The 1153433-nt window shown below is 46.4% G+C and overlaps 5 protein-coding genes across 9 annotated transcripts; 4 read left to right on the top strand and 1 right to left on the bottom strand.

Annotated features, from left to right (window-relative positions):
- Positions 1-11493: 11493 nt before the first annotated feature.
- Positions 11494-114963, top strand: MRGBP (MRG domain binding protein). The gene is made up of 5 exons (XM_078651631.1): positions 11494-11743; positions 78320-78441; positions 80660-80741; positions 110488-110562; positions 111120-114963. Exons 1-5 carry the CDS (start codon positions 11596-11598, stop codon positions 111305-111307), a joined length of 615 nt encoding a protein of 204 aa, XP_078507757.1. The 5' UTR covers positions 11494-11595; the 3' UTR covers positions 111308-114963.
- Positions 114964-266681: 151718 nt separating this feature from the next.
- Positions 266682-350256, top strand: OGFR (opioid growth factor receptor). Of its 2 annotated transcripts, XM_078651630.1 has the most exons (9): positions 266682-267017; positions 276303-276407; positions 281802-281846; positions 283485-283550; positions 300103-300184; positions 301419-301497; positions 324602-324668; positions 334873-335021; positions 346466-349897. In XM_078651630.1, exons 1-9 carry the CDS (start codon positions 266910-266912, stop codon positions 348558-348560), a joined length of 2796 nt encoding a protein of 931 aa, XP_078507756.1. In that variant the 5' UTR covers positions 266682-266909; the 3' UTR covers positions 348561-349897. The 2 variants fall into 2 exon arrangements, with proteins under 2 accessions (XP_078507756.1, XP_078507755.1); XM_078651629.1 differs by lacking the exon at positions 276303-276407 and having other exon boundaries at positions 266729-267017; positions 346466-350256.
- A 27897-nt stretch (positions 350257-378153) lies between these two features.
- Positions 378154-469287, top strand: LOC144768955 (uncharacterized). Its single transcript, XM_078652955.1, has 20 exons — positions 378154-378368; positions 382346-382411; positions 414088-414123; positions 429361-429432; positions 432460-432513; positions 443931-443966; positions 444861-444884; positions 445764-445817; positions 447551-447604; positions 450612-450653; positions 451271-451327; positions 453029-453082; positions 453929-453982; positions 455460-455513; positions 455643-455696; positions 457271-457324; positions 462744-462797; positions 463229-463282; positions 467337-467390; positions 469225-469287. Exons 1-20 carry the CDS (start codon positions 378303-378305, stop codon positions 469285-469287), a joined length of 1056 nt encoding a protein of 351 aa, XP_078509081.1. The 5' UTR covers positions 378154-378302.
- Positions 469288-469621: 334 nt separating this feature from the next.
- On the top strand, positions 469622-548199 carry LOC144768954 (uncharacterized). Its single transcript, XM_078652954.1, has 14 exons — positions 469622-469660; positions 470260-470304; positions 472995-473048; positions 473878-473931; positions 474155-474208; positions 478471-478542; positions 485362-485397; positions 487296-487340; positions 493106-493138; positions 495073-495219; positions 503427-503481; positions 504495-504677; positions 505857-505934; positions 547193-548199. The coding sequence occupies exons 1-14, from the start codon at positions 469622-469624 to the stop codon at positions 547375-547377; spliced, it is 1080 nt and encodes a 359-aa protein (XP_078509080.1). The 3' UTR covers positions 547378-548199.
- Positions 548200-548687: 488 nt separating this feature from the next.
- Positions 548688-1139975, bottom strand: TCFL5 (transcription factor like 5). Of its 4 annotated transcripts, none has more exons than XM_078651625.1 (6): positions 1137979-1139975; positions 1134339-1134525; positions 987036-987225; positions 787636-787882; positions 702067-702208; positions 548688-549209 (listed from the first exon to the last, which is right to left on the bottom strand). In XM_078651625.1, exons 1-6 carry the CDS (start codon positions 1138698-1138700, stop codon positions 549087-549089), a joined length of 1611 nt encoding a protein of 536 aa, XP_078507751.1. In that variant the 5' UTR covers positions 1138701-1139975; the 3' UTR covers positions 548688-549086. The 4 variants fall into 4 exon arrangements, with proteins under 4 accessions (XP_078507751.1, XP_078507753.1, XP_078507754.1 ...); XM_078651627.1 differs by having other exon boundaries at positions 987081-987225; XM_078651628.1 differs by having other exon boundaries at positions 787636-787879; positions 987081-987225.
- Between the last annotated feature and the right edge of the window lie 13458 nt (positions 1139976-1153433).

Below are 1153433 nucleotides of genomic sequence, written 5' to 3'. Positions count from 1 at the left end.
CCATCCCGACCTGTGCGGTGTGGGGTCCCACAAGGGTCGGCCCTTAGTCCGACCCTATTCAACATCTATGTGACCCCACTAGCCAGACTAATAAGATCTTTCGGGATGGAGGTAGTCTCTTACGCGGATGACACCCAAATCCTCGTCTCTCTCCCCCATTCAGATGTAGATACTGCCTCCAAATTTAGATCTTGTATGGAGGCGGTTGGTCAGTGGATGATCAAGAATTCACTTAAGCTGAATGGGGAGAAGACTGAGGTGATGGTGTTTGGAGGGAAAGAGAACATCTGGTCAGCCAGCTGGTGGCCTGACTCGCTAGGAGTGTGTCCTTCCCCTACACCATCTCCACCTCGGGGTGATGATAGACCCTGCCCTGGATATGGGCAGACAGGTGAGTAGAACCATCTCCACCTGTTGGGGCCTAATTCACACCCTACGAAGGATTAGGAAATACCTCTCCTTGCAGTCCAGAAAGCAAATAGCTGTCGCACTCATTGGCTCACGTCTGGACTACTGTAATGCGCTGTATGCGGGGCTAAACAGGAGACTCCTGCAGCGCTTACAGGTAGTTCAGAATGCCACAGCCAGATTTGCTCTGGATGCTCCTAGACGCTCCTCGGCCACGTTGGCCAGGAAAGCGTTGCATTGGCTACCGGTAGAACACCGAGTACGGTTTAAGGTTTTATGCATGACCTATAGAGCCATTGCAAAAAATAGTGACACAGGAGTTGGGTCCATCATTTCCCACTATATTCCTGGAAGGAACTTGCGTTCCTCCGGGAAATTGCTCCTGACAGTCCCCCGCATTCGAAGAGCCAAGTGGGGTGGCAGGGCCTTCTCCACCCTGGCCCCCAAATGGTGGAATGATCTTCCTTTGGATCTCAGGTCTCTACCTTCCCTTCAGAAATTCCGAAGGGCCCTTAAAACTCGCCTCTTCCTGCAGGCCTATGTGTAAGGATGTATGTTTCAATTTTGATGTTATTGTTAGGCGCCTTGATACCTGCGGGTTATTGTTTTGCGCGTTATAAATTTTTTATCAAATCTCCAACAGTTCTCTGGTCGAAATATGCATGTGATGCACTTTATTTCCCAGTCTGCCTCCTTAGTCCCAGCACCTCCAATGTGAAATGTTTTCCCAACATTAATAACACAGACCGTCTACAATTAGAGCAATTAACCTCACCCAAAGAACATTGCCATCAACATAACATCTTCACACTTAGAATATTTCTGCAAAGAATAGCAATTTTGAAGTGGTGGCAAAATTCCCATTATGAGGCCCAGTTACCCAACCCTGAATCCCAACTCCTTTGGCTTTACCTTTGAAACTTGTCTTTTTCAGGATAGGCAGCTAGTGCTGCAGAGTTGTGAAGTTTGAGTTCCATGCATGAGTAGCTCATCTAATCCAGTTTTGTCTTTGCGTTCTAGGATTTGTAGTCCTTTACGATCTCATTGTAAACACAGAACTACAATTCCCGGCATGCAAATAGAAAACCTGAACTGTATAGTCAACTCATGCATGGGAATGGAAAACTTGACTAACTGGCAAACTTGATGGATCTGGTACTGGTTAGAGTAGAAAGAACAACGTCCGACAATTTCATCAGGTCTGGCTGTACTTAATGAAAGGGGTTGTGTTGAGCATGAACAAAGAAGTTTAGACTCTTGTATCATTCTGTGTTGGAAGAGCAGCTCTTCACTTGTTATTAGCATGAAATGTGTCTCATAAAATCTACCAGGGCTTTTTTTAAAGGTCTTAACTTTTAGTGAAGGAGGATTGTTGTGCACGTTTGTTCAGTCTGTGATGTTAATTTAATGAACACAGATAATGCACTTGATATTAGTACTTTAGTTTGTGTTTCCGTGCTACTCGGTGTAACTAGGAATACCCTCTTTAAGCTCTGTGCTTTCGTTTAAGTTTGGTGTGCTCTCTGGGAGTTGTAGTGCTTGTTTCCATCGAAGCAAGTGGACTCAACTAGCTAAAAACGATTTTAACACAAAAGCCCAGCATCTTAAAAGAGGTGTCCTACAAAATTTGTGCTTAAAGAGGAATGGCGTTCCTGCAATTAGTGTGTTTTCTTTTTGTGGAAGAAATATAGGGTCTGCAGATGCTCTATGTGATGCTTGATTGGTGAAACTTGGCTCTGCACTTGCTTTGCTTGCAATATTAGTTTGGTGCACTTGCTGTGAGGAAGATACATTTGTTTTTATAAAGAAGGGCAGTACAACGTTTGTACTGTAATGATGTCCTCCCAGTCTTCATATAAATAAATGGACAATCACAGATACACAGATTGCAGAGCCACACAAGGGTCTATTGCCCACACTGTTCATGGCTTTTCCATCATAAGATAAAGAATGGGTTTAAAACCCCATAATGTAAGAGACGTTGGGTAAAAATACAGGACTTGCCGAGCGTATCACGTCACATGGGTCCACCTGGTAGCTTTGCAGTACACTTAATGGCCAAGTAGTTCTAAGAAACTTCTTACTATGTTCTGATAAGATGTGATGTCACTCTGCTGCCTTTGGGTGAGCAAGTTTTTCCTATTAACTTTGATTGGAAGACAGGGGTGCTCTCTGGTTGGTTCGCAGCTGCTGACTTGTGCTGTTAGACTTCAGTGGGTCAGATGCCAGGTCCCCAGGGGGCGTCTGGAGTTTTCTTCTGTTTCTGGGGTGATTGTGAACTTCTCAGTACTGTCTTTGATAGATATATGTGCTTCTTTGCCGTTGTCTCAGTTGGTTGTTGGACTTTCTTAATGTCTCTAGCAGTACCTTAGCATGGGTGCCATGTACTCCAGTGCAAGGAAGGAAAATGAGCCTAATGTCCGCTGCCTTGGTAGTAAAATACTATTAAAAGGAACAATGGTCCTTAGCAGACTGAAGAATCAAAAACGAAAATACAATATAGGCCACAATGAGTTACTATATGAATCCACTGTCCAGCCGGACATGGAGTTTTATTCAACAATAGTTAAGAATATAGTCAACAATTTCTGAAACAGCAGTTTCTATGATAGGGCACAAGCCTGTACCCTATATTGGGAAAGAAGTGTGGAGAACAATAAAGAGTAATCAAACAAAACAAATAAACATAAATACAGGTAAAAACTTTGAGCTGTGGCCACTCGCATGTATTACACTATGCAGCGAGTTTAACCAGAAATAGAAACCACAAAAGTTAGGCACAATGGAAAACTGTGGTGCTATTTACAAGTGTCGACGTTTCGATCCCATTGCTCATTAATTCTCGGGATCATCATCCGGACCAAATCAATACATTTGCCTGGGAAAAGTAATAATGGCCAGAATTAAATGTAGGCACTTGTTGCAGCCAAAGGGAACGGCGCTGTAGCCACCGGATAAGTGCCGCTTTTTAAACCCAGACCCTAATTCGGCAGGGTGGGAAATTAACTTCGGGTGGAGGGGGTTACATGACCCGTATTGTCCAGGTAGTCGGGAGCGTCTGGGGATCAGGACTTCTGGTCTCTAAGTAGAGCCTGCTCAGTTTTGAAAAGGAGGGCTGGAAACAGCAACAATGTGCTGTACGTGTCAATGGCACGATGGCTTGTAAGACTTTAGGCGAAATCTTATGTTAGAACAGTACGGGGGCTTTGTCCCGTCTGCTCTTCCATTGGCTAGCTCCATAAATGGAGGCTAGCCATTGGAAGAGAGATCTGTCCGTCATTGCCGGAGCAGATTCGTGGGCGTTCCGGCGATTTTTACTCATCCCACCCCTTTTCGTACGTCATGCGGCGGTGGGCGTTTATTTATTTATTTATTTTTTTCACGGATGTTTTTCGTCATTTCCAACTTCGTCCCCGTCCGGCGTTGTTGTATTCTGCTGTCCGTCCTCCCTCCCGCTGTTCGTGTCTTTCTTCCGCTGTCTATGTCTTGCGGGCGCCGGCGTACGCTTCATGCGTACGTTCGCAGCGTACAGGGCACAGTTCAATTGTTCACGCTTCCAGCGTGAGAGGCGTACAGGGGCATGGTGCGATGATTCACGCTTCAAGCGTGAGAGGCGTACCTCCGTGTTTCCCAAGCGGCGAACGGCACGTCCGTTTCAAGTACGAGCCGTACTTGTTCTTTTCGTGTGCGGTGAAAAGTCCACAGTGAGCACTGTATCGAGAGTTCGGTGAGATGTGATGCCGCGGTCTCTCCGGTGGAGGGGTCCCCTGAGGGCCTGCACCGCATACATGCATGGGCCTCTCATCCCAGTGTCCTGTGGGCTTCCTACAGCCAAAGGCGGAGTCCACGTTACCACTTCGGGAGACTGTCCCTCAAACGAGCCTACATGTTTATTTACTGTAAACTCGTAGTAGAGCAGTCAGGTGATGTGCGGCAACACTTCTGCGAACCAGGCAGTGCATTGCTTTATTTATTATGGATTGCTTGAAATAGACATAAAAACTCAGTGGAGATCGTAAGGTAACATGGCGCTGTAGAAAAACTGCCTAAATATCAGGAGGTGGTTCTTGAAGATGCTCTCTTTATGTTGCTGTGACTTATTAATTCATTCTTCCTGGGATTGGGGTGTCCGGTCACTGCACAGAGCTATCAATCAATCAATCATAGCATTTGTATAGCGCACTACTCACCCGGAGGGTCTCAAGGCGCTTGGGGAGGGGGGGGTCCGCTACTGCTCGAACAGCCAGGTCTTGAGCTGCTTCCTGAAGGCGAGGTGGTCTTGGGTCAGGCGGAGGTGGGTCGGGAGGGAGTTCCAAGTCTTGGCGGCCAGGTGGGAGAAGGATCTTCCTCCTGTTGTGGCTCTTCGGATGTGGGGGACGGCGGCGAGGGCGTGGCTGGTCGATCGAAGGTGGCGTGTGGGAGCGTAGAAGTTGAGGCGGCTGTTGAGGTAACTCGGGCCTTGGTTGTGCAGGGCTTTGTGTGCGTGGGTGAGGAGGCGGAAGGTGATTCTCTTGTTGACCGGGAGCCAGTGCAGGTCTCTCAGGTGTCTGGAGATGTGGCTTCGTCTGGGGATGTCGAGGATGAGTCTTGCTGAGGCGTTCTGAATTCGCTGGAGTCTCTTCTGGAGCTTGGCGGTGGTTCTGGCGTAGAGGGCGTTGCCGTAGTCCAGACGGCTGGTGACGAGGGCCTGGGTGACCGTCTTCCTGGTCTGGGTGGGGATCCACCGGAAGATCTTACGTAGCATGCGCAGGATGTTGCAACAAGACGAGGAGACGGCGTTGACTTGTCTGGTCATGGAGAGGGAGGAGTCCAGGATGAAGCCCAGGTTGCGTGCGTGGTCTGTTGGTTTGGGTGTGGAGCCCAGGGCGGGTGGCCACCAGGAGTCGTCCCAGGCGGAGGGCGAGGAGCCCAGGATGAGAACTTCCGTCTTGTCTGAGTTCAGTTTCAGGCGGCTAGCCATCATCCATTCGGCTACGTGTTTCATCCCTTCATGTAGGTCGGCTCTGGCGGTGGCGGGGTCGTTGGTCAGGGAGAGGATCAGCTGTGTGTCGTCGGTGTAGGAGATGATGTTGAGGTTGTGTTGGCGTCGGATGGCCGCAAGGGGGCTTGTGTAGACATTGAAGAGGGTGGGGCTGAGCGAGGAGCCTAGAGGAACGCCGCAGATTACTTCGGTGGCCTCTGACCTGAACGGGGGTAGGCGGACTGTCTGTGTTCTTCTAGCGAGGAAGGAGATGATCCATTCCAGTGCCTTCTCCTGGATTCCGACGTTCCTGAGGCGTTGCACTAGGGTGCGGTGGCAGACAGTGTCGAATGCCGCGGAGAGGTCTAGGAGGATGAGGGCCGCTGTTTCTCCGTTGTCAAGCAGGGCACGGATGTCATCGGTGGCAGCGATGAGGGCGGTCTCGGTGCTGTGGTTGGCCCTGAAGCCTGACTGTGAGGGGTCGAGGGATCCATTCGTCTCGAGGAAGGTGGCCAGCTGCTTGTTGACTGTCTTCTCGATGACTTTGGCTGGAAACGGGAGGAGCGAGATGGGGCGGTAGTTCTTGAGTTCGGTGGGGTCTGCTGTTGGTTTCTTTAGTAGAGCGCTGAGTTCGGCGTGCTTCCAGCTCTCAGGGAAGGTTGCGGTGTCGAAGGAGGAGGAGGCGTTGATGATGTCCTGTAGCTGGGGTGCGATGGCGGCGTCGGATTTGTTGAAGACGTGGTGAGGGCAGGGGTCGGTTGGAGATCCGGAGTGGATGGAGTTCATTGTGCGGATGGTGTCTTCGGTGTTGATAGGGGTCCAGGCGCTGAGGGTGGTGGTGGGGGGCGTTGGTGCGGTCGTGGGGAGCGTTGGTTGTGTGCTGAAGCTGTTGTGTATGTCAGCGATCTTGTTGTGGAAGTAGGAGGCGAGGGAGTTGCAGAGGTCTTGTGATGGGGTGATGTCGTTGATTCCGGCGTTGGGGTTGGAGAGCTCTTTCACGATGTTGAAGAGTTCCTTGCTGTTGTGTGCGTTGTTGTCCAGTCTTTCCTTGAATGCTGTTTTCTTGGTGGCGCGAATCAGTTGATGGTGTTTTCGAGTGGCGAGCTTGAGGGTGGTCATGTTGTCCGGTGTTGGGTCTCTTCTCCATGCTTTCTCGAGAGCTCGGCAGTTCTTCTTGGAGCTCTTGAGTTCGTCGGTGAACCAGGATGCTTTCTTGCTGCCGGGTCTGCTGGGCGGGGTTCTCAGTGGGGCGAGGTCGTCTGCGCAGTTGCTGATCCACTTCGTGAGGTTGTCGGCGGCCTGGCTGGGGTTCGCGGAGCTGGCGGGAGGGTGCTGGTTCAGGGCTGCGGTGAGCTGGTCGGCCGTGATCTTGTTCCACCTTCTTCGTGCAACCTGTTGTTGGTGGTGGTGGATCGTGGACCTTCTGAAGCTGAAGTGGACGCAGCTGTGGTCCGTCCAGTGGAGTCCGGTGGCATGGCTGAAGGCGATGTCTTTGCTGGATGAGAAGACGGCATCGAGTGTGTGTCCGGCAAGGTGGGTGGGGGTGGTCACCAGCTGCTTGAGTCCGAGGTTGGCGAGGTTGTCAAGCAGGGTGGTGGTATTGCGGTCATTGTTGTTCTCCAGGTGGAAGTTGAGGTCCCCGAGGAGGATGTAGTCAGCGGAGGGGAGGGCGTGCGGGCTGATGAAGTCGGCGATGTCTTCGCTGAATTGTGTGCGGGTTCCCGGGGGACGGTAGATCAGGGTGCCTCTGAGGGTGGTCTTGGGGTCGGTGTGGATCTGGAAGTGCAGGTGTTCGGCAGTTGTCAGGGTGTCGTCGGTGTTGGTCGTGATGCGGATGGTGTTCTTGTGGATGATGGCGATGCCTCCTCCCGTCTGGTTGACGCGGTCCCTCCGGGTGATCTTGTATCCGTCCGAGATGGCGATGGCGGGCGCTGAGGAGGCGTTCATCCAGGTTGCCGTGAGGAAGGCGACGTCTGGAGCTGTGGTGTCGAGGAGGTTCCAGAGTTGAACGGCGTGTCTGTGGACGGAGCGGGTGTTGAGCAGGATGCACTTCAGGTGGTTGCTGCTGGTGTTCGGCTTGGTGGGTGCTGGTGTAGTGCAGGTCCGGATGCATGTGAACTTGCAGGCGTGGCCGCTGAAGGGTCCGTGGGTGCGTCTCGGAGTGGCTCGGTAGCATCCCGGGGCTCGGCCGGTGTTGAGTGCGTTGAGGGTGGCGGCGTCGTACGTCTGGCGGGAGGGGTGGCCTCTGCGGGGGCCAGGGGTCCTGGCACTGGGCGCGGTCCAGGCGCGGACGGGCGTAGACGGGCTTACCTTTGGCGCACCTTCGGCGCTCAATCGGTGCTCCCGCTGCGCGCGGTCGCTCTGGGGACGTCATAAGAAGGGAGCCGGTCGGGAGGGTCTGCGGGGAGGCGGGAGCGAGAGCCAATCGGCTGGCGGGGGGCGGGGCCGCGGGCTAGGGCGGCGGGAAAAGCTGGAGCGGGCTTGGCGGCCCTCGGGTGGCTGGGGCTGCGGGAGGCTGGTGTGGGCTCGGCGGCCCTCGGGTGGCTGGGGCTGCGGGAGCAGGCACGGGCACAGGAGCTTGGGGGTGACCAGGCCGGAAGGCGCAGTGGTCACTCCCTGGTTCTGGTCAGGCTCCCCTTAAGAAGGGAGCCGGTCGGGAGGGTCTGCGGGGAGGCGGGAGCGAGAGCCAGTCGGCTGGCGGGGGGGCGGGGCCGCGGGCTAGGGCGGCGGGAAAAGCTGGAGCGGGCTTGGCGGCCCTCGGGTGGCTGGGGCTGCGGGAGGCTGGTGTGGGCTCGGAGGCCCTCGGGTGGCTGGGGCTGCGGGAGCAGGCACGGGCACAGGAGCTTGGGGGTGACCAGGCCGGAAGGCGCAGTGGTCACAGCTATGGAAGGCCAATGTCTGCTTAGCTACACAATATATTGTTTTGCTAAACCAATGTAAGGCTGCGGAAATGCAGAGCTTGTTTGGTCTACCGGCAGCTAGATCCGAGGTCCCGTCCAAGTGCTTCCGCATAAGTATTCATGCGTTTCTCACTAGAGAGGACCCCTCCCCCTGCCAGTAAGGCTCAATCACGCACTGGAGACTCAGAGCACCTCTTTCAGAGAGCAGCACTGCCCTTAATGCCTTAGCGCAGCCATGCTAATTAGAAACAGATGCCGCCCCCCCCCCCCACCCCTAACAATAAGAAATTCTGCAGGCACTACCCTACACACTGAGGTCTCCTTGCTTTAACGTGTCCCCCCCCCCCACCTCCTCGGAGCACACGTCGTTCAGGGAGCCTCTCTTCGCTTTAGCCCCCTCCCCCCTCGGAGCACAAGTAACTTGTTTTGGGAAGCCCCCTTGATGTGCACTTTCTCTGATCCCCAGTGTTAGGATGTTTATATATGTCAGCCCTCGAGTGTCAGAGATTAGCAAAACCAGCTTTTAGCCCATGCCGCGAACATCAAGGTTTTATTTGGTTTCTTATGTATCCTGCGCCTGTATCGGGTTAAGCATTCTCACTATCTGCCTTTTTTCCACCTGAATCTTTGTCATGTAGAAAGTTTTCAATCTCCACTGCCTGTTGTGGCTGAGACTTTCACTATACAATTCTATAAGCAAAAACCAAATATCTCGAAATAATCTTAAAAAACACACACACAACGCAAGTTATAAGCATCCATGGCACTCGGGCTCTCATTGGGCTCCCCTTCAGTAATTGCACAAAAGGGCCTGGAATCCATCATCTCCAGGACACTAAGCCCCTCAGCGCCCCCTGCAGTCCTCTGCACCCCCTCTCTCACACGTAGGCCATGCACCTGCCTGTCAGCACCCCATCAGCATGCTCTGGCACAGAGAGGAGACAGGGTTGAATGTGTGTGGGGTTCTGTCTGTGTGTGTGGGGTTCTGTCTGTGTGTGGGGGGTTCGGTCTGTGTGTGTGGGGTTCTGTGTGTGTGTGGTTCTGTCTGTGTGTATGGTTCTGTCTGTGTGTGTGGTTCTGCCTGTGTCTGTGTGTGTGGTTCTGTCTGTGTCTGTGTGTGTGGTTCTGTCTGTGTGTGGGGGCATGTGGCTCTGTGTGTTGCTCTGTGTGGGTGCAAATGCAATAGGTCTCGCATTTGCGAGAGATTAAGCTATTGGCATTGTAAATGACAATGCCATTTATTTATCTATTTTCAAAATCAACACATAAATAAAAATGTTGTCAGTTACAATGCCAATAGCTCTAATGTTTGCAAAGGCGAGACCGTTGCATTGTAAATGCTTGTTACATTTGTTGCTAAGGACCAGATGTAGGACCATTTCATTTTGCGAGACCCTAACTGCTATTTGTTTGCGACTGCCGATTAGAGACCCGCAAAATCAAATGTACTATTGTGTCTCAGACACATTTAGCGATTCCCAATGGGGTCGTAAATGACCTACCTCATCAATATTTACGAGGTAAGTCTCAATTTGTGACTCATTGGGAATGGCCTGCACTCACAGGGATGGTGGCCTGCTGGGGTCAGCAGACCACCATGTCTGTGATTGCTTTTCAAATAAAGCAATTTTTTGTTTCGAAATGCAGCCTGTTTGCCTTAAAGGAAAACAGGATGTATTTCAAAAAGAAAAATGAAAAGTTTTCTTTTCACTTTTTAAGAGTAGGCCGTGGTCTGTGGGACACTGCCTGCTCTTAAAAAAGTTGACGCCCACATTCACATAGGGGAAAGGGTCCCTTCTGGATCCCCTTACCACCTTCTTCATGGAGTCTGTAATATATGAATGTTTTGCAACTGCATTCTGGTCGCAAAATATTAATCCATGCCATTACGACTCGCTATTAGGAAGGGACGTACTTGAAACTTCCCTTCCTAACAGCAACTCACAAACCCTATTTTGCTAGTCGGCAATAGGTTACTGACTTTCAAAATAGGGTTGGCACATTCCACAAGCCGTTTTAGTGGGCACAAATGGCCCCATTCTCCATTTGCAACTGCTAACAACTCTTGTACATCTGGCCTGAAAGTCTCCAAAATAATAATGCTTTTCTATAATTAAGTGGTGCAGGTTACCTTATTTGCTGGTTCTCTTTTACTTCAGTTAGTGTAAATAAATGCTTGCCATTTATTAAACATCTTTCTGAATGTTACTTCTCAGTCAAATAAACAGCAGCCCATGTAGTTCTGCCAAGGGCCGCATGTGAAGGTCAGTAGGGCTGCTTGCTGCCCCCAGATTATACCTTGAGTATCACTGATGTACACGTTATCGCTTTGTTCTCCTTGTGATACAGTGTCACATACGGCTTTTGAAATGTCACACATATACATAGAAAATATTTTAAAGTTATATCCAGGCACAGAAACATACATGGCTACAGACCCTGATTCAGACTTTATTTTAGGTGTCTCCTGCCTGAAATTGTCTCTTCTTCAACAGAAGTCAATGGCGTGTTGGGAGTTACATGTGTGTCCAATGCATTTTAATGCAGTGCTGCGGAAACCAGCATTAAAATGCGCTAGTCTAACCCCTGACGGGTAATACATGGCAAGATTGATGGGGAAAATAAATTCCCCCGATTTTCTTTTTTTTTTTTTTTAATTCCCACACTTCCCTGTTCTGAAAAGTTAACATTTATGTAATAAAATCTTGGCAGAAATAAATAAGGGTTTAACGTAATTTAAAAATAGCAGAGTCCCTTCCTATTATAATTTTGTTACTCTTAATAGTTGCATAAAATGTATAATTTATCACCAACAGAAGATGTATTGTAGTCATGTTGTAAAATTTGTCAACACGTATTTCTTTCACCAGTAAATTAGCTCAAGACTTTGACAGAACGAATATGCTAAACTATTATAATGATCATAGGTACTGCGCGAGTTCTTTTAGGGTTGCAGCGTAGAATGACGCTCCATTCAAAGATGGCTTCAAATTTGACCTGCTAAAGGATGGCCATCTTAGGACGGGGTTCGTTCGTTATTACACTTGAGCACTTACAGCTAGCTCAGCAGCGGGTAGACCAAATTCGCAAAGCAAGATACTCAATCTATATAAAATCGCATTAAATACTGGGCAACCAGGGCACAGTGTAACACGGCGGTAATGTGACCCACGTTGGCACAGAATGAGTCCCATTCTGAGATGGCTACGGGTGTACCAGTCCTTCTTCGCTGTCTGTAGTGCATTGCTGCGGAACCCCAAGGCATTTACGGGGCTTTGGTCGTCCTCGCGCCTCTATCAGGTTTGAATAGCACCGCAACGGCCAACCATGGGCGAAGCGGAAACTGGAGGTGCGGAGAAACCGCCGGCTCCCCTACCACTGGATCCGCCAGCTCCACCGGTCGAGGAACCGGTAGTCTGGAGCCCTGAAGTAGAGGTCTGTCTCTTCCACGCCATGCTGGGACACAAGCCCGTGGGTGAGGCTCAACCTCCTATTTCGTTCAGTACTCCTCCCTTTTATGCGCTACCCCTCCCCCATGTCCGACATAGAAGTCCTAATTCAGAGAAGTTCCCTTTTACAGCCTTTGTTCAACACCTCTCACTCCCGCATTGTCCCTGCCTCAATAACCCTTGTCAAAACCAATGAATGGCTCTGTTGTCTCTCCCGGTGCTGAATTTCAGGTACTTCATAACAGACGTTATTGTTATATTTCAAGCCCTGTGGGCTTGTCTCAGTGAGGTGTTTGTTTATTTATTTTCCCTTCCTCCTTCACCTGTCTAGTCTTTGGTTCAGTAAATTACTTTTAGACTCTTGAACTTGAAATTCCACTTGTTTCTTCACGATAAAGTGCTTAAAAATCCATGTGTGCTGTGCTATTGGTTTAAAAAATCCCCCAATCACGAAATATTGTTTATCATTCAAAAAAATATTTTAAACCTCCCTTTCAACATTAAAGGGTGTATCGTCACCCTTCATTTCTGTGCTCAGTAACTTCACTTTCTGTGGTCCTGTCTCAGTATCTACTCAATACTACAATTTCACTGACCTATCCTGACACGCTGCTTTTTCAGAGTTCTCATGCACGTCAGTAGGTTCTGCAGGTCTTTCTTTGCATTCTGGGTCTTGTCCTGAGGTATACGAACTACAAGAATATGAAGAAAACTGAACTGGATGAGCTTCTTGCCTAAGGAATCTGTGGAACATGAGAATGCTCATATTTACAACTGGGCAAAACTCTCTTCATTATTACTGACACAATAACCATATGCACTTGCAGTATGAGAATTGAAACTACAGGTAATAGAATTCAATATTGTGTTGGATAAAGCATTAGAGAGGGCTAAAGTTATCTCGCGTGACATAGGCCATCTGCAGACAACCATATGTGTAGTTTAATAGGCCTGCAACACAGTATTTGGAGCTCAGTAAGGACCCCGCCCTCCATGTTTGCAGGTTAATAACCCCCACTATTTAATTCTTTATTGTTTTTCACTCGTCCTTTCTTCTGTATCATTAACAGTTCAGCTGTGGCTTAGTTGGCTCAGAAACACATTTATTAATGCCCCATTTTATTGAGGTCCCTTGGAAAATATTGGGGAAAAGGAAGCAAAGGTGCCATCCGGCAAATTATTCCACGTTATGCCTCCAAACTCAAGAGGACATCTTCAAACAAAGGGACGTTCTGGAATTCTTATTGTTGTTGAGTGTTTACTAATATTCAGCAAGAGCGGCCTTCGTGAATCTACAAGGAGCCATGGGGACTGTATATAACAAACAACAAAGGTTTAGAGGTGTATCATTTCATGTGAAATTAGCAGATGAACGAGTCTCATCGCCTAACTAAAAAAAAGTTTTACATAAATAGTACAGTCATAAGAAAGTACAAACATGTAATGTAGTTGACAATACTGTTAGGAACTAAATAAAGTTGCTATTTACTCAAGTGCTCACCTAGTAAAAAGTACAGTAAGAAAAAAAAGTGTAAATTAAAAATAGAGGCATTGTATAGAATAAAATGATATTGAAGAAACAGAAGGAGTTTGGGCCAATCAAACTAGTCCTATGATTTAAAACATTTTTTTTTTTTACAGAAAACCTTTTACAGAAACCTTTTGCCCCTAGTCTCTTAAGTGGTAAGAATACAGTAACAAACTTTCTGGAGTTTTGGGGACATCACATAATCTTGTGAATTTAATAACAATCACCGCTGTCCTAAGGTCTCTCGATTTTCAAACAAATAGCAAATATGTCTGAGATGCATTCAAAATAATGATTATCAAAAGTTTCCCACATGCCTTTTATTACAGAATATTTGGAAGTTTATTGATCATATTGCATCATATAACTCAAGTGGCAACTTAGGTGTTCCCCAAGGGCTCCATCCTGTCAGTCATCATTTTAATCCATTTTATTTCCAATTGGAAGGCATCCTTGTAGACAGCAATGTTAAGATTCAAAAGTATACTGACAATACCCAGCTCTATCTCTCAACCAATGACATACAGAAACTCAAAGCCTGATTCGAAAGCATCTAAACCTGAATGTCAATAAACTACCTGATGCTAAACCCCACAAAGACCAAATTCATTCTGTTTTCCAACATTCTTTGATTCAGTCATGACTCTTCAACTTAAACCTAACAGGCTTCACACTCCATTCTGACAGAACCGGTAAAATCCCTTCTATGCACCCTCAACTTGAACTCCAAGAACATGTTGCCAGGGAGCCCAACACTTGTTCCAATTCTCTCTCCAAATTCATTCTGTTTTCCAACATTCTTTGATTCAGTCATGACTCTTCAACTTAAACCTAACAGGCTTCACACTCCATTCTGACAGAACCGGTAAAATCCCTTCTATGCACCCTCAACTTGAACTCCAAGAACATGTTGCCAGGGAGCCCAAGACTTGTTCCAATTCTCTCTCCTAAAAAAATAAACTATGTCATCCTGGAGAAGACCACAGAACAACAGGTGAAACTATAGTCCTCTTCCACCTAGATGGAGGCACCACCCTTCTTCATGGCATCCTTCATGCAGCAGCATAGTTCATCAAGGGGCTGAAGAAATCACATCACCCTTGCGCTATAGGATCTACACCAGATCCCCCTGCGAGCCTGACTCAACTTCAAGGTCAGCTGCACACTTATGAGGTCCACTATTCCAATACCCCTGTCTACCTAGCTAGCAGGCTATCTGGAAGTCTGTACCAGATGAAGAGCACCAATATTGATAGATTAAACACTAATTACTCCAGGAAGGATAAAACAAACGTTCTTGGCCTACATACACCCTCAGAGTCTGATGTCTTGCACTACGGTCCCAAATTCTAGTCTACTGCAACTGTTCCACAGGAGTAGTAACAGAAAGAATACCCCATAGGATGTCACAATAAATTGGAAATTGATGGAATACTACCTTAGTGTAGGTAGCGGTGACAATGCCAAAATCCAAGTCTTACGGGGGAGTTAATTGCTAGCTGTGCAAGAACTGTTTCTGGTGTGCACCTGTAAGGAAGATCAAAGGTACACAGACAAGTACAGGCTGGGTATCATGACTCTAAAATGAAAATAGAAACAAAGACTGGAATTGATGGAAACAATGTCATCATTTTAGATTCTGGATCTGAAAAATCTACTTTAGGGTGCCTTTTATTTTAATATACATATTTATATATAGCGCATTTGGATACCGGAGAATTGGAGTACATTACTGTAGAACAGCAAATTATATGAGACTGAGATCAGCAAGAGCAACTGTAGTAAGTAAATAATGTAGGTAACATCACATATATATTTGTGCGGATCACATGACACCCCCTTAAAAAAATAATGTCTGCTGGCTACCTTTGAACTAGACTTTGGACTACCCTTAGCTAAAATACTTGAAAGTTATGTTATTCATTTGAAACAAATCCATGATATTTGCAAGTTCTTGGCAAAGAAGACTTCTCCTTGCTGATATTACTTGACCTTTCAGAGGCTTTTGGCATTAAATTGTGATTTCTTTATTCATATCTTAAAAGGGTGCACGGTTTTTAACATAATTTCTAGACTGGTGGAAATAATATATAAAAATAATGCTGGAAATCTTTGCTCACCTGCCGTGAGGGGAACGGCTCCTGTTGTTGTTTCTTCTGCCCTCGCCTTCATCTTGCTGTGCAGCGCGAGCGAGACGCCGTGAGGGGAACGGCCGTCGCGCTTGCACCGCCATTGTGCCTACAGCCACCGGGGGTCAAGACTACACCTCCCAGGTGCCCCGGCGGCTGAGTCGCGTCCCTGACGCCACCTCTGCGCCCGGAGGCGCCTGAAAAGAGAGGAGCGCCGAGCGCTCTGTGGGATGCTGGAAATCTTTGCTCACCTGCCGTGAGGGGAACGGCTCCTGTTGTTGTTTCTTCTGCCCTCGCCTTCATCTTGCTGTGCAGCGCGAGCGAGACGCCGTGAGGGGAACGGCCGTCGCGCTTGCACCGCCATTGTGCCTACAGCCACCGGGGGTCAAGACTACACCTCCCAGGTGCCCCGGCGGCTGAGTCGCGTCCCTGACGCCACCTCTGCGCCCGGAGGCGCCTGAAAAGAGAGGAGCGCCGAGCGCTCTGTGGGATGCTGGAAATCTTTGCTCACCTGCCGTGAGGGGAACGGCTCCTGTTGTTGTTTCTTCTGCCCTCGCCTTCATCTTGCTGTGCAGCGCGAGCGAGACGCCGTGAGGGGAACGGCCGTCGCGCTTGCACCGCCATTGTGCCTACAGCCACCGGGGGTCAAGACTACACCTCCCAGGTGCCCCGGCGGCTGAGTCGCGTCCCTGACGCCACCTCTGCGCCCGGAGGCGCCTGAAAAGAGAGGAACGCCTCTCGCACCGCGAGTCGCGCGCGGGAGCGCCCAGGCGAAGCCCGGGCAAAGGGCGGGCCCTCTACGGCCCTCATCGGCTAGAAGAGGCTGGGCTGGGCCATAGACCCTGGCACAAGGTTCATGTAAGTAACTGTCTCTGTTGTGTGCCCACCTCGTGAACACTTCCAATCATTGAATGGCCGCTGCGGCTATAAGTCCCGTATTAGTGGGGTTGGACAAAAATACTAACATCCGAACACTGGATGATTACTTCATTAAACCAGCTACTGATAAGGAGCTTTTGTTAGCGGAGAGGAGGGCAGATCGCCGTCGTTCCATCGATCGAATAAAAAACAGAACATTTTCTGAGCCTATAATGTCTGTCTCCTTAGACGACGACCTGATTAGCTTCCCAGTAGATAACACCCTACTGGCTTGTAGCGTACCCTTGCTCCTTCAAGAATGTTTAGCTCCGGAATTGTCTCCTTCCCATTCTCAAGAAATTACCCCTACAGTGTCCACTGATCATATTAACATTTCTAAGATCTTAATATCCCCCACAATAAGGCCTGGCAAAGTTGTACGTGGTAAAAGCCCGAGGCCAGTGACTGTTAAAATGCATGGGCCACCTCCACCTAAAAGAAGAAGAAAAACTTTATCAACCAACAAGCCCAAAATAAGTCACACTGAGTTTGGTAAAAAGAAGAACATTGTTATACTACCTTCAATGGGACCTCTTGATGCAAACCAAACTTTAACAGTCAGCCCCACTTCACCGCTACCTCTACCTCAAGCTCCTACAGATCCTGATACCATCTCTATCCAGACGGAGGAGGACTTGCAACCTGCTACTCCTAAGTCGCTTCTGGATAATATTGAGTTGATCATACGTAGTTACATGCTTGCTCTGTCAGACAGATTTAGGGGGATGGAGGCACGTTTAGGTAAAATTGAGGGGGATCTGACTGTGTTAGGTAATTTTGTTCGTTCACAAGGTCAGTCCAAAGTACAGCTCCAACAAGTCACTATATCAACCAAACCCCTCTTAAACAACGCTGTGGGCCCCACACAGTCTAAACCCAGTTCAAGTATTAGTCAGGTTGCTGCAGCAACTTCAGCCACTCCTAATTCTATAAACGTGGCACCGAAAGCACCTGGCGGTAATAGTTGTAAAACCCGTTTAACAACAGCTTCAACTGACATACAGGGTAAACCTACTATCTCTTTACCAACTAGTTCTGCAATTATTCCATCTAGGGAACCCAATACTTCCTTGGGAAGATCCCCCAGACTAGAAGGGAAGGAGAATAACTGGGGAAGAGGGGGCCTGTCTAGGGCACCACCGACAGAACTCCCCCCAGAAGCATTACCGTTTGTGGTTATACTCACCGGGGTTCCAGAACTGCCCACTGGGAAAAGAGAGGGATACTCACAGTTAAACAACAAAATAATGCATTGGCTCTCTCTTTATAGACCCAAACCCATTGCGATTAACGGTGAGATAGTTCATGTCCGGCGCCTGTCCTGGCTGGGGGGCAGAGCGAAGGACATTGGTGGTGATGTTGTGGTAATAAACTTTAGAGACAGGAGAGCCGTACAACACATCCTGAATTGGCCTTACGGAAATGAAAAGAACTGTATAGTACCACGCCCCCTGACATATTTTTATCCTAGATCCGTTGTTTTCCCTTCACAACACCATAAAAACAATACCTTTTTCTCTTCTCAGTTCCCTAACATCGAGGCTCTAAATCCCGTATACATGTACCAACCGGCTTTACCATCAGCCACACACGGGTGGAACACCATACCTTTTAATCATAAAACTGGTCTCAATGGGAACACGTCAAACCTGTTACCATTTACGCCCCTAGAGCTTTCCAATAGGTTTATGGCTTTTAGCAGCCTAGAGGACTGCGACTGATGGTTAAAGAATGCAGAAGCAACGGGGGGTGGGGCAAGTGCTTCATGTAACTTAAGGTCACCTGAGAAGCAAGGGGGTTGCTGTCATGGAAAAAATTTATACAGTATGACTGTTAAAAACAGTAGTCCCAATAAAGTACTACCCACAGTGCTCTCAGGGGAAAATGAGGTGCCTCTCACACCCCCATTAGCTATAAGGCAATCTATTAGTGATACATCTGAGCACTGGGAGACACAAGCAGAGCGTACTGTGGGTCTGGTGGCGGCAGGTGTAATGTCGCCTACTTTAATTACCTCACAATCAACCAGAGAGGTTGTTATTAGTCCTGCCCTTAATAACAGTACAAAATTAATTTCCTGGAACATTGCGGGATTGGCAAATAAGCTACGAGACCCAGTATGGTTATCATTTATAAGAAAATTCAGTATTGTGTGTCTCCAAGAGACCTGGATAGAGGAAACTAAAGTGCATATGGAGGGCTTCTTAAGCTTTATTACCCCAGCAGTTGCCTCGACTAGGGGTAGAGCCAAAGGTGGCTTGGCCATCTTCATTAGCCAAGATCTGAATTGTAACACAAGCAACTACCATAGTGTAAATCTGAATTTACAGAAGATTGATCTAAAAATTGGGAAGATTGTGGTAACACTGGTTAATTTTTATAATGCCAATAGTAATAATGAAACCTGCAATATTGCCTGTTTAAATGATATTTTGAGCAAAAATGTTTACAATGTTTCACGGCACTTGCTGATAGCAGGTGATTTTAATGTTCAACCATGTGGTAACCCAGCCAGCACGCCAATGGGGTCTTTAGGGTGTCATAATGAGGGAGGCTTTCACTTCTCCCATGGCAGGGGGGGTGAGTATTTAAATGATCTAATGAATGAGCACAACTTGATTGTAGCAATGTCGTTGGCTCCTGATACTAAAATCTTTGACACCCCAACCTTTAAAGGGCATGGTCAGGGTTCCTTTATTGATCATATATTAATTTCTTCGGATGTTGTTCAATGGGTCTTGTATTTTTCTATTCTCGTTAGCATATATAGTGATCATAATCCCCTTGTTATAGACTTGGGCGGCCCTTTTTTTGCTAAATGTCAGTCACGTGTCGATCCTGGCACGTTAAGGTGTGTAAATGGCAGGCGTCGCATTAAATGGTCAATGGTAAATCAAGACACCCTGTACACTAATATAACCAGCGCATGTGAAGCGGAGCTGTCTGTTTGTCTTTCATCTGACTCAAGCCCCTCGAACATTGTGTGTAGATTCGAGGGGTCGGTCGCTAAAATTAGCTCCATGCTCACAGCGCCAACAAAGGGACATAGTGTGAATAACTCTAAATGGTTTGATCATAATTGCTCAAAGGCAAGCAGGGATCTGAAACTCGCATTAAAAACCAAACCAAGAGATCTTGAATTGATAAAAAATCTTCGTATGGCTTATAGGAAAGCAATAGCCACTAGAAAAAAGGAAATCAAGGCAAATGTTATTGAATCCCTCCTAGATCCATCTGTGTTGGGGAATAGCAGTAAGTTTTGTCAAATGATTAACAAACCTTTGTTTGAAAACCCTAATGACACAGCTACTGGAACAAACATCCCAGAGGGGGAATGGGTGTCCCATTACAGTACAATTTTCAAGAGCAATGAGCAATGGGAAGTCTTTGACTTTTTAACTCCAGCTGTGATTCCTTTGTGTTTCACAGTACAAGAGACTGTTAGGGGAATACAGGGTCTTACTTCCAACAAGGCCCCGGGTCCGGATGGATTGCCGCCGGACCTGTTTAAGTCTAGTATCCCGCTTTGGGCCCCGGTTCTCACGGCTGTAATCAATGCAGCGGTGAAAACTGGTTGCCCAAGAACTTGGGGTCTCTCTACTATAGTTCCCATTTTTAAGAAGGGCGATCACAGTAGCCCGTTATGTTACAGGCCAATTTCTTTATTGAATTCAGTAGTTAAAGTGGTAGGGGGTGTAATCCTCAACAGGTTATCTTTTTGGGCTAAAGAAAACAAAATCCTCTCACCCATACAATATGGGTTTAGACCAGATCACTCGACTATTACGCAGTGTCTGAACCTATACCTTATTCTAAGCAAGTATACATTGGCGAGACAAGGTACCGTCTACATGGCCTTTATGGACCTGTCGTCCGCCTTTGATTGCGTAGACAGAAGCCTATTATGGGCTACTCTGTTGAGAATGGGCGTAGAGAGGAACCTCGTTAATTTTCTCGCCGATCTGCATACAGATACAAGGGCGAATGTCCGTTACTCTCAAGACCTTAATGTAACGGATGAATTTAAAATAAAACGGGGTGTCCGACAAGGTTGTATCTTGGCCCCTTTTTTATTTAACCTGTACATTAATGAATTGGAGGAATTTCTTTTACTTGTAGAAGCAGACTACCCCTTAGTCGAGCGCAGAGGGGTACCTGTACTACTCTACGCCGACGATGCTGTTCTTATTTCCAGAACAGCAATTGGTCTTCAGAAATTATTAAATTCCTTCCACAAATTTATGGAGTCACGTGGTTTAAGTATAAACAACTCTAAGTCCTTCGTTATGAAGACAGGCAAGGGCATTCTGAAACCTGGCAATTTCAGTATAAATGGGGCAAAAATTCCATCAACCAACTCCTTTTCTTACCTCGGGGTTCTGATAGACCATAAGTTATCATGGGGCCCAGCAGTCTCCAAAAAGAAGGGAGAAACTACAAGGGTCAATGCGGCCATCCTTGGCTTTGCAAAAAAAATCGGCAATTGCCCGTTGGCCGCATCGCTTAAGCTGTACCAGGCAAAAAGCGTTGCTGTTGCCTGTTATGGGAGCGAGCTTTGGGGCTATCGCAAGGCAAAAGATCTAGAGGTCACAGAAAATAATTTCCTAAAAAAACTCCTAAGACTACCTAGGGGTATTGGGAATTACTCTGTACATGAGGAGCTGGGGGTCCCTTATCTAGGTGACAGATTAGCAGTAAGCCCAATTCTATGTTGGCTGAAATGTTGGTTAAACAATGAAATCCCATTAACACATGCCATACTAAAAGAAGCTTTACAGCTAGATGGGAGATTTAAGGTACCATGGATCAAGTATATAAAGGACAGCTTAACGGCAATTGGCCGACATGATCTGTTTTATGCCCCAAACACAATTAGAAAATCTGATGTGAACCTGGTCAAGAATGCCTTAGTTTTGTTAAGATGTACTGACAGAGAAGAGGTTGAGATACAGAAGGTCAGTATTAGGAAACATCTACTGATAAAAACATGCTTGCAAATAGAACCTTACCTGACATGGCCTATGCCTAGCTATGATCGGTTCCTGCTAATAAGGTTCCGTTTTGATCTCTATCACCTCCTTTTGGCATTCCCAAGTGGCGCCCAGCGGGGCGAAGTGTTGCCAGCTTGTGGCTGCGACGGAAAGTCTCCTCAAGATCTGGCACACTTCCTTTTTATTTGCCCTTATTACTCCACTCCACGGAAATTATACCTTAAACCGTGCCTTAAAAAAATGAGTTTTACACAAATTAAACCCGCACTTTATTACTTACAACTACTGAATATTGACTGTACCCTGTTTATTTGTAATTTTTTAAAAAAAGCCATCTGCTTTAGGAAAAGCATGGATGGCTAACCATGCTGAAAAATTTGTGCTGGTGCTTTTTAAGCCTACAGATATTTATATTTTTAATTATATATTGCCCATGCTTTTATTGTCTGATATTGTACTGTTTACTGTGTCTTTTTTTTTGCCTATGAAAATGAACTGTGTGTAATCGTTTTTAACTGTGGATTCTTGATGTTTTAAAATGAACTTTTATGATTGTAAAATTTACAATCGAATAAAGATTTTGATAATCTCGCCCGGGTGATTAAAATGGAGAACTCTTTATCCAGTCTTGCTCCATTACCTCAAAGTGTCCCACAGGGCTTAGTGTTGCTCCTGCGTGTTTCATCCTCTACCTTGAACACTCTGGATTGAGTCATCCGAGATTCTGAAAATACTCAAATAGCTGCTTTAGCTAGTGTTAGCATCCAAGCTTGGCTGACTGAATTTAAGATGATGCAACAATATAAACAGTATTATTGACCCTAACCAATATAGACCGAAACATGCCACCAATGCATTAGACACTTTTATTTTCTATAAAATGAAGCAGGCAGTGTGTGCTGCATGTCATTTCCAGTGTAGCTACCTTTATTTGCATGGCTGACTCAAGTAACTGTAGCTCCAGACTCCAAGAAATGTGGATCCAGATTATATAACTTTTTCCAATTTGCCTGTATAAACTGTTCCCTGCAGAAAAATAGTGTGACATAGATTTAGAAAGAAAGATAGGTGATGCAACATGAGTGTTTTTGTGCTCATATAGGCTGAGTCACTGAATATGTGTTTAACATCACAAAAACAGTCCAATGACTGACAGCTCTTCTTTTGTTGTTGCCAAATTCTGTTTGCAATAGCATGCAGACCTCAAACAATCTACTCGCCATGGCGATTCCGATTTTATCGGGTCGAGCTATTTATTGGACCTGCTCGTCTGTACTGGCGAGGGTACTTAACACCTTGGCTGCTAGAGATATTTTCCTCCTGTGCTGCATTCCCTGATTTCCCATTGTTCATGACAAGGTCAGCTCGTCATGAGCACACGAGAGGTGTGCCTCATGAAGAGCTGAGCTCGTCATGAGCATGGAAGGGGTTAAACTGGAAAGAAACAGGTGTTCTGTTCATCCGGATAATGAATGAGCAGTATAGACGCCTTTAAATCTTGCAGGGCTCGAAAAACCCACTAGCCCATTCACAATAGCAAGCCAAATGTAATCAGAACCAGCTATTTTTTTACCTTACTCGTTGCCAACGGATGTTCTGGTTGCTCACAAAGTTAATGAGCAATAAAGATGCCTTTAGATCTTGTTATCTTGTCACATTTTTCCGCACCCAGAAACAGGTCAAAAGCCAGTTTGTCTTTCTACATTTACTTTTATTTCTGTGACTGAAGTTAGAGGATTTTGTAAAGTGAACTGTGCGACAATCTGGATGAGACTAGTTCACGGGTCAAGTACATTACAGTTAGGTAAAGTAGTGTATTCAAGTTACTAGACCTGCAGGTCTGAGCTGTCTGACTATCATTGTGAAACTAAAGGCCGTAAAATGTTAGTTTTTTTTCTAACACACAACATTTAAACAGCTTGTAAATGAATGGTACAAATATTTCAAAATATATAAGAAATTACGAAATAACAGTCTTTTTGTAATGCCGAAGTGCGATGCAAACAAGGATTTACAAGGGAGCAAAAGAAATCAGAACACTTTACTTGATGATGTGCAAATGATAAATATTTGCAGAAACTTAAATTCTAAACATTGTTTGCACACTATAAAGCTTTATCAGTAAGTAGCATGTCTGTGGGAAATGTTGTGGCTATTTCAATGGGAAATGTGCTGATTGCAAATAAGTGTGCTACCACTTCATGCTTTAGGTATATATTTATTAAAAGTGATAGTTTTTAAACATGATTTCAGAAACATTACTACCCCTTCCCTGATGACAATGCTGTTAATGAACTAAGAGGCAAGACAGCGGTCATGTGTATCCTATATGTATATACTTGTTTTGTATTCTATATGGAGCAAAAGTTTAGTCTAAACTAAAGTGTTTTATGTACAGCAGACATGCTGAACTTGCAAATTTGAATGTGCTCTTGTGTGTTGAAGAAAATGGCGTCTCAGGGGATTAAAATATATGGCAAGATCACGTAATTTGAAAACAGTGTATGGGTCAAGAGCATTATAATTAGGTCGAGGAGATTATTTAAGTCACTAGACCTGCAGGTCTATTAACATTTTTATGATTTTTCGAGACCTGAGCTGGATAAAGGTCCTTTTCCTGAGGAGACAGGGCTCGATCAAATACGCTCTGTTCTGGAATGATAGTGCAGAATTTAATCCTCTCATGCAAACAATAACTGCTGGACCTAAAGATATGTCACCTATTGACTAGTAGTGCAGAATAATTTGTGAACACAAACCCGTATTAGGAATGTTTGTACCCGACTCAGAGTGATTGTGAAAGCTATCCAATTGTGCTGATGCTATGATGTATGGGAATTAACATTGATGAAAACTCTAGTTGGCAATGTTCCTTGATGACGGATCAGTACTCTATATTAGATATTTATATGTATGTGATAAGGACTAGTATTTTATTATGGATAACTAATCTTTTATTGATGGACACAGCTGCCAGGTGTGTTTTGACCTATGTCTCATATTTTTTTATGAGTAACAAAATGAAGAAAAAAATCAACGTGACCAATACTAAAATACTCCTCTCTTCCGTACTGGGTTCCACCCAGATCCAGGAATGGCTGACTTATCTAGTGTCTTAGACAGTAGCTTGCAGTCATTGGTAATGCTAACTCGCTGTGTTTCCCCCTAGACTGTTTTCTTAAACGTAACAATTAATTTAAATTTTATTCATAGAGTTTTATAGAGTGCAACAGGACCCTTTCGAGTATCAGAGCACTGTACATCGTTTGATACACAAGGAGAACATACAAGAGTAATACATAAGTGGAGGAACAGAAAGGAACTAAAAAAGAGTAGCAACATAGTCAAAGAGTCACTAAAGTTTGCTTCTTGTTTAAAGATGTCAGTTAAGGGATTGGATCTGGTCTCGGGAGGAAGCAAATTGCAAAGTTTAGAAGCAATTCCACAGAAGGAACCCTTGTAGGATTTCTTTTTGTTGAAATTGTATGGCTTCTGTAGAAGGGAACCTGTGCGTCTTAAAGATCTGTTCTTGCCTGATAGGACGAGTTTCTTGGCCTGGTATGTTGGAGTTTTGTGATGAAGGGCTTTGAGTCATGCAAGCAATTTTTAGATTAATCTTTGCTTCATAAGGTAGCCAGTTCAATACTTTAAGGTCTGGGGTGATGTGATCGCTTTTTTTGAGCCTGTGATAAGTTTAGACGCCATGATGAAGGTAGCCTTCAGAGGTGCCAGTTTTTTTCTTTGGATAGTTCTACGAGGGTAGCACTACCATACTCAAGTTGGAGATCACTATTGTTTGACCGTTGTCTTGAGATCTGCAGTCAGACGCACAAGAGAAGGTAGACCGCACTGATACTTGCTGCATGCGCCGATACGAACACTCATTTTTTTTTTTTTGCCGAATATCCTTTTTAACTACATTGCTGATAGAATCAAGCTGTTTAAAAATACTGTAAGCACTAACCTTAGAACAGACTGCCTTTCCCTGGTCCACCGCAGGATCATCTCGTTTGCTGTGAAGGGAATTTGAGCAACTTCCAGTTTCGAGGGAGGTTGGTGTTCGAGCGGCCCCTGCCTCCTCGATAAAACCAGATGCTCCACAGGACGCGCCAGACCGGGCTCAGGGACCAGGCCCCATGGAGGTCCAGAATACCAGACGAGAATAGCATATTCAAGGAAAGACTTAATGAGACTAGATAAGCCTATCTTATCCAATTGCAAAAACAATGTGAGTGCCAATGGGAAGTTTTTAAAATGTTTACATTGCAATTTTAACCTCACTTATAGGAATCACTCCAACAAATAGGCTAGGAAGTGGTCATTAATGCTATTAAATTGTCGGTCTATGACTAAACATAAATACGAAATCTATGCTATCTTAAGAGAAAGAAATCCAGACACGTTATTTCTTACAGAAACCTGGCTAAATGATAGTTCGGATCCTGATATCATAGACACGCTCCCGGAGGGTTATGAGATTCAAAGGCAAGATAGAGAACAAAGAGGAGGGGGAATCGCCATAATTCATAAATCTTCCTTGAAGTATAACGGAAGCAAATATAAAACACTGTGAAGCACTCTTATTTAAACTCACAGCGGCTGATGACGTGACAATAGCAGGCTTCCTAATATACCGTCCACCAGGCCCAGCTACCCAATTTATAGAAAGCCTAGGAGAAAAGACGGTTCAACCAGCCTTACGCTATGGAAAGTTTTTTATACTTGGCGATTTAAACTTAAATTTTTATAATAAAGAGAATAAGGAAACCCAATCCTTATGTATGGATCTTATGGCAATGAATCTCATTAAACAGGTGAAAACAGCAACTCGCCAAGGGTGCCATATTCTTGATCCTATATTTACTAACCAAGAGGAAATAGAAGTGGAAACACCATGACTGATCCCTTGGACAGACCATTACTTGATCCCATTTTCAATATCTATACCCAGAACAAGGATAGATGGATCTAGCTTGAAAGTTACACACAGGAAATGGGCGGGTTTTAATCCTAGTTCCTTCTCACAGGCACTGGGGAAAAAACAACCAATTTTAGGAACTGATATAAACACTGCCAATGCTCAGTTTGAGGAATGGATAACAGATGCCATTTATGAGATAACGCCATGGAGTACTAAGAAACCCAAGAGACAGAAAGCATCCGCACCATGGTACAATGAAACTCTTGCTAGAACAAAGAGAGTGTAAGAAGTTAAAGCGAAAGTGGCGTAAAAATTTCTGCAACATGGCCAAAGACTGCTATAAAAAATTAATTGACCTGTTCCATGCTTATGACAAGGTCAACTCGTCATGCAGTACACTGGATGTGTGCTAATGACGAGCTGACCTTGTCATGAACAATGGGAATCCAATCTGGTCAGCACCCAGCGGGAAAAGCCTTAGCATTGAAGGTGTTAAGGAAACAAGGTGCGAGTTTTACACAGTAAAGATAGAAAGAGCGAGGAGCTCCTCATAAGAAATGTTTACCATATTGAAATCACTTAAATTCTATGAAAACCACAAGGATGAGGAAACACCCTCAGCAGAAAATTCCAATAAAATTGCTGAATACTTTGAAGGGAATGTGGCGAAAATATAGAGCGGCTTTCCAATAGAAGCATGACAGGGGAGCAGCTTAGAACCAAGGAAGGACAAGGAATTTTTAGGAGAAAGCTTCAATGAATTCAAAATGTCAGAACTTAACAAACTTAAAACAATCGCCAAAAGAATTAAATCAGGATACCCACATGATCCTGCACGACCAGAACAACTATAGATGGGAGCAGATCTTATCATACCCTACAGCTCTGCGCTAATCACTACGTCCTTCCAGAAGGGGGAAGTCCCTAATAGATGGAAACAAGCAAGCCCGTTGAAAAAAAAAACATCCATAGACCAAGCAGTCCTAGAAAACGTATGCCCAATCTTGTTGTTGCCTTTTGTCGCAAAAATTGCAGAGAAACTAGTAAACAAACAACTAACAAACCATATACAGAAGAATGATTTACTGCATCCCTCCCAATCTGGCTTTAGAGCTGCCCACTCCACGGAGTCAGCTCTGTTACTGGCCACTGACACAATGAGACAATGGGTGGACGCGGGACAGACGGCTGCAATAATCCTATTGGATTAAAGTGCGGCTTTCGATACCGTTTCCCATGGGCTGCTCTTGCACAGACTAGAGGAATGTGGTGTAGAAAGTACTGCATTACGCTGGATGACATCATTCTCATCGTCACAGAGTTTTGCAGCAATCACAAATATCTAAGAGTATCTTAGTGCCCCAGGGAGTCCCACAGGGATCAATTTTGAGTTCCACTCTAATCAACCTATATGTGGGACCATTGGCAGAGCTAGTGGAAAAACATCAGGTTACCATTGTATTGTACCCTGATGATACTCGGCTGATTGTAACACTCTCTGGAAATAACAAACAGACAGCGCTCAGTTTCTCGAGGTGTTTAGAGGACGTGGCTAAATGAATGTCCAATCATTGCCTGAAATTGAACGGGAATAGAACAGAGGTAATGATAGTGGGTAAAATACCGCATATATGGTCCTCCACATTGGGCCTGGTACCTACACCCAAAACAGAAGTTACAAATTTGGGAGTTTGGCTGGACACTAAATTGTCTTTCGATGCCCAAATTTGGAAGGTAGTGGGTAAGTGCTTTGGCACCCTAAAAATCTTGGGGAAAATGTTGGACCTACTACCACCTAATTCAAGGAAAACCATAGTGCGTGCACTTGTGACTTCCCAACTAGATTATGGGAACGTATTATATCTGGGAGCGCCAAAGAAGGGGCTAGCCAAGCTACAGGTGGGGCAAAATGCGGCAGCTCGGTTGGTATTGAGCCTTCCTAAAAGAGCCTCTGCAAAAAAAAAGCGTTGGAAGACTTACACTGGCTGCCGGTACAAAAAAAAGGTACAATTCAAGGCAATGTGTTACTGCCATAAAATTCTTGCAAAAAAAGGCCCACGATACCTGCACCCTCTAATAACACATTACATTCCTGGCCACAATCTACGATCAGAAGGAAGGGCGCTAGTAAAGGTCCCAAGAATACGGACCACAAGAATGGGGGCAAGGTCTTTTAGATACTTTGCGGCAGAATCTTTGAACAAGCTCCAGGAAACCCTAAGAATGGAACAGTGCGAAACTACATTTAGGAAAAAACTAAAAACATGACTCTTTTCCTCTGCATCATAATGTTAACAAAGGCAGCAGCAACATGCCCGTATATAATCCAGGGATGTGCATATCACCGCTCCCTTACTAGCTAGTCTACTTAGCGCGGGGACACGCCGGTGGCGTAACCAGGCGCTTTAGAAATGTATAAATAAGAAAAATGTTTTTTTTTCTTTATTGCGTGGAGTTGGTAGTTGGCACTCCTGTTGGCTGTGCTTATGTGATCATGCATAGAAAGATTGTTCAAGATTATTCCTAGATATTTAGATTAGGTTATATGTGGGGGAAAGTTCAAGGCTGTTTGATGTGAGAGCCATTCTTTGACATTAGGAGTGTTGTTGGGTGGTGAGAGTAAGAGGAATTCAGTTTTGAGAGTTTTCATTTTTTGATGGTTACTAGTTAGACAGTGTTGAGTTTTTGTCAGGGTGTTATTTAGGATGCTGTCGTCTCCTGGAGAGGTGATTTTCATAATAATTGAGTATCATCTGCATACATGTGGTATGAGATATTTGAGAATTTCAGTCTGGGGTTCCAGGTTGAACAAGGTGGGTGAGAGTAAAGAGCCTTGAGGAACGCCAGTTGTGACTGGCGTTTGGATGGCTAGAGCGTGGTTGATCATACCTCTTTGAGTTCTGTAGTGTAGGAATTAAGAGACACATTTTAATACAGTGCTGGAGAGACCCATCCTGTACTCTAGGAGATTCAGGAGATTGTCATGTTCAATCGTGTTAAACGCAGCTGAGAGGTCAAGAAGGATTAATAGGTAAGATTCATTGAAGTCAAGAAATCTCAGGGCATCATCAAAAATGTGGACCATTGCAGTTTCGGTACTGTGACCCAGTCTGAAACCTTGTTTGGTATTGATCGAGGAGTTGGAATTGCTTAATACGATTGCATAGATGTTTTGTATGCATTTTTCCAGAAGCTTGGCCAGAGTTGGAATATTGGAGACTGGGCGGTAGTTGTAGCATCTGATTATATATCTATCTTGTTGAAATTGGTCCATAAGGGGAGCAGGGCATGTTTGATCTTGTTAAGGAGTTTAGAGGGTAAGGGGTCAATGAAGTGGTTAGAGTACTTCAGAGAAGACAGTATTTTTAAAATGTCTGACTTATCAAAAGTCTTAAAGAAGGACCAAGAGGCATTATGTTTGGGATTGAGGGATGGGCTTTCAGGAAAATGTGGGAGGGTGAGATGGAGTGGTTTTGATGGACAAGAGCTTCATGGTGTTATGGAGGTCATCATTGATTAGGATTTTTTTCTTGATAAAGGAGGTGGCAAATACGTCGTTGCTGGGAGGAGTTGACTTTTTGGTTGCACGGTGGTTACATTTCCTTTTTGTTTAATTTTTGATAATTTTAAAAACAAAATTGCGACAGTTTGTGGCCTTGTTGAGTTGTTTTCGGAAGAAAGATGCTTTGGAACTTTTGATAAGCCAGTTATAGATTTTCCAACTTTGCCTCAGTAGAGTGAGGTTGATCATAGAGGGTGAAAGTCTCCATGAACTTTCTGCTGATCTCAGTGAGCGACGTTCTTCATTGAGGCTGGAATTGAAACAAGGGATGGATTTCTTTTAATCTGGACTTTTCAGTTCTTTGTCAGCAAGGGCATCCATGATGTCGTACGTGGAGTTGATATAGTGATCAATGAGGTTGTGTGTCTGAGATGTAACTGGATGGAGTAGGATGTTGCTGAGAGCAGACAACTTGAGAGGGTTGGTACTACTGGTGTCTCTTACCCAGCGTTTGGCTTTCACTGGTTGTTCTTTTGAGAGAACGGTCCTTTCTGTTATGAAGAACATGATGCAAAGGTGTCTCTCCAGTTGCATGGTAATATAGATTTAATTTGGCTGGTGCTCTCCGTTACTATTATTAGGTGTAATGTGGCCCTTTGTTATGCGTTGGGTTATTGCATTCTTGAACCAAGTTGAAGTTGTGAAGGAAGGGTTTGAAGCTATTGACCAAAGGGTCATTTGCGTCCTTTCAAAGATATTGAAATTGCCAAGACAAATCTGGCTGTTGTGCGATCTGTTGTTGATAGAGATTATCTCCATCATTTGTTTGATGACTGTCTGATTGTCTCCAGGTGGGTGGTAGATCATAAGCAGCTTACGTAATGTGCTGTACGCAGTTCAGATATTGATCCCAGGAGGACAGTGATCGAGTATGAGTTTCTTTTATTGACTGTTTCATCTGATGGATACAAACCGTGCCACCACTGTGATGGCCAGAGCGGTCCAAGCGAATGAGGTCATGGCTGGGTGGGGGCTAGAAGATCCAGTATGGGGGATGAGCATTTATTAAGCCATGTTTCAGTGAGTAGTTAGAGGTCCAGGTTTAGAGTGAAGATGAGGTCCGCAATATCAGCAGCATGTTTCACTGCCGTTCGGCAGTTGAGTAAAGCGCATTTTAGGTTAGTTTAGTTATAAATGCAGGTAAAGGAGATATGAGGACTAGTTTGAGCTTAGATTTATTAATAGGCCTAAAATTGAGATGAAAAACTTTGTGTGGGTGCTTGATAATGTCTGGATTTTTTCCATAGGCACCGTTTGCTTGATAAGTGCTTGGTTGTAACTGGCGAGAACGGAGAGGATATCGTTGTTCGACAAGTGACGAGTGGTTCTGTTGGGTCGAGAGGTGCAGTGTAGATTTGGTTTACAGCTCCATTTAGGTGGAGGGGTCCTGATGTTTGCAGGGGTGTCGACTGTTCGGGTTGTAGGCTGTCAGCTGTTCTGAGTCCAGTGCTGCTTTTTGTGGTTCAAAACCTTGTGCTCTAACGTAGAAGTAAAATGAAGTAGGTTCTGTATGTCAACCCTATTTTTAACTCGTCGAGCTTTGATCTGAGAGTAGAGGTATTTTTGTGTTGATTAGGATGATGTGTGAGGGGATACTAGAGGTTTGGGGCAGCCCCGGGATAGGGGGGATTGCTGCCTGGTCATTGATGTGTAGTGCTGTATGATGTGTGGCTTGGTGTGAAGAGGGTTTGGGGATTGGAAGAAGTGTAGTGAATCCTATCTGGGTAGGGCACTGTTATGGAGGGGACTTCTCATATCTGAGGAATAGGGGGAATCGTGAATAGTAGAGGTTGTGAGTGGCATCATAATGTTAGATACTAGATCAGGAGTGGTGCTGTTACGGTCATTCGCAAGATCAGAGGAGAGAGTTGGTTTGCTTATATATTGGGGAGGGTAGTTGCCAGAGAGGTGGTGGTTTGTGAGAGGGGTTGGCATAATTAGGTGAGGAGATAATATTCTGTACTGTGGCGATGTGACGACCTGGGTTAGGGTCCACACTCTCGAGAGGGGCAGGAGCATTCTGGGACGAAATTATGCCATGATTTTTGCTTCATATTATATACTCTTACATTTTATCATTCTGTTGCTCTAGAGTTGTGTATGCAAAAACGGTTGATAAAAAATGCATTGATTATGTTCAGCCTAAAGGCTGTAGCCAGAAATTCGACAGCACTTGTAACACTGCAAAACTAGCTTGGCCACTGTAGCAGAGAAGTCCAGCACAATAAGCAAAGGAGCTCCCTCTGAGCAACTAGTCTCATGAAATCATTCTGTGTGTTTTGCCCTGGAGCCCTGACTCAGCCAGACTCTTGATCGCAAAGTATCCAAAATTAAATAGGCCCCCAAATTCTGGAAGATGTCTGCTGTGTATGTCTATAATGTCACTCTGTAATGCAGAACTGACATGCTCTTCCGTACCCATCCCCTCCTTTAATGTACTATCATTTCCTATAGCAAGCATGCTTAATGTCAGGATTTTTCGCTCCTATTTTCCTTTTAGTCAGCCTTTATAATCCACAAATAAAAGTTGAAAAGAATAACCTTAAATTTTGTGTCCCAATTGGCCATCTTTTCATGAATTTTGAAGCTTTGCCTTCAAATATGTTAATTCCAAAAGTTTAACTCTTCACCCAGGTTAACATTTGTGGATAGTATCTTGTTTTTGGCCTTTACATCATTTGTAAAGCACTTGCAAACCCTTGGAATGGTTAAAGGAGTTAATAGTAGCACATTGGCCTTCAAGCAATAGAATAAGAAGTAGAAACAAATTGTCTTCAGTGTTGTTGTTGGGCATCTTTTTAGGTCTAATCCACACAGCGCTTGTGCTGTTTCTTGCAAATAGTTTGAGGGCATACAGCTTGCCCATTGCTTTTCATTTGTTTCTTCAAGTGTCCTTTGAAAAGCCTTGCTTCCAAGTGGTTAATCGTTCCTATGTGTCCCTCTATTTTGTGGGTTGTGCTATGTCACAGAGCACCGCCCCATAACTTGTAGCCTTAAACTCGTCTAATTTTAGCATCTGCTTTAGGAACTTCTTGTTTCTTTGTCTAAGAGCACTTCAGACAAGTGCTCTGTTTTCACTCGCTGAGCTTTTACATAAACAGGGCTGTTATTCCTGTTCTTATGGTCTCATTTGCTGTTTATTTAACGACTGAGATCAAATGTCAGACGTTATTTCCCTGGGGGCGCCTGTTTTTCCTCTAACTGCAAAGTGAGGAACACGTCCTTCCACTCTCTTACTTGTCGCTGCTTGCCCCCTCCTTTTTAGGTTTCGCCCTGGCGTTGCAACTGCATAGCAGTTGCTCCGCCCAGGGCAAAATCTAATGTTATCTCTATAGTGGGGACTTGAAACCGCCCCTTCTTCCATTGGCTAGCTCCATAAATGGAGGCTAGCCATTGGAAGAGATTGGCTGTCAATCACGTTTTCACGTCAAAAAGCGATTCTGGGTCTTTTTTTAAGCCCCGCCCCTTGTTGCCGTGTGTCCCGGGCCGCGCTGTGATTGGCTGCCGGCCCGGGACACCCCCGTGACGTCATTCCCCGGGCCGCGCTGTGATTGGCTGCCGGCCCGGGACCTGACTTGTTTGCGTGTGCGTCCAATGGTGCGCTTGTGGGGTTTTTTCCCCTCTGGGTGTTTCTCACTCTGGGCCTGTTTGGGTGACATCTGATATCGCCCAGGCGCCCGGAAATGTCAGCTCTTCAACCGTCTCCCAACAGCGTGGAGGTTGGTAGGGAATGTTTTGGCAGGGTCTAATCACACCGCATCGCAATGATTCGAGTAACGGGTGTTATTGTTCCCCATCTCTGACCCCAAGCACCCCAACCTTTCCTCCGAGTACAGCTTCGGTGTTCTCCCCTGGCCCAGAAACGGCTCCCTCTCATCCTGAATCCGATAAATGCGCCATTCATCATGAAGCTGCGTGCTTCCCTGGTTAGAATTCACACGTTAGTGTGTCTGTAAATGTTGTGAACGAAAAATAGCAGATCTGGCTGAGATGTCACACACCTTAGTGATTTCCTATAGTTCACAGGCTCCGTATCGCTATCCTTTAATGTTTTGGAATTCAATGCACATAGGCAGTAGTTACGTGAAAGGCGCAGTGGCTTCTGTCTTCCAATCCTTTCACGTGTCTGGGCTGAGTCTTGGTTGCGCGTGAGATGCACGGTCGGCGACATGCACCTATTTGTATCGGCCATGCACGTAATACACTTGCCTTCCGGCTCTACCGCCAGTGCGCCCACCTCCTTTTTGTCGTGACGCAGAGTGGGGTACAAGGGGAGAAGTGCCGTATATGCGAGTACCTAAGCGAAGTTCCCGTGCCCCGGATTGCACACCTGCCTCTAGTCTACGCGCATCAGGGTTGGCCTGGGTCGGAGTGCCTTCTGTAGGTGTCGGGGAAAGGTGTCAGGCCGACATCCCTATGTAATGCAGAGGTAGCCTGCTCCCGCAGTGAGCCCCAGGGACTGGCATGCGTCAGCACACAGTGGCAGGCTGCCAGACACCGTGAATGGATGGGTTGGGCCTGTGGGCCTCATCAGGGAGACATTCCGCTCCCAGTGGGCCTCGCGTGTCATTGGCAGTTGCTGGTTTTCGCGGCCCTGATAATGACTAGTTTCCGAGCCCTGGCACGACCGAGAGAACAGGTGTGAGGTCGGACTGGGAGTGCCCGATGTCCCGGAGATTGATGTTACACCAGTAGGCTTGAAGATGCAGCCCGCTTCCCCAGTCTAGCACCAGTTCCATGCTGGAGAACACTCTTTGAGGCATTCTACCTTCCTTTCCCAGCACCGATCCGGTCTGTTCGGTGTTCTCCCCTGGCTCAGAAACGGCTCCCTCTCGTCCTGAATCCGATAAATGCGCATTTCATCATGAAGCTGCGTGCTTCCCTGGTTAGAATTCACACGTTAGTGTGTCTGTGAATGTTGTGAACGAAAAATAGCAGATCTGGCTGAGACGTCACACACCTTAGTGATTTCCTATAGTTCACAGGCTCCGTATCGCTATCCTTTGATGTTTTGGAATTCAATGCACATAGGCAGTAGTTACGTGAAAGGCGCAGTGGCTTCTGTCTTCCAATCCTTTCACGTGTCTGGGCTGAGGCTTGGTTGCGCGTGAGATGCACGGTCGGCGACATGCACCTATTTGTATCGGCCATGCACGTAATACACTTGCCTTCCGGCTCTACCGCCAGTGCGCCCACCTCCTTTTTGTCGTGACGCAGAGTGGGGTACAAGGGTATAAGTGCTGTATATGCGAGTACCTAAGCGAAGTTCCCGTGCCCCGGATTGCACAACTGCCTCTAGTCTACGCGCATCAGGGTTGGCCTGGGTCGGAGTGCCTTCTGTAGGTGTCGGGGAAAGGTGTCAGGCCGACATCCCTATGTAATGCAGAGGTAGCCTGCTCCCGCAGTGAGCCCCAGGGACTGGCATGCGTCAGCACACAGTGGCAGGCTGCCGGGCACCGTGAATGGATGAGTTGGGCCTGTGGGCCGCATCAGGGAGACATTCCGCTCCCAGTGGGCCTCGCGTGTCATTGGCAGTTGCTGGTTTTCGCGGCCCTGATAATGACTAGTTTCCGAGCACTGGCACGACCGAGAGAACAGGTGTGAGGTCGGACTGGGAGTGCCCGATGTCCCGGATATTGATGTTACACCAGTAGGCTTGAAGATGCAGCCCGCTTCCCCAGTCTAGCACCAGTTCCATGCTGGAGAACACTCTTTGAGGCATTCTACCTTCATTTCCCAGCACCGATCCGGTCTGGGCAAGCCCTTCTGTTGCCTACCTCGTTGTGAGATGAGCACCACTGCCACGCTCCCTACAGTGCTGCAAAACCCGCCCAGCAGTCAGTCGCCAATGCTGCATTAACTGAAGCGCCGCTCCTTGGGGTCAGAAGAGGCCTTGTACAGGAAAGTAGCCCCTGTAGAGGGGCTGTAGCGGGCTGGGCGAAAAGCGGGCCTTGCAGGTGTGGAGGCGGGGGGGCTGCCGTCCCTAGGTGTGGTGTAGGGGGTGCAGCAGTCCCTAGGTGTAGTGCAAGGTACGCAGCAGTCCCTAGGTGTAGTTCAGGGGGTGCAGCTGTCCCCAGGTGTGGTGCACGACAGGCCATTCCATCACTTTCGCACCCAGCTATATATACACAACAACCAACATACTCCTAAAACCAGCCATGACTATTGGCTTTATCAATAATCGTTAGGTATTTATGATAAAGCAATGTACAAGAGTAGCATACCACACTGAAGAAAAAAGAAAGAAACCAACAACCTAAAAAAAAGCAAACATTTTTAGGGAAGGAAAAATAACACAAGTGAAATATATACTAAATAACCGACGTGGATTACCTTAACAGTTTTTGCATTAATTGTTCAGAAATCGATCAGTGTTTTTACTGGTTATTGGCATTGTAAATGACAATGCCATTTATTTATCTGTTTTCAAAACCAACACATAATACAAATTTGGTCATTTACAATGCCAATAGCTCAAACTTTTCAAAAGGTGAAACCATTGCATTGTAAATGCTTGTTTATCTTCCATTGTGGTTTGCTTGTTTCGTTCCCTGTGTTGACTAAACTTAGTTTCTGTTTTACTTCGCATAAAAACTCCTTGTCGATCGACTCACGAGCTTTAAAATACCGTTCAGCGTTGTTTCATGCCAATATGTTTTTGATTCAAACTCCTGTGTCGTCGCATGGGACTGTTGGTTTTGTTTTCTCTTCTTCCTGGTAAAGGACTTGTGCTCTGTGTGTGCGGGTTATTACAAAGCTGAACCACTGCTCAGTGTAAGTGTGGCATTTAGATTTCTTCTGGGCTATGCAGATTGCATAGGAAGAGCCTGGACGACAAATGAAATTTTGCCGTTGGTGTGCCTTTGTGGAGTGGAAAATATTTATTTCACGGGTACTAGCGAGGGACCGGGGCCTTGTGTGATGGCCAGATGAGTCTGCTGTGGTAATTAAGTAGCGTGAGCAGAAGGTACTTCAATTGTAAAAGACAACAATTGAAGAGTAATTGTTTCTAAATGAAAAACATAAACTCTGCTTTAACTTGTGGTCTTAATTATCAGAAAAGGCTTCTTTCTTCCGGCGTGCGCGCACAAAGGAAATTTGAAACACACCTTGGTTGATGGTTAGTTTCCTGTGACTATGATTAATCACTTTGAAAGTTAAGCAGTTAACATGAAACTGCAGCTGAAATAATTTGAAGGAAGTTTGGTGTTAGTAACTCTCATGTTCTGCTGCATATTGTTTTTAGATGTCTACTTCAGAGTTATAATCTTTTCTGAAAAAAGCAAAAGAACTATTCGGCTGAATGCTTTCTGGGTCATTCAGAAGTAAACTTCAGGCTTGTTTGGTCACGCACACAGCGCAGTGTTTCATTAAATTGTCAGCATGGGTAGGAATTGTAGAATTTGCTAACCATGACGCTGGTCCTTTCCCAACTAATATCATTTTTTAGGTCGAGTGTAGCGCATGCGCTGCTCTGCAAGGCTTCTTGTATCTACTCTATGTGGGTCTGACTCCTCCCACGCATTGGATTGGCTTTTGCGTGTGATTTTTTTAGATTTAAACCCTGTAAATGGCTAAAGGCGGGTGCATGTCCCACCTCTTCTGAAAAGTTCACTTCAATGACGTTTTGCCGCAGGATTGAGCAGCGGCGCACAGGTCGGCAGCTGCAGTTTCTCCGTGTGCCCCGCCCCCACCTCTCCATGTTAAATGGCCCAATTAAGTGTAAAGTGCGCGCAAACAGTTGTCCGTGTTGCCTTTGCTCCCGCCCCCTCCCTCGTCCCTCTTCCCCTTTCCTGGGTTCGTGTTAAGAACTCTTCAGAAAACTCAAGTCTTCTGGAAGCTTGCCCCATCTACCGTTGCACCCGTCCGTCCCCCACCCCCTTGTCGAATTAGCGTTGCCTTACATGGCTCCAGCTGAAAGCCGCTATATGCAGGTTTAATTATTCACTTTTTGCGTTAAATTGTGGCTAGGTAATCAGTAATAAAGTGCTCGTAGGCAGCGAATGCACTTGGTGAGCTTGATTTTAATATATGCGCTTCCTCAATTTTGTTTTTATTGCCTGGGCAGCAGACATGGGAGGTGTGAGAGGCTACTGCTCCCCAGCTCTTCCAATCCCAACTCTTCCCCCCCCTCCCCCACCACACAATTTGGCAGCTCACCTCTCCTCTACAGAAGACTAGCCCCTCGTCGACACCCCGATCAGTGCATGCCCAAAGCCCTGAGCAAGATATTTTTAAAATTGACACAAAATGCTGTTTGCCCCAGTACTCTCCATTTAGGAGGAGGATATACACCCGAGACGCGCCTGCAAACAGTAGCAGGAAGTTTACGAAATGCAGCCCTTCCCCATACTTCCCCCACCCTCATGAGCGCTCTACCAACTAGCGTAGCTGAAGAGCCAACTCCCCCACTGTATCAGGGCCGTACCTACATCCATGTGCGGTCAGTGTGCGTTATAGGTGATGAGTCACCATAAATCATTATTATGACAGTGCCTAGTTTTGGCCTGCAATGTATTTGAAGCCCATTGGCGGCAGAAGTAAGGGTGCTTCATTTGGTTCAGTCATTGAGGATCTTTTGTTTGGGCATTCACTACTTGTCTGCTGGGCCTGGGGTAGCTGGTCTACAATGCTGTGGAGTTCCCCATGTCGAGACTTGGCCGCCTGAAAAGGCAGGTTCTTTGGTTTGCCCCGAATAAGCAGGGGAATTATGAAGGCGCTGGGAGAGGTTGGGCCCATCACTGAGAAGTCAGTCTCCTCTTTCTTTAGTGAGTTCTGAAAATGTATGTGTGTGTGGTATGTACATTGTGCATGATGAGCCAATGCTGAAATCCGAAAAGGAAAATACAGCCATTAATAAGTCACTGGCTACTAGCTCCCATGAGAAGGACTTCCTCCTTCACTGAGAAGTGCAACCCTGTAATCAGGCCCACGCTCCCACTCCAGAGTTGTTAAATATTTCCACACTAACGCACATGCACTAGTGCCATGTGTTTTCATCAGAGTGACCCATTTTATCTTTTGAGGCTGTGCATGATATCTTTTCCAAGGTAGCACAATACTCGGCTGCATATATGTATGGACTTGACTGCAAACCAGTCGGGCTTAGAATTCTACCTTTTATAGGGAGACGACAGCCTTAAATAGCCTGAGAACCTTCATCTGCTGACACTATTATTGCTATTTAACCACCCTTCTAGCATATTTGCCCCTCTCTGCACCACACTAGGGGACACCACCAACACCTACCGACCACGCACACAACCTTGGATTCGTCCTCAACTCCTCCCTCTCCATGTCGAAGCAGGTCAACGCCGTCTCCTCCTCCTGCTACAACACCCTCCGCATGCTCCGCAGGATCTACAAGTGGATCCCGACTGAAACAAGAAGAACAGTAACACAGGCCCTCGTCAGCAGCAGGCTAGACTACGGCAACCCACTCTACGCAGGTATCATGGCCAAACACCTGCGACGACTCCAACGCATCCAAAACGCCTCCGCCCGACTGATCCTCAACGTGCCCCGCCGCAGCCACACCACCCCCCACCTGAGACCTACACTGGCTCCCCGTCGACAAGAGGATCACCTTCAAGCTCCTCACACACAAAGCACTCCACAATGCCGGACCAGCCTACCTGAACAGCAGACTTAGCTTCTACACCCCCACCCGCCAGCTCCATTCCACAAGCCTCGCCCTAGCCACCGTCCCCCGCATCCAACGGAAGAACTCCGGCGGCAGATCCTTCTCCCACCTCTCCGCCAAAACCTGGAACACCCTCCCGACCTACCTACGGCAGACCCAAGACCTGCTTACCTTCAGAAGTCTCCTTAAGACCTCGCTCTTCGAACAATGGCGGCACCCCCTCCCCACAGCGCCATGAAACCCTCGCGTGTAAGTAGGGCGCTTTATAAGTTCCTTGATTGATTGATTGATTGTAGTTGTTGACAGTTGTAGTCTGTTTTTTTTCTATAAAGACTGCTTGGATTTTAAGTTGACCCATGTCTGATGATGTGCTTCTTCCAGTTCTGTTATTTGTAACCAACAAGAGTAGGCCTTGTCTGTTCACTTTTCTTCTTAACCCCTTCCATGCTGATGACTGCCCCTGGCCGTCATGCATCACAGTGGGCGTGTGCTGATGACAGCTGGGTGCCGTCACGATCCCGCCCACTCTTTAAAACCGCCGCGCATGCAAGGGGTTAAAATATTGGCCCTACTGGTCTTAGTGTGCTATGTTGGAGTGTGTGGGCATGTGAGTGGGATAATGTGCTGCATGGCTAAACACTTATAAGGTCCCATAAGGAATGCCCTATTGGCTATGCCAATGCTTGTTTGTATTTTGCGTAATAATATTGAATAATTTATTTTTCTGTCCTATTAACATGTATTCAAATTTTGTGTAGTTTGTTGATTTTATTGTTAAGAGACCTGGCACTTTTAGTTTGTTGTATAGCAAACGAGCACCCATTACAGGGGTGGAGTAGTACTGTGTAAAAGCTTAAATATATAAATACAGTCTCCTCAAACCATTCCCAATCTCCGTGTATCTAGGAACTTCCGTACCTGTACATGCTGACTGCAGTGAGCAACCTCTCACTCTTTTTAGGTCTCGGGCTGCTTAGGCTGCGCTTGCGCAGTCTCTCTGGCGAGATTTTATGTTTCTAGAGTATGGGGCTTAAACCCGCCCCTCTTCTCCATTGGCTGGCTTCCTAAATGGAGGCCAGCCATTGGAGAAGAAGGCTCTTTGACGTTGTGTTTTCGCTCTAAGCCCCGTCCTTTTTGGATTGAGGGCCATGTTTTTTTCGTTTCTTTCTCTCCTCTCCTCCAACCATTGGAGAAGAGGGGAGAAAAAGAAACACGCCCCGCAGTCCGAAAAGGACGGGGCTTAGCTTAAATCTTAGTTTTGAATATTTACTTCGATATTCTTTGCCTCTTTTAGGTCGAGTGCACGAGAAGCTATGCATTGTTTATTTTTATTTTATTTTTTTAATTTTTTATTGATTTTATAGCAGAGGAAATTGCACAGTAATAAATACATAAAGAGAAAAAAAAAACAGAAGATTACAGATTTTGCAAAGCAACAGTGCATCAATAAATCACATAGAGACAAGAAAAATAAATTATAATTAATGCCAGAAAAGCATAATTATATCCAATTCGTTATAGGTAACCATGGCTTTTGACCAAAAATCTTTCTCTTCCGACCCTTGAATTTATAAACTGCATTTTCTAATCGGTAAATGCTTAACAGTTTAGATAACCAATCATGATACATTGGTGGGTCGGCATCTAGCCAACGTGAAGTTATACAAAAGCGAAATGCGGACATAGCATTGTTTATTCAGAGGTTTTTAAATTTGGAAAGTCTTCTGCATGCGTTTGTGTGGCTCTGTGTGTGTGGCTCTGTGTGTGTGGCTCTGTCTGTGGCTCTGTGTCTGTGGCATTGCTCTGTGTGTGTGTGTCTCTGTGTGTGTCTCTGTGTGTGGCTCTGTGTGTGTGTGGCTCTGTGTGTGTGTGGCTCTGTGTGTGTGTGTGGCTCTGTGTGTGTGTGTGGCTCTGTGTGTGTGTGTGGCTCTGTGTGTGTGTGTGGCTCTGTGTGTGTGTGTGTGGCTCTGTGTGTGTGTGTGTGTGTGTGTGTGTGGCTCTGTGTGTGTGTGGCTCTGTGTGTGTGTGGCTCTGTGTGTGTGTGGCTCTGTGTGTGTGTGTGTGTGTGTGGCTCTGTGTGTGTGTGGCTCTGTGTGTGTGTGTGGCTCTGTGTGTGTGTGGCTCTCTGTGTGTGGGTGTGGTGCAAATGCAATAGGTCTCGTATTTGCGAGAGATTAAGCTATTGGATTGTAAATGACAATGCCATTTATTTATCTGTTTTCAAAACCAAAACATAAATAAAAAGTTTGTCATTTACAATGCCAATAGCTCTAACTTTTCCGAAGGCGAGACCGTTGCATTGTAAATGCTTGTTACTGAGGGGTGGCGGAGGATGTAGCTGTTCTTATCACTGTATGGCATGGCCCTAGTTTGTCAACTCAGGAGAAGAACTTTGACTGAGAACCGAAAGCATATATTGAATTCTCTCCGTATTGGGCATACACTGCCTCAATCGAAGTTTGCATTTTATCAAAAGGAAAGCGTTCCACTTGCAGCTTATTAATGTATTAATCCGAAATATTTCTGCTTTTACCATGCCAAGTGGGATGGACGCTATTTTAGAGCCACGTTGGTATTTTAACAAGAGTTTAAAAGATTCAGGAGATATGGCGTTGTGCTCGTGCAGGCAAACGGCGTATTCTAGCTCACTCGGACAGTCCACAGACACCGTTAAGAATCTCAGTGATTTCACTGAGAGTGAGGGGGCAGAGCTACTAACGGACCCAGGCACCTGTGTGCAGAGTTCTGGTACTTGGAGATGTATGTAGTTGGCAAATGTGGTGCTGCCAGGGCCATACACTGGGCTCTGTGAATTGCTATTCAGGGCCCAGCCCTCTTTTCCTTCGTCGCCAATGCTGGCAAGCACGTCCCTGGGCACTGAAGTTGAGACAACAGATGGGCCACAGCAGGCCAGTCAAAGCGCTGTTAAGAGAGACTGCGAAGCGCTAGCTGTGCAACTGCGCAGTTATTGATTCAGATGCGAAGGTAGGTGGAGAGTGATGTCCAAAGCTTTAAGTAGAAAGAAAAAACTGGAGGGTCTCCCAAAGGGGCGTAGCCAATGCAATTAAGGATATATGCAAAGGTCCTGTGCACACGTGAAGGTGATGGGTTCTTATGTAAGAACAAGAAATTATAGTTCGCTTGACAAGAATAATAAATAGTTAAGAACCAGCAGAGTGTGGATAGTGATTTATAGTTCAGACTTGATCAGTACATTTAAGAACAAAGTAAGCCGACGCGTGTTTCGTCACATCGTGTGAAGATATGACTCTTCAGGGCTTGGTTCTCTATGTAGAGGGTTGGATACGCAGGAACGGCAGGAAATAAAGCCGGCTGCGTCTGGTGATAGGTACGGGGGCAGTGAGCCCTGTCAGACGGATGCGCCGTGAGGGATGCCTATGGATGGGTGCGTCCAAGGGCCATAAGCTTGAAAACGTGTAGAAGAGGAGTCCGGCGGTGGCAGGTCTCTCGTATCCAGGTGTAGGGTGTGGCTGTGGCTTAAAACACCTAAGCTAAAAGTCTGTGCTTAGCATTGTTTCGCCTGACTTGTATTTTACTGTTTCTGTCATTGCATCCAGATATATGATACAAGAAGCATCATACCTATAAGAAGTCAGAAGTATTGGCTTTGTCAATGTTGGACCCGGCCTCGTGGCGTGGTCCTACCCCTCCCGCATGGCGGGCCTGGGACGACATCGGCCCTCCGTCGACCTGCTGTCGACCCCCCTGAACACGAACCCTCGACGAGAGCAGCCCCCCCTGGCAACCCACGGCTCTCCCCCCTGGGACCCCGGCAGACCCTGCTCGCCAACACAGCCGGTCTGGCGACCATGCCAGGCCACCCTTTCCGGCCCGACTCCATCTTGGGCCCATCACGTCCTGAGCACAGGGCCGCAGCCATCCCTGGCCCCGGCCTCAGCGAAGCCCCGACATCGAGGCACCAAGATCCTCCCAGGTGGTAGAGTGGCCACTTGGCGGAGCCCGGAAGAGGGGAGTTTCGAGGGGCCTCCAGCCGTCCCCGGACGCCTGGCATCGATCGCCCTTCAGCCTCCCTGGGCGCTGGCTCCACCCCGTGCTGGGTGTCTGGACACCTTCATCCCGGCCCCTCTGAACCCCAGGCGCGAGGGTCCGGACATCAAAGGACTCCAGTCCTATATCTGGGCCAGGCCTGGATTAGGACTCCAGTTGTATCTTGGAGTCGAAGCCCTGCTGACCTTGTCGCGGCTGATCCTGATCCGAACTCTTGCACCTGGAACCTTCGAGGCCCTGCTGACGCTGACGCGGCCTGACCAAGTTGAACCACCTTCGAGGCCCTGCTGACGCTGTCGCGGCCTGCCCAAGCGGAACCACCTTCGAGGCCCTGCTGACGCTGTTGCGGCCTGACCGCACCGAACCATCTTCGAGGCCCTGCTGACGCTGTCGCGGCCCGACCGAGCTGAACCACCTTCGAGGCCCTGCTGACGCTGTCGCGGCCTGACCGAACCGAACCATCTTCGAGGCCCTGCTGACGCTGTCGCGGCCTGACCGAGCTGAACCACCTTCGAGGCCCTGCTGACGCTGTCGCGGCCTGACCAAGCTGAACCACCTTCGAGGCCCTGCTGACGCTGTCGCGGCCTGACCGATCGGAACCATCTTCGAGGCCCTGCTGCCGCTGTCGCGGCCTGACCCCTTGATCTATCCACGCACCAGTTGGTGCCAAGACTGTCCCGCTACCCCCTATCCCCGAAACCAAGACTTTACGGATCCCTCGATCCTTGCCTGCTAACCTGCAAAGGACTTGCCTTAATTGCTTATATAAAGATTCTTGTGAATATTCCTCCTGTGTGGTGTCCATCTGTCAAGTCAAGTCAAGTCATAAAATTTATATAGCGCACTACATACCCAGAGGGTTTCAAGGCGCTTAGGAAGGGGAGGAGGATTATTTGTCAAATATCCACGTTTTAAGCTGCTTTCTGAACGCTAGGTGATTCTGGGTGAGGCGAAGGTAAGCGGGGAGTGAGTTCCATGTTTTGGCAGCCAGGTATGAGAAGGATCTGCCTCCCATGGTGGTCTTGTTGATGCGAGGTACAGTGGCGAAGGCTAGGCTGGAAGAGCGAAGTTGGCGGGAGGGGGTGTAGAAGGACAGTCGAGAGTTGAGGCAATCTGGTCCGATGTCGTAGAGTGATTTGTGTGCGTGGGTAAGCAGACGGAAAGTAATCCTCTTATTGACGGGTAGCCAGTGGAGGTCTTTAAGGTGACCAGAGATGTGTTCGTTGCGTGGGATGTCTAATATGAGCCTGGCTGAGGCGTTTTGGATTCGTTGTAGTTTCTTCTGGAGTTTAGCGGTGGTACCTGCGTAGAGGGTGTTTCCGTAGTCCAGTCGGCTCGTGACTAGAGCGTGGGTGACTGTTTTCCTTGTTTCGGAGGGGATCCAGCGAAATGTTTTTCTGAGCATGCGAAGAATGTTAAAGCAGGAAGAGGATACGGCGCTGACTTGTCTGTTCATTGAGAGTGAAGAATCCAGGATGACGCCAAGGTTCCGTGCGTGGTCTGTCGGGATGGGTGCATTTCCGAGGGCTTCCGGCCACCAGGAGTCGTCCCATGCAGAGGGGGATTTACCTAAGATGAGGACTTCTGTTTTGTCTGAGTTCAGTTTCAGACGGCTTTGTTTCATCCATTCGGCGACTTCTTTCATTCCTTCGTGTAGGTTAGTTTTGGCGGTGCTGGGGTCCTTGGTGAGAGATAGGATCAGTTGAGTGTCATCCGCGTAAGAGATGATGTTGAGGTTGTGTTGGCGGGCGATGGCCGCGAGGGGGCTCATGTATACGTTGAAGAGGGTGGGACTGAGTGAGGATCCTTGTGGTACGCCGCAGATGATTTCAGAGGCCTCGGACTTGAATGGTGGGAGGCGGACTCTCTGGGTTCTTCCGGTGAGGAACGAGGTGATCCATTCCAGTGCCTTTCCTTGGATTCCGATGTTTCTGAGGCGTTGTAAAAGGGTGCTGTGGCAGACTGTGTCGAAGGCTGCAGAGAGGTCGAGGAGGATGAGGGCGACTGTGTCTCCATTGTCCAGTAGAGTTCGAATGTCGTCTGTTGCTGCGATGAGGGCGGTCTCAGTGCTGTGTTTGGCTCGGAAGCCAGATTGTGAGGGGTCGAGTGATTTGTTGGCTTCGAGGAAGGCGGCGAGCTGGTTGTTGACAGCTTTCTCGATGACTTTGGCCGGGAATGGAAGAAGCGAGATGGGGCGGTAGTTTTTGAGTTCGGTGGGGTCTGCTGTTGGTTTTTTCAGAAGGGCGGTGAGTTCAGCGTGTTTCCAGTCTTCTGGGAAGGTAGCGGAGTTGAAGGAGCAGTTGATGACGTCTCGGAGGTGCGGAGCTATGATGGAGTCTGTAAGTAGTGTGATTGCTCAGCTGTTACGATTGTAGGAGAGGAGCCTCGCCAAGGAGGCCTCCCTACGGCGCTCGGCCTATTCCATGCAGAGAGGTGGGTCTCGGGCGGACAGTCAGACACCTTCTGTCTCCCCTGGGGTCGCCTTTCCAACAGTCAATGGTTGTATAAGATAAATAAGCTGCCGTGAAGCGCATCCACCCGTGTATGTGAGTATGCTTCATAGGGTTTTAACTTAGCCTAGCTAAATCTACTACCCACACTCATACGTTCTGTTTCGTTTGTGCTCCTTTTGTTTACCACACTCCTCTTGCACACATTCCCTGCTGCTGTACCGTGAAGTGCGTCCGTGTATGTGTAAATATGCGCCATAGCACTTTAACTGAGCTTTGTTAAATATATAACCCGCACTCAATACGTTCCGTTTGTGCTCCCTTTGTTTACCACACCCCTCCAGCTTTTCTTTTTTCTTCTTCTCCTATTTGACATAGCGCAAATTCCACCCTAAAATATTGCAGCTCTTTGCACAAGTTGCATTACAGAGGAGCATGGATATAAGGTAGCTGGCACTTCTTTGGAAGGTATAATTATAATGCATTTTAAAGTATGCATTCCAAATCAATGCCGGCCATCTCGAAAAAACTTTATTTGTGTCTTGTTTTCTAAAGAAAATGCCAGGTGCTGAAACTATGGGCTTTAGAAATAGATTATTAACCAGTTGTTTCTATCTCTTGGGGTAAATGGCTAACTCACAGGGATGTTTTAGGAGTGCTTTGAACAGCTTGCCATTTTAAAATACGCTTCTTTCCTATATAAGCAAGCCTCTATCTGGGTTCACCAATTGGTCAACTCAGAAGACTGCAATACCTGCAGAATCAAGCCGCCAGACTGATCTGCAAGGTACCCAAATGGGAATCAATTAGATCAGGATTAGAGAACTTGCACTGGTTGCCCGTGGCACAGAGAGCCACATTCAAGGTAGGCTGCATTGTTTTCAAGGCCTTGGAGGGTAAGGGCCCAATGTTTATTAGACAACTGATAGGGAGATATAGTCCCTCACGAAATCTGAGATCAGCTCATAAAGACCTACTTGAGGTCCCCCGTTTCAAGAGGAAACGACAGGGAGGTAGCTGTTTTCATTTCTTAGCTGCTTCCTTGTGGAATTCCCTTCCTTTGACTTTGCGACAGAGCAGGGACCTTCTTGCTTTTAGAAAGGCATTTAAGACTTTTCTTTTCACACAGGCCTATTTGTAATAGCGATTCTTTCTTTTAGTATTCCTTGTTATGTTTTTATTCTCTCCTCAGCGCCAAGAAGCTTTTGGGCGTACGCGCGCTTTACAAATTTTAAATAACATAACATAACATATCTAAGATGTCTGGCTTCCATAAAAACAGACAAGGCAGTGCGTGTGCGAATGTTTGCAACCACTTTACTGACGTATTATATTAATGAATGTCTCATCACAGTAAGTTACGTCCGAAATGTACTTATTTATAAACTAGGGGCGATGCTTCTGACAGGTGATGTAATAGGCAGCTGGTTGTAGCGTAACTCTGGCACATCATGAAAGGGTACTGTTAAACTAACCATAGACCCATTGGGGAATTTGATATTAACTACTGGTCATAGAGCCTGTAAAGTCGTCCACTGTGTGAAAGCTGCAGAATGTGTGCTTCCTCCCCACTTCCCTCTGTGATGTTGCATTGTGAGTCAGGTGTCCGTGAGGCTCAGGGATTCCATTGAGACTTAGCCCTCTTCCCTCATGTATCGAGGAAACCAGCCCCCCCCTCCACTTACAGAGGACGCAGCCAATCCCCGTGCTTGTGACCTGCTGAGACGCAGAGTTTGCTTCACTGCTGTCAAAATGTCCACTTGGACGCATGCTGGTTAAATATTGAAGTCGACGAAAGTATTGGGGTGCTTTACATGAGTACCAGTTACATTAGGCGCGTTCATTTTTGGTAGGCACGGGAGAAGGAGATTAAGATGTGCTTCCCCTTGTGTGCTTCCTCCCCACTTCCCTCCATGATGTGCTCACCACGTGTGCTTCTTCCCACTTCCCTCTGTCATGTGCTCACCCTGTGTGCGTCCTCTCGACTTCCCCCATTCATGTGCTCACCCTGTGTGCTTCCTGCCCACTTCCCTCCGTGATCTGCTCTCCCTGTGTGCTTTCTCCCCACTTCCGTCAGTCATGTGCTCTCCCTGTGTGCTTCCTCCCCACTTCCATCAGCCATGTGCTCACCCTGTGTGCTTCCTCCCCACTTCCCTCCGTAATGTGCTCACCCTTGTTTGCTTCCTCCCCACTGTCCCTCCTCGCCCATCATCCTGCACCTCCAAGTTCAACCCCCCCTCTCTAGCATCTCCTCTCCTGTACCAGGGCACAGTTTTACACCTCACATCCTCTCCTCTCTTCCTATTAGCTTCAAGCCCCACACAAATGGATTTGCTTTAAGTAAATAAAAGGCATTGTCATTTACAATGCCAATACCTCATACTCTAGTAAATGCGAGACCTATTGCATTGCAAATGCGTGTTTTTCTTACTGTGGCACAGACCCCAATAGTTTATTTATAACCTAAAATTACACATTTTAACTTGACAGCGAAATCCCTCAAAGATTTAGAAGTCAAATTATTCTCATTAACTTTTCTTTTTTAACTTTGAGAACAGAGCACCTTCTATTATTTTGCATCATATCAGTACCAATGTCTACATTGACCCCTTTTTAGGTCTCTCCTAGCGTTGCAGCACATGTGCTGCTCGCTCGATGAGAGGTATTGTGGATGAGGGGGTTTCAAAAGGAGACTCTAAGCCCCATCCCTCATTTTCATTGGCTTGTGTCACCGTTTATGCTAAACAGGAGCCTGTCATTGGAAATGGGGTATTTTTGTGTTGGAATGGTGAATAAGTCCATGTAGCCGAGGTGTAGATCGATGAAGCAGGTTCATTGTAGCTCTTAAGGTGAGCCCCACTAGGAACAGCTTCCTTGCTGCTCAGCCCATACTCCCAACTGACACTCATCCACCAGGCATCCCCAACATTCCATTACCTCACATGCACCAGCATTCCACAACACATCTACTCTGCCTGAGCAGCAAGGCAGGGAAGCAGGAAAGATGCATGGCACTTAATACTAGATTCCACATTTTGTTGCCACCCTTTTGCCTTTTCGTCCGGCACATCTGCACAGGATCGTCTGCTTTGCGGCTGTCGCGAAGCAATTTCTTAACTTTAGGGGGCATCTGTTTTCACTCAGCCGCGTGTTTATTTTTCTATCGAGCTTTCACTTAAGCTCGATGCAAAAATAAACACGCGGCTGAGTGAAAACAGATGGCGAGCGCTTGTTGTAGATGTCATGCTTTATTCTACTCATTATACAGTGTTTAAGTCTCACACCAAAGGCATCAAGTGTCGCACACAGTCACGCCCCGAAAACATGTACATGTAATGCATATGAAAAGTGAAAACTTGTCAGCTATGAGACGGGGCTCTTCCCACGCAGGCGGCTCTTGTGTATGACAGGCTCCCATGGTTTCTGTAACACTTTCCTTGGCAGAGTTTGATTTGCCCCAGCTGGACACACACACATCTTGCCCCCATCCCCCCCCCCCAACCCCCTCCTCCCGCAGGAAGTTAACAAACGAACCAGTGAGGCGCTGCAGCAGAACGAGGCCAGAGAACACATGCATTGTTCCAGTCCGGGAACAGAACGATTTGTTCCCTCAGACTTCTGGGTGTGGCGGTATTGGCGCCAATTCCGGCCTCACCGCATGCACAGCGATTGCTGCGACAGGGAAATGTGTTCTTAACCAGTCATGGTTCTTCAGACCCCAATGCCGCAACGGTGAGTGCTGCTTGTCCGCTGTCAGCCACTAGTGGGCGCTGCTGCACAGTGTGCACCCTATCCCTTTCCTCTCCTTGCCCTTGTTGTCTTCAGATAGCCCTTCCCCTCCCCTCATAATGGTTTGTCAGATAACTTCATAACATAAATACCTGGAAAGGAATCTCTGATCCTTCAACATTCGTCTTTTAATGACATAGCGGACGTGGAAGTCTAAGGCTTGCATCACTTCACTTGCATTAAAGTACTGGATGACACTACAATCTACAAAACTGAATTTTTAACAGATTACGCCTTCTGCATCTCTGGTCATCATTCGCCTTCTGCATCTCTGGTCATCATTAGCAATGTATCTGCTGCACATCGAATCCACCACACCACCTGCTTCTCCAGTCACCGACGCCACTGCACCTGCTGCACATAAGAGCCACTGCACCCTCTGCTTCTCTAGTCATGGATGCCACTGCATCTGCTGCTCAGCTACTTCACCTCCTGCTTTTCCAGTCACCAGTGCCACTGCACCTTCAGCTTATAAGAGCCACCACAACTCCTGTTTCTCTAGTTATCGGAGCCAACACACTTCCTGCACCTCCAGTCACCAGTGCCACTGCACCTGATGCACTTAAGAGCCATCACAACTCTTGCCTCTTTAGTCATCAGTGCCACTGCACCTGCTGCACATCAAAGGCACCACACCACATTCATCTCCAGTCACCTGTGCCACTGCACCTGCTGCACATCAGAGCCACCACACCTCCTGCATCACCAGCGTCACTGCACCGGCTGCAGATAAGGGCCACCACACCTTCTGCATCTCCAGTCACCGGTGCCACTGCACCTGCTGCACATAAGAGCCACCACACCTCCTGCTCCTCCAGTCACTGGTGCCACTGCACCTGCTGCACATCAGAGCCACCACACCTCCTGCATCTCTAGTCACTGGTGTCATTGCACCTGCTGAGCATCAAAGCCACTATACATCCTGCTCTTCTCATCACAGGTGCCACTGCACCTGCTGTACATCAGAGCCACCACACCTCCTGCATCTCCAGTCACCGGTGCCAGTTTTGGTGACGTCACTGGACCAGGTGTTTCCTCTTGGGTTCCCGAGTCCCCCCTCATTCACATCTACAAACTCAGGAAGCGTGTTAGCGACATGAAAAAAATGGCAGGGCACGGACAGTGTCAGCCACATAGAGGCTGACCTGTCTGGGACGGAGTCAGTCACATCTAAGAGTCGCCTTTGATGGGTCAGTGTGACTGAGAAAGAGTCAGTCACATGTCTGCCACTTTCCTAGTAGCGGTACTAGGGGGTGGTGATGGATGGAGCATCTGAATCAATCAAACACACACACCCAGTCAAAAGATCTGGGTTTAATCCATCACCGTTCTTTAGCCCACTCTGCCACCCCAGTTCAGACATGGCTATATGCAAATCAGTCTGACCCTGTGCCTCATGGGAACAGTCCAGCCCGAACTGCCAAGCCATGTCTTCCCTGGACCGTAAACAAGCTTCCGAGGACCGGTTTCTGGCATTCCAGCCGTCTTCAGCCCGGCCACTGGATTCAAGATAGCCTGGCTGATGAGGATTATGAATCCGAAACCGGTCCCAGGATGCTTGTTTCCGGTCCATGGAAGACATGGCTTGGCAGGTCGGGCTGGACTGTTCCCATGAGGCACAGGGTCAGACTGATTTGCATATAGCCATGTCTGAAATGGGGTGGCTGAGTGGGCTAAAGAATGGTGATGGATTAAACCCAGATCAGTTGACTGGGGGTGAGTGTTTGATTTGCTCAAGCGCTCCGTCCATCATCCCCTTTTGTATCACTTTCCTAGTAGGCCACTGGAAGCGAGGTAAACTGCTGGCACGTGATTCAACACTGAATGAGCCAGGGATTGGAGAAGGTTCTTTTTTGTCCAGCTTGCAACCGAACGGCTGGCGGGGCTGGGGCGCAGTCAACCACTATGAGGCTGGTAAAGTCAGTCACAAGACGGGACAGTAGACTGACTGGGGCAGGGTTGCTCGCTAAATCCCTAAAAGTGAGGGAAAGTCAGCTACGTGCCTGACTCAACTGTAACAGCGTGACCGAGTTGGGGTTGTGTAATCCTTCCTGCTATCAACCTTCAGCATGATGGTCGGACGGGGGAGGGAATCAGTCAGGATTCAGCCAGGTTTGAACGGGGCCATTCAGACCCAAAGCTTCAGTGTGCCTGTGACTCATTGTGCCTGCGTGTGTGATCACGTGCTTCGGTGCACCCGTGCGCCTCTATGTATTAGTGTGTCTGTCTCACGGGGTGCGTGTGTTTCTCAGCGTGTGCATGCATGTGTGCCCTTTTGTAGTGTGGTTTCTATATATGTCTGCATGCAGGGGTCAACAGGGGGTAAAAGACATTGTCATTTACAACGCCATTACTTGATTAATGCTTCACAAAGGGAAAAAAGCAATAACCTTTTCAATGCCAATAGCTCAAAACAGTGTCCTTGCGAGAACTACTGCATTGTAAATGCTTATTATTTCCCCTAGACCAATCTCTCAGATGCATAATTATTCATTCGTCCTGGTGATTACCCTATGGTTTTTGCCAGGATCAAACCGCTGGCCACATTCATGTGGTTGATTAAAGAGCATGCGCTGCTCTAGCCATGCAAGAGCTTCTGCGAATCGATACGATTCCAGAAGCTTACTTTCTGCTCCGCCTGTGTTTTGCATTGGTGCGTGTCATTTTGCGTCACCAATTATGCAAAACCAGGTGTTAGGATTGTCCCGGAGGCTTTTTAGTCCCTCCTGGTTACCACCCTGTCCGCTTTTGGCCCCGCCCACCAGGAATTGCATCTTTTACTAGCGGCGGGAGACAGTGTCTCCTAATTAGCCACTAAGCACTTTTTTCTTTTCTTACTGAGCTACTCACACTGCTGGCACAACGTGCTCCTGCAGCTGTTTAAAAAAAATTATTTAACCAGCTGAACCATTGTTACAGATAAATGTGTTTTTTTTTTTTTTTTTTTTTTTTTTTAAAGCACTGCACACCCTGCAGATTTAACATGGTGAGCACACCTTTCATTTGTGCTGGGGCTCGCCAAAATCAACTTTTAAAAATCCTTTTCTTCCTCCCCATCAACACCAAATTACCACACTTTAACAATGGTGCCCGTGCGTTCATTGTCAGCAGTTGGGCGGCTTCAAACACTTCACCCGTTCTCCATGCGTGACTGCGTTGCATGGGCGTCCGCAGGTGGGGGCAAGGAGGGGCGCTTACCCCGCCCCCCCCCCCCCCCCGGAGCGACCCTCCTTACCCCCCCCTGCGGATGCCCATGAAAACTGTGACATCAAGATGGGGTTCTCACTCTCTTTCCTCTCCTTTCTTTTATTTGCTTCCCTGTGAAATGGATCCAAAAAAGAAAGACGCTTTTGCTGGAAATGCCATATTTTGCTGAAATTTTAATTCCAAAGTGCAGCATTGGGAATAAAAGGCTAAAAATATGAAAAATAGATAAATAACTAAATAAAGTAAGACAGAGTGGTAGCAAACTGGCCAAACTGATTTTATTCACACTGAAACACATTAGCGCCACTTTTACAGAGTTTGCCAGTGAAGCGCTATTTTGGTTTTTTTGTCTGTTTTCCCTGGACTTGGAACTAGTGCACAAATCCTGGAGGTACTGCATTGTGTGGATTGGAAAACAAAATGTGTGCTGCAGCTCTGCGTCCTGGTATGTGGTCTTTTTACCATACTGCTTACGTTTTGTAAGGATATAAGCAATGGCCATTGAAATGGGTCCATTCAGGGCCCTGTAGTCGTGTCCTTGACTTTTCAGGCAAAAGCACTCACTGATTTCTGAATAGTGAGTGCAAAAGCATTAAGGTAACCATGTTGTTCCTGCTTACATTTTCCATGGTTTGCTAAATTTTGCATTCCCTATAAGTGTTTGCTTTTTCCAGGATGTTGTTACTTTTTTTTTGTAGGCCGCATATTGCTCTTGTCTATTGCGTAATTTAAATTGAGCCGCATCCAGGTGTTTATAGCGGGAAACAATTGGATTGTAGTTGAAGACAGTGGAAGTATTTCTCAGTGGGGCAGTACGGTGTTTAGTAGGGGAGAGGATGTGGCACTATGGTCAGAGCTGCTGAATTTGGAACTGGGAACCAGGTTCAGCCTTAATCACAGTCCACCAGACCACTCTCCTGCGAGAGCACAATCACATGCTAGACCTTAGAAGGCTTCGCAACACCATAGTAGTTCTGGGGTCTTCGCACTAGCAGGTGGACCCTAGCACGACAAGTGTAGGTTAACCTTCAAGGCTTGTCCACCACTATCCCTACTGAAGCTCACCTCCAGTCTTGCGGGAAGGCCTATGAAGCAGCACACCCTAGAACGACAGTCACTGAGGTCACAGGACCCTTGAGAAGGGCCAGCTCTAGGGCGGTGCAACCAGTGTGACCGCACCGGGTGCTGACTTTAGGTGGAGGCATAATGTTTGCAAGTATATTATAGTTTTAAAAACGCTTGCTGCCTCCTTCCTGGCCTCCAGCAATTTTCGGCAACAATAAAAATGTCATGATGACTCTGGTGATTAATGTTCTTCCTAGGGAGAGATCAGAATTTTGTCTAGTGGAAGTTTTGACTCATGGAAAGGTAGCTCAGAGAGAACATGCACCATGCAGATCACAAAGTGCACATAATGTAAATAGGTCAGTGGGCTACTGCTTTTGTCAGAGAGATCCTTTTGTTACTTGCAGTTTATAAGTTAAAATCCTAACTTAGAATAGTGAGCAATTAACTGTCATCTAAGAGCTGCATATAAACTGCAAGGTATAAATTAGAGCGTTATGTCCCCCTCTCCCCCCCCCAGTCTTTGATTATCCTAATGTCCCAAAAAGTGTTTTTTTGGACAGAAATCAATTCTGATTATTAAGGAGAACCCCCAACCATGGTATTACGTTTTAAATTCCGGGTATTGTGTTTCTCCAGACCAATCACTATAAAACTATACGGGCTACTAGTATGGTTGTCATGTGACTCCTACACCTTGTAGTCCTTAGTCTTATGTTACAATTTCTATACAGTGATTTACGCACATATTGATTGTCTCTGTGTAATGTGTGTGATGTAAAGTGCTCTGACACCCTACAATGGTATGAGTGGCGCTGTAAATCAAATTAAATGCATCTGAGAGAGCGTGGTTATGGAAACTTGGGGGGGGGGGCACAGTTAAAGGGTGGTAGTGAGTGAATCCATGGCAGAGGTGGTCATTGGGGGGCACTAACAAACATTAATGCACAGGACACCACCAGTGCTATGGCTGGCCCTGCCCTTGAGGCCAGTCTGCCTCACCCATAGGTACCTCCATTTGCCTTGTTTCAGCAGTAGTAGCTGCAACTCACCAGGGATTGGCAATGCACGATTTGCACGCACACCAAGCTAAGTACGCAAACTTACAGTCACCCGGCTTCATTCATAAACACTTTTAACATGTGCTGCCTGCTGTGGGGCCACTGGAATTAATTATGCAGCAAAGGATGACAACATTATGCCGTAGTGTTGACTAAATTATGCATAAAAAAAAGGCAGCAGCGTAATGCAGTATGTTTTCAGATATTTTATTATTTTGACGTGTGTACACATGCTAACAGTCTCTGTAAAAATGTTGCCTTATTAGTACCAGTGTAACATACAAACGCAGCAGTGAGAAAGGTGACCAGTCAACCTTTACAATAGGCCATTCACTCCGCAGCAACACAAGTCACATTTTATATTAACTTTTGATATGTTTGAGCTACAAACAATTTATTAGTTTAAATGGTCAGATCATGCAGCAGATCTTGCATTATGAGGCAAATATGGCAGAGCCATAATTTTAGAGAAAGCATTTGCAAAGTAGGATATTTTGCCATTCATGTTTGAACTGCTGTTTTGGAAAAAGGGAGTAGTGCTGATGACATAAACTCCATGGCTCAGAGACAAATGGCTTGTGTTTCCACATTTTATCGTATTTGGGACATTCTGTGATTAGAAGCATATCCCTCTTTGTGAATATATTTTAATGTCAATAACTCATTATAACCTTAAATAATCATGTGTATCCATTGGTTGATTAAACTGGGCAGTGAAATGCCACACAAATACTAAAAATTGGGATGTCTGCGCATTCTGGCCACACCTCTGGCTCCACCCACAGATCCAATCCTTCGGTTATTCCCGCCCTTTGATTCTCTGCCCACTGTTCCCCCTATTTTCTTTCCCCCACTTCGACCACTGTGTAAGACTCAGCATCCCTGGACCTGTGATGTGCCGCCTCTGCGGGCGCCACATGTGCCACACATTTACGGTGCCGGGCTTCCACATAAGGGAGCTGGCCATTATTGTATCCCTAAACGTGGGCACGTTGTCAGTTTGACATTGACTACACGTAGAGGGACTCTAAGTTTCTTTTTAAAAATATAGCTAACATTTGGACCTATACATTTTATTTTGTATAAATTAATTGAATGTGTGTAAAATTTAGCAATGCCCGGCGAATTCTAGTAAAGGGAGCACCCATTGGCGAATCACTAGCGTGTGTGATTGATGCATAATTTATTACTGACTTTGTGCTTTAACTTTGAATAAAAGTTATCATGAATTCTAGCACCAAGAAGCCAATATTGGTAAATGTGTGCTGCAAATAATCCCTAACATACACTGTGCATACAGTATATTTAATCTGGTGCTTTAATCATAGGCTGTTTTGAAGGATTCTGATAAAAATCGAATCGTGCTGAAGACAGCCTTGATTGGTGTTGGATCGAGGACCCGGAAGTCTGCACACCTAGCAGACAGAGATAAAGCATCTTGTCAGAAAGTTTAGCGTTTTCCCTACAGGTGGTGTTTGTTGGCCTGGGGCAGGGTCAGTCACATGTCCTGGATTCCTGGCATTTAATTGAGTCTATCCCAGTTCTGCGCCCCAGTGTTTCTTGTGCCCCACCTGGCACATGTCATGTCGGAGGATGGTGATGACGTTAACATTTTTCCCCTCCCTGGAAAAATGTCTGCGGAACGCCGCCTGTTGTGTTGCTAAAGGCGAGATCCCTATTACATCCCCCTGCAGAGCAGGTACAACGGACTGCTGCAGGTTTCTTTACATCGGATAGATGGCCCGTCTCCTTTCATCTGAAGATAAACTGGGTAACTTGAAGGGCAGTGTGAATTAATAGGCTGGGGTGGCTCAGCTTGTTTAAACATACGTTAATTTGAAATATACTGTGTTCACGAAAAAATGCGAGTTTGTTTCAGTCAAAGATTGCTGTCACTAGAGAGGTGAGTCTTTCATGTGAGGCTTGTGTTATTGCAATGGAGCGAAAAGTACAATTATGGGCGGAGTACGCTCAACTCCGGCTTTGGATGGCTCTTTCTTTATTTGAAATCCACAAGGAAATGTCTGTCCAGCAGAGATCTGGTCCCTTAGCATGCAGCAACAGTGCTCTTTCACTTTGTCTGTGGATTACCGTTTTCCACAGATGAAAATGATTTCATATTTCTTGACTTATAGTTAAATCCACATGTGTTTTGTACGGTGTGGTGACTATATTTACTCTAAATGTTATCTTGGAACGAGCTCGCCGGATTGCTTGGTAATGCAAACTACATTATAATTATGTGTTGGACAACCGCGCCAGGAATAGTGCTTGCCCTCTGGTGGTTAAAAAGGATATTGAAAGATTGATGAAGTTTTTAGTTTGAACACAACTGCCTTTCAGAATTGGAAAGCATTAGCTCCTTTTTTTAAAAATAATGTCACCAAGTTACATATTACACGAAAGTTTCCTTTTCTTATTTTTGTCTCGTTGTTTGATATGGGCATCGTAAACATTGTGGGAACGTTGAATGTAAACCGGAAAAATAATTGGTAGTGTTTTTCAGTGTAATTTTTTGATCTAGAAAAGATGTATCGGTTTGAAGTGATCAAAATGAATGACACAAATATATATTATACACACACTGGAGGGTCTGGAGTAAGTGTAAAAATCAAAATGAGAATTGATTAACCGAAAACTTCACAAAGGGATGTGCAGAGTCTGGGAGATAATCAACCGTAGAGATAGTTTTGATAACTCACATTTGAAAAAATATATACTTTTTAGGACAAAGACCCTCACCCACCATAAGGGGCCATGCTTTATGCTTAATCATTGTGTCCCTCCTCGCATCATAAGTGTAACTTCAGTGGTGTGGGCTACAACTACCTACTCCAAACAAAAAGCAGAAGAAGGGGGGATCTCTTAGCAGTGCTGCGGCGCTGACTCTTTGTAAGCTAGGTATTGATTACGAAATCCTGGTTCTCTTCCAGGGGATCCTCATCAATAGTCCTAAGCATTAGAATATTCCCGCCCATGCGCGGGACCCCGCAAACACTATATTATATGTGCCCCACATATATATACATTATATATATATATATATATATATATATATATATATATATATATATATATATATATATATATATATATATATATATATATATATACATATATATATATATATATATATATATATATATATACATATATATACATATATACATGCAATAGCAGCCCAATCACACCAGAGCTGAAATATGCTGTGAAGAATTTCCACCATACATGAATAATATGCATTAGAAACATGAGAAACAACACCAAAGATTGTTTAGAAACTGTTTTAATGCTTAGGCAGCAGTAGAAATTATTATAACTCACTGAAAGCATAGAAAGCTCCCAGGCTGCATTGCAAACACACAGTCTAAAAAGACTGAAAAGCTAACCTGTAGCTGTATACAAAAAACTGACACCGTGCCTTTAAGGCACCCATGACCCCCGGTATCCCATCATGTCTCAGGGGTGACAGTTAGGTCAGTTGTTCTTTCCGGCTCCTTCAGGAAGGATCCTGGTAACACAGCTCCACTAATTTCTGTTTTCTGACAGAAAATTACTTCATTCTTAACAACTTTTTCTAACTACTTTGACATTTTACATCAAGTCAAGTAATAAACTGTCTTTTTAAGTCAGTTTAGTGAGCTTTTTCACCTGAGAATGCCTTCACTTTTTGACAAATGTCCTTCTTGTGGCAACAAGAAGGCAAAATCAGACAACCACGACGTTTGTATCCTTTGTCTGCCTGAAGAACATGATCCAGGCACCTGTCCTCACTGCGAGCACCTGTCAGGAAGAACTCTCAAAGACAGGGAGAGAATTCGCATCTATGGCCTGGCTCACAGGTCATCCAGTGGAAGGTCACCGGTGAAGAAGGGCTCCAAGAAGACTAGAACATCTTCAAAAGAGAAGTCTTCACACCCTTCAGCTTCAGCGTCCGGCTTGGCCAGACCCTCCAGCTTTTCGCGATTTGCAAAATAATCGCGAAATCAGCAGAGGAGCGCGATTACCGCGATATTTACCGTTTTGGCTGCGAAAAAAGGTTTCCGGCAGGCAGCAAAAGAAATGATAACATTTTATTGGCTGTACGCGCATACGTCACTACGTGGCGCGTACAGCTGTAATACCTACCTTCTTCCTACTGCGGCCGGCATTAGGGAATATGCGAAAATACTGTTTTGTTAGTGGTCCCTTCTGAAGCAATTTTTAGTCAAACCGCATTGCGACCTTTAACTAATCCTATCATCTGACCTGCAGCAAATTAATTCGACAGTTGAAGTCGATGCTTACAAACACAATCCTGTTCTATACATCATAGCTCACCAGCTCTTTCTAGATTACAGACTTCTAAAGAGCATCGGGGAGTCGTTTATTAGAGCGAAATTAACGCTGACACTAGTCCTCAACTGGTTAATAATTTGGCAGCTGCACTTTTTCATAGCTCACCAGCTCTTTCTAGATTACAGACTTCTAAAGAGCATCGGGGAGTTGTTTATTAGAGCGAAATTAACGCTGACACTAGTCCTCAACTGGTTAATAATTTGGCAGCTGCACTTTTTCACACGCATAAACACTTATGTTTCAAGTCGAACCAAATAAATTACTAGAGCCAAAAAAGATGAATGCCTAACAGTTAATCGTCAAACACAAACCGCTATGTGGTGCTATTCGCCATCTTTTGCCATTACCAAATTTTGCTTCCATAGCTTATTAGGATGACCATTTGTCAGAAAACCATTAGAAAATCTACGTAATAGGCCTAATTGCGGTAGTTTCAAGAACACAAACCAAGCTTTATGATTTGTAGTTTTATATTCATATACGTATATAGAAGTCTTTAGCGTTTTTCCGGATTGGCATGACTTAGTTGTGTTCAAGCTTCCTGCAGTTTGCAGCATTAGCTGCGGCCGTTCGCATTACCTCAACAGCATACTTACTGTATGCACATACATTTTACTTTCTACACCACAGGAAACCACTTAAATAATTTTATTGCAAAATTAAAAAGGCACAAGGACCAAAGCAACGTTCCCATTTACAAGGCTCGGGCCAGTCTGCCATACTTGTCTGCTAATAAATGCCCTTGTATATTCATGCACCTATCAAAGGCTATGTAACAGAAGTTGGATATTATCCGTGCGTTTAACAATTAATTGGCTTCTTGCAGGCTAGATTACTAGGGTATCAATAACAACAAAACATATTTTTTCCTGTTTCGTTTGAATTTGATTGAAGGTTTTTTTGTTGGTGCAGTTTTAATTAGCGCAAACTCAACACGAAGGTATCCGAGCCCTTTACATGAGCACTTGTTGCATTACAGAAAGACACATCCATTTTTAGGCACTGGGAGAAATACCTCTCCCCACCCCCTCGGCTTGGGGGGTATTAGTCTGACCTGCTGCTGTCAGAAGGTGAACTGCTCTGTTCAGTGACTATGGGAGATTGATAAAGTTCAGCACATCTGAAAGGCCCAAAGGACTGGGCAAGGGCGTAACATGAGGGGCAACTCTTCAGGGGTCCCAAACCCTTCAGATGGGGCCCCATTCCTCCCAAGGCCATTGAATGCAGTATAGTCTTGCACTGTATGCTTGATCACATACATTCACAATGTAACATTGACACGGCGTGAAGACGTAAACCCTTGCTTTGGGGAAGACAGACGTTGGCACTGTAAGTGGAACAGGTGAGGGGTTCTCTCTTTCCCATCATAGTGAGGATGAGCGACTTGAATACTTTTCAGCTGCATGGGTAGTGCTGGGTGTCAGGGTTGCATACCACAGCTCACATGGTCGGGGTGCCTCTTTCTCTCATATATTTATCTGACCCTCCAATATTACACGATTCAGGCAAACCTTGAGAAATCATCTGACTAGCACAATGGCCGCAATATATACAATTTTGGCTGCGATATTTACAAAATAGTGTCTACCAGGAGACAGCAAATCAAACAATGGCCTTTAATTGGCTGTGCGCGCACACGTCACTACTTGCCGCCGTCCAATATCTGCTTCCTTCTGGCCAAGCTGTGAGAGGCGACGTTTGTATTACAAATTCCCATTTCGATTAATGAGAGAGCAAAGTCAGTTTCCAGCCATGGGAGCCTTCTGCAGCAGAATAACTATCAGAAGGGAGCGCTGGAGTGCAGACATATGCAGGTCATCAATTGCAAGGCCATATTGTGTTATATATCTGGATGAATGGACAGAAGCAGCAAAATGCCCTTCGGGGCAGCACACTATACTAAGTTCAGATTTTTAGCTTAAGTGTTTTAAGCCAGGCCCTTAATTACATCTGCCACGCCCCTATGACAGACCCCCCAGTTTTTTCATCCTACTTAAAACCCTACACACACACCTCTGCTGTTATTTAATTGCAGACTTCATTCCAAACCTAAGTCGTGTGCAGATGGAGACGTGCAGATTGGTATAGAAGAAACTCACTCTGGCCCTGGTGCAAACACTTCCCTTGGCCCACAGGTGTAGCACATTCTGGACGGGTCCAGGAGGCAGCGGTGCCTCAGCAGGGGTGAATACATGGGTGCTAGAACACCCCAGGGAGAAATAGGGAACTCTCTCACGAGGTGCAGATTGGAGCTTTGCTTCTGTAGAGCAACAAAGACTTTAAACATGCCTATTTCACAGTGGAAAACTCTGCTACATCAGTTTACATTGATTTAAGGCTGAACAGGAATGATTTCATGTAAAATGAAGTGCTGCAACAATGCCGCTAAATTTACATTTTTGTGCCGCTAAATTTACATTTTTGTGCCGCTAAATTTGCAAATCTATGCCGCAAAATCCTGGGGGGTCTGCTTGGCGCTGAGGAAAGAGCCACCGGTGGGTCATTCATCTTCAAAACTACCGTCAACGGCGGGCTCGCCCTCAAAGACCAGGTACGTCGACGACGACGAAGGATCCCCTCCGCCATCGTCAACCGGGCGACGATCGGCGTCGAGAAATGTGACTCCGCCGCCGTCAACCGGGCGACGGTCGGCGTCGAGATCCAAGGCCCCTCCGCCGTCGTCAACGAGGCGACGACCGGCGTCGAGGGAGGTCACTCCTCCGCCGTCGTCAACCAGGCGGCGACCGGCGTCGAAGTGTGACCCCCTCCGCCGTCATCTAAGAAACGACGTTCAGCGTCGAGGACCAAGACCCCTCCGCCGTCGACAGCAAAACGTCGATCGGCGTCGAGGACGCAGTCTCCGTCGTCGTTTCGTCAACGTTCGGCGTCGAGGGTGACCAATACCCCTCCGCCGTCGTCGCACAAACATTCGACGTCGAGACAGAAGGCTCTGTCGACGGCTGGTCATCGCCGTTCGACGTAGAGAGAGAGGGCTCCGTCGACGGCTGGTCATCACCACTCGACGTTGAGAGACCATAGATCCTCGCATCGATCGCCGTCGAAGCATTCGAGGTCGAGATTGCTGGATCCGCCGACTCCTCAGAAGCATTCGGCGTCGAGAGAAAAACGTACGACGCCAGAACGCTCGACGTCGAGACCTTCAGAAAGGGCTCGATCGTCGTCAAGAAACTCTGTGATCATGGTTACTGAGTCAGCTTCTCGCCATTCTACTTCACAGTCTTCTGGCTCCTCCACAACATCCTCAAGGTCCAGAAGTCCTGTCCTCGGATCTCCTGTGCGTCAGCCAGATCCTTCGGCGGCGGGGGTCAGACTGTCTCCCAGATGGTACAAGTCATTGGACCATTGGCGAGATTCAGGGGCTACCAAACGTATGCACGAGTATGTCAGTCCTCAACACAGATCTCCTCTCCAGAGACTGGTGGATGAAGTGGACAGGCGTAGTCCTCCCAGGCGCCAAGCAGACAAATCACCTGTGAGAAGACCAACCAGACCTCACTCTCCCAGAAGGGAAGATCCGGTCAGATCTCGCTCTCCTAGAAGAGAAGACCATGCCAGAAGGTCACGTGAGAGGAGGCATGGTGCTCACCGTAGACATCGAAGAACTCCGTCTACTTCATCTACCTCTTCCACCAGGTCTTCCAAAAGGGGTTATTCTCCCACGCTGACTGATAGTCCTACTTCTAGATCCTCTCCAGTGGATGACATCGGCACTTACCTAAATGTCCTGCAAAGAGGAGCTCAGAAGCTGAGCATTGAAATGTCTGTCCCCCAGGTTACTACGACAGTAATTTTTGAGACTTTGCACAAAAAATCTGTCTCTCGTCCACTGCTACCTTTAGTCCCTGGGATTATGGACCCTGTCAAGGATGTTTTCCTAACTCCAGCAGCCATCAGAGCGGTGCCAGCCCGCATACAGAAAAAATACAAATCGGCTTCTTCTGACCCAGTTTTTGTAAAATCTGATCCTCCAGCAGACTCTGTGATAGTGGCAGCGGCGAGGAAGATGCATGCAGTTTCTGCTTCCTCTTCAGTCCCACCAGATAAGGACAGCAAATCTCAGCATTCGTGGGGTCGCAAAGTTTGCAATTGTGCTGCCTCCACACTGAAGGTCTCCAGTGCGACCGCACTGCTGGGTAGATACGACAGAGCCTTATGGGACTCCATGGAAAGGTTCAAGTCCAAACTGCCAAAGGAAGACCAGGACGACTTCGAAGAAACTATGACAGAAGGATGTCTGGTGGCGAACCAGTTGATAAGCACAGCAGCGGACGGTGCAGTGCTTGCGGCACATTCCTACTCACATGGGGTTTGTGCCAGGAGGTCGGCTTGGTTGCGCCTCACAGGGCTGAAGCCGGATGCTCCGCATCGCATCCTTAATCTTCCCTTTTCGGGTTCCTCTCTCTTCGGAGAACATGCGGACGAAGAGATGAACCGTATGAAGACTGAACTGGATACGGTAAAAACAGTGGGTTTGGAGAAGAAAAAAGAATTCAAACGCCGCTTTAAGACCAACAGGGGGGAGGGGCTCAACAGAGGGTTCAAACCCCTCAGTGGTCCCAGAATAAGAACCAGGGAAAATCCCAGTTCCGATGCAAATCCAACAGAGGTAGAGGAGGTCACCAGCAGTCCTCTACCACCACGAGAGGAGGAAAGGCTTGATCAGTGGCTTCCTCTGGCGCCGTTGCCCACTCCAGTGGGAGGAAGTGCTTCACAACACCTGGCAGAGTGGGTCAGCATCACAAAAGATCAGTGGGTGCTGAATATACTGCGCAATGGATACAGGCTGCGTTTCCGTGCGCTCCGAAAAGCATTCCTCCAAAGAACTCTTGCCCTCACCAGCTGAGCTTGCTCCGAAGAGAGGTGACAGTCCTCCTACAAAAAAGAGCTATAGAGGAAGTTCCTCCCTATCAAAGAGGAAAGGGAGTCTACTCCAGATACTTTCTTGTCCCCAAAAAAAGATCAGGAGGACAAGTTCAGACCTATACTCGATCTGCGTCTCCTAAACAAAGTCATTGTCAGAGAAAAGTTCCGCATGTTAGCTCTTCACCAAATATGCCCACATCTTCAAGCCGGAGATTGGATGTGTTTGGTGGATCTGCAAGATGCATACTTTCACATTCCGATTGCTCTACAGCATCTACCCATACCTGGACGACTGGCTCCTAAAGGGCCCGTCTCTGGTACAGGTAACGCACGATCTGCAACTTTGCCTACACCAGTTGCACAGGCTTGGTCTCCATGTGAACCTGGAGGTCAGTCCAGCGGCCGACACAGTCCATCCACTATCTAGGCTCCGTTCTGAACACTAAATTGGGAAAAGCGTTTCCTTCGGAGGAGAGACTTTTTTCCATGAGGCAGAAGTGTGGGATTCTATTAGAGTCTCGGCTTCCAACAGTCCGACAAGTAGCCTCCCTGCTGGGTTCCATGGCGTCCTGCATTTTTCTCATCCCGAACGCCAGGCTGAGGATGCGGCCTCTACAACAGGCTCTCGAAGACCAGTGGGACCAGGCGACAGGGCGTTGGGAAGATCATATCACTCTTTCCCAAGCAGCGAAGGATGCCATCAAATCGTGGACTCGGACAAGGAATGTGCTAGTGGGAGTGCCTTTTCACCAGCCACTACCAACCCAGTCTATAGTGACAGATGCCTCTCTACAAGGCTGGGGAGCGCACATGGGTCCCCTTCAGATTCAGGGTCAGTGGTCTGCACAGGAGCGGACGTACCACATAAACATGCTGGAGCTCAGAGCGGTGTTTCTAGCTCTCAAAGCTTTTCTTCCAGCGATCGAGTCCAACTCAGTCTTAGTTCAGACAGACAATACAACCACCATGTTCTATCTGAACAAACAAGGAGGCACACGGTCACGCCCTCTCTCCCGGGAGGCTCAAACCATCTGGCACTGGCTTCTCTCTCGAAACCTTTCAGTGGTGGCGGTGCACCTTCCAGGCGAGTTAAACATCAAAGCAGACGGTCTCAGCAGGCACTTCGAAGATCAACCAGACTGGGTGCTAAACGACGAAGTGGTAGAAGAGCTTTTTCGTTGTTGGGGCCGTCCAGCCATAGACTTGTTTGCGGACAAAGAAAACGCAAAATGCCACGCCTTCGCGTCCAGATTCCACCGGCCAAGGACGCAGGGGAACGCCCTCCTGATGGATTGGTCGGGAACTTTTGCTTACGCGTTTCCTCCCCTGCCTCTGATTCCAAAGGTAGTTTCCAAGCTCCTCAGGTCGGACATGGAGATGATCTTGATAGCTCCGGATTGGCCACGACAGTGGTGGTACCCGGACCTGCTGCATCTGTCTGTGTGTCCACACAGACGACTTCCTTGCAAACCGGACCTGTTGAGCAAGATGAACGGGAGGATACTACATCCCAACCTCTCATCTCTGAACCTGACAGCATGGCACCTGAGGTCCTGCAATATGGGCATTTGAATCTGCCTCCCGAATGTATGCACATTTTAAAGGAGGCTAAGAGACCTTCCATGAGAGCGTCTTATGCGTTCAAGTGGAAAAGGATCTACATATGGTGTAGGGATCATCACTTAGATCCGACTAAAGGGCAGGAGGAAATCCTGCCATACCTCCTTTCCTTGGCAACTTGTGGTTTGAAATATGCTTCCATTCATTAGAGTGCATTTGTCAGCCATAGTAGCGTAGAGGAAATCACCTAACCAGATTTCTTTCTTTCAGGTTCCGGTGGTTAAGGACTTGCTCCAGGGGTTGAAAAAAGTGTATCCCCCTGTGCGAAATCCTTCTCCTCCTTGGGAATTGAACCTGGTTCTATCCAGGTTAATGTCACCTCCTTTCGAGCCCATCCATAAGGCCTCCTTGCAACATCTCTCTTGGAAAGCGGCCTTTTTGGTGGCGATTACCTCAGCGCGCAGAGTAAGCGAGATACAAGCGCTCTGTGCGAAGGAACCATATACTGTTTTCCACCACAATAGAGTAGTCCTGAGGGCTCATCCATCTTTCTTGCCTAAAGTGGTTTCTGATTTTCATATAAATCAGTCCATTTCCCTCCCTTTGTTTTTTTCCAAATCCTACGACCCCAGCCGAGCGGTCACTGCACTCCTTGGAATCTTAAGAGAGTGCTCAAGTTCTATTTGGAAAAGACTAAAGGGATCAAGAAAACGGATCAACTGTTTGTGAACTATGGTTCAATGAGGACGGGCTTTCCAGCGGCCAAGAGGTCCATCTCCAGATGGATTGTCTCTTGCATTAAATTGGCCTATCAGCTTGCAGGCAAGCCTTTATTGGTGTCACCCAAAGCGCATTCCACTAGAGGGACAGCCGCTACAGTAGCTTTCTTACATGACATTCCAATGTCAGAAATATGCAAGGCTGCAACCTGGAAATCGGTTCATACCTTTACGAGGCATTACTGTCTCGAATCTGATACCAGGGCCGATACTCAAGTAGGGCAAGCCTCCTTGAGAAATCTGTTTGGGTAGCCTATAGCCTGCTCAGGCTTGTTGATGAGATTACTGTCTTGTCATTCCTTTGCCCGCAGGGAAGAGGAGAGGCTCGCTATTCTATTCTAATGCTTATGACTATTGATGAGGATCCCCTGGAAGAGAAGGATTAGTTACTTACCTGTAATCCTAGTTCTCTTCCAGGGGTATCCTCATCAAAGTCATAAGCAACCCTCCCGCCTCCCCGGGCAAAGGATATTCTTTAATAAGGAGATATTGTTAACCTATTTTGTTACTTGGTTGGTTTCAGTCTCCGAAAAGAACAACTGACCTAACTGTCACCCCCTGAGGCATGATGGGATACCGGGGGTCATGGGTGCCTTAAAGGCACGGTGTCAGTTTTTTTGTATACAGCTACAGGTTAGCTTTTCAGTCTTTTTAGACTGTGTGTTTGCAATGCAGCCTGGGAGCTTTCTATGCTTTCAGTGAGTTATGCCTATGCATTAAAACAGTTTCTAAACAATCTTTGGTGTTTCTCATGTTTCTAATGCATATTATTCATGTATGGTGGAAATTCTTCACAGCATATTTCAGATCTGGTGTGATTGGGCTGCTATTGCATGTTTATATATATATATATATATATATATATATATATATATATATATATATATATATATATATATATATATATATATATATATATATATATATATATATATATATATATATATATATGTGTGTGTGTGGGGCACATATAATATAGTGTTTCCGGGGTCCCGCGCATGGGCGGGAATATTCTAATGCTTATGACTTTGATGAGGATACCCCTGGAAGAGAACTAGGATTACAGGTAAGTAACTAATCCTTCAACGCTGATCTCAGCAACAAAAGGCGCTCTCTTAAACAATCTGAAAGAACATGGAGGCAAAACCTTTCCCCTCTCTCATCTAGCCCTCCTCCGTTCTGCTACGTCCAATTACAAGAAACTCATCCTCAATGAAAAATCTGCCTTCTTCTGAACACAGCTTGATAGGGTCAAAAATAGACCTAGAGAACTTTTCAGCATCGTCAAAAACCAAACCTCATCTGCCCCCAAAAGCTAACTGCCATTAAGGAGAAATGTGAAAATATTGCTAAGTTCTTCTCTGATAAAATCACCAAAATTGACCAATCCTTCATCTTAAACCCTCTTCCCTCCTCACCCTCCACCTTCTCCCAACTTTACTCCAGTTTCTCCCCCCCATTCAAATAATCCCCCTGTTCCTGCCCAGCTCCCATCCGCTCCCCTCCCTCCGGAACCCAACCCTTCTCTACCCCAGCAACTTAAAAATAACGCCTCCTGGCAGAACTTTATCCCTGCGACTGAACATGAAGTTTATAACATCATCACTAAGCTGAAACGATCATCCCACACCAAAGACCCTATGCCCCCTAACCTTGTCCAAGACCTTAAACATATCATTGCCCCTTTTTTGGCCACCATTATTAACTCCTCCCTGGCCTCAGGGTGTGTTCCTGCCTCCCTCCAACTGGGGCAAATCACACCCATCCCCAAAAATCCCAAGGAAGATCCCAACGACCCAAACAACATCCGCCCCATCTTCAACCTCCCTCTTCTCTCCAAAGCCCTTGAAAAATGCGTCGTTACAATTAGATAATCACATCAACACTTTTGACCTCCTTGACTCAATGCAATCTGGATTCAGAAAAGGATGCAGCACAGAATCTGCCATGCTCAACATAGTTGACAACATACACCACACACTTGACAAAGGTGAGTCATGCCTTCTTATTCTCCTGGACCTGTCCGCTGCCTTTGATACTGTCAACCACACTGCCTTACGGAACACCCTCAAAATCATCCGCTTTGGACTTAATGGCCTTGTCCTCGACTTGTTCCCCTCTTTTCTCCAACACAGAACCCAACAAATCAAAATTGAGAACTGCCTCTCCAACCCTACTCCGATCTCTCTCGGTGTCCCCCATGGTTCCATACTCTCTCCTGCTCTCTTTAACCTCTTCATGGAACCCCTAACCCTAATCCTCAAACGTGCAAGAATCAATTACCACCTCTATGCCGACGACACGCAACTTAACTATGAGATCAAATCCCACTCTGATATCCTCCACCTTAATGACACTCACCTTGATCCAATCTTAGTTGTGGTGGAACCATCTCAAACTTAACCCTAAAAAAACCTAAATCATTTTCTTCTCGCCTAAAAACAACCCACTCCCCACACAAGACTGGATCTCCGATCTTAATGCTCTCTCACCACTTCTAACTCAGTTAAATCTTTTGGCATCACCATTGATAATAGCCTTGCCCTCAGCCCACACATAAAATCATCAGCAAAAGGAGCTCTCTTCACTCTCCATCATCTCAAGAAAATTAAACCCTTCATCCCGGCTGAAGACTTTAAAACCATTGTCCAATCATTGGTCTTGTCGAGAATTGACTATGGTAACGCTATCCTCGCCGGGACTCCAAAAATTCACCTTACTCCACTCAAATCGGTGTTCAACTTAGCTGCTATAGTAAGTGTAAAGGGGTCCCCGCAAGGAGAACGTTTTGTAAAGACAAAACACAATCACAATTCACAAATTAGGGAAAGAAAATTTTTTGTTCAGAATTAATCAAGTATTGATATTTATTAAACAATACTACGCTTGAGTCAATCAAACATCACATATGACTTGATTATTAAGTGAATAGCCCCAAGGCAAGGGGGGAAGGAAGGGAGGGAAGGAAGGAAATAGGTGCTCAAAAAGCGGTGCAAAATCAGAAAAGGTACACAGAGTCAAAAATAGTGACAATAAATTTACAATTTCAAAAACACACTTAAAATTAGTCCTAGATAACAATAAACCTAAACAATTGCGGCATATATTGTATCAGTAGTAACCTAGGGACATTTCAACCGGACACAATCATAATTTGATATAATCAGGGAACAGTGCCGGGAGTCCCAAATTTAGAGAGAAGGTCGTCGACGTTTCGACCCCTAATCGTAGGCTACATTAGGTCCTTTATCGGGGTCTTCATCAGGACAGGTACAAGGGAAGAGGAAGAGGTGGGGCAGTCTTATCTGTGAAATTAAGAACCGAGTCAATTAAATGTAATCGTGTAGGCTTAACAGTCATCAATAACTAAAGCAAAGAACATTATTTTCAAGAGCTAAACTATGGAGTCCGGGCCAGATCAGGCCTCATGGACGTGGAAAAATGAGAAAAAGCCAGCAGTTAGTCAGGCTCAAACTCACCGATATTAATCATGCCAAACAGGGGTGAATTAAAACAACTCAAACTCAAGACAAACTTACTTCAGCCTAGAACACTCAGACCACTGAAGTAAAAAGGAGCATCCAGTCAGGTACGATTCAATTATTACTAGCGTCTCCAACAGCACACCAGCTGTGAATTAAAATGTAATAATGTAGTTAAATTTATTTTAATTCTCAGTAAAGGGTACAACACATACGCATTGTGGTCCATTATTGCAAGAATGACTTACATTCACTACTTAGGGACTAGTCAACTAGTAGTCTGTGCAATCAGGGTGTCGAATCAGCTTCCAAAATTACCACTGTTAAAAGAATTTAGGATATATTTAATATTTTATAAATATTGCCAGTGTATTGCTCAATTTCCAACGCAAACAAATCATACCTCAAAAAGAAGCCGTTATCACTTGTTGTCTTGAGTTGACAAACAGCGAAGTATATTCCGTTATCAAATTATCAGGGTTGGTGGCTCAAATGAAACACACAACGGCCACGATGTAAAACTTGGTCGTTTCAGTTTCCGATTAAAATCAAACAAATGCCCCGCTAAATTATGGGCTAAGTCTGTAACATACCATCTCAGAAGGAAGCCAGGGGCAAAATTATTCGGGCAGCTCTGCCAGGTCACCGCGGGAGAAACACACGGTGTCATCAAACTCCGCGGGAAAACGGGGAAACCTCCGTGAACAGCGGGTCCTAAGAAAACAAATCCCGAGTCAACTAGGGAATGGAACATGACATCCGCAATTGTTCCTGACGGGGCCGGGAGAGTTTTTTTACTTACTAGGCCCAGAGAAGAGATCGCCGTAGTCGATTCGGCAAAACTCCGCCGGCAACTACGCAAGCGGAGTAGGAGGCGGAGCCGTTCTAAGGCTAGAATTATAGACATAGAGGAGTTACTCGGAGGGCGCCGCGAGTTGAAATATGTTACAACAGTTATCCTGGAATTCTAAAACTTCACGTGTATGTTCAAAAATACTACACCTTCATGTATTTAAGTAAATGGTATAATAACACATGAGGCTGCCATTTATAATTAAGACGACCAAGATTTTTAGAATACATATTACAGATCGGTATGTGGGGGAAACCATAATAGCAAGCGGTCATATGATGGACATAATTTGGTTGGCATGCAATGTACATTGAACAATACAATTCAACCCGTGCACCTCTCTGACATGAGGCTAGAATTATAGACATAGAGGAGTTACTCGGAGGGCGCCGCGAGTTGAACTATGTTGCAACAGTTATCCTGAAATGCTAAAGCTTCACGTGTATGTTCAAAAATACTAAACCTTCATGTATTTAAGTAAATGGTATAATAACACATGAGGCTGCCATTTATATTTGAGACGACCAAAATTGTTTAGAATGCAAATTACAGATAGGTATGTGGGGGAAACCATAATAGCAAGCGGTCATATGATAGACATAATTTTGTTGGCATGCAGTGTACATTGAACAATACAATTCAACCCGTGCACCTCTCTGACATGAGGGTGTAAACGAGCAACTAGAATTTTCAGTGACCAATGATGATTCGTGCACCTCCCATGCATGGGGGTGTAGACGAATAAACATAGCTTAATTGGCCAAACGCAGAACCATAGGTACCTTACTTCGTGCATTTACCATACATGGTGGTGTCAACAAGTGCAATTAATATGGCCAGACTGAAAAACCTCATCATAATGCAGCCAATTGTGCTAAACTACTGTCATTTTCGTTCAACCCATTCTTTATGGAATCCAAGAGGGACATCCATTTTGATTCACGTGTGTTAAGGACAGCTTGTAAGTTGCCCCCTCTTCTTCCCAAGGACACCTTTTCAAGTCATATGTGATGTTTGATTGACTCAAGCGTAGTATTGTTTAATAAATATCAATACTTGATTAATTCTGAACAAAAAATTTTCTTTCCCTAATTTGTGAATTGTGATTGTGTTTTGTCTTTACAAAACGTTCTCCTTGCGGGGACCCCTTTACACTTACTATAGTATACCCAGGTCTCCGTGATTAAATGGGTTCAACCCCCTTTTTGTAATGTCAACTTAGCTGCTAGACTCATCTCTGGCTACAACCGCTTCGACCACATCTCCCCGCCTTGAGAACCCTCAAATGGCTCCCCATCGAAGGCAGATCCTCTAATAAGATTGCTTGTTTCACACACAAAGCCCTTCACCAAAATACTCCACATTACCTTCTTGACAAACTGCACAAAGCAGGCTGCGCCCGAACGACGAGGAACCCCAACACCCTCATTCTTATTCCCCCCCCCTGTTAAAGAAGAAACGCACACAAGTTCACCCCTTCTCTGGAAATGCTCCCACCATCTGGAATTCTCTGCCTAAAGACCTACGCTGCAACCGCTCCTACTCCAATTTAAAACTAGCATTTGCAATGCAATAGGTCTTGCATTAGGAAAGTTTGAGCTATTGGTATTGTAAATGACAACTATTTTATTTATGTGTTGTTTTTGAAAATAGCTAAATGAATAGCTTTGTCGTTTACAATGCCAATAGTTTTAACTTTCGCAAATGTGACACCTATAGCATTTGTAATGCAATATGTGTTGTCTTTACGTGACTTAGATGTATTGATATTATAAATAACAATGGCTTTTTAAAAAAAATAATTAATACTTAAATAAAGTGTTTGTAATTTATAATGGCAATAGCTTAAACTTTTGTAAATAACTGTCGTGAAGATTATGTTCAGTGTATTTTATTGTGACGAAAATCCAAGAACAGAAGTGAAATATTAACATCTTTTTGTGACATTTGTAATAAAGCTTGAAACATTGAGAGAACATATTTGAACCAGTTGTTGTTGAATGGTTGCACAGATTGAGGCTGTGGTGGCGACGAGTGATGTTGTGGTGGCGACGAGTGATGCTGTGGCGTTCAGTGATGTTGTGGTAACACATAGTGATGTGGTGGTGCCCCTGAGTGATGTTGTGGTGCCCCTGAGTGATGTTGTGGTGCCCTTGAGTGATGTTGTGGTGCCCCTGAGTGATTGGTGCCGAGTGATGCTGTGAGGGTGCGATAGATAGAGTGAGTGTGATAGATAGACTGAGGGCGATAGAGTGAGGGCAATAGATAGATAGATAGATAGATAGATAGATGTGTGTATGGGGGGTTTCTGTGTGTGGGGGATTGTGTGTGTGGGTTTGTGTGTGTGGGGGGTTTGTGTGTGTGTTTGGGGGGTTGTGTGTGTGTGTGGTTGTGTGTGTGGGGGGAGGGTGTGTGTGGAGGGGTGGGGGGGGGGGTGTGGGGTGGGTGTGGGTGTGTGTGGGGGGTGGGGGTGTCTGTGTGTGGGGGGGTTGTGTGTGTGTGGGGTGTGTGTGGGTTGTGTGTGTGGCTGTGTGTGTGGTTGTGTGTGTGGGGGGTGTGTGTGGGGGGTTGTGTGGGGGGGTTGTGTGTGTGTGGGATTGTGTGTGTGGGGGGTCTGTGTGAGGTTGTGTGTGTGGGATTGTGTGTGTGTGTGGGGATGTGTTTGGGGGGTTGTGTGTGGGGGAGGACGATCAACAGATGAGAGAGAAAGGAGAGAGTGAGAGAGAGGGAGGAGAGATAGAGAGAGAAAAAGCCATTTACTTTGCTATACAATACCATTAGCAAAGCAAAAAGCTTTAACTTAATCAGAAGTGAGACCTATTGCATTTTCAATGCTTGTTTTCGTACAGCTATCAGAAATCTTTCATCTGCATATCTAACATGTCATGTCCTTCATCATCACCACTGTCTTCACCTCATCTTTCTGCATTACTTCCTTGTGTCACAACCTTCTGCATGCTCACTGAATAAATACAGCAGTATTCAGACAGCTGTGTATCTCCTTCCCATAAAATAATAATTACAATTGGCACGTGTGACAGTCGGTCTATGCACTCTGCAGAGAAGCTACAGATTGGATGAGGATGTGGACGAAATAACTTTTATGACCTACCGAGGGGTACTGTAAGAAAAGTTCTCTAACGTCAGCCTCAACTCCAGAGTTACCAATTGTGCACTAAATTGCAACCCATCTATAATCTGAACGCTTCCAGATACCTAGAAGCAACTTCGTTCACAGTATGTACTATAAAATTATCAGATGTTGCACGAGAAATAAACTACAGAAACACATCTGGAAAAAGGATTAACTCTTAGGAAATGCAGGATCAGGTAAAAAGTTAAATATAAACAGGAACTGCATCACTTATGTGGATTACCATAAGGGAAGGCTTTACCATAATATGTGCTCTCTGTAAGTAGGCCAATAATTGGATGAGCATGTGGTATGATCACCTTAATGAGCCAGCAAAAGGCACTGTAAGAATCTCTCACTGCCTTAATACTCACTCCACAGCTTTTCAGTCATGCTTCATAATTAATGCAACCACCCATAAAGTGAATGCATGCAGACATATAGAGGACCCGCTGTTCTCTTTTCATGCACTATGCAAGGGTCTTATGTGAATGGAAATACACTGTAAAAGCAGCCAGTATATATTAATATGCACAATGCTAGATTAAGTAAAGCAGGGGTGGACAGGGTCAGGAAATGGGCCCAGCACCAAATTAAAAGTGGCACCCATAGGCGAATCAGATAGCTTAAAAAGTGTGCACGATTTTAAATCGTGGCAGTCTTGAACTTACAAAGGCACGCCGTATACTTGGTTTGAAAAGTATGGGAGACTGCGTGTTCCAATGCTTGTTGCAGTCAATGTTATTGGTAAACATGAGGGTAATCAACCCTAACAAAACATCCTTCCAGTTAATAGAAGAGACCCACAAGCAGCTAAAAAAACAGAAGCACTTGTTTTATGTATGAACAAAATTAGTATGATGTCACTTCCTGCCATCTGCCAAACTTAAGCAATCAAATAATGCGCGAAAACATCCTAGCCTGCCAGGGAGGTGTTCATTTGCAAATAGTTGCTTTTCCCAAAAACGAAAGACATGCTTTATAAATACTACAACATTTCCCCAACTTCTAAGCATATTTTTATACTGAAGGAGGAAAGTGGTATTTTTTTTTGGTGACATATTAAGTTACACCTATCTAGCATATAGTGGATATTATAAGTCACAGTTCGGTTTTACGGCTGCGGACTGTATGAAGCACCCGGGCCTTTAGTCGTGTTATTTATATCTCCCAAAATTCCTTGGTGATGTGTAATATAATATTAAACTGCTCGTAGTATGTTATTCTAGTTGTATTACAAAGGGTTGCATTATTATATACGAGTCTGTGAGGTGGGCCCCGAGTTTTCTAAGTGAGCCCTCTAACTTGTTAATAAATGTATTTAGACATTGCAAAGGTACAAGCAAGCTTCGCCATTGAACCATGTTAGGGAAACAAACTTATGATCGACACCATTCTGCCTTCGCCAGACATGTAATAGAAAGCAATCACCCTGAAAGTGCTTAGTGAGGGGGCGGAAGTGTTGGTTAGAGCTGGTGATTCATTGCATGGCTTGTGAGGGGGCGTGTGCATTGTGTCCGGGGCTGGAGCCGAGCTGCACCTTTTAATATGCAAATGTGCGCAGCTGTCAGAAGCAGCGGGATTCCTCTCACACTCTTCTGTGACTTCCCCCCCTCGGCGGCGAATGCCCCATGATAAACATTAACTGGGTTGGAATTTTGTAAATAGCTCTTAACCACAACTGAGTAAAGCAGTTCTACATTACAGACTTTCAAGGTTGTATTTTATCGCGTTTAAAAAACACAAGAAGCACGGGAGAAGAAAATAAAAAAGATGCGCAGAGAGAGGCAAAGCAGTATTACATTACTGACTTTCAAGGTTGTATTTCATCGCGTTTAAAAAAATAGAATAATGAAACGCCGCACCCCGGCTTCTACAGGAAGCCAGGCAACCTTTGTTGGGACGGGGGCGGGGCCAGACAAATACAGGAAGCAGACGGGAGTCTACCCCGCGCTCCTGTGCCCGCCGGCAGATTTGCGTGACTGCGTCTCAGCGCGGCACCCGCCTGTTGCTCAGAATGACCGGATGGCTGCCGAGGGACACAAACGAAGAACATGGTGAGTGGGGCGGGTCTGGTGGGGCGGCGGGGGTCTTGGTGTGCTTGTGTGTGTGCTTGTGTGTGTGCTGTGTGTGTGTGTGTGTGTGCGCGCGCGCGCATGTGTGTGTATGCGACGGCGGGTTCTATGTATGTATGTATGTATGGGTGCATGCTTGCATGGGCGCTTGTGTGTGTGTCGCTGTGTATGCAGTGTGTGTGTGTATGCGACGGCGGGGATAGGTTCTCTGTATGTATGGGTGCGTGCATGGGCGCTTGTGTGTCTCTGTGTATGCGCATGCGTGTGTGGTGGTGGAGCTTCGAGGCAGGAGATAGGCACGGCGCCGTGCGCGCCCACGAGGTGCAAACTGCGCTCGTGCATATTTCTTGTCCACATTCCTAAAAACGGGCAACATTAGTTGTCGAAGCAAACTGCAATCAATGCTTACGCACTGAATGCAGGTCGTGCTTCGACCTAAAAAGAACTCAAAACATTCCTCCTCCACAAATACTGGGATCCATAATTTTCCTACCTCTGATTCTGTTCTCATGCTCCGCACTCCCGTCAGGGTCCCCTCTATTTCTCCTCCAAGTCTATCCACCCCACCCTCTACTTCCAAGCTCCCCACCCACTTGCTAGTCTTTCCCCACCCAGCCACCCTCCCTGTTCTCTGTATTCACATACGACCTCTTACCACACGCACAACCTCCCACTGATTCTCTAATCCCCTATTTCCCTCTCACCCTCTCCCACCTACCCTAAACTTAGTTTGAACTTCCCAAGTTAACTAACTTGATTTCTCTTGTAAATAATATTCTTATTCTTTTTTTTATGCTTTCTTGGCTATATGACTTTTTGTGCAATGTTTATTATTATGTGTTCTTGTGTACTGTATCTCCTCACATTCCTGTAAAGCGCTCTGATACCTCTGGGTTTAGCCAGCGCTATAGAAAACCTTTACAAATAAAATAAATACATTTATAGGTAGGTGTGAAAAAACAAATGGATTCCAGGTCCTGGTTGCTTTAATTAGGTTTGGGGGTATTCACTCCCTCCTGAGTTATTCACCTACTGGGAACAGTTCCCTATTAGTGCACCATACGGCTGTTTTATTCCCCCCCCTTTTTTGACGATTGCTTTGCACTATGCACACCCCACCCATACTTGGCTCTTGGAGGGACAACCCCGCCGTTTTATAAAATGCTATTAAAAACAAGCATTGAAAATGCAATAGGTCTCGCTTTTGATTAATTAAAATCCATTTGCTTTGCTAATGGTATTGTATAGCAAAGCAAATGGCTTTAACTTCATGAAAGGCGAGACCTATTGCATTTTATTTCTTGTTAGAGGATATTTTTTATTTGTTAAATTGTGGTTGATTGTTTTTGCTCATATATGTAGTACTTACCTAGGTTCTTCATTTTGGGTAGCTCTATCTGTTTAGAAAGTACAGTCTTCATAGGCTGATAGAGAAGGCCATTCTCACAAAAGAGAGATGCACTTTAGAAGTCACTAGAAATCAGAGTCCAGCTCTAACGTTCCTTTACTAGGTGCACAGGACTTGCATTTACTGTGTGAAAAGAAAGACCGGATCGTGAAAGGTGTATGATTGGTTAGTATACCCATACATATCCATACAGGGCTTTTGTTCCAGCACTTTGCTAGAAGATATCTGTAAATAGTATGCACAATTCATGTTTGTGTCTGAGGTATGGCTGCAATCGTGCAAGAACCTTTAAGATTGAATGTTACCAGATCCATTAAAGTTGGGACATGTTTTGCTCTTGCAGTTACCTTGCCCAGCACTTTGTACCATGCTGTGCCTCTTATGCTGTGTCAGATTAATAATGCTTTTGTCATTCACATTTTAACTAGAGATAAGCAACGTACACATGAAGTGAGCATATCTTGGCTTAAGCCCATAACTTTGCATGCTTAATTTTAGGGACTTGCAAGTTCTGCCAAACAGTTTGTGTGTGTTACGGCTGCAGTTATGTGCTTGTCCCGTTTGCAGTTTATCACATAATTGTCAATTCTTGGCCTTAATTTGCAAAGTTGAGAGCTTGAAATCACCTCGATCTCGCAATGCCAATAGTGTGTCCTGTACTTTATAAAACTAGCATGTGGCAAATGCATGAGCTGCAACAGTACAATTTCTGCAAGTAAGTTTGAGCCGGCGTTTTGTGTTGCTGAGTGACAGTCGTGTTTCGACCTCCTAACCTAAGATCAAACCTTTTCCCGTAGGTGTGAACAGGCACTTCCACATGATCTGCATTCGAGATAAATTTAGCCAGAACATTGGGCGTCAGATCCCCTCCAAAGTAATCTGGGATCATCTGGGGACCATGTATGACATGCAAGCTCTGGTGAGTACTCTGTGTAATCAATGTGTTTGGGTGCGAGGTTTGGGGCAGTCATATGGCAAGCAAACTTTACTCAGATGATGTTGAGTAGCTTCATTGTAGAAATTGGATCTTAAGACTTCTGTATGAACCAGTTCCCCCAACCAGCAGCAACTGCCCTTCCTCACCCCAAATTTTTCCAGGCCATCGGCGATGCTGCAGCAAATTGGCACCTTTTAGTAAGCCATGGGGTAAATATTTGGCATTCTTCCAGTTCCCTTTTGAGCCTTTAGGCCCCAAGGATCTGCTTGGGCCTTCTATCTGATTACCATCAGCAATCCATTCTCTGCAAATCTGGCCTTGAGAGGTGTGGCGCCGCGGCCAGGGCGACTGACGCTGGAATCTGGGGATCACGGTTCGATCCCCGGCTCCGGCGGCAGGTTAGCCCAGCACCATGCGACTCTGGGCAATAGCTTGCTTAATCTTCCCGACGGCCCCCAGCGCCTAGAGACCCTAACGGGTGATTGTGCGCTATACAAATGTGGATTATTATTTACTTACTGAGTACAATTGTCCACCCTGTCTCCCCGACCTATGCCATTCCCTCCCCAGTCAACACCGGAACCAATGCCACAGCGCTGAAGGAGGATCCAGTGCTGATTCTGATTTCTGACCCCAAACCAACATCCACTCAATCCCGACTGTTGTGGCGCTACGAAATTACTAAAGTGCAGCAAGTCACCGTACAGTCTGACTGGTCCTTTGCCTCTCCAGGGCAGCCATGTTATGAACCACTCTTTTGAGCTCTGTTTCAACGCAAAACCTACCACCACCCAGAGATGATGATGGGGATGATCTACCCCCTCATTAGGATTGACAGTTTTTACATTAACTTACAAGAGGCCAGTGCGTTTGATAGTTTCCCCTAATAAAGGGTTGAATTTACCATTTGACCACTAATGAAAGAGAGTCATCATTTGCAGTGAATGTCCAACCAGCAGCTGAAGTCTTGGGCCTACATCGGCCCCCTGTTGAGACTAAGGGCTTGAGGTAGATGTTGGCAGACGGCATAAGTACAGATACCATGGTGAGGGTACTCAACCCACCTCATTTAGAGTTGTCCGCCGGCCCAGCGGACATCTCTTGCATTTACAGGAACCACAGTCATAGCTTTTCCTTTAAATGCAATGAAAGTGTACCATACTATTCCGTCAGCATGACAGTGCAGATGGCCCGCTTACATTTTCTTTTTTTTTTTATTAAAAACCCCCGAAATAAAGCAGGATTTTTTTGGGGGGGCGAGGGGGTACAATGACCCCTCTCACCATGTGAGAGTGGGGGGCATCAAAAGGTTTTTACTTTGACATACCGCTATATTTTAGGTGGTGGTATCTAACAGAAAAAACTGGCTATGTATCCACTCACTCTAAATGGGGTTGGTGGATACATGGCCAAACATTAACAGTTAGTTCCCGGAAGAATGAAAAGATCCTACAGTTTATACAGTAATATGACCCCAAGGGATGTAATCGTTTAACCCATATAGATCTGTCCGCAATCTGTAAATCTGTCTCTGCTCAAAGATTGAGAGAGATTCACACAACAGTGGTAGACAAGAGAGACGTATTCCCATAAAGTCATCTCAACCATAACTCCTTTACACCAACATTCCACACCCCAGTCACACTGGATGAGCAGCAGGTATAACAAGGTCCCACTCTGGCATGGCCTACTCTAGACCACAATCCAAGGTGTCGGGACAGTCGCCGACAGATAACAGGCCTGTTGACACAGGCTTTTGGTGAATAAAACAATGTGCAGATAGTAAGGATTAGACAAGATAGTAAGGGTTAGACAAGATAGTAAGGGTTAGACACTCAGGGCTGTGGTTTGGCCTATGTGTGCAAGGTTTGTTCAACCAGTTTTGGGTTGCAGTTGATGTTGGTGTTGTTTCACTACATCATTGTTATTTTCTAGTGCCTTCATGTGACACAGAGGTTTTTCTAACACAACAATTGATTGTATCGGTTTACTGCAACTTGTGTTGGAATTTCACAGACCCCCTCCCTCCCATTTGAAAGCATTTATTACAGGATTTATGTGTATTATTTGTTTTATTTTGCTTTTTTCATGCTCATGTTTGTTTTACATGCCCCCATTATCTTCAGCCCAAGTTGAGAGATTGTCTAATCGCACCTTTCTTTCGGACACAAATGCCTGAATTCATTGTTTGTCATTTCAGCATGAGTCTGAAATCCTTCCATTTCCCAACTCCGAAAAGAACTTTATCCTCCCCGAGGAGATTATCCATGAACTGAAGGAAGGTGAGTGTTGCATTTTCTTTAATGATACTGAGCACAACCTGTGATGCTTGGGGCCCAAGGAGGCTCTGAGGTTTATGGAAACACTCCCTGGATGGCACATTGCGTGTGGAGAGATGATGAGCATCTTTTGGTGCGCTAATAATTGGTATCCTCCTTACCCAAGTCAAGGATACTCATTTAATCACCCTCCGAAGATGAAAGGCGGAGGCTTCGCATCTTTTAATTATTTCAGATTTTAGTCTGTGAGTCTCTGTAGTGAATGCTTAAATCACTAAGCTTTCTTAACCTTCTTCATGCTATACACGTGTCTTTTACATTAGGGGCCATTCTTTATTATATTATACTTTGTCGTAACAGGCCTTGCAGTATGTCCGACACAACTTGGCTTCCTTACGTTAGGTCTACATGTGTGATCAGCTATCGAAATATGCAGTAAGTCTGAGAGTCTGGTGCTGAAACCAGTCTAAATTAAAGCTTTTATCCATCATGGTTTTTTTTCTCCTTCAAGTTCGTTGTTGAGGATCCTTTCTCCTCAAGCTCCAGGCTTTTCCAAAAGTTAAATGGCATAAAGGCAAAATTGTTCTTTTTTTACTATCTAAGGTACTGTTCTCCTTCAAACCATTTCCCGTTGTGCTAGTGATTCTAAAATAGGTGATTCTTTCTTTTTAGTAAATATTTCAAAAGACGTATTTACGTGTGCCTGTCTTGTCTTCTCCTTTGACTCAATTTTTAGCCTTAACATATTCATTTTCTGTGGTCCCTTGTAAATAAACCGTCTCGTACTTTAATTAGTTTTGTTGCTGTTCCTTTAATCCTCCCAACTTAATTCTATAGTAGTGAAGTCCACGCAGGTAGGAAGTAGATTTATTGAAGTAAGTTACAAGTAGAAGAGTTCTAGTGTAGCAGCCCCACCGGGAGCAGCCTATACTCCAATTGTCACACTTTATCTCACAGGCACCCAACATTCCAATATGCATAATCACTCCAACATTCCATGCAGCACACAGCACATTCACATTGGCTGAGCAGGGGGAGAAATAATGGCAGGACATTGACATGAACAGGATACTACATATCCCCCTTTCTTATATAACAGAAGCATAAAAATATGGTGTTGTATAGCTCCTATATATCCTTATATCGTGTTAAGTTAGCATAAGTACATTTGAGATTTAAACGCCATTTTTCCATTCTTGCAACTTCTGCACACGACCCTTAATTGTTGACTTAGCTTTCAACCTAGTGGTTTGCCGTGGTGTATGTGAGAATAATATGTTATTGCTCTGATATCAGTCTTGTTTAATAAACCATGTCTGCACGGAGAGTGCTGAAGTTTCAGGAGCAACACGATATGGAATTGTTATGAGGTCTGATCTCCACGCTTTCATAGTCATAACACAAGTGCAGCCTTTGCCAACTTGGGCTTGAGGCGGGATTGATATTGCTTTGCACGGGATTAGTTAACACACTTGATGCGGTGCACATGCAGAGAGAGCTGGTGTATGCTGATGTGATTCCTTCATGCTAGGACACTAAGGTATGGGCCCGCCCTAAAACAACCCAAAGAGACCTTCTTAGCTAATAATATAATATATGTGTTAGGGAGGGTGAGATATAAGTGTTGTTAACTCTTATTCATTACAGCATGTTAACATGCTGTCACCATTCGCTTTTTATGTCTTAGTAACTATGCTGATAATTTTGCTACTGATAATAAGTATACTTGTATTATCAAAGATACTGCGCCTGAGAAGACGGCATTAGTAAATAAACATTTCAAATGCACATGTGTCTTCTTTACTCCATGTTCTGGTTTGTAATGATAATATAACGAAAGAGTGTTCATGAGTCCCACGTACCCTGAGGTACTGTAAGTTCATGTTCTGGTTTGTCTAAACATTGGGTGTTTGATATGTCCAATGAGACACTGTAGCTAGCTCGGTAAGGGGTGAGTTGGTTGCTAAGGTAAGTTTTGGGACATCCTAATTTGCCGAGGTTCCACTCCTCTGTGCACAGTTCTGTGTGAGTACAGAAACCCTGCAACATGGCGCCCAACGTTTTCGGTGGTCTTATATCATGACACTCGAGTAGTTTATCATTCATGCCTTAACCCCTTCACATCCGTTTCCGGAAAACGGGGTGTTGGTGAAACCTACCTATTTTTTGAAATAGGTCTTTATTCAAGCTTGATTCTTACTTAAACGGTTTCTTTGAATTACTACCCAGTTGTGCTACAAAGTATTCTTTGTGTTTTCTTGTTTCCAATTCTGTGATGGCGGCAGCGGTGGCTATTGCGCAGCATAGTCGCGTAGCGGTACGCAACCATCTTCAGACGTACCAGGTCCCAGTAGATGGGATGGCTGTGATTTTCGTGGTAAGTGCAGATCCGGCGTTTCCTTACGAGTTGTTTTACTCTTGGGTTACGTTTCCGGCTGTGGACGCTAATTCTGGTTTGTACCACTCCTACACCGCCTCGGATGTCCCGGCTGAATATACGCCATACAGGGCATTGGAAATACCTATTGATCATTGGCAGCATCGAGTTTGGTTTGATGGCGCCCTCCCCCACTCTTTGTCCCGTGCGAGGTTAGGTCCACTCTCAATTCCAGGTACTAATTGGCCTGCGTTGGGTGGCTTTACCCCGCACCCGAATCACGGGGCTTGTACCCTGGCAGAAATTCGCAGGCTACATGTAGTTTCCATTTCCGTGATTCGTGCTTTAGTGCAATACATCGGTCGACATCTTCCTGGTGGTCCCCAGGGGGGTGCGGCCGCTCCCATGGAACGAGGCGGAATGCGTCTCAATCCAGTGATGGTAAATTCGGTTTTTGGTGCGCGTCCTGTTGACAACGATGACTTCCCATTCTGGCTAGCAGAGAAGTTTGATCAACTGGAGGCGGTTTTTCCGAATTCTACTCCTGCTGATAAACATAGAATGTTGACGATTACTCTACCGAAGGATATTACTCCTGAACTTGCTGACTGTGACAGCTGGGGAAAAACATTTGCGGCAGTTTATACAAGGTGCTTCGGCACCCCGTCTATGACTGCCCTGCCTGAAATCGTTAGACGTGTTCAGAATGATCACGGTCCAGAGGCAGCGGTTGAATTGGGTATGCGCCTGTGTGGTTCTTTTGAGATTGTAAGTGATCTCATTCTCTCCAATGTTAAAGGAGATGCAGTTAACTTTCAGGTGTCGAATGCTTTGGCTGCTCTGCCCGATGCCGACAAACCCCGCCAGTTAGCAAAGATTGTGGTGGCCGCTTATAAAACGATTGGCCGCACAAGTAGAGGTCTGAAATATTTTCCAGTGAAGGAGAAAAAACAACCACAGGGACAATCTGCAGTGACAGATGCCCAGCCCAAGTCCAAGAAACAGAATTGGCCTAAAAAACAGACACAGGGGAAGCAGACTACGCAGACTCAGGGTCCTTTTCCTGCAATACAAGCTCCTGCGCCACCCGAAAAAGTTTATGATTTGCGCGACCGCGCGATGATTAAATCGCCTGATCGTTTTCAGGGTTCTGATCAACGCTCTCCTCGTTCCTTTCAGGACACATCGGCCCAGAAGACCGGTGGAGGAGGAGGGGGTGGACGTGGACGTGGTGGCCAACAAGGACGTGGCCAATCCCGCCAGACGGACGGCGCAGTGAAGCAGGAGGATTCTACGCCTAGGCGTCCGCAGTTTGCGAAAAAGAAAGTCGCAGCCTTAACAGCGCATCGATATGCCACAGATAGTGAGAACGCGGCTTCGGAATCTGACGTGGGCTCTGACCTTGCTGGACAGCGCGGCGGAGATAACCATAGTCAGAGAGGCGCTGCGTCCACTACTGAGGGTGACAGCGACTGATGTCTACGTTGTGATAGAAACAGCGGATACGAGACTTGCTCCCCCTGAAAGACTATATGAAATTGTCCTGTTAATTGAAGGTGACATACAGCGAACCGTTAAAGGTGTATTTTGGGAGAATCTGTCTTCTACATATGATATTTTACTTTCGGAGGCTGACTGGCCCCCACCTTTTGTGCTCGCGGCGCCGCGAGGGGAGGAGGTAATCCTACCCAGTTTCGCGAACACTGTCTCGAAAGAGCATGCGCAGCATTTTGCAGAAGAGTGGGCTCGGGCTCTCGCGCCGGCTCTGTACCGTAACCAATGTGGTTGGGATAAATTGTCGCCTTGCCACGAAATTCCGTTGCGGTCTCAGCCGCAGCCTCAACCTCAATATCCCATTCGGCGTGAAGTAAAATCTTCCGTCGCGGAAATCCTTGAACAATTGGAATATCAGGGAGTTATTGAAACGTGTGTGTCACCGATGAATAATCCCCTTTTTACTGTGAATAAACCTGACGGATCATATCGTTTGGTTTTGGATTACCGGCATTTAAACTCGCATTGCCGTAACTGTGCTGTACAGAATACCCACGGCTCTGCCCTAGTGGATAGTCTCGTGCGTAAGCGTTTCAAGACAACGCTTGACATATCCAATGGTTTTTATGCCCACAGATTGGACAGCTTTAGCTCCCAATGGACCAGTTTTACAAGCGCTGGAGTCCAAAAGCAATTCCGGCGTCTTCCAATGGGCTACAAGAATAGTCCTGGTGTATTTACCGCTCGAATTGTCTCTATTCTGGAGGCACTAGACCCTGATGCTTTTTCGTATGTGGATGACATATATCTCACAGACGACGATATTTGGGAGCATCTGTGTCGTGTAAATTCTCTTGTTTGCAACTTCGCAGACATGGGTTACAAATTCAACTTTGCAAAATCGCACATTGCTGAACACACAGTGTTGTTTTTGGGCTATGAGCTCAACAATGAAGGTAGAGGTTTGGCTCCTCACTTCTTAGAGAAGTGCGCACAATTGCGCGCACCAACGACACTGAAAAAATTACAGTCTTTACTGGGCTTTTTGACTTTAGGCAGAACTTACATTCCGGAATATGCCCAGCGTATCAAGCCTTTGTATGCTTTGATACAACCAACTTTCTCAAAATCATGCTGGCTGCCTGAGCATTCAGCCATTTTGCAATCCTTGCAGGCTGATCTGCTCGCTTCTAAATATTTACTGACTCGTGATAACCACACCAACCTGGTAATAAGAATAATTCCTGGGACGGTGGGTTTCACCTACCTCACTTTTAATGAAGGTGACACGGTACCTATTGCTTACAAGTCACACTTGTACACCTCGGCTGAGATGCGGTTTCCCACCATAGAAAAGGTTTTAACTGCTGTACAGATGGCAATTCTAAAAGAACGTGCTCTGTCACAGGGGAAACGCATGCTAGTGGTAACACCCTGTCCTCATTTAGAGGCAGTCACGAAAGCCAGTGTACCAAATTCAAAGGCTTTGCACCCTCGGTGGATTCAGTGGGCTGCGTCATTGTCATCCGCAGATGTCATGTTTATTTTTGACGCTTCCTTACGGTCGCAGGAGTACTTGCAGTATGAATTCGTTCATCCTGCTCCTCTGGCGATGCGACCTTTGGAAGAATTCCATTGCATCATTTACACTGATGGGTCGGCGCAGGTTGCGCATGGCTCTAAACATGCCTACGTTTCCGCATGCGCCATTGTGGTCGGTGCTATGTTGAATGATGAGTTCATTTCCAGGGAGGTACACACGTTGCCCCTGGGCGATTGCACCGCGCAATTGGCAGAGCTTCGTGCTCTCTTACTAGCTTTGGAGTACGCAGATCCAAGTGTTACTACTCTAATTGTAAGTGATTCTTACTACTGTGTCCAGTCTTACAATGAAAACTTGTTCTTTTGGATTCAAAATGATTTTCATGATTCCAAGGGTAGCACAATAAAACATAAAATGATCTGGGTTCGAGTGGCAGAGCTTAAGGCTATGTTGCCACTCGTTTATGTGATTCATACTCTCGGTCATCAGCGCGTGGGAGTACACGCTGTTGGCAACTCGCTTGCTGATGAAGCGGCGAAATCAGCAGTATCTACATACTTAGTTGCAGCAGTTACTAGGTCTAAAACCAAGATTGATAGCGACATCTTGGCAGCGGTTGCTGCCTCTGAGAAGGGAAGTAAACATCCTTCGGGATTCCCTTCGAAGTATAAATACCACTTAAGTCCCGAAAAGGTTCCTTTTGTGACAATTCCTGATGTTGGGGAACGGCTGATTCCCAACTCGGATCGCAGAACAGACTTGATTACAGCGGCTCATGAAGGTGTGGCGTCTGCGCATGCGGGCGTCTCAGCCACTGTAACGCAACTACAACAACGTTTCTGGTGGCGGGGACTGTACAAACAGACGCGTGATTATGTCCTTCTTTGTGACATATGCCAGCAGATTAAACCTTCCACTGCTACGCGTCCGCCTCAGACTCAGTTGTACATTTCTAATAAACCACTAGGCTGTGTTTATTTAGATCACTGCGGTCCATTTTCATCTGATACTGCGTATAAATACATCTTAGTAGCAGTTGACTCATGCACACGCTTTGTGTGGGTATGGCCACATCGCAGCGCTGATTCACGGACTGTCATTAGAGATTTGCGTATCTTTATAGGGATTTTTGCCTGTGGTACCTTCCTTTCGGATCAGGGTCCGGCTTTCGCCTCTAAGGCGTATAAGGATGCCATGACTTCGATGGGGGTCCAAGTCAAGTTTTCGTCACCCTACAGACCCGAGGGCAATAGTGTAGTTGAACGAATGAACCGTGATTTAAAGCAATCTTTGACAGCCCGAGTTATAGGCACTGGCAGAAACTGGCTGGCTCACCTCTATGGCGTGCAGCGTGCTCTTAATATTCTCCCTAGAAGGTCTCTGGGTGGGCGGACCCCATACGAAATGCTCTTTGGCATCAAGATGTTCGTCCCTGACCTTGACGGTCTAGACTCGGTGGTTCGCGCCACTTCCTTTGACGCAGATGAACATTGCAATGTTTTACAGAATCTACAAAAGACGAGAGACAGTCTTGCAAAGGAACATTTGCCCTCCACTTCGGATGATGCGTTGCAGATCCCGGTAGTTGGCTGGCTACCCCAAGTTGGAGAACTGGTTCGAGAGAAGATCGACAACAAGAAAGGGTTTGGTCCCTCCTATCGAGCTCCGGTCCCAGTGCTTGGAGTGAAGGGCACAAGAACAGTCATTTTACCACCACTTCCAGGTCGTAAGGAAAACAGGTTTATTTCTATTGACGATGTCAAGATACACAGAGTGGCCGATTCTTCTTAGCATGACACCGGCTGTTTCCTGTCCTTCCATTGTGAGAAATTCAATTATGCCCACTGCTTCTAATAATGAACCTGAGGTGGCCATCGAATTACCTGCTGTTTCCAGTCCATTATTGAATAATTTACCAGGAACTAACCTTGATGAGACAGACTATACATACCCCACTGATTTGTCCATGCCTGACCTGCAAGCTCGTTTAGCCACGGAATCCAGATTTTCATTTGACTCTGCTTCCCTTGCCTCGAAAAAACCATCTGAAATTGCAGTATATGCTAGCCTGTTTAAAAAACATTTTTTGATACCTCCTTGGATATACATTTGGCTGGTCCTTTTTTCACTGTACCTTTTTATGACAATTGGTTTTGTGTTTTATTTTTTCCGGATTATGAATGGACACTATGTCGAGGAGAGAACTTGCATTACTCATTTAAATGGAACTTTGGCCCCACTTTCCTCTTCACATTCTACACATAGATTAAAAAGAGACTTGACTTTGGTTAACTTCACAGCGTGGCCTGTTCTGGATGGAATCGCGTGGGATGCAGTTCGTTTTCAGATTCATGGCCCAACGGAAGTCGTTAATGTCCCTAATGTACTAAGAGTTAATATGGGGGATGTGGTGAAACAAAACATTCGTTCTGATGATTGGGATGTTAATGCTGTGGAGAGTTTGTTTTCTGATTTGAAATATTATGCTGCTTTTGATGCTGAGGATTTATATTTAGAATCTGCTAATTATGGTGAATTGTTCTGTTACCAACATTATGGCAATCACTTCTTACACAAGACATCTTCCCGAAGGGATGCGGTTAATTTTACTCAGTGGGAACATTGCCCAGCACCTACACAAGGGAGTTCAGAAACGTTTCTTAAAAAGTATACTTATTTCACTGACTTTAATCAGTCCAATCCTGAGTCCTTTTATTTTAAATTTAACAAACAGCCACTGTCCAAGGTTCGACTTACAAATACAAAATTGTTGTATTCGAAGGCCTTCCTGGATCAATTAGTTACTGGGGGGTATGAGTTATGGAAGGATACCATAGACCTTAAATCAGTTTGGGGCTCAAGGGCCTGGCAGGTACAAGGCACAGAGGCTTTGCACCGTGCATGTCTCATCCCAAATCATATGTTGTTTTTAAATGAAACCATTTCCCAGACCACATGCTTTGGATTGGCTACATCTAAAAGGTTAAACACCCCGTCTTTCCCGGAGTTGGAGGAATATGAGAATTGGAGTAATTTTACTAAATTGTCCATTAGAGATATACAGGCTCTGCTTCTGAATTCCTCCTTTAACATTTCCAGTATGAATCCCAAGGGTTGGCTGCTTTGGCACCGTAGTGCTGATTCTTGCCAAAAGAGATTTTTAAATATAACTGACGGTTTTAAGGCTGTTAGATCTGATCCCCGTTTTGATTTGAGTCATACTGTCACCTCTTACTCTGTTGGCAAGTTGTGTCAAGCTTGGCTGAAACATTCAACTTTACCTGCGGTTAAGTATCACCTTTCCAAACTGAATGCAGACGTGGATTTGAATGATTTCATTAAGGGCCCAGCTAGTGGCAGGTCGAAAAGGTGGTTATATGGTGTTTACAATGAAATTTGGAAACTCTCACAGATTGAGGCTGCTTCACGCCTTAGGGCTATTGATCAGGCGAATCTTGAGAAAGTACTTGCAGTTGTTGACAATAGCATTAACGTGCTTTCCTCTAGAATTTACACATTAGATAATATTGTGTCGTCTGTTGTTGATATTGTACATGATGAAGTATCTGTATTATACCATGGTCAAAATCAATTACGTTCGATCATGCAGTTTGCATGGACACTTCAGACTCTGAAAATGGGTAAAGTTCCCTGGGGATACATGAATGTTTCTTCTTTATTTGCACCGTTTAATTTGACAGACAAACAACGCTTGCTTTCAATGCGTGATGCTTCCTTTTCTATGCTCCATATTGAAAGGTTGGAATCTTTACCTTTTTCTGTGGCAGAGGCCACTGCTGCTACGTGGCTTATCCACGGTTTAATAACACTGCCTTTTGCTTTATATAAGTTTTCAAATTGTATGAAATATGTGCCAATAGGTCGTTTTGAACCCTTAGGTAGCGGTTTTCTTCATGAGGTCTGGTCACTCCCATACACATACAGATGTTTCAAGGATGACCAAGAAGTTTATCTGACAGGGGATGAGTGTACTGAGACGCCAGATCATTCTTTAATGTGTAGACACATACAGTTACACGGTTCATGTAACAGGGACAGACCGAATATGGCTTGCGTTTTACAGGGCACGCCGGTTCCTGCTATAATCCCCACGTTTAAATTGTTAGAGAATGGTAGTTATTTAATGCTCAATAATGAAAACTGTTGTGGTTTGATTAAAGGTATAGCTTTCATAGTAACAGTTAGTGAGCGAGTTATTTGCTGCAGAAATGTGCTTTATCCTCCCACACGTGAACATAGGGAGTCTTCCATTTGGCCACAGATACCGACCTTGGGAGCAGAATTCAGCGGCATGGCTAGAATAAGAGCTCTATTGTCCCAGAAAGAGGTGGCCTTGAGCTCGGCCCGTGAATCTTTCGTGCTTCACATTGCTAACACCCGTACGGAGGTTCAGGCTCTTTTAAACACTGATTTGCCCTTGCATTTCGGAGCCATGGTACGTTCTATCTTTAACGCATCCTCCACAACGGGCCTAGCACATTTTTTTAAAGTTGTTAGCGGTGGTCTCGTGACTTCCTTTGAGAAGATTTTTGGAGTCATCCCTGCTTTCTTCCATTCTATTTTTTCATCCTTATTTGGAGGGTTCCCGTTTTTACTTGCTTTAGCGGCTGGCGCATTGGTGGTTTTCTGCCTTTTTAAATATGGATGCCCTTCCTGTGCAAGACCACGCACAGCTACTACTGACGCGGTTTCGCAACCGCATGCTTGATTACTATGGCACACTGCCGTTAGCGACTCTAAGCACGGCGTTTGGATTATCTTTTCGGTTCTCCTATTTCACCTGTGTCCAGCCTGTATTTCGCTGTCTGACCTGTGATTTCCTTTGGGCCATTGATTTGTGTCTCTGCGGACCAGTATCTTCTGACGTCGATTTTGATCAACTGATGAGTCCTATCATTGCTCACGAGTTGGTTTGTTCTGACGAAAGGATTATGGCCTTGGCGGTGGCACATGGACTAATGGGTCCCTGGGATGTGTTGTCGGCAGCGCAAAATTTCTTGGAACTAAGTTTTCTTGAAAACCCACCGAGCTGTCCTCTGATGGTTATAGAGGATCCGGTGCTGGAGGATCACGTATGTTCCTTTCATCTTTTAAATTGGATGGCTGAACTGTTTTCGGATGAGGACAGTGACTTCCTCCTGGAGGCTGTTGCAGCTTACTTTTCATATACAGTCTTATCATAGACACTGCCTCAAATTGACGTGCTGATTGATAGCATTTCCTTGAATTTATTGACTTATGGTCAAGACATTTTATTTTTTGCTTGCCTATTGGCTTGAGCCACATTATATTTGTGGGCTATTTTTTAGCATTATTTTTTATAATTGAATTTTTATTCATGCTCGTTTATAAATGGATTCTGCTCTCATGTGATGGCACTTCTGTTATCTTATTTAGTCCGTTCTCGGATCATGGGGGGGTGTTGTATAGCTCCTATATATCCTTATATCGTGTTAAGTTAGCATAAGTACATTTGAGATTTAAACGCCATTTTTCCATTCTTGCAACTTCTGCACACGACCCTTAATTGTTGACTTAGCTTTCAACCTAGTGGTTTGCCGTGGTGTATGTGAGAATAATATGTTATTGCTCTGATATCAGTCTTGTTTAATAAACCATGTCTGCACGGAGAGTGCTGAAGTTTCAGGAGCAACACGATATGGAATTGTTATGAGGTCTGATCTCCACGCTTTCATAGTCATAACACAAGTGCAGCCTTTGCCAACTTGGGCTTGAGGCGGGATTGATATTGCTTTGCACGGGATTAGTTAACACACTTGATGCGGTGCACATGCAGAGAGAGCTGGTGTATGCTGATGTGATTCCTTCATGCTAGGACACTAAGGTATGGGCCCGCCCTAAAACAACCCAAAGAGACCTTCTTAGCTAATAATATAATATATGTGTTAGGGAGGGTGAGATATAAGTGTTGTTAACTCTTATTCATTACAGCATGTTAACATGCTGTCACCATTCGCTTTTTATGTCTTAGTAACTATGCTGATAATTTTGCTACTGATAATAAGTATACTTGTATTATCAAAGATACTGCGCCTGAGAAGACGGCATTAGTAAATAAACATTTCAAATGCACATGTGTCTTCTTTACTCCATGTTCTGGTTTGTAATGATAATATAACGAAAGAGTGTTCATGAGTCCCACGTACCCTGAGGTACTGTAAGTTCATGTTCTGGTTTGTCTAAACATTGGGTGTTTGATATGTCCAATGAGACACTGTAGCTAGCTCGGTAAGGGGTGAGTTGGTTGCTAAGGTAAGTTTTGGGACATCCTAATTTGCCGAGGTTCCACTCCTCTGTGCACAGTTCTGTGTGAGTACAGAAACCCTGCAACAATGGTTACCTGAAAGAAAAGAAAACAATGTGAAAAGGAAAAAATGAGAGGAACACAAATGCAGCAGAAAGGATGCAGTGAAGTGAACAAAGAGGAGAGAGCAGAAAGATAGGTGGAAGTAGTAGAAAAGGAAGCAAAACATAAAATTAAACAAAAATATATAACCCATCCTCTCCTATACATTTCAACAGAATAGAATACAAAATATGGCAAAAGAAACAACAATTTAGCAGATTGATGTAAAAGCACCAATGACTACCCCCAAACACACCCACTGGCCAGACAGGCATGCAAGGAGGCAAGACATGACACAAAACCAACTAAACACTTGACTTACAACCGGATACATGAAGTAGTGAAGGAAGAATCTCCTCCTATACAAAGAAGAAAGAGAAACACACTACAATGAGGGAAAGACCATGGACAAAGGAAGACAAATATATTCCAGATTCCAAGGATGAAAAGAAGATAAAACATCAGGAGGAGAACTGAACAAGCGAGAAACACATTTCCATGTATAAAAATGTAATACAATATTTGCATAACGTTACAAGTAAATAAACAGCAAAGTCTAAGTATAGACACAAAAAAAACGGTCAAGAAAACGGGAGTAACACCCATAGACACAACCCTCGTGTGTAGATTAACACTAGCAGAATTGTGAGTGACTCCCAATGAGACACACCCTGTGAAAGGATAATAATGTAAAGCTAGTACGTGTAGATGGGACTAACACCCATAACCTACCCCCAAACATAAGGGTGGGTAGCTAATGTAAATGGGACTTTCACCCATAACTTACCCCCAGACATAAGGGTAGGTAGCTAATGTAAATGGGACTAGAACCCATAAGCTACCCCCAGGCATAGGGGCGAGTAGCTAGAGTTGATGGGACTTGGAGCCATAATTAGGTACCCTAAGTAAGGGTAATCACAACTTGAAGCAGCGTAAATGGGAGGAACACCCATTTAAGCAAATGTAATGTGAGCAGATGGGGCTAGTACCCATTCCCGTCCCTAATGTAGGGAGAGTAAAGAGAAATGTAAAACCAGCAAAATGAACAATGCCGCCATTCCCTTATGGAGAAGGTGTGTACCCAGGGACCGGAAATGTAAGATAATGTGCCACCAGAATTTACGGAACAATCCCAAGAAGGATAACAGGCCAGCTATGGAGCTTTAAATAACAATTCAAGATAAGCAGAGCAGAGTGTGGCAGATAAACGGAGAATGTCACTGAGGTTGCATGTGAATGGAGCTTGAAGAAAAACGATTGTGGCTGTATAACAAAATCTACTAATCGTTTATACTGCCTCCTGAATCGTTTATGCTGTTGTGGCAAAAAACTGTTATTTTTCCATTACTAGGCTAATGCGTTGACGTTTGCATGGTGGACGTGAGGACAGATTCATGGAGAAATGTTCACAGCTCGGGCAAACTGAGAATGATGCCACAGTAAAAGCTTCGTCATGGCGTGAGCTATTACTTGAAGCGCGTATGGTGATTGGGAGAAATTCTACGTTACGCACGTTTACTTGGCATCATCGACATCTAGTCAAAAAGGAGTCCTAGGTTTCTGGGCACCAGCTGGATTCTTCTGGCTTGTTTGATAATGTTCTGCGCTAACTTGGCTTTACATCAGATGAATCTTTAACAAAAACATGGCGGCACGTACAAGGCGCTGTGCCGGGTGACTCCCGGGGAGTACATGTTGAGAAGCATCCTGGAGCAGTTCGGGAAGCTGCCTAGCAACAAAGACAATGACGTGAGGGCTTCACGCGACGACGAATGGAGGTAGGAATGCGCGCGTAGGAACAGTAAAATCGTTTGCATTCCAAATAGCAAAGCAACAGTTTAACGGCCGAGGAAGCCGGGTCTCTGATGAGAGAAACTGTTAGGAACAAATTACTGACTCACCAGAAATGTCTCGCTACCTTTGAAACAGACACAGTGTTAGCAAAGTGGTAAACGCCACAACTTCCTTGCGGAGAGTAAGAAAGTCAGTCGCAACGTTGCCCACAATGACAGACACGATAAAGGACAGCCCGTTGACATGCACATGCAAAACCCCATCATGCGGAAACGCCTCCGCGTTAGAAAAACGTATAACACACCGCCATACTAAACACAAAAATCCAGTTCCGGAATGGCCCCACAAAAATCCTCGGGGCGAGACAATGTTCAGCAGATGAACACCGGTATCCTCCACTTGCGATGTAACTCAAAAGCACATTTTGGCTCTGTGCAGCTATGCGTCCCCCAAACACCGAAGCTCCTTAGAGGCAGGTTGAAGGCAATAACAAACATTTTATTGTAGAAAGAATTCATCAGCACTGTGACACTTGCCATGGAAGATTGTGGGCAAAGACCATTTTTCCCATCCTTGTAGACTGCATTGATTTCCCAAGCTCCGTGATGTTTTTGTATGTCCTCAGGGGCATGTATGTGACTAGGAAAACATATGCGTGACACAAAAGAATGTACAAGCTGTATGTTGCTAGACTTGATGACGAAATCAGTGCTTGTAACATGGAAGTCCAAAGTAAGTAGTTTAGATGAGCACAGCACGCCTAGGCTAGGGCTGTCAGATGGTGATGACACTAGTGGGGCTGAGTGGCGTAGTGCTCCATCTTCACAGGTTTCTTGTGGACATCTAGTGTTGTATGTCAAGTACTCCTTGCTTTTTCGTGGACGTCTTTATTGTTCTGTGTAGAACCCCTTTGTTTCTTGTGAGCCTTTTTTCTTTTCAGTGGATACCTCCTCTTGGTAATGTATGTTTTGCCAGCATCTGTAGGCTCTGTAGACAGCTTCAGGTCCTCTTTTGGCTGCCAGGTCTCACCAACTCGTCACCAAAATAATGTAGTAATGAAGTCCATGCAAGTAGGGGGTAGATTAAGTAGATTTATTGAAGTAAGTTATAAGTAGAAGAGTTCTAATGTAGTAGCCCCACCAGGAGCAGTCTGCCTGCTGCTCAGCCTATACTCCAACTGTCACTTCACCTCACAGGCACCCAACATTCCAATACGCATCATCACTCCAACATTCCATGCAGCACACAGCACATTCTCACTGGCTGAGCAGAGGGAGAGATAATGGCAGGACATTCACATGAACAGGATACTACAAATTCCTTTTTAGGTCTGCTTTTTTTTTTTTTTTGAAAGTCTGAACCGTGCCGTGTAGATTAGAAAGACTTTTACTAATACATGTAAATGTGGATTTTCTTTCTCACTTTTTAAATAAAGGCATTTATTGCTCATCTTTATACTCCATTACTCCTTTCATACTATATTGAGCTTCCTTTTGACTGTCTATTCTTCCCATCACTAGGAAAAGAATTGCAGCCTTCCAAGACCAGGGTGCTGTGGCCAAGATCTGATCCCCAATTGTTAATTCCCGGTGGAGATTGCTCAGCACTTGATGAACGCAGACGTCTATAAATGGTGCTGTAGGGTTTGCTGCTTTTAGGTGCCATATGGCTGTGTGAACGTTTGCCTTTGTGTAGTGGTACCACTTTAGACCTAATGCAGGGCTGTCCACAATGACCTCTTTTCTTGCTATATGTTCACTGCCTTGACTTTGTGTCTTTTATTTTTTGTCGTAGCACCATTGATCCTTTTTACCTGAAAGTGAGCTGCCATTATGATGCATGTTTGTAGCCTGAGCTTGCCCCGCCAGTCTGAATCTAGAATTTCAAAGTCAAGAATGCCTTCTCACTGTTACATTAGTTGCCGTTTGTCTACCTGCTCTATTGCCAACCTCATAAGCACCTTCGATTCAGTTGTCAGAAAGCACCTGGCCTTCATACAGCTACTTTGCCTGTTTGCGGTTGTCTTATGGGAGAAACTTATGTAAATCTTCCATCTCCTCCAAATATGCCATCCTATCAGAGCCAATGGACTGCTGAGTTGGTCGGTCAAAGCATTAAAGCAGATGTTTCAAGTGTTTCACTGTTTGTGTCCTTTGTTTTCCTCTTCTGTAGACCGAGTTCTCCTTCGGTACTGTTTTTTTTTTCTATCTTCATAAATGTTTTCACTATTGAATCTGGTGGCGGGCTGCAAAAGTAGTTATGATGGCAATGTATGTTTTATCTCAACATTTACAGAAATCCAGTAGCAGGAAAGTATTTCCTGCTTCTTTAGATTTCAAAACGAACTTTGTAGCTTTCTTACCTTCGTATTGTACGATTTTAATGGCCTTTGGCCGACCATATTATAGTCGGCCATCCTTATTGATTTGGATGTTTTCCTTAGCACCACCTTCCATCGTGCCCTCACTGCTAAGATCGTCTATCGGTTATATCGTCAGAAGTCTAAGGACAGTAATCATCACTGGCAATTCCTCTTAAAAATTGAGGTTTTGCTCCTTTTTGGCAGTGAGGGCTAGGGCCTCCGTGTACTATCTCTTCAAAGATCATTTAGAAGCAGGCTATTTACTGGTGTTGGGTATTTTAAAGAAATTGTGTCGTTAAAGGTTTTTAACCGGCACAAGAAAGTAACTTTCAGCCTTTTCTAAGCTGATTCCACTCCAGTAACCATTTGTTCGGCTCTAATTAGCCTTTCACTCTAAGCAGCTCTATTTAACTAAGCATGTCTAAATCTTTGGAAACCCAATCCCGTGAAACGGGCCCTAAAAGAAATGCCACGTGTTTCTTTTAAAGTTGGGAATTAAAATTTCAACAAAATGTACAACGCACAAGAGGCCTTCTTGAGCAAAGACCCTGAATGCTAGGAAGATCGGTCTTTGCAACATGGCAGCAAACAAACTCGTTGTTACGAGCTGCCATTCGCTGAGACTCACAAAATATTCAACCTTTCACAGACTATGGAAATCTTCACTTTAGAACACTACAGAAAACTTTGAGATTCCGGCCAGAATTCAATTGAGGACATGTAAGATTATAAAAGCTATGGTAAAAACTGAGGAATGTCGAACATGGTATTACTTCTGGCATTTAACTATTTTTAGCACTATTTCATCCTACACTTTGTTGGGCAACCTTGTGCCCTAAAGTAACAGTTCGGCTGGACTGTTCCCATATGGCACAGGGTCAAGACTGATTTGCATATTGCCAGGTCTTAACTGGGGTGGCATGGTGAGCAAAAGAATGATGAATTTAACCCAGATCTCTTGACTGGGGTTGAATGTTTTGATTTGTCTGCATTCCACACCCGGTATGCCCAGACTTGGGTCCCAGGCTCACTGTGCCACTGTATTCAAGCTATCCTGGCTGATGAAGGGTTAAACCCCAAAACCGTTCGTTGGATGCTTGTTTCCGGTCCAGGGAGGACCTGGCTTGGCAGTTCGGGCTGGACTGTTCCTATGGGGCACAGGGTCCAGACTGATTTGCATATGGCTGAGTTAAAACTGGAATGGCATGGTGAGCAAAAAAACGATGGATTTAGGCCCAGATCTCTGTACGGGGGCGAATGTATGACATTGTTCTGCATTCTGTCCATCAATGTCGTTTTTGCTAAAGTAACAATATGGTAAATGTGGAACGGATGTCCCGACTAAATCCAATAAATGCCTTCCAGGGTGCCTTGCATAGGTGCAATCGATCTGTACTGGCACAGTGGCAATGCTCAGTAGAACCTTTTAAATCCCGCCCCCTACACTCATCATCACTTTATGCATCCTTATTACCTACAAATACCCTGTATATTCTTCAGGTTAGCTTGGTGGCCCTATGAACAGCTGATTCGATGACAGCCTTAGGCAGAGGGTGCCCTGAACCTGGCCATCTGGCCTTATGTTTCCTGATGAATAACCCCACAAGGTAACTCATTTCTCAATTGAATCCATTTTGGTTTGACTCGTGCCAAGCATAGTACAGCTTCCTGAAGCCCATGCTTCAATGTTCCTGCACTTCGGGTCTACTTTGGTATTCCCCTTTTGCTAGTTTGTGGGGTATTTTCATCCATGTGGAGAAGTGTGGCTCACTGGTTAGAAGCGGCAGACCCTGAAACAGATGTCGGCCCGGGACCAGGGTTCAATTCCCGTCACGGCAGGGTCTTGGGTCAATGTCCGCGGACTCGATAATTCTCGCCTAGGTGCCTAAGCTAATCATGGGTCCCACTCTGCAACTCTGGGCAATAGCTTGCTTAATCTCCACAACGGCCCTATCAGCGCCGGGGATGCCTGGCTGCACCTTGGGGGTGCCCAGGAGGGACCATCTCACAGGGAAAGCCAGGACGGGTTCCCCAGCGGTATACAGCGCCAGGACACTCCGAGATGGAGTAACAGTGCGCTTTACAAGTATACATTTACATTTACATTTACATTTACATGCCGTTGGATCTCTGGGCCAAGTAAGATCCAGAGTGTCAAATGTGACAGCCAAAAAAGGAAGTTGAAGAAAGCCATGTTATGTGAGGTGCCATTCATTGAGATATTTGTGTCTATTTACTGACACTTTCAGAGTCGACATCCATAAGTCATCTCCATTGTAAAAATTACTAAAAACTATTCTGTATACAGCCGATAGGTTCCAGGATAACCAAGTAGTGACTGACCTTAGAATTCCCTAACTTGTCCTCTTCATTTTTCTCTTGTTTGGTTAGATTTCTCATTCAGTGTGTAACATTTCATTCTTGTTTTGTTCCATGGAGGTGTGGATCACCTGCAGCACTTCCACCTGATCAACATCTACCTTTTCTTTTCCCGGCAGGCTCCAGTCATTCTTCTGTAGTCTCACCTCCTTGCAGATTTCCTTAGACGAGATCCATACGGGTGACATATTCCAAGATAACTGCTTTGTGAAAGCATTGCTTGCATCCGTGGTAGCAGAAGAGCAAAGTTAGGGCCTTATGCCTAGTCCAGATGAATACAAGGAAAATGTTCTGATATTTTTCTCGGAAGAGCATTAAAAAAAATATTGACATGTGTTTCAGAGTTTGTTTGTGCTGGGCCATTTGACCTTCAACCTGTCTTGGGGATGGTGCCCGGCGACATGCACTTTTTTCGGCATTTTAGTTGTGCCTCCTGTCCACCTCCAGTTGCTTATGGTATTCTCTCTTTGCCCTCTTGCAAACATGGTAAGGGTATATTTTTCAAGCCCTCTGTTTCTCTTTTTCACGATGATCTCATTTATTTGAAGCCTTGATCAAATGTGTTACTGTCCTGGGATAGCTCTGTAAAGTGGACCCAAACAGCGTCCATTCTGGGGCTTCGCTAAAGAGGGGGTTTGTTTTCCTTTTTGTGCTGCTCTTTTCAATCCCAATGTTTTTTCCTTTCCTTCAGTAATGTAGCATCCGCCCCTGTCATCCTGAAAAGCTACTGTTGTTTTCAGTTCCATTACATTCAGTGTATGACGGTTCTGCCGCCCATTCACAACACATTACTGTCAGTAAGCAAGAGTTCGATACAGAAAAGGTTATAATTCACTGTTGTGTCGTGTAAAATTATTATTCATGCATTGCCATGTGGCAAAGTCTCGGGTTCACTTCTATAATATTATGGGGGGTTGTGTAGCATAATATTTTATGTAATAAATCTCTGGTTTCGTTCACCTCCATGGTAATTCTAGGTCCACCCAGTACTTATCGAATCAACATATATGCATGTAGGAATACATGGTGTGCCTGTATTTTGCAAGCAGCCTCATGTAGATGTAGTATGTTATTGAAGAGATGGGCAGTGTTGTATTTTATACTGCTGAATCTTGTTTATTTGTGCTTAAAATTCTTTGCTGGTCCTTGAACAGAGAAATCAAAAAACCTTGTGACCTGAATAACAAAGTTGTCTAAGCAGAACCAGGCTTAAAGAATAATCAATTCTTCTTACTTGCTGTCATATCTTTGTGAGGATGGCGTTACAGTGCTGATTCTGTAGCCCTGAATCAGGAAGTAGATGTTAAAAGAAAAATAACGTGGCTGCTCGTTTCTCATTTTTAGGTATGGCATCATCCAAGACCTTTTGATGTTACTAAAAATATATTTAAATATCTATACAATTGGGAAGCTAGGGTGTGGTTGGTTATGCTAAAAGAGGTGGTAAAAAACAAACCGAAGTTCCCATTTGAACTCCCATAGGAATCCCCATGGGAATCTTTGCTCTCCGCTACCTTAAGAAACACTCGCAAATCTGTCAAACCTATTTAACTCTGAACCTATTTGATGGATTTGCATGAAACTCTATACATCAAGAGTAAGAACATAAGGGCCTGCCAAATTTTGTACAGATGTGGGAAAAGACACAAAAGTTAGTACCATATACCATAGCTAAGATTTTGTAAACCCCATCTTTTAAATGTTCTCCCCTTTCATTGACATGCATAAAATATGACATACCAAGAGAAAAATAAACAAATTTCATGCTGATCCTTGAAATGGTATCAGCTATTATAATTGACACTTTTTAGAATCCCTTTAAAAATGTCCCTCCCTTCCCCATTTAAGTATTAGCACAAAATTGAATGCACTAACAGTGAGTTGAAAAGGCTAAACATCTGCCAATTTTCGTTTTTTCAAATAGTACTAAAGTTCTCTCGTAGGGGATCTCCATTGATAGTCATAAGCATTTGAATAGTCCTGCACACATGCAGGGATCCCGGAGGACTTTCCATATAAGTGAGTGCTTTTCTTTCTTGTTGCTTCTGCAGTCGCCTTTTTTGATTTTACCATCGAACAAGGCGTCTGCCGAAACGCGTTTGGTTGCTGCGAGTCCTTTGTTCCAGCTCCTGGTGACAGACTCTTGGAGCACTGGACTCAGAATTTTTAGTTGTTTTCTCTTGAAAAATCACCATTGGTTTTTTTGTTTGAAAATCTTCAACGTTTTCATTTCTCCCTTGCAGGTTCTGCCTTTTTTGACAGAAAATGGTGGCATTTTGTCAAATAAAATGCCTTCTTTATTTGGCCAAGTGACCTGCAAGAGGCAAAAATCAGAAGTCTACATTCTCTGCCTTCTAGGCAGCATGTCCCTGAAGATTTTAGCATACAAGAAGTTTTTAAGTGCCCCCTGAGGAAAAGGGACAAGCACATTTCGTCTGAAGGTAGAACTTCAGAGCGAGAAGAGGGTAAATCGTCAACCAGGGCTTTACCAGTTACCTTTGAAGAATGATCAGAGGATCAGTATTCTACCAGGGCTCTGCCGTTTACCTAGGAAGAGCGAGGAGAGGTTCAGTTCTCTGCCTAGCCTCTGCCATTTACTTCTGAAGGTTGTGGAAGGTCCAAAATGAGATTTTCAGTCCAAAAACGACATATTTTCCGGTCGACATCAAGGGCATCGACATCATGAGCCATCGAGGTCGCAACATATAGATGTTGTGGCGTTGTTAAAGAAGGTCAAGGATCATATCATCTTTCAGCTGAAGATGATAGTCAGCGTAGAGGCATATCAATGTTGAAGCACCCACAAAGGTCGTTGTTGAGCACCTTATCAACATCAAAGACTTAAACAAACCGATTCCTCTGCCTCTATAGTCTGCTTTCAGCGCCGCTCCTGCGCAAATACCTCTGCCTGGGAAGACTCTTCTCCCAAGAAAATGCACAATTGTTTGCATGATCTCATCTTACAGTTGTTTTCGCCATTGAAATGTGTATGTATCTCAATCAAAGCCAGATCGGGCGCAAGATCTAGGGGTCGATCATGATACACTACTCCACTTCTACACAGAGATATACACCGACTTTGGCAGATTCTCCACCATCTCACATTTCTTTGGTGAACAGCTTTACAGATTCTTTAGTTTCAGTAGTGTTTTGACGCGATTCTCCTCCCAGACCGTTCTGGTGAGCGGTGCTACGACACTCCACATACCATGATCAACGTTGAGACCACTGTGCCCTTTAGTGCCGGTCCTCTTAAACACTGGAATTGTGTTGCATTCCGGCCTCTGCAATGTATGTTCCTCCCGAGCAGGATTCTCTTCTACTCTGCTCCAAATGTTTGATCTCCCGGATCATGTTCGCCATCATGCAACTACTTCTGCCCCCTCTGTAACTTCTGATAAGGAGAACAAGTAGCTGAACTCTGTCAGCAGTAAAGTCGATAGCGCGGCTGCAACTTCCATTAAAAATTCCGGTGCAGTTCACCTCCTAGTCCGTTATGAGACAGTGCTCTCGAAATCTATTCAGAAATTGGCAGGTGATCTTCCGCGGGGCCAACTGGAAGTTGTCCTAAAAATATTCTATATGGACTTAATGGTGCTTAATAAGGTTATCAGTGCTGCAACTGATTCTTTCTTGTTGGCGGCACAGGAATAGCCTTACAAAGACCGTCTTATGCCTCCTTATCCTGAGTCGCTGCAGGTGATGCTCAATCTTTCAAATTCAGGTTCTTCCGTCTTCTGCAGCCACACTGTCAACAAGATAGCGTGCATAGAATTAAAAACGGAGATTAGAATGGCACTCTGCCTGGAAAGGCCCAAAGAACAATAACGTCCCTTCAAGCCCTACCAGCACCAGTTTTAGCCTCAGAGGGTTCATTTCCTTCATCCTTTTCAAGGCTCCTAGCACGCGAGGGTAAACAGACAATAAGCTCTAAGCCATGTACATTTTGTTTCCTCTATTCCGTTGCTGCCCCCCTACCGGAGATAGTATCTCTCAATGTTTCAAGAAGACATGTACTTCAACAGTTGGGTCTTCACATATGCTTCCCTCGTAAGTCAACTTATGGCTGCAGAAGCATATGGTGGCGGTCTCTCCTAGAACTCATTCTAGGCTAGTCCCGAGCCAACAAATGGATTAGACTAGAACATTTTCGGAGGTGAGCATTGCATGGATCTATCTCCTTTTACACGCTCGAGATTGGCTCTCTTCAATAGACCTCCAAGACGCTTACTTCATGTACCAATCACCAAGAAACATTGCAAAATCTGGAGGTTTGTCGTGGGGCAAGACAACTATCAGAATCAACTGCTTCTATTTTGCCTCAAGTCCGCACTCAGTACTTTTCTCAAAGTGCGTGGCAGTAGGGGCAGTCCTCTATAAGATGCATTGAATCTTCGTCTAACCTTATTAGATGATTAGTTAACTTAGGTGTCTACTCCGCAGGAAGCCTCGCTGCACTAGCAAAAAAAAAAACACAAAAATAGACGCCTGGGTGTTGAATATTGTTCAATCGGTTTTGTCTTAGACTTACGAGTCTTCCATCCACCATGCCACCTAAACATGCTCTCATGAAATCACTAATCCTACGGTGAGATCACTGTCAACTCTCCTCTGCTCCATAGCCTCGTGCATGTACCTCAATCTGAATTCACCACTCCACAGGGTCCTCTTCCACAGTGTCTAGAGGAGTAGTGCAACCAAATGACCGTCACCTGGAAGAACAAATTCATCTTTCTTCATGCACAGTTACTAATATTATGGGCCTCTCTGGCCTACCTTCTTCAAGGAATGCTTTTATTTATTTATTTATTTATGAGATTTGTTAAGCGCAACAAATACCCTAGGGTGTCTCGGTGCTGTTCAGATCAGGTGCGTGGACTCAGGACTTACTGGTTAAAGAGCCAAGTTTTTAATTGTCTTCGGAAGATCATGAGAGAAGGACATGATTTTATGTTGGTGGTGGAGAGTGTTCCACAGCCTAGATGCAGCGACCGTGAATCGCCTATCACCCCAGTTCACTTTTTTAGTGCGGGGAATTGGTAGCAGGTTAGCAGAGGAGGAGCGCAACGCTCTTTTGGGCGTATCGACAGAGAAGGCTTGCTTTAAAAACTCTGGGCCTGTGCCGTTCCTGTCCTTATAGGTGATACATAAGGCCTTAAATTTAGTACGGCTCCTGATTGGAAGCCAGTGCAGGTGCCGAATGATTGGAGAGATGGATGAGAATTTTGGGGTATGGGTTAAAATTCTGGCAGCAGAGTTCTGGACAAGTTGTAGCTTGTTCAGAACTTGTGCTTGAGCGTTTAATAGTAGACCGTTACAGTAGTCAACCTTGGATAAAACCAAGGTCGACATCAGGGTTTTGCCTGCGCTGGCTGGGAGAAACGGCAATAATTTCTTAATCATCCTCAGAGTGTAAAAAGATGCCGAGACTACCGCGTTAGCATGGCTTACAAATGAAAGTTTATTATCAAATAGAACACCTAGGTTCATGACTTTATTCACCGGTGTAGGGGGAAGGCCTAAGTCAGAAGGCCACCAAGATGGGGACCAAGACTGGGTCAGGCTACCGAATATCATGACCTCCGTCTTGTCTGAGTTTAATTTTAAACAATTGTGGTCCATCCAAGAGCTGATGGCCATCATTCCATCTTGGAAGTTAGCTGCAACCGCTCTTCCATTGTTATGTACGGCCAGTACTAACTGGGTATCATCAGCGTAAGATGTTAAACCTATACCGTAGGATTTAATGACCCTCGCCAAGTCCGACACATAGATGTTGAATAGCGTCGGACTTAGCGAGGATCCCTGAGGAACACCACACGGCAAGGTAAAGATAGGGGAGATGAAATCACCCCGTTTGACGGACTGCTCACGGCCCGAAAGAAAGGAGGTTAGCAGTGATTTGGCATTGTCCTGAATGCCGATCCTTCCAACACGGTCGATCAAGATGTTGTGATCGACCGTGTCGAAAGCAGCAGACAAGTCCAATAGTATCAGGACTGCTGCACCTCCTTGATCCATGATTACTCTGACCTCGTCTGCTGCCTTTATAAGGGCAGTTTCGGTCCCATGGCCTTTCCTGAACCCGAATTGGGTGTCATCAAGAAGATTGTTCTGGTCAATATAATTGGCTTACTGATGATTCATGATTTTCTCGAATATTTTTGAGGGGAAAGGAATGCATGCAATAGGTCGATAGTTTTTAGAATCAGAGGGGTTCAAGCTTGGTTTTTTTAATAATGGTTTATAATTGCTTTCTTCCAAACCGAAGGATAGAATCCTGAGCGAAACATGGCATTGCAGATATTAGTCAGCATGGGGACTATCAAGTTGGTCACTGGTTTAATAATCATAGGTGAACATGGATCAAGTGGTGATCCTGATTTGATAGTAGTTATAATTTCCCTTATCTGAGTAGGGGTGATTTGAGCAAATTCTGACAAAGATGTGGAAGTGGGGGAGAGATTTGTATTATGACTGGTGGATTCTAAAGTGGCCTTTGTGGAAAAGGTGGAAAATATGTTGTTGACCTTAAGTTTGAAAAAATCTGCCAGTTCATTGCAAAGATTTTGAGTTGGTTCTATTGTAGTACAGGTAGGTGGAGTGGACAGGTTTGAAACCACTTGATAAAGTAATTTAGTGGAATTTTTAGCTGCTTCTATTTGCTCCGTGTAGTATCTTTGTTTTTCTGTGTTTAGCATTGATCTGTAGATGGATAGCCCTTTTTTATAGGCCTCTCTATCGTTGTTATTATAGAGTTTACGCCAGCGTCTTTCTAAATTTCGACAGCGTTGCCTCTCCAATCTGAGGGTTTCAGAAAACCAAGGAGCAGAGGGTGTATTACGGTTTGATCGTAAAGATTTTAAAGGAGCCAGTGTATTGAAGGCATCGTTTAGCCAAGCCGTATACTTCTCAGAGGCAGTGTGGGGGTCTGAAGTATCCCCTGGTTGAGTGGCAGGTAGAGTGTAAGGTTTGTTCATCCAGCTTCTTCCAGTCTCGTAATTGTATAGCAGGGTTTTTGGGGGGTGTGTTTTTGCCATCCCTTATGATAATAGTGAAGATTAATACGGAGTGGTCAGTCCATAATAATGGTTTTACTAAAGGAGGGGTGATATGCGGATTATTGGAAAAAATGCCGTCAAGTGTATGCCCAGCCTGATGGGTGGGAGCGGTGTTCAATAGTCTGAGGCCTGCTGCGGAAAGGTCAGATACTAGAGTTGGGGCGTCTGTCAGTGGGGTTTTCTAGGTGGAAGTTAAAATCACCTAATATAGTGTAATCAGGATAAGCTGCTATGGGTTCTAACAGGGTATTAAGGGATGCTAATAAGGGGGTTCGCGGGGCGGGAGGGCGGTAAATAAGAATGCCATTAAAAGATTGCATGGGGGAGAGTCTGATGCAAAAAGTGAGAGCTTCCGCTGAATCAAGGTTAGTTGGTTCTATCCTTGTGACCAGATTATTTCTATGTACAATGGCAATACCGCCACCTCTTTTCCCTAGCGGTCTGTCCTACCTGATCACGTAGTATCCGTCCGGGACAGCTGTTCGGAGATCAGGGCCGGATGCTAGGTCTGTCCATGTTTCGGTTATAAAAAGGAGATATAGGTCTTGGCTTAGGATGAGTTCGTGGATATCCTCTTTATGTTTTATAAGTGACCACGCGTTAATTAACGCACATTGTGTAGGTTTGGTCGTAGTGTGTACTTGAGGCAAGTATTGTGGTTGTTGAGGATAGGGGAGTGTCAGTTTATAATTACAGTTTGGGCATTGAACGGATTGTAAGTTTATTAAATAGTGTGATTTAAAATGGAGACAGCATGAGCTTAAAAAAGCCCCAGATGCTTTACAATAAGTGTTCCTTATGTCCCTCAAATGATTGCTAGAGTAAGTAATGGCCTTACCTCCTTGGTAGGGTCTAACAAGACCAGGGGGCATGGCACTAGGCGTGGTCTTAGCGCGGACGGGCGCAGACGGGCTTGCCGCCGGCGCGCCCGCTGCGCTCGCCCTCTGCGCCGTCGGAAAGTGTTATTCATTTATAGAGGGAATCGAGGAGGGCGGGGATCAGCCAGCAACTGGAGCGCTGTCCCTGCCTTCCCCCAAGATGGCGTCCGCCTTCTCTCGCCCCAGCAAGTAGTCTGCTGTGCGAGGGAGAAGTATCGGTACAGGCAGAGGTAGGGGGCTTTAGGTAAAGTGAAATGTTATATTTAAATCATAAAACAAAACACACAGGATAAAAAGACGATTTTAAAATTTCAATCGGCAATTTGAGATATTTAAAAATAATATAGCAGCAATGGTCCAGCAATGGTACGCCTGCCTAACAACCCCCGGCTACCGCCTCATGGTGTGGGAACTGAACTGAACTGATCTGATTTTACAATTGGTTCCCTTTGAGACTAGTGTTGCAAGTATGCAATACTAAGTTGGAGAACTCTCAATTATCACCAGATTCAGGGCATGATGTCTCCTAGAGAATTAACCTATCATATCAATCTCCTCGGAGTCCGAGCAGTCCACCTAGCGCTACAAGCCTTAAGCCCGTTCATTAACATACCAATCCCTGCTTGTTCACTCAGTCAGTTGAACCACCATATTCCACCTCTACAGGAAGAGGGCAATGAGCTTCACACCTCTATCTCATGAAGCCCAAACAGTGTAGGAATGGCTCATACCCAGGACCATGCTGCTCTCAGGAACTCGCCTCAAAGGTGTACAAAAGGGTCGGGCAGACGCCCTCAGCAGAGTCAATACAGAAGGGTATGCAGTTCCTGACTGAACAATACAAGTTGCATAAGTGAGACAGAGCTCACTTAATATCCAGATCAAGGAGGGGGATTCCTCCTTTCGGAATTAGGGCCCTCGCAGACCCAGCCAACTAGGTGTCATGCTTCATCATCGGGTCTGCTCCTCGTCTGGTTGGCGCTGCAATAGCCAGTGGGCATCCTCGAAGGGGCTCTTTAGCGGAGATGTTTTATTCCTTGCAGTGCGTGTGAGGGGCCTAGTGAGTGTAGATGTGTAAAGAAGTGAGACTAAAACAGGAAGTAGAGGTCCAATCAGAACTAATTTAATGAATGTGGCCCATATCCTGGTTAAAACTAAGTGTGGTGCACCCCTGCTGTAATGTTACAGGGTACCACGCTCCAAGGTCAACATTTTTCTTGCCTAAATGTCATATAGACAGCAATTCATCAGGACCGGTAGCAAGTTCTATCTACACTGTCAATGGTGGTCCAATGTAGCATAAGTGATAGACCACACACAGCACCCTAAGTGTGGTACCTGTCAATCTAGGAGGTCAACCCCATTGGTTCAGTGGCGAGTATCAACGTGTTCCGGCAGGTGTTCACACTGAAAGGTGAGGTGTCGGGTCTTCTCTGTAAGATGTCGGAGAACCTACCCCTCACTCTGTGACACCATAAAGTATGGTTTAAAAAAACTCATAAGTTTACGGAAAAACACAGTTGTAAAACCTCCTAAAACACCGAAATTCACCAGTGATTGTATAGTAAACCATAAATTCTGCCCCTGTTAAGCATTGGTTATGATCTCACACATTACATCATTGATGACATGTTAAATTATATCATTGATAATATCAATGACATGTCAAAAGCCATCATTAATTACACCTGATTTATTCTTCCTTGATACTGCTATTTACATTACTCCAGGAACCCCAATAAAGTTTAAAAAAAGAAAATAGCTGAAAGAGAGGTTGTGGTCATACAGTTTAGGGCTACGATTGGCTACCCTGAAAGGTTTGGGCGCAGTCCGTAATCTCTTCTGCACTGGGAAAGTGCTGCGGGCAACTTGTGTTGGTTGCTGGGAGACATTTCAATGCACGTTCTAGCTTAAAGCCCAAACCTGTTGACAGCCACCTCTGAGTAATGCCAAAGGTTGTGTGTACCAGGGTTTAACCGCTAGTAGAGAGCTTGGAGCATGTTAATGTTATAAAGCCATAAACTACTGCTAGTTGCAAAGGCTCTATAAATTGGGGGTTTGTTGGCTGTGGGCGGTCGGGTGCAGGACTTTGCTAAAGACTATGCTTTATTACACAAGACTCAAGGATGTGAAGTGTACGGGTGAGCAACTCGGAGAAGGTTGAGCTCCGAGCGTAGATAGAAATGTGGCTCTAAGGCTAGACTATTATTTATTTTATTTATTTATTTATTCAAAGTTTTATATAGCGCGAACAAGATCCTTACAGATATCAGAGCGCTTTACAAGGACAGGGTAGGGGCAATAGGAAATAACAGAGAGAATGGGAGCAGTATAATAGTCGCTAACATGGTAGGATAATAATAACATACATAGAACATATCAATATACAATCAGGTCAACAGTAATAATAATAACATACATAGGACATATCAATATACAATCAGGTAAACAAGTAGTATCAGGAGAGCGAATCAGTAAAACAGAGTGTATCATATATTGGTCTGTAGTAAGAGAGTAGGGTGGGAGTGTACCCATCAGGTAGAAATATAGTGCTATGTTGTGCGTTTTAACCAACTGTGGTGTGGTATCCATATGGCCTTGCAAATCTGTGGCCAATATTTGCTGCTCATTATCAAAAGGTTATGTGCATTGTGGGTTGGTTGCTCAGAGAGGAGTGTTCGCAGGTCTGGCTTTTTTGCTAACTCAGTGCACATGTCCACTGGCAGAATATTGGCATAATTGGATGATGTAATCAATTATGTCATTCAACATGTCATGAACTATGGAAGGTAGTAAGAAGTGTGTGAAGGGTGAACGTTCTGGTTAGCCTACTGAACCATAACAGGTGAATTTCATTGTTTTTTGGTAATCATAAGTGGACTTTAATTGTGTGAGTATGTGTGCCTGAGCGCACACTCTTAATGGCCTTTCAGCCAGACCTCTTCATCCATTGGTGTGCTGTTGTGTCAGTTACATTTTTCTTCCACCCTCTATAGCATAAATCAATGGATCAGACCAGTAACTTCACTGTGAGTGATGGAAATCTGCTCATTCTCAAGGAGCACGTCTTTTCACAATCTAGTTCCCTACAGCGCCCCAGTATCATGGCAACAAAATATGCTTTTTGAGACCCTTAATTTTTTTTCTTTAAGCCAATTTCTTTTATATGATGAGATACTGGCAGCTCCGCAACACAGAGCGTTTTACAAATGCCATAATAAAACCAGCATTAAAATGCCAAAAGGCTCTCCCCCAATATCAGACATTGTCTTTTACAGTGCTTGTGATATTTATGCTGTTAATGCCATACTTATAAATTGCTAGCATAGAGCCAGAAAGTCGGGCACAGACTACGTTCAACACATGGCGGAAATGGGAAATGGCATTCCTCCCGTGCTACTGTGCAGAGATGGAAAGTTCTTTTTAATTGATCCCACTTTTGTTTAGTACTTTAACTCATGCTTGTTTTTTAGGAAAAGTGGCATCTGAAGAAGAGGTGAAGGAGGAGATAAAAGAAGAGGCGGACATAAATGCAAGCATAGAAGAAGGTATGTTTACACTGTGTTAGAGTTCTGCAGGAATAGAGCGTATCCTATGCCAAGTGCTAACATCCTTGCACTTTAAAAAAACAATGCCATGCATGCATCTTCCAAACTTCCCATTGCTTGCTGCATAACTTTTTCTTTTTTACACTTCTTGTAACACAAGGCTTGCAGTAGTTCTGTCATTCTCGCCTACTTCCAGTGGTGCCAGCATTTTATAACATATCATTCCAAGGCCCTTTTGGAAACCAGTGAAGCGTTGAAGGGTCTCTGTGCTGTAAACATAGATGCACAAATCCCACAGCTCTCACATCCCACACAGGAGGACTGCAACACACACCGATCTGTACCACGTGCAAGACCCACAGTGAGAGCAAAGGCACTCTTCCTGCCAATGTGCCATGGCACCCAGGCCCACTCCTTCTTCCTGGACAGTTATTTACCAGTCCTGCCTTGAGTTTGAACACCCCTCTTGCCATGCTGCGCTTGTGCCTGTGTGCTTGAATACCATTATGTAGGAACCTCGCCATTTTGAATTTTTTTGTTTTTGTTTACCTTTTCAGCTCTCTTACCCACTGTAAATTTGGTGAAAACATCCGAAAAGCCAGTAAAAGAAAAAGAAAGAACCTCATCTGACTCTAGTTCCAAGGATGGTGGGGACAAGAGGAAACGGAACAGAGTGACGGACAAAGTGCTCAGTGCTAACAGCAACCCTTCCAGCCCAAGTGCAGCCAAACGTCGCAGGACATAATGTGGGGTGATGCCGGAGCACATTTATTGTGCTAAATACTGCTCGGTAGGGCTGGGCTGCCATGCGTTGACATAAGGAATGTTTTCTTAATTATAATCAGAACCTTGCATCGGAATGCTAAGCCAGGAAAAGAGGATCAAACAGCTGCACGATGTCACAGGTGCTGAAACTATATACCTGAGAAAGTAACTTGGCTGATCCCAGCCACATGTGAAATTTGCTAACTGAATGTGTACTACAGAAATATAGAAGGAAGCATATGGTTTCCTATATAGTCAGAGAGACCAAGCTGCATCATCTTAGCTAGATCAGACGCCGTTATGCTATATCGCTCCATAAACCAGGCAGTAGTGCAGTTCTTTGGGCTTGATTGACTTTGTTCCCTATTTGCACACATGATGGTTTAGCTCCACACTTGCACGCAACCATCCTTTGTGGAAAACTGCAAAAGCAAGTGCCTCACTCATACATCAGGCTTTGAATGGATGATAAAACACTAATTCGAGCATGAATGCTGTATTACATTTGAGGTATGATTTTGAGGCAAAGCTGGTGCAGGCACTACAAAATATTCTGGTAGTCTTTGGATGTACCCACTTCACCCTAGGGTCTGAACAGATACCCTATCTCTTGCAAGTGTTACTGCCTCTCTGTCCACCTGCATGTAACAGTAAATCCCCAATGTTGGAGGCGTTGGTACTGTACACTATGTATTGAGTCTTCTGCTATGGCACTACAATATATTTTCTGTACTTAGTTTTGAAATTCTCTATGAAAAGTAATTTCATTCCAGAACCATGCTCTTAAACAGCTTTTATGAATGTCTCCCCAACCTGCCGAGGACTGTAAACTGTTTTTTTCAACTTCAAAAAAGCCAAACCGAATGGCCTGTATATCCAACGTTTGGTCATATCCCCTTCAGCTTCCGTGACATATGCTCTTGGACTTCCATTCCATTTTTGCCACTGACATGGGAAACATGAAATCTCTTTTACAGCTGAAGTTCCGAACTACCCTTGTATAAAAGAGCAAGTTACAAACCAAAACAAGGACTGAGTCCAGTCAATAAAATACTGCTAGCATTCACTATGGGCCAGAAAGAAAGGATGGTAGGACGTTCAGGATACAAATTTGCAAAATATGGTATGATGTTCCACGCTGCCTTAATGACGTGAATTCCTATGTAGTTTTGCTGAAATATGGTGAATTTTCTGTTTATGCTCCACTTTGAAGAATGCAACATTCTTATCTCAGTCTTGTACACATAGCAACTATATATCAATTTTATTTTGTCTGATTCCTAAAGAATTTCTTGGTTTCACGCATCAACTCAAAAACACTTTTTAAAAAAAAGGGGTGGTGATGAGTGCCTTACTGGGGCCAGCTGATTATTGCTATACTGAGAAGACACCTTTATTTGAATCTTTAACCCAGCACTGCTTGTGGATGATCACTGTGAGCATGGAATGATTCCCAAGTCGATGAAACCCATCAGTGAATGGTCTGGTAGCTTCTGCAGCTAACTTACCCAGATAATGGCTACACACACACATGATGGTGAATATCTCAAAAGAAACGACCCTCAAAGGTGGGTATGAGGTGGATGTGGATGCGGGAGATTCACAGTCAGAAGTATTTCAGCAGCAATTCCATGAGGAGATTCCTTTCCACGAGAAGAGCTGTCAGATTTTGCACTGCCCAAATAAGAGAATTGAGTCTTACGCCTGACTCTACAGTTGTGATGCTTCAGAAAGACAAACATCCATCATGTCTGGCAGTCTGTAGTTTATTTGTTGCATACAAGATTTGCCTGTCCCATGAGTTCCTTGCTCTAAAGTTAACTGTGTGAATAGCATTGTATCTCTTGTTTTTGTGGGCTTGACTTGGTTAACAAAAAAAGGTACAGGAGAAGTTTGGTGTTGGTTGCAGAATGGGGTTAGTGGTGCCCTAATTCTGACTTTCTCACATTGCGTGATTTTACCTAGATCGCTTGGATCTCCTAGGGCCTCTCTGCCCTCATCTTCAGGAAAAAGCCGCTCTGTGTTCTTCCCTCAATGTCGTATGCCTGACACACTGATGTGCTGGCATTCATTTCACTAATGATGAGAAGAGGAAAGTAAAATATAAATTAACGATCAAGGGTGACTTACAACTGAAGATGCTGCTTCTGGGACAAGGATTCTGAGAGTCTGGTAGTGGCTTGTTGTATTATAGAAAACTAACGATGACATGGTCGAGCAGGTTTACAAGTTGAAAGGGTCAAGATCACACAGGAGGAAGTTATTTAAGACCATTGAAAATACTGGTCGTAGTATATTTTAAGACCGCTGAAAATCAGTGTTTCTAAGTACCTGTAACTTAGTATCCATTTTTCTGTTTTACAGTGCAGATGCTGGTTATACCCTAAAGGCAAAAGCAAACTGTTCTGTCTCCATAGTTACTCCAAATACCTGTTGGCTGAAGCTCAGAACTAAAGGTGTGCATGTAGTACTTAATGCAGTTGAAGCAGATCTCTTCAAGTCCTTGGTTGTTTAGTGGCAAGATCACACAAGGCAGACTGCTTGCCTTGTCTTGCTTCACTTTAAGTGTGTACATAATATATGCCTTGTTTGGTTACTGTTTCATTTTTAATTCCTATTTTATATTTTTTTTAATGAAATGACAAGAACTTTGTTGGTTTTTCTATGTTACAGCATTAATTCGAATTGAAAATGTTATCTAGATGGCAGCTATTCCTTGTGCCGCCTGAGTGACAGTATTGCTTTCAAAACTATTAACGTTTTCTCCTAGGTTACATTTTTTCGACTGTTTGGTTTAAACACACTCTTAAAAAACACATCTTTCTCCCAATGGAGAGACTGGAAGGGAGGAGGCAACTGGTCAAATGTACGTGCATTGTGAGTTTTTTAATCTGCTACAGGGGATCCTCTCCACATAGGATCACAGGTGGTTTGAATTTTGCAGTATTCAGGTTCACTTTTCTGGTTCCAGATCTTGATAAGTTGTAGGTCACTCCACTGGCTTAGACAGTGGCGTAACACATTTTTTTTGGGGGGATGGGGGGGGGGGGTTCCTGCAAGGTACCTGGAGCCCCTCTCACCCCCACCCTCAAAGACTCAATTAGGAGCTCTCAGGCCAGGGTACTGTGCTGAGGGGACCCCTGCATCTCGGGGAGGGGGGGGGGGTGCACAGCAGGGGCCTACATCACACCACTGAACATAGACAGAAAAACCTCAGTTTATTTCTCCAATGTGTGTCCCTAGGAACCCACAAAATGAGGAAAGCCTTTTCAGAATTTGGTGTTGAGCACTTAGCAAAACTGGTAAATGCCGAGGTTGGCTTATATGGCTTGTAATTCACCATTTGTGCACTTTTACTTGAGTGAGGTTCTTTGTATATGCCCCTGGTTATCTGGGAAGAGCAGTCTTCATCAATGATGTAAATCACCGGAGAGGATGCACAGTACATTTAATGGGATTAAACATCTTGGAATAATCAAGGAGCACAAGACCGTTACAAAGGTGGGAAAGTAGCACCTTTACGTCAAGAACATTTGCCACTGAGGACATTTACCTTCACTGTACAGCAATAATGAATTTGGTTTAATTATGTAGGCTTTAATTGTTCTGCAAATAAAGACCTTTAGGTGCCACAAACATTGTTTTGGCCTTCTTACCGTGTGGAGTGTCAGTCTGTAGAGGTTGTTTTTGGATAATCCCCAAGAAGGGAGCTGCTAGAGCAAGAGAGCAGTGGAAAGGAGACATTCTCCCTTTTCCAGCACTGCCTCTCCCACGCTGATAGTTGCAGGGAAGGCAGATTTTTGTTCCTGCACCGATCAAAATGTGAAACCAGTAGGCATTAATGACTCCATTAATTTGACTTTCTATCTTTGACCTCTACACACCGTACAGCATGCGCCCATCGCAGAGTGTGAGAGAATAAGGCTAAGCAGAAGGTATTCCACTTCGGCCCTCACCTTTGGAAAAATTAAAAGGAAACCTCTGGTGCTCCCACCAGAGTTTCCTTTCAAGTCCCTCCCCAGTGTGAGCCTCTTGCCAGTGGACACCCTGAGGTTGGTAGTGCGGATCTCAACTGCTGGTTGACAGCCACACCAAAGAGGTTAAGGTGAGAGAACCAATAAAAGTACAACACCGAGCACTCAATTCAATCTTCTCACAATCTCCTGACTAAAATTATATCCAACATGTATGGATGTGCTTTTTGTAAGGTAGAGGAAAGGTTTGAAATTGCCACATTGTGTAGTCAGTGTTGACTTTATGTAGGGTATGACTGCTGTGTTTTGGTCCCTTGTCAACCCATGCCGAATAATGCCTTCTATCCACAGACATTACTGAAAACTAGATACCAGGGGAAGTCCAGGGTGGTGTGGGTTGATTGGATCCCACTAACTTTTTTTTTTTTTTTTTTTTTTACCTAGAATGCCCTGCTAGCATCAGAAGTATGTCTTGAAAACCCCAGTTTCGATTTCCATGGGGCAATGATGCTGTATGTGGGTCCCTGTTTGACTGGCACCTACCAAAGCCAAACATTTCAGAAAACTAAATGCTCGGGGTAGACCAAGGTAGTGTGGCTACAAGGTTCCCCATAATGACTCAAATTCAAAGGAAAAATCTTGATGTTTCCAATGTGCATTATTTTGCCTTTTCAGTTGTAGATAGGCCTAGCCACATATGTGGGGCTCCACTTTTATCAGGAGTTGGAACACTGGGTGGTATGACTTTGTCAAACCGTACATATTCCTGAACTTTCCCTCAAAGAAATGTGAGAACATTTTGTGATCTTAGACAAAGTTTTCTTTATAGAGCATTCTGAGTGACGAAAAGTAGTGGTATCCACCTCAAACTGAACTTCCCTGCATGTCTGATTTCCCAAAAAGTATGGGATTGATATGTTTTTCTGGGTCCTGACCAACCCTGGGCCCAAATGCCATAGCTAGCCCCATCCGAAATATCAATGTAATTCAATTCAAACATCTTGTCGTTGCCATGGTGTGGTTTTGGGTATTTCTTAAGCAGTGGGATCAGCTCACTCACACATGTGGGGTACCATTTTGTATCGTGAGAAGTGTGAGAATGTAGAATTGAATATCTATAAAATTTTATACATTATTTCCATTCAAGTATAAGCCAATGTGCACCAAAACACTTCTTGTAAAACATCCTATAATGACTGTATATTACAGATAACCCAAATTTAGAATGGTACGAAAACCCCCTATTGCTAAACTCAGATTTTTTGGTCACATTTCAGAAATGAATAGCTTTCTTTCAAACCCATTGTTCATTCACTACATTTTTACCTTCTGAATAGAAGTGTGGTCGAAACACAGGGAAAAATCATTGTAAACTGCAGGTCAGTTGAGGGTATAAAAAAAAAGTCAACCCAATATATGGGAAACATGGGCAGTAACTGAAAATACACGAAACACTGGTTCCATCGGAATTAATTTGAGAACAATTAATTACATTATATATATATATATCTGTTAAAATAAAATCTTCAGTACTTAAAATACAAATTGACAATCATCGAATATCTATTCGAATAACCAGTTTTGTATTTAAGGACATCAGCTTGGCCAATAGTTAAAACAGTGTAAATCAGAATTAACATATAATACTTCAGTAAATGATAAAGTTGTTGACAGTGCTCTGTGAATAGTGCTAGTGGACAGAAGGGGGATATAAACTGTGAACAAAATAAACTGAGACAGTTGCTGAAATTAGTTCAGTTTTAACTAAACAGACAAAATGGGTTATGAAATAATTTGTACATGATAGTGTTGCTTTAACCGCTTCCATGCTCATGACGTAGCCACTCCGTCATGAGCCTCGGTTGAGCTGTGCTCATGATGGAGCGGTTCCGTCATGGCCCGCTCGGCGCGCCTGCGCTGGACGGAATTGCTGCCGCAGCGAAGGGGTTAAAACAGAGCAATCCAAATGCTGAGTAGTTCACATGTTTCAAACCTTAAATAATTATTTTGATGCAGGCTTCATAAGAAGAAAGTGAAGGGGAGATCAGGCCATTGGTCCGTTGCATCGTGTGGAAAAAGAAAACAATTTTGGAAGAGCCAGGCAAACCCGAAAAAAAATAATTTCCATGGGCATAAGTGAGGGTAATAGACTTGCAAATGTTTACATTTGTTTGGATCAGGAATGTTGGATCTTGGAAAAGAGCCAGGAAAAACACATTAATAAAAAGGTTGGACACGAGCTTAAGGAATTACAGGACTATTGTTGAAGACTTACCCAAAATTAGGCAGATAGTAAAGCAGTGAGGAGGCCTTAGCATGTAATGTATGCTAAAGGTTAATATTGAAAAGTATAAGTTGATTGTTGGTCTTAGGGCCAGATGTATGACCATTGTGATTTGCGAGTCGCAAATCACAATGTACAACCGTGTCTTAGACACTATTTGCGATTCCCTATGGGGTCGCAAATTGCATGCATATTAATGAGGCATTCGCAGTTTGCGACCCCATTGGGAATGGCTGTCCCTCCCAGTGATGGTGGCCTGCTGGGCTCAGCAGACAACAAGGTAAATGTAAATGTCATCAGCAGTTGAGTCACTAAATTGTTATAATCCGCTGTTTTCATATATTGTACAAGTTATTTTGTAGAAAGTCAGGAGTCTTAAGATCCTTGTAGGAGTAGTAGGCAGTGCTCTGTCAATTGACATTGAGTGAAAGGTACGAATAATGCTCAGACATTTAAAACTGTTCTCTCCCTTCACTGACTCCCCAATTTCATGTTGCCTTTCACTCCAATCTATATGACTTTATCTCTTTGCTCCCCATTTTAATCTTCCTTTCTCCTCTAGCCAATAATTCACATCGTCTCCCATTCTCATATCTCCATTTCCCTGTCCTTGTTCTAATCTGTGTAACTGAAGTATAAGTTACATTTTCTTTCTATATTTTTAAAGGGATCATTCTGTGGCTGTCCAGCTCCTAATGCCTGTGGTCTTTTGCCGGGGTGAAGTACTGGGTTTTTCAGAACCCAGCGGTGCCAGGGAACACACCCTATGACTTCGAGTCCTTCCTGTTTCAGACTACAGAAACACAGAGTCTTCTTGGTGAAGTCAAAGATCGAATTTATTGGCTGCAGCCAGTAACAGGTATCCTAGAAGTACAACACGGTGTATATTCTCAGGAGACTGCTCCGTCTTACAAAGCTAGCCATCCCTTTTATACAAAATATTATGCTTTAGGCAAACATTCCTTATTTTACAGTTGACCATTCACATATTTTCACTACAAAGAAAAAGCAGAATCATGATGACAAGCTTATTTTCAGTTTGTCCGGCCCACAATCAATTACCCGGCAAGGCCCAACATTTTTCATCGGATATCGCCGGATCCCTAATAAAAACGGGCACCTCCTCCTCGTAAAGCAGGTCATAAAGTAAGAAACAGAGACAGGTGTGTGTAAGATTAGGCGTGGTTTGTGTGCGATGAAAGGTTTATGGTATGCTGTGCCTTGATACTATCTCGATCGGCCACTGGGAAAGGAACTGGCCGAACAGGTTTGGCTTCAGGTAGTGGAGTCAGCTTGCCCAGGTTACACAAGTCAGCAAAGGTGTGCGAGTCCTTCAGACTCATTTTTGGCCTTAGTCATCGGCCTATGTGAGGGCAATCACAAAATGGCTGCCGTTCACAAAATGGAACCCGAGGGTTCAGGACGGAAACTCTGATTTCAGGGTGATTTCGTCACTCGAATATGACGAAAATGCTTGTGTATAGTATACTAGTCATTCTCGGTCTGCTGATACCAAAATCGTCATGATACGACGATGTTTATGACACGGGTCCAGAATTTTCAGTACCACAGACCCTCCTTTTGCCCTTACATAGGCAATAACCTATACTCACGCTAATCTGAGTCCAGGTCTATATTCATAAAGTCATTGAGATGTTGCTGTAGCATCATCCTATTACTTAGCTCGTCCCTCGATACAGGTTTCCTCACACACGATGTAGCACAGAGGCCACATATAGCAGGAGCACACTGTACGCACAGACAGAACAGGAAAAGAATGGCTAAGATCATCCCAATGACCATCAGAATTTTCCATCCCCAGGCGGATATCAGTTCCCAAAACCACCCCATAAATGACCAATCTCCTTTATTCACGTGAATAGATTCAGAGATCTTAGGCAGTTTGGAAATGGCCTGGTACACTGTCGGAGCGTTATCTGGAATGAAAACACAGCAACTTGATTGGATCACTTTACATACCCCACCCCGTTCTGCAAGTATGACGTCCAACGCAACCCTGTTCTGAAGAGTCATAAGGCGATCCGACTGGAGCTCAGCAGTCAAGTTACTAAGGGCACTGGCAGTTTCAACTACGGTGGATTCAACCACCCTCGTCAATTGCCTTATGTTCCTGCTGTTAACCATGGGTCCCCAAAACGGCGGAAAACCCTTCACGAAGTCTCCAAATTCTTGTCCTGCAGTGTCTTCTTTACTGAAGACACCTCTAACTATCCTTGTTTTATGGTAATCTGCCGCAGCTGTGTAGGTGGGAGGCAACAGGAACGAAAATAAACATGTGCCCGAAAAATCAGGGGGCAACCATGTGTACGCTCTATCATGGCAGATGAAATAGGTACCCTTAGCTGCTAGGAACGAAGGGGAAGTCTGAGACGCAAAAACATACGTTTCAGTGCAGATACTTTTCCCTAACTGAGCTCTGGGATTCTTGCCATTACCTTGCAGACATAGGTGACCCTGATGGGGTACAATCCAAATCGGGGAGGATCTCTTTGCTCGCTGGTTCTCACTCAGAGTAACTCCATATCCGGTCACGTTCTATCCAATATACGCTAGTGTCTAATCTCTCGGGATAGTCTCATAGGAAATAGCTTCCCTAATCATATCTACTATACCCTTAACTAGAGCACTATTCTTAGGATTATCGTTCACAGAACGTAGGGGGTTGACTTCATGTGCGTAGATGAACATCGTTCTGTATGCCCACACAGAACCATTATGGCTGAAAGGCAGGACCAGATAAGGGAAACCTTTATCAGTAGTATGAGGCATAAGACCACACACCTAACAGTTAGTTGTGTTCACTACTAATTGGTGTTGGTGCAAAAGCTGAACGAAGGAGTTATTGATAAACTCTAATCTCCTAGCGGACTCATGTTCAGGAAAAGGGCGAAAAGAATGTGAGGAAACAGTAGAAGGAGGAGGTATGGGCGGTGTAGTGGGTGCAAATGTCACTCGAAAAGAGAATAAAACATATCCTATTAAAAACATCATTACACTAAACAACAAAAATGCATGGGGGCGTGGCCAAGACGGCAAGCATGGCGGACGTGGCTTAAGCGAGCTCTGTCCCGCCGATAGTTATCCTGTAACCTATCCTGCGCTGTCCCGACCCGAATCCACCCTAGAGTGTGTGGCTGCCCGTGGGTTCACGGGGGGACGCCCCGACGGCGATTTGGGAGCCCTGGTGCCTCGCTTTCTGCCTCAGTGAGCTAGGTGATCCGGGACAGCGGTGGGGCCTGAGCAGGGCGCCGGGGCCTGCGTTTGAAGGCGGCCCGCCCGGAAGTGCGGAGAAGCCGGGGGCGCTGTGACGGAGGAGCCGCCCCCGCCGTGGGACCTGTGTAGCCGCCGCCGGCGAGGGAGCTGATCCGACGGACTGCTGGAGGCGAGATCGGAGCCCGGACGGCGGTCGTGGAGGTAGGGGGTGGCCGTGGAGTGTGCGGCCTAGTGGGGGAGGGGACTCTCTAGTAGTGCCCAGCCCCGAGCGGCGGCATTTTTGGGCCGCGGGGCGCGGGTGCCGTGAAGTAGGGGACGGTAGTCCCTTCGCCTCTCCCCCCCCCCCCGTTCGCCGCTACATCCAGCTGCACTGAATCCAGGCACTCTGGGGCCTGATTACCGGAGAGCCAGTGGGGTGAGACCTAACGCTCGGCGGTTGAGCTGGACTGTGACTGGGAGAGATACTTCTCACGAGTGCCTGCGCGATGCCCAGCTGGTGTCTCGGCCTCTGAGCAGAGGATATTGACGGCTACTGAAACCCCGTTACGTTGGCAGGACCCTGGGGTGTGTGGCGGCGAGGAGCGACTTTATTGGCACAGTGCGCTGGATTCATACATAGCGGCGCCGCTACCTCACTGGGCAGGCTGGGGGTGCTGACCCTTGAAAGTGCGTGGAAAGTGGGGGCGGTCTTTGGATCCAGGCTTCCCTGGCGGACTGTTGCAGGTCCCAGAAGGCGCAATGACGAGAGGAGGCAATAGCGGGAACTCTTCGAAGCAGGGCCCGATGGATAAGTACGCGGGGCCGAGTGGGGGCGCCGGGGCCCCTGGGGGACACCAGGGCTCGGGCCCGGACGATGCGGCTCTAATGGCGGCCATAACGCAATCAAGAGACATGCTGGAGGCAAAGATAGGGGCGGTCGGAGCGCATGTCACCCTGCTGCGACAAGATCTGCGCAACGCGGTCGCCCGGATCACGGAGACTGAAACCAGGATCACGGAGGTGGAGGACGACGTTGTGATCCTCAAGAAGAAGGTGGCCGTCATGGAGGGGATCCAGAAGGGTCTGGCGCTGAGGGTGGAGGACGCGGAAGGACGGGCCAGAAGAAACAACTTGCGCTTTGTGGGCTTTCCGGAGGATTGTGAGAAGGGAAACATGGAGGCCTTTTTGACGCAGTGGCTGGAGGGTTGGCTTCCGCCGGACTCCCTTTTGCGCTGCTTCGTAATAGAGCGGGCGCATCGTGCACTTATCCCGAAGCCACCTACCGGGGCTCGTCCCCGGGCTGTGATCGCCAAACTGCTCAACTATCATGGCAGGGACACCATACTACGACAGGCTCGCGCCAAGGACCCTCTCATGTATGACAATCATAAAATCCTTATCTTTCCGGATTATACTAAACTAGTCCAACAGCAACGTCAATCCTTCACCGCAGCGAAAGCACGCCTGCGGAAATTGAAAATTCCGTATGCCCTGCTCTATCCGGCCCGCCTGAGAGTGGTGTTTCAATCTCGCACTCAATTTTTTACTTCCCCGGAGGATGTGTTTGAGTGGACTGATGAAACGGTGCGAGTTAAGGTTCATACCCCTCCGAGGAGGGGCTCGGATTCATCGTCCACGACGGAGACCAGGAAGGCACCTCGCAGATCACGCAGCAGAAGCAACTGGAGGTCGCGCTCGCAGAAGCGCCAGCCTCCCCAGAAGGAGACAGTGGAGGACGTGGAGGCGTCGGACTCTCCCCCCCTAAAATCTTGAGACTCTGTGATGCTTTGTCCCTAGCTACAGCTAAAGGCCTGAGGGGCTGATGAGGCACCGTGAGGGTGCAGGACATGCCACTTCCACTGCTCTTACTTAAATGACTGTTTGTGGGTGGATCATGGGTCGGGAGCGCTCGAGATAGAGCGGGCCTTCTCCCGGAACTTGCTCCCACGTGTTGGGTGGGGGGTTGTTAGACACTTGGTGGGTTGTTGGGAGGGATCCATTGGTGTAGTGGGTCTCTGGTCTCCCGTTGGAGATTAGGGATCGCCTGCGCCGCGACAGGTACTTCAATGTTGCTGAGGTATGGGGTGGGGGGTTGGCGGGGGGATGTTGGCACAGTTTGAGGCGGGGGGGAGTTGGCGGGGGGGTAGGTTGGATTGGGGGCGGTGGGGGAGGGGTGAGAGGGTTGGGTAGGTCTAGTTTCGGCACGGTGTATACGGGAACCTGGAGGATGTGCTATGTATGTGTGTGGCCTCTGATGCCCAATAGATTGAAACTATGGTCTACTGATGGCGGCTAATGGTCAAGGGGCGGAGCCCCCGCGAGCTTCACTGCGCATCTTGAGTTGGAATGTGAGAGGGGTGCTCGACAGGATCAAGAGGGGTGCGGTTCTACGACTGGGCAAGAGAGAAAAGGCAGATGTATTACTTCTTCAAGAAACGCACCTGATGGGCACCAAAACCCTTAGTTTACGTAGGTATGGCTATGACCAGGTGTTCCATGCTGAATTTGTGAGAGGGTCCAGGGGTGTTGCAATTCTGGTACATCGTAGAGTACACTATACTCATGAGACGCAATGGTTGGATGCGCATGGCAGGTTTGCTTTGATTAAGGGGATGGTGGGGGATGAGCCCATGGTGTTCGGCAGCGTTTATGCCCCGCCCCCACTGCAAGACTCCCTGATGGAACGACTGTTTGATGTGTGGGCTGAAATTCCACATGCTATGACGATTGTGGGCGGTGACTGGAATGACGTGATGAATGGGAGACTGGACCGCTGTAGGCCTGGGGGGATCTGTTACCGGAGGCTACTACAAAATTGAGCAGATTGGTGCAGGGAATGGGTTGGGTAGACACCTGGCGATATCAGCATGCATGTAGTCGGGAATACACATTTGTTTCTGCAGTCCACAAGTCATTTTCTCGCCTTGATTACCTTTTTGTCCCCCAGCCCTGGATTGGGAGGGTGGGTTCCACCTCAATACTTCCGAGGGGTCTGTCGGATCACTCCCCGGTCGCATTGACGCTGCTTTTAGGTACAAAGCGACAACCGTTTCGTTGGCGCCTCTCCACGTGGCACCTGCAGCGCGATGACTACCAATCCCACATGAGGGAGGCTATGGCGCATTACTGGAAGGAAAATGATGGCCCAGACACTGACGCCATGACCCTGTGGGAGGCCCTAAAGCCAGTGCTTCGCGGCGTATATATTGCGTGGTGCGCAGCGAACCGGAAGGCCCGCGGGTTGGCCATCGAGGAGGCGGCGAGTCAGGTTCGTAGCCTGGAGACAGACTGTACGTCGGAGGGGAGCGACGAAGCAGTGGGGCAGCTACTCTATAACCAGCAGACGTATGCCTCCCTACTGGTGGATGAGGCCCGCCAAGTTTGGTTGGCTACGCAGAGTAGAATCTATCAATGGGGGGACAAATCCAGCACGATGCTTTATAGGTTGTGCCAGGGTACTTTCCAGGCCCAATCCCTACCGGGACTTTGTGACGAAGCGGGAGGCCCTATAACGGCCCCGGAGGCCCTGGCCGAGATCTTTGCACAGTATTACGCAACACAATACGCCCCCCGGGAGGCCCTATCGGCGGAGGAGATCGACAAATTCCTGGCGGATCTCCCGCCCCGGGCGCTCTCGGATGAGAGTCGGGCCCAACTGGACCTCCCTTTGTCGGCCGAGGAGCTGGGAGAGGCTCTGGGTGAGCTGAATTCTGGCAAGGCCCCTGGGCCTAACGGCTTCCCATGTGAATTCATGAAAACGTTTAATCTCCAGCTGGGGATGCGCTATAGGAAGGCTCTGGAGGCGGCCAGGGAATGTGGGTGTTTGCCGGTGGACTGGCGACACGCGGAGGTGGTGGTCTTTTGCAAGCCTGGGAGGCCGCCAGATCGCCCTGAATCGTACCGTCCGATCTCATTGCTTAATTTTGAAGCGAAGATCTTAGCGAAGGCCTTGGCAAAATGCCTTCTCCCTTACATAGCGGACTTGGTCCATCCGGACCAGGCCGGCTTTATGCCCCACAGGGCAACGAGACATAACATCCGACGTGCACAGTTGGTGGTGGAGGCGGCGCGGGCGGCGGGTATCCCGGCGGTCCTTTTACTAGCAGATATTGATAGGGCATTCGATTCCCTGAGCTGGCCGTATCTTCGGGCATTACTTCTCCGTCTCAATCTGGGCCCGCGTTTCCTGTCCTACATTCACTTGCTTTATACGGACTTGACGGCGGCGGTGAGGGTAGCGGGGGCTGTATCCAGCTCGTTCCTTATAGGCCGAGGCACCCGACAGGGCTGCCCTCTTTCGCCTTACCTGTTTGCCCTGGCGATGGAGCCGCTGGCGGCTTGGGTGAGGATGGATGCACAGTTGCGTGGAGTGGAATGGGTGGGGGGCCCGTCAGACAGAATCGCGCTGTATGCCAATGATGTTCTTTTCTTTCTAACGGATCTGAACAGAACCGGTCCAAGGGTCCTGGATATCATGCGTATCTTTGGTGATGTGTCCAGTCTCACGCTTAATGTACAGAAATCGAAATTATGGGTCTTGGGAGACGGGGGTACCCTGGGTATTTGGGCTTCGGCCCTCCAGGAGGCGGCCGGAGGCCTTAAATATCTTGGAGTCTTTTTGACGGATGTGCCGGGAGTCTCCTGGCCCGCAATGTGCTGCCCGTGTGGGATAGAATACGGTCCGATATGCAAATATGGTCCAGGATGCCCCTGAACGTTTACGGACGCTCAGCCATCTTTAAGATGGTCGCACTGCCTCGTATCCTATACCAGCTTCAAAATAAAAATGCATAATATCAAAAAGCATTTCTTGGTCATCATTCCTCAAATTTTAGCTTTAAAGTTCATCTCTTTGGCAGGTCTCTCCATCTCGAAAAACTCCATCCTCTCTAATTGCTGCTCGCGATGGTAGGGTGTTCTATGCTAAGGAATGCTTCTGTCAGTCCAGGGCAACTCCCTTAGACCAACCAGAACCATCGACCTAACGTCTTCGGCTGCACTCCAAAGACTTCGGCAACCGCGACCCTACAGCTGAACCCGGATGGTGGTTCGAAAAATAAAAAAGTTTCTCAGATGAGAGAGCTGCATTTTCAAAAATAGCAAAGAAAAACAAATTTTTTATTTGTCCATAGTTCTCGGTCTCATATTATAACGGCTTTTTCCAGGTACTGTCTGGTCCCAGAACAAAAGTTCAGGCTCTGTAGTGTCCAATGGAATTGCCGGTGGCACAGCTTCTTGCAAAAGATTGTCACTTTCTCGTTCAGAAATTGTTCCTTTTACACATGCATCGCTGAAGGGCAGAAAACGAGGCACAGTCTCAGTCGCGGAGTCAGCGATACCCTCCTGGACCCACCGGTCGTACGGCAGAGGCAAAGGGACCCTCTTGCAATGTACGCCGTGGATCCAGTTCTTCTTTCCTTCCACTCGAACGGCTGATCTCGTTGAGAGAAGGACTAGGTGGGGGCCGGTCCAACGGGGGTTGTCATTCTTTGTCCGCTGGAAGTTCTTGACCAGCACCCATGATCCAGGATCGATAGTATGTCCTGGAGCTTCAGAGACCTGAGGCAGAGTATCGCGAACCTGTTGGTGTAAAACACGCAATTTAGCCGTCAAATCGTACAAATAATCAAGTAATACAGGGTGTTCAATCTCACTAAATTTTGTCGGCCTTGGCACTCCCCATATGTTGGCCAGGCGGCCGAACACAATTTCATAAGGACTAAGTCCCACTCGCGAATGCACAGTCATTCTTGTTGATAGGAGTGCTAAGGGCAGAGCGTCAGGCCATTTAAGACCAGAGCTCGCTTGAATCTTGGCCAATTTCAGTTTTAGCGTGCCATTATAGCACTCTACTAGTCCAGCTGATTGGGGGTGATTTGCAGCGTGGAATTTTTGCTGGATACCTAGCCCTTCACATACTTTCTTCATCACTCGACCCACAAATTCCATCCCATTATCACTCCAGACCATTCTCGGCATTCCAAACCTAGGGAAACATTCTTTGACGAGGGCTTTAGCTGTGGTTAAGGCAGTGTTGTCTTTCAGGGGATATGCTTCTACCCATCTCGAAAAGGCACAAACAACAATGAGTACGTATTTCAAATTGTTGCACCTTTCCATGTGGATGAAATTTAGCTACAAAGCCTCGAACGGATGCGTTGGAGGCGCAAAATGACCAGCTGGAGTTGGGGTTCCCCTACCAGGATTGTATTTCAGACACACCATGCAATTCTTGACCACATTCTCTGCACACTTAGGAATTCCAGCATTTTGCCATACTGGAGCCAATAACTTACAAATCCCTTTCACACTGATATGAGCCATTCCATGGGCAATCGTAACCACTGCAAGCACATACGCATCGGGTAACAACCATCGCTGATGCTCTGATAATTCAACCCAACAACCATTTTCATCCATTTTACCCGTACTCTCTCTCCACACACTCAACTCTTTCTCTGTAGCTTCAGCTTGAATAGCCTTCACACTCTCTATCGTATCTTCACACATTCCAACATCACCAATCCATCTTGCAGGGCCTGCAACATACATTCGACTCATCACATCCCTTGCTGTTTCTTTTGCGACTTCGTCAGCAAATGCATTGCCACGACCAACATCATCAGTAACCTTCTTGTGTGCACTGCATTTCACAATCGCAACTTGCAATGTCAAAGTAAGTGACTCAATAAGCTCATTCACCAACTGACCATGCTGTATCTTAGCTCCATGCAAAGTCAGAAACTCACGTTCTTTCCACAATCGTCCAAAACTGTGAGCCACACCAAACGCATACTGGCTGGCGGTATATATGGTCACTTTCATTCCTTTTGATAACACACATGCTCTCGTAAGTGCAATCAACTCTGCTGCTTGAGCTGAATTATGTGGGATACGTGCAGCTTCAACAATCGTATGCAAAGCCGTAACAGCATATGCTGCAGTCGTATCACCATTCGGAAGCTTGAAGCATGAACCATCCACCCATAAGGTGCCATCACACTTCACAAGAGGAGTGTCTTTAAGATCTACTCTCCCTTTCGTTTCTTTCTCTGTCCTGAGAAAACAATCCTGTTGTTCAGAAGCATCTGTCTCTGCTATAATCTGCAACAACGTGGCTGGATTCAACATGTTGCATCTCTTTTTGTGCACATGACTCGCTAACAGTGTCAACTCGTAACCTGACAATCGAGCACTAGTTAAGTGCTGTGTCTTGGACCTGTTTAACAAAGTGTCCACTGCATGTGGAACCATCACAATCAATGTATTATTCATCACTAAACCAGCAGACTGCCGAATAGAAACAGCTGCTGCCGCTGTGGCCCTCAAGCAACTCGGCAACGCTTTAGCTACCGGGTCCAACGTCGACGAAAAATACGCACATGGACGCTGCTTGTCTCCAAACGACTGTGTCAGCACTGACAATGCACAACCTTCTTTCTCATGGACATACAGTGTAAAGGGCTTACTGTAGTCGGGGGTACCCAACACAGGAGCCGAACACAATGCATTGCGCAATTCGGAAAAACTTTTCTGACACTCTTCAGACCACGGAAGGGGATTCGGTGTATCTTTACAATTTAATGCCACTAAAGGTGTGGCCAACAGAGAAAAATTTGGTATCCATTGTCTGCAATATGATGTAATACCCAAGAAAGCACGCACTTCTCTCTGTGTCATTGGCACACTCAATTTCGCTATTGCCTGAATTCTTTCTGGGGTCAGTTGTCTTCCCTCCTTCGATAAGAGATGACCTAAGTAGGTCACTTCTTGTCGACAATATTGCAATTTCGAAAGACACTTTGTGATGCAAATCAGACAAATGACGCAACAAAGACAACGTGGCTTCTTTACAAATCTCCTCAGTATCTGCAGCGACTAGCAAATCGTCGACGTACTGAATAAGGGTAGCGCTATTAGGTAAAACAATTGTATCAAGTTGTGTTTTTAAAGCCTGACTATAAATCGATGGACTTTCACAATAGCCTTGAGGAGCGCGTTTGAAGCGGAAGCTTCGGCCTCCTAAACTGAAGCCGAAAATATCCCTACTCTCTTCGGCAATCGGGATGCTGAAGAAAGCATTCTTCAAATCAATCACCGAGAACCAGGTCGCGGAAGCTGGAATCATAGTCAATAGGGCAGTGATATCAGGAACAACTGGAAATTGTGGCACAACGATTTTATTCACCTCTCTAAGATCAATCACAAACCTGTAAACAGGTGGCTGAGAAGGGTCAGTACGCTTCAAAACAGGCAAAACAGATAGAATTGCATTATATGCAGATGACGTCCTATTCTTTCTCACTGATCTGCACAGATCGGGCCCCGGGTCTTGGAAATTATGCGCGTTTTTGGGGAAGTGTCGGGCCTTTATCTAAACTCACGCAAGTCCACATTGTGGGTGTTGGGTGGCGGGGCCGCAGCGGGTCCCTGGGCATCAGCGTTGCAGGTGGCGGCCGGTGGCTTGAAGTATCTGGGGGTGTTCCTCTCAGTGTCGGTGGATATTGCTTGGGAACGTAACATAGTGCCAGTATGGGGTATGCCAGACGGATGTGAAAACATGGTCTCGGATGCCCCTAACTATTTTCGGTAGGTCCGCGATCTTTAAAATGGTTGCGCTCCCACGACTCTTGTACCAGCTGCAAAGCTACCCACATTCAATTAACCCCCAGTGGTTTCGGCAGGTCAACTCCGTCTTGGGCCGTTTCTTGTGGGCTGGAGGTGCTGCCAGGGTGGCGCTGCGGACGTGCTTCCTGTCCACGTACTGTGGTGGTTTGGCCACGTCGGACCTATTATCATATTATCAGGCCTCCCAGTTACTGGTACTCAATGAATGGTGGTATGGAGACAGGGGAGAACCGGCATATGCCTTGGAGCGATTACTGATGGGGGATAATACCCTCCATACGGTCCTATACTCGGCTAGGCTACGGCGGACATTGCCGTGCGCCACGCGAGTTGTCTTTGCTGTGTGGAGACAGGCGCTGCGTCGCATGGGCTGGTGGGGTAGGTTAACGGCGGAGACTCCGTTGTGGAAAAACGGGCGACTACCCGCGCTGGCCACGTTGGCGGGATTTGATGGCTGGGATGCGATTGGGATCTCGTCGTTGGGTCATGTTTTGACCGGGGTCACCCTCAAATCGTTCCAGGACCTCAGCACCGAGTTCCACATGCCCAAGACCCAATTTTTTCGATATCTTCAGTTTTGGCCATGCCTTAGCGCCTGCCCTCACTAATTTGGAGTCACTCCCGGAATTCAGCCCAGTTGAAGCGAAGGTATTCATGGGAGACCTTGGAGATAAGAAGGTGTCCCGAATTTATCAAACACTGGTTACTCATTGCTCAACCACGCTACTTCCACTTAAAGAGGCATGGGAGGTAGATGTGGGTCCTTTAGATGAGGATGATTGGAGGGAGGCCCTGGAGTCCCCGCGAGGAGCTGCCATTGCCATACGACTTAGGCTAATTCAATTCAAGTACTTAACACAGGGCATACTATACCCGAGAGCGGCTGTGGAAAGCGGGACTAATTGGGTCTCCGGAGTGTCTGCGCTGTGGGGCTGCAACAGGTACGCTGCTGCATACTGTGTGGTCATGTGCGGGGTTGGTCAGATTCTGGAGAGGTGTTTGGAGTTGCCTGTCAGAGGTTTTGGGATGGGATCTTCCCCGCACCCCTCGATTGGGGCTGCTCCATGTCTTGGAGGGTGTAGGTGGAAATATATATAAACGTCGCCTATTGTTGTTGGGACTTGTGGTTGCCAAAAGAGACCTGGCCCGAGCGTGGAAGGGAGAGCGAGCCCCCCCCCCCCTGAGTGCATGGAAGGCTGGACTAGACTACTTTATGGGATTGGAGCGCCCGGTATATGAAGCGAGAGGATGCCCCCGCAAGCATTTTAAGATCTGGAAGAGGTGGGCGGAATATAGGGGGTTGCTACTGGACCCCCCAGTGGATCAAGAGGAGGACATACAGGTAGAAGATGCGGTACAGGCCTAGGAAGTGCGTCATACTTAACACACCACGACCAAATACTGATTGTCTTGTATACTCACGTGCATGGGGTTAGGGAGGGATAAGGGGTGGGTAGCGGGGTAGTTGGGTGGTTGGGGTTGGTGGGTGGAGGAGGGGGGGGTTCATGTTATTTTTTTTTTTTATTGAATAGACTTTGCACTAATGATAAACTATGTCATGATGCTTGGTGGTGATCTCCTGACTGTGGGGAGCCACGTATCTCGCTTTGCTTAACCACTCAATAAAATTTGTTGTGAAAAAAGCAAAACAGGACTATTACAAACGTTGCCTCTTGTCTCTTCAATTACATCTTTTTCAATCAAATCATAAATGATCGCTAGCAACGCCTTTTCACCTTCGCTAGAGATTTTATATTGGGGAATGCGTGGCATTCTAACGTTGGCTTTCAATGTTACAACATATGGCGGTATTTCCAAAAGACCCACATCATTAGGACCAGTAGCCCAAAGAATATCAGGAAGTAACGACAATTCTGTCGGAAGTTTGTCCTTCGACAAATACATTGGGGAGACCACTTTTTTACCTAATGTAAGTTGTACTCCCGAAGGAGAACAATACAAGGTTGCATACAATCTTTTCAACAGATCCAATCCCAACAAGTTCTCACCACAACCTGTCGTCAGAATAAGGGGTGCTTCGAATTCACAAGGTCCAACAGAAAGGGACATAGGACTAGAAATCGGGTTCCTAACCGGGGCACCAGAAAAACCTACTGAAACATTCATTTCGCCTGACAAAGGTGCGCCAGGGAGTTTAGAGTGCATAATCGAACTCTTTGTAGCACCAGTATCCAACAGAAAAGGCTCTGACACACCTGATGTAATCACCTCAACATAAGGTCCACTCTGATCTACTGGAACTGAAACAACTCCCTCTCTTTGTCTATGGCTGTCCTAGCAATCATTACCTTCCATATTCTCGTCTTCTGCATAGTAGTCATCAGCATAGTACTGAGCCGTCCTACCAGACGCGTTATTCTGCTGGTCAAAGCTATTCATCGAAATCTGAGGCGGAAAGGAACGCGCGTTCTGGGGGAAATTTCCACGTCCTCTACCTCTAGGAGCTTGTTGAACACCTCGACCTCTTGCACCAGAAGTATCATTCATACGCTGTAACAGAATAGGACAACTATACTTGAAATGACCTTCTTCTTTACAATATGAACACTGATTGGGGCCTACAGGAACACGTGGTTGAGAAAACTCGAACCTTTGCGAGTTTCTCTGAAACTGTTGAGGTTCCTGATAGTTACTCTGACCACCACGCGGCGGATACGCCTGTTGTAAAAGAACCTTCGTCTTTAACTCTTTAGTTTTCTTGTCTGCTCTGTCCTTCTCATCTTTATCCCTATTTTCGTAGTACTGTGCCGTAGCCAATATCTGTGCTGAAGAGGAAACGGCCCAAGAACTCTCTGAATCTTTTAATTTCTTACACAACTCGGGAAGCAAATTGTGCACAAACTTGTCAACGAACAACCGTTGACCACCTTTTGTACTCATATCTTGACCACTGTGGTCTAAAAACGTTTCTTCAAACCTGGTGAAGAAATCGGACACTGTTTCATCTTTCTTCTGCTTACATGCAGACAATTTGTCCCAATTCACTCGCATAGCCGGCATTAAAGTCTTCATGTAAGTAACGATCTTATCAGGGAGATCCGCTACTAACGGCTCAGGTTTAGCACCACCAACTTGTCTGTCATTCGCAGCGCTAATATTAACCCATGTGTCGCCTAATTCTTGCGCGTGATCTGTATGATGAATCAAACCCCATAAAGGCTGTGGAACCACATTTCCAAACAACATGTCTATATCCGCTAAATTCATAATGCATGAGCCTGCAGTCTGTGATAATTCCTTGTAATACCCTGCAGGGTTTTTACGGGGATCAGGTAATGTCTGTTTGAGAGCCAAGACTTCAGCTCTCTTCCATGGAACATATACCCAGACACGCTGAAAGTGTCCCGGAATAGGTGGATTAGCTGCTTGGTCCCCTTCTCTCCAAACTGGGGGACCTTCTCTCATTGGATATTGTCTCGCCTTCTTCTTAACGGAAGAATCAGGCTCAAACAATGACTGAGAAATACCCTCACTCCTAAACGACAACAATGTCGCAACAGCTTTTCCAACATCGGAACCCACAATCGTGCCTTTAGCAAATTCGAACCGTACACGACACAACTCAGGCGGATTGGATTCCAAATCATTTTCCTCCAATTTCTCACAAAGAAAAGCACACATTTTCTCAAAAACGTATCTCTGTTTCGGTGCTTCCCACTGATGGAAGACATCCATAACAGACTCTAGCTCATATCTCGTAGGATTATTGACCCATTTATGAGCCAAATAATCCAATGTTTCCTGCTCTCTAGAGTCGGGCAGTTGACTACGCAACTGTTTACGCGTTGAAACAGGGGTCATACTTGTTGCTCCAAAGAGAGGATATAGAAGACTAGCGACAGTGTCAGTCATTCTCTGTCGAACAGAAGGAGAAGTCGACGAAAGAACAGGGGGAAAAACAGAGGGAGGCAAGACAGATGCAGATGCAGACGCAGAGGAAGTATCAGGAGGAATATCAGAAGAGGCAGTCGATGCAGTAGGCAAAGTGGCAGGAAGCACAGACGGAGCAGGTAGCAAAGTCGGCGGGTCTTGAGGAGGCTGCGCCAGAGGAATAGGAGCCAACTCAGCCCTCCACAGGGCTTGGTCGCCCCACTCACTGCTGCCGCTCCTGCCTGCCTTTGCCGCCTCCTGCCTGCAGATTCCTTCGCTCGCTGCCCGCTGCTCCTGGGAATTTCCCGCTGCTCCTGGGAAATTCCCGCTGCCCCTGGGAATTTCCCGCTGCCCGCTGCTTCTTGGAATTTCCCACCGCTGCCTCCCTGCGGCCCCGCCCCCCTGTGATTCCATTCGCCGCCCCGCTCCCGCCACCCAACTGCTCCTCCCTCCCGGCTCCTTACTTAAGGGGACCGTAGGGGACCACAGAGTGTGACCGCTCAGCCCTCCACAGGGCTTGGTCGCCCCACTCACTGCTGCCGCTCCTGCCTGCCTTTGCCGCCTCCTGCCTGCAGATTCCTTCGCTCGCTGCCCGCTGCTCCTGGGAATTTCCCGCTGCTCCTGGGAAATTCCCGCTGCCCCTGGGAATTTCCCGCTGCCCGCTGCTTCTTGGAATTTCCCGCCCCGCCCCCCTGTGATTCCATTCGCCTCCCCGCTCCCGCCGCCCAGCTGCTCCTCCCTCCCGGCTCCTTACTTAAGGGGACCGTAGGGGACCACAGAGTGTGACCGCTCAGCCCTCCACAGGGCTTGGTCGCCCCACTCACTGCTGCCGCTCCTGCCTGCCTTTGCCGCCTCCTGCCTGCAGATTTCTTCACTCGCTGCCCGCTGCTCCTGGGAATTTCCTGCTGCTCCTGGTAAATTCCCACTGCCCCTGGGAATTTCCCGCTGCTTCTTGGAATTTCCCGCCGCTGCCTCCCTGCGGCCCCGCCCCCCGTGATTCCATTCGCCGCCCCGCTCCCGCCACCCAGCTGCTCCTCCCTCCCGGCTCCTTACTTAAGGGGACCACAGAGTGTGACCGCTCAGCCCTCCACAGGGCTTGGTCGCCCCACTCACTGCTGCCGCTCCTGCCTGCCTTTGCCGCCTCCTGCCTGCAGATTCCTTCGCTCGCTGCCTGCTGCTCCTGGGAATTTCTCGCTGCTCCTGGGAAATTCCCGCTGCCCCTGGGAATTTCCCGCTGCCCGCTGCTTCTTGGAATTTCCCGCCGCTGCCGCCCTGCGGCCCCGGCCCCCTGTGATTCCATTCGCCGCCCCGCTCCCGCCACCCAGCTGCTCCTCCCTCCCGGCTCCTTACTTATGACGCCCCCAGAGCGACCGCGCAGCGGACGCGCCCAGCGGGAGCGCCGATTGAGCGCCGAAGGTAAGCCCGTCTGCGCCCGTCCGCGCCTGGCCCGCGCCCAGTGCCAGGACCCCCGGCCCTCCCCGCCGAGGCAAGACGACCCGACTGACCTACGACGCCGCCACTCTCAACGCACTCAATGCCGGCCGGACCCACGCCTGCTGCCGAGCCACCCCTAGACGCACCCACGGACCCTTCACCTGCTGCACCTGCAAGTTCACCTGCCTCCGAACCTGCCCCGCACCCGCCAAGACAAACACCAGCAGCAACCACCTCAAGTGCATCCTGATCAACACCCGCTCCGTCCACAGACACGCCGTGGAACTCTGGAACCTCCTCGACGCTACATCACCTGACGTCGTCTTCCTCACGGAAACCTGGATGAACGCCTCCTCTGCACCCGACATCGCCATCGCCATCCCGGACGGGTACAAGATCATCAGGAGGGACCGCATCAACCAGACCGGAGGTGGCATCGCCATCGTCCACAGGAACACCATCCGCATCACGACCGACGCCAACGACTCCTTCGTCGCAGCCGAACATCTCCACTTCCAGATTCACACCGACCCTAAGACGACCCTCAGAGGCACCCTCGTCTACAGACCCCCGGGACCACGCACACAATTCAGCGAAGACATCACAGACTTCATCAGCCCGCACGCCCTCCCCTCAACTGATTACATCCTCCTCGGGGACCTCAACTTCCACCTGGAGAACAACAAGGACCGCAACACCACCGCCCTGCTGGAAAACCTCGCCAACCTCGGACTCAAGCAACTGGTCAACACCCCCACCCACTACGCCGGCCACACGCTTGATCCAGTCTTCTCTTCCAGCAAGTACATCACCTTCAGCCACGCCACCGGACTCCACTGGACCGACCACAGCTGCGTCCACTTCAGCTTCAAAAGATCCACGACCCACCACCACCCGCAACAGGTACCTCGCAGGAATTGGAGCAAGATCACCGCAGACCAGCTCACCACCTCCCTCAGCCAGAGCCCACCCGCCAACACAACGGACCCCAACGAAGCAGCCCGCAACTTCACACAGTGGCTGACCGCCTGCGCCGACGACCTCGTGGCACTAAAGAACCCTCCCAGCAGACCCAGAAGCAAGAAGGCATCCTGGTTCACCGACGACCTCAAGGACTCCAAGAAGACCTGCCGCACCCTCGAGAAAGCCTGGCTCCTCGACCGGACCACCGACAACATGACCGCCCTCAAACACGCTACCCGCAAGCACCACCAGCTCATCCGCACCACCAAGAAGAAATCCCTGAAGGAACGACTGGACAACAACGCCCACGACAGCAAAGAGCTCTTCACTATCGTCAAGGAGTTCTCCAACCCCAGAACCGGCACCAACGACATCACTCCGTCACAAGACCTCTGCGACTCCCTCGCCTCGTTCTTCCACCGCAAGATCGCCGACATCCACAACAGCTTCGGCGCCCCACCCACGCACCCAACCGTCGAACCAACGCCCCCCACCGCCACCCTTCGCACCTGGACCACAGTGACCACCGAAGACACAGCCCGCACGATGAACACCATCCACTCCGGATCACCGACTGACCCCTGCCCACACCACGTCTTCAACAAGGCCGACTCCACCATCGCACCCCAACTCCGGAACATCATCAACGCCTCCTTCAACACCGCCACCTTCCCGGAGAGCTGGAAGCACGCCGAGATCAGCGCCCTCCTGAAGAAACCTACAGCGGACCCCACCGATCTCAAAAACTTCCGCCCCATCTCGCTCCTCCCTTTTCCTGCTAAAGTCATCGAGCAGATCGTCAACAGACAGCTGACCGCCTTCCTCGAGACGAACGGATCCCTCGACCCCTCGCAGTCCGGCTTCAGAGCCAACCACAGCACCGAGACCGCCCTCATCGCAGCCACCGACGACATCCGGACCCTGCTCGACAAGGGGGAAACAGAGGCCCTCATCCTCCTGGACCTCTCCGCTGCGTTCGACACGGTCTGCCACCGCACCCTAGTCCAGCGCCTCAGCAACATCGGTATCCAAGAGAAGGCACTGGAGTGGATCATCTCGTTCCTCGCCGGAAGAACACAAAGAGTCCGCCTCCCCCCCATTTCGCTCCGAGGCCACCGAAGTCATCTGCGGCATCCCGCAAGGATCTTCACTCAGCCCTACCCTCTTCAACATCTACCTGAAACCTCTCGCAGCCATCGCACGCACAACCTCAACATCATCTCTTACGCCGACGACACCCAGCTGATCCTCTCCCTCACCAGAGACCCCGACACGCCAGAACCTGCCTACACGAAGGGATGAAAGACGTCGCCGAGTGGATGAAGGACAGCTGCCTGAAACTGAACTCGGACAAGACGGAAGTCCTCATCCTGGGATCTTCGCCCTCCGCCTGGGACGACTCCTGGTGGCCCCCAGCCCTGGGCACCGCACCCAAGCCAACCGACCACGCACGCAACCTGGGCTTCATCCTGGACCCCTCCCTCTCGATGACCAGACAAGTCAACGCCGTCTCCTCATCGTGCTTCAACACCCTGCGTATGCTTCGCAAGATCTTCCGCTGGATCCCGACCGAGACCAGGAAGACTGTCACCCAGGCACTCGTCACCAGCCGACTGGACTACGGAAACGCCCTCTACGCCGGAACCACAGCCAAGCTACAGAAAAGACTCCAGCGCATCCAGAACGCCTCCGCCCGACTCATCCTGGATGTCCCCCGACGCAGCCACATCTCCAGCCACCTGAGGAACCTGCACTGGCTCCCCGTCGACAAGAGGATCACGTTCCGGCTCCTCACCCACGCACACAAGTCTCTCCACGACCTGGGCCCCAAGTACCTCAACGACCGCCTAACCTTCTACACGCCCACCCGCCAGCTACGGTCCACCAGCCTCGCCCTCGCAGCCGTACCACGCATCCGAAGAGCCACCGCCGGAGGAAGATCCTTCTCTTACCTGGCTGCCAAGACTTGGAACTCCCTCCCCATCCACCTTCGGCTGACCCAGGACCATCTCGCCTTCAGGAAACAACTCAAGACCTGGCTGTTCGAGCAGTAGCATACCCCTCCCCCCAAGCGCCTTGAGACCCTCCCGGGTGAGTAGTGCGCTATACAAATGGCATGATTGATTGATTGATTGAACTGAAGAGGAGCTGGCGGCTGTGGAAAAACCTGAGGCACAACAACCGGAGGTTGCACAACTATAGGTTGCGGAGGTGCTGTAGCACTTTGCGCATAAGGGGGTGGCGAACTCAATAAATGTGACATTAAAGGATCTTTTTCAAGTTCTTTCGCTGCATCTTGCTGAAGAGGCGGCAAAACTGGATAACATTTATCAATCGCCATTTTACGTTGCCTGTTCAACTGCTCACTTGCCTGTTCTTCTTCGTTATCTTTAAACTGCGTAGCAGCTTGCATTATCGAGATACCCCTTTCTCTCTTATTTCTCTTTGCTAATTTCATTTCCTTCTGTTTGGCTTCCTTACGCCATAGGCAGAAAGAGTCAAACATCGCCGGCCGGGCTTTCTTCTTAAAAAGTTTAACCTCCAGATTATCTAAAATCTCCATGTCAAAACTACCATATTGGGGCCATTTTAGAACACCATCTTTTCTGGTGTATCGGATCCATACTTCATTATATGTGATGGGGCCTACGCCATGTTTCACATAAAGTTCATAGGTTGGAGTTCCAATCGGAGGAACCGGACACGAGTCCTCCAATCGGGAATCCCTATTACAACCAAGACAAAACAAATTTCCAAGTCTGCTAAGACCAGGCATCTTCGCTCTCTAGTCTAGCTTCAAACTTCGAAGGATTATCGAATACGATAGTCTCGTAAATGCACGAGTCCCTCGGCTTTGGTACTTGCAAGTTCCAAATCAAAGATCCCAAGGGGATACCCAAACTAAGGACTGGGAGATGCTCCACTTATACTTAACTGAGGTATCGATGACGTCACCAGAAGACTCGTCTATCGTTTCGCTCTACCAATCATCAAAGGTCCAAAACAGGGCGATAGTCAGGGCAGCAGTCCTTCGTAACTGTCGGGAAGCGGGGAACCTCGCAGCAAAGACTTTCAGGGCACGTCGACATACAGGGGTCGATGAAGTGGCGGCCTTCCTCCAGAATTTTCACACAAAGCTCCTCACAAACCTCTGGCTTGGACCGATACCGCTGAAATCGCCCCACGTTGGGCGCCAACTGAAGTACTGGGTTTTTCAGAACCCAGCGGTGCCAGGGAACACACCCTATGACTTCGAGTTCTTCCTGTTTCAGACTACAGAAACACAGAGTCTTCTTGGTGAAGTCAAAGATCGAATTTATTGGCTGCAGCCAGTAACAGGTATCCTAGAAGTACAACACGGTGTATATTCTCAGGAGACTGCTCCATCTTACAAAGCTAGCCATCCCTTTTATACAAAATATTATGCTTTAGGCAAACATTCCTTATTTTACAGTTGACCATTCACATATTTTCACTACAAAGAAAAAGCAGAATCATAATGACAAGCTTATTTTCAGTTTGTCCGGCCAACAATCAATTACCCGGCAAGGCCCAACATTTTTCATCAGATATCGACGTAACCCTAATAAAAACGGGCACCTCCTCCTCGTAAAGCAGGTCATAAAGTAAGAAACAGAGACAGGTGTGTGTAAGATTAGGCGTGGTTTGTGTGCGATGAAAGGTTTATGGTATGCTGTGCCTTGATACTATCTCGATCGGCCACTGGGAAAGGAACTGGCCGAACAGGTTTGGCTTCAGGCAGTGGAGTCAGCTTGCCCAGGTCACACAGAAGTCAGCAAAGGTGTACGTGTCCTTCAGATCGCCAATTGAAATTTCCAAATCACTCCGGCGACCCCGCTTGTCAAAATTTTCTTTCATGTTTAACTATTTTCGCTTGACTACATCTGCAACCCCACACAAAAATCATCAATCTCAGCTACAGATTTTGTACCCTCAAGCCAGGAAAGAAATACATTAGTATTTGCCTTTCTTCCCCTTAGCAACTCAAAAGGAGTAGCTGCTGTGATACAGTGTGGTGAGGTATTGTAATTCCACACCTTCACCTCCAAAAGCCTTCCTACGTCTAGACCAAATGCCAAAGCTGTCTGAATGCCTTCCTTTAGAACTTTATTACCTCGCTCCATATGCCCATTCAAAGCAGGTGAATACAAAGTTACCTTAAAATGTTTGATATCGTGGGTTTCCAAAAACGTACACCTCTTTTCAGACACAAAGTGCGACCCATTATCGGTCGCCAAAGCTCTAGGAGCCCCTCTAACAAAAACACCTTTTCAGAAATCCAATGGTATTATCTGTATCTGGCGATTGTAATACATCTACTTTGAAAAGTAGTACATAGCCAAGATTAAATACTTCATTTCATATGGCAAAAAATTATAAGGCCCTGAAAAGTCCAAACCAACTTTATCCCAAGGTTTCCCAGGAAATTTATTTGGATGTAAAGGTAATCGTGCCAGCTTCCAGTGTTTGTGAGATAGCAAACATTCCTCACAACCATCCACCAAGCTCCTAACATGAGCATCCAAGGCAGGCCACCAATATTGTTGTTTTATCTTCATAGTCGTTTATGTCACTCCCAAGTGACCTCCGTGAGCAACCTTAATAATGGAATTCCTTAAGCTAATAGGAGGAACACATTTTTCCCCTCTCATCACAAAACCATATTTCACAGAAAGATTGTCTGCCACTCAGGCAAAATTCTTCAAATCCCCTGCCAAACTTCTTACCTCTGGCCATTTATTCCAAGAGTATTCCAACATCTTGGACAAAATAACATCCTTCGCGCAAGCATCCTTCCATTCCCCTTCAGAAATGACTGAGCTACAATTCTCAAATGCATCCACAACAGCAACACACTCTACCTCATCCTCCTCCTAATCTTCCTCCTCTTCTTTCTCCATCAACATTCTTGATAAACAATCCGCTCGAAACATTTTACCACCCTGGATGTGCTTCATCTCAAAATTGTACTCTTGCAACTTTGATACTAGTCTAGTCAACCTGGAAAACATGTTATTACCCGTAATGTTGCTGAAAATGAAAGTCAGAGGCTTGTGGTCCATGAAATTTTCAAATCTGCGACCCCAAATATACATTTTGGATTTTTGAGCTGCCCAAACACAAGCCAATGCCTTCCGCTCAATGGTGCTGTAATTTTGTTCAAATTGCTTGAGAGATCTTGAGGCGAAAGCCACAGTCTGTTCCTTGCCATTCACCTTCTAACTGAGAACGGCCCCCAAACTTCCCGTACTCGCATCTACGTAATGATCAAAGCACAATCGTTTCGAAAAGCCTGTAGAGCCTGAACGAAAACTATTAATTCCTTCACTCCTGCAAACACTCCATCTAGTTCTTCTGTCCACACAAATTTCTGTCACTTCTTAAGTAGCACCTGCAGGGGTTCAACAATCTGAGCATAGTTAACTACAAATCTAGCTGAAAACTCAGCCAGCTCCAAGAAAGAACACAGCTTGTCCTTATCCCTGAGAGGCCTGATGATTGAAAAATTAGGTTTATTGCCCTCACTAGACACAGTGTGTCTCAGGTATTCTAGCTCTCTCACAACGAACTTGCATTTAGCCGCTCTTACAGTCATGCCATGCTCACCCAGGGCGGACAAGACTTTCTTCAACAAGTCATGATATTCCTCAAAACTTTTTTAAATGATCAAGATATTGTCCATATAAGCTTCTACCCCCTCCATGCCCTTTAACAGAGTGTCCCTCAATCTCTGAAAAATGCTAGCAGCAGATGCCAGACCAAAGGGAAGTCTCAGGAACTTGTATGTGCCGAAAAGTGTTACAAACGTAGTCAATTCCTGAGACTCCCTAGCCAATGAGATCTGATGGTAGACTGACTTCAGGTCAATTAAAGAGAACCGCTTAGCTCCTCCCAAATTTGCCAATAGCTCATCGATCTTGGGGAGAGGATAGCAGTCCACCATAATGTTCTTGTTTAGATCCCTCAGATCCGCACACAGCCTAATCTCGCCAGTCTTTGCGAGCCACCACGATGGGAGCGACCCATTGCGAGAACTCAGTGGTTTGAATGATACCTTGCGAACATAACCCATCAAGCATAGACCTTAACTCCTCTCTCATACTCAAAGGCACAGGTCGAACCTTATGAACCACTGGCTGTGCACCAGGTAACAGTCTGATTCTGTGCTCCATCCCTTTTATGCAACCCACCTGATCACTAAACATAGGTTTAAATTCAGCCAACAGGACCTTAGGATCAATCCCTGAATCATCACCTTACACACAGAGATTTCCCTCACCCTAACAGGGGTGTCCGCCCCACGGCACTAAGTACAAACCCATCCTTGCGAGATCCTTCCAACCCACAATGTTCTTTCCTTTGATGGCCACATACAATGTCGTAAAAATTTCCTGACCTAAAACCTCTACATTGGTCATGAAAAACCCCAACATGTCCATATTCTTCTCTCCAAAGGCCTTTGGGTTTTCATCAGTTTTTGATAAAGAAGCGTTTTTGCCCCAATTTTCATAAACATAAGAATCTCGAAGAATTGTTATTGGTGATCCAAAATCCACCATAACCTTGGTCTCAATTCTACCAATTGTAGCACCACACAAGGGACCTTTAATCTCCATACCCTCCACTTTATAATCCAAAGGCAAAAGAATATTGTTAAGAGACTCCGCACACCGATCTATTACAACATCCACACTGCCCACCTGTACAGGTTTCCTCTGACTCCTGCAAACTTTCTGAAAAGGCCCCATCTTCTTACAAATGGAACAGCACTTACCAACAGCCGGGCAGCCATGAAAGTTACTGACATGGAATTTCGATCCACACCTGTAACAAACATTTTCACCTTTCTTTTGCACAGGTTTTAGAGCCTTATCTTTCACCCCAATGGCAAGCAAACTTTCTTCAAGAAACTCCTCCTGATCTGAAACCAGGATAACTGTAAAAGAAGAGCTTGCTTGCATAGCTTTAGTTGAAATCATGGACCTCTCAATACTCAAGGCTAAGTCTATTACCTCGGACAAAGAAGGATTTTTACAGCTTAAAATCCTTTCTTTAATTTTGTGAGAAGCACAGTTAAAAGCGAATTGGTCCCTGATAAAATCATCTAATAATGGCCCGAACCCACAAGTGGTAGCCAGAATACTCAAAGCTGAAATGTATTCTTCTACCTTTTCTTCTTCACCTTGCTTGCGCCTGTAAAAAATGATGTCTTTCTAGCATTATATTAGGCGCGTCCGAAAATTGCTTCTTAAGTCTGGCAATTGCCTCTAAATAAGCATTCCATTTTCTGTCACCAGATTGACCCTGAGGCAGAAGAATTGGAGGCAAACTGTCAAAAATACGCTGCGCCGCTTTGCCTAAACTCCCAAAAAGTAATGCAAATTTGCAAGCAGGAGAGTACTCTGTGGCATCAATGGCAGCCAGGTGATTTTCGAATAACCGGAACCACTCCGACCACAACATGGATGGCTTACCCGGTTTTCCTAGAAATGGAGGGGTTGTGTAATTTGCTGAGGAGTAGCCATAGTTTAAGCCTAACGTTGATAAAATCTCTTAAAATACCGCCCTTCCAAATTCCTGATCACCCCCCCACAAATGGTAAGTTGATATACCACATGGTTTGAAGAAGTTCGAAAGCAGTGCCTCTTTGTAGATGTGTGTGTCACAGAGGAAAAGAAAAGGAGGTGTGCATGTCACCGTAACACGCTGCTTGGTTGCATCAGTAGGAGTATAACTGCCACTGTGAAAGGTGTGCGCATCACCGAGACGCGTGATCAGCTGATGCTGTTTGCTTGTTTCAATGAGTTGTCAGAAAGGTGTGCGCTTCACCGAGACGCGCGATTACCTGGCCCACAGAAACAGGAAGGAAACCGCCTTGAAGATGCTTTGACACGGCCCGATTTCTGAACCAAGACGGCCGCCGAACGTCCTCACGCTGCGTTGGCACGTTGAACTGCGTGCCTGACCGTTACCTGAACGCTACGCAGCAAGTTCCAGGCGTGCGTGGAACCTACGAGGCTGCGCGAGGACAGCGCGAGCCTCTAACAGCTGAGAAGTGCAAAATCGCCTCAAATTGGCCAAAATTAGGAAAAAAGGCCATACCAGGCACCCAAACTAGCGACTGTTGAAAAAGCAGAGCTCCGACCAGCAACCTGAAAGTCCTGACTGCCAGTCCTTGTCCTCACCGAACTGTACCGACGAGCCGACCTCGCAGCGTGGAGTTCTTCGGTGGCAGAAGCAGATCCCAATTGTCACCAAATGTGGTAAGTAGAAGAGTACCACAATGGAGTCGTGCTTCTTGATTAAAGATATATTTATTTTGTAAAAAGCTTCAGCCACGACAAGGAGCATCACACCCACCAGAAGTTCAATCTGCAACTGGCAGCTGTCGATCGAACCCCCGACAGCGTGCTCTCCAAGCACGGGGCAACAGAGAACAATAGCATATTAAACATTCCATAACATTATATTCTGTTATATGTTTCCCAGCCGGCTGCTACGGTCCCCGCACTGTTCGGGCTCCTGGGCAGGTATGGCTCCTTCTTGGGCTATGCGATAAACTGGCATAAATCAGTCCTGTATCCCCCACAACCTGAGCAGACGTGGCCCCCTCTCCCTGGGGCTCTCCAGGTGACGCAGACAGGATTCACGTATTTGGGGATCTACCTAACCACAGACCGATATCTCTCCTACCAAAAAAACATTCAGCGAGTCTTAACGAACTTTGCAGCTGATGCCCTACGATGGAAAGCCCTCCCCCTCACAATACTTGGCCGAGCCGCAATGTTTAAAATGATTACATTGCACCGCTTTTTGTATGCCCTCCACAATGAATATTTCCCTCTTCCCAGACAGACGTTTAGGCTGATAGATGCAGCAATGTGCCCCCTGTTGTGACTGGGGAAGAAACCAAGAATAGCCCGGAGTACCTTGCAGCGAAACCAGTATAATGGAGGGATATCCCTGCCGGACATTGAGGCATACTACTGGGCAGAGCATTTGGCACCGGTAAATGAATGGCTCCATGCCCCGGCTGATCACCCCACCTACATATTGGAACGGGACACCATGGCACACCACTCTTGCCTATTCTACTTATATGGAGGTGCAGGTAGGAGACGCCTACTTCCAGCCCGGCAAATAGCCGTAGAGGTATGGGATTGGGCGACTAAGACAATGGGATGGACACGTAAACCGACAAAGCAGACACCGATATGGAGATGTACCTGGTTGAGGGAACTTTGCAAACTCAAGGGCTTTGGAGGCTGGGATGACATCGGAATTTCTATGTTCGGGGATGTGGTGGCAAAAGGGGACCTTAAATCCTTTAGGACTCTGGCAACAGAGTTTGGGTTGCACCCCACCCAAATTTTCTAATACGCGCAATTGCGCCATGCCTGGAGAGCCGAGAGCTTGCTCTCCTCTCTCCTGACAGAATATACCCCGCTTGAGGGTCGCCTATTGCAAGAGCAGATATCCAACAAGACTGTTTCTCTAACGTATAAGACATTGAACAATAACATGCCAGACAGACTGGGGAAACTGAGACCGGTGTTTCTACACATCCCACCTGTACCATCCCACTGGAATTTTCGCTAACTCAGTTTAAAGAACTCACAGAGTCACAAACAATGGATATTATTACATCCATAAAAACAGGATCAGCCTTGGACCCATGTCCATTCAAAATTCTTCCCCCGGTCATGGACTCCCTAATAACTGTAATTACACAAGTATGTAACACCATGTTCAGAACAGGGATTTATCCAGACCCACTAAAAAACACCCTTTTAAAACCACTGTTAAAAAAATCGCATCTGGATAAAAATGACCTAAAAAACTTTAGACCTATAGCCAGCCTTCCATTCCTGGCAAAGGTGGCAGAGAAAGCGATGAATCAGCAGCTGTCCGAATTCATCGAGGATCATCATCAGTTGGACAATACCCAATTCGGGTTCCGTAAATTTCACGGCACAGAAACAGCCCTGATTAAAGCTGCAGAGGATATCAGAATCATCCGAGATCAGGGAGGAACAGCAGTGCTCGTGTTACTAGACCTATCTGCTGCTTTCGACACGGTCGATCACTCTATTCTGATCGACCGTGTCGAAAAGATGGGCATCCAACAGGTAGCAAAGAACCTACTTGCCTCCTTTCTATCTGGAAGAAGACAGGCTGTTACGTTAGGACCATTCCAGTCGGCTAACCTCTCTCTGCCTTGTGGGGTTCCTCAAGGTTCATCCCTGAGTCCGACACTTTTTAACATCTATGTGTCGGACCTTGCCAAAGTCATCAAATCGCACGGGATGAGCCTTACCTCCTACGCAGATGACACTCTGTTAGTGCTGTCCATCAACAATGATGGAGAAAAGGTGGCCGAATGCTTCCAAAAAGGCATGCTAGCAATTGGAGACTGGATGGCCTCCAATTGCCTTAAGCTAAACTCCGAGAAGACGGAGGTTGTCGTTTTTGGAAAACTTTCACCAGGCTGGTCCCCCACTTGGTGGCCTCCATCCTTTGGAGCTCCTCCTAAACCGGTTCCAAGGGTTAGGAATCTTGGAGTGGTCTTTGATGAAAGCCTCAACTTTGTTGCTCATGCCAATCAAATAGCAGCAACGGCATTTCACAAGCTGAGACTTATAAGAAAAATAATCCCTTTCCTACCAGAGGGTGCCGGAAAAACCTTGGTAAGCTCCCTGGTGCTATCCTCACTGGATTATTGTAATGGCCTATTTGCCAATGCCCAAACACGTGTGGTTAACAAAATGCAGATAATACAAAATGCTGCAGCAAGACTGCTCTCCAGGACCCCCAATTTCAAACCCATTGGTGAAACAATTCGGAATTTTCATTGGCTCACGATTAAAAACAGGATAAAATTCAAGACACTTTGCATAGCATTCAAAGCTGTACATAAGCAAGGACCACAGTTTCTCACAAATCAGCTGACACTTTATTGCCCCCAAGACAAGTTCGATCCTTAACACTGAATCAACTAGCGATTCTTCGTACCAAGACAGTCTCCTGGAGAGATCAACGGTTCATGGTCACTGCAGCCAGACTCTGGAATACCTTTCCATTGTCGATCAGGGCAAGTCACTCTCTTTTGCTGTTTCGCAAAAGGCTAAAAACATGGCTGTTTAACCAGTAATCCCCCTTTGGAACTAGCACTGGAGGATAATCAATGAGTTATAGCGCCGAGACGCCTACGGGCATTTGTTTGCACTCAATAAATCTTAAAAATAAATATATAAACCTGGGTATGATGGACACAGTAGATTGGGACCCTGCCCTGATGCACCATAGGAAAGTGGTGATTAAATCCCGCCTTCGACTCATCCAATACAAGGTACTACACAGGGTATATTTCGACAGGTTTCGACTCACTTGCATGGGCCGGGCCAGTGATGCAAATTTTCTGCGAGAGGCCGCACTTCCTCTGGACCCTAAGTTCGTACTACTGGGGATATCTGTAATATCTTAGTATGATATTGACTTGAGCCACCCACAACTGATTTTCGCACTGTTGGCCTTAGTGGTGGCGAAGAGAAACGTATTTAAACAAAACAAATGCCAGTGCTGAGAACTACAGTCGGAAGCTGAAAAACTGTAAAGAAAAAAGTTGTTACGAATGTAACATGAACAACTAGCTTCAAGATTTGCAAGAAACGTATTTTTAATTGCTTTTTTAGGTTTCTTCACTTTTTAAATGCAAATTTTTGTGCATGGAAATACAAACATCATAAATATACAATATATACAAACACAAATAGTACTGTGATTTTAACACTTGCACTCTTCATACATTCATTGGCCAGACATTCACAAACATGCACTCACTCAAACAGAAGCAGTAATAATAATAAGTCTCGGTGTCAAAGAAAAAATGAACTAGGTTATACACTCTGCGAAGTGTTTTTCTTTGTTCGTCAAAGTTGTTACATTTATAAATCAGATAGGGTTTCAAAGTCTCTTGTTGTTCGCTATCTGTTGTTTGACAGGAAATATTTTAAGTGACCCGAGACCACTGTGGTCTACGCGTTTCAAACCCCGGTGCTTGGAGGGGTTCTCCTCAGGACCAAAAGTGGCACTGCAAAAATAAATGAAAAAGACACTACTTAGAAAATGGACACCTGTACTAAGAAACTAGAACCCTGTGTAAGGCACTGGCAACACTGTCCTACCTTGGTTCCTTTACTCGGGAATCCAACTTGTATTCAAAAGGGGATGTATTTCCAGTAGAAATGCGCGCGGGGCTGGAGAGAAGGTGAAACAACAGTCAGACGCTGCATTTGCACATGTCAAACATCCACTAGCCACTACCTGTGTCTCAGAGACCTATGGGGGGCTTACCTACTCAGAAGGCATCTCTGGCTCTATTGCAATGCACATGCGTTCTTCTTCTTAATGTGAGAGGGCGCGAGTCCCTAGATGGATATATGGATATACCGCTGTGTGGAAAGGTGAAAGAAACGCATGTTAGGCTTTCGTAGCAGACGCGCGTGTGATTCGGTTCAGCGTCTCACTTCATGCTCACGATGCGGAACATACCGTTTGGTGACTGTATCGATTTCCAAATGCGGGAGGGCTGGGTGCTTCACCTTCGCTTGCTCGGCTACGCGCAGGCATTCGTCAGTGTCTTCCTGGGTCGGGTGGCTCCTCCCCCGTGGTGATTCTGGGAGTTGGAGTCCCACTGGCGGATAGGATGCAGTGCTGTGGTTGGAACACAACGAGGAGCATGGAGTTGCTCTGTGGAACATGGAATTACTTTGTGGCTTGGGGACTGGGACAGGGTGGCCGCTCTAAATATATCGGGGGGCACTGTTTGCCACAACTGGGGGATGGAATGCCTAGCTGCTGGGTTTGTATATTTCAGAAATTTCGTTGAGTCCCCTCAGAGCCGTGTTGAATTTCATAATTAACATGGCTTCTCGCTGGCATAATATTGCGTCCAAATCTCCTCCACGGGGGTCATTCTCTATCTTTGAAAGTACTGTCCACTGTCCAAGATCAGTATGTTCGTGATTTTTACTAGCCCAATGGTTCACTAATGGGGCATTCTCAGCTCCCCTCCGAATTCTGGACTTGTGCTGGGTGATGCGGTGTCGTACTTCCTGTGTGGTTTTCCCTATGTATACCAACGGGCATGGACATACAATCGCATAGACCACGTTTTTGGTCTTGCAGTTCGTGAACGTGTCGTGTTTCCAATGAATGTTGTTGAAAGTGAACAGTGAGTCTTCTAATGTTTCCTCACAACATGAACAAGTTCCACACTTGTGATGCCCTTTGGTTGGAGGAAATCCGAACAAACTCCTCAAAGTTGGGGCTTTTTGGATTGGGAGGGCGGCCCTAACAATATGGTTTGCCACGCTTTTTTCTTTCTTATAGGCAAACAATGGTAGTGTCTTGAAGTCTTCATGGAGATCTTTCAGCAAATGCCAATTCGACATAATTAGTTTCTTATGTTGGCTGGCTGCTGGGCAAAATGTGGTGACACACACCAGTCTTTTGACATCTGGTTTGATCTTCTTTTCGAGCAGCGTCTCTCTTGGTGTCCACCAAGCTCTTTTTAGGGAGTTCTTTAGCAGTTTATTGGGGTATCCTCTTTTGATTAGCCGGTCCTTTAAATGGCTGGCATGTTCGAAGTATTCCTCTTTTCCTGAACAGTTTCGACGAATCCTAAGAAATTGACCGAACGGTAGGTTCTGTCTTAGGCTGCGTGGGTGGTTGCTAGTGAAGTGTAAAGCTTTATTCCTGTCTGTCGGTTTACGGAATAAGGTGGTGCTCAGTCCTCCTTCATGGGCCTCCAGTTTAACATCCAAAAATGTGATGGACTTATTAGAGGCCGTGCATGTGAATTTGATGTCATGGATCCTTGAGTCAAGCCAGCCTGTGAATGAGTTTAGTTCGTCTTGTCCTCCTGTCCAAATGAGGAAGATGTCGTCAATATAACGCATGTAATTAGATATGTATTTGTTGAAGGGATTATTGTTGTAAATGAATTTGTCTTCAAATAACCCCATGAACATCACTGCCAGCTCCGGGGCGAAGGGACAACCCATCGCTACGCCTTTTATTTGGAAAAAGAACTCAGAGTCAAAAGTAAAAAAGTTTTTTTTGTAATGCAAAACTAGCCAGGCCAAGAAGAAAGTCCGTCGGTACCCTCGCTGGTCTCTCCCTTTTATCCAAAAAGACCGTCAATGTCTCAAGCGCTTGTTCTTGCGGGATTTGGGTGTAAAGTGAAACTACGTCTAGAGTCACTAAGAGTTGTCGGTTGCTATCAAACTGGATTGTGGATATTTTATTGAGAAAAGCCGTGGTGTCTTTGAGGTGGGCTGGAATGGTTTCAATGAATGGTTTCAGGAAGAAATCTATGTATTTTGCCACTGGTTCCATGAGGGATTCACAGCCAGAGACGATGGGACGGCCCGGCGGGTTGAATTCGTCTTTGTGCATTTTAGGCAGCACATAGAACACAGGGGTTCTGGGATGTTTATTTTGTAGAAATCCTAGTTCTTTTGGTCCGACTATGCCCTGTTCGTAGCCTTTTTGAATCAAATCAAAAAGTTGACTCTTTATTTCCATGGTGGGATCCTTTCCTATGCGTCTATAGCACGTACTGTCATTAAGCTGTCGGTGGACTTCTGTTTTATATTTATTAATGTCCCAGATCACAATTGCTCCTCCCTTATCGGCCGGTTTCACGACCACTGTTTGATCATTTTTAATAGACAATAGGGCGTCTTTCTCAGCTTTTGGTAAATTGTACTTCACGTAATTTCTCTTTTTTTCAATTGAAGATATCCCAGATAGGACTGTGCGTTCGAACGTCAAAACTTCTTTGGGGATTTTGGATCCCATTGGGCAGAAAGTGGATTTTCTTTTGAGGCCGGTTACCTCATCATGTTGTTCTTCTTGGGTTTCTTGGAAGAATGTTTTTAGCTGAATTTTGCGGCAAAATTCCAACGTCTCTAGCTTCATCTTGACAAAGTCTGTCGGTCTAGATGGAACAAAGTTCAATCCTTTAGTCAAAATGGCCATTTCCGCTGTTGTTAGAGTTTTATCAGATAAGTTATAGATAGGTGATTTATCTAATTCTTGTAGAATTGCCGACGGGTCCTCATTTCCCATGGTTGGGAAAAGCGGGTCCGGCCCCTGCCTCTCTGTTGTCCTCTCCCTAAAAAAGGCGTTTGGTTTTGTTGTTGTGGTTGTTGTTCTGGCTGGTTGCCTTTTCTATTCCGGGAAGGCCTGGTGGTATTATCAGACTCGCTTCCTGATGACGAAGTTGTGTCCGAAAAGGTTAGAAATTTACGGCTAGAGCGTCCTTGATTGTCTTGGAGGAATCTACGTGAATCCGACCGGGTGTAAAAATCCTTATTCAGATAGGGATAGACGGACTCCAAGGAGAAGTTTTTTCTATCTAACTCAAACTTGTTTTTTTTTTGGGTGACCGTGAAATCCTTAAATTCTAAGATTTCCTTATCGATTTTTTCCAATAACGCTTTGGCGTCAGTGATTAGTTGGTTGTCCTCAATTTCTCTCTGCAGAATAGATATCTCCTCCAGTTCCTTTAGTGATGTTCCATGTGCTGTTTCGATGGTGAGAACCATCAGGTCTCTGCTACATTTAGTTTCAATCCCGCTGAAACCTTTCTTGTACTCCGTGTCGTCGACAAATACTACTGGGACATTGCGAATTTGGAGTCCCGATGGAATGGTTCCTGCTTTTAAGTGCTGTAATAGAAAATGTCCGTGTAGATCGGTCCTTATTTGCTTTTTGCGTAATCGCGTTAATTTGTCCGACTCGTTTTGGGTATTAGCTGTAAGACTGAGTGCTGCTGATGCAAACACAGGGGGGTCTCTTATCAGGTTCTGGATATGTTCTTCAGTATACGCAAGTGTGTCTTTTTCAGCCATTACTCAGTTATACATACAATGAACACTCAAATGGACAACACAAAGGAAAGAAAAGTGAAAAAGGCAAAAGACGCCTGTAACTAGCTCCATTCACACCTGTCCAACCATGGACCACCAACGCCTTAACACAAAATAAATACCCTGTGGCAGCCACTCATCTGCCCAACAGGACCTCGCGGGTGATCTACCCGCTCTAAAGTCAAAAAACACAAGGGGTCTTGACTCAAAACTCAGCAAGGCTGAGCCAACCTTCAGTATTTAAACAAAACAAATGCCAGTGCTGAGAACTACAGTCGGAAGCTGAAAAACTGTAAAGAAAAAAGTTGTTACAAATGTAACATGAACAACTAGCTTCAAGATTTGCAAGAAACGTATTTTTAATTGCTTTTTTAGGTTTCTTCACTTTTTAAATGCACATTTTTGTGCATGGAAATACAAACATCATAAATATACAATATATACAAACACAAATAGTACTGTGATTTTAACACTCGCACTCTTCATACATTCATTGGCCAGACATTCACAAACATGCACTCACTCAAACAGAAGCAGTAATAATAATAAGTCTCGGTGTCAAAGAAAAAATGAACTAGGTTATACACTCTGCAAAGTGTTTTTCTTTGTTCGTCAAAGTTGTTACATTTATAAATCAGATAGGGTTTCAAAGTCTCTTGTTGTTCGCTATCTGTTGTTTGACAGGAAATATTTTAAGTGACCCGAGACCACTGTGGTCTACGCGTTTCAAACCCCGGTGCTTGGAGGGGTTCTCCTCAGGACCAAAAGTGGCACTGCAAAAATAAATGAATAAGACACTACTTAGAAAATGGACACCTGTACTAAGAAACTAGAACCCTGTGTAAGGCACTGGCAACACTGTCCTACCTTGGTTCCTTTACTCGGGAATCCAACTTGTATTCAAAACAAGTTGAAATGCGCGCGGGGGCTGGAGAGAAGGTGAAACAACAGTCAGACGCTGCATTTGCACATGTCAAACATCCACTAGCCACTACCTGTGTCTCAGAGACCTATGGGGGGCTTACCTACTCAGAAGGCATCTCTGGCTCTATTGCAATGCACATGCGTTCTTCTTCTTAATGTGAGAGGGCGCGAGTCCCTAGATGGATATATGGATATACCGCTGTGTGGAAAGGTGAAAGAAACGCATGTTAGGCTTTCGTAGCAGACGCGCGTGTGATTCGGTTCAGCGTCTCACTTCATGCTCACGATGCGGAACATACCGTTTGGTGACTGTATCGATTTCCAAATGCGGGAGGGCTGGGTGCTTCACCTTCGCTTGCTCGGCTACGCGCAGGCATTCGTCAGTGTCTTCCTGGGTCGGGTGGCTCCTCCCCCGTGGTGATTCTGGGAGTTGGAGTCCCACTGGCGGATAGGATGCAGTGCTGTGGTTGGAACACAACGAGGAGCATGAGAGAAACGTGGCACATGCATGGGGGTGTCAATTCCCCCTCAAATAGGAGAGTGGAGGAAAGGAATGGACATGTATACGGCGGCAGAAAGGGTTGAGGTTCTGTGAATTCTGAACCCGTGGGTTCCATTTTGTGTATGGCAGCCATTTTGTGGTTGCCCTCACATAGGCCATGATTGTGGCTGAAACTAGTCTTTTGAGGACATGTACACCTTAGCTCGAGTTCATGCTGACTCCTGTTTGACCTGAGTGAACTGACCCTGTTGCCTGAAGCTGACCTTGTAAACCAGTTCCTGCCCTTTAGCTGATCAAGATTGAGGATCAGAGCACAGGACATCATAAAGTTTTACTGCACACAAACATGCCTTATCCTACTTCTATCTGTTTCTGTTCCTTCTTTTATGGTCTGTTTATGATATGGGTTGTGGTCCTTTTATTATGGGTTTGTCCGGCTTGTGTAAGAAGGAATGTTAGGCATTTTGCATGCTTGCAAAAGCAAGGACTGCCCCTTAGTTTTGTAACCCTGAGCATATAAATATAAGGCCTCTGTTCTCTGTATTTCTCAGACTACCTCATTCAGTTGCTACGGCTTCTGTGTGACGTGGCCTCACTTATTAAATTTAATAAAGATGTCTTTTTATATTTTCAGCTTCTGTGCCAAGTTCTTTTTTATTAGTAAGTATTCCCTGAGAATGAAGATTTCAGTTCTTCAAATGGCGCGGCCAACGTGGGCTTCATCAGAGAAGTGACTTTCTGTGGGAGTGATCTGGTCAGAGGACTGAAATCTACTGAGGAGGACAGAACAGGATTCTACTAAGGAGGTTCTCTGTGCACAGGGATTCTGGAGATTCTTTGATTTTGCAGCCCAGTATATTTCTGATCTTCCTGATTTTGATCCTCCACATGATGTCACTCCTGACTGGGAACCTTTTTGGCGTGAGTATTCTAAAAAAGACCGTTCGGTCATGTAGAACTTGACAGTTAGAATTTGGATAACCTTTTGATTAGTAAAAATAAGAAGTACAAGTGGGTCGCTCCCACAACTTTGTTTGGTTTCTTGATTTTGATTTGGTTATTGCAATTACCAAAGCCGAGGGTCTCGTATATTTGTGAGTATATCGTTTTTGATAACCCCTTGAAGTTTGAAGCTAGATTAGTGAGCTATAAGATGCCTGGTCTCAGCAAATTTAGGACTGTAACTTTGGAACTTTGGAATTTGTGTTGGCCAACTTTGGATTTGTATAGGTTTGTATATGCGAATTGCAATTTGTGTAGAACAGGTAATGAGGAGAATTTTCTCTATTTGGTTTAGTTGAACGGTGCACGTATGAAAAGTACATTAAGCACTACATTGATTATAATATTGTATATTTTGCAATATTTTTGGCATGCCTGTTTAAAAGCTCACATACGAAGAATGTGTGGCTTTATTTGGAAGGTACCATAGTGTGATGTGAAGTAAATTAGCCGGCTTCCCTAGAGGAAATATCTAAATAGGTTTAGATTTACAAACATATTTCTTCCTTGGTGATTTTGTATCCCCAGGGAATTAAAATATGACATAATACATATAAGGATCCTTTGTTCTGCGCAATGTTATGAAGGAAGATATGCAGAGCGATTTTTTTTTTGGTGTTCTGCTAGCCAAAGTTAGTGAATTGAGTGTATTTTCGATTCTTGGACATACATCAGTCTGTTGGGCTGTTTTTGCAGTCTTTTGAAACACAATTGAGAAGCGTTTCTTGTAAACATGACTTACAACTAGTATTTGCAAATGGTTTGGTTTAAGTACAGTCTGTGGGCTGTCCTTGGTTTCTGTCCTGAGTATTGATTTGTGGGTTAAATTTGTGTTTAAATGTCTATGTGGTTTTCCCATTAGTGCAATTTCTGTAAGTGAATAGCGTTGGCGCTATTTATGAAATACATGGCTAAAGCGCGCCGTATTGTGTGTCCTGAGTGTTTCACCCCTTTCTGTTTATGTCTGAAATAAGGGATGCAGCTTGCTTTTATATGTGAAATTAGCAAAAATGATTGGATTTATTAAAAATAATTATTAAATTATGAAAAATAATTATTAAAAATAAGTGCTACAAAATTCGTATTTTACTATTCATGAAGCTTAATGCTCATACTGTGACCTCCTAGCATTATAATTTAGTTTGAGTTGTGTTGCACTGCATAATGAGGACATTAGCGTATGACATCTCACTTAGCGCAGGCGTAAAAAACTCATTTTTCTAAGGATTTACATGAGATATGTCTAATGTCTAATATCTGTAACATGTAAAGAACATTCTGAGGATGATTAATATGTAACATACTTATAGGATATTTATTTTTAAGTGCCCCAAATATCAAAGTCGATTTTGGGTATTTTTGCCATTTATAATAGCTTTAAAGTGCTTTTAGGCTTCAGTGAATGCATACTTTCATTTCAAAAAGCTTTATTCGATTTTCGAAAAATCATAAAAGCATACAAATAAAATTATACAAACAATTTAAAAGAATGTTCATATTGACAAAATTTCAGAAATGAGTTTTTTCCAGGAATCATAAAAACGTGGGAATACAATTTTTACATAAAAAATGTAAGATGTTGACAAAATTTCAGAAATGAGTTTTTTCCAGGAATCATAAAAACATGGAAATACAATTTTTACATAAGGAAATGTAAGATGTTGAAAAATTACAAAATTTCAAAGATAAATGAAATAGTGCTCCAAGAATTAGAGTCCATTTCAGTACTGGAACACATGACATCATTTTACCCTATTCACAAAAGCGGCCCATGGCAGTTAGCTCATGGTATTTCTAAGTTTCATCACTGCCATTAAAAAACGAGAGACAACAAAGATAACATTCACATCTTCTAGGTGCAGTAATTTTGAAAAAGCAGCTTTACATGTTCTTATTTCCAAGCGTTTAAGTAAGGGTAAGAGGAATAATTTCCTCGGGGTAATATACAATTTACAGAAGAACATGATGTGTATGTTACTCTGTATAGAGTGGTCATCACATGGGCATATTAACTTCGATGAGGCCCAGTCATTCTGTTTTGGCAAGGTGACCAAACGAAAGAAAATCCCTAGACGCAGCCTGGTTAAAAGCATGCGAGCATAGGTGGCATTTTCAATCCCTAGATACAATTGCAGGCCTTCAGTTGGGGTAATTTGCTGATAGGTCAGAATATTATCATTTTGTTTCTTGGTGTCCCATCTTACACTCTCTAAGTGGATCACTAGTAGTTTTTTAAGGGCAGATCTAGTCAGGGTTTGTGTAGACTCTGGGTCGTCATAAAATTCCGGATGTCCAATGTTGCAAAACATCGTTTGGACATATCGCAACCATTTGACTTTCGAAACCCCATCCAAGGCTACACAGTCTTTAATGAGGTTTCTATTCAGATTGCAATATTCTGTGGTCCAGATCTTATGCCAGAGGAGACAGGGTGCTATTTTTATGATATCACTTAGGTATTTAACCCCGAGTTCGATGTGGGTCATAAATGTCGACATAGTTTTTGGAACACCTAATAGGTAACAAATAAAGGTGTTCTCACATGTTTGCATTGAGAGGACATTCTCGACACCCCAAATACCTGCGCCATATGTGGCCGTAGATATGCATTTTGCCTGGTAAATCTGTAACATTTCTCTAGTTGGTTTACCCCCAATTTTAACAGCAAAAGTTCTTAAAGCGCCTATAGCACGGACAAAGGCAAGTTTCCTGGCTGACACAGCATTTTTCCACCTTCCCCACCTGTCAAACACGATACCCAGGTAGCAAAAGGAATCTGTAATTGCAATCTTCTGCTGATCTAGGTATATAGAACATGCTGGTCTATTTTTCTTTTGAGAGCATGGCATGGAGAAGGTTTTGGATATATTCACCTTTAAATTTCTTTTACCCATGAATGATGAGAATTCATTTACAGCCTTCTGCAGACCTACTTTGGTTCTAGACATGATGGCCGCATCATCGGCGTATAAAAGGATGGGTATGGGCCTTCCATTGACAGTCGGGAAATCGCTTGACAGAGTTGTTAAAGTGTCTGCGATAGAGTTTATGTACAATGTAAAAAGCAAGGGAGCAAGTATGCAACCCTGCCTGACCCCTCTGTTTATGGCGAATTTCTGTGAGCATTGCCCCTGGGTCCCAAACCTTACTCTGGCCCCTGCCTCTCTATATAATTCTTTAATAAATGTGAGGATGGTATGGTCCACCCCAATGTCTTCCAGTGTCGACCACAGCAACGCATGATCCACGCAGTCAAATGCGGAGCTGAGGTCGACAAAGGTGACAAAAAGGTGCCCATCTTTGGCCTGCGTGTATTTGGAGACCAGTAGGGACAAGTTTAAACATTGCTCCAATGTCCCCAGACCCCTTCGGAACCCATATTGGCAGTCCGAAATAACCCTCTTCTCCTCTTCCCAGTGTTGGATTCTCTTAAGGACTATCCTTCCAGCTATTTTCATGAGGCCGTCCAATAAAGATATTGGACGGTAGCAAGCCGGGTCGTCCCTATTCCCCTTTTTAAAAATGGGTACTACGATCGCATCCGACCAGGTGGGAATAAAGCCACACTTATTTCCCATGTTTAATACATTGGTTAACAAGGGGACCCAAAAATCTGGTTCTGATTTATAAACATCCACTGGTGTTAAATCCGGGCCTGGGGCTTTACCTAATGGGCTTTCTCTAAGAGCATCTTCCACTTCTGATATAGTAAATACTAATTCAATGGGATAAGGTGATACTGGGGAGGAGGTGGGTTTGCAGTCCTGGGTTGTACTGTCTGTGAGGGAAATCCCCTTCGGCGGTTTCAGGGGATTCACCTGTGTCTTATTTGAATAGAGGTTACCATAATGTTCTTCCCAGAGCTCAGCCGTTATTGCCACCTCTACGGAGTTATCCCTATCTTTTAAATTGTACACAGATCTAATGACTTTCCAGAAGGCATTACTGTCCTTAGACCTAGCTGCCTCCCCTAAAGATTCCCATGCCTCTTGCTTCAGAGTCGCCTTCCGCTGATTAATTGCCAGCTTGTAGTCGCGTCTCGCTTGGCGAATTTGTACCCTATCTTTCGGTTCAGCAGACAAGGCTTTCTTTAGATTTTTCAGCATAGAGGTACATCCAGAATCAAACCACCCTCGAGTCTGAGTCCCATTGGATTTACAATTTCTAGTCAAAGCATTTTTTATGTGGCGTTGAATATTAGAGAAAGCAGCCATGATGCTCTCTGCATCAGTATCTTCCCGCAAGCAGGCAAATATGTCCATAGGGCAAGAGCATATAAGATTTTGGAGGAAGGATGCTGGATCCATTTTCTCCCACTTGATTACATACCCATTGGTTTTGGTTAGGGCAATCTCAATTTGGTATGGGGACCCACTGGATTCCTTTTCCTTGGCGTACATCAAATTTACCCCAAAGCTAATTGGATAGTGGTCAGACAAAGGGTCTTCCCCTGTTTCCCAAAAAGTTACAAAATCAGGATTGGTAGGTGATATGAGGGCAAAGTCAATTGTGGATCCACAACCTCTGCCATTAAACGTTGGGACAAAGGGGACCGGGGGGGAACATACCTGGTTAATAAAACTGAGATCAAAGGTAAAAATAACATTATTAAAAAGGGACCCCACAGTGAATGCATACATTTAGGTATAATACAAATTTGCAGGCTGTCCTCATTTGGGGTTTGCTTTTAAATGGCCCAGTGAGATTCATTTAAGGTAGATGAAATAAGTACCATTGCAACAAGCACTTGTTCTAAAACTGGTATGTGTGTTATTAGGTTCTGTGAATTATTCACAGTAAATGTTGTTTAATAATCTGGAAACAGAGAATTTTTTTAGCGCATAAAAAGGAGACATTATGTTTCAAAATAGAGTGAATTATTGCAGGTTAGGAGGAATTAGGAAGGCTTTTTGCCTTTGTCAGCCTCAGAATGAGCAGAGGGTGGGGGCTAGAAGAAGCTGCAGCTGACTCAAGTCGCGCTGAGATGCTATCTTTGGTTTCCCTGTAAACAATGGAAGGAGGCTGTCATGTTGACATTTGTAACCTTTTAAATTAGGGACTTGTCTCTGTGAAATGCAGAATGACCTTGCTAAACAGGCCTCTAAAAGGAAGGGTTTCTGGTTTCTCCACAAAATTAAAGAACTTAATTCCAAAGGGAAAATAGGTAAAAAGGTTTCTTTGAAAGTCCAAACACATGCTAAATGCTCTGCAGAAATGATATATTTGTATCTCTGCCTCTAAAAATATAATGTCTGCTAGTTGCTTTTATTTGACCGAAAATGAAGCATTGCATTAAGTCTTAGACAGAAAATAAGACAAAGCTTTTTATTGAAATTTTGAAGGCTACATGCCCAAGTGAGAACGAATTGTGGTGCAAGGCTAACATGGAGTGTCAGTGAAAGAATTTTACTTTTGGAAAGTTAAAAGGGCTTCATGTTGCAAGGTGACTGACAAGATGGTAACAGTTAAGTAATGGAAATTTATTTTTGTGTTTGTTAATGTGTATTATGTTTTGTCTTCTGATTAAAAGTTATAATTGATGTCTGTTTGTTATGAGAAATGTCTCTCTTTTGTGTGTTGTGTATTTTTTTTTTGCTTCTGCCAACATATCATTCATGGGTTGTTCTGGGTGATTTTAAGGCTGACAAGACACGTGAGTTTGGTTGGTTGAAAAGAGATGTGTTTTTGCGTAATTTCTTTGAAAAGAAATGTTTGTGCATTGTACATATTCTTGCATTTTATCCTTTTATGAATTGTTCCTGCTGGTCCTGTGTGTCAGAAGTGACTCACAGTAAGTTGCATTTGACAGCCAAATCTCCACTACCTGGTGATCTGCTGTCAAAAAGGAGGGTAAGGAAAGTAAAAGGAAGTGTGAGGAAAGTAAGTGTGAGGAAAGTAAGAGAAAGTGTGTAAAAGAAAGTGTAATTTTGATTTTAAACCTGACAAATTAAGAAGGCCTCAATAGTGGGTTTTGGGCTGCAGGTTCACAGTGCCTAAAGTACAGGACTTGAAGTGGGTGCGTCACAGCTCATTTACATATGTTATTGTCTTGTCTATGTTTTTTGTGCTTGATATACAGCAAGTATATCTGATGGCTTGACATGTGCGTTTTGTGCGTTTTTTTTGCATGTTTTTTGTTTTATGTTGCTGCTTTTAATACTATTACAAGTTTACCTGTGTTGTGAAGGGATATACATGACGATGTGTATCCTGCAAACAGTTGGGTAGATTTGCTTTGACACTAAATTTCACAGAAAAACAGACAACACTTCATCAGTGTATGTCAAATTTGGCTTTCATGGTGTTGTGTGGCGGCTTTCCGCGGTCCCGGGCACCGCAGGATACATGCAGACATCGGGATACTCACTTCCGGCCGGAAGTGTTGTCCCGGTCTAGTCCTCCACCACTGACATTGGGATACTCACTTCCGGCCGGAAGTGGTGTCCCGTTCCAGTCCTCCACCGCAATGAGCACTTCCGGGCCAACACGTTTAAAGTGCGTGAAGCCGCCGATCGGTGCTTCTAATCCTACCCGACAGACGCGCTGGAGCCCAGCAGACGCCGAGGGTTTCTTCAGGTCACGGTAACGCTGCTAGTCCTCACGCGTTACGTGACTGCTTGCCGTCTGTACCTTTGGATGTCAGCCGCACAGGAGCGCTGCTGATTACTCATTCACGAAGCAGCTGCAAATGGCAGTGGCGCGGGAGCGTTACTGCCTGTTTGTAGTACGAAGTGCAGGTGCACTTTAACCCCTGGTTCCTCTGTTGTTTTGCCCGAGGCGCAGGACTGCTTAACATTCTTTACTTTGGACATACCTTTGCTTTGGCGGTGGCGCAGGAGCGCTACTGTCTGGCTCCTACACGCAGAAGGCGTAGGAGCTTTGTACATTCGGGCCGCGCTATAGCGCTTACCCTGGAGTTCTTGTTCTTGCCTACTTTTCAGCGCAGAAGCGCTTTTCTTTGAGTTCTTTTGGTTCCTTGGTGGTCCTGGCGCAGAAGTGCCTCATTCTTCGTTTCCCTTGCCACGGACGTGAGGCTCCTGGACGACACTGCCCTGTGCTCTTCATTAAGACAACCCGAACAATTTCAAGTGGTGAGTGTCAGAAACAGGGGCTCCTGTCTGCATGTGTCTTGTGGGGTGTTTTCCAGCACGCGCGTAGTACCTAGCCCTAATCTGGTGCTTCTTGTTCCCTCAGCTGTGCCAAGACCCTTTCCAACGTCCCTACCACCAAAGCCTCTTCCTTGGTTCCTTTTGGCCCCCATCCCTGGATCCATCTCATCCTTGTCGGGCGTTATTCCCCGCGGGGGTTTGTTGGGATCAGTGACGGTGGTTTCTGTCGTCTCTGCGGGATTGCCTCACAAGCCCAGGTGAGTCTTATGGGGTACTTGACAAATGGTATTTGAAGGAAAATAAAAAAGAGATATACAGAATCAAAGTGTGTCACATGCTGTTAGTCACGTACTGCCCCTCCCCTTACGGAACAGGCAGCCCTAAAATTATGTATCCTGAATTGGACGTAAGGATAAAATTATAGATTTGTGACTTTTGCGCATGGTGTTTTAATTTTTATATTACATTAGTCAGTTTTGTTCTGCTTCCTGAATAGTGTATGGCCTTGTACCATAAAGGAAACAAGGTTTCATTTTTCCCTGAAGAAAGGAACTGGAACATTATCTGAGATTACCGTATATGGTTTAGCGGCCAGCGGTAGAGCTAACATTCACTCAAGTAATTTCTTGTTCTTCCTATAGATTTTTCTTTCATCACTTCTCCCCTGATTGATGTTGCATCGTCCCTAGTAATTGGGGATGTTAGCTGTGTCCTAGTCCCATTTTCCCTTTTCCATATTCCTTTCACCAGTTAGCCTTCTTTTATTGTTATTATTGTATTAGGTTCACACTTCCAGATTGCAGTAATGTACTAGGAACCCCTATATTATGTATAATTCCCTCTTGTACGACTAGACTGTTTTTTAAGAATTTTCTTTAGGCCTAACTCGATGTGTTCCAGTCTAACCGTCATGGTAGTGATGGACTGGTTAACTGACTCAATGCTATTATAAGACAAGTTTCCATATTTTGATCATTAGCCTGTGTATTGCATAGTGCACTTGATGCACAGTTATTAAAAGGGAGGTATCTACATGTCCCTGATAATCTGTATCATGTGATTTCTCTTTTGAGATGTTCTAGATAAGGAATTTAGGAACACCTAGACTAAATCATTGAGAGAAAAAAATGTGTTTACCCCATTAGACGATGTCACTATGTGTGAGGACATCCATTTAGATAAAATTCTCATATAGTTATCTACCCTTAGATGGTAGAGGATATGCTCTCACATGGAAACCCAATTGAAGAAATTAGAGGCACTGTTTTGCTTATTGCCTTTGTCTTTGTATTCTATGAGAATGACAGTGTGTTCTAGACCAGAATTGTCTCATGGCGTATGGCCACTCCCTCGCAGATTGCAGGCCACCTGCTTGCAATCCTCTTGTTAAAAACAAACTGTTTTTGTACTAAATTGAAAGAAAATAACAAATGTGTCCCATTTCCTACGTCACTAGGTTCTGCGGGATTAAGTCATAATAACCTGCGGACCTTTGATGAAAAGCTAATTCCCATCAGTGTCAGCTACAGTCCCAGCACCCAGAAAGCAGTAAGGCTGGACAAGCAATCGCCAGCGCGCAATCAATGGTACCTCCAAAGCATCGAACTTGCTCCATCAGACGGCATTGGACATCACAGAACCAGACTTTCAGTGCAAAAGAGCAAAAGAGAAGGATATCTGTTGCTTTGAAGTTTCAGTTTTCTCACCTGTCATGTGCTGGTAACCTCTGACAGTAGGCAGTCCATTGAGCCCCTTGGCCTGAGTTTTGGTCACCCCCCCCCCCCCTTTTCTTTGCTCCAACGGAAAGGCAGTGCACCAGAGGATCCAGGATTGGAAAAAGGCACTACATTGTGGTACCTATGATTAAATGAAAGAGCAGCCCGAGCATCCTCTGACACTGAAAAGCGAGTGTTGGAGTCTGAAAGTGTTGCTGAGTATGAAAGCTTGTTGCTCTTTCCTGATTAATAGTACTTGGGTCTGCATGAGATGATCTGTGCCCATGATCAACGGAGAGCACACTATCTGTAGTGCCTGCCGCAGAGAAGAGATATTGGTGCACTGCCTTGAGACATTGAGACTTTCAAATAAGCTGCGAGTGTTAGCCAGGAGGGCACTCCAACGGATACTGAGAAGGACCATTTTCACGAAAGGCCTGAACGAAGAGGCCCATGCGGAAGAAAACAACACAAGAGGACTTGATGAACAATAGAAGCCTGCCGGAGAGGCTTGGACGGACTCTGGGTATTTCCCGTGCGATTGCATAAAATGGGTGTTAGGAGACTAATTTTTGCTGTTTTGCTGGCATTGTTTTAAAGTAGTATTCTGTTTAGTAAAAGCAGAATAAAGTCCATTCTCTGTGGAAGAGTATCCCTTTTCATCTGAGAGCATTAATAAGGATCGCCACTGTTTCACCTGAATATATAATACGTTTCTGAAATGCATAGGAGCCCTAAAATGTTATTAGATAATTTTAGGATTTGCTTTTGCTTAGTGTTGTGAAAATGATAATTTTGTTTGTAATAGTGGTCATTACTTTCTCCTGTTGTCCATATGTTCTTAATAACATGTTTTCTAGTATTTTTAAGCATGACGTTGTCTTGTATGGGTTGGATTGTTTTCACTACCCAATTGACTTCTGCACCCACCTCCCAACCTATGTCTTTTCCTACTACTACTTCTTTGCATTCTTTTCATATCTTACCTGAACCCGAGCAGATTAGAAGGTCGGAATTTGTGACTAATTCTTTTGTACAGCTTCTGCATCAACATCAGTTGGTAGTGAACACCACTAATTGTTGGGTGTGTGGTCTTATGCCACATACTACAGATAGAGGTATTCCCTATTTGGTTCTGTCATTTAGTTACAATGGGTCTGTATGGGCATATCAGACGATGTTTATTTATGCCAACGAAGTCTATCCCTTGCGTTCCATGAAGGATTCGAGTAATAATGCCTTAGTGAAGGGAATAACGGATAATATTGATATCTATTCAGATACAGACTGAGTGATTGCCTATGCAAGGGCAAAAGGAGGGTCTGAGGTTCTGTAAATTCTGAACCCGTGGGTTCTATTTTGTGTATGGCAGCCATTTTGTGGTTGCCCTCACATAGGCCATGATTGTGGCTGAAACTAGTCTTTTGAGGACATGTACACCTTAGCTCGAGTTCATGCTGACTCCTGTTTGACCTGAGTGAACTGACCCTGTTGCCTGAAGCTGACCTTGTTAAACCAGTTCCTGCCCTTTAGCTGATCAAGATTGAGGATCAGAGCACAGGACATCATAAAGTTTTACTGCACACAAACATGCCTTATCCTACTGCTATCTGTTTCTGTTCCTTCTTTTATGGTCTGTTTATGATATGGGTTGTGGTCCTTTTATTATGGGTTTGTCCGGGTTGTGTAAGAAGGAATGTTAGGCATTTTGCATGCTTGCAAAAGCAAGGACTGCCCCTCACTTTTATGCTGAGTTTTGTAACCCTGAGCATATATATAAGGCCTCTGTTCTCTGTATTCCTCAGACTACCTCATTCAGTTGCTACGGCTTCTGTGTGACGTGGCCTCACTTATTAAATTTAATAAAGATGTCTTTTCATATTTTCAGCTTCTGTGCCCAGTTCTTTTTTATTAGTAAGTATTCCCTGAGAATGAAGATTTCAGTTCTTCAGGGGCACATTTAAAGCGAGAGGATGTCCCCGGAAGTTCTGTAGAATATGGGGGAATGGAGAAGGTATCATGGTCTGGATGGATGTCTGGGACCTTATTAACATAATATGGATCCTCTTGAATTATTTAAAAAAAAATCTTTTTATTAATTTTAAAAAGGCAATGACAATGAGAATGTATCAGGTGCAATGCAATTATATACATACAAGTATCGTATCGTGGAAAAGTCAGGAAAGTAGCGACATAAGACACAGAATACCGGGATTTAACATTCCTAAACAATCAGGATTATGAAATTAACAGGATTCGCACTGTCAAAGGGTGCTGGCCCTCGGTCTCGCCGGTCACAAAATCACTTTATACTTAGATCAGGAACAGGATACATTGCAGCCCTTGTATGCAGAAGATACACCAGATCAAACAATAACGCTCGCATTAGCACCATAATACTGAAAAAGGAGGTCAGGATAATTAAAAATATAAGAAAAGGAAAATAGAATAAACAAAAAACGCAAAGCGCGTAACACCCCATCCCCCACCCTGCACCCCTGCCTGCAGCTTACGCCAAACCCCAACTAGCAGTGTGCCTGTCGCCCCATCTAAACTATACCCCATAAAAGGAATGGAGGAGGGCCTTGTACAGGCTCCCGACCTCTCCCCTCCCACTAACTCTAAGCCTCCCCCTAAGTAAGGATATTCAACGGTTACACAATCGAGCTAAGATTGGGGGATTCATTACTCGCCTACATCGCCTCCCGGTATCAACATTATATCATGAGTCCCACACAGCCACAACTCGAACAAAAGTCCCGAAGGATAAGCCGGTCTCAACCCTGGCCAGTTCGATCAGGTACACAAGTGTACTCCACACAAACAGTCGCCATCATGGAAGAGTGCTGAACACAGGAGCGAGCCGGAAACATCACGGAACATTCAATCACATAGTCATTGAGTCCCATCCGCTCCGTCAGGAACTCTCGACATCGTTGCCAGTCACGAGTAACTGAGTTCGAAAAAAGTAAGAGGGGTACCTTGTCAAACCACTACTGAGTCCTTACATGAGCCCTCAGATATGTTACACGGCGCGATCTTTTCTCCGTCGGTGTCAATACTGAACATGCCAACACAGCAGGGACGTACGACACATAGCTGATTTGCGGATCAGAATTTCACTCCCTTCTCGCTGCACAGGGTTGTTGACGTCGATTAAACCAGTTGCTGTAGACACCGCCACTTTAACACTATCATGAAATTGAACACAAGTCTCTTTCATATGCCCCATCTCGAAAATAACGGCATCCAATTTAAGTTCCAGCGCTTGGGCACTCCGGTTCAGGGAGAGGTGAAGACCACCGACAGCTGCCATTAGAGCTGCGAGCGTGGGTTCAGTCCCGGCCGACACTGATTGTTCCCATTCATTGGTGACATACTGGTCCGATATCGGTAATCCCATGGTTAGAATATATCGTCCCAAGATATCCGAACGACTTTCCCTGGACTCCTTGGAGGGTTGGGTTCGAATCCTACGCAGGTCGATATTGGGTGTTATGTCATACAGTTCCACCATGATCAGTCCCTCGGGCCCGTAGGGATAGACCAACTAGAGTCAAAGATGAGGACACCCGCTCCAATCTAGTACAGGATAGTTCGGGGTCGCCGTAAGGATGTGGCCGCAGCCGCCGGGTCACCTCTCCGATTATTACCAAGCCGTTCGCGGCGCTGGCTTTGTTAATTAATACCCAACTTGCATCCGCAATGTCTGTGGGGTGTTCCTTCAGAACGCCAATCTGTTCGAATGTTCAATGCGAAGATCGGACAAAAACTTCACTTCCGTTCCGGTGGACCGGCCCCTCCTAAACTCCTGTGTCCGATGTTGTTCAACTAGGTGTCGGCAAGATTTCTACTCGAGGCCCCGGCTTCAGGGCTGATGTAGGCCGCAAACTTCAAGACGATGTTTCTCCGGTCTCGAAGCTGACAGAATGTTCGGGATCTCACTGTGCGGCGTAAGTTTGATTCCTCTACACGGGAGCGTTGCATAGGCACAGGATATCTAGCAGGATCTTGTAGCAGGATGAGGAGGTCTACGGAGCCGGGAGCCTAAGCGGCCATCTTGGTATCCAGCTTGGCTCCTCCCCCGACCCTCTTGAATTTTGATGCGCGCCGGTATGGCGTGTGGGTAAACATGTGTCTCAGACCCTGGGGGAGTTTCAGTGGGGTGGGGATAGAATTACCAAAAGTGTCACTTATGAAAGAGCCGGACTTCGCTTGTGTGCATGGCACAGAAATGATAATGCGGGTTGTTGGGTATTCGGGCGCGAGGATGAGTACTTATGACATGCTAGTTGTTTTTATGTTGGTTGAAAATGCAAATAAAAATATTTTCACAAAAAAAACATACCATAACATTTCAATACAAACCCAATTCAATACCAACCCACTACCAAGCCTCTTTATATATCTGTTATGTGTGATTTTATTTTGAAGAACAATAGTATGGCTAGACAATGATCTCTAAAGGCCAGACCTGAAAATGATGCTCAGACTTGGCTGTGGCCTGAGCACTCCCTATGAGTGACTGCTGTCTAGAGCAGTGTTTCTGAGCTGTCATTTAGCGAGCTCCCATGAGACGGATATTATTAGCAGCATCGGTCTAAACTTTCCATTCACGATTTACTCATGTGACAGAAAATCCATTTTCAGTCCTTGTGAGGGACAAGATAAGCACTTGCATGTGGTTTATTCTCTGGTCCCATGAATTACAGCAGATAACGCCTCGATAAAACTATTACTCTTTCACTTATCATGTTCCTAATAGCAACAGCTCCGAGTATATAAGTGTATTAAAGTCAGATTATGGATACTGATCTTTAAAAAATATGATGCTTGTTACTCTGGTATGACAAAGAATGCTGCTGGTTTTCATTTTGGTCGTCAAAGCTGTGTTTTTATTTACAAGACAAGATTCAAGTCAAGATAGGTAGAAGGAAAATAAGATTTCATTTAGTTTTATTTTACAGCAAGAGGACCAAAGTTTTTGTGCTTCATTTTTATTCTGCAATGTATAGGAGTCACTTACCCAGAATGGTAGATGTGCTGTGCCCTCCCAGGCAGCCTCACAGGCAGCCCAAAAGCGCCTCCGAAGCTAATGCCTTGGCAGATGTGCACTATACAAAAACTACAAACAAACAAGCATTTACAATGCAATGGTTTTGCCTTTGTTAAAGTTTGAGCTACTGGCATTGCTCTTGACAATATTTTTATTTATGTTTTTTTCAACATAAATAAATGGCATTGTCATTTACAATGCCACAAGCTTTATCTCTCGCAAATGACACACACAAACACCCACAGAGAGCCACCCCAACACACACTCAGAGGCCTCCCCACACACACACCCACACAGACCCCCCCACACACACACCCACACAGAGCCCCCCACACACACAGCCACACAAAGCCCCCCACACACCCACACAGCCTCCCTACAAACTGCGAGCCCCCCCACACACTGCGAGCCCTCCCACACACTGTGAGCCCCCCCCACACACTGCGAGCCCCCCACCACACTGCGAGCCCCCCCACACACTGCAAGCCCCCCACACACACTGCAAGCCCCCCACACACTGCGAGCCCCCCACACACTGCGAACCCCCCAACACACTGCGAGCCCCCAACACACTGCAAGCCCCCCCACACACTGCGAGCCCCCCCACACACTGCGAGCCCCCCAACACACTGCAAGCCCCCCAACACACTGCAAGCCCCCACACACACTGCAAGCCCCCACACAGCTGCAGGTAGAAGACACGGGCAATGCTGGACCTGTAAAAGAGAGGAAGAAACATTACATTAGCAAAATAAAGCAGATGGCTTACCTCAAAGATAAAAACACAGCAGCATACATACCGTCGGAACCACTTCCTGCACAGCGGAGCACACAGCTGCAGGTAGAAGACACGGGCCATGCTGGACCTGGAAAAGAGAGGGGAAAAAATTACATTAGCAAAATAAAGCAGATGGCTTACCTCAAAGATAAAAACACAGCAGCATACATACCGTCGGAACCACTTCCTGCACAGCGGTGCACACAGCTGCAGGTAGAAGACACGGGCCATGCTGGACCTGTAAAAGAGAGGAAGAAACATTACATTAGCAAAATAAAGCAGATGGCTTACCTCAAAGATAAAAACATAGCAGCATACATACCGTCGGAACCACTTCCTGCACAGCGGAGCACACAGCTGCAGGTAGAAGACACGGGCCATGCTGGACCTGGAAAAGAGAGGGAGAAACATTACATTAGCAAAATAAAGCAGATGGCTTACCTCAAAGATAAAAACACAGCAGCATACATACTGTCGGAACCACTTCCTGCACAGCGGAGCACACAGCTGCAGGTAGAAGACACGGGCCATGCTGGACCTGGAAAAGAGAGGGAGAAACATTACATTAGCAAAATAAAGCAGATGGTTTACCTCAAAGATAAAAACACAGCAGCATACATACCGTCGGAACCACTTCCTGCACAGCGGTGCACACAGCTGCAGGTAGAAGACACGGGCTATGCTGGACCTGGAAAAGAGAGGGAAAAAAATTACATTAGCAAAATAAAGCAGATGGCTTACCTCAAAGATAAAAACACAGCAGCATACATACCGTCGGAACCACTTCCTGCACAGCGGTGCACACAGCTGCAGGTAGAAGACACGGGCCATGCTGGACCTGGAAAAGAGAGGGAGAAACATTACATTAGCAAAATAAAGCAGATGGCTTACCTCAAAGATAAAAGACAGCAGCATGCATACCGTCGGAACCACTTCCTGCACAGCGGTGCACACAGCTGCAGGTAGAAGACACGGGCCATGCTGGACCTGTAAAAGAGAGGAAGAAACATTACATTAGCAAAATAAAGCAGATGGCTTACCTCAAAGATAAAAACAAAGCAGCATACATACCGTCGGAACCACTTCCTGCACAGCGGTGCACACAGCTGCAGGTAGAAGACACGGGCCATGCTGGACCTGGAAAAGAGAGGGAGAAACATTACATTAGCAAAATAAAGCAGATGGCTTACCTCAAAGATAAAAACACAGCAGCATACATACCGTCGGAACCACTTCCTGCACAGCGGTGCACACAGCTGCAGGTAGAAGACACGGGCCATGCTGGACCTGGAAAAGAGAGGAAGAAACATTACATTAGCAAAATAAAGCAGATGGCTTACCTCAAAGATAATAACAAAGCAGCATACATACCGTCGGAACCACTTCATGCACAGCGGTGCACACAGCTGCAGGTAGAAGACACGGGCCATGCTGGACCTGGAAAAGAGAGGGAGAAACATTACATTAGCAAAATAAAGCAGATGGCTTACCTCAAAGATAAAAACACAGCAGCATACATACCGTCGGAACCACTTCCTGCACAGCGGTGCACACAGCTGCAGGTAGAAGACACGGGCCATGCTGGACCTGTAAAAGAGAGGAAGAAACATTACATTAGCAAAATAAAGCAGATGGCTTACCTCAAAGATAAAAGACAGCAGCATGCATACCGTCGGAACCACTTCCTGCACAGCGGTGCACACAGCTGCAGGTAGAAGACACGGGCCATGCTGGACCTGTAAAAGAGAGGAAGAAACATTACATTAGCAAAATAAAGCAGATGGCTTACCTCAAAGATAAAAACAAAGCAGCATACATACCGTCGGAACCACTTCCTGCACAGCGGTGCACACAGCTGCAGGTAGAAGACACGGGCCATGCTGGACCTGGAAAAGAGAGGGAGAAACATTACATTAGCAAAATAAAGCAGATGGCTTACCTCAAAGATAAAAACACAGCAGCATACATACCGTCGGAACCACTTCCTGCACAGCGGTGCACACAGCTGCAGGTAGAAGACACGGGCCATGCTGGACCTGGAAAAGAGAGGAAGAAACATTACATTAGCAAAATAAAGCAGATGGCTTACCTCAAAGATAATAACAAAGCAGCATACATACCGTCGGAACCACTTCCTGCACAGCGGTGCACACAGCTGCAGGTAGAAGACACGGGCCATGCTGGACCTGGAAAAGAGAGGGAGAAACATTACATTAGCAAAATAAAGCAGATGGCTTACCTCAAAGATAAAAACACAGCAGCATACATACCGTCGGAACCACTTCCTGCACAGCGGAGCACACAGCTGCAGGTAGAAGACACGGGCCATGCTGGACCTGGAAAAGAGAGGGAGAAACATTACATTAGCAAAATAAAGCAGATGGCTTACCTCAAAGATAAAAACACAGCAGCATACATACTGTCGGAACCACTTCCTGCACAGCGGAGCACACAGCTGCAGGTAGAAGACACGGGCCATGCTGGACCTGGAAAAGAGAGGGAGAAACATTACATTAGCAAAATAAAGCAGATGGCTTACCTCAAAGATAAAAACAAAGCAGCATACATACCGTCGGAACCACTTCCTGCACAGCGGTGCACACAGCTGCAGGTAGAAGACACGGGCCATGCTGGACCTGGAAAAGAGAGGGAGAAACATTACATTAGCAAAATAAAGCAGATGGCTTACCTCAAAGATAAAAACACAGCAGCATACATACCGTCGGAACCACTTCCTGCACAGCGGTGCACACAGCTGCAGGTAGAAGACACGGGCCATGCTGGACCTGGAAAAGAGAGGAAGAAACATTACATTAGCAAAATAAAGCAGATGGCTTACCTCAAAGATAATAACAAAGCAGCATACATACCGTCGGAACCACTTCCTGCACAGCGGTGCACACAGCTGCAGGTAGAAGACACGGGCCATGCTGGACCTGGAAAAGAGAGGGAGAAACATTACATTAGCAAAATAAAGCAGATGGCTTACCTCAAAGATAAAAACACAGCAGCATACATACCGTCGGAACCACTTCCTGCACAGCGGTGCACACAGCTGCAGGTAGAAGACACGGGCCATGCTGGACCTGTAAAAGAGAGGAAGAAACATTACATTAGCAAAATAAAGCAGATGGCTTACCTCAAAGATAAAAACACAGCAGCATACATACCGTCGGAACCACTTCCTGCACAGCGGAGCACACAGCTGCAGGTAGAAGACACGGGCCATGCTGGACCTGGAAAAGAGAGGGAGAAACATTACATTAGCAAAATAAAGCAGATGGCTTACCTCAAAGATAAAAACACAGCAGCGTACATACTGTCGGAACCACTTCCTGCACAGTGGAGCACACAGCTGCAGGTAGAAGACACGGGCCATGCTGGACCTGGAAAAGAGAGGGAGAAACATTACATTAGCAAAATAAAGCAGATGGCTTACCTCAAAGATAAAAACACAGCAGCATACATACCGTCGGAACCACTTCCTGCACAGCGGAGCACACAGCTGCAGGTAGAAGACACGGGCCATGCTGGACCTGGAAAAGAGAGGGAAAAAAATTACATTAGCAAAATAAAGCAGATGGCTTACCTCAAAGATAAAAACACAGCAGCATACATACCGTCGGAACCACTTCCTGCACAGCGGTGCACACAGCTGCAGGTAGAAGACACGGGCCATGCTGGACCTGGAAAAGAGAGGGAGAAACATTACATTAGCAAAATAAAGCAGATGGCTTACCTCAAAGATAAAAGACAGCAGCATGCATACCGTCGGAACCACTTCCTGCACAGCGGTGCACACAGCTGCAGGTAGAAGACACGGGCCATGCTGGACCTGTAAAAGAGAGGAAGAAACATTACATTAGCAAAATAAAGCAGATGGCTTACCTCAAAGATAAAAACAAAGCAGCATACATACCGTCGGAACCACTTCCTGCACAGCGGTGCACACAGCTGCAGGTAGAAGACACGGGCCATGCTGGACCTGGAAAAGAGAGGAAGAAACATTACATTAGCAAAATAAAGCAGATGGCTTACCTCAAAGATAAAAACAAAGCAGCATACATACCGTCGGAACCACTTCCTGCACAGCGGTGCACACAGCTGCAGGTAGAAGACACGGGCCATGCTGGACCTGGAAAAGAGAGGGAGAAACATTACATTAGCAAAATAAAGCAGATGGCTTACCTCAAAGATAAAAACACAGCAGCATACATACCGTCGGAACCACTTCCTGCACAGCGGTGCACACAGCTGCAGGTAGAAGACACGGGCCATGCTGGACCTGTAAAAGAGAGGAAGAAACATTACATTAGCAAAATAAAGCAGATGGCTTACCTCAAAGATAAAAACACAGCAGCATACATACCGTCGGAACCACTTCCTGCACAGCGGAGCACACAGCTGCAGGTAGAAGACACGGGCCATGCTGGACCTGGAAAAGAGAGGGAGAAACATTACATTAGCAAAATAAAGCAGATGGCTTACCTCAAAGATAAAAACACAGCAGCATACATACTGTCGGAACCACTTCCTGCACAGCGGAGCACACAGCTGCAGGTAGAAGACACGGGCCATGCTGGACCTGGAAAAGAGAGGGAGAAACATTACATTAGCAAAATAAAGCAGATGGCTTACCTCAAAGATAAAAACACAGCAGCATACATACCGTCGGAACCACTTCCTGCACAGCGGAGCACACAGCTGCAGGTAGAAGACACGGGCCATGCTGGACCTGGAAAAGAGAGGGAAAAAAATTACATTAGCAAAATAAAGCAGATGGCTTACCTCAAAGATAAAAACACAGCAGCATACATACCGTCGGAACCACTTCCTGCACAGCGGTGCACACAGCTGCAGGTAGAAGACACGGGCCATGCTGGACCTGGAAAAGAGAGGGAGAAACATTACATTAGCAAAATAAAGCAGATGGCTTACCTCAAAGATAAAAACACAGCAGCATACATACCGTCGGAACCACTTCCTGCACAGCGGAGCACACAGCTGCAGGTAGAAGACACGGGCCATGCTGGACCTGTAAAAGAGAGGAAGAAACATTACATTAGCAAAATAAAGCAGATGGCTTACCTCAAAGATAAAAACACAGCAGCATACATACCGTCGGAACCACTTCCTGCACAGCGGAGCACACAGCTGCAGGTAGAAGACACGGGCCATGCTGGACCTGGAAAAGAGAGGGAGAAACATTACATTAGCAAAATAAAGCAGATGGCTTACCTCAAAGATAAAAACACAGCAGCATACATACTGTCGGAACCACTTCCTGCACAGCGGTGCACACAGCTGCAGGTAGAAGACACGGGCCATGCTGGACCTGGAAAAGAGAGGGAGAAACATTACATTAGCAAAATAAAGCAGATGGCTTACCTCAAAGATAAAAACACAGCAGCATACATACCGTCGGAACCACTTCAAAATAAAGCCACTCCTCCTCCCGATGACACGGCGGAGGCTCGGCCGGCTGGGCCAATCCCAGCGCGGCCCTTGCTGTAGACGGACGGCTGCTTCCTTCGGCAGGAAGGTGGGTGTAGGCTCAATGCAGACCCAGATTCGGGGGCGTTCCCGAGAATCGGCTTTCGGCTGACGTAGCGTGACGTCGGCAAAAGCCAAAGAATCTCGGGAACGCCCCCGAATCTGGTCCGGCATTGACGGACAGGCCCCTCGTCCAATGGCTAGGCTCCATTTATGGAGCCAGCCAATGAATGACGAGGGCCGACCCAAACCCCACTACAGTTCTCATCAGGTTTTCGCCTGCGCGAAAAAGATGCGCAGAGCGCATCTTTTCGCCAGGCAAAACCTAAAAAGGGCTGGGCTTCATAGAACTTTGTTTTAAATTGCCGATAGACCGAGTTTCAGTTGCATTCCTCTTTGAGCAGTCGGTGCTTGTGTGCTGAACAAAAATCAAACCTGTAATCACAGTTTAATCTTTGAAGGAGGCCATCAGCTCAAAGTGTGCATCATCGTTTGCTGTGTGAGTTTCTTAATATGTGATGCTTAGGCCTTTGGAATAACCTCCCTCTGCAACTGCTTGCTTGATACAACCCCTTGCTTGCTTGATGCAACCCCTTGCCTGCTTGATTCAGCCCCTTGCCTGCTTGATTCAGCCCCTTGCTTGCTTGCTACAACCCCTTGCCTGCTTGATTCCATCCTTGCCTGCTTGATTCAGCCCCATTCTTGCTTGCACAACCCCTTTCTTGCTTGATTCAACCCCTTGCTTGCTTGCTACAATCCCTTGCTTGCTTGCTACAACCCCTTGCTTGCTTGCTACAACCCCTTGCTTGCTTAATACAACCCCTTGCTTGCTACAACCCCTTGTTTGTGTCCCCTTCCAACGTGCAAAGAAAACGTTAAATAAGTCTGGTACCGAAGTATGGGCGTCTGTGAGAACTAGTGGGCACTTATATAAGGCACGGTAAAGTTGCTGACTTGGGATGGCTCCACTAGCTGGCACTAAATCACAAAGACATAAATGACTTTTTCTTGGGCTTGTGGAGCACTTCAGAGTCAAAAAGCTTCACAGCCTGTAGCGCCTAAAGTCCTTGCATCTTTCCTGTTCTCTCCAGCAGTGTGCTGCCCACTCCTGCATAGAGGATGGTTAGTCCTTGGATCTCTCAGATGAAGACCATGTTCCCAGTAAAATCATTGCAAGCCTAAAGGCTGTTTGATTCATTATTTTAATGTGGTGCACATCCCCCATCAAAGGTAGCTTCAAGGAGCACACTTGACGTATCCGTAAACAAGTCAAGGATTATTTATACAAAGCACTCATTTGCAGTCAACCTTTATTTAGCTTTTCTCTTAGTGGGATGCACATTATTATTAATTCTTGTATAGCAGTATTTGTCTTCAAACAAGTAATATATAGGTCGAGAATGTTTGCAGGCCGTGCTAAGGTAAGATGCTTAAGTTTATATAGGTTTTCCTAATGGATGAGTGAGTATGCACCTTCTGCCTCCCAACACTGTTTCTTATTGCACTCGTAAGGTTGTGTTTTCCAGTGATGAAGCAGTGTATATAGTACATATTGTCACAAAGTGCACCATATTTTCATTCATGCCCAGTGTTAGCGAGTTTTTTGTAGTAGCTTGCTTCTGGTTCCATAGCATCTCGCCTACTGTGGTACATAAATGTGCCTATTTTAGTTCGGCTTAAAAGTATTGATCCTGTGAAAAGAAGTTGAGGGGGCTGAGCATCCACTTCAAATAATAACCACAACCCTTGTCAGGGTGAACCCTTAAGGCTTAAGCCAATACATTAACCTGAGCTGAACCCCTGGTAGCTATGGCACAGAGCAGACAGACTTAACCTCTTTGATGCTTCGGACAGCCCCCGGCCATCCGATCTGCGCACGGGTCAAATTCCGCCGCACCCTGGTGGAATTTGCACCGTAGCGAAGCGGTTAACTTAGAGGCAGTGTGTAAAGTATGTATGTAGTACACAAACAGCAGTAAAGTCAAAACGCAACACAAGAAACATCTCAAAGCAATTTAGAAAAAAAGAGTACATTTTAATAAAATGACAAATTCCGATAAGTAAAACCAGAATTATGAATTTTCAATGTTTACGGATCAAAATAGAATCAAAAAGCATTCAGTGCTCATTGAGGTCATCTGGTTGCTCTTGACCGGGACAAGGGTAAGATTTAGGGCTGAATGTGATGGAGATTGGGTCAGATACAGGGACTAGGTTCATCCCAGGGAAAAGTTTTGCCTTCGACTTAGTCTGTCAAATGGTATTCCTTTGCAAATATATTGATTGTTTGGTTACTTGAAACCATTACAATCCATAGTAACATGAACAACATTTAAAATTCATATCCAACACCTTCAAAACATTTTAGATTTTTCAGTAATGCCAATGCAGGCAAACTGCTCCAGTAGATGATAAAAAAAGAGCGATGTGTGAAATTACAGCAGGCTTTTGTCAACCGGAGTTAGGTGCAGGAGCCTATTGTTCCCTTTAGAAACTAACACATAGTTTGGCTCAAGCTACTTAAAACTATAACAGCGTAGTCAACATTAGAAATTCATAACCAAAGGCTACAATGCACTTTAGATTAATCGATAGCACAGATGCAGATAAGCTGCTCCAGTAGATGTTAATAAAAGAAACAAAGTGCCATGTATAGAATAGCAGCAAACTTTTATCAAACGGAGATGGGTGGAGGGGCCTATACTTCCCTTTAGAAACAAACACATAGTTAGGCACAAATGACCTAAAACCATGACAACATAGACAACATTAAAAATTCATAACAAAAAAAGCTTCAATACATTTAAAATTAATCAATAGGGCAAATGCAGGGAAACTACTTCCAACATTGTTAAAAACAAAGTGCAGAATGCAATAAATAGGATAGCAGCAGACTTTTATTGACGGGATTTAGGTGCAGGCGCCTATTGTTCCCTTTAAGAAACTAACACATACATTGGCTCAGAATGTTTTCAATAAATAGATAAAACTCAAAGTGCACTCGCAGTGTTTTATACACATCCCATTAAAACAGAAATTTCATAAACAAACTCAGCAGTAAGATGAACTCAAGTGATTAACTCTAATGCAGGAAGCAGACAGCACTGAAACCTTAAACTTGAGACATTTGACTGAAGAGGTCTGCCTCAATATGGTGTTGCACTAGAAGGCAGTCCTATAAAGTTCTTGAGCCTATGGCTTGTGCCACACCACGAGTTGTTACCTCCTGCTTAGTTGCTTAACTGCCAAGGCCACAAACTCGACCAGCAAATTGTTCAAAGTGGTGTTGTCAGGATGGAAGGTGTTGATAATTGCCTGCCGGCACATATGAGTGCCTATTTTTTTCTATTCTGGCCTTAGGGTTGCGTTCCACTCCTTGGACAAAGCTGGGCAGCTGCAAACAATGTGTGCAAGCGATTCTTCATATGTACTGTAGCCTCTACGCGTTGTGACTTCCGAAGTCCTACGCCTCCTGGCTAAGTGTTTAAAAATGGCCAGTCCCCACGCCTAAAGACCATGAACTTTAATTTTATATACTTTGAATATGTGCTGGCCAAAAGGGGTTGTTGATGCCTCATTTGGTAAGAACTGATAACAGCCCAAGAGTACCTACTCTTCGCCAGAATATCCGTGTCAGCCAGGCGTGAGAGAAGGCGCGCTAGCCTTTAAATGCTTTGCTTGAAGGTATTTTGACTCATGTGAAGCCCAGAGCTCTCTGGCATTTAAGAAAGTACAGCAGTCTTTGAGGTACAGGGAATAAGGTCTGGCGCCACCTGACTGAATTTTATCCCATAGTAGGCCTCCAAACTTCCTCTCCTAGCCAGACACAGTTTGTGGCACAGAGTTACAAATGCTCCTGCCCTTGTCACCTGTTGGTCAAGGAGGCCAAGTTCCAATAGGATCTGAGCGGCTGATGAAGATCTCGGCATTTGAAGGGCAGCCTTCTAAATCTAGGTGACCAAGATGTATAGTAACTTGCCATCCCTCTCCAGCAGGACTTCACTGCCATAAACCAAGAATGTGATGATTCTAGTCCTCATTACCTTCAAACGTGGATCAGGACTCATCCCCCACAATGAACTGACAGTTGTGAACAGGAGGGCCAGAGCCTTGGTTTCTAAAGCCTCCTCCAAGTGGAGTGGTGTGGCTCACTGGTTAGAGGCGGCAGACCCGGGAGCAGAGGACGGCCCAGGACCAGGGTTCAATTCCCGACGCGGCAGGGTCTTGAACCAGGGTCAGCGGACTCGATAATTCTCGCCTCGGTGCCTACTCTAACTAGGGATCACACTCGGCAACTCTGGGCATTAGCTTGCCTCATCTCCACAACGGCCCCACACATACGCCGGGGATGCCTGGTTTCACCTTGGAGATACCCAGTAGGGACCATCTCACAAGGAAAACCAGGACGGGTTCCCCAGTGGTCTATAGCGCAGAGATACTCCTTCGGGAGTCGATTCTAGCGCGTTAGAAACCCACAAAAAAAAAAGTGCCGGATTAAAGATCAACTTGCATAGTTTATAACACCAAGAAATGTATGTCTGTTCTTTCGAGATCTTGTTGCATTTGAGATACCAGCTGCTCGCCTTATTGATTTTCCTACCCTTCATTAGAATCTTGGTATTCCTTAGGTTAACTTCCAGGCAGTTAGCATTGGAGTAAAAGTGCAAAACATTTACTGAGCGCTGCAATCCAACTCCCGTAACGCTGAGCAAGTTGCTATGTTTGCCCCCAATCTTAGGGGGGCTGGCTGTTCGTATTATTGAGAGCTCTAGACAAATCTGAAATGTACAAATAAAAAGCAAAGGGGCCAACACCCCCCCCTTCTTTGCCCCCATGAGGTGTCAATTTTCCAGATACGCAGGACCCGTCGCCTCATTTGACAAGGATCCGTATATCGGTGTGTAGCTGTAAAAATTGCCTCAATGAGGCTATGTAGGATGCCCCAGCTCTTTAACTTTTTCCTAGGGACACAGTCGATCGCTGCCCTGAAATCAACAAAGCATCAGTTCAGCAAGGTCCATGTTGTTACTGCCCTCTCTAATAATGATATAGCTAGCAGGTTTGTTGATGTGCCAGAATTCTCAGTAAACCCTGTTTGGTTCTTCGGTATGAACCCATGGCTGCAGTTCCTCCAGAAATAGGCTGGCAAAAAAATTAGCTTTGTTGTCCAAAAGCAATATCATTCTGTAATTTCTGTGGTCGGATTTGCAGCTGCCTTTAAAGATAGGCTGTATGATGGCACCACTCCATGAATCCGAAATTGATGAGCTCCTTTGACAATAATCAAAAAGTGGCGTGAGTTTGCTAGCCCAAAAGGATATTTTGCTTAATAAGGGACTGTGGAAGTCCATTTGGCCCAGGGGCCCCTTTAGATGGGGCCTTTGCCAGGACCAGGTTCAGCGGGTGCATCGAGAAGGACACTTTAGTAGAGGGAGAGGAACCCTCAGAACCTCGATTATTGACAGAGCTGAGAGATACAGCAGTGCTTGCAGGGCATGGCTGACTTCCTGGCTTAATGGCAAAGCAGTCCGAGCTTTCTGCAGAGTTTCTGGATGTAAAGTGTTTTGTCAGAGAAGATGACCAATTAGATTCAGATATGTTAGCACTGCCAGCTCTGACTGGTCCGTTCACCTGCCAGTTGATCAAAGTCCTTAAGATTGCTCTTTTTACTCTTGTACAAAAGCGTGGTCAATGCGTCTGGTCTTCTCAACCCCTACTGCTTGCCTAAGGCATTTTTGTGCCAACTCAGACTCAATCACTAGCTCTTTATGTCCTAATTTCTGCAAGCTGCTCTCAGGGCAGTGTTCAGGGCCTTTTTCAAACTTACGATCGCAGAGGTAGGAGGCAACAGTTTCAAGTGGAACTGTGGCTGCCCCTGTGTATGAAAATTTTGCAAGCAACAGGGCGGTAAGGTTGATCCACCCTGCAATTGGAGATGTATTTTCAGTAACAACCCCACTTGTAATTTTAACACATTCGCCCATGATTTTTCTACAGGAATCCTCCCTCCATTTAAGCCACCTGAGGTTGTCGATGAAGGTTTCTTTGCTGGTGACACGGTCCAGAGCGTGTTGTACCAGATCAGTATTTAATCTTATAATTTGGGGTCTATGATCACTCTCAGAGCGGGGTGCTATGCCATAACTTTCCGCTGGGTTGAACATTTTCACATTACATATGGTATAGTCAAGGTAAGAGATTGTTTTTTACTTGATCTTGTCCAGCCGGGCGGGACATCCTGCGTGAACCTCCCATTAGTACTAGATTTCTTGTTGAGCGATTTTGAATTACCCCCAAAAGTCAAGACGATCTGTAAAACCACTATTTCTGAGCTAGGCCACAAGTTCCAAGAACATAAAGAGAGGAGCAAATGCCCCTGGGTGTGTCACTGGGCACTTTCCTTTATTTAATCAGGGCTTCTGCAGGCTAATATTGAGAGCAACCAACTCCACTCAGCCCTAGAAGGCTCACCTGCCTCCATCTGCTGGTCGCTAAGAACTGAATGGGTGCAGTCTAATGCGTTTTTCAAAATGGAATATGTCCCCGGCTTAGGCACAGCATGTGCTGTCTGCTGTTCTTTGAGAACCACAGAGTAGCCTTTCTCTTTGAAGACACTACGTTTAATGCCCCAGGATTTGAACACCTCCTCTTTTGACAGGATCTTTTGTGTGTGGTCAGGGAAAGCTAATGTCACCAATGTGGGATCTGAGATTTTCGCACACTTTTGGGTAGGAAAGTCAATTGAGATAATATCCTCTGATTCCAAATGACTGAGCTCGGGACTGGCCTTCATAGGATATTTCCCCTTTCCATGAAGTCATGGGGAGCCTGAGTGTGGCATTCCAGGATGAATAACAATTTGGCATTGGGTTGATGCAAGGCAGCTTGGCTGCGGGACCTTGGCTTGAGTAAAGAGTTGAGAGAGCCTAAGTGGTATGTGGAATGCTTTAGTCTCCTAAGGTTTCTTCCGCCAATGGGCCACTCAGCAGGTGATCCAGTTGTGGGCCCTTTTTAGGCCAGGAGTCCATGAGGGGCAGACCTCCTTGTTCTGTGGAGGCCGCCATGGACTAATCGGAAGTTGCTTCCAGAATTGTAACTTAAATGTTTCCCAAGTTTTGAACAGATAGGAGGCCCCAACGGGCTCTCTGAAAAGCCCAAATTCTGTACTACCCTTGACGCCGGGAAAACCTACACCTCCTTCCTTTCCGAGTGGCTCTCCCTCACGCTGTCTTAAACATTCAGATCTGTTTGGCACAAGATGCTTTCCACTTGATTTGTTTCCTTGCCCAAAGAATTTAAATGAGCATTTGAGCTGTCAGTTGCAGCATTGTTCCAGTTGTGGTTCCTCTGTAGACAAATGGGTGCATCTTCCTTTATATGGAGGCATAGAGCTCGTGGCGCTCCTTTTTCAAAGCAATGAGTACATCAGTGGTAGATGCACTATGGAGGAATTCTTGCTGTTTTTATTTTGTTGCTTCCTATGATGCTTCCTCTCCTTTTTACTCAAGTGAGATGTAGACAGGATTCAGGCCGAAGCAGCTGTAGTAAGTATGACCTGAGGAGACCTTGCAGTTGGCAACTCAACAGTGCCCAGATCATGCAGAGGAGGAATTTCCGAGTGGAGGCCGGTTGTAGGACCCAAGTTCTCCTCCACGAAGTCCACTTCCTGAGACTGTGCAATGGTTTCCCCTGGAGGGGTCTCAACTATGACGTGGCCCGGCTGGTCTACCCTGCAGGGTAGGGCATACTCTGTTCCCTGACCATTTGCTGAGGGTTGATCTTCCCGCTGTTGGACATGGGGAGCTTGAGGACTAGACACGGCAACCGAGATTGGACTTTGCCTGGTTCCTTCTCTGATGACTTATCTGATATGACAGTGATGAGGAAGGCTGGAAGAGTAAACAATTTCACTTTGTGTTTGTCAAATTTGATAAGTTTTTCTAATTAATGTGACAACTAAAATCAATTGTAAATGTTTGTCTAAATGAAACTTCCAAGACAAGTAACAAAGAATATCTCCTAAAACAAAAAAGTGTTTTTTGCACACAAAAAATTGTTTTAATAAAAAGTTATGAAATGTGTATTACTTGTGCTGGAAAGACTCTATGTTTTGGAATTGCCCAGGAAAAGAGCCTTTTTAGGCCCAAAAAATTGTTTTAATAAAAAGGTATGAAATGTGTATTACTTGAGCTGGAAAGACTCTATGTTTTGGAATTGCCCAGGAAAAGAGCCTTTTTAGGCCACTAGAAAAATAACATAGGTCTGGCATGAGTATTTCTATAGTGGTTCTTTTTCCCCCCTTACTCTTGAACCTAAAAATATTCTTAGGGGGTACCTTCTCTGATATGATATGGAAGGCTGGAAGAGATGACAGAATGTCAATAATTGGAGAGCAGCAACATACTGCCTGTGCCAGGTTGGAACTGGATTGAGCACTGATTACGAGTTTAAGTTGTCAAGCTTATTATCGATCCTGGCAATAAAAAAGAAAGGACATTCAAAAGGTCGACTTGAAGATCCAACTTGTCTGAATGGTATTTAAGGGCAACTACTGTGGATTGTAGGGTCTGCAGGAGTTGTGAACAGAAGGGGGCCCAACACTGTCGGGGAGGGACATGGACTAGCGATACTAGTTGGGCCACAGTTACAGGGCCTCTCAGTGAAAATGATTGATGAGTCAACTTCCTACAAACAGCCTTTAGGCTGAGTATTGCCAGTAGTACCCAGTTGGGAGGGTTTTGTCATAGATAACAGAACTATGCTCCCCACTCTTGCCCTCCCCCGTCGAGCAGATGGTGGACTAAATGGACATTTTGTAGCTAGTTTCAAGATTGGCTCTGACCAGTTCTGTTCCACTTCATGTGTAGAATCACCCTCATGAAAGACTACCAGTATTGGACTTGTTGCTGAGGTGATTATATCGCACTTGCATGCCGCCTTATGATGGGCCAGGCTGACCCAAAGTTGAAACGAACTGGAGTAATTGATGCAAGACGAGGGCTGACGGTCTCTGCGAGGACTTAGAGCTGGTAGCTGGTGCCTGACTGGCTAGGGAGACAAAAGGAAGGAGGCATTGCAGGTGTTAACTACATCTGCCTTTGACACAGATTGCTCCTTTGAAGTTAATCAAGTTCCAGGAAAGAGCCAAGATGGTAGCATGCCCGGGAAACAGAATTCCATCTCACACCCAAGGCCTTTATCTCAGTTCTGGAAGCAAGTTAATACCGCATTAAGTGGACTATTCAACTGCCTATGTAACAGTTGTAAACTCATGAAAGTGGGCTTCTAGAGGCTTTAGATAGATAGCAGGCAGGTTTTTAAAAGTCCCTGTTCTAAAATACTTATTACAAATACGACTTTACCAATCCATTGGGATTGTAATAAAGGTTTTACAATGTCCAAGAATGTATCCAGTAGCTGTGTCCTAAGTGGAAATAGCAATATTAAAATGTATATTGTATCCCAATGCTTTCCTATGGAACAGTTAACCCTACTACATGGCCTTTTGGCTTATTAATATTTAAAAAGAGGGTTAAGGCATGGCAAAAAAGGGTTTATTTTTTACAGTTTAATTGGTAGTTAAATAATGCACCACCATGTTACATATGACAGGCCTGCAGTCATGTTTGCCCTGTCTCTAGTTGGTGGCACAATGTGTGGTGTAGCCCACTGGTGACTTTTGACTTACAGGCCTTGGGTACACCGTCCTTAAATTTTTGTAAAATGCCCAACACCACACAGAAGAAGGCGTAGCGCACCTTCGTTTGCCTTAAGAATCAGACACTCATTCAGGGTAGTTTCTTGTTGTGTCTATCTATATTACTTGAAGGCCAGCTCACCCTGATTACCCCTTAGCCTCTTGTTCCCTCCCCTAGTGAATATTAGGGATATTGTGTGTATATATACTCTTTAGGTACCACATATTAGGGACATATAGGTAATAAGTTAAATATGTCAATTAGCTGTGTATCAATTCCACAATGTTGAAAAGAGAAGCAGAACCACTTTACCACTGGTTTGCAGGAGTAAGGTGCATGGACTCTATAGCCAGCTTAAAATGGGTTCAGCAGAAAGGCAAACAAATCCATCAAACTCAACGAGTCCACCTCATTCTCAGGAGGACTTATATATCGTCCACCAGGTACCGCCACCAAATTTTTAGACTCCCTTAGTGACACCCTCGGACAACTTCTAATCAGATACCCGCATGTCACCATGCTGGGTGATTTTAACTTGCACCTCGACTCCACAGAGGACGCGCAAACACTTAACTTCCATCAAACACTGGAGATCTTCAACCTCCAACAAAAGGTCAAGGAACCCACCCACCGAGCGGGACACACCTTAGATGGGATTTGTACCAATCTCCCCTCTTTAGAAACTCATACTCCAGTACCACACATCTGGACTGACCACAATTTTATCCCATTTCTCATCAGAACCCCGCAGCATATAAACGCAACTAAACCTTGCCCTCTTCCAGAGAACCAGGTCAACTGGAAAAAGGTAGAAGAAGCCTTCAAACTTAAACCCATCTCTGAGTCCCAAACCCCCATTATGTTGGGAGATGTAGAACAAGACTCACAATCCTTCCACAACTGGATATCCCACGAAATTAAAATCCGTGCCCCGCCCAAGCGCACCAAGAGAAATGATACAAAATCTAAAACTAAAACTAATGCCCCTTGGTTCACACCAGAAGTAGCCAAGGCGCACTTGCTCTGCAAAAAAGGAGAACGCAAATGGCGGAAAACATATGACAACATTGACAGGAAATCCTATATCCTATTAAGGAAAAGTTATCACTCGACTATAAAAAACGCCAAAAAAGATTTTTTCACCACAACCATCAATAACGCAAAACAAAAGCAAAAAACTCTGTTTGCAATAGTGAGATCCTTTACCCATCCTGCAGCTCTACAGTTTGAAATACCCCCCTCTCAAGATCTCTGCGACAAAATAGCAGATTTCTTTGAAGAGAAAATCCATCTGATTCAGAAGGATTTCCCCACATACCAACGATCCCAGCCCCCAGTTAGACAGGAACCAGAAGACTATACTCCGGTTCATCTAAGGTCCTTCTCACAGGTCACTCTTGCTCAATCTAAGGAAGTCATCCTAGCATGCAAATCAGGCTCTCCCTCCGATTCTTGTCCTCCTAGCATCCTACATCAACTGATCGACACTGTCAATCCCATCATCAATGAAATAGTCAATACTTCCCTCAGGACTGGTATCGTCCCTAGTGCATGGAAACATGGCACTGTTAAACCTCTGACGAAGAAACCTAACAAACCCCCTTCTGATCTGACCAACCTACGCCCTATCTCTCTCCTCCCAGTTTTGGGTAAAATCACAGAACAAATAGTCTACAGGGAACTTAAAGCCCACCTGGAAGCTAACAATATCCTCCACCCCCAACAATCAGGATTCCGTCCTCAGCACTCAACAGAAACAGCCCTGATCGAGTTGACTGACTCCATAAAAACCCTCCAAGACCAAAGGAAAAACGCTGTACTGATTTTGTTGGACCTCACGGCAGCGTTCGACACTATCTCCCACCTAATACTCCTAGACCGACTTAAGGACATTGGCATCGCCGACCGGGCATTGGACTGGATAATATCCTTCCTTTCTGAAAGATCACAATCCGTGAAACTAGGACCCTTCAACTCCACAGAGAAAAAGATTCGATCAGGAGTCCCACAGGGCTCCGTTTTAAGCCCCCTGCTTTTTAATGTCTATCTTATACCCCTCATCTCCCTGATCGAATCATACGGTATCACTGTTACATCCTACGCCGACGATACCCAACTTATAGTCCCGTTAGAGGAGAACTCTACAAGTGCCGAACAAAATTTAACTAACTGCCTGAAAGAGGTCTTCCTGTGGTTGGAAACCAACCACCTCAAATGTAATACAGGGAAGACAGAAATCCTCCCCATAGGGAAAAACGTCAACTTCTGTCCCCACCTCTGGTGGCCAAAGGACTCCACAGCCCCCCCACAGACCGTCACCACTGCAAGAAACCTTGGCGTCACCTTCGACACTAACCTGTCCTTTGACCAGCATGTCAGGACTGTCGCAGGAAGCTGTTTCGGAATCATCAAATCCCTCAAAAATTTTTTTGATTTCCTTCCAATTGAAGCCAGAAAGACGGTTACCGTGGCACTAATCCTATCTCGCATAGATTACTGCAACGGCCTCCTGGCAGGCGTGAAGAAATCCACACTCAAAAAACTCCAGAGTGTCCAACACTCGGCGGCGAGGCTCGTGCTCAAACTCCCCAGAAGATCTTCAGCCGCGTCCGCCCTGAGAACCCTCCACTGGTTACCCCTGCACAAAAGGATCCTGTTCAAGATCCTAACCGTGGCTTTCCGGTCATTCAACCATATTGGTCCCAAGTACCTAGTCAAACGCTACCCCCACTATAATCCTCACAGGTCCCTGAGATCCTCCAACAACAACCTTCTAACACTAGTCAGGTTCAACCTAAAAACCAAAGGGGGTAAAACTCTTACCCACTTATCCTCCAAAGCATGGAACGCAATGCCCCAGCATCTGAGATCACTGACAAAGGAAAGCCAATTCAGGAAACAACTGAAAACATGGATCTTCAGCTTATCAGACGAGTATGTGCGGGACGCCATCTAATCCTGCCTTAAATTCACCCCCCTCCGCTCACCTTCCAGTCAGCGCCAGGATGCTTCTTCCGAAGCGACAGTCGCGCTTTATAAATACCGATTCCAATTCCAATTCCAATTCCATGACCCTGCAGAAAGGGCACATTTCCAACTGACCCAGGAGCTCTCTCCAGGGTGGTCTAAAGTGTCTATTTCACAAAAATGAGGTTCTTGAGCATGATTTGAAAGTACTGGATTGTTAGTTCCCACTTCCTTCGTATTCATGCAATGCCTGGATGCAGGGTCGTGGACTGGCGCATCTTTGCAGTGCAAAGTTCAAATCTTCTATTCCTTACAGAGTGTGGCTCTTTCCATTGGACAGTCCTCAGTCCTTCTCTTACCCGTAGCTGGGTTCATTCACCATTACATGGCTCTAGTGCTCCACCCACCTTTTATTTGGTTGGAAAAAAAAGAGTTTTACTCGTAGAGTAAGAGGAAGGAAGTGAGCTGTGGCACAGTGAGAGAGGGGCAGTGCACCATGTCAATGTCTGCAATATGGCCCACAGTGGTACATTCATGGAAGGATTTGCTGATGCTCAGTGCCAGCACTGTATTCAGGAGTTGTCTTTGTGAGACATCCATGTGACAAGTTTACAGGCAATTGTGTGTTCATCCACAGTCGCCATACCAGTAATAAGGATTTAGCTTGCCACATAATGGGGAGGAGATGCTTTTTCTTGTGAGTGGCTGCTGCATACTGCCTGCACATTGGCAGTGAATGCATTTGTAAATTAAGTAAATACGTGTGATGACTTAAAAGATTTTGTCAAGAGGTCGTCACTGGCAATGTCCACTTCTGGCACTGCCACTGCACCCACAAGTGCTACCCCTTTCATTCTGTCTCTTGCTGTGAAATAGTTCCTACGCCAGCTTTTTCACAAAGCTGGATGGTTTTGCAGCAGGCATACATGAAGTACTGCTCAGGCTTGGTCCACACTCACTCAGTCACACAAGCTTTATTCGATTATTTTAAATCATAAAAACACACAATACAAATATTCATCATAAAAACACATTTAAAAAAACAACAGCAGTCAGCCAATGGAAGCTGACCCAGTCACTCTCCTTGTTCTGAGTTTGGTGGGGCTTGAAAGAGGCTCCAGGTGTCACTATTGTCACAGCTCTTTTGTCATTGTAGCATTGCTGATTCTAGAAATTAAAACATCTGTTTGTCTCTCACAATTAGTGATGCTGATGCTGTAGTAGTAGCTCCTTCATGCACGAAGTATAACCGTGTGACCAGTGCTCAGTCAGTGCAATCATGAATACAAGCATCTAATGTTTGCCCCTGTGCTCCAATAAGATTGTCTGTTCTAAGGCACTGGCAAGCACATGATTAAATTAAGTGTTTTCGCTTCACAAGTCCGGTTTATCCACCCCAGTCCAATGTTCCTACATGCTTGGAGTGAGAGTTCAACAGGCATTCGTGCTTCTCTGTTCACTGTCATTGTGATTGTTATGCTTGTGATCTTTGTGATATTACTTCAGGCTAAATGGAATGTGATTTCACTTTCGCTGCCTCTGCATTGTTTTGAATCAACAGTGGCGGTTTCTTTTTTGGGTAGAGGAGCATCGCCTCCTTGCCCGCTGCGTTCCGCGCGGTGTTAAAAATAAAATGGTAATTAAATGATTTCATTGCTATGTTATTTATAACCAAGTCGCGCCGTAGCCACCAGCCTGCCCCCGAGCCAGGAGGGCGTGGCCTGACTGTTCTCTGCTGCGGATTGGCAGCAGGAGGACTGGAGGCCACACACTTCAAAATGCGCATGTCACTTTGGCCGGCAGTCTTGCACTGGCCAAAAAGACATGCGCAGTTTGAAACTCTCCGCCCAGCAGTCGTGGGTGGAGACCAAGCACAGGCCTCTAAGGCTTAAAGGAGCATTAGGTCAACCCGCTCCATCCAATCTTGGTGCTGCTCTCATGCAGCATGAGCGCAGCGTCTGGATTGGTTACGGGGTTCTTCATTCCACAGGCTTCAGAAGGACAGCGAGGAGGGCGCAGATCCCGCAGTAAATACAATTTATTTTTATTTATTTAATATAATGTGTAATGCTTAACTATTTGTTTTGTTTTGAAGGGAGGGGTTGTTTTTATTTGGGCTTTTGAGGGAGGGTTTTTCTTTTACTATGGGCATTTGTAGGGAAGGAAAATGTGATTTTGTGTTTTTTTGGAGAAGGTGGGGCACTTCGCTCGCCCCACCACTTTAAAAATTCACCACCCGCTCCTGTGAATCCGCATACATGAATATAAGATTGGTTCTTATATAGGCTTTCTTGCCCTTCTCACAGTCTTATTTGTTACACAAGACATTCCACAGTGGTGAAGTGCATGATTCATGATGGTGAAGCAGCTTGTGTGCCAGACAGCAAAACGACTGGGTGAAGTACATTTCCAGTTTACTTGCTGCCTTCAGTCATCAAACGATCTTAATTAAAATCATTGCAGGTGTTCCTGGTCCTTCATATCTTCTTGCACCATTGCACCTTTGGAACACTCTTATGCCTGGGTGTTACACATATTTTGTTTTCACTGATTTGTCTTATGATTTTGATAGCGCCCTATGTTTTAGTTAATATGTTCGCTGGTTGGTATAGCATCATCTCTTTTAATTCCTGGTGCTTGATTCCTTACAGGCTTTTCAAAAGTCATCTGCCAGTCCAATCATTTCACCTCTAGCATCTCAGTATGAATGTCCCAAGCCGTTCCACTTAATCAGAGCCAACTTAAGCGCTGGTAGGGCACAGTGCAGCAGTCTTTGTTGGCGCCCCCACCCACAAAAACCTCTTCCACTTATTCCTTCACTTTCAAGCTCCACCAATGCCCATCTCTCACATGCATTTCATTCATTTTATAGCGAAACTCTTACAAGTGTAGGAAGTCAGACCACTTTACATCACCCATACAGTATGCTTAGCCAATGAATTGTACGTGTGTAAATCAGTCTATAGGAAATGCTACATGAGACAATGCGGATTACAAGGTGTAGGAGTCACATGTCACTGTTAGTAGTTGGCAGTATATTTTGAGAGGTTTTTGGTCTGGAGAAGCACAAACTGGGGATTTAAAATGTACAACATTGGTTGGCTTTACTAATAAGAATGTATTTATACCCTATAAATGACTTTTTAGCAACATTAGGATAATGAAAGAGTTGGGAAAAACATAACGTTCTAACCTATACCTTGCAGTTTGCATGCAGCTCTTTGTTGACAGTTCACGGCTCACCGGCCTATATTAAGATTGCAATTTACGAACTGCAGGTCCAAAAATTCTCTGTGTCAGAAACGAATCACATAAAATACAGTTGGGTGATTTGCACGGTACACGTTCTTTGCAGCAGGCATCTTAAACCTCTGCGCTATTTTATCAGAAGTGGAAACTGCCACTAGACAAACTCTGATTATTCATCAACAAACTTGACATTTTTATTGTCTGAAAACTGCTGGACTCACTAGGAACTCTGTAGCTGGTGCTTTTCCTGTGTTATTTTAAACAGTGCCCCTCCCAAGGTCAGCACCAGGTGTAGCTGCACCGGTCACAACACCCTAGAGCCGGCCCTGCCCTTAATCATGGCCCCAGTCCCGAAAACCAGCAAAATTGAACCCAAGCCTTTTTCTATTATTCCTAACTGAATTATTCAGGCCACCAGCCTGCTTTAAACACACATTTTTTCAAAGTAAATGCTTCAGACCCTCAGGACACTCAGCCAAGAGCAGCTAGCGGGTTCCAAGAGGCATGGGCTGGGACAGACGGTAACTCGCCTCGCTGCGGACTGCCAACGCGACCTTTCCTCAAAACAGCCCTGCATTGCGATTATTCACCACTACATCTGGTCGGGAATGGTAAATTGCATGCCTGCTGCCTTCCTTGGATGTGGTAGCTGTTTCCCAGGCTTCCTTTAAGAAATCGAACCCTGATTTCTTGTTACCAGAGGTCACCACGGTAGACACAGAAAGCACAGTTGAAAGTTGATAGGGCAGACCATGGAATTTATCACCACCGTCCCAGGAACATACAATCAGCCCAAATTTATCTAGAGTCACCAAAGGGGATGGGAAAGTCTATATTGGTAGTTGTCTGATAAATATATGAATCTTGGGAGTTCTGCACTTATTGGTAAGGTGGTGTGTGCCTGCTGAGACGCAGAGCGGGCTGAACCCAGGCGGCAGAGGAGGAGATTAGGGGCCGGAGCTGAGGCGCCGCTGCCGACTGGCGGAGGTGCGAAAATCACCGGCAGCCACAGCGCCCCCCGGGAGCCGCCTGCGACGCAGTGAAGAGCGCGCAGGGAGGAGGCCGTGTCTGCCCGGGGCTCTAGTCCACTGGGGGCCGGGTGTGAGCAGCCGCCGTGCGGGGGTGAGTGCCCTGGCAGCGGGCGCAGAGTGGAGAGAGATCGGCAGCACGCAGGGAGGCCGGGCGAGCCACTGGAGACGAAGGGGAGGCCCGGGTTAAGAGGACCGGAGGAACTGAGGTGGCGGACGGCGGGCAGCCGAAAATCCCTGCACAAGCACCTGTGACCCCCTGGGGCTGAAGCGGAGCCGCGTCTCCGTGTACGGGGGGCCCCCCGGACTGTTGGCAAGTGAGAGACGCTGTGGGGTGAGTCGGCAGACGGCGGCTGGAACTGTCGCAACACGCGATAAGGAGCGCAGCTTGGGGGCAGACCTGAGGTGCCTGGCACGAGGCGAGAGGCCCGGCCGGGCTCCTGTTTGAAAGGCCGCGGACTGCAGGGGGCTGCCCACGCCACGGAGGCGGCCGATTGGGGGGAGTGCCCTGCCCCCGGAGCGGGCTCTTCAGGTGGCGACCTGGGCTCTAGCCATTGGGTGCTCAAAAAACAGCTGCAGTGGTTTGCCGGGAGCAACAGTCAAGGCGCTAATCAGGCCACCCCAAGGGGCCGTAGATGTAATTGGGGACCACTGCCCGCTGGAGCGGAGAGCTGCCGCGTGGCGCGCCCGCGGAGGGCACAGGACTATAACGGAGGCTCCCAGAAAGGCCCGGACAGCAGGGGCACGGAGGCACGGCGGTGGGAAGTGAGGCTGCACATGACCAGACTGCGGAGGGATTTACTGGGCCTGGGCGCCATCTTGCAACGGACCTCATTTTAGGCGAGGCGGTGCCGAGCGGGCTTCAACTTTGGAAAGGCGCGAGTGCCGTGCGTGGTCGTTGGGCTTTGGGACCGCGCTAGTTGGAACTGGAACTGCTCTTGATGATACTGAAGTCACTGTATCCTTGGCGTAGGCCACAGCAGAGGGTTGCCCTCACTGTGGGGGGGCGCACACCACATTGTCCTCGACCTGAGCTCAGCGGCGGACCGCACATACAATTCTTGACGTCGGCCACTGGCGGCGGCGACCCGCACTGAGCGGCCTTCCTCCCCCTGGAACTTAAATCAACTGGGCCTGTACTGGTGGGGTGCCCCTTCACTCCGAGCTGACACGCCGAAGCTGCACATTGATGCCAACAGCACAACAGTTAGTGATGGGGAAGCTACGGGACAAATCGGGGGGCGGGCAACACGGGCCCTGCACAGGAGCGGAGCTGGGAGGACTCGGAGCTCACAGCGACGCTGGCGGCTAAAATTGACTCTGTTTTGGCGGCGGTGGAGCGCATCGGAACCACCCTGGTGCAAACCAAAACCTCCCTTGAAGCGCGGATATATAAGGTTACATCGGACTTCACGCTGCTCCATGCCGATCATCGCAAGTTAACGGAGACAGTTGTTGCCCAACGCCAGTCCATCTAAAAATTGCAACCCGTGGTACATAGTCATGCCGCAGCGCTGCAAGATCTGGTCGACAGGGTTCACGCGCTGGAAGACCGCGCGGAGGACGCAGAAGGGCACCCTCGGCGCAATAACGTCCGGGTGGTCGGTCTGCCAGAGGGAGAAGAGGGAAAGAACCCTGAGAAATACACGGAGACTTGGCTGCAGACGCTGCTGCCGCCCGGGTCACTGTCCGCGCACTTTGTGGTGGAGAGCGCACACAGAGTGCCAGGCAGCTCCCAGCCCGGAAAAGATGCGACAGGTGCGGCAAGAAGCGCTGGAGGCGGTTGTGACACTAGGAGCGGCGAACAACACCGGCAGCTTCGACACCCGACTGCAGAGCGAGTTAGATGCGAGCGGTTCCTCCTCACCATCCACTGTACTGTCAGATGACATAAACCTACCTGTGGTGACACCACAGACAGCGGACTTCCTTATGTGATTGGACTTTGGACTCAGACAACTATATTGAAGGTTTTACCTGCCATGCACTGCTCGTTATATCCTTTGCCTAGTTGTTGCGCAGCGCGCTGTCAGGGTATGTCACTGATCCCCTGCGCTAGAGCTGATGAGGGCGCATGCACCGCCTGAGCCCTGCGGGGGGCACTCTCAGGTCTGTGATTAGGCGACACTGGCCCCTGGGGGTGTGCAAAAGGCCCGCACAGGCAGCCAGCGCTGGCACTGCGCATTCAACACCTCAGTTATCCTTGAGCATCTACTAGGCACTCACAGGCCCTAGGCAAGAGAGCGCCTCACCTCGATTGCTAGCTACGCGCCCCATCGCATACACGCTACGTTGAGACTGCACATCGCTGAGTGGTAGACCCACTTTTAGGTTTGGACGCCTTCCCCGTTGCGTACCCGCCCATTCTGTAGTACTGTTGATTGTTGTTTATATGGTTCAGAAGCGGCAAGCAGATACCTTTCTCCGAGAAACTGCCCGTTGGTCCTCCTTGAGGAGCTCCCCCCTGGCTCCCGCGCAGCGATACCATGACCCCACACATGACATGAACTAACATGGTGACATGGAACATCCGCGGCATGCACACCCCGGCGCGCCGTTATTCTGTCTTTTCTTATCTCCAAAGGCACAAGGTGGCGTTTGCCCTCCTTCAGGAGACACACATGTCCCGGACAGAACTTGATAAGCTTTGCAGGTGCTGGAGGGGGCAGATATATGGCACAACATTCTCAGCACACGCGTGCGGCACGCTGATTTGGGTGAGAGCCGGTGTCCCGTTTACTTGCAAGGACGCTCAGGTAGATCCGGAGGGGAGATACTCTCTGGCAAAGGGAAAGCTTAACGGGCAGGAGGTCCTATTGGGGTACTTATATGCCCCTAACACAGGTCAGCACTTATTCCTGGAGAACCTAAACCAAACCCTTCACCCATACACGGGCCTCCCATGGTTACTGGGCAGGGACTTTAACATGGTTCTCGATACACACCTGGACCGCTCTTTCCCACCACTTCGTGCCGCTGCGGTAACATCGAATGTGCAGGCACTACAGGACTGGCTTACACACTGGGGAATACATGATCTCTGGTGGGTACAACATCCAGCTGATAAAATATACTCAATCTATTCATCCATCCACGACCTACATGTCCGCTTAGACCGCATAGTAGGCTCCCACTCATTGCTCCCACTTTTGACTAAGACGGAATATCTGGGTAGGATGCATTCAGACCATAATCCCCTATTGTTTCAGATTAGCTGGGAAGCGGACAGGCCTCCCGTGCCCACATGGCGACTGCAGCAGGCCGGCGTTGAAGACGCTGAGTTCCGCTCTTCACTGGGCACTGCCATTCTGACCTATTTCGAGGAGAATGCGGAGACGGCGAGTGATCCCATGGTGGAATGGGACGCACATAAAGCAACCATTCGTGGATACTGTATGGGTGCCACCTGGAACATCCGGAAAACAGTGTCCGATCCCTGACTCGACTGGAATCTGAGCTTCTGCGATATGAGAGGGAAGGCGAGGGAACGGGTAGACACTCGGCCACGCTCAGTGAGCTGAGGGGTGAGCATGCGGTCCTTATGGAAAGGCTGAGGTGCCACAACTATGCGGCGCACACGGCCTAGACCCATGCCAAGGCGGATAGGGCTGGCCGCCTACTGGCCTGGCTGGTACAAAAGACAGGTCGCGGGACTCCGTTGGGCGCCATTCGCACAGAGGGAGGGGAAATGGTCTACACGCAGAGCAAAATCCACCAGGCACTGACAGAACACTACAGACGGCTATATATGGCCCGGGGTACCGGCCCCAGAAGTGCACTGGTTGAGTTTTTCGACTCAATTACCCTACCTACTGCCACTGACGACCACAACGACACACTCAATGCCCCTCTCACGCGAGGAGATTGGCGAAGCGATTCAGTCTTTGGGGACTGGGAAATCCCCGGGACCCGATGGCCTGCCAGCCGAATACTACAAAGCCAACAGGGAGATCCTAGCGCCCGGCTCCTCCGACACTGCACAATGCAGCGATAGATGCAGGTCTGTCTCCACCGTCCCTGCGGGAGGCATTCCTAGTATCACTGCCCAAACTCGACAGAGACCATACAGCATTGGGCTCCTATCGCCCATTGACAATGCTCAACGTAGATTACAAAATCTATGCCAAAATCCTTGCAGAACGGCTGGCGCCGGTGGTCCCACACCTAGTACATCCGGATCAAAACGGCTTTGTGCCGGCGCGATCCACTTCACTGAATTTCAAGAAATATTTTAGGGTAGCGGCGGAAGCAACAAGAGACTGGCCCAGAGCGGGTGCCTGGTGTTAGATCTGGAAAAGGCCTTCGACAGCCTATAGTGGGGATATCTGAAGTCAGTGTTGGGAAAATACGAGTTAGATGTAGACTTCCTGCAGATGGTGGACCTCTTGTACCGTAATCCAGTGATCCGAGTGAGGCTGGGACCCTATGTCTCGGAGGCAGTGGCGGTGGGTAGGGGCACCCGACAGGGGTGCCCTCTGTCCCCATTGCTCTTCGCACTGGCCATGGAGCCCCTGGCTGTGGCCATGAGACAAACTCTGGGTGATGGCATTCCATTAGGGGACGGCATCCATCAGGTGTCGCTATACGCTGAAGACTTGCTGGTGTTTGTCAGAGACGTGAGTAGCATCCCGGAGCGACTGGACCGTCTGCTGGGCCGATTTGCAGAGCTCTCCGGGCTCCGGGTGATCGCGGGCAAGTCTTGTCTCTTTGCATTCAGCGACGAGGTGGACGACCCGGTGTTCCAGCTCCATGGCGCGAGAGTCCAGTGGAAGGCGGACACATTTAAGTACTTGGGGATCCAGATTTACCGCCAGCCATCCGACCTCCTCGACGGGAATTTGGGACGAGCGGTGACGGCGCTTAGATCCCAGATTGGCTTCTGGTCCACACTCCCGCTGACACACACAGGCAGAGTAGCCCTGGCCAAAATGGTCATGCTTCCACGCCTGCTATACCATTTCACTAAACTGCCTTTATTCCTACCCGCTCCCTTTTTCTCCATGCTCAACAAGGTCCTGCGCGACTTCATTTGGGGCTCGTCCCGTCATCGGCTGGCGTTTGGGAAACTGTTCCTTCCCACTGACAGGGGCGGATTAGCTGCCCCCTGCTTCGAGCATTATTATCTGGCTGCGCAGCTCCGGTGGATTGCCCGCTGGCTAGCGGTCAGGGGGAGAGAAGACATGGCGACGGGTGCTCCGCCATATACGCTGGAGCGAATCCTTGCGCTATTTCACCCGCTGGCGGCCCCGGGGTGGCCCACTCCGCTGCTGCTGGCGCTAGCATACAAGTGTTTTCGTAGGGCCCTGCAGCTTACACGGGCGGTGTTTCCCTATGCACCGGCGGTACCCTTGGAGGGCTCGCCGGGATGCGAGGGGGTCCTTACGCGCCACATATTAGACAGATTGCACGACGCTGATGTCCAGTCACTAGGTGATCTATACAGAGACGGGACACTGATACAGTACGAGACACTGGTTGCTGACGATGGGCTGCCTCCAGGGGGGTTCCTACTACATCGCTCCCTTCTGGCACACATGACGACTGGGTGGGAAGATGTCACAACAGAGCCTAAACAGCATCTCACTGTTCAATACCTTCATGTCATGGGTAGGGGTAGGCACCTGGTCCGATGGTTTGCTGCATCCTTGAGAGTGCACACCGAATTAAACTTGGACCCACTGCGGGGCAAATGGGAGCGGGATTTGGGGCGAGCACTCGCTGATACTGAGTGGGAGAAAATCCTTAAAAGCCCAATGCGCATCCCCAGGAATATGCGCTTCCGCCAAATCCAGGTATATATAGTTCACAGGGCCTACCTCACCCCTGCCTTAATTAACAGATACTTCCACAGAACAGATACGTCCTGCCCAAGATGCGATGAGGTGAATGCCGATCTTCTCCATCTTCTATGGAGATGTCCGGGGCTAGGCACCTACTGGGGGGACATTAGTGGGCTCCTTATGCACTGCAAGGAACGCACCATCCCATGTAACTGGCCTGAATATCTCTTGCACCTCTTTAAGAGGCCCCCAAAAGATACGGTATCGTCCCGTTTTCTGGACCTGGGCATGGTAGTGGCAGTGCGCCTCCTCACCAAGAGGTGGAAGGCGCGGGATCCCCCGAGGGTGCGGGCCTGGACCCTGTCCCTCCAAGCTTGGGCCCGGGCGGAATGGACTACTATACGGCGGGAGGAAATAGTGGGGCTTCGCAGGGAACCTATTGTGGAGCGCTGGGACCATATGATTACTGCCCTACAATCAGCAGGAAATACTGTGAGCAGGGGAGCGGCAGAAGATTAGCCGGGAACACTAGCTGCTGGGGTGACACACTGCGGGCAATACACCTGACATCTAGACTGGTGCAACGCAAGGTGCTGCAGCGCAGGGGAGCAGTGGGAGCTGGAGGCGCGTGCGGGCGGGGGACCGACGGGGGGCGGGGGTGGGGAAGGGGGGGACAGCACATACTGTATATCTATGACCAGGCCGCAGTTTGTTAGTAATGTTCTTTTTAAAATGGAATTTTACCGTTCTTATATCCAAATCATTTCTGTGCAAGGGGCTGGGCCACATAGGCCTTCCAAGCTAAAGACATACCCTGGTACATATACTACTTCCGGGCATAGCTACGTCCCACACTGAAGCACTAAAGGGGACTAAATATGCTCTGTATATCTAGGGGCTGGTCACAACCCCAGCGATGTAATGTCTGGAAATTCACAAGTATTGTAATGTCTATAAATTACAAATGCCAATAAACAGATTTGACAAAAAAAAAACTAAATTACAAAATACCTAAGTTATCCAAGTAACACATGAAGCGAGCAAAGGACCATAACTAATTCATTGAGTCATTCACAGTTTCACTGTTACAGCTGTGTGTATTTACAAGTGCATGGCTTAATATGTTGAGACAGACATATTCTGCTGGCAGGATCGACCAGGTTGCAGCAACTGCTGATCTGGAGGAGAAGCTGCATGCCCATCTTGACCAACCTTCACACCCCTCTGGACCCTGCTTCGGGAGCCCCTGCTTGCATGCAGGGGGCTGGGTGGATAGAGCAATCACAGCAGCGCCAGCAGGTCCAACGTGCTCTATTAGAATGGAAGAGAGAGGCAGGCTAAGGAGCAGCCTGAGCGAGATGATGAGGTGCCTGCCTGGGCACCTGTGACTCCCAATGGTACGGTCATTCTGAGCTGTTGCGTAAATGCGCTAGGTGGAAAAAGGCAGTTGTGCGCAGGGCTCGGGCCACCAGGTGACATCCAGGACTAGCATCTATCCATTCTGGCCAGATCGCTGCAGGGCCACAAGCTGCCCAACTGCTTGGAATTCACTTTTTAGGGCGGCCTCCACAAAAGACAGACCCTCGAATCCGACAGTCCAGCCAAGTCTGGTTAAGCAGTCCATCTCCAAACAGACCGAGTATTTCCTTAATCAATCAGAGTACAGAGCTAGCTAAACTGTCTCTGACCAGGTCACCCTGCACAGGGATGTGAGCTTCACCTCTCTGCCTGCTCTCCAGGAAGGCAGGCTTGGAGGAAAAACCCATCTCACAGCCTAAAAGGCAGCCACACACACGGCCCCCCGGGTGGGGGTCCTGTGCAGGATAGCCACAACCCCCCAGCACCCAGGGCAGACAACCTGATGACAAACGGATCACAAATATCTTGTCCCTACTAATCCAGGGAATTGTAATCCACAAACATCGAGGGCCAGTGAAGTCTTCCGCAAAGTGATAATAAACCTGGTTGTTCCAATCAGTGTGTAGCGGTGACTTGACTTTTCATACCTTGAGGAGTATTGCAGTGGGAAACCATGGTTGGGTACCAATGCGCTTTATAAAACTGGTATAATAATGAAAGACAGAGGGGGACATTTGAGGAAATGTATCCAACTTCTTGGAGCCCTGGCTGGGCTTGAAGCCTCAAATGTGCACTCACCTGGACTTCTAGGACAACCCAGCCATCCCCTAGGGGGCCCAGGGTAGAACTGCCCTCGCTACGCAGCACTCAGGGTGTACAACCGCACAACAAACTGGTGCAAGTACTTTGTCCCTACTTATGAAGAAGGAGGTCACCTGCCTTCCATGTAATACATGCACACATTGACAGAGCAAATGTATCCAACCACCTAGAGACATAGCTGGGCTTGAAGAATCAAATAAGCGCTCATCGGACTCCATGTGCTACAAGGCCACCTGGGTGCACCACGCATTCCTATGGCTTGAGTGTCTTGATGGCCAGGCTTGAAAGACTGCCATCTAGTTGCACTATGTCTTATGACTCAGATTCACATAGTCCAAGCTGGTCTTCAGGATCAGGGCTGTGGGGGGACTCACAGAGCTCTGACCCGGGATCTGGATGCACCATTTCACCATGGCAAAGCAGAGGAGTCCTGCGGGACCTTTAATGCCCGTCCCTCGGCAGTTTGTCACACAGGTGGGCCAGAGAAGTGACTCATGGTGCTTCCACCCCAGGGGCCAGATGGCTCTCTGTCCCACAGCCCGGTCAGAGTCTCTTCATCTGGCCAAGTAGGCAAACCCCACCTGGGCTTGTCGGTTCCCATCCTGGGCTCTAAGTGACTCAGCAGGACAAGAAAAGGGACCTCGGGGCTTGGATCTTCTACCCCGGTGCCCAGTCAGCTTTTTATCACCTCGCTAAACAGGGGAGCCCTCCTAGGGCATGTTGGCCCCATTCTGGTCTCTAGTTGACACAGTGGGCCAGAGAAGGAAGGCCAAGGCCGAAGGTTTCCACCCCAGGCTGGCTAGAGCTCTAACCTGGGACCCAGTCTGAGCTTCTTAACCCAGCCAAGCAGGGGAGCCCTCCCGGTGCCTGCAGGAACACGTCCTGAGCACTGACTGACACGGCAGTCCAGAGAATGGAGCCCAGAGATGGAGGTTTGCACTCCCAGACCAGCTGGAGTTCTGACCTGGGGGCATGGTCAGTAAATCTCAAACTGACCAAGAAGGGGAGCCCTCCTGGTGCCTCAGAACCCTAGCATGGGCACTTTGCAACATGGTTGACTGGAGAAGGGAGCCCTCGGCTGAGGGCTTGCACCCCAGGACAAGCCAGAGCTCAGACCCAATCCCCCGTCAGAGTTTCCTAACCCAGCCAAGCAGAGGAGTGAACCTGGGTCCTGCAGGACCCCATCCTTGGCTCTTTTTTCCATCTTTCTTTTATTGATTTTAGAGTTGAGTAACATCACAGTTCAATTACAAATCCCAGCCCTCTCCCACCCCGCTAAACAAAAGGAGAGAAGCAAGCCTTACAGGGGAGGATCCCCGACTGCCTTAAAATGGGGCAAGTCACACCCATCCCCAAGAAGCCCAGTGCAGACCTAACAGACCCCAATAACTAATGGCTGATCACCAACATCATGTCTCTAGCGAAGTTGCTTGAGAAATGCATTCACATACAGCTCTACGACCATGTTGAGAAATGTCAGCTCCTAGACCGACATCAGTCAGGCTTTAGATCAGGTCATAGTACAGAAACAGCGCTAACTCACATTTTTGATGACACCTTGAGAGCTCTTGACCAAGATTTGCCTTGTCTTCTAATTCTTCTGGACATGTCCTCTGCTTTTGACACTATCAAACATGATAACTTGATTAACCTTCTGCAATACAGGATGGGGTTATCTGGCCCTGTCTTAAATTGGTTCTTCTCCTTCCTACGTAACCAAACAAAAAGAATCAATATCAACCAATCTTTGGCTGCCAGCACCACGGTCACTATTGGGGTACCGCAAGGATCTGCTCTCTCACCCATGCTCTTCAATCGCTTCATGGAACCACTAACTGCTATTCTGAACGGGCCAAACATTCAGTACCATATGTACACAGACGATACTCAACTGTATTTGAAGATCTCCTCTCCAGATGACATTAAAACTATTAATGGAGCCCTCCAAAAAACTCAACAATGGCTAACTTATAACCACCTGTTACTAAATTCCCTCAAAACAGAATTTCTTCTGATTACCCCACGCAACCAAGAGTCCCCAACGCAAAACTGGATCAAAAATATCTCGGCACTCAACTGCACCTCGCATGTGGCGGACTTGGCTTGTTCTCTTAGTGTCACTCTTGATACATTTCTAAACATGCAAGGTCACATCAGTGCCACCGTTAAGAATGCCAATCATCAGCTCAACACTCTTAGGAAAATAAAACCTTTTGTACCACCCGAGGACATCCAGTCAGCAGGCCAATCCCTTCTTATCTCGCGAGTAGAATATGGCTTGGTGACACTAGCTGGGCTTCCTAAATCTAGGTTAGCTCCGCTAAGAGCTACTATGAATGCCTCTGCAAGTCTAATCACAGGCTCCAGAAAGCATGATTATAATACACATGACTTAATTCACCCTAACTGACTTCCCATTGAAGCAAGGGTCCGCTTCAAGATAGCCTGTCTGACATATAAAGCTATACACTTCAATAGCCCGCTTACCTGGCAAGGAAACTTGAGCTCTCTGGTACCAGTCGAAACTTAAGGAGCTCCAATACCTTACTCCTGAAACCACCTAAATTCAACAACAAAATTACTTACAATCGCACCTTCTCAGGACTGGCCCCAAGAATCTGGAATGCCCTACCGAAGGAGATCAGAGCCAATCCCTCAACTGCTTCATTCAAGAAACAGGTTAAACGGCTACTTTTGGAAGAACTTCAGCAGCAATAGCTTCTATGTCTTGGAACTGTCACTTCCCCCTAGTGCTGGACAATCACTTTTACTTTGTGTATTGAACTGTATATGCTTGACAATCTTTATGTTTTGAAATATGTACTTGACAATCATTTTCATTTTTTACATTGTGTTTGAAATGTATTTTCTCCATCATTGGATGTAGTGCGCTGCTAAATCTGCTTGGCCTTGTCTAGTAGGGCTTTCCTATTTGATCACCTGCTACCTCTTCTTCCCAGAGCACCCACATTTCCCTTTATGACTCAGGGTCCTCTTATGTTTCCTTTTTGTATTGTACTTTTATGTATCTTCACGTCAACGTTAATTTTCCTCTTTGTACAGGACTCTGATACTTGTCTGGGTCTTGTTCGCGCTTTATAAAACTTTACAAATAAATAAATAAATAAGCCACAGAGAGTGCATTTCAGCAGCAGAACATGCATGGTATTCAAGCAGTGTAGGCATCCTAGCTTGTGTTATCATATCACAAGCCATCAGATCATCACCATAGACATATCTGTAAGTTAATCATCTGCCACTTCTACATCCTACCCCATTGCAGGGTCCCCCATTTCCTGCTGTAATCTGACTTCTACTAAATCCCATTCCATCCCCCCCTCTTATGACCCCTGTAGACCAACCTGTGATGCACCCCACATTCAGCCTGTATCCCTCTCGCAAAATCCCATAGCCATTGCTTCCGGGTGGGTAACCATGTAGTCATCCACCTCAAGGCTACACATTTCTTGGCCACAGTCAATCCTGAGCTGGCAGGCCAGAGAATGGAGCCCTGGACTTAGGGCTTTCAACCAGAGAACAGCCACAGTTCTGACTTGGGGCCTGGTCAGAGCTTCTTAACCTGCCTAAGCAAGGGAGTCCTCTGAGTGCCTGTGGGACCTCGTTCCGGACACTTTGCAACACAGTGGGCTGGAGCCCTAGGCCAGGAGATTCCACCCCAAGTGAGCTGGAGATCTGGCCAGGAGGTCCAGTCAGAGTTTCCTCATCCAGCCAAGCAGAGGAGCCTTCCCAATCCCTATGGGATCTCTCTCTGTGCACTTTGAAACGCAACAGATTGGAGAATAGATTTCAGAGAAGGATGCTAACACCCTCTGCCCAGTTGGAGTTCTGGCCTGGGCCCCGTCAGATCTTCCAAACCCTTTCGCTGCGGCGGCAATTCCGCCGCAGCGCTAAGGGGCGGGGGGGGCCGTGCGGTGCTCCGATGCTAGTGACGGAACCGCTCCATCACGCCCCTCGGGTGGGCTGTGCTTGTGACGGAGCGGTTACGGCACAGCCCCGCCCGCTCAATAGAACGTGCCGCGCAGGCGCGGCGAGCGTGCCATGACGGAACCGCTCCGTCACCACACAGTCCACCCGAGGGGTGTGACGGAGCGGTTCCGTCACCAGCGTGGGAGGGGTTAACCCAGCCAAGCAGGGTAGCCCTCCCAGTGCCTGCAGACCCCCTCCTGAGAACTTTGCAACACAGTGGCCCAGAAAATGGAGTCCTGGGTCGGAGGCTTTCACCCCCAGTCCAGCTGGAGCTGTACCCAGGATGTGGTCAGAGATTGTTAACCTGGCAATGCAGGGAAACCTCAGTGCCTGTAGGACCCTATCCCGGGCACTTGCAACACAGTTGGCTGGAGAATAGAGTGCTGGGTCAGGGTCTTCCACCCCCGGGCCAGCTGGAGCAGTGAGACGGGCCTGGGCAGGGCTTCCTTAACCTGGCCAATCAAGATAGCCCTCCTGGTGCCTTTGGGACCCCCATCCTGGACACTTTGTAACACAGCAGGCCGGAGAATGTATCTCTGGGCTGAGGGCTTCCACCCCCTTCACACCTCTAACCTCTGGGGTCCAGCCAGAGTTTCTTAAGACCGCCAAGCAAGGGAGTCTTCCCAGTGCCTGAGAGACCCTATACCGGGCATTTTGCGTCACAGCAGGCTTGAGAAGGGAGCCCAGGATGGCAGCTTCTGCCCCTGTTATAACTGGAGCTCAGATCTATGCTCCGGTCAGAGTTTCTCCACCCGACCAATCAGGCCTGGGGCCTAGAGGAACCCATCCAGGGCACTTTGCAATAAGGCAGATTGAAGCACGGATCCCATGTCCCGGAGGTCCTCACCTGGAGCCCACCAAAGCTCTCTGACCTGGGGCCAGGTCTCTTTAACCCGATGAAGCAGGGGTGTCCTCACAGGCACACTGCGACATGGTGGTTCAACACATGGACCCCAGGTGGGCCACATAGGGAAATTCTGAATTCTGCACACTGAGTCATGGCCTGAAATTACGTCTTTTGTTTATTTATTTTAAGTACCAAATGTCACCAGGGACGTTGGCATGGCACATTTTGCTGCACCTCTCCCATGTATGTGTGGTAAATGTTGCAGGTGGAATTTCACATTCTCCTATTTACCATTTTGCACGGTAAACATCCTTTACGACGCGGTGTTTACACCACGCGTCCTTTACCACGCTGCCATTACAACGCAAGTCGTTACTACGACTTGCGCTGGAGGGCGCTCTTGGAATAGAAAACCAAACTATTCCTTTACCAACACCTTCCCTACTGTTACGTGGGCTGGAGTTGGAATAGAAAATTAAACTAATCCACAATCCAGCGCCCTCCAACGCAAGTTGTAGTAACGACTTGCGTTGTAATGGCTGCGTCGTAAAGTACCGCGATCATTTTGATCGCGTTGTACTGACGTACATTCTTTTGCACAGTCCTAATGAAAATTAGACACACAAGAATATGTAGACCGTGTTAATGAGTCTTGTTCGAGGCTCACTAGTGGCTGTTTGTGCACTATATCCTAGATAAAGCTATTACTAACAGTCTAAGTGACTTGTATCTGGCGATCTATTGCAACTGTGCAATGTATGTTTTAATAATGTAGGTAGTTGTATATGTGTAGATCAGCCCTGCCGGAGGGCTCCTAGCGTTGTCAAATATCATTTAGGCACACCTTTCAGAAATGTCAGTTAAACATAGCCACGTTTTTATTACTTAACTAGCAGCCCATCCCGACCTTGTCCGGGAGCAATCAGGCTTCCCCGACCCCCGCCCGCCCCGACAATGTGCAGCAGCCCGGCCCCCCGCCCGCCCCGACATTGTCAAGCAGCCTGGGCCCCCGCCCGCCCCGTCCCCCGCCGACCCCGACCCCCGCCTGCCCGAAGCCTTACCTCAGCCGCCGCTCCTCCCCTGTGCTCCTCATTTCACCGCACATTGTGCAGCAGCCCGGCCCCCCGCCCGCCCCGACATTGTCAAGCAGCCCGTGCCCCCGCCCGCCCCGTCCCCCGCCTGCCCCGACCCCCGCCTGCCCCGACCCCCGCCTGCCCGGAGCCTTACCTCAGCCGCCGCTCCTCCCCCGCGCTCCTCATTTCACCGCTCCGCCGCTCCTTGCCGCTTACCGCTCCTCCCACCTGTCCGCCGGTCCTCACCGCCATTCCGCCGTTCGTCACCGCTCCTCCCCCGCCCCATGTCCGCCGCTCCTCCTCGCGTTCCTGGACCCCGCTCCTCCCCGCGCTCCTGACCTCAGCACGCAGGTCACGGCCGGCGCTGCTTCGAAGGGACTACTTTTTTTTTTAATGTTAATTTTTTAATAACGCATATTTTTATACTTTATATAGCCTATGTCCATCTGCACACCCTGACGATTACAATGATGTATCGGGTGTGTGGATTGGCTCAAAGGTGCAAAGTTCTTCTTTTATAATAGTAGTATAGATTTTGACATTTTTAAACTTGATAGCAGTGTCTGTGCATTAGTTGTACCTCATTACTACCAGTTTAACACCCAAATATAGCAATAAGTTATAGAAAGGTGACCAGTTAATCTTTGCGAAGGTCTTTCCACCGCGCGGCAACATGTCGCTGTGTTTTTTCTAACTTTTCAACTGGGCTAGAAACTTTTTTTGTTAAACTCTGCAGAAAATGAGGCAGATGATGGATGGATTATGTGGCAAATGCGGCAAATGTACAATTATGCGAAAAGCCCTGCAGCCCCACAGTCACATAACTCCAGTGGGCCTTCCTATAATTCATGAAAGGCAAAGGGGTGTAAGAAGGGGACTGCTCAGTGACCAAGATTCCCAGAGAGCGAGGCCACCTTGAATCTCCACACTGCTTTGCAGATTGCAACTACCTGCACTGTAGCATGCTTCTGATAAATGTGCGCACACTACTCTGGGTGCCTGGAGATGAATGCTGTCTGTTTGTGAGAGAAAACAATTGCATGCTTCCAGTGACGCATCCCTTTTACGGGTAAAAAGCAATTCACAGCGGTATCCAGCTGGCATGTCCTTGACCCTCCCTGTACATCCCAGCAGAGCCACAGAGGGGTTATCTTTCTGCCACCCAGTGCTTAATTTGTAACATATTAAGTGCAGGTGCTCCCATTTTGTAGGAGGCCACACCCACTGCCCCAGCTCCACCCACTTCCTCACTGGCACCACTCACTTACTCTATTGGCTCCACCCTGCACTCATACAGGAACACCGCTCACCCTGCACTCATACAGGAACACCGCTCACCCTGCACTCATACAGGCACACCGCTCACCCTGCACTCATACAGAAACACTGCTCACCCTACACTCATACAGAAACACCTCTCACTCTGCACTGACACAGGAACACCACTCACCCTACACTCATACAGGAACACCACTCACCCTGCACTCATACAGGAACACCACTCACTCTGCACTCACACAGGAACACCACTCACCCTGCACTCATACAGGCACATTGCTCACCCTGCACTCATACAGGAACACCACTCACCCTGCATCACACAGGAACACCACTCACCCTGCACTCACACAGGAACACCACTCACCCTGCACTCATACAGGCACACCGCTCCCACTGCACTCATACAGGAACACTGCGCAACCTACACTCATACAGGAACACTACTCACACTGGAACACCACTCACCCTGCACTCATACAGGAACACCACTCACTCTGCACTCACACAGGAACACCACTCACCCTACACTCATACAGGAACACTGCTCACCCTGCACTCATATAGGAACACCACTCACCCTACACTCATACAGGAACACTGCGCAACCTACACTCATACAGGAACACTACTCACACTGGAACACCACTCACCCTGCACTCATACAGGAACACCACTCACTCTGCACTCACACAGGAACACCACTCACCCTACACTCATACAGGAACACTGCTCACCATGCACTCATATAGGAACACCACTCACCCTACACTCATACAGGAACACTGTGCAACCTACACTCATACAGGAACACTACTCACACTGGAACACCACTCACCCTGCACTCATACAGGAACACCACTCTGCACTCACACAGGAACACCACTCACTCTGCACCCACACAGGAACACCACTCACTCTGCACTCACACAGGAACACCACTCACCCTACACTCATACAGGACACTGCTCACCCTGCACTCATACAGGAACACTGCTCACCCTGCACTCATACAGGAACACTGCTCACCCTGCACTCATACAGGAACACTGCTCACCCTGCACTCATACAGGCACACTTGCTCACCCTGCACTCATACAGGAACACTGCGCAACCTACACTCATACAGGGACACCACTCACCCTGCACTCACACTGGAACACCGCTCACCCTGCACTCATACAGGCACACCGCTCACCCTGCACTCATACAGGCACACCGCTCACCCTGCACTCATACAGGCACACAGCTCACCCTGCAGTCATACAGGCACACAGCTCACCCTGCACTCATACAGGAACACCGCTCATCCTGAAGTCATACAGGAACACTGCTCACCCTGCACTCATACAGGAACACTGCTCACCCTGCACTCATACAGGAACACCGCTCATCCTGAAGTCATACAGGAACACTGCTCACCCTGCACTCATACAGGAACACTGCTCATCCTGAAGTCATACAGGAACACTGCTCACCCTGCACTCATACAGGAACACTGCTCACCCTGCACTCATACAGGCACATTTGCTTACCCTGCACTCATACAGGAACACAGCACAACCTACACTCCTACAGGAACACCACTCACCCTGCACTCACACTGGAACACCACTCACCCTGCACTCGTACAGGCACAATAAAACCAAGCACTTATGTCCATGGAAAAAGCTAAATATCAGAAATAATGCCCTTTAAAACAAAAATAAGCATTGGAAAGACTTTTAAGCCACTTTCTAAGATTGGACTACTTCTGCCTTTTCCGTTTTCATATTGCTTTTCAAAAAAATGTTTTGTCTAAACAGAAGCGTTCAGGTCTTACAAACAATATGCTGCTAAGGCCGCTTGTGGAGAGCAGGACACCACGTTAGGATGACAACACTCTGAAAGATGAAAACTGACTCCAGAATTCCCAGCGCTTTTAGGTGACCTCTAGACGCCATAACGCACTAAAGAAAACAACCTGTTGAAAATAAAATGTAAACGTTTGTACAAAAACGCGGTCATGGAGATCAGATGCAGTCAGTGCATGTGCATAACAAAGGGGGTTCAAATCAATTTAAATTTGCTAGTGTCCTAAACAATTTCAAAGCAGGCCGCCCTCTACAACAAGTCTAAGTTGCATTGGCGTAATGAAATGCGAATACAGAGCAGGACACTGCCCAGATTAACAGAGGGGCTCCTTCATATATTTGTTTCCAGTTATGGGCTGTCACAGAACAACTACACCGACACACACTGGCAGGCACTGACCACGTTAAGTAGGGGGCAGCACTGTTGGCGCGCTAGTGCTATTAATAAAATGTAGAGTGCACTGAAAAGAGATACCTCACTGAAGCACAACATATTTAATGAGTAGATTTGAGTAATGTCAATTGTGCAGGCACTGGCAGCACCTCGCCGCAACGACTTCCACCGCAGTAAGAACTGGCCCGGGCATGATTAAATTGAGTAGCTCAGCAGTAGCTGCATAGGAGGGGGCCCCCGCTGGTATATGCTTGTGGGAAACAGTCCGTGGGGAGTTCAGCTGATCCGACGGGCGGGATAGTTTTAAAAATGTTTCAGAGAGATGTATTATTTTGTACCGTGTACACAGCCTAGCACTCAGGGTTACTAACTTTCCACATTTAGTTGCCACTCTCGCTACCAATTTTGCATGTATGCACGTGCTAACCTTAGTGCCCCATCACCGACTAAATCACTTACTTGTCACTGTCGGAGACTATGCCAGTCCGTGACTGCTGCTACATCGATGGTGCACTCTGCAGCCTGTTCTTCATCCAGGCTCTGTTGGCACTCTCGTCCCGGCGGTCCGGCCCTGCTCCCACTGGCCAGCCTGACTGAGCCGACTGCACTTAGTGTTTTGCGCCATGAGAGAGAGACTCGAGTCTGGTGGGCAGCCTCAGTGAAAGCATGAGGTGGCTTTTAGGCAGCAGCTGGCGGAAATTTAGACATGCTGGCAGGGCACGTACCTGCCGCTTTTGGAACCCCAACTGCAGGTCACTCACCTTCCTGGACGCCGCTCCTCCCCACGCTCCTGACGTCAACACGCAGGTCACGGCCGGCTCTACTTCCAAGGGACTACTTTTTTTTATGTTAACTTTTTAAATAACGAATATTTTTATACTTTATATAGCCTATGTCCATCTGCACACCCTGACGATTACAATGATGTATCGGGTGTGTGGATTGGCGCTGTGGTTCCCGAGTTTACCCGCCTCAAAGGTGCAAAGTTCTTCCTTTATAATAGTAGTATAGATTGTTTCCTGTGCAATACATATATCTGTTTTTATTTTTATTTACCTCTTTTTTCCTGACACTCATATATCTTAAAAATATGCTTTAACAAGCTCTAACAAAGCCAGTAGTTATGATCGAGGAAAGCTGATGAAATGTTTTTATTGCAAGCATATGCCACAAAAATAAAAAAAATAAAAACCGGTGATCAAACACTGTGGCCATATGCTTGCAATAAAAAATGTAAATTAAAAAAATTAACTATTGCGTATAATTTGAACCGAACAGCACAGTGCTTCAGAGGCGTTAGATATACTTAGAACAAGTTTACTTTTCATGCACATCACAGCAAAATATGATTCTGATTGGCACAGAGAAAAGGTTGCCTTTCATTACTTCAAAGACAAAGTTTAAGCACATAAAATATGGGGTAAAGAATGGCAAGAAAGCAATGCTAAAGTGAAGATTTGGCTCACTAGCCCTGCCACTGGGGTGCACTGTGTTTTTTTATAACGATCTGCAAGGGCAATCTGGAAAATGCTGTCATTGATTCAAAAGACAGCCATAGCTATGTTTCTTAACTGAATAACATATCTACTACTCAAATTACTTCATATTTATACTATACTAATTTTCAACACTAATCCTTTATGGGTTCTGGAGTGGCGTGCTACTCTCCAGAAAAGCGCTTCAACACCCATCAGGGGTAACAAGTGCTATATGAATGCAAATCTATCTTCCCCTGTTATTCCTCCGCTATCCTTCTCACCCCAAGTGACAGACTAATATCCACAACTGAAATTACCTCACATTTCACCATATTAATTCACCACTAATGCTTTATAGGCTTCCTGAATAGCATGCGTCTACAAGCGAGCGATAAATAAATACAAACCTTTGTCCTCCTCTATCCTTCTGCTATCATTCCAAATCCAAATAACTGACTAACCTATACACCACTTAAAATGTACTTGCATGTTTCACTATACTAATTCAACACTAATCCTCTATGGGTCCCGGAGTAGCGTGCTACCCGCCGAAAAAGCGCTTCGATGCCTCGTTAGGGGTAGTAAGCGCTATATAAATGCAATTACAAAACAATACAATAGCTTGCAAAGGTTGACTAATTTTCCATGCTCTGGAGGCCGGAAGCAATATGTGAATGACAGTTCAACAGACCAATGGATGAAGAGGTCCTTCTGTGAACGTGTGCAATGTTCATGTTTTTGAATGGAATGGCGTATTTAAAGGGTTTTGCCAAGGCGCTACGGCAAGATGGTGCAGCATAGTTTCAAAAATAAGTCTTTGGGTTTCCGATGGTGTCCTAGGTTAGCAAGTATTCTGCTGCTTTTCTAAATCAGTTAAGTATTTTATAAACCTGGAAGGTAACTGCGCTGTCGCAGGATGCCATTGATGTCATTGTGCCACTAGAGGGCAGTACTGCTTAGTAATTGAACACGTTCTACCACTTCTACACCTTACGAATTGAAACTAATTATAGCAGTGTTTCCCTTGCACTAGCAAGCGTTATGAGTCAGGCCGGGAAATCAGCGATGCGCAAGGACTGCCTTAGATCAATGGAGTGTCGATTCGAAAAAGATGTTCTTCAGAAGTCGGGCTGGGACAGAAGAAAAAAGTCCGCAATCAGATTACAAAAGAAGTAGTGACCCACATTTGCAAATCAGGACAGTTTTGCTCTTGTATAGGCAAGCTCCGTTACGTGTTTTGCAAGATATGTGAGACTGCATCCATTTTGTGTTTGCTGCAGGCAATGTTTGTGGTAATATCAGATGACTCAACAGTCGAAGCCGCCCACAACCACCCCAACAACCAGCACAAACACTGCCTGATCCATGAGACCAGCCCTTTGGGCACTGGCATATTGCCCTATAGGCCAGTCGGACCCCTTTCTTCAGGGGAAAAGCCGACTCAACAACTTGTGATTCTGGAAAAATCACTTAATGTCTCTGTGCCCAATAAACCAACCGGCCTTGTGTAATGTAACTGGTATTCACGTAAAGCACTGTAATGCTCTGGAGCCGAGTTCATGCTATACAAAACTTAAAAAAATATATTCCACTGTTTCCCTAATCTGCATAGTTTGGGCATCCTTGCAAACTGTCTAAATGCTATCTGTAAGTGTATGATAGGAAAACAAAACTGAAAACCAAGAGAAATAAAATACTACCCCTGAGAAGACAATGCACTGTGTCAGGGTCTACATTCTGAAATGTGGTACGGTGGAAAGGTTATGGACCTTATAGTCTTGGCTCTCCAACTTGACCAGTGTCTTTGATCTTGTGCAAATAATATTCTCGTTATACAGGAGTGTATTTTAAGTCTACCCCATTATCAAAGCTCTGCACTGATAATGAACCGGAAAATAAACGAAGGCTTGCCTCCAGTGAACTCTGATGACCGTCAAGTACAAATGAGAAAAAAATGGGATTCTCCAAAAAATTATAGTTCAGGGATACAGCTTTTCCATGCTCTGCTGAGGACCTTTGTCCCTTCAATCAGTCATATGTTACACTGTGGAACAACCTCATCAAGGAAAGGTTCAAACTGGGGAGAGGATTTTCTAGACAAGAACCTTCCCATAAGGCTATTGCTGTCAGCATTACATAGGCATTCGCTTTCACTGTACCCCCAGTATGCATTCTTCACAAGAGCCTTTTTAGAAGGTTTAATATCAGAAGGCTTGATCCATAGCACTGCCAAACATGCTTGAAGAATCATTTTTTACTGTGAAGTAGCCAAGGAACCATCATGTCCCTGTCCAAAAGCATGAGTTCACAGAGGCCTTGCCTATAAGATTCAAACTCAGGGCATGGCCATAGCCCAATAGACCAATGGTCTTAGAACGGCAATGTCCTCAATTCGCTTTAAGGCTAGGTCGAAATACAAAGGAACACGTGGTGTAGATTGGGGAGATAAAATGAATATTATAAAATTATTTTCTCTATCTGTGCGAATGTCCATGGTGCCTGTGCCCCAAAACTCGGCTCCATAGAGCGCAGGCGACTTGACCGCTGCCTTATAACCCTGCTGGTGAAACTGCTGTCTGAGTGGAATCCCTATACATCCTGCTAATGGCAGCTGATTGGTGTAACAGGACAGCCCTGGACTTTTCGATATGGGGTATCCATGACATGGAGCCGCTGTACCTTATACAGAGGTAATCAAAGTGTTTAACTCCTTCAAGAACTTCGCTCCCCAGTGTTATATTACTACGTAAGGATCTGTGCGGCCTGAATTTAGTTTTCCATACATTGATTTCAAGCCCCCTGTGACTGCAAAACTCATGGAATTTATTTTAAAAATTCTGAATGCCAACAGGAGTTCTAGAGATAAGGAGTGTGTCGTCGGCGAACAACAAGCCAGGGACAGAGACATCACTGAGTTTCGGGGCGTCATTGATACAGTAGCGGAAATATTTAAATGCATCGTTGATGTACAATGAAAACAGCGTTGGGGCAAGAACGCAACCCTGGTGCCCCTGTGTGATGTTAATCCTCTCTGTTAGATCCCCGTCCCTACCCCAATGTACCTGAGCAAAGTTGTTCGCGTGCAATTTTGCCAAGATCCCTACCATGGTTGGTGGAGCCTCCATTGATCTGAGAGTGGCCCAGAGACCAGCTCGGGGAACAAGACGCCCAGAGACCAGCTCGGGGAACAAGATCAAAAGATGCTCTCAGATCAATGAAAGGAACATAAAGGTGGTCCTTCAGAATCTTTATGTACTTCCGGGGTATCAGCAAGAATCTGAATATTTGGTCCACAGTTTCCACCCTAGATCAGAAGTCAACCTGGAACGGTGGGATGACATCAAAATTGGTAACCCATGCCTGGAGTTTGGCCAAAACCTAACGGCTAATCACCTTCTGCAGGATGTCGATAAGGCTGATAGGCCTATAATTGTTTGGGTCGTATTTGGCACTCTTTTTAAAAACTAGAATGATCCAGGCATAATATCCGGCGGGCGCAGGCAGCGATCGACGCCATGGGGGCTAGAGATGAACGGGCCGCCCTGCTCCTCGCGGACATGGACCGGGCCTTTGACTCGGTGAGTTGGGCATATTTGTTCACCTTGTTGGCCCGCCTCAATCTAGGGCCTGTCTTCTTGTCCTATATCCGTCTCCTGTATACTAATGTTACGGCGTCGGTCCGGGTAGCCGGTGCGGTCTCGGGACGTTTCCGGATAGGCCGTGGTACTCGGCAGGGCTGCCCACTGTCCCCCTATCTATTCGCCCTGGCCATGGAGCCCCTGGCGTCGCGGATACGATTGGATGCCCATCTGCGTGGCTTTGTCTGGAACGATACCCTAACGGATAGGATTGCGCTTTACGCAGACGACGTCCTCCTTTTCCTTACCGACCTGCGGCGCTCGGGCCCTCGGGTATTGGAGATCATGCGGGGGTTTGGCGAAGTCTCAGGGCTCCGCCTTAACTTGTCTAAGTCGACCCTGTGGGTTCTACGTGGCGGAACGGTTACCGACCCTTGGGCCGCCGACCTGCGCGTGGCGACGGACGGCCTGAGATATTTGGGTGTTTTCCTCTCGACTTCGCGAGCCGTGGTCTGGACGCGCAGTGTCTTGCCGGTGTGGGAACGGGTTCAGGCTGATGTCAAGACGTGGTCCAGAATGCCCCTTACGATCTTTGGGAGGTCGGCCATTTTTAAGATGGTGGCGCTGCCGAGACTGCTGTACCAACTCCAGCATTTCCCGCACCCCATTGGCATGGAGTGGTTCCGTCAGGTGAACTCTGTGCTGAGCCGCTTCCTGTGGGATGGCGGTGCAGCCAGGGTGGCCCTGAGGACATGCTTTCTGTCCACTTACTGTGGTGGTCTGGCCACATCCGACCTCCTCTCCTACTACCAGGCGTCACATCTTCTTGTCCTCAATGAATGGTGGTACGGGGACAGGAGTGACCCGGCCTATGCCCTGGAGAGGCATCTGATGGGTGACCATACGCTCCACACCGTTCTCTACTCGGCCCGTATACGCCGCGGGCTGCCGTCAGTAACAAAAGTGGTCTTTGCAGTGTGGCGGCAGTCTTTGCGCCGCATGGGTTGGTGGGGCAAATTAACGGCCGAAACGCCGCTGTGGCACAACGGTCTGCTCCCAGAACTGGCGACCCTAGCCGGGTTCGAGGGTTGGGAGGCTATTGGAATTACACAACTGGGCCAGGTCATGTCAGGCGCCACCCTCAAATCCTTTGAGGAACTCCGAGTAGAGTTCCAGATGCCCCAGTCCCAGTTCTTCCGTTACCTCCAGCTGAGGCATGCCCTCGCCCCCAGCATTGCCGGCCTCGACTCCCTGCCGGAGTTCAACCCAATTGAGGCGAAAGTGTTTATGGGAGACATGGGAGACAAGAAGGTCTCTGGGATTTATCGGTCCCTTGTTATTCACTGCTCGTCCACTCTTCGCTCCCTTCGGGACGCATGGGAGGTAGACGTGGGCGCCTTGGATGAGGACGACTGGAGGGAGGCGCTGGAGTCCCCGCGCGGCACCGCAATTGCGGTCCGGCTTCGCCTGATACAATTCAAATACCTGCATCGTACCTACTACACACGTGAACGACTGTGGAAGGCTGGGTTGATTGCGTCATCGGAGTGCCTGCGTTGTGGGGAAGTGCCTGGCTCCCTAATACATACGGTGTGGTCGTGTGGTCGCCTGGCTGGATTCTGGAGGGGCGTATGGAGTTGCCTGGCTGAGGTCCTGGGCTGGGATCTTCCTCGAACTCACAGGCTCGGCCTGCTGCACATTATGGAGGGGGTTGGGGGCAACATATACAAGCGCCACTTGCTGCTACTGGGCCTGGTGGTTGCTAAGCGCGACCTAGCTCGGGCCTGGAAATCTGTGAGGGCCCCCCCCCTGTCTGCGTGGAAGGCTGGACTGGACTACTTTATGGGTCTTGAGAAACCAATCTTTGAGGCGCGGGGCTGCCCACGCAAACACTACAAGATCTGGAGGCGGTGGGCCGACTACCGTGACCTGACCTTGGAACCCCCGGCAGAGCAGGAGGAGGACATTTGATCGCAGTGACTTTTCTGGCCCAAATGGCACGACCCTGGTTGCATTACACCTGCATCCTCTATGTAAATCGTTTTTGTGTTGCCTCTGTACATGTGTGGTGGGGGGGGGGTTGGTGGGTACGGGTTGGGGTGTAGTTGGGGTTGGGGAGGGTTGTTAGGGCATTTTTAAAGCTGAGCTTCATTGACACTAGCTTTGTGAATCTTATGTATGTCACCTCTACATTGATACTGTTGTGGTGATCTTGGTGTGTGAAGATGCCACATCCTTGATACTTTTACGCTCAATAAACTTGGTTGTGAAAAAAAAAAAAACTAGAATGATCATCGCTCCTCTCCATGAATCAGGGAGGGGAGCACCTGACGTGATGGAGTTAGACAGGATATTAATATAAGTGGTCCAGATCTCAATCTCAGAGTGATACAGATCACCGAGGATAGAATCTAACCCTGGTTCTTTCCCCAGTTTCAGAGACAGAATTGCCCCCTTAGTATCCTCAAGTGATAAAATAATAGGATCAGACATTGAAAAATTTACGATGGCCTACAAATGTGTCCCAGCTCTTGAATACACCTGAACTGCAGAGGGTGTTAAATAGAGGTTACTGAAGGCTTTAAACCAAATCTGTGGTTGTATATAGTGGGCAGTCAGGGTTTGGGCTTCCAGACTACCAAGAGGAAATATGTGCCAAAAGAAGGAAGGGAAGCTTCTAACAAGTCCTGCCACTTTTGCTCATCACAGCTCTTTTTACTGGCCTCTATCACTTTTTGTACAAGGTCCTTGCCTCACAAATCTGCCGTGGACAAGAATATCTAATGGCAACCAGCAGACGGGATTTAGCCTGCCTCCAGCTTTTAGAGAAACAAGGGGTGGATTCAGAGGTGTCTTGTTTAAAATTACCAGCTCCCACTACCACCTCAAAAAGACTGCTCAAAGCGACAAAAAGTGGGCATGTATGTTACAAATAGGAATATCATCGCTATCAACCTCCTCATAAGGAGTGAGAACTTGGTTACAAAGTTTATAACTAGAAGGAAGACGTATTGGACAAGGATTAATTTCTGGCCACTTAAGAGTCCTCCTTGAATTTGCAACAATTACATCCCCAGGTAGCCTACTCTGCTCCATAATCTCATACAACCCTTTTTTGAGTGTTAAATGAAGAGGGTTGTGATCACTCTCTAGCCTAGAGATAACACAAAAGGCCACCAGCCAACTACATAGGTCAGTGGATACCAATATGTAATCAATTCTATTTTGGCAGGGCCCAGGCTTAAAATAAAGATTCTAGCTTGGTCAGAATCTGTCCTGACATTACATGCCCGTACCCGATGGGCAATAGTAAGCAGGGCCATTTGCATGGCAACTGAAGAACGGGTTTTTAAAGGGGGGGAGGGGCAATCAGTGTGGGAACACCCAAGGCTGAATCCTCAGCCTTGATTATCAACGTAATATAGTCCAGAACTCAAAGGTGGTATTAAAATTACCCCGAGTATGACCTTTTGCTTAAAAGGCAGGGACTTTAGGAGATTATCTAGAAAGGTCAATGTGGGAGAACGTCTATTGGAGCCCACACTACGGTTGTAGATGTTATAGATGTTGATAGAGGGCCCCTTAGGGACAGCTGCAGCGCATTTGGGGACTCTATTTTTTAGATGTTCAATATTCCAATTAAGGGAAATTTTGCCCCAAATCAAAAGCCCCCAGAGGGGTGGCCTGACCTGGAGGGAAGCGCATCTACTGGAAAAGTTGCTAACCCTGATCTATATAATGGCTCTATGGCCCAGGTCTCCTGAAAGAGACAAAGAATCAATAAAAGTGCCCCATAGTGGGTCACCAAGCTTACTTCATAGGCCTGTCAGATTCCAGGAAAGAATCTGTAATTGTCCCATGGATCTAGATAGTTCTGGTGCAGTGCCCAGAGAACAGTCCCCACCCTTTGGGACATCATCTGCCTCAACTTCCATCAAAGTGACTCAACTCTGACGGGAACCACAGTGGCAGCTGGCCCGCAGTCAATCCACACCACTCAGCAAACGTTTCATTCCAGAAATACCCTCCCTTTGTCGACGGTCACCCACCCACCTACTATTGCTACAAAGAGCAAGCCGTAATCCAGTGTCTGTATTATGGATGTCACATGCCTCAATAGCCTACAATCCATCTAGAATCTCCCTAGAGACCGCTGAAACGAAAATTGTATTACACAGGTCAAGCTCCGAGGAGTGTCTACTGGCGCTCCATATATCTTGCATGATAATTGACCTGCATTGATAGTTACCCCTTAGCCAGTGTGAAACTTTATTTTGTAGAGACGCCCTATCCTCAAAGCATCCCCTCCCCAGTTTGGTACATTAATCAGCTAAACATAAAAGCAGCCCTAGCTCTGTCTCGGCTGAATTTGCCTCTCTCGACACATAAAACCACAAGTGCTCTGTAGTCAGGTCCAAATAAAAAACAATTCCTGGAAGCTGTCATAGTGTTTCAAATTCAGGTTTTATTTCAGAAAAGGACCCACAGCTGTTTTCCACCACAGCAACACAGCCAATGAGCCTAAACAGTTCTAGAATCTAGAATTCACTGTAAACATGACGCAAATCAATTCTAATACATCCATTACTAAGTATTAAAGAAACATGCTGTATAATTTTCATAATACCCAAACTACACAATCCTCCTTTTATGAGCAGAAATTATTTAAAATATCAACAAGATACATAATCTCTTAACCTAATAGGAGTGGTTCTAATTCTATTACTACCCCTATGCCCACCACCACCACCATTTCCACTCGGAGCATCACAAACTTTCATACCCTGCACCAGAGACCTGGAAATGACACAATCATTATCCCTTTTGTCACTACAAAAAAGTAGGAGATACTGCGCCAGGCATAGGGTGCACACTATTACCAGCAGATAGGTCTCATCACCTAGATCAAACCAATCATTACCCACAGCATCATTCCTCTCCTATACACTACTTTGTTCATTAAACCAGTGATTAATGATGGCTGCCTGTTCTTTGCTGAATTTGACCAGGGCGCTCCTATTCTACCACCCTTTGTCTCGCATCAACACACACATATTGGGCACTTTAAGTACCTTAACAGGTTCAGAAACCTTAGAATGCCGTTTCACTACCTTTACTGTTTTTTTGATTAACACCTAATCACCAGACACCGGCTTCCTCTCTTTCACATGTTTAAGCTGATCATAATTTTTTTTGCAGGCAGCTTGCTTTTCTTCCACATGTTTATGAACTTTCTGTAAATCCAAACTATGGGCCTGTCTCACTCTATCTGGCAACCGCATAGTCTTCAAAGTAGAAATAGGTTTTCTCCCCCTTAAAAGCACATACGGAGAAACACCAGTTGTACTATGCAGAGTAGTATTGTAACTCCACACTTTGCTAATAATTTACAACATTAAGTTTATTTGTAATTGCCTTCTGCACCCCTTCTTTCAACAAGCGATTTTCCCTCTCAACAAGTCCATTGGAAGAAGAACTATATAATGGCAAAAGAACATGCTTTATATCCCTCTTCTTAAGAAACCTGCCCATCTCACCCGAAGCAAAGTGCATCCCATTGTTTGTAACACAACCTCTTTAGTAATACCTTCCATGAGAAATAAACATTCCGTAAATTAGATGAGACTATTGGTATCACTGCCCAAAACAGTGAATTGACCAGCAAAATCCAAACCTATTTTCTCCCACGCACCCTTATGCCATTCAACCGGACACAAAGGTGTAATGATAGTCTTCCAATGTTTATCGGAACACACGCATTCAGCACACCTCTCAACAAACTGTTTAATCTGACCATCAATGCCAGGCCACCAATAGCTCTGTTTAATCTTTTTGACAGTAGCTGTAATTTCAAGATGCCCTTCATGAGCCAGTGTAATAATCATTCCCCGTAAACCTACCGGTAGTACAAACATGTCCTGTCTCACCAGAATGTCATTAACTAGAGACTTCATCTCTAAAGACACATTTCTCTCACATGGCCATCCTTCAATCAAATGTTTCTTAACATTATTCAAATACTCGTCCTTGTCACAACACTTAAACCATTTCTTTTCAGTAATTCTAAACTCTTCGGTTACATCACATACAGTTAATACAAACTCATCCTCATTCATACACATCTCATGCATGTCTGCACAATACACAGGCAGATGCGAAAGGCAGTCCGCTCTAAAAAAAATTCTCCCATGCAAATACTTAATTTCAAAATTGAATTCTTGTAATCTTCAGAGCAAAGTCTTGAAGAAGCTTTGTTAGAACAATTATCCCCCAACATGTAAATCAAAGGTTTGTGATCAGTAAACAATTGAAATTTTGTTCCCCAAATATAATTTTTTTAATTTTCTGCTGCCCACGAACTTGCCAAAGCCTCCTTTTGTTAGTACTTTAGTTCTTCTCTGCAGCACTAAACTTTCTAGACTCAAACACTACTGTCTACACTTGCCTCTTAACAAATTGAATCAACACAGCCCCCAAACCATTCGAATGAGCATCCACAGTTATAATACTCCTTCCACCATGGGTAAAAGACCTGATAGTAGAAGCATTCACAATTAAACTTTTAACACAATCAAAAGCATGCTGAGCTTCCTTGGACCACACATTCTTCATGTTCTTCTTTAACAAATCTCTTAATGGCTGCTCAGTCACGGCAGACCTGTGAAGAAATCTAGCATAGTACTCACTAAGACCAAGGAATGCTTTAAGAGAATCCCCGTCTGCAGGAATATGAGCATCATTAATAGCCATAAACAGTGACAACGTAGGTTTTATTCCTTCACGTGAAATGTTATGTCCAAGATAATTCACTTCCTCAGTAACAAATTTGCACTTACTCAAGTTGATAGTCATAACATGTCACCCCAATTAATCCAAAACTTTTATCAACAAAAAATAATGCTGGTCCAAACTCCCAGTGTGAATAAGAATATCATCCTGAAAAGCTTGGATTCCAACTTCCCCACCAAACATCTGATTCATCACCCTCTGAGACACACTGGCCGCTGATGCCAAGCTGAACGGCAAATGTTTGTACATATAGGGTCCAAATGGTGTCACAAACGTTGTTCATGGTCGAGATTCCTCAGAGAGTGGGATCTGGTGGTACGCTGAAAGTAAATCAGTTTTAGTGAAGCACTTACTACATCCTAGCCTCCCCAGCATATCCAGAATCCTAGGAAGAGGATGACAATCAACTAGAATATTGCTATTGAGAACTCTCAAATCCGCGCACAAACGTATACCACCTGAACTGTTGCATGCTATAACAGCAGCAGATACCCATCCAGATTACTCTACCAGTGTAATAATATCTTGGGAACACATGCCCTTCAATATTTTTTTTAGATCCTTCCTAGCTGAAATAGGAACTGGTCTGACTTTCTGTGCAACTGGAGGGACCTTATTCTGACTGAGATCGAAGGTAGGGGGCCCAGCCTTCTCTGGACTCTGATGGGCGTGGAGGCTCTCCCTTGGCCCGGGCTTTGGCCAAGCGCGGCCCCAGCGCGTCTTGCGCTACTGGACTGCAGCGCTTGCTTTAGCTCCGGCGAAGCTGGCCACGTCCTCTCCAGAGGATGTGGTGCAGCCGTGCAGGTGCACTTCCTGGCTCAAGATGCCGTGGGAGAAGGAGTCACCGAGTGTGTGGTGAGTCTGTTGGGGCCAGAGAAGCCCTTTGATGCCACCGAGGAGGCAGAGGTAACAATCTAAGATACGATAAAGTCATATGGTGTGAGGAGGTAAAGAAATAAATTGAGGCCTAGCAGTGAAAGAACAGAAATGGGAGCTTTCCGCAGAAATAAGCAGCATTTTTCTCTTTTTGTACGTTTAATAAAAGCTCATTTTATCTAACCTCTATATTGACAAGCATTTCCTGCGCTAATGTTAAGACACTTTTCTACATTGTCATGTGGTTAATTTAATCCTCACACTTAATGCGAGTGCATGTGTTTGTCAGCTTTTTCCCAGTCCCTCCTTATGCAATCCCCTCTCTCTGTGTTGCTTTCTTCTCCCTCTCTCTTTGTTTTGTCTACTGCCCTCTGCCTCTATCTTTGCTGCTACAGCCCCACTACGTCTCTTTGTATTGCCGCCTAACCTACAAAACAAATAAGCTTCTGTTTTTTACTTTTCTTCCATGTTGCCCACAAACCCTTCCTTGTTTTACCTCATGCCTCACTCTCATTCACCACCAGCAATTTAAAAAATGCTATGACTCGACATAGCGCCTTTTTAGTCTGCGCTGCTCGCCATGCAAGGGCATCTTGAAATCAATCCGAATCCAAAAGTCATGTCTGAGCTCCACCCGTACTTTTCATTGGTGTGCGTCTTTTGGCGTCATTGAATATGCTGAACAGAGTGTAATGATTGTACCGGAGGCTTTGTAGTCCCTCCTGGTTGCCACCCTTCCCCTTTCAGCGACGGGACTGGATCTTTTACTGGTGGCAGAACACGGTGGGTTTTATAATGACTGTTGGCACTTTTTTTCTACCTTTGTTTGCGTGTGGGCTGTGTGTTTACTCGTGAGTGACATTTAATAATGTGCTTTACATGAGTACCGGTTATCTTGCATTGAAGCACTTTACATGAGACCCAGTTACGTTACACAAGGACACATTCGATTTTGGTAGGCAAGGGGTACAAAAATAGTTGTGTCGGGCTATTGGTGTAGTTTGGCACATTGCCCGTACCTTGGTTCTTGACCAATTTGAGCAATCCACCTGAAAGAGGCACAAAAGCACCAGTAAACACAGTTCGTATATACATTTTAACAAATCTATAACCCTGTTCTTTTGCCCCAACCACCACCATCACGTCCACCACCACCTCATCCACCACCAACACGTCCACCACCACCATCACGTCCACCACCACCACGTCCACTACCACCATGTCCACCACCACCACCTCCACCACCACCGCGTCCACCTCCACGTCTAACCACCACCACCACATCCACCACCACCACAAACACCACCACCACCAGCACGTCCACCACCACCACATCCACCACCATGTCCACCACCAACACATCCACCACCATGTCCACCACCACCACATCCACCACCACCACATCCACCACCAACACCACCATGTCCACCACCACGTCCACCACCACCATTTCCATCACCACTACGTCCACCACCATCATGTCCACCACCACCACGTCCACCACCACCACATCTACCACCACCAGCACATCCACCACCATCACGTCAATCACCACCACATCCACCATCACCACGTCCACCACCATCACCATGTCCACCACCACATCCACCAACATCACCATGTCCACAACCACCACCACATCCACCACTACACCCACCACCACCATGTCCACCACTACCACCATGTCCACCACCACCACCATGTCCACCACCACCACATCCACCACCACCTCCACCACCACCATGTCCACCGCATCCACCACCAAGTCCTCCACCACCACCATGTCCACCACCACCATGTCCACCACCAAGTCCACCACCACCATGTCCACCACCATGTCCATCATCTCCACCACCACCACGTCCACCACCATGTCCACCACCAACACGTCCACAACCACCACGTCCACCACCACCATGTCCACCACCACATCCACTATCGCCACCACGTCCACCACCACCACGACCACCACCACCACATCCACCACCACCACCACCACGTCCACCACCACCATGTCCACCACCATGTCCACATTAACCATCACCACCACATCCTCCACAACCACCACCACCATGTCCACATCCACCACCACATCCACCACCACCACGTCCACCACCACCACCACTGTAATGAATGCTCCAAGCACGCTAATTATTATTAAATATATGTATTAATTAGAGCTCGGTAATCCACAGGAGGTCACCAGCTGACGATCACAGCTGACAAGACTTTCCACAGCAGGTCAACAGTTAACGTTCATAGCTACCATGTCTTCACACGTGTTCTTTCTTCTCCTCGTCGCCATCGTAATGAATGCTCCAAGCACGATAATTATTATTAAATATATGTATTTATTAGAGCTCGGTAATTCTGTTACATCAGCCTCTAATTCCTACTCTTAAAACTGCCCTAGTATTCCTTTCTCAACCTTCCTTTCTAGAACTCCTATCTTAAGCTTCTAAATGACATCACTAAATTGTTACAACCATCACATCCACCACCACCATGTCCACCACAACCACCATCACGTCCACCACCACCACATCCACCACCACGTCCACCACCACATCCACCACCACGTCCACCACCACGTCCACCACCACGTCCACCACCACCACATCCACCACCACATCCACCACCAACACATCCACCACCAGCACAACGTCCACCAGCACCACATCCTCCACCATGTCCACCACCACCACGTCCACCACCACGTCCACCACCACCACCACGTCCACCACCACCACTACCACGTCCAACACGTCCACCTCCACCACGTCCACCACCACCACGTCCGCCACCACCACCACGTCCACCACCATGTCCACCTCCACTACCATGTCCACCATCACAATGTCCACCACCACGTCCACCACCACCACCACCAACACCTGTGACAGGTAAAGTGTCACTGGAGGGCAGGGGTAATAGGAGTGTCAACCCCGGCTCTACATGGGATATTTAAGGGTGCATTGGGTGCGAGAAGACGGAAATAGGGGCTAGAAGTATTACACCAGACCCAAGATACATTTTGAAGTGGTGCAATGGCACAGGGGCTCCTTTAAAAGCACTCCCAGCATCTCTACCTCACAGTGGCATACCTGCATGAGCCACTCACTCAAAACAAGCATTGGCATAGCCAATAGGTCTCGCCTTTGGGACCTTATAAGTGTTTAGTCATGCAACACTTGATGTTGTTGCACCAAGGATATTGTGCTGGATAACTAAACACTTATAAGGTCCCAAAGGCGAGACCTATTGCCTATACCAATGCTTGCTTTTTTTAAACTTTCTATTATGCTGAGCATTAGCTGAACAACATGGCTAAAAACACATTGACAAAGCTAATTATAGCTCCGGCAGGCGAGCCCTGTCGTTTTTGTCAATGCTTGTTTAACTAGTTCTGTGCCTATTGTACGGTACACGTGATTCAGGGTATAGGTCGCGGGTTGTATCGAGAATGTCATTCAGGTCCCAGCGGCAACTTGCTTTCCTGCTTTATCACGTAGCAGCAGCCAAACTCGCCTACCCCTCCAAGTACAAGCTGGGTAGTTTCGCTTTCGTTTCCCGATTCTCTGGGCTGTAACACCCCACCCCTTCTCCTCCTCCTATTGGCCGTCTCAATCATGATTGTTAAGGCAAAAAGAAATCAAGGCCGAATTAGCGGCTAAAAAAAAGTCAGCATTTTATTTAATTTTCAGCTCCAAGCTCTTCTATAATTTCCAAACAGGAAGTAATTAGTATTTTAATGTAAGAAAGTAACAGCGTAATGACACAGCACGGGCCCAGCTCTTCACACAAGCAATGAAATAGAAAAGTGAAAGGGCTATTTTTGCCAGCACTATCCAAAGTACAGAGATATCAAAGGAGCATACTTCAGAATCAGCCCTGTGAAAGAAGGAAATAGGCTTTGAAAAAAAGGGAGAAAGAAAAATCGATCACCAGCGGAGAACACAGAGAGAGGACAGAAAGAGCTCAAATTTGCTCAAGGCTGAGGTTAAAGTAGAATATTCCGGGCACAATGAGCTTTTGGATGTAAAACCTGAGCAGAGAGTAATAAATGAAAGCTGACACTACACAAATGTCAATATAGACTGTACATAATTACCTCTTTTGGTCACATGGCTAGAGGCGCAGGGTCATGACAAGAATGGTTCCCCATATTTAGTCATTTTTGTCTCAAAGGAGAAAAGTAACATTGCACTTGTAAACTGAAGCTGAGAGATGGGTCTGTGACCATATCGCCATCGACATATATGCCAATCTCGATTCACGCAGCCTTCATTTGGGGAGGTGGCGCTTTCTCCACTTCTGCTCCTAAACTGTGGAACTCCCTCCCGGAAGAGCTCTCAAGTCGGGCGTCACATTCGCTTTTGCGTAAAGCCTTAAAGACCTGGCTTTTCTTACAGCCTCAGTATAAGCATGTCTCTCTATCTGCACCTTTAGGCTCCGCTTACAGCGCCTTGACGCCCTTGGGCTAAGTTCGCGCTCTACAAGTCCAATATTCATTCATTCATTCCATTCTTTAGAGTTTGGTAAGTTGAGATACATAAAATTGATAACAACTCCTCTTAGTAACAGTGCTTAGAAATGGGAAACGTGGTATGAAGTGACATCTAGAAACATGTATTAATAAAAATACTATTTTGTACATTAGCTAACACTCAGGTATTACTTTTGGCACCACAAGAGTAACTTCTCATGTGAATACAGTTCATTTGCATGGATCAGAATTAGTCTCATGGAGGGAATGAGAGGGACATCTGTTTTTCTTGTTAAAATTCAACAATCTTGGTCTCTTCCAAGCAGGTGATCTGTTGCTCTTGTTTGCTTTTCTTTATCTGACATGATTATATTGGCAACAGTCCAGATGACTGAAGTCTGATTCGTGCTTAGTTACTAGGCATAACTTTTCAAGTTGTTTGTCTACGTGGAAGTCTGATGTATTTTGGCAACAGTCTTCTTGTACAAATACAGATTTTGCCATTTCACAGCTCTGTAAATAACCATTCTTATTATTACTCAACTTTCTGTTACTACGTTTAGTAACTCTGAAGGATGAAAGTTGGCTCTGCCATTGTGCACATATGTCAGTGCTGGGAAAACCCTCTACAGGGGATGCTCAGTCCATTGAGTTTTGTTATCCATCACATAATGGTCTCTGACCTTAAGCCATCACAACTGCACACTTGGACATCTCAGCTCCTGTTGAGCGAGGGCTTTATCTTCACTCATTGACCTTCTAGGAGTTTTCGTTGCGGCTTCCTCAAAGCAGCACCAATCATTCTACACTGCTCCTACACGCGCTGTACTTACTATGCTGCTGCTGCACTTTCTAGGTGGTTACTCCTCCTTGCCAGAACCATGAATGGAACCCAGTCACAATGTTTGTTTAGTTCTGTGTCCATGGCCCCTATTCTCTGTCCCAGCAGCCATTCTTAAAGCAGAACCTCAAAAGGACCTGTGTCCAATATTAGGACACCCTGGTCAATATCCAAAGAGTAATAAGGGGAACGGTGGATCACTTTAAATACCCTTTAGTTTTTACTAAAAAATGTCAGTGCAGAAGGACCAAGGGGTAGGATTGAGATGCTCACATATCTCCAAGATGTTGCGGCAAACATACAGTATTAACTAGTCATCAAGCACAAACTTTCAGGTTTTTAAATGCTCAAGATAATTGAATGGCAGCATTAGATCCATGTGAATGAACAAAGAGCACCATTTTGCTGATAGGTGAACTACTTTAATAGCAAATGCTATGGAGCTGTTTTCCCGGAAACAACTCCTTCATGGCGGAATAGTTGATCCAGGTTGTTGCCTGGGAAAACATAGTACAGCTGGCACTGCAAAAATTATTGCAAGCCAGTATATAATGCCTGAATTACAGTGGGGAATTTGCATGTATTGTGTATTGTACTAGTTTTGAGAGTAAGAGGGGCTGGCTGGCAAGAGTAAGATTACCTTGGTTACTGCTAACAATGTGTTGTGATATGACTCCCTTGTCTGCCAACATTTTGTTTCCCTCCTTGTTTTATTTTGGGAACTACACTTGCTAATATGGAGTTCTGATCCGGTGCAATTATCTGCTTGAAGTGTGTTTCTTTTTCTGTATTATTTCTGTGACTGCGCTGAGCTTGATGTCCCATATAATAGTGTGTTTACCTACCTCCTCTCCTAATAAGCTGCAGCTTCTACCACTTGGGACAGCATTAACCCTACTTCACCCTCCCTGCACTAAACTACAGAGAATTATTTCTATCCTGTAGTTCTTGGTCCAGTTGATTCCTGTTAGAAAGGCGAACCCGGGGGAGGCAGAAGGTGTCTGACTGACCACCCCTAGGTCTACCCCTCCTTCAGTTAAGGGACCGAGCGATGTCGAGAGGCCTCCGACGGGAGGGCCCTCTCCTAGAATCGTACAGCAGAGTAACCACACCACTACAAATATACACCACACGTAGATAGAGTTTTCAATCTTTATCGGGCAATAAGTATCGTTTCAATATATACAGCAGATCCCGAGATCTGGAAAGTCTCGTGGCAAGGGGCAAGGTAGCGGGACAGTCTTATAGATGGTCGGTTGCAAGGAGACTCTACGCACAGCTCTCAATCCTCGAGCTGGGGGGTTCCGGAAGGTTGGGCCGCGGCAGCGCCAGCCGGCTCCTAGATGGTTCAGCGAGTGTGGACCACGGAAGCGCCGGCAGGTCCCAAGATGGTTCAGCGAGTGTGGACCGCGGCAGCGCCAGCAGGTTCCAAGATGATTCAGCGAGTGTGGACCGCGGCAGCGCCAGCAGGTTCCAAGATGGTTCAGCGAGTGTGGACCGCGGCAGCGCCAGCAGGCTCCAAGATGGTTCAGCGAGTGTGGACCGCGGCAGCGCCAGCAGGCTCCAAGGTGGTTACAGCAAAGATGGACCGCGGCAGCGCCAGCAGGTTCCAGGTAGAGCAGCAAGGGGAGTTCGTCTCAGGGTCAGCCGCGACCGCGTCAGCAGGGCTTCTCGACTCCGGGATACAACTGCCGTCCTACTCCGGGGCTGGCCCAGATATAGGTCTGGAGTCCTTTGATGTCCGGACCCTCTCGCCTGGGGGTCAGAGGGGCCGGGATGATGGTGTCCAGACACCCAGCAGGGGGTGGGGCCAGCGCTCAGGGAGGCCGGAGGTCGATCGAAACCAGGCATCCGGGGACGGTTGGAGAGCCATCGAAACTTCCCTCTCCTTGTCTCTGGTTGAGTGGCCACTCTACCACCCGGAGGGTTCTTGGTGCCTCGATGGCGGGCTCGCTGGGGCCGTGGCCGCGGCTGGTCCGGGACCACGTGTCTGTGACGTGATGGGCCCAAGATGGCGTCGGGCCTGGAATGAGGGTCCGGGGTGGGCACCGGACCGGTAATGCTGGGGCGGCCCGAGTGTGCCGTGTCAGTGGTTGTGGGCCGCCGGGTGGCGGATCTGGTGGTTTGGAGGGCGTGCAGAGGTGTGCCCGAGGCCGACCCGGGCTGGATGGAGGGCCGATGTTGTCCGGGGCCCGCCATGCGGGAGGGGTAGGACCACGCCACGAGGCCGGGTCCAACACACGTCCCCTCCAGCTGAAGGCAGGGGAGAGTCACCCATCTTCTTGGGGATTCTCCTCGCCAAGGCGGAAGAATCTGGAGAGGCCATCAGCGTTGGCGTGGTCGTTGCCAGGGCGATGCTCCACGGTGAAGTTCATCCCTTGGAGGGAGATGGACCAACGTAGCAACTTCGGGTTCTCGCCCCGCATCTGCATCAACCACTGCAGGGGCCGGTGGTCGGTCTGTACTCGGAAGTGGGTGCCGAAGAGGTAGGGCCGGAGCTTCTTTAGGGCCCATACGACGGCGAATGCTTCCCTCTCGATGGTGCTCCATCGTTGTTCTCGGGCCAGCAGGCGCCGGCTGATGAAGGCCATAGGAAGGTCAACTCCGTCAGAGTTCATTTGGGACAGTACGGCCCCAATGCCGTGTTCCGAGGCGTCAGTTTGGACAATGAACTCTTGGCTGTAGTCGGGGGCCTGGAGCACCGGGGCGGTGCACATGGCAGTCTTTAGTGTCTCAAAGGCTACTTGGCACTCGGGGGTCCAGTGTACCTTCGGGGGTAGTCTCTTGGAAGTTAGTTCTGTGAGGGGCCCCATAATGCTCCCATAGTCCTTTATGAACCGCCGATAGTATCCAGTGAGCCCCAGGAAGGCTCGGACGGCGGTCTGGGTGACGGGGGGCTCCCAGGCCTGGATGGCGTCGATCTTGATTTGAAGGGGAGCCACTTGGCCGCTCCCCACTTGGTGTCCCAGATACGTCACGGACCCTTGACCGATCTGGCACTTACTGGCTTTTATTGTTAGTCCGGCCCGTTGGAGGGCCATCAGGACCTTCCAGAGGTGGGTCAGGTGCTCGTCCCAACAGAGGCTGTACACCGCAATATCGTCCAGATAGGCGGCACTGAACTCTTCCAGCCCTGCCAGCACCCGATTCACTAGTCTCTGGAAGGTGGCCGGAGCATTCTTCATGCCGAAGGGCATCACGTTGAAGTGGAAGTGGCCATCGGGGGTCGAGAAAGCGGATCGTTCTTGTGCCCCTGGCGTGAGGCCGATTTGCCAGTATCCGGCCGTGAGGTCGAAGGTGCTGAGGTACCTGGAGGCTCCCAGGCGATCGATCAGTTCATCCGCTCGGGGAATGGGATGGGCGTCGGTCCTGGTGACGGCATTCAGTCCCCGGTAGTCGACACAGAACCGCAGCTCCGGGGGCACCCCAGGGGCGGCGGCCTTAGGGACCAGGACGACGGGACTGGCCCATGGACTGTCTGAGGGTTCGACTACCCCTAGGGCTAGCATCTTGGAAACTTCGGCTTGGATGCAGGCCCGGACTCGGTCGGGGACTCGGTAGGCTCGGTGCCGCACGGGCGGACTGTCCCCGGTGTCGACGTCGTGAACACACCACTGGGTGACTCCGGGGGTGAGGGAAAATAAGTTCGCAAATTGACCCAGCAGTTTCTGGCAGTGCTGGCGCTGTTTGGGTGTCAGCACAGGAGAGAGGGAGACTCCCTCGACGGAGCCATCTTTCTCGGAGGTGCTCAGGAGGTCTGGTAGAGGCTCGGAGTCGTCCTCGGCTCCGTCATCGGTAGCCAACAACAGGCTCAGTTCGGTGCGGACAAAGTGGGGCTTGAGCCGATTGCCGTGTAGGACCCGGAGGGGGTTCCGGGGGGACTCCATGTCCACTAGGTAGGTGACGGGGCTCTTGTGCTCCACCACGTTGAAGGGCCCCGTCCATTTGTCCTGGAGGGCGCCGGGGTCGACCGGGGACATGACCCAGACCTGCTGGCCCGGCTCGAATTCAATGGACGAGGCATTTTCATCATACCAGCGCTTCATCTCCTCTTGACTGGCCTTCAGGTTGGTTTCGGCCAGTTCCCGGAACTTCCGAGTCTGGTTGCGGAGAGTCAAGAGGTATCGGAAAACATCGGGCGGAGTATCGGAGGCGGCCAGCTCCCAGCCTTCCTTGACCAGGCTGAGGGGGCCTCGCACCGGGTGTCCATATAATAGTTCAAAGGGGCTGAACCCCAGGGACTTCTGGGGTACCTCCCGGTAGGCGAACAGGAGGCATGGCAGCAGAACGTCCCATTTGCGCCGGAGGGGCTCTTCTAGGCCCTTGATCATTCCTTTCAGGGTCCTATTAAATCGCTCCACTAGTCCATTCCCTTGAGGGTGATACGGGGTGGTGAACTTATACGCGACCCCGCACTGTTGCCACAGGGACCGCATATATTTCGATATAAAGTTTGTGCCCCGATCACTGACGACCTCTCGGGGGAAGCCGACTCTGGAGAAGATCCCCATTAGCGCCCGACCCACTACGGGGGCTGTGATAGTCCGGAGGGGGATAGCTTCTGGGTAGCGGGTGGCATGGTCCACCCGGACGAGGATGAAGCGGTGCCCCTGAGAGGTTGGAGGATCCAGGGGCCCCACGATGTCGATCCCTACTCGCTCGAAGGGAGTGGTCACCACGGGAAACGGTTGGAGTGGGGCCTTGATTTTCCCCCCACTCGTTCCGCTGGCTTGGCAGGTCGGACAGGTTCGGCAGTGGTTGTACACATCGCGGCGCATCTTCGGCCAATAAAAGTGGGTCACCAGGCGGCTGTAGGTTTTGTCCTGCCCCAGGTGCCCGGCGAGGGGCACATCATGTGCCAGGTTTAAGAGAAAGTCTCTGAAGTGGAGGGGGACGACTAGCACTCGGCCGGCCCCCAGCTCGGCGATCTTTTGTTCACTGTACAGGAGGTCCTGGTCCCAATAGATCCAGTGGGACCCCGAGTAGTCTCCTGTGGCTTGCGTGGCGGCTTGTTGTCGGAGTCCCTCAAGGGAAGGACATGTCTTTTGTTCCCGACGGAACTGCTCGCGGGTGGGGCCCCCTTCTTGGCGCCACTGGGCTAGTTCGGGAAGGGGCCCGAGCTCGGGAAGTTCTTCATGGCTGGGGCCCTGTGGCCCCAGTTCGGGTTCGGCCGTGGCAGTGGCGGGTGGCGGAGGTGCCGGCCATTCAGGTTCTTCGGGCAGATTGTCTTCGGTTGGGACGGCGTCCCGGGTGGACATGGATCGGGTCGTTACGCAAACCCATTCAGGAAGGCCTAGCATCCCCAGATGCTCTCTTCGCTCGATCTGTGCCCAGGGGGAACTTTCCAGGTCGTTCCCTAGGAGGCAGTCCACCGGGGCATCGTCTCGGACGGTGACTTTCAGCATGCCGGACACTCCTCCCCACTCGAAGGGGATGCGAGCCATCTGGCACAGGCTCTCGGAATTGTCCGCTGACCGGACAGGGCACAGAACGTGGGGCAAGATTTGTTCTGGGGTCACCAGATGGCAGCGGACGGTGGTTATGCTGGCCCCCGTGTCACAGAGAGCCTCGGCCCGGCGTCCGTTGATGGTGACCCACTGGCGGTACTTCTGGGTGTTGATCGGAATCTGGTCTCGGGGGATCATGTCTTTGTCGCCCAGGGAGGCGAGGCACATGGCCGCGGACTCCCATTCTTCTGGTTCCATAGGGACCTCTTCTTCTTCATCTTTTTCTTCGCTCAGAGCAGCTGCAGTGATTTGTCAACCGGGGGGCCCGGTGGTGCCGGGCCGCTGGTTCATGGGGCAGAGAGGATCATTGGCATAGTGACCCAGCCGCTGGCATCTGTGGCATGTAACGTTGGAGCGTGGCCCCGGTCGGGCTGGATGGGCCCCCCTCGGGCTGGAGGCTGGTGTAGAGGAGGCGGGCGAAGACCCCGGCGGGAGGTCTCGGCCTCGGCTGATGCCAGACCCGCCGCCTCGTGGCCGGTGGTTCCCCGGGGACCCTTGTCCGCATTCTCCTGTGGTGTTCCGGTGGACGCGGTTGCTCGCCCACCGATCTGCTTCGACCGCTAGCTTTCGCGGCTCGGTCAACTTGCTGTCGAGGAGGTGCTGTCATAGTTCAATGAAGCAGTTGTTGGAGAGGTGCTCCCATAACATAAGGTCGACCAACTGCTGGTAGGTAGTGACCTGACTGCCTTTGACCCACCCCTCAAAGGCTCTGCTAAAAAAGTTCACATATTCTACCCAAGTGGTACCGGGGATTTTTTTACAGTCTCGGAACCTCTGCCGGTACATTTCAGGGGTGAGTCCGTAGCGCGTGAGTAGGGCCGTTTTCATGTGTTCATAGGAGGTCATTTCGGTGTCAGTGAGTTCCAGCAGGGCGTCCCTCCCTTCGTTGACGAACTTTCCCCACAGGCCGGCGCCCCAATCCTTCAGGGGCACCCGATGGGCGGTCATGGCCACCTCGTAGGCTTTGAACCATTGTTGGATATCATTGTTCTTGTAGTATTCTTTGACTACATCTTTCGGTAGGTGAACCTTGGTGTCCACGGGAGGGGCCGAGGTCTTGGCCCCGGCCGCGCTATCTTCGTTGATCTTGGCCTTGATTTCTAGTTCTCTCAGGCCTCGTTCGTGTTCATATGCTAGTCGTTTTTCTTCGAGGTCACGTTGTCTCCGTTTCTCTTGTAGATCCCCCTCCAGCCGTAGTTGCTCGAGGGCTATCTTTTTCTCCGCTAGCTGGAGTTCTCCGTCTAGCCGGAGTCGTGCAAGCTCCACTTCGTGTAGCCGGTTGCGCTCTCGTTCTCGAGCGTCTTCATAGATGAGGTCCGCGTTTAGTGTTGCGGTTCTTTCCCCCGTTGGGGGTGCGCTGGTTTCCTGTTGCCCGTTCGGGCCATTTTCCTCTTGGGGTGGTCTGTCTCGGGTTTCCACCCAGGCTTGTAGGGCCGATTTGAAGTCCTCTTTTGTGCTCAGGCCAGTGGTAGCGATACCCATGTCTTTACAGAATTGTTTTAGTTCATTGTGGCTGTATTCTTCTATCTTCTCTTTCTGGAATTCGGCAGGTAGGTTGGTTCCTTGGGTCGTCATGGTCTCTGTGTGTTTTTCCGTCGTAGCGGGTAGATCACTCTCTGTACGATTTTGCGTTGGCTCGGATCCCACCGCTGCCACCAATGTTAGAAAGGCGAACCCGGGGGAGGCAGAAGGTGTCTGACTGACCACCCCTAGGTCTACCCCTCCTTCAGAGAAGGGACCGAGCGATGTCGAGAGGCCTCCGACGGGAGGGCCCTCTCCTAGAATCGTACAGCAGAGTAACCACACCACTACAAATATACACCACACGTAGATAGAGTTTTCAATCTTTATCGGGCAATAAGTATCGTTTCAATATATACAGCAGATCCAGAGATCTGGAAAGTCTCGTGGCAAGGGGCAAGGTAGCGGGACAGTCTTATAGATGGTCGGTTGCAAGCAGACTCTACGCACAGCTAGATGGTTCAGCGAGTGTGGACCGCGGCAGCGCCGGCAGGTCCCAAGATGGTTCAGCGAGTGTGGACCGCGGCAGCGCCAGCAGGTTCCAAGATGATTCAGCGAGTGTGGACCGCGGCAACGCCAGCAGGTTCCAAGATGGTTCAGCGAGTGTGGACCGCGGCAGCGCCAGCAGGCTCCAAGATGGTTCAGCGAGTGTGGACCGCGGCAGCGCCAGCAGGTTCCAAGATGATTCAGCGAGTGTGGACCGCGGCAGCGCCAGCAGGTTCCAAGATGGTTTAGCGAGTGTGGACCGCGGCAGCGCCAGCAGGTTCCAAGATGATTCAGCGAGTGTGGACCGCGGCAGCGCCAGCAGGCTCCAAGATGGTTCAGCGAGTGTGGACCGCGGCAGCGCCAGCAGGTTCCAAGATGATTCAGCGAGTGTGGACCGCGGCAGCGCCAGCAGGTTCCAAGATGGTTCAGCGAGTGTGGACCGCGGCAGCGCCAGCGCCAGCAGGCTCCAAGGTGGTTACAGCGAAGATGGACCGCGGCAGCGCCAGCAGGTTCCAGGTAGAGCAGCAAGGGGAGTTCGTCTCAGGGTCAGCCGCGACAGCGTCAGCAGGGCTTCTCGACTCCGGGATACAACTGCCGTCCTACTCCGGGGCTGGCCCAGATATAGGTCTGGAGTCCTTTGATGTCCGGACCCTCTCGCCTGGGGGTCAGAGGGGCCGGGATGATGGTGTACAGACACCCAGCAGGGGGTGGGGCCAGCACTCAGGGAGGCCGGAGGTCGATCGAAACCAGGCATCCGGGGACGGTTGGAGAGCCATCGAAACTCCCCTCTCCTTGTCTCTGGTTGAGTGGCCACTCTACCACCCGGAGGGTTCTTGGTGCCTCGATGGCGGGCTCGCTGGGGCCGTGGCCGCGGCTGGTCCGGGACCACGTGTCTGTGACGTGATGGGCCCAAGATGGCGTCGGGCCTGGAATGAGGGTCCGGGGTGGGCACCGGACCGGTAATGCTGGGGCGGCCCGAGTGAGCCGTGTCAGTGGTTGTGGGCCGCCGGGTGGTGCCGGGTGGCGGATCTGGTGGTTTGGAGGGCGTGCAGAGGTGTGCCCGAGGCCGACCCAGGCTGGATGGAGGGCCGATGTCGTCTGGGGCCCGCCATGCGGGAGGGGTAGGACCACGCCATGAGGCCGGGTCCAACAATTCCTATCCCCCACCCCCAGCGCCCTTGGTGACATAGCATTCTTTCCTTCCTTCCCTTCTGATCTACTTAACTTCTCCTCCTAGGCATTCTGGCAAATGGTTGGGAGGTTGGGCCTAAATCCTTGCTTGTTCTTCTCTCAGCAGTCCCTTTCACTGACTACCTTACCCCTGCAGGGGGGGTAGTCTAGACCTTCCACAGGTATAATAATCTAGCAAGCTTGCTTTACCTTCTGTACCTGAAATTACCTCCTCACATCCCTTTTTCCTCTCGCAGACCCAAGATTACCTTATTAAATGGTGGACTTACAAACCAACATCCTACAAATAATCTTACTTTACCTTGTGGCTTTTGAATGCTGCATCTGCCGGTGGCTTAAGCCGTCGCGGCTTCATAGATTTGCGGACCATAGATTCTTAAGTATCTCGTGGATTGCGAATGTGTCACAGTGAAGATTGTTTTTCCACAAGAATGTTATATATGTAATTTATTTATATATTTAAATTAGTAGATGATGGGTGAGCAAACTGCTCAATTTCATAGTGGAGCTATAAATTGTTTGAACAGTGCCATGGGCTCCATAGCTAACAAGCAGGCCCAGGTCATGGGTAATGCCATCGAACAATAACATTGAAACCCTCGACAATTACAGACCTACAGGAAACAGACCATTCCAGGGCAAATGCCCAGAAAGAGCCACTTTCGTCCAGATAGCAAAACTAATTGATGATAATTCAATACTTTATGACTTCAAAACAGTTTTTTTTATCAGAAAGAGGCATTTAATCGGCCATAATTTCTATCTGGCATGATCTTAAATACACAGTGGATCAGAATGGAGTAGCTGTGCACTTTATAAGTCATATTTCATTCATTCAGTTGCTGCCCTCTTCTCTTGGACCTTTCAGCGGCATTTGACACAGCGCATCTCACACTCGTCCAAAAACTTGAGGAAGCCAAATAGAGGGCACAGCTCTCATTTGGATCACATCCTACCTATGCAACAGAACACATTTTATACACACTCCCCCATTCTCTTCTAAACCATACAAGATTAAAACATGAGTCCCTCGAAGCTCAATTATCTCATCCATACTTTTCAACATCTACATGAAATCACTACCAGATCTGATTAATGGTTTTGACATCAGCTGCTATAACTAAGGAGATATCAGGAAAATACTTCTGAAATTGGAAAGTTCAAAGGACATTAAAACATCAAAACTCTTTGATTGCCTTCAGGCCGTCGACCATTGAATGACATGCAGTCACCTCAAATTTAATGCCTCCAAAATTGTGCTACTCTTATGTGGTGACAGGAAAACCTACGACCCGCTCTGCGACTGGCTTGACAATCTATGACTGCCTACAAAAATATCAAAGGACGTGAAAAATCTTCGAATTTCCATTGACGCCAAACTGGCAACGACTCCTCAAGTGGATAAGGTAGCCAAATCAATCTTTCTCATAATGAAAACATTGTTACTCATCTTCCCACACCTAGGTTCAAGCTATCGTCTCTCTTGTTCTATCAAAATTGGACTACACTAATGGTCTGTATCACGGCTCAACTTTATCAATTACAAGAAGACCACCAAGAATTCAGAACGCTGACACTAGACTCATCCTACATGTAAAGCCACACGCACACATCTCTCCTGCTCGAGGGCCCTACACTGGTTGCTAATTGCCAGAAAATCCTCCTTCAAGCTGCTTTGTGTCACACACAAAGCAATACATGGGAAAGGACCATTCTTTATCAGGAAAAAAATCAATAAATAGACTCAAGAAAGGAATCTACGCTCTAGAATGTCTCCCCGCCTCATGATTCCTACAAGCGAAAAACCATGGGTAGGAAAGCTCATCTGTTCAAGCAGCCAACCTATGGAATTCACTGTCCGCAAATGTAAGATCCACAGGCAACCATCTCCACTTCAGAAGTTTGGTCAAAAGCTGGATCTTCCCCACAATGACTATACTCAAAACTCGTGAATGCACCACAAGAGTATTCTCAGACATGCCAAACTATGCTTCTTACTTCAACCATCTTCACTGCAGAAGATTAGTCAAAAGCTGACTCTTTACCACATGATGACTATACTCACAACTCGCGAATGTACCACAACAGTATACGTAGACATGACAAACTATATTTGTTACAATATGGAAAAGAGGTATCATCTTACACATACACGTTATTGTAATCTGAACTATGCCTCCTGTTATGAGCAGATATATCAGGGAAAATTATATATTACACCACAGGATACATGTGTATATCACACTATGTCAGAATTGCTGCTTTTATGTATATATAGGTGCACATATTTATGGTTACTCCTGTTACAAATAAATACAATAAGTGTCGTGTATATTTATGTATACATAAGTTAATTACAGTTATTACCATAAAACCATATAACATAATACATGTGGACAGTAGAGCATGTAAATATTGCCACTTCAATGTACATGTGGGTGGTTATATTGAGGGGTTTAATCAAGCAAACAGAACTCTACCAAGCATCGTGTGTGTGTGTATAATATATATATATATATATATATATATATATATATATATATATATATATATACATGTGATTTACATTTTGCTATTATAAAAAAACTTCTGTCCTTCTTATCACTTCTCCCTCTGACTATCCCAAACCTTCTGACTTATATAAACTCCCAAATATCCACCCCAATCGTTCCCGTCCTTTTGGTCCTGCTGCCTGAAAGACATGTAAAAGTGTGTACAATTGGTTAATCTGCAAATGTAAAGGCTACTTGAATGCTGGTATAGACATTAACTGATAGAGTCACTTAAATATTCTTGATGACAAATATATATTCTTTTTTGAGAGATGCTGTAAGGTTGTTCCAAGCTCAGCAGAGGAGTGAGTGCTATTAATGGACTGTTATAAAAAATGTCTGCACTATGTATAATGTACGTATTACTAAAATCTAAACTATGAAACACTTTTTTTTATCTTCAACTTAAATGTATATAAAAAAATTATTTGCGTATTTTGTTGCAGCTTATACTGTACTATGTTATGCAAGTTTAAAATAATGATTTAACATATTCATTGTGTGCTCTGTTGCGTACAGAGACCTCATAGCACTAAAAACGCACTAGTCACTTTTCCCTGCTGCATCAAACAAGATTCAATGCTATGGGCCTCTGGTTGCAAACACAGACATCTGCAGTGATCTCGTTAACTAATGGAGGTTTCACAACTTAAAAGAGAGCATTTACCACTCATTAGTATAACTTTAATTTATTGTTCATTTAAAGTGCGTGTTATTTTATATGTAGTTACCTGATGGCGAAAGATCAACAAATTAGTTAACGTATATTTTGTTCTTTTTTACCGTGACTTTGCTTTCGCCTCTGTGCTCATCGATCCCATTCCCATTGCACTAGGATCACAGTATCCATACTTTTATTAATGCACTTTGACCGCTGGCTACATTGAATAGCTCTGTAAAGTCTGGAAAATCCTGTGATATTAGCATACAGTGCCTAGCCTTCCCTTACATCCAAAATGTGTATTTGTTTATATTGTGTCAGATTAACCTGTAATCTATATTTATTTAGCACATTGTACTATTCATCTGACAGAATTGTACAACAACATTGTTCTCTGATTTAAAAGGGGATTGGGAAAAATAAATTAATCTAGTCAGTGACTTAATTGCACTATGTGTGACCGAGTAGCCAGGGTACATATCCCGGATTCCTTGGATGACTGTTTTGTGTGATCCAAGTCAAATCAATTTAGCTCATGTGTCTAATTTACTTGATAGTGACATCTGATAGCATTTTCAAGTAATTCAGTTCAAGCTGTATCCTGTACAAAAAAACTCACTTGTATATGTTTAAAAGCCTGTAATGTTCCACCATCCATAACAATAAAATCATGACGTAAGGGACACCAGATAATTGTTTCACTTTGTTCACACATGATGTTGTCAGGAAGAAGGGTTAAAAATGTTTTAACCCCTTCCATGCTCGTGACAGAACCATTCCATCATGAGTCACGATTGGGCTGTGCTGATGACGGAATGGTTCCGTCACGACTACGCCCACGATTGGAATGTCCAGCACAGGGCTGGAATTCCTGCCGCACGGAAGCAGTTAAAGTTCATGTTTAGAAACTTTTACTTCACGTAAATTTCGATGCAAGGTTGTGATCTAATGTACTAAAGTTAAACACTGCCATCTGTTACAAAAAACACTTCCCCCTTTTTAAAATCATTACCATGTTCTTAAATTTGATTTGCTATGTAATTTACATGTGTAATTTACATTTACATGTGTAATTTGCATTTGCATGCGTAATTTGCATTTACATGCGTAATTTGCATTTACATCCTTTGCATGCAGTGTAATCTACATGTAATTCTGCATGTGTGTTGGCACTTAGGGATGAGCCAGATCACTGATTCGCCTTGGCTTGACTGCAGAGCCATTTTACGACATGGACATAGCGGGCAATTGCCAACAGCACAAATTTCCAAGGGATCCGCCTCTTGCTCCCCTCAGCAAGTACACCCAATGGACCATTGCACCAGAAGAGTTTGCCAGGGTGGTTGGGTGCTGCTTGTTCAACCACTTGACAAAGCCTCTTCTGTTTGGCTACTCTCCAGGTACGAAATACTTTCCGAAACTAATGGGGGGCCCATCTTGTCTGATTTTAGGAATTGTCTCACCTTGTTATTCTCTCCCTTATTTGTCCGGTTCTTAGCAACAACCCTTTGAATCAGATGTGGTTGGCTTCTCTCATCAAATCCCGACCTCACCCTGATCTATAATTCTCTTTTCTGGTAATTCGGGCTTCCAGTTCGGAGATAAATGTAGCATCCCGGACTCACACTCTAATGCAGAAGGCAGGCCTTCTTGGTGCTGTGAGACTACAGACAAGCCGTCAGTACATCACATCCAGACATAAGGTGTGAAACTGTTTCCCACACCATACTCTCTGCATCATAATTTTTTTTAAGATTAGCGTCCAGTGGTGGGTGAGGTGAGCTAGAATTGTTTGTTAAACTTGTTTAAACTAGCAGAAGGTGAAAAATTCAGTTGCCTTAATATTTCCCAAACTATTTGCCATACATTTTAAAATGTTTAGAAATAATCAAAATGCTACTGTTGCTTTTTCTCCAGGAAAGATTGGGTAGATATGTATAGGGGTATGGCCTTTGCACCATGCCCAAGAAAATCTATTAACTACTGAAAAGGGACATAATGTAACCACCTGAATGTATCATACCTAGACACAGTCACCTAGCTTAGTATATAAATAGTGCAATGTAAAAATAGGAAATAAATGTAGAGCCTCTCCTTGTATGTGTCCCTAAATTTGCCCTTTGCCCTGAGCTGTTCTGAATTTTGACCCTTTCTCCAGAATATTTACAGTCCTGTGTCACGAATTTGCCTCCATGCCCGGTGGTCCCCCTATATGCAGTGCTTTAAATGGGCAGGTACTACTCGGTACCAAGTACCTGCCCTTCTTAAATTTGAATGGCACAGTACCTGCATCTTTCAGCACTGCTGCAACACATTATAATGGGAGAGTATGGCACTTCTCAGTTTTCAATTTAAAGCACTGCTTATATGTACCTGTTTAAAATGTTGAGGGCCACCACTTATTCCACCCAAACAGGCTACACCATGTAGAGTTCTACCTATGTAGGCAAGCACTTCAGTGCCGTACAAAGGCCTGTAGTGACCGGCTGGTCATGGTCTAATGTTTTTAAAGTACTGTGTGTACACCAGCCACTCCTTGAGGGTTGGCTTCCACAATCACCCCACAACCTTACAACACAGGTGTCAGGGGGCCCTGCAAATAAAAGGGGCCAGGCACACGTGCCCTGGGCCAGTTCTAGAGTATAACACAATGGTGTCTGGTTGTTTATTCTAACTACATGGTGGCGGTGCTCATAAGTGCATGCCTGGCAGCACATGCATGCTGTGGCCCGGCACCGGCATACCACCTAGTGGAGTCCCTTGAAGTATGAAGGAAGAGCCAGGCAACTTTTCCCCCAGCTGGGACCCCAGTGAGGCAGTTCCAGACCAGGCGAACCGGCCGCTGACTTATCGGGCATGGGGTGAGCCCCAGTTATGGCAGCGTGAGGCCATGAGCAAGGCGAAGTAAAAGGGGGTGAAGGGACACACCAGCATGGTGTGAGGCCCCCACGTGACTTGTGATGAAAGAGGGACTGCCGCTGCGAAAGGAAAGGACTTCAATGGCAGCCCAGCTAGGCGGTGGCCTGTCAGCTGAGAGTGAGAAGCAGTGGCAGTGCTGGAGGCACTGCGGCGGTCTGCAGTGAAGACAAAAGAATGTAACAAACGCGACAGTGCGCAGTGAAACGGACCACAGCACAGAAACGGCTGATGAGGCCCAAGGTTAACGCCTCCGCTGCGGCGGCAATTCCGCCGCAGCGCTAGGGGGGTGGGGGGCCGCGCGGCGCTCCCATCTGCACAGCGCACCCGAGGCTCGTGACGGAGCGGTTCCGTCACGAGCCTCGGGTGCGCTGTGCTGATGACGGAGCAGTTCCGTCACGGCCCCGCCCGCTCAACAGAACCTCCAGCGCCGGCGTGGAATCCGCGCCGCGCAGGCGCGCCGAGCGGGCCGTGGCGGAACCGCTCCATCATCAGCACAGCGCGTCCGTGGCTGGTGACAGAGCGGTTCCGTCACCAGCATGGGAGGAGTTAATGGGGGAAGTGCACCTGCATAAAGTGAAGTGGCAGTCCCACCAAGACCCTGTCATCATGCTATATTTTTAATTGACAATAAAAAGGAAGGAACCTGGTATCCTAATTGATTCTAGCAATGTATTTGTTGCAACAACCACACTATATTCTTTTGGTGATTGGGTTATTTATTTACCCTATTTTTTGACAACTCTTTTTTTGGAATTATATAAGGACTTCACATCCTTCTAGGTGAACACACATCCAATGACATTTACATAATTACATACATTTACAATTTACACCACCTTTGTCACATTTGACAATACCATCAGTTTTCACAAACATGAATATAGCACCATTTTTCACAAACATGAATACACCACAAAACCAATGTATCATATACAATCAAAACAACACCACTAAGTTTCCTTTAGGGTTCCAAAAATCCAGGCAATTATTTCCTGAATTATACATATATCATATATTCACTGAAAAAACCATAGGTTTCAGGCCTTATATAGTTAGGAATTAGCATTAAAAAAAAACTTTGAAATTCACTGAAAAAAACATAGGTTTCAGGAGTTATATAGTTAGGAATTAGTTTTTAAAAAATATTTGAAATTCACTCAAAAAACTATAAGTTTTAGTGGTGTTATAGTTAGCTGGACATTTTACTCATACAAAACCAATGAAATTGGTCCTATATAGTTAGTTGTACTAACTATATTTCGCGCACCCGCAATCCACTGCTGATGATGTCACATATTAGATCATTCATGACATGGTCAGTGACATCACTGATGACATCTCAAATGACATCACTGATGACATCACTGATGACATCACTGATGACATCATCCAGTGAATGTGGTTTGCTTCGTTATTTAAATATGCATTATATATATAGCAATTTACATTGAAGAATGAGTGGATATATATAAATAAATATTTGGATGGAGGATTTAGTAGCAGTGTAATTGACTGTTTACTTGACCAATTTATAATGTCTCACTAAATATAGTGGATAGTGACTAAACTGTGTGAATATCTGTATCGCTTTGTCAGTTGTTGTGTAGACTGATTCTACAGTTGGTTACTAGCTATGTGAAAGTCTATATTAGTTATTGATTAGTTAACTGAGTATTTGTATGGGAGTGTGAAAGTGTGTGTGGTTCGGTGGGGGGTGTGTGACTGTCCAAAGATGTGTGAATAGTTGATTCAGTAGATATATGAAGTTAAAACTACATGTTCTAACAGTTTGGGTGAGGGAATCTCTTTATGGGTGTGGTGATGAGCAAATATATTTCTCAAAGGTACAGGTCCAACAAACTAGAAAAATAAAAGGCAGTGTATGTGTCAGTTGTTGTATATAAATAAGTATACATAAGACACAATGATTGTGTGAGTGACTGTATGGATAACTGTATACTGGTAATAATGATTTTATAATTCACTAAGTATGACTTACTATCTAAATGAATAGAAGAAGTGGTGTTTGTATAAGTGTTTTGCTAAGTAAATATGTAAGTATGATCCATTGTTTGCATAAGTGAGTAGGATGACTTCATATGTGAATAGGATGCGTGCTGTTGTTTAATGTCGATATAGATGTATAAGTATTTTTGATAGTGTTCTATTGTTCATTGACAGCATGTATGAGTGAATCCATAGGTAAGTGATTAGATGTGTGTATACATCTATGAATCACTGAGTGGATTTTTAGATACTTGTATTGCTGTGACAATGGGTTTAAATATGATACTCTGTATTTTACAAACAGTGATGAAAAATTGTAATAGTGTATGAAAAGGTGTATGTGATTGTCACGTGGATGATGTCATCAGTGATGTCATCAGTGATGTCATTTGAGATGTCATCAGCGATGTCACTGACCATGTCATGAATGATCTAATATGTGACATCATCAGCAGTGGATTGCGGGTGCGCGAAATATAGTTAGTACAACTAACTATATAGGACCAATTTCATTGGTTTTGTATGAGTAAAATGGCCAGCTAACTATAACACCACTAAAACTTATAGTTTTTTGAGTGAATTTCAAAGGTTTTTTTAAAACTAATTCCTAACTATATAACTCCTGAAACCTATGGTTTTTTCAGTGAATTTCAAAGTTTTTTTTTAATGCTAATTCCTAACTATATAAGGCCTGAAACCTATGTTTTTTTCAGTGAATTTCCAAGGTTTTTTAAATGCTGATTCCTAACTATATAAGGCCTGAAACCTATGGTTTTTTCAGTGAATTTCAAAGGTTTTTTAAATGCTAATTCCTAACTATATAAGGCCTGAAACCTATGGGTTTTTCAGTGTTTTTAAAAAAAAAAATTGATTGGTTAACTGGCTTATTAAGTGTATCTTAGTGAATACATATATTAGCGAGTAATGTTTAAATATTTAAATATATGCATGAGTGATGTAATATGTGACGTCATCAGCAGTGCATTGCAGACGTGCAAGTTATAGTGAGTCCAACTAACTATAATGTGGGAATTTCAATGGTTTTATGCAAGTAAAATTTCCAGCTAACTATAACTGGTGTGAAACCTATGGTTTTTTCAGTGAATTTCAAAGGTTTTTTAAATGCTAATTCCTAACTATAACTGGTGTGTAACCTATGGTTTTTTCAGTGAATATATATATATATATATAAATTTTCTATGTCAAAATGAAACCCCTCATTTTGTTCCTTTTCAAATTTAATGTATTAAGTGTTACCACTTTATTCCAATCAAGATGACTTCAGGTGTGCCATACTTTTGTCATAAGTAAGACTGTTAGCGTTCTAGTTGTTCTTTAGAACACTCTGGGACATTCTGTCATTGGGCTATAGTTGGGCTACATCTGGCTGATATTTGGGCTACATTTGGGCTCTTTTGTCTCTGGTGGCCATCTTGGGAGACTGCATATCAGAATTGTTTTAATGAAATATAAGAGGATTTGAGAAGTCACTCAAAATGTGCCCTAATTTTTCTTTCTTCAGCACTAATCATAATTTCTATGGCAAAATGAACCCCCTCATTTTGTTCCTTTGCAAATTAAATGTTTTAAGTGTTAACACTTTATTCCAATCAAGATGACTTCAGGTGTGCCATACTTTTGTCATAAGTAAGACTGTTAGCGCTCTAGTTGTTCTTTAGAACACTCTGGGACATTCTGTCATTAGGCTATAGTTGGGCTACATCTGGCTGATATTTGGGCTACATTTGTTTTTTTGTCTCTGGTGGCCATCATTGGGCTACATTGGGCTACATTTGGGCTCTAACATATATATAGCCCAATGTAGCCCAATATATATTTTTCAAAGTTAATTTTCGTAAAAACCACTGGAGCACATATCTTGAGACATAGCAAAGGCACATGCGCTACCAGTCCCTACAATTTTGCCAAGTTTGGTGGAAAACCATTCAGCCGTTCGGGCTAAAAGTGAGTCCAACCGCCCTATGGAAATTAACATGGTGAAAACATGTTTTGGGACCCCCCTTTTATCTCGGCCCCCGCTTGACGAATCCCCCCCCCAAACTTTCAGGGAAGTAGCGGAGCGCCGCGAGGCAAAGTTAAGGAAAATTTCAGGAAGATTCCTCAACCGACGCCAAAGTTATTCCCAATAGAATGTTGCGATTTCCCTATGGAAAACAATCCTAACTATATATACCTACTGGCTATCGCCAGTAGGTAATATAAAATTTCTATGGCAAAATGAAACCCCTCATTTTGTTCCTTTTCAAATTAAATGTATTAAGTGTTACCACTTTATTCCAATCAAGATGACTTCAGGTGTGCCGTACTTTTGTCATAAGTAAGACTGTTAGCGTTCTAGTTGTTCTTTAGAACACTCTGGGACATTCTGTCATTGGGCTATAGTTGGGCTACATCTGGCTGATATTTGGGCTACATTTGGGCTCTTTTGTCTCTGGTGGCCATTTTGGGAGACTGCATATCAGAATTTTTTTAATGAAATATAAGAGGATTTGAGAAGTCACTCAAAATGTGCCCTAATTTTTCTTTCTTCAGCACTAATCATAATTTCTATGGCAAAATGAACCCCCTCATTTTGTTCCTTTGCAAATTAAATGTTTTAAGTGTTAACACTTTATTTCAATCAAGATGACTTCAGGTGTGCCATACTTTTGTCATAAGTAAGACTGTTAGTGCTCTAGTTGTTCTTTACAACACTCTGGGACATTCTGTCATTGGGCTATAGTTGGGCTACATCTGGCTGATATTTGGGCTACAGTTGTTTTTTTTGTCTCTGGTGGCCATCTTTGGGCTACATTGGGCTACATTTGGGCTCTAACATATATATAGCCCAATGTAGCCCAATATATATTTTTCAAAGTTAATTTTCGTACAAACCACTGGAGCACATATCTTGAGACATAGCAAAGGCACATCGGGCTACCAGTCCCTACAATTTTGCCAAGTTTGGTGGAAAACCATTCAGCCGTTCGGGCTAAAAGTGAGTCCAACCGCCCTATGGAAATTAACATGGGGAAAACATGTTTTGGGACCCCCCTTTTATCTCGGCCCCCGCTTGACGAATCCCCCTCAAACTTTCAGGGAAGGAGCGGAGCGCCCCGAGGCAAAGTTAAGGAAAATTTCAGGAAGATTCCTCAACCGACGCCAAAGTTATTCCCAATAGAATGTTGCGATTTCCCTATGGAAAACAATCCTAACTATATATATACCTACTGGCTATCGCCAGTAGGTAATAATTGCAAAATGAATATGATTGCCATATAATTGCCATCTTAAGATGGCAATTATATGGCAATCATAATCATATTTTTATGCATTTACAGATGGCCCTACACGGATCCTGTGGCCTGACCCCCCATGTTACTTAACTATAGAGCATGTTTATAGGAAGGGCAGCATCCCCTCTCAGTGAGTGATATGAATGGACCTCATGGGGAAAAGATGCAGGGTCATATGAAGATGCAACAGTGAAAGAAGAAATAGCCCGCAGCTTAAAGAGGGGTGCTGTAGCCCAAAACTGCAGAGGTGACAGCACCCAGGAGCATGAACTGGGAAAGAGATTGGTCATAGGATGCAACATGGCCCTCGTGGGCTGCCAAGTGTTGGAATGGGTGGAGACTGTGTACACTGTATAAGAGAAGAACCCCCACTGATCATAGATGATCCTGCCAACGAAAGAGACAGCTAAGAGGGCAGCATGACCCCTGTGGGCTGCAGAGAGAGAGGCGAGACAGTGTACACCCTAGCAGAGAATGCCAAGAAGCCCCCGCCATGAAAGCTGCCAAGAGTATAGTGAAAGTAAGCTTAGTGGAACCAAGGCAGCAACAGCCCAGAAAAATACTGCTGTGGTAGTGATGCCAAGTGCCCATGAAAGAGCCTGTGAAAGAAGAGGACACTGCAAGAGAGGAAATAGCGCAGCAGCCCAAGGTGCATGGTGCCAGCATATGGTGCTCCTCAAGAAGGCTGAGAGCATGAAGGATCAGAGATGCGTCGAGGGCTGTGTTTGAAGATCGGACTATACAGGAAGGAGCCCGGTAGTGAGAGAGCCCTGTGAGATCAAGGACTAATGTCGTCACAGTGTGTGACTGACCAGTGAAGCCTGCCTGAGTGGAGGCAGAAGCAAGCGCCACGATGGCGCAGTCTTGAGGCGCATGCACGATGACGTTGAGTGAAAAAAGGAAGAGGAAGGAAAAGAAGTGCCGCCACAGCGTAGCTGTGAGGTGCACGAGTGCTTCCTCAAGAGAAGATGAAGCGAAGAAAGGAAATGTGTCCCTCCAGCCAGAAAGTGGAACAGCAAGAAGATTGCTCAGGGAAGGGACAGGACCGTTGAGAGGTTCCTGATGAGAAGACCTGTGAGAGGTCCACGAAGCAGGAAGACCTGTGAGAGGTCCACGAGAAGAGTTGAGTCCTACAGAGAGGACAGGACGTGACCAGGAAGGTCCCTGTGAGAAGAAGATCACAGTGAGAGGCCTGGTCTGGAGAAAGCAGAAGATAGTCAGTCCTAGGGGTAGGGTGTGACCAGGAAGGGCCAAGTGAAGTGCACGTCACTAGGAGTGGCCTGGTCTGAAAAAAGAAGATGGGAAAGTAGAAAAAGAGTGTGGCACAGTACTAAAGGGCAAAGATGTAGTGTAGTAAACACTTGCCACACCGCAAATTATAGACTGATAACTGTGAGTGTTATCATAATCAAGTGCATCACTAAGAACATCCAAGAAACACTGGACAGCTAGAGTGGAGCCCTGTTCCTATGAAACACCCAGCGATCATGAGGCATCTTTGGCGCCGTGGGAGGCCGGCCACCCACCAACCATCTGTGTGCCCTGGTGAACCGGACGCCTGCTGGTGAGAGCACTCTCGATCACTGGAACATCCACACTTGGTTTTGCACATGAGGCTTGGATGTGACCCTGTTGGGAGTTTGTCAGTGACCCCGTGGCATGGCCTAGGAGAGACCTGAACAGCCCACGCAGTCCCATGGCAATCCAGGGGCAAGGGCCTCAAGAGATTCCTGTGAAAGGGGAGTTCCGCCAAGAGAGATGTGTCTGCAGCCGCTTCACGACAGGAATCAGGAATCAACGAAAGCACGCATGGAGACCTGTTCACCCCAAAGACTATCCTGTAGATGCCTTTGCACCAGAGTCCGGATGGCAAGAGTACACCGACCCTGAAACAACTACCCTTAAGGCAGAGTGAGTGACTTGAAGGTGGGACTAGTGGCAATTCCTCCATGGCCCTATGGGGTAGCATGGGTGGGATACTGTGCAGTCCATACAGTACCGTGGAAGCCTGGTGAAAAGGGCCTCAGGGGATTCCCGTGTGAAGGGAATCCTGAGAGAAGGAAGCCTGAACTTGCTCCACCATTGTGCAGCTGTAAGCACTTCGGCATCCGAGGAAGACTCTTCAACAGTCGCATTGACGTCATCTGTCTTTGGAGGTTTGCTATCCATGCAGGCAGGGCGCCTTTGAAGACCTATCAGCAGCAGACTCCACTATTGCTACAAATGCACCCTCACAATGAACCTTGTAAGTAGACTTCCATCCAGTCAGACCAGGTATGACAAGACCCATAGTGCCCAAGTGGACTTTGACAACTTGGACTGGTGAGCAAGAAATCCGGACTTCTTCCGCACTGCCATTCGTGTACAGATTAGTCTGGTTAAATTACGGAGGTGTGCCATGTTGCCTGGTGCTCCCAGGTTCACCTGTCCACTCATCATGTCCTGCAAGCTACCTGAATAGACTCAGTGGAGTTTTTGTTTTGTCCTTTTGTGCTCTCCCACCGGTTGGACTCGTCCCACTTTTAAGTCAAGCCTGGGCAGCGCATGCGTAGCATAATGTATTGAAGCATGGAATAGGTGCTCCGCCCATTTCCCGCCCATCTTTACAATGGGCTCCTGTTACTGTCCTTTTGAAATCGTTGCTTTTGATTGATAAATATGCTTAGTAGTCCCTCCTTTGTACCGCCTTGTCTGAGTTTGTAACTTCCCATAAGGTCTGGACTTTTTACTGGTGTTGTTACACGGTCTGCTTTATCTAGTGTGTGATAATGATCTTCCACTATTCCACCCACAACGTGCTTTCCTACAAGGCAGCACGCTGTCCGCTTTTATATTTTTTACAGTAAATGCTGCGGGTCCGCTTTAACTATAGCAGCTGCACTCATTTATTTAATTTACAGCCCGATCCGTTTTAACTATACTGGGTGCGCTTCTTTATTTATTTAATTTTCCAGCGCAGTCCGCTTCAACTGGGGGCCAGTAACCAAGCCGTGAGGGGAACGGCCTTCACCTTTACCTTCCTGCACCGGCCGAAAACGCTGCTCCGCCGTGAGGGGAACGGCTGCAGGCAGCGAGTGCACCAGCGAGTGCACCACAATACCCAGCTGCCCCGGGGGTCCGGCGCCGCGCAGCGGCAGTGACGCGATTGACGCGCCTGGAGGCGCCATAACTGCGGGGAGCGCTGAACGCTCCTGGGGGCCAGTAACCAAGCCGTGAGGGGAACGGCCTTCACCTTTACCTTCCTGCACCGGCCGAAAACGCTGCTCCGCCGTGAGGGGAACGGCTGCAGGCAGCGAGTGCACCAGCGAGTGCACCACAATACCCAGCTGCCCCGGGGGTCCGGCGCCGCGCAGCGGCAGTGACGCGATTGACGCGCCTGGAGGCGCCATAACTGCGGGGAGCGCTGAACGCTCCTGGGGGCCAGTAACCAAGCCGTGAGGGGAACGGCCTTCACCTTTACCTTCCTGCACCGGCCGAAAACGCTGCTCCGCCGTGAGGGGAACGGCTGCATGCAGCGAGTGCACCACAATACCCAGCTGCCCCGGGGGTCCGGCGCCGCGCAGCGGCAGTGACGCGATTAACGCGCCTGGAGGCGCCATAACTGCGGGGAGCGCTGAACGCTCCTAAGGGCCAGTAACCAAGCCGTGAGGGGAACGGCCTTCACCTTTACCTTCCTGCACCGGCCGAAAACGCTGCTCCGCCGTGAGGGGAACGGCTGCAGGCAGCGAGTGCACCAGCGAGTGCACCACAATACCCAGCTGCCCCGGGGGTCCGGCGCCGCGCAGCGGCAGTGACGCGATTGACGCGCCTGGAGGCGCCATAACTGCGGGGAACGCCTCCCGCATCGCGGGACGCGCGCGGGCTAAGCCCGGGACAAGGGCGGGGCCATCTGCGGCCATCAGAGGCCAGAGGAGGCCGGGACGGGGCCAGTCCCCTTGGCTCGGAACGTGGAGAAGAAGATAAAGTATTAACGGTACTGTTACCCTTTACCTATCCCCCTCTTACTAATAGGTCTTTCCCACTCGCCATCATTGTGATACTATTGAACTGTTTACACTGATGACATGACCTGCAAGGGGGGTACCAGGAATATCTCCGCCCACAGTGACTTGTTCAGAGGAACGATGGACCACTATCTAAAGAGGGTAACGCTCCCCATTGTCAGAGAACTAGAGCGAATAGAGCGATCCTCCGCCCTGGATAGTTCGCCCACTATGTGCTCTCCTTTACAGACTGCTGACGTTGCTCCAGAGATATCCTTACTGGAGGAGCTTAACACCATGTGTAAATCCACGTATGCTCCTGTGGAATCAGACAATGTGCAAATTAATTCCCCTATCCGCGCCATAGCAAATATTAGCCCTCGGTCTTGCAATCAACCTCAACCAACTCACAGTATTCAGGATGCACCCCCTTTAATACTATTAAAAGAAAACTTGCATTCGGCTTTGACCCCTCAGCTCACTATCACTAAAAGGAAGAGAGATGGGGTCAAACAATTGGGGAGACAGGCCAAGCTATAGTATGAACAAAGGAGAGAGTGTAGGGATTTAATCCACCTTAGTGGACGGAAGAATACTCCTGGTCCCCTGGGTTAGGTATCTAAATTAACAAAAAGAAGGAGTACCACCAGAAAAAATGCTCAGCAGAGCGATTTCGGCGGGATGATTCGGTTTCAAAAAGAAGAGAGTCCTTCTTTGTTTTTTAGTAACCCCTCACTCACCGACCTGGTCGGTGACATGCTTCATCATCGGGGCCACCTCGATGGCCGAGTGCCATCAAGGTGTGCTACAACACCTGAAATACAGTGGAGCTGGTATGTGAGTGATGAATGTAGAGAAAAGAGTGGGTGTGTTAAAAATTGTCCTGGTATGACTTATTTTGGAAAAAACTTTATTCTTTAAGACTACTGGACAATATTAAAATCTATGTGTAGATACAGTAATAGGTTTAATTATGACCAAGTGTATCTGGATTATATGTGGTGGGTCTACATGTTTCAAACCGTATTGGGAGTTACCGGTTATTCTTCAGGACCAAAGCAAAGAAATGGGTGGTCAGGGTACACTAACACCCTGCCGTGCCGTCATTCCTTTGTGCCTAGGTAACCAAATCGTGACACTAGGCAGAAAAAACAACAAAGGTATAACCCGGTGGTGGTTATCCTAACAATAAAAAGACCTGTGGAGAAAAGGAATATTGATCACAAGAAAACTCGTTACAAGCCTGCAACGTAGTGAAGTGAAGAAATCTCCTGTCTTTGTGCTTCATCAATCATCCCACACCGATTAAATGCGGACTATTGTTGTGCAGTAAATCTAGGGTGCATGGTGCAGCTCAAAATTATCGGAATCGATTATTGGCGCAGATGTTGTCGACTGGACTACCTGGCACACCTATCAATTGTAGAGTGCATGGTGAAAGATCTGAGATTAATTACTCATTTATACGCTTCCAAAGTCTATAGGTGCGTGACTATGCTGCAATCACGTCATTCTAGGTGATAGGCATATCGTGGTGTGTCTAATGTCTCTTGATTCCATACAGGACAATACAAACAAACACAACATAAAACATATAGTAGAAGTGCTTACTCCTAGTGAAGAGTCATAGGGCAGCACGGGATTAGGAGGGAGGAGAGGCCTGTGGTTGAAAACATATTCTGTAATAAAAAAACGAGTGGTGCTAAGTAGCTAACCGATAGGGTTAATCTACTCAGAGAAAGTTGAGCCGAAAACGCGTGGGACTTCGCGTTTCCGTGCGGTGCTGGGGGTCTCTACTTACAGTTCTCGCAGGTCTAGCATGGCATTATACCTATGGAGTCCCTCGTGTGCCCGTAATCTGGTCGGCCGTGTTGCCGGCATTAAGGCGGCCGCCATCGGTAATGAGGTGCGTGGCTGGCAAAGCGTCCTGACGTCACGCAACGGCCCGGGCTTGCGCTACGGAAGCCTCGGGTGTACACACAAAGTCAGTTACCATAGTAACCGCGTCGTCCGTAGGTAGTAAACACTGCGGGAATGGTTTGCATGTTCCGTATGTTAATCGGAACACCGAGGTCTCATCTTTCTCGATGACTGGGGAGAGTAGAGCCCCATGTAATTAGTAAGGAAAGGAAAAGGGAGTTTCTGCCGAGAGATACAAAAACTATAGTATGTCCTGAGGCTTGCATGTACCTTCGGAAACAATGCGTTGGGATATCTTTTTAGCTTGCATGGACAGTGGAGAGCAATACGTTCAGTATTAGTGTAGACTGTCATAATTCACATGGATGGGTTGTTAACAAACTACTAGAAGAGGGAATTAATACAACCCTGAGTATATAGGCACTATGTATACAGACGGATGGGGGAGGTTATTTTACAGAACGTTCGCCCATTGGATGTTATCGTTGAGACCATTGATATGTGTGGATAGTCTATAAACCCATCTTTGTTCTTTTTCGTACAAACGTTTCTGTAGGTTTGGCCCAGCTGGTAGTTGCTCAATGATAGTCCATATCATATCGTTGGGTGTGTGGTTCTTCTCTAAAAAGTGGTCCGTCAGTCTGGTCGCACTTTTTCTGCAGCGGATAGTGCTGCGGTGTTCGCTGATTCGCTGCTTGATCTTACGGGTGGTCATCCCTACATACTGTTTTTTACAAATGCATTCAATCAAATAGACAACATTGTTGCTATTGCAGTTCGTATGCGCAATTTGTCTCCATACTTTTCCTTCTTCAAGATCCAGTGTCTTAGTGTTTCTTGTCAAATGGCAAACACAGCAGTTGCCACAGCGATAGTGTCCAGTCACATTAGGGAGCCCCCAGATTGCAGTGATGGATTGGTTAGTCGGAACAGCTTTTACTGTGGGCCTGGTTTTAACCAGGGTGTCCTTTAGACTATGCTGTTTTTTGAAGGAAAAAAGAGGTTTCTCCCAGTGTAGGTTTCCAGAATTTACAATCGCCCAGTGTTTATTTATGCTCCTCGTCACCTGATTAGATACTGCGTTGTATGTAGTTACGCAGGTTAGAGGTATGGAGTTGTTGGCATTCGTTCTTTTTTCAAGTAGTACTTCCCTCGGTTGATTTCTGGCCCTTTTCTGGCATTTATTTACAATCTTGTTAGGATAGCCGCGCATTTGCAACTTTTTGGATAGATCATTTGCTTGTTCCTTGTAGTCGGATAATTTACTGCAGTTCCTTCTAAGTCTGAGGAATTGTCCGTACGGAAAGTTTTCCCTGAGTGGGCGAGGGTGGAAACTCTCAAACCTCAAGAGGTTGTTTTTTGCCGTTGGTTTGTAGTGGGTTCTGGTCTCCAATCGGTTGTTCTCTTTGCTGATCACTACATCCAGAAATACTATTTTTTCTTTGTCATAACAGTTTGTAAATCGCAAGTTGTCATCACAAGTGTTGATCCAGGAAATGAATTGGTCTAACTGTTCAGTGGGTCCCTGCCAGATTGCTAGAACATCATCGATGTAGCGTTTCCAGAACTTCAGATTTTCTCGAAAGGGATTGCTGTCAATAAGGATGAATTTCTGTTCAAAGTCGTGGACGTAAAGTCAGGCCACGCTAGGGGCAAAAACACTTCCCATTGATGTACCCCCCGTCTGCAAATACAGAGTACCCTCAAATTCGAAATAGTTGCATTTCAAAGCCATTTTGGCACATTCCAGAATGAAAGCTCTTGGGGTTTTGTGTGGCCAATCGGTGTTCTCCAAGGTATTCTCAAGAACTTGGATGGTGTCATCTTGAGGTATACTTGTGTAAAGGCTTTCAATGTCGAAACACAGTAGCACAGTATCCTCGTCTACAATCAGGTTCTGTAACAGATTTAGTAGACTCTTAGTGTCTTGTAAGTAAGTGACAGTGTTTTGGACAATGGTCTTTAGGAAGAAATCGCAAAACCTAGATAAGGGTTCTAGTAAGGATCCAATCCCTGCTACGATTGGGCGTCCTGGCGGTGGTATTCTGCCCTTGTGCATTTTAGGAAGTATGTAAAAATAAGGGATTTTTCCTTCTGTGGTGCATAGGTAGTCAGCCTCCTGTTTGGATATCTTGCCCGTCACTTCTGCAGTCTCCACTAGTTGTACAATTTCAGTTCTCAATGCATTCGTTGGGTCTGCCTCCAGGATCTGGTAGTTCCTGTCATCACTGAGAAGTCTGAGGCATTCCTCGCGATATGTCGTTACATCCATAACTACCAACCCTCCACCTTTATCCGCAGGTTTTATTATGATGGTCTCACAGGTACGCAGGTCCTTTAATGCTGTATTTTCAGCACTGCTCATGTTATGAAATTGGGATGAGGTCTGCATTCTTTCTACATCATTGTATACAGCCTGTTCAAAGGCAATTAGTTCCACGGGGGTTGATTGTGGTGGTGGCGTGAAGGTAGATTTTACTCTCAATCCGGTTTCGTTTTCGGACTCATTCCCACTGGGAGGGCCTTGTTTCTCGAAAAAGGATTTTAGTCTTAGCTTCCTGAAGAAACCTGCTAACTCGCAGTGTAGTTGGAATTTGTCCACTCGAGCAGTGGGGACAAAGCCTAGACCTTTATTCAGGACAATCTCCTCTGTAGTTGATAATGGTCTGGAGGAAAGGTTTGTAACTAGGGTCTCATGTTGCTGGGCCCTGCTTTGCTCTTCGTTCGGTTGCTCACTGGATCGTCCTCTTCCCAGTGTACCTGGTTGGGCTGGTTGGGTTGTCTGTTTTTTCCCCTTCCTCGTCGGCCCCTGTGAAAAAAAGGCGGTCGAAATTGGTTCTGGTGAAACGGGGGAGGTTGGAAATGTGGTTGAAATGGCGGTTGCCATCCATACATTGGAAAATGTGGCGGTTGGTTGTAGGGGTCTTGAAACATTGGTGGGTTGAATTTAGGCCAAAGATTTTGTCCTCTTCTCCCCCCTCTGCCTCGTTGTTTGTTGCCACTCGTATTTGAACCATTGCTGCTATTAGATGAGTTGCTAGAAACATCTGGATCAGATGCAGTACGATCAGGAGGCTGACTACCTATGCACCACAGAAGGAAAAATCCCTTATTTTTACATACTTCCTAAAATGCACAAGGGCAGAATACCACCGCCAGGACGCCCAATCGTATCAGGGATTGGATCCTTACTAGAACCCTTATCTAGGTTTTGCGATTTCTTCCTAAAGACCATTGTCCAAAACACTGTCACTTACTTACAAGACACTAAGAGTCTACTAAATCTGTTACAGAACCTGATTGTAGACGAGGATACTGTGCTACTGCGTTTCGACATTGAAAGCCTTTACACAAGTATACCTCAAGATGACACCATCCAAGTTCTTGAGAATACCTTGGAGAACACCGATTGGCCACACAAAACCCCAAGAGCTTTCATTCTGGAATGTGCCAAAATGGCTTTGAAATGCAACTATTTCGAATTTGAGGGTACTCTGTATTTGCAGACGGGGGGTACATCAATGGGAAGTGTTTTTGCCCCTAGCGTGGCCGGACTTTACGTCCACGACTTTGAACAGAAATTCATCCTTAATGACAGCAATCCCTTTCGAGAAAATCTGAAGTTCTGGAAACGCTACATCGATGATGTTCTAGCAATCTGACAGGGACCCACTGAACAGTTAGACCAATTCATTTCCTGGATCAACACTTGTGATGGCAACTTGCGATTTACAAACTGTTATGACAAAGAAAAAATTGTATTTCTGGATGTAGTGATCAGCAAAGAGAACAACCGATTGGAGACCAGAACCCACTACAAACCAACGGCAAAAAACAACCTCTTGAGGTTTGAGAGTTTCCACCCTCGCCCACTCAGGGAAAACTTACCGTACGGACAATTCCTCAGACTTAGAAGGAACTGCAGTAAATTATCCGACTACAAGGAACAAGCAAATGATCTATCCAAAAAGTTGCATATGCGCGGCTATCCTAACAAGATTGTAAATAAATGCCAGAAAAGGGCCAGAAATCAACCGAGGGAAGTACTACTTGAAAAAAGAACGAATGCCAACCACTCCATACCTCTAACCTGCGTAACTACATACAACGCAGTATCTAATCAGGTGACGAGGAGCATAAATAAACACTGGGCGATTGTAAATTCTGGAAACCTACACTGGGAGAAACCTCTTTTTTCCTTCAAAAAACAGCATAGTCTAAAGGACACCCTGGTTAAAACCAGGCCCACAGTAAAAGCTGTTCCGACTAACCAATCCATCACTGCAATCTGGGGGCTCCCTAATGTGACTGGACACTATCGCTGTGGCAACTGCTGTGTTTGCCATTTGACAAGAAACACTAAGACACTGGATCTTGAAGAAGGAAAAGTATGGAGACAAATTGCGCATACGGACTGCAATAGCAACAATGTTGTCTATTTGATTGAATGCATTTGTAAAAAACAGTATGTAGGGATGACCACCCGTAAGATCAAGCAGCGAATCAGCGAACACCGCAGCACTATCCGCTGCAGAAAAAGTGCGACCAGACTGACGGACCACTTTTTAGAGAAGAACCACACACCCAACCATATGATATGGACTATCATTGAGCAACTACCAGCTGGGCCAAACCTACAGAAACGTTTGTACGAAAAAGAACAAAGATGGGTTTATAGACTATCCACACATATCAATGGTCTCAACGATAACATCCAATGGGCGAACGTTCTGTAAAATAACCTCCCCCATCCGTCTGTATACATAGTGCCTATATACTCAGGGTTGTAATAATTCCCTCTTCTAGTAGTTTGTTAACAACCCATCCCTGTGAATTATGACAGTCTACACTAATACTGAACGCATTGCTCTCCACTGTCCATGCAAGCTAAAAAGATATCCCAACGCATTGTTTCCGAAGGTCCATGCAAGCCTCAGGACATACTATAGTTTTTGTATCTCTCGGCAGAAACTCCCTTTTCCTTTCCTTACTAATTACACGGGGCTCTACTCTCCCCAGTCATCGAGAAAGATGAGACCTCGGTGTTCCGATTAACATACGGAACATGCAAACCATTCCCGCAGTGTTTACTACCTACGGACGACGTGGTTACTATGGTAACTGACTTTGTGTGTACACCCGAGGCTTCCGTAGCGCAAGCCCGGGCCGTTGCGTGACGTCAGGACGCTTTGCCAGCCACGCCCCTCATTACCGATGGCGGCCGCCTTAATGCCGGCAACACGGCCGACCAGATTACGGGCACACGAGGGACTCCATAGGTATAATGCCATGCTAGACCTGCGAGAACTGTAAGTAGAGACCCCCAGCACCGCACGGAAACGCGAATTCCCACGCGTTTTCGGCTCAACTTTCTCTGAGTAGATTAACCCTATTGGTTAGCTACTTAGCACCACTCGTTTTTTTATTACAGAATATGTTTTCAACCACAGGCCTCTCCTCCCTCCTAATCCCGTGCTGCCCTATGACTCTTCACTAGGAGTAAGCACTTCTACTATATGTTTTATGTTGTGTTTGTTTGTATTGTCCTGTATGGAATCAAGAGACATTAGACACACCACGATATGCCTATCACCTAGAATGACGTGATTGCAGCATAGTCACGCACCTATAGACTTTGGAAGCGTATGAATGAGTAATTAATCTCAGATCTTTCACCATGCACTCTACAATTGATAGGTGTGCCAGGTAGTCCAGTCGACAACATCTGCGCCAATAATCGATTCCGATAATTTTGAGCTGCACCATGCACCCTAGATTTACTGCACAACAATAGTCCGCATTTAATCGGTGTGGGATGATTGATGAAGCACAAAGACAGGAGATTTCTTCACTTCACTACGTTGCAGGCTTGTAACGAGTTTTCTTGTAATCAATATTCCTTTTCTCCACAGGTCTTTTTAATGTTAGGATAACCACCACCGGGTTATACCTTTGTTGTTTTTTCTGCCTAGTGTCACGATTTGGTTACCTAGGCACAAAGGAATGACGGCACGGCAGGGTGTTAGTGTACCCTGACCACCCATTTCTTTGCTTTGGTCCTGAAGAATAACCGGTAACTCCCAATACGGTTTGAAACATGTAGACCCACCACATATAATCCAGATACACTTGGTCATAATTAAACCTATTACTGTATCTACACATAGATTTTAATATTGTCCAGTAGTCTTAAAGAATAAAGTTTTTTCCAAAATAAGTCATACCAGGACAATTTTTAACACACCCACTCTTTTCTCTACATTCATCACTCACATACCAGCTCCACTGTATTTCAGGTGTTGTAGCACACCTTGATGGCACTCGGCCATCGAGGTGGCCCCGATGATGAAGCATGTCACCGACCAGGTCGGTGAGTGAGGGGTTACTAAAAAACAAAGAAGGACTCTCTTCTTTTTGAAACCGAATCATCCCGCCGAAATCGCTCTGCTGAGCATTTTTTCTGGTGGTACTCCTTCTTTTTGTTAATTTAGATACCTAACCCAGGGGACCAGGAGTATTCTTCCGTCCACTAAGGTGGATTAAATCCCTACACTCTCTCCTTTGTTCATACTATATCTTGGCAGCGCACAGCTGCGAGAGTACCAGTGTCCTTCTTTGTACCTGTGACTTTCTAACATCTACACTCAACATACAGTAGACACTATGGGAGAAAATCAAGGCCTTTCTTACTCCACTGAAGAGATTGACGCCATTATGGGCGAAATCTCGGGCTACTCAGATGCCAATATCTCACAAACAATATCACAGACAGGTGATTGGGAAAAGCTGTCAGATATGAAGAGAGATCGCATAAGAACAATTCTACACGGCACCATTCTTAAGGAATATTTAACTAATGATATGGCCCCTAAAGGCTTACTGGTAACGAATGCCCCACGAATTTTCCTGAATGATCCCATCTTCAGAAAAGACTGGTCTCTAATAGCGTGGCACTGCACGCATGATTGGATTGTGCTCATCCTGAAAACAGCCTTGAGATTATCGGAGGCTATCCAGATTGAAATTCAAAAGACTGAATCACACATCAAGACAAGTATTACTGGGTATAAAAAGAAGCTTGATGAAATAAATAAAGAAATCAATGAATACAGAGAGAATCTGACCCAACAAAAAGTGACTAAATTTCAAAAAGATTTGAAAAGATTTACCTTTAAGAACACCTATCCTTATTCAGACCCAGCCTTTAAACCACCTGATCGTACTGCATCTGATCCAGATGTTTCTAGCAACTCATCTAATAGCAGCAATGGTTCAAATACGAGTGGCAACAAACAACGAGGCAGAGGGGGGAGAAGAGGACAAAATCTTTGGCCTAAATTCAACCCACCAATGTTTCAAGACCCCTACAACCAACCGCCACATTTTCCAATGTATGGATGGCAACCGCCATTTCAACCACATTTCCAACCTCCCCCGTTTCACCAGAACCAATTTCGACCGCCTTTTTTTCACAGGGGCCGACGAGGAAGGGGAAAAAACAGACAACCCAACCAGCCCAACCAGGTACACTGGGAAGAGGACGATCCAGTGAGCAACCGAACGAAGAGCAAAGCAGGGCCCAGCAACATGAGACCCTAGTTACAAACCTTTCCTCCAGACCATTATCAACTACAGAGGAGATTGTCCTGAATAAAGGTCTAGGCTTTGTCCCCACTGCTCGAGTGGACAAATTCCAACTACACTGCGAGTTAGCAGGTTTCTTCAGGAAGCTAAGACTAAAATCCTTTTTCGAGAAACAAGGCCCTCCCAGTGGGAATGAGTCCGAAAACGAAACCGGATTGAGAGTAAAATCTACCTTCACGCCACCACCACATACAACCACAGTGGAACTAATTGCCTTTGAACAGGCTGTATACAATGATGTAGAAAGAATGCAGACCTCATCCCAATTTCATAACATGAGCAGTGCTGAAAATACAGCATTAAAGGACCTGCATACCTGTGAGACCATCATAATAAAACCTGCGGATAAAGGTGGAGGGTTGGTAGTTATGGATGTAACGACATATCGCGAGGAATGCCTCAGACTTCTCAGTGATGACAGGAACTACCAGATCCTGGAGGCAGACCCAACGAATGCATTGAGAACTGAAATTGTACAACTAGTGGAGACTGCAGAAGTGACGGGCAAGATATCCAAACAGGAGGCTGACTACCTATGCACCACAAAAGGAAAAATCCCTTATTTTTACATACTTCCTAAAATGCACAAGGGCAGAATACCACCGCCAGGACGCCCAATCGTATCAGGGATTGGATCCTTACTAGAACCCTTATCTAGGTTTTGCGATTTCTTCCTAAAGACCATTGTCCAAAACACTGTCACTTACTTACAAGACACTAAGAGTCTACTAAATCTGTTACAGAACCTGATTGTAGACGAGGATACTGTGCTACTGTGTTTCGACATTGAAAGCCTTTACACAAGTATACCTCAAGATGACACCATCCAAGTTCTTGAGAATACCTTGGAGAACACCGATTGGCCACACAAAACCCCAAGAGCTTTCATTCTGGAATGTGCCAAAATGGCTTTGAAATGCAACTATTTCGAATTTGAGGGTACTCTGTATTTGCAGACGGGGGGTACATCAATGGGAAGTGTTTTTGCCCCTAGCGTGGCCGGACTTTACGTCCACGACTTTGAACAGAAATTCATCCTTAATGACAGCAATCCCTTTCGAGAAAATCTGAAGTTCTGGAAACGCTACATCGATGATGTTCTAGCAATCTGGCAGGGACCCACTGAACAGTTAGACCAATTCATTTCCTGGATCAACACTTGTGATGGCAACTTGCGATTTACAAACTGTTATGACAAAGAAAAAATAGTATTTCTGGATGTAGTGATCAGCAAAGAGAACAACCGATTGGAGACCAGAACCCACTACAAACCAACGGCAAAAAACAACCTCTTGAGGTTTGAGAGTTTCCACCCTCGCCCACTCAGGGAAAACTTACCGTACGGACAATTCCTCAGACTTAGAAGGAACTGCAGTAAATTATCCGACTACAAGGAACAAGCAAATGATCTATCCAAAAAGTTGCAAATGCGCGGCTATCCTAACAAGATTGTAAATAAATGCCAGAAAAGGGCCAGAAATCAACCGAGGGAAGTACTACTTGAAAAAAGAACGAATGCCAACAACTCCATACCTCTAACCTGCGTAACTACATACAACGCAGTATCTAATCAGGTGACGAGGAGCATAAATAAACACTGGGCGATTGTAAATTCTGGAAACCTACACTGGGAGAAACCTCTTTTTTCCTTCAAAAAACAGCATAGTCTAAAGGACACCCTGGTTAAAACCAGGCCCACAGTAAAAGCTGTTCCGACTAACCAATCCATCACTGCAATCTGGGGGCTCCCTAATGTGACTGGACACTATCGCTGTGGCAACTGCTGTGTTTGCCATTTGACAAGAAACACTAAGACACTGGATCTTGAAGAAGGAAAAGTATGGAGACAAATTGCGCATACGAACTGCAATAGCAACAATGTTGTCTATTTGATTGAATGCATTTGTAAAAAACAGTATGTAGGGATGACCACCCGTAAGATCAAGCAGCGAATCAGCGAACACCGCAGCACTATCCGCTGCAGAAAAAGTGCGACCAGACTGACGGACCACTTTTTAGAGAAGAACCACACACCCAACGATATGATATGGACTATCATTGAGCAACTACCAGCTGGGCCAAACCTACAGAAACGTTTGTACGAAAAAGAACAAAGATGGGTTTATAGACTATCCACACATATCAATGGTCTCAACGATAACATCCAATGGGCGAACGTTCTGTAAAATAACCTCCCCCATCCGTCTGTATACATAGTGCCTATATACTCAGGGTTGTATTAATTCCCTCTTCTAGTAGTTTGTTAACAACCCATCCCTGTGAATTATGACAGTCTACACTAATACTGAACGCATTGCTCTCCACTGTCCATGCAAGCTAAAAAGATATCCCAACGCATTGTTTCCGAAGGTCCATGCAAGCCTCAGGACATACTATAGTTTTTGTATCTCTCGGCAGAAACTCCCTTTTCCTTTCCTTACTAATTACACGGGGCTCTACTCTCCCCAGTCATCGAGAAAGATGAGACCTCGGTGTTCCGATTAACATACGGAACATGCAAACCATTCCCGCAGTGTTTACTACCTACGGACGACGCGGTTACTATGGTAACTGACTTTGTGTGTACACCCGAGGCTTCCGTAGCGCAAGCCCGGGCCGTTGCGTGACGTCAGGACGCTTTGCCAGCCACGCCCCTCATTACCGATGGCGGCCGCCTTAATGCCGGCAACACGGCCGGCCCGATTACGGGCACACGAGGGACTCCATAGGTATAATGCCATGCTAGACCTGCGAGAACTGTAAGTAGAGACCCCCAGCACCGCACGGAAACGCGAAGTCCCACGCGTTTTCGGCTCAACTTTCTCTGAGTAGATTAACCCTATCGGTTAGCTACTTAGCACCACTCGTTTTTTTATTACAGAATATGTTTTCAACCACAGGCCTCTCCTCCCTCCTAATCCCGTGCTGCCCTATGACTCTTCACTAGGAGTAAGCACTTCTACTATATGTTTTATGTTGTGTTTGTTTGTATTGTCCTGTATGGAATCAAGAGACATTAGACACACCACGATATGCCTATCACCTAGAATGACGTGATTACAGCATAGTCACGCACCTATAGACTTTGGAAGCGTATGAATGAGTAATTAATCTCAGATCTTTCACCATGCACTCTATAATTGATAGGTGTGCCAGGTAGTCCAGTCGACAACATCTGCGCCAATAATCGATTCCGATAATTTTGAGCTGCACCATGCACCCTAGATTTACTGCACAACAATAGTGCGCATTTAATCGGTATGGGATGATTGATGAAGCACAAAGACAGGAGATTTCTTCACTTCACTACGTTGCAGGCTTGTAACAAGTTTTCTTGTGATCAATATTCCTTTTCTCCACAGGTCTTTTTATTGTTAGGATAACCACCACCGGGTTATACCTTTGTTGTTTTTTCTGCCTAGTGTCACGATTTGGTTACCTAGGCACAAAGGAATGACGGCGCGGCAGGGTGTTAGTGTACCCTGACCACCCATTTCTTTGCTTTGGTCCTGAAGAATAACCGGTAACTCCCAATACGGTTTGAAACATGTGGACCCACCACATATAATCCAGATACACTTGGTCATAATTAAACCTATTACTGTATCTACACATAGATTTTAATAGTGTCCAGTAGTCTTAAAGAATAAAGTTTTTTCCAAAATAAGTCATACCAGGACAATTTTTAACACACCCACTCTTTTCTCTACATTCATCACTCACATACCAGCTCCACTGTATTTCAGGTGTTGTAGCACACCTTGATGGCACTCGGCCATCGAGGTGGCCCCGATGATGAAGCATGTCACCGACCAGGTCGGTGAGTGAGGGGTTACTAAAAAACAAAGAAGGACTCTCTTCTTTTTGAAACCGAATCATCCCGCCGAAATCGCTCTGCTGAGCATTTTTTCTGGTGGTACTCCTTCTTTTTGTTAATTTAGAGACAGGCCAAGCATCAGAAACTAAATCCTTACCCCGTATCTCCCAACACTCCCAACATTGTTATATCGAATCCACCTATCCATACTTCTTTAATGGCTTCGATTGAGAACATGATTAGGACTACAATATCCCCGTTGATGGATAAAATGGTTAGTTTAGGGGACAGGCTCACGGGCGTTGAGGATGCTATCAAGGCCAATTCATTATCTGTAAAAACTATGGCAATATCCACTCAACCACAGTGTTTAGCGGCCACAGAAATGCCCGAAACCTCTATACAAAGCAGGACCACGCATAACCAACTATTAACTCCACATGTGAAAAGTTTTGATCCCCCTGTCACAACTGCACGGAGCTCTCGCCCTAGAGTAGGGCTAAACAAACAATCGACATCAAACAAGGGAACAGTGGTCAATCATAACAATATGTTGCCCAAAACCAACCATCTACACTTGCCTCCAGAGGCCGCCCCTATTGTGTGTGTCCTTTCGGGAGTACCTGAACTTATGAGGGGGAAACATGAAAGCCATATGGACCTAAGAAACAAGGTTACGTTTTGGTTATCCAAAAATAGACCTCTACCACCCAACATCGATGGAACCATACTTAGTGTCAGAAGGGTGGGTTGGCTAGGACCTCTGCGCAAGGACTTGGTGGGCGATCTGGTACATGTCAAATTCTGGACTAAATATGTTGTTCCCTTTCTTCAATCTTGGCAGCCTCAAATAGGAGATGGTCCCATATCTATCTGGAGTATAAGTGACTTCTACCCAAGATCATTATATGTTTAGTTGAAATGTAAAAAAAAAAAAAAATTTCACAGAGCAACCACCTGATGGGCAGGTGGGGTCCTGTATCAAGTGGCTATATTCATCTCCACGCCTGATCAACTTGACTCTTTATCTCGCCCTAGAATGTTTAGCCGTTTATTTTATCGACTTGATTTTATTTTTACACATGTAATTTTGATGAAATGTTTTGGTGTATATTTATGTACTGTTGTTGCTTTTATGATTCTTATACAGAAATCGAATAAAGCTAAAAATGATGATGATGAATGAAGTCAAGCCTGGGCAGCGCATGCGTAGCATACTGTATTGAAGCATGGAATAGGTGCTCCGCCCATTTCCCGCCCATCTTTACAATGGGCTCCTGTTACTGTCCTTTTGAAATCGTTGCTTTTGATTGATAAATATGCTTAGTAGTCCCTCCTTTGTACCGCCTTGTCTGAGTTTGTAACTTCCCATAAGGTCTGGACTTTTTACTGGTGTTGTTACACGGTCTGCTTTATCTAGTGTGTGATAATGATCTTCCACTATTCCACCCACAACGTGCTTTCCTATAAGGCAGCACGATGTCCGCTTTTATATTTTTTACAGTAAATGCTGCGGGTCCGCTTTAACTATAGCAGCTGCACTCATTTATTTAATTTACAGCCCGATCTGTTTTAACTATACTGGGTGCGCTTCTTTATTTATTTAATTTTCCAGAGCAGTCCGCTTCAACTTTAGCGTCCGCGCTACAGAACCTTTTTTATTTCATTTTTATTTTTGGGTGATAACGCCCCATACCGCGCTTTCACTTTAATGTTGGTCGTGGCCCTTTATTTAGACGCTGCTCATTGAAACCTGAAAACAGCGAGCAGCGTCTAAAAAAAGGGGCATGGACGCCTTTAAAGTTGTCTTGCATTTGCGAGAGTTTGAGCTATTTACATTATAAATAACAATGTCTTTTATATGTGTGTTGGCTTTAAAAACACATAGATAAAAGGCATTGTCATTATACATCCTGTGCTTGCTGTGTTTGAAATTGTGTTCCTTTTGCCTGCGTTGTTTTGATTCTATGGGCCTGCTATTGTGCGCCAGGAAGTTCTTTAGTCATTGTAAAATTTGTCATATTTATTCTTACTTTTGCTTATACAGCCTGTTCTTGCTATTTTTGTTTGTTCTATTCCTGCAACAGTTCTCTCATGTAACGTAACTGGTTCCATTGTACAGTGCTCTGACACCTTCGGGTAAAGTCCGCGCTTTATAAAAATGCACTAAATAAATAAATAAAGGGATGCAGTGACCGGCTGGTCACGGTCTAGTGTTTCTAAAATACTTTGTTTACATCAGCCACTCCTTGAGGGTTGGCTTCCACACTCACCCCACACCCATCCATCACAGGTCAGGGGACCCTGCAAATAAACTATAACACCATGGTATGCGGGTGTTTACTCTAACTACATGGGGGCCTAGTGCCTAGTGCCCCGACGCTTTCAGGACCTAGTAACTAAGCGCTATACAACCGAACAATGCGATAGATTGCATCTACGTCTCCCCTGGCTTCCCGCTGAGCGATGAGACAACCGCTGCAGCAACTATAGCAACGCCGGCCTGGGAGGCAGGCCCGGCCGCCCACCCTCGGCCCCTCCCGCCTCCAGCTGCTTCCTCGTCCCCGGTACTCCTCCCTCCCCACTCCGCATCCTCGCGAGGGCCCGCCCCTCGCTGTTTCGGTTTCGTTTCCGGAGTCCGCATCTCTGCCTCCCTTCCCTCTCCAGTCGGGGCTCCGGTGCAGTTCGGGCCCTTCATCCCGCAATCCCCCATCCAAGCCCCCGTCTGCCCTTCCCTCCCCGGCTCGGGTCTGCCCTCCCTCCCGAGAGCATGCAGGGCGAGAAGCACTGGCACTGCAGATATGACTCCACCTGGGAGGGCGAGGGAGAGGAGGAGGAGGAGGAAGAGGAGCGGCCCGAGGAGAGGCCGAAGGGCCAGGTGAGCGGGGCTGCAGGGTGCGGGTTGGCGTGTCTTGAAGTGGGACCGGGTGGCGGTGCTTCTGGCCCTTGGGGTCTCTCATAAGGGGGTGGGGAGAGGGGCTGGTGGCAGCAGACGATATTAGTAGGTGGTGGGGCGTGAGGATGGCATGAGATTTATTTATTTATGTATTTAATGCATTTTTATAAAGCGCGGACTTTACCCGAAGGTTTCAGAGCGCTGAAAAACCAGTTACGTTACCTGAGAGAAAATGTTACAAAAAAGGAACATACAAAAATAGCAGGCCACAGAATCAAAACACCGCAGGCAAAAGGAACACAGTATCAGACACGACAAGCAAAGAATGTACAGACAAAAATGTGAATTCATAAAACAAATTTACAATGACTAAAGAACTTCCTGGCGGGGCCGTGAGGATGGCCGGGGTCTCAGAAGAGAGGTGGTGAGAGGGGACAATGACAGGTGGCGTTGGGACTTGGGAGAGGAGAGGGAACCTGTGGTGTGACATTCCTAGGAGGGGAGAAGATCGGATGAGGTTTGACAGGCAGGGGTTGGTGTAAGGGCCGTGCTGGGAAGGGGGTGCAAAGTAACAGAAGGCAGAGGAAGGGAGATCGAGTAGAGAGTTCCTAGTATGACAGGTACTCGGTGGAATTGGAGAGGAGAGACCGAGGTAATTTGACAGACTGGATACTGATTTGAGTGTGGTCTGACCCAGGGGAGAAGGCAAGGGTCGAAGGGATGTCGTGCAAACTGTAAGATGAGGGGGAATCAAGGGTGTTTTTGTCAGTCACCATTTCCCCCATAATGAAAAATGCCCACGATCCAGCAATCCGTGGGAAGGGTTTATGCACTCAACGCCGATGCCCAGCATAGCATAGCTCAATCAATCAATCAAAGCATTTATATAGCGCACTACTCACCCGGAGGGTCTCAAGGCGCTGGGGGGAGGGGGTCCGCTAGTGCTCGAACAGCCAGGTCTTGAGCTGCTTCCTGAAGGCAAGGTGGTCTTGGGTCAGGCGGAGGTGGGTCGGGAGTTCCAAGTCTTGGCTGCCAGGTAGGAGAAGGACCTTCCTCCCGTGGTGGCTCTTCGGATGCGGGGGACGGCGGCGAGGGCGTGGCTGGTCGATCGAAGCTGGCGATTGGGAGCGTAGAAATTGAGGCGGCTGTTGAGGTATCCTGGGCCTTGGTTGTGTAGGGCTTTGTGTGCGTGGGTGCGGAGCTGGAAGGTGATTCTCTTGTTGACCGGTGTTGTATCTCACTTATGACATCCCCTGTGCACCAGCGCGTGGCATCTTCCCCTTCCCTGCGCGCGAGCTCCCTCTGTGCTCTCCCCTTCGTTCCCCCAACATTCCATTCCTCCCCAGTTCATCTTCTGTGACATCAACTGTCATTACTGATGTTCCGCTGACCCACGTACCACCACGGTTGTGGGGCTGTTCTAATAAACCTACACTTGAGTACTACGACTTGCTTTCCGACTGCTTTGTAACAACCGGGAGCCAGTGCAGGTCTTTCAGGTGTCCGGAGATGTGGCTGCGGCGGGGGATGTCCAGGATGAGTCGTGCTGAGGTGTTCTGGATCCGCTGGAGTCTCTTCTGGAGTTTGGCGGTGGTTCCGGCGTAGAGGGAGTTGCCGTAGTCCAGACGGCTGGTGACGAGGGCCTGGGTGACCGTCTTCCTGGTCTCGGTGGGGATCCATCGGAAGATCTTACGTAGCATGCGCAGGATGTTGAAGCACGACGAGGAGACGGCGTTGACTTGTCTGGTCATGGAGAGGGAGGAGTCCAGGATGAAGCCCAGGTTGCGTGCGTGGTCCGTGGTTTGGGTGCGCTGCCCAGGGCGGGGGGCCACCAGGAGTTGTCCCAGGCGGAGGGTGATGATCCCAGGATGAGGACTTCCGTCTTGTCCGAGTTCAGTTTCAGGCGGCTGTTCGACATCCATTTGGCTACGTCTGTCATCCCTTCGTGCAGGTTGGCTCTGGCGGTGGCGGGGTCGTTGGTGAGGGAGAGGATCAGCTGGGTGTCGTCGGCGTAGGAGATGATGTTGAGGTTGTGCTGGAGTGCGATGGCTGCGAGGGGGCTCATGTAGACGTTGAAGAGTGTTGGGCTGAGCGAGGAGCCTTGAGGAACGCCGCAGATGACTTCGGTGGCTTCTCCTGGATTCCGACGTTGCTCAGGCGCTGTACTAGGGTACGGTGGCAGACAGTGTCGAAGGCCACGGAGAGGTCCAGGAGGATGAGGGCCGCTGTTTCTCCGTTGTCGAGCAGGGCTCGGATGTCGTCGGTGGCTGCGATCAGGGCGGTCTCGGTGCTGTGGTTGGCCCGGAAGCCAGACTGCGAGAGGTCGAGGGAACCGTTCGTCTCGAGGAAGGCGGCCAGTTGCTTGTTGACGGTCTTCTCGATGACTTTTGCCGGAAACGGGAGCAGCGAGATGGGGCGGTAGTTCTTGAGGTCGGTGGGGTCGGCTGAAGGTTTCTTAAGTAGAGCGCTGAGTTCGGCGTGCTTCCAGCTCTCCGGGAAGGTGGCGGTGTCGAAGGAGGTGTTGATGATGTCCCGCAGGTGGGGTGCGATGACAGCGTCGGCCTTGTTGAAGACGTGGTGAGGGCAGGGGTCTGTCGGAGATCCAGAGTGGATGGAGTTCATCGTGTGGACGGTGTCTTTGGTGCTGATTGGGGTCCAGGCGCGGAGGGTGGTTGTGGGGGGCGGTGGTTCGGTCGTGGCGTGCGTCGGTTGAGTGCTGAAGCTGTTGTGTATGTCCGCGATCTTGTTGTGGAAGTAGGAGGCGAGGGAGTTGCAGAGGTCTTGCGAAGGGGTGATGTTGTTGTTTCCGGCGTTGGGGTTGGAGAGCTCTTTCACAATGTTGAAGAGTTCCTTGCTGTTGTGTGCGTTGTTGTCCAGTCGTTCCTTGAATGCGGTTTTCTTGGTGGCGTGGATCAGTTGGTGGTGTTTTCGGGTGGCGAGCTTGAGGCCAGTCATGTTGTCCGGTGTTGGGTCTCTGCGCCAGGTTTTCTCGAGTGCTCTGCAGTTCTTCTTGGAGCTCTTGAGTTCGTCGTTAAACCATGGAGCTTTCTTGCTGCCGGGTCTGCTCGGCGGGGTCTTCAGAGGGGCGAGGTCGTCTGCGCAGGTGCTGATCCATTTCGTGAGGTTGGTGGCCGCTTGGCTGGGGTTCGTTGTGCTGGTGGGAGGGTTCTTGCTCAGGGAAGAGGCGAGCTGGTCTGCAGTGATCTTGTTTCAGCTTCTGCGCGGAACCTGTAGCTGGTGGTGGTGGATCGTTTTCTTTCTGTAGCTGAAGTGGACGCAGCTGTGGTCCGTCCAGTGGAGTCCCGTGGCGTGGCTGAAGGCGTGTCTTTGCTGGAAGAGAAGACCGGGTCGAGTGTGTGTCCGAGCAGTGGGTGGGGGTGGTCACCAGTTGCTTGAGTCCGAGGTTGTCGAGGTTGTCCAGCAGGGTGGTGGTGTTGCGGTCGTTGTTGTTCTCCAGGTGGAAGTTGAGGTCCCCGAGGAGGATGTAGTCGGCGGAGGGGAGGGCGTGTGGGCTGATGAAGTCGGCGATGTCTTCGCTGAATTGTGTGCGTGGTCCCGGGGGTCTGTAGATAAGGGTGCCTCTGAGGGTGGTCTTGGGGTTGACGTGGATCTGGAAGTGCAGGTGTTCGGTGGGTGCGAGGGTATCGTCGGTGTTGGTCGTGATGCGGATGGTGTCCCTGTGGATGATGGCGATGCCTCCTCCGGTCTGGTTGACGCGGTCCCTCCGGATGATCTTGTAGCCGTCCGGGATGGCGATGGCGGGCGCTGAGGAGTCGTTCATCCAGGTTTCCGTGAGGAAGGCGACGTCTGGGGCTGTGGTGTCGAGCAGGTTCCAGAGCTCGACGGCGTGTCTGTGGACGCAGCGGGTGTTGAGCAGGATGCACTTCAGGTGGGTGCTGCTGGGGTTCGGCTTGGTGGGTGCTGGTGTGGCGTGGGTCCGGTTGCAGGTGAACTTGCAGGAGTGGCAGCTGAAGGGTCCGTGGGTGCGTCTCGGTGTGGATCGGTAGCAACCCGGGGTTCGGCCGGTGTTGAGTTCGGTGGCGTCGTAGGTCCGTCGGGTCGGCTTCCGTCGGTGGGGGCCAGGGGTCCTGGCAGTGGGCGCGGTCCAGGCGCGGACGGGCGCAGACGGGATTACCTTTGGCGCGCCTTCGGCGCACAATCGGCGCACCCGCTGCGCGTCAACGCTGCGCGTTTGCCACTCTGCCATATGAGGAGAGTGGGGGGGTGGAGCGAGGGAGGGGCAGCTGGGAGGCGGGAGCGGGGCGGCGAATGGGAAGGGTTCAGGAGGAAGGGGGCGGGGCCGCCGGGGATCAGCGGCGGGGAGCGGGGAGGTGGCGAGAAACGCGGCGGGGGCACAGCGGGTCAAAAAACGGCGGACAAATAAACTAAAACTAAAAGAGAGAGGCTGGGCACAGAAGGGCAGCAGGGGAGACAGCACCAACACAGGGGATACAAACGTGCAACAGGGGAGAAGTCGAGCAGTCGGCAAGAAGCGGCGCTGCGCTACAGAGGCAGAGACCACGCCTATTGGTCAGGAGCACAGCTGCGGCCAGCGGCGGGAATGGGGCAGCCTGGGCACACCCACGGGGAGTGTGCGCGGTGCGTGGTGGTGTGACAGGGACAGAGCATAGCGAGTGATCGATGCATCCCTAGCTGTGACCTTGTTTTAATCTTTTCCAAGTGGTACACGTGAGATTTCTTCACTTGTACAGGCACTGCAGTTTTTACCAGAAGGTCACATGGCACACACACACACACACACCTCGATATCTACAAGAGGGAGATATTGTTATTCTTTTTTTTAATCCTTGCCTTGGAAACTGCTTTACACACGTAGGGTCGTCGCGAAGTGCTGAGGGAGAGAGGGATCAGATGTACACCAATGTAGCATGCTTAGGTTGAAAGGAGTGACCTATTTTGTAAACATCGCCATAAAATGCTGAGTATGAAATGCATCATGTGGTTTCAATCTCTAGAAGAGTTGCTTGTCACCTGCAAAGTTAAATGTATGCAAATGCGGAAGATCTTCCCTGCTTGATTAAAATTGTGTCCATTTTCCATAAAAAGCGTGCTGTCCTGGCGTAAAGTTAATGCCAGACCCCTCATGGGTAGGTTGGTAAGTTTCCATTTTGAATCCATAGGAAGGCAAGTACCTTATCAGATTAAATTCACCTCCCTCAGCATGCCTTAACAGGTGAGAAGAGTGTGTGAAGTATATCTTTTTAAATATAAAATTGGATTTCTTATTTGCATTTTCTCTGTACATGTGGATTTAGTCTTAGGAAATAAATATTAAAAGTATTTGAAAGTCAGGTAAGTCATGTAATTAGTTTATTTTTGTAGAGATCAACATTTTTCAGATAGGAAAAATAATGCCAATGTTGGCATGTGAGCACATTTTTCTAGATTTGGGGCAGTGAAGGTACAGACTGTTGAGGCTACATATGGGTGAGTGTAGGTGTCTTGCTTTGTGGGGGTCCCTTGAGTGCTGTGTTAAGCCCGTTGAGTTGTGCGTGGGACCATTGGTGCCCATGCGTGGGTCTCTTGTGTTCTATGTGTAGCCTAAGACAGATGTGTCATTTTGGTTGCTTGCATTGACCTTATGCTGCTCGAAGATTGTGTCAGGCCATTTTTCATGACATAGGAGACTGATGAATTGGACAATCTTTGTTGTAACTACTGACTGCTATGTCTGTATCTGCTGTTAGTAGGTGCTGCTGCTGCAGAGAGCAGTGAAGTACATATATCCTCCCTTTTTTGTCTGACATTCGCGAAGACCTTTTTTTGTCATGCAAAAAATCCTTACAAGATTAGAGGTATATACATACAAGAGCTTTTACTCAACCCATTTCATTAATTGATCTGTTGTAGTGCCATCTACATGTTGCTTCTGTCCACCACAACATACTGCATGTGACAGTGGGTCGGCCCACTTCATCCTCTGCTTCCCTCACGGAGTGACATAATTTTATCCACGCACAATATGCACATCAGCTTAAAAAGTAATCTGCTTCCGTACAAGGGATGGCTGGACCAATGTGTCCTATTTTGTCTCTTTAATAATCAGTAAAAAAAAAAAAACTATTCCAAGATGGTTGCCGTTACACACACGTAAAGATACACTGGAGGTCATTTTTTGAATTATTTTTGTAAAAATGTTATACAAAAAATTAAAGATGTCTGCCTGTGGGGCTGCGTGCCTTTTCATGCAGTGGCAGCAAACTTGGAGTGGTAAAAAATGCCAAAGAAAATATGAATTGGGCCCATAATTAGTGGCTTTGCCAGTGCTGGTTGGCATCTGACTCTTAGGGGTTAGCTAGGACGAACAATCAAGTTGGATTCTTGGATGTCCGTGCAGATTTTGAACTCTTATACAATTAACTCCAGAATAACTCACAGTATTTTGGATGCCAAATTTGCTTTTGGAAAGGATAAGACTTTTATTTCATATGGTTTCAGAAGTTAAGAAAACATTAGTAATTTACAAGTAAAATGGGTTTCACCCAAGGGGAGACCATCAGAATTTCTTTTTTAGCAGACAGCAACTGAGTTCAGAATTTTTGTTTTCAAGCAGCCTAAAGCCCTGTGTGTTCGTACTACTGGTGAAGTTAGGCGCTGTGTCTGGTGGGGCATTAGAAATTCAGAATACCTTGCAGGTGTATCCAAGTGAAGTCTCTCTTGATGGTTCCTTTGCATCAGTGCAATAACCCAGTTGCTGCTGGGCAATGACCTCAGCGATTGCAATGGCACGTGGGTGCAGTCCGAGCGACAACCAGGATCAGTGTGGCCAAACCACTTGTGTCCACAGGTTTTGTGGGGGCTATTATGAGGGCTCTGAGCCTCATAGGATATCCCGTACAAAACAAGGGAACACACAACACACCAAATGAGCTAGACCAGCTTACAGGAGGTCTCCACGCAGTGTTGTAGGTAGTACAGTGGTCATGGTCAGGTGATTCCTAATATTTTGAGGGGTCGGCGGGCCTTTAGGCTTATGCGCAGTTGACAACCATGGTATAGGCAATGAAGAGCCCTTAGTGCAACCAGTAGAGGGGCATCAGTTCACTCCAGAGTTTCTGGAGATCTATCTTCCTTAGCTGTAGCCTTGTTACAGAAACACTCTCTCGCAGGGATGATGTTGAAAGATGTGGCAGAGAAGCAATTTATGCTGTGGGCAAGTATGGTTCAGAGCCCATCCCTGACTCCATAAAGAGGCAGCATCAAGTGTAGAATCCCTGGCCCGTTCCTCTGTTCCATTTATTTTTTATTTTTTTAACTGCTCTTTATTGCATTTTTTTTAACATGTCCAAAAAACACAAGCTTAGCCACAGCTTACGCTAATGCATAGTCTCGGCAAACACTACCATCACGACAAAGACAGTCAAGACCACAAACAGGTTAGGTATGGGCAATTAGCGCATTCTAGACTTCAAATTATTTTGGGCAACCCTTCAACATAGTGGGTGCGGGCTCACATCAAAGTCAAGGGCGGAAGTGGACTTTCGGGAGAGCATCCTTTCTCCATAATGATGTGCAAAGCTTCACTGGAGTTAAAGGTGCACTGGTCTCAAGGGCCATTTGAATAGTCTAAAGCTGTACCACTTGGTTACTGGACAATCGTATATATTTAAGTACAGCTGAAAATTTGGACAGAACCAACAAAATCCAGTGCATCTTTTTTCTCTCTACATTTTAGCCCCCTGGTGAGGAGTCATCCAATACTATTTGTATTGTCTCAGAGTCCGTCGAGGTAGGCGACTTCCATCACTGTACACAGTACGTGTGTTTTTTTCTCCAATGTCAGCAAGTGGCCATGGCCCTTTAGACTCAATCAGTACTATATTTGAAGCTGTCCAGCCAGACAGATACTTTAATATTCAATTAGTTTCCAAAAAATGAACAAAGGGTTTGAGTTGAGATATTTAAACTCTGGCTTTTACTCCCAACATAGTACTGGCCAAGGATGCCTATGGACAATCTGCATATCACTGTGACAGGTTTCAGCCAGCAGTACATTTATTTTCTACCGTCATTACAGCCTTTCTTTCATCTTGCGAAAATGTGAACTATGCGTAAATAATAATATGCTGGCAAATTTACCAGCCACAAGTTTCACACAAGGAATGACCCCCACTCTAAATAGAGCTTTCTCAGTGGCATGGAGTTTTCTGAAATGTGTGAGCTCCAAAACGAATTTCTGTTTTTAGACGTTGTATAACCACTGCCTTGTCAAGTGGTTTCACTGCCACCTCAAATAGAGTAGTTGAAGCACATACCTAGTTTAAGAAGACCTTCACCATGGCAGTGTTGTAAGGTGTAACTATTGGGAGTACTTTTTTTTTTTAGGTTTTCAGATGAAAACAAGAGTGTGTTAGGTTCTTGGTCTCATGGTTTGTAGAGTGTTGAAAATTACTTTTTCAAAGAAGAAAAGAGCTATCTCCGTTAATGTAGGTTGGTAGGAGCGTAGATGCAAGAACTCTAGTATTTCAAAGCATAAGGCAGTTTAAACACTATTAGGCGTCCATTGGACCTTTTGATTACCCTAACAGGTGAAGGGTTGGGAGGGGTTAGTAGCACTAGCCCAGTATTTTTTCTCTTACTGCTTAGTGGGCCTCGTTATCTACCCGGAGAGGAGTAGGCTTTTGGCTGTATGTCCTTCGAAACAAATCCTGATTATAGGCATTTAAGGCAAAAAGACATGATGTAAGGATCAGTGTAGGGGTTTGAAGAGAAACAGTAGGTAAGCTAAAGGATTCTGTTATATTTTTAATATTTTTCCCAAATAGCTCCTCAGCTTCTCTATAGTATTATTGTTGTCTACTATACTCTCACTTCAACACCTTAAGGCTTTTACAGAGCCCTAGTGTGTTTGTCTGCTCACACAAGCGTTCACTGTCTAGGTTTTTTACTGAAGGACTTCAATTATAACACCCTTCAGTGGAAGAGCGAACAGTAGCTTAGAGCATTTCATTTTGAAAATCTCAGCAGATGGGGACTTAAGTGTACCTCAGTCTAAATGCGCAGGAACAATCTTCCTCATTTCCACATCACCAATTCAAATTTGTAAAGATGATTGATTGGTTAAAACTAATTTATAAAGTTTGTGAAGACCAGTCATGGTAAAATTTGGTTAAAATTGGTTCATCGTTTACCTTCCGTTTTCTGTGGTTTGCGGACCACTGTTGTGGAACCCGCTGCTGTGCGAATGAGGAGGCTGTCCAGATCACCCTGAAATTCATGTTACCATTTCATTTTATTTGTTTATAGTGCATTGTCAGATGGATTGGGGCTTACTTCCCTTTCGCTTACCTACTGAAGTTATTCAGCTGGATTCAGTGGCGCTGGTTAAAATTCAAAGGAAAGAAGAATGAGGTAAACTGGGAAGGGGGGCAGATCACCTCCAAAGTAAAGACCTGCCACTAATGTCCATTGAGCCTCTGCTCCATGGGCGTCATTCCAGGTGCGCCCTGAATTTGGACTTCACCATGGAGCCCGGGGCAATATCATCTGTAAATTCCTATAGGTTGAAGACTGAGCTTCTCTTGTGAACTCTTTTTGGCCATGTGAATTGATGATGTAAAGCGTGATGTTTGGGCATTTCGAGAACTCTCCACTCGACATAAAAGGGTTCCGACTAATTGAACTCAACCTGCAGACCATCTCAAATAGGGCCCAAGTAGGTGATTTATCTTGTGGGCTTCTTCAACAGTCAATATGAAGGAAAAATATTTGACTAGTTACACAACCAACTTGGTTCCGAGAACTTAACCAGCTGCCAACTGGCAGTGTATAAAATGATACAGTATGACAACAGTGACTACCATATGTGGCTTCATAGCTATGACACCCTGATGAACATTCAATATGACACTATCTGACAGAAGAGAAAGACAAACAGTACTGCCACAGACACATCATCCATTGCTTTTAAACACATAAAAACAAAATACTTTATCACAACTCATACACCATGACAAATCACACACAGGAGACACACACATTCCCAAACCACTAGCAATCCAAGTCTGTACACCTTATACTCATGGGACCTAACTTGCACTCTTAGTACCATACCTCCATCACCACCACCGTGCTCATCTGCAATACCATTCACTGCAATACTCCAGACCCCCTCAAACCAATCTCTAATAACGTTGCTTCCTTATGACCAGTATCTTCATTCACACTGTGTTCCTGCTCCTCATGCATGCAATCTTTCTTGCACAAACGTCCTCAGTTACTTTTAGTCTATTCCCCTTCTGGCCATTTTCTATCGTTGTGTAATGAACTCCTTATTTTACACAGTGTAAAAAAAAAATAGAAATTCCATATGAAGTTTTCCCACTTCTGACCTTCAGATGTCACCTGCATTTTTTTATATAATATTTTATTATTTTTAGAACCAAAACGCCATCAATTCTAAATTTTGTAGCAACAAATAGTGACAAGAATATATAGTCGTAAATGAAAAACACATTATAGTGCAGAATCCAAAATAACGCCCTGGAAAAGACAATAATGGTTATTCTCCTAACCTGATTTGCCTTTTCATGCCACAGTTAATTAGATTTTGTCCTACCCATGCACGTCATATCTTGTTGTGTTTCTGCTGGTGATTCATCGCATTGTAGATTGTGAATTCTGTTGAAGCACATCTGTCAATTCTCTTCCTCCGCTCCCGTAAAAGAGGCGCCGTCGTGGGCCTTCAGTATCTGGTGAGCTCTTGTTTGACCAGCAGGAACCCTTGCCTCACCACTGTACGTTGCCCACCTGTACATCCATCTTTCTCCATAATGTTTAAGGTGGTTAACTTTAAAATTAGGATGACCCTATTTGGTTATAAGCCAAATTCAAAATGCAATTTCTGAAATAGCCTGCACCATTAAGTAAGAAGACCATTTTATGTGTATCTGGCAGTGATAAAATGTCGATATTACTTTCTGACAAACATTTCTAAGGTCAACATAGAGCCTTAACAAGCGATACATACGTTACCCTTTGCTCTTGAGGCTAATTTCGATCCACTCAAACACAAAAGCATGGGAGCACCATACCACAGTACACAATTCAAATTGAGCAATTATAAGTCCAAATCCAGTAAATAACAAAAGGAAGGTTCCTCAGTTTGATCTCTTTATTACAATACGTGGTAGGGTAAACAGTACAGCCGACGCGTTTCGTCCCAGTATGGGACTTCTTCAGGGCGATATATAAGAAATTCGATGTGTCTCCATAAGTAAAGGAACCTATGAGAAGTGCACAGCGCAAAGGGAGGTGGAATCGCCAAAGGGAGGTGGAATCGCCAATCAAGATATGTCAACTTCGATTTGAATGACCTCTAGAATGGAGTCACGGCTAGTCACAGTGGGTTTGACACTCAACCTTCAGATATATGGTCAGGGTGTGATTTCATCTATATGCTGCACAAGGACAGGTTCCATTAATTAAAAAGCGTAAATGAAGTCGTCCAGGAGGAGTATGAAACTCGACCCACAGATATGGGGTTCAAAGATGATATTGACTACGTTTTGCGGGAAGTTCAATTCCAATCTATAAAGTGTTACAAATGGTACATGCAATCCATTCATACGTAGCTTCTTAAAACAAGGCCGGATAAGGCGAGGGAACCAGGATCGCAATGTAATAGTCACGATCGGCAAGACGATGTCCAGACCTGTCACAACCACGGGACTCCTTCCAGCAGGGTCATACCCACTGTGACTAGCCGTGACTCCATTCTAGAGGTCATTCAAATCGCCGTTGACATATCTTAATGGACGATTCCACCTCCCTTTGCACTGTGCACTTCTCATAGCCTCCTTTACTTATGGAGACATGTCAAATTTCTTATATATCGCCCTGAAGAAGTACCATACTGGGACGAAACGCGTCGGCTGTACTGTTTTTTCTACCACGTATTGGAATAAAGAGATCAAACTGAGGAACCTTCCTTTCGTTATTTACTGGATTTGGATTTATAATTGCTCCATCTGAATTGTGTACTGTGGTGTGGTGCACCCGTGCTTTTGTGTTTGAATTGTCGAGTTCCTGAGGGAACAAGCAATGTGATGGTGGGTGCTGTTCGGTGTGCACACGTACCCCTATAAATACGGAAGGGGAATTATTATTGAAGTAATAGTAGGTTAGGTGCTGGCAGTGAGAAGGTCCCACTGTCAATCCAAGTCTTTTTTTAATTTCGATGCACATTTATGCTAGGACTTGACAAAATATCACTGGTTTAAAGCACTGTTTCCGGCCATTTTCTCTTAATCAGAACTTTGGGAATCACATAGTTCGTACAGTTTGAATCCACATTCGACAAAACCCTTTCACCTTTCCCCTTAAACTAATGTTTGAACCTCTCTCTCTGTCTCCACCACCAACGAACACTGCCAATAAATAGCATTTTATATTTACCTTCATCACCGCTGTTGTCGTCTACAGTGCCACTTAATTCCTGTGGATCTCTGCATTTTCTGGTATACGTCCACTGCCATGCTTTTGAAGCTCCTTACCCACCTCAAATCAATTAATTAAGTCTGCAATATGAAAGTTTCCCTCAAACCATATTTTAGGTGCACCATCATTACTCACTTGAACATGCATTGTTTTCATTCCTATATACATCGATGTCTGTTCAGCTATGTTCTCCTCCCCAACTCGTGTTTTTCTCCATCTCTTGTCTGATTCTTCTGCTGTCTAAGATATGACCACTGCTTCCTGCTTCCTGCAAAGATGTATGCTTGCTACTCCATGACGTATCCTGTTGGTATTGCTTTCTAATCAAATTGTCTCCTGTTTATAAAATCACACAGTGAATCTATTTCTCTTAGTCCAACTACAAACTGTGGTTTCAGAACTTTTCAACTGCTTTGCATAGAATACATGATTTTTGTGACTAGGGTTTACTGTGTTTGCAAAGTGATTTTTGCAACCTTGTAGAAACTGCACAGTAGACATATTATAAGTACTATTCTTTAGGCGTTCGCTACTGGAGTTTAAGATTTTAAAAATAATTTGCCCTTCTGAACTCAAATCATTGACCAATGAAAACCCAATAGTTTTAAATTGGAATCTGATTCCTCCAACAATGTAGGTGTTTCACCAGGAATGGTATAAAATAAGCAGAGTAGAGCTGAGATTGCATGTGTGACTCAAGGTCTGCAAATCATGCCTTAAAACACACCTCATGCACACCCCAGTCCTAAGTTGAGAAATGATACCTCCTCCACAGTTGCCATTAATGTGCCCCATTTCACAAAAACCCATATTCCTCAAGGTGTTGAAAGACGCCTCCTGCCATGGAAGTGTCTGTGTTATTAAGAGTTATTAGTGCCTTCATACTTAAAAGATCAGGAATATATAACTAGTCTGAAATCAAAACATTGTTATTAAAATGATGCTCACTTCTCATGCGCTCTATACAACTCATACTGCCACATGCTCCACCTTTTGAGGCAGATCACTGCTCCGTAATGTATTTTTCTCCGCTAAGTTGAAAGCTACTCACCCTCTATGGATAATATTGTCTACTTCATGTGTAGCGCTCTTTCACCATCTGCTTTTGCAGGAAGGTACTTTGGCAGGCAAATACCAAGTAGGGCAAGCTTGCACTGTTTCTGTAACCAACATTACCTTCTCAGACCGATACGCCCTCAACACCGACCTTCTGCACAGCAGCAAGTCCATCTGATGAAGTTTTCCTGCCAGTATGTTCTACAGGAACACTATTCAGAATGTCTGCTCTCAACATGGGAGTCGATGTACCATGACCTATGAAGCCACTCTTGGTTAAGCCATTTACCGCAAAAATGCAGTGGCTTCTTCAATGTTACATCCACCATAAAGAAGTAAAATTACTTTACCAGAAGCTAAAAAAGTTGCCTGCGAACAATCTACGCGATACCAAAGGGGATGATGGACGGAGCGCTTGAGCAAATCAAACACTCACCCCCAGTCAACTGATCTGGGTTTAATCCATCACCATTCTTTAGCTCACTCAGCCACCCCAGTTCAGACATGGCCATATGCAAATCAGTCTGACCCTGTGCCTCATGGGAACAGTCCAGCCCGAACTGCCAAGCCACGTCTTCCCTGGACCGGAAACAAGCATCCTGGGACCGGTTTCGGGTTCATAACCCTCTTCAGCCAGGCTATCTTGAATCCAGTGGCCAAGTGAGCAAGGGACTCACGTCTGAGCATACCCTGCCAATTTATGGCGAACAAAGCGATACCAAAGGGGATCTGCAGCATGCAAACTCTGAGAACCAGAAGTATATATCTTAGCTATGGCAGTGTGATGAACATTCCAAAACAAGAGGCAGACAGAAAGAATCCGCAGAGCAAGACACAAACCCATTGAAACAAGAGCAACAATATCTATCTAATGATGCTGAGTCCCAAATCTTTGGGAAAGCCTTACTCGGTCATCAACATTTAAGGTGGCATAACTGCCAGATAATGTGTGTAGATCTTTGAAATTGCTTCCTAGTTTCTTTTAGGATGCTGAAGAAAGAGAACAAGTCAGCACTATAAATCAAGGTGACGCTTTCTCAAAACCACTTCATAGTATCTTCTTTGTGAATGACCGGTACCACAGCATTTCGCTCACTTGAAAATAGCCTTTTGTGGCATATTGGTTGTTTGTAGGACACCAATTAAGCCATTATTTATTTTGCAGTAATCTTGGTTAGCAAAGAGGCCTGATGACTTCCAGGGACCAGGGTCTGGCTTTGAGTTAAATCTTTTTATGTGCTTTGTTTGCAGGGAAAAAATACACACGTCAAGAAAAATACCCAGCGAATGAATGAGGTAAGAGTTGGTCTAGAGCTCCTTCTCTTAAGTTGTTTGTTAATTTCAAGTTTCATCTTGCCCAGTAACCATGGACAGTACTGTGTGGTACAGCTGTGGCTGTGTCTTATAATTTGTGTGGACGAAAAGTGCTCAGATGGACAGTGTGAGCATTTGTCTTGCATACGTTCCTACTCTATAGAAGATGAACTGGCATATAAAGGGTGTCTCACTGTTTACCGGAATTATTCATGATGCAGCAAAACCTCACATTGGCATTCGGTCCTTCTCTCCTTGTTTGCTTGGGGTGCTTGCTCATGGTGTTTAGATGTTCTATGATGATGGTTCTGTTTAGCAGCGTTTTCGAGAGGTGTTTATGATGTGGATAGAAAATATCATGTCAACCAAGCTTGTTTCTCTCTTCTCTCTTCTCTCTTCTCTCTTCTCTCTTCTCTCTTCTCTCTTCTCTCTTCTCTCTTCTCTCTTCTCTCTTCTCTCTTCTCTCTTCTCTCTTCTCTCTTCTCTCTTCTCTCTTCTCTCTTCTCTCTTCTCTCTTCTCTCTTCTCTCTTCTCTCTTCTCCCCCCACCTCAAAATGTTCTTGATTGGGCTGCCCAAGGAAAGATTGTGTATGTTTGTTTGCTAAGTGTTGCATGCAGCCAACACAAGAAATAGCCTCGTCATATACTTCATTGTTAGGACCCGTAAGGGTGCTCCAGACGTAGCACTCCTAACACAGAATATATTCTTGCATTTTCTTGTATGTGACAGGCTATCAGGCGTGTTAATGATCTGATTTAGGTAAATAGGCTGCTTTCGAAGTGGGAGAATTGCAAACAAATGTTGGGAGAATTCCACATCAGCACCCAGACAGTGCCAAGGGCCAAAGAGAGAAGAAGAATCATGCATCCGAAAACAAGTTAGCTGTTGAGGAGTGTTTCGTACAATTGGAACCGCCTAGGCTAAATGTTGGTGTATATACCAGGTTCAAAAGTGACCTATTTGCTAGAACTACGGCTTTTGTCTGGGGAAATGAACCTCTTTCAGGACTTTTTATTTTTATAATTGTTCGTAAAGGTTTCAATTTCTAATACATTTTCTTGTAAAGTATTTCTAAAGTTAACTTTTGAAATTATGAACTAAGACATTACCTCTGTTTTCCCCAACATGTCAGTTTTCAAAGAATTTAACTTGTACAATACCAGTTCGGCAAAATAGCATAAATATTTATTTGTTGTCACGGAGGCGAATATAGAAAAAGTGCATAGAGGCTGTGGTAATGTTAGAAGATTTTGATTTGTGGGTCTAAGATTGCTACTTTCAGTGCAAGAGATTATGGATTTGCAAAGGTTGTCTGGTGATAGATGACAGTAATAACCTTTGATACAAGATCCAGCAGATTTTAAAAAGCCCTGTATTTTAGAGAGAACCAGAGAACCTGAGGGTGATCAGCAGAGTTAGGTTGGAGAATGTTATGAGAGTTAATATTTGGTGGTGCGGGTGGGGAAGTTGGGAAATTTATCCAATGGGAGGAAAGAGTTCTTGGTGTGACACTTTCAAACTATTACAGTACTCTAGCGTACTACTTACTGGTGAGTTGATCAATGTTCTGGTTTATGTGGAATGACCTAAACTGAATATCAGTTCTCTTTTTCTTGCAGGGCACCTTTCGACAACGCAATATGCGAGCAGCACAGGACATGCAGAATTACAGACATGGATATCCGGTATGGGTTTGTGGATTTACCTGCACTTTCACTGGTGATGTCTGGGGAGGGAATATTCAGCTTGGTATAATTGGGTCTGTATTTCCATTGCTTCCATAAACGTTTGAAGGATTGGGCCTGTAAAAATTGAAACTGTCCTTCTCAGAAAGCTCCTTCTTTTCCTACCGTGGGGTACAAAATTTTGCTAAGATCAATATCGGCAAGTTACAAAGTGGCAAATAATGTATGCTACAACCCAGGAGGTGGTTTCTCTATGAAGTTCGGTATTCCGCATTTTTTGTTATTGTTTGTTTATTGTGGTAACATCATCAATATATATTTGTCTTTGATCAGTATAAAATAAAGTACCAAAAAACTCATACTGTATAATTTAATTGGAAATAAAATCCACAATAGTTCATCAGACCAGTGACTCAGAATACACCCAAATCTTTTCAAATGTCTGTAAAGCATTCATTCTTAAAAGCATTTTACAAAAACACATAAGAGTTGCTCTTTCTTAACAGCATACATTTAACTGTGGAGGATCTTTTTTATTTATTTATTGAAAAAAATTGCAGTTGTAGTTCTTGCAATGGACATACCAATAAACTACCACATATGCATTGCAACAGGTGATATTCCAATGCGTTTACTAGTGATATTGAAATTGCATCATGGGTCACACTGCTCCTTCAAACTTACTTTCAAAAAGGTAATCCTTTGGAGCGAATATGCTCAAATCATGTCAACCCATGTTGAAAACCCTAACCATCTGGAACATAATTCTGGTATATACTGGTTACGTATATGTACGTATGCTCTCTAATTTCAGACCGACTCCAAGTGGCGTCACTCAGGGCTCCTCTCTTAGCACATTCTATTTAATATCTATATTAAACCTTTAATCTCCCTTCATTACTTCCCACAGGATTAAGCTTGTTAACTATGCAGATGACACCCAATTGATTTTATCATTAAATGAAAATCAGGCTGACTCTCATTGCCTCTATTTTGGATATATTTAACTGGATGAATGCAAACTCACTCAAGATGAACGGAAGTAAAACAGAGCTCCTTTGCTGTCCTTCAAGCAAAACTTCTATATCCTTATATCCCAATTTCTGGCCTCTACTGACGGAACCCCTGTTGAGGAACTCCACTGTGGTACGGAACCTGGGGACAATCCTAGACGAGGGTCTTTCTGTGGAAAAGCAAGTGAATGGATTTGCTGGGACCTGCTTCCCACTGATCCGTGGTCTCAGGAAACTGTACCCATTGCTTGCCGTCCCAGCTAGATCATTGATTTCTAGAGGTGTCATATAAGTAGGTGGGACTATTGTAATGACCTTCTATTAGGAGCTCCCAGCTTTCTACTAAAGAAACTGGAACGCATCCAGATAGTCGCAGCAAAACTAACACTGAACAGACCCCAATACTTTTCTGCCTCAGATGTTCTTAGAGATCTCCGCTGGCTGCCTATTTAACAGAGGATTATATTTAAATAACTCTGCATTATTTTTAAGGCACTACAAAACAAAGGACCAAAACCTTTCCAAGCCACAATAAGAAAATATACCCCTTGTAGAGCCCTGCGATCAGCTACATGTAACTATGTCCAAGAACACAGATTCAACAAAGTCCGACAAGGAGGACGTGCCTTTACGGTAAAAGCGGCTCAGTTATGCAACAAACTGCCAGCCTCACTAAGATCTCAAACTGACCTGCTGAAGTTTAGAAAATGTTTGAAAACCTGGTTCTTCCCTCACTAACAATCGGCCTAAACTTCTAATTCTCATCCTGTTTCATGCCTTCACTGAGAGATCTAGCAAGCGCGAGCTTTACATTTTGGTCACAGTACGCTCTACAAATATACAATACAATGTGAGTGTGGTGTAATAAACCACCCAGTGAGCAAATGGTTGCATTTTTTAAAATTAGCCAAGCTTAACTTTACTTAAGAGTCACGGGGAGGTTTGTCTGGATGATTACTCCGTGGGCGGGAAAAACCCTTGCCTCCGAGTCCTTAATAGAATTGAAACTTTCTTACGATAGCTAGGAAATGTTTCATTCTGTGTCAGGACAGGAGGCGAGGATTATGCTAGTTTAACGCTTACTTACCACTAACTGAGCCATATCCAACACTGGCCTAAAATAGAACTTTATAAAAAGGCAGAATCAGAGGACCAATCTACCACGTTCATGATATCTTCCAGCCGGGCCCCCAAAGGGCAAGCCTTAGAAGCCATAGCACCATTAGTAGAGTGCGTACCAAAGATGCTAAGATGTATCGTCCCTTCCTGCATCACCCGGGGGCTAGAAATCCTCAGACATCTCCTCATAGGCCTTGAGGCACTGAACAACGCACAACTTAGGAGAGTCCGGGAACGCTGGGTATTCAATAACCCTGGTATTAGTCTTCGTACGCCAGCTCAGCGTGAAAGACTCCCTCTGGAGGGAGAGAAGGATCTTCCCGTAATGTCGAGGCCTCGCACGTCCGAAACTCTCCTGCACGATACCATGCAGAGCAACATCGCCAGCTTCGCCGTTAATTCCTTCTTTGAAAGGAATCTGTTAGGTTGCCAGAAGAGTAAAAGATTTAACAACCTGTTAACATCCCAAAGAGCCGCGTAACCTGGCTCCAGAGGCAAGGAGACCCTGATCCCACAGAGAAGCCTACACATAAACTGGTGTTACCCCAGAGTGGACCCCTCTACTGGTACATGTCCTGCTGATATGGCTGAGCAAAAAGTGTTAATTGACCTGTACACCATGCTTTTTTGCGCAATAAAAGCCCAAACATTCTAAATTTGCGCTATTACCCACCCACAGGATATCAACCCTGTTGCACACACCAGCGACACCATCCATTACAATATCGCTTGATGGTGCCACCTGTCCATGCCTGTGCCGAAAGGCCTCGGAGCAACTATCGTCCTCTGGAGCCCTCCCGCCATGAGGCGGAGTGATCCTGCAAACACCATCTGATGAGGATTCCAATCTGGGTTGAGGAGGAGAGTTGGAAATGGGGCGAGGGATAAGAAAATCCTAAGGAATTTCCTGAAGAACCAGAAACCAAACTTGAGCTTCCCAAATCAGGGTGATCAACACCACCTCCACCCGTTGGCGCCTGATCTGGGCTGAAGTTGTGGTGAAAATGCATAGCCCTTCTCTAGTTCCCATTCTGACCTGTGAAGTAACAGCAGCTAGGTGGTCCTCGGCAACTCTTGACTGATGCAAGGGTTGCCCTTGTGCAACATTAGTCATTTTTTAACTTGAATAAGAAAGGCGTTTATAGCCTTGCAGTGTTTGCTTGCAAAACGAAGGGCGCCACTACAGAAGATGCGATTTTTAGAGTGCCATTAAGTCTCCATTTCACAATTGTATCTCTCTATCCACTTGAACATATGGTTATTATCTAAGTCTTCTGGAGCCTCCAGTCCACATAAGAAAGATTCTTCCTAAAGATGGTCTTCTAGATTTTATCACAGCAAAGACAGAAACATCAACAATTTAACCCATTTTCATTGTAACCATTATCTTAGGAATTGCTCATTGTATAGTCAGTAATGATTTACCTGTTCCTCAGTGATTGAAATGGGTTATGACAAAAGTGCTCCTGAGAATTTTTTTTAGTGAAGAACGTCCATGTCTCTTTTGTTTATATGTGAATTGCATTTTTTACACATTTTATACATGTTTTTATTTACATAAATTTGTATTATGAAAAGTATACACCCGTTCTGCATTGTTTATTTCTGTTGTGCACCTGTTTTGCGATAGATTCGCTTTAAGTCAAATACATTTTGAAATTTATTTACAATAAGCCACTGAATAGGCATAAAAAAATATATATTTGAAGACCATCAAATAATTTCTACACCTAAAAGAATCCCTTGTAGGCACTGTTACCTGATATTGAGCTTGTGTTACTCAAGCTTCCGAAGTTCTATTGGGTTGCCCATTGTCCCGTTTAGTCCTGTATACAGGTATCTGTGGTGTAGGCCATGGAATCCATCCTCCAACTGAAGAACCTGGGCAATTGGTGAGCCAATCTGAAGGCAAAAAGATCCAGTAAAAACGGACCCCAACGATCCTGGGGATTGGCAAAAAACTCCAGATGGAGTTCCAGGAAGAGAGTTCCTGAAGTGACAGGATTGCAAGTCCGCCATCTTGTTATCCTGTCCTGGAAGGTTCTCAGCCATGACCGAAATCTGATGGTCCAGGCAAAACTGCCAAAAGTTGATTGTGAGCTCCGAGAGGACCTTCGACCTGTGCCCTCAGGTGCTTTATATACCTGACGGCAGAGATGTTGTCCATCTTTAATTGGACACAGGACTGGCTTCTGTCTCGTGTCCAACACCGGACCTCAAATGGTCCTACCAGAAGTTCTAGACAATTGATATGTAACTTTTGTTCTTGAAGAGACCACGACCCTCCTGTGGAAGTATCTCCACGCATCCGCCCCAGCCTGTTCTGCTTGTTTTGGACTCTATAATCTGATTCGGGGCAGAACCGAAAATCGCTCTGCCGTTCTATGCCTCTATATGTGAAAGCCACTAGCAGATCTCTCCAGATACGTTTTCTGAAAGGACCACCGATTGGGAATAAGAGTCCTTTCTGCCGGTGTGCCGCCTTTGTCGTTGAAGAGCATGGTAATGCAGGGGCCCTGGAAAGATTGCCTGGATGGAAGAAGAGAGGAGGCCCACCAAGAGGGCAATTTGCCTCAAGGACTATGTGCTTGGCCATCATTTGTCGCAACTCATGTCTGATTTTGGCCACTTGTCTCAAGGGAAGACGCAATATATCCTCTGTGGTATCTATAACGAAACCAAAGAAAAACACTCCTTACCCCGGAATCACGAGAGACTTCCTCTTGTTTATAATGATACCAAGGCTTTCGAGCAGAGTGACTTGCCACCTGCAGATGGGACTACAAATGGTGGGGATCTTGCCCCAGGTGAAGCATGTCATCTAGGTAGACAATGAGGCGAGTTCCCTCCACCCAACCGTTTTGAGGACCTTTGTGAAATACCAAGAGCCAGAGGAGAAGCAGAAAGGTAGAGTTGTAAACAAACACCTGCTGCCACCAGAGGAACTGGAGGAACCGCTGGGGTGGTGGAAAAATTGAGATAGATAGACAGGGGTCTGGAATTTAATAAAATATCTACTTGTCCATGGGGCAGGTTGATTCATAAATCTACTTGTCCAGTAACAAATTTCACTTGTCCCTTTTGTGCCATGTAATGCGACAACAAATTATAGCGGCAATCTCATTATATAAGAGGTCTCTGATAATGCCAGGGCTCCTTCTAAAGTAGGGTTTGAATACTAGCAATTCCCTTATGTTGCCACGTTTCCACAGATCTACACACTGGGGATGAAGGTAATGGTTAGAAATAGTTCCTGGGAAGGAATGCCCTTTTGAATGTGTGAAAACCTACTAACATGCATGTTTTTAGGGTTTTCACCAACTCTTCTCTAATTTTTTCCCCATACTGAGAAAGGTTGGAAATTTACCCCTGGCTATGGCAGACATAAAACTTCTTCCAGGGTTGGAAAAAAAGGGGTTGGAGGAGAAGTGAACATGCAAACACTCAGATTTTCACATGAGCAATTCTACACCTGCATATTTGCTCATGCTAAAAAACAGTTCACAAATATTTTCTAGGAGTAGTGAATTCACAAAAGCCGTATATCTGCACTTTTGAGACTTCATTTAATATTTGGGCCCCTAATTAGGTCTGGCTTTATCCATGAACTTTTGTGTTTATTCAAATTCTGTCTCTTTCTGTCTATCAGCTCGCTTCACTGTGAGTGACCACATTCTCTTCTTTCAAAAGGAGCATATCGACACACAGTTGATATGCTCGTGGAGAAGTGTGGCTCAATGGTTAGAGCGGCAGACCCTGATGCAGAAGTCTGGCCCGGGACCAGGGTTCAATTCCCGCCTCGGCGGGTCTCGGGCTCCATTTCCTCGGACCTGATAATTCTCGCCCCGGTGCCTATTCTAATCATGAGTCCCACTCTGCAACTCTGGGCAATAGCTTGCTTAATCTCCACAACGGCCCCAACAATGCTAGGATGCCTGGCTTCACCTTGGGGGTGCCCAGGTATGGGCACCTCACAGGGAAAGGCCAGGAAGGGTTCCTCAGCGGTATTCGTACAAGCGCCGAGATGCCTCCGGGTAGTCGTGCGCTATACAAGTGCGTAATTATCAGTCGTTTTGTTCAGTGCCAGGAACTACTGTGGCAATGTATGCTTTTTGAGACCCCCAAAAAATGTTTGCTTTTGCCAATGTTTTTTATAATGGTGAGGGCCCGGCAGCTCACGCACCAATAAGGTATTACAAAACCCATGCCAAAACAAGCCACGCATTGACAAAACCAAAAGGCTGACCAACAATTTCAGACCTGGCTTTACCAATGCTTGTTTTATTTTTATGTTTCCCATTATCTTATTAAAACTGGTTACACTGATTTTCCATTATGAATGTTTTTGGGGAAATACTATTATACATCAACACATTTTACTAAATGATGCTGCAAAAAAATGGTACCTAAAAGTTTACAGTAGTTTAGCTAAATGTTTTTGCATTTTTGTGAACATTTTATTTTGAAAGTAAAGCATCATCAATCTTGCATTCAAGCTTCTGCAAATATTTGCAACTAATCAGGGGAGCATTATACATAGCCTCATATTGCTAAACATTGAAAACGTGTGTACACTTTTTTATACTGGAACTACTGTCAGCAGTGCAGTCTGAGCTTACAAAATGTACTTAAAGCGCTCACCCTAATAATAAAGGTTTTGCAATAATAAACCATATATGCAAGTTTGAACAGCATTAACACATGAACACAAATATTACCTTAACCCCTTCGCTGCACGCTTTGGCCAACGGCTGTCGGGAGCACTACCTCGGTAGTGCTGCTCACGTCCACTGGCCGACGCGGCCCCGCCCACTCATTTAAACCGCCAAAGCGGCTAACTGCAGGCAATGCCTTTCCCTGATCCATAATGCGGTACTGTAAACTGGCAGCCAAAGGGTTTGTGCTGCAGGGGGTTGGGCCTACTTGTCCCAAGGACACAATACACATGAAACTTGTTTTCCTTGACCCCAAACAATATGTCGGAAAACCCGTGAAGGCAAGATCTTCTTGATGGAGGATTGGGCCTTATCAAGGGAAGTACAGGTACTGACACATTGCCTTGGCTTCTTAATAAATGTCTCACCAAAAGGGCCTCCCTGAGCCTCTGCCCCTGCTTTTGAGTCCGCAAGGTCCCCCAACTTGGGGTCAACTTTAATAAGGAAAGAGCACCTCCTCTCATAGAGCGCAATTGGCATTGCCCATGAAAAGCCAACACCAACCCGGAGAGGGCTTGCGGGGATTTGAGAGATCCGGAAACCTTGGCATCTTCTGCCATGTCCAGGATCTTGGTTAGGGGGCCTAGGGCATCCTGGAATTTATCCTGGCAGCCTGCCAAGACCTGTCTATGCCTTTCTTGGGGTCCTTAGTAAACGTGGCCAAAAATGTGGCCATTCTGGGATCTAGTTCGGGTGTCACGGCATTCTGCTTTAATACAATTGTGAGCGTCTTTCCCCAGCAGGTTCTTATCCACCCTTCCACATAATCTACCACCTTAGTATAGGGTGCCCATTCGACGGAACGGGGATAGATGAGATCATTGGCGTCTGACATGTCCGGAGCGGGGTGGGTTCCATGGCTGGGAGTGTTGGAGCAGGATGACATAGACACGAAGACCCGGGCTCTTTGTTCGTGTCCCTGTGGGCATCCTCATCTGAGGCGGAAGAGATGCTGGGTCTGCTAGCCTCTGTGCAGAATCCCCTGGCACGGAGGAAGGTAGGGCCCTGGTTCAAGGCCTCCTGATCTACCCCTTCCTCATGGGGATGTTTGGCCGGTAGGAGGTCCTCAGCCCTCTGTTGGCCTGGGGGGGGGGTGTTAAGAGGCTAGAACACCTAACCCTGGTCTAGTTTCATGCACAATCTGCTGTGACAAATGCTGTTTCACGGGAGCCATGGCTGCTTCTACAGTGCGATAGATGGAGGTGTCTACAGCAACATAAAATTCATCATCCCATGGGAGGATAGCCAAAGGGTCCTTGTGATATAGAGCTTCACCCTCTTGCTCCATTGACAGTGTAAAGTGGGTAACAACAATGACATACAGCGGTAGCGGAGTTACCGCTAAGTGCAAGGCAAGTGTAGCTCTCTTTGGAGTGCCTAGATTCTGGGCTCAGTGCAGAGCACTAGCAGTTATGGCAGTCAGTGGTAGTGGAATACCCACAAAATGCAGATCACACGTGGTGATACATAAAGCACTTACCAAGTTGGGCTGAGCACGCTAGCAATGAGATGCTGGGGTCCAGAGAATCAATAGTGAGCAGAGGCTCGCATTCGTAGTGGTACAAGCCATGGGGGACCCCCTCCCCCCAGCGACTATTTCAAATATGAGTTGAAAGGAAACCACCTGGGAGCATGTCTCCTTCAAGGCTTCACAGCCTGTCACCAATATACAGACCCCGGTGTTGCATAAAAGGAACAACTCTTTACCGGCCCTTCCAGGTGTCAACCCACCAAAATTGGGCTTGCAGGGCATCGGTTTAGACGAGGACCCACCTGCTCACAGGCATAGTACTTGCGGGAGCTGGTCTCTATGTAGGCTTTTCTGAAGAAACCACTTGTTTCCTATCTCCTGGGGGATGGGAACCTTTAGCCTGGGTATTACTTTGGGGCTTTTTAGAAAACTCCTGTGCGTTACCCTTGTCCCCCACTCTTCTGCTGTGGAACCTGCAGTCCGCCTCCATAGCAAGCTTCTTGGGGTCAGTCTGCTTACTATCAACCAAGTGTTGGTGCAGCTCTGCAAAACATAGACAAGACAAGTACTTCCACGCAATCCAGTTGTAGAACCAATGAAAATGTGTCACATTACTGCCCTTCACCCAGCCATCCAGTGACCTGCAAAACTAATCCACACATTCCATCCAAGTGTTTGCATCAGTTTTCTTACTGGACCTAAACTGATCCCTGTACTTTTCCGGAGTGAGACCATACCTGGTGAGAAGGGCCTCCTTCATGTCAGCATAGGTGAGGTTACACCCCTTACCCAAAGCCACTAAAGTGTCCCTCGCCTCTTCTGGGAAAAGAGGCCACAATCCTGCTCCCCAATTCTTCTCAGGGACCCCATTCATGTGTATAGATGCTTGTAACCCTGAAGCCACCTTTGTATGTCACCCCCCTTCTTGAATCCCTTGTCTAGTTTCTTGGTGATGTGCACAATTCTATCTGCCTGCACTGATTAATTTCTGTGCTTGACCTACTTATTCGCTCCAGCTCCTTAAGACCACGCTCATGATCTAAGATTATCTTTCTTTCCTCCTTGGCTATTCTTTTGTTTTCCCTTTCATTCGCCATCATTTTTCCTATTCAAACTTCCTTGCTTCACTCCTGTCCTCCAGCTCCTTTGGGGACAAACCACTGCTGCCTGGCATGGAGGACTCCCCTTCCTCCCCAAAGCACATCCACCTTAAGCTTAGGCTCCTCCACCTCCCCACGGAGATCTTCAGATTGCTCACTGGCATGTCTAGCTGCTAATCCAGGCCCTCCGCGCCTTTTTTTAGCTCCTCCTTCCTAGTGAGGCCTCTGACTTGGACCTTTAGGTTTTTGCAAATAGCCTTCAACTCTTTCACGGTGTAGGATTCCCACCTGTCCTCCTCAAGGGCCACTTCCAAGGATGTAGCAGATGATGCTCTTGATTCAGGCATGATGAAGTAGCAAGTTCAAGTTCTCTACAATACTGGCAAGATCAAAAATAGGCCAAAAGAGAAAGAACCAGTAGGTGGTATGTAATAGTCTGCGATATGGTAGTAGTGTATACCAATCACTGTAGGTTAAGTGGAAAAAAAAGTCCTATTCTCCCCGCTGACAACCAGGGTTAGGAATGAGGGTCTCTAGTTGGCAGAGGTAGGTAACTTTGCCCAAGTAGCTACCCTTTTCGCAGACTAGTCCTTTCAGGTCTCTTTGGGTACCTGCAGGGTAGCAGAACTGCTACTTCGCTGGAGTTCTTGGTTCCTGGGTGAAGGGCTGGCAGGTTTCCCAGGCTTTGGAGACACGGCAGCTGCAGGACAAGTCAGCTTTTGGCGCAATTGTCAAAGTCAGCAGGCAGGGTTGGTGCCAAGTCAGTTGCTGTGTCTTCTGTTGTTGCTCTTTGTGACTCTTCATGTCTGTCTTCTTTCAGGTTGGCAGGATCTGATTTTCTGGTGCCAAGGGCTCCCCTAAATACTGAATTAATGGGTCAGTGGAGTGTAGGGTAGTAGCCAGTGGGCTACCTACCCTTGGTAACACTACAACCCCTATATGACCACTTCTTGTGGGAATTGGGCATAAATCTGTCCCAGAGTTCCTAAGGTTGCCGTCACAAAGATGGCTAACTCTGAAAAGTCGTGTCCACTTCAGGTAGCCCACCTTAGGGGTAGTACTAGCCTGGGGGTGGGCACCCCTACCTGACTATCTGATTGTCTCTCCTGTCCAGGTGGCACGGGGCTCTGGACAAAAGGGGTTGGCTTACTCTCCTGTGAGGGTAGTTAGATTTGCATTTCAAAGGCGGTGGCTTCTTTGAAGCTCCCCTGCCTTGTAAAGCTAACCAGCAGGTCATCCCATCGGAGGGGGAGTACACGCCCTCTTCCCGGGCAGGCCTTGTTACTGATCTCCTGAGAGCAAAGGCCACATCCTTGGGGGTCAGAAGCTCATCTCTGACTGCAGGCTGGTAAGACACGGTTAGTCGACACACCAGAGGCTGGTAGGTTTTCAGGGAGAAACTCTAAGGTGCCCTCTGTGTGCATGTATTAATAAATCCAACACTGTGGGTTCATTAATTTGAGATGTTTGATACCAGACATCCCTATTTTCAGTGAAGCCATCTTATAGCTGGTAAGCTTGTTTTCACCAATGTCCAGAACTTGTCCTCAAAATGGCTTCCCTGTTCACTTGTACTGGCAGTATTAGAGCTGACCAGCCCTGGGGCATATCTGCTCATTCAGGCCCTCACAAGTAGTATCATGCACCCTGCCTTAGGACTGTAAGGCCTGCAGTAGGGGTGACACCTATACTCCATGCAGTGTCCGTGGGTGTAGCATACACAACTGTGTGCTATGTCACGTTTTCACTTTTTTGTCTGCACTAAGACCTGCGCCTGCAGTGGCAGTCTGTATGTTTGGTGAGGGCTCTTAAGCGGGGCACAATTAGCGCTGCAGCCCTTAAGGGCCCTCCTTGGCCTCCTTACCCTAGGTACCAGTGGTACCACTTACCAGGGGCTTACAGGGAAGGCCAAAGGTATTGCCAATTGGGGTACAATTGCACAATTTTGTAAAGAAATCTGGCAATGGTGGCCTGGTTAGCAGGGACACCGTGTACTTCCAGTCAAAACCCCATCAAATTCAAGGCAAAACGTGAGGGTGACCATGTCAAAAAGGGGCTCTTTCCTACAGTGTTAGACGGTAGCAGCACAAAAAGCACGAGTGCTGACCTCTGATGGTGGCCCTATTGTGTGTAGCATACTGTATAAGCCAGAGTGGGTAATTAGTGCTAATGGTACAGAGATGCCCATCATACTCGGGGACACATGATATAAATGTCATCAAAGGTTGGTTATCAAAGGTCGGTCACCATACTGCGTGTACTAAATTACATATGCCTGCGTAGAAATTGCAAAACGAAAAAGGGCGCCACAAGAAATGTGCCTCAATTTGTGCGTGATATGTATAATCATTGTTATAGGTTTCTATAATTTTTAGTCTGGCACATATGTACCCTTATCCAGAATTCTATAATATTTGATCAAGCATAAAAATACGTCATTTTTTTTTAAGGAGCAATGGCCATATTAAGTACACTAAACTACATAGGACAATATACGTTTTACACTTGCTAATGACCAAATGCAGTATGTCAGAACGTTTTGAAATATCAACTTTTGATTGAGCAAACTCCCTCAGTTGCTGGAAAGAACATGTCATTACATTTTCAACAACACCTGTATCTGCGGCTATCTTTTGTGTAACCAAACTCCCTCATTAGACCTAAAAAGCCCACATTATTATATTAACGAGCAATAAAACAGCCGCCTAATAGGAATTAGATCCATATGCATGTTCACAGTGTGTCCCCCTACAAAAATAAATTGCAAATGCCAATTAAGGATTATAAACCTCATTGGCACCTAACCAAACACCAGCATGAGTGCAACAAACATGTCATTACATTGCTGAGAAGCACAAATGCTGGCGGCCATCTTGGGTGTCTTATGATCAGTGTGCTTGATTGCAATGTATGCAACCCAGCAGCATGAAAAATAAGTAGCGTTGCCAAAGGGCAGGCAGTTCCGATTTAAAGCTATCATAATTCTCTAAGTTCATAAACAGCTTGTAGATGTAATTGCAGGTGATTATGTATCAAACAGGCATTGGGGTGGAAGAATAATCATTACATACCTTGCTCGCACAAGTCTTCGTGATAGTAGACGACAGGTAAACAAAGTGATGGTTGTTTCCCATGGCGGGCAACAGGGACAATGGGAGGCTGAAATCCTTTCCAGAGAGAATTTGAGTGACGTGTCATTAGGTGAAATTTGGGGTTCGGCTCCATCCAGGACAGTGTCACTGACCTAGATTTGGATTTAGTTGTTCTTGGCGAATAGCAAGAATTCTGTTTTGGTGTCTAAATTTCAGGTGGGTGCTGGACATCCAGGTCTGGATGATGTGCAGGTGTTATGGCTAAATGAAATTTTTTCACAACTTCTTGGGGGACGCAAAAATAGCACCGTTGCATAATGAACCAAATATTATTTCTCCTGTTCATTCTGACAGTTATTTTTCAAAACAGACTTGGGAAGAGATTTTCCACTTCGATACACAATGTGTTGCATTTTACAATGCTTATATGGTTGAAAACTAGTTTTCTGTTGTAGCAAAACACAAGGACAACATATTTAAACCACCCCTCCGTGGCCTCCTGGAATTGCTTACAGCCTCTGCTTCTCCAGACAGGAAAGCTATCTACATTGATCCTGGACGTTAAAAATAAAAATAGCAGAAGGCTTACTTTCTTTCCACCAGGCTTTGTTTTAGGTATCTGGTACATGTGTCTGCAGCTTGGGAGTTCGTTGAACAAATCTTAGTCAAGCAAGGCCTGAGATACTGTGTGGTGCATGTGATCAGCTCAATATCATTGGCTGAGCATTTTTGCAGTTGAGAAACATTGAGGCAAACCTGGAATTAAATACAGTCTTTTTACTGAAAAAGCTCAAGATAGAGTGCAAGAGCTTTATTTCATGGCATTTACTTTTTTGTACAAGGGTTGTGTGGGCCCTATCTCTTTGAGTAGGTTGGACAGTCCGGTGTATTGTAAGTATTGTCCCTTCCCCAGTCCAAAATCCCCACAAGCCTGTTCATATGTGATAAAGTTCTTGCCCGGAAATAAGTCCGCAAGCACGCTGCATCCCTCCCGCCACGCCCGATAGGACATATTGGACATCACTCTTCTGACTGGCGTGAGGTCCCACACCGATAGTTCCCTGTGGAACGGAGCACACTTCAGGATTCGCTCCACAAAGGTTTGCCAGGTGCTTGTGAGCTGCCTAACCATGTGTGGCACTGTGCCAGAAATTCCCGCTCCCTCTAGCAGCAGCGACTGTTGAGTAGCGGCCGGTACCCTATCATGGAGCAACCTCTTCTCCCAGTTGGCATCCTCGTCGACCCACCAAGCTGCATGCTGCAGCTCTGCTGCATAATAATAAAGGTCCAGCCGTGGTGCCTCAGGTCCACCGCCCTCATACGTACCATTCAGTGTGGCAAGCGCCATTCTGCTTCGACGGCTGGCCCAGTATAGATCTATTAGTATGGAGTCCAGTGTCTAAATATCCACCTAGGTAGGTGACACAGTGCGTTCTGTAACATGTACAGGCAGCAGGGCAGCACCACTATTTTGGAATACTGTACAAAATATACCCCAGGTCTTGAAGTTAATTGCCACTAGTGGACTGCAATGGGCCATCAAGTGTAGTGAAAGTACAAACATGGCTTCAGGCCTACCATTTTCCCCTGACTGAACCAGTGCAACAACATGAAAACACAGTCCTGGGCACACGTAATAGGGTTATAACAAGGGTTGACATGTCTCTTATTGTACGAATATCTTTGGTCAACCCCAGTATGTTATTCAAATGTCTTTAATATTGCAACAAAGAAAAAACAACCAGCCACCACGTGTTCGTCACATAAGGGAAGTAGCCCGTGACTTCTTCAGGGCTGTGTGGCGGTGCAGGAGAATATTGCGGTGTTGCGAGGCCGGTGATAATTCCAACCCAGCAATGGGGGTTCAATGAGGACCAAACAAAAGGGTTCCATGTCACAGTTCCTGGTAGGAGAGGGAGGAGGCCCAATATGGCGATCACCTCCGATTTTGTGTGTAAAAGGACAGTTTGGCCACTAACTACGTGCAGTCCTCAATGGAATTGTAACACGGCCTGAAGCGACATGTAGATGCGACGGTTGAGGAAATGAGGATATTAAACCGTAGGGAATGTGCTCAGGTCAGCTTGAGCCTAGCAGTTAGGTCAAAGAAGTGGTCTCCACAAGTCATAATGCTGACCTCCATTTTAAGCTAGGTTACAGCAAGCTACAAGGCCTTTCCTGCAACTGACCAGTGGCAATTGTACCTGGACAAACCCTGCTGTTGGCTTCTGCGTGACACCTTGTGAGTCTCTAAACACCTCCCACGAGTTCCTGGGGGCTTTTGAAGTGTTCTACTGTGGTGGAGGGGACTTCTAGGATTAACTCAGAAGGTAAAATCTTTGACATAGACGACCCTAATTGGTGTATCCGACACATACTCAATTGCGTCCAGTCTCAAATTGAGCCTAGGTCTAGCACTACTGCAACCGTTGACTATTATTGGCTCTTTGTGCTTCTTTGCTATTCGTACCCAAAGCTTTAAAACATCATATCTCCGGTCCCCTTATTGCATTTTTGTTATTTTTATTTCATTTTGTTTAGCAAATTAACTCAATTTTCTCATTCGGTTTGGGATTTTTTTATATTTTTGCATCTTGCCTTTATTACAGTTTTGGTACTGCATAAATATTATACGCATTGCCTGAAGGTAAGCCTGCTCTCTGCCATAGCTTCCATGGGGTGAGCAAGCTCAGGCTAGTTTAGTGACTTGACAAGAGCTGATTCTTCCTTCAGGTGGGTAGTCACCGACCGGAAATAATAATTAAATTTCTTACACTAAAGTAATGCTAAACTAAACTGTTTGTTCTTAGTCTGTTAATTTGACTATAAGGGTCTCTCTCTGTTCCTGACTACAATTTGTGGCTAATGGAGAGGCTAAAAGTATCTGCCATGAAGGTAAGATCCATCCAGGAGAATATAGGTAAACAGCGGTGAATAACCGTGCTAAGACACTTGTATCACCTAGGAAGGCTGGTAAGCTCCAAACAACACAAGAGGATGCAACCACTGCATAGTGTGTGGTTGTCTCTTCGGTGAATGAACAGCCATACCCCTGTTGTGATAGATGGAGGATTTCACCTTGAATTGATAGCAGTATGGAATGGGGAATCGTGCAAGACTTTAACCTCCCACCTTCACTCTCGTACACCACTGATTTCACTTTAGAGCAGTTTCTTCCTTGCTCTGAGCAGTCTGTTTCTGCTTTCTGGCTTTCAGAATCGTATCAGAGATGCAGGGGATCATGGTGAGCTGGTCATCCACGTAGTAATGTAATGTCATGGTGGATGGACCATGGTCAGCATACACGCGTGTGAAGTGGCCTAAGAACTAAGTTGTTTCATTTTTACTTGAACTCCGAATCCTGAGGTTTATGGTCACAGGAAACACATTCAAGCGTATAAATGCAAATCATTTGGTTGGTTGCAAATCAAACTTCCTCTTTCTGGAGTATTGGGGTCCTGGATGTGCTGGGAAGACCAAGAGCAGAAATACTCTCCCCTGAATTGAATCAGTATGGCAAGCCACATAATTTTATAATGTAGAATGGGGAGCGGGGGCTGAAATAGCGTCAAAGGGTTGCAAATAGGCATAACGTGGAGTACAATGTTGTAGAGTGGCGTGGCGTGTAGTAGAATGGAGTGGCGTGTCTCAGTGTTGAGTTTCCTGGAGTAGCGTATCGTACAGTGGATTAGTGTGTCATGGAGTGTAGTGGCGTCCTTCATAAAAAATTAAATAAAATTAAATAATGTTTTACGAAACAGTTGTTGACACTAATCCGCAGTGCAGCACACACCAAATGGTGTAAATGTGATTTCTACAGTAAGTCAGAACTGGAGCAGATCTAACTTTTTTTTATTTCTTAGCTCGTTGTGTGAGTACCGTGAAAGAGCTTTTTAACAGGGCTTGTCATTTAGTTTTTATATGCTTGGCTGTAATGGTGACATTTTTCTTCCAGAGTGCCTTTGTCATACTTTGAGCCTATGTTAGTGATCACTCTTCACTGCAAGTTCATTGCAAGTTGCCTCCTTTATTGTCTCTGCAGGACCTGGAGGACGAGGATGAGGACTCAGCAGACATGCCCAATCTCCGGTTTTACTTGAACCAGGACAGATTCCAGCCCAATGGTGAGACTAGCTTTAGTGTGCTGTGTACATGCAGGCAAAAGTCAGTGTCAATACCATCATTCGGTTTTGGGAGATAATGTGACAATGAGAAGTATGAAAGGTCTTTTTTTGGTACATGGTAGGTCTTTATGTCGAGCCTTCTGCTAGCACTGTAGTCTATTTTTGGTCCAAGCTCTAGTAGCAGATAATGTCCTGAGGGGAGGGTTGGTTCGTCCTACAGTGCTTTGGGCTTTATCTTGCAGAAGTGAGTCTGGAATGTGTTGGCTTTGTCACTCCACTCTGACCAAGCTATACAAATAAGCACAGACCATTCAAACTAAAACTTATAGACCGGAGCATTTCGTGGAGTATACCCTCCACCTTCATGCATATCTTCCATTCTCCCCATGAATTCTTTTCATAGTAGTTTAAACTTCAGTTATATAAAGGGTCTGTTCTTGACACCATTGCCAACCTACGATCTTTCATGGCCAGTTCTTTTAAGAGTCCTGGAACAAATGTTTGTATTTCTAAAAGTCCTTGTGTCGGTCTTGAACCTTGTACATTACCTTTCCAATATTGCTAATTGCAGGTTTTTTATTTGCCTAGCCTAATTTTTACCAGTCTATGATTTTTATTCTCCCTATTTTTTAAGAATTTTGGCTACATTGCAAGATTGTATAAAGTGATCAAAACAAATTAATTTGTCATTTGCGATTGAGTGCCCCTGCCCATGTAAATGTGGTGGAATATAACCTCCCATCTTCTACAAATTACAGCACAAGTGACAAGAAGGAGATAGTCTGCACAATTGGAGTTATATTTCCCAGAAGTATCTGTCCTCTTATATTTTGAGTCTACATTACCGTTTGTAAATATCTCCTATCCTTAGTTGGGGGTTGTAATGTTGGGAAATATTTTTGGACCCAGATCTGTTTTCCAGTCCATATCACTTATCTCAACCATCACTTGTGGCACATCCATGCAGGCTGTGTTCTTTTAAATGGAGGCAGTCTTTACAGGGGAGGTTTTTAGGGAACTCGTTGCTGGTGGCATAAAGCTGTGCCACGGGTGCAACTCAGGCTAGTGCAGGCAAAGTGAATGGAATATTTTTCATGTGGGTAAAATAGTGGGTAGATGAGCTTTGTTCAACTGACATGTGGAAAGGTCATGGGCTCTTCGGGATGTGGGAGGTCATGGACACTTTGGGGCACAGTGAAGAATTTTCAGTGTTTAATGTTTGTTTCTATTACAGGTGTTCTGATAGAAGAACTACTTACTAAATGGCACAAGAACTATAAAATATTGGAACAGTCACACTCCTATATACAGTGGTAAGTGTTGGCCTACCTTTATAGCATGTGGTTACATATCCTTCTCTTATTTATCTGTTTCTCTTTGGGGAGCCCCAAACTCTATATGTGTATATATATAGATCTATATATATATCGGTTGTCCTGGCTAGGTTTGACTGCTCCCAGGGAGCCATAGCGCACAGTTTGTGAATATATATATATATATATATATATCTATATCTATATCTATATCTATATCTATATCTGTAGATATAGATATAGATATAGATAGATAGATATATATATTTCCAAACTGTGCGCTGTGGTTCCCTGGGTTGCCGTCAAACCTAGCCAGGGCAACCGCGCATCAAGCACTTTAATGCATTTAGGGGCAGGTATACGACAGTTTATTACGGTCGCAAAGGGGAATTTGGCCACTTTGCGACCACAAAAAATGTCTGCCCAATGTACTAACCCTAATTTGCGAGTCGCTCACCTATTAGCGACTAGCAAAATATGGTTAGCTACTCGCTACTAGGATGGGGCGTGCCAAGGGCGTCCCTTCCTAATAGAGAGTGCAGTTGCCATGTACCATGTCGCAGTTTCCCACCCTTGTCAAAAGGGTGGTTAGCCACTCGCAAATGGGTTTGCAAATAATTTTTAAGAGCAAGCAGTGGTACCAAGGACCACTGCCTGCCCTTGAAAAATTAAACGTAATTATTATTTTTTTTTTTAAATGCGTCCCGTTTTCCTTTAACCCCTTCCATGCTGGTGACGGAACCACTCTGTCACCAGCCACGGGTGGGCTGCGCTAATGACGGAGTGATTCCGTCACGGCCCGGCCGCCGCGCCTGCGCGGCACTAATTTCGCGCCTGGGCGGGCGGGGCCGTGACGGAACCACTCCGTCATTAGCACAGCCCACCCGTGGCTGGTGACGGAGTGGTTCCGTCACCAGCATGGTGATGCCGCGCGGCCCCTTCTCACCCCCACCCTGCCCAGCGCCGCGGCGGAGTTACCGCCGCGGCCAAGGGGTTAAGGAAAACGGGCTGCATTTTTTTTTTGTAAACTGCTTTATTAAAAAAGCAGTCACAGACATGGTCTGGTCCTGGTCATTACCCCAGCAGGCCACCATCCCTGGGAGTGCTAGCCGTTCCCAAAGGGGTCGCAAATTGCAACAGCCGCATTAATATTCATGAGGCATGCAATTTGCGACCCCAAACAGTGTCTGAGACACTGTTGTACATTATGTTTAGCGAGTCGCAAATGTGTTTTAAGTCTTATGGGCTAGATGTATGGCCATTAAGTTTAGCGAGTCACAAATTGCGCAAAATTGCAACTCGTAATTTGTGACTCGCTAAACATAATGTACAATAGTGTCTATGTTGCAACACCTTTGCACTGTTCTATCACACGACATCATTGGTGACATTAGGAAAATCAGTTTCAAAACAAAAAGGGCAAATCACAAGATGGCTTTTCAATGGAAACACCATCTGAACCATAACTTCAGAGTGCTGACTACCATAGAGTATGGTTGAGTGTGAATGAAAAAAAACAAAGGTTAAAGCTTGGGTATAGTTGGGAAAACTTTGTTTACTCCTTCTATACCAATCCAACTTACACTACACAAACATTAGAAATTCTATAGTTATAACTTTATTTTATAATTTACACGTTTTATACAAAGCTAACTTAAACTACACCAAATTAGAAATTCTAAAGTTATAGTTAGTGTTATACAGAGGAGGTCAGTGTCATAGAGTGGAGTAAAGTACAATGGCATACAGTACAGCAGAGTGGCTTGTCGTGGAGTGGAGTGGCGTGTAGTACAATGTTTTAGAATGGAGGGGCGTACAGTGGAGTGGCATGTTGTGGAGCAGTGCGTCGTGGAGTGGCGTGGCATGTGGTACAGTATCAGAGTGGAGTAGAGGGGACCGCATGTTGTGGAGTGGGATGTGGAGTAACGTGGCATAGAGTGCAGTGTCATAGTGGAGAGGCGTGTCGTAGAGTGGAGCAGCTTGGAGTGCAGTGTTACGGAGTTACTTGTTGTAGAGTGGAGTAAATCGGCGTTGAGTGGAGGGGCATATTGTGGAGTAGAGTGTTGTGTCGTGGAGTAGAGTGGAGAGTGTCATAGAGTTGCAAATTGACATAACGTGGAGTACGGTGTTGTAGAGTGGTGTGGCGTGTAATAGAATGGAGTGGCGTGTCTTAGTGTTGAGTGACGTAGAGTAGCTTATCGTACAGTGGATTAGTGTGTTATGGAGTGGCATAGAGTGTAGTGGCATGCGTGGAGTGGAATAGTGTGTCATAGAGTGGCGTCTCGTACAGTGTCTTACAGTGGATGGCGTAGAGTGAAGAGAGATGTGGTAGAGTGGAGTGGGGTGTGGTGGACTGGAGTTGCTTGTTGTGGACCGGAATCAAGCATCCAAAGACCGGTTTCTGGCTATCAGCCGTCTTCAGCCTGGATAGCTTGACAGTGGTGTGGAGAGCATGGGACTCACGTCTGAGCATACCCATCCCATTCGGGGAGACAAATGCAAAAACAACAGTTGATGGACAGAATGCAGAACAATGTCATACATTCACCCCAGTACAGAGATCTGGGCCTAAATCCATCGTTATTTTGCACTCCACACCACCCCAGTTCAGACATGGCCATATGCAAATCAGCCTTGACCCTGTGCCTCATGGGAACAGTCCAGCCCGAACTGCCTAGCCATGTCTTCCCTGGACCGGAAACGAGCATCCTGGGACCGGTTTCTGGCTAATCAGACGTCATCAGCCAGGCTAGCTTATATCCAGTGGGAAAGTGCGCAAGGGACCCACCTCTATATCTCACTTCTGGCCATTTATTTTACTTTCGCCGCACTGTTTTTAGGTTTTGCCTGGCCGTAGCACTGCGCAGCAGTGCTCGCGCAGGCGAAATCTTTTGATGTACAGTGTGGGGCTTTGTCCCGCCTCTCTCTTCCATTGGCTAGCTCCATAAATGGGGGCTAGCCATTGGAAGAGATTGGTTGTCAATCACTCTTTCCCCGTCATGACGCGATTCGGGGGCGTTTCTGTTTTTTTTAAGTCCCGCCCCTTTTCTCTCCGTCATTGGAGGTAGGCGTTTACTCATTTCCCCCGACCGCCGCCCGCCGGAAGAATTGTTTAGAGGTTGATCTCACTCGGTTGCAATCGTTTCTATTGTCTCTTTGGCAGATCTGCCTCTGCCGCGTTTTTCCTGGGACGTGTTTTTTCAATTATTCCTTGTTTATTTTCTGCACTGTTTCTCTGTTAGCGGTAAGCTCCGGCACATAACTTAATAGATTTGAATATATTTTCAGGTCCACGCCTTGAACTCCAAATATGCTCGAAACAGAAGATTTTAATACCACTGTTGCATTTGTCTTTCTCATCGTAAACGTAGCAGCCATCTTGATTAGGGAAACCTGTTGTGTATCGGGAAAGATTTATACCATGAAGGTGGCCCGCCCCATTTAAAATGACGTCAGTAAGCTCTTTTTATGTCTAATACAAAGTTTATATTGGGACTCTGGCTTCGCCCCATCTATGATCACAATTAGGACCGGTAGAAACATTAAATGGTTATCAATATGTGCGTGTGTTCTGCTGTCCAAGTCAGCTTAACGCGAAGGATGAGGACAGGAGGCAGTAGCTGTTAATCTATATTAACCGGAAGCGGAAGATATGCTGTTTTGCTAGCCGAAGCAACTTCCGGTGTCTGAGTGACGGGTTAGCTGAAGGAAGATGGCTCCACCGGAGGAGCTGGATCTGACCCAGGAACAGACCGAGCGGCTGTTGCAGTCCCAGGTAAGGGGACCGGTGTTTACAGGCGGGAGAGTTTTAGAGAAGAAGTGAAGATTGTAAAATTGTTTCGTGTTGAAGAAGAGTCTTACAGTGATGGGTTAAAGATGGACTGTCAATGACAGGATAAAGATTGGGCTCCCGCAGTCCCAGGCTTCTTCCTTTTGAACCAAGGGTTGTCCTCAAAGTCTGCTTTCAAGAGTGTGGTGGCTATTGTGTCCTATTCTATGGTCTCTTTCGCTTAGGAGGTGTCGTTTTCTGATGGTGCTGCTCTTTCTCTTCGACTGGCACATATGCCAATGGAAATGGGTTGGCGAAACTGCCTAAGGAAATACGACGGACACTGTACCCCTGCTTTGAGGCACGGACCTCTTCCGTTTGGATGACGGAGAAGAGGGCCCTGTTTTGAAATGGAGCGACTTTGACAATGTGTCAGGATCTGTCTCCATAAATAGCTGGTCTCTCTCTATCTCTGAGGATAAGGCGAGCAAGGGGGTACTCTGAGAATACGGCGAGTCTGACCTTTCCCTGAGGGGAAAGGGTTCCACTCCGATGATAAATAGCAAGTTCCCACATACCTCTGAGAATAGGGGATCGGGAATCTTCCTTGAGGAAGGATACTGGAGCCTGCCTGGGGATGCTGTAGCTTAAATATTTAAGGAGGGAAGGATGGCAGTTTTGCTCTTATGCTTGTTCTCTATGCTAGCCTCCTTTATGTAAACTGTCTAGCATGGCCCAGGATAGAGACATGGTGCAGGCACTTTTCGGTTTTCTTTGTCACAATGAGTCTTAAGTACATGTAACTCATTAACAACTTGTTCTTTATATATAACTTTACCTTTATTTTGTCATTTTAAAGGCTATACATAACGGGGGATACAATTGCTTGGCTTATGTAGTACTTGCTTTACCCACACCAGAAGGTGTAAGGATTAGTCGGAATTCGAACTTGTGACCTACATATAATGTTATGCTTCAGCGACGAACATTCTACTCTGTGAGCCAACAAGAGAACTTTGGGTACCTTTACACTCTATTCCAATTTCTAACTCATCTACTTTGCAGTGTATTTAACAGTTGCACAAGCAGTTGAGAATAGGTTGCACAGGAATCCCAGCACCCCAAAATCTGCAATTTGAATTGAATATTGGTGGAACAGGACTCTGTGCTTTGTTGCACTCAACAATATGGTCCAGAATCTACCTCCTCTGTATCTTTGATTTCCTCTTACTCTCTCCCGTTTTCCCTCACACTCCTCCTGCCTCTTACCCTCAAACACATCCCCGTTTTTTCTGCCTTCTCCCAGACTCTTTGTTCTCTTTTCTGCCGTACTGCAATCTTATCCGTGTTATTTACTGCGGCGTTAATTCTCCTTTCTATCCTGTAAACACTCTCCATTTAGTCGTGTTTTTATTTTCTGCACGGTTTCTCTGTTAGCAGTAAGCTCCGGCACATAACTTAAAAGATTTGAATATATTTTCAGGTCCACACCTTGAAGTCCAAATATGCTCGAAACTAAAGATTTTAATACCACTGTTGCATTTGTCTTTCTCATCGTAAACGTAGCAGCCATCTTGATTAGGGAAACCTGTTGTGTATAGGGAAAGATTTATACCATGAAGGTGGCCCGCCCCATTTAAATGACGTCAGTAAGCTCTTTTTATGTTTAATGCAAAGTTTATGATCACAATTAGGACCGGTAGAAACATTAAATGGTTATCGATATGTGTGTGTGTGTGTTCTGCTGTCCAAGTCAGTTTACTGCGAAGGATGAGTACAGGAGGCAGTAGCTGTTAATCTATATTGTGTGGCTCTGTGTGTGTGTGTGTGTGTGTGTGTGTGTGTGTGTGTGTGTGTGGCTCTCTGTGTGTGGGTGTGGTGCAAATGCAATAGGTCTTGTATTTGCGATAGATTAAGCTATTGGGATTGTAAATGACAATGCCATTTATCTGTTTTCAAAACCTACACATAAATAAAAAGTTTGTCATTTACAATGACAATAGCTCTAACTTTTCCGAAGGCGAGACCGTTGCATTGTAAATGCTTGTTTCGTTGGTTTCTGGCTGTAACATGAGTGCTTGCGTTTTCAGTCGCTACTGAGTTAACCCTTCTCATCTAATCTGTGGTTCCCAATTAGAAGCCACTTCGCACTCCTGTTCAAGGAGATGGCATTGCTGCTTCTGCCAGTAGCTGGTCATATGTCTTCCTTCCGCTGCAAACCTCCATCCCCCCCACCCCACACACACACACACACACACACACACACAAGTTAGCTGGTAGCTGCCAGAGTTGGTTTTGTAGGCACGAGACTGAAATCAAGTCGGATGGATAAGCACATGAAGAGAGAAACACTTCAATGGGGTTTTTAGAAATTCAGATCTCTCAGGCGCACTACCTCGGTTATACGTTACAGAGTATAAATTGACAGGTTGCAATGTAGTGCGTGAAGAACAGGCGGAAAAACACCCTTAACCGTCTAAGGAGTCAAGGGACTAAACAAATATATACAGTTGTGCTCTCGCTACTACAATAAAGTGTCACAAAAACAGTACATTGACTGATAAGTATTTAAGAAGACAGAAGCAGATTCTTTGGTGTGTTCTTGGTGCAGCAAGAAGATGGTTTATTCTCTCCAGACTCAAAGAATGTCATACAAAGCCGACACGTGTTTCGTCGTGTACAGTTGAGTCAACACGACTCTTCAGGGCTTGGAGCTTAATACGTTCGTGGTAGATCGCATTAGGTCTGGGCTAGTATCCATGTGTTGGACGTTTATATCGGAAAGAGACACTGCTTTGATTCAAATGTGACTAGATAGAAACGGTCTGTTCCTTTAGGATAGTCACGTAGAAAGTACTTAAGGATTGGCAATCTGCCGTGTTGATTGTCAAAATTCTTCGTATTTATTCACTCTGACTCCTGTGGACCGTACAGAGAGACGGCGACCGGGAACCATAGGAGGAGGGATACCAAAATACAGCGCACCGCCACTCTAGAGACGCACCCGTCTCTAGCGAGCCTCATATCAGACGGATCCCCTCCCGGCTACCTCCTGACACACCAGGAGTCAGAGTGAATAAATACGAAGAATTTTGACAATCAACACGGCAGATTGCCAATCCTTAAGTACTTTCTACGTGACTATCCTAAAGGAACAGACCGTTTCTATCTAGTCACATTTGAATCAAAGCAGTGTCTCTTTCCGATATAAACGTCCAACACATGGATACTAGCCCAGACCTAATGCGATCTACCACGAACGTATTAAGCTCCAAGCCCTGAAGAGTCGTGTTGACTCAACTGTACACGACGAAACACGTGTCGGCTTTGTATGACATTCTTTGAGTCTGGAGAGAATAAACCATCTTCTTGCTGCACCAAGAACACACCAAAGAATCTGCTTCTGTCTTCTTAAATACTTATCAGTCAATGTACTGTTTTTGTGACACTTTATTGTAGTAGCGAGAGCACAACTGTATATAAGCACATGAAGAGACACAAGCCAAGCGGGCATTCACGAGGTTATCTGTTTTTTTTCTTGTAGTTTTGTAATGTGAGCGTGTGTCTTCCCTTCCCTTCTCTTCTCTGTTAAAGGTGCTCTGCGAGTTGCCTTTCCACCCATTCTTGCTTACAGTAGGGTCCTTTTAACAGCGGATGCGCGTCTGTCCTGGCGCTGTTAAAGGCACACGCGCGGAGGAATTAGTGACTACTCATCTGCACTCCACTAACCCAGTGGAGGCAAGCAGCCAGGGAGACGGCTTTCAGCCATCTGATCGTGGGAGCTCCTGCAACTGGGTATGATGTTTTAAGAGTGGAGGATGCTGTGCTGATTCTTTGCAAAATGTTTGGATGTTTATAGCCATCTTGCATTGCTTTGCTTTTCTGCAAGCAGGAGGATAAAGGTGATTTTAAAAAAAAATTTGCTTTCTTTTCTTAATTACTCCAAACGGGGCAGCATATTTTATTTATTTATTTATTTTTCACATTTGTAGAGCGCTCTGTTACCCAGAGGTGTTCTGGCACTAACGTGATTGAATCAGTGTATGTGGGTGGTTGAGAGCTTAATGAGTGAAGAGCCAGGTCTTGAGCGCTCTTCTGAAAGACAGCAGGTCCGAAGATTGTCTGAGATTGAGTGGCAATCTGTTCCAAGCCTCTGCCGCGCCAAGGGAAAAGCTCCTGCCTCCCCATCGCGCTTTCTTGACTCGAGGGATTGTTACCAGCGCCTGCTCCCCAGATCTTAGGTTTCTTGCTGGTTTATGCCAGTGGAAGAGCAGCTTCATACACCGAGGGCCCAGATCGTGAAGGGCCTTGAAGACCACGCAAAGTGCTTTGAAGACTATTCTTTTTCGGACTGGCAGCCAGTGGAGTTTCACCAAGTCCTGAGCTACCGAGGCAAACTTAGGGGTGTCAGTGATCAGGCGGGCGGCTGCGTTCTGCATGACCTGGAGCTTGTTTAGTAGGCCCTGTTGGGCATTCAACATAAGGCTGTTACAATAGTCCAGACGTGAGAGGACCAGTCCAGTAACGACAGTTTTCCTATGCTCCCTCTCCAGATATGGAAGCACTTTCCTAATTGTTTTGAGGATGTAGTGCGTGGAAGAGGATAGTGCATTGATCTGTGGCTTAAAGGATAAAGAGTCGTCCACCAGTATACCCAAATTTTTAGCCTTTGCAACTGGGGAGGGGAGGGATCCCATTTCATCAGGCCACCATCTAGGGGACCAGAAATTATCCTTGGAACCAAAGAGCAACATTTCTGTCTTTGTGGAGTTGAGTTTGAGACAGTTTTGAGCCATCCAATTGCCCACCTCTCGCATACAGCCTCTAAACCTGTCTGCTGTGCTAACTGTTTCGCCCGGCAGCAGTGACACCACTATCTGTGTGTCATCTGTGTATGCTGTGAGATTAAAACCAAAGGATCGAATAACCGGGGCTAGGGTAGAGACGTACACATTAAAAAGGGTCAGACTGAGTGAGGACCCCTGGGGGACTCCACAGGGAAGCACAAAAGGCCGCGATTCGAAGTTTCCCAGGACCACCGTCTGAGTTCTATTGGAGAGGAAGGCCTGTAAGATCTTCAATGCCTTTCCTTGAATTCCGCAGGCCCTCAACCGGTCCACCATCAGCTTGTGATGGACCGTGTCGAAGGCCGCGGAGAGATCCAACAGGATCAGGGCGGCTCTGCCTCCTGCGTCCATCACTCTTCTAATGTCTTCCACAGACTTGATCAGGGCGGATTCCGTGCTGTGTTCTGCGCGAAAACCATGTTGCCATGAATCTAGATGTTCCCCTGTCCTCAAAAAGGCACTTAGCTGCGCATTTAAGTTGCCTTCCATAATTTTGGCTGGAAGGGGTAATCTTGCGATCGTCCGGTAGTTGTTCATCTCGGCAATGTCCAGGTTGGATTTTTTAAGGAGGGGCAGAATGAAAGCTCATTTCCATTTTGCGGGATATTCCCCATTATCCAGCATAAGATTGAGGAGGGGAGCAAGTCCGGCTGCAATGGTGGTAGAAGCTAATTTGGCAATTGCAGTTGGACATGGGTCGTACAGGGAGCCCGATTTTATCTTCAATAGTCGGCTCGCTACTTCCTTCTCACTGATTGGTGTGAATTGCAGGAGTTTTTCCGGATTACTGTCTGATTCCAGACCAGAAATAGCAGGGGGGGTCCTTACTAGACTGTCTAGGGGAAAAAAGATATTTTCCACTTTTTCCCGGAAAAAGATGGCAAGATTCTCACAGAGTAGAAGACTGGGGGGTATTTCTATAGTTTATGGGGCTGCCAGGGATGACACCGTTCGGAACAATTCCTTCGGGGTGTTGCTGGCTTCTTTAATCCGTTTCGTGAGAAAGGCCCGTTTTGCCTGATGTATCCTTTCTTTATAGGCTCTTTGCTCCGTATTGAGAATGTTTTTGTTTGTCTCACTATAGTTTGTGCGCCAAATTCTCTCCAGTTTTTTACACCGAGTTTTGTGGTCCCTGATCTGTTCGGAAAACCAAGGGGTGGCAGGATTTGCACGTGTGGAGTAAGTAATTTTGGGGGGAGCCAGTTGTAAGCAGGCTAGCTCCAGCCAGTTCGTGTAGGCTGAGGCTGCTTCCTCCACATTATCAGAGAGGGACATCAAGGAATTTTTTAATACGTCCTCCAGCATTTCACCATTTATGATGTTCCATTTCCTAACCTGTCTGGGGGCGTTTCTAGTACTGGATACTTTCATGGGGGTGGCTAGAAAAACATTAAAGTGGACTGCTGAGTGATCAAACCAAGGGACCGGCTGCACAGATGAAACATTAAGGCTGGGATGGTTTGAAAAAATCCCGTCCAAGGTGTGTCCTGCCTTGTGAGTCGGACCACAGACCCATTGTTTCAGATCCACCCCCGGCAATAGGTCGATCAGATCACAAGTGTCTGGGTCCGAGCCGCATTCTAGGTGAAAATTAAAGTCGCCCAGCAGAGTAAAGGCTTGGGCAGAGGCTACTACTTTGAGTAACTTACTCAGAGCTAGCACAAATGGGGCTTTAGTACCTGGGGGGCCTGTAAACAAGACAGCCTCTAGAGGATTGATGATCGGATAGGGTAAGGTTAAAGAGAAGAGTCTCCTCCAGGCCTGTGGGTCCAGATTGAAAGGACCCTCTAATTGAGTTGTGGTAGATGATAGCTAGGCCACCACCTTTCCTCTTTTCTCGATTTTGAGTATAGCAAACATATTCCGGCGGAGTGGCGTTAACGATGTCAGGACCTGAAGCGGCATCGGTCCTGGACTCCGTAATGAATGCTATCTTCACTCCCGAGTCCTGAATCAGCTCCGCTATTTCTGTGCTGTGTTTGACCAATGATCTCGCATTAAGAAGTAGGCACTTTGCCGCAGGATGATTTTTCCTCAGAGGCTCATACTTGTGGTTCCTGTGGGGAGCGATGGGTTGCCAGAATAGTTTGGGCAACACTTGTAAACAGTTAGTGCATTGAAGAGGGTTATTCCGGGCGTTGACCCCCGGTTCCAAGACTGTGCATCCCACTACATTGGTACTGCCCCTTAAGGCTCTTAGAGCCTCACTGTTATAAGTATGTCTTGATGTTAGATCGGCATGTAATGGAACAGGGGTTCTGGCCCTAGGCGCGGATCGGGCGCAGACGGGCTCGCCTTTGATGCACCGCCGGCGCGCCCGCTGCGCTTCCTGGGGAAGGGTGCCATTTTATGGGAGAAAGGGCGGGAGGGGCGGAGCACTAGACTGCTCGGCCGGCTCCTCACCCAATATGGCGGGACCCACGGGGGAGATGTCTCCGGTTCGGCGATGTGTAAATGAGCAGTAAGTAAGTGCAAAAGAGCAGCAAGTTTTTAAAATAGCATACAAGTACTAACGTCTTTAAAAACAAATTATGGTCTACAAAGCAGCAATCGCGATGTCACCATCCACGGTCCCGGCTTCCGCCTCAGGACACGCAGGCAAACCACTCACACTAGCAATCAGTGGGATGTGTTCAGTGTCCAAGGTTTTTATGGGAGAAAGGGTGGGAGGGGCGGAGCACTAGACTGCTCGGCCGGCTCCTCACCCAATATGGCGGGACCCACGGGGGGAGATGTCTCCGGTTCGGTGATATGCAAATGAGCAGTAAGTAAGTGCAAAAGAGCAGCAAGTTTTTAAAATAGCATACAAGTACTAACGTCTTTAAAAACCAATTATGGTCTACAAAGCAGCAAAATGTCAGTAACTGTGAACAGCGAGCGTGAACTTGGAATCTGAGTCACCGACTCGTACATGACTCTAGTGGTGAACTCAGAGCAGTGCCTTGAGGTGGGTGAACAAGATTGATTTTACGCAACTGCAATATTGTTTGAATTTTTAAAAATAAAAGTAATATTCTAGCAAGGCTCAGGTTACCACATAATGGTGGGGAAGACATTCATTAATCAAATTGACTGTGGGGCTCCTCCAATGGAGACTGGAGGTTTCTTAGAGAATTGCAGGCGACAGAGAGCGAATGAGAAATGAGTGACGTTTTCTGTTATATGTCACAGAGAGAAATCGAAGAGAGGATATATGCCTTTGTCAAATTATTTATAGCATTGTGTTTCTTTACATAGCGCTAACTACTGCCCTTCTGCCGTTTCTAAGCAGTCTAAATATCAGATATGACTATTACACAATCAATTGTACTCCATTTATCCATCCATGTGCCTTGCCAGAATTCAAACTCATGACCTCCAGAACTCCACATTTGTCAGTGGTGAGCTTTCAGATCACTGAGCAATCCGTTAGTATTTATTTCAGTCCAGAATAGCACAGTGCCTAGCTAGTTAAAAATTTCCCAGATGCCTCTGAGTAACTCCTGCTACCCCAGTTTACAATGTTTTGCAGCATGGGGAGAACAGAAGGTTAACCATACAACAAGAGCAGACAAGGTCTGGAAAATGGTGTGTAGCTATACTAGCCAGGGTGCAGTACCAGGATACGTGGAATAACACATGATGGTGAAGATCACTGACTATATGAATCCCATCAGACCACCTTAGTGATGGAGTTTGCGTCATGTGGGATGTTTACTGATCATTCCAAGACGCAACCGACCTTATAGTGCCGATGCAGAAATGGATGTCAGGAGGATAGTCGTGATAATCATCATAGAGTGATATTTGACTAAAGTGCAGTGCCTAGAAAAAAGTAGTGAAAGATAAAATCGACTACATGGGCGTTGTAAAATATTCAAGACGCACTCAATGTGTCAGAGATTAAAAACACGCCGGGTAAAAAGATTACCCTATGGCGCTGTGAAGAACGGTCGACATGTTTCAGCTCTAGGGGCTTTCCCCCAGCTTTCTTCAGGACCATAAAAAAAGGCTACTACAACCCAGAGTGAGATGTTAAATCAAAACCCAACTATGTACTACAAAATAGGTACATATCTACCAGGAACCATCACAGTCGAATGTCCACTGGAAGAAAAGGAGATCGTCTTCTTCCTAGAAAATGGAGTTTGATTTACATCAACATCATGTATCAAGTACGCATCCAAATACATACACACAAGCCGCACAGGCAAAACACACTTGCAAGAATAATTGACATTCTGCATATTTAGAAAAAAGCTTAATAGCTCAAACAACATGAGGCATTTCCGCATGATGCTACTCACCCAGCTTTATGTGGGTGAAGACCTCACCTCACCCGGCAACCGCTCGGGAGTGTGAGACCCCGCTCTATAGTGTAGATAAAAGGAAACAATGAGTAACAACCCTATAGTTTCCAAGCCAATCGCTCTACACAGAAACCCAACATACGTGTGAAAGTGACCCTACTGTTAAAAACCCCACAGACCTTACTTAGATGTGCGATTTCATATGCAATGGACCCAACTAATGCAATAACCCTAATACCGTCGGGCACAAGGACATACTCGTGTTCAACTAAGTGGGTGTTTACAGTGGGTTATGACGCATATATACCTATACGGCACAATATGTGATTATGTGTGACTTAGAACTAGTAATTGAAGATTCCCATGATCCAGAATACAACATTTGCCCAACGACCTTAAACTTCAAAGCCCTTGGTAATGACCTGAAGATTCTTAGGCTTAACAGGCCGTCATAACTAGACAACACAGAGTACCTCAACTAACAAGACTCCATAGTGCGAGATAACTGTTCCTACTCTAAAAAACACATTGACTGCAGTGAGACAAGCAAAGGACTAACCTGTCCGTCGGTGACTCGGATGGTAACCCGAGCGGAAATGGAGGTGTCGGGGAGGCCGTTACTCGCACTTATATAGCTGCCATTCACTAGAAGAAGTGGCCGCTATCGCCATTGGGAATCCGCAAACTGCAGCGTAAACGGAGAGACACTACTCTCATGCGCATGCGCCTTAGCGCAATCCAGGTAGAAAGCGTCAGTGTGTGCAGAGGGACACTGCTCTTGCGAACATGCGCCGTGACGTTAGGCTGTCAGACAATAGCGTGTGATTCGTTATTGTCCATGTGCTAGTTAAAGAAAAGCCTGACACTCAATTGGGACATTAATCTCTAGGGTGTAAGTAGATTGCACGAGACCCACGCGCAAAAGTAACGCTTTTCATACTCGAAGAGCTCGTAGTAAATGGTTACTCGGGTCAAGAGAGCACCCTAAAACTTCGTGTATGTCTGCAGGTAGAACCATATGTGAGTGTCCTACCCCCAATGTTTGTTTGAATAGGAGAGGGTGACGCTGGGGTCTCTCGGATGAAAACCTTATGGGATGGAGGGATACTAACCCCAAGAAGTGAGCAGACAAACGTTTAGTCTCTGTGGAGTCACATGAATTAGTAGGTGCCAGAAAATAGGGTTTATCAGAAGGGAGGTATGCACAAGAATGTTAGGTGAGCCTAAAGGATGCAACCAGAGGTGCGTTGCGTCCATTCACAAAAGGACCCGCAACTAAAAAGTTGCTCTTTATACAAAAACAAAACAGGTGTGTGGAGGGTCAAGGGGATATTTAATGACCTTTCTGCTCATACCCCTTACTACAATATATAACCATACAACAAGAGCAGACAAGGTCTGGAAAATGGTGTGTAGCTATACTAGCCACATTCTTGTGCATACCTCCCTTCTGATAAACCCTATTTTCTGGCACCTACTAATTAAGGGCCAAGATGTGCCTTATCTAATTGTGACCCTTCATGACTTTACTACGAGTTAGCATCACTCCATAGGATAAGCAGTTTTGTGTGGATGTTTCACTTCATGTGACTCCACAGAGACTAAACGTTTGTCTGCTCACTTCTTGGGGTTAGTATCCCTCCATCCCATAAGGTTTTCATCCGAGAGACCCCAGCGTCAACCTCTCCTATTCAAACAAACATTGGGGGTAGGACACTCACATATGGTTCTACCTGCAGACATACACGAAGTTTTAGGGTGCTCTCTTGACCCGAGTAACCATTTACTACGAGCTCTTCGAGTATGAAAAGCGTTACTTTTGCGCGTGGGTCTCGTGCAATCTACTTACACCCTAGAGATTAATGTCCCAATTGAGTGTCAGGCTTTTCTTTAACTAGCACATGGACAATAACGAATCACACGCTATTGTCTGACAGCCTAACGTCACGGCGCATGTTCGCAAGAGCAGTGTCCCTCTGCACACACTGACGCTTTCTACCTGGATTGCGCTAAGGCGCATGCGCATGAGAGTAGTGTCTCTCCGTTTACGCTGCAGTTTGCGGATTCCCAATGGCGATAGCGGCCACTTCTTCTAGTGAATGGCAGCTATATAAGTGCGAGTAACGGCCTCCCCGACACCTCCATTTCCGCTCGGGTTACCATCCGAGTCACCGACGGACAGGTTAGTCCTCTGCTTGTCTCACTGCAGTCAATGTGTTTTTTAGAGTAGGAACAGTTATCTCGCACTATGGAGTCTTGTTAGTTGAGGTACTCTGTGTTGTCTAGTTATGACGGCCTGTTAAGCCTAAGAATCTTCAGGTCATTACCAAGGGCTTTGAAGTTTAAGGTCGTCGGGCAAATGTTGTATTCTGGATCATGGGAATCTTCAATTACTAGTTCTAAGTCACACATAATCACATATTGTGCCGTATAGGTATATATGCGTCATAACCCACTGTAAACACCCACTTAGTTGAACACGAGTATGTCCTTGTGCCCGACGGTATTAGGGGTATTGCATTAGTTGGGTCCATTGCATATGAAATCGCACATCTAAGTAAGGTCTGTGGGGTTTTTAACAGTAGGGTCACTTTCACACGTATGTTGGGTTTCTGTGTAGAGCGATTGGCTTGGAAACTATAGGGTTGTTACTCATTGTTTCCTTTTATCTACACTATAGAGCGGGGTCTCACACTCCCGAGCGGTTGCCGGGTGAGGTGAGGTCTTCACCCACATAAAGCTGGGTGAGTAGCATCATGCGGAAATGCCTCATGTTGTTTGAGCTATTAAGCTTTTTTCTAAATATGCAGAATGTCAATTATTCTTGCAAGTGTGTTTTGCCTGTGCGGCTTGTGTGTATGTATTTGGATGCGTACTTGATACATGATGTTGATGTAAATCAAACTCCATTTTCTAGGAAGAAGACGATCTCCTTTTCTTCCAGTGGACATTCGACTGTGATGGTTCCTGGTAGATATGTACCTATTTTGTAGTACATAGTTGGGTTTTGATTTAACATCTCACTCTGGGTTGTAGTAGCCTTTTTTTATGGTCCTGAAGAAAGCTGGGGGAAAGCCCCTAGAGCTGAAACATGTCGACCGTTCTTCACAGCGCCATAGGGTAATCTTTTTACCCGGCGTGTTTTTAATCTCTGACACATTGAGTGCGTCTTGAATATTTTACAACGCCCATGTAGTCGATTTTATCTTTCACTACTTTTTTCTAGGCACTGCACTTTAGTCAAATATCACTCTATGATGATTATCACGACTATCCTCCTGACATCCATTTCTGCATCGGCACTATAAGGTCGGTTGCGTCTTGGAATGATCAGTAAACATCCCACATGACGCAAACTCCATCACTAAGGTGGTCTGATGGGATTCATATAGTCAGTGATCTTCACCATCATGTGTTATTCCACGTATCCTGGTACTGCACCCTGGCTAGTATAGCTACACACCATTTTCCAGACCTTGTCTGCTCTTGTTGTATGGTTATATATTGTAGTAAGGGGTATGAGCAGAAAGGTCATTAAATATCCCCTTGACCCTCCACACACCTGTTTTGTTTTTGAGAACAGAAGGTTCTCAATCAATATATCAGTCTCAGACTTGGAACGATGAATGGGCAAGAAGTCGGTCAATCAGATCAAAATGTATGTCCTGAAAGCTGCACACACCTATCTCTGTTGTCTGCTCTTAACTTACAGAGTATACAATTACTGCCATACAATCAACCTGAATATAGACCGTCACTGAAATTATACTAGTCCAGGCAGTTGCAGCATTTTCCGCATACTTATGGATTTGCCGCATTACCCATAATGTGCTGCTTGCTAGCAGGGTTCATGAAACAATAATGTTTATAGCTCAATTAGTTCAAATGTCACTAAAAAGAGCACCAAAATGTGAGCCAGCACAATGGAAGGCCCTTTCCAAAGGTTAACAAGTGAGCTTATGAAATACCAAAATAATATTAGTATATATTGTACCACATTATGCAAAATAATTTGTACTTTATGTATAATTTTGTCCGTCTCGTCATAATTTGGCCCTTCAGTGCTGCATAATTCCCGAGGGCCCGAACAAAAGAACTTCATGCCCGGCCCACAAAGTTATGTGTGCATTTAGTTCAACTGACACCCATATTTGAAATGACTTTATCTAGAAGTGTAATGTATTCATTTCAGACAAATGGACTTACACGGAGTCAAAATGAATATATGCAATAAAAATGTATGGATTTATTGGATCACATTATTTACAAACTCATAACATCCAACATGCATCAATTATTCTGCACAAAACATGAAAAACAATTTAATTAACAAGAACCCATACAATCTACAAATACTACACACACACACACACACTACTGTACAAATAAGCAAGATTACGATTTTTTTCTATTCACAAATGTATTTTATGAGTAGTGTCTTTATGACTGCGGAGTCTTTGCACTTAAAAAGATAGGACTGTCCTCTCTTTTTATGTGCGGAGAGTCCGCAGTCGTAAACATACTACTAGTAAAATGCCTTTGTGAATAATAACTAATTGTATACATACATAAACGAGTAGGTTTACCATTGTGAACCAGTCCCATAATGCACAAAAAAAGGAGTGATATATTTGGCCACAGTATACCACAGTACATTCGGATGACAAAACTGTTTATTATTGGCTAACGACAGCCCTTACAAAAGCAAGGCAACCATATTGTGTAGACAACACTTTGGCTGTTTTCCGGCTTTTAAGTGTAAATATAGAGTCCTGCTCTTTTATAAGTGTATAGGAAGGAAATAGTACTCTGTTACCTTTTGTTTAAAAATATGTATAAAAATATATAGATCATTTTCCCTGTCAATAACCACTTTTATAAAGTGGTAATAGGTAGGGAAAAAATATAAAACTCACTACTTAACCTATACTAAATACCACAACCCAGAACACAGCCAAAGTGTGTTAAAATCAACATTGCTGCTTTTTACTTTTGTAAAGGCAGCCATTAGTCGTCCTATACTGCCTTTTCATCGGCAAGTACCACAGTATACTGCAGAATTACTGCGATATACCTGTGGCCAATATATCACTAAGTTTTCATGCCTTATAACTTAACTACTAAACCAATTCACTTAAACTACCTAAAAGGATCATCTACACACAATAATTTATATCCCTGCAAACTTTCATTAAAATCCGACTTGAGCGCTGGGCCGCTACGACCGAGTTCTGCATCTCCTTGAGGGATCCTGTAAAACTCTAGTAAATGACTTGACAAGTGAAAGTATCAGTGCTGTGGCATGACTGTTAGCATTATATAGCACAGCATCATTGAATTCACTGTTGGTTCATTGTATACTACATTAGATGTAGCTGCACTGCTGTAGTACTTGTGACCAACAGCAGATGTCACTAAGTCCCAATGTAAAAACAATGTAGTTTCCATGCAGCAGACTGATGTTCAGACAAATGCTGCATAGGTAAGAAAGGTTCATGTTGCAGTCAAAGTCTACAGATGTCCTTAAAGGGACTACCTAGAAAGCAATGACTCCATTAGTGTTGTCTGTTAACAAAGTAGCTCACATAAAGAGCATGGAGACTAAAGCTTGCAGTGCAACTGTCTGTAACTATGTAACTCTGTAACTCATAGAGAGAATATAGAAATGGAAGCCTGCAGTTTCACTGATCAGATGTCTTTGTAGCAGTTACATTGAGATTAAACACTGCAGTAACACTGTCCACAACTAGAATGTTGCCACAGAAGTTAAATTGAGAGCAAAAGGTGCAATTGCATGGAACAAATAACTTCCAGAGATGCTTGGATATTAAAAGTGGGTTGTTCTGACCTAAGCCTTGCTATCAGCTGCCACTTATGGAATTCCTCCTATGGATTGCATTGTCTTACCCTTGCAGGTACATTTAAATCCCAAGCAGACAGTAGTCTTTCTGTCTCTTTACAGTTAACTTCAGCTGCGCTACTCCACTGTTCTCCCAGACAGAGGGAGAACGTCAACCACTCGAAGGCCCGGTGTCTTCTGCTCCTGAACTGGTGTGAAGGCTTCTTTGGTGTCCTAACTGCAAAGAACAGACCTAGTACTGGCAGGGTGGACCACTACTTATGCCACAGTAGTGACCAAAATGGGATCTCAGGACCAACCAGAGGTCTGTTCTTAGTCCCAAGTCTTAACCGGTCTGACTGGTCCTAGGTCTGTATTTTTATGGGCAGACTTTGGCTGAATCTGCATCTTTTCACACAAAAAATTGATTGAGGGATGGCGCCCTAGGGAAGATATGTGACCTACCTACAGTAGACTAAGGGGATACGCTGATTACTTCTCCACACACACCAGTTGCACAGGTTTCGGGGTTTGAGAATGTTACGGGGTAAAAGGGAGTTATGTGAAGGCTGGTATGTCTGAGGCATAGCCAACTTACACAAGGAAATCACTAAAAGAATGCAAATGGACTCCACCATTCACTAGCCCACCTACGAACCCTACCCTCTCACTCACAAGCACAGACGAAACATACATCCTTCATACATGTTCTAGATATGGGGAATAGAGCATACCCATGTTATCGGGACTGCATGGTCCTTTAACATGGGGAAGCAGTCTTCACACATACGTACAAATAAACAGACCTGTGTCCCTGCGCTCCAATTTCGCCAGACCACTGCCCTTGGATTGGGGGTGAGGCGGTTGCCATCATCTCTTAGCTAGGGGTGGACTTTAGCTGCCCCTTTGGCATTGAAGCGTAGCTCTGACGTCAGCAAAAGCTAAAAGAACATTGAGTGATCACCTGCAGCTTGTCTGTTCAATTGTTGGGTTCATTGGAGGTAAAACATAGGGTATAAAAGGGCATGGTGTTGCAAATTTTCTACAGGCATGCCGACAACTTTAGACTCCACTCTCGCTGGCAAAGGGTGTAGCCAACCGCCAAGCCCAGTTAGCTCTGTTTGGTAACTTCTACCCCACAACTTGTAGGGTATAACAGTAAGCCAAGTTCAATGGGCACTGGGGCACATAATAGAGCCTCCAGTCACACCATATTTTGTGTACAGTTGCTCTCACTACCCACTTGGCAGTAGGTGCAGAACTTGGCTGCACAATGTTTCCACAAATCATCATTCAGTTCTGTAGGCCAGACTGTGTTTTCTGTGTCCCTCTCCTATTACCCTCTCAGCATGAACGTATGGGAGAGCATTTTGAGTTCATCCCCTTCTTAGAATGTTCGGTGAACTTCAGCAACTGACCCTTATCGGGCCAATCAACATCCAGCTTTGGACAGTAGACAGTTCATGAGATATCTTTAGTTTTTTGGAAAGATTTCATACCCCTCACGCATGCCTAAATTATAAGCAATCCAGAAGTTATTTTTCTTTGGCTGTTACTTCTGACATTCAAGGGCCTTGTCCTATGCACTCTTCATTGCTTCCAGGGCTAAAGTAGGCTTATGCTTGGGGTTAATGGTAGTGCAGAGGCATGCTAACACAATTCATCTCAAATCTAGCATGAGAGGGAAATATTTGTATACACTTTTTAAATCCTACATTAGATATTGCAGATGCTGAAGGCAAATGTAGATTTTTTTGTGTTTGCTGACACTATTTTTTCTACTCGGTGTCCTCTTCAGCACTCTTTAAGGATGGGGTTGGTTCACCCTGTTCACAAGGATATTTTATTCCACAGCAAGGTCGGTTCACAACTAGAGCTAGTAGAGGAACCACAGATTATACCCAGACAGAAAAAGAACAATTATGATGATCTATTTGTCTTTGCTGCTACAGTGTTAGTTAATGATTTAGTACTTGTATTCAATATTCTTGTAGGCTTTCCGTCAGATTAAAGAATATTTAATAACTTTACACAAGAAACACTCGCCAAAAAGAATTGTCATTATAAGAACCTTTCATCGCATTTGCATAGGCCATCATAGTCCTGAAGAGGCCAAGAAGATCAGCAGTGGGAACCGTTCTGAGTTCTGATACCTAATGTGCATGTTTAAAGTGTGGTCCCCAAGTGATAACCTGTGGCTGATACCAATTCAAGCATTCCATCCATCATGTTTTTTGTATACTTTAGTGGGACGGGTATGCCCAGACGTGAGTCCCGTGCTCATTGTCACAGGGACCAACCTATACCTGGCTGATGAACATAACTAGGGTGAAACCGGTCTTGGGTTGCTTGTGTTCGGGTCAGGGAGGACCTTATCGGACTGTTCAGGCTGGACTTCTCCCATTGGAGCAGGGTCAAGACTGATTTACATGCAGCTGTGTCCTAATTGAGGTGTCACGGTGCTCAAAAATAATGATGGATTGGGATGTGGCCCAAGTGATTATCAATCTTCAAGTATTCCATCTATCACTTTTTGTATACTTTAGTGTTTAAGGCGCCATAAACTGTAGCTGCTTACCTATGCAGTTGGCACAAAGTGGCCTGCTTTTGAGATGGATACTGTATCTTTGCTTATGATTTCACTGGCCTATTCCAGAGGTTATGACGAGAAAGACAGATAGGATGTTGGTATAAATGGCTGATTTAAATATATTTTTGAAGACCAGCCTAGCTCATGGTTACAGCATTCATTGATCAGATTGATTAATTGTTTTCATTCACTTTGTATTTTTGTATGGGGCCTAAGTGATATAAGTAATTATCCTTTAGCAAACTTTAATTTAATATTATTTAAGCAGAGGTAGAGCCAGCAAGACTCCACCATGTGCCATCAAGATGGGAGATTTGACATACACGGATGTAGGGTTATGTTATACCTGTGCTACTGCCTAGGGTAGTGCTTCCCAAACCTTTTTAGAACCAAGGCTCAACTTTTCAGAACAACTGATATTTGCGACCACCTATCATTAATGGACATGAGATGACTTTTTTTTTTCTTTTTTTTAATGTAACTAAAGCACCGTGTAGGATAGCACTGTCCTTTACAGATAGCACATTTTCCATTGAAATGGATACTAACTTTGCACAGGCATACAGCTTTACTGGTAACACGATATTACACACAAATGGTGCGGAAATCGGGTTTCATTGAATATTTGTCATTTTTGCATCACTGATTTAAAGTGTCTTGACTTGTTTATATCCTATTAAAATCTTTGTTTCCATCTCACATTAGAATTACAAAAAAAGTGCTTAGGTTTTGCATTTCTAATTGCTGAATGTGTTCAGTTCATTTATAAGTATTTACATTGTGTTGTGTTACAAACAAATGACATCCTAAAGCCTTTCCTTTCCCATTCCTTGTACCCCAGCAATAATGTCACATAATTCACTTTACTTTTTTTTCACTAAGAGGAGTTTGTAAACACATAGCCTGACCTTTGACCTCTCTCTTTGAAGTGCAGCAAATGTGACCAGATACATACAGAATTTAACGGTCTTTTCATTCATTACTTGGACTATTGCGACACACCAAAAATCAGCGTAGTCGCGACCCACAGTCTGGAAACACTGGCCTTAGATAATTCTCAGTGCAGTGGAATACCACAATTTTAGCAGTGTTCTGGGTGACTGAGAACTGGTGCAGTGACATGTCAGAATTGTACCACTATATGTATAATACAACCAAAGTAAACGTGTCACACAAAATGTCTGGGGAACAAATGAGCTGCTTTTGTGGCCAGACATGATGTCCAGGGCATACCCGGGCTAATGCAATTGCATGCCATCAAGCTGAAACCGAGGGCACATATTAGTACTGAGATAGATCTTGGCAGTAATACTGTCAGGCCATGGTTACTTGTTCAGGAACCTTTAATGATGTCTGGGATATGTGGACAGTTCCAGGAACAGATTGTGATGCATATGGGGTATATGTTCGCTAGTTCATGCATGTTTCAGTTAAAATCCCCTGCACTGCACAGTGTTGCAATGCCTTAAGCAGTTAGTAGGAGGGTTCCCTTCAGCTCCACTACTTGCCCAATTCACCTCATTGATTGAGACTCAAGAAGTGGCTTTCTTGTCAGACACAAATGAAAAGACAAATTACGCCAGACCTGAACGTGCACATTAATATTTTTCTAAATATCAAATGTACAGTTCATTTTCTTCGTGATGAATTTGTTGCAGATGTGTCATGTTGTGAAGGTGTGTTATGTCATGTTGGTTTGAGTTGTTGGTATGTGGTGGTGTAGTACGCTGTCATCTGAATTTCATCTCTTGAATTTGATACTTCCTGCAGGCTTTTCCCTCTGCGGGAGGCTGGAATGAACTGGAGTGCAACGCCGCTCACGAAAAAAGAACTGGAGGTACGCCATATATTTTCATCACTTATCCAGTTGAGATAAGCAACAGTGTAATCCATGCTAGACTCTAGGGATCTGAAGAAAGCAGTGTCCTGCAAAGCAGTGTCTTGCTGCATGGCTTTACTTATGGTCCAGCAACAGTACATGGCCTAACTTTTTAAATCTTGTCCAAGTGCGTAGCTTAACTTGTAGTCATCTCCTAAGGGAGGCATCATGCTTTTGCATCTCTCCCAGTGTATGGCTTAACTTGTAGTCCTGCCGAAGGGATGTTCTTCACTAGTTCATTCTGTTACTTTTGGGCGTGGCCTAGTGCATGACTTAGTTTGTAGTTTGTTGTTTTGCCCAGTGCATAGGATTAATGTGTAGTCCTGTCCCACTGTGTGGCTCCACATCTAGTCCTGCCCAGTGTATGTTAACTTGCAGTCTTGTATGGTCTTGCCTAATACCTTAGAGTGGGCTCAGAGGCAACCCACTCCTTACAATTGGTTGGCTTCATTGTCACTCATTTGCTTGCTTTCTATTCCTCTGCTTCTCTTCACTTCCTTCTGCTTCATGTGTTTGTCCACTCCCTGGAGTATGAACACATTACTATGTCGTCCACTGCTTCTTTTTCAGCTTCTTCTTTTTCTTTTTGTTTAAGCGCTCAACAATTGTCTGTGTGTTTTCCATCTGTCTCCCTCCTGTACATCTCCTCCCTCCTTTGCGCTCCACTACCTGCTCCTCCCGTTAACCCTCTCTCCGGTGTTGATGTGCCTGCCCTAGCAACCCCAACCCTCCATTGTCTGTGTGCTTCCCAAGCCCTTCATCCCACCCTCCTTTATCCATGTGCTTATACCGGCCCCTCCCTCCTACCCACACTCCGCTGACCATCTGCTTGCCTCATCCCCTCCCACTCAGTCACCATTGTCGTTGAGGTTGTCCCCAGCCCACCCTCAGTTGCCCACGTGGTTGCCCACAGTCCCTCTTGTCCAACTACCGTTGCCTGTGTGATTGGCCTCCGCCCCTCCGCCCACTCTCCTTTGTTTTCCTGGCTACACCTGCCCCTCCCGCCCACACTCGCAATGTCTTTGTGTTTGCCCCCAGGCCCTCCTGCCCACACTCTGCTATCTGTGTGCTTTGCCCCGGCCAAAAAACTGAAATTGACCATGTGCTTGGCCCGAGCCCTACCAGCTCACCCTCCGTTGTCCATGTGCTTGACCCCAGCACTTCTTGCACACCATACGTTGTCCATGTGCTCACCCATCCCCTCTCGCCTATTCTCCTTGCTCTCGCCATCCTTCTCTCCCGTCCTCCATCCCCCATGTTGCTTCAGGAGCACACACCTAAAAATAAAAATATTAATCTATGAATTGCTGCGCTCCGGTTCTGCACCGTTTCTCGGGTTTCCTTCGGTACGCAATCCACTACCCTCGACAGTAATGTTTCTCAATTGCGTTTTCACATTTTCCGTGTACCGTTGGGCCTACCCGCGCCGAGTTCGCTAGCAGTCAATGGAACGGACTCCATTCAAGCTATGTCCTGGATAATGCCCTAAGTTTCCACACAACGACTTGCACAAACTGTGCAACCTCTGCCTATCCCCGGAACACGACGATAAAGACTGCGACACGTGCCGATCATTTCAATCAAAGATGATGCTCCGTGACCGTCTGGCTCGCCGTCACGAAATGCAACATCAGAGCGGCTCCGCACTGGACATCTTCGGTGAAGATTCCGACAGAGAAGAGTTCCACGCTCAAGGAGCCGAAGAAGAAGCAGAGCATTTCTCCCTGTCCGATGCCGACTCAGACATGGAAGAAGAGGAGCAAGTTACACCGGGTCAACGTACCGCGAGTACAGAAATACTCTTGCCCCAGCAACACAAGAAGAAAAAGGCTCCGGTCCCTCCTCTGCTTTCGGGCTAAGGATGGCACCGAGAAAAAGTTTCGGACACCCCTCCCTCGGGCCTTGCGCCGAAACGCAAGGAAAAGCCTTTGGGCTCGAGTCGCTCACATGCTGTGGCCAAGCTGAAACCTTCGGCGTCTAAACCGAAGCATGTCGTGGTAACCATTCCACCGTCACAGAAGAGTAAATCTAGGGAGCCGAAGGGTTCGGAGCCGAAACTGTTGACGCTGAAAACGGCAACTGACACTGGACATATCTGTTCCAAATTACCTGGGAAAAGGAAAATGGGCCTGCAGGAGGATTGCCATATTCCTCTGAAGAGGAAAAATGTGGGTACTAACCCTTCTCCACCTTGCATCCCACCTCCTTCGCATACTGATCCAAATTTTCTCATCACACCCATATATTCACCACCACCTGACCCACAGGATGATGGGGATGGGGGCACAGGATACTGACCCATGGGAAGATTATGACACTGATCCAAACATTGACCCTAATTTATATCCGTCCAGACCCTCACTACTCAACGACAACATAGGATACATTGAGCTACTTAACAGGGCTGCTCATTATCATGGGGTGGAGCTGCATAAGGAGGCTTTAGAGGAGGATTCCTTATTCGAAACCCTGAGTTCCTCTCAGAAAGCTACTCATACACTTCCAATGCTTAAAGGGATGCTTAAGCATACAGATGAGATCTTTAAAGATCCTATGAGGGCAAGAAACATCACACCCAGGGTGGAGAAAAAATATAAACCTGCACCTACTCGCCCCACCTCCATCAAGGATCAGCTGCCTTTAGACTCTTGTGGTTTCCAATGCTCGCAAGAGAGCTAACTCACAGACCACAGGTGAGTCCTCTCCTCCTGATAAGGAGTCAAAATTAATGGATGCCTCTGGCAAAAGGGTAACGTCGCAAGCAGCTAATCATTGGCGCATTGCTACTGCTCAAGCTTTGTTGGCTCGCTATGATAGGGCTCATTATGATGAGTTAGAGAATCTAAACCAATATCTGCCTGATGAGCATAAATCAAAGGCTAATGACCTTATTCAGGAGGGTAAATTAAGCACAAATACCTCCATCAGGTGTGCCTTAGAAGCAGCCGACACGCAGTAAACACCAGCATACTGCTACGCAGGCATGCTTGGTTGAGAATTTCAGGATTCAAACCTGAGGTGCAAGCCTCTATTCTCAACCAACCATTTGACAAACACCTCTTTGGCCCAGCAGTTGACACTTCCCTGTAAAAAATAAAAAAAGACACTGAGGTCGCCAAGTCTATGGGGGCTTTGCAGTTACCTTCAAATAGGTGAGTCTTTTGTCGCTCCTTTTACAGTTGTGGCTCCAAGAATATATCCACAGAGAACCCTCCTCCTCTTACAAGGGCAACAACCCATCGCCCTCATCAAGAGGCTATTTTAGAGGTGGGTTTAGAGGGAAAAACAGTAACGGAAGAGGCAGGGGCAACTCAACATGCACTTCCCCCGCAAACAATCAGTGACTTACTTCCGCTACCCCCGATCATTCCACTCCTGTAGGGGGACATCGCTCCCAGTATCTCCCTGTCTGGAATACAATCACTGTCTGACAAATAGGTTCTACAAATTATCCAATATGGTTACTGCCTGGTACCTATAGACCCTCCCCCAAACATTCTTCCAAGATCACATGCAATGTTGCAAGAACATCTCACCCTTCTCAATGAAGAAGTTCTCTCTTTGCTGGAGAAAGGAGCTATAGAACCAGTCCCACTACAATATCAAGGGCCTAGTGTATACTCCTTGTACTTCTTAATTTCCACGAAGGATGGCTCTCTCAGGCCTATACTAGACCTCCGAGAACTAAATCTGTACATTCAGTCGGACCACTTTCGTATGGTAACACTCCAAGTGCTCCCGCTCCTTCAGCAAGGTGACTTTCTGTCCCCTCTGGACTTAGAGGATGCCTATTTCGATATCCTAATACACCCTGCTCACCTCAAATACCTCAGGTTCATGGTAGCAGACCAGCGTTATCAATTCTAGGTGCTCCTATTCGGAGTAACTACCGCACCCAGGGTTTTCACCAAATGCCTGGCGGTAGTCGCAGCTTATCTACGAAGACAATACATTCTCGTCTTCACATACTTAGACGACTGGCTCATAAAAGCCAGATCGCTAGAAAGTTGTCTACGTCCCACTCACAAAACTGTGCAGTTTCTCCGCAATCTTGGATTCACAGTAAATCTGTCCAAGCCCCATCTCCAACCATCCAACAGACAAGCGTATTTGGGAGCCGGAAAAGGCTCTGCCTATCCCAATCTGGCTAGAATCTGCAACATGCAAACTTTACTCTCAGTTTCAGCCTCAACATCATTGCCAGCTCAAGTGTTCATGTAGTTACTAGGGATTATGGCGTCTTGTATCCCAATAGTCCCTTATGGAAGACTTCAAATACACCCCCTGCAGGAATGCTAAGCATATCGTTGAAACCAAGCTCAGGGTCTGTTATCAGATCTACTGTTGGTGGACGACTGCACCCATCGATCTCTGCAGTAGTGGAATCCACAAAATCTTTCAAAAGGGCGGCCCTTCATCGACCCATTTCCACACATAGTACGAACAGCAGACTCATCACTCACTAGTTGGGGAGCTCCTCTCCTGACGCACACAATTCAGGGTATGTGGAGCTTACAGCAAAAGCAGCTTCACATAAATCCTCTAGAGCTGCTAGCTCTTTTTCTGGCGCTCACAGCATTTCAAGTTCATCTAATATGCAAAGCTATCCTGATTCGTACAGACACCATGACAGCAATGTACTACATACAAAAACAGGGGGGGAGGACATTCTCTCCAGCTGTCACAACTAGCACAGACCATCTAAAGATGGGCCATATGTCACAAAATGTATCTTCTTGCAGATATGCTCAGTCGTGAAAGACAACAGATCCATGAATGGGAACTCCACCCTTAAGTTCTCCTCTAATTCTTTCAGATGTGGGGCTTTCCAGACATAGATCTATTCGCCACAAACCTAAACGCAAAATGCCTAAGCTTCGTATCCAGGTATCTACATCCATTGACCAGAGACAATGCACTATGGATGAATTGTTCAGGTATATTTGCCTACGCTTTCCGCCTCTCCCACTCATTCCATCAGTGGTTCGGAAACTTAGACAAGCGTCCCTGACACTAATCCTAGATGCACCCACATGGGCCCATCAACCCTGGTTCACAACCCTGATGGAGCTCTCTGTAGTTCCTCACCGAAAACTACATCTCACACCTAATGTCCTCATGCAGAGCCTTGGAGAGATAAGACATCCAGATCCCAGACATCTCAACCTTGCGATCTGGCACCTTAAGTCTTAGTTTGGCTATCTGAATCTCCCGCCAGACTGCCTGAACATCATCAAAGAGGCTAGACGTCCTACCACAAGAGCTGCTATGCAGCAAAGAGGAAGCGGTTTGTGATAAGCTGTCATAACAGTCCAATCAACCCACTTGATGCTTCAGTTCAAAACATTATATGCTATTTATTACATCTGCAGCGTGCAAAGAGGAAGCGGTTTGTGATAAGCTGTCATAACAGTCCAATCAACCCGCTTGATGCTTCAGTTCAAAACATTATATGCTATTTATTACATCTGCAGCGTTCAAATTTAGCATACACATCCATCTGCTTACATCTTGCTGCAATAGCTGCTTACCTCCAGTATAGACGACATTTGTCTCTCTTCAGAGTGCCTGTCATTAAAGTATTTATGGAGGGACTTAAAAGAGTCATTCCCCCAAGACTTCCACCTGTTCCAGCGTGGAATCTCAATATTGCCCTCACCAGACTAATGGGTCCACCTTTTGAGCCATTGCACAGATGTGAGCTGCAATTTCTTACTTGGAAGGTAGCTTTCCTCATAGCTATCACATCACTGAGGAGATTAGGCGAGCTTCAAGCACTACACCATAGAAGAACCATTTTTACAAGTACACCAAAACAACGTGGTTCTTCGGACCAACCCTAAATTTTTACCCAAGGTCATTTCTGCCTTTCATATCAACCAATTTGTTGAGTTGCCTGTGTTCTTCCCTCAACCAGATTCTGTGGCAGGAAATGCTTTATACACCTTAGATGTGAAAAGAGCATTACTCTTCTTCATAGAAAGGACAAAACCTTTCTGTAAGACAAAACCACTATTTGTGGCTTTTGCTCCACCACATAAAGGCAATCTCATACCAAAATCAGGTATTGCACGGTGGATAGTCGAGTGCATTCAAACATGCTATTCAAAAGCACAACTAATATTGACAATTCCCCCTAGAGCGCATTCCACACGCAAACTAGGGGCTTCTGTGGCATTCTTAGGAAATATACCCATAGATGACATCTGCAAAGCTGCAACATGGTCTACACCTCACACATTCACAAAACACTATTGTGTAGAAGTGTTAGCAAGACAACAAGCTAATGTGGACCAAGCATTTTTACGTACACTATTTCAAACGCCTGCAACAGCTACAGGTTAGCCACCCTTTGGGAGATCACTGCTATATAGTCTATGCAAAGCATGTGATCTACAGCTCACATGCCTCGAGCGGAAAATGCTACTTACCCAGTATGCATCTGTTCTTGTCATGTAGAGCTGTAGATTTACATGCGCCCACCCGCCTCCCCGGGTACCCATACCTGTCACAGTGACATCTTACTTAGTTACATATATACATGGACATCTCTTTCTACGACTCTCACTAACTCCATTATCACCCTCTGTGGGGAAACAATCGAACAATGGAGTCCATGCCCATCCGCACTATCGCCAAAAGGAGGTGTCACCTACCTCGTGAATAGAAAAGACTTCTTCGAAGAAAAACAAAGTTCAAATATCCAGACCCAACACTAGATGGCAGGCTATGCAAAGCATGTGTATCTACAGCTCTACATGCCTAGTGCACATGCACACTGGGTAAGTAGCATTTTCCTTCTCATGATTATTACATCGACCAGGAGGGTCAGTGAGCTCCAAGCTCTGTCAGTTCACCCTCCATTCACTAGATTCTACCCAGGCAAACTGGTCGTTCAGACATGTGCCTCTTTTCTACCAATGGTAGTCACTCCTTTTCATGTTGGCCAGAACATCACACTGCCTACATTCTTCACTCCACCTCATCCTTCCAAAAGTGAATGAGATACTCAATCACTCAAAAAGAGCCCTCTTTTCATTGATTGCACCATAGAGTGGACGATCAACTCTTCATTGGGTTCGCCAAGACAAAGAAAGGCAAAGATGATTGGATTGGGCTCTGCATTAAAATTTGATGTGCATTAGCTAAGAAGCAGCTCCCTGAGGGCTTGCTGGCCCTTTCCGCCAAGGCCATTACTACTGCGTTGGCACACTGGGTACATGTCCTGGACATCTGCCAAGCCAGTACGTGGGTGTCACTCCTCATGTTCACAAAGCAATACTATTTGGACAGTCCGCTCCGTTGAATCTGCCATTTCCCCTGTTCAGTTGTCCAGGACTTTTTGGTTTAAGCCAGTTCACAGACCCACCTCTAGTGAGCTTGAGTATCTATTCTAAGGTTAGAAATGTGCTTTGAGAAGTCTCGATCAGAAGAACCTTACTTTTACCTTTGGTATTGCTTTTTCTGGTAGAGACTCTATTTAGCCATAGATTAATCACTGATCATGCCCTCTCTGCGACCTGGGCTCATCACCCAAAAGATCTCATTAGGTACTGCAGACTGGTAAAAAATTAGGTTTTTACGTGGCTCTGTGTTTTCTCACGATTATAGTCACAAAAGAAAGTGATGTCCGGGTGCCGGGGAGGTGTTGATAGGGGCACCTCAATGTCACTTCCAACGCGGCTGATGTGGAGCATATCCATAGCAAATACAAGCGTGCAGAGGTACTGCTAAAGATTTTCCAGATCCAGTCTGATGCTTGGGGAATAATCCAAGATGAGGAATCTGTGGTAGAGTCTCTACTAAAAAAAGAATTAGCAAAGGCAAGCAACGTGTTAGACTCTACTATCAAAAAAGAAATCCATATGTGGCTCCATTTTCTCTATACAAGCAGCCAATCTCTAGAACATATTGCCAGCCAAGATTCAAAGCATCCAGGAGCAGAGGCAGAAACACAGTCGTTCTAAGATAATTATATCAACCTCTGATCCTAGGATAGAACCCAGCACAGTAATCACTCCTGTTACCATAAGTATGGTCCAGAGGTATGAAAAGTCCCAACCAGCACATCACACCTAAAAGATGGGCACTCTCCCCAAACTAAACCCCCTCAACGCCAAAATAGCCTTGCCATTACCTAGTCATACTGATGCAATCTAACAATTACGCTGTCCCAACCATAACATGACTCCCCACTCAATATTAAGAAATTCCGCCTACCACTCAGCACCTGAAGACCATCCTGCATGATGAGATGGAGGCCTAGAACCATAGCCCACCCCCACAAAAACATACCGGGGACATGGTAAGCAATGTCGATACCACCTCTAACTATATGGTTAAAGGCAGTAACTCTAGTCTTTTTGACAGTTCTCCCAGTCTCAATCTGATATAATCCATGTCGCCTTACAATGCTAATTCACTGCTTGATCCCTCATCATCATGATTCAGAAAAGGGGGTGGTGATGAACAGAGTGCCTGAATTAAGCAGACCACTCTTACCCAGTCCAAAGATCAGGGCTTGATCCATCACCGTTTTTTAGCTCACTGCACCATCCCAGCTCAGAACTTGGCTATATGCAAATTAGTCTGTTCCTGTCCCAGTGCATGATGGGAACAGGGCAAACCAAACTACCAAGCCAATTCTTGTACTGGGAAGGAAACAAGCTTCCGGGGACCGTTTTCTGCCATTTCAGGCGTCGTCGGCCCGGCTTGCTTGAATCCTGATGGTGCAATGAGCAAGGGACTCACATCTGAGTATACCCTTCCACGCTTATGGTGGACAAAATGATTCAGAAAAGGGGGTGGTGATGAACAGAGTGCCTGAATTAAGCAGACCACTCTTACCCAGTCCAAAGATCAGGGCTTGATCCATCACCGTTTTTTAGCGCACTGGGCCAGGGACAGACTAATTTGCATATAGTCAGGTTCTGAACTGGGATGGTGTAGTGAGCTAAAAAACGGTGATGGATCAAGCCCTGATCTGTTGACTGGGTAGGAGTGTTCTGATTAACTCAGATACTCTGTCCATCACCACCCCCTTTTTGTAATTATTTTGACCACCATGAGTGTGGAAGGGTATGCTCAGACATGAGTCCCTTGCTCATTGCACCATCAGGATTCAAGCAAGCCGGGCCGAAGGCGGCTGTAATGCCAGAAACCGGTCCCCGGAAGCTTGTATCCTTTCCAGTGAAGAATTGGCTTGGTAGTTTGGTCTGCCCTGTTCCCATGATGCACTGGGCCAGGGACAGACTAATTTGCATATAGCCAGGTTCTGAACTGGGATGGTGTAGTGAGCTAAAAAACGGTGATGGATCAAGCCCTGATCTGTTGACTGGGTAGGAGTGTTCTGATTAACTCAGATACTCTGTCCATCACCACCCCCTTTTTGTGATCCCTCATCATCAGCGGGACAGGCGTGCATCTGTACAGATACATTCTCTACCAACCTGTTTAACAAACCACTCAAGACCAACCACAGGTCTTACAAATTCAGGTCAGGAGAGATCTGCTGCAAATTGATGACGGCTGGAAGACTCTTAACATGCTCCACCCTTCAGGTCCCTAATAGTCACACAACTGAGCACCAAGATGATATAGTTACAAAATTATGATTATAAAGCAGTGCATCTTTGCAAACTTCCATACTTGACATCTTATAATGGCACTTCTGCACCTGTTATCCCCCCGAACCATAGGACCTCCGAGTGGATGACCCCTTGTCACAGCGAACATAGGAAATTGGATTGGGAACAGAAAAGAAAAATTAGCAACACAGTAAAGGGAACCAAAGTTCTAATCGGAGCTGCCTCCATGCCAAAAAACAGTTACATAAATGCACATCTATCTCTCACACTTCCTCATCTACTGTCCTACCAACCTCTCCATCCCATAACACAGTAACCAAACTTCAAGGGTCATCACGCACAGCATGGGAATATACTAAAATTCAAATGGATCCTACTCCAAGTAGTTTTGAAAAACTCAAACAGCTTTAAAGCAAAGACAACACTTCCAATCAAACGCTCTTACAATTAAGCATGCAATCTGTGTGATTAAACTCCTTAGCCACCCATATAGGGGTTGTAATCAATCTACAACTGGAATGCAATAATAAAGGATTTTGCAAAAGTGCTCAGTATGTGCTTTCTGTGCTTTACAGGTCTTTAAAGAAAATGCTGAGGTGAAAGAAAGGTTTGTCCGTGCATACAAGCTCATGTTGGACTTCTATGGGATAGAACTTGTGGATGAACAAACTGGGAAGCTTGTAAGAGCACAGCACTATGATGTCTGTTTTCAGAATCTAAACTGGTGAGTATGCAAACGAAGTTCTTGGTCATGTTTGTAGACTCCCTGGAGAAATATTGGGTAGAGAAACAAGAGTCAGACATTTGTGCAGCATTGACACCTGGTGGTAAGCAGCAGTGGCACTAATTGACCAGATAGAGTGTAGTATTTGCTAGCAAACAGATTGTGAAAGATTGTGAGACCTAGCGACAAGAGTATGTCATTGATTATTGGCTGAATAGTATGAAAAACATGAGTTTGTTTCAAAGAACTGAGGTAGAATCTTGATGTTAGTGCTAAAGTAAAGCTGATCTTTGTTATTAAATACATATAATGTATCCACATATGTAGATATCAGTTGTCATCAAACTTTGTAGTGGTCTTCAAATTATGCAAGGCCAAGATCCGATACACAAATGTTTTTGGGAGCGAGCCCACCTCATACTTTGGAGGATGTTTAGGGCGAATGATGATGCAGTGAAGTGGGCCCAGTGGGAATGCTACTGGGGCACAGTGGCGGCTTCTCCATAGGAACGTTTGGGCACCGCCTCTCTGCTTTCTCGCAGTGCGCGAAGGCAGAAACATAAATGGTAATAACTACCATTTTATGTTTCTGCCTTCTCGCACGGCAAGAAAGCAGATGTGCCTGGTTGGGGGTGGGCGATCCTGCTCGAGGGCAGGAGGAGAGTGGTTTGGCCACTGTTATGCATACTGACTGTTTGGTCAGCCGGGGGGCCAACCAAACAGTCCGTATGCACAACAGTGGCCAAGCCACTCCCCCCCCCCGCCCTCGAAGAGGACCACCCACTCTCCCTTTTTTTCTATGTAGGCTACCTACATAGAGGAAATAGCGCTGCTGGGGCGCTCTCCCATGCGCCTCACCAATCACAACACTGCCATTGCAGTGTTGTGATAGGCGAGGGGAGGGAGAGAGGCTGCCGTTCCTGATGATGATGAGAGCTGCAGCTGGCCACATTTGGAAAGCGCAGGAGTCTGGACCGGACGGCGGGAGTCGTCACCCACCCAGAAGCTGGCGCGGGACGGTAAGTTTTATTTTATATATTTTTTTCATTTAACCCCTCCCACTTACCCCCGCGACGAGTCGACGAACCCATTTCCAACCCACCCGTCATGCCGGCCGTGACTGAGAGAGAACATGACCAGGATTCTGCAAGGGGAAAAAATAGCACGAGGTTAGATAGCGAGGGACCTGTGACGTGGCTCAGCCCAAGTATAGCTAACAGTAGTAAGAAGTTCTTAGAAACTGCTGAACCCCTGAATGAAGCAGTGGCCAGGGTCTTAAGGGCACGTAAGGACCAAAAACCACTGTGGCGAGCTCTGCGTGCCTTGGTGCAGCTTTGTACCCGCCGTGACACCGCGAGCAACTCCGCAATATTCATCATCTTCATAACGATAAGGACGGGACCCCCCAACCCTCGAATTCTCTTTGACGTACTCTCCACCAACTCGGAATGAAACCGTTGTGTTATCCTTCATTTCGGTGACATGATGCCAAGAACTGGGGATCCCACAGGCAAGTGATCTCATGGTGAACAGTGAGCGTTTCACTGTGCTCTCAGGGAACCCTCGCCATACATTTTGGTAAAGTCTTTTCTGTTATGTTTTTCCAAAAGGCAAAACTTAATAGATTAGTATAAAGGCCACGTGTGGGGGGGTGTTATTTTAGTTGATCGTCTATTACAGCTTAAGGGCCCTGGAGCTGGTCTAAAGGAAAAAGTGTAGAATTAACTTGGTCAGCAGATACCTAATACGGTGAATGTAAAGCAAATGAATGGGAAGAACATGGTCCTGGGAAATAAGGTTTAAGGCATGAAGGAATGAAAACAAATCAGCAGGCAGCCAGAAATCAGCTGGGAGAGAATTCCACAGGCGTGGGACAGTAGCAGAAAGGGTGTGTTCACGAAAAGCATCCCAGCACACAGTAGGAAAGCCTGCGAACAGGAAGTCCTTCCTGTGAAGAGTGACCCGTAACCCACTGAATCTATGCATCTATCACTTCACGTGGCAGCTGCATTTTGGCTCTCTCGGCAGACCTCAAAACAATACAGGACAGATTTGTGTATAAATTCAATAATGCCCTTATATTAAGCTATTGAAAAATACATTATTGGTGCAAATAATGTGCTTTTCCTAGTCGTAAATGAATTTCTGGAAAATTCCACCTGTACGGCAGAATTGCATAGAGTAAACCTGGTCCCAGGGACCTGCTAATAGAGGTGAATTAACATATTCTTGGCTGGAGATACCACATTCTTATTTTATAACGTAGCTCTACCTCGTACTTTAGATCACACTGATGCGCACAGTCAGGCGTGTAGTGGGACTACAGTGATCAGGGACATCAAAGGTCTGAGCTGAGGAGAAACTTGCAGAAGGTTAGGCAGCAGAGGAAACGTGGGATGACCCGAGTGATGAGTGTATGCAATTCGTACTTGCAGAAACACAAATGAACAGGAACGTGTCTAAAATTGACATAACTCAAAGTAAAACAAACGTGCCAGAAACATGTGACAAATGAACTGAGAACATAAAGAGGCCAGTGTGTATATATAGTAAGACGTTTCCCCCCAATACTTTAACACAGAATGAGCGGTCGCTGTTGAATTTATCTTTTTCCGAAGGCTCATATGATTGAAAAATGTGAATATTATGGCTACTGTCAGAAAGCCGGGTTGAGACTCTTTGTAATTCAGAAGTTAAAGGGCCTCAATTCTAACAACTGGAAATGTGTTGTCTTGTTGTTATGTGGCCGTGATCCGGTTATTATTATGGTGAGTGAGACTCTGGAGATGTTCTTTATTTGAGGTAAAGACACAAAGGGGTGGCGGGGAGCCCGATTCCATGATAGTCCGGGCATTGTGTGCCTGTCACATTCTTGTTACTGGGGCAGTGTTTGAGAGATGTGGGTCCCGTGTTTCTGCCGTGCCTGCTCTATCCTTATTATTGGGACAGGGGATGTGAGGTGCGATGTACAAATCATTCTTGCCGTGTGCCTGCTCTATCCTTAATACAAGCACCGCCTCCTTAAGGTTGTGATGTCCTGGATTTTTGCTCCTTCAGTGCCCACGTTATTGGCGCAGTGTGCAGTTGTGAAACTGCGATGATCAGGCCCTTCTTCCTCCAGTGCCCGCTGTGCCCTTGTTATTGGGGCAGTGTTTGTAAGGTTGTGATGCCCAGATCTTGTCTTCCTCCAGTGCCTGCTGTGCCTTTGTTATTTGGACAGTGTTTGACCCACAGTCTACGTGCCTGATACACTCTCTATTCCAACAAACATTGTACCTCCATCACCCATCTATCTCTTCCTGTCTAATGAATGACACGAGATCTGTACATCACTTACCTACCTGCCTGGGCACACTGTTGGTCCATCACCCCTGTGCCTTCCTGTGTTCATCACACTGTTTCTTCAGTCCCTATTTGTAGATCTCTGACCTGACACATTACCTATCCTTTGCTTGCAGGACTCACCCGGATCCCTTCTCTTTATCTCATTTTTGCTTCCGTTATTTTTATCACCAATTCCGTCTGTTCTTCTCATTATTGCTTAAAATGCACCCTTTGCCCATTCTTTTTTCAAAATGTTCCAAGGAGGGAACCCCACCGAACCCCCCATAGGAAGTTCAGGCTCGCCAGCTACGCTCGCTCGCCACAGTGAACTACGACTATTGTTTTACGTCCTACCATTTTCAAATGTCACCAGCTGCCACTGCTGGGGCACTAGGAATAAAAGACAGCTTCACAGATCACTCTTCCCTGGGGTTCTATGTCTTCTCTTTTCATTACCCCTTGCTCACGGCACTCATGGCCCCATCACTCATCAAAGCCATGTCGTGAGTCAAAGAACACCTCTCCTCTCACTGTCTACACCACAGCCCAGATAGCCTACACTTCCCCTCTCTCTTGTCACTGTCTATTTGGCTCATCATCAATAGGAGAGAGTGGCTGTGATGGGACAGAGGTGGACGCTAACAGAAAAAATGGCTACTCTCAGGAGAGGCGACAGGAATGAAAGAGGTGGAGAGCAATGGGTATATATGGACAGTGATGGCGAAGGTGTCCAGTGATGGAAATGATTGAGATAATGACATGGGCCATGTCATGAGAGGTGTAATATGGGAGGGGCGTAAGTTATAGTTAGCTCAGGTAACTATAACTACTGAATTTCTGTGGTTTTGTACGAGTGAAATCTGAATCTAACTATAGCGTCCTTGTAACCTTTGATTTTATTCATTGAAATTCTTAGGTTTCTTTTTATTTTATTTCCTAACTATAACGTCCCTGTAACCTATGTTTTTTTTAAAGTAAATTGCTATGGTTTTTTAACTACTAGGCGCGTTTGCAGAGTGGTGGAGAAAGGGGGCGAGCCTCTGAACAGCTCTCACCAATGCCGCTGTGTGGGACTTACTGCTGGTAATAGGAGGGCTTCTTGGCCCCCTTGGACCCTCCGCAGTAGAGCGGCAGGAGGCGCATATTCAGAGTGGTGGAGAAACGGGGCAGGCCTCACTCGAGCACTCCGCAATTCTGCTGTGTGGGACTTACTGGAGGTTACAGGAGGGGTTGTTGGCCCCCAAAAACCCTCACCAGCCAAGGGAACTTCATCCCTGAACAGGTTGTGCAACAGGAGGCCCCTTTGCAGAGTGATTGAGAAAAGGAGAAAAGGGTGGGCCCTCTGGCTAGGTCCCCCAGGTCCCGTGTTTTTTAAATGTATTTATGTTTGAGGCATATGAGCTGTAGATCACATGTTTGCATAAGTCTGCCATCTAGTGTTGGGTCCGGATGTTTGCACTTTGTTTTTGTTCGAAGAAGTCTTTTCCAGTCACGAGGTAGGTGGTGACTCCTTGTTTTTTTCTGCCATTGGGTTTGGACGTGAATTGCTGCACTCCGGTTCAACACCGTTCTCTGGTTCCCCTCGGTGCGCAATCCACTACCCTCGACGGTTTTGTATCTCAATCACGTATTTCCGCCTTCGCGTTTCGGATCCATTTCTAAAACTTCGATCGGAAAGTCTCGTGCAAGGCCCTTCGGCCTAGCCACGTTGACCGAGTTCGCAGTAGATTGAACGGACTCATTCCAATTCTTCCCTCGGTGCCACTCTAAGTACCCCCACACCTACCTACATGATGTGTGCAATTTGTGTTTATCACCCGAACACAACGAAGAAAATCACGAAGCCTGACGATCATTCTGTTCGAAGAAGACGTTCCGTGACCGTCTGGCTCGACGTCACGAAATGTATCAGCAACACAGAGATCTCCGCTCCAGATCTCTACGGAGAAAATGTCGACCAAGAGATCTTCGAAGCACATGGAGCCTAGGAGGAAGAACACATCTACTTGTCCGAGGAAGACTCCGACATCGAGGAAGACATCACGCTGGTCAGGGTACCGTGAGTAAAGATATTCCTCTGTCCCAAAAGTTACATTCTAAAAAGGCTCCGGTCCCTCCTCTGCCTTCGGGCCAAGGTCGGCACCAAGATAAAGTTTTGACTGCTCCGCCTTTCGGGCCCAGCACCAAAACACGTATCAAAGCCTTGCGGCTCGGGACCGAGTCGACCTCCTTTGAGGACTGAACCCAAAACATCGGTAACGAAAAACAAACCAGGTGATTCCTCAAACTCCAAAATCATCAGCACCAAACTCTTCTACACCGAAAATTCCGTCCCCAAGAGAAAAAACTGCAAACTGCTCCTCCACCATCTAAGGAGCCTTGTTTGGATGTTCCGCTTGCCAACACGGACCCCAAACAAAAGGAGCTTGTTATTAACCCTAGAACAGGACACCTTTATGCAAAGTTAACAGCAAAAACAAAGCCAGAATCTGAGGACTCTTATCATATCCCTCTAAAGAAAAAGAGTATGGGTACTAACACTTCACCACCACTTCTTTCACCTTCTTCACATTCTCCACCGATTGATCCTAATTTTCTCATAACACCCACAAATTCCCCTCAGCCACAATCTCGAGATTATCAAGATGATGGGGGATCCAGATGGGGACCCTCATGGGGATGTGTCACAAGACAATGCTCCAGACCCATGGGTCGACTATAACACTGATCCCAATAATAACGATCCAGACCTATACCCATCTAAGCCTTTTCCTCCAGATGGTAATGTGGGGTTCATTGAACTGCTTAATCGAGCCGCACTGTACCATGGAGTACAGCTCCATAAGGAGCCTCTTGAGGAAGATTTATTATTTGAGACACTAAGTGCATTGCAAAAGACTACACATACACTGCATATGCTTAACGGTATGTTAAAACATGTAGATGAGGTATTCAAAGAGCCAGTGCGAGCTAGGTTCCTCACACCTAGAGTTTACAATTTACATCAGGGGTCGGGTTCCATTAGATTCTTTAGTGGTATCAAATGCTTGTAAACAAACTAATTCTCAAACAACAGGAGACGCCCCGCCTCCTGATAAAGAATCTAAATTAATAGATGCCTCAGGCAAAAGAGTACCAGTGCAAGCAGCCAATCATTGGCACATAGCTAATACACAAGCACTCTTCGCAAGGTATGACAGAGCTCATTATGATGAGCTAGAGCAGCTGATCTAATATCTGATAAGCATAAAAGCTAAAACTCATGACCTCGTCCAGGAAGGGAAGCTTATTTGCAACACTTCAATCAGGTGTGCTCTAGACGCAGCAGACAGCTTGTTATACGGCAAAATGGAAGCGGTTTGTTATTTATTGTGATAACAACCCTATCAACCCGCTTGATGCTTCCGTTCAAAATATCATTTGCTATTTACTACATTTACAACGCTCAAATTTAGCTTACACATCTATACGCTTACATCTCGCAACAGTAGCTGCATACCTTCAGAATAGACCTCTGTCTCTTTTCAGAGTGCCTGTTATTAAGGCATTCATGGAAGGAATCAAAAGAGTTATTTCACCAAGTCTACCACCTGCCCCAGAGTGGATTCTTAATTTTGTTCTTACCAGACTAATGGGTCCACCCTTTAAGCCATTGCATAAATGTGAACTGCAAATTCTCACTTGGAAAGTTGTTTTCCTCATTGCTATCGCATCACTGAGGAGAGTGGGTGAGCTTCAGGCATTAACCATAGAAGAACCATTTTTACAAGTACACCAAAACAAAGTGGTTCTTCGCACTAGCCCTCAATTTCTACCTAAAGTTGTTTCTGCCTTTAACATCAACCAATCTGTTGAGTTGCCTGTGTTATTTCCTCAACCAGGTTATGTGGCAGAACGTGCTCTACACACCTTGGATGTTAAAAGAGCATTACTCTATTACATAGAAAGGACAAAACCTTTTCGTAAAACTAACCAACTCTTGTCGCTTTTGCTCCACCACACAAAGGTAATCCCATTTCTAAATCGGGTAGTTCACGATGGATAGTTAAATGCATTCAAACTTGCTATGCAAAAGCAAAGTGAATTTTACCAATTCCCCCAAGGGCGCATTCCACCCGCAAACTAGGGGCTTCTATGGCTTTCTTAGGAAACATTGCCATAGCTGACGTCTGTAAAGCTGCAACATGGTCTACACCACACACATTTACAAAACACAGCTGTTTAGATGTGTTAGCTAGACAACAAGCTAATGTAGGCCACGCAGTTCTAAGTACACAGTTTCAAACCACTGCAACAGCTACAGGCTACCCAACACTTTGGGAGATTACTGCTGTATAGTCTATGCAAAGCATGTGATGTACAGCTCACATGCTTCTAACAGAAAATGCTACTTAGCCAGTATGCATAAGTTCTTGGCATGTAGAGCTGTGAATTCACATGCGCCCTCCCACCTGCCCGGGTACCTGTACCTGTTCCAATAATATCTTACTTCAATACATACACATGGACATCTCTATTCTACTATTAATAACTCCATTCTCACCGTCTGCGGGAAAACAATCTAACAATGGAGTCGATGCACATGTGCACTATCACCGAAAGGAGGAGTCTTGTGACTGGAAAAGAATTCTACGAACAAAAACAAAGTGCAAACATCCGGACCCAACACTAGATGGTAGACTTACGCAAAACACTTGAATCTACAGCTCTACATGTCAAGAACAGATGCATACTGGGTAAGTAGCATTTTTCTTATTAGGGGAGGGGGGCACGCAGTCCCCCCTCCCCCGGCTGATGTCAGACCCAGGAACCCCATCCCCCGGGGTCCGGCCTTTTGGAAACAGAATGTTTTAATAGGGTTGGGGAATTGCGCGGCCCCCCTTCTTGGGATAATATTCAGCCCCAGAATTCCCAGGGTCCAGCCATTTTGCAGTGGAGAAAGGAGGCCATGCAGCCCCCCTCCCAGGGGCCGATTTCGGAGGGAACCCAACCTTTATAAAACGTGTATTACCAATTGGAGAGGGTGGGCTCACAGCCCACCCTCTCAGAGTTCAACCCCTTCCCCTTGGGCCCAGCGTTTAGAAATAAGGATGGGGGAGGGGGCTGCGCTGCCCCCTTCCCCAGGCTGATTTCATCCCCGGGGACCCCATCCTCAGGGGACTGGTGTTTACAAATGGGGGAGGGGGACTGCGCGACCCCATCATCCGGGGCCTGGCCATTTGTTCTGTGCGCCCCCAGGGCACCCTGTCTGTGTTAGAACCACAAGGGAAGCCTGAATTCCCCCATCATCCCTGCTGGCTCCCTGCCTCTTGCGGGAGCCGAAATTACTTTCAGACACAGGGAGCTGCTAAACATGCAGCTCACTGTGTCTGAAAGCAATTTGTCTGTTTCCCTGCTCGCTTGACAGCGAGAGCATTTTCACTACCTTAAACTCTCATGGGTAGTGAGGACCCACCTATATCTAACCGGCGCCATCAAGCCCCATTAAGAGCCATGTGACTGCTACGTCACCACTATTTCATCCTTCAATGTAACTGTCCAGAACTTTGGTACCATCTGTGAGCCCAACAATGGTGCCGTTCTCAAAGTGTGTGATGCCATCTACAAACCTGCCCCTGTTGGACGTTGTCCAGCTCTCCACCCAAACTGAGGAAAACAAACCTCTTGCTGGAAACCTCCCTCTGGCACAAATTTGCCTCTGTGGAGAAACCTTTGGTTCATATGCCCTGGACTTGTTGATGAGACAGTACGAGTGCCCGATTTAGGGGTAGATTACGATAGCGGTTTTTCTGCATCCTCCCGCAGCGGACCCACCGCCACATTAGGATGGCTGGTGGGTCCTGGTTTCCGTCCGCAGCTTTTCCGCCGCGGTTGGCTTACAACCGTGGCGGAAAAGCACTAATATGGTGACGGTGTCTCTCAGACACCGTCAGCCATATTAGGATGCCCAAAAAGAAATGCTTTTCCACTGCGGGTTTTCCGCCATGGAAAAACATACGGAGCTTCACTGCGGGGGCCCGTTGCGGGCCCCCTGGGTGAAGGGGAGTGTGGGGGGTGCACATGGGGGGGTACCTATGGTACCCCCCTGCATTTGTATGCAGTAATCGGCAGGCACCGCGCGGTGCCTGCCGCTTCCTGCATACAAATGCAATGTATGCATTTTTAACACTGTGGCGGGTGCAGCTTGAAGCTGCGCTCGCCGCAATGTTAAAGATTGAGGATGTGACCGCCACCCTGGCGGTCACATCCTAATCTGCACGGAGGGACCGCCGCAGCCCCTGCGGACGGTCCCTCCTACTCTATGGTGGCAGACGGACTCGGGTCCGTCCGCCATCATAATCGGCCCCATAGTTTGGTGGACAGGGCCCTCCACTTTAGTACCCTGTCCAAAACTGATGGTCCGCCCACTCTGTTTAGAGTCAACTGGACCATCATGATTCCACAGGCAGTGCCTTGTCTAGCTTCACTGGCAGAACCCTTAAACCAATTTACCTAGGGCTGGCTGTTGGTGTAAGTACATGAGACCATCTGCCCTATTTAGAGCTGACCATCTGACGTTCTTTTGCCGTAGCATGAAACATGGCGGCTGCTCAGAAAATATTCAATCCCGTCATTGGAGCCCCTGTGGCAGTGCTCCTCTGAAGACATAAACATCTCCTTCAAACCAGTGGAGATCTCTAAATACAACAGGTAGCAGTCTTCCTGGGCAGAGGAGGTTATGGCTTGCACTGTCCTGACGGATGGCGGGCTGCCTGCCAATCTCTAATGGGCCCAGAGCACACTCTTATCCCTTAGTAGTGGAATCACTGTTATTAAGTTTCTTGCGTATTCGAAGTTAAATAGGGATTTCATAAGGTGCTTGTGTTCTTTCTGTTGATTCATGTTCTTCCATCTAGACTTGGGGCCAGATGTAGGTCGCCCAATACCAGTCGGTAACGGCCGAAATTACCGAATTTCGTCCGTTACCGACCGGTATTGGGCTTTTTAGATGTAGGTGGCATTTTTGTAGGATTCGGTATTTTACCGAATCGGTAATTTAAGGATTCGGTAAAATACCGAATTCTTAACATACCGATTCTGTAAATTACCGAATCCAGGATGTAGGGAGCACGCAGGTTAGTGCATTCCTCAGTTAAGGATTTGTTATTTACCACCAACTACAAGTTGGTGGTAAATAATGAAAACCTTAGAAAAAGCATTTTTTTGCTTTTCCAACAGTGCCATGTTGCAGACATACATGCCCTTAGGGCATGTATGTCTGCAACATATGCACCCATACACAATTGAGGGGTGCAACAGGGTGTCAAAGTGACCCTCTGCCACCCTTCAATGTTTTCCCCTTTTTACCGAATCGGTATTTACCGATTCGGTAATTGACATTCATTCCTATGGGCCTCCAGGCCCATAGGAATGAATGGCAATTACCCGATTCGGTAATTACCGAATCTTAACGATTCGGTAATTTTTACCGAAAAATTACCTACATACTATTTACCTATTCTTAAATACCGATTCGGTATTTAAGAATAGGTAAATAGTATTTACCTACATCTGGCCCTTGGTGAGGTATGTAGAAAGTTTGGGGAACTGACAACATTGCTCAATGTGGTTCTATATACAGGCTTCTGTCATCATGGGAAGAAGCAGCTCCCTGCACATCTGGAACCATCTGGCAGCACTGGGGAACTACTGCTATGTTATTAGTTTCCAGACTCAGGCCCTGATTTGGATCTCGGTGGAAGGGTTACTCCTTCACAACGGTGACAGATATCCCGTCTGCCGAAATATAAATCTTATTGGATATAATGGGATTTAGATTACGGTAGACAGGTTATCTGTCGTGATGGAGTAACTCGTCCACCAAGATCTAAACCGGGCCTTCAGTCTGGCGCATGAATATATTCAAAAGTGAGGAATCTGCTGAAAGATAGATTATCCACCAGAAAAGCATTTACCAGTGGTAAGTTACTTGTTATTCTTGTGTGTTGTTCCTGTATTCTCGCAGGGCACCAGAAGCACCTGAAACCGTACTCTTAAATACAGTCATAGATTACCAGTTTTAATATTAACGCTGTTTTTCTTTTCTTCTTCTCTTGTCTTTCTCCACCTGCCAACCCCAGGCATTCCCACAATAATCTACGGATAACCCGCATCCTGAAATGCCTCGGAGAGATGGGTTATGAACACTTCCAGGTGAAGCTTGTGAAGTTCTTTCTCAAGGAGACGTTGAAAGAGCGGACATTGCCCAGCGTCAAGCAGAGCGTCCTGGATTACTTCCTCTTCACGGTACGCGACAGGCAGGAGCGGCGGAAGCTTGTTCACTACGCCTGGAAGCACTATCAACCTCAAGATAGATTTGTCTGGGGACCGCATGAGAAACTCAAACGTTTCAAAGTACATCGTAAGCTGCCCAAACAGGGTAGCAACCCCTCTGTTGTAAGCCAAGCAAATTTAACTGAATCAGGGGCAGGAAGCACTGACATAGAGGGTGGATTAGCACAGACTCGTGTGGAGGTTGTTGATGAGAATGCCAGTTCAAATAACTCACATCTGGAATTTGAGTCCGAAACAGTGAGTGAAAAGAAATCTATATTGGAGAGCTCTGAGGGTGCTGCAAGCGAGGAGGGACAAGCAAAACCAGACCCAAGGCCAACAGAAAGCCCAGAATCCAGTGCAGTGCCAATAGTGAGGGCAGCATCAGAAGTAGAGGATGCGAGAAACTCAGGTGTAGGTGATGCTGAGCACCAAGATTCAGGTGAAGAACAACCTCATGATCACTCGGGCACTGAGGCACTAAAGGAAGGTAAGAAAAGAAAACTTCCTGGAATGGAACCAGAAGGTGTTGCTGAAACCTTGCAGCGACCTTTAGTCCATGAAACAAATCCACCGAAACACCTTGAAGAATCTGAAAAATTGAAGAGCGACTCCTTAAATACAGAGAGTAGCCAAGCTACAAACAGAGATGATGCACCGCTCCCAGCAACCAAAAAGAAGAAAGTGGATGAGCTGGAGACAGAGCATCTTCGATCGGAAGAAGACTCTAGTCCGAGTAAAAGCCCTACGGATGATGATGGGAGCGGCCAAGTTCAGCATCCAGCATGCAAAACAAAAGAAACTTTCCATACAGCACAACTTGTTGAGGGGGAATCCTTAAGCATGCCTTCTAATAACCCTGCCAGTCTTCCCAGTGAGTCACATCATATAAAAGATGATTTTTCAGAAAACAAACAAAAAATAGCACAGTCAACAGATGAGTCAAAATGTGTACAGTCCTGTGACTCCCAACACACTGCCAGCATTCCACCGCAAGGCAAAACCCAAGAAAGCAACCCAAAGACACAAGACCTTGAAAATTTGGAAGAGGGCCACAACATGGAGGAGCTAACAGAGCAAACCAAAAATATTATTGTATTTCCGGTGGTTGATGAGAAACCACCAGAGAAGGATCTACTTGGAGAAGCCCAAGCTGACAACCAGGGGAAGGTATTTAGAGTTTGCAGTGAAAAAACTGGGGAAGATCTGGCACCAGAGACAGATAATCCAGAAAGTGATCCAAAAGCAGCACACACGGTCTGTCCCACACCTCAGTTAGGATCATTGATCAGTCAGATGGGCTCTGCAGCACTGAATGGAGAACAGGATCCCGAATTGGGAAGCAATGAAAGCTCCAGCGATGGAAGGAAACTGAAAGAATACTGTGACATCCCAGCACCTGACAATGTTACTGATGAAAATAGAAAAGATGGAAATGATGGGCGAGTCGAGCACGGCAAGAGCTTGTTGCATCAGGACTCTAACACCATTCACTCTCCATTAAATGTGATGGAGACAAAAAGCATGCCACAGCTTGGAAACAGCAAGCCTGCTGCGGCTTCCGATTCGGTGGAGGAGATCATGGATGGAAATAAGCATGATGGATCCCAGACAACAGAGGCGTCTGTAGAGGTGAAGCAGGTCTTCAGAACAACAAAGGTTAAAGATGCAGTGAATGAGGTCAAAACTCAAGTTGAGACAGTGGACTGTAGTATTGTACAGACTGATGTCGCGGTGAAGGATTACAAGGGCCTAAGTGAGAAAGAGGGCCTTAAATCCACACAAACCGCTGAGAAGGCCAACGGCCTAACAGGACATCTGGACTCCCAACCCCAGCAGGTTGCTGATGTGTTGGGAGAGGCAAGTGAGGCAGCAGGGCTGCCATTGGAGAAAAAGTTGTGATCTGATGGATAAGCTTAAGAACTTAACAGAAAATCAAGCCTACAGTTTAGCTAGACAGACCGTGAGAATATCAAAGACAACAGGTAATGCGATAAGGGGCGGCTGAGGCCAGGGAGCAGCTTTTCTGGCATAACAAACCACCAGCTTTAGAAGAAAAAATAATAGGTGGTCAGTCGGTGGCTCCAGAGCCATTGTATGAAGACAAAAAGTTTAAGACTGCACATTCAGGGATATCCTTCCATCAGTTGCATGTCCTGAGCGGTGCCTGCATTCACATGCTGTCTGACTTCATGCCTGTTGTAAGAGTCGAGCTAAATCTCAGTAGGGAAAAGGCACTGAATTGAGTGATGGCTGACAAATGCACTTATGATCATAAAGCACTCATCGGAGGAGAGGCAACCTTCCTGCACTTTCTGTGTTACGGATGCCCTCGGTAAGAGACCATATAGTCAGGCTAGCCATTGAAGCTGGACGTCTAGACCTCTTCCCCACCAGATCTTCTGCCCTCTCTGTAGAATTGTTATTGGAGGCAAGTGAATCTTCTGGGCCTTTTCCACACCAGCAGCCCTACCATACACAAAGTCTATGCAAAATGTAATGGGCCCTACTGTTGTCCCTTAAGGTAAACCTGTCGCCCCTGTTGCCAGGATTTCCATTCGTACCTCGTAATAGCGAAACACCGGCAGACACTACTTCGGGAGGCGCAAAAAAAGAAGCCCGAGAACCAGCTCTTAAAAATACAACTTTTTTTTATCTTTTCAATCCTATCTTTTAATTAATTGACAATTTAGCTCAAATGGACCATCAATGCCTACAGTGGCGTTTTTAGGCACATGATTTTAAGAACTCAGCATGTTACAGAAACAGGGAAGATTATTCCTTTTCCTGATTTGAAATTTGTATTTTCTGATTGTATCTGTGTGAGACCAACTGGGTTGATTCTCAGCGCCTCACGATTCTGAAGTCATTTGTGCTATAAAGTATGTTGTATTTTAAAAAAAAGTGTCCTTAATGTCTTTTTTATAATAATTTGCGTATGTTAATTAAAATGCTTAGTGAATATGGTTTTAAGGGGGGTGGTTTTAATATGGTTTTAAGCCCCCCTTAAAACAATGTTCACTAAGCATTATGGTGCATAAGGTGAGTCTAGAGACTGGGGTCAGATACAAATGTAACACCATTTAATCTCTGGTGCCTGTATAGTCAATTCTTTTCTTGATTGACTCATGTAGAATTATTGTTAAAAGAACCAAGAAGGGACGGCAGAAGTAATACCTAACTATCTAAGATCTGAGCCAAGAATAAAAGTCACAGTTCTTTAATTCAGAATGTAAAAATAGAGTAAACGTGTGAATTTCTGGAAAGGAATCACCAAATAGCAGGTTGGTTGAGCAACAGAGGCCAGTTATTCTTCAAGAAATATTTGCACCATGAATCTGTTCTAAATTGTATAGTCATCTCTTCTTGTGGTTCGCTGTGATATCGTTTTAAAAATTAATAAGGAACATGTTTTCACCAACAGGGTCAATTGTTGTAACCAGGCCCTGATGATGCAACAAAAAAAGCTTTCGGCTGCACTTAATCAATTTTTTTGAGAACTTTTCACACGAAAGATGTAAATTTCCACTATACAACAGTGATTTTTTTTTTCATATCACATTTGATTATCTTATAATATGAGCAATATGTGTACCTATTTTTGCTTGCATTTCTTGTGTTGCCTGCAGCAGTTTGTCAGAATGTTCTACTACTAAACAATGAGTGTTGGGTGAAAGACAGTTATGTTTTATCACCTGAGTAGGCACTAATTATGATCTACAAGGGTCTTCCTTGTGTGTCTAGGTAGCACCTTTTGTGTTTCAAATATTATCTGGTAGGATGGAGTTCACCTGTTTCAGTCTCCAGGAGGCCATTAAATGTATTCTGCAGCAGAAGAACTAGGAAATGATAGTGTGAGTCACTCACTGGCTATGATCTCAAGTGATGCAAGGGGTTGTATGGTATTTAACACCGTAAACAAGGCTGTTCTTACTCAGTGGTGATGGTCTGAAGCTTGCAACTCAACAGTTAACTCTTTCCAGCAAGTTGTAGTTTGGTCTATCAAGAAAATCGGAATCAGTCAGGTATTGAAGGGTCTTCCATCCTGAAATTAAATTATTCTCCTTTAAGGAGCTGAGCAACTCTTCTTGTAGGGCAGGTCTCATGAATAGTTTTATCAAGGAATCAAGTTGATCTCACTCTGTCTATGAGCTCCAGATCTTTAAATCGGAGGCCCGGTTCATTCAAATCAGTTGCGCCATATTGTGGAGCCCAGCTCCATGTCTGGACATCAGATTTTTAAGTTCCTCTTTGACAGTAACTACAATTCCACCTCAGTCACCTTTTAACCTGCCACCGCAGAGCCCTGTGCCACTTTGATTCAGGCTAGAGTTGATGCTTGTGGGATGGGCCACTGTTCCTTTTCCTCTAAGGACTTAAGCTCCTAGAAGACTAAGTCAAGGCAATACAAGCGCTTCAGTGTCTAGCTCACTCCAGACCTGGCAAGGGCATGTTTATTTGAGGGATCAAACATATACTGATCTTTCCAGTCTGCATTAGGCTTTCCTTAATGGGAACATACCCCTTTTATGGAAATCTCTTCTGGCCTGGTTCCTAAAGCTCAAGAAAGTGTAGGAATTTGAATGATTAGCATCTTAAGTTCAGTTTGATATATTCATTTTACTTTTATGTGGCACTTGGGTCTTCAGTTTTCCTGTCACTATACGTATAAAAGCTAGCATTGTTTTACAGAATGCCCTGCACAGTGATTTATGCCTGAACTACACTTGCTTACTTCCTTTACTCAAGTACAGTTTAAAACAAGCATTTACAATGCAATAGGGCTCGCAGCATTAAAGTTTGAGTTATTGGCATTGTGCATGACAATGCGTTGCATATATTTTTCCGAAAACTCTGAATTGGTGTATAAAGATTATTTGCAAACTGTCAGATGTTGCTCAATAATAAGGACTGATTTTAGGAGAGGTGCAACACCTCAATGGCGCAATTAAAAAAAGGTTTGATAGAGACCCCAGATTTTGCGCCTCAGGTAACGATACGAGGGGATCTCGGAGCTGTGCGGCATGCATTCAGTGGCGGACAGGTACTGCCTGCCTCTCTTTAGCCTTCAGTTACCTGATCTGCAGTTATTGTATGATCGACTTCAGGAGGATGAAATACAGGGATGTGAACCAGTGATTGCAGATTGCGGCATGCACGGTTGTATGACTCATTGTGCAAAAGGACATTGTTCGGCTTTGCTCAGTGCGTAGTATTATAAACCTATGTTGCAATGTTTAATACCCAGAACCTCCACTTACAGGCGCTCATACCACTCAGGCCTGCTGTATACCCTACATAACACAGCCATCCCCCCTTGATATCAAGCACCCGCATTTATTGTCCCAAGAGACCACTTGATCTGCAGAGGGACCTTTCCCATTAACTCTCGCATTTGCCCAGCGCGCCATCCGCACTCGTTTTAAGTCTCGTCTTGCGCTTGACTCTTCCAACATGGCGCCGGCACATGCGCGGTACGCCGCTCTTGCAAGTTCTAGCTCTTCCGCACAATGTGCTGTGACACGCTTTCAATTTTCCCCGGTCCCAGCTACATAGTCACCGGTTTGGACCAACGGGCACCAGCAGCCGGGACCCAGGGAGCCTTATTCAGGGTTCCAAAGGAAATTTCGCCTTCACCAAGTAAGACAGGACCACGCGCGCTGCCCGTTAACTACTTCGCATCGCTTACTGGCTCTAGACGCAGCCTTTTATTTAGAGAGTAGCCACGCTGTTTCCCTGCATTCCCTCGTCCTTTTCTCTGTACCGCAGAGTGGGAACACTTGCTAGTCGGAATGTTCGCCAGCATGCACGCTTCCCAGACAATAGTATTAACTGATTCCTATGCTTACAGCCTCCAGACGTTACAATTGATCACGAGGACAGCTTAGTTGTTTCCATTTATCTCTCCCTCATTTTCCTCCTGCTTTTTTCTGCCGCAGAGTGGGACTACAGGCGGTTCCCTTCCCGGGCCCCCGATACGCTGCATCACACTTCAATTTATTGTAATTATGTTCTTCAATCTATTTATATATCACGTAACATTGAATGTATTTTAGTTTAACATCTTTCCTCCAGCACGGCCATTCAGCATGGACACCGCGTGCAGCGTCGCACTGACAACTCTACTGATTTAGTTGGGTGCCATCCTCACCCAGTGTATTACAGTGGGCCCTATATGCTCCACATAGTGAACCACCAATGTTTGCGCTTCCCAGGAGACAGCCAGGCCGAGCACGGCGCGTGCCAGTCGGCGCGTGCCACTTTCAAATCGCCTCCAAGGCGATGCGCGCGGCCAGGATTGTCTCCTGGGAAGCACACACGCCAACAAAAGAGCCTCGGCGGAGACGCGCTTCCGCGCGTTCAGCCGAGCCCTAAAAATGTCAGGCAGTTACAATTGATCCCTGCACAACTGATTTTTTTTTTGTATTCTAATGAGTGATCAGGATGATCTTTATAACTGGTAATTATCATGAGCATACTTATAAAGTTGCCACCACGGTTGTACATAAGTCACGTGTAATATACTACGGTAATAGTGCTGCTGGGTTCAGGGCTGATCTACCTTGGTCTTTAGGCAAAGAGCATTGGTAATTCTGTAGACCTCCGCAACCAGTACTAGAGTCGCTTAATTACTTTTAGTGCACTTGGATCGGGAGGGGGAACGCACTCCTCTCCTGTTTAGTGTGCGCTGGTTGCTAGGATGAAGAGCATAGATGCTGATGACTGTTTTGGCACCATCCTTTGCAATACTGATGCTCCCAGGTGTTTCACTTACTGGTTCTTGTGCAGACTATTAATGACAACATTGGGAACCCAAATGAGCATCCAAAGAGAAAGTGCCCTGCTGCCCTTTCAAAAGTCTTTCAAGCTTTTGTCACTGAAATATTAATGCTGTTACTTAACGGACAAGACTGCAGGTACCCGGATCAAGCTCAGTGCCTGCTTGACTGAAATAGTCCACTGAAAGAAGACTTATTGTCTAAAGCTGATCAAAGATAAGTCCAATATTGTGATCTTTGGGAAGAGCACTTCACCGTGGGACTCCACCTGGTGGCCAGCAGAGCTGGGACTAACCCCTATCCCCAAGCCAAGAATTTAGGAATAGTCATCGCCTGCAAACACAACATAACCACCCAAGTCATTGCTGTGACTGCCTCAGGCTTCCATGGCCTCAAGATGCTAAAGAAGATTTTTTAGGCTCCAAATCAGCACCCTTAAAACCATCCTGCATGCCTTGGTCACAAGCAAGCCGGACTTCGGGAACACCCACTATGCCAGAATCAACAAAGAAACTCCCCAGAAGGCTGAAGATCATTCAGAACTAGGCGTCCATAATCACTCCCAACTTTCCATGCCTCACTCATATCACACTACACCTAATGAAGCTCCACTGGCTCCTCCTACACAAACGAGCACAATTCCTACTGCTTTCCCACACTTTCAAGCCACTCTATAACACTGACCCAGCATACCGCAACAATCAAATCACATTTGACAAACCTTCCAGACACATTCGCTCGTCCAGACTCCTACTTGAACACATCCCACGTATACGAAAACCATACCCAATGGTGGAGTTTGCTCCTACATCGCTCTGAAGCAGGGAACGACCTGCCACCACACAAGAGCTTCCGCCTCACTTCTTGAATTCCACAGGAGTCTGAAGTCCAGGTTTTTCCAGTAGTCCAGCGAGGCCCTAGGTTTGGCTAGTCTCACATCTTCTCAGTACCAGGATACCCTCCCAAGTGACAGTGCGCTCTACAAATATCCATAACATAACAATGACAATATTCTTGCATTGGTCAATTCTTTGGAGCCAACCATTGAAGTGTCAGTTAATATCAAGACTTTGGTGATGAAGTAACCTCCAGGAATAGTAAACAAACCACAGAGTGAGCCTACTGTTAAAAAATGAATGGATTAAGAAAAACAGAGCACCTTAAAAAGAAGCTGTGTTTTATCTCTAGGAATCCACCAACACAGAAAAGGCAGTCTGGCATCTACACACATCAATAAGGAGCCCAAATTATTGTAGACGGATGCAAAAGCGATGTTACAACCATGAAATGTATTCTTTTGAAACAACATAGGTAACACGCTTGTGTTCTGCGGACAGCATTATTGTGGCATGAATTCAGATGATCTGCTAGGATCAATGCAAAGTAACGCTAAACCCTGGGAGAGAAGTGGTGAAGCAAAAGGTCTTTTCGTCCAGAGACCCAACTGGCAGAAACCCTGCATGTACGCAGGCTTGTTTTAGTTTTCTTACATAAAAACAGTTAAATACATGTGTACAGAGCATGAACGTTTTCGGTAGAAGACAAAGCATCTCTGGTTACTCAACGGATGAGATCTTACTGCAGTGAAAATCCAGCATGGATGCTCTGCTGTTTAAAGTAGTGGTCAACAGGCCACAGAGCTCATTTCACTTGGAAACAGCCTTACAAGGTCATGACACTATATCGACCAAGGTCATTAATCAGCCCAGTCTACTCAATCTAACTAGGGGCATGTCTTGGGAAATTAGATGCAGGTCTGTCGCCTAATCTTCAGCCGATGACCGGACAATCCAGTGATCCGCCCTCATCTGACGCATGCTCTCCCATCTACCTTATTTGGGAGCACACACAACAACAGATAGACTACTCTTCCTCTGTTAGCAATATTGGTACTTAATAACAAGAAAAAGTGTATTTCAGTTCATTGCTTGCCACATTGCCTCACCACTGTCATCGCGGGCTTCTGGCAGACTCATACTTATATGGACGTTTAAACCAGTCCTACTACTAAGAATAACGATTCACAGTGTTTCTGGAAGACGAGGGGATGGGAGGTAACCCTTTTGTGCAGTATTAATCATTATGGATATAGCTGTGTCATCCTCTCAAGATAGTTGGTACTTCTTGTCAAGTAAGCTTTATTCGAGTTCATATATGAATCATAAAAGCACTGAAAGTAAATTCTCAAATTCATCATAAGAGCATAGATCATACACTTGAAAACATTGACAACATTATTAAAATACATATAAAATTACAATGTCAAGTTAATTAAAAACAAATGTCCTTGTCATTTAGTTCCCACAAAATCTAAAATATTACAGGATTTGTGTAACTAAGAGATATTGTCTAAAAACTGTGATATCCTGTGTGGACTCAAAGTACAAAACTCTCCTGCTATCCTTTATCCATACTGCTTTCTTATTGCAGTTGCTCCTTTAGTAAAATGTAAAACAGAAAAACAAATGTCAACAGATTCCAGAGAGAGAAGAAACCTAAAACCCTTTATTTTTTAGGAGCCAAGACGATAAAACCTCAGTAGGGGGAACAAAAATGTTGCTCTCGCTGCTTAATACATGGCAAAAAACAGGACAGAGTGCTTTGTTTTGTTGGGACTTAATTGTTAGATGTTGGTCCCAAAAGTTAAAAGTTCTCAATATCTGTCCTGTTTGTGTATGTTTAAGATTCCATTATGAGGCTGATTGAAAACTCACACTGACCCATGTATAGACTGGAATTGAGGTTCCTTGCCCAGCAGAAGAATCCCGCGAACGGGCTACATCTTTTTTTAAATGGTACAACAACATTTACAACATCTGTAGAATGCCATAGCTCTGCCTCTTCCTTCAAAAAGGATTCTTCAGACATAAACTGTGACTCGTTTGTAATCACCTTGAATTCATTGTGCTGCACAGATTTTAGACAATATACATATTCTATTTTGGAGTGAAACCGTGAAGGGTTGCACAGCACATTCATGCCCTGGCCCTTTGATAACTTTTTATTTTTTTACTAAAAAAACACATTGTTCTATTAGGACACATCAGTAAATTCTATTTACTATTTATAGTTTATTTAGCTATTTGCTTCTTCTGTTGGAAGTCTCTGGTTAAGTAAGATCACACAAGTTCCTATGGTCCCTGAGGAAATTTGTGCAGAATCTCAAAACTCAAGTAAGTTATGAAAGGCCATTTCAGTATTTAATACTTTGCTTTCATCTATGGGAGAGAACTGTTTGGTATTTGAATACGAGTACTTTAATAAGGCAGCAGAGATGAGATGAGAGGGGGAAAGCTTCCATGCTCAATGATGAGGACTAATAGATACTGAAAAATAGGGTTCGGAAATTCACAAAATAGTCATAAAAACCCAGTATGATGCCTGAAAACAGACTATGCTGGAAAATCTAAACCATTCCGTCATGTGAGGTTGTGACTGCACTTTACTGCGTTGAGAAACAGAATCCGATTCAATGCCTCGTAAAGCACTTCAAAGCCTCCTCGGCTAGTGAGTGCCATTTTAATGCAATTTCAATAGTAGGCCCACAAAGCATTACATGAGAAATACCCACAATGGGCATGTTTGTTAAGAGCCACCACCTCCAATTTCGAGGGGGAAATTGCAGCCTCTACACATGGTCATGGAAGGAGCCACGTGTTGTATGAGAGAATTTTCCCTTCATCTTTGAAAATAACAGTGCCAACATATCTTGCCCTTGGCAGTACAGCATGCATTGTTAACTGTAGAAGAATATGCATCTCTCACAAAGAGAGCAGAGACCTTGAAATGTGCACTCTTGAGAACCAAGGTGGTGGAGGGTGGTTTGCCTACTAAAGTGCAAGCAGGGCCGCAGTAAACTGTAAGATACATTTTGGAGAAGTTATCAACAGAGTTAAGCTTTCTGATGGAAAATTTAAATTCAGCTCGCCCTACCACTGGTTCCTCTAGACCAAGATTCCATAAGAGTTCTATTGTGAAAAGCCTCACAGAGAAAATGTGTTCCTTGTAACCTCTTACAAGTCAAATATGACCGCTGGTGCGGGTGTTGTTGTGGTAAATGGAATGAGACAGACAAACTAAGCAAGTTCTTAACTGGAAAACAATAAATCAGAGCTAGGTTTGTATAAATAGCTAAACCCATCTCTAATAGATGTGCCAAAGCTTCTTTAATAATAATTAGCATCACAGAATTGGTGTTAAGGTGACCATTTTTCAAGTTTTCATCCTAAAATACGATTTTTGATGAGCAAACATTATTTACAAGAATTACATGCTCCATTTGAAAAGGAGAGTGCAAAGTGATAGGTCTATGAAAGCTTTGAAGGTATGCTCACTGTTCTGGATTAACCCAATGGATCATCCTCGTGGACAACACAACGCTCTCCGCGTCGCACTGAACAGTCACTCTACCCTGCCATGATCACAGCTCTCTGGTCCAAAGAAGACGCAGTGCTTTCCATCTCACTGGGAGAACACATCGGATAGGTGTGTGTGCGGTACAATATTTGACAAAATTGCACTCAATTTATATATCTAGAAACATTTGTGCAATACAGTATTTCTGAGCAGCATCTTCCGGAACTATTGGGAGAGCAGTCCTCAAAACAAGCTGGATGAAGGGTGTTTATTCCACATAGTTCCTCAAACCAAAAGGTGTTAGAAATAAATAAAAAAAACAGTATAGACTTGTGACCAATCAAAAGATGATATTCAACAGAGAAGATGACAACTTTCCAATATGGCAAAGCTTTATTACAAGAAGGTAACATTATGATTTCCAATGAATTTGAATGTTTTTATTTTTATGGTTATTTTGGGTGTCTATGAGATTGTGGCTTTTCCAGAGCTCTCGGATAAGAGGATTTCGGTACAAGTAAACATGCAAGAGTGCAAACTTTCTTTGAAAATATATGGTGCTTTTTTGGGATGTTCGAATCTGTAAATTAGCCGTCTAAACTAGAGAGTTTGAACAATTGTAAAGCCTCTGCAGTGGAGGACCACTGATGTGTCTCAGGGTATCCAGCATTGGGGTATCTTTCATAGATTCACATGCTTGAATCATTCCCCATCGTCGAAGTGGTAGTCCCACGGTGATCAAATTTCCATAGGCTATAATGGTATTAGCCCATGAATTTATTAGCTTATCTACCTCCTTTTTAAAAAAGGACAAAACTTAAGATACATCAATCCATTGTTAGTACCCTCCAGAACCTTCCGAAGAGAGGCTGAGTCTCTCAGATTTTCACTGCTTGTCGTGTGTTAAGGGAGTCTCCCTGGGATCTGCTCAGTTTTTCCACTTATAAAATGCTTTTTTCAACTTGAAATCTACTGTTTCTGACAAGAAAGTCCAATTTCGCCACTGCAAGACCTGTGGGAAAAAGAGAGTTCACATAGATGACCTACACAAAGACTGCATTTACTGCCTCTATTCACAGCATGAGGTAAAACAGTGCAAAATCTGTTGCACTTTATCCTCCAAGACCTAGAGGGACAGGGAAGGCAGGATACTTTTGTGGCTTAAGAGAATGCATAGGACATCTTCTGACGTATAGAGTGGCAACTCTTCCAAGCTGCACAAGAGACCCGAGTCTGAAAAGCTCAACAAATATCCCAAAAGCTCCCATCAGACTAAAAGTGCTCTTAAAAAAATGAAACATTACAAAAGCTCCTCAGAGCCAGCCGTGTCATTGCATTCCAGATTTTCGAAGGAAGCCTGCCTCCTATTCAGGCTTGTTGAGGCATAAATCCTCTCAAAAAATCCCTCTGTGCATCGGTATCACCGTCGACGCCACGACAACTATGACAACGCTTTTATCGTCGAGATTGTCAACAGTGCAAATGTCATTCACAGCAGCCATTGGTGCTCCCATTTCGTCTACGGCATTGATACTCTCGTCAACGACGACCCCACTGTTGGCGAAGAAAACACCGCCGACGAGACCCCTATCGACGGCAGATCCGTCGGCCCCAGACTCCGCGAAGAAGGCTTCTAAAGAGATGCTACAGAAGACAGTACTGTCGACGCCACTACAACATGGTTCCAAGATGAGCAAGGCATCTCAAAGGCCTGAGCTCACGTCTCCAAGCAAAGTTTCACCTTTGGTCCCTAGTCACTTGGTGGACACAGGAAAAGAAAGACGACAGTCATGGTCCCTTAGAGATAAATGTAAAATACCAGGAGGAGGATGAAGACAATTATGAGGAACAATATTACCAGCATTACTACCCGGTTCCTCATAAACAATACCACCAGTACAGATATTATGTGGAGCCTCCTAGACAAGGATCTCCCCAACTGCCACCCTCCTTGATTCAGGGCTTATAAACTATGTTGACGGATTACAGAAAACTCTTCCCGCAACCCCAAGAGTAACATACTGCTGCACCGCCACCTATGGTACCTTCTATGCCGAAATTGCCTCCCCCTCCAACTTCTAGGATGACGCCTCATTCCATCATTCCAGCACCTCCTAGGGAAGAGGGTGAAATTCAGGACCCTCCACCAGCTATGGATGAATGGGACAATTATGTTATACCTACACCATCACCACCTCCATATCATCTTTCCGACTCTCCTCATGACAATAGGCTTCCAAAACTTAATGGATAAAGCTGCTTACAGATTTCACCTGCCTATCATAGTGAAGCAATCAGACTACTACCTTCAACCCCCAGCACATCACTGCCTCATAAAGAAGGGTGCCACTTGGATATATTGGAAAGCGCGTATTATCCATGTCTCCGATAACCATGCAAACTGCTAATGCCTTGACCATTCTAGGCCGTTATGAGCACCAGATGTGGTCCGATAGTGAGGCCATGTTGGATTTCATCCCCAAGGATAAAAGGCAGGAAGCTAAGCATATATTCGCAGAAGGCGTACGGACAGCCGCTGAAGTTATTGACTGCGCCATGGACATAGCCACCACAGGCTTCATACAGCTAGCTGCTGCAGTGGTTTTAAGGCACCAGGGATGGCTTGGAGCAACCTCATTTCGACCTGAGGTTCAGTCTAAAATCCTGGACATATGGCAAATTATGGCAACACTTTGTTCAGGGAACATATTGATGACTCCTTGTTGGCCATTAAAACAGATACGGCCAAGTTGCTGGGGACCCTGCAGTATTGAAAGGTGCCATTTTGAGTAGCGCGTGGAGGGGGGGTTTCCAGTTATAGAGGTACTTACCAACGCACCCAGCAGTACCAGACCTATCAGTCGCAGTATCAACAAGGTTACCAGCAGCCAACATATGGACATCCATCTACAGTTGGTTTCTCCAGACAGGGCTCTTGCAGGAAACCCCCGTCCCAGGTCCGCAATGCAGGTCGAAAACTGAGACCACAGTTAGGTACCAGCTACTGACCCCTCTTTTCCAGTTGGTGCAAAAATCTCCAATCACATGCATCAGTGGCGGAGCATAACAACGGCCAGATGGATACTGGGTTTAATAAACTATGGCCATTCTCCAGAGTTTTTACAACGACCATCAAACACTCCACGCAGGGGATCGCAGCCCCCCCTCGTCTTCACTTATTTAAGCACGATTATGCTCATCAAGAGAGCAATAAAAGATGTTCCTGTGGCGCAAAGAGGAAAATGATTGTACTCCTGTTTTTTCCTGATAATGCAAGAAATCAGTGGAGTAGAGACCCATTTTAGATCTCCGACACCTCAACAAATTCCTCCTGAACCAAACCTTCAGGATGATTATGCTCTGACATATCCTTCATCACTTCAACAGTAGAGATTACAAGACATCCCTGGTTCTGGAAGATGCCTATTTCCATAACCCTATTCACCCTAAAACCGAAGTACCTTGGCTTCACAGTAGCTGGTACCCATTATTAATTCAGGGTCCTTCCCTTCGGCTTGAAATCCACTCCACGGATATTCACCAAGTGTCTGGCCCCAGTCGTAGCCACATTACGAAACCAAGGTCATCACGTATTCTCATACTTAGATGAATGGCTCCTAAAAGCTCCAACATCCCTACAAGCTGCCAAAGCTACGGAAGCCTGTATAGCACTTTTCCACATGCTAGGCCTTCTCATAAACCAAAGGAAGTCTTCATCTACTCCCATTCAAACAATGACGTTCTTTGGAATTGAGCTGGACACAATTCAGAGTGAGGCCTTTCCACTTTCCAGAAAGGCAGGAATGGTTGGCGAGTTTGGCACGAAACTTAGCAAGAAAGCAGTGAACTTCAGTGAAGGTGTACAAGACGCTCCTAGGCATGCTTTCTTACATGATCAACTTCATTCCTAGCTTGTCTCCACAAGACTGCAAGAATAGCTTCAGCTTCAGTGGATTCATGCCACGGGATCCTTCGAAGATGTGATCTCTATCACTCCACACATGAGGGATGCGTTCAAATGGTGGTGTTTAAGGTCACATCTTTCACAAGGCTTCTAATTTCTATTGTTGGTTCTAGACGTTATCATCCCCGCAGATGCCTCTGTGGAGGGTTAGGGAGGTCATTTACAAGATCTCCAAACTCAAGGGTAATGGTCCTGATCCCAACGATTAAAGCACGTCAACAGGCTAGAACTCAAAGCCATATTCCTCTCCCTGCATGCTTTCCTCCCTTGGGTAGTTGGATCCTCAGTGCTGTTCTTATAGACAACACCACAAGCATGTTCTACATAAACAAGCAGGGAGGAACCAAATCTCTAACTCGATCTCAGGAAGGACAAGAGCGTTGGAAGTGACTAGTAGATCATGGAATATCCCTGAAAGCCAAGCATGTCCCAGGGGCATAAAAACACACTAGCAGATTCCCTCAGCAGGACAAGAGACAGTTGCCACGAGTGGGAGCTACACCAGTGTCAACTGGACAAGTCATTCCCACGATGGGGGAAGCCAGAGTTGGACCTGTTTGCAGCAAACAATACCAAATCCTGGTTCTATGCCAGCAGATTCCCTGTGCCAGGATTACGGTGAAATGCTCTTTCAATGCGATGGTCGGGGATATATGCCTACGCCTTTCCCCCATCCCATTGATTCTCAGAGTACTCACCAAAATGAAAGCCTGCTATTGATAACCCCCAGATGACCCAGGCAACACTGGTTTTCGAAGCTTCTCCTCCTCTTAGAGGTCAAGTCTATTGGCCTCCTACAGACGCCAACTCTTCTAACCATGAATGGGTGCCTGATATGTCAATAGGTTGAGTGCGCTACAGGGGGTGTAGGCGCATCCCTGCGGTTGGGCACTCTTATGTGGTTCGTTGTAACCATACAACTGACTCCAAAAACGTTCATGGGTATAGTTTCTGTATTTTATTTTCAATGTTAGTTTTTCCAAAAGTTCATTGTTTTTCGTAAATCAAAGTACATGATACATCGTTGATTCTTTTTCTCAACTCCAGAAAATCAGGACATACTCCAATGCATTTCGGACCTGAACGGTCCTTTATCAAGGAGAACTGTGAACAGAAACATAATGAGGCTCTAATCAATGGTTGTCTGATATCATCTGATATTAAAATCATATAATAACATAACAAAAACATGTCATGCAACGGTATGTGTACATGCTCACTCGAGAGACCAATCTAAAGAGAATACATGAACTAGTGGACTGAACATGCATCGTGTTCTGAAACCGGAAAGTGAAATAAAGTGAAAGAAAAACAAAAGGGGGGGGGTGTTCGTGATGGTTGATGCAAGTGGGATATGAGAGAACCCGGTTAATGAAAGGACAATACACCCGAGGGCGGGGAGATGCTGTGAGGGGTGGAGGTAGGTAATTAAGCCGCTCGTCGAAGACGAGACTTACGTGATGTCTTTAATCGAAATCCTGATGTGGTCTACAGGAGACATAAAACGTGCCAGTCAAGTAAATGTAAGAAGGGTTGGCGGGTGAGCCTACTACGTGTAGAGGAAAGCGGGGTTAAACTTACTTGGAAAGGTAAAACGCAGGGCGTGTCAACGGTGTCTGGAACTTCGCGTAGTGAATGCGGAGTTCTGGGTAGAGTTTAGTAGAAAATAGAAACCAAAAATGGACTAAGGACCGCTAGCGTGAGAAAAGCAGAATAACTGAGGATAAACAATGAAATTAAGAGAGGAATGAGCTTTGTACGACAAGCAAAAAGCAGTGAACAATGCGTCAAAGGTGTACCCGAAGGTACTACAGATAGCAACTCCGTTCAATCCGGTCATTGAGACCGTGGGGCTTCAGTGACTGGAGTCTGTAAATCCATGCTGTTTCTCTTTGGAAGAGTACTTTATTCATGTCTCTTCCCTCGGTCTTGGAAATAATCTCAAGAACGAGGAATTTCAGTTGAGCTACGTTGTGATTGGCTTCATTGAAATGGGTCGCCACACTGGACTTGGTGTTTTTTGTGCGAATATTCGATTTGTGCTCGTTCAGGCGGGTTTTTATCTTCCGGGTTGTTTTGCCCACATATATCATGCCACATGGGCACTTAAGAAGATAGATGAGGTTGGATGAGTCACATGTTGCGTCTACATCTAGTTTTATCTTGAATCCTCTCATTGGGTGATTGAGAACATTCCCTTTGATTACATTATTGCAGTTGTTGCAGTGATGACATGGACGTGTGCCCGTGTGGTTCACTGGTTCATTGCTAGTGTTTGATAGAATTTCTTTCAAGTTTTTTGAACGAGTGTAGGCAAAGATGGGTGGTTCTTGAAATAGTTCACCAAAATCTGGTTCAGAGGACAAAATTCGCCAGTGTTTCAATATGATGCTTTTGAAAATTTTGCTAGATGTAGAGTATCTCGAGACTAAGGCCATTCTTTTACTTTCTTTCCTGGTTGAGCTTTTTAGGGCTTCTGAACGGGGGATTAAAGAGACTCTTTTGATGGCTTTGTTTATTGTTGCCTCGGGGTAACCTCTGTCCAGGAATCTTGATGCCATGGTTTGTATTTGGGATGTTCTGGTTGTTGGGTCGGATACAATCCGTTTGATCCTTAGCATTTGGCTGAACGGTAAGTGTCTTTTCAAAGAATTTTGGTGAAAACTGCTGTGGAGAAGGGTGTTATTCCGATCAGTCGGTTTCCGAAAGAGATCCGTCTGTATTCCATTGGTGGTGAGTTTTATGAGGACATCCAGAAAAGTTATTTCCTGACTGCTGATGTTCCACGAAAATTCAATTCTATTGTCTTTGGTGTTCAGATCCATGAGTGCTAGTTCCAGATTTTCTCGGGAATCTTTCCAGACAAAAAACAAATCGTCTATGTACCGCACATAGAGTTTTAGGTTGTCAGTCCAAGTGTTATTCATGTAGATGTTCATCAACTCAAAGTCACCCATGTAGATATTTGCGTAGGTCGGTGCTGCGCAATTGCCCATGGCCATGCCAGACATTTGTAGGTACCATTTCTGATCGTGGGAAAAGTAACTATGATATAGGGTGAATATCATAAGTTCCAGGATGAAGGTTTGGAGGGGGTTCGTGATGTCGCTGAATAACAATGCTTTTTCTACTGCCTCGATTCCTCCCTCGTGGGGGATGGAAGTGTACAAGCTTTTCACGTCCTCTGTACATAATATCAATTGTTCTCCTTCCTTGAGTTCTATCTGGGATAGTTTGTTGAGAAATTCAGTGGTGTCTTTTATGTGGCTTTTTAATTTTGTGACCAAAGGTTGAAGGTAACGGTCAATAAATTTTCCGATCGGTTCATGTAGGGACCCTCTGGTTGAGACAATTGGCCGAAAGGGGGGGTTCATAAGATCTTTGTGTATTTTCGGTAGCATGGTGATAGTGGGACTTTTGGGGTACTCCACTATTAGGTATCTTTTTGTTCTTTCATCGATAATTCCATCGTCACAAGCTTTATTGATGAGTTGGATCAAATCCATCCTGTATTCATTAGTGGGGTTCCCACTTAATGCCATGTACGTGCTTGAGTCCGAGACGTGTTCCATGATTCTTTGATCGTAAAGGCTGGAGTTCAAGATCACTAGGGCGCCTCCCTTGTCTGCTTTGAGACATTTAATCGAGGTGTTATTAGCAATCTTTCTTAAGGCATCTTTGTCCTTGTTGGTTATGTTGTTGTGAGTCTTCTTTCTGTAATTGATTTTTGAAATGTCTTGTCTCACCAAAGTTTCGAAAGTATCGATGCTCTTGTGGGTACTGGGGGGCATGAAAGTGCTAGCTGGTCTTAGGCCCAATAGCAAATCTGGTTTGGGTTCTGTGGAAGTTCTGACGCATTAGGACAGTTGCGTTACCTGCTGGAGCACCTTTACCTTTTTGAAACTCTTTCAACTATCAACGAAACCACCCACACTAACACAAGCTGTGCGCCGCGCCAACACTCTTGCTCTGCCTGATATGTCACCCAGAGCCAGCATTTCTTCAATTGCATACATGGTTCCAGAATTCAGTAAGTTTAGGGATTTGTGCATAATGCAAGAATGTGATGATATTCTCGCCAGGTTTCGAGCATAAAGCAACAACAAGACTTAGAATGAAATGAAGGTTTTGTCATTGGTGCCATCAAAACAATTTCCATCTGTACCTTGCTACTACAGAGCAAATCCTACCATATCTACTTTCCCTGGTTAAATCAGGCCTAGTCTACGCATCGGTAAAGGTCCATATCTCCACCATATCTCGATACAGATGCTCGCCTAAGACTTCCTCTCTTTGTTCCACCAGAATTGTAAAGCATTTCATGAAAGGGCTCTTTCCGAACCTTCCCTCCGGTGAGAGCTCCTCCTCCGGAGTGGCATCTCAATGCAGTCTTATCAGAACTGATGAAGCAACCTTTTGAGACATCTGATTTCTCACGTGGAAGGTTGCTCTTCTCCTCACTCTAACATCCACCAGAAGAGTCAGTAAAATACAGTCTTTTAGTACCAAACAACCTTTTCTACCCTTCACAAATGACTTTGTGGTTCTCAGAACTAATCCTAAGTTTATCCCTAATGTTCTCTCTCAATTCCACCTAAATGAGGCTGTTATTCTCAGAACTTTCTTTACCAATACGGCTACGCCAGCGGAACAGACTCTGCATACTCTAAGGATTAAACGGTGTCTTAAATTCTACCTTCAAAGGACTAAGAGAATCCCCAAAAGTGACCAGCTTTTCGTAGCTTATGGGTAAAGGGGTCAAGGAACCGCAGTTACTTAGGCGACCATTGCCAGATGGAACACAGCTACAGTACAATATTGCCATGACAAAGCAGGCAAACCTTTGGCAAGGAAGGTTAGAGCACATTCCACAAGAGCAGTCTCTACCTCGGCTGCTATGTTCGCAGGCATTCCAGTGGAGAAAATCTGCCTGGCTGCAACGTGGAAAAGCACCCACATGTTCACGGAGCATTACTGCCTAGAATCAACGCAGCATAGTGATGCAGCCATAGTCCGGGTGGTGTTACACTATTTATTCCAATAAGGCGAACCTCTTACAATAGAGGTGTTTATTTATGTTTAAAATTAACTGTGTTTTAAAATATAGAAATGTTACTGATTGATTATTTCATAAATTAACTTATTCAGTATTGTACATAGGAATGTTTATACTGTGTCTCTATACATTTTACATACATATGTATATACATGAGTGTATTCATGGAGATATGCATTGATATTGATATGTACATGTGATGTTAATGTTACCCACCATCCGATAAGGGTACTTACAGTGGTTATGATACTGCTTGCTATTTTGATTCAAGCATGTGAATCAATGAAAGATACCCCTATACTGGATAGAAATAAGCTACTTACCTGTAACTGCAGTTATCCTGTATTGGTATCTTACAAAGAGTCAAAGAACGGAAGATGACTGCGATTTAGACATATGAATTGGAGAGAAGGAAAGCGCAATGTGTTTAAGGTTGAGAACTTATTAAAGTCCAGAGAGGCACAAGTGGTTCATCAGTCCTGTGTTAGACCTTCAGGTGGTCACCTTTAATTATCAGGTGAGAGGGAAAACCATGCGGAGTGTCAGACTGTAGATATAAAGGCCTCTTCTACCATATGGTTTATATCTATCTCGTTGGAGCACAAGTTGGGTTTGTGTAGTTGTCCTAGGCAGAGAGCCTTGACTTGAGAGTTTTTATTTATTAGGATCCACTGTAGGTTTTTCAAAGCAAGGAGGTGATATGATCATGCCATAATCGACCCAAAATCAGTCTGGCCCTGGTATAAAATCAAGATTTTTTTAATCATAGTTCCATTCATTTTTCTCTACTAGATAAATTTGTTTTTAGGATCCTGCACTTTGAGAAACCACAATCTCATTCCTCAGTGCACGTGTTGTCTGTAAGTTCATTGTATTTTGTTTCTCAGGCTATCTGTTCTTTGCGTGAGAGTGCAGATTCCCTTTGCAGGACCTCACAGGGGTCTGCAGTCTTAACCTGGGGGTTAAGGGGGGTGACAACACCTTCCTAGGAAGCCAACTGTACCAGAGCATTTTTTACCCCACACTACCCTTCAAGAGTGAGCCTTGCCTGCTTGTTGTTGCTACTCCATAAGAGGGAAAGTCTTTTAAAGAGGTGTTAGGCATTTGGGAAGTTTGCAGTAGTATCCTGTTCCTGAGGCTCAACGGACAACAGGCAATATTTGTGTTAAGGATTGACAAGTTGCCCAGTCCCTGGGCCCTGTAAAATTGGCCCGACGGGTAATCTTGAGCCCTCTGAAGTATACTAGAGAAAGGGAGCTGCGTCTAATATAAGAATATATTGAAGAATGGGGGATCCGCCCTCCAGATAGTGGTTCCCTGCATAGGTCTTCATCTTCTGATTAAGAAGAGTTTGTGCAGATCTTTACTTGGTAACTGCTATTTATGATTTTTTGGGCTAATTTATAGTCTGCGGAGAGTGGCAAGGACCAGTACTTAGTGGCCGGTCACAATCGGCAAAGAGTGTTTTGGGTAGCTAAAATATTAAAAGAAAACACATTGTCATTGGCTCTCTCTTAAGCAGCAGGTGTCATGTGTGTCCAAGGCTAAGTAGGCCTGCATGCCTTATTCATATAATCCTTCCTAATTCATATAAATATAATGAACTGTTTGGCATAGGACTGCATATAACAAAGAGGAAAACACATGGGGTAATTTGTAGTCCTGATTAAAGCCGTGGACCTGTAGGGGCCACTAGAGAACGGTTGAATCATGTTGACGACTAAGAATGCACAAAGATTTGTTTCCATGACCTCCCACATAACAATTTTTTAAATCATACATGTAGTACCCAAAATAAAGGCATACTGGGGTAGCCCTTAGGTATTTTTACTTCTTATATCTGCCCGGAGAAGAAATATTTAAGTGTTCCCTCTCCTAAAGTTTAGACCTTCCTGGTTCAAAGGGATCAGGTTGAGACTCGATGAGGAAGCTTGACACTAATAGAGTGGGTGAGGAGATGCAAAATAATAAATATATGTTAAATTTCCATCTAGCATACATTTATTATCAGATTTCAATTTTGAGATTTGAGTGTCTTAGATGGGAGGGAGTATCCTTGCTCCTTGAACTGGTCCTCTCACCCCCTGTCATTCAACAGCACACAGCTGTAAGGATAAATATTATACCAAACAGAGTTATAAAAATTATTCTCTCCTACCCCAAAAAAGAATTTTGAGGTTGAAGTGGCAGAACAAGTGGGTATGTCTTTTTCACATGACATAGCATCAACAATGTTCTATTTTTTGGAGATAACAGTATAGCACAAGTACTAACTCCAGTCTAGAGCTGCCCCACTTACTCAGAATTAAAAAAGATGCTGTGAAGGCATTAATGCATGGGGCAATGATGATGAAATACATAAGAGCCAATGCATCCCCAGTTGGCCTGGTTGTAAACATTGAATCAAGGATTAGCCACTGATAGCATAGCAGTGTTCAAGAGATTGGCTAATCTTATTGATCAACACCGCTGTAGGATTATCAGGTGCTATTTTAGTTAAAATAAAAACAAGTGAGGACAATTTGAGTACCCAAGTGCAAATTAACCACTTTAAGCAAAAAGCTAAAAAGTAAAACCAGGAAATCAAGATCTAAAGAGTTTCTGACAGGTCAAAATCAACAAACTTTGGAGAGATATCAAGATGTTTCAGTATGAAAATGCATGGCCTTGTGCACACGATGATTATCTTCAGAATTTAGTGACCAATTTCACAAGTACATCTCCCAAAAAACAAAGCAAGTCAGATGGGTGGACCAGTGACGACCCAACTGGTAATACAAGAGGAAGAGAGAGAGGCAAACCGGGAACAAGGAGATACGTTCCATTCTTCCAATAACTCCCCCCTCTTTACCCCTGTGAGAGACTGACTTAGTATATGATGTACACTTAGGTAAGTGTCCACCTTGCACTAATCCATACAACCCTTATGGTGATTTTAGTAGTCTTAGACAACCGTAGAAAGCTTTTCAAGTAGTATCTGTGGAGAGTGGCCTTCAGGCTTAGTCTAGAAGGAGTGTAAAGCAGCTTGTTTTACAAGTACGTAATCTTGTGGTATAGGTTAAGTGAAAAAGAATCACAGTGTAGTTATAAAAATAGATCTTTTATTACAAACACTCGCTAAGCACAATTGTGTATATCTTACCCGGAGATAGAAACACAATACACACAATACTTAGGAAATAGAAACCGTAAGTAGCACAAATACACAGTAGTCCCAGGGGAAGACCAAACCATATACTTAGATATTGGTATGCAAACCATGACTCAAGTCGAGACTGGACCCAGAAGACGTAGAAGTGTTGGGGGCCCAAAGAACCACCCATGCTGTGTGCAGTGTGAACACAACCGCGTGATCAACACAAGTCAATGGGTAAGTCTGTTGAAATTTTAAAGGAAAAGGACCCTTCCCATAGGACCCTGAGGAAACCCTGTGGAAGATGGAAGGTTGGAGAGTCACCCAACCCGTGGATACCCCAGGAGCCGGGATACCTACACCAGGGAAGCCAGGTGCATAGGTGTCAAGTTTATTTATTTATTTATACTTTTTATAGAGCGTGAACCAGACCCATGAGGGTATCAGAGTGCTTATTCAAGAGGAGAAGAACCTGCAGGCAGAGGGGACAGAGTCTGTGCCACTCAGGAATGACCAGGAGGCACGGAAGACGAATGCCCACCGATTTCGATAGATGCAGGATGTTTGACGTGCCCTTGAAGTTGAAGCTGTGCGGACCAGGTGATGCTGTGGAAGACCGAGCTGGGGCTTAGATCAAAGAAGCGCCAGAGGACCTGAGTACAGGAGCAAAGAAAGCGGTTGCTAAGAAAGGGCTATAACAACGGGACCTGCTGTCTGCAGCCATCCCGGCGATGGGATCCAACAAGAAGGCCATAAGCAAAGTGTCAAATGGTGATCATATAAGGGCACTCGTACAAGATGTTTGAAATCATTAGCACCATTGTTGTTCAATGGGTCAGGTGTGGGGAAAGGGCAGAGCAGCTTCGGCATGCATGCGCAGGAGGGGGCCTGTCAGGGCTCCCAGGGCATTTAATGGAGCCACGGCACTCATTCCAGGGGCCATCAAAAGGGATACAGGTGTTCCCCGTAGGGGAGCACACCAATATAAAGTATTTTGGCAGGGTGGAGACGGTGATCAAGAGCATAGCAACCTGAGGCAGCCCCTGATAATGGCGGGGGCTCCTGTCGCCCATGGCGGCTTGGGGTTGCACAGCAGGGAGCAGCAAACAGACTACAAGGAACCCAGCTTTGATAGGGCAGACACCAGAGGTTTACGCGAAGCCCACACAAGGGCAACCTTCAATGGTCACACGGACAACAGGTTTGGCGAGTCTCATCCCATTAGCAGTAAAGGAAAGGATTTGGAGGAAGGATGTTATTGATCTTGTTACTTTATTGGAAATCCAGCTAAAGGGCTTAGATCTGACAGTGTGTGATAAGAAAGAGGGAGATAAAGAGTTGTAGGGAGTAAAACCATTTTGATAATTAGATTGATGCATTCAGGATTATAGCATCCGTTGTAGAAAAAATTCCACACTGTGCACAAGACCTGTGGCTGTATGAGGCAAAGATACACAAGGCACACAGACAATTCCCTGGTGTGGCATGGCTTGAGTAACGAAAGGGCTTTAGATTAAATATGCCAACATACCCTGACATGGAGTGGGATGAGGTGGACGTTTCTGGTTTCATCCATAAGACGATGTGGCAGAGGAGACAAAGGGATATTCAGGAAAACGGGAGCTGCTGTTTCGGAGCACCTCCTTTAAGGGAGGCACGGTAAGCAGATGTAATATTACAGGATAAAGTCAAACCCCAGCTGGAAAGCAACAGCAGACAAGGAGAATGCAGCAATATGCTGGAAGTATGATTCAGACTAGCGCACATGGGGCTAGTCATGCAAATTCAGGCATGCATGCACAACCTGTAGGAGTAGCCACTCGGCCCTTAGGATGCAGGCGCAACAAGGGCCACAGTCGTGTGTTATTGTGTAATTCATTGTGATTTATTATCCATTCCAGCACTTTATGATATATGAATATTAATATACCATGAAATTCTTAAATTTGCATGGTCGGTGTCATAATTTATGGTCTATGTCAAAGCATGATTGAGTCATCAGACCTACATATAATATTTGTGTAATAATTCATGTTTTTTGGGAAAGAAATACAACTCCCCACAGAACCAATTGTTGTTGGATACCACTAGATTTCCGAGGTTCTGAGGGATACTGGGTCACCCCATTACTATTAATGGTCTCACGATATAAGGGCAGCAGTGAAAGGCTGGAAGCGCCTGGAATGGAAGAGACAGGACAGAAGATGACCTATTGATTTCACAACCCTTTGACACAGCAACCACCAAATTCTGATCCATCGACTCAGAAGCTTGGGGGTTACCGGAGTAGCTCTAACATGGCTTCAATCATTCTTTGAGGGTGATTTTACTCAAAATCTCTGCACCTCCATTGCGGAGTCTCCCAGAGGTCGGCCCTTAGTCCATCCCTTTTTAATGTTTATATGACTCCGCTTGCAGAGATTGTGCTCCCATTTGGGCTTCATATAGTGACTTACGCTGACGACACCCAACTGGTCGTAGCTCTGAACCACTCTGATAATGCTGCCTCTATCGGCCTTTGTCCCTGTCTAGAAGAGGTAGTCAAATGGATGAATCAATTATACTTAAAACTAAATGGTGACAAGACCGAGTTGATGCTCCTTGGCAACCCATCCCTCTTCAAGGCAGATGTTCTATGGCCAGCCTGCATGGGGCCCATCCCTGTCCCTAAGACCCAGATGAAGAGTCTGGGTGTTTAGCTGAATCAAGATCTCAGCTTTGTGGTCCAGGCACAGAAGGTTGTGGCTTCCTGCTACGGCATCCTCTGGATGCTCCGTAAAGTGCTTCCACTTCTCCCCTTCCGGACGAGAAAGCTTATGGTACAGGCACTTATTCTTTCCTGTTTGGATAACTGAAACGCCCTTTACCTCGGAGCTCCGGTCTCGACCTTCACAAAACTCCAAACGGTGTAAAACTGCGCTACGAGGATGCTCGTGGGAATCTCGAACCGGCAATCTGCAAAGCCCGCCTTGGAGTCCCTCCACTGGCTCCTTGGCTAGGAGAGAGTTAACTTTAAGGCCATGTGCATTGCCCACAAGATGCTAACAGGGAATGGTCCTGCGATCAACTACTCCATGGTCCAGCCTTATGCGGCGAATAGACGGCTGCCTCAGACGATCTATACCCGGCCCCTGTTCCCAGGATTAAGAGGGCCAGAAGTGGCGGTCGCCTATTCGCTTACAATGCCACTAAACTTTGGAACACCCTCCCCCTCTGCCTACTGAGGAACCCAGCCATTTAGCTTTCCGGAAATTACTGAAGACGGCTTTTCCTTTAGTGTGCTGCGATATCCCTTTCTGTTACTGCCATAGCGCTGGGATGCCACTGGGTAGCTACACGCGTAACAAATGCTGTTTTCATTTTGATGGGTGCACTCGATTGGGTGGCGCTAGATGCATTTGAGGTCTCACTGTTCGAAGCGGCATTCATCACAGGGTTTTTTAGGGCCTTCGGCGGGAGCAAGCTTGTGGCCCCAGCAAAAAGGAAGGCAGACACAGCATCTCTGCAAGCGATGGATGTCAAGCCAGGCTTGACACAGGTGGAGATTCTACTCAGGAAATCAAAAATGGACCAGCAAGGCAAAGGGTCCCGGGTACAGCTGCATTGCATAAATGACTCCAGATACTGCGCAGTGTACTGCCTGTATTCCTACATGGCCGTGCAGCCCGCGGGGGGACCACTCTTCAGGCACAAGAGGGGGGACCTTCTGAGCAAGTTACAATTGAAGGCAGTTATGCGCAAAGCCCCTGGGCGGGCGGGCCTACCACCCTACTTATTTGACTCCCACTCATTCAGAATAGGGGTGGTAACGACTGCTGCACAAGACCGGTTGCCAGAGGCAGAGATCAAAGCGATGGGCAGGTGGTGCTCTAATGCTTACAAAACGTACGTGTGGCCCCAACTTTCGTGACCACACATGGCTCACGCGATGTGCGAATTGACAGTTGTTGCCTTGGCAGGGGTCCAGCCCAGGAAAACTTGGGTAGTTGGGCATTCATTTATCCACCGATGCAGGCATGGTGAAACTGCAGAGGCAGCAGACAGGCAAGCGGGCCAGAGGCCACCAACATAAGATGGTGGGCACCCCGAAGATGAGATGGGGGCAGCTGGCGACAACCCTGGCCAAGCTACAGGCAACGGGCACACAATACCCGGATGTTCTAATTCGCCTGGGCAGCAACGACCTCACACAGATTGGTAGATAGGACCTATATGACATATGGACAGGGCTGACATAAGCTACAAGGTCCTTTGGCAGAACCACCATTATTTGTTCAGAAATCATCCCCAGGCAGAAATTGCAAGGGGTTACATTGAATAGGGCAATGGATAACGCCAAGAGGAAATTTAACATCCAATTCAGCAAGTTCTGCAAGGCGATTGGCTTTGAGAGTAACAGGCTTGGTCTGATCAACCTGTGGCCAACTGAGTTGTACACAGGAGATGGAGTGCACCTCTCAGATGAAGGCATTCAGGTGTTCCGAGCGAATCTGTGGGTAGTCATGATGATGGCAGACTACGTCTAAAAAAAAGAAATTTGACAAAGAACAAACCCCCTCACATGGGGGAAGCTGCCTGGGGACGTGAGCCCCTGTTACGGACCCGGCACATTCATGGGGCTAAGAACGTGGCAGCTGACGCACTCTCGTTTTCAGTTATTCATTTTCCGGGAGGCCTGGCCTCGAGCGAGAGCAGAGATCACTCCTTTCCCTGCACACCTCTGGCACCTACTACAGTGGGCAAGCGTTTAATGGAACTGGGTGAACTGTCTCTCGCCCTGGGGACCAGGAGGCGGTACAAGTCCTGCGACTCCACTTTCTGTAGGGTGTCAGGGGCATGGCTGGGATACAGTAACACTAGAGCACAGGGTGCAACATGTTGTTCTGTGGGCCAAGGATCAGGGCAAGAGCCACACCTGGATCATGGTACACTTAGCTGCAGTGAGACACCAAGCCAAACTCAGGTGGTAACCGGACCCTGCCAGGGCGTTCCCCATAATGTCGGCACTTAAGGGACGGGCTAGAGGAGAGATACGGGTACCAAATTTCAGGTTGCCCATTGAATTCCACACACTACAGAGTATGATAGATGAAGTGCACAGGGACAAATATTCTACATATGAGGCCAGCCTTTCCGCTGCCGCATTCAGCCTGGCATTTTTTGGGGCCTTCAAAGTCAGCGAGTTGGTAGTCCGGTCTAAGAGGGATGGGTCAGGTGATGATATATGCAGACAGAAGAATCAGTTGCTAGGAGACTCCCTAAGAATATCTGTGAGAAAATTCAAAACGGACCAGGCGGGTCAGGGGAAAGACCTACTGCTACATCCTCTGGGTGACAGGAGGTACTTCCCTGTGAGACTGGTCATGCCCCGCACCAAATTCCAAAAATTGAGTAGGTTACGAGGTCGGGAGGCTTTTTTCCAGCCATTATTTCTGGATTGGAGCGGTCACCTCAGCCTTTATGGTGGACCTTCCCCCTGACCACATCAAGAAGGTGGGGCGGTAAAACTCCCAGTGCTATAAGCGCTATATTCGCCCAGGAGGGCGTACAATGTAAATTAGTGTGGTTTGTAGAAGTGTGTCATTAACTTACGGCGTGCAGTGTTTATAGTTTACCCATATTGTGGTTTTCTAGTTGTAATTGCGTATGCTCAGAATTTATGATTGTATATTGAATTTGTCAAATTAAATGGTGTGTACAAATTTGCATTTCTTTATTTTGGCACAGTTCAAGGTGTGGGTGATTGGCCACTCATGCATTGCTAGGTTGGCGCAGTGCGCAGAGACCAGGACCTGGAGGCACGGGTTTTACCGCACACAGATAGCTTGGTTGGGGTCTCTGGACATGCGATGGCACAGCTTGCTCAATGAGCTGCAGCGGACACTAGCTGGAGGGGACCCCTTCTTAACATTTTAGTCATCCACCTTGGTGGCAACGACCTTACGACTATGGGGCGAGGTGCACTAATACAAGCAATGAAAGCCGCGCTGGGCGAGATTAGCTAATGCAAGGGGTAATGCGAGTTATGGTGGTCAGAGATCACCCCGCGGAGGGTATGGCACAGGGCCAGGTCGGGGGAGGCCATTGAACATTCTCAGAGAAGGGTAAACACTGCCATGAGCAAATTTGAGGAGCAGAGGGGTTTTGGCTTCATAAGACATCAACTGATAGAGGCCAAAACCAAGGGGTATTTTGAGCCCGACAGGGTATACCTGTCAAAGGTGGGCATGGACTTGTTCTTGTTAGACCAGGGCGAAGCCCTGGCAACAGCGGGTTGGTGGGGAGCCCTGGATGTAATGGCTGCCACATCCAGAGCGATGGCGGAGTACAGGGTGATCCGGAGGCTGATTGGTACTAGGGGTACCCTCTTCAGGAGCACAACCGGGGTGCCCTATGCCAAACCCCAGGAGTCTTTAGGGCAGGACCTTGGATGAAAACGCCGGCTCCCTGCTAGTCCGTTCGGGTGGTTGTAAGCCTGAACAACCGGGGGGCTTGCCTTGTAACTCTCTGCCCTCAAAAAGGCGCGAGTAAGGTCATCGACTGGGGGTCCATGGTAATTTATGGGGCAAAATCCCTCAGGTAGATGGTAGCACCTGTTGGGTTGGCCAAGGTGCAGTTTGGCTCATCAGGCCGGCAGGGCAGCTTAGGTCAGTCACTGCTGCCTGCCCTTGGATCGTCCGTAGGTTAACCCACCATGTTGCCATACTTCTTGTATGTAATAAGCCTACAGCATATTGAAGTAGAATGAACTTGGAGAGCCTACAAGATTTGAATAGGTGCCGATCAGATTTTATGCTATTATTATTGTTGAATACCAAAAGTTTCTATCAATTGCTATTACATGTGACACCTTTAATGGCCGTATTTGGGATTTTATAGATTACAAGGAAACTGTATAGCATGAATTTAGAAACCAGTAAACCTACTTTTTATTCTTTTTATCGTGTGTAAAGATCTCAACCATCAATTGATATGTTTTATTATCTGTACGTCAATATTGTAATGATTTTTATTAATCAAACAATAAAGTTAACACTCTACAGCATATTGTTATGCAACAAACCTGCTTTTGTGTTATGATGTATGCAGGGCATGCTATGTTCATCATGCGTGGGAAGGGTTGCCTATATCGACACAATGAAGCACAGTACACAAATTATCTGTGTAACGCTGCCAACCTTTCAAAATCAATGGTGTTATAAGTGACTGTTAAGTAAAAAAGTTTTTTTCCGTTGGGAATGCAGTTATATCACCAATTATAATATACTCACATACACTCAACTATTTCATACAATCAACAAACTTATACCCAAGATATTGAGTTTTTTGGCAAACACTTAACAAGGAAAAAAACACATAGGATAAAATAATGTACATTTATTAATAATTAAAAACGTGTTTACAAATAACATAAAAATCAATAAAAACACAAGAAGACACCTAATGTGAAAGGTGGAGAAAAGAAAACGAGACAGCACACTTTGTCTTGTTATGTGGTTAATTCAAATAGTTCGTTGGCAACAATGGGGAGGCTTTCCCTTCCTATACCCAATAATCTGTTGGCAACTCAGAGCTATAAGTTTGTTGATTGTATGAAATAGTTGAGTGTATGTGAGTATATTATAATTTGTGATATAACTGCATTCCCAACGGAAAAAAACTTTTTTACTTAACAGTATATTGGAGCTCCATTTTCCCTTGGGTCATATAGAGCCCCTCTCTTTTTGTTAAAGAAAGTTATAAGTGACTGACATTTCCCCAGACCTATTGGCTTTTTATTTTACATTGCGCTGGCCTGAATTGTGCCTGGCTGCCTTTGTCTCAGTCCAACTGCACCTAAAGAAACAGGTAGAAAATCTTCACTGTCAATAAAGCTTGACATGTGACTGGCTGAGCTCAGCTGGGTTGCCACGGCCAGGCCTGTCAATCAATCTCTTCGTTTCCGGGTAGGCCAGGCCCCGTCTGATCCGAGGCCCCGTGTGTTGCGCAGGCTCGGCCTCCTTCTCCACTGGCTCCTGGTGTGAAATGTGTACCTCCATTCATCGTCCCTCAGCCGGTTCCCTCCCCCCTCTCGGACCTGGTTGGTCCCAGCCCCCTCTCCTCCTCCTCCTCTCCAGACTCGGGCCCCGTGGCTCGGCTCTGCCCCCTCCTCAGCGGTGGGTTCTCTGGGCACAGCCCCTGCTGTAGCTGGACACACAGGTTTATCTGAGGGCTCTCAGTCAGGAGCTGGCATCTGGCGTGGCAAGGAGGGGACGCTGACACCAGGCCGGGGAGAGTGTGGGAACGCGGAGGCAGCGGCAGAAGGACCCGCTGAGCGCCTGGAAGAAGCGCCGAAAGCAGAAGGACACTAGGCGCTATGGCAGGGGCCGCCACCCTCGGAATACTCCTACTTTTAGAGTTTTTCGCCACTGCCCCAGCTCAGGTAAGGGGAGGGGGTGTCAGCAATTTGGGGGTGCACTGCTGGGAGCCAACAGACAGATTAGAGGCCAATGGGTGTTTCAGGGTTGACCCCCAGACCAGAGTACACCCAGACGGGCTCGAGCCAGGGGGGATGCGGCCGCAGCAGGGCCCGGCGTCCTGGAGCTGGAAGCGCGACCATTAACACCCACCCCCCTCCAATAATGTATCACTGAAGGTGCAATCCAAGACAGCAGAGCTCTTTCTCCATCAGACACCCATAGAAGGGTGTAACACACCAGACGCATCACTACTGTGACCCACCAAGCACAAATGGGGCTGTCACCAGCAACACCAGAGGTACAATGCACAAGACGCACGTACCAGTTCTAAGATGCAGCAAGCACACCAGGACTGTGGCACTCTAGACACACCAAGGCTGACACACAAGGGCTTTTCCACCTGCCAATGCAGAGGTGGCATACACTGAACACACCAGGGCACACACGCACCTGGGCTGTGGCACCAGTCACAGCAGGGCAGTGACGCACGAGCCACAGCAGAAATGCAGCACGCCACAAGCAGTAACACACCAAACGTACCAGGGCTGTGGCACCACAAACAGCAGGTCAGTGACACACAATCAAGGTGGCACCCCTCAAAGCTTAGATGGGCTGTGACACCCGCAGCCTCCGCAGCGCATTGACGCGCGAAGACGTAATACGGAATAGAGCAACCGAGTCATTTAAGGGATGTGACACGCCAAGATCTAGCGTACCCCAAAACTGCTGAGGACTTAGAAGGTGCCTGTGGCCGCGTTTTGGGTGCGAGCGATGCTCCTGCCCATGACCTCTGACCTGTCCCCTCCTCGGCTTTCCTGGTACCCCTCAACTCCATAGACACCCTCAGTTGCAGCGGGGCTTTGGCACCCCAGAATGCACTCGGCGACTAGGTACTTCTAGCTTTGTCGTGGCTACTGTGACATCCCAGATTCAGGAAGGATTCTCATAGATTTCACACAGATGTGACAATTCAAAAATGAGGGATGGGTGTCACCCCCCCCACCCCCGCCCCCCTCCGCACTGGGCCCCCTCAGTATTTACGGGGCAGTGACAACACCGACTGCCAGGCTGTGATTGTGGTAACATGATCATGGCGGAGGGACCCCAATACTTAAGCATGTTTGGGTTGTGACATTCCACATACTGGCGATGTAGTGAACCCCCACCTCACCACTCATTAACTAAGGAGTTATGCGGGTACGGGACCCCGGTTTCAACTCTTATTTGGACCTGTAAACCACGTGAGGCATTTTTTTTCCCGCTGGCCCTGCTTGGAGGAATAATTTCACATATGCCCTGGCTTCACCACCGCAGATCGCTAAGAAAACACTAGTGAACAGTAGAACAAACCTGAACAGGTATTATGTTTCACAATTTAATAAGAGGGGTATTACATAAACGTTTTAAGGTTGCGGGTCACCAGTGAGACACCGAGAGCGGTGGCTCGAGTCTCCCCAGAAGCTGGTGTGTTTCACCCGAGTGTGAATTGTCACAAGATAGTGAGGCATTGCTGCTGGGCGTCTCATTTCTGTGCAGGCCATTCTGCACACAACGAGATGTTCAAAGCATAGCCGTAAGGGCGGGGGTATCTATGGAAGTTTACGGATCAGTTCCCTATCTTAAGAAGTTATGCTGCACTGTTTTGTTGTGGTGCTTTTTGGGGGTCCTTGGCCACTATGCCCCATGGCTAACGCTGGAGGCGTGGGGCTCCCGTGGCCTGCAGCTTAGGCGTTACTTGTGTATTTGTGTATTTTTTTTAACAGTCTTCGGCCATCCTGCATCCTTACTCGCTTGGCATCGGTTGTGGTGGCGGGGTTGGCGCTGCGCTTCCGGCTTTTGCCCGCCGCCAGGTGCCCCTCACATTAATGTATGTCTCGGAGAGGCGACGTCTTGCTCTGTTTGAGGGGCTGCTGTCGGCTGTTTTCATTCTGTCCCTCGGCAGGGGGTTAGGGGTCCAGCCTCCGAGGCCTGCAGTTTACGAGGCCGGTCCCCTGCTCTTCCCGGCTGCCCCTCATTATTGGATTACCCTGTGCAGGAATGTGCAGCCGGCCCAGGAATGCCCGTCCGGCTCCTGCACAAGGGGGCTTTGTTCCTGGGCTGGGGCGAGAGCAGGCCCCTCCGTGTGCACACGCAGACTTAAGAAAACACCTCAGGCGCACACAGGGCTCCTGTGTCTGCTCCTCTCTGCCACCTGGCAACCTCCGAGATGTGGGGAGTGAACGTGGGGGCGGGGACCACGTATGTGCGTCCGAATGGGTATATTCTGCATGACTAAGATACATACAACCGGTTTCACTTTGGCACTAGAAAAATTCACGTTTGTCAGGGGCACTGTACAAATATCACCCGCCTCACCCCTGGTGACAGCGGTAACTTGGGCATGGCGGGTGGGTGGTACAATGAGTGGATGAATTGATGGGTGGAGCAGTTGGAGGGAGGGGGGATGCACGATTGGATGGATGGATGAATGAATGCATGGACTGTCAAAGAGATGAATGGATGGCTCATGGATGACCGGGGAGTGCGAATGTATGGGATGGTGGGCAGACGGATGGGTGAATGAAAGAACGAATGAGTGGCAGACCGATGCAATTAATTGTGGATACGTGAATGAATGCTCCGCGAGGCAGACTGATGGATGGATGGATGGATGGATGGATGGGTGGGTGAGTGGAAGGTCAAGAAGACTTGAAAAGATGGGGAGAACCGGTGTCAGGATTGATAATGGATGGATGAGTGGATGGATGGATGGATGCATGGGTGGTTAGATGGTCAGATACATGAAAGCGGCGCATGAAAGGTCAGAAATGTGGAGTGCGGTGATTCTTTTTCAAGTCACCCTCACTTGTGCTGCTTGGATCACACTCAATCGTGTTAATGTGTACTGTGGTACCTGTGTCAGCCCACGCTACCCTCACTTCTGCTGTCACCCTCACCTGTGTCCCCCTCACTCATAACCCACCCCCCTCACTTGTGCTGTTTCTGTCCTCTTCCTCGTACTACACTGTCCTGCCATTGTCACCCCGTTTGTGAATCCCTCGTTCACGTCACCCCTATTGTGCTGGAAATGTCGCCATCACTCGTATAATACCCCCCTGCGTCACCCTACTGTCCTGTGTCTTGTCGCACTCACTCGTGCAACCGCAACGGGTGTCGCACGTTGTTGCATTCTTTGGGAACCCTTCTAAGTGCCTGGTGCCCCCTCAATTGTGTTACACCCCCTTGCGCTGCTTGTGTCATTGTCTCTCGTGAAACCGTCACATGTCACACTTCCTCGTGTTACACTCGCTTGTGCTTCTTCCTGTGTCACTCCCGACTCGTGCAAACCTCAGCCCTGCCACCCTTAGCCCTGCCACCTTCACTCCTGTATCCCCCTCACTGGTGCTTCTGTACCACCCTGACTGGCGCTCTAGTATGCTCCTGGTGCCCCTTCATCTGTGCTAGCGCGCGTGCTCCAGAGCTCCCTATCACCTGCGCGCTTCAGAGCTCCCTGTCACCTGTGCTAGCGCGCGTGCCCCAGAGCTCCTCGTCGCTTGTGCCAGCGTGCGTGCCCCAGAGCTCCTCGTCGCTTGTGCCAGCGTGCGTGCCCCAGAGCTCCTCGTCGCTTGTGCTAGCGCGCGTGCCCCAGAGCTCCCCGTCTGCTCCAGAGCTTCCAGTCACCTGTCCTAGCGCGCGTGCTCCTGAGCCCCCCTTCGCCTGTACTAGCGCGCGCGCCCCAGATCTCCTAGTCGCTGGTGATAGCGCGCGTGCTCCAGAGCTCCCCTTCGCCTGTGCTAGCGCGCCCCCCAGAGCTCCCAGTCACCTGTGCTAGCGCTCGTGCCCCAGAGCTCCCAATCACCTGTGCTAGCGCGCGCGCCCCCCAGATCTCGTCGCCTGTGCTAGCGCGCGCGCTCCAGAGCTCCCATCGGCTTTACAAGACTTTCTCTGTTCTCTCTTGCAGCAAGGACCCCGCGGCCCTCCGGGAGATGAAGGACCACCAGGAACCCCCGGCAAGGACGGCATCGACGTGAGTGAGGGTCCGGCCTGTCAGGGCGCTGGGTGGAGGGGCAAGGGGGCGGGTGGGTGTGACTAACGGGGGCGGGGTGACCCCCCCCCTGCTGCAGCGATAAAAGAACCGGTGGTGCCAGCGGCTGCTGTGGCGTAGGGGGGCGCCAGTGCTGGGCTCACAGCGAGCTTGGAGGGGACCCGCACTGCACTGCGAGCCTCTCGCCTGAGAGGACAGGATTGTATTGAAATAATTGCATTTATATAGCGCTTCCTACTCCTGAGCGTGGAGGCACTCTTTTGGCGAGTAGCACGCTACTCCGGAACCCAAACGGTATTAGTGGTGAATTAGTATAAGGGGATATTAAATTAATTTGAGCCCTAGACATGTGAGTTTGTTATTTGGATTGAAAAAAGATAGTGGAGAAGTAGAAGAGGGAAGGGTTTGCATCTATATATCACTTGCTACCCCTGATGAGGTGTTGAAGTGTTTTTCCGCTCTACCACGCTACTCCGGAACCCCAAAAGGACTAATGGGGAATTATTATAGGGAAATATGAAATTAATTTAAGCGGTGAACATGTTATTCTGTTAGTTGGATGGAAAATGATAGTGGAGGAAAAGAAGAGGGAAGGGTCTAGAAAGTGTTTTTATAAAAAAAAAATGTTGGGGCTCATAGCAGCAGGAGGATATTTGGGATAAGTAAAGGGGAGGTGGAGGGGGGAAGAGTCAGAGGGAAGGATTTGGGAAGGCTTGTCTGGGAGATCTGAACAGCAAAAGAGGTTTGAGATGATGGCGGGAGGGATAGAGGATGAAAGAGTCTAGAAAGGGTTATTTTGTGGATCAGAGGGATGTATGTCAGTACAATGCGGTCTTTTAGATCACGGTACTTAACGCTGTTATTACAACGCAAGTCGTTACAATGACTTGCGTTGGAGGGCGCGGATTTAGGAATATTATAATTTTATATTCCAACACCAGTCCACGTAACAGTAGGGAAGGTGTTGGAATATAAAATTACAATATTTCTTAACCAACAGCACCATCCAGCGCAAGTCGTAGTAACGACTTGCGTTGTAATGGCAGCGTGGTAAAGGTTGTGCGGTGTAAACACCACGTTGTAAACGACGTTTACCGGATCAGAGTAGTAGAAAGGAGTTTGGGACGAGTGAGAGAGTGCTGCAACTCTCACTCCTCCAAGGTGGCATAGGGTATTACCTGCACACACTGGGCACTGTAGCCCTCACCCTCTGATGTGGCACGCAGCACTATACTGCATATACTGGGCAGTGGGCCCTGCAAGCCTTACCTCACCGGAAGGGTTCACGTACACTGCATATATACCGCACTGAGCACTGCAAGCCTCACTCCTCTGAGGAGGAACTCAGCAGTAACCTTCTTACACACTGCATGACACGCTGCTGTCTCACTCATTGAGAGTCCGTCTCAAACTTAAGAAAGCAGTCTCGCCCGTTGGAAGTTTGACAGGCCCCAAGGGTGTGAATGGATTCCCCAATCTCAACAACAGAATATTATTAAAAACTCTCCCATTCAGGTTTCTAGGTGCTTGAACTGACTGGAGGAAGGACGCTCATGGCCTCAATTTTGTACAACACAAACTTTATTCTCAATACACTTCCGACAGCTGAATGTACAATGTACATAAAATGATGCAGTGATCGCAGTCTACTACATATTGTCTTTCCTGATTATTTCTAGTACATTTATGCATTTTATTGGTGGCTTGCCCCATCTGGACGACCATAGTCTAAGGTCCAGATCTGGTACTGTTTAGTGCAGGTGCGCGTAGAACCCTAAGTGGCAAACCGCATTTTCTAGCACACAATGTAGCAGGCTTACTAACACTTTGCACCGGTTTGACTCACAAAAGTGAAGCAGACCAGCCAAAATGGAATGGGCCTTATTTAGAAACCCATTGCGCAGCTGGTGCGTCACTTTTATTGAAGCACTGCCAGCGCAATGGGCTTCCCTATATTTACAAGGCCATGGTAGAAGAGGTGTGGCGCAGCGGCCAGGGCGTCTGACTCCGGAGCACAGGGGCTCACGGTTCGATCCCCGGCACCGGCGGCAGCTCAGCTCAGCTCAGCACCATGTGACTATGGGCAATAGCACGCTTAATCTTCCCAACGGCCCCCAGCGCCTTGACACCCTTGGGTAATTATTCGCGCTCTACAAATACTGGATATATTATTAATTATTATTATTATTATTATGTAAAGTCACCCTGCGTGACTTTTCATAACCTTGTAAAGATGTTTCCTTTTCACGCATATCCCTGCATGAAAGGGGCGCGTTCAATGAGTGTTGCTGTGGGTGTTCCGACGCAACATACAAGGAATATGACGGATTCCCAGATTTACAACCTTTTTGTAAACCTGGGAAAGCGTCAGAATCCTACACCTCCCTAGGTGTAAGGAGGTACAACAAGGAGAAATACTTTTATTTCTCCTCATTTTTTCCTCCCTCATTCTGCAGCAAGCATAGGAAGAGAAAAATGCCTTTAATTATTGTTTTTGTGCAGGAAGGTGTCCCTTCCTGCTGAAAAACAACCATCCCCTGAGCACAGGCACCCTTGCAAAATGACGCGAGGGTGTTTGCGCTGGCGCACAGCTGCTGTTTGTACTCCAGCTCAGGGGAGAAGGACAGGAATGTGCTGCATCTTGTAGATACAGCGCTTTCCTGCCCTTTTATTTTGACGCACGGCAGCACAGCAGGAAGGCTGGCTGCTCTGCCATGCATCAAAATATTGTAAATAAGGCCCGTAATTTGAATTTACTTTCCAGCGCAAAACGTATTTTGCCCTTGTATGTTGCCTGAAAGTCATGCAAAGCAGTGCTTTGTGCTGGTTTGCATTACTTTGCGTCAAGGGGTGTTCCATGGGTGTTACGTGGGCGTTCCAGAGAAACCACCCATGGTTTATGTCGCAAAACCATATCTACTAACAATAGCGGATGGGGTTTTGCATGAGATATAATGCCTGTTTGAGGCAGGCGTAAAAAGGAGGAACGTTTTTATTTCTCCAAACTTTTCCATCTTTGTATGCAGGATGAGTTACTGTACAGCACACATCTGAAGTTGGAAGAGTTTTCAAGTTTGTCCAGGCATAGTGCTTTGTACTGGAACGGTAGCCTTCCAATACAAATCTTATGCTAGACATGATGCAGACACCATTGCATTATAGTGCAGAGGTGTGTGCATCGTGCTAGGCAGCCTGATTGTACCCCATTGTGAGGAAGAGAGCAGGACGGTGCCATATCTTAGTAGATACCTCGCTTTCCTTTTCTCTCCCTTTCACGCAACACAGCGCAGCAACTGTGGGTGCTGCACTGTATAATGTGACAACTTTGTAATCTGGGCCAATGTATTTTGTGCGGGAAAGTTGACGCAATTGCACCGCAAAATGGGTTTGCGGCGCAGAGCCCCATACCCCATATTATCCATTTAAAGAGGATGTAAAGGTGCAAAAAAGTGCAGTTATAGGTTCCCCCACTAAGCCAGAGTAACTAAAATAGCCCGGTCTGCCTTTTCATCAAATGGTAGCGCCAAATAAAATCAGACTCAAATAATGGACAAGTGGAATATCACATTATTTTTGTATGCTTATAATTTCCAATACATCTCTTCATTTTACACAGTTTACCCTTGGGCAGTTGTCTTTGCGTTGACATTTGTACTGTGGAGGTTATATATTGAGTACAGAATTCACTCAAGGAAGCGCCTACTTGTGTCTGCAGCACAATGCTTAAGTTCACATATACACTTCGGCCCAGATTTACTATGATTTTGCATCGAGGTTGCATTACTTTTGTGACGCAGCTCAATGCAAATAATTTTTGGCATTTACTAATTTATTTATTTATTTATTTATTTATGAGTCTTGTAGAGCGCATGGCTACCCCCAACGGGGGTGTCCCGGCGCTGTGGACGGCAACGGCAAAAACCAGGAGTTTAGTAGCTGGAAAACAGCCATGTCTTGAGTTTACCTCTGAACTGAGATTCCAGCTCAATCAATCGAATACTCAATGGGAGTGAGTTCCATAGATTAGATGACACCACCGCAAAGGCTCTACCTCCTTTTCTGGAACGGAGGAAGCGGGGGGGGGGGTCGCAGAAGGCGGAGGTGGTTGGACCTAAGTGAACTTGATGAGTGTACTAACTTCAGCCTATTTCTTAAGCATGCAGGGCCTTTCCCGTTCAAGGCCCTGAAAGTAAGGACCCGGGCCTTAAACTGAATGCGGGCGGATATCGGAAGCCAGTGAAGATTTTTTAAGTGGGGGGAGATGGAGTGGCAGTAAGGCACTTTAAAAATCAGCCTGGCTACAGCATTCTGCACAATCTGCAGCCAGTGTAGGAGGTAGGCTGGGGCGCCGACATAAAGGGCGTTAGAGTAGTCCAGGTGGGAGGTAATGAGGGCATGAATGATCGTTTTGTAGAGAGTCCATTGGCAGGTATGGCGCGATTTTTCTTATCATACGCAGCTTGGCCAAACAGGCAGAGGTCACTTTGTGGATTTGGATTGTATAAGCCAACTCATTATCAATTTGGACGCCAAAGTTACGTGCCACTTGCACCGGAGAAGGAGGGGGATTCAGCTCGTGAGGCCACCACATCGTCGATGGTAAAGGGGATTTTTGGTTAAAAAATAAAACCTCGGTTTTGTCAGTGTTTAATTTCAAGGTATTCAGTGTCATCCAAGAAACGATTTCGGAGAGGCAGGTTTTAAAGTTCACGAGTGTATTGTCAGAGTGGTCTCTGAAGGTGAAAATAAGCTGAGTATCATCAGCATATGAGACCACTCTGACTCCGTGAGCCTCTATTACATCTGCTAAGGGAGACAAATAGACATTGAAAAAGAGGGGGCTGAGTGCCGACCCCTGGCATGCAAATCCACTTTGCATGGCTTTGTGTGGGTTAATAAATGCAAAGTAATGCAGGGCATATTGCTGTCTTGCATTACTTTGCATGGCATTACATAGGAGGAGCATGGGCTTTCCCGTGCATCCACCAATGTATTTTGACGCAAACCTAAATATACAGACTTGTACATTTTGGTTTGAGCCAAAATGTTGTGCCTACCCAATAGAGGCGTAACAGGAAGAAATTTCATTATTTTTGCATGGAACTCATCTTGGTTTCGTTTTATGAGCCCATAAAAATAGCAGTACACATACACTCAATTTTGGCAAAAACTAAAATACTGTTAATTTCACCTGCCATTCATTAGGTATGCACCATATTGGAGTTGTAAATGTATATATTCCAACCCAAATTAATCTTATTTTCATCCTGGGGACACAGAGATGGCACTCAACATACACTTCATATTAGCAAACTTGTGTATACAATTTATTGCATGTTACTTCAAAGTACATTTCTGTGACTTAACATATTCACATGAGAATCTCTAAATGGTATTAGACACACATTATCTTGCAGCTCAACTATCTATTTTAAGATATCAACGTAGGAATCGCTGGATAATATTGGACATATACCATATTGTAGTTGTGAGGTGATGGCAGGGAAATGTTTGACAATGCAATTTCTCTCACACACGAGCACCTACATTTATCAATTTATCATTGTTATATATCATGATTACATTAGACATGTACACCATCTATGTAAAGCTCTTCTGTAGCCCCTATTAAAGCAAACACGTATTTGAAAGATATACAATAATTGTACACATCAATCTAATTCTGGAACTCATTTTTTGAAGTTATGCTAATACCAACTGGTGCCATTTTACAATGGGCAATCACTCAATCACAAAACCACTCACAATGAAAATCATGTTAAATTTTCCATCACTATACTTTATATATAGCTTGACATCAATCTAAATCAATGATTTGATGTAAGTCATTTTATGGTCCAAGAAAGTTCTACTCCAGTAAATAATAATATTCATAAGCCACACTGTCTTTCTTGTCCAGTGCTCTCAAGTGACAATTCCTTTTCATGTCTGTGTGTTTTAGATGTAATTCTTTATCAACTCTTTTCGTGTTACTTTTGATTTGTTCAATCCCCTGCAATCTAAATTCAATCCTACTGGTATGATGTTACCCATAGTGTAAAACCAAGGAGTATCTAGTGTTGTTATTCCTAACAGCTCTAAAATGGTACTGTACACACATATTTTGTTGTCTAGTAGTGCTTCTCACATAGATCAAATATAATTTTCAAATAAATATGTAATCCACAAATTTAGTAATCTAGTTAATGAATTTGATTGCTCTTCCATTTCACTTTCACAGACATTACAACCATTACATCGGAAAGATGTATTTAGGGGTAATCAATTTTTCACTACTTCCCACTGACCGAGATAAATAAAGGGTACTAGTCATATTTCTAATCGTGGTCCCTCTACAATTAGCAATTATTGTTCACAGTATTATTTCATTTTTAAGGCCTGGAACTTCTGAAAGAAATGACCAGTGTTTATTACGCACGTTATAAATGTGATTGGTGAACACATTATATTTACTTATAAATATCAAATTATCTTTGTTTTTGTGTGTTTAGATCCTGATAAGCTGCCACTTCTGTTCAGCCGTTTAACACCATGTCCAGCTCTGTTTAGTATCTCTTCATTATATACTCTAATTTGAAACTGCATCTTAAGAGATGCTATGTTTGCCTCAAAGATATGTTCTTCTCTGCAATTTCTCTGTGCTCCCACTATGTGGTATATTCTTTATTTCTCATAGTGGGTTGGCAACACTAATACAGAGAATACTATTGCTGGCTGAAGTTTTTTGGTATATCTAGATTTGTATTCTGTCTTCAAAAATGTATTGTTCTAGATCTGTTGATTCTATTTTTCTTTTACCACAGCTCATCATTAGGGATATATTATGTGGGTGAACGTTCATATAGTTGTGGAAATAAAGCATTTGATCAGATGTATCTACATCCTTATTAGATGGCCATGTTAGAATGATGAAACACACAAAAAGTGATGAGAGGAATGCTTGCAATGTGTCTACCCACTGGCAATCGTTCTGGGTAGCATTCAAACCCATCATTCTTTTGCCTAGCATGCCACCTCAATTTAGACCCAGTCATATGCAAATCCGTCTTGACCCTGCTCCAATAGGAACAGTCGAGCCCAAACTGCCGGGTCAAGTCCTCCTTGAAACAGAACACAAGCAACCCACGACCAGGATTGCCCATAAACGTTGTGTGGAATGCGACCCTGGGCGATTGCCAGTGACTAAGATTAATTCTCCTAATCCTTCTGTCACCTTGTTGTTTTTGCATTAGACACCCTAAGTGTGATGGGCATGCCACCCGTGGATCTGGTGCTCACTGTGCCACTGGACTTATACCTTACTGATAAAAACTATGTATGTTGATACCGATCTGGGGATGCTTATGTTCCCAGGTGGAGGGGACCTGGCGTGGCAGTTCGAGCTGGACTGTTCTTATTGGAGCAGGATCAAGACTGATTTGCATACAGCGGGTCTTTGTCTAGAATGCAACAGTGGGTTAAAACGATGATCTGGAATATGGCCAGAGTTATTGGCAGTGGCTGAGATTAATTCAAGCATTCCTTCCATCACCTTGTTGTTTTTGAATATTAGAATGATCTCATCAATGAATCAATCCCAAAAGAAAATGTAGTCAATCATTGATAAGACTCAAGATTGCCACCTCCTAAACCACCACATAAAAAGGTTAGCTTAGGAAGAGTCAAACCTTGAACCCATGCTAGTTCCCTGTATCTGGTGGTGCCAATAACTATGGTGCAAGAAAAAACCTTACTAGAGAAGAGTATCATGTGACATTAGTTTGTGATACACATATAAAGACTAGAAACAGATAATAGGCCCACATGGTGAAACGTGTACTTGTTTATGTTCTTTAAGTAAGTTATATGTGCTCAGGTATCTCATGTGGAAGTAGTTGTATTCCAAATCAGTAATTAGTCCATTCTCTTTCCAATCTAATTAGTAATACGAGTTTTGTGTCCCATTGCAACATATGACAGTTTTTTTTAACAATCTGTATCATCTAGTTGTCTCTCGATACCATGTCATAATCCATTCTATCCATTATTATCATATTATCAAACTTTCAGGCTTCCCATATATAGCTGTAGTCTTTTCTCCACTCAAATTTAGCAATGCTGTTCCTTCCTTGCATGTTAAAATCCTTCTTTTATAGTGGTTCATAGCTTTCCGCCAGCTTGTAAAATTCTTCTTTAACTGTTTTTTGAAAAACAATCAATATTATTCTCATGTGAACCTGGTGACATAAAGTTTGAGGGAGGCTTCCCCCCACTGTCACAACTCAATTTCTTAACTATTTCCAAGTCAGACAAAACTGAATCAACATTTATGACTGACTCATATGTGTCTTAAGATAATATTGATTGTGTATCACGGTATCTGCTATGATGTAATAAGAGTAGCTTTGGAATGGAAAGGAATGGTTCATTTTTTTATTTGTGCCAATCTATTTTTCATCTCTAGCTCTCTAATAAACCTATGTAGAGCAACATGTATATGAGATGACCAGAAGACTACTTACTCCTAGCTTACTACTTTTATTTAATTTTCATTCAGAGTTGTATTAGACTAAATTACATCAAGCTTCTCTGTTTCTTGATTTAACCCCTGTTTTTTCTTTGACATCATCAACATTGTCATCAATACCGCTAATGTTTGGAGCAAGGCTCATGCATTCTGCTTCTTTTTCACCTGATTTCATGTCTGAACCTGAGGTTTCCCAGATTTCTTTTGTTTTTGAAGAACATTTGATAAGATTGTATGACTTTCTTAACAATTAAAACATTTATTTCTGTTGCCCCTTTAACGTCCATGTCCTTTATTTTCCTTTCTAAATTTTCAATGCTTGCGTAAAATTTACCAACTTTTTGTTAGCGTGTTTTAATAAGATCTTTATCATTGTGTAGAAAGTAGTATGCACGTTTTCCTCCCGTTTTGTTAGATCTATATCAAAATCATCCAAGGTTGGAAAAGTCAATATTCTAAGACCTTATGGCACCCTTTTGATTTCTAAGTATGTTTTTTGTACCGCAGTCCTCGCCCTGCAGGAGGACCCGCCCTCCTCATGGCGCCCTAACTGTGCTCCCTCCACCTGAGGCTTCAGACACTGAAAACACCCAAACCCGACAGACCTTGCAATTGAGTGCCCCTGACTGAAAGAACCCTAATATAATTTATACTGATGCCCCAAATAGCTGAAGCATTGCAGAGCCCTACGTTCAATCAAACCTAGGACTCCTATCAATGACAGCAGTCAAACCCACCTTTTCAATGAAAGTAGGGGAGTCCCAAACGTGGACCTGCAGCTCACTATAGTTGATACAAAAGGGGGCGGTGATGGACGGAGCATCTGAACCAATCAAACACTCACACCCAGTCAAAAGATCTGGGTTTAATCCATCACAGTTCTTTAGCCCACTCTGCCACCCCAGTTCAGACATGGCCATATGCAAATCAGTCTGACCCCGTGCCTCATGAGAACAGTCCCCTTTTGTACCACTATAGTTGATAGGCCTGGTTTTAGATAGAGGAGTGATACCTATAGTTGTTCAGAAACGAAGTAGGTTTGTGTCTTTTTTCAGTTGCCTGCCATTTTGTCCTTCTGCACTCTTTAGAGGTAGGTTTGTGTGTAAACGTGAGGCTGGACAGGAGTTCATGAATTAAGTCAACTTTGAGTATAATTGTCAGCGAGAACTCCGTTCAACCAACCCCTGTACTCTTCAATAGTCTATTTGGATGCAGAAAGGTTCTCATATCCTAAGATCCTCCTCGCACATCTGGGACCGGTGAGTCCATTCAGATGGATAAAGATGCCCCCACTTCAGGAAAAGGCAGGAAATCTACACTGGTTCCAAATAGAGTGCATTTTATTATATAATCCACACATCAAACTCCCTTATTTATGAGAGCCATGTCAGCCATATTGACGTACAGTGAACTACCCAGGATTGCACAGTGCGATAAAGTGAAGTGAGGGGGGTTTAAATCTAGGTATTCTGGTACCAAATTACTTAACTTTGCCTCTAGATGAAATCCCATGCCCATCTACCTTATGAACATCAAAGACAATACATGGACTTGGAGTGATGGAAATCCACAGAGTAATAGGTACAAATGGTGATTCGTTTTTTTGCCATTTGTAAGTGATTCCCAGTTGATAGTCCTGTTCCTGTACATTGGAATTCAAGAATGGCAAATTCTCTGTATTTCTCCGAAGACGTTTCCACATTTTAGCCATAAAAGTTTATCTAGCATGAGTACTTTTCATTTTTTGCCTTATCAGCGGTCTTTTCCTGCTATTTGAAAAACAAAGAAATGTGATGGAGTGCAGTTATTTATTTTTAATCAGCAAAACTGAATTCTGGAAAGAAAAGCTGAAAACACATTTCACTTGTTTGAATCTTAAACTCGAATATTGAGAGTTCTTTGTATTTGGCAAAAAAGTGAACAAAACAGCATCACCATAGACCAACTCACAATCTAGCACTTGGGTTCTCATGTCTCCTGTCTGTGATGCATAACATCATGTTTGGCAGCATTTTAATTGGTGTTCAAACCTCCAACAGTCACCCACCCCAGGGACGCTAAGACAAGTGATTGTTGCTGTCCCGGAGGCTGTACCCTTTGCCAGGGATGGAGAAGTATTCTGGTACAACAATACTGAGATTCAAATCCCACTTACTTCACTTTATTGCACTGCAAAGCCTCAGCATGTGCATTCCAAAGACACCTCCTCACTAGTGCCCCAAGATCTAGTCAAACGTATGGCATCAAAAAAGGAATGTAAGTACAGAAACAGGAAAAGTAAAGCACTGGACTTAATGGTATGATCCCACCTCAATAGATGCATCATGACCACCCTCCTTCGGCTTGCTCGTGTAGTAGGAAGACAGACCTGTCGCAGTTGGAGACAGGTAGCACATCACAGTCCTCTGGTGCAGCTCTCGAAGTGCATTAAAGTGGGCTTTAAGGTACATTTAATTATGAACTCTATTAGAAACATAGGGTGCGATTTCCACACTGCTACTACTTACTTACTATAAAATACAATTCACCACCTAATCTGTCTTTTCTATGGGGAGATCTCTACTCATGTAAGTTTACTGCTTAGTAGTAAATGTGGGTGGAACGAGGGAGAGTGTCTAGAAATATGGGACTATTTGCTACAAAGTAAGAGTGGTTTAGAGAGGGGTAAGGACAGATATAAGGAAAGATATGCTAATACAAGCACACACACACAAAAGAATAAGACCATGTGTCACCACAGACTACACTTCTAAAGTTATTACAGCCCAAAAGGCCATAAAACTGTTGTTAATCTTCTCCAGCCCATCCATGGAGTGAGTCTAGCACCACACATAGACACCCGCAGGTACTACCAGATACCCCCATACAAAATAAGCATTGGCAAACCAATATGTCTGGGACTGGTCACCATCCTTTTGGCGACTCTTGTTTTGTTTTGTCATGGCCTTTGCAAAACCCTTATGTTTGGGAAGCTGTTGGGCATTTGTCAATTCAAAAAAACATTGTCCAAAGGCAAAAATGTTTTTTTAGTCTAAAAAAAGCACACATTACTATAGTATTCCCTAGCACTGAAATAAACTGCTTTGTGTGTGGGGGTGCTCCTTGTGAAAGAGTACCAATCCTTAGCACACAGTGAAGCAGTGGCCTAAGTGGGGTGACGAATTGCCATTTGATACATGCTCAAGCCGGGTGGAGAAAAATATATGAATGACACAACCACAGACAAATGGATGAAGCGAGGCTGAAAATCCCTATAAGTAACTATGCCATACACATAATTTGACTAAAATCAAAAGTTCTTGGCTAACAGAGTCCTAAAAAAGCTATTTGTTATGCCATTGGCTGCCATCCTCTTGCATTTGAGACAGACAGACAGAAAGAAACAACGAGGAAGGAAAGAAGAAAGGAAAAATAGACAAAAGGAAGGAAATACAAAAGATAGAAGGAAGACGAGGGAATGAAAGAAGGAAGGCTAGAAACTAAGAATTAAAGAAACAAGGCAAGAAAGAAACAAGGAAGGAAAGAAAGAAAGCAAGAAAAAAGGAAGGTGAGAAAGAAGGAAGACAATAAATAAATAAATAAAGGAAGGCAAGAAAGAAGGAATAAAAAGGGAAGGCAAGAAAGAATGAAAAAAGCAATGAAAGCAAGAAAGAAGAAAAAAGGAATTAAATAAGGAAATATAGAAAGACCGAAAATAGAAAAAGAAAAAAGAAAGAGAGAAAAAGAAAGAAAAAAAGAAGGAGAGAAAGACAGAAGGCAAAACAGAAGCAATGAAAGAAGGAAAGCAAGAAAGACGTAAAGAAGAAATTAAATTAAGAAAGGAGGAATGAACGAAAAAAAGAAAATGAAAGAAAGAAAGAAGAAATTAAAGAAAAAAGTAATGAAAGAAAACAGAAACCAAGAAAGAAGCAAAAAAGGAATGAAAGTAAATTAGAAAAAAGGAAGCAAAAAAGAACGAAGGAATGAAAGAAAAAAGAAACCAAGAAAGAAGGGAAGAAGGAATGAATTAAAAGAAAAAGGCAAGCAAGAAAAAAGGAATGATAGAATAAAAGAAAGACGAACAGAAAAAGAGCGAAGAACAAAGAAAGAAGGAAAGAAAGAAGAATGAAGGAAAAAGGAAAGAAGGAATAAAAGGAAAGAAAGCTCGAATTGAAAGAAAAAAGGAACAAAAGAAGGAAACAGGAAAGAATAAAGGAAACAAAGAAAGAAGGCAAGAAAGACATAATAAAAAAAGTGTTACAAACACAACGATAAAGGCTTTCTTCCTCAACAAACTTTATTAAAGAACCATTGGTGAAATTGAGTCCAGAATAAACGTGTTCTGAAGAATTGTTCACTTATGAATTCAAATGTATAATCTTGAAGCTTTTAATAATGTAATAAAGGACAGTTTCAAATGGAGGCAATCTGCTATGCTGTGAAATTTCTTTTGGAGTGTCCTTTGTTTATCTGAGAAAGTTAGATAAAAAAGGGCTTTCTGATAAGGAATTTATAACAGCATTGGCATGAAACAGGAACTGATAAACCAGGGAAAAGTTCACATCTGGTATAAAGCACAGTGCTTTCATATCAGACTCAAAATGCAAAGGCAACATCAAAGTAATAAATTAAAAACAAAAACATTAGCTCAAAAAGGAACTAACTAGCTTGTGTTGAGATGTGCTTCTTGTAACAGAGCAAAATGCAGTCACTCAAAGTGAAGATATCAAGTGGCTTCAGTTGGCTGAACCCGTGCCCTATGCTGTATGCTGTAGTGGGCATAAGCAAAATGTACATGACACACCAACAGACCAATTGATAAAGAAAGCTGCCCGAAAGCCCCTTTAAATAAGTATATTGTACAAATGTAAAACAAAATCAAAACATCATGGCTAACACCAGACCTAATAGTGGAGGCAGGGACTTAAAGTTTCAAAGTATATTTTTTTCAGTTAATACAAACCATAATATCTTACAACAATGGATCATTAAAAATATGTGAAAATACTGAATAAAAAATGCTTTTTTTAAACATTTTTGCACAATTTCAAATACATATAAAATACTGATACTGGCATATTGGGAGGATTATATTCATCTAGACTTTTATAATCGTTTTATCAATTCGTAAAAATCCATTCTAGTACATAATACGATGCAGTCATATTCATGCAGGTTGCCTTTAGTCTTGATGGAAATAAAATGATACGCTACCCGCCCCTTTCCTCCCGTTCTAAAATGCGATCACATAGTGTCTATTTAGGATACATGTGGATATTAGATTGTCACTCCATAGTAAAACAAACTTTCCAAGTTATCTATGTCTACAGCCAGTTGCAAGCTATAATGTTCAAACTTACTGACACACAGTATTTCTGAAGATGCTGACATTACACAATGTTCATCAATCCCTTTGCAATCAATAGCCGTTCCGCGTTAAGGTAACATTTCTGAAGATGCAGTTATTACATAATGGTCATCAATCAGGCAGGGACAAAAATAACACTCCATAGAAAATCATGTTAAATAAATGAAAATATTTTGCCTTTTAATAGGTGTGTGTGTGTGTGCATGTATGTATGTATATGTGTATATATATATATGTGGCGATGGGCTCGTGTTTCTCCCCCAGTTACTCATGTTTACATGTGGGCTGGTGGGAGGAACACGAGCTCAGGACCACACACCGTCGCTGGCTACCCTATATTGCGCATTATTGGCGCTTTATAGATGATGTCTGTATAATCTGGAAGGGATCATCAGTGGAGGCGGAAGCATTTGTTACTGAACTCAATGCTAATGTTTTCAATCTTAAGTTCACCTCCACTGTCACCACTGATGCAGCAGAATTCTTAGATGTTAACATTTTCATCAAGGATAATAAAATTGAAACCTGACTGCACAGAAAGGCCACCGCGGGCAATTCTATTTTACACACCCGTAGTTTCCATTTGCCCACACAATCCGCAGTATCCCCTATGGGGAGTTCATACGTATTTGCAGAATATGTAGTGACAAGGACTCTCTCGACAAGTGTCTAAATGAATCTAAACAGCGATTCATAAATAGAGGCTATTCTGAATATATTCTGGAGAAAGCCCTTCATGAAGCATGTACATTTGAGCGTAAAACACTGCTTACACCCAAGGCTCAAAACATTTCTACCGCAGAGTGCAATGTACGTCTGATTACCAACTACAGCACTCAAGAGCGCAAAATCAGGCGCATTATTGCTTCCGAATGGCCTATCATCCTAACTGATGTTATTCTTGGGCCACTACTTCCCAGCATCCCTAACATCACATTCAGAAGGGCTCCTACTATGCGTGATGCCCTTGACAGGCCCATGCCTGAAGGTCCGCCCAAAAAAAGCCTGACAACTAAAACTGGCTTTTTTTGATGTACATCTTGTCGAGCCTGTACTTTTGCCAAGAATAGCACACATTATGTCACTGCATTCAGTTCCACACCCATTCCTATTCGAGAACACCTAACATGCAGATCTGAATATGTCGTGTACAAACTTAAATGTACGTGTAATCTGGAGTACATCGGAAGTACTAAACTTCCGGTGCACCAACGAATTTTGCAGCACATTCGTGCCATTGTCAACAGCGACAACAGTTATCCTGTCGCTAGACATTTTCGTGCAATACACGACAAAAAACTCAAGGATCTCGAATACACAGTTCTGTGCTCGGTACCCCAACCCGGCCGGGGGGGGTGATCGAATGAAGCTTCTTCGACAAAGGGAATCACATTTGATTCTAGCCTTAGATACTAAGGCTCCCAATGGACTGAATCTCACTGAAGACTTGAGCAATTTCTTATGAACTGTTGATATCTTACCATTATTTTGTTCTCCATGAATTTCTGTCATGTGATTTAGATTTTCACTCCGCGGTTGGCCGCCTGATGGCTCTCATGTGTATATATATTTATATACTTTTGTCTGGTGTATACTTTACTGAATTCCAAATTATTTCTTGGCTTATTAACTATGTTACACCAGCTCAATGGTGTACAAGATTTGAATGATTTCTTTTGCTGTCATCTCTATTTTTGTCGGCTGTGACTCTTTTACATTTTCTTTTTGTTTATTTTTATTTTTTTCCATATAATTTTGCTATTCTTTTTGCTTTCTCTTATTATTTTCTATTATTGGTTGTCAACCGACAGGCAGCGTGAAGGCGCAGAGAGGTTGGTGTGTGCAAGCTGCAAAATAGCAGCGCTGTGTAAAGAAAACAATTTCCTACCCACTGGGGTCTTTAAACTTTATATAATGTGCACTACATTCGTGCAGCTCACTGGAGCTTAATTCACGGCACTACGACTACCATCAGGCTGTGCGAGAGCCAACGCCCACTGAGGCAGGTAGTATTGATTTAAAAGAAGCCAATTGCAGCATGCAGTGTTTAACTGAGCCTCTGATGAAATGCCAGGAAGGCATGAAACGCGTCAGGCTGGATTGTGTTTGGACTTTGTTCCTTTCCTGCGCTGTCTAAACTTGCACATTAAATGAAGAAAAACCTCTCTGCTTGTGGCTCTTCTGAATGGGAGAACTCTTGTGTGTATAATATATATATATATATATATATATATATATATATATATATATATATATATATATATATTTGTGCACAGTCACTCTTCCTTCGTAGGGGCAATTTAGATTCAAGGTGTTTTATTTGGTACCACGAAAATAGCGCGTTTACCTGAACAGGTCTTGATCTATCTATCTATCTATCTATCTATCTATCTATCTATCTATCTATCTATCTATCTATCTATCTATCTATCTATCTATCTATATATATATATATATATATATATATATATATATATATATATATATGTGGGTAGCACCACTGTGGAACTAAAAAACAGGATTTTACAACATATGAGGACAACAATCCATAAAGATCGATCTAATGCCATATCGAAACATATGGAGCAATTTCATCAAGGAGATTGGCAGAAAATGAAATTTTACGGTATTCAAACAATCCCGAAAGGAGATCGGGGTGTTGACCGGGAGAGGAAATTGAGACAAACAGAATCAAGATTCATCCTAAACTTGAGAACGCTGCATCCCTATGGTCTGAATCAATCAGAAGAATTATACGTTCATTTGTAATGTATGATGGGAAGAATCTGAAGGAGAGTCGAAACGAAGCAAAGGGGATACTTAATAACAACATATAAAAAAAGACAAAATGTATAAGAAAATGTGCACGGAACAATAAAGTTATGCAAAAGGAGCTAAATCATCTCTAATTGGAGATGGGACAAAATGAAAGACGCACAATGGCAAAAGACAGAGTAAAAAGGAGCAGAAAAAATTACCAGCCATGGGGAATAAGCCTATTGGAAGGCGGAAAAAGCAAGTAACACAAAAGTACAAACTAGCCATAATACACTCGTAAGTAAGAAAGATATTATAAGTGTAACAATCAAAGGATTGATAATTATGCGTAAGGAGTAAACAATTCACGAGAAAACATGGCGAAAGAATTTCAAATCAACAATTTGAAAATCATGGCAGAACAATGTTCATGGAATAATAAAGTTTTTTGAAACAAGTGATGACAGCCCATTTAAAGATGTTCAAGAAAGCGGGCACATTGAACAATTTGGGAAAATAAATAAATCCCTGGTTAACGTGAATTAGGCCTATTGGAAGGCGGAGGAACGTAACTTTGCACAAATACTGCTTGTGACAATGAACTACGAGTACCATAATCCTTGTTAGCGGTATCATGTGACAGGAAATGGTCACGAACTGTGAGAAAAACATTTAAAAATATGTTGGGCGGTACAGCCCGTTGATCTTGAGCAAGGTGAAGAGATACCGAAATGCGTAGATCAAACGCGCTGTCAGCCCCTGTATGAAGCAATACAAATAAAGCAGATTTTGGAAGAAAACTGTCTTGGGTGTGCGACCCAGTTTTTCCCTTTCCGGGGGAAGAGTTGTTGAATATATATATATATATTTGGTTTAATATTAAAAGGTATAGTAAATTGTCACCTGCAAGTGATGGCAGCTCCCCCATGACCCCCGAGAGCCCTTCTTTCCGTACCGATATAGGACAATTGTTTTGTTTTTTTTTGTCCTCATTTGCTTCTTTAGAGAGAAATAAAACTCTCTTCCTCTTGCACCTTTGGATGGAGTGTCCTAACCCCATGTGCTGGAAACAGGAAGGAAGATTTAGAGATCACACTCTGTTCCGCCCTGGGATTTATCCTCTGTCTTCCATATTTTGCCTTTTGTCTCTATCCACCCACTCCCAACCAGGAGGGAAGACAAAATACCAGTTGAGGCAGAGAAGGCTTAATCATTGGACCCCTATATTATTTGCTAGCACTTATTTATCACACCATTCAAGCATCGGGAGCCAAAAATAATGATTTCTAAAACCCAACGTATCTCGGAAGTCTGTGTGCTTAAAAGAGCGCATCCAGTTATCAAAGCTAGGGGGAGCTACGGCCACCCATTGTTTGCAAATCTCCCCACGCGCCAGTAGTACACAATAAAAGATCAGCCTGGCCTGATTTTTTTTAAATCTTAGCCAATGATTCGAGATGGCCAAAAATAACAAGCATAGTGCTTATCTCAATGGTAATCTCCAAAAATTCAGACAAAACCCTACTCACGTCTCTCCAGAAAGTCTGGCTTTCTGGACAAGCCACACACCTATGGACATCGTCCTCTTTCATACTACCGCACTTCGGGCAGGCAACTTCACCTCCTCTCCCAAATTTTGATAATCTCTGGGGGATCCAGTATGCTCTGTGGATGGAAAAAAGGTGATGGTAATTAGACAGCTTATGAAGGGGAAGGCTCCTGGGCCCGACGGCCTGCCTCAAGAAGTCTACAAGGCCTTGGGTGACACACTAACTCCCATTTTAGTGAGGATCTTCAACGACCTGTTTATCAGAGGGTCCGGTATGCCTCTTGGAAGGATGCTACTATTTCATTAATTCTGAAGCCAGGAAGCCCTAAAAACTGCGACTCCTATCGGCCAATTTCATTATCAAACAGCGATTATAAGATCCACGCTAAGATCTTGGCCAATAGGCTGAACGGGTCACTGGCTGAGATGGTGCATGATGATCAGAAGGGGTTTATACGGGGAAGATCTCTGAAAGACTTAACTTATGCACTGGTTGGCTCAATATATCTGGCAACTTCTTAAAAGCTCCCTCTGGCTGTAGTGGCTTTGGATGCCACAAAGGCGTTCGATCGGGTAAATTGGGCCTACCTAAAAGCAGTGGCGAAACTGAGATCATGGCCTGGAATGTAGATGCAGGAGGAGTTGTCAATAAAGGAGAAATTAGATATTTAAGAGTTATAATATCACATGACATCAACAAAATAAGCAAAGTTAACTTTGAGAAAGTAAAGAAGGAGATCTGTAGACTCCTGAAGATGTGGTGCCACCTTCAGTTATATCTTTTGGGATGGGTTAATTTAGTTAAAATGATAGTCCTCCCAAAGCTTACATTTCTATTTGACACAATAACTTTTCATTTCGAGAAGGAATGGCTAAAGAAGATGCAAAGCCAGATTAGTACTATAATTTGGCCTAGCAAAGGTCCTAGAATAGCATGGAAAAAATTGAGAAGGAGTGTGTGGCAAGGAGGCCTGGCATTGCCAGACCTGCTTTTCTGTTCTTGGGCCTTTCTACTAAAGAATGGGAGAAGTTTGTTTAGTATGCCAAGTTCAACCAAGATGGGGGGCATGTGGGCCATGATATCAAGTCTTGAGGTAGGAGGCAAACAAGGGTTTCTGTTTAAATATGCGGACCCGAAGTACTTAAAAAAAAAAGTTAGGTTACACATTTTAAAGGGACTGGCTGAGACATGGTACAAGATCAGGAATGTTTTGAAAATACCATACCATAGCCTATTGGCTCCTATCTGGGACTCACCGGGTTCTCCTGAATGGACGAAAGATGCTCTTGCAAGACCACTTTTAAAGACAGGATTTACACGATGGGAGCATATAATCTTAGATGGTAAACTGATCACATGTAAATGTGTAATCAACAAACAGATCACCAATTATCCAGATTTAAATTCCTTCAAATTCGAAGCTGGTATCCAGCCTCGGAAACAAGAATTGGGGAACAAAATGATTTGGAAGCTCGATTGACGCAAGAAACAGTACTTAAGCAGGAACTGGCTGCTATCAATTGGATGATGATCGATCTACAGGACAGAGATTTCACCTTGCCAACGGAATTGTGAGGAAGATACTTGCCGGAGACATCGCTAGAACATCTATGGCAATTATCTATGACCATGCTATTTTAAATAATTAAGCCTGCATACCTGCATACCTGTGATGTAGGACAACTGTGGGTTTTGCACTGAGCTCTATTGGATGTTAGGGCTCTCCGCTGGTTTTACCAATCCCATTCCCACTCTCAGTCAAATCGGTGCTCCTCTCAGATCGAAGGACTGCTGCCTGGCCTTCACCATCCCTACAAGCGCTGCACCTTGGAAGATGGTGGCGCTGCACTAGTTTTCAATCAACAACTGTGGGTTTCCAACATCTGGCCCATTTGCAACGCTGCTTAAGCACGGGGCCAGGGGAATTGGCGGCTCCGCGCTGCAATTTTGGCATTATTGGTGGGGAATGAATTAGCGGCCCTACACCATTTCTTGCAAGCGTGGTACCTGGGAAGATGGTGGCTCCATACTTGATCGCAGCACTTACAGCGGGCCTCTAGCACCTGTCCTCGCCCGTTTGAAGCCTCTCTTACACTGGGCACCAGGGAAATCGGTGGCGTTGCACTACGATATATATTATTATCCCCAGTGGTTGTGTATGTAACATTGGGCCTGGACCATTTCTTGCTAGCGCAGTGCTCGGAAAGACAAGAGTGATATGCCCTTGTCAATACGGATCAGCCGCCCGGCCTTACTGCACCCTCGCTGTACCCGCCGCTACAGGAAAGTTATGACGGCATGCATTGCATAGAAATGTTACTAAAACTGGGGATTCACCTTAAGGCCTGCAATTCACCTATATGCCTTGGAAGATAGTGGTACTGCGCTGATACCTTCTGAACCACACCTAACATCAAAATGAGCTGCCAGAGAGTGAGGCGCTTGCTCCCTCATTACTTCTTTACTCACCAACACATTGTGGATGGCTGATCGCTCTGTCGCTCTTAGCGCAATGCGCATCAACCGGAACCTGTCCCACCTGGCCCTCCTGTTGGGGCCTCACCAGTTGCTCCCACTCTGACACCAATGTCCTCCCTGTTCATCACACAGAACCTGGTATATGGACAGTTGTACAACAGTCCTGCACCTTGAGAGACCAATTCACAGTACACCATGCAACATTCTGGTCTGGTGATTTTCCGGTAGCAGCAACGCTAGTCCTGGCGGACTGGAGTGCTTAGCCCTGATGCCTTCTGGACCCTGAATAAGTCAATTCTTGTCATATCTTGATTCCAAAGTGGTTCCACCCTATACCATCCCGTCCTATGATGATCAGTCTTCGAACACATGTCTTGGCTCCTCTACACTCAGTCGGAGAGACGCCTGTGTCACTTCTTGGTGATTCTAGTCCACGTGAAGCTGAGTGAGTATCCTGTTCATGGTCGTCTTGGTGTCTTACAATGGCGGACTTGCAAGACCACAAGGAGAAGGAGGGAAAGGGCAATCTTAAAACATCAAAACAAGAAAACCCACTCCCTAACTCTACTATAAAAGAAAAGATCCTAAAGAAACTCAAGTGATGTGCATAATATAGCACAGAGTACGAAACAAATACTGATCTCTTACAAGTGGAGGTATCAGGAATTCGCATGGATCTTAAAGACCTTAATCTCAGGATGTCCAGCGCAGAGGCCAGAATTAGGATGGCAGAAGACCATATACCTGCACATCACAAGAGTCTTGCTAAGTCCGATACAATGATAACCTTGCCCAAACGGGAAATTATCGATTTGGAGGATCACAACAGGTGTAGCTGAGGATGTAGAGTCTGAAGCCCCCTCTGTGATTGATCTTCTGGATAAATGGCTTCTATCAGTCCTTGATCTTTCATGTGGCTGAGACTTTGCACTCGAGCATGCTCATCAGATAGCCACCCGCAAACCCAAGTCTATTACATCTCCTTGAGTGCTGATCTTCAAGCCTCTTTGACACCAGCATACTGAGCAGATTCTAGCGTACATAAGAAAAATAAAGACAATCCAATCAAAGGGCACCATGATCTCCATCTCTCAGGTCTTTGCGAGGGAGTCGGTCACAAGGAGGAAGAAATTCTTGGCTCTAAGGAAAAGCCTTGCGGACAGAGCGATCCATCATTCATTTGTGGGGCCATCCAGGTTCAAGATTGTCTTCAAAAGGCGGATGCACATCTTTTTTTAGAACCAGTGGATTTGGTAACTTTTCTTGATAATACCTTTGAATCAAAGATGGAGGAGAGCAGTGACCAATTTGGCTGACTTGACTGGGGAGGGTGTTGTTGACGGGGCCTACTTTGACCTTGAGTTCGGACTGCGTGATGCCTGTCTTGTACACTCATCGACTTATGTGGTTGCATGGAGTCCTTGTTCTCCTGTCATATGTATCACTCCACTGCTCTGGCTTGAATACCCCTGTGATGTTGGACACTTGAATTTCCTGGAGTTTAGCAACTTGGAACAGTTCTGCTATCTTAAAATCTAACACGCTTTTTAGGGGATGCAGATTTAAAGTGCTGAGATATACCTGCAATCAGACACAGTTCGCTGTTTTTGGATCGTTTCTTAGTACCCCATTTATAATGTTATGTATGTTCAATTCCATTTCTGTTCTCTGGCCTATTGCCCTATTTTATATTACATATGGGATGCTGTTTTGTACTGATTCAGGGGTTTCTGGCTTCATTCTGTGGTTGTGGACCTCCACTTGTGAGCATGTATCATGCTTCTCTGGGGCAAACATAAAACTCAAGTACCAGGAAATAATGCCTACTTCCAGACAATCCTAGCTGTCTCTCTTTTTTTCTCCTTATTGCCGCTTTGATCATTTTGTATCTGTGTCCTTGTGCTTACAGTTCTCGGTTTTGTCAACCCTTAATTCGTGACTATATAGTTCATCGTTCAACAAGGCTTCCTTTGAAGCTGGATTCTCTTGCGGAGTGAGCCTGCAATGACTGTTGACCTAGGAGACCTGTTCATGGTACCCGGGGTTGGTTGGGCATTGAGATGTCAATGTGCTGGTTAGCAATGTCAATGTGTTGGTTAGCAATGTCAATGTGTTGGTTAGCAATGTCAATGTGTTGGTTAGCTTGTCTATTTTATAGACTGTTTGCTGCATGAGTATCTGGCCACCGTTCTATTTCACTACCGTTTTCTGTGTTTGATGGTGTATGTAGATTGATAATTACAGTTATTGATGTTACTTTGTCCCCCTTTCTAGTGGGTCAAGTTGTTCTTTATAATATGTGTTGATCAGCTACTCTGTTGTATGCACACATTCCAGTCATCTATCTAGTTAATTAGTTGTTTTGCTTTGAGTGTGACAGTATGGGGGCCTCCTGCTCCCCCACTTGTGCTTGCACCCCACTGCCTTCTCCACCTCTTTGAGGCACTGCTCCCATAAATTTGGGAGTCTTCATGTTCTATGGTTTAGCCCTTCTTTTTCCCCTTTTCTATTTTTGATCCTTTTTTTCCAGAGCCATGTTTCTCCCTGCAATGCATTCCCACTGCTGGTCGTTAAGTGGACCACGATTTCTACTTACACCAAATAGTTCATCATAGGATTGAATGCCTGACTTATGTCTATACTGAAAGTAATGTCTCTTAACACGAACGGGTTCAATCACCCAGTGAAGTGCAGGAAGGTCTCTGTCTACTGTCACACTCAGAATGGGGACATAAACCTTCTACAGGAAACAAAGGTTGGTCACAAAGATGCACTCTCTATGCACAGTGGCTGGGTGCATGGCTTATCCTGCTCCCTGGCAAAGTCGAAGAAAAATGGGGTGGTTGTCCTAATATCCAGGAAATCTGGTCATCTATCATTGCTTCAGAGCAGGATGACAGTGGCATCTGGCTGATTACCCGACTCCAAGCTGGTGACTTGTAGTTACTTGAAATAAACATATACATTCCGAATTTTGACAACCATGTCTTTTGGTCCATGTTGGCAGCCAAACTGGGGCTGCTCCCCATGAAGAACCATATTTAATTAATTTACCAATGGATATTATCTTGGATAGGAATTCAGCCTTTAAATATAGAATCCCTAAAGTACATAAAGCAATGCACTCTCTTTGCACTTCGCATGGCTTAGTTGATGAATGGAGGCAACATAATCTCACCTTAAGTGACTTTGGCTTCTTTTCCCCCGCACACAATTTGTTTTCCAGAATTGATTATATATTAGTTGACAATGCACTGTTATAGGACTCCTTAAATTCTTCTATTGAGCCTATCATCATTTCTGACCACACAGCCACCTCTGTGTCTTTTAGGCTCCTGGCCCCTCAAACCAAACGCCGTTCATGGCGCATCAACAACAAAATTCTGGAGAACGCGTCTGATGTGCGGGAATTAAGTAAAGAGTTAACATTTTTCTAAAAGATAGCACATTCTCTTTCTCATCTCCAGTTACTCTTTGGTATACCTTGAAATGTTTTTTTGTGGACAGGTTATAAGTCAAATGACTAAGAAAAACAAAAAATGTGAATGTCCTTGTGCAAATTATCAGCTGATATCAAGTCTCAAGATATTTTATTCAGAGGTTTCAAAGACCCTTCTGCTCTGACAACTCTAAAAAATCTGAAATATGAATATAATAAAATTGTGAGTAAATATATGCCTTTGTGGGTCCAGACACAGAAAGACTGTAATTAAAGCCGGTAAAACAGTAGCCACTTAATTAAAATTAAGAAGCACTCCACATTGATTTCTAAAAATAAATACCCCTTATGCTCCAACAAAACAAAAATGAGTGACATTCTCCAAATCTTTCAGAAATTCTATACCAACCTGTCCTCCCCCTCAGTCTCTACTCCCAAAGACACCTGTCTAAAATTCCTTCAGTCTTTAATGATACAAGCACTTTCTACTGAGGATAGTATGCAACTGAATAAGCCAACAGACCATACGAGATCAAGAAGGCAATTAAGCTAATTCTGTCGGGAAAGGCCCAGGGTCCGTATCTCCTTCCCATACGTTTCTACAAAACCTTTGAGTCCACAATTCTGGTCCCTTCAGAGAACATACTAAACAATTTCCCTTCCTCCGGGGAAGCCTCGGGTATCACCTAGGAGTCCACTATTGTAGTGATCCCAAAAGAGGAGAAGGATCCCTCCGATCCCAAAATGTTGAGACTGATTTCTTTAATTAATACAGAAACCAAAATGTATGATAAAATCTTAGCGTTCCGATTCGCCCCTCTAATAACAAAGTTACTTCAGCCATATCAGACGGGCTTTGTCAAAGGCAGACTAGCAAGCAATAATATTCGACGGTTTTGTCATGTAATGAAAAAAGCATCTATTTTGCAAGTCCACGCCGCATCAGTCATACCTGTGGATGCGGAGAAGGCCTTTGATAAGGTATCCTGTCCCTTCCTTTAGGCAGTTCTATCTAGGTGCAGCCTAGAGGATGACTATAACAAAATCGTCATGGCCGTGTATGCCAAACCTACTGCAAGAATCCGAGTCAATGGTGAACTTACCTCCCTGGTCTCTCTCCAACAGGGCACCCGTCAAGACTGGCCACTCTCACCACTGCTCTTTTTCCTGGCGATTAACCCCTTGAAACCAAAATTCAGGGGATAAAGTTTGGTGATCTGGGTTATAAAACGCGGATGACATATTAATTTTCTTGGAAAAACCAACACGGCTATACTTACCATACTGGATATAATTAAGAAGTTACAGCCAAATGCATCATTGTAGGAATTTGCGATTCCTAAATTGCGAAAATTAAGGAAGCGCAATTTAGGAATCGCAAATTCCTATGCATTAAGAATTCGCAAAAGTTTTTGCGATTTCTTAATTTTCCTTATTTGCGATTCCTTAATTTGCGAATCGCAAATAAGGAATCGCTTTACATTGATTCCTATGGGCCTAGAGGCCCATAGGAATCAATGAGAAGGCATTCTCATTTTGTGAATTCGCAATTAAGGAATCGCAAAATGAGAATGCAATTTCAAGGGTGCAGGGGGGGGTCCAAAGGACCACCCCCCTGCACCCCTGAAATGTCACGTACGTACATTTTACTTACACACATGTCCCAAGGGCATGTGTGTGTGTAAAATATAAGTTTCAAAAATGCATTTTTTTGCATTTTTGCAACTTTTCGCAAATTACCATGAAGGTTTACTTCATGGTAATTTTCCCCTTCCTAATTGCGAATTCGCAAATTAAAAAAAATCATGCATAGCATTTAAGAAATCGCAAAATTTGTGATTTCTTAAATGCTATCGCAATTTGAGAAATCGCAAAAAATTGCGATTTCTTAAATTGCGAAAAATAAAAAAAAATGATGCATCCCAAAAAAGGTTTTTGCATTCGCAAACGGCCGAATTTTTGCGATTCGCGCCGTTTGCGAATGCAAAAAAGCTTGATGCATGTGGCCCTTTTTCTTTTTACTCAGGATACTCTTTGAATAAGGATAAAACAGAGGACATGCCTCTCAATGTTCATTGTAACCCCTGCTGTCTAGGAAACTCTAAATTCCAGTGGCAATCTAAATTCATTAAATATTTGGGTATATGGTTTCATAACAACTTGGCCTAATCTATATCCCAGAATGAGAGTAAGACAATAAGATTAAAGTCCTTCTGTAAACTTGGTCCCCCAAATTTATATCATGGTGGGGTAGGTTGAAAACTCTGAAGATGATGGTGACGCCCTTAGTTCACGTCCTAAGTAGTTTGTCCCCAATCTGCCTATCTACCTTGTTCTTCTCAATGATAGACAACCTTTGCTCAGGGTTTCTTTGGAGTAACAAAAGGGCCAGAATGAGTTTTAAGAAAGATACCACTCCTTTTTTCTCTGTCATTAAACGTGTCCAGTCAGGTGGACATGTAGCCTCTAAGATTTACAAATTAATATGTGAATGTTCTTCCCATTCCAAATTCACCCTGTGCCATAAATGGTCGAGTTACTTCAGTGATAAGGGTATAAGATCCCTCTCAGAAGACGCTTGAGGTAAGATTAGGTCCCTCCTGCTCCATGGTAAATGTATCCCCTATTGCTACAAACTAAGGACATCATTTTTGAGGTTTTAGCTTAAGGCAGCGCCCCAAGGAATCTTGCGGCGTTGCCCTGCGTCAAAGGAAAAAGGCAAGAAAGAGCAGTATCTATGAGATACGGCACACTCCTGTTCTTTTCCCCTGTGCTGGCACACAATGGCCAGCCTTGTGCCATGGTGCAAGGATGCCTGCATTGTGGAGGAAGGGACACCTTTTTGCACAAAATCAATCAATTGAGGCAACTACCTCTTTCTCCTTTCTTTCTATGTGTGCTGCACAATGCAGCACACATACAAAGAGGAAAAAATAGGAGAAATTAATACATTTCTCCTCGCTGCGTCTCCCTAACGCCGCCCTTTGGGTGGCTTTAGAATCTGGCGCATTCCCAGGTTTATGATTCCTCGTAAATCTGTGAATGCCTCAGATTCCATGCTTGAAAGGAGCACATATTTACAAGGCCATGAAAAGCCACGTAAAGTGGCCTTGTTAATACTCTGCAGCACATTGCGTCACCCGAGTGTAAAAAAAGTGACGCTCGAGCGGCGCAAAAATGCAGCGAGGAGCCTCGTAAATGAGGCCCAAAATTCTTTGTTGTACACACGCTCTACTGGGCCCTTAGTAAACTCTTTAAACTGATACTAAAGGATACTGATACCTGTTGGTCCTGTGAAATAATGAGTGGCGACCTGGACCACATGTTCTTTTCATGTCCTTACCTCATTCCGTACTGGAACGAAATTGCTGTCCAATTAAGTTAAGTATTCAACACAATTATCTCGGTGGATTTTCCACCTATCGCACTTGGACCACATGCAGCTGGGAAGTCACTCCAGCTTAAAGACAATGATCTCATTCTCCTTGATTTGCTCACCACCGTTGCTCTTAAGGTTATTCTTCTTGATTGGAAAGACTTCAAACATGTCACTTTTCACACTTGATGGGTGTGGGTCACACAATTTAGATACCGTAGAAGTGCACATTGCTCAATCTCACCACAGTAGCAACCTAGTTCCATCTAGACACATGTGGGTACCTTAGATTCCTACATAAATAAGATATAATAGCAGCCCTTTGGCCTCACCCACAATGCCGCCTCCCCCTATGCCCAGTACCAGTTATCTTGATCAGACGATGTTCTGGTTGTAGCACTAGCGACCGACTATTTGGCTCTCATTCTCCTTTCCTGTGCCTCCTCTTGGATTCCCCTTTTCAACTCTCTTTCTCATGCTACCCTACCCCCTCTTTATATCTCACACCCCTCGAATCTCCTTGTACATTTTTATTTTTCTTTATCTCCAAGCAAAGTTTGGTGGTTTATGAATGCTCACCTGAGTCTCGACTAGTAGAAGACTGGCAACAGGTGCATATACATTTGCCATTTAACATATCTGGATCATATGGATTGATTTTACAATTACTGAGAAAGATGCTCACTAAGATTTCATCATATCATTGCTGATCTAATAACAATGTGGTTGCGGTTGTATCTATATGCATGACAAGTGGATAACATTCTGTCTTACTGTAATGTGCTTCGAGAGCTCTTTCTTTTGTGTATTGGGAAACAAATAGCAATACAACGTGTGGAAAAAAGTGTATTAAGTTAACTTTTTTATATTTGATCATTTTAAAAATTGATCATCTATTTATACCTTGAAACTTTGAATAAAAATTAAAATTAATGTACATTTATTAAACACATAACTTTAAAAATAGAACTAAATATTAATTAAATATTACAATGCTTAGTGTGCCAAGTCATTACTGTAGAGGCTGCTTATTTCAACTTTAGTTAATGATATTTGATTTTGTGGTTACTGCTCAATCGTAATGTCCTTTATGATTGCACCAGTATGCTTATATTCTAATTCAGACAGCTGTTTATACAATCTGTCTTGCATCTCCCCTTTATGTTTTTGCTTCCTAATCATGTAGCTGTGTGTTGCACCACAAATGGCCATCTTTAAAACATCCCAAACTAAACGTAGATCCATTGAACCCAAGTTGATAGGCAAAAAGTCAGCTATCTGATGGATGCCTCATTAGTTTAATGTAATCAGGATCCGCTAACAAAGTTCTTTCAAATGTCCATCTATGTTTTATTCTCTTTATATTCTTACTAGCAGCCCGTCCCGACGATGTCCGGGTATGAATTGCTGCCGGCCAGTAGTATATTGTTTTGTAGGATTTCGTTTAGATAGCATTTCTTATCTGTGACAGGCCTGTGAAACGCTCCGATTCACAGTGCACTGCTGATGCACTTAAGAGTGCGCGTTCAGTAGTGTGTGAACTCGAGTTTCCCTACTTTATTTTTCCTTGCAATATTATACAGCGCGAACTCGACAACATGGCATGAGCACAATTTACATTACAGAAGAACACATTCATTTGTGGTAGGCACGGGGAGACAAAGCCATTTGCCTGGAATCACAGGATGTTGAGCTGATGCCGAGATTCGAACGTAGCTCCCCAGCTCTAAAATTCGCAATTCTAGAACTTGTGGCGGGAGGTGTGTCTAAAAGTGTATGTCGGTGCTGGCCATCAATGAGAGAGACCTGTGCATTTTTCAAATGGGTGGTGAAAAAATATGAGTATGTTGCTGGAGATGTGGGCCGCCGTGCCACCAATGTACTTACCGGGGGAGGGTAAACAACCATTATTCCGCAACTTTCTTTCCGCATACCATCACTCCGCATACTTTCATTACGAAAGTACCATGACTCCGCAATGCCATTATAACGCATGGCATTACATTTTATATGCTTTTACCACGCATACGTGTACAACGAAATTCGTTGTAAATGCATAAATTGTAAAAGCATGTTTTTTAAAAATGTTTGGATAAGGTAAGTATGGGTATAGGGGTATATGTTTTGGGGTACTGAGGTATATGTTTTGGGGTGTTTGGGTATTTTAAGGGTTCAGATATAGTTTTTGGTTATGGGGTAGAGGGGTAGTTTTAGGGTTTAGGGATAGGTATGGGTTTTGGGGTACAGGGGTATTTTTAGGGTTCAGGGCTAGGTTTGGGTTTTGGGGTACAGGGGTATTTCTAGGGTTCAGGGCTAGGTTTGGGGTACAGGGGTATTTTAGGGTTCAGGGGTAGGTTTGGGTTTTGGGGTACAGGGTTATTTTTAGGGTTCAGGGCTAGGTTTGGGTTTTGGGGTACAGGGGTATTTTTAGGGTTCTGGGGTAGGTTTGGGTTTTGAGGTATGGGGTATTTATAGGGTTCAGGGCTAGGTTTGGGTTTAGGGGTACAGGGGTATTTTTAGGGTTTAGGGATAGGTTTGGGTTTTGGGGTACAGGGTATATTTATAGGGTTAAGATGGGTTAGTGTTTAAGGGTGTTGGGGTATTTTAAGGAGTAAGGGTGGGTTATGATTATGGGGTGCAGGGGTATTTAAAGGGAGCAGGGTGGGATTAGCACACGATATGAGACATGGCATGAAGGGCGGAACGTACCACACGCCCCCAGCATTTGTCACGCCCCCAGCACACGCAGACACGCCCACAAGGGACTACTTTGCTGGCACGGTTCTTTTACCTTTTAAATGTATATGGTGGGCGTCTGCATAGTCTATGTCCTTCTGCTGCAACTGCCCTTTCCAACGCTGTATTGGGTGTTGTGATTGGTGCTGTGGTTCCTGAGATTACCCGCCTCAAAGGCTTGGGCTCTCTCTTTATTATATTAGTATGGATTAATATTTATTAGGACAATTGGGTTATGATCAGATAATGTTTTTGGAAATATGTGAATCTGTGCACCATGCAGTATAATGTTCGTAGTTAAAAAAAGTCGATCCATGTATATTTTTTATGTGGATAAAATTTGTTTTTATCCTGGATTGCTTGTGTTTAGATTGACCAGTCATCATGAGTCTGCATAAAGGTCTTAATAGCTTGTCTAACTCTGTTTTTTTTTAACCTTTGTAACTACTGAGGGTGCTGAGATTGTCTAAATTGCAGTTTAGGTCACCACAGATTATTACCAGAGTGCACCATTGAGCTAAGCTTCTAGAAAACCTTGAGATCATCCCTATCGGGCCCATAAATAGTACACAGAGTAAACTGACTGGAAAGAGTAGGTAATTCGGCCAAGGCTCAACTCCCCGTTCCATCTGAGAGTTTTCTAGTTCAAGTGAAAACCTCAGGCTTCATCAAGGCCACTACCCTTCTAGCTGTGATTACCAGTAGACATTTCTCAAATCAGAATCAGTCAGAGAGACTTAAGAAGTAAGACTGCGAACAGAAGAGATATACCATTGTTTAATGGTGGAACTTTTAAATGTCTGATCATCTTTAGTCCAGAGAGCAATGGTCTGATTCAAGACATCAGATAGTGGGTTAGACAGTTCGTGCATTGAAGTAGTTCAAAGCATGGTAACATGATTGTCTTTGACCAGTAACCAATTTATAACGTTTCTTGCTATCGACTAGGTGCAGACTAATTTGATAGCCCTCACTTGCGTTCACAAAGTAGGCTGGAAAAAAAGTAACTTCCTGTTTTTTTTTAAAACAATCAAAACTTTCCACACTCATGCATTTTCTCCTCCCGTGGAGTGTGTTATTAGTGATTTCCATCTTTGCCTACAGTATTTTATTATTTATATATATGTATATATATATATATATATATATATATATATATATATATATACATTTTATTTTTAATTTTGTTTGTTTTGTTTTTTAGATTTTTTCTGGACATGAGATTCAAAGCCCTAATGTTGCTGTAGAATCTAAATAAACAGGGAGAACCACATTTGATATGAACTAAAATTAACAATGGATACTATTTATCTATATAGCATGAAATGAAGACAAAGGCGGACTGTTTTGTACACTAATTCTATAGGGATCTAACATTTTCAGAGCTGCCAAGGTAGCTCCACTTAGTAGCTGTTTATTGATTGATATTTTGCTTTCTCTTCCTTTAGGGAGAACCTGGTCCTCCTGGTCTGCCTGGAGCTCCGGTGAGTAATTTCAGTGGTACTTTGCATTGATTGCCTAATATTACATTAAAGTCTTGTGAGAAACAAACAGTATCTTGAGCTTTTACAACAACCAGGGTAACTGTTTCCTGTCAAAATGAAGCATGCGTTCACCTCCATCTACTGTAAATGAAGTTGTGCTCTGCTAGTAAAATAGATACACAAATATTTCCATGTATCTTAAACTTTCTGCTTTATTGCTATGAATATTGTAACTATTCACTTTGTAGGAAACACTTAAGTGAGCCTGCTGAGTTCTTAACAAAGGCTTCAAAGATTAAACCAATCAGTGTAGTGACATCTATTTTAGAGGTTACATATATATAATAGAACGAATACATTCTCCTCAGCCATGGGGTTAATTATCAAGTTACCAGAACCTCTCAGTGGTTCTGGTGACTCAGCAAGCATCTCTGCAGAAAGTCATCACTGCATTTCCAAGCATCCTCCTGCAAAGGAAGTGATATTCCTGATTTCTTACCAAAACCCTCCTTAAAAAAAGAATCCAGATAAGCGGACTTCATTTCCCAGCATTCACTTGCACAGGAAGTGACATCACTCTTTTGTTCAGTGTCCACAGGAAGCTACATCACTGCATTTCCCAGTATTGATATTCACAAGAAGTAACATCACTTGTATAGTGCCTAAATTATCTTCAAAAGAAGAAGCAAGGGAAGCAGTGCTCATTCTCCAGCATCCATCTTACAGGAAGTGACATTTTTGCATTTCCTAGCATCCCTCTCCAAAGGAAGCGACATCACTGCATTTCCTAGCATTTATGTCAATGGATGACTGGGTGTGATGTCACTGAATATTCTAGCATCCATCTTTACTGGAATTAACATCCCTGGTTCCCACCGAAACATCTTAACACCTCCCCTGTTCAACTGCAAACACAGCAAGAACCTATAAGGTAATAACATCTCATCATATGCTTCACCCAGCACTCCACACTTACCCATCCCCACATTAACCCATTTTAAGATTGCCACTGTGTCTGTTCTGAGATGTCACAGAGCATGACTGTACCTGTTTTGAAATGCCAGAGTGTAGATATCTGCTTTATGATATTGGGGAGCACACCTGTTTCTTCTTGCAATGTCCAGGAGCACTGTTGTGTTTGAGAGGAGTGGTAGAGCATGTTATCTGCTTTGAGGTTTCACAGAGAGCAATGATAGCTTTTTAAAGATGTTTTGACCCCTAGCCCTATCATAATTTTGATGCCAGGGACAAAGTTGTATCTGTTTTGTGATATCACATTTCACAACTGCATCTGATTTGAGATGGCAGATAATGGCTGTATGTGATATGTTCTCTGTGACGTCATGGGGCACAGTTGTATCTACTTGGTAATGTTTTGCCGTAAGCTGTTCATGCTCTGATATGTCACGTGGCACAGTTGCACAAGCGATAGGGTGAAATGGAGCATAGTGTGCCTTCTTCATGACGTCACGAGGCACAGCTTCTCTCCCTTTAAATGTAAAAGGACACGGCTCTTTCAACATTATGAAGGCACTATCTGTTTTTTGAACTGGTATTGCACAGATGCCGCCACTTCATAGCGTCAAGGAGCATAACTGTGGCTTCTCAGAGCTGTCATGGGGCATGTCTGGAACAGCTTTATAGCGGTGAGGAGAAAAGGCAGAGCTGTTTGGCGATTCCATGCAACATGGGTCGAGATGACTAGTGGTGCCATTAAACTGTTGGGTATGATTTATGATCCTGGGGCAGCCAGCAGGGCTGATTTGTGAATTCATAGAATAGTTAAAACAGCTTTGATGTGTCATCAAACATATCTAGAGCTGCTTTGTGTTATGATACAGCAAATAATTGCACCAGTTTTTATTTATTTTATTTTTATTTTCAAGAGTTTTATATGGCGCTGGCTAGACCCGGAGGTATCAGAGCGCTTTACATGTGCATCAGATCATAGTTACAGGTTACATCATAACAAAGGTTACATAGTTCTTAGAGCATGGCCACATAGTTACTGGTAAGGTTGAGATAAACAATAAGCACAAATACGTTAAGGGGAAAAGCATGCAAGGTGGGAGATTCCGGGGAGGGGGGGTTGGAGCAGGGGAAGTAGACAGATAATGAAGGCAGGAAAGAGGAGGGTAGGGTGAGAGACACAGCATGGGATGAGGAGGGGAAGGGTGACGGGTACACAAACCGGTAGACGAGTCAAGGCAAACGTCCAAAGTCCAGTAAGCTGTGATCCCAGGGAAGTGGTATCCCTTCCCTATCACTGTTGCGAGAGGCTCCCTTTGCGCAGTGGACTCTCTCAGAGAGGTCTCTGAGACTCCAAGGCCTACATACTGGATCCTTCCCCAGAAAGGGGAGAGGGGGTGCTTTGGCAAGGGGTGCCATACCATACCTCAAGTGTGAGTGGCTCCCTTGGCGCAGTGGACTCACTCAGCGGGTTCGCTGAGACTCCAGAGTATAAATATTTGATCTTTCCCCAACAAGGGGAGGAGGAGTGCTTAGTCAAAGGGCACAAAGGACAGGGGGTAGGCAGAGTAGCGGGCAAGGGGAGAGAATTTGGGGGAGAGGGGAAAGGAGCTAGGGACGAGACAATGAGGAGAGACGAAAAGAAGTCTGTCTAAAGACCGACTGGGTAGGTGACGACCAAGGAGGGAATCCACGGCCCATCTCCCCTATAGCTAAACTAAGTAGCTCCATCTGGCGTCAGACAAAATAGTCCAGTGAAATGATTTAAAATGTTTGCCTCTGCTTATGTCAGAGAGAATAGATGTAGTTGCTACTATAGCCTTCTAGCTCGCTGCCGAGGGCTATACCGGTTGTTAAAGGCCCTGAACCCGAGTTATAGGCCCGAGCCACAGACCTTTTAGACTAAAACAACATTCCATCCACTGAGGGTAGAGTGTTCTATATTGAAAAGTGACAAGCATGAAGATACACATCGCAATGTTGGAGCTCCGGCCTTATACCAGCCATTGTAAGCCCAGAGCTACTCCATTGTCTTCAATGGACCTCTTAACATTCCAATGTTCTAATATAACATGTTTGCTATGATATAGGAATAAAGGGCAGCTGCTTTAGGAGATTGTGACGAATAGTTGTAGCTGCTTTGTGATGTTTTATTGATTAGTAGCTGTTCCTTCTAAGGTTACATAAAGAATAGTCGCGGCTCTCTTGTGATTTCTTATTGATTACCTGTAGGTGCGCTGCAAAGTTGTGGAAAATAGCTGCAGTGCTTTGTTGTTTAATGGGGGAGTTTCTGCAGCTTGTTTGTTGTCGTATGGAGAATAATTGCAGCTGCCTGATGATGTTAAAGACATTGGCTGCAGTTGCCTTCTATCTAATACATAATAGATTCAGCTACTTCATGATGCCCGAGGACATGGCTATAAATCTATACAATGCCATTGAGCATATTGGCATCTGCCTTGTGATGTTACAGAGAACTTTTGCCTCAGTTTTGTGAAATCAAAAAGAATATCTGCGCCTGTCCTTTTTAAAATTGTATGTAGAGTAGAAATGCTTTGAAATATCATAAAATCATATTTAGCTCAACGCTGATGTTATATAGAATATTTGTAGCTACTTTGTGATGTTGTATAGACAATAGAGGCATCTACTTTGTGATGTCATGTGGAATTGTTGTAGATGATTTGTGATGCCTTCGAGAAGCTGCAGCTGCCTTTTGATGGTATATAGACTAGATGGAACAGCTTTAAAATGAAGAGAACTGTCACGGATGCTGTGATATATATATATATATATATATATATATATATATATATATATATATATGTGTGAACAAGAGCACTTGTTGCTCGAAACGCGTCGCCCGTTGAGAGGTCAACAATAAAATCTACCTTGCCGACAGCCTGGGGTCCGTGTCTTCATTTCGCCGTTTCACGGAGGTGGTGAAGATCGTTGGTGTATATATATATATATGTGTGTGTGTGTGTGTGTGTATATATATATTTATATATATATATATTTTTTAGTAGATAAGACTGCTAAGCGAGATCTTACACTTGCTCCCCCAGACTTTGAGACAAGCGGTGATTCAAGCCTTACTACTGCCTCGTTTGGACTGTGGTAGCTCCTTATGCTTGGGGGCCCCAAAAGGAGTTATCTGGAATTTCCAGGTGGTCCAAAAAGCGGCTGCACGCACACTGCTTGGAATCCCTAGATCGCAGTCACTTAGGCAGGGCCTGAGGGACCTCATTGTCTTTCCATTACCCAAAGAGTGGAATAGAAATCATTGTGCACTGGGCTTTTCAAGGCCATGATCCACCTACCCTTCAACAACTGATCACTCCCTATACTCTGAATAGACCACTCCGGTCAGTGAATTTACATCTGGCTTCTGTTCCAACTATCAAAAAATGGGAAGCGGTGGTGGCTCCTTCGGCTTTAATGTAGCAAAGCTTTGAAACCTTACCACCAGCTATTCGTATGATAGAAAACGAGCTACGCTTCCGGAAAGCGATCAAAACCTGGCTCTTTAAATAGCTTATTCCTTGAAAGGCTCAGTCTACCCGGGTGGGATGCTGCCTCTTACTCAGCTCTGGGATGCCTTCGGGTCGCCATGCGCTCTATAAATGATAGAAATAGGTGCATTTGGTTTGTGATGCCACAGAGATCAGTCGCAGCCCCCGTTTAGTGCTACACCTCGAAAAGTTGCATTGGCTGTGCACTGCTGTATTTTATTCACATTTGTGTTGTGATGTCATAGAATTGAATTGTTAATCTTTTGTGATGTAAACTAATGTGCATATATCTCATTTGTGTGCCACAAACCATAGTTTGATCAGTTTTGTGACATCAGACTTTTAGGAGCTGCTTGTTAATGTTGATCAGAATAAGCACAGCAGCATGTCTGGGGCTACATTAAACTGAAAACACAGTGTTACTTTGTGATTTTATAGACTCATCAGTACTGATTTGTTGTATCATGGAACATTTCTGGAGGTCCTGTGGATGGTATAAAAAGGTTAGTTTCAGTTTCCTGGTGAGTCACTGTTGGATACGTTCCAGTAGGTATTTCCATGAAGACAAGGAGTCTGTCCTGGTGGATATTAAGAGGTTCTCCAGTGGACAAATGATCAGGACAGCAGGCAATGCTGGTGTGGTCATATTAAATTTGTCAGTTGCCTTTGATTCTGCCCAGCATCAGATTCAGTCAGAGTCCCTTCACCTTGGTCTGGTTGAGAGGGAAGCAGGTAAAGCTACAACGGCGCTTTTCTTTGAAGATTTTGCATAACAAATCAAGCAAAGAACTTTCTCTTCCCATCCAGAACATTTTCTGTGGGGCTCTGTAAGGCACAACATTGTCTCTGCTTCTCTTTAATGGGTACATCTTCCCACTGGCTGAGGCCAGCAAAGCATCCATGCATGATTGTTAGCCAAGCTAGCCCTGGCTGTGATGCAGTTCACGGGTCAGTAGTGGTAGGGAGTGAATCCAGCAGTCCCATGGTGACATTTCTTGATGGATGAGTGAGTCCACAACGACCCTGATCTTTTTATCCCCCAAGAGTTTACACCAGTTCACGCTATGGCATTCTCTTAGTTGGTCTGCGGTAAGCATTGCCTTGTCCTCATTTGAGATCCAAAGACTGCAGAAGATACAGAACCAAGAAGGAAGAGTGACCTCTTACTTTTTAAAAGGGGTGATATTCAGCTCTAAGAATGCTGCCCATGCTGCCAGTAAAGGTGTGGTAGGAGTGTGTAGGGTATTGTGCGTAGTCCATCATGCAGGCTGGAACAAAGGATAACAATACATCAAAGCAGCTTTTAGGAGGTGCAGGCTCAAAAAGACCTTCGAGATCTTAGGCCAGTGGTTCTTAAACTTTTTACTTCTGTGGAACCCTACTTAATCATTACTGGATCCCGGGGACCCCCACTGAGTCATTACTAGAAACCAGGGACCCCAGCCTAAGCATTTTTGATTATTCGAACTACGAAGCAATGGACATCAATAAAAAAAAAAACATTAATCAAAGAAATGCATGCATTATTAAATGGTTTATATACATTCACAAACAAATATAAAATACTCCAAATTTTTATATTAAGAGGAAGGTTGGAGCTTTTCTAAATTCAATTGAACCCGCTCATCGTCCATACTACAGTCTTTTTGTTGCACTTGCACTGGTCCCACGAATCACTCCGAGGATACCAAATGAATTTGTAGCCTTCAAATTCACAATTTCAAATACATCCACGTTTGCAGAGCGCTTTACTGTTTTAGCTTACATATCTGCTCCACAAGACTTACTGATGATTCTCAAATCCTTGAAATCAGGTTCCCCGTCTGACCAGGTTGTTGGCCTCAGTTGCTGAGGTGTAAACCCGTAGGTTAATAGTCTTGCCAACATGTCCTTACAGGCCACTACAGTTCCTCTAGTTTGGAAAGAGTCCAAACGTTTTTCTCTGCTGAAAAAACCCTCTCTGGATCCATCTATCCCGGCTAGCTACCACCCTATTTCTCTCCTTCCTGCTGTGGCGAATGTCTGTGAGAAAGCTGTTAATAAACTGCTCACCAACTATGTTGAAGGTTCTGGCCTGCTCCATTCAACCCAATTGGGCTTGAGAGCCCAATATAGTACTGAGACAGATCCAAGGTTGTCAGGACAAATTGAAAATTCAGTAGTCCAATCGTGGAAAAAAAATCCCAGACGCAGTTTTTCATTTGCAGTGTTTTTATATACAGTTGCCAGGACTCCTATTTGTGAGACTAGCCAGAAGTGACAGCCAACACGTGTTTCGCCCCCTTACATGGCCATCCAGCCTGGGGCTTCCTCAGGGCGTTAATTTTATGAAGGACTACCTATAGTCCAAGCAGTCCGTATTTCTTTAGAAGAATCTCTATGTATTCGGCATGAATGCCATGGGGCGGAAAGTCTCTGTAGTCGGCGTGAGACAGCCCTCGTCGAAATTTCTGAAGCAATTCGGGCTTTGTTTGGATGCTGATGGCAGAGCGGCTCTGATTTTGTTGGACCTCTCTGCGGCATTCAATACTGTGCCTCACTCTCTGTTACTGGCCCGCCTCTTGGATATCAGTATCTCTGGGTCTGCGTGGAACTGGCTAAAATCATTCCTTGAGGACAGATCGCAGCAAGTTTGGCTTCCCCGTCTTCGTCTGCCCCTCAAAGTGTGACTACAGGAGTGCCTTAGGGCTCTACCTCTTCAATATATATGTCACCCCGCTGATTCAGCAGGCGGAGGAGTTGGGTGCCAAGATCATGGCATATGCAGATGATCTCTTCACATGGAACAAAAACGATTCATCCACCTCTCGAGGTAGAACATGCCTCATGGTTGTTTTTCAATGGCTCCTCTCTGCGCAGCTCAAGTGCAATGAGGACAATTCAGAGATCCTCTTGTTTGGGACTTTTCCTCCCCAGTTTAGGGAATCGCTCTGGTCGGTTGATTATCCATTGCCCAATTCTGTGGGTCAGCCCACCAAAAACCTTGGAATTTGGTTCGGCGAAATTCTCCAGTTTTCCACTCAGATTAAGAAGCTAGCTCGGCAGTGCTTTGGCCCCCTTAAATCACTTAGGAAATTCCTCCCCCTACTCCCCAGGGGAGCCGAGGAAATGGTTACTCGTGCTTTAATCCTTTCATGCATTGATTACGCGAATGCCCTGTATATTGGCCTGCCAGGGTACCTGCTGAAGAGGCTGCAGGTTGTCCAGAAGGCTGCAGCAAGGTCTCTTCTTAACATTCCGGGGAAATCTAGTATAAAGCAACACCTGCACGATCTCCACTGGCTTCCGGTGGCTGAAAGAGCTACATTTACAGCCCTCACCCTGACTCATTCAGCCCTGTACGAACTTGGCCCTGTATACCACAGGAAACGCTTTAAGTGCTATGTTCCCACAAGACAGCTGCGCTCAGCGGCGCAGCTTCTGGTGGTCATTCCGCGGTTTCGCCTTATGAGAATTGGTGGCAGTTCTCTGGCTTACAAGGCAGCGGTGGCCTGGAATTCTCTTCCTCTGGACTTTCGCGGTATCCAGGACCCAAAGCTCTTCAGGAAACGGTTGAAAACTCTGCTTTTTATGTAACGATCCACTGATATCCACCCCAGTTTGTTTCCGCGCCGGGACACTGAGTAGCTGTGTGTGTTATAAATGCCAATAACATAACATAACATATGCACTTTAATAATTTGTTAATACTGTTTAATTTTCTAAACAGCCATGGACCTCTGATGAGTAGCTTTCGAAGACTCACAGGGATCCTCAGACCACAGGTTAAAAACCACTGTCTTTCACTATCAATTTGCGAAAGGAAAGCAAGAGAAAATGCACGATGGAGTATTGACAGTAGACGGTGAGGTGGCAAAACTCTTCAAAGAGTTCCTGAGGAGGTTCCAGAATATCGACAATGGTTACAGTGTCAGGAGGCTGTTGTAGTTGGAGACTGGATTGCCTTTTGGTTCTTTCTAGAAAGTAATTAAAGTACTGTGCCCTCTTCCTTGCTGCAGACTGAGGTAGCCATGAGCCTAAGAAATAGGTATACATAACATATGGCAGCATTGCAGTTTATAGACACTAGCTTCACGTGCTTAGTGATGTCATTAAGAAGAGTTGCCCCCATGTTGTGATTTCATTGAGAATAGTTGTCATTATTTTGTTATATTACATAGACATCATGTACAACTCCTTCGTGAGGGGCTAAAGAGGATAGTTACAGCTCCTTTGTGATGCCTTAGAGAGAGGCTGCATAGTTACAGCTCCTCTGTGATGCAGAATGGCATAGTTACAGCTGTCTTGTGATGCAGGATGGCATAGTTACAGCTCCTCTGTAATGCAGAATGGCATAGTTACAGCTGCTCTTTGGTGCAGAATGGCATAGTTACAGCTGCTCTTTGGTGCAGGATGGCATAGTTACAGCTCCTATGCAGAATGGCATAGTTACAGCTCCTCTGTAATGCAGAATGGCATAGTTACAGCTGTTCTTTGGTGAAGAATGACATAGTTGCAGCTGCTCTTTGACGCAGTATGTCATAGTTTCTATATATGTTATGTCTATTTATCTCCCAACTAGCATTGTATGTTAGTTTTTAGATATAATTCCTCAGCACATATTGTCTCTTTTTATAAATACGTCATGCATTGGCATGGTTCTTGTAAATCTTTCTCTATATCTAAGATTTTAGATTACTGGTATTGGTATTATCAAATGATGGTCCTGGTGGATTGACAGTTCGTGTTTTCGAAAGTCTTGATTGTTACCTGTTAACATAGCGGACCCGCCTGAGGTTTTTGTTGTCAGTCATATGTCGAGAGGATGTCTTTGTCTGCTCACTGTTACCATTGCCTGATCCATATTTGAAATTTCCTCTTTTTGCACTTTATATTTTAACGTATATTTATATGTATGAATTCCTTTTTTTGTTGTTAGTTGTCATTTTTAGGTCAAGCCTGGGCAACACATGCGCTGCTCTGCGAGGCATGCTGCATTCGAGTATAGGCTTGAAGTTCTGCCCATATTTTTCATTGGCTTGTGACATTGGCCTTTTTAAATGCTGGCTTCTGGTTCGTTGATAGACTTATTAGTCCCTCCTTAGTAGCTCCTTGTCTTCATTTGTAACCTCCCATGAGGACTAGCTCTTTTACTTCTGCTGTTATACAGTATATCTTATTTAGTCTGGAAGCACTATTTTCTTTAATGAGTTTTTCCTACTTCAGGCACGACATGCTTTTCCTGCAACATTCAGCGCGGCATGAGTGGTTTCACTTTCTAAGCAGCCCGGGACAATGACCGCTATTTTTTTTAAGCAAAATAGGTCTCGCAATTACAAGAGTTTGATCTATGGCATTGTAAATGACAATACCTTTTATTTAAGTGTTAATTATCAAAACAGATAAATAAAAGGCATTGTCATTTACAATGCCAATAGCTTAAACTCTTGCACATGCTGATTTGTGGTATTAGATAGAGAGTAGTTGTGGCTGCATTTTGATGGGATAGAATGAAGGTTGCAAGTACCATATGGAATACGTACGCTATAGAAAACAAAAAAGTGACGGGTGGATTCCTTAAACTAATCTCACCCACTGGTAATATAGTCATTATATCCTATTACTGTTCTGCCCATCATGCCACCTCAGATAGGAATCAGCCATTTCCAATTTGGTCTTGATCCTGCTCCAGTGGGAACAGTGCAGCCCAGACTGTCCGATCAGGTCTCCTATGAACAAGAACAGAAGCAACCCCAGACCGGTTTTGACTTTGTGGACCTTGCCCTGTAAGGTGTAGCTTGCGTCCCATGTCCAGTGAGCACAGGACCCACATCCGGGCTTACATTTCAAACTTACAGTGGTGTAATGTGAAAAACAAAATAGTAATGGGTGAATTGCTTGGATTAGTCTCAGTCACTGGTAACTTTATTGTGCTTCAACCCAGTCAACCTTTTTTTGCACATCATGGCACCTCAGACAGGAACCAGCCATATGCAATCAGCCTTGATCTTGCTTCAGTAGGTTTGACAGGCTTATTAGGTGCCCTCTGAATGGAAACACAAGGAATCCCAGACCAGTTTCAGCCTTTATGGGGTTGCAGCTACTTCGTGATGCTTTGGGAAATTGATGCAGTCGCTTTGTGATACTTTCGTCAATATTAGCAGCGGCATTATAGTGTCATGGAAAATAGTTATAGCTGTTTTGTAATGTCACAGACAATAGGTGTGCTAGAATATTTGCAGTTGTATTGTGATGTCACTGTGGTTGTATATAGTCTGTGATGTGAAAGAGAATGGATCCACTGCATTGTGTTGTTATAGCGATCAGTTGCGGCTTTATTTTGCTGTCATAGGGAATAGTCGCGGCTGCTTTGTGGTGTTGGAGAACAGCTGCTGATGCTTTGTAACAAAAAAAGTATAGTTGTGGTTCCATTGTAATATCACATATGTTCAAGTCAAAGAAAGCTTTATTCGACTGATTTTCTAACAGTCATAAAAGCACATAAAAAAGACTAAAAACATGTTATCACAATATTAAACAATTCTAAAAACAATACTCTTGTAGAAACATTAGAATGTCAGATGTTATTAAAGCAACAGCCATAGAATCATAAAAACATCAAAAAGGCTCTTTATGTTCGTCTTCATGTGTTAAATACGACTTCCTTTGGAGGAGTACCTTCTTAAGAAACATAGCTATGCCCTAAGCAGTTTGTTCATTCTCCAACATCTGAAGTCTAATTAATGCAGGGCGGCATTGCCGCAATCCCTATGGTTTTAAAAATGGTAAAATCCATGCTTTCCTCAACATGACATAAAATTTACAAAATAAAACCAAATGAATTGTGGGCAGGGTAGAAAGATTGTCACACGGACAGAGTGTAAGCTCCCGTGAACCAGTCATTAGTTTGTGCAAGGGTCATGAGTCTGTGGACAATATTAAATCTCAACCAGGTCAATAACCGTCTGTCAAAACTACCCGGTACAAATGTGAGGTAAGGTTCCATATGTGTAGCAGTTACAGTTAGCTGATGTTGCCTTACAGTAGGTTTTAGGATTTCTCCTGACATTCTTACTATACCCAGTGATTCAAGACATTCCCTTTTTAAGGCCTTTCTGGAAATCGCCTGTAAGGCAGTAGGGTCAGTAAAGTATTCTGGATGCCCAATATCCTTAATAAACTCACAGATATATTTAATCCAGGGGATCTTCAATACCCTGTCCAACTTTAGGCAGTCCTGTATAATTTCCCTATTTAGCTTTGGCTGATCCTTTGACCAGATCCTATGCCATAAGAGGACTGGTTCTACTTTAATTAGGCCTGAGATGTAAGGAAGACCTAATTTTTCCTGGCAGGCAAAAGAGGGTGTACTAGGTGGCACTGATAGTAAATATCTTAAAAAAGAGTTTTCAACAATTTGTATGGGAAGGGTGTTAGCGAAGCCCCATACTCCCGCCCCATACATTGCGTTGGCTCTGCACTTAGCCTTATAGATTTGAATTAGCCCGGCTAGGGGCTTTCTGCCTAACTTTCTTGAGAATGACACCACTGCAGCTATAGTCTTAATGAATGACAGTTTTTTTGGGAGGATAGCTTGTACGTCATCAGGATCCCCTCTAGACCCTCTTCCCCATAGAATAGCTAAGAAATTCGAGGATGATATCATCCCAGCTCTGCATCAGCTTTGTAACCAGTCTCTCTGCACAGGCTCCGTACCAAAAAATTGGAAACTGGCGGTTGTCACTCCGCTATTAAAGAAACCAAATCTGGACCCAAACTGCCAAAAGAACCTCCGACCTATATCCCTCTTACTATACCCGATAAAGATCATAGAGCGATGGGTCAGCAGATCCCTAGCCCTCTTCCTAGAAACCAACAACATCCTGGAAGAGGAGCAGTTTGGTTTCAGACCAGTTCATGGAACTGAGTCAGCTTTGCTGACAGTCATGGATGACCTGCGAATGAGGGCGGACATGGGAGAACTAGCAATTCTGATTCTGCTGGACCTGTCCGCCGCATTCGATACGGTGAACCACGACATCCTGATAAAAAGACTAAAGAACATCGGAGTCGGAGGTGTCGCGCTCGACTGGTTCCGCTCCTACCTGACGGATAGATGGCAGGCAGTAGCTATTCCTCCATATCAATCAGAGTTCATTAAAGTCCTGCATGGGGTCCCACAGGGGTCTGCTATCAGCCCCATACTTTTTAACATTTATATGCAACCCCTGATGAGGATCATCAAAAGCCATGGCATCAGCGTGACAAATTACGCAGATGACACCCAGCTAATGATCTCTCTTGATGGAGCCCATGCAAACTCACTGGAGACTTTCCACACTTGCATGCTGGAAATGTCACTCTGGCTCAACCAGAACTCACTACAATTTAACAGTGACAAAACTGAAATACTGCACTGCACAGTAGGAAAAATCCCCAAAAGTCTACCTTTAGACCTCTGGCCTCAGCTGTTAGGGGACTCGCCTACCCCAGTGAACTCAGTAAGGAATCTCGGAGTCACTATTAACAACAACCTGAGCCTAGAGACTAACGTCAACAAGCAGGTAGGCAGCTGCCTTGCCTTACTGCGAGGACTGCGAAAGCTGCTACCTCTCCTGCCCCCACAGACTAGAGCTAACATAGTCAGGAGCACCATCCTCAGCCGCCTGGATTACTGTAACGCCCTTTTGCTGGAATTCCCTGCCTATCTCATTTCCAGACTTCAAAGTATCCAGGCGGCAGCAGCTAAACTGGCACTCTCTCGGGAACGAAGATCTTCTACCACTCTTGCCTTGGCCGACCTACACTGGCTGCCTATACACCAGAGGATCTGCTTCAAATCCCTATGTATTGTCTTCAGGGCAGTTCACGGGCTAGGCCCCGACCACTCCAAAACAAATTCAACTGGTATGAGCCTACCCGGTCTCTTCGATCCTCATCTCTAAACTTTATCAGCATTCCTAGGATTAAGAAAGCCACCTGTGGGGGAAGAGCTTTCAGTATAGCCGCAGCCCACTTATGGAACAACCTCCCTACTGACATCAGAAAAACAAACAAATTGATGGCCTTTCGTAAAAAGGTGAAAACATGGCATTTCCCAAAAAAATCTCCCAAAAAATCTACCAAAAAATCTAACTGATCAGCACCTTGTCCACTGTCCTCTTCTGTTCTACAGGGTTCTCAGCTATATGTACCTAGCGCCAGGATGCCCGTAGGGCTACAGAGCGCTCTACAAATGCTATAAATAAATAAATAAATACCCAAAAGTCCCTTTGGTTAAATAAAATACCTAGGTAGGAGAAGCTTTTTGTCTGAGCTAGTTTTTGACCATCCATAAACATAATTTTCATTCTTTGTGCCCCATGGCCACAACTCTTGGAGATATTAGTGCTTAGCCCCAGGTTAGTGATTAGTGTTTAGCCCCAGGTATTTCATAAAAACATTAAAACTATCTAGAACCTTCTGGAGACCTATTTGGGTTGTAGACATTAAAACTGCATCATCCGCGTAAAGGAGCGCAGGAACAGGACGTCCATTCACGGTAGGGAAATCTTGGTTATTCCTAAGGAGGGTTTGGCACATACCATTAGTGTACAGATTAAAAAGGAAGGGGGCCAGGACACAGCCTTGCTGCATCCGCTTCTTAACAGGGAAAGGGGGAGTAAGCTCGCCTGCCGATCCAAAGCGCACCCTCGCCGATGCATCTTTGTACAGGCACCTCAAAAAGAAAATAACATGAGGATCAACCCGCCTGCTCCAAGGACCTCCCAATGTCTGTCATGTCCTACTGAGTTATAGGCCGCAGTAAGGTCAACGAATGCCAAATAAAATCGGCCTTTCTTGACTCGCATATATTTACCAACCAGTAAGGACAGGTTTAGGCTCTGCACGATGGTCCCCAGGCCTTCTCTAAAACCGTATTGAATTGAGTTTTCTTCTGCCCAGGCTTGCAGACGTTCCAGAATAGCCCGTCCTACAACCTTAACCATCGAGTCTATTAAAGAGATCGGCCTGTAGCACCTGGGGTCATCTCAGTGCCCTTTTTAAAAAAAAATTGGAACTATGATGGATTCCACCCAAGTTTTAGGTAATGGGGCAGCTGGCGTTAATCACCTGATTTATGATGGGACCCCAGAGTAAGGTATTCGACTTAAAGAGATCCATAGGTACTCCGTCAGGGCAAGGTACCTTACCGCTCTGACACGCAGACACAGCTCTTTCAACTTCCTCCAGGGTGAACTGTAATCTGCATAGTCGGTTGGCTCCCCTGGCGTGTCAATAACTTGGAGGTGGGGATCCATCTGCCCATGCACATATGTTAATTGCAACTACATTATGTGCAGCTGCAAAAATGTGCAGCTATATTTTCTTTATGCAGCATATTTCTGTTTTGTGGTGCCAGGTAGAGACTGACTTCTGCGGCTTTGTGGTGTTCTGGAGAATGCCCATGACTGCCAAACTCAATGAGAGCAAATAAACAAGAATCTCACCAGATCACGTTTATTGTCAGTGGTACCACACCCAATTTTAGTGGAATCATTCCATTCTCCTATGTGTGGCCTTTGGCACGGGCATTGCTGTCCTAATGTTTTGCAAACAAAACTCCAAGTGGTATAATTGTGTCCTGCTTGCTTGATTGATAAAAAAGATAAACATATACTCCTGCCCCCCTCTAGGGGTTGCGATCTATTGAGTACAAGACGTTTTGAAGTGATGTTGCACACGAGTCCATAACCCACTGTATTTACATGTTCTGCCTGTTCTTTCCTTCCAGGGGCCTAAAGGAACAGCAGGAAAACCAGGTTTGCCAGGAAAAGCAGGATTATCTGGACTTCCAGGAATAGATGTAAGTATCTTGGTGCAAGCCTCAATCAGGGGCGTAGCTTCAAGGAGGGGAGTGTTTGGGATGTAACATCTTCCTAATAAATGTATTTTTCGATAAACATTTGGGTACAGGTGCTTCCAGTGGGGAATTGTGAGATGTCAGTCGGATTTCACCAGAAATACTTACATAAACACAGACAAAAACGTACACACACACTCTTCCTCTCTGTTTTGAAAGTCCTCAAAATATTGATTATTTTACAAAATATTGTGTTTTCTCTCTTAGTACTCCTAACAATCCGCATTTCTCTCCCTTTGCACTAACCCTTACACCCCTCTCTTGTGCCCTGCTTGTCGTATAATGTATTGAAACATTATATGCCAGTCTGATTGTCTCAATGGAAACAACAATATGCACGACAGCAGAGTGGGCTGCACCATCGAACTCTACATGCCCCATTGCAATGAACTTCCAGAACTTCCCTTTAAAGAAGGACTCTATGGTTCCATAAACGGCAGCCCGTCTACTGCCCAGTGGAAACCACCGTGCCTAGACCCACAATGCACTTGATGTTAGAAACATGGGGCCAGCTGTAGGAACCCTAATACCGGTTGGTAACGGCTGAAATTACAGAATTTCGGCCGTTACCGACCGGTATTAGGCATTTGGGATATAGGGGCCCGATGTAGGTAATCCACATTTACCGACTCTAAAATACTGAATTTTACCGATTCGGTATTCTAGATTCGGTAAATGAGATGTAGCTAAAAATTCGGTATTTTTTACCGAGGCCCATAGGAATCAATGTCAATTACCGAATCGGTAAATAACGATTCGGTAAAAATACCGATTTGTCAAGGGGAACATGGTGTCACTTTGACACCCTGTTGCACCCCTGATTTTGGCTTGTGTGCCATGTGACACACATACATGCCCTTAGTGTGCCACATGACACAGGTGTACATGCACAGATGTGCATATACACAGGAATTCGTTATTTACCATGCAATAGTATTACATGGTAAATAACGAATCGGTAATGGCCTGTGGCACTGTTTGAAGTGCCACCTACATCTGGATTTACCGATTCGGTAAATTTACCGATTCGGTATTTTACAGAATCGGTAAATTTACCGAATCTGTAAATATACTGATTCTGTAAATATAAGGCCCCCTACATGTCAAACACCAAATACCGGTCGGTAACGGCCGAAATCGGCCATTACCGACCGGTATTTGGTGTCCTACATCTGGCCCTAGGTGGCTACATTTCAGATTCAGTAATTTACCGAATCGTTATTTAAGAATTCGGTAAATTACCGAATGCTTAAATACCGATTCGGTTAATTACCGAATCTGAAATGTAGGAAGCACTCAAGTGAGTGCTTTTCACCTGTAAGTATTCGTTATTTACCACCAACTACAAGTTGGTGGTAAATAACGAAAACCGTTAAAAAAAGCAATGTTGTGCTTTTTTAACAGTGCCATGTGGCAGACATACATGCCCTTAGGGCATGTATGTGTGCCACATGTGCACCCATGCACTATTCAGGGGTGCAACAGGGTGTCAATGTGACACCCTCCCACCTTTGTAGGTCTTGTAGGCCCATAGGAATGAATGGGGAATACCGATTCGGTAAATACCGAATCGATATCGGTATTTACCGAATTTTACAGATTCGGTAAAAATTACTGAATTAATACCTACATACCATTTACCCGTTCTAAAATTCCGAATCGGTAGAATTCGGTATTTTAGAATCGGTAAATTGTATTTACCTACATCTGGCCCATGGTACCCAAGAGGAAGGTTGAATTCTCTGGTCCAGTTATCTTTAATTTATGATAAAGCGTCAAAAATGTCAGGTTAAAGCGAATGAGTCTTGTCACTGACGAAGCAGCCTGCTCTCTGCACATGTTCCGTAGAAAACCATTTACTCCTATAAACTAGGCCCGTCCAGTCATTCTTGGTCTGCAGATCCTTGCGAGGAAATGTCTGTTTTTAGATTTAGTGATTCTAAGTAAAATAGTCTGGCAAGGTAAGCATCACCTTAGGAGGGACTTCTCTTCCAAAGGCTGACTCCTCTCAAATATGTTCACCCATCTCAGAAAGGATACACCCAGTTTTGGGAGTCGTCAGTGTGATGCACTTAAAGCGCTTTGCAAGAAAATAATTCAAAAAGATTTTTGTAAATTAACGTCTATATTCCTTTTATTCGATGTGCATTACTGAATTTATTCCCAGCTGGGATAGCGAAAAAAGGGGTACTACCTTCCGAATCAGCTCTAGCACCCCACAGCCTCATACCTGATTCTATGACCCTGGGTACTGAATAATATCTGAAAAAGGCATGTAGTACAAATGCAAAATTGATAAATACATTTTATTTAGATCTGGCGTAGTGACAGATTTTAAATTTTTTTGCCAGTCTCATGTTTTCCTATAAATTCATAATAAAAATACTTTAAGGGTCTTTACTATTTTGCTTCCACCCACCACAGCATACCGTATTGCACAATGAGTCAGCCCACTAATTTCTGCTAAAAATTAGACAACTTAGCTGTCGTGTCTGGTGGGCCAACCTATGTTTTCATTTCGTGTATTTTTTAATTTGTTCTTGTGATGGGTAATTGTTTAGGTTTTGTTTGGTAAACATTTGCTTATGATCTTTAGACTGTGACATTTTAACTTTTTATTAATTTTAATACCTATTTTCTTTTTGCAAAAGAAACAAATACAACATCTTAGGCTCGGCAGAGCCAGACCTATTTGCTTTTCCATTTTCTGTTTTAAGTGTAATTATATAATCATTAATGTGTCAGTCCAGGCCTCCCTAAGGCCCTGTTGAGAAATCTGCTACCATCCCTCCAGGGGAGAGGGTCTCTTTTTGCTGTAACAAGTACCAGTCGTGGGTGCTGGAATGCCCCTGTTGCTAGGGTCCCATGGTGCATGTGATGAATACTTTCATTGCATTTTCTTTTAGATGGAAAGGACAGCATTAATACATAGAGCCTGCTGTGTTCATTTTGTTTGTTTATTGTTTTCAGGGTTTAACTGGCCCAGATGGCAAGCCTGGCCCTGATGGACCACCAGGAGAACGGGTGAGCGATTCCTTAATAATAACAATATTGACCTTTCTTATCGAACAGCACACACTTGGAGCTCCTCTTGGCGCTATAGCAATAGTTGTTGTTATTACTCTGGTCTAAAATGCTTATTCAGAGGTGGTCTTGCACAACCTTTTATACCTGCCTAGCAGCTGTGTCCACAGAGATCACATTTGGGAAGTGGCCGGCAGTGCTTAATTTGAACCAGTGGTTTCCGGTGCTTAACTTTCAACACTGGCACTCATAACAGTCTGCCACATGGTGGCGATGTTTGTCTAATTTAGAGGTGCGCACAACAGCAGCTTTTTATAAATTCAGCCTTCATTTAAAATGAATAATATCTGCGGCCAAAGCTATTCTTACAGCTCTGGTGGCCTGGAATAGCCCAAATTGTCATGCTTGTAGGAGTGTGATGGTTAGTAGTTGTGTTGATACTGTCATTGGCAGCTCTGACGGGGGCAATGGGAGCTGCATACTGCAGTGGCCTCCTAATGTGTGTCCTGGCACTTATTGTTTTACAAATTCAGCACTGGTGGCAGGTAAGGAGGATTCTAAGCACGAGGGGCATAGACTGCCACCAGTCGAAGCACTATAAAGCTGGTGCCCAGTTCTGAAAGTCAGGCGCTATTCCTCACCTTACAGACCACACTGTAAGGCAGCTGGTTGGGTACATTGTTGGGAGGTGGTGCTGCAGCTCAGTATAGTATAGTATAGTGAGATGCAGAACTCAGATCTAGCAATACATTTAACTTTAGTTCTGCTAGCCTAGTGTATTTGTCAGTATGGGAGGGTGCAAAGGTTGGTATTCCCTTGCAGTCATGCAGTCACCCACCAGCAGGAGACCCACTCTGGGTGGGAGGGGGTACTGATGCAGATAACCAATTGGTTGTTTTACCTATTATTTGCAAGTTACTGAAAAAACCATAAACTGCAACTGCCAGAATATAAAGAGGAGGTTTTGCTGAGTGGTAAGCATTAAATACACCCATGCATTTTGGATTGATACTTGATCCAATGAAATACAAGTACCATTTCAAGCACTCCTATGGTCAACCGCTACTTCCTGCTGCAGAACATTAAAAACCAATAAACACATGTCCAGGAATGCACAGAAACACCAGCCCTGGCAGTGCCAACTGATGAACACTTCCTAACTTGTGAGTTACAGAAAATATCATGAATCGCTGTTAACAGAATGCGGCGGAGGATTTTTGCTGGAGTGCCAGCAGCATGCTGCACCATATTGTTTTCTTTTTTTTTGTGTTGAAATTTTTTATTGGAAATATTCAGATAAAAGTACAGATGCAAAAGTTAAAGCAGGATAATATCTTTGACAAGTAAAATAATACAAATGAGGAAAGGTATTACACGAAGTATGATAAATATAAGGACATAAAAATATTGTATATTTCATAATCTTAAATACAATAATAATGAGAAAATAATAAAATAAGTACATTATAGAAGAAGAATAAAGAAAAGGAAACAGGAGGAAAAGGAAGAAAAGGAATAAAAGGAAAAGGAAGAGAAAAAGAAAAGGAAAAGAATAAGCAAGAATCCCAGAGCAACATGAGTAAGCACAAAAGAGGTAAAGGAGAAAAAATGTAAAGTTGAGCAGTACGAAAAAGAGAACCTAAAAGAAGAGAATTAAGAAGGTGGAACAGTCAAAGGAGAAGGAGGAGTGGAAACAGAGTCACTATGCATAGTGGCTTCCAAAAAAGGAGACCACACCTGGAGAAAAATGGAAGTTTGATCCTGCAAATTATAAATTGTACGTTCATGTAGAGCTGTTTGCATCATTGCCACCAACCACTCTTCCTGCGAAGGAGGCAGAGGCGATTTCCAGTGCCGCAGTATACAAATTTTTGCCGTGGCCAGAGCTGTGTGGAGAAGACGAGTTTGCGGCCTAGAAAACTTCGGAAGGCTACGAAAATCATGCAAAATAATATTCAGAGGAGTAAGGGGCAGAGGGAGTGACATGGCATTGTCCAATGTCTCCCGTACAAAACGCCAAAAAGGTGTCGTACGAGGGCATTCACAAACAATATGCGTAATATCACCATATTGTTTTCCATGTTGTGCTAATGACCATTCTGCCTCTGCTTCAAACCACTGCCCTCAGCAGCCAGAGGATGATCTTATGTGGTTGGTCCAGGCACTTAAATGTCCAGGTCTTGCTAACAGAGCAGTGAAGGGACAAGCAGGTGCCTCAGAGAGCAAACAAATAAAACCAATCAAGCCAACCCGGTGGTGCCATTTGTTTGTTATTGATTACCAATGCAGAACTGTGCCACAAATTCAGCTACAACCCTCCACGTTGGATTCCAAAAGTGATTAGGTGGTCGTGGGGAACACACTTCTTTCCACTCCCCCCTTATTAAGTTTTCAAAAGTCTCTAAACAATTGAATAAGTCTCCTAAAACAACCTTTGTTATTTTTATCTTTCGTTTAATTCAACTAATGCAATGCTAGCTTAAATGTGGTACTGGGACTGTATTTTTGTTCTTTGCTGACTTCATCTGTTTCAGTCACTTCTTGTCGGATATTTAATTTATTTTTTATAAATAACATAACCAATTTCTGAGGAAGAATTTTTGCCCAGTCTGGATGCTGTTTGCGTGTTGTCCCATGTCCTCTTGATAATGTGCACTTACTATTAGAGAAGGATTGAAACTATAATACACAAGGTTCCTTACCTGTCTACCCATAGCTGCCACAACTGTGAGTTCCATCAATTAAAATATATCATAATACACCACAACATTGTGTTCCAATTTGGATATAACAAAATGATATCCCCCTTTCGGCAATAAATCTGTGAAAAACCCGAATATGTGGACCTGGAGTATATCTAGCCCCTTTTATTTAAAAGTTTAATTGGAAATAGTATTCACATATTTTGTACTTTCCCTTATAAGTACATATGTTGGCATATTGCTATTACACGACCCAAAACAGATTTTTCTCCACATCTTGTGTTAAGCCAAACTTATTAGACTGTAGCTCAACACTCCATTTCTTTTCTGGCTGCAGTAGAAGCTCTCTGTGGTGTCTATATTGATAAACAAATTAGCCAGTTCACACCACTTGTCTTTTTTTCATTCAAATCCACCGCCATGGGATGCTTTTTATCTCCAGTCTTGACTATACATATTTGTTTATTTATCACAGTGTTTAACTGTTTCATGATGCTAAGCATGAATAGAGCACCACCCTATAATGCTACAAAAGAAACCAGGAAGTCTGTATGCCAGTTCATGAATGACTCAATTCTGTGTTATCACCTCCTCTTCATCAACTTGATCTTCACTTCCTGTAACTTATATCCTCTGCTATTTCCAAGCATTCCTTTGGGTATTTCTATTCTTTAAATGGGGTTATGACCTTTTCTTTTTGCCCTCAGTCTTCTAATTCAGAACCAGTTTTTCTTACCTCTCTGGATGTCTCTTGATCAAAGTCCCTCTTCCACTTCTTCGGGCAAGTTTGTTTTGATTTTGGGCTGACTATCCACAGGACCAGAAACACAATTGAACAAAAGATAGATGTTGTCGCTCAGGACCTCAGCCCCCTGTACACAGTTCAGGGAAGCTTCCTGACAGAGTCACATAAACCTAATGCCATTGACCAGCTCCAACATTATGTGAAAGTAATACAAGGCTGCATCGAAGAATTGCATGAGCGCATCAGACGGCAGGAGTATTAAGCACAGGATTCTAGAACAGTGTTCCTTTAGTGGGCCTTCCTTAATAAGTTGAAGGACATAGCATGTAGCTTTTACAAAAAAACTGGTTCAGTAAAGGGGTGCCCGAATGATCTGTTCTCCTTATTTGGGATGGAGCAGTCACATAGGTTTGCGATGGGTATCCCTTGAAAAGCCATCTAGAACAATAGTAGAGAGGTTGCTAAATTGCAAAGACATTGTCCTGCAATTTGCGAGTAAGAAAGACCCCTTTGAGAAAGACAATTTAAGAGCATAGATGTTCCTAAATTCCACGACAACAGTTCATCAATAGCACAACTCTTTCCTTTTGCGTCTTACCTCATGCTGCCAATCATATGGACACCACAGCGCAGGAGTTGGACTCAAGACCAATTGCTTCTTACACCGATGAAAATAATATGTTTACGCTCACACCCAATGCATGTGGGGACTACTTGTATAGAACTCTTTTTTTATTGAAGAAGTGTGATAGCACAACCACTCCTCACATTTTTCTGGTGAGGGATTATTATCCACCGGATTTGATTGGGTAAGTAAAGCATTTGATGGGGGCTCGTGTTGGAAGTTCAAGGATTGGATACCCTCCTTTCAATTCTTCCTCCTTTCAATCTTCCTCCTTTGCTCCTTCTCGAACTGATAATTGGTGAACAAGATTAGAACCCATGTATGTTTATTTGCTTGAGAGGTCTACCTCTGGGAATGGGTTACTACAATGTAGAGTTGTTGTTGATTAAGAAGATAGATTGGAGATATGTTCTGTTTCGACTAGATTGGCAGTGACTAATTTGGATCATTGGTAACTAACCCAGTGGGACCATGAGTGGGAGATACTTGGCAGGGTTCTTTGCTTCATGCTGGGATGATCAAGGTGCATGAATTTCCACTCCCAAACTGGAATGCTAAATATAAGCAATGCACATAAGAAAAGATAAATACTCACCTAGGGAGGGAGGCATATATTTAATTTTGTTGTGCTGAAAGAGACACATCTCACCAAAATTGAGTATAAATGCTTAAAGAGCAGGTGGACAGAGCAGTGGATTGTAAGTGATACTCTGCTTATGCAAGGGGTTTCCTTTTATTCATCAGATCCTGGGCCCCCTTCGCGGCCATGAGAGAATGATGAGGAATGTAGATTTGTAATTATTGAAGGGTCTCTGAATGGGTTGTCAATGCTACTAAGAGGGAAAAAAGTGCCACTGGTCGTAGACTCCTTGATCATCCTTATTAAGTTATGTCACTTGCTTTTTCGAGAGTTTGCAGGGAGAGGTGTGGCGCCGCGGCCAGGGCGACTGACGCTGGAATCTGGGGACCACGGTTCGATCCCCGGCGGCAGGTTAGCCCAGCACCATGTGACTCTGGGCAATAGCTCGCTTAATCTTCCCGACGGCCCCCAGCGCCTAGAGACCCTAACGGGTGATTGTGCGCTTTACAAATGTGGACTTTACATATATCAATTTCAATTCACACAAGTCCTATTAGCTAAAATGAGGATTACCTCTTAAAGGCTGATCAAATTGTAGCAGAGTAAGTCGTCTGACAGGCGTTCTTTGGTATGGTTAAGGAAATATCAATTGCCTTTTTGCGGTGCCTTGACATGTATGCCATCATGTTTTTTTTAAAGTACTTTGTTCTGGTTGGACCTTCCTTTATTTGCCTGTGGACATTATTGAGCCTTTGAAGTTATCATCAAACACGGTCTGGGAATCAGAGTCACTGCATGCCCGGCTGCAAGTTGCACTGCTTGACACACTCCCCTTGGTACTTGACACACATTTCATGTGTTCTGCTGTTCACAGCAGGACTCTTCCCTAACGAGATTCCCTGTAGGTGTAATGGCCTCATTACTGTTAAGTCCAACTCACTTTTCATAGAAGCGGTCACCGTGAAATAGGACAGGAAATGGCTACGTTGAGGTGTTGTGAAGATGGGTGCATTCAGCTCTCTTTGGGAATGAAAATAAGTAGTAACAGAGTTGCAGACAGACTTGGTATCTACCAATACCTTTTCATCTATAGCTTTATCTTTTCTTTACTTCTTCCCTTTCTCCTCTTTTCCAAACCTTTAGCTTGTAATAATTACAATAAATATAATAATAAAAATAAAATGTATTTATTTCCAAGACGTCTTAGTAAAACTTGAAATTAACTTTCATTTTAATCATAAATATAACAAAGGTAAGATAAGATCATGGAATAAATTAAATTTTCTGTATGGTCTTTAAAAAAAAATTGCATCTTATACAATAGATTCAAGCGACTTCCATGCCCATGTTTTGTAACAACAGGTCACAATATACGTTTATGCTGAAATAGAATTAGCAAACAGTCGACCGGTAAATGTATTGAATCAAATTTTACCCTAAAATGGCAAATAGAAATGTTATTGCTTCGCTCAACCGTGTTAATCCCTATTCTGAGACCTACTATTTAATTGCATTTTCTCCTTTGAGGAAGTTCAGGCTAATAAGGAAATACTTTGCTAGCCACGGTAAAGATTTGAAAATCTATTTTGTATTACTTAACCGCATGCACGCTAGCGGTTTTCCCGCTGCGCGCTGCGATTTTAAAAAACCCGCGTTACATGACGAGCTCAGCTCGTCATCCGCGTAGCGCAGGTTACGCTCATGACGAGCTGAGCTCGTCATGAGCGTAGAAGGGGTTAAAAAATCCCACTCTATTTTTTTTGTTAGTTTCACTTGCTTGTTTTTTCTTAGCATGCGTTAGCACAGCAGCTAGGGTGGAGACTTCAGTAGTGAAAGTACTTGCCCAACTTCAATTTACAAAGTATATAATCTGGGATGCAAATAAGCTCCACCCTTCCATCAAGTAACTTGAATGTAATAGAGAAATCTTGATCTTTAGAGAACTTTGAAGAATGGATACATCTTAAGCTCCATGATTGAACTGTCAACACCTAAACAATGATACCCAATTCTAATTTTAAAGTTTGGAACGTAAAACTAGGAGAAACAGTTTCTTTAAACAAAACATTCATCTTCTAGCCAATGCACCTGGGATCCATTGCCAGGAGCTCAGCCCCATAAAGAGCTTGAGTGATTAACTATCCATTAAAAACTTTTAAACAAGGCTAAGCAGACAGACTTTCATATTGATAGTAAACTTGCAAGAGTGTATTTATTACAACAAACAGCTTCGAGTTCAAAGAGGAAAAATGGGCGTACCATTACAAAGCTTCTGAAACTAGGAGCCCTAAGTACATAAAATGTCTTGTACCCATGAATGTTATACACTTGCAACCTAGGTCTTTACATTAGTGAATCACAAAGGCGATCATGGCCATGTATGTAAAAGGGTTGTGGGTTATCAGAAACAAAAGCTATTATACACAACCACATGCAGCCATTTGTAGTCTGTATTACCTCTGGAGGGGTTTTACTTCTTTCAGTGTTGACTCTTAGTGATTTGATCTCCATTCTATACCCAAAATCTAACTGTAGGGGTATATAGCTGGAATGGTGGTTATCATAGTAAATCTCGAGTGGACACAGCAATACTCCCTGAGTTTGGTGTGTATCCCAATAGCAACCTCAAGGAGATCATCTTTTACAGAACAGACTGCTGTAGTCATCAGAAAAGATTACAAATAACTTTTGTAAATTCACTGCCACCAGTATTACGAAATCCTACTTGCTTCAGATGTTTTGAATCCATTCCTCTCCAACTTTATCTAGGTTAAAGGTCTCTAATAGTCTATTCCGAATTAAAGGAAACATTTGCAACCTTCTCTTCCACATCTTTATGACCTTAAAACAAATAGCTGACTTCCTCATAGTCTGCTTATATTTTCACGGAGACTAGGCATACTGGGGTTTACAATATTGTAGGATAAAACAGGGACATTTTAAGGATTTTGGGGGCCCTGTTCGAACAGCTTTGAATTTATAATCCAATTTCAGCTTTTCAATGCCCTCTCTGGCCAGGTCACTGACAGTGCACAGCCACACTCATCCACATTCTAAATGTTTTTACATCTAATAATAAGGGATAGTGGCTTGTGTTTTCTAATATTACCTCAAATAATCTCTGTGACACCCTCCCAGTTCTCATATGTGAGGTCTGGTTTTGATTCAAAATAACCTTTTTTATGGATGTTGTATGAAACACAAAATGGCTCTAAAAATGTCTGTAATAGACTCTCACACTTCACCCACATTAAAAACAAGTTAAAACGGTATTTAAAACAACCTGTTTAAGAATTATTAAAGGTCATTAGGGCAAGACTCTCTGCAGAACAGAGTTGGCCTTATCAGGGCCCCCCCTGAAAGGCTGTCGCCCTGGGCTAGATCCCACTTTTCCCATGCCTTAAAACGTCTCTGGGATAAAATGGCTATACCCTTGGAATATTTTTATGCTCTTTCAGAGCCTCTGGGCAGTCGTGAGCTAGTAATCTGGCATATTTTCTCTATAGGTATTTAATTTACAAAAGCAACCTCTCAACCATTCAACACCGGTATTGGTCAGCAGGGAAACAAACACATTTGATATCAAACACACTATCTCTTTCTCTGAGCTGAATGTTAGCACTTTGTCGGCTACAACACAAGTCTGAATACCGCATGTCTAACCTGTTTGATCTATTAGTGTATTCTTGATTGCCTCTAACAATTCAGTTTGTTTTGACTGGCTACAATTAACCGAAATTGAACGATCCAATCAGGAGTTTGATAATGTTAGTTAAGGAGTGATCGTCTATAACATAGCCCAAACTGATATAAGGTGGTGTTCGTTTTGCAATATTATTCGTGCTTGAGATCGATCATTTTATGCCTACAGATATATATATATATATGTATATATATATATATATATATATATTTATATACATATATATATATATATATATATATATATATATATATAAAACATTTGTTGAGAAAAAGTTGAAAATGACAATAAACCGTTTAAAAAAAATTAAAAGCTTGATAATCTGATGAGGGGTGATATGCTGAAACCGGTCCCATAATGCTTGTTTCCGGTCCAGAGAGGACCCAGCTTGGCTGTTCGGGCTGGACTGTTCCCATGAGGAGCAGAGTCCAGACAGATTTGTTTATGTCTGGGTCCAAACTGTGGTGGTGTAGTGAGCAAAAGAACGATGGATTTAACCCCAGATCTCTTGACTGGGGTGAATGTTTGCTTTATTCAGAATACCATCCACCATTTGTTGCTGCAGCATTTTCATCCCAAGTGCGATGGGTATGCCCAAACATGGGTCCCTTGCTTGCTGTGCCACTGGATTCAAGATAGCCTGGATGACTGGGGGTGAATGTTTGATTTATTCAGCATTCCGTCCATTTGTTGCCGCAGAAGCTGTGTTTCTGTGCATCATGAGCCCCCATTACACACACAATGCATGTGGCATTTAATACTCCAGCACATCACATTTAGATGTTGACAAGGAACCGGGCTCACAGAGTTGCTGTTCTGCCTATATGTTGGAGATAATCCATGGATTTGGAAGAAAGCCATTTTGTGGTGAGCTGTAAGAAAAATGACCCATAATGTCTAGTGTGGAAATGCTAAATCTTTAAATAGTAAGACCCAGAATTAAGACCCTGGCAACTGTACTTTAGGGAGCTAGCCTAACATCTGCACCAGTATTTCCTCCTTGACTGAAGTACTTTACTTTAGGACCAGTTGGACCCCTGAATTCTGTCCAGTGTTACCAGGCTTTAACTACAAAATACTTGCACACCAATGTGCATGCTTTTTAGAACCAAGACTGTCCACCCTTCGACTGTTCATTTTGTGTGGTGAGCTTTTTGTTGATTTTAGTTTTTACTTGATTTGTGAATTCTGAGCCTCCTGGGACTGCGTTAGAGAAAGTGCCCTGGGCGGGACGGGCATTTGCAGTAGTCACATGGGAGGCTCCTGCTAAAATAAAGCTAGATTATTCCGGCATACTTTTTGCAATTCGTGATCCCAAATGTAGTGTGGCCCAATTGCAAACGAGGGCATCCCTTTGCTCCTAAGCCTGAGCACTCTTATAGACATGGGCAAAGGGGCAAGGAGGCCTTTGGAAGGCACATTATTTGTGCACAATTTCTGAAGTGGTGCATAGTAAGTGTGGTACTGAATGTGGTGCTTGGGATGGGTACTGGAAAATCCAGGCCCTCCCAGGTCCTTCCCTTCAGGTGGGAGCAGTTTCACACTGGGTGGCTAAGCAGGGGTTTCCCAGCTCCCTTGCTGATCTTGCTGTACTGAAAATTTAACTTTGCTGGCCTACTTTCAGTGCTGCACACTTCCCAGCTCTAGGGCAAGTTGTGCCTGCCCTGGGGCAGCACTTTTTATGTACTATGTCACACAATACCTGCTGTGCTCAACGTATTATGCCTGTGAGAGACAGTGGGACATTGTCAAAGATGGATGAGGAAACTCAAACCTTTTCCCAAACAACAACATTGGCTTTAGAGACCCAAGTAATTTCAATTATCGTTCCTTGCCAGTTTAGCATTTCAATGTGTTTGGCGCTGCTACAGCAGACCCAAATAAAGCTGTAATCTTCTGGTATTTATATAATCCCTAACTTTAGCTGCTCTACTTTCATACGTGCAAATAAACACCTATTCTTTTTTCAATTATATAGTCGTAACATAATATTGAGTTTTGTTTGTGTAACCACTTTTGTCACATCCTATCTGAAGGAGAGTCAAGAATAAAGGGGGAACATTTAGTTGTCCATATGAAGATGGGTACTGCTTGAGGGCCTGTGACACCAGTGGTAAACATACAGTGTCCGCCACATGTACTGCCTGTGCCACTGTCTTTCCCAGTATGCACAAGAAAGACTTCACATTATAATAGAGTTTTCTTGCCGTACCTCTACCTACCTATCTGTCTGTCTGTCTATCTGTCTGTCTGTCTATCTGTCTATCTATCTATCTATCTATCTATCTATCTATCTATCTATCTATCTATCTATCTATCTATCTATCTATCTATCTATCTTTCTATGTATATTAATTGTTCTGCAAAACTCAATAATCGGGTTTATCAGCATGTCAATGCAAAACTTACTCTAGTAGAAAAAAGTTTCAAAATTCTCTTTGATATAAAATAAAAATGACCTCCATTTGGAGCTGAAGGAACAAAGAATTCAGGTAAAAGGCATGGCATGTATGGCATGGTGTCAGTTGGGACAAACTTACTCTTCCTTCCATCCGGAGTTTAGTCTATTCAACTCAACTTAACTAATGATAAGTTCTCCCAGAGTGCATATTTGTTGAAGTTTGAAAGCCCATGAGTGTAGAATGTTATCCTGGCACTGTTGAGGTCAATGCTTACCGTAGCTCTGAAGATTATTCTGACCCTTGCATGTCCTGGTCACCACAATATCTCTTAGGGCTGGGACTCCATTGCGTAGACTTTTGGCAAGAAGCTGCCTTTTCTCCTTCTGTGAAGGCTGGCAGTGGCACTGAACACACACTGGTCACTAGTGGCTGGGCCAAGTCATGGCACAAGTTGAGGGCTCAAAGTTTGGCTGCCTAGACCCACTATGGTCAAGGTCCTTTGGCTGAGATTCTACGGAGTGCCGAATGGCCTCCGGTTTAGATATATTTTGGGGTTGAGTGGAAGGAGGAATATTAGGTAACATTTGATTTGAAAACTCATTATATGTCATTTTCTGTTTCCTATGAGTTATTTATATCCTGCTTACTTGTCTTCCTCAGGGAGATGCTGGACCACTGGGCCCAGAAGGACCAGCGGTGAGTAGTAGATAAACTGTGACACCGACTGGCTCTTGCATATTGTGGCTGACCGAGCTGTACGGGTTCTGTGTGTGATGGAAGATTTGACTGCTGTTGCCTGTGCTGTACTGGTGTTGTGTGAGGGAAGCTTGCACTGCTCTTGCGACTTCCTACACTGTACCTTTCCTTGATATCAACAAGCTAGCACTGTTGCTGCATTTGCTGTGTCCTAAATTTGGTGAGCTTGCATTACTATTATTGCTGATATATTTGTATGTCTGTTTAAAGCTTGCATTGCTCATATCTACAATTTAGTTGAGGACATGAGTAGAACTTACATGAATTTTTTCTGGGCAGTACTTTGTGAGTTTCAGAATGCCCTGAACTGCGGCTCCCTGTGTTGCACCTGTTTTTATCTGTGTGTGTGTGTTAGAAGCTCACGATGAGGCTGCCTTTGCTACGCCTGTTCTGTCCAGGAGTGAATCTTGCTAGGCTGCGACTGTGGAGTGCCTGTACTGCTACTGAAACTGCTTTATTTGTTGTATCTTGTAAAGCTTGCACTTTTATTCCATTGCTTGTGATGTATAAGAAGCTTGCAAGGCTGCCTATAGTGCTGACAAATCCAGTACAGCCAGCCCTGGTGCTGCCTGTGCTGTACCTGGCCATTGCAGTAAAGAAGCTGTACTGCTGTTCCTTGCTGTGCAAGTGTTATGTGCAAGGGAATCTTCAACTGTTACTTCCCATGCTGTACCTGTTAATTGCATTGCTGCAGCAGTGTTTGGGAGAAGCGTGCACCGTGCTGCTTCAGGTGCTATAGTAATTCTGCATGACTGAGAAAAGCAGCTTGTTAAAAGAGGATTCATCTCTGCTTGGTGTTAGCGCTAAGTCTTTCCTTTCTCATTGTATTTGCAGGGAAGGGGCCCACAAGGACCAGCGGTAAGTAGGTTTGACTTATCAAAATAGTGAGAATGAGTTTTCGCAGGTAAAATATTATCTGTGAGCTTATTTTGTATTACAGAGTAGATGATACCATGACATGAGGAGCAAATATGACTCTTCAAATATCCATTTAAAAAACCCTGCCCTTGTGGTCCATCCTCAATGTGGACATAATGGGTGCCATATCCCTTCATACTCAGTTCAGCCAAATAATGATCCAGAGCACCACTGGTTGCTTATACCATCGACTTCCAGGAGACTGAGATTTGTGCATTTTTAATAAAAAAGTTCACCCTATAACTGCTGCCAATCATCAATGCGTCAAATAAATTACATCCAATCACTCTTGCCAATGATAGGCGGAAGAACATCATGGCAGGGATTAATTTATGAAAAAATAAATATCAGATACTCTTGACCATCCCTAATTTAAAGTGCTGGGTAGCTGTTAGTTATCAAAAGTTGAGCTTTAGGATATAAATTCATGCAGTGTGGCTCCTTTTTACTTTACAGGTAGATCTCAATGTTGTAAAGTACGCTCGGCTTTGTAGCAGCTGCAGTCCTTATTAGCGCATTCAACAACACTGGGAATTCCAGTGAGTGTAGCAATTAACCAAGGCGTATCTTTGATCCAGAGCAGGAAGATAGGGAAAAGAAGTGGTTGGGATCCAGGTTAATAGAGTACAATTCTTCCTATTTATTGAAGTCTCTTATGTTGCTTCATCTAAAAAGGTCTCAAATTTCCATGACATGGCTTTGCACAAGTCACCGATTTGTCCCTCAAAGGGTAGGACTGTTGCTGGTAGCACTCTGTTAGCCCCATTTTGAATCTGTTTCAGGTTGACTTCTCTGTGATTTTGCACTTTATTCTTGCAGGGCAAAGCAGGAGCCAGTGGTCTTCCAGGCGGGAATGGATTGCAAGGTCCTATGGTACGTTACTTGTGCATTTTGAGTTTATGTGGCTTAAATGCTCTCTCCCTTTTGGTGGTACCCAAAATTTATCAGAGCCCAACTAGGTGCATCTAAGAAGAAACCTAGAGTCTCATTTAGAGGAAGGTAGACCGTCTGCCCGACCCCAGTCCTCCATTGACATGTCCGATGCTCACAGTAGGTCTTCTGAAGGCACCAACATATGGCAGAGCAGGCGCCATGTTTAAAGGGCCTGCTGAGCACAGATTTTTATTTTCAAGGACAAGCTCCAAAAATGTGTGTTTGTTATTGAAAAACAAAAAGACATGCAATGAGTTTTCTCCCAGCCTGTGAGGGTTATTTCTTTGGTTTCCTGAAAATGTACAAAGGAAAAACAGCCGACAGTAGAGTTCACATCCTGACGAAGATTGATCATTGGCCCAGTAGTGGATTGGCCATCATTCAAAGGTTTCCACTGGTGGAGCCATCAGAGGATCCACTGTCAGATGCTGTTACCCCAGACTTCAAATAGAACCGGGGAATCGTGAGTCTGTCACACGGGACATCTACCCCTTATTGGTGGTTGTCACGTATCCGCCAAACTCAAAATGTGCCCATTGTCAGATGGTAGTCATTAACAAATTAGTTTGGGCTAAATTAAAAGAAACCGAGACATCTTGTAAAACTTCAAATATCCTACACTGGTTTCTCCATACCCTCTACCACAAGCAATTGCTGATAATCATTTCCACCCTTATGGGAAGCCTTGAAAACAAACCTTTGGGCTCCTTATTATCAATGCCACGGCCAGAATACCAAGAACCTTTTAAAGGAGTTGGGCATTGAAGTAACCCCAAGTGCAAATTTTCCCGGGTGCAATGCAACATCTGCTAAAAACCAAAACCTTTTCTATGGACATTTTCCACCTGCTGAAAAGCCAAAAGCAGATGGAAAATGTGAGGAGAAGAAAATAAACCGTATTCGATAAAAGATGACGTTTGGACATGTTGTTCTCTATTCCAGGTCATAGACTTGTATTGGCCAGTAACAGGGATGCTAGAGAGTCTTACAGAGCGATGACGGGTAGCATCAAATACTGTCTGAAGTCATTTCTTCTGGTCCTGGTGTCTCCCCCTTTAATACTGAGTATCCTGTAATGAGGGCCTACATTCATTTTCATTATCTTGATCATCGATGGAGATAGAAGATCCTTCCATCAAATCTATTGAATTTTGGGACCTTTTTGATCACACCACCCCCAGTGCTACAGTGTCCCCCAACTCTTTTTTTTATTTTATTGTAAGTTGTTATGCAAATCATAGATCCTTTAAAATGGGGTTGAAGTATACAGTCCGGGTGCCTTGGTGACGTAGAACTAGTAATTATGTAGTTTTTGCAAGATATATCACATTACTCATATGTGTACACAGTATTTATATGTTTGTAAACTATAATTGTTTGCCTTGTTTTTCCTGAAAAAGGGTCGATGTCACATACTTTTTACAGGGCAGTGTTTATATTTCATCATCATGAAAATTCCATTTAATCAAAGTACATATATTGACCCTGTTTCTGAAGTTAGTTCCATAGTTGTGCCCATTGTTTGGGATGGATCATAACCAGGAAGTTGCTTAGCCAACGCAACTGAATGCCACTGAAGACTCTGACATACCAAATCAGTGAATTCAGTTTCCCTAAGAGATGGGGCAGCTAAAACTTGTCACAAGGTCAATAATATGTTCTGTTTCTTGCAGGGACCGTCTGGCCCCCCTGGGCTTGCAGGACCTCCAGGCCCCCCTGGACCCCCGGTAAGTCTTGTTATGAGCTTGTAGAATTAAATGAGCATATATCTTGTGGGCTAGGGGTGCAATGGCAGGATTGTGAAGTCGGAGATATATTTTCACACTGCCTACAAAATAAAGAGATTGGAAACAGCTGCGTGCTCAAAGATGACGTCCTCAGAATTGACATTGATAGCCAAAATGGCTGTCCTTGATCTATGTGACTTTTCTGTTGCATTTGATATCCCTTTAAACCGATTAACGGATATTATTGGAACATCAAAAGAAAGACTTCGGTGTTTGTAATGATTCCTGCATAGCCTAAAGTCAAAATTCTAGATACCCTCAGTAATAAAGCAGAGCTGCATTTTGAAATCACAGGCAAGATATAAACGCCTTATATTTGATGCGTCACTAATTTAACTGAAACTTTAATAGTAGAATCTACGTATCAAGACTAAGTTAATATTTATTGAAGCAAAAACATGGCTTACATAGCAGGCGGTGAATGCACAAATGCCAACAAGCTACTCCATACAAAAGTAAAAATTTGGATTTGTAAGTGTGCTGGTAACCCAATAGTGAGGCATGGAATGTTGCCTCCACTACCTTTATCTTGAAATTCAAAACTCACTTGGAGTCATTACGTGTGGGTTGACCTCGTGAATTTATAATCATTTAGGGGCATATGTAGGTAATTTCCATTTTGCGATTCTCAAATAGCGATTTTTAAAGAATCACTATTTGAGAATAGCAAAATGGAATGTAGGTAATAATTCGCAATTTTTTTGCGAATCTCTAACATTCCTTATTTGCGATTAGCAAATTGCGAATCGCAATTAAGTAATGAGTGTCCCATTCATTCCTATGGGCCAAAAGGCCCAAGGAATGAATGGGGATACATTCTCAAATTGCGATTTTCTGTGAGAAAATCGCAATTTGAGAATCGCAATTCCAAGGGTGCCAGGGTGTCCAAAGGACACCTGTTGCACCCCTGGAATGTGCCTGTAAGTACATGTGGCGCACAGACATGATGTCTGTGCGCTACATGGCATTTTGAATTTTTTAAAAAAATGCATTTTTAAAGGAAATCGCAAAATAACATCTACTTGAAGTAGGTTTTTTTTGCGATTCCTTATGCCAACATCGCAATTTTTAAGGCACCCCTAGATAGCATTTAAGGAATCGTAAAATTGCGATTCCTTAAATGCTATAAGCAAAATAAGGAATCGCAATTTTTGTGATTCCTTATTTTGCTAAGTGCCACCTATATACCAAAGGGGCGTTTGCGATTCGCAAACCCCGAAATTCGGCGAATTTCGGCATTTGCGAATCGCAAACGCCTACCTACATATGCCCCTTTGTCAGTCCCTTTGATAATCAACAACCATCACCTTAGGTCCAGGCTCTACACAAATTTCTTCGTCTTTAACCAAAAAGATTTTTCTAGAATTCAATGAAAGCATTCAAGAACTGATAGAAAAAATCACCGATAGGCAGCTCGAATAGATAGAAATTTTCAAAGATTTGCACTTATTTATTTACCCATATGCTGTGTGCAGCATTTCTCTGAATGTGTACAGATCTAGGGCTCCGTGACTTCAAGAAGGTAAAAATAATAATAATTACATTACAAGGGAATTCAATAAAAGAATCGGAACCCAAGCTTGTAACTTGCTGCAAAATTGGTCTGTGAGCAGTGAACCAGAGGCTAGTCCACAGCATATGGGGGACACATGGCCCACTCTCTCTCTGGAATGTTTCTATTTCGCAAGCTTGTAAAAAGTGTTAGTTTTACATGAGAAATACAGCATGTAAGCAATGCGTTTATCATTTGTTACTACAGTTTACAAATTAATATTGTTTTAATTTGAGCAAAGTACGGGGCTCTGTTTGCTAGGTGGTGGTGTAGACCACAATTTCTGAACGTTTTGACTTAAACTCAGCAAAAGGCATCGGATGAAGATGTTTTTTGTACATCCTGAGCGTCTGCAATGATTGTGGATGATCGAACATTTGAGATGGTTCGAAATTCAGCTCTTTAACCAAAACAGACTTACTTCAACTGAAGACGATGCACTAGTTTTCCAATTAAATAGATCATCCCGTCTGAGTGTATTTGTGAATCTACCCTTTTAATTTACTACTGCATATGTCTACCGAATACCTGCATCCACTGTAAACAAGTGAATGCCAAGATTTAATTAATAATTGAATTGCAAATTGACAGCAGTGTCCTGTCGTGATCCAGAAATTGCACTGAGAAGAGCAATGATATAACGTACCTTGGAACTCTAGTGCAGCTATAACATAGGTTTAAAAAGCTCTAAATGCAGCATAAAGAATGCTAGCAGATGTTCCTAACCTGAACCCTATTCATCTGGTCCTGAGAACCCTAACAGCTGCCGCTTGATGCAAGAGTCACATAAAAGTAGCAGTAGGGAGCACTTAAATATTTAAATAGAAGAGCCACACCTATATTCACTGCCATGTCTTGCGAGCAGCCTCAGAATATTTGGTCCCAATTCACAAAGTAAAATTTGGCTTACAGGGAAATGTACCTTTTCCTGTGCCTGCCAGGAATCTACAAAGACTGCAGACTTGTCCGCCACTCGTAATTCCCGCTCAAGGGAAGGGGGCAATCCAAGGCGTGGTTTCAAAGATTGGGAATGCCCACACATACGTTTGAGGGCATTCTCACACTCCTCCTGCTCCTGGTAGTTTGCTGCACGAATGATATATGTAGGTTTGCAGCAATGTATATATAGGCATTTATAGTGCACTCGCATAGCAACAGCAAGCTGTATAAGGATATAATGAACGATTCAGGATTATGTATATTTAGGATTGATAACATTCTATATCTGATATTTTAGATGGAGTTCTTAAAAACAAGTGATTAATAAAGGCAGATAAGTGTACCCAGCAGAACAAATGGAACTCGGTTGAAATAATGTAGTGCCTCAGACTTGGGAGGGATCTTGGTCTGCACAGTTAATCTATATAAGCTTTTTTTCTTTTTCTCTTCTGGCAGGGTCTTCCGGGCGTACTTCCTGATGGCACTGGAGATCTGCAGGTACATCATTTTTGGGTTCATTAATAGGCATCTACGTCTGCTTGTCCTCTCAGTACTGCAGGCAGAGTGTGGGGGTTGAGTCTGTAAGGCCTTTGGTGAGACTCTGAACTATCTGCTTGTAGAATCACTCTTGACTGTACAGGCACCTTCAGCCTGGTGCACCTTCTCACAGCTCAAGGTAGCCTAGACGTATCAATGGTACAAGCACTTCGTGGGGTGAACGCCTTGTGTAATTCAAGCTATTAACCAAAACTGGGTACTCTGAGATTAATTTCTACACCTTGGGCTATCTTTGGTTCATGCCAGCCCACATAGCCTAAGAGCAAAAGTTCTTTCCTTGGGTCTTTCTTTTTATATAATGCTGTTTTTTATTGACATATCTTATGTGCTGCATATCATTACAATCCGCTGCTTGTGGCCATTGTACTGCACTTTAAATAATGAAAGACTGAATAAAGTAATAGTCTTATAGCACAAAGGTATATGCAGCATACATTAACACACTTAGCCGTCAACCAGTAGTCCTTCTCAGCGAAGCGCATACAACAAATAATACATTCCTCTTGAGTAGAAAAAGTTGTGACTAAACCTTTAACATATCTGCATTTTTTTTCTAGTGTCCGGCAATATGTCCTCCCGGTCCACCCGGCCCTCCTGGCATGCCTGGCTTTAAGGTAAGTAAGCCTGTCACATTTCATGTAAATGACCCTCAGCTAAAGGCATTGTTTTCATATGATGTTATTTATATACCAGTTTTCCTCACCAAAGTGAAACTCGTTCAGACTCAGTGCTCATTGGCATGTGTTCTAATGCCAGTTATTATTAAATGTCAAATGCAGTTCAGTAACACGATCCAACTGAGGTTGATCCAACATCAAACCCATGTGCTTGCATCGATCATTAAAAACATTATGTATAGTCACTGTGCCACTCGGCAAACCCACCCCTTCCGCGTCTCTACTTCCTAAACATCTATGGACCGAACCCTGTGCGTTCTACGGAGCACTAGATCCCATCGCCTTTATTTGCATATACACTGAACAAGAGAGACTTGGGTAAAAGGGCAAGCAAGAATATTCATGAGAAATTTCCAAGGCCAAGTAAGGAGATCCCAGTCTTAAGGAGGTTCACTTAGAAGAATGCATGTTGTGTCCAAGAAGCATTGAATTGATGCTCTGTGTTATACCAGTGAAACATTGGACTTGTCAGTGTCATTGTACTCCAGAGAGTATCCATTGTTTGGCACCATCCTTTCCATGACGCTTTTTGTTGGATGACATAATTATACGCATCGGAATATTTGGATTGTTGACCGCATTGTTTCGGTAAAGACCTTGGGGAGGACGGCAATAGTTCATCCATGAAAGCATTGTGTTCTATGGTAACACTGTATCCATGACTCTATTGGTTTAATTGACACTAGTGTACTATGCCTTGGTTAGTTGGCATCATTGTTGTATGAAAGCATTTGGTTGGCTGACACCATTTTAATGTGAAAGCATTGGATTGGATAGATCGGACGGCACTGTTGTACTATGAACACATTTGGTTGGCTGATATCATCGTAGTGTGATAGCATTGTATTGACCAAAACTATTGAATTGTAAATAAATAAAAATATAGGTTTGGTTGACATTACTTTTGCATGAAATCAATGTGTTGACTGAAATCATTTTTGTATGGAAGCATTGGGTTGGCAGACAATGTGGAAGTTTGAAAGCATTGGACTGGCTGGCACTATTGCATTGCAAAACATTTGGGTTGGTTTGTTCCATTACTTTAAGAAAGCATTGAGCTCGTTGGCACAACTCTATTATGAGAACGTTGGGTGGGTCTGCGCTATTATATTACGAATCATTGGGATAGTTGACATGATTTTTGTATAAAACATTAATGTGGCAGGCACCATCAAAGCATGAACACATTGGCTGGGCTGACCCTGGGATGCTGGAATGTACTGAGCTGGATGACACCATTAAATGATGAATGCACAGGGTTGGTTGACACCAATGATCTGTGAAATCAGCTGATTGGTTGACCCAATTGTACTGTGAAAGCAACAAGTTGGTTGAGGCCCCTTTATTATGAACTCATTGGGTGGGCTGGTACTTGTCTGTCTTTGAAAGATATAAGTTTGTTTGATCCATTTGGCTATGAACGACTTGGTTAAGGCCATTGATTTCCTATCATGGAGGAACATGAGCTATTCAAAAGCTAAGCTCTGCGGCCACCTGTGGGATGCTTGGTTCAGACTAAGTGGGCTGCCGTGGGCATTGTCCTATATTCCCATTGCACGGTTGAAGTCTGCTATTCAGCATGGACAAATATCAGAAACAGTAGGCATTTTCAATGTGGGTATTTCTTTTTTATCTTAGGGACACACTGGTCACAAGGGAGAACAGGGCGAAGTCGGAAAAGATGGTCAAAAGGTAAGCTTTTCTTTTTTCGTAGCACCTTCAAATAAACACTTGAATGATAAGAGCTCTTGCACAACCTCTCTCAGTGCTTAATTTGTAACAAAATAGGTGCCAGCTCCCAAAGTTTTGTTCAGAAGCCTTCAGCCGGCCTATTGAAGTTCAGGGTGCTGACTACTATGGCTCTGTTGTCTTGGTTCTACCTTATGCCTCTTTAATCCACCACTAGTTACTCGCTGCCTCTTTAGGTATCTCTTGCAGGTTCATTTTCACCCCTGCATTCTCCCTATGCAACCGTTTTTCCTTCTCTCCCTCCATATTTTTCCCCCTTTTATTTTTTCAATGGATACAAATTTGTGGAGGGAAAATAAGTGCGGGTGCCCAAATGCAAGTACCAGTGCAACACTGGCTATGGGTCGATTCCCTGTTTCTCTATTTGTCGATTTTCCGGCCACATCATCGTCTGATTTCTTTCCATGTCATAGGTTGACTCTTTTACCCTATCAAGAATTGATTCCATGCTTACAATGTGTTAAGTAACCTTCCACCCGATAAGGTGGCTTCCATCTTGCTTATAAATTATCTCTGCCCTATGAGTGTGTCTTTCAACCTGACCAGATTTCGCTTGTTCACATCTGTATGTTGGAAAGGGTCTGCACACACATTCAGTACATAATCCTGCTTTGGAGAAAATATCAATCAACTTCATAGGTCGACAGTTCCCCACTGTGATCAAATGGTTTACTTCCCTCCGGCACTCTTCCTACCTCCAACAAGCATCTACAGGCCAGTTAATTGAACACCACCAGTTGTTTGTGAATAAATGTAGTGATTTATTTTATACGTGTTTCTGTTTTTTAGGGTGATCCTGGTCCTCCAGGACCTGCTGGGATTCCAGGAAGTGTCGGATTACAGGTAAAATAAAATATTGATTAATGGGAAAGCTTATCGCTGGATCTCAGTGTTTGCATTTTCTGATCTCAGTCTGCAGTATTCAAATCATGCTTAACTCAGCTTGTATCTGTTCATCAGCACATCATTGGAGGCATCTCAAGGGTTCACGGTCAAATTTTACTGGAGATCGTGGCCTTAACCACGAAACACTTGCTGCTTTTTCTTGAACTGTTCTGAGCAGAGAAGGCAGGTCAAGCCTGGTAAAACCCCAAAACCCTTGTTATTCCAAATGAATGGTCACACAAGTACCCCCCTTCTCAGTTCCTTTAGTGTATGGTGGACTGTTTATCTCTGGTTGCTAAAAGATTAGAATGATAATAACCTCCAAGTACATTCCCACCAATTATTAAATGCATGCATGTTTGCCCTATATGATGAGGACTATATTTACCTTTTTACACCCATTTAACCCCTTGGACGCTCATGACGAGCTCAGCTCGTCATGAGCCACGGTGCTCGTGTGCTCATGTCGAGCTGAGCTCGTCATGACTGTTGGAACGCTCACACGCTGGGCTAATTCCCCTGCTGTGCGAGTGTTCTACACAAACGGGTGTGGTGAGCACGCGACCACCGTGGCTCATGACGAGCTGAGCTCGTCATGAGCACCGGGGCGTTGTGCGCGCCCCCCTCCCCCCAGCGCAGCGGGGGAATCCGCCCTGCATGCAAGGGGTTAAGGAACATGCTGACATAGTGGTGCCCATCCTGCCCCTAGATGATGCACGGGACAGGTCTCAAGGAGACAATGCTTGGAGGTGATGAAATACTTAGGCCTTTGGAGTAGTGTTGTAGTGGTCCAGGCAGGTGGAGTTCGGGAAGATGTTCTCTGTGAAGTGGGCTAGGCATTCCCGAAGCTTGTTCCAAACAGCTGCAGTTTATGGTGCCACTCTGGGTTCTTCCTCATGTATAGTGTGCAGAGGAGAGATTTCACATTGCATTGCATCTTCACTTTAGCCACCAAAGTTCATGCGTTATCAGGTGGTGGATGCTGCAATTCAGATAAGTGGTCTGCTGGCAAATGGGAGATGTGGACAGCCACATGCCTCTGAAAGACTGATAAGTCAGTGAAGAAACGTTTTCGGCATTAGATGTTGCCTGTCTGACGCGACTCAATTTGCTGTTAAAGTACCATTCCTTTAGATCTAGAGGCCTTTCAGTCAGTCTTCTGTATGGCAAAAGGACATCACCTCCAGAGTGGGCTCTGGAAACTCTTTACTAGACAGAATCAGTGTCTTCTCCCAGAATTTCATGTATATAACTCTCTTAACTAAATGGAGTTCTAGTGAGATGGATCTTTGCGCCTGGGTCTGGCAGCACTCAGAGAATACAGCACTGTTTCTACACTCAATGGTCACCTCTGCATTTCACAATCATTGCGTAATCTTCATTTTATTTTGCTTTTTGTTTTCTGAAATATGTATTGTTTTTCATTTCTTTTTAGGGACCAAGAGGTTTAAGAGGCCTAATTGGCCCACAGGGTGCTGCCGGAGACAGAGTAAGTTGCCTGAATTCTGCCTACTAATTGTCTTTTTTGATAATTTTGACTGGATTCATATGTTTTACATAGATTTAATTTCACCTGGGAATTCGAATCAGATGTTGACCACTCTCCCCTTGATTGTAGGGTCCGACTGGCTTCCGAGGTCCCCCGGGACGTCCTGGACCACCAGGAAAAGCTGTAGGTATCCTGCGTTAATTTTGCGTTTGTCATCATAATATTAGTTGAGTTGTCTGGCAGCTTTGATTTATCACAATATTTTAAGCAATTGGTATGAATGCATCATTTCTTGACATGGTGAAAATGCTTGGTTAAACAACTAGCTGCAGGCTCCCTCATGGCCCTGGGGCAGAAGGGGATGGACTTCAAATAGCCGAGTTTCAAAAGGGTACTCTTGCAGATGATCCTACCCTGTGGCACTGGTGGCTTTTGTTTAAATTATCTTTCCATTGCCTTACTTTTTCTTAAACTGGAAAAGCTTGTGAAACAATCTAGCATTTATGTCTTATTCATTTAACTTTGTGAATTTACACCTTAAAGCTTGTAGGATCTTCACCAATGAAGAGGCTGGACACTTTAGTCACAGTAGTCTTTCCAAAGTCTTTTCTTATTGGTCTTGATAGACATAGCCATTATTGTGGCTGTTTCAAGGACACCTCTGATTTGTTGGGCTAGCCCTGATTTTGCAGTGTACTCTCTCATTTCGGAAGCTGTACACAACAGTGCATGGCTTTCATCCAGTTACCATACTGGACTCCCCCACAAACAACACCTCTGCAAGTCTGCTCATTCCAGTTTTACCAGACTGTCTAAAATCAAACCACGTGAGACTGCTTTAATGTTAACTCCTATAGACATCTTCTGTCTGCGTTTCAGTAGCTAGCGCACAATTGTATTGTTGTCACTTGTATTTTATAATTATTTATCATTTGTTTTGTACCTGGAAAACAATAACTCACCAATCCTGGTGCAAATCAGTGACATATCAGACATGTTGGTAACAATCTCTAAGCCCTTACAGGAATTCATCATGTTCACTGTGACTTCGCAAACACACATTGTAGCATCTCCTGAAAACTGTGACATATACGCACTGCAGTGTCACATAAACTTTGTGGCCACATGGCCATCCAGTGAAAACAGAGATATATTTTGGCATGAGTGCATTGTGACATATATGCACAGAAACATCCCAAATAATCATCGAAACAAACAGTACAATGTGACATCACATCTCAAATACTCCATGTCATCATACACTGGGACATCACAATTTGGATTTCTGGAGGTTGAATTGCCTTTAGTGATGAGCGTCTGGCATAGGATCTCTCATTTTAGTACTGTGACGTTGTGAAATGTACGCTGCTTGACAGTGTGCCACTGTGACCTTAAGCTGTGTCATGTCACTCTGCGTTCCCCCATGTCACCACCTTATGCTGTTTTGTGCCACATTATGGCCTCTGTGCCATAACACCTCTTGTCACCTTATCCCATGGCACTTTTGTACTGCACTTTGTCCTATGTAATACCACTCACTCTCTGTCACTCCTTGTGAATTTGCACCCTATGTCCCTCTGCCATGCGGTGCAGCCTCTGTCATCCCACATTACTGTGGCTGCATAATGTGCAATTCTAGTCACCCATCGCTACCCAATTTCCTTTTCATGTTGGTACCGCTACATCCGGTCTTCCACACCTCATGCATTGAACCAGTGTGATGCCAGGCTCACTGAGTGCTCTTTGTTTGATCCTAGGGAGACCAAGGAGAGAAAGGACCAACAGGCTACTTTGGACCCAAAGGCGACCTTGTAAGTGAAATAAAAAAATTAAAATGATTGCATGTGAATGTGTGGAGATGAGTAGAAGGAGAGTGATGGATGGGTGACCTTTGATGAAGACATTAGTTCAACAGTGAGAGCTAAGAGCAAAGTTAGTTTTTTACTTCAAGACCGTATGACATCCTTTTTCTATCTGCCCTGTCATCTTGGCTGCTCCCTGGGTGCTTCTTGTCCCATCAGAGGACACTTTACTGAGCTGTACACATGCTGGACTCATCAAAGGGCAGCATGTTTAGCTGTACGGCCAATATCTCCTTACCCTTCTTCCAAGTATCCGACGTAATCTGTCCACTGGTTGCTGCTGGTCCCTTCAGAGTGCAGCTCTCGAACGTGTACAGCGAAATCATCCCTTCTCTGGCTCTTCGAATGGTGATTCTATGTTAGATTTGCTTGTGTGCCTCATCCTGCCCTATGGTTATTGTTCTAGACAACCTTAAACCACTCCTTAAAAGTCCACCCTGTGAACATGAACTTCAACCACATAGCTGAGAAAGACCCTTCAGATTGAATTAAGGGTAGCCTTGCAGTGACTTCAGATTACTTCCCCCCCCCCCAACACAGGTACAAATAACTTTAGTTTTCCAGCAGGTGTTGTATGGAACATATAACCTCAATGGTAACACAAAAGAAAAAATGTTTGTCAGTAAATCTGAAGCAGTGTGATCAAGTCATATCAAGGTTTATAGGTCTGGCTTCAAAGTGCAGCTGTCTTCTTCACCTATTATTACCAATTATTTAAAATATACATAAAGTGTCCTCCGGCTCTGCCCAAAGAAGCATTTTGTATCTCACCTAATGCTATTGGTTGATTGGTGCACCATGCCAAAGAAGAGCTTCTGTTGCAATGCATGAGAGCCATTTCCATCTAAAAAGTACACTGAATCATCATAGATTGAATCTGTTATCTCACAGAGGCATTTTATACAGAAAGCAATCATGTTTGACTTTGTTATTCCACTGCACCAGGATGTTGATAGTATTTTAGTCCAGACTCAAAACGCAAGCCAGACCTATGAAATTTACTAAGGATTGCTTGTACTTCTACCTGTAAGGGTGGGATGTGATATGGAGAATACCCCATTCTTCAAGCACTTTCAATGTCATAACACGTTTTATAAGAACAGCAGGTATAACATTGATTCAGTGTCTGGACAGCAAGGCAAATTAGGAAGTGAACCCTTCAATGACAGAAAAAACACAGAATGGGACCACCAATGCTGGAATGTTTGAGGGCCCGAAGAATTACTAAGGTGAATTATGACTATCCATAAAGAGAAATGCTTCAGCCAATTCTAAATTTGTGATAGGCCACTCTGAGCTTCCACCTCAAAAATGTAGTACCCCTCAAAGTTGCCTTGTCAAAAGCCTTCACTATTCCTCAATGGAGCTTTTTCTATACATAAACACAAAACATCCCAAACACATCTCCTACACATCCAGTTAAAGCCTAAATATACAGATTTCCACCTCATAGCTAACCAGAGAATTGACACTGATGCTGCATTTGTATTTAACCTATATCTTGATGGCAAAACCTTTGGTCCCATCCATAACCCTTCAAACAAAAGTGCTGCTAACATCAATATTGAAAATGCATCTCCATCAGTATCAAAAGTCCTAAAACCCCTGTCTGAAAGACCACACATAGAATAGATGAGTTCTGTTTTTGAGAAATCAAAGGGTGGTCTGACAGGAATGCTCCCCCTAGGGAATCACCCATATACCCTTATGTAAATACATGAGCTTCTAGTCTTCATGTTAATGGCACACAGAGAGGGATGTCATAGAGGGACATGACATTATACATCCCATTAACTCCTACTGCACATATACACTGAACAGTACTTTTATTCGGGGGAGTCTTTTCACCCATGTTGGTCCTTACGTAATGACGTAGGGGCTTACAGTACCCTTATGTGCAGGATGGCAGGCACATACAACATACTTAGTGACAATTTTAGCACACTTTAGCTTTCTGATAATTACCAAATACAGATTATGGTATCAAATATATCTATGCCAGTGCTTAAATGCTTCACTGAAGGAACTATGAACATGCTTCCAACCCAATCTGGTTTCTCTTTACTGGAATAGCCTAGTCATGTAAGCTTTTTAATGAGTCTTCCAAGAAACATACTTATTAAATTAAATGGAGTTCCTGGTCAGGCCTTAGCTTTGGTTTCCCTTCTAGTTGCAATACAATAACTTCTGCCCACACATTCTATCAGTGCATCCCAACACTAAGTTGAATTGTACATTCATCATGGGATATCTATTAAATGCTAGTCATTAATGCTACATTCTCCTCTATGATAGCCTTAGTGCACCCTGAATATTCTATTGCTGTGTGAGTTGTCGCAGAGTGATCTATAAATGTACATATTAATATCTCTGATGTCAGTTACTAAAGCTCTGCATTCCTCTTTGGCAGCAATAGTGTGTCTCAGAGTGCCCTGTGACTATTAAAGCATAAAGTGTATGTGTCTATGTGTATGTTTATTTGCATGTCTGTGAGTGCGCACTCTGTTTGTTTCTGTGTCCATAAATGCCTTTCCTTGTGTTCTCTAAGTGTCTGTGGGATGTTATTGTTGCTTTGTATTCCTCCAAAGCAGCAGCCTGCTGAAATACTACAGGTCTGTAGTTGTGTGTGAGATACTTGTTCTACGCCTATATTTCACCTTGAATGAAGTGTGTCAATAACACAATTTTTTCCCCTTAGTGTAGGTTGTGGGATGCAGTGCCTGCCCACTCTGTTTATATGAGATGTCAAAAGTGTCATCAGATAACAATGGGATGACTGACACACCAATGATTTGGGAGACCTTGGTAACCATTCAAGGAAGAATTATCTCTTACACTGCTAAAGTCAATATAAAGACGAGAGGCTGCTTAACCAAAACAAGATTATCTGCAGAGGAGATAGAAAGCATTTATAGTAAGATAGAAAGAGATGGGCAAAGTCCAAAAGTGATCTAAAACATTATTACATTCACCAAGCAATTTTCAATGCAGCCACTGTGGGACAAACAAGTTGTGAGGAAGGAGAGCTTGATAAAGGAAAGAGAGTTAAAAATCAGATCTAGAAAATTATAAATCTGGGATATGGTATTTTCAATAAGATTACAGTGGAAGTAGACAAATAATTTTAAAACATAATAAAAGAGTTCACCCATGGAATTTACAGTTCACTGGACAGGAAATCCTAGACTGTTTGGATAATTAATTATTTCCTGACTTACAGAAGAGCAACCCGACATGTTGACAGCACCGTCTTCTGAAGAAAAAATATTAAAACAATTTCCAACTTAAAGAATGATGAAGCCAGCGGGAGTGATGGTCTCCACATAGAGTTCTACAACATGTTTGCATCACTCTTAATAACCTGTCTTAAAACATGTTTAAATCATATTCTTACAAAGGGGAAGCCACCATCTCTTTTAAATCAGGAGTGTTAGTTAAGTCACTAAAGCTAGGAAAATCATCGAGAGAAACATCTACTCACCAACCTACTATATTTTTAATTAAGGATTATAAAATCTTAGCTGAACTCCTTGCTAATATAATTTTGAATGTTTTAGATATATTAATGCCTTCCTTCCAGAATGATTTTATTCCCAAATGCATTATAGTCACAATCACGCTCTACCTCATGCAAGCTAATGTCCTGCTTCAAGGATAAAAAAATTGACTGCTGTAATACTACTTGACACTGAATCGGCCTTTGACCTGGTGGGGTAGGAATATTCATTTACCACATTAACACACATGGGCTTCCCATCTCTCCCCATGACATTGATAGTAAAACAAAATATTAGTACAAATAGTTTTATTTTTATAAATTCCATAAAGATTGAATCAGTGTACATCACTAGGGGAACTCACTAGGAGTGTAACCTGTTCCTATTCTTTTTTGTTTGCTATTTGCAATAGCCCTTCGCTCAGCTTCACATATACTAGTGTCATTGGTAGGAAAGGCTATGCTGAAACTATATGTGGACAGTATGGTTCTAATTTTAGAAGCAGGTCAGGTAAATATTACTCAGGCACTTTTGTTGATAGCTACATTTTCTAGTTTGTGAGGCTACTGCATCGATGACAAGACTGACAGTACAGATTTATACTACAGTAGAGGTTTTTATGGAGATACTGCAGTATGATTCGCCTAGAAATTAGGGGCCAGATGTAGGAAGCCTAATTCCGGTCGATAACGGCCGAAATTACCGAATTTCGGCCGTTACCGACCGGAATTAGGCTTTTCAGATGTAGGTGGCCAAATTGTAGGATTCGGTAAAATTTACTGAATCAGTAGCTACATATCATTTACCGATTCTAAAATACCGAATCGGTAAAATTCGGTATTTTAGAATCGGTAAATTATATTTACCTACATATGGCCCCTAAAGAGGTATCTAAAAGCTTGAATCACAGAAATATTGGAGGGGTTATAGAACAATAATTTCAACCCATTATTAAGCACAGCTTTCAGAATAAGGGAGAGATGCCAGTACCTCTCTGGCAGAATTGCTTGGTGAAGATGTTTAGCCTCTCACCTTTTATACTCACCTTTCCACTAAACCTTATGATTTAAAACCTTGATATTTTTCTAAGATCGACGGAGTCAGTACCAAATTTATCTTCATAGTAAAAAAACAGGGATTATTATGGTTAGTATAGAACAAAGGAGGGTGGACTATCTCTGTTCAATATAGGAGGATACAGTGAGGCTACAACTTCACAATATATTACAAGAATTTCTGTTGCACTGAAATCCTCAGTTTGTGGATAATTAACTAATTACAAGAATGCTGTGAAATTTAAATATTGATCCTCTTTTTTTAAATTTTTATAAACCTCTGCAGGGCCTAAAGCTGATTTGATAAATGATACTGGGAGAGATATAGAAAAGATGTTGAGCACTATCTCGGTGCAGGAAAATACCTATAATACATGCAAAAACTACACTCTAAGAATTCAAAGAATTTGGTCTCCCGTTGGAGGCTGGCATTCTTCAACTATGGAAAGAAACAAACATGAGGTCCATGAAATACATATGCAGATAGTCTTTGTTGGAAACTTTTAAACAGGAAACATTAATCGTTTCAATTTTGTAACGTTGTAGTCAATAATTCTGAATGCATTTGCACTTTGGATGGAAGAACAAGATGCATTTTAGTAGAGACTTTTAGGTATGAGTTTTAATCTAGTAGTTGTTGATGAATACATTCATTTATTTATGTACGGTAAATTGGCAAATTGAATATATTTGGTTGATTTTCTTAATACTCTGAAATCAAAAATACGAATTGTCATCTGTATCTGAACAGTCTCTTTGAATTTGTGTCTCCTGTGCATCTTTTATGTCACACCCTAATCCTCTGCATTTCCCCAGGGCAAGCCAGGTCCAAAGGGGATTACTGGTCCTGGAGGACCCATCGGAGAACCAGTAAGTAATTTTCTATTAATAGTTGGTCATAAATATTTATCAACAATTTTGTAACAACCCTTTGCCACATCCTCTTACCATTATAGAATAACAAAGATTGAACATTATCCCAGAAGTTTTTTTAGTAACAGTATAATCTGTTCATGTTAAGATTACACAGCATTGAGTTGAACATACTGGGGACGTCTTCGCTGGTAGGTGAGATGCTATGCTGGGGACTTGCTAACTTGATGCTGAAGTATTATATCTCAAAGAAACAAGGGAGACCCTAGGTATCCAAAGGACCTAGGGTAAGTTATTATTATGTAAGAACAGTAGTCCCTAGATGCTTTGCTTTACCTTTTCTACCAAGAAACTGCTGTTGATTGAATAGGCACAAGATGGGAAAGTGAACTCTGTTTTCTAACACCAAATGTTTTGTCATATTCCAGGGCATACCTGGGCATGATGGCCGCGATGGCACACCTGGAATCGATGGTGAGAAGGTTTGTAATTTCTCATTTATGCCCTGTAGAAAGTTTTCTATGTCTATTGAAGTCAGTAGACAAGAAAAATAGAGATGCATTGGGGGACGTAGAGGCGAGTGTGGTATGGCAATTAACCGTGATTTTGCTGTCCATAGGCGATTTATTTTTTGCACACATATCAACGGCTGTTCTTGGAATTGCAGAGGTTGAGTAGCCATTAGACAAAATAGGAAATTTTCCATTAAGCTGCTGAAAGAGCAGTACGTCTGGGGCGAAGTCAGTCACACTGGCTTTTCTCAAGATTTTGTCATTCATACTTTTGCCTATGAAGAAATGTAGTGCCGGTGGAGTGAGGTATTCTTTTGGTAGCTGAAGAAAGTGCCTTTCTGTCCTTGCATATGTCAGTGTTGCAGTTACAGTAAGTCAGGAGAAATATAAATCAATTCATCTATAGCCATTATGCTGTCAACCTTAGATTATCAACAACATTTTATCATCACTGTTAGAACTGGGGGTCTCTAGTTGGATGAGATAGGTACCTTAGTCCAAATAGAGACCCTAGCTTCTAGTCAGGGAAAGGAGGGACAAACTCTTAGATATCCCCCTCCCCCCCGTAGCTTGGCACGAGCAGCCCGGCTTATCTCCAAGGCAATGTGTAAAGTATTTGCAACCACACTCCCAGTAACACAGTGATAACACCACAAATGGACACCACACTGATTTAGGAAAATAGTGGTATCTTTACCAAGAAGAAATACGATGGAACTGAACGATAAAACTGTCCAGCATATGCGTATTCGTAATATTTCATTGGGATGGTTATTAGGCCAACAATCACTTAAAGGTTCTTGCGGTATTAATGAGTTGTTCACGATGATCTAATGCAGTCCTAATGCAATGCTATGCAGTTCGGAATGCAGTTCGTAATGTACGAATAAGACAGTCCTTAATGCAAGTACTAATGCGGTTTGTAAAGCAAGTAATAATGCGGTCCATAATGCAAGTACTAATGTGGATGATAAAAGCAAGTAATAATGCAGGCAGTTTGTAGTGCACGTACTAATGCGGATTGTAAAAGCAATTCGGCACCAATCGTGGTGCTAGTGAAGGTCTCTATGCCACTATTGGCTGACTCGCGGGCAGCGACTGCCAAAAAATGCCCCCAATCCTGTTATGTAGAAAACAAAGTGCAGCTCCACAATCCGACCCAATTACTGCCACTCCTCGGCGAGTATGGGCCGCGATACTGACTTGAGAAGAGGTTCGCGCTGCAAAGATGGGAAAGGCTGAGAGCGGTCTCTCGTAGCCCGCACTCCACCGCAGGCGGTGACACACGCACGCTCGCTGAGCATTACCTGGGGAGGGTGCAGTCTCTCGCTCCTTTCCTCGCGGCTTGGGCGTCATGCTGTGCGGCTTCGGGTTGGCGGCGGCTGCTCCTCGCTGTGAGAGTCGGGCTACCAGCCGACGACCTCGAAGCTAATCAGCTCCCGGCGTGACTCCATTGATCTTGGGCAAAGGACCTCGAACCCACAATGGTGAAGGATCATAGTTCTCTCCTTGGCAAAGGCAGGCTTGGGCCAGTTGTGGTGATTTCTCATGGCTCCCCCTTGGGACGACGGTCCGGGCCGATGGCGATAACAATCACAGCACTTTTGGTCACGCTGTCGATCGAAACAGAGTGCAAGACTGCTCCGGGGCACACAGTCACGGGGCAATTCTCAATAAGGTCTCAAGCTGCAAAAAGCAAATGAAGTCCCTTGTCCTCTCCTTAGTCAAGTCAGAAAACTGCAGGCCAGCCCTAGAACACACAGCAAGGGCGGCAGTGCTTCCCTTCAGTCTCTTCAGCTGTTCCTCTTAGGCAGAGATGCCTCTTGATCACAAAGTAGTTTCAATCCTTTTTCAGGTTGGAGTTCAGGGGTTTCAGCTCTCACATTTATACCCCTAAATGCCTTTGAAGGCTTTGTGTTCAGAGGGCTCTGAGCCCGGTCCAAACCAGACCTGGGTGTCTTCCTGCCAGTGCACACCCTCTTCCTATGATACTGAGGGTCTGGGCCCCAGACGCTCCGCAGGAGGTGGAGTCATCTTTTGGTGGCAGCAACACAGCCCTCTTCACATCCAGGGGCTACTCCTCTCCCCACACCAAATGCAGGTTAGCCTGTTGCTGTCTCACCTATTCCTCTCTGGTGTCAGGACACTACCCAGACCCTGTCACATCCAAACCCAAACAGTCAATACACAATCAGGCAGAGGCACACAGGATGGTTTAAGACAAGAAATAAGCCACTTCTAAAAGCGTGGTTTCTAAACACACAATTTTAAAACCATCTTCACAAAAAGATGTGTTAATAAATTCTGATTTCAGACACACTAAACTCCATCTCTCCATCTTATGCCTATGGGAAGATATGATGGAAACGTGACACAACATGTTCCATTCTGTCCTATGGGCAAGATGACCTTGCAACAGTGAAAAACAAATTTGGCTGTATTTCACTGTCAGGACATGGTGCACACCTCAGTACATATCCTATCTTTCACATACACTGCACCCTGCCCAGGGGGGTACCTTGGCCTACAATAGGGGTGTCTGATGTGCATAAAAAGGGAAGGGTAAGGCCTGGCAAGTGGGTGCACATGTCAGGATAACAAGGCAGTTAACAAACTGTGCGTAGGCACTACAGTGGCAGGCCTGAGATCTCTTTTTAGGGCTACTTGGGTGGGTGGCATAATTAGTGCTGCAGGCCCACAAGTAGCATTTGCATTACCAGCCCTAGCACACATAGTGCACTTTACTAGGGACTTTACTAGTAAGACAAACATACCAATTATGGACAACCAATTACCATAACACTTTATACAGGGAGCACTTGCACATTGACACTGATCAGCAGTGGCAAAGTGCACAAAGCATCTAAGACGGCAACATCATGTCAGAAAAAGTTCTTGGAGGAAGGAAAAAAGTTTAAGGAACTTTAGCCAAAAAGCATCAAGTCCAACAATCATTACTTAATTTGCATGTATGTTACCACAAGATCGACACCATTGCTAACTCCTTAAGATAATCAATTCCTCTAAAATAAATTTAATTGCAACCTCAGTCACTAACTGAACCTCAACTTTAACCCCAATACCCACATCTAACCTAACCATGGCCTCTGACCTTACCCTAAATCACCAACCCCTAATGCCAGTTATTAAGAGACACCGACCCCTATTACTAAACATAACCACTATCCGTAACCAGCGTCCCTAATTCTTACCCTATCCAAACCCTTCATGGCTTTTACCTAATCTCAAACCCTTAATTCAAACCCTAACATGAACCCCTATCCCTAGCTTCAACAACCTTCCCCTAACCTAAGCAGAACCTCAACCCTAACCCCAATCCTTAACCATAATCCTAACCTCAACCTCTAACTGCAATTTAAACACTGAAAACCCTAACTCCTATTTCTAATTCTAATATTGCCCCAGCACGTAACCCTAATACCTGTCCAAACCCTAAGCCTCAATTATAATACTAAATCTATCTCTAATTCCTGCCTCTAATCCTAGTCCCAACCCCAACCATAACCGTGAATGAACCCCAACCACTAACCCTCACCCGTAACCCCAGCTCCAACTGCCAACCATAACCAGGGCTTAAATAAGCAGAGGTACAAAGGAAACATGGAGCACATTGAGTTTCAAAGCATATATGGCAGGAAGCATACATAACACAGGAAGCATAGGGGCAGAGAGGTGAGAACAGCGGAGGACACAGACCACCGAGGGCACAGCACAATGCACAGAGGACACACAAGTTATGCAGGAAATTGAGCACACAGAAAGCCGATGGCGTAGAAGCAGGATAAGCACAGGGTGCAGAGGGGGCACAATGTACACATTGGACCAAACAGGGCACAATGCACAAGATGGGGTGAGAGCATAGTGAGTGCCTTGGGCACATTGGGAACTTCAAACAGGATAGGTGGAGAGCAAAGGGGGCATAGAGGGTATAATGGTTAGAGGGAGGTGCTGATGCCCTGATAACAGGATCTGTTTGTGACTTGCCAAATTGTGTTTTTCACAGGGAGATGCCGGCCGAATGGGTGTCTCAGGCGAAAAGGGACCGAACGGACTGCCAGTAAGTAACAGATCCATTTTTAAAGACTCGTTTTTGGCCAAGTCAAGAACTTTCATGTTTGTTCAGGAGAATCAAAAAGAAGAAGAGGAAAGAGGACCTTATTTAAAGTGTACTGTGAAATCGCAAATCTGAGTTGCACTCTGATGTAAAAATTGACAGGGGATGTGGCAAGAATGGAATCACATCTCGATTCAGAATCTTTCCTTTGTTTTATCTGTCCCGCAGAATGGGCCTAGCTCTTGAGGTTGATGTTGACACTTTATGGATGTTTTTTCTTATATTAGGTAGTCGTTTTGTTTTCCCAGCCCTAAAACTATTGGAATAAGACTAAAAGTTTTTTTGTATTTTTATCACTTTTATGTTTAATAATGTCATGAAGCATCAGTATCAGCTCCCGGGAGAGGCCACAGCAGCTCACTGGGCAATCATACTTCAATCACCCAACGCCACAATGTGTGCCTTCTTTGCTGTGCAGTGAAAACACATCACCCTGGGAACTATGGTTACCAAAAAAGTAGATTTTTTGTAAGATTGTAAAACTTAACAAAATGGAAAGAAGGCAGCATGGAGAAGGAGAGAGTAAAAGAGATTTGAACGAAATATTAAATGATATGTCACATTAAAGCTAATTAATGAACAGGCTAGGCATGCATTTTTTTTTTATCAAAAAGGGCAGAGAACCAGACTTGAATTCACCATAAAATCAAACATCATTTCTATTCTAGCTAAACATTCACCAAAAATTCTCAACAACCGCAGTTTAAGCTGGTCAAAATAATTCCACACACCCTGCTAGAAACATAGACAACATGACTAATACCCTGCAATATTATACACCAGCCCCCCCATGAGCCATCTCCTTTCTATGTGGCTGTTCCCTTTACTCACTATAGGCCCTTTTCTCTAGTAAATGTGCCTAGCAGGTTAAGGGCCTTATTACAATTTTGGCGGAAGGGTTACTCTTTCACAACGGTGATGGATAGCTCGTCCCCCGAAGTCTTAATCCCATTATATCCTATGGGATTTATATTTCGGGGGACGGGATATTTGTCACCATTGCGACTGAGTACACCATCTGCCAAGATCGTAATGAGGCCCTAAGTCACCCAGATCACCTCACAGCCCATCACAAGGTCTTAGCCCCTTCCCCCAGGTGTGGCCTGTGCAGGTGGTGTGGGGGTGGGGCGTGGTGGTGGCGAGCCCACAGATGATGACGAGGGATACTTAAATACCAAAAAAAGAAAAACTTTTACCTTACGCTCGCCGTATCGCCGACGTGGCGAGTGCAAGGTAAGTGTTTTTCTTTTTTTAAATTTAAGATTCGCTCGTCGTCGTCTGTCGACTCCCTCCCCCCCGGCCCCACGGCTCTTACCTTCACGGGCCGCGCCTGCCTTCCTCACAAGAACTGTTTATCAGACCTTCTCCAGGGCTCATTGAGATTAATGTTCTTCATTCACCCACACTATAATAATGATAACTTGCTGTTAAAAAGCAGTAAATGCTGCCCTTGTAAATAACAGATTTTATGATGACCCAGTTTGTGGTACTACTGCCATAAGTGAATTGCACTGTTCAGGCAATAAATCATTTCATGGGCTCCTTTGACTGACTCTTTCAGGTGACATGCAATACTAACATAATTAATTCCCCTACACATATACCACATGGCCATCCTTCTGTAACAAATGCAGATATGCAAAATGTCCTACAGTTGGTTCTTATTAAAATAATTTGCTTTGTTTTTCATTTACTGGTTAACAGGGTGAAGAAACAAGTAGACAATGTTAGACTTCAGATTTATAATACCAAGACCTCTGTAATATTTTACTTTTAGAGGTTTCCAGACACAACACTGATAGCTTGGGCTTCATCCTCAGGATCTCTGTTCTTTGAGTGAAAGCCCCCTGGTCGGATACACCAACTTCCTTACATCTTACCTTTAAACATTCAGTGTGATACTCACTACATGACCCATTTTAACACTTGAAGAGAGGATGCGTTGACATAACAGTGAGTGTAAATAGAGACAAAGATGTGCCTTCCATATTGCTTCAAAAATGATTCATAATTCATTGGTATATCATCAAAGACGAGATATGAAACAACGATTTATCATTGAAAATTTGTCATCATAGACGACCTATTTATCAATATATTATCAAAACACCTAGAGGTATAAATATATCTCAGTTATGAGCCCTATATACTCAATGAGTCACTAAAGTCAAGCTATGTATCAGTTTCATGTGGAAGGCAAAGATATTTTACCAGTAGGTAATCTAAGACAGATCTTAACATAAAAATATCATAGAATAAAAGTTATTTGTTATAAATGTATCATCGGAAGTGTCCTACTAGCCTTGAACTCTCATTCAAAATGAGCCATATATTTTCAGTGATAACCAATCATGTTCTCAATCTGTCATACAGAACACGCCATGTATGACTGTCCCATCACAAATGGCTAGATACATGTGTAAATACATCCCTGATAAGGAATCAGTGTGCAGAAGTAAATACCATCTCAGCGGATGGGTTTTGTGATATAGGAGAATTTATTTTTAATGCTGTTCATACCTGCTAAGCGTGGAATTTCCTGGGTACAGAATAGATAGCTCTGATTGGTATAAAGTCCAAAATGATAATATTCGATGTCATTTGATCACTATTTTTCATCGTTATCACAGACTGTGTAAACAAAATATCATTGCAACTTGGCTGTCTGACTGTATACGTTCTCTCAAATCATATGGCTTCCCAAACAATTGTATTATCAGCTACTTCGCTGCAGGTTTTGTTGTACTGTTTGTTGTAAATGTGCTTTATTTCATATCCTCTGATGTTTTTCTGCACACATTTTCCTTTATAGGGGTTGCCTGGTAAAGCTGGAGCGAAGGGAGCTAAAGGGCAGCTGGTAAGTGATTGCTGTATACAATGCTTAGAACCTTTATAATTTGTAGATTGTGTGTATTATGGTTCTTCCATTAACAGTCTTAATAATCTGCAAAACCTTTGTGAAGCTTATACACATGGAAGTGGAGACCATCTTAATTGCACGACCCCACCTCATCTTAGCTCAATCAGTCCTGGTCCCCACAAATCATTATTATTTTCAGTGCTTTCATTATTTGAATAAGCCTACATCATGTTGGGTTTTGATGGTGCAGGATGATGCCAATCCAGGGTGGGGCTACCTAGAGTTCTCTACAAAACTTTGTATGGCTACAGACCATCAAACATCTTTAGACTCCACGCTAAACAGTGTCTCACATAGGCGCATTTGCTTCCTCTCCCACATTCTGCCTGGTATGTTAACCTTGATTCAGTGACCTTGATATTGGGTCAGTGTCAGACATGGGTCACGTTACCCTCTAAGACAAATTAAATGTCCCATTCATTGCTGTAGTATAATTTACTATTCCAACTCCAGTGTGTTGAACAGTAGGGAAGGTGTCGAAATAGTAAATTGTACTATTCCTTAGCATAGAGCCCCCCCTACAGCAAGTCGTTGTAACAACTTGCGTTGTAATGGTACTGCGATGTAACAATGCGGTCTTTATAATGATCGCTTTCTAATCGCCTGCATTGTTACGCATGCAATGTAATGTCTGTTTTCCCTACCTGAAGTGAATACGAAATTTCACAGTCTGCAATCTTTGTGATGGCAAACTTAGCAAATCTGGTACAGGGTCATGCCCACTTCCCACAGGAAGAGGTGATATAGCGGGCGTAGTGATCCAAGGGGGCAGTAGCCAATGGGCCTACACCAGAGCTTAGTTTGTGTAAAAAAAAAAAAAAACTAGGTGCCAGGGCCCACATCAGGAGGCCACTGCATCTTGCACCACCCACTGCCCCCGCCAGTGCAGCCAGTGCCAGTGACAACACAACTCTTAATCATCACACTCCTACAGGTGTGACAATTCAGCGTATTCCAGGCCTCTAAAGCTAGAAGAAAGGCTTGTGTGGCATGTATTAGTGGTTTTTAATATATATTGAACCAATAATCAACTGTTGTTGTTTTCAAATCCAAATTAGACAAACAGAGCCTTCATAAGTGCCAGTGTTGGCATTTAAGTGCCAGTGGTGAGCACCAGAATCCACCAGCTCAAATTAAGCACTGGCCTGCACTCCTCTAACGCCCTAAATCTAGTATTTAGGGGAGCCCTGGCACCAGGAAATCTGATCCTGCCAACCAGGATGTGAAGAGTCGCAAGAACAGAAGATCAGCAACTGACATGGTGCCGAAGATCAGCAACTGACTTGGTGCCAATCCTGCTGGCCTGTCTGCTGACTTTGATAATTGTGCCAAAGATAATTTGTCCTGTAGCTGCTGTGTCTCCAAAGCCTGGGAGAACTGCCAGCACGTCACCCAAGAACCAGGAAAACCAGTGGAGCAGCAGAGCTGCTTGCCTGTACTCTGCAGGCACCCCGAGAGACCTGTGAGGACTCTGGACCCCCAAACCCGACAACCAAAACCACCACCACAACTTAGCCACCTAACCCAAGCTGAAGTGGGCCAACAGTGCCAGCTTGGTCCCCCGACCCTTCAGAGCCGAAGGCCACCTTAGACTTGCCCACTGCGGGCTTCCTGAAGCCGTCTTCATTATCAGTGTGCAGGCCTCCTCAACCGCTAGTGTCTCCGGCGATGAAAACCCAATGCCTAGAAGTACTTCTGCACCCATCGTCCGTGGAGAAGAGAACCAAAGGTGTCCCCACGTCCCAGAGCATCGTGAGACCCGAGCCCTCCTGTGGTTTGGATCGACTGGCCTTCCAGTCCAAACTTGCAGCCTCTTTGTGACGGGACCGATACCTATTGACTAACATTGAGCACCCAATGCTGTATTGTACCACTGTACCCGGCCGCCCTAGTTCCGCTGGAGGTGACCTGCTGGTGCTTCCTTGGGCCTTGCCCTGTACTCACCTTAAGTCGTGAGGATTGATCTCGTAAGTCGCTGCAAAGAATTTGTATGCCATATGAAAATTGCACTGTGTCAATTTTTTGAAACTATAAGTATTTCTATTTTGAAACATACTTACCTGATAGTATTGATTCTGGTGCCTAAAAATATATAAAGATACTTGTTATTTTTTATAAATTGATGTGGATCTCATTATTGAGTTGTGTGCATCATTTATTGACTATGTCTAACACTCCTCTCTGATAAGCCTAAGACTGCTCGACCACACTACCCCCTAAATGAGCACCTGGGGATTGCTAGAGCAAGCCCCTGTCCACTCCTTTTGGTATACTGTAAAAAGAGCCAGCTTTCTACATTGACCAGGGAGCATCTTAGGGGAGTGTAATTCGAGTGGTTATTGGCAGCCAATGAAAGCTTATACATCTATATTTCACTTTTTTAGTGGTAATTTTCGATGTAAGGTGCAATACCTCCTCAAGAAAGAAATCCTACAATTGTTGATTTTGTTTGTGAATTTCAGAGTTTTCTGAAGCCCTTAGTGTTGTTAATTTCCATTTTTCACTATTCTTTGTATTCTCAACAAATATCAGATTTAACAACAATTGATGACAAGTCTGTTTTCTACAGAGATCCAATGATACACGTCTTTTAAAAGGCCAATAATTATTAATTGTTCTTTCCACAGGGCAAACATGGAGAGCAGGGAGAGGCCGGTCCTTCTGGAGAGCCTGGTATCCCTGTAAGTATGTCTAGCTGTTACCCATGCACACTACTCTGTGAGAGATTCTGTTTGCTGTTTCGTCGTTACCCCTTTACAATGGATGTATCGAAGTATGCCGCATGTGTTTAGGACGCATTCGTTCTGAACTCCGTCTTTTGTACGAATATGTTTTTAGGACGCATTTGTTCAGCACGCAGATTGTTTTAACGACTTGCCTTAAGGGGGTGCTGGATGTTGGAATAGTTTAATTCACTATTCCAACTCCCATATGCGCAACAGTAGGGAAGGTGTTGGACTTTAAATCCAACACCATTCCACCAATGTGCCCCTCTTGAAGCAAGTCATTGTTATGAATTGCGTCAGTGGCGTAACGAACCTTGAGGGCCCACCCCGCAGGGTACGTGAAGGGGCCCCCTCCGGACCCAATCTTGAGCTCCCCAGCAGAGGTGCGGTGCTGATGGGGCCCCCTGGAGGGTGAGGCCCTCCCGCACCACGGGGGCTGCAGAGACTTGTGTTACGCCCCTGAATTGCGTGCTGAACGAATGCGGGCTACTGGCCCGTTCTTTCTATTGCTGGCACTGTATTGGTACAGCGTGATTCCGGCTTCGTCCAAAAGGACATTTCCCATTTACAAGACTTGCTATTGAAGGTGCTGCTGAAAGAATGCTGGAACCTTCGGCCCTTGCAGAGGTACTGGACTGCTGGCTAGTATTCTGATTACCTTGAATGCCTTTTACCTCTACTTTAGTCTCCTGTCTATGAAGGTAAAAGGAGGAAATGAATACCATATGGTGTGGTCTGAGGCCATGGTGGTGTAACTTACCCTACGCTCTGTCTTTTTTTTCAGGGAGAGTCTGGTGTACCTGGAGAAAGGGGCGAGGCTGGGCCACGTGGATCATCAGTAAGTAGTCTACTATTTGCCTTTATATAAATTTCATCCAAGCACTAAATAGGCACTGGGCAGGCATTTGCCATTTTGCTCAATGGTTTTGCGGCTTGTGTACTTCTGTTTAGAGTGTTCATATTGCACAGCGAGACCTACATTTTTTACTTGTTTTTCTCCAGATTTTATGTGAACACTATTCCTCCTACACTTAGCTTATATTATATTCTATCTTTTCTAGGGTGGTGTTGGGCTTCAAGGCCCGATTGGTGTTCCAGGAATCCGTGGATTTCAGGTAAGTAGCATAAAATGATTTGCGGAAGAACAAAAATTGTGGGAAGTTGATTTCAATGCTAGATAAGAAGTTAAAGTTCTATCTTTTAGACTCACATGCACAAGAAATGGTCTGGGTGTGGGGGCACATAAAAAGGTCTGCCTATGAATAGGATATCAACAAACTTTGTAGTATGAGGTATCTTGGCTACTAGCAAACAAAAATACAGGAACTGAAGAAAGTGAGACTTGAAAGCAGTACAAAGCGATGAAGATTTGTACTACAATCCATCACATGGCTCATGCTTCTCAAGTAAATAAAACAGAAATCTGTAGTGGTTGCTTTTTACTGCAGGAAATGGTACTACTGTCCTGCTATTCAAAGTCAAGATCGAACTTAAGTAGTTTTGGTTTTAACCTTAAACAAAAGCGAACAAAACGAAAGCTCAATAAAATACAAATCAAATATTTAACCCCATGTGTGCAAAAATGGTTTAAAAATATATAAATCTAAAACAATTTGCAATTGATGCAGATGAAAAATTGAATTCGAGTGTATTTCAAATTTTCCTTTTGCCACTAAAAACTTGTTTTGCGAATAACCGTGACACACATGTAAAAGACTGGTACAGTTAAAAACAAAGTATGAGAACTATATTCTTACCAGATAGGTTACATAAAGTACATATTAAATTATTGTGTCTTATTCAATGACGGTTACCCAGATTTATCTAGAGAGGTAAATCACTCACCCTTACATTAATTTAAAAAACCTCATCAATTGTTGGTCCATGATTATTTCCAGGGATGCTGCAATCAAACCTGTAGACATAAAAAAGAAGGTCACAAGATTTGCATGCAGGTCAACATCATTGATCTGTCCCATGTGTTTTTTGTGGTAACATATATTTATATATATATGTATGTATATATATATATATATATATATATATCAATGCTCCAATTTCCAGAAAAATGCCCAGCCGGGCTTCAAGAAAAACACAGCACTCACACGGGCAACAGCAGTTTAGTAGGACGGTTTATTCAGAAAAACAGACGCGTTTCGGGATTAGAATCCCTTCGTCAGTGTTGTCAACACAGCGCCCATAATTACGCCCTTATCTATGTTTGTGCCAAGTAATGGCACAAACAAAGGACTAATGCATTTTCCAGAAAACGGCGCGCCATCTTTGAACGCCTAAAATATTTACATTTTTGCATTTATGTCAGCATGGGAAATAAAATGCACAATTTTCGCATTATATTCAAAACGCCAATCAAGACATTGACGCATTAACATCTCCAAATCTCGCCGTGTATCGGCAACAGATATAATAAACAGTACATCTTCAGCGGTCACGTATCTGAGGTAAAATACAATATAAAGAATGTATTTTTAAAGCGACAAAACGCTATTCTTATTAATAGGTGGTATATTCAACCAAATCTTGCCGTGGATCGGCAATTGCAACCTCTTATTGGGTTGCTAATAAATTGATTGGCGTTTTGAATATAATGCGAAAATTGTGCATTTTATTTCCCATGCTGACATAAATGCAAAAATGTAAATATTTTAGGCGTTCAAAGATGGCGCGCCGTTTTCTGGAAAATGCATTAGTCCTTTGTTTGTGCCGTTACTTGGCACAAACATAGATAAGGGCGTAATTATGGGCGCTGTGTTGACAACACTGACGAAGGGATTCTAATCCCGAAACGCGTCTGTTTTTCTGAATAAACCGTCCTACTAAACTGCTGTTGCCCGTGTGAGTGCTGTGTTTTTCTTGAAGCCCGGCTGGGCATTTTTCTGGAAATTGGAGCATTGGTATTTCATGCGGACACCACCGCATTACGGCACCCGCCCTGAAGAGTGACTCACGTTTGGTGTTTTGGAGCTTTGATATATATATATATATTCTCCACTCCTGAGTTTCCCCGTATAAAGCAGGCACTGACACCGTGGGCTCTCGTTTCAGGAACAAGTTTTATTAGGCCAAATGAAAAAGTTTTATGTATATGTATATATATATATATATATATATGTGTGTGTATATATATATTTCATTTAATTATAAACTCCTCTCACAATCCCATGGACCTTGAAGACCTATTACTACTCCGATTCCTTACTTTTCCAGGAACCTAAATTCCTTTACTATTCCATACTCTTATCCCTCCTTGATTCCTAAAATCCCTTACAATACCCTACACGTACCCATTTCTGAACACTAAAAACCCTTACTACCTCCTACCCTTACCTATCCCTGAACACTAAAATCCCATACCATCCTCTACCCTTACCCATCCCTGAACTCTAAAAACCTCTTGATACTCCATACCCATCCCTGCACCCCTAAATCCCCTTACTACTACCCCCCTTACTTATCTCTAGACCCTAATAACCCCTTACTACCTCATACCCGTACCTATCTCTGAAAACCGAAAAAACGTTACAACTATGCAGTGCATAATTTGTACTAAATATAAGTGCCCGGGCCTGCATCAAGCTACTGCACCTTACAATACCCATTACCCCTGCCACCGCTGACAATAGCAGTACCAACACAACTACAAACCTTCACAGTCCAACAAGTGTGACAATTCAGACTATTCCTGGCCCCCAAGGCTATAAGAATGGCTTGGACGGGTGGTATTAGTAGTTTTGAATGTATATGCAATTAATAAATAACTGTCATTGTGCTCCTCTCTAAATTAGACAAGCAACGCCACCATGTGGCAGACTGTCATAAGTGCCGATATTGACAATTAAGTGCCGGTGACACAGAGGGATGTACAAAAGTTCCCCGGGAAGAGTGATAGAGGGGTGTGTGTGTGCAAGTGAGTGGGGGGAATCCCCTTGTTGGAACTAGAACCCTCACACACCCAGCAAGCTAGGTGTCATGCTTCATCATATGGGCTCTGCTCCTCGTCAGACTGGCGCTGCAATGTCTGACGGGCTCCCGAAACCGGGGCTCTTTATCGGAGATCTTTTGTTCCCGCCATATGGTGCATGTGTGTGAGAGGGCCTGGGGAGTGTGGTCGTGACGTGAGTGTTAGGTTAAAAAAGGTGAGTCAGTCTACATAAAGAATTTATTCTCGTAGTAGACTCCCTTGGTTAAAAACAAATGAAAGTGGTGTGGGAGGGGAGAAACAAAGACCCCAGTACTATTAGGGTATATTGGACTGCTACCCTCAATTATTGGTCGACATGTTTCTTGCCTGATGGCAATTCTTCAGGACCTAAATATGATCGTACCACACTGTGAAAATGCTAGTGACAAATATATATACATAAAAGTGAAGGGTTGAAACTTGCAGGTATGTCTATGACCGTATTATAGTCAGAAATACCAAGATGCAGGCTAGTCAGTCCTGCTGCAGTTTGCAAAGCCCTTACCCGGATCCCTGGTGGACCCCTCAGTCTGCTCCCGTGGGACTGGCTAGGGAGGTGTAGTACCTCCGGCGTCAGCAGTCCAAACGGTGTCACCTACCCCACGTACAGCGTCTAGGTAATGGCGCAGAGCAGCTGGTGCCGAGCACCGGAAGCCGCAGGCTCAAATTAAGCACTTCATCCATAAACTCTTGCCCATCAGTAAACCCTTAAAACCTGTTACTTCCTTGTAATTCCTTTATTTACTGCAATTAAAGTAAAAACGTACGTGTGTGGTCAAGTCCCTTGTTGTAATGTGCCAGAAAATGGCATTAGTGGTACTTACCTGTGTGACATTGGTCGCGTTGTAAATGTAACACATTGTAAGCATTACATACCTTGAACTTAAAAATGTAGCCACTGTCCTTTCATAATTTACGGTATGGTTTGCCCTTCATAGTAACTGGCGGTCCACCATGCAGCACCTTCCGTCCTCTAATGAAGTATTCCAGAGCCTTACTAAAGGCCCAAGGTAGACCCATCACCAACTTTAATGCAGCAGTCAAGAACCTTTGTTGTAGACCCAGAAATATTTTCCATGTGTGGTTCTCCAATTTGCTATATATTTTACCTGCAAAAATATCCAGGCAATCCAGATTTAATGTTAGAATTTGAGGTATTTAGCTTCCTAGGCAAACGATATGAGCAGTCTATGTCCTACTTTCAAGTTATATGTATGTCCACTAATGGTTAGCATGTGGATGCACATTCTGCAGTAACATAAGCCCAAAGTGTCTTTACTATTGCAAACAACATTGATGATTTGTCTCACTTTATTTTTACTTGCTATTACATAAAAATGAACAATGGTGGTAAACGCATTCTTTGTCGTTAATACTGCCTCTTCTCCTTCTCAGGGTCTAAAAGGCAGCATTGGGGATCCTGGTTTGCCTGGACCAACTGGACTCCGTGGCGGATTTGGAGAACGGGTAAGACCTGATGCCTGCCTTTTAAAAAAAATGTAGTTTACCTAATTAGGGAACCTTAATCATCAAGATTGTTGATGGTATCGGCCCAGACATCTCAGTCATTAGGGACTGCCATCTTCACCTGATCTTGGTGCACTTAAGCCATTCCTGGGGTACATATAATACAGATCTTGCTTGGTGCATTGGAGGTAAATTGTGAGGTGTGTAAGCTGAGACTTAGTGTATAAATACATATTTTTCCTGGTGCATTGGAGAGGGAAATGGGTGCATTTCAGACAGACCTTAATGTTTTAAATAAGGGTGTTCCTTGATGCCTTCTAGGTAGGTGGTGGTACATTTAACCAGGTCACAGTGGATTTGTTTGAGGTGAGGAGTTTGCATTTGAGTATCAAGTATTGAGGGTAGGATCACCTATCCTCTAGACTGTGCGCAAAGTAAACTATGAAACACTAGGGTTTCTTATCCAAATTCCATTTATTTTATTTTAATTTCACCATATAGATGCTTCAATTCTTGTATAAAGCACAAGTGGTAAACAAAAACTTCTTTGCGTGCATAATGTCGGCCTTATGTCGCAATGTTAGAGGTTCAACATCAATTTCCATCCACCCAATGCATTTCGGGTCAGAAAACGGTGACCCTTCGTCAGGGGTCTGAAACAAGGGGTAAAACAGGACCATATTAGTCACTCCATATGTATATACCAATGATATCAAAAGCAACGTGATTATCAACGAAACGTGCTACCAGAGGAACTGCCAGGTTCAGTGAAATGAAAACATGCCGTGTGGGTGATTCATCGACAGAATAAAGGTGCAATGGGTGGGGTTCATGAACAACAAACGACTGAAGGGGAAACCAAGTGATAAAGACTGATGCAGCATATATAACCAAAAGGGACCCAAATGGGCTCAACCGGAAAGTAATCGTGCATTACCGGTGACTAAAAAGTCGCTATCCCAAAGTAAAATACCAGTTAAAAGTAAATTAAAAAGCCTGAGCATGCACTTACGAGAAAATCGGACGCCGCCGCGTCTCTGTGAAGTCTAGCAAGTTTACGCGGTGAAACAAGGATGAATATAATAGGCGTACCGCCGGTCACATGATCGGCACAATCTCACCAATGAATGAATGTGCAAAGCCTAAAGCATCCACCACGTGATGTGAATGTCAACGTTTCAACGTCAGGAAGTGTTAAAAGTGAAAGGATAATGAGATTATATTACGAAGAATAGTGTGATATAATACACAGACACATAATGAACCTATGAGAATTTGAAACATAACCAGTCACGATAATTAAACAAGTTAATGTATGATACAGGAAATAATAGAAAAAATTATGAACCCTGGTCAGGGGGACCAGTATTAGTCAAAAGTCAATGCTGAAGAATAATGGGTCATAAAAAGCAAGAATGTTCGACACGATCATTCAACCCAACTGGATGTGCAGAGTTGAGTTTTTTGATCCAGTGAAATTCAGCTCTAAGTCTCTGTTTCAAGGGATCCATGTCTTGGCGTTGTGGAATAGTCTTGAGAGCTGTGAATCTTAATTGGGCTATCTGATGCCCAGCTTCTTTCCAATGGCATGCTAAAGTAGATGCTAAAGTAGATTTCACATTCGCAAGTCGAATGTTGCTTTTATGCTCCGTGATACGGACTTTTATTTTCCGTTCAGTTTGTCCAACGTATATTTTGCCACAAGGGCATTTAATTGCGTAAACGCAATTAGTGGTGTCACAAGTGCTGGTATGGTACCGTTCAATGGGATTGCCTTTAGTGGGATGGGTAAAGATTTTTCCTATGATCACATTATTGCAATTTGCATTTGAACCAATGCAGGTGCATTCAATAAAATATTACTTGTTGCATTTGAGCCCCATCTCAGTGCATCTGTGCCAGTCCTTTTTTTATGCTAACATTTTATTAATTGTATTTGTTTTTGATACACCAGACTGGTATACAATTGGTCATATGGAACAGCAGATGTCTGATTGGCTGAGCCTGTGACATAACATTGCAAAGTTAATATGAACAAATATAATAAAAAAACTTTCCCCCCCCCCACTTCCAACCCTCAGTTGTCACAGCATTCATCCCCAGCCAGTTCCCCCTCCCTTGTGTGCCCCAGTTCTTGTCCTGTTCGTGTAGGACCAAATTTTGTCATCCAGAAAATTCGGAGGATTTTCTGTCCTCTAGAGGACGATAACCCAGTTTTGCCCACATGCGACCCAAATTTTGTAGTGTTTGAGTGGGCAGCCTCTAGTCTTATGTATGGGAATTTCCAGGCTCATACAATGGTCCAGCTCGGATTTCCACCTCTCCAAAGATGGGCGATAACTATCCTTCCTGGGGCCCTGGTAATGTCCCTCTTCACCATCCCCAGTCCCAGCCACACCACTGCAGTATCTGTCAGCATCAATCTCCTTCCTGATATGGAGGAGCACAAGTTTGGGATCTCCGGGTAATGTCCAAAGTAGCATCTGTTCCAGGCATGACAACACCGCCTCCCAGAATGGGGTCAGCCCTATGAATGACCAGTTTGTATAGAAAAAATCGTCCAGTTTTACTGTGCCACGCAGGCAGGTTGGTAAGGTCGCATGCCCCATTTTCCATAGCCGATCCCGCGTGTAATAAACCTTGTGGAGGTATTTCCATTGTGTTAAATGTAACTGCGAAGCAATCGCTGTTTCGCGGGTTGAGGTACCTGCTACCCTCCAGTCTTCATCAGTAAGTTGCCCCAGGTCGCCCGTCCATGCTTCTCTTAGTTGGCCGAAAGAGTCTGGTGTGTTGACCACGAGCGATCATTGTACCTGTGAAATTTTGTGACTAGTAAGCTCACGCTCTGATGTAGTGAGTGAGGGCATGGTATTTGGGGTCAGAACTAAGGACTTCTGGTTTTTGCAATATATCTTGGTTTTATGTGTAGTATATTTATCTTTTGTGTATAAAAGTGCTTTCCTTTTATAAAGTAAAGCACTGAATGGACCTTGATCTTATCAGTTGGTGTTACTGTGTAAAGAGTATTCATAGGGCCCGATTCACAAATAGCCTCTGCAGTCATAGCAGAGTATCCGCAGTCGAGGCGGAGTCACCGCACTTGTGGTGGAATCTCCGCAATGAGAAACCGATGTGCCGAGATTCCGCCACGAGTGCGGAGACTCTGCCACCACTGCGGCACCTCCTCCACGACTGCGCAGGCTGTTTGTGAATCGGGCCCTGAATGTCTAACCTACCTCACTTCCTTGAGCAAGTCTTCGGCTGCTCTATCCTAAGAGAGTCAGTGCTGTAAGGGAGTACTTGATTGCCCAGTTTGGAGTAAAATAGTTCTGTTGCCCCGGTGCTTCAGTGATGAATGACCAGTAGACGCATCAACCGTACAGTAACCCCTGACTGGCCTGATGTCTTAGGAACCATGTTGTCACAGTGAGTGATGTATTCTTTGTCCCTATTCTGTGTGTTACTTTTGTTACTAAATTGCAGTCTCACCTATTTCAGTGACTTGTCCTGATTTTGGTTTTCAACACTTGTCACTTTATTTCCCAAGCAAGTGGATTTTGGATCTCTCTCGCTTCCTATACTTTTATCTCTTGCAGACGAGGAACATGGCAACACCCAATAGCCCTATAGGTCTGTCCTAGAGACAGGTTTAGCTGACTTGCAAGCCTCATGTAATCAAGCAAATTCATAAATAAAAAATGCATATGTATATTGCTGGCACTCGCCACAGAATACAGCATCCTGCAATGGGTATGCCCATTTTAGCCACTGGCTCTCTTGTACTGGGAGTTTTTCACTTGATCACTTGTGCACATAGGCCTAAAAAGAAGTGATATTAAGTGCTATGGATAGTGGGCCAAATCTATATTTTAGCCACTGCTTCCTCCTTTCCATTCATCATCCTTTTTATTTATTTATTTTTTGTGTGTTAAACTAAATCTCCAGATTACAGTAATTCTAACTCAAGCACATTTTCTTTGCAGGAATAGGAATCATATTTTTGTCGTGTGTGCATTAAAACATAAAATGGTTTCTATACCTCTTCTAAGTACTCCTACATGCTAGGAAGTATCCAGACTATTCTATTAAAATGTATATGTAATAATTATTATATTTCAATTTAAAATTTGTGTTGCAAGGGCATGGCTGCCATATTTAAGTAGAATACTGTTGTGGGATATGCTTGCATTAAAAAATATATAAACATTAAACCAGCTTGCAAAGCTTAGATCTTGTTTGGTGTGCCAGGTGTGATGTGGGCTATAACCAGCCTAGACACAATAATGGCACTTATCCCTAATGTAGTCCAGATGTAAAAAGTGGTACAAGGGAGGATGTGGGACATAGCTTTAAATATCAGATAAGAAAGCAGGGTCCGAGTAACCAAATCGTCGTCATAGGGACTCAAAAAATCAGAAAAGGTGTAGGTACCAAAATTAGAGAGTGATAAAAGGTAGAGATGCACTGCATGGAACAGTGGCAGGACCCAGACACCTTAGACTCAATCTTCACAAGTTGTCCTTCCGTTTGTAGCTCATCTTTACTCATTTGTACTCTTCTCTACACACATTCTCCACACATATTTTTTTTCTTCCATAATTTGTACCTCAAAATTCATACCTTAAAGGTTCAGTTAATTCTACCACAATTTTTACCTTTTTATATCTCCAGAACCATTCATTCGTACATGTGTTCATTCTTCCCCAATTTGCATTTGATCAACCCCTTATTGTTCATTCTGCTGCATGTCCTTCGAGATTAAAACAATTTAATTGACATGAAGTTGTACAGGTTTTGAGATTATTATTCATACTCTAGTGCATTGCAGCCTTCACTCGATTGTTAATGTTAACTCATTTATACCGAAGTCTTCACTCACTCGCACTCCCTTATTCCCCTTTATTCCCCATTGATTCACAAACTTCATTATCAATTCTATGTCAGTAATAATGTTGACTGCGCTTCTGCATTCACTTGACCATCACACTTCAATCTCTAGTCAGTATGCGTTGCCTCTCACCTCACTCACCAGCAGCTGACATTTGTCTCATGTCCCCTTTATTACTTGCCTTCTCATCCATGCCTCCAACTCACATTGGTTTTGTCTTTTCTATTCTTCACATCAGCAGCTAGAGACATGTCAAACCATTTATACTAAGTTAAGATAATAAGATTGTGCAACATATCTTCCCTAATTTTAGACACAAGATTGAATGTCTCCAGTAGATGTCTTTGTGAAGCATGTTCAGATTTGATGGAATAATCTGTATTAACTGTTCAGCAATTCATAGTAAACGTAATTATTGCATCCATGAATATTATAGTGAATTTCATGCTACACTGTGTAAATATCCATAGACTGATCCATTTTATGATGGCTCTGTCATGTTAAGCAAAGGCGCTGCAACTTATATTTTCAAGAAGGTCTATAATTGTGAGGCACTCTGACGCCTGCAATGATATTATTTGCGCTTTATAAATGAATACATAAGTAATGCAAGTGAGCTACATAGGTCCTTTCAATGAACTCCTTCTTCTCACTACTCGGCTGTTGCTGATTCCATCTGGTTGCTGTTAAGTCTGTCTGTGCGTCTTCTCTGTACACAAAAGACTTCTTGTTCAGTTTCTAATTTCAGCACATAGACTCTGTGTACACAGCAGGGCCTGTGCAGCGCAGACCATCACAATGCGCTGCCTGTTCTAAGGATGCTCACGTAGGTTACGGGATACACGTCTTGCAAGTCCCAGGAGGCGTCTGAGCCCCATGAATGCAAGATCTGAAGAATGCCATCAAACCCAGGAACAGATTCTGCACTGAAACATTGCATCTTTTCATAAAACCTATGCAATGATCACCCACCGCCCACTAGGAATGATATAAAAAATATATCAGGAGAACGCAGGCTCACTGTTGTCACTGTAGTTTGGAAACCTCCTCAGTTCTCATTTTCCAACCCTATGGCTGTACCTCTGATTGAGGATAGAATTCGTTTGCATTCTCAACCAATCAGCTGAGGGATGGATTTGACCTTTGAACAACTGTGGGTGTACTGGGAAGCTGAGTATTCAACTTTAGGCTTTTTGTGAAGCCGAACTTTAGTGAATAAAGCAAAGTGAGTTTTAATCACACGCCAGGCAATTCACAAGAAGCCAAAGCAAATATTCAGAACTTCACTTAGTTCGCTTTGCTTGCAGCGCTACAGTTTTGCTAGGTGGGGTGCATGGCACACATGCACACCTATTTTTTGGCAAATAATGCATCTTTCTATAGCTCTTGGGATCAGAAAGAATGACGAATTAACATTCAAAGAGTGGTACCCAGCAAATTAGGTTAAAATAGACAATATATGCCTGCATTTTCTGTCTAATATACACCATTTCAATATGGATATTTGTGCCAAAATGTGAATCTTGGTCCTGGAATTTTTTAAATGGCAATCTCTGATGTTACCAGCTAGAAATGTAGACTTTCCCTCTGAAACCCCGCAATGTCATAAAAAAAGAAATTGGAGAAAGTACATTTTATGCTCTGTTAAAATTCGGTAATATTAGTAGTAATGTCGGATGTTCCCGTGAACAGTGGTTGACAAACCTGGTGGAAAATCCAGCTATACCTGCAAAACAAGCAAGAGAGACACCCCTGTGTGTTCAGTTAGTGTAAATGAAGGCACTGGACTTAGTAAAATCACTGTTACATAATAGAGCAAGTACCTCTTTTTAGCATGTTTCCACAGCCATGTCTAAGCAGTTTAACCTACTATTTTTTCCATTTCTTTCTTTTCTCCCACATTTTTTCTCTGATCCCTTTACATCTCCCAGGGTCCCACTGGAGTTTCAGGTCCCAAGGGTAGCCAGGTAAGGCGCAATTTGATTGTCTATATACTGTAATTGTTTTCAAACAAATGCTTGATTGTCCTGTTAGTTACCTTTTACAAACATGTAAGAGATCTCTCAATGTGTTACCAGGTAGAATAACCCACTTATATTGAGCATCTTTTTGAATATTGAAAAAGATTGTGAAATAGGTGAGTGAGCTCTGTTTGAGTGACAGTGACCGGACCCGAAGCACTTGAGTGGTGGAAAAGGAAACCCATGACAGGGGACAGTGCTTGTTTTTCATAACAAATACCGATTTTCAGAGACTTGCGTTGAAGGATCACCACAAGGTTTCACTTGGGCACCGTAAGTGCACAAAAGAAAATGTGCATGTCTCCTGATGAACAAAGGGCCTAGCAAAGTTTGGGGGAGAGGGAGCTTCCTATGATACAAATTGAAGAACCTACTCTTTTTTGACTTAGCAAGGGATGGGCATGACCTTGTCTCCTCATGTTACGTCAATATTCGACTGATACTCGTAGGCTGTCAAGCATTTTGTGAAAATTATCATTTATCATTGAAGACACCTGTGCTACAGATTGATTGCAGGGTTGTGAATTATTCTAGAACACCACGTGTTCGACCATTGGCGCTTTTACGTCTTCAAGCTTATAGTATGTTTTGTCGCATATTTGTCTGAAACCATTAACTGGGTAGTAGTGGTCATTTAATGTTTGTTAAACACCGATAGACGTGCAACTTGTTCTTTTCCATGTTTGTGTAATAACCTTTGACTTGTAGCTTGTTTGGCACACGCTTGTGTGATGACGGTTGTAAGCAGGACACCTTCCAAGTTTGTCTACCACTAGTCAGCTCTTACTTTGTCCTGCCTTATATCTACACAACACTCTTCAGCTTGAAGTATGTTGTTTTTTACGTTTTTCCTATCCCCATTGGCTTGTAGCATGTCTTGGGCGTGATTTAGAGGTACGTGAACGAGTTACTCCTTCAGACATGTCCGCCTTAATAGAAGTGCATTACATCCTAAGGCACTTGTAATATGGCAGATGGCATATCCATCACATTTTAATGGATTGACTGGACCGCCAAACCCTAAATCAAGCCCTTTGTTCTTTATTTGTCTTATACTCGTACGTTTCTGGTATGTTCTATCTAATATTTCTCTAAAACAAACCGGCTTGCATTATGTTCCTCAACTTGTCTATCTGACAGACATTAGGCTTGTTTTCTATTGCCTGACACCTGTCGAATTGTAGCATGTAAACTTGCATGTTCTGCTCCATACTTATCTAGCACCTTTCTGAATATTGTGTTATATTCAAGAAGTAGCCCTACATCTGCTTATGGTTACAATTGTAAACCTGTTAAAATCTAGTTTAAGTTGCTTGCTCCCTGGTAACTAGTGTGTGCAACGATAGACAATTAGCACGTTCAAGGTGCATTGCAATGGAGTAGTCAATGTTCCTGCCATGCAGTAGTTCTAGAGTATTATGATGGAAGAATAGGGAACAGCGTTTTTGTTTTTCCATCACACTATGACTTTTCAGGTGGTGGCCACTGATGTTCACAGAAAAGTAATTATTTCCTAAGGGAGTAAGAAGAAAATGTGGTCACAGCAAATTATGTTTGTCAGAATGGCCTTTTTTTGGAAAATGTGGTCACAGCAAATGATATTTGTCAGAATGGCCTTTTTTTTGGGTACCAATTTCTGCGAAGCTCACAGCAAAGTTGTGTTAAAAGTATTGCAGAAGGAGGACCAGGAAGATGGTTCCAACTTGAACAACCACAGGACGGGTGTAGTCCAGAGAAAACAAAGCATGATAGCAAATGATGATACATCCCTACAGAAGGGACCGATAGATTATACCTATTTGTATTATCTGTAAAAGTAACACACGTATTTGCATTTTTTTAAGGGTATGGCCGGCGCTGATGGACTTCCTGGAGACAAGGGAGAGTTGGTAAGTGATGTAGCAGTGCCAACATTTGTAAAACATGTCTTTATATGAGTGCATATGATTTTGAGGGACAAGAGATGTTCACCTTTGATTTCTGTCACTGAAACAGTTCTCTTATTACCACAATAATATTGTGTGGCTTTAGAGAATGCATCATGCATTTGAAACTAGGTATTACAGAAGTCAGATCCACTTGTTTACTAGTAGAATTCTGGTTTCAAAGAACTGATCACAACGGTGGAACTGCCCTCAACCTGTTATGTCTATTTTGAGTTTGGGAATTCACTGAACCCCAATACTGTTATCACTCTAATTAAAAAAGGGCCATGCACTTCAATATTGGGTTCAGTCTCATCCTCGGATCTGATTCTTGAAGCTTACCACTACAATACTATTGAATATTGAATTCTGAGGTTAGGCAAGTGCTGGCAAAAAGTGTGGTTTGATGGTGAGGGTGACTTGGGGAAAGAGGACCTCACTGCTCATCTCTGGCCAAAATCCTAGAAATATTTTTGTGAGTTGGAAAAGTGTATATTCCAGTTGTGGTCCAGAGAAGAGTTAGTTACTATGACATTGAGCTAAAATTTGTTATGAAATATAACATTTGAACTACAATGAAGGTCATTACCATAGGCAATGCTGATTTCTCACATTACCTGAATTCTGATATCTTAAAAGTGGTCGGAAGGGGCAATTTCCCCATTTGTACAATTGTAAAGCATAGGGGTGGAGTAGAGTGGACTGTTAGTCTGGGCACTAGCAAAATCTAGTTGCCTAATTCTTGCTGCACTAGCTCCATACAGGTTACTCCCAGCAGTGCCTTTTGTCTTCCTAGCCCCCCTTTATTTGTGAAATCTTTCTCTGGAGAGTGGAAAGGAGAGTGGGACCTCTCCCTAGCAGTAAATAAACATTTTGGAAGCTTGTCACATGGGTGGAGAGAGTTGGTTCTATAGAAACAACAGTTCACAAGAATACCTTGTGTGTAGATCCACAACAGATGGCGAGGAGGTACTTCGGACGTGAGACTGGAGTAGAGGATTTTGAAAGATAGCAAGATCACTTTAATTATATGCTGGCCTAGACTGGCAATTTTGCCAACACAATGACAATAGACCCAGCCCATATCACTGATAACGGCTCCTGTGAGAAGCACATATCTTTTTAAAAAAAAGAGAAATTCGTGTTGGTCTGCAAATATCTCTACTTGCAGTCTGCTGGGATGGGGCATGGCACTGGGATGTTGGTGCCTGTGCGGACTGAATCACCAGGCTTACGCTGCCCATGTGCTGGAGGAATTAATATCCTATTGTATTTCTTGCCGGGTATTCTCTCACCTTGCACACACACACACACGTAACACACAAGAAGTCCAGTTGAGGGCACTTACAAAAGCAGACATTTCTCTGATACAGCAATGACATTGTTGGAGTTGCATATCTTATGAATGATCTCGTTGTTAAATCCTGACTCAAATTCTAAGAGACTTCCAAGTTTAAACACTGCTTCTAAACTTCTGAACTAAAAAGGACATGCTCTTTAAAAAACAAATCCTGTAGTATAGTTTGCCCTGCTAAAAGATGTTCCTTCTTAGTTGATGTAGAACTTCACTCAAGAGGGACTGTGACCAGCCTGGGATTTTTACAGTAAAAATTTACAAATTATATATGATGAAATGTTTTCTTGCTTTGTAGCCTGTGTGACTCAGCTTTGGGCCCAGCTAACAGTAACTGCAGCCATTTTTTTCTATTTTTACTATCAGGATAAAATTGGGTTCTTGTCGGGGGTTGGCGGATCATCTATCCCGAGCGCATGTGCTAACTCTATCTCAATAGTCTCCGTCTTCTCCAGCCTCAGACACTTTTTTTCTCGTACTCACCACACTGCAGATGTGTAAACACATGTGTGACTACTGAAAGAAGGAGGCCTGTAGGATGAGGAGTACAAGAATCCTATGGCTTGTAACTTGTATTTACTCCTACTTGTTATCTCCTTACTTACAGGCTTGCTGCAAGATTACAAAGCTTTCGTTAATTAAAATACTGAGGCAACTAACTCCAAAAAACCCTGCCAAAAGACATAATCTTTTGGAAAAATTCAAAGAAACCCATATCAAAGCAGAGAACATACAGAAGGTGAAGTGATGGCATGAGCACAGTGGCTATTTGGTTCCCCATTTGTCCCGCTGATCTTATTGTGTCAATACCATTCAACCCCACCCTCCATTTAATCATTTTGTGCAGTCTATCTATCAGTTGATAGGCAAAAATATCTTTAAGCATGGATTAGCCAGACTGATATGAAGCCGACATCCAATGCAGAGTGCTTTCAGAAGGCACGTGGAGTCCCTGAAGTGGTTGACCTTCAGGTGCAGCTATAGGAATATAAGCATAGGGCATTTTCTGACACTGCCTGACCCATACCAGAGTCCTCTCAGCTTCACAACACGTTTAGGTTCCTCAGGACCCCATCCTCTATCATGGCCTCTTCTCCTTGTCCAGCCTCTCCTTTGGTGGTATTATATACCAAATTGACCTTGCATCACCTCATTGCAGACAATAATCAAATGTTTTTCTCATTACCATCCATCAGCATGCTAGTTATCAGCATATCAACGTTTATTATCTTTGCTGGGCCCACTCTCTTAAACCTGCCCTGATCAATCCCTCACTTACTCTTCTTGACACCAGGTTGTATAATTACCTTTCAAAAACAGAGCCGTATACAAAATTCGGACCCTGGCTTTACAGGGGATTCACAGTACTGCCCCAAAATATCTCACACGAAACATCACCCCCAACACTCCTGCACCATACAAGTAGTTACTGTCCCAACCCCAAACGTTAGTGAAATGCTGACCTTTCTGCATAATTTGACCCTTTTCCTGGAACTTGTTTTCTGATGACTTGTGCTCCATCACTTTTTCCCATTTTTCAAAACTGCTCTAAAAACGTCCTCCCTCGAATTGGTATACCATAACAACTGACAACCCTATTTTTCCCATCCACATGTTCCCCGTACCCCAGTAGTCACCCTCACCATGCCTCTCCCCCTTGTAGAGATTGGAACATTATGAGCAATATGTATTTATTCTAGGGACCTGATTACAAGTTGTGTGGAGACAAATCTGAGGGAGGAATTCCTTTCTGCACAATTATGATTAAGCCAGTGTTCCCATTCTAGAAATTACTGATGTGGGAACACCGGGGCCCATTTTACTGGCCGGGAAAACCAGCAGGTAGAATCATCTTGGGAAAAGGCTGCATTGCACATACACTTTTTCCTGGTCCCAGTCTGATCATCAGTTAAGGTACAGGAGGAGCCCCCAGCCAGGAAACCACTTCCTCTCTCCCCCCCTTTTAATACCCCCCATTGTTTCTTGTGAATGTGGTTATCCAAATACATATTTGCTAGGTACATATGCATAATTCCACGCTACAAGTAGAACAGCATCTCTAAGGATGACAATCTTGATGAACTACTTCCTTGTGACTTTGTTGGCAGGCCTCAGATTCATGATTCTTCTTAACCAGAGTGGATGCCTGGTTTCGCTTTGTTGGCAGAGGTGACTTTATGACTCAGTTGTTGTACAGTGCGGAGACATTTTTCTCAAATTGGTGAAGATGCACTGGTAGATGCTTTCAAATGGAATGGCTTGAGGTTGTGATGGGGTTACTACAAGAAGTCCAGTATGTGCTTCGAAGACTGTATGTTCAGCATTTACATTTCTTGAATGTTTAGGAGCTTACTCTGCCCTGCAACGGCCTCGGTTCAGGCAAGGAGAAATTTCTTTCTGTTATGTGACTGTGGGCTTGGCCCCTCATTGAATTTAGAATGGGGTGACCTGGGAATCTGCACTTCCTTTTATGCTTGGATAGATTCTTAATAGTATTCCGAAAAGGATGCAGAAGTAGCTTTGTGGACAACAATCTGATGTGTGCCCAGATGTGAGCCTGTCCCTGGACCCTCAAAACAGTCTCACAAATTAGTTTTTATTAATTGTTTCTCCATGAACTTACATATCAATGTCATCAAGTTTTTTGCGTGCATTATATTGTCTGAATTGCATGGCATATTAAGCACTCTGTCCTAGACAGGGTGACATCCAGAGAATTTTAGCAAAGCCTTCCTCGGTGGCATCTGACCATGGACACAGCTAGCAGAACTTTGCATCTGGCAGGCCTGAAAAACCCATTCATCCTTGCTTGAAGGTCAATGTACTACAGTATCTTTTTGCCTTTGCCTTTTTGTCCTCCGTGAGAAAGTAAAAATCCTTCTCCCATTGTCTGTATTTGAACTCTGTGAGCTATATGGCTGTGTTGGCCTATCAGATGTTTGGCAACCCTCTAACTGTTCGCACTTCTTATTTGGTGGAAACAAAGTAACTGGGATTACGTTTACTGGACTCTTCTTTGTGGTCGCATCCATGACAGAGTCTGGCTATGCCTAAGAACATACTTACATTTATTTACTATGGGGATTTATATTTATGTAGCACGGACCTAGCCTTAAAGAAAGGGAAGCACTTTGCTAGTAATAAGGACAAAAAATATCATCACAGCGTAGGCAGAGAAAAGGAGACTCTCTTACTGAAAAAAAGGAGCAGACAAGACTTTATGCTGAATTCTGAAGAAGTGAGTCTTTAGGTCTTTCCAGCAGAATAGGAAGTTAGGACTGAGGCTGATGTTTGTGGGTAGAGGATTCTATAGGGTTGAAACTCAATTTTCTGCGTGTTTGAATGGCGAGCGAGCAACATTAGGGATGGCTATCAGAAAGCCCCTATCCTCCGCATCTGACTGCAAAGAAAGGTGGACCTCCTTGGAGAGCCTGTTCATAAGGATCAGTCAGGTCACTATGTATTCTGGAAAGGAACAAATAGGGGAATGGATAAGGTACCTCTTTCTGGGGCACATTTGTATCCTACTGTAGGAAGCTGGCTTTTTATATAGTGGATCAAAATGAGGTACACTGTGTAAAGAGTCCAGGCAACCCCAGTTGGTTTTACAGAGGCACACATAATAACCCAAATGCTCTCTTTTTTGTGATAGTGTGTGTGATCAGTTGGGCTTATCAAAGAGTAGTGCAGAGCATTTGTATCCTCACAGAAGCAATAAATGAGACACACACTCGAGAATCGATCCCAGACCAATTTAGAAAAAGTTGTTGTATTTTTATGTAAATCTTGATACCAAGAACTTTGTTACCAAGTTAGTACTTTTTTAAACATGAATTTCTACAGGTAAGAAAATAGTTCCTTTAAATTCGTTTTTACGCAGCAATGTTTTCCCATGTGAGAAAATGCATATGTTGCATACAGTTATTTTCGAACGGTTTCAGGTAGTCTTCTTTGGGACTTAGGATCGTAGGGGGCCATGGTCCAGAGTACCAACAGCAGTTACTCGTTACCTGCCCTGGGGTGTCCATTTGCAGGGTTGCTGTTAGGGTTGGTAGCTGTGCACGCTACGCCGGGAGGAAGAAGCAAGGGCACCTAGAAACAGGCTGCAGAGGGGGACTTTGGGACAAGTCCGGAAGCCCCCCAACAGGGGGTACTGATCACCAGGGTCCTGTGAACAAGAAAGAGCAGTCGATTCATCGGTACCTGGGCTGCAGCGCTCGGCTACAGAATGAACCACATACTGTGGTACTACTGAATTAATGTATGCATAATAGACAAAGTATAAGTAAATTAATAAAGTCATTTAACATATGTTTGTCAAAGCGTTTTCCGTTTCTAAATAATAGTCAACCATTATTTTTCTTGGCTATTTTAGGGTCCCAGTGGTCCTGTTGGACAAAAAGGAGAGGTAAGAAGGGTCTGAACTGCTGCTTTAAAAATATGAAATTGTATTTAAATTGTTTAAAGTTGACTATGAGTTGCGTCTTTCAGTAGTAGGTATACATATGATGCATGAGTAACTAAATACTGCCTGATCGAGCCAGTGTTTCCATTGCTCTGATACTGCCTCCTGCACATCCTGAGTATTATTTACGTTTCACCTTAACAACACCTTCTTCAAGGATCATTATTGCCTGCCCTGAACCAGGTTTAATTCCCATTTCATGTTATCTCCACTGATCCACTGAGACAGTACTCTATTTACCAGATCCTTATTTTGTGAATGTTTTTGTGTACTCACAGTGTAGTTTAGTGGAACAGATAATTTCTTAAAATGAAGAATTCTTAAAAGTCACCATTTAAAACAAATATATATTAAACAAAGAGTAATGTTGGTAATTTAATCGTTCATGCATAATCCTGGGTGATCAATTTTTCCTTACAGCGGAGCTGCACCTACTCTGCCAACGGGAATGTTATGTCTCATGTGTAGATAACAACATGGTGACAAATTGGCAGAACAATTTAAGCTTGCCAGTCCATCACCATTTTTAATGGGGCCTTCTCTGGGCGTTAGAACATTATAGCAGTGTCCCTAAAACAGGGACTCCTGTACGAAAATAAGGGTGAAAAATTGCACAATACACACTACACATAATTGACAGAAAATTAAAAAATAATGAAATGGTTTATTGCATTGCAAATCATCATATCTAACTTTAAAATACAAAAAATACCAGTTTGTCCCACTTATGATTCAATCGTCATTAATCATATTAGACTTGTATATAAATACAGTTACAATTACAGTTTCCAATACATAGCCAATAATTCAGAATAATGAACATCATATTCATCCATAAATGCTTTGTACTGAGTTAACTGCAATCTTAAAAAAATGTTTGTGGAAGCAGAATGTTGGTGGGGTTGTTCAATGCTCCTCACCTTCCTCAGGAAAGACAGTTTTGGGAATATACAAAGGCGAAACCCCAGTGATCTTTGGTAGAGAATTATCCAACAACTCAACAATGCTTTATACACCACAATCAGACTTGTGGCTGTAATACCCAACCGTCAAGGAGTAAAGGGACCCTAACCCTAACTGTTATTGTTATCTATTTATAAACATATTTTGTGTCACTGTTTACTAAAATAATTTAAAATATACCTTTGATATATGCAATTTATAATGTGGAATGAAAGATAAAAACATAAACACAGTGAAAATACTTTAATCAAAACAAAGACTAAGTGTATATTATGAATTTTGAAAATATATTTCACGTCCATCCATCAGTGCTAAAATCAAGTAAAACCTATCCATCACACCTTTGAATCTGAAGTCATATATCAACATTAAAACCGATAGAATATATATGTCCATTACATTTAAAACTGAATTCAGATTGTAAATATTTTCATGAACACAAAAGTGTATTGTTTTGTAACCCTAAAAGTTTAGACTGATTTTAATCTGTATATTAAAATAATATACATTCAGCCTCACACAAATGTGTAAACTAGCCAGAAAATAATTTAAATAAATTCATCAAAACTAAAACAAAACGTAAAACCATTTCCAGAATCAAAAAGTACTGTATCCATAACTATATTATCAAAACTAAAACTGAATATAGGTACATGTTTGAAAAGTAAAACTAAATCTTTGCTGGACTTGCATCATCTAACTGTTAGCAAAACAAGGGCAGTTAAAGCAAAATAGCAGCGTACAGACAAATGAACTTAATAATCCAAATGCATAACACCGTTTTAATTTAGAAGAATCTATATTTTGTTATTATCTGTTGTTTTCTTTTTTGTCATGTATAAAATGTGACTGGCACTAAAGACATCACTAAATCTCATGGTTTGTGACATACGTTTTTTGTTTCAATTTTTCAGTCTGGAAACAGAGGAGAGTCAGGCCCTAAAGGCATTCAGGGACCTAATGGCACAGCGGGTGTACCTGGAATTCCAGGCCGTCCAGGTCCAATGGGTTTCCAAGGAGAACAAGGAGTTCCTGGCATCACTGGAAAATCTGGCATCCCTGTATGTATGAAGTACACCACACTTTGTATGAAGTACACCACACTTTATTAATTTATCAAGCGCTAACAATAAATTAAAGCGGTTACAAAATATTGATAATGCATGCCAAAGTACAATATGAAAGATGTTAGAAAGAAAAGCTACTTGCAAGAATGTACACATTCGGGAGAGAAGGAATAAATGAAGAGTAGGGAAGAGCATACAGGAAGAGGTAGTGTTTCTGTTGTATAACAAATGTTAAAAAATTGAATAGAGGGGAAGAAATCCTGGTATGGTGAGGAGGAATTGTGAAGCCAAATGAAGGGAGACAAAACAGCACCATTCTTCTTTGCTATTGTTTCTTAGAACTAATCCCAAAGTGTTATTCCCATAAGTAAGAAATTAAAAATGGCACATTTTTCCTCTCATTTCACTTTCTTTGGCTGGCATGTTAGTTTCAAACACATTTCTAATTATATATGTCTACACCATGTTTGAAGCATTAATGCACAACAGCATGGAAGTGCAGGAAAATATGCCTTTTCAGTATTTATCTGCTTCCATTAAAGAGCCATTTCCCTTCTGGTGGGGTTTTACCGGTTTTTATGGGCTTGAACTGAAAACTTTGAAGGTTTACAATTGACATTCAAATTGAAAAACTCAAACACTGTGGCCCTCATTCCTCCATAAGATCAACCATGGTATTGGGTACATTAGTTTTGCAGCGTGAATCTTTCTGGATTCACATGCAATGCGTTATTCAGCAATCTCCTTCTTGGGTCCAGAATTGTGCCTTCTTTAGTTTTTTTCTTTTTTGACTGTGGGCATTGTATTTCTGCTTGGACTAGTGGCATACTATCTATGCTGGCGTGCCTGCATTTCACATATATAGACTTTAAAAGGCGTGTAATGCAGCTGTGCAACAAATCAGAAGGCTATGAAAGTATCAGCACTCATCTCCCAATGTGTTAAATAAGGATTTTAGGGCTCCTATAAAAGCTAGAATTTCTTTCAAGATTCTGTACCTGATAAATGCCTAGAATACTCTGCACTGCCCACCTTTAGGAAAAGATTCAACATTGCCATTCTTAACATCTACTCCTCTCTGTGACAGCTAACCTCCTAGTGGTTCACAGAATCAAATAAATGTAATAGCAGAGGAATCACATTATACTCTGCCACTTTCCCTTGCCTCTTTAGACTGCCTAAATATCTGCAATGCCTCCATGTAATGCTCTTGAAGGTAAACAAAGAAACACACATATTTTGACTCATACCAAGGCTTAGCTTGATATGATTTGAAATGTCTTTGAAATCTTCATGGCATACCTCACCATAAATGTCAGGGCTATGTCTTAACCATTTGCCCTACAGGGTCAATGTAATTGGGGCTGTATATTTCGAAAAAGTGTTAATTTGTAAAGATTTATGTCCCCGATCTTCTGTCCTATAGCATGTAATTGTTTTGCTTCTCACAAGAGGACATCCAATCAATTAAGCTTCACAACATGAGTTGCTGTAGATCTCATGCTGTGTCCATTCCTGCCATCCAGTATTGGGCTTGAAAAGTTACAAGTTGTTTTTCTTCAAAGAAAGGGTTTAGGTTTTGAGATAGCTCCTGGTACCTCCACTGAAACTCACAATGCACCAGAACACAGACTAAACCTCTAGTTGTTTTTTTCTAACATCATGTTCGGACATGCTTTGATGGCTCCATTACTCTTCCACATCAGGAAAGAACTTTGGCACCAGAGGACAGAGACAACAAGAACTAACTCAGCATTGGAAATTACTGAGTAACCATAACCACCTTCTGATCCAGTCATTGTAAGAGCCAGGGGATAGGTCAGATGACAATAACTTGTTGGGAGGAGAGGCAAGGAGAACACTCTGTTTTAGTTTTGCCAGAGCAAGTTTCTGTGGCAAGATCAGCATCAGGTCGGTAACTTGAGTCTTCTAGGGACAACAGTGAAAGTGCTTGTTTTGCGTGTTAGTCATTTCCCTCAAATAAGACTGTTGTTCGGTAACGTGCCCAAAGGTGGGCTCTATAGATTTGCCTTTCAGTGGGTTGAATGAGGACTTCAACTCCTTCAAAGGTTTGGGGGTGTGCTCCAGAACTTCCAATGCCCTTGAGGAGCAAATCCCATTCCACCGGCGCAGGAGTGAGCACAAGCATGCGCCGTATTCTTGTTAAAATGGTGCATCCCTGTGTTTTGAAAATAACACAGCTCAGCACAGCAAAATTGCTTCTGGCACTGCGCTGCACCATTTTCATGTAAATATGCCTCAGAGTCTAGAATTATGAATCAACTCTTTATAGCTACTCCATAGCAGTCATTTTAAAGAAAACACATTAATCTCAATAAACATTCCAGAATTAGAACATCTCAGACTATGTAAGCCCAGCACAGCAGCCATCTTCCGCGTTACTTTTACTCAGAGGCTTACATCTACACTAACTGAAAAAACTTCAAAAAACACCGCAAATAATCCAGCTTGAATTTCTTCTTTCGGCTTCATATTTTATCTGACAAATAAAAAACAAAATCACATTCAATTTTATAGCATTATCACACAGCCAATTTCCTTTACATTATTGATACTATTTTCAGCCAAAAAACACCCCAACCACCAAGTAAGTAGGGGGGATAATGCTAGTGTCTGTGTCTTTAATGAAATCCAGATTCTCTTATCACTCAATTTGGAGAATCTACATTTCATGTTAAGAACTGAGAATAGAACTATGCATGTTAAAAGCTATGAATAGCTACAGAAGATACATGATCTACAGGTTTGAAGTAAAATCTTACAAAAACTCCAGCATTCACCCAATCAACCACTCTCAAATCTATTCCAATCGACCTCCTGAACAATAAACCTTTTTTGCCATTGCATTTCTTACAGAATGTGCCCCAAACCTTTCCTAATCAACACCTGATTCGACCATGCAAAATCTGACCCAATGTGAAATGGTAGCACAACTAGCCGGATTATAAGGCCTCATTCAGGATATCAACAATTGATTCTCTTCATCCCTTCAATATTCTTCCATTCTACTCTCATATTCTTTCATGGCCCTAACCACATATAATCTTTTGAGTGCTCATCCAATCGTGGATCAAAACTAGTTGAAGACATGGGTTTTAACCTTGACGAGATCTGAAACAGCGCCCTATCTGTGTTATACTACCTACTACGTACCTCCAAAGCTTTCACATCTGATACTCTCCTAAAAGATATCAGGCATGACAGTGTTGCTCACTTACTTGACAACTGTTGTAATGACATTAACCTAATTGAAGGCCACTTGTACAACTTCCTAAAATTAAATTCACATCCCATAAATAAAGTTATACAGTCTATGCAGTGTTATACCCTTCATAACTCTGTAAACCAAAGCATCTCATCCTACTGAAAAACATTAACATGAACATGACCAGCAGCCACCGCCAATCTATAAAAATCTATTGTTCTATAACTCAACCCCTTTTCAGACAAGTTTCTTTAAATAAAATTGACAAATCTATTGAAGAAGCTTCTACTGGATCAAAATCCCTTTCCAAGCACCAACATACCCAGCACCTCAATGCTTCAGCATACCTTTTTCTCGTACTTGGGGCCAAAGATTCTCTGAGCAACTCTTGAGCCTTCTCTGAGATGCCTGCAAACCACTCTCCTCCCCTGAAACCTTCCAAACAAGAAAGTTCTACATTTCTGCATTCACCAAAGGATGATCCTCCCATTCTAGAACTACCAGTAAGCCTTCTGTACTTGGGATCAAAAAAGGTTTTTTCCTCCGCCAGTTCCTCTACGCCTGGAAACAAATATTGTGCTAACCAAAAAGGAGTTATCAGAACTGTCCTGCCACTCTGTCTCCTCACCATATGCAACATTCTCTGAATCATCGCAAATAGCGAAAGTGCATAGCCTTAAAGATACCACCAATCCTGCTCAAATACATCTAATGCCTCTGCTTGTGGATCCAGTCGCCAACTGAAAAATTGATCCAACTGCATTGTTAGGGTTGATGCAAACAGATCTACCTCGAAAAGTCCCCAAGTCTCCTGTAACCTCTGAAAGATTTTAACAATCAGCTTCTAATCACTGTAATCCTTCAAACACTGAGAATTCCAATCTGCTGTCACATTGTTCAAACCAGGAAAATACTCCACTAGCAGCCTACATTGTGTTTCCAACAGAAATTCTACATTTTCTTGACCACCTCTGCCAAATTCGTGGCCTTCATCCACTGAATTGGTTTATATAACGTACTGCTGAGACATTATCCATCTTCCACAATAAATTCCAATTCTTTAAAGAACTTGCAAAACTCTGCAACACACACAAGCCTGCCCTCCTCTCCAAACCATTTCTATGACTCAGTTTCACTTCCACTGACCATCTGCCACGTGTCTCTTGTATTCCTAAACATATGCCCCAACCAAAAACAAAACCTGGACAATTTCCAAATCAATTCTTCCCTTGCTTCGGCAATCAAAACAATCGATCTCTGATCCCCATACCATAAACCTCTCCTTCCACTTTCCACCTTCAACTTTTGCATAGCCCTATAGTAAAAAGGGACCTGGAACAACCGCTTGGATCAAAGCATAAAATAACCCCATTATCCTCACTAATGTCCTCCGAGTTAGAAAACGTCTCTTCAAAACACCCTTCAGTGTTTTTATTCTGCAACCTTTTTCTCTATCAAACTCAAAACTGCATGAACCATATGTGGAATCCTAAAAAATCCAAAATCTAAGAAGGTTCATATACTGACTTCTCCATGTTGAAAATCGTCCAAATACATTCTCAATCTTATTCTCCTCTCTCTGAGCTATGGAGCCACTGGACGCAAAACCTTCCTAAAACACTGAGGTGCAGATTGCCCAAATGAAAGACAAATAAATTGGTAAAGAACACCTAACCACCTGAACTGTAGATACTTGCAACTAACCTCTTTGGAATTTTAAAATAAGCATCTTTTAGATCCAACTTTACTAACCAGTCATTCTTCTGCAAAATATTTCTCTATAGATGGATTCCTTCCATCTGGAAATGTTTGTATACCACAAACCAGTCTAAATTTTAAAATCTATCACTGGTCGCCAGCCTTTGTCCTTCTTTCTCACCTCAAAAACTTTACTCACAAAAGTTAAAGAGTTTTCCGACACCTGTTCTATGACACTTTGTTTCCACATTTCTTGAACCTCAGTCTCTACAATTTTTTTGCAGTTCCTCTGAAAAAATCATCTTTCTTGGCTCTAAAAAGGAAGAGGAATCTCTCTGAATTGTATCATATATCCCTGTACTACATTCAAGGCACAATGATGTTTGTTAACCAACACCAACTGTTCAGAAAATCTTTTAACTGCCCCCCTACCTTTCCTTGGAAAGAACCAATGAAAGTCTTGATACTTAACTGAGTTACTGAGTTCTTCCTTCATTTTTTAATTAATTAATTCTTCCTTAATTAACACATGTTTAATGAATTAATTCTTCCATAATTTGGCATCCTCTGCCAAATCTACCTCTCTGTGGAAAGAATCCAGTGGCCGACTGGAAACCCCTGAAACTTCCACGTCCTTGAGATTGATACTGGGATCTGGAGAATTCCTCTGCCAGAGAAGCATCCCCTTCCTCCAGCCCTGTCAAAATCTCCCCTTCCAAATGCTACCCTGAGAGAGAACTGAGCCTTATCCAAGCTTGTGAAGGTCAAAATGTATTTACCAATTTGTACTAAACTTTCTCCAAAAAAGAAGACCCCTAGGATCCTCACTTGATTCTTTCCTGGCAATGCTCCCCCATTTAGGACTTACCCTCATAAGAATAAGAACTGCTTTCCTGCTTTCCTTTATTAGAGCAGCATTTGTGTTTCCCAAAAAACAGACTGCTCTGACTCCATTCTCCTAACATATCAGTGTCAGCTGTCACTCCTTTGACTTCGCCACCTCGGCCAAGTCTATAATCCTAGCCAGTGGTCCAATAACATCCAGAAGCCAATCCTGGCATTGCTTAAGAGCCCTCTCTAGACCCTTCTTTGGATCTTTGCCCATCTTGAAAAGAAAACGTATCAAATCTGAATCCAGATCCATTGTGGCACAAGCTTTATTATCAGTTACAGGCCGCAAACAATCAGCGTACATAACTGCCCTAGCCTCCTTCTCTAAAGGCATCCCGACCCATAGCCTATTAAATTCAAAAACATGATCCAAGGGCCACCAATCAGCACTTCTTAGGTGCCTTATCATGGCTGGACTAAAATATCCTCTCCCTGAGGCTCCTTAACCACTCACTTTTGAAAACCTCCTCCTTATCAGAATCCAGGTCCCAAAAGTTATCTCCATAGGCATCAAACACATAGTTATCTAAATTATGTTATCAACACTTGACCCATATTGTGTAAAATATTAAACTCCATCTTAAGGTATAGCCTGAATCGCCATTGTACTGCTTAGGACACCTTCTGTTGTGTCGCAAGGGACACCTTACGATTCTGTTGTGCTAAGACCAGCTTTTTCCATAGTCCTCATACTCTCATCATATACATTCTCCACATGCATCTTTTTCATCTTTCGTTTACCACCCTCCTTATTACGTTCCTCCTCATCTAATGACCAACATTCTTCATCCACTCCACCTTTCACTTTTCTCTTCCTATTTAGAACTAGCTCCAAACCTCTTTTATGGATGATATCACTGTTTTTTCAGTAATCCTTTTAATAATCTCCTCCCAGACTGGTTTCCCAGAAATTCCTTTCCTGGCTAATCCATCTCATTTTTTGTCCAGAGTGCAGATGCCTATAAGCCAAACATTGGCCTCTGTCTGCCACACAAGATAATATTAGCCTGCCTCCGCTTCCATTATAATTATCTGTCAAAAGACACCGTTACAAAATGGCTGCCAGAGGCTTCAACTCTATCTAGAAACATTCTCTGACTCAAAATGGCATATCATAGTGTATTGACGCTATGCCACAGTGAAGATGAAACAGGAAAATAAACTCTGGCCGCCTGGAGTATGATGTCAGAATGCACAGGCTCCGTCCAAGCTGTAGAGACCTTCGACTTGGACAAAATGAGCCTACACGTGTTCACAAATGCATCTATCAACCCCTAGCTCTCCATGCAGAACGTACTTTATATAGGAACTATTTTACATCTACTCATGTTGAAAAATTTCAAAATATACTCCGCATACATCACACATATCTAAGCAAATTGCTGCCTGGAAACGTTAAGTAAGCACCCTAACCACTCATAAATTGGAAAATAACAACTCGACTCAAAACGCTTTACTATACAAACTGAATTATAACAAGAACTGTCTGCTACAATATTTCCTCATAACATTTTTTAAAACATACAACAGTCTAAGTGCTTATTAGCCATGGGGCAGCAAAGAAAAGAGGAAGATGGCTGCTGCACTGGGGTTTATAAAGTTTCAGATGCTCTAATTCTGGTATGTATATTGAGATTATTGTGTTTGCTTTAAAACAGCTGCCGTAGAGTAGCAATCAAATGTTTATGCATAATGCTAGCCTATGGTCTTGCCATGAAATTAGATAGCTCAGTGAGTGACCAGATCAGTTTGGGTGTCACCCATGCTTCACAAGAGACCTTTACATAGTGAAGTTGCTTTGTTCTTGGGAATTTTTTGTAGTTGTAGAATAAATTCTGTACTAGCCATACAAGGCACTTTAATTACCTGAAAGGGATGCCTTCGAAGCTTGGAACGGCTGAGGGAGTCTCAGTACATCCAGCCCTGAATGTAGCTTTGAAGGATTGGTACATTTCTTAATGCAACATGCATTACTTGCTAATACAGGGACATAATTCTCCTTGAAACTGTGCCAGACCCTGAGGCCTTTCACACATTTCATTTCAGGACACTTTTTAGCCAATATATCCAGAATGTGTTGCATACTAACTTCTTTGGCCCAATGTATTAAAGAAGAACATACTCTCCATTCTCTCTCATCTGTCCCCAAAATCACCAGTTAAGAGAGGGCCACACTTGGTCACTCTGTGAAATGCAAGGTTGGTAATAAAACCATTTCTGTGGATGCCCTTAACTCCAAATATGTCGCTGAACCTATCAGCTACTAACTGAATTACCAAGGAATCCGACGAAGCACATGTTTTGATTTCTACTTGAGGTGAAACTGGGTGATTGTTATTAGTTTATAACTTTTACTTTAAATATACGTTTTGTATTTTCATTTCAGGGGAAATTGGCAAGTGAACAACACATACGTGAGCTGTGTGGAGGAATGATAAACGGTGCGTATAGTTATTGTAACGCCTGAATTTTATGCCTGCTTATGAGTAGGAATATTTGTTTTGTCTTAGCTCAAATGCACAGAGTAAAGTACTCATATCGCTAGCAACCCCTACAATAGACATTACCTCACACCCTAATCAGCATTCTCAGCGCAAAATACTGAAAAAGAACATACGTTGAGAGACTGTCCTAACCAGTCTTGCCACAAAACAGGCTCCAAATGTAATTTTTAGTGAGATCCAGGATTTTTTAAATAATTAATGAACACTCTACAAAGGCAATCACACTTTCTATATTTTACTTAAAAATATTGAATACACCAACGTGTGCACAGGTGAAGGTACAATGTTGGACCCTATGAAGATAGTAAGCTTATTACAAATTATAGCATTATACAACTAAACATGAGGTCTACTGCTCAATGGCAGTCAAAGTAGATTATGTCCTGGCAGTCTGCTGTCACACATAGGCTACAGCACAATGGGTAAATGATCTTAGGATGTACTCAGTACTGAGGATGTGTGTTGCCCAATCTGATTTGCAACACTTCAGAAGTTCACTAGAAAACTTGAGGTGGATGCCTTTTTCCATTAGAGGGCAACTGGCACTGAAACACATTCATGTCCAGCAATTGGCATTTGAGGTGGAGCAGAGGATAAGTCAAGAGAGACGGTGGGCATAACAGCGCCAGCGAACAGATGTCTTGGCAGTGATCGTATCTCCAAAGGGCAGATATGCTATGAAAGGCTGCACTCTATAAGTCATGTATCAGATAGGGAACCCCTGGTTGTGTCCTTGTGTGCTGACAAACCATCAAGAAAGAGGACCACTGTCAGTATTGCTCTGCTCAAAGTTGTTATTTCAAACTCTCTGATCACTGTAGCTCCAGTGACAAATACGCTTTACTCATCGATGGGATGCAAGCCATGTTTGAAGAGCATTAAGCAATGTGTTCCAGTTAATGCACTTAATGTCCGAATAAAATAATTCACTTTTTATTGATGTTTTGTAGATCAAATGGCACAGTTGGCTGCTAATTTGAGACGACCATTGGCTCCTGGATCAGTTGGTCGTCCTGGCCCTCCAGGCCCACCCGGCCCACAAGGGGCACTTGGAAGTATTGGTCACCCAGGGGCCCGTGGTCCACCCGGATATAGAGGACCAACAGGAGAGCTTGGTGACCCAGGACCAAGAGGTGAGCAAGGCTTGTTCAGGAATGTGATAGCATTTGTCATACTAGAGGGATTTTAATGGATAATAGTCAGTAGAGTAGATTTATATTTCTTTGTGTAGTGGTTCAAACACCGCAATATCACCACTTCACTTCCGTATTTACCTTAACCAAAAGCACTTAACTCAGAACTCTATTTGGTTGGCAATATGAATTTAGATTCTGATCATGATCAGGTATCCAGTGTCATTTATTTTATTTTATTCGACAAACAAAGCCTGAGAATTCAATGATTATGCCCATCTGTGTTGAAATTGTATATATTTTCATTAACAAAGAACGCTACACTAACATTTGTTTTTTTAGTCTCACTTGAAAAATACTTCCAAAAGCACACTTCAGCTCATTAGACATTTTGAATGACTTTAATCTTCATTCAAAAATAGACAATTCAGCCAGCACGACGATTTTTAATGAACAATCACTTTATCAAGGATTTAACTATGATAAATGATAGTGCCCTAAAATACATTCTGTTAGTATTTGCAATCTGGTTCAAAGGGTTCTACATACATATGTTTATATTTTACTAATTACTGCATAACTTTTCAAGTTTCAGTGACAAACAGACTCAAATATGCATTTTTTCTATTACTGTCTCAATAATATAATTCAGATAAACATCCTCTAACTAGTACTCTCAATTTGTAATATATTCACGGTGCAGTTCCTTTATCATTCTCTAATTATGAAATGATTTACATTTATCATTAAGTATTCTCTTAGGAACCTTTTATAACGTTTGAGAACATTTAATTCTAATATTTTACTACTTCACTATAAATATATGGCTAAAACTTACTGTTGTATTCTTCTTTTCCGAGGCTGTATCAATCTTGTGGTATTAATTCATTTCCTCAATTGTATTTGATATTTATCTACTCATCAAACTTAGCCACAAAGTAAAGTACATCAAAATAGTGCAGATGTAAATGTACTAATTCCTTTAGTGTCTCTCCTTAACTAATATCTGAAAAGATACATTACCTCTAAATGTTTTCATACTGCTAGAGTTATTTCATGCAAGGTCACGGCACAACCAAAAGAACATTGTTGATAAACGGTGCATTTTTATAGCTCAGGGCAATCCGGGGTGTCATTTCTGTTATGGCCTACATAATAATACAGTCTAAATTTTTACAGGTGACCTGGGTGAAAAGGGAGATAAAGGATCTGTGGGCAAAGGCATTGATGGACCAGATGGGGACCAAGGCTATGCTGGTATGTTAATGGCATCAATTTTATGTTGCTCTGTTTATCTTTTAATCTGTAACAAGAATACTGTAAGTCAGACAGAAATGCAAAGATTTTACAAGGCAAAACATTTCCTCATATCACATAGTTCTAGCAAAGCGTTGTCCAAAATACAATAGTTATATATATTTATCATCAACCTCTGCAATTATTAAGAAATATTGTCCACGGATTAGGGCAGTTGACAGAAGTTGACAGTTGTTTTTGACCAAAAGCACGGCCAGTGGGCTCAAGGTGAAGCTGAGTGGGCTACCCAGCTTCACACAGTAACTTTATTGTGAACACAACGTTTATGACCTGAAACTACAGTGGTCCAACACTGTATCTTTCATACATTCACATGCTTTTACTTATTTCCATTTGTCAGGCTGGGAATAGTCATTAGTCAATGTTTACATAGAAATTTGAAATATACTAAATTAACACTTAAAATAGCTATAGGCTATTTATCATTGTCTGCCTCATTACATGATATAAACACCAACCACAGTGCTCAATTCCCTTCAAATGCTAAGTGCCATATTTTCAAAACTTGTCACGATTATTTCGTCTATAGAGCCTCTCGAAAGGGGAGGAGGTGGGTTGCAAGTAAATCTATAACACATATCCGTACTGGAGAACAGTAGTTAGAAGGTAAGTAAATCTTTCTTTTCTAACCTACGATTCCACATAATTTTACATGCTTCAATTAAGATTAACATAGCAGTACAATGGAAAATAACCACAGTAGGCAGGGATGAGTCTCACTTCAAGAGACTAGATTTCGAAGCATTGCTTGTCTCAGTGAAGACTTTGATTTGGATTGCATGGCAAGACAACAGTGCTTTGCAGAAGAATGTGTTGTCCTACTAGTAGCCGTTCTGTAGATGTCTTTTGGAGATATCCTGCTGAAGACAGCTGCTGTAGCTCTAGAGTGAGCACTGACCCTGCCAGGAACTGTCTGGTGTTTCATCGTGAGCTGTGGTAATTCAAGGTGAGACTGAATAAAGATTTTCAAAAAATATTTCAGCTCTCTCTTGACATCGAGAGAACCTTAAGGTTATTTCAGCTGTAGAACTTGGATGATGAAAGAAAGGAGGTCTATAGGCTAGCGTAATCAGTTCCTTTCCGGATAAATCTTGAGTTCGTTTTGAGAGCCACTTTATCTTTGCAAAATTATAATTAGAACTTCTAGGAATCTGCCTCTCTGTATAGTGCACAAAAACGAGGTACGCTGTGTAGAGAATCCAGGCAACCCTTATTGATTTACAAAGGTTAAATAATAATCCTAAATGCTCTCTTTTGTGGTAGTGTGGGTGAGCAGTTTAGGCTTGTCAGAGGATAATGATAAACATTTATTGTACACACAGAGTCAGTAAGCGAGACACACACTCAATAACGAAATCTGACACCAATTTTTATATAAATTTAGACACCAAGGTCATCATAATCGGGTAAGTACTTTTAAGTTATGAGTTTTTAAGTTTAAAGAAATACACTTGTAGTTTGAAGCTGTAATGTAATTATATGGTAAATAAACATATACTGCATACGGTCATTTGTCAACGACTTACAGGACTGTTCTCCTGGACTTAAGGTGAGTATGGGGCAAGGTCCAAGGCAGAACCAACTGGTCAACTCAGGCAACACAGGACCAACCTGGTGCAGAAGTACTTTTTGGCGTTGGGTGCCCAATTTAAGTCAATGGGAAACAGTCCTGTTGAAAAGAGGCTGCAAGCAGGGACTGGGGGTCCACTCTGGTTGAGCTTAAAGGGTGGCTCAGGTCTTGAGGGTTTTGGGTATGCAGGGACACCATTGGGACACTCGAACTCAGGCTGAGGGGCTCGTGTTTAGAGATGCTTTGTCCGACTCGGTCACCCTGCTGAAGACTCTTGTGGTTCTCAGTCCCTGCAGAAAGAGGCTGCAGGTGGTGACGGGGGGACCAGTCTTGCCAAACCCAAGTGTGGACTCAGCTCTTGAGGGTCTCAGGACCTTGTTGGCACTGTCGCCTCCCTTAAACTCGGTCTGTGGGCCTTGGGTGCAGGGGTGCTTTGAGGTGTTGGGTCACGGTTGTCAGAAACTCCCTGTGTCTTTGTCACCTGGTGAAGAGTGGAAACAGGGCACGAGGGCCACTCCTGGTGCTGGCCTGGTGCATCCTGATCTCCCTCAATGATAGGTCTGCCTTTGTGCTGTTGGAGTCCGGACTGGACCACTAACAAGCCTTGGTTGCGGAAACTGCTCCGGTACCAAGGATATTGGTGCTGGGTGGCTCCTGGCCTCTCCAAACTTGGCAAGGATACGGATATCAGCTTCTGAAGCACGAAGACCTCCTGTCACGCTGCTCCTTCTGTGGGCCCGATGGCCGGCAACACGGTGGACCTGGCAGATGCTTTTCTGTGCCTGCAATTGCAGGGGAGCAGCTCCTCCGCTCCATGGGAGATCTTTCCTAGTTGTTGAGGTGCTGGGCAGTCCTCCAAGGGTTTTGGGAAGTCAGTCCCAATGATAGTTAAAGCAAGCAGCCTGGCAGAATTTTGCTCCAATGTTCGGTATAGGTCTTCAGTTTACACTTATTTGAGTCCTTCTTTTTTCCTCGGTTTCTAGTAGTCAAATCTGATTTCCTGGTGTCAGGGGGGGCAACTAAATACTCAAATTAGGGGTGTTAAGGGAGTGATGGGTAGTTGTCAATGGGCCACTTACCCCTGAGGTCGCTAGACCCCTTTGATGACCACTTCCGGTGGGGAGTGGGCATCACCCTGTCCCAGCGCTCCTAATTCCACCACCCTCAAGATGGTGGAATCCTTACTTTCGTGTTCACTTCAGGCTGCCTACCCTAGAGGTGTAACCAGCATGGCAGTGTAACATGCCTGATATACAAGTCAGATTTGTCCTAGTCAAAGCTTTTATCTTTTTTCCATTATGTCCCAATCTATCACAGTAGTATGCTTCTAAAGCCTTCCAGGACCTCACGGAAGGTACTTAGAGACTCAGAGTGTCAGGCAGAGGACGAACAGTAAAGTCCAGTCAAGGTACAGTTGCCATTGGTCAGCTGGGTAGTTTCAAGAAAAGGCCTCTTGTAGCTTGTGTTGTCCCTGTACATTTAACAGGTCACCCTTATGACCCTTGAAGTCCACCTCCTTGTCCTGGGTACATAAGAGAGCAGGTCCAAGCCTCTAGGACTCTTCTTAGCTTGCAGACAGCAAGTTACGTTCTCTTCTGTTCTCCCTCGGGTCCAGGAGTATTCTGAAGTGGGTGCTGGAGGTGTTACACTTATGCCTGGCATGAGCTTGTTGGTGGGAATAACTCCTGGGCATGCCCTCGCCAATGGGGTAAAAGTTCCCGGGGCCAGCCCTACCAACTTTGGGCATTTTCAAGATGTGAAAGTCTTTGGGCGCATTCAACTTGGGCTAGGAGGACAATTGTTGTAGGTGGGGAGTGTACTATGGTAATCCTAGTTCCCTCCCATATCTAACACTAGAATCCAGTTTGGGACTGTCACTGTACCCCCACACACCCAGACATACAAGTTTGATAGAACAAAGCGGGGTTATCCAGGAAATAGACTGTGGATAAACACAAATAGTTTTGGCATCCTATTCTCGCTCAAGTGTGTGGTTCACCTCCTGTTCTCCTGCTCTAAGTGGTAGTATATTTGATGACCCATCATGATACTACTAGTCATTTTCATCTCCAGTGCAAACCAGAAAATAAGAGCTCCTGCTAGTGATGTTGCCTTTACTATAGGAAATTTGATAATGCTGGTTGATAATGCCTCTTCCTTACGGTTTGAGTTCCAATGCTGTGAACACTCCTACTCCTTTCCAAACAAATTCCAATTTAAGAGTCTCCTCTGCCATCTTCATTTTCATCTTCTCCTATGCCTGAGACCTGAATTAAGAGCGTTATTCAGTATTCTGTTGTGCATTCAAGGTAACTGGGTAAGGATATAAGAGTTAACATGGAAAGTATCACAAAACAAGACCTTTTTAAATAGCCATATGCAATTAGTTCCACTGACTGTTTAGGAAACCTGATAACTTTATTTGAGGAAGCCATCCCCTCTTTTAGAATCCCTCCCCACTTTGCTTACTCTAAGAAGGAGGAGTAAGTAAGGAGTAAGACATTGGACACTGGACCTTAAAATCTAAAGTGGCATTGCTATTGTTTGGCATACCTTTTTCCCCAGGGCCCACCTGTATACTTCATATGTTAAGAGGTGGCAATAATGTTGAAAAAGATGAATAGATCTGCTTGCAAACAACTGAGGCAATATGATTCTGCAAGGGGCAGTAAAGGGGTTTTAATTTCAACAAGTCAACCTAGTCTGTAATTTCTAGTCACATTTTGCACCATAAAAGCTCTTCTAGATTCATTGAGATGCATTGGGGCCAAAGCCCCTGTTCCAGTAAAATCCTACATGGTAAGATTATAATCATGTAGCTCACCCAGTACCTCATATTGCCAATCCCAACAATCCCACCCAGATTTAGACAACCCAGACACTCCCATAACATCTACACAACAGATACACCCAACTTCACACGCATCCCACTTACTACTAAACGCTTGCAAATACAGAACACACATTCCAGCTCATGTTCATTAATGCTCGCTCTGTAGTACTGCACGCACCAAACATTGCAGACTTCATCACCTATCATAAGCTTGATGCCCTTTTCATCACAGAAACATGGCGTAACCTCACATCTTCGCACACCCTAGATTTCCTTTTTCCACAGGCTACAACATCCATTGTGTGAACTGCGCACATAAGCAGGGAGAAGGCCTCACTTATTATCCATAAGTTCTTGTCCTGCAGTTTAGGCTAGCAAGTAACATTAAACTCCATGGAGCTGCTAACAATCCATTTCCTTCTCTCTGCAACTCAAATGGCCACCTTCAATCTCATCTACAGGCCTTCTAGGCAGAACAAGGACTTCACTGGTGAATTCTCAGATGTCTTACCAGCTCGCTCCTATGACATGCCCACATCACCTTCTTGGGTGACTTCAACCTCTCAAAGAACCAAGGCTAAAAAAAAAAATGAAATAATCCCTTCTTCAATCTCATCGATACATTTAATGTGCTACAGCATGTCACATAACCAACATACACCAAAGGCCACATCCTCAATTTTATCATCTCAATATCACCAACAATCCAGTGCAAACCACACATTATCCAGTATTATGGGTGTCTTTCATAGATTCACATGCCTGAATCATTCCCCGTCGTCGAGATGGGAGCCCCGGTAATAGAAAAGTAATGTCCTATAGACATACATAGAGAAAAATAGGCCTAAGGGCCTTGCCTTAGTAGCCTATCTATGTCCTTTTGTAAAAAGGACCAAATTTCCAAAGGTACCCAATCAGCTACCACCTCCCTCTAGAACCTTCCTGCCAGGAGCCTCAGTCTCTCAGATTTTCTACCGCACGTTGTGCTAGGGAGTCCCCACCTGAGCTCTCCTCAGGTTTCTTCAAATTCTTTACTTTTCTTCAAAAAACTTGGATTCTACTTCAACTATGGCTGAACAACAGAAAAGAGGACTATTCAGAGCTTGTTCTTCTTGTGGCAAGAAGAGACTGCACGTCGACGACAAGCATGAGACTTGCCTCTACTGCCTCTACCCTGACCACACAGTAAAGGACTGCAGGGTATGTAGAACATTCTCTACCAAAACACTTAAGGATAGAGAAGGCAGACTGCTCCTCTGGTTAAACAGACTAAAAACCAGAGATGTTGAGGTGCTCTCCTCGGAGGGCAGTGAAATGGCTTCAGTTTCCTCAAAACTGTCCTTAAAAAGGCCAAGGGAGGCTTCCCCTGGCCATCCAGACGTCCCTCACAAAAAGACTACTTCAAAGTCTTCTGAGGCAAGATCTGACACGTCTGTGAAGGATGCTGCAACCTTCAGAAAGCCATCGCAGTCCTCGTCGTCTACTTCCATGACATTCTCTTCAAGGAAAACGAACTATGTTTCCACATCGACGACGACAATCTCGACGACGGTGGCATCGTCAGCCTTGACTTCAACGACGACGACCACCCACTCGTCGACGACGGGTAAGCCAATATCGTCGATTGTACTTATTAAAAAACAGCAATCGTTTGTCAAAACTCCGTCGTCATCTCCGTCGACGTCGACAAAACAGAAAACACCGACATCGTCGACGAGAATTCAGTCGACGTCCACCGCATCGTCGACGAAGACACCGACGACGGTAGGAGCACCGCCGACGACAAATGCACCGTCGACGGCTACTACGCCGCCGACGACAAAACTGCCGTCGACGTCCACGACGACGGCGAAGGTACCGTCGACGACCGCATCGACGACGGCGAAGGCACCGTCGACAGCCGCATCGACGACGGCGAAGGCACCGTCGACAGCCGCTCCGTCGACGACCGCCTCGTCGACGACAGCTTCATCGGCGAAGGGACACTCGACGCTTGAAAAGCGATCGACGGCGATACCGTCGACGACCTCGTCGACGACCTCGTCGACGACGACATCATCGACGCCATGGAAAAAAGCGGAGTTAATTCCATCAAAAAAGGTCACCAAACTCCCTATTACGCCCGAATTAACATCACCCAGTAGGGTTCCATCACTGCTTCCTTCTCACATACTACAAGCTGACGAATCAGATGATGACCACTTCGAACAAGCTACTAGCCCGTCAGATCTCAATGTCAAATGCCAGAGTACTGACGATGACGGAGATGATGTTATATTTACGGAAGAAACTGTTCGGGCTCAGGTAAATACTCAAGTCACTCCAATGATCGTATTGCCGGCTGAGATAGTTCATGATCTTCAATTCCTGATCACAGACTATAAAAAACGGTTCCCAGAATCGTCAGCGACACCATCACATGGCAATTCTCAAGAATCTTCCACACAGCAAAGATCACCAAGGGCAAGACCAACGCCTTTGGTTATTCCTCAAGATACTGAACAGGTTCACAACATACAATCCTCTGATGATGACGACGAACCTCCTGAGGAAGGTGAGGTTAGAGATGACCTCTCTCAAAACAGAGATGATGAGGATTACGTTGCTCATTCTCCGGCCACACCGGAACCCAGCACATCAGACTCTCCACCAGTGGATATCGGTGGATTCCACAATTTAATAGAGAGAGCGGCCACTAGATTTCACATGGCAATGGAAACAAAGGTAACGGATTGTTTCTTGTATGACTTTAAAGACCCCATAAGGAAGGAGGCACGATCCATTCCCATAATAGAACATATCTGGGAACAGGGGCTACAACTCATGCAAACACCTGCATCTGTTTCCATAGTGGTCCCTAGACTGGACAAAAAATATAGGGCTCCGTCAACGGCACCCACTTGTTTTAATTCACATCCAAAACCTGATTCGGTCGTCACTCAAGCCGCCCAGAAGAACTCCAGAAACCCATCCTCGCCACTCTCAGCACCACCAGACAAGGAGGGCAGGAAATTGGATGGCATAGGCAAACGCTTCTCCACAACGTCAGCCATGACGGTCAAAGTGGCCAACGCCATTGCTCTGCTGGGCAGATACAATAGGCAACTATGGGAAGATATTGCTCCATATCTCACGCACGTGCCTGATGACTTGAAAAATGAGGTCCAGGCACTCCTTCATGAAGGTCAAATGTCGGCATCAGAAATCATAGATTCAGCTGTCGATGTCGCCATGACAGGCTTCAGACAGCTTGCAGGCGCCGCAGTTTTGCGCAGGCAAGGTTGGCTCAAAGCGACGTCCTTCAGACAGGAAGTACAAACCAAAGTTGTAGATATGCCCTATGACGGACAACTACTATTTGGAGCTAAAATAGATGAAGCCTTGCAGACGATAAAGAAAGACACCGATACTGCAAGGGCTCTCGGGACTTTACAATTCAGGAACCAGTCCTTTCGAGGGCACAGAGGACGAGGACAATCCACGTACAGAGGATCTTATCAAGGCAAATCCACATATAATCAAAATCGCTCCCAATATCCACAGCGGCAGCAACAACAAAGTCGTCAGACCCCCTACGGGAGACCGAACTTCAGGGGCAAATCGCAAAAGAAAACGGCTGGCGGAAGACAATGACCAATTCCCGCAGCCAGTCCCCCCACCGTCCGGTCCGCTCAAAATTGGTGGCAAGCTGACACATTTCCTCCAAAATTGGAAAATGATTACGACGGATCGGTGGGTACTACAATTGATTCAACACGGTCACACCTTGGAATTCAACTCCATCCCACCGTTCACCCCTCCTCACAAACATCATCACAAACACCTTCGTCTGTTACTGCAGGAAATCTCTTCCATGATAAAAAAGGGAGCAATAGAGCGAGTCCCATCAGCTCAAAAGGGAAAGGGATTTTATTCCCGCTTCTTTTTAATCCAACAGAAAAAGAAGAAATGGAGGCCCATTCTAGATCTCAGGGCGCTCAATGCCTTCCTGAAAAGCCAATCGTTTCGTATGGTGACTATCCAGGAAATCTTAGGCTCCCTGGAGGAAGGAGACTTTATGACATCTTTGGACCTGCAAGATGCATATTACCATGTCCCAATACACAAACGACACAAAAAATTCCTACGATTCGAAGTAGCAGGTCTCCATTACCAATTTTGTGTCCTCCCATTTGGCCTCAAATCAGCACCTCGCATTTTTACAAAGTGCCTGGCTCCTGTGGCAGCTTACCTGAGACAACAAAATCACCAGGTCTTCCCCTACCTAGACGACTGGCTGGTGAAAGCACCGTCTCTCACGGATGCACAGCTGTCTTCCAACGCCTGTCTCGACATTTTCCGGAACCTGGGTTTGACTCTCAACTTCGAAAAATCTACTTTACAACCCACCAGGATAATAACATTTCTGGGGGCCACTATAAACACCATTTCCTCCAAAGCTTTCCCGTCTCTGGAAAGAAAAACCAAACTGATGACTCTAGCTACCGCGATATCTTCAAAACCAACCATCAAAGTAAGGATTTTCAAATCTCTTCTAGGGATGATGTCTTCCTGCATTCTACTCATCCCTCACTGTCGGCTCAGAATGCGCCCCCTTCAGGAGGCCCTGACCAAACAGTGGACCCAATGTACAGATTCCTTCGAGGATCACATAGTCGTCACTCGACAAATATCCGAGACGCTGGGCTGGTGGATGAAGCACAAGAACCTATCCAAAGGTCTCACGTTCTTGTTACCAGAAACTCCACACGTCATAACGACGGACGCATCTCTCGAAGGCTGGGGTGCAGTCCTTCAAGACTTACAAATCAGCGGCAGATGGTCGGAGCAAGAGAAGGCTCTGCATATCAACCTCCTAGAACTACGTGCAGTCCTTCACTCCCTACAGGCATTCCTCCCTCGCATCAAAAATTCTGCAGTGCTAGTGAGGACAGACAACACGACCACAATGCACTACTTGAACAAGCAGGGAGGGACACGCTCGCTGACGCTGTCTCGCGAATCACAAAAAATTTGGAACTGGCTACTGCTCAACAACATCACATTAACATCGGAGTATGTCCCAGGAAAAGACAACGTCATAGCAGACGCTCTCAGCAGACAGAGGTCAATGTCCCACGAATGGGAACTGAACCAGCAAGTTCTAGACAACATCTTCTCGGCATGGGGAACACCTCAAATAGACCTCTTCGCCACCAAGGAGAACAAAAAATGCCACAGCTTCGCAAGTTGGCATCCCCAACAGGGGTCATTAGGAAATGCATTTTCCATCGCATGGCGCAACGTGTTTGCGTACGCATTTCCGCCATTTCCCCTGATCAGCAGAGTCATCCGGAAGATGAAAATGGAGCATTGCACATTGATTCTCATGGCCCCATACTGGCCGAGACAACATTGGTTCGCGGACCTCCGACGCCTCTCAGTCCGTCCATCAATCCAACTGCCTCAACATCCTTCTCTACTCTCGATGTCCAAAGGCCAGATACTCCACCCGAATCTGACATCTCTCAGATTATCGGCTTGGCTCCTGAGTACCGAGAATTCTGTCACCTAAGCATCCCGCAGGAGTGCAAGGAAGTCCTAGCTAAAGCAAGAGCAGTTAGCACGAACAAAACTTATTCCTTGAAATGGAAGCGATTTTGTATTTGGTGTAAAGACAACAATATACACCCTTTCAGGATCACTCCAGAGCAGATACTGCCTTATCTCCTGCATCTGGCACAAACAGGTCTTGCGCATGCTTCCATCAGGGTACACCTGGCAGCAATCTCTCGCTTCACCAGGTCTTCAAAAGGCCCTTCACTATGGTCCAACAGACTGATAAAACAGTTTCTTAAAGGGCTTTACAGATCTTTCCCTAGACCAAGACGAATACCACCAACGTGGCATCTGAATATTGTACTCAATCAATTAATGAAACATCCATTTGAACCTATCCATAGGGCTGAACTCAAATACATTTCCTGGAAAACTGCACTTCTCTTAGCTCTAACATCAGCCAGAAGAGTCAGTGAGTTGCAAGCTCTTTCGATACAGGATCCTTTCTTGCAATTTAGAGAAGACAGAGTCATCTTAAGAACCAACCCCCGTTTCATTCCTAAAGTCCCCTCGGACTTCCATCTCAATGAACCACTTGTGCTTCGCTCATTCTTCCCGAACCCAGGCACAGTGGCGGAAAGATCTCTTCACTCTTTGGACATTAAGAGATGTCTAAAATTTTACCTGGACAAAACGAAAGCTTTCAGAAAGACCAAACAACTTTTCGTTGCCTTCAGCAGGCCGAGAAAAGGCATGCCACTCTCCAAACAATCCATTTCCAGATGGATATCGGCAGCAATTGCATTTTGTCATGACAAAGCCGGACGTCCATTACATTCCTCAGTCCGAGCACATTCCACGAGAGCTGTGTCCACATCGGCAGCACTATTCGCTGGTGTACCGATTCTGGATATCTGCAGAGCGGCCACCTGGAAATCGCCGCACACCTTTACCAGACACTACTGCCTGGACACGGAACTGATGCAGGATGCAGCTGTGGGCCAAGCTGTACTTCGCCATCTCTTCCAGTAAGATGAGCCTTCCTACTTCCCACCGTCCTGCAATGGTATGCACATTTATTTACTTTACTCTTTATATTACTGATGGTATCTAGTCACATGATCTGTATTATCTCAGACTGTTATATTCCATCGCATATGTGCATAATGTATTGCTTGCTATTCTGATTCAGGCATGTGAATCTATGAAAGACACCCATAATACTGGATAAGAAATGCGTTACTTACCTGTAACAGCAGTTATCCAGTATTGGTGTCTTTCATAGATTCACATGCAACCCTCCCACCTCCCCAGGAAGGACTCATCTCTCACTACAGAGCATATGTTACGTCTACCTAGCTTGGTGCGTACGAAAATCTGAGAGACTGAGTGTAGGAGAGTAGGGTCTGCAATCCTATGATCACCCAGATTTTTGCTTTTTGCTGCACTGGTTTACGACTTTCCCTGGCTGTGGGCCTGCTAATCAGACCCACAGCCTAGCTGTTCTCTCTATCCAAATTGTACTCAGGTACTGAATTGGCCCTGGGCCCTCTCCAAGTCCCTGTACCCAGGGCTGAGGTGCACCCAGAAGTCTCCCAGGGGCTGAAGCATGTATTATGCCACCCCTGGATTGACTAACTAAAACTGACACAACTGGCTGCACGACAGCTGGGGCAAGGTGGTGTACTCACCCTTTGCTTTAGATATAGTATACCTATATCTAACCCTAAAATGGACACACAGATCTCCTATCAGTCACTCCTATGGCAGGCCTTAACAATCCTGAAGGCAGAGTGCTTGGAATCGTGTGAGATGGTGCTCTGGCATGAGCTGAGCCTGTCTGCGGCTTTCGGGATCTATCCCTTAGCCGTTTCCATGATATCGCATACCATATACTCTTAAGTGCATTATAATCCTCGCGGTTAAGTGCCAACTCTGGTATCGCTTTATCAAAACATGTCGAGTAAGGTGTCATACGAATTGGAATACTAACCCCTCGCCAATTCTGGCGACGGGGTTAGCATTCCACCCTTCTAGAGGGACACGACATGCATGTAACCTATAACCCGGTTAAAAGTCAGACAGAGCCTTAGCATCCACAAAATGGATGCTGCCACCGAGACACAAGTCTGCCCTCCTGCTGCTGGGAGTCCTCCCAGAGCAGGAGATAAGGACAAAGGGTTTCCTGCCAGGGGCGGTGCCAGCACCGTCCCAGACAGGGTTTTGTGTATTGTAGGTAGGCAGGGCTTTAGAGGAAGGTGACTGCACGTGGCACCCCGGTGCTCACTGTGCATAGGCTGGCTGGAACCAGTTCCAGGGGCACTCCAGCCCCTGGCCTGGGGAAAAGCCCGCCAAGGAAGTGGGTGTAACCACCCCCCTCCTGGTCCCACCCATAGGGCAGGACCTAGTCGCGTGCCAGCCCCCTTTTCCCAGATAAAGGTAGAGACTGGCCCCCTTCCAAATCAGATCATCTTTGGAATCAAGACACGACTTTCTGCGAAAGGACTTCAAGATTTCCTTCTTCAAGATTCTCCCTTGTGACTAAGGAGTAGTCACCCTGCATCCGCAGGCACCATCTAAAGAACACTGCGGTCTGCTGTAAGTCCTTCCTCCGGAATCCGACTGCCCAGCTCGACGAGAACCGGCTTCCCTGGCACCTCTGACCTCTACCCACCTCTACAGCCCAGCTGAGAACCGTGGGTGCGACGAGACCTCAAGGGACCGGCCATCTTCAAGACTGCCCGACTTCTTTCCAGCAAGCCCGCCGAGTAGTCTACTGGTGAGTGCTTTGGGGTCCGAGAAGCCCCGACTCTGAGCAGCTCCAGCTCCGAAGTGCAGCCCCCCAGCATCTCCACGATCTGCGTGGGGCCCTTCTGCTTTCCGCTGCTCACCGCGTTGTTTGGCTACTAGCCCGTTGGCTGGTGGCCTTCCTGACGACGCCCGACGACATTTCTGCTGCTGGTCTGGTTGCTCCAGACTGGCCCTTGCTCCCTTCCAGAAGAGGAGCACCCCGGACCCTCCTGGTCCACTCAAGACGCCATTTTGGGTCCACCGCGTGGGCTTGAATTAGCCAAGGCTTGTTGCCCAATCCTGGGTAACTTCGACGCCGACGACTTCATCCTTCGTGGGACAGCTCGCACCTCCATCCTGGTCGCCGACAACGCCTCCTGGTCCGAGAGACTGCAGAGCCCAGCAGCGCCCACTCACCTGACTGCGGTGACTTCGCCCGGTGCCATCCTGGTGCCCACTTAATCACTGGCTAGTGATTCAAGAACTTGGTCCCCTCTGCTTTCAGGTTTTCTTCTTCCTTGATCCAGGCTTGGATCCATCGAACTTTTCTTCACTGGTCGCCTGCCAGCAACTTCTTCCTTCCAGGCTCCTGGTCCGGCAACGAGATCCCCGACGTCTTTTCAGACCTATGCAGCTGCAGCCCCTGGGCTAGGTAACTTCGGCACTCCGGTGTCCCAGCATAGCCTCACTATCCAAGGGTCAGGATCCACTGTCGTTTTCTTCCCACCAGGTCGGGTTCGCCCGTGAACACTAACTTTGCCTTTACTAGCCTCCATAGACTTTGTCCCGCATCCCGCGTGAGAGTGCACACTCTGCACCCGAGTCCCCTGGGTCTCCTAGTAGTAATCTAACGATTCCCTAGTCCAGTCCTAGCGATTCCAAAGCCTATTAGAACTGTTACTTACCTGCTAGTAATTCGCATTCCACTTTTAAAGTATATGGTTTTTCGTGCCCCTCGGGCATTTGTGTATAACGTGCTAACTTAAAGTATTTTCGTAAGAGTTTTGTTGTGTGCTTAGCTCCCTGTCTCATAAAGAGCCAGGGTAGTCTTGTTATAAATAAATACACTGTTTATTTTCATAACAACTTGTGTGGTGTCCTTTCACTGGGTGTTCAAGGGGTAATGTGATGGTAAAACAGCTGGCTTAACACGCCCTCTAGAGTCTTAGCCTTAGACTGCTCGTATCCATGCTACTAGGATAGCTGGTCTATAAGGTTGACTTACAACCAATCATCAATAAGGGTTGTTTGGACTGATATATAGTGATCACTAGAATAGTGAGCACTGCACATCAGGCCAACTTCTCACATTGGTGAGCAGCGGTTGGGATTTGAGCTTGCTGTTGTTTTACCACACATGCCCTAAGAATATTTTGTGAAAGATCACATAAGTACTAAAGGTACATATAACTTAGCTTAGAATACTCTGAGTTCTACTGAACCAGCTGTTGTAGCTCCTAGGGCCTAGCACACCCTAAACTACAACTCTAGCAAGGGATCAGTAGGCAAACATATAGTGTAGGTAAGTGCACCACTTACACCTCACTAGAAAAGCATGTCGACTCAGGGGGACTCTACTGAGACTCCCCTGGTCAGTGTTGACCCTCCACAGGTCACTTCAAGATATGCAGCTCTCAGCTTTCATGAGATGAGACAGATCTGTGTCTCCAGAAAACTGAAGCAGGGGTCTAACCCCACCACTTCCTTTCTGATAGGTCTCTTAGAGACATATGATGCCAGAAAGCTTTCTCAGTTACATGAGAACATGCCAGCCTTAGAGGGAACCCCTGGGGATCCAGATCTCCACAACACTGATTCAGCAGTTGAGGAGGAGGATCAGGAGGTACTCTCTGGGGATGAGGTAGACAAGGGTCTTGAGGTAGTCAGAAGGCTAACTAGGACCAACTTAGACTTACTTGGGCTAGGATCTGGGGGCCCCCAGTACTAACCCGAAGTGGGCCTAACCTTGGAGTTAGGAGAGATAGATCTCTTTCTAGGGACTCCAATAGATCTCTGCACTCTAATGCCTCTTCTCAGGGGAGAAGGAATCCTCCACAGAGGAGATTTACTTCCCCTCAGAGAAGGGAGCATGAAGCTAGGATGAGACAAGCTGAACTGAGGATTGAAAGGGAAGAAATTGCCCTGGCCAAAGAGAAGCTTGCCCTGGCAAGAGAGCAGCAGATGAGTGGGCTAGCTCCCACTGGTGGCAGCAATCTCCCAAGAGATAAAGAGAAGGGTTTAGATACTAAACACCTGACTAAAATAGTGCCCCCCTTTAAGCAAGGGGATGACATCCAGAAATGGATGGCTGCTCTGGAGAGGGCCTGCACTGTGCAGGGCATTCCCCAGAGTCAGTGGGCAGCTATACTGTGGCTCTCCTTTGATGGTAAAGGTAGAGATAAGCTCCTCACTACAAGAGTGGAGGATGCTAACAATTACCAGGTCCTGAAGAATACACTGGTTGATGGGTTTGGTTTAACCACTGAGCAGTACAGGTTGCTGTTCAGAGACACCCAGAAAACTCAGTCTCAGGACTGGTCTGATTTTGTGGATTGTGCCACTAAGGCTTTGGAGGGCTGGTTGCTGGGTAGCAAGGTTACAGATTACACAGGATTGTATAATCTAATGATGAGAGAACAAATTTTGAACAATTGTCAGAACCAGTTGCTGCACCAGCACCTTGTTGATTCAGATCTGACCTCTCCCCAAGAATTGGGAAAGAAGGCAGACAAATGGGTCAGGACAAGGATCAAGCAGAACCAGAACCAGAACCAGGGTGGTCAGAAGAAAGCAGACCAGAAGGGTAATGTTAAGAATGAGCAAAATGACCAGAAGTCTTCACCAGGTCCCCAACAAACCAAAGAGGGTGGGGGTCAGGCTTCCCAGAAGAAGAAGACTCAAGAAGGCCAGTCAAAAAGGTGGTGCCAGTACTGCAAAAGTAAATCTCACTGGTTTAGTGAGTGCACCAAAAGAGGAGGACAAACTCCTGCCACTACAGCTCCTAAAGCAACTGCACCCCCTAGTACAGTCAGTAGTGGTAGTGTCACTCCCAAGGCATTAGTTGGGTTAACCTTGGGTACTGAGGGGTCTGACAACTTAGTTGGCACACTCACTCAGGCTGTCCTTGTCTGTACAGGGGATATGGATATGTCCCCTGAGATAAGTCCCAATACTTTGGGCAAATACAGGCAGACACCTTTGATTAATGGCAAAATGGCTCAGGCCTATAGGGACACTTGTGCCAGTGTCACCATGGTGACACCTAACTTTGTGGACCCTGGACAGATCATGCCAGGTACTGATTTCCTGGTGACCAATGCCAGCAATGTCACTACTAGTCATAGTGTGGCAATTGTGGCTTTCTCCTGGGGTGGAGTGAAGGGACAAAAGAAAGTTGTAGTCAGTTCAGACCTCCCAGTTGATTGTTTGTTGGGCAATGATTTGGAGTCATCACAATGGTCAGAAGTGGAGCAGAGGACTCACATGGAGATGTTAGGCTTGCCAGCACATGTGCTTGCTGTGACTAGGTCACAGGCCAGAAGATGCCCCACTGAACAGGTGCTGGATCCTGAAATTATGGACCAGACACCTTCCAAGAAGAAGAGCAGTAAGGGTAAGGCTGTGCCTTCCCCCTTGCCCCAGGTTGAGGATCAAGTCTCTGAGGAGGCTGATCTAGAAGAGCTGAGGGAAACTGAGCCTAAAGAGCTTGAACTTGATCAAGTTGAGTTTCTGGGCTCAGGGGGACCCTCCAGAGCAGACCTGGGGAAGGAACAGTTGAGCTGCCCTTCCCTTGAACCCCTCAGACAGCAGGCTGCTGCTGAGGCTGCAGGGAATGCCACAGGTGCCCACAGGGTATACTGGGAAGATGGACTCCTGTACTCTGAGTCAAGAGACCCCAAGCCTGGTGCAACCAGGAGGCTGGTCATCCCCTTGTCTCTGAGAGGTTTCCTTCTCACCTTGGCCCATGAGATTCCCCTTGCAGGTCATTTAGGTCAGACAAAGACTTGGGACAGGCTTGTCTCACACTTTCACTGGCCCCATATGAATGAGAATACCAAGGAGTTTTGTCGCTCATGTGTCACTTGCCAAGCCAGTGGTAAGTCAGGTGGCACAACAAAGGCCCCCCTCATACCACTACCTGTGGTGGGGGTTCCCTTTGAAAGAGTGGGGATTGACATTGTTGGTCCAATGGAACCCCAGACAGCATCAGGACACAAGTTTATACTGGTGGTGGTGGACCATGCCACCAGGTATCCTGAGGCTATTCCCCTTAGGACCACTACAGCCCCTGTAGTGGCAAGAGCCCTAGTTGGAGTGTTCTCCAGAGTGGGTTTCCCTAAGGAGGTCGTTTCTGACAGAGGTACAAACTTCATGTCAGGATATCTGACTGCCATGTGGAAAGAGTGTGGTGTGAACTACAAGTTCACCACACCCTATCATCCACAATGCAATGGGCTTGTTGAGAGATTCAACAGGACCCTGAAAGGGATGATTCATGGACTACCTGAACCTCTTAGGAGAAGATGGGATGTCCTGATCCCCTGCCTCTTGTTTGCTTACAGAGAGGTCCCACAGAAGGGGGTTGGCTACAGCCCTTTTGAGCTTCTGTATGGGCATCCTGTAAGGGGACCCCTGTGTTTGGTGAAGGAAGGATGGGAGAGACCTCTCAAAAAGCCTGCAACCAACATAGTGGACTATGTACTTGGTCTCCGCTCCAGGATGGCTGAGTATATGGAAAAGGCATCTAAAAACCTTGAGGCCAGCCAGGAACTTCAAAAAGCTTGGCATGACCAAAAGGCTGTACTGACTGTGTACCAGCCAGGACAGAAGGTGTGGGTGCTGGAGCCAGTGGCCCCAGCAGCTCTGAAAGACAAATGGTCTGGGCCCCACACCATCATTGAGCAAAAGGGAGAGGTTACCTACTTGGTGGACCTTGGAACTCCCAGGAGCCCTCTCAGAGTGCTTCATGTTAACAGGCTCAAGGCATATGTTGACAGGAAGGACATGAGCTTGCTCATGGCCACAGATGAGGGACAGGAGGAAGAGAGTGACCCTCTCCCAGACCTGCTCACTCAGAATCCTGATGATGGGTCAGTTGATGGTGTTGTCTTTTGTGGCAGCCTCACTGAACATCAGCAACAGGATTGCAGGCAAGTTCTGCAATCCTTTCGACATATGTTCTCTCTGACACCCAGCCAAACTGATTGGTGTACCCATGATGTTGACACTGGAGACAGTCTGCCTGTCAAGAGTAAAATCTACAGACAGCCTGATCATGTTAGAGACTGCATCAAAACTGAAGTGCAGAAAATGTTGGAACTGGGAGTCATTGAGCCCTCAGATAGCCCTTGGGCTAGCCCAGTAGTTCTAGTGCCAAAGCCTCACACCCAGGGTGGTAAGAGAGAGATGAGGTTTTGCGTAGACTACAGAGGCCTCAATGCAGTCACTAAGACTGATGCCCACCCAATACCAAGAGCAGATGAGCTTATAGATAGATTGGCTTCTGCCAACTTCTTAAGCACATTTGATTTGACAGCTGGGTATTGGCAAATCAGGTTAGCTGAGGAAGCCAAACCCAAGACAGCATTTTCTACCCCTGGAGGGCATTATCAATTTGTGGTAATGCCCTTTGGACTGAAAAATGCACCTGCCACCTTCCAAAGGTTGGTGAATCAAGTCCTCACTGGGCTGGATGACTTCTGTGCAGCTTATCTTGACGATATTGCTGTCTTTAGCTCCACCTGGGAGGATCACCTGGTCCACCTGAGGAAAGTGTTAGAGGCCCTGCAAAAGGCAGGCCTCACTATCAAGGCCACAAAGTGCCAGATAGGGCAGTCACAGGTTGTATACCTGGGCCACCTTGTAGGTGGAGGCCAGGTTCAGCCACTGGAGAGTAAGATACAGGCCATCAAGGACTGGACTCCTCCAATCACCCAGACTCAGGTTCGAGCTTTCTTGGGCCTGACTGGGTACTATAGGAAGTTTGTCAGAAATTATGGGTCCATAGTGACCCCCCTTAATGACCTGACAAGCAAAAAGATGCCAAAGAAAGTTCAGTGGACAGCAAGCTGTCAGAAAGCATTCAATGACCTAAAGCAGGCCATGTGCACAGCACCTATCCTCAAGAGTCCAGATTACTCCAAGCCATTCATTGTCCAAACAGATGCTTCTGAGTTGGGTGTGGGAGCTGTTCTGTCTCAACTGAATTTTGATGGTAATGATCAGCCTATTGCTTTCATTAGTAGAAGGTTGACACCCATAGAGAAAAATTGGTCAGCTATTGAGAGGGAGGCCTTTGCTGTGGTCTGGGCCCTGAAGAAGCTGAGGGCCTACTTGTTTGGCACTCACTTCACCATTCAGACAGACCATAAGCCCCTCTTGTGGCTAAATCAGATGAAGGGTGAAAACCCCAAACTGCTTAGGTGGTCCATTTCCCTACAGGGGATGGATTTTACAGTGGAGCATAGACCTGGGACTGATCACAGCAATGCTGATGGGCTCTCCAGGTATTTCCACTTAGAGCAAGAAGACTCACCTGGTCAAGGTTAGTTTATTGTCCCAAAGTTTGGGGGGGGGTCATGTAGGAGAGTAGGGTCTGCAATCCTATGATCACCCAGATTTTTGCTTTTTGCTGCACTGGTTTACGACTTTCCCTGGCTGTGGGCCTGCTAATCAGACCCACAGCCTAGCTGTTCTCTCTATCCAAATTGTACTCAGGTACTGAATTGGCCCTGGGCCCTCTCCAAGTCCCTGTACCCAGGGCTGAGGTGCACCCAGAAGTCTCCCAGGGGCTGAAGCATGTATTATGCCACCCCTGGATTGACTAACTAAAACTGACACAACTGGCTGCACGACAGCTGGGGCAAGGTGGTGTACTCACCCTTTGCTTTAGATATAGTATACCTATATCTAACCCTAAAATGGACACACAGATCTCCTATCAGTCACTCCTATGGCAGGCCTTAACAATCCTGAAGGCAGAGTGCTTGGAATCGTGTGAGATGGTGCTCTGGCATGAGCTGAGCCTGTCTGCGGCTTTCGGGATCTATCCCTTAGCCGTTTCCATGATATCGCATACCATATACTCTTAAGTGCATTATAATCCTCGCGGTTAAGTGCCAACTCTGGTATCGCTTTATCAAAACATGTCGAGTAAGGTGTCATACGAATTGGAATACTAACCCCTCGCCAATTCTGGCGACGGGGTTAGCATTCCACCCTTCTAGAGGGACACGACATGCATGTAACCTATAACCCGGTTAAAAGTCAGACAGAGCCTTAGCATCCACAAAATGGATGCTGCCACCGAGACACAAGTCTGCCCTCCTGCTGCTGGGAGTCCTCCCAGAGCAGGAGATAAGGACAAAGGGTTTCCTGCCAGGGGCGGTGCCAGCACCGTCCCAGACAGGGTTTTGTGTATTGTAGGTAGGCAGGGCTTTAGAGGAAGGTGACTGCACGTGGCACCCCGGTGCTCACTGTGCATAGGCTGGCTGGAACCAGTTCCAGGGGCACTCCAGCCCCTGGCCTGGGGAAAAGCCCGCCAAGGAAGTGGGTGTAACCACCCCCCTCCTGGTCCCACCCATAGGGCAGGACCTAGTCGCGTGCCAGCCCCCTTTTCCCAGATAAAGGTAGAGACTGGCCCCCTTCCAAATCAGATCATCTTTGGAATCAAGACACGACTTTCTGCGAAAGGACTTCAAGATTTCCTTCTTCAAGATTCTCCCTTGTGACTAAGGAGTAGTCACCCTGCATCCGCAGGCACCATCTAAAGAACACTGCGGTCTGCTGTAAGTCCTTCCTCCGGAATCCGACTGCCCAGCTCGACGAGAACCGGCTTCCCTGGCACCTCTGACCTCTACCCACCTCTACAGCCCAGCTGAGAACCGTGGGTGCGACGAGACCTCAAGGGACCGGCCATCTTCAAGACTGCCCGACTTCTTTCCAGCAAGCCCGCCGAGTAGTCTACTGGTGAGTGCTTTGGGGTCCGAGAAGCCCCGACTCTGAGCAGCTCCAGCTCCGAAGTGCAGCCCCCCAGCATCTCCACGATCTGCGTGGGGCCCTTCTGCTTTCCGCTGCTCACCGCGTTGTTTGGCTACTAGCCCGTTGGCTGGTGGCCTTCCTGACGACGCCCGACGACATTTCTGCTGCTGGTCTGGTTGCTCCAGACTGGCCCTTGCTCCCTTCCAGAAGAGGAGCACCCCGGACCCTCCTGGTCCACTCAAGACGCCATTTTGGGTCCACCGCGTGGGCTTGAATTAGCCAAGGCTTGTTGCCCAATCCTGGGTAACTTCGACGCCGACGACTTCATCCTTCGTGGGACAGCTCGCACCTCCATCCTGGTCGCCGACAACGCCTCCTGGTCCGAGAGACTGCAGAGCCCAGCAGCGCCCACTCACCTGACTGCGGTGACTTCGCCCGGTGCCATCCTGGTGCCCACTTAATCACTGGCTAGTGATTCAAGAACTTGGTCCCCTCTGCTTTCAGGTTTTCTTCTTCCTTGATCCAGGCTTGGATCCATCGAACTTTTCTTCACTGGTCGCCTGCCAGCAACTTCTTCCTTCCAGGCTCCTGGTCCGGCAACGAGATCCCCGACGTCTTTTCAGACCTATGCAGCTGCAGCCCCTGGGCTAGGTAACTTCGGCACTCCGGTGTCCCAGCATAGCCTCACTATCCAAGGGTCAGGATCCACTGTCGTTTTCTTCCCACCAGGTCGGGTTCGCCCGTGAACACTAACTTTGCCTTTACTAGCCTCCATAGACTTTGTCCCGCATCCCGCGTGAGAGTGCACACTCTGCACCCGAGTCCCCTGGGTCTCCTAGTAGTAATCTAACGATTCCCTAGTCCAGTCCTAGCGATTCCAAAGCCTATTAGAACTGTTACTTACCTGCTAGTAATTCGCATTCCACTTTTAAAGTATATGGTTTTTCGTGCCCCTCGGGCATTTGTGTATAACGTGCTAACTTAAAGTATTTTCGTAAGAGTTTTGTTGTGTGCTTAGCTCCCTGTCTCATAAAGAGCCAGGGTAGTCTTGTTATAAATAAATACACTGTTTATTTTCATAACAACTTGTGTGGTGTCCTTTCACTGGGTGTTCAAGGGGTAATGTGATGGTAAAACAGCTGGCTTAACACGCCCTCTAGAGTCTTAGCCTTAGACTGCTCGTATCCATGCTACTAGGGTAGCTGGTCTATAAGGTTGACTTACAACCAATCATCAATAAGGGTTGTTTGGACTTATATATAGTGATCACTAGAATAGTGAGCACTGCACATCAGGCCAACTTCTCACACTGAGGCTCCTGGCAGGAAGGTTCTAGAGGGAGGTGGTAGCTGATTGGCTACCTTTGGAAATTTGGTCCTTTTTACAAAAGGACATAGATAGGCTACTAAGGCAAGGCCCTTAGGCCTATTTTTCTCTATGTATGTCTATAGGACATTACTTTTCTATTACCGGGGCTCCCATCTCGACGACGGGGAATGATTCAGGCATGTGAATCTATGAAAGACACCAATACTGGATAACTGCTGTTACAGGTAAGTAACGCATTTCTACCCTTGGACTGGACCGACCACTTTGCTATCCCTAACTCCTTGCTCAGCGTACTTCCAACAAAACAAACTCAACACAAAAGAGAAGACTAAACCTTCAGATTATTCAAAGACTTCTCCTTAGACAAAATAATGTTTGAACTCATCTCTCATCCCATCAACTCTACATCCAACGGCACACCCTTCTAAACAACTTCTACTATTGTATGGAAATCTGTGGGAACGTCCATGCCCCAATTATAACACACAAGAGCAATCTAAAGCCTCTGGCACTATGGTATTCTAAACACCTTGATGAAATAAATAATCCATCCACAGACAGGAAAGAACATGGGGAAAAAGCCTCCTGATGTCCTCTCGATACTGACGGTCCTCCATACCATCACTGTCAAGGAAGTCAGCAACAGAAGCAGAAAACTGTACAAAACAATCAAGCATTGCTTCAACCCCTTGCCAGACTCACCTATGCCACACTCCACAGAAAAGTGCAATGCCATCAACCTCTTCTTTTTTAAAATATCTTTAAATCTGTTTTTTATGCATCAAATAGTAAACAACATTGCAGAGCAGTAGGCAGAATATTAAGAAAGACCATACCATATCCCATAACCAACACAAACACAAGACATCCTCACTTCCCTGCCTACCTCCTCAGAGTTCCCCAATGACGTCCTCTACTCAATAGTGATGAATTCTCAGAGCAGAGGGGCCCTGCCTGTTCTCCTACTTACTATCTGTGCTTTCCCTGGAGATTCCCTCAACTATAGGGGCCATCAGTTCCTGTAGAATACCTGCCCATTCGAAACAGTCCTCTTCTACCTTTTCATCCTTCCAGACTTCACACATCAATTGCACCTCAGCCAGGGCCCACTCACTCATATCCCTACTCCATTGTGTGAATGTAGGCACGCTCGGGACATCCATCTCATGGCTATTCTATGATTCACCAGTACAAGGCCTAGCACTGCAAATTTATAATACACTCTACTGCCACCTAAAATTCCATGGTGAACTTATCTGGCCCCGGGGCTCATTAACCTCTTCTTGAGTGAAATATTATGGAAGATCCAACAGCACATCAATGATACCAAGCCTGTTTCATCCCTCACATCCACCCCTTCCCATAGGGTCCTGCCATGCTCAGCCTTCAAAGCCCTGTCTCTCCCAGATGTGGCTGACATACAACTCCTTCAAATCCACTTCTTATGAACAAGTTCTGTTACCATCGTCCTTCATCAAAGCTCTTTGGGGATGCTCTCTTAACCCTGCTTACCACTGTCAATGCCTCCCTATTTCAAGCCATCTTCCCAGAAGCTCCTAAGAGTTGCCAAATGTTTTCACGCTTAAAGAACCCACACTAAACCCTGATGAACTCACCAGCTTTTGGCCCATCACTCACCTACCATTCATCAGGAACACATTGAAAAAATATGCCTTTGTTCAACTCCAACAGCAAATCAATACTAACCATCCCCTGCATGACTACCTGTCTCATGCTGCGGCATGAGACTGCCACCTTACACATCGTAGACGATGCCCTTTTGACTACAGATGACGATGACTCCTGCCTCCTGATATTCCTGGACCTCTCATCTGCCTTCGACACAGTCGACCATTCCACCCTTACACACACTGAGTCACAAATGGGATTAACTGGCAATGTCCTTCACTGATTTTCCTTCTACTTTCCAACCAATACCAGTTTATTCACATGGGCACCTCCAGGTCACAAATGATTCCTATCAAATGTTGAGTCCCCCAGGGTTTTATACTGTCTCTTATCTTCTTCAACCTGTACATGGACTCGCTTGGTGCTCAACTCACAGATAACATAGATCAATCAGTATTTTCACCAGCGGAAATCCCCGAACGTCATCTACGTATGTGTTCATTTAATTAACCTAAATTAGTTATGTGATTCTTGTACCATCTTGCATTACGTGTTTCCCTTTTTCTTAAATTTAGACTATACAACTTGAATGACTTGTACCAAAACTTTACTCATATGCCATATAAATTGGCTATTTCAAGCATTGTGTCATTAAAAGGAACAGTAACATAACAAATTGACATATTTACCATGAAAGACAAAAACATTTAGTTCATTATTAGAAGCAAACCTAGAATGTAAATCTAGAAATTAATCTGATACAATCAAGAAACCGCACACGAAGCAGTGGATTAATACATTCTAAACAGGAGACTCACTAGACATTACATGCATGTCATAGACCCAACGGATATTGCATGTTCTGATTGTCCTATTGACTAAGCCAATTATTCCATATAATAGATCTTCTATTCCCTACTATACTCGTCTGTGTATCGGGACCTGTCCACTTTATCTCCTCGATACTACTTTAGTGTATGGTCCTTGAAAGGTCAGAGTGAAGGTATGGTAATTCTAGTCTAGGCCTCTTAATTACACTTAGACTTTCGGTCCTTTAACCCCTTCCATGCTGATGACGGCCCCCGGCCGTCATGCATCACGGTGGGCGTGTGCTGATGACGGCTGGGGGCCGTCATGATCCCGCCCACTCTTCAAAACGGCCGCACAGGTGCAGAGTCGCGGCCGCGCCCAAGGGGTTAACATAATTTTTAAAGGTGGTCACTCTTGGCCTCAGGAAATTATGTGCTGATGTGTTTCGACCTTCATAGTGGGACCAGGAACTGTTTGATGGAAGGTCTTCCAGCAAACAAAGCTGCCACTACGAGCATCGGAACTGCCATAATTGCTGAGGAGCCTTCAAGAGAGAAGAAACATACCTTGAAGCCTAGAAAGAAAAGCTGCAAATAAAGGGGAAATAAAGAAAAGAGCGTGAAGACATTGCAACTCCTTCACGGATAGACCTCCCTTCCTAACACTTGTCCACGAACTATTGTGGCACATTTCCGTGTCCTACAAAAAGTTTACCCAGCCCTGAGGAAGAGGTGCTTATAATTCTATCTTCAACGTACTAAGGACTTCAGGAAGTCACCTCAGTCTTTGTGTCTTTCAGTGCCCGTCTTAAGGGTTTTCCCCTTTCCAAGCAGGGGATTGCTCGTTGGATTATCAACGCTATCAAGTATTGTCACTGAGCAGCGGGCAAACCCCTTGAAGGTCGAGTCTGTGCTCATTCCACAAGGGCGATTTCTTCTTTGACAGCCCTCTTTGCGGGAGTTCCTATACGGGAGATCTGCATAGCAGCAACCTGGAGCAGTACTCATACATTTACAAGACATTACTGCCTGGATTCGTCAACGCAGTGACACAGCAGTGAGCCAGGCAGTCCTGAGGAACCTCTTTCATTAAGTGGTGACCTTTCCCTTTCAACCCTACTACCGTCTTTCTGTTTACGCTCTTTGCACATATTTTGAAGTTCATTTGCTGGTTTCTTCCTTATGCTTATAAATATGTTTAGTGACCATTGACTTTTGGTTCTAATTGTTAATAATGGATAAATAAGGAATCAAGGTTCCAAAAATGTGATCATAACTAGTAGCTACTCTGATTCAAGCATGGGAATCTATGAAAGTTCCAATACTTGAGTAAGAAAACAAGTTACTTGCCTGTAACTTTGGTTCTCCAGTATTGTAAACGTTCATATATTTCCATGCAACCCACCTTCCTCCCCAGCTCAGCCTTCAGCATCTTCAGTTATCGGATTACACAACGGCTACGAAAATCTGAGGGTCTGAGGTTCTCTCAGGAAGGTTCTAGAGGGTGAGACTAATCTGATTGGTTGTTCATTTTATTTGGTCTCTTTTACAAAAAGAGATGGATATGTTACAAAACTAGAATGGGCCTAGGCCTAGTTTCTTTTTTTGTAATGGTTGTTATTGCTATTTTATGTATACCGTGGTTTCCCATCTCGACGATGGGGAATGATTCAAGCATGGGACTCTATGAAAGTTCCAATACTGGAGTAAGCGGGAGTGCTAAAAGTAAAATCCAAGAGCACAGCATAAAGGAACAAAGTAAGATTTCAAGGACCAGCTAGAAGTACTGCTGCGACTGCCGGACACGGGTCTAGATCGGACATATACACTGATTGGAATAAGTACATTCACAGAATACACTGGAGGTGTCTTATTGCAGTTTGAGTTACTTCTACGCTTTGGAGGCCACGTATACTACATATGAAATGGGGTAACATAGATACTCTTTACTGGCCTAAGACCTCTTCTCTGGAGATCACGTCCATAAGAAGGACGTTTTGCATTGATTACATACTACCGGATTCAATCCATTGGCACACATACTTCATTACTCTTTTTTTGCCCTAAAGAAGCCCTTGTTAGGGTGAAATACGTTGGCTGTTTCTACAGCTGTACAAAGAGCTTGTGAAAAATGAAGACATGCAACAAAACCAACAACTGTTTAGTGAACATTACTGTGCATACTCTGTAATTTGCGGATCATGTGTATCTACCTTCTCTATATATCTGTTTGTGGTCATGTGGCAGCTGACCATTTGAGGTGGGCAATAAGAGTACAAAGCACATTACGTGACTAGCCTAGGTAGTGCAGCAGCGTCAACCCTGCTGCCTCTTTTCTTTGTTGAGCACAGCTAGAAGTACAAAGAGAACAGATTATGATTTAATAAAGAGGAATTGTTTCTTACCACTAACTTTTGTTCTCTCATAGTGGAATTTCTATTATAGTCATAAGAGCTGAATAGTCCTCTCAAGTGCTGTAACCTGGAGGAGATTTTTAAATATATCTTCTTAAGTGTAGTGTTTTGCCTTTCTTCAGGAAGACCTGCAAAGACACCTAAGAAAGAGACAGATGAGCCAGCCTTTTTACCTAGGCTACAATGGCCAGATTCTTCATAACAAAGACAAAAAAAGGGCCAGAATAAAGTAGGGGAGGATAATTTGAAATGATCTGCAAACAGCATAAATATCCCTCACAAACCCTTTTTATGATAGAGATGAAGCGGAGAAGGACAGAGTAGCCTCATAGGCTGTCAAAAAAAGACACTGTGCCTTTATGAACTCAGATACCACCAGTATCCCATCATGCACAGCAGATGGCAGTAACTTCAGTTCTTTTTGAAGGCTATGTGAACCGATATCGATTATAGGAATACCTCTGTTCATTCCACAGGGGAGGGAGGAGGGTCGCATATGACTATAATGGAAATTCCGTTACGAGAACAGGAGTTGCAGGTAAGAAACTATTCCTTCTCTCGTAGTGGATTTCCATTTAAAGTCATAAGCCCGGAATAGAGTAGCAAGCCCATCCCCATATAGCACAGTGGGGTAGACAGAAGATAATCTGGAAAGGTCAAGCAAAGAGATTTCTGAGGGAAGCCTGCCCTACTTGAGCATCTGCGCAAGCGTCAGAATCTAGGCAGTAGGGCTTTGTGAACATATGTATTGATTTCCAGGTAGCTGCGCTACAGATTTCGGGAATATGGATATTGCATAGTAAAGCAGCAGGAGCTGCCTTCCCCCTAGTGAAGTGCACAACAAAATGCAAGACACTATCCGTCGTGAAATGAATTGCTTGGAGGTAGCTAGCCCAGTACAGACTGGACCGTAGTTGATAAACAATTGGTATGATTTGCAGATGGCTGTTGTTTTGCCTAAACAGACTTTTAGAACTCTCCTCATAACCAGTGAATGAAGAGTTATTTCCGCTGGAGTAGAGGGAGTCTGAAAGAACGTAGGTAATGAGATTGTCTGGTTGACATGGAAGTCTGATACCACATTAGGGAGGAACTTTGGGTGAGTTCTCATAACTACTTTGCTAGAAGGAAATACAGTGTTTGGTTCATGAGAGCAGAGAGCTTGGATCTCGCTAACCCTGCGGGCAGATGTCGTTGTCACAAGGAAAGTGGTTTTACATGACCGGTGTTGGAGAGAACCTTGTGTATTGGTTCGAAGGCGTCCTGCATAAGGCATGAAAGTACTATATTAAGCTCCCATGGAGGGGAAGGATGTATGATGGGAGGTAAAACCTTCTTCAAACCCTCTATGAAATCCTTGACTGGGATTCTGGAAAAAGAGGTTTGTGAAGGACATTTTCGGTAGGCAGTAAGAAATGCCAGATGAACCTTTTATAGAAGAGAATTGCAATCCAGATTTCCCCAAATGGAGCAAGTATTTAAGGATGACATCTTCCTGGCAAGTGGGAGGGTCCTTGTTCTTAGATGAACACCATATGCAAATTCTCTTCCATTTGAAGGCATATGCAGAACGTGTGGAGGCCCGCTTAGCTGCTTTGAGGATCCTCATGCAGTCCTGCGGCAGATTTAAATGTCTACACCACACTAGATCAGGAGCCATGCTCCCAAATTCAAAGAAAGATTAGGGTGGCCCATCTGACCACCGAATTTCGTCAGTAGGTCTGGTCTGCATGGCAGCTTTAGATATGGACGGACAGACTGGTAAAGGAGGTCCGTGACCCACCATTGATGTGGCCACTCCGGTGCTTTGAGGATCATCTTGATTATGGATTGGGACAACTTGATGAGGACTACTAGACCAGGGGAATCGGCGGAATCGGCGGAAAAGCGTAGAGAAATTTGTCAGACCTCTTGCTCCATAGTACATTCCCCAGAGTCCCTGGCTGGAAGACCCGTGTTGTGAAGCTTTGGCATTTGCTGTTTTCTGCGGTAGCGACCAAGTTAATGACCGCAGTTCCCCACCGTTGAAAGATGTGTTGGAAGATGTTGCTGTTTAAGACCCACTTGTGGTTTTCTTGCAGGAATCTGCTGAGGAGTCTGGTTGAGCATTTTGGACACCTGGAAGCTGAATTGCTCTGATCGTGAGGCCCCTGGCTAGAAGCCGCTTCCAGATCTTCTGGAACTCGTGTGACAAGGGCCTGGACTTTATCCCTCCTTGCTTGTTGAGGTAGTACATGGTTGTGGTGTTGTCTTGCCTGAAAAAGCAGGGAATGGGATGTGAATTACGGATGAAACGCTTTCAACGCCAGATGGACTGCACGTAGCTCGAGGAGATTGATATGGCATGCCGATTCTCTCTCTGACCAGTTGCCCTTGATTTGGAGGTGATCCATGTGGGCTCCACATCCCAGTAGCGGTGCATCCGTAGCTATGGTTTAAGGAGGTATCTCCTAATGAAATAGGTTACCTCGCAGGAGATTGGTTGGAGAACACCGCCAACTTCAGGGACCGCTTCGCATGGAGGGATAGTTGTATTTTGTCTTCCCAATTGTCAGTTTGTCAGACTGGTACTCGAGACATTCCTGTAGAGGTTTCATGTTGAGACAGGCATTCGGTGTGAGAGAGATGCAGGAAGCCATTGAGCCAAGAAGGGAGGATACTGTTCTCACTGTTGGATGGGAAGCTTTTCATGAGAGCCTGACACTTCTGAAGGCTCAATAAGCATCTGTCTTTCAAAGGACACACTTTTCCCCTTTAGTGTTGATGGAGGCTCTAAGATAGCGTACGGTTTGAACTGGGACAAAGGCCAACTTGCTGTGGTTGATCTGAAGGTCTAACCTCTGTAGGAGATTATAAGTCAAATTGTAATGAAGCTGCGCTTCCTGAGACGTGGACACCTTAATTAGCCAATCATCTAGATATGGGAAGACTAATATCTTGTTTCTCCTGAGATGGGCAGCCACTACTGCCATACACTTGGAGAATGTCCTGGGTGCTGACTTCAGGCCAAATTGAAGAACTTGGTATTGAAAATGGTCCTGCCCCGCAATGAACCTCAGGAACTTTCTAAGCTTTCTGGTGATTGGTATATGAAAGTATGCGTCTTGAAGGTCGATGGAGCAGGGGTAAATTTAGTGTTATGCCAGCATTCTGAACTTTTCTCGCCAGATCCACTTGTTGGCTGTTTCGAGGTCAAGAATGGGTCTTAATTTGTCCTTGTTATCTTCTTGACGAGAAAGTACTTCGTCCTTGTTGTTGGTGAGAAACCGGTTCCATCACCAGCTTTTGTAAGAGGATATTGATCACCGCTCGTAACAGTGGAAGTTGAGAGCTGTGTGGTTTCAGAGGTTTGGACGGTGGAGGTCTGTTGAACCACAGGCATTATGCCTTGCGAACAATATTCAGTACCTAGGCGTCTTGTTTTATGTTTTGCCACATAATGTTGGATGCTTCCCCCCACTGGAGGGGGTAATAGAAGATGGGGAAGTAATAATTCAAGGTTTTGAACCCGAAGGTTGCTTGCCCCCTTGGAGCAGGCTGTTGGGTAGACCTCCATCTAGGCTGCCTTTGTTTATATTATTGGTAGGGACGTCTGTGCTGTTGTTGTGCACCGCTTTGTTGGCAGCCCTGAGACCAATGAGGGGTTTGAACCCTCTGGGAATAGAAGCGGCATATATAGTTGGAAAGATTTCTTCTTTTCCCTGGGTCTCTCCAAGCTCACAGCCTTCAGACTGGCCATTTATGTCTTCATCCGTGCAAGTAGTAGAACATCTGGGCTTCAAAATTATTTCCTACGCTTATGACACCCAGCTTATGTTCACCATCGGCCCTAATCCAGAAGGTGACAAAGTCTGTTTCTCCATGGGTATATTGGCAATTTCCAAATGGATGACTGATAACTGCCTCCAGTTGAATCCTGGAAAAACTGAAGTTATGCTACTGGGGAAAGCTTTGGCGGTCTGGTCAAACGAATGGTGGCCTTCACAGTTGGGTGTAGCCCCTGTTCCCAAACAAGGTGTCAAAAATCTTGGCCTAAAACGGGACCAATCGCTAACAATGAAGGATCATATAGCAGCTACGACGAGCTCTTGCTATTATAGCCTACGACTACTTCGTAAAATTCTCCCATACATGCCTACTAATCACTGCAGAACCTTGGTACAAGCAATGGTGATTAGTCGCTTAGACTATGGCAACGCCCTGCTGGCTGAAGTGGATGAGACCATGCTAAATAAATTACAGGTGATTCAGAATACAGCAGACAGAATGATTTTAAATATGCCAGCTGGCTCCCCCTCTGAAACCTTACTAAGAGAACCGCATTGGCTGCCAGTAAGGAAGAGATCCTTTTTTTAAATATGCTGCCTTACTTATAATGCTCTAAATGATAGAGGTCCTTACTATCTACGAAAGAAACTGGTAAAACACGTTCCAGGTAGAAATCTGAGATCTGGTACATTAGAACTTCTACAGATCACTCGTATACGCTTGAGCCGCACTGGGGGTAAAGCCTTTTTGTATATTGCTCCAAATTACTGGAATAGACTGCCCAAGGCCTTGCGGGACGCTCTGATTTACAGCACCTTTAGGAAACAACTAAAAGCCTTCTTGTTTTAAAATAGCCGCCGTCCTGACTTTCTGCTATTGGGTTTTCTCTAGGCAGCGCCGAGATGCCCCAGGGTGAGTCGTGCGCTAGAAAAGAATATATAACATAACATAACACACATTCATCATAGGCATGGGTGTCAAATAGAGTGGTACCAGAGAATAGCAGATTCAATACTCTTTGCTGCGATTCTGGCTTGAGGAATGTTAGGCGAAGTCAAGAGTATCTTCAAAGAGAGACGCTGTGGCAGTACTCGTGAGCAGCTAATAAGGAAGAGCCTGTTGCAGCACTAATATCCTGATCTGAGACCATCAATCCCTCATTCAGGATTTCCATGAAGTCTTCCCTCTTATCTTAGGTTCAGCTAACTGGTTCATGGATTCACACAGTGCCCTGTTGTATCTGTCTAGTAGGGCAGCTTTAAGTTTTGTTGCTACTCTCACGAGGACGTCTTGAAATGTGGTGACATCATCCTCTGGTGAAATACGTGGAGGTGGAGAGTCAGAAAGTGTTGGGCAATAACACCCAGTAGAAGTGGAGGATCTTGACTGAGAACGTGAATGATGATGATGGTGAGTTCACCCAGAAGATGTAGAAGTACGCCTTGAGCTGTGATGATGGCATCTAGAATGAGGGCACGGCCTGGAGAGAGATCTGGGTCTTGGAATGACCGGCACCGGTAGAGCTGGAGGTTGGTGGCGGAGGAGGTGGAGTTGGAGGTCATGGTAAAGGAGGTGGCGGAGGAGGTGGAGAAGATGGTTTAACCCCTGAAGATGGAGAATATGCTCTAGAGTACTCTGAATCCGGGGAGGTGTAGATAAGTCTTCCCTTTTTTTCCTAGCCTCCTGTAGTCTGGACAAAGCTGAGAGTTCTCAAAGTCGACGGACTTCAATGCCTCGACATAGACCTGCTTGTTGACGGTGAGCGCAGACGGCGCCTCGATGTAGGAGTATGCTTTGATGACGATCTTCCCGGGTTCCTCGACATTGACCTGGATCTGGACAACGACCTCGATGGACTCCTTGTTGTCGAGTGAGGTCCATGGGTCGACGGAGCAGTTGTCAACATCGATAGTCCTGGCCTCAACACTGATCTGTGGCATTTGCTCGACATCGAACCATGGATACACGGCGAACAGGTCGATGTCGTACCTCCCCTCGAAGTCGATGTCCTCAACCAAGACCAATGCCGTTTTCCTGGCACGCCTTCTAGAGACAGATGACAGAGCCCTGGTAGAGGTCTGACCCTCTCCTGGCCCTGAGGTCCCACCTTCAGACTGTGTCTGTAGTCGGCTCTGTTCCTCTGTACCATGAAGGCGAATATTCTCTTGGTCTCTCAGGGTGCGTCTTAAAATGACTCAGGAATATGCTCTTCTGGGAGGCAGATTATACACACCTCATGAGGATTGGTCTTGGACTTTCTCCCACAGTCTGGGCACTTGAGAAAAAGAGATGCAATTTTTCTGTCAAAATGCCCCTAATTTCTGTCAGAAAAAAGACAAAATAAACTACCCTAATTTCTGTCAGAAAAAAGACAAAATAAACTAGGGAGAGATCAAAGACGTAGAGCAAAAAGGGTGTGACCAAAATTCAGTCAATAATTTTGAAGAAAAAAAGGCAAATTTTGGACGAGCTCCATGCACCGGGGTCCTGTCAGCAGGAGCCAAAAAAAAGAACTGAAGTAACTGCACCTGATGTGCATAATGGGATACTGGTGGTATCTGGAATCTTATGGACACAGTGCCATAATGACAGCATATGAGGCTACTCTGTCCTGCCCCCCTTAGTCTCTATCATAGAAAAGGGTTTGTGAGGCATATTTACGCTGTTTGCAGATCATCTCAAATTATCCTCCACTGCTTTATCCTTGCCATTTTTGTCTTCATGATGAATAATCTGCCCATTGTAGCCTAGGTAAATAGACATGTCTCTTTCTTAAGGTGCCTTTGCAGTCCTTCCTGAAGAAAGGAGAAGAACTATTGTTACTTACCTGTAAACAGGTGGTTCTCCAGTATTGGTGTCTTTCATAGATTCACATGCTTGAATATTCCCCGTCGTCGAAGTGGGAGTCCCACGGTACATAAAAATAGCAATATTGCTAATATAACATAAATGATAATATCATAGAATAATAATAATAATAGAGATAATACACTGTAAAACCTCTAAATGGTAACTTCCATAGGAAGACATTACAAGAGAAAAAACTCATTTGTAACATATCAGAGTCCTTATGTTGGTCCAAACTGCAGCCAATCAGGCTCAAGCACCCTCTAGAACCTTCTCCTCAGAAGCTCAAGCCCTCAGATTTTCGTAGCACTAGTAATAATAGCGTATGAGGAGAAGAGAGCCTCTGAGGGGAGGAAGGGTGGGTCGCATGTGAATCTATGAAAGACACCAATACTGGAGAACCACCTGTTTACAGGTAAGTAACAATAGTTCTTCTCCAGTATTAGGGGTGTCTTTCATAGATTCACATGCTTGAATAGAATAGATAGCAGTAACTCCTTAGCACTGGGATTGCAAGCATCTTCACAAGAAGTAAACACATAGCTTAAAAGCATATAGCAATCACAGAAGAAAAAGGAGGAGGGAACAGAGGCTCACCTTATTTAAAGAGATGGCGAAGCACTGCTTGCCCCACTGCGGTATCCGCCTCGCTGATAGAATCCAAACAGTAATGTCTGGTAAAGGTGTGCCTATTCGACCACGTTGCCGCCCGGCAAATCTGGTGTAGAGGCACTCCGGCAAACAAGGCGGTGGAAGACGCCATCGCTCTCGTCGAATGCGCCTTCACAGGACACTGTAAAGGCTTGCCAGCTTGTTGATGACAGTAGGATATGGCTGCTGAGAGCCATCTTGCAAGTGTTTGTTTTGTCACTGAATGTCCCCTTCGCATTCTTCCATATGCTACAAAAAGTTGATCTGATTTGCGGAAAGGGGCAGTTCTTGAAATGTAAAACTTTAGACAACGGCTGATGTCTAAGGAATGAAGGCGTTGTTCTGCCGGTGACTGTGGATTCGGGAAGAAAGTCTTCAAGAAGACAGGTTCGTTCAGATGGAAATCTGTAGGCACTTTTGGCAAAAAAGAGGGATTGGTACGAAGAGATACTCCATCTGCTTTGAATTGCAAATAAGGAGGCTTGATTGTGAAAGCATGAAGATCGCTCACACGGCGAGAAGATGTTAGGGCCAAAAGCAAAACGACCTTCCAGGTAAGAAACTTGTTGTCTGCTCTGTGGATTGGCTCAAAAGGAGGCTTCATGAGCTGTGACAATACCACGTTGAGCTGCCATGCCGGAGGTGGGCGTCTGATAGGAGGAAACTTCCTGAAGAGACCTTTAAAGAATTGTCGGATAATTCTGGATGAGCAGAGAGAGGTTGAGCCATCATGTCTGAAACGTGAAATAGCTGCCAGAAAGACCCTCAAGGTGGCATGAGAGAGGCCAGACTGAGCAAGGCTTAGAAAGAAAGGCAACAGCTGTTCCGGGGCAGAAGTGAGTGGATGGACATTTGCTTCTGCGCACCAATGGCAAAACCGTTTCCACTTTAGTTTGTACGTTTGAACAGTTGAGGAAGCTCTAGCAGAAGCCAGAATCTCTCTGCATTCCTGGGGCATCTCTAAATTCGCGAATTCGAGGTATTCAGGTTCCATGCCCATAACTGAAGAGTGGTCGGGTCTGGATGGCAGACTTGGCCCTCGTCCATGGACAGAAGATCTGGACGTGGATGTAGACGAATGGGCGTGCATTGGGACAACAGAAGAAGTTCTGAGAACCAAGCCTGTCTGGGCCAACGCGGTGCGATCAGTATCAAGTGGCAGGGTTGCCTGCGCATCTTCCACAATGTCCTCGGCACCAATGGTATGGGAGGAAATGCATAGGCGAACAGGCCGCTCCAGTCCATGAGAAGGGCGTTGCCGCTGGACCCCGGATGAGGATGCCAGCTCGCAAAGGCGGGGCACTTCCGATTCAGTGGAGTGGCAAAAAGGTCCATCAGGGGACGACCCCAACGGCGGAACACCATGTCCAGAGTTTGTTGATGAAGCTCCCACTCGTGGGTCGATGATGTGGACCTGCTCAACGAATCCGCTAGGATGTTTGAAACCCCCGGCAGATGGACCGCCGTCAGGGAGATTCGATGACGAAGAGCCCAGTTCCAGATCTTCTGAGCTAGCCGAGACAAGGGCTGAGATCTTGTGCCGCCCTGTTTGTTCATGTAGTGCATGCTGGTTGTGTTGTCCGTTTGAACCAGCACGGACTCTCCTTGCACTACAGGCAGAAAAGATCTGAGAGCAAGGAAGATCGCCAGCAGCTCTAATCTGTTGATATGCCATGTTCGTTGTGACGGTGTCCACTTTCCTTTGATTGAAAGGTCTAGGAGATGAGCTCCCCAACCCTCCATGGATGCATCTGTGGTTAGTGTTAGATCCGGAGGAAGGGCCAGAAAGGAAACTCCTTCGTTTAGGTTGGATGGTTCTCTCCACCAAAGGAGACTGTCTTTCATGCGAGACGAGACTCTCACTAGATCGTTGAAGGATCCTGACACTTGGCGCCATTGCAGGTCTAGTTCCTCCTGAATGGGGCGAGTGCGGAGCCTGCAGTTCGGGAGTAGAGCGATGCAGGACGACGCCATCCCCAGAAAGGACTTCAACATGCGGACAGAAACTGACTGTTTTGAACGGATGAGGGTGACCAGACGTACTATCTTCACCTGTCGTTCTTGGGAAACGAAGGCTTTTGATAATTCCGTGTCGAGAATGGCACCCAGGAAGTTTCTCCTTTGTGATGGTGTTAAATGTGACTTGTCCACGTTGATGGTCAACCCCAGTGACTCGAAAGTCTGTAGGCAGAGACTTGTGTCGTGAGCCAGCTGTAGAGGAGACGGAGATTTCAGGAGGCAATCGTCCAGATAAGGAAAAATCTGCACTCCTTGAAGACGTAGATAAGCCATGACTGGGGCCAGGACCTTCGTGAAAACCCGAGGCGCCGAGCGCAGGCCAAAAGGCAGCACCTTGAATTGGTAATGGACAGTGCCTACCTTGAACCTTAGAAATTGGCGATGCTGTTGAAGAATCGGCACATGAAAATAGGCGTCTTGCAGATCTATCGTGGACAGGAAATCTCCGCTGCAGAGAAGCCGCAAGACTTCTGACAATGTGAGCATGCGGAAAGACTGCTGTTTCAGAAAGAAATTGAGCGCCCTCAAATCCAGTATAGGCCGCCACTCTCCCGTCTTCTTGGCAATGAGGAAAAAACGTGAGTAGAAACCTGTCCCTTGTTGTGATATAGGAACCACTTCGACTGCACCTTTTAGTATGAGAAGACGAACTTGATGTTGCAATTCTAGAAAATGGGGAGGTGGCGGGCCTGATGGCGGAGAATGAGGAGGAATCTCTGTGAACTCCAAGGCATGACCCTTGCGAACAATGTCCAATACCCATTGGTCCGATGTTATCAGAGACCATTGGGAATAAAACTGCGAGATTCTCCCTCCAACTCCTTGTGTGACATGAGAGTCACTGGCGTTTGTTGTTGGCACCCCTATAAGTAGGTTTTCCTTTATAGGGTCTTGACTGATTTTGGCGAGTAGACTGTTGGGAGGAGTAACGTTGATTGCCTTGGTTGAATTGGCGGTACTGAGTGTGTCCTCCTCGAAAAGTTGTGGAAGACGAACCTCTTCCACGGGCGCCACGAAAGGGCTGCTTCTTAAATTGTAAGGAGACTAGCGATTTTGCTGTATCGGTGTCCTTTTTAATTGACTCAAGCGCCTCGTCAATGTGAGCGCCAAAAAGAGATTCACCGTCATAGGGCATGTCGAGTATCTTCGACTGGACCTCTTGCCGGAAAGAAGTGGATTTAAGCCAGCCCTGGCGGCGGAGGGCCGCAGCACTGGCGAGGATGCGAAATCCCGTACTCGCCACATCAATCGCACAGTCAATCATTTCCTCTGACGCCCTCATGCCATCCTGGAGAACTTGTTGGGCTTCCGCTCTGGACGCTTCCGGTATTAGTGAAACGAATGCGGAAATATCAGACCACATTTGCCTGTCGAAACGACCTAGAATGGCCAATGCATTTGCAGCGCGTACAGACGTAGAGGACATGGTGGAAAATTTCTTCCCAATGGCGTCCAAACGTCGACCCTCTCTATCAGGTGGAGTAGTGAGAGGAGTTGCCGGATTACGGGATCGTCGCTGTGCCGCCTGTGTGACCACCGAGTCTGGTTTGGGATGTGACAGCAAACAAGCAGGTGAACCAGCCGGAGCCTTGTACTTCTTTTCCAGGCGAGGGACTTGTGCCGGCAAGGAGTTAGGAGAGTGCATAATCCTCATCCCTTCTTTCCATACAAATTCTATGATTGGTATGGTGTGAATTTGTTTGTACGGTTTGTTCTTGAAATCGTAGAGAAAGCAATCTTCTTGCCGCTGTTCTCTCGGCAATTTAAAGCGGTCCGCCGCTTTATTCATCAGCACATGGAAGCTTGCTGTATCAATGGAAGGCGAATCACCTGCCTCTGGCTGTTGCGGAGAAGGTGTCTGTATCCTATAGTCGTCGTATTCCGCCATATCTGGATCCTGCTCATCGTCAGTATCCTGGTGTAATTCCCCCTCTTCACTGTCCGACTCATCCACCCCGTGCGCACCAGGTTGCGGAATAAGAGGGGGGTTAGGGCGGGGAAGCTCTGGCAAAACAGGCTGCTCCAAAGACTGCGGATGCGTGGCAGGGCCGGAGTCCTCCGCAGGAGCGTGGCTTGGAGTACCTTGAGGGGTAGGCGGAAACCTTCGATTGTAGTCATCCAGCATATGCTGGAGGTTTGAAAACAAAGAAACTGGGAAAGATGCCATAGGAAACTGGACAAATTGGTCATCCGGTTGGACCACTTCCTCCACCTCCTCTTGGTCAGAACTGGAGTCTTGACATTTTATGATTAACTCCGATGGACTGTGAGCTTCATCGTTAACATCGTCCCCCATAGACCCAGTCTCGTGATCAGTAGCCATCAAAGGTGAGGGTAATTGGAGATCAGGAGGTGGCAACTGCAGAGAAGAATCCCTGCCAGAGGTCAAGGAAGGCAGTGGTACCAGAGGCATGGTGGCAAAAGAACCCAATCCTGAGAAGGAATCTGAACATGCCGCTGAGGAAATCGCCATCGTCGACGAGGTAGGGCCCACTGAGGGATTCGCCGTCGACGGTATCGTCGTCAACGAAACGTGCGTCGACGGAGACTTCTTTGCTGGGATCTGCGGAGACGTCAGCCTCGTCGACGGTGTCTTCGTCGACGGTATCTTCGTCGACGATACTTTAGTCGACGGCATCGTCGTCGACGGTACCTTCGTCGACGGTACCTTCGTCGATGGAACCGGCGTCGCCTTCTTCGACGACGACGCCGTCGTCGAGGAGCTGGTCGACGGAGCACTCGACGTCGACGGGGATCTCGTCGTCGGAACCGTTGCTTTCTTCGTCGACGAGGTGGTCGACGGAGAGGCTGACGTCGACGGGACCTTCGTCGACGATGAATCCTTCGACGTCGAAGAGGATTTCTTCGTCGACGGCAACTTCGTCGCCGACGAGACAATAGGGATCGTCGACGGAATCGTAGGAGCTCTCGTCGACGTTGAGGACGTCGACATCACCATCGTCGACGACGAGGAGGCAGACGTCGTCGTCACAGAGGTCGTCGACGAAGACAGCAAAGCCAATCTTGTGGACGGAACGGTCGTCGACGAGCCCGTCGATGACCTGGGAGTCAAGACTGTCAGAATACTGATAGAGCCTGGACAAGACGCCTGAGAGCCAGGTCTCGTGGGCGTTGACACAGAAGTCATAGGACCTGAAGATTGTGCCACAGGTAAAGCCAGCTTTTTCTTCTTCTGTAGAAAAGGAGAAGGTAAGTCCTGAGCACTCCCACGCTTGGAAGGGACAGTGGAACAGCCTGACTGAAGACTTACTGCGTCTGACAGAACATCTTCTTTATCTTGGAGGCGCTTCAACCATATAAGAAGACGACCTTCCCTGTCTCTGAGAGTCTTAGAAGGAAGAGCTCTACAGAATTTACATTCATCCACCTTGTGGTCAGGGTACAGGCAGTAAATACACTTTTGGTGGGGGTCCTTCTCAAACAACCGTAGTTTCCCACATGAAGAGCAAGCTCTAAACAAAGACTTCTTACTTGACATTCTGGAAGAAATAAGTTGAAAAGACAAAGTTTGAAGAAAAAACTGAGCAGAGCTCAGGGAGACTCCCTTCACACGACGTGCGGTAGAAAATCTGAGGGCTTGAGCTTCTGAGGAGAAGGTTCTAGAGGGTGCTTGAGCCTGATTGGCTGCAGTTTGGACCAACATAAGGACTCTGATATGTTACAAATGAGTTTTTTCTCTTGTAATGTCTTCCTATGGAAGTTACCATTTAGAGGTTTTACAGTGTATTATCTCTATTATTATTATTATTCTATGATATTATCATTTATGTTATATTAGCAATATTGCTATTTTTATGTACCGTGGGACTCCCACTTCGACGACGGGGAATATTCAAGCATGTGAATCTATGAAAGACACCCCTAATACTGGAGAAACTCTGCACTTAAGATATAAATATATATAACAACTACTACGGGGACTTCGCACATGAGCTGGACTATTCATCGTTTATGACTATAAATGGGAATCCCCTACGAGAGAAGTGTTGTGCTAAAAACCATTGAAAGCAAATGAGAAACTCAGAGACAGTATGGGAGGAAGAGCAGTGTGCACAACAGATAATACAGGAGAGGGTGGCAGCTTCCCCTGCTCTCTACCTGATACATTTTGAGGTAGATCCCCGAGCTGAAGAAAAAGATGCAGTTTAATAGTTAGGTGCCTGTAAACTGAACACTTGCTTCATCTCATTAAGGTGTCAGGCTTATGGGATGAAAGACTGGGTTTTGCAGAGAAAAATCCCTCTGGAGTGTTAAGGGACATGATCTGAAACATCTTTACTGTGGTGGGTTGGTCTAGGCTGCTAGAGCTCTAGGTCTGACACTGGTCTGGTCCTATCTAACGAGAGTTGTCACATTGAACAAGCATAGTGTAGAACTCTGCCAGCTTCACTCTAAAACACTAACACACACACACTCACTCACTCTGTGGCACTCTCTCTCCTTCTTGCTCTCGCTTTGGTTTTTTCAGATATCTGATCTCGTGGTACTGCTTAAAGAAATTAGATTTCTCTTTGACATGAATGAAGGGGCTAGTATTTAAAGTACTGCGTTACAAATGTTAGGAAACTCATTTATTAACACACAGCTGAAAAAAAAAATTCACTTTTATTTAGTTGGCAAATATTACAGTTATAATTTATATTTTAAAATTTTGAACATCTTACCCAGCATTGTAAACAGGAAATAACACATGGCTTTCTGTTGAAAAGAAATCACAAACTATCATTAAATTATTGTTAGCAAAATGGGGATGGGTGGCGTTTTTTTCTCATAGATAGGCACTTTGTCCTAGATGAAGATCATTTATTGTGAATCTTGAGCTTTAACCGCTAGACATCCCTTAACTATGAACAACTGTGCAATCATAAGACTGTTTGAACATTATGGCTATTACCAGTAATTTAGGGGTTATCATTGTGTGATGCTTGGTAAATATTATAAGAGTACATTATAAGAGTCTCTTGTACAAAGAATCACAATATAATATTATTTCTTTTAAGGACTGCAAGGCGTTCCTGGAACTAGCAGGGATGGTCGTGATGGAGCACATGGTGAGCCTGGCTTCCCAGGTGATTCTGGTACACCCGGTGCTGTTGGTGCTCAAGGGACTCCAGGAATTTGTGACACATCAGCATGCCAGGGGGCTGTTGCAGCAGTAAAATCTGGGAGTTCTAAAAATTCTTAATACGGAACCAACAGAGAAAAAGAGTGACTGAATATTGAACAAAACGTCGAGCTGTTTGACATTAAATCCTTTTTGAGATAAACGGACACATCTTCCTTCAATTGTACTTTAAAACATAAAATGGGACCTCTAAGAGTTATTCAGCTCGATGAAACAAGAACATATCAGATGAATGCAATTTGCCACAACATAAGATGCTTAAAACACGTTTGGCTTCTCTAAAACAAAATGTAACATTTGAATTAATTTTTGCCCCCACTGCTGAAGAAACCCAGGAAGGTGGCTCCATTTGATCCCAAATCACCAACCCTCTACATTTTTACTAAAGCTTGAATTCATTTTGTATAGGTGCCCGTTACTTGTGGTTTCAGACATTAATTTGCAGACTGAACATGAAGTGTTTACCATATCTTGCAAATATTAAATATCTCGCAAACAAACTTCTCAAGACCTGCAATACGTGTATATAAATAAAATTCAAAAGGGAGTTTTTGTATATGATCATGTTACAATAAATGATGTTCTACAACATTGTGCAGAAATTTGAATTAGACTGTCACAAACATTTACTGTAAGCCACATAAGTTATTTCAATATCTAAGCAGCAAAGTCGAGATCCTCCTTGGCATCAGTTTAAAGATTGTCATGTAATGTATAAAATACAGGTTTTTCCAAGGGCTTTAAAAAAATAAAAAATAAAAACCTTTGGTGAAATCTTAATATCAGGCATGCAAATCGAGGCATTCTATGGTGATCTACCAAACTCTAGGAAATTCTTTACTTTTGTATTGTGGAAAATAAATTGATGAAAACTTGTGAATATCCGTGATTTAAAAATAGTATTTATTTTTGGGTGATATTGTATGTACAATAAACCTGTTAGCATCATCTGTTGTAAGAAATGAATAAAGCCACTTTCAGTACACAAAAAACCCTTTATGTTCCAGACATCGTAGTTTGTTAACAAGTAACAGCATAACTTTCATATATGAAAATGCGCAGTGTGCATAAAAAATGATTGTTACTTATGTTGTGTCTGCACTAATTCAGCATACACAATTTGCAGGGAAATAGTTTATTTGAAATAGCAAGGCATTTTAAAACTGATGCAAACAACATTGCACATTTCAGTTTCAGTAAGATTTTACATTTCTATACATCTCATGCATTTGAACCTTAAAGTATAGTGACAGATAACTGTCTAATCTACATCCAGAAACAAATGTTTTGATGCTATTGCGCACAATTAGAAACTCAGATCTTAAGAGCATGTATGCACATGTAATATAAATTATATAGATTTTTTAGGATTCTTAAATATTCATCTACGTGCTGTGTGTTGGGCAGTCTATAAATATTAACAAATTATATAATATTAGAAACCTGATGGAAATGCAAAAGCAAATGGGACACTTGCTGATCTAACTGGGTGCATTGGCTCCTCAAGATCCAGAGGATACAAATAAATATTTATGTAGCAGTTTCAATTATTTCTGAGTTCAGTAGAAAGACTGATTTTCTGATTATTCACTGGTCTTTTTCTTGTACAAAATGTTTGTGCAAGTGACAGCGATATCATCAGTGACTTAATTACTATCATTTGTGTTAACTTGGTGTGCATGCAAAGTCCAACGTCCTCTGGGAACAAAAGCAAAGTATTCGAATGTGATGTACAGTTGTTTCCAAGAAGACTGAAACATGATCTCAAATTACTTGATCTCTATCGCTGAGCTGCTCTGCATATTTTCCTGCACTGGACAGGTAGTTGTTGATTCCGATCGAGAAAGTTTTAATCGTCTGCCTGTTTTCCCACAAAATACGCTTTCAAATTCCTAAAAAAAAATCAAAATACCAATAGGTACCTTATTTTTCAGTTTACTGTTAAGATTGCATCTAGAAGAAGTAGAAGCTCTATGTTATAATTTATTTATCTAGGATTGTCAAAGTACCAACCTAACAAGATACGCACAACTGTTTTAATTTGCAGTTTAGCACCAACTGTCTCATTCATTACAACTTCGTTTGAATACATAATCCCCACTGCAATAAACTATGTTAAATAACTGTAAAACTACAATGAGCAGACACTAGGATATTCTTGGTCAATTAAGGAAGTGATCAAACACAGAGCTAGAGGAGTTGGGAAACAGTAACTCTCTCATTTCTTCTCAACCTTTGCTGGTGTGCCACAAACTAGAGAGACAAGTTAATGGAAAATATACTTATCTGTAATCTTGGTTTTCCTACAGGGGAATAATTAAAATCAAAGATACTGAGTAGTCTAGCCCACATTCAGGGTATTAGAGAAGTTCTTTTAAAATGTACAAGTTTTCTTTAGACAAGCCAATTTATCTAAATGGCAATATATTTCGTTTTTTGATTTAAAGATCTCTAGAGTGAGACAAGTAACCAGATATACTCTTTCACATACGTTTTTCAATAATAAAATGGAAGAAAAAGAGGTATCAGCCTTGAGGGGGAAAACTGACACTGATAAAATTAAGGAGGCTTACATCAACTAGAATACCATCATGCCTTCTAAGTGGCAGTTTATTATAATTAAGACATTTTCAAAGCTACTGTGCAAAAACGTCCTCATTGTTTTCAATGGTGAGGAGCAAGGCATGCTTAGGACTTCAATAAAGATTGGCCTGAGGAAGAAGGACGTTTAATTACCAGAGACTATAGTTCTGCAGCATAGGCACCCTTCATAGATTCACATGCTTGAATATTCTGTTATCAGGGTGGGAACTCTTGGTAGAATAACGTACAACAGGAGTCCCTCAACTACATCAATTAACACTGAACAATTTATTGGATATATATATATATATATATATTACCTACTGGCGGTCGCCAGTAGGTAGTTATAGTTAGGACCTAGTTTCCATAGGAAATCCACAACATTCTATTTGGAATAACGTTGGCGCCGGTGGACGAATCTTTGTGAATTTCTCCAAGAAAATGGCCTGCTCGGTTCCGCTCCTCCCCTGAAAGTTTGGGGGTGATTCGTCAAGTGGGGGCCGAGAAAAAAGGGGGGTCCCAAAACATGTTTCCCCCATGCAATTTTCCATAGGGACCTTTAGCCAGGGCTACAGCCCGAACGGCTGAACGGAATTACACGAAATTTGGCAGAGAGTTCTGTTCGCAGATTGTGCTTTTTGTTAAATGGTGTAAATCCGTTCATTAGTTTCTGAGAAAATTGCAAATAAAATAATAGCGATATCTAGAGACGGAGTTCAGCATGCGTACGGAAATCTGTTCAATTACGAGCGCGAGCTGCATGCTGATTGGCTGTGAACTGTCTGTCAACACTCAAAACCAGGAAGTGTTGGCGGCCATCTTGTGCCTCCCTAGAACCGAGTCACAAGAAAACAGTAAAGCAAAGTTGAGAAATAAGGGAAGGGGGTAGGCTAGAAACATTCTGACCCTCTAGGCTAGCTCAGGGGGTCGTACATGGATGTTTAGGCTCTATTTTTAATTTTTTTAAAGGAAAATTGCGGCGTACGCGTATGGAAATACCTACAATTACGAGCAAGAGCTCCATGCTGATTGGTTGTCAATACTCCAAAACAGGAAATGTTGGCAGCCATCTTGTTTGTCGCAAGAGCCGAGTCACAAGAAAACAGTAAAAGAAAGTTGAGAAATAAGGAAAGGGGGCAGGGTAGAAACATTCTGACCCTATAGTCTTAGTCAGGGGGATGGTACATGGATGTTTAGGCTCAATTTTTATTTTAAATAAAATAAAAAATGGGGTACTCGTGCAGTACTTGTACGCGGTGGAAAAGGTGAAAAAAAACTAGAAGTCCGTTTTGTTTATTAGGTCCCGTGGGGGAAATTACGGGGGCAATTTTTTGAGCTATATTTCTATGAAAGTATGTAAAACTTTTCGTTTTTTTCCCCTGCATCAGTTGTACTCTCTACGCATGCGCAGCCTTGTTTGCAAGTGCACTTTTTTTTCTTTTTCTTCAAGTTCGCCAAGCAAACCTCTCCTGATTTTAGGTATTAAATTTGCCGCTTTCTTTTCCCGGGTCATGTGTGTCATCCGGTGCTATACTTTTGTAATATATTAATAAACATATTGTATGTATATTTATTTGAAATGTAGTGTCGAGGTGCCAAACGTTGATTACATACTCCGTCCAACCGCCATTTTAGTGGTTTATCTCCGTTATTTTTATTTATACCTGTTACTTTCATTTTACCCTGTGCATATTTTCTCTGTGATCGATGAGATTTCGTGCCACAGATGAACAAGTTACTTACCTTCGGTAACGCTTTTTCTGGTAGATACAGTATCTGCCTGTGGATTCCTCACCTTGTGAATATCCCCCTTGCGTCAGCAATGTTCGGAAAATTCTTCGTAGCACGCCGGCGTGGACGACGTCATAGGAACGCGGCATCGCGCGCGACTCCGTCTGACGTCACCGACTCCTTATTAGGCCTACGTCGGCGTGATGACATCAGTTCCGTCCTTTTTTCCGTACCTTCGAGGCACCCGCATCGACCAATGACAACAAATATACATATACACAGTGTACATAGTACATACAAATCAGAACTGCACACATAGTGCGAAGCAAAGGTATGAAAAACCCAATATTTATACAAATATAAATATACATAAGAATGCATAAACAGAGGTATAGCAGAGTGGACAACGGGGAGGCGGGTGGGTCAGTGAGGAATCCACAGGCAGATACTGTATCGACCAGAAAAAGCGTTACCGACGGTAAGTAACTTGTTCTTCTGATAGATACATCTGCCGTGTGGATTCCTCACCTTGTGAATAGAGTCCCACAGCAGTCCCTACTCCCGGAGGAGGGTGTCCACCCTGCTACACCAAGAAATCTTGGAGGACAGAGCGCGCGAAGTGGCCGTCCCTCCTCACTTCGGTATCCAAGCAGTAATGCTTCGCGAAAGTGTGGAGGGAGGCCCAAGTCGCGGCTCTGCAAATGTCCTCAACAGGTACACCTCTAGACAATGCAGAAGTAGCAGACCTTGCCCTGGTAGAATGAGCGCTTATACCCTCAGGAGGGTCCTTACCCGCCAGGGAGTAGCAAATCTTGATGCACAGGATTATCCACCTGGAAAGTGTGCGCTTGTGCACCGCTCTGCCCTTCCGGGAGCCAGCAAAACCAACAAACAGCTGGTCGTCCATCCGAAAGTCTTTTGTTCTGTCCAGATAAAAAGACACCGCCCTCTTAGCGTCCAGACTGTGCAGCCTCTCTTCCTCCTTGGAAGGGTGAGGGGGAGGATAGAAGGTAGGAAGGGTAATAGACTGTCCTAGATGGAAGGGAGTTACCACCTTAGGCAGAAAAGCAGCCCTGGTCCTAAGAACCATTAGATCAGCATGAATGGTCAGGAATGGGGGCTTAGAACTAAGAGCTTGAAGCTCACTTACCCTCCTTGCCGAGGTGATCGCAACTAAGAAGACCGGCTTGAAAGACAAAAACCTCACAGGACACTTGTTTAAGGGTTCGAATGGAGAACCCATTAAGAATGTTAAGACAAGATTTAAGTCCCATTGAGGCACGATAAATGGAGAAGGAGGGAACTTATTAGTGAGGCCCTTCAGAAACCTCAAAATCACTGGAGATTTAAAAAGAGACGGCTGATCCGGCAAACAGAGAAATGCCGATAACGCCGAAAGGTAACCTTTGACTGTGGCAACAGCAAATCCTTGCTGCGCTAAATGTAAATGTAGTTAAGCTTATATAGCGCACAGCTACCCGCACTGGGTTTCCCGGCGCTTGCTTAGGGAACCCGTCCTGGTATTCCCCTGTGAGATAGCAGGGTATCCACAAGGTGAAAGTCAGGCATCCCGCCGCGAGGGGCCGTTGTGGAGATTAAGCAATCTATTGCCCAGAGTCGCAGAGTGTGAACCCGTGAGTCGAGGAGGCACCGGGGCGAGAATTATCGAGTCCGTGGAATTTTTAGCCCAAGACCCGCCGAGGCGGGGAATTGAACCCTGGTCCAGGACCGATCTCAGCTGCCTCTAACCCCTGAGCCACACTTCTCCACAAAGAAAGAGCAAACTGCAAAATATCGGACAGATGAGCCCTCAAAGGGTCAATAGCCTTCTCCCTACACCAAACAACAAATTTAGCCCATCTATACGAATAGATGGATTTGGTGGAGTCACGCCTGGCCGAAAGAATGACATCCACCACATCGTGAGGGAGAGAAAAAGAAATCAGGTTGCCCCATTCAATCTCCAGGCATGTAGGTGTAATATCTGGAGGTGGGGGTGTAGAACCTGCCCCTCCATCTGAGAGAGGAGATCTACCCTGAGAGGGAGACGGAGCGGCAGGTGAGAGGATGAGGTGGAGTAGGTCCGTGTACCACACCATTCTTGGCCAATCCGGGGCGACCAATATGCCTTGGGCCCGGTCCTGGCGAATCTTCCTCAGAACCCGGGGAATCAAGGGTATGGGAGGAAACGTGTAAAGGAATTGACTTCCCCAACTCAACTGAAACGCGTCCCCCAAAGCGCCTTGCATCGGATACTGGAGGCTGCAGAATGACAGGCAGTGAGCATTCTCGCGAGTGGCGAACAGGTCCACCCGAGGAGTCCCCCACATCTGAAAGATGTCGTGAACAACCTCCGGATGGAGCCTCCACTACTGGTCGGCAGAGAACTGCTGACTGAGAACGTCTGAACGTACGTTCAGAACTCTGGCCAGATGATTTGCCATCAGACAAATCTGATGGTCCTGAACCCAGGACCAGAGAGGCAGAGCCTCTCTGCAGAGACACTGCGACCCCACTCCTCCCTGCTTGTTGATATACCACATCGCGATCGTGTTGTCCGTCAGGACTTGAACCGACTAACCGCGAAGGGAAGGGAGGAAGGCCTTGAGCGCCAGACGTACCGCCCACAACTCTAGAAGGTTGATGTGAAGCAACCTTTCCTCTGGAGACCAAAGACCCTTGACCTCCAGATCCCCCAGATGAGCCCCCCACCCGAGAGTGGATGCATTCGTTATCACTGTGGCAACCGATGGAGGCAGTTGGAAAGGCTTTCCTTGAGACAGATTGCCTTCCACGCTCCACCAAGACAGATCCGCCGCAGTTTCTCTGGTGATCCTCAATGACTCCCTGAGATCTCCGTTGTGTTGATGCCACTGCCTGCGGAGGCACCACTGGAGCGCCCTCATGAGCCAGCGTGCATGGTTGACCAACAGAATGCAGGAAGCCATCAGACCGAGCAGACGAAGGACCTTCAGGACCGGAACAACCGCTCCATTGTAGAATTAAGGAATCATTTCCTGTATGTCGCGAATCCTTTGAGGTGGAGGGAATGCACGACATACAGTAGTGTCCAGTACCGCACCTATGAACAGGTTGCGCTGGGAGGGCACCAGATGAGACTTGGGCACATTTATCGAAAAACCCAACCTGTGCCACAACTGAGTTGTCTCTTGCAGATGAAGGAGCACCTTCTCCGGCGACTCTGCTTTGATCAGCCAGTCGTCCAGATACGGGAATACAGGTATTCCCGACCTCCTGAGATGTGCTGCCACCACTTCCATCACCTTGGTGAAAACTCGAGGCGCAGTAGTAAGTCCAAACGGAAGGACCGCAAACTGGTAGTGTTGCGACCCTACCGTAAAACGGAGATACTTCCTGTGCGACTTCAGGATGGGGATGTGGAAATAAGCATCCTGCGAGTCGATCGACACCACCCAGTCTTCTTCCAACAGCGCTTGAAGAACCTGCGCAAGAGTGAGCATCTTGAACTTTTCCTGTTTCAGATACAAGTTCAAGATCCTGAGATCCAGGATTGGTCGAAGTCTGCCATCCTTTTTGGGGATTAGGAAATACCGGGATTAGGACCCCAGACCCCTCTCCTGTTCCAGAACCACCTCTATCGCGCCCTTTCTGAACAGTGCCAGGACTTCTTCCTGCAGAAGAAGCAGGTGGTCCTTCGAACAATAACCTTGGCAAGGAGGGTAATTGGGAGGGAACTCCTGAAAAGGAAGTGCATACCCATTTTCTACGAGATTGAGAACCCAAAGATCTGATGTAACAGATTCCCAATCCCGTAGAAAATGAGTAAGCCGACCCCCTACCGGACCCGCATGATCCGGAATGGCGGATCTAGGGCTGCTTTGCTGTTGTAGGTGGGGGGTGGGTATTAGAGGAGGAAGTAGAGGAGGAAGAGGCCTGACGTCCACGACCCCTTTGTCTACGTCTGTATGACTTGTACAGAGGGTTCTGTTGTTGCTGCTGTTGTTGGCTTTGTTTGAAGGGACGAAAGGAGGACCTGCCAAAACCCCTGAACTTCCTGGTGGTAGAGCCTTTCGCTTGCAGGCCCAAAGATCTAGCCGTCGCCCGGCTATCTTTAAACCTCTCCAAAGCCGTATCCGCTTTCTTTCCAAAGAGGCCATCTCCGTCAAAAGGCAAATCCATAAGAGTAGCCTGAACGTCAGCGGAAAACTCTGAAGACTTAAGCCAAGGGGCTCTTCTGGTGGCCACTGAAGAACCCATCACTCTAGCCACAGAGTCCGCCGTGTCCATGCCACTCTGAATAACCTGGCGGGCTGCCGCCTGAGTGTCCAAGACAACCTCGTTGAAGTTTTTCCTGTCTTCCTCCGGAAGCTTAGCTGACAACTGCTTAACCGAATCCATTAAGGCATGCACATACCTTCCTAGTAGGCATGTAGCATTTGTGGATTTCAAAGCCATGCTACCAGAGGAGAAAACCTTTTTAGCAGCCTGATCCAATTTCGTGGAGTCTTTGTCTCCAGGAACCTGGGGAAAAGAGCCTGCTGACCTATTAGAACAAGCGGCCTGCACCACCAGACTTTCCGGGGAAGGTTGAGAAGACAAGAACTCAGGGTCTCCAGGAGCCACCCTATAACGTCTCGCCACTGATCTGGACACCGCAGGTGCAGACAAAGGCTTTTTCCAGACCTCTAAAATCGGTTCAGTCAGAGCCTCAGTGAATGGCAGAGTCGGCTCAATAACTGAAGAAGGCGAATGTAAGACCTCCGTGAGGATATTAGATTTGAACTCCACTGTAGGTAAAGTCAAATTCAGCAATTCAGCCGCCTTTTTGATTACAACATGGTATGGCACCACATCCCTAGAGGGTGCATCCGAAACCACAGGCAACCCCCATTCTGGAGAAAGTTCAAGGCTACTTGCGCTATGCAGATACTCAAAGCAATCCTCGTGCTCCTGAAGCTTGCCTTCCTCCACTTCAGGTTCCCCATATTCCTTCTCCTCCAAGAGGCGCTGGGCTCTACGCCTCGACCACTCCAGACGAATCGAAGTCGACGGAGGTTGAGAAGCCGGAACCGGCGTTGAGCCCCGATCCAAATCCCGAGGTCGCTCCGGTGCCGGCGAAGCCGTGAAAGGAGTCGATGACCTCGGCGGCGCCGTACCGAGCCAAGGAGGATATGGCGCCGGCATAAATGGTAGAAAAGGCGCCGGAGCATAAGCTTGGGGGACACCCAAGTTAAAAGACAAAGGACCCATTGTACCCGCAGGTGCTCCAGTGGGGTACATTGCCCTCGCATAAACACCAAACATGGCATTCAGGAAATGTGAAGGGTCCTGACCAGGACCAGGAAAGGGAGGGTACGAACCCATTGGCTGCTCCGTAGGAGGCTGCTACGGATTCGGCTCCTCTTGACCCTTTTGACCTTCCAGGTCATCCTCCGGAGTCGGTGACTGAGGAACTTCCACGACCTCTTCATGCTCTGAAGACTGACCCGAAGACGGATTCGGTTCTAACTCCGGATCCGGAGAATGCTCTCAAGACCGTACCGGCGAAGCTCCACCTTCAGGCTCACCAGCAGGAGAGGGAGACACAAAGTCCTTATGATGTCTTCGAGAAGACTTCCTCTTCGAGTCTGACGACCCCGAATGATGACAAGAACTATGCTTCTTCCTGTTGTGTTTTCTCTTCGAGGATCCCGAAGCATGCCCAGAAGCCGACTTCGACGCCGACCTGGTCCTCGACCTCGATCGCGACCTCGATCTTGGCTTCGGCCTCGATCTGGAGCAACTAGATCTTGATCTCGAAGATCTTTTGGCTTCTTTACCTTTAATCTTGGCTAATAGACGTTTAGCCTCCCGTTCTCGCAGAGCCTTAGGATTCATCTTAGAGCAGGATCGACAGCCCTTGACGTCATGATCAGAACCCAGACACCACAAGCAATCTCCGTGTGGATCGGTAATCGACATCATCCGGGCACACGAGCCGCACTGCTTGAATCCAGTCTTCTTCGACAACATCCTCGACGAAGAACAGAAACAGTAATACACAAATAGCTACAAAGTCTCTATCTGTAACCACAGAAGATCCCAGAAACCGTTAGCGTCGACGACACGGAAAAAAGGGAACTGATGTTATCACGCCGACGTAGGCCTAATAAGGAGTCGGTGACGTCAGACGGAGTCGCGCGCGATGCCGCGTTCCTATGACGTCGTCCAGGCCTGCGTGCTACAAAGAATTTTCCGAACTTTGCTGACGCAAGGGGCATATTCACAAGGTGAGGAATCCACTGGCAGATGTATCTATCAGAAACCACGGTGTTTGTCCTTGGTCTCCGATCTTATCAGATTTGGTCACACGATAGCTAGAAACTAATTTGAAGGGCGTAAGGCACAGGCATTACAACACGTGCTGGTCAACAAAAAAACATTATTAAGATTATGCATTTATCATGTGTGGTAAATGCATACTAGTTGTAAAAGCATGTGTGGAAAAGCGATATGCGTGCGAATGGTTTTGTGGTGACGATCACGCGTGCTCATGAACCGGGTTTGGGCGTGGTGGAGTCTAGGGTACCAGGCGGAGGGGCACTCAGCTGCACTCATACAGTATAGAAGTAATATAGGGTTTTTAAAACTTAAAAAAGAAATGATTCCATAATTATCCTATATTAAGTCTTCTGTTAGTATGTTCATTAAATACATGAATATATGTTTTTAAACAATTAAAAACATTCGCGTCTTCTTTGTACGGGGCGCCGTACATGGCGTCACACGGAAGCTTTGATGCGACGTGTAATGTCAAAGGGTATTCGTAGTGTATGCTGAGAATGATTAGCAGTACAAACTATGCTGCGATCACTCTCTCACTGTCAAATAAGAGCACAGGGCGCGCTATGAGAATGGTTAGAAGTGATCACTCATTGGAGATCCAATTCAGGTGTGTGGCTTATCCAGAGTATCATAACGTTATTTTTTAACCTGGTTAAGTTTGAGGTTTGCATGAAATACTATGCTATAGGCAGATATGGATGTGTAGGGAGCGCTTATCTGCATGAAGCTTGGTTTTTACCATTTACATATAGGTGTCTAAGGGAGGGAAAAGAAGTCTATGTGAATGGCGAGGATTGCACAATAGTAGCAGATCACTAGTTAATTTGTAGACACATACAATTGCATGGCTCTTGTATACAAGATGCGCCTCATTTGGACTGAGTTTTGAAAGGTAGTCCGACACCTGCTATCATAACAACGTTCACTTTACTGGAAACTGGAGTTATTTACTTTGAAATAATGGAGATTGTTGTGTAATGTTAGCAGGCATCGCTTACAAGATTACGGTAACTGAGCTTGTGGTTTGATAAAAAAAAAGTTGTGTTAACTCCTCTGTATGGGAAGCTGGATGTTTCAATCTGGCTGTCGAATTCGACCTTGAAAGCAGAGTTAACCAAATGAGTCATATAAGAGCGCTATTGTCTCAAAAAGAGGTCGCTATTATATCTGGTACAGAAACATTTGTCCTTCATGTAGCAAACACCCGCGCAGAAGTGCATGCTTTATTAAATACAGACGTGCTCTTGAATTTTGGGGAGTTAATTTAGAGTATCTTTAGTGTGTCCTTGACTACGGGGTTACCGTACTTTTTTAAAGTTAGAAGCAGTGGCCTTGTGACTTCTGTAGAAAGTATATTTGGTGTCTTTTCGGGATTTTTTCATTCGATTTTTTGCAGCATCTTTGCCGGTGTGCTTTTATTAATTTGTTTACATAAATATGGATGCACATCCTGCAGCAGACGATAATATGTCCCGGCTGTTGCTGCTTTGCAACCGAATGATTAGTTACTATGGAGCGCTGCCTCTTGCAACGTTGAGTGCAGTTTATGGATTATCGTTTCGATTCTCCTTTTTCACATGCGTTCAGCCTGTGTTCCATTGCCTGAGCTGTGATTTTGACTGGGCCCTGGATTTGTGTCTCTGCAGTACGGTGTCTTCCCAACGCGGATTATGACCAGCTGATGAGCCCCGTACTGGTTCATGACGTGCTCTGTTCTGGCGGCGGGTTTATGGCCTTAGCAGCGACACATGGAATAATGGGACGTTGGAATGTTTTTGTAGCGGCGCTTGAGTTCTTGGCACGCAGTTACATTGAAGAAGAACCGAGTTTTCCTCCGATGGTGATAGAGGCTCCGGTCGTTGAGGAAGGATTAGTTACTTACCTGTAATCCTAGTTCTCTTCCAGGGGTATCCTCATCAAAGTCATAAGCATTAGAATATTACCGCCCATGCGCGGGACCCCGGAAACACTATATTATATGTGCCCCACATATATATACTCATATATATATATATATATACATATATATAAAAACATGTGCTGTGAAGAATTTCCACCATACATGAATAAAAAGCATTAGAAACATGAGAAACAACACCAAAGATTGTTTAGAAACTTTTTTAATGCTTAGGCAGCAGTAGAAATTCTTATAACTCACTGAAAGCATAGAAAGCTCCCAGGCTGCATTGCAAACACACAGTCTAAAAAGACTGAAAAGCTAACCTGTAGCTGTATACAAAAAACTGACACCGTGCCTTTAAGGCACCCATGACCCCCGGTATCCCATCATGCCTCAGGGGTGACAGTTAGGTCAGTTGTTCTTTTTGGAGACTGAAACAAACCCAGTAACAAAAATAGGTTAACAATATCTCCTTATTAAAGAATATCCTTTGCCCGGGGAGGCGGGAGGGTTGCTTATGACTTTGATGAGGATACCCCTGGAAGAGAACTAGGATTCCAGGTAAGTAACTAATCCTTCTCTTCCAGGGGATCCTCATCAATAGTCATAAGCATTAGAATAGAATAGCGAGCCTCTGCTCTTCCCTGCGGGCAAAGGAATGATAAGACAGTAATCTCATCAACAAGCCTGAGCAGGCTATAGGCTACCCAAACAGATTTCTCAAGGAGGCTTGCCCTACTTGAGTATCGGCCCTGTAATCAGATTCGAGACAGTAATGTCTCGTAAAGGTATGAACTGATTTCCAGGTTGCAGCCTTGCATATTTCTGACATTGGAATGTCATGTAAAAAAGCAACTGTAGCTGCTTCCCCTCTAGTGGAATGTGCTTTGGGTGACACCAATAAAGGCTTGCCTGCAAGCTGATAGGCCAATTTAATGCAAGAGACAATCCATCTGGAGATGGACCTCTTGGCCGCTGGAAAGCCCGTTCTCATTGAACCATTCACAAACAGCTGATCCGTTTTCCTGATCCCTTTAGTCTTTTCCAAATAGAACTTGAGCACTCTCTTAAGATCCAAGGAGTGCAGTGACCGCTCGGCTGGGGTCGTAGGATTTGGAAAAAACGAAGGGAGGGAAATGGACTGATTTATATGAAAATCAGAAACCACCTTAGGCAAGAAAGATGGATGAGCCCTAGGACTACTCTATTGTGGTGGAAAACAGTATATGGTTCCTTCGCACAGAGCGCTTGTATCTCACTTACTCTGCGCGCTGAGGTAATTGCCACCAAAAAAGCCGCTATCCAAGAGAGATGTTGCAAAGAGGCCCGAAAGGAGGTGACATTAACCTGGATAGAACCAGGTTCAACTCCCATGGAGGAGAAGGATTTCGCACAGGGGGATACACTTTTTTCAACCCCTGGAGGAAGTCCTTAACCACCGGGACCTGAAAGAAAGAAATCTGATTAGGTGATTTCCTGTATGCTACTATGGCTGACAAATGCACTCTAATGAAGGCATATTTCAAACTAGAAGTTGCCAAGGAAAGGAGGTATGGCAGGATTACCTCCTCCTGCCCCTTAGTCGGATCTAAGTGATGATCCCTACACCATATGTAGAACCTTTTCCACTTGAACGCATAAGACGCTCTCGTGGAAGGTCTCTTAGCCTCCTTTAAAATGTGCATACATTCGGGAGGCAGCTTCAGATGCCCATATTGCAGGACCTCAGGAGCCATGCTGTCAGGTTCAGTGATGAGAGGTTGGGATGTAGTATCCGCCCGTTCATCTTGCTCAACAGATCCGGTTTGCAAGGAAGTCGTCTGTGTGGACACACAGACAGATGTAGCAGGTCCGGGTACCACCACTGTCGTGGCCAATCCGGAGCTATCAAGATCATCTCCATGTCCGACCTGAGGAGCTTGGAAACTACCGTCGGAATCAGAGGTAGGGGAGGAAACGCGTAAGCAAATGTTCCCGACCAATCCATCAGGAGAGCATTCCCCTGCGTCCCTGGCCGGTGGACTCTGGACGCGAAGGCGTGGCATTTTGCGTTTTCTTCGTCCGCAAACAAGTCTATGGCTGGATGACCCCAACAACGAAAAAGCTATTCTACCACTTCGTCGTTTAGCACCCAGTCTGGCTGATCTTCGAAGTGCCTGCTGAGTGAGTCTGCTTTGATGTTTAACTCGCCTGGAAGGTGCACCGCCACCACTGAAAGGTTTCGAGAGAGAAGCCAGTGCCAGATGGTTTGAGCCTCCCGGGAGAGAGGGCGTGACCGCGTGCCTCCTTGTTTGTTCAGATAGAACATGGTGGTTGTATTGTCTGTCTGAACTAAGACTGAGTTGGACTCGATCGCTGGAAGAAAAGCTTTGAGAGCTAGAAAACCCGCTCTGAGTTCCAGCATGTTTATAAGGTACGACCGCTCCTGTGCAGACCACTGACCCTGAATCTGAAGGGGAACCATGTGCGCTCCCCAGCCTTGTAGAGAGGCATCTGTCACTATAGACTGGGTTGGTAGTGGTTGGTCAAAAGGCACTCCCACCAGCACATTCCTTGTCCGAGTCCACCATTTGATGGCATCCTTCGCTGCTTGGGAAAGAGTGATATGATCTTCCCAACGCCCGGTCGCCTGGTCCCACTGGTCTTCGAGGGCCTGTTTTAGAGGCCGCATTCTCAGCCTGGCGTTCGGGATGAGAAAAATGCAGGACGCCATGGAACCCAGCAGGGAGGCTACCTGCCGGACTGTTGGAAGCCGAGACTCTAATAGAATCCCACACTTCTGCCTCATGGAAAAAAGTCTCTCCTCCGAAGGAAACGCTTTTCCCAATTTTGTGTCCAGAACGGAGCCTAGGTAGTGGATTGACTGTGTCGGCCGCTGGACTGACTTCTCCAGGTTTACATGGAGACCGAGCCTGTGCAACTGGTGTAGGCAATGTTGCAGATCGTGCGTTACCTGTACCGGAGACGGGCCTTTTAGGAGCCAGTCGTCCAGGTATGGGTAGATGAAGAGCCCCTTCTTGTGAAGAAAAGCCGCCACCACTGCCATGCATTTGGTGAAGACTCGTGGTGCGGACTTGAGACCGAATGGTAGCACCTTGTACTGGTAGTGTTTGCTTCCTACGACAAACCTCAAGTACTTGTGATGCCTCAGTGCAATCGGAATGTGAAAGTATGCATCTTGCAGATCCGCCGAACACATCCAATCTCCGGCTTGAAGATGTGGGCATATTTGGTGAAGAGCTAACATGCTGAACTTTTCTCTGAGGATGACTTTGTTTAGGAGACGCAGATCGAGTATGGGTCTGAACTTGTCCTCCTGATCTTTTTTGGGGACAAGAAAGTATCTGGAGTAGACTCCCTTTCCCCTTTGAGAGGGAGGAACTTCCTCTATAGCTCTTTTTTGTAGCAGAACTTTCACCTCTCTTCGGAGCAAGCTTAGCTGGTGAGGGCAAGAGTTCTTTGGAGGAATGTTCTTCGGAAGCGCACGGAAACGTAGCATGTATCCATTGCGCAGTATATTCAGCACCCACCGATCCTTTGTGATGCTGACCCACTCTGCCAGGTGTTGTGAAGCACTTCCTCCCACTGGAGTGGGCAACGGCGCCAGAGGAAGCCACTGCTCATGACTTTCCTCCTCTCGTGGTGGTAGAGGACTGCTGGTGACCTCCTCTACCCCTGCTGGATTTGCCTCGAAACTGGGATTTTCCCTGGTTCTTATTTTGAACCCTCTGTTGAGCCCCTCTCCCCCTGTTGGACTTAAAAGCGGCGTTTGAATTCCTTTTTCTTCTCCAAACCCACTGCTTTTACTGTATCCAGCTCTGTCTTCATACGGGTCATCTCTTCGTCAGCATGTTCTCCGAAGAGAGAGGAACCCGAAAAAGGAAGATTAAGGATGCGATGCTGAGCATCCGGCTTCAGTCCTGTGAGACGCAACCAAGTTGATCTCCTGGCACAAACCCCATGTGAGTAGGAATGTGCCGCAAGCACTGCACCATCCGCTGCTGTGCTTATCAACTGGTTCGCCACCAGACATCCTTCCGTCATTGTTTCTTCGAATTCCTTCTGGTCCTCCTTTGGCAGCTTGGACTTGAACCTTTCCATGGAGTCCCATAAGGCTCTATCGTATCTACCCAGCAGTGCGGCCGCACTGGAGACCTTCAGCGTGGAGGCAGCTGAATTGCAAACTTTGCGACCCCACAAGTCCTGTGATTTGCTGTCCTTATCTGGTGGGACTGAAGAGGAAGCAGCAACTGCATGCGTCTTCCTTGCCGCTGCCACTATCACAGAGTCTGCTGGGGGGGTCAGATTTTACAAAAATTGGGTCAGAAGAAGCTGGTTTGTATTTCTTCTGTATGCGGGCTGGCACCGCCCTGATGGCTGCTGGAGTTAGGAAAACGTCCTTGACAGGATCCATAATCCCCGGGACTAAAGGCAGCAGTGGACGAGAGACAGATTTTTTGTGCAAAGTCTCAAAAATTACAGTTGTAGTAACCTGGGGGACAGACATTTCAATGCTCAGCTTCTGAGCTCCTCTTTGCAGGACATCTAGGTAAGTGCCGATGTCATCCACTGGAGAGGATCTAGAAGTAGGACTATCCGTTAGCGTGGGAGAGTAATCCCTTTTGGAAGACCTGGTAAAAGAGGTAGATGAAGTAGACAGAGTTCTTCGACGTCTACGGTGAGCACCGTGCCTCCTCTCATGTGACCTTCTGGAATGGTCTTCCCTTCTAGGAGAGCGAGATCTGACCGGATCTTCTCTTCTGGGAGAACGAGATCTGACCGGGTCTTCTCTTCTGGGAGATCGAGATCTAACCGGATCTTCCCTTCTGGGAGAGCGAGGTCTGGTTGGTCTTCTCACAGGTGATTTGTCTGCTTGGCGCCTGGGAGGACTACGCCTGTCCACTTCATCCAACAGTCTCTGGAGAGGAGATCTGTGTTGCGGACTGACATACTCGTGCATACGTTTGGTAGCCCCTGAGTCTCGCCAATGGTCCAAAGACTTGTACCATCTGGGTGACAGTCTGACCTCCGCAGCCGAAGGATCTGGCTGACGCACAGGAGATCTGAGGACAGGACTTCTGGACCTTGAAGATGTTGTTGAGGAGCCAGAAGACTGTGAAGTGGAATGACGAGAAGCTGACTCCGTAACCATGATCACAGAGTTTGACGACGATCGAGCCCTTTCTGAATGTCTCGACGTCGAGCGTTCTGGCGTCGTATGTTTGTATCCCGACGCCGAATGCCCCCGTCGGCGGGTCCATCAATCTCGCCTTCGAATGCCTCAACGGCGATCGATGCGAGGATCTACGGTCTCTCGACGTCGAGTGGCGATGACCAGCCGTCGACGGAGCCCTCTCTCTCGACGTCCCAACCGAGACCCGAAAGACGGTCACCCAGGCCCTCGTCACCAGCCGACTGGACTACGGCAACTCCCTCTACGCCGGAACCACCGCCAAGCTACAGAAAAGACTCCAGCGGATCCAGAACACCTCGGCCAGACTCATCCTCGACATCCCACGACACAGCCACATCTCCGGACATCTAAGAAACCTGCATTGGCTCCCCGTCAACAAAAGAATCACCTTCCGTCTCCTCACCCACGCACACAAAGCCCTACACGATCAAGGCCCGAGCTACCTCAACAACCGCATCAACTTCTACGCTCCCAAACGCCATCTCCGATCAGCCAATCACGCCCTCGCCGCCGTCCCCCGCATCCGAAGAACGACAACAGGAGGAAGGTCCTTCTCCTACCTGGCCGCCAAGACCTGGAACTCCCTCCCTCCCGACCTGCGACTGACCCAAGACCACCTCTCCTTCAGGAAGAAGCTCAAGACCTGGCTGTTCGAGCAGTAGCAGCACCCCCCCCCCCCAGCGCCTTGAGACCCTCCGGGTGAGTAGTGCGCTATACAAATGTCTTGATTGATTGATTGATTGGCTGAGTATTTTGCTTTATATGAGAATAATTTGGTATGCTAGATTTGTAAACTGCCTAGCTACTTTTGTGTGTATAGTGAGAGCATGGAACATCAAGGTTATCTTGAATACTGTGTCTGTTATTCAGAATGATCCTCGCACGTTCGAGCCATAATACATATGGAGCTGTGGCCACCTCTGATACCTGCGCGTTTCATAATCCATTGTGGAGGCAAAGTTACACACAGTTGGAGAACATTCGTATCTTGACAGTTTGTGGAGCACTGAATGTGATCCACTACTGCCGAGTACCAGAGGTATGGGTCTGCCCATGTAATCCTATGAGACTTTCTGTAGTTATAAACTAATCTGCTAGGTAGGGAGAGTGAAATGTAGGTACATTTTAAATTTGTTTACCTTTAGCATTATAGGATTCTTTTTCCGTTTGTATTTCATAGAGTAGTAACAATGCTGACAACCTTGTTTCTGATAATATGTTTGGTTGTATTTTCTAAGGTACTGTGCATGAGATTATGGCGTTAGAAATAAAAATTTGAACGTTGCATGTGTCTTTATTTACATCTTCTTTTGGACTGGTGTAAGACTATATTGAAAGAGTGTTTTTGTTATCCACTTTACTTCATGTAATCGAAGTCACATGTTCTGGGTTGACTAGTCATTGGTGTTTTTGCTCTAGGGCGAAGAACCAATGAGACACTGATTACTGGTTTGGTAGGGGGTTTGTGTAGTAAGGTGGGGTTTGGAACACCGTAATTCACTGAGGTCCTAAGTCTTTATGTACAGTTCTGTGTATGAGCAGAATTCCTGGAACAGTAGTTACAACTAAAAGGCTCGATAAAGGGCTTGCACTTTGAATATGAATATAAAATATCAGAATAGTTGATAATCACAGCTAAGGAATGCAGCAATTAGATGTGTGTATGTGTGGATGATGTGTAGATTGATTGGAAGATGAAAAATGTGAAAAATAAGAAAGGTTGGAGAGACGCAAACTACTTTCTTTGGATATTTGGATTTCCAGGTCATTACACAGATAGGGTGTTGGATTCCACAGTGGGCGCAAGAGAAACTAGTACAACAACTAAGGAAGAAAGCTAGTGCATAAATTACACACAGTTGGGCAGATTTACACGGTCGTGGGAATAATGATGCAAAAGTGGCGCAAGGGGCTTGTAAACCTGTCGCACTGTGTGGTAGAAAAGACGCAAGAAAGGACAGAAGTGTGCAAATTACCCACTGCTATTCACGGGTAGTAGTTACCAAGAAGGCTGAATAAAGGGCCTGCACTTTGAATTTGAATTAAAGAAGAATAATTGATAAGCTTAGGCAAGAATGGTAGCAAGTAGGTGTGTGTATTTGTGGTTGTTGGGTTCATTGAGTGGAAGATGACTAAGGTGAAAAATTAGAGAGGTTGCAGAGATGCAAACTTTCTATTTTTTTGTAAAGGAAGTGGGTGTTTAGTTTTCCAGTGCATATATATATTCACTGAAAAAACATAGGTTTCAGGCACGTTATAGTTAAGGATTAGCATTTAAAAAACCTTAGAAATTCACTGAAAAAACCATAGGTTTCAGCCACGTTATAGTTAGCTGGACATTTCTCTCATACAAAACCATTGAAATTGCCCCGTTATAGTTAGTTCAGCTAACTATAACTCGTGCGCCCGCAATGCAATTCTGATGACGTCACATATTACATCACTCATCACATGGTCAGTGACATCACTGATGACCTCTCAAATGACATCACTGATGAAATCATCCATGTGAAAGAGTGGCAGACCTCCTCTCACCCTAATATAACCTATAATACACACATTCAAAAATAGATACTAACATTTTCAAAATAATGGAGATACCAATACCAGTTACAACAACCTATTCAGTAATTCCAACATCTACATACACATCCTCTGATCCACTAACAGTTCTATATTGTCACTTACACATGTACTCACTCATATGTACTCATACACCTATACATCCTGTTACACACCGATACTCATCCATACAGTTACTCTCATTTACTCACACATGCAAATAAACTATCAAACATCCATTTGTTTGCATATACAGGTATACACACACCAGTACACTTACTTTTACAGAAACGTACACATACTTACTCTCTTAAACAATCAGTTATAGAAAGACATACTTATTTATACATGAACTTTTTCAATCTGTCACTGTCATATATCCTTACTTATATACATCGATACTCACATACACTAGTTTAAAACATATGTACTTACTCATAAAGACACTATTGAGGCAGTCAATCACTCACTAGCACAACCATACACACATTCATCCACCCGTACAGTCCTGCAAACATGCTGTCTTCAAAACATATACAAACAGTGAGTCAGTCAGTCATTCATGCATCTGTGCCCTGTCATACCCGCCACCAAACCATACAGACTCATTCTGATACTCAAAAAAACAAATAATAACCCATATAGACAGTCGTGTAGCTACTCGCCAACCCATGCAGTCACTTATACACGAAGTGAGACACTGATACAGATATTTACATATTTAAACATTACTCGCTAATACATGTATTCACTAAGATACACTTAATAAGTCGGTTACACAATCAATTTTACAAAAAAACATCCATTTAGACACTTATTTGCCCATTTATTCTTCCATCGGCCTTTAGATATACATATATAAAAAATATTTATTTTTCAGAAAGACACACATTCACTGGATGATGTCATCAGTGATGTCATTTGAGATGTCATCAGTGATGTCACTGACCATGTGATGAGTGATGTAATATGTGACGCCATCAGCAGTGCATTGCGGGAGCGCGAGTTATAGTTAGCTGAACTAACTATAACGGGGGAATTTCAATGGTTTTGTAAGAGAGAAATGTCCAGCTAACTATAACATGGGTGAAACCTATGGTTTTTTCAGTGAATTTCAAAGTTTTTTTTAAATGCTAATTCCTAACTATAACGTGGCTGAAACCTATGTTTTTTCAGTGAATATATATATATATATATATATATACATATCTATGTAACTTATAACATGACCTGAACTCTAGCCAGAATGGCAGAGAGAGCCCACTTCCTCACCAGTGTGGCTACAATTGCCAGTTTTTCAAAGATTCTATTGTGTTAAGCCTCACACTTAAGAGAGATGGATGGATTGCATGTGAAACTATAATGGATACTAAGGGCCATATGTATTAATGGGGTGTGTCGCTCTGGCACCATGCAACTGGTTGCATGTAACTTTACGTTTGCTTTTGTAATTTGTTCACTTGTAATGTTCTCCTCATGTATCAGTTCTGTTCCTATTGTGAAGCGCTCTGACACCTTCGGGTAAAGTCTGCGCTATACAAAAACGCATAAAATAAATAAATAAAAGTGCTATTTATCAAGCCACGCCAGGCCACCTTGCGTGGCCCTGAGTGGCATGACAAATCTGAACCCACGCAGATCGCTGCAGCCTGTTCCTCTGCCCCAGGGAGGCGTTCCATGGTTGTTGCGTGGGTGTTCCTACGCAACACATGTGGATTTTGCTGCATTCCCAGATTTACCCTAAGTGATAGACCTGGGAATGCTTCAAAACGGCTATGCTTCCTCAGGGGAGGCACAAGGAGAAATATCTTTATTCCTCCTCATTTATTTGTCTTTCTATGTGTGCTGGATTCTGCATCACACATAGAAAGAGGAAAATGCCTCAGGGAATTGTTTTGTGCAGGAAGGTGTCCTTTCCTGCACAACAACAATCTTGCTTACAATGCAGGAACCCTTGCACGATGATACAAGGGTGCTTGCATTGGCACTAGCAGCACATTGTGTGCCAGCGCTGGGAAAAGGGGGGGTTTGGCTCAATGGGATAGAGGGTAGGTTGAGCCATGTAATGTTATCAAACAAGGGGGTTTACCTAAACCTCTAACATGAATTCAAGCAACTGTTTTTGGGACAAGGATAAACATAATTTATTAGTAAATCCCAACAATTATTTTTGTATTATTTTTCTTTTCAGTCATATCTCAAAAACATTTTAAGGCAGAGCAAAAAACGTAGTCAACTTCACGTATTGCCATACATTTTAAAAAAAAGGACATACTATACAACAAATTAATATTCTGTACAGTGAAAAAACATAAATTGGTGAACATATAATTATACAAAAACTTGTGTTTCAAAATCACAAATGTACATGTAGAAACAAATTACCAAAACAGTGAAAAAAGAATTTTTAATCATGCGTGTAGTTTCTATGGGGCGAACAGAGGGAGTTTTTAGGCTGCTGCCCTGAGTCCTGTTGGAATCTCTTGAATTAAGGACAAAAAACTGGCGTGTGACCGTCAGTTATAACTGACATTAAATGTCTTTAGATGAATAAAGACATTTAATGTCAGTTATAACTGACGGTCACACACCAGTTTTTTTGTCCTTAATTCAAGAGATTCCAACAGGACTCAGGGGAGCAGCCTAAAAACTCCCTCTGTTCGCCCCATAGAAACTACACGCATGATTAAAAATTCTTTTTTCACTGTTTTGGTAATTTGTTTCTACATGTACATTTGTGATTTTGAAACACAAGTTTTTGTATAATTATATGTTCACCAATTTATGTTTTTTCACTGTACAGAATATTAATTTGTTGTATAGTATGTCCTTTTTTTTTTTAAATGTATGGCAATACGTGAAGTTGACTACGTTTATTGCTCTGCCTTAAAATGTTTTTGAGATATGACTGAAAAGAAAAATAATACAAAAATAATTGTTGGGATTTACTAATAAATTATGTTTATCCTTGTCCCAAAAACAGTTGCTTGAATTCATGTTAGAGGTTTAGGTAAACCCCCTTGTTTGATAACAGCGCTGGGAAAAGGCAGGAATGTGCCCTATTGTGTTAAATACGGCACATCTCTTCCCTTTCTGTGTCACGCAGTGCAGCAAGGTGGCTGCATGACATATTGATAAATATGCCCATATTACTGGAGAACTATAGTTGCAGGTTAAGTAACTTTTTTTCTTCGTCTGGATTTTTTTATTGATTCATATGCTTCAATACAGATTCGCATACCAGTCTAAAAGATTGGTGGATGATGGGAATGAGACACAGCTCAAGCAAAAAGGTTTCTTAGCACTGCTGAACCCACTTATGGCTCCATCCTTGAGTGCATATACAGGCAGTAGAACCTGAAAAAATAGTGTGGGTGGAACTCTAGCTAATCTACAAAAATCTCTCACAGATATCCCTGAGAAGTTTACCCTCTGGTCGAATGAGCTCTTATACATTGCCTGATATTTGCCTCCCATTTCTTGCATTTTGAATAAACGAATGTGATGATTTGTAGAGTGAACAGCGACTCCTCAGTTTCCCAGCAAATCCATCTGAAGTTTCCTTGTTTTGTCAAGGGTTTACTTTTATTAGACTATCCAGAAGCTTCAAATGCTCATCAGAATTACAAATGGTTTTAGTTGTAATCAACAGAACGTATGACATTATTTGACATCTAAAGATTGTAGTACTCTTTCTGCTGCTGTTGATGGTTTGTGAGACATAGGTAGGTAAACATTCCTGCTCATTTAAATAAAAAGATTACAGTACTCTGTTTATGAACCTAGGATTCGTTCTGAGGATAACTTTATCCTTAAGGAAAGCAGGTATGGTTCTTGTATAGCATACTCCTAAAATTCCCATACTCATCTTCTTGAAGTAATTGCTAGTAGAAATGCAGTCTTCCGGGATAAATGTTGAATTTTAGAATAGGTTCAAATGGTTATTTAACTAAATCAGCCAATTTGAAACATGGAAATACCCCAATGTGAGAACGGGATTTACAAGTAAGAAACAATCCCTTCTCTCAGAGAGTACCAAGCCCATCCCCACATTGCTCAGTGGAGAAGACAGAGGATGCACTACATAATTTTAGCAAATAGATTTCCGAAGTAAGCCTGTCCTATTTGAGTATCTGTTCTAGCATCAGAATCTAGGCAGTAGTGCTTGGTGAATGTATGAACTGATTTCCAGGTAGCTGCTTAGCAACTTTCTGGAAGAGCAATATTGTGCATTTGGTCTAGCTGAAAGTGTTTTGTTAGCTTTCTGATAGCAGAGCAAAATAGAAGAGACTGTCCATCAGGAAATGGACTGTTTAGAGGTGGCTAAGCCTGTACAGAGTGGACTGTAGTTAACAAATAATTGGCCTGATCTCTGGATGTCCTTTGTCTTGTTTAGAAATAATTTAAGAACGCTCCTCCCATCCAGGGAGTGGAGAGTTCTTTCTGCTGGAATAGGTGGATTCTCAAAAACAGTGGTTAACGATATTCTCTGGTTGACATGGAAATTTGAAACTACCTTAGGGAGGAATTTTGGGTGAGTCCTCACAACCACTATGCTAGAATAAAATACAGTGTATGGTTCATGTGAACAGATTGCTTGGATCTCACTATCCCTGCAGGCAGATGTGATTGCCACAAGGAAAGTGGTTTTCCAAGACAGGTGTGGAGAGATGCCTTGTGTATTGGCTCAAAGAGGTCCTGCATAAGGCATGAAAGGACTACATATAGCTATAGGAGGGGTAGGGTGCCCAATGGGAGGAAAGACCTTCTTCATATCTAAGAAATCCTTAATGATGGGGAGTCTAAAGAAAGAGGTTTGTGAAGGACATTTTCTGTAGGCAGTAAGAGCTGCCAAGTGAACCTTTACAGAAGGGAATTGCAAGCCAGATTGAGCCAAATGGAGTAAGTATGGAAGCATGACATCTTCCTGTCAAGTGGTAGGGTCCTTAGACAAACACCAGATACAGAATATCTTCCATTTGAAGTCATATATGAAACGGATCTATGATGTTACAACGCGTTATTTTACAACGCAGACCGTTACATCGCAATTTTTACAACGCAGGATCCATTACAACGCATGGCATTACAACGCATGGCATTACATCGCAGATGCTATTACAACGCATGGCATTACATCGTAAGTATAGGTAAGTATACCTTTTTAAAAAAAAATTAATTATTTTAATTTAATTAAATTATTTTAATCAAAATAATAGTAATTATTTATTTAAATTAATTTTAATAAAAAATGTAATTAATTTTATTTAATTAATATAATTAAATTAGTTTAATTTAAATATTTTTTTGATTGTAATTAAAATAAATTGTTTAAAATAATGTATTTAATTTAATTATTTTAATTAAGAAATGTAATTAATATAATATAATTAATTTTATTTAACTTAAAAACACCCCTGTACCCCAAAACCCAAACCCTGCCCTGAAACCTAAAAACACCCCTGTACCCCAAAACCCAAACCCTGCCCTGAAACCTAAAAACACCCCTGTACCCCAAAACCCAAACCTTGCCCTGAAACCTAAAAACACCCCTGTACCCCAAAACCCAAACCCTGAAACCTAAAAACACCCCTGTACCCCAAAACCCAAACCCTACCCTGAAACCTAAAAACACCCCTGTACCCCAAAACCCAAACCCTACCCTGAAACCTAAAAACATCCCTGTACCCCAAAACCCAAACCCTGCCCTGAAACCTAAAAACACCCCTGTACCCCAAAAACCAAACCCTGCCCTGAAACCTAAAAACACCCCTGTACCCCAAAAACCAAACCCTACCCTGAAACCTAAAAACACCCCTGTACCCCAAAACCCAAACCCTACCCTGAAACCTAAAAACACCCCTGTACCCCAAAACCCAAACCCTACCCTGAAACCTAAAAACACCCCTGTATCCCAAAACCCAAACCCTACCCTAAAACCTAAAAACACCCCTGTACCCCAAAACCCAAACCCTGCCCTGAAACCTAAAAACACCCCTGTACCCCAAAACCTAAACCCTATCCTGAAACCTAAAAACACCCCTGTACAAAATTACTTAAATTAATAAATTTAATTTATAATATTTAAAAACATAAATAAATATTTTTATTTATTTTTATTTATAATTAATATTAATTAAATCATTTATATAATATTAAATAACATTAAAATAAATTATATACTTACCAATACTTACGATGTAATGGTATGCGTTGTAATAGCATCTGCGATGTAATGCCATGCGTTGTAATGCCATGCGTTGTAATGGATCCTGCGTTGTAATAGCTGCGTTGTAACAGCATTACGACGTAAAAGTTGCGTTGTAAGTGATACACACCATATGAAACATGTGGAAGGGCGCTTAGCCTCTTTGAGGATATTCATACAGTCCTGTGGTAAGTTCGAATAACCATACTGCACTAGCTCAGGAGCCACACAGCCAAAATCAACGAGGAGAGGTTGGGGTGTTCAATCTGGCCTCCAAATTCTGTCAGTAGGTCTGGTCTACGTGGTAGTATGAGATGTGGACAGACGGACCGGTGAAGGAGGTCTGTGAACCACCAATGACGAGGCCACTCAGGAGCTATGAGGATCATCTTGGCTCTCTTGTAGGACAGCTTGTGAGGGACTGCTGGGACCAGGGTCTGCAGCAAAGCGTAGATAAATCTGCCAGACCAGCTGATCCATAGGGCATTCCCCCGTGTCCCTGGCTGGAAGTACCTCGGTGCAAATGTTTAGCATTTTGTGTTTTCTGCTGTGGCAAACACGTCTATGGCTGAGGTACCCCAGAGGTTGAAGATGTTTTTAACAACATCATCACTTAGGATCCACTCTTGGAGGAGCCTGCTGAGAGAATCTGCTTGAGCATTCCGTAGCCCTGGAAAGTGAGTTGCTGTGATTGTAAGAACTCTGGCCAGAAGCCATTTCCAGATTGTCTGGGCTTAGTGAGACAAAGCTCTGGACCTCATCCCTCCCTGCTTGTTGAGCTAGTACTTGGTTGTTGTATTTTCCGTCTGAACAAGTAGGGAGTTGGACTTGAAGGAAGGATGGATTAAAAGCCTTCAGCGCCAGATGGACTGCTCGCAGCTCCAAGAGATTGATATGGTATGTTGATTCTCCCTGTGACCATGTGCCCTGAATTTGGAGGTGGTCCCCATCCTAGTAGTGAGGCATCCGTGAAGATGGTTTGAGGAGGAGTTTCCTGATGCAATGTTGTACCTCAGAGAATGTTGGTTGGAAAGCACCACTATTTTAAGGTCAGCCTTGCGTGAGGGGATAGTTGAATCATGTGGTCCCCATTGCCTGTCAGTTGGTCCCATTGGTCCTCAGGCATTTCTGTAGGGGCCTCATGTGGAGATGGGCATTTGGTCTGAGAAAAAATGCGAGAGGCCATCGAGACGAGGAGAGAGGACACAGTTTTCACAGTGATAAGACTCTTTCATGAAAGATGGGGCCTTCCGAAGGACTGATGAGCGTCTCTCCTCCAAAGGAAACACTTTTGTTTGCAAGGTGTGCTGGAAGCCCTTAGGTAGTGTAAACTGTACTGGGACGGAGGCTGATTTTGTGTGGGTGATAAGGAGGCTGCAAGTCCAATTGTAGTGAAGCAGAGTCTCCTGAAAGTTAGATGCCTTTATCAACCAATTGTCTAGATATGGGTATACGAATATATTGCATTTCCGTAGATGGGCAGCCACGACTGCCATACACTTAGAGAATGTCCTGGGTGCTGACTTGAGGCCAAACGGGAGGACTTGGTACGGATAGTGGTCGTGCACCACTACGAACCTCAAGAACTTCCGTTGCTTTTGGGCAGTTGGAATATGAAAGTATGCGTCACCAGCTGTAGGAAAGTAGGATCTGCTTTCATGGTCACCCCCCAATTTTTGCTGGTGTCATTATGTTTTCCTGACTGGGATCCTGCCCCAGGGCATAAGTACACCAGGGGTCTCTCATGGGCTGAAGCATGTATTATGCCACCCATGAAAGACCACTCAAATTGTGTCTACAAGCTTGCCTCTGTAGCCTGTGTAAGCTGGTGCTAGCACCACTTACAACACATATAAGATTCCTTATATCTGGGGTCACTGCACTTAAAGCCTATAAGTCACCCCCTAAGGCAGGCCTTTCAATTCTGAAGGCAGGGTGCTCGGTTCTAAGTGTGAGGGTGTCCTTGCATGAGCAGGACACACCTACAACCTTCGGAGCCCATTCTCCTGGGTTGTAAGTGCATCAGCCATTAAGATACCATTTTAAAACTTTCGGTATTCACAGAAGGCATTTAGTAATCCAAAAGTTAGGAGTCCTAACTTTACTACTACTAAATTGAGAAAAATCCTAATTTTAAGCCTTTCGGTATTCACAGAAGGCATTTAGGAGTCCTAATGTTAGGAGTCCTAACTTTAATACTACTAAATTGAGAAAAATCCTAACTTTAAGACTTGCGGTATTCACAGAAGGCATTGAAGAGTCCTAAAGTTAGGACTCCTAACTTCTGTGAATACCGAAATGAGTAAGTGCATTCTGTGTATACCAAAATGAGTAAGTGCCTTCTGTGAATACCAAAATGGTAGTAAGTTTAGGATTTTGTCTTAAGTTAGTTCTGTGAATCGGGCCCCTAGACTGGCCATGCGTCATTACGTGATGACCATCTCTAAACTGGTTATAAGGAACCATGTTGTGTTTGGTATCAAACATGTTGGACTCATACCCCCACACCTTAGGCGGTGTGGGGGTATGCTTCCATGCACTGTAAAGCTCCTCCGGGAGGCCCTCAGTGCTCCTGGTACTCTAGACCCGGACAGCAAACTATGGCTGCGGTCGAACCGAGACAAAATTCTGCTCTCCTGCTGCTGAGCCAAGCTTGAGCAGAGGAAAGGCAGGACATCCTGTCACAGGGAGGTGTGACCACCTCCCAGACAGGACGTAGTGTATTGAGGCAGGGTGGGGGCACTTGTCAGTGCCAATCAGACTGCTTGAAGGGCACATTTGGTGCCCTCCTTGCATACTCCAGTTCAAACCAGTTCAGGGAGCAGCTGGCTCCCGCTCTGGCGTGAAACTGGACAAAGGACATGGGATTATCCTCCCCATTGTCCAGCCCCTCCTCTGTTAGGGACCACTGAATCGTTCCTTTCCTTAGGGTACTTAAGAGCTTACCTGTGGGTGGGTCCCTAGATCCATTGTGGAACAAGATTCAGATCACATAATACTTGAACCCCCGGGGCACTCTGGACCATGCTGGACTTTGAGTTGGGAACCGAGACTGCAACTGGGAAGACTCCTGATGCTCCTGGTCTCATCGTCCTGCAAGTCTGCTGCAACGTCTGTGCTCCATTCAGGTTCTTCACAGGACTTGTGGACATCCAAGACATCCGAAGGAATGTCCATTGGAGTGAACGAGTCACTCCCCTGCATTTGCAGGCACCGCAACACAGCTTACCGGTCTGCTTGATCCTTCCCTCCCACACACTCTGAAAGGCTCAGCAACACAGGTGGTGGTTCTGCAACTCCCTCAAGGCCTGCACTGTCTTTTTGTTTGAGGCCAGTATCCCTCATCTGAAATGCTGAAACAGAACCCCTGTGCACCACGTCGACTTGCCTTTGCCAAGGATTGTTGACTCTCTCCGCCAGAGATCCTCAGGCTCCAAGAAGCTCCAGCCTCAAGCATTTCCTGCAACCACAATCTTTGCCTACAATGTGGTCCTTCATCATTCGGTGAGCTGCTTGAGGTCCTAATGCGACTCCTGTGCCTTTGGCTCCAGTGGGCTCCCCTGCTTGTGGGGGGGCCTTCTCTGACTTACCTGCTTGTGGTGAGTCACTTGGACTTTGCTGGTCCCGACACTGCACCTTTTTCTTCAACTACGTTTTTGCTGTTGCCAAGGCTTGTTAGTGCCCCTGCCGGACACTGACCCTTTGGCTCTTGACATTCGACGTGGGACAGCTCGTACACGGCGCATGGTCCTCCTCTGCGTCGCCTGGTCCATACAGCTGCAACTTCAATGGCACCATCAACCCTCCTGCATCTCCGACATCGGTGGGCATTCGTCTTCCGTGCCTCCTGGTCACTCCTGAGTGGAATAGACTCTGTCCCCTCTGCTTGCAGGTACCTCCCATCTTGAATCCACCTTTGGGTTCCACCGGACACTTTCACCTTCTTCGCCAGTGGCATCTTTATTGAAGTCCTCCATTGTGGTCTACGGCGGTTTCTGACATCACTTCGCACCTATGCTCCTAGCTTCCCTGGTGTTGGTATCCTGGTTCCTGGGGAATCCACGGGTGGGTTGACTCTCCAACCATCCATGGTTTTTTTTCACGGTCCGCTGGGATGGGTCCTTCGTCTTTAAAATTGCAACTGTGACTTACCCATAAACTTCCATTGAGAATGCAGTTGTGTTCCCACTCTGCACACGGCCTCCGTGGGGTTTCCAGATACTCACCTTGGGTCCCAGACTCTTCTACGTCTTCTGGGTCCATTATTGACTTAAGTCGTGGTTCCCATTCCACTATTTTAGTATACGGTTTGGTCTCCCCTGGAGAACACTGTATATTCTGTGCTATTTACGTATTCTAGTGACAATGTATTGTGTTGTATCGCCGGATAGGAGATACTACATTGTGTTAGTGAGTGTTAATAAGGATAAGTTACTTACCTGTAATCCTAGTTCTCTTCCAGGGATATACTCATCAAAGTCATAAGCACTGAATAGTCCCACCCACGTGCGGGATCCCGGAGGAATAGCCAATAATATGCATATATCTACATATATACACATATAAATACCCATATATACAGATAATATACATATACATATGCAGCCTAAACAACAGAAAAACACCATAATAGGCTCCAAAACTGCCATTATTGCATGTAAAACATATACATTTGACCAAATAAAGACATAAATATCACCATATATGATATATGTAAAGAAGAAAACTGCCCTGAGTTTCTTTGAAACACACAACCTTTATTTTCAAAGGTAAAAACAGGCAGGATCATAGAGGCAGGTTTAGCCTAGACAGGCTACATAGGAAACCATTGGAAAATTGGCGCCGTGCCTTTAAGACCTACAGGAACCCCCAGGCTCCCATCATGCACCACAGGTGACAGTTAGGTCAGTTCTTTTGGACGGCGTATAACAGTGTAATCACAGCATGGGTATAAGGTACATATATAGGTCTGGCATTCATCCGGGGAGGAGGGAGGGTTGCTTTTGACTTTGATGAGTATACCCTTGGAAGAGAACTAGGATTACAGGTAAGTAACTTATCCTTCTCTTCCAGGGGATACTAATCAATAGTCCTAAGCACTGAATAGATTAGCAAGCCCATCCCAAAGCCTGCGGGCGAATTCCAGCCAACCAAAACATTTCACCAACAGACATTACCCAAACAAATTCCTCAGGGAAGGTTGACCAAACTGAGCATCCGCCTGAGTGTCGGAATCAAGGCAGTAATGGCGTGCGAAGGTATGAACCGAACTCCATGTGGCTGCCTTACAAATTTCATGAATTGGTACATTCCTAAGCATTGCTATTGTAGCAGCCTTGCCTTTTGTAGAATGAGCTCTTTGCTTGCCCGGGAGCTGCTTTTGTGCCAACTGATAGGATAACAAAATGCATAACACTATCCATCTGGAAATGAGGCAGGGAAACCTGTATTCAACGGACCATAACTTACAAACAATTGGTCAGACTTTCGTATACTCTTTGTTTTATCAAGGTAGAATTTCAACTCTCGCTTTAAATCCAAAGAGTGCAAAGCTCTCTCAGCCGGAGTGTCTGGATTGGCAAAAAACGTGGGAAGAGTGACTGACTGGTTATTGTGAAAATCCGAGACCACCTTAGGAAGGAACCTCGGGTGAGTACATAGCACCACTCTATTCACATGAAAAACGAGATAAGGCTCTGTAGAGCATAAGGCCTGTATCTCGCTTACCCTGAGCGCAGAAGTGATTGCCACGACAAAAGCAGTCTTCCATTATAGGTGTTGTAAGGAAGCCTTATGAATGGGCTCGAACGGGGGGCCCATTAGTTTAGATAGGACCACATTTAGCTCCCAGGGAGGAGAAGGGGCCCTAACAGGAGGATAGACTTTCTTGAGGTCCTCCAGGAAATCCATAACAACTGGCATTTGAAAGAAAGACGCCTGAGTGGGAGACTTTCTATATGCTGTTATTGCTGCCAGGTGAACTTTTATGGAAGAATACTGTAAACCTGTTTGGCCAAAGACAGTAAGTATGGCAACAGTACCTGTTCTTAACCTCGAATAGGGTCATGACCTTCAGCAGTATACCACATGAAAAATCGCTTCCACTTAAAAGCATAAGACTTCCTTGTAGAAGCTCTCCTGGCCTCTTTTAAAATCTGCATGCAGTCCTGTGACAGGCCTAAAGAACAAGTTACTTACCTTCGGTAACGCTTTTTCTGGTAGATACAATATCTGCCTGTGGATTCCTCAACTTGTGAAAATCCCTTGCGTCAGCAACATTCGGAAATTCTTTTTGTAGCTTTGCGCCGACATGGACCCGGACGTCACAGAGGCACGGCATCGCTCGCGACTCCGCTGACGTCACCGACGCCTATAATAGGCCCACGCCGGCGTGATGACATCAGTTCCGCCCTTTTTTCCGTGCCTTCGAGGCACACGGACGGACCAATGACAGTAGACATATACACAGTATACGCAGTACCAATATCAAGGTAACACACACAGTGTGAAGCAAATGCAATAAAACATTTGACAATAAGATAAATACATAATAGAAACACTGGCATAGAAGAGTGGACAACGGGGAGGCGGGTGGGTCAGTGAGGAATCCACAGGCAGATATTGTATCTACCAGAAAAAGCGGTACCGAAGGTAAGTAACTTGTTCTTCTGATAGATACATCTGCCGTGTGGATTCCTCACCTTGTGAATAGAGTCCCACAGCAGTCCCCACTCCCGGAGGAGGGTGTCCACTCTTCTATACCAGAAAATCCTGGAGGACAGAGCGCGCAAAATGGCCGTCCCTCCTCACCTCGGTATCCAAGCAGTAATGCTTCACGGAAGTGTGGAGGGAAGACCAAGTTGCCGCTCTACAAATATCCTATACAGGAACACCTCTAGCCAATGCTGAGGATGAAGACTTAGCTCTTGTAGACTGAGCCCTTATACCCTCTGGTGGTTCCTTACCGGCCAAAGAGTAGCAGATCTTTATACAGAGGACGATCCATCTTGATAAAGTTCTTTTATGGACCGCTCTTCCTCTCTTGCAGCCAGCAAAGCCAATGAAGAGCTGGTCATCCAACCGACAGTCTTTAGATCTGTTCAGATAAAAAGACACCGCCCTCTTGGGTTCCAGATGGTGCAACCTCTCCTCCTCCTTGGAAGGGTGTGGGGGAGGATAAAAGGTAGGAAGGGTAATGGATTGACCAAGGTGGAAAGGAGTCACCACCTTAGGCAGAAAAGCAGCCCTGGTCCTAAGAACCATTCGATCAGCATGAATGGACAAGAAAGGGGGCTTGGAACTAAGAGCTTGAAGCTCACTTACCCTCCTTGCCGAGGTTATTGCAACGAGGAAAACTGTCTTAAGAGTCAAAAGCCTCATAGGACATTTGTGAAGAGGCTCAAAAGGAGCACCCATCAGAAAAGTCAAAACAAGATTTAAGTCCCACTGAGGCACAATAAAAGGAGTAGGAGGGAACTTATTTGTGAGGCTCTTCAAAAACCTTAAAACCACAGGAGATTTAAAAAGAGATGGCTGGTCAGGCAAACAGAGAAATGCCGACAGCGCTGAAAGATAGCCCTTCACTGTGGCAACGGCAAGCCCCTGTTGCGCCAGAGAAAGGGCAAACTGGAGAACATCAGACAAATGGGCTCTCAGAGGGTCTATGGATTTCTCCCCACACCAAGTGCCAAATTTTGACCACCTATAAGAATAGATGGACTTAGTGGAGTCACGCCTGGCTGACAAGAAGACATCCACCACGTCAGGCGGGAGAGAAAAAGAACTCAGGTTGCCCCGTTCAATCTCCAGGCATGAAGGTGTAAGGTCTGGAGGTGGGGGTGTAGAACCTGCCCCTCCATCTGGGAGAGGAGATCTGCCCTGTGAGGGAGACGGAGCGGCGGGTGAGAGGAGAGGTGGAGAAGGTCTGAGTACCACACCCTTCTTGGCCAATCCGGGGCGATCAATATAACTTATGCCCGGTCTTGGCGAATTTTCCTCAGAACCCGAGGAATCAAAGGTATGGGAGGAAACGCGTAAAGGAGTTGCGAGTTCCAACTCAACTGAAACGCGTCCCCCAAGGCTCCTTGCATCGGATACTGGAGACTGCAGAATGACAGGCAGTGAGCATTCTCGCGAGTGGCGAACAGGTCCACCCGAGGAGTCCCCCCCATCTGAAAGATGTCGCGAACAACCTCCGGGTGAAGCCTCCCCTCGTGGTCGGCAGAGAACTGCCGACTGAGACTGTCTGCACGAACGTTCTGAACTCCGGTCAGATGATTTGCCATCAGACAAATCTGATGGTCCTGAACCCAGGACCAGAGACGCAGAGCCTCTCTGCAGAGACACTGCGACCCCACTCCTCCCTGCTTGTTGATGTACCACATCGCGGTCGTGTTGTCCGTCAGGACCTGAACCGGCTGACCGCGAAGGGAAGGGAGGAAGGCCTTGAGTGCCAGACGTATTGCCCGCAATTCCAGAAGGTTGATGTGAAGCAACCTTTCCTCTGGAGACCAAAGACCCCTGATCTCCAGGTCCCCCCAGATGAGCCCCCCACCCGAGAGTGGATGCATCCGTTATTACCGTGCCCACTGATGGAAGTTGAAAAGGCTTTCCTTGTGACAGATTGCCTTCCACGCTCCACCAAGACAGATCCGCTGCAGCTTCTCTGGAGATCTTCACTGACTCCCTGAGATCTCCGTTGTGCTGATACCACTGCCTGCGGAGGCACCACTGGAGTGCCCTCATGTGCCAGCGTGCATGGTTGACCAATAGAATGCAAGAAGCCATCAGACCGAGCAGGCGAAGAACCTTCAGGACTGGAACGACCACTCCATTGTAGAACAAAGGAATCATTTCCTGAATGTCGCGAATCCTTTGAGGTGGAGGGAATGCACGACAAACAGTAGTGTCCAGTACCGCACCTATGAACAGGTTGCGCTGGGAGGGCACCAGGTGAGATTTGGGTACATTTATCGAAAAACCCAACTGAGTTGTCTCTTGCAGATGATGGAGCACCTTCTCCGGCGACTCCGCTTTGATCAACCAGTCGTCCAGATACGGGAATACATGCATCACTGACCTCCTGAGATGTGCTGCCACCACTGCCATCACCTTGGTGAAGACTCGAGGCGCAGTAGTAAGACCAAACGGAAGGACCGCAAACTGGTAGTGTTGCGACCCAACCGTAAAACGGAGATACTTTCTGTGCGACTTCAAGATGGGAATATGAAAATACGCATCCTGCAAGTCGATCGACACCATCCAGTCTTCTTCCAGCAGCGCTTGAAGAATCTGTGCAAGAGTGAGCATCTTGAACTTTTCCTGTTTCAGGTAAAGGTTCAAGATCCTGAGATCCAGAATTGGCCGAAGCCTGCCATCCTTTTTGGGGATCAGGAAATACCGGGAGTAGCATCCCTGACCCCTCTCCTGCTCTGGAACCACCTCTATCGCACCTTTTCGAAACAGTGCCAGGACTTCTTCCTGCAGGAGAAGCAGGTGGTCCTCCGAACAATAACCCTGGCAAGGAGGATAATTTGTGGGAAACTCCCGAAAGGAAAGAGCATACCCATTCTCTACAAGATTGAGAACCCAAAGATCCGATGTTATCAATTCCCAATCTTGTAGAAAATGGGTAAGCCGGCCCCCCACTGGGCCCACATGATCAGGAATGGTGGATCTAGGGCTGCTTTGCTGCGGTGGCTGGGGGCTGGGATGGGGAAGAGGAGGAAGCGTTACGGCCCCGAGCTCGGGCCCTTTGTTTGCCTCTATAAGCTCTATATAATGTGTTTTGCTGCTGTTGTGGCTGCTGCTGGGTTGACTTATAGGTTCGAAAAGAAGATCCGCCAAATCCTCTTGAACGTCTTCCAAAAGTGCCCCTGGTCTGAAGGCCCAACGACTTTGCTGTTGCTCTGCTATCTTTAAAGCGTTCCAAAGCAGTGTCTGCTTTTTTTCCAAACAATCCAGACCCGTCAAATGGAAGATCCATCAATGCAGCCTGTACATCTGTGGAAAACTCACTAGACTTCAGCCATGCAGGTCTTCTTGTCGCTACTGAAGAACCCATGACCCTCGCCACAGAGTCAGCCGTGTCCAACCCACTTTGAATCACCTGCCTTGCTGCAGCTTGAGTATCAGAGATTACCTCCTGGAAATCTTTTCTATCCTCCTCAGGTATTTTGGGCATCAACTGTAGTGTCCATAAGAGCGTGGATATAATGCCCCATCAAGCAGGTTGCGTTTGTGGACTTCAAAGCCATACTGGCAGAGGAAAAGACCTTTTTAGCAGCATGATCCTGCTTTCTCGACTCCTTTTCTGCTGGGACCTGCGGAAATGCGCCCGTAGATCTTTTGGAACAGGCAGCCTGCACCACCAAACTCTCCGGCAGAGGATGAGAGGTTAAAAATTCCGGGTCTTCAGGAGCTGCTCTATACCTCCTAGCTACAGCCCTAGATACAGCAGGAGCTGATACAGGATTTTTCCAAATCTCTAAAATCGGATCCTTTAAGGCATCATTAAAAGGTAGCAAAGGTTCAGTCACTGAAGAAGGAGAGTGGAGGACCTCTGTGAGCAGATTAGATTTAAATTCTGCAGTTGGTAGAGCAATGTTCAATAAACTTGCAGCCTTCTTTATCACCACATGATAAGGTGTCACATCCTTTGAGGGTTCATTAGAAACTGAAACAAGGTCCCATTCAGGTGACAGTTCTAGGCCACTAGCCACAGACAGGTCCTCAAAAGGGTCCTCAGAATCCTGTAGCTCGCCCTCCTCCAGATTCTCCCCTCTATATCTTTCTTCCTCCATCAATCTTTGGGCTTCACGCCTAGATCTTAGCTTCACATTCAAAGCCGTCGGATCCGCAATCGACTCCGACGGAGCCGGCGTCGAACTCGACGTCGGACGAGGGAGAGATTCACGACGTCGCTCAGGGTTCGGCATCAAAGTTGATGGAACTGGTGTCGAAGGAATCGGAGTCATCGATCTCGGCGTCGATGGCTTCGGAGTCGAAGGCCTCGCCGGAGTCGGATAATGCCAATGCGGCGTCGGAGCCGGCATAAAGGGCGCAGGTGCATAGGAACGAGGAAAACCCAGACCATATGCCATCGGACCCATGGGACCAGTAGGAGCCCCAGAGGGATACATAGCCCTTGAATAGATTCCGAAAATTGCATTCAGGAAATGCGTAGGGTCCTGACCTGGAGCCGGGAAGGCTGTGAACGAACCCCCAGGTTGCTCTTGAGGGCGTGGAGTCGAAACAACGTCGATCTCTTCTTCGGGCTGGTGCACCGGAGTCGTACGACCCTCGGGCAGCTGAGCCCCTCCCTCACCAACCCCCTCCTCCTCATCTTCATCCTCCCGACCTGAAGGATGAGATGGGTCCGGAGATGGAACAGCCTTCTGCTTCGGCGAACTCGGCGAGTTCGCATGCGACACCTCAACCTCGGCATCCTGTTCCTCCGAAGCCGAAGAAACTACCTTCTCGACCAGTTTCACCTGCGACTTCGGCTTGGAACCCGACTCCTTCCTCGATCGATGTCGGGATTCATGGGTTCTCTTTTTATGCTTCTTTCTAGAAGATCTTGAAGCATGGGCTGAGGACGAATCCGATCGCGACCTCGATCGAGACCTTGACTTCGAGCATCGAGTTCGCGATCTTGATTTCTTCTTCTCTTTTCCTTCTTTAAACTTGGCAACAAGAAGTTTTGCTTCTCTTTCCCGGAGGGCCTTTGGTGTCATCTTCCTGCAGGATTGGCAGTCCTCGACGTCGTCGTCGGAGTTCAGACACCACAAACAGCATTCATGTGGATCCGTAATGGACATTATTTTGTTACATTATCCGCAGGCTTTAAACCCGGTCTTCTTCGAGGTCATGTTGAAAGGGAGAAGACAAAGAGACTAGAAAATATAGCATGTAACAAAGTTACAGTAAAGGCTACAGACGATCCCAGAAAACCGTTAGCGTCGATGACGCGGAAAAAAGGGAACGGATGTCATCACGCCGGCGTGGGCCTATTATAGGCGTCGGTGACGTCAGCGGAGTCGCGAGCGATGCCGTGCCTCTGTGACTTCCGGGTCCACGTCGGCGCGAAGCTACAAAAAGAATTTCCAAATGTTGCTGACGCAGGGGATATTCACAAGGTGAGGAATTCACACGGCAGATGTATCTATCAGAATGTCCGTATTGGATGAACTCAGGAGCCATGCTGCTAACCTCAGGGACGGCAGGTTGGGGTGGAACACCTTGCCTTTTACCCTGGTCAGCAGATCGGGATGACATGGCAGCCTCCTGTGTGGTACTTTGGATAGATGAAGAAGGTCCGGATACCACCACTGGCGCAACCAGGATCATGTCTGTCTTGGCCTCGTACAGCTTCCTGATCACCAAGGGAATGAGTGGAATCGGTAGAAAACCGTAGAGTAATGTCTCTGACAGAGCATTCCCCTTGGACCCTGGTTGGGGGTACCTGGAGGCGAAGACGCGGCATTTTGCGTTTTCTGCGTCAGCAAAACGATCGATGTCTGGTGTTCCCCAGTTGTGTTAGATGTCTTGTACCGCTTCTTGCTTTAACACCCAGTCGTGTGCTTCTGCAAAATGCCTGCTTAGGTCGTCCACTGGAACATTGAGGACGCCCGGCAAGTGGACTGCAGATCTTCTCATATCTCGTGCCAGAAGCCATTTCCATATTGTCTGTGCTTCCAGAGACACGGGTCTGGATCTTGTTTCGCCCTGCTTGTTCAGGTAGTACATTGTTGTTGTGTTGTCCGTCTGAACAAGCAGAGAGGTCAATGTTATTGACGGGAAGAATGCTTTGAGAGCTAGATGTACAGCTCTGAGCTCCAGCATGTTTATGTGGTATAGTTGCTCTTTCTCTGACCACATTCCTTGGATCTGCAATGATCCCATATGAGCGCCCCATCCCTGAAGGGACGCATCCGTCACCAGAGTCTGTTGAGGCCTGTCCTCTTGAAAAGGAACTCCCACCAGGAGATGAATCTGTCGCATCCTCCATCTGAGGGAGAGTCAGACTGACAGAGGTATAGACAACCTGTCCTCCCAGCGGTTGGAGATCTGGGACCACTGATCCTCCAGAGTCTGCTGCAGAGGTCTCATGTGAAGCCTGGCGTTTGGAACGAGAAATATGCACGAGGCAATGGACCCCAGTAGGGAGGAAATCTGTCTGGCCGTAGGCTGAGGTGTCTTCAAGAGAGTTTGACACTTGAGGAGAATGGATGATAATCTTTCCTCCGAAGGATACGTTCTTGCGTTGACTGAGTCCAGAGTTGCGCCTAGATAGTGCATCCTCTGTGCTGGATTGAGGATGGACTTCTTGAAGTTTACATGTAGACCGAGCCGATGCAACTGATAAATACATTTCTCGAGATGTTTTTGCAGAAGAGTGGGAGACGCACTCTTGAGAAGCCAGTCGTCTAGGTAAGGATAGACGAATATGTGCTGTTTCCTCAAGAAAGCCACTTCTACTGCCATGCACTTTGAGAAAGTGCGGGGAGCCGACTTCAGTCCGAAAGGCAGGACCGTGAATAGGAAGTGGTTTGATTGAATGCGAAACCGTAGGAACTTCCGATGCTTTGGAGAGATTGGTATGTGGAAATAGGCATCTTGAAGATCTCTGGAACACATTCAGTCCCCTTGATGCAGAAGCTGTATTATTTGATGTAATGCCAGCATTCTGATCTTTTCTCGGAGTATGAATCTGTTGAGACGTCTGAGATCTAGTATAGGCCTGAACTCCTTGTTTGGACCTTTCTTTGGGACCAAAAAATATCGGGAGTAGATCCCTTTCCGACGTTGTTGCCATGGGACCTCCTCGATGGCGTTCTTTAGGAGTAGAGTAGACACTTCTTCCCTCAAAAGATTTATACGATGGGTGACAGTCTTTTGAGGAGGAATGGAAGGTGGCGGGGACTTGAATTTGATGGTCCTCCTCGATGGCGTTCTTTAGGAGTAGAGTAGACACTTCTTCCCTCAAAAGATTTATACGATGGGTGACAGTCTTTTGAGGAGGAATGGAAGGTGGCGGGGACTTGAATTTGATGGTGTACCCATTCTTGACAATATTCAGCATCCACCTGTCTAGCGTGATTTTTGTCCACTCTTCCAGATGAAACCGTACACTTCCCCCCCACCGGAGTGGGTAACTGAGATAGGGGAAACAAGTGCTCACTTCTGTTGCTTGGCAACAGGTGTGGGCTGTCTTGATTTACCACCTCTTCTTCTACCAGGACGACGCTGGGAGAATTGTGACCTTCCTTGGTTTTGTTGCGAGGACCATTGAGGGGTTTCAACCCTCTGTTGGTTTGGTCATCGGTCGTAAGGATGGTACAGTCGCCTCAAGTCCTTCCTCTTTTCGAGACCCACAGCTTTAACCGTATCAAGCTCGGTTTTCATCCGAGACATCTCATCATCGGCATGAGACCCGAAGAGTGATGACCCATTGAATGGAAGGTTAAGAATCCGATGCAGTGCTTCGGGTTTCAGTCCTGTGAGCCTCAGCCACACTGAGCGTTGAGCACAGATCCCATGCGAGTAGCCATGTGCAGCTAGATCTGACGCATCCGCTGCTGCGCTGATCACTTGATTGGCTACTAGGCCACCTTCATGCAGGATTTCAAGAAAATCTTGTTTATCCTCTTTAGGGAGTTTTTCTGTAAAGCGTGACAGTGAGTCCCATAATGAGCGATCATATCAACCCACATGGCCGAGGCACTGGCTACTTTCATGTAGGAAGGAAGCCGAGGTAGTACACATTCTCTTCCCTACAGAGTCCATAGCCTTACTGTCTTTATCAGGGGGCACAGATGATGATGCTGCCCCTGTCTGATTCTTTCGTGCCGCCGACACAATAACAGAGTCCGGTGGAGGGTCAGCCCTCAGGAAGAAGGGGTCATTATCCGGAGCCTTATATTTCTTTGAGATCCTAGATGGTACAGCCCCCACTGCTGCTGGAGTAAGAAACTTGTGCCACGCAGGCTCCAGCAATCCAGGCACTAGAGGAAGCAGAGGTCTCGAGGAGGACCTCTCCTTCCTTTCAAATATCACAGATGTCTTGGTGGTAGAGACCGGCATTTTAATGTGGAGTTGAGCAGCCCCACGGCAGAGAACCTCATTAAAGGTTAGAACATCATCGATGGGTGATATTCTGCTTGGAGGAGATGAGGAAAGAGTCGGAGAATAGTCTGCCTTGGAGTCCAAAGACCCTGTGGAAGAACTATGGCTTCGCCTTCTACAAGATCGGTGGCGTGATGATCTACTCCTAGAAGAGCGTGATGATCTCCTCCTCACCGATGGGGACCTTCTCGGCGTGGCCTGCTCGCGTCTGCCTGAAGAATGCACCGACTGTATCAAAGGTGACCCTGATCTTGACCGAGATAGGTTAATCCTGCGGATCTTCCACTCTCTGATATCTCCTAGCCATCTTGGCGAGATATTGGTCGGTCGGGCTGGAGACAGTGCTGGTGAGGGCTCTGGAGATACTTGTACAATCTGAAGCCCTGGAGAGGAAGAAGAACTCCCTGAAGCCACCACCGGGGCATCACAAGTCGAACGGTCCTTCGACAGCGTCCTAAGTCTCTTCGCCGGAGGAGAAGCCGATTTAGATCTCCTCAATGGTGACCTCCTCGACATCGACCTGGATCTCGATCTCCTAGACCCAGAATGCCGTTTTCTTGATCTCGACGTCGAACTCCTCGACGGCGATCTCTTCGACGTCGATCTCTTCGGCGTCGACGGCATGCGTCTCGACATCGAGTGACTGGTTCTCTTCGGCGTCGAAGCCCTTGGTGTTCGGTTCGACGACGATGCCAGTGGACCTCCTGCCGTCGACGGCGATCTCGACGTCGGTCCGGCGAACTTCGACGTCGATGGGTCGACATCGAGTCCCGACCTCTTGCCGTGGGAGGCGAGCTAGACTTGAACCGCCTACGCGTGGATGGAGACCTCATCCTCTGTTTCTTCTCACCTTGTCTCGACGGCGAGGGACGTCCCGACGGCGAGGGACGTCCCGACGACGAGGGATGCTTCGACGGCGAGGAATGTTTCGACGTCGACGGACATCTCGACGGCGATTTCGATGCCGACTCTGAGCACAGAGGTACCTTGGATGAAGATCTGTCCCTCAACGGAGAAGGAGACCGATGCTTTCTTTTTTCACCTCTTTCCTTGCGCTCTTTAGGATGAGAAGAGGGCTTTCTGGAATGATGCTCTTCTCGCCCACCCACTGCTTCTCCTCTCTCATGAAGGGAATACAGCTTGATCTTCTCCCTCTCTCTAAAGGTCCTCTTGGAAAACTTGCTGCAGTGGTAACATTAGTCTGGCTTGTGGGATGAAGGCAAACAAGCAATACAGACCAAATGAGGGCCTGACTTAGCCATTTTTTTTTACCACAGGCCGTGCACTTATTAAATAAGGCCGGCATTTTGACTGGAAAAAATAGGCAAAAGTCAGAAAAAATTGCTGAATTAGTCAGATAGAGACGAAAGACGTCGAGTGAAGTAAAAAAACATTAAGGGGCATACAGGCGATAAAATTATCGCCGTTTTAGCGGCATAAAACTGCCGCTAAAATGGCGATAATGGGCTTGATAATATGCTCTATTGAATTCCAATTGAAGCCCATGTTAGATGTCCTTCACATCTAACATGGGCTTCAATTGTAATTCCATAGAGCATATTATCAAGCCCATTATCGCCGTTTTAGCGGCAGAAAGCTGCCGCTAAAACAACGATAATTTTATCGCCTGTCTTGACAATATGCCCCTAAGTTTCTACCAGAAAAAGTCATAAAATATCACCAACTGGCGAGCTCAATGCTCCAGGATCCTCATAGAAGGAGCGGGAAAAAAGAACTGACCTAACTGTCACCTGTGGTGCATGATGGGAGCCTGGGGGTTCCTGGTGGTCTCAAAGGCACCTTCCCAATTTTCCAATGGTTTCCTATGCAGCTTGTCTAGGCTAAACCTGCCTCTATGATCCTGCCTGTTTTTACCTTTGAAAATAAAGGTTGTGTGTTTCAAAGAAACTCAGGGCAGTTTTTTGTACATATATCATATATGGTGATTTATATGTCTTTATTTGGTCAAATTAAAAGTTTTACATGCAATAATGGCAGTTTTAGAGCCTAATATGGTGTTTTTCAGGCTGCATATGTATATGTATATGCATATTATCTATATATATGGGCATTTATATGTGTGTATATGTAGATATATGCATATTATTGGCTATTGCTGCGGGATCCCGCACGTGGGCGGGACTATTCAGGGCTTTTGACTATTGATGAGTATCCCCTGGAAGAGAATAAATAATATTTTTTATAACTACACTGTGTAGTTCTTTTTCACTTAACCTTTACCATAAGATTAAGTACTGGTAAAACAAGCTGCTTTATACTCCTTCTGTACTAAGCCTGAAGGCTGCTCTCCACAGCTACCACTTAGAGAGCTTTCTAAGGTTAAGACTACTAAAATCACCATAAGGATTGTCTGGATTAGTGCAGGGTGCTACACTTACATAAGTGAGCACAATATACTAAGCCAGCTCCTCACACCAGCATTTGAAAATTTTCTTTCAGAATCCGTTTGTTGGCCGTTTTGAGGTTGAAAATGGGTCTGAATTAGTTTTGGTCTTTCATCTTGACAAGAAAGTACCTGGTGTATATGCCAGTGCCTCATTGTTGGGGAGGAACAGGTTCCACCACCTGGTTTTATAAGATGTTGACCTCCACTCATAATTGTGGTAGTTGGTTTCTGGATGGTTTCGGAGATATGGACGGTGGTGGACTGGTGAACCTGAGACAATAGCCAATTCGAACAACATTCAGAACCCATGCGTCTTGTTGGTAGTCAGACAAAATATCGAAATTAAAATATCGATATACAATAATATCGATGTTTTAATATCGATGGTATAGTATATCGATGTGCCATAATATCGACAGACAGAATATCGAGATTATGGTATGTATGTTAGTAATATCGAAATTTTGTTGTTTAGTGTTATGTATTTTATTTTGTTGTTTATATGTTTGCTAAGTATGTTTAGAAATGTATGTTTGAAAATTAGTAATTTTGTTAACATTTTGCGTTTTAGTATTAGAGCGGGTTGTGGGTTTATAGGGGAATAGGGTGGGAAGTAATTTTATAATATTTAATTAATTAATATATGTTTGTAAATATTTTTAATTAATAATTAATTGGTAATTAATTAATATTAATTAGTTAATTAATTAATATATGTTTTGTAAATAGTTTTAATTAATAATTATTTGGTAATTAATTAATATTAATTAGTTAATTAATATAATTTTGTACATATTTTTAATTAATAATTAATTGGTAATTAATTAATATTAATTAGTTAATTAATTAATATAATTTTGTACATATTTTTAATTAATTGGTAATTAATTAGTTACATTAATTAGAGTAATTTTTTAATATATATAATTTTTTGTTATTGTTAATTAATTATTTGGGGGAAATTAATATTAATTAGTAAATTAAATTAATTATAGCTAATGTGCTAATATATTTACTTTATTGTTATTGTTATTTAATAATTATTTGGTAATTAAATAATGTTAATTAATTTTGGGTAAAGGAGTATTTTTAGGGTTCAGGGTCAGTTTTCAGTTCTTGGGTAAAGGGGTATTTTTTGGGTTCAGGGTCAGTTTTCGGGTAAAGGGGTATTTTTGGGGTTCAGGGTCAGTTTTCAGTTTTTGGGTAAAGGGGTATTTTTAGGGTTCAGGGTCAGTTTTCGGGTAAAGGGGTATTTTTAGGGTTCAGGGTCAGTTTTCAGGTAAAGGGGTATTTTTAGGGTTCAGGGTCAGTTTTCAGGTAAAGGCGTATTTTTAGGGTTCAGGGTCAGTTTTCAGTTCTTGGGTAAAGGGGTATTTTTAGGGTTCAGGGTCAGTTTTCAGGTAAAGGGGTATTTTTAGGGTTCAGGGTCAGTTTTGGGTTTTTGGGGTACAGGGTTATTTTTAGGGTTCAGGGTCAGTTTTGGGTTTTTGGGGTACAGGCGTACAGGGTAAAAATAAAATAAATTTAAATTTAATTTAAATCAATTAAATGCAATTAAAAAAAATAAAATTACATTAAATTATTAAGTTTTTAATTTATTTTAAATGTATATGTATTAGTTTTAATTTTTTAATTATGTTTTAATGTTTTTATTTAATATTTGTTAAATTATATGTATTTTAAAATTATTTTTACATTATTATTAATACATTTAAAAAAATGATATTTTTAATTTCGATATTTTTGTACTACGATATTAATTTTTCGATATTTTTGTACTTACCTTTATGAAGATATGACTCCGATATTTTTGATTTCGATATTTTTGTGTCGATATTTTTGTATGTAGATATTCTGTCTGTCGATATTATGTCATACATTCGTCTTGTTGATGTTTTTCCATTCTTCCAGAAAATGACGGATGCTTCCCCCCTACCGTAGTGGGTAACAGAAGAGGGGGAAGGAAAGATTCAAGGTTTTAAACCTGTGTTTTCCTCCCTGAGAAGGCAGATTGCTTGACCTTGGGCTGGCCTGCTTTTGCTGGTAGGACTGGAAGGATCATGGTACTGTTTTGACTGTGTACCAGTTTGTTTACAGCCCTAATATCTAAAAGGGGTTTGAACCCTCTGTGAAAAAAAACGGCGTTGGAATGGCCTGAAAGTTTTCTTTGTTTATTTAGGTTTCTCTAAGCCGACGGCTTTTAAAGTCTCCATCTATGCCTTCATCCTCGCCATTTAATCATCGGTGAGGGAACCAAAGAGTGGTACCTGAAAAATGCAGATGAACAAAAGTTACTTACCTGTAATCTGTGGTTCTCCAGTATTGGTATCTTTCATAAATTCACATGCCTGAATCATTCCCCGTCGTCGGAGTGGGAGTCCCACGGTACATAAAAATAGCAATAAATATGCACATAATAACCATACCATAGGTAACATAGAACCAGGAAGTAAAGTAGCTAGAAATTAAAAGGAAAAAACCTCCACATTTATGACTCGTCCAAGTCACAAGTGTGATCCATAATACAAAGAGCATAGAAGTGCCTCTGAGGGGAGGGGGGTGGGTTGCATGTGAATCTATGAAAGATACCAATACTGGAAAACCACAGATTACAGGTAAGTAACTTTTGTTCTTCTCCAGTATTGGGGTATCTTTCATAGATTCACATGCCTGAATCAGAATAGAAAGCAGTAAATCCATAATAATGCTTGTGAGATCATATTCATAAGATAAGCATATGTACATCAGAGACATTATGCAATAACATATATATATATATGAATATACTTATATATATATGAATATACTTATATATAAAAATAAACAATCATAGATGATATGTGTCTGTAATACTAAAGAGGAGGAGGGAAGAACAAAGGCTCACCTTATTTAAAAGGATTACGGAGAACCGCTTTTCCCACGGATGTACCTGCATTACTGGCAGCTTCCAAACAGTAGTGCTTGGTAAAGGTGTGCCTGCTGGACCACGTTGCAGCTCTGCAGATTTGATGAAGAGGCACACCAGCAAAAAGAGCATTAGAGGAGGAAATTGCTCTAGTAGAATGCGCTCTCGGAGTTGTTTGTAATGGTCTTCCTGCTTGCTGACGACAGAAACAAATTGCAGCAGAAATCCAACGAGCTACGGTCTGTTTAGATATTGGGGGGCAGATTTACAAGCCCCTTGCGCCTGTTTTACGCTGCCGTTGCGTCACTTTTGTGACGCAGCGGCGGCGCAAATCCAGGGCCATGGTGTGGGGAATTAAAGCCCTGCCCCACAAGAAGGCGTTACTGCGCAGAAACGCCTCCTAAAAGTGGCTGAGTGAAATCTACAAGATTTCACTCAGTCACTTTTAGGGCCATATGCGTCAAAACCCTACTCCTGCTTGAAGCAGGCATAAAGATTGACGCAGCATGTTGGAAATAGGGCACCCCCGAGCCTTGCTGGAGCTGCGTGGCGCTTGCGACGCAACTCCAACAATGCGGCACATTTCCGCCAGGGATGCTTCACGCATCTGCCCATCCGAGCGCCGCATTGTAAATGCGGCGCATCAGTGGTGGCACACGGGTGGGCAGATGCGTCGCAACTCTTCTGGCGCATTTCTGCTGATTAGCAAAGATGCGCCAGAAGTCGTAAATCTGCCCCTGGGTGTCCCTGGTGCATCTTTCCATAGTAAAATAATGGCATCTTTCCATAGGCCGCAAACAGCTGATCAGATTTTCGGATCGAGGAAGTCTGTTGTAAATAGATTTTCAGACATCTCTTGACGTCAAGGGTATGCAAAGTTCTTTCCGCAGGTGATTGAGGATTAGGAAAGAAAGTCTTTAAAATGATAGGTTCATTTAGATCACTGGTACTCATAGTACGCCCGCGGGCTGCCAGCGGCCCGGCAAACCTTCCTTGGCGGCCCGCGGACCTTGCAGACATCTACCAGTGTGGCTCGGAGACTCTGCTGCTCTGTGGGGGCCAGCCATAGTCAGAGTGGAGTTGCGGGGCTAAAAGGTGAAATACAACACAGCCTCATTAACATGTGAATGGTCTTTTAAAGACCTGTGAAGTGCTCGGGTGCGGCTGTGTGTGTGTGTGCCCGGAAGCTGTCTCAGCCCAGGCACACACAGGCAGGGTGAGATGACAGAGGGAGAGGGAGGGAGGGAAAGGGAGGGAGACAGAGGGAGAGGGAGGGAGAGAAAGGGAGGGAGACAGAGGGAGAGGGAGGGAAAGGGAGAGAGAGGGAGGGAAAGGGAGGCAGAGTGAGGGAGGGACAGGGAGACTGAGGGAGAGGGAGACAGAGGCAGAATGAGGGACGGAGAGGGACGGAGAGGGAGGGAGGGAAAGGGAGGGAGAGTGAGGGAGGGAAAGGGAGGGAGAGTGAGGGAGGGAAAGGGAGAGTGAGGGAGGGAGGGAAAGAGAGGGAGAGGGAAAGGGAGGGAGAGTGAGGGAGGGAAAGGGAGACAGAGGGAGAGAATGAGGGAGGGAAAGGGAGACAGAGGGAGAGTGAGGGAGGGAAAGGGATACAAAGGGAGAGTGAGGGAGGGAAGGGGAGACAGAGGGGGAGGGAGGGAAAGGGAGAGTGAGGGAGGGAGAGGAACACAGAGAGAGTGAGGGAGGGAGAGGGATGGAATGAAAGGGAGGGAGAGGGAGTGAGAGGGAGAATGAGGGAGGGAAAGGGAGACAAAGGGAGAGTGAGGGAGAGAAAGGGAGACAGAGGGAGAGTAAGGGAGGGAAAGGGAGACAGATGGAGAGGGGGAGGGAAAGGGAGAGGGAGGGAGAGTGAAAGTGAGGGAGGGAAAGGGAGACAGAGGGAGAGTGAGGGAGGGAAAGGGAGACAGAGTGAGGGAGACAGAGGGAGAGAGAGAAAGAGGGAGAGAGGAGAGAGAGGGAGGGAGAGAGAGAGAGAGAGAGAGCTAGAGAGAAAGAGAGCGATGTGTGTATGCTGGTCTGGTGGCTCAGTGGACGAAGGCGTCCGCTGCAGGGACCAGTGATCAAACTCATGGTCAGTTCTTTTTTTGTTGCTCAAGCCCCGCTCCCATCGGTGTGGCCCTCGGACACCAACCACACTGTAAATTTGGCCCCCGAGAAAAAGTTTGTGAGTACACATGGTTTAGATGGAAATCCAAAGGTACTTTAGGGAGAAAAGAGGGGTTAGTGCGTAGCACTACCGAGTTCGAGGTGAATTGATGAAAAGGCGGTTTAATAGTGAAGGCTTGAATGTCACTGACCCGCCTAGCTGATGTTAAAGCCAACAGCAGAGCCACCTTCCAAGATAGAAACTTCAAATCCATCCTATGAATAGGTTTAAAGGGGTGTCGCATGAGCTGTGCAAGCACCACGTTAAGATACCAGGATGGAGGTGGACGGCGGATGGGAGCAAACATTCGAAACAATCCTTTGAAGAACTGCTGAATGATCCTAGCGGAATAAAGAGAGTTGGAACCATCCTGTCGAAATCTTGAGATAGCCGCTAAAAATGCTTTAAGAATAGAATGGGAAAGGCCTGATCTTGCTAGATGCAAAAAAAAAAAAAAGGATAGAATCTGCTCCAGGTTTGCATGGATTGGATGAATGTTGGCGGTTTGACACCACAGGCAAAATCGATTCCATTTAATCCTGTACGTCTTAATAGTAGAAGGCGCTCTAGCATTGGCCTAGACTTCCTTACAGTCCGCAGGAAAGTCTAAGCGAGCAAATTCAAGGTGTTCAGGCGCTGGGTGGCTGATCTGTCCGTTCTGAATGGATAGAAGGTTCGGTATTGGTTGAAACTGAATGGGATCGCATTCGTCGAGAAGGAGGAGTGTGGTGAACCAGAATTGGCGAGGCCACCTGGGAGCTATGAATATTAGGCGACAAGGCTCCTTCTTCATTTTCCGGAGAACCCTGGGAATCGGTGGAAAGGCGTAAGCATAGATCTGCGACCAAATCATCAAAAACGCATTCCCGCACAATCGTTTGTGGGTAAGCCCACTTGCGAAGATTGGGCATTTAAGGTTCTCACTGGTCGCAAACTGGTCCAGATCGGGTCAACCCCACTCATGAAAAATTCGATCCAACGTTGGTTGATGGAGCTCCCACTCGTGATTGGAAACTGTTGACCTGCTGAGGGAATCCGCGAGGACATTGGAAACTCAACATCATCTCCTATGCCGACGACACACAGCTGATCCTCTCCCTCACCAACGACCCCGCCACCGCCAGAGCCAACCTACACCAAGGGATGAAAGACGTAGCCGAGTGGATGACGGCCAGCCGCTTGAAACTGAACTCAGACAAGACGGAAGTCCTCATCCTGGGCTCCTCGCCCTCCGCCTGGGACGACTCCTGGTGGCCCCCCGCCCTGGGCACCGCACCCAAACCGACAGACCACTCACGCAACCTGGGCTTCATCCTGGACTCCTCCCTCTCCATGACCAGACAAGTCAACGCCGTCTCCTCGTCTTGTTTCAACATCCTGCGCATGCTACGTAAGATCTTCCGGTGGATCCCCACCGAGACCAGGAAGACGGTCACCCAGGCCCTCGTCACCAGCCGTCTGGACTACGGCAACGCCCTCTACGCCGGAACCACCGCCAAGCTCCAGAAGAGACTCCAGCGGATCCAGAACGCCTCAGCGAGACTCATCCTCGACATCCCCAGACACAGCCACATCTCCAGACACCTGAAAGACCTGCACTGGCTCCCGGTCAACAAGAGAATTACCTTCCGGCTCCTCACCCACGCACACAAAGCCCTACACAACCAAGGCCCGAGTTACCTCAACAGCCGCCTCAACTTCTACGCTCCCAAACGCCATCTCCGATCGACCAGTCACGCCCTCGCCGCCGTCCCCCACATCCGAAGAGCGACAACAGGAGGAAGGTCCTTCTCCCACCTGGCCGCCAAGACCTGGAACTCCCACCCTCCCGACCTACGCCTGACCCAAGACCACCTCTCCTTCAGTTAAGAAGCTCAAGACCTGGCTGTTCGAGCAGTAGCGGACTCCCCCCCCCCCCCCAAGCGCCTTGAGACCCTCCGGGTGAGTAGTGCGCGTTACAAATGTCTTGATTGATTGATTGAAACTCCCGGAACATCGACTGCTGACAGGCTGATCCAGTGTCGGATTGCCCAATCCCAAATTTGCTGGGCTTGTTGAGACAGCAGGGCGGATCTTGTTCCTCCTTGTTTGTTCAAGTAGTGCATACTTGTGTTGTCCGTCCGGATCAACACTGATGCTCCGAGAATGATGGTGCGAAAAGATTTTAGGGCAGGAAGATATCTAGCAATTCCAGAAGGTTGATATGCCACGTCCGCTGCTGAACGTCCCATTTGTCGCTGACCGTCAGCCCTTGAATTTGTGCTCCCCACCCTTCGACGGAGGCATCTGTGGTGATGACGAAACTTGGAGCTTCCGCTAGGAATGCACAGCCTGCTGCCACGTTCTTCTTGCAAGCCCACCAGTGTAAGGTTTCTCGAATCCGGGGAGGGATCTGGATGAGATCGTCAAAGGATCCCGAAACCTGCAACCATTGGATGTTGCGCTCCTCTTGCAGAGGTCTCATTCTGAGACGGCAGTTGGGGATTAAAGGAATGCAGGATGAAAGCATCCCCAGAAGTGATTTGAACTGCCAGACTGAAACGCAATTTTTTGATCGCAGTAGTTGGGCGAGTTTGCAAATATTTAGTTGCCGTTCGTTTGAGACAAAGGCTTGTGTCAGCCGAGTGTTTATGGTGGCTGCCAAGAACATTCTTCTTTGCGATGGGACGAGATGAGACTTGTTGAAATTGATGGAGAGGGCCAGAAATTGGAAAAGAGACAAACATCTCTGAGTGTAGGCGTTCGCGACTGTAAAAGAATTCGCATTGATAAGGCAGTCGCCGAGATATGGAAATATTTGAATTCCTTCCAGACGAAGGTGAGCAGCCACCAGTGCTAGAACCTCGGTAAAAACACAGGTGCGGAACGTAGTCCGAAAGGAAGGACTTTGAACTGGAAGTCCCTGCCAGCCACGCAAGAACTTTCTTTGTCTGGGTAGAATTGGTACATGGAAATACACGTCTTGGAGGTCGAGGGTGGCCATGTGATCCCTCGCCGTGAGGAGTTGAAGGATTTCTTGAAGTGTCAACATCCGGAAGGATAACTTTTTTAGATATTTGCTGAGGGAGCGAAGATCTAGAATGGGGCGACATTCTCTGGATTTCTTCTTTATCAGAAAAAATCTTGAATAAAACCGGTTTCTCTTTGTAATTGAGAGACCACTTAGATCACTCCTTTTCGTAACATCAAATGTATTTGAGAAAAAAGCTCTGTGACATGAGCTGGAGGTGGGCCTTTGAGGAGGAGAATTTGAAGGAATTTTTAAGAACTCTAGAACATGGCCTCTGGCCACAATGTCCAAGACCCACTTGTCTGATGTTATAGCTGACCAATTTGAGTAAAATTGGGAGATTCTTCCTCTACCTTTTAAAGGGTAGGCGGTAGAACAGGTGGCAGTTGTCACTGTTTCTTTGACGTATCACATCCCCGGTAGAGTTTCTCCTGTTTTGTGAATAAGAGGTTGTTTTGGTTGTTGTCTGTAAGATTGATGGTGCTGAGAAGAGTAACGTTGGTTACTTTGATAGGATTGGTACTGTCTTTGTTGATTATAACCTCCTCGACTAAAGAAGGATCCACGGCCCTTAGCGCCACGAAAAGGCGGCTTCCGAAACTGGAGAGTACCAGGAGATCTTGCTGTCTCTGTATCCTTTTTAATGGCCTGGAGGGCCTCGTCCACATGTTGACCAAAAAGACATTCGCCATCAAACGCATATCAATTATTTTTGCCTGAACCTCCTGGCAAAATGATGTGGATTTCAACCAGCTTTGGCGCCGTAGGACTGCAGCACCTGCCAGGTGCCAAAAACCTGTAGACGCAACATCCACAGCCCAATCTATAGTCTCGGCAGAGATACCCCTCCTGTAGGATCTTTAGTGCTTCTGATTTAGAGTGCTCAGGCAACATGTTGATGTAGGGAGAAATGTCCGACCACATCTGTCTGTCGTATCGGCCTAAGATGGCCAGTGAGTTAGCAGCACGGACGGTTGTCGCTGCCATGGTCGAAACCTTTTTACTAATAGCGTCCAAGCGCCTGCCATCCCAATCCGGAGGAACTACAATTGGAGATGAGTGATTTCTCGCTCGTTGTTGTGCTGCCTGGGTGATAACAGAATCAGCTTTTGGCTTACCTATGAGGCATGCTGGCAAATTGTCTGGTGCCTTGTATTTCTTGTTGAGGCGGGGCAGGACTGCAGGAACAGAAGCAGGAGCTTTCATGACTTTTAGTGCTTCCTACCAAATAAAATCAATGATTGGGATAGTCCGTACTTGTTTCCTCGGTTGATCTTTAAAATCATATAGGAAACAATCATCCTTCTTTGTTTCCATAGGAAGGAGGAACCTTTGTGTTGCCCTTTCCATGAGAAGATGAAAACCTCCGATGTCAACTGGAGGAGAAATAATGGGAGCAGGAGTAGAAGGAGACGGAGTTTGTATCTGGGAATTATCCTCTCTATCGTCATCTGTGGTGTGAGCATCATGACAATGATGAGAAGGTACCGGAGAAGTTGGTCTGGGTGACCTCAATGCAGAAGAAGAAGATTGAGAAACAGGTGTAGGCAGTACAGAAAAAGCCGATTCAGATGGAGGGAAACTGCGATAATAAACATCCAACATGTACTGTAGATTATTTAGCAGAGCCAAAGGCATTTGGGCCGTAGGGATAGTATCTGGAGCTGGACAAACGGTCTCTGGGGAAGGATTATCCTCGTGATCCTCCTCCTGATATTTAATGAATAACTCAGAAGGGCTCCTAGCAGTGCGAAACCTATTGTCCTCATCGAATTCCTCATCATCCTTTCCATATTCCAGCCACTGTTCAGGCAACTCCAGAGAAACGTTAGTAGGGGAAATATGAATTGGAGAGAGGGCCTCCAATTAAGATGCACGTCTTTGCAGCAAGGAAGGTGCTGTTGTCAAAGGAGGTAACTGCACAGATGTCGTAGACGATGTAGAAGATGCCGTGGCTGTAGACGCTGACCAAACCTGCAACGGTGTACATGAAGATAACTGCAGCGTCGACAAAGTCGTCATCAACGAAACTGCCGTCAATGAAGTAATCGTCGACGAGACAACCGTCGACGATACCCTTCTAACCTTCGCCGACAAAGGGACGTCGACAGTAGATTTCACCTCCTTCATCGACGAGATTGGTTTCACGGAGACGGATACCAGCGCTGACGGCGAGGATGCCGACGACATGATCATATGAGGTCTCGGCGACGAGAAATTAACAGTCAACGTCGTCGTAGCGTCGACAGTAGGCTTCATCGACGAAGATGTCGTCGTCGAGCTCGGCGATGAGGGTATCCGTTTCTGAGGTAAATCCTTGTCAGAAACTCGTTTTGAAGCCAGAGACTTCGCAGTTTTTCTCGGGGGCGTCGTAGGCAGAGGTGGAGGAGCCTTTTTTGAAGTGTAAGGCAGTTCAGCACTATTAGAGGTGTGCTGTTTTTTCGACACCTTAGCCCCAGGAGAAGATAAATCCTCCTCAGCAACCCTCTTCCTAGAGGACTTAGTCTTACCAGAGGCAACACTCCCAGCTTCAGATAAGGGGTTGTCTTGATCTTTAATCTTCTGTAGCCACAGAAGTATATGTTATTCTCTGTCCCTGAGAGTCTTCTGAGGTAAGGTTCTGTCGATCTTGCAGTCTCTCACCTGGTGGTCAGGATACAAGCAATAATAAATGCACTTCTTGTGGGGGTCCTCAGAAAACAGCCGGAGCTTCCCACAAGATTCACAAGGTCGAAAGAGAGATTTCTTTGAAGAAGACATTATCAAATGAAGAATTCCTGAAGAAAACTGAAAAGTTCTTAGCAGAGCTCAGGGAGACTCCCTTCACATGATGTGCGGTAGAAAATCTGAGAGCCTGAGCGACTGAGGAGACCATTCTGGAGGGTGCTGTCGCCTGATCGGCTGTCATTTGGACTATATATAATGACTTGGACGAGTCATAAATGTGGAGGTTCTTTCCTTTTAATTCCTAGCTACTTTACTTCCTAGTTCTATGTTACCTATGGTATGGTTATTATGTGCATATTTATTGCTATTTTTATGTACCGTGGGACTCCCACTCCGACGACGGGGAATGATTCAGGCATGTGAATCTATGAAAGATACCCCAATACAGGATAATGAGAGTTCTCTCCTGGCATTCTGACTTGAGAACAGGGGCATAACAGACACCCCCGCAGCCCCTGCGGTGCGGGGGCCCTCAGTCTTCAGTATGTGAAGGGGGCCCCCTCAGATCATCTGTAGAGAGTTGTGTGTGTCTTGCTCTAAAGCAGCTGTAGTGTGCAGTCTGCTCTGAGCTCCTGCAGTGACCCAGGACTGAAGAGAAACAAAGTAACAATTTACATCGTTTCTCTTCAGTCAGAGCCAGGCCAGGAACAAGGATGGGTGTGGGGGCCCTCAGAGAGAACATTTTCCAAGGGCACTGCTCCTCTCAGAAGGGACGAGCAGCACAATGCTGACTGGGGCAGGAGAATGTTTGCAGCTTCAGGAACAGGATCTGCTGGAACGCATTGGAAGGTAAACAAGCATTTGCAATGCAATTGGTCTCATATTTGTGAGAGTTCGAGCGATTGACGTTGTAAAGGACAATGTATTTTACTTATGCGTTTTCTGTTTGGAGTGGAGTGAATGTGTGTGGTGTCAAGGGGACATATGTGGTTTGGATTGGAATTGTTAGTTGTGGAATTTTTGTTGTGTGGATTGGATCTGTGTAGTGAAATAATGTGGCATGGTGTGCAGTGTAATTATGTGGTATTCAGTGTACTCCAAAATGCACTCCAGATTTTAGAGTAACTCGCCGATTACGGCAAGATGGTGTTTTAGCCCCTTTTTTATTTTCCTTATATATTAATGGTGTAGATTCCTTCTTACAAAATATGGTTTCAGATGCACCAAAAGTTAGGGCATGCCCAACTCCTGTTCTTCTCTATGCAGAAGACGCCGTTTTATTATCAAGAACAGCTAATGGTCTGCAATGTTTAATAGATAAATTTAACTCCTTTATGTCTGGAAAAGATCTCCAGATCAACTTAAAAAGGACTTATGTTCTGACCTGTGGGAGTTCAAAATTGAAGAACAGACAACACCATGTGGGAGGGGTTGCCATTAATAGAGTCTCAACCTTCTCATATTTGGGTTTGATGTTTAACAGGAATGGCACATGGAACTCACATATGGAATTGTGTCAATTGCATTTTTTTAAGAACTACTGAGGGTATATTAAGATTCTCTGCCAAAATAGGAAATAAACCAATACGAGAAATTCTCACCTTGTACCGTAGTAAATGTGTAACGGGTGTTTGCTCCAGGGCTGCATTATGGGGAGAGTGAATGCCCCCCCCATTACAGACCCTTGAAAACAAATTCCTAAAAAGACTGTTGGCAGGCCCTTGTTCTACAGCAAATTATATAACACACAAAGAACTTTATGTACCATTTATAACAGACTCTATTGAGATTGCTGGCCTTATCCACTGGCGAGGATTATGGTCCAAAGATGAGACTAAACTCTTAACGGATCTAATTCTAGACTGTTTATCCCTCGACTACAGCAGTAAAATCCCTTGGTTTTGGCACATATATACCCTCCTGGCACGCTGTAAGGTGTATATTGATAAACAGACCCCGGCAGCTATATTAGATTTTAGTAAGGAAGATCTTAAGACAAGGTACATGGATGGCATGGAAGAAGCTAGAGTGGCAGAAGCAAGCCAAAACATAGTGTTAATCTCTACAGTGAAATTCCATCAATAAGGGGTACACAAGTTTATTTAACACAGGTGCAAAATATACAGCACTGATTTTTTCTGACAAGACTCAGGCTTGGCACCCTTCATTATTTAGTAGCATTTTCAAAACAAAGTGTTGCCGTTAATTCCCGAATTACCCATGTGATGGAAAGTCCCCCCAATCTATGTTGCACTTTTTACTTTTTTGGTGGTTTTTATACTGATTTTAGGAAAGCCACACACTCGGCGTCAGCAGTGCCTGACGTGTTTCGGGTCTTCCACCCTTCATCATTGACTCTCTGCTCCCCAATGTCTGCCAGCATACAGATCTTCCAGTCTTCATCCCAAATGTATTAACATCAATCAATCACAGGTGAGTACCTTCAATACAGATGCATTGTGGGGCTGGAAGTCCGAAAATAACAACCCAGTTGGCTGGTAGCAGTTCAAGAGGAAAAATAAAAATATATCGCGGGTGTGCCCCTCGAGTCTTTCCGCAATACACCATATGCCAGAGTTGTCCCGCTGCATATACTTGTTTGACTGTCTTGGCTGTCCATTATGCACAAACGTACTTGTGTATAAATAACGGCATTAGGTATTTTATTGATCACTACGAAAGGTTATTTTGTTTGTGTACGACTGTGCAGGTATCCGTGGAGATAATATTGTCTTTATACATCTGAACACTTTGCACTTTATGTACTTGACTGTTTATGAATTGTTGGTTTCTCTCTGACTGCAAATCTTGTAGCCATAGGCTAGATTGCGTTTTTTATCCAAAAATGAATTGTAACTAGACATATTTTATGATTATGAAATGTTGATTTTATCTTTTGATTGTATTTTTTTGCAAACTGTAATTTTTTTTATCTGAATAGAATGCTTTTATGGTGGAATTTTTACACCGAATAAAGCTAATTTGATTTGGTCTCATATTTGTGAGAGTTCGAGCTATTGACGTTGTAAAGGAAAATGTATTTACCCATTCGTTTTCTGTTTGGACTGGAGTGAATGTGTGTGGTGTCAAGTGGACATATGTGGTTTGGATTGGAATTGTTAGTTGTGGAATTTTTGTTGTGTGGATTGGATCTGTGTAGTGAAATAATGTCGCATGGTGTGCAGTGTAATTATGTGGTATTGAGTGTACTGGAATTATGTGGAGTGGGATTGTGTGTCTTGGATTGGGTTTATCTGGAATGGTATTTTTTGTTGTGGAGTGGTATGTAGTGGAGTTTACTTATGTGGTTTGCTGTTAAATATTGTAGGATGATGTGGAATTTTGGATGTAGATTGGATGTATTTGGTGTGTTGTGTAATTGTGTTGTTGGTTTGAATTATGTAGTTTGTTGCTGAATTATGTGGTGTGGAATGGAAATGTGTAGAGTTGAATAGTGTGGTGTATAATTGTGCGGAGTGGAATTATGCAGCATGTTGCAGAGTTGTATTTTGTGGAGTGTTAATTATGTGTTTTGGTAGTTGAGTGTAAATATGTTGTGTGAAGTGTAATTAAATAGGTTCGAAGTGGAATTATGTGTAGTTGAATTGTGTTGTGTGGAGTGGAATTATGTGGTTTGGAGTGGTATTAAGTTGTGTGGAATGGTATTATGTGATGTGGAATGATGTGGTCTGGAGTGAAGTGGAAATATGTGTTATTTTAATTTTAAGATTGTAATTATGTGGTTTGGAATGTTGTAGAGTTAAATTATTTATAGTTGAATTGTGTGGCATGGAATTATAAGATGTTCAAATGTGCTGTATGTGGTAGAATAGGTGGCGTGGATTTGGACAAGCTGTGCAAGCTAAGGCTTTTATGTCATGGGGTATAAAGTTGACGACTGTCTATTTTTCTTTGTAAAAATAATATGGACTGTTTCTTTACCTTCCGGTACACTTCTGAACAATTTGTTAAGCTAAATTGTGTGGTTGCATTGTGTGTGCATGTAGGGAAGAACGAGTGTCTGGCAGACTTGCAAAAAATCATCCTACGTCTCAGTATTAACTTCCACACTTCTAAGTAGTAATTCCAATCCGAGAATGAGTTAACTGTTTTCTTTACAATGACAGTTAGTAAAACAAGTGAGTGCTTTGCCATCCTGTATAATAGCAAAGGTTTTAAACAGACTTATTTTCAAGCAAGGTATTGCTTTGCCCAGTTCACGGAAGAGATAAAAAACATCTACAGATAATAATAGGGTTGACAGGGTGGTGCTAAAGCAGAATATTGAAACATGTAGATCTGGTGAGGACTGTGGGCAGCAAGTGCATTGTACCCTATTTGCATTAGAAAATACTATATTATTTCTCGTTATCCTCCATTAGTTATTAGTAAGGAAGGGGAAAGAGAAGCGTTCATCAACAGCATTCGGTTAGTCTTAGGGAGACAAAGAATGCTGTGGTCTGTGGTAGATGCCGCCCAGAAGTCATAGGTATATGTATCAGGAACTGCCAATGAAAGGAAGTGAAATGCGTTTTCGACGTTGCCAGTATTGATGGCTACTGTGCGGTTGCAGACTTCGCTGGGCTGACAGTGGGTGAGGAAATGCTACGTTGTCACTGTAGGTTTAATAAAATGAATCGCGCATTCTCTCTGGTGTTTGTCCTTGGGGTACTTGCTGACTGGTGCTACATATGGGATCAGGTTTGCCTTTGACAGGAGGTATGGTTTAGTGGGGTACATAGTGTAAATCAATGTTGGTGTGAGAAAACAAAAATCGAACACTTTGTACATTTAATATTATTGTGTGCATCATGCAGAGGATGAAAAGTAGCAGGGACGGGTTTGGTGCCGTAGAGGCTAGCAGGAAGAACTGTTTTGGGGTGGTCAGTTGATGAGATTGTTTAACATGTTTTAAAATACCACAGTGGCATTGGGGAGGACAGCAGCTGAAAGGCTCTGTCTGTACTGGTAGGTAGTGGTTAGATGGGGACCGGCCAACAGTCTTTCTGACAGTGGTGGATGGGGGAGCAGTGGACGGCGGTCACAGGATCACAGTGACATCTGAGGGGTGGTTTTAAACGTGGGCGCAAAGCATAACTGTAGGTTTCATAGGGGTGAGAGTAGAGTGTAATGGATGCGTTAGTAGCAGGCACGACGGTAGTGGTCTGTATTTGGAGGTGGTTAACTGAGCTGGCTTTGCTTGGAGGTGGGTGATCAAGTAGGAGGATGTGTTTGGTGGGACGGCTGGAGGCAGTGTTGTTGCCTTCAAACTGTTGACCTGGTGAATTGGCGAAAACCGGTGGATACTATGGGGCTTATTTACAAACCCCTTGGGCTGCCGGTACGTCACTTTTTCCCATATTAAAAGTGACGCAACAGCGGCGCAAGGGGCCTATAAATAAGCCCCTATGTCTATTGCAGACTCTATGATCTAGACTGATGTGCGCTCACCCTCCTGCAATATTTTTCTTGCTTCTGATTTTTTTGTCCTCTGGTATTAGGTTCATGAGATCACCAATGCCAGACCACATCTGTCTATCACAGCGGCACAGGCTAGCTAGAGAGTTGGCTGCACGAAACGTGATGGCAGGCATACTGGACAACGTTTTACCTATATCATCTAAATGCCTGCCTTCCTTATCTGGTGGTGTAGATATCGGGGTCGCAGGGTTCTTGGAGCTACGTTGTGCTGCCTGTGATATGACTGAGTCTGGTTTGGGATTACCTGTGAGTGTAAGGGAGAATCTTCTGGGGCCTTATATTTGTCGATACAGGGTGGTACTGCTGCAACAGTTGCTAGGTTCTTTATTATTTTTACATCTTCTTCCCGTATGTAATCTATTATGTGGATGGCTCTGGCTGAATTTATTGTCTGTTCCTTGAAATCATATAAAAAGCAGTCAGGATGCTTGACTGAGACTGGGAGGTGAAACCTTGTCACAGTGCGAACCATCAATATGTGAAACCCTGCAATGTCCTCCGGAGGAGAGTCTGATGGATGTGGTGGTGGAGGTGATGGAGTGGGGACTAGGTAATCGTCCCAGTTGTCAAGGGAAGGCTGAGGGTCAGCAAATTTGCCTTCCTCCTGATCATCATCTGTTGATGATGGGTCGTCTCTTGGAGGGTCACTATGTTTGAAGCGGCTGTCATCCTGGCTGTGTTCAGTGGATGCAGGAATCTTAGAGTTGCAGGGGAGGTAGGCTTAGGAGGAGCCACTGGTTGCTCCTGAAGAGGTTCCGGAAATCTGTGTGAAGACATGCTGTACTGGCAGCATGGAATGTCATGATGTCAGACTTGCTAGGGAATGTTGGCATTGTAACTGAAGAAGAGAAGCTGGTGAGCCTGGAGCTCATCTGGAGATGTCATGTTGAAATAAAGCTTCTAAATAAACTTATGCTGTTACTGATCTTTACATTGGCGACTACATGCAGAATGAGGGAGGTCAAGCGTAGTGTGGTGGTCTTGGACAATGGCACTACGAGAAGTATGGGTGATCTGTGTAAAGCCATGGGGTAGACTCTTGCTATGTCATCCGGGGTAGTGTGACCACTGGTGCGTGTGTGGTTACGGTCGCTAATGTTCTTCAATGACTGTTACAGTGTATTTTTCTAGAGTTCTGTTATTGTTGCTGTGTAATTGTTCTAAAAATCTTATCTATAAATGTGAATTCTTGTTTTAGGTATTGTAATGGGGGAGATGTGTGGAGACATGCTGTGCTGGCAGCATGGGATGTTCGACTTGCTAGGGAATGTTGGCATTGTAATTGAAGAAGATGGTGAGCCTGGAGCTCAGCTGGAGATGTTGTTTTGAAATAAAGCTTATCTTGGAACATGGCCTGCAAATCTTGAAAGAAAGAACTTCCTCTTGTCTTGGCTGTGGTTCAGTGTAATATTGGTAAGCTTGGTGGCAATTCTACGGCTGATAAGCATAACAATGCTGATAGTATAGTTGTTCTTCCATGATGTCATCTTCATCTTGATATTTAACCTGGAGCTCTGGTGCGCTACAATCTGGCCCAAAGGGGCGCCATCATCTGAATACTCCAGGTTCAATAGATGACTTGGTGGGAGAGGAGAAACCCTGCTGCAGGAGGTAACTCAGGTTGTAAGGATGTTTAACTATTTTAGTAATTTTTATCATTGTGGATGTAGGTGTCGAGGAGGTTGTTGTTAAGGAAATGTCCATAGATGTAAAGGTTGCCGACTGACTTGCTCTTGGTGCCATCAATACACTCTCTGGCAACGGGACCGTCGTCGACTTGGTCATTGATGGTTTCGTCAACTAAGTCGTCGACGCGGATGTCGATTGAGTCTTCGTCGACAGTGAGATCAGATTCTCTTAAACAGGATAGATTAGTTACTTACCTGTAATCCTAGTTCTCTTCCAGGGGTATCCTCATCAAAGTCATAAGCATTAGAATATTCCCGCCCATGCGCGGGACCCCGGAAACACTATATTATATGTGCCCCACATATATATAACCATATATATATACATATAAATATGTATAAGCAATTGTAGCCTAATAAACACTAGAGCTGAATCATTCTGAAAAGAATTTCCACCATACATGAATTACATGCATTACAAACATGAGAAACAACAATAAAGTTTGTTTTGGAACTGTTTTAATGCTCAGAAAACAGTAGAAATTCTTATAAAACACTGAAAGCATAGGAAGCTCCCAGGCGGCATTGCAAACACACAGTCTAAATAGACTGAAAAGCTAACCTGTAGCTGCATGCAATAAACTGACACCATGCCTTTAAGGCACTCCTGACCCCAGCTTCCCATCATGCCTCAGGGGTGACAGTTAGGTAAGTTGTTCTTTGCGGAGACTGAAAAACCATGAAAACTAAGAGGTTAACAATATTTTCAACTTAACATAGTCCTTTGCTTGGGGAGGTGGGAGGGATGCTTATGACTTTGATGAGGATACCCCTGGAAGAGAACTAGGATTACAGGTAAGTAACTAATCCTTCTCTTCCAGGGGATCCTCATCAATAGTCATAAGCATTAGAATAGAATAGCGAGCCTCACCTCATCTCCCTGCGGGCAAAGGAAAACACAGTAGATATAATCAGTAAGCTTAGTTAAAAACACCAAGCCAGGATAGAGTATTAAACCACTATCCGAACAGATTCCTCAAGGAGGCTTGGCCTACTTAAGCATCAGCCCTGGAATCAGACTCTAGGCAGTAGTGCCTCGTAAAAGTATGAACTGATTTCCAGGTTGCGGCCTTGGAAATTTCTGACATAGGGACGTCATGCAAGAATGCAACAGTGGCTGCTTTCCCCCTGGTGGAATGAGCCTTGGGAGGTAAAGGTAAGGGCCTTTTCGCCAGCTGATAAGCTAAGGTAATGCATGAAACAATCCATCTTGAAATGGATCTCTTAGCAGCTGGGAAGCCAGTTCTCATGGCACCATAATTAACAAATAATTGATCTGTCTTCCTTATCTCGATTCGATTAGTCTTTATTTCGAATGATAAAAATTCATAAAAGACAATACACAATCATATACACTATAAAATTCACTAGCAATCCCTTGTACTAAAAAAGCACAAGCATGACAGTATACATAAAATACATCAAAATGGAACGATCAATGCAAGGGTGCGTTCAGTTTCTTAATTCGAATCAGCCAAGACCATCCCAGGAATCTTGCAACACAAATCACCACTATTTCAGATCTTATTACTTGCATTTTCCTAAGTGCATCACGAGAACCACTACAATTCAGGGATGCACAGATGGGTTTTAGCCACTTATTCCTAGGATCACGATAAACAGGGCAACCAAAGAAGAGATGACCAATGCTTTCTTCCTGGTCCAAACACCAAGGACATTTGCTTCCTGACTTCGAATCCCATTTAGCAGTAAAGGAGTTGACTGGCAAGGTGCCAGTACGAAACTGATGATAAAGCTTACGATCTAACACCTTGGGTATCAAATCCCAATACTGCTCTAGTGCAGGGGTGACCTTGTGCGACAGAAATATTCCTGTTAAATTAGTGTCCAGGGATTGGGATACCAAAATAGATTTTTTCCATGCCCAAAAAAGCGCTTTAAACTCAGATTTGGATGGAAATGTGGACCCCCCTGGATTTGACCAGAGCTCTGGAAGGCCCATCATATGTAGGGTGATTCTAACTTCCCTAAACCAGTGTAGTTTTTGCGCGCCCCATAGTGATTTAACCTCGTCCAGTTCCCGGGCAAAGAGACTAAGCTCGGGAGTGGACCAAAGGCGACGCCAGAGTGACACTATACGATACTGGGCCAGATCATTAATTGGTCTACAACCTAGGTCTAGTAGCAAAGGTTTTATAGGTGCAGACTGTGGAAGACCAACCAGGTTCCGTAGGAACCTATTTTGTGCCACAGCCAAACCTGATAGATCTTTATGACCCCAGACTTCGGCTCCATATAGGGTTGCGGAAAGGACTTTTGCCTCATAGATCTTAAGGGCGGGGGTGATACGTTTTGTAAACGAGTTCTTTTGCTCAAGAACCAAACAACCGGCCAGCCTATTAAATTTTAATTTAGATGTCTCCAGTTGGGAGTTCCAATCAAGATGCTGATCAAGAGTCACACCAAGATAAGTCATAACTTTGACCTGCTCAAGTTGGACCCCGTTTAGAGACACCGTACAGGTTGGGGGGGTTTTCTTACAAAAGACCATAAATTTGGTCTTTTCAACATTTATTTGTAGGTCGTTTGCATTACAAAACTCCGAAAATCTATTCAGGGCAACCTGGAGCCCTCCTCTTGTTTTAGAAAGAAGGAGGGTGTCGTCAGCAAATATAAGCATAGGATATTTGCGACCACCCAACATTGGTGCATCGGACTGGATATTGTTAAAATAATCGATGACCTGATTAATAAACAAGAGAAACAGGGTGGGTGCCAAGACACAACCTTGTCGCACCCCACGTTGTACAGGGAAACACTCTGTTACCTGGCCCTGGCTGCCCCATCTTACCTGGGCGAAATTATCCTCGTGTAAGCGCTGAACGAAACTCAAAAGCTCTAAGGGAAGACCCATTGATCTAAGAGCTTCCCATAGCTTCTTCCTTGGAACTAAGTCAAAAGCCGACTTAAGGTCGACAAACGCGGCGTAAATTACGCCGCCACCCAGCAAGACCACTTTCCAGAAAAGAAGTGAGAACCGCAGAACCTGGTCAATAGTACTGATGCCAAACCTGAATCCTGCCTGCATAGGAGAAAGTATGTTATTGGTGTCGATCCATTCCTGGATTCTTACTAAAATCATCCTAGACACAATCTTCTGAAGTGCATCGATCAGACTGATTGGCCGATAATTATTTGGGATGGAGCGATCACCCTTCTTATATACTGGCAGGATTTCCGCACCTTTCCAGGATTTTGGGATCTCTGCGCCTGCGGCTATGTAATTAGCCAATTGCGTGATATAAGGGACCCATAAACCAGGATTTAGCTTAAAAAGATCAGCGGGAATGACATCGAGGCCGGGGGCTTTTCCCGACTGAACTGACTCCAAGGCTTGTGAGGCATCAGTTTCCAGAAAGATAAGTCTATCTCCTGGTAAATATAGAGGACTCTGTGGGATGGTTGCTATTGTGTGATCTAGGGCTATATTTGGGTCATTAAATTGTGCTGCAAAGAATTTAACCCAAGATTGCGCTGACACGTGATTATTGGGTGTTTGGGCGACTGAAGCCCTTCCCCTCACAATCAGCCAAAATTCAGTTGGATTGGAGGACTCACAGGCCCTAAGAAGAGCGAGCCAGTAAGAGTCATCCCAATCCCTCTTGGCCACCCAAAGAGTTTGTTTATAACGCTGCCTAGCAACCCTAATATCTGCGGTGTTCCTAGCCTTGACAGCCTCTATTAGGCTGCTATGAGCTACTCTGCAGCTCTTGTCATACCATTTTTTGTGCGCCTTAATGGGGGCGGCTTTAGAGGACTTAGTAAGGAGGTTTTTTAAACTCATAAAACACTCCTCATGGAGATTGATAAAGGCTGGGTCAACTGCACCAAAAGAGGATAGTGATGGCATCTTACTCCTCGTGCTCCTGACCTTCTCCTCTAACTCGGCAATAAGCGCTGGATCATCCAACACTCTGGTCCACTTTACGCGTCGTCTATTGTCACACAAGACCACGTCAGATGTCAGGCAATTAGTTCCACAGGCTTGCTCACCCAGGCCGGTGACCAAAATCTCGAGTGAGAGAGGATTGTGGTCACTCTCTGGACGGGGCTCTACCACCATATCGCGCACAATCGACCAATATTCAATATTGATCAAAATGTAGTCGATACGGCTGGAGCTTAAGCCATTGTCAAAAGTATGTGTCCCTAATCTATCAGAGCGCGTGCGCCCATTAACAGCCCGAAGGCCCCGTTCCAAACAGAGGCCCAGCCAATGAAGTGCTGCCTCAGTACCCCTAACTCCCTTAGAGATAGTTAACGGAGGAATATTCCAAGCTGTGTCCTCCTCAGCGCCCACGTCCTCAGCCAAAGTAAGTATAGGCTCAAAGGAGGAATTCAAATCGCCCGCTACCATAACGATCTTATCGGCAGTGAGGTTCTTCAGTGCCAGGTCAAGGTGGGATGTCACAGTTTGTTTCCTCCCACCCTGGCAGCCACGAGCATAAACATTAACCAAAAAGAGATCGATGGCATTAGCCTTACTCAAGGTGATACACAGAAGGTCCAGGCTCTCTACCAAAGTTTCCTTGCCATAAAAGCCCAGATTATTTTTAATCCAGATGGTTAATCCACCTGAGGCCCTACCCTTAATACTCGGAGTGGCGGGTTTTGAGAAATTAAGGTAACCCACCCTATATAAGGGGACTGTTGACCAAGTTTCCTGGAAGATAATGATATCATACAGGTCGATAAAGTTGGTCCAATCGTCATTATCCAGGCGTCCCCTTAGCCCTGCAATGTTCCAAGATACCACTCTCAATGGGTTATCCATACCGTTTACTTGGTGGATGGAAGCCAGTCCCTGCGCGTCAACCCCAGACATAGCCGGAACAACGCTAGGGTCTGGCGGTGAATACAGGTTTCCAGACATAATGGGTCCACAACTTAACGAGGTTAGAATGGTGGGTTGAGCTACCTCCCTAGTATAGGGAGAATTCGTCAAATTTCTGGAAGAAGTTGGACTTACACCAGATTTTACGGGGGTGGTAAATGAGCCTGTCACCTGAGTAAGCGGGAGGTTATTTAATGGCGATATGTCGACAGACCCCCCATGTCAGTCGACATCCTCCAGACAACCAAACCTATTTGATATCGGTACCCCCTGCCACCAATTGTGCTGGGTGTACCCATCAGCCATATGAGCTGGCTGTCTAGGGTGCTGAACATTTGACTATAGAGTGTTCTTCATAGGTTGATGTCTAGGAGGGTAGAAAAAAGTAAGGGGCCTCACGACAATGGTGGAATTAGCTCCATGGGAAGGCCATGTACAGAGATGCTGGGCTGAGTGAGGGTCGGCAAAGGATACCACAACACAGTCACCCGCTATAGACTTATGCGTGGGGCCTATCCAAGGCACTCTCCGTACCATTAGGACACTACTTCTATGCTGACCAGGGAGCTGGGTATTAGTATTAAGCCAGTGAATGACCTTGTTTTTTAGAGAAAGATCATTCTCCTGAGAATGAGGGTCCAATTCAGGAACACCAGCTAAAATGATGACATAGGACCCTGCTTCAGGGGGAAGGTCAATAAACCCTCCACGAAAGTTAGAGCGGGTAGCCTGTCGAGGTAGATATTTCGTACGTTCTGGCCTTGAATGTTGGTGGGCTACTACTCTTGGGACAAGATTCTGTCTAATGGCTGATTTTTGCAAAGGAGGAGATAAAGGGACAACTAAACTAGGGGTAGGTACTGCAGGATTGGGAATAATGGTGCGGGGCTTAGGTGTTGGTTTTGATACTAACTCGGTCACAGGATTACTTACAGGTACATGTGGGAGAGATGGTATGGTTACAGGTGCCTTAGGTTGGAGAACAGGGTCAGTTACACATGGAAGCTTAGCTTCCATGCTTTTTAGGCTTAAACTAGCCAGGGTGACTATTGTCCTGTCCATTTCCAACAGATTGTTCTCTATGCGGGAGAGTCTTAATTCCAAAGGGGATAGTAATTGCTTAAGCGTACCCCAAACTAACTTGAGGAATTCTTCATCCCCCTCCCTTCCTTTCACGGGACAGCTCTCCCGACACTCTGGATTAACCACACTTTTCAACTCTGGTGAGATGACAAGGATGGTATCTTACACCAGGCTAGGAGAACTGGGAACGTGTTCCCCCCCCATACCGCTAGGAGCTATATTCTGGCTATCAACATTCGCCCCAAGAGAGCCCATAGTACGTCTGTGATTAAAAAACTGTGATCTTGCCATTTTGGCTTTCTTTCGTGCATAAATGGACCTCGCTAAACATTTCTTTTTAAGGGTTGCTGCTTTCTTGGCACTACCCGATTTGGTAACTAGGTTAGTTTTAGAAAAGAAAGAAGAAATAGTGCCTATGCCTTTAGTTAGTGGGGCAAGGGCTTTGCTTTGCTGCACTGAATGTGGAGTGGGGATGGGGGGGGAATTTATTAGGGTTGATGGCGGTGCGGGATGAATAGCTGCCGTTGTTACTATTAAGGGCCGAGGAGCTATAGTACGATCAGGAGTACGGGCAGATGCGATATTTCCCAAGGATGATTTTTTTGTGTTGGCAATATGTTCTGACAGCCTTCTTGCAGCATCAAGTTCTAGGGAGACCTTGTGCTGCATTTTGCTAATTTCTTCGTCAATGGCCAAGTTGGTTTTGACCAAGAAATCATCCAAGGTTCGATTACAATTGCTAGCAGCCATAAGGGTTTTGCTCCGACTACCCCGTGAGCACATATTACAGAATACAAGTGGATAAATAACAATACAAACAACAATAAAACTGTAAAGTGTACCAACAAGGGGGGGTGGCCCAGCCCAGTCCTCTTAGTCCTCGAACGGCCTCAAACGGCCCGCTCTTTGCCCGGTCTTCGCCCCGGGCTGCGTCCCGCGCTGCGGGAGTGAAGGGACAATAAGTAAGTGGACAGGTAAGACAAGGGGGCGTGGCAGCAGGGAGAGCGGACCGGATGTCAATCAAAGGTCTCGCAGGGGCTCCTGGGCAATGGAGTCCCCTGCACGCTCGCAGCCCCGCTGACCGCACTCACCCGGTGGCCGGTGTCCAAGACAGCGAAGCGGCACCCGCGGAGCGGGTGCGGCGAGTCGTCCTGCTGGGTCCTGAAGGGTACAAGGAATACCACAGGGTCAGCGTCCAAGAAATCCTCCAAAGTGCCTCTGTGCAGATAAATGCGTCCCGCAGGTGAAGAGAGAAAGAGGGTTTTTAAAACAGCCAGGGGCGGGGGGCGGCAGCAGGGAGAGCGGACCGGATGTCAATCAAAGGTCTCGCAGGGGCTCCTGGGCAATGGAGTCCCCTGCACGCTCGCAGCCCCGCTGACCGCACTCACCCGGTGGCCGGTGTCCAAGACAGCGAAGCGGCACCCGCGGAGCGGGTGCGGCGAGTCGTCCTGCTGGGTCCTGAAGGGTACAAGGAATACCACAGGGTCAGCGTCCAAGAAATCCTCCAAAGTGCCTCTGTGCAGATAAATGCGTCCCGCAGGTGAAGAGAGAAAGAGGGTTTTTAAAACAGCCAGGGGCGGGGGGCGGCAGCAGGGAGAGCGGACCGGATGTCAATCAAAGGTCTCGCAGGGGCTCCTGGGCAATGGAGTCCCCTGCACGCTCGCAGCCCCGCTGACCGCACTCACCCGGTGGCCGGTGTCCAAGACAGCGAAGCGGCACCCGCGGAGCGGGTGCGGCGAGTCGTCCTGCTGGGTCCTGAAGGGTACAAGGAATACCACAGGGTCAGCGTCCAAGAAATCCTCCAAAGTGCCTCTGTGCAGATAAATGCGTTCCTTATCTCTTTTGTACTTTGTAAGTAGAACTTAAGTACTCTTTTAAGATCTAAGGAATGAAGCGACCGCTCAGCTGGGGTCGCCGGATCAGGGAAGAAAGATGGCAGGGAAATGGACTGATTGATGTGAAAATCAGACACCACCTTAGGGAGAAAAGAAGGATGTGCCCTCAAGACTACTCTGTTATGGTGGAAACAGTGTAAGGCTCATTGGCACATAATGCTTGTATGTCGCTTACTCTACGTGCTGATGTAATCGCTACTAGAAAAGCGGCCTTCCAAGATAAGTGCTGCAAGGAAGTTCTGTGGATGGGCTCAAAGGGTAGGCCTATCAACTTAGACAACACCAGGTTCAACTCCCACGGAGGAGAAGGGTTTCTAACAGGGGGATACACTTTCTTTAACCCCCGTAAGAAGTCCTTGACCACCTGCATTTGGAAAAAGGAGGGCTGACTAGGTGACTTCATATAAGCTGTAATGGCAGATAAATCCACTCTGATCGTAGCATATTTAAAACCAGATCTTGCTAGGTACAGAAGGTAAGGGAGAATAACATCCTCCTGTCCCTTCGTGGGATCAAAGTGATGCTCTCTACACCAACGAAAAAACCTCTTCCATTTAAACGCATATGACGTTCTCGTGGATGGTCTTTTCGCTTCCTTTAAAATATGCATACAATCAGGAGGCAGATTTAAATGTCCGTATTGTAGGACTTCAGGAGCCATGCTGTCAAGTTCAGTGAGGGAAGGTTGGGATGAAGAATCCTTCCTCCCATCTTGGACAGCAGGTCCGGCCTGCAAGGTAGTCTCCTGTGTGGAAGCACCGACAGATGTAGAAGGTCTGGGTACCACCACTGCCGTGACCAGTCTGGAGCTGTCAGAATCATGGTCATGTTGGATCTGAGTAGCTTGGACACCACCTTCGGGATCTTGGGCAGAGGAGGAAAGGCGTAGGCAAATGTCCCTGACCAGTCCATCAAAAGACTATTCCCTCTTGTCCCTGGACGATGAAACCTGGACGCGAAGGTGTGGCATTTTGTGTTTTCGTCGTCCGCAAAAAGATCTATTTCCGGACGACCCCAATGATGTAAAAGGTCTGCCACCACCTCGTCGTGCAGTACCCAGTCTGGCTAATCTTCGAAGTGCCTGCTGAGGGCGTCTGCCTTGACGTTTAACTCTCCTGGAAGATGCACTGCCACCACCGAGAGGTTCCGGGCGAGCAGCCAGTGCCAGATGGCCTGAGACTCCAGGGAGAGCGGACGTGACCGAGTTCCACCTTGCTTGTTCAGGTAGAACATGGTCGTCGTGTTGTCTGTCTGGACCAGGACTGAATCGGACTCGATTGCCGGCAGGAAAGCTTTCAGAGCTAGATGGACTGCCCGGAGTTCCAGCATGTTGATGTGGTAGGTCTGTTCTTTTGCCGACCACAGTCCTTGAATCTGAAGGCATCCCATGTGCGCGCCCCAGCCTTGCAGAGATGCGGCTGTCACCACCGATTGCACTGGTAGTGGTTGGTGAAAAGGGACTCCCACCATCAGATTCCGCTGTTGTGTCCACCATGAGAGGGAGGATCTGGCCGCCTGAGAGAGAGAGATCTGATCCTCCCAGTGACCGGTCGACTGATCCCACTGGTCCTCCAGAGACTGCTGCAGAGGACGCATCCTCAGCCTGGCGTTGCGAATTAGGAAGATGCAGGACGCCATGGATCCTAGCAGGGATGCCACATGCCTGACTGTCCGATTCTGCGCCTGGAGCAGAAGCCTGTATCTGTGATTCATGGAAGACAGTCTCTCCTCCAAAGGATACGCTCTTCCCACGCTTGTGTCCAGAACGGAGCCGAGATAGTGGATGGTCTGGGTGGACTGCTGCACCGACTTGTCCACGTTGACATGCAGCCCGAGGTCGTGCAACTGCTGCAGGCAGAACTGAAAGTTGTGACTCATTTGCGGTGGGGACGGACCTTTTAGCAGCCAGTCGTCCAAGTATGGATAGACGAAAAGTCCTTTTCTGTGAAGAAAGGCTGCCACCACTGCCATGCATTTGGTGATGACTCGCGGAGCCGACTTCAGTCCAAAGGGCAGAACCTTGTATTGATAATGTTTGTGACCGACCATAAACCGCAGGTACTTTCGATGTCGTTTTGTGATGGAGATGTGGAAGTACGCATCTTGGAGGTCCACCTAACACATCCAATCCCCTACTTGCAGATGTGGACATATTTGGTGAAGGGCCAACATGCAAAACTTTTCCTTTACTATGACTTTGTTCAGTAGTCGAAGGTCCAGAATCGGTCGAAACTTGCCCTCCTGATCTTTTTTGGGGACAAGAAAGTATCTGGAGTAAACTCCTTTTCCTCTTTGAGAGGGTGGAACCTCCTCTATCGCCTGCTTTTGGAGAAGAGTTCTCACCTCTTTTCGAAGCAGCTGTAACTGATGGGGACATGACTTTTTTGGTGGAATGTCCTTCGGAAGCGCTCGGAAACGTAGCGCATATCCATTGCTCAGTATATTCAGCACCCAGTGATCTTTTATGATGCTGGCCCACTCTGCTTGATGTTGAGAAGCACTTCCTCCCACTGGAGTGGGCAATGGAGGCCACTGGTCAGGACTTCCCTCCTCTCGTCGTGGTAGAGGACTGCTGTTGGTGACCACCTCTACCTCTGTTGGACTTTCCTCCTCGAAACTGGGTCTTCCCCTGGTTCTTATTTTGGGACCACTGAGGGGTTTGAACAACATGTTGAGGCCCTTTGCCACGGTTGGATTTGTAGCGGCACTTAAATTCTTTTTTCTTTTCCAGCTCAACTGCCTTGACCGTGTCCAACTCTGTCTTCATCCTAGTCATCTCCTCGTCAGAGAAGAGCCGGAGAACGGGAGGTTCATGATTCTTTGTTGAGCGTCTGGCTTAAGTCCTGGTAACCGCAACCAGGAGGATCTTCTGGCTCATATTCCATGCGCGTAAGAGTGCGCTGATAACACCGCGCCAACTGCCGCTGTGCTTATTGCTTGGTTAGCCACCAGAGATCCCTCTGTGACTATCTCTGCAAAATCTTTCTGGTCTTCCTTTGGGAGCTTGGCTTGGAAACGCTCCAAAGAGTCCCAGAGAGCCCTGTCATACCTGCCAAGCAACGCAGCCGCTCTGGAGACCTTAAGAGAAGCCGCAGCAGAAGTGCAGACCTTGCGACCCCACTAGTCCTGGGACCTGCTGTCCTTGTCTGGTGGAACAGAAGAAGTGGCCGAAACAGCATGTGTCTTTTTCGCTGCTGCCACAATGACAGAGTCTGTAAGAGGGCCTGTCCTGACGAAGATTGGATCTGAGGTTGCCGGCTTGTATTTTTTCCAGAGGCGAGCCGGAACCTCCTTAATGGTAGCTGGAGTTAAAAACGTGTCCATGACTGGGTCAAGGATCCCAGGAACCAGTGGCAGTAGAGGTCGAGATGCTGTCTTCTTATGGAGAGTCTCAAAAATCACTGTTGTTGTGACTTGCGGGACAGACATCTCGATATTAAGCTTTTGGGCACCTCTTTGCAAAACCTCATGGTAGGTGGTAATATCGTCTATGGGAGAGACCCTGGTGGTCGGGCTGTCCGATAGTGTGGGAGAGTAATCTCTCATGGAGGATCGGGTGGAGGAAGACGAGGACGTAGATGGTGTTCTCCTACGCCGTCGATGTTCAGAAAACCTCCCTTCTTACGATCTCCCAGTGCGGTCCTCGCGTCTCGGAGAGCGAGACCTGTGGCGCCTTGTCTCTGGAGACCTCTCCTGTCTGTGTCTAGGAGGGCTCGCTCTGTCTGCTTCGTCCACTAGTCTCTGCAAAGGAGACCTATGTACAGAGCTGGCATATTCCTGCATCCGCCTTGCTGCTCCAGAGTCCTTCCAGTGACTTGCAGGTAGGTACCATCTTGTCGCAGCAGGTGCCTCCTTTGATCGTGAAGGTGACTTGCGGACGCGGGATGCAGGTTCCGGAGTGGGTGACTTTGTATATGCCCTCCTGGAAGAGTGAGGAGATGAATGTCGTGATGCCGGAAAGTCTTACAGTTAGGATTTTTCTCAATTTAGTAGTAGTAAAGTTAGGACTCCTAACTTTCGGACTCCTACACGCCTTCTTTAAATACCGAAAGTGTTAAATTAGGATTTTTCTCAACTTTACTACTACTAAACTGAGAAAAATCCTAATTTTAAGACTTTCTGTATTCACAGAAGGCATTTAGGAGTCCTAAAGTTAGGAGTCCTAACTTTACTACTACTAAATTGAGAAAAATCCTAACTTTAGGAATTCCGGTATTCACAGAAGGCATTTAGGAGTCCTAAAGTTAGGACTCCTAACTTCTGTGAATACCGAAATGAGTAAGTGTCTTCTGTGAATACCAAAATGAGTAAGTGCCTTCTGTGAATACGAAAATGGTAGTAAGTTTAGGATTTTGTCTTAAGTTAGTTCTGTGAATCGGGCCGTATATTATTACTTCCCTATAGTGGAGGGCTAGCGGAGTGAACTTCGACTAGAAAGTCTTGCAGGACTTAGCAGCCAAATTGGCCCTCTGTCGGACTTGGCTGTCAAGCTAGTAGTATTTCATGAAGGCCTGTACCAATGTCCACTTTGCAGTCTGGCAGATGTCCAGATCCAGCACCCACCATACCAATACTGTCAATGCAGGCTTGACGCTAGTTAAATGAGCCTCCATGCCTTCAGAGGGGTGCTTCTTGGCAAGCTCATAGCAGATCTTAATGGAGAGGACTATCCATTTTGGCAAGGTCCTCTTCTCAGTGGCGGCCGATAACGTAACGGGGTGGTGGGAGGGAATTACATTTTTTTTTAAAACACTTACCTGCATGCAGGCTGTTGCCTCTTGGTCCTCTTCTGTGGACTCCAGGAGCAGCAAGCACACAGGTTTCAAGACTCCCATAGCCAATCATGAAGCTGCCTTACAGCAGTTGCAATAGTTCTGAGCGCTGTGATTCGGAGCTCAGAGAGGGACTGGAAGGCTGTGTATGTTTTCCCCCAGGCTGTGCATTACAGCCGGTGGAGAACATGCAAAATGTGCATGACTGTTTGGCCGGTCCAAAACAGCCTGCCAAACTGTCATGCACACTTAGGGCCCGTATACGAGTCTGGCGGTACGAGGACTGCCAGACTCATGTGGCGCGGCAGTGGCGAGCTTGCGACTGCCGCATTACGACCCTAGTGGTCGTGCTGTCCTGGGACCGCCGAATGGTGGAGGTCCAAAGGTATCTATATGCTGGCGAGACCACAGAGTCCCGCCAAGCATATAACGACATATATCACTGCCACTGATTTCATGGAGGCCTTTTCTTCATGAAAACAGTGAGGGTGAGGATAGAAAGAGGACCTTACAGGATCCCTTGTGCACATGCCTTGTGGATGCACACAGGGGAGCACAACATGTGCCCTCCTGTGTGCATGCAGAGAAGTTCCAGCACAGCACTGACTATTCAGTCAAGCCGTGCTGGAACTTCATTTGCTGTTCCCATTGTGGTGCCTATTTTGTAGGCACCTCTATGGGAACGACAAAGGAAATTCCCGCCAATGACTTAAAAAATATTTAGTGAGTGGTCCTCACACGGCTTTGGAGAAGACAAACCAGCAGAGAGCTGACACAACTGTGCCAAAGTCATAATCTGGCCCTCAGTGTGTGCTTACCGCTCCCCCCTCTGACCCCTGCTCTGTCCAGCCTGGACAACACCTATGCAGGAACAGAAAAATTAAATGAAAATAACGTGTTATTATCATTTTATTTTTCCTTTTTAAACTGCTTGTAGAGCAGTGGGGGTGCCGCAGCTACCTCTTCTGCACTGCCTTCTTTTTCTTTGCTTGAGAAAATCCCACAAAGAACTTGTCATTCACACAATGGTCATTTGTGTGGTCAAAGTAAAAGTCCCATGCCTTTCAGAGCTGAGCCGATGGAGCCTCTCTTCCTTTGAAGGAAGTGGTAGAGCAAACAACTTTGCCAGAGTGATGGATTGAATAAAGTGGAAAGGCGTCAAACTCTGGGCATGAACGCTGCACGTGTTCTCACCACTAACTTGTCCGGAAATAAGGTCATGTAAGAAGGTTGCACGAAAAGCACCTGCAGTAGACTCATGCAGCACCAAGAAGTTTTGGAATGTTACAAATGGGGGTGGGGTCGCACACTACTCACACACCGGCGGTGTCGCCCCTTAGGACTCTGGTCAATGTAGTAAAGTGTTCGCGATGCATCATCTTTCGATCTTCTGCTATCTTCGCCATCCCTGGACACGTGTTTCGGGGTATCACCCCTCGTCAGCAGGGATAGGCCGTGTACTGGGGTTGCCGATGGCTGCCAATATGTGCCAGGTATAGTACCACTCAGGCGCGTAGGTGCAGGATCCCAGGCTTGTCAGCCCACTGCTCACAGGAGCTTTAAAGTTACAAATGGGGGTGGGGTCGCACACTACTCACACACCGGCGGTGTCGCCCCTAAGGACTCTGGTCAATGTAGTAAAGTGTTCGCGATGCATCATCTTTCGATCTTCTGCTATCTTCGTTGTCTTCGCCATCCCTGGACACGTGTTTCGGGGTATCACCCCTCGTCAGCAGGGATAGGCCGTGTACTGGGGTTGCCGATGGCTGCCAATATCTGCCAGGTATAGTACCACTCAGGCGCGTAGGTGCGGGATCCCAGGCTCGTCAGCCCACTGCTCACAGGAGCTTTAAAGTTACAAACGGGGGTGGGGTCGCACACTACTCACACACCGGCGGTGTCGCCCCTAAGGACTCTGGTCAATGTAGTAAAGTGTTCGCGATGCATCATCTTTCGATCTTCTGCTATCTTCGCCATCCCTGGACACGTGTTTCGGGGTATCACCCCTCGTCAGCAGGGATAGGCCGTGTACTGGGGTTGCCGATGGCTGCCAATATCTGCCAGGTATAGTACCACTCAGGCGCGTAGTTTTGGAATGTCATTAGCTGGAGTTAGCAGCTGTACACCGGCTAAAAAGGCGTGCAAATAAGAAAAGTTGAAATCTGACTGTAGCAATATGTACCGCTTGAGGTCAAACATGTCAGTTAGACCTTTGATAAGACGCATCACAACAGGTGATTTAAATAGAGAGGATTGATCATGTAAACACAGAAATGCTGAAGGTAATGAACGATAACCCAACAGGGCACACTGAGAGGCCTTTCAAACAAGCAGAAACATGGCCAAAGTCATGCTTGCAGTGGTTCGGTATGATAAGCACTACACTAGGGAATTAACTTCCTCCAGTCCCATCATAGATGGACTAAGTTGAAGGGTGTCAGGCTACAAGGAGAACATCAACTACTGCGGCCAGCAGTTGGAGCACATTTACCTTGCTCCTCAGTTGTCGCACAAGATAGTGTAGGTTTAAGAGCCGTGGGTTCAGGACCCTTCCTGTTATTGAGACAGGAGGTCCTCCCGAAGTGCTAGCCAGATCGGAGGCAAATGCTCATGCTGAGGACCTCTAGGCACCAGGCTGTCCTGTCCCTGTATGGGGCAATTAAAGTAAATTGGGCCCAGTCTGTGCTGACTTTCCTATACACTTGAGGCCGACAAGTTATTGGTAAGAACTGGTACAGGAGACCTGGATTTTACCACAGTCAGAATGAGTCTTGTAGAAACTCTCTTGGAAGAAGCTCCAGTGCGCAGTAATGTTGACACTGCAAACTCCACTGGTTGAAAATGCACCTTACCACCTCGAGGTGGCATTCAACAACCCTGCTAGATGATTGGCTAAACGTCAGGAAAGGTTTCAGGGCCAGCCTGCTCACCCAAAGCTTCAAAAGGTCTGGGTTTGGCCCTCGGCCGCAGACCAGAGGATTCTAATCTCCTCCTCTCCCAGGTGATCCCCCATCCTAGATGGGGTGAATCTGTTAGAACCATTAACTTTGGGTGTGGAAGGGAGAGTGTCCTGGTTGGCATTGTCAGCCTTCCTCCACTCCCCCAAGAAGATACAGACAAGTCTCCTGCAAGATCTGAATTGAGTCAGAGAGGCATCCCTAAAGCGAGTTCCACTCAAACCTGAGGTTCCAGTGCGGGATCTGCATATGACACCTAGATTTCAAGATGACATGGATGCACAAGGCTAGTAGTCCAAGAAGCCCCAACCCATTTTCACAAAGACTCGGGATTGAGCCCGAAAATATCAGGATCCTATACTGAGGATCCTGGATTCGCTTCATCTGTGGGTGAAAATGCCTTGAATGCCGAGTCCACCCCAATGAAGGGAATCCTCTGCCTGGGGCACAGGTGGAACTTCAGTTAGTTGATGAAAAACCTCAATGATGTCAAAAGTTTGGCCATCGTTCAGAGGTGGTCTGTGGCTGATTTGAGCAACAACCACTGCCATCACTTTTGTAAACAACTGAAGGGACGAGGTAAAGCGGTAGGGGAGCACAGCACATTGGAAAGGTTTTGACCCCATGTGAACTACAGAGTCCTGTGGGACTGGAGGACGAGCATATGAAAATATGCTTCCTGCAAGTCCATTGACACATCCATGTCTTCTTGATCCAGGGAAGAAAGAATATGGGACTGGGTGAGCATTTTGAATTTGTCTTTCTTGCAGAAAAACTTTCAGTGGACTAAGGTCCAGCATAAGCTCTAGACATCTGTCTTTTGGTTCGAGGAAGTAGCGATGATAGCACCCATTTCCTCTCTCTGAAGCTGGCTCCCGCTCTATGGCACCCTTGGCCACAGAAGTCTGGCACTGTCTGTAGGCTATCCCTTGGAATAACCCATAACCTTTCTTTACTGTTGGTGGAACTGCTTAGTGGGAATCAAGACCTGAACTAGCAGGCCCACAACTGATCTGAACAGCAGAAGGAACTGGCTGGATGCAATGTCTGGAATCACCCAATTGGGAAAAACCAAGAGGACGACGGAGACCTCTGGCCTCAGGAAGCTGTGCTGGCCCCGATAGAAGCCTACAGTGAATGGGTTTCACCATAATGTGCAGGGTGCAATGAAAACATCTCAGAAACCCAAGATGAATAACATGTGGCCTGCAAATTAAAATAGTTCTGAGGAACTCTGGCAGAGTTCCATATAATAGGACTTTCATGTGGCTGAAAGGGACATTGTCGACATCACTATGTTAGCATGAGCCCTGCTGCCATGATGCAGATTTTGCTCACGGCACACAGCTTTATTTTTGCAATACTCTGGTTATGCCTTTCACATGAGAACCGTCTGCTGTGTTTGTTCTCTGCCGGTTCCTGGAGTTCAGTCTGTACATAGTGAGCAAGATCGATAAACAATGCCCCTTGTTATTCTGTTCTGGTCGGTCCCTAGCACCTAGACAAAATATGCTAATGCAGCTTCTGTTGCGGGTGACTCTCACTTTGATATTATGGTGAGGCATGTTTAGAACACACACACTTGGAGAGGGACCTTTCCAGGGAGAAGAGCAACACGCACCTTTGATGTAGAAATACCATCTAAAGTCTAAGGTATGGGGTCTGTAGACAAAGCCTAGAGATCTTCCATTATATAATAATACTTCTTACCAAGGGGAGGGAAGTTAGACACTAAAGTCCGTTTTCCATTGTCTTAATATAATGATATATTTGATATTTATTAGTTTATAAAGCGCCCGAATCACCCCCCAAGGGGTATCTCTGTGCTATGGAAGTGCTGCAGCCGAGACGGCCAGAAAGGGGTTATCAGGACTAGAGAGGACTGTTCCTGTCTCACTTTCTGCAGAACCCTTTGGATCATGGCGAATGGCGGAAAGGCGTAGGGGCGGAGAGGAGCCCAAGGTTGGAGGAAAGCGTTCACAGCTAGAGCGCCGGGGTCTGGCATCCAACTAAGATCAGCCTCTTTTAAATGCGGCTCACAACAGATAAGTAATCTCTCCTTCTCTTCTGCTCATTGATCTATCATTTACTGCATATTTGATATATTTAATGAATGTTTAACTGTATATTTTAATGAAAATATATTAACTTTACATTTTAATGAGGATACATACTTAATTTTCATTTACGTCAGGTTTAAGCTAAACTCGCTCTCCACTGGCTTGTTTCAACGCTTAACGTCCCCTCGACCTCTAATTTATGGTCGTCGATCCCTTCTCCCACCGCACCCCCCCCTTTTTCATCAGCGTTAGGAGCTGTCAGGGTTATTATGCCTTTGAGGGATTTAGGGATATAGAGGTTTAATTTAACTCGGATCATACCTCCCACAAGGTATTCTACCCTCTTACGCCGTCTTTTATTAAAGAATTTTACCTTTAATCGGCATTTCTTAACTTCAGCTCAGCTCCGTGAAACCAGCGCGAGCTACTGAGTGCAAGCGGAGGAATGGTCCTTGGCAACGGCGACGCGCCGTCGTACGCCTCCTAAGGTCCATTCCTCGCACACCATGCCCGGCTACTCGAGCGCGTCGGTTTACCTTCAAGGTTTTTCCCGATTGCGCTCGATCAGCTGTTTCTACCGCCAGGAGTCTTTTAGGTCGCGTTTGAAGCTTATTATCTTGAATTGAGCCCCCGTTTTCATTCTTTTATAATCCAATCGTTATTTAACCCCCTTTAACCTTGTCCTCATAAAAAAATTTACAAAATTCGACCTTAATTTAGACTTAGAATCGATTTTTCTGGCATAATTTGTAAAAATATATATAAAAAAAAAGGGGCAAGATTCGAAACTGTTTAATTTTTTTAGGGAACACCTGAATACACTTGATTACTATAATTTAGAGTACATTATTTATCCCCTTGTATTATATATATATCATGTCTGATTTGGAGTCTGACGACGCTGTCGCAAGCTCCCCTGCCCACACTAGCGATTCTTTTAAGAATTTTCTTAAAAAAGAAATGAGATCATGCATGATTAATACCCTAAAAGAGGTCATGTCTCATAAAAGAGCGCTAAGTATTGAAGGTGATACAACAAATAATCCTTCCCTATCCAAAGCCACTAAGAAAGTCAGGCACAATCTAGGCACTACTGGTAACATTCCTAACCCAGTTGAAATGGGAGGTCCTAGCACCTCACACAGTATGGGAGGCCCTAGCGCCTCAAAAGGTGTTGGTGTCCCTTGCGGCACAATAAGGATGGGTGCCCCTGGCGGCACAGTTTCGGGAGGTGCCCTCAGCGGCACAATTGGTGACAGTGCCTGTGCTGACTCAGATTCCTACTCCGATGTAGAAGAAATGTATGATGAGCCCTATGACAAGTTTGTTCTTGATCTTTACGAAAACGACTTGGATGACATGGATCTAAATGCGCTTTCTGAAGCGGACTCTTCCCCTTCCTCTAAAGACGCAATTCTTGATCCTCTTGGTGGAGAAATGTTCTCCCCTAACAACATCTCCCGCCCAAATAGCTCTAAATGGTTCCCTCATGACCATGTTGCTAAGTTTATTACAAAGTGGCTGAGGAATACTCTTGAAAGGGATACACGCAATACCATGCGTTCTGAATGCCCCAGACCATGGATTGACGATAAGGTCTGCCAGACCCCTAATTTAGACCCAGACCTAATAACATTTTTATTTAAACTGGGAAAGGACCACAGGAAAGGTCTGGAAAGAGCCCTTAAGGCTTGCCAAGACCGCCTCCTGGATGTCCTCGGCCCACTTACCAGAATCCTTGATTTAGCAGAGGAATCTTATATTTCTAATACCCCCCTTGATACTGGGCTAATAAGAGGCTGGAGCCAAAGGGCGATTGTGCTCCTAGGGAACGCTAATTCCGGTCTTAATATGGAAAGAAGGAAAACTATCCTCAACAGGATTAACCCCAAACTTGGGGACCTCGCTGAGAAAGAACCCTCCAATAAGCCTAGAGGTCTCCTATTTGGAGAGGATATGATCAAGACAATCGGAAAGTATGTCGCCACCTTCACCGCTTTAGATAGGGCCCAGAACAACATGAGAAAAGTCTTTCCAACAAATGTTTTTGGGCAGGCCGGAAGAAGGGGCCGCTCTTCCGGCCGTGGAACCTTCCGGTCCTTCTCATCTGGCAGAGGAAGAGGTACCACCGGTAGAGGTTTCTACCCTTCCAACAAACAATTCTACCCTCAACGAGGACGTGGTTCCCGTGGCAGAGGCTTCTCCTCTCGTGGAGCATCAAACAACAACTCTCAAAGTAAGTGGCCTTTCTTCTCTCTCACCTCCCAGGGTCGGGGGAAGACTCAAACTCTTTTTTCACGTTTGGAAAAGATTTACTCAAGACCCGTGGGTTCTAGAGACAGTTCTGGGATACAGGATAGACTTTGTAGACACTCCTTACCAGACCACTACTCCCAGACCTCTAGACCTTCCTTTAGAACATCTAGCAATCGTCAGAGAGGAGGTTTCCTCTATGCTCAAGAAAGGTGCCATTATCGAGGTGCCTTGGTCCCAAAAGAATTTTGTAAGTACCCTCTTCTTAGTCGAGAAGAAGGACAAAGGTTGGAGACCGGTGATAAACCTACGGGAAGTAAACAAATATCTTGTTTATCGACACTTCAAGATGGTAGGGATCCATCTTCTCAGGGACCTTCTCCTTCACGGAGATTGGCTGGTCAAATTGGACTTAAAAGACGCCTATTTTACCATCCCTATGGCCGAGGAACATCAACCCTTTCTCCAATTTATTTGGGACGGTCACCTCTATCAATTTCAAGCTCTCCCTTTCGGTCTCTCGTCCGCCCCCTGGTGTTTCACCAAGGTCATGAGAACGATTGTTTCCATTCTAAGAGCAAGAGGTATTCGACTAATTATCTACCTAGACGACATCCTCATCATGTCTCAAACCCATGCACAAGTCTTGGAGGATCTCAAGGTCTCCATGGACCTCATAGAGGACCTTGGCTTCATCATAAACAGGGAAAAATCCATTCTGACGCCCTCAAAATCCCTAGAGTTCCTAGGTTTCACTGTGGACACCTCCAGTTGTCTCCTCTTACTTCCCAAAAAGAAAATTGCCAAAATTCGAAAAGAGATCAGGTTTGTTCTGAGACAACAATCTCTCTCTCTCCGAGAATTGGCCAGACTCCTGGGTCTACTTTCTTCTTCGATCCAAGCTATCTTCCCAGGTCCACTGAATTACCGTGCTCTCCAGAGGGGGAAAGCCAATGCACTTCGCTCCGGTCTTTGGTACGGGGACCATGTTTCTCTAGATCAACAAGCGAAACTGGAACTCTCTTGGTGGCTGGACAATTTGGACACCTGGAATGGAAGGGATATCTTTGGCTCAACCCTAGACTTTGTTTTGGAGTCAGACGCCAGCCTTCACGGCTGGGGAGCACGTCTCCTCGACCAAGACACCGGTGGAGTATGGACCCATTCAGAGTCTTCTCACCATGTGGTACGAGGTCTGCGGACCTATCAGATCTGGCCAAGAAACTCTGGACGTTCTGTCTGGAACACAAGATTGCTTTGAAGGCGGAATATCTCCCAGGGAAATCCAATATCTCAGCAGATTGGAACTCGAGATTCCTTCAAGATTTCAGCGATTGGAAACTCGATACGTCAATTTTCAATTCCCTGAATCATTTTAGGGGTCCTTTCGACGTCGACCTTTTCGCCAGCCGGTTGACCTTCCAACTCCCTCAGTATTTCAGCTGGATGCCAGACCCAGGTGCTCTGGCTGTCAATGCTTTTCTCCAGCCCTGGGCTCCTCTTCACCCTTACGCTTTTCCCCCGTTCGCAATGATTCAAAGGGTTCTACAGAAAGTGAGACAGGAACAGTGCTCTCTTGTACTGATAACTCCTTTCTGGCCGTCTCAAGCCTGGTTCCCCACAGCTCTGGAACTTTCTTGCGACGTTCCCTTTCTGATTCCCGCAACTCAGGGCCTCCTCTTAAACGCAAACGGAGAAGATCATCACCTGGTTCTTTCAGGGAGTTTGAACCTTCTTGCTTGGAAAGTGTCAGGCAATCTAACCAATTGTCTGGACTTTCGTCATCTGCTCTCACTCTCCTTGGTGAATCATGGGCACCAGGAATCCACTACAGATATAATAACATCTGGAAGAAATGGTCTGGTTGGTGCATGGAGAGGAACTTGGATCCCGTGGAAGCTCCTATCGTTAACATAGTTAACTTTTTGGTAGAACTCTTCGACAATGGTCTCTCCTATAAATCAATAAATTGCTTTAGATCTGCAATCTCAGCTGGACATTCTCTCGTCAATGGTAAGACGGTAGGTAAGAATGTTATCATTTGTAGAGTACTCAAAAGTATTAGACTTAAAAGACCTCCTCGCCCTAAATATCAGTCTGTTTGGGATGTTAAACTTCTGCTTGACCTTTTTTGTTCATGGCCTGACAATTCTCTCCTTAACAGGAAATGTCTTTCTATTAAACTTGCCTCTCTTCTTTGTTTAGTCTCTTGTCGCAGAGTTTCGGATGTTAAAGCTCTAGACATCTCTAATAGATGTTATGACATGTTTGGTGTTAAATTTGAAATTTTTAGAAGAACTAAAACCATGTCTGACTTTATCTTCTATCCACGTTTTGATTTCTGCAAAAAACTCTGTGTGGTTGATTGTATGAAGGAATACGACTCCAGGATGTCTAATCTTCGACCCCCTGATGCAAATCAACTTCTTGTTTCCTATGTCAAACCCTTTAAACCCATCTCATCCTGCTCAATCGCAAGATGGGTTAAATTGGCAATGAACTTCGCTGGTATTGACCTTTCAAAGTTCCAAGCTCATGGCGAGGGTCTAGAGAATACAAATTCCTCCACTAAGGACGTGATTTGCAACCCCTTGGGTGAAGAGATGCTCTCACCTCCAAATTTGAGACACCCACGAAGCTCAGAGTGGTGTCCTCAGGAACATGTTTCCAAATTTGTTAAAAAATGGATTAGATATCCCTTGGAGAAAGAAACTCTTAACATTTTGAGAGCAGAATGTACAAGACCCTCTGTCGGTGATAAGACTTGTTACACCCCCAACCTTGATCCTGATTTGATCAAATTTCCTTTTAAATTGGGGCGTGACCCCAGGAAGGGTATGGAGAAATCCTTTAAAACCTGTCAGGATTGTCTTCTCGACGTCCTTGGCCCTCTCACGAGAATCCTCGACTCTGCAGATGAGTCCCACCTGGAGGGGACTCACCTCGATACTGAACTAATAAGAGGATGGAGCCAAAGGGCTATTATTCTTTTGGGGAATGCCAATGCTAGCATTAATGCAGAAAGGCGTAGAGTGGTCCTTACTCGTATTAACCCTAAACTCGCCGATCTTGCTGATAAGGAACCTACTAATAATGAAAAAGGGCTTCTCTTTGGCGAAGATTTAATTAAATCTCTTGGCAAGTATGTTTCGACATTTACTGCCTTAGACAGAGCGCAACAAAACATGCGCAAAGTTTTTAATACTGGAAATAATCTTTTTGGAAAGGCCGGAAGACGAGGCCAACCTTCCAGCCGTTTCTCCCAGAGGCCCAATTTTAGATCAGGATAGTTCAGGGGGCCCGGAAAGATAGCCTGAATGGAAGAAGAGAGAAGGCCCAAGAGTCTGGCTAGTTCTCTCAAAGAGAGATTTTGTTGTTTCAGGACGTGTTTTATCTCTTTCCTTATTTTTGAGATTTTCTTTGGAGGAAGAAGAAGAAGAAGACAGTTCTTTGTGTCTACAGTGAAACCGAGGAATTCCATCGTTTTGGAGGGGAAAAGAATGGATTTTTCCTAGTTTATGATGAAACCCAAGTTTTCTAGGAGGTCTACAACGGTTTTGAGATCTTGAATGATCTGATCGTAATCCTGAGACAGTATAAGGATGTCGTCTAGAGAAATGATGAGACGAATACCCTTTTCTCTTAGAGATGAGGTGACTGCCCTCATCACCTTGGTGAAACACCAAGGGGCTGAGGAGAGGCCGAAAGGAAGGGCCTGGAATTGATAAAGACGGTTCTTCCAAATGAATTGAAGAAAAGGTTGATGAACCTTGGCCATGGGGATGGTAAAGTAGGCATCTTTCAGATCCAATTTGACTAACCAGTCCCCTTCTAATAAAAGGTCCCTGAGAAGATGGATTCCTTCCATCTTGAAATGTCTGTAAACAAGGTATTTGTTGAGTTCCCTGAGATTTATAACAGGTCTCCAACCTTTGTCCTTCTTTTCTACGAGAAGAAGAGTACTTACAAACCTCAGGAATTCCATAGGGATTTCTATAATAGCACCTTTTTGGAGCATTGAGGAAATTTCTTCCTCTATTATTTTTTCTTGATCCAAAGTAAGTGGAATTGCCTTCGGAATTGAGTTCTGAACTGGGGTTTGAAAGAAATCCACATGGAAACCAACTACGGTATTTAGAACCCAAGGATCTTGTGTGATAAGTCTCACAACCTGCTCCAGACCCAGCCTCTAAAAATACTATCCTCAACCCTATCGGAGAAGAGATGTTCTCTCCCCTAAATATCTCACGCCTAATAGTTCGAAGTGATTACCGCAGGAACATGTTTCCCAATTCGTATCACGTTGGTTAAGGAACCTTCTTGATAGAGATACTAGAAACACCATGAGATCTGAATCTCCCAGACCTACTATCTAGGAGAAGGTCTGTCAGACTCCAAACCTTGATCCAGACCGTATCAAATTTCTATTCAAGTTAGGACGAGACCCTAGAAAAGGTCTGGAGAGAGCTCTTAAGGGCTGTCAAGACCGCCTTTTAGATGTCCTAGGACCACTTGTTAGAATCTTGGACATGGCTGAACAGTCCCACCTCTCCTCTACCCCCTAAAATGTTGATCTCATTCGAGGATGGAGCCAAAGGGCCGTCGTTCTCCTTGGCAACGCTAATTTGAGTTTGAATGTTGAAAGGAGGAGATCCATTTTAAACAAAATTAACCCGAAATTAGGAGACATAGCAGAGAGGGAACCCTCTGTAAATCCTAAAGGTCTTCTTTTCGGGGATGATATAATCAAGGAGATTGGAAAATATGTGTCAACCTTCACTGCTCTCGACAGGGCACAAAACAACCTAAGACGGGTGTTTAACACCAAACTTTTTGGTCAGGCCGGGAGAAAGGGTCGCTCTTCCGGCCGAGGCAACCAACAACCCTACTCGTCATTCAGAGGAACTGGAAGAGGCTTCTACCCCCCTTTTTCCCCCAAAGAGGAAGAGGTCCAAGAAACCGAGGTTCAAGAGGTCGTGGTACTCCCAACACCTCCAATACTACAAGTAAGTACTACTCTTTCCTCTTCTTTCCCTCCCATAGAAGGGGGCAGACTAAAGCAGTTTTATCATGTTTGGGATTCAATCACCCAGGATCCATGGGTTCTAGAAACCGTTATGGGCTTCAAGATAGACTTTTTACAGGTCCCCTTCCAAACGTGTTTACCCCAACCCTTTATCCTTTCAGAGGAACAAGAAAAGATCGTGGAGGAAGAAATTATTTCTATGCTCAAAAAGGACGCAATAGTGGAGGTTCCCTGGTCCGATGCAAGATTCATAAGCACACTGTTTCAGAAAAAGGACAAAGGGTGGAGACCCGTAATAAACCTTCGAGAAGTCAACACATTTCTGGTTTATCATCACTTCAAAATGGAGGGTATCCACCTTCTAAGGGATCTCCTTCTCAAAGGAGATTGGCTAGTCAAGTTGGACTTGAAGGATGCCTACTTCACCATCCCTATGTACAAAGACCACCAAGCTTTCCTTCAATTTGCTTGGAAGGAACGTCTATTCCAGTTTCAAGCTCCACCCTTCGGCCTCTCTTCTGCCCCTTGGTGTTTCACCAAGATTATGAAGTGTATCGTTACAATTCTAAGAGAAAGGGGTATCCGTCTCATCATCTACCTGGACGATATTCTTATCATGTCCCAATCCCATTCAGACCTCCTAAGAGATCTAAAAACGTCCACAAATGTAATAGAGAGTCTAGGATTCATCATCAACAGAGAAAAATCCATTCTCTCTCCCTGCAAGACCATAGAATTCCTTGGTTTCACTCTAGACACCTTGAAATGTCTTCTCCTTCTTCCTGCCAAGAAGATTGCCAAGATCCGGAAGGAGATCAGGTCCGTCTTGAAACAAGAATCTTTAACCCTCCGCGAACTAGCCAGACTTCTTGGTCTTCTTTCTTCTTCTATCCAAGCCATCTTCCCTGGTCCTCTGAATTACCGCGCACTTCAGAGAATAAAGAGGAAAGCGAAGGTAAGGTAAGGTCAGTAAGAAGGTAAGAAGGCTATGGATTATGAATAGGAAATTAATATTTCTGCTACTGTTAATATTAAATTGAATATATGGGAAAATAAGGCTGCTAATGCCCGTTCCTCTAATCTGAAGCGTACTTCCCTAAATGCGAAGCGGACAAAATGGGAGCGGACATAAGGGCAGAAGACTCGATTACAAAACGCGGAGAATCTGGGTGAAATAAGTGCGCGAACACGCGCTCGACAGAGGTAAAGAAGCGCTCATGCTCAAAAGGAAGGGGGGGGGGACAACCATAAATTGGAAGTCCATAGGGAGGTGGGGTGGGATGGGGAAGCCAGCGCCGCCCACGGGAAGAGGGTAAGGTTTTATACCATGGCGAAAGACAAGGCAATAATGTTGTATGCTAGTGCTAAAATTCGATGAAAGGGCTATAAATAGCGTTAAAAACAACAAGATAATAGTAGAAAACCACAAGAAAATGATTTAAATTAGCATAAATACACAAAATATAAGCTTTAAGCCTAAAATAAAGGAGAAAGTATTGAGAAGTAAGAAGTAGTGACTTATCTGCTGGCGAGCCGCTTTTAAAAGAGGCAGATCATCTCCTGGTTACATCCTTTGTTTTCTTAACCAACGTGTTACAAACTGGGAAACATGTTCCTGTGGGAACCACTTCGAACTATTAGGGCGTGAGATATTTAGGGGAGAGAAAATCTCTTCTCCGATAGGGTTAAGAATAGTATTTTTAGAGACTGGCTCTGGATCAGGTTGAGAATTAAAGTCATGTTGGACCTCATCTAGGTCAAAGACAAATTCGTCAGAGGGATCTCTTGAGGAGTCGCTATCATAAGAGGGGGAAGCGGAGTCAAAATCAATAATCTTTTTTTGGGTAGCACTACTGCAAAGCGTGCCGCGAGGGACACCGTTCATATTTGTGCCGCCATGGGCACCGATCAAGGGAGTGTCCCGAGGGACATCATGTTCAAGTGAGGCGCAGCGGCCTCCCATCCAAACTGAGGTGCTAGGACCTCCCGTACTGTGAGAGGCGCTAGGGCCTGTAGTGCTTTCACAATGTTTCGTCTTTTTGGACCTCTTACCGTGTATAAAGGGGAGATCTTGGGAATCACACGGTCTCTTAGAGGACATGACTTCCTTCAGGGACGAAATCATACAGGATTTAATCTCCTGTTGAAGAAATTTCTTAAGGGAATGGTCAATAGGCGCAGGTGATCTTGCAGTAGGGTCATCTGAATCCATGTCAGACATGGTGTATTAAAGATCCCAGAGGGTATTATGTAATTTGAATCAAGAAAATGAAACAATGTTATTAATAAAGATTAAGTATTATAAACTTCTCCTCTTTCTCCTTTTTTTTTTATATTTTAAATTTAAACTAGAATCTAAGAAACTTCTTTTTTTTTTATATATTACATGGGGGAAGGTAAGTTCAGTAAGGAGGTAAGAGGACAAAGGATTGCGAATAGGGAATTAATATTCCTACTATTGTTAAAAAAAATTCGGATTTGTGTAAAAAAGGGCTAGAATTGTTCAAAGTGGTAAATGCGCAAGGCAGACAGAGTATCTCCGGCGGCTGAAGCAGAGCAACTGACAAGTTATGAAGGATCGCTCGAGCTCAGCCGCCGGAGAAAGAGGAAAGTCGCTTGGGAAAGGAGGCACGCAACGCGGGTGTTGCTAATGCCCCTTCCTTTAATATGAAGCGTACTTCAGAGCCAAAGGCGAGGCGGACGAAAATGGGAGCGGAGATAGGGCGAAAAAGCGGAGAATGTCGGTAAAATAACTGCACGATCGCGTGCTTGAAGGGGATAAAGAAAGAAAGGCTCATGTTCGGGGGGGGGGGGACCATAAATTGGAAGTCCATTGGGGGTGGGGGGGGGGAGGGGGAGGGTGGAATGGGGAAAGCCAGCGCCACCCACGGGCAGAGGGTAAGGGTTTAAACCACGGCAATAACGTTAGATAAAACAGCTATGAAGTGGTCCCGGAAAAATGGCCTGAATGGAAGAAGATAGAAGGCCTAAAAGTCTGGCTAATTCTCTCAGGGAGAGATTTTCTTGTTTCAATACATGTCTTATCTCCTTTCTGATTTTGGCAATCTTCTTGGGAGGGAGAAGGAGAAGACATTTTGTTGTGTCTACTGTGAAACCCAGGAACTCCAACTTCTTTGAGGGAACTAGAATGGATTTTTCTCTGTTTATGATAAAACCCAGATTTTCTAAAAGGTCTATAATCGTCTTGAGATCTTTGATGATCTGAGTATAATCCTGAGAAAGAATCAGGATGTCGTCTAAGTAAATGATGAGACGAATCCCTTTTTCTCTTAGACATGAGACAACTGCTCTCAATACCTTGGTGAAACACCATGGGGCAGAGGAGAGGCCGAAAGGCAGAACCAGAAATTGAAAGAGATGGTTTTTCCAAAGGAACTGAAGAAAGGGTTGATGTTCCTTTGCCATGGGAATTGTAAAGTAGGCGTCTTTCAGGTCCAATTTGACCAACCAGTCGCCTTCTAGTAAGAGGTCTCTTAGAAGATGGACGCCCTCCATCTTGAAATGCCGATAGACAATAATCCTTTTAATGCAGCTCACAAACAGCCGCTTACATCACAAAGACTAGAATAAGAATAAGTGACATCACAGTATCCATAAAAGGCATGTGCCAGGGAAGATCAGCCTCTTTTAAATGAATCGAACGACAGGACAAGCTGGAAACGAAGAATACATCTTAAAACTTGAAGGAAGAAGTGCCGAAACTTGGAAAATCCTTGGGGATTCATCAATTTGAATTATCTGGAAGAAAAGAAAGCAAATCAAGAAAGGCACAAAGTAACCTTCGGAAGAAGCAATAAGAAAAACATAACATAAGGTTAAAAGGGTATGAAACATTGAAAACATTGTAAACCACATCAATTCTCAATTTCCCTCCAGGGAGGGACGGAAGGGATAATGTTAGCCTCCGTGTCTTTAATGAAATCCAGATTCTCTGGACATGTTAATAGGAGAATCGCAATTTCATTACAAGACAGGAGGCTACATTATGCATGTTGGTAGCCTTGAATCACAGCATCAGAAACATGTTCAATTGGTTTACAATAATGATGGGCAAAGGTAGAGGCATTAGACCAATCAGCAGCCTTGAGGATAGCATCCAACTTACCACCCGACCAGTATGACTTGCTGGCCATTGCGCTTCTTAGTGAATGAGCTTGGAATTTTGAAAGGTCAATACCAGCGAAGTTCATAGCCAATTTAACCCATCTTGCGATTGAGCAGGATGAGATGGGTTTAAAGGGTTTGACATAGGAAACAAGAAGTTGATTTGCATCAGGGGGTCAAAGATTAGACATCCTGGAGTCATATTCCTTCATACAATCAACCACACAGAGTTTTTTGCCGAAATCAAAACGTGGATAGAGTCAGACATGGTTTTAGTTCTTCTAAAAATTTCAAATTTAACACCAAACATGTCATAACATCTATTAGAGATGTCTAGAGCTTTAACATCCGAAACTCTGCGACAAGAGACTAAACAAAGAAGAGAGGCAAGTTTAATAGAAAGACATTTCCTGTTAAGGAGAGAATTGTCAGGCCATGAACAAAAAAGGTCAAGCAGAAGTTTAACATCCCAAACAGACTGATACTTAGGGCGAGGAGGTCTTTTAAGTCTAATACTTTTGAGTACTCTACAAATGATAACATTCTTACCTACCGTCTTACCATTGACGAGAGAATGTCCAGCTGAATTTAACGTCTGTTAAATTCGTGACTAAAGCATACCTAACATGGGGGGTGGATTGTGTGGCTAAGACCACAGGCCCTAACACCAAGGATATCGCCGTTTTACATGGAACATCGCTGGAAAATCAGCGATGTTCTACGGAAAACATCTCTATCACTGGAAGAATTATCGCCATTGCGCTATGCGTTGTTAATACAGCGCTAGCATAGGGATAATTATTTACGATAGCCACGATGAAGATCCTCACGCTGAGCGGCCAGCGATAATTATCGCTACCACTTGTTGATATGCCCCTTAGTCAGTACCATAGTCTTTGACTGGAAAGGGCATAGATTGATAGTCTGAGCTCTATGAGAGAGAAAACTCAACATCCATTGTAAGGCTATCCCTTGGATCCAATTTCCCTGAGTCTCCTGAGCAGAGTCTGATTGAGAGACTGTGTCAAAGGCAGCCTACAAATCAAGCAGTACGAGAGGTACTGTTTGTCCGTTGTCCAGGGACTGTCTAATGTTGTCGGTGACCGCAATCAAAGCTGACTCAGTGCTGTTCCTGGTTAAAACCAGACTGGGATGGATCAAGGCAGCTAGAGACTTCGACGTAGTCAGACAGGTGTTTGTTGATATGTTTTTCTAATATCTTGCTCAGGAGAGCTAACAGAGAAATGGGGCAATAGTTGGATAAGTCTTCCATGGGGGCCTTTAGGGTTCTTACGGATGGGGATTATTTGTGCTGCCTTCCATTCAGCGGGGAGCTGACCCTCTCTCATCGAAATATTGAGGATTGAGTAGATGGGGGTGGCTAGCTATTTGGAGAGCAGTGAGGTGGTCTTAGCCTGCATAATATCCAATGGGGAGCCTGATTTTACTGTGTTTAGTAATGACTCTACATCACCGGGCGTGAGCGTGGGGAAATTTTCTAGCGTCTGCACGTTAGGCGGAGCAGGAGAGTAGTCTGCTGTAGGATCCTGCCGAGAGCTTCCGACTGAGGTGATTTTGTCATATATCAGCTCAATTTTCGGAGCAAAGTGAGTTGCTATTTTATCACAGAGAGCTTGGGAGGGAACCGCTTTGTTGTTGCATGCCGTCGGGTTAGTGAAGGATTTTAAGATTTGGCAGAGTTTTGGGGGCATTCCGTGCCTGATCATGTAGCAGCGCAATTTTGGCTCAGTGAGCGTTTTTTAATTTTTTTTTATGATATGGAGCCAGAGCGGTCTTATATCTTTCTTTATACTGTGCATCATAGGAAAGGCGCCAGTGCCGTTCAAGCTTTTTAGAGAGACGCTTTTCCGTCAAACTAGGGCATTGTTTCAGAGGAGCCAGGTGATCAATGGCAGTTTTAACTATAGAATTATATCCTGGAAGTGGACAGGAGAAATTTTATGCCACTCTGTGGTAAGCTAGAGGGGTTTATGGGGGAAACGTCATGTACCCCGGGACCCCTGATTTGAAAATCTATTAATGAATGGTCAGTCCATGTAAGTGGACAGGGAGCTCAGCAGAAAATGTTAGAAGACTTAGTAAAAATAAGATCTAATGTGTGTCCCACTTAGTGGGTGGGGCCGTTGTTGATCTTACTTAGGGGCATATCAGCAACAGCCAGCGATAATTATCGCTATGTGCGCTTAGCGCGAGGATAACTACTGTCGGCTATTGCTGGATTATATCGCCGAGATAGCGCGCTATCAGCAACGCTCATCTCCAATGAAATATATATTCCAGCAATAGTTGCAAAATGTGTGATTATCGCTGGAAATCCAGTGAGAATCACACTGCGCTAGGTGAAGCGTTGATGATAGGGCAGGGTGGATTCATCCACACAATCCACCTCCCATAGGACAATATGGCTAAGTAAGAATAAAAGCAGGTGTAATGAAACCTGCGATAAGCGCAGTTAGCGTTATTTTTCTCATCGCTATGCAGGCTAGCGACCGGATTAATAGGAGATATGTTTGTTTGCGTCATTATCCATATTATTTTTGTAGGGAACGGCCACTTTGCATATCATTGACGATGCAAAGCTGGGCGTTAAGGAGACGGGCGCTGAGGCATAGAAACACGTGCTAGCGTGTTCTTGCTGATAGTACGATAAAATTATCGCCGCTTTTCGCCCGAAAACGAACGCTAAAGCAGCGATAATTTAATCTCTTACCCTTGATGATATGCCCCTTAGTTCTAGTGTGGCTAAATCTGCCAGGAACATAGAGGCATCCTGATTTACAGCGTTTTCACTGTGAACGTTAAAATCTCCCAGGAGCAAAACATGTTTTGTTGAAATTACATGAGAGGAAATTAATTCTATTAGTTGAAGCGAGAAGTCTAAGAGGAGATATGGGGGCCGGTATACAAGGGCGCCTTTCAAACTGTGTTGAGGAAGTAGGTCAATTCTGAAGACTAGGGGGCATATTCACAAGGAGCTATCGCCAAATTAACGGCACTTTATCACAGCCAAAGCCGTGATAAATTTACTTCCACATTCAAAAGCTGGTGTTAACAGCCCAAAGCACCAGTTAACCCGTGAAATAGCCGCAAAAAACATCGCCACAGAGGACCACCCGCAACTATCGCTAACGAGATGAGGAGTAGGCGTTCCCGTGCAAAAAGCCGCAACAACACGACACCTCAACACCTCAACATTCTCAACGACCAGCCAGATCGGCGTTAAGAACCCAAAACACGCGATCAGGCGCGTTAGCAGTAGGAAATTAAAACCAGCTTTGACCTGGTGTAAAGTCGGATGGCAGCCTGCACCACAAAAGGGAGCCTAGTCCAGGGCGCCATCGGAGGGCAACAGATGCCATGGAGCCACTCATCATGCCGCCCAGACACCCAAGAGGGCCACAACACCCACCGCCACCATCCCAGGACCCTAACTCCCACCCGGAACCCCCGCCCAGACCACCACAGAGGCAGTGCAGACAAAGACAGCGGCCCCCCAGGAATCGCACCTGCCTCACAGACCCAACATCTGACAATGTCACTGTCCACTTCAGGCTGAAAGGGATAACCATCCTATGCATTCTGACCATCATCACCTAACAGGTCTACGACACCAGCACAGAGGACAACCAGCATCCCACCCCACAATAAGCTGCTGGCTGTGCTGCACCTGTTGGCCCCTGCACACCCCAACTAACAACCGCCAGAGTCGGAGGAGTCTCACTGCCAGCCACATCCAAGTCTCCCACACCTGCCAGGACATCACCATCACCCTGCACCCCAGTCCCCATACGTTCAACACAATGCGCAAGATCTGCTGGAGACCAAGCAAGGACCATACGCCGCAGCTGGATGCACGCACATGTTGGGGGCAATCCACAGCACACATGTCCTACCTATGCCCCCTGGGGACACAGCACACAATCACCGCAACAGGAAGCACACGTTTGTTCCAAACAGATGCAGTGACACCACCACTGCCCGAGTTTTCCCGCTGAGGTTTCCCCACTCACCGTTCTTCCCGCCAACAGAAACCCTGCCTTCCCCAGGACCTACTTAGTGGAAGCCACAGAGCAACCGCATCAGTAGGCACATAGACACCTAGCCTGACACTTGACTGTGACACTGCCGCTGCCCAGGTTTTCCTGCCCAGGTTTTCAGCCCGGGTTCTCCCATTCACTGTTCTTCCCGCCAACAGAAGCCCCGCCCAAGACTCGCCATAGGCAAACCCGTCTGCACCCATCCGTGCGCGGACTGTGCCCAGCGCCATGGCCCCTGGCCCCCCTCCCCCCCAAAGATACACCATCGCCGAGGTCTACACTCTCGACCCTGGACACGGCAACAAACACTGCCACCATGCTAACCCACGCTCTAGGGTACGACCTTTCAGCTGCACCCATTGCCACTTCACCTGACACAGCACACACACCAGCCTACTGACCAGCCCAACCCCAAACACACCAAAGACACCATCTGTACAAAAACACCAACTTGCTTGCATCTTCCTCAACACACGCTCACTATACATGCATTCCACAGAATTATGGGACTTCATTGCCATCCCTGCACCCAACATCACCTTCCTCACAGAGATCTGGTTCAACCCCACATCCACCCCTGACATTGCCACAGCAATCCCCGACGGATATAAAATTACTCACCAGAACCGCACGTACAAGCCTTGAGGATGAACAGCCATCATACACAAAGAGACCATACAGTGCATCACCACCACCCCCATGGAACATCTCAACTTCAAGCTCCACACAGACGACTAGACAACCATTAGAGAGAGAACACCATCACAGATTTCACTACACCCCTAGTCTCAGACTTTGAGGACTACATCTTCCTCTGTGACCTAAACTTTCACATCGACGACCCCAATGACAACAACACCACACACCACCTCTATAGTATGAGCAGCCTCGGATTGACCCTGATCGTCCACGACTCTACATACCGTAGAACACATGCTGGACCCCATTTTAACTTCCAGCAACCGTGTCAAATACAGCCACGCCACAGAACTCGCATGGACTGAACGTTCCATCGTCCACTTCAGCATCTACAGCCCCCACACCGCCACTCCCAAGACGACCAGCGCCCCTGATCGGAGGTGGAACAAAATCTCACAGACCAGCTGTACGGACGACCTCACCACCTTCAAATCGCTAAAGCCACCAAGCTCAAACAGGAAGTGAAGAACTTCAACGCCTGGATCACCATTTGCTCCGACAGCATTGTCCCCATCAAGAGCAACACCCAGAAAATATTCTCCAAAAAGGCCAGCTGGTACACCCGAGAACTCAGAACAGCGCAACGAGATAGCAAACGGCTGGAGAGGAGATGGCACGCCAGCAAGGACACCTCCGACAGGGCAGCCATCAAGACTTCCCTTAAACTCTACCACTGATTGCTGATGAGGACAAAGAAGACAGCCCTTGCCACATGCATCAAAACCAGCGGCAACAACACCAAGAAACTTTTCAACATCGTTAAGGAATCTTTCAACTTGCCCGCCAGCAAAAACAACATCATACACTCACAGGGGCTGTGCGAAAAATTCGCCCACTTCTTGCATTACAATATCACAACCATATACAGAAATTTTGAACCCCAACCCACACCTATGGGCTTTCTCGAAAGATACGCCACCAACGCAATTGACAAGAAACACAGACTGACGACCTGGAACCTCTTCTCCACCACCTCCACCATGAAATCCATCCACTCTTGAGCTCCCACAGACCCATGCCTGAGCCACATCTTCAACCTCGCAAACCAAAGGATCGGCCAGGAACTCACAACCCAGGAATTCACGACCCAGCTCAACACCTCTATGACCACCGTAACATTTAGCGGATGCCCGGAAACATGCGGATGTGAGACCACTACTCAAAAAACCCTCTGCCGACCTCAGCAAACTAAAAAACTACCGGCCGATCTCCCTGCACCCACTCCCAGCAAAGGTACTGGAAAAAAATCATCAACAAGCAACTCATGACACACCTGGAGCTGAATCAGCTACCCGACATCTCCCAATCCAGCTTCCTCAGCAATCACAGCAATGAAACTGCACTGATCGCAGCCACCGATGATATCGACCGAAGAGAAACATCAACTCTGATACTCCTGGACCTCTCAGCAGCCTCCAGCAGTGTATGTCACCACATGCTGACTCAAAGACTCAACCAAATCAGCATCCAAGGGGACACGCTCAGATTTATCACCCCCCCCCCCCCCCCCCGGAAGAACCCAGAGGATCCACCTTCCACTCCAAACCTAAGGGTCCCTGTCAGGACTGGACAGAGGGGTGGATACTCCCCTGTCCTTTATACAGTTTTGCGCCTGAGCGGGAGCCAAGGGTTCCTGAACTGGCTCAAACAAGTGTAAGCAAGGAGGGCACCAAATGTGCCCTTCAATGCAGTCTAGTGGTACAGCAAAGCACCCCCACCCTAGCTCAATACACTAATTCCTATCAGGAAAGAAAATAAGTTACTTACTTGCAAATACAGTTATCCAGTATTGGAATCTTTCATAAAGTCACATGCCTGAATCAATGGGAGTTCCACGGTACCATAATCAAGCAGTATTTAAATAATGCCATAGGCTATAATGGCCCTGAGCCATGTTCTATGTAGCCTATCTATGTCCTTTTTAAAAAAGGACTTAATGTTGAATGCAGCCAATCAGCTGCTAGCACACTCTAGAACCTTCCAAGCACAGGCAGTTTCCCTCAGATTTTTCCAGCACAAGTGAGAAGTGAGTGTCTTAATGAATAAATGGTAACAGCCTCTAAGGAGAGGAGGGTGGGTGCACGTGAATCTATGAAAGATACCAATACTAGATAACTGTAGTTACAGGTAAGTAGCTTATTTTCTTATCCAGTATTAGGGTATCTTTCATAGATTCACATGCCTGAATCAGAGTAGCAAGCAGTCACATCCAATTTTTTAGTTTGTTTGTTGCGGATGGTGGGTGACTTCTATCACGTAGTGAACCCAAAGAACTTGAGGTAACACGGGAAACCTCCAAGGGCTATACCTGTGCGTACTGTTATGTGCATCCATGTCCGGAATATACTCTTAAAAGAAGGGTAAAATATCACTTATATACTAGCATTTCCATATACACAGCATTAGCGAGAGGAAAGGGAAAAAATAAAAGTGTAACTAATAGAACACTTTACTTAGATATGCTTTATATCTTTCAATACATTCTAGTATTTGAAACCACTGTAAGAACAAAGGACTCTTTCTGACGGCTAGATAGAAGCTTACCTTAATGGAAGAGATGGTGAGCACCGCCTGGCCTACCGCTGCATCTGCATCCTGTGCGGTTTCAGGCTGTAGTGATGCATGAAGGTATGAGTGGTCCTCCAGGTTGCAGCACAACAGATCTTTTCCAAAGTCACTCCTGCGAAGAGGACCGCTGACGAAGCAACCGCTCTGGGAAATGGAGCCAATGCTGTCCTTTCCAAAGGTTTGTTGGCTTTGACATGACAGAACTGTTTTGCAGCCGATATCTATCTTGCGATAGTTGCTTTTGTTATCACAGTCCCTTCTCTACCTTGGCCATAGGCAACAAATAATCAATCTGTCTTTTGAATGTCCTTCGTTCTCTGAAGATAGAACTTAAGGCAACGTTTGACATCCAGCCTGCTCTACAGGTGTGGACGGTTGCGAAAAAAGGACTGAAGTACAACTGGGTCATTGAGGTGGAATTGTGATGGCACTTTAGGAATAAATGTCGGATTAGTCCTTAAAATCACAGCATCCTCCTTAAATATTAAAAAAGGGTTTCTAAATGGTGAATGCCTGGATTTCACTTACCTTTCTGGCTGAGGTGAGGACCAGCAGAAGCGCGACTTTCTATGTTAGAAATTTGAATTCATCTTCATAAATGGGATTCAATGGTCTTTTCATGAGTTGTGCAAGGACCATGTTGAGGTTCCATTCCGGTGGAGGTGCTCGCACTGGAGGGAAAGTACTGAACAACCCCTTCATGAATTGTTTGACCAGGCACAAAGAGAAATAACCCTGGCAGTTCTTCTATAGAGAGAGATGGAAGCCAGATGCACCTTAACCGAAGAGAAAGCTAAATCCGAGTTTGCCAATGAGGGCACAGATGGTAAAATACGTTGCGGGGATACTTGAAATGGATGCAGACCATTTCCTTGGCACCAAAAACAGAAACGTTTCCATTTTAGTTGGTATGTCTTGTTGGTGCTTCCCACTCTAGATTTCAAGAGGATATCTCTACACTCTTGGGAAATGTTCATGTCTCTAAACTCCAAGAATTCAGGAGCCAAGTGTGTAAGTGCAGTGACTCCGGATTCGGATCGTTTACTTGACCGCGGTCCCTGGACAGAAGAGGAGGAAACAGCTGCAGACGTATGTGAGAGGTGTAGAAATTCTGTGAACCAATGTTGCCAGGGCCACCTGGGCGCAAGGAGAATCAGGCGACATCCTTCCAGCTTCATTTTGGTCAGTATCCAGGGAATCAATGGGATGGGGGGAAAGGCGTAGGCATATACACCTGACCATCGCATCAAAACAGCATTGCACAGAGCCCCCGGGAGGGGGAACCTGCTTGCATAGGCCCGGTATTTGGCACCGATGTTCATGGCAAACAGGTCCAGAGCTGGCTTTTCCCATAGAGCAAATACTCCATCCAGCTGGAATTGGTTGATTTCCCATTTGTGGCAATTGTCTGTAGCTCTGCTGAGAGCATCTGCTAGCGTGTTGTGTAAACCTGGAACATGCTTGGCCCTGAGAGAAATCCCGTGCTCTGCTGCACAGCGTCACAGTTCTTGCCCTTCTAGAGAAAGCGTGAGAGATTTAGTTCCTCCCTTTTTGTGTATGTAGAACATAGTGGTCATGTTGTCTGTACGACCCAGTACAGAAGCACTTAAGGCCTGCAAAGAGAGGAATATGGCTTTCAATTCCAGACTCCTTGAATTTGAAGGTCCTGCAAATGACCTTCAATTGAGGCATCCATTGTCAGGATGTAGTATGGTATGTTTTGCAAGAAAGTAAGTCCTTTTGAAAGATTTGGGGTGTGGTACCACCATTGCATTGCTATCTTCATGACCGGAGTAATCTGAATGATGTCTTCGAAAGATCCTGTCGTTTGAGGCCATTGCTTTTGCAATTCTTCTTGGAGAAGTCACATTTTGAGTCTGGCCAAGGGAGCAAGGTCTATTGCAGATGAGCACATCCCTAATAGAGACTTGTATTTCCTTACTTAACCTGACTTTTTTCTTGAGATGGCTGTAGCCAATTGTCATAGACAGGTTTGACGTTCTTCCGACAAGAATGCTCTGCATTGGATTGTGTCCAATCTGGCTCCCAGGAAGGGTACTATTTGATTTGGAATAAATGAAGACTTTGTGATGTTGACTGTCAACCACAGCTTGCTAAACTACCGCACATAAGCGTTTGTGGTCCTGGTTGCTTGCTGTGTCCCGTAGATGCCTTTAGTAGCCAGTCGTCCAAGTAGAGGAATACTTGGTGACCTTGAGAACTTAGGACTGCGGCCACTGGCACTTTGTAAATATCCTGGGTGCTGACTTGAGGCCGAAAGAGAGAACTTTGAATTGGTAGTCGGTACCAGCCACAGTGAATCTGAGGAATTTTCAATGCTTTCCATTAATGAGGATGTGAAGTATTAGCCTTCCAAATCGAGGGAGGTCATGAAGTCTCCTTTGTTGAATGTCGTAATATCTCAGCCAGAGTTACCATCCTGAAAGTTTGCTTTCTCAGGAACTTGTTTAACTTTGTGAGTTAAAAAATCGGTCTCCATCCCCTGATTTCTTCATAATCAAGAAAAAACAGGAACCGAAACGTTGGCCTCTTTGCAGATTTGGCACTTCCTCGATAGCTCCTTTTGAGATCATAACTTTTGCTTCTTTGTGCATTAAGTGACTGAAGGCAATCAGATCCAGCACTCAACAGTCCGTTATTATCCTCTCCCAATGCTGGAAGAAACTGGCGATCTTTACACCCATGGGAGTGAAAAGGGAGGGAGGAGCTGGTGTCCTGTTCTGATCATTGCTTTCTCCTGTTAGCTCTGCCTTAGGTTGATCCTCTATTTTGGCCCCCTTGACGAGATAAACCAGCCGTGGAAGGTTGACAGTAGGTAGCAGGTTGGTAGGCTTGCCTGTATTGTGGCTTGTAGGGCTGATACTGTTATGCCCTCTGGAAGTTTCTTCTGTAGGTGGCAAAACAACGTCCTTTTGCTCCCCTGAACTGTATTTTCCTGTACTGTAAGGAGCCTAAAGATTTTCCTGTAGTCTTGTCTTTTTTGATGAATAAAAGTGCCTCATCTATATGTTTCCCAAACAAAAGCGTCCCCATCAAACACCATATCCAGGACCTTTGTCTGGACCTCCGGTCTAAAGGTGGTGGCTTTCAACCACCCTTAACGCCTCAAGACTACCGCTCTTGCCAATTGGTGAAACCCTCTTTTGGCTATGTCCATAGCGCAGTCGATTGCTTCAGAGGTTGCCCGCTCTTCTTCTAAGAGGATTTTTTTGGCTTCCTGCCTTGAATCCTCAGGAATGAGGTCTAGTAAGGAGGCCATGTCTGACCACATCTGTCAATCATAACGGCTGATGATAGGCAACACGTTGACTGCCTTGAGGGAAGTTGCAGCCATAGTGGAGAAAACGCTTCCCCATGATGTCCAGCTTACGCCCTTCTTTGTCCGGAGGGGTGGTTCGATTCTTTGATCTCCTTTGTGCTGCTTGAGAAATAACAGAATCCGGGTTAGGGGGGCCTGTCAGGTAGGAAGGCGAATATTCTGGGGCCCTGTACTCCTTCTCCATGCAACAGAGCACTGGTGGTATCGTGGCCAGGGTCTTCATTATCTTCACTCCCTCTTGCCAGATGTAGTCTATTATAGGTATTGTTAGCATGGATTCCCTAGCTTCCTCTTTAAAATCAAACAAGAAGTCCGCATGCTTAACAGGCATAGGGAGATGGAATCTATTAGAAGCCCTCTCCATTAAGTCTTGGAAATCCCCTATGCCTTCTGGAGGAAAATCTGGTGGATGGTGTGACGGAGGAAAGGGAATGGGACTGATGTAGTCCTGAAACAAAGTAACAGAGAAGGCGGTTCTAAGGGAACATATAGAGACCTAGCGTGGACCAAATCCCCATATATAGCATAATAAACACCAGTAGAAGTCCACAGGTCTTACAGGTCCAGGTAACCTTACAAAAACGCAATGATCTCACAGAAAAAGCAGTTAAAGAATTGAATTGAATTTGAATTTTAAAATATTTATAGAGCGCTCTTATACCAGAATCGGTTTCATGGCGCTAGATAGCAGTAGATCATTGGAAGCGGGGAAGGGGGCTAAGCTGCTGCAGATCTGGAAAACAAAAAGGTCTTAAGATGCTTGCGAAATTCCAGATAGGAAGATGATGTCCTAAGGGTAAATGGGAGTGAATTCCAGAAGGATGGAGCCAGCACTGCAAATCTGGCCCCACCGGACTTCTGTTTTCTGAAGCGAGGGACTGACAAAAGGGCCAAATGAGTGGAGCGGAGTTCTCTGGAAGGGAGGTAGGGGGAGATGGCTTCGCACAAGAAAACGGGGGCGGTCCCTGATCTGGCCTGGTAGGTGATGCATCCGAGCTTAAAAAGGGCCCTCTCCCTCACTGGGAGCCAATGGAGGGACTGCAGCAAGGGGGTCGTGTGATTGAACCTGGGGAGTCCGTAAATCAGGCGAGCCGCCTGATTTTGGATCTGTTGAAGCCGACGGAGCAGGTAAGCCGGCGCACCGTTGTAAATAACGTTCCCGTAGTCGAGGCGCGAAAGCACCATGGCCATGAGGATAAGTTTAAGTGCAGCGGGTGAAAAAAAGCGGGAGACCCTTCGGATGATCCGAAGGGAGAAAAAACAGGCAGACACAACTGCATTGGTCTGCGTGTGGAGGGTAAGCAGGGGATTGATGAAAATGCCTAGGGTTTTGACTTTGGAAACAGGAAGAGGGGGAGAGCCAAGGGCAGAAGGCCAGAAGGAAGGGGACCAGGGACTGCAACCACCCCCCGTCAGGACCAGTTCGGTCTTGTCCGGGTTTAATTTGAGGTGGTTGCAGTTCATCCACCCTTGGATAAAAAGCATAACCTTCTGGAAGTTAGAAGCCGAGGAAGGGGAAGAGGAAAGGTTGAAAACAAGTTGGAGGTCGTCGGCGTAATTGAACACCGAGACCTCCATCTGCTGTAAAGAAAAAATGAGGGGTGAAATGTATAAATTAAATAGCAAAGGGGACAGGGAAGAGCCTTGGGGAACTCCGCATGTCACCCTCCTAAGAGGAGCAGTGAAGTTGGCAAGATGGACCGCCTGTTCCCTATCCGTCAAGAAAGAACGGAGCCAGGCAAAGGCCGTGCCCCCAATGCCCGCCGCTTCGACACGGGTCAGCAAGATGTCATGGTCCACCGTGTCGAACGCGGCGGACAGATCTAACAGGACCAGAGCCTGTGGCCGGCCGGTATCAATACCCTCCCTTAGTTGATCCATCACCGACACAACTACCTTCTCGGTAGAGTGCAGCGGGCGGAAGCCCGCCTGGCGGGCGGCAAGGCAGCCCGTGGATTCCACAAAGGAGCTCAGGGACCTGGTGATATGAGCCTCTGAGACCTTTGCGAGGTATGGAAGGAGGGAGATAGGGCGGTAATTGGCGGGCACAGAAGGATCGATGCCTGGCTTTTTTAAGATAGGGATGATGACTGACGACTTGTGGGCAAGGGGAACAATGCCAGAGTTAAGGGAGTGATTAATGAAGGTAAGTGGAGGAGAATAGCAGTTGGAAAAGAGCTCTTTTAGAACAAAAGCAGGGCCGATGTCCCGAGGGGAGCCCGATTTGATCCGGGCCAGAAGAGGAAGCAAAGAGTCTCGAGTGAGGGGAGGAAACTGAGTGAAGGAGGGGACAGGGGGGGTGAGGGAACAGCAGAAGGTACCGTGGATGGAGGGGGAATATTAGCCCTAATGAGGGCAATCTTCTCAAAGAAAAAGGAGTTGAGGGAGTTACAAAGTGTTTGGGACGGGGGGATTTTAGAGGTCGCCCTGTCGGAAGCAGCCAGCTCGTGGACAGTGGTGAATATCTCCTTGGGTTGGTTTTCTGCTGCCAAGATTCTACCAGAGAAATACTCCGTTTTGGCTTTTAATATGTCACGTTTGTAATCTTTCAAAGACAAGCAGTAACTAGCCTTGAGGAGAGGGCAGTAGGTACGACGCCAAGCGCGTTCGGCTCTGCGGGTCGCAAGCTTTTTGTCCCTAAGGGCGGATGTAAACCATTGGTTGGCCGCATGGGCGCGTTTAATGGTCACTCTTTTAAGGGGAACGATGGGATCACACGCCTTTAACAGCCAGTTGTTAATGGCTGAAAGCTGGGTGGAGGGGGATAAATCATTAAGCTCAGGGCTGGTTGCCACAAGGGAGGAGCAGACCGCCGGGAGGACCGCCTTATCCTACTTTCTGGCCCAGATGTTTTTGGGCAGAGGGGGTTTAGGGGGCCGTCCGAGGTTGGCTGTGAAGGAAATGAAGGAGTGGTCTGACCAGGAACAGGGGGAGATGATTGAGGGGTCCATAGGGATGTTAAAGGACCAGATTTGGTTAAGCTGATGGCCTTTGATGTGAGTGGCCATACTCAGCTGAGGAAGGAAGTTTAGGCTGGTGAGCAGGGCCGTAAACTCCTTAGATCTCGTATCTTCAGCTGGGTCATTCGGCCAGTAGTTCAAGTCTCCCAATAAAAGAATGGCGGAGTTGTTCACCACAAGGGTGGCCAGAAGGTCCTCTAAAGCGGGTAGAAAACCGGGGGTAGGCTGGGGCGGGCGATAGATGAGAACGCAAGTTAAAGGGATCCCAAAGGAGGTGGAGCGGACTACTAAGCAGTCCACAGCAGGGATCGCGGGAGACGGTAGGGTTTGAAAGAGGAAGTCCGCACGGGTGATCAGGGCCACACCCCCCCCCTGTCTTCCCTCCGGAGCGATCCTTCCTAATGGCCGTGTAAGTGGGGGGCAGTATGGACAGCAGGCTGGGAAGCGAGTCGTCCCTGAACCATGTTTCCGTGAGGAATAACAGGTCAGGCTGGCGTGAGTCGAGCAGGTGGAATAGCTCGAGTTGATGCCCAACCGCAGACCTGGTGTTAAGGAGGATCGCCGAAGTACGAAGCTTAGGGCTGTCAGGGGCGCAGGAGGAGGTGTCGTCGGGCCTGGATGGCGGCCTGGTGAGGGGGGGGGGGAGTCGTGGTGCGACAGTAGGGATAAGACGCTGGGACGCGGGGGTGCAGGGCAGGAGTAGCAAAGACCTAATGAGGCAATGCGTTCCAGTACTAAGGTTGAAGGGGGGCGGAGATGCCAAAGGGAGTGAATTAGCGCCGAAGGGTACATGGTAGGAAGGAGGGCATAGCGACATATTCCTTCTATTCAACGGAAACAAAAACAAATACAAACCACCTAAAGGAAAATCCTTAACATCAACGGTGTGCTTGTAGTCTGGAGAGGGAATTCTGATTCCATTCTTGAATTCCTCTCTTGGCTTAACAACAGGAATGATTTCCTAAGGTACACTGTCGAATACGATAAGAACTTATGGTCAATTCCTTCGACTTCGAAGGAATTGCTCCACCAAGGAGAAATATGATGACCACACAACAGCTTTGTCTAAACAGCTACAAGAAAGGAAATATTCCAAGAAATTAGTAAAACATGCATTGAAGCGAGCAACCAACAACAATAAGGATGCACTTCAAGAGCCACCGTAGGAATAACCACCCGCAAGATTAAATTACGCATTCTTGAACATAAAAGCAATACAAGGTGCAAAAAACAAGGTACAAGATTGATGAAACACTTCTTAGAATTCCAACATAAAGCTGATGATTTGGTCTGGACAGTGTTGGAACAACCCTTTATTCCAAAACACATCACTGATGTATCAAGGTTCCTTTTCATCAAAGAACAAAAATGGATTTACAAATTACAGTGACAAACGAGACCTTAATGATGAGGAATTTGAGATCATCTTTATGGATCGGTTCAAATGGACGCTTCATTAATTGAGCTAGCACTGTGGTGAGTTCCCACTCTGGTGGGGGTGCTCGCACTGGAGGGAAGGTTCGGAAAGCACAAGTTACTTACCTTCGGTAACGATATATCTGTAAGAAACAGTAGTTAGTATTAGAATCCTTACCTTAGAATATCCCCAGGCGTCAGACTGGATCCGGAAATTTTTGCGTAGCAGTAAATGTAAATGTACAGGAATTTATATAGCGCAAATCACCAAGAGGTTTCTAAGCGCTTGCTTAGGGAACCCGTCCTGGTATTCCCCTGTGAGATAACCCCGGCAGGGTATCCGCAAGGTGAAAGCCAGGCATCCCGCCGCGAGGGGCCGTTGTGGAGATTAAGCAAGCTATTGCCCAGAGTCGCAGAGTGTGAACCCGTGAATCAAGTAGGCACCGGAGCGAGAATTGTCGAGTCCATGGACATTTTAGGACTCAAGACCCCGCCGAGCCGGGAATTGAACCCTGGTCCCGGGCTGACCTCTGCTTCCAGGTCTGCCTCCTCTAACCAGTGAGCCACACTTCTCCACAGTATCCCTGCACGTCGGTAGGCGTCGTCTGCGGCTCCGCGTCCGTCGTCGTTGGCGTCGGGATGACGTCGTCGGAGTACTTAGACGCTGCCCTAGCGCGCTGACGTCAGTTCTTATACACAGCTTTTCCGCGCCAGAAAACGCAGAGCCATGATAAAAACCAACACTGGTGCCATAAAACTAGGGCCCTGAAAGGGGATGACCTTAACCCTAGATATCGGTTCGCAGAAAGGGGAGGATGGGTGGGGCAGTAAGGAATCTAATACTAAGGTTAGTATTAGATTCCTTACCTTAGAATAGATACCCCAGCAATACCAACCCCGGTGGTGGGTCTGCGAAACAATGATCACACCAGAAAGTCCTGGAGAACGGAACGGCTGAAAAAGCCATCTCTCCTGACTTGGCTGTCCAGACAGTAGTGTCTTGCGAACGTGTGCAGCGAGGGCTACGTAGCTGCCGGACAGATGTCCTGCAAGGGGACTCCACGACCCAGGGCAGTGGTAACCGCCGTGGCCCGAGTGGAATGGGCCCTCAGCCCAACAGTAGGCTCCTTCCTCGCCAAAGAGTAGCAAATCTTGATGCACAAGACGACCCATCGAGAGATGGTTCGTTTGTGCACCGCCTGACCCTTCTTAGCCCCCACATAACCAACAAAGAGTTGGTCATCCACCCGGAACTGGCGCGTGCGATCCATATAGAATGAGAGCGCACGTTTTGGGTCCAGACGGTGGAGCCTCTCTTCCTCTTTCGAGGGATGCGGAGGCAGAAAGAAGGTGGGCAAGGTGATGGACTGTCCGATGTGGAAGGCTGTGACTACCTTGGGCAGGAAAGAGGGTCGCGTCCGTAACACAACTTTGTCCGGATGGACAGAAAGGACAGGACATTTAGAAGAAAGCGCCTGGTACTCACTCACTCTCCTGGCAGACGTGATGGCAACCAGAAATGCAGTCTTAAGGGTAAGAAGACGAAGAGGACAGTTATGAAGTGGCTCGAAGGGAGCGCACATCAGATAAGTCAGAACAAGGTTCAAGTCCCACTGAGGCATCACGAAAGGAACAGGAGGGAACATATGAGTGATGCCCTTTAAGAACCTATTTACAACTGGGGACTTGAACAAAGAGGGCTGATCAGGTAGCCTCAAGAAGGCGGAAATGGCAGAGAGGTAGCCCTTGGTAGTGCCCAGAGCAGAGCCCTGCTGGGCAAGAGAAAGAAGAAAGAGGAGAACCTCAGAAAGAGGGGCAGAGAGTGGAACCACAGCCTTTGCTGTGCACTATGCCACAAATTTGTTACACCTGCAGGCGTATACCGATTTTGTGGAGGGACTCCTGGCTGCCAGAATAACATCACAGACTTCAGGAGGCAAGTCAAATGGCCTCAACTGTCGCCGCTCAATCTCCACGCATGGAGGTAAAGGCTAGACAGGTTCGGGTGGAGGACCGTCATCTGATGCTGCCACAGAAGGTCCTCCTAAAGAGACAGACGAATCGGGGGATCGACTGACATGCTGAGCAGCTCTGGATACCAGTATCTTTGTGCCCAGTCCGGAGCCACAATGATGACTTGGGCCCGGTCGCGCCTGATCTTTCTTCAGCACTCTGGGCAGAAGTGGTATAGGCGGAAAGGCGTACAACAGACCGCAACTCCACTCGCGACGAAAAGCGTTGCCGAGCGAGTGCCTCCTTGGAAATTCCAATGCACAGAACTGATGACATTGCGCGTTCTCTTCTGTGGCGAATAGATCTAACCAAGGCTCTCCCCACTGCCGAAAGAGACCTTGTGCCACGTCCGAGTTCAGACGCCATTCGTGATCCATCATGCACCGACGGCTGAGTTCGTCCGCCCTGGCGTTCAGGGAACCTGCCAGGTGTTGAACCACCAGGGTCACACCCTGATGTTCCAGCCGCTGCCAGAGGCGCAGAGCCTCCTGGCATAGGGTCAACGACCCCACCCGCCTTGTTTGTTGGAGTACCACATGGCGGTGTTGTCCGTGAACACCTGCACTACACTTCCCGGACAGAGGGGAGGAATGCCTTCAGTGCAAGTCGGATCGCCCGCAGCTCCAGAAGGTTGATATGGAGCCTGGACTCCGCAGGAGACCCGAGTCCTCTGATCTCCGCCTCTCCCATGTGGCCCCGCCAGCCCTGGGGGGACGCGTCCGTCACAACTACGTGCGCCGGTTGGGGTAGGGAGAGGGATCTGCCGCTGACCAAATCGCGGTCCGTGAGCCACCACTGCAACTGTCTTGCAGCGCCCTCCGAGATCAAGACGTGGTCGGACAAGTTGCCCTGATGCTGGGTCCACTGACACTTCAGGTCCCACTGCAGAGCCCGCATCCGCCACCGGGCGTGATGCACCAGAAGGATGCAGGAGGCCATCAGCCCCAGAAGCCGCAGCGTCAACCTGACCGAGACTCGGGATAATGGCTGAAAGATCAGAATCAGAGCCTGAATATCCCGAACCCGCTGTTCGGGAGGATAAACCCGAAACTGCGCCAAGTCTAGAACCGCTCAGATGAAGAGGAGCTTCTGGGAGGGACACAGGTGCGACTTCGGCACATTGATGGAGAACCCCAGCAGGTGCAGGAGGTCGTCCGTAGTCTGGAGGTGGCTGACGACTGTCTGGGGCGAGCCCGCCTTCAACAACCAGTCGTCGAGGTAGGGGAAGACTGAAACCCCTAACCTGCGCAGATGAGCTGCGACCACTGCCATCACTTTCGTGAACACCCGTGGGGCGCTGGTAAGGCTGAAGGGGAGCACGGTAAACTCCAAGTGCTCGTGGCCTACCATGAACCCGAGGTAACGCAGGTGGGCCGGCAGGACGGAGATGTGAAAATAAGCGTCCTGCAAGTCCAACGCTACCATCCAGTCTCCCGGGTCCAAGGCAGCTAAGACCTGAGCGAGAGTCAGCATCTTGAATTTCTCCTTCCGGAGGAAGCCGTTGCCGTTCTGGAGGTCCAAGATAGGGCGCAGGCACCCGTTGCCCTTCTTGGGAACCAGAAAGTAGTGGGAGTAACAACCACACCCTACTTCTGGCCCAGGAACGTGCTCGATGGCCCCCTTGGCCAAGAGGGCCGCAACTTCCTCTTGCAGAAGTTTCAAGTGATCCCCCGACAAGCGGTGGTTCTGCGGTGGCATGGCTGGAGGGGTCGCCTCGAAGGGGAGGGAGTAGCCCCTTCGGGCGATTTGCAGCACCCACCTGTCCGACATGATGGAGCGCCAGTGGAGGAGGTGATGGCGAACCCTGCCCCCCACTGGCGTCAAATGGGCCTGAAAGCTCGGACTAGCTTTGAGGCGGATGCTGCGGGGGTGGATGTAAACTGGCCGCGCCGTTATCCCCTGTTACCGCAGTGACGGTAACCACGTCCGCCGCCGCGCTGACTGGTAGTCTGCAGCCTGTGGCTGGCAGGACGTGTGGGGGCGCTCCTTCTGTGGCCACGAAAGGAGCGCTAGGCAGACGATTGCTGGCACGGGGCCGACAGGCCCAAGACTTGGCCGTAGCCCTGGAGTCCTTAAAGCGTTCCAGCGCACTATCTGCCTTGCCACAGAAGAGGTGGCTGCCATCGAACGGCAAGTCCATAAGGGTGTTCTGGACATCGGCTGAAAAGTTGGCGGACCTCAGCCAGCTGTGGCGGCGAACCGCCAGAGACGTGTAAATCGCTCTTCCTAGCAAGTTCGTGGTATCCATTCCACATCGTATTGAATACCGCGCTGCGTCTCTTCCCTCCGCGAGGGCTTGAGCGAGTTTCACCTGGGCCCCCTCCGGGCACTCAGGCACGCGGTGTTAACCGACCGCAATCCCAAACTAATGCCGAATTGTTCATACCTCTTGGATTCCCGATCTGGTGGCGCAGTTGGGAATGCGGATTGGGAAGTAGTGGCCTGGATAACCAGGCTCTCGGGGTGGGTTGGGTGGACAAGAAACTAGGGTCGCCCGGAGCAGGACGGTGGCGCCTAGCGACGTTCCTATCTACAGGGGGACCTGTAGTGGGCCTGGATCAGGTGCCCAACAGGACGTCCGTGAGAGCCTCATTAAACGGCAGTAGAGGCTCTGGGGAGCTTACCTGCGGTTTAAGGACCTCCGTGAGGATGTTAGACCTCACCGTTGCAACGGGGAGCTCAAGAGCCAAGGCCTTGGCTGCCCTCATCAGCACCACACTATAAGCAGCCTCCTCCTTCGTAGCCACGGTAGGAGGGGAGACAAAACCAGTGTCTGGGGAGATATCCAGGCAACTGGCTTCCCCTAGTTCCTGTGTCCAGTCCTGAAATGACTGGCACTCACGTGCCAGGGGGTCCTCAGACCCCCCCAGTCACCCTCGTCGTCCATGTCCTGAAATTCAGGGATAAAGGATGGACCCAGATCCTTGAAGAATTACTCTTCGGCCGGCGCCAAATGCGGCGTCGAGTGACGCCGCTCCGGCGCCGGACCGAGGGTTGGACTAGGGGCGGCATCGTGTGGGGACGGCGCTGGGGGTGACACCCTAGGGGGCGACGCCGGTGGGGTCGTAAGGTCGACCAGCGGCGACCCGGATCCAGTGGGGCCTTGCGACGTCGGGACCGACTGAATCTGGAAGGTGCAGCCAGATGTACTTTGACTGATGAAAAACTAAGCCTAGACTTTGCAAGAGAAAGCAGAAACAGGAGTATTTGTTCTGCAGGTTGCTTGAATTGGGTGAATATTATTCGCCTTGCACCAGCAGCAAAATCGCTTCCATTTGAGGCGATAAGTCTTGATTGTGCTTTGGGCACGAGATTTGGCCAACATCTCACGATAGTACTGTGAAATGTTGAGGTCCTTGAACTCTTAAGAAATCAGTAGCCATGCGTGCAAGTGTAGGGACTGTGGGTCTGGATGAACTACTTGCCCTCTGTCCCTCGATAAAATTGTAGGCTTTGGAAGAAGGCGAATGGGCTTGTCTTGAGATAATAGCAGTTCCTGGAACCAATATTGCCTTGGCCAATGGGGTGCAATCAGTAATAAACGGCAACCCTCCAGCTTCATCTTGCGGAGTACCTTCAAAATCAATGGTATTGGGGAAAAGTGTATGCACAAATCCCCGACCATTGCATGGACAGGTCATTCCCTCGTGATCCCTGTTGAGGGAACCTGCTGGCATAGTATCGGCATTTCTTGTTTTCCCTCGTTGAGAATAGGTCCACTGCAGGTTTGCCCCAAGCCTGGAAATCTGTGTTTGCCTGCTCTAGCTCCCCCTTGTGACAGTCGACTGAGACCTGCTCAGCGTGTCCGCCAGGGTATTGTGGAGACCCCTGACATGTTCGGCTCTCAGTTTTATCTTGAGGATTGTGATTCACTTCCACAATTCCTGAGCCTCCTGAGAGAGCGTAGCTGATTTTGTTCCTCCTTGTTTGTTGATGTAATACATGCTGGTGGTATTGTCAGTGCGCACTTGCACTGAGGAACCCGCAATCCTTGGAAGGAATGCCTGGAGAGAGAGAAATATGGTGCAGAGCTCCAGTCTGTTGATATGCTGTTGTCTTTGTACTTGAGACCATCTTCCTTGAATCTGCAAATCCTGCAGATGACCTCCCCAGACTGAAACTGGCCTTCTGTTTTAAATTAACGTTGCCAATTTATGAAGACGTAGCTGGCGGTCGTGTGACAAGAATGCTTAGCACTGACCTGTGTCTAACCTTGCTCCTAGAAAAGGCATAACTTGGAGATTACGTAACTGTGACTTGCTCTCGTTGAGGGTGAGCCCAAGAGAAGAGAAGAGATGTATACATTCTGCTGTGGCAACCCTGGTTTCGTTGTTCTGATGGACCTTTGAGCAACCGAATAAGGGAATACCTGTATTCCTCGAGATCTCAATGCTGCTGCCACTGGTGCCAAGCACTTTGTGAAGATTCTTGGTGCCGATTTGAGCCCAAACTGGAGCACTTTGAACTCATAGTGGATGCCAGCCATGGTAAAGCGAAGATATTTGCGATGTTTGGGGTGGTATGTGGAAGTATGCATCTTCCATATCCAGAGAAGCTATAAAACCTCTTTTGTTTAAACAACTTAAAATCTCGGCAAGTGTGACCATTCGGAAACTCTGTTTCTTGAGGAATTTGTTGAGCTTGCGGAGGTCTAGAATCGGTCGCCATTTTCCTGATTTCTTTTTGATCAGGAAGAAACGAGAATAGAAACCTGTTCCTTTTTAGGATGATGGAACCTTCTCTATGGCATTCTTGAGGAGCATCGTTAAGGCTTCTTTGAATAATGAGTGAGAACAAGGGGGAGGGGGACCCATGGGCGGAGTAGCAGGAGGCTGTTTGATGAATTAGAGGGTGTGGCCGTTGGTTACTAGGTCTAGAACCCATTGATCTGAAGTAATTTCCTGCAACTTGTGAACAAAAGCTGAAATCTTCACGCCCACGGGTAAGGAGGGTAATATGGCTGGCGCCCTGTGGAGATCACTGCTTCCTGCTAGTGTCTCGGCCTTGATTTTGTGATCTCTTTCTACCACCTTGACGAGAGAAACTAGCCTTGGCCGATTGACGGTATGAGGACTGACTGTAAGGCTGTCTGTACTGGGATTGATACTGCTTGTTCTGCTGGTTTTGGTATCCTCCTCTTGATGAAAAACCACACCCTCTTGCTCCTCTGAAATTTCCTCACCTGTACTGAAGGGTGCCCAATGATCGTGCGGTATCCGTGTCCGTTTTTATAGCTAAAAGGGCATCATCAATGTGCTTACTAAGCAAAGACTCTCCGTCATAGGCCATGTCTAGAATCTTTGTCTCTACCTCAGTTCTGAAAGTGGTGGCTTTAAGCCAGTCCTGGCGTCTAAGCATTGCAGCCCCTGCAAGCTGACAGAAGTTGGTGTTTACGATGTCCAAAGCACAATCTATAGTTTCCGATGCGGCATGTTCTCCTTCCAGCAGAATCTTTCTTGCCTCCTGCCTACGGTCCTCTGGAATGAGATCAATAAGACCCGCCATATTTGACTACATTTGACGGTCATGACGCCAATAATGGCTAGGGAATTGGCAGCTCTGATAGAGGCTGCTGCTATGGTAGAGAACGTTTTGCCTATAAGGTCCAGAAGACGTCCTTCCTTATCAGGTGGTGTGGTGATGGGTGTTGCAGGATTCTTAGAACGCTGTTGGGAGGCCTGCGAAATTACCGAATCTGGCCGAGGGTGACCAATCAGGCATGATGGGCTGTTGGCAGGGGCACGGTATTTCTTCTCTATGCGTGGAAGCACCGCCGGAATAGATGCAGGCGTCTTCATCATTTTAACCCCTTCATTCCAGATATAGTCTATTATAGGTACCGCTCTCGTGATTTTTCTGGATTCTTCCTTGAAATCATGAAGGAAACATTCTGTCTGTTCGACTGTAACTGGCAGTTGAAATCTAGCTGCAGCACCTTGCATTAAATTATGAGAACCCCGATGTCCACAGGGGGTGAATCGGAAGGCAGAGGAAGAGGTGGAGAAGGTATTAGGATTACATAGTCATCCCAGGGATCAGGAACGTTAGTATTCTCAGGTAACTCGCCCTCTTCAACCTCCTCTTCAGAAGAGGTAGTGTCATCATGCACCTGTTCAGCTTGACCTGAAGGGGGAGCTGGTGTAACAGGAACTTCAGGTTGAATAAATGGAACTGGAACCAATGTTGGCATAGGTGGGTTGTCTGGGACCGCCTGTTGTGGGGGAAACCTCTGAAGGCCAGTATGGGCTGTAGATCTTGGATGAGCGTTGGAGGGAGGTGACTCATTTCCCTCTGGCGTACTTCCCTGCGATGGAATCTATGATGTGGAACCATAATCTCTTCCTGGTATTATTGATCTTGGTAGTCGTCCTCATCGTTGTCATCCTGACACTTGATGTTTAATTCAGAAAGATGGTGAATAGTCCTTCATCATCTTCGTCGTCATAGTCTTCATCCTCAAAGTAAGTGTCTAGGAGATGCAAAGACATAAGTGGTGAGATCTTGCTGTAATCCTGCTGTCTTTCAAAAGTTTTAAGCTGGTAAAGACCAGCTGATATAGGCGTTGACTGTGCAGGTAGAGCTAACCCAGCAGAAACTGTAGATTGAATAGGTAAATCCGTCGTCGATGGGCTCTTTGTCGACTGGCTCGTCCTCGACGGGATCATCAATGCTGTCGTCGACGGAACAGTCTTCGTCGATGGGGCAGACGTCGACGACGTGGATTTCGTTGACGATGAAATCTTCGTCAACGGTGGACACTTTGTCGGCGGTACCGTCGATGGGCTCAACGTCGACGTAGTCGCCTACGGTAATTTAGTTTTTCTCGTCGACGTCTCCTCAAGAACTGGTTTCTTGGTAGAGATAGTGATTTTTGTAGGTAGAATAGGCGATTTAATGGCCGTGGTAGAGATAGTAGCCGTAGATGATGAGGCAGAAGAAGAAGTCACAGAGATAGTTGAAGATGTAGTCACCGTGACAGATTTAACATGACTTTTACTTACACTTTTGGAAGTAGATGCCCTTTTTAGGGCTCGCCTGCTGATGCGCTTCAGCGCATAGCTGGCGAAGCTCTATAGGGGCTTATCCAGTGTTTATCCACTGGCGATTCCACTGGCGATTCCTTCAAGTGCATGTGCTTTTTAGGTCATTGCGCTTGCGCAAGCCCTAAAAAGCGCGTGCACAATGCCACCAGCCGCCTGCCTGCCTGCCTCGCATTACCACATCAAAGGCAGCCCTCCGAGCGCATTTCTCACCCCCTAATTATTCACGGCCGGCCAGCAGGCACATCAAAGGCTGCTGCTGCCGTGACTCGCATTTCTCCTCCCTCCTCCCCTATCACTGCCCAGGCCGGCCGTACTTTCTCTTTACAAGGGCCCCCATTCCTGAATCACTTGAAATCTCTCCACATTATTTGCATTTTGTTAATTAAAAAAATTAACTTCAACACAGCGTTGCACATTTTTCTCGACTTCGGAAGGATGAGTCCCAATCTCATTTGTACAAAGTGTTGTAATGGGATTATTGGAGAGTTAGAGAAACGTGCTCACAAGTTACATTTTTATGCATATCATCTGAGTAAATAAACAATAGCATGGTGCCGTTTGCGTCCTTGACTTGATCTGGTTTTTATTTTTATTTTGCTATTATTCTCACAAAGGCTAAGAAGGTCTGCCTACTTTAGTATTAAGTGCTATACGTCGCATAAGCAACAGCTAACCATTCACTCACCCACGCAACGCCACTCACCCATGCAACGCCACTCACCCACGCAACGCCACTCACCCACGCAACACCACTCACCCACGCAACACCACTCACACACGCAACGCCACTCACACACGCAACGCCACTCACACACGCAACGCCACTCACACACGCAACGCCACACACGCAACGCCACACACACACGCAACGCCACACACACACGCAACGCCACACACACATGCAACGCCACTCACACATGCAACGCCACTCACACATGCAACGCCACTCACACATGCAACGCCACTCAACCACGCAACGCCACTCACACACGCAACGCCACTCAACCACGCAACGCCACTCACCCACGCAACGCCACTCACACACGCAACGCCACTCACACACGCAACGCCACTCACACACGCAACGCCACTCACACACGCAACGCCACTCACCCACGCAACGCCACTCAGCCACGCAACGCCACTCAGCCACGCAACGCCACTCACACACGCAACGCCACACACACACGCAACGCCACACACACACGCAACGCCACACACACACGCAACGCCACACACACACGCAAAGCCACTCACACATGCAACGCCACTCACACATGCAACGCCACTCACACATGCAACGCCACTCACACATGCAACGCCACTCACACACGCAACGCCACTCACACACGCAACGCCACTCACACACGCAACGCCACTCACACACGCAACGCCACTCACACACGCAACGCCACTCACACACGCAACGCCACTCACACACGCAACGCCACTCACACACGCAACGCCACTCACACACGCAACGCCACTCACACACGCAACGCCACTCAACAACGCAACGCCACTCAGCCACGCAACGCCACTCAGCCACGCAACGCCACTCACACACGCAACGCCACTCACACACGCAACGCCACTCACACACGCAACGCCACACACACACGCAACGCCACACACACACGCAACGCCACACACACACGCAACGCCACACACACATGCAACGCCACTCACACATGCAACGCCACTCACACATGCAACGCCACTCACACATGCAACGCCACTCACACATGCAACGCCACTCAACCACGCAACGCCACTCACACACGCAACGCCACTCAACCACGCAACGCCACTCAACCACGCAACGCCACTCACCCACGCAACGCCACTCAGCCACGCAACGCCACTCACACACGCAACGCCACTCACACACGCAACGCCACTCACCCACGCAACGCCACTCACCCACGCAACGCCACTCACCCACGCAACGCCACTCACCCACGCAACGCCACTCACCCACGCAACGCCACACACACACGCAACGCCACACACACACGCAACGCCACACACACACGCAACGCCACACACACACGCAACGCCACACACACACGCAACGCCACACACACACGCAACGCCACACACACACGCAACGCCACTCACCCACGCAACACCACTCACCCACGCAACGCCACTCACCCACGCAACGCCACTCAGCCACGCAACGCCGCTCAGCCACGCAACGCCGCTCAGCCACGCAACGCCGCTCAGCCACGCAACGCCGCTCATCCACGCAACGCCGCTCATCCACGCAACGCCGCTCACCCACGCAACGCCACTCACCCACGCAACGCCACTCACCCACGCAACGCCACTCACCCACGCAACGCCACTCATCCACGCAACGCCACTCAGCCACGCAACGCCACTCAGCCACGCAACGCCACTCAGCCACGCAACGCCACTCACACACGCAACGCCACTCAGCCACGCAACGCCACTCAGCCAGGCAACGCCACTCACACACGCAACGCCACACACACACGCAACGCCACTCAACCACGCAACGCCACACACACACGCAACGCCACACACACACGCAACGCCACACACACACGCAACGCCACTCACACACGCAACGCCACTCACACACGCAACGCCACTCACACACGCAACGCCACTCACACATGCAACGCCACTCACACATGCAACGCCACTCACACATGCAACGCCACTCACACACGCAACGCCACTCACACACGCAACGCCACTCACACACGCAACGCCACTCACACACGCAACGCCACTCACACACGCAACGCCACTCACACACGCAACGCCACTCACACACGCAACGCCACTCACACACGCAACGCCACTCACACACGCAACGCCACTCAACAACGCAACGCCACTCAGCCACGCAACGCCACTCAGCCACGCAACGCCACTCACACACGCAACGCCACTCACACACGCAACGCCACTCACACACGCAACGCCACACACACACGCAACGCCACACACACACGCAACGCCACTCACACATGCAACGCCACTCACACATGCAACGCCACTCACACATGCAACGCCACTCACACATGCAACGCCACTCACACACGCAACGCCACTCACACACGCAACGCCACTCACACACGCAACGCCACTCACACACGCAACGCCACTCACACACGCAACACCACTCACACACGCAACGCCACTCACACACGCAACGCCACTCACACACGCAACGCCACTCACACACGCAACGCCACTCAACAACGCAACGCCACTCAGCCACGCAACGCCACTCAGCCACGCAACGCCACTCACACACGCAACGCCACTCACACACGCAACGCCACACACACACGCAACGCCACACACACACGCAACGCCACACACACACGCAACGCCACACACACATGCAACGCCACTCACACATGCAACGCCACTCACACATGCAACGCCACTCACACATGCAACGCCACTCACACATGCAACGCCACTCAACCACGCAACGCCACTCACACACGCAACGCCACTCAACCACGCAACGCCACTCAACCACGCAACGCCACTCACCCACGCAACGCCACTCAGCCACGCAACGCCACTCACACACGCAACGCCACTCACACACGCAACGCCACTCACACACGCAACGCCACTCACACACGCAACGCCACACACACACGCAACGCCACACACACACGCAACGCCACTCACACATGCAACGCCACTCACACATGCAACGCCACTCACACATGCAACGCCACTCACACATGCAACGCCACTCACACATGCAACGCCACTCAACCACGCAACGCCACTCACCCACGCAACGCCACTCACCCACGCAACGCCACTCACCCACGCAACGCCACTCACCCACGCAACGCCACACACACACGCAACGCCACACACACACGCAACGCCACACACACACGCAACGCCACACACACACGCAACGCCACTCACACATGCAACGCCACTCACACACGCAACGCCACTCACACACGCAACGCCACTCACACACGCAACGCCACTCACACACGCAACGCCACTCACACACGCAACGCCACTCACCCACGCAACGCCACTCACCCACGCAACGCCACTCACCCACGCAACGCCACTCACCCACGCAACGCCACTCACCCACGCAACGCCACTCACCCACGCAACGCCACTCACCCACGCAACGCCACACACCCACGCAACGCCACACACACACGCAACGCCACACACACACGCAACGCCACACACACACGCAACGCCACACACACACGCAACGCCACACACACACGCAACGCCACACACACACGCAACGCCACTCACCCACGCAACGCCACTCACCCACGCAACGCCACTCACCCACGCAACGCCACTCAGCCACGCAACGCCACTCAGCCACGCAACGCCACTCAGCCACGCAACGCCACTCAGCCACGCAACGCCGCTCAGCCACGCAACGCCGCTCATCCACGCAACGCCGCTCATCCACGCAACGCCGCTCACCCACGCAACGCCACTCACCCACGCAACGCCACTCACCCACGCAACGCCACTCATCCACGCAACGCCACTCAGCCACGCAACGCCACTCAGCCACGCAACGCCACTCAGCCACGCAACGCCACTCACACACGCAACGCCACTCAGCCACGCAACGCCACTCAGCCACGCAACGCCACTCACACACGCAACGCCACACACACACGCAACGCCACTCAACCACGCAACGCCACACACACACGCAACGCCACACACACACGCAACGCCACACACACACGCAACGCCACTCACACACGCAACGCCACTCACACACGCAACGCCACTCACACACGCAACGCCACTCACACATGCAACGCCACTCACACATGCAACGCCACTCACACACGCAACGCCACTCACACACGCAACGCCACTCACACACGCAATGCCACTCACACACGCAACGCCACTCACACACGCAACGCCACTCACACACGCAACGCCACTCACACATGCAACGCCACTCACACATGCAACGCCACTCACACATGCAACGCCACTCACACATGCAACGCCACTCACACATGCAACGCCACTCAACCACGCAACGCCACTCACACACGCAACGCCACTCAACCACGCAACGCCACTCAACCACGCAACGCCACTCACCCACGCAACGCCACTCAGCCACGCAACGCCACTCACACACGCAACGCCACTCACACACGCAACGCCACTCACACACGCAACGCCACTCACACACGCAACGCCACACACACACGCAACGCCACACACACACGCAACGCCACTCACACATGCAACGCCACTCACACATGCAACGCCACTCACACATGCAACGCCACTCACACATGCAACGCCACTCACACATGCAACGCCACTCAACCACGCAACGCCACTCACCCACGCAACGCCACTCACCCACGCAACGCCACTCACCCACGCAACGCCACTCACCCACGCAACGCCACACACACACGCAACGCCACACACACACGCAACGCCACACACACACGCAACGCCACACACACACGCAACGCCACTCACACATGCAACGCCACTCACACACGCAACGCCACTCACACACGCAACGCCACTCACACACGCAACGCCACTCACACACGCAACGCCACTCACACACGCAACGCCACTCACCCACGCAACGCCACTCACCCACGCAACGCCACTCACCCACGCAACGCCACTCACCCACGCAACGCCACTCACCCACGCAACGCCACTCACCCACGCAACGCCACTCACCCACGCAACGCCACACACACACGCAACGCCACACACACACGCAACGCCACACACACACGCAACGCCACACACACACGCAACGCCACACACACACGCAACGCCACACACACACGCAACGCCACACACACACGCAACGCCACTCACCCACGCAACGCCACTCACCCACGCAACGCCACTCACCCACGCAACGCCACTCAGCCACGCAACGCCACTCAGCCACGCAACGCCACTCAGCCACGCAACGCCGCTCAGCCACGCAACGCCGCTCATCCACGCAACGCCGCTCATCCACGCAACGCCGCTCACCCACGCAACGCCACTCACCCACGCAACGCCACTCACCCACGCAACGCCACTCATCCACGCAACGCCACTCAGCCACGCAACGCCACTCAGCCACGCAACGCCACTCAGCCACGCAACGCCACTCACACACGCAACGCCACTCAGCCACGCAACGCCACTCAGCCACGCAACGCCACTCACACACGCAACGCCACACACACACGCAACGCCACTCAACCACGCAACGCCACACACACACGCAACGCCACACACACACGCAACGCCACACACACACGCAACGCCACTCACACACGCAACGCCACTCACACACGCAACGCCACTCACACACGCAACGCCACTCACACATGCAACGCCACTCACACATGCAACGCCACTCACACACGCAACGCCACTCACACACGCAACGCCACTCACACACGCAATGCCACTCACACACGCAACGCCACTCACACACGCAACGCCACTCACACACGCAACGCCACTCACACACGCAACGCCACTCACACACGCAACGCCACTCACACACGCAACGCCACTCACACACGCAACGCCACTCACACACGCAACGCCACTCAGCCACGCAACGCCACTCAGCCACGCAACGCCACTCACACACGCAACGCCACTCACACACGCAACGCCACTCACACACGCAACGCCACTCACACACGCAACGCCACACACACACGCAACGCCACACACACACGCAACGCCACACACACACGCAACGCCACACACACATGCAACGCCACTCACACATGCAACGCCACTCACACATGCAACGCCACTCACACATGCAACGCCACTCACACATGCAACGCCACTCACACATGCAACGCCACTCAACCACGCAACGCCACTCACACACGCAACTCAACCACGCAACGCCACTCAACCACGCAACGCCACTCACCCACGCAACGCCACTCAGCCACGCAACGCCACTCAGCCACGCAACGCCACTCAGCCACGCAACGCCACTCACACACGCAACGCCACTCACACACGCAACGCCACTCACACACGCAACGCCACACACACACGCAACGCCACACACACACGCAACGCCACACACACACGCAACGCCACTCACACATGCAACGCCACTCACACATGCAACGCCACTCACACACGCAACGCCACTCACACATGCAACGCCACTCACCCACGCAACGCCACTCACACATGCAACGCCACTCAACCACGCAACGCCACTCACACACGCAACTCAACCACGCAACGCCACTCAACCACGCAACGCCACTCACCCACGCAACGCCACTCAGCCACGCAACGCCACTCAGCCACGCAACGCCACTCAGCCACGCAACGCCACTCACACACGCAACGCCACACACACACGCAACGCCACTCACCCACGCAACACCACTCACCCACGCAACGCCACTCACCCACGCAACGCCACACACACACGCAACGCCACTCACACATGCAACGCCACTCACACATGCAACGCCACTCACACATGCAACGCCACTCACACATGCAACGCCACTCACACATGCAACGCCACTCAACCACGCAACGCCACTCACCCACGCAACGCCACTCACCCACGCAACGCCACTCACCCACGCAACGCCACTCACCCACGCAACGCCACTCACCCACGCAACGCCACTCAGCCACGCAACGCCACACACACACGCAACGCCACACACACACGCAACGCCACACACACACGCAACGCCACTCACACACGCAAAGCCACTCACACACGCAACGCCACTCACACACGCAACGCCACTCACACACGCAACGCCACTCACACACGCAACGCCACTCACCCACGCAACGCCACTCACCCACGCAACGCCACTCACCCACGCAACGCCACTCACCCACGCAACGCCACACACACACGCAACGCCACACACACACGCAACGCCACACACACACGCAACGCCACACACACACGCAACGCCACACACACACGCAACGCCACACACACACGCAACGCCACACACACACGCAACGCCACTCACCCACGCAACACCACTCACCCACGCAACGCCACTCACCCACGCAACGCCACTCAGCCACGCAACGCCACTCAGCCACGCAACGCCGCTCAGCCACGCAACGCCGCTCAGCCACGCAACGCCGCTCATCCACGCAACGCCGCTCATCCACGCAACGCCGCTCACCCACGCAACGCCACTCACCCACGCAACGCCACTCACCCACGCAACGCCACTCACCCACGCAACGCCACTCATCCACGCAACGCCACTCATCCACGCAACGCCACTCATCCATATGCAAAACGAAAAATGTCAAACTCTTCTATTGCGAGACCTATTGCATTTTCAATGCTTGTTGATTCCTTGTCAGCTGTGGATGACGGAGACAGCGTTGACCCAGAGGAGAGTTTTGGTGACCTCTGTGAAGAATCAGAAACATCATGGGAAGATTGAAGGTGTTTTCTTCCCTCACTTTAAGAGATGTCATGGGATCTGGCTCTTTTGCTGGAAGTAGAAGCTCTGTCATCCTCTTCAGCCAAAGAAGATTTGAGCCACAGGAGCAGTCTTGCCTCTCTAACCCTAAGGGTTTTAGTAGGGAATGTACGGCAGATCTTGCAATTTTTTCCCTCATGCTTGGGATAAAGGCAATAAATGCAGTCCCTGGGTTGGTCATCCACATGGACCCTCTTCTTTTCACAGGTCCTGCAGGGCTTGAAAAGAGCTTTCCTGTCAGACATTCTGAAGAAAAAGAAGAAGAACTGAGTGGCACTCAGGGAGACTCCCTTCCACACGACGTGCCGTGAAAATCTGAGGAGAACTGGCTCTGCTGAGAGTGTCCTAGAAGGTGCTGGTAGCTGATTGGTTGGAGTTGACTTTTGGTTCTTTTTACTATAACGATGTAGATAGGCTACTAAGATTTAGGCCCCAGTCTTTTTTCTTTTAGCCTACTATTATTATTTACTTATGGCACTACTTTTGTAACTTACCGTGGGACTCCTGCCTCGGCGAAGGGGAATGATTCAGGCATGTGAATTTATGAAAGATACCCCAATACTGGATAAACTACATTTCCTTAGCGCCTGTGCACACATGTGATGTCATCGCTTAACGCAGTAAACACACCTGATAACGCCATGGCGCATACACACGTTAGCCATGTGGCAGAAGATGCCTATAAACTACATTTCCCTAGCTCCCATGTGATGTCATTGCTAAACGCAGTAAACATACCCAATCGCCTTAAAGAGCAATGAAATTCTGCAGTCGGCACCTCCTCGAAGAGCTCAGTTCCGGTTCAAGATACCGACGGACAGGTAAGAGTGGAACTTTCATTCTGTCCCCTTCACAAGCGAGCGCATGTACTTATTCACAAACGATATCCGCAGTACCGGTAGTGTTGCATCATATAGTGTGTGCTGTAACCAGGGCACAGTAGGTTCAAATAAATATATATCAGGATGCTTTGAGGAGTATGTTTCACAACGCCGGAACATAGATATTTTGATATGGGCCATGTGCTGTAACCAGTTAACACGAGAGTCCGGCGCTAGTAAGAGATGCATGCGTGGAGCAGATACTTTGAATTTCAGCATATCAGAATACAAACAAGGCAAGCATGCACAGGGCCTAATATATGAGACCTGTGTACAATATCCCTGTATCACTATCCCGAGGTTCACATCAGTCTACACACAGCCTTAAACAACTAGACAGCATGCACACTATGATTCGAAGGTATGAGGTAACATTCAGCAGTTAAAATTACACCTGCGGTGATATGCTAGTAGCACATTAAGTATGAGAGCAGCCGAGTCTCTGCTGCTCAGAATTTCTAGATGGCTGCAAGAGCCATATAGCCATGCTGAATTTGTCGTTGCACAATTTGACCTACAACAAAGTAGTCAGGTTTGCCTTTTGATGTAAGCAGCTCTTTCGCCAGCACTGGCTTGATGCTGCTGCAGCACTTGGCTTACCTGTACATAGACAAATGACTTTTTGAACTGTACAGTCCTGTTGACATCTCCTGCTTTGTAATGTGACTATACCAACCACATAAGATATGATATACGCAGATAGATGCTAAATATTCTTCGACACACAATATTTCCTTTGGCACTATTGACCATTTTGAATTGTTTAGTAGTCTTGGCCTTTTATAAGTTTTAACAGACAATGCACAGACGCAGGTTGAAAGATAATAGAGGAGAGAAATCACATAAGAGGAAAGACTTGCGGTCTGCCCTGGATTGTATATTTTTCTCCCTCTTTATCTACAGAGCGGGCCTCTTTTCCTGAGCCATTGCCAGGTGAGGTTAGGTCCGATCCTCGTGAATTACGGGTGAGCAATATATGTTATAGATATTTATCCAGGCAATAATTGTACGCATTTCGAACATTGAAAACATGTGTATCACACCATATGCATTTGTTCATGCTTTGTACTGCAGTGTTTCTCACAGACATATCTCTTTACAGGTGCCATCAGCATCCAGTGATTTTGGGAGGATTTATACGCCTGGAGTTCAGGTTTATTGGTTGTATTTATTCCAAACTCTTTTAAATTTTGATTTGTCAATACTATTATTTCTTTCACATACGCAGTAAAAAAAGTTTATGCAGTGGTCCTGAAGAAAGCCTTGGACGATTGTATGTCCAGTTGGCTGAAACATGTAGACTCATTTTCGGTAGTTATTTTGTCAAAACTGCTCTTGCACTGTTTTTAGTTTGGATAACAAGAGATACTTATTAAATAACTTTTTCTCTTGCTATTCAATTTTAAACATCACTTTTCACACATTTTGACCTAGCACTGTGCCCGTCACTCTGATCATTTTTGTTCATCATACTGGTTAGATACTATAGAACTTGAAATATCTCACATCTGCGAGCTCCCTTCTGGTAGACGGAAGGTTGTAGCCCTTGGTTACCTTAGAGTGTAACCAGGAGGAGATCCCAGATGAAGCATGTCACCTAGCTGAGTGATGGGAATCCGTCCTCCTTTAAGGATTTTCGTTTAGGTTTGTTTTTGTTTCCGTTGAATAGAAAAAATATATTTCCTCCTTTAACTGCTTCGTCTGTGAGATCATTGAGTTTTTGTATGGTTACCTGGACCTGTAAGACCCGTGGACTTCTACTGGTGTTTACTGATGTAGTCCTCCCAAAAATCTTAAGGCGTACATTCTGGAATTTTGCCTTCTTCTCTCTCCTCATCCGAGGAAGAAGGGTCAACAGGATCAGGTTCCTGTATAGGAGGGAGTGGTACTGTAGGTGTCACTGATGAAACTGGTGATTCAAGGGACTGTGGTTGAACCTGAGACAGCTCCTGGTGAACGTTTTGTGAAGGAAATCTTTGTTTTTAGTCGGCCGGCATAGCCTGAAGGTCCTGAATCAAGGACGGCGGAAGATGAGCCATCTCCCTAGGGCAAGATTTGTGAGTATATTCAGTGTTGATAACGACGTGGCGGTGCTAGATAAGGTTCATAGTAATGTTCATCTTCATACTCCTTGTCATCTTCCTGGCACTTAACATGTAACTCTGATGGACTTTGCACCACTCCATATACTCGATCATCATCCTCATCTTCTTCTGACTCCTGTAGGTCCAAAAGGTGCAAAGGAAGATCTTACTGTATTCTGACATTTCACTCTAATCATCGTCGACACTGGTGTTGACGGAATCCTGGCCACCGACGATGGAATGCCGGTCGCCGACGGTGTTGTTGCAATCCATGTTGCCGTCGACAGTGTCGTCGTCGGTGATGGAGCTGTTGTCAACTGTGTCAGCGTAGATGACAGTAAGGATGTTGACGGTATAGTCATCAACGCAATCTTTGTCGACTGCGCCAATGAAGCCTTCGTTAACTGCACAGATGGGGTGGTCGTAGACGATGATGGTGTCAACAATGCTCTCATCGACAGTAAGGGCCCGGAGATGGCCACTGTCGTCGTTGTACCGACAACATAACAGTGTAACTTGTTGTCGATGATCTAGTGACTGTCGTTGATGGAGGAGTTGTCAATGGGGATTTTTTCAGATCCGAATTTCCCTGGATCTGATGAGAAGGTTCTATGGTGCGTCTTTTCTAACTGGAGTAGAGGATAATGAAGACCAAGGCTCAGAGGAGACTTTAGAATATTTCTCCTGTTTTTAGCTCTTTTTCTCTGTGGAGGATTTAAACGTGTTTCCTGCCCTCTCCAGAGTCTTTCTCCTGAGATCTTGGTCTCTTTTGAGGCTTGGATGAACCGTCATTGTCCAGTTCAGACGACTTCCGGTGCTTAGTGGACTGTAGACAAAAAAGAAGCCTCCCCTCTCTATCTCTTAGAGTTTTAGAAGAGAAAGTTCAACACATTTTGCACTACTTTATCTTCTTATGGGATGGGTGGAGGCAATAAATGCAGTCCTTGTGAAGATCATCGACATAGAACCTTTTCTTGCCACAGGTCTTGCAGGCACGGAAGAGTCCTTTCTTATCAGACATGATGAAAAAAACGTTTTAGGAAAAATGCTAGAAGGTAGAAGAAACTGAGTAGAACTCAGGGAGACTCCTTTCACACACAATGTGTGGTGAAAATCTGAGGGAAACTGCCTCGGCTGGGAAGGTTCTACAGGGTGCTAGCAGTTGATTGGCTGCATTCAACATTTAGTCCCTTTTTAAAAAGGACATAGATAGACTATATAGAACATGGCTCAGGGCCATTCATTTAACTACTGCTTGATTATGGTACATTGGGACTCCCATCTCGACGACGGGGAATGACTTAGGCATGTGAATCTATGAAAGATACCCCAATACTGGATAACCTATTGTTCTACCTTCCTCTGCTCGAGCTGAGCTCAGCAGCAGGAGGGCAGACCCTGAAAGGCTGTTACCGGGAGTACAGGGAGGTCCCTAAGGAGCACCCCCCAGTACATGGGATCATACTTCCAGCATCAAAATCGGTGTTAGAGAAGGATTCCAACATGTTTGATACCAAACATGACCATGTTTGGTGCCGCCACTATATAGTTAGACATCTTGTAATGATTTATGTCAACTATATCCCTTAGAATTTCTGACCGTACTTACAAAGCCTGGCGAACAAACTCCAGGGTTTGTAGGGGTATCCTGCTCATGCAGGAGCACCCTCACACTTGTAACCAAGCACCCTTCCCTCACAACTGAATAGACTGCCATAGGGGAGACGTATACATTTTAAGTACAGTGGCCTCATATATAAGGAAACTTATATCTGTTGTGAGTGGTGCAAGCGCCAGCTCACTAAGGCTGAAATGGCAGGCCTGTAGTCACAGTTTAAGTGGACTGCCGTGGGTGGCACCATACATGCTGCAGCCCATGGGAGACCCCTGGTGTACCTATGCCCTGAGTACCTCAGTACCATATACTAGGGTCTTATAAGGGTACACCAGTAGCCAATAGTGGAGTTACCAAAGAACTTACCAGCACCAATTTAGTGGAGAGAGCACAGATGCTGGGGTTCTGATTAGCAGGAACCCAGCAGACTAAGTCAAAAACACACTAACACCAGCAAAAAAAGTTGGGGTAACCATGAAGGCAGAAGGATTAGTTACTTACCTGTAATCCTAGTTCTCTTCCAGGGGTATCCTCATCAAAGTCATAAGCATTAGAATATTCCCGCCCATGCGCGGGACCCCGGAAACACTATATTATATGTGCCCCACATATATATACTCATATATATATATATATATACATATATATATAAAAACAAGCAATTGCAGCCAAAATAACCATAGAGCTGGAGTATGCTGTAAAGAATTTCCACCATACATGAAACATATGTATTAGAAACATGAAAAACAACATCAAAGTTTGTTTTGAAACTGTTTTAATGCTGAAAAAACAGTAAAAATTCTCATTATATCCTGAAAGCATAGAAAGCTCCCAGGCTGCATTGCAAACACACAGTCTAAAAGACTGAAAAGCTAACCTGTAGCTGCATGCTACAAAAAACTGACACTGTGCCTTTAAGGCACTCATGACCCCCAGTATCCCATCATGCCTCAGGGGTGACAGTTGGGTCAGTTGTTCTTTTCGGAGACTGAAAAACCATGGAAACAAATAGGTTAACAATATCTCCAAATTAATAAAGATCCTTTGCCCGGGGAGGCGGGAGGGTTGCTTATGACTTTGATGAGGATACCCCTGGAAGAGAACTAGGATTACAGGTAAGTAACTAATCCTTCTCTTCCAGGGGATCCTCATCAATAGTCATAAGCATTAGAATAGAATAGCGAGCCTCACCTCATCTCCCTGCGGGCAAAGGAGTAACAATACAGTAATAACATTACTAAGCCTAGAAAAACTAAGCTTGTACCTAAGCAGGCTACCCAAATAGATTCCTCAAAGAGGCTTGTCCTACTTGAGTATCAGTCCTGGAATCAGACTCTAGGCAGTAATGCCTTGTAAAGGTAAGAACTGATCTCCAGGTTGCAGCCTTGCAAATCTCTGACATAGGGACATCATGCAGGAAAGCTACTGTTGCCGCTTTCCTCCTAGTAGAGTGTCCTTTAGGTGACAAAAGTAAGGGCTTGCCTGCAACCTGATAAGCCAATTTAATACAGGAGACGATCCATCTGGAGATGGATCTTTTGGCAGCTGGAAAGCCCGTCCTCAGTGGACCGTAGTTGAGAAACAATTGGTCCGTCTTCCTACTCTCTTTGGTCTATTCCAAATAAAATTTAAGGACTCTTTTGAGATCTAAAGAGTCCAGCGACCGCTCAGCCGGGGTCGCAGGGTTTGGAAAAAAAGAAGGAAGAGAAATAGACTGATTTATATGAAAATCAGAGACAACCTTAGGTAAAAAGGATGGATGCGCCCTCAAGACTACACTGTTATGATGGAAAACAGTGTAGGGTTCTTTTGTACATAGCACCTGTATCTCACTTACTCTGCGCTCTGATGTAATTGCAACAAGAAAAGCGGCCTTCCACGATAGGTGTTGCAAGGAAGATCAGTGGAGGGGTTCAAAGGGAGGGCCCATCAACTTAAGACAACCCTAGGTTTAATTCCCACGGAGGAGAAGGGTTTCTAAAAGGGGGGTACACTTTCTTCAACCCCTGTAAGAAGTCCTTGACCACCTCCATCTGGAAGGAGGGCTGAGTAGGAGACTTCCTATAAGCCGTAATGGCCGAGAGGTGCACCCTGATCGAAGCATATTTAAGACCAGATTTTGCTAAGTACAACAAGTAAGGCAGAATCACCTCCTCCTGTGCTGTAGAGGGATCAAAGTGACGTTCTCTGCACCAAAGAAAAAACCTCTTCCACTTAAACGCATACGACGTTTTCGTGGAGGGTCGTTTTGCTTCCTTTAAAATGTGCATACAATCAGATGGAAAATTTAAATGTCCGTATTGTATGATCTCAGGAGCCATGCTGTTAAGTGCAGTGAGGGAAGGTTGGGATGAAGAATCCTCCCCCCCATCTTGGTCAACAGGTCCAGCCTGCATGGCAGTCTCCTGGGTGGAAGGACCGACAGCTGTAGAAGGTCCGGGTACCACCACTGCCGAGGCCAGTCCGGGGCTACCAGGATCATGGTCATGCTGGATCTGATGAGTTTGGACACCACCTTCGGAATCAGGGGCAGAGGAGGAAATGCGTAAGCAAATGTCCCTGACCAGTCCATCAATAGGGCATTCGCCCTTGTCCCTGGACGGTGGAATCTGGACGCGAAGGCGTGGCATTTTAAGTTTTCGTCGTCCGCGAACAGGTCTATTTCTGGAAGACCCCAGCGATGGAAGAGGTCTGCCACCACCTCGTCGTGCAGCACCCAGTCTGGCTGATCTTCGAAGTGCCTGCTGAGTGCGTCGGCCTTGATATTTAGCTCTCCTGGGAGGTGCACCACCACTACTGTGGGGTTCCGGGCAAGCAGCCAGTGCCATATGGCTTGTGCCTCCAGAGAGAGAGAGGACGCGACCGTGTTCCGCCCTGCTTGTTCAGGTAGAACATGATCGTTGTGTTGTCCGTTTGAATCAGAACGGAGTGTGATTCGAGAGCAGGAAAGAAGGACTTCAGAGCCAGATGGACCGCTCGAAGCTCCAGCATGTTGATATGGTAGGTATGTCCTTTTGCTGACCACCTTCCTTAAATCTGTAGACACCCTATGTGTGCTCCCCAGCCCTGAAGAGACGCGTCTGTGACTATAGACTGTGTCGGGAGAGGTTGGTGAAAAGGCACTCCCACCAGAAGGTTGCGAGGGTGAGTCCACCATTTGATGGAGGTCTTCGTCACCTGGGAAAGATGGATCCGGTCTTCCCAGAGCCCTGTCGACTGATCCCATTGATCCTCCAGAGCCTGCTGCAAAGGTCGCATCCTCAGCCTGGCGTGAGGAATCAGGAAAATGCAGGACGCCATGGAACCCAGCAGAGACGCCACTTGACGCGCTGTTGGATTCTGGGACTGTAGTAGAAGTCTGCACTTCTGCTGCATAGAAAATAGTCTCTCCTCCGAAGGATACGCTTTTCCCAGTTTTGTATCCAGAACGGAGCCCAGGTAGTGTATGGATTGGGTCGGTAGTTCCACTGACTTCTCCATGTTGACGTGGAGGCCGAGTCTGTGCAATTGTAGCAGGAAAAGGCGGAAGTCGTTATCTACCTGCTGCGGAGATGGGCCTTTTAGGAGCCAGTCGTCTAGGTAGGGATAGACAAAAAATCCTTTTTTGTGCAGGAAGCCTGCCACCACTGCCATACATTTGGTGAAGACTCTGGGCGCTGACTTGAGCCCGAAAGGCAGGACCCTGTACTGGTAGTGCTTGGTGCCTATCAGAAACCTTAAGAACTTCCGATGTCGCATGGCAATTGGAATGTGGAAGTAGGCATCTTGCAAGTCCATCGAACACATCCAATCTCCTACTTGCAGATGTGGACATATTTGGTGAAGAGCAAGCATGCGGAACTTCTCCTTGACTATGTTCTTGTTCAGAACACGAAGATCCAGGATGGGCCGGAACTTGTTTTCCTGATCCTTTTGGGGACAAGAACGTATCTGGAGTAGACTCCTTTTCCCCTTTGAGAGGGAGGCACTTCTTCTATAGCTCGTTTTTGGAGAAGAGCCTTCACCTCTTTTCGGAGCAGATCGAGTTGGTGCGGACGAGATCTCTTTGGGGGAATGACCTGTTGAGGCGCACGGAAACGAAGAGCATATCCATTGCGCAGTGTATTCAGCACCCACCGATCTTTCGTTATGCTGTCCCACTCTGCCAGATGTTTTGAAACACTTCCTCCCACTGGAGTGGACAACGGCGCCAGAGGAAGCCAGTGCTCATTGTTTTCCTCCTCTAGTTGAAGTAGAGGACTGCTGGTGACCTCCTCTACCTCGGTTGGCTTTACCACCCCGAAACTGGGTCTTGCCCTGGGGTTTGTTCTGGGACCACTGAGGGGTTTGAACCCTCTGTTGAGCCCCTCTGATTCTGTTGGTCTTGAAACGGCGTTTGAACTCTTTCTTTTTCTCTAGGCCGACTGCCTTGACGGTGTCGAGCTCAGCTTTCATCCGACTCATTTCATCATCCGTGTGCTGGCCAAAGAGAGATGTGCCAGTAAACGGGAGGTTCAGAATGCGTTGTTGCGCATCGGGCTTGAGACCCGTCAGCCGCAGCCACGAAGAACGTCTGGCACATACTCCATGAGCATAGCAATGTCCCGCCAGTATCGCTCCATCTGCAGCAGTGCTAATCATTTGATTAGCTACAAGACTTCCTTCCGTCAGGGTCTCCTCGAAGTCTTGCTGGTCCTCCTTAGGAAATTTGGATTTAAAACGTTCCATTGAGTCCCATAAGGCTCTGTCGTACCTGCCGAAAAGCGCAGCCGTGCTAGAAACCTTCAGCGTCGAAGCGGCAGAACTGCAAACCTTGCGTCCCCACGTGTCTTGCAACTTGCTGTCCTTATCAGGAGGAGTTGAGGAGGATGGAGCGACTGAGTGGGTCTTTCGTGCTGCCGCCACAACTACTGAGTCGGCGGGAGGGTCCGTTTTCACAAAGGTCGGATCAGATGGTGCGGCCTTATACTTTTTCTGGATGCGAGCCAGCACCGATCTTACTGATGCTGGAGCTACGAACACTGCAAAAAACACAGTTGATGGACAGAATGTAGAACAATGTGATACATTCACCCCAGTACAAGGATCTGGGCCTAAATCCATCGTTTTTTTGCACTCCACACCACCCTGGGTTAGACACTGGCTATATGCAAATCAGCTCTGACCCTGTGCCTCATGGGAACAGTCCAGTCCGAACTACCAAGCCATGTCTTTCCCAGACGGGAATCAAGCATCCAAGGACCGGTTTCTGGCTATCAGCCTTCATTCAGCCTGGATAGCTTGACTCCAGTGGTGTGGAGAGCCTGGGACTCACGTCTGAGCATACCCAGCCCACTCGGGGTGAAAATTGCAAAAAACACAGTTGATGGACAGAATGTAGAACAATGTCATACATTCACCCCAGTACAAGGATCTGGGCCTAAATCCATCGTTTTTTTGCACTCCACACCACCCTGGGTTAGACACTGCTATATGCAAATCAGCTCTGACCCTGTGCCTCATGGGAACAGTCCAGTCCGAACTACCAAGCCATGTCTTTCCCAGACCGGAATCAAGCATCCAAGGACCGGTTTCTGGCTATCAGCCTTCATTCAGCCTGGATAGCTTGACTCCAGTGGTGTGGAGAGCCTGGGACTCACGTCTGAGCATACCCAGCCCACTCGGGGTGAAAATTGCAAAAAACACAGTTGATGGACAGAATGTAGAACAATGTCATACATTCACCCCAGTACAAGGATCTGGGCCTAAATCCATCGTTTTTTTGCACTCCACACCACCCTGGGTTAGACACTGGCTATATGCAAATCAGCTATGACCCTGTGCCTCATGGAAACTGTCCAGTCCGAACTACCAAGCCATGTCTTTCCCAGACCGGAATCAAGCATCCAAGGACCGGTTTCTAGCTATCAGCCTTCATTCAGCCTGGATAGCTTGACTCCAGTGGTGTGGAGAGCCTGGGACTCACGTCTGAGCATACCCAGCCCACTCGGGGTGAAAATTGCAAAAAACACAGTTGATGGACAGAATGTAGAACAATGTCATACATTCACCCTAGTACAAGGATCCGGGCCTAAATCCATTGTTTTTTTGCACTCCACACCACCCTGGGTTAGACACTGGCTATATGCAAATCAGCTCTGACCCTGTGCCTCATGGGAACAGTCCAGTCCGAACTACCAAGCCATGTCTTTCCTAGACCGGAATCAAGCATCCAAGGACCGGTTTCTGGCTATCAGCCTTCATTCAGCCTGGATAGCTTGACTCCAGTGGTGTGGAGAGCCTGGGACTCACGTCTGAGCATACCCAGCCCACTCGGGGTGAAAATTGCAAAAAACACAGTTGATGGACAGAATGTAGAACAATGTCATACATTCACCCCAGTACAAGGATCTGGGCCTAAATCCATCGTTTTTTTGCACTCCACACCACCCTGGGTTAGACACTGGCTATATGCAAATCAGCTCTGACCCTGTGCCTCATGGGAACTGTCCAGTCCGAACTACCAAGCCATGTCTTTCCCAGACCGGAATCAAGCATCCAAGGACTGGTTTCTGGCTATCAGCCTTCATTCAGCCTGGATAGCTTGACTCCAGTGGTGTGGAGAGCCTGGGACTCACGTCTGAGCATACCCAGCCCACTCGGGGTGAAAATTGCAAAAAACACAGTTGATGGACAGAATGTAGAACAATGTTTTTTGCAATTTTCACCCCGAGTGTGCTGGGTATGCTCAGACGTGAGTCCCAGGCTCTCCACACCACTGGAGTCAAGCTATTCAGGCTGATGAAGGCTGATAGCCAGAAACCGGTCCTTGAATGCTTGATTCCGGTCTGGGAAAGACATGGCTTGGTAGTTCGGACTGGACTGTTCCCATGAGGCACAGGGTCAGAGCTGATTTGCATATAGCCAGTGTCTAACCCAGGGTGGTGTGGAGTGCAAAAAAAAAAAAAAAATGATGGATTTAGGCCCAGATCTTTGTACTGGGGTGAATGTATGACATTGTTTTACATTCTGTCCATCAACTGTGTTTTTTGCAATTTTCACCCCGAGTGTGCTGGGTATGCTCAGACGTGAGTCCCAGGCTCTCCACACCACTGGAGTCAAGCTATCCAGGCTGATGAAGGCTGATAGCCAGAAACCGGTCCTTGGATGCTTGATTCCGGTCTGGAAAAGACATGGCTTGGTAGTTCGGACTGGACTGTTCCCATGAGGCACAGGGTCAGAGCTGATTTGCATATAGCCAGTGTCTAACCCAGGGTGGTGTGGAGTGCAAAAAAAAAAAAAAAATGATGGATTTAGGCCCAGATCTTTGTACTGGGGTGAATGTATGACATTGTTCTACATTCTGTCCATCAACTGTGTTTTTTGCAATGTTCACCCCGAGTGTGCTGGGTATGCTCAGATGTGAGTCCCAGGCTCTCCACACCACTGGAGTCAAGCTATCCAGGCTGATGAAGGCTGATAGCCAGAAACCGGTCCTTGGATGCTTGATTCCGGTCTGGGAAAGACATGGCTTGGTAGTTCGGACTGGACTGTTCCCATGAGGCACAGGGTCAGAGCTGATTTGCATACAGCCAGTGTCTAACCCAGGGTGGTGTGAAGTGCAAAAATAAAAAATAAAAAAATAAAAATTATGGATTTAGGCCCAGATCTTTGTACTGGGGTGAATGTATGACATTGTTCTACATTCTGTCCATCAACTGTGTTTTTTGCAATTTTCACCCCGAGTGTGCTGGGTATGCTCAGACGTGAGTCCCAGGCTCTCCACACCACTGGAGTCAAGCTATCCAGGCTGATGAAGGCTGATAGCCAGAAACCGGTCCTTGGATGCTTGATTCCGGTCTGGGAAAGACATGGCTTGGTAGTTCGGACTGGACTGTTCCCATGAGGCACAGGGTCAGAGCTGATTTTCATATAGCCAGTGTCTAACCCAGGGTGGTGTGGAGTGCAAAAAAAAAAAAAAAATGATGGATTTAGGCCCAGATCTTTGTACTGGGGTGAATGTATGACATTGTTCTACATTCTGTCCATCAACTGTGCTTTTTGCAATTTTCACCCCGAGTGTGCTGGGTATGCTCAGACGTGAGTCCCAGGCTCTCCACACCACTGGAGTCAAGCTATCCAGGCTGATGAAGGCTGATAGCCAGAAACCGGTCCTTGGATGCTTGATTCCGGTCTGGGAAAGACATGGCTTGGTAGTTCGGACTGGACTGTTCCCATGAGGCACAGGGTCAGAGCTGATTTGCATATAGCCAGTGTCTAACCCAGGGTGGTGTGGAGTGCAAAAAAAAATGGATTTAGGCCCAGATCTTTGTACTGGGGTGAATGTATGACATTGTTCTACATTCTGTCCATCAACATATATCATCTAGATATGCTGCGTAAGAGTCTTCCAGACCAGTTAGGACTATTCACCAGTCTCTGAAATGTGACAGGTGCATTCTTAAAACCAAAAGGCATCACAATAAATTGATAATGCCCACTGGGGCAGAAAATGCTGTTTTTTGGTTTGGCATCCTCAAAGAGTCTGATTTGCCAATAACCAGCAGTCAGGTCAAATGTACTGAGATACTTGGCAGAGGCCAAAGTTTCAATCAGCTTATCTGCCCTTGGAATTTGGATGAGTATCAGTCCTAGGGCCCGATTCACAGAATGAACTTAAGACTAAATCCTAACTTACTACTATTTGGTATTCACAGAATGCACTTAATACTTTCGGGATTCACAGAGTGAACTTACTACTTTCGGGATTCACAGAATGAACTTACTACTTTCGGTATTCACAGAATAGATTTAAGACTACTAACTTTAAATCCGCATTCCGGCTTGGGGGCGTAGCTTGCGGCCCGGAGGCGGAGCTTGCGGCTGGAGACGGAGCTTCCGGCTCGGAGTTGGGGATTTAGCCATGGCTGAAATGTCCACCTCTGGGCTGGAAGCTCCGCCTCCAGCCGCAAGCTCCGCCCCAAGCTCCGCGCCGGAATTTCGGGCCCGAGTGCGGACGTAAAGTTAGTAGTCTTAAATCTATTCTGTAAATACCGAAAGTAGTAAGTTCATTCTGTGAATCCCGAAAGTAGTAAGTTCACTCTGTGAATCCCGAAAGTAGTAAGTGCATTTTGTGAATACCAAATAGTAGTAAGTTTAGGATTTAGTCTTAAGTTCATTCTGTGAATCGGGCCCCTAGTGTCTGCATTGCGGCCTCTATAGTCAACACAAAACCTCATCTCTCTCTTACCATCCTGGGTGTGAGGTTTTAGTACAAGAACCACAGGACTTGCCCAAGGACTATCTGAAGGCTTAATGACCACCAACTCCAGCATCTTTTGGACCTCTGCCCTGATGCAATCTCCGATATAGTCAGGCTGTCCGTAAATGTTTCCCTTCGCAGGCAGACTGTAACCTGTGTCCTTTTCATGGGTACACCAGGTATTTTGACTGGGTGTCAGAGAAATGAGACAGTGAAACTGACTGAGAACCTGTCTACAGTCAGCCTGCTGTTGATCAGCGAGGATGCCTGCCAAGGCTACTCCTTCAACTGATCCATCAAAAGGGTCTTGTGAGAGGGGATCAGGGAGAGGGTCACTCTCTTCCGCCTATCCCTCATCAGTGGCCATGAACAAGCTAATGTCAGCCATGCACACAAAAGGTTTTAAGCGGTTCACATGAAGTACCCTGTACGAAGTAGGTGACCTCACCTTTCTTTTCCAATACAGTGTGGGGGCAACTCCACTTGTCTTGGGGCCAGATGTATCCCCCAAAAATGTTGGGATTTTCAAATAGCAATTTTTACCGAATCGCTTTTTGGGAATTACAAAATGCTATGCATGTAGGAATCGCCTAAAATTGAGTGAATCCTTAATATTACCTAATAGCGATTCGGTAAATAGCAAATCGCTATTAGGTAAATCTACTCCAGTTGTTACTATGGCCCAAAAGGCCTATAGGTGCGAATGGTTTTGCACAGCTAATTTGCGATAACCGAATTGGTAATTACAAATTAGCTAAGACAAACCCAAGGGTGCCCGGGAGCCTATGCCCCTCCCTCCCCCAAGCACCCCAAAAAAAGAAAGTGTGCACATGTAAACACACACGTTTGCACTACATGGAACTTTGAAAAATGCAGTTTTGTGCATTTTTCACAGTTTTCACATGGCTAACATCAACTTGAAGTTGATGGTAATTAGTGTTTCCAAAATGCTCAGTTCGCATTCAGGAAAGGCTTCTTACATGTGCATTAAGGATTCGCCAATTGCGATTCCCTTTTTGCATTTGCAATGAAGTAAATGGCAAAATATTGCGATTACCTAAATTGCGAATACAAAGTCTTTCATACAGAAGGAAATGCAATTTTTCATTCTCAAATGCTGAATTTTGCGATCCGCACTGTTTGCGAACGCAAAATAGTTTCATACATCTGGCCTTTGGAGAGCTGCTGGCGCCACAGGCGCCAACAACCACACTTTCTGTCCTGACTGGTAAACAGTCAGTGCAGCCTTTTGGTCATGCCAAACTTTCTGAAGCCTTTGACTTGCCTCAAGGTTTTTGCTGGCCTTCGTCATGTACGAGAACACAGTCCTGAGCCCTAGCGACTGCAAAGTAGGCAAAGAGACGGCAAGGTGGTAAAACATTTGCAAAAAGAACAGGGAAGACCTGGCTTGGCAGTTCGGGCTCGACTGTTCCCATGAGGCACAGGGTCGAGACTGATTTGCATATAGCTGGGTCTTAACTGAGGTGATAAAGTGAGCTAAAGAATGATGATGGATTCAACCCAGATCTGTGACTGGGGGTGAGTGTCTGAAAGGTTTCAGCACTCCGTCCATCATCTCCTTCTGTTTGCTTTATTCGCCCTAAGTTGGCAGGGTATGCCCAGACATGGGTCCCTTGCTCACTTTGCCACTGGATTCAAGCTACCCTGGCTGATGAAGGGTGTTACCCAGAATCCGGTCCCAGGATGCTTGTTTCCGGTTCAGGAAAGACCTGGCTTGGCAGTTCGGGCTTGACTGTTCCCATGAGGCACAGGGTCGAGACTGATTTGCATATAGCTGGGTCTGAACTGAGGTGGCAAAGTGAGCTAAAGAATGATGATGGATTCAACCCAGATCTGTGACTGGGGGTGAGTGTCTGAAAAGTTTCAGCACTCCGTCCATCATCTCCTTGTGTTGGTAAGGTAGTAAAACATCCAATTTTCGCCGTAGCTTTTCTGGGAGTACCATGATTGTAAAGCCTTTCAACAAGCCCATGAAGTTAGTACTTCTATCTGACAAGACCTCCTTCGGGAACGCAACTCTGGAAAAGGTTCCCACGAGGGCCTTGGCAACCACAGGATCTATAGTGGTCCTAAGGGAATATCCTCTGGATACCTAGTGGTATGGTCCACCACCACTAGGATTTAACTAGGTCCAGATGCTGTTGGAGGGTTTAAGGGACCTACAATATCTATCCCTACTCTCTCAAAGGGAACCCCAACCACTGGTAGTGGGATTAAGGTAGCCTTTGTAGTGCTACCCTACTTACCACAGGCTTGGCAGGTGACACAGGAGCGACAAAACTCCTTGGTTTCTTCAGACATGTGGGGCCAGTGAAAGTGAGTGACAAGCCTGGCCCAAGCCTTGCTTTGCTCAAGATATACTTCAAGGGAAATGTCATGTGCCAGGGTCAAAAGGTAAACCCTGAATTTCTGGTCTCTACTTTCAGAAAACAGAAGCCATCTTCCCAATAAATCCTATGGGACCCACTGACATTCCCTGCCTCCTCAGCAGCAGCTTGCTGTCTGAGTTGTTCATGAGAGGAGCAGGCCTTCTGCTCTAGACTCAAGTCTTCCCTGGAATGTCCTCCTGCCCCAGTAGCTCTGCCTTGTCAGGCCGAAGCTCCTCTGGGACACTGCCTTCAGAAGTACCTAGATCATCTCCTTTAGGAGGCTGTTTCTCACTGGAAGCCTGAGAGGAGGATACATCCATGCGATTACCGCTCCTTCTCTTGGGAGATGGCTGGTCCATTCTTTCAGGATCCAGTGCTCCCCCAGTGACTAATCTCCTTAGGACGCTCCTTAGCTGGAGTAGCTGTGCGCATAATAAAAACCTATAACATAACATAACAAACATAACATAATCTCTTGGCCTGAGCCCTAGTGACTGCAAAGGCACTGGCTGAAATTCCCATCATTTCTGCATGTGTCCTGAACGCCACTTTAGACTAGGCTGAAGTTTCCAAATCATTACCCAGTAGACAGTCCACAGGTAGGTCTGGGGATACCACAACTCTCTTTGTGCCAGGTACCCCTCCCCAGCTGAGATTAACAACTGTCATGGAATGATCTGGCCTGACATTGCTAGCATTGGTCACTTGGTAAATTTGACCAATTAGGATTTGCTCAGGAGACCCAAGTTTCTCTGTCACCATAGTGACACTGGCCCCTGTGTCCTGGTAAGCTACATCTTCCTGGCCATTGATGAGAGGCTGTTGTCTGTATTTGCCCAAGTTAGTAGGACTTACAAAGAGGGTGGCCAGCTCCGTGCCACAATCACACACCAAAAAAGCCTGAGCGGGTGTCTTGACTAGGCCAGGAACCACTTCAGTTCCCAAGGTTAATCCAACTAAACTCTTGGCGGCACTACTACTATCAGTGCTATTGCTAGGGGCTCTAGGAGTCTTAGGGGTAGTAGTAATAGCAGCAGCAGTATTGGTGCTAGACTTAAAGCAATTGGTATCCTTTGCCCTTTGGCCAATTTCCTTACACAGATAGAACCAAGGTTTATTGTTAGAGGAAGAGGATCGGGACCCACCCCAGAGAAAGATTTTTGGGGACCTTCAGAAGACTCTTTCTTGTCTTTAGCTTTCTCCCCACTTTTCTCTTGCACCTTAGAAGATTCTTGCTTATTCGGGTCACCACCACCATGAGACTTCTGTTTCAACTTGGTGAGGACCCACTTGTCTGCCTTCTATCACAATTCTTGGGGAAGAGGTCAGATACAAGACCACCAGGTACTGGTGGAGTTGCTGAATCTGACAGTTATTAAGGATGTACTCCCTCACTAATAAATTGTACAGTCCTTCATAATCATGCACATTACTTTCATGAAGCCAGCCTTTTCAGAGCCTTAATAGAACTATCTACAAAATCTACCCAGTCTTGATTGTGTGCACCTAAACTTAACCCTGTATTGTTCAGGGGTTAACCCAAACCCATCTATGAGGGCACCCATCAAGACTTCATAATTGTCTGGATCTTCTTCCTTTACAGTCAAGAGTTTGTCTTACCTTTGCTAGCATAGGAGTGCCACGTGATAGCTGCCCACTGCCCCTAAGGAACCTTCTGACATTACAGACTCTCTAAAACAGCGATCCACTTATAGGTGTCATCACCCTGCTGGGAAGGAGGGACTATCCTGCTCAAGTTCCTAGTGTCACAAGAGAGATCCCTAAATCTAGGTTCACAAGTGCTGCCACCATGGGATCCTAATCCCATATTCTCGCTAACTTCTAGAGTCTCCTTATCTAGGGTCAACTGTTCCGTCTTGATTCAGGGCTTGCCTCTCTCAAGTTTGAGCAGATGGCATTCCCTTTCTAAGGAGTCATCCTTCTTGCTACAGATGGAGGTCCCCACAGAAGTGACAGAGGAGGTTGAATTGACTGAGGAGGACCAGGTCCTCCCCTGCACTCTTTGAACCGTCCCAGGAGGAATAAAGGGGGGCCTACCTCTAGTGTCTTCCTCTGTACCTTCAGTACTGTACTGTTCCCTGTGAGATTACAGTTATCCAGTAAATGGTCTTCAGACTCCTCCTGGGCATGCTCAGAAGCAGAGTCATAGGTGTTGGACACCAGTGGCTCTTGTTCTGGGGCACCATCACCCATACCCAAGACATCCTTCCCATCTGACCCATCAGGGTTATGAAGGTCATCCTGTAGGAGCATCTCTCGAGATGATCTTTGTTAGGGTTGCTACCAGTCTTAAGTTTCCTAGATGCACATAGGGTCCTACGTTTCTGGAACCTAAGACAACTGGGTTCACCAACTTGAAACATAGTATTAGTTGTAGTGCGGTGTAATGCACCTGCCTACCCTAGTGAACTAAACTTCCAAAGATTGGAGAAAGGGTTGTGCTAAGACCCTTGACAGTCAATACAAAAAGTTCAGTAGAACTTACTTGATAAACATATTTTATATGTGCCTAGCTAGTGATGTTTTTTCAAGTAACCTTTCCTTAGATTAAGTGGTAAAATAGTGCAGGCTTTAATCCCAACCACTGCACACCAATGTAGGATGGCTTAGTATATGGTGCACATTTATTCAGTGATGCACCCTTCAGTAATCCAGGCAACCCTTATGGTGATCTTAGTGGTCTTTGATAACCATAGAGAGCTCTCAAAGTAATAGGCTTGGAGAGCACCCTTCACGATTATCTCGAAAGAGTGTAAGCAGCTTCTTTTACCACATTTATTCGACAGTGTAGATTAGATGAAAAAGTACCACACAGTGTTTATAAAAATAAGACTATTTATTACACAACACAATCACTAACACCTTGGTCTGCCTGTAGATAACAACACAATACATAAGAATACGTCAAAATAATCAGGTAACTAGCACAAATACACACTGGTCTCCAGGGGGAGACCAAATCATATATTAAGAAATAGGAATGAGAACTGCAAAAAAGAACGAGACTTGGACCAGAAGACTCAGAGGAGCTGGGAAACCAGTTCCACCCAAGGCAAGTACCCAGGAACCCCACGGAGGCTGTGTGCAGAGTGGAAACACAGCCACGTGCCCAATGGAAGTCAATGGAGAAATCACAGTTTTAGTTCTAAAGAAGGGGGACCCTTCCCAGAGGACCCGAAGAAACCCTGTGGAAGAGAGAAGGTTGGAGAGCCACCCCGACCGTGGATGCCCCAGGAACCAGGTTACCCGCACCAAGGTAGCTGGGTGCATAGGTGTGATGTGATGTCGGAACCTGCCATAGACAACAAAAGAAGACTTTGAAGAAGATGCCTTTGGATAAGACTGTGAAGGAGCCCGGTGGACTCCAAGGGTGGATTCTTGAAGTGAAGAACCTGCAAGTGAGGCCAGAGTCTATGCCACTCGGAGGTGACCAGGAGGCACGGAAGCACAACTCCCAACAATGTCAAGAGGTTCAGACCTTGTCGCTGCAGCTGTGAGGACCAGGTGGTGCTGAAGAAGACCAGGAGCCATGCAGGAGGTCTCCCATGTCGGATGTCGGTGTCTAGGTGGCTGATGTCCGGCAGGAGCACCAACAACTCTTGGTAGCCGCAACTGGGGTGGAGAGCGAAAATATGCTGACATTGGGACCAGCAAGATCCAAGGGACTCACCAAGTGCAGGATAGTCAGAGCTGGACCCAAGCAAGCAGGGGAGCCCACTAAAGCAAAGAGCAGACCCTTAGGGGGACACACAAGCCGAATGCACAGGAGTTGAGAGAGGACCTCAGGTATCTACCCAAAGATGGAGGCCCATGATGCAGAGGATGCAGTGAGTATGCTGATCTTCGAAAGATGAGGTGCAGGAGGCTAGAGCTTCTTGTAGCCCGAAGATCTCTGGAGTGCAGAGCCAACAAGTCTTTGCAAAGGCAAGTCGGCACGGTGCACAGGGGATTAGTCCAAGCATCCCTGACGAGGGATACTGTCCTCAAAATAGCTGAGAAGACAGGACAGGCCTCTAGGGAGCTACAGAACCACCATCTGTGTTGCTGGGCCTCAGGAAGTCTGTGAGAGGCCAGGACCAGCAGACTCGTCAGCTTCATTTTGTTGCCAGCAGATAAAGAGGAGTGACTTGTTCACTCCATGGGAGATTACTTCAGATGTCCTTGATGCCCACAGGCCTTCTGGAGGTACCTGGATGAAGCACAGATGGAGCAGAAGATTTGAAGAACAGCGAGACCAGGAGTAGTAGGTGTCGTCTTTGATGCAATCTCGGCTCCATTCGAAGTCCAAGTGCCCAGACGATGGACGAGTGTTTTGGTTTCAGAGGTGCATATTGTTCCACAACAAATCTAAGGACCCATCGACAGAGAAAGGGTTTGAACGACTCAGCGGGGACTCCCAGAGGAGGGGCTGGACAGATAGGAGGATACTCAACTGGCTCAAATCAGAGCATGCAAGGAGGGCACCAAATGTGCCCTTCAATGCCATCTGGTGGGACTGCAAAGCCCAATACACTAAGGGCCTAATTACGATGCCGGTCGGACGAGTGGCCAACCGGCATTGTGCCGGAATGGAAACCAACTGACTTGTAGTCGACGGTCGGAAAAATTAATTTTTCCTTTACGGCTTATGCAGCGCCCGGAAAAGGGCCACAGCACAAGCAGCATTGGGGAAATGGATGTTTACAAACAATTGGTGCCTGGCACGAGGGCATGGATGTTTGGGTGGTGCCCCCAGGCCTCATTGGCTGAGACAGCGGTGGGACGGGCCACTGCTAGGGGCCCCCAAAGTCAGTTTCCCACAGCCTTTTAATGGCGGACAGACCGCCATTGAAAGTATGGCTGAAAGAGAAATCGTAATCTCTACGGCGCTGCCTGAAAGGGACTGCCCCATTGTAGGAGATTACTTTCCAACCAATGGTTGGACGGGCTCCTTGAGCCCATGAGAATCCTCGGTCGGTCCCTGCGCATGCTGACTCTGACCGCCGCTCTTCGTAATGCACCGATCGGACCGCAACCGTCAGGCCGTTGGGTTACTGTCCAACCAACATCATAATAAGGGCCTAAGTCGTATCTGGGAGGTGGTCACACCTCCCTGTGACAGGCCACCTATTGTTCTACCTTATTCTTCTCAAGCTCAGCTCAGCTACAAGAGCGCAGAATTGTGTCTGGTCTGCAGCAGCACTACCTTGCTGGCAGACCCTAAAAGGTTGTTACCGGGAAGAGCCCCTCAGTACATAGGATCGTACTTCCAGCACTGTAATCGGTTTTGGGGCATGATTCCAACATGTTCCATACCAAACATGATCAGGTTCAGTAAAACCACCATATAGTTAGACATCTCGCAATGACTGATGCACACTATATACCTTAAAATGGCCTACCGAACTTACAAAGCCTGGAGAATCGACTCTAGTGCTTGTAGGGGTGTCCTGCTCATGCAGGGGCCCCCTTACACTTGTAACCAAGCATCCTGCCCTCAAGACTGAAGAGCCGGCCATAGGGGTGACTTATAGGTTTTAAGTGCAGTGACCTCAGATGAACAATTGTTACTTACCTGTAAACAGGTGGTTCTCCAGTATTGGTGTCTTTCATAGATTCACATGCTTGAATATTCCTCGTCGTCGAAGTGGGAGTCCCACGGTAAATAAAATAGCAATAAATGCTAAATATATATATATATATATATATATATATATATATATATATATATATATATATACACATACATAATACCAGAAAAGAAAGGAAATACACTGAAATCCTCTAAAAACCATTCCTACATAGGAATGCAAGGCAAAGAGAAAAAAACATTTGTAACACATTAGTGTCATTATGTTAGTCCAAACTGCAGCCAATCAGGCGCCAGCACCCTCTAGAACCTTCTCCTCAGAAGCTCAAGCCCTCAGATTTTTGTAGCACAAAGTAACTAAGAGCGCATGAGGAGAAAAGCGCCTCTGAGGGGAGGAGGGTGGGTCGCATGTGAATCTATGAAAGACACCAATACTGGAGAACCACCTGTTTACAGGTAAGTAACAATTGTTCTTCTCCAGTATTAGGGGTGTCTTTCATAGATTCACATGCTTGAATAGAATAGAAAGCAGTAACCTCCTAGAACTGAGATTGCTAAGCATAAGAAGCATATATCAAGGCAGTACTATAATAAAAACAATACAGTCATATAACATCAGAGCAATCACAGGAAATAGTAAGGAGGAGGGAACAGAGGCTCACCTTACTGAAAAAGATGGCGAAGCACTGCCTGCCCCACCGCGGTATCCGCCTCATTGATGGCATCCAAACAGTAACGTTTGGTGAAGGTGTGCCTGCTGGACCATGTCGCTGCACGGCAAATCTGATGAAGTGGCACACCAGCAAACAAGGCGGTGGATGAAGACATCGCCCTCGTAGAATGAGCCCTCCCTGAAGACTGCAATGGTCTGCCCGCTTGTTGGTGGCAGAAGGCAATGGCTGAGGAAAACCACCTGGCAATTGTCGGCTTGGAAACTGGATGTCCTCTGCGCAGTCGTCCGTATGCAATGAATAATTGGTCGGACTTGCGGAAAAAAGCAGGTCTTGCAATATAAAATTTAAGACATCGCTTGATGTCTAACGAATGTAGGCGCTGCTCCGCCGGAGATTTAGGGTCCGGAAAGAAAGTCTTTAGGAACACAGGCTCATTCAAATGAAAATCCGTAGGCACTTTAGGTAAGAAAGAAGGGTTGGTACGCAGTGCCACTCCGTTTTGAATTTTATATCGGCCTTATGGATAGGCTCAAATGGTGACTTCATAAGTTGAGCTAATACCACATTGAGCTGCCAAGCTGGCAGAGGGTGACGCACAGGTGGAAACTTGCGAAAAAGCCCTTTGAAAAATTGACGTATAACTCGTGAGGAACAGAGGGATGAAGAGCCATCATGTCGGAACCGAGATATTGCTGCTAGGAAAACTCTCAGTGTAGCATGAGAGAGTCCTGACTGAGCGAGGCTCAAAAAGAATGGAAGGAGCTGTTCAGGAGTGGAATGGATAGGATGTATATTGGCTGAAACGCACCAATGACAGAACCGCTTCCATTTAAGTTTGTAAGTCTTAATGGTAGACGGAGCTCTGGCTTGAGCTAGAATGTCTCTGCACTCCTGGGATATGTTCAAGTCCGCGAACTCAAGGTACTCAGGTTCCATGCCCACAATTGAAGCGTTGAGGGATCTGGATGACACACTAGGCCCTTGTCCATAGTTAGGAGGTCTGGACGAGGACGTAGAGGAATGGGCTTGCACTGGGATATCAGAAGCAGTTCCGTAAACCATGCCTGTCTGGGCCAACGAGGTGCGATCAACAGAATGTGGCACGGCTGCCTCCGCATCTTCCACAGTACTCGCTGTATTAATGGGAGCGGTGGAAAAGCGTAAGCGAATAGATCGCACCAGTTGATCAAAAGGGCATTCCCGCAGGACCCTGGGTGGGGATGCCAACTTGCATAAGACGGGCATTTCCGATTCTCCGGTGTTGCAAAGAGATCCAGATCTGGGTGACCCCATTGGCGGAACACATGATCCAGAGTCGGTTGGTGCAGTTCCCATTCGTGTGTTGAGGACGTGGATCTGCTTAAAGAGTCTGCAAGAAGGTTTGACACCCCCGGAAGGTGGACAGCCGTCAAGGTGATGCGATGGCGAAGAGCCCAATCCCAGATTGACTGGGCCAAGCGGGACAGAAGAGGAGACCTGGTTCCGCCCTGTTTGTTCACGTAGTGCATACTGGTGGTGCTGTCCGTTTGGATTAGCACTGATTACCCGTGAACAACTGGGAGGAAGGACTTGAGAGCTAGAAAGATCGCCATCAATTCTAGCATGTTGATATGCCTCGTGCGCTGCGTCGGCGACCACTTGCCCTTGAGGGAGAGGCCCTGGAGATGAGCGCCCCACCCCTCCAGGGAGGCGTCCGTCGTCAGCGTCAGGTCTGGAACGTGATTGAGGAAGGACACACCTATTTTCAGATTAGCGGGCTGCGCCCACCAACACAGACTCATCTTCATGCGGGCTGTGACGGCAACTAGGTCGTTGAAGGACCCGGAGACCTGACGCCACTGTAAGTCCAGTTCTTCCTGAATAGGACGGGTGCGCAACCTGCAATTTGGGATCAGTGCAATACATGACCAAGCCATTCCCAAGAATGACTTTAACGTCTGAACAGAAATGAACTGTTTTCTCCGAATGAGTGCGACCAGACGAAGTATCTTTAGTCGCTGCTCGTGAGAGACAAATGCTTTTGAGAGCTGCGTGTCTAGGATCGCTCCCAGGAAGGACCTGGTCTGCAGGGGTGCAAACTGTGACCTCGACATTGATGGTCAACCCCAGAGACTGAAACACCTGCTGGCAAAGGTGAATCGTCTAAATAAGGAAAGATCTGAACTCCTTGTAGACGCAGGTGAGCCACCACCGGGGCCAGTACCTTCGTGAACACACGAGGAGCTGAACGCAGTCCGAAGGGTAGAACTTTGAACTGAAAATGCATGGTTCCCACTGTGAAACGTAGGTACTGGCGATGTTGTGCGAGGATGGGGACGTGAAAGTAAGCGTCTTGAAGATCTATGGTGGTCAGAAAATCCTCGCTGGACAGAAGACGCAGGACCCCCAGTAGCGTCAGCATACGGAATGATTGAGACTTTAGGAACTGGTTGAGAGCCCTCAGATCCAGAATGGGTCGCCAATCTCCGTTCTTCTTGAGTATGAGGAAAAAACGAGAGTAAAAACCCTTCCCTCTTAGATGTTTTGGGACCGCTTCGACTGCCCCTTTTAACACAAGAAGACGGACCTGATGGTAAAGCTCCTCGAGATGTGGAGGAGGTGGGCCACGAGGTGGGGTGCAAGGAGGAATCTCTGTGAACTCCAGGGTATGTCCCCGTTTGACAATGTCCAAAACCCAGCGGTCCGAGGTGATCGAGGACCACTGGGAATAAAACAGAGAGATTCGTCCTCCAACACGTTGAGAGCGGCAAAAGTCATTGGCGTTTCTGATTTGCGCCACGATAGGACGACTTTCCTCTGAATGTTCTGGCGTGTTGTTGGCGAGACTGCTGATTGGGCGTGTAACGTTGGCCGCTCTGATTGTATGAACGGTATTGCTGTCACCTCGAAAGTTGGAAGTGCCGCGTCCGCGCGCACCTCGAAAGGACTGCTTACGAAATTGTAGCGTGCCTAAGGACTTCGCCGTATCGGTGTCCTTCTTGATGGATTCAAGGGCATCATCAATATAGGATCCGAATAACGATTCTCCATCGTATGGCATATCCAGTATTCTAGCTTGGACTTCCTGCCGGAAGGAGGTGGATTTTAGCCAACCTTGACGTCGGAGTGCAGCCGCACTTGCCAGGAGGCGGAAACCTGTGTTTGCAATATCCACTGCACAATCGATGATTTCTTCCGCTGCTCTTTGTCCATCGCGGAGAATCTGCTGTGCGTCAGCCTTGGAAGCATCAGGGATGAGTGCCATGTAATCTGCAATGTCTAACCACATCTGCCGGTCATAACGACCCAAAATGGCCAAAGCATTAGCTGCTCGGACAGATGTGGAGGCCATGGTCGAGAACTTGCGGCCAATTGCATCCAAGCGTCGACCCTCTCTATCCGGAGGGGCTGTGATTTGGGACGCCGGATTACGTGCTCTACGTTGTGCTGCCTGAGTCACGACAGAATCCGGTTTGGGATGAGAAATCAGGCAAGCTGGAGAACCTGTAGGGGCCTTGTACTTCTTCTCAAGGCGCGGAATTTGAGCAGGTAAGGAGTTCGGAGCATTCATCAGTTTAATACCCTCTTTCCATACAAATTCAATTATAGGGATTGTGTGCACCTGCTTGAAAGGTTTGTCCTTAAAATCATATAGAAAACAATCCTCCTCGCGTTGGGAACGGGGGAGTTTGAAACGTTGAGCCGCTTTATCCATTAAAAGATGGAAGCTGGCGATATCTACTGGTGGAGACTCACTCGAGGTACCAGGTTGAGGAGAGGGCATCTGCGCCAGATAATCATCCCATTCGGCCATATCCTGGTCGCCTGCCTCATCATTCGTGTTGTCAGGGACTTCACCTTCCTCACGTTCCGCATCCGCCTCCTCCTCATCCGCATCCCGCGGATATATAATGGTATGGATGCCTATAGACCGATGAACCTGAGAAGGTGCAGGTGGTACGACAGACGGCAATGCAGGTAGAGGTAGTGCCACAGGAGCGGGAGATAGCGCAGGTGTAGTCTGCGGTGTTGCAGGAAAACTGCGATTATAATCGTCCAGCATATGTTGGAGATTAGATATCAAGGCCAAAGGAATGGTAGCCACAGGAGCTTGAGTGAACTGTACTTATTGAAATTCTGGGCCATTGCCATCATCAGAATCTGTGTCTTGACATTTAATTATCAATTCAGAGGGACTACGTGCTGCTCCAAACGTGTCCTCTTCCTGCTCCGAATCAGTGTCATGCTCCGTACTAGTTGCAAACATTGGAGATGGTGGTTGAGGCTCCGGATGAGAGATCTGTTGACAGGGTACCGTAGTGCGAGGGTGTGAAGATTTGGCAGTCTTCAATGGCACTAACGGTAATGACGCAAACGAATTTGGTTCCGCCGTCGTCGGTAGCGTCGACGAGGCCGATTTTGGCAATAGTAATTTTGATTACATCTTCGTCGACGGAGTGGTCGACTGGAGCTGTAGTCGTCGACGGGGACGTCGTTGACGGGGCGATCGTCGATGCTGGTATCGACTCCGTAGACGGAGTCTTCGTCGACGGGCCTGTCTTCGTCGACGAGATCTTCTTCGTCGACGGAACCTTGGTCGACGGTGGCTTCGTCGACGAGGCTTTAGTCGACGGCGTTGTCGATGACGACGACGATGTCTTCGGGTCTTTCGTCGACGAGAACTCTCTTTTCTTCGTCGACGAGATGGGAATCGTCGCCGGGACAGGTGTAGACGACGATGAAACTCTCGTCGACGTCGAGGCTGTCGACGAAACCGTCGTCGACGATGAAAATGCTGATGTTGTAGTCAGCGTAGTCGAAAATGCAGGCAATGCCGCTCTCGTCGTCGGAGCGGTCGTCGACGCTCCCGTCGACAGTGGAACCTGAAGATGTGTGAAAACATCTCGAGAGGTAGCCACAGACGCCTGAGAGCCAGGTCTCGTGGGCGTAGAGGTGGTAGGAGTGGCAGAAGACATCACAGGAGCCACAGGCAAAGCCAATTTAGGTTTCTTGAGGAAAGGTGAAGGAACCTCATGAACACTACCACGTTTTGAGGCTGCTGAAGAGAAACCAGAATGTAAACTTTCTGCGTCGGACACCACAGAGTCTTGTCCTTAAGACGCTGCAGCCAAAGGAGAAGACGACCTTCCCTGTCTTTCAAAGTTTTAGTAGAAAAAGTTCTACAGTACTTGCAGTTGGCAGCCACATGATCAGGATATAAACAATAAATACACTTCTGGTGGAGGTCCTTCTCAAAAAGGCGCAGCTTCCCACAAGAGTAGGGTCTAAATAAAGACTTCTTACTTGACATGCTGAAGAAATTGCTGGAAGTAGAGATTTAGAGAAGAAAACTGAGCAGAGCTCAGGGAGACTCCCTTCACACGACGTGCGGTAGAAAATCTGAGGGTTTGAGCTTCTGAGGAGAAGGTTCTAGAGGGTGCTGGCGCCTGATTGGCTGCAGTTTGGACTAACATAATGACACTAATGTGTTACAAATGTTTTTTTCTCTTTGCCTTGCATTCCTATGTAGGAATGGTTTTTAGAGGATTTCAGTGTATTTCCTTTCTTTTCTGGTATTATGTTTATGTATATATATATATATATATATATATATATATATATATATATATATATATATATATATATATATATATATATATATATATATATATATATATATATATATATATATATATATATATATATATATATTTTTAGCATTTATAGCTATTTTATTTACCGTGGGACTCCCACTTCGACGACGGGGAATATTCAAGCATGTGAATCTATGAAAGACACCCCTAATACTGGAGAAATAAGGAAACTTATATCTGTCGTGAGTTGTGCAAGCACCACCACACAAAGGCTGAAATGGCAGGCCTGTAGTCACAATTTAAGTGAACTCCCATGGGTGGCACAATACATGCTGAAGTCCATGGGAGACCCCTGATGTACCTAGGCAGTGGGTACCTCAGTACCATAACTAGGTACTTATAGTAGTACACCAGTAGCCAATTGTGGAGGTACCAAAGTACCAGAGCCAATTTAGGGGAGAGTGGACAGATGCTGGGGTCCTTAGTAGCATAAACCCAGCGGACTAAGTCAAAACCACACTGACACCAGGCAAAAAGTGGGGGGGTAACCATGAAAGCAGATCCTAATTTCCTACAAGGATAATATGAACGTCCCTGACCTACATACTGATTGAATCCTGCTCTGAAATTTTATTTTAGGCCTTGCAGAGCCTGATCAACATTTTTAACAAAGGGTTAGCCCATCAAAAGCTGTATCTAGGATTTTAAATTGGCTGGGTTCAAACTGGAATGTCATTGTGAGCTAAATAACGATGGATTTAGGCCCTGATCTCTGTACTGGGGTGAATGTTTGACAATGTTCAGCATTATGCCCATCATCTTTTTTGTGTTTCTTTAGTCACCCCAAGAGGGAAGGGTATACCCAGTCGTGGGTCCCATGCATACTACGCCATTGGATTCAAGCTAGCCTGGCTGATGAGGGGTGATACCATGAAACCGGTCCAGGATGCTGGTTTCTGGCCCAGTGAGAACTGGGCCTAGCAGTTAGGGCTGGACTGTTCCCATGGGGAGCAGGGTCAAGAGTGATCTGCACGTGGCTGGGTCCAAACTGGAAAGGGATGTGAGCAACAAAACAAATAAAAGTAGGCTCAGATCTCTGTGCTGGGGGAGAACGTTTGACAATGCCCAGCATTCTGTTCATCATCTTTTTAAGTGGCCCAAATAAATAATTCTCAGGAAACTGTGTAAGTCCCCTTTTGTGCGCTGCCTTTTGGAAGTGCTTGGAGGGGCACCATCTCCATTAAAAGGAGGAAAATTCTCTCTACTCCTAAAATTAATGCCAAAAATCCTTTCTCTTGCAATAAACACACAGTGCCCGCACCACAATTACTCAATGACTGGTTTGAAAGGGTAAGAAGCCAATTTATTGTAACTTCCCTTAGACAGCGTTACTCTGTGTCAATTATTTTATACTTTTTTGGGGGTTTTCAAAAACTCATAACGGAAAAAAGGGACAATAGATTCAAATATTTACAAGACTAAATACACTTTGTACATACATTCAAGACCGACATTATTTACACAATAAAAAACGTTTCTGCATCAAGCATTACAAAGAAAAAATTATGATTACATCACAAACAACAATTAATAAAATCAAAACATGAGAAAAACTAAGATTGAGGGGGAATATAAGCAACTTAATAACTTGTAAGCACTTAAATACTGGACCAGCCGGTCCTAGTAATTTAAAGATGACAATTTATTCCACCCAAACAAAACTGCAGTTTTGTTTGTTTGTCCCTTTTTTCTGTTATGAGTTTTTGAAACCCCCCAAAAAAGTATAAAATAATTGACACAGAGTAATGCTGTCTAAGGGAAGTTGCAATAAATTGGCTTCTTACCCTTTCAAACCAGTCATTGAGTAATTGTGGTGCGGGCACTGTGTGTTTATTGCAATTCAATATAGGGTCTAGCCCCCACTAAGTGTATACGGACCTATCCCCTTTTGTGCACAAAAATCCTTTCTCTGTCCTTAATAGTCTTACTTGAGAAAGACTCGCAAATCTTGCATTCTGCTGACAAATGTTTAGGATAAAGACAATAAATAATAAATACACTGAGATTGTGGGTCATCAGTGTAAATGTTTTGGTGATCACAAGATGAACACGGCTCACAATGAGATTTCTTCTCTTTGTCAGGCATGGTGAACGTTAGTAACAATGAATAGTCAGAACAAATGATTTCACTGGTCCAAACATTCTAACAATCTCCCATAAAAACAACTCACAGTACAGTAGCGCTGAAGATAGGACTGGTTGAAATACAAAGCTGACCAAAATAGATACAATTTAAGGTTCACTGAAAGATAAGAGCAGATCCCTCACACACAATGAGTGATTGAAAACTGATCTATGGTGGCCTCTGGGAGGGAGTAGGAGAGCTTAAGCTTCCATCAAATTGGCTGAAGTTTGCATTATTTCAAATGAGATGGATGTGTTACTAAATATATTATGTGGTTTCAGGCCTATGGCCACTTTACACCATATACTGTATGTTGTCTATTTTACACTGCATACTGTTGTTGTAAGGTATCGGGAATTCCCAGACGACCACGGCGAATGTTTCGGGCAAGTGAATATTTAAAAGGTCCAATGTTAAAGAACAAATCATTACTTTGGAATAAATATCTAGTAGATGAGGTACCAGTAGGTAAAGCAGACTACCAATAAAAATAAAACGTCTGAATGATAAAGTACTTCAGAGACATACAGACAGACAGATGCAAAAACAAAATCGTCCAAATAAAAAAATTAAGTGAAATGGCCTGAACAAAAGTGGCTATTCTGGGCATCCTCCATTTAACCAAACGTGGTAGCTGCAGACACAGAGCACTGTAGGAGTATGAACACTACAAATGTAGTCTTTCTAAAAAATACAAATGTTGAACAATTTCAGAAATGTTAACCAACACTTAGGAAACACTATAAGAACATGAAACCTAACACAATCAGTTTTTAAAAAAGGTAGTGATTCCATAAACCGTGAGTTGAGAATACAAAATAGAAAGAATATGTTTGATAGTAAGGACTGGAGATGACAAATGGAAACAAAACACAGAGCCCCCTTTCCCTGCTTTTCAGGAGGATCTATGTTGTTATGTTTTTGCTTAGAAGACTGGTAAACATTACAACATTATGAAGTCACCTTTTTTAATGAATCACCATGTCTTTCCTGAATATATTTCAGAAATGCTGTAGTCCACTGTAAGGTTGTTGCTTTATCAGTCTCAGCATTGCAGAAAGGAACTAAAAGATTTAACTCATCGCAGCAAATTCGAATTCTGCGCCTGCAATCATAAATAATTACAATTAAGGACCTCTTATTATGATGTACTTATGGAATAGCTTTGGGGAACACGTATCCAACGCACAAGAAATTCTCTTGATAAAAGTTCCTGTTTTAAAGTTGAGCAATATCATGCAAGGTTGTAGAAAAAAATGAATACTAACAATTCTGATTCACCTTGGAGGGGGTGGGGGTGAAGGGGGATGATAGTTTACGGCTCACACTTTTTCATGCTATCAATGGAACTGTTTTCCAGCTCTATTGTATCATGTATGCATTATCTCCTTTTGCTCAGTTTTCAAAATAAAAAGATATTTAAAAAAAACAATTCCAATTCAACTTTAAACATTTGTTATATCATTATCATAGCTATCTTATGCATCCATATGGCGTATGCAAAGTGCTGACAGCTGTTCATAGCAAGGTCACAAGTATGACAGAACAAGGGTGAGTCAGTTTTCCATCCTTTTGCCTTTGTTAAATTAGATAGAACAGAGTTAAGTCCAAAAAACGAAGTATGACTTACGTATAACACATGTTGTTTAGCAGATAAAGGGTCCATAGAATCATAAGACTATAATTCTTCTGCGTCACCAGACCTAAGCAGTGAATAGTTTTAGAAAGGAACTTCCTCTAAGTTTAGATTTATTTGTAGCTTAAAATATAAGCAAATTAATCAACATAAGTTAAACAAGATCCCTCAGAGGGAAGACACTGTATGCAGAATTACAATTTCGGGGGTCTATTCACAAAGGAAAACCTACACGTAAGTAAATCCACACTTTTGAATTTACACTTAAACTTTATAATAGATTTACAACTTTTAGCTAGCCACCATTTAGAGGAGCACATTTACCACAAAGTGTAGACTAACATGTCTCCACTCAATTTAGGGGGATGCAGCCTAATTTACTAGAGTAAAGTAACTTTTCACACATAGGCAGAGATCTCTCTATAGTAAAGTATAAGAAATTGTAAAGAATGTTATTGAATTAAAAATAAAACACTAAAAGTATTTTAATGTTAAATATTAAGGCAAAATATTTTTATATTTTGCTCTAATGAAGAAAAAAAATACAAAATTGGTACAGGACTATTAACTTCATTTTGTACTAATTATTTAATTAATTTAAATATCTCAAATTTAAATTATTTTGTAAAGATTTATTTTGAAAAATACCTAGAGTAAAATACTAATTAAGTATTAAAAATCAATCAATCAGGGGGTTTAAAGCGTGCTACTCATCCGTGTGGGTCTCAAGACGCACGCAGGAGGGGAGGGGTGGGGGGGAGGGATGCAGCTCCGGTTCAGCTGAAGAGCCAGGTCTTGAGGCTCTTCCTGAAGGTGTGCAGAGAAGGGGAGCATCTGATGTTGACTGGGAGCTCATTCCAGGCTTTGATTCCACCCGCTCTGGTTTTGCAGATGTGCGTGGTTTCTACCAGGGTGAGGTCGGCGGAGCGGAGGTTCCTTTTGGGTACATGGAAGGAGACTCTTACGTTGAGTTATTTGGGTCCGATGCTAAGGAGGGATTTGTAAGAGTGGGTGAGTAGCTTGAAGGTGACTCTTCTCGACGGGGAGCCAGTGGAGGTCTTTCAGGTGTTGTGCTCATGTTGTGGGATGCCGAGGACGAGTCTGGCTGCGGTGTTTTGGATGGTCTGGAGATTGTGGGGATTTTTCGATTCCAGCATAGAGGGCGTTTCTGTAGTCCAGTCTGCTTGTTATGAGTGCATGGCTGACGGTCTTTCTGGTTTTGGGGGGATCCATTTGAAGGTCTTGTGGATGATGCGTAGAGTGTTAAAGCAGTTGGAGGCGATATCGTTGATCTGTCGGGTCATGGTGAGGGAGGAGTCGAGTATGATGCCGAGGTTCCGGGCATGGTCAGTGGGGGTGCCAAGAGTTGCGGCCACCAGGAGTTGTCCCACACTGAGGGGGAGGGTCCGAGGACTTGGACTTTTGTCTTCTCCGAGCTGAGTTTCAGACAGTTGCTGCTCATCCAATTTGTGACGTCTTTCATTCCTTCTTGAAAGCTGACTCTGGTGGTTTCGGGATCCTTCGTGAGGGAGAGGATGAGCTGGGTATCGTCGGCGTAGGATACAATGCCGAGTCCAAACTGTCTGACAATGGCGGTGAGGGGGCCATGTAGATGTTGAAGAGCGTGGGACTGAGCGATAATCCTTTTGGTACTTCGCAGTTGATCTCTGTGGGTTCAGGGAGGAGAGGGAGAAGTCTGATCCTTTGGGTTCTGCAAGTCGAGGGTGCTTTCCTGTATTCCGGCGTCTGGCTGAGAGGGTGTAATGGCCTGAAAATTCTACCAATAATCAGGACATACCACCTTATCCCCTCTTGGAACCCAAAAGGACACAATACTCCACAATAACTACCCAAGAAAGGAATAATAACACTAACTAGAAGATAGCCATTGCTGAGAAGCTCGCAAGCAACCATAACGCATCAAAAATACCACTGGTAACAATGCACGACAACGCACAATCACACACAACAAATCAAGCCAAGGGACACAGGGTATTACAAAGCAATCATACCCAGCCAGGTGGGACTACATATATATTCAACGCATGCTCCTTCCGAAAAAGGCTTGGGGTGGTAGAATTAGAATCTATACTTCCCTGGATGAGAGCGGAACAACTCTCATTCGACAGTTACCTGCAGGAAGGGAAACTTACCATCCTTCCAGTGCTACAGCATTTGGATCAGAAAGGTTCTAGCCTCCCATCCCAAGGAACACAGACAAATAATTATATGCCCTGGGGTTTCTTTTATTACACAATGATAGGATGGAAAGAAATGACTATGTCATAAAAGGCCTTCTTCATATTAGCACTTAATCAATTGCTAAATGCAATCAGTAAAACATATAAAGAACTTATATGTATATAAATGTATAGAACCTGAAAATAGAAGAGGCTAGTTAGGCAAGAACAGTAGGAAATAAGAATTAGTGGAACACCTCACCAAGGCTAGGAAAATCAAAAAAGGGGGGAGTGAAGAGGTGGTGCCAATGGGCACCAAGGTGGGCACGTCCTCCTCTTATCTGGGATTCTATTAATCAAAAGGGTCCACCTCACGTTGGGTGAGTGTATGTCCAGATGTCAATGGAATACACCTTGTTTGTTAAAATAACCCTCACACACCAAAAGGGCCCTTGGTGTCATGCTTCATCATCGGGGTCTTCCCGTCCCGCTGCGGGGCGGGGCAGTGCTGCGACAAGCGACTACGCTGGAGCACCTTTAGATGGGGGTGCTATGTGTTGGGAGTGAGTGTCAGTGGGGTCAGGAGTGATATGAAGAGTGAAGTTAAAAAATACCTGGCCTAGTGGTAAGAAAAATTGTTTATTAAACACTGGCTGGTATTATTAAAACAAAAGTGAAGCGGAGAGAACGAGCTGATTAATGGTCTCTCTCTCCTGTGTGGGTCAACATGTTTCGAGGCGTAAAGCCTCTTCGTCAGGACCTGGGGGAAGATCCCCCTGTCACTCACTAGTGTTACTCCACAGAGGTAGTAAAAAGTGTATATACAGAAAAGTGAAAAAAAGTCTATCTATGTGTGTAGCTATAAATTTTATAATTACACATTTCGTACTACTGTCAAACTAATGATGTAGTATGCCTGCAAGACAAGAAAAACTAGTTATAATTGCGCGGATCCCAAAATGCGCTTAGCTCTAAGTCACCTGTAAGGGAGGAAGAGACACACAAACATATATACCGACTGAGGTACTGGGATCTTGCGTAAGTAGTGAAATTTTTTTTTTTAAAACACATTGCGAGATTATACACACTCACACACAGAAATGTGGCACACAAGAGGTATTTTTAGCCAGGAGGGAAGTAGGTATCGAATGCATACTTATCAAAGGAGGAGTCAATGCCTCATGAGCCAGTTCAAGACAGAAGGGTAATATGGGGTCCCAACTACAGAGGGAGAGATAAAGAATACACAGAAGGTTGTCTCTAGCTGTTCAATTGGTCTCCATGTATCAGAGAGCAAGGGTCTAAATGAGGCTTAGAGTTCGTCCCATTCGATCGGCTGTGCCGTACTTACTCAGCCCCCTGCACAGTAGTGCTTCCTCCTTCGTCCGTGGCTTCCGTGGATGTGAAGGAGGCGAGATCGACAGGTTTTTATACGTTGGGATAATTGGTTAATTGTTCAATTAACGAGAAAGGCGTGCCGAAATAGGTGGAGCACAAGGTCCAGTAACTGCGGCGGCCATCGTTGAGAGGTGGATAGTCGTAAACGGACCAATCTCGTTTCTGCGTTTAGACTCGGTAGTAGGTTGTAAGTATAAGTGCCAGGGTTCTTAAATAACTAAAGTGTGCCATCTGAAGCTAGCACGCATACGCAGTAACACAATCCTCGTAAAATGTAAGGAGGGCCAATCAACACGCGTGCGTGTAAAAGAGCCGTGCACTCTCTGCGGCGGGCCCGTTAATCACGCATGCGTGTAGTCCAGACGCACACTAGCTAAGACACGCGCGCATGCGTAGTTACACCTTGCTCGATAAATGCAAAGAGGCACGCGCGCGTAAAGCTATGCCGAGAGACTGTAGAAAACTGTTTGTTACAGTTTGTAATGGTGAAGAAATATAAGAGTATGCAAAAGCCAATAGGCAAGCACTACCACGAAGCAAGATAAAGTCAGAAACAGAGAAGGCATAATCAAGCCCTACTTTGTAGCTTATTCATACTATGCAGGGCTACACATCACTATATTAGATCAGAATATACTGAGATGGTGGTGGGCAACGGTCATAATCGGGCCATTCTACAGTATAAATGACACAGTCACTTCAGAGGGTGTGGTGGGAGACGGTGTTGAAGGCTGTGGAGAGGTCGAGTAGGATGAGGGCAGCGGTGTGGCCTTGGTCAAGGAGCGCGCGGATGTCGTCTGTCTAAATGTTATGTACAAAAATAATTTTAATTAGTGTAATTAATATATATATGAATAGCACATTATTAAAATATTTATAATTGAATATTATTTTTATTTATATATCAATTGTTTTAAATTTTACTCACATTTATATATATGCTAATCTGTCTTGACCCTGTTTGTCATGGGAACAGTCCAGCCTGAACTGCCAGACCAGGTCATTCGTGGACCAGATACAAGCACCCTGGGACCAGTTTCAGGGGGTCACCCTTAATCAGCAAGGCCAGCTTGAATCCAGTGGCACAACGAGGAAGGGTCACACGTCTGGGCATATCCTTGGCCACTTAGGGTGATAATAGCAAATGCAACAAGATGTTGGACGGAGTGTTGAAACTTTTCAACCGCCCACCCTGTCAAGAGATCTGGGTAAAATCCATCAATCTTTTGCTCACTATGCCACCACAGTTTGGACCCAGCCATAGACAAATCAGTTTTGACCCAGTTCCACATGGAAACAGTACAGTCCGTACTGCCAGGCCAGGTCCTCTCTGGACCGAAAAAAAGCATCCTGGGACCGTTTTTGTCACCCTGATTGGGAAGGGTATGCTCAGACATGGGTCCTGTACTCTCCATTCCACTGGAGTCAGGCTAGCCTAGCTGATGAGGGGTGACACCCTGAATCCGGTCCAAGGATGCTTGTTTGGAATGGCGTGGGGAGCAAAAAAACAATGGTTTTAGGTCTACATCGCTGTACTGGGGTGAATGTTTGTATTTTTTCCCCAGGTTTTCCAGCATTCTGTCCATCAATTGTTCTTACTGCATTTGTCACCCTGAGTGGGACGGGTATGTCCAGACGTGGGTCCCATGCTCTCCATGCCACTGGAGTCAAGCTAGCCTGGCTGATGAAAGGTGATACCGTGAAATCAGTCCTAGAATGCTTGTTTCTGGTCCAGGGAGGACCTGGCCTGGCAGTTCGGGCTGGACTGTTTCCATGGGGAGCAGATTCAAGACTGATATGCATATGGCTGGTTTTAAACTGGAATGGCACTGGGAGCAAAAACACACAATGGCTTTAGGCCCAGATCTCTGTACTGGGGTGAATGTTTGACGTTGTTCAGCATTCTGTCTATCAATTGTTCTTTTTGCATTTGTCTACCTAATACACAACATTCATGGATGTCAAACTCATCCTAATCACTTTGGTTATCTTTCTGCATCTTATGTACACAGAGCACATTTGAGCATGGTGATACAACTCAACTACATCCTACAACAGCACTCTGAGGTCTCGCCCTTCCACCATTTACAAATTATCAAAAGAGTTTCATTAAATCAATCATCTCTCTGCCTGTGAGGGAGATGGTCTATCTGTTCCAGGAACAAGTTATATAGGACTACGTTCTTCAGACACGAGGGGTTAGGTATGTTTGTTAAAGAAACACCCCACTGATCCTCTAGCTTAATGTAGGAATGTGAGGTGAGGAATGTGATACACACATTGACTGATATGGCTTGGTTACACAGGGCGTGCAGGAGGGGCGGGGCATCCAGACAGGTAGTGTAGAACATTGTGGTTGCAAGGGCGTTCAGATGGGTCGCAAAAAACTGGAAGCCAACATATAGGACCGGCCGGGGGTAACAGAGTCGCACACAGAGTAGCTGGAGGCACATAAACGGACTGCAGAGCAAGGATAGGCACATAAATGTTCTTCAGGGGAGTTGTGGGGCACAGAGAAGTCCAGCAGTGGCAGGCAGGGTAGCTCACTGTGGGTGCGTGGAGGACTGGGAAAAACATAGGAGCAACAGATGCAAGGCACAAGAAGGCAGTGAGTCCTGAAAGTGGTAAACACATAGGACTTCATTACAAGTCTGGCAGTCCATGGACTGCCAGATTTGTGGAGGCGGTGCAGTGGCAGTCTCCCGACTGCCCTATTATATTAAGGGCAGTCGGACCATCATTGCTCCGCCACAGCCGCCAGAGAACCACCGCTTCCTGGAGATGTTACGGTGGTCAGGAGGAAGTAATATGCTTGGCGGGACCACGCATATTTTTCCTCTCTGCTACGGATTTCACGAACTGTGGCGGAGAGGAAACAAAGGGGGCCTACAGTGTCCCCTTGTGTATCTGCACCATGTGGATGTACACAGGGGTTCCCACCAGACAAAAGTTACACTTGTAAACTGGTGGGCAGCCCGACCACAACTTTGGCGGTACGGCCGCAGGGCGGACCAGGCGCCGTATGCTGAAGTCATAATCAGGCCCATAGATGGATGCAGAGGGGCACAACACTCCTCAAGAGTCTGGAGGGACAGGGCAACACAAGGAGCTGCAAGTAGGTAGGCGGTACATACATGAGCTGCAGAAGGTCAGAGCGAAAAACGTGCAGTTGGGGCAAACAAAGGTATTCCAGGGGCACTCAGATCGATTGCAAAAGGGGGGCTTGGCACACAAAGAACTGTAGTGGAGGTATGTGGGCACACATGGGGCGTCACAATGGCTGAATAAGCACACGGAGGGCTAACTGGGCAAAACTGCAGGTACTTAGGGGATGCAGGTGGGATAATGGCACACGTAGGGGCCACAAAGAGGTGGTGAGAACAAATAGGGGGTGCAGGGCACACACTGAGAGCACCATGGGCACACCCACCACTACAAACAAACTTGACTCGAACACACCGACCATCATACACGAAAGCAATCACCATGATGCTCCAACACATTCAGCATCTACACAGTCTACACAGCGATCATATACCAGAACACCTACCATCATATGCCTGCACAATCAATATCCTATGCCAGCACACCCAACATCATAAAACACTCATTATCATTTGTCCACACAACCAACATCATGCACCAAGAAGTCACACATACTCTATTAAGAGGCACACCATCATATGTGCGCACCACACCCATCATGTGCCCACACAACCGTCATCATACAACAATGTACCCATCAACATACTTCCACACAGCCAACAACTTACACTGAAGACACCCACCAGACAATATGCATACAACCCACATCAAAAAATACAAAAAAACATACAATTCCCTAAAGTTGAAATGGAGTTAAGGTTGACTAATAAGTGAATAGTTGCTTCACTATAAAAAAAAATAATAAAGTAGAAATTCATGAGTTCAGCTACCTCTAATTGATGTCCCAATCCCTCGTAATACAAACTCCTAGCCCTAGCATACACTGTTCACAACCTCACACAACCTTTCAAATAGAAACAAACATACTACACAATGTGAGCAAATGTGGTGTGTTATATGGGGTGGTGGGGCAACGTCACCAAGGAATACACTGACAAAATCAACTTGGGTCCAGTGAGGTTCATTTGCTATATCTTAGTTCAACCTTGGGTAGCTGTGGCTTTGAACAGTAAGGCTTAAACAAAGGAGCAAGGTCTTCGCCTAGACGCACACTAAGATAATTATACTGCTATCTACTCTGATACAAGCATGTGAATCTATGAATGATTCAATACTGGAGAAAAAACTGGTTACTTACCTGTACACTGTGGTTCTCCAGTATTAATATGTTTCATAGAGTCACATGCGGCCCTCCCTCCTCCCCTTCTAGGCTTGCCACTTCTGAACTCATGTTATTTCACTTGTGTACAAAATCTGCGGTCTGGTGGCTCTGACTGGGGAGATGAGGTCTAGGGCTGGTCTCTGATTGGTCGGAGTTTGGACCTAGATAATGATGAGGACGACTCTAGAAGTTTTCTTTCCCTTTTAGGGATTTCTATGTACTTCTATGGTACTTCTTTTCAAAATACCGCGAGACTCCCACCATGAAGACGGGGAAGATACAAGCATGTGAATCTATGAAAGCTATCAATACTGGAGAACCACAGTGTACAGGTAAGTAACTTGCTTTTCCTCCAGTATTGTATCTTCCCAGTCGTCATGGTGGGAGTCTTGCGGTAATTAGAAAAGTGTTGGACGTGTTGGAGGAATGAAATTGCTGCTGCTGCCCTCCATATTGCGATCTGTAATTCTGACCATATGGCTGATATCTGTAGGATTGATAAGATGGTCTTTGCTGAAATTGACCTCTTCCTCTACCTCCACGAAAGGACTGAAAACGCCTCTGTTGTAATGTGCCCAAGGAACGTGCAGTTTCTGTATCCTTCTTAATGCCTTGAAGTTTGTCATCTACATGCTTCCCGAAAAGGTTTTCCCCATCAAAGGTCATGTCCAACACCTTTGATTAAACTTCGGGCGGAAAGACGTCGCCCTAAGCCAGGCCTGTCTATGAAGGACTGCAGCTCTTGGGAAACGAAGGGGAGGGAATTAATTCACATCAGGTTCAATGTTAATATCAAAACAATTTGTTCATGAAAAAAGCTATAGATCCAAAATTATAGGACTGCAGCACATGCCATTTGCAATAGAGGAAAGATCCATTGCGGAGTCAATTACTTCCGAAGACGATTTGGCACCCTCCTGCAAAAGATCCTTCACTTCTCTCTTTTTATATTCAGGGAGAAATTCGAGAAGAGGAGCTAGATCCAACCATAACTGACGGTCATAGCTCTCCAAGATGGCTAAGGCGTTAGAAGCCTTGATAGCAGCAGCCGCCATAGTAGCGAATTGCTTACCAATGCCGTCCAAGTGCTTGCCTTCCCTGTCTGGAGGCACTGTACAAGGAGATTGAGGATTCCTGGAACGCCTCTGAGCCGCCTGCATTATTACTGAATCCAGGCGAGGATGTCCAATTAAGCATGCTGGAGCGGAATCAGGCGCCTTGTATTTCTTCTCCATTCTCGGCAACATAGAAGGAACCGAGGCCGGATTCTTCATTATCTTCAGCCCTTCAGTCCAAATGTAATCCACAATTGGAATGGATCTGACTGATTTCCTCGAAGTATCTTTAAAATCGTAAAGAAAGCATTCGCTTTGCACCACAGTCATGGGCAAGTCAAACCTTTTAGAAGCGGTCTCAAGCACTTTGTAAAAGCCCCCAATATCTCCGGGATGGGGACGTCGCAGGGGGGAGGGGAAGGCGATGGTGAAGATGGGGCCACATAATCCTCCCATTCTTGGCCAAGAAGGTCCGAACCTTGAGTGAGCTCACCTTCTTCTGGGAACTCGTCTGCTTCACTTTCAATATAATCGTCCTGAATCGTTATACACTGAGGAGCTTGTTTCTTAACTTGTATCACAAATGGTGAAGTAACTATTGGTGGAGGCGGAGAAACCTGCATGCCTGGACCGCCAGGAGTCAATGGAACTGGAGCACGAGTGTCCGGAAACCTTTTATAATAGTCGTTAAGCATATGTCTACGGTCCGTGACCAAGGAGAGTGGGGCCAGCATGGAATCTCTCCGAACCTCCTGACGTTCCTCAAAGACTTCGTAAGGGTAGTGCTCTTGAAAAGAGTCATAACGTTGGGCCTGAGAACAACCTGAAAAAGAGTAATCACCTTCCATATATTCTGAATGTCCTTGCGCTTCCTCTTCCTCATCAGTGTCTTGACATTTGACTTTTAGTTGTGATGGACTGTAAGCGGGACCAAAAAGGCTTTCGTCCCCTGATTCTTCCGTATCCAGCAGGTGGGAAGGAAGCAATGGTAAAACCTTGGGTAATGGTGACAATCTTGGTGTTTTTGTGACTGATTGTAGACCTATTTCCGTCGACAGAATCGTCGACAACGTAACACGTCTGATTGTAATAGTTGTTGAAATTGGCCGAGAGGGTGAGTTGAACACTGCCATTGACGGAGCGCCAGGGCCGTCGACGTCCTCGACCACGTTAATCCCGTCGACGAAGTCATAGACGTAATCATCGACACAGTGTACGTCGTTGCTGTCGCCGATGACGATGAAATCGTCGTCACCGTGCTCGATGCCGTAGCCACGGCTGTCGATGAAGAAGTCGTCGCCACAGAAGTCGGGGATTTTGAAGAGATTCTCGACGACGGGTCCGCTGATGGTGTTTTCTTCGTCGACGAAGCCTGTTTGAGAGGTGTAACAGGCAGAGAGGCAGCAGAATGCTTCTTCTGACCAGAATCTTTAGGCCTAATGGCTGTCTTTTCGGCAAAAGATGATTTTTCTACCTTTGATTTCTTAACATCAGCCTTTAATGAGGTAGAGCCCTAAGTTTTACGTTTTCTCTCAAGAGAGGAAGGCCCAGGGCTTTCTTCAACATTAGATCCAGACTCTGATTTAGATTTTTTCTTCTGGAGCCATAACAATAATCTGGCCTCTCTATCCTTCAATGTCTTAGCAGAGAAGGTTCTACAATATTTACAGTCCTTGACAGTATGTTTAGGATAGAGACAATAAATGCAGTCCTTATGTGGATCTTCTGAAAAAAGTCTTGCCTTTCCACTTGATCTACAGGGTTTGAAAAGCCTCTTCTTCGAACCTTCAGACATCCGTAGTGAAAAAAGAAGAACACAATACCTTGAGGAGAATTCCAGCAGGGTTAAAGGTTCACTCACTGACAAACTGAGCAGAGCTCAGAGAGACTGCCTTACACACAACGTGCGGTTAGAAATCTGAGGTCTGGTGGCTCTGGCTGGGGAGATGAGGTCAAGGTCGGGTCTCTGATTGGTGGGAGTTTGGACCTACCTAATGATGAGGACAACTCTAGAAGTTTTCTTTCCCTTTTGGGGATTTTTATGGACTTCTATGGTACTTCTTTTCTAATTACCACAAGACTCCCACCATGACGACGAGGGAGATACAAGCATGTGAATAAATGAAATATTCAATACTAGAGAACAATGGTTTCCAATCGAGCCATCAGGCCTGCTGTGACGACATCCCTTCTAGCAGCCCAGGGATGCTGTCAGTGTTTCGCATTATGTCAATCCTCTTGGTTCAGACTCACAGGACTTAAACCTGAAGCAGAGTACTGGATTTTAAGCCCCCCCGTTTTCAGGGAATACATTATTGGTGGCACATGATGACAAGATGTGTTGCATGAAAATGGAACTAGACACTATATGAGCAGTCAGATTGTAGAAGAGAAAGGATACAGAAATCATTTCTCACTTGCCTCAAGTTTTTTTATTGAACCTTTATTTGATAGCAAGTGCGATTACAAGGATGGGCCTAGAACCATCACGGCTGGCCGCTAAAAGATCAGACATTGCAAGCATTACGTACAGTGGCAACAGACCAGAACGGGATGTAGTATCAAAACAGCACAGTAGTTATAAGTAAACACAGCAGCTCGGGTCAGGATGGAAAAGGTTCATTTTCAAATAGAGAACTGAAAGATGGTGTCGCACAGTTACTCCCATTCTCGCGAAAGTATAAGAATCAGGATTTTAAGAACAATGACAATACGGGGGGGAGAGGGCATCAGGGGATAAAAGACAAATGGCAGGAGAAATGAAAACACAACCCCCACATGCAAAGAGTCGAAATCCCGCCCTTCCATTCCAACACCCCGCAAAACACATGGGCAATGGCGACACTGAAGAAAAGGGAGAAGAAGAAGGAAACTAAAGGGCCATAGAAACAAATACTAAACCAGTACCCAACCCGCTACCCCCCACCCTGCACACCCGCAGAAGGCCATGGCCTACCCCCAGCCGCGTGCCCGTCGCCCTAAGAGAACCCGAAATATAGAAGATAGGAAAGGGAAGAAGAAAATAAAATAAAACATAAGACATAAGCGGAGGAGGGCCCATAACGCGCCGCCCGGCCCCGCCCAGTACCCCAACACTACAGAAATCCCACGAAGGAAGCAATACCACAAGGAAAAATGCAAATCACGAGCATAAAAACCCCCTAAATGAAATGTCAGGTGAAGATACCCACTGCATCGTTTAACGGCAATAGAGCAAATAAGTCGTAGGCCATCTCATCCCTGACCCTGTCTGTCAGTGACACAGCCCGAAGCCTTCCCAGTAATCAATGTAAAGTACAGTATAGAGGGTCCGAACAGGATGAGCGGGCCCGGAAGGGACGAGGCCATAAAAAAGCATAATAATCTAAAACCATCACAATATAGATAGTAAAGATCAGACAATAACAACGCCGGTCCCATAAACTTCCCAAAGCTGGCAAGGAGTAGAAACACCCAGGAGATGAAAGTCAAACAATCCGGCCACTGCCGCGATACATCCAGGCCAGTCCAGGGAGGAGAGCGACTCTCCACCGCCAACCGCCAGTCGGAGATGCGTCCCAGGGATAGAGCCACACGAGCAGTCGAGACGAGTCGCACGGGCACAGGAGTCCAGTCACTAAACGGCCCGAAGGGCACTCGAAGATCCGAGACCTCCTCCATGATGACAGTATCAAGTTCAGCGGCTAACCCCTGAAGTAGGACCGCGGCCTCCACAGACAGCGAAACAACAATGGCGTCGATCTGTACGCCTAGACCGAGGGCGTAACAATCAATGGTTTCGTGCAAAGTTGTTACGGCCTCAAACACATCCCGGGGCGTGAACTCTGTCACGCGTCGCAAGCATGTCGGCCCCATCTCTGGAACAGCCGCCCGGTCCGGACGTGAGCCAGGAAGAAGGGCATCAGCCGCCATCTTGATCCAAGCAACACCGTCCCCCCGCACACACTCAGGGACCAGGCCACATTACGAGGGCACCGCAGGACGTGTCTTCAGGTCAAAAGGATTGTGGGACAGGGTCCAGAACGGAAGAGTCACCAAAAGGCTAAAAGTCCCACCGGACCCCGGGAGCCGGCCGGCTATGTCGGGGGCGATCTCAGGCTACACCAGGGCAACAAGACTTGGGGAGGGGGCAGGAACCAAGCGCCCCCTCCGAGTCCTCGCCACCACTCCGACCCTCGGGGGCCTCCGTCAAGCGGCGCGGGGAGGCACCGCAGGCAGCGGTTCTTCAGATCAGTGGCTCTCACCGGCAAGGCTCCCCTCCGCCAGCAACGATCGTTGGCGCTGTGGTTGCGGCCGGAGGCCCCGCCTAATCAACGCCCCGGTCTCTCCACCTCGTAGGCCGCAGAACAGTCGGGGAGAAATCCCGGGAACGGCGGCATGCAGGAGCTCCGGGAGCAAACGGTAGGTGCTCGTTATCTTCCTCGATCAAAGTATGCCTCCGTGGGCCAGGATGTGTGGCAGGATAGCCGTGTGGGGAAAAAGGGCTCGCGGAGCCGAGCGACTATGCGACCATTTCGAATGCCTGCTTGGCTCCTCCCCCCTGCCTCAAGTTTAATAACAAAAACAGCAGCAAAGACATCAACAGCAGAGGCATCAATCAAGACCCAGAGGAGGTCACCAACAATCTGCGCCTGCCTCTAAACCTGCCACAAGTGGCAAACAATGAGTTTCCACTTCCCCCTCTTCCATTACCCAATCTGTTGGCGGAAAGCATTACATCTTAGCTGGAAGACTGGAAAACCATTACCAGCCATAAATGAGTTCTGAATATTGTGCAAAATTGATACTGTCTCAGATTCAAGTATCCTCCACCAGCAATTCCACCACAGAAGGCACCCCTTCTTTATCAGTAACAACTTCAGCAAAATCTCTCCATTCTCTTGCAAAAGCAGGCTACGGACACAGTGCCAACTGCTCACAAATTAATGGAAATATAATCCTGTTACTTTCTAGTGAATAGAAAGAACCAAAAAAAGAGTTTAGGCCCATTTTCGATCTGAAGAAGGGGAACAAGTAGATTTGCAAAGAAAAGTTTAGAATGTCGGCTCTACATCAGATATACCCCCAACTCCATCAAGAAACTGACTATGCTATCTATCTAAAAGATGCCTATTTTCACATATAAATTACCAAAAAACAAAATTCATGGAGTTTAATGTAGGAGGCAACCATTATCAATAGTCGCAAGATCAATTCAGAAGGGAACTAAAGACCTGGATGTTTGATTGATCAAACCTCCGCGCAGCAGCAACCAGCTCCAAGCCTCGAGAACCTCACGGGTGATTTGCAGCGCTCTATAAATGTTTGATTGATTGATCAATATAAAGCCTACCTTTCAGTCTAAAATCTGCACCCAGGTCCTTTTCAAAGTGCATGGTGATTATTGCAGCACATCTCAGAAAGCTGAATGGACAGGTTACTTACCTTCGGTAACGCCTTATCTAGTAGAGACATGTAAGACTTTGGTTTAGTGGATGTGCTTAACAATTCAGGATGCTCTCTTCCCTATTCCAACTATTCCACCGGGTTGTGTAAGCGCCAAGATACTCCTTGGAGTGGTAGCAGCGCTCTATAAGTGTCCCTTACATTTACATTTACATTTACATGATCTAGCCGCAGATTCCCTACCTTTGAAGTCATAGACGTCAGATTCATTGATGATATGATGTCTGCGTCGTCTACCTAGGAGCCACTCCGACATCAGTAAGTTTCACGACTTTCCACGCCAGAAACGCAGAGCCATGAAGTGACTGACCATGGTGTGTTAACAAACAACTAGGGCCTCTTAAGGGAAACAGCCTTGACATTAAGACTAATCCGCAACGTGCGGAGGATGGGTGGACAGGCTAGATCGTGTTTACCAGATAAGGCGTTGCCGAAGGTAAGTAATTTGTCCATCTGATAGAGACAGCGAGCCACATCTAGCCACATATTCCTTACCTTTGAACATATACCCAAGCAATAAAGAAGCTTCAAATCAAAAAGTCTTGCAGAACAGAACGGCTGCAAACTTGGTTATCCAGGTGGTAATGCTTGATGAATGTGTGTCAGAGATGCCCACGTGGCTGCCTGCTAAACGTCTCAAACCGGACCACCGTGCTGAAGAGCAGTGGTGGCTGCGGTTGCCTCAGTAGAATGGGACCTAAGGCCTTCAAGAGGCTGTTTCCCTATTGAGGAGAATGACCCAACATGCTATGGTCCTCTTCTGACCAGCACGCCCATTCTTTTGTCCAAAGTACCCTACGAAAAGCTGGTCGTCCACCCGGTATGTTTTAATGCAGTCAAGGTAGAAAGACAACACTCTTTTTGGCTCCAGACGGTAGCAACGCTCTTATTTTTTACAAGGATGTGGAGGACCATAGAAAATGGGTAAGGTGACAGACTGTCCCATAGGGAAAGGTGCTACTACCTTGGGCAGAAAAGAAGCCCTAGTGCTGAGCACTACTTTGTTCGGGACGACGGTCAGGTAAGGAGGCTGAGATGACAGAGCCTGCAGTTCTCTCACCATCATGGCAGAAGGTATTGTTACCAAAAAGGCTGTTTTGATAGTGAGCAGCCGGAGGGGGCAGTTTTGCAATAGTTCAAAAGGGACACACATCATAAAGGTGAGAACCAAACTAAGGTCCCACTGTTGCATAGTAAAGGTAAAGGGGGAAACAAATGAGTGAGCTCCTTCAGAAATCTCTGTACAAGAGGTGATTTTAAAAGTGATGGTGGTCTGGCAACCTAAGAAAAGCAGACAGAGTCAAAAGGTAGCCCTTCAGGGTGTCCATAGCAGAGCCCTGCTGGCCCAAGGAAAGAATGAATAGAAGAATATCAGAAAGGGAGACAGCCAAGGGAGCAACAGAACAGTCAGCACAATATTTACAAAATCTCTGCCATCGGCAGGAGTATACAGACTTTGTGGAGGCACGCCTGGCTGCGAGAATAACCTCACAGACTTTGGGAGGAAGGTAAAAAGCAGTCAACTGTTGCCGCTGAATCTCCACACAAGGAGGCAGAGGGGGGACAGGCTTGGATGGAGGACCCTCTCCTGCTGCTATGACAGAAGATACTCCTGAAGGGGTAGCCTGATCGGAGGGTCGATGCTCATCTGCAAAAGCTCGGGATACCAAACTCTCCGTGCCCTGTCCGGATCCACAAGAATGACTTGGGCCCGGTTGCTCCTGATCTTCTTGAGCACTCTGGGCAGGAGTGGTATGGGCGGAAAGGTGTACAGAAGGCCTGGGTTCCACTTGTGACGAAAAGTGTTGCAGAGTGAGAGCCATCTTGAAACTCAAACACGCAAAACTGCTGATATTGCGGGCTCTCTTTGGAGGCTCTCTTTGGCGGCGAACAGATCTAACCAAGGCTTTTCCCACTGTTGAAAGAGACCTTGTGCCACCTGCGGATGGAGATGCCACTCGTGATCTGTAAGGGGCCTATAGGTGAGTTTGTCCGCTCTGGCGTTCAGAAAACCAGCCAGATGTTGAACCACCAGGGAATGCCCTATTGTTCCAGCCAAGCCCAGAGACACTGGGCCTCTTGACAGAGGGTCCATGACCCCACCCGCCCTGTTTGTTGCAGTACCACATGGCGGTAGTGTTCTCTGTGAACACCTAAATTAGCCTTCCCTTGAGGCATGGTAAGAATGCTTTCAGTGCCAATCGGATTGCACAAAGCTCCAAGAGGTTGATATGGAGCCTGCCTTCCGCCGGAGGCCACTGATCTCCACCTCTCTCACATGGCTGCCCCATCCCAGGCGTGAAGCGTCCATCACTACTGTGAGATCTGGGTGGGGAAGGGAGAAGGGTCTGCCTCTGACACATTCGCGGTTTGTCAGCCACCACCACAGGTCGTTTGCGGTGCCCTCCGATATCTGAACCAAGTTGGTGAGATTTCCCCGATGCTGTACCCATTGGAACTTCAGGTTCCCCTACAGAGCCCACATGCGCCATCTTCCATGGTCCACAAGCAGGATGCAGGAGGCCATGAGGCGCAACAGCCTCAGTCATTCTCACCGAAATCCAGGATAAAGGCTGAAACATTGGTATTATAGCCTGAATATCCTGGACTTGTCGCTTGGGAGGATAAGCCCGAAACTGCACCGTGTCCAGAACAGGAAGCGTCTGAGAGAGAGTCAGGTTTGACTTCAGCACATTGATAGTGAACCCCAATGAATGCAGGAGGTTTGCCGTAGTCTGGAGGTGGGAGATGACTGCTTAGGATGAGCCCACCTTATACAACCAGTCGTCGGCATAGGGGAAAACTGGAACCCCTGATCTCTGCAGATGGTCTGCGGCCACTGCCATCTCCTTTGTAACACTCGAGAGGCACTGGTGAGGCCAAAGGGGAGGACGGTAAACTGAAAGTGCTCTTGGCCCACCGTAGACCGCAGGTAGCGAGGATGGGCAGGCAGGACAGGGATATGAAAATAGGAGTCCTGCAAGTATAATGATAATATCAGGGCAGACAGGACCTGAGCAAGGGTGAGCGTCTTGAACTTCTCCTTTTTGATGAAGCAGTTGAGGGCTCTAAGGTCAAGGATAGGACGAAGGGCTCTGTCCTTCTTTGTAACCAGAAAATAGCAGGAATAGCAAACACAGCCTATTTTTGGTCCGGAAACCCTCTATTAAGCTCCCTTGGCCAAGAGAGTCTAATCCTCTGTCTGCTGATCATAAGTTGGAGGTATGGAAGGAGGGGTAGTCTCGAAGGGAAGGGAGTAGCCCCTTTGGACTATTTGCAGCACCCACATGTCTGAGGTGATTACCCACCAGTGGTGGAAATGATGGCGTATCCTACCACCAACTGGACGACCATTATCCGAATGTATGGGACTAGGAAGGTTTTGTGGTAGAGGAGGGGTTTGTGGCTTGACCTGACTTCTGGCCACCCGATCCGCGAGGTCGGGGTGAACCGTGTTCACGGCCCGGCAGAGGTTGCTGAACTTGCAGAGCCCTCTGGTTGGAATAGGGTTTTAACACTCAGGAGACATTCCTGGTCAACATTTCCACAATAAGTAGTCCTTCATGTCACTATTGATTACATGATATGGAAAAGCAGTGAGCCTTTCTAGGCTATAGGGAGGGAAAAAGGAAATATCAAGACTTGCGTATTAGCCATATCGGGCTTGTATATGATTTGTGCCAGGAACAGTAAAGTTATCATAATTTTATCACCAATGTTTTAAGCCATATTGTCATCAGTACATCATCATGCCTAAAAGTTAATAACCATCTTATTTGGATATTCTCTCATAAGAAGTCTAGACCCTTGTTCTTATGTTGTCTGTGTTCTTCTTACGCACCTATAGGGTTAATAGATGTAAAGAACCCTTTGAGTGCAGATCACATACGATTCCCTGCCATACTTGTGAGAAAGTGCCATCTTTCTTGCCTTGCTATGCCCCCACTTTTTTCTGAACTGCTGATGTGCTTAGACTGAGTGTGCCATGGGTCCCTGCCAATCAGGTACCCAGGGCTTGTGTTCCTTCCCTAAAAATTATGCTGAAACAAAATACCCAATTGGCATCTCTGGCCCCCTGTCAGCCCCTAGTAAATGGTACCCTAGGTACCCAAGGCATGGTGGCCAGAGGAGACCCCTGAGGGCTGCAGCACTGATGATGCCACCCTCAGGGGCCCTGTACCCTGGTACCCACACCCTGCCTTTGCAGGCTGAGTGCCTAAGTACAGAACTAAAACAAGAGTCGACATGGCACACATCCCTGTGTGCCATGCCCACAGAACCCACTGCCCTGGCATACCTCAGTCACCCCTCTAGCTGGGTGCCCTATGCCAGAGGTGAGGGCACAGGTGCATGAGCCCTGTGCCCCTACAGTACCCAGGACCATTCCTGGGCACTGTAAGTGCAGTGATGCCATTTAAGAGTATATGGTGCTGGGAGGTTGTCATTACGAACTCCACAGCACAATAATGGCTACACTGAAGAATGACAAGTTTGGTATCAAACTTCTCAGCACATTAAACCCGCACTGATGCCAGTATGGGATTTAATATAACATGCACGAGAGGGCATCTCAGAGATGCCCTCCAAAACCCGAACCTACAATCCACGTCTGGGCTGAGTGGCTGCAGAGGCTTCCACACTGCAGACATGTTGCTGGACCCCTGGGTGGAGAGCCCCCGCTCTCTGGGTCTGCAACAAAGCACATCCTGGGCGAGGTGCTATGTATGTCTCCTCCCCCAGGATGGACATGGGGAAGCTTCAAAGGCATACCGCCTCTGAGAGCTTCTCCAGACCATTTTCTGTACCCAGCAACCAGCCCCCCACTAGTCCTACCCTCAATCTGACGGGAAGACTGGCGGAAAAACCCACGTCAGGAAGGGGGGTGTGCCAACTCCACCCCTCAGGTGAAGGAGGCGAGGTGAATCACGACCCCGGGCTCCGGCCATCTTTTAGATGGGGAGTCCTGCCCAATCCCAGTTAGGCTCCTGCCACCCTCCCACCGGAGAGGAGCAGGCTAGGGGGTGTTCTCACCCCAGGACAGGGACCATTTGGTCCCTGCCCTTACCCTACCTGTAACACCCCTAAATTTAGTATTTAGGGGCGCCCTGAACCTTCCTTCCTCAGATCCCGATATCAAAAAAGAAGAAAGAATATCAAGAGGAAGAAGACCTGTCGTGCAGCTGCTAACAACAGGACAACAACAACTGACTTGGCACCCGCCCTACCGGCCTGTTGATCCTGGAACCTGCTCCTGCCTAAACCGGCGACCTCCGCGGACAGCAACCTTGGGACACCCAGAGGACCTGCCTGCCTTGGACCTTTCGACGATTGGGACTACCATCAGCAGAGGCTCTGCTGCAACAACCCACCTGGTGCCCACCAGGAAGCTCCGGACCAGCCCACTCTGCACCGGCCGAGCCCGGGTCGGGCCAACCTGAACCAAGACCACGAGGACGTCCCCCAGGCGACTGGGTCCCGAAGTCCAGTGCCCAAAGACCCTCCTCGACGAAGCAGCCGACGCCTGCAGACTCAGAACCAGGGGCCACCCCAACCAAGCCGAGGGAAAGCTTTTCCGACACCCAAAGACCCCCCTGCACCCGGCGCCCTACAGCCCCCTGTGCCTCCCTTTGGGGTACCTACCTGTGCTCCAACATCCCAACTTACCTCTCGAAGTGCTGGTCGCCCCTGGAGAGTCACCGTCCCCGGGCCTGCAGCCTTTGTTCCTTTTTCAAGATCCTCATTGGATAACACTGAGCGCCCAACGGCTCAAAAGCACCCTGCACCCAGCCGCCCGAGTGCCGCTGGCTGTGACCTCTTTGCCCTATCCTACTTCCCCCCTTGCCCAGAGCAAGTGACCAGGAGCCCAGCACCCAGAGCCGCGTGGCCTGCTAGCCAGCAGCCACCAACCGAAGGCCCACTTTCCCTCATTGGATAACATTGGGCCTACCAACCTCTGCACCCGGCCGCCCCTGCGCCGCTGGGACTGAACTAACTGTACTCACCTGACCCTGGGGGACCCCTGAGTCTATGTCCAGAACCCTAACTTCACCCACCAAGTACTCACCTGGAAACCGGTAATTCACTTACCTGCCATTGGATAACATTGACCCATTTTTGACTCGAAAATTTTCTAAGTGTGAGGTTTTGAAAACTGAAAATATTCCTATAAAATCAGCCAAAGTCCGAATTCGAAAATACTCACCTGTGATCAGGAGAGAAGCCAGTATTGTACCTTTCAGCCCAGTACTGAACCACAACAGTAATCCCTAGCGGGTTTACTAATAACCTGTATTTTCTACATAGGAACCCATTGTCTGCTTTTCTATGAAATTTCTTCTAAGTGTCTACTTTTGAAAACTGCAAATATTCTTTAAAAACGCAATTACCTACCTGTTTTGAGTTAAGCCCCCAGTGCTGGCCCTAGGAGACTAGTGCTGGGATACAAAAGTAACGCGATCGTACTTTACCTGTAACCTGAATTCCCTCCCATTGAATAACATTGTGAGAATCACCTCGAAAAGTTTCTAAGTGTGAACTTTTAAAACAGCTTTATATTCAGGAAAAATCATCACTGTAGCTAAAACGTTTTTGCTAATCTGGTTTCAGCTTAGACCCCAGGACTGAATCCAAGATCTAGTCCTGGAACTACCAAAGTAATCCAAAAAGTAATCAACTGTACTTCCTATGAAAACCCATTGAGCTCAATGCTAGAGTGTGTTTTAGAACTGTATTGCTATTAGCTAACCTGTGATTATTGTGTGTACAAACGTGTTTCTCCTCTGCAAAGTAATTACCTGAGAGTACTCGTAATGTGAAAAGTATATTTTGATAACTGTCGGTTCTAAAAATAAAACAACTATATCTAAGGATATAATAATAATTGGCCTGGAGTTCAGTTCTTGAGTGTGTGAAACCTTTTGCTGACTGAGTGTGTACAACAAATGCTTTACACTGTCCTCTGGTACTGCCTTACTGCTCGACCAAGCTACCACTTTGGAGAGTAAGGTCAGTTCTGACTTTAACCTCTGTTAAACCTTTCGGGGGTTGTGGACTCTATACACACTGTACTGCCTTATTGTCCAGTATATATAGAGCCACCTTCTCACATTGGTGGATCAGCGGTGGGATACAAACTTGCATTTGTTGGACTACTTGGTTACCATCTGATCGCACAACAGAACTCATAAATTGCCTTTAGAATTCTGAAATTGGTCTTTTCCAAAAATACTAAAATCTGATAGGGCCTTGCTTAAGTCCCATTAGAATTTTGTGAAAATAAAAGTCACTATAAGCTAGGGTAGAGGGTTACAACTATCAGGTTAGAATGTCTCAACAGAACCCAGCTGTTAGAGAAGATAATACAAACATGGTGGAGGAACTCGACCTCACACTCTACTTGCACCTGGACTTCAAGGAATTGAGAGCCCTATTGAAAGTAAAGAAAATAACTGTGGGTCTGCATCCAACCAAACAAAAGCTCCAAGAGCTCCTGCCTGAGTATGCAAAAGACCACCCCTCTGAGCAGGGTGACACCCAGCTCGAGGAAGAAGGAGTGGATGAGGAGGAGGACACTGATAATCCCCCCATCATTCCTAGGGAGGAGGGGGTCCCTGTACCGCTGACTCCAAGAATCAACCTCTGGGAGCCTAGGGACCACACAGGTGGACTAGTCCCCAGGGAACACATTGGGGAAATCCCCAATGAAGAGGACAGCTTTCTAGCAACGTTGGCCAAGAGGTTAGACCCAGAGACCAGGCTCCTGGCTCTAGGAAAATAAAGAAAAGAGATAGGGCTTGGCCCCATCTCTGGTGGCAGCAATACCCATGACAAGGGTAGAGAGCAATCTTAGTACCCTAAAATCCCCAAAGTGATTGTCCCTAAATTTGAGGAAGGTGATGACATCACCAAGTGGTTCACAGGCTTTGAGAGGGCTTGTGATATCAGACAGCTAAAGAAACCTCTCTGGGGAGCACTCCTGTGGGAACTGTTCTCTGGTAACTGCAGAGACAGACTTCTGACCCTCTCTGGGTCAGATGCAGGGTCCTATGATCTCATGAAGAAGACTCTGATTGAGGGATTTGGACTCACCACTGAGGAGTACAGAATTAGGTTCAGGGGGGCTCACAAAACCCAGACCCAATCCTGGATAGATTTTGTAGACTACTCAGTAAAGACACTGGATGGTTGGTTAACTGGACACAATGTGCATGACTTTACTGGACTGTATACCTTGTTTATGAAGGAACACATTTTGAGTAATTTCACATATGAAAAGTTACATCAGCATTTGGTAGACCTAGGTCTAATTTCTCCCCAAGAATTGGGAAAGAAGGCAGACCACTGGGTCAAGACTAGGGTGACAAGGACAGCCACTGGGGGTGACCAAAAGAAGGTGGTCACAAAACCCCCCCAGGGGAAAGGTGGTGAGAATCCCCAAGATAAAAAGTCTGAGTCTTCCAAAGGGCCCCAAAAACCTGTTCAGGTGGCTGGGTCCCAATCTACTCCCTATGTGCCTCAGCCCTATAGGGGAAGAAACTTTGATCCTAACAAGGCCTATTGTAACAACTGTAAAAAGTTGGGACATTTAACTGTGGACAAGAACTGTCCCTACAACAAAGCCCCTAAGGCAACCATTCCAGCTACTCCAGGGACAGTAAATCTACAGATGGGATCAGAGGAGTGCCCAGAGCAAATCTGGGAATACACTCAGGCTAGTCTAGTCTGCTTGGGGAACATGGAGGTTGCCAGTGTGGATGGGTGGCCAACCAACTGTAACAAATATATTCAATACCCCTCCATCAATGGAACCAGAGTAGAAGCCCTGAGGGATACAGGTGCCAGCATCACTATGGTAAGGGAAAAGCTGGTTTCCCCAGAGCAATACCTGATTGGGAAAACCTACCCAGTCACCAATGCTGACAGCATTACCACCCACCGCCCCCTAGCTATGGTAACATTAGGATGGGGGGGAGGTTACTGGCCTGAAACTGGTAGTGGTCTCACCACAATTGCCAGCTGACTGTCTGCTTGGGAATGACCTGGAGACCTCAGCCTGGGCTGAAGTTGAGCCAGTAACCCATGCAGCCATGCTGGATATCCCTAGATTGGTGTGTGTCCAAACCAGAGCACAGAGCAAAAAGAAGGGAGAACAAGTGGGGTTGGAGCCTGAAAGTATGGCCCAACCAACCAAGAGAAAAAGCAAGGAGACTGGGGAACCAGCTTCTACAGAGCCAGCCTCTCAGGACCCCTCTCCTCAGGCAGAGGACTTGGAAACCCTAGAGGGAACTGAGCCTATGGAGCTTGAGCCTTACCAGGCTGGACTCCTAGGCCCAGGGGGACCCACTAGGGAAGAGCTGTGCCAGGGCCAGCGAGACTGCCCCACTCTTGAAAGCCTGAGGCAGCAAGCAGCTGCAGAAGCAAAGGGAGATGTCAGTGGTACCCACAGAGCTTATTGGGAAGAGGGATTACTGTATGCTGAGGCAAGAAACCGCAAACCTGGAGCTACCCGGAGAGTGGTAGTGCCACAGAAGTACAGGGAGTTCCTCCTAACTTTGGCTCATGACATCCCCCTAGCTGGACACCTGGGGCAAACCAAAACTTGGGAAAGGTTGGTTAGCCACTTTTACTGGCCCTAGATTAACCAAAAAGTGAAGGAGTTTGTGAGCTCCTGTATTACCTGTCAGGCCAGTGGCAAGACAGGTGGCAAGCCAAAGGCCCCCCTGATACCACTACCAGTGGTGGGGGCACTTTGAAAGGGTAGGTGTGGACATTGTGGGTCCACTGGAACCTCCCACAGCCGCAGGGAACAAATTCATTCTAGTAGTAGTGGATCATGCTACTAGGTACCCTGAGGCAATTCCCCTTAGGGTGACTACAGCTCCTGCAGTAGCCAAAGCCCTCCTAGGTGTAGGAAGGTAGATCCCTGACTATGGTTGCCCCCAATTTTTTTGCCTGGTGTTTTGCTGGTTTTCTGACTTAGTTGACCAGGGGCCCTGCTATTCAGGAGCCCAGGCCTACTGCTCTCTCTGTAAAATGGATTCCATGTACCTTAGGTACATATCTAATTGGATACTGAGTCACCTTATCAGTCCCTGTACAGTGTACCTTAGGTACCCAGGGCATAGGTGTACCCAGGGCCTACCAGGGGCTGCAGCATGTATTATGCCACCCCTGGCTGGCCATCCAAATCTGACACAACTGGCTGCTTGACAGCTGGGGCAAAGTGGTGTAATCACCCTTTGCTTTAGATATAGTATTCCTATATCTAACCCTAAAATGGACACATATATTCCTATCAGTCACTCCTATGGCAGGCCTTAACAATCCTGAAGGCAGAGTGCTTGGAATAATGTGAGATGGTGCTCTGGCATGAGCTGAGCCCGTTTGCAGCTTGCGGAACCAAGTCCTAATAGCTGTTCCATGATAACGCGTACCATATAATCTTAAGTGCATTATAATCCTCGCGGTTATATGCCAACTCTGGTATCGCTTTATCAAAACATGTCGAGTAAGGTGTCATACGAATTGGAATACTAACCCCTCGCCAATTCTGGCGACGGGGTTAGCATTCCACCCTTCTAGAGGGACACGACATGTTGGCAACCTGTAACCCCGGTTAAAGTCAGACATAGCCTCAGCTCCACAAGATGGATGCTGCCACCGAGACACAAGTCTGCCCTTCTGTTGCTGGGAGTCCTCCCAGCGCAGGAGGCAAGGACAAAGGGTTTCCTGTCAGGGGCGGTGCCAGCACCGTCCCAGACAGGATTTTGTGTATCCTAGGTAGGCAGGGCTTTAGAGGAAGGTGACTGCAAGTGGCACCCCGGTGCTCACTATGCATAGGCCGGCTTGAACCAGTTCCAGGGGCACGCCAGCCCCTGAGCTGGGGAAAAGCCCGCCAAAGGAGAGGGGTGTAACCACCCCCCTCCTAGTCCCACCCATAGGGCAGGACTTAGTCGCGTGCCAGCCCCCTTTTGCAGGATAAAGGCAGGAGCAGGCCCCCTTCCAAATTAGATCAATCTTTGAATCCTGAACCGACTTTCCACGAGAGGAACTCAAGACTCTTCCTAAGATTTCTCCCTTGTGACTAAGGAGTAGTCACCCTGCAGCAGCAGGCACCAACCAAGCATCGCGGTCTGCTGTAAGTCTCTCCTCCGGATCAAGACTGCCCAGCTCGACGAGAACCGGCTTCCCTGGCACCTCTGACCTCAACCTACATCTTCAGCCCAGCTGAGACCCGTGGGTGCGACGAGACCTCGAGGGACCGGCCATCATCAAGACTGCACGACGCTTGTCCAGCACGACCACCGAGTGACCCTCGACTGAGTGCTTTGGGGTAAGAGAAGCCCCGACCCTGAGCAGCTCCAGCACCGAAGTTCAGCCCCCCTGCATCCACGAGATCTGCGTGGGGCCCTTCTGCTCTTTGCTGCTCACCGCGTTGTCCAGGTCACTTGCCCGTTGGCTAGTGGCCCTTTTACGACGACAAACACCGCTGGTCTGGTTGCTCCAGACTAGCCCTTGCTCCCCTCCAACAGAGGAGCACCCTGGACCCTCCTGGTCCACTCCAGACTCCATTTTAAGTCCACCGCGTGGGCTTGCATTTGCCAAGACTTGTTGCCCCAATCCTGGGTCCAGCGACGTCGACAGCAGACACCTTCGTGGGACAGCTCGCACCTCCATCCTGGTCGCCGACAACGCCTCCTGGTCCGAGAGACTGCAGAGCCCAGCAGCGCCCACTCACCTGGTCAAGGTGACTTCATCCGGTGCCATCCTGGTGCCCACCTAAATCACTGGCTAGTGATTCAGAACTTGGTCCCCTCTGCTTACAGGTCTTCTTCTTCCCTGATCCAGGCTTGGATCACCATTAACTTATTCACTGGCCGCCTGCCAGCAACTTCTTTCTTCAGGCTCCTGGTTCGTCAACGAGGGTTTCCGACGCAACTTGAACCCTATGCAGCCGCAGCCCCTGGGCTAGGTAAACCAAGTACTCCGGTGCTCCAGCATAGTCCAACACTCTAAGTGTTCGGATCCACTCTTGTTTTCGACCCACCTAGTCGGGTTCGCCCGAGAACAGTAACTTTGTCTTTACTAGCCTCCATTGACTTTTTCCCGCCTTACGCGTGAGAGTTCCCACTCTGCACACGACGTCCACAGGCCTCCTGCTTCTAATCTAAGGGTTTAGCATTGTAGGCCTAGCGTTTCTAAAGCCTATGAGAATAGTACTTACCTGCTAGTAATTTCGCATTCCACTTTTTGTTTATATGGTTTTTCGTGCCCCTCGGGCATTTGTGTAAATTGTGCGACTAAGTATTTTCGTAAGAGTTTTGTTGTGTGCTTAGCTCCCTGTCTCATAAAGAGCCAGGGTAGTCTTGTTAGAAATAAATATACATTTATTTTCATAACAGCTTGTGTGGTGTCCTTTCACTTGGTGTTCAAGGGGTATATGTGATGGTAAAACAGCTGGCTTAACACGCCCTCTAGAGTCTTAGCCTTAGACTGCTCGTATCCATGCTACTAGGATAGCTGGTCTATAAGGTTGACTTACAACCAATCATCAATAAGGGTTGTCTGGACTGATACATAGTGATCACTAGAATAGTGAGCACTGCATATCAGGCCAACTTCTCACTCTCTTCTCACTTCTCTCTTCTCACTCACTTCTCCTAAGGAGGTGGTTTCAGACAGAGGTACCAACTTCATGTCTGCTTACCTAAAACACACGTGGAAGGAGTGTGGGGTGCAGTACAAGTTCACTACCCCATACCACCCACAAACCAATGGTCTTGTAGAAAGGTTCAATAAGACATTGAACGGTATGATCATGAGGCTCCCTGAAAAACTCAAAAGGAGGTGGGATGTCCTGTTGCCATGCCTGCTTTTCGCTTATAGGGAAGTGCCACAGAAGGGAGTGGGGTTTTTACCCTTTGAACTTCTGTTTGGTCATCCTGTAAGGGGACCACTCTGTTTTGTAAAGGAGGGTTGGGAGAGGCCTCTCCAAGAACCCAAACAGGACATTGTGGACTATGTGCTTGGCCTAAGGTCCAGAATGGCTGAGTACATGGATAAGGCATCCAAAAATCTGAGGCCAGCCAGGAGCTGCAGAAGCACTGGTATGACCAAAAAGCTGCCATGGTTGAATTTCAACCTGGGCAACAGGTGTGGGTTTTGGAGCCAGTGGCACCAAGGGCTCTCCAAGACAGATTGAGTGGCCCTTACCCTATCCTGGAGAAAAAGAGTGAGGTCACTTACTTAGTAGACCTGGGCACCAGCAGGACACCCAAAAGGGTTCCCTGTGAACCGACTCGAACTCTACCATGACAGGGTTGACCTCACCATGCTGATGGTGACTGATGAGGAACAGGAAGCAGAGAGTGAACCCCTCCCTGATCTCCTCTCTACCAGCCCAAAAGATGGGTCAGTGGATGGAGTAGTCTTTTCAGACACCCTCACTCCCCGAAAGCAGGCTGACTGCAAGCAAGTCTTGCAGCAGTTTGCTAGCATCTTTTCCCTGACCCCTGGCCTGACCAGCTGGTGTACCCATGATGTGGACACTGGTGACAGTAACCCTGTCAAAAACAAGATCTATCGACAGTCAGACCAAGTCAAGGAAAGCATCAAAGCTGAAGTCAGCAAGATGCTGGAGCTAGGGGTGATTGAACCCTCTGAAAGCCCCTGGGCCAGCCCAGTGGTTCTAGTCCCCAAACCTCATCAACAGGGTGGAAAGAGAGAGATGAGGTTCTGTGTGGACTATAGAGGGCTCAACTCTGTCACCAAGACAGATGCTCACCCCATTCCAAGAACAGATGACTTAATAGGCAAACTAGGGGCAGCCAAATTTCTAAGCACCTTTGACTTGACTGCAGGGTACTGGCAAATTGGCATGGCCCCAGGAGCCAAAGAGAAAACAGCATTCTCCACACCTGATGGGCACTATCAGTTTACTGTGATGCCTTTTGGGTTAAAGAATGCCCCTGCCACCTTCCAGAGGTTGGTGAATCAAGTCCTGACTGGGTTGGAATCCTTCAGTGCAGCCTATCTTGATGATATTGCTGTCTTTAGCTCCACCTGGCAGGATCACCTGATCCACCTTGGGAAGGTTCTGCAAGCCCTGCAATCTGCAGGACTGACTATGAAGGCATCCAAATGCCAGATAGGGCAGGGCACTGTTGTGTACTTGGGCCACCTTATTGGTGGAGGCCAAGTCCAACCCTTATAGGCCAAGATCCAGAGCATCCTGGACTGGGCAGCTCCAACCACCCAGACTCAAGTCAGGGCATTCCTTGGCTTGACTGGATATTACAGAAAGTTTGTGAAAGGTTATGGGTCTATCGTGGCTCCCCTCACAGGACTCACCTCCAAGAAAATGCCCAAGAAAGTAAACTGGACTGTTAGCTGCCAAAAGGCTTTTGACACCCTGAAAGAAGCAATGTGCTCAGCACCCATTCTAAAGGCACCAGACTACTCCAAGCAGTTCCTAGTGCTGGGAAGAGGAGCAGTCCTCTCCCAGATCAATGAGGAAGGCCAGGACCAACCTGTTGCTTTCATAAGCAGGAGGCTACTCCCCCAGAGAGCAGCGTTGGAGTGCCATTGAGAGGGAGGCTGTGAGAAGTTGGCCTGGTATATGATGTTCACTATTCTAGTGAGCACCTTGCACCAGTCCAAACAACCCTTATAGTGATGGTTGTAAAGTCAACCTTATAGACCAGCTATCCTAGTGGTAGCATGGACAAAAGCAGTCTTATGCTTAACTCAAGAGGGCATGTGAAGCCAGCTGTTTTACCATATGCAATCCCTTTAATACCAAATGAAAGGACACCACACAGGTTATATATTCAAAATATATATGTATTTATTTCTAAATCAATCCTCTGAACTCTTTATGAGGGCAGAGGCACAAGCGCATAACAAGTAACTCAATATAACATACAATAAGTTGCACAAATATGGATAGGCCCTGGTGGCCCGCTAAACCATATACTAAAATAGTGGTATACGAACCACGTCACGAACAGTTGAAAGGCCTAGGGCCTTGGGAATCGCTGGGGCTACACTGGACTAACAATAGTTAGGGAGCAGGAGGCCCACGGGATGCGTGTGCAGTGTCTAATTGCGCACGCGTGCACACATAGAAGTCAATGGGTGCATAAAGTTAGAAAGTTAAAGATTTAGGAGTCTTCCGACTGGACTAGGAACTAACCACTTGAGACTAGGACACTAGGATAGTTAATCTTCACAGGAGCACCAAAGTACTTGCGTTACCTCACCCACAGGAAGCGGGTGCATAGGTCCCAAAGTGTGTCGGGTTTCGTCGTGGATTCCTATGGAGCCTTGGAGAAAAGATGCTGCAGGCGACCAGGAGAGAAGAGTCCAGTTGGATCCAAGGGCGGATCGAGGATGAGGAGTACCTGAAAGCAGAGGGGACAGAGTCTGGTTCACTAGCCAGTGACCAGGACGGAACCAGGAAGGAACCAGGCGATGTCCGGAAGCAATCAGGTGATGTCATGAAGCTTGTCTCTGCAGCCACGTGGACCAGGAGGTGTCGACGACGACCAGGAGCTGGGCACGGACTGTCCCACGAAGGATCTCGCTGTCGGCGGTGTCGGCTTCCGGATTGGAGTCAACAAGCTTTGGCAAAGGCAACCCACGCAGAAAAGGAAGATGGCTTCTTAATCAGACCAGCCAGGTCTGATGGGCTGCTCCTTTTCAGGGGATCAAGGGCTAGTCTGGAGCAACCAGACCAGCGTTGGAAATTCAAGGTTTCGTCGTCACAGAGGCCACTAGCCAACGGGCAAGTGACCAGACAGACGCGTCGAGCAGGAAAATGCAGAAGGGCCCCATGCAGAACTCGTGGAGTGTGGAGGGCTGATCTTCGGTGCAGTTAGTGCTCGGGGCTGGGGCTTCTTAATCCCCAATGCACAACTTCGAGGGAGCCTCAGAAGTTGCACCGAAAGCAATTTGCTGGCTTTCCAAGATGGCCGGTCCCACGGGTCTCAGCTTTGCTGTGGCTGTGGATCGGGCTGTTGGATGTCTGGAAGTCTGGGTCTTGTCAGGCTCTGTGCTCGGGCTCCGGCAGGAGCGTCGACAAAGCAAACCGTTGTTCGCTTGATGGTGCCTGCTTGTGCAGGGTGGTCACTCCTTGACCACAAGGGAGATTCTTCAGTCTTCTACGTCGAGTAGGATGTCGAAGGTCCAGAGTTTCATATCAGAGTTTCAGTCAGGATAAATCTAAAGTCTTGGGACTCAGCTCCTACCTCTATCCCAAATCTAGGGGCTGGATTACCTGCTAGGTCCCTCCTATGGGTGGGACCCAGGAAGGGGGTGGCTACACCCCTTTCCCTCTGTCCAGTTTCGCGCCAGAGCTAGGGCTGGAGTGCCCCAGCACCGGTTTGAACTGGACTATGCATGGGACACCTTGTGTGCCCCAGGCAGTGTCTCATTTCATTCAGCCCTCTCTGCCCCAATACACTATAGCCTGTCTGGGGTGGTGCTAGCACCTCCCTGGGACAGGAAACCTATTGTCTAAGCCTCCCTCGCTGGAAGGACTCCCAGCAGCAGGAGGTCAGACTTGTGTCTGTGACAGCAGCATCCATATTGTGATGCTGAGGCTCTGGTTAACTTTAACCGGGATTAATGGAAGTAACATGTCTTCTCCCTCTAGAAGGGTGGAATGCTACCCCCGTCGCCAGAACTGGTGGGGTAGTATTCCAAAGCGTATGACACCTTACACGACATGTTTTGATAAAGCCAAACCAAAGTTAGCAATAACCGCGAGGATTATAATGCACTTAAGAGTATATGGTATAGCTATATCATAGAACAGCTATAAGGACATGGTTCCGAAAGCTGCAGACAGGCTCAGCTCATGCTAGAGCCTCATCTCACATAAAACCAAGCACTCTGCCTTCAGGATTGTTAAGGCCTGCCATAGGAGTGACTTATAGGTGTATATGTGTCTATATATAAGGGTAGGTATAGGAATACTACACCTAAGCAAGGGGTGATTACACCACCTTGCCCCAGCTGAGTGATCAGCCAGTTGTGTCAGTTTGGATGGCCAGCCAGGGGTGGCATAATACATGCTGCAGCCCCTGGTAGGCCTTGGGTGCACCTATGCCCTGGGTACCTATGGTACACTGTACAGGGACTCACAAGAGTGACCCAATCCCAATTGGTGATGTACCTAAAGTACATGGTGTTGAATTTAGAGAGAGAACAGCAGGGCTCTGGGTCTGATTAGCAGGCCCACAGCCACATTAAGTCGAAAACCAGTGAAGCAAAAAACAAAAAAATGGGGTGACCATAGGAAAGCAGACCCTACTCTCCTACAGAGGCCTTTGCTGTGGTTTGGTCCCTGAAGAAGTTGATGCCCTACCTGTTTGGGACTCACTTCCTGGTTCAAACTGACCACAGGCCTCTCAGGTGGCTCATGCAAATGGAAGGGGAAAATCCAAAACTACTGAGATGGTCCATCTCCCTACAGGGTATGGACTTTGAAGTGGAACACCGACCAGGGACTGCCCATGCCAATGCAGATGGCCTTTCCAGGTTCTTCCACTTAAGACAATGAAGACTCCCCAGGGCAAGGTTAGTCTCATCACCTTTCGTTTGGGGGGTTGTGTGAGAAAGTGCCATCTTTCTTGCCTTGGTATGCCCCCACTTTTTTCTTAACTGCTGATGTGCTTAGACTGAGTGTGCCCTGGGTCCCTGCCAATCAGGTATCCAGGACCTGTGTTCATTCCCTAAAAACTATGCTGAAACAAAATACCCAATTGGCATCTCTGGCCCCCTATCAGCCCCTAGTAAATGGTACCCTAGGTACCCAGGGCATAATGGCCAGAGAAGACCCCAGAGGTCTGCAGCACTGATGGTGCCACCCTCAGGGGCCCTCTACCCTGGTACCCACACCCTGCCTTTGCAGACTGAGTGCCTAAGTACAGAACTAAAACAAGAGTCGACATGGCACACATCCCTGTGTGCCATGCCCACAGAACCCACTGCCCTGGCATACCTCAGTCACCCCTCTAGCTGGGTGACCTATGCCAGAGGTGAGGGCACAGGTGCATGAGCCCTGTGCCCCTACAGTACCCAGGACCATTCCTGGGCACGGTAAGTGCAGTGATGCCATTTAAGAGTACATGGTGCTGGGAGGTTGTCATTACGAACTCCACAGCACCATAATGGCTACACTGTTTGGTATCAAACTTCTCAGCACATTAAACCCGCACTGATGCCAGTATGGGATTTAATATAAAATGCACGAGAGGGCATCTCAGAGATACCCTCCAAAACCCGAACCTACAATCCACGTCTGGGCTGAGTGGCTGCAGAGGCTGCCACACAGCAGACATGTTGCTGGACCCCTGGGTGGAGAGTCCCCGCTCTCCTGGGTCTGCAACAAAGCACATCCTGGGCGAGGTGCTATATCTCCTCCCCCAGGATGGACAGGGGGAAGCTTCAAAGGCATACCGCCTCTGAGAGCTTCTCCAGACCATTTGCTGTACCCAGCAACCAGCCCCCCACCAGTCCTACCCCAAATCTGGCGGGAAGACTGGCGGGAAAACCCACGTCAGGAAGGGGGTGTGCCAACCTGTGCCAACTCCACCCCTCAGGTGGAGGAGGCGAGGTCAAGCCCGACCCCGGGCTCCGGCCATCTTGTAGATGGGGAGTCCTGCCCAATCCCAGCTAGGCTTCTGCCACCCTCCCACCGGAGAGGAGCAGGCTAGGGGGTGTACTCACCCCAGGACAGGGACCCATTGGTCCCTGCCCTTGCCCTACCTGTAACGCCCCTAAATTTAGTATTTAGGGGCTCCCTGAACCTTCCTTCCTCAGATCCCGATATCAAAAAAGAAGAAAGAAGATCAAGAGGAAGAAGACCTGTCGTGCAACTGCTAACAACAGGACAACAACAACTGACTTGGCCCCAGCCCTACCGGCCTGTTGATCCTGGAACCTGCTCCTGCCTAAATCCGGCGACCTCCGCAGACAGCAACCTTGGGACACCCAGAGGACCTGCCTGCATTGACCCTCTCGACGATTGGGACTCCCATCAGCAGAGGCTCTGCTGCAACAACCCACCTGGTGCCCACCAGGAAGCTCCGGACCGGCCCACTCTGCACCAGCCGAGCCCGGGCCGGGCCAACCCAAGCCAAGACCACGAGGACGTCCCCCCGGCGACTGGGACCCGAAGTCCAGTGCCCAAAGACCCTCCTCGACGAACCAGCCGACGCCTGCAGACTCAGAACCAGGGGCCACCCAAACCGCGACCAGCCGAGGGTAAGCTTTTCCGACACCCAAAGACCCCCCTGCACCTGGCGCCTTACAGCCCACTGTGCCTCCCTTTGGGGTACCTACCTGTGCTCCAACATCCCAACTTACCTCTCGAAGTGCTGGTCGCCCCTGGAGAGTCACCGTCCCCGAGCCTGCAGCCTTTGTTCCTTTTTCAAGATCCTCATTGGATAACACTGAGCGCCCGACGGCTCAAAAGCACCCTGCACCCAGCCGCCCAAGTGCAGCTGGCTGTGACCTCTTTGCCCTATCCTACTTCCCCCCTTGCCCAGAGCAAGTGACCAGGAGCCCAGCTCCCAGAGCCGCGTGGCCTGCTAGCCAGCAGCCACCAACCGAAGGCCCCCTTTCCCTCGTTGGATAACATTGGGCCTACCTACCTCTGCACCCGGCCGCCCCTGCGCCGCTGGGCTGAACTAACTGTACTCACCTGACCCTGGGGGACCCCTGAGTCTATGCCCAGAACCCTAACTTCACCCACCAAGTACTCACATAGAAATCTAAAATTGGATAACATTGACCCATTTTTGACTCGAAAATTTTCAAAGTGTCAGGTTTTGAAAACTGAAAATATTCCTACAAAATCAGCCAAAGTCCGAATTCGAAAATACTCACCTGTGATCAGGAGAGAAGCCAGTATTGTACCTTTCAGCCCAGTACTGAACCTCAACAGTAATCCCTAGCGGGTTTACTAATAACCTGTATTTTTTCCTTAGGAACCCATTGTCTGCTTTTCTATGAAATTTCTTCTGTCTACTTTTGAAAACTGCAAATATTCTTTAAAAATCGTACGACATACTGAAACGCAATTACCTACCTGTTTTGAGTTAAGCCCCCAGTGCTGGCCCTAGGAGACTAGTGCTGGGATACAAAAGTAACGCGATCGTACTGTACCTGTAACCTGAATTCCCTCCCATTGAATAACATTGTGAGAATCACCTAGAAAAGTTTCTAAGTGTGAACTTTTAAAACAGCTTTATATTCAGGAAAAATCATCACTGTAACTAAAACGTTTTTGCTAATCTGGTTTCAGCTTAGACCCCAGGACTGAATCCAAGATCTAGTCCTGGAACTACCAAAGTAATCCATAAAGTAATCAACTGTACTTCCTATGAAAACCCATTGAGCTCAATGCTAGAGTGTGTTTTAGAACAGTATTGCTATTAGCTAACCTGTGATTATTGTGTGTACAAACTTGTTGCTCCTCTGCAAAGTAATTACCTGAGAGTACTCATAATGTGAAAAGTATATTTTGATAACTGTCGGTTCTAAAAATAAAACAACTATATCTAAGGATATAATAATAATTGGCCTGGAGTTCAGTTCTTGAGTGTGTGAAATCTTTTGCTGACTTAGTGTGTACAACAAATGCTTTACACGGTCCTCTGGTACTGCCTTACTGCTGGACCAAGCTACCACTTTGGAGAGTAAGGTCAGTTCTGACTTTAACCTCTGTTAAACCTTTGGGGGTTGTGGACTCTATACACACTGTACTGCCTTATTGTCCAGTATATATAGAGCCACCTTCTCACAGTATTGTTCAAGCGCAGTATCACAAATCATTTACTGAGGATTCTATGGAATATTAATCCATCAGGTATTAGACTTTTTATTATTGATTTTTTAGACCTAGCTTAAAAACTGTAACACTGGGTTTCCATTTAAAGCCCTTGCCTGAATGCTTTTTCTAAGAACCACAGAGTGGACCGAGCAGGCGTTGGCCTTTTGAACCTGGAAGTTGCAGTGTGAATATCACATTGGGAGTCAGTTCCCACGGACTGAGAAAGATTTAAACCTTGCTGTAGAGTTTGTAAGTTTTACAGTTTTCTTAAGCTACACTATCTCACCCTGCTAGTCTTTAGGGATATAAGAGAATTTTTGGCTCTTATATTTGTTTGGACTTTCTTCTTCCTAGAACATGGGTTGTTCTCTGAGCATGATTATGGACATCATGCCCAAACATAAGTTCCGGATTCTGAATCTTGATAAAAAAAATCTTTTTCTTTTTGGCACTTTTTTCTCTGATGGCACTTTTAGAGTGGTGTTGATGGTAGAGACTTTTCTTTTCAAGAGAAGGTAATTCTCTAATTTCTTTGAACTTTTTAACAAACCATAGAGCACTACAAATTCAAGTATTTTGTAAATATCATTGATCGTGATGCATCACCAGATAACATTGTGTCTCGTTATTTCAGATTCGCCTTCTACCCACCTTCATGTTTAAAATTGGTGGTCCTGAAGAAGGTGGCTTTAAAGCAATTATGTGCCACCGAAACGTACGTTGACCTGGATGTCTGATACCCAACTTACAACCCAGCCACGGAGACTGTTTGTGATCTGTCTTTACTGTGACTTCTTTGGTGTATGTGAGCTGGTTGGGTATTGGTTATGTATGAAGAGTGAGCGGGAGTGCTTGATATATCAGGTTAGTATGCAAGTGGAGTCATAATTTAGGGGATATGTGATAGTAATGAAATGATGAAATTATTGTCTGTAATGTGAAAATAATGTAAATGCTAACTTGTCACAATTGATGAAATTGCTGCAAAAGAAAAATCATGTAAAAAATCTTTTTTACTAAAAAATATGCTAATCTTGTATCTTTTTTGTATGTGAACACAAATGAAAGAAAAAAGTACGGAAACGTAATAAAAAAATAATAAAAGGACATTGATATTGCAGTTTGTATTGTGGATAGCCTCGTAGAGCTGGTGTCAGCCTCTACTAAAACAATAGAGATCGTGTGGAGGTTATTGTGATTTTTCTTTAGTTGTTCCCCCTTCTTCCAGACCTGAAAGTAACTCTTAGGGGGTACTTTTGGACATGTACAGACAGATTGGAGCCATCAAAGGGCACGTCCATAAGGTTAGTTTGGACATCACCGAAAAGAGGCAGATGTCCTCGGCAACTATCGAGGAAATCGATCTGCCTAGCCAGTCTGCCGTGTCTAAGCCAAATCGTATGGCAAACTTGCTGCATCTCTCCCATTTGCAACAGCTTGGGAGAGGAGAGCTCGGTCCTCCTCCAAGACTCTTGGCAGCACTTGCGCAACCGTATCCCATAGCGAATGGGAATAACTGCCCAAGAGGCATGCAGTGTTTACCAACCACAATGCTAGGCTGGTGGAAGAAAAGTTCTTCTTACTGAAGCTGTCCAGCCTTTTGGATTCCCTATCCTGGGGTGTGGAAGGGAACGGGTCACAGGAAGTATAGGCTTGGACCACCAAGCTTTGTGGGGTGGGATGGGTGGTGAGGAAAGCTGGGTCACCCAGTGCAGGTCAGTGGCGGCGGGCAACAGTTGAATTCACAGGAGTCCCTGTGGTGGGGTTGGGCCAGGTGCCCAGTAGAACGTTGGTCAGGGCCTCATTGAAAGGCAGCATGGTTCTGAAGTGGAGACAATAGGCTGAAGGACCTCTGTCAAGACATTAGTCTTGGCTGCCACCTTAGGGAGCTGCAGGTCCAAGACCTCCGCAGCCCTACGCACCACCATTGCAAAAGAAGCCCCCTCCTCTGTAGCCAGGTTAGGGGGAGACACCATGCCCGTAACTGGGGAGGTCCTCAGGCCGCTGGCATCACCCAGGTCCTCATACCAGTCCAATTCCTGATTTTGTTGTGTGATTTCGAAGGGATCCTGCTGCCCCTCCCAATCATCATCATACATCCCTAGCCCTTCAGAATAGGGCAGAGTGTACGGCATGGAGCCATATGGCTCCATCGGCACCGGTCTTGGCTTTGGTGGTACCCAACTGGCTCTGTGTCGCCTGGAATGACAATGTGAGAGGCGCCACCACTGGGTGCTACCAGTGTGCACCAGCGATGCTGAGGGTCTTGTCGTCACATGCAGGACCAGGGAAGGTTGGAGTGGTGCGATAGGCGCCGGTCCGGATCCAGGAATGGATCCAAGAGGAGACCATGGTGCCGGAGGCACAGAACCCACAGAGTCGCCTTCTACTGAGCCTGCAGGGCCCAAAGTCACGCCAGCTGGGTCAGGCCAGCCAAATATGGCACACATGGTGTCATACCATTCATTTAGTTGGGTGGGGGTCGCCCCTTGTCCCGGAAAGGTAGGAAAATGCAAAGCCCACCCAGGCACTCGCTTTGTGGAGCAGGACCTCAAAAGTTGACACTTGACCGTCTCGGCACATGATGGACTGGGTGAAGTCAAAGCACGTTTTGACTTCTTGTGATACTTATGGTGCTTCTTACCTAGCCGCGAGGAATTTGACTGGTAGGAAGAAGACTTTGATCCCCAGAGCAGTGCTCGGACCTTACTCTCGACTGAGAGCGGGATCGGCGAGGCAACCTCTGTGGCGCCGTACCGCGATGAGCTTTAGGGATCGCTCCCTCAAAGCCTTCAGTGCCATAGTCCGATTTCGGGTCGTGGACACACTCTAGGAACCAAAGACACACCAGGTGGGATCAGTGACTGACAAAGTGATGACAGGAAACACATGGCTTGAACCCCAAGGTCTCCTTGCTGGAAATACCTAGACACCAAAAGGACTAAAAAAAAAGTTGAATTAAGTCACTCAAAAAGTGACAGGGGATGGCTCTCTTCAATGGATCTGTGCTGGCCCGCGCGGAAAGAAAAGAACTGACATCAGCGTGCCGGGGTGGCACCTACATAGATGACGCGGATGTCATGATGACGAACCCGACGCCTGCAACTTCACGTGGTGTAGACTACAAGATCACCCGCAGGGACCGCACCATCGTCCACAGGAATACCCTCAGAATATCGACTAGCACCGAAGAGACCCTCAGCACCACCGAACACCTGCACTTCCAGATCCACATCGATCCCAACACCACCCTAAGAGGAACCCTCATCTACAGACCCCCAGGCCACAGTTCAGCAACTCCATCACTGACATCTTCAGGTCACACGCCCTGGCCTCCACAGACTACATCCTCCTCGGAGACCTGAACTTCCACCTTGAGAACAGCAACTCAACCACCCTGCTCGATTACCTCGCCAACCTCGCAATCGAAAAGCTTGTGAGGACACCCACCCAGTCCGCCGGACACACGATCGACCCCATCTTCTCTCTGCCAGCAACCACATCACCTTCCGCCACACCACCGAACTCCACTGGACTGACCACCGCTGCATCCACTTCTCCTTCAGGAAACACACCACGCACAACCACCCTCAACGAATCCCCAACCACAGCTGGAACAAGGTCACCGAAGACCAGCTAATCACCACCCTCGTCCAAGACCCACCAACCGACCCCACCGACACAGCCGCCAGCAACCGCTTGCAATGGATCGACGACCGCTAACACTCTTGCCCCAACCAAGAAACCCTCAAACAGACGCACCGACAGAAGGGCCAGCTGGTTCACCACCGACCTCCAGGCGTCCAAGCAGACCTGCCGAAGACTTGAGAAGAAGTGGCGCCACGAACAGACACCAGATAACCACGCTGCCATCAAAAACGCCAGCCGCAAGCACCACCAACTCATTCGAACCGCCAAAAGGACCTCCTTCAAGGAACGCATCAACAACAACGCCCATAACAACAAAGAGCTCTTCAACATCTTGAAGGAACTCGGCAACCCCAGCTCCAGCTACAACGACATCCTGCCGTCGCACGACCTCTGCGACTCCCTAGCCAACTTCTTTCACCGCAAGATCACAGATATCCATGACAGCTTCAACACCAGCCACATCGGCCTCCTGTTCTCCTGGAACCGCATCAACGACGAAGACACCATCAAAATCATGAACACCATCCGCTCCGGCTCGCCATCCGACCCCTGCCCCACGACATCTTCAACTAAGCAAGTTCCACCATCGCACCCCACCTCCGTAAGACCCTCAACAGCTCCTTCGAGACCACCACCTTCCTGGAGAGCTGGAAACACGCTGGGATCAACTCCTTAATCAAGAAACCCAAGGCAGACCCAAAGGACCTCAAGAACTTCCGGCCCATCTCCCTGCTCCCGGCGAAAGTCATCGAGAACATCGTCAACAGGCAACTGACCCACTTCCTTGAGGGGAACAACATCCTGGACTCATCCCAATCCGGATTTCATAGCAACGAAACCGCTCTCATCACCGCCACCGACGACATCAGGACCCAGCTGGACAAAGGCAAACCCTCATCCTCCTGGACCTCTCAACCACCTTCGACACCGTCTACCACCACACCCTACGCACACACCTCCACGACGCGGGGATCCGCGATAAAGCCCTGGACTGTATCCCCTTCTTCCTCACCGGCAGAACCCAGAGTCCGCCATCCCCTTTCGGATCGGAAACCACCACTATCACCTGTGCCGTACCCCAAAGATCATCCCTCAGCCCGACCCTTTTTAACGTCAACATGGCACCGCTCGTCAACATCATCCGATCACACGATTTCAACATCATCTCATACGCCGATGACACCCAGCTGATCCTCTCCCTCACCAAGGACCCCGCCACCGCCAAAACCAACCTCCACGAAGGAATGAAGGCCGTCGCCGAATGGATGAAGAACAGTCGCATGAAACTGAACTCAGACAAGACAGAGGTCCTCATCCTCAGTTCTAGCCCATCCACCTGGGACGACTCCTGGTGGCCGGCCGTGCTAGTTGCTGCACCGACACCTACCAACCACAAACGCAACCTGGGTTTCATCCTGGACTCACCACTATCAATGACCCAGCAAGTCAACGCCGTTTCCTCCTCCTGCTTCAACACCCTCCACATGCTTTACAAGATCTACAGATGGATCCCCACCAGAACCAGAAGGACGATCACCCAGGCCCTCGTCAGCAGCAGGCTATACTACGGCAACGCCCTCTACACGAGAACTACCTGCAAACTCCAGAAAAGACTTCAACGCATACAGAATGCCTCCGCACGCCTCATCCTCGACACCCCCTGCCACAGCCACATCACTGCCCACCTGAGAGACCTGCACTAGCTCCCCGCAACAAGAGGATCACCTTCAAGCTCCTCACCCACGCTCACAAAGCACTCCACAACGCCGGACCAGCATACCTCAACATCCGACTCACCTTCCACACCCCGAACCACCAGCTTCGCTCCGCTGAACTCGCCCTCGCCACCGTTCCACGCATCCACCGAATGACTACCGGTGGCAGATCATTCTCTCACCTCGCCGGCAAGACATGGAACACCCTCCCCATCCACCTGCGCCAGACCCAGGACCTGCTGACCTTCAGAAGACTCCTCAAGCACTGGCTGTAAGAGCAGTAGCAGCACTCCCCCCAACCCCCTAGCGCCTTGAGACCCTCACGGGTGAGTAGAGCGCTCTACAAATGTATTGATTGATTTGTTCTAGTGTATGCATCGGTGTTGAAAAGTGAGAAACCAAGCTTTATATAAAAACGTGAACCTATCTCCCCATATCTGCCTACTAGAAAATGTTTAATACATGACGTGAAATTAAACTTTGAAATGGGAAGAGAAATGAAAAGTGAATAAGTCAGATGGCAGAAAGTGTTTCAGCAACCGAAAAAGGCAGCTTCTCTAAACGTTCAATATTAAGCATAGTGAAGGTTGCTTATTTATAAGCCATATTTTTTCCCATTTGCGTCAAATTATATAAGGTAAAAACAATTCAGTTACATTCAAATAATTCCATGGCATCAATTTGATTGTGAAACCTGCAAAGTCCAACTCAATTGTGAAATCGATCTTAACTGACTTTGGCCATGTTGAAGCATAGACATTACATTTTGTATGATATCAAATGCTGATGAAACAATATTATTCAAAGAGTAAATATAAGTTGACAATGTGGTCATTCCATTATTGACAACTGCTAAAGCCTTTTCCAAATTTACCTTGTCAAAGTGTCTTAATTGTTCTGCAGCATCTTGTTGTTATAAGTGGCATATATAAAATGTTTACAACGAGAAGATCTGGGTCCCAACAAAACATCCTATTAGGATAAGTTATTTACCTGTAATCCTAGTTCTCTTCCAGGGGTATCCTCATCAATGTCATAAGCACATGTATATCCCCGCCTATGTGCGGGACCCCGGAAGCACATCACATATATGTGAAAACCATATATGTAGCTCTATATATATATATATATATTTTTGAAGCAAAATGCCCTAGGCATTGAGAGGGCACACTCCATGCCGTGCCTTCCAGCCTGGTTGTGCTGCGTGCATTAGCAGATTCCGGCATGTGATCATCTCTGCCGACGCGTTTCAGAGCACAAGGCTCCTTCTTCCTGGGCCAAAAAACACACCAGATGTCTGCATTGCGTTGTTTGCTGGCTTTATTCAACATACATCCCCGCCTCCCGTAGCCATGTGATGGTTCAATTGCTACTCGGGGCATTGTGGGGTATGTAGTTCCCATGCAGATCAGCATTCATCCTTTAAGTAAGTTCCAGCGTGTTTCTTAAAATTAAATATGTCCATTAGTCCTCTTAGTGAGTTCCAGAAAATGTTATGCACGCCATTTGTGCACGGGGCATGGTGCTGGAAAATCCGGAATCGTTCCGACTTGTAGCCTCATGCAACCGGTGAGTGCAGCCTTCCACCAGCTGCCGAAGGTGCTCCTCCCCACGGCCGGGCCGCCGTGCGCAGTTATGTTTTTGAAGCAAAATGCCCTAAGCATTGAGAGGGCACACTCCATGCCCTGCCTTCCAGCCTGGTTGTGCTGCGTGCATTAGCAGATTCCGGCATGTGATCATCTCTGCCGACGCGTTTCAGAGCACAAGGCTCCTTCTTCCTGGGCTAAAAAACACACCAGATGTCTGCATTGCGTTGTTTGCTGGCTTTATTCAACATACATCCCCGCCTCCCGTAGCCATGTGATGGTTCAATTGCTACTCGGGGCATTGTGGGGTATGTAGTTCCCTTGCAGATCAGCATTCATCCTTTAAGTAAGTTCCAGCGTGTTTCTTAAAACTAAATATGTCCATTAGTCCTCTTAGTGAGTTCCAGAAAATGTTATGCACGCCATTTGTGCACGGGGCATGGTGCTGGAAAATCCGGAATCGTTCCGACTTGTAGCCTCATGCAACCGGTGAGTGCAGTCTTCCACCAGCTGCCGAAGGTGCTCCTCCCCACGGCCGGGCCGCCGTGCGCATTTATGTTTTTGAAGCAAAATGCCCTAAGCATTGAGAGGGCACACTCCATGCCCTGCCTTCCAGCCTGGTTGTGCTGCGTGCATTAGCAGATTCCGGCATGTGATCATCTCTGCCGACGCGTTTCAGAGCACAAGGCTCCTTCTTCCTGGGCTAAACTACATGGGAACTACATACCCCACAATGCCCGGAGTAGCAATTGAACCATCACATGGCTACGGGAGGCGGGGATGTATGTTGAATAAAGCCAGCAAACAACGCAATGCAGACATCTGGTGTGTTTTTTAGCCCAGGAAGAAGGAGCCTTGTGCTCTGAAACGCGTCGGCAGAGATGATCACATGCCGGAATCTGCTAATGCACGCAGCACAACCAGGCTGGAAGGCAGGGCATGGAGTGTGCCCTCTCAATGCTTAGGGCATTTTGCTTAAAAAAAAAAAAATATATATATATATATATATATATATATATATAAACACAATGCAGCCTTCCATAGTCATGCTGAGCAATGTTGCAAGAAATTATTTTGTACATAAATACATTCTAATAAAGCAGGGAGAAAGAAAGCATTTGAAAACTGCTTTAATATAGAGCCGAAATCACAATCCTGCAAGGAAGAATGAAAAAAACTTTGTCAGCACATGGGCTGCATTGTAGAAACATTAGAGTAGAAAGCTGAAAAGGTAATCCACAGAAACACTCAGAATAAACTGGCATCGTGCCTTTACGGCAGTCATGGCCCCGAGCTTCCCATCATGTCTCAGGGGTGACAGTTAGGTCAGTTGTACTTTGCGGATACCCGTAGACCATTTTACAGAGAGATGTATGCATCATGTTCACTTGCCCGGGGAGGCGGGTGGGTTGCTTATGACTTTGATGAGGATACCCCTGGAAGAGAACTAGGATTACAGGTAAGAAACTTATCCTTCTCTACCAGGGGATCCTCATCAATAGTCATAAGCACATGAATAGAATAGCAAGCCCATCCTCATATCCTGCGGACAAGTAAACAGAGCACACTCAAGATACATAGCAGCCATAAGGCATATACAGACTCCCATACGTTAGTATTGGAACAGATTCCTCATGGAGGCCTGGCCCACTTTGGTATCTGCCCTTGAGTCACAATCAAGACAGTAATGTCTGGTAAAAGTATGGACCGATTTCCAAGTTGCAGTCTGGCAAATTTCGGCCATCGGTACATTTTGTACGAATGCAACCGTAGCAGCCTTGCCCCTAGTAGAGTGAGCCTTAGGGGAGGCAAACAGAGGCTTATTCGCTATTTGGTAGGCCAACTTTATACAAGAAACTATCCATCTTGAAATGGATCTTTTATAAGCTGGGAAGCCTGTTCTTACAGAGCCATAATTTACAAACAATTCATCAGCCTTTTAATGGATTTTGTTGCCTCCAAATAGAATTTGACAACCCTCTTGAGGTCTAGCAAATGAAGAGACCTTTCCACTGGTGTAGTAGGATTGGGAAAGAAAGAGGGTAGAGATATTGTCTGATTAACATGGAACTCAGATGCAACCTTGGGCAGGAAGGAAGGGTGAATTTGCATAACCACCCTATTATGTTGGAAAACCGTATAGGGTTCCTTAAAACTGAGTGCTTGTATTTCCCTCACTCTGCCTGCTGATGTAATTGCCACTAGAAAGGCTTCTTTCCAAGTAAGGTGTTGTAATGTGGCCTTATGAATGGGTTCAAATGGAGAACCCATCAATTTGGATAAGACTAGATTCAACTCCCAAGGAGGAAGAAGGAGGTCAAACAGAAGGATAAGCCTTCTTCAATCCCTGTAGGAAGTCCTTGACCACCTAAAGTTGAAAGAAAGAAGGTTGGTTAGGTGATTTACGATATGCTGTGATAGCTGACAAATGTACTTTTATGGATGAATACTTCAAACCAGATTTTGCCAAGTAGAGTAGATACAGCAAGATTACCTCTTCTTGCCCGTTAACTGGACTCCAACCATACGAGCCCACCCGCCAGCTTAGATCATGCGGCACTGGGCAAGTACAGGTCCCGAAGGTTAAAACAGCGAGAATGGGTGGGAAATCCTTTAGAGTCATGACCGCTAGGATATGGAACCAGCTGCCAGAAAAACTGCGTCTGGAACCCTCTGAGTCCAACTTTCGAAGAGACCTGAAAACAGTTCTCTTCCCCAAAGATTAAGACCGGATCGAGGACTCTGCAAGCAATCACGCCATGGACTCTTGGAAACAACTGTAGCGATCAGCGCGGGGACACACTTGCTAGTGTAACCATGCGCTTTACAAAACACAAATAAATAAATAAATAAAGAGTATGAGTTTATTGTGGAAGGTCTCTTTGACTCCCTCAAAATGTCCATGCAGTCCTGAGGGAGGGTCAAAGGTCCGTACTGCAGGACTTCAGGAGCCATGCTGCCAAGCTGAGCGAGGGAAGGCTGGGGTGCAGAATCTTCCCTCCCATTTTGGGGAGAAGGTAAGGCCTGCACGGAAGTCTCCAATGTGGGCGAACCGAGAGTTGCAACAGGTCCGGATACCACCACTGGCGAGGCCAATCCGGTGCTATGAGGATCATCGTCATTCTGGATCGGAGAAATTTGGCCATAACCTTCGGAATGAGAGGGAGGGGTGGAAAGGCGTATGCAAACATCCCTGACCAGTCTATCAAAAGAGCATTCCCCCTCGTTCCTGGTCAGCAAAACCTGGATGCGAAGGCATGGCATTTTCTGTTTTGATCGTCTGCAAAGAATTCGATGAGAGGATGACCCCATTGATGAAAAATGTCCGCCACCACTTCGTTGTTGAGCACCAAGTCTTCTTGCTCTTCAAAGTGACGACTGAGGGAGTCTGCTCGCATGTTCTGTTCTCCCGGCAGATGCACTGCCGTGATCAATTGGTTCCTGGCTAGCAGCCAGTGCCAGATCGCCTGGGATTCGAGAGACAGAGGGCGAGTTCCAAATTGTTTGTTCAAGTAATACATGGTGGTTGTATTGTCTGTTTGTACTAGGATTGATCCGGACTGAATTGACGGCTGAAAAGCCTTGAGGGCTAAATGAACCGCCTGCAGTTCCAGCCTATTGATATAATACGTCTGCTCTCTGTTGGTCCATCTGCCCTGAGTTTGCTCTCCAACCCAGAAGCGATGCATCCGTGATCAGGGATTGTTATAGGAGAGGTTGATGAAAAGGGATTACCACCAGAAGGTTCTGTGGTTGCAGCCACCAGAGAATGAACTTCTTTGCTGTGTGAGAGAGGAGAATCAGGTCGTTCCACTGACCCGAGGATTGATTCCATTTGTCCTCGAGATCTTGCTGTAACGGTCTCATCCTCAATCTGGTGTTGGGTATGAGAAAAATGCAAGAGGCCATCGACCGCAGCAGAGAAGCCATCTGTCTTACTGATGGCTTATGAGCTTGAAGGGTGATGTTGCCTTTGTCTCTCATTGATGACAATCTCTCCTCCGAAGGAAACACTTTTCCGAGGTCGGAGTTTAGGTTGGCGCCCAGATAGTGGAGTGATTGGGTCGGTTGAATAAATGATTTGTCCAGGTTGACATGCAGGCATAAGCGTTGAAGGAAATCCAGGCAGTTGTGAAGGCGTTCCTGCGCAATTTGAAGAGATGATCCCTTCAACTGCGAGTCGTCCAGGTATAGATACACGAACAGGCCTTGGCGATGTAATGCTCCCGCTACTACTGCCATGCATTTCGTGAGTACCCTCGGAGCTGATTTTAGGCCGAAGGGTAAGACCATGAACTGGTAATGTTTTGTTCCCACCATGAACCGCAAGAACTTGCGAAGACGTGTGTGATTGGAATGTGGAAGTACGCATCTTGGAGGTCCACCGAACACATCCAATTGCCTTTCTTCAGATGTGGGAATATTTGATGGAGCGCAAACATACGAAACTTCTCCTTTTTGATGAACTTGTTCAGAGAACGTAGATCTAGAATTGGTCTGATCTTGTTTGGCTGGTCTTTTTCTGAACAAGGAAGTATCTTGAGTAAACTCCCTTTCCTCTCTGTGTAGGAGGGACCTATTCTATTGCTAGTTTCTTGAGAGGGGTCGACACTTTCCGACGCAGGAGTTCCAGATGTAGGTGACAAGAGTTTACCAAAGGAAAGTCTCTTGGGGACGAACAAAAGCTTAGTGTATACCCATTTTTTAGTATACTCAGCACCCACTGATCTTTGGTTATATTGCGCCACTCTTGCATGTAACTTGAGATACTTCCTCCCACATGGAGTGTGCAACGGTGCTAGAGGAAGCATAAACTTGTTGCTTTCCTGGAGTTTTTGTTGCGGAGGAGGTCTGCTGTTGATGTCCTCTAACTTCATCTTGAGGAACGACGGCCTTGGTACTGAGACTTGCTCTGTTCGCTTTGCGTCCATTGAAGGGTTTGAACCCTCTGTTGGTAATTTTTCCGATTGTAGGGCCTGTATCGCCTCCTAAACTCCTTTTTCTTCTCGAGGCCCACAGCCTTTAAGGTGTCCAACTCAGCTTTCATCCTGGCCATTTCTTCGTCTGTGTGTGCACCAAACAGTGAAGTGCCAGAAAACAGGAGATTCAGGATGCGCTGTTGTGCCTCCGGTTTTAAAGCTGAGAGGCGCAACCAGGAAGATCTTGGTGCACATATGCCATGTGCATAAGAGTGAGCAGCCAGAGATGCACCATCTGCTGCAGTGCTGCTTACCTGGTTGGTCACCAGAGCACCTTTCTGTGGGATCTCAGAGAAATCCTGTTGATCCTCCTTTGGGATTTTTTCCTTGAAACGCTCCACTGAATCCCATAAGGACCTGTCATAATGGCCCCGCAGAGCCGCAGCGTTGGACACTTGAAGAGAAGACACTGCGGAGCCACAAGCCTTCCGTCCCCAAGAATCTTGCACTCTACTCTCTTTATCTGGAGGAGTGGAGGAGGAAGATGCAACTGCGTGTGTCTTCTTTGCTGCTGCAATAATGACAGAGTCTGGAGGAAAAGAGGATCTGATGTAGCTGGTTTAAAACATTTTAGGATCCGAGCTGGAGCTGCTTTAGCCGAAGATGGAACGAGGAAGATGTCCATTTCCGGCTCGATGATACCAGGGATCAAGGGAAGCAATGGCCTAGCACAGACCTTTGTTGGAGGGTCTCGAAAATGATGGATGTGGTTGTCTGAGGAGCTTACATGATGAGGCCTAGCTTTTGAGCTCTTCTGGTGAGAACATCATGAAAGGTGTTCACATCATCAATAGGCGACACTCTGGAAGGAGGACTATCCATCAGGGTAGGTGAGTAATCCTTTTGGATGAGTGTGTCGAAGAGGAAGACCAAGATGGTGTACGCCGCCTCTTGCGATGCCCCTGAGTCGACCTGCGTTCAGAGTATCTCCCTCGGTGTTCTCTGGTCCGAGTGGAGGGTGACCTGTCCACTTCCTGCACGAGAAGTTGCAATAGTGATCTGTGCAGCGGACTGGAATAATCCGTAGGCCGCTGAGCACGACCTGTGGATACTGCCTGCCAATGATGGAGAGGCTGGAGCCATCTGGGAGAGAGATGGATGGAAGGAGATCGCTGTCCCCTTGGAGAACCTCTTGGCGGTGATCTTATAGGCTCCTGCGAATGAACAGAAGCACTGGGTGATGACGCAATCGTCAGGGGCGAGCTCCGAATAGAGTGAGAAGACTCCTTGCGGCTTCTGGAGCGTGATCCGTGTCTTGATGAGCGATGTGACGGTGATGGGGAGTGTCTCGTGTCACCATCACTGGTGAGTCCTGAGAACCTGATCGTCTCCTCAATGTCAATTTTTCAGTGTGCTTCGACGTTGTATGGTGTGACGTCGAATGTCTGGAGCCCATATACCTCGCCTTCGACGTTGAGCATGCAGGAGACCTCAACGATGAGAGGGTGGACGGAGAAATCCTTCTCAACGTCGATCTTTCTCTCGACGCTGACCGTCTCCTAGAGTTGAGATCGGGGCACTTCTCGTTGTCGACGGAGACGGCCGTCTCAACGTCGAACGACGTTTGGTATATCTCACTCTTGGTCTCGACGTTGAATCCCTCGCCGTTGGTGAGGATGGAGCCTTTGACGGCGAGCGCCGCTTGGACGACAACGGAGGCGATGAGTGCCTAGCCTCAGGTGACGAGGCGCGTCACGACGTTGACTGCGCCTGGTTGACATCAATGGAGACATCTGCTTCGAACGCCGATCACCGGTAACCCTGCGATGGCGGAGCCTGACTCGAGGTCAAATAAACGGCGACGACGGAGATCTATTTCTCGATGTTGGGCGAGCCCACACCAACAGAGATTGACTCCTCTACGCCGATCGTCGCCGGGTTGACGAAGGCAGAGGATCCGACGTACCTGTGTTCTTCGTCGACAAACCGTGTTCTTCTCGTCAACGTTTTCGTTGCCGATGAAGGGGTTTGAGGCACTGAGCCCGACGCCGAAGGAGAGCACACTGGAACCTTACTTCTAGATGGAGTGGTGGCTCTCTCATTCCTCTTCTTCATCGGAGAACTGCCTCTAGAAGGAGATTTTCTCTTCTCAGCTTGCCCATAGAGGCGAATTCTCTCCCTGTCCTTCAAAGTTCTCTTGGACAGCAGCTGGCAATGCTGGCAGGTTTTAGGATTATGTTCAGGATGAAGGCTTAGAATACAGACAGGATGGGAGTCTGTTTAAGCCTTCTTCTTACCACAGGAAGGGAAAGGGTAAAAAAAAGAGAACATTTTTGACTAAAAAACAATGCTCAACTCCCTAAAAAACAGTAAAGGAATACTCCAACACCAAAAAAACGTCGAAGTAAAAGGGATTTGACAAAAAAATTGAAGTATTTTCTGACAGAAATCAGAAAAAAACTAGAGCTGAATTAACCATGGTCCTGACAGAAGGAGCCAGAAAGAACAACTGACCTAACTGTCACACCTGAGGGATGATGGGAAGCTAGGGGTCATGGCTGCCTTCTGTGAATTAGCTTTTCAGCTTTCTACACTAATGTTTCTACAATGCAGCCTATGTGCTGACAATGTTTTTTTCATTCTTTGGATTGTGATTTCTGCTGTCTATTAAAGTATTTTTCAAATGCTATCTTTCTCCCTGCTTTATTGGAATGCATTTATGTACAAAAGAATTTCTTGCAACATTGCTCAGCGTGACTATGGAAGGCTGCATTGTGTGTGTGTATATATATATATATATATATATATATATATATATATATCTTGCTCAAGTTTTTCCCCGTTACAGGGACACAAACGACAGCACTCACGGGATGCTTCCAGTAAGCAGTATACTTTATTCCAACAACAAAAACAGACGCGTTTCGGTAATTCCCTTCCTCTGTGTCAACCCGTGCATTGCAACGGGGCGTCATTTGTAACTCTTAATCATGGAAATGAAAACAGGACTAATGCGACCCTAACAATCGTGGGCGCCATCTTGTAACGTTGTTTTGTTTATCAAACAGTTTATACATAATATCGATATTACCATGCACCTAATTTTCGTGCTCAAACCATTTTATAAAACCCATATTGGTCTATCAAATCTTGCCGTGGATCGGCAATGGCAACCATCCGGTTGCCCTGTGGTCCTGTTGCAATAGTTTCCTATCTAGCATTCGAATGACATGATTTTCAAATTACCCAAACATCAAAAAACAAAAGACAAATCAAATGCTGATATAGCATTCTATTACACCCCTAATTTTTTACAGTTACGGTGAAGCTAAACACCCCTGGAAGTTCAACACCTTCACTGAAGGGCCATACAGATTCTACCAGAGTACAGTTTCCACATTTCATTATCATTTACATCCTCATCCATATTACATACCCAGATGTACTGACAGCTCCTCTTCCCCATTCAGGCCTTCCGGGCTTTTAGTCTGGAGATCTACTATATATCTAGACTCTAACCTACGCAGCTTGAGCAGTCTATCCCCTCCTCTAAAGTTTTCTGGTACACAGTCAAGACAGAAATATTGCAGTAGATTCCTGTCGCTTTTATGCTTTATATAAAAGTGGCGAGCCACTGATAAGTGAAATCCCTGTTTGCGATAGCACGCATGTGCTCCAAAACCCTAAGTTTTACACAATTAATGGTGCTACCCACATATCTCATCCCACAGGGACACTTTAAGCAATAGACTGCGAAGGTAGTTTGGCAAGACATAAACTTCTTAATCTTCTTGCCATGTTCAAGACCCTTAACTTCATAGGACAGAGTACGTTTACTGGCAAAGCAGGCTTTGCACCTTCCACACGGAAAGAACCCTTTTGCATCTCGGAGTGTCCCTTGTGTCTTTTTTATCACTGGATCTAAGTGACTGTGGACTAAATTGTCCCTCAACGACCGTGCCCTTCTAAAGGTAATCAGAGGGTTGGGTGGAACATCTTTACCAATGATATGGTCTGCTCTTAAGATGTTCCAATGTTTCTTCACCATACCCCTGAACCAATTCGCATCTTGTGAGAAGGTGGTTATTATGCGAAATCTACCATCATCGATCTTTCTATCCTTCTTCTTAAAAAGATCAACTCTAGGGATGTTAGATACTTTCCGAAGAGTGCTGGTAAGTAATTTCTCATCATAGCCCCTTACTAGGAATCGATTGAAGCTCTCTTTGGCCGCCTCATCGAAATCTGATTGCATTGAGCAGTTTCTTTTAAGCCGGAGGAATTCTCCGTAGGGAATGCTGTTTATTAATCTGGGAGAATGACTGCTGGATGCGTGCAATGTGCTGTTGCCCGCTGTTGGTTTTCTGTATAGGCAACAAGTTATTTTATCATCTTGGATTTTTACTTGGAGATCTAGATAATTGGCTGACACCCTACTGACCTGACCCGTGAATCTCAAGTTGTTCTCATTGAGATTCAAGTGTCGAATGAACTGTTCTCCCTCCTGTACTGTACCATCCCATACTACGAACAGATCATCGATATACCTGTACCACAAAATTACTTTCGCAGTCCATGAGCTGTTCTCTGTCGCCCAGGCTACCTGCTCCTCCCACCAGCCCACGAATAAATTCGCGTAGCTGGGGGCGAAGCAGGAGCCCATGGCAGTGCCAGAGATTTGCCTGTACAGTTCTCCCTGAAAGGTAAAAATGTTGTTATACCGACAATATTCTGTTAATTCCAGTAACATTAAATTATGGGCCGCAAATTTCAGTTGTCTTTTCTTTAGGAAGTGTTCTACTGCAGACAAGCCTTGAGTGTGGTCAATACAGGTATATAGACTTGTTATGTCTAAAGTGATCAGACAGTAGGTAGGTTGCCATTCCAATTTTTCCAAGTGTTCGATGAAGTCTGTGGAGTCTCTTATATAAGATTTCAAATTCAAAACTGCTTCAAAAAGAAAGTGATCCAAATAGCGGGAAAGATTTTCGGTGAGACTGCCTATCGATGAGACAATAGGTCTCCCAGGAGGCTGCTTCAGGTCCTTATGTACCTTAGGAAGGTAATAAAATGTTGGCAATATAGGACTGGTTGTTCTTAAAAACAGAAATTCCTCTAAATCAATCATCGATTTGTCATGCCATTTATTTAACAGTGCATGAAGATTAGTAATGCTATCATTATATTGTAGCTTCGTTGTTACTTCATAGCAGCTCTGATCAGTTAATTGCCTCATAGCTTCTCTTGTGTATTGTTCCCTTCTGAGAATAACGATATTTCCTCCTTTGTCAGAAGGTTTGCAGATTATTGTTACATAATCCTCTAAGTTCTTCAAGGCTTCCCTTTGCTGGCTCGTCAGATTATCTTTCCTCTTCATCATCGGTTTGTTTACTCTGAATTTCATCAGATCCCTTATGATAAGGTCCGAGAAGGTATCTATAGAGTCCATGGGCATCTGTGGTACAAATTTTGATGGTAACTTGAGACCACTCGGTGGAGCTTCTTGTACCACCTCAATATCCCTTATTCTCTGCGTTGATGTTACCACTGGCGAGATTACTTCTGAGATATTGCCTTTTCGCAGATCCTCTAGTATCTCCAGGGATGTCAGATCATTGACATTTAACAAATCCGTGTCTTTCCAATTTGATTTTATTATCTTAGCTTCTTTGGATGTAGGCTTGGTCTTGTGAAATTTGTGCAGTTTTAACTTCCGAATGAACTTATATAAGTCTATTCTGGTTTGCGTGTACTCTAGACGTCGGTTGGGGCAAAAGGTCAAACCTAATTTCAAAACAGTCTCCTCAGTTGTCGTTAAGACTTTGTCCGAGAGATTTATGATGGTAAGATGTTGATCATCTCTGTTCACCATCGTGCTCCCCTTTTGCTTCTTGTCACTCTCGGTGTGTAGGTTGTTTTTCCCCTTCCTCTTCCACCCGCTGCGCCGGGTTTGTCTTCTTGTTCTGGGGGCTTGTTCTTCCCCCCTCGCAGCCAGCTCCGGCGGATGACATTGAACTCCTGGTGAAAAGGAGTTTTCGGGAGTCGCTTTGAGGGACCTGCCACATCATCTCCGCTCAGTTCTTCCTCTGTGATTTCAGATTCGGAGGTTTCCACTCTTGTTTCAGTGTCATCTTTCTTGGCTTTGTTATTAAGACTGTTCATCTCCTTTCGCGTTTGATCGTACTTTTTCGCGAAGGTCAGAACTCTCCCCATCGCGTAGTCCCTCTCGTCTCGATCAAATTTCTCCTGTTTTCGTGATTTGATCTTGTTTTCGTATTTCTCCAGGCGTTTTTTCATTGCGGCTCTGAGCTGTTCTTGTTGCTCTGTATCTGTGTTCTGTTTCAGTTCATCCTCAAGAGCTTCAATTTCTTTGAGTGTTTTGTCCCTGTCGCTCCACGCGAACTGGACCAGAATCTCCAGCATACCCTTGCACGAAAGGGCCGTATGTTTGGCCCACGCCTCTAGTAAGAGAGGGTCCGGATTCTCATACGCGGGGATGGTGTAAATTCTCAAGCCACGTGGCACCCTTTGTACCTCAATGTAACTCTGGAGGGAGGTACCCTCCCACCATTTTCTGGTTTCACGTTCGTATAGCCTTTCCAGCTTCATGTATTGACCCGCCAGCGTGCTCCGCCCCTCCTTCGCCGCTGTTACGGGTGGTTGCGTGATGTCTGGGTTTTTGTTTTTGAACATTCCTGCCGCTGCTTCTCTGCGGTCTGTGACGCTAAACATGTTGTCATAGAGTGTGGCGCTTCGGTCCCGTGCTCCACCTCTGTTGAATACTGCTAATCCTGCTCGCTCCCTCGTCAGCCCACAACCTTTTTTTCCAATTATGGCGCGTAAAGTTGCAAAGGGCTTACCTCCTCACGTCGGTTCCAGTCTCGCGTCTGGCTTTAGCCTCCGTATTCCTTCGGCGGACTCAATCCTCATCCACAGGAACTATGGGTTGGGGCGGTGCACTCGGTTGAAATATTGCTGCTCCACACGCACCAGATACCGAGTCACTCTCAAGACGGGTCCCGTCACGCGTTGGTGCACACGCGCAATATCTCTTGCTCAAGTTTTTCCCCGTTACAGGGACACAAACGACAGCACTCACGGGATGCTTCCAGTAAGCAGTATACTTTATTCCAACAACAAAAACAGACGCGTTTCGGTAATTCCCTTCCTCTGTGTCAACCCGTGCATTGCAACGGGGCGTCATTTGTAACTCTTAATCATGGAAATGAAAACAGGACTAATGCGACCCTAACAATCGTGGGCGCCATCTTGTAACGTTGTTTTGTTTATCAAACAGTTTATACATAATATCGATATTACCATGCACCTAATTTTCGTGCTCAAACCATTTTATAAAACCCATATTGGTCTATCAAATCTTGCCGTGGATCGGCAATGGCAACCATCCGGTTGCCCTGTGGTCCTGTTGCAATAGTTTCCTATCTAGCATTCGAATGACATGATTTTCAAATTACCCAAACATCAAAAAACAAAAGACAAATCAAATGCTGATATAGCATTCTATTACACCCCTAATTTTTTACAGTTACGGTGAAGCTAAACACCCCTGGAAGTTCAACACCTTCACTGAAGGGCCATACAGATTCTACCAGAGTACAGTTTCCACATTTCATTATCATTTACATCCTCATCCATATTACATACCCAGATGTACTGACAGCTCCTCTTCCCCATTCAGGCCTTCCGGGCTTTTAGTCTGGAGATCTACTATATATCTAGACTCTAACCTACGCAGCTTGAGCAGTCTATCCCCTCCTCTAAAGTTTTCTGGTACACAGTCAAGACAGAAATATTGCAGTAGATTCCTGTCGCTTTTATGCTTTATATAAAAGTGGCGAGCCACTGGATAAGTGAAATCCCTGTTTGCGATAGCACGCATGTGCTCCAAAACCCTAAGTTTTACACAATTAATGGTGCTACCCACATATCTCATCCCACAGGGACACTTTAAGCAATAGACTGCGAAGGTAGTTTGGCAAGACATAAACTTCTTAATCTTCTTGCCATGTTCAAGACCCTTAACTTCATAGGACAGAGTACGTTTACTGGCAAAGCAGGCTTTGCACCTTCCACACGGAAAGAACCCTTTTGCATCTCGGAGTGTCCCTTGCGTCTTTTTTATCACTGGATCTAAGTGACTGTGGACTAAATTGTCCCTCAACGACCGTGCCCTTCTAAAGGTAATCAGAGGGTTGGGTGGAACATCTTTACCAATGATATGGTCTGCTCTTAAGATGTTCCAATGTTTCTTCACCATACCCCTGAACCAATTCGCATCTTGTGAGAAGGTGGTTATTATGCGAAATCTACCATCATCGATCTTTCTATCCTTCTTCTTAAAAAGATCAACTCTAGGGATGTTAGATACTTTCCGAAGAGTGCTGGTAAGTAATTTCTCATCATAGCCCCTTACTAGGAATCGATTGAAGCTCTCTTTGGCCGCCTCATCGAAATCTGATTGCATTGAGCAGTTTCTTTTAAGCCGGAGGAATTCTCCGTAGGGAATGCTGTTTATTAATCTGGGAGAATGACTGCTGGATGCGTGCAATGTGCTGTTGCCCGCTGTTGGTTTTCTGTATAGGCAACAAGTTATTTTATCATCTTGGATTTTTACTTGGAGATCTAGATAATTGGCTGACACCCTACTGACCTGACCCGTGAATCTCAAGTTGTTCTCATTGAGATTCAAGTGTCGAATGAACTGTTCTCCCTCCTGTACTGTACCATCCCATACTACGAACAGATCATCGATATACCTGTACCACGAAATTACTTTCGCAGTCCATGAGCTGTTCTCTGTCGCCCAGGCTACCTGCTCCTCCCACCAGCCCACGAATAAATTCGCGTAGCTGGGGGCGAAGCAGGAGCCCATGGCAGTGCCAGAGATTTGCCTGTACAGTTCTCCCTGAAAGGTAAAAATGTTGTTATACCGACAATATTCTGTTAATTCCAGTAACATTAAATTATGGGCCGCAAATTTCAGTTGTCTTTTCTTTAGGAAGTGTTCTACTGCAGACAAGCCTTGAGTGTGGTCAATACAGGTATATAGACTTGTTATGTCTAAAGTGATCAGACAGTAGGTAGGTTGCCATTCCAATTTTTCCAAGTGTTCGATGAAGTCTGTGGAGTCTCTTATATAAGATTTCAAATTCAAAACTGCTTCAAAAAGAAAGTGATCCAAATAGCGGGAAAGATTTTCGGTGAGACTGCCTATCGATGAGACAATAGGTCTCCCAGGAGGCTGCTTCAGGTCCTTATGTACCTTAGGAAGGTAATAAAATGTTGGCAATATAGGACTGGTTGTTCTTAAAAACAGAAATTCCTCTAAATCAATCATCGATTTGTCATGCCATTTATTTAACAGTGCATGAAGATTAGTAATGCTATCATTATATTGTAGCTTCGTTGTTACTTCATAGCAGCTCTGATCAGTTAATTGCCTCATAGCTTCTCTTGTGTATTGTTCCCTTCTGAGAATAACGATATTTCCTCCTTTGTCAGAAGGTTTGCAGATTATTGTTACATCATCCTCTAAGTTCTTCAAGGCTTCCCTTTGCTGGCTCGTCAGATTATCTTTCCCCTTTATCATCGGTTTGTTTACTCTGAATTTCATCAGATCCCTTATGATAAGGTCCGAGAAGGTATCTATAGAGTCCATGGGCATCTGTGGTACAAATTTTGATGGTAACTTGAGACCACTCGGTGGAGCTTCTTGTACCACCTCAATATCCCTTATTCTCTGCGTTGATGTTACCACTGGCGAGATTACTTCTGAGATATTGCCTTTTCGCAGATCCTCTAGTATCTCCAGGGATGTCAGATCATTGACATTTAACAAATCCGTGTCTTTCCAATTTGATTTTATTATCTTAGCTTCTTTGGATGTAGGCTTGGTCTTGTGAAATTTGTGCAGTTTTAACTTCCGAATGAACTTATATAAGTCTATTCTGGTTTGCGTGTACTCTAGACGTCGGTTGGGGCAAAAGGTCAAACCTAATTTCAAAACAGTCTCCTCAGTTGTCGTTAAGACTTTGTCCGAGAGATTTATGATGGTAAGATGTTGATCATCTCTGTTCACCATCGTGCTCCCCTTTTGCTTCTTGTCACTCTCGGTGTGTAGGTTGTTTTTCCCCTTCCTCTTCCACCCGCTGCGCCGGGTTTGTCTTCTTGTTCTGGGGGCTTGTTCTTCCCCCCTCGCAGCCAGCTCCGGCGGATGACATTGAACTCCTGGTGAAAAGGAGTTTTCGGGAGTCGCTTTGAGGGACCTGCCACATCATCTCCGCTCAGTTCTTCCTCTGTGATTTCAGATTCGGAGGTTTCCACTCTTGTTTCAGTGTCATCTTTCTTGGCTTTGTTATTAAGACTGTTCATCTCCTTTCGCGTTTGATCGTACTTTTTCGCGAAGGTCAGAACTCTCCCCATCGCGTAGTCCCTCTCGTCTCGATCAAATTTCTCCTGTTTTCGTGATTTGATCTTGTTTTCGTATTTCTCCAGGCGTTTTTTCATTGCGGCTCTGAGCTGTTCTTGTTGCTCTGTATCTGTGTTCTGTTTCAGTTCATCCTCAAGAGCTTCAATTTCTTTGAGTGTTTTGTCCCTGTCGCTCCACGCGAACTGGACCAGAATCTCCAGCATACCCTTGCACGAAAGGGCCGTATGTTTGGCCCACGCCTCTAGTAAGAGAGGGTCCGGATTCTCATACGCGGGGATGGTGTAAATTCTCAAGCCACGTGGCACCCTTTGTACCTCAATGTAACTCTGGAGGGAGGTACCCTCCCACCATTTTCTGGTTTCACGTTCGTATAGCCTTTCCAGCTTCATGTATTGACCCGCCAGCGTGCTCCGCCCCTCCTTCGCCACTGTTACGGGTGGTTGCGTGATGTCTGGGTTTTTGTTTTTGAACATTCCTGCCGCTGCTTCTCTGCGGTCTGTGACGCTAAACATGTTGTCATAGAGTGTGGCGCTTCGGTCCCGTGCTCCACCTCTGTTGAATACTGCTAATCCTGCTCGCTCCCTCGTCAGCCCACAACCTTTTTTTCCAATTATGGCGCGTAAAGTTGCAAAGGGCTTACCTCCTCACGTCGGTTCCAGTCTCGCGTCTGGCTTTAGCCTCCGTATTCCTTCGGCGGACTCAATCCTCATCCACAGGAACTATGGGTTGGGGCGGTGCACTCGGTTGAAATATTGCTGCTCCACACGCACCAGATACCGAGTCACTCTCAAGACGGGTCCCGTCACGCGTTGGTGCACACGCGCAATATCTCTTGCTCAAGTTTTTCCCCGTTACAGGGACACAAACGACAGCACTCACGGGATGCTTCCAGTAAGCAGTATACTTTATTCCAACAACAAAAACAGACGCGTTTCGGTAATTCCCTTCCTCTGTGTCAACCCGTGCATTGCAACGGGGCGTCATTTGTAACTCTTAATCATGGAAATGAAAACAGGACTAATGCGACCCTAACAATCGTGGGCGCCATCTTGTAACGTTGTTTTGTTTATCAAACAGTTTATACATAATATCGATATTACCATGCACCTAATTTTCGTGCTCAAACCATTTTATAAAACCCATATTGGTCTATCAAATCTTGCCGTGGATCGGCAATGGCAACCATCCGGTTGCCCTGTGGTCCTGTTGCAATAGTTTCCTATCTAGCATTCGAATGACATGATTTTCAAATTACCCAAACATCAAAAAACAAAAGACAAATCAAATGCTGATATAGCATTCTATTACACCCCTAATTTTTTACAGTTACGGTGAAGCTAAACACCCCTGGAAGTTCAACACCTTCACTGAAGGGCCATACAGATTCTACCAGAGTACAGTTTCCACATTTCATTATCATTTACATCCTCATCCATATTACATACCCAGATGTACTGACAGCTCCTCTTCCCCATTCAGGCCTTCCGGGCTTTTAGTCTGGAGATCTACTATATATCTAGACTCTAACCTACGCAGCTTGAGCAGTCTATCCCCTCCTCTAAAGTTTTCTGGTACACAGTCAAGACAGAAATATTGCAGTAGATTCCTGTCGCTTTTATGCTTTATATAAAAGTGGCGAGCCACTGGATAAGTGAAATCCCTGTTTGCGATAGCACGCATGTGCTCCAAAACCCTAAGTTTTACACAATTAATGGTGCTACCCACATATCTCATCCCACAGGGACACTTTAAGCAATAGACTGCGAAGGTAGTTTGGCAAGACATAAACTTCTTAATCTTCTTGCCATGTTCAAGACCCTTAACTTCATAGGACAGAGTACGTTTACTGGCAAAGCAGGCTTTGCACCTTCCACACGGAAAGAACCCTTTTGCATCTCGGAGTGTCCCTTGCGTCTTTTTTATCACTGGATCTAAGTGACTGTGGACTAAATTGTCCCTCAACGACCGTGCCCTTCTAAAGGTAATCAGAGGGTTGGGTGGAACATCTTTACCAATGATATGGTCTGCTCTTAAGATGTTCCAATGTTTCTTCACCATACCCCTGAACCAATTCGCATCTTGTGAGAAGGTGGTTATTATGCGAAATCTACCATCATCGATCTTTCTATCCTTCTTCTTAAAAAGATCAACTCTAGGGATGTTAGATACTTTCCGAAGAGTGCTGGTAAGTAATTTCTCATCATAGCCCCTTACTAGGAATCGATTGAAGCTCTCTTTGGCCGCCTCATCGAAATCTGATTGCATTGAGCAGTTTCTTTTAAGCCGGAGGAATTCTCCGTAGGGAATGCTGTTTATTAATCTGGGAGAATGACTGCTGGATGCGTGCAATGTGCTGTTGCCCGCTGTTGGTTTTCTGTATAGGCAACAAGTTATTTTATCATCTTGGATTTTTACTTGGAGATCTAGATAATTGGCTGACACCCTACTGACCTGACCCGTGAATCTCAAGTTGTTCTCATTGAGATTCAAGTGTCGAATGAACTGTTCTCCCTCCTGTACTGTACCATCCCATACTACGAACAGATCATCGATATACCTGTACCACGAAATTACTTTCGCAGTCCATGAGCTGTTCTCTGTCGCCCAGGCTACCTGCTCCTCCCACCAGCCCACGAATAAATTCGCGTAGCTGGGGGCGAAGCAGGAGCCCATGGCAGTGCCAGAGATTTGCCTGTACAGTTCTCCCTGAAAGGTAAAAATGTTGTTATACCGACAATATTCTGTTAATTCCAGTAACATTAAATTATGGGCCGCAAATTTCAGTTGTCTTTTCTTTAGGAAGTGTTCTACTGCAGACAAGCCTTGAGTGTGGTCAATACAGGTATATAGACTTGTTATGTCTAAAGTGATCAGACAGTAGGTAGGTTGCCATTCCAATTTTTCCAAGTGTTCGATGAAGTCTGTGGAGTCTCTTATATAAGATTTCAAATTCAAAACTGCTTCAAAAAGAAAGTGATCCAAATAGCGGGAAAGATTTTCGGTGAGACTGCCTATCGATGAGACAATAGGTCTCCCAGGAGGCTGCTTCAGGTCCTTATGTACCTTAGGAAGGTAATAAAATGTTGGCAATATAGGACTGGTTGTTCTTAAAAACAGAAATTCCTCTAAATCAATCATCGATTTGTCATGCCATTTATTTAACAGTGCATGAAGATTAGTAATGCTATCATTATATTGTAGCTTCGTTGTTACTTCATAGCAGCTCTGATCAGTTAATTGCCTCATAGCTTCTCTTGTGTATTGTTCCCTTCTGAGAATAACGATATTTCCTCCTTTGTCAGAAGGTTTGCAGATTATTGTTACATCATCCTCTAAGTTCTTCAAGGCTTCCCTTTGCTGGCTCGTCAGATTATCTTTCCCCTTTATCATCGGTTTGTTTACTCTGAATTTCATCAGATCCCTTATGATAAGGTCCGAGAAGGTATCTATAGAGTCCATGGGCATCTGTGGTACAAATTTTGATGGTAACTTGAGACCACTCGGTGGAGCTTCTTGTACCACCTCAATATCCCTTATTCTCTGCGTTGATGTTACCACTGGCGAGATTACTTCTGAGATATTGCCTTTTCGCAGATCCTCTAGTATCTCCAGGGATGTCAGATCATTGACATTTAACAAATCCGTGTCTTTCCAATTTGATTTTATTATCTTAGCTTCTTTGGATGTAGGCTTGGTCTTGTGAAATTTGTGCAGTTTTAACTTCCGAATGAACTTATATAAGTCTATTCTGGTTTGCGTGTACTCTAGACGTCGGTTGGGGCAAAAGGTCAAACCTAATTTCAAAACAGTCTCCTCAGTTGTCGTTAAGACTTTGTCCGAGAGATTTATGATGGTAAGATGTTGATCATCTCTGTTCACCATCGTGCTCCCCTTTTGCTTCTTGTCACTCTCGGTGTGTAGGTTGTTTTTCCCCTTCCTCTTCCACCCGCTGCGCCGGGTTTGTCTTCTTGTTCTGGGGGCTTGTTCTTCCCCCCTCGCAGCCAGCTCTGGCGGATGACATTGAACTCCTGGTGAAAAGGAGTTTTCGGGAGTCGCTTTGAGGGACCTGCCACATCATCTCCGCTCAGTTCTTCCTCTGTGATTTCAGATTCGGAGGTTTTCACTCTTGTTTCAGTGTCATCTTTCTTGGCTTTGTTATTAAGACTGTTCATCTCCTTTCGCGTTTGATCGTACTTTTTCGCGAAGGTCAGAACTCTCCCCATCGCGTAGTCCCTCTCGTCTCGATCAAATTTCTCCTGTTTTCGTGATTTGATCTTGTTTTCGTATTTCTCCAGGCGTTTTTTCATTGCGGCTCTGAGCTGTTCTTGTTGCTCTGTATCTGTGTTCTGTTTCAGCTCATCCTCAAGAGCTTCAATTTCTTTGAGTGTTTTGTCCCTGTCGCTCCACGCGAACTGGACCAGAATCTCCAGCATACCCTTGCACGAAAGGGCCGTATGTTTGGCCCACGCCTCTAGTAAGAGAGGGTCCGGATTCTCATACGCGGGGATGGTGTAAATTCTCAAGCCACGTGGCACCCTTTGTACCTCAATGTAACTCTGGAGGGAGGTACCCTCCCACCATTTTCTGGTTTCACGTTCGTATAGCCTTTCCAGCTTCATGTATTGACCCGCCAGCGTGCTCCGCCCCTCCTTCGCCGCTGTTACGGGTGGTTGCGTGATGTCTGGGTTTTTGTTTTTGAACATTCCTGCCGCTGCTTCTCTGCGGTCTGTGACGCTAAACATGTTGTCATAGAGTGTGGCGCTTCGGTCCCGTGCTCCACCTCTGTTGAATACTGCTAATCCTGCTCGCTCCCTCGTCAGCCCACAACCTTTTTTCCAATTATGGCGCGTAAAGTTGCAAAGGGCTTACCTCCTCACGTCGGTACAGCCCTCGCGCCTGGCGTTAGCCTCCGTATTCCTTCGGCGGACTCAATCCTCATCCACAGGAACTATGGGTTGGGGCGGTGCACTCGGTTGAAATATTGCTGCTCCACACGCACCAGATACCGAGTCACTCTCAAGACGGGTGCCGTCACGCGTTGGTGCACACGCGCAATATCTCTTGCTCAAGTTTTTCCCCGTTACAGGGACACAAACGACAGCACTCACGGGATGCTTCCAGTAAGCAGTATACTTTATTCCAACAACAAAAACAGACGCGTTTCGGTAATTCCCTTCCTCTGTGTCAACCCGTGCATTGCAACGGGGCGTCATTTGTAACTCTTAATCATGGAAATGAAAACAGGACTAATGCGACCCTAACAATCGTGGGCGCCATCTTGTAACGTTGTTTTGTTTATCAAACAGTTTATACATAATATCGATATTACCATGCACCTAATTTTCGTGCTCAAACCATTTTATAAAACCCATATTGGTCTATCATATATATAGCTACATATATGGTTTTCACATATATGTGATGTGTTTCCAGGGTCCCGCACATAGGAGGGAATATTCATATGCTTACGACTATTGATGAGGATCCCCTGGAAGAGAAATCCATATTATCTGCAAGGAGGGATAGGTGGTCTTTAACTGCTGAAAAGGTGGAAGGTTGTAACCATTGCTGACATATCTTTCCTAAGTTATGGTAGTAACTACTCCCGACTACTGTGAGTGAATATACTGGGGGCATTGCATTCTTGATGTAAACCCCTAGGTAGAATTTTAAAAAAAGGGGTATTGCAGCCATTGGTATCAATTAGCCATAATATTCATTGTTTACAATTTATTCCCGTTATTTTTGCGATTTTGCACAAATAACTTATACCTAAACGAATTAAGTAAAGGTATTTGGTTGCTGCTATGGAACAAGAAGTTTGTAAAAGAAAGAACTCGCATAGAGGGCTCTTTTAAATGCTTTTTTATCATATTTAATGTATATTTAATTGTGAGATGGTTGATAATATTTATTTATTAGCTTTCATTATTTATAGCCAACGACCATGGGACTATCAATTTACTTGATTTTTTAATATGGAATTGATTATAGTATGTTTTTCATGTTTATGCCTATTGCGTGATTTGCATTGCACTGTCACTTTAAATGGGAGGCACTCCTCATGCGCGTCATGTGAGCAAGGGCACTGTGTTGCCCGAAACGTGTCATGGCGGTGGTGCAGGGCGTTATCTTCATTAAATAAAGTATTGCACCGAATCTTGGGTCTGCGTCCGTCTGTTTGGACAAAGAAAAACAAAAAACGTAACTTTAAGCATATATATATATATATATATATATATATATATATATATATATATATATATATATATATATATATATATATATATATATGTGTATATATATATATATATATATATATATATATATATAGCTACATATATGGTTTTCACATATATGTGATGTGTTTCCATGGTCCCGCCCATAGGAGGGAATATTCATGTGCTTACGACTATTGATGAGGATCCCCTGGAAGAGAAATCCATATTATCTGCAAGGAGTGATAGGTGGTCTTTAACTGCTGAAAAGGTGGAAGGTTGTAACCATTGCTGCCATATCTTTCCTAAGTTATGGTAGTAACTACTCCTGACTACTGTGAGTGAATATACTGGGGGCATTGCATTCTTGATGTAAACCCCTAGGTAGAATTTTAAAAAAGGGGTATTGCAGCCATTGGTATCAATTAGCCATAATAACCACCCATCTGAACCAGAAACTGAAGAATTGTATGTTCCATTCTGCACAATCTCATTACGCTGTTCTTCTGTGAAATTAATAAACGGCTGCCAATTATCAAACTTTGCAACAGAGGGAATATTTGGCATATTTCAATTTTTAACATTAGCCTACCCAAAATATGTAGTCTGTTGTAGTGCTTTGCTTAAAAAGATCATTTGGCGTGGGATCAGACAAGCCCTAAACAAAGCATCAGTACCCTGCACCTGCCGGTGTCGTGTATACCATACTGTTTGTAGCTCAATATTTTCTTTCCAATACTCCTTTATGGTTAGTTGTGAAATAAATTAATTAGAATAAATCAATATTGTTTGCCTGAGCATATTTTATTTCAGTGGGGAAGGTGTAAACTTATAAAGATATGAACTCGGGCCTGTAGGTACAGGACTAGAAAAATAAGGAAACTTCTTCAGATATATTTTCGAACAACCTACTGGTGGTGCCAGGCAGTGTTCCCGCTATGTCTAATTAAAAACAGCTTGCGGAGTACTAGATCAGTGTAAGAAATGATGGGCATAAGGATGGTAGCAAAACATTTCATCATAATGTGGAGAATTCAAATACAAATCCAGTCTAACCCAACTGCAATAGTTCGGATTGAAGCCCATCCGCTGGAAGATCATGAACAGATAGGACCACTCAATGCTATTGAATGCCATTGATGCGTCCAGCGCCATCAATGCCGTTTGGGAGAACTCAGCGCCCTCAGTCATGTGTAGCACCTCATGGAGTCTCCGTAAGTTGTGGCTGGTACTATTACTCGGCATAAACCCAGACTGGTTCACGTGCACCAGCTCTGTAATGACGGACACCAGTCTATCCGCCAACACCTTAGCAAGGACCTTAGCTTCTACATTGATGAGGGAAATAGGACGGTAGGAGCTGCACTGGTCGGGTGACTTTCCCGCTTTGTGAATTACCACACTCATCGCCGCCCTTTGACCCGACGGAAGTAGCCTGGCCTCATGCGCCTCCGTCGGTATCTCTCGGAGTGGGGGTATTACGTTCGATGGCTGTCTTTTGTAAATCTCTATGGAGAGGCTATTGGGCCTGATTCTTTCCCAGATTTGAAGAAGCTCAGAGCAATTCCAAGCTCCTCCTCCGTGAGGTCTTCTTCGAGCCATTCGCACGCCGCTTATGACAACATGGGCAAGGCAAAGTCCCGCAGAAAATAAGCACATTCCTCTTCTGACCTGGTGTACACTGGAGCATAAACCTGCTTGAAGTAAGAGGCAAAAGCCTCTGCTATGCTCATACTCGTCGACTGAAGTGAACCAGAGGCATCGCGCACCTCCAACACCTAAGATCGGTCCTGATCTCAGTGTTACAACCACGCCAGGAGCTTCAGCGCTTTGTCTCCCACATCGTAAACACGGTGCTGGGTAGCCAGCGCTTGGTTGCGACTTTTGTCAACAAATTAAAAGTTCCACAGTTGGACGCCCACCTCAGACCTTATTTTTAGTTGCAAATAAGCTATTTCAGTGTGTCTATTTAGGTCTTTGCGGACCACTCCATACGGATGGTGCCTTTAAATATATCCTAGTGACTGTTGTTTCTTGTTGTCGACTTCTATGGTGTGGCCACACTAATCAGCTGATGCTCAAACTGTTATTATAGATTTGCAAGTCTTTATGGGTACATATGCAGAGGCTGTATTCCACTTGGACCAAGGCCCAGCCTTCACCTCAAAGAGATACTGGGTATTGCTGTGCATTATTCTTCCCCCTATCATCCTGAGGAAAATTCGATAGTGGAAAGAAAAAAACGTGACTTAAGGCAGTCCTTAACAGCTATAGTATTGGGTTCCGGTTGTAGTTGGATTCATCACATATATAGTGTTCACAGAGCCTTAAATAATCTGCCTAGCTGGAAGTTAGGCGGTTGGACTCCCTACGATGTATTGTTTGGGGTTTGAGGGCTTGTTCCAGATCTTGATAACTCTGGCGCTTCTGGAGATGCGTTCTTTGACATCAATTAACGTTTCAATGTCTTACAGGAATTACAAGTCTTCCTAGATGAGTACTCCAATTTGAATTCTAAACCTTCTGCCACTGATGTAGTGAAGGATCAGCGATAGGTTTCTGGGTGGATTCCTAAAGTTGGGGATCTAGTCTGAATGAAGTTTGTAGATAAAAAGGAGTTTGGACCGTCCTACCATGCACCAGTGCCTGACCTTGCTGTCCAAGGTACTCAAACTGTGATTTTGCTTGGTGGTTGTAAACAGAAACTACAAGTTTCCGTAGATTTGATACAGTTATACCATGGGGCCAGTTCCCCATAGTAGGCCACAGGGGTTTCTGGGTAGTTTCTTCACACCTCCCCCTACCCTGCACAAACTCCCTTTACACTAGGTAGTCCTGCTCTTACTACTCCCCAGCAGGGGACTTCAGATGCTGAACTTTCAGTTCATGGTCTTCCAGCGGATGGGCTTCAGTCCGAACTATTGCAGTTGGGTTAGACTCTTGTATGAGAGGCCAACGGACCAAGTGCGTGTTAAAGGGGCAGTATCAAGATCCTTCCAGCTGCGCAGGGGCACCAGGCAGGGCTGCCCACTGTCTCCACTCCTGTTCGCTTTGGTATTGGAGCCACTGGCGCACTGGATCCGGAGAGATCCTATGATCTGGGGCATAGCAGCGCCTGGGGGATGGGAAGAACGTATCTCCCTCTAAGCTGGTGACATTGTTTTATATCTTGCGCGACCACACCATTCAATGGAGCGAGCACTGCACATCTTCGTACTATTTGGCAGCTACTTCGGGTACACCATCATCTGGTCGAAGTCAGTGATCTTTCCCCCGCCCCCCCCCCCCCCCCCCCCAGGACTCTCACGCAGTGTCCGGCCCCGGTGGTAACAGAGGGGTGTAAATATCTAGGGGTTTACATCACGTGAGACAGGAAGGTGTTCCTCAATAAGAATCTCGAACCTCAATTGACCCGCCTGGGAGCGGACGTTGGTCTACTCTCCCACTCTCCCTCATAGGTAGGGCGGCCTTATTTAAGATGATGACACTGCTGAGGCTCCTTTACATTCTCCAGACTACTCGATACTCGTTCCCCCCAAATGTGTTCAAACGAATAGCGCAGGCAGTCAGAACATTGCCCTGGGAGGGAGGATCCCTAAGAATTGCCTTGCGCGCAGTGGCCGCTCTGGTGGGCTTCAGGGGGTGGAAATTGATAGGAATCGAGTATTTAGGGGATGTATGGAACGGGGACTCCCCCCTCACCTTCGCAGATCTTCAGAGAGAGTACAACCTTCATCAGTCACAGGGTTACCACCAGACTCTTGCACGCTCTGTGCTCACGCGTACACAGTGGTGTATCTATCCCAGATTACTCCCCGTTAGAAGATAGGTTGCTACTCGACCCCATCACTGAGAAACCAACATCCACGATCTATCGTAAATTAATCAACAACGTACCAGACCCCCTGATTACCCTCCGCGATGCCTGGGCAAGGGCCCTCGGCAGCATGGACTATGAGGACTGGCAGGAAGCATTGCAGAGCCCTGGGGAGATCGCAATAGTCTCTAGGTTTGGATTAGTGCAGCTGAAGATTCTACACTGCACCTACTACCCTCACACACCCCTTTATACATGGGGCAAGATCCCGTCTGCACAGTGTGTATGGGGATGTCAGCAAGAGGATACTTTCCTGCATATCCTATCGGAATGCCCTGAGATAGTTTGATTTTGGACGAACGTTGCTGATGTTATGTCTGGGGTGGTGGGGGAGACGGTTCAGCTGGAGCCAAAGTGGCTTCTGCTGATGATAAAGGGCAAAAATGACAGGTCCAGAAACTTGGGGCTATGGTTCGCTCTGGCGGCTGGGATTGCGAAGCGTAACATTGCTCGGGGGTGGGGGGGCGTCGGCGCCTCCGCTGCAGGAGGATTGGAAACGTGACCTGGACTTGTGCCAACATGCCAAAGAAACTGTCTACAAAAGCAGGGAATATGAAAAGAAATGGCAAAGAGTATGGGCACCATGGCGAAAATATATAGAACTTGGGGTGGGCACATAGATGCTGGTTGTATGAGTAATGTGATACTGTCTTTCTTTTCCCAAATATCTACATCGCTTCTGATTACTGTGGTCTCTCCATGTATGGACTTTTGTCAAAGTTTTGTACTGTATGGTCTCTTGAGCTTTGTTAATAAAAATATATATTTTTTTAAATCGCAACCATGGACAATTTTAAAGTCTTTTTATGAAGACCCTCCCACCAGTACATTTCTGTAATAAAGAAACTGTAGCTGTCACACCTGCATGGGCAGACACAAATCCCTCACAAGCAGCTTCATCAGCCACCGAATTCCATGCAAACATGTACACCTACACATTGATGACTTAATATGTGCATTAAATGCGCCGGTGGCAAATCATCCTTCAGTGCCTCCACCTTCCTCCAAAGTAGTTAACCCCTCCCATGCTCATGACGGAGCCGCTCCGTCATGAGCATCGGCTGAGCTGTGCTCATGACGGAGCGGTTCCGTCATGGCCCGCCTGCGCGGCGCGAATTCCGCGCCTGCGCTGGACGTTCCATTGAGAGGGCGGGGCCATGACGGAACCGCTCCGTCATGAGCACAGCTCAACCGCGGCTCATGACGGAGCGGCTCCGTCACGAGCATGCGAGCGCCGCTCGGCCCCCCCGCCCCCTAGCGCTGCGGCGGAATTGCCGCCGCAGCGAAGGGGTTAATGCTTGGTAGGCTTTCCTTTAGAATCTGGCAATTCATTCAAGAACCAATAAGGTAAATTATCATTAAAGGCCGGGATGCAGTACCAGAAATCACAACCTATGAGTGTGGGGAATTCTGAATCCATATTCTTCAAAGCCAGAAACAAAGCATTAATTTCAGCCAGTTGAGCAGTACTGTCATCTAAAGTTTCTGTATATGTTTTTTGTGCATGAAATACATCACCTTTCATGACACCCTTTACTGTAGCACACCCTGCTGAGTATCGGTACTTTGTACCAACCACAGGCTGGGCAGAACTATCAGTATAAATATATATTAAAAAAGCAAATTCATTGAGGCAAACTTTCAATAGACACGTTGTAGTATTCCTGTACTGAAGATATTTCTGTGTTTCCAAGGTGGGGTCAAAAACATAATCCACAACAGCTGCTGTCAAGAAAGCTGCCTACTAGATCTATCTGGGATGTAAGGTTTTCACGTTAGGAACGCTGGCCTTGGTGAGAGCCTCTAAGGACAGAACAGAAGACACCACAATTATGTGTTTCCCCTGAGCCAATGGAAGTTCCTATAGTATAGCAGTCTGAACAGCAGTCAAACTTTTTCAGTGGAAGCAAAACGCATGTCCCCATTGCAATATATATGCAAGTTATATGCTATTGGGACTCTTTTCACTTCATTGAGTAAAACATATGTGCAACCACTGGAACTCGCAATGATGCGGATCACTATGAGTAGTTTTAACACAAGTATGTAAATGTTTAGACTCAATGTTTAGTCATGTTGTGTGTAAATTTCTGAGAATAGCACTATGTTCAGTGGTCCAATGTTTATTAGAAATATCAGGACTAATTAAATCGTACAACAGTTTAACCCGTTGTGCATAGTAAGGCATATATGTTCTACCAAAATTCAGAAAGTCCAAAAGCGACAGAAGCCTTTTTAGGGCATTTGGTGGTTGTAAAAGAGTACATTTCTCTAAGAAACATGGTGCTAGGCTTTTCCCTTCATTCAATAATTCGTATCTCAAAAACAGGACACTGAAAATTAAATTTATAGCCATGGTCAGGGATTGACGTCGATAGTGTCGTCATCAGCGGTGTTATCGTTGATGGAATGCCTATCGTCGATGATGGATTTGAAGTCATCGGCGGTCTCATAATCGACGAGGCTCTCTTTGAAGACTTTTTTACTACGGGTAAATCTTTGGAGCACTTAGACTCTGGCTTGTCAGCAGAGGAGGTGACTGCATGCGCTGTAACAAATAAGTCATGCCCAGGAAAAAACAAGTTACTTACCTGTACACTGTGTTTCTCCAGAATTGATATATTTTATAGATTCACATGCTTGAACTTTCCCCGTCGTTATGGTGGGAGTCCCACGGTAACAAGAGAAATAGTAGTACTGACTACATTACACAGACCTCCATAGAGAGAAAATTTAATTGAGCACTCCATCAACCTCATTTTATAACATCCAAAGTTCAGCCAATCACAGCAGAGACCTTAGAGTAACCCTCTCCACAGAGCCACCACACCTCAGATTTCTAGCACAAGTATGCAAATATATATATATATGTAGCTGCCGAGAATGCACCACCCGGCGATTAAAAAACAAAGGAGCCACGAGGCTTGGTAACTACCGAACCTTACTGTGGAGCTACACTGATGGATTTAGGACACAGCCCACCTGCTGAGGCCCATCTGCGGGCTTGTAAGTGACTTTGACAGTAATTAGTACATCCATTAGAGCAGGATTAATTGCAGAGACTGTATCTCCCACAATGCCCTGTCTCAAGATGAGCCGTCCATTGAGGGCGGGCAATTACAATTAAATGGGAGCGCAGATCGGAGCACGCACCATTTCCGGGAGCCTCTGAGGAAGTTAAAGCAATGAAACGCATCATGCTACAACGGAGTGGCTGTCTTATATGCATCAACAGGCGGACTTGTGACCATACCAATAAAGGCTTGATGCTTTGCACTGTGGCTTGAGTGCTTCTCTCCGGATGGGTAACCCTTGAGCAACTGTTTATAGGCAGCAGCCCAGCTGCCGAGAATGCACCACCCGGTGATTAAAACGCAAAGGAGCCATGAGGCTTGGTAACAACCGAGCCTTACTGTGCAGGTACAGTGACGGATTTAGGACACAGCCCACCCGCTGAGGCCCAACTGCGGGCTTGTAAGTGACTTTGACAGTAATTAGTGCATCCATTAGAGGAGGATTAATTGCCGAGACTGTATCTCCCACAATGCCCTGTCTCAAGATGAGCTGCCCATTGAGGGCGGGCAATTACAATTAAACGGGTGCACAGATCGGAGCACGCACCATTTCCGCCAGCCTCTGAGGAAGTTAAAGCAACGCAACCAACGCGCCAGGCTACAACGGAGTGGCTGTCTTATATGCATCAACAGGCGGACTTGTGACCATACCAATAAAGGCTTGATGCTTTGCACTGTGGCTTGAGTGCTTCTGCAACTATTTATAGGCAGCAGCCCAGCTGCCGAGAATGCACCACCCGGCGATTAAAAAACAAAGGAGCCACGAGGCTTGGTAACTACAGAGCCTTACTGTGGAGCTACAGTGATGGATCTAGGACACAGCCCACCTGCTGAGGCCCATCTGCGGGCTTGTAAGTGACTTTGAGGGTAATTAGTGCATCCATTAGAGGAGGATTAATTGCCGAGACTGCATCTCCCACAATGCCCTGTCTCAAGATGAGCCGACCATTGAGGGCGGGCAATTACAATTAAATGGGAGTGCAGATCGGAGCACGCACCATTTCCGCCAGCCTCTGAGGATGTTAAAGCAACGAAGCGCGTCAGGCTGCAACGGAGTGGCTGTCTTATATGCATCAACAGGAGGACTTGTGACCATACCAATAAAGGCTTGATGCTTTGCACTGTGGCTTGAGTGCTTCTCTCCGGACGGGTAACCCTTGAGCATCTATTTATAGGCAGCAGCCCAACTGCCGAGAATGCACCACCCGGCGATTAAAAAACAAAGGAGCCACGAGGCTTGGTAACTACCGAGCCTTACTGTGGAGCTACAGTGATGGATTTAGGACACAGCCCACCTGCTGAGGCCCATCAGCGGGCTTGTAAGTGACTTTGACAGTAATTAGTGCATCCATTAGAGGAAGATTAATTGCCGAGACTGCATCTCCCACAATGCCCTGTCTCAAGATCAGCCGCCCATTGAGGGCGGGCAATTACAATTAAAAGGGAGCGCAGATCGGAGCAGGCACCATTTCTGCCAGCCTCTGAGGAAGTTAAAGCAACGAAACGCGCCAGGCTACAACGGAGTGGCTGTCTTATATGCTTCAACAGGCGGACTTGTGACCATACCAATAAAGGCTTGATGCTTTGCACTGTGGCTTGAGTGCTTTTCTCTGGATGGGTAACCCTTGAGCAAATATTTATAGGCAGCAGCCCAGCTGCCAAGAATGCACTACCCGGCGATTAAAAAACAAAGGAGCCACGAGGCTTGGTAACTACCGAGCCTTACTGTGGAGCTACAGTGATGGATTTAGGACACAGCCCACCTGCTGAGGCCCATCTGCTGGCTTGTAAGTGACTTTGACAGTAATTAGTGCATCCATTAGAGGAGGATTAATTGCCGAGACTAGACTACATCTCCCACAATGCCTTGTCTCAAGATGAGCCGCCCATTGAGGGCGGGCAATTACAATTAAATGGGAGCGCAGATCAGAGCATGAACCATTTCCGCCAGCCTCAGAGGAAGTTAAAGCAATGAAATGCGTCAGGCTACAACGGAGTGGCTGTCTTATATGCATCAACAGGCGGACTTGTGACCATACCAATCAAGGCTTGATGCTTTGCACTGTGGCTTGAGTGCTTCTCTCCAGACGGGTAACCCTTGAGCAACATATATATATATATATATATATATATATATATATATATATATATATATATATATATATATATATATATATATATATATATATATATATATATATTACATTACTCTGAGGTAGAATGGTGAGCCTAACTGGGGAGGAGGGCGGGTTGCATGTGAATCTATAAAAGATATCAATACTGGAGAACCAGAGTTTATAGGTAAGTAACTTGTTTTTTCTCCAGTATTGTATCTTTTATAGATTCACATGCTTGAATCCGATTAAAAAGCAGTAAATCTACATATGAATAGAAATAACAATGAAGGCAGGAAGGCGAGCAATCCCACCATGATAGTATCAGAAAAGAATACATATATAACCAGAATTCTCTTAATGCATGTAGAAATAATAATCAAATAGATTATACAAGAATAAACACAATAAGTAGATAAAGAAATCAGCATGGCTACTAGCCTCCTACCTTAGGCAAAGAGATGACGAAGAACTGCTTGTCCTACGGTTACATCTGCCTTCCGCTAACCCTCTAGGCAGTAATGCTTTTGTGAACGTGTTCATCCTCGCACACGTTGCTGCCCTGCATATGTCAGGGAGAGAAGCCCCCGCAAACAGGGCTGAAGAAGTGCGACCTTTCTCGTTGAATGGGCGTCCACTCTTGCAGGCAATGGATGTCCAGCATTCTCATGGCAGAAAACAATAGCTGAAGTGACTCAGCGAGCAATACTGGCCCTACTTAGGGTGAGTACCTTCCTGGGTGCAGAAACCAGCAGCTGAGAAGACTTACGAAAGGATTTTGTCCTTTGCAGGTAAAATTTCGAACAGCGTTTGATGTCCAGAGAATGGAGAGATTTTTCCGCCACCGAGGACAGATTTGGAAAAAATGTAGGCACAATTATAGGCTCGTTGAGATTATAAGATGATGGTACTATAGGTATGAAAGAAGGATTTGTACGCAAACCTTATCTGCTAAAAATTGAAGAAATGGTTCCTTTGTAGAGAATGCCTGGCTCTCGCTGATACGTCTGGCTGACGTAATGGCCAAGAGAAAGGCCACTGTCCAGGAGCTAAGTTTTAAGTAACATTTGTATATAGGTTCAAATGGAGAACACATTAGTTGTGACAAGACAGCATTTAGTTGCCATAGCACTGGGGGGGATTTCACCGGTGGTTGGGTCCTGAATTGGCCTTTTAGAAATTCCTTAATAAGTCTACGAGACCACAATGAAGATTGATCCAGAAGTCGTCTGTATCTAGAAATCGCAGCAAGGTGGATCTTAATGTGCAAATGTGAGAGTCCGCCTTGGCTAGGTGTAAGAGATTTGGCAATACTTGCTCCAGTGTTGATGAAAGAGGATGTAAAGAATGAACGCTGCACCACACACAGAACCTTTTCCATTTTGCAGAGTAGGATTTGATCATGGAAGGAGCACGAGAATTTTGTAAAATTGCTTTGCAATCATTAGGTATGTTCAAACTCTCAAATTCAATGGAGTGAGGAGCCAATCTGATAAGTGAAGAGAGTGAATTTGCGGATGAATCACTTGCCCCTTGTTCATGTAAAGAAGATCCTCCTTTGGAGGAAAGGGACTCAGAGTGCACACTGATAGGTGAAGAAGCTCTGTGTACCAAAATTGCCTTGCTCAGTCGGGAGCGATGAAAATTATGCGTCACGGCTCCAGTTTTATTTTTTTGAGAACTCGAGGAATGGGAAGAAACGGGGGAAAAGCGTAGGCAAATTGTCCTGTCCAGGAGAGCAGAAAAGCATTTCCCCACGATCCCGACTGAGGAGTCCTGCTTCGATAAAAATTCACTTTTTGTTTACGTAAATAGCGAACAGAACTAACGTTGGAAAGCCCCAAGATCGGAAGACCATCTGCATCATCCGTTCGTTGAGCTCCCATTCGTGGCACTGTTTGGACACCCTGCTGAGAGAGTCTACCCACTGATTGTGGACTCCTGGCACGTGCTCCACTCAGAGTGAAATTTGGTTGAGGAGAAGCCATTCCCGAATCTCTTAAGCTTGAAGAGAGAGAACTTGAGATCTCCTGCCACCCTGTTTCTGGAGATAAAACATAGTGGTGGTGTTGTCCGTCCATTCCAGAACTGGAGATCCCCGAATCCGAGGCAAGAATGCTTTGAGGCCCAAGAACACCGCTCTTAACTACAGAAGGTTTATGTGGCATTTCGATTCTTGTTTGGACCATTTTCCGTGCACTTGAAGCTCTTGGAGGTGAGCTCCCCAGCCATCCATGGACGCATCCGACGTCTTCACAAACTGAGGAGTTGAGTGAATGAAGGACAGGCCCTGAATATGTTTTCCTCGATCTGCTACCAAGACATTGCAGTTTTCATAGCCGTCGAGATTTAAATCGTGTCATTGAATGACCCCTTGGATTGAACCCATTGAGTGTCCAGTTGCTCCTGCAGTGGGCGCATACGAATATGGCAATTTGGAATTAGTTGAATGCATGAGGACATCATCCCCAGCATAGATTTGTACTTTCTGACAGAAACTGACCTTTTTGACGATAGTCGGCGTGTCATTCCCTGGAGACTCAAGACCCTTTCGAGAGCTGGAAAAACTTTGCCGAGATTTGTATCGATGTAAGCTCCTAGGAAAGTTAGAGAATTGGAAGGAATAAGAAAATACTTTTCTAGTTTGAGGTGGAGACCCAGAGATTGGAAGAGATTCCGGCAAGTTTGAGTAGAGTTCCTGGCTGCCTGAAACGAAGGAGCTTTTAACCAATCGTTCCGGTAGGGGAATACCAGGTGACCTAAGCGTCTAAGAGAGGCAGCTATCAGTGCCATGCATTTGGTGAAGACTCTGGGGGCCGACTTCAAACCGAAGGGAAGAACTCTGAACTGATAATGGCACCCCGCCACTTCGAACCTGAGATATCTTCGATGCTTGGGGTGAATGGGGATGTGAAAATAAACATCGAGAAGATCGAGAAATGACAGATAATCCCCTTTTTCCATAAGGAGAAGGATGTCCTGCAAAGACATCTTGAAAGATTTGTTTTTGATGAATTTGTTCAGGAACCGGAGGTCCAAGACCTGCCTTCATTTTCCAGTCTTCTATATGATTAAGAAGTGGGAATAAAACCCCAGATAGCGCTGACGTAAGGGTACCTTTTCTATCGGGCGTTTGGAAAGAAGAATTTTTATTTTCCTCTTGTGATCTGGCACATGACGTTGTAGTACCTTCGGAGGAGGGGTGGTTGGAGGATACTGAGCAAAATCTAGGGTACGACCTTGAAGGAAGACACCCAAAACCCATCTGTCCGCCAAAATGGACGTCCAATTTTTTTATAATTTTGAGCAGGTTTGTTCGAATTGTTGTAGGGCTGTATTGGCGGGGGCCTGGAGAAACTCCTTGCCTCTTGTTGGAATCCTGTTGTCTTCCAGCAGATTGCTGCCTTTTACGACCAGTAGGCAGCGAATAGGACGTTGCAGGGCCGGACCTGTATGGTTGGTGGTATGCCTGATAGGTTATTTGAGGGTAATGTTGGAACCGCTGTTGAAACTGCGGTCTGGATGCGTACTGCCCCGAAACGACGTTGTTGTAGCGTTGCAAGGGATTTAGCTGTGTCTGTGTCCTTTTTTATAGACTGAAGGGCTTCATCTATATGATTTCCAAATAATGCATTCACCGTCAAAAGGCATTTCTAGCACCTTAGCCTGAACCTCAGGACAAAAACAAGTTGCCTTCAGCCACCCCTGACGCCTCAGCACCGCTGTGCCTGACATTTCCCGGAATGAAGTCAAAGAGATATCCGTTGCAATCTCTATCATCTCAGTGGAAGCTCTTTCTCCTTCTGATAAGATATCACTTGCTTCCTTTTTCTTATCTTCAGGAAGATGTTCTAAGAACGAAGAGATGTCCGACCACATCTGTCGGTCGTACCTACTTAGAATGGCCATAGCGTTGGAGGCTCTTATAGAAGTGGCTGCCAGGGAGGCAAACCTTTTCCCTATGTTGTCCAGCCGACGTCCTGCAGAACATAGAGATGCCGGGTTTGTAGCTCTTCTTTGAGCAGCCTGCATGATTACTGAATCCGGTCTAGGATGACCGATGAGGCATGTGGGTGAATTATCCGGGGCTTTGTACTTCTTATCTAGCTTCAGAATTACCACTGGGATAGAAGCTGGTGTCCTCATCAGTTTTAGACCCTACTGCCATAAGTAATCCACTAGGGGGATTGCCCTAATGGATCGTTGAGTGCCTGGCTTAAAGTCCTATAAGAAACACTCCGTTTGTTTAACTGACATGGGTAGATCAAAGCGCCTCGAGGCACGTTCTAAAAGGTCATGGAAGATCCCGATGTCAGCAGGGGGAGAGTCTACAGCAAGAGGGATAGGAGATGACGGTGTGGGAACTACGTAATCATCCCATTTGTCCTGAATGTCAACATCAGTATGTATCGCTTCCTTCCTCTATCTGTTTTTGGTCCACATTTTGTGAATCATCAGGAATAACAATAGGAGGAGGCAAAACCTTTTACCTCGTGGGTCTAGGAGTTACTTGTCCTGCGTGTTCCACCGGAGCCTGCTGAGGCGGTCTAGGATGTTGCAGAAAATTTGCCTCAGGAAAGCGTCTGTAGTAGTCATTTAGCATGTGACGTAAGTCTGTTACAAAGACCCTGGAGCGTTAATAGATGGTTCCCTAAAATGGCGAGGATACTCTTCCTCATAGGGATAACGCTCTTGAAAATATTCTGGTTGCTGAACAGTAGCCAAGTAAGTGAAAAAATACTCTCCTGCAAGATATGAGGATGGATTAAGGTCCTCGAAGTCCTCATCATCATCAAAGTCCTGACATTTAACTTTACGCTGGGAAGGACTATATGCAGGGCCAAACGTGCTATCACCCACAGAATCCTGGAAGTCAAGCAAACATGTAGGTGACAACGGAGACATTTTAGAGAAATCCTGAACCTTAGAAAGTCCCAAATGGATTTTGTACTCCCGTCAACGGTGTCAACGCTGACACCACCACCGTCGGCGGAAAGGGGGCAATGTCGTCGACGGAGTGGTCGTAGATGGAGAAATTCTCGTCATAGTTAACTGCGGGCCCGTCGACGCAGTGACCGTCAACGTTGTCGCTGTCGCTGTAGAAGCCATCGACGGCGAAGGAATCACCTTAGGTCGACGGACGAGAAGAAAACACGTTACTTACCTGTAACTGTAGTTCTCTAGTATTGGAAGCTTTCATAGATTCACATACCTGAATCATTTCCCTGTCATCGAGACAGGAGTCTCCGGTACATAAAAAAGCAATGTTTAGTAGTATAGCCAACTGAAAAGAGGCTTAGGCCCATTTCTCTTTTGCAACCCATAACCTTTGTTATGTAAAAAAGGACCAAACTTTTCCCTTAGCCAATCAGAGCTCCTCACCCTCTGGAACCCTCCTGAGAGAACCTTCTGCCCCACAGATTTTCGGGCACTTGTGCTATAACACCCTTTGTGCATAATCCGAGGTGAGCCTCTCAGGGGAGGAGGGTGGGCGTATGTGAATCTATGAAAGCTTCCAATATTGGAGAACTACAGTTACAGGTAAGTAACTTGTTTTCTTAATCAAGTATTGGAGCTTTCATAGATTCACAGACCTGCATCAGAATAGCGAGCAGTAAAACATAGCACATTTTGACCTGGGTGGCAGAGTGGGCTAAAGAACGGTGATGGATTAAACCCAGATCTGTTGACTGGGTGTGAGTGTTTCATTGGTTCAGATGCTCCGGTTATCACCACCCCCTTTTGTACCGCTTTGTTCGCCATAAGTTGGCAGGGAATGCTCAGACGTGAGTCCCTTGCTCACTTTGCCACTGGATTCAAGCAAGCCTGGCTGAAGACGGCTGAAATGCCAGAAACCGGTCCTAGGAAGCTTGTTTCCAGTCCAGGGAAGGCATGGCTTGGCAGTTTGGGCTGGACTGTTCCCATGAGGCACAGGGTCAGACTGATTTGCATATGGCCATGTCTGAACTGGGGTGGCAGAGTGGGCTAAAGAACGGTAATGGATTGAACCCCGATCTGTTGACTGGGTGTGAGTGTTTGATTGGTTCAGATGCTCCGTCCATCACCACCCCCTTTTGTACCGCTTTGTTCGCCATAAGTTGACAGGGAATGCTCAGACGTGAGTCCCTTGCTCACTTTGCCACTGGATTCAAGCAAGGCTGGCTGAAGACGGCTGAAATGCCGGAAACCGGTCCTAGGAAGCTTGTTTCCGGTCCAGGGAAGGCATGGCTTGGCAGTTTGGGCTGGGCTGTTCCCATGAGGCACAGGGTCAGAATGATTTGCATATGGCCATGTCTGAACTGGGGTGGCAGAGTGGGCTAAAGTACGGTGATGGATTAAACCCAGATCTGTTGACTGGGTGTGAGTGTTTGATTGGTTCAGATGCTCCATCCATCACTACCCCCTTTTGTACCGCTATAAATATGCATAGACAAATTATTCATAAATTATATACCAGACAGTATACAGTAATACAATGTGCTTCTCTTACCAACCAAGGAAGGAGGAATGACAAAGAAGGCTCACCGTTACTGGAAAAGGTTCCTTAGTACAGCTCGTCCCACTGCTACATCGCCTCTTGCATGAGCGTCTAGGCAGTAATGTCTGGTAAAGGTATGCGTACTCCTCCAGGTAGCTGCCCTGCAGATGTCCTGAATGGAGACGCCTGAAAACAGCAGTAGAGGTTGACACCACTAGTTGAATGTGCACGAGCACGTGCACCCAACGGCTTCCCCGCTGCCTGATGACAGAATTGAATGGCGTTTGAAATCCATCGTGCAATTCCCGGTTTTGACAACGGGAACCCTTTCCTAGGGGCACTAAAAGCCACAAACAATTGTGTAGATTTTCTGAAAGCTCTTGTTCTTTGCAAATAAAATTTCAGACAACGCTGAACATCCAGAGTGTGGAGAGTCCTCTCAGCAGCTGTAGATGAGTGAGGAAAAAATCTCGTGAGGATCAATGGCTCATTCAAATGGAAATCCGTTGGTACTTTCGGAATAAACTTCGGATTTGTCCTGAGCACCAACCTGTCCTCTCTGAATTGCAGAAAGGGTTCTTGCGTTGTAAGTGCCTATATCTCTCCCACTCTCCTGGCTGATGTTAGAGCTATCAACAGAGCCACCTTCCAGGATAGGAATTTTAGATCAGTTTTGTGAATTGGCTCAAATGGTGGTTTCATCAATTGTGATAAATCAATGTTCAGCTGCCCTAGTGGAGGTGAAGGCCTGATAGGTGGGTAATCTCTAAACAACCCCTTCATGAATTGTTTTACAATCCTTTCCTACCACAGAGACGGGCCCCATGAGTTTCTCCTGTATCTAGAGACCGCCGCTAGATGCACTGTAATTGAGGCATGGGCCAAACCTGACTTTGCCAGCTGTAGTAAATATGAGATGATGATCTGATGTGCCTTTGCCCGCAGAGGATGTAAGTCGTTCTCCTGACACCACAAGCAGAATCTTTTCCATTTCATCTTATATGTTTTATTAGTGCTTTCAGCCCTTGCTTTTGCCAGGATCTCTCTGCATTCTGCCAATATGTTTAAGTGATGAAATTCTCTGTATTCAGGAGCCAGGCCGCTAATTGCAGTGATGTCGGGTCTGGATGCCGCACCTGTCCCTGAATCAGAGTCAACAGTGCTGGTATTGGCTGTAGACGTATCGGTTCTGTTTCTGATAAAAGGAGCAGTTACGTGAACCAGTGCTGCCTGGGCCACCATGGGGCTATCAGTATCATCCTGCACGGCTCCTTCTTCATCTTTGTGAGCACTCACGGTCGAAGGGGAATCGGCGGAAAAGTGTAGGCAAAGACGCCTGACCATGCCATCGACAACGCATTCCCCACACGATCCCCGTTGGTGATGCCAGCTTGCAAAGTATTGACATTTCTTGTTCTGGGCTGTGGCAAACAAATCCACTGTCGGCATTCCCCATTTGCCAAAGATTTCCAGTAGTATGTCCTGATTCAGTTCCCACTCGTGACAGGTTGTCTTTTGCCTACTGAGAGTGTCCGCTGTCTTGTTTTGTTCCCCTGGAAGATGTACGGCTTTTAGAGTTACTTTGTGACTTATAGCCCATTTCCATATTTTCTGAGCTTCTCTCGACAGGGAGAGTGATCTTGTGCCCCCCTGTTTGTTTATATAGTGCATCGCGGTCGTGTTGTCTGTCCGCACTAACACCGATCTTCCTTCTACTCTTGGCAGGAAGGCTAACAATGCCAAACCTATTGTCCTCAATTCCAATAGGTTTATGTGAAGATGTTGTTCCTGTTGTTTCCATCGGCCGCTGCTGACCTGTAAGTCCTGGAGGATTGCTCCCCATCCTTCCAGAGAGGCATCCGTGGTAACCACTAATGGAGCTGGTTCGATGAAGACCCACCGAGATTTTGCTTCTGTGAGTCCACCACGTTACCGCCTGCAACATTGGTTGCGTGACGTTGATTTTATCCTTGAAGGATCCCTTTGCTTGGCACCACTGTAGATCTAACGCCTCTTGTAATGGACGCATTCTCAATCGACAAAGGGGAATGAGTGGTATGCATGAAGACATTGTCCCCAGAAGCGATTTGTACTTTCTGACTGAAAGACACTTTCTTCTCCTGAACTCCTTGGCCAGAGATACGAGTCCCAATTGTCTTTCTACGGATGGGAATGCCTTTTTCTGTGACGTGTCTAGGATTGCACCTAAAAACGTGATCCTTATGGATGGTTGAAGAGACGATTTTTCCACATTTAAACTCAGACCAAGATTTGCAAATATATCCATGCATGCCGAAGTTGAAGCTTGAGCGCTTTCTCCGATGGTGCCTTTATCAACCAATCGTCTAGGTATGGGAATATTTGGTGTTTTTGTCTTCGGAGATAAGCTGCCGCCGGCGCCAGACATTTTGTAAAAATTCTCGGAGCAGACTTGAGGCTGAACGGTAGCACTCTGAACTGGTAATGGTCCCTGCCCACTGTAAATCGAAGATACTTTCTGTGGGAAGGATGGATGGGAATATGAAAATATGCATCCTGTAAATCTAGGTAGGTCATTTGATCTCCCGGGTTTAAGAATAGCAACATATCTTGGAGGGTCACCATTCTGAATGACTGTTTTTTGAGGTAGGCATTTAGAGACCTTAGATCCAAGATCGGACGCCACTTGAGAGCATCTTTCCGGATCAAGAAGAAACGGGTATAAAATCCTTTTCCTCTTTGGGAGTTCGGTACCGGTTCTATTGCTCCCTTTCGGAGCATTGACCGAATCTCCCGACGCATCTGAGAGAGATGTTTGACTTCTTGATACGTAGGTGGTGTGGGAGGAGGGAAGTGTAGGAATTCTAGAGTATGTCCGACTCTTATTATGTGGAGGACCCATTTGTCCGATGTTATCCTCTGCCACTGATGTAAATATTGAGTTACTCTTCCACCCAGGGGAACATTTGGAGGGGTAGGAGCTTAATAATCCAGACACCGAAGTTTGCAATTGTCTTTTATTGCAGTCTTTACGTGGACGACCTCCTCGTCCTCTTGGAGCAGATTAGAGTAGCTTCCAGACTGTCTCTGTCCATACTGCGACCGGTATTGCTGTGATGAGGTAGTATAGGAGGTGTAACTTTTGGCTGGGGAGATTTTGAAGGACTACGCCCTGAAGATCCATTAGTGGTCTTTTTTAGGGCCTTCTCAGGACGTTCCTCTGAGGAGTGAGCCTGAGGAGATCTTGATCTTTTTTGAGATCTCCTAGATGTAGAGGAGGACTCCTGGTCACTATCACTAGAGACCACCTCCTTTCTGGCCTTGATCTTCTGAAGCCATATCAAAAGGCGTCCCTCATGATCTCTAAGGGTCTTGCTAGAGAAAGTGCAAAATAGCTTGCAGTCTTTGGCTTGGTGGTCCGGATAAAGACAATAAATGAAGTCTTCATGTGGGTCATCAGTTTAGACTCTTCTTAGAGCAGGTGGCACAGGCTCTAAAAAGACCCTTCTTCTCCTTCCCAGACATTTTACAGAATGTAGATGAGAACAGGTCACAATAATCTCAAATCCAAGAGAAAAAAGATAAAAATCAAGTTCCTATAAAGCTGGATATCCAGAGTTTGAGCAGAGCTCAAAGGAGACTCCCTAGCACAACCTGCCGGTAGAAAATCTGAGGGGCAGAAGGTTCTCTCAGGAGGGTTCTAGAGGGTGAGGAGCTCTGATTGGCTAAGGGAAATGTTTGGTCCTTTTTTACATAACAAAGGTTATGGGCTGCAAAAGAGAAATGGGCCTAAGCTTCTTTTCAGTTGGCTATAATACTAAGAATTGCTTTTTTATGTACCGGAGACTCCAATCTCGACCACGGGGAAATGATTCAGGTTTGTGAATCTATGAAAGCTCCAATACTGGAGTAAGAAAGATCTCTCACAGTTGTTATAGAAGCAGAAACTGGGGCAGAAGATGATTTTAAAGTTCATTTTACCTGCTTTCTGTGGCGTTTCTCCTCGGATTTTTCCTGCTCCTGTGATTTAGATCTCTTGGAGCCCCCTTGGTGAGAAGAGGAACTACCTTCTTTTCTTTTCCTGGAGGAAGAATGGAGTTTTTCCTCAGTGTCAGAGCCAGATTCATAAACTGCCTTTTTCTTCAGGGGCCAAAGGAGCAGTCTCCTTCATTATCCTTGAGGGTTTTGGCCGAGAAGCTGCAGCAGTATTTGCAGTCCCTGGGCTTATGGTCAGGGTGGAGGCAATAGAGACATTGCTGTTGATGAATGGCATCGCCATTTTTCGTCTTTATACACTGGAGAGCCTACCCATGCTAACGAAGACCCAACAGCCGCTTATGATAGCTCTGAGACTGGCTTGTACTTTAGTTTAGCGGAAATAAAATCTAGTATTAATACAATTATTAGATCTAAAGCCCCTGGGCCGGACCCCATTCCTGTCGACTTATTTCTCAGTAACATTGAGAATTGGTCATTGTATATTCTGGCCCTGGCTAACGGAATAGCTGCCGGATCAGAAATACCGTCCTCATGGAAAGGGGCTGAGGTAATCCCAGTGTTCAAGAAGGGTGATCGTTCACTGCCCTCAAACAATAGACCCATCAGCCTGATCGACAGTGCCCAAAAGGTCTTTCCCTAGGCACTTCTCATGAAAATCCAAACATGGACAGAAGATAACAATAGTCTGACTCCCTTTCAAGCTGGGTCAGACAGAAAGTCAGCACTGTCGATCAGATCTTTCTGTAACAGCAGCAAGGACGTGCAAGTGGCACCAATAAGAGCTCCCGTAGCACCCGATGGAGCATTAACAAAACTCCAAATGAGCTATAGGCAGAACTATAAGCTATCATTTAATCTATTAAATGAAACAATGACAAAGATGGGTAAGTGACATTAACTTATCCACTTGTTAGAGCAATTCACATATGATCACTAATGATTACGGTCCTGATGAAAGTACACTGATCTTCAGAGAAACCCATGGACTGAAACATGTCGACCATTGAAACAATCACTATCTAGGTGTGGTGGACCACTCACACATCCACCAGAGCACAACACACTGTTTTTAATCTTACCCCTTCCTGACGAATTAGACAACGTGTACAGGAAAGGGGGTATTTTTAATATTTCACTTTTTTTGCCAAAAACAAACAAAATCACGACCGTCACAGAACCAGATGGTCTTCTTCCAGGTTTGAGGAAGGTCGACTGCCTGGAGAACGGGAAACTCGGGGGAAAAGGACCGAATGATAAAACCAACCACCTAACTTCTTCTAGTGGAGAACCAAGATATACCACTGCTTTACATTTCAATAGACAACATATCTACATAAGGTGGTCCAGACTCTATACAGGCAGATCGTTTATCACATCACAAGATCCAGCGATGCAGAAATCTCTCCTTTTTTCAAATTTAAAAGTCTTAATTAACATCCACCTACCTTAGCGATAATACCCCTGCTAGTTCTCATTAACAAGATATGTAACTGATAAAGTTGTAAAGAGCACCAATGCTGACCGGTGTAGCTGCACTACATTGGAATGTTAAATAAATAAATGAGTAAATAAATTAACATAATGTTTCTTACCTTCGATCTCTTTCCATTCGATTATGCCGTTCTCTCCGCTGAGAGCTTCCTCCAGATTGATTGTTTTGTGTTTGCTCACTGGGATTCGACTGTGTGGATGACCAAGTGGCACCTTGAGTGACTCCAGAATTTTGACCATCACCAACATTTTGAATATCACTGAGGGCTCTTCGCTCGGTACTTGTATCCAACTGGCGTATACGGCTACGACTTCTTTTGTTTACTGCTTGTTTGCATAAAGCTTCTTCTTTGCAAAAGAAAGAAACATTTACTCTTTTGACTTTTGGTACTATTTTTGTTCAAACTAAAAAAAAAAACATTTTTATTACTTTTTCCACCATCATAGTTCCCTAACATAAAGTTCATTGCTTGAAAAGAAGGTTTCCTTTGTGAAGCCATATGTTGTTGAATTTACCAACACACCAAGGGATCGAGTTTGAGATTATTGCTTTGATAAGACCTTTGGTTGCTTAAATTGCTGTTGATTCCACTTGGAATTATCAGGTTTAAAAATGTCCCCAATCATAGGGGATGTTTAAGTATCTTATTTTTCTTATGCCAAATATTGTTCTGCCAAAACTGATTAAACAAATATGACTTTTTAAAGGATACTCAATCAAATGAACTCTTGCAGGAATACCACCCATAAGTGAACTCTTAATAAAAAATGGTTTGTAGCACTCTGACAAGCAAAGGAAGGGTATGACAAGGGATAAGCAGTGAAATACTAGTTTAAATGAGAAACTCACTGAGGTACCATTTGTTACTAACTTGTTTAACATAATAAATAGAATAGAAATAAAATAATTTGAGCTAGTTATGCAGTAGATTGATAAGGATAATAAGGCAACACACCTCTAAGACAGACAGTAAGCAGTTTCACAGCCTCACAACACCCCACTCTAGGGGGTATGTCTTCAGGCACACTCCTTACAAAACAAAAGTTCAAAACCTAACCTAAATATGCATCCCTAATTACTCACTTTGAAGGGGGACGAGTCGTTTGTGAATTTAATGAAGGACTCTGTGATGGAGATGATCAAGTTAACCTCAACAAGGCTTTGTTACTTCTCGTTCATTCTCTTTTTCTGTTTAAGAAATTAAGTAAAACAAGAGCTTTGCTAACCAATACTGAGCGTGAATGTTTGTACCATAGGCAACATGCCCTACAACCCTTTGTAAACAAGCGCCTAGTTTGTTTGCTTCTTAAAAAAAGGTGTCAATTGGTGCTTTTTTGCCACAGGCTGTGGGCTTGGAGGGAGGATGCTAATTGTGGTAAAATGATACGACAGAAGATGAATAGTCACAAGAACTTTACTTTGTCTTGTGCTTTCTTTTAGATTCCACAACATTCCGAATAAAGAAAGGTTGAAAAGACAGCTTAGATGTTGACCTACGTGTTGAGCAGACCTTTCTGATCAAACCAAACATAGAGTATCTCTGAAAGGAACATATCTGAAGAATTCCAACCACGTCATGGAATCCCTGGTGGAAAGAACTTGGACATCAAACTGAGACTGGGTCCGTGAAGAATGTTGTAATGACTGTCACTCTGGGTGGGATATGTTGCAGGTCACATTTGTCTTTAATGGCCACAACTGAAGGTCACAGGTAACCACTTCAAAAATTCGGATGTTGAACAAAAAGCCATCCTAGTGCTGAGGCGACTGCAGACGGACCTTCAACTACAAGGACTGCAAGCATGATGGACCAACAGGATGCATGTGGTGAAGAAGCCTCAGAACCATCCACGCTGGAATGTATGTAGGAGTGACCATGAAAACTAGGGATCATAATCTTTGTCTCCTAGACTTGCTGCAGAGGAGAAAATGTTTTGAATACCACTGTGGGGAAACATTGTTTACAACGCGGTGTTTACACCGCACAACCTTTACCACACAGCCATTACAACGCAAGTCATTACTACGACTTGCGCTGGATGGCGTTCTTGGTTAAGGAATAGTGTGATTTTCTATTCCAACACCTTCCCTACTGTAACGTGGGCTGGAGTTGGAATAGAAAATCATATTCATCCTCAATCCAGCGCCCTCCAACGCAAGTCGTTGTAACAGCTTGCGTTGTAAAAACCGCGATGTAAAGTACCGCGATCAAAATTATCGCTGTGTACTGTCATACATCCCCACTGTGTCTAGGATGGCTCCTATGAAGGGAATCCTCCACACATGCTGCAGGCGGGATTTCGTTTTTTTGATGGAAAACCCCAGGGATGACAGAAGGGTAATCACTGGAAGTACTAGGCATTCCAAGACCGAGTGCAGCAACCCGGTCAGCAGCTAGTCATCAAGGTATTTGAATCCTCAACCTGTGATGGGTCGGGACCATCAACATCGTATTCATTTGAGGGGCACATCCGAGGCCAAAGGGTAGAACAGCAAACTGGAAATGATCCAACCACATCATGAACCACCAAAACCAACTTTGGGACTACTAAATGGGCACAAGAAAGAAAACAAGTTACTTACCTGCAACTTTGGTTCTCCAGTATTGGAAACTTTCATAGATTTCCATGCTTGTATCATTCCCCGTCATTGGAATGGGCGTCCCCGGTATACATAAAAAAGCAATGGAAAACCATCACTAAACAGAAACTAGACCTAAGCCCATTCTTCTTCTGTATCCTATCCACCTCTTTTTGTAAAAGAGACCAAAAAAAATGAACAACCAATCAGATTGGCCTCACCCTTTGGAACCCTCCTGAGAGAAACTCAGAACCTCAGATTTTTCGTAGCCGTTGTGAAACCAAACCACTGAATATGGAAGAGGCTGAGCTTTCCCAGGGGAGGTGGGTGGGTTGCATGGGAATCTATGAACGTTTCCAATACTGGAGAACCAAAGTTACAGGTAAGTAACTTCTTTTCTTACTCCAGTATTGGAACTTTCATAGATTCCCATGCTTGTATCAGAGTAGCTAGCAGTTATCTGCACATTTTTGGAACCATAACTAATATAAAATCAAGAACAAATCAATAGAATCTTCACCATTAAGACATTATTAAAAGTCAACACCATTCTTTGAAAAATTTAAAAGAACACAGCACATGAGGTTAACAAATGAGCAAGAGCCAATAAAACAGTAACATGGAAGGAGGGAGGGATGAAAGGGAAAGCTCACCACTACTGGAAAAGGTTCCTCAGGACTGCTTGGCAGACCGCTGCGTGACTCTGCGTCGCCGCATCCAGGCAGTAATGTTTTGTAAACCTATGTGTACTGCTCCAGGTCGCTGCACAGCAGATCTCTTGGAGAGGAACACCAGCAAAGAGGGCTGTAGAAGAGGAAATCGCCCTCGTGGAATGAGCACGGACTCGCATTAGTGACCCAAAGTGCGATCCCCTGTTTGGATAGGGGAAAACCCTTACGAGGGTCGCTGAAAGATATGAATAGTTGAGGAGACTTTCTGAAGTCCTTAGTCCTTTAGAGATAGAATTTTAAACACCTTTGAACATCCAGAGAGTGAAGAGCTTTCTCTGCCGGCGTAGCCGGTTGAGGGGAAAAAAGTCTCGAGAATTACCGGCTCATTCAAATGAAAGTCCGACGGAACTTTAGGTATGAATTTTGGGTTAGTCTGTAAGATTACCGTTCCTTTTTTGAACTGGAAAAAAGGTTCCTTAATGGTGAGAGCCTGCAGTTCACCCACACGTCTCGCTGACGTCAAAGCGAGAAGAAGCGCTACCTTCCAAGAGAGGAATTGCAGCTCTGCCTTCTGAATGGGTTCAAAAGGAGGCTTCATTAGCTGGGCAAGAACTAAGTTCATCTGCCAGAGGGGAGGAATTGTTTAATGATCCTTGCTGACCAGAGTGAGGGCCCTGCAGACGTGCATCTGAAGCGAGACATCACGGCAAGGTGAACTTTGATAGAAGAGTGAGCCAGTCCTGCTTTTGCTAATGATATAATGTATGGAAGAACTTCATGTGGCTTAGAATTAAAAGGATGAAGTCCGTTCTGTTGACACCAGATACAGAAACGCTTCCATTTCAATTTGTAAGTCTTATTCGCACTCGGGGCTCTAGCCTGAGAAAGTACTTCTGCACATTCTGCTGAGAAATTCAGCCCACAAAATTCTCGCTGCTATGGAGCCATGCAGAGAGCTGAAGAGACTGAGGATCCGGATGTAAGACTTGGCCCTGGGACATCGTCAGGAGCGAAGGAATCAGTTGCAAATGAAAAGGAAGGTCCAGGGAGAGAAGGTGAAGTTCTGTGAACTAAACTGTCTGGGCCACTCTGGAGCTATCAGAATCATCCTGCATGATTCTGCTTTGAGCTTCCTGAGAATTTTGGGGATCAGAGGAATGGGGGGAAAGTGTAAACAAATGCGCCTGACCAGGCCATTGAAAGCGCATTCCCCAGCGATCCCGGCTGGTGAACCCTGCTTGCATAGAACCTGCATTTCTTTTCTCCGGAGTGGCAAAGATATCTATTGACGGTGTGCCAACCTGCGAAACACGTTTCGTAGAATGACGTTGTCCAGTTCCCACTCGTGGCTGACAGGTTTGAGTCTGCTGAGCTTGTCCACTGCCTTGTTGAGGACACCTTGAAGATGTTCCGCTCGGAGTGATACTTCCTGGCGGATTGCCCATTCCCAGATTGATTGGGCTTCCTGTGACAACAGACAAAATCTGGTGCCTCCCTCTTTGTTTATATAATGCATGGTCGTCGTGTTGTCCGTACGTATTAGGACTGTCGACTGCTGTATTCGCGGAAGAAAAGCTTGTAAAGCTAGGCGAATCGCCCTGAGTTCTAGCAGATTGAAATGCAACAGCCGATGTTGAGGCCACCATCGGCCGCTTACATGAAGGTCCTGTAACACCGCTCCACAGCCCTCGAGAGAGAGAGGCGTCCGTAGTTTTAATCTGAGGGAGCCGGGGATAGCTTGAAAGAAAGACCTTGAGAAATGTTTTCCTTGGTCATCCACCAAGAAGCGGCGTCTCTCATGGTGTCGGTAACCGAGATCTTATCGTCGAAGGATCCGTCGACTTGGCGCCACTGCAAGTCCAGCTCTTCCTGAAGTGGACACATTTTTAGCCTTCAATGAGGAATCAAGGGTATGCATGAAGAGATGGAACCCAGCAGGGACGTGTAGAGGAGAGCGGAAAGTGACCTTTTTAACAATTGGGAAGCCATGGACATTAACTTCTCCTGTCTCTCCAATGACGGGAAAGCCTTGTTTACAGATGTGTTCAGAATGGCCCCCTAGAAATCTGGCTGTCCTTGATGGAAGAAGAGAAGATTTCTGCTTGTTCAGCGTTAGGCCAAGATTGGCAAACAGACGCGTACATGTTATGACTGATTCTTCTGCTGTCTGTTTGGTAGGTACAAAAGGGGTGGTGATGGACGGAGCATCTGAACCAATCAAACACTCTCACCCAGTTAACAGATCTGGGTTTAATCCATCACCGTTCTTTAGCCCACTCTGCCACCCCAGTTCAGACATGGCCATATGCAAATCAGTCTGACCCTGTGCCTCATTGGAACAGTCCAGCCCGAACTGCTAAGCCATGCCTTCCCTGGACCGGAAACAAGCTTCCTAGGACCGGTTTCTGGCATTCCAGCCGTCTTCAGCCAGGCTTGCTTGAATCCAGTGGCAAAGTGAGCAAGGGACTCACGTCTGAGCATACCCTGCCAACTTATGGCGAACAAAGCGGTACAAAAGGGGTGGTGATGGACGAAGCAGCTGAACCAATCAAACACTCACACCCAGTCAAAAGATCTGGGTTTAATCCATCACCGTTCATTAGCCCACTCTGTCACCCCAGTTCAAGACATGGCCATATGCAAATCAGTCTGACCCTGTGCCTCATGGGAACAGTCCAGCCCGAATTGCCAAGCCTGTTTGGTAGGAGCCATTATCAACCAAACGCCCAGGTAAGGGAAGACCGGAAGCTTTTGCCTTCGTAGAAAGGCTGCTACTGAGGCCAACACCTTTGTGAAGATCCGTGGAGCCGAACACAGACCAAAGGGAAAATGGCTCTTGGCTACTCTGAAGCGAAGATACGTCCTGTGAGCTGGGTGGATGGGTACGTGAAAATAAGCATCCTCTAAATCTAGAGTGACCATAAAATCCTCTGAGTTGAGAAGATGAAGGATGTCTTGTAGAGAAACAATCCGAAAAGATTGTTTGATGAGATAGGTGTTGAGCTCCCTCAGATCTAGTATAGGGCGCCACTTTTCTAGTGTCTTCTGGATCAGGAAGAACCAGGAGTAAAATCCCTTTCCCCTTTGGGAGACCGGGATCGGTTCTATAGCCCCTTCGAGGAGCATTTGATGGACCTCTAATCACAGCAGACGGAGATGTTTCGATACCATGGCACAAGGGGGTTTGGATGGTGGTCGATGTACAAACTCCAGGGTATGGCCATAAAGAATGATGTTCAATACCCAACGGTCCGATATTATTTGTTGCCAGTTGTGGATGAATTGTGAAACTCTGCCTCCCACTGATGACACAGGAGGAGAGGGAGCAGTAGTCAGAGTCAGGAAGCCGCTATTGGCGCTTAGTGTTATCCCTGCCCTGGCGACCATGTCTTCCCCTGTTGTTCGATCGAGAGAAAGACGAAGATTGGTTCTGTCGTTGATTGTAGGTAGGCCTGTATGACTGTGACTAGGAACCATAAGAGGAGTATCTCTGTTTTTGATAACCTCCTCTATATGCGTGTTACCTTTTCCCCTTGCTTCTCGGAACAGGAACTTGCGGTACTGCAGAGTCCCCAAGGATTTTGCTGTCTCTGTATCTTTCTTGATATCTTGGAGCGCATCGGCAATATGCTTTCCAAACAGCGCTTCTCCATTAAAAGCCATATCCACGATTTTGTTCTGGACTTCCAGGCGGAACCAAGTAGCCCGTAACCAGCCCTGATGACGCGGAAATGCTGCTCCCGCTAAGGATCGAAACGCAGTTGTTGCAATGTCCATTGCACAATCAATGATTTCCGCTGATGTTACCTCTCCCTCTTGAAGAATTCTTTTTGCTTCCTTCCTTCCTTCCTTCCTCTGGCAACTGATCCAGATAGGGGGATAAATCACACCCCATCTGGCGATCGTAGCGTCCGAGAATAGCTAACGAGTTAGCAGCTCTGACTAGCAGACTAAACATTGACGAGAATCTTTTGCCTGCATTATCCAGACACCTGCCTTCCTTATCTGGAGGAGTAGTAAGAGGAGCAGAAGGATTCCTAGATTTCCTCTGCGCAGCTTGGATATAACAGAGTCCGGTTGAGGTTGGCTGATCAAACAGGCCAGGCTTCCTTCTGGAGCCATATATTTCTTCTCCAGAAGAGGTAGAACTGGAATAACCGTGGCAGGATTCTGCATAACCTTTAAAGCTCTTGTCCCAAACATAGTCTACAATTGGAATTGACCTGACCAATTTTTTGTAAGGCTCCGTAAAGTCATACAGGAAACACTCTGATTCCACCTTAGTCATGGGCAGTGCAAACCGTTTGGCATCTCTCTCCATTAAGTTATGGAAACCCCATATATCTACAGGGAGAAAATCAATCAGGTGCCGGAGCAGAAGAAGCAGGATCGGAAATCACATAGTCATCCCATTCCACATCTGGATCTGGAATCGCAACATTTCCTTGGCCATCGTCAGAGATGTCATCTTGGACCGTAGGCGTAACAGGTGGAACCTCTTGCACTTCCACTATTTGCTGAGGTTGTGGTATCTGTGTGGTCACAGGACGAGCTGGAGGAACAGTATTACACGGAAGACTTCCTGAAATTGGAGGTTGTGTCGCAAATCTTTTCTGTAGTCCACGAGCATGGCTTGTAAATCTGTCAGTAAGGAAGAAGGCAGATGGACCATCTACTGATGATATTCCTGTTGATATTGAGAAGGAGGACCATACTGTTCATATTCTTCATACTACCCTTCGGAATCAGTGTCCTGACATTTAACATGAAGTTGAGAAGGGCTATCAGCATAGCCAAAGGGTCCCGCCTCCTCTTCCGAGTCCTCTTCTTCCAGGAGAAGTGCAGGTGGTAACTGAGTCACCCTCCCTGGTGAGGTCATTTATGGTGTAATCTGGCGTTTCTTAAGCAGAATAGAAATTTTTTCCACCGTCAACATCGTCGTCGACGGGACCGCGCACGAAAGAATCGTCGACGAAGAAATCACAGTTGTTGACGTAGCTGTCGGCGACGCAGTCGTCGTAGATGCTCTCGTCATTGTCATTGGAGTTGCTGCACTCGTCGCCAACATCCTCGTTGACGTCATCATTGTCGATACCATCGTGGACGATACTTGTCCCACCGGCGTTGAAATCGCCGACACAGAGCCCTGTGACAGAACCGGCAACGAGGAAACCACAGTCGATGAGCCCGTTGATGGGGTGGGAGGAGTAGTAGAAGAAGACTGTACCTTTGGAGTCTTCGTTGACGGAATCGACGAGAAAGTCTTCTTTGATGACTTTACCTCAGAAGTCTATGATGATGGCTTTCTGATGGTTTTGGGAGCTGCAGGGGATGACGTTGGAGGAACAGAACTGGATTTCCTACACAGACTTGCTTCTTTAGGAAGTCCTTCCCTCTTCTTTACACCTTGGTGAGGAGATTCGACAGGACTAAGCCCTTTAGATCTTTCAGACGTCTTTTTCAGGGCCTTACCAGGGCATTTCTCAGAAGGTGAAGGAGAAGTTCTACCCCTTTTTACAGACCTTCTGGAAGAGGTTGAAGATGATGATTCCTCACTGTCACCGGCTCCTTCCTTGATTTTAGCTTCTGGAGCCAGGTCAAAAGACGCCCTTCACGATCCCGTAAAGTCTTGGTTGAAAAGGTACAACAAATCTTACATTCTGCAGCCTGTGGTCTGGGTACAGACAGTAGATGGAGTCCTTGTGCTTATCTTCAACATATAACCTCTTCTTAGCACAGGTAGCACAAGCCCTGAAGAGGGCCTTCTTCTCTTTATCCGGCATCCTGGAGGAGTTGAAGGAAAAACTGTTGAAAAAATCTGAAGAAACTAAGATCTAGGAACAAAACTGAGCAGAGCTCAGTGGAGACTCCCTAGCACAACATGTGGTAGAAAAATCTGAGGTTCTGAGTTTCTCTCAGGAGTGTTCCAAAGGGTGAGGCCAATCTCATTGGTTGTTCACTTTTTTTGGTCTCTTTTACAAAAAGAGGTGGAAAGGATACAGAACAAGTATGGGCTTAGGCCTAGTTTCTGATTAGTGATGCTTTTCCATTGCTTTTTTATGTATACCGGGGATTCCGATTCCGACGACTGGGAATGATACAAGCATGGGAATCTTTGAAAGTTCAAATACTGGAGTAAGTATGTGTCCTGCACTTCGCAGGACACCATCCAAGCCTTGGCAATGAGGACGGCAAAGTCAAATCTTGAACTTTTCCTACCAAACGAAGGTGTTTAGAAGCTGAAGGTCCAGAATAAGCACAAGTCCTCATGCTCCTTTTCACATCCAGGACTCTCTTAATTAACCCTTTGGTAAGTACCAACTGTACTTCCTGCACAAGGTCTGCTTAAGTCTGCACACAAACAGGTGGTATATGAGGGGCTGTGGGGCGTGGCCAAGGAGGCCATGATGGCGGACGTGGTGTAAGCGAACTCCACACCACAGCCCCATATACCCGCTACTATACTCCTGAATCGACAGCCATGGGCATTCATTAAAGAACATTGACGATCTCGCCAATGCTGGGAGGACAATTACTGCTGGCACAGGCTGCGGAATGATAACGGAGGGTGCGATCTCTGCCTCAGCCTGCTCGGGAAACGGGAGAAGAGTCGGACCTAGGGAGATCCCCGCTGGGTCTCACCTACCCCATCTTCACCCAACCCAGACTCCCTCATCAATGTGAAGATCATTGCGGGTCGCTTGGAGCCCCGGGGGACAAATTGCAGTGGCAGCTGCCAAATGCCATGCAAACATTACCGGCGCCAGTGAAGAACTGTGCCCTCGGGCCACCGCACAACGCAATTCTTGCCGCCAAAGGGCGGTGAGACTGACTTGTCCAGGAGATCGGCGGCGCCTAGCCAACGGTGCTGCTACGGGAAGCGGGGCCATACTGGATGGGAGACAATCACCTCTGCATGTACAATTAAATCACCCTCCTTGGACGGACGGATGGATGTTCATGGAGGCTATTACACCATCCAGCCAGCACAAGGCAAGCATGGCCTGGACGGGCCTGATTGACCAGATGACGGAGATGATTAGCAGGTGACTCAATATACCGTAGACACATTCCCCGCCTAGAGGTGGGATCCACACTTTTTGTACTGAACTCAAGGAGGCCGACCTAGTCTCATTTTTCCTCCTTCTCCCCCTGTTTCCCTTAGGTTTGGCTGACAGACTTCTGATAGCTTTCTGATAGCATAATAGAATGCAAGAGACTATCCATTTTAAAATAGCTTGTTTAGAAGTAGCAAGCCCTGTACGTACTGGACAATAGTTGACAAACAATTGTTGTGACTGGCGAATGCTATTAGTTTTATCTAGTTAAAACTTAACAACGCTCTTTACTTTTAGGGAATGAAGGGGTCTTTCCGCTGGCGCGGAGAGGTTCTGGAAGAATGTTGGAAGAGATATTAATTGATTGACATGACAGTCAGATATCACTTTGGGGAGGAACTTAGGGTGAGTTCTCATAACTACCTTGTTCGAATGGAAGATAGTGTAAGGTTCATGAGAACAGAGAGCCTGGATTTAACTAACCATGTGGGCTGAAGTGATAGCCACAAGGAAAGCCGTTTTCCAAGACAAATGTTGGAGAGATGCCTTGTGTATCGGTTTGAAAGGTTCCTGTATAAGGCGTGAAAGTACTATATTAAGCTCCCATGGAGGAGAAGGGTGTCTGATGGGAGGAAATACCTTTTTTACACCTTCTAGGAAATCCTTAATTACAGGGATTCTAAAAAAGGAGGTTTCTGAGGGACATTTTCCATAGGCCAAGGCTGCCAGGTGAACTTTTATTGAGGAAATTTGTAAGCCAGATTTTGCTAAATGAATGTATGGAAGAATAAGATCTTTCTGGCAAGTGGTAGGGTCTATGTTCTTGAAAGAGCACCACATGCAGAATCTTTTCCACTTGAAAGCATATGCAGAAAGTTTTGAGATCATGGAGGGAGCACCAAGAAAGGAGTCACACTCTGTTAAATAAGTCCTTTAAATTTCTTTTATTCTTCTTAGTGACACAGACAATAGGACATCAGCCAACACATTTCGTTCGTATCAAAACAACTTCATAAGTGCTAGATATTTAAAGTGAAATACTCCGAAGCATCAAATGTTTAGGCTCTGAATATATTTAAAAGAAAGAAGGAGCCCCACAATAGGAGTTGCAAGTAATGCACTCCAGCCACGATCATCTGAGATCTCTCCTTCGGATGGGCGTCAGGTATGCCCGGAGCTAGTATACTATCGCCGGGCATACATGACGCTCCCTCCATGATCTCAAATCATTTGTCTGGATTCCAGTGAGGCCCAACTGCGGCGGGACACGGAGGTGGATTGCACAGGACTCCCACAGTTCGGAGTTTCTTTGCATATGCAGAAAATGTTGAAGGCCGCTTAGCTTCTGTGAGAGTTTCCATACAGTCTTGTGGTAGATTCAGGTGTCCATATTGTATCAGTTCAAGAGCCATGGTGCCAAATTCAAAGAGGAGAGACTGGGGTGCAGTATCTGGCCTCCGGATTTCATCAGCAGATTTGGTCTGCAAGGCAGCCTCAGATGTGGACGGATAGACAGGTGAAGAAGGTCTGGAATCCATCATTGGCGTGGCCACTCCGGAGCAATGAGGATCATCTTTGCTGAGAACTTAGCCAACTTGATGAGAACATCTGGAATCAGGGGGATTGGTGGAAAAGCGTAGAGATATTTGCCGGACCAATCGATCCATAGGGCATTTCCCAGAGTCCCTGTCTGGTAGAACAGCGATGCGAAGCTTTGACATTTGCCGTTTTCTGCGATGCCGAACAAATCCGCGCTGGGAGTACCCCATTGCTGAAATATGTCTTCGACCACGTCGTTGTGCAAGACCCACTCGTAGTTTTCTTGCAGGAGCCTGCTGAGAGAGCCCGCCTGAGCATTTTGGACACCTATTAGGTCTACTGCTGTGATTGTAAGGTTCCTTGCAAGAAGCCAGTTCCAGATTGTCTGGGACTCGTGAGACAAGAGTCTGGACCTTGTACCCCCCCTGCTTGTTGAGGTAGTACATCGTTGTGGTGTTGTCCGTCAGAACAAGCAGGGAGGGGGGTGTTGAACGACGGGCAGAAAGTTTCAACGCCATATGGACTGCATGTAGCTCCAGGAGGTTGATGTGGTACGGAGCTTCCTTCTCTGACCATTTCCCCTGGATCTGGAGATGGTCCACATGGGCTCCCCAGCCCAGCAATGACGTGTCCTTGGCTACAGTTTGAGGTGGAATCTCCTGATGGAATGGAGTGCCCTGGAGGAGATTGGATGGGGAGCACCACCATTTCAGGGACAACTTCGCATGGAGGGATAATTGGATCCTGTCCTCCCAGTTTCCTGTCTGTTGGTCCCACTGATCTTTGAGACATTCCTGTAGAGGCCTCATGTGTAGAGGGGCATTTGGTGTGAGAAAAATGTATTAAGCCATTGAGCCGAGTAGAAAGCAAACTGTACTTACTGTTGGGTGGGAAGCTTTCATCAGACACTGACATTTCCGAAGGATCGATAAGCGTCTCTCCTCCGAAGGAAACCCTTTTTCCTTTAACATGTCGATGGAGGCTCCTAGATAGTGTAAGGTCTGAACTGGGGTAGAGATGTACTTGTCGTGATTGATTTGAAGTCCCAGCCTCTGTAAGAGATCTCGAGTCCAGTTGTAATGAAGCTGTGCTTCTTGGGCCGAGGACGCTTTGATAAGCCAATCGTCTAGATATGGATAGTACCGCAGCCCTGCAGGAATATAAGACAGCAATAGTTCAGGCCAAATCAACATATTTTACTAACAAAATTCAGGCAGCCACTAGCACTACAAAAGAACTATTCAAAACTGTCACCCAGTTGACCAAGAGCCCCCGCGACATTGTTTTCAGTCCTGACCAGAATCTTGTAACGAAAATTGCAACCTTTTTCCAGCAAAAGGTTCAGACAGTCTATAATGACCTTAGCTCTTCTGCACCTACCATGCCCAATGATAACTATGACACTACTTCCCGAACCGAGCCCAGCTATTCCTGCTTTCCCCTATTAGAGGAGATACAGGTCACTGACCTTATTTTACAGATGAAGTCAGGATCCCCATTAGATCCATGCCCCCCACGCATATTACACATGATCCCACAGACAGTGGCAGCTGTCCTGACCCCTCTGATAAACAATATTATCACATCCGGGGTTTTCCCCAGCAGCTGGAAAAAAGCCTGCATTCGACCAATCCTTAAGAAGGACTCATTAGATCCTACGGTACTCAAGCATTACCGACCAATATCCTGCTTACCACTACCAGCTAAGATTCTGGAAAAAGCCATCAATCAAGAAATGATGCGATATGTTGACCACAACAAGCTCCTAGACTCCTCTCAGCATGGCTTTCGCCCCTCCATTCAACAGAGTCTGCCCTCATCAAGGCAACCGAAAACATCCGAAAGACAATGGACGAGGGTGGTAGAACGGCCCTGATTCTCCTAGATCTAACGGCGGCGTTCGACACCGTGAACCACTCGATTCTATTAGACAGACTAAAAACCCTAGGCTTTACTGACACTGCCCTAACTCTCTTAACATCCTTTCTGGATTCTCGAATCCAACAAGTACACTGGGAAGGCTTACAATCAGATGAGTTCTCCCTCCCAGGTGGGGTCCCTCAGGGCTCGGCGTTGTCGCCCACCCTGTTTAACCTATATGTGACCCCCTTAGCTGCCCTAATCCAATCTCATGGCTTTCAGTTAGAGTCTTACGCAGATGACACTCAAATTATAGTGTCAGTGTCCCAGTCTATTGAAGCTACGGCAGAGTGTTTTAAGAAATGCCTTCTCGGTGTAAAAAACTGGATGAGCTGTAATTTTTTAAAACTGAACACGGATAAAACCGAGATAATCGAGTTCGGTCAGAAATCGTCTGTTTGGAGCGACATCTGGTGGCCTTCGGAGGCAGGCACCTGCCCTAGTCCTGCAGACAAGGTTAGAAATCTTGGCTTCCTGGTGGACAAAGATCTCTCCTGCAAAGCTCAGATTAACCAGGTCACCTCCACCTGCTTCTACACCCTCAAAGTTCTTAGGAAAGTTTTACCCTACATCCCCCCAACTCTAAAAAGAACGGTACTGAGTGCATTAGTAATGTCCCGGGTGGACTATTGCAACTCACTCTATCTGGGCACAGGAGAAAAACAACTGAACAAGCTTCAGGCAATCCAGAATGCCGCAGCTAGGATCCTACTAAATTTACCTTATCGCCATCCAAGGTCCAAAGCCATCAAGGAACTTCACTGGCTTCCAGTCAGATCCAGAATACGGTTTAAGGCCCTCTGTTTAGTCCATAAATCCTTGTATGGCTCGGGACCACAAGACATGTCCAAACTCCTCCCTCGATATCTCCCTTCACGTACGTTAAGGTCAGCCAGTCTTGATCTGATATGTCAGCCGAGAATAAAACGAATGCGATGGGGCGGCAGGTCCTTTTCGCATCAAGCCTCCAGACTATGGAACTCTTTGCCCCCTGCGCTGCGCTCACAAAAATCCATACTCTGTTTTAGAAAGGCACTGAAGACCTGGGTTTTTTCCTCACACTAAGATCTGTTATCGCCGCTCTCCTCGTTTCTGCAGCGCCAAGACGCCACGGCATTCGAGCGCTATATAAGTACTTCAGTCAGTCAGTCAGAATACTCTCCATAGATGGGTGGCGACCACTGCCATGCATTTGGAGAATGTTCTGGGTGCTGATTTCAGACCAAATGGGTGAACTCCATACTGGTAATGGTCCTGTCCCACCACGAATCTCAAGAATTTGCAATGCTTTCTTGCAATTGGAATGTGAAAGTACGCGTCTTGTAAGTCAATTGAGCAGAGCCAAATCCCTTGACGTAGTTGCGGATACATTTGGTGTAGTGCCAGCATCCTGAACTTTTATCGACAAATCCACTTGTTGGCTGTCTTGAGATCTAGAATGGGTCTGAATTTGTTTCTGTCTTTCTTTTTGGCAAGAAAGTATCTGGAATAAATGCCTGGTCCTTGCTGATGAGGAGGAACAAGCTCCACCGCCAACTTCTGTAAAAGGATGATGACGTCCGCTCGTAATAGAAGAAGATGGTAGTTGGTTGGCTTTGGAGGAATGGAAGGCGGAGGAGTGTTGAACCGTAGGCAATATCTATTGAGAACAATATTCAAAACCCAGGAGTCTTTTGTTATGTTTTCCCACTCTTCTAGGTAGTGACTTAGGCTTCCCCCCACCGGAGTGGGGAACAGAACAGGGGAAGTAATGATTCAGGGCTTCAACACAGAAGGCTGCTTTCCCCCCTGAGGACGCTGTTGGGAGGATTTTCCTCCAGGTTGCTTCGGTGATACAATTGGTAAGGCTGTTGTTGTTGTTGTCGTGCACCTCCCTGTTGAAGGCTTTGATACTAAGAGGAAGATTGGCTTCTATGAGACAGGAAACAGCATTGGTAAGGCTGAAACGATTTTCTTTGTTCCCTAGGTCTTTCTAGGCCGACTGCCTTAAGAGTTTCCATCTCTGCCTTCATTCGTGACATTTCCTCATCAAAAAGTGGAGACATCATCCACCGAAGAAATCCGTGCAGGCGGAGAGTCAGTCAGTGTAGGAGAGTAACGACGAGTAGATGTAGAAGACCTTGATCGTGAATGATGATGGTGACAGTGATGAGACCTTTTAGAGGTGGAAGAGGTGGAAGCGGTGGAGAAGGAGGAGATGGAGGAGGCGGTGAAGGAGGTGGAGGAGATAAAGGAGGCACTGGTTGATGCTCCGAAGATGGGGAGTATGTTCTGGAAAACTCAGAATCAGGAGAGGAGTACAAACACATTCTCTTCTCCCTGGTTTCCTCAAGCCTGCGCGACGTTGATAGAGTTCTCGACGTCGCGAATGCCTTGACCTGCTTGTCGATGTCGAATGAAACAGTAATTAATCAACTTCAATAAATAATTGTGAAGAAAAAACCCCTTTTGGTCGAGCTCAATGCTCCAGGATCCTGTCAGCAGGAGCCAGAAAAAATAACTGAAGTAACTGCCAACTGCTATTCATGATGGAGAAGTGTGGCTCAATGGTTAGAGCGGCAGACTCTGATGCAGAGGTCTAGCCCGGGACCAGGGTTCAATTCCCCGCCTCGGCGGGTCTTGGGCTCAAAAATTCCACGGACCTGATCATTCTCGCCTCGGTGCCTATTCCAATCATGGAGTCCCACTCTGCAACTCTGGGCAATAGCTTGCTTAATCTCCACAACGGCCCCCACAACGCTAAGGATGCCTGGCCTCCACCTTGGGGGTGCCCAGGAGTGGACACCTCACAGGGAAAGCCAGGATGGGTTCCACAGCGGTATTCGTACAAGCGCCTTGAGACCCTTGCGGGTGAGTAGTGCGCTATACAAGTATCAATTTACATTTACATTTACATTACATGGGATGCCTGGTTCCTTAAAGACAGTGTTCTTTTTTGGACATATAATGGCTGCCTATGAGGCTACTCTGTCCTGCTCCTTTCATCTCTATCATAACAAGCATTGGAAATGCAATAGGTCTCGCATTAGGAAAGTTTGAGCGATTGGTATTGTAAATGACACTTTTTTTATTTATATGTGGTGGATGTGGTGGTGGTGGATGTGGTGGTGGATGTCATGGTGGATGTGGAGGTGATGGTGGAGGTGATGGTGGATGTGGTGGTGGATGTGGTGGTGATGGTGGATGTGGTGGTGGATGCGGTGGATGTGGTGGTGGTGGATGCAGTGGATGTGGTGAAGGTGGATGCGGTGGTGGTGGTGGATGCGGTGGTGGTGGTGGATGGGGTGGTGGTGGTGGTGGATGGGGTGGTGGATGTAGTGGTGGTGGATGTAGTGGTGGTGGGTGTGGTGGTGGTGGGTGTGGTGGATGTGGTGGTGGTGGGTGTGGTGGTGGATGTGGCGGTGGATGTGGCGGTGGATGTGATGGTGGATGTGGCGGTTGATGTGATGGTGGATGTGACGGTGGATGTGGCGGTGTATGTGGCGGTGGATGTGATGGTGGATGTGGTGGTGGTGGAAGTGGTGGTGGATGTGGTGGTGGATGCGGTGGTGGATGTGTTGGATGTGGTGTTGGATGTGGTGGTGGATGTGGTGGTGGTGGATGCGGTGGATGTGGTGGTGGATGTGGCGGTTGATGTGATGGTGGATGTGACGGTGGATGTGGCGGTGTATGTGGCGGTGGATGTGATGGTGGATGTGGTGGATGTGGTGGTGGTGGAAGTGGTGGTGGATGTGGTGGTGGATGCGGTGGTGGATGTGTTGGATGTGGTGTTGGATGTGGTGGTGGAAGTGGTGGTGGTGGATGCGGTGGATGTGGTGGTGGTGGATGTGGTGGTTGATGTGGTGGTGGATGTGGTGGTGCATGCGGTGGTGGTGCATGTGGTGGATGTGGCGGTGGATGTCATGGTGGATGTGGAAGTGATGGTGGATGTGATGGTGGATGTGGTGGTGGATGTGGCGGTGGATGTGGCGGTGGATGTGGCGGTGGATGTGGAGGTGGATGTGGAGGTGATGGTGGATGTGGTGGTGGATGCGGTGGATGTGGTGGTGGTGGATGTGGTGGTGGAAGTGGTGGTGGATGTGGTGGTGGAAGTGGTGGTTGATGTGGATGTGGTGGTGGATGTGGTGGATGTGGTGGTGGTGGGTGTGGTGGATGTGGTGGTGGATGCGGTGGTGGTGCATGTGGTGGATGTGGTGGTGGTGGATGTGGCGGTGGATGTCATGGTGAATGTGGAGGTGATGGTGGATGTGGTGGTGGATGCGGTGGATGTGGTAGTGGTGGATGCGTTGGATGTGGTGGTGGTGGATGCGGTGGTGGTGGTGGATGCGGTGGTGGATGTGTTGGATGTGGTGGTGGATGTGGTGGTGGATGTGGTGGTGGATGCGGTGGATGTGGTGGTGGTGGATGTGGTGATGGTGGATGCGGTAGTGGTTGTGGATGCGGTGGTGGTTGTGGATGCGGTGGTGGATGCGGTGGTGGATCGGGTGGTGGATGTAGGGGTGGTGGATGTAGTGGTGGTGCATGTGGTGGATGTGGTGGGGCAGCAGCAACCACATACCAACCTTTCAATACCTGGCTGCGCAAGTTAAGAGAGCACAACAATAGTCAACATTTAATAAAATCCAGTTAGTTGCGACTGAAGTGGCGCCGGACGTTAACGTGTGTTAAGAATGTTTTTATTCCTTTTAAATCACGGAGAAAGAAGAGGCTTCGCATAACTAAAACATTGAAATACTCGCATTTTTAAGCAAGGATGCAAAAATTGTAAACATTGCACACACAAAACAAGATGCAGCGCCTGGAATCCAGAAAGTATGAGACGGGGGGTGTTTCTGAAAGTTGTTGAAGGTATAGAAGTCTGATGCCCTGTCAGTTGGTGGTGATGCTTTAAGTCCCCCGGCCCTGGAAGTACAGAGGCTGCAAGGTAACTGGGCAGCAAGTTACTGGCTCGAAATATTATGGGATAAACTGTTCATTGTCAAGATCACACACATTTTCCAGCTGCACATATTGTAAGCTATATAGATAATTCGGTCAATGTTTATTTGTTTTGAATGCCAACTATGAAATGATGAAAATAGAAGTGGGTGAGGGGAAATAACCTTGCCCACAAAAGCCAAATTCCCAATACAGCAAGTACCATGTCATGTGAGGAAGTGACGGATGTTTTATGAGGACAACCCCTTTCAAAATTATATATTACACAAGCGAACATTTTTAATTCCACTAAAGAACATATACCTAGAGAGGAGTTAAAAACAGTGCTGAGCATTTTTGAAATGGCATAAAATGGAAATCTGGTATATAGCGCAAACATAGTGCAGAATGCGCCTCTGGATGACGCATGTCGCACGAAAATAATAGCGCAAGAAATTAAAATGCTGCAAACAGCAGCTTTTCACGTTTGAGTCATTTACTTTTTTCCGTGCTCTTGATAGGATTTCCACCTGAATGGTATTTAATATTGCGACCAGGAATAATTCTACAAGGAATAATTCTTGATTTCTGAAATCTCAGGTACGAAGCATGACGCAAAATACCAGAAATTATGCGTGGGGCAAAATGCCATAAATTCTGCTTACATAACAAAAAGGTTTACACAGGTCAAATAAAAATGCGTGAAACAAGACAGTGAAATGCCAGATTGATATATCTAAGCAGGACTCAGCACTTGTACAAATGAAACCACATTTTAAACAAAGCTTAACTAAACAAGGCAGCGCTGGGAGGGGGGTTGGGCACGAAGGAAGGAGAAATGCGAGTCACGGCCGGAGGCCGGCCGTGAAAGCCTTTGATGCCGCAGGGGGTGGAGCGGCAAACTGAAAGCACGGCAGGCCGGCCGTGAAAGCCTTTGATGCCGCAGGGGGTGGAGCGGCACCAAGCTGGGCAACAGATGGCTGACGATTTGATGCTGTGCACGCGCATTTTAGGTCAATGCGCTTGCGCATTGACCTAAAAGTGCACGGGCACAGCATCAAATCGCCAGTTAGGTAATCTCTCGATAAGCCCCTATATATCTCGCGCCCGCTCAATGCGCATGCGCATTGAGATAGGTCGCTCGACCTAAAAAGGGTTTGTGAGAGACATTTATAGTGATGGACACAAAAATGATCTGAAATTTACTTATTCTGGCACCTTTTTTCTCGTCAAGATGAAGAACCTGGCCAGTTGTAGCCTAGGTAAAGAGCCTGTATAATCTGTCTCTTTTACTTAAGTGTCTTTGCAGGCCTTCCTGAAGTTAGGCGAAAATCTATACTAAAGAAGATATATATAATATATATATAATATATATATATATATATATATATATATATATATATATATATATATATATATATATATATATATATCTATACTACTGTGGAAAAGTAAATTTTGCCATGTTCTGTGTCCCTACGTGTTCCCCATCTTATGTTATATGTGCATGATTAATATGCATATGTATTCCCTTATGATCGATTAAAGATGCAATTCTAGTTGTGTCCATCTCTAGTATGCTAATTTCCAGTTCTCGTGAAAGCTACGAGTATTAGGCCTATGTAAAGTTATGTTGCCACGTTTCTCAGTGTGCACGTTAATTCAGTAAAAGTCTCCGTTTCTAGGCCTCAAAAGGGCCCGGACTCAGATTCAGCTCCTGTCTCCTGAACCCTCGCTGAGGAGCGATACAGCCCCCACCTGTATCCCTGACCCTTCACTTACTTCCTGCCTCACAGTACCCGGCTCGGACTGGCTCTGCCTGCCAGTCTGCCAAGAGTATGTTATGATTCTAGTTATCAGTCCAGCTCTCCTTCTCTGCATTCCTAAGCTACTGAATCGCATCAATAGTTTCAGTCATCGTCTAGCCTTTACGTCTCCATGTAAGAGAAATACTGTATTAATGGTCATTTAATATTCCTCAACACGCACTACATGTAGAATAATGCATGCACCAGTCTTAGTGTCTGTTAGCCTTTGCCCTGATAACTTTTGGATTCTATCAACATGTTCTCTAAACATCAGATACTAGATAGTGTTTAGGTACATGTCGCTCTGACTCTCCAGACTTTCGTCTCCTCTTCTAGCGCAGAAGTCATAGCCCCCCAGCTTCTCCTAGTAACACGTCATTGCCAGCTTGCGCGCACCACTAGGTCAGAGGTCCCGGCTCCTTAGGTAGCCCCCTCCATGTTTCCGCCCCATTTATGACATATTCTGTTACGTTTGCATCACATGTCTATGTATACGCCCTGTTCACGCCTCTTTATGCCTTATCTTTCGCGACTGCTACACGACACACCTTCTGCTCCACCCACTGCTACGCCTACTGTATTCACTGTAATGCAATTGTTTTAGTATATATATGTTGTACATTGTTATTAAAGCTAGCGCTAGCCATCTCAGATCTTCCCCGTGCAGGTTGTCCTGTTCCTGTCCTTTATGCTGTATTAAACCTGCAAAACTCCTACTACCTCGAATCTTGACTCTTATTTATTGAGCTATCTGTTATTCATATATCCATTCAAAAATAGAGGTATTATTTATTTATTTACCACACTACTATTATAAAGGAAGAACTTTGAACCTTTGAGGCGGGTAAACTCGGGAACCACAGCGCCAATCCACACACCCGATACATCGTTGTAATCGTCAGGGTGTGCAGATGGACATAGGCTATATAAACGTAATAAATATACGTTATTTAAAAAATGTACCCCCCAAAAAAAGTAGTCCCTTGGAAGAAGCGCCGGCCGCGACGTGCGTGCCCGACGTGAGGAGCGCAGGGAGGAGAGGTGTCCAGGAGCGCGAGGAGGACTGGCGGACATGGCGCGGGGAGGAGCGGTGAGGAGCAGCGGACAGGCGGTGAGGAGCGGCGGACAGGCGGTGAGGAGCGGCGGACAGGCGGGGAGGAGCAGGGAGAGGCGGATGAGGTAGGTTATTTATTTATTTATTTAGGAAGGGTGAGCGGCGGAAAAATGAAGCAAAAATGAAAATCGTGAGCAAGAGGAAGCAAACGGAGCATTACAAAAGTGAGCCAAACGGTGCATTACTGGAGGAAAAAGTTACGTGTGCAGGTTACAAAAGCGTACATCGTGAGCAAGAGGAAGCAAACAGAGCATTACAAAAGTGAGTGAAACGGTGCATTACAGGAGGAAAAAGTTATGTGTGCAGGTTACAAAAGCGTACAAAGTAAACATAGAGGTATAATACTGCAATATATGGAGGAAGGCTCCGGGAGACCCACAGACAACGTCGGGGCGGGCGGGGGCCCTGAAGCCTAATTGCTCCCGGACAACGTCGGGACGGGCTGCTACAAAAGCGTACAAAGTAAACATAGAGGTATAATACTGCAATATATGGAGGAAGGTTCCGGGGGACCCACGGACAACGTCGGGGCGGGCGGGGGCCCTGAAGCCTAATTGCTCACGGACAACGTCTGGACGGGCTGCTAGTATATATATATATAAAACAACTGCTCCGGGGTACCTGCACGTGGACGGTACTATTCAGCGCTTATGACTATATATGGAAATCCCTTGCGAGAGAACCAGAAATCTTGGCTTCCTGGTGGACAAAGATCTCTCCTGCAAAGCTCAGATTAACCAGGTCACCTCCACCTGCTTCTACACCCTCAAAGTTCTTAGGAAAGTTTTACCCTACATCCCCCCAACTCTAAAAAGAACGGTACTGAGTGCATTAGTAATGTCCCGGGTGGACTATTGCAACTCACTCTATCTGGGCACAGGAGAAAAACAACTGAACAAGCTTCAGGCAATCCAGAATGCCGCAGCTAGGATCCTACTAAATTTACCTTATCGCCATCCAAGGTCCAAAGCCATCAAGGAACTTCACTGGCTTCCAGTCAGATCCAGAATACGGTTTAAGGCCCTCTGTTTAGTCCATAAGAACAAGTTACTTACCTTCGGTAACGATATATCTGTAAGAAACAGTAGTTAGTATTAGATTCCTTACCTTAGAATATCCCCAGGCGTCAGTCTGGATCCGGAAACTTTTGCGTAGCAGTACCCCTGCGCGTCGGTAGGCGTCGTCTGCAGGCGTCCCCTGCGGCTCCGCGTCGTCGGCGTCGTGCGCCGTGATGACGTCGCTGGAGTATATAGACGCCGCCTCCGCGCGCTGACGTCAGTTCTTTGCACACAGCTTTTCCGCGCCAGAACACGCAGAGCCATGTGAGAACCAACACTGGTGCCATTTGAAACTAGGGCCCTGAAAGGGATGTCCCTAACCCTAGGTATCAGTTCGCAGAACGGGGAGGATGGGCGGGGCGGTAAGGAATCTAATACTAACTACTGTTTCTTACAGATATATCGTTACCGAAGGTAAGTAACTTGTTCATCTGAAAGAAACAGGTTAGTATTAGATTCCTTACCTTAGAATAGATACCCCAGCAATACCAACCCCGGTGGTGGGTCTGCGAACCAATACAACCTACACCAGAAAGTCCTGGAGGACCGAACGGCCAAAGAAGCCATCCCTCCGGACTTGACCGTCCAGGCAGTAGTGCCTCGCAAAGGTGTGCAGCGAGGCCCACGTGGCCGCCTGGCAAATGTCCCGCAAAGGGACTCCCCGGCCCAGGGCAGTAGTAGCCGCCGTGGCCCGAGTGGAATGGGCCCTCAGCCCAACAGGAGGCTCCTTCCGAGCCAAAGAGTAGCATGCTTTGATGCACAGGACGACCCACCGAGAGATGGTCCGTTTCTGTACCGCCCTTCCCTTCTTCTCACCCACGTAGCCAACAAACAGTTGGTCATCCACCCGGAACTGGCGTGTGCGATCCATATAGAATGAAAGCGCACGTTTTGGGTCCAGACGATGGAGCCGCTCTTCATCCTTTGAAGGATGCGGAGGCGGGAAGAAGGAGGGCAAGGTGATAGACTGCCCAATGTGAAAAGCAGAGACCACCTTGGGCAGGAAAGAAGGTCTGGTCCGAAGAACCACCTTATCAGGATGAACAGACAAGAAAGGAGGTTGAACAGAAAGAGCCTGGAGCTCACTCACTCTCCTGGCAGAGGTGATGGCTACCAGGAAGGCCGTCTTTAAGGTGAGAAGACGGAGAGGACAGGAATGAAGGGGCTCAAAGGGAGCGCACATCAGGAAAGTCAAAACCAGGTTCAAGTCCCACTGAGGCATCACGAACGGAGCTGGAGGATACATGTGCGTGATGCCCTTTAAGAATCTTAACACAATAGGGGACTTGAACAAAGATGGCTGATCAGGTAGCCTCAAGAAGGCGGAAAGGGCAGAAAGATAGCCCTTGATAGTGCCCAGGGCAGAGCCCTGCTGGGCAAGGGAAAGGAGGAAGAGGAGAACCTCAGATAGAGGGGCAGAAAGGGGATCCACAGCCTTTGCTGTGCACCATGCCACAAATCTGTTCCACCGGCAGGCGTATACCGACTTTGTGGAGGGACGCCTGGCTGCCAGAATGACATCACAGACTTCAGGAGGCAAGTCAAATGGCCTCAACTGTCGCCGCTCAATCTCCACGCATGGAGGTGGAGACTGGACAGGTTCGGGTGGAGGACCGTCCCCTGCTGCTGCGACAGAAGGTCCTCCTGAAGGGGCAGGCGGATCGAGGGACCGACCGTCATGCTGAGTAGCTCGGGATACCAGTACCTTCGAGCCCAGTCCGGAGCCACAAGGATAACTTGGGCCCGGTCGCGCCTGATCTTCTTCAGCACTCTGGGCAGAAGTGGTATAGGCGGAAAGGCGTACAACAGACCGCAACTCCACTCGCGCCGAAAGGCGTCGCCGAGCGAGTGCCGTCTTGGAAACTCCAACGCGCAGAACTGATGACATTGCGCGTTCTCTTCTGTGGCGAATAGATCTAACCAAGGCTCTCCCCATTGCTGAAAGAGGCCTCTCGCCACATCCGAGTTCAGACGCCATTCGTGATCCACCGAGCACCGACGGCTGAGTTCGTCCGCCCTGGCGTTCAGAGAACCTGCCAGGTGTTGAACCGTCAGAGTCACGCCCTGACGTTCCAGCCATTGCCAGAGGCGCAGAGCCTCTTGGCAAAGGGTCCACGACCCCACACCGCCCTGTTTGTTGCAGTACCACATGGCGGTGGTGTTGTCCGTGAACACCTGCACTACACTCCCGTTGACAAAGGGGAGGAATGCCTTCAGTGCCAGGCGAATCGCCCGCAGCTCCAACATGTTGATATGGAGCCGGGACTCCGCCGGAGACCAGAGGCCTCTGATCTCCGCCTCTCCCAAGTGGCCACCCCAGCCTTGGAGGGACGCGTCCGTCACAACCACGTGCTCCGGCTGGGGAAGGGAGAGGGATCTGCCCCTGACCCGATCGCGGTCTGTAAGCCACCACTGCAACTGTCTCGCAGTGCCCTCCGAGATCAGGACATGGTCGGATAGGTTGCCCTGATGCTGGGCCCACTGAAACTTCAGGTCCCACTGCAGAGCCCGCATCCGCCATCTGGCGTGATGCACCAGAAGGATGCAGGAGGCCATCAGCCCCAGAAGCCGCAGCGTCAACCTGACCGAAACCCGGGATAACGGCTGAAAGATGGGAATCAGAGCCTGAATATCCCGGACCCGCCGTTCCGGGGGATAAACCCGAAACTGCGCCGAGTCGAGAACCGCTCCGATGAAAAGGAGCTTTTGAGAGGGACACAGGTGTGATTTCGGCACATTGATGGAAAACCCCAACTCGTGCAGGAGGTCTGCCGTCATCTGAAGGTGGTGGACGACTGTCTGGGGCGAGCCCGCCTTCAACAGCCAGTCGTCGAGGTAGGGGAAGACTGAAACCCCTAACCGGCGCAGATGAGCTGCGACCACCGCCATCACTTTCGTGAACACCCGTGGGGCGCTGGTAAGGCCGAATGGGAGCACGATAAACTGAAAATGCTCGTGGCCTACCGTGAACCGCAGGTAACGCCGGTGGGCCGGCAGGACGGGGATGTGAAAGTACGCATCCTGCAAGTCCAACGCTACCATCCAGTCTTGTGGGTCTAGAGCAGCCAAGACCTGAGCCAAAGACAACATCTTGAACTTCTCCTTCCGGAGGAAGCCGTTGACGTTCCGTAGATCCAAGATAGGACGCAGGCCTCCCTTGTCCTTCTTGGGTACCAGAAAGTAGTGGGAGTAGCAACCACACCCTACTTCTGGCCCAGGAACGCGCTCGATGGCCCCCTTGGCCAAGAGGGCCGTAACATCCTCCTGCAGAAGTGTCAAGTGGTCTCCCGACACACGGTGGTTCTGCGGTGGCATGGCTGGAGGAGTGGACTCGAAGGGGAGGGCATAGCCCCTTCGGACAAGCTGCAGCACCCACCTGTCCGATGTTATCGCGCGCCAGCGGGAGTGGTGATGGCGAACCCTGCCACCCACTGGCGTCACGTGAGCCCGAAAGCTCGGACTAGGAAGGCTTGGATGCCGCAGCGGAGGGAGGCGTGGACTGACCACGACGCTGGCCTCTACCGCCACCACGGCGGAAACCACGGGCGCCACCGCGCTGGGGAGCGCTCTGCGCCGCGTGGCTGGCAGCACGTGTGGGACCTCCTCTCCCTTGGCCACGAAAGGGCCGAAACGAACCCGTCTGCTGGCGCTGGGTCTGGGTCGAGAGACCCAAGGACTTGGCCGTGACCCTGGAGTCCTTGAAGCGCTCCAGCGCGTGGTCCGCTTTGTCACCAAATAGGCGACTGCCATCAAATGGCATGTCCATAAGCGTATTTTGGACGTCTGGTGAGAAGTTGGCAGATCTCAGCCAGGCATGGCGACGAATCGCCACCGTAGTGGACATGGCCCGTCCCAGTGAGTCCGTGGTGTCCAGACCACAACGGATCGAGTACCGCGCCGCATCCCGGCCTTCAACAAAGGCCCGGGTGAGCTTGTCCCGCACTTCCTGGGGGCATTGCGGCAAACACTCCTCGACCGTATCCCACAGGGAGTGGGTGTAGCGGCCCAAGAGGCACGCGGTGTTACAAGACCGCAGCCCAGCACTCAAAGAGGAAAACACTTTCTTTCCGAATTGGTCGTACCTCTTTGATTCCCGGTCGGGCGGAGCCGACGGAAATGCGGACTGCGAAGTGGAGGCCTGGATCACCAGACTCTCCGGGGAGGGATGGGTGGACAGGAAGGCAGGGTCGTCCGCGCAGGGACGGTGACGCCTGGCAACGTTCCGGTCAACCGGCGCACCAGAGGCGGGCCTGGACCAGGTGCCCAGAAGGACATCCGTCAGGGCCTCATTAAACGGCAGCAGAGGCTCCTGGGGGCATGACTGCGGTTTAAAAACTTCCGTCAGGATATTCGGTTTGACCTTCGCGACGGGGAGCTCAAGGTGTAAGGCCTTGGCAGCCCTCATCAGGACCACCGAATAGGCAGCACCCGCCTCGGACGCCACAGGGGACGGAGAGACAAACCCAGGGTTGGGCGACTCGTCCAGGCCACTGGCATCACCCAGATCACCTACCCAGTCCACATCGTACTGGCAGGCACGGGATAGAGGGTCCTCAGACCCCTCCCAACCCTCTCCATACTCCTCCTCGTCATACCCATATTCTGGGTCGACGATATAGACATCGGGGTCAACGGGCCCCATCGGCGTCGGGTCCGGCGTCGGCCGACGCCGGTCCGGCTCCGAGTCCGGAGTCGGGGAGGAAAGGGGGGTGGCGCCGCGCGGCGTCGGTGCCGGGGACCCGACGCCGGCCGGAGCCGACGGCGGAGTCGCTGCACCACGCGGGGGCGGTACCATGGGCTGGCCCACAGGAACCGACGCCGGAGAGGCCGGGAGACCAGCCGGCGACGAACCAGAGGGAACCAGCGGCGCCGGGGCCGGAGCCACCGGCGGCGCCGGGGCAGGAGCACCCGAACCGCTCGGGCCCCCAGACGGGACCGACGGGCCCGCAGGCGCCGAAGGCCCCGCCGGAGAAGACCTCGCCCTCATAGCAATGAGGAAGGCCTCGATCTCCTCACGCGACGCGCCTTCCCCAGGGACCGACAGGTGTGGGGTAGACGGCGTCGGCGACCCATGCGGGACCGCGGGGGTGGGGTCACCCGAGCCCCCGGCCGCAGCACGCGGGCGTCGGGGGGAGTCGGGGGTGCGATGGCGACGCCCCGACTTCTTGTGCTTACCTGACGAGCCGGAGGAATGGTGGCGACTCCCGGAGCGCCCATGGCGGCTCCGCGACCGCTCCCTCGACCGCTCCCTCGACCTCCGACCGGACCGGGACCGCTCTCGACGCGGGGCCGACACCCGGAGCTCGAGCAGCTTGCGGGACCGCTCCCGCCTAGCTTTTCCAATCTGAAAGAAACAGGTTAGTATTAGATTCCTTACCTTAGAATATCCCCAGGCGTCAGTCTGGATCCGGAAACTTTTGCGTAGCAGTACCCCTGCGCGTCGGTAGGCGTCGTCTGCAGGCGTCCCCTGCGGCTCCGCGTCGTCGGCGTCGTGCGCCGTGATGACGTCGCTGGAGTATATAGACGCCGCCTCCGCGCGCTGACGTCAGTTCTTCTTTTTTCCGCGCCAGTTAGCGCAGATCCGAAGAGCAGTACTCCGGTCTTTTGACCAAGTTTTTTGTTAACTGATTGATCTTTACGGTGCCGGTAGGATGCCCGGTTTCAAGAGTTGTGACGAGTGCGACCGCATGATGTCGGTCACCGACCACCATCGACTCTGCCTCCGGTGTCTGGGCGCGGACCACGACGTGGAGTCCTGCGTCGACTGTCGGGCCTTGACTGGAAAAGCTAGGCGGGAGCGGTCCCGCAAGCTTCTCGAGCTCCGGTTGTCGGCCCCGCGTCGAGAGCGGTCCCGGTCCGGTCGGAGGTCGAGGGAGCGGTCGAGGGAGCGGTCGCGGAGCCGCCATGGGCGCTCCGGGAGTCGCCACCATTCCTCCGGCTCGTCAGGTAAGCACAAGAAGTCGGGGCGTCGCCATCGCACCCCCGACTCCCCCCGACGCCCGCGTGCTGCGGCCGGGGGCTCGGGTGACCCCACCCCCGCGGTCCCGCATGGGTCGCCGACGCCGTCTACCCCACACCTGTCGGTCCCTGGGGAAGGCGCGTCGCGTGAGGAGATCGAGGCCTTCCTCATTGCTATGAGGGCGAGGTCTTCTCCGGCGGGGCCTTCGGCGCCTGCGGGCCCGTCGGTCCCGTCTGGGGGCCCGAGCGGTTCGGGTGCTCCTGCCCCGGCGCCGCCGGTGGCTCCGGCCCCGCTGGTTCCCTCTGGTTCGTCGCCGGCTGGTCTCCCGGCCTCTCCGGCGTCGGTTCCTGTGGGCCAGCCCATGGTACCGCCCCCGCGTGGTGCAGCGACTCCGCCGTCGGCTCCGGCCGGCGTCGGGTCCCCGGCACCGACGCCGCGCGGCGCCACCCCCCTTTCCTCCCCGACTCCGGACTCGGAGCCGGACCGGCGTCGGCCGACGCCGGACCCGACGCCGATGGGGCCCGTTGACCCCGATGTCTATATCGTCGACCCAGAATATGGGTATGACGAGGAGGAGTATGGAGAGGGTTGGGAGGGGTCTGAGGACCCTCTATCCCGTGCCTGCCAGTACGATGTGGACTGGGTAGGTGATCTGGGTGATGCCAGTGGCCTGGACGAGTCGCCCAACCCTGGGTTTGTCTCTCCGTCCCCTGTGGCGTCCGAGGCGGGTGCTGCCTATTCGGTGGTCCTGATGAGGGCTGCCAAGGCCTTACACCTTGAGCTCCCCGTCGCGAAGGTCAAACCGAATATCCTGACGGAAGTTTTTAAACCGCAGTCATGCCCCCAGGAGCCTCTGCTGCCGTTTAATGAGGCCCTGACGGATGTCCTTCTGGGCACCTGGTCCAGGCCCGCCTCTGGTGCGCCGGTTGACCGGAACGTTGCCAGGCGTCACCGTCCCTGCGCGGACGACCCTGCCTTCCTGTCCACCCATCCCTCCCCGGAGAGTCTGGTGATCCAGGCCTCCACTTCGCAGTCCGCATTTCCGTCGGCTCCGCCCGACCGGGAATCAAAGAGGTACGACCAATTCGGAAAGAAAGTGTTTTCCTCTTTGAGTGCTGGGCTGCGGTCTTGTAACACCGCGTGCCTCTTGGGCCGCTACACCCACTCCCTGTGGGATACGGTCGAGGAGTGTTTGCCGCAATGCCCCCAGGAAGTGCGGGACAAGCTCACCCGGGCCTTTGTTGAAGGCCGGGATGCGGCGCGGTACTCGATCCGTTGTGGTCTGGACACCACGGACTCACTGGGACGGGCCATGTCCACTACGGTGGCGATTCGTCGCCATGCCTGGCTGAGATCTGCCAACTTCTCACCAGACGTCCAAAATACGCTTATGGACATGCCATTTGATGGCAGTCGCCTATTTGGTGACAAAGCGGACCACGCGCTGGAGCGCTTCAAGGACTCCAGGGTCACGGCCAAGTCCTTGGGTCTCTCGACCCAGACCCAGCGCCAGCAGACGGGTTCGTTTCGGCCCTTTCGTGGCCAAGGGAGAGGAGGTCCCACACGTGCTGCCAGCCACGCGGCGCAGAGCGCTCCCCAGCGCGGTGGCGCCCGTGGTTTCCGCCGTGGTGGCGGTAGAGGCCAGCGTCGTGGTCAGTCCACGCCTCCCTCCGCTGCGGCATCCAAGCCTTCCTAGTCCGAGCTTTCGGGCTCACGTGACGCCAGTGGGTGGCAGGGTTCGCCATCACCACTCCCGCTGGCGCGCGATAACATCGGACAGGTGGGTGCTGCAGCTTGTCCGAAGGGGCTATGCCCTCCCCTTCGAGTCCACTCCTCCAGCCATGCCACCGCAGAACCACCGTGTGTCGGGAGACCACTTGACACTTCTGCAGGAGGAAGTTACGGCCCTCTTGGCCAAGGGGGCCATCGAGCGCGTTCCTGGGCCAGAAGTAGGGTGTGGTTGCTACTCCCACTACTTTCTGGTACCCAAGAAGGACAAGGGAGGCCTGCGTCCTATCTTGGATCTACGGAACGTCAACGGCTTCCTCCGGAAGGAGAAGTTCAAGATGTTGACTTTGGCTCAGGTCTTGGCTGCTCTAGTCCCACAAGACTGGATGGTAGCGTTGGACTTGCAGGATGCGTACTTTCACATCCCCGTCCTGCCGGCCCACCGGCGTTACCTGCGGTTCACGGTAGGCCACGAGCATTTTCAGTTTATCGTGCTCCCATTCGGCCTTACCAGCGCCCCACGGGTGTTCACGAAAGTGATGGCGGTGGTCGCAGCTCATCTGCGCCGGTTAGGGGTTTCAGTCTTCCCCTACCTCGACGACTGGCTGTTGAAGGCGGGCTCGCCCCAGACAGTCGTCCACCACCTTCAGATGACGGCAGACCTCCTGCACGAGTTGGGGTTTTCCATCAATGTGCCGAAATCACACCTGTGTCCCTCTCAAAAGCTCCTTTTCATCGGAGCGGTTCTCGACTCGGCGCAGTTTCGGGTTTATCCCCCGGAACGGCGGGTCCGGGATATTCAGGCTCTGATTCCCATCTTTCAGCCGTTATCCCGGGTTTCGGTCAGGTTGACGCTGCGGCTTCTGGGGCTGATGGCCTCCTGCATCCTTCTGGTGCATCACGCCAGATGGCGGATGCGGGCTCTGCAGTGGGACCTGAAGTTTCAGTGGGCCCAGCATCAGGGCAACCTATCCGACCATGTCCTGATCTCGGAGGGCACTGCGAGACAGTTGCAGTGGTGGCTTACAGACCGCGATTGGGTCAGGGGCAGATCCCTCTCCCTTCCCCAGCCGGAGCACGTGGTTGTGACGGACGCGTCCCTCCAAGGCTGGGGTGGCCACTTGGGAGAGGCGGAGATCAGAGGCCTCTGGTCTCCGGCGGAGTCCCGGCTCCATATCAACATGTTGGAGCTGCGGGCGATTCGCCTGGCACTGAAGGCATTCCTCCCCTTTGTCAACGGGAGTGTAGTGCAGGTGTTCACGGACAACACCACCGCCATGTGGTACTGCAACAAACAGGGCGGTGTGGGGTCGTGGACCCTTTGCCAAGAGGCTCTGCGCCTCTGGCAATGGCTGGAACGTCAGGGCGTGACTCTGACGGTTCAACACCTGGCAGGTTCTCTGAACGCCAGGGCGGACGAACTCAGCCGTCGGTGCTCGGTGGATCACGAATGGCGTCTGAACTCGGATGTGGCGAGAGGCCTCTTTCAGCAATGGGGAGAGCCTTGGTTAGATCTATTCGCCACAGAAGAGAACGCGCAATGTCATCAGTTCTGCGCGTTGGAGTTTCCAAGACGGCACTCGCTCGGCGACGCCTTTCGGCGCGAGTGGAGTTGCGGTCTGTTGTACGCCTTTCCGCCTATACCACTTCTGCCCAGAGTGCTGAAGAAGATCAGGCGCGACCGGGCCCAAGTTATCCTTGTGGCTCCGGACTGGGCTCGAAGGTACTGGTATCCCGAGCTACTCAGCATGACGGTCGGTCCCTCGATCCGCCTGCCCCTTCAGGAGGACCTTCTGTCGCAGCAGCAGGGGACGGTCCTCCACCCGAACCTGTCCAGTCTCCACCTCCATGCGTGGAGATTGAGCGGCGACAGTTGAGGCCATTTGACTTGCCTCCTGAAGTCTGTGATGTCATTCTGGCAGCCAGGCGTCCCTCCACAAAGTCGGTATACGCCTGCCGGTGGAACAGATTTGTGGCATGGTGCACAGCAAAGGCTGTGGATCCCCTTTCTGCCCCTCTATCTGAGGTTCTCCTCTTCCTCCTTTCCCTTGCCCAGCAGGGCTCTGCCCTGGGCACTATCAAGGGCTATCTTTCTGCCCTTTCCGCCTTCTTGAGGCTACCTGATCAGCCATCTTTGTTCAAGTCCCCTATTGTGTTAAGATTCTTAAAGGGCATCACGCACATGTATCCTCCAGCTCCGTTCGTGATGCCTCAGTGGGACTTGAACCTGGTTTTGACTTTCCTGATGTGCGCTCCCTTTGAGCCCCTTCATTCCTGTCCTCTCCGTCTTCTCACCTTAAAGACGGCCTTCCTGGTAGCCATCACCTCTGCCAGGAGAGTGAGTGAGCTCCAGGCTCTTTCTGTTCAACCTCCTTTCTTGTCTGTTCATCCTGATAAGGTGGTTCTTCGGACCAGACCTTCTTTCCTGCCCAAGGTGGTCTCTGCTTTTCACATTGGGCAGTCCATCACCTTGCCCTCCTTCTTCCCGCCTCCGCATCCTTCAAAGGATGAAGAGCGGCTCCATCGTCTGGACCCAAAACGTGCGCTTTCATTCTATATGGATCGCACACGCCAGTTCCGGGTGGATGACCAACTGTTTGTTGGCTACGTGGGTGAGAAGAAGGGAAGGGCGGTACAGAAACGGACCATCTCTCGGTGGGTCGTCCTGTGCATCAAAGCATGCTACTCTTTGGCTCGGAAGGAGCCTCCTGTTGGGCTGAGGGCCCATTCCACTCGGGCCACGGCGGCTACTACTGCCCTGGGCCGGGGAGTCCCTTTGCAGGACATTTGCCAGGCGGCCACGTGGGCCTCGCTGCACACCTTTGCGAGGCACTACTGCCTGGACGGTCAAGTCCGGAGGGATGGCTTCTTTGGCCGTTCGGTCCTCCAGGACTTTCTGGTGTAGGTTGTATTGGTTCGCAGACCCACCACCGGGGTTGGTATTGCTGGGGTATCTATTCTAAGGTAAGGAATCTAATACTAACCTGTTTCTTTCAGATGAACAAGTTACTTACCTTCGGTAACGATATATCTGTAAGAAACAGTAGTTAGTATTAGATTCCTTACCGCCCCGCCCATCCTCCCCGTTCTGCGAACTGATACCTAGGGTTAGGGACATCCCTTTCAGGGCCCTAGTTTCAAATGGCACCAGTGTTGGTTCTCACATGGCTCTGCGTGTTCTGGCGCGGAAAAGCTGTGTGCAAAGAACTGACGTCAGCGCGCGGAGGCGGCGTCTATATACTCCAGCGACGTCATCACGGCGCACGACGCCGACGACGCGGAGCCGCAGGGGACGCCTGCAGACGACGCCTACCGACGCGCAGGGGTACTGCTACGCAAAAGTTTCCGGATCCAGACTGACGCCTGGGGATATTCTAAGGTAAGGAATCTAATACTAACTACTGTTTCTTACAGATATATCGTTACCGAAGGTAAGTAACTTGTTCGTCAAGGCCCGACAGTCGACGCAGGACTCCACGTCGTGGTCCGCGCCCAGACACCGGAGGCAGAGTCGATGGTGGTCGGTGACCGACATCATGCGGTCGCACTCGTCACAACTCTTGAAACCGGGCATCCTACCGGCACCGTAAGGATCAATCAGTTAACAAAAAACTTGGTCAAAAGACCGGAGTACTGCTCTTCGGATCTGCGCTAACTGGCGCGGAAAAAAGAAGAACTGACGTCAGCGCGCGGAGGCGGCGTCTATATACTCCAGCGACGTCATCACGGCGCACGACGCCGACGACGCGGAGCCGCAGGGGACGCCTGCAGACGACGCCTACCGACGCGCAGGGGTACTGCTACGCAAAAGTTTCCGGATCCAGACTGACGCCTGGGGATATTCTAAGGTAAGGAATCTAATACTAACCTGTTTCTTTCAGATATCCTTGTATGGCTCGGGACCACAAGACATGTCCAAACTCCTCCCTCGATATCTCCCTTCACGTACGTTAAGGTCAGCCAGTCTTGATCTGATATGTCAGCCGAGAATAAAACGAATGCGATGGGGCGGCAGGTCCTTTTCGCATCAAGCCTCCAGACTATGGAACTCTTTGCCCCCTGCGCTGCGCTCACAAAAATCCATACTCTGTTTTAGAAAGGCACTGAAGACCTGGGTTTTTTCCTCACACTAAGATCTGTTATCGCCGCTCTCCTCGTTTCTGCAGCGCCAAGACGCCACGGCATTCGAGCGCTATATAAGTACTTCAGTCAGTCAGTCAGAATACTCTCCATAGATGGGTGGCGACCACTGCCATGCATTTGGAGAATGTTCTGGGTGCTGATTTCAGACCAAATGGGTGAACTCCATACTGGTAATGGTCCTGTCCCACCACGAATCTCAAGAATTTGCAATGCTTTCTTGCAATTGGAATGTGAAAGTACGCGTCTTGTAAGTCAATTGAGCAGAGCCAAATCCCTTGACGTAGTTGCGGATACATTTGGTGTAGTGCCAGCATCCTGAACTTTTATCGACAAATCCACTTGTTGGCTGTCTTGAGATCTAGAATGGGTCTGAATTTGTTTCTGTCTTTCTTTTTGGCAAGAAAGTATCTGGAATAAATGCCTGGTCCTTGCTGATGAGGAGGAACAAGCTCCACCGCCAACTTCTGTAAAAGGATGATGACGTCCGCTCGTAATAGAAGAAGATGGTAGTTGGTTGGCTTTGGAGGAATGGAAGGCGGAGGAGTGTTGAACCGTAGGCAATATCTATTGAGAACAATATTCAAAACCCAGGAGTCTTTTGTTATGTTTTCCCACTCTTCTAGGTAGTGACTTAGGCTTCCCCTCACCGGAGTGGGGAACAGAACAGGGGAAGTAATGATTCAGGGCTTCAACACAGAAGGCTGCTTTCCCCCCTGAGGACGCTGTTGGGAGGATTTTCCTCCAGGTTGCTTCGGTGATACAATTGGTAAGGCCGTTGTTGTTGTTGTCGTGCACCTCCCTGTTGAAGGCTTTGATACTAAGAGGAAGATTGGCTTCTATGAGACAGGAAACAGCATTGGTAAGGCTGAAACGATTTTCTTTGTTCCCTAGGTCTTTCTAGGCCGACTGCCTTAAGAGTTTCCATCTCTGCCTTCATTCGTGACATTTCCTCATCAAAAAGTGGAGACATCATCCACCGAAGAAATCCGTGCAGGCGGAGAGTCAGTCAGTGTAGGAGAGTAACGACGAGTAGATGTAGAAGACCTTGATCGTGAATGATGATGGTGACAGTGATGAGACCTTTTAGAGGTGGAAGAGGTGGAAGCGGTGGAGAAGGAGGAGATGGAGGAGGCGGTGAAGGAGGTGGAGGAGATAAAGGAGGCACTGGTTGATGCTCCGAAGATGGGGAGTATGTTCTGGAAAACTCAGAATCAGGAGAGGAGTACAAACACATTCTCTTCTCCCTGGTTTCCTCAAGCCTGCGCGACGTTGATAGAGTTCTCGACGTCGCGAATGCCTTGACCTGCTTGTCGATGTCGAATGAAACAGTAATTAATCAACTTCAATAAATAATTGTGAAGAAAAAACCCCTTTTGGTCGAGCTCAATGCTCCAGGATCCTGTCAGCAGGAGCCAGAAAAAATAACTGAAGTAACTGCCAACTGCTATTCATGATGGAGAAGTGTGGCTCAATGGTTAGAGCGGCAGACTCTGATGCAGAGGTCTAGCCCGGGACCAGGGTTCAATTCCCCGCCTCGGCGGGTCTTGGGCTCAAAAATTCCACGGACCTGATCATTCTCGCCTCGGTGCCTATTCCAATCATGGAGTCCCACTCTGCAACTCTGGGCAATAGCTTGCTTAATCTCCACAACGGCCCCCACAACGCTAAGGATGCCTGGCCTCCACCTTGGGGGTGCCCAGGAGTGGACACCTCACAGGGAAAGCCAGGATGGGTTCCACAGCGGTATTCGTACAAGCGCCTTGAGACCCTTGCGGGTGAGTAGTGCGCTATACAAGTATCAATTTACATTTACATTTACATTACATGGGATGCCTGGTTCCTTAAAGACAGTGTTCTCTTTTGGACATATAATGGCTGCCTATGAGGCTACTCTGTCCTGCTCCTTTCATCTCTATCATAACAAGCATTGGAAATGCAATAGGTCTCGCATTAGGAAAGTTTGAGCGATTGGTATTGTAAATGACACTTTTTTTATTTATATGTGGTGGATGTGGTGGTGGTGGATGTGGTGGTGGATGTCATGGTGGATGTGGAGGTGATGGTGGAGGTGATGGTGGATGTGGTGGTGGATGTGGTGGTGATGGTGGATGTGGTGGTGGATGCGGTGGATGTGGTGGTGGTGGATGCAGTGGATGTGGTGAAGGTGGATGCGGTGGTGGTGGTAGATGCGGTGGTGGTGGTGGATGGGGTGGTGGTGGTGGTGGATGGGGTGGTGGATGTAGTGGTGGTGGGTGTGGTGGTGGTGGGTGTGGTGGATGTGGTGGTGGTGGGTGTGGTGGTGGATGTGGCGGTGGATGTGGCGGTGGATGTGATGGTGGATGTGGCGGTGGATGTGATGGTGGATGTGACGGTGGATGTGGCGGTGGATGTGATGGTGGATGTGGTGGTGGTGGAAGTGGTGGTGGATGTGGTGGTGGATGCGGTGGTGGATGTGTTGGATGTGGTGTTGGATGTGGTGGTGGATGTGGTGGATGTGGTGGTGGTGGATGCGGTGGATGTGGTGGTGGTGGATGTGGTGGTTGATGTGGTGGTGGATGTGGTGGTGGATGCGGTGGTGGTGCATGTGGTGGATGTGGTGGTGGATGTGGCGGTGGATGTCATGGTGGATGTGGAAGTGATGGTGGATGTGGTGGTGGATGTGGCGGTGGATGTGGCGGTGGATGTGGCGGTGGATGTGGAGGTGATGGTGGATGTGGTGGTGGATGCGGTGGATGTGGTGGTGGTGGATGTGGTGGTGGAAGTGGTGGTGGATGTGGTGGTGGAAGTGGTGGTTGATGTGGATGTGGTGGTGGATGTGGTGGATGTGGTGGTGGTGGGTGTGGTGGATGTGGTGGTGGATGCGGTGGTGGTGCATGTGGTGGATGTGGTGGTGGTGGATTTGGCGGTGGATGTCATGGTGAATGTGGAGGTGATGGTGGATGTGGTGGTGGATGCGGTGGATGTGGTAGTGGTGGATGCGTTGGATGTGGTGGTGGTGGATGCGGTGGTGGTGGATGCGGTGGTGGTGGTGGATGCGGTGGTGGATGTGTTGGATGTGGTGGTGGATGTGGTGGTGGATGTGGTGGTGGATGCGGTGGATGTGGTGGTGGTGGATGTGGTGATGGTGGATGCGGTAGTGGTTGTGGATGCGGTGGTGGTTGTGGATGCGGTGGTGGATGCGGTGGTGGATCGGGTGGTGGATGTAGGGGTGGTGGATGTAGTGGTGGTGCATGTGGTGGATGTGGTGGGGCAGCAGCAACCACATACCAACCTTTCAATACCTGGCTGCGCAAGTTAAGAGAGCACAACAATAGTCAACATTTAATAAAATCCAGTTAGTTGCGACTGAAGTGGCGCCGGACGTTAACGTGTGTTAAGAATGTTTTTATTCCTTTTAAATCACGGAGAAAGAAGAGGCTTCGCATAACTAAAACATTGAAATACTCGCATTTTTAAGCAAGGATGCAAAAATTGTAAACATTGCACACACAAAACAAGATGCAGCGCCTGGAATCCAGAAAGTATGAGACGGGGGGTGTTTCTGAAAGTTGTTGAAGGTATAGAAGTCTGATGCCCTGTCAGTTGGTGGTGATGCTTTAAGTCCCCCGGCCCTGGAAGTACAGAGGCTGCAAGGTAACTGGGCAGCAAGTTACTGGCTCGAAATATTATGGGATAAACTGTTCATTGTCAAGATCACACACATTTTCCAGCTGCACATATTGTAAGCTATATAGATAATTCGGTCAATGTTTATTTGTTTTGAATGCCAACTATGAAATGATGAAAATAGAAGTGGGTGAGGGGAAATAACCTTGCCCACAAAAGCCAAATTCCCAATACAGCAAGTACCATGTCATGTGAGGAAGTGACGGATGTTTTATGAGGACAACCCCTTTCAAAATTATATATTACACAAGCGAACATTTTTAATTCCACTAAAGAACATATACCTAGAGAGGAGTTAAAAACAGTGCTGAGCATTTTTGAAATGGCATAAAATGGAAATCTGGTATATAGCGCAAACTTATAGTGCAGAATGCGCCTCTGGATGACGCATGTCGCACAAAAATAATAGCGCAAGAAATTAAAATGCTGCAAACAGCAGCTTTTCACGTTTGAGTCATTTACTTTTTTCCGTGCTCTTGATAGGATTTCCACCTGAATGGTATTTAATATTGCGACCAGGAATAATTCTACAAGGAATAATTCTTGATTTCTGAAATCTCAGGTACGAAGCATGACGCAAAATACCAGAAATTATGCGTGGGGCAAAATGCCATAAATTCTGCTTACATAACAAAAAGGTTTACACAGGTCAAATAAAAATGCGTGAAACAAGACAGTGAAATGCCAGATTGATATATCTAAGCAGGACTCAGCACTTGTACAAATGAAACCACATTGTAAACAAAGCTTAACTAAACAAGGCAGCGCTGGGAGGGGGGTTGGGCACGAAGGAAGGAGAAATGCGAGTCACGGCCGGAGGCCGGCCGTGAAAGCCTTTGATGCCGCAGGGGGTGGAGCGGCAAACTGAAAGCACGGCCGGCCGGCCGTGAAAGCCTTTGATGCCGCAGGGGGTGGAGCGGCACCAAGCTGGGCAACAGATGGCTGACGATTTGATGCTGTGCACGCGCATTTTAGGTCAATGCGCTTGCGCATTGACCTAAAAGTGCACGGGCACAGCATCAAATCGCCAGTTAGGTAATCTCTCGATAAGCCCCTATATATCTCACGCCCGCTCAATGCGCATGCGCATTGAGATAGGTCGCTCGACCTAAAAAGGGTTTGTGAGAGACATTTATAGTGATGGACACAAAAATGATCTGAAATTTACTTATTCTGGCACCTTTTTTCTCGTCAAGATGAAGAACCTGGCCAGTTGTAGCCTAGGTAAAGAGCCTGTATAATCTGTCTCTTTTACTTAAGTGTCTTTGCAGGCCTTCCTGAAGTTAGGCGAAAATCTATACTAAAGAAGTATATATAATATATATATATATATATATATATATATATATATATATATATATATATATATATATATATCTATACTACTGTGGAAAAGTAAATTTTGCCATGTTCTGTGTCCCTACGTGTTCCCCATCTTATGTTATATGTGCATGATTAATATGCATATGTATTCCCTTATGATCGATTAAAGATGCAATTCTAGTTGTGTCCATCTCTAGTATGCTAATTTCCAGTTCTCGTGAAAGCTACGAGTATTAGGCCTATGTAAAGTTATGTTGCCACGTTTCTCAGTGTGCACGTTAATTCAGTAAAAGTCTCCGTTTCTAGGCCTCAAAAGGGCCCGGACTCAGATTCAGCTCCTGTCTCCTGAACCCTCGCTGAGGAGCGATACAGCCCCCACCTGTATCCCTGACCCTTCACTTACTTCCTGCCTCACAGTACCCGGCTCGGACTGGCTCTGCCTGCCAGTCTGCCAAGAGTATGTTATGATTCTAGTTATCAGTCCAGCTCTCCTTCTCTGCATTCCTAAGCTACTGAATCGCATCAATAGTTTCAGTCATCGTCTAGCCTTTACGTCTCCATGTAAGAGAAATACTGTATTAATGGTCATTTAATATTCCTCAACACGCACTACATGTAGAATAATGCATGCACCAGTCTTAGTGTCTGTTAGCCTTTGCCCTGATAACTTTTGGATTCTATCAACATGTTCTCTAAACATCAGATACTAGATAGTGTTTAGGTACATGTCGCTCTGAGTCTCCAGACTTTCGTCTCCTCTTCTAGCGCAGAAGTCATAGCCCCCCAGCTTCTCCTAGTAACACGTCATTGCCAGCTTGCGCGCACCACTAGGTCAGAGGTCCCGGCTCCTTAGGTAGCCCCCTCCATGTTTCCGCCCCATTTATGACATATTCTGTTACGTTTGCATCACATGTCTATGTATACGCCCTGTTCACGCCTCTTTATGCCTTATCTTTCGCGACTGCTACACGACACACCTTCTGCTCCACCCACTGCTACACCTACTGTATTCACTGTAATGCAATTGTTTTAGTATATATATGTTGTACATTGTTATTAAAGCTAGCGCTAGCCATCTCAGATCTTCCCCGTGCAGGTTGTCCTGTTCCTGTCCTTTATGCTGTATTAAACCTGCAAAACTCCTACTACCTCGAATCTTGACTCTTATTTATTGAGCTATCTGTTATTCATATATCCATTCAAAAATAGAGGTATTATTTATTTATTTACCACACTACTATTATAAAGGAAGAACTTTGAACCTTTGAGGCGGGTAAACTCGGGAACCACAGCGCCAATCCACACACCCGATACATCGTTGTAATCGTCAGGGTGTGCAGATGGACATAGGCTATATAAACGTAATAAATATACGTTATTTAAAAAATTTACCCCCCAAAAAAAAGTAGTCCCTTGGAAGAAGCGCCGGCCGCGACGTGCGTGCCCGACGTGAGGAGCGCAGGGAGGAGAGGTGTCCAGGAGCGCGAGGAGGACTGGCGGACATGGCGCGGGGAGGAGCGGTGAGGAGCAGCGGACAGGCGGTGAGGAGCGGCGGACAGGCGGTGAGGAGCGGCGGACAGGCGGGGAGGAGCAGGGAGAGGCGGATGAGGTAGGTTATTTATTTATTTATTTAGGAAGGGTGAGCGGCGGGAAAATGAAGCAAAAATGAAAATCGTGAGCAAGAGGAAGCAAACGGAGCATTACAAAAGTGAGCCAAACGGTGCATTACTGGAGGAAAAAGTTACGTGTGCAGGTTACAAAAGCGTACATCGTGAGCAAGAGGAAGCAAACAGAGCATTACAAAAGTGAGCCAAACGGTGCATTACAGGAGGAAAAAGTTATGTGTGCAGGTTACAAAAGCGTACAAAGTAAACATAGAGGTATAATACTGCAATATATGGAGGAAGGCTCCGGGAGACCCACAGACAACGTCGGGGCGGGCGGGGGCCCTGAAGCCTAATTGCTCCCGGACAACGTCGGGACGGGCTGCTACAAAAGCGTACAAAGTAAACATAGAGGTATAATACTGCAATATATGGAGGAAGGTTCCGGGGGACCCACGGACAACGTCGGGGCGGGCGGGGGCCCTGAAGCCTAATTGCTCACGGACAACGTCTGGACGGGCTGCTAGTATATATATATATATAAAACAACTGCTCCGGGGTACCTGCACGTGGACGGTACTATTCAGCGCTTATGACTATATATGGAAATCCCTTGCGAGAGAACCAGAATACCTACACCAGGGAGCCCAGGTGAATTGGTGCGATGTTGTGTCGGAACTGCCCGTTCATGTCAGTGGAGGATCTTGAGAGTCCGGCGCACCAGCGTCTTGTTGACCAGGTCGGTGGTACCCAAATGTAGAGTCTCAACAAGAAGTACCTGAAAGCAGAGGGAACAGAGTCCAAACCACCCAGAGGTGTCCAGCAGGAGCACAATGCCAGAGGTACGTGCTGTGGCACGAATGTCTTGATGAAGCAGCTGTGGGGCCCATGCGACAATGCAGGAGCACAGGAGCTGTCCAAGATCTGTCCCACGACGGTCGAAGAATGCACGAGGGTCAGTGGACGACAGGATCACCAACAAGCCTTGGCAACTCGGGTGGCGGGAAACAATGCTTGGTTGCAGACTAGCAAAGTCTGTGGGACTAACCCCACAATGGTAATTCAGGGACAGCCCTCAGTACGCAGGAGATCCAGTAGGATTCGATATAGATCACAGGAGGACATTCTGGCAGCAGGCACAGGTAGTCGCAAGACAGCCTCAACAGCACACAGAAGATGGACACCCACGTTGCAGGAGAAGCAGGGTGGAAAACTAGGATTTCAGATAAGTAACTTATCCTTCTCTGCCAGGGGATACTCATCAATAGTCATAAGCACTGAATAGAATAGCAGGCCCATACCCACTTTCTCGCGGACGAGCAACATTATAAATACAACAATGATAACACTTTAAGGATGAATTATCCAAACAGATTTCTTAGCAAGGCTGCCCAAACTGAGCATCTGCCTGTGTGTCAGAGTCAAAACAGTAATGACGAGTGAAAGTGTGTACTGATCGCCATGTGGCCGCTTTACAAATCTCCGCAATTGGTACATTTCTAAGTAGAGCTGTGGTTGAGGCCATTTCCCTGGTAGAATGAGCCTTTGGTTTGCCCGGGAGGGACTTGTTAGCTAACTGGTTAGACAAAGAGATACAAGAAACTATCCACCTAGAGATGGACCGTTTGGAAGTTGCACAACCAGCATTTATGGAACCACAGTTTACAAACAAGCGGTCTCATTTTCTCAACGCCTTGGTTTTGTCTAAGTAGAATTTCAGGACCCTCTTAAGGTCTAGTGAATGAAGGGGCCTCTCCGGAGGGTTCGAAGTATTAGGAAAAAACGTAGGCAGAGTGATGGCCTGATTAATATGGAAATCCGAGACCACTTTAGGTAGAAAACTCAGATGGGTTTTAAGAACCACTCTGTTCGCATGAAAAACAATATAAGGCTCTTTACAGCACAAAGCCTGAACCTCACTCACTCTGCGAAAAGACGTGATGGCCACTAAAAAAGCGGTCTCCCATGACAAGTGCTGTATGGAGGCTCTGTGAATAGGTTGAAATGGAGCACTAATCTAGCAAGAACTATGTTAAGCTCCAATCTTGGAGACGGAGTTCTGATCGGTGGGTAAACCTTTTTTAACCCCTCAAGAAAGTTCCAGAAGAGCAGAGGCACTAGCCACCATCATTATTGATACAGATGTGTTGCACATCCTTTTGCCCATCGAGTCCATGTTTTTACTGTCCTTCTCCGGAGGGACTGCAGAGGATGTTGCTGCTGGATGTGTTTCCCTGGCTGCCACCACTATGACCGAATCTGGAGGAGGATCCGATCGAAGAAACAGGGGGTCCTGATCCGGGGCCTTGTACTTCTTAGAAATATGTGGGGGAGCGGACCCCAGAAAATGCTCCATCGCTGGTACTAGCAGCCCTGGAAAATATATGAAAGAAACTAGAGGGTCCCTGGGAGAATAAATATGTAAGAAGAAGAAGGCATGGAAAACAACAAGATATATAACAAAGAACACTTCTCCAAAACCAATTATTTAATATAATTACGATGAACAATTAACATATTGTACGTAAGTTAATTAATAAAACATTAAAAAAACATAACACATTGCCAAGACAAATGAATAATAGACAGCAAACAATATTGACACAAGGAGAATACACAAACACACTAGAACAGAATTCAATATATGCTCAGTTAATCAAATCATTGCTCATACATGTTTCAAAAAGAAAAGCGCTTATCTGTTAATTGTCCATTGTAATGTTGGTGAGGCTCCCCAACATTTGATATGTTAAGTATTTATTCTTCAGAGTTTGTTGGTGCAGTTTCTATATTGAATTGTATATCTTTTAATAATAAAAATTGAAAACCATTGGTCTGTTGGACAATTGTAATTTTACCTTGAACATAATGCCTTATAATAAATAACTGGTTTTGGAGAAGTGTTCTTTTTATATATCTAGCAGTCCTGGAACCAAAAGAAGGAGGGGTCTCGCAGAGGACTTGTGGTGCAAGGTTTCAAATATGACTGATGAAGAAACCGTCGGTGCCAACATATCAATGTTCTATTTGCTGGCACCTCGGCATAGAACCTAATTAAAAGTCCCTATATGATCAAATGGAGACATTCTGGCTAGAGGTGTCGCAGACAATGTAGGTGAATAGTCTCTCATAGATGATCTTGAGGATGTGGACCATGACAGGAACCTCTGTTTCCTTTTTGGAGTGGAAGAAGAGTGATATCCAGATCGTCCACGTGTCCTGGATTGTGACTGTCGAGCCAATGGAGACCTAGCTCTCCTGGGGACCTGCGTGGAGATGACCTCGTGGATGCAGTAGGAGGAGGCCCAGCAGTGACCCTGAAAGGAGAGTATGTTCGGGAGAAATCCGAGCCCGGACTTCTGTGTGGAACCTTCCAGTGTCGAACACTCTCTAGCCATCTTGGGGAAAGGTCGACAGGAGGAGTCTTCTCTCCATGAACCGGAAATCCCTCCGGTGTGATCTGCACAATATTAATGCCAGGCGAAGATGACACATCCTTTGATGTCAACCGTATGGACTTCGACGTCGATCTCGGCCTTTCTAGTACTTCTCCTGCTGGGGCCATAGGATTTTCTTTCTTCGACATCGAATGATGCCATCTCGCTGATGACATCGATAGTGCCAACATCGACGTTGGCCACTTCTGCGGCGAGGCATTTGGGGACTCATTCCTGTGCGAAGATGCCCTCGACATCAATCCCCTTGAGGTCGGCTGTCTGCGGGACTGTGGCGGAGTCCTCGACGCCGACCGCCTGTAGGCCTGCGGTGGTGACTTCAAGGTCGATCCTCTCGACGTCCACAGTCATGACGGCGGCAGAGATCTAGATGTCGACTGGTGTCTCGTTGTCGACAGATGTTTTTTCTGCGTCAACCCAGACTTTGTTGCTGACTTAGGTCTCTTGGGCCAACATACTTTGAGCCCAAAGTAGTGTGCATCGACACCGACTTACGTTTCGGCGACAGAGGCTCTCGCCGCTTCGACGGCGATCTGTCCCTTGCGTTGTTGCATGCCTTGCTTGCTTTTACGACGTCGATCTCAACGCTAACGGTGAACAATCAGGAATCTGCTACCTTTTCGATGCTGGAGAAGCCGATCGACGCCGTCTACCGTGTCTTTCCTGAGAGGAGGGCTCTTTGAAGGCACAATTGCTCTCAAGGGCACATTTTGAATGTCCTTTTCCTCTCTCCAGTAAGGCATGTAGCCTTATTTTCTCCCTGTCACGAAGAGTTCTTTTGGAGAATTGCTGGCAGTAATAACATTTCTCTGGATTGTGCGATGATGGTAAAACACACAATGCAGACAGAATGTGGGTCTGATTTTGCCATTTGCTTCCCACTGGACGGAGATTTGGTAAATAAAGCTGGCATTTTAGACAGAAAATAGTTCTCAAAATTGTCAGAAAACAACTGAAAAAGTTGTCAGCAGTAACAAAACCTCATGTAGAGATGAAATAAACCAATTTCTGACTAGAGTAATGAAAACCTAATGAGCTTAATGCTCCAGAATTCTCACAGAAAGAGCCGGAAAAAAGAACTGACCTAACTGCCACCTGTGGTGCATGATGGGAGCAAAGGTCTCCTGAGGTCTTATGGGCACGATGTCCAGGTTCTTGGAAGTCTTAAAGGCAAGGTGCCAGGGTTTGAGTACAGTGATGTTTTTTCATCTATGCAGCCTATGGGCTAATTGCCTGCTATTACTTTTTTTTTTCTCAGAAAATAAAGGGCTGATTTGGAACACTATTGGAGTGTATGTTCTCTGTTACAGTATTTATATGTAGTATTATTTTGCTTTAATGAGAAACCCATGTAATTCTGGCATATTAGCCTATTGGAGGTATAATAGGCTGCATGTATAAATATATATACATGGATATATGTATGTTTTGGAGGTACACTGTACACTTTTGCCTAAACATACACATATATATGTATTTTTGTATATGCTTCCGGGTCCCGTATGTGGAAGGGGATTATTCAGTGTAAATGACTATTGATGAGTGTCCCCTGGTAGACAATCATCGATGCACTTTGACTCACTAACTGGAAGCACAGTAGGGAACATCCTGGAATTTACATTGCTGGTGAAAGCCTCACCCTCCCAGCTTTTGGGTACTGTATAAAAAAATGCCGAATCTCCAGAGGCTGGCTTATGACTGGTTACTGGACGACTTACTGCTGGGTGGAAAGCAACTTAGATCAAGACACTATCAAAGTTTACAACAAGGCCTCTTTAAAAGGCAGTTAGGGCTCTTAAGTAGCAAGTCCAGACTGCAAGATTTCTGTCAATAAGCTTGCCTCAGTCGCTATGGTAGGCAGCTACAGGCCAACAATTCTGCTGCTCTGCAGACTACTACACTGAAAAAGGCACTCTACTCAGTGAGCAGCACGAATAGGGGAGTTTAGGTCTGTATACAAGGAGGTATCTAGGTAACTAGCATCCTGCAGATCAAAGTATAGGCAGAATCAATCTAGTGAGGGGTGAACAAAGTATCTGCCTCCTCATCATCTTTGGCATCCTTCAGAAAATTTCTGAGCTCCTGATCAGCACAGAATCCGATTTGAATAAGGCTTCTAGCCTACGATAATACTGGTGCAAAGGCAGAGGCTGGGATCATCCAAAGGTGGTAGTTGCACCATGGTAATCTCATAATGAGACAAGGGGCAGGAGCTAGTTAACAACAGCTCCTGGCCACATATGGAAGTCAGAGTCAGTTGAGGTGTGGGCGCCAGTGAAGTCAGGGCGGGCACCAGTGCATCAAAAATAAGAACAATAGTTACTTACCTGTAATCTGTGGTTCTCCAGTATTGGTGTCTTTCATAGATTCACATGCCTGAATCATTCCCCGTCGTCGGAGTAGGAGTCCCACGGTATATAAAAAAGCAGTAATAAGCCATTTGTACATAGCAAATAACAGTTACAATAAACCAGGAAGTGAAGTAGCCTCAGCTACCAATGAAAAAACTTCCACATTAGTGACCATCCAAGTCATTATGTTAGACCAAACTGCAGCCAATCAGGCCACAGCTCCCACCTAGGTATTCTCCCCAGAGACCCAGGCTGTCAGATTTTTGTAGCACTGGAGTGTACCAGAGTATATACAGCTATATCATAACAGTCTGGGTGAGACTCTGAGGGGAGGTGGGTGGGTGCATGTGAATCTATGAAAGACACCAATACTGGAGAACCACAGATTACAGGTAAGTAACTATTGTTCTTCTCCAGTATTTGGGGTGTCTTTCATAGATTCACATGCCTGAATCCGAGTAGTTAGCAGTAATACAATATCTCGCTCTTATACGCCAAAACCTAGTTATCATGCATAAAAAGAAAGCAATGCAACATCATAAGAAAGCGTAAAGAGTGTAAAGGAGGTGGGAGAGAACACCAGAGGCTCACCTTACTGAAACAGATTTCGCAGGACTGCTCTCCCCACCGAGGCATCGGTGTCGCTTGAAGAATCCAGACAGTAATGCCTCGTGAATGTGTGTCTGCTGGACCATGTTGCTGCTCTGCAAATATGCGGGAGAGGCACACCAGCAAACAACGCAGTTGAAGAGGAGACTGCTCTTGTAGAATGGGCTCTAGGTAAGGTCTGTAAGGGTTTACCTGCTTGTTGATGGCAGAGCCCTATCGTGGATGAGACCCACCTGGCGATAGTCTGTTTAGTAACAGCACAGCCTTGTCTTGGTCTGCCATATGCCACAAATAGCTGATCCGTCTTCCTGATGGCAGCTGTTCTTGAAAGATAAAATTTAAGGCATCTCTTAATGTCTAATGTGTGTAAAGTCCGCTCAGCTGGTGACTGCGGATTGGGAAAAAATGTCTTAAGTATCACCGGCTCATTGAGATGAAAATCCGATGGTACTTTGGGCATGTACTTCGGGTTGGTGCGTAGTATCACAGAGTCAGGTGTGAATTGCAAGAATGGTGGCTTAATGGTGAATGCTTGCATGTCACTCACTCGTCTGGCTGATGTTAGTGCCAGCAGTAATGCAACCTTCCAAGTGATGAACTTGAGATCGACCTTATGAATAGGCTCAAAGGGATGGCGAAGAAGCTGTGCTAGGACTATATTCAAATGCCAAGATGGAGGTGGCCGGCGTACAGGTGGAAACATACGAAATAAGCCTTTAAAGAATTGTTGTATTATCCTTGAGGAGTATAGAGAAGTCTTACCGTCCTGACGGTATCGTGATATGGCGGCTAAGAACACTTTAAGTGTTGAGTGCGCCAAACCTGATTTAGCGAGCTGCAAAAAGAAGGGCAATATCGCTTCTGGCTCCGCAGTCATTGGATGCAAATTCATAGTTTGGCACCAAACACAGAAACGTTTCCACTTTAGTTTGTAAGTTTTGTTTGTGGAAGGCGCCCTAGCATTGGCCAGGACTTCCTGACAGTCTTGTGGAATGTTCAAGTGCGCAAACTCGTGGTGTTGAGGAGCCAAGCCGATAATTTCAGAGATTGAGGGTCTGGATGAAACACCTTGCCTTCTTGGATTTTTAGAAGGTGTGGAATTCGGGGCAGTTGAATTGGCTCGCACTCTGATAGAAGGAGAAGCTGCGTGAACCAATACTGTTGTGGCCACCGTGGAGCAATCAGGATAATTCGACACGGTTGCTTTCTCATTTTCTTGATGACTTTGGGTATTAGCGGAATTGGCGGGAAGGCGTAGGCAAAGATCCGTTCCCAATTGAGTGACAGAGCGTCCCCGCAAGAGTCCCTGTGGGGAATCCAGCTCGCAAAGTGAGTACATTTCTTGTTCTGATAAGTTGCAAATAGGTCCAGATCGGGGAGACCCCACCTCTGGAAGATCCGATCCAGCGTTGGCTGATGCAGTTCCCATTCGTGAGTGCTGTTCTTGGATCTGCTCAGCGAATCTGCCAGTACATTGGCTACTCCCGGAACATGCACCGCTGACAAGTTGATGTCGTGATCCAGAGCCCAAGTCCAGATCTCTTGAGCCTGTTGAGACAACCGGGCTGATCTTGTGCCCCCCTGCTTGTTCAGGTAATGCATGCTCGTTGTGTTGTCTGTTCGAATCAACACTGTGGAGCCTTGTAGGATTGCCAGAAAGGATTTTAGGGCGAGGAAAATGGCTCGTAACTCCAGCAGATTGATGTGCCATTTCTTCTGTTGAGCGTCCCATTTGCCGCTGATCGTCATCCCTTGAAGGTGAGCGCCCCAACCTTCTAGGGAGGCATCCGTGGTCAATATGAATCTTGGGACTTCTGCGAGGAAGGCACAGCCGATTTGTAGGTTGCGTGCCTGACTCCACCACAGGATTGTGTCCTTCATTCGAGGCGTCAGTGTAATGAGATCCTCGAAGGACCCCGATATCTGCATCCATTGGTGACTGAGTTCCTCTTGTAATGGTCTCATCCTCAGACGACAGTTTGGAGTGAGAGGGATGCACGAAGAGATCATCCCTAGGAAAGATTTGAATCTCCGAACAGAAACGTACTCTTTTCTGAGGAGTGTGGTTGCCATCGTTCTGATCTTTTTCTGCCTTTCGTTTGAAATGAAGACCTGGGCGAGCTTGGAATCCAGCGTTGCTCCTAAGAAGGACTTTCTTTGAGATGGAATTAGATCTGATTTCTCGAAGTTCACTGAAAACCCCAGGCTTTGAAACAGGCAAAGGCATTTTTGGACATGGTCGTTTGCTGTGGCGTAGGAATTGGCCTTGATAAGGCAATCGTCCAGATAAGGGTATATTTGAATTCCCTGCAATCGTAGGTGCGCCGCTACGGGTGCTAGCATTTTCGTGAATGCCCTCGGGGCTGAAAGTAGTCCAAAGGGAAGCACCTTGAATTGGAAATCCCTGCCAGCCACTCTGAACCTTAGGAACTTCCTGTGTCTGGGGAAGATAGGGACGTGGAAGTAGGCATCCTGAAGGTCGAGTGTTGCCAAGTGGTCCCCTTCTGCCAAAAACTGTAGGATCTCCTGGAGTGTTAACATTCTGAACGTCAATTTTTTGATGAATTTGTTCAGGGCACGCAAATCGAGGATTGGGCGCCATTCCCCTGATTTTTTGCGTATCAAGAAAAAACGAGAGTAAAAACCTGTCCCTCTCTGGTGTCGAGGTACTCTCTCGATTGCCCCTTTTCGAATCATGGAATTGATTTGGATGAAGAGCTCCTTGAGATGTGCTGGGGGCGGCCCTTTTGGAGGAGAATTTGGAGGGGTTTTTACAAATTCTAAAATGTGTCCCTTGGATACCACATCCAGCACCCATTTGTCTGTAGTAATCTTGGACCATTTTGAGTAATGTTGGGATATTCTTCCTCCAATTCGTTTTTGGCGGGGACACTGTGGCGGCAGGAAGTGAATCTCACTTCTTGTTGGTGTTATCTCTTCCGCGATATGTTGCTTTTCCTCGGGGCTGTGTGTAAGAGTTACGTCTTTGGCCATAAGGCTGTTGCTTATATGGCTGGTACCTCTGTGTGTTTTGAGAAGTGGTGTAGTTGCGCTGTTGGTAATATCCTCCCCTATTGGAGAAATTTCCCCTTCCTCTTGCGCCACGAAAGGAAGATTTACGAAACTGCAGAGTGCCCAAAGATCGTGCAGTTTCAGTATCCTTTTTGATGGCCTGCAAAGCCTCATCCACGTGCGAGCCGAATAGGAACTCGCCATCATAAGGCATATTTAAGACCTTGGACTGTACTTCATGTCTAAAGGATGTAGATTTCAACCATCCCTCTCTCCGAAGGACTGCGGCTCCTGCCAATTGTCTGTAGCCTGTAGCTGCTACATCCACTGCAGCGTCAATGATCTCTGACGACGCACACTCCCCTTCTTGTAAAATTTTGATAGCCTCAGACCGGTCCGGTTCAGGCAGTTTCTTAATATAAGGCGAAATGTCAGACCACATTTGCCTATCGTATCGGCCAAGAATCGCCATAGAATTAGCAACCCTTACTGTGGTTGCTGCAATCGTGGAAACTTTTTTGCCAATGGTATCGAGTCGTCTTCCGTCTCTGTCTGTAGGCGTGGAGATTTGAGATGATGGGTTTTTCGCCCTTTTTTGAGCTGCTTGTGCAATGACTGAGTCTGTCTTGGCCTGTCCAATCAGGCAAGCCGGTGAAGAAGCAGGCGCTCTGTATTTTTTATCCACTCGTGGCAAAACTGGAGGTAAAGAGTTTGGAGTGGCCATGATCTTTAGACCTTCTTTCCAAATAAACTCTATGATCGGTATCGACCAGCTCTGTCTTTGGGACAGATTTTTGAAATCATACAGGAAACAATCATCCTGTTTTGTCTCCATGGTAATGAGAAATCGTTTGGTAGCGTTATCCATAATCCTATGGAAATTTGCAATATCCACCGGTGGTGATTCAGCCTTCGGCTGTTCATCTGGAGCAGGGGAGTCAGCCTGATAATCCTCATACTCCGACGAATCCGAGTCATCCAATTCTCCTTCTTCCTGAGCCTCCTCTTCAGAATTGTCATCCACCGGTTGAGTAGATGGTACCGGCATGGATGGGGCATGTACCGATTCTTCCATGTTAGGAGGGACTGAATGCGGAGTTCCTCTAGGCGGGGGGGAAGTGATGTGTGATTCGCCCGATTCCGAGGGCGGAAAACGTTGATAGTAATCATCCAACATGGACATTAAATTTCTAAATAATTCCATGGGCATTTGTGTCCCTGATGGGGGTGCAGGATCCAACCCTGTGTGTTGCGTCACCTGCTCCTCTTCCTCCTGTTCCTTAACGTGTATGAGCAAGTCAGATGGACTCGTAGCTGCCGGAAATAAGTCTCCACCAGAGTCCTCGTCGGAATCCAAAAGCCTGTCTGGCATCGTGAGTGGTGACATACATGCAGACTGTGATGGGCGTTGTAGAATCGCCGCAGTGGTGGCTGGAGAAGGCAACGATATGGGGTTGCTCTTTGCAGACCATACTTGAAGATCTGTGCAAGTTGACAGTTTTGGCGTCATTGGATTCCCTTGGGCCACCGAGAAGTCCTGTGGCATTGACTTTGCTGTGAGGGACGAACTCGCCGTCGTCGACGACTGTGGCTGGAGAGGTCTCGTAGACGATCCATTTTTCGATGTCGACGACGTCGTCGTCGTCGTCGACGGAACACCTTTCGTCGTCGACGGAACATTTTTCTTCGTCGACGGGGCCGTCGACGGGGTCGTCGACGGGGCCGTCGACGGTGTTATCTTCTTCGTCGACGAGGCCGTCGTCGATGACTTCGTCGACGGGGCCGTCGACGGTGTCTTCTTCGTCGACGGTTGGATCATCGACGGAGTCTTCCTCGTCGACGATGAGTCCGTCGACGGGTGCTTCCTCGACGGTGAAGCCGTCGACGGCAAGGCTTTCTTCGTCGACACTACTGTCGACGGGAAGGGATTTTTCGACACTGAGGAGGGCTTCGTCGACGGAGGCTCGTCGACGGTAGGTGAAACTTTCTTCGTCGACGAGATGGGACGAATTTGAACATGCACATAAGTAGGTGAGGACACTGAGGACACCACCAAAGAGGGTTTTGGTTAGGAATAGGTCACAGTAGAAGTCACTGTAGTGGCAGTCTGACAGGAAACCGGCAGAGAAGCTGCTGCCTTGGTTGTAGGCCTCTGAGGTGACAATAAAGGGACAGTCTTTTTAATGACAGGCTGTTTGACCGATTTTTGACAGGCTTTCTTCACTTTAGAAGTCGAAGGTTCCTCAGCAGCGAGCGTGTGCTGGGCCTGTTTCGCCACCTTAGCCTTAGGGGTAGTTACTGTACCCTCAGCTATTCTCTTCCTAGATCCCATAGAAGACATAGAGGCCAAACTTCCTACCTCAGAGAGTGGCAAGTCCTTGTCCTTATTCCGTTGTATCCATAGTAGGAGGCGACCCTCTCTGTCCCTGAGGGTTTTTGTTGGAAAAGTGCGACAAATCTTGCATTCCTTAGCCTGATGGTCTGGATACAAGCAGTATATGCAGAGAGAATGAGGGTCTTCCTTGAAGAGCCTTGCCTTGCCACAAGAGTCACAAGCCCTGAAAAGGGACTTAGATGTGGACATGTTGGAAAGAAGAAACTTTCAAACTTTCAAAGTAGAAGAATAAACTGAGCAGAGCTCAGAGAGACTCCCTATCACACGACGTGCGGTAAAAAATCTGACAGCCTGGGTCTCTGGGGAGAATACCTAGGTGGGAGCTGTGGCCTGATTGGCTGCAGTTTGGTCTAACATAATGACTTGGATGGTCACTAATGTGGAAGTTTTTTCATTGGTAGCTGAGGCTACTTCACTTCCTGGTTTATTGTAACTGTTATTTGCTATGTACAAATGGCTTATTACTGCTTTTTTATATACCGTGGGACTCCTACTCCGACGACGGGGAATGATTCAGGCATGTGAATCTATGAAAGACACCCCAAATACTGGAGAATGAGGCCTTTGCAGCAAAAGTGGAGGGAGCAGGGTGGGGGCCTAAGGATGTCAGTTGGAGCTGGGGAGGACCGACCAGTGGGAGTCAGACTGGGATCCCCTGATGCTCCTTGGGTCAAGACATAGAAAGCATCGCCCAGAAAAGTTGCAGCATGGCCTTCTTAAATTGCTCTATCTGCTGTGAGGTCAATGATGGCTCGGGAAACAGGCTTGGTTTAGGGTTCCAGCCACTGTACAGGCTCGGGGTAAGACAATGGCAGCGCAATCTAGACCTTTTAAAGTGCCAACTGTCTGAATTCTCTCCAAAGCGAGAGTGGGGAACTTTGTCAAGTCTAATTTGACCTTTCTGCTCTTGTGGCAGGGCTTGTCCCTCACCTTCACACAGCTGCTTTACAAATATCTGCTATGGGAATACTCATCAACAAAAGATTAGTTGCAGGTTTAGCTCTAGTAGAGTGAGTTATGGATTTCAATGTTAGATATTTATTTGCATTTTGATAACAAAATAAAATTCAACTGGATACCCATCTCGAAAATGATTGCTTTGCAGCGGGAAAAAATGTGGTAAAACTGGCATGTCTTACAAACAAATGTTTGGTCGTACAAATATCTTTGAGGGAGAAGGTGTATAAAACGAGATGATTAAGCTCCCAGGGTTCAGACACTCAGTCACAAAAGCTGCAAAAAATACTGCCTACCCGGTGCAGGTGGGGTAAAGAGAGTTTCCAGAGAGAAGACTGACCAGCAGATTCTAGGAAATAATCAGCTTCTGAAATAAAAATCACAGATTCCCTGTTTTCAGCTTGAAGTGTGCGTGGAAAATCTGACAGCAGGAGCCTCTGTAGGAGGTTGGACCTCAATTGTCCAATTAAAACTACGAGAGCAAAAATAACTTCCTGTGGCCTCTTCGTTTTGGGGTAACCTGTTTTGTTGGATATATTTATGGCTGTTCCCGGTCGTGAAGACAGTCCCACCGCTGGCACCACATGATGCTGGGACTGAAGGAAGGCGATCTGGCGCCTTAACAGGGTGGTGCCCGATCGCTCAAAATTACAGCAGGAAAGCGTGGCATCTTACTGTCAGCATTTACATCTAACCACTTGGTGCATAATTGGGGTTTAATTTAAGAATGAACTGCACACCCACTTGGGAAAATACGGCGCACTGCAACATCCAGAAAGCTGTGCACACAATCACGCCCACTGAGGCAGGTGTTTATAATCAAGCAGTGCGCTAAGAACTGTGCTTTCCTTTCTCTACAAACCATACGCCACTGATGAAAGGAATTTTTTAAATATTTTTTTTATAGAGTTTTATATAGCGCGAACTAGACCCAAACCGAATCAGGTATCAGAGCGCTTTACATAGCACAAGTTACGTTTTTTTTTACATGAGGACACACACTTTCATTTTTAGGCACGGGGAGATTAAGTGATTTGCCCAGAATCACAGGAGGTTTTGGCGTCGTTACCGAGACACGAACCCAGATCCCCAGGTCCGAGGTCGAGCGCCTTAGCCGTTAGGCCAACTCCTCTCCCCATGTGACATTGAAACTCCTGAAACGCGTCTGGCGTTTAGACTTTACCGATGTGATTTGCTGTTTCGGTAACCTGCGTGCATGCTGTGATTAAAACTACGTGAGCAAAAATAACTTCCTGTGGCCTTTTCGTTTTGGGGGTAACCTGTTTTGTTGGAGATATATATGTGGTATTCGTCCGGGGAGGAGGGAGGGTTGCTTATGACTTTGATGAGTATGCCCCTGGAAGAGAACTAGGATTACAGGTAAGTAACTTATCCTTCTCTTCCAGGGGATACTCATCAATAGTCATAAGCACTGAATAGATTAGCAAGCCCATCCCAATACTCTGCGGACGAATACCAGCATATCAAAAAACATTTTACCTACACATATTACCCAAACAAGTTTCTCAAGGATGCTTGACCAAACTGAGCATCCACTTGAGTATAAGAATCAAGGCAGTAATGGCGTGCGAAAGTATGAACCGAACGCCATGTGGCTGCCGTACAAATTTCTTGAATAGGTACATTCCTAAGCATTGCTATCGTAGCAGCTTTGCCTCTTGTACAATGCGCCCTCGGCTTGCCGGGGAGCTGCTTATGTGCCAGTTGATAAGATAACATAATACATGACACTATCCATCTAGAAATTGACCTTTTAGAGGCAGAGAGACCAGTGTTTAACGGACCATAATTCACAAACAGTTGGTCAGACTTTCGTACACTTTTTGTTTTATCAAGATAGAATTTCAACACTCTCTCAGCCGGAGTGACCGTGTTGGCAGAGAAAGTAGGAAGAGTTACTGACTGGTTGATGTGAAAAGCCGAGACCACCTTAGGACGGAACCTCGGGTGAGTATGTAACACCACTCTATTTGCATGAAAAACGAGATAAGGCTCTGTAGAGCATAAGGCTTGTATGTCACTTACCCTGCGAGCAGATGTGATTGCTAAGAGAAAAGCAGTCTTCCACAAAAGATGCTGAAGGGAAGCTTTGTGAATGGGTTCAAATGGGGGACCCATTCGTTTAGAGAGGACTACATTCAGGTCCCAGGGAGGAGATGGAGCCCTAACGGGAGGATAGACCTTCTTGAGACCCTCCAGGAAATCCTTAACCCCTTCCACGTGGGGCTAATTCCCCCACGGTGCGGGGGGGGGAGGGCCGCGCGCGGTGCTCGTGATGAGCTAAGCTCGTCATGCTGCACAGTGGAGCTGTGCTCATGACGAGCTGAGCTCATCACGACTCCGCCCACTCCTGTAGAATGCCCGCACAGGAGGGGGATTAGCCCCTTGTGGGCGTTCCGCGACAGTTATGACAGGCTCAGCTCGTCATGAGCACAGCTCCACTGTGCTTCAGGACGAGCTGATGAGCGTCGAAGGGGTTAACAACTGGCATTTGAAAGAACGAAGCCTGAGTGGGAGACTTTCTATATGCTGTTATCGCTGCCAGGTGAACTTTTATGGAGGAGTATTGCAAACCTGCTTTGGCCAAATACATTAAGTATGGTAACAGTACCTGTTCCTGACCTCGAATAGGGTCATGACCTTTAGCAGTACACCACATGTAAAAACGCTTCCACTTAAAGGCGTAAGACTTTCTCGTAGAAGCTCTCCTAGCCTCCTTCAAGATCTGCATGCAGTCCTGAGAGAGGCCAAAATGTCCATGTTGGATGAACTCAGGAGCCATGCTGCTAACGCCAGGGACGGCAGGTTGGGGTGGAACACCGTGCCACCCGCCCTGGTCAGCAGATCCGGATGACATGGCAACCTCCTGTGTGGTACTTTGGACAGGTGAAGAAGGTCCGGGTACCACCGCTGGGGAGGCAACTCTGGAGCAACCAGGATCATGTCTGTCTTGGACTTGTACAGTTTCCTGATCACCATGGGAATGAGTGGAAGCAGTGGAAAAGCGTAGAGTAATGTCTCTGACCAATCTATCCACAGAGCATTCCCGTTGGAACCTGGTTGCGGGTACCTGGAGGCGAAGACGCGGCATTTTGCGTTTCTTGCGTCCGCGAAGAGATCGATGTCTGGTGTTCCCCAGTTGTGGAAGATCCCTTGTACCACTTCTTGTTTTGGCACCCAGTCGTGTGCGTCTGCGAAATGCCTGCTTAGGTCGTCTGCTTGGACGTTGAGGTCGCCCGGTAAGTGAATCGTAGATATTTTCATGTCTCGTGCCAGAAGCCATTTCCAAATCGCCTGTGCTTCCAGCAACAGGGGTCTGGATCTGGTTCCCCCTGCTTGTTCAGGTAGTACATCGTTGTTGTATTGTCCGTCAGAGAATACGATGTGATGGAAGGAAAAAACGCTTTGAGAGCTAGATGTACCGCTCTGAGTTCCAGCATGTTTATGTGGTATAGTTGCTCTTTCTCTGACCACATGAATTGGATTTGTAGTGATCCCAAATGAGCACCCCATCCCTGAAGGGACGCATCTGTAACCAGAGTCTGTTGCGGCATTTCCTCTTGAAAAGGAACTCCTGCGAAGAGCTGAACCAGCAGCATCCACCATCGGATCAAGAGTCAGACTGACAGAGGTATTGATAACTTGTCCTCCCAACAATTGGAGATTTGGGACCACTGATCCTCCAGAGTTTGCTGCAGAGGTCTCATGTGAAGTCTGGCGTTTGGAACGAGTAAAATGCACGAGGCCATGGAACCCAGCAGAGATGCGATCTGCCTGGCCGTGGGCTGAGGTATCTTCAGGAGAGTTTGACACTTGTGGAGAATGGATAATAGTCTCTCCTCCGAAGCATACGCTCTTGCGTTGACCGTGTCCAGAGTGGCGCCTAGGTGGTGTATCCTCTTTGTTGGATTGAGGATGGACTTTTTGAAGTTTACATGTAGACCGAGCTGATGCAACTGTTGAATGCAGTGCATGAGGTACTGTTGCAGAATAGTTGGAGAAGCCAGTCGTCTAGGTAAGGGTAGACAAATATGTGCTGTTTCCTCAAGAAAACAGCTACCACTGCCATGCACTTTGAGAATGTGTGAAGAGCCGACTTCAGCCTGAAGGGCAGGACCGTGAATTGGAAGTGGTTTGATTGGATGCGAAACCGTAGAAACGTCTGATGCTTTTTTAAGGATTGGTATGTGGAACTAGGCATCTTGAAGATCTATGTAACACATCCAGTTCCCTTGATGTAGATGCAGTATTATTTGAGGTAATGCCAGCATTCTGAATTTTTCTCTTAGAATGAATTTGTTGAGACGTCTGAGATCTAGTATAGGCCTGAATTCCTTGTTTGGACCTTTCTTTGGGACCAAAAAATAACGAGAGTAGATCCCCTGCCGACGTTGATGCCATGGGACTTCCTCGATGGCGTTCTTTAGGAGTAGAGCAGACACCTCTTTCCTCAAAAGATTTATAGGATGGGTGACAGTCTTTTGAGGGGAAATGGAAGGTGGAGGGGACTTGAACTTGATGGTATACCCATTCTTTACAATATTCAGCACCCACTTGTCTAGTGTGATCTTTGTCCACTCTTCCAGGTAGAAACGGACACTTCCCTCCACCGGAGTGGGTAATGGAGATAGGGGAAGCAAGCACTCACTGCTTTTGTTGTTGCTTGGCAGCAGGTGTGGACTGTCTGGAATTACCACCTCTTCTGACCTTCCTTGATTTTGCTGGGAAGACCATTGAGGGGTTTGAACCCTCTGTTGGTTTTGTCGCCGATCGTAAGGGCGGTAGCGTCGCCTGAAGTCCTTACTCGTCCTTACTCTTCTCGAGCCCACAGCTTTCACTGTATCCAGCTCGGTCTTCATTCTAGACATTCATCATCAGCATGAGAGCCGGAGAGTGATGTGCCATTGACGGGGAGATTAAGCATGCAATGTTGTGCCTCTGGCTTTAGCCCCGTCAATCTCAGCCAGGCAGAGCGTCGGGCACAAGTCCCAAGAGCATAGCCATGGGCAGCTAGATCTGAGGTATCAGCCGCTGCACTGATCACTTGATTGGCTACTAAGCCACCTTCATGCAGAATTCCAAGAAAATCTTGCTTGTCTTCTTTTTGGAGCCTCTCCGTGAAACGTGAAAGGGAGTCCCACAAGGAACGGTCATATCGACCCAGCAAGGCCGAGGCGCTGGCTACTTTCATGTAAGAGGCCGAGGTCGTGCACATTCTCTTGCCCACAGAATCCATGGTTTTACTGTCTTTTACTGTCTCCCACCGAAGCTGGAGTGAAAATTTTTGCAAAGCAGGCTCCAGCAATCCAGTTAAACAAAAGTGGTTCTGTTGGGTAGAATAAACGTAAGTTGAGGATGCTTTTAATGCATCCTGAAAGGTAAGCTCTCCAACACGCAACATATAAACAAGGGATCGATACTTAAATGTCTTGGCACTTAATGAATAAGAACTGAGATGGATGGTTGGTGATGTTATTTATATCAGAATTACTTCACTCAATGATATATACATTAGGTAGACTGTCAGAATCAATAATACACATGAATATAAAGTGCTTACAGGTGACAAATGTGCATGGTGCTCAAGCGGTGAACAATATATGCAGTGTGAGCATTTTTGTTTATATATACAGGTGTAAAATAGGCCAGATGTTGATTTCAATCCAGAGATTCCCATCTTCCGTGGTATAGAACCCTGGTAGTACTGCACCTAGCAAAAGCGTTGACGTTTCCACCCTGTGGTGCCCCAGTTGGTGGTCACGGCGGGTCTTCCTCAAGACAGGTAGGGGGATGAGTGTTGTTTGATGACAGTCTGAAATAAATGGCGATGCCTGTGTAAGAGAGACTAGAGGTGCATGGAAATTAATACACCATGTATTTGGGGCTGAACTACTCACCCTCTTGGAGGCCGGAAATTTCTCAGCCTGGAGCAATGGGGCGCGATGGTCAATAATCTGTGGGAGAGGGGCGGTTCCCAGTTAGGTGTTATTCAAGCTATTTACCTACTAGAATTTCAGAGCGTGCTTTACTCAGAGTCCGCCGTCGGCAGAAGTGATTATGTGCGGTGGCACAGTGATCGTTTACATATAGTGTAAGCAACAAGGACCCCCTGTTGAAAAATTGATGATTTCAAGAACAGGGAAATTAATCATGTGTACAGTATCATAACAATATTATTAAAACTGGGAGAAATTATTTTATCGAACACCAAAACAACGCAATTATAAAAGTATATTTCCTTTTTAATAATATTCTTTGTAAAATTAAAAAACATATAATAACCATACAAATATAGACAGGTTTTAAACAAATTAAACAATAATTATAATACAAAAATGATTTATACAAAAACCATAAACATATCAATAACGAATGACGATCAAAATTTATCACAAAATTCATACATGTTAAGGCAATCAATAAAATGGGAGGAAGAAAAAGTAACAAGTGGCAATTTATACTTTCTCGACGCGCGTTTCGGCGTTTAGACCAACGCCTTCATCAGGAGCCACATAAACATTTCCAGTATTCTACTTAGATATCAGCAATCTGGTTACCAGATGTCGGCTTCCAGAGCGGACATCAAGACTCGCAAGTATTCTATATTAAGTGTTATATCCAAACGATACACGTAAGGGATCCTAGAGCCACGTGATGTGTAGCCAACCTCGAGTAAAACTCGCTTTCAGTCTGGTTAAGAAATGTATTAAGTTGATAGTTTTCTTCTTCAACGAGCTAATTAAAAATGCACAAAGCAATTGTATTCTCCACCCGCACGATAATCATTCATGTCAGGGGCTGTAAACGATCGTCAGGTCGGGGACTTCCTGCCTTGTTTTTCGAATGAATCGGTAATAAAATTAATTAGCAGGGCTGTAGTCGGCGTTTGTTGATGGAAAGGGCCGAATAGGCAGGTTGATGTCCTGAGGGCTGGCGTCCTACGACCGTTAGGAAGGTATGATCGTTTACGACATGACAAGCACTGAAGTACATCTGGACATTCTTGACACAGAAAACATGCGTGATTCTGCAGTGGTCTTATTAACCCCTTCGACGCTCATGACGAGCCCAGCTCGTCATGGAGTTTCCATTGATTTCAATGGAAATTACATTGAAGCGCAGGAATGTCCTTAGCATCCAAGTGGTTAAGAGTTATTCAAGCTATTTACCTACTCGAGTGTCCGAGCGTGATTGACTCAGAATTCGCCATAGCGCAGTAACCGTTTAGGACAAGACATGCAATGGCATAAGCATGCGTGATTCTGTAGTGATCCGTTTGCAGGTGGCATATCTGCGCTAACGGGCGCCAGCAATCCAAGCACTAGAGGGAGCAAAGGTCTACAGGAAGACTTTTGGTGCAGGGTTTCAAAGTTCACTGATGTTTTGGTGGTAGAGACCGGCATTTCAATGTGGAGTTTCGCAGCCCCACGGCAGAGAACCTCATTGAAGGTCAGAATATCATCAAAGGGCGATATTCTACTTGGAGGAGAGGAAGAAAGAGTTGGAAAATAGACAGCCTTGGAATCCAACGACCATGAAGAAGATCTAAGGCTTCGTCTTCTAGGAGATCGGTGTCGAGATCTGAATGCCTGACTCCTAGGAGAGCGTGATGATTGCCTTTTTACCAATGGGGACCTTCTTGGAGTGGTACTTTTGTGTCTTTCCGAAGAATGCCCAGACTGAATCAAAGGTTACCTGGACCTTGAAGGAGAACGTGGTAGATTAATCCTGCGGATCTTCCACTCTCTAATGTCTCCTAGCCATCTCGGCGTGATATAAGTTGATGGGGCTGGAGACGGTACTGGTGAGGGTTAGGGAGTGACTTCCACTATCTGAAGCCCTGGGGAGGAGGAAGCACACCTTGACCTCACCACCTGGGCGTCCCGCGTCGAACGGTCCTTCGACGTTGCCCTAGGTCTCTTCGCTGGCGGAGATCCATGATCTGATTGTGATCTCCTCGACGTCGAGCTCCTCGACGTCGACCTAGATCGTGACCTTTTACACCCAGAAGGCCTTTTCCAAGATCTCGACGTCAATCTCCTTGACGGTGATCTCCTGAACGTCGACCTCCTCAGCGACGACGACGATGCCATGTGTCTCAAAGTCGAATGTCTGGGTCTCTTTGGCGTCAAAGCCCTTGGTGTTTGGCTTGACGTCGATGCCATTGGACCTCTCGCCGCCGACGGTGATCTCGACGTCGGTCCAGTTCCTGTCGACGGCGAGCCTCGACGTTGATGTGTGACATCGAGCCCCGGCCTCTTGACGTCGTAGGCGAGCCAGACTTGGACCGCCTATGCGCTGATATCGACTTCATCCTATGTATCTTCTCTCCTTGTCTCGACGCGAAGGATGTTTCGACGTCGACGGACGTCTCGATGCCAATTTTGCCGCCGACTCAGAGCATAAAGGTACCTTGGATGTCGATCTGTCCCTCGACGGCGTAGGAGACCGATGCCTCCTTTTCTCATCTTTTTCTTTGCGCTCCAATCTTGATTGAGAGGAGGGCTTCCTTGAGTGATGTTCTTCTCGCCCACTTACTGTTTCCTTTTCTAAGGGTTCTCTTGGAAAACTTGCTGCAGTGGTAACACTGGTCTAGCTTGTGAGATGAAGGCAAACAAGCAATACAGACCGAATTAGGGTCTGAGTTAGCCATCTTTTTTCCACAGGCCTGGCACTTATTAAATAAGGCTGGCATTTTCACAGGAAAAAATAGAACCAGAAGTCAGAAAAAATAAAAGAATTAGTAAGCTAAGTACTAAAGACGTCGAGTGAAACCAAAAAAGTTCACTTTGTACCAGAAAAAAGTGGTAAAAAATCACCAACTGGCGATCTCAATGCTCCAGGATCCTCACAAGAGGAGCCGGAAAAAAGAACTGACCTAATTGTCACCTGTGGTGCATGATGGGAGCCTGGGGGTTCCTGGAGGTCTGAAAGGCACGGCGCCAATTTTCCAATTGTTTTCTATGCTGCCTGTCTAGGCTAATCTGCCTCTATGATCCTGCCTTTTTTACCTTTGAAAATAAAGGGTGTGTGTGTCAAACCAAACTCAGGGCAGTTTTTTTCTTTCTATATATCATATGTATATGATGACTTATGTGTCTTTATTTTTTCAAATGTAAACGATTTACATGCAATGATGGCAGTTTTGGAGCCTAGTAATGTATTTTCAGGCTGCATATGTATATGCATATTATCTATATATATGGTTATTTATATATATATATATATATATATATATATATATATATATATATATATATATATATATATATATATATATATATATATATATATATATATGTGTGTGTGTGTGTATAATTCTTTGAATACTTTCCCTGTTTGCACCTTTCTCTTGTGAGTACCCACAAGTGGATACAATTATACCTATGTTTTTTCCTAATGTTAAAAGGAAAAATACAGGTATTTTGTTTGGTAATACCCAGATGATGACACTGGGCACACTTATATACGTGCAATGATGGGATACCAAATATCCAAGAGTGGTTCTGGTTCATGTTCTTATTTGTAAATTTAGTTTTATGCATCTCGGTGTATACATATTTTTACATTTCCTAGACATATAGCAGGAAGTGGGAAGAGAAGTGCATATACTAAGAGTGCATTTCTCCAGCACATAGACCACCATTTTTGTTGTTTTGGATATTGATGAGTAGCCCCTGGAAGAGAACAGAGGTATTCATGGAAAAGCGTACCGAAAATTCTGTGACCAGTAACTGCAAAAAGGATTTCCCCCATTGTTCCAGATTGACAATACATGGAGGTGAAGCTGGGGCGTTTTCGTTCCTACAGCTGCGAAGAGAACTATCTGAGAACACAACAAAATCTCATATGTTTTGAAAAACTGTAATTTTAACTCATTTGTTGTTTTCTTTAAATAACCTGCTTAGGAAATCTGCTTCTGCACTTCATTCACCTAGAATGTGAACTCCAGCGATTTGGAGATCTCCGGCTAAGAGAAATTTCCAGACTGTCAGGACTTCAAATTAGAAGCTGTAAAATATTTTGAATCTAAGAAAAAACCCGAAGACAAGGATATTCTAAAAGTTATGAGGAAAAAACTGAGCAGAGCTCAGTAGAGATTCAATAGCACAACGTGTGGTAGAAAATCTGAGGGACTTGAGCTCGTTTCAGGAAGGTTCTATAGGGTGGTATCAGCTGATTGGTTGATTCTTAAGTTTGGTCCTTTTTATTTTATTTATTTATTTATTTTTTTTGAAAACCTTTATTCGAAAAAAAAAAGAGATACATGCGCAGGCCCACAACCATCATGGCCGGCCGCAAAACAGTTGATCATAAACAGGAGGGAGGCATACCAATCGGGAAACAGGATACATGAAAAGACACCAATTCCGGTCGTGGGGAGTAAAACAAAGGATATTAGGTTTTCGTTTTTAAATTACAAAGGAGAGTAGGGGCTGTCACAACAAGGATATTGCACCTCACGTAAAAAGGAGAAAAACCAAAAGACATGGGGGACATACCCGGATTGCGAACTGAGGCAGGCAATGACTATAACTACCAAAGAAACAAAACAACCGAGACGGTAATATCAAGTAACAGGTCACAATACAATAAACAACATTCCCAGATATCACCCCAGAAATCCCACCCCAGTAAGAGAAAGACAGGGGCTTAAGAAGACGCCCGGAGAAAGAAAAAAGGCACAAAACCAAGGGACAGCCAGCCCTACAAAAGAGGAAAGAACCCTCCCAAGCTAGAAAAGAGCGAAAGGGACCATAGAACAAAAAAAACTAAAATAACAAACCCCCCCCACACCCGCCACCCTGCACCCCTGTGATGGCTACGGCCTAGCCCATAAACAGCGTGCCTGTCGCCCCGGAACTGCCCCAAAGAAGGGAAAAAGTACAACAAGTACAAAGAATGGAGGAGAGAATGAGACAACGAAGGTGGTAAGGATCAGCAGAAGAAGACCACCAACAAATATATACCCGGCCGCCCGCTACCGGCTCCCACACCCGACAGGATACCAACGGCCGGTGTAATCAATGTCCCGCTCACGCAATACAGTCCCAGCAACGGAAGGAATAGCGACCCAAAAGAACTGTCTTAACCTTGCCCCTTGCGGTCATGTTGGTTGATGGAGTCCAGCCGTCCGGCCAGTGCCGCGGAGAAGAAACAATCCCGGAACAGCCAGCAGAGGATAGGAGGTCGCCCACAAAAGTCCACGCCAAACACAGTCCCATGTCCGGGAGGGGTACAAACAAAAACAGGGCAGTGCAACCGTAAGTCGGAAGCAGCCGGCCAGAGCGACAACAACAGTCCCAGGAATGGATGTAAAGTCACGCCACCAGCACACAAAGGAGATGACAAAAATGGCGCCCAGGGACGACATCCCAGCCAGCGTACGAAACCATAAATACCAGATCTCCTCCCGATCATCGTGGTCAGCACCTCAGCAGAATCAGATCCATAATCCTCCAACCTCTCAATAGGCACCCCGGCATGGAAATCAACAGGAATCGGTTCAGGGTGTGGCGCAGTGTGCAGCACTGGGGGGCAGTCACAGCCCACAGGAGAAATAGCAGCAAGCCTGCACCCCAGATCTCGGGCATGAATACGAAGAGCAGCCCCAACCGCCTCCAGAGCACACAGGACAGCACCGGTCCCCAGCGGCTTCTCAGGCAGAGAGAGTAGAGCAGCTTCAACCACACCAGGCTCACTAATGAAAGGCAGCCCGGGAAGCCGAGCGCCATCATAACTCGCCGCCCACAGTTCACTGCGCCGACTTTTCGCCAGTGGCCACCGGGCCAGAGACATGGGGGCGACTGTGGGCATCACAGTACAGGCTCAATCGTTTGCAGGCAACATCCGGACCCCCAAATGAGCTCCGAGAACTCCACTGTCGGAAGCCGAGGGGCTGAGCAGAAAATGGCGTCCGCTACCAGCCGAGGAAACAAAGAAACTGTTCCGACATCTGCCAAGCCAGGCAATGGCACAGATACAATGTATCCAGGAGCGAAGGATCACAGAGCGGGACGAGGCGCTGCAGCGACAAGAGCAACTCGGCAGCCTCCCACCAGCCGACCGGCTCCTCCTCCTCCGCGCTGACCGCCACCGCTGTGGCCGAGGCCGGCCGAACCAACAAACAAAGCCCCGGTCCCCCAGCTGCGCCGGGCCGGGAAAGGAGCAAGGGGCGGATCACCGGCGTAGTCAGGATAGTATCACCGTTGCAGTAGTTGGGTAGAAGAACAGGATAGAAAACAGGATAATAAAGAAAAGCGCTGGGGTCGGCGGAGCCGATTTCTTAGGCGGCCATCTCCGTCGCAAGCTAGGCTCCTCCTCAGTTTGGTCCTTTTTAAAATAAGGACTTGAATATGTTACTAACTAATGAGGCCTTAGGCCTTTAAATTCTATTGTGACATTACTTTTATAAATGTATAGGGGACTCCCATTTTAACGAAGGGGAATTATTCAAGCATGTGAATCTATGAAAGTTCCATTACTGGAGTAAGAAAAAACATTTTGGTGGGAAAAAACAGCATGCAGTAGCTAGCCGCTGCAACCAGGAGGGGGTGGTGGGTTGGGGAGGAATGTAATAAAAAAAGGACTTACCTCTAACGGTCGGCTGCAGCCTCTACTTCATCCTCTGTCCTCCTCATCTTCCTGTCCCGGCCGGCTGCAGCAGGAAGTATCCAGGCAGACAGGCTCCCATGAGCAATCACAACGCTGAAATGCAGCATTGTGATTAGTCTCAGCATCGTGGATCGATGCTCATACAGGAACAGGGAGCATGTGCATGTTATTCACTAGGCTGTGTAATGCAGCCTGGTAGGAGAATGCAAAGTACGCATGAACTGTTTGGTTGTCCCAAGAGGGCCGGCCAAACAGTTCATGCGCACTTAGGGAGTGCACACCACACCTCCCCTGCTCTGACCAGTCCCCCCCCACCACCACTGACCGCAATAGGGAAAATAAAATGATAATAACGACATACTATTATCTTTTTATTTTTTCGTTTGAGCAGAGGGTCGATGCTCCTCCGCCTTAGCGGGGGAGCCGCCACTGACTGCATGATGTTAAGAGGAGTATATATATATATATTTCAGGCAATCTGATAAGCTGTCTTTTGGATACTGCAATACTTGAGAAGCATAGAAGATAGTCAATCTTCGGAAGGAAACATTCTTGCGCTTGAGTGCCAGAATACAGCCCTAATTAATGAAAGAACTTGCCAGAGTTGAAGATGACTTGGAACGAGTGACTTGTAGCTGCAGGTGTTGAAAAGTATCAACCATTAACTTTATATACTGACAAACCCATTGAGGAGCGGAAGCCTTGATCAGCCAATGGAGACACAAAACTCCTTGCACTTTGGACCCCTTAGTTTGAACCAGAAATTCTACTGACTAAAATGCCCTTTCTTTTTGATGACTGGGTGTAAGATCAGCATCTTACAAGAAGTAAAAAGACACAGCATAGATGGATGAATCCAAAGCAGGTTTATTCAGTCTAGAAGTAACTACCCCATCCAGCATCAACACCCTGCAACGGCCAACTGACCAGTTGCTTACATTCCAACCTACATCACCATGTTCCACAGATTCCATATTCCAACACTGGTAACCTAGAAACAGTGGGTAAAGTGCAGTGCTAAGACAAGAACACTACATCATCTCCCCCCTTAACAGCATAAAAAGAAACTTTGGGAAGGGGTTATGTACAAGGGAACAGTGTAGAACTTTACACATAGTCATGGAGTCTGGCAGGGCGCTGCACAAGCCAGCAAGGTCTGATATCACCTTGTGGTGGAACCATCTCAGATTCCACCAATCATCCTCTGATACAATCCCATCACTTAATACGCAAACATCAACCTCTTCTTCAAATTCCTCACCTCCAAACTGATCATAGTCAACAGATTCTTCACGGTCATTTCCCAGTCTGGACAAACAACCTGCAAGCGTGTTGGAAACACCTGACAAATAGGTGACAACTAAGTTAAACTCCTGTAAAGCAACTACCCACTTGCGTATACGATGAGAAACTAAATCAATTTATTTCTTCGTAAAAACTTCTTTCAACGGATTGTGATCCGTTAGGACTTCAAACTAGCTACCCCAAAGAAACTTGTGTAACTTGCGAATAGCCCAATAGATGGCCAGAGCTTCTCTTTCTACTACAGAGTAAGAAAACAAGTTACTTACCTGTAACTTTGGTTCCCCAGTATTGGTAACTTTCATTGATTCCCATGCTTTTGTATCATTCCCCGTCGTCGGAATGGGAGTCTCGGTAACAAAAGCACAAGTTCTGATACACAGCTTTTCCGCGCCAATTACGCAGAGCCATGATAGAACCAACACTGGTGCCAAGAAACTAGGGCCCTGAAAGGGGATGACCTTAACCCTAGATATCGGTTCGCAGAACGGGGAGGATGGGTGGGTCGGTAAGGAATCTATCACTAACTAATGTCTTTTACAGATATATCGTTACATAAGTAGTAACTTGTGCATCTGAAAGAGACACGTTAGTGATAGATTCCTTACCTTAGAATAGATACCCCAGCAATACCAACCCCGGTGGTGGGTCTGCGAACCAATAATCACACCAGAAAGTCCTGGAGGACGGAACGGCCAAAGAAGCCATCCCTCCGGACTTGACAGTCCAGGCAGTAGTGTCGTGCGAACGTGTGCAGCGAGGCCCACGTAGCTGCCTGGCAAATGTCCTGTATGGGCACTCCCCGGCCCAGGGCAGTTGTAGTCGCCGTGGCCCGGGTGGAATGAGCCCTCAATCCAACAGGGGGCTCCTTCTTAGCCAAGGAGTAACATGCCTGGATACACAAGATGATCCACCGGGAGATGGTCCGCTTGTGCACCGCCTTCCCCTTCTTAGCACCCACGTAGCCAACAAAGAGTTGGTCATCCACCCGGAACTGGCGTGTGCGATCCAAATAGAATGAGAGCGCACGTTTTGGGTCCAGACGGTGGAGCCGCTCTTCCTCTTTAGAGGGATGCGGAGGCGGAAAGAAGGTCGGCAAGGTGATGGACTGCCCAATGTGGAAGGCTGAGACAACCTTGGGCAGGAAGGATGGCTTGGTACGCAACACAATCTTGTCCGGATGGACAGAAAGGAAAGGTGGAGTTCAAGAAAGGGCCTGGAGCTCACTCGCTCTCCTGGCAGAGGTGATGACAACCAGGAAAGCAGTCTTTAGAGTCAGAAGACGAAGAGGACAGTTGTGAAGTGGCTCAAAGGGAGCGCACATCAGGAAGGTAAGAACAAGGTTCAAGTCCCACTGGGGCATCACGAAGGGAACAGGAGGGAACATGTGCGTGATGCCCTTAAGAAAACGATTTACAATAGGGGACTTGAACAAAGAAGGCTGATCGGGTAGCCTTAAGAAGGCAGAAAGGGCAGAAAGGTAGCCCTTGACAGTGCCCAGAGCAGAGCCCTGCTGGGCAAGAGAAAGAAGGAAGAGGAGAACCTCAGAAAGGGGGGCAGAGAGTTGATCCACAGCCTTTGCTGTGCACCATGCCACAAATCTGTTCCACCTGCAGGCGTATACCGACTTTGTGGAGGGACGCCTGGCTGCCAGAATGACATTACAGACTTCGGGAGGCAAGTCAAATGGCCTCAACTGTCGCCGCTCAATCTCCAAGCTTGTAGGTGGAGACTGGACAGGTTCGGGTGGAGGACCGTCCCCTGCTGCTGCGACAGAAGGTCCTCCCGAAGGGGCAGACGAATCGGGGGATCTACTGACATGCTGAGTAGCTCGGGATACCAGTATCTTCGTGCCCAGTCCGGAGCCACAAGGATGACTTGGGCCCAGTCGCGCCTGATCTTCTTCAGCACTCTGGGCAGAAGTGGTATAGGCGGAAAGGCGTACAACAGACCGCAGCTCCACTCGCGACTAAAAGCGTCTCCGAGCGAGTGCCGCCTTGGAAATTCCAACGCGCAGAATTGATGACATTGCGCGTTCTCTTCGGTGGCGAATAGATCTAACCAAGGCTCTCCCCATTGCTGAAAGAGGCCTTGCACCACGTCCGAGTTCAGACGCCATTCGTGATCCATCATGCACCGACAGCGGAGTTCGTCCGCCCTGGCATTCAGAGAACCTGCCAGGTGTTGAACCACCAGGGTCACACCCTGATTTTCCAGCCACTGCCAGAGGCGCAGTGCCTCCTGGCATAGGGTCCACGACCCCACCCCGCCCTGTTTGTTGCAGTACCACATGGCGGTGGTGTTGTCCGTGAACACCTGCACTACACTCCCCCGGACAGAGGGGAGGAATGCCTTCAGCGCTAGACGAATCGCCCGTAACTCCAACAGGTTGATGTGGAGCCGGGCCTCCGCCGGAGACCAGAGTCCTCTGATCTCCGCCTCTCCCATGTGGCCACCCCAGCCCTGGAGGGACGCGTCCGTCACAACTACGTGCTCCGGGTGGGGTAGGGAGAGGGACCTGCCACTGACCCAATCGCGGTCCATGAGCCACCACTGCAACTGTCTTGCAGTGCCCTCCGAGATCAAGACGTGATCGGACAAGTTGCCCTGATGCTGGGCCCACTGAAACTTCAGGTCCCACTGCAGAGCCCGCATCCGCCACCGGGCGTGACGCACCAGAAGGATGCAGGAGGCCATCAGCCCCAGAAGCCGCAGCCTCAACCTGACCGAGACTCGGGATAAAGGCTGAAAGATGGAAATCAGAGCCTGAATATCCCGAACCCGCTGTTCGGGAGGGTAAACCCGAAACCGCGCCGAGTCTAGAACCGCTCCGATGAAGAGGAGCTTCTGAGAGGGACACAGGTGCGACTTCGGCACATTGATGGAGAACCCCAGCAAATGCAGGAGGTCGGCCGTAGTCTGGCGGTGGCTGACGACTGTTTGGGGCGAGCCCGCCTTCAACAACCAGTCGTCGAGGTAGGGGAAGACTGACACCCCTAACCTGCGCAGATGAGCTGCGACCACCGCCATCACCTTCGTGAACACCCGTGGGGCGCTGGTATGGCCAAAGGGGAGCACGGTAAACTGAAAGTGCTCGTGGCCTACCGTGAACCGCAGGTAACGCCGGTGGGCCGGCAGGACGGGGATGTGAAAATAAGCGTCCTGCAAGTCCAACGCTACCATCCAGTCTCCGGGGTCCAGGGCAGCTAAGACCTGAGCCAAAGTCAGCATCTTGAACTTCTCTTGACGGAGGAAGCCGTTGACGTTCCGTAGGTCCAAGATCGGGCGCAGGCCCCCCTTGCCCTTCTTGGGCACCAGAAAGTAGTAGGAGTAACATCCACACCCTACTTCTGGCCCAGGAACGCGCTCGATGGCCCCCTTGGCCAAGAGGGCCGTGACTTCCTCTTGCAGAAGTTGCAAGTGATCCCCCGACACGCGGTGGAATTGCGGTGGCATGGCTGGAGGGGTCGCCTCGAAGGGGAGGGAGTAGCCCCTTCGGACGATTTGCAGCACCCACTTGTCCGATGTGACAGTGCGCCAGTGGAAGTGGTGATGGCGAACCCTGCCTCCCACAGGCGTCACATGGGCCTGAAAGCTCGGACTAGGAAGGTTTGGAGGCAGGTGCTGCGGAGGGAGGTGTGGACTGGCCTCGCCGCTGACCCCGACCGCCGCCGCGGTTTCCACGGCCGCCACCGCGCTGCTGTGTATTCTGCGGTACGTGGCTGCCAGCACGTGTGGGGACGCCCCTTCCGTGGCCGCGAAAGGCACCCGATTGCTGGTGCGTGGTCGAGAGACCTAAGGACTTGGCTGTAGCCCTGGAGTCCTTAAAGCGCTCCAGCGCATGGTCTGCCTTGTCGCCAAAAAGGCGACGGCCATCGAACGGCATATCCAGGAGGGTGGCCTGGACATCGGCCGAGAAATTGGCGGACCTCAACCAGGCGTGGCGTCGAACCGCCACCGTCGTTGCCATCGCCCTGCCCAGTGAGTCCGTGGTATCCAGTCCACACCGGATAGAGTATCGTGCTGCATCTCGACCCTCTACAAGGGCTTGGGCGAGTTTAGCCCGGACCTCCTCCGGGCATTGTGGCAGCACGTCCGCGACCGTGTCCCACAGGGTGTGGGTGTAGCGGCCCAAGAGACACGCGGTGTTGACAGACCGCAGTCCCAAACTCAGGGACGAGAACACTTTCTTTCCGAACTGTTCGTATCTCTTGGATTCCCGATTGGGCGGGGCCGTCGGGAATGCGGTCTGGGAAGTGGAGGCCTGGATAACCAGGCTCTCGGGGCTGGGGTGGGTGGACAAAAAGCAAGGGTCGCCCGGGGCCGGGCGGTAGCGTCTGGCCACGTTCCTATCCACAGGCGGACCTGTGGCGGGCTTGGACCAAGTGCCCACAAGAACGTCACATAGGGCTTCATTGAACGGCAGCAGAGGCTCGCTGGAGCTTGCCTGCGGTTTAAGAACCTCAGTGAGGAGGTTAGTCCTCACGGCCGCGACGGGGAGCTCCAGGCCCAAGGCCTTGGCTGCCCTCATCAACACTACGCTGTAAGCAGCCCCCTCCTCCGTAGCCACGGTGGGAGGGGAGACAAATCCAGTGTCTGGCGAGGTGTCAATACCACTGGCCTCCCCAAGCTCATACGTCCAGTCCTCCTGTGACTGGCAATCCTGTGCCAGAGGGTCCTCAGACCCCTCCCAATCACCTCCGTCATCAGTCTCCTGTAACCCAGGGTCAACAGACTGGACCTCCTCGTGGAAATAGAAATCTCCAAAGGCTGTCGGAAGCGGCGCCCAATGGCGCCGTTCCGGCGCCAGAGTCGGACCGAAGGCAAGATTGGGGACGGCGTCCACAATGGGCGCCGGGGGAGACACCCTCGGGGCCGGCGCCGGTGAGGTCGTGAGGTCGACCGGCGACGACCCGGATCCGGAAGCGGATCCGGTGAGGTCCCCCGGCGCCGGGACCAAAGTCGCCGGTGGCGCCGGGGCCGAAGCACCCGGCGGCGTCGGGGCCGAAGCGCCCGACCCGCTAGGGCCTCCAGCCGGGACCGCTGGGCCCGGAGGCGCCGTGGGGCCCGGCCGAGGAGGGATGGACTTCATGGCCATGAGGTACCGCTCGACCTCCTCCGGCGTCGCGCCGTGCCCAGGGACCCGAAGGTGTGGGGCAGGCGGCGACGCTTGCGACTCTCGTGGAGCCGCGTGGGCGGTGTCGCCCGAACCCCCGGCCGCATCGTGTGAGCGTCGGGGTGGGTCGGAGGAGCGATGATGCCGCTCCGACCTCTCATGCCTCTTACCTGAGGACTTGGATCCCGACGACCGATGTCCACTCCAGGAGCTGCGAGGACTCCGACCCCGCGACCGGTCCCTCGACCACCCGTGGGACCGGGACCTGGAACGGCGCGGGCCGACTGCCGGAGCTCGAGTCGCTTGCGGGACCGCTCCCGCCTAGCCTTCGACGTCAGGGCCCGGCAGTCGGAGCAGGTGCGGTCGTCGTGGTCGAGGCCTAAGCACTTCAGGCACCGGCGATGGGGGTCCGTAACCGACATCAGTCGGTCGCACTTCGAACAGGGCTTGAACTCGGGCATCCCTACCGGCACCGATAGAGTCAAGGACTCAAGAAAGAAAGGATCGAAAAAGATAAAAAAGTTTAGTCAAAAAATGACTAGGGGTAGAGCTTCTCCGGATCTGCGCTAGCTGGCGCGGAAAAAAGAAGAACTGACGTCAGCACGCATGGGCGTCGTCTAAGTACTCCGACAACGTCATTCCGGCGCTAACGACGCCGACGACGCCTACAGACGCGCAGGGGTATTGCTACGCAAAAATTTCCGGATCCAGTCTGACGCCTGGGGATATTCTAAGGTAAGGAATCTATCACTAACGTGTCTCTTTCAGATATATCATAGCAGTAGGTACAAAAGAGAAAGAAAAAGGCCTAGGCCTCATTCCCTTTTGTATCATATCACCCTCTTTTTGTAAAAGAGACCAAACTCTAGGCGTCAGCCAATCAGACGTGCCTCACCCCTTAGAACCCTCCAGAAGGAACCTCAGAGCCTCAGATTTTCGTAGCCGTTGTATATCCTGTGAGAAGTTGGCCTGATATGCAGTGCTCACTATTCTAGTGATCACTATGTATCAGTCCAAACAACCCTTATTGATGATTGGTTGTAAGTCAACCTTATAGACCAGCTATCCTAGTAGCATGGATACGAGCAGTCTAAGGCTAAGACTCTAGAGGGCGTGTTAAGCCAGCTGTTTTACCATCACATTACCCCTTGAACACCAAGTGAAAGGACACCACACAAGTTGTTATGAAAATAAACGTATATTTATTTATAACAAGACTACCCTGGCTCTTTATGAGACCGGGAGCTAAGCACACAACAAAACTCTTAAAGAAATACTTAAAGTCGCACAATTTACACAAATGCCCGAGGGGCACGAAAAACCATATACACAAAAAGTGGAATGCGAAATTACTAGCAGGTAAATACTATTCTCATAGGCTTTAGAATCGCTAGGACTGGACTACTGAACCTTTAGATTACTAGCAGGAGACCTAGGGACGTCGTGTGCAGAGTGGGAACTCTGACGCGTAAGGCGGGAAAAAGTCTATGGAGGCTAGCAATTGCAAAGTTACTCTTCTCGGGCGAACCCGACTAGGTGGGTCGAAAACGGGAGTGGATCCGAACACTTAGGGTGTTGGACTATGCTGGAGCACCGGGGTACTCAGTTTACCTAGCCCAGGGGCTGCGGCTGCATAGGGTTGAAGTTGCGTCGGAAACCCTCGTTGAAGAACCAGGAGCCTGAAGAAAGAAGTTGCTGGCAGGCGACCAGTGAAGAAAGTTCGTGGAGATCCAAGCCTGGATCAGGGAAGAAGAAGACCTGAAAGCAGAGGGGACCAAGTTCTGAATCACTAGCCAGTGATTTAGGTGGGCACCAGGGTGGCACCGGACGAAGTCACCTCGACCAGGTGAGTGGGCGCTGCTGGGCTCTGCAGTCTCTCGGACCAGGAGGCGTTGTCGGCGACCAGGATGGAGGTGCGAGCTGTCCCACGAAGGTTCTTGCTGTCGACGTCGCTGGACCAAGGATTGGGGCAACATGTCTTGGGAAATGCAAGGCCCACGCGGTGGACCTAAAATGGCGTCTTGAGTGGACCAGGAGGGTCCAGGGTGCTCCTCTTTTGGAGGGGAGCAAGGGCTAGTCTGGAGCAACCAGACCAGCAGTATTTGTCGTCGTGGAGCGTCGTGAGAGGGCCACTAGCCAACGGGCAAGCGACCTGGACAACGCGGTGAGCAGCCAAGAGCAGAAGGGCCCCACGCAGATCTCGTGGATGCAGGGGGGCTGAACTTCGGTGCTGGAGCTGCTCAGGGTCGGGGCTTCTCTCACCCCAAAGCACTCAGTCGAGGGTCACTCGGTGGTCGTGCTGGACAAGCGTCGTGTAGTTCTGAAGATGGCCGGTCCCTCGAGGTCTCGTCGCACCCACGGATCACAGCTGGGCTGATGATGTAGGTTGAGGTCAGAGGTGCCAGGGAAGCCGGTTCTCGTCGTGCTGGAGCAGTCTTGATCCGAAGGAGAGACTGGCAACAAACCGCGATGCTTGGTTGGTGCCTGCTGCTGCAGGGTGACTACTCCTTAGTCACAAGGGAGAAAATCTTGAGAAGAGTCTTGAGTTCTTCGTGTAGAAGGTCGGTTCAGGATTCAAAGATTGATCTAATTTGGAAGGGGGCCTGCTCCTACCTTTATCCTGCAAAAGGGGGGCTGGCACGCGACTAAGTCCTGCCCTATGGGTGGGACTAGGAAGGGGGGTGGTTACACCACTCTCCCATGCCGGGCTTTCCCCAGCTCAGGGGCTGGTGTGCCCCTGGAACTGGTTCTAGCCGGCATATGCACAGTGAGCACCGGGGTGCCACTTGCAGTCACCTTCCTCTAAAGCCCTGCCTACCTAGAATACACAAAATCCTGTCTGGGACGGTGCTGGCACCGCCCCTGGCAGGAAACCCTTTGTCCTTGCCTCCCGCGCTGGGAAGACTCCCAGGAGCAGGAGGGCAGACTTGTGTCTCGGTGGCAGCATCCATCTTGTGGAGCTGAGGCTATGTCTGACTCAAACCGGGGTTACAGGTTACCAACATGTCGTGTCCCTCTAGAAGGGTGGAATGCTAACCCCGTCGCCAGAATTGGCGAGGGGTTAGTATTCCAATTCGTATGACACCTTACTCGACATGTTTTGATAAAGCGATACCAGAGTTGGCATATAACCGCGAGGATTATAATGCACTTAAGAGTATATGGTATGCGTTATCAGGGAAACGGCTAAGGGATAGATCCCGAAAGCCGCAGACAGGCTCAGCTCATGCCAGAGCACCATCTCACACGATTCCAAGCACTCTGCCTTCAGGATTGTCAAGGCCTGCCATAGGAGTGACTGATAGGAGATCTGTGTGCCCATTTTAGGGTTAGATATAGGTATACTATATCTAAAGCAAAGGGTGATTACACCACCTTGCCCCAGCTGTCGTGCAGCCAGTTGTGTCAGATTTGGATGGCCAGCCAGGGGTGGCATAATACATGCTGCAGCCCCTGGTAGGCCCTGGGTACACCTATGCCCTGGGTACCTAAGGTACACTGTACAGGGACTGATAAGGTGACTCAGTATCCAATTAGATATGTACCTAAGGTACATGGAATCCATTTTACAGAGAGAGCAGTAGGCCTGGGGTCCTGAATAGCAGGGCCCCAGGTCGACTAAGTCAGAAAACCAGCAAAACACCAGGCAAAAAAGTTGGGGGCAACCATAGTCAGGGATCTACCTTCCTACATAACCCCCCCCCCCCCCCAAACGAAAGGAGATAAGGCTATCCTTGACCAGGTAAGCCTATATTGCCTAAGTGGCCATATAAGGAAGTACCAGCACTGGCATGGTTACCCCCTATCTCATGGTCCACTAAGCAATCACTCACCCTAAGGGTATCTGAGGGTCTCCACCATAGGGAATCTCTACCTGTGGTGTGTTTTGGCAAAGTAAAAGACTGGTGCTGGGATGGAGTACTGAAGTGAGACTCCACTAATGTTGGGCTCAACTTCCTCCAATCACCATCTACCATGTGTGCCTTTCTTTCCAGGACTGAGTTGCTATGAGCTCTCAGGGTCAACCTCTGGCTACCTAAAGCTGGAGGCTGGGTCCCTCTGTTTGGCTTGCTGGAGGGACAGGTCAGGTCTGGGGCCCTCAGGTTCCAAGTTTGGCTGTGCCCAACAGTGTCCATCTGGGGGAGGTCCCTAACTAAGTTTAAGGGGGATCCCTCAGGAGTTTGTTTTATTTTCACTTGGCTAGGACTACTAGCTTCAGTGCCCTTAATCTGCTGATTGGGGAATTCTTTTGGACAGGGGGGCCCTTTGGGGTCCAACACTGGCCTCCCTGACCTCTACAGCCCTGGGCTGGCTGAGGCAGGGTAGAGAGGGGCAGGTTACCTGCTCCAGACTGGGTCCCACCTTGGAAGGGTCCACTGACATCAGGGGTTCTGCCAGGCTAGGCCTGACTACCTCTGTGGCAGTTTCTTCACAAGGGGTCAGATCAGTTCCCTGAGGAGGCTGATCCTTTCCTAAAGTCTGGTGGGAGGGAGATTTCTCTTCCTCCTCAATGCTCTCTGTCTGAGTGGAGTGATCCATAGTTTCAGGCTTCACAACACTATCATCTGTCTGAGTTTGAGCTGTGGCCATCACAACTCTACCAACCTTTTCAGGAAGGGACTCAGTTTGGGTATGGGCTGTGACCATCACAGCCCTGCTAACCTTTTCTGGGAAGGAAGCTGTCTGAGATTGGGCTGTGACTGGCACAGCCCTCCTGACCTGTTCAGGGAGGATATCTTGGACTGGGGCTGTGGCTATCACTGCCCCACTAACCTTACCATGGAGGTTTACCATTTTAGAATGGGTTTCTTGCTCTACTTCAGCCCAGGCTGAGAGCTCTAAATCATTCCCCAGTAGGCAATCTACAGGCAAGTTTGGTGACACTGCCACTCTCTTGTGGCCAGCGACACCTCCCCAGCTGAGATTAACCACTGCCATGGGATGATCTCTCAGTACTCCATCAATATTGGTCACCTGGTATGTGGCACCAGGTAAAAGTTGCCTTGAGGGGACTAGACTCTCAGTCACCATGGTGATGCTAGCCCCTGTATCTCTATAGGCCTCAACTTTTATACCATTGATGAGGGGTTCCTGTCTGTACTTGCCCAAAGTGTTGGGACAAGTTGTGAAGTTGGCAAACCCCATGCCAGTCTCACAGACAAGAGTATCTAAGTTTGGGGACCTGGTTAGGCCAGAGTCCCCAGGAACTCCCAAAGTAAATGCACCCAAATTCTTGGGGGCACTCCCACCACCTGGGGGATTACTACTAGTAGTAACAGGAGGTTTGGGAATGTTACTTGGGGGTATGTTCTCCTTATTGTTGTTCTTTGGGCAACTGCTGTCAGTTTTCAAATGACCCACCTGTTTACAGGGGTAACAATAAGGTTTCTTCTGGTTATTAGAAGGATTCTGGGACCCACCCCCCTCAGAGGATTTTTGGGGCCCTGATGTGGTTTGATCTGTAGATTTATTCCCACCCTTCTCTTGAGGCTTGGTTGATTCCTTTTTCTGGTCACCACCTTGGTTCTTGGGCCTAATCCTGGTTCTGACCCATTTGTCTGCCCTCTTACCCAATTCTTGTGGAGAGGTCAGATCAGAGTCTACCAGGTGCTGGTGTAATAACTGGTTCTGACAATTATTTAAGACTTGCTCTCTCATAATAAGATTATACAATCCTGTGAAGTCAGTAACCTTGCTACCCAGTAGCCAGCCTTCCAAAGCCTTAGTGGCACAATCCACAAAGTCAGACCAGTCCTGAGACTGAGTTTTCTGGGTGTCTCTGAACAGCAACCTGTACTGCTCAGTGGTTAAGCCAAACCCATCAACCAGTGCATTTTTCAGGAGCTGGTAATTGTTAGCATCCTCAACTCTAGTGGTGAGGAGCTTATCTCTACCTTTGCCATCAAAGGAGAGCCACAGTATAGCTGCCCACTGACTCTGGGGAATGCACTGCACAGTGCAGGCCCTCTCCAAAGCAGCCATCCATTTCTGGATGTCATCCCCTTGTTTAAAGGGGGGCACTATCTTTGTCAGGTGTTTAGTATCTAAACCCTTCTCTTTATCTCTTGGGAGATTGCTGCCACCAGTGGGAACTATCCCACACATCTGCTGCTCTCTAGCAAAGGCAAGCTTCTCTTTGGCCAGGGCAAGTTCTTCCCTTTCAATCCTCAGTTTAGCTTGTCTCATCCTTGCTTCATGCTCTCTTCTCTGAGGGGAAGTCAATCTCCTCTGGGGAGAGTTCCTTCTCCCCTGAGAAGAGGCATTAGAGTGCAGAGTGGAGTCCTTAGAAGGAGATCTATCTCTCCTAACTCCAATGTTAGGCCTGATTAGGGTCAGTACTGGGGGGCCCCCAGCTCCTTTCCCAAGCAGGTCTAAGTTGGCCCTAGTGAGTCTGCTGACTAGTTCAGGCCTGTCTGCCTCATCCCCAGAGAGTTCCTCTTGATCCTCCTCCCCAACTGCATTTTCAGTGTCAAGGAGGTCTGGATCACCACGAGTACCCTCTAAGGCTGGCATATTCCCATCTGCCTGGGATGCTTTCCTAGCATCATAAGTCTCTAAGAGACCTATCAGAAAGGGAATGGTGGGGTTAGACCCCTGTTTCAGTTTCCTGGAGGTACACACTTGTCCTCTCTCCTGGAAACTGAGAGCTGCATATCTTGAGATGACCTGTGGAGGGTCAATAACCACAAGGGGAGTCTCTGAAGACTCTCCATGGGTAGACATGCTTTTCTAGTGAGGTGTAAGTGGTGCACTTACCTACACTATATGTTTACCTACTGATCCCTTGCTAGAGTTGTAGTTTAGGGTGTGCTAGGCCCTAGGAGCTACAACAGCTGGTTCAGTAGAACTCAGAGTATTCTAAGCTAAGTTATATGTACCTTAGTACTTATGTGATCTTTCAAATGATATTCTTAGGATACGTGTGGTAAAACAACAGCAAGCTCAAATCCCAACCGCTGCTCACCAATGTGAGAAGTTGGCCTGATATGCAGTGCTCACTATTCTAGTGATCACTATGTATCAGTCCAAACAACCCTTATTGATGATTGGTTGTAAGTCAACCTTATAGACCAGCTATCCTAGTAGCATGGATACGAGCAGTCTAAGGCTAAGACTCTAGAGGGCGTGTTAAGCCAGCTGTTTTACCATCACATTACCCCTTGAACACCAAGTGAAAGGACACCACACAAGTTGTTATGAAAATAAACATATATTTATTTATAACAAGACTACCCTGGCTCTTTATGAGACAGGGAGCTAAGCACACAACAAAACTCTTAAAGAAATACTTAAAGTCGCACAATTTACACAAATGCCCGAGGGGCACGAAAAACCATATACACAAAAAGTGGAATGCGAAATTACTAGCAGGTAAATACTATTCTCATAGGCTTTAGAATCGCTAGGACTGGACTACTGAACCTTTAGATTACTAGCAGGAGACCTAGGGACGTCGTGTGCAGAGTGGGAACTCTCACGCGTAAGGCAGGAAAAAGTCTATGGAGGCTAGCAATTGCAAAGTTACTGTTCTCGGGCGAACCCGACTAGGTGGGTCGAAAACGGGAGTGGATCCGAACACTTAGGGTGTTGGACTATGCTGGAGCACCGGGGTACTCAGTTTACCTAGCCCAGGGGCTGCGGCTGCATAGGGTTGAAGTTGCGTCGGAAACCCTCGTTGAAGAACCAGGAGCCTGAAGAAAGAAGTTGCTGGCAGGCGACCAGTGAAGAAAGTTCGTGGAGATCCAAGCCTGGATCAGGGAAGAAGAAGACCTGTAAGCAGAAAGACCAAGTTCTGAATCACTAGCCAGTGATTTAGGTGGGCACCAGGGTGGCACCGGACGAAGTCACCTCGACCAGGTGAGTGGGCGCTGCTGGGCTCTGCAGTCTCTCGGACCAGGAGGCGTTGTCGGCGACGGGGATGGAGGTGCGAGCTGTCCCACGAAGGTTCTTGCGGTCGACGTCGCTGGACCCAGGATTGGAGCAACAAGCCTTGGCAAATGCAAGGCCCACGCGGTGGACCTAAAATGGCGTCTTGAGTGGACCAGGAGGGTCCAGGGTGCTCCTCTTTTGGAGAGGAGCAAGGGCTAGTCTGGAGCAACCAGACCAGCAGTATTTGTCGTCGTGGAGCGTCGTGAGAGGGCCACTAGCCAACGGGCAAGCGACCTGGACAACGCGGTGAGCAGCCAAGAGCAGAAGGGCCCCACGCAGATCTCGTGGATGCAGGGGGGCTGAACTTCGGTGCTGGAGCTGCTCAGGGTCGGGGCTTCTCTCACCCCAAAGCACTCGGTCGAGGGTCACTCGGTGGTCGTGCTGGACAAGCGTCGTGTAGTTCTGAAGATGGCCGGTCCCTCGAGGTCTCGTCGCACCCACGGATCACAGCTGGGCTGATGATGTAGGTTGAGGTCAGAGGTGCCAGGGAAGCCGGTTCTCGTCGTGCTGGAGCAGTCTTGATCCGAAGGAGAGACTGGCAACAAACCGCGATGCTTGGTTGGTGCCTGCTGCTGCAGGGTGACTACTCCTTAGTCACAAGGGAGAAAATCTTGAGAAGAGTCTTGAGTTCTTCGTGTAGAAGGTCGGTTCAGGATTCAAAGATTGATCTAATTTGGAAGGGGGCCTGCTCCTACCTTTATCCTGCAAAAGGGGGGCTGGCACGCGACTAAGTCCTGCCCTATGGGTGGGACTAGGAAGGGGGTGGTTACACCCCTCTCCCATGCCGGGCTTTCCCCAGCTCAGGGGCTGGTGTGCCCCTGGAACTGGTTCTAGCCGGCATATGCACAGTGAGCACCGGGGTGCCACTTGCAGTCACCTTCCTCTAAAGCCCTGCCTACCTAGAATACACAAAATCCTGTCTGGGACGGTGCTGGCACCGCCCCTGGCAGGAAACCCTTTGTCCTTGCCTCCCGCGCTGGGAAGACTCCCAGGAGCAGGAGGGCAGACTTGTGTCTCGGTGGCAGCATCCATCTTGTGGAGCTGAGGCTATGTCTGACTTTAACCGGGGTTACAGGTTACCAACATGTCGTGTCCCTCTAGAAGGGTGGAATGCTAACCCCGTCGCCAGAATTGGCGAGGGGTTAGTATTCCAATTCGTATGACACCTTACTCGACATGTTTTGATAAAGCGATACCAGAGTTGGCATATAACCGCGAGGATTATAATGCACTTAAGAGTATATGGTATGCGTTATCAGGGAAACGGCTAAGGGATAGATCCCGAAAGCCGCAGACAGGCTCAGCTCATGCCAGAGCACCATCTCACACGATTCCAAGCACTCTGCCTTCAGGATTGTCAAGGCCTGCCATAGGAGTGACTGATAGGAGATCTGTGTGCCCATTTTAGGGTTAGATATAGGTATACTATATCTAAAGCAAAGGGTGATTACACCACCTTGCCCCAGCTGTCGTGCAGCCAGTTGTGTCAGATTTGGATGGCCAGCCAGGGGTGGCATAATACATGCTGCAGCCCCTGGTAGGCCCTGGGTACACCTATGCCCTGGGTACCTAAGGTACACTGTACAGGGACTGATAAGGTGACTCAGTATCCAATTAGATATGTACCTAAGGTACATGGAATCCATTTTACAGAGAGAGCAGTAGGCCTGGGGTCCTGAATAGCAGGGCCCCAGGTCGACTAAGTCAGAAAACCAGCAAAACACCAGGCAAAAAAGTTGGGGGCAACCATAGTCAGGGATCTACCTTCCTACATATCCGACACCATATCTGCTAAAGGCTGAGCTTTCCTTGGGGAGGTGGGTGGGCGCATGGGAATCTATGAAAGTTACCAATACTGGGGAACCAAAGTTACAGGTAAGTAACTTGTTTTCTTGCCCCAGTATTGGAACTTTCATAGATTCCCTTACTTTTGTATCAGAATAGCAAGCAGTTAGAAACCACAAATACATTTTGTATAATAATACATTGCAACAGTCAATACGATACAAGAAATACAACTGTGCAATCAACGGAAGGTGGGATAGAAGGGAAAGCTCACCAATCACTGGAAGAGGTTCCTTAGGACAGCCTGGCCCACAGCCGCATCGTCTTGCTGTTAAGACTCCAAGCAGTAATGCTTAGTAAAGGTGTGCACGCTGCTCCAGGTAGCAGCCCTGCAAATGTCTTTAATTTGCACCCCCGCAAAGAGGGCCGTTGAAGATGCCACTGATCTTGTCGAATGAGCACGAATCCTGCCAGCCAGAAGTTTCCCTGCTGCACCGTGGCAATGAAGAATGGCACCTGTGATCCATCTTGCGATTCCCTGTTTAGACAGTGGAAGACCCTTGCCTGGACCACCAAAGGCAACCAACAACTGTGAACATCTCCTAAACCCCTTAGTGCGATCCAAGTAGAATTTTAAGCACCGTTGCACATCCAGAGTGTGAAGTGTTTTCTCCGCCGGAGTAACTGGGTTAGGAAAAAACGTTTTCAGAATCACCGGCTCGTTTAAGTGAAAGTCCGATGGAACTTTGGGAATGAATTTTGGGTTCATTCTCAAGATGACAGTGTTTCTTTTGAATTGTAGGAATGGCTCCTGGATGGTGAGAGCCTGTAACTCTCCAACTCTCCTAGCTGATGTAAGGGCCAAGAGGAGAGCCAACTTCCAAGATAGGAATTTCAAGTCAGAACGATGAATCGGCTCAAATGAAGCTTTCATGAGCTGAGAAAGGACTAAATTTAAATGCCAAGTCGGTGGAGGAGGCCTCACTGGTGGGTAGATCCTGAACAAGCCTTTAAGAAATTGCTTGCCTATCCTGGACGACCATAATGAAGGTCCAGATCCAGACCTCCTGTACCTCGAAATGGCCGCTAAATGAACTTTAATTGATGAATGGGCCAGATTTGATTTAGCCAGTGACAACAGATAAGGCAGAAGTTGATGAGGCTTTAAAGTAAAAGGGTCTATCCTTCCCTTCCTACACCAAACAAAACCTTTTCCATTTCAATCTGTAAGTTTTGTTTGTAGCAGGGGCTCTTGCCTGGGAGAGAACGTCTTTGATCTCACTGGAAAGGGGAAGATTCATGAACTCTCGCTGCTCAGGAGCCATGCTGTCAGGTGTAACGACTGTGGGTCTGGATGCCAAACTTGTCCTTCGGACATTGTGAGAAGATCCGGAATATCCTCCAGCGGCAAAGGAGGAACTAGCGACATCAGATGGAGTTCTGTGTACCAGAATTGTCTCGGCCAAGCCGGGGCTACCAAGATCATTCTGCATGGCTCGATCTTCATCTTCATGATGAGGCGCGGGATCAGGGGAATGGGAGGAAAAGCGTAAACAAATGTCCTCGACCAGGCTATCGAAAGGGCATTCCTTAACGACCCTTGGTGATGACATCTGCTGGCGTAAGACCGGCATTTCTTGTTGGTCGGTGTGGCAAAGAGATCCACTTCCGGTCTGCCCCATTTGCGGAAGAGCTGTTCCAAAACCTGCTGGTTCAACTCCCACTCGTGGCTTACTGAAGATGACCTGCTCAGCTTGTCTGCGTGCTCGTTCAGCACTCCTGGTAAATGCTCCGCTTTCAGTGAGATTTCGTGATGAATTGCCCATTCCCAGATCTGCTGCGCTTCCTGCGATAATAGAAGAGATCTGGTTCCTCCCTCCTTGTTCACATAATGCATAGCCGTGGTGTTGTCGGTCCTGACCAGCACTCGTGAACCTTGAAGTCGCGGAAGGAAGGCTTGCAGAGCTAGCCTGATCGCTCTTAGCTCCAAAAGGTTGATATGGAGCTTCTGCTCGTGAGGAGACCAATGGCCGCTGACATGCAGATCTTGCATCACTGCTCCCCAACCCTCTAATGATGCATCCGTCGTTACCAGTTGAGGAGATGGAACGTCTGCGAAGGATAGACCTTGGGACAAGTTGTTTCGATGTGTCCACCATAATGCTGCTTCTTTCATCCTTGGAGTGACGGTCACTTTGTCCTCGAAGGATCCGTGAACTTGCTTCCATTGGAGGTCTAGCTGTTCCTGCAGAGGACGCATCCGGAGCCTGCAGTGAGGAATCAGGGGAATACAAGACGACATTACCCCCAGCAGAGATTTGTAGTGGCGTACTGAAAGACACCTTTTTCCTTGAAAGTTTCGAGCTAGTCTTTCCAGTTTCTCCCTCCTTTCCCGGGTCGGAAAAGCTTTTGAGAGCTTGGAATCCAAAACTGCCCCTAGGAACCGAGCCCTTCTGGAGGGAACCAAGGAGGACTTTTCTCTGTTCAGAGTGAGCCCTAGATTCCGAAACAAATTGGTGCAAGCCCGAACAGCGTCCTGCGCCGCTCCTTTGGACGGGGCCTTCAGCAACCAGTCGTCCAGGTAGGGGAAAACTTGGTAATGTCGTCTTCGCAGAAATGCTGCCACCGGTGCCAGCACCTTTGTGAAAATTCTTGGCGCAGAGCGAAGACCAAAGGGTAGAACCCTGAATTGAAAGTGGCTCTTGGCTACTGTGAATCGTAGAAACCTTCTGTGTGCTGGGTGGATCGGGACATGAAAGTACGCGTCCTCCAGATCGAGCGTGGCCATAAAATCCCCCGGACTGATCATCCGTAATATGTCCTGAAGGGATACCATCCGGAAGGACAGGGAGATGAGGTAGGTGTTTAGCTCCCTGAGGTCTAAAATGGGGCGCCATGTTTCCAGCGTCTTTTTTACCAGGAAAAACCTGGAATAAAATCCTTGCCCCTTTGATTGGTGGGGACCGGCTCTATTGCTCCCTTCCGGAGCATCTGTTGAACTTCGAGCCTCAGGAAACGCAGATTTTTGGAATGGCTGCCGGGGGCCTGGGTGGTGGGACTTCCGTAAACTCCAAAGTATGTCCTCGTTTTATGATTTTGATCACCCAACGGTCCGATGTAATTTTGGACCAATTTTGAAGGTATTTGGTTACCCTGCCTCCAAATGATGATAGGCAGAGCCAGGAGGCCGCTATTGGCGTTTGGACGTATCCCGTCCTCGTTGAGCCTGTTTGCCCCTGTTGTAGGGCCTAGAGTAATTTGAAGACTGGCCTTGTCTTTGTTGGTAAGACTGGCGGTTCTGCTGATAACCAGATCCATTAGAGGAATAGCGTTGTTGCTGGTAAGAACCCCTGTAACTATTTCCTCTGCCTCTTGAGCCCCTAAAGGGGAACTTGCGGTACTGGAGAGTGCCCAAGGACTTGGCCGTCTCCGTATCCTTTTTAATCTCTTGGAGAGTGTCATCTATTAGTTTACCAAATAACGCATCTCCATCAAAGGGAAGATCCAGGACCTTGTTCTGTATCTCTGGTCGAAACCAGGTAGCCTTCAACCACCCCAGGCGATGTAGGACTGCCGTTCCAGCCAAAGTACGAAAAGCCGTTGTCGCGATGTCCATGGCGTAGTCTATTATTTCCATGGAAGTTGCCTCTCCTTCCTGCAAGATTTTCTTTGCCTCCGCTGTGGATTCCGGAGGGAGCTGTTCCAGGAACAGGGCTAGATCACACCAGAGCTGGCGGTCGTATCTCCCCAATATCGCCAGAGCATTGGCAGCTCGCACTAAAAGGCTAGCCATTGACGAGAACCGTTTGCCAGCGTTATCCAGTCTCCGTCCTTCCTTATCCGGAGGAACCGTCAATGGAGCAGAGGGATTTCGTAATTTCCTCTGTGCCGCCTGCGAAATGACAATCTGGTTTAGGGTGGCCCGTTAAGGCAGCTTGTCCGTCATCCGGTGCCTTGTACTTTTTATCCAGACGCGATAGCACAGGGACCACCGTCGCTGGATTCTTCATCGCCTCAACGCCTTCCTCCCATAAATAGTCAACAATTGGTATATACCTTGTCGTTTTTCGGTGAGTTTCTTTAAAATCATAAAGAAAACAATCCGTTGTCTGCGCAGGCATTGCCAACTTGAATCTTCTTGCTGCCCTCTCCATCAACTGGTGAAAACCCCCTATGTCTGCAGGAGGGGAGTCCACCGGGTCCGCAACTGGAGATGCCGGGTCCGGGATGGCGTAGTCATTATATTCATCAGTGTAATGGTCTGACTCTTGATCCTCATCTGAGGATTCGTCCACATCTTGGTTATCTGCCGGCCTTGCAGGAGCTTGTGGAACTGAAGGCTGTGGCTGAGGAGATGCTTGAACCGGTATCACCGGAATAGCTGTAGAGGCAGGATCCGTAGGTGTCGCTGAACGTTGAACTGGCCCAGCTGCCTTCGATTTGTAGTCCTGCAACATCTTATGGAGGTCCTGCAGGAATGAAGTTGGTACTGAAACCATCTCCTGCTCTGTAAATCCCTGTGAGTGGGCCCCTTGACGATGTTCTTCTTCGCCTTGGTCATATGCCCCCTCTGAATCTGTGTCCTGACACTTGACCATAAGTTGGGATGGACTATTGGCATATTCAAAAAAGTCCTGGCGATCCTCATCTGACTCCCCCTGTTCAAACAGTAAAGTTGGAGGTAAAGGAGTCAATTTCCCTGGAGACGTAATCTCTGGCGCTATCCTGGTAAGTGAGACTGTCACTCTTCTCTCCGTACCAATCTCCGTCGACGGCTCCGTCGACGATGGTATTACTCTCGTCGACGAGATAGGTGTGGTTGATGTCGTCGACGATGAAACAGTCGTCCAGCCTGCCGTCGTCGTCAAAGTTGTCGTCGTCAACGCGCTCGTCGACGAGACTGCCGTTGTCGAAGACATCGTTGTCGTCACCATCGTCGACGGTGAAGTCTTCCTCGTCGACGATGTCATTGTACCCGTCGACGAAGCCTTCGCCGACCATGTCGTCGGCATACCTCCCGTCGACGTTGTAGAGTGTTCCGTCAACGCTTTCTTCTTCAACGACGATATCTTCGTCGACGACTCTCCCGTCGACGAGCCCGTCGACGGGACCATTTTCAATTCCGGCTTCATTTTCTTCGTCGACGAGACCCCCGTCGACGACTTCTTCGTCGTAAAGGATTTAGAACTCCTCTCTGAAGATTGTGAAGAGGGTTTTTTGAAGGCTGGGTCTGTCTTCTCACCCTTGAAAGCCGCAGCTGGTCCTGCCTTCTCCTGTACACCGAGGTGAGGAGATTTTTCTGGACTTAGGCTCTTAGACTCTCTGGGGGTCTTTTTAGAAGCCTTAGAGGGGCGTTCCACAGAGGAAGATGGAGAACCTCTACCCCTTTTAACTGACCTTTTTGAGGAAACAGCTGAAGAAGACTCCTCACTGTCATTGGAAACTCCATGCTTCCTTTCCTTTTGCCTCTGCAGCCAGGTCAACAGCCTACCAGCACGATCTCGTAGTGTCTTGGTAGAAAACGTGCGGCAAATCTTGCAGTCTTCTGCCTTATGATCTGGATACAAGCAGTAGATGCAGTCCTTGTGTTTGTCTTCAACAAACAACCTTTTCCTGCCACAGGTCGAACAGGGTTTGAAAAGGGGCTTCTTCTCCTTGTCCTCCATCCTGAAGTGAAATTTAAGAGATTGTGAAGAAATTCTGAAGAGAAAAAACTGTAGAAATCCTTTTTAAAGAGTTGAATAGAGCAGAGCTCAATGGAGACTCCCTAGCACAACGTGCGGTAGAAAATCTGAGGCTCTGAGGTTCCTTCTAGAGGGTTCTAAGGGGTGAGGCACGTCTGATTGGCTGACGCCTAGAGTTTGGTCTCTTTTACAAAAAGAGGATGATATGATACAAAAGGGAATGAGGCCTAGGCCTTTTTCTTTCTCTTTTGTACCTACTGCTATGATATTTTTGTTACCGAGACTCCCATTCCAACGACGGGGAATGATACAAAAGCATGGGAATCTATGAAAGTTCCAATACTGGGGCAATTATACCCTGCCCCGCTCAACGGTCTGGACATGAACAACATCACTTTCTCTATGCCTTCCGATTTCTGAAACAGAACCACCCCAAAACCTTTTGAGCTCGCATCCGCCATCAAGTAAGAATCCTTATTGGGATCAAAGCTACCAAAATCTTCATGATTTAGACAGTCCTTCAGATTTTGAAATTCTTCATCACAAACCTTCGACCACAGAAATTCAACAACCTTTGTTAAGAGATCTCGTAAATGGGTAGTGACCTCTGCGAAATTTGGCACAAAATTCTGATAGAACTCAGCCATACCCAAGAACTTTACAAGTTCGTCTTTGTTTTGGGGAGCTCTGAGCTTGCAAATAGTGTCAACCAAAGCAGGCTTGGGCTGAATTCCATTCACATAGACTAGGTGAGCCAAATATTCGATTTCAGCCACATCAAATTTGCATTTGGAAGCCTGTAAAGTTAGTCCAGCATCGCATAATCTCCTCAACACATTCCTTAGCCTAGCATCATGTTCTTCAGAATTCACCCCAAACACAAGAACATCGTCTTGGTAAATCTTGATGCCATCAACAGCCTCCAAGACACGCTCCATGACCCTTTGGAATACTGAGGTTGCAGATATGAGGCCAAAGGGCATTCTCAAATTGTAAACGTGCCATAAGGTGTGACAAATGCTGTTAGAGTTTGAGAGGAGGGATGGAATCTGACCTGATGGAAGGCCGAAGATAGGTCGAGAGATGAGAAATGCTTCCTCCCACCAAGGGAGCACAACATCTCATTGATATTGGGCAATGGATAGTGATCCACTACCACCGCCTTGTTAAGCTCCCTTAGATCCACACAAAGTCTGGCCTCCCTATTGGCCTTCCTGGCCATAACTATGGGAGAAAGCCATTCTGATGCTTCGACTTCCTCTATAATACCATTGGCTTTCGGCTTGTCAAGTTCAACCTTCATGTTCTCCTTTGCCACAATAGGAACATTGCGAACTTTAACCACTTTAGGTAGTGAACCAGGCTTGATTTTAATTTGATGCATGTAGTTCTTAAGACCCCCCAATTTATTATCAAAGACTTCAGGGAACTCCCTAACCCAGTTTTTACATCCAGCAGTAACTTGAGAGACAGAAGGTATGTCCTTTAGGCACACAGAGGGATTCTGATTGGATGTATGATGTGACCACGCAATCATTTTGATCGCGGTACATTACATTGCTGTTTTTACAATGCAAGTCGTTACAATGACTTGCGCTGTAGGGTGCTGGACTTAGGAATAGTATGATTTACTATTCCGACTTCAGCCTACGTACAGTAGGGAAGGTGTTGGAATAGTAAATCACACTATTCCTTAGTCTAGAGCTCCCTACAGTGCAAGTCGTGGTAACGACTTGCGTTGTAAAAGCAGCAATGTGAATGTATCGCGGTGTTTTGACCGGGTTGTTACGGTCGTTTCCCTTCTGATTCAGGTCTAAGAAAACATGCAAATCGCGTTGGTGGAACCAGCTGATAAGAGAGTCTCCTTTCATAGAAATATACACCTTCCCAGGGACAATCTTTCCTTTATAATCTATTGTTCCCCAGAACCATCATAGGAGATCAATGATTTCCCCACTGTAGCCTCTTGGTCTTACGTCTGGTCTCTTTAAAGTGACCTTACCTGACAAATATTGATCAAAGAATTTCTTAGGGATTAATGTCACCTTTGCCCCAAAATCAAATAACATTTTTAGAGGGGTGTTGTTGATTAAAACAACATCAATGGGCCCCCCAGACCCTTTAACTTGACAAACTTCGAATTCCTCAACCTCATCCTCAAACAAGTATACTTCTCTAACTTTCTTTTGGTCCCTCCCAGACCTACAACACCTAGTGAAATGGCCTGAACGACCACTTTTGTTACAGTCTGCTTTCCAACCAGGGCAGTCCTTGAAATTTTCTGCGTGCCCCAAGTTACCACATCTGAAACACTTAATCTGGGAACTCTTAGAACCAGCAGATTGAGGATCACCCCTAGAAGATTGGAAATTCTTTGAAGTAGTAGGTTGAGTGTGCGACTTATATTGCATTTTGCTTTTTACAATATCATGTCTATTCTTGTCCTTTTCTTTGTCTATTTTCAATACTGAAGTCTGCCATTTTTCAATATGAGAATCTTTTTGAATAGTTTCGAGACACACCGTAAAATGTTCATAGATTTTGGCAATGGTTACCACTTCACGCAGAGATGGATTATCCTTTTGCCACAAGTTGTCTCTAGCCTCATCAATACTACATCCTAACATCATCTGGTCTCTGAGCCTCTCTTCTAGTGAAGCACCAAAGCTGCAGGTTGATGCCAACTTGCGTAGCTCAGTTATGTATTGTTCAACAGTTTCTTCACGCCTTTGCATGTGTCTGCCAAAGTGATATCTTTCAAGAACAGTACTCACTTTGGGCAGATAGTGTAAGTCAAGCTTCTTTATAGAGATTTCAAATTCATTGGGATTTGTTGAATCATTCTCTGAGAGGTCGGGAAGATGCTCAAACAATTCTTGCCCCTCAGGTCCCAAACAGTGCATTAAAAGGGAAGATTTTCTTTCAGCACTGAGGGATGTGCCACACACATGAGCATAATGATTAAAAACTTTCTTCCACTTCAACCAAGGTATAGTGGGTTCACCAGGTGATGACAAAAAGTATGTTGGAGCTGGTACGTTCTGCATAGTTATTGAGTTAACTTACGTATATTTAACAGTGTGACTGAGGGAAAAAAATATATATATAAAGCTTGTGTAACACAATAGGAATTCACGGGAAAATTAACACAGAAAGAATAACACAGCAAGAATTTCACGTTCTGAAAAATAACTTATGACCCTTTGAAAACTAAAACGAGAAGAATAAGTAATGAAAAGATACGCAATGTCAAAGTAACCATCTGTGCGTATCAGCGGAGAAAAGAAGATCAGGTTGATCTGGTGAAATAAGCTGTGCGCATCAGCGTGAATGCGCATAAAGTTGTAAAACAGTAAAGTTAATGTGGGTTAGCTGTGCGCATCAGCGAAGACAAACCAAAGACCTTAGCGTAACAAAAGAAGCTATGCACAACGCTGACGTTGCTGGGATAATACCTCATTAATGCAGGCTAGCTGTGCGCATCAGCGAAGACGAGCCAAAGACATCAGCGTAGCAAAAGAAGCTGTGAACATCGCTGACATTGCTATGGAAACGCCGCTTAGTATGGAAAGATTAAGATGGCCGCCAGTGATGAAATCACGCTAAGCGTAACAAAAGAAGCTGTGCACAACGCTGACGTTGCTGGGGTAATACCTCGTTAATGCAAGTTAGCTGTGCGCATCAGCGACGCGACCGTAGGGCCTGATGGGCACACGCTGATACTCAGGAGGCTCCTTTTTTCTGGGATCGAAGACGGTAGGTTTGATGTGTTGGGGTCTATTCTGAGTGCATAGGTTAAGTTCCAATCCCATCCTTGTCGCCAAATGTAAGATTAGCGTCTTACAAGAAGTAGAAAGACACAGGATAGATGGATGAATCCAAAGCAAGTTTAGTCAGTCCTGAAGTAACGACCCCATCCAGTATCATCACCCTGCAACGGCCAACTGAGCAGTTGCTTACATTCTAACCTACATCACCATGTTCCACAGGTTCCATATTCCAACACTGGTAACCTAGAAACAGTGGGTAAAGTGTAGTGCTAAGACAAGAACACTACAACTGGGACCCTTCCCTTGTCTTTGAAGCAGGACATTAACAGCCTTTTTAAGTTCTTCCTGATGTTATTGGGTGGAATACTTTAGAGGTATTGCTGGCTGAGTGGTCCTGAAACTGAGACAATAGCCATCTTTAACAATATTCTGCACCTACTAATCTTTTGTAATCATCTACTATTCTCATATGAGCTCTTTGAATCTTTCCCCTAAAAAAGACAGAAGCTACTGTTTTCCAGCAGAAAGCTAGCTTGATGCCACATAGTGTTGCTGTCCTCTGCCACTTGTTTATACTGATGCCATTGCTGGTGTTGTTGCTGAGGTCATTCATGGGTTTCAAAAGTTTTAGTAAATGTACTGCTCATGGGATCGCTAGTCATGGTTTCTCTAATCCTTCTTTTTCTCAAGTCCCACACTCTTAAGTGTGTCCATTTCAGACATCATCTGGTGGATTTCTACATCTGCATGAGTACCGAAGAGGATAGTGTGGCGAGAAAGGAAGGAATGGTTTCTTACCGGTAATCCCATTTCACTCTCAAGGGAATCTCCATTGAAGTGATAAGCAATGAATAGTCCCGCCCATGTGCGGGGATACAGGAGCACTTTTCTATAGTATATCCTCTTAAGTGTAGATGTTCCACTTTTTTCAGGAAACCTGTAGAAACACTTAACAGAAGAATTTTATAAAGCCTATAAAGCAGGCTACAATGGGCACATTTTTAGAATTGTTCTTAAAAAAGGGTAAAAACAAAACCACATGTATATATTTTAAAGCCAATACTTTGTAAAACAGCTTAAATCTCTTTCACAAACCCTTTTTGTATAAGTAGAGAGATGACGGATAGAAGGATAACAGGACAGTGTAGCCCTATAAGCTGCCATTTTGTGAGAACAAAAACAGCGTCTGTACCTTTAAGGACCCAGAGACCACTAGTATCCCATCATGCCCAGCAGGTGGCAGTTTTGCTACAGTTCTTTTTGACGAGATGTGGCAGTGCTAGATAGGTCAAATAATCAACTTTGTCATCTCCACCGGGGAGGCGGAAGGGTTTCTTATGACTTCAATGGAGATTCCTGTGAAAGAACTGGGATTGCAGGTAAGAAACCATTCCTTCTCTGAGGAGTTCTCCACTGAATAGAGTGAACCAAGATTGAGGGAACGTAGAGGAACGACCAAACCACCAAATGAGAAATACAAAATAGGGTTTTGATCCAATAAGGCCTGATTAGCGGGGAAGGATCAGGTTATAAAAACATCATAAATCTCAAAGTACCCCACATGCCATTAATCATTCATTAATCAAAAAAACACAAACACATTAATCTGATGTGTCTGAGACCTTATCTCATTTTACTTATATTCAATTCAGTATATCTATTGTTCTTGAAATGCATATCCATCAGGAACATTTAACAACACAAACTTAGACGAATGCTCCAATACTGAACAAATCACAATAATAGCCCAATTGACACATAAAAAAAAAACCTGACACGTCAAACAAAAAAACTATATACTGAGAAAACCAGAGAACTAGAAAATGTGGCCAGAAATAACCACCCCAATGTTTTAACACCCCTCACTAATGGCATGGCATGGAATTGGATAGCGTATTGTATATTCCCACACACAATAAAGTCCCATTGGTGCTGGTACTTCCTTTTTTTTTTAAAGAAGAAAAATCAGATACTTTTTAAGATCCTTAATTATGATTTTATCCTTGATGTTGTACTTCCAATCAATTCCCATGTAACAAAGCCTTAACGCGTTTCGACCTCATGTAGGAACCGGGTATATGCAAATCTTTTTGTAGGTCATCATCAGGGCAAACAAAAAACTTGTTCAGTCGTAACCAAATGATAAAAAATGCACACAAAGTGTATGAGCCCGCTTTTATGGTCATCTCAGTGTAACAGATGGCCCAAAACAAATATTCAAGGATAAGTTCAGCGGTCTTATTCAAGGATAAGTTCAGCGGTCTTCTTAACACATAGAGGGGTTTGCATGGTGACTGTGAACCCCTTTCCTGGCAGTTTCAGGGTTATCAGCTCGCCTGTAATGGTGTAGATTATTTCATTTTCATGTCCATCAGGGAGACGAGCAGAATCTGCATTCATCCGCGTCCTAAATCTCAAAGGAAGCAAATAAATTTCTCAGGTAGGCCTGTCCTACTTGAGCGTCTGTTCTACCAACCATTTGGTATAGGTGTGAACACATCACCACGAAGCTGTTTTGCAAATTTCACCTATAGTGACATTTCTCATCAAAGCAGCAGTAGCCGTTTTGCCTCTAGTAGAATGAGCCTTGGACCTAGCGTATAAAGTCTTTTTGGTAGCATAAAAGGATGTAAGATACTATCCATCAGGAGGTGGACTGTTTGGAAGTGGCTAGACCTGTGCAGACCAGTCCAAACAATTGATCTTATTTATGTAAGTCTCATTATTTGCCTAGATACAATTTAAGACTTGCCGAAAATAAAGAGAATGGAGAGTTCTTTCAGCTGGAGTAGTAGGATAACAAAAGAAGGTTAGTAAGGAAATAGTCTGATTGACGTGAAAATTTGAAGTGACTTTGGAAGGAATTTCATGCGAGTCCTCATCACTACCTTCATGGAATGAAAAACGGTGTAAGGTTCATGAGAACAAAATACCTAGATTTCACTACCCCTACATGCTGATGTGACTGCTACGAGGAAAGCAGATTTCCATGAGAGATGATGCAAGCACGATTTGGGAATGGGTTCAAAAGGGTCATGCATTAGACACGGGAGAACTATGTTGAGCTTCCAGGGAGGAGACGGACGCCTAATGGGAACGAAACCCTTCTAAAAAAGTCTTTGATAACGGGGATTTTAATAAAATTAGGGTTGTGAAGGAAATCTTCTGTAAAATTAACCTTTATGGAAGAGAATTGTAAGCCAGATTTTGTCAAATAGAGTAAGTATGGAAGAATTACATCTTCTTGGCAGATTGCTGGCTCTACGTTCTTATTATTTATGCACTCTTGTTGGTTGACAGCAAGTGACTCCTTCTCTGTGATGTTATGATCACACCTCTCTTACATACGTGTCCCCATCTTCAGATCCACCACCAACTTAAGCAGACTATGAAGCTAGAAACACTGTGATCTCACTATAAGTAGCTATTCTTTCCCTCCTCTGTATGCTCTTCTTAGCAAAACCTGTACTATTCATTAATCGATTACCATCACTCCCAGCTTATACGACAGATCACTTAATACTCAACTTTGCCAGTACCTTTCTACAGTGATACTTGTACACATAGCCTAGCTTGACTTACTACATTGCTTTCCCTCACTCTATAATTAGAACCAGCTCTCCAAAAGTGTTCCCTAACAAGACTGACTACTGTACCAGATATACCAACTTCAGAACTAACTTTTAATGTATGATACATGGAGCTACTTATCATCTACTCGTATGTTGGCTCTTCACTCATGATCACATGCTCACCCAAAACATATACAATATATAGAAAGATAAATTAATCCTAGTTCTCTCCCAGGGGTATACTCATCAAAGTCATAAACACTGAATAGTCCTGCCATGTGCGGGGACCCTGGAACATTTAGAAAGAAATGTAAATGCATAAAAAAATATATATATATTAATGCGTGTTTAACCAGGTCCAAGGACTAGTCATGTGGAAACATAAATCAATATATATTTATCATGCATATATATGTACAGATATACCTCTAAGGCGAATTACAAACGCATGTGCAACTTTACACCCCAGGCGCAGATGACACTGATATACTGTGAAGGAAATTCTTAGCTATATATGTATAGTGTTATGTAACGTGCAACATTATTGCTGTAGCGCTGTGTATTGATGCCTGTGAACTATTGTACCAGAAATGATCAAATGTAAATAAAGATATTTTAAAAAATAATAATAATAAAAAAATATATATGTACAGATATACCTACACATATATATAATTATGCAGCCTAAAAGACCAAATTAGGCTCAAATATGCAAATATTGCATTGTATTTTTTAATTTAAAATAAAACATATATAGCAACATTTCCATGACATATAGAAATGTACTCTCAATTTGTTTGAACATAGCCTTTATTTTCAACTAAAAAGGCACAGTAATATCAGGCAGATTATCCCACAAGGCGGCATATAGAACACTCATCAACAACTGGCCTCCAGCCTCCCATCAAGCCCCACAAGTGACAGTTAGGTCAGGTCTTTTTAATGGCGTATTACATTGTGTAGTGATCATAAGGAGACAAAGTGCTGTTATAAACATGGTATTCATCTAGGGAGGAGGGAGGGTTGCTTATGACTTTGATGAGTATACCCCTGGAAGAGAACTAGGATTACAGGTAAGTAACTTATCCTTCTCTTCCAGGGAAACTCGTCAATAGTCATAAGCACTGAATACAGTACCAAGCCCATCCCTAAACTCCTGCGGACGAACACCGTATAGCGAACACACTCTGAACAACCAGGGCCGGACTGGCTACCGGGCAGTTGTGTGTGCTGCCGTGCTGGGGGCTTATTTCGTTGATGGGGACCTGCGTGTTTTTTTATTTCAAATCGCACGCAGGTCCCCATCAACGAAATAAGCCCCCACCACAGAGAAATTGGCCCCTAGCTCGGCAGCACACACAACTGCCCAGAAGCCAGTCCGGCCCTGTGAACAACATTTTAACCAAAATAATTCCAAGCAAGCTTGCCTAAACTGGGCATCCACCTGAATAACAGAATCTAGGCAGTAATGGAGGGCAAAGGTGTGTACCGATCGCCATGTAGCCACCTTACATATATCTTGTATGCGCACATTCCTGAGAAGGGCAGTAGTGGCTGCTTTGCCCCTCATGAGGTGAGCCTTCAGCCTACCAGGGAGCTGTTTGTTAGGTAACTGATAAGATAAACGGATACAAGACACTATCCATCTAGAGGTGGACTGTTTAGAGGACGGGAAACCAGTGCACATCGCGCCATAGTTTGCAAAGAGATGATACGACTTTCTTATGCTCTTAGTTTTATCTGGCGGTACAAAAGGGGGTGGTGATGGACGGAGCATCTGAACCAATCAAACACTCACACCCAGTCAACAGATCTGGGTTTAATCCATCACCGTTCTTTAGCCCACTCTGCCACCCCAGTTCAGACATGGCCATATGCAAATCAGTCTGACCCTGTGCCTCATGGGAACAGTCCACAAACAGTGTTTGATTGGTTCAGATGTTCCGTCCATCACCACCCCCTTTTGTACCACTTAGTTTTAGCTAGGTAGAATTTTAGAACCCTTTTTAGATCAAGTGAATGTAACGCCCTTTCAGGGGGAGTGGTAGAATTTGGAAAGAATATGGGCAGAGTAAAAGACTGATTGATATGAAAATCCGAGATCACGGGGGGCGTGGCTAGCCAGCCGACAAGGCGAACGCGGGTCCGTGAAGCTCGAGTCGTTAATCCTCCAATCCTGGTCTTTTCTCCTAAAATCCCTAACATCCACACACCTAGCAGCTGAAAACCGGTGGCGGAAGCGCTCCTGCATCTAATGAGTGGTACTCTGCGCCTTATGAACCGCCGTTGCCACGGCAGTGACGGCAATGACCGCGCGGCCCTGCTTGCTGTCAGCTTGCGCGCCGCGCCCCCACATCGTAAGATGGTCGCCCGCGCTTGAATACAGTAACCAGCAGCAGCGGAGGACTCTGGACTCAAGCAGAACCAAGTGGGCTGTGTGGAGGAGACACCACGATCGGTGGTAAACATCGGACCGCCCTGCTCCCCTTCCCGAAGTTTGGTCCAAGGCGGTGTACGGTCTGTGGCTTCGCCTGGTTGGCAAAGTGTTTCCCGTGAGGACAGTGGAGTCGGAGGTGAGCGGGACAGTCACTCGAGCTGCCCCGGCTGAACCCGGGCGGTAGTGGCGTTGCACCCGATGGGGCCCAACCTGCTAATACAGTCCCTCCGGAGACGATACGGCCAGGAAGCCAGGGGCCTATTGGCAGTGGTGGCTAACTGAGGCTGTGCCTGTCCTGACTTCGCTGCGTGGGACCGACGAGACTTGGCGCTGGAGGGCAATGAAATACCACGCATATGTCACCTCTGAGAGCCTCGAAGGTATCGTTCCTGGCGAGTCGAGGGAGCCCCTCTCGCGCTTTCGCGCCTATGGAGAACATGCGGTCTTGAGGTGGCGGGACTGTGAAGGTCAGGCGCAATCAACCGGAATCCTGGAGAGGCCTGAGCAGAGGTAGGCCACCCTGCGCCAGACTGTAGCGCCAATGGTAGTGGCCCTTGGTGGGAGCAGCGGGGAGCCACATCCACGGAGCGTTACCTGGGGGGCCCCTGTCGGGACCACCCTTCTGTGATGCGCCACCTATCACCCACAGTGGTCACACCCGTACCGACTGATGCCTGGACGTGTGGCACCCCGACGCCACGTCCTAGAAGCGATCGACAACGCGGGGTGATGAGGGCGGAAGCCTTGGGTGTGCACCACACACAGGAGGACGCTGACTGGCGATCGCTGCTGGTGCAGAGGCGGCCGACGTGGAGTACCCTCGGAGTGGTCGGAGGCCGTCCTAGGTAAGCGCAAACAAGAGCAAAACCCTGCGGTTTGCGCACCTGAGGCTCAGTCACTAGAGAGGCAACCGCCCAGACAGCCATCCCCGGAGAACTGCACACCATCTGCACTGGCATATAACTGGGCGGCCTGACGACCCAACACCCCAGCTTAAGAATCGCCTTGATCCGCCACCACGCATATGCTGGCCAACTTGAGTCAGAGTTCATCCACGGCCCCCAGGGGTCAACATCTGAGCCCTGGCCACACACAACGGGGTGCAATCGCTGCGCTTTGCCACACCGGACCATATCCACGTGCAACTGCCGCGGGAGTGGCCTCCCCTGTCAGTAACCCCCTTGCTGGCATACCGCCTCGGCTGGTGACCACCTGCGAATGAACACGGCGCAGCAGCTTGTGATGGGCCAAATGAGAACCAAGATGCAGCAGGGGCCATTGCGCAGGAACGCTCTGGATCCCCTGAATCTGGGCATTGGAGGGGCGATGGAGCCCACGTCCACGGCCCTAGCAGCCAAAATGTCCTTGCAGCAGTGGAAAGGATAGGTGACGCGCTGGAACAAACCAGAATCTCCCTGGAAACCAGGATAGACAAGGTCACTTCGGATTTCACCCTCCTACATGCTGATCATAGTAAGCTGGCCGAAAAAGTCACAGCGCAAGGCCAAACAATTAAGGAGCTCCAGCCTACCACGCACAGCCATGCTGCTGCACTGCAAGTCCTAATGGATCGTGTTCACGAACTGGAAGACAGAGCGGATGATGTGGAGGATCTCTCCCGCCGCAACAATGTTCGTGTGGTGGGCCTGCCAGAAGGTGAAGAAGGTAGCCACCCAGAGCAATTCACGGAACATTGGCTACGCGACCCCCCCCCCCTCAGGGAATACTGTCACAGCAGTTTGTGGTCAAGAGAGCCCACCGCATCCCGGGGCAGATACGCCAGCCGGGAGCCAGACCATATTTAAGCTGCTCAACTATAGAGACCGTGATGTGGTTCTCTGTGAAACACGCAAGATGGACAGTCTTAAAGTAGGCGGCAACCCAGTTATGCTATTTCCCGACTATACAGCTCGAGTACAGAGGCGTAGGAGCAACTACACAGCAGTGAAACGACAACTCCGCGCCCTAGAGCAACCGTACTCATTGCTGTTTCCAGCCCGGCTGCGTGTTGTAGCTAAGGAGAGGACCCACTTCTTTGACTCCCCAGAAGAGGTGTGGGACTGGCTCGAAGAGTCAGGTCTGTGGTCGGGCGTGAGGCCTTCAAATTCAGATTCAGACAGAGACGCCTCAGCAGGCAGGGAGAGAATGGAAGCCCTTGAAGCAGTCACCACCCTCGGTTTCCCGCACGCCCAAGAATGACTGGACTCCCACGTGCACACCACCCTGGTTCCCAGCGGCTCCTCCTCGCCATCCACGATTGTTTCAGAAGATCTCGGATTACCAGTGGTGACTCCGCAAACTGCCGATATTATCTGAACTGACTTTATCGATATAGTCATCAGCATGGATAGTTTACGCAAGTAGATCATTGTCTGTTCACTCTGTCTTAGCTCTGGTTGGGTGTAGGGGTGGGCCTACTGCGCCGTCCAGTCTCCACGGTTGCGGAGTAGTGGTGGCCCATACGTCACCGGTCAGGTTCCATACATAGGCAAAGGAGACGGGGGAGGGGGTGAACGTGCGGGGAAGCACAATTACCCGGCCCGCCAGCCCGATTCACAGTCTGTTGGTCCCAAAATAGCGACACCGGTGCTCTCACAAATGACACATAAAACGTGCAGGTGCAAGGTTGATGGCTACAGCACGGCACAGCTAGCGCACGCACCCCTATAGGCACCCCACTGATCTAGTTCACGCTACTTCACAGTTACAGAGGTTTGAACGGACACCGCGCAATGTCTGCCCCAGATGTTACACAGTTCTTTGTTCATCAGTTATGTTTTTTGTTGCAGCACACCGACATGACACTGCCTGCTCCCGTTCCCCACGCAGCCTGGGCCTGCCCTGGCCCCGGCGCCTTCATTGCATTGACTCGCCCAGGTTGGCGCGCACTGACATAATCACATGGAACATATGCGGCATGTACACACCCACGCGTCGCTACTCCATCTTCGCATATCTTCAAAGACACTCCGCTGCTATTGCCCTCCTACAGGAAACACATATGAAGCAGCCGGAGCTAGACAGGTTGCACAAACATTGGAGGCCAACTATATGGCACCACATACTAATCTGGGTGCGGGCAGGTACCCCGTTCATTTGTACCGATACAGTGATAGACCCTGCAGGCAGGTACACTCTGGCACGTGGAACACTTAACGGTCAACAAATACTGTTGGGCTCCATTTACGCTCCGAACGCTGACCAACCCTCATACCTGGCGCAATTGTCCACGTCGTTAGCCCCCTATGCTGGGCTCCCCTGGATGTTGGGCGGGGATTTTAATTCGGTACTGGACATACACCTCAATAGGTCCTTTCCACCCCTCCGAACCACAACGGCTGTTTCGAACTCGCAGACCCTCACAGACTGGTTATCGCATTGGGCGTTGCTGGATGTGTGGCGTAGCGTACATCCTGATCACCATATCTATTCTTATTACTCCGCAGTACATGACCTTCACGTGCAATTAGACAGGGTGGTGGGTTCCCAAACACTAACCCCGTTGATTGAGGATGCTGAATATTTGGGGCGGACACATTCTGACCACAATCCCCTGAGGCTGTGGCTGAACTGTGACCCCGGTCGCCCCTCTGTCTCCACCTGGCATCTCCAACCGGCTGCACTGGAGGATCCGGAATTCCGTACGTCCCTGGAGACGGCTATCCTGGAGTATTTTGAACTGAACAACGGGACGGCAAGTAACGCATTGGTGGAGTGGGATGTCCATAAAACGGCTACCAGGGGCCACTGCCTTGGTGCAACGTGGAACATATGCAAACATCTGGCAATGTCAGTTACTCGCCTCGAATCGCAATTACTCAAATACTAACGGGAAGGCGAGGGCGGAGGTCGCCACTCAGTCCATCTGGCGCGCCTTCAGGCGCAACATGCAGACCTCAATGGAACTCCTGCAATGCCATAATTATACAGCCCACACGGCCCGCACTCATGTCAAAGCCGACAGGGCGGGCTGCTTGTTGGCTTGGCTGCTCAAGCAGGAGAGCACCCACGCCCCCATTGGGGCCATACGCACGCCACAGGGGCCACTGGTATGCACGCAATGTGAGATACACAAGGTGATGTCCAATCAATACGCGCAACTGTACCGATCCGTGGGGCGCTGCTCTGGGCCAGAGCTGGACAGATTCCTGGAGAATTTTCGCCTGCCCACGGTTCCCGCAGCCCACCAAGCCCACCATTCAGTGGTGCCGGATGGCCTCCCCACTGAATACTATAAAGCCTACCGGGAGTCCCTAGTGTCGCTATTGCACGCCCTTTACTCCACACCTCTCGAGGAGCGCACCCTGCCCCCTTCAATGCATGGGGCCTACCAGGTGTCTCAAACCAAACATGGACCCCGAGAATCTGGGATCATACCGACCCCTGGCTCTGCTTAACGCGGATTATAAAATATTCGCCAAGGTGTTGGCGGAGCGTCTGGCGCCGGTAGTACCTGAGTTAGTACACAGCGATCAGAATCGCTCTGTACCTAAACGCAGTACCTCACTGAACTTGCGGCGGTTCTTCAGGGTGGCGTCGGATAGTATGCAGGGGTGGCCTAGGGCGGATTGCATTGTGCTAGACCTCGAAAAAGCCTTTGATTGTCTGGAATGGGGCTACCTCGTGACAGTGCTGATGCGCTACGAGCTGGGCTTGGGGTTCCTCCAGATGGTCGCACTCCTGTACAAGAATACCACAGTGAGGGTGAAAACTGGGCCCTACATTTCTGATGCAATACCAATTTGCAGGGGCACCAGGCAGGGGTGCCCGCTCTCGCCCCTCCTGTTTGCACTGGCAATTGAACCCCTAGCTGCGGCACTGCGTACAACACTTGGAGATGGTATCCCCTTAGGGGACGCAACGCATCAGGTGTCACTGTATAGGGATGACCTCTTGGTCTTCGTAAGAGATGTGAGTAACATCCCAGCCAAGATGGAGCACATATTGCTCGACTTCGCCGCTCTCTCTGGCCTTAGTGCGAACGCCACCAAGTCCTGCCTCTATGCGTTCGGTGGAGACATCCAGGAACCGGGCTTCATCCTGGACGGCGTGCGTGTACAGTGGAAAACGGACACTTTCCGATACTTAGGAGTTCAGATATATCACCAACCGGCGGACCTCATTGAGGGCAACCTGGGCAGGACTGTAACAGCAATTAAGTCCCAAATACGAGTCTGGAACACACTACCACTAACAGTCACTGGCAGGGTAAATTTATCTAAGATGGTGATTCTTCCCTGCCTACTGTACTACTTTGCCAACCTACCAGTATATATCCTGGCGGCCTTTTTCACCACACTCACTCAGTCGCTCCAGGATTTCCTTTGGGATAGTGCGCGTCACAGGGTAGAATTGCCCAAGTTGTACTTGCCCACCGACCAGGGAGGCCCGGCTGCGCCATGCTTTGAACATTATCTGGCAGCGCAACTACAATGGATAGCCCGCTGGCTAGCAGACAAAGGCCGCGACAACACCGAGACCACAGCACCTCCCCTTTCTCTAGCTGACATTACCATACTCTTTCACCCTGCCACGAAAGCGCCAACGCCGACACCACTCCTTATGGTGGTGCTACCGCCGCAGTCTATACCTTACCAGAACTCTGGTCCCCTACACTCCGGCCATACCACTGGAGGGCTCGCCCAGCGGGCTGGGGGCACTCACATTTTCTGAGCTTGTGGAGTGGCAGGAAGCAGACATACAGACCCTGGGAGACCTCTATCGGAACGGCAACCTCATGACGTATGAATCCCTGGTTGACGAGGTGGGCTACCACCTGGGCAATTCCTCAGACACTGTTCCTTGATTGGCACACTGACCGCTAGCTGGGGGGACATGAAGGAGGAACCGAGCCAACACCTTACCATACAGTATCTCCATGTTATAGGGCGAGGTAGGCACTTGATTCGGTGGTTTGCGGCATCCCTCTGCACACACGCAGCGATCAGCCTGGAACCACTCCTCCGCAAATGGGAAACAGACCTAGCGCGGCCACTAGAAAATAAGGAATGGGGCAAGATGCTACAGAGTCCAATGCGCATACCCAGAAACATGCGGTTCCATCAAATACAGCTGTTTATACTTCTCAGGGCATACCTTACACCCGAAATGATCAACAGGTACTTTCACCGCAAAGATACGGTCTGCCTCGCTGTGCAGAGTTGGGAGCGGGGCTAGTACACATGCTATGGAGCTGCCACAAGCTACACCCATACTGGGAGGCAATTCACGAGGTGCTGCATATGTGCACGGGCCGTACCATTCCATTTGAATGGCCCGTTTACCAGCTGCACTTCTTTCGCAGAAGGCCGTCCACGAAAGTTACCTCCCGCTTCCTCGACTTGGGGCTGGTGGTGGCTAAACGACTACTCACTAAACGTTTGAAGGCGCCAGACCCGCCACACATACAGGCGTGGTGGTATTCGCTCCGGGCGTGGGCCACGGCAGAGGGAATAGCTCTCCTGAGGGAGGAAACACTGGGTCTCCGGAAGACGCCTATTGCGACACAATGGAAGGGTCTCTTACAGGCATGGACGCGGATCGGGGGGACACCGCGGAGGGACATCCTGTACATGGGGGAGGCGCTCTCCTGGGGATTGCTGAATAGACCACCAAGGATCAGTTGCTCGCCACGTAGATGCCTGTGTACTATCTGACGCTCAGGATGGTTAGTGCTGGGCTCCCTGAGGGGTGGTGTAAGCCTGTGGGATGCCGGGGGATGGGGGGGCAGAGACGGTGGGGAAACAATGCGGAATACACACTTAAATGTCGGACTATGCTGCTGTTATTGGTTATTGGTGGTTTCTTGAGTTTTGCCCCCTTTTAATGTTCATGTTCTAACATCTGTACATGCATGTATCCTGAAAACTCTGCGTAGACTCTGTACACCATACCACTGGACCTATATCTCCAAAGCATGAAGCTGTTTATTGTATCACGGTTCAAACTGCAGCTAAGCCATCCCTGACATTGCTGTATGTTGGGGAGGGGGGGAGGAGGTTCCTGGTCCACGGTCATGCTCATCCGTTATTGTCTAATACTTTACGGTATGGTCAATGTTATTTGATGACTGTTCCTGTCTACAAGTTATAAATTCTGCAAAACAATAAAAACAGATTTATCCCCCCAAAAAATGAAAATTTGAGATTGCCTTAGTCAGAAAACTCAGATGTGTTCTCAGGATCACTCTGTTAGCATGGAAAACGAGATAAGGCTCCGTAGAACAAAAGGCCTGAGTCTCCCTCACTCTGTGAGCTGAGGTAATTGCCAAAAATAAGGCCATCTTCCACGTCAGGTGCTGCAATGAGGCTTTGTGAATAGGTTCAAAGGGTGTACCCAATAATTTAGAGAGGACTACATTAAGTTCCCAGGGAGGGCAAGGTGAACTCATTGGTGGGTAGACCTCTTTTTTTAGCCCTTCCAGAAAGTATTTAACAACTGGCATCTGAAAGAAAGAAGCATGAGTAGGTGACTTTCTATCAACTGTAATTGCTGCCAGGTGTACTTTAATAGAAGTAAACTGTAAGCCTGATTTAGCCAAGTACAAAAGGTATAGGAGAATAACCTGTTCCTGGCCAAGAATGGGATTATGTGCGTTGGCTGTACACCACAGACATAAACACTTCCATTTGAAAGCATTTGATTTCCCCGTAGAAGGCCTTCTTGCTTCCTTCAAAATCTGCAAACAGTCTGGCGAGAGGCATAGATAACCATAGTGGAGGTACTCAGGGGCCATGCTGTCAATCTCAGTGATGGAAGGTTTGGATAAAAAACCTTCCCTCCGAACTTGGTTAACAGATCCAGATGGCATGGTAATCTCCTGTGTGGCATCTTGGGAAGATGCAGAAGGTCCGATACTACCACTGGTGCAGCCACTCTGGCATGATCGAGATCATCTCAGTCCTTGATCTGTAGAATTTGTTGATCACCAGTGGTATGAGAGGGACTGGTGGAAAAGCGTAGTGTAATTTCTCTGGCCAATCAATCAAAAAGTGCATTCCCTCTGGAGCCTGGTTGAGGGTACCTGGATGGGACGAGGCAGTATTTTGCGTATGCCGCATCTGCAAGCAGATCGATGTCTGGGTACCCCATTTAAATAAAATGTTGTGTGCTACCTTGTATTTTAGCACCCAGTTGTGTGCTTTGACAAAGTTGGGACTTAGAGCGTCCGCATGCACGTTGAATGTACCTGGGAGGTGAATTGCAGATATCGACAGGTTCCTCGCCAGTAGCCACCTCCAAATCCTTTGAGCCTCCAGAGATAGAGGTCTGGATCTGGTCCCTCAATGTTTGTTCAGGTAGAACATAGTTGGGGTATTGTCCGGTCTGAACCAACAGGAAATGTGTCTTTATGGAGGGAAAGAACGCGTTGAGCGCCAGATTTACAGCTCTTTGATCCAACATATTGATGTGTTAGGTTTTCACCTTATTCAACCACATTCCTTGGATCTGTAGAGGTCCCACGTGAGCTCCCCAGCTTTGAAGGGACGCGTCTGTGACAAGTGTTTGTTTGGGGAGTTCCTGGTGGAAAAGGACTGCCTTCAACAAATGATGACTTTGCATCCACCATCTTAGGGAGACTTTGACTGTGTGGGAAAGAGTTATGGTGTCCTCCCCGCAGTTGGAGACTTGAGACCACTGATCCTCTAATGCCTGCTGTAACGGTCTCATCTGTAGTCTGGCATTGAGGACAATGCATATGCAAGATGCCATCGAGCCCAGCAGAGAGGATACCTGTCTGGCCGTGGGATGAAGCGTGCGGAGGAGAGTGCGACATTTGTGAAGATTTGAGGATATCCTCTCCTCTGAAGGACACTTGCTTGCGGAGTCTAGAATCGCGCCCAAGTAGTGGATTCTTTGAGTTGGATTGAGAATAGGCTTCTTGTAGTTGACGCACAGACCCAACAGATTTAGTACTTGAATGCAGTATTGCAGGTGTTCTTGAAGAAGACTGGGAGAAGCACTCTTGAGCAAACAGTCATCTATATATAGGTAGACGAAAATCTTTTGCTTTCGCAGGAAAGCCGCTACAACTGCCATGCATTTTGAAAATGTACGTGGCTGATTTGAGTCTGAAATGGAGAATTTTGTACTGAAGTGCTCTGACTACCTTGAATTGCAGAAATTTCCGTTGCTTTTGGGAAATTGGGATGTGAAAATAAGCATCCTGCAGATCTATGGAGCACATCCAGTCTCCTTGATGGATTTGTGGAACAATTTGGTGTAGTGCCAACATCTTGAATTTTCCCTTAAGAACAAATTTGTTTAAAAGTCTGGGACTGAGTATAGGCCTGTACTCCTTGCTTGGACCTTTCTTTGGAACCAAGAAGTAACAAGAATAAATCCCCTGTCGATGTTGTAGCTAGGGAACTTTTTCGATGGAGTGTTTTCGTAACAAGATGGAGACTTCCACTCGAAGAAGTTTTAGCTGATGCACTGAAGATCCCTGAGGAGGCATAGCAGGTAGCGGGGATTTGAATCTGATTGAGTACCCATTCTGCACAATATTGAGCACCCAATTGTCCTTTGTGATTTTGTGCCATTCGTCCAAATGAATCATTATACTTCCCTCCCACCGGAGGAATAACAGACCTGGGGGAAGCAAGCTCTCACTGTTTCGGCTGCTGTTAAGCAGAGGGGGTCGTTTGCCTAGAGGCCCCTCGTCCAGGTCGGTGCTGGTGATAGTGTGATCTGGCATGATGTTGCTGCGATGACCAGTGATGGGTTGGAACACTCTGTTGGTACTGGCGGGGGTCATAAGGACGTTATCTGCAGTCCTTATGTTTCTCCAGATCTACTGCAGTCACAAATTCAGACTTCATTCTGGACATCTCGTCGTCTGCATGAAAGCCAAAAAGTGAAGTTCCATTGAAAGGCAGATTTAGAATCCTGTGTTGGGCCTCAGGTTTTAGGCCCATAAGTCTCAGCCAGGAGGAGCGTCTAGCGCAGATGCCATGCGAATAGTCATGAACAGCCAGATCTTATACATCGGCTACTGCTCTTATGATCTGGTTTGCTACGAGCCCTCCTTCATGTAGGATCTCTTGAAAAGCTGGTCTTCTTGTAGTAGTTTGTCAATGAACTACGAGAGTGAGTCCCATAGTGAACTTCATATCGTCCCAAGAGTGCAGAGGCGCTAGCAACCTTCATATAAGAGGCTAAAGTGCTACACATCCTCTTACCGATAGAGTCCATAGATTTGCTGTCTTTATGCGGAGGGACTGCAGAGGAGGACACCCCTGTGTGCGCTTTCCTTGCTGCTGACACTATGACAGAGTCCGTGGAGGGTCGGACGTTAGGAACAGTGGATCCTGTTCTAGAGCTCTGTACTTTTTGATTATGCACGGTGGCGCTGCTACTATTGATGCAGGAGTGAGAAAGGTATGTAGCACTGGTTCTAGTAGCCCAGGAACCAAAGGACTAGGAGGCCTAGTGGATGACCTGTGATGGAGGGTTTTGAAGATAACAGATGCCGACGGGGTCGCGGATGGCATCTCAATGTTGAGTTTCACAGCCCTCCTACAAAGGACGTCGTTGAAAGTCATAATGTCGTCCACTGGTGACACTCTGGTGGGAAGAGTGGCCAACAAGGTAGGAGAATAGTCTCCCAGTGAGAATCTGGAAGTGTTGGTAGACCTTGATGGATGCCTGTGTCTAAGCTCCCGAGGCCTTTAGGAATGGGATTGTCAGGATCTAGAATGGGAGTGCCTAAGATGCGACTTCGATCAACATCTCCTTGTAGCTGGAGATTGTTGTCGTGGAGATCTCTGAGGAGCCTTTGCGCTGGTATTGGTGGACGCACCTCTCTATAAGGTGTATGAGAGGGGGAATATATCTGAAAATAGTCAGACTCCGGACTATGTCTTGGCACTTTCCACTCCTTCACACTCTTCAGCCATCTCAGGGATTGGTTGATCGGAGGTGTATGCTGTTCTCGAGCAGAGGAACCCTCTGGCGCACTTTGCACAATTCTCAGGCCCAGAGAGGATGATACACTCCTCGACTTCGACAGTCTAGACGTTGGATCCTGAGGCTCCACCTCTTGAATATCTCTTGTAGTCTGCCTCTATGGTGGTGAACACGTGTGAGAGGACAGAGGTCACGACGTTGACCTTCTCAGCGTCGATCTTTTCGGCGGCGATCAAACTCGCCCTGACGTCGGTGATGGTGAAGCTGAGCGTCTTTGACCATGACTTGCCGTCTGCAGAGTCTTCAACATCAGAGGTGTTTTCGAAGTCAGTGGCATCTTCGACCTCTGAGGTGTCCTTGACGTCGGTGGCATCTTTGACTTCGGTAGAAGGGACCTCGACGGCGATGGCCCATGTCTGTGTTGGGGATGTGATATCAAAGTCGAGCATCTGTCTTCCGCCATCAGAGGTTAAGCGAACCTAGACTGTCCACAAAGGACAGTCGACGTCGGCTGGTGAGTAGCTGACGCTTGTCTAGACTTAGACTTAATTGGCCTCGACATGCCTGGTGTTGGCTGCTTCGATGGAAATTGATCTTTTGTGTCGACTGCGGTAAAGGTCTTCCTGTCGACGACTTGGAAGCAGACGATGAGCATAGGGGTATCTTCGACACCAATGTTTTCTCTATCTACGGTGAACATAACCGATGTCTTCTTTTTCCCCCCTTTTTCTTATGCTCAGACCTTCCTTGAGAGGAGTGCTCTTTAGAAGGATGTCTTTCCAGGCCACTTGTAGATCCTTTTTCTCTCTCCAGCATGGAATGCAGTTTGATCCTTATCACGAAGGATCCTGCTGGAGAACTGCTGGCAGTAGTAACACTTGACAGGTCTGTGTGAGGATGGTAAGCACACAATAAAGACAGAGTGTGGGTCGGATTTTGCCATTTTCTTCCCACATGAAGGGCACTTATTAAACAGTGCTAACATTTCTGACAAAAAATAACAGGAAAGTCATAAAAAATTGTAGAATAGTACAGCTTGTACTACAAGACATCGAATGAAGTAAAAAAATTCAACTTCTCAAAACCAATTAATGACAGAAAACCACTAAATAAAGAGCCCAGTGCTCCAGGATCCTCACAGAAGGTGTAAGAAAACAAAACTGAACGAACGGTCATCTGTCAGTGAAATGTTGCTATATATGCTTTATTTTAAATGAAAAAATACAATGCAATATTGGCATAGTTGAGCCTAACTTGGTATTTTAGGCTGCATAATTATATATATGTGTAGGTATATGTACATCTATATGCATGATAAATATATTTATTGATGTATGTTTCCACAGGACTAGTCCTTAGACCTGGTTAAACATGCATTAACATATATTTTTATATGCATATAAATGTATTTCTAAATGCTCCGGGGTCCCCGCACGTGGGCGTGACTATTCAGTGCTTACGACTTTGATCCCCTGGAAGATACCTGCCAGATCACTTCATCCTATTTAACTCATCTCAACAGATTCATTTTGCTGCAGAGACTGTTTACAATCCTGTGTCTATGTACACAAGCCACAGCTTTGCATTTTGTTTAATACAACTCAACTCAGAATCATATGTGACGTAGGGGTTGACCACAATCTGTGTTTCTGTTCACAAATCGCAACTATACATATTATGTTTACTATATATACTGCCTTTATTTCTACTGAGATATGTTCGTATCTAAATGATATGATGTTTTTTTTCTCTTACTGAATGTCTATGTTTTGGACCTAATTTGATTTGGAAAATATTAGAATTTATGTTTGATGTATAAGATGTTTGATATTGATCTTATAGTCACTTAGGGTTATTTGTGTATGATATTCCTTTTTCAACATTGAAGATCTTATAATAGTTTAAGGTTTGGATATTATACTCGTACAGATTTCTCTATACTTGGTGCTTTTCACCTTTGTATATCACACTCTGATATCTAAGAACTCAGAGTTAACCATAACCACAACGGAGCATGATACTAATGGAAGATGGTTACTTACTAGATTGAGTAATGACGCTCATGACCTATACCTTATGAATATTTATGCACCCAATATAGATGATCCTAACTTTTGGCATACAGTTAACAAAATATTAGCAAATATGCTGCAAGGATCTAAAACAAAAGTAGGGGGAGATTTTAATTTTCCTTTGGATCAGCATTTAGCGTACAAGTATAGAACTTCCAAAGCACATAAACAACTGCTGAACCTATGTGCCTCACATCATCTACTAGATACTTGGAAACAACATAACCCGAAAGGTAGTGATTTCAAATTTTTCTCTCCCCCCTCACTCCAGCTTTTCCCATATTGACTATCTCCTTGTTGATGCCTCACTTTTAAAAGACACATCGGATGCTTAGATCTATCCGATAGTTACTTCTGATCATACTGTAATTTCGATGTCTATTCGTAGCCTTGCTGACAAAGATGGGAGCCAAACTTGGCACCTAAATACTGAGATTTTAGAGAACAAAGCTGATATTGCGGAGAACAAGGAGATTGATCTTTTTTTTATTAAAGAAAATTAACACTCTGTTAACTCACCGATAATACTATGGGGTCCGTTTAAATGTGCGATGAGAGGGCAAATCATCAAAAGAATGTCCAAGAAAAACTGTGAAATTAAGACTACTCTTCAATCTCTTGGGATGAAATCAAAAGAAAAGAGAATCTGTCTAGACACTCTGATAATAAGTCTCTTTTACATAATATAATACAATTAAAATACTCCTTCAACTTGGGGAAAGGATGTAGCCTTGCGACTAGAGCAGTCAACCTCAGACCTGAGGGTCCGGGTTCGAGTCTCGGCAATGACGCTCAACATCCTGTGATTCTGGGCAAGTCACTAAATGTCCCCGTGGCCAACAAAAAAAATGAATGTGTTCATCTGTAACAAAAGTGATGCTCATGTAAAGCGCTCTGATACCCAATGTCTCGGGTCTAGTTCGCGCTATATAAAACCCTTAAAAAAAAACTTAATTGCCAGTGAGAAAGCCTACCTTGGTGTTCATGCTAAAAAATCCAGACAATTATTATTACGCAACATAGCTGGTACAAAATTGGCCTCCATTCTTAAATTATTCTATCTTAATACTCGAATTACCCACATCAAAGACAAGGACGTTTTGCAAAAATTCAACAACCAAGAGATTCTTGAGGTCTTACGAGAATTTTACCAACAATTATATACCTTGCAATTGACATGCGATAAATCAAAATACCTAGAGTTCTCTTATTTCACTTCCTATGACCACAGTATCGGACGGAGAAAATATGTGCCAGGACAAGTCATTAGAAACAGAGGAGATTGCTAAAGCAATAAAGGCCATTCGCTCAGGCATAGCGCCAGGCCAGGATGCCTTCCTTAGCGTCTTTTATAAAACTTTTACATCCTGAATTATCAAATACCGGAAAAATATTTTTGATCAATATTACCTTTCGATCAAGGTCTTAGACACGGCCGCTGAGGCCACTATAGTTGTGATGGCCCATTTCCCTTTTAAACATGGAAGCCAAAATGTTTGTGAAAATCCTAGTCAATAAGTTGGATGGTCACATACCCAAACTTATTCATAACCCAAATGGGTTTTGTCAAAGGACGTCTCACAAGAGATATTTGTTACTGCTAGAAAAAGCTCAACTTTCCTTCCTGCCGACTGTGGCGATTGCTCTTGACGCTTAAAAGGAGTTTGACAGGGGGGAGGAGATACGCAAGTAACCAAGATGGCCGCATAAGCTCCCGGCTCCATCGACCTCCGTCGCTGGCAGACTTATCCTGAACTTCATCCTGACCTCCCGCCAGACTCCCGTGTGTCTGAATCGTTGCTGAGCCCAGGGGGGCAATCCCGGAGTTTTTATCACCTTTCTTGAGGAAGTTACACCGTCTCTCATTTTTGGGCCTACTCCAGTGTGTAAGCCGGGGCCTCGAGTACTGACCCAGCCGGGTTTCAGTTGAACAACATCGGCCGCGGGTGCCCGACAGAGTCCGGTCTCATCGGAGTGGAACATATTCTCTTCCTGGTGGTGGTCTTTGGTCCCTGCGAATACTGGACGAACGGCGACGAGACGTGGTTGCCGCAGTGGGTGGGGGGCCAGGTCCCGGGACCCTGTTGCAGCCCTCGGGGTCCGCGGGTGGGGCCCCCGCTCTCGGCAGTGGTGTAAAGGTTGCGAAGCCTGTGAGTCGCCAGTCGCTTCAGTCCACTCCGCGCCTGTTGGTTTCCCCGGAGTAGCCGGCCTCCGGGGTTGAAGATCTGCTTTGTTATCATTCATGCGGAGATGGATCGGACGATGTGTGGACCGACCCTGGGGTCCGTAATGGCCGCCATCGGGGCTCTCCGCCTGCAAACGGAGGCTGCTCTCCACAATTTGACTGCACGCCTCAAGACTGTTTGTTTGAGACCGGACTCCAGCCTTGTGTCAGACCTGCAACATACGGTTACCCCCGCGACGCTTGATCTACCTCGAGAGGAGAACCCCGAATATGATCAGAAACTGGTGCCAATTGTACCCACACAATTACAGTGGTACGTTACTGGAGCCCCTGAACACCTAGCAAGATCGGCAAAGTCATCGCCCGCACAGGACTCACTTCTTCCTTCTCTTCTGGAGACCTCCACTAATATTTTCTGGATTGACTTTCGTGTATCTGATGGACTTCGAGACTTAACCTTTTTGACACTTTCAGGCTATATTGATCTCCTTTTTCAACAACGCTTTGACTCTTTTGCTACTATATCGGTTCTACTGGATGGGGCCTGTGCAATGGATCGTAAGGGCCAGGGCTGAATTTGACTTGAATCCGGTACAATGACTTTCTTTTGGCTCTGCTGGGTTGTACCTGTGGGAGTGAGGGCCAGATGGAATTCCTATTGTCTGGGTTTGGTGTGACTTCTATGATCGAAAAGGGATTTGCTGCCTCTGTGGTGCCGGGGGCTGGGCGGGATGGTCTTTTCTCTGTCGGTGGCTCCCCTATTGGTTTGCTTATTAGTCTGTTATAACTTGCTTAATACCACGGTAGGGGATGTCTGCTTTTGGCGGGGGGGAGGGGAGTCCGGGAGCCCGTATCGTCTTGTAATACATCTCCTTCTCCATCTTTTCCCTTCCTTGGGGTGTAGTTTAGGGGGCGACAGGCACGCTGCTAGTGGGGTTAGGTCGTAGCCATCTGCAGGGGTGCAGGGTGGGGGTTCTTATTTATTTTGTTCTATGACCTTTCTATTTCCCTTTTCCCTTCTTCACAAGAGATGTGGCTTATTCTCCTGATCTTTTTGTCCCTCATATCCGGGTGTCGAATGTCCAATTTGCATATCCTGTATTCCTGGTGGGCGGGTTCTGATAAGGTTTACTTATGGTTATCTGTATCGTATTCTTTTGCCTCAGCTCTAAGCTGGTATTGATATTTTTCAGATGCCTATAATTGTAATGTATTTCCTCAATTCATTTGCCCGTTCACCGCTGTACGATGTACCACCAAATGACACCCGATATGTACATTTTTACTCTTGTGTTATAATCAATAAAAATATATATAAAAAAAAAAAAGGAGTTTGACAAAGTGTTTTTTATTAACATGATCTTGGCACTCTATCCAAATCCCAAAGCAAACATTGGGGTTAAGGGCTTTACCTTCAATTACTTCGACCTTCACCAAGGAAAAAGAGAAGGATGCACCTCTCTCCATTGCTTTACTTTACTAACTATTGACCCATTACTTAGGTTACCCAATGCCGGTCCGTAAATCAAATGTCTTCAATTTGAGCGACATAGTTTTAAAACAGCTGCATACGAAGACAACATCCCTATCTTTTCTGAAGATATTGAATCGATCATCTTTGCTGTAATTAACATTATCCATACGTTTTCTAAAGTTTCTGGCTATACCCTGAATAAAGACAAAATTGAGGCATTCCCTTTAAACCCACTGTAATAATCGTAATCGTAATCATACGCTCTTGTATAGCGCCATATAACCGCAAGGTCTCAAGGCGCTTGCTTTGGGAACCCGTCCTGGTCTTTCCCTGCGAGATTACCCCTACTGGGCATCCCCAAGGTGAAGACCAGGCATCCAATCGCGGTGGGGCCGTAGTGGAGATTAAGCAAGCTATTGCCCAGAGTTGCAGAGTGTGAACCCACGATTCGAGTAGGCACCGAGGCGCGAATTATCGAGTCCGTGGACATTATGAGCTCAAGACCCTGCCGCGTCGGGAATTGAACCCTGGTCCCGGGTCTGACGTCTGCATCAGGGTCTGCCTCCTCTAACCGGTGAGCCACACTTCTCCACTTCTCACCAAGGCAATTCAAGTCTTAAATGGCAATCTGGTTCTGTAGTAACTTTTGAATAAATCTCACACTATCACAAAAGTTAAGGCTCTTCTGAATGCCTGGTCACCCAAATTTATCTCCTGGTGGGTAGACGCCAAAAACTCAAAATGATCAACCCGATAGTTATTTTTTTATCATCCATGCTTCCTCTGAAACGCTCTCCCTCATTCTTCCAAGAAATGGACAAACTCACCTCCAAGTCTTTCTGTTGTAACTAGGGATAGATAAGATGCAGTACCAGCATTCAACACTTTTCAAATCTAATCCACTTGTTGGCCAGTTCAAAATCAAGAATGGGTCTGAACTTGTTTCTGGGGCCTTTCTTCTTCATTAGAAGGTATCAGGAAGAAATGCCAGTTCCCAGTTGTTTGGTAGGAACGGTCTGATGCGTTTTTGACATTTGGGAATGCGTATTGCATGTTTGGGAACGCGTATTGCGTGCTCGGGGGGGGGGGGGGGGCGGGGGGGAATATCATGCGAACTTCACCACGTGGTGGCCCATGGGCGCGGCTATCTTGTTTTTCATGTTTGCTATAGTTCTGGGCCTGTTTTTCTCTCCTCCCTATATCTTTTAATTCCTTTGTTTCTAAAACCTTTTTTTCTGATCTTTTTTATTATCTATCCCTCTCTATTCCTGATTGTATATTTTGTGTTTTTTCTACTTTTTGTGTGATTTTTAATGCGTTTTTGACAATTTTTCTATTACTAGCATTTTTTTTAACTTCCTTTCTTTACTTCATACATTTTCTTTTCTGCGCCCCCCCCCCCTTCCTTCCCCCAGAATCATGGTGAAGACTAAGCAGTGGAACCTACCCATCAAGCAGGACATCTATTAGATGGCATCTGCTCTAACCTTCCTGGCCTTATAGTTACACCCCCTTGTCCTCAGGTTTGGACAGATCATTTCCTCATTCCTTTTCTTATAGTTGAAAACCGGAAACTTTCTGTCAATTTCCTAAAACGTACAGATAATCCTCACATGAAACCCACTCCAAACTGGAAGTCATTAGCGAGGAGAGCTGACATCGTTGAAAAACTTAACAACGAATTACCAGCTCTTGCTGATTGTACTCCTTTAGATTATCAAATCTTTTGTGATTGGATTGCTGGAGCGGGCAAGTTGCTTACACCATCCAACAATGAGAACACGAAACCTAGGTATAAGAAAAAAAATGCTTCGTGGTTTTCACCAGCCCTTAAGACTGAGTTAGGCGAAGTGAAAACGCTAGAACGGAGGTGGCGTCGTAATTACGACACCGACGCACGCAATAGTTACATAGTAGCAAGACGGAAGTATCACGTAGGAATAAAATTAGCAAAAAAAGCCTATTACCTACAGGCCATTTCTTCAGCAGGCCAAGAACAAAAAGCTATCTTTAGGATTGTTAAGGATTTTATCAATCCTTCAGCTCTATCGCAAGAGATCCCTCCATCGCAAGATCTCTGTAACACGATATCTGATTATTTTGAGAATAAAATCCTAACAATCACTAATACCTTTCCATCAGAAACCATCATCACAACTGATGTTGGAGAGATAGCGAAACTGACTTCCCCCCCCCGTTTCGACGAGTTCGCCCCAGTCTCTCTGGAAGAAACTGCTAAAGCTATTTTAGCCAGCAAATCAGGTTCCCCTTTTGATCCCTGCCCTGTTCCGGTGTTGCACCAGCTAATAGAGATAGTTAATCCTATGATCAACAGTATCATCAACTCTTCTCTAGCAACAGCAAGTATCCCTGAGGATTGGAAACTTGCAGCTGTCAAGCCACTCCAAAAAAAGGCCCTGGCCGATCCTACCACCCTTTCCAACCTGCGCCCGATTTCCCTGCTACCCATTCTATCTAAACTGACTGAAAAGTTTGTCAATAGCCAACTGACAAACTTTCTGGAGAAGAATAACGTTCTCCATACGAATCAGTCAGGTTTTCAGTCAGAACACTCTACCGAATCAGCTTTATTATACTCTGCTGAAACTGTAAGAGCAGCAATGGATCAGGGAAAACAGGCTGTCCTTATCCTTCTTGACCTGTCGGCAGCCTTCGATACCGTATCCCATAACATCTTACTGGACCGGTTGGCTGCCGCAGGGGTGGGAGGGCAGGTGTTGGCCTGGTGTAGGAATTTCCTTATTAACAGGCGCCAAATAACAGTGCTTGGCCCATATCAGTCTGAGGCTAAAAACGTCAGCTCAGGGGTGCCACAGGGCTCCAGTTTGAGCCCTGTTCTTTTCAATCTATATATGGTACCCCTGATGAACTTGATCGCGTCATTCAGGATCAGTTCTATCTCATACGCTGACGATACCCAACTGATTTTGGTGCTGGATAAGGAAAAACCAGGTGCCGAGGAAGATCTTAAGAACTGTCTTGTAGCAACATTCAAATGGATGAATAACAACCATCTAAAGTGCAACGCCGGAAAAACGGAAATCTTACCCATGGGGATCAATAACCCTTTTTCCCCCTTGGTATGCTGGCCATCGGATGCAGAAGCCCCACCCAATACAATTGCATCCGCACGTAACCTAGGCATAACATTTGACAACTGCCTATCTTTTAAACCTCAGGCGATAGCAGTGGCAGGCATGTGCTTTCAAATTATTAAAGCACTTAGGAAGTTTTTTGATCTCCTTCCTCTCTCAGCGAGGAAAACAGTCGCAGTGGCCTTAATAAATTCTAGGCTTGACTACTGCAATGGACTTTACGCTGGAGCAAATAAAATCGTGCTCCACAAATTGCAGATGGTCCAAAACGCGGCTGCCCGCCTCGTACTGCGTCTGCCCCGTAGATCATCAGCCTCTGCAGCCTTAAACACTTTACATTGGCTGCCAATAGGAAGGAGAATCCTGTTCAAACTTCTTTTGATTACGTTCAGGGCCTTCCATCAGCGTGGCCCGATCTATCTAAGCAGGGGGTTTAAAAGATACTACCCAACACGCTGCCTTAGATCTGCAAGCCAGAATTTACTTACCACTCCTCGTTTTAAACTGGCTACAAAAGGCGGCAAATCCATTTTTGTACTGGGAACCAAGGCGTGGAATAAACTTCCCCTTTCCTTGCGGTCCCTCTCCCAAGAAGCCCCTTTTAGGAAGGCATTGAAAACCTGGATTTTCTCTATGTCTGATACTCTGTGTAGGACTTTAGTTTAGTGGATGTGCTTAATAATTTAGGATGCTCTCTTCCCTATTCCAACTATTCCACCGGGTTGTGTAAGCGCCAAGATACTCCTTGGAGTGGTAGCAGCGCTCTATAAGTGTCCCTTACATTTACATTTACATTTACATTTACAGGAGGGAGAGCCGTGGCCGCCTTCTTTGCAGAAGACGTCACCCGGAAGGGGTGCAGGCCTGAGCCTTTTTTCCGAGGAGGAGGTGGCTGCACTAGTTTGTTTGTACAGTGCCACTGCCCCTTAACCCTGGCAGCAGACCTGGACCCGGGTACAGGCTCCGGGAGCGTCACCAGTGGTAGGTGAGGGTGCGCCAGGCAGTGTTTCTCTGCTCTGGGGTCCGGCACACCCATAACCAACTGACACACAGTTGGTCCACTATCCTGGACCGGAAGCAGGACCTGCTGGAACTGCTAGGTGTTGATGTCTCGGGGCTTCATGAGTAGCTAATTATATTACTATTGTGTTCTGTTCTGTGTTATTGCGAATATTATTTCTTTTTCATGTAGCAAGAATGCTGCACTGCATACATGCAGGTAAGTTACGTTTAAAAATCTTATATTATGTCATTGTTATTCTTCTAGACAGGTGCTCGGTGCTACTAATCGTACTTCGCTTGGGCTGGTTACGTACGAGAGGTTAGAGTATTTAAGTTAGGTAATATAGACAAGAAAGACTGCTTTCCTTTGTCCTGTCAGGCTGTTCTGTCACTAAGATAGTGGTAGTTGGTTAGTTACTTAGTATTATTTGGTAATTTAGCGTCCTGGTCACGCTTCCTCTCACGTGACTTCAGTCCTAGTAGAACCTTTTGTAGTTCGTAAAGCGAATGAATAGCAACCAACCAATTTGGTGTATGCAATATACATGCGTCCATCTATGCATTTAAGAAGACTAAATGCAGACTAAGGGCCAGATGCATCAACCAGTTATTGCCTTCACAATCGTCCATTTGCGAATGCAAAAAAATGCTCTTCTGGTGCAGGAAACCCTATTTTGCGATTCGGTAACCTGTTACCGAATTGCAAAATGGGTTTGCAATTTTAATATTAGGATGGGGCGTGTTTAGGGCATCCCTTCCTAATACCAAATCGCATCAGTATGCATGAATGTTTTACGACCGAAATGCGGTCGCAAAACATTTGCATTTTACCACCTACTTCAAGTAGATGGTAACCAATTCGCAAATGTACTTATGACATTTACAAAGGGGATGGGGCCCCTGTGGACCCCTCCCTCTTTGTGAATGTCATAAATATATTTTCTAAGAGCAGGCAGTGGTCCCATGGAAAGGTTATAAGGAAAACGGGCTGCTTTACAAAAAAACCATTGCCTTATTAAAAGGCAATCACAGACATGGTGGTCTCCTGACCCCAGCAGGCCACCATCCCCGTGATGTTTGTGATCCCTAGGGGGTCGCAAATTGCGACCTACCTCATTAATGTTCATGAGGTAGGTCATTTACGATCCCCTAGGAATACTTTCATGCATGCCGTTTTGCTATTTTCTAATTGCGAATCGTAAGGATTTGCAATTAGGAAATCACAAAATGGTTTGTTAATGCATCTGGCCCTTAGTGAATTGGCCCGTCGAAGGGGGTTGAGAAATGATTGCGAATGAGGTCGGAGCTTAGAAGCAAATATACATTTTTTGCAATTCATTCCATAATCTTTGGAATAGGCGGGCTACATAGTTTTGGGATTCAGGAATGGGAATGGAACTGTGGAATAATAAAGATAGGACGGTACGCAACCACGACACTAGTCTACTACTAGTCGATCTGATTTAGGATAGGTCAATGTTATTGCAAATGCCCTTTCCTGTCTAAAAATCTTTTTGGAGTGATTATTTAATATTTATTTATTAACCCCTTCACTGCGGCGGCTATTCCGCCGCAGCGCTAAGGGGGTGGGACGGCCGCGCGGCGGTTCCGTGCTTGTGACGGAACAGCTCCGTCACGGCTCGCGGGTGAGCTGTGCTTGTGATGGAACGGTTCCGTCACGGCCCCGCCCGTTCTTCAGAACGTTAGCGCAGGCGCGGAATTCGCGCCGTGCAGGCGCGGCGGCAGGGCTGTGACGGAACCGTTCCGTCACCAGCACAGCCCACCCGTGGCTCGTGACGGAACGGTTCCGTCACGAGCGTGGAAGGGATTAAACACCAATCATTTGTTGCCTCTTTAGTTATGTCTTACATGAACAGCATCCAGGGGCAAGAAGAACACTGAGTCTGCTGAGGCAGGTGCAGGCCTCCCAGGGGCAGGAAGCGGCCTCAGACGCAGATGGCTCTGCTGGCCCCTGTGTGTCCTAACGTTGCTAATATTAATATATATTTCCCTAGCTTTTACCGTTCTATTATTGCCGTTTCCTAATTTTAGTTTTTCCAAAATCCTCTTCAATCTGTTTCTAAATTCTTGTTATTGCTCCATTACCTACTAACAATGTCATTTATATTTCTAGAGTCTGGTTTGTCTGTTTTTTTTTTACATCAAATCAAACTGCCTCTGACTCTGTCTGTAGCTTGCTTTCTTCTGGTTTTCCACTCAGCTCTCCCTCTCCCCTTATAAAGTTTGTGGATTGCCTACTGGTGGTACTGTAAGACTCAGAGAACCCATTGGTCCTACTACTAGTACTAGTAGTAGTAAGGACTCCTTACTACTACTAGTTTTAGTAGTACTATTCTGCTGTGCAGATTGCATGGCCATGTAAGGCCATGTTTTGTTGAGATGAGAAGGCTTTCTTTACTGTCTCATGCTCTATCAGTAAATGATGGTCACTCACGCTGGACACCCCAAAGTGGTGTATTTTACATTTTCTCTTCTAGGCCTAGTACTTCTTTTTATTAGCAGCAGTTGATGGTGAACACTTAACAACTGATTACCATGCACCATGGCTGGAAGGAAGTATGAGGAGGAGGATGGCACCATAATTTTCCAACCAAGAGAGAACACATGGTCGATTTTCCACCCAGTTGGCCACTCTTTTTCTTCTTTTCAAAAACTCCAATGCACCAATAGCTCTAGCCACTGAGTCGAGTCCTTTGGTGTTGTCCTCTTCTTGAGAGGCTTTTCAAAAATAGCCACCAACAGAATGCCCAAACGGATATTTTTTTTTAATTTTGATAGGACATACACTCTACTCTAGTATCCGAATAGTAGTGATGTGTGTGGTGGTGAACAACACTTACAACGCAACACTTACATCGCAGAGCCTTTACAATGCAACCATTACAACGCAAACTATTACAACGCATTGCTCTGGGGGGCGCTCTAGGATAGGGAATAGGTTAATTTACTATCCAATAACCTTCCCTAGTGTCCACGGGGACTGGAGTTGGAATAGTAAATTAAACTATTCACTATCCAGCGCTCCAAAGCACTATGCGTTGTAATGGACTGCGTTGTAATACTTACGTTGTAAAGGCATGCGATGTAAATGCATGCGTTGTAATGTCATACATCCGTGTGTGGTGTATGTATTGTATTTTCAAAATTGCTAATAAAAAAATATATAGGGGTGGCATATATAGCATCTAAAAAATGTGAAATGTTTTTCCAGGCCTACCGACCACCAGTGCTTGGGCCTGCGACGAAGTTTAAAGCACAGAGGCCGACAATGGGCATCTTGATCGGATACTATTTATTGCACCCCTCGCAAAACAAGGCTGGCACTTAATTTACGACTCGCAGGGAACTGGCCTTTTCCAGAGCTGGGGGGCTGAGAAACGTACCGGCTGCAGATGAAACGGACACATAGTTCGATTGATGCGATCGATCCCAAAAAATTATCCGCCCAACCAAAAAAGAAAAAAGAGTGCAATGTGTAAGCATGCGAATGCGTCAGTGTGCATGCATCGGGTATGCCAGTGCCTTCATTGTTTATGTTTTTATTCATCCGTTTCAAGATGGCGACGCCATTAGTTGTACTACATAAAGAAAAATTAATTAAAATATGCACAAAAGTGCCTTTGAGAAATGGAGTGGCCCAGCAGCAAATGGCAGCTGTTTGGTGCTCTCAAATAACATTAAAAAGTAGAATTTTTGTTTTAAAGCATCTTAGAAGGATAAAGGAGCAACGGAGAAGCGTGTGGGGGAGAAGTGAAGATGGGGCGGAGAGAGCAACAGGGAGTGGGGAAAGGAAGGACCTTGAGTTAGGGGAGAGGACTAAAAACAACCATTGGCAAAGCCAAAGGGTCTCGTATTTGGAAAATATTTGATTGCCAATATGTTTTAGCCATGATGTACAGCATCTCAGACACTGTCCCACACCCTTTTGGATTTGCACTTGCCTTATAAACTGTTTTCGAAGCTTCAGCTGTCAAGCTAGAGACGCCCGTGTGTGTGCTTGAGGGTGGGGTGATGATTTTAATGATAGGCCCCGTTATGTGAGTGTATATTGTGGTGGGAAACGTTAAGGTAGTTACTTGTTAACTGTGCCCGCTGACGGTCATTGCAGCTTTGTTGTTCAGGATAGGAATACAAGCAAGCGGTTGTTGCTTAAATGCTTTCCTTTGCCTTGAGCTTCGAGTCAGGCGCGTCGAGCCTCATTACGTGTTTGTTTCCCGCGGCCCTCATCGTAGGCTAGTTAAATTTAGACAGTGAGCAGCACCCTCGTGCATCTCGCTTGGTGTTTACTTGATGGACTTTTTTTTTTTGGCCTAAAGTTTTTACTTCGCAAACGGCTGGTGTAGCCTGTCTTTGCGGGGGAGCCAGAAAGCCCACGCCAGTGGTGGAAAGGGGAATGCCATGTCATCAGGATGCAATCATTTGAAACCGCCCAGTCAGCCACGCACGAAAAAAGCTGGCTTACCACCCATTTTACTTGTTGTGAAGCAACCGGAAACTGGGAGGCTTCCCTGGCTTCTGGCAAATCCGTTTCAGACGTACTCTGCGCAAATGAGGCTATGCTTTTTTTTGCTTTGTCCACTTTGGATTTGTGATGCACATGGCCCTCAACTGGTGACTTCATCGGTCGTTCTTTTTCTAAATGCAGGAGTACGTCTTTTTCAAACTGGATAAAGTAACTACAAGTTGGTGTGTAACACAGAGAGAATTAAACTCGGAAATCTCGAACAATATGTGACTGGGACTGAATAGTTTACGGTACAGAACTCATGTCATGAAAAACAGGTTAGACTAGATTAGACGAATAGCTTCGCAACAGGTCTCCCAAGTGCAGTGACTGATGCAAGCTCTGACGTGTTTTTGTAATGCATTCCACTTAGGTTGCCGCCCAGGAGTGAGTCGCTGAACCCTCCTTGTTCTCCAGCGCAGCCAAGAAATTCTTCAGCGCCCTCTGTGTACTCCGCAGCAAGTGAACGCCCTCCGTGTTATCCAGCACAGACGAGTGCACTGCTCTTGAACCGTCGATGTTCTCCAGCACAGCCAGACCGGCAAGTCTCCTGAGCCATCGTTGTCCATCAGCATTGCCCGACAACTTGGGACTCTTGGACCGTTCTTTTATGTGGGGCAGCCAAGAAATCCTTCAATGCCCTCTGCGTTTTAGCCCAATCAAGTCAGAGGCCACTAAGGAAAGCAAGTCTCATGAACCATCCGTGTTTTTTTGCAGGTTTCCTGCAGCTCTGTGTCCCACCACACATCTTACGAGACGCCATCGCTCTCCTGCACTGCAGTGCCAGACCACCTTTGTTTCACGGCCTTCTCTTATCTGCCCAGTTAAGGGCATTCAAGTATTTGGATCCCTCGGTGACCTCCAGCACAGACAGGCAATGCTAAGTCAGGTCCCGGGCCGGCCGGCCAGCCAATCACAGCGCGGCCCGGGGAATGACGTCATGGGGGTGTCCCGGCCGGCAGCCAATGACAGCGCGGCCCAGGACAAAGGGGCGGGACTTAAAAAAAAGACTGAGAAACGCCCCCGAATCGCGTTTTCTCGGGAAAGCGTGATTGACAGCCTCTGTCTCCCAATGGCTAGCCTCCATTTATGGAGCTAGCCAATGGGAGACAGAGGCTGAACCAAAGCCCATATGTAGGATCATGAGATTTCGCCGTGGGCGGAGCAACGGCTACGCAGTTGCAACGCCCAGGGCGAAACCTAAAAACTGAGATATCTAAGTGAGCCTTCTCCAGGGGAGGTGGGCGGGTCGCATGTGAATCTATTAAAGATTCCAATATTGGAGAACTACTGTTACAGGTAAGTAACTTATTTCTTACTCCAGTATTGGAACTGTTATAGATTCACATGCTTAAATCGGAGTAGTGAGCAGTGAATAACACATTTTCGTGTCATATAACAACTACGGATAGTTACACAAAATAGTATTACCTGCACGTGTGTGTGTGTGTATATATATATATAAAGTTTCCGAATCCTGAACCTCGGCCACAATCGCCAACGTTTCTCAGGTACAGACCACAAAATACGCATACGAATTCTCTTAAGGTGGTTTATTTCTCCATCGTCTCCAGCATGACACGTTTCGGCTACGTCACCGCAGCCTTGTTCACATGACAGTTAGAACCAATGGGAGTGCTTAAATACTGTGTATAATCACTTTGCAGGTCACTAGGCGCATAGACATAGAAAACATATACTGAAATGCAGTAACAAACGATATGGCAGCAATGTAGAAAATGCAAATTAGCAAAATACATACAATGCTGATAACAAATGGACACGAAGAATAACAGGTAGTCCCTAAAACCAAATTTGGATAACATTTTTGTAACATATCCCTGTCCTTTTGTAAAAGGGACTAAACTTAAAAACCAGCCAATCAAGAGAAGCTCCAGTTCCTCAGATTTTCCAAGAACAAGTGCGCAGAGATAACAGATAGAAAAACTGAGATATCTAAGTGAGCCTTCTCCAGGGGAGGTGGGCGGGTCGCATGTGAATCTATTAAAGATTCCAATATTGGAGAACTACTGTTACAGGTAAGTAACTTATTTCTTACTCCAGTATTGGAACTGTCATAGATTCACATGCTTAAATCGGAGTAGTGAGCAGTGAATAACACATTTTCGTGTCATATAACAACTACGGATAGTTACACAAAATAGTATTACCTGCACGTGTGTGTGTGTGTATATGTATATATATATATATATATATATATATATATATATATATATATATATATATATATATATATATATATATATATATAGTTTCCGAATCCTGAACCTCGGCCACAATCGCCAACGTTTCTCAGGTACAGACCACAAAATACGCATACGAATTCTCTTAAGGTGGTTTATTTCTCCATCGTCTCCAGCATGACACGTTTCGGCTACGTCACCGCAGCCTTGTTCACATGACAGTTAGAACCAATGGGAGTGCTTAAATACTGTGTATAATCACTTTGCAGGTCACTAGGCGCATAGACATAGAAAACATATACTGAAATGCAGTAACAAACGATATGGCAGCAATGTAGAAAATGCAAATTAGCAAAATACATACAATACTGATAACAAATGGACACGAAGAATGACAGGTAGTCCCTAAAACCAAATTTGGATAACATTTTTGTAACATATCCCTGTCCTTTTGTAAAAGGGACTAAACTTAAAAACCAGCCAATCAAGAGAAGCTCCAGTTCCTCAGATTTTCCAAGAACAAGTGCGCAGAGATAACAGATAGAAAAACTGAGATATCTAAGTGAGCCTTCTCCAGGGGAGGTGGGCGGGTCGCATGTGAACCTATTAAAGATTCCAATATTGGAGAACTACTGTTACAGGTAAGTAACTTATTTCTTACTCCAGTATTGGAACTTTCATAGATTCACATGCTTAAAGAGTAGCGAGCAGTGAATAACACATTTTCGTGTCATATAACCACTACGAATAGTTACACAAAATAGTATTACCTGCACGTGTGTGTGTATATATATATATATATATATATATAGATAGATATATTTCTCATAAATCTGCTTGTCTCCACGTTCCCATGAAAAAAGGAAAGCACTCCTGGGGATTGTTTCTGTTATTTAATCACAGAAAATAGCACAACCAAAAACAGACGCGTTTCGGTATAGAACCTTTGTCAATGTTTACCGAAGTGCCTGGCCACCATGTTTTTTAACATCACATTTCCTGTAACAACATAGAGGAGGGACTAGCTCGCACCTCACTAATGATCGTGCGGGTACACCCCCGCATCTAGAAAGCACCCTTCGGTGAGTGCTCCGCGCTGGTGTTTTGTTGAGAGTATTGGATATTCGCGGAGCACCGGCAAGGTGAAACTACGCTGGAAGCACAGTACACGCTGTTAGAGGCGGGCGCCCGTTCATGAATACTATCGGGTGAAGTCCGGGTACGACGCCGGCTGGCGGCTTTACTTATTATTCACCGCGCCACGACAGGGGAAGACAAGCACATTATTGGAGATATCTGAACAGTTTATTATGGACATGTACTGTGAATTGGAGCGCCGGCAGGCTGCCTCCAGTATGTTTGGAAAGAAGGAGGAGAGGGGAGAGTGCAAACAGGATCCGGGGGGGTCCGGTAAAACAAGCTTCCACACTAATTGTATAGCGCTTGAGAGGCTTTACGAGCACGAGATAAGGAAATGGTGGGAGGGCACCTCCCTACAACAATATATTGAAGTTAATATGGTCCCAAGGGGGCTAAGAATATATACGGTGCCAGCATATGAGTCCCCAGACCCCCTGCTTCTTGATGAATTGGCCGAACACATTGCACAGTCATGCAAAGGAAGTTAGCAAATTTTAGTCAAATTTGCATGGAGCGATAGAGATAAAGCACTGCATGACATTGAGGAGTTGGAGGAACTCCTAAAGAAGGAGGAGGATCAAGTCAAATTAACGGATTTTAAGGAACAAATGAAAAAACGTCTCAAAACATATGAAGAGAAAATTAAACAACGCAAACAGGGTAAATTTGAAAGAGACGAGGAGGACTATGCCCAAGGGAGGGTACTGACCTTCGCGAAGAAATACGACAATCCTAGGAAGGAATTGTTGAATAAAAGTAGAGCGACAGTGCAAACTGGGGCGGAACCTATCATCACCTCGGAATCGGAGGTAACGGAGAATGAGTCTTCCGGAGATGAGAGGCAAAGCACCTTGCGATCAGGACTGGTGCGTACCCCTTTTTGGCAGGAGTTCCAACTAATCCACCAATCGTGGCAGAAAGGAGGCAGGGGCAAACCGCCGGAGCGAGGTGGAAGAGGAAGACAAGGAGGCGACAAAGGGGTAGGAAGAGGCACAGTCTCTCCCCCAGTGACCAGGAGCAAAAACATATACAACAGGAAGCAACAATGAGTGACGACAACCTCACCATCATCAATTTGACAGATAAACTGCTCACTGACACGGAAGAATCAGTTCTCAAGTTAGGACTGACTTTTTGTCCCCAGAGAACGATGGAATTCACCCAGACACGCATTGACTTATTTAAATTTACACGAAAATTAAAACTGCATAAGTACTTCAAAATGAAACCTGTAGCTACGAAGATGAAAGAGAAGGCGGGTAGTCACTGTGAAACTGATAATCTACAAGACATGGATCTTAATGCCATCATGGTGTTGGAAGAGCTGAGGACTGGGGCTCTAGAAAACTCACTGACTAGATCCCAGCAACTTGGGGTGACAGGAATCGAACAATGTGGAGGCAATACGCACTTCAAACCTGTCTCACAGTTCCTACCGCAGACGATGCCAGATGCCATTGATACGTTCACTGACGCTGTTGTAAAAGATTTGGGCAATCTGAGGCGGAAAAGGGAAATTCTGGGTATCAACAATAGTGGCAGAAGGAAGGACAATAATTTTTATTTCAAACAACGATTGGGCTTGCAAACCCTTAAAGACAACAATGAAATCATATGTAAGCCCTCGGATAAGGGCGGGAACATTGTCTTGCAAACCAGGGAGAACTATGATAAGGAAGCCCTACGTCAGCTGAATGACCAAAAGAATTACACCACTATCGAGGTCAAGGAATATCATCTGAGTACAGTGGAATATCATACATTGATCACCAAATGGCATAAGAAGAATCTTCTGAATATGGATGAATTTCTGTTTTTGAGACGTTTGAATCCCACTATTCCCACTTTCTATCATCTCCCCAAGGTGCACAAGGACCGATTATGTCCACCTGGTAGACCCATTGTTGCATCACAGGGGAGCTTAACAGAACACGTCGATTTATGTGGATTTCTTTCTTTTGCAACATGTAAAGGTATTGAAGTCATATATCAGGGACACCAAAGATCTGCTGAAACATTTTGCATCTTTTGAGTGGGATGAGAACTATAAATTGATAGTACTTGACATAACAAGTCTTTACACTTCAATTGCACATGCGGATGCTCTGAGGGCGCTCAGATACTTCCTGGAGAGACGTCCATTGAAATATGCGCACCATAACACTCTGATTTTAGAGTTTGCTCATTTCTGCTTGACTAACAACATTTTTTGTTTCAGACACATATGTTTAGACAAACCTCGGGCACTGCGATGGACACCTGCTTCGCCCCCAGTTACGCGAATTTATTCGTAGGCCGGTGGGAGGACCAGGTGATGTATGCAAAAACAACGGGAGAGTGTCATATGCAACCATGTCTGTGTAGAAACATAGAGGCAGAGACTGTGAAAAAGACTATAGAAAGATACCCTCTTGTAGACACATTGGAAACCTTCAAGGGTTTTATAGGAAGCCCTCACTCACCAACCTGGTTGGTGACATGCTTCATCATCGGGCCCACCAGGAGAGGCCGAGTGCCTCCCTGGTGTGCTACAACGCCAGATTACTGCGGAGATGGATTTATTGACAGTGATGTGAAAAAGTGATGTTAAAAGCGTCTAATACTGTACCAACCAAATGATTTATTTACTGGTCTTACCCTCTCTCTCTCTCCAATTGTTTCATGATGGGAGGACCAGGTGGCCTGGAGCAATGCCAAGGAGGAATGGACCAATCAGGTGGTACGGTGGTACCGTTTCATCTATGATTTATTCATCGTTTGGAATGGACCACTAGAATCAGCACAGGACTACATTAAGATCCTTAACACCAATCAGGTCAATCTGGAATTCACCGGAGAAATAAGTTTTAACTCTGTGAATTATCTAGATTTAAACATCTATGTGGATGAGGGTCAGTTGAAAACCAGATTATATCGTAAAACCTCTTCGGGGAACTCTGTCCTGCATGCTTCGAGCAGTCATCCTCTGAATTTAGTGAAGAGTATCCCTTATGGGGAGCTAGTGAGGATCAAGCGAAATAGCACAGACGAGGGAGAATTTCAGAAAGCAGCGAGGGAATGCATCGGACATTTCAGAGCTAGAGGGTATAGCAATCAAGTGCTAGAACAGGCTTATTTGAGGGCGGATGCCCTTAAGAGGGAAACATTGCTGCAATCATTGGCAAGTGAGACTAACAAGAAGAAAAACGACCCTGACAGTGAGGGAGGCAAATTTCGCCTCATTACGACTTATTCTAGCAATGCAGAGGACCTGAGAAGGATTATGAGAAGGAACTGGAACATACTGAGAAGTGACGGGGTGATAGGATCAGACCTACCTCCGAAACCCTTTGGTGACCTTTAGAAAGGCTAGGTCGCTTAAGAATGATCTTGTCCACAGTCATCAGACAGACAATACCATCTCACCGTTCGGTAAGATGCAAGGGTTCTTTCCTAGCGGAAAGTGCAAGGCGTGTAAGGGCAGCAAAAGGGTATTTGCCTATGATATTCCGACTACTGGAGAGAAGAGGAATATAAGGAAATTGATAACCTGTACTAGCCCCTATGTAGTTTATTGCTTAGTGTGCCCCTGCTGCCTACGTTACGTAGGGAACACCATCCACCCAGCCAAGATCAGGGTGTTGGAGCACATGAGAGCCATTGGGAAGGGTGATGAAGCATATCCTGTCGCACGCCACTTCGACAAAGTGCACAACCGCAATAGAGATTTGTTGAGTTTTTTCTGTTTGGACCAGGTCCCACTGACTAACCGGGGAGGAGACAGGGTACTCAAGCTGAGGAGATTGGAGTCGAGGTTTATAATTAACCTTCAAACGAAGGTACCTCTAGGCCTGAATAGCAGTGAGGAGCTAGCCATACATCTGGGAGAATAAGCAATGAGGAAGTGTGCTCATTTTCCATTGAAGATTGTAGATAGACTTGTGACTTGTATAACTGTATATTTGTATATTTGTACGTAGTATAAGGGCATGTCAAGCATGGAAGATATGGGATGTATTCCGTATTTTCTTTCTTTCTTTATTTGGGGTTTTTCTACTTCTGTTACTTTTACTTTTTACTTTTTCCTTCTTGGGAGATCCTTTCCTTTTTCCTTGCTGGTGTGTATAATTGACCCATGTGGATTTTTGATTCCTGTGACAGATTACTGAGAGGGGGGCTTTGCCCATTCAGGGTTTGATTGATGTGAGCATCGGCCAATTAAGTGCAGGGTCCATCGATGGGCTTGATTTCATGTTTGAAAAAAGTAAAGATATAATAATGTTATTATACTTTTGCGCAAAGCATATGTTGCTTTTAACTGCATGTATTGAGTAAAACTGTTTCCATTGGGAATTTCAAGATGGCACTTCATTAGTGAGGTGCGAGCTAGTCCCTCCTCTATGTTGTTACAGGAAATGTGATGTTAAAAAACATGGTGGCCAGGCACTTCAGTAAACATTGACAAAGGTTCTATACCGAAACGCGTCTGTTTTTGGTTGTGCTATTTTCTGTGATTAAATAACAGAAACGATCCCGGGAGTGCTTTCCTTTTTTCATGGGAACGTGGAGACAAAGGAGATTTATGAGAAATTGATCATGCGGGTACACCCCCGCATCTAGAAAGCACCCGTCGGTGAGTGCTCCGCGCTGGCGTTTTGTTGCGAGTATATATATGTATGTATATATATATATATATATATATATATATATATATATATATATATATTCCAATCCTGCTTTCGAGATCAAATACCAGTCACCGACTCCATGGGATGTAGATCAAAGAAAAGTATTTATTCCATGCGATACAGCCAGACGCGTTTCGACGGACGAGTCCGCCTTGCTCACTACATCTGAATTCTCTACAGTGAGTTGGCATTATATCATGTTAGACTTGTGACACACAGAAGCATTGAATCATCATGACAACTGGGTGGGGAGTGACAGACATAGAAGAGTTTGTGCTACATTATTTGCAAGTCATGCAACAAGTTCTGTGAACAAATTGATACAATGTGACTGTTTCTAGAATTCACCCATAATTAATTCAACATTGTGTATGAAAGCAGAGACTTTATATTCATTAAAAAAATCGCAGTAACTGGGACAGCGAAACTCGCATTGGTTGACAGTAACAAAACACCCCATTCTAGTGGTTATGTATCTAGGATGATGCGTGCGCATCCTGCTCCGATGGTGAGTGTCTACGGACTTGAAGCTGGCGTGTTGCCTGTCAGGTCTGTTGTGTCCAACTACTTGCGAATGTATATTTCTACCCCGTCAGCTACGTGTGTTCATGATGTTCTGTGCTTTAAAAAATAGACGCTGGGGGCGTGTCCAAGATGGCGGACGAGTAGGACGTTTCTACTCGCCGCTCCTGCCCACAACCGGAGCCTTCCTTATGTAGCATTGTCCCGCGTGTCCCTTCCGGCGGATTTTGCAAGAGGAGCATTTTGTGAACCCTACCTGCTCCCGTTGGTTGGTGGGTGGAGACCTGCTTTTGGCACCCGAGCCTGGAGGCGGTCGAGCTGGGGCTGCCGGGGCACCCTCGACGGCGGCGGCTTTACTGGCAGACGGGAGCGGGGGGCACCGAGACGGCTCCTGGTTGCTCTGGTGGGTCGCGGCTGAGGTTGTGGTGCCGGACCCTTGCTGTGGAGGCCCCCGGCTGGGATTCTGCCGGTCCCGCTGGCTGGCTGGGACCTGCTGGCGGCGACATCAAAATGGCGGCTCCCGCCCACGCCTGAGGTTCCGCGGGGCTGGTGGAGGCTGGAGGCGGAGCGCAAAAAAGCCGGCAGAGATCACGGCTGCGGTCGAGGATCGCCCCGGTGAGTCCCGTCGGTTGGGGAGAGGCTGAAGCTGTCGGAGATTGGTGCCCTAGATGCCAGAGTGCTGAGTTTCTGGTCGTGATAAGATGGCGGCCTAACCCATTGCTGCGGTGTTGCTGTGGTGACTGCCTGGAGTGCCAGAGAGAGTGGGACACGCGGGTCTTCCTCTGCGCTGCGGGGGCTGCAGCTCGCACCCCTGTGGTGCGCATCTCGGCGGCGCTGGGGATTGGAGTGCCTCAGGGCGGCGGTCCCAGCTTGCCTGCGGGAGTGAACAGCGGAGCGGAAGAGCCTGGTACGACGGGAGAAGTGAGAGGAGCCTAGTGGTGGCTAAGTTGCAGGGCGCCATTGGGACGGCTTCTCTGTGACATTTTGAGGTCCCCTGCAGGTTTTGCAAGTGTTTGAAGTGCCATAGCGACAGCGGTTGGGGCCTGCCTTCCTCCTGGGGACAGCGGCAAGAAGAGGGCGACATCATTGTGAGGCCCGCGTGGCGGGTCTGGTCTACAGCTGCCGGGAGCGGCGCGGACGGGTCAGGAGTGTCCAGCGGGGGCGAGAGGTGCCTGGTGGGGCCAACACCTGAGATCCGTCGAATTGGAGGGGCGGTGCGGTGCTCCTACATTACTGCCGGGGGCCGGCTTGCCTATCATCCTAGCAGTTCGCACACCTCACCAGCGACAAAACGGCTAGAGCAGCTGATTTTGCCTTAAGTGCCTCGTCGCTCTTCTGGACATTGGGGCGGTGGCGCGACTGGAGAGGACACAGCTGCCAACTGGGTGCCCTTCCGGAGAGCCTGAGTAGGCCCTCTGAACTCCTGACGCCAGACTGGGGGCTTAGCTACACCCCTGCCCACAGGTATTGACTTGGGCTGTGTGACCCTCTCGCTCTGACCGATTTTGGGACCTGCCATCGCTGAGAGAGCTCCTTTTGGGCTGTTGGGGGTCCGCCATCAAGTACAGAGGCAAGATTAGACTTCGGTACATGGGTGGGGGCATAGGCGCTCTCTCCACGACCTTGGTTTGGCACAATATTGCGAGGTGCGGGGCGGTGGCCAGGTGCAACCAGAGCTACTCTGTCCTCCGTTAGCTGCCGGACCTCCATATGGAGACCTCCAAGAATCGGAAAGGACAGATCCGTCAAAGACTTATTTCTTAAACCTGGCGCCGGGGGAGCCGACGCCATGTCGCGATCAAGCGGGGTAACTGATAAGCATGATCCGACGGAGATCGATGGCCCTATCACACGCTCTGTCCTGGAGTCACTCTTTGCAGGTCTTACTAGGGAGTTTCATGCCATGAAAAAAGGCTTTACGACTAAGATTGGGGAAATGCGCAGGGATCTTGATTCTGTGGGGGGCGGGTAGATGACTTGGAGAATCAGACAGCAGCCAGGGATGAAGAGCTGTCCCAGCTTCAACAAGAGGTGCTTCGCCTCCGTGAGCAACACTTAGATCTTCAAACCCACACGGAAGACCTAGAAAACCGCTTGCGCCGAAACAACATCCGGATTCGAGCGGTTCCACAGGGTTTGGAGGTTCCTGACATAGAGGCCTTTGTTGTAGATCTGTTTCGCCATGTGTTAGGAGGTCCCCTGACCTGGAGATCCAGCTGGATCGCACGCACCGAGTGGGCCCCCGGTGGTCAGCAACAGCCCCGCCGCCTGACATCCTGACATGCGTTCATGATTTTAAGCTTAAGGAGCGCATCCTGCAAGAGGCACGGTCGAAGCATCCTATCGAATTCCACTCCTGCAAGCCGCTCTTCTTTCAAGAGCTGGCTGCCTCCACCCTTCAGAAGCGGCGCGATTTCCGGCCCATAACCACATTCCTTCGCTCCAAGGACGTTGCATTCTCCTGGGGGCATCCATTCAGGCTCATTTTCAAATGGGAGGGTAAGCTCCGTCAAGTCTGCACTGTGGAAGAAGCTTCCTCTCTCCTGCGCATTCCGGGAGCGACCTGCGACGGTCCCGAGAAGCCCGTAAGCCCCGCTCAGTGGGAGGACGGTGGTGGCTGGAGGAGCGTGGAGGGCTCGCGGACGATTTCTCGTCCGGATACGGAAGCTATGGCCAAGGAGCGTTCAGCGGTTCTCCGCTCCCTGTCGGAGGACTCTACCCTCACTGCCGCTGACTGATATGGCCGGTTTCTATCAGCATGTCATCCACCTTTGCCTTTTTAGTCTGGACTCCGGTGGGACTACTCTAGCTGTTTGGGATGGGTCAGGGTTGGGGGGGGCGAGCACCCCTGCTATCCATCCCACATCTCACCACAGGCGGTTTGCCTGGGACTTTTGTGAACTTTACACATGATTGTCTTTTTGTGTCATCCTGACATGCGTTCATGATTTTATGCTTGAGGAGCGCATCCTGCAAGAGGCACGGTCGAAGCATCCTATCGAATTCCGCTCCTGCAAGCAGCTCTTCTTTCAAGACCTGGCTGCCTCCACCCTTCAGAAGCGGCGCGATTTCCGGCCCATAACCACATTCCTTCGCTCCAAGGACGTTGCATTCTCCTGGGGGCATCCATTCAGGCTCATTTTCAAATGGGAGGGTAAGCTCCGTCAAGTCTGCACTGTGGAAGAAGCGTCCTCTCTCCTGCGCATTCCGGGAGCGACCTGCGAAGGTCCTGAGAAGCCCGTAAGCCCCGCTCAGTGGGAGGACGGTGGTGGCTGGAGGAGCGTGGAGGGCTCGCGGACGATTTCTCGTCCGGATACGGAAGCTATGGCCAAGGAGCGTTCAGCGGTTCTTCGCTTCTTGTCGGAGGACTCTACCCTCACTGCCGCTGACTGATATGGCCGGTTTCTATCAGCATGTCATCCACCTTTGCCTTTTTAGTCTGGACTCCGGTGGGACTACTCTAGCTGTTTGGGATGGGTCAGGGTTGGGGGGGGCGAGCACCCCTGCTATCCATCCCACATCTCACCACAGGCGGTTGGCCTGAGAATTTTGTGAACTTTACACATGATTGTTCTTTTGGGTCTGTTGGTTCGGGGTAGTTTCTTTATGGGGTTTTTCTTTTTTCACCTCGGCCCCTTTACCTGTCCTTGGCGCTTCAGCCGAGCGGGATTCACTGCTGCAGCCTTACCCTTCCGCCATATGGTCCCCGATATTCATATTGTGTCCTTAAATGTGAAAGGCCTTAACAGCCCTACTAACAGACGAGCAGTTCTGTCTTATTTGGAGCGTACTGACGCCCATATATGCTTAATTCAAGAGACACACCTCCTTGCGGCAGATACACTCCGCTTTAGATCACGGGCATTTCCGATTCAACTGTTCTCTGCTACTTCCTAAACTGCTGGGGTGGCCCTCTTGGTTTCCTCTTGCTTTCCTGGCCGTGTGGGTAGCAAACAAGATGAAATTATGGGGAGGTTCCTGGCCCATACTTTCACACTAGACACACATTTGTGCTGGCCTCAGTTTACAATCCCAATAGTGTCCAAGAGGGTTTCCTTAAAACGATCATTCAGGACCTTGCAGGGTTGCCGGACCAGACTGTCTTGTTAGGAGGGGACATTAACTTGGTCTTAGATGGGGACTTGGACCGCTCAGGTCAGCGATGGGGTCAGACGGGGACATTGTCCAATTCTGGGAAACGCCTTTTGACTGATGCCAGGCTCTTCGACATTTGGAGACATAAACATCCTAACACAAGGGCATACACGTTTTATTCGCACCCTCAGAAAACTTACAATCGCATTGACTACCTTTTCACCTCCGACTTGCTCACACAGTGCGCTAGCAAGGTTGAGACTCTCCCCTGCCCATTGTCCGACCATTCCGCGTTGCGTCTCTCTCTGGCCTTTCCCCCAAGGCGCGTTACCCGACGATTTTGGCGTCTGCGGGAGAACATGCTCCAACGTCCCTCGGTTGTGCGACAGATTGAGGAGAGCATAGCGGACTACTTAGCTTTAAACGATACACCAGACGTTTCTATGACGACCCTTTGGGAGGCGATGGAGGCGGTTCTTAGGGGGGTATTTATTGCCATTGCATCTGTGGACAATAAAGACAGAAGGGAGAAGCGCGCACACCTGTCAGGCAAAGTGGTGGAACTAGAGCGTATTCACCAGCGCACTGGAGCGCCGAGGGTCGAGGGTTTGGCGTCAGTTGAAAGTCGGTTGTGTACAACTCGCTGGGTTAGATATTGACCGGGTGGAATATGCAGCTTTACGCCTTAAGCATTCCTTCTATGTGGGGGGCGATCGATGCGGGCGCCTACTTGCCAGTCGCCTCCGTGCCCAGCGACAAGCACAAAAGGTGACGTTGATACAGGATGCTGGGGGGCAGGACTGTAGTGAAGATGAGGCGATTGTCCAAGCCTTTCGCCAATTCTACGCATCATTGTACTCGGCTCAGGTACTGCCTGATGCTGCACCATCTCAGTATCTCCAGAAAGCGGCCACTTCCGCGTTGCTGCCGTCCCAAGCGGGGGAACTGAAGGCCCCTATCTGCGTTGAGGAGGTTATCTCTGTGATTGCCCGTCTTAAGCATAAAAAGTCTCCGGGTCCCGATGGATTCTCTTCGGGTTTTTATAAGAAGTTTTGTGGAAAGCTGGCCCCTATTCTTGCGCGCGTTTTAAATTCCGTAGGGTCCACCGAGTCTTCTCCCTTCCCTTCCTCTATGTTGGACACTGGGTGCTGCAGGAAGGAGTACGGGAGGGAGCGGAGAGAAAGAATGAAAGGACATTCACCACCGGGTCCGCCGCACGGCTAGCAATGTGGCATCCATTGAAATGGCCACCAAATTGGCCACCTACTGGTACTTGACGCTTGTAAGGCTCCATAAGAGCAATCCCTCACGCAGCCCGTTGTGCTCGAAAGGTTGCAGCGCGCAGGGCACTCTCACTCACCTGCTCTGGGATTGCCCTTCCCTGAGGACATATTGGTCACAAATACTAGATGAGATCGACTCCCATTTCGAGACACAGATCCCAAGATTCCCAGCCTATGTTCTTCTTGGCCTCCCCAACGCCATCACCTTCCCGCTCTATTCTCGGAGAGGCAAACAAATGGCACTGACGGTGGGAGCAGCAGTACAGAACGTCCTGACACACTGGGGTTTCACAGCACTTCCTACTAGGTTGGGCTGGTTACACAAACTGTGGTTTATCTTGGGGATGGAGAAGATCTCTCTCTCTTTGACCAACCCGAGGCTTCCTTTCACGAACTCTGGGCCCCTCTTGAAGCATTGCTGACATCTGAATTTACAGAGCTCACATGTCCCAAATATGTTAGGCTATTACGCTTGGCTGATCTACCACTGGCGCCCACTCCTGCTACATCTGACCCATAGCTGGTTGGGGCCCCCTTGTTGGTCTACACTATTCCTATTGCACAAGTTTATTTTTCCTTGGAGGAGAGGGGAGGGGGGAGGGGCGGGAGGGGAGGGGGGTTTTGTATTTGAATTGTTTGTTCTTTGGCCACATGCTCACTACTTCCATGCCGGGTTGTTACCCGATGATTGTGGAGCACATTGGCTCATTGGTTCTTTTTGTGAAACTAATAAAGATATCTTAAACAAAAAAATATGACGCTGTTGCGTGTTTGTATATGCACTGAAACTCATGTCGGACGGTGGGGTCAGATTGTGGTGGCACGCGTGTGGTGTTGCCCAAGTGGGCCTTAGTGCGGGTGTTTGCAGCTGGGTCATGAGCCATAGGAACCAGTTTCACTGTATCCCCATAGATACATGGATTCATTCATGAATGTAAAATAAGGGGTGAACTCGGAAACATTATTACTATAACAAAAATGTACTAAAAAAAGAAAAAGATGAAAATTTGTGTGTGTGCCTCAACGAGTACTTTCTAAAAAAAAGTATATACAGTATAAGAGAGTGAATCAGATGTTAATAGGATTGGGTTTGGGTTGCAAGGAGGCTGGTGTGACAATCTCAGTGCTGTTATGTCATGGTATTCAAAGATGTACGCTCATGGCCTCAGCATTCATGCCATGCGGGATTTTACAATCGAACAAGATTATGTATCTGGATTCGAGCCGTCTTAGTGCAGACTGCCTGTTCCCCCCTCTGATGTTCTTCTTTACACTATCCATAACAAAGTATGTTAGGTCCTCCGCTCTGCCATTGTGTTGTGTGTTGATGTGGGAGGCCACAGAATATGTTGAGTCGTCGTTTGCGATGGCCCTTAGGTGTTGTAGTATCCTGACATGTACGGGATGAATGGTGCTACCCACGTACATTTTGTTAAACGTGCATCGCAGCACGTACACCGCATAATCTGTCTTGCAGGTGTAGTGTTCCTTAGTTTCTAGCTGGGTTTTCCTGAGAGGGGTGACCACCATTTTGGTGTTAGTCCCATGTCAGCAGGCTTTGTACTTGGTACATTTGAAGAAACCTTTCTGGGCTTTGAACCAATTGTTACCTCTATCCTGTGTGGGTGCGTAGGTCACTAATTCCTGTTGCATTGATTTCGCTCGTCTAAAGGTTAGATGTGGCAACTTGGCACACGTTGGGCCAATGGTGGGATCGCATCGGACTAAAGGCCAGTGCCTGCACAATATCGTACGGAGATTGGAGTGGTATTTGTTGTACCCTGTGATTATTCTAGGTGTGTCATTTGTCCCCTCCACTTTGGTTTTCTTGTTGGTTGTGCTTTTATGGAGCAGCTCCTCCATATATATATATATATATATACCAATACAGGTGTAACATTATCTGATACAATTATAATATATATATATATATAAAAACTCTGTATATATAGATATATATAAGTACGTAAATTCATTTAATGTATACAGAAAGACCAGAAATCATCGAAAATGTGTGACAGTAAGGATTGCTGGAAGGAACAAAAGAAACAGAAGGCTCACCTTACTTGAAAAAGGTGTCTGAGAAGAACAAAAGTTACTTACCTGTAAACTGTGGTTCTCCAGTATTGGTGTCTTTCATAGATTCACATGCTTGAATATTCCCCGTCGTCGAAGTGGGAGTCCCACGGTACATAAATAGCAGTAATATATGCATATATACATGAGAAATATCATAAATAAAATATACATACATATAATGCAATAGAAATGTAAACTTGAAAAAAGTACCATAGAACAGAATAGGCCCATTGAAAAGCCCAAGGGAGAATTCACTTTAGTAACATATTAGAGTCATTATGTGTTGGTCCACATTCCAGCCAATCAGGCTGTAGCCTCCTCTAGAACCTTCTCCTCAGAAGCCCAAGTCCTTAGATTTTCGTAGCACAAGTAAGTATAAATGCCTGAGAAGAGAGCCTCTGAGGGGAGGAAGGGAGGGTCGCATGTGAATCTATGAAAGACACCAATACTGGAGAACCACAGTTTACAGGTAAGTAACTTTTGTTCTTCTCCAGTATTAGGGGTGTCTTTCATAGATTCACATGCTTGAATAAGAGTAGAAAGCAGTAAATCATACATTAGTCATAAAGGAAATATACGATTAAAATCTTGGCAAAACATATCACTTAACAAGCAATAAATACCAAAAAACATGAGAAAACCTTTATGACTGGAGGCAGGTAGCAACAGAGGCTCACCTTTATCGGAAAAGATTCCGCAGCACCGCTTGACCTACTGCCGCATCCGCGGCATCTGTTGATTGCAGGCAGTAGTGCTTCGTAAAAGTATGGCTGCTAGACCAAGTAGCCGCTCTGCAGATGTGTCTCAGAGGTACCCCCGCAAAGAGGGCAGCAGAAGTCGACACAGCTCTCGTGGAATGAGCTCGAGCTGGAGCAGGAAGGGGCTTGCCGGCCCGTTGATGACAGTAGGATATGGCAAACGATATCCATCTGGTGATAGTCTGTTTGGTTACAGATTGACCTTTGCACACTGGGCCATATGCTACAAATAGTTGATTTGTCTTTCAAAATGTTGCTGTGCGTTGAATGTAAAACTTGAGGCAACGTTTCACATCCAGAGTATGCAAAGAGCGTTCCGCTGCAGATTGTGGTGCAGGAAAGAAAGTTTTAAGAACAATTGGTTCATTGAGATGGAAGTCACTGGGAACCTTAGGAATAAAACTGGGATTTGTTCTCAAAGTAACAGCCTCGTTGGAGAACTGTAGAAACGGTGGTTGTATAGTAAATGCTTGGATGTCGCTGACACGCCTGGATGAAGTCAGAGCAAGCAAAAGAGCCACTTTCCAAGTGAGGAATTTTAGACTGGAAGAATGGATGGGCTCGAATGGAGGCAGAAGTAGTTGAGACAAAACTAAATTCAGACGCCAAGTAGGTGGAGGCCGACGGATTGGTGGGAACATCCGAAAGAGGCCCTTGAAAAATTGTCTAATTATGCTGGAGGAGTACAAAGATGTTACGCCATCATGGCGAAAACGAGAAATTGCAGCTAGAAACACCTTTAGAGTGGAGTGTGATAGTCCTGATCTTGCTAATGACAGGAAGAAAGGCAAGATCTGCTCAGGCTGAGCACACATGGGATCCAGGGTTTTAGTGGAACACCAAGCACAGAAACGCTTCCACTTTAGCTGGTAAGTTTTGATGGTAGACGGGGCGCGAGCACTTGCTAGCACCATCCTACAATCCTTGTCGATATTCATGTGTGCAAATTTATTGTACTCAGGTTCCAAGCATGAAGTTGGAGATATGCTGGATCCGGATGGCATATCTGACCTTGCTGCATCGTGAGAAGATGTGGCAGAGGATGCAATTGTATCGGATTTGTCAGAGAGAACAGAAGAAGATCCGAAAACCAAGGACGTCTCCGCCATTTGGGTGTGAACAGGATTATTCGACACTGTTGGAACCTCATTCTGTGCAACAGGCGAGGAATGAGCGGAAGTGGAGGAAATGCATAGATGAAGTCGTTCGACCAGTCTATTGAAAAGGCATTCCCGCTCGACTCCTTGTGTGGATGCCGGATCGCAAATCGTTGACACTTCCTGTTGAGAGCAGTTGCAAAGAGATCCAACTGTGGTCGGCCCCACTGTCGGAAGACGAAATCCAACGTTGGTCGATTGATTTCCCATTCGTGGTTGTCCGAGAGGGCTCTGCTGAGCGAGTCCGCCAGAACATTGGCCACACCTGGCACATGGACAGCTGTGAGATGTATTTGCCGCAGGATAGCCCAATCCCATATTTCCTGTGCCAGTTGTGACAGCACGAGAGACCTTGTGCCGCCCTGTTTGTTGATGTAGTGCATGCTGGTGGTGTTGTCCGTCCTCACCAGCAATGTTTGTCCCTGCACTAACCTCTGAAAGGACTTCAAGGCCAAGAAAATCGCCAGTAGCTCCAAGCGATTTATGTGCCAAGTGCGCTGAGACGCCGTCCATTTCCCCTTTACGGACATCCCGTCGAGATGTGCCCCCCAACCTTCTAGGGAAGCGTCTGTTGTCAGTGTAAGTGTTGGTGGTTCGACTCTGAATGAACGACCTGTCGCTATGTTTGGAGGATGAGCCCACCACTCCAAAGCGTTTTGAATGCGGGGTGTTAGGTGGATCTTGTCTTCGAACGACCCCGATATCTGCTTCCACTGCTTGTCTAGTTCCTCCTGTAGAACTCTCATGTGCAGTCTACAGTTGAGAATTAGCTGAATGCACGAAGAAGCCATGCCGAGGAATGATTTGTACATCTGGACAGAAACGTACTGTCTTGACTGTAGGAACTGTACTTTCTTTATCATTCGATCTTGTCTTTCCTGAGAAACGAACACTTGCCCCAGCCGAGAATCGAGCGAGGCTCCCAGAAAGTCTCGCTGTTGAGATGGTTGAAAGTGTGACTTTTGGTAATTGATGGACAAACCCAACGTTTCGAAGAGGGATATGCAGACTTGAGTGTGCTGCTCCGTTAACTGAAAAGTCTTGGCCTTTATTAGGCAATCGTCCAGATACGGATAGAACTGGATGCCCTGTAGACGCAGGTAGGCAGCAACCGGGGCGAGAAATTTGGTAAATACCCTCGGTGCTGATCGAAGGCCGAATGGTAGGACTTTGAATTGATAATGAAATTGGCCGACTGTAAAACGGAGATATTTACTGTGCCTGGGGTGAAGAGGTACATGGAAATATGCATCTTGAAGGTCTATTGTTGAAAAGAACTCTCCTGGAATGAGGAAATTCAAGATTTGAAGCAGGGTTAGCATCTGAAAAGTCTTTGATGCGATGAACTTGTTCAGAGCCCTCAAATCTAAGATGGGACGCCACTCTCCTGATTTTTTCTTTACTAGAAAGAAACAGGAATAAAATCCCCTGCCGCGTTGATCTTGCGGTACCACTTCTATGGCTCCTTTCTTGATCATTAGCTTCACCTGAGCCAACAGTTCCTTGAAATGGGGAGAAGGTGGACCCGAAGGTGGACGAGTGGGGGGGAATTTCGTGAATTCCAGGGTATGTCCTTTTGAAACAACGTCCAAGACCCATCGGTCGGTGGTAATGTTGGACCAATTGTAGAAGAACTTTGAGATATGACCTCCAAGATGTACGATCGCCAGAGGGTAACATTTGGGATTGTCACTGTTTTTTGTTGTTGTTCGCACCACATCTGTAATTGGACTTACGCTGGTATGGTCTGGAGGTGGAAGAACGACCCTGGGACTGATAGGAGCCCCTCTGTCTGTTATCATTGTAGTTGTATGATCGATATTGGCTTGTTCCACGAAAAGTAGAGGTTCCTCCTCCTCTACCGCGTGCCCCACGAAATGGCCTTTTCCGATATTGTAGTGTTGCCAAGGACTTTGCTGTGTCCGTGTCCTTCTTTATTAGTTCCAAAGCATCATCGACATGTTTACCGAATAAAGATTCACCATCGTAGGGTAAATCCAAAACCCTGGATTGAACCTCCGGACGGAAGGTGGTTGATTTTAGCCAGCCTTGACGGCGCAAGACTGCAGCACCCGCTAGTTGCCGGAAACCAGTGGAGGATATATCGACGGCACAGTCGATTATTTCTGCCGAAATTTTTTCTCCTTCGAGAATGATGGCCTGCGCTTCATCCCGGATGGAATCGGGCATCTGAGGGATCAGACCAGCAATCTCAGACCACATTTGACGGTCGTAGCGACTTAGAATAGCCAAGGCGTTGGATGCTCTCACAGTTGTCGCTGCCATTGTGGTAAGTTTTTTACCAATTGAGTCTAATTTACGGCCATCCTGATCCGGCGGAGATGTCAGAGGTATGGCCGGATTTCGAGATCTTTTTTGTGCCGCCTGAGTGATTACAGAATCCGCTTTAGGTTGAGAAACCAAACAGGCCGGAGAAGTAGGTGGCGCTTTATATTTTTTGTCCAATCTGGGCAGAACAGCTGGTATGGAATTAGGACGTTCCATTAACCTTAGACCTTCTTCCCATATGTGGTCTATTATAGGAATGGTATGCGTTTGCTTCTGAGGTAAGTCCTTAAAATCGTATAAAAAACAATCAGTTTGTTGCGCCTCGATTGTTAAGTGGAACCTCTTCGCAGCACGAACCAGAAGGTTATGAAAACTCGCGATATCTACTGGCGGTGAAGCTCTTGGCGATGCCGGTGGAGTAGAAGGCGTCTGTGCTCTATAATTGTCCCAATATTGCATGTCCTCATCGGTGTCATTATCCCCAGTGTTATGAGGAGTTTGGTTCCCATTATCGGTATCAGGACAAACACCCGATGGAGACGTAGGTGCAACAGGCGCCGGAGCTTGAGGTCGAGGCGCTGGAGACGGAGGTCGGGGTGCTGGAGACTGAGGTCGAGGTGCTGGAGACTGAGGTCGAGGTGCTGGAGACTTAGGTCGAGGCGTTGGAGACTGAGACCGGGGCGCTTGAGGTGCTGGAAAAGTAGGCAACGACGGTGGAAACCTACGATTGTAGTCGTCCAGCATATGTTGCAGGTTTTGCACCAAAGACAAAGGAATTTGTGTAACCTGTTCGTAAGTAGTTGGATCTGCCACATCAATTGGAAAAAGTTCATTCCCATCTTCGACGTTATTATTTCCATCCTCATCCTCGTCAGTGTAATCCTGACACTTAATGTGTAATTCAGAAGGACTGGATGCTGGCTCATAAGTTTGATCCATGTCAGAGTCATTTCCGGATTCCTCTTCTCCAGATTGAAACAATTTCTCCGGAGGCTGAGATCCACTCCTTACCGGACTTAACTGAATGAGTGGAACAGTCTTGAGAGACGATGCCGTAACCACTTTAAAGGTGGTAGTAGTCTGTAGGGGTTGGTGCGACGTCAACGAGCCCGTCGACGAGATCTTCACAGCCTTAGCACCACCCTGTTGTTCTTGCGCCGTTGCCGCAGAAACAGGCGTATGAATTGGCAGCTTACTCTTGGTCGACGATGATTTTTTAGTCGTCGACGAGGTTGCAGTCTTCGCCGTCGACGAAGATGCTTTCGGTGACGAGAAAGTAGCCGTTGACGGACCAGTCGTCGACGGAGCGATCGTCGACGAAGTTGTTACCGTCGACGAGGCAGGCGTCGACGAAGCAATCGTCGACGAGGAAGATCCCGTCGTCGGAGTAGTCGTCGACGATGATGGCTTGTTCTTCGTCGACGGAGTACCCGTCGACGGAAGGCGCGTCGACGATGACTTCTTCGTCGACGGTTTGATCGTCGACGAGATCTTAATAATAGACGAGATGGGTCTCACCTCTTGGCTGCTCGTCGATGAGATGGTCGTCGTCGATGCGGAGCTGGTTGACAGGGAACAAGTGGTCGTCGACGTAGAAACAGCCATGACTGACTTAGTAGTCGCTGAAGACGTCGACGGACGCGTCGACGAGCCCGTCGACGAGCCAGTGCCCGTTTTTGAAGAGGAGGGCATAGTTTTGGGTTTAGACGCCAGAGAGCCAGGTCCCGTAGGCGCGCCCTGAAGCAAGTCCTGTGGGGAGACATCCTTGAAAGACCCCAACATTCTACTCTTCTTAAGAAAAGGAGAGGGTACTTCAGTCTCAGACCCACGCTTCTGAGAGGATCTTGAAAATCCAGATGACAGACTCTCAGCATCAGAAACCACATTTTCTGAAGTTTTCAACTTCTGTAGCCACAGAAGGAGACGGGCCTCTCTATCCCTCAATGTTTTAGGGGGAAAAGTGCGACAGAACTTGCAGGTAGAGGCATTATGATCCGGGTAAAGACAGTAAATACACTTACTGTGTGGGTCCTCATGAAAAAGGCGTAATTTACCACAGGATGGACAAGCCTTGAACAAGGTTTTCTCAGTAGAAGACATTTCTGAATAGAAAAACAGCTAGAACTGGTGAAAACTGAGCAGAGCTCAGGGAGACTCCCTTCACACGACGTGCGGTAGAAAATCTGAGGACTTGGGCTTCTGAGGAGAAGGTTCTAGAGCAGGCTACAGCCTGATTGGCTGGAATGTGGACCAACACATAATGACTCTAATATGTTACTAAAGTAAATTCTCCCTTGGGCTTTTCAATGGGCCTATTCTGTTCTATGGTACTTTTTTCAAGTTTACATTTCTATTGCATTATATGTATGTATATTTTATTTATGATATTTCTCATGTATATATGCATATATTACTGCTATTTATGTACCGTGGGACTCCCACTTCGACGACGAGGAATATTCAAGCATGTGAATCTATGAAAGACACCCCTAATACAGGAGAACTGCTTGTACCACTGATGCATCTCGCTTAACCTGCGCTCTTTCTTCCTTAGGGGTTGGGAGAGCATGGGTGCTACTATACAAACCTATGTAATTTCAGCATTCTGGCCATTATAGAAATATTTTAGGCTGCATGTATATATGTTTTCACATATGCATATATATTTATATATATATATATATGTATTTTCTATATGCTCCGGGATCCCGCATATGGTCGAGGATTATTCATAGATTATGACTATTGATGAGTATCCCCTGGATGAGAACTATTGTTCTTCTCCAGTATTGGGGTGTCTTTCATAGATTCACATGCCTGAATCAGAGTAGATAGCAGTACAAACCATAATGCTTGTTAGACGCTCGTTGTATCACAGTATATATGTACATACTCATTTCAATGCATCATGTATAAAATCTTAAACGTATATAAATACAGTAGTGTTTACGTATGCATACTGGGTAGGATATAAAAAACAATCTATGAATAAGTGTCTAAAAAGAGCATAGTGGAGGAGGGAGAACAGAGGCTCACCTTATTGAAAAACATTGCAGAAAACTGCTCGTCCCACTGACGTATCTGTATCACTTGCAGTGTCCAAACAGTAATGTATGGTAAAAGTGTGTCTGCTGGACCAGGTTGCCGCTCTGCAGATTTGATGGAGAGGCACACCAGCAAAGAGAGCGGTGGATAAGGGGGTTGGTCTTGTAAAATGTGCTCTCGGCGTGGTGCGTAGAGGCCTTCCCGCCTGTTGATGACACAGACTAATCGTCGAGGACATCCAACGAGCTATGGTCTGTTTGGATACAGAGTAACCTTGCCTTAGCCTTCCATACGCTACGAAAAGTTTATCTGATTTTCAAATTGTAGCAGTTCGTTGCAGATAGAACTTGAGACATCCCCTGATGTCAAAGGAATGCAAAGCTCTTTCTGCCGCTGTCTGAGGATTTGGATTTTTTTTTTCAGAATTACCAGTTCATTAAGGTGAAAATCCGTAGGAACCTTAGGCATGAAGCTGGGATTGGTACGAATCACCACTGAATTAGATGTGAATTGGAGAAAAGGTGACTTAATCCTGAATGCTTGAATGTCGCTGACCCTTCTTGCTGATGTCAGCGCCAGCAGCAGTGATACCGTCCAAGAAAGGAACTTAAGGTCCACTTTATGAATAGGTTCAAAGAGGTGTCGCATGAGTTGAGCGAGGACCACATTCAAATGCCAAGATGGTGGTGGACGCGGAATAGGGGGAAACATATGAAACAGCCCTTTAAAAAATTGTTGAATAACTCTAGTAGAGTAGAGAGAGATAGAACCATCCGGACGGAATCTTGAGATAGCTGCCAAAAACACCTTCAACGTGGAATGAGATAATCCAGACTTTGCCAATTGAAGAAAGAACTGTAAAATCTGTCCTGGCTTGGCATGAATGGGATGTAAATTGATAGATTGACACCAACTGCAGAATCTTTTCCATTTGAGTTTGTATGTCTTGATTGTGGCAGGTGCTCGAGCATTGGTTAAAACCTCTTTACACTCTGCAGGGATATCTAAGTGTGCAAATTCTAGGTGTTGAGGAGCCATGCTACTAATTTCAAGGATGCTGGGTCCGGGTGACAGATCTGACCCTCTTGAATGGACAGAAGGATCGGTATTGGTGGAAACTGAATGGGATCGCACTCTGAAAGGAGGAGAAGTTCGGTGAACCAGTATTGGCGAGGCAATCTGGGGGCAATGAGAATGAGGCGACAAGGCTGATTCTTCATCTTGGAGATGACTCTGGGAATCAGTGGAATCGGAGGAAAGGCATGGGCATATATTTGTGACCAGTTCATGGAAAGTGCATTCCCGCACGAGTCCCTGTAGGGAAGCCAGCTTGCGAAGTATGGGCATTTGCAGTTCTGGCTGGTCGCAAACAGGTCCATCTCGGGACTGCCCCATTTCCGGAAAACTCGATCCAATGTTGGTTGATGCATTTCCCACTCGTGGTTGGACATTTGAGATCTGCTGAGAGAATCCACTAGGACATTGGAAACCCCTGGAACATGGAAAGCTGAGAGAGTGATCCTGTGATATAGTGCCCAGTCCCAGATCTCCTGGGCTTGCTGAGAGAGAAGGACCGACCTTGTACCGCCCTGTTTGTTTAGGTAGTGCATACTTGTCGTGTTGTCCGTCCGAATCAGCACCAACGTCCCTAGTATGATGGCTCGAAAGGACTTTAGAGCCAAGAAAATGGCTCGCAACTCCAGGAGGTTGATGTGCCATTTCCTTTGTTGTACATTCCACTTTCCGTTGATTGTCATTCCCTGAAGGTGAGACCCCATCTTTCGAGGGAAGCGTCCGTTGTGATTGTGAAATTTGGTACTTCCGATAGGAATGTACATCCCTCTCACAAGTTCTTCATCCGAGTCCACCACAGCAATGCTTTTTGCATTCGAGGCGTTATGAGAATGATCTTGTTGAACAACCCTGAAACCTGCAACCATTGGAGGTTGAGTTCTTCCTGCAAAGGCCTCATTCTGAGACAGCAATTTGGTATCAACAGGATGCAGTATGAAATCATCCCCAGAAAAGATTTGAATAGTCGAACTGAAACGCACTCTTTTTCTTGCAACAGGTGTGCTAATTTTCGGATCTATAGTGTTGCCTCTCTCTTGAGACAAAAGCCTGCGTGAGTTGGGTGTCCAGTGTAGCTCCCAAGAAGGTCTTCCTTTGTGACGGAATTAGATGAGATTTGTCGAAGTTGATGGAAACACCGAGAGACTGGAACAACGATCGACATCTTTGGAGGTGTGTGTTTGCCTCTGATAAGGAATTCGCCTTGATAAGGGAGTCGTCCAAGTAAGGGAAGTTTTAAACGCCTTCCATGCAAAGGTGTGCGGCCACCGGAGACAGCACCTTTGTGAACACACGGGGTGTTGACCGTAGTCCAAAGGGAAGGACTCTGAACTGAAAATCCCTGCCAGCCACTCTGAACCGTAAGAACGTTCTGTGCCTGGGGAGCATCGGCACATGAAAATAAGCATCTTGAAGGTCAAGGGTGGCCATGTGATCCCCTACCGAAAGAAGCTGGAGGATTTCTTGAAGCGTTAACATCCGGAAGGACAATTTTTTCTTGTTTTTGTTCAGGACGCACAGGTTGAGGAAGGGGCGCCATTCTCCTGTCTTCTTGCGTATGAGGAAGAATCTTGAGTAGAATCCCGTTCCTCTTTGCAATTGAGGGACTTTTTCGATCGCTCCTTTCCGAATCATAACATTTATTTGGGAGAACAGCTCCTTGAGATGAGCAGGACGTGGGCCCTTGGGAGGAGAATTTGGAGGGTTTTTGATGAATTGCAAAGTGTGGCCTCTGGCCACTATATCTAGGAACCACTTGTTTGTAGTAATCTTTGACCAGTTTGAGTAGAAATGGGATATTTTTCCTCCAACCTTTGACTGGGAGACGGGCAGAGATGGTGGCAGGTGGCATATCTCATTGTTTCTTGGAGGAATCACGTCCACGATGGGAGGACCTCCTCTTTGATTGCGAGTAGTTGTTACCTCGCTGCTCGTATGTCTGTTGTTTGAATGGTTGATACCTCTGGTTACTTTGAGAGGCTTGGTACAATCTTTGCTAGTTGTAGCCCCCTCTATTGGAGAAGGACCCATGTCCTTTGGCACCATGAAAGGACGACTTAAGAAACTGAAGGCTACCCAGTGATCTTGCCGTTTCTGTGTCCTTTTTTATTGCCTGCAGGGCTTCGTCGACATGCTGGCCAAAGAGAAACTCCCCATTTTACAGCATGTCGATGAATTTAGCTTGGACCTCTTGGCGAAAGGATGTTGACTTCAGTCAACCCTGCCTCCTTAGCACTGCTGCACCCGCTAACTGCCTGAAACCTGTAGATGCCACATCTACTGGTGCGTTGATCATTTCTGCAGAAGTACACTCCCCTTCGTGCAAGATTTTCCTAGCTTCGGATCTTTCAGGCTCTGGTGACATTTCAATATATGGTGAGATGTCCGACCACATTTGCCTGTCGTATCTCCCTAATATTGCTAGGGAGTTTGCAGCACGAATCGTGGTTGGCGCCAATATGGAGACCTTCTTGCCAATGGAATCTAGACATCTGCCATCCCTGTCTGCTGGCGCAGTTACCGGTGAAGAGGGGTTCCTGGCCAGTCTCTGAGCCGCTTGGATGACGACTGAATCAGTCTTAGAGTGTCCTATAAGGCATGCAGATGAGGTATTTGGTGCCTTATACTTTTTGTCCAAGCGAGGCAAGACTGCAGGGAGAGAATTGGGTGTTGACATGATCTTCAGCCCCTCTTTCCAGATGAAGTCTATGATGGGAATGGTTCTCACTTGCTTCTGCAGCTGATCTTTAAAATCATAAAGGAAAAAGTCGTCCTTTTTCGTCTCCATGGGAATTAGAAACCTCTTTGTAGCTCTTTCCATTATGAGATGGAAACCCCCAATATCTACAGGCGGAGAGTCTGCAGCAGGTGGAGCAGATGGTGATGGAGTTTGTATTTGATAGTCATCCCACTCCGATAGTACAGACTTGTCATCAACTTCTCCTTCTTCCCTGTCCTCCTAAGTGTTGATAGCCTCCTGGGAATGGTGAGATTGTGCCGGAGAAGGTGGACCTGCAGATCCCACTGCGGGTACTGGTGTTGAAGAAGGTTGTCTTGGGGATCTGAACGTGGATACAGATACTTGAGGCATGGGCGACGAAGGAAGCGACTCAGCCGATTCAGATGGAGGAAACCGGCGATAGTAGTCGTCCAACATATACTGTAAGTTGTTGAGGAGAGCTAACAGCATCTGTGCTGTAGGCACTGTAGCAGGCGCCTGATGTTCAAGGAACTGCTCTCTTCCTGATCCTCATCCTGATATTTGATGACCAGCTCAGATGGACTCCTAGCAGTGCGGAACCTGTCATCCACATCTGATTGCTCCTCGTCATCTTCAGAGTCCAGTAACTGGTCAGGTAACTTCAGCGGGGAGAGGGCCGCTAATGAAGAGCCCCGTCTTTCTAACAAAGATGCTGACGTAGACGGCGGGGCAAAGGAGATCGTAGACGGTGTGGCTGACCAAACTTGCAATTCCTTACAAGACGATAGAAGAGGCGTCGACGGTTGTTCCGTCGACGGTGCCGCCGATGGAAATGGTGTGAGGATAGTGACCGCCGACGAGACAGTCAACTGCGACGCTACTTTCGACGACGAGGCAATCTTCGTCGACGATGTGGCCATCGACGATGAGGAAGTCTTCGTCGACGGTGAGGTAGTCGACTGAAGTTGATCTTCGTTAACGAGGAATCCGTGGACAGGGTGGCCTTCGTCGACGAGGAAGCCGTCGTCGAGGTGGTCTTCGTCGACGATGTACCCATCGACGGGAACTTCTTACCCTTCGTTGCCGACGTTGAAGCGTCGTCGATAGATGGCATCACTTTCGTCGACAAGATGGGTCAAACTGTCACAGAGACCAGCGTCGATGGAGAAGAGGCTGACGACATTATTTTTTTAGGCCTCGGCGACGAAAAGGTGACTGTGGTCGTTGAAGTAGCGTCCACGATGAGCCACTTCCTGAGGTAAAACTTTTTCAGGAAGTCTTTTTGAAGACAGACACTTTCCAGACTTTCTCGGGAGCGTAACAGGTCTAGATTTTGAAGGTGGAGAAGCCTTTGTTGAGGCAGAAGAGGAAGGCAAGCTAGAACCCTTAGTGGATTTTGCTTTTCTCGACATCTTAGCCCCAGGAGAAGATACATCTTCCTCAGCCATCCTCTACCTAGAGGATAAAGATGACCCAGAGGCCACTCTTCCCACCTCAGATAAGGGGTTGTCTTGATCCTTGATCTTCTGCAGCCACAGAAGAAGGCGACCTTCCCTGTCTCTGAGGGTCTTCTGAGGGAAGGTCCTGCAGATCTTACAATCCCTCATCTCATGATCCGGACACAGGCAGTAGATGCACTTCTTGTGGGGATCTTCTGAAAAAAGCCGGCGCTTCCCACAAGATTCACAAGGCATGAAGAGAGATTTTTTAGAAGATGACATTCTAAAGGTAGGTGAAAATCAGCCAAAAGTGTGAAGTACTGAGCAGAGCTCAGGGAGACTCCCTTCACATGACGTGCGGTAGAAAATCTGAGAGCCTGAGCCTCTGGGGAGAACATTCTAGTGGGTGCTGTCGCCTGATTGGCTGCGGTTTGGACTATACAAAATGACTATGATAGTCATGAGTGTGGAAGTTTTTGCTCTTGTAGCTTAGGGCTACTTTACTTCCTTGTTGTTTATTACTAAGGTTTTTTGGTTATTATTTGCATATCATTGCTTTTTTATGTACAGTGGGACTCCCACTCCGATGACGGGGAATTATTCAGGCATGTAAATCTATGAAAGACACCCCAATACTGGAGAAATATGCGTCCTGGAGGTCCAGAGCCGACATGTAATTGTTTCCGTTGAGAAGGTGTAACACATCTTGAATAGAGATCATGCGGAACAATTGTTTTTTGAGGAATTTGTTTAGGTTCCTTAAATCCAAGATTGGTCTCCACTTTTTTAACTTCTTGCGAATCAAGAAGAAACAGGAGCAGAAAACACTCCTCTTTGGTTGAGGGGAACTCATTCTATTGAGATGTAGGTGTTTTTGAAAACAAAGTCAGAGGAGGTGTTGGTGGAGGAAGGTTTATAAATTCCAAACAGTGGCCAAATTGGATTAGATGTAGAACCTATTGGTCCGATGTTATTTGCAACCACTGCTGAAAATAATGGGATATGTGGCCGCTCACCGATGTTGGAATAGGCGAAGCGGAGGCCGACAGCTGGGAGAAGCCATTGGCGGCGACCGGTGTCCTTGCCCTGGCGTCCCGATTTCGCTCTGAAGGAAACCTTGTTGTAAGCCCCCGCAGGTGGTTGGTGGTGTGGAAATTGAGGCCTGTATTTTTGAGCAGAGGAAGAATAGGCTGGGTAGCGAAACTGTTGGTAGCCTCCTCTGTAAGATTGGTGACCTTTTCCTTGGGAGCCACAAAAAGGCATTTTCCTGTGCTGTAAAGTACCTAAAGACTTAGCTCTTTCTGTGCCTTTTTTAATAATAATTTGTAAAGCTTCATCAACGTGGCTGCCAAATAGTTCTTCGCTGTTATAAGGTAGATCTAGTATTTTTGTTTGTACCTCAGGCCTGAATGAATCGGCTTTCAGCCAACCTTGCGCCTCAGGATGGCCTCTCCAGGTAGTTGCCTGAAACCAGTGGACACCACATCATTAGCTCAGTCTATTATTTCTGAGGTGGACCACTCGCCTTCTAGAAGGATTTTATTAGCTTCCTCCTTGTCTTCTGGTGGAAGTCCAACCAAGAAAGGTGCCAAATCCGACCACATTTGCCTATAATAATGGCCCAGTAAAGCCAGAGAATTCGAGCAGAGCCATGCAAGACACTGACCATTGGTGCACAAAACTAGGGCCCTGAAACCATGTCTTTAACCCTAGAAATCATCGGGGAGGATGGATGGGGCAGTAAGGAATCTATAACTAACTAATGTTTCTTACAGATATATCGTTATCGAAGGTAAGTAACTTGTGCATCTGAAAGAAACACGTTAGTTATAGATTCCTTACCTTAGAATAGATACCCAGCAATACCAACCCCGGTGGTGGGTCTGTGACCCAAGATCACACCAGAAAATCCTGGAGAACAGAACGGCCAAAGAAGCCGTCTCTCCGGACTTGGCTGTCAAGGCAGTAGTGTTTGGTGAACGTGTGCAGCAATGCCCACGTGGCTGCCTGACAGATGTCATTCAGAGGCACTCCCCTTCCCAAGGCAGTGGTGGCTGCTGTCGCCCTGGTGGAATGAGCGTGTAGCCCAACTGGAGGCCCCTTTTTAGCTAGAAAGTAACAAACCTCAATGCACAACACGACCCATCGAGAAATGGTGAGTTTGTTTACGGCCTGACCCTTCTCTACACCCACGTAACCAACAAAAAATTGATCATGCACCCGGAACTGCTTTGTGTGATCCAGACAGAAGGAGAGAGCACGCTCTGGGTCCAGACGGTGGAGCCTCTCTTCTTCCTTTGAAGGATGCGGAGGCGGAAAGAAGGGTGGCAAAGTAATGATCTGCCCGATGTGGAAGGCAGTGACCACCTTAGGAAGAAAGGATGGACGGGTCCTGAGTACCACCTTGTCCGGATGAACAGACAAGAAAGGAGGTTTTGAAGAAAGAGCCTGGAGCTCACTCACCCTTCTAGCAGAAGTGATGGCCACCAGGAAAGCAATCTTAAGAGTCAAGAGATGTAAAGGACAGTTATGAAGCGGCTCAAAGGGAGCGCACATTAAATAAGTTAGCACAAAATTCAAGTCTCACTGAGGCATAACTAAATGGATTGGAAGAAAAAGATGTGTTAAGCCTTTTAAGAAACGGTTAACTACGAGGGACTTGAAAAGAGAAGGCTGATCTGCCAGCCGAACGAAGGCAGAGATGGCTGAAAGGTAGCCATTGATAGTGCCCAGAGAAGAGCCCTGCTGGACTAAAGAGAGAAGGAACAAGAGTACTTCAGAAAGAGGGGCAGAAAGGAGATCCACAGCCTTTGCTGTGCAGTATGCCACAAATTCATTCCACCTGCAGGCGTATACAGTTTTTGTGGAGGGGCGCCGGGCTGCCAAGATTTCGTCACAGACTTCTGGAGGCAGGTCGAAAGACGTCAACTGCCGCTGCTCAATCTCCACGCAAGTAGGTGGTGAGTGGACAGGGTCGGTGGAGGAACGTCCCCTGCTGCTGCGAGAGAAGATCCTCCCGAAGAGGCAGTCTGATCGGAGGATCGAAGGCCATGTTGAGCAGCTCGGGATACCAGAATTTTTGTGCCCAATCTGGAGCCACAAGAATGACTTGGGCTTGGTCGCGCCTGAACTTCTTCAGCACTCTGGGCAGGAGTGGTATAGGCAGAAAGGTGTACAACAGACCGCAGCTCCACTCGCAAAGAAAAGCGCCGCTGAGCGAGTGCCGCCTTGGAAATTCCAATGTGCAGAATTGCTGACATTGCGCGTTCTCTTCGGTGGCGAATAGATTTGACCAAGGCTCTCCCCACTGTTGAAAGAGACCTTGCACCACCTCCGAGTGAAGACGCCATTTGTGATCCATCATGCACCTACGGCTGAGTTTGTCCGCCGAGGCGTTCAGAGAACCTGCCAGGTGTTGAAGCACCAAGGAAATGCTTTGATATTCCAGCCATGTCCAGAGACGGAGGAGGGCCTCCTGATATGACATAGGGTCCACAACCCCCACCACATGGCGGTGGTGTTGTCCGTGAACACCTGCACTACACTTCCCCGGACAGAGGGAAGGAATGCCTTTAGTGCAAGACGAATCGCCCGGAGCTCCAGAAGGTTGATGTGAAGCACGGACTCTGCCAGAGACCAGAGGCCTCTGATCTCCGCCTCTCCTATGTGGCCTCCCTATCCCAGAAGGGTCATATCGCGTCATGTCCAGAACCGCTCTGATAAAGAGGAGCTTCTGAGAGAGAATCAGGTGCGACTTTGGCACATTGATGGAGAACCCCAGCATATGCAGGAGGTCGGCCGTAGTCTGGAGGCGGGAGATGACTGCCTGGGGCGAGCCCACCTTCAACAGCCAGTTTCAAGATAGGGGAAGACTGAAACCCCTGATCTGCGCAGATGAGCTGCGACTACCGCCATCCCTTTCGTGAACACCCGAGGGGTGCTAGTAAGGCTAAATGGGAGCATGGTGAACTGAAAGTGCTTGTGGCCCACTGTGAACCGCAGGTAACGCCGGTGGGCTGGCAGGACGGGGATGTAAAAATAAGTGACCTGCAAGTCCAACGCTACCATCCAGTCTTGCGAGTCGAGGGCAGACAAGACCTGAGCAAGCGTCAACATTCTGAACTTCTCCTTTATTTAACTCATTTGTATGGCGCAGCGAATCATCCCCAGAGGGATCACTTGGCACCTGTAAAAGGGACACCAAATAGGCAGAGTTTAAAAGAGCCAGGTTTTGAGTAGCTTCTTGAACCGTGCAAAAGTAGGGCAGGCACGGATCTCCTCTGGGAGCCTATTCCAATGCTGAGGGGCAAGATAAGAAAAAGCCCGTCCACCTAGCTTGACCTTTCTAATCCTCTGAGTACAGAGTAAAGATTGGTTGCTAGATCCTAACTGCTGTGTTGGTCGGTATCATTCAAGTTTTTTTCCCCAAGTATGCAGGGCCATTCCCCTGTACGGACTTAAAGACTGTACATTGCAATTTAAAAATGGCCTGCATCCCAATAGGGAGCCAGTGCAATTGATGTAGGAGAGGAACAGGTGGCGCACGTGCTGGTTTATTCAGGGCTAGGCGGGCTGCCGTGTTTTGGACCACCTGCAATTTTGATGCCAGGTCTTCCCTTATTCCCACAAGCAGAGAGTTGCCATAGTCTAGTCGACTGATCAAAAGTAATTGAATCAGACTTCCTGGCCTCTAGAGGGATCCACTGGGAATATCTTCCTAAGCATCCTCATTGTTCCAAAGCAGGCGCCAGAGTGATTTAACATGTTCTTCCATCAACAGTTTATTGTCGATCCTGATGCCTAGATCCTTCGCCCACTTCTTTGGGGAGGGAGGCGCTCCCAGTTCTGCAGGCCACCAGTCAGAGGTTCACAGCTCTTCTGTTGTCCTAAATAGCAATATTGCGGTTTTACTGGAGTTCAGCTGAAGGAAATTCTTCCTCATCCAGCTTGCTATGGTAGACATGCAATTTTTGAACTTTTGCTAAAGTTGCGTGTCGTCTGCGTAAGATATTGTTTCAAACCCGCAGCCTCTGATAATACCGGCCAAGGGAGCCACATAAATATTCAACAAAGTGGGACTAAGGATAGATCAATGAGGGATTCCTTTGTCCACCGCAAACATTTGAGACAAAAGAGTCCAGCTGAACACACTGGGACCTGTCCGACAGATAGCTTTGTATCCTTTTCAAAGCAATGCCCCTGACACCAATGCCTCGCAACCTATCTAATAGGATTAGGTGGGCACTTCTGCCGTCGACGAGGGTCGTCCCGTCGACCGGGTCGACGATGATGGTGATGATGACGATGATGGTGAAGTCATGGTCCCCAACGACGAGATTGACGACGAGAGATGTGTCGTAGATCCATGTACCATCGTCTAGAATTGGCTTTTCGATGTCGACGATGACTTTGAGGAGACAATCTGCTTCGTCGACGATTTGGAGCTTGACCTGTCGACGATGACGTTGTCGAAACTGAAGAAACGGTGACGGCAGTGACTGTAGATACCGTCGATGTGACCAAAACCACCTCTGGAGAGGATTTTCTCGTCGACGCGCTGTCCATCGGCGGAGCTGAGGTAGGCTTGTTAACGGTATGCTTCAGCTTCATAGGAGGAATAAAAGGTCCTGAAGCTGGCTTTTTAGCAGACAAAAACGTATTTTCTTGGGGAGAAGCTTTGCTAACAGACTCAGCCTGTTTCTCAAAGTACTGAGATGACTTTTTTGACGCTTTCTTTGGAGACTGCGAAGATGTACCAGCAGGGTCTTCTAAAGGTATTTTTTGAGGAGTTTTGGAGGACTTGGAAGAAGTATCACTCTCCTCATCAGAGACCACTATGTCCCTGTTTTTAAGCCTCTGAAGCCACAAAAGAAGCCTTCCTTCCTGATCTTCCAAAGTCTTTGTAGAGAAAGTCAGACATATCTTGCAATCCTTAGGCTTGTGTTCAGGATACAAGCAGTAAAGGCAGTCCTTGTGTGGATCATCAATGTGTAGTCTTTTCTTCCTGCAAGTACCTCTGAAAAGACCTTTCTTAGGTGTATCTGACATGATGGGCGTCAGTTTAAATTACCTCAAAACAGATATACAGGATTGGCAGTATATCTGACTGGATAAAACACTCCAAAATAAAGAGAGAGAAGAAAACTGAGCAGAGCTGAGTGGAGACTCCCTTAGCACGACGTGCGGTAGAAACTCTGAGGAACTGGAGCTACTCTCAGGAAGGTTCTACTGGGTGGTGTCTATTGATTGGCTGGTTTCTAAGTTTAGTCCCTTTTACAAAAGCACAGGGATGTGTTACAAAACTTTTACGGCCTAGGGCCTTATGTTCTATGTCTAATAGGACATTACTTTTAATAATACCGGGGGTTCCCAGCTCAATGACGGGGAATGAGTCAAGCATGTGAATCTATGAAAGTTTCAATACTGGAGTAAGTCATATTTCTTACTTATTGACAATGATGAATACACTCGCTGCAAGGGTGTACAGTACGCTGTACTGCTGTTGAGACTAAGTTGTTGTGAACAGTTGAAGAAGACACCCTTTACTTAACCTTAGCAATAGCAGGAGTTGAGTAACTAATGGCCTCTTCTATTCTATCTTCAACTCAGCTATATGACTGGAAGAGAAGGATGCGTGGGTAAAGGAAGGGGCCCTGGGTTGCATATAGGTGGTTGATAGGATGCACGGGTGGTTGAAGGATGGGTGAAAGGTGAAAGAAAGGATGCCTGCCTGGGTGGGTGAAACTGTATGGGTGAAAGGAATCTTCCGGGGGGTTTGGATAGGTCAAACTCAAAGGCCAGCAAGGACGCATGTGTGGTGGTTAAATGACAAATGTATGTTGTTGGTGAAAGGTTTGTTGAGATTTGGATGGATGGATGCCTGGATGGTATCATGGGTAAAGACTGGATGAAGAGTATGTAAAAGAAAATTAAACCGTGCCAGAGTAGTAAAGTCAAGGGTGAAGAATAACATAATGCTAGAAGAGCAATGCAATGATAAATGAAAAAACCCTGGAAGAATAAACAAGGACTGTTTTTTTTTTAAGGTTTTTGATTCAACGGTTTGAGGTTGTATCTCAGAATACTCCCTTGACGCACAGTAGTTTGCAAGCACAATATACATATTGTGTATGTACCCACCCATCATCAATCGTCTCCCTCCGACTCCGAGGCCCACATCCACTCCCTACCCATGTAATTTCGACCATGTCAGCCATGGGTGGCCTATCGGCTGCATGGTTAACTTACAATCAAACAATAGTAGTACGTCATATCATCATCACGTGACACTGTGACGTATATCATCATCAATCATGTTAGTAAGCATATCATGTGCCTTGTAGTAGTCAGGGTGAAAGTGAAATTGAGCATTTGCCATTGATTCAGCAGAGTATGGCCGTAATGGAAAAATAGATCATTGTGTAGTACAGCTGCCCTACCTGCAGGCAGTAGTAAAGTAACGCGAATCTGCGACACAAGTATGTCTGTCTAGGGCGCAAGCTGACTGAGCTGGCATGCCTAAAAGATTAATTTAGCTAAACAAGAGTGACAAGAAGAATACTTGTCTGCTCCATAGTGCCTAATGCCTGAAACTCTAATCATCATCACATCCAAATCTTAGGGGCCGAGGAAGTGAGGATACCAGAAATTTTATGTACTGCTAGTGCTACTGTGCCACTATAATTTAATGTACATAATTTTGTCCAACTGTTTTGCTAAGAGTATTTATTACAATGGTCTTTTTTCTTTCTTGATATAGCTATTCCTTCCCAACTCACCACCAGGCAGAAGTTAGCAGCTAGGACACAGCAACAGAAGATGGAGGACATCCGGGCCGAATATTGCCGGCTGGTTGTCCTGGCGGAGGAGGAGGAGGCAGCAGCTGCAGCTTCATCCAATGCCCCGGGCTCCAGCCAGGCCCCCCCGTGCCTACGGTGGTACGGAGCTGAGTCCTGGCAGCTGCCCGCTGCAACTCATCCTCATCAACCACTGCTGCCCATCCCGGTTGTTCCTGCGGGAACCTTCGGTGCTGCATGCTTCTCTGGATGGCGTGCCTAGAGGCCAGGCAGGAGGAGGTCCTGGAGCGAAGTAGCTGGCATACTTGCCATTAGACCTCTGTCTTTTTGACCCTTGCCCCCTTTTTAATCTGGGTAGGATGTGTTGGGGATAGGGTGGGAATGTTGGGAGTTGGGGATTTTTTTTATTTTTTATAGACATTTGGACATGGAAATTTACTGGACATTGGTTAGGGAGAGGGGTTGGGCAGGTGTTGTGGGTTTCTTCTAGTTTATTTGATAGGGTAATCAACTTATAGTTTTACAATACATATGATGTACATCTTTTCTGGGGGCTACTCTTTTACTTTGCCTTGTTTCTTCCTTTGCTGCAGGGCCGCAGCCAGTTTTGAAAGGTTTGACAAAGACAAACACTACACATGGACAACACATTCATCTTGGCAGCTGACCATCATAAATCTGTTAAGGGAGAAAAAGGAAATGCATGCATGATAAGGAGTAGTACTAGACTAGTACAGGGCAGTATTTTAATTATGCAATTGCCTGTCTGCCCCCGGAGAGACCCAAGTTACATACATACATTCTGTTCTGTTGTACCAGGCTTCCTTTGAAGGAAAACAAGTTACTTACCTGTAACTTTTGTTCTCCAGTATTGGTAACTTTCATAGATTCCCATAGCTTGTATCATTCCCCGTCGTCGGAATGGGAGCCTTGGTAAATAAAAAATAACATGCAGTAGGTACAAAAGAGAAAGAAAGGCCTAGACCTCATCTAATTGTGTAGCATATCCACCTCTTTTTGCAAAAGAGACCAAAAACATACAACAACCAATCAGATTAGCCTCACCCCATAGAACCTTCCTGAGAGAGCCTGAAATGTTCGTAGCCGTTGTGTAACAGTAACCACATTTGCTGAAGGCTGAACTTTCCCAGGGGAGGAGGGTGGGCGCATGGGAACCTATGAAAGTGACCAATACTGGAGAACCAAAGTTATAGGTAAGAAACTTGTTTTCTTACTACAGTATTGGAACTTTCATAGATTCCCATTGCTTGTATCAGAATAGCTAGTAGTCAGACCGCACATTTTGTGAAACATTCCAGTGTTATAAAACATTGCAAGATGCATCATGTTCAGTACAGCAATAAATCCCTCACACTCAATAGGCGATAGAACAGTAATTAATCATTGGAGAAGAAACATCAAAAGCATCTAGACTTGTAAAATGTGCGAAGAGCAAATAAAAAGGAAGGAGGGTTAAAGGGAAAGCTCACCACTCATTTAAAGAGGTTCCTCAGGTCTGTCTGCCCCACTGCAGCATCACTACGCGTGGAGGAATCCAAGCAGTAATGCCTTGTGAAGGTATGGGCACTGCTCCATGTCGCTGCTCTGCAAATGTCTTTGATAGGCACTCCGGCGAAGAGAGCAGCTGAAGAAGACATGGCTCTCGTAGAGTGCGCCTGGACCCACCCCTCAAGGGGCTTGCCAGATGCTTGGTGACAATATTGGATCACGCTAGCAATCCAACGAGCAATACCCTGCTTTGAAAGAGGGAAACCTTTGCGAGGAGCACTGAAGGCCACAAAGAGTTATGTTGACCTCCTGAAGTCTTGGGTATGCTGTATATAAAACTTCAGACATCTTTGAACGTCCATAGAGTGGAGTGCCCTCTCCGCTGCAGTAGTAGGTCGAGGAAAAAAGTTTGAGAATAACTGGTTCATTCCACTGAAAGTCTGAAGACACCTTCAGAATACATTTGGAATTTGTTCTCAGTATCAAAGTCTCTCCTTTAAACTGTAAGAACAGTTCTTGAATAGTGAGAGCATGCAGTTCACCCACCCTTCAGGCAGATGTTAAGGCAAGAGGAATTTAACCACTTGGCTGCTAAGGGGTGTGCATGTAGGTCCATTGACTTTCCATTGAAATCAATGGGCCCTACATGACGAGTTACCCTTGTCATTAGCACTGAAGGGGTTAAGATCCGCTCTATGAATCGGTTCAAAAGCATGCCTCATGAGTTGAGTAAGAACCAAGTTAAGCTGCCACAGAGGCGGTGGAGGCCTAACCGGTGGGAAAACCCTAAAAAGTCCTTTAAGAAATTGTTTCACAATCCTTGCCGACCAGAGGGAAGGTCCAGATGAGGTCCGTCTGAATCTAGAAATGGCAGCAAGGTGTACTTTGATAGAAGAATGAGCGAGACCTGATTTAGCCAATGCCAGAATGTACGGCAAAATCTGATGAGGTGCAGAAGAGTAGGGAGGAATGTTTTCTTGCCGGCACCAAAAGCAGAAACGCTTCCATTTCAAGCGATATGTCTTATTTGTACTTGGGGCTCGCACTCAAGCAAGCACCTCTTTACATTCTGACGAGATATTTAGATCTTGAAATTCTCGGTGCTCAGGAGCCACGCCCATAACTGAAGAGATCTCAGATCCGGGTGTACCACTTGGCCTTGGGACATCATCAGCAGGGAAGGGATCGGCTGTAGATGAACTGGTCCAGGGAGAGTAGAAGAAGGTCCATAAACCAAAACTGGAGGGGCCACCAGAATCATTCTGCAGGGTTCCGCCTTGAGCTTCTGGTGAATTCTGGAAATTAATGGGATCAGAGGGAAAGCGTAAACAAAGGCACCTGACCAGGCCATCAAAAGCGCATTCCCCAACGATCTCGGATGGTGATGCCTGCTTGCGTAGAGTCCGCATTTTTTTGTTCTCCAGAGTGGCAAAAAGATCCATGGGCGGAGTGCCCCAGATTCGGAAAATCTCCTCTAGAGTGTCGTGGTCTAACTTCCACTCGTGGCTCACAGATTTCAGGCGACTGAGCGTGTTCGCTGACTTGTTGAGGGCACCTGGAAGATGCTCCGCTGAGAGCGATATCTCCTGCTGGATTGCCCATTCCCAAATCTCCTGAGCCTCGTTGGATAATCAACAAGACCGTGTACCTCCCTGCTTGTTTAAGAAATGCATGGCCGTCGTGTTGTCCGTAAGGACCAGGACGGAGGATCGTTGAATCCGGGGAAGGAAGGCCTATAAGGCTTGATGATTCGCCCTGAACGCCAACAGATTGATGTGAAGTAGATGATGCTGGGCAGCCAGCGGCTGCTTACTTGAAGCCCTTGTAAGACCGCTCCCCAGGCTTATAGTGAGGCGTCTGTTGTTATTATTAGTGGAGCTGGGGTGACCCTGAAGGTGAGACCCTGGGAGATATTGTCCTTGATCGTCCACCATATTGCAGCCTCTTTCATAGGCTGAGTGATTATGATCTTGTCCTCGAAAGAGCCTTCAGCCTGGCACCACTGTAAATCCAGTTGCTCTTGAAGGAGGCGCATTCCAACCTGCAATGGGGAATTAAAGGAATGCAGGACGAGATTGACCCCAGGAGAGACTTGTAGAAGCGAACTAAAAGTGACCCTCTTTGTTGCAACTGACGAGCTAAGGTTATCAGCCTGGTCTGTCTTTCCTTTGAAGGGAACGCTTTGCAGCAAGATGTGTCCAGAATGGCCCCCAAGAACCGTGTTGAGCTGAAGCCCCAATTGACGGAAGAGCTGTGTGCAGGTCTTGACCGCCTCTTCTGCTGCGTGATGAGACGGAGCTTTCAGCAACCAGTCGTCCAGGTAAGGGAAGACCTGGAGCTTCTGCTTCCTGAGAAACGCCGCCACAGGTGCTAGGACCTTTGTGAAAATCTGTGGGGCGGATCTGAGTCAAAAAGGCAGGACCTTGAATTGAAAGTGGCTCTTGGCTACTGTAAAGTGTAAGAACTTCCTGTGGGCAGGATGGATGGAGACATGAAAGTATGCGTCCTCGAGGTTCAGAAGTCATGTAATCTCCCGGATTGAGGAGCCGCAAAATGTCCTGTAAGGAGCCCATCCGAAACGAGAGCTTGATGAGTTAGGTGTTTATTTCCCTCAGATCTAAACTAGGGCGCCATTTTTCTACGGTCTTTTCAACAAGAAAGAACCGGGAGTAGAATCTTTCTCCCTGTTGGGATTGAGGGACCGGTTCTATCGCTTCTTTGAGGAATAGTTGGTGCGCTTCGAGAAGTAGAAGATGAAGATGTCTGGAGTCAGTGGCGTGAGGGGGCTTGGATGGTGGTTGATGTTGAAACACCAGAGTATGGCCCGAAAGAACAATATTCATAACCCATGGATCTGATGTCATTAGTTGCCAGCTGTGGAAGTATTGGGATATCCTGCCCCCACTGGTGTTACAGGGGACAAAGGAACAGTAGGCAGAGCCAACAAGCCGCTACTGGCGCTTAGAGGAATCTCTTCTCTGGCGCCCCCGTCGTCCTCTAGATGAACGAGAGAAAGAAGCTGACTGGCCTTGCCGTTAAATATATTGCGGCCGGTATGATTGAGAGGGCTGCGAGTAAGAGGAATAGCGCTGCTGCAGATATCTGCCTCTGTAGGAGGGGAGGCCTCTACCCCTATCTCCACGGAAGGGGACCTTGCGGTATTGTAAAGTCCCACGGGATTTAGCAGTTTCTGTATCCTTTTTTATATCCTGCAGCTCGTCATCAATGTGCTTCCCAAAGAGCGCCTCACCATCAAACGGAAGGTCCAAGATCTTATTTTGGAATTCAGGCCGAAACCAAGTAGCACAAAGCCAGCCTTGGTGCCAAAGGACTGCTGCCCCCGCTAGGGAACGGAAAGCTGTTCTAGCAATATCCATTGTGCAGTCTATTATTTCCGAAGATGTTCTCTCTCCCTCCTGGAGGATCTTCTTAGCTTCCCCTTTAGAATCTTCCGGCAACTGGTCCAGATACGGGGACAGCTCACACCACACCTGGCGATCATACCTTACGAGAATTGCCAAGGCGTTGGCTGCTCTGTTCAAGGAGGCTAGACATAGAAGAGAACCTCTTCCCGGCATTATCCAACCGCCTGCCCTCTTTATCCAGAGGTGTAGTGAGAGGGGCCACCGGATTTTTAGATTTCCGCTGGGCCGCTTGAGAAATTACGGAATCGGTTTAGGTTGGCTGACAAGACAAGCTGGGCTATCCTCAGGGGCCTTGTACTTCTTTTCTAGACGAGGAAGAACAGGTATGACTGTAGCAGGCGTCTTCATAGCCTTGAGTCCCTCATCCCAGACCTGACCCACAAAAGGGATAGAGCGGACTGACTATGTATTTTGATACGGTTTCACACTCCGTATTAATTGGCCGCCTAGCAGAATCAGGAATATCAGGAGTTGTTCTTGAATGGCTAAAAAACTTTCTTAGCCACAGGAAACAGGTCACGGTACTAGGAAAATACCACTCCGAGGAGAAAGCATTAAATACAGGAGTACCTCAGGGCTCTAGCCTAAGCCCAGTACTATTTAACCTGTATATGACCCCCCTGATAGAACTCATCACCTCGTTCCACATCAGCACTATATCTTACGCTGATGACACTCAGCTCATCCTTGTGTTAGACAGCAATACAACCAAGGCAGAGGAAAACCTGAGAGATTGTCTGGCGGCAACATTCGACTGGATGAGAAAACACCACCTTAAATGTAATTCGGGCAAGACCGAAATCTTACCATTCGTTCAACAAAACCTTTTCTGCCCCAATTCATGGTGGCCACAAGATGCAGAAGTTCCCCCCAACACCATCTCTACGGCCCGCAATCTCGGGATTAGGTTCGACGAGGCCTTGTCATTTAGACAACAAGCAGGTGCTGTGGCAGGGTCCTGCTTTAATATAATCAAAGGCCTCAGAAGATTCTTCGACCTTCTCCCGCTGACAGCAAGAAAGACCGTGGTGGTGGCTCTAATTACATCTCGCCTGGACTACTGTAATAGTCTTTATGCAGGCTCCAGCAAAGCAGTACTGCATAGACTGCGGATGGTCCAGAATGCCACCGCCCGCCTTGTGCTGAGATGGCCTAGGAAGTCGTCTGCATCTGCAGCCTTGAAGACCTTACACTGGCTGCCCATCCACAAAAGGATACTATTCAAAATCTTGGTGATCACCTTTAGAGCCTACTACCAGATGGGCCCCACCTACCTGTCTAAAAGGTTTGGAAGATATGTGCCCTCCCGATCACTCAGATCCTCCAACCTTAACTTGCTGGTTAGCCCCAAATTTAGACTAGCTACGAAAGGAGGCAAAACCCTTGGAGTGCTGGGCGCCAAGGCCTGAAACAAACTACCTCTGCAACTACGCCAGATCCCGACAGAGAACCTTTTTAGAAAGGCTCTAAAAACATGGATTTTTAAACTCACTGACTCAGCTTGCCTGGCCCTGATCTAAACTATCTCCCTAGAAATCATCATTCTGTCACACTGGCGTACGACTAGTTCCCTGGCCATACACCTTCTAGACACAATGGTCAGCGCCAAGATGCTCCGTAGAGTGTAAGTTGCGCTTTACAAAAATAAATTACATTACATTACATTACATTACATGTATGGTTCCTTAAAGTCTTATACGAAACATTTTGACTACACAGATGGTATGGGCAGATCGAATCGTTTAGACGCTCTCTCCATTAGATTATGAAAGCCCCCAATGTCAGCAGGGTGGGGAATCTGCCGGCTCCGGAATGGGAGAGTCAGAGTCCTGTATTTGACATGGAGCTGTGAAGGGCTAACGGCAGCACAGTTAGGACCGTCGTCGTCATCAGAAAACTCCTCTTCAAGGAGAGCCGGAGGCAGAGGTGTCACCTTCCTGGGAGAATTAATCTCCGGTGTAATGGGACGTCTCCATATTGAAATTGACAAATTTTGTCGGCGACGAAGTTTGAGTCATCGTCAGAGAGAGGGACAACGTCGACAGGACCGTCGTCATGATCATGCTGGGAGCTGTCGTTGTCGCCGTGGTAGCCATCGACACCATCTCCGTTGTCATCCTCGTCGACGTGGACGTAGTCAGTGTAGACGTCGAAGACAGAGTGAATAGCCCATCCGCGCCCGGCGTCGTTTTCGAAGCCGTCGACGCCGATCCCTTCATAACTGGTGGAGACAAGGAAACTCTTGTCGACTAGCCCATCGACAGAGCCAAAGAAGGTGCTTGCAAAGTCTTGGAAGTCGTCAACGAGCAAACTTTTTCTCAGCTTTACCCTCAGGAGGGAGAGAAGCTGTTTTAAAAAAAAAGTTTTAACCTTCTCAGAAGGAGGAGAAGAAGAAGGCCCATAGCTTGCCTTCTTTTCAGGTGCCACTCCTGGAACAAGTCCTTCCCTCTCCTTTACACCTCGGTGAGGAGATCTGATGGGACTACGCCTGTCAGACCTATGAGAGGTCTTTTGTAAGGCTGTTGAAACCATTCCTGTGCCGATTTTGGGGCTGATGCTCCTGTTGTTGTTGATGTTTATCTTGGTGTTGTTGGTGGTTTTGGCTGCTGCGAGCCAACCGCACTGTCCTCAGGCTCTGAAGTTGAACTTGAAGCTAGCAGCCCTGCAGTACTTGTTGTGCCCTGGAGTAGCAAGGCTCTAATTCTCGACCTGATGATCATGCCTTTCACAGTAGCATCCCCTCTTTGCATGACATATTCATTAACTGGTCTATACTGCTCAAACAGACGTTCAAGGATGTAATAAGCTGAGTTCCAACGTGTTGGCACCTCCTGGATGAGTGCTTTAATTGGCATTCTAATATCACGTTGGATGATCCTCAACAGCTTCTTGGCTTTAAAAGAATGGCTGAAATGTGTGCTGATTCTTCTGCAGGTGGTCAGTAAGTTGCTGACTCTGTCTTTTTTCAGAAAGTCTTGAACAATCATGTAAATGACGTGTGCCAAACACAAGACCCTGATATAGCCACCATTGGCCATGGCTTTAACTATATTACTGCCATTGTCCGTGGCAACAAAACCAATGTTAAGCCCTATTGGTCGCAGCCAATCAATGACCTTGGGGTCAAAGTCTTCCAAAAGGTTTCTCCATGGCGAACATGGCTACAGTTGCATGTTTCCGAGAGGCATTGAAAACAACACCTGCTGCAGATATCTTTTCTCTAACCCCCACAAAAGAGATCCAGTATGCAGTGATGCACATGTAATCAGTGGCTTGGCAACTGGTCCACGTGTCTGTTGTCAGGTGGATAGTGTGAATACCACTCTGCTGCAAAGCTGGTCTACGCAATTCCAGCACGTCGAGATGTAGTGCTGGAACAGCAACTCTGGCGAAATAGGACCGGCTGGGAACCTCCCATTTTGAACAGATGGCTGCCACGAATTCAAGAAAACCCACCCCTTCCACAGAAGAAAAAAGGAGAGGTCCAGCACTAACATGTTAGCCAGCTTTGCGTTGTACAAACGTGCTGTTGGGTGGTTGAATTCATACTGCCCCTCTGACCTAAACCTGCTGAGGATGATAGCCTGGATTTTTTTCTTTTCTGGTGCCACCGATCAGGTGATATTGTGATGTCAGATGTTAGGCTCAATTAACGTTTTTTTCGTTGCGGTACTCTCTTGCCTTGGACCCCTTTGTGTCTCAGCCTGACTCTTGTTACCATTATGATGTTGTTGATGATAATGTGGGCAGTACCACTGCACTGCTGGGGACAGGGCTGCTTTGTGTAACAGAGAAAATGGCTCCCTCTTGTTCACCTTCCACCATGATCGGTTGTTCTTTATTCCCTCCTCCAACAACATGTGCAGTTTTTTGGACGGTAAGGTGCACCTCCCACTGTATCAAGTGATGTTTTCTCAGGTGGGTTGTTTGGCCCCCGGTACCATAGTTTGTACCAAGCTAACCCCGACTAACACCTTGTCCAAAAATAGAGCATATAGCAATGTTCACCTCCTTCTTGCTAATCGAAAAAAGTCCCAAGCTGGGGAGGTCAATTTTTTGGCAATACTAGTGCCACTTGCAATGTCGGATCAACTGGTAGGTGGTCGTGACGTTTGACTCTCCTACTTCTACTGAGGTGGTTGTGGTGGATGTAGGTCGCTGCTGGTGAAATATGGAAGCTGGAGGTGGTGTTGGTGGTATGATCTGTGTTGTTGGTATCCATGCCACATCCCTCACAGCAATTTGAAATAGGGTAATGTCGGTCTCCACTGGGGCTGGACAAATGTCCATGATGACCGGCTCGTCACCATCCTCTTCTTCTACATCTACCTCCATAGGGCTTTCTGGATCCTTCCTTTTCCCTAGCCTTGTCTCGTGGCATGTCTCACTCTCAGACTGAGGTGGCTTCCAAGTGGCGTCTAGATCATCAGAAGGGGGGCTTGCAGAAGAGGTTGATGGACTAACCCTCCTTTTCCTTGCTTGGTATCTGGAAGACAATGGATCTTCTAAAAGAGTGGCTTTGTCTGCAGGAAGCTCAATCTCTTGAACTGCCCCTACTTCGGGAGGAACAACTACTATTGGGGGTTGTTGCTGCTCTTGTTGCCCACTTATCTGAGTTTCCTGCAATGATTGGGTACTACTTTGCGAAAACGGTAAGTCAATTTCAACATAACTGCTCATCGGCGTTGGACTCGTGATAAGACTGGCTGCCTCTGCAACAAACATGGGCTTGGCCTAGGTTGGTGGGGTGGGTCCACTAATGTGGGGGTGCTGATCCCAGCTTGCTCCCCGGACACTGCTGTTGCAGGCGCAATTTTTGGTTTCCCCCGAAAAAGGTTGTGGGTGACATATCCGTCTTGATAAGTGGCAGGGCCTTTTTCTCAGTGTCAGCTTTCTTGGTACTGGACCTGGTACCTGTCTTTGGGGCCATCTAGAAGATGTCAGAAGCACGCAGTGGGCCAAGTTGAAGAGATGTCTGTGGTCACACAACACATGACGTTGTGCGCAGCAGGACTTCTGTCTTGCTATACAATGGTTGATGATGTCTACTCCTCTTTTGTGAACCGAAAAGCAAAGAAGCAAGAAGAATATCAGTGAAACGTGCCATTCATTGTTGTGGTTCAATTACTACTAGTACAAACAAACAAATATAATATATAACTTAGTGTGTGGTCACACTTGTAAGTCTTATTAATATTATTCAATTTATTACCTCAGTTATTAAAAAAACATAACAATACAGTGTAGACAACAAAAATACAAATGTAACGGACCCAGTTTGGAATTGTACATCACGTGGGATGCAGCATTCAGGGACAATGTATGGAAGCAATAAGCCAAGAGGAACAAAAGGAAAGACATGCAGGCCTATGGCAAAAGCACACTAACTACCACCACAAAATGGCCACCAGCCACATGGTCCCTCACAACAAGCAGGAGGCATGGAAAACAATGAACTAAAGCAGGCCTATATGGACACAGACTTTACAAAATAGCCCCTGGCCACATGGGGAGGTTCAGACAAGGCAAATGCTGGCCCACCATTATAAACACACTCACACCCTGGCCAGACAAAGGAGGCATGCTAAACAACACAGCTTTAATGCAACAATGCCAAAAACGAAAATCCATAGGGCTAAAAAAGGTTTGCAAGTTACAACCACACACATCCAATAACGTCATTTATTTAACACGCATGAAAAAAGTGAAAAACCAAAAGAAACATTTTGCATTTCAATCCAATGGCATCCATGCCCTAAATGATGTTTAGATTTAACAGACACCAGACAAAAAGTTGTTTCATGCACCCATGAGAAGCTCTGAGCCCTACTGGCTGAAAGGCCTATTTGCAGACTACTGGAGTGAATTAAATAAATATTGCAAAGTGATTTCAAAAGTTGGAGAAACAACTAGGCCTCTACTGAAACTACAGGCCACCCAGCACAATACATTTTTTAAAAACGATGAAAAGTACAGGAAAATGTAGGTGCAATGCCCCAATCAAACAAACAACACCAATTTTCAAACTTACTTGTGGATTCTCAAATTCAAAGGTCCTCAAATCCAATGATATATGATGCAGCATACACAAAGAATGGTCCTTCCAGCTCCAAATCCAAATGAAAAGTGAACAGGAGCTGGACAAAGCACTGGGAGGAGCCTGCTGGGCAGGAACAGGAAGTTGCAGACTTTGGGGCACTTCCTTCCTCTTAAAAAAAGTAGGAAAAGAAAAAGGACTCTTTCCACAAAACAGTACAGCCAAATGTTAATCTGAGGAGTTTTTTAAATCCAAATCGTCATTTCAAGAAGGTTTTGATGCAGCTTGGTAGAGAACCTTCTCCAGATTGCAGATTCTGCGTGTTCGAGATCGCGTTCTTCACAAAATTCCGCCTGAAGTCAGACGGCGATCACAGGCATTCGCGCGAAAACGCATTTTGGGCGTGCAAACACACAAAAAAAACTGCTCTGTTGCGGAGTTTTGCAGCAACTCCGTGTTGTACGTGAAAAGCGGAGTGCCAAAAATCTGTAAACTCCGCGAGCAGAGCGGAGTTTTACGCCCAGGGTTAGACAATACCCATTCCGAAGAATACTTATTACCCAAGAGTCGTTTGTGATGGATAGAAACAATGTCAGAAAATACGCAATACTTACCCCATCAGAGTGGGTAACAGAGGAGGGGGAAGGAAAGATTAGTGGCTTGGAGCCTGCTGTAGGCTTTTCCCCGTGAGCAGGCTGTTGAGTCGTTCTCCCGCTAGGTTGCCACCGTTTGAGTTCCTGGTAAGGCCTCTGCTGTTGGGATTGCTGGCGACCTTGGTACCAGTAAGGGGTTTGAACTCGGAGGGGAAAAAAAGCAGTTGGTAGGGCTTGTAGGGCCTTCTTTGTTCTTTTTGATTTTTTACGCCAAGCAGAGAGGATCTTGAGAATAGCAGACAAAAGATTATTTGTTGTGACTCATGAACTCAGTGGATCCTCCTCTGGAGGTCTGTATTTTTTCTGCAGCCTCGATGGAGCAGTTAGCTGAGGCTAGAGTCAAGAATAATTCAATCACTGGTTCCAACAGCCCCAGAACCAAAGGATGGAAAGCTGATCGGTGGAGAAGCGTCTCAAATATAACAAATGTGGAAGGTGTTGGAACCGACATCGTAATATTCAGTTTCACAGCCCCTCTCACTAGAACATCCCAGAAAGTAGTAACACATTCACTGGAGAAATCCATGGTGGTCGAGAGTCTTCTCGACCACCAAGGAAGTGGTGGTATAGGAATGGTGTCTAGACCTTGTGCACAAGTGTGATCTAGACCTAGATGCATGATAATAATAATATTAATAATAATCCACATTTGTAAAGCGCACAATCACACGTAAGGGTCTCTAGGCGCTGGGGGCCGTCGGGAAGATTAAGCGAGCTATTGCCCAGAGTCACATGGTGCTGGGCTAACCTGCCGCCGGAGCAGGGGATCGAACCCTGATCCCCAGATTCCAGCGTCAGTCGCCCTGGCCGCGGCGCCACACCTCTCCCCTGATGAAGGTTAGAGCGTCTGGAGGATAGATGAAGAGCGCCGGGACCTGTGGCCCTGTCTTGACATTGATCTTTATCTCCTCTTCGACATCGAGCCATCACTCAATGGCGAACAAGTTGGTGCTATTTCTTGTTTCGACGTTGCTCCGGTCTACGTCAACCTAGAATGACGTCGGATTTTTGGACCTTCGATGCCTGGGGTCCTTAGAAGTAGATGGAAGAGCTCTGGTAGATGACAGACCCTCTCCTCACTCTGATGTCCCACCTTCAGACTGTGCCTGCTGCCTGTGCTGCTCTTCTCTGCCAAGGAGGCAAATCTCTCTTTTCCTCAGGGTACGTCTTGAAGGCTTCATGTAGTGCTGGTGTGTCAGGAACATGGCTTACTGGAAGACAGATGATGCAAACGTTGTAAGGGTCTAACTTGGCCTACTTTCTTGCACAGGCAAGACACTTGTCAAATATAGATGCCATTTTATTTAACAAAATACCACAAATTCCCGTCAGGAAAAGCCAGAAAATGAAGCAGTTGTCACAAAAATCCACTTTATATTTTTGACGAGAAAAAGCCAAAAAGGCCAGGCTCAGTGCTCCAAGATCCTGTCACCAAGAGCTGGGAAAAAAACTGAAGCAACTACCACCTGCTGGGCATGATGGGATTCTGGTGGTCTCTGGGAACTTAAAGGCACAGACGCTGTTTTTGTTCTGACAGGCTACAATGCCTTGCTATCATTCCTTTCTCTACTTTAACAAAAGGGTTTGTGAAAGACATTTAAACTACTTTACAAAGTATTGGATTAAACTATATATATATCATGTGATCAAGGCTACTGTGACGTAGCCGAAACGCGTCATGCTACGACAAGGGGTCAATAAACCACCTCTGAATTCATCTACAGCGCTGTTGTGTGGTCTGTACCTGTTTTTCTGTGTCGGAATCCAGATCCGAGCGGAAGGAGTAGCAGGAGTTTGGAACATATATATATATATATATATACATATGTTTCCTGGCCCTTTTTTAAGAACAATCTGAAGAATTTGGTCATTGTGGCCTGCCTTATAGGTTGCATAATGTTCTTGTCTTCTTCAGTGCTTCTATGGCATTCTTGAAGAAAAGAGAACATCTACACTTAATAGGATATACTATGGAAAAGTGCTCCAGGGTCCCCACACGAGGGCGGGACTATTCAGTGCTTGTGACTATCAATGGAGATCCCCTGGGAGAGAAAAGGTTAAAACTGATCTGCTGGGCTTCAGGTTTCAACACAACTTTAAAACAGACAATTGGCTGCTAAAATAACTTAATGGCCAAATGTGAGCTGCTAAATTAGGAATGTATGACGTTACAACGCATACATTTACAACGTATGCACTTGCAACGCAGTTTTTACATCGCAACATCCACTACAACATATTCCATTACATCGCATGACACTACATCGCATTTTAAAAAATACCTTTACAACACATTCCATTACATCGCATACTACCTTTACAACGCATACCATTACATTGCATTTAAGGTAAGCATTGGATAGTATAGGGGGTACAAATTACTATTCTAACTCCAGGGGTGCAACAGTAGGGTAAGTGTTGGATAGTATAGGGGTAAAAATTACTATTCTAACTCCAGGGTGCAACAGTAGGGTAAGTGTTGGATAGTGTAGGGGTAAAAATTACTATTCTAACTCCAGGGGGTGCAACAGTAGGGTAAGTGTTGGATAGTGTAGGGGTTACAATTACTATTCTAACTCCAGGGGGTGCAACAGTAGGGTAAGTGTTGGATAGTGTAGGAGTACTATGCATTGTAATGGTATGCGTTGTAATGGTATGCGTTGTAGTAACATGCGATATAGTGTCATGCGTTGCAATGGTATGCGTTGTAATGCCTGTGTTGTAGTGACATGCGTTGTAAAGGATGTTGCGTTGTAATGACTGTGTTGTAAGTGTAGTGCGATGTAATGACTGCGTTGTAAAGGTTGTTTCCCCTAAATTAGAGGAATCAGCTCTAATAATCTGGTTTGAACCCACTATGTCCTCCTAAATTATCTTTTTTAAATACTTTATTTTCATTCTCAGAAGGTCCTTCTCAAAGGTTTGTAGAGTCCCATAGGAATTCATTGGTATTAATGATGTGCCACAAACCTCTTGGCCTACTGAATCTAATTGCATTCTTTCCTTATCAGCATACCAAAGAGAAAATAATAGTAGTGGGGCTCTTCTTTACAGCTGCTATGATGATACAAGAGACCTGTATTTTTCTATATATGTTGTGAAGCAGTTATCCCAGATGTAGGTATGAGGAATACCAACTTACAAGTAATTTATTTCTCCTTCAGTGGACTCTCCTTTCAATCCTTAAGCACCAAATTGTGCTGCCATGCACAGGATCATGGAACACTTTTAACAAGATAAATATTTTTCACTCTTAATTAGAAAAGTTACATTTTCTCATTTCAAATTTATTTTAACAATCTACCTAAATGTTCTGTTTGACTAGTTTCATTTATTTTCTTTATAAGGCAGCCAATTTTAAAGTAAAATAATAGAGAAAAGATGTGGCGTTATCGCAGTGCTGCCATCTTTGAAAATGGGGAAGAAGGTTTGAGTCCCGGCGTAAGCTCAACAAACTGTTAATATGAGCTAATCACTTTGGGCCTGATTTAGATTTCAGCAGATGGGTTACTCCGTCACAACGGTGACGAATATCCCGTGCGCCAAAATATAAATCTAATATTTATCCTATGGGGTTTATATTTCAGCAGACAGGATATTCATCACTGCTGTGACGGAGTAGCCCGTCTGCTGAAATGTAAATCAGGCCCTTAATCTCCCTGTCCCGAAAAAAATAATATGACCTTGTGCTCATGTAAGGCACTCCGATGCCCTTGGGCCAAGTTTGTGCTTTCAAAAACTGCCAAAATAAATAAATAAACAACTAATTTAGGTGACAACAAAACTTCTTTCACAAACCTTTTATAAAGTTAAACGAAGGGAAAAAGCTAGGCCAATATAGCTAAATAGGACACCCCCCAACAAGGCTGGAAAACTGACACTGCAGATTTAAGAAATCCCAATCCATCGGTATCCTATATTGCCCTATCAATGACAGGTCCTCCAAGTTCTTTTTTAACTGAGACACTTCATACTGCTATGAGAGCCATTATAATCATTATTCTTTCCACTGGATATAGATATCCATATGATTTCAATCGAGATTCCCGTCAAGGAGACCTACGAATACAGATAAGTAACTGAGGGCCAGATGTAGGTGGCTCATTACCGGTCGGTAACGGCCGAAATTAACGAATTTCGGCCGTTACCGACCGGTAATTGGCTTTTCTTATGTAGGGGGGCCGAAATTAAGGATTCGGTAATTTAAGGAATCGGTAATTTAAGGAATCGGTAAATTACCGATTTCTTAAATACCGATTCGGTAAATTACTGAATTCCTAATGTAGGGAGCCCTTAAATGAGTGCTTATCCCATGTTAGGATTCGTTATTTACCACCAACTACAAGTTGGTGGTAAATAACGAAAAAAAAACAAAAAGCAATTCAATTCAAATTACTTCAGTGCCATGTTGCAGACATACATGCCCTTAGGGAATGTATGTCTGCAACACGTGCACCCATAAACAATTGAGGGGTGCAACAGGGTGTCAAAGTGACACCCTGCCACCCTTCAATATTTTCCCCCTTTTACTTCCAGGCCCATAGGAATGAATGGCAATTACCGAATCGGTAAATACCGAATCTTAACGATTAGGTAATTTTTACCGATTTTTTAGCTACATAGCATTTACCGATTCGTAAATACCGAATCGGTACAATTCGGTATTTACGAATCGGTAAATACTACTACATGAGGCCCTGAGAGCCTAATTTAAAGTTTGGAGGACGGAGTAATGTTCATCAGTACGCCTGTGTATATCGATCCATCACCCTGATGGCCATTCCATCCCTTAAATGAAAACAAGTTACTTACCTGTAACTTTGGTTCCCCAGTATTGGTAACTTTCATAGATTCCCATGCTTTGTATCATTTCCCGTCGTCGGAATGGGAGCCTCGGTAGTATAAAAACCATAGAAACAAAAGAGAGCCTAGGCCTCATCTCATTTTGTATCCTATCACCCTCTTTTTGTAAAAAGAGACCAAACTTTTGCCAGGACCAATCAGAACAGCCTCACCCTCTAGAACCTTCCTGAGAGAGCCCAGAGCCTCAGATTTTCGTAGCCGTTGTGCAAACCGCCACTAACTCTGTAACAGACTGAGCTTTCCCAGGGGAGGCGGGCGGGCGCATGGGAATCTATGAAAGTTACCAATACTGGGGAACCAAAGTTACAGGTAAGTAACTTGTTTTCTTGCCCCAGTATTGGAACTTTCATAGATTCCCATGCTTTGTATCAGAGTAGCTAGCAGTAAATTCCCAAGAACACATTTTGGAAATACATGGCAACACATAACCATATAAGCAATACATATAGCATAGCAAAACAAACAAAATGTGCTCACCAGGATGGAGGGATCGTAGGGAAAGCTCACCTCTCAATGAAACAGATTCCGCAGGACTGCTTGACCAACAGCCGCGTCGTCTCGTCCTGCAGACTCCAGGCAGTAGTGTTTCGTGAAGGAATGAGTACTGCTCCACGTTGCTGCCCTGCATATGTCCTTAATGGCAACTCCCGAAAAGAGAGCCACAGATGATGCCACCGACCTAGTGGAATGTACACGGACTCTTCCGTCCAGTGGCTTGCCTGCTTCCTGATGACAGAATTGAATCGCACTGGAGATCCAGCGGGAAATGCCACTCTTTGTCAAAGGCAACCCTTTGCGAGGTGCGCTGAATGACACAAACATTTGAGTTGACTTTCGAAAGGGACGTGTGCGCTCCAAGTAAAACTTTAAGCATCGTTGAACATCCAAAGAATGTAGTGTACGCTCCGCAGGCGTAGAAGGGTGCGGAAAGAAAGACTTCAGAATAATGGGTTCATTCAAGTGGAACTCAGATGGCACCTTAGGGATGAATTTGGGATTGGTCCGAAGAACAAGACCTTCTCTTGTAAATTGCAGGAATGGATGCACAATGGAGAGTGCCTGAAGCTCACCCACTCTCCTCACTGATGTTAGAGCCACAAGAAGGGCTAGTTTCCAAGATAGGAACTTTAAATCTGCTTTGTGCACCGGCTCAAACGGAGCTTTCATGAGTTGCGCCAAGACAATGTTGAGCTGCCACACCGGCGGAGGAGGCCGGACCGGCGGATACATACGGAATAATCCCTTCAAGAATTGTTTAACAACCCTAGAGGACCATAAGGAAGGACCTGAAGAACTGCGCCGATACCGTGATATGGCTGCCAGATGTACCTTGAGCGATGAATGTGCCAGGCCCGACTTAGCCAGAGATAGCAAATATGGCAACAATTGATGAGGTTGGGAAGTGAAAGGATGGAGACCCTCCTGATGACACCACAAGCAGAATCTTTTCCATTTGGCTTTGTAAGTCTTATTGGTACTTAGTGCTCGGGCTTGAGCCAAGACCTCTCTGCATTCCCGCGAGAGTGTTAGATGACTGAATTCTCTGTGTTCAGGAGCCACGCCGTCAAGTGAAGCGACCTCGGGTCCGGGTGGTAAACCTGTCCCTGACTCCTGGACAAAAGGGACGGAATGGGCGTCAAGCGAATTGGAGGAGCTTGGGAGAGCCTCAGGAGTTCTGTGTACCAGAACTGTCTGGGCCATGCTGGAGCAATTAGAATCATCTTGCAGGGTTCTGCCTTCAATTTCTTGAGAACTCGAGGAATGAGGGGAATTGGAGGAAAAGCGTAGAAGAACGCGCTGTACCAATCCATCGAAAGAGCGTTCCCCAGGGACCCCTGATGGTGAACTTTGCTTGCGTAGAACCGGCATTTGGCGTTCTCCGGCGAAGCAAAGAGGTCGATGGTTGGCTGCCCCCAAACCGAGAACCCCCTGTCTAGAACGGATTGATTCAACTCCCACTCGTGAGTCACTTCCGTCTGTCGACTCAAGGCGTCCGCCTTGACATTGAGCGTTCCCGCCAGGTGCTCGGCTCTCAGAGTGATGTTGTTGAGAATCGCGAAGTCCCAAATCCGTTGAGCTTCTGAGGACAGAGTTTGCGATTTGGTACCTCCTTGTTTGTTGACATAGTGCATGGCCCTCGTATTGTCCGTCCGGACCAGCACTGAGCGGTTCCGCACTCTGGGCAGAAAAGTCTGCAGGGCCAACCGAATGGCCGTCAAATCTAGGAAATTGATGTGGCACTGGCGCTGTCTTGGACTCCAGTGGCCACTGACCTGAAGCTCTCGGAGAACTGCACCCCAGCCCTCCAAGGAAGCGTCTGTTGTCACTACCATGGGTGAAGGCGAAGTCCTGAACGTCAGACCTTGGGCGATATTGGATTTCAGAAGCCACCACTCGCTCGCTGTCCTCATCGCTGATGTCACTACCACTCTGTCGTTGAATGACCCCTCTGTCTGGCGCCATTGCTTGTCTAGCTCCTCTTGCAGAGGACGCATTCGCAGCCTGCAATGCGGTATTAATGGTATGCAGGATGACATCGATCCGAGAAGAGATTTGTATTGGCGGACCGACAGGAACTTTCTGCGGAAGAGTAGTTGAGCTGAAACCATCAACTTTTTTTGCCGCTCCTCTGAGGGACGAGCTGTACATTGCGTGGTGTCCAACACTGACCCCAGGAATCTGGCAGCCGTGGAAGGCAGTAGGACTGACTTGCGTTCGTTCAACTGAAGGCCCAGGCAACGGAACAACTGGAGGCAAGTAGACACTGCTTGCGAGGTTTCCTGGAACGATGGTGCCTTGACGAGCCAGTCGTCCAGGTAAGGGAAAACTTCGAGAGATTGTCGTCGAAGAAAAGCTGCCACCGGTGCCAATACCTTGGCGAACACTCTCGGTGCCGACCGAAGGCCGAATGGAAGCACTTTGAACTGGAAATGGCTCTTTCCCACTGTAAAGCGAAGGTATTGTCTGTGAGCTGGGTGTATTGGAATGTGGAAATATGCGTCTTCTAAATCCAGCGACGCCAAGTAGTCGCCCGCATTCAAGAGAGGAAGAATTTCCTGGAGAGTGACCATCCTGAAGGAGAGCTTTACGAGATAGGTGTTGAGCTCCCGAAGATCGAGGATGGGACGCCAAGTGTCTGCATTCTTCCGCACCAGGAAGAATCTTGAATAGAACCCCCGACCCCTCTGAGAGAACGGTACCGGTTCTATCGCTCCTTTGAGGAACAACTGATGGGCTTCTAGATGGAGTAATCTCAGATGTCCTGTGCGGGTGGCGCCCGGAGCTCGTGTTGGAGGAAAGTTGTGAAACTCCAACGTATGTCCACTCTCTACGATGTTTAGGACCCACTGGTCCGAAGTGATTGACTTCCAACTGTCCAGACAAAGTGATATCCTGCCCCCCACTGATGTTATTGGGAGGGGAGGAACAGTAGGTAGAGCCGGGAGGCCGCTATTGTCGTTTGGTCACGACCTTGCCGATGTTGACGGCCTCGCGGAGGGTTGCGAGAGAAAGATGCTGATTGCCCTTGTCGCTGATTTGAGTACTGTGGTTTATAGGACTGGGAGGACTGTGAGGAATATCGCTGCTGGTTTCCTCTGTAAGACGCAAATCCTCTACCTCGTGCACCCCTATAGGGGACCTTGCGATAGGAGAGTGAGCCCAAGGACTTTGCCGTGTCTGTGTCCTTCTTTATATTCTGGAGGGTATCGTCCACATGTTTCCCGAACAGCATCTCCCCATCAAACGGGAGATCCAGGATTCTGTTCTGGACCTCCTGACGAAACCAGGTGGCCTTCAGCCAACCCTGACGCCGTAACACAGCGGAGCCGGCCAAGGCCCGAAACGCCGTGGAAGCAATGTCCATTGCGCAGTCAATTACTTCTGCCGAAGATTTTTCCCCTTCCGCCAGCACCTTCTTGGCTTCCTCCTGTGTGGGCTCTGGTAATAGTTCCACGAATGGTTCCATGTCGCACCACATCTGGCGGTCGTAACGGCCTAAGATGGCAAGAGCGTTCGCCGCTCGAACTAGCAAGCTGGCCATAGAGGAAAACCGTTTTCCAACATTATCCAGACGTCTGCCGTCCTTGTCCGGGGGTGTGGTCAACAGTGTGGACGGATTCTTTGACTTGCTCTGTGCCGCCTGAGAAATCACTGAGTCAGGCTTCGGTTGACCAAGAAGGCAAGCTGGACTGCCTTCCGGAGCTTTATATTTCTTTTCCAGCCTGGGGAGTACTGGAATCACCGTGGCAGGACTCTGCATGATCTTCATGCCCTCCTCCCATACATGCTCAATGATGGGAATAGACTTGACCGATCTTTGAGATTGCTCTTTAAAGTCATACAGGAAACATTCCGATTCCTCTCTCGAAATAGGCAAACCAAACCTCTTTGCAGCCCGCTCCATCAGATGATGAAAACCACCTATATCCACCGGAGGGGAGACGGACGTGTCCCGACCGGAGGCGTCCGGTCATGTGGTGTACTATCCCCCTGATCCAAGTCTGGGTCCTGCAACGGATCAACCACGGGATCCACCTGTACCACCTCCTCATCCGAAGAGGTATCCTGAGTGACCTGCTGAACTGGTAAGGGGTCTGGTGTACGGACCCGCACCAACGATGACCTTGGCGGTGGTGAAGAGGAGACCACTGGAAGACTAGTAGTCGATAGCACCTGTGGCTGGATTGGAGGCCTAGGAGCCGCAGAGTGTCCAAGCGGTTCCGTCGGAAACCGTTTGCGATAATCTTGAATCATCATGTGCAAATCAGAGATAAGTGAAGAGGGCATGGCCACCATGCCTTCTCCCAAGACCGGTGTGCGTCGTTCCTCTTGAACATACGGATGGAACTGCTGGCCATCAGACCGCTCACCATACTCCTCCGTGTCCGTGTCCTGTGTCTTAACATGTAAGTCTGAAGGACTATATGCCGGGCCATAATTCTCATCTTCCTCCTCCGAATCATCATCCAGCAGCATTGTTGGGAGATGGGAAGAGACTCGTCGTGGAGAAGTCATTTCCGGCGTAATTTTCATTTTCCGAATTGTCAACACCACTTTTTGACCCGTCGACGGGCTCGTCGACGGTGCCGTTGTCCCCGGAGCCGCCGTCGTCGGCGGAGCCACCAGCGGAATCGTCGACGGTATCACATTCTTCGTGGACACAATGTTCATCGTCGACGGTCTCGTAGACGAACTCGTCGTCATCACCATCCTCGTCGGCGTTGAAGTGGCGGTCGTCGTCGACGTAGTTTTCGTCGTCGACGAAGCCGTCGAAAGCACCTTGCCTGTCACCGTCGTCGACGATGAAGTCGTCAGCGTCGACGAACTCGGGATCTTAAACGTCGACGAAGTCGTCGTCGAGGGCAAACCAGCCGCCGACGAGCCCGTCGACGGCGGAACAGAAACAGCGGGAACTTTCACAGATGTAACCGTCGTCGACATACCTGGTGTCTTCGTCGTCGACGGACGCTGTTTTTTGTCCTGACCAGATCCAGAAGCGACATCAGGGTGTTTGTCACTGGATTTACTCTTTTTGGACGGAGGAGAAGGAAGAGCAACCTCCTTTTTGTCTTTTAAGGCTGTAACACCACCAGCAGCCTGTCCCTGCCTCTCCTTTGCACTGCCGTGAGGAGATTGAAGGGGACCAGCCTTCTCAGACCTATCAGAGATCTTGTGAGAGGCATGAAGAGGGGCCTCCGAAGTAGAAGCAGCAGTAGGAGACCTACCCCTCTTTCTTGATCTGTGGGAGGAAGCACAAGATGTGGAATCCTCCTCGTCTGAAGAGATCACCTCCTTGCGAGTCTTCATTTTCTGCAGCCAGGTTAACAGTCGACCTTCTCTGTCACGAAGGGTCTTTGTGGAGAAAGTCCTGCAGATCTTGCACTCTGTGGCCTTGTGGTCCGGATAGAGGCAATAAATACAGTTCTCATGCTTATCCTCCACAAACAGGCGTTTTTTCCCACAAGAGGCACAGGCCCTAAACAAGGCCTTCTTCTCCTTGTCAGACATCTCGAAGTTTTGAAGAAAAAGTTGAAGAAACAACCAGAAAGTTGAGAAAACTGAGCAGAGCTCAGAGGAGACTCCCTAGCACAACGTGCGGTAGAAAAATCTGAGGCTCTGGGCTCTCTCAGGAAGGTTCTAGAGGGTGAGGCTGTTCTGATTGGTCCTGGCAAAAGTTTGGTCTCTTTTTACAAAAAGAGGGTGATAGGATACAAAATGAGATGAGGCCTAGGCCTAGGTTCTCTTTTGTTTCTATGGTTTTTATACTACCGAGGCTCCCATTCCGACGACGGGGAATGATACAAAGCATGGGAATCTATGAAAGTTCCAATACTGGGGCAACTAGAGATGTTCACTAGCGCCATGGGCATCTCTGAGCATTGGCAGGAACTGCCGTCAAGGTGGCTTCTGTCAATGTAGTAAAAATTTGACGGTCAAATAGGACGGCCGCCCATCACTCTTTTATAAAGTGCGAGTGTGTTTTTGAATAACATGGGGTGGGAGTCATTACTTTCTTTCCTACTGTCGTGGGGACAGAGCCGGAGTAGGCTCTATAGTCTACATGCTTTCAGTCCATCCGCCTCTAAACTAAGGGGAGCCGTGAGTTTGGCGGAGAAGGTAACCCATCTCTATTGTGCTGAAGTACCATCTGCACAAAACTCTATATCAGTGCATAATTCTTGTCTTCAGGGGCTCTTTGTTGATAATCAAAAGTACTGAATAGAGTACCATATCCATCACCACTAGAATCGGCAGGAAAAAAAGTAAAATGATTGTCCAAGAAACAAGGTTCCTTCGATCAGGTCTGCTCTGCCTGGACATCTGTTCTACAATCTAAGAGCCAATGTTTGAACGTATGAACATCCCCTCAGGTAGCTGATTTACAGTGTGGTATTTGCTGCTTTCGCTCCGGCTGAAATTACTTCTGTTCTACCAGTAAAAGTCTAATTAACCTACTGATAAAATACCAGAATGCTAGAGTCTATACATCTAGGGATAGTCCCTTTTGAAGTAGCCTGAACCTGTTTTTATGGCACCATAGTTGACTTTCCTCGCATATTTAGTTTTGTCTAAATAACATTTTAGCACTCTCATGGTATTTAGTGTATGGAGGCATCTTTGAGCCAAAGAGGCCAAATTCTGAACAAAAGTAAGGTGATGAAGGTACTCCAGAGGTGTCCGCATGACTACTTTTTGTTATGGACCAACATATATGCTTATGGAAAGTAAAAGATCGAATTTCACTACTTATCTATGCGGACGCAACAACAAGGAAAGCCTCTTTCCATGATAGATTCTGGTATTGGCATAAATGGAGCACCCATGACCCTTTAACATGACAATGTTCATGCCAAGGAGGGAAGGTCTTAATTGGTGAAAATACCAATTTACCTCTAAGAAAGTCCTTGATGACCGGGACACTAAAAGAAAGATATGTGAAGGACATTTTTATGAACTAGTAATTGATGTGAGATGTATCTTTGTGGATTGGAAATGCAGTCTGAGCTGGTCACATAAAGAAAGTAAGGTAGTAGCTCTGCTTCTTGACTGTAAATGGGATTTATGTTCTTCTGAACATACCAAATGCAAAATCTCTTCCATTTGAAGACATAAAAAGCTACTGCGGATGGGCATTTGGCTTCTTTCAGATTGTGGCATTTTCAAATGCCCTTAAACTTTGACTATCAAACCCAGATCCCCTCTAGATTTGTGTCCAAGTCCATCCTCTTCATCTGATCTCTCAAGTTCTTAGGACAACCATTAACAAGTTAGGCAAATTCACTATTTAAATTAAAAAAAGACATGTCTTCTCCGTTCGAAACAGGCCTAGGCAGATCTTCTCCTTAAAAGAAAGCAACAGCTAACATTCCATCCTCAGTAACTTCTGTCTGATTTCTTTACTTCTACTTCCATGCAGAGGCAAAAAGGAAAATTCTCCAACCAACCAGATGACATTGAGATGGTGCGTGACTGAGTGGCTTCTGTCAATGTAGTAACAATTTGACGGTCAAATAGGACGGCCGCCCATCACTCTTTTATAAAGTGCGAGTGTGTTTTTGAAAAACATGGGGTGGGAGTCATTACTTTCTTTCCTACTGTCGTGGGGACAGAGCCGGAGTAGGCTCTATAGTCTACATGCTTTCAGTCCATCCGCCTCTAAACTAAGGGGAGCCGTGAGTTTGGCGGAGAAGGTAACCCATCTCTATTGTGCTGAAGTACCATCTGCACAAAACTCTATATCAGTGCATAATTCTTGTCTTCAGGGGCTCTTTGTTGATAATCAAAAGTACTGAATAGAGTACCATATCCATCACCACTAGAATCGGCAGGAAAAAAAGTAAAATGATTGTCCAAGAAACAAGGTTCCTTCGATCAGGTCTGCTCTGCCTGGACATCTGTTCTACAATCTAAGAGCCAATGTTTGAACGTATGAACATCCCCTCAGGTAGCTGATTTACAGTGTGGTATTTGCTGCTTTCGCTCCGGCTGAAATTACTTCTGTTCTACCAGTAAAAGTCTAATTAACCTACTGATAAAATACCAGAATGCTAGAGTCTATACATCTAGGGATAGTCCCTTTTGAAGTAGCCTGAACCTGTTTTTATGGAACCATAGTTGACTTTCCTCGCATATTTAGTTTTGTCCAAATAACATTTTAGCACTCTCATGGTATTTAGTGTATGGAGGCATCTTTGAGCCAAAGAGGCCAAATTCTGAACAAAAGTAAGGTGATGAAGGTACTCAATTTCGCCTTCTTCAGCCTCTTCCCTTTGAAACTGTTCTTCCTCCAACAGTCTCTGTGCCTCTCTTCTCGAACGCAACTTCGGTTGCGGAGTCGGCAGCGCCACACACGACGCCAATAGTTCCGGAGCAGGCGTCGATGGAGGATCCGAAGCAGGAATCGGCGGCGTACGATGTCGAGAGGATGGGCCTCCAGATGGCGCCGGGGTTCGCACATACGGCGTCGAAAACCTCAGAGCCGGAAACTGCCATGACGGCGCAGTCGGCATAAATGGCACAAAGGGTGCCTGGGCATATTGTTGAGGCACGCCCAAAATGAAAGCCAGCGGACCCACGGGACCCGAAGGTGCTCCAGAGAGGAAGGCTGCCTTGGCAAACACACCATACATAGCACTTAAAAAATGGGAAGGCTCTGAACCCGGTCCAGGAAATAGAGGATACGGAGCCAGATCGACAGGAGGTACATCCGGCACCGGAACAGCCGGATCCACAGGCAGAGCCACATGTACAGTCTCATGCTCAGAAGAAGGTTCGTCCTGCGCCGGCATGCCTCCCGAAGCCAGGGAGTCCCTCGGCGTCGTCGCCTGCACACCTTAGGGTGAAGGAGAATGTACCGGAGTCACCCGAGGAGATGGAGATATCAAGTCCTTTTGTCGACGTTGAGGTGCCGGAGAAGGTGATCTCGAAGCCCTTCCCTTCTACGAACGACACAGAGAGCCATACCTCTTCTTCTTATGCTTCCTCGACTTCGAAGCATGCGAGGTCGTTGACTTTGACTTGGACCTTTTCCTACCCCTCTTCTATTTTCTTGCTTTCGTCATGAAGAGTTTGGCTTCTCGTTCCTTCAACGCCTTAGGGTTCATCTTGCGATAGCATGAACATCCCTCGAGGTTGTGGTCAGACGATAAACACCACAAACAGTCCTCATGGGGTCTGTGATGGACATATTGTAAAGATGAGGCGGAGACAGGAACTGTAGTTGGAGATTTATTCAGGAAAAGAGAGCCGTCCAGCATGAAGGGGAGACAGGGCAGCTGCAACTGCCAAACAGAGAACATTGGAGGAGAATGCACAGTACATGAAGAACCTACAGGTGACATCATGGAGTTCCAACAAGTATTGCATAATACAGATCACCACACACCTCCCCCCTTTCTAAAAGAAAAATAAGATGAAATAAAAATGAATGATGAATCAAATATAGTCACGATATCTGTTGGGTCTAACAGTCAACCTTGAGCTTTTCCTAAGACCATTGTCAATTGGGACATTGGGGGTAGGAACAGTTGCACGTGAAGCACGAGAGGGATCTCTAGCAACACGAGAAGTACTCCACCAATTACCATTAGACAATTTGACAGCATTTTTGCGAACCTCCACAACTTGTTGAGAATCAAGGAACTTGGAAAAACCTTTCTTAACAGTGACAGGATTTTTAATCCTGACCCAATCACCAGCATGAATACTGTGGAAAGACCTCTTGCAATGTCCCACGTCACAAGGCAGAGAGTTGGAAGATTTTTTGTTGGCACAATCCCATGCTACTTCCAAATCACAACCTTTGTGGAGACTTTTGACCATCCAAAAGGGAAGAGCTTGAGAAGAGGCTTTCCTACCTCTCATCAATTCAAAGGGGGAAAAACCTGTAGCAACATGTGGAGAAATTCTATAAGACCATACTAGATCTTTTACAGCTTGAAAGATACAGCTATTGGATTTGAAGGCGGCCTGCACACATTCAACAATAACTCTATTGAACCTCTCGGTTTTGCCATTGCTCTGAGGGTGATACAAGGGAGTTCTGGTATGTTTGATACAACAATTATTCAAGAAAACACACATTTCCTTAGAGATGAACTGAACCCCATTGTCGGTGAGGATTTCCTCCGGACAACCCTCCCTCAGGAAAATTTTGGTCAGACAATCAATAACACTCTTTGAATTGGGAACATTGATAGGTTCAACCTCGACCCACCTAGAGAGGTGATCGACGAGGACCAAGAAGTACTTTGAGGTGTTGGGAAGAACATGGAATGGACCCAGAAAGTCCAGGCCAATTTTTTGCCAAGCCCTGCAGGGTGGGGGAACAACAGAATCACAAACACCTTCCAAAATAAGGACCTTGTCGCTAGTGTTACAGCGTGTGCAAAGTTTAACAGCATCCACAATTTGACTGTCCATTCTTGGCCACCAGAAATTCGATCTGACATTTCTTTTAGTAATGGTGGCACCTAGGTGACCAGAATGAGCATCAGCAACAATCTTTTCCCGATAAACAGAGGGAGGGATAAATTTATTGCCCCTAACGATTTTGCCACTTTCCAAGGAGAGTTCGGAATTGATTTTCCAATAAATTTGGAGTTCAGGAGAGAGAGATTTTTCTTTGGGCCAACCTTTCTGAATGAAGGAGACAACATCTCTAAGTACGGCATCATTCTCAACAGCATTAACCCAATCATTCTCAGCGAAAGAAATGGAAATTTGTGAAATGTTGGCCACAAAACACTCCTCAATCTCTGTTTCCCACTCGTTTTCCCTAGGTTCCTGTATGGGTAACCTGGAAAGACAGTCAGCACGTTTGTTCTTGCCCCCAGGAATGTAGATAACTTTGAAGTTGAATTCTAACAGTTTGGTGGAGAGTCTAGCCAACCGTGCGGTTGTGCGTTTGACGTTTCTGCCGGATAGAATGTCTACGAGAGGTCGATGATCGGTTTGAAGGACAAATGGTCTGCCCCATAAGTAAGATTTAAACTTTTCAACACTCCAAGCACAGGCCAGCAGTTCCTTTTCAATAACAGAATATTTTCGCTCGACAGGACGGAGAGTCCTGGAGGCAAACCCCACAGTAAATTCTTTACCATAGGCCAATTGTGAGAGAACAGCTCCAAGGCCATATTCACAGGCGTCAACGGTGACAAAAGTTTCTCTGTTCCCATCGAAAGGTTGAAGAGCAGGAGCTTTAGTTATGTGTTCTTTGATGAGCTGGAAACCTTTTTCACACTCATCAGACCAGCTGAAGGTGGCACCTTTTTTGAGTAGAAGTCTAAAACATTCAGTGGTCTTGGCATAGTCTCTCATGAATTTGGAGTAGAACTCACAAAGGCCGAGAAAGGACAGAAGCTGTTCTTTGTTGGAGGGGGCAGGGGCCTCAATGATACTCTTGACTAGACCTGGCCTGGGCTTAATACCACATTCGGAAATGGTATGGCCAAGGTATTCTACCTCTCTGGTTTTGAACACACATTTATTCTTTTGTAGGGTTACACCTCTTTTTTCCAAGATGTTGAAAACTTGGTCAATGACCAAGTTGTGTTCGTGTTCAGTTTGAGTGAAGATAAGAATGTCATCCTGGAAGACGACAACATTAGAGAGTTCCTCAAACATTTCAGACATGATTCGCTGGAACACAGCGGCGGCAGACGCCAACCCAAAGGGTAGACGACGAAACTGAAAAACTCCATCAGGAGTCACAAAAGCAGTGAGATGACGAGAGAGTGGATGTAACTCAATCTGGTGGTAGGCTGCTTTTAAATCAAGTTTGGAAAACCAAGTGGATGAGCCCACTTTAGTTATCAAATCCTCAATGCGAGGGAGAGGAAAGCCATCGACCCAGATAGCTTCGTTGAGACTGCGTAAATCCACACACATTCTAAGGTCACCAGACCTTTTCCTGGCAAGAACAATGGGAGAAAGCCATAATGTGGATTCTACTTTTTCAATGATTCCTTGTTCGCATAATGATTTAAGATGTTTGGACAAGTCTTCTCTAATACTAAGAGGAACGTTTCTGAGCTTGTGTTTAACTGGAGAAACACCATCTTTGACTTTGATAAAGTGTTGGAAATTGGTGATCTTGCCTAAGCGGTCCTCAAAAATTTTTCCATATTTATGCTCCCAGAATTCACTATTAAAAATGTTGCAAACAGGAGTAGAAGATGCAGGAGAAGGGAGATTGCATTCTTCAATGAATACAGGGTTGGGTAAACCAGGTTTAATGGTGACACCAAATTCTGCCTGATGTATAAGCCCTAGAACATTGATACCACGTTTGGCAACATAGACCTTCCCCTTGATGGATTTGCCGAAAATGGAGATTTCAGCTAAAAAGTAGCCTAAAAGGTTAATTCTGCTTCCTTCAAAGGCCACAGAAAGGACATCAGGAGGAAGTAAACATTTATTTTGCCAAAGGTGAGAATATTTCTCATAGGAAACAATGGTGATGCGAGCACCTGTATCTACTAGTAGTAGGATAGGGTGATTGTCAATAGTGGCATTAACTTCAGGATCAGGGACAAGGAACGAACGGTTGAAAGTATCATTGTCTTTTACTACAACAACATATTCCTGATTGGTCACATCACATTCGGAATGTTCAGAATGTTCAGTCGAATGTTCAAGGGGATTAGAATCTTGAAAGAAATCATTTTCACACATGACACTACGTACATTACCTCTTCTACCTCTCATGCAGACCCTTGAAAAATGACCATTTTTTCCACACTGAGTGCATTGCTGATTGGCAGCAGGACAATTTTTAAAATTGGAAGCATGGTAAGAGGAGCCACATCTATAACAGAAAGTACTTTGGCTGAATTGTCTATTAGGTATGAAAGGTCTTCTAAAACCAGTGTTTCCCATTCTTTTGAAATAACCACGAGAGTCACGAGGAGTGAAATTAGGAGTCTTGGTGGGAAGAGGCATTCTAGTGGAAACAGCACCCGAAATGGAAGTGTTAGAAAGAGAAACTTCTAATTGTTTGGAGTCTTCTAAAGATGTTTCAATACTTTTGGCTATATCGATAGCCTTGTCGAGAGAAGGATCTTTGCAGGACAGTAATTTCCCTTGGATTTGTTTGCAGGAACAGCGAGCAATAAGTTGATCTCTGATAAGTGGAGAGGTGAAATTGTCAAATTCGCATTTAGATGCAAGTATTTTTAGAGCAGTGACAAAAGTATCAATGCTTTCTTCGGGTTTTTGAGCTCTGGTGAAAAATTTGTAGCGATGCACAACCATGTTTTTAGTCTTAACAAAGTACTTGTCTAATTTAGCTATAGCTATTTCAAATTCGTCAGGGGTTTCACCAGTAGGTGGAACATAAATTGGTAGATGGTCAAAAACATTCTGCCCTTCCACACCAAGATGATAGTACATTAGATTCTTCTTCCTTTCAGCACGGTACCTAAGACCGTCGATTGCCCCTAGGTAGGCCATGAAAGATCTCAACCAAAGCTTCCATTCCAGGGGAGGATCTCCAGGAGTTTGAAGAAATGGAGCAGGAGGAGATACATTTTGCATGGCAAGATCTTCTATTTTTTCCTATATATAAAAAAAATTGCAAGGAAGTAAACAGTAGAATAACAGTGAATTTTTACAATAACCCAAAAAATATTTCTTGTAAATATGGTAGCGTGAATGCCAAAGCTGTGCACATCAGCGAGTAGATGTAGTGCTGAAAAGCTGTGCACGTCAGCAAGTAGATACTGTGCACATCAGTGTATTGAGAGAAAAATGTATGCAGAAGCTGTGCACGTCAGCGTGCAAGGACTGAAAAGCTGTGCACGTCAGCGTGCAGAAATCGAGTTCTTGAGCATGTAATTATTGGTGTAGAAGATATAGTCTAGTATAGGTTGTGCGCATCAGCGCGAAGATGTGGATGTTCTTCTCTTTTGTCTTTGTCTTTTTTTTTTTTTTTAAAATTAGCTGTGTGCTTGAGCTGTGCACATCAGCGTGATAAAATGAAGATGAAGAGCTGCGAGCGTTAAGCGGAAGAAGTCTCAGTGAAGAGAAGACGCAGCTGACGTAGTTAAAACAATGAAGCCAGGGTTGAAATTGACGCGAAGTCTTTGTGACGTGAGAGCGTTGGAAATCCGGAAGAACGTCGTGGCGCGATGATTGACACAGAGAAAAGGCGTTTCGATGCGCAGGTTGCTATGGACAACGAAGTGCGTGCTGGCGCTGGATGGAGGTGAAAATTCGACTACGTCATCATTACACAGCGTAGCTTGAAGGTGGAAGAACAAGTGGTAAAGATATACGCTGAGCGGGTAATGGACGGTCAAACACAAACAGCGCTTGGGCGGTGAAAACACACGCAGTGCAGAAAATGAGGAGTGAAGTAACGCGTGGTGCCGGTAAGGGTAAAGTCAGTTGGTAGAACGAAATTGAGTAAACAGTTTGATGGTGCGCTGTATAGCACGTAGCGAAGCTTGAAACTGACGATAGTCGGCAAGTTGTAATAAAGGAGACTGGCAGCTGGGACGGCTCTCGGTAGATTTCAAATAGGACAGCGCGTAGGAAATAATGGTAAATGTACTCACATGGAAGTGGGTTGTAGATGAGGAAAGTGTTCATAAAATCAAACCGCTTTGTTTGATGAGGTTGAATTGTAGGTAGAAGTAACAGCTGAAGAACAGCTGACCATCCTCAGTCGCCAATGTAATGATGAGGCGGAGACAGGAACTGTAGTTGGAGATTTATTCAGGAAAAGAGAGCCGTCCAGCATGAAGGGGAGACAGGGCAGCTGCAACTGCCAAACAGAGAACATTGGAGGAGAATGCACAGTACATGAAGAACCTACAGGTGACATCATGGAGTTCCAACAAGTATTGCATAATACAGATCACCACACATATGTCCCCAAAACTCTCTACAGGGCTTGAACCATGACTCCCTCGAAGTCGCCATCGAAAAGCTACAGTGGAAACCTGGAGAAATAACAAAGTAACTGCAAACAGTATGGAGACTCCCTGAAAACCGGTACACGTCGACTGCGTGGAAAAAAGGGAACTGACGTCATCACGGTGGCGAGGCTCTCTTATAGCTCCAGGGACATCATACGGAGTTGCGAGAGGAGCCATGGCATTGTGATGACCTCGTCCGTGTGGAGAGCTAGGAAAAAGTTTCAGCGGAATGCTGGCACAGGGGATATTCAAAAGGTGAGGAATCCACAGGCAGATGTATCCATCAGAATGTTTGTACTTCCTTGTTGATGATTGCCTTGGTAGACCTCTTATCTTCATAGGGATAAGGTCAATCAGAAGCGGAATGTCATGCCACATATGGCGATCATTATAGCCCGAGATTACGAAGGCATTCACGACCTTGACTGATTTTGTTGCCATCAACTTAACCTTACGTCCCAGGTTATGTATCCGCCAGCTGTCTCTGTCAGGAGGGGCTGACAATGGCGTGATTGGATTCTTAGATCTATGCTGGGCTGCAGACATAATAATCTGGCTTCAGAGGGCCCATAAGGCAGGCTGGGACCCTGTACTTCTTTTACAAATGAGGCACCATAGCTGGGACTGTGGATGGCATCTTCATCAATTCCAGGCCTTCTGACCGTACATAATGCAGTATAGGTGTTGACCTTGTAACTGTGTGGGGCTGTTCTCTAAAGTCAGGAAAGAAGCATGGCTGCTCAACCGAATCTCTTAGCTGCCCTTCCCATCAGAGTATGAAAGCCGGCTATGTCGTCTGAATGAGATTCTCGTTGAAAGGGTTGTCTTTCAACCTCCTTGGGTAAGATGTAGTCTTCCCATTCATCACTACCTTCAGGGTCTCCTTGCGCAAGTTCATCATCGTCTTCCAAATCTGAATACTTGGAATCCGGTGAGTTTCCACCATAGGCCTCTTCATCAAATAAGGGCTGTAACGCACATCTTGCAGCGTAGTACTGTATGCTGTCTCAGTTGAAATGTCCTGGTCGCGTCTGAGTGAGTAGACTTGCCATCACCTTTATGGGAATGGTATTGAAAAGGCTGTTGTCGACAGTATCATCAAAGGGTCTATCATCAATGAGGTAGTAGACATCATTTCTGGTTTGGCATGGATGGTGAAAGGTAGGCCACAGTCGACGGTGGAAGAGAGACATCTTTGGGTTAACTGTCAATGGTGATGTTGTCGATGATGGTCATGCTCCCGAAGGCAGCGTGGACTTAGTTGCTGATGTGGTCGTAGCTGACAAAATTCTCTACACAACCATTTACGAGGTCTGTCCAATAGATCTCAAAGGGAATGTCATTTATGAGGTCACAGATATTTTTTTCCTTGCTATCAAGGATGGCAGACAACACTAGTGAGATGGCAGTTCAGTCAGGACGTCAAGGGAGCTATATATTCAAACAGTCTTTTGCCCATGTTGATGTTTGTGCTTCCTGCAGTGTTTTCCTGAGAAAACTCAAATTTTTTCCTGTGAAGAGGTAGCTGCAGGGGTTTTAGGTTGTAAGTCCAGCTCTGGAAACTCCAAGTTTCCTTTTTTATGCTGCTTTTGCTTGGTGGAAGCACTGTCAGAGAATCATCCCCAGACAAGGGGCTATCCCGCTTTTCCTTCAATAAATACAGGGTCAACCTTCTCTCCCTATCCTTCAGTCTAAGAAAGAAAGGTTTTTCAAATGTCACAAAATGAAGCTTTGTGCACTGGGTAAAGGCAAGTTCAAAACTGCTAATTTGGGTCGTCTGTATGGATATTTTTCTGTCCATGGGTAGAGCAGGATTTGGAAAGAGATTCTTTCTGTCAGTCATGATGACAGTTGGTAACAAAGGGGAGGTTTCCCTGCTCTAGAAAATCAGGCTATTCTACAAAATTTCTATAAGAACAACTCATCGACCTCTAAAAACTAACGATAGGGCTGGATCAATTGCAGGGTAGACCAGGAAAGCAACAAGATAGCTTCACTGAGAGATTAGAGCAGAGCACTTTTCAGGGACTGCCCAACACATGACCTGCGGTAGAAATCTGAGCTACAGTGGCCTCTAGAGGGAGTAGGAGAGCTAAGCAGTTCAACCTCTTCGGCTGAAGTTTGGGTTGTTTCAAATGAGGTGGGTGTGCTATTAAAACACTGTTGTTGAGGTATATGGCCATTTTAACACTCTTTACTGATATCTGAAAGTTAGCAGGAACTCCCATACTGACAACAGGGAAGGATTCAAGCATGTGAATATATAAAAGAACCAATGCTGGAGAAACAGAGGTTTGGAAATGTTTAAAAAAATGTTTTAAAGAGAGAACTCAGTGCTTCAGGATCCTAGAAGTCAGAATAAAGAACTGGCACTGATAAGGCATGATGGACATTAGTGGATTATAATTCTTTTAAGGATTAGTGTCAGTTTTGGCAGGTGGTGAGAGGGCAGTGGCAGGGCCCATTGCTGCTGCTGTGTGGCGCCAGCGTGCACCTGTATTTTAACCGCTCTTGGCATTATTTTAATAATTTTAAGTTGTGCTTGTGCTGGGCTGACGGCGGGATAGCGATTTAGGCTTCCCGTCTAAGTGACCCGTTAGCGCATTACCTGGTAGACCTACCTGTTCCAGGCCGCACACCGGGCGGCTGATCTGGTCATCCTTCCTTCCCGCCCCGGTCTGACGCGGTGGCTAGCACCTTTGTGCGGAGGGTGTGGACGGTAGAGATAGCCACTTCCGGTGCGTGGGAGGCCGATCAGCGGTCTAGTCTTCCTGAGGCAGACGGGCTGCGGGATACTTAAGGCACTGGAGACCCGCCCGCGATGTGGTGAGAGGGCAGTGGCAGGGCCCATTGCTGCTGTTGTGTGGCGCCAGCGTGCACCTGTATTTTAACTGCTCTTGGCATTATTTTAATAATTTTAAGTTGTGCTTGTGCTGGGCTGACGGCGGGATAGCGATTTAGGCTTCCCGTCTAAGTGACCCGTTAGCGCATTACCTGGTAGACCTACCTGTCTAAGGCCGCACACCGGGGGGCTGATCTTGTCATCCTTCCTTCCCGCCCCGGTCCGACGCGGTGGCTAGCACCTTTGTGCGGAGGGCGTGGAAGGTAGAGACAGCCACTTCCGGTGCGCGGGAGGCTGATCAGCGGTCTAGTGTTCCTGAGGCAGACGGGCTGCGGGATACTTAAGGCGGATGCCTACCAGGCCGCGCAGCGGACGCGCCGGCGGCGCGCCAAAGGCAAGCCCGTCCGCAGCCGGACGGGAGCAGGGGCCATAACCCCTGGACAAAATGGGGCAATAATACGGTGGAGTGCATGTCAACTCCGCGCCCTCTGTCCCAATACCGCTAAGGCTGGCCTTCATAGCTTGAAGGCTGAAGAGGATATTAGCTGCAAAGAGTGCCAGTACAATTGGCGCATTAGAGACACACAGAAGGCTGAGGATATTAGGCTCACATGCGGGTTATTGAATGCCAGATCCATGCGTAAACATAAGTTGGATATATATGATCTGCTCACTGATATGAAATTCGATCTCCTATTCCTCACCGAAACGTGGCTTGATTCCAACTCAGAGCCAGATGTAGCTGCTTCCCTCCCGGGAGGATATAACATGGTGAGGTTGGATAGAGCCTTGGGTAGAGGCGGTGGAATAGCGATAATATCTAAGCTACCGCTATGCTGTCAACTGGAACCGCTCACTACTGCTGACAGTGAGTCAGGAGCATTTTCCATAAAGGTTAATGCAGGTAATACGGTGAAGGGCTTCCTGGTCTATCGCTCTCCGGGCCCATTCACTCGTTTTACTACCAGTTTGATGGAAGGCATAACGGAAGCGGCCCTACGTAGGGATAAGTTTTTGCTATTGGGCGACCTCAATATTCATTTGGATGATCCTCGGGACAAGGGAGCTACTGACTTCTGCCAGGAACTACATGCTCTCCAACTTCACCTCAGATCTCAGGCCCCCACCCATCAAAAGGGCCACCTATTGGACCCCATTTTTGCCAACTGGGAGGAAATCGTAGTAAATATCCCTATACAGTATACTATATATATATGAGGAGGAGTGTGGCTCACTAATTAGAGCGGCAGACCCTGATGCAGAGGTCTGGCCCGGGACCAGGGTTCAATTCCTGCCGCGGCAGGGACTTGAGCTCACATGTCCGCGGACCAGATAATTCTTGGCACGGTGCCTACTCTAATCAGGGGGTCCCACGCTGCAACTCTGGGCAATAGCTTGCTTAGTCTCCACACCGGCCCTAATCGCTAAGGATGCCTGGCTTCACCAGGGGGGTGCCCAGGAGTTGGGCGCCTCACAGGAACAGGCCAGGACGGATTCCTCAGCGGTTTATTCAGCGCGGGGACACACTGATAAGTGTAACCATGCGCTTTATAAGCTTCAGAATTACAATTACTGATTCCCTGGTCCGATCACTTTTTAGTGCCTTTTGTTATAAGTGTCCCAGCAGGTAACACCCAAGAGCGGGCCTATCCGAAATACCCCAGTCGTAAATGGGCGGCTTTTCTAAAGCCAAGTTCGATATTGCCCTGGTCAAAGGAGGTAGACCGGGAGGTCAGGATGCTAATTCCGCAACCGAAAGATTGGAAGGTCGTATTAATGATGCCTTGGACGATATAGCTCCTCTGTGTCTAAAGAATCCCTGTAGTAGACCCCAGAAATCCGCCCCCTGGTTCAGCGATGAGCTCCGCCGAGCTAAGGCGGAGTGTAAACAACTAGAAAGGCGGTGGAGGGTTGCCTTTCTTGATCAGGCTAAACAGGAGTATAGAGCTAAACGAAGAGTTTATCATAGCTTAATCCGGCGTTCCAAGGCTACTTATTTTGCAGGCAGAATAGGGGAAGCTGAAAACTCCACAAAGGAGCTATTCAAGATTTATAAAGAGATTTCTCTCTGTGGATCATCTGTTGACCCGTCTACTGTCTCAGAAGAATCATGTAACCGTATTGCAGCTTTCTTCTCTGAAAAAGTGACTGCCATATACTCCGCTTTTTCGGGAGTAGACCGAAGGGGTTCGGATTTCAGAGAGATTGAACAGGATGTTGTGGGTGAAAATAGGCTGGAGAACTTTCTCACTCCACCCCCAGAAGGTCTGCTGCAGATATGCTGCTCCATCAAGTCAGGATCCCCTCGCGACCCGGCTTCGCCAAAGCTGCTCGCGGGGAGTATCGAGATCCTGAAGCCCTACATTAGGGATGTCCTGGATCTATCGTTCAGGACTCATACCGTACCTGAAAGATGGAAGCAAGCAGTGGTACTTCCGCTTCAAAAAAAGTTCAATTTAAGTTGGGAAAGATTGGACAATCTCCGCCCTATCTCACTCTTACCCTACCTGGCCAAAGTGACAGAGAAGGTGGCCAATCTTCAGCTGATGGCTCATGTGGAGAAGGCCAGTCTGCTTCATCCAACTCAGTTTGGCTTTCGATCTCGCCACTCCACTGAGTCAGCGCTGCTTATGGCCACTGAAACCATCAGGCAAGGGGTAGATGAAGGGAAGACGATGGCCCTCATCCTACTCGACCTGAGCGCTGCGTTCGACACTGTAGCACATTTCACCTTGCTACAGTGTCTGAAGAAGGGCGGAATTACAGGGGCAGCGCTGAAGTGGATCCAATCCTTTTTGTCCAATAGGGGCTTTCAGGTTAGACAGGGGGAGTATTACTCTCGTATGATCAATTTGGATAAAGGAGTGCCACAGGGCTCTGCCTTGAGTCCAACCCTGTTTAATCTGTACGTGTCCCCCGTAGCAAATATTGTGGAGAGCCACGGCATGCAAATCGTGTCATACGCTGATGACACACAGCTGGTCATCTCACTGTCACGGGTGCCCGAGGTTGCGGCATCTAGCTTCAGTGCCTGCATGCAGGAGCTTGCCTCCTGGGTGTCTAACAACTGCCTGAAGCTGAATGGTGCCAAAACGGAGGTGCTCGTGGTGGGGGGTGGCCCGTCTGTGTGGTCCTCGACATGGTGGCCAGCATGCCTAGGCACAACTCCTGTGCCTTGTCAGCAGGCCAAAAACCTCGGGTGATGTTTGACTCTGACCTTTCATTCACTCCCCAGATTGGTCGTGTGGTTGGGGTGTGTTTTGGCGTCCTTAAGGGCCTGCGGAAGATTTTGGACCTGCTCCCCGTTGGTGCTAGGCGGACGCTGGTGCACGCCCTTGTAACCTCGCGACTAGATTACGCTAACCTTCTTTATCTGGGGGCTACGGTCAAAAGTCTGAATCGCCTTCAGGTGCTACAGAACGCCGCAGCCCGGCTGGTGCTGAGGCTCCGTAGAAGAGCAGCCTCTAAAGCTGCCTAGGAGGCTCTCCACTGGCTTCCTGTCAGGGAGAGGATCACCTTTAAGGCGCTATGCACATGTCAACGCATTATTGGGGGCAAGGCGCCCAGTCCCTTACTGAGCCTTATCACGCCTTACAGACCTAAGCGGACGCTTAGATCCACTGGTGTTGGCTTGGTAGCTGTCCCCAAAATTAACAAGGCGCGCATGGGGGGCAGATCCTTCAGGCACCTTGCAGCCAAGAGTTGGAACATGCTCCCGCTAGAGCTGCATCTGGAACCTTTAGAGGTTAAGTTCCGAAGAGCTCTCAAAACCCATTTGTTCCGTTCAACACTTGTGTAGCTGTTCTAGTTAGGCCTCCTCATTGTCTCTCACCATAGCGCGGGGACACGCCGGTGCGCGTAACCAGGCGCTTTAGAAACTTCCTTAATAATAATAATAAAACGTCCATTTTCAGTGCACGTTTCTATTAAGAATGGTTTGTGAGAGTTTTTGCTATCTCTTTTCTTAAACGAATGACAATTGTAAAGTGTAATTCGTTTTTTTCTAAAGACACCGTGAAATTCAGCTAAAATAGACTTCTCAGACACTGCCAAATGTTTTTATTTCAAACTATGGCTTTTCTAAAAAGAAATACTTATTGTAAAACATTTCTATAAGCGCTCCTGGATGTATGTATTGGAAGAAGCTTTCAATAGAGATGCCCTGAGAATAGAAAAGGCTTGCTTGCTTACTTGTAGTCCTAGGTCTGCATCATAGGAATCTTCATTGAAATCATACAAATTAGAATATTCCCCTGCTGCATGCAGGGACCACTGAACACTTCATATCAAAATCTATCTGTGTGTGATTAACATGTCCTGCTGTTGCTCCAAAGGCACATTATAAGCAAGATTTTCTGAATGTTAGACTATATGCAATACTAACAATTATGCTGCAGCACCTGTAATACAAACGGCTCCCAGCATATTTAGGTAATAAGGAAAAGTGTAGTCTGCTAGGCTTACATTATAGAAATTAAACAAGATTATAGACCCTTAGAGGCTCCAGGAGTTCCCACAACCGTTCATACCCTGTATTGGCAGAATTTCTTTTTCAGGCTTGTGTGACCGGGATCTTTGAACACACTGGTTATTTTCACGACTTAACCCTGGTTAATGGTGCCTTATACTACCTGGACACAAAGTTTCCTTTCTCTTCCTTTGAAAAAATGTTTGAAAAATATGTTTTTAGTCATTTTTGTTTATGTCAGTGACTGTATGTAGATGCTTATTTATATTTTCAAGCGAGGGTTTTTACTGTGCTACCATCAATCTGGCAGTAGTAGACTTAATGGAGGGTAGACAGAATAAATCATGTTCTCTTAACTTAAACCAAGGTTAAATATATTATTTATCTAGTTATGCCTCAAAAAATACTTCACTAAATTTAAATTAGATCATATTAAAATGTGTAACCTTTATCTCCTGTTATAACATCTCATGCTGGAAAATTATTGAAGAACTCAAAAGTATTGCAGAACCTTATGGATAGCACCTTAAATTATCCTCACTCATTCAGGTTTGCATTATGGACAACAATAACCACAAATAACTCTACAACTATTGTCTACTGAACAGTGTGAATTGAAATATATGAAAAGAAAGGACAACCCTAAACATCTTACCGCCCACTTTAATCCAAACATGTTCAGGTAAAGTCTTATTCCTACCGCCCAATGTCTGCTTTGTTGATTCAATTTCTTGCTGATAACAAAAAGAAAATGTTCTGGGCAATGCTAGATCTGGATGCTTCGCAGCTTCTAAAACTGGGCATGAATTCCCAGAAATCTGGAACAGACTACCAGACGAATTAGTCTGAAATGAAAATGAAGGGAGGACAAATATTTGGGCAACGCCACAATATTAAGATACTGTATATAAATGACACATATATAATTGCCAAAATGAAATTAGAGTAGATATTTAAAGACACTGAATCAGAAAGGTATCACTAAAACGTATCCACAACTACACGTCACCAAAGAGGGCTCTCAACAAAATATATTATGCTTTTAATGATTTCCTTGATACATGGCATGATCCTTGGAAAACATTGACAAACATCAATGAGCCCTCAGACTCTCACATAGGGCACAATCCTTTTGCATTTCTGAGTCTTCTCATAAGCAGGCTAAGGGCCTTATTACGAGGCTGGCACTCCATGGACTGCCGCACTCACAAGGGTGCAGAGGTGGCGGTCTGGCCACTGTCCCATGTTTGGGGGTCGGACCCCAATTTCACCACAGCAGGTGCGGCAGTTAGGGGCTCAGAATATGCAGAGGGAGCTGCTGTGGCAGCACCATGCATATTTTGAGTTTCCTGACCGCCAGCCTTACTTGGCGGTCAGAACCGTCATGTAAAAGCTGGCAGAGGGGCAACAAAGGGGGCAGGGCCCCCTTATCCCATGAAGGTAGGTGCATACAGGGGGCACATGTTGTGCCCCACATTTAAAAGCACCCCCCAGTTCCAGCATGGCATGGACTTTACAGTCCATGCCATGCTGGAATGCGCTGTGGCTGTCCCACAGCAGAGCAGTATTAAAGAAAGGCTCATTAAGCCTTTTCACTGCACCGCTGCGGAACCGTCACGCTGCCTGCCCAGCAGCAATGACTTCTCTCGTAATATTAGCGGGTGAACAGTGTTTGGTTTTGGCGGTCCGCCCCGCTCCCGCCAACCTTGTAATGAGGCCAAAAGACTGCAGCTGGTGTTGCTGTTCTAATGAAGACCCCTAGACAATAAAACAGTACCGAAAAGAAGAAAAAAAACGAATTTCATTACCCGCGCTGCATTGGCAAATGGGATGCAGCACGCAAAACGAAATTTGTTTTATATATTTTTTTTCGGTACTTACCTGACATCGTCTATATCCCGCATTTTACAACCCCCCACCCTGCCCCTCCTCTGCCTGACGTCACCGCCCGGTGTAACGCCCTGCACGAGCCGTGGCTGCAATAAAAGGCAATTGAAAGGAAGAAGAAAAAGGTTACTTAACTGTAATACATTCTCCAGCATTGGTACCTTTCAGACATTCACATATTTTGAATAGTTCTGTATCATATTGGGAATAGTTGGATCTATAACAATGAGTACAGGGGTGTAGCTACGGGGGTGGGAGAGAGGTGTTGGAGCTGTGACACCCTCCAAATAAATGTATTCTTGGCTTTGCAGTTAGGTCTGGCGCCCTGTTTCGTGTCTCCCATGTCAGTGGCCTTTGATGTAAAACAAGAGGGAGAAATAAATACCTGGTGGCTGAATTTTAAAATGTGAAACTGCATAGCCTGGAGTCAATACCTGCTTCTACAAATAGCGTGATCCTAGGCAAACATTTTATTTCACAGAGCCTACTTTTTCTTTGTTTTCTTTGTTTTGGGAGATCTAAATCTACATTTTGACGACCCCGCTAATGTGACTTGCAATAATTTAATGGATGATTTAGTAGCATTGAATTTAACACTACTTAACTCTGGGCCTACTCACCGAGCAGGACACTTGTTGGACCCTATTTTTTCCAACATCCCGGAACTGAAATGGCTTAACACGACCCCTACTGGCTGGTCAGATCATCACCTTGTTCAATTCCGCCTAAAATTGCTATTACCCTCGCAACCTAACAACCCCTGCCCGATATCTTCCATGAGAAATTGGAAGATGCTAGATGTGGAAAAATTTAACAAAACACTAGCTATGCATCCCCCGACCCTTGGCCGTGATATGGAAAGTATCGCCACATCCACTCACGCATGGCTTGAAAAGGCCAGCGAGAACTGCCTCCCCCTTTCCCGGCTAAAAAATAACATCCACCGTCCCCCAGCACCATGGTTCAATGAAAACCTGAAGATTGAAAAATCAAAATGCAAAGCTCTAGAAAGAAAGTGGCGCAAAGACTATGCTCACGACAAAAAAGTGGCATACCACAAAGCCAGAAATGAGTATCATTCTGCATGTGCTAAAGCGCGTGCCTTTTACGTGGCAAAGACCATTGACACTGCGCCAAACAAGGCAAGAACGCTGTTTAATACAGTCAAAGACCTTGCAGGCGCAAACACGGCTGCTACAACTCGCCCACTGGATAAAATAAAATGCCAAGCCCTTGCGTCTTTTTTCACCGACAAAATTGAAAAAATTATTTCCGACATCACCAGGAACACCCCTGGTCTTGACCCTAGAGAGGAAATGCCCCTATGGTCAATGAACTCTAACACCCTTGACCACTGGCCCCACTTCACCCTGGAATCACTGAAATCCACTCTCAAGACTGTCAAATCTGGTTCCCCCTGTGATCCACTTCCCGCCTCTGTTTTCAGACAACTGGATGACCCAGCCTTGACCATCATTGCTGAAAGCCTTAATTCTTCCCTTCAGCTCTCCACAGTACCATCACTCTGGAAACACGCGATGGTATGCCCACTTTTGAAAAAACCCTCTGCAGACCCTGAATTACCTGCAAACTACCGACCCATCTCACTCCTCCCCATTTTTTCAAAATGACTTGAAAGACACATCCACTCTGCCCTCACCCTCTTCACCGAAGAAAATTCACTTCTCCACCCGTCACAGTCAGGTTTCAGAGCGGGTTTTTCCACCGAAACTGCTCTGCTGGGAGTAACCGAAACCATCAGGAAACTCCTAGATGATGGCCAGACAGTCGCACTCATTTTGCTTGATCTGAGTGCGGCATTTGATACCATCTCCCACGCCAAACTCCTGGCCACTCTCGGGAGAAACGGTATACAGGGCAAAGCACTCAAATGGATTAAGTCTTTTTTGTCCCAGAGAACCTTTCAGATTTCATCTCCCATCGCTTGTTCGGATACGTTCAGAACCCTGCACGGTGTGCCCCAGGGCTCCATTCTAAGCCCTTTGTTTTTTAATCTCTACCTTAGACCCCTGGCGGATTTAGCAGATAGGGCGGGACTCACCCTGATGACGTATGCAGACGACTCTCAAATCGTCTTCTCACTGTCAGAGTCCAAACCTACGGCTCCTTCCACCCTTAAACTAGGGCTAGAAAAAATCTTCAGCTGGATGTCTACAAACCAGCTGAAGCTGAACGGTGAAAAAACAGAAATCCTTCTCCTGGGAAAAAATAAACACCTATGGAACGCCTCTCATTGGCCCGCTGAACTAGGCATTATCCCCATCCCTGCTACCCACGTAAGAAATCTAGGGGTCACCATCGATAATACTCTCTCGATGAAACTTCAAGCAAATAAAGTGGTAGGCCTCTGCTTCACCATCCTGAGATGGTTGAGAAAAATCCTCTGGATGCTGCCCCCTACAACGCAAAAGACCGTAGTCAATGCCTTAATCACATCACGGCTTGACTACGGCAACATTCTCTACCTGGGCTCGAATCAAGCAGTCATTAAACGCTTACAACTAGTCCAAAACTCGGCTGCAAGATTACTTTGTAAAATTCCAAAAACTGCTAGCGTGTCTAAACATTTGAAGGACCTACATTGGCTCAGGGTAGAGAACCGGGTCAGGTTCAAAGCCCTGAGCTATATGTTTAGGATAAAATCCGGCACTGCACCAAAGTATCTTTTATCCTTAGCGACCCCCTACACCCCGGGGAGAGAACTGCGTTCTCTAACCGCAGCAATGTTTTCGACTCTGAGATTCAAACTGGCAAGAATAGGAGGTAGATCTTTCTCTGTATTAGGGCCTTCCTTGTGGAATAAACTTCCCCCCAATATTCAAAAGGAAGAAAATTACGCCAGCTTCAGAAAGAATATAAAGACCTGGCTCTTCCAGAAATAAGTACCAATGCTTCACCGTTACCCCTGTTCATAGAAGAATCATCGGCGCCGGGAAACCCTTCTTGGGTAGCTGTGCGCCATCCAAATGTAAAAAATAAATAAATAAATAAATAAATAAAATCAGATATGAGAGCACTTTTAAATACTTGAGTTCAGAATTAGCGCTTCACAAGCATCTCTTTGTTTGGACGTAATAGACTAAAGTTGCTACATCTATAATAAAACTCTAGGCCACGTTTAGGGTTTACATGATACTGACTTGCTTCTTAGTTCGCTAATGGCATTGTCTGTAAGGGATTTGGGTGTTAAAAAACTATCAGGCCGATGCATCAAAGAAAATACCGGGAGCAAACGGCCAGATTCTCAGAATCTGCCCGTTTGCTCCCGGTATTTTTGCATTTGGGATGCATCATCCCAAATGCAGAAATCGCAATTTAAGGAATCTCTAAATAGCGATTCCTTAAATTGCTCTTGCATTTAAGGAATCCCAAAATGAGATTCCTTAAATGCAATGCATGAAACCCAAAAAAATAGCGAATTCGCTAATAGGGGGAGCAAATTACCATGAAGTTGAACTTCGTGGTAATTTGCTAAAACTTTGAAAAATGCACTTTTGTGCATTTTTCAAAGTTACATGTTGCGCACACACATGCCCTTAGGGCATGTGTGTGTAACATTTGTGCACAGGTCCATTTCAGGGGTGCAACAGGGTGTCCTTTGGACACCCTGGCACCCTTGAAATAGCGGAACATTAGCGATTCGGTAATAGCTAATCGCTAATAAGGAATGGCTTTCCCATTCATTCCTATGGGAAAGCCATTCCTCATTAGCGATTAGCTATTACCGAATCGCAAATAAGGAATCTGTAGGAATCGCTAATAACATTGCGATTCCTACATGCATCCCGTTTTGCGAGTCTTTAATAGCGATTCCTTAAAATTTGCTATTAAGGACTCGCAAAACATAACTTTGGTGCATCTGCCAGTTTAACTTTTAATAAATATTGGTATAAGCAGTGATATAATCTGGATGGCTAAAGTGAAATGGTTTCACATGTTAAAGAAATACAATTTTTTTAATTTTGAAGAGACTGTATAATACTTTTACATTAAGTTTGTCACATGATATACATGCCAAATGTAGGGACATAGCTTCAGGTGGCACTTGGGGTGTGAAACCCCAAATGCATTCTTAGCCTCGTAGTTTGGTCTGAGGGCCCAGAGTAAGACTTGCTATGTTTTGTCAGTTTTTCTTGCCGTTCTCATTACACTAAGAGCTTTTATCTTTTTTTTTGCAGAAACTTAATTGTATATAGTGATTATTTACCAAAGAAATAGTAAACCTGCACCCTTAGAAATATAATTGGAATAGCAGCAAATATACTACTTTTTGGAATTTACAATATTGGCAGTAGTAGGATTGGAAAACTGCACCAGTCTCGGATTTTCAGGCAGACTAATGGCATTCAAACAGGCAAAACATGATGGGACAAATGCTTGCAAATAGTCTAACCAGTGGCAATTGCTTGTGGCAGCATTCCAACGCACTGTTTTTTGCTCAGTGTGCTCCTATAGAAAGAGACTCCAACCTCATGCAGGCCTTTGTTTTATTTGTTAGAACATTCTGCTCTCTAGTGGCAGAATGTTCTAATAGCCTTATAGCCCTCCGTAGCTGGGCTGTACTGGCCATTAAAGTCCGGCTCCCTTGTTAAGGGCCTTGCTTTCGGCTAAGGCCTTTAACGCTGGAGCGGGACTTTAATGGCCGGTATAGCCCACTACGGCAGGCTATAGTGCTATAATAGATTTCTTAGTGTTTCTGTGCCCATATATGCATCAGCCTGTGCATCAGAGTCTAAACAATAATGTTTTGTGAATGTGTGCAGTGACTTTCAAGTAGCTGCTTTACATATGTAAATAAGGGCCCATTTTCAGCCAAGCTCTAGTAGCTGCTTTTTCTCTGGTAGAGTTTGTTCTAGGTTTATCTGGTAAATGTTTATGTGCTAACTGATCGCATAGTGTGATACATGAAACTATCCATCTAGCAACAGACTATTTAAATGTGCCCATACATTGCTTTGTTGGGCCATTATTAATGAATAACTGAGATTTCTTGCTAAAATATTTTGTCTTGTCTTGATAGTAACATAAAACGTTTCTGTCTAAAGAGTTTAGGGGCACACCTTGCAGGTGTTGAAGGATTGGGAAAAAACGTAGGAAGAGTAACTGTTTGATTAATATGAAACTACTTTGGGGAGAAATGGTGAACACATTAATTTAGAAAAGTACCGTATTTAACTGTCAAGGTGTGGAAGGATGTGGAATTGGAGGATAGACTTTCAGTCCTTCAAAAGTCTTGGACTACTGGCATTTTGAAAAAAGGAATTTGAGTTGGGGATTTTCAGTATGCCGTGATGGCTATCAAATGCTCTCCTAGTGAGGAAACCTGAAGCTTAGATTGAGCGAACTTTAATCAATAACATGACATGTGATAGGGTTATGCCCATTTTGTTGACACCAAATGAAGAATCTTTTCAATTTGAAAGAGGAACATGTCATTGTCGATAGACGTTTAGCTTTTTTTAGGATTTCCATACAGTGCTTTAGTAGTTTTAGATGGCGGGTTATCTGATCTCAGGAGCCATGCAGGAAAATTCAATGGTTGAAGGGTGAGATAGAAATTTGACTTTATAGTGTATTTAACAGGTCCAGTCTGCATGGCAACTTCTTGTGCGGTTTTGCGAACATTTGTAACAAGTCCGTGTACCACCAATCAGGAGCTATTGGAATCATCTTCGACACAAATTACCGTCTGGGTATCTGGACGCGAAGTCTCGGCATCTATTGTTTCCTTTTGTTTCGAAGATCTTCTAGAACCTTGGAGTCCAATACCCATTTGTGAGACTCTATCTAGCTATCTGGAACGTTTGGGGACTGGAGGAAGCCTTCTGTGAACTCAGCACCTGGATATTGACTTTACTTCACCAGTATTTTCCTGTACATCGCGGAATCCACAAGGGCACTCCCTGCGCAGCACTTACCTGAATAATGAACTCTGGGGTGTGTAGTTCCTACAAACTACAAGTAGTGAGCAGTGATCTTAGGGAAAGCGGGTGTGGCGATTCACAGCCAATTGAACTGTGGCAGGCTGACTTTAAAATCGGTGAAGGAGTCTCCAGTGATGTAGATGGCATCTGAGGAAGGCCGAACTGCGGCCGAAATGCATTATGCCTGCACATCTAATTAAATGTTTCCACCTGATTCCCCACTGTGGCCTCTGCTTCTTTACTTGCTGGAGAAGTTGTGGTGATATTTTGTGCGGCATGCAGAAACGCGCTACAGGGGCCCCGTTCTTCAAAGTAGCCCTGGCTCTCCTGGTTCCTGCTTCGGCAGTTTCTTTCCATTTCCAAGGTATCGGTACAGCCTGGTTCCCGCCTCGCTGGTCAAAGGAATCCAGGGCGGCTGCAGTGCGGTCCGTGACTGCACGGAGGATCAGAAAACATTGTCATCTCGACCCCTGCACGGCTGACTTTTTTTTCGGGGGGCTGGAACGTTTGGGGACTGGAGGAAGCATTCTGTGAACTCAGCAACTGGATATTGACTTTACTTCACCAGTATTTTCTTGTACATCGCGGAATCCACAATGACACTCCATGCACAGCACTTACCTGAATAATGAACTTTGGGGTGTGTAGTTCCTACGAACTACAAGTAGTGAGCAGTGATCTTAGGGAAAGGGTGTGGCGATTCACAGCCAATTGAACTGTGGCAGCTGGACTTTAAAATCGGTGAACGAGTCTCCAGTAATGTAGATGGCATCTGAGGAATGCTGAACTGTGTCCGAAATGCATTATGCCTGCACATCTAATTAAATGCTTCCAACTGATTCCCCGCTGTGGCCTCTGCTTCTTTACTTGCTGGAGAAGTTGTGGTGATATATATATATATACTAGCAGCCCGTCCCGACGTTGTCCGGGTACGAATTGCTGCCGGACAGTAGTATATTGTTTTGTAGGATTTTGTTTTGATAGCATTTCTTATCTGTGACAGGCCAGTGAAACGCTCCGATTCAAAGTGCACTGCTGATGCACTTAAGAGTGCGCGTTCAGTAGTGCGTAAACTCGAGTTTCCCTACTTTATTTTTCCTTGCAATATTATATAGCGCAAACTCGACAACATGGCATGAGCACAATTTACATTACAGAAGAACACATTCATTTATGGTAGGCACGGGGAGACAAAGCGATTTGCCTGGAATCACAGGATGTTGAGCTGATGCCGAGATTCGAACGTAGCTCCCCAGCTCCAAAGTTCGCAATTCTAGAACTTGTGGCGGGAGGTGTGTCTAAAAGTGTATGTCGGTGCTGGCATCAATGAGAGAGACCTGTGCATTTTTCAAATCGGTGGTGAGAAAATATGAGTATGTTGCTGGAGATGTGGACCGCCGTGCCACCAATGCACTTACCGGGGGAGGGTAAACACCCATTATTCCGCAACTTTCTTACGGCATACCATCACTCCGCATACTTTCATTATGAAAGTACCATGACTCCCCAATGCCATTATAACGCATGGCATGACATTTTATATGCTTTTACCACGCATACATTTACAACGAAATTCGTTGTAAATGCATTAATGGTAAAAGCATGTTTTTTTATGTTTGGATAAGGTAAGTATGGGTTTACGGGTATATGCTTTGGGGTACTGATGTATGTGTTTTGTGTTTGGGTATTTTAAGGTTTCAGATATAGTTTTGGGTTATGGGGTACAGGGGTAGTTTTAGGGTTTAGGGATAGGTATGGGTTTTGGGGTACAGGGGTATTTTTAGGGTTCAGGGCTAGGTTTGGGTTTTGAGGTATAGGGGTATTTTAGGGTTCAGGGGTAGGTTTGGGTTTTGGTGTATAGGGGTATTTTAAGGGTTCAGGGCTAGGTTTGGGTTTTGGGGTACAGGGGTACTTTTAGGGTTCAGGGCTAGGTTTGGGTTTTGGGGTACAGGGGTATTTTAGGGTTCAGGGGTAGGTTTGGGTTTTGGGGTACAGGGTTATTTTTATGGTTCAGGGCTAGGTTTGGGTTTTGAGGTACATGGGTATTTTTAGGGTTCAGGGGTAGGTTTGGGTTTTGGGCTACAGTGGTATTTTAAGGGTTCAGGGCTAGGTTTGGGTTTTGTGGTAGGTTTGGGTTTTGAGGTACAGGGGTATTTATAGGGTTCAGGGCTAGGTTTGGGTTTTGGGGTACAGGGGTATTTTTAGGGTTTAGGGATAGGTTTGGGTTTTGGGGTACAGGGTATATTTATAGGGTTGAGATGGGTTAGTGTTTAAGGGTGTTGGGGTATCTTAAGGAGTAAGGGTGGGTTATGATTATGGGGTGCAGGGGTATTTAAAGGGAGCAGGGTGGACACCCGGAGCTAGAATGTACAGAACCTGGGAAGAAAAAACAATGAAATATGGGGCACAACGCTCGCTTTTTTTTTCTGTAATCTCGCGCCACGCACACGCCCACGCCCCCAACACACGCCCACAGCACACGATATGAGACATGGCATGAAGGGCGGAACGTACCACGCGCCCCCAGCGTTTGTCACGCCCCCAACACACGCCCACAGCACAACGCAGACACGCCCACAAGGGACTACTTTGCTGGCATGGTTCTTTTACCTTTTAAATGTATATGGTGGGCGTCTGCATAGCCTATGTCCTTCTGCTGCAACTGCCCTTTCCAACGCTGTATTGGGTGTTGTGATTGATGCTGTGGTTCCTGAGATTACCCGCCTCAAAGGTTTGGGCTCTCTCTTTATTATATTAGTATAGATATAGTTGCATTTCGATCTTTCCTGAAATGTGAATTGATGATAAGTTTAGGTTATTGGATAGAGTCCAATTCCAAATAGATTGCACATGTATTGACAGAGGTCTTGGCGTGGTGTCTCCTACGTGGTTTATGTATTGCATTGTGGTAGTGTTGTCTGTATCTGAATTGTCAATGATACTGTTAGAGACGGGAGAAAGGGTTTTAGAGATCGTTGAACTGCTCTGAGTGCCAGATAGTTTATCTGATATGATTTTTCTCTTTTCAACCACTGTCCCTGAATTGTTAGATCCTACAGATGAGCTCCCCAACCAGTAAATGAAACGTCTGTTATAATGACTTTTGTTGGAAGTTGTTTCTGACATGGGATTCCTACTAGCAAATTGTGACTTTTGCAACAGCATGCAAGGGATTGTTGAGCTGCTTTGGTTAGAAACAAACTGTTTTCCCAAACCTTTTTTACATGGAGACCACTGTTCTTCTAAGCATTGGTGAAGAGGTCACATATGCAACCTTTCTCCCGAGACAGGGTTTATACAAAAGGTCATCCATCCTAGAAGTGAGACTATCTTTCTCACAGTTTAACAAAGAGTGGACCCGAGAAGGAATGGTTTCTTTCCTGTAATGCTAGTTTTCTTTCAGGAGTATCTCCATTGAAATCATAAGCACCGAATGGCCCTGTACACGCGTGGGGATCCCAGAGCACTATTTATAATATATCTTCTTAAGTGTAGATGTTGGCCTTTCTTCAGAAAGGCCTGGAAAAATACTTAAAACATTAATATGTTGCAGCCTATAAGAAGGGCTACAATGGCCAATTTCTTCAGATTGTGTTTAAAAAAGGGTAATAAATATATATGTATATATACATTTCAGGCACATTAACTAGAAAAGAAGTATTTGGCTGTTTAAACCTCTAACACAAACCCTTTTAAAAAGCGAAAGATGAAGTAAGAGAGGACCGTGTAGCCCTATAGACTGCCATTATGTAGATGTGAAAAGTGTGTCTGTACCTCTCTAAGAACCCAGAGCCCTAAAGTATCCCTTCCTGCCCAGCAGGCGGCAGTTGCCTCAATTCTTTTTTGCCAAGACAGTGGACGTAATCTCTACTTTTTCCACCAGGGAGGAGGGTGGTTTGCCTATAACTTCAATGGAGATTCCCCTTAGAGAGAATTAGGATTACAGAGAAGGACCCATTCCTTCTCTCGCAGGGGATCTCCACTGATATTGATAAGCACGGAATAAAGTAGCAAGCTCATCCCCACAAACTGCAGTGGAAAAGGAACAGAGGTGATCAACAGACTAGATTAAGCAAATCAATTTCTCAGAGGTGATCAACAGACCAGTTTAAGCAAATCAACTTTTCAGACGTGAGAGCATCTGCTCTCACAACTGAAATTGAACAACAGTGTTTGGTGAATGTGTGATGAGATCTCCAAGTTGCCGCTTTACAGATTTCAGCTAATTGGTATATCAAAGTGGATGTAGCTGCTTTACCTCCAGTGGAGCAAGCTTAAGGTGTACTGGACAGAACTTTATGAGCTTTCTGGTAGCTTAACAGAATACAAGACACTATCCATCTGGATTTAGACTGTCTAACATTACTAAGCCTGTACGTACCGGGTCATAGTTTACAAATATTTGGTCTGACTTGTGGATATTTTTTCTTTTCCCATATAACATTTGAAGACTTGCCTGACATCTAGAGTATGGAGAGTCTTTTTAGCTGGTATACAAGGGTGCTAAAAGAAAGTAGGCAGATAAATGGTCTGATTAATGTGGAAATCTGAAATCAATGTTGGTAAGAATGAGTCCTCATACCCAGCTTAGTGCTACGGAATACAGTGTATGGTTGGTGAGAACATAATGCTGGACTCTCACTAACCCTACGAGCTGACGTGATAGTCACATGAAAATCAGCTTTCCAAGAAAGGTGTTGTAATAAGGATTTATGAATGGGCTCAAAAGGGGTCTACATAAGACGTGAAAGGACTATATTCAAGAACGCCATATTGGAGAGAAAACATTTTTCAAATCCTCTAAAAGGTCCTCAATAACCAGAATTTTGAAAAAAGAGGATTGTGAAGGACATTGCTTGTAAGCAGTATTTGCCGCCAAATGAACTTTGACAAAAGAGTACTGTAACCCTGATTTGGCCAGGTAAAGCAAGTATGGAAGAATATTTTCCTCCTGGCACTTATTTGGGTCAAAGTTCTTTTCAGAACACCAGATACAGAATCTCTTCCATTTAAATGAATAAGCAGAAGGTGTTGATGGATGTTCTACTTATTTGGAAATGTTCATACAGTCTTGTGGCAGATTGAGGAAAATGATATTTTGCCTGACCAAATATGTCCACTACATATACCCTATGTTACATGTCATGTGCATGTCACCCATGCATATTTCCCGTAGTGGCCTGAATCACTAGGCCTCTGCAAACATGTCCTGCAAGTCAAGTCATCAAGTCTCCCAAACGTTAAGCTAGAATGAAGGCCCATGTATTTGCATTTTGCATTGTGCTCTTTTAAATAAATATCGTACTGGTTGAGCCTGAAACCACTTTCTGAATTAATGTTTACATGACTCTTGACACACTGAAGCTGCAGTTACGTCCCTCTGACCTCGCATACTTCTAGCTCAGCCGAGAGAAGCCCAGCAAGAGGCCTGCCAAGACAGTATTATTTATGAATAACAGTTATCTGAGGAAAAGTACACAGAACCCGTCCGAGGGAGATAGGCCTAGCCATTCTGTCGCCATTTAAGTAAATCACAGTGCTTGCACCCATAGAAAGCTCATGCAACGAATAAATATGCCCTCTCTGTCTTTTAGTGACGAACAACCTTTGCTTCTTTTGCTTGCTGACTCTAGATATCAGTTGTACTAGATGCAGGGGTGGGGAATTCCTATCTCCCGACGCCCGAGACATCTAGATTTCTTAAAAGGGCAAGAGGTTTTAATTTGCATTTTGTCCAAAGGACAAGTAGACAGTTTTATAGTAATACGATATACAGCTGTTCAACCCTGTAGGTCACAGCCAGTAAATAAATTGCTTTGAGCAGTTTATTGGCAGTGAAAGGGTCAATGCAAAAGCTGGGGCCTGCACTTTAATTTCCCCAGAGCAGAACAACAAAATGATAAAACAGAGCTCAAAGTTGGAGCCAACTCGATAAGCTCGTGTGGCTGCCAGGCCCTCCCCTGGTCCTTTTATTTTCTTCAAGCATGAGAGACACATCGAGCTTCTGCAGCTCCAGTACACTCGCAGCAATGGCATGTAAGAGGCTGCTTTTTGTGCCTCTTGGCCCCTTGCTCTGACTTGAACTGTATGACCCCTACCTTGTATTCTCTGCTCCACTCCTGGGCCTCATAGGGCTCCAATATCCCTGCTCATCTTCAACTCGTTTTGATTTCCCTTCTCATGCACCCCTTCCTTGGCACTTTGCGTTTCCTGTACACTTTATGTTACACCCAGTGCCTGAACCTGCTAACCCCACCACTCCACACTCCTGCACTCTCTGACATCCCTGACCCGTTCCCCTTGGCCTCTCATATCTTACTTCATCGAGGGTTTACATTAAAGCTCATTAGTTTCCCCATGGGCTTTCATGCAGGCCTAAGGCCACCCCCAATTCTGTCCTTGCACTAGGCCTCTCATCTCACTTTGTGCCTGCAACAGGGGCATTGTGAACACACCGCTGTAGCAACTACAGCAGCTGTAGAGTTTTTGATGGGCCTCTTCAGTCTGCAGACAAAGGCCCATAATGGACTTGAAAGGGTGGGTGGGAGAGTGAGTGAATGGGTGGATGAATAGATGCATGAATGAATAGTGAAAGGGTGAATGGATAGATGCATGTATGAATAAGTGAAAGGGTGGATGTACAGATGCATGGATGAATACATGCAAGAGTGGATGATAGATGCATACATCAATGAGTGAAAGGGTGAATGGATAGATGCATGTATGAATAAGTGAACGGGTGGATATATAAATGCATGGATGAATAAGTGAAAGGCTGGATTGATAGTTGGATGAATTAGTGGAGTGAAAAGGTGGATGTTTAGATGCATAAATGAATGAATGAGTGAAAGGGTGGATGGATAGGTGCAGGGATGAAAGAGTGGATGGATAGATGCATGTATGAATAAGTGAAAGGGTGGATGTATAGATGCATGGATGAATGCGTGCAAGAGTGGATGATAGATGCATACATTAATGAGTGAAAGGGTAAATGGATAGATGCATGGATGAATGAGTGAAAGGCTGGATGGATAGATGGATGAATGAGTGGAGTGAAAGGGTAGATACATGGATGAATGAGTGGATGGGTGTAAGTATGGATGTTTGAAAGAATGGTAGGATAAGTGCAAGGGTGAATGAAGGGATGGGTGAATGAAGGGATGGGTGAGTGGATGGATAGGTTGAAAGTGGATTGATGAGTGAAAGGATGGACGGCTTATTGAAAGGGTGGATTAATAGATGAGAGAGTAGATGAATAGATGGCTGAGTGGGTGGGGATAGATGGCTGAGTGGGCGGGGATGGATGGGTGGGTGGCTGGGTGGAAGGGTTGATGGATGGATGGGTGGACAGTTGAGTGTAAAGGTGGATGGCGGGATTAGTGAAAGGGTGGATGGATATATGAGCGAAATGGAAGATGGACGGGTGAAAGGGTGGATGGACGAGCGAAAGCATAAATGGAGGAAGTGAAAGGGTAGGTGGATAGATGAGTGAAAAGGAGGATGGATGGGTGGATGGATGGATGAGTGAAAGGATGGATGAATAGGAGTGAAGAGGAGGATGTGTGGAGTGGATGGATGAGCAAAAGGATGGATGAGTGAAAGGAAGGCGGGATGGATCCGTTAGATCGATAGGTTTGGAGATGGCAGGATAGGTTTGAACAGGGGCTTCGTGAACGCTCCACTTTAGCAGCTACAGTACAGGTGGAGCTCTTGATAGGCCTCTTCTGTCTGCAGCTCGGCAGACAAAGATTCGTAATTAATGTGAAAGGATGAATGGATGTGTGGGTGAAAGGATGAGTGAGTGAAAGTGCAGCTGGCTAGATGGATGGATGGATGGATGAGTGACCGGGATGGTGGATGGGTTACAGGGTGTAAGGATTCTAGAGCGAAAGGATGGATGAGTGTAAAGGATAAATGGATGGATGAGTGGAAGGATGGATTGATGGATGGGTCGAAGGGTGGGTGGAAGGATGAGTGAAAGGAAGGGTGGATAGATGAGTGAAAGGGAGGGTGTATGGATGAGCAAAAGGATGGATGGATGGTTGAAATGGATAGGTTTGGAGATGGATGGGTAGGTTTCGGAAATGGATGAGCGGATGGACTGACGGACGAACAGATTGGTGAAAGGCTAATGGATAAAAGAATGAATGGGTGCCAATGTAAAGGTGAAATGCTAGATATCAGTGGGTGAAAGGATGAATGGATAGATGCTTAGATGGAAGAGACAAGAAAGCTATTCTGGCGAGGATTCCAATGACTTTTTTCGCTTGCTTGGTGTCATAAGAACTTTGGATCAACTTGGTGGGTATTTTAATTTTCTGGTTACTCACTTGGCCTACACTATGCTCGTTTCTCTACTTTGGGATTATCAGGTAGGCGTGGTGCTGTATGCCAGCGCGTTCTTACTAGACCGCTAGTATTTGGTCTCATAAAGGCCATATTGCCATAGAAATTCCTGGCACTGAACAAAACTACTTTGTAAAAGAGCAGAATGCTGTGACACACAATGAAGCCAGCTCACAGATAGGAAGAACTAGCATTTTAATAAAAACACAAGGTCTTGGTTAACTCAGATTTAATTAGGGGCTCAAATGTTTAAAGTCACAAAAGTGCACCCCTGATGTATCTTTGTATTAATGCAGATTTACGTTTTTCATGAATTCACATGAATTTCCTTAAGTAGGCCAGGAAACCGTAGTCCTAGAAAATATTTGTGAATTGCATCTTAGCATGAGCAAATATGAATATGCCCCAGCGGAAATCTGTTGACGGTTTACAAGTTCACTTTTTCTCCAACAACATTTTTCCCAGCCATGGAAGAAACTTTACTTCTGCCATTGTCAGGGGTAAATTGCCGACCTTTCTCAGTATGGGAAAAGATTAGAGAAGAGCTGGGGGAAAACTCCAATATTCAAATCCTTATATAGTAATAGCCTGACATAACCAGAGAGGCTATTATCAGAGGTCTTCTATAAAGAGATTGCAGCCATTATTTGACAGCGCCCTACATGGCACCAAAGGGACAAGTGGATTTTGTTACAGGACATGTAGATTTATGAAGCTACTTGTCCCATGGACAAGTACATATTAAAAAAAATTCCACACCCCTGCAGATGTGCTGGTCGCCTTGACATAAAAGATCTCTCTGCTAGGTTGAAAGTCAGCCTCCTCCCAGTTACACATCAATTGCACGTCATGCTCAAAGTTGCACAATTAGGGCACAGTTCGAGCTGGTCATGCCAACTCCTCCTCTAAGTACCCACCCACCTATGACACCTACCTATCACACACCTATGACTCATCAAAGTACACACCCTCATGTACACCCACATGCTCTTATCTCATTTTCTGTCTTGCGCCTGCTCCTATGTACAAGGAGTAAAAAGTATATAATATAATGTTTTGTTATTAAATGTTAGAAGACTCTTCCTGAACCTCTGTGGTGATGGAACATATTCTCCCTTTGACTCGAGTTATTGGAATAAAGCCTATTTTAACTCAGATACCACGGACTCTGCTTCTCACTTGATGCATGCTAATTGTTAATGCCTAGGAATTCAGCCAGGGTAATATTTTATTTACCACATAATTTGGCGCCCTTACCGGGACATATCCCTTTCCCCACTCGCCGGAGTTGTGGGTCTAGTCTTTGCCCCCTTCTACAGCCGTGACGGACTTCAAAGCGCACCAGCAGGTCTTCCTGCCACTCCCTCAGGCCCACGGAGGAGGACGGACTGCGACCTGGCATCCATGTGAGGCGGTGTGGAACGCGGGTCGTCTCAACCAGAGGCCCAGCCCGTGAGAGAGCAAGGTCCGAGGTCTCCAGAGGTCCACCTGTTCCAAGGTGCAAGCGTAGTCAAGTCAAGTTTCCAAGGCCTTCAAGTTTCAAGTTCTGCTTTCCCGGTGAGTACCACTGTGGGAAATGTATCAAGTTTCAAGACGGGCTCATTTTAAATGAGAACGGTCAAGACGGGCCCACGGTAAAAGGTGGGCCCGGTAAAGACGTGTCTCAATTTTTTGGGACCGGTATGGTTGTACTGTATATTCAGTGCACAAACTGTTTTTCAAGTACATGTTTAACTCTCTGTATCAGTTTAGGTTGTATCTGTATCTGTTTCAGTGTTTGAATTGTGTAGTGTGAATGATTGTTGATTGTTACAGTCTATTTTGTGTATTGTGTTTCCATTGTATTGGTTTCTGTTTTCAAAATTACGTCAGATAGGGACCAGAAGAGGTTTACTAGAATAGACAGTTAAAATCCGGCCTAGAGACACACCTGGTCATTTTATGTATAATAAGCATGGGCTAAAGGCCATTTGAAAAAGAAAGTCAAGACCCTCTCAGAAAGATGCCATTGAGTTATGGCGCAAAGAGTGACATAGGAGAACAGAGAAAGAATTCAATAAAGCAGAGAGAACTAAACAAGCCAAGAAATGCCGTTGTTAACTGGTATTTATCCCGTTCTGTCAGAAAAACTAGCTAAAGTGACCACCTCAGAAAGACCCAGTAGGTAGAGAACGCCACCACCTGTACCCTTTAGAGTATGTAGAATTAAAGCCAACAACATCTGAAGAGTTCATTTCCTTGTATCTAGACGAGTCCCTTCTGGACTGCGCAAGTGCCCTGTGAGTAACTAGTTGGTTTATTTGTGAATTGCGCTTTGTGCTTAAGACTTGTGAATAGTTTGTTACATCCATGTGTGTAACGCCTTGTGAATGGCTTGTAGTTGCTTGTGAATAGCGACTTGAGATTAAGACTTGTGAGTAGTTTGTTGAATTTTCTTAAGTATAGCTCCTTGTAAATATGCCTTGTGAATAGCGTGTCCTTTTTGTGACTTGTTGAGTTTCTTGTAAATATGGCTTGTAAATAGCGCCATGTAGTTATGGCTTGTGCAGAGCATGTTATCATCAGGTCCCTAGCCATTACGTTAGGCAGGAGAGAGCTGGATCTCTTTCAAGTGCTTAGAGAAAATGTTTTGAAGATGTGCGTATGTGTTATGTGATAACGTGGAGAGATGAGTTCATGACTTTCCCATGTACTGCAGTAATTGGGGAATGATTGTGCTTCGGCTGCCAAAGAGTTAATATCTTTTTATTGAGAAGGCAGTATTTGTTTTAACAAGGTGTTGAGGGATTTTGGCGTTTTTTTTTGTGTTTGCGGGGGGGGGCATGTTTTTGAGCGGAAATTCGTACCCGTTCCAGTGGAGGGATTAGGTTGCTTTTTGGTGAGGATTTAGGGAATAGCTTGGACTACTGTGATGCAAAATTTGAAAAGGATCTGAGCTGTGGAAGTGGTGGAAAAAGCATGTTTTGTGTGGAGGTGCGATTTGCCATGTTATCCAATGGGCGTATTCAGTTTGCAGATTGAATGGTAAATGCCTTGGAACGCTTGATTTAATGTGTTTGGCTCAGAGGTCGGTATAGTTGTGAATAAACCAGTCGGATTGAGATAAGGGTTTTGCACGGAGATGTTTTCAGGGTTGACAAGAAAATATAAATCAGACCCTTCATAGAATGCTTTTTTAATTAGTGTAATAGAACAGTGTGTTTTTTAAATAGGAATGTTTCTACAGAATATTTTTCCCAATGCAAGCTGCCCTTTAGAATAGCGTGTGAATGTTAGCACACTCACTTAGGAAAGTGGCTATTTGTAAATTAATGAACGTGGCCCTTTTTGATAGCTACAATACACTACCATCTTAGTGCATTGCTAAGAGTCCCCTACATTAGTTTGATTTGCATTCATTTAATTTCAAGGCTCACCTATGTACTTTGACAGGCTGCTTCAATTAATATGTGCTGAGAACAGTCCCCACTAAAATTAGAAAACATGGCCTTTTGAAAAAGTATGAATCTGGCCCTTTTAATAGGTAAAATAGGAAAGCTTGCACACTTACTTATGAAAATATTGGTTATGCAATGCAGAATTAAGAAGTTCGACATGTTATTTTCAAAAAAGTAAAATATGGTGTGTTTCCATGCCATGATTGTTTTGTTCTGTTTATTTTTTCCCTTGCAGCTAGTAGCAGTACAGAATTATTTTAAAATGCTAGCATGTCACTCAGTTACAGAAAAATATATGTCTTTATTAATTTACTTTTTAACACGTTTTAAAGTTTGCTTCAGTTAAAGTTAGAAAAGCTCTGGCCTGGGAAGAGATATGTTATGACGTACAAGGAATGTGTTTTTTAACCTTGAGACAGTCCGTCCGAGACCGAGATGGCCTGGCTCCCAGTAAATGTTTATGTAAAGGGAGGGCTACTCCCTCTTGGAGCGAGCAGTGCCTGTCTTGTTGGCCATAACCCAATTCTTTCCGCGATCCCTTTGTTTATGTGAGGGGAGGGCCACTGCTCATCAGACTTACACTAGCTTCCTTCGCATGTGGAGGGAGGAGGCTTGCAGCTCACTCTTTTAAGAAACTTGGCAGACGCCTGGCTCTTTCAATGAGCTCAGCGTTGGCAGCGACCCAATTTTAGAGAAGCAGAGACGAGTGAGAGGCTTATCTCCTCTTAGTGATGTTTGACACTGAGCCAGCTCCTGGCTCTGAGGGGAGGGGTAGGTGAGCAAGGAGTGAGTTCGTAGCGAAGTTACCTCCCCAGCCCCTCTGACTTGTGTACAGAAAAAGTGTTCTTCATTACAGTCAACACTATAAGCTTCATTGACTTCAGATAAAGTCACGCTTGCAAATGGATAGTTATTCCCCCAGTAGTGTAAACAGCTTAATTGGCAGGAGTCTTGCTCTTGCAATGAGTTCAGCATCTGGCAGTCATTCAATTGTAGATCTCAGTGTAGCCCGGCTTGGAATTGATTCAAAGCTCCGAGCGCGAACATAATTCTAGAGGGAGGGGCTGTTTCTCAAAGGAGTATCGAGGCTTCTAGGCCTTCTGTTTATGACAAAGAATAATGTGGATTTTATTCAGATACATTTAGAGAACATATTGTAGGTAGTATGGTCATACTATTACCAGGATTTAGAGTAGGATTTATTGTAAAACTGCAGAGGTTTTGGATAGAGGTTTCCTCAAAATAAAATAGTGCTTTTGAATTGTGAATTCATTTTTTTTAATTTATTTATTTTTATATAATTATTTTTGCTGGATTGATGACAGTGGGCCCTAGCATTTACAGTCAGACACTGAAAAGACGGCTAGACAGTATTCACATGCCTACCAACACAGCACTGATACAGTACATATCAGATCAGTACAGATACAGCAAGATCAGAACCAGACTGTGACATTGCATCTCTGACAGTCTTGCACTTTCTGTGTAAAGCAAGTGGTGTACAACACTTGCTTTACACAGCTAACACAAGACTCATACAGCTCATTACTAACCTTTCACAGCCCAGGACACATAAGGCAGTACGTGCCTTTATTGGCCCCACTTCTTACTGTAGGCAATGGATTCCCCAGTATGCATATCTAGCCAACCACTCATACAGTTAACTACACAGGAGGCAGCCATTTTGACTGTTCTCCCTAGGACACAAGAACACACCTTGGCATTTGAGGAATTAAAAAGAGCATTATGTCAAGCGCCAGTTTTAAGCGACTCCATGTTACAGTAAACATTTTATGCTTTTTTATTTTTTTGAATTTTTACGTTTGACTGTAGCGAGACTGACAGGATATGAACTGACATTATTTCAACCACACATAGAGATCAGACGTTGTAATATTCTGAATCCTGCAACGCTTTTGCCCTCAAGTACAGTAAATGCATCACCACATGACTGTGTGGAAGTAATGAACAAACCAAGACAAGGCCTGACAGATATTGCACTTCTAGACCCAGACCTGACACTCTATGTAGATGGATCATGCATGAGAACAAGTACAGGAGACTTAGTAGCAGCGTATGCCGTGACCACAGAAGTCATAGAGACACAGAAAATAGACACCCTGTCTGCACAAGCAGCAGAGCTCATTGCTCTGACACAAGCCTGCATAAGAGCAAAGCACTTGAAAGTAAACATTTATACAGACTCACAATATGCCTATGGCATTGTTCATGATTTCGGGGTCCTGAGGAGGAAGAGAGAGGTTTTTTGACCTCCCATGGGACCAAGATTCAGCACAGTCAGCTTATTCAGGCCCTGTTAGAAGCCATACATTTACCTACAGCCATTTCTATCCTGAAATATAAAGCTCATACCAAAGTTACAGACACCATTTCCCAGGGTAATGACCTGGCAGACCGAACAGCTCAGACACGACAAGGACAGAGGTACCATTACTGACAACATGTATGACAGTCAGGGATCCCACTCAAGATGTACTCGACATACAGACACATGCCACTGCAGATGTGATAAAGAAATGGACTGAACAAGGAGGGGTCCAGACTAACCAAGGTTAGATGACTAAGGGAAAAGGTACATTGTTTTCTTCTCAGCACATAGTCCAACACACGTAGGAGAGAAGAGGAGAGAAGATGATAGACTGTTTACAGTATATTTGGTTTAACAAGCACCTACGTGCAGCAGTGAAGCAGAAAGTACGAACGTGTACGATCTGTTGTCAGTTCAATCCAGGTAAAGGCCTCCTGACCACCCTTTTGAGGTTCTCCAGATGAATTATATCCAAATGGACAGATGTAGAGGTTACAAATATGTCTTAGTAGTTGTGCACTGTCTAGATGGACAGAAGCATATCCAGTTCCAGATTATACTGCTGTTCAACAGCCAGACAATTAGTGCGCAGTACTTCCCCAGCTATGAATCACCTCATGTGATCTATTCAGATAACGATCAGCCATTCTCCTCTGGATTAATGAAACAAGTGTCCCTTCGAGGAAATTCCATTGTGTCAGACACCCAGAAGCCGCAGGCCTTGTAGAAAGACAAACCAGACAATTAAGACAAAAGTTGCTGAGATCTGTACAGAAAAAGGCGTGGATTGGATGGTGGCCTTGCCGGTCGCCCTCTTTTACATGCGTATGGTAGCTCATTCCAGAACAGGCCTATCTCCTTATGAACTTATGAACTATATGTGGGGTACGCCTATGCCTAGAAAGAAAATAACTGATGTTGACAGTAACATGCTGACAGATTACCTGGCTTCCTTGATGTCTACACTACTCTCTTGTTGTTCACAGGTTGCTGCTGCCTTCCCTGACAAACACCCAGGTCGAGGAACATGCCATAGCACCAGGAGAATTTGGACTCCTCAGGATCTTTGATCGTTCAAGTCCCCTTGAGCCACGTTGGAAGACGCCGAAGTTGGTGGAAGGACGTAAAGGCCGAACTCACCTTCATCACTACAAAAGACACTTTGGAACTTTGAAGAAAAAAAAAAAAGGACACTGACCTTTGCTAGAAAATACCCCTCAGCAAGAGTATAGGTCTAGATTAAGAACTAGCAAGTCAGACGTAGTTTAATTGTTTAAGCCCACCCGGTGGAGAATCGGTTAAACTAAGTTTTCTGACATGTATAAGATCACATATGAGAATAGCAAGAAGAGAGAAAAGAAGGAAAAATACTGCAAGAGATTACGCAGTAGATGTATAGTTACTTTAATCATTCTTTTTATTCTGTGCATTGTTATAATTGGTGTCAGTTTATTGCTACATGTTTTCTTTCCCATTTCCTCACATATGCACTCTTCCAGTAACAGTACCATAGAGCATACATTTAGCGACCTGCCACCCCATGAATTGTCATATCGACTTGCACTACGTAACAATACCTTTATTCGAATGTTACACCATTCTCACCAGACCAGCAATGCGACTAATTGCTGGGTATGTGGCCAACTGCCCCCTTATCAAGAGACGAAGGGAGTATTGCCCTTCTACCCTTTACCGTTCTCACACAATGGTTTGTGTGGAGCATGGTTTGCTCTAATGACCTCAATAGATAGAAAGTACATAGCTTATTCAGGTGGCTGGATATATGGAAACCTGAATAAAGTAATGAATGAAGCATGCTTTCCAGACAAAGACGGATTCCCCCAAAGAAAGGGATCCGATTTAGAGAATGAAGAGTACGAACAGGGAAATGCATCTGTTAATTTTATAATGTTAAATGTTCAGCCCAAGCAAAATACAGGTCCACCGTTTATTTCAGTCCTGCCAGCAAAAGGTGATTTATGTGTTAGTAAGAAAGGCTCAGTACATATGGGACACAGCAAGTGTAACACTGTAGTAGAGTTTGATGATAACGGACTTTCTTCTTTCAAAACATCACGCCATACCTATTTCATTTGTGGTCAGACAGCCTATGTACATCTGCCCTTAGACTGGGGTGGGACTTGTTATATAGCATTCTTATTGCCACCCGTTTTTCTAGCCCCATCAAATTATCATAGAGATTCACGACTAGAACATGTTAGACAAAAGAGAGAGACAGATTCTGCAGGTATCGATCAGACTGAAACAGCATGGGAGCAATATACAGATTTCAACAGAGGATTCTTTTTCTTCATAGGTCCCATCCAAAACAGTAAACTGATACGCAGGTTAACAAGGACTCTTGAAACAGTTGTAAATATAACTGCATCTGCCCTGGCGAACTTAACCCAGGAACAGTCTGCTATTAGACTTGTCGTTCTTCAAAACCGCCTCGTTCTTGACGTCATCCTGGCGGATAGAGGCGGAGCTTGTAGAGTGATCCGATCTAGTTGTTGCATTTTCATCCCAGATAATGCACCATCTGTGTACGAAGCAATAACAAGACTCCACAAGATTGCTAATGCCATACATCAAGATCCAGGCACATGGACTTGGTCCAGTTGGTTCTGGGGTGTAATATCTGCATGGGGATGGAAAGTTATGTCCTTCCTAGGAATGGCCCTACTTATGGTATTTGGTTGCTGTCTCTGTCTGCAGTGTGGTCCGGCGATTTGCGGCCTGTGTGCTATTGCCTGTATTCCCCATCCACGTAAACAAAGAGTTAAAGATGAACAAATGATTCTGTATGATCAACTATACGGTCTCATGAATATAGATGTATCCTGAAGGGTTATGTAGGGAACAAGGAGGGAATGAGGAAAATGATATTTTGCCTGACCAAATATGTCCACTACATATACCCTATGTTACATGTCATGTGCATGTCACCCATGCATATTTCCCGTAGTGGCCTGAATCACTAGGCCTCTGCAAACATGTCCTGCAAGTCAAGTCATCAAGTCTCCCAAACGTTAAGCTAGAATGAAGGCCCATGTATTTGCATTTTGCATTGTGCTCTTTTAAATAAATATCGTACTGGTTGAGCCTGAAACCACTTTCTGAATTAATGTTTACATGACTCTTGACACACTGAAGCTGCAGTTACGTCCCTCTGACCTCGCATACTTCTAGCTCAGCCGAGAGAAGCCCAGCAAGAGGCCTGCCAAGACAGTATTATTTATGAATAACAGTTATCTGAGGAAAAGTACACAGAACCCGTCCGAGGGAGATGAACAAGTTACTTACCTTCGGTAACGCTTTTTCTGGTAGATACTATATCTGCCTGTGGATTCCTCACCTTGTGAATATCCCCCTTGCGTCAGCAACATTCGGAAATTCTTTTGTAGCTTCGCGCCGACGTGGATCCGGACGTCACAGAGGCACGGCATCGCACGCGACCTCGCTGACGTCACCGGCGCCTATAACAGGCCCACGCCGGCGTGATGACATCAGTTCCGCCCTTTTTTCCGTGCCATCGAGGCACACGGACGGACCGATGATAGTAGAAATATACACAGTATACGTAGTATAGAAACAAGGTAACACACACAGTGTGAAGCAAATGCAATAACAACATTTGAAATAAACATTTCCATGACAATAAAATAACACATCATAGAAACTCTGGCATAGAAGAGTGGACAACGGGGAGGCGGGTGGGTCAGTGAGGAATCCACAGGCAGATATAGTATCTACCAGAAAAAGCGTTACCGAAGGTAAGTAACTTGTTCTTCTGATAGATACATCTGCCGTGTGGATTCCTCACCTTGTGAATAGAGTCCCACAGCAGTCCCCACTCCCGGAGGAGGGTGTCCACTCTGCTATACCAGGAAATCTTGGAGGACAGAGCGCGCGAAGTGGCCGTCCCTCCTCACCTCGGTATCCAAGCAGTAGTGCTTCGCGAAAGTGTGGAGGGAGGCCCAAGTCGCGGCTCTGCAAATGTCTTCAACAGGTACACCTCTAGACAAAGCAGATGATGCAGACTTTGCTCTAGTCGAATGTGCTCTAATACCCTCTGGAGGGTCCTTACCAGCCAAAGAGTAGCAGATCTTAATGCAGAGCACGATCCACCTCGACAGAGTCCTCTTATGGACCGCTCTTCCCTTCTTGCAGCCAGCAAAGCCAACGAAGAGCTGGTCGTCCACTCGACAGTCTTTAGTCCTGTCCAAGTAAAAAGACACCGCCCTCTTGGGGTCAAGACGGTGTAATCTCTCCTCCTCCTTGGAAGGGTGAGGGGGAGGATAAAAGGTAGGAAGGGTAATGGATTGACCAAGGTGGAAAGGAGTCACCACCTTAGGCAGAAAAGCAGCCCTGGTCCTAAGAACCATTCGTTCAGCATGAATGGTCAGGAATGGGGGCTTGGAACTAAGAGCTTGAAGCTCACTTACCCTCCTTGCCGAGGTGATTGCAACAAGAAAAACCGTTTTCAAAGTCAGAAGCCTCATGGGACACTTATGAAGAGGCTCAAAAGGAGCACCCATCAAAAATGTCAAAACCAAATTCAAATCCCACTGAGGCACAACAAAGGGTGTAGGAGGGAACCTATTAATAAGGCCCTTCAGAAACCTTAAAACAATGGGAGACTTAAAAAGAGAAGGCTGGTCAGGCATACAGATAAATGCCGACAGCGCAGACAGATATCCCTTCACCGTGGCAACAGCAAGCCCCTGCTGGGCCAGGGAAAGGGCAAACTGGAGCACATCAGATAAATGGGACCTCAAAGGGTCTATAGACTTCTCCCTGCACCAAACAACAAATTTAGACCACCTATAAGAATAGATGGACTTAGTGGAGTCACGCCTGGCCGACAAAATGACATCCACCACATCGTGAGGGAGAGAAAAAGAAATCAGGTTGCCCCGCTCAATCTCCAGGCATGAAGGTGTAAGGTCTGGAGGTGGGGGTGTAGAACCTGCCCCTCCATCTGAGAGAGGAGATCTGCCCTGTAAGGGAGACGGAGCGGCGGGTGAGAGGAGAGGTGGAGAAGGTCTGAATACCACACCCTTCTTGGCCAATCCGGGGCGATCAATATGACTTGGGCCCGGTCTTGGCGAATCTTCCTCAGAACCCGAGGAATCAAGGGTATGGGAGGAAACGCGTAAAGGAGCTGCGAGTTCCAACTCAACTGAAACGCGTCCCCCACGGCTCCTTGCATCGGATACTGGAGACTGCAGAATGACAGGCAGTGAGCATTCTCGTGAGTGGCGAACAGGTCCACCCGAGGTGTCCCCCACATCTGAAAGATGTCGTGAACCACCTCCGGGTGAAGCCTCCACTCGTGATCGGCAGAGAACTGCCGACTGAGACTGTCTGCACGAACGTTCAGAACCCCGGCCAGATGATTTGCCATCAGACAAATCTGATGGTCCTGAACCCAGGACCAGAGGCGCAGAGCCTCTCTGCAGAGACACTGCGACCCCACTCCTCCCTGCTTGTTGATGTATCACATCGCGGTCGTGTTGTCCGTCAGGACCTGGACTGACTGACCGCGAAGGGAAGGGAGGAAGGCCTTGAGCGCCAAACGTATCGCCCGCAATTCTAGAAGGTTGATGTGAAGCAACCTTTCTTCTGGAGACCAAAGACCCTTGACCTCCAGGTCTCCCAGATGAGCACCCCACCCGAGAGTGGATGCATCCGTTATCACTGTGGCCACCGCTGGAGGAAGTTGAAAAGGCTTTCCTTGTGACAGATTGCCTTCCACGCTCCACCAAGACAGATCCGCTGCAGCTTCCCTGGAGATCCTCACTGACTCCCCGAGATCTCCGTTGTGCTGATACCACTGCCTGCGGAGGCACCACTGGAGTGCCCTCATGTGCCAGCGTGCATGGTTGACCAACAGAATGCATGAAGCCATCAGACCGAGTAGGCGAAGGACCTTCAGGACTGGAACGACCGCTCCATTGTAAAATAAAGGAATCATCTCCCGTATGTCGCGAATTCTTTGAGGGGGAGGGAATGCACGACATACGGTTGTGTCCAGTACCGCACCTATGAACAGGTTGCGCTGTGAGGGCACCAGGTGAGACTTGGGTACATTTATCGAAAAACCCAACCTGTGCAACAACTGAGTTGTCTCTTGCAGATGATGGAGCACCTTCTCTGGCGACTCCGCTTTGATCAGCCAGTCGTCTAGATACGGAAATACATGAATCCCCGTTCTCCTGAGATGAGCTGCCACAACTGCCATCACCTTGGTGAAGACTCGAGGTGCAGTAGTAAGGCCAAACGGAAGGACCACAAACTGGTAATGCTGTGACCCAACCGTGAAACGGAGATACTTTCTGTGAGACTTCAAGATGGGAATATGAAAAAACGCATCTTGCAAGTCGATCGACACCATCCAGTCCTCTTCCAACAGCGCCTGAAGAACCTGTGCAAGAGTGAGCATTTTGAACTTTTCCTGCTTCAGGTAAAGGTTCAAAATCCTGAGGTCCAGGATTGGCCGAAGTCTGCCATCTTTCTTGGGGATCAGGAAATACCGGGAGTAGCACCCCTGACCCCTTTCCTGCTCTGGAACCACCTCTATTGCACCCTTTCGAAACAATGCCAGGACTTCTTCCTGCAAGAGAAGCAGGTGGTCTTCTGAACAATAACCCTGGCAAGGAGGGTAATCGGGAGGGAATTCCTGGAAAGGAAGAGCATACCCATTCTCTACAAGATTGAGAACCCAAAGATCCGATGTTATAAATTCCCAATCTTGTAGAAAATGAGTAAGCCGACCCCCTACTGGGCCCACATGATCCGGAATGGCGGATCTAGGGCTGCTTTGCTGCGTTGGCCGGGGGTTGGGAAGGAGAGGAGGAGGAGGAGGAGGAAGCTTGACGACCTCTAGGACGGGGTCTTTGTCTGCCTCTGTACGACTTGTACAGCGTGTTCTGCTGCTGCTGCTGAGGCTGCTGCTGCTGGAATGATCTGTAAGATCGAAAGGAAGATCGGCCAAATCCTCTGAAACGTCTTCCGGTAGTACCTCTGGATTGAAGGCCTAAAGATTTTGCAGTGGCCCTACTGTCCTTAAAACGTTCCAAGGCAGTATCAGCCTTCTTTCCAAACAGACCTGAACCATCAAAGGGTAAGTCCATTAAAGCAGACTGTACATCAGCAGAAAACTCTGAAGATTTGAGCCAAGCCGCTCTCCTAGTAGCCACAGAGGAACCCATGACTCTTGCCACCGAGTCTGCAGTGTCCAAACCACTCTGGATGACCTGTCTCGCAGCCGCTTGGGTGTCCGAGATTACCTCTTGAAAATCCTTCCTGTCATCCTCAGGAACCTTAGGAATGAGTTGTTTGACAGAGTCCATCAAAGCATGGATATATCTCCCCATCAAACACGTAGCATTGGTTGACTTCAATGCCATGCTGGCTGATGAAAAAACCTTTTTAGCATTTTGGTCCTGTTTCCTGGATTCCTTGTCTCCAGGAACCTGTGGAAATGCCCCAGCAGATTTCTTAGAACAGGCAGCCTGCACTACTAAACTCTCAGGAAGAGGATGCATTGTCAAAAATGCAGGGTCATCCGGTGCAGCTCTATATCTTCTTGCCACCGTTTTAGAAACCGCTGGAGCAGTCAAGGGTTTCTTCCAGACCTCATAGACAGGTTCAGACACCGCCTCGTTGAATGGTAACATAGGCTCAATCACAGATGAGGGTGAATGAAGTACCTCAGTTAAAATATTGGGTTTATAATCAGCTGTAGGCAGAGTTATATTTAGTAAACTCGCTGCCTTCTTAATTACAGTGTGGTAAGGCACCACATCCTTAGATGGAGCATTCGATACAGAAGCCAACTCCCATTCAGGTGACAGTTCAAGACCACTGGCTTCACCCAACTCATCAAAGGGATCCTCAGAATCCTGTAATTCTCCTTCCTCAGTGTCAGAATACCCATATTTTTCCTCTTCTAAAAGTCTCTGGGCCTTTCTCCGAGACCTTTCTTTCACAATTGAAGTTAAAGGATTCGGAATCGACTCCGACGGGGTCGCTGCCGGCGTCGAGCCCGACGTCGGATGAGGCTTCTCGACACGAGGTCGGACAGAATCCTGCCTCGGAGTCACGGGTATCGGCGTCGATGGGATCGGCGTCGATGGAGCCGGCGTCGTGCGCTTCGGCGTCGACGACACCGGTGGTGTCGGAAAATGCCAATGCGGCGGTAGAGCCGGCATGAAGGGTGCAGGGGCATAAGCCTGCGGAACCCCTAGATTAAAGGCCATAGGACCCGTGGGACCAACAGGTGCACCAGACGGGAACATTGCCCTTGAATACACACCATACATGGCGTTCAGGAACTGGGAAGGATCCTGACCTGGAGTCGGAAACTCAGGATACGGACCTCTCGGATGTTCCCGGGGAGGCGGAGTCGATACGACGTCGACCTCTTCCTCGGGCGCCGGAGCCGGAGTCGGAGTCGATGAACCATCGGGTGCCGGAACTTCGGCTCCACCAGCCCCCTGCTCCTCACCTTCATCCTCCTGACCAGAAGGATTTGATGGAATTGGAGATTGGACCTGTTCCTGAGGCTCGGGTGAAACTGGATGCACAGCCTCCTCATGTTCCGATTCCGAAATCTCCACTTCTTTACACACGAGCTTGATCTGGGATTTAGGTTTCGAGCTAGAGTCCTTCCCAGAGTGATGACGTGACTCATGGGACTTCCTTCTGTGTTTCTTCTTCGAAGACTTCGAAGCGTGTGCTGATGATGACTCAGAGTGTGACCTCGAACGAGACCTCGACCTCGATCTCGACCTCGACCGACGAGATCGAGATTTTGACGACTTCTTAGCTTTTTTGCTCTTGAGTTTCGCCATAAGAAGCTTTGTCTCCCTCTCTCTTAAGGCTTTTGGAGTCATCTTTTTACAACAGGAACAGTCCTCGACATCGTGGTCCGAGCTCAAACACCATACACAGCATTCGTGGGGGTCGGTGATTGACATGGTCTTGCCACACTCGCCGCAGGCTTTAAATCCCGTCTTCTTCGACGACATCTCGAAGAAAAAGTAAGAAAGACACAATTACGAAGAAATAGTAACAAAGTTACTGGAAGCTACTATACGATCCCTGAAAACCGTTAGCGTCGACGACGCGGAAAAAAGGGAACTGATGTCATCACGCCGGCGTGGGCCTGTTATAGGCGCCGGTGACGTCAGCGAGGTCGCGTGCGATGCCGTGCCTCTGTGACGTCCGGATCCACGTCGGCGCGAAGCTACAAAAGAATTTCCGAATGTTGCTGACGCAAGGGGGATATTCACAAGGTGAGGAATCCACACGGCAGATGTATCTATCAGAAAGGCCTAGCCATTCTGTCGCCATTTAAGTAAATCACAGTGCTTGCACCCATAGAAAGCTCATGCAACGAATAAATATGCCCTCTCTGTCTTTTAGTGACGAACAACCTTTGCTTCTTTTGCTTGCTGACTCTAGATATCAGTTGTACTAGATGTGCTGGTCGCCTTGACATAAAAGATCTCTCTACTAGGTTGAAAGTCAGCCTCCTCCCAGTTACACGTCAATTGCACGTCATGCTCAAAGTTGCACAATTAGGGCACAGTTCGAGCTGGTCATGCCAACTCCTCCTCTAAGTACCCACCCACCTATGACACCTACCTATCACACACCTATGACTCATCAAAGTACACACCCTCATGTACACCCACATGCTCTTATCTCATTTTCTGTCTTGCGCCTGCTCCTATGTACAAGGAGTAAAAAGTATATAATATAATGTTTTGTTATTAAATGTTAGAAGACTCTTCCTGAACCTCTGTGGTGATGGAACATATTCTCCCTTTGACTCGAGTTATTGGAATAAAGCCCATTTTAACTCAGATACCACAGACTCTGCTTCTCACTTGATGCATGCTAATTGTTAATGCCTAGAAATTCAGCCAGGGTAATATTTTATTTACCACAAGATTCAAATACCCATATTCTACAAGCTCAGAAGAAATACTGCCAAACTCAAGAAGGAGAGATTGAGGTGTACCATCTGGCCTCCGAATTTCGTGAGAAGATTCGGTCTGCACAGCAGCCTCATGTGTGGACGCTCCGACATGTGGAGAAGGTCTGTGAACCACCATTGCTGGGGCAACTTCGGAGCAATCAAGATCATTCTGGACCTCGAGTAAGACACTTTGATGAGAACTCATGGAATCAGGGGGATCGCAGGGCAATTAGAGAGAAACTTGCCGAACCAGTCAATCCATAGGGCATTCCCTAGCGTCCCCTGTTGGTAGTATCTCAAGGTGAGGTCTGGGCTTTTTTTTGGTTTTTGCAGTTGAAAAGAAGTCTATTTGAGCAAAACCTCACATGTTGACTATGCTTTTGTGCCACCTCGTCATGAAGAACCCACTGATGGTTTTCCTGAAGAACCCTGCTTAGGGAGTCTCCTTGAACATTTCGAGCCCATGGAAGATGAGATACAGTGGTCCTCTGGTATCTAGCTGTCAGCCAGTTCAAGATTGTATGGGTTTTGTGAGACAATTGTCTGGATCATGTTGCCCCTTGCTTGTTCAAATAGGACATGGAGAAGCAGGGATTTTGTCTTGAATGTGGAGAATAAATGCTTCAATACCAGGAGAGCCATCCAGAGCTCGAGGAGATTGATGAGATACGTTTTTCCCCTTGGAGACCTTGTTCCCTGGCTCTGAAGATGATGTGAACTCCCCAACCAAACAGAGAGACATCTACTACTATTGTCTGAGGCAACATCTTGATGAAAAGGCATCACTTGCAGGAGATTCGTTGGTGAACAACACCATTTCAGGGATTGTTTTGCTTTGGGAGAGAGAGTGATCTCGTCCTCCCAATTGCCTGAACACTGATCCCACTGATCCTCCAGACAATCTTGAAGTGGTCTCATGTGGAGGCGGGCATTCAGAGTCCAAAAGATGCACAAGGTCATTGAGCCTAGGAGAAATGACACTTGTCTCACTGTGGGATGGGAAACTTTCATAAAAAAGTGGCAGTCTCTCCTATGAAGGATACACTCTTGCTTGTAGGGTGTCGCTGATAGCCCCTAGGTAATGCAGAGACTGGACTGGGGAAGTTGTTGAATTGCTGTGGTTGACATGCAGCCCTAGTCGGGGGAGAACACTGATCACCATTTGGTAATGGCTTGAGCTTGTTGTTGAGTTGAAGCCTTGATAAGTCAGTCATCTAAGTATGGTTAGACGAATATTTGGAGTCTCCTGAGATGTGCTGCAACCACTGTCATGCATCTGGAGACGTTTCTGGGGGGCAATTTGAGGCCAAAGGAAAGTACCTTGTATTGGTCGTAATCGTGACCCACTACAAATTTCAGGAACCTGCAGTGCTTTCTGGCTATCGAAACATAAAAGAATACATTCTGGAGGTCTGTCGAGCAAAGCCAGTCTCCCTGATGGATTTGTGGATAAATCTTTTGAAGTGAGAGCATTTGAACATGTTCTCTTCGAATCCATTTGCTGGTGAGTTTGAGAACCAATATGGGCTTGAATTTGTGTTTGGGGCCTTGCTTTTTAACCAAAAAATTATCACAGATGAATTCCTGTTCCTTGTTTGTGAGGAACGATCTACACTGCTTGATTATACGGTAGGATGTTGACTTCTGATCTTAGCATCTGTAGATGTTGGTTGGACAGTTTTGGTGGGATGTTTCGAGAAGGGCTAGTAAACCTGAGACAATACCCATTCTGCACAATATTCGGAACCCAGGCATCTTTCATGATGAATTGCCACTCTGCCAGGAAAATGAGAAATACTTCTTCCTACCGGGGTGGGTAACAGAGAGGGGAACGCAGAGATTCATTGTTTGGAGTCTGCTGGAGGCTTTGCTGCTTGGGCATGCTGATGGCCGGGTCTTCCTATAAGGGGGCGATGTTGGTGTTGAACAGGTCTTTGCTGTCGTTGCTGATGTTGACCTTCAAAACCCTCTCTGAGTAAAAACATTGGTTGTTCGGCCTATAAGCATGTCTGTGCTACTCTTTAGACTTTTCCAGGCCCACTGCTTTGAGGGTCTCCATTTCTGACTTGATCCTTGCCATTTCATCATTGGTACAGCTACCAAATATGGTGTTTCCAGAAAAGGGTAGAATAAAAATTTGCTACAGGGATTCTTGTTTCAATGCTGTTAAACAAAGTCAAGAATGCCTCTGAAGTGCTAGCCCCTGGCAGTATCCATGTGCTAATGGCAATTAAGCATCTGCCATAGCACTAATGACCTGATTGGAGACCATAATGCCCTCATTCACTATTCCAAGGAAATCTTCCCTTCGATCTTTATGGGGATGTTCGGCAAACTGTTGAAATAAGTCCCATAAGGTTCTGTTGTACCTGCTCAGCAGAGCAGATGCACTGGCTGCCGGCATTGTAGTGACTGCTATACCACACATCTTGTGACCTACAGAGTCAAGTTTTTTCACCCTCCTTGCCCAGAGAAATTGTAGAGGAAAGAGCAGTAGAATGCAACTTTTTTTGCAGCTAGAGTGACTACAGAGTCGGGAGGGGGGATCAGAGAGGAGGAACAATGGGTCCTGCTCCGGAGGTCTATATTTTGTCTGGAGCCTCAATGGAGCGGATTTGGTTGCAGCCGTTGTGAGGAACAGTTCCATTGCTGGTTTCAAAAACCCTGGAACTAGGGGCAAGAGAGATCTAGATACCCCTCACTAGTAGAGCGTCTCAAAATGTACTGATGTTGATGGCTGTGGGGCAGACAAACATTAAATTATGAAGCTGCCCTTAAAAGTATCTCCTGAAAGATGTTTATGTCGTCGATCGGAGAGACTGTTGACTAAGGAGGGTTGCATAAGGTAGGAGAATATCTTCTCGCACTGGAGGAGGAAGTCAAATAAGGCAAAATGCGCTGTGACCTTGTCCTAGATCTAAACCTGGACGTATGATGTTAATGGAGTTAAAGCCGAGAAGATTGCCTTGAAGAAGAGCAGAGACCAATGATGATGTCTTGAAGGCGATTGTACTCTGGATCCAGGCTGAGATCTGGAATGATCGTAGGAGAAATCACCCGAGCCTGGAGCCCGCTGCACTAGACTGCTGCACAAGCATCCAACTTGCCCTGGTACGCCATTGAAGACAATACAGATAACTGGCTGTAACACACACCAGTACCACAGGTAGAAATCCAACCCCTACAATATTCACCAACAAATATTGATCCAACGATGTCCTACAATATTCCCATCAAGCCCTGAAGAAGACCTTGTACATAGTGATGGTCCCATTTCCTTAAGGTCGAAACGCGTCAGCATTTCTTAGTGGTCCAGAGTAAAAGAAGATACAAAGGTACGCTGTTTGACTCAGCCAGTAGAGTAGATTGATCGGACTCGCAGAGCTAAAGTGCAAAATAGTCTCTGGCCCCTATCAGGACCCTAAATATGGATATGTGCATAGAACAGAGCAGGATCTAGTTCTGGCACGGTTAAAAGGAGGATATTTCACAATAATCACAATTAGGATATATGGGAAAAACGTATCCACTATTGATCTGTCTGTGTCTTAATGTTCTAAAGATATTTTTCCACTGTTTAGTATGTATTAATGTCTTAATAATGTCCAGCATTGTACAGCAAATTTTTGCCATGTATTATGTGTGATGCTCACCTTGAAATATAGATGAGTTTTGTCAATGTACTAGGTGAAGGGAAACTTAATGGTTAAAAATTCTTTTTGACAAAGGCAAAAAATACCTAGCGAGAAACCATAGAGTCAATAAAAGGGACATCTGTGCATGAAAATATATTGATGGTGTCAGAGGTAAAACTGTTGTTGATATATTTGAGATCTGGAATGAGGAGCTCTAGATCTGGGTGATGTGGCAGGTCTCAGCGGCAAAGACGCTTCCACAGGGGTTGCGGTGGAAGAGGTGCTAGCAAAGTGGGTGGAGTGGGTGCTCGAAATGTGGCAGAGTTTGCAGAAGAACAGGAAAGTCTGGAAGTACTATAGGTGACAATGGACAATATGCCCTCAGAGTACTCAGAGTCTGAAGTAGACGGTAGCTGTCATGGGATTGAATTTCTCATTCCTCTGGAATGTCTCGGCGTCAACAGACTCCTCGAAATAGATTGTCTCCTACGTCTCGATGTTGACATATGTCTCAACGTTGAAGTTCTCCTTCACCTCGAACTCATATGCCTCGACATCGATAAGCCGTCTTCTCTTCGATGTCGACACTGCTCTTGACAGGAAACATGTAGGAACCCTAGCATGTCTCGATGTTGATGCCCTAAACATCAATCTGGAAAGAAGTTGTTTTTGTTGGTGGCTTCTCTTTTCAGATCTCTCTTGCCTGGAGTTTGCAGAAGAAGATGGAAGAGCCCTGGGAGAAAGAAAACAAGTTACTTACTTGTAACTTTGGTTCCCCAGTATTGGTAACTTTTATTGATTCCCATGGCTTGTATCATTCCCCGTCGTCGGAATGGGAGCCTCAGTAAATACAAAATACCATAGCAGTAGGTCCAAAAGAGAAAGAAAGGTCTAGGCCTCATCTCATTTTGTAGCATATCTACCTCTTTTTGTAAGACACCAAAAACTTGCAACAACCAATCAGATTAGCCCCACCCCATTGAACCCTCCTGAGAGAACCTCAGAGCCTCACATTTTCGTAGCCGTTGTGTAACAGTCACCACATCTGCTGAAGGCTGAGCTTTCCCAGGGGAGGAGGGCGGGCGCACGCATGGGAATCTATTAAAGTTACCAATACTGGTGAACCAAAGTTACAGGTAATTAACTTGTTTTCTTGCCCCAGTAATGGAACTTTCATAGATTCCAATAGCTTGTATCAGAATAGCTAGCAGTAAGCAATAAAAGCACATTTTGTGACATAAGCATCGAAATACCTTAGTATCCATACTGTTAAAAGAATCAACAAGCCATTGAAACAGTAGTCAGATGTGAAATACTAAGGTTCCGGGTGGGGATTAACCCCTGGAGGATAGATGGGAAATTAAAGTCCGCACTGATTGGCCCAGAAGGTAACTGTAACTGTGGGCGGGGTCTAACAAACGATATGTTACACATATTGCTTGATTGCACATTTGTACATGATTTAAGGAAATTGTTTTTACGTCCTATATTCCTATCACAAAAAATAATTTCACGTGCCCAGGCGATTTGCTTACTTACAGATAAGCATTCGTTAGAAATTGCAATTGGATTGGGTAAATTCCTGAAGGCCATAAAAGATTTTGGAAGGGAGCTATTGAAGGAGGGACGTTGATTTTCAGTCCTTATAAGCCTTTTTATAAAACTTAAATCTGTTTTTTATTCTTCTAGATATGTGAGAACTTCCATAAAATTTGGGTTTTTAACCTGTATTGAATTTTAATTATTTATGATGTAGTAGAAATTTTGTCTGTTCGTACTTTTTGGACTCTGATTGTGTGTGTTTTGTTTCGTTTGTTTAAGACTATGGTCTAAATAAACACGTTTCTCTCTCTCTCTCAGTAGTCAGTAAACATTATCAGATACAAAATGTGCAATAATAGGAAGGAGGGATAGAAGGGAAAGCTCACCGCTCATTGGAAGAGATTCCGTAGGACCGCTTGCCCAACTGCCGCCTCACTCCTTGTGGAAGAGTCCAAGCAGTAATGCTTTGTGAACGTGAGGGCACTGCTCCATGTAGCTGCCCTACAAATGTCTTTGATAGGAACTCCAGGGAAGAGAGCAGCAGAGGATGAAACTGATCTCGTGAAGTGAGCTCGTCCATGTCTTTCTAGCGGCTTACCCGCCGCTTGGTGGCAATAATGAATTGCACTGGACATCCAACGTGAGATGCCTTCTTTTGAAAGAGGAGAACCTTTACGCTGAGCACTATAAGCAACAAAGAGTTGTGAAGATTTCCTGAAATCCTTTGTGCGTTCAAGATAACATTTCAGACATCTTTGGACATCCAAGGAAGACCTTTCTGCTGGAGACATAGGTCGAGGGAAATAAGATTTCAGAACCACAGGCTCGTTCAAATGGAAATCCGAAGGGACCTTTGGAATGAATATCGGTTTTGTTATTAGGATTAGAGTGGCTTTTTTGAACTGTAAAAAGGGTTCCATAATGGTAAGAGCTTGCAGTTCCCCAACCCTTCTAGCCGACGTCAAGGCTAAAAGGAGAGCCACCTTCCATGATAGACACTTTAGATCCGCTCTGTGAATAGGCTCAAATGGAGGGCTCATGAGATGAGCCAGAACCAAATTGAGTTGCCACATTGGAGGCGGAGGCCGAACTGGAGGGAAAACCCTGAAAAGACCTTTCAGGAATTGTTTGACGATCCTAGCGGACCAGAGAGAAGGACATGAGGCTGTCCGCCTGAATCTAGAGATAGCCGCCAGGTGTACCTTGATGGAGGAATGTGCTAGGCCTGACTTAGCTAGAGAAAGAATGTAAGGCAATATCTGGTGAGGAGCAGAAGAGAACGGATGGAGGTTCTGTTGGTGGCACCATAAGCAGAAACATTTCCATTTTGCGCGATAGGTCTTATTTGTACTTGGTGCGCGGGCTTGAGATAATACTTTACACTCCTGAGGGATATTTAGATTCTGGAATTCCCGGTGCTCAGGTGCCATGCTGTCAACAGGAGAGAGCTCGGGTCTAGATGCAACACTTGGCCCTGGGACATTGCCAATAGATATGGAATGGGCCGTAGGTGAATTGGCTGATCTTGAGAGAGCAGGATAAGCTCTGTGAACCAGAATTGGCGGAGCCACGCTGGTGCGATCAAAATCATTCTGCAGGGTTCTGTCTTGAGTTTCCTGAGTAGCCTCGGAATCAGGGGAATTGGAGGAAAGGCAAAAACAAATGCGCCTGACCAGGCTATCGAAGTAGCATCCCACAACGAGCCACGATGGTGATCCCTGCTTGCATAGAACTGGCATTTCCTGTTGTCTGGGGTTGCGAATAGGTCTATGGACGGAGTGCCCCAACATGCGAAGACCCCGTTGAGAATGTCCTGATCCAGTTCCCACTCGTGACAGACTGATTTCAGACGACTCAAAGTATCCGCTGTAGTGTTAAGGGTACCTGGGAGATGTTCTGCTGAGAGAAAAACTCGGTGGAGAATTGCCCATTCCCATATCTCTTGGGCCTCCTTTGAAAGAACTTGAGATCTTGTTCAGCCTTGTTTGTACACATAATGAATGGCCATGGTGTGGTCCGTTTGAACCAATACCGTGGAATTCCGAATTCTCGGAAGGAAAGCCTGCAAAGCTAAACGAATTGCCTTGAGCTCCAGAAGATTGATGTGGAGAGTACGTTGCTCGGGCGCTCACTTGTAAGTCTTGCAAAACAACTCCCAGCCTTCCAGTGAGGCATCCGTGGTCAGAACCAAGGGAGATGGAGCAATCTTGAAAGTGAGACCCTTTGAGATATTGTCTTTGATCGTCCACCAAATGGCTGCTTTCCTCATGAGAGGTGTGACCAATATTCTGTCGTCGAACGCGCCCTCCGCCTTGCGCCATTGCCTGTCTCGTTGTTCCTGTAACAGGTGCATACGCAGTCTGCAATGCGGAATAAGGGGGTGCAGGATGAAATCGATCTTAGGAGCGACTTGCATAGACGGACCGATAGAGATCATCTTCTTTGCAATTGACCAGCAGAGAGAATGAGCCTTTATTGTCTTTCTTCCGATGGGAAAGTCTTGCAGCATCTCGTATCCAAAATGGACCCTAGGAATTTGGCTGGGATGGGATGGGAGAAAGACCGATTTGTCCTTGTTGAGTTGAAGACCCAAATGATTGAAAAGTCGAATGCAACTTTTGACTGCTCTTGTAGTTGTTTGAGAAGATGGAGCCTTTATCAACCAATCGTCTAGGTATGGAAAAACCTGTAGAGACTGCTTTCTGAGAAACGCTGCCACCGGGGCCAACACCTTCGTGAATATCCGCGGAGCGGATCTGAGCCCGAAAGGCAGGACTTTGAATTGAAAATGGCTCTTGGCTACTGCGAAGCGTAAAAATCGTCAGTGAGCTGGGTGGATCGGGACGTGAACGTATGCGTCGTCGAGATCCAGAGTTGCCATGTAATCTTCTGGATTGAGAAGGCGCGAAATATCGTGAAGAGATACCATCTGGTACGATAATTTTATGAGATAGGTGTTGAGCTCCCTCAGGTCTAAAATTGGGTGCCATTTCTCCTGTCTTGCGAACCAGGAAAACCTGGAGTAGAACTCTTCTCCTCGCTGAGATATAGGTACACGCTCTATCGCTCCCTTGATGAGCAGTTGATGAGCTTCGAGACGTAGAAGATGTAGGGTTTTGATTCGGTGACGCAGGGGGCTCTGGAAGGTGTTGAAACTCTAATGTATGGCCAAACCGAATGATATTGAGGACCCACCGAGCTGATGTTATGATCTTCCAGCTGCGTAAACAGTGTGAAATCCTGCCCCCCACTGATGTTATCGGGGGTGGAGGAACAGTAGACAGAGCCGAGAGGTCGCTATTGGCGTTTAGAAGAATCTCTCCCCTGACGCCCCTGTTGACCTCTTGTTGGTTGGCGAGAGAAAATCGCCGATTGGCCTTTGCGCTGAGAGTATTAAGGTTTGTAAGACCGTGAGGATTGTGAATAGGGGGAGTAGCGTTGTTGGTATCCTCCTCTGTAGGTAGAAAAACCTTTACCTTTTGCTCCTCGGAAAGGCACCTTGCGATATTGTAACGTGTCCAAGGACCTTGTCGTTTCTGTATCCTTCTTGATGTGTTGTAAAGCGTCATCTATATACTTACCAAAAAGCATGTCTCCATCAAAAGGTAAATCCAAAATTGTATTCTGTATCTCAGGGCGAAACCAGGTAGGCGGAAGCCAGCCTTGTCACCTCAGGACAGCTGAACCTGCCAAGGCACGAAAGGCAGTTGTAGCGATGTCCATGGCACAATCAATAATCTCTGAGGAGGATCGCTCCCCCTCCTCAAGGATCTTTTTAGCATCTGCCTTGGAACTGTCCGGCAGCTGATCCACAAAAGGAGACAAATCGCACCACATTTGGCGATCATATCAACCCAAATTTACAAGGGCATTGGAGGCTTGAACCAGGAGGCTGGACATAGAGGAGAATCTCTTGCCCACGTTGTCCAGGCGTCTGCCCTCTCTATCTGGCGGTGCTGTAAGATGGGTTCTTTGATTTTCTTTGAGCCGCCTGGGAGATCAGAGTCCGGCCTCAGTTGGCCAACCAGGCAAGCGGGACTACCAACAGGAGCCTTATATTTCTTCTCCAGTCGAGGTAGAACCGGCATAACAGTAGCTGGAGACTGCATTACCTTCATTCCTTCACTCCATACGTGCTCTATAATGGGAATAGAGCCGATGGATTTTCTATAAGCTCTTTGAAATCATAGAGAAAACAGTTTGTTTGAACTACCGGAACGGGAAGACCAAATGTTTTTGAAGCTCTCTCCATAAGATTATGGAAACCTCCAATGTTTGCTGGAGGAGAATCCACAGGATCCGGTAAAGGCAAAGCAAGATCTGGTATCATATATTCGTCCCATTCTCTATCCGGATTTGGGACATCGCTCACATTCCGTTCATCATTATTCGCCTGCCCCGTGAAGACATTCTGACGTTCCTCCAAAGGTTCCGGTTCTGGTGGTTGAACCGTAGAAGTTGACGGAGGAGGCGGTGGAGGTGGTTGCATGGATTCAGAGGGTTGGGATGGAAATCTCCTCCTATAATCCATCAATATGATCTGCAATTCACTTATCAGGGAGGAAGGCATAGAAACCATGCCCTGATGTGATTGTTCCTGAGGTCTCTCCCGAGGGGGGAGTTGCCGCTGTTCTTCATAATAGTCATCAGAATCTGAGTCCTGGTATTTGACCTGGAGCTGAGAAGGGCTGTATGCATCTCCAGAAGGACTATCATCCTCATCTGAGTATTCCTCATCTAAAAGTAATGCAGGAGGTAATGGTGTTACCCTCTGCAGTGATGTCATCTCCGGTGTTATTTGACGTCTTTTAATAGAGGTTTTGACTTTTTGTACCTTCGACGTCGTCGTCGAAGGAATTATCATTGTAGAATGCGTTGTCGTTGGTGGAAGGATCATCGTCGACGATGGAGTGATCGTCGACAGAACCGTCGACGAGCTCGACGTCAGCATCGTCGACGTCACCGTTGGCGTCATCGTCGTCAACGTCGAGGTTGTTAGCATCGTCAACGCCACTGTCGACGTCGATGAAGTCGTCGACGAAGCTGTCGACGACGGAACCGTCCACGGAGCGAAGTCGACGTCTGGTGGCTTTTAGTTGTCGTCGTCAACGTACCTGGAATTATCGTCGCCGACGAACGGGTTTTCTTCTCCGATTTTCCAGTTTCCGGTTTCTTAAAAAGTTTAGCCTTTTCAGTTGGTGGAGAGGCAATAGAAGGTCCAAGAATCACCTTCTGAGATGGAACTACCTCAGGAACAAGTCCCTCCCTCTCCTGCTAGACATATCAGAGGTCTTTTGAGAGGCCTTAGCAGGAGGCTCAGCTGAAGTGGAAGGGGAAGACCTACCCCTCTTCTTAGACCTCCTTGAAGATGTTGCTGAGGAGGAATCTTCATTGTCACTTGAAATGACTTATTTCCTTGACGACATCTTCTGTAACCAGGTCAAAAGTCATCCTTCCCTGTCTCTCAGGGTCTTAGTAGAAAAAGCACAGCAAATCTTACAATCAGTGGCCTTGTGATCCGGGTACAAGCAATAAATACAATCCTTATGCTCGTCTTCAACATAAAGTATTTTTTTCTTTTTGGAGCAAGTAGCACAGGCCTTAAATAAAGCTTTCTTTTCTTTATCAGACATTCTGAAGAGAATATAGTAGAAATCCAAGGGTTGTTGAAAAACCTGAGCAGAACTCAGTGGAGACTCCCCAAGCACAACGTGCGGTAGAAAATCTGAGGTTCTCTCAGGAGGGTTCTATGGGGTGAGGCTAATCTGATTGGTTGTTGCAAGTTTTTGGTCTCTTTTACAAAAAGGGGTGGATATGCTACAAAATGAGATGAGGCCTAGGCCTTTCTTTCTCTGTTGTACCCACTGCTATGGTATTTTCTATTTACCGAGGCTCCCATTCCGACGACGGGGAATGATACAAGCCATGGGAATCTATGAAAGTTCCAATACTGGGGCAACTGACCCACTCCGAACTCCCTTGAGGTCCCACTTTCAGATTGCACCTGCTGCTGCCTGCATTGCTCCTTTGTTCCATTAAGGCAAATCTACTCCCTTTGCCACAGGGTGCGTCTAGAAACGTTCCTGTAGTGTGAGGACTTGTCAGGAATGTGAACGTCAGGAAGGCAGATCCTGCAGATGTCATGTGGGTCTGACTTGGCCTTCTTTCTTCCGCAGGCAGGACACTTGTCAAATAAAGCAGGCATTTTATTTGAATAAAAAAAAATTCTGTCAAAAAAAGAAACAATAACACTGAAACAGAGTCAATTAGTCGAGTGAAACAGCTGTCAACATTTTCGATGAGATTTTTGAGGGAAAACAAGCCAAAAAGGCTGCGCTCAGTGCTCCAAGATCCGGTCACCAGGAACTGGAAAAAAGAACTGAGGCAACTGCCACCTGCTGGGCATCTGTGTCCTTAAGGGCACAAATGCTCTATTCACATCTACATAATGACAGCCTATAGGGCTACACTGTCCTCTCTTCCTTCATATTTCTCTTTTTAAAAAGGGTTTGTGAAAGAGATTTAAACAGCCAAATACTTCATATTCAGTTAACTTGCCTGAAATGTATATATACATTTATATTTATTAGCCTTTTTTAAATGCAATCTGAAGCAATTTGCCATTGTAGCATGCCTTATAGGCTGCATAATGCTCTTCTCTTAAGTGTTTCTACAGGCCTTCCTGAAGAAAGGCGAACATCTACACTTATGAAGATATATTATAAGAAGTGCTCCGGTATCTCTGCACTTGGGCGAAACTATTCAGTGCTTATGACTATCAAAGTGATCCCCTGAGAGAGAAGAAACTCTCTCCTCCAAAGGATATACTCTTGGCTTTAGTGTCTAATGTTGCACATAGATAAGACACTCTTTGAGTGGTGTGGATATAGATTTCCAGTTATTAATCAGAAGACCTAATATGTTATGTAGCCTGTCTGTCACCTCATAATCTTTCTTCACCTTTTGTGGAATGAGCCTAAAATGCCAGTCATCCAAGTAAGGATAGTGGATTATTCCTTTTCGTTTTAAGTGAGTCTCTACTATGACTATGCATTTAAAGAACTTGCATGTTGTAGATGTCAAGCCAAAAGGAAGAACTGTGTATTGATAATTCTTGTTTCCCACTAGGAATCAAAGAATCTTTCAGTGGGGGCGGACTATAGGAATGTAGAAGCATGGGTCATATAGAGCCATTGCACACACCCACATCTTTTATCCCACCTCCAAAGTTGCCCAACACAGGCGGACATTGATTTAATCTCCCCGCAGGTCCATTGTGACCGGTTTTCTAACCTCAAAACATTCTTTACTAAGTTCTGTACTAAGAAAGTAGAGGTCGGGGCAACAAAGGCCTCCTGGTATAACAAAAATTGCAGAGGCATACCACTTGTTGTCTAGGGCCATTAGATCTAAAGATATGGGTGTAGTGAAGCCTGCTAGGTCTAACTATAAGGCAACCCAATTTAAGGCCAAAAAAGAGTGGGATGGGTACCGATGGAACAATCTTCTCCTAGCCAGTAAAGAGAAGAACATGACCAACTTCTGGCAGCTGGTGAAATGGGGGAGTGACGGGACATCATCTAAACCAATTAATTATGTCCCGCCAGACCAGTGGGCTGAATACTTTACATCCCAGTTCTCTAATACCTACAATGACCTGGACGGATTTAAAATACTTGGTCCAATCCCAACCTTGATATTTAGTAACTCTGAGGTTGAGAACGTCCTCTCTCTCGTCCCAAGAGGGAGGGCACCGGCGGCTAGACTGTGTGCTTGCGGACTTATTCGTTCATGACAAGGTCAACTGCATGATTTATATCACCTACTTGGCCAACTCCATTGCCAGTGGTGCGTGTATCCCTGACACATGGTCTGGAGCGGTAATCATACCGGTTTATAAAAAGGGGGACCGAGCAGTGCCAGGTAATTACAGGCTTATCAGCCTGATAGACTCCATACAGAAAATGGTTGCAAGACTAGTCCTAAGCCGGATCCAATTATGGATAGAGGACTCTAAGATTTTATCTCCCATGCAGGCAGGGTTTCGACCCTGTACAAGTACAATTGATCAAGTATTGAGGTTTGTGATGATCTACTGGAGGGTTGTCCTCATTGGTGGAGGCACGCTATATGCGGCGTTTATTGACTTAAAGTCAGCGTTTGACCTTGTCCCATGCAACAAAATGTGGAGAGCCTGTTTAGAAGTGGGGATGCCCCCGGAGCTACTAGCAATGTTAGTTAAGCTCCATGATTTTAACCACGCCCAGGTGAGATGGGGCTCTTATGGTGAGGTCACAGATAAATTCGCGGTGACAAAGGGCGTGCACCAAGGATGCGTTCTCGCACCTACCTTGTTTTCTCTTTTTAGAGACAGGGTAGTGCAATATTATTTCACTTGCCCCACTGATGCCCCATCCCTTGGGGGAATGAAATTCCCCCTACTCATGTTTGCGAATGACACACTGTTACTATCCAAGACTCAATCCGGATTACAGGTGGCCCTGTCCCGTTTTGAAGAGTTCTGCCGCGATCATGAGTTGGTAGTAAACATGGATAAGATGAAATTCATGGTTCTCCACAAATCAAAAGTTGTCAGGGGCAAAGTGCATATGAATGACGTTCCCCTAGAGCAGACAGATGTGTTTACTTACCTGGGGGATAACCCTAAACAGGAAGTTGCACTGGAAGCCGCAAATTGACATGCTTGCTGGGGTCCTTCTTAAAGAACACAGGCTGTCCCACACTAAACCCATAAAGATGTCGTCGTCGACGGGAGGATCATCGTCGACGACGAAGGAATCGTCGTCGATGGAATTGCCATCGACGGACTCAACGTCGACGGGACCGTCTTCGACGGAGCCGCCGTCGACGGGACCATCGTCGTAGGGCTCGGCGTCGACAGGGCAGCCGTCGACGGACTCGTCGTCGACGGGATACGCTTCTTCGTCGACGGGACAGTCGTCGACGGTGGCGTAGATGACTTCGTCGACAGGATCTTTTTAGTCGACGAAAGCTTCGTTGACGATGATGTCGTCGTCAACGGGTCGCCTACAAGAGCCTTCTTAGTCACAATGCATATTTTCGTAGAAACAATAGGAGAAGTAATAGCTGTGGTGGAGATCATAGCCATAGAAGGTCGAAGTAGAGATAGTAGTCACTGGTGAGGAGACAGTAGAGCTATTACTCACGGTTTTCTTTGAAGAATCTTTGGTGGCTGAGGCTCCAGAGACAGAATGTGGAGATCTCTGTGAAGAGCCTGAAGTGGAGTGGGAGGCTTTAGCATGCTTTCTCCCCTCACTTGAATCATCCTCTCTAGACCTCGCCCTTTTGCTGGAAGTAGAGGCCTTGTCATCGTCATCCATAGAAGAGGATTTCAGCCACAAAAGGACTCTGGCCTCCCTATCCCTTAAGGTTTTAGAAGGGAAGGTGCGGCAGATTTTTACAATTTTTTGTCTCATGTTTAGGGTAGAGACAATAAATACAGTCCTTATGCTGGTCATCCACATGGACCCTTTTCTTTTCGCAGGTTCTACAAGGTCTAAACAAGGCCTTCTTTTCAGACATCCTGAAGCTCTGAAGAAAAAACTGAGTCAAGACTCAGGGAGACTCCCTTCAACACGACTTGCGGTGAAAATCTGAGGAGAACTGGCTCTGCAGAGAGGGTTCTAGAGGGTGCTGTAAGCTGATTGGTTGGTGCAAAGACTTTGGTCTTTTTTAAAATAATGAGGTAGATAGGCTACTACAACCTAGGCCTTAGGCCTTTTTCTAGGGCCTACTACTATAATGTGCTTTTTGCACTGCTTTTTTATTTACCGTGGGACTCCCGCCTCGGCGACGGGGAATGATTCAGGCATGTGAATCTGTGAAAGATACCCCAATACTGGATAACTGTGTCTTTTCCTTTTTGGAGAAAGTTTTAGAGATGGAGTAGGAGTCTGTTTCATTTTCCTAATTATTGACATCGATGTTTGTCTTCACACCATTTTCAGAGATAGGGTAAAAGGTTGCAGAGGCTCTTGTAGTGTTTCCTTAAAGGGTATTATTGTTTAATAGGCATAAGTGACACAGGACGAGGGTCAGATGTAATTGTTTTTGAGTGTACTGATAGGTTTCAATAGAGTCTCTTTCTTTTTAATAGTAGTAGCATAAGCAGATGAAAATCTTTGAGTAATACCACCCATTTGAGGAGAAGACACCAGAGACGAATGTAACAAAATAGAAGAATGCGGTGAGGCTACAGACGGAAGATGGTGATCCCGGCATGGTTTGGGCAAACTGCAATCTTCACAACATCTGTAGAGAGAGCGAACAATATCTATGTTCCTGTTTACTCAACGCTGAAATCCTCAAGGGCGACTGATGGAATGCCTTCAACATTGTTGATTCTTTTCTCACCATCAAATTATGTCTGTGTTTTGATGTTCATCTACGCCGTTTCTTCAACAGCAATCTTGACTCCTTTTCCTGATGTAATTTGTGTGAAATTGAGCCTTCGTTTGAGGGCGAACAAGACGGGGCTGGTGCTCTCAATGCCGATACCTTTGACCCGAGCCAGAATGACATTGAGAATGATGTTGATATCTTTTTGAGGAAGAAGATTCTTTTCTTTGGATTTCCATCTGTGGGAGTCTGTTGACAGACTACATTTCAGAGAGGGCTAGAGAAGATGATCTTTCCAATCTTCTCTTTTTCTTTAGTTCTTCTTCCTTGTACATTTCCTCATTTTTTTTCCCTGAATACATTTTTATTGTTTTTTCAATTCAAACATTACAATATTGCTGTCATCCATTATATAACCCCGCCATCCCATTATATCCTAGTACCCCAGATCTATCAACAGGAAGAAAGGAAGGACCATAGTATCAACTATCACGATGTCACAGACTATCCTTGTCCTATCGTAACGTGTTCTCCCTCTTTAGTCATATATCCAACCCTTACCATCAGTCAAGAGCCAATAATTGCACATGCACTGGATAACAGAATATAAAATATATATATTTTTAAGTGTTTTTTAAAAAACCCGAGCCAATTAACACCTTACTCCCTCCCCACCCTCCTCCCTGTACCACCGGTGTGCCTTATCACATACAGCTAATGATAGTATTAACATCGGGTTCCTCTACTATAAATAGTTTAGGGACAGCAGAGCATTACAGGCTAACATACTAGTATTCAAATCCAGCTGTTGCTCCACAGGGTATACCTGGTGTTACTCTATTCCTCCCATGGGGTCTGGCGAACCCATTTGGGCTTCCAACACCGAGTCTGCCTCGGAGTCCACCTCAGGTACCTGTAACCCAGCAACCAATGTTTCCCATGCTCTCGCCGCCTCCAGCGCTTTTTCATTATTGGTCCGTGCAGCCTGTTGAAACCTGATTGTTCTCTTGCTCTGCGCACATTTAAGTAAGTCTGCCCTCCACCTCCCAAGAGTGGGCCCTCGCGCTGATTTCCAGTGCACAGTGATCTCTCTCTTAGCTAACAGTAAGCCTAGATCGATGCACTTGCTCGTCACCTTCGTTTTAGAGGTATGCGAAAACCAATGTAGTAAACACATGCCCAAGTCAGGTTCCACACTACGTTCTGTGATTCCACAAAGCAGATCAACCACGTCCATCCAATAAGTCCCCAGCTGCGGACAGCCCCACATCATATGTTGAAAATTTGCCCCTTCCAGCCTGCAACGTGGGTAGTGGGCCGTATCCGTTTGAAAATATTGATTTATCTTAGCAGGAGTCAAATACGCCCTGTGCAAAATAAAAAATTAACCAATTAGAACCTGGCATTCCTGGTACTTTTCCATGCCCTCTTGACTAAGTGGGCCCATGTCTTCTCAGGGATCTCCTTGCCTAGATCCGCCTCCCACTTTCCCTGCAACTACCTCAATGGCTCTAGGCCCTCAGTCTGGCATTCATCTATAAAGGAATGTAATTGCCTTAAAGGTTCCCACCGCCATCACCACATACTAGCATGCAATTGATGTCTGTGGTTCCGACAGTCCCACCCTCCAATAACGTTGTATTGCCGAGACCAGAGCGGCGTGCAACAAATAATCTCCCCAAGGGAGGTCATATCTATCCTGTAAGGCCTGAAACAGCAACAAGACTCCATCTTCGTACAGGTCTCCTAGTACCTGCACGCCCATCGCCTCCCATTCAGCCAATGCTGTCCCATCCCCGCCGTGCGTAAGGGCAGTACACATGCCCAACGGAATCTCCGGGGCGTAAGAGAGGGCGAATCCTGCTCTAGGCTGGCTCCACTTCCAACACAATCTTAGTATCTTCTCTTCGCTAGTTAGCTGCTCAAGGTGCAGCCGTTGTTGGAGTATCGTAAAGGACAGTAGATGGCGTGGGACCCACCGCCCCTCAGGACCATCCGGGCCACGGAACTCCCGAGCCACCGCCTGCGTGAGCCACTGTAACTGGGCTGCCAAGTAATATAACTTGAAGTCCAGCACGGCCATACCCCCGTCGGCTATCGGGCGCATCATAGTGGTCAATGCAACCTGCCGTCTACCAGTCCCCCATAAAAATCCCCCAGCCATGGAACAGAGCTGCCTAAAAATAGAGCCTGGCACCCAGACCGGCAACGTCCTAAAATAATATAAGAACCGAGGGAGTGCTATCATCTTCAGGAGTGCCGCTCGGCCTTCTACCGAGAGGGGCAAGGTACTCCAAAACGCCATAATACTCCTAAGACCCCGTATGGACCTAACCACATTGCCCTCCAACAGATCCTCAAAGTTACGGTATATGTTTGTCCCAAGATAGGGCAAGCATCTAGGCTCCCAACGAATACCTGCAACCTGGGAGGGACCCACTTCAGACGGTACCACCGGGAACAGGCAAGTCTTCCCCCAATTCACCCCCAGTCCCGAGAACCTTCCGAAAGCATGGAGCAACTGCTTCGCACCCTCTAAGGCCGCCCATGTTTGCCAGGAAAATCAGTAAGTCATCAGCATATAAGGAGATGTATTGCATATCTCCAAGTAGCTCTAACTTTACATTTCCTCCATGTGGCTCCTCAGCCTGATGCCTTCTCAGACATTAGGCATACATTTAGATATCTAGCTGTTCATGCAACAGTCTTTACCTATGTGGTCTTTGAGAGGCTCACCACACAAACCTTGTAGAGGTCAGACACTGTTTTTTCCTGCATAACATGGGAAATTGTGGAAATAGGAAGGCTTACTGATGAAAAATCCTCATGGGAATCTGGATTTTTTAGTGTCACTCAAGAGAAACGGTTGCTATTTACAGTGAAAGCTTGTCAGGCTGCACATTCTTTTTCCTTTCTTCATACTTTTTTCACCTTTCTGAGCAAAATGCTGCAATACAGGCTTAAAGAACAAGTTACTTACCTTCGCTAACGATATATCTGTAAGAAACAGTAGTTAGTATTAGATTCCTTACCTTAGAATATCCCCAGGCGTCAGACTGGATCCGGAAACTTTTGCGTAGCAGTACCCTTGCGCGTCGGTAGGCGTCGTCTGCGGCTCCGCATCCATCGTCGGCGTCGTGGGCGCCGTGATGACGTCGTCGGAGTACTTAGACGCCGCCTCCGCCCGCTGACGTCAGTTCTTAGACACAGCTGTTCCGCGCCAGAAACGCAGAGCCATGTTAAAAACCAACACTGGTGCCATTGAAACTAGGGCCCTGAAAGGGGATGACCTTAACCCTAGATATCAGTTCGCAGAATGGGGAGGATGGGTGGGGCGGTAAGGAATCTAATACTAACTACTCTTTCTTACAGATATATCGTTACCGAAGGTAAGTAACTTGTTCATCTGAAAGAAACAGGTTAGTATTAGATTCCTTACCTTAGAATAGATAACCCAGCAATACCAACCCCGGTGGTGGGTCTGCGAACCAATAATCACACCAGAAAGTCCTGGAGGACGGAACGGCAAAAGAAGCCATCCCTCCGGACTTGACTGTCCAGGCAGTAGTGTCTTGCGAACGTGTGCAGTGAGGCCCACGTAGCTGCCTGACAGATGCCCTCAGCCCAATAGGAGGCTCCTTTTTCGCCAAGGAGTAACAAGCCTTGATACACAAGACGACCCACCGAGAGATGGTCCTCTTCTGCACCGCCCATCCCTTCTTAGCGCCCACGTAACCAACAAAGAGTTGGTCATACACCCGGAACTGGCGTGTGCGGTCTAGATAGAACGAAATCGCACGTTTTGGGTCCAGATGGTGGAGCCGCTCTTCCTCTTTTGAGGGATGCGGTGGCGGAAATAAGGTGGGCAAGGTGATAGACTGCCCGATATGGAAGGCCGTGACAACCTTGGGCAGGAAAGAGGGTCTAGTCCGTAACACAACCTTGTCCGGATGGACAGAAAGGAAAGGGGGTTTGGACGAAAGAGCCTGGAGCTCACTAACTCTCCTGGCAGAGGTGATGGCAACCAGGAAAGCAGTCTTCAGAGTAAGAAGACGGAGAGGACAGTTGTGAAGTGGCTCAAAGGGAGCGCACATCAGAAAGGTATGGACAAGGTTCAAGTCCCACTGAGGCATCACAAACGGAACAGGAGGGAACATGTGTGTGATGCCCTTCAGAAAACGAGATACAATAGGGGACTTGAACAAAGAAGGTTGGTCAGGCAGCCTTAGAAAGGCTGAAAGGGCAGAAAGGTAGCCCTTGATAGTGCCCAGCGCAGCGCCCTGCTGGGCAAGAGAAAGAAGGAAAAGAAGAACCTCAGAAAGAGGGGCAGAGAGAGGATCCACAGCCTTTGCTGTGCACCATGCCACAAATTTGTTCCACCTGCAGGCGATCCGACTTTGTGGAGGGATGCCTGGCTGGCAGAATAACAGTACAGACTTCAGGAGGCAAGTCAAATGGCCTCAACTGTCGCCGCTCAATCTCAACGCAAGGAGGTGGAAGCTGGACAGGTTCGGGTGGAGGACCGTCCCCTGCTACTGCGACAGAAGGTCCTCCTGAAGAGGCAGACGAACCGGGGGATCGATTGACATACTGAGTAGCTCGGTGTAGGAAGGTAGATCCCTGACTATGGTTGCCCCCAACTTTTTGCCTGGTGTTTTGCTGGTTTTCTGACTTAGTTGACCTGGGACCCTGCTATTCAGGGCCCCAGGCCTACTGCTCTCTCTGTAAAATGGATTCCATGTACCTTAGGTACATATCTAAATTGGATACTGAGTCACCTTATCAGTCCCTGTACAGTGTACCTTAGGTACCCAGGGCATAGGTGTACCCAGGGCCTACCAGGGGCTGCAGCATGTATTATGCCACCCCTGGCTGGCCATCCAAATCTGACACAACTGGCTGCTTGACAGCTGGGGCAAGGTGGTGTAATCACCCTTTGCTTTAGATATAGTATACCTATATCTAACCCTAAAAATGGACACACAGATCTCCTATCAGTCACTCCTATGGCAGGCCTTAACAATCCTGAAGGCAGAGTGCTTGGAATCGTGTGAGATGGTGCTCTGGCATGAGCTGAGCCTGTCTGCGGCTTTCGGGATCCATCCCTTAGCCGTTTCCATGATATCGCATACCATATACTCTTAAGTGCATTATAATCCTCGCTGTTAAATGCCAACTCTGGTATCGCTTTATCAAAACATGTCGAGTAAGGTGTCATACGAATTGGAATACTAACCCCTCGCCAATTCTGGCGACGGGGTTAGCATTCCACCCTTCTAGAGGGACACGACATGCATGTAACCTATAACCCCGGTTAAAGTCCAACAGAGCCTCAGCTCCACAAAATGGATGCTGCCACCGAGACACAAGTCTGCCCTCCTGCTGCTGGGAGTCCTCCCAGAGCAGGAGATAAGGACAAAGGGTTTCCTGCCAGGGGCGGTGCCAGCACCGTCCCAGACAGGGTTTTGTGTATTGTAGGTAGGCAGGGCTTTAGAGGAAGGTGACTGCACGTGGCACCCCGGTGCTCACTGTGCATAGGCTGGCTGGAACCAGTTCCAGGGTCACTCCAGACCCTGTGCTGGGGAAAAGCCCGCCAAGGAAGTGGGTGTAACCACCCCCCTCCTAGTCCCACCCCTAGGGCAGGACTTAGTCGCGTGCCAGACCCTTTTTACAGGATAAAGGTAGGAACTGGCCCCCTTCCAAATCAGATCATCTTTGAATCCTGAAACTACTTTCCACGAAAGGAACTCAAGACTTCTTCCTAAGATTTCTCCCTTGTGACTAAGGAGTAGTCACCCTGCATCCGCAGGCACCATCTTAAGAACACTGCGGTCTGCTGCAAGTCTCTCCTCCGGATCAAGACTGCCCAGCTCGACGAGAACCGGCTTCCCTGGCACCTCTGACCTCTACCTGCATCATAAGTCACGCTGAGATTCGTGGGTGTGACGAGACCTCGAGGGACCGGCCATCTTCAAGACTGCACGACTTCTTTCCAGCAAGCCCGCCGAGTAATTTCCTGGTGAGTGCTTTGGGGTCCGAGAAGCCCCGACCCTGAGCAGCTCCAGCACCGAAGTGCAGCCTCCCAGCATCTCCACGATCTGCGTGGGGCCCTTCTGCTTTTTGCTGCTCACCGCGTTGTTTGGCTACTAGCCCGCTGGCTTGTGGCCTTCTGAACGACGCCCGACGACATTTCTGCTGCTAGTCTGGTTGCTCCAGACTGGCCCTTGCTCCCTTCCAGAAGAGGAGCACCCCGGACCCTCCTGGTCCACTCAAGACGCCATTTTGAGTCCACCGCGTGGGCTTGAATTAGCCAAGGCTTGTTGCCCAATCCTGGGTAACTTCGACGCCGACAGCTTCATCCATCGTGGGACAGCTCGCCTCTCCATCCTGGTCGCCGACAACGCCTCCTGGTCCGTGAGATCTGCAGAGCCACCGTCGCCCACTCACCTAGTCGAGGTGACTTCGCCCGGTGCCATCCTGGTGCCCACTTAATCACTGGCTAGTGATTCAAGAACTTGGTCCCCTCTGCTTTCAGGTTTTCTTCTTCCTTGATCCAGGCTTGGATCCATCGAACTTTCCTTCACTGGTCGCCTGCCAGCAACTTCCTTCTTCCAGGCTCCTGGTCCGGCAACGAGATTCCCGACGTCTTTGCAGACCTATGCAGCTGCAGCCCCTGGGCTAGGTAACTTCGGCACTTCGGTGTCCCAGCATAGCCTCACTATCCTAGGGTCAGGATCCACTGTCGTTTTCTTCCTACCAGGTCGGGTTCGCCCGTGAACACTAACTTTGCCTTTACTAGCTCCCATAGACTTTGTCCCGCATCCCGCGTGAGAGTGCACACTCTGCACCCGAGTCCCCTAGGTCTCCTAGAAGTAATCTAACGATTCTATAGTCAAGTCCTAGCGAGTCCAAAGCCTATTAGTACTGTACTTACCTGCTAGTAATTTCGCATTCCACTTTTAAAGTATATGGTTTTTCGTGCCCCTCGGGCATTTGTGTATAACGTGCTAACTTAAGTATTTTCGTAAGAGTTTTGTTGTGTGCCTAGCACCCTGTCCTCATAAAGAGTACAGGGTTGTTGTGATTCTAATAAATACACTGTTTATTTTCATAACACTTGTGTGGTGTCCTTTCACTGGGTGTTCAAGGGGTAATGTGATGGTAAAACAGCTGGCTTAACACGCCCTCTAGAGTCTTAGCCTTAGACTGCTCGTATCCATGCTACTAGGATAGCTGGTCTATAAGGTTGACTTACAACCAATCATCAATAAGGGTTGTTTGGACTGATATATAGTGATCACTAGAATAGTGAACACTGCACATCAGGCCAACTTCTCACACTCGGGATACCAGTACCTTCGTGCCCAGACCGGAGCCACAAGGATGACTTGGGCCCAGTCGCGTTTGATCGTCTTCAGCACTCTGGGCAGAAGTGGTATAGGCGGAAAGGCGTATAACAGACCGCAACTCCACTCGCGACGAAAGGCGTCTCCGAGCGAGTGCCGCCTTGGAAATTCCAACGCGTAGAACTGATGACATTGCGCGTTCTCTTCTGTGGCGAATAGATCTAACCAAGGCTCTCCCCACTGCAGAAAGAGACCTTGCGCCACGTCCGAGTTCAGACGCCATTCGTGATCCATCATGCACTGGCGGCTGAGTTCGTCCGCCCTTGAGTTCAGGGAACCTGCCAGGTGTTAAACCACCAGGGTCACGCCTTGATGTTCCAGCCACTGCCAAAGGCGCAGAGCCTCGTGACAAAGGGTCCACGACCCCACCCCGCCCTGTTTGTTGCAGTACCACATGGCGGTGGTGTTGTCCGTGAACACCTGCACTACACTCCCCCGGACAGAGGGGAGGAATGCCTTCAGTGCTAGATGAATCGCCCGCAGCTCCAAAAGGTTGATATGGAGCCGGGACTCCGCCAGAGACCAGAGGCCTCTGATCTCCGCCACTCCCATGTGGCCTCCCCAGCCCTGGAGGGACGCGTCCGTCACAACTACGTGCTCCGGTTGGGGAAGGGAGAGGGATCTGCCGCTGACCCAATCGCGATCCGTGAGCCACCACTGCATCTGTCTCGCAGTGCCCTTCGAGATCAGGACATGGTCGGACAGGTTGCCCTGATGCTGAGCCCACTGAAACTTCAGGTCCCACTGCAGAGCCCGCATCCACCACCTGGCGTGATGCACCAGAAGGATGCAGGAGGCCATCAGCCCCAGAAGCCGCAGCGTCAACCTGACCGAGACTCAGGATAAAGGCTGAAAGAGTGGAATCAGAGCCTGAATATCCCGAACCCACTGTTCGGGAGGATAAACCTCAAACTGCGCCGAGTCGAGAACCGCTCCGATAAAAAGGAGCTTCTGGGAGGGACACAGGTGTGACTTCGGCACATTGATGGAAAACCCTAGCTGGTGCAGGAGGTCTGCCGTCGTCTGGAGGTGGCTGACGACTGTCTGGGGCGAGCCAGCCTTCAACAACCAGTCGTCGAGGTAGGGGAAGACTGAAACCCCTAACCTGCGCAGATGAGCTGCGACCACCGCCATCACCTTCGTGAACACCCGTGGGGGGCTGGTAAGGCCGAAGAGGAGCACGGTAAACTGAAAGTGCTCGTGGCCTACCGTGAACCAATGCTACCATCCAGTCTCCAGGGTCTAGGGCAGCTAAGACCTGAGCCAATGTCAGCATCTTGAACTTCTCCTTCCGGAGGAAGCCGTTGACGTTCCGTAGGTCCAAGATAGGGCATAGGCCCCCTTTGCCCTTCTTGGGTACCAGAAAGTAGTGGGAGTAACAACCACACCCTACTCTGGCCCAGGAACGCGCTCGATGGCCCCCTTGGCCTAGAGGGCCGTAACTTCCTCTTGTAGAAGTGTCAAGTGATCCCCCGACACGCGGTGGTACTGCGGTGGCATGGCTGGAGGGGACGCCTCGAAGGGGGGGGAGCAGCCTCTTCGGACGATTTGCAGCACCCACCTGTCTGACGTGACAGTGCGCCAGTGGTGGTGGTGATGGCGAACCCTGCCCCCCACTGGCGTCACATGGGTCTGAAAGCACGGACTAGGAGTGTTTTGAGGCGGATGCTGCGGGGGAAGGTGTGGACTGGCCTCGCTGTTGTCCCCGACAGCAGCCGCGGCGGCGGGGGTTTCCACGGACGCCACAGCGCTGGATGTTAGCCTGCGGTGCGTGGCTGGCAGCACGTGTGGGAGATGCCCCTTCCTTGGCCACGAAAGGAGCGAAAGGCAGCCGTTTGCTGGCGCGGGGCCGAGAGGCCCAAGGACCTGGCCGTAGCCCTGGAGTCCTTAAAGCGCTCAAGCGCTTGGTCTGCCTTGTCGCCAAAAAGGAGACGGCTATCGAACGGCATGTCCATGAGGGTATTCTGGACATCGGCCGAGAAGTTGGCGGACCTCAACCAGGCGTGGCGACGTATCGCTACCGTCGTTGCCATCGCCCTGCCCAGTGAGTCGGTGGTATCCAGCCCACACCGGATGGAATACCGTGCCGCATCCCGGCCTTCCACAAGGGCTTGGCCGAGTTTAGCCAGAACCTCCATCGGGGATTCTGGCAGCACGTCCACGACCGTGTCCCACAGGGAGTGGGTGTAGCAGCCCAAGAGGCATGCGGTGTTGTAAGACCGCAGTCCCAGACTCAGGGAGGAGAATACCTTCTTGCCGTATTGCTCATACCTCTTGGATTCCCGGTCAGGTGGAGCCGATGGGAATGCGGTCTAGGAATTGGAAGCCTGGATGACCAGGCTCTCGGGGTGGGGTGGGTGGACAGGAAACAAGGGTTGCCCGGGGTGGGCGGTGGCGTCTGGCCACGTTCCTCTCTACAGGCGAACCTGTAGCAGGCCTGGACCAAGTGCCCAAAAGAACGTCAGTCAAGGCCTCATTAAACTGCAGCAGAGGCTCAGCCGAGCTTGACTGCGGTTTAAGGACCTCAGTGAGGAGGTTAGTCCTCACGGCCGCGACGGGGAGCTCAATGCCCAAGGCCTTGGCTGCCCGCATCAACACCACACTGGAGGTTGCCCCCTCCTCCGAAGCCACGGTAGGAGGCGAGACAAAGCCAGTGTCTGGCGAGGTGTCCAGACCACTGGCATCCCCAAGTCCACCTGTCCAGTCCTCCTGGGACTGACACTCCCGTGTCAGAGGGTCCTCAGACCCCTCCCAACACTCCTCCTCATCACCCATCTCCTGATAATCAGGGTTGTCAAATGATGGGGCCGGTTCATTGAAGTAAAACTCCCCAATCGGCGTCGAGAGCAGCGCCCAGCGGCGCCGGAACCGGATCGAGGGGGGCATTGGGGACGGCGCCGCCCAAAGACGGCGTGGGAGGTGACACCTGAGGGACCGGCGCCGGTGGGGTCATCAGGTCGACCGGCGACGACCCGGATCCAGAAGCGGATCCAGCGGGGCCCTGAGGCGCCGGCGGCGTCGGGGCCGAAGCTCCCGACCCGCTAGGGCCCCCAGACGGGTCCGCTGGGCCCGGAGGCGCCGCGGAGCCCGTCGGAGGAGAGAGGGACCTCATGGCCATGAGGAAGCGCTCGATCTCCTCTGGCGTCGCATGCTGCCCAGGGACCGGAGGGTATGGGGCAGGTTGCGACGCCCGTGACTGCGACGGAGCCGTGTGGGCGGTGTCACCCGAACCCCCGCCGCGTCGTGCGAGCGTCGGGGGGAGTCGGAAGAGCGATGACGTCTCTTCGACTTCTTGTGCTTACCTGACGACTTCGAACCTGAGGAGTGACGTCGACTCCCGGAGCTATGATGGCTCAGACCCTGCGACCGGTCCCTCGACCTCCGTCCGGACCAGGACCTCTCGCGGCGCGGGGCCGACTGCCGGAGCTCAAGCTGCTTGCGGGACCGCTCCAGTCTAGCTTTCGAAGTTAGGGCCCGACAGTCGGAACAGGTCTTGTCGTCGTGGTCGACGCCGAGACAGTGGAGGCACCGGCGGTGAGGGTCGGTGACGACATCAGTCGGTCGCAGTCCTCACAGGGTTTAAAACCTGGCATCCCTACCGGCACCGTTCGGAGTTGAAGACTCGAAAAATGATCAAAAGGGATCGTAAAAAGTTTAGTCAAAAAATGACTAAGGTACCACTTTTTCTGGATCTGCGCTGCTGGCGCGGAAAAAAGAAGAACTGACGTCAGCGCGCGGAGGAGGCGTCTAAGTACTCCAACAACGTCATCACGGCGCCCACAACGCCGACGGACGCAGAGCCGCAGACGAGGCCTACCGACGCGCAAGGGTACTGCTACGCAAAAGTTTCCGGATCCAGTCTGACGCCTGGGGATATTCTAAGGTAAGGAATCTAATACTCAATCAATCAATCAATCATGCCATTTGTATAGCGCACTACTCACCCGGGAGGGTCTCAAGGCGCTTGGGGGGAGGGGTATGCTACTGCTCGAACAGCCAGGTCTTGAGTTGTTTCCTGAAGGCGAGATGGTCCTGGGTCAGCCGAAGGTGGATGGGGAGGGAGTTCCAAGTCTTGGCAGCCAGGTAAGAGAAGGATCTTCCTCCGACGGTGGCTCTTCTGATGCGTGGTACGGCTGCGAGGGCGAGGCTGGTGGACCGTAGCTGGCGGGTGGGCGTGTAGAAGGTCAGGCGGTCGTTGAGGTACTTGGGGCCCAGGTCGTGGAGAGACTTGTGTGCGTGGGTGAGGAGCCGGAACGTGATCCTCTTGTCGACGGGGAGCCAGTGCAGGTTCCTCAGGTGGCTGGAGATGTGGCTGCTTCGAGGGAGATCCAGGATGAGTCGGGCGGAGGCGTTCTGGATGCGCTGGAGTCTTTTCTGTAGCTTGGCTGTGGTTCCGGCGTAGAGGGCGTTTCCGTAGTCCAGTCGGCTGGTGACGAGTGCCTGGGTGACAGTCTTCCTGGTCTCGGTCGGGATCCAGCGGAAGATCTTGCGAAGCATACGCAGGGTGTTGAAGCACGATGAGGAGACGGCGTTGACTTGTCTGGTCATCGAGAGGGAGGGGTCCAGGATGAAGCCCAGGTTGCGTGCGTGGTCGGTTGGCTTGGGTGCGGTGCCCAGGGCTGGGGGCCACCAGGAGTCGTCCCAGGCGGAGGGCGAAGATCCCAGGATGAGGACTTCCGTCTTGTCCGAGTTCAGTTTCAGGCGGCTGTCCGTCATCCATACTAACCTGTTTCTTTCAGATATTGTTAATCAGTCATTGCATTCTTCCCAAAAAAATAAACTGAGCGTCTGATAGGTGATTAAGAACAATTGTTACTTACCTGTAAACAGGTGGTTCTCCAGTATTGGTGTCTTTAATAGATTCACATGCTTGAATATTCCCCGTCGTCGGAGTGGGAGTCCCACGGTAAATAAAATAGCAAGAACATACTAATAATATGTATATGTAAAACATAACAGATGAAATACACATTAGAAAACAGGCAGTAAATGCCTAGACATAATTCCTCATAGGAATACATGAATAGAGAAAAAACACTCGTAGCCTATTCCTGTCATTATGTTGGTCCAAACTGTAGCCAATCAGGCGCCAGCAACCCTCCAGAACCTTCTCCTCAGAGCTCAGCACATCAGATTTTCGTAGCACAAGAGTGACCACAGAGTCTATGAGGAGAAGAGAGCCTCTGAGGGGAGGAGGGTGGGTCGCATGTGAATCTATGAAAGACACCAATACTGGAGAACCACCTGTTTACAGGTAAGTAACAATTGTTCTTCTCCAGTATTAGGGAGTCTTTCATAGATTCACATGCTTGAATATAGAATAGAAAGCAGTAATATCTGAAGAAAGCTTCCCAGTCATGATACACATGCATAAACTTATAAAACCAAATATGATTATAGTCATGCAAAACATAATGGAGGAGGGAAGACAGAGGCTCACCTTATTGAAAAAGATTGTGAAGCACAGCCTGTCCCACTGCAGTGTCTGCTTCACTGATGGCACCCAGGCAGTAGTGTTTCGTAAACGTGTGCCTGCTTGACCACGTGGCTGCTCTGCAGATCTGATGGAGCGGCACACCGGCGAACAGGGCAGTTGAAGACAACATCGCCCTGGTGGAATGGGCCCTCACTGAAGACTGTAGAGGCTTGCCTGCCTGTTGATGGCAGAAAGCGATGGCCGAGGAGACCCAACGAGCAATTGTAGGTTTGGTAACTGGACGCCCTTTGTGGAAACGTCCATAAGCTATGAGCAGTTGATCAGCTTTACGAAAAGGGGCTGTTCTGCTGATGTAAAACTTTAAGCACTTTTTAATGTCCAAGGAGTGCAACTGCTGCTCCGCTGGAGACTGTGGATTAGCAAAGAAAGTCTTCAAGTAAACAGGTTTGTTGATGTGGAAATCTGAAGGCACCTTAGGCAGGAATGTGGGATTAGTACGAAGCACTACAGTCAGGTTGAAACTGCAGAAATGGAGGATTTATAGTGAAGGCATGGATATCACTTACGCGACGAGACGATGTCAGCGCAAGGAGAAGAGCAACCTTCCAAGTGAGAAACTTCAAGTCTGCCTTGTGTATAGGTTCGAAAGGTGCTTTCATAAGTTGTGACAACACAATGTTAAGGTGCCAAGTAGGAGGAGGGCGCCGAATCGGTGGGAACTTGCGAAATAATCCTTTGAAAAATTGGCGGATTATCCTGGAAGAACAGAGCGAAGTGACGCCATCCTGGCGGAAGCGGGAAATTGCAGCCAGAAAAACTCTCAAAGTTGAATGAGAGAGTCCAGACTGAGCAAGTTGCAAAAAGAATGGAAGGAGCTGCGCAGGCATGGAATGAATGGGATGGATCCCAGCAGCTGCGCACCAATGGCAGAATCTCATCCATTTAAGTTTATAGGTTTTAACAGTTGACGGAGCTCTAGCCTGAGCAAGAATGTCTCTACAGTCTGGTGGGATGGCTAGGTGAGCAAATTCAAGGTGCTCAGGTTCCAAGCTGACAAATTCAGAGAGGAGGGGTCTGGATGGCAAATCTGACCCCTGTCCATCGTGAGAAGGTCCACCAGAGGATGAAGACGAATGGGCTCGCACTGGGATAGAAGAAGTAGCTCTGAAAACCACGCCTGACGAGGCCATCTGGGGGCGATCAGAAGAATGTGGCAAGGCTGTCTCCGCATTTTCCACAATACCCGAGGCACCAGAGGGATTGGAGGAAAAGCTTAAGCAAACAGATTGCACCAATTCATCAAAAGTGCATTGCCCTGTGACCCTCGGTGGGGATGCCAGCTTGCATAAGATGGGCATTTCCGGTTCTGTGGTGTGGCAAAGAGATCCAGCGGTGGATGCCCCCATCTCCGAAAAATCAGCTCGATGATTGTTGGTGCAATTCCCACTCCTGGGTCGATGACGTGGACCTGCTGAGGGAATCCGCTAGGATGTTGGAAACTCCTGGTAGATGGACTGCAGTGAGAGTGACTTGGTGACTTAGAGCCCAGTCCCAGATCGACTGCGCCAGATGCGACAAGATTGGAGACTTTGTTTCGCCCTGCTTGTTTATATAATGCATGCTGGTTGTGTTGTCCGTCTGAATAAGGACTGACTCTCCTTGGATCAAGAGATGAAAGGACTTGAGCGCCAGAAAAATGGCCATCAGCTCCAGCCTGTTGATGTGCCAGGCTCTCTGAGGCAAAGTTCACTTGCCCTTTATGGACAGGCCTTGAAGATGAGCACCCATCCCTCCAACGAGACGTCCGTTGTCAGAGTAAGTTCCGGAGTGATGGAAAGGAACAACGACCCTGTCGAAAGATTGGATGGCGGCGCCCACCATTTGAGGGCCGCTCTCATGCGGGAGGTGACCCAGACTATGTCGTTGAAGGAACTGGTGACCTGACGCCACTGTCCATCTAGTTCCTCTTGAATGGGACGTGTCCGTAGTCTGCAATTTGGGATCAATGCAATGCACGATGACGCCATTCCTAGAAATGATTTTAATAGTCGGACTGAAACGGACTGTCTTGTGCGCAAAAGAGACACCAATTGAAGATTTTTTTGTTGTCGCTCCTGAGACACAAAAGTTCTTGCAGGTTGCTGGATGCAATTGGGACTTGGCCATGTTGATGGATAGACCGAGGGAGCGAAACACCTCCTGACAAAGGCGAGTGTCCTGAAGCAGCTGTGTACGAGAATGAGATTTTAGGAGAGAGTTGTCCAGGTAAGGAAAAATCTGTACACCCTGAAGACGTAGATAAGCTACCACAGGAGCCAACACCTTCGTAAAGACGTGAGGGGCTGAACGTAGGCCGAAAGGCAGTACTCTGAACTGGAAATCCCTCCGTCCCACGCGGAAACGTAAATTCTTCCGATGTCGCGGTAGAATAGGGACATGGAAGTAGGCGTCCTGGAGGTCGATAGTTGCCATGAAATCCCCCACTGAGAGTAGCCGTAAGATCTCCACCAGCGTTAACATGCGGAAGGATTGGCACTTGAGATATTTGTTGAGTGCTCGTAAATCCAATATCGGCCTCCAATCCAGCGTCTTCCTTACGACAAGGAAAAAACGGTAATAAAATCCCATTACCCTTTGAGACTTGGTGTGAGAAGTTGGCCTGATGTGCAGTGCTCACTATTCTAGTGATCACTATATATCAGTCCAAACAACCCTTATTGATGATTGGTTGTAAGTCAACCTTATAGACCAGCTATCCTAGTAGCATGGATACGAGCAGTCTAAGGCTAAGACTCTAGAGGGCGTGTTAAGCCAGCTGTTTTACCATCACATTACCCCTTGAACACCCAGTGAAAGGACACCACACAAGTGTTATGAAAATAAACAGTGTATTTATTAGAATCACAACAACCCTGTACTCTTTATGAGGACAGGGTGCTAGGCACACAACAAAACTCTTACGAAAATACTTAAGTTAGCACGTTATACACAAATGCCCGAGGGGCACGAAAAACCATATACTTTAAAAGTGGAATGCGAATTACTAGCAGGTAAGTAACAGTTCTAATAGGCTTTGGAATCGCTAGGACTGGACTAGGGAATCGTTAGATTACTACTAGGAGACCTAGGGGACTCGGGTGCAGAGTGTGCACTCTCACGCGGGATGCGGGACAAAGTCTATGGAGGCTAGTAAAGGCAAAGTTAGTGTTCACGGGCGAACCCGACCTGGTAGGAAGAAAACGACAGTGGATCCTGACCAGGATAGTGAGGCTATGCTGGGACACCGAAGTGCCGAAGTTACCTAGCCCAGGGGCTGCAGCTGCATAGGTCTGAAAAGACGTCGGGGATCTCGTTGCCGGACCAGGAGCCTGGAAGGAAGAAGTTGCTGGCAGGCGACCAGTGAAGAAAAGTTCGATGGATCCAAGCCTGGATCAAGGAAGAAGAAAACCTGAAAGCAGAGGGGACCAAGTTCTTGAATCACTAGCCAGTGATTAAGTGGGCACCAGGATGGCACCGGGCGAAGTCACCGCAGTCAGGTGAGTGGGCGCTGCTGGGCTCTGCAGTCTCTCGGACCAGGAGGCGTTGTCGGCGACCAGGATGGAGGTGCGAGCTGTCCCACGAAGGATGAAGTCGTCGGCGTCGAAGTTACCCAGGATTGGGCAACAAGCCTTGGCTAATTCAAGCCCACGCGGTGGACTCAAAAATGGCGTCTTGAGTGGACCAGGAGGGTCCGGGGGGCTCCTCTTCTGGAAGGGAGCAAGGGCCAGTCTGGAGCAACCAGACCAGCAGCAGAAATGTCGTCGGGCGTCGTCAGGAAGGCCACAAGCCAACGGGCTAGTAGCCAAACAACGCGGTGAGCAGCGGAAAGCAGAAGGGCCCCACGCAGATCGTGGAGATGCTGGGGGGCTGCACTTCGGAGCTGGAGCTGCTCAGGGTGGGGGCTTCTCGGACCCCAAAGCACTCACCAGGAATTCACTCGGCGGGCTTGCTGGAAAGAAGTCGTGCAGTCTTGCAGATGGCCGGTCCCTTGAGGTCTCGTCGCACCCACGGTTCTCAGCTGGGCTGTAGAGGTGGGTAGAGGTCAGAGGTGCCAGGGAAGCCGGTTCTCGTCGAGCTGGGCAGTCGGATTCCGGAGGAAGGACTTGCAGCAGACCGCAGTGTTCTTAGATGGTGCCTGCGGATGCAGGGTGACTACTCCTTAGTCACAAGGGAGAAATCTTAGGAAGAAGTCTTGAGTTCCTTTCGCAGAAAGTAGTTTCAGGATTCAAAGATGATCTGATTTGGAAGGGGGCCAGTCTCTACCTTTATCTGGGAAAAGGGGGCTGGCACGCGACTAGGTCCTGCCCTATGGGTGGGACCAGGAGGGGGGTGGTTACACCCACTTCCTTGGCGGGCTTTTCCCCAGGCCAGGGGCTGGAGTGCCCCTGGAACTGGTTCCAGCCAGCCTATGCACAGTGAGCACCGGGGTGCCACGTGCAGTCACCTTCCTCTAAAGCCCTGCCTACCTACAATACACAAAACCCTGTCTGGGACGGTGCTGGCACCGCCCCTGGCAGGAAACCCTTTGTCCTTATCTCCTGCTCTGGGAGGACTCCCAGCAGCAGGAGGGCAGACTTGTGTCTCGGTGGCAGCATCCATTTTGTGGATGCTAAGGCTCTGTCTGACTTTTAACCGGGTTATAGGTTACATGCATGTCGTGTCCCTCTAGAAGGGTGGAATGCTAACCCCGTCGCCAGAATTGGCGAGGGGTTAGTATTCCAATTCGTATGACACCTTACTCGACATGTTTTGATAAAGCGATACCAGAGTTGGCACATAACCGCGAGGATTATAATGCACTTAAGAGTATATGGTATGCGATATCATGGAAACGGCTAAGGGATGGATCCCGAAAGCCGCAGACAGGCTCAGCTCATGCCAGAGCACCATCTCACACGATTCCAAGCACTCTGCCTTCAGGATTGTTAAGGCCTGCCATAGGAGTGACTGATAGGAGATCTGTGTGTCCATTTTAGGGTTAGATATAGGTATACTATATCTAAAGCAAAGGGTGAGTACACCACCTTGCCCCAGCTGTCGTGCAGCCAGTTGTGTCAGTTTAGTTAGTCAGCCCAGGGGTGGCATAATACATGCTTCAGCCCCTGGGAGACTTCTGGGTACACCTCAGCCCTGGGTACAGGGACTTGGAGAGGGCCCAGTGCCAATTCAGTACCTGAGTACAATTTGGATAGGGAGAACAGCTAGGCTGTGGGTCTGATTAGCAGGCCCACAGCCAGGGAAAGTCGTAAACCAGTGCAGCAAAAAGCAAAAATCTGGGTGATCATAGGATTGCAGACCCTACTCTCCTACATGACCCCCCCCCCAAACTTTGGGACAATAAACTAACCTTGACCAGGTGAGTCTTCTTGCTCTAAGTGGAAATACCTGGAGAGCCCATCAGCATTGCTGTGATCAGTCCCAGGTCTATGCTCCACTGTAAAATCCATCCCCTGTAGGGAAATGGACCACCTAAGCAGTTTGGGGTTTTCACCCTTCATCTGATTTAGCCACAAGAGGGGCTTATGGTCTGTCTGAATGGTGAAGTGAGTGCCAAACAAGTAGGCCCTCAGCTTCTTCAGGGCCCAGACCACAGCAAAGGCCTCCCTCTCAATAGCTGACCAATTTTTCTCTCTGGGTGTCAACCTTCTACTAATGAAAGCAATAGGCTGATCATTACCATCAAAATTCAGTTGAGACAGAACAGCTCCCACACCCAACTCAGAAGCATCTGTTTGGACAATGAATGGCTTGGAGTAATCTGGACTCTTGAGGATAGGTGCTGTGCACATGGCCTGCTTTAGGTCATTGAATGCTTTCTGACAGCTTGCTGTCCACTGAACTTTCTTTGGCATCTTCTTGCTTGTCAGGTCATTAAGGGGGGTCACTATGGACCCATAATTTCTGACAAACTTCCTATAGTACCCAGTCAGGCCCAAGAAAGCTCGAACCTGAGTCTGGGTGATTGGAGGAGTCCAGTCCTTGATGGCCTGTATCTTACTCTCCAGTGGCTGAACCTGGCCTCCACCTACAAGGTGGCCCAGGTATACAACCTGTGACTGCCCTATCTGGCACTTTGTGGCCTTGATAGTGAGGCCTGCCTTTTGCAGGGCCTCTAACACTTTCCTCAGGTGGACCAGGTGATCCTCCCAGGTGGAGCTAAAGACAGCAATATCGTCAAGATAAGCTGCACAGAAGTCATCCAGCCCAGTGAGGACTTGATTCACCAACCTTTGGAAGGTGGCAGGTGCATTTTTCAGTCCAAAGGGCATTACCACAAATTGATAATGCCCTCCAGGGGTAGAAAATGCTGTCTTGGGTTTGGCTTCCTCAGCTAACCTGATTTGCCAATACCCAGCTGTCAAATCAAATGTGCTTAAGAAGTTGGCAGAAGCCAATCTATCTATAAGCTCATCTGCTCTTGGTATTGGGTGGGCATCAGTCTTAGTGACTGCATTGAGGCCTCTGTAGTCTACGCAAAACCTCATCTCTCTCTTACCACCCTGGGTGTGAGGCTTTGGCACTAGAACTACTGGGCTAGCCCAAGGGCTATCTGAGGGCTCAATGACTCCCAGTTCCAACATTTTCTGCACTTCAGTTTTGATGCAGTCTCTAACATGATCAGGCTGTCTGTAGATTTTACTCTTGACAGGCAGACTGTCTTCAGTGTCAACATCATGGGTACACCAATCAGTTTGGCTGGGTGTCAGAGAGAACATATGTCGAAAGGATTGCAGAACTTGCCTGCAATCCTGTTGCTGATGTTCAGTGAGGCTGCCACAAAAGACAACACCATCAACTGATCCATCATCAGGATTCTGAGTGAGCAGGTCTGGGAGAGGGTCACTCTCTTCCTCCTGTCCCTCATCTGTGGCCATGAGCAAGCTCATGTCCTTCCTGTCAACATATGCCTTGAGCCTGTTAACATGGAGCACTCTGAGAGGGCTCCTGGGAGTTCCAAGGTCCACCAAGTAGGTAACCTCTCCCTTTTGCTCAATGATGGTGTGGGGCCCAGACCATTTGTCTTTCAGAGCTGCTGGGGCCACTGGCTCCAGCACCCACACCTTCTGTCCTGGCTGGTACACAGTCAGTACAGCCTTTTGGTCATGCCAAGCTTTTTGAAGTTCCTGGCTGGCCTCAAGGTTTTTAGATGCCTTTTCCATATACTCAGCCATCCTGGAGCGGAGACCAAGTACATAGTCCACTATGTTGGTTGCAGGCTTTTTGAGAGGTCTCTCCCATCCTTCCTTCACCAAACACAGGGGTCCCCTTACAGGATGCCCATACAGAAGCTCAAAAGGGCTGTAGCCAACCCCCTTCTGTGGGACCTCTCTGTAAGCAAACAAGAGGCAGGGGATCAGGACATCCCATCTTCTCCTAAGAGGTTCAGGTAGTCCATGAATCATCCCTTTCAGGGTCCTGTTGAATCTCTCAACAAGCCCATTGCATTGTGGATGATAGGGTGTGGTGAACTTGTAGTTCACACCACACTCTTTCCACATGGCAGTCAGATATCCTGACATGAAGTTTGTACCTCTGTCAGAAACGACCTCCTTAGGGAAACCCACTCTGGAGAACACTCCAACTAGGGCTTTTGCCACTACAGGGGCTGTAGTGGTCCTAAGGGGAATAGCCTCAGGATACCTGGTGGCATGGTCCACCACCACCAGTATAAACTTGTGTCCTGATGCTGTCTGGGGTTCCATTGGACCAACAATGTCAATCCCCACTCTTTCAAAGGGAACCCCCACCACAGGTAGTGGTATGAGGGGGGCCTTTGTTGTGCCACCTGACTTACCACTGGCTTGGCAAGTGACACATGAGCGACAAAACTCCTTGGTATTCTCATTCATATGGGGCCAGTGAAAGTGTGAGACAAGCCTGTCCCAAGTCTTTGTCTGACCTAAATGACCTGCAAGGGGAATCTCATGGGCCAAGGTGAGAAGGAAACCTCTCAGAGACAAGGGGATGACCAGCCTCCTGGTTGCACCAGGCTTGGGGTCTCTTGACTCAGAGTACAGGAGTCCATCTTCCCAGTATACCCTGTGGGCACCTGTGGCATTCCCTGCAGCCTCAGCAGCAGCCTGCTGTCTGAGGGGTTCAAGGGAAGGGCAGCTCAACTGTTCCTTCCCCAGGTCTGCTCTGGAGGGTCCCCCTGAGCCCAGAAACTCAACTTGATCAAGTTCAAGCTCTTTAGGCTCAGTCTCCTTCAGCTCTTCTAGATCAGCCTCCTCAGAGACCTGATCCTCAACCTGGGGCAAGGGGGAAGGCAAAGCCTTACCCTTACTGCTCTTCTTCTTGGAAGGTGTCTGGTCCATAGTTTCAGGATCCAGCACCTGTTCAGTGGGGCATCTCCTGGCCTGTGACCTAGTCACAGCAAGCACATGTGCTGGCAAGCCTAACATCTCCATGTGAGTCCTCTGCTCCACTTCTGACCATTGTGATGACTCCAAATCATTGCCCAACAAACAATCAACTGGGAGGTCTGAACTGACTACAACTTTCTTTTGTCCCTTCACTCCACCCCAGGAGAAAGCCACAATTGCCACACTATGACTAGTAGTGACATTGCTGGCATTGGTCACCAGGAAATCAGTACCTGGCATGATCTGTCCAGGGTCCACAAAGTTAGGTGTCACCATGGTGACACTGGCACAAGTGTCCCTATAGGCCTGAGCCATTTTGCCATTAATCAAAGGTGTCTGCCTGTATTTGCCCAAAGTATTGGGACTTATCTCAGGGGACATATCCATATCCCCTGTACAGACAAGGACAGCCTGAGTGAGTGTGCCAACTAAGTTGTCAGACCCCTCAGTACCCAAGGTTAACCCAACTAATGCCTTGGGAGTGACACTACCACTACTGACTGTACTAGGGGGTGCAGTTGCTTTAGGAGCTGTAGTGGCAGGAGTTTGTCCTCCTCTTTTGGTGCACTCACTAAACCAGTGAGATTTACTTTTGCAGTACTGGCACCACCTTTTTGACTGGCCTTCTTGAGTCTTCTTCTTCTGGGAAGCCTGACCCCCACCCTCTTTGGTTTGTTGGGGACCTGGTGAAGACTTCTGGTCATTTTGCTCATTCTTAACATTACCCTTCTGGTCTGCTTTCTTCTGACCACCCTGGTTCTGGTTCTGGTTCTGCTTAATCCTTGTCCTGACCCATTTGTCTGCCTTCTTTCCCAATTCTTGGGGAGAGGTCAGATCTGAATCAACAAGGTGCTGGTGCAGCAACTGGTTCTGACAATTGTTTAAAATTTGTTCTCTCATCATTAGATTATACAATCCTGTGTAATCTGTAACCTTGCTACCCAGCAACCAGCCCTCCAAAGCCTTAGTGGCACAATCCACAAAATCAGACCAGTCCTGAGACTGAGTTTTCTGGGTGTCTCTGAACAGCAACCTGTACTGCTCAGTGGTTAAACCAAACCCATCAACCAGTGTATTCTTCAGGACCTGGTAATTGTTAGCATCCTCCACTCTTGTAGTGAGGAGCTTATCTCTACCTTTACCATCAAAGGAGAGCCACAGTATAGCTGCCCACTGACTCTGGGGAATGCCCTGCACAGTGCAGGCCCTCTCCAGAGCAGCCATCCATTTCTGGATATCATCCCCTTGCTTAAAGGGGGGCACTATTTTAGTCAGGTGTTTAGTATCTAAACCCTTCTCTCTATCTCTTGGGAGATTGCTGCCACCAGTGGGAGCTAGCCCACTCATCTGCTGCTCTCTTGCCAGGGCAAGCTTCTCTTTGGCCAGGGCAATTTCTTCCCTTTCAATCCTCAGTTCAGCTTGTCTCATCCTAGCTTCATGCTCCTTTCTCTGAGGGGAAGTAAATCTCCTCTGTGGAGGATTCCTTCTCCCCTGAGAAGAGGCATTAGAGTGCAGAGATCTATTGGAGTCCCTAGAAAGAGATCTATCTCTCCTAACTCCAAGGTTAGGCCCACTTCGGGTTAGTACTGGGGGGCCCCCAGATCCTAGCCCAAGTAAGTCTAAGTTGGTCCTAGTTAGCCTTCTGACTACCTCAAGACCCTTGTCTACCTCATCCCCAGAGAGTACCTCCTGATCCTCCTCCTCAACTGCTGAATCAGTGTTGTGGAGATCTGGATCCCCAGAGGTTCCCTCTAAGGCTGGCATGTTCTCATGTAACTGAGAAAGCTTTCTGGCATCATATGTCTCTAAGAGACCTATCAGAAAGGAAGTGGTGGGGTTAGACCCCTGCTTCAGTTTTCTGGAGACACAGATCTGTCTCATCTCATGAAAGCTGAGAGCTGCATATCTTGAAGTGACCTGTGGAGGGTCAACACTGACCAGGGGAGTCTCAGTAGAGTCCCCCTGAGTCGACATGCTTTTCTAGTGAGGTGTAAGTGGTGCACTTACCTACACTATATGTTTGCCTACTGATCCCTTGCTAGAGTTGTAGTTTAGGGTGTGCTAGGCCCTAGGAGCTACAACAGCTGGTTCAGTAGAACTCAGAGTATTCTAAGCTAAGTTATATGTACCTTTAGTACTTATGTGATCTTTCACAAGATATTCTTAGGGCATGTGTGGTAAAACAACAGCAAGCTCAAATCCCAATCGCTGCCCACCAATGTGAGAAGTTGGCCTGATGTGCAGTGCTCACTATTCTAGTGATCACTATATATCAGTCCAAACAACCCTTATTGATGATTGGTTGTAAGTCAACCTTATAGACCAGCTATCCTAGTAGCATGGATACGAGCAGTCTAAGGCTAAGACTCTAGAGGGCGTGTTAAGCCAGCTGTTTTACCATCACATTACCCCTTGAACACCCAGTGAAAGGACACCACACAAGTGTTATGAAAATAAACAGTGTATTTATTAGAATCACAACAACCCTGTACTCTTTATGAGGACAGGGTGCTAGGCACACAACAAAACTCTTACGAAAATACTTAAGTTAGCACGTTATACACAAATGCCCGAGGGGCACGAAAAACCATATACTTTAAAAGTGGAATGCGAATTACTAGCAGGTAAGTAACAGTTCTAATAGGCTTTGGAATCGCTAGGACTGGACTAGGGAATCGTTAGATTACTACTAGGAGACCTAGGGGACTCGGGTGCAGAGTGTGCACTCTCACGCGGGATGCGGGACAAAGTCTATGGAGGCTAGTAAAGGCAAAGTTAGTGTTCACGGGCGAACCCGACCTGGTAGGAAGAAAACGACAGTGGATCCTGACCCTAGGATAGTGAGGCTATGCTGGGACACCGAAGTGCCGAAGTTACCTAGCCCAGGGGCTGCAGCTGCATAGGTCTGAAAAGACGTCGGGGATCTCGTTGCCGGACCAGGAGCCTGGAAGGAAGAAGTTGCTGGCAGGCGACCAGTGAAGAAAAGTTCGATGGATCCAAGCCTGGATCAAGGAAGAAGAAAACCTGAAAGCAGAGGGGACCAAGTTCTTGAATCACTAGCCAGTGATTAAGTGGGCACCAGGATGGCACCGGGCGAAGTCACCGCAGTCAGGTGAGTGGGCGCTGCTGGGCTCTGCAGTCTCTCGGACCAGGAGGCGTTGTCGGCGACCAGGATGGAGGTGCGAGCTGTCCCACGAAGGATGAAGTCGTCGGCGTCGAAGTTACCCAGGATTGGGCAACAAGCCTTGGCTAATTCAAGCCCACGCGGTGGACTCAAAAATGGCGTCTTGAGTGGACCAGGAGGGTCCGGGGGGCTCCTCTTCTGGAAGGGAGCAAGGGCCAGTCTGGAGCAACCAGACCAGCAGCAGAAATGTCGTCGGGCGTCGTCAGGAAGGCCACAAGCCAACGGGAGAGTAGCCAAACAACGCGGTGAGCAGCGGAAAGCAGAAGGGCCCCACGCAGATCGTGGAGATGCTGGGGGGCTGCACTTCGGAGCTGGAGCTGCTCAGGGTGGGGGCTTCTCGGACCCCAAAGCACTCACCAGGAATTCACTCGGCGGGCTTGCTGGAAAGAAGTCGTGCAGTCTTGCAGATGGCCGGTCCCTTGAGGTCTCGTCGCACCCACGGTTCTCAGCTGGGCTGTAGAGGTGGGTAGAGGTCAGAGGTGCCAGGGAAGCCGGTTCTCGTCGAGCTGGGCAGTCGGATTCCGGAGGAAGGACTTGCAGCAGACCGCAGTGTTCTTAGATGGTGCCTGCGGATGCAGGGTGACTACTCCTTAGTCACAAGGGAGAAATCTTAGGAAGAAGTCTTGAGTTCCTTTCGCAGAAAGTAGTTTCAGGATTCAAAGATGATCTGATTTGGAAGGGGGCCAGTCTCTACCTTTATCTGGGAAAAGGGGGCTGGCACGCGACTAGGTCCTGCCCTATGGGTGGGACCAGGAGGGGGGTGGTTACACCCACTTCCTTGGCGGGCTTTTCCCCAGGCCAGGGGCTGGAGTGCCCCTGGAACTGGTTCCAGCCAGCCTATGCACAGTGAGCACCGGGGTGCCACGTGCAGTCACCTTCCTCTAAAGCCCTGCCTACCTACAATACACAAAACCCTGTCTGGGACGGTGCTGGCACCGCCCCTGGCAGGAAACCCTTTGTCCTTATCTCCTGCTCTGGGAGGACTCCCAGCAGCAGGAGGGCAGACTTGTGTCTCGGTGGCAGCATCCATTTTGTGGATGCTAAGGCTCTGTCTGACTTTTAACCGGGTTATAGGTTACATGCATGTCGTGTCCCTCTAGAAGGGTGGAATGCTAACCCCGTCGCCAGAATTGGCGAGGGGTTAGTATTCCAATTCGTATGACACCTTACTCGACATGTTTTGATAAAGCGATACCAGAGTTGGCACATAACCGCGAGGATTATAATGCACTTAAGAGTATATGGTATGCGATATCATGGAAACGGCTAAGGGATGGATCCCGAAAGCCGCAGACAGGCTCAGCTCATGCCAGAGCACCATCTCACACGATTCCAAGCACTCTGCCTTCAGGATTGTTAAGGCCTGCCATAGGAGTGACTGATAGGAGATCTGTGTGTCCATTTTAGGGTTAGATATAGGTATACTATATCTAAAGCAAAGGGTGAGTACACCACCTTGCCCCAGCTGTCGTGCAGCCAGTTGTGTCAGTTTAGTTAGTCAGCCCAGGGGTGGCATAATACATGCTTCAGCCCCTGGGAGACTTCTGGGTACACCTCAGCCCTGGGTACAGGGACTTGGAGAGGGCCCAGTGCCAATTCAGTACCTGAGTACAATTTGGATAGGGAGAACAGCTAGGCTGTGGGTCTGATTAGCAGGCCCACAGCCAGGGAAAGTCGTAAACCAGTGCAGCAAAAAGCAAAAATCTGGGTGATCATAGGATTGCAGACCCTACTCTCCTACACTTGGGTACCACTTCGACGACACCCTTCCGTATCATAAGGTGAACTTGATGTAATAGTTCCCTGATGTGTGCTGGTGGCGGGCCGGAAGGTGGAGTGGGCGGAGGAAGTTTGATGAACTCCAGAGCATGGCCTTTCTCTACGATGTCCAGAACCCACGGTCCGAAGTGATGGAGGACCATTGAGAACAGAACAGGGAGATTCGACCTCCAACTTTTTGGGGTAAAGGCAAGTCATTGTCGCTTGGGAGCAGATTCTCTGTAAGAAGATCTCCCTCTATAGGTTTTAGAAGACTGCTGTCGGGAAGACTGCTGCTGGGTGTTAGAATAGCGTTGGTTGCCTTGGTTGTAGGAACGGTATTGATTGTTTCCTCCTCGAAAAGTAGACTAGGTGCCGCGTCCACGTGCACCCCGAAAGGGCTGTTTCCAAAACTGCAAAGTTACTAGAGAGCGAGCAGTGTCAGTGTCTTTTTTGATGGACTATAAAGCTTCATCAACATGAGCCCCAAACAAAGACTCGCCGTCATACGGCATATCCAGGATCTTTGCTTGTACCTCTTGTCGGAAAGATGTAGAACGCAACCAACCATGCCTACGTAGAACCGCCGCTCGATCGAGTTGCCGGAAACCAGTACAGGCGATTACAACGGCACAATCAATTATCTCCTCCGATGTTCTCTCTCCTTCTTGGAGATGTTGCAAAGCCTCTGCCTTTGAAGCATGTGGAATCAAGGCCACATAAGCTGTCATGTCCGCCCACATCTGGCGGTGGTAACGCCCCAAAATGGCCAAAGCATTGGCCGCTCTCACTGTGGTGGAAGCCATTGTAGAAAACTTGCGGCCTATAGCATCCATGCGACGACCTTCGCGATCTGGTGGGGCAGTAACAGCAGACGCAGGATTCCGCGAACGACGCTGAGCTGCTTGTGTAACCACTGAATCGGGTTTTGGCTGTCCAATGAGACACGCTGGAGTGCCGACAGGGGCCTTGTATTTCTTTTCCAACCTGGGCATCTGAGCTGGAAGTGTATTTGGGGTCTGCATCAATTTTACTCCTTCGGCCTAGATAAAGTCAATTATGGGCACAGTATGGACTTGTTTGAATGGCTGATTTTTAAAATCATAGAGAAAACAATCCTCCTCTCTCTGGACTCTAGGCAACTTGAAGCGTTGGGCGGCTCTATCCATCAGCTGATGGAAACTCGCAATATCTACAGGAGGAGAATCCCCTGGTGTGACCGGAGATGGGGACGGTGTTTGAACTTGGTAATTATCCCACTCCGCCATATCGTCATCATCATCATCATCATCATCATCTCGAACCTCACCATCTTCGCGGTCTGGAGAAACCTCATCCTCGGCATACACAGTCGTGTGTATCCGAACAGATGTTTGAACTTGAGGAGCAGAAGTAGGCAGAGGTGCCAGAGGAGCCGGAGCCGGCACAGTAACCGGTGACAGAATAGAAGGGGCTGCAGGCACTTGTGGAGATGACGGGAAACGTCTGTTATAGTCGTCCAACATATGTTGGAGATTAGAGATGAGTGATAAGGGTAACATCTCTGTAGGAGCTTGAACCGGCGTAGTTTCCTGTTGGAAATATTGGTCCTCATCATCGTTACTGTAATCTTGGCACTTGATGACCAAATCAGATGGACTACGTGCTGCTCTAAAAGACTCGTGTACATCTTCTGAGTCCTGCTCCGAGTCTGTGGCAAACAAGGGCGAGGGAGGCTGTGGATCACTGGTGATGGAAATCTGGTCCACAGGCACCTTGCGGCGTTGGTGAAGAGATTCAACATCGGCAGATCCGGTGGACGACAATGGCAACAATGGCAGTGAGGCAAACGTAGAAGAAGTCGTCGATGGAGCCACACTGGCAGAATCCGGTATAGTCGACGGTACCGCCGTCGACGGTAATGGCGTCGACGTTGCCTTCGTCGACGAAGATGACTTATTTTTCGTCGACGGGGTCGTCGACGGTGCGGTCGTCGACAAGGCTGTCGACGAGTGTGATTTCTTCACACCCTTCGTCGACGATGACTTGGTCGTCGACGGGGGAGGTTTCTTCGTCGACGACGATGCAATCGGAATGACAGACGGTACAGTCTTGAAACTAAGTGTTACAGCCGTCGACGATCCAGAAGCAAACGTCGTCGTCACCGTCGATGATCCGGAGACGGCAGATTTCGTCGTCGGAACGACTGTCGACGCTCCCGTCGATGCAGAAGAAATGCGTTACTTACCTGTAACTGCAGTTATCCAGTATTGGTATCTTTCATAGATTCACTTGCCTGAATCATTCCCCGTCGTCGGGGTGGGAGTCCCCGGTATATAATAACAGTAATGTCATATAGACATATACATACTAATAGGCCAGAGGCCTCACATTAGTAACCTATCCAAGTCCTTTTGTAAAAAGGACCAAACTTTGGCCAGGAGCCAATCAGCTACTACCACCTTCTAGAACCTTCCTGGAAGGAGCCCTAGTCCCTCAGATTTTCGTAAGCACAGTGCTAAGTAGTACCTACTGAGAGAACTAAGGTGAGCCCTTCCAGGGGAGGCGGGTGGGTTGCATGTGAATCTATGAAAGATACCAATACTGGATAACTGCAGTTACAGGTAACGCATTTCTTATCCAGTATTATGGGTATCTTTCATAGATTCACATGCCTGAATCAGAGTAGCAAGCAATAGGCAGCACATTTTGCATAATATATCATGTAAGACACTTGATAATAACTTATCAATAGTGCAACACAATAAACTGCAAACAGTAGCAGGATAAGAAATGTGCAATTAGGTAATAGGAAAGGTGGGATGAAAGGAAGAAGGCTCACCTCTAATGAAATAGATGACGGAGCACCGCCTGACCCACTGCTGCATCCTTCATAGGTTCCGAATCCAAGCAGTAGTGCTTGGTGAACGTATGTGGTGTCTTCCATGTCGCCGCTCTGCAAATGTCGACAATGGGCACCCCAGAAAAGAGCGCCATGGAGATGGAAACCGCTCTAGTGGAATGAGCCCGAACTTTGGAGGGCAGAGGATGTCCTGCCTGCAGAAGGCAATGGCCGCAGAGATCCATCTTGAAATGCTCTGCTTTGACAGTGGTAGGCCCTTCCTGGGCCTGCTGAAGGCAATAAACAATTGGTTGGACTTGCGAAATTGTTCCGTTCTATTAATGTAGAATTTTAGACATCTTTTTAGATCTAAGGAATGTAGAGATCTCTCCGCTGCTGAAGATGGATTCGGGAAGAAAGATCTCAGGACAATAGGTTCGTTTAAATGAAAAGCAGACGACGGAACCTTTGGTATGAATTTGGGGTTAGTCCGTAGAATGACCCTGTCCTGTTTGAACTGAAGGAACGGGTCTTGAATAGAGAAAGCCTGCAGTTCACCTACTCTCCTTGCTGACGTGAGAGCCAGCAAAAGAGCTGTTTTCCATTACAAGTATTTGAGATCTGCTTTATGCATTGGCTCAAAGGGGTGTTTCATCAACTGAGCCAAGACCTCATTGAGTTGCCATGTAGGTGGTAAAGGTTTTATTGGAGGATAAGTCCTGAATAAGCCTTTCAGAAACTGCTTGACCAGTCTATTGGACCATAGGGAAATTCCAGACGAAGAGCGCCTGAATCGAGATATGGCTGCCAGGTGGACTTTGATTGAGGCATGGGCCAATCCTGAGTTGGCCAGGTGAAGCAGGTAAGGCAGAAGTTGTGCCGGAGATGACGAGAATGGGTGCAGTTTGTCAGCTTTACACCACAAACAGAATCTCTTCCACTTAAGGGAATACGTTTTGTTGGTACTGTCCGCCCGGGCCCAGGCTAAGACGACTCTGCAGTCCTGAGGAATATCTAAGTCCTGGAACTCTCTGAACTCAGGAGCCAAGCCGATAATCTGAGAGATGTCGGATCTGGATGCTGGACTTGCCCCTGGTTCATAGTGAGGAGATGCGGGTAAGGCCTGAATGGAATCGGAGGTTCAGCGACAGAATGTGTAGTTCTGTAAACCAGTGTTGGCGCGGCCACGCTGGGGCTACCAGGATCAGAGTGCAACGCTCCGCTTTCAGTTTCTGAATGACCCTGGGGATCAGGGGAAATGGAGGAAAAGCGTAAGAAAAGACGTTGCACCATGCCATCGAAAATGCATCCCCGAGAGATCCTTTCTGGGGATGCCAACTTGCATAATGTTGGCATTTTGCGTTGATCTTCGTCGCAAATAGATCCAGTTGAGGTCTGCCCCATCGGGAGAACACTGCGTCGAGAGCATGTTGGTCGAGCTCCCACTCGTGACAAATGGAGCGTTCTCTGCTTAGTGAGTCCGCCAGGGTGTTGTCTGCTCCTGGGACATACTCCGCTCTTAGCGAAATGTTGTGTTGGAGTAGCCACTTCCATATTCGCTGTGATTGTTGAGATAATGTCATGGATCGAGTTCCCCCTTGCTTGTTTAAATAGTGCATTGTGGTGGTGTTGTCCATCCTCACAAGCACTGGGGAGTTCCTGATCCGGGGCAGGAATACTCGAAGTGCCAGGTATACTGCCCTCAGCTCTAGCCGGTTGATGTGGAGCTGTTTTTCTGCCCGCGACCACCGACCGTGAATTTGCAGTTCCTGCAGGAACACACCCCATCCTTCCAATGATGCATCCGTTATCACGTGTGGGGAGATTGGAAGTAGGAATGGAAGGCCCTGGTTTAGGTTTTTTTGTTTGAAGCCACCAGTGCAGGGCCTTCACCATGGACGGAGTGATCCTGATAAGATCGTCGAAGGATCCCGTACACTGGATCCGCTGAGAGGATAACGCCTCCTGCAAGGGACGCATACGGAGGCGGCAGTGTGGTACTAGGAGGATATTGGAGGACATCATTCCTAGCAATGACTTGAAGAGTCGCACCTTGATGGTCTTTTTGACCTGAATGTGGGCTGCCAGAGACCTCAGTTTGACCTGACGTTCCTCTGAGGGGAAGGCCTTCTCCTGATGCGTGTCTAGAGTTGCTCCCAGGAAAGTGAGGCGTTGAGAGGGCTGCAATACTGACTTTTCCTGGTTGAGCGTAAGCCCCAGGCTTTCGAAGAGCTGAAGACAGGCGTTGGAAGATGTGCGTACGCCTTCTAGAGTACGAGACTTGAGGAGCCAATCGTCCAAGTAAGGGAATACCTGGTGATGGTGCTGGCGAAGGTACGCTGCCACTGGAGACAGGCATTTTGTACAAATGTGTGGCGCCGACTTCAGGCCAAATGGCAACACTCTGAATTGGTAGTGTCTGCCCGCCACTACAAACCTTAGGTATTGGCGGTGACTTTTGTGGAGGAGTATGTGAAAATAGGCGTCCTGGAGGTCTAAGGACACCATGAAATCTTTGGAATTGAGTAGCTGTAACACCTCCTGAATGGATACCATACGGACCGATTGTTTCTTGAGGTATCTGTTGAGGTTCCTTAGATCCAATATAGGTCTCCATTTCTTCTCCTTTTTCCGTATTAGGAAGAACCGGGACTAGAATCCTTTCCCCCTCTGACCTCTGGGAACTCTTTCTACTGCTCTTTTCTGGAGCATTAGTGAGAGTTCCGCTTGAAGGAGACGCAGATTCTTGTGCTGCATGGGACCTGGGGGGTTCGAAGGAGGAGTTTCCACGAACTCCAAAGTATGGCCAAACCGAACCAGCTGGAGAACCCAACGATCCGTCGTTATTTTTTGCCAATTGTGGAGAAAGTTGGAAATTTTCCCTCCAACTACGTAATGTGGAGAAGAGGTGGAGGCCTGTTGGAGAAAGAAGTCATTGTCTTCTGGCGGAATCTTTCTTTCATCCTCTCCCTCGAAAGGAAGACTTATTGTACGAGGACTGGCCTTGTTGCTGCCTCTGTTGGTATTGAGGCATGTATTGCTGGGACGAGCCGTAAGAGGATTTGTATCCCTGATAGCCACCTCTTGTCTGCTGGCCTCTTCCTCTGGAGCCCCGAAAGGAAGTATTTTTGTACTGGAGGGTACCCAAGGCTTTTGTGGTCTCCGTATCTTTCTTGATACCCTGTAGCATCTCATCAATATGCTCCCCAAAGAGCAGCTCTCCGTCAACTGGCATTTCCAGTACCTTGGACTGTACCTCCGGCCGGAAGGATGTAGCCTTCAGCCATCCCTGGCGCCTAAGGACCGCTGCCCCCGCCAGCTGCCGAAATCCTGTTGAGGCGATATCCAACGCCACGTCAATCATTTCTGAGGCGGACCGCTCTCCCTCAAGGAGGATCTTCTTTACCTCTTCTTTCTGCTCCTCTGGCAGTGTGCCTAGATATGGGGCAACATCTGCCCACATCTGGCGATTGTAACGCCCTAAAAGCGCTAGCGAGTTTGCCGCCCTGAACGTAAGGGCCGACATCGACGAGAATCTCTTCCCGATGTTATCCAGCTTACGGCCTTCCTTATCCGGAGGCGCAGTCAGCGCAGCAGATGGGTTGTTGGATTTCCGCTGCGCAGCCTGGGTGATAACGGAGTCCGGTTTGGTATGGCCTGTAAGGCATGCCGGAGCTTTGTCCGGGGCCTTATACTTCTTATCGAACCTGATCGGCACTAGTTGTAAAGATGAGGGGTTTATCATTATCTTTACCCCCTGGTCCCAGATATAATCGATAATAGGGATTGACCGAACCGTCGTCTTGAATGGCTCTTACAGTCATATAGGAAGCAATCCTGGGGTTGCGCGGTCATCTCTATTTTGAACCTTGTTGCTGCTCGCTCTACAATATTATGAAATCCCCCGATATCTTCTGGGGGTGAATCCGCCTGAGCCTGGTCTGGGGAAGCCGGACGTTCAATGACATAGTCATCCCACTCGTCATCCTGTATTTCTCCCTCCTCCTGTTGACCTTCTTCATCTTCTCCTCCTCCTCCTCAGAGGATGGTAGAGGAGGCAAAGTCACAGGATCCTGACGAATGACCAGCGGTGGTGGTCTAGGGCGAGGAGGTGGAGTTAATGTCACAAGATTTGGAGGCATCACCGAAGGAGGCGGAGTAGGCGGAAACCGCTGCTTGTAGTCCGCTATGAGGAATTGGAGGTCCGTGACTATTGAGGCCGGGAGGCACACCATAGGGTGTGAAGGAGGAGGCGGTTGATATTCCTCCTGGCATGGCACTTCTGCCTGATCAAGGTCTTCATAGTCCGAAATCTCTTGGACCTTAACATTGAGCTGTGAAGGACTTGTTGCAGTGTGGAACAAGGCACTATCATCAGAATCCTCAGTCTCCAGTAAGTGGACCGGTAGCAGTGGCTGGACCTTGCTAGGAGATGTAGTCTCTGGCGTCAGCATACGTGTTGACATCTTGAAGTGTGTATAAATACACTTCAGCTTAGGAGATTCTTCCGTCGACGGGCCCGTCGACGGGGTGGTCATCAGCGGTGGGATGCTGTCAGCCACAGCAGACCTTTCTGTCGTCTTCGTCGACGACGGTGGCGTCGTCGACGATGGTTTCTTCGTCGACGGTGGCGTCGACGCTGGAGCTGTCGTCGATGGTTTCGTCGATGGCTTCGTCGACGATGACATCATCGACGAGGTTGTCGTCGACGTCGATGGGACCTTCGTCGACGAGGATGGTTTCGACTTTGTCGACGCGGAAACTATCGTCGACGGAGGGGTCGTCGGCGCTTTTTTGACAGGAATTATTGAGGTAATAGACCTACCCGTCGACAACGATGCTGAGGTAGTTGTCGACAAGGTGGTGAAGGTTGATGCTGTCAACGTAGAGATGGTAACTGTCGACGCTGTCACAGGCAAGGCAGAAGACACCAGCACAGGCTTCTTGAAGGTGGCTTCCTGAAGAGAAGTCTTAACTGCCATGGCTTTTGGACGACCCTCTGAAGACTTTGGCGTCTTCTTTTGAGGTGGCACATCAGACGGACCTGGAGATGTCTGTCTTGGCCTTTTGGCAGAGGAGTGTGAGCTCCTGAAGGAACACTAGCTCTCACCTGAGGAGACTGTATGATACTTGTCCTTTAGTCTCTGAAGCCACAGAAGCAGGCGACCCTCTCTGTCTTTTAAAGTCTTGACAGAGAAAGTGCGGCAGACCTTACAATCCTTGGCAGAATGTTCAGGGTAGAGACAGTAGAGGCAGTCTTCATGTTTGTCATCTACATGTAGTCTCAGCTTACTACACGAGGCACAAGGTCTAAAGAGCCCTTTTTTAGGAGTGGTAGACATAGCTGCTCTAGCACTCCTCCACAAGAGTAATATTGAAGTGAAAAATATGGAAAAAATCCAAAAATACCAGATAGCTGAGCAGAGCTCAGTGGAGACTCCCTTAGCACGACGTGCGGTAGAAAATCTGAGGGACTAGGGCTCCTTCCAGGAAGGTTCTAGAGCAGTGGCCTTCAAACTTTTTAATTCCGCGCCCCCCAGTGTAGAAAAACAATTCGTCGGGCCCCCCTCAAAATATTTCACAAATATTCTATTTAACTGGCAATTTTTAAAAATATGTCTAGACCTATTTAAACATTGCAGCTAAGTTCTGTCACTGTTTTAAAAATGCAAACAAATACAGGATTTCCAAATATACTATTCCGGTGAGGTAGGCCTTGCTAATGTGCAAAGGCTCCACAGTGTGGTTATTCGAAATGGTAGTGTGGGTCTTGGAGAAAATGTGAAGTCCCTTCCCTTTTGACACCTTCTCCCAGCCAGGATTTAAATGACAAAGGATGTTAATGATGGCCCATTACAGACGTGCTTACTGCTGCTCATTTTTTTAGGCTGAAAACAAAGCATAATGTTTCTTCTGGCCAGAGCCTGGCGCCCCCCCTGGGATCACTTAAGGCCCCCCTAGGGGGGCCCGCCCCCCAGTTTGAAGACCTCTGTTCTAGAGGGTGGTAGTAGCTGATTGGCTCCTGGCCAAAGTTTGGTCCTTTTTACAAAAGGACTTGGATAGGTTACTAATGTGAGGCCTCTGGCCTATTAGTATGTATTTGTCTATATGACATTACTGTTACTATATACCGGGGACTCCCACCCTGACGACGGGGAATGATTCAGGCATGTGAATCTATGAAAGATACCATAATACTGGATAAGCATGTTTTTTCACAAAAACATGATCAGAAGATGCAGTAGACGCCTGAGACCCAGGTCTCATGGGCGTGGACGTAGTAGGTAGTGGTGAAGACACCGCAGGGCCAAAGAGAGGGACATATTTTTCCTCTTGATGAAAGGTGAGGGCAACTCCTGCACACTACTACGTTTTGATACTGCTTGGGAACGACCAGAAGTGAAACTTTCGGCATCAGAAAGTACACCATCCTTGTCTTTGAGTCTCTGAAGCCATAACAGAAGACGGCCTTCCCTGTCCTTTAGAGTTTTTGTGGAGAAAGTTCTACAGAACTTACACTTTCCCACATCATGGTCAGGGTAAAGACAGTAAATACACTTATTGTGTGGATCCTCTGAATAAAGACGCAGCTTTCTGTAGGAAGGTGGATATCTGACTATGGTTACCCCCAACTTTTTGCCTAGTGTTTTGCTGGTTTTTGACTTAGTTGGCCTGGGATCCTGCTAATCAGAACCCCAGGCTTCCTGCTCTCTCTGTAAAATGGACTCCATGTACCCTAGGTACATATCTAATTAGATACGGAGTCACCTTATCAGTCCCTGTACAGTGTACCTTAGGTATCCAGGGCATAGGTGTACCCAGGGCCTACCAGGGGCTGCAGCATGTATTATGCCACCCCTGGCTGGCCATCCAAAACAGACACAACTGGCTGCACGACAGCTGGGGCATGGTGGTGTAATCACCCTTTGCTTTAGATATAGTTCCCTATATCTAAACCTAAAATGGACACATATATTCCTATCAGTCACTCCTATGGAAAGCCTTATCAATCCTGAAGGCAGAGGGCTTGGAATTATGTGAGATGGTGCTCTAGCATGAGCTGAGCCCGTTTGCAGCTTGCGGAACCAAGTCCTAATAGCTGTTCCATGATAACGCTATACCATATACTCTTAAGTGCATTATAATCCTCGCGGTTAAATGCTAACTCTGGTATAACATTATCAAAACATGTCGAGTAAGGTGTCATACGAATTGGAATACTACCCCCTCGCCAATTCTGGCGACGGGGGTAGCATTCCACCCTTCTAGAGGGATTCGACATGTATGTAACTGTGAACCCCGGTTAAAGTTAACTCGAGCCTCAGCATCACAAGATGGATGCTGCCACCACAGACACAAGTCTGACCTCCTGCTGCTGGGAGTCCTTCCAGCGAGGGAGGCTCAGACAAAGGGTTTCCTGCCTTGGGAGGTGCTAGCACCACCCCAGACAGGATTTTGTGTATTAGGTAGGCCAAGGCTGAAAGGAATGAGACATGCCTGGGGCACACAAGGTGCCCTGTGCATACACCGGTTCCAACCAGTTGCTGGGGCACTCCAGCCCCAGCTCTGGCGGGAAACCGGACAAAGGATAGGGGGTGTAACCACCCCCCTTCCTGGTCCCACCCAGAGGAGGGACCTAGTCGTAGTGCAGCCCCCTTTAGCTGAAAAGGTAGGAGCTGGTCCCTTTCCCAGTTGAATTAATCTTGACAAGTTCCACGAAGAAACTCTTGACCTTCGACCTCCTGAACATCAGAAGACTGAAGAATCTCCCCTATGGTCAGGGAGTGACCATCCTGTTTCGCAGGCACCATCAAGCTCCTGTGCGGTTTGCTGCAAGTCCTTCCTTCCCGGAATCCGACGACCCAGCTCAACGAGAGCCGGACCTCCAGACCCCTCTGACCTCTACCCACATCCACAGCACAGCTGGGACCCGTGGGTGCGACGAGTAACGTGGAGACGGCCACCTTGAAGAAACCTGCACAGCGCTTCCAGCACGACCACCGAGGGACCCTCGAGGACTGAGAAGCCCCACACCGACACAGCACCTGCATCAAAGATCAGCCCCCCCCAGCCTCCACGAGATCTGCGTGGGGCCCTTTTGCCTGGTTGCTGCTTTTCCTGTTGTCTGGTCACTTGCCGGCTGGCTCGTGACCTCCGAGACGACGACCTGAAGATTTCAACACTGCTAGTCTGGTCCCCCAGACTGGCCCTTGCTTCCTTGTGAAAGAGAAGCACCTCGGACCCTCCTGGTCCGCACCAGACGCCATCTTTGTTCCACCGCGTGGCTTGCACTGGCCAAGGCCTGTTGACCAGATCGACGATCCAACACCGCCATCAGCAGCAGACTACGTGGGACAGCTCGTGCCTCCAGCCTGGTCGTAAAGAACAGCTCCTGGTCCGCGCAGCTACAGAGAGAAGCGACCCTTCCTTCACCTGAACGCGGCGACAGCATCTGGTTCCCTCCTGGTTCCAGCACCGTCCCTGGCTAGTGACCGAGACTCTGTCCCCTTCCCTTTCAGGACTTCTCCTTCCTAGTTCCATCCTTGGAACCACCGGACTCCTCCATCTGGCTGCCTGCCAGCAACTCCTTGTTTCAGGCATCACCGGGATCAACGCAGCAAACCCGACACCACTTCAGCCCTATGCACCCGCAGCCTGTTGGTTAGGTAACTAAAGCTTCTAGGTGCTGAAGTCAGTGTTCACTATCCTAGTGTCCAGGTCCACTGTTGTTTTCCCTCCATCCAGCCGGGTTCGTCCGGAATCCGTAACTTTGTAAACTGTAGTATCCATAGACGTTGGTACGCATCCCGCGTGAGAGTTTCCACTCTGCACGTGAGTTCCGTGGGCCTCCTGCTCCGTACTTACCTAGTTCGTAGCGTAGTCCCAGCGATCCTCCAGCCTCTGGATCTCCTTACAGTACTTTCCTTCCTCGCATTCCATTGTTCTTAGTATATGGTTTGTCGTGCCCCTAAGGCACCCGTGTAAATATTGTGCAAACTCGTATTTCTTTCTTAGTATTGTCATGTGCTTAGCCCTCTGATCTCATAAAGAGTTCAGAGGTGTTGTTATTAATAAATATATTGTTTATTTTCATAACAACCTGTGTGGTGTCCTTTCATCTGCTATTCAAGGGGTTATATTGTGGTAAAACAGCTGGCTTCACAAGCCAAAAGAGGTTAGCCTAAGACTGCTTTGTCCATGCTACCATTAGGATAGCTGGTCTATAAGGTTGACTTACAACCAATCACCATAAGGGTTGTTTGGACTGATACAAGGTGGTCACTAGAACTAGTGAACATCATATATCAGGCCAACTTCTCACACTTTCCACAAGAAGAGCAAGGTCTGAAGAGAGATTTTTTACTTGTAGACATTCTGAAAAGCACAGGAAAACCTGAAGAAACTGTGAAAACTGAGCAGAGCTCAGGGAGACTCCCTTTTACACGACGTGCGGTAGAAAATCTGAGGTGCTGAGCTCTGAGAAGGTGGTTCTGGAGGGCTGCTGGCACCTGATTGGCTACAGTTTGGACCAACATAATGACAGGAATAGGCTACAAGTGTTTTTTCTCTATTCATGTATTCCTATGAGGAATTATGTCTAGGCATTTACTGCCTGTTTTCTAATGTGTATTTCATCTGTTATGTTTTACATACACATATTATTAGTATGTTATTGCTATTTTATTTACCGTGGGACTCCCACTCCGACGACGGGGAATATTCAAGCATGTGAATCTATGAAAGACACCCTAATACTGGAGAAATGGTGTTTTACCATAACGAAGTCAGATGGAAATTTACATGCCACCTCAGATTAGACCTAGTTATATGTAAATCAGTTTTGGCCCTGTTCCATTTTGACAATCCAGCCTGAGCATCCAAGTCCCATCTAAACCGAAACACAACCAATCCAGGACCAATTCTGCCCTATTTGGGGCTCTTCTGTAAGGTGCAGCTTGGTTCCAGTGGCCCAGATTACATGGGACTGACGTCTGGGCATACCTGTTGCACTTAAGGTGTCTCACTGATGAAAACAAAAAAGTGATGGGTGAAATGTTTGAATTAATCTCAGTCTTTAGTAATTTTCAGGCAACATTAAAGTCATCGTTGTTATGCCTACCGTGTCACCTCAGATTAGACTACGCCATATGCAAATCAATTTTGGTTCTGCTTTAATGGGAAAAGTCCAGACAAAACCCCCAAGAAGGTCATCCATGAACTGGAAAACAAGCAACCCAAGACAGGTTTCCCCCTAGTTGGAGTCTTCAGTTGGAGAAGCTTGGTTCCAGTGGCTTAGTGAGAATGGGATGGCACATGGGCATACCTGTTGCACTTAGGGCATCGCAGTGTAGTAGACAAAAAAGTACTACTTACTAGACTTCAACAATGCCATACTTCATTAGGATGAGTTGTTTGCTCTCTATTAAGTGTCCTAAACATAACATAACATAAGACGAATAGCTAGAGTTTAGGGTGCTAGAGGGTTTTAAGCGTTCAGGGATGGGTGAAGTTTAGGAGAGGTGAGGGGGTTGTACGGTCCAGGGATGGTAAAGTTTAGTAGTAGAAAACACCTTTAGGGATCAGGAATGGGTGGGGATTAGAAGTGAGGACAGTTTTTAGGTGTCTGGGATGGAAGGTGTTTAGGAATGGTGAGGGAGTTTTAGGGGTCTGGTATGTTTGGGAAATAGGCATAGTAATATTTTTAGGGTTAAGGAATGGGTGGAGTTTAGGGGTGGTCAGGAGTTTTTAGGTTTCAGAGAAAGTAGAGTTCAAGAGTAGAAAGGACTTTGAGGGTTCAGGGACAAATTTAGTTTTTTGGGGTGTTCAGGGATGTGTGGAGTTTAGGGTAAAAAGAACTTTTCAAGGTCAGGTATGGGCGGAGTTTAGGGGTCAAGAATTGGTGTAGTTCAAATGTTTCAGGGGTTCAAGGTAGGGTGGTGTTTTGGGGTTATGAAGGGGTCTGGGATGGGTGGTGTTTAGGCGTGTTGAAAGGTCAGAGAATATAAATCCAAAGTAACGTCCCCTGAAGTAAAGCACTGAAATAAAAACTTCTGACAAAAATGTTTCAGAAAGTAAGACCTGCAGCCATTGCATTTACACCGTAGGAAATTAACAGCAAAAAACAATTTAAAAAAGCATTCTTTTAATTGGTTTCTACAAAATGGTAGATAACATTGATTCTGCAAATTTCCATTAAACTGCTTAGATGGAATTGTGTCTCATTACTGGTATTCCATTAAATAGTTTTTTCTATGACATCACATTCAACCCTGGCCTGGCTGTTCCTACTGGAGAGGACCAAGACTGATTTGCGTAAGGAGGGTCACTGCCTTAAAGGGCACAGTGAGTGAAAAACAAAGGACTCAAATGCGGTCTGAGCACTCATGAATGACAGATTCATTCAAGCATTCTTTTCATCACCGTGTTGTTTTTTGCAATGGGCGCCCTAGGAATGACAAGTATGTCCAGATGTGGGTACGTGCTCACTGTGCCAAAGAACTCAAGCTATAACTCACTGATGTAACGTAATCAGGTCACAACCAGTTTGGGGTGATTTTCATTTCCATTTGGATGGGACTTGGCCTGGTAGTTTGGGCTGTTGTGTTTCCTACTGGAGCAGGGCCAAGACTGATTTGGATAAGGCAGGGAACTGTTTAGAATGGCACAGCCCTAGGGATTATGAGTGGCTGAGATTTGTTCAATCATTCTTTCCATCACCTTTTGTTTTTTGCAGTGGATACCTTAAGTGTGAAAGATTTACCAAGAAGTAGGTCCTGTGCTCACTGGTTCACAAGATCAAAGCTGTACTTCACTTAAGGGACCTCATCAGTATGAAATTAGTCTGGGGTTGCTTGTGTGATCAGCTGGAGGTGACCAGGCCTTACAGTTTGGGCTGGACTATTGCTACTGGAGAAGGGGCCAAGACTGATTTGCATTGGTAGCTCTTTGCCTAAAATTGCTCAGTGGGTGAAAATTGATCATCAGGAATGTGGCTCGTGCAATCACCAGTGTTTCAGATTAATTTAAGCATGTCTTCCATCACCTTGTTGTTTTTTGCAGTGGATGCTCTAAGTGTGACGGGTATAACTCGAAGTGTGTCCCGTGCTCGCTGTGCCATAGGATTTAAGGTATAATTTATGGATTATATTAAATGAGATCAAAACCGGATTGTGGGTTCCTTGTTTCCACCTCTGTAGGGGAACTTGCCTCGCGATTCGGGCTGGACTGTTCTTATTCCGAGCAGGACCAAAACTGATTTGTATAAAGCCTGTCTATATCTAGAATGACAGTGGGTTGAAAATGATGGTCTGGGTGGCTGAGATTAATTCACGCATTACTTCCATCCTCATTTTTTACAGTTGTCAATCTCTTAGCCAGGTTTCCATCCACTAAAGTACTGCAGACATATCTGCAAAAAATGGGGGTACCCTCAGGGCAGGCCTCCAAGCACTGATTTTTTCTACCACAGGACTGCCTTGAAAGGGAAGTACACATATAAACTATCCATAACTATCAGGGAGAAACCTCAACATGTCTGCTTTGTTACGGAAGCAGGTTCACAAAAGAATATTGTGGGGAGAACAATCTCCTGACTTCAATGGAATTTAGTCAAAACCTTCTTGAAAAGATATGGTGAATTGTCTCAACCACTCTTTCTAGAAAGAATGTAGTTTGGTCAGAAGCACATAGGACTTGCAGCTCAGTTGTGTACGTGGCTGGTGTCATTGACACAAGAAAAGGAGTCCTCCAGGATAGAAATTTCATTTACAAAACAACTATTCACCAATATGACCAGAACAGTGATATCCAAGAAAACACACCACGTCTGATTGGAGGTAACAGGTGTGTAAAGGCAATGGCATTTTGTTTCACAGCGTCACTGTCTTTAGAGAAGGAATTCCAAGGCATATTTCGATAAGTCTGGATGCCACGCCAGTTGTGTACTGCAGATGCCCAACGGCATCCATCGAGCAAGCGAGAGGGCCAATCTTACTTGCAAGAACCATCAGCAGAATGTCCGCCATTTTCTCTTGTAATACGCATTTGTTGAGGACTTCCTGGCAGACGCTAGTAAATCCAGGATGCCTGCATAGAGGCAAAGGTGGTTAAAGGCTAACTCCTGTGGAACCACACGCACAAGTTAACCAATGGTGGATAGCAGAGCAGCGCCTTTGCTCAATGGACTGAAAGTATTTCATTTGGAGAAGGGAATTTTTTGCTTCAAAAGTAGACAAGGAGGTATGAGAACAAACCTGAGGGCCATGTTGAGGCCAACATGACGAATGAACATCCTGGGTCGTCTCTGACCTTCAGCAATATTTTCATGATTAAAGAAGCTACAGGAAGAAAACAAGTTACTTATCTGTAACTTTGGTTCCCCAGTATTGGTAACTTTCATAGATTCCCATGCTTTTGTATCATTCCCCGTCGTCGGAATGGGAGTCTCGGTAACAAAAATAACATAGCAGTAGGTACAAAAGAGAAAGAAAAAGGCCTAGGCCTCATTCCCTTTTGTAGCATATCCGCTTCTTTTTGTAAAAGAGACCAAACTAAGCATCAGCCAATCAGAAGAGCCTCACCCCATAGAACCCTCCTGAAGGAACCTCAGAGCCTCAGATTTTCGTAGCCGTTGTGTACCAGTAACCACATCTGCTGAAGGCTGAGCTTTCCTCGGGGAGGAGGGGAGGCGCATGGGAATCTATGAAAGTTACCAATACTGGGGAACCAAAGTTACAGGTAAGTAACTGGTTTTCTTGCCCCAGTATTGGAACTTTCATAGATTCCCATGCTTTTGTATCAGAGTAGCTAGCAGTAAGCAATAAAGCACATTTTGTGGCATAAATATATATAAATATCTCAGTATGCATACTTTCATAAGAGAGTAAGTAAATACACATTGCAATAGCCATCATTACTCAGATTAGATACAAAATGTGCAGAAAAGGAAGGAGGGATAGTAAGGAAAGCTCACCAATCAGTGGAAGAGGTTCCTCAGGACTGCCTGGCCCACAGCCGTGTCCTCCTTCGTCAAGGATTCCAAGCTGTAATGCTTCGTAAAGGTGTGCCCGCTGCTCCAAGTCGCAGATGTACACTCCCGCGAAGAGAGCTGTCGACGAAGCCACGGATCTTGTGGAGTGTGCTCTAATCCTGCTGGTCAGTGGCTTACCCGATGTCGAATGGCAATAGAGAATGGCACTGGAAATCCATCTCGCAATACTTTGTTTCGAAAGTGGGAGGCCCTTGCGAGGACCAAAAACAGCAATAAATAACTGTGAAGATTTACGAAATTCCTTGGTGCGATCCAAATAAAATTTCAAGTACCGTTGTACGTCCAGAGAATGCAGTGACCTCTCCGCTGGTGTGGAAGGGTAAGGAAAGAAAGATTTGAGAATAACTGGTTCATTCAGGTGAAAGTCCGAAGGCACCTTAGGTATGAACCTCGGATTAGTCCTTAAGATTACTGTATTCCTCTTGAACTGGAGAAACGGTTCCTGTATAGTGAGAGCCTGCAACTCCCCAATGCGTCTCGCCGATGTGAGGGCAAGAAGGAGAGCCAATTTCCATGAAAGAAATTTCATGTCCGTCCTATGTATTGGTTCATAGGGGTCCTTCATGAGCTGTGTGAGAACCAAATTTAGCTGCCAAGTAGGAGGCGGAGGACTCACTGGGGGATAGACTCGGAACAATCCTTTGAGAAACTGTTTAATTATTCTTGAAGACCAGAGAGAAGGTCCAGATGCAGAACGTCTGTATCGAGAAATCACTGCCAAGTGAACTTTTATGGATGAATGAGCTAGTCCTGTCTTAGCCAAAGACAAAAGATAAGGAAGAAGCAGATGAGGCTGAGAAGAGAAAGGGTCAACACCTTCCTTCCTGCACCAAATGCAAAATCTCTTCCATTTTAAACGGTAAGTCCTATTCATGGAAGGAGCTCTAGCCTGGGAGAGAAAGAACTAGTTACTTACCTGTACACTATGGTTCTCCAGTATTATCTTTCATAGATTCACATGCTTGTATCTTCCCCGTCGTCATGGTGGGAGTCTCCCGGCAAATAATAACCATAGCAGTAGAAGAAAAAACTGCCTGGAAGCCATAGAGTAGTGAAACCACTAGGTAACCTCTCCTCCTCATTATGTGGCCCAAACTACAGCCAATCAGCAGCCAGCACCAGCCTACACCATTCCCAGCAGAGCCACCATACCTCAGATTTCCTACCGCCCAAGAGTGAGCTATGCAGGAAACCAGAGATAAAAAAGGTGGTCTACCTAATGGAAACGGGGAGGCGGGCGGGCGCATGTGAATCTATGAAAGATAATACTGGAGAACCATAGTGTACAGGTAAGTAACTAGTTCTTTCTCCAGTATTCAATCTTTCATAGATTCACATCTTGTACCAGAGTAGATAGCAGTCCTTGTAGTTAGAGCGTTTCTAGGCTAGATCCCTTTCTTTTCTCGGGGCTGCGTGCCATAAATTCCTTTCGGAAAAAAGAACTTATTACAAATTAAAAAGTACTACCAATCAAACTTTGCTATTTCAGATATTAGCATAAAGGGAAAAACCCACATTATATAGAAAAAACAGTAGAATAAAATTCATAAGCATGTACCTTATTTAAAGAGATGTCGCAGAACTGCCTGTCCCACTGCCGCATCTGCTTTCCCATTCCGTGTCCAGACAGTAATGTTTCGTGAATGTATGAACATTCGACCAAGTCGCTGCTCTGCATATGTCTGGAAGGGGTACTCCTGCTAGCAATGCAGAAGACGTCGCCATCTTCCGTGTATCATGGGCACGGACTTTCATGTCGAGAGGCCTTCCTGCTTTCTCTTGACAAAAAACAATGGCGGATGCAATCCATCTGGAGATGGAGGAACGTGAAAGGGCCAGACCTTTTCTGGGCCCGAGTAGGAGACAAACAGTTGGTTTGATTTGCGAAAGCTTTTAGTCTTTTCAATGTAGAACTTTAGGCATCTGCCAATGTCTAAAGTATGTAGAGCTTTCTCAGCCGCTGTAGAAGGATTTTTAAAATATGTAGGCAGGATCACCGGTTCATTTAGATGAAAAGACGAAGGTATTTTAGGCACAAATTTCGGATTAGTCCTTAGCATCACCTTATCTGGCCTGAATTGTATGAAGGGATCCTGTATAGAAAAAGCTTGGATCTCGCTGACCCTCCTGGCTGATGTGAGCGCCAGCAGTAATGCTACTTTCCATGACAGGAATTGCAGTTCAGATTTGTGGATCGGCTCGAACAGAGCGTTCATAAGTTGTGACAAGACTGTGTTAAGTTGCCATGTGGGTGGAGGACGCTTAATTGGAGGAAACCTTCTGAATAGTCCTTTTAAGAACTCCTTGATTAGTCTGTTAGACCACAGAGGTGGGCATCCTGGAGATCTTCTGTATCTAGATATTGCTGCTAAATGGACTTTAATAGATGAGTGCGCAAGCCCTGATCTGGCTAAATGCAGCAAATAAGGAAGAATTTGCTCAGGAGAAGACGTCAAAGGATGCACTGTATGAGCAATGCACCAAATACAGAATCGTTTCCATTTAGCAGAATAGGTCTTGTTGGTAGACAGCGCTGCGGAACTTTGCAATATTTCACGACATTCCGGGGTAATATCTAATGACTGGAATTCGTCCTCAAAATGTTCCAAGCCGACAATTTTAGAGATGTCAATTGCGGATGAAGTACTTGGCCTCTGTTCATGGAAATCAAATCCCTGGTTGTTGGGAGCTGAATTCTTGGCTCCACCGACAATTGAAGAAGCTCTGTATACCAAAACTGCCTCGGCCAGGCTGGGGCTATCAGTATTATTTGGCAAGGTTCTGATCTCATTTTCCTCAGTAATCTGGGAATTAGGGGAAAGGGAGGGAAGGCATAAGCAAACATCCCTGTCCATCGGAGGTGAAGAGCATTCCCTCTCGAACCCTGTTGGGGGAACCTGCTGGCATAATGTCTGCACTTTTTGTTGTTCTGAGTTGCAAACAGGTCCTGACTTGGCTTGCCCCACACATTGAATATCCGATTCAGCTGGACTTGACAAAGTTCCCACTCGTGGCAAATGTCGGATGACCTGCTTAACAGATCCGCTTTTGTGTTGTCTACCCCTGGAACATGTTCCACTTACAGCGTTATGTTCTGACACAATAGCCATTTCCAGATCCTTTGTGCCTGAATCGACAGGGGGTTTGATCTCGTTCCACCCTGCTTGCGCAGGTAAAACATTGTTGTTGTGCTGTCCGTTCGCACTAAGACCGATGAACCTTGGATCCTGGGCAGGAATGCCTGAAGGCCCAGGAAGACGGCTTTCAATTCCAAGAGATTGATGTGAAGTTTTGTCTCTTGAGGAGACCAAAGGCCTTGAATCTCCAGGTCTTGTAGATGTGCCCCCCAACCTCGTAATGAAGCATCTGATGTCATGACGTAGCTTGGAGATTGAGGTTCGAATACCAGGCCCTTTGTTAGATTGCTCCTGATACCCCACCATGACATTGCACATTTGATCTGATGGGTTATGACCAGCTTGTCGTCGAAGGAACCCAGGGCTTGGACCCATTGTTTGTCCAGGGCTTCTTGCAGCGGTCTCATCTGTAAACGGCAATTGGGAATCAATGGGATACAAGAGGACATCATTCCCAGTAATGACTTGAATATTCTGATGGAAGTGAACTTTTTTGTTGCCAGAGATGCAGTCAGATTCAAGATTTTTGTTACCCGTTCTTCTGATGGGTAAGCTTTCATTTCCTGTGTTTTCAGGATTGCTCCTAGGAATTGTAGAGTACAAGTCGGAAGAAAAAATGATTTTTCTCTGTTTATCCGAAGGCCTAATCTTTGGAAGAGATCCGTGCACATCCGTAGAGATCTCTGTGTTGCCTGGAACGATGGTCCTTTTATTAACCAGTCGTCCAGGTATGGGAAAACCTGGAGACTTTGCTGCCTTAAATGCGCCGCTATTGGAGCCATGCATTTTGTGAATACTCTGGGGGCAGACTTCAGGCCGAAAGGCAAAACTCTGAACTGGTAATGGCACCCCGCCACCATAAATCGCAGGTACTTCTTGTGTTTTTGGTGTATCGGAATGTGGAAGTATGCATCCAACAGGTCTAGAGAGACCATGTAGTCTCCCTTGCAGGGCAGTAGAAGAATTTCCTGTAAGGACAGCATACGGAAAGAAATGTTCTTTATGTATGTGTTCAGATCTCTGAGGTCCAGTACCTGCCTCCATTTTGATGATTGCTTTTTCCTTATAAGGAAGAAGTGTGAATAAAAACCTGTTCCTCGCTGGTCTGATTGGACTTCCTCTATCGCTCCTTTCAGTATGAGTGATAAGATCTCTGCTTTGAGAGCTGCTATATGTTGATGAACTCTGCAGAGAGGTGGACGATTTGGAGGCCTTTGTGAAAATTCCAGGGTGTGACCCTGTGTAATGATGTCTAATACCCATCTGTCCGATGTTATGGACTGCCAATGCGGGAGAAACAGAGAGGTAGTGGAACTGGTCGATCTGAAGCAGAATTGGAGGCGCCTGAGAAATATCACTGTCTGCGACCAGAGTCTTGCTTCCCTCTGGCGGCGGACTTTCTTCTTCCTTGTTGTTGGAAGGAAGTGTTCGAGGACCGGTATTGCTGGTTGGAGGAGTACTGACAGTATCCCTGTTGGTTGTAAGGTGGTACCGATTAGATTGGTAAGAGGAACATTGCTGTTGAAAGCGTCCTCTGGATCCTCGGCCACGAAAGGACTGATAACGACCTTGCTGTAAAGATCCCAAGGATCTAGCAGTATCAGTATCTGCTTTTATCCCCTGTAACGCCTCATCGATCTGTTTACCAAAGAGGCTTTCGCCATCGAATTGCATGTCCAAGATTTTAGACTGGACCTCAGGTCGAAAGGATGTAGCTTTGAGCCATCCTTGCCTCCGTAGGGTTACCGCCCCAGCCATCTGGCGGAAAGCTATAGACGCTATGTCCATTGCCACGTCTATGGACTCCGACGCTGCTCTGGCTCCATCCTGCAGGATGGTAGTCGCCTCCTCTTTCTTGTCTTCCGGAAGGTGCGACAGGAATGGTGCAATGTCAGACCACATCTGTCTATTGAACCGGCTCAGAAGGGCCATCGCGTTGGTAGCTTTGATGGAAGCTGCTGCCATGACTGCAAAACGCTTACCTGTGCCGTCCATCTTCTTGCCCTCCTTATCAGGGGGCGCCACACATGTTGCCATAGGGTTCTTGGAGCGCTTCTGCGCTGCTTGAGTCACAACCGAGTCCGGTCGAGGGTGACCAATATGACATGCTGGAGCCGTCTCTATAGCGCGATACTTTTTGTCCAGCTTGGGTATTGATGCTGGGACTGAGGCTGGATTCTTCATTAGTTTGAGTCCTTCATCCCAGATATGTTCAATAATAGGAATGGCTCTTACCGACTTCCTGGAGGACTCCTTGAAATCATAAAGAAAACATTCGCTTTCCTTGATTGGCATATCAAGCTTAAATCTTTTAGCCGCTTTTCCCATCAAATCGTGAAAACTGGCTATGTCCTCTGGAGGAGAGCTTGATTGAGGCAAAGGTGACACCGGGGACGTTGGAGCAATATATTGGTCCCATTCATCTCCAACCCCCTCATCCTGAGGAAGTTCCCCTTCCTCCTCTTGATCGTCCTGATCGGAATCATTTAAGTCATCACGAATTGTAATAACATTTTGGACCTCCGTCCGAGGAGGATGAGGCGGCGGCTGAGCCAGGGGTGTCCCCTTTGCAGGTTGAGAGACTTTTTCAGCGGCCGCAGAAGCATTATCTTCCGGAAAGCGACGATAATAGCTATCGATCATGCTTCTTAGGTCTGATATTAAAGAAGTAGGCACCGACATGGCCTCTTCCCGCACAGGCGTATCCACATCCTCTTCATCATCATAGTGGTAGGCCTGGTGAAATGACTCATATCTCATCTGGCCTTTGACCGGCCGATCCGTAAAAGAGAAGTGCTCCTGGGCCTCCTGGTGGTCTTCCTCATCGGAATCCTGATGTTTAATATGGAGTTGCGAAGGACTGTAAGCAACACCAAAGGATCCTTCCTCCTCTGATTCCTGGCAATCCAGAATAGTAGAGGGCAGGAAGGGTGAAATCTTCGGCGTGGAAAACACCCCTTTTTTGCTCGTCAACGCTCCCGTCGACGGTGCAATCCTCTTTATAGAAATATAGGTTGAAGTTATCTTTGTTGGAGATGGCATCGTCGACGATTTTTTCATCGTCGACGGGGCCGTCGACGGAACAATCATCCGCATCGCCGACGGGATACTCGTCGACGAAGATCTTGCCGTCGACGAAGGTCTGGCACTCACCGTCGACGGAGTCGTCGTCGTCGACGAAGCTGTCGTCGTCGAGATTGTCGTCGTCGAGATGGTCGTCGTCGAGGTCGTCGACGGCCTCGTCGGCGATCTGACTGGAATTTCGGTAGATTTCGTCGACAGAAGCGACGACAGAGCCTTCTTTTCTGAGGAAGGCTTGAGAGGAGTTGGAGGGAGTGAAGTAGAAGGTTCACCTTCCTTAGATTTTCCTGCTTTTTGTTTCCTCACATCTCCCTTTTCCTCAGAGGACCCTCTTTTTAATTTCTTAGAGGTGTGTCCTTTGGCTTCTCCCTCAGACTCCGAGTCTTGAGTTTTCCTTTTCTGAAGCCATAATAAGAGGCGCGCTTCTCTATCCTTCAGTGTTTTGGCAGAGAAGGTCCGGCAATACTTGCAGTCCTTAGGAATATGCTTAGGGTACAAACAGTACAAGCACTCCTTGTGAGGATCCTCAGAAAACAGTCTGGCCTTGCCACAGGACCTGCAAGCTCTGAAAAGACTCTTCTTGGAGCTTTCAGACATATTGAATGAAATGAAGCTTGATAATAAAAGAACAGTACCTGTCTTCCAACTGTGAAAGGTCAAAAGTTCAGTGAAGAGAGAATAAACTGAGCAGAGCTCAGGGAGACTCCTTCTCACACGAAGGCCGTTGGAAATCTGAGGTATGGTGGCTCTGCTGGGAATGGTGTAGGCTGGTGCTGGCTGCTGATTGGCTGTAGTTTGGGCCACATAATGAGGAGGAGAGGTTACCTAGTGGTTTCACTACTCTATGGCTTCCAGGCAGTTTTTTCTTCTACTGCTATGGTTATCATTTACCGGGAGACTCCCACCATGACGACGGGGAAGATACAAGCATGTGAATCTATGAAAGATTGAATACTGGAGAACCTCTCTTATTTCATTTGATATGGAAAGGTTAATTAATTTTCGCTGCTCAGGAGCCATGCAGTCAGGTGTAATGAATCTGGATCCGGATACCAAATCTGTCCGTGGAACATCGTGAGAAGATCCGGAATCGTCCGCAAAGGAAGAGGAGGGACGAGCGACAGAAGATGGAGTTTCGTGAACCAGAACTGTCTCGGCCAAGCAGGGGCTATCAAGATCATCTTGCACTGTTCCACCTTGATCTTCCTGAGAAGCCTCGGGATCATTGGAATGGGAGGAAAGGCGTATACAAATGCTCTTGACCAAGCTATCGAAAGTGCATTCCCTAATGACCCTCGATGGTGAAGCATGCTTGCATAGACCGGCATTTCTTGTTGGTCGGGGTGGCAAATAGATCTATTGAGGGTTTGCCCCACTGTTGGAAAATCTCGTCCAGAACCCTTTGGTTCAGTTCCCATTCGTGACTGACTGAGGATAGCCTGCTGAGTCTGTCGGCATTTTCGTTTAGGACTCCTGGTAGATGTTCCACCTGCAGCGATATTCTGTGAAGAATAGCCCACTCCCAGATTTCCTGAGCTTCCTGAGACAACGGAAGAGATCTGGTACCCCCTTCCTTGTTTACGTAATGCATGGCCGTGGTGTTGTCCGTTCGGATGAACTTCCGAAACCTCGCAGTCGAGGGAGAAATGCTTGAAGAGCCAGCCTGATAGCCCTGAGTTCTAGGAGGTTGATGTGAAGAAGACGTGCCGAGGTGACCAATGCCCGCTGACATGAAGATCCCGAAGTACTGCACCCCAGCCGTCCAGTGACGCATCCGTTTGGCTTACGAAGGATAGACCTTGGGAAAGGTTTTCCTGTTTTGTCCACCACAAGGCCGCTCTTTTCATTGCTAAGGTGATCGTCACCTTGTCGTCGAATGAACCGTGAATCTGCTTCCACTGTTTGTCTAGCTGCTCCTGAAGAGGTCGCACCCGCAATCTGCAGTGAGGAATCAGAGGGATGCATGAGGAGATCACTCCCAGAAGGCATTTGTAACGGCGTACTGAAAGAAACCTTTTTCTCAAGAGCAGTGCGCCATGGCCCGCAGTTTCTCGTGCCTTTTTAAGGATGGGAAAGCCTTGTTGAGATTTGAGTCCAAGATGGCCCCCAAGAAGCGCGCTGTCCTGGACGGAATCAGAGATGATTTCTCCTTGTTGAGAGTAAGACCCAAATTCTGGAATAGGTTTGTACATGCGTTGACTGCTTCCCTCACAGCTTCCCTGGACGGAGCCTTCAGCAACCAGTCGTCCAGGTAAGGGAAGACCTGAAAGTGATTTATTCGCCTTGGTGAAGATTCTTGGGGCCGAGCAGGTCCGAAGGGTAAAACCCTGAATTGAAAGTGGCTCTTGGCTTCTGTAAACCGTAGAAACCTTCTGTGTGCTGGGTGAATCTTCGAGATCGAGCGTGGCCATGAAATCCCCTGGATTGATGAGACGCAATATGTCTTGAAGCTAGACCATCCGAAAGGATAGGGAAATAAGATCGGTGTTGAGCTCCCTGAGATCTAAAATAGGGCGCCATTTCTCCAGCGTCTGCTTTACCAGGAAGAACCTGGAATAGAAACCCTCCCCTCATTGTGATAAGGGGACCAGCTCCACAGCTCCCTTTAAGAGCATCTAATGAACCTCGAGCTGCAGGAGACGCAGATGTTTTGATGGAATGGCAGCAGGGAGCTTGGATGGTGGGATTTGTGTGAATTCCAAAGTATGGTCCTTTCGAATGATGTTTAGCACCCAACGGTCTGATGTTATCTTGGACCAGTTGTGAAGGTATTGAGATACCCTGCCCCCTACAGATGTTCTAGTGGAGGTGGACACAGCAGGAAGAGCCAGGACGCCGCTATTGCCTCTTGGACATATCACGTCCCTGGCGATTCTGTTTCCCTCTAGTATTCGATCTTGAGAAAGTCGAGGTCAGACCTTGTTTCTGATGATAGGGCTGTCGGTATTCTTGAGACGCTGACCCATATGACGAGTACCGCTGCTGCTGGTATGAGCCTCTGTATGTGGTACTCTTGCCTCTGGCACCCTTGAACTGAGCCTTTCGGTATTGAAGTGTACCAAGAGACCTAGCCGTCTTTGTATCCTTCTTAATATCTTGGAGAGTATCATCTATATGCTTTCCAAACAACGCCTCTCCATCGAAAGGTAGATCCAAGATTTTATTTTGGATCTCCAGCCTGAACCAAGTCGCTCTAAGCCATCCCTGGCGACGAAGAACCGCTGCCCCAGCCAGTGAGCGAAAAGCTGTTGTGGCGATGTCCATGGCACAATAGATTATCTCCATTGATGTTGCTTCCCCCTCCTGTAGAATCTTCTTCGCGTCACCTTTCGCTTCCTGGGGTAGTTGATCTAAATAAGACGAAATGTCACACCATAACTGGCGATCCTTTCTGCCCAGTATCGCCAAGGCATTCGCTGCCTGCACCAGAAGACTAGCCATTGAAGAGAATCTTTTCCCAGCGTTATCCAGTCTCCTGCCTTCCTTATCAGGGGGAGTAGTCAAAGGATTGCGGGACTTCCTCTGTGCAGCCTGCGAAATCACAGAGTCTGGTTTTGGGTGCCCAGTCAAAGCCGCCAGACCATCCTCGGGCGCCTTATATTTCTTTTCCAGGCGCGGTAGGACAGGGACCATGGTAGCCGGGTTCTTCATAGCCTTCAGACCTTCATCCCATACATGTTGTACAATAGGGATAGATCTAGTCTCCTTCTTATATGGATCCTTAAAGTCATATAGAAAACACTCCATGGCAACAGACGGCATAGGCAGCTGGAATCTGCTAGATGCCCTTTCCATTAACTTATGGAACCCCCGATATCCACCGGAGGGAAGTCCACAGGGTCTGGACATGGTGACGCCGGGTCCGGGATTACGTACTCATCCCATTCTAAGCCCTGATTAGGCCTGCCATCGAGATTCTGATCCTCATCGGAGGAATCATCCTGTATGGCCAGTGGCGTTGAAGGTACATGTGGAGCACTTGTTTACGGCAGAGAGACCACCTGAGTCGGCATCTCTGGAGAGATCATCACTGGGGTCGTAGGGGCAGGCAAGGCTTGACTAGCCGTAGTAGCAGCAGGTTGAGAGCACCTTGATTTGTAATCCTGCAACATGTTATGGAGATCTTGCAAGAGAGAAGTTGGAACAGACACCATCTCTTGGCTTGTGAACCCCTGTTGTAGAGAAGAATGTTGATAAGTACATTCCTGAAGATATTCTCCTTCCGAATCTGTCTCCTGACATTTCACCAGCAGTTGGGATGGACTGTGTGCATACCCAAACGATTCCTGATCCTCATCATCTGAATCTTCATCATCCTCCTCTAACAACAAAGCGAGAGGCAAGAGGTAACCCTCCATGTCTGGAATAATTCTTTTCATAGAAATAGTAATTTTCTCAGTCGACGACAGTATCATCGAAACAACAGTTTCAGCGCTCAACCCCCGCACCCACCGGTCGAACCTACGCACCCAGCCGCCATCCTCCAGACATGGACCGAGGTGACCCCCGAAGACACGACAAGCATGATGAACACCATCCACTCCGGATCGCCAACCGACCCGTGCCCCCACCACATCTTCAACAAAGCGTCCCCCACCATCGCACCCCATCTCCGAGACATCATCAACACCTCCTTCAACACAGCCACCTTCCCTGAGAGCTGGAAGCACGCCGAGCTCAGCGACTACTGAAGAAACCAACAGCGGACCCGACCGACCTCAAGAACTTCCGCCCCATCTCGCTCCTTCCCTTCCCGGCCAAAGTCATCGAAAAGGTCGTCAACAAGCAACTGGCCGCCTTCCTCGAGACGAACGGATCCCTCGACCCATCGCAGTCCGGATTCAGAGCCAATCACAGCACCGAGACCGCCCTCATCGCAGCCACTGACGACATCCCAGCCCTGCTCGACAACGGTGAAACAGCGGCACTCATTCTCCTTGACCTCTCCGCGGCATTCGATACAGTTTGCCACCGCACCCTAGTCCAACGACTCAACGACACCGGCATCCAGGGGATTGCCCTGGACTGGATCACCTCATTCCTCTCCGGGAGAACACAGAGAGTACGCCTCCCGCCGTTTCGCTCGGAGGCCACCGAAGTCATCTGCGGCGTCCCGCAAGGATCATCGCTCAGCCCCACTCTCTTCAACATCTACATGAAACCACTAGCTGCCATCGCTCGCAACCACAACCTGAACATCATTTCCTACGCCGATGACACCCAGCTGATCCTCTCCCTCACCAAAGACCCCGACACCGCCAAAGCGGACCTTCACGAAGGGATGAAAGACGTCGCGGAATGGATGAACAACAGCCGACTAAAGTTAAACACGGACAAGACAGAAGTCCTCATCCTGGGAACATCCCTCTCCGCATGGGACGACTCCTGGTGGCCCCCAGCCCTAGGCACCGCACCCAAGCCAACAGACCACGCACGCAACTTGGGCATCATCCTGGACTCCTCCCTATCGATGACCAGGCAAGTCAACGCCGTCTCCTCATCTTGCTTCCACACACTCCGCATGCTCCACAAGATCTTCCAATGGATTCCCACCGAGACAAGGAAGACGGTCACCCAGGCCCTCATCACCAGCAGACTGGACTATGGGAACACCCTCTACGCCGGAACAACAGCCAAGCTTCAGAAGAGACTCCAGCGCATCCAGAACGCCTCCGCCCGACTCATCATGGACGTCCCCCGACGCAGCCACATCTCGAGCCACCTGAGAGACCTACACTGGCTCCCTGTCAACAAGAGGATCACGTTCAGACTCCTCACCCACGCACACAAATCCCTCCACGACCTGGGCCCTAGGTACCTCAACGACCGCCTGACCTTCTACACGCCCACCCGCCAGCTGCGATCGGCGAACCTCACCCTCGCCGTCGTGCCTCGCATCCAGAGAGCCACCGCCGGAGGAAGATCCTTTTCCTACCTAGCGGCGAAGACATGGAACTCCCTGCCCGTCCACCTGCGGCTGACCCAGGACCACCTCGCCTTCAGGAAACAGCTCAAGACCTGGCTGTTCGAGCAGTAGCAGACCCCCCTCCCCACGCGCCTTGAGACCCTTCCGGGTGAGTAGTGCGCGATATAAATGCCATGATTGATTGATTGATTGATTGATCGACGATCCCGTCGACGATGGAGCTATTAAAGGTAAACCTGCCGTCGTCGACAGAATAGGTACCGTCGACGGACAAACTGTCGACGACGAGATGGGTGTCGTCGACGCGGTTTACGACGAGACCGTCGACATTCCTGCCGTCGTCGTCATTAATGTAGTCGTCATCGAAGCACTCGTCGACGACACCGTCGACGAAATCTTCGTTGTCGCTGTCGTCGATGTTCCCGTTTACATCCTCGTCGACGTCGCTGTCACCACCGTCGACGCCGACGATTCCGTCGACTGTACCGTCGTCGAGCCCGTCGACGGCACCACTTTAATCTTGGGCTTCGACACCTTCGTCGACGGAGCCTTCTGCTGCGTCGTCGACCACTTGGAACTCCTGTCCGACTTCTCAGAAGACTGAGAAGATGGCTTTTTAAAGGCTAGAGCAGTCTTCATCCCAGTGGACGGTGTTGATGGTCCCTCCCTCTCCTTTACACCGTGGTGAGGAGATTTGACTGGACCCTGGCTCTCAGACTCGCGGGGGGTCCTTTTTGAGGCCTTAACTGGATGCTCCGCAGAAGGTGAAAGGGAAGCCCTACCCCTTTTGACTGACCTTCTTGAAGATGAAGCTGAAGAGGACTCCTTACTGTCGATGGAGACTGTGTCTTTCCTGGACTTCAGTTTCTGGAGCCAGATGAGGAGCCAACCCTCACGGTCCCAGTAGAAAAGGCCTTATTATCTGGATACAGGCAATATATACAATCTTTATGCCTGTCCTCAACAAATAACCTTTTCTTGCCACAGGTGGAACATGGCTTGAAAAGGGCCTTCTTCTTATTAGACATCCTGGAAGGGACAGCCAACAATTCTGAAGAAAAAACTGAAGAAAATCCTCAAAAGAGTAGAGATTGAGCAGAGCTCAAAGGAGACTCCCTAAGCACAACATGCGGTAAAAAATTTGAGGCTCTGAGGTTCCTTCAGGAGGGTTCTATGGGTTGAGGCTCTTCTGATTGGCTGATGCTTAGTGTGGTCTCTTTTACAAAAAGAGGCAGATATGCTACAAAAGGGAATGAGGCCTAGGCCTTTTTCTTTCTCTTTTGTACCTACTACTGTTATTTTTTTTACTGAGACTCCCATTCCGACGACGGGGAATGATACAAAAGCATGGGAATCTATGAAAGTTCGAATACTGGGGCAAAGGTATTTAGAAGTACTCGGGTACAGTCCAACATCAGGTAGTTTCCTAGGGATAATGGCCATCAGTCTATCCAGTAGGTGAATAAACAATTAATTAGCAGTAATTAAGGCTCTTGAGTGTTGGTGTCCTCTGCAGAAATAATGAATATCAGTGACAGCATTTATATTACCATGAGTGCAGCACAGGGCCTATAGCCCAAACATCATATAATGTGACACAAACCTCTGCCAATGAGATGCAGAGGCTCTGACAAATAAAAACCTTTGGGGAAACAGTGAATAAGTGGCTGAGTGCTCTGGTGCAGGCTAGTTGTTTATCCAACATCAGCTTAGATGCTATCATTTGTACTATGCAATAAAATGTGTTGGAAGCACCCTAAAATTATCTGTTAACTTAGTAATGAAGTCCCACATGCAGATCCTTTAAAGTATAACTGCAATTGCATTCATACATTGCTGGTAAAACACTTTATCCATTAAATATTTTCAGACAGCATGTGTTTGACAGAAGTAGCTACTTTATAAAGGCTCTAACAAAGTTGTTCAAAACCAAGAAAGTATTTATGTCAATATCAACATATCATTCCAAAGAACATGTAAAATCATCAACTTAATCCCAATTGACAAGCAAACATATTAGTCACAACTTTATCCGTGTTAATCATATTGAAAATATTTTATTGTCAATGTCCTTTGTTATTTAGACAATTTAATTAAACGCAACAAGGCCGAAAAAGTTTATTGCATTCTTCAAATGTGTTTGACATTCCTCTTATTTGTTATGCCACACTTGAAGTACAGGGCAGTTTCAAATTGGAACCTCAGTCTAATGTCAGTATCAATTAGTATATGCTCAATGAAACAAAAGTATTATCCTTTCCAATACAAATTTTTTTACAAAGTCAGGAACAGTGTTACCCAGTATAACAGAAAAAGTAGACGAATCAATCATAAAAGTATCATTCTAGTTTTCTAGGAAGTCTCTTGTTTTTTCTTGTAGAATATGTTGCTGAAAACAATAAGTAAGCATAACATTTACAATGAGCTTAATACATAAATGTTCACAGTCAAAGCTAAGAAATTATATAATCCAAATTATATATCATTGTTTAACTGTACTAATTTTCCTTATTAACGATCTATTAGCAATATCCTCGAATAGAGTTCGGAAACATAGTCACTAACTACTTTGCTGATGATTACATTTCTCATAAGCAAGGTCGGACTGGGAACCCAAAGCAGACCTGGCAATTTTGTCAGACCAGCCCCCCCGGGGGGCACAGGGTGTGCAAGTGTGAAGCACTGCTGCTTTTGTTTCTCGGGCCGATATTGCAGCACTGCTGCAGAACCGGCCCCTGTAGCAAAACCAGCCCCCCACAGCTGTAAAACCGGCACCTACCCTTACAGCCTCCTGGGGAAATGCCTGATGTCGCTACAGCCAGTCCAGCCCTGCTCATAGCTAAATTACTGAGTATTTTCAATGAAAAACCCATGCTCTGAACCGACGAATATAAACTATGATTGTGTTTCAGTACTATGTTGCATTTTCTCTCTTGAGTGAACCACTACAAAGGATTTTTTTTTTACAAGCACTTGCCAATATTATTGATCGGCAATTGTTAGCAAATATACAATACAAGCCCAAGATGCCATTTTGTTTTACTAGTTATAGAAAGAGGAAAATATTTAGTTTTTGGTTCGACCAGAAAATTGTGTCCCGTATAGTTGTAGTTCGAAACTACTTACCAATGCTTTTTAGAAGCACATTAAGTTAATAGCTTCAATCTTAAATCATACATAGTTTACTCTATTGTATGCTTAGCTACATTTTCTAATGGCTATACACATTTTTTTCTAACTTTAGCATGTACATCAATATATATATATATATATATATATTGTTTTTTACAGAATACTTTATTATCAAAAGTCAAGTACCTGGTGTTTATCCGGACATCCACCCACCACTTTGCAAGCTTAAAAACTATATTATTGTCAAAAACACTATGATGGATCACGTCTCAAACAATGTCAGTTTCACTGTGTGAATCTAAAGCATTAATACCTGAGTGCACCTAATATGCGTGTTAACAAAATTCCTGATTCAATCATCTAATTTATTTTGGCTATTGTTAATAAAGTACATTAGCACTCCAAATACTGATGCAATATGTGGTTGACCTCAAAACGTCAAGATGACACTCCAATGGTCTCCACTGTCTTTAGAGAAAATATAGAGTAATAACAATAAAAATGTATACTGTTTCCTATCTGTAGTTAGACAATTATCAACAATGTCTAACCAATTTGCTTTAATTTACTCTCAATTGCAATTCAGTGTTGCCTCCCATTCCGTTGGGATGTGTGCGTGTAATTCCTTTGAATGTCAAATCCCTAAAGTTATATTTCATATGTGATGACAAAGTGTGTAAATCTGAGGGGCTTACGGTCATATTTAGTAGTTTTATAAGTGCACTCCAACGTTCTTTGAGGGAATTTATCCGGCTTGATTCACAAAGGTACCATAAACTTTTGAATTAGTTTACACTTTTGAATTAGTTTACTACTTACTTTTAAGAATTCACAAACTGTACTTTTGTAGAAACTTACACTTTTGTTGTAATTTACACTTTTCTAGTATGTCCAGCACAACACATGGCCAAACACTGATACTGCAACACCCTCCCTTAGAAAATAATGGAGGTAGGGTATAAAAATAACCTTAAATTAAATGTGATTATTTAAAACTGTTAAAAATATAAATATAATGACAAACAAAATAAACAGATAGCATATGTTTATTATTTAATTAGAAAACAATTATGAATCAGTTTTAAATTTAAAACATTGTAACATTACATGTTATTAAAATAGTGACATTTTCAATAATTCTATACATCTCCTAATTATTTATGCACATTAAAACATTTTTTCTTCAGGTGGGAATCTTGTTTTTTTTCATTTTAAATTTCAGAAAATTAATTTATAATTAAGTTAATATATTTCCATTCAATTTTAAATTTAAAATTAATTTAATAGTGCTGTAACATTTTTTTCTATATTTAATGCAAATACATAAAATGAATTTACATTTATATTTAACAAAACACTATTATGAATATTTAGTTTTGAGTTCTGCGGGAGTTTGTCAGATTTGGTGGCTTATCCGGGATACACATAAATTGGTCCAAATCGCAGATATTCCCCTTGACCAGCTCGGTAGTTCCCTTTTCAACTGATTATCTGCTTGTATGGTGTGCGGGTGATGCTAGGTATCTAGGGATTCGCGTAACATCGGACCGGGACGTGTTGAAGCGCGTCAACTACGGTTGCACAATGGAACATGTTACAAATTGCATTACCCGGTGGATTGCTCTTCCCCTGACCATGGCTGGTCGTTTCTCTCCTATAAAGATGGTGATCCTCCCATAATACCTCTTTTTGAACATTCCGTACGACCTTGGTCGTCACTTCTTTGCTACGCTCCAGTCGGAGTTGATTCGCCTTGTATGGGGGGAAAACAACCATGTATACAATGGAATGGAATGATGCGGCCTTAGAGGTTTCGACATTCCCAATTTCAAACTTTACTACCGTTACGCGCAAGCTCATTTTCCCCACTTTTGGTTCATTTTGCCCTCTTTTGGTTCCACCCGCCCCGTTACACTGCCCATGTCGCCACGGAGCATTGGCTCGCTGACCCCATTCCTTTGGACGGGGTCATTCCAGCCCTGCATTACCCCGCGGTAGCAACCCAACCTCTGTGGACTGTACGATTTCGGTCTGGTCCCGCATATTAGGCCATATGCATACACCTAGTTAATACTCCCTCTCCTTCCACTAACATATCATCCTGACTTAACTCTATTGCAGGAAGGACTTTTCAAACAAACTGCATGCAAATAAAACCTTCGTTGCAGGAGCGGCCTCTACAGTATGGTAAATTTCGGTCACTCCAACAACTGTGCCCCGACCCCCCGCCTTCCACTATGGAAATGTTCCTTTATGCCCGCCTTCGCCATGGTATACAAGCTAGCTTTGGTACATATCCATCCGAATCTGAGACATTCACCCCACTACATAATGTCCTACGTGAACTACTGCCTCACATGTAGTATCCACGCTCTATCATGGCCTCTATAGTGATATTGAATATCCCGCATGCCCGGCACGTGCTAAGTGGTTGGCGGAATTGGGCAAGGACATCACAGATGCACAATGGTTATACTGTTGTGGACAGACTGAAAAGATATCAACCAATAGTAGGCTTTGTATCATCCATTACAGATTCATGCATCGCAGTTATTACACTCCAGTTACACTCCACAAATTTGGCTTGAGGGACACGCACAGGTGCAACAGATGTAGAATGGAACATGCTGATTTCCTACACCTTGCTTGGGACTGCCCTGATGTCCGCACTTTTTGGGACTATGTCCTTTAGGCCCTTGACTCTATGGTCTCCCTACCTCTCCCGAGATCTCCAATGCTGGCGCTCTTAGGTTATACTGAGCAACTCCCTGCTAAACATCAACGCTTTGTGTCCTTTTATCTTGTAATTGCTAAGCAGCGCATAGCCTGTCGTTGGGGTAGGGGGCGTGCTCCTAAATTCAAAGACTGGCTATCAGATTTAATATTATGGCAAACTCAACTCAACACTTATGCAGAACTTCTCCCCTGCTCCTCTCGCCCCCGGAATATTTGGGGCCACCTGCAGACATATTTACTTGAACATCCAACTGTAGATGGCGCTACACCTTTAAGGCTGCCTATGCCAGCTCTTACATCCATGACATTGACTGATCAGACTTTTCTTACCTGAACCATCATTGTGATTCACTGTATTGTCAAAAAGAAATCCCCGACATGGTTTATCCTTTTGGTCTCTCTTGGTGCAGCATGTAAAATCAATTGTATGATACCCTGTTCTGCTTAACTGCCTCTTGTACTCTAGCGGTGATGTGTAACGACATGTAACACTTTATTATGCGCATGACCAGTTACTTTCGTGTATCCAGTTCTGTCATTGCTATGTCTTTCTGATTATTTAAGCTAAGTCTCCCTTATGGCTGTTGCAACAGATTTTATGTATCTCTACTGAAAATTCAATAAATAAAGTTAAAATAAATAAATTTAAAAAAAAGACCTGGCTGAAGCTTCTGATAAAAGATGGCATACACAGCCATGAAGAGATCAAACCCCATGATGTGGGAAAAAGTCCAAACAAATTGGATGGCAGTGCACACAAACACCACAAGGATCAAGGCCAGTAAGAAATGTCTCAAAAGGAGACAGGATATGTACAAAGCAAAACCTCTAAATACCACCTCTAAAAAAAGAGGAAAAACCCACATTTCGCAAAGGAAGAGCGGGAGAAAAATAGAAACAATCCCTTCAAGTAGAATAAATTCGCCAAATAAAGCATTAATGGTTCAACGGACTTCTGAGGGGTAGTATCCTAATCATCTCCATTTAGGAAGAAAAAGAACCATCAGGGAAAGGATGCTAAGGGAGACCTCTGCCTCCTTGTAGACAATCCTCAAAGAGATGGATACATAATGTCTAAGAGGTTCATGTTCCAGAAAGAAGACTGGAGATGAAAATTAGCCACAACACCGACAAAAGGGATGAGATGGTGACATCTGAAAAACAACCATTGAGGTAAGCAAATACTGTGATCTAAATTGGTAAATAATAATTCCTATAGGTAAAAAGGGTGCAAGGAATTCCAGAATGTGATGAGTAACATCCTCTCCAGGGATGAGGCAGAAAAAAGGGAGCAAGGTCAATTGCACAGGACCAAGTGGCGGAATATGAACCACTGCATTGCTGGGACCTTTGATACAGAGTATGAGAGCTGAAGTTTCCACCTCATTGGCTGAAGTTTGGGTTCTTTCAAATGAGGTGGATATGTTACTAAACCAACGATGTCGTTTCAGGCCACTATATACTGTATGCTGTATCTATTACACTGTATACTACTATTTTAATGTACCGAGGGTTCCAAGCATGACGACGGGGAAAAATGTAAGCATGTGACTATATGAAAGATCCAATGTTGGAGAACTACCCAGAGTTCTGTGTCTCCTTTTTTGCATATACATTTACCATTTTTTATTCTAATACCTTTACCCCACAGACATCCAAGAGTGCCCGGAATTTTGTGCAGCTCAATCAAACAACTCAAGTGTTATAAAAGGGCGCCACAAATAATGTTTTCAATGGTCAATGAGAAAACAGTTAATTACCTATAACTACAGTTCGTCAGGATTAGAAAGTGTAAGTTGTATCTTTCATATATTCATGTTTAAATCATTCTTAGTCATCGAGACAGGAGCCACCCAGTAGCTTTAAAAAAGCAATATGAGAATTTAACATGCTTGAAAGACTTTAAACAGTACCACTTAAACAACACCTGCAACTATTCCAAAAGGCCTGAATTCCAGTCAATCAACGAAGCGTGAACTGAGCTTGACCACTCCTAGAGGCCACGTCACCTAAATATTCAAATATGTAGTAGTAGGCTTTACAGTATAGTATAAAAGCGAGTTTCAACTGGGTGAAGAGGGAGGGCTGTGTGTGAAATTAGGAAAGATACCAACGGTGGAGAACTCTAGTTACAGATAGGTACCTTTTCTGCTCCAGCACTAGATCTTTCGTAGGTTCTCAGTCTTCTATCAGATTAGCACACAGTATTAAATAACCTCAACATTGCGGATGAGTGGCTAGTACCAAAGACTCACCTTACTGCAATGATGAGGAAACAGTGTCTGGCCCTTTGCTGTGTCTCTGTTGCATTCAAGCTGCAGTGTTGTTTAAGAAAAAAGTTTTCACCTTTACAGTTCTCCAGCATTGGTATCTATCGTAGTTTCACATGCTTGAATTAATCCTCTTAGACAGGGAACCTAACTTGATATAGTGATAATTCAAGCATGTATGTAAATCTATGATATATCGAATGCTGAACAACATCCGATTTGAGCTTTTAAAAGGCGGCAAGAGCAACAAGTCAGGGCTTGTTTTTGGGGAGAAGTGGAAATGTGGTTTGGAGTCCTGATGCAGTTGCAATGTGGACAGCACATGGTCGCTAGAGTTTCCTGCCAGAGATATAGATTTTGAACAGGAAAATACTTTTTGGTACCTAGCGGGTTTAGTAGTGCAATTGAAAGTATGGCTCATAAACAGGGCAGCTTGAATTATGCGGCAGGGTTGTACCAATTTATGTGGCACGGATAACTAAATTAAGCAACAAAAAAGCCTATTTTTGCGACATAATGCAGCACATTTTTTGATAGTATTACCTCCTTATTTTTCATTTTAACACATGGTAAAACTGTCTGGGCAAAGATTGTACCTCAGTAGTATAAGTTTAATAACCAAATACATGAATAAGCAACTGAAGAATGACCAGTTAATCTTTGCAAAAGGTCTTCGAACAAACACAAATCACCATGCTTTTAGTAATTTTTTATCCGTTTGAGCTAGAATCGTTTTTTGTTAAAATCTGCAGATTATGCAGCAGATTATGGACTATATGGCAAATGCGTTAAATCCTTAATTATACGGAAAAAAGCTGGGCCACAGAGTTGCCTAATGCCATTGGCACTGCTCTTAAGTAAAATGTTCTAACCATTTGCTTTCTTTCTTCTTCTCACCTCAATAGCACCATCACATTCCTTCACCACACTCCCCTCACCTGATCTCACTTCACTCATGTCTCTTTTCTTTCCCCCTACCCTCAATTTACCCCTATCTCATTATCATACTCTATTTCCCACACCCTTTCATTTCTTTCCATTCAGCCTCCTATCTCCAATTTCAAGTGCCATCTCTTGACCCTTGACTCCTCTCTTTTCAACTCTTACTCACCACAAGGATCGCTTGCCAGACATAGCAGGTTTCCATAGCATGCCTTTTACGAAAAAAACAAAGCCCTACAAGGAGGAAGCTCCTCAAATATATGTACCTTAACCCACCTTGTTTTGCTATTGACTTTGTGCCTCCACACGGACTATGCCTCTTTTAAAACCAACTTGCGACAGTTTTTATTATTATGATGATAATAATTATTTAATCACTTGAAAAGTGCATCGATTGCTTTAAATAGAGTAACATGGCGCTGTTAAACAAAGGATGCAGAAACACCCAGAGTTACAGATGTCAGAAGTTAGAATGTGATCATAGACGTTTTGCACCTCTAAAATTTAATATGGTCAGAGATTGTATGCAGATGGTGGGCAACCTGTTTCTAGTAACAAGAGACCTTAAAAGACCTTGCTGATAACGTACATGCTATTATTTTATGGACAGGCTGCTAATGAAGTTCCTGCAGCTAGCTTGAACCATGATCATATTTTGTTTAGTTTCATTACTTTCCCTGATGGCACAATTTAGATGCTGAATGTTTGTTTTCAGTAAACAAAAGTATGCTGCCAAAATCAATTTGATGAAGGCAATGCTAACTAAAGTTATGTTAGAAAAAGACAGAAAAGGAAAAGGTATAATGGAGAATAAATAGATGATAGCAAAAGAATTTAGAGAGGCAACAGAAATCTGGTCGTCTAGGTAGCTGGACGAGGTATGGTAGAGGGGACTTTGACCAAAGAAAGCTATTACATTTGGGGAGGTGCATATAAGCTCTCTATTTAAGCTAGGTTACGTTTTAAGACACTTTCCTCCATTCTCCTACAGGTAGCTTGAGGAGCCATGGGTGAGTCGGATCACTCATTAGCAGAGCATCTATGGGAGTCAAATACAACTTGGTTATCATCTACATACATATAAACTGAAACATACAGGGCATAGACTGTAAACACAGTTTGAATAACAAAGGGGAGATCAAAGAGCCACTCACAACTCTCCAAGATAAATGCTTAGCTGCAAAAGTATAAGAACATAATTGGATTGCATGTGTTATAATGCTCCTCAAAAACTATTTTGGTCATTAAATGGCAAAACCACCAATTTCTCATTGTGTCAATCTTTCGATGAGTAGCATGGTCGAATGTTGGAAAAACATACAATACGGACACTGTCACCACCCCCAATTCTGCAAAGGTCATCAACGATTGAACCAAATAGACTCTGCAACTATCCACTGTCTTAAAAGATGCCTGCCAATCAATTCAAAAACGTATTCATTTCAAAACGCCGTTTCAATTAAGACTTGACAAACTTCTCCAACAGTAATAGTTTTAAACTTAGTGTGCACCAAAGTAAGCACTGAATAATGTAGTGTCCCGAGGCCCAGGGTAGCGCTCCAGTCTACCCGCGCCGTCAGGGGCACGTCAGCGCAAATGCGTAACGTAACGCGCTTGGTTTAAATAAAGGTAGGCGTGGCCGGCAAAGGCAGTCAGGACCACGCGGAGACTGAGTGCGGAGTCCTGTGAGTTATTTACGCGGCGGCGCCGCATTTGCATGCGTGTGGCGCATGAAGCCCCACCACACTGGCGACGAGGGGTCAAAGAACCCATGCTGTGTCTGTAACACCTCCATCCCCTCATTATGAACCCTCGTGGTGCCGACCATCGGGAGGCCCGTGAATTTGGCGCTCGCAGTGGGCCTGTGTGGGGAGTGTCCCCGATCCCTGGTGCCAGACAGAGGTGATCCCCAGGGCCTTTGCTCATGCCCATGTGGATGGTGAAGACCATGCAAGACCCACTACGCAGAGGAAGAGCCAGCGTCCCTGCGTCAAGTGTCCCTGCATAAAGACACAGGTCAGAGTGGCCGGACTATCGTCCAAGGGGAAGAAGGGTGAGTCAACCCACGCTCAGAGACCACGCGAGCCTGCAGCAGCACACAGGTCGGTGCAGCCAGTAGGGAAATAAGTGGGGATAGAGCGGAAAGAAAGCCGGCCATAGAGGGTACCCCAACACCACCGTTTACGCCTAGAACAGCCCAGAGCAAGGCATCAAAGAGCTGGTGGCGCACGTGTGGCGAAGAAGGTCTACGCGCACGTCAAAATGGCGTCAATCCCCGCAATGACGGGACCCCGTCATCCCTAGCTCCAAGATGGAAAGACTGGACTGATCGCCTCCAAATCTACTTTGAGGGGGCAGGAACCGCCAGAGAAAAACGCAGAGCCCTACTACTCCATCTCGGAGGTAAAGACATCCACAGAATCTACAAGACGCTAGTGGAAGCCATTCCAAAGACATACCATACCCTCCTCAATGCTTTGAACGCACACTTCGAACCTATGGCAAGCAAAGACTACGAAAGGTTCATCTTCCGTCAAGCTAAGCAGGAAGCGCAGGAGTCGCTGGACGCATTCCATGGAAGATTGAAGGAATTAGCCAGCACGTGTGGATTCCGCGACGAACAGGAGGAAATCCGAGGGCAGATAATTCAAGGGTGTTATTCTTCCAAACTTAGAGTCGCCATCCTCCAAGAAGACGGCAAGCCGCTGGCAGACATCCTGAAGCTGGGACGCTCTAAAGAACTGTCGCTGGCCAGAGCCTCCCACATGGAAGCAGCCCTGCACAGGCCCATCAAAGCGGAGCAGGTCAACATGGCGGAGCAAGCAAACGTCGTGAGGCCAAAAATGCGCCAATATGGAGGCCGGAAATAGCAGGACAAGCGCAAGGAATGCGGCTACTGCAGAGGCCAACCCCACCGCATGCAGGACTGCCCGCCGAAAGGAAAGAAGTGCAGCGCATGTGGGTGGATGAACCACTTTGCAGCGGTATGCAGATCGACAAAGGCCAAGAGAGAAGCGGCACATGCGGTGGCGAAAGAGCGAGACAGCGAAGACATGGACGACGACACGAGCGACTACCCAGTCCATTACGTATTCGCTATCGACCAGCCACAAAGAAGGAAACGACGCCTCCCGAAGTGCCGTATCAAGGTCCATCAGCAAGAGGTGAGAGCCACCATCGACACAGGAGCATCCATTGAGCTGATGGCGGCCAATGTGTATAACCAGCTGAGCGCCCGGCCCTCGTTACGTGAGGCCAAAATCAGAGTGTTCGCGTACGGACAAAAGACGCCAATTCCCCTGATAGGGTGTTTCAGGACGGAACTGCAGCATCGGGATCTGAAAGTACCTACCACCGTATATGTCACCAAAGAGGGCAGTGGCATGCTAATCAGTGGACAGTCAGCAGAGGAATTAAAGCTTATATCCTTCGCCATGGCCGTACTGGAGGAAGAAATAGACACCATCATGGAAGAATTTGATGGAGTTTTCAAAGGCATTGGGTGCCTGAGAGGGAAGGAGGTCTCCCTTCACACCGACCCATCGGTCCAACCCTTAGCGCTGAGGCATAGGCGCATTGCATTCCACCTGAGGAAGAAAGTCGAAGAGGAGCTGGAGGCCTTGGAGAAGCAAGGTATCATTGAGAAGGTCAGCGGACCCACCCCGTGGGTGTCCCCGATCGTGGTAGCCCGCAAGCCGAAGCAACCAGGGCAAGTCCACATCTGTGTGGATATGCGCCTCCCGAATGCCGTGAAGAGGGAACGACACCTAAACCCCACCATCGACGATATCCTAGGAGAGCTGAACAGCGCAAGGTGGTTCTCGAAGATGGATCTTCGCTCCGGCTATCATCAACTACCACTCCATCCGGACTCGCGCTACATAACCACCTTCTCCACGCACGTAGGCCTCAGACGGTATCGGCGCCTAAATTTCGGCATTTCTAGTGCCGCGGAGGTATTCCAAAATACCATTCGAGAAGTCCTCAGTGGACTACCAGGAGTCCTAAATGTGAGCCTGACCCTACACCGCGAGAAGTGTCCGTTCTTACAAAACAAAATCAGTTTTTTCGGCTACACCTTCTCAGACCAGGGCATAGCACCGGACCCAGATAAAGTGAAGGACGTTCAAGAAGCCCCAGCCCCATCTAACATCTCGGAGATGAGAAGCTTCCTGGGCATGGTAAATTTCTGCGGGCGTTTCGTACCCGACCTGTCCAACCTCACAAAGCCACTCCGGGAACTGACGAAGTCCACCGTAACATGGCAATGGGGCCAAGAGCAAGAACAGGCGTTCAAAGCCACAAAAGCCGCCCTGTCAGCAGACACGACGCTATCCTATTTTGATAAGTCCGCCAACGTGGCCGTAGATGACAGCCCCTACGGACTAGGAGCAGTGCTAACTCAACTTCAGAGTAACGGTGAGTGGGCACCCATCGCCTACGCAAGCCGCTCCCTAACGGACACGGAGCAAAGATACTCGGAAATAGAGCGGGAGGCGATTGCAATTCACTGGGCTTGCCGGCATTTCCATGTCTACGTCTATGGCCACTCTTTTACGGTGTCTACAGATCACAAGCCTCTCATACCCCTGTTTCAAGGTTCGTTATCGAAACCACCACCAAGGATCGAGAAGTGGATACTTCAACTGTAAGGGTATGATTACAGGGTAGAGTACAAACCCGGATCGACAAATCCAGCGGACTACCTCTCTAGGCACCCACGTGAGACCACCAAGGCAGAGAGAGAAGAAGAAATGCGTTACTTACCTGTAACTGCAGTTATCCAGTATTAGTGTCTTTCATAGATTCACATGCCTGAATCATTCCCCGTCGTCGAGACGGGAGCCTCCGGTATATAAAAAAGTAATGTCCTAGAGACATACATAGAAAAGAATAGGCCTAAGGGTCTCGCCTTAGTAGCCTATCCACGTCCTTTTGCAGGAAGGACCAAACAGAGCAGGCCCCAAGGGTCCCACCTTGGTGGCCTATCTGGGTCCTTTTGTAAAAAAGAACCAAATAAAGAAAACAGCCAATCAGCTACTACCTCCTTCTAGAACCTTCCTGCCAGGAGCCCAAGTCTCTCAGATTTTCGTACGCACAAAGCTAGTTAGGCGGAAACTCATTAGAGAGAAAGGTGAGCCCTGCCAGGGGAGGCGGGAGGGTGCATGTGAATCTATGAAAGACACTAATACTGGATAACTGCAGTTACAGGTAAGTAACGCATTTCTTATCCAGTATTTGGGTGTCTTTCATAGATTCACATGCCTGAATCAGAGTAGCGAGCAATACATCATGCACATTCTGAATGAAACATCAGGTATGAGTATGTAGATAAAACATATCACGTGACTATAAAGCACAAAATGCATTGTCATATAAATACAGTAATAGAATGTGCATACCAGTAAAGGATGGAGGGATGTAGGAAGGCTCACCTCACTAGAATAGATGGCGAAGCACTGCTCGGCCCACTGCTGCATTCTTCATCAGCTCAGTATCCAGGCAGTAGTGCCTGGTGAAGGTGTGCGGGGACTTCCAGGTCGCCGCTCTGCAGATGTCCAATATCGGCACTCCAGCGAATAGCGCCGCAGACGTGGACATGGCTCTTGTCGAATGAGCTTTGACTCGTGAGTCTAAAGGCCGTCCGGCCTTGTCGTGACAAAAGGTGATCGCAGAAGAGATCCATCTTGAGATACTCTGCTTCGTCAGGGGCATGCCTAGCCGTGGTCTACTAAAGGCAATAAAGAGTTGGGATGACTTCCGGAAGTGTTGTGTCTTATCGATGTAGAATTTAAGACATCTCTTCAGATCCAGAGAATGGAGAGTTCTTTCGGCTGCAGTGGCAGGATTTGGAAAGAACGATCTAAGCACCACTGGTTCGTTAAGGTGGAAGTCCGAAGGGACTTTTGGAATGAACCGAGGGTTAGTCCGCAGGATGACTCTGTCCTCCCTGAATTGTAGAAAGGGATCCTGGATGGATAGAGCCTGTAACTCACTGACCCTTCTGGCAGAGGTGAGCGCCAGGAGGAGGGCCGTTTTCCAGGAGAGGAACTTGATCTGCGCCTTATGGATGGGTTCGAAGGGATGCTTCATTAGTTGATGAAGAACCACATTGAGGTGCCACGATGGAGGAATTGGTCGTGGTCGTGGAAAGGACCTAAATAGGCCTTTTAGGAATTGTTTGATAAGTCTGTCCGCCCACAGAGACGGCCCCGTAGGCGTTCTTGTGAACCTTGAAATCGCCGCTAGATGCACTTTGATGGATGCATGTGCAAGGCCTGATTGCGCAAGATGCAATAAGTATGGCAGCAGCTGCTGTGGAGTGGCGTGGAAGGGGTGCAAGCCATTATCCACACACCAGGAACAGAATCGCTTCCATTTTAGTGAGTGGGTTTTGTTAGTGCTGTCAGCTCTAGCTTTCGCAAGGACATCTCTGCACTCCTGCGGGATGTTCAGGTGGCTGAATTCGCGGTATTCAGGAGCCAGGCTGACAACTTCAGAGAGCTCAGATTCGGGTGGATGACCTGCCCATGGGACATCGTGATCAGGGCCGGAAACTGCTGCAGGCGAAGCGGGGGCGGGGCAGAGAGGCGATGAAGCTCCGTGAACCAGTGCTGCCTCGGCCAGGATGGAGCAATTAGGATCAGAGTGCAGGGTTCTGATTTCATCTTCCTGAGAACCCTGGGTATCAGTGGGAATGGCGGAAAGGCGTACGCAAATACGTTGCGCCATGCGATGGAAAATGCATTCCCGAGTGTTCCTGAGTGGTGATGCCTGCTTGCGAAGCTTGGGCATTTGGCGTTCTCTCTGGTGGCAAAGAGGTCTATTGTCGGGGTGCCCCACTCCTCGAAGATACTGTCCAGCACCTCCAAGTCCAGTTCCCATTCGTGGGAAGGAGATCTCTCCCTGCTCAGGGTGTCCGCCAAGACATTGTCCTTGCCCGGGACGTACTCCGTTTCAATGTTATTCCATGTTCCAGAAGCCAGTTCCAGACTCTTTGCGATTCTCGAGATAACGAGATCGAACGTGTCCCCCCCTGTTTGTTCAGGTAGTGCATCGTCGTGGTGTTGTCCGTCTTGACGAGCACTGGGAAGTTTCGAATGCGTGGTAGAAACGCCTGTAGAGCCAGGAAGACCGCTCTTAACTCCAACAGATTGATATGGAGCTTGGTTTCCTGTGTCGTCCATTTGCCGTTGATCTGGAGTTCCTGTAGGACTGCTCCCCAACCTTCCAGGGATGCGTCCGTAGTTATTACGTGTGGTTCTGCTGGAAGCAGGAACGACAGACCCCTTGACAGATGGTTGAGTGATGTCCACCATTGCAAGTGGTTGACAATGGGTCGAGTGACTCGTATGCGGTCCTCGAAGGAACCTGTGGTTTGTGTCCATTGCTTTGTCAGTTCCTCTTGGAGAGGACGCATTTTTAGGCGGCAGTGGGGAATGAGCAGTATGCACGAAGACATCATGCCGAGAAGGGACTTGAACGTGCGGACCGGAAGAGTCTTCCGCGAAGCCACTGCCTTGGCCAAAGAGATGAGTTTGACCTTCCTCTCCTGAGAGGGGAAAGCTTTGACACGCTCCGTGTCCAGAATCGCTCCAAGGAACGTGAGGACCTTGGTGGGTTCCAGAGTCGACTTTTCAGTGTTGAGGGTCAGTCCCAGGCGGTGGAAAATATCCAGACAGGCGCTGGAGGATGAGGCTGCGGCGGCCGCTGTTGGTGCCTTTACCAACCAGTCGTCCAGGTATGGAAACACCTGGTGGGCTTGTTGACGAAGGAATGCTGCCACGGGTGATAGGCATTTGGTAAATATCCTCGGGGCAGATTTGAGGCCGAATGGAAGGACACGAAATTGGTAGTGGTGTCCCGCCACCGCAAACCTGAGGAACTTCCTGTGCCCTTTGAGAATTGGTATATGGTAGTAGGCGTCCTGAAGGTCTAAGGACGTCATGTAGTCCCCTTCCTCCAGAATACCAAGGATTTCTTGCAGAGTCACCATACGGAACGATTGTTTCTTTAGGAACACGTTGAGTTCCCTGAGGTCCAGGATTGGCCGCCACTTCTTTCCTTTTTTGTGGATTAGAAAGAAGTGAGAGTAGAAGCCTTTTCCCTTGTGGGCCCATGGAACTCTCTATTGCTCCCTTCTTTAGCATGGAAGCTATTTCCTGAAGAAGTAATCGTAGGTGCCTGTGGGATCGTTGGCAAGGTGGTGTCGTTGGGGGGATTGAGATGAATTCCAGGGAATGTCCAAATTAAATGAGTTGGAGGACCCACCGATCCGTTGTCAAAGTTTGCCAATTTTTGAGAAAGTGTGTTAGCTTTCCTCCAAGTCGTAAAGAATGTAGTGGTGGAGGGGCTAGCCGGGGAGACAAGTCATTGTCTGTTGCCAGCAGGTCGTTTTTGGCCCTTTCCTCGGTAATTGGACTTGCCGTAGGAAGATTGGCGTCCCTGTTGTGGTTGCCGCTGTTGAAATTGCGGTTTGCTCTGTGAATACGAGTAGGAAGACCGATTTTGGTAGGAACCTCTGTAAGCAGGTTGGCCTCTTCCCCTGTTGCCACGAAAGGACTGGGTCCGGAATTGTAGAGTACCCAGAGCCTTGGCGGTGTCAGTGTCCTTTTTAATGGTGGTGAGGGCCGCGTCGATCTGTTCACCAAAGAGGTGCTGGCCATCGTATGGCATATCTAAGATCCTGGTTTGACCCTCCTGGCGGAAAGTGGTGGCCTTGAGCCAACCCTGTCATCTCAGGACTGCAGCTCCAGCCAGTTGCCGGAAACCAGTCATGGCGGCGTCAATGGCACAGTCGATAAGCTCGGAAGCAGAGGTCTGGCCTTCTAAGAGAAGTGAATGTGCTTCCTCCCTGAGATCTTCTGGCAGGTTAGAAAGATAGGGCGCAATGTCCGCCCAGAGTTGGCGATTGTAACGGCCCAGTAGTGCAATTGAGTTAGCCACTTTCACCATCATGGCTGAAGTGGTAGTGAAGCGTTTGCCAACGGCATCCAGTTTCCTGCCTTCCTTGTCAGGTGGCGTCGACAGGGGCGAGGCTGGGTTTCGCGAGTTCTTCTGCGCCGCTTGAGTCACCACGGAATCTGCTTTGGGGTGACCTGTTAGGCATGCTGGCGCCGATGAGGTGGCCTTGTATTTTTTATCAAGCCTGGGCACTACCACCTGTATAGAAGCAGGAGTTTGCATGAGTTGTTTGCCCTGCTTCCATATAAAGTCAATGATTGGGATCGATCTTGTTGACTTCTTAGTGGGCTCCTTGAAATCGTAGAGGAAACATTCAGTTTCCTGAGTTTCCATGGACATATGGAACCTCTTGGCAGCCCGCTCGATGATTTTGTGGAATCCACCGAGGTCTGCAGGTGGAGATTCCGAGGTCTGTGGATCTGGAGAGGCTGGAGAATGTGCCACATAGTCCTGGTCTGCATCCGGGTCCGACTGGTCGTCATCGACTTCACCTTCCTCCTGTTCCCTCTCCTCTTCGTCAGATGAGGGAGTGTCTCGAATTGGCACTTGTACCTTTTCAAGGACCAGGGGAGCTGGCTTATGGCGAGATGAAGGAGCTGGCGCCTGTGCAGCTGGAAGCGCAGGCGCAGAGGGTTTCTCCGGAAACCTTTCCTTATAATCCTTTATGAGGAACTGTAGGTCTGAGACGATGGATGCGGGGAGACACACCATAGGAGTAACGTGTGTCTGGGTTGGAGGTTGGACCGGTTGTTGTACAAGGTCATCCTCCTCTTCCGGCTCCTCGTCTGTGGTTTGGCACTTAAGTACCAGGTCTGATGGACTAGTGGCTTGCGTAAAGGAGTCTTCGTCCGACTCCTGACCGTGCAATAGACAGGCCGGAGGTAGCTGTTGCACCCTACCAGGCGACGTCTGAAGTGGCGTGATAGGCCTTTTAGTAATTTTAACCGTGACATGGCTCACTTGCGGTGGAAAGGCATCCATGGCGTGTGATAAGAGTGCAGACTCCTTCCATGGTCCTGTAGACGTCGACGCTGGAGTTGACAGCGCAGAGTCAGGTATTTTCGCCGACGGCAATTTACTAGTCGTCGACGGTGGTTGTGACGACGGCGTCTTCATCAACGTCATTTTCGTCGACGGCAATTTCTCCACCGTCGACGGGATGTTCCTCGTCGACGAGGTAGACTTCGTCGACGGCGTTGTTTTCGTCGGCGGTGTCGTCGGCGTCTTCGACGATGGTCTCGTCGTCGACGACGATGTCCTCGTCGTCGATGTGGTGACCGGGATGGTCGACGGCGTAGGTCTACTCGCCGACGATGAAGGCGTCGTCCTCGTCGTCAAGGAGGAAGCCGACGATGCAGTCGTCGTCGACACTGTCGTCGTCGACGTCGAGACAGTTTTCTGCGCTGAGTGAACCATCGACGCTGTCGTCGTCGTCGGGACCAGCGGCTGCTTCCTGGGGACAGGAAGGTCCTTGCCAGACACAGATGGCTTGCCCTCTGAGGACTTTTTAGAAGTCTTCATAGGAGGGGTGTCTGTGGGGCTAGGGGAAGAAACCCTTGGCCTCTTCAAGGAAAATTGTGAGACTCCAGACACACTCTCACCTTCCGACACCAAGTCGTCTGTAGTGTTCTTGAGTCTGTTAAGCCATAGTAGTAGTCGTCCTTCTCGGTCCTTGAGGGTCTTGTTCGAGAAGGTCCTACATATTTTGCAGTCCTTTGCTTGATGGTGAGGGTAGAGGCAATATAAACATGTTTCATGTTTATCCTCTACATGAAGTCGTTTTTTGCTGCAGGAGGAACAGGCCCGGAAAAGACCTTTCTTCTGGCTATCAGACATAACTGTAGAAGACAAATAAAGTCGCTAGAGAAGAAAAAGAGAAATTCCTGAGGAGAACTCAGGTGGAGACTCCCTAGCACAACGTGCGGTAGAAAATCTGAGAGACTTGGGCTCCTGGCAGGAAGGTTCTAGAAGGAGGTAGTAGCTGATTGGCTGTTTTCTTTATTTGGTCCTTTTTTACAAAAGGACCCAGATAGGCCACCAAGGTGGGACCCTTGGGGCCTGCTCTGTTTGGTCCTTCCTGCAAAAGGACGTGGATAGGCTACTAAGGTGAGACCCTTAGGCCTATTCTTTTCTATGTATGTCTCTAGGACATTACTTTTTTATATACCGGAGGCTCCCGTCTCGACGACGGGGAATGATTCAGGCATGTGAATCTATGAAAGACACCCAAATACTGGATAAGCGGAAGACACAGAAGAATACGTTCAAATGGTGACAAAAAGGTCAAGGCCTCTACCCATGAGCCTAGAGACGATTGTGGAAGCCACCCAGAGCGATGAGTGCCTGCAACTACCAGCGAATGCTGCTCGATCCAATGACTGGCGCCCCATCCAAGTCACCCTGAGCAAGAGGACACCACAAGCCAGAACAACGCTGGAGTCCATCATGAGGGTTAAAGGAGAGCTGTCCCTCGATAACCAAGGATGCCTACTGCGAGGGCCGAGGCTAGTCATACCCGCCAGCCAAACCCAACAGGCGGTAGAACTGGCACACAGGGGACAACAAGGCATGGTGAAGACCAAAAGCCGATTAAGAGCCAAAGTGTGGTTTCCTGGCATGGACAAAATGGTGGAGCAAGCAGTCAAAACGTACACGTGGTGCCAGGCAGCGGGGCAACCAGATCGCCCTCACCCAGTCATCACAGAGGACAACACCCGGAGACCATGGGAGTGTGTAAGTGCGGATTTCTGACACCTTCCTGATGGACGCTACGCACTCGTAATCATTGACGACTTCACGTAGTATCCGGAGGTAGAAATTGTGGAAAGCCCGACAGCCGCGGAAGTCATCACTAAATTTGAGAAGACCATAGCCACGCACGGGATTTTTGAAGTGGTCAAGACGGACAACGGTCCTCTCTTTCAAGGGCAGGAATTTGAAGACTACCTAAGGAGCTGGGGAATCCATCACCAGAGAGTGACCCCACGCTGGCCCCAAGCAAATGGAGAAGTTGAAAGATTCATGCGCACGCTCAACAAGACAATACGCATTGCCTATGCAGACGGATCACCACTGGAGAGGGCTATCTACAGTTTCCTGCGAGAATACCGGTTGACCCCACACCTCACAACTGAGGCGGCGCCGGGCCCAGCGTCCATGGGCAGAATGGTCAGAGATACCATCCCACACCACCCAACCTGGACCCCAGCCCAAGTTGACCGGGAGAGAACCCTAGCCAATCGAACTCACTCCAATGACCAGACCAGCCGTCGGAGAGGGGCCAAAGAATCTGACATTCAAGCACGAGATCAAGTATATGTCAAAGATCGATACCCGGGAAGCAAGTTCCGACTCCCTTTTGAGCCCCGGCACCATGGTGACAGCTCAGAGAGGGACTGAAACAGTCACTCGCAACATCTCGTTCTTTAAGAAGGTGCACCCAGGCACGCCCTCTTCTCAGGGGTCTGACCCGTGGAACGCGATTCAAGGTCAACACGGAGACAATGGTGGGTCGGAACCAGTGGACTAGTACATCCCGGAGGAAGAGGACCTAGTGGACTCAGGAAGCCAACCGCTACCGGAAACCCTGCGAGCAAGCCTGCCAAGCTCTCCTGAAGTCAGCCGGGCGAGTAGCACGCCTGTCAGGGCATCCCCACCAGTGCCCCTATCCAGAGGAGGGCAATCCAGATATGGACTGTGAAATAATCCGGCGCCCTCCTCCCAACTGGCGGACTTCCTGGTATGATAGTCCGAGGACGATGAACCAGAGACTAGTAACAGATCTACGTTTTCTTTTGTGTGGTTGATATGTTTTTTTTGTCTAATAAAATGTGAGAAGTTGGCCTGATGTGCAGTGCTCACTATTCTAGTGATCACTATATATCAGCCCAAACAACCCTTATTGATGATTGGTTGTAAGTCAACCTTATAGACCAGCTATCCTAGTAGCATGGATACGAGCAGTCTAAGGCTAAGACTCTAGAGGGCGTGTTAAGCCAGCTGTTTTACCATCACATTACCCCTTGAACACCCAGTGAAAGGACACCACAGAAGTTGTTATGAAAATAAACAGTGTATTTATTTATAACAAGACTACCCTGGCTCTTTATGAGACAGGGAGCTAAGCACACAACAAAACTCTTACGAAAATACTTAAGTTAGCACGTTATACACAAATGCCCGAGGGGCACGAAAAACCATATACTCTAAAAGTGGAATGCGAATTACTAGCAGGTAAGTAACAGTTCTAATAGGCTTTGGAATCGCTAGGACTGGACTAGGGAATCGTTAGATTACTACTAGGAGGCCCAGGGGACTCGGGTGCAGAGTGTGCACTCTCACGCGGGATGCGGGACAAAGTCTATGGAAGCTAGAATTCACAAAGTTAGTGTTCACGGGCGAACCCGACCTGGTAGGGAGAAAATGACAGTGGATCCTGACCCTTGGATAGTGAGGCTATGCTGGGACACCGGAGTGCCGAAGTTACCTAGCCCAGGGGCTGCAGCTGCATAGGTCTGAAAAGACGTCGGGGATCTCGTTGCCGGACCAGGAGCCTGGAAGGAAGAAGTTGCTGGCAGGCGACCAGTGAAGAAAAGTTCGATGGATCCAAGCCTGGATCAAGGAAGAAGAAAACCTGAAAGCAGAGGGGACCAAGTTCTTGAATCACTAGCCAGTGATTAAGTGGGCACCAGGATGGCACCGGGCGAAGTCACCGCAGTCAGGTGAGTGGGCGCTGCTGGGCTCTGCAGTCTCTCGGACCAGGAGGCGTTGTCGGCGACCAGGATGGAGGTGCGAGCTGTCCCACGAAGGTTCTTGCTGTCGACGTCGCTGGACCCAGGATTGGGCAACAAGTCTTGGCAAATGCAAGGCCCACGCGGTGGACCTAAAATGGCGTCTTGAGTGGACCAGGAGGGTCCAGGGTACTTCTCCGATGGAGGGAAGCAAGGGCCAGTCTGGAGCAACCAGACCAGCAGCAGAAATGTCGTCGGGCGTCGTCAGGAAGGCCACAAGCCAGCGGGCTAGTAGCCAAACAACGCGGTGAGCAGTAAAAAGCAGAAGGGCCCCACGCAGATCGTGGAGATGCTGGGGGGCTGCTGTTCGGTGCTGGAGCTGCTCAGGGTGGGGGCTTCTCGGACCCCAAAGCACTCACCAGGAATTCACTCGGCGGGCTTGCTGGAAAGAAGTCGTGCCGTCTTGCAGATGGCCGGTCCCTTGAGGTCTCGTCGCACCCACGGTTCTCAGCTGGGCTGTAGAGGTGGGTAGAGGTCAGAGGTGCCAGGGAAGCCGGTTCTCGTCGAGCTGGGCAGTCGGATTCCGGAGGAAGGACTTGCAGCAGACCGCAGTGTTCTTAGATGGTGCCTGCGGATGCAGGGTGACTACTCCTTAGTCACAAGGGAGAAATCTTAGGAAGAAGTCTTGAGTTCCTTTCGCAGAAAGTAGTTTCAGGATTCAAAGATGATCTGATTTGGAAGGGGGCCAGTCTCTACCTTTATCCTGTAAAAGGGGGCTGGCACGCGACTAAGTCCTGCCCTAGGGGTGGGACTAGGAGGGGGGTGGTTACACCCACTTCCTTGGCGGTCTTTTCCCCAGCACAGGGTCTGGAGTGACCCTGAACTGGTTCCAGCCAGCCTATGCACAGTGAGCACCGGGGTGCCACGTGCAGTCACCTTCCTCTAAAGCCCTGCCTACCTACAATACACAAAACCCTGTCTGGGACGGTGCTGGCACCGCCCCTGGCAGGAAACCCTTTGTCCTTATCTCCTGCTCTGGGAGGACTCCCAGCAGCAGGAGGGCAGACTTGTGTCTCGGTGGCAGCATCCATTTTGTGGATGCTAAGGCTCTGTCTGACTTTTAACCGGGTTATAGGTTACATGCATGTCGTGTCCCTCTAGAAGGGTGGAATGCTAACCCCGTCGCCAGAATTGGCGAGGGGTTAGTATTCCAATTCGTATGACACCTTACTCGACATGTTTTGATAAAGCGATACCAGAGTTGGCATTTAACCGCGAGGATTATAATGCACTTAAGAGTATATGGTATGCGATATCATGGAAACGGCTAAGGGATAGATCCCGAAAGCCGCAGACAGGCTCAGCTCATGCCAGGGCACCATCTCACACGATTCCAAGCACTCTGCCTTCAGGATTGTTAAGGCCTGCCATAGGAGTGACTGATAGGAGATCTGTGTGTCCATTTTAGGGTTAGATATAGGTATACTATATCTAAAGCAAAGGGTGAGTACACCACCTTGCCCCAGCTGTCAAGCAGCCAGTTGTGTCAGATTTGGTTGGCCAGCCAGGGGTGGCATAATACATGCTGCAGCCCCTGGTAGGCCCTGGGTACACCCATGCCCTGGGTACCTAAGGTACACTTTACAGGGACTGATAAGGTGGCTCAGTATCCAATTTAGATATGTACCTAAGGTACATGGAATCCATTTTACAGAGAGAGCAGTGGGCCTGAGGTCCTGAACAGCAGGGCCTCAGGTCAACTAAGTCAGAAAACCAGCAAAACACCAGGCAAAAAGTTGGGGGCAACCATAGTCAGGGATCTACCTTCTTACATAACCCCCCCCAAACGAAAGGAGATAAGGCTATCCTTGTCCAGGTAAGCCTATATTGCCTAAGTGGCCATTTAAGGAAGTACCAGCACTGGCATGGTTACCCCCTATGTCATGGTCCACTAAGCAATCCCTCACCCTAAGGGTGTCTGAGGGTCTCCACCATAGGGAATCTCTACCTGTGGTGTGTTTTGTCAAAGAGAAAGGCTGGTGCTGAGATGGAGTACTGAAGTGAGGCTCCACTAATTTTGGGCTCAGCTTCCTCCAATCATCATCCACAAAAGAGGCCTTTCTTTCCAAGACTGAGTTGTTTTTGGCTCTCAGGGTCAACCTCTGGCTACCTACAGCTGGAGGTTGGGTCCCTCTGTTTGGCTTACTGGGGGGACAGGTCAGGTCTGGGGCCCTCAGGTCCCAAGTTTGGCTGTGCCCAGCAGTGTCCATCTGTGGGAGGTCCCTAACTAATTTTAAGGGGGATCCCTCAGGAGTATGTTTTATTTTCACTTGGCTAGGACTACTAGCTTCAGTGCCCTTAATCTGCTGATTGGGAAATTCTTTTGGACAGGGGGCCCCTTGGGGTCCAACACTGGCCTCCCTGACCTCTACAGCCCTGGGCTGACTGAGGCAGGGTAGAGAGGGGCAGGTTACCTGCTCCAGACTGGGTCCCACCTTGGAAGGGTCCACTGACATCAGGGGTTCTGCCAGGCTAGGCCTGACTACCTCTGTGGCAGTTTCTTCACAAGGGGTCAGATCAGTTCCCTGAGGAGGCTGATCCTTTCCTAAAGTCTGGTGGGAGGGAGATTTCTCTTCCTCCTCAATACTCTCTGTCTGAGTGGAGTGATCCATAGTTTCAGGCTTCACAACACTGTCATCTGTCTGAGTTTGAGCTGTGGCCATCACAACTCTCCCAACCTTTTCAGGAGGGGGCTCAGTTTGGGTGTGGGCTGTGACCATCACAGCCTTGACAACCTGTTCTGGGAAGGAAGTTGTCTGAGATTGGGTTGTGACTGGCACAACCCTCCTGACCTGTTCAGGGAGGATATCTTGGACTGGGGCTGTGGCTACCACTGCCCCACTACCCTTACCATGGATGTTCACCATTCTAGAATGGGTTTCTTGCTCTACTTCAGCCCAGGCTGAGAGCTCTAAATCATTCCCCAGTAGGCAATCTACAGGCAAGTTTGGTGACACTGCCACTCTCTTGTGGCCAGTGACACCTCCCCAGCTGAGATTGACCACTGCCATGGGATGATCTCTCTGTACTCCATCAATATTGGTCACCTGGTATGTGGCACCAGGTAAAAGTTGCCTGGAGGGGACTAGACTCTCAGTCACCATAGTGATGCTAGCCCCTGTATCTCTATAGGCCTCAACTTTTATACCATTGATGAGGGGCTCCTGTCTGTACTTGCCCAAAGTGTTGGGACAAGTTGTGAAGTTGGCAAACCCCATGCCAGTCTCACAGACAAGAGTATCTAAGTCAGTGGACCTGGTTAGGCCAGAGTCCCCAGGAACTCCCAAAGTAAATGCACCCAAATTCTTGGGGGCACTCCCACCACCTGGGGGATTACTACTAGTAGTAACAGGAGGTTTGGGAATGTTACTTGGGGGTATGTTTTCCTTATTGTTATTCTTTGGGCAACTGCTGTCAGTTTTTAAATGACCCACCTGTTTACAGGGATAACAATACGGTTTCTTCTGGTTATTGGAAGGATTCTGGGACCCACCCCCCTCAGAGGATTTTTGGGGCCCTGATGTGGTTTGATCTGTAGATTTATTCCCACCCTTCTCTTGAGGCTTGGTTGATTCCTTTTTCTGGTCACCACCTTGGTTCTTGGGCCTAATCCTGGTTCTGACCCATTTGTCTGCCCTCTTACCCAATTCTTGTGGAGAGGTCAGATCAGAGTCTACCAGGTGCTGGTGTAATAACTGGTTCTGACAATTATTTAAGACTTGCTCTCTCATAATAAGATTATACAATCCTGTGAAGTCAGTAACCTTGCTACCCAGTAGCCAGCCTTCCAAAGCCTTAGTGGCACAATCAACAAAGTCTGACCAGTCCTGAGACTGAGTTTTCTGGGTGTCTCTGAACAGCAACCTGTACTGCTCAGTGGTTAAGCCAAACCCATCAACCAGTGCATTTTTCAGGACCTGGTAATTGTTAGCATCCTCCACTCTTGTAGTGAGGAGCTTATCTCTACCTTTACCATCAAAGGAGAGCCACAGTATAGCTGCCCACTGACTCTGGGGAATGCACTGCACAGTGCAGGCCCTCTCCAGAGCAGCCATCCATTTCTGGATGTCATCCCCTTGCTTAAAGGGGGGCACAATTTTAGTCAGGTGTTTAGTATCTAAACCCTTCTCTCTATCTCTTGGGAGATTGCTGCCACCAGTGGGAGCTAACCCACACATCTGCTGCTCTCTAGCAAAGGCAAGCTTCTCTTTGGCCAGGGCAAGTTCTTCCCTTTCAATCCTCAGTTTAGCTTGTCTCATCCTTGCTTCATGCTCTCTTCTCTGAGGGGAAGTCAATCTCCTCTGGGGAGAGTTCCTTCTCCCCTGAGAAGAGGCATTAGAGTGCAGAGATCTAATGGAGTCCCTAGAAGGAGATCTATCTCTCCTAACTCCAAGGTTAGGCCTCATTAGGGTCAGTACTGGGGGTCCCCCAGATCCTTCCCCAAGTAGGTCTAAGTTGGCCCTAGTTAGCCTTCTGACTACCTCAAGACCTTTGTCTACCTCATCCCCAGAGAGTTCCTCTTGATCCTCCTCCTCAACTGCAGTAGCAATGTTGGGGAGATCTGGATCCCCAGAGGTTCCCTCTAAGGCTGGCATGTTCTCATGTAACTGAGAAAGCTTTCTGGCATCATATGTCTCTAAGAGACCTATCAGAAAGGGAATGGTGGGGTTAGACCCCTGCTTCAGTTTTCTGGAGACACAGATCTGTCTCATCTCCTGGAAACTGAGAGCTGCATATCTTGAAGTGACCTGTGGAGGGTCAACACTGACCAGGGGAGTCTCAGTAGAATCTCCCTGGGTAGACATGCTTTTCTAGTGAGGTGTAAGTGGTGCACTTACCTACACTATATGTTTGCCTACTGATCCCTTGCTAGAGTTGTAGTTTAGGGTGTGCTAGGCCCTAGGAGCTACAACAGCTGGTTCAGTAGAACTCAGAGTATTCTAAGCTAAGTTATATGTACCTTTAGTACTTATGTGATCTTTCACAAGATATTCTTAGGGCATGTGTGGTAAAACAACAGCAAGCTCAAATCCCAACCGCTGCTCACCAATGTGAGAAGTTGGCCTGATGTGCAGTGCTCACTATTCTAGTGATCACTATATATCAGCCCAAACAACCCTTATTGATGATTGGTTGTAAGTCAACCTTATAGACCAGCTATCCTAGTAGCATGGATACGAGCAGTCTAAGGCTAAGACTCTAGAGGGCGTGTTAAGCCAGCTGTTTTACCATCACATTACCCCTTGAACACCCAGTGAAAGGACACCACACAAGTTGTTATGAAAATAAACAGTGTATTTATTTATAACAAGACTACCCTGGCTCTTTATGAGACAGGGAGCTAAGCACACAACAAAACTCTTACGAAAATACTTAAGTTAGCACGTTATACACAAATGCCCGAGGGGCACGAAAAACCATGTACTCTAAAAGTGGAATGCGAATTACTAGCAGGTAAGTAACAGTTCTAATAGGCTTTGGAATCGCTAGGACTGGACTAGGGAATCGTTAGATTACTACTAGGAGGCCCAGGGGACTCGGGTGCAGAGTGTGCACTCTCACGCGGGATGCGGGACAAAGTCTATGGAAGCTAGAATTCACAAAGTTAGTGTTCACGGGCGAACCCGACCTGGTAGGGAGAAAATGACAGTGGATCCTGACCCTTGGATAGTGAGGCTATGCTGGGACACCGGAGTGCCGAAGTTACCTAGCCCAGGGGCTGCAGCTGCATAGGTCTGAAAAGACGTCGGGGATCTCGTTGCCGGACCAGGAGCCTGGAAGGAAGAAGTTGCAGGCAGGCGACCAGTGAAGAAAAGTTCGATGGATCCAAGCCTGGATCAAGGAAGAAGAAAACCTGAAAGCAGAGGGGACCAAGTTCTTGAATCACTAGCCAGTGATTAAGTGGGCACCAGGATGGCACCGGGCGAAGTCACCGCAGTCAGGTGAGTGGGCGCTGCTGGGCTCTGCAGTCTCTCGGACCAGGAGGCGTTGTCGGCGACCAGGATGGAGGTGCGAGCTGTCCCACGAAGGTTCTTGCTGTCGACGTCGCTGGACCCAGGATTGGGCAACAAGTCTTGGCAAATGCAAGGCCCACGCGGTGGACCTAAAATGGCGTCTTGAGTGGACCAGGAGGGCCCAGGGTACTTCTCCGATGGAGGGAAGCAAGGGCCAGTCTGGAGCAACCAGACCAGCAGCAGAAATGTCGTCGGGCGTCGTCAGGAAGGCCACAAGCCAGCGGGCTAGTAGCCAAACAACGCGGTGAGCAGTAAAAAGCAGAAGGGCCCCACGCAGATCGTGGAGATGCTGGGGGGCTGCTCTTCGGTGCTGGAGCTGCTCAGGGTGGGGGCTTCTCGGACCCCAAAGCACTCACCAGGAATTCACTCGGCGGGCTTGCTGGAAAGAAGTCGTGCCGTCTTGCAGATGGCCGGTCCCTTGAGGTCTCGTCGCACCCACGGTTCTCAGCTGGGCTGTAGAGGTGGGTAGAGGTCAGAGGTGCCAGGGAAGCCGGTTCTCGTCGAGCTGGGCAGTCGGATTCCGGAGGAAGGACTTGCAGCAGACCGCAGTGTTCTTAGATGGTGCCTGCGGATGCAGGGTGACTACTCCTTAGTCACAAGGGAGAAATCTTAGGAAGAAGTCTTGAGTTCCTTTCGCAGAAAGTAGTTTCAGGATTCAAAGATGATCTGATTTGGAAGGGGGCCAGTCTCTACCTTTATCCTGTAAAAGGGGGCTGGCACGCGACTAAGTCCTGCCCTAGGGGTGGGACTAGGAGGGGGGTGGTTACACCCACTTCCTTGGCGGGCTTTTCCCCAGCACAGGGTCTGGAGTGACCCTGGAACTGGTTCCAGCCAGCCTATGCACAGTGAGCACCGGGGTGCCACGTGCAGTCACCTTCCTCTAAAGCCCTGCCTACCTACAATACACAAAACCCTGTCTGGGACGGTGCTGGCACCGCCCCTGGCAGGAAACCCTTTGTCCTTATCTCCTGCTCTGGGAGGACTCCCAGCAGCAGGAGGGCAGACTTGTGTCTCGGTGGCAGCATCCATTTTGTGGATGCTAAGGCTCTGTCTGACTTTTAACCGGGTTATAGGTTACATGCATGTCGTGTCCCTCTAGAAGGGTGGAATGCTAACCCCGTCGCCAGAATTGGCGAGGGGTTAGTATTCCAATTCGTATGACACCTTACTCGACATGTTTTGATAAAGCGATACCAGAGTTGGCATTTAACCGCGAGGATTATAATGCACTTAAGAGTATATGGTATGCGATATCATGGAAACGGCTAAGGGATAGATCCCGAAAGCCGCAGACAGGCTCAGCTCATGCCAGGGCACCATCTCACACGATTCCAAGCACTCTGCCTTCAGGATTGTTAAGGCCTGCCATAGGAGTGACTGATAGGAGATCTGTGTGTCCATTTTAGGGTTAGATATAGGTATACTATATCTAAAGCAAAGGGTGAGTACACCACCTTGCCCCAGCTGTCAAGCAGCCAGTTGTGTCAGATTTGGTTGGCCAGCCAGGGGTGGCATAATACATGCTGCAGCCCCTGGTAGGCCCTGGGTACACCTATGCCCTGGGTACCTAAGGTACACTTTACAGGGACTGATAAGGTGGCTCAGTATCCAATTTAGATATGTACCTAAGGTACATGGAATCCATTTTACAGAGAGAGCAGTGGGCCTGAGGTCCTGAACAGCAGGGCCTCAGGTCAACTAAGTCAGAAAACCAGCAAAACACCAGGCAAAAAGTTGGGGGCAACCATAGTCAGGGATCTACCTTCCTACATAAAGGTTAGAAGGAATGTAGTGTCCCGAGGCGCAGGGTAGGGCTCCAGTCTACCCGCGCCGTCAGGGGCACGTCAGCGCAAACGCGTGACGTAACGCGCTTGGTTTAAATAAAGGTAGGCGTGGCCGGCAAAGGTAGTCGGGACCACGCGGAGACTGAGTGCGGAGTCCTGTGAGTTATTTACGCGGCTGCGCCGCATTTGCATGCGTGTGGCACATGAAGCCCCACCACAAATGTTATTTACAGCTGTACCCATCTCCACTTTTAGAGTAAATGTAAATCAGGTTGTTCAGGTTGTCGTTTCAGAGTTACTGCCAACATAAATATTTTTTTGGGGGGGGGGTTCCAAAAACCTTTATTGAAAAATGTGCCCAGCAAAGTTACAAGATTGCACCGTGTCAAATCATCATGCACGGTTATACAATAAGGTACAGCAAAATTTACTTTGTACATGTAAGACTTAAAATCAATACTGAGGAAAAATATTGTGGAAACGCTGGAACAGTGAAGGTAACCACAGAAAGATGCACCATGAGTAGAGTGGGGAGGCTGATGGAGCAGAGGGGAGTGGGAGCGGAAAGGAAGATACTCACTGACCTTCACCGGCAGCCGCCGCAGGCGGAGCACCAACATAAATATTAATGTTCATATGGAGCTCGGCTCTGATGTTACTCACTTTTTCAGTAAATGGCGTTGATAACGTATTTACAATTTCATCAGATGGTATAATGGCATTGCTAGTTGGTGAAAAGATAGCCAAAAAGTGTCAGGTCCGGAAAAAGTCTAGACAGGCATTCTCTTCAGCTATAATTTTCAGTCGAACTAACTAGATCATTCTATTTTCTTATTAGTTTTATACAGATGTGTTTAACAGCTTCCAGAAACGTGTTACAACATATTTTTAGACGCATTTTTATCATATGCCACTGCCCCCTAATCTCCACAGACCTCTCCACAGACTGTGCTTCAAGTAGTGCACCATTCCTACCTATCACGTCAAAACACCTACAACTCATCTCATCACGTCACATCATGCCACAATGGGAACCCTACGCCACACCAAACAGGCTCACATATCACACTATGGGCTACATGCATCAAAAATAAAATTGTAAATTGTTAATACCTAATTGCAAATTCCTGAGAATCGCAATAAGGTAATCGCAATTTACAATGCATGAAATTCCAAGAGTTTCAGATAGCGATTCCTAGGGGGTCGCAAATCGCTCTAACTCATTAATATTAATGAAGTAGATAGCAATTTGCGACCCACTAGGATTCGCAAAAATCACTAGGATTCGGAATTTGGAAGGGACGCCCTAAACACGTCCCTTCCAAATACAGAATTGCAAACCCATTTTGCGATTCGGTAACAAAGTTAGTGAATCGCAAATTAGGGTTTGCTGCATCTAAAAAGCATTTTTTGAGTTCGCAAACGGGTTGATTCTGCTAATTAACACGTTTGTGAAGTAAATAATTTTTGATTCATGTGCCCCTATAATCACTAACGTAATCCAGATAATCTGAGAATAGACCATACAAGATACCACACAACAACACCCCTTGCACGGTAAATAATGAGCACCATGAATGATAACTACAACCAGTCCAACTAAAGATCAATATCACCATATTTCACCAAAAAAACATTAAACATAAGTGCCACACCACAATTCTAACTATGCCACTATACTAAACCATCACACTGAGTATCATTTGAAGAACAATGCAACATTTGGTTGTTTACCAACGCCTACTACCACGCACTACAATAGTACATCAAAGCTGACCCGGTCGCACCACTCATAGCACTAGTAACACAAGCTTCTCGAATTCACACTACACCATGCTTCCTTAGTCACCCATCTATCCACAACATAACATCATACCATCACACAACCCCCTGTACCGACATTACAAACTGCTACATTACATGGCATCTTATCAAACAAACTTGCACCATCTTCTACACTGTTATGTATCCCAACAGAGGCCTAAATAGCTAAATGACCTTTCACCTACATTTGTCCTACCTTGCCTTGAATAACGGTTCTAGCACTGACCTTTTACCCAGTTATGTGCTGAATAAATGTCAGTCGGTTTCCTTGAAACTAGCCTAATTTATTATGCATGAGGATTTTTAGAAAAGTCCATGCACATGACGTACATAACAGGATTAACATACTCTGTATAATAGTCATCTTCACTCTTGGGCTAAATAACTACTTTGCATAACTGCAGGTATTGATTTAGGCTCATTTACATAATTGTACTAAAAACACATCAATTGTGTTAGGAACCCCAAGGCTATCTTTATGGTATAAAAGAATCATACCAACACTAAATAGACAGAAGAGAAGCTTCCAAGCTGACACAAGACACTGAGTTCCCTGCATGTAGAAGCTCCAGCATGCAGTGGTCTGACATCCCTTGTGGGGTGTCCAACCCGAGACCATGACGGGGTCCTTCGTTCTCTCCCATCAAGTAATGGGGTTGGATCTTTCCTAGGGGATTCTTGGCATTACACCCACATACATGCTAGGGACACTCACAGCTGCCAAGGTTTCATATTGCTTATGTGTGACATTTTCATAATTTCATTGTAATTATAAGTGACATTCAACGACAATGAGTGAAACTTTCTCGCAAGCAAAATCAAACAAAGATGTGGAAAACATATAAATATCAGAAATCACACCCACTTGAACAACAAGAAACACTAAGAAGATCTTAAAATTAGTGCAAAGCACCAGAGTTGGAAGGGTACTGTGGGACCAGACTGTACCAATCAGGATGTGGAAGGCCCCAGCGCAGATGGTCTCAGCTGCCTGCTAATAAATTATGATAATTATTCAGTCACAACAGTGACTTGCAGACTGCAAGTGACTAGCTTATACAGTCTATATTTTTACTTTGCATTATGATATTTATAGGTATCAAATTATAGGTGTAGGAATACTGGTACCAGAATGCAATCTGAAAAGACAGGACTCGGTCATTATGGCAATTTGACAGCTTATAGTAATGTGACCACAGGCAGGAGAGAAACAAAGGTGAGGACATGTAATTGACAATCAAAGCCTCAGTTGCAGGTGTGGGTCAGAAAGTGTACCAATGTGGCCCAGGAAGCCTGCTGAGCACTGTGGATGCACCTGTCAGCCTCTGATGAAGCTAGGAAGAGCATAGGGACAGCTGCATTTATGAAAGACTCTAAGCATCAGGTTATGCTCTGTTTGACCGTGTTACCAGAAGTCAGACTGTCAAACCATATCTCCCTGTGCTCCAATTGTATTCTTTCCCTCACAGCCAGTCAGAGGTAGCCCAGATTAGCACAGGGGCATGCACAGAACTGATGACAGGCAGCCCATGTCACTCGATGCACGCTCTTCTGGTCTCTGGCCCTGTGGTGTTAGAACGCCAAAACTTTTAAATCTAAACACGCTCATGTATGCATCAAGCAGGTTAAAAAGGCGGACACAGGCTTTACAGAGTGATTATGCCAGTGGTTCCCAAACTGTATGCCATAGCTCCCTTGGGAGCAGCCAAACCCAGCCAGGGGAGCCGCACACGAATCACTTTAATGCATTTAATGTTAAAGGGTCTGTTGGTTTTAGTTAAAATAATTAGACTTAAACGCATGATGTCGATGATTTGTAAGTAACATGCCTAAAGCTGTAAAAGTAGTGCTTAATTAATGGCATGTCGAGGGAGATCTATATATTTCACTGGATCCCCAAGTTCCAACACTCCCAAAGTAAGCGGAAGATGCCTGATTTATTTTGTTAGAGTCGTTAATAGTTTTGTTTTTTCCCAAATGCATTTTACACCAATGCAAGTTATCAGGAAAGTACAGTTGTTCTTTTTATTAAACACACTAAGTATTATTAAGTATTGACATTTGGCAATGGGGCCTACATGCATAGGGTTGCTTTCTAGGACTGTAAGTTGGATAAAAAAAAGTTTGAGAGGATACTCTAAAATTGGCATGGGCAAAGAAGTGTAACTAGGAATATTTTATTAGAGGCACCGCCTTAGTAATACAAAATACCCTGCATATATAATTATAATACCTTCATCAGCTTCATCCCAATTATTTGCAGGGAGAAAAATGCAAGTACTCCCTAGGCCGGGCTTACATCCCCCCCAACCTCCCCAAAAAATCACAGTGGTGAGAAGGGCAATGGCCAATGGGTCAAGGGAGCCGTGGGTCGATAAAGTTTAGGAACCACTGGATTATGCGAAAGGCATGACACTGTTCCTATGCATTATTCAGTGTAAATCTTCCATAAACATCACAGGTGTTTTAACATCCATTCTAGAGCATCACATTGCATATGGGTGATTATTTAAATAAACTACGTTGCATGTACAAAACTGCTTTATTCTATTAACTGTGAAAGTGGTACAACTCAAGTACTGAAATGTCACACATAGGAACACAATACTGCACACAAGGAATATTGCACATAAACAAACTAAAACATGGCAAATAACTCCAGTTTTAAAACTGTAACAGGCACGTTCTACGCTCACTTCTCCCTACTATCTTCAGTTGTAGTCATTGCTGACGCTCCTCAACAACACCTTGTTAGCTGCCCCAAAAAATTAAGTGACACAGTCAGCTGACTCTGCCACAGACAGACAGGCATTGGGCAAGCCTCACAGGCAGTCAATGTGAGCCAGCAGCCATGGTGCTGCAGTCTACTAAAAACGAGTCTCATCAACCCTAAAAAAAATCATGATTACCCCGAAAGCTCTCCGCAATACCTGCCCACCCAGCAGGCAGCGGCACAGATGGGTGACCTAAATTTAAAAATGAAGATAGTCAACACAGCTGACTCGTAGCACTAGGCAGCTGAGGCACACATGCCACTCACAGCAGGCAGCATTAATTCAACATTACTCCTCGATTCACCCATGTATAATTATACCCCGGTCCGCTGCCTTCCCCTTCCCTCGGATGCACAGATCACACCACAGCAAGGCTGTCACATAGAGGCATCCAATGCTGCTCTGCTAAGTGACGCCGCTTTCAGGCTCATGTCAAGTACTATGCGTGAACTTTTTCAACAGGGCTATATTGACTGCACTACAATTGCTAATTTAAAACCAATACAATTGCCAAATAGATTTAGCAGGGACAGATTAATAATACACACTTCAGGGGGCACTGCAACGCACACTTACTTTGCAATACTCTTTGCAGTAATTTGTTTACGGGCCACCCCGTGGCCGCAACAATTCCTGCTGCAAGTGCACTGCGGCCTTCCCGTCCTGCACCGGCCTGTGCAGTCTTCTCAGACACTGTGACCTCTCAGCTGCAGCTGGAGCACAGTGGTTTGCTGGGCTCCACAGCGGCCGCTGGCCACAGTCCGTGCCGGGGGTTGGGACCCTTCCAGTCAGTCAGTCGCATTTCGGCAGGCCTCTGCTTCAAGTTAATTTTAAAAGTATTACTGCGTGCCCCGCCCTCCCTCCAGAAAAATTTCAGCCACCAGCTCGCGCCACCGGGAAGGCAGGAGGACACCTGACCCCACCTATATTAGATTCTAGGCGGCTGGTGTCAGAATTGTTACAATGTAGCTACTGCTGCTCAGCTAGCCCCAATAAGACCCAGGCTGGAAGCAGCGTGCAAGCTATGGCACGCTGCCACTCCACCAGCGTTGAGACGGTTTCAGTCTGTCAGGAACTTAATAGCAGTCCTGCGGTTAACAGACAGCCGAGGCGCAGGTCAGGCGCAATCCCTATAATAAAGTAAAGTCCACATTTGTAAAGCGCACAATCACCCGTAAGGGTCTCTAGGCGCTGGGGGCCGTCGGGAAGATTAAGCGAGCTATTGCCCAGAGTCACATGGTGCTGGGCTAACCTGCCGCCGGAGCCGGGGATCGAACCGTGGTCCCCAGATTCCAGCGTCAGTCGCCCTGGCCGCGGCGCCACACCTCCTCCCGTGACTTCGCATTTCAATGCAGTGATGCGGACCACCACACTAAAATGCGTTAGTCTAACACTTGATGCGGGTACTTGGCAGGGCTGGACACTTAGGTAGGGTCAGCATTGTAGGTATACGCTTGATTACTGTCATGTTTATCTGCCTGCATATATTCACATTTCTAGCACCATGCTGGATTCTACCTTTTATTTCTTCTGTTGGTGCTTGTAATCTTATACCTCTGTTTCTGCCTAATGGTTGTCACAGTAAACATGTTTTATACTAGTATGACGCTGGTTCAATAAATGCTTATTGAAAACGTCTCCATCGTTTATTCTGTGTATCTCTCCGAAACTAAGTGAGCACGATTGACTGAGTGAAAAGTACTGTACTGTCTCCATGATCCCTGAAGGGTCAAGGGTTCTCAATCAATCAGAGTACTTGTAAAGCGTGCTACTTATCCGTGAGGGTCTCAAGGCGCTGAGGGGAGGGGGTGCCGCTACTGCTCGAAGAGCCAGGTCTTGAAGAGTCTTCTGAAGGTGAGCAGGTCCTGGGTCTGCCGTAGGTGGGTAGGGAGGGTGTTCCAGGTCTTGGTGGCGAGGTAGGAGAAGGATCTGCCGCCGGAGGTTGTTCGTTGGATGCGGGGGACAGAGGCGAGGCTGGCGGAGCTGGCAGGTGGGGGTGTAGAAGCCGAGTCTGCTGTTAAGGTAGGCTGGTCCAGCGTTGTGGAGTGCTTTGTGTGCGTGGGTGAGGAGCTTGAAGGTGATCCTCCTGTCGACGGGGAGCCAGTGTAGGTCTCTCAGGTGGGGAGTGATGTGGCTGCGGTGGGGGACGTTGACGATCAGTCAGCCAGAGGCGTTTTGGATGCGTTGTAGTCGTCGTAGGTGTTTGCCCGGGATTCCTGTGTAGAGTGCGTTGCCATAGTCCAGTCTGCTGCTGACGAGGGCCTGTGTCACCGTTCTTCTTGTTTCGGTCGGGATCCACTTGTAGATCCTGCGGAGCACGCGGAGGGTTTTGTAGCAGGAGGAGGAGACGGCGCCGACCTGTTTAGACATGGAGAGGGAGAAGTCGAGGATGAATCCCAGGTTGCGTGCATGTTCGGTGGGTGTCGGTGCTGTTCCCAGTGTGGTCGGCCACCAGGACTCGTCCCAGGCTGATGGGGTGGGTCCGAGGTTGAGTACCTCCGTCTTGTCAGAGTTCAGCTTCAGACGGATGTTCCTCATCCAGTCGGCGACGGCCTTCATTCCCTCGTGGAGGTTGGTTTTGTCGGTGTGCGGGTCCTTGGTGAGGGAGAGGAATAGCTGGGTGTCGTCGGCGTAGGAGATGATGCTGGGATCGTGCTGGCGGGCCACTTGTGCGAGGGGGGCCATGTAGATGTTGAACAGCGTCGGGCTGAGGGATGAGCCCTGGGGGACGCTGCAGATGATGTTGTTGGCCTCGGATCAGAAGGGCGGGAGGCGGATGCTCTGGGCTCTGCCGGAGAGGAAGGACGTGGTCCAGTCAAGGGCCTTCTCTTGGATTCTGGCTTCTAGGAGGCGTGTCTTTAGAGTGCGATGGCAGACCGTGTCGAAGGCGGCCGACAGGTCCAGGAGGATGAGGGCTGATGTTTCGCCGTTGTCTAGTTGGCGCCTGATGTCGTCTGTGGCAGCGATGAGGGCTGTCTCTGTGCTGTGGTTGCATCTGAATCCGGACTGGGACGGGTGTAAGATGTTGTTGTCTTTCAGGTCGCAGGCCAGTTGCATGTTGATGATTTTCTCGATGACCTTCGCCGGGAACGGGAGCAGGGAGATGGACCGGAAGTTCTTGAGGTCCTTGGGGTCCACCTTGGGCTTCTTGAGGAGGGCGTTGATTTCGGCGTGTTTCCAGCTTTCCGGGACTGTCGCTGTTTCAAAGGAGATGTTGATGACCTTCCGTAGTTCGGGTGCGATGGCAGCTTTGTTGAATACGTGGTGTGGGCACGGGTCTGACGGAGATCCTGAGTGGATGGAGTTCATGACCTTGCGTGTCTCGTTGTCGTTGGACCAGGAGGTCAGGTTGGCGCTGGTGGTGTTCACAGGGGAGGTGGGGCCTGGCGTAGTCGGCACGGTCATGGTGTTGAAGCGGTCATGGATGTCAGCGATCTTGCGGTGGAAGAAGATGGCTAGTGAGTCGCACAGTTCTTGTGAGGGCGGTATGTCGTTGGCATTGGTGCTGGGGTTCGAGGGTTCCTTTACGATGCTGAAGAGCTCTTTGCTGTCGTGTGCGTTGTTGTCCTGGCGGTCTTTGAAGGAGGATCTCTTGGCTAATCTGATGAGGTGGTGATGTCTGCGGGTGGAGTCCTTGTGGGCTGCGTGGTTGTCCAGAGTGCGTTTGTGGAGCCATATCTTCTCCAGTTTCCGGCAAGGGTGGTGATCAGCTGGTCTTCGGTGACTTTGCTCCAGCAGCGGCGAGGTAGCTGTTGGGTGCGGTGGTGTGTGGTTGGTTTGTTGAAGGTGAAATGGATGCAGTGGTGGTCGGTCCAGTGGAGGTCGGTGGTGTGGTCGAAGGCGACGTGGGTGCCTGTGGAGAAGATGGGGTCCAGCGAGTGGCCGGCAGCGTGGGTGGGTGCGGTGACGAGTTGTCTGAGGCTGAGGTTGGCGAGGTTGTCGATCAGGGTGGCGGAGTTGGCGTCATTGTTGTTCTCGAGGTGGAAATTCAGGTCCCCGAGTAGGATGTAGCTGAATTGAGCTCGGGGTCCGGGTGGTCTGTAGATGAGTGTTCCTCTGAGGGTTGTGTTGGGGTCGGTGTGGATGCGGAAGTGCAGGTGTTCAGCGGTGTTGAGGGTGTCGACCTTGAGGGTGGACTTGTGGACGATGGCTATTCCTCTTCCGATTCCGTTGGCGCGATCCCTGCGGGTGATCTTGTAGCCGTCCGGGATGGCTATGGCGATGTCGGGCGCCGAGGAGATGTTCCACCAGGTCTCAGTCAGGAAGGCCACGTCTGGGGCGGAGGTGTCGAGCAGATCCCAGAGCTCGACTGCGTGTTTGCGTGCGGAGCGGGTGTTGAGGAGTATGCAGCGGAGGTGGTTGGGTCCTGTCCTTGGGGGTTTGGTGGTTCTGTCGCAGGTGAAGCTGCAAGTGTGGCAGGAGAAAGGTCCGTGAGTCCGTTTCGGGGCGGCTTGGAAGCAGGTGTGGTTTCGGCCTGCATTGAGGGTGCTGGCGTCTTAGCGGAGTCTGGTGTTGTGGCGTTCGCGGGGTCCAGGGGTTCTAGCGCTGGGTGCGGTCCAGGCGCAGACAGGCTTGCCTTCGGCGCGCTAGCGGCACGCCCGCTGCGCGGCCACCATAAGAGGGGGATAGGGAGGGAGGAGCAGCTGGGAGCGGGGTGGCCAATGGGGAGCAGGGGGGCGGGGCTGCAGGGACGCAGCAGCAGGAAAGGATCGGGAACCAGCGGGCAGCAGCAAGCAGGACACGAGGCAGCTGGCGGCCGTGTGGTGGCGTGGGGAGCGACCTGCCTGCGAGCAGGGTCAAAGGTCTCTCCTATGCCACTGCACGGCCCCTTTAAGAGGGGGATAGGGAGGGAGGAGCAGCTGGGAGGCAGGAGCGGGGTGGCCAATAGGGAGCATGGGGGCTGGGCCGCAGGAACGCAGCGGCAGGAAAGGATCGGGAAACGGCGGGAACCAGCGGGCGGCAGCAAGCAGGACACGAGGCAGCTGGCGGCCGTGTGGAGCAACCTGCCTGCGAGCATGTTCGATAGCTGCCAGAAACTAAATGCTCCTTGGTAAAGTTAAGGGGCTTATGGTGGCACTGTGGAGCTAGTTGGTCTGAAGGCTAACATATCCTTTGGAGGTGTCTGGAATCAGTCTGGACACCAATCCCTTAGTTTATGTTGTCTAAACGCGCAGATCCTATGTATTTTTAGGTACTACACAACACAGTGTACTGCACCAACGGAACAGTTCTATGACCGACTACCCCCACCAGACGCCACAGCAACACATCATAGTCATAGATCATCATTCCTCTTTTTTTTTTTAAACAAAGTTTTATTGGTTTTATTAATTTTCATGATACTTACAGGACTGCGGTATTGCCGAGTATTTACGACATACATCTTACGCTATTGTATATAAATTTCTGTATCAACCTGGATTCGCTTACATTCAAGGAAACATGCAATACTTCACGGCATAATTTACATTTCGGTACTTATGCAACTTGTCTGTTATCGTCTCAAATTATCAGCAAGTCGGTACCGTTGCAACTACCTGTATCAGTCTTACATTCCTGTGTATGGTCATATCATTGTCTTACAAAAACAAGTAACGATCAATCTCACAACTTTGCGTATTCCCTCCCCCCGCCCACTAGTCCGATAATCATCATTCCTCTTTAACCCTTTCCCTGCGCAGCAAATTCCTCCCCGGTGCGGGGGAGCTAAGGGCTGGCTCCACGCAGTCATGAGTCACGGGCGGCGTGTGCTCATGACGGCGTGGTGCCGTCATCCCGCCCGCTCATTAATTCGCCCGCACTGGCAGGTAATTAGTGCCATGTGGAAGGAGCGGCAGCGGCATGACGGTTCCACGCCGTCATGAGGACACCCCTACCGTGACTCATGACGGCGTGGAGCAGTCATGAGCACGGAAGGGGTTAACACTATCCCATATAATACTCATAACAAATCCCTTCTCATTACCATACACAACACATCATTATAGCCCAACACTTCAAAACAACACTCCACAAAATTCAGCGCTCCTGCCTGTATGATACTCATTAGAACGCCAACTTAACACTAAACAAAAGCACGGACTAGACCACACATGTGTAATGACTCGGCACACTGGGATGTAGATGTCTTGTGCACAGTGTATGTGCTTTGACTCCTAAAAGTGTGTACCAGTGGGTACAAATTGGGCTAATCCTGGTTTGTCAATGTTAACATATGTGGACGTCCCTAGTAAAAGGTGTGCCGATTCGAAATCCTAATTGAAAAGCTTAACTTAGCTAGAAGTCCCTAATATATGGTACTCAGGGTACCCAGGGCCTGTGGGGGAAATGGTCATTAAGGGAAGCTAGTGAGTTTATTGTGCACCACTGCGGTGGCAAAAGAAAACATGACAGCTCAAGCACTGTCAAATTCGAACTGTCAAACCGACCCTTTTGACATTCAATTCCTTGTAGAGCCCATGTCAAAATAACAGTTAAATTAAATCCATCATATTGCCATAGTCGGACTTAACATAACTTTCCGAAAAATAGCTTTAGTATCTTTACTTTTCTAAGTAGCTTATAAGGCCACTGGTACCCTTTTCTGGTTGGCCCAACAGCTTACAGCTGCCAGGCCTGCCTTGTGAATTGGGTGTCAAGTATACACAGGAACTGAAAACCAAGGATCCATTTGCTGGGAGGAGTCTTCCTCTCCTGTAACAGGATAGCTGGGGAAGGAGCTAGTGGGCTAATTCAAAGGCAAGCTGCCCCTACAAGGACGGATGCCATTGAGCCTGTGCCGACCAGTTTCCTTTGTTGCTTAGCCCGCCCGGCTGCACTTTCACTTTGCAGTCACAAACCCTGTGTGATTTTACAATCACACAACAGATCTGTTCACCTGGCCCTTTGTTTGTTAGATGTAGCATGTAGCGGATGAAGGGGAACTCAAGAGAGCTAGATACAAGGATCTGTGATATTGTGACAGGATAAGCCTAACGAATGACAAGATAGAAATTTCAAGACACAAGCATAGGACATTAGACCAGAGTTCACTACAAATAAATTGGAGTCAGCATAAAAGCTCAGGTACTTGGAAACACAAACCATTTGCGTGGCTATGGCTAGCGAGATTCTAGGTCGTGAAATGAACTCCAGGCAAGAAACAACTCCAATAGACAGTGAAACAACCTCAAGCTCAAAGAGACACTTATTTGGAAAAACACACCATGGCACAACTAGGTGCACTAAACCACCCCATTACACGTCAAGAGACCAAGTATTTGCAGAAAGATGTACTATATTAAAACAGCAAAAGACACAAAGCATGAGAGAGACAAAAAGGGCTGAAGACGCTATTTTTTTTAAACTAAGATGTATATTACTGAATGAAAACAAAACCACTAGAAACATGATTTGCATGATTTTTATAAAGTAAATGCATTCTGAATTCTGTTTCTCCCCTATTATTCATGTGAGGTAGTGAAGGCAGTGGAATGTCAACCCTTTTCAGGACTTTGGATCAGAAATGTGCAACAATACTCTGCTTAAGGTGATGAGAATTAGAGAATTATCAATTCTTTGTAAGTATGCATTTATATCGGTGGAGTTATTCATAACATAAATCTAGCTACAAAGCAGTTTAGTGCTGTACAAATGTAGGGAAAGAGTGGAAGAGAAAGACACTGGAAGAATTACTAATGGATGAGGAGTTCATTAAAGAGGAGGGTCTTTCAGTCCCTTCCCGAGAAGCAGCCTGGGAGTTGCCTGGTCCAGACAGAGAGGACTTCCAGATCTTAGCAGCATAACAAGAAATGGATTGTCATGTTTTTTTCTCAAGCCTGATGTTCCTGCTGAAGTGTAGCAAAGCCCACCAGAGGTATTGATGTTCTTGCCACATATGGAAGAGTTTGTGCTTTGTAGATGGGGCAGAAGACTTAGATAGAGATGAGGGCTGGTGGAGGTAGCCGGCAGAGTTCTTTGAGGATGTGTGAGATTGTATCACACTTCCCGAGACCCTAAATTAATCAGTCAGCAGCCAAGAGGGCACTCCTATTTTTTTCTGTAAAAAAAAAAAAAGTTACATTTTCATGGGGCTTAGATGTGATTCTTCTTCAATGATGACGAACAGACTGTTCCTCTGTCATGGTGAGATACGAAAGGTGTTTATCTTCGAGGGTGAGGAAGTGAATTTGAGTGTGAGAGTGACTGGGTGAGAATGAAGAGAATGAATGAGAGTGAGGCAGTGCTAGCGTGACTGACAATGAGTGTGAGTGAATAGAAGCATGAATGTGTGTGTAGGTGTGAGAGAGAACATGTGCATGTGTGTGAGAGTGAGTGACAGAGGAGTGACAGAATAAATAAGAGTGTAACTGTAAGCAAGAATGAATAAGTGAGGATTAGTGAGACTGGGCAAGAATGAATGCGAATGCAGAGAATTGTGTAGCAGTGTTTGGAAGTCTGAGGAGGTGAGTGTAAGGAAGGATAAGTGAAAGTCAGTGAGAAACAGTGAATGAAAGTGAGCATGATTGTGAGTGTGTGTGTTTCAATCCCTGGTCTATGGAGGTATCTATGGATAATGCTTGCATACTGGAGCTACCCTTGCAAAATGTTGACACAGGCACATTAGACCTAATTCCTGGCATATTGAACATCTAAGGTAAAATACCGGTGCATGCACACTGGACAAAATGCTTACCAAAAGTGGAACCCATGGCAAAATGCTAACGCTGGTACAGTGGAGGCAATTCTTGTTATAAGGGGGGTGCAAGGCAAAATGCTGGCACTGGCACACTACAGGAAATTCCTGGCATACAGGACACCTGTGGCAAAATAAATGTTGACATTGGACGTAATTATTGGAATAAGAGAAATCCATGGAAAATGTGGGTAGACATTTTCTCAAGATTCTTAGAATAAGGGGCATTCACAGCAAAATGCTGGCACTGGTACACTAAAGGTAGTAACTCTTTGCATATGGGACATCAATGGCAAAATGATGGCAAGAAGTGGCACCCTGCATCAGTCCCAATATAAAAGCAACTAATTCTATTAGTACCCCTGATCACAGCCAGCTCCTCTTCGCTCCAGAAATCACCAGACATTATGTCTTGGCCTCCAAAACTAGCCTTGAACTTTGGATCCATCTTCTTTGAGCAGGTGATGGTGGGGTGGATGGAGAAGAATCAAGGATACAGCATCAACAACCCATAGACTCAATATGATCGGAGGGCCTCGTCCAGTGCACTATGACTCATTTTTCAACACTTAAATGTCGTACTGAAGTTCCCTCATCTCTCAGGGAGAAAAATGCACAGCGAAACACAATCATACTGAAACTTGCTTTTACATCAGTATGTCTTTTTATGTAATCTAGAATTGCATTTGATTTTATTGCTGCAATTAATACTGAATGCTCAAACAAATTGTCCCTTAATAGCCTCAGAACACCTCAAAAGCTCTACTATGTATCCATCTATCACCTATGAGATGACCTGATTTCGTATTTGGCACATGGTACTACCTCCACCAGCCTGCCAGACTGTGGTCCGCCAAATGTAGAGATGCCCTCCAGATCAGGGGTCATCTCTGCACTTGAAAGTAAGTGCTGTCATGCCAGTTCCCATTAATGTGATGGATCTCACCCGTCGGTTTTATTGCCGCCCTCCAAGCTTTTAACATTTTTTGTTTTTCAAAAACAGACCCCTAAAGTGATCATTTCTTTTTGAAAACAAATTAATAATAAAACCCCCAAGCCCTGGGAGTTTTCGCTCAGAGTATGGGGTGTTATTTATTATTATTGTTTCTGTCCTGGTGATTACGAAAAGAAAAAAAGGCCATCACACTGTCCACCCTAAATAAAGCAGGTGGTGTAATGCCCTTGCTCTCACGGCCCAATGGAAAAAGCTTTATATCATTATGAAAGTTTAGATTTTTGAAATGGGCAAAATCATAAAATGGCACTTTTTCTCTTGTCTGCCATCCACTCACAAATTGCAAAGAAATGTCGTGAATGTGGAAATAGCTACTTCTTTATAACAACTATCTTTACATACCTGTGTCTGCGAAAGATTACCAGTTCCAGTGGTACAGGTATTTGCATTAAATAATGGATATGTAAACTGCAGGGCTGTAGTTGCCGAAGCAGCAGCTTTGTTTTTCACTAATGTTGTACATTTGTTCTGCTGCTGATGAAGAGGACCACCCATGAGCTCGGATGGATGACGAATAAGAGTAACCAAACTACAAAATAAAGAAACACAAGGACTTCAGGTAAAAGTGCAAATGATTGGTGCCCTATTCAGCATATTAAAATATAAGCGGACTACATTAGTTAACAAATTACCTCTGGGTCTCATAGTCTATTTATATTATCCCAAAAGGTAATTGGTCAAAACAGTGCATCTTATTATTAGCTATCTTCTATTTCACCTATGTAACATTTTTCCTACAAGTAATAAAAAACAAGTAAACCAGCTAACAAGCATTCAAATTATCAGTCATCTTCCGTGACCAATAAATGAAGGTAAGCAAAATAAAAATTTGCATTGTAGGTTATGTTACTGGGAATTTGTACAGCACAGCGTTCGCCAATTAAGAGGTGTCTTGGCACACACTGTGCCCTGCAGTTACAATTCCGTTTGAAGTTCATAACTGGGGATTTCCTTCATGAACCACTGGTGGGTGGGTGCTTTGTAGCAGTGGTTCTTATCCTGTGGTGAGTCTTTATCGAATCTGGTGAATCATTTTTGAAATCTGAGGACTCCCACTGAGTCATTAATGGAATCCAACAACTCCCCGCTCCCACGGTTAAAGCAATTTCAGTGATCTGAACCACAAAATAGTACACAAAAATACAGAAACAAGCATTCACCAAATACAAAAATGATTACATAGTTGAATCCAAAAACAATATTGAAAAAATCTAGATTTTAATGAGGTTAGAGCTTTTCTAAATTCAATTTAGGCCGCTCCAACATCCACAGTATAATCAGTTTGATGCACTTGCATTGCACCCACAAATCAATCTAAGAAAACCAGCTTAATTTTTAGCATTCAATATTTAATTCCTTCACATTTGTGTTACTTTTAAAAGTTTCAGTGTTACATTTTGCTTCTTTATATATATATACAACCTATTAATCTGTTAATATTATTTAATTTTCTAAGCAGTTGCTGACCTCCAAGGGTACCCAGACCACATGTTAGAGGGTGTAGATAATCCTACTGAGATGTTACAAAAGGTGACCAGGTGCATTGCGACCTTCCAACTTCACCAGTGAAGGTTCAGCAAACCTCTTACAGGTAGTGGGTACCACACCCTTCGAATCATTATGGGACTTACTAAGAGTTGCACGGTACACATGAGGTGTAAATTGCAAGCTGTTAACAGAGGCACTGTGTCAGTACTGGCCAATTACAAGTTGACCCCCACAGAGTGGGGAATACCTGTGCCTACCTAGGTTTCCTAGATCAAATTACAATTTCATTTTCCACCTGCTCTTCGAAGGTCAAAAAAGGGAGCAGTTTACCAGTAAGGTCGTCAGTTTGGTAAGGTGGATGAGCACCATATCCAGGTTTGCTTGTAACCTGTTTCACATGTGATTTTACCGGTTGGAATTTCCAGCGGGTAAAACTGGTCCCAGCGTGCCCACACCTGAGAAATTTGGGTGTGGGAATAATGAACCAGATGCAATTTGACAGTCAGCTATTTCCACGGTTCATTTAATTTTAGATGAGCGCTAAAAGTATTAATGGGCAGAGGCAAGTCTGGCTAATCTGGCTCGCAAGATTCAGTTTTCATACAGAAACAGACAAACACAGCAAAGGTGCTCTGGCTCTCATAAGATCGGGAAGAAAATCCATGAGCTGAAAAAACGGAAACTAGACATGCCAGCAGGATTCCACAGGAACCATTACTAAAGGGAAAGGAGTACTTATTTTTATGAATATGGATCCCATTTTAAGGCTTATCAAAATATTACGCTAGTAAATAGGTATAACGTAGTCTTCCATAATTTATACTATAATTACATAAGTGAAAGAACTGGCCTAAGTAACTGAAATAACAGTGCACAACCCACTTGAGTGTGCACAACTGATGAACTTTTAAGCTTTCGCTTAAGTTAAATGTGTGGTCTTTCCCAGGGGTGGGTCAGTTGTATCAGGGAAATTCTATACACGTGTGGTGTGAATTAGTGGGTATTTACAGTTATAAATAGATTGCCCATCACCAGTTTGAAGATCTAAATTGCAACAGAATGATCAAGGTGGAGGAAGAAGCACTGATAAACACAACTTTCACGAGGGAGTGAAGGAAAACAGAGAAGTTATGAATATATCAAGTTTCAAGTAAGAGAAAACAATTTATGAAATTTTAAAAATGTGTCTTCCTTACTAAGCCTAAAATGGTGTATTTTACACAATATATCAAGTTTTATTGTTGGGCTAGGAAGACAAGCAAACTATGTGTTTTCAGTAAATCACATAAACTTACTCCAGTTCATTACATCAATTTTTAGTTACGTGTGTTTGGAGAGGAAGTTTAGAAAATACTAATAAAGGGTGTGTATAACTTGTGAACAGATCTAACTCAACAGTATAATTGCTTATTTGAGTAAATCAGATCAAGTTTGCTAAGTGCAAGAAAATATATATATTTCTTGAGTGTGTATGAGGAACACTGCTCAAATATTTTACATTAATTTGGGCAATAGAATTTTTCTAAATAATAACATTCCGAAAAACAGACAAAATCAACTATTTCTACATTATGCTGAAAGCCACTATGCAAACATTAATGAAAAGGCGCTGTACCTCTCACTACCCTCTAATTTAAGGAGGAGCTTATTCACATAGTTCTAGAGGCTCATTCCCTGAATTAATATAGGAGTAAATTGAGAACTGCAAATTAACCTCGTGTTATTACATCATGCCTAAGACCTTTGAAAGCAATTTATCTTTGAGCAAAACGAGTGGTTGGATGAACCTAGATGAGTCATTACAAAACCCATTCACGGGTACAAAAAGTAAGCTAAATGCTCATCGGCACATCTGCAACCGTATATTTTTGGACACCGTAACCATATGAATTCTAGGTGTGGGTAAAATGTGCTTACAACTTTGGAAGATAGACAAGTTACAATTGCTAATTAGACTGTAGTAAGCCAGATACCATTAGTCCATTTACCCAGGCGTTTCCCTTGTTTAGTACACCAGATAGAGTAACAAATGTGAAAATCAAATGTCAAAATCCAACACGCACATTTTTCACATTTGGGTTCAGCAGTGATTGGTATAGGCACACCTTTAACTAACATTAGGGGTTGAAAAAACGGGTATTAAATCTGAAAAGTGTTTTTTGCTTACAATAATATAAAAGGTCAATAGGACCAGCTGTTAAAACCATAACAAAAAAACATCTCTTTTGTTCAATCTTAACCCACTTTTCTGAATAAGCATTTTGAAAAGGTGAGTTGTGGATGAACTTTCTGGGTGATATTATTGGAAAAACAAGGACGAAAACATCTTACCGAATACGAATTACACAAGCATAAAAATCAAGCATCATATAGTAAAATCAAAGAACATGAACCTGTGAATACATTTGCATTTCGTGATTTGCAGTTCTGCAAAAATGGAAAATCACTTTTTTACTGTTTTGCCTTTTTTTAGTAAAAGAGGAGGTAAACACACTTGCTAAGGGTGACGCCTGACTCCTGGGATTCTTGGCATCTGGGAATTTCTGACTGGATGCTGTTGAATCGGTCCTCCAAACGAACACGAACTGCAGATTTGGTTCTAGCCTCTGGAGCTGAAGATTGATTTTCACTGATTATGTTCTCTTTATTTAACCTGCAAGTGCTGTCAGTATGTTTCACTCTAATGACATTGTGCACAGTGGCATCTCCAGAGCCAGTATTAGGTGTTTTCTCTCCCTGACTGGCAGAATTTAAAGGTAAATTAGATTCACTAAGCAGCATCATTCGAAGCTCCTGGAAATCTATGTGTCCCATACACTGGTTTGAAGCCATGACGTTACCTTCTGGTGCCACGGTTGATTGACAGATGACTGGGTGAATTGCCTGGCTAGCAGAATTGCTAGTTTGGTAGCTTGCTGGATTGGAATTACTGGATGGCTGGTAATGGGGTAAGTGTGTGGGGTTACTTGTGGAAAAGAATGCAGAGTTGAGCCTAGTCTCCACCTCCCCCTCATTGGCTTGGGCCTCCATGTGAGAGTAAAGGATATGCTGGAGCTGGGTGTACTCAATTTCCGTCATTTCCACCAAGTTGAGATCTGTGGTGGTGAAGCTAAGACCCTGCTCAATGGCAAAGGGTGCCTCACTGGGAACCTCAGAATCTGAAAGGGCAGTCCTTGGTGTAGAGGACTTTGGCTCTGTCTGAGCTGTGGACGACATTCCTTAGTCAGAGAATTAGTATTCACGGGTCTGTTCAGGGGCTCAAACAAGGTTTAGCACACACCACCCATCTCCTTAGCCACGAAATTTGAAGACCACCTAAGATGTGAGACAGAAAATAATCATTGCAAACCAGATCGCACACAATACTGAACAAGTGATCTAAAGTCAAATAACCTGTTTTATTTACTAACTAATGAACTCAGAGAGAGGATTGATGGACGTGATCTACCATAGGCTGGAGGTTATCAGAGTACATGGGGGTAACGCAATCATGCTTGGGGGGTCCAAATCGTGAGAGTCTGTTAGCTTATTAATATAAGATAGCAGGGGCATTGATATTGGTAGGAAAGATAAAACCAATAGGCTGGGGATCTAGGACAGAAGAGTTTGATACTGTACTAAGAGCTTGGGTAATTGATAGAGATAGGTACTAAGGGTACTTTGAAACCTACCATTAAGAGCTCCATAGAGGCCAGTGGAGCCTAAAGGGTCGAATGAGGAACGAAACTTTCTAGACTTAAAGTGCTAGTCTTTGAGGCAAACACTCACGAGTTCCTATAAAAAAGAATGAGGCAGCTATGCACTTGGAAGCCTGGCTACATGTGAAACCATTGAAGGCACATGCCACAATACCACACCTACACGCCACACATGCAGACAGCCTGTTTCTTTGGAACCCTCTTTCCCGGCAGAGACATAAAGGTGGGTTTAAGGGGAGGCACATGCATACCCCGATGGTGCACAAAGGCCAACTACTAGGAGTCTAGCGCCGAACTACGCCCCTTGGGAGCGACAAGAAGTGATTTCCGCCGCCTCAGCTGACAGGTACTGTCGCCATTTTAGAATGGACGGCAAATACGAATGTATATATCCCAAAAACACTATGCCCGATTCGCTCTGGGCAATTCCCCACTGCCAGCGTGTGAGGAATTTGGGGTACGCAGCTCGCGTCAAATGAACCCGGTGGCAGGGGAGCTGCGCGGTGACGCACAGGCCGCTGAACAAGACAGATTGTGCACAACAGGGGTCCACGACTCCGGTGGAGCAACGTCTATCGTAGGTCCAATCCAGGATACAGCCGATACGTTCCCCCTTTCAGTCCACAGAGAATACAAGGTTCCGGCAGCTGCTGGAAGTCGTTTCTTCCGGTGGCGGCAGCCGGAGTGCTGACTCTCCGAGTGTACCCCGGACGACGGTTACTAATGGAAAGTCAACCGGCGCTCGCGGTCACTAGTTCTGTCTTCGAGGGACACTTCCGGCGCGCGCCTCATATTTAGTGTTCCGCGCCAATCTTAATGACGTCACAGGACAGGGTGGTAGGCGGACCAACGGTTTGAGGGGGAATGTGCGGCCACGCGATATTCGACGTGACCTCGTGCAGGTGCTCGCGTCATAGTGACTTTTGCGACAGGCTGCCAATGCATTACTTTGTATGTCTGTAGCGAATGCACCGGTTAGCATTTCCTACGTAGCGGACCTTTAACATGCACGCCAGCATTTTAGAGCAGACAAATGGGAGATTTTTAAAACAATTGGTATGTATTTTCCCCATTGACATTTTGAAGTAGAGACAATTTGGGGAGGGGGCAGCTGAAATAAAGTCATTTTTGGCTTCTAAAATCATGAGTCTTGCGCCTGAATCAAGTCTGTTGGAATGTTTGCATGAAATTTGTCTATTGCAGAGGGCTTTCCACTTTTTGCTCTGAGCCCTCCATAAACAACATGTTTTGAAGTTAGGACCCCTTCCAAAAATGTCTGACAAGAGAAGGAAGAGTGGGAGAGGTGAGCTCCTTTATCTAGTTCTTTTTGATACTTAATGTCAGAGTGTTTTAAGCTAAGTTCTAGAAAGTGTACTTTTAATAGACAAATGTTTGCACTAAGTATAGTTTACCTGTTACTAAAATATATGTTGAAAGCACTTGTTTTATCTTAAAACATCAAATCATTTTGCAGCTCTCTAATCCTCTATGGGTCCCGGAGTAGTGTGCTACTCGCCGAAAAAGCACTTCAACCCCTCGTCAGGGGTAGTAAGCACTATATAAATTACAATACAATACAATTACAATACAATACTGTGTATAATGCAATTTTAAAACGATGACTTGCGTATTCACAGTGCTTTCTGCTCCAGGCATGGATTGTAGAACTATAAATACACAGGTCACTATTCCTCACATCTGCAGTGGTCACATTACCCAAATGAAATTTCATAACGTAAAAGAATATATTTCTATCTGACCAGCTTAACTTGCACTTACTTTTCGTTTATAGTTTTGGGAATTATTTTAAATGTGATTACCTGAAAGTGAAAAAGAAAACACTAGAAGAATATTTTGTTCTTTTTAGCCACATTTTGACCCTGCCTCCACATGGCTAAAAGAAACAAAATATTCTGTAAGTGTCTTGTTTTTCCACTTTCAATTACCTGCATATAAAATAATATGGAAACCAACCTTAAATGAAAAAGAAATGCAAGTTAAGCTAATCGGATGGAAATGCTTTCTTTTACATTTTGAGACTCCCAGTGCCTGTTTTTTAACCACTTCAAGGACTGTATTAAATGAAGACGTGCTAAGTTGCACTTCCATGCCATCTTCATGTACAATTACTTGTTGAGCAGTTTGCGCCCCCCTGGGAATGCACAATATGAAGAACTCTGGTCTATTGGATGGGCCAGACTATGGTTAATTCTCTGAGGTCACATCCTCTCACTTAAGCTCTGCTTTAATGCATGTGTTCACATTCCAGTTGATTTACATAGACAGACTAGATTTGAAAACTGCTAAAATGGAGACTTAGAAAAAAGATTGCAGGAATTTAATTTCTACATTGACTTGCATTGCAGATATGGTTGCCACCTTTCCTAGAGGAAAATACCAGCAATCTCTTTACATTTTAATATTCTGCAAAGGCCCTGACATGATACTTAAGTAGAGCAAACACAAGGAGATGATGGATGGAGCGCTGAAACTTTTCAGACACTCACCCCCAGTCACAGATCTGGGTTGAATCCATCATTTTTCTTTAGCTCACTTCGCCACCCCAGTTCAGACACATCTGTATGCAAATCAGTCTTGAACCTGTGCTTCACGGGAACAGTCCAGTCCGAACTGCCAAGCCATGTCCTCCCTGGACCGGAAACGAGCATCCTGGAACCGGTTTTGGGCTAACAGCCATAATCAGTCAGGCTAGCTTGAATCCAGTGGCAAAGTAAGCAAGGGACCCACGTCTGGGCATACTCTCCCAATTTAGGGTGAGCAATGCAAACACAAGGAGATCATGGATGGAGCGCTGAAGCTTTTCAGACACTCACTCCAGTCACAGATCTGGGTTGAATCTATCATCGTTCTTTTGCTCACTTCACCACCCCAGTTCAGACTCAGCTATATGCAAATCAGTGTTGACCCTGTGCCTCATGGGAACAGTCCAGCACAAACTGCCAAAGTGAGCAAGGGACCCCACATTTATTGCCTGGTTTTGATGTGGTTTCGATTGTAGTACACAGGGTTCTTTCCAACCAGGCCCCCTGTGCCTCTTCCCTAAAAACCAACTCTCAAGTGGTACTTCTACCCCTATTAGTCCCTAGTAAATGGTACCCTAGGTACCTAGGGCCTGGGAGCTGTAGAGGGTCTGTTTGGGACCTCCCTTACTGGGACCATGCAACTGCCTTTGCAGCTTGCATGACTCTGGGAAGGTGGAAACAACAAAGTCGACATGGTACCATGCCTGGGTGCCATGCCAGCAAACACTACCTGAAGGCATGGGTAAGTCACCCCTCTAGCATGCCTAACAGCCCTAAGGCAGGGTGCACTATACCACAGGTGAGGGCATATTTGCATGAGCAGATATGCCCCTACAAAATTGGCGCCCATTTTCCTAACATTGTAAGTGCCAGGGAAGCCATAGGGAGTACATGGGTTGGGAACTCGAGAACTTGAGTCCCACAGCACCATGATGGCTTCCCTGAACAAAGGAGTGTTTGGTACCAAACTCCTCCTTACAAGAAATCCACACTGATCAGTGTGTGATTTATTGAACCCGGAACTCAGAGGGCACCTCGAGGTGCCCCTTGAAATCCTACCAACCCTGTTATGATCTCTGACTGGCTGCAGGCAGCCAGCAACCACCAGACGTGTTTCTGGACCCCTGGGTAGAGAGCCTCAGCTGTCTGGGACCAGAAATAAGGCACATCCTGGGCAGAGGTGTCATACCTCCTCCCCGATGATGGGCCAGTGCCCGGGAAAGAGGGAAGCATCAAAGGCCTTCCGCCTTTCTATTGCGAAGTTAGCCTCTGCTGCTAATAGCAGATGTCAGCCCCTGGTATACACCCCCCATTTTGAGCGGTAAAACCAGCAGGAAAATTCAAAAGAATAGGAGGTGGGCACAACTCTGCCAACCCTACCCCTAAGGTGGGGGAGGCGAGGTGAAGCCCAACTTTCAGTCCCCACCTTCTTGACGATGAGGAAACCCCTCCAATCAGGACGAGGTCTATGCCTCTCTCCCACATGAGGATGGCATAATAGAGGGTGTAGTCACCCCAGGTGAGGTGCTCATTGGCACTACCTGCTACTCCCCTAAAACGCATCCTAAATTTAGTATTTATGTGGTTCCCCCAGACCTAGAACTCAGATTCGACGGACAAAAGAAGAAGACGGAAGACGACCACTGATGGACCAGGAACTAAACCGCTGCAGGAAAAACTCGTCAAAACCCTCGCCACCTGCCACCGGTTCGACCACTGGGCCTGCAGTTCTTCCAGAAACACTGCAAGGCCTCCAAGAAACCTAAGAGACCTTTCAACCTTCTCCAAAGTGCGAAGAAGCTCCCTTCGGACTAGAGGCTCTAGTCCCCAGCGTCTGCTGGGTTAAGAACCACAGCAGTGAGGACTGACACATGTGTCGACGCAACTCACTGTTACAAAAGAACTCTACGACCGCAGTGTTAGACGACGCGACTCTGCCCTGCCAGAAGAAAGCATCCCCCACGACCTCGAGGGATCCTCTTGGCCCAAAGACCCATGCTGTGCCCAACTCTGTGCCCGAGAGCCAGTACCCTTCTGCAAGTGGCCCTGTCGGCCTCCTCCAGTGCTTTCTGCAGTGCTGGCCCGACTATTCCGTGACGGTCCAACGATGGCGAAACTTCTTCATCTGATCCACAGCAGCCTGCTGTCAGCGACCATGACGGTTGCTGTGTTGACGATCTGCTGAATATCATTCCGCTTCCTTTCATGGACCGTATGGGTAATCATAATTGCTGATATGGACCGCCTAGGCGTAGATACTGAACTCCACACCTTCTGAGTGCCCCCAGTCCCACATGACCAACTTGCACCCAGTACTGGTCTGAGTCCCCCGAAGAGTGGACTGGAGCTGTAAGTGGCGTACGTGCCTGTTACACCACCCTATTGTTTTTCCTCCACAGAATTATATTGAACTATTCTGAAATTGCACTGCAAACTCTGAAACTTATTTTTAATTGAAAGCATACTTACCTGATTCCAAAGACCTTGGTCTTAAAAATAAAGTGTGAACAAAGTTTATATTTTTTCCTAAAATTGGTCTGGATCTCCTTCTTGAGTTGTGTGTCCATTATTGATCACTGTTGTGCAATAAATGTCTTAGCCTCCCTCCTCTGTGTCAGGCCTAAGACTGCTCACCCACACTACCACTAATAGAGCAATTTGGGTTTTACATTGCGCTCTGTACACTTTTGGGGAACCCCTGGACTCTGTGCAAGTTATTACCACCTAGTGGCAATATCATATGCAGAGCCAGCTTCCTACATACAAGACAACTGAAAATGCAGCCATTTGGTGAACGTGCATGTCTGATGTGGCAATGGGGCAAAGCTATTTTCTGACAGTATATGACACTGCATCTTTTGCAGCTCTAGGCTCACAGTCTACCCTCACACTTAAAGCTCCATAGGTTTCATCAAGGTATGGTTGGAGCTGATTCACCCGAGGTTTCACATTCTTCTCGCAGTCATTATATTGTAATATTTCTAAACATTGCAGTGAGTTTTGCATTGCCGTTTCATATCAAAGCATTAGTACCTGATGGTGTTACCAAGCAGCGGTTATTGAGGCACAAAGATAATGCTGGGAATAGGACATTTATCTTTCAGAATTTCTGCATGTACTGGACTAAAAAGAAAGGGATTTTGTTATGGAGTGACCGACAGCTCAATTTTTCAAAATAATGAAGCTGACACTCCTGCCCCAGTAATGTACTATTTGTTTGCTGTTGCACAAAGGAAATTACTCCTGGCCTCTCCTCTTTCTCTTACTATTCTTTTGTTTCCTTTGCAGAGAGAAGGCTCCCATGGGCCATCCTTTGTTGGCTGTCTTCCATTTCTCTGCACCTATTCCATTTCTATGTGACCCCGTCCAATGTTATCAGCTTTTTGCTTCCAATGTTGTCTTCTGGAGACTCTCTGATGCCTTCTGATTATATCATAGTCCCCCCTACTGTGTTGATGGGCTCGCCCTCTGCCTCTTCTGTTTGTGCTACTGTGCCATGTTGCTTTCGTGTGCAATGGCTCTTTGTCTAATAATGGCGCCAAAGGAGAACAGATGTTACAATAACGACTGGCACTTGCCTTATGAAAATGCCCCTTTCCTGGATGTCAAAGGCCACGGTTAGCTTGAGGAAGCTTGATTACGTCTTGTCTTGGATTTTTCCAGTTAAGATATTATAGCCTTTTAGCCTACCTTAATTGATTGTATCAGTTATTGGAGGCCTCCAGCTTCATAGACCCGAGCTGAAAGGAAGTGCTTATGAAAAGGAAAGAGGCATTAATGGCAGCTACAAAGCTATTGGGACATTTTGCCACAAGGGGGGACGTTTATTTGAAGACAACAGTCCCCTAGACACTGCTGGTTTAGAACATTCCAAGGCTCTGAAGAATCAGCACCTTTAACCGCATGCGTGCTTTACAGATTCCCCTCCTGTGCTGAGAATCTGTAAAGCCCTTTATTCATGACGAGCTGGGCTCGTCATGAGCGTGCGAGGAGGCTACCTCATGACGAGCCCAGCTCGTCATGAGCGTCGAAGGGGTTAAGGCTCTTGCTGCCTTGAAGTAGCTGTTGCATACAGGGCGACGGCACTTAATATAAATCTTTAACTCTCACTGCAGAAACTGTGAATGGAGGCTGAAGTCAGCACCTTACTCTATCTGCTCTGCCAAACTGGTTTTCTTTATTTGGCACAGCCAAGGGTGGCCACTGGAGTTGAGCGAAATAGACCCCTTCAATGGATAAAGTGACACTGTGAGCTACCGGAGGAGGGAGATGGGGAATACTCACGTTGTGTCCTTGTCCACCTCACCTGCCTCTCTAATATCTGTGCATAATCCACATATCTTGGGAGAAACAGGGGAGCCGGAGGTTCAAAGGCTGTAAATTAGGACATTTCAATGTTGACATCAAGTGGGAGAGGTGTGGCGCCGCGGCCAGGGCGACTGACGCTGGAATCTGGGGATCAGGGTTCGATCCCCGGCTCCGGCGGCAGGTTAGCCCAGAACCATGTGACTCTGGGCAATAGCTCGCTTAATCTTCCCGACGGCCCCCAGCGCCTAGAGACCCTTACGGGTGATTGTGCGCTTTACAAATGTGGATTATTATTATCATTGAGCCTATACCAATGTTTATAACCAGCTGCTGCTCTATTGTCTTCATTGGAGCTACTGGTAGCATTTATAAGTCTGTTGAACTAGTTGGGCCTTGCATGTTGAAGCCTCCCCCAGTCTTTTTAAGCATCTTTACTTGGACTATATGCAAGGATTAAAATGACATAGTAGATAACAGTAGTACATTATGTTATTTTTCCAACAGTTTTTATTACAAGAACAAATGAGTGTCATGCACATGCAAAGATACACATTATAACAAAAGAATTAACAGCACATAAAAATATTCTTTGCGGTTTAGAGAGACCAGTGAATTTACTACACTTAAGTGTAAGACACTCCTGAGGCAAAGTAGCCGGGAGCACTCTGATTTTTTAAATTGTGATTGATACTGTGTTTTTACTCTGTACCTTGCACTTTAAAGCCTATTTGCACAAACTCCTTGGTCTCTTCCTGGTCGGCGCAGGGAAGCAGATTGCTTGCTTTCCCCGCCCTGACCCGAGTCTCGCCGCCATTCCCTGCGTGAGGGACACGCCCTCATCGGGTGGCCACGCCCCCCTCTCCCACTCCTCACTTCATCCTATAAAACATGAGCACCAGCCGGAAGCGCAGCGGACGGGCGCAGCGGGCGCGCCGAAGGCGCGCCAAAGGCAAGCCCGTCTGGGCCCGTCCGGGCCCAGACGGCCGTAGGCCTAGCCACTATGCCCGATCTGCTCAGGCGCATCTCATACTCCAGAGACTCACTGCTTGCCTGGAACCCGGAAAAACATCCCCAGTGCAAATACATCCACAAGGAGGACACCCCCTATGCAGGATGTAGCCTCTGCAATAAATCTGAGGAATCGGAACGCCACCTAGGACTACGGCTTGGCCTTCTGAATTGCAGATCCTTAGTAAAGCATGCCCACGAAATTAACATCCTCGTCCAAGATTCGCTGCTAGATCTTCTGTTTCTGACGGAAACCTGGCTGACCCCGCACAGTGACTTTGATGTTGCCATGGCTATCCCCCCCGGTTTCCAAATATGCTTCCTAAATAGGCCAATCGGTAGAGGCGGTGGCCTAGCTATAATCTACAAAGATCACCTCAAATGTAGAATCGAGACCGGAACTGCTAAAAACTGCGAGAACTGCCACTTCTCAATTCAGATCACGCCATCCACTTCCCTTTCGGGACTGCTCGTGTATCGTCCTCCAGGCCCTCTAGGCGAATTCACTAGTACACTGATGGACCACATCCTACTTAAGACTATCTCGGTCTCTAACTTTCTCCTCTTAGGGGATTTTAATATGCACTTTCTGGATCCTATGGACAATACCGCAGCAAACTTGCTTGCGGATCTTACCACAGCTGACCTCCTTCTGCAAAACCCCAAAGCAACCCATGAGAAAGGTCAACTCCTAGACCCTATCTTTTCCAACATTGGGAACCTGTATGCCCAGGACCCCACCCCCCTGCCTTGGACAGACCATATGCTGATTCCTATGCACTGGTCACTCGACACGACACCAGCGCCCAAACAAAAAACAAGGGTACAAGCCAGACGATGGCACAAGTTAGCACCAGAAGAATGGGAGGCCAAACTACGCGATATCATCACCCCCTTGTCCATGGACCCAAACAGCGCAGACAGAGAATTCATGAATTGGCTACTCCGACCCCTAGATAGCTCCATTCCACTGACCAGTACGCTAAAACACGTGAAAAGAATCGGCCACTCCCCTTGGTACACACCTGCCCTTACAGCCCTTAAAAAACAATGTAAAAAGACAGAACGCTCGTGGAGGAAAAACAAGTCAACAGAAGAGAAAAGCGCCTACTACCGCTCCATGAAAGCCTACAAACTAGCTTTACATGACGCCAAAAGAACTTATTATGAGGAAAAGATAAAAACTTCCGCCTGCTCATCCAAGGAGACTTTCTCCATTCTCAAAGAACTCCTCCACGTCCCGGAACCCCCACAGAAACCCATGGACCCCAATGAAGCCGAGGAAAAATGCGTCAAGCTGGCCACTTTCTTTGACGACAAAATAAAAAAAAATCTCATTTCCCTCCCACCTCCTAACTCTGACTCCCTGGTGAGAGCCAAAGAGCAGATACCCCCCGACGACAAACCCTCCCTGGAGTCACTTGGCCCAGTCTCAGAAGAAGAAGTGAGAGTCATACTTACCTCAACTAAGAGCGGTGCCCCTAGCGACCCAGTTCCCATACGTTTCGCTAAAAACATCACGCATACTATAGTGCCCCAACTGACAGCCCTGATCAATATCTCACTGGAACAGGGAGAGGTTCCATCTAACTGGAAGGAAGCTGTCGTCAAAGCGCTGCTCAAAAAACCGTCGCTTGACCCCACAGACCTCTCCAACTATAGACCTATCTCACTTCTACCTTGGATAGGTAAAGTCGCCGAAAAGTTGGTAAATAAAAAGCTGTCACACTACCTCGAGTCAAACCATCTTCTCAACGACTCGCAGACAGGCTTTAGACCAGGTCAGGGCACGGACACCGCCCTCCTCGTGGCAGTAGAAAGAACCAGGGAAATCATCGATACAGGAGGATCAGTGGCAGTGGTCCTCCTAGACCTCAGTGCGGCCTTTGACACGGTCAGTCACCAGGTCCTAATCCACCGTCTTGGGACTGTTGGGGTTAAAGGCAGAGCTCAGAAGTGGCTTGCGTCCTTTCTCTCCCGCCGCTCCTACCAAGTTTGGGAAGGCGAAAGCCGCTCCCCCTCCATCCCCCTCCAGTGTGGCGTGCCTCAGGGCTCCTCCCTGAGCCCCACGTTGTTTAACGTTTACATGGCCCCACTGGAGGGACTCGTCTCACCCTTTGGAGTCACTATCGTCAGCTATGCCGACGATACACAACTGGTGGTGACACTCTCCCACCCCAAGCTTGAGCCCTCCAATCTCCACGACTGCCTTACCAACGTATATCAGTGGATGAGTGACTCTGCTTTGAAGCTAAATGGCTCCAAAACAGAGATCCTGCTCCTTGGACAAAAATCCCAGAACCTCCCATCTCACATCTGGCCCGCCTGCATGGGCGAACCCCCCACTCCCAAGAAGGAGGTCAAAAGTCTTGGAGTGTGGCTGGAGACCGACCTCACCTTCAGGACCCAGGCTAGGAAGACGGCCGGCACCTGCTACGGTTTACTTAAATCTTGCAGGAAGGTAATTCCACTTCTACCTTTTCAGTCGCGTCTCATGCTGATCCAGGGCTTAATTCTATCTAGGCTGGATTACAGCAATGCTATCTACCTGGGCGCCCCAGAATCCACCCTTCAAACTCTTCAGAAGGTTCAAAATGCCGCCGCCCGACTCCTCACAAACACCCCGGCCAGATCATCTGCCAAGCCTGCGCTCAGGAAGCTGCACTGGCTCCCGATTAGGGAAAGGGTCATTTTCAAGGCCCTCTGCCTTGCTCACAAGACTCTTCATAACACCGGCCCTCCTATACTAAACAACTGGATCACCCCCTATAGACCCACCAGAGCGCTTCGCTCAGAGCACGGAAACCTTATCACGATCCCTAAAGTGAAAAAGGCCCGCACAGGTGGCCGCCGCTTCTCAGTTAACACTGGAAATAAGTGGAATGCACTCCCTCTGAGCCTTAGGACAGAACCTAACCTCCTCCGGTTCAGAAAAGCCCTCAAAACTCTTCTCTTCCCCTAAAACTGTCACTTTCCCGGACTACACTCCCTCGTGAGTAATATGGTTTTAGCGCTGGGATACCCACTGGGTGACTACGCGCTCTACAAATCCCTAAAATAAATAAAATAAATAAGTGTGTACTGCTGTGGTGTCTGCTGCCATTTTAAAGCCAGCCCTGCCATTCAGGCTGGTTTTAAAATACAACTATGTCCAAATTTGACTTAGGATTCAGAATTACTTCCAAAGTCTAAAACGACCTTTTTATTACATATAAGTCACCTCTAAGGTCTGCCTTAGGTGCCCCAATGGTAGGGTGTCTTGTTATAAAAAGCAGAGACATTCTTAAAGATGTCTTATATACCCCGTTGAGGGAGAAACTGCCAATTTCGTTTTGCTGCTAGCTATGTAGGCTAACATGGAAAGGCTTTATTAAACTTTAATAAAGTCTAACTTTTGAAAGGAGTGAGCTAGGAACATAATGCAAATTATCAAAATAAAAGTTAAAAGAAATCCAACAACTTGCCATGGTGAGATTTATTCTAATTATTGCAGGAAAGTAGTTTTAAAACTTGCTTTCCGGAAGTTACCTAAAACAGCCCTGTAGTAGCCTCTTCTGATCGGCCAGCCTTTGACCGCCTGGGCCAAGCTGCTCCCTGATTAGGGGCAGAAACAATGGAGACATCTGGTGGGATATTTGACTAGTAGGAATACCGGAACATTTAAAAGGGCTTCAGTGGAATTGTTTGTGGAAGCACTGATCTTTGAAATGCTTTAGCCAAAAGGACTATCAACACCTCTTTCTGTGGTGAGGGCACATCGCATGCTGGTTCCACAACCAAGGTCCAGAGCAAGGTCCAAAACTATCATAGCATGACTAGTTAGTGTTAGAGTTCACAATGTTCTCCTCCAGGCAGCTTTAAGGACCCCATGGCAGTGTATGTTTATTCTGTGCTATACTTCCCAGATTTCACCCATGTGGTACACAACCAAAGAAAGACATTTGATAGTGTCAAAAGAGAACTAAGAAAAATAGGAATCAAGTACAAGATGATCTTTCCCATTAAGCTACAAATCCTGATGGACTCCAAGACATGACACTTCACAAAGTCTTAAGATGGCTGGTAATGGGTCAGAAAATGAAACAAAAAACAAAAACAAAGTTAAACTGATGGAAATAAACATTGCCCACTATAGACAGTGAACCGAAGAGAAAAGAACTTCTATTGAGATCTGAGCACCAGTTTCATGGACAGTGGTCATCAGACTGAAATGGTAACTGCGAAAGCAAATGAGGAAAGTTAGAGATTTGCAACACTCAACCAAAATGCTGAAGTTTCCAGAAATTATAATGATAGACATATCTAATTTCTCAACATGCAGGCGATTAGATTTATGAACTTAAATATAAACTAGATGATTACTGATAATATGTATAATGATCCCTAGTTAGAAAGATAATTTGAAACGCTAAAACGTCATGTTCCATTCATGAATATTGTTTCTCCATTCTCCTTCCTACATGAAGTAGCGGGTGGAAAATGGAGGAGAATGGGAGGGTGTAGTTAGGACGCAGAGAGTCCATAAAGGTAACCTGTTTGCCCCTCCATTACGGGCAACTCCCTAAAAGAGTTCTAGAATCACAATTAGAAAGGTTGGGAAATTTAGGGCAACAGATACCTCATGAACTGGGGAAGCAGAAAGTTCAATTTTGTTGGATGGGGATTCAGGTAGGTGGATTGTGGGGTGGAGAAAAGTTGTTGTATTTTGTTACATCAGCTCTTGATTGCTATGACCAAAAGCTCTGCAGTAATGGTGAATGTGCAGATGGCGAATGGAGAGGACTGGGTTAGGAGATGTATTGATAAACCAATGGTAAAACCACTGTCCCATTTATCATAGAGCAAACCTGGTGAGAGCACCAATGATGATAGCTAGCAACAGCAGGCTCCTGGAACAGAGAGTAGTTATTGCTTCTGTCTCAGTATCTCCCTCCAAGGTTGCAAGTGACAAAAATAAACACGCTTAACTTGTTGTCAAAGCAAACACATAAAGGGATACTGATAATAGAGGAAACATGAATATTTTATTGCAGAAGTAATTAGACAGATGTAAACCACAAAATATAGGAAACAAAGGATACACCAAACTGTGGAATATTGTACGGGCAAAGGGTATGTGTGACTTGGTGAAAGTCCATAACTTGAACTCAAGGCAGCACTCTTATTACTAAAGAGCATACCAAATGTTCTCCAGAATTGATTACCTGCTCTCTCTGGTGAGTCAAGTGCATGCACAACTTCAACGAGTTACGTTTCTTAGCAAGAGACAAATCAGATCACTCACCTCCATGGGTAGCGTTTTACTCCGGTCAGAGTAATTTCCCCTGAGATTGGAGACTAGATACAAGGATATTTTAGGACAGAAAAGTGGCTGATAACTCAGGGCCATTACAGATGACTACTTCATTGACAATAAAGGATTGGTTAAGTCAAAATGATGCTCTAGAAGGCACACAAAACTATACTAAGGGAAAAGGCAATCTCGCATGGGAAAATAAAAGCTAGAACAAGCCAAAATAGTAAAAGATACACTTATGCAATTGGAAAGGAATTATTTTCTTACTAATAAACCAGAAATAAAACACCATTAGAATACAAGAAAGTAGACTACTAGATCGTAATGACAAATGAGGCACAAACTCAGTACATTATGTGATGCAAACAATTATACTATGTAAGGAACAAAGCAGGCAAGCTTATTACATCACTCAGCTGAAGGAATGAGTGTGACCAAAGGGTGAGTGAGATCCACCCGCCCAACTAATGAAAGAGTCTGAGGGAATTGAGACATATCCGAGTATTTGCTGATCATACTGAACTACTTCACAAAATTATACAAAGAAATGACTGCCAAGGCCTGTTAGAGTTTATACAAGATACCCCTACCCTGAGACTAACACAAGAGCCACAGTATATATTAAGGGCAAAGATTACAGAGGAAGAAGTATCAGTCACTGTCAAGACCCAATGGCCTACCAATTGAACTATGAAAGATGCTATTGAGGAAGATGGTGACACACCTGGTATGCATGTACAAAGAAACCAAACAAGTTGGAGAACTATGTGTGGATGTCTGACTACTACAATAGTTTTGATAAAACCTGAAGGAAAATGTCAATTCTCAGAGGTTAACTGTGCAGAGAATTGTGATTTTAATAAAGACAAGGAGGCAAGCATTATGCATATCCTTTCATTCACCACTTCTGAGAAGCACTTAAAAGCTTCAAATAGAACAATAGAAAGTATAAAACAGTAGAACATTCATCATGAACATAAACCCTGACATTCCAATCTCATCCACTTTTGTTTATCTTATTTCTATAACTTCTCTCTGTATCGTCTTTCAACTTCTTCCCTTGAATTTTATCAATTGAGAGTAAGAAATAATCCAA

This window comes from Lissotriton helveticus, chromosome 7 (genome assembly GCF_964261635.1).
Source record: "Lissotriton helveticus chromosome 7, aLisHel1.1, whole genome shotgun sequence".
NCBI classification, from domain to species: domain Eukaryota; kingdom Metazoa; phylum Chordata; class Amphibia; order Caudata; family Salamandridae; genus Lissotriton; species Lissotriton helveticus.
The sequence above is the reverse complement of the archived record's forward strand: the minus strand, read 5'-3'. Positions and strand labels throughout refer to the sequence as shown.

What these genes read in the sequence shown, in the direction of transcription:
- MRGBP (XM_078651631.1), top strand. Translation starts at nt 11,596, where the DNA reads ATGGGCGAAGCGGAAACTGGAGGTGCGGAGAAACCGCCGGCTCCCCTA. An exon ending in GCTGGGACACAAGCCCGTGG is followed by an intron (nt 11,744 to 78,319) that starts GTGAGGCTCAAC and finishes CTTTTCCCGTAG; the next exon opens with GTGTGAACAGGCACTTCCAC. An exon ending in TGTATGACATGCAAGCTCTG is followed by an intron (nt 78,442 to 80,659) that starts GTGAGTACTCTG and finishes TTGTCATTTCAG; the next exon opens with CATGAGTCTGAAATCCTTCC.
- OGFR (XM_078651630.1), top strand. Translation starts at nt 266,910, where the DNA reads ATGCAGGGCGAGAAGCACTGGCACTGCAGATATGACTCCACCTGGGAG. An exon ending in ATTACAGACATGGATATCCG is followed by an intron (nt 283,551 to 300,102) that starts GTATGGGTTTGT and finishes TTGTCTCTGCAG; the next exon opens with GACCTGGAGGACGAGGATGA. An exon ending in TCACGAAAAAAGAACTGGAG is followed by an intron (nt 324,669 to 334,872) that starts GTACGCCATATA and finishes TGTGCTTTACAG; the next exon opens with GTCTTTAAAGAAAATGCTGA.
- LOC144768955 (XM_078652955.1), top strand. Translation starts at nt 378,303, where the DNA reads ATGGCAGGGGCCGCCACCCTCGGAATACTCCTACTTTTAGAGTTTTTC. An exon ending in CTGGTCTGCCTGGAGCTCCG is followed by an intron (nt 414,124 to 429,360) that starts GTGAGTAATTTC and finishes CTTTCCTTCCAG; the next exon opens with GGGCCTAAAGGAACAGCAGG. An exon ending in CTGGCATGCCTGGCTTTAAG is followed by an intron (nt 451,328 to 453,028) that starts GTAAGTAAGCCT and finishes TTTTTATCTTAG; the next exon opens with GGACACACTGGTCACAAGGG.
- LOC144768954 (XM_078652954.1), top strand. Translation starts at nt 469,622, where the DNA reads ATGTATCAGTTTCATGTGGAAGGCAAAGATATTTTACCA. An exon ending in CTGGAGAGCCTGGTATCCCT is followed by an intron (nt 473,049 to 473,877) that starts GTAAGTATGTCT and finishes CTTTTTTTTCAG; the next exon opens with GGAGAGTCTGGTGTACCTGG. An exon ending in TGGGGACCAAGGCTATGCTG is followed by an intron (nt 505,935 to 547,192) that starts GTATGTTAATGG and finishes ATTTCTTTTAAG; the next exon opens with GACTGCAAGGCGTTCCTGGA.
- TCFL5 (XM_078651625.1), bottom strand. Translation starts at nt 1,138,700, where the DNA reads ATGTCGTCCACAGCTCAGACAGAGCCAAAGTCCTCTACACCAAGGACT. An exon ending in TGTTTGGATTAAAGTGGGCG is followed by an intron (nt 787,883 to 987,035) that starts GTAAGATGTTTA and finishes TCTTTTGCAAAG; the next exon opens with AAGAAGCTTTATGCAAACAA. An exon ending in ATGGTGATTCATTAAAAAAG is followed by an intron (nt 549,210 to 702,066) that starts GTGACTTCATAA and finishes ATTTTTTTTTAG; the next exon opens with GAATTTGAAAGCGTATTTTG.